Raw genomic sequence first — 1,112,406 nt, 5'->3', positions numbered from 1 at the left:
GCCTGTTGTAGTGATTCTCAAGTGTCTTTGCCCCAGGCGGAATTACACCGCCCTTACCCGGGGCCGGGGTGAGTAATCCGCTCGGGTTTGCTTTCAGGAGCTCTCCGAGCCTGCGACCAGTTCAAGGTAACACCGAGCTGTGAGCTTACTGTCGGCTCTGTCTCTGTAGCCGGCTTTCCCGTTCCAATACCCGCAAGGTCTGCGACACTCAGACACCCCTGATCCTTCTGTGACCCTGCGGGACCTGAGGCCACGCTGAACCCGCGTGGGCTTCGCCCCGGTTTAGCCTCTGGAGCGATGTCCCTCAGCGGAACAGACTTTTAAAAGTCCTGATTTTGTGCACCGTTGCTCCGCCGCTTGCCGGGAGCCGGCCCCTCCCCCCGGGGTCTATCTTCCCGTCGCTTTGGATTCACTTCTCCGCCGGTCCTACCTTTCAGAAAGTGGTTGTTTTTCTGTTTCCAGAATTGCTGTTCTTCTTCTCTTCGATCTGCCGATGGATTTTCAGGTGTTTGCAATCTTTAGATAAGCTATCTAGCTGATCTCCGGCTAGCTGAAGCAGTCTCAGCCTGCTACTTCTCCGCCATCTTGACTCCTCCCCCTCTTTCTATGTTTTTTATTCAAAACTCAAAAGATGTGTGGTCATATGACTTAAATGGGGAAAAATATCAAAACAATATTAAGGAATTATTATTTTTACAGTTTTCATTAAATAGAAAGGCCTCATATTCAGAAAATTAAATCCTAGTTTTTATCTGCAACTTCAAGAAAAAAATAATAAATATTAAAAATGTTTTGAGGATAATGTATGCAATGCCCACCTTGTTAAAACCATTTTAATGGCTTTTAAACACACACACACACACACAGGAAAAATATCAGATGGATATTATCCAAAAAGTTAACAAGGTATATCCAAAATGATGAGATTGAGGTAACTTCCTTTTCTTCTTTGTGTATTTATGTAATTTTTCATATGTCCTATAGTAGTCAAGTTTTTTTAAAGAGTATACATATAACCAATTATAAATAATTTACATAGATTATTATTTTTTAAGCTTCCAATAGAATTTTTTAAAATACCTTTTGAAGTGATGAGCATCCAGAAGAAAAGTGTATTATTTCCATGTTTTGTAATTCACTTTAGTTTTACTATAGTTTTTAATGTTATTTTGGTTTCACATAAGAAAATTACATTTTTAATAATCAAAACAGTATGGTATGGGCAGAAAAACAGACACACAGATCAGCAATAGAATAGAGAGCCCAGAAATAAACCCACACTTTTATGGTCAATTAATCTATGACAAAGGAAGCAAGAACATACTATGAGGAAAAAACATTCTCTTCAATAAATAGGGCTGGGAAAACTGGACAGCTACATGTAAAAGAATAAATTAGATGACTTTCTTATGCCCTATATAAAAATAAACTCAAACTGAATTAAAGTTTTAAATGGGAGACCTGAAGCCATAACTCCCAAAAGAAAACTTGGGCAGTAATCTCCTGGACATTGGTGTTAACAACATATTTATGAGTATATTTCCTCAGGTTAGGGAAACAAAAGCAAAAATTAACTAAAAGGAAACCATCAGCAAAAAGAGAAAGCGACCTACTGGATGGGAGAAGACGATTTGCAAATGACCTATCTGATAAAGGGTTAGTATCCAAAATATATAAAGAGCTTACAGAACTCAACACCAAACCAAAACGAAAACCAAAATACCCAATAATCAGATATGAGAAGGGCAGAAAACCTAAATATGTATCTATACACAGATGGCCAACAGGTACATGAGAAGATGTTCCACATCACTAATCATCAGGGAAATGCAAACCAAACCACAGTGAGATATCACTTCACATCTAACAGAACGACTAGTTTCAAAAAGGTAAGAAATACCAAGTGTTTACAAGGATGTAGAGAAAAAGGAATTTTCCTGCACTGTTGGTGGGAATGTAAACTGGTACAGCCACTGTGCAAAACAGTATGGAGGTTCCTCAAAAAATTAAAAATGGAAACACCATATGATCTAATAATCCCACTACTGGGTATTTACCCAAAGAAAATGAAAACCATAATTTGGAAAGATATATGTATGCCTATGTTTATTGCAGCATTATTTACAATAGCAAAAATACGGAAGTAACCCATGTGTCCAAATGGGTAAAGAACACACACACAGTGGAATATTACTCTGTCATAAAAAGGATGAGATCTCGCCATTTGGAAGGACCTGAAGAGTGTTACGCTAACTGAAATACGTCAGACAGAGAAAAACAAATAACACATGATTTCACCTATATGTGGCATCTAAAAAACAAAACAAAACAAGGAAACAAATCAAACAGACTTGGAGATAAAACAAACAGATGGTTGCCAGAAGGGAGGTGGGGGGGTGGGTAAAATAGATAAAGGGAATTCAGAGCTACAAACTTCTAGTTATAAAAGACCTAAGTCCCAGAGATGAAAAGAACAGCACAGGGAATGCAGTCAGTGGTATTGCAATAGCACATGGTGATGGCAGCGACATTGGTGGTGAGCACAACATAAGGTTTAGAGTTGTTGAATCGTTAATGGTGTGTTAATCTTACATTGTTGTACAATGTCACAGTGTATGTCAATGATACTTCATTAAAAAAAGAACATGTCATTTAAAGTCAAATGCTTCATAATAGAGCCTCACTGATCTAGATTACAGATACATTTTTAGGTTGAGGATACAGAGAGAGGCAGAGAATGGGTCTAAAGGAACTTGTAAATTAATGGAATCAAGGCAGAAAAGGCGAGTCTGAATCAGGAGGTAGGTCTTTCTGGAGAAGATTAAGGTTGTGGAGAGCCCATGCTATCTAAACATGATTGTCCTTGTAAGGCGCATCCTCATATAAAAAAATAATACGGAATCCCAGTGTCTGCCATTTTTTTTTTCTGGCAGAATCCCAATTTTGTGCAGGTGTTCACCATTCCATGGGCCCGAGTTGGTCTAAACTATATACAATGGTCTCATTCCTCTTGTCATTGACTCTTTTCATCAATCCCTGCCTTTGGGATTTAAGAGGAATTCTGCTGGGAGCATTCTGGATAGATTTCTTCCTCATTAGCAAAGCTGAATAAAATATTTAAACCAATTATTGGAAGGCACACAAGATAATTAAGGCAGACAGGACTCAAGGGGCCAGAATCCTGAAGAGAGAGAAGACATACTGAGAGAACCCCATGTTTGCCTCTACTGCTACCTAGCAGTGGTATGGGAAGTAAAGGGAGGCAAAAAAAAAAAGGCTAGGGACAAGGACAATCTTTCTGGGCTAGAAAGTGTTGGGGTTTGGCGTTTCCAAAGAGGATGGACAGATAGAGGTAGAGGTTGAAGTTTGGGGCCTAAAAAGGTTGAAGGGCTTGGGCGCCACTGAGATTCCAGAGGACTCTACCATGGGAGTAGGAGTAAACCATAAAAACATCATGCCTAACAAAGCCTAAGACCATGCTCAACCAGATCGAATTGATCTGCAAAAAGTCTAACTGACTTCCAGAATAGAATTAAATCTTCTTTGGATAGAAATAATACTATCAGCCAAAGCCTTGCAATTTTTCTTTTTCTTTTCTTTCTTTTTCTTTCTAAAACCTATTTATTTATTTATTTGAGAGATAGAGAGCAGCATGCAAGTGAGTGAGCCTATGGTGGGGAGGGGCAGAGGAAGAAGGACAGAGAAACTCAAGCAGACTCTGTGCTGAGTGTGAAGCCCAACATGGGGCTTGAACCCATGACCCTGTGATCAGACCTGAGCCAAAACCAAGAGTGGGACACTTAACTGCACCACCCAGGTGCGCCAGCCTTACAATATTTTGTACACAAGGTCTGACATTTAATTTTTAAAAATCTACCAGTATATGAACAAATAGGATCAAATGACAAAAACTCAAAGAAGAAACAGATAATATACGTAGACCTGAGGATGAATCAGTGGTCAAGTTTTATAGTTATCAGACAACAAATGGGAAGTAATTCTGGTTAGCATGCTTAAAAAAATATATGTGTTGGATTTTATCAGAAAAACCATAGGAATTTTGAAGGGGGTATGAGGCACTGGGAATAATCTATATCTTGGTCTGTGTAGTGATTAATTGGATATTAGGATAAAAATTCATCAAGTTGTACATGAAGCTGAACACTTAAGATTTGTGTATGTATGTTATGCTTGTAAAGAAGTTAAATAGTGGGGTGCCTGGGTGACTAAGTCAGCTGAGCATGGGGGGGATCAAAACTCACACTGGGCTCCATGTTTAGCATGGAGTCTGCTTGTTCCTCTCCCTCTGCTCCTCCTTGTGCATTCCCTCTCTCTCTTTCTCTCTCCAGTAAATAAATAAAGTCTTTTTTAAAAAATGAAGTTAAATAGTAACAAATTCTAAGAGAGAAAGAAAATGTTTAACTCCTTGCTGCTGGACATCATCAAACTTGCATATGACCCTTCAAATTAATAAGCTTCCCTCAACCATGAAGGAAGAGACTATTGATGTGATGAAGACGGTGAAGTAGAAAGCTGGGAACTAGGTCCAGAGGCAGTATGCCAAGTATTTAAAACCAGTACACGACACGCAGCAAACAATCAGAAGGCACATCCACTCATTCGGTATGGTCACAGTGGTGTTTTCCAACCGTTACAAAGTCATGGAATCACCAACTTCACTATCCGAGAACAGCCCTGTCTATAATAGTTGAAAGGGCAGGACTGGAGCTAGGTGGCTTGGGTTTGAGTTCTGAATCTCCCACCTACTAGGTTACACTGAATATCTGTGTGACCTTTAGTAAATTATTAAACTCACCATGCCTCCATTGCCTCATCTCAAGTTGGGAACACACTGTAAAGTATCTATGTCGAAGCACATGAACTAACGCACGCTAAATGCATAGGCTAATATCTGGGACTTAAATCTTCATGTTATTTCCTTAAGTAAGTCTAAGTTACTGATGTTATTATCACTTATGGATTTTCATCAAATGAAATAATAAACCCCTTCCCATCTAGGCTCCTATTTGGCCCTTCTGGTACTTGCTCAAATCATCCCAATGCAATTGTATGACATGCAGGAAAGACAGAAATATAGGACAATTGCTAATTGGCCTTATGGTAGAAGTCTTTTATGGATGAACACTTTTCTAAGGAGTCACTCAGGCTAGTTCTTTTCCTCTTCCCTCCCAAGACTGAACCTGAACACAACGCCTTGATGCCCATTTCACCAATGACTACCATAGTTCACCAATAGTCCATGTAAGTTTTTTGCGTCATCTTGTCTAGAACACGAGTCCCTTGTTACCACCTCCAACAGTATATTTGCACTTCAGAAGTGTAGCAGTAGAGCTGTGACAGGTTTCACTCACCCAATACTGCTCATCTCCGGGATTCGTGCCCACTGGCTTCGAAGTTGCTCTGTTCTTGCCTGTGACCGCTAATAGCCATCCAGAATTTTCCATCTCCAAAATTTGGTTCTAAACTGTCATAGAACCAAATGTATTTTTCTATGTATTTCTATGTCTAGAATATAACCCCAAGACAATCAAGCCAACAAAAGTTATGTTCCAGAAGATGTTCATTGCAGGGCTGTTATGATAGTAAAAATTTGAAAATATTCTAAACTTCTCGCTGGTGAATGGGAAACAGACTAAACTCATTTTAGAAGGGGCAGGTTCGTTTAAGTAAAACAGTATTTGACTATCTCGAAGAAAGGAGAATTTGGGATGTTTTATACAAAATTGGGAGTTATTTGTAAAATAGTAAGATAAACAAGTAAAAGACTATATATAGCTGCTCAGTGGAATATTCTGTAGTCACATTTTAAAAATAGGATATAAACTTGTATAGAGAATGGCAGTACAACTATGTTTGCCAAAGCATGCATAGGAAAAACATCTGAAAAAGTACGACTGACACTTGAACAATATGAGTTTGGACGTATGGGTCCACTTACCTGTGGATTTTTTTTTTTTTTTTTTGTATAGTACAGCACTATAAATATCTTTTCTCTTCCTTAGGAATTAATAACATCTTCTTTTCTCTAGCTTAGTTTATTGTAAGAATACAGTGCATAATACATACAAAATGTGTGTTAATTGACTACGCTACTGATAAGTCTTCTGGTCAACAGTAGGTTATTAGTAGTTAAGTTCTTAGGGAGTCAGAAGTTACAGGTGGATTTTTGACTGGGGCGGCGGGGCTGTGGGGGGTTGGTACCACTAACCCCCACATTGTTGAGGGTCAACTGTATACCCAAGTATAAAGCATGTTAGCATTAGGGTCATGGCGCTGCATAATTTGTTTCTTTTCTCTGTATAACAAATAGAGTTATATTAGTTTTGTTAGTGGACAATTTATAAATTAAATTAATTAAAAATAATATTTTAATATATTGTATATTACTGAAGATATGAAATTAAGGGCCAGAGAATCTAAATAAAGTTACGTGTAATCTGCACATTTCATATGAATCTCTATCAGATGCCTAAATTCCATGCTATAACTTCACCTTGTGGGTAAATTTCAGTGATACCCCCACTTATACAATCAGCTTAAATCTGTGGAATGTGGTCAGGAAACAGGTAGAAGCAAAAAGTTAAAACTCTTGAAAGAAAAGGACTGTCAAAGTTCATATGATTTATTTACTGGTACTTAACTAAGAGCCAGCTTGGCTCATTCTTGCCACAATTCGAACAAGCTAGAATTTCTAGTCCATGACATGTGAGAAGCAGGAAATTAAGAAGTAGATGGGGTTGCAGAAAGTAACATCTGCTAGCCTGACAATAAAGCCCAGAAGTAGAGAAAACCGCCCCAAAGTGGACCACAATATTTTGAAAGTGATTTAACATGGGGTGCCAAGCATAACGGTATTCCAGCATTTTCTATGGCAGTTTGCTCTAATAATGACACTGGAGCTCTCGGTAACAACACACTTACCCTACTTGGGAGGCTATCTAGTCAGAGAAGCATCTGGAATACACATTTTGGAAAGAATTCCACTTAATATGGTTTCTTTTCAAAGTATCTTTTTGGTTGTTTTGCCTTCTCTCTCTCTCTCTCTCTCACACACACACACACACACACAAACACACACAAACACATGCACACATACACACACACCCCCACAAGGAATTGCTGACTCTTTCTTAACAGGCAATAAATGAGGACTTATACTCAAGCTTTTCTGGGGTAAAAAAAAAAAAAAAAAAAACAAGTGACAATTTATTAAAGGAACTCTGTCCTCAGATTTCCCTCATTTTGCTCTGTCCCTAATGAAGCTCTGAGAGTTCAGTCTCAAGGCTTGTCTCCCATCCGTACCCCCTCCACCCACCCCTCTCTCCCTCTTCACTCCACTACCCACCCCCCACCCCTCACCCCCAATGCCTATCACAGACTCAGAGCTGCGCCAGTCTCCGGGGAGTTCAAACGGAGCTCTGCAAATGTCAGTTTCTATTCGAGCTAACAAGAAGCTCCTCCGCCAGGGTCCCGCGACTGCTGCAAGCCCTGGGAGATGCCGCCGCCCGCATCTGGGCTGCCCCTGGACCGCAGCAGTCAGGGCTGTTTGGAAAGTTTTAGGGTTGTTTGCTTTAGTGGATTTGTTCCAAGTGAGGCGCGTGTTTTTCAGAAACGGATGCCAAAGATAACAAAAAAGGCAAAGGAGAGGAGAGAGGAAGAATTATCCAGACTATAGGAGCAAACCAGGATAAGACTTAGCAAGGAGCAGGATGTTCAAGGGCACTTGGCTCTCCACCACGTTTGGAACGGCCCCCAGAGACTGAGGTTAAAAACACGGTCTGTAATCACTGGGGGAGGGGGGACAGTAATTCGGGACCCTGAATGTGTTTTACATCTTCTTCATGTCACTTGGGGCAGAGGTCACCGCATTATTCTGTTATTTAAGCTGTTTACAGCTGTATTTGAGTGGTCTTTTGTTGACAATGTTGCTTCCAAGTAATTTTCTGAAAACATTCTAATTGCTGTCCCCTGTCATTAGCTACTGTAATTTGTTTCCAGGGCTGATGGTCAGCCCTGTAATTGCATTTAGAACACTGAATGGGTTTGCAAGATCATTTGGGTGCATCTCCCTGTTAAACTCTTCCGCTGTTTCTTGAACCGCTTTTAGTTGTTTTGTTTTTTTTTTTTTTAAACTATGCCATTTACATCTTTAAAGAAGAAAATGAAAGAGGATTGTTTTTGTATCATTATAACTTAGTATTTCCATAGGACTTCCATTTCTAAAGGCATTACAATTATTAATGAATTACCCAGCCCTGTGCCCTTGAGCTTTTAGCCATTTGGAGTCTCTCTGGTTTGTAGATAAGCCACTGAGGCTAGGGAAGGGCAGTTGGCTGGTGGAGAGGTTCCTCCCTTCCTGTTGGGAAACCCACCCTTTTTCCAGGCCACCCCACCCAACGGGGATCTGCACAGGCTGGCTTCGTTGCTGTATTTGAAGTTTCGTGTTTGATGTTCCCTGAGTGTGTGTATAAAATACATTCCAAAGTAACGTATAGATTATTTTTGGGTCATTTGATGTTGTGGATTTTCCCTGTCACTCTTCACTTCCACTCATTCATTTACCCCTTCGTGGAAACCTGTCCCAACCTCGCCCTCTGTGTCAGTGAGCGGGGGCTCCCGTGAGAGGAGAGCCAGGGTCTCACCGTGCAGACAGGGAAGACGACAGCGGAGGATTCTAGTAGACAAGGGTGTGCGGGCATCTGAAGGAAATGCCAATGGGAGAACCCAGGCAGCTGTTTCTTCTTGGGAGGGCGGGGGTCATGTTTTTTGAGCTGGACCTTGGAGACGCCACATTTGCGCCTGTGTGTTGAGTGGGAAGCTGGTGTGTGTGTGTGTGTGTGTGTGTGAGAGAGAGAGAAAAAGGGAGATATATAGCATTTTCCCAGGGAGGCAAACCAACATGGAAAATGGGAAATCAGGGAGAAGTCAGTCACCCACTTGCCCTAACTAGAGGGTATACTGTAAAGAATAATGGGAACGCTGGGAACGGGGTTCACAGGAAGATTCCAGAGGGTGTTGAAGGGTCTGCTGGGTAAACCTCTCCATGAAGCAATGTCTCCCCAACTAGACTGTAAGTGATCACAAGTAGCCAGAAGCACGGAGAAAGCAAGAGGCACAGCAGCATACACTGTATGGCCCAAAGAAAGAAAGAAAGAAAATTCACAGAGAGATTAATTATATGGCTGAAAATCCCAGTGGCCAAACAACCAGGAGATCTAAAGCAAGGCCAAGAAAAGGGGCATTAGGAAGGAAAAACTGGTAATTAAGCAAGAGATTAATTTTGTTGAAGAATGTTGGAAGCGACCAGATTGCAAAGAGTTTTCTGATTTTACATCAATAAACAATCCTATGTGAAGATACACAGGCCACCCTCAACTCACACATTCTTTTCTTTGTAGGTGATTACAGGGCCCAGTCCTCTGGGTTTCTGCTCTAATTTACTCATGGATTCCTCTGTTTCTGTTCCCTTCTGACTTTCTGTCTCCAGCCTGCACGCATTTCCAGATCTGTGCCAAGCTTCATGTCATGCCAACGTCCACAGGAAATCCAGTCCTATCAACGATCCCATGATTTCTGCCCTTGACAGGACGGAGGGGATGTTGGGAGCGTGGGCCGCACCTCCAGCCGCTAGCCTGCCCCTGTCTCCAGCACCATCCTGCTGAGAAAGCCTCCCTGTGACTCAGAAGACTCCTCTGCATGTGGCTGTCCCTGGAGGCCTGGGTCTGACCCACAGTTGTAGTGTATGATGAGACAAAGTTGATAGTCAAGCAGAAGAAAGCAGAAAAAATACCGTCTCCTGTGCACTGACTATGGGCCAGGTCCGAAACAGCCGGCTTACCCACGTTACCTCCTCTGCCTGTGGGTGGGTATTTTTAGTGCGTTTCAGACAAGGCAAAAGAAACCCAGAGAGCTGAAGTGACGTGCCCAGACGAATCAAATTTTAAGAAAGCAGATCAATCTATTGCAAAGCATGGCATCTTTTTTTTTTTTAAGGTTTTTTTTTTTTTTAAAGATTTTACTTATTTATTTGACAGAGACAGAGATCACAAGTAGGCAGAGAGGCAGGCAGAGAGAGAGGGGGAGCAGGCTCCCCGCTGAGCAGAGAGCCCAATGTGGGGCTCGATCCCAGGACTCTGGGATCATGACCTGAGCCGAAGGCAGAGGCTTTAACCTACTGAGCCACCCAGGCGCCCCAAAGCATGGCATCTTAACAAAGTATCCTTAGAACCGTCTTCATGGCTCAAGGCTAAGCCTTGCTGTTCCAGACACCCTCTGGTTGAGAATGAAATAGGCACAGTTCTAAGGTCTCAGTTCCCCAGAATGAAAGCTCAGGGAAAGAGGTGATACAGAAGGTACTGACTCTGACCCTGAAAGTGATGGGCCTCCAAACACGGAGTCTCTCAACTGCGTACCCCTTCTGGGGACAGCCTTTCCAAAAGGGACTGGATGCTTCTGTGCGTTAGTTCACAGAACACAGAGGCCTCCGTCAGGCGGCTTCTAGAAGGTTTGTCTTTGAGACCTTGGAAGCGTTTTTCATTGTACTGGATCTATAAGTGAGGCTACCAGGGACGGGGGCCTTTATAGCAGTGTGTGGTTCCTATCTGGGTAGGATACACATCTTGCTCCTGTCCCCCAACTGGGGGTTGAATGTTGTCCCCCTGAAATTCATACATTGGGGTCCTAACACCCATTACTTAAGAATGTGACCTTATTTGAAGACAGGGTTTTTACAAAGGGAATCAAATTCAGATGCTGTCATAGGACGGGCCCTCATCCAACAGGACTGGTGTCCTTATGAAAGGGGGACATTTGGACCCAGAGATACTCACAGAGGGAAAACGTGGGGACATGATGGCGATCTACGAGCTAAGGAGAAAGGCCAATTCCAGATCCTCCCTCATGGCCTCAGAAGGAACCAACCCCGCGAGGACACCTCGAGTTTAGACTTAACCAGCCTCTAGAATGATCGGAAAATGGTACTTTTTTACAACAGCCCCTTGCAAACGAAAATGCCCCCTCTCCGTCCCGTGACCGTTGGAATTCTCTCTCCCTTCCTCATGTTCATTGAGATGAGTCAGAACCAACGGAGCTTGGGGGCACGGGTGAGCTGCCGGGTTCTGAACAAGTCACCAGACACTAAGCGTGTCCTAAAAGAATTTCTTTCGATTTGGTCCACTCAACTGATGGCGTATATGACAGATATTTGAATATTACTTTTTTTGAATAGGAAAGAAAGAAAGGGAATGAGTTCTGGAGGGTCTGTAAGAATTTCTCAGCCTGACCCACTCTGCAGCCATCTGACACAGACACACTGCTCTACGGGACGGCTGGGGAGTGCCAGTGGTGTTCCAAACAGATCTTAAAACAAGTAGATGCAGCTTCTTGCTGAAGACGTGTAAATAAGCTGGCAGCCAAGTCAGCGGCCCCTTGTCTGCTCCTTTTTTTTAAGTAATTTTCAAGACAAGCTGAAACACAGCTCTCGCAGTTGGTTCCTAGAGGAGTTAATGGCTTCGAGCTCAAAAGGAATGACTTTTTTGAATTATCCATTTGACAGAAGCCTCCCTCAGGCCACACTTTTACCCCCTGCCCGCTCCCCTCATTTAAGGTAGCGACCGTGCATTCGTCAGTTGAAGCCAATCTCAGGAAATGCTAGACCCTTGTCTTTTCTTTTCAAGAATACGGAGTTCACGAGAGGAAACAAGGAGGTCTAAATTCCCCGGAAGCTTCTCATTATGTAAACTGGAAGTTTCCTGGTGAATGTTTTCCACAAAAACTACCCGAATTAAGGACCTTTCATCTCAATAGGGCTGAGGCTTCAGGAAAGCAGTGAGTTGCCTACATGAGATGATTAGAGAGTCAACAAAAATGTGTTTCTCTCCAAAACATTTTCTTCACTGGCAAGGGTCTACGTTTCACCACAGAAGTGTCAGTTTTAGAGTTAGCCATTGCCTTTGCTTCCGCATGGTTCTGTACCATCCCTGGAAGGAGTAACTTCCGGTTCCTACCAGAACTCAGCCATGGCCGGGTGGGGGCGGGGAGAGGTAGAGCAGAGACGGGTCATATCAAGCCCTGGAAGGTGAGGCTTGGTTCTGTAGGGAGCCCTGGGACAGCGGGGACCCGAGGATCCCTCTCTCAGCAGGGTGCTGACAATCAAGTCAGGGCTGACATCCTTGTTCATGGATACAGCTGGGTTTCTAGAGCTTTTGGGAGTCGGATACCCACAGCTGACAGTTTGCTGTTCTACCTGGTGTTGAGTGGACAGGTAGCATTTTCAGTTGCTTCCGCATGAGCAGGCTTTTGTATCTCATTTTCTATGTGATCAAAATGAGGCCAGTAGATGAGAGGACTGGCCCCCAGAGGAGGCTGGGAGGGGGAGGGGAGGGTGTGTGTGGGGGGGTGAAGATACAAGAAAGGATAAAGAAGAAACTAAAGACAAACTTCTAGCCTCCAGAAACGTGGGGGAAAAAATTGCGGTTGTTTAAACCATCTGGTTTGTGGTATTTAGTTACAGCAGCCCCAGCAAACTAACACTTTTTGCCTTGCTTTCATCTTTTTATCAGTGTAAAGTTCTTTTTTTTTTTTTTTAAGATTTTATTTATTCATTTGTCAGAGAGTGGGAGAGCATGCATGCACAAGTTGCGGGTGCGGTGGAGGGTGGGTGGCAGGCAGAGGGAGAAGCAGATTCCCCGCTGAGCAGGGACCCTGACTCGGGACTGGATCCCAGGATGCAGGATCATGATCTAAGCTGAAGGCAGATGCTTAAGCACTTGAGCCAACCACCATCCCCTATTTGTGTAAAGTTCTATAAAAGATCAAAGATGCCTTTTGCCAAATACTTTGCTTCTTTTTGGCGTGAGTGACAACTACAAATTCAGCCCACATCCAACCCTCTTAGAACATTCAAGGTCCATTAAAATCTCTCTGTTAAGGTATATTCTTAATAAGACACCAACTCTGCTACTGAAAACATACACCTAGAGGAGACAGTAGGACAGTCCTAAACGTTCACAGAAGCAGTAGTGATGATAATAATCAGTCCTTCAGCACTTTAAATGCACAGGACTATCTTCTTATGAAAACTCTATAATTTTATTTTATTATTATTTTTAAAAGAACTTATTTATTTATTTGAGAGAGACAGAGGGAGTATGAGCAAGGAGAGGGGCAAAGGAAGAGGGACAGACAGGCAGACTCCCCACTGACTGGGGAACCCAAAGCAGGGCTCCATCCCAGGACCCTGAGATCATGACCAGAGCCAAAGTCAGATGCTTAACTGAGGGAGCCACCCAGGCGTCCCATCACCTTATTTTAACGCAAGTGACTGAGGTAGTTACTATTCTGTCGCCTTTTATAGATGAGAAGGATGGGACATGGAGAAATTAGGGAACTTAAGATCACACAATCACAGAACTAGAAACTGAAGAAGAGGGAGTGTTTTACAATACAGCAGTTGGACTCTAGAGGCTGAGCTTGTGATCACTCTGCTATTCTGCCAAGACATCTGATTCTAGAAATAGGAAACAAAATGAAGTGGGAACCCTACCTCACACCATAGAAAAAAATGGATTTGATGGGGGATCAGGCAATGGTTTCTTAGACATGACACAGAAAACATAAACGACAGAAGAACAAATAAATAAATTGTACCTTATAAAAATCAAAAGCCTTTGTGCGTCAAAGGACACTATCAAGAAACTGAAGACAACCCACAGAACAGGAGAAAATATTTGCAAATCACCTATCAGATAAGGGTATGGTATCCAGAATATATGGAAAAAAACTTCTTAAAACTCAACAATAAAGAGACAAACAACCCAATTTTAATAACGGGCAAAGGACCTGAACAGACATTTCTCCAAAGGAGATACACCATGGCTAGCAAACACATGTCAAGGTGCTCGATATCACTCATCCTCCAGGACATGCAAATCAAAAGCCACCAGGAGAGATCCCCTCACACCCGCGGTGATGACTGAAATTAAAAACCAACATGGAAAAGAGAATGACAGGTCTTAAGGAGGTTGTGGAAAAATTAGAACCTCATGCCTCATTGGTGGGAATGGGTACAGCTGCTGTAGAAATCACAGTGGCAGTTGTTCAAAACAGTAAATGTAGTTACTGTATAAACCAACCAGTTTCATTCCTAGGTATATATCCAAGAGAACCGAAAATGTATTTCCACCCAAAAACTTACACATGAGTGTTCATAGAAGTGTTCTAATTGTCAGAAAGTAAAAACAAACTGATAAGTGTATAAACAAGATGTGATATATGCACATGATGAAATATTACACAGCTATAAAAAGGAATTAATTATGAATACCTCTACATTGTGGATGAACCTTGAGAACATCATGGTCTGGGGAAAAAATCCAGGCACAAAAGAACACACGTTATATAATTCCATTTATAAGAAATGTCCAGAATAGGCAAATCTGTAGCCACAGAGAGTAAATGAGCGGTTGCCAAAGGTCAAGGGTAGGGGATGTGGGGAGTGACTGTTAATGGGCCTGGACTGTTAATAGTGTTACTTTTTGGGATAACAAAGTCACCTGACTTCGCGACTATGCTAAAAACCACTGAATTGTGTATTTTAAAGGGTGTTGAATAATGGCATGTGAAGTATATCCTTTTAAAAAAAAGTTAGGTCCTTCAAATTTTAGCCAAGATACAAGGACGATGATTTTAGGTACACTTTGTTAAGAAATGCCTTTGGAAGAACAAAAGTCTTGTCCCTTGCCTTTAATATATGCGCACATTAAAGAGAATTTTAAGGCTCTGGAGGCAACTTTTAAGATGACTTGAAAAAAGCTGTCACACATACTGATAATATGGTCATGTGGACATTGTTGGAGAAAGTATCTAAGTTGTCTGGTGGAAAAAAATTTCCACTTGTCTTTGAACTAAAGTTCCTCAAAATAATTGAGAAATAAAACTAATAAGATTTAATGGAGATCCTTAAAAAACTCAGTAAGTTCTGGGGCACCTGGGTGGCTCAGTCAGTTAAGTGTCCGACTCTTGATTTTGGCTGGGGTCATGGTCTCAGGGTTGTGGGACTGAGCCCCACTTGGGGCTCTGCACTGAGCATTGAGCCTGCCTGAGATTTTTCTCTCTCTTTCTCTCCCACTGCCCCTCCTGCTTTTTTTTTTTTCTTTCTCTCTCTCTCAAAATAAATAAATCTTTTTAAAAAAACCTCAGTGAGTTCTAATAAGATAATCTAATAAGATTTATAGATACTAAAATAGAAAGTTTGGGGTTTTGAGTTTAAGATGGTTATGTTGATTACTTGGGTCACGAAGATTGTCTGAGAGTCTGACCACTGGATTTGAATTTCTGTTAAGTGAACAATGGGGTGCGAATGAAAAATGTTGACGCTGTATTCTTGGTCTTTATTCTAGTTAGGGAAAACCAGTCAAGCAAATGGCCCAGACGTCCCTGTAATTGCCCAGAATTCAACAATTCATGTTTCGTAATACCATACACATTCATACACTTAGGCACAGACATTCAGCATGATATCATGTGAGGGCTGTGTGGTCACACGTGGGCAACCTTCATCTCTTTGAATGTGAGGTTTTCCTCTTTCCAAAATGGGCAATATCTCCTGTGCAGGGGGTTTGCTAACATTCAGCGAAGTAACCCATTTAAAGAACCTGACACACATTTCATGACACAAGGCCTGAGCTGATGACCTTGGCGGCCATGATGATGAATGGAGCAAGTATCCCAAGTCACGTAAATTCCTGCAGACTTCACAATCCCAAGCACGCAACTAGATACGAAGTAGATCCTAAGCAAATACATGTGAGTTGATGAGTTATTTCCTACTAGAAACCACACAAATCAAAAACATTTGTCTTCTGATTTGTTGGCTTTTCCTCTAGTGATGTCCTACCCCTGGGCTTTAGCACGTCCTCTTTGACGAGCAAATGCACCTTCTCCATTCATTTATACTGGCTAAGGGCAGGAGACTCCATGACATTATTTTCTTCTGATAATATTTTCCCCATCTAAGAAAGTTTACTCATTCCGTATTATGCCAAACCGCATAATCTGGAAGAAAGAACTACAACTCCAGTTGGAAAGACCTAATTGGGTTTCAGCCATTGCTGGGAAAGTTGTAGTCCTTGTTTAAAGTTATTATTTTAACTGGCTAAATGCCCTTTGTTCCCAGATTAATAACCTCTGCATCGTGCCTGAAACCTTGGTGTTATATTCATTGCTACACTAAATTTCACCCAATTAAAAACAAACAAACAAACAAACAAAACAGCACACCCTCAATTTCAGAAGTCAAAACTCCTCTTTTCTAGTTGCCTATTTCAGAGGCTGGAGACTTTGAAAATGAATCTCATCACCCTGGTTTCAGTTTTCTTTGGCCCATCCAGCTGGCCGGCAATTTTCATTGGCAAAACGGCACAATATTTGGTTATCGTTCATTTTTTTATTTCAGGGAAACTTTGTCATGCCACAGTTTAAACCATACATATGAACATTAGTTCAGTAAAAAATGCCAAATTTGGGGGTCAAATCGGTGTCAGACAGTTGCACTGAGATATTATATAGTAAACTGAATTACGTATAACACGGTCAACCTAATATTACCCCCCCCATAAATTGTAGATTACTACAAAATCTAAAAATAAAAAAAAATCAGCTAAAATCAGAGCATAAAACAACACATGAAAGTGTTGTTGGTCCAATAAGGCGTCTACCCTAAAGTTTCGGAACTATCAGCTATTTCTCAAGTGGTCCCCGCTTATTGACTGAGCTGTTGAGAACCTGAAGTCATCCAAAACTTCACTTTTTGCCCCCTCCATGATAAAATTCAAGTCCATTTTTGCTAACAAGGTAAAGTATGTACTGTTCTCCATGTCTTTCTCTCCCTCTCCTCTCCTGTCACCCCCAGGGTTCTGAAATAGCCTGACGGCAAGAACATGGGAAGAATGTTCCGCCCGAGGGCAAGCTCATGGATAGCTTGTAAAATTAGCCTCTGAAAATCGGAAGCTGACTGCAACCCTAGCAAGGTTTCTGAGGCCAGAGCCAGGGCACCAGATCAGTTGAGAAGGTGGCAGCTCACATGTCACCATGGGGCTTGTCCTTGCCAGACCGCCCAAGGCCCGTTCCAACCGGGGGTATTTGTACGGGAGAACGGTAATTGCCCTCGGATGTTAACTGTCCCTGCTTCCTCTCAGCAGCCTGGTATTGATTTATTGTCTGTGTATTTGTCTAAACCCTACAGCTATTTATCTTCTCACCAGGGTAACAAGTTGTGTGTGTATCGAATCTACTACATAAAATAGAACTTTTTACTTTTCCCTTAAACTGACGCCTTTTAAGCTTCAAAAAGATTCCCGGATTTGGGGAACAAGTTCTTACACAGACTTTCCCTACCTTTCATGATTTTTTATGGACTTTCAGCAGTGCCCCTCAGCTGTGGTCTTTCATTGCCAATACTTTCATCCCAGCAAGCTTCCAGAAAGAGGTGGGGGGATGATAAACTGTGAGAGGAGGTGGACTGAAAGGCCCTTGCAAAGGGGCTGGGGGGGGCGGGGAGACGGAGGCTGGAGGGGTGGGCCAGAGCACAAGAAATGGCTTCTGGTAAATCACCAGTGTTAACTCAGAAGAAAGTTCTTCACACGAATGGATTTGGCCTTTTGGAGTGGTATGCCCTTGAAAGAAATACAGATCAAACTGATGGCTACACATGCCAATCGGATTAAAAACAGTCTTGCTAGGATAAAACCTTCCTAAGTCACATACACAAAAACCTCATTGACCAAAAAAGTCCCACCGCGTAGGATTCCATTTATGAGAAATACGGAGAACAGGTAAATCCAGAGAGATGGAAAGGAGACTCATGGTTGACAAGGGCTGGCGTAAACTGGGGAACTGGCTGACTGATTAATGGGGTTGGGGTTTCTTCCTGGGCCGATAAAACGCTTGGAAATTGGAAAGAGGTGATGGTTTCACAACATTATGGATGTACAAAATATCACTGAATTATATATACTTAAACATAGTTAATTCTGTATTGTGTGAATTTCAATTCACTTAATTATAACCCTGTTGTGCGTGCGTACTCAGTCTGACAAATATTTGAGCGTGGACAGTGTGCCAAGCACTTTGGAACTAATGGAGATTCATCAGTGAGAGAGAAGAACTTACTCCTGTCCTTGTGGAGATTTTTATAAATCAGCCATGAAATCATCAGGGAGTGTGAGAAGCACTAGAACAGGGTGGCAGAGACAGCTGTGGGAGGGACGTCTGACCCAGACTGAGAGGATCAGGGAAGGTTTCCTACAACAGTAACATCTAAATGGAATATAAAGTCACAAAGTGTACTAAGCACCCAGAACGTATCAGTCATCGATCCAGGCCCTACGCATACAGCAGGGAACAAAACACAGTCCTTTCCCTCCTAAGCCTTACTCCCTGTGTGAGCGACAAAAGGCAGCAAGTAAATATAAGTGTATTCCTGATAAATGCTGGGAGGAAAATAATGCAGGGCAGGCGGATGGAGAGCTGGGTGTGGGGAAGAAAGGTCCCTGTGCTTCTAGACAGTTGGGGCAAGGCTTCCCTCACCGGCAAGTGGACATCTGAGCAGAAACCCGGGGTGAGGGAGGAAGCCAGGTTGCTGTCTGGGGAAATGGCGGTCTGAGCAGGTCAGAGCGAGGGCGAGACCTGGAAGCGGAAGTCCTGGCGGGCTCATGGCAAAACCAGGACGCCAGGAGGCCTGGCACCCGGTGAGAGAGAGGAAGAGGATGGGAGACGCCCTTGGGAGAATCCCTGTGGCCTTCTTACCCATAGGATGCTGGTTTGACTCTAAAATGGGAAGACTCTGGACAATTTTAAGCAGAGCAGCAATTTTAAAGGGACTCTTCTGGTTGCCCTGCCGAGGATATCGATGCTAAGGGCACCCGTGAGGAAGCGGCAAGGTGGGTTAAGGAGCTGCTGCATTTAGAGGCCCCTGGCTGGTTCAGTCAGGGGAGCGTGCGACTCTTGATTTTGGGGTTGTGAGTTTGAGCCCCACGTTGGGTGTAGAAATTACTTAAAGGTAAGATCTTTAAAAAAAGAAAAAAAGAAAAATTAAGAGGCTGTTGCATTGAACTGGGCAAGAGACGAAGGGTGGTTTGGGCCAGATACAGATACCCAGGTCGTAAGAAATCATTCGACTCTGGATGGATGTTCTGTAAAGTTGGAACCAACCATTTTGCTGACGGATTGGCTGTACCTAGTGAGAGGCGGGATGATACCAAGGGTTTGGGCCTCACTGAATGGGGTGGGGGGCGGAGCTGTCATTTGCTGAGATGTGGGAGACTGCCCGGAGAACGGGTTTGCTGGACGGGAACCAGGAATTAAGGTCCTGGACTTGTGAGGTCCTCTGGGACGTCCAAGTGGTGATCCTGAATAAGAAGGAGTTCATGTTCTCAGTCTGAACTGAGAGACAGCAGCAAGCAGATGGTATTGGAGCCAGGAAACGGAATGAGATCACCTTAGCCACGAATTACCCAATGCTTGAAAGTCAACTAAAAAACAGCCCCAAGCCTTACAGTAAGCAGATCATTTATGTGGGGAGGGAAGCAGTCATTACGAAGCTTTCCACCAGACGTCTCAGAAATGGTTCAGGAAAGAGAGTTCAACGCATATGGACAGTCAGGAAAGATGCCATGTCTCCAGAGGCAGCTAGGGGCTGATTTAACAGGGAGAGGCCTGACAGTCATTGATCACAGCTTGTTTGTAACATATTTCGGGGAAATTGGGTACTTCACAAGAACAGTATGCCCGCTCAGGAAAGCTGGGAGCACAGAACGGGTTGCCTATGAATTTGTTCTATTTGCTCCGTTTCATTTTTGTATTTTGAATAAGCACATGTATTTCCAGTAGGACAGTGGACTATATAGCATGAAATTTCATTTCTTTTTCACTCTTTTCAACTAGCAGAACGGCATGGACCAGGCCAACTTTTGCTGTTGGACGGACTGGTTTTTCAACAGGGCTCGATCTTCAGACAAGACATAGGTATCAATGTCCCCAAAGGCTCATTCCCTCCTCTAGCTCCCTGGATACCAGCAGACCCTTAGGACAGAGGTCCCCTCTAAAATGCACCTGAGGACTCAACGTGCATTTGTAACACTGTGCTAATGCAGGCAGAAGTGTCCCTTCCTATTCTCGTGTGCAGTAGCTCTTTCTGTTTACCCACAGGCTATTGTTGATGTGTTTGTCTTGCTACTTTTTCTTTGGCTCTCACTCACCCCAATTCCCAATGACTGACCCAGAACTCCCACATTTACTGGTAACCTTGTTCAAGTTAGACTCTGCATTTCGTAATCTATGCAGCTAACACCTGGTTAGGTTTGCTAACGCACCTAAGCTGACTGAAGGCGCTTGGTCAAAGAGCTCTGGAAGGACTATTAACAGCATTTATTCCTCTCCTGGGGCAAAAAGCTTCCCTTTCCTTCGAGACAATATCCTTGTCTTCAGAACCAGATCTGTTTCCCAGCAAAGCTCCCCCGAATTCTGACCACTATTGCCAGTTGTTAGTGGATACTCGTAACACGACCTGCTCTGACAAGGCCACGCATACAAATAGGGAGGATTTTGCTAGCCTCTGCCTGGCTTGGTTTAAGGACAGTGGAGAGGCTCCCTTGCGGAATTCTCTCCCGGACCCCCTGAGCCCGGCTCCCTGAGACGCCACCACTACTGGGTCACGTCTGTGCGTGAAGATTTGCCTTCTGGAAAACATGCTTCGGAGAGGTATCATATTTAAGTCGGTTGGTAGCCAAGGCGGTGGGAGGGGAGATAGCCGGGAGAGGAAGAAGGAAGAGAACCCAGTAGAGGTGGGAACACAAGACTGTGTGCTGAGAGCTTTGTTCAGGACTGCATTGCAACATCAGTGCAAACAGAGCAGGTAACAGCTACGAGAGGAGGATTCTGGTACGGCTCGAACCTACAGGCTTATGCCAAAGGTAGGCTTATTCTTACTTAGAGGAAGCTTCACAGATAGGCGCTGATTCAACCTGATTTGTAATTGGACTACTAATTCAATATAAAGGAGAGTGACTCAGCTGTGGCCAGACCTACCCGCTCTCCCAGGGGTTACCGGCGGTAACTGGAGGTATTTTCGGTTGTCATGACTGGAGGGGGGCAGGGGCTGCCACCATGGAGCGGGTAGAGACCATAGACGCTGTTGAACATCCTACAAAAAGCAGGACAGCCTCTCCCAGAAAAGAACCCTCTACCCGCACATGTCTAGAGACCTTTAGGGTTAAAGGCAAGTAGCCGGTAGTGTGGAAATGACAGGACCCTAACCTTCGGGTTCTATCTTACAGAAGAACCGGAGGGCACGGACGTGAGGCATGAAAGCAAACCACAGCCCTGAGGCGGTGCTCACCTTCGGAACGCCGCGGTAACGTTCAGCCCCGGGAATCTGCTATTCGAGAGCTGGTTTTCGGTCCCTGTGCTGGACGACTTGTTGCCATTCCAGTAGCCAGAAGGCTGTGAACCCGAGCCAGTTCCTTTCAGGAGGCGCTGGGCCCCTGTTCCAGGGATACGTCTAATCCGTGAGTTTTATGGGAGAACACGTCCTATAAATGAGTCACTTCGTCATGCCTCCTGAAGAGTGGCAAAAATGCTTTCGTTCCGGCTCCTAACTGTTCCAGCCCCATTCATGGCGGCCCCGGGCCCCGGGCCGCCATCTTCTCGCCTACCTCTCCCTCCCCTCCAGCGGCACGCACTCTTCAGCGCTCCCCCGTTCGCCTTCCCTTCCCTCCCAGTCCCTCCTCCCGAGAGCCAGCGCTGCCGGGAACAGGCAGAGAGGGCCTGCGTCTCTTACTTCCCTCCGGTGACGGACACCCTCTGATGGCGACGCGTCCTCGCGAGACGCGCGACCTCGCGAGACGCGCGACCTCACAGGAAGCCTGTGGAATCGCAGGGTTCCTCCCTTCCGCCCTCCACGTTGGCAAAGCCTCTCCGGACGTGCAAGGTAGCGGGGAGCTCTCGCATGAGGGCGAACGCCGTCTGGAAATCTCACGAAGCGCGCTGGTCGTCGGAAGGCAAGGCTGCGTCCGTCCTGAGGGCCCACCTGGGAAAGGGGAGAGGCGCCTGCCCTGGAGGGACCCCCGCGGGGGGAGCCGTCGTCACCTGATACTCTCTGACTTCGGGGGGACCCACCAGCTTGGCCAAGCCCGGAATAGAAGAAAGGTGTTGCAGTGCGTCCTGACCCCAGACCGCAGATACCCTTTAAAAATGGCCTCAGCGGGCAGTTCCCTCCCTGCAGATTCTTCCTCTGGTTTCTGTGCATCAGTTGCTCCTTCCCCTTCCTGTCGAGGCTTCTAGATCCCTATGTCATATCTTCTTGCACATGGCTGCTGAAACCCACATTAACAGTGGAAGGCTGTTTCTCCTCTAGTTCCAGGAACACCCCGTAGAGCCCCCCGGGAGCACGCTGTCAGCCCTCCTGTATTCTGACCCTGATTAGGTGAGTCCCTGGAATGCACCCTCTCGGCTAAGGGAGGCATCACTTTCTGCAGTCACCATCCCTTTCCAGGAGACTCTGCTTTCAACCTGATTGGAACGTCACTGGTATCTGGAGGATAAAAGAGAAATGTTGCTGAGCAGTGAAGAGAATATGTGCAGACCTTCAGCCGGAGGCAGAAGAGGAAGGGGGCGGGAGGGAACCAGGCTAATCTTGGTTCTTGCCGCAGAGATACAGAGGCTGGGAAACCTTTCCTCTGTAACAACCGGCCGTGGCTCGCTCCCTTTTATGCTCCTTTCCATAAAACACTCACAGGAGAAGAAGAAAAAATTAAGCCCCGTCTATTCTCCCTGGCTTGTATTCCTTTGGCCGAATTGTGACAAGCCACTGATTTCTACCCTCTAAATTATTTAAAATTCCACCTTCACACTAGGATTGGAAAATCAATCTTCCTGATTAAAAAGGGACCAGCTTCCCATTTCCAAATGTGTCATTAATCTTTTAATTATGTCTGGTTACAGACAGCACAAGTCTTGAAGAAGCGGAGAGCAGCACTCTGGGCTAACTGAGTTCAAAAGATCAGGACTTCCGTCAGCCTTTTTGCTTAACCACCTGGCATTGCTAGGTCTGGTGGGGCCATTTCCGGAAATGCCACCGGAAGACTAGACTCTTAATATACTCCGATGTCAGTGTCATCTGCAAAGTTTTTGTTGTGTGTCCTCTCTCAACTGAGTTAAATATTCTGGGACTCACTGGAGATTTCGCAGGTAGAAATGCCATTTTAATCAAAAGCACGGGGGCAGGTGAACATCTGGGCTCTTGCCTGAGGCTTCAACCCAAACTCACCATCAGAAAGAAGGCCAGAGGTGCCTGGGTGGCTCAGTGGGTTAAAGCCTCTGCCTTCGGCTCAGGTCATGATCCCAGGGTCCTGGGATCAAGCCCTGCACTGGGCCCCCTGGTCAGCGGGGAGCCTGCTTCCCCCTCTCTCTCTGCCTGCCTCTCTGTCTACTTGTGATCTCTGCCTGTCAAATAAATAAATAAAATCTTAAAAAAAAAAAAAAGAAAGAAAGAAAGAAAGAAAGCAGGCCAGCCAGGGTCACCCAGTCAAATGGGTACATTCGTTAATGGACTCCGGGTGCCAAGATTTTTGGAAGAGGATTTCCAGTCACTTCCACACCCAATTCCTCAAGGCGGATCCCTCTAGTAAGGGAGATGAAAAACAGTCTCTGGGACACTTTTTAAAACGTAAGCAAGGGCTACTGAGTGCCAGACAAGGAGGGAGGGATCCAGGTGGGACTTAAAGTAGTTCTACTAGACGTCGTGTAGGATGTGATTTGTTTGAAAAGGCAGTGGAGTCTGTGGACACATGACCTGAAAAAAAAAAAGAAAAAAACCAACCCCCCCCCCCCCCGAAACCACTTTATCCCAAACAAAGCCAGGCAGCCAGCGAGTCTCAACTCTGTATCCTGAGGACCAGCTGTAGAAATCCCTGCTGGCTAGTCAGGCTGCTTGAACACTAGAAACCACTGTTTGCAGATATCCTTGCCGCGCTCTCAGCAGCACTGTAAATCTCACTGCCCCTTTCCCCAGGGTGCAGGGGAGAAAAAGCACCACATGGGGCCTTTCCAAGTCCAGTCTAGACAGAGACCGGATCAGAGGCTCCAGGCAGACACCTCAGAGCTGAAGCAGCGGTTCTCTCCCTTTAAGTCTGCATGGTTGGTTGTTTGGGCATTGTTGGAAAACACCGGCACAGCTGACGCACAGCAAGAGGAGAGATTTGCCAGGAAGGTTCTGCGTTAGCGGCCAGTCGGCCTCAGCCCAGGCCATCGAGCAGGCTTTCCTCATCTGGTCCAGGCAGGGGGCCGGTAAAGCCCCCCGAAGGTGGCCTGCTCCGTGGTCTTGCCACCCTGCACTTCTGATAACGGCAATCTGTATAACTCTTGAGCTGAGAAGGCCTTATCTAGCCTTGGGTGTCAAGAGCCAACACCTGAAATCTCGCAGAAGTAACGAAAACTTGCATTCTTCGAGGCTATTCTGAAAGAGATGACTTAACTCACATTCCCTCCAGACTTCTTCGGATCTCTGCACTGGATGCCTCAAAAATCTAAACTTGAGCTAATGTAGACATCTCACTTGAGCTGACTAAAATGATGTAATGGCCTGATACTTTCCCTTACAAAATCGATTTATAAATGTTGCGTATTCATGTCCTTAAAATTTTATTTTGCATTTGCTTTGTCTCGAGCCCTACACTCTTCTCTGGAGAACACACTGGATCTGTTCCTTTGGGACCAGAAGGACCATGAGCTGAAAGCATTGCCCTCCGACCTAACTTGATTTAATGGTAAAGGCCAGAACGGTGAGTCAAGATAAACCATCAAACGTTCATTAGACGTCTACACGGGCGGGGGTTTGGGTATAAATACACAGAGACGGCAACACTGATATATATTTAGATTTCTAGGTATAGTTAGAGAGTTTAAAATCAAGAGAAACAGAGGGCACCTGGGTGGCTCAGTCGGGTAAGCCTCTGCCTTTGACTCAGCTCATGATCCCAGAGTCCTGGGATCGAGTCCCGGGTCAGCTTCCCCCCACATTGGCCATCTGCTTCTCTCTCTCCCTTACCCTACTGCTCTGCCTACTTGTGCTCTCACTCGCTCTGACAAAATACATAAATAAAGTCTAAAAAAAAAAATAATAAAATCAAGAGGAACCTACTAAAATAACAAATACAAGATAAAATTTTAAAACATTTCAAAAGAGAGGAAAGCCAATTTGTGCAAAAAGATAATAAATTTCCTTTTAGGTCTATTGATTACGGATTTCCCAAGAGGTGGAAATGAGCATGCAGACTGGTTGTCATTAGCATAGAAGTCATCATCAGAGCCCTGGGAGTAGATGAGATGGCCCCCGGGGGGAGGGGAGGGAATGAAAGAAAAAGACCTGATGAGCATTAATTATTAATTGGAGAGTGTGAAGAGAATCAAAAAAGCAGAATAAGCTCCAAGAAGTCCCCGTAGGAGAGCGTAATCCAAAGAGGTTTCAGAGAGCCCAGTGTGGCAGAGAGCTCTGAGGACACTGTGGGATAGGAGCCCTTTGATGGGCAGGTCCGATCAGGGCAAAGTGTGTGCGCAGAAGTGAGGAAGGCACGGTCTCAGCACACAACAGACTCCAGCACCGCGGAGACGCCGGACCAGAACGGTGGCATTAAAACCCACGGCTAAACTGCACACGCCGATCACAGCAGCAGGGGGCATTCTGTGCTGGTCCAAGGGGTTCGCCCGCCGTCCATGGGGCTTCGACCCCCACAGGGAACAGACAGGCATGCTGCTCAGAGTGGTCATGGTAAGGATGCCGCCAAGGCTAGGACTTATTTTTTGTTTCTGTTTTTATTTCTACAAATAGCCCTGATATGATATAACTGCCACCTCTAGAACGTGACAAAGGATGGCTCAGCCAAATCCCACCCCCGCTTTCCCAACTAGAAGGGTGGATGGTAGACCTGAGCGGAAACTGCCCCCACCACCTCCCCACCGGCCGGCTCTGCAGAGGGAAGCTGCAAACATGGGGCGCCCCTGTGAACGCCTCACCTCACCATCTCCTCCCGCCCTTTTCCTCTCCTTCCAGAGCCTCACCGCCAAAGGCTCTCTTATCCAGGGGGCCGCCAGGAGACGCGATTGCCAAACAGCCTCTTAAACTAGGAACGGACACACTCTGTTGCTTCAGTCCCCTCTTTTATTTTGGGGCACCTCTGTATATGTTCTGTACCATAGTGTACTTAAGCGGGGTTGGATTTCAAGCACTGCTGGGGTGTTTAAACATCACGTTACTGTTCCTTGGCTCGATTTGCAGCACGGCGGAACACGTAATCCAGGAGCTCAGAAAAGAATGGTGGTTTATTAGGATCAGCAAATAGTGAAGGAAGTGCCGTCTAAAGGAAGAAAGTGGCAAATAATGATTCCCAGAGCAGGAAAATACCTCAGCCTGTGGAATCCAAACAGCCTTTTATTTATTCATTCATTGAATAAATATGCACCGGGTGCCAACTTCATGCCCGGCATTGCACGAAGGGGGGGATTACACGTAAGAATAGCATATATTCTCTGCATTTGAGAGGATCCCTGTCCGGTGGGGAAGGAAGGAAAAAAAAAAAAAAAAGATCTCCTGTTCATTCTGCACCTAGTTCCCATCAAGAACGGCCCTCGGCCCTTTGTCTGGTTTTGCTGATTTAATACAACTAACTTGTGAGTTAGGTATTATCTCGGTCTGAAACGGTAGGAGATTTAGGTCTAGCAAGATCAAGTAACTTGACCAAAGTCACGCAGCTAAGATGGGGAGCTCTCACGTGACTCCCCCAGCTTCAGGGGCCATGCTCTTGGCAATGCACCACGGGACCTCCTTGAAATGAATGAGGCCTTCAGCCTGCCCTCAAAGACTATGCAGGCATGCTCACGAACAATAACAACATGATCACGAGATTACAGAATGACATTCAAGGCTTATCCAGGACTCTTTTCAGCATTGAGAAACATTTTTGAACCTAGACATGCTACTGGATCAGCTCTGAAGGGGAAAGCCTGGGGAGTCTCCAGAGGTGAAGACGTATGGAGAGCGTCTGTCTGTCTCTGGCGATGCTTCTGTAGGGAACAGAGTCTGCGAGAATAGAGCATCTGTCTGTCTCTCTCTGTGAATCTAGCTATAGCATACGGCTATGTGTCTAAGAGCACATAGCTATATGGACTGATTTCTAACTTTCACATGAGCCAGAGCCTTGGACGCCTACAGGAAGAGCATCAAGAGAACAGAAGTTAGGTACTTTATCACTTTCAGGGGAATGGTACTCCCACTGCACTGGGTACATATTTCTAAACCAAGATGAATTCCATTGCCTGGTAATAACCTGTTCGCTTGTTAGTCTCTCTCACTAGACTGTGAGGTTCTCCAGCCTAAGGACTCTGTCCCATTCACCATATCTCCAGCTCATGCGCTCTTTACTAGTCTTAACAGGTGATCCTTAACGTGTTTATTGAAAGAAAAAAGAAAACTACAACTCTTCTGATTTCTCGTTTTGTTGTTGCTTTTGCTTTTAAGTTTCTTTGCCAAAGTACGTGCTAAATCCTAGGCGAATGGTCAACACAAAAGTGATACGACCAACCCTCGTCCTGGTCTTAGCCTTGTTGGTACATCCAACTTTAGCATATTATTAGTTCGATTTATAAGGGAAGACAGTCCTTGAAGGTATCAATACTAGAATCAATGATATGTTAATCTGATTTTATTTATCAGTACATTAAGGCCCAACATTCCTTAAAAAGTAGACTATAACTAAGAGGGCCTCAGTGGCTCAGTAGGTTAAGCATATGACTCTTGATCTCAGGGTCCTGAGTTCAGGCCCCACACTAGGCTTCACTCTGGGGGTGGAACCTACTTAAGAAAAAAAAAGCTGTAACTCAGAAATAATCATCAATTAAATGACAAATTTCATGTTCATTTTATATACCTATTCAGCTCCACTCCCTCCTGGAAACCCACTTAAGTGTCAGTAAAAGAATGCAGGGGGCACCTAGCTGGCTCAGTCAAAAAGCACGTGACTCTTGATCTCAGGGTCATGAGTTCAAGCCTCATGTTGGGTGTAGAGATTACCTAAAGAAAATCTTTAAAAAACAACAACAACAACAAAGAATGCAAAAGTATAAACCTACAAGAATGAAAAGAACAGCAAAGAAGACAACAGTGGACAAGAATGTCAACAAATGCCTACCTTATGCCAGCTTTTAGAGTAATGATAACAGTTTCAGCAGAACACAAAAGGCTGGACTCTAGGCCTCCCGTAGAGGCAACCCAATAAACAAGCCAGTCATCCTTCAGAACTTGGAGGGCTCAGGACCTGGAGGCATGGGGCCCACAGAAGGTACTGGCATGAAGTCAGCAGTGGATTGAAAGTCTGTGTAAACAGTTAGCTCCTTAAGTCTACCTGTCATCATCACCTCCAACCCCCAGAGAGAGTTGACTCATTCGAAACAAGACAGGCTCAGGACCAGGAACCCAAGGCACAGAAGACAGAACAATAGGGGCTACTAGCAAAAGTCTGATCATCAAACTATTTTAGCTTCCTTTTTCCACCTACTACCCAGAAGGCCACAGCCAGGCTTGTAATCCCTAGGGAGATATTTGGAAGATCTTTCTGTGGAGAAATTAAAGGGTATTAAGGAAAAACACTGTAGAATTCAGAGGTATTCTAATAAAAATGCTTGCTCACTGCCCTGTATTTCTATAGTGAGTCCCTCATTCAGTGAGCCTCACACGTGGACACAGAACATTCATTTAGCATGTGATTCCCTCACAGCCAAAGATCACAAGATTTGAGGGACCGCCTCCAGCACGAAAGACAGAGACAAAACAAGCAACAGAAAACAAAAATAAAAAATCAGAGGGGAGAAAGACAATACAGGGATTAGAAGAATACTTCCAATAAAATGTGATGAATTTTCACAGAAGTCAAAAAATCATTCCATCCTTGCAATAGCAATCTTAGAACATGGAAGAGTCTTTGGAAATTAAAAATATGAGCTCTGGCATTTAAAAAAATCAATAGAAAGTTGGGGAGTTGAAGTAGATAAAAGTCTTCCAGAAAGTAAAACAAAATGATAACATGGGCATTAGGAGAGAAGAGAAAAGAAAATGTGAGATTAATCTAGAGGACTCTATAGTTGCCCAGTACAAGTTTGAGAAGAGAAATGGGGTTGGGAAAGGGAGAAGAAAGCAAACTATTGGAGAAACAATATAGGAGAAATTCACAGACCAGAAGAATATGGATCTTTAAAGGGACCACTTAATGCCTAATACAATAAGTAGGAAAAGACTCAACCAAGAAATATCATTTTGATATTTTAAATTCAGAATGAGAATTATTTTTAACCTAGAATTCAAGTTTCAGCCAAACCACCAAAATAAAAAAAAAAAAAAATACAGGGTAGAATAAAGACATTTTCAGGCAGGAAAATTCTCAGTAAATTTACCTCACATGCACCCTTTCTCAGGAAGGGTGTGCCACCAAAATGAGGGAATAAAGCAAGAGAGAAGAAAACATGCAAACCAGGAAGGAGAGCCTCCAACACAAGAAGGAGGTGGAGAGAATCACTGACATGATGACAGAAGTTGTGGGATAGCAGTGGATACAGTAGCCCAAAAGAAACACCTATCCAGGTTGGAAAAAGGGAGAAAAGGGCCCCAAGAAGGAGGTGGTTAGATTCTAATAGATTATATGTTCTATATTACTATGTGGAAAGTTTTGGAGAGACTGTTGGAACTTGTGGCAAAACTTAAGGATAGTTATATACAAAGCCAGGCTGATGAAAACAAGGCAATCATTAACTCCAAGAAAAACAGAAAGCTGTACAAGAAAGGAAAGGTAATTATAGTGTAGTGTTAGCTCAGTAGAGAACATTATTTATATAGTTATAATAATATAAACCTTGAATATTGATTTGACCAAAAAGGGGAACAAGAGGAAGCAGTGTTATGGGACAGCAGACTTAAATCCTCCCCAACTGTCATTCATTAAATAATGATCAAGTAGAACACATTTATTACTTAGAAATATGTAGGTAAATACCGGAAGAACTACTAAAATTCATTAAAAGTAGCTGCCTGCAGGAACTGATGGTTGAAGGGGGTAGAACAGGAGAATTGCTATGAGTTTTTCCCTTTATATTAAAAAACTCTTTATTAATATTTGATTCTTAAAATGTATATATTTATCTGGATAGTTTTTAAAAACAATAAGCTGCCATAACTGATTTTAATGAGGCTTATGGTCAACAAATAAGATATATTTTTGCCCTCACAGATCACACAATTTAAACACAAACCCCAGAAAAACCATATATACTATTTTCTAACCTAAAGAAGCCTAGGAGAGCTCAGAACCAATCTGGATGCATTTGTTCCTTCCTCTCTTCATCCATCTGTAGAAATTCTAAAAGCATTAAAAAGTGGCATGAGTAGATACTCCCATATTTTTCCAAGATGTTTAAGAGATTAATTGCGAAAACTTCACCACAATCTGGAGTGAGTATTTCTGCACCATACCACTTGCTAACCAAGGCAGAGAAACCAACTGATGTTGGGAGAATTTGTGGTATCTTTTTATCAGAGTAGAAGTTCAGAGAAGGCACCAACGGATTGATGGGGTCTGAGCCAAATCTTCAAGTACAAGAGACGTGTAATTTGGTAAATAGGAGAGAGTTGTGTCCCTGATTCGAACAGAACAGCTTGGAAAGGAGTAAAGTTGTAGGTCAAATCGAGAGTCACAACGGCCCTGGGGGGGTTCTCAGAAACCTGCAAGGTTTGGAAAAAAAAGACACTGACGAGTCACAGAGAATGTAACCTGCTAATTCATCCCCAAACCGCAATTTCTTCCTCCCAGCACAAATCCCTGGTAGACCAATAAAGACTTTTCGCCTAAAGAGCCGTCTCCACAACCAGGCAATAGCTAGCCTCCTTATGACAATAATAACGTGTTAATGACTTTGATAAGAGAAGATACATATCATTATCACCTCTTAATTACCTTTTGGGCAATGGGAAAGCAGCTGTGGAATACACAAATCAAGGAGCCCGGGGAGGAAGTTTCCCATAAAGCGGTCGCTGTGATTGTTGATTTTGTACCATTCTGCTTCCATTAACTATCTTCTTTTTTTTTCTTTAAAAAGGTTACCATTAGTCAAGAAGCAAAGTACAGGCTTGCTGTCGATTTGGTTTCAATAACAGAGTGTTTACCTCTAGGAAGATCATTTCCTTTGGGTTTAGTGTTTAGGTTCCTCGTCGATAGCCCTCTCCATCTTCACTTTGTGGGACACAGTCCTACACATTTATTTGGCAAACCAAGAGCCAGGAGACACTTGGTAGGGCTGTGATTCCTTGAGAGGTAGGCAAGTTCCATTTTTTTAAATTTGCTATGGCACCCAGCACAATGTGGTGCCCGGAACAGCCCAACAGTAAATGCCAAAGAAAATACATATGTTTATCACAGGGATTCTACAGTTTTCGCTATTTGGGCGTGGACATGGCTTTGAAATTCCTATTAACACACCATATGGGTATGGCCCAATCGAGAGCACCTCTGTGTTCCATAACACAGCCAGCAAACTTCCTAAGCAGGAAAGGGATCACAACTTGCTCCCACAGGTCACACATCTTTCCAGGTAAAGGGAGGGATGGCTTGGATCCTTGTTACATAATGCTTTTCAAACTCTTGCCCACCTTTTATTCATGTGGGATGTGGAATCCCCAGAACTTCAGTCCTGAGGTGTCTTTTCCCCCCAAAACTTGTGCAACTTTCCTCAAATTCTTGTGCAGTAAATCAATCCACTCCACACAAAAGGTGGCATCGACTTTATATTCTCTTTGCAAATATGCTCTCTGGGAGTTGAAGGTTACTTGAAAACCATTCCCATTATCACTCCAGAATTCCTGTCTTAATGTTCTCAAGCCCTCAATGGAATTATTTTTCAGCTGTATAAAATTCTGACCCAATTCCCCGTTCATTTTTCACTGTTCTCGGCTATAATATTTAATGTTTCCGTGACAACTTATGTCAATTTCTATCTCTCTGCAGATTGGCAAAATCATTGCCCACAAGAAAGACAGAAAGGAGTTGGACAGAAAGAGAAAGAAAGACAAAGAGAAAGTGAGGAAGAAAGAAAGGAAGGAAGGAAAGAAACCGGCCTGTGAACACACGGAATTGAAAATATTAAAATGTTCCTTGCCAAAGCTCGTCTTGCCTTGTTATTTTTATTTTTACAGACTTTATTCTACTTACAGTCTCTGGCCTAGAAGTAGAGGAGCCACGGGGTTCTTTATATTCATGAGCCCCGAGCAATCTAAATCAAGATGATCCCTCACATATGAAGTTATCATAAAACCGCACATGAGCAGTGGGCCGTGGAGATGACCACAGATCCCGTTATTTGGATGGGATAAAAAGAGATTAGATGAAGTGCCTTCCAGATTAACAGTCCACCCTGCTTTTCCTGTAGTGATTCTGCATCGTGTGTCTCATTTTCCGCAGTTCAATGGGGCATTTGAATTTTGTGAAATCAGTTCCCTGGGGGTTGGCTGATATCTAGGCCTCACACATCAGCGGGCCTAGAGCCTCTCCTGCCGCCTCCCCTCCAGCTGCTGCTGTCAGGCACCCCCTCTACGTCGACCCCTTTCCCTTCCCCCCACCCGTGACGGCCTCCTTAGCTTTACCCAGCACCCACCCCCCAGCCTCACTCTCCAAAAGCCCCTGAGGCTGCTACTTCTCTGTTCCAGAAACCAGGCCTCAGTGGTGCTCAGACGCTGGGATTTTACTAAAACAAACAGTCATTTTTACTGTGGACGGTGGTCTTTGGGAATAACCTGCTGTTCGGTTTGGCGAGCTGAGGACGCCAAAACAGGGGAACTGTGGGATCGAGGCAGACAGGAGCCCCTGTTTCTAAAGGGCAGGCAGGTGAAAACCGGAAGTCCGAGAAGGGTCAGTGGGCAGGGGACGGGAAGCTGCCCGCGAGCTCAGGGGGCTTCAAGCAGGTGTGGGAGTAGGTGGGGGGGCGAGCAGACTCCGGTCAGGTGCGCCGGCCCCCGGCTCTCCTATTCCTTCCTCCCCCTTCACACACTTTCCCTCTATTCCCTTTCCTTTCCCCACCCACTGGAAACTACCAGAGAATGTGTCCGGAACTTTCTGAGAGGGTCTGCGTCCGAAGTGTCTGTTCTGCTGGCCCTACAAGCGGTCAGAGGGAAAGCCAGGGTGCTGCGCTCTGACATCAGACGGGACAGTTCTGAATCCCAGCTTTGTCACTTCCTTGCTGAGTGGCCTTCCTTCCCCTTCTGTCTCCATTTCACGACTCATCTGTAAATGGTCCAGAATAGCCCACTGGGTTGCTGCGAGAATGAAAAGTGACCGTCGAAGAGACAGCTTAGCACAGTAGCCATCTATGTTAATATTAAACAGTATCTAATTAGTATCTCATAGTAACAGTAAGCTCTCAATAAATACTAAACTTATTTTACTCATAATTGTCATTACTACACACGGAGGTACTTTACATGCACTCTCTCTCTCTACTCTCTCTCTCTTTTATTTATTTATTTATTTATTTGACAGACAGAGATCACAGGTAGGCAGAGAGGCAGGCAGAGAGAGAGAGAGGAGGAAGCAGACTTCCCGCGGAGCAGAGAGCCTGATGCGGGACTCGATCCCAGGACCCTGGGATCATGACCCGAGCCGAAGGCAGAGGCCTTAACCCACCGAGCCACCCAGGTGCCCCTGCATTGTCTTTTTTAAAGAAAGATTTTATTTATTTATTTTAGAGAAAGAGAGTGGAGTGGAGCAGAGGGAGGGGGAGAAAGAAACTTGAGCAGGCTCCACACCCAGCACAGAGCCTGAGGCAGGGCTAGATCTCACAACCCAGAGAGATCATGACCTGAGCCAAAACCAAGAGTCAGGAACTTAATCAACTGAGCCAACAAGGCACCTCAACATGCACTATCTCTAATCCTCTCAACAACCCACGAAGGGGGTAGAATGTCCAAGAAGTCCAGAGGTTGGTGAAAAAGCATCGTCTCTCAGATTGCCTTTCCTACCAAGGGAATGATCCAGAAACCTTTTGTTGCATGACCTATCTGCATTTCAAGATGAGAAAAAGTGCCTGTGGTACACAGAGCTCTCTTAACCTTTCCCCAAGTTCTCCCTCTTCCTTGAAACTTCACTCCCAGTTATCATGGGAGAGGCGAGATGATCACTTATCCCAGTGCAGTTTGCATGAAGGGAATAGGGAAAGAGGGTGCCCCCTCCTGCTTGAATGGTGGGGTATGGGGAGCACAGAGAAGCAGGTAAGTGGGGCCAGGTTGCCATGGTCTCAATGTGAAGATTTAGGGCTCTACTGCTATCTGAAAAAAATTCATTTTCATCTGGTTAGAGTCTATAGCGTTAATATTACGCTGTGCTAAACTTTAGGTACACAGTAGACATAACAGGCTTTCATATGCTAGCCCAGGGACATAACCACGATGCAAAGCTGCTGGAATTAGAAAAAGGTGTCCTCAATTTCCTAAGAATATTCTCAGCAATGAGCCATTAGGACATAAGTGGCATAATCTGCAAACTCCCTATATGATTTTAAGTCAGCCTTCGTCGTTTTCTTCCTAAGAATTTGTAAAAAATCATCGCAATTGAATCGATGGTAGATAAGCCTTAGGAACAACCTGCGTTGCCCTTATGGGACTGCAAAGCTGTGACCCTCAGAGGGAGGCAGGTGCTCTCTCAGTACTTGACAATTTTTTCCCAGGGTCATCTTTTGCGCTTTGTATCACTATCACTGGTGAAGAGATTTCAGCTCTCCAGGAATATGCAAGTGGGGGAAGGAAGGAGGGAAGGTTTGGAGGAACGGGGGAGGAGAGGAAAAAAAGAATGAATGGAGGAAGGGGAGAGGGTGGGAAGAAGAAAGGAAGCAAGCAAGGAAGGGGCCGTGAAAGTGATTCTGGCTTTAATACAGCAGATCTTCTTTGCCCATCTATTAGCTGGATTTAACAGTTCCAACTCCAAGCGTCTATGAATTATTGAACACCTAGTAGTGGACTGAGCAGTCCGATGGTTACTGGAGGAAAAGGAGGGTGAGGAGAGTTTAGCAAATAGACATTAGTCACCGAAGTTATCCTAAGGAGCTTACGATTTAATTGGGGAATTCAATTGAACACGTGAAACAATCAAAGAACCGGAAAGAACAGTCCATGCTAAGCCCATAATTAGGTTCGAAATTACTTGTTACGGATGAAATTGGAAGGTCAGAGAGGAGGAGCGGTAGTATGAGCTGGAGCGATCAGGGAAGATTTCTGTGAGATTCGAGACTTGGGTTGCCGCCTGGAAGGATCACGAGGAAGAGCAAGAGGCGCGACTGTTTGGGGATCGTGGAGGCCAGCTTGGCTTGGGAGAGAACCTGGCAGGGTGCGGCGGAATCAGCAACAGCCTTGGAAGTCAGCCTCGGGAATCTGAGCACAGGATGTGGTGGCAAAGAGAAGCGGGCGGGGAGGTTTTCGAGAAGGACTCCTTCCCCGTTACATCTCTTCCTCTTCCCAGTGGATGAGGGGACTTGCATTGGTCAGAAGGACCCCGTGGGTGGTGAATTTCCGAGAACGTGGCAGAGGAAAGTGGCAGTGGCATCACCAGGCATCTCGTTCTGGTTCCCAGATGGTGATAAATCTAGGCCAGGAAGCACCCCGACTTCCCCAAGTTCTCTGACTTCACAGAAGTTGCAGGAAATGGGGTGGAGATGACAAGAGAGTGTTTCCTCCACTGCCTCAGAGGGCGGCATGTTACAAGATGCATGTGGTGCTGGCTTAGCGCTGAGATGGTTTCCGCACGTGTGCCACTTCTCATGCTAGGTAAGAGGCTCATCCAAGAAGTTACCCTCTTGGCACAACAGCTCAATGCCGGGTGACACCACCTTCCATCTTTCTAGATCATCTAGATTTTGTACAGATAGAAAATCTGTCTCTCTGATGACCAAGCCTACATACACACAACGGTTTATAGACTAATGGCTGTTCGTGAAATAAATTCACCACAAAAATTGAGTGATCACTGTAACATCCTGATTATCTCAGAATAACTGTTTGAAGCCCTTGTGATATTCATAAAGTATCGGAGCTTTCACAAAATGAAAACATGCCATAAAGTAAATACCCTTCCAATTTTATGCAAATTACTCAATTTGAATAAAATAAATGTTAATTAAGTTTACATATGCAGATTAATTCTAACTAGCCATGTTTTCATACTTAGTTATTAACCACAGTTTTCTTTTTATGTCTCATCGAAATTAGCCCTATTATTTAGAAAATATTAACAAAAGAATGCTTTATATGTTTTAAATATCTATGCATTAAATATGAAATATGCAAATAAGAAAAAAGACACATTTGAAAACAATAAGAAATAATTTTATGGAACATATTTTATGTTAATTTTAGATTTTACTTGAGATCAGAGAAACCATGTATATTTGTGCTTACTTTTTTTTTTTTTTTTAAAGATTTTATTTATTTGAGAGAAGGAGAGTGAAAGAGAGAGCATGAGAGCAGTGAGGGTCAGAGGGAGAAGCAGGCTGAGTGGGGAACCTGACAAGGGGCTCGATCCTGGGACTCTGGGATCATGACCTGAGCTGAAGGCAGACCCTTGACTGACTGAGCCACCCAGGTGCCCCTGTGCCAATCTTTGTGGTATGTATTATATTATATTACGTACCTGTAGCCTACCGCGTTTGTCTATATCTCCAACAGCCTGAGTCTTGGGATAATTTCTTATATGAACAATAAAAGGGATCTTCTACCAATGAATAAAGTAGGCAAAAAAATGTTTGGGGGAAAATACTGAGAAGCAAGTTTGATCTTTTGTTTTATATGCCAATGAATAATCATATAGCAGTTTTAATTAATGTACCTCCTGCAGCCCAAGTACATTTCAAATCACATTTTCAAAAAACAAAGTAAGGGTCATTGCTTACAAAATCCATTTTGCAGGGAGAAGAAACTGCAAGAATAAATGACTTGTTTGAAGACAGAGCATTAGTAACAAATAAAGTCAAATCTGGCTGCCTTCACTTAAAGCTCAAAGTACTTCTCATTAACTTCATTTATGTCTGCTTCTGCCAGAGAGGATCTTACTCAGCCCAGAGAAGGGCTCACAAAAGGAAGACAAAGGATCTTAGGATAAGTCTCCCTAGCATTTCTTGCCTCTTTTAATTCATACAGGAAATTAAACCACTGATTCTCAAATATGGTTGATCATTAAAATCACCCACAAGGCTTAAACACATGCAACAGACAGGACCCACATAAGAGCTAATAAAATAAAATCTCTGGAGGTGGATCCTTTTGAGACTTCTTTTTTCCAGAAAAATATGTTTATTAATCAACCACCTGACACATTTCCATATTGCTTTTTATTTCCTGTTTGGGTATGTCCTGAATCTCATAATCCTCTTTATTCATTTTTTTTTATCGTTTCCATTTTCTATATTTTCTGGGCTCTCAGTCTTTTAAAAATCTCCTCCCAAAGGATTTCGATAATCTTGCAGGTTTGGAAGACAGATACTACTAGAAGATCTCAAGAACCTTTAGTTTTAGAAAGAAAAAATTAAAGGGAAATAATCTGGGCTCAGGGTGTCTCACTCATCATCTTGGCAGCATTTCTCCAGATGGTTTCAGAGCCAGAAGATTCATGAATGACACAACACAAAGGGAAATATATACAAAGAGGAGGAGAGCATTCTTACCCAGAAACAGGCCCAGATACACTAGCTCAATATCCAAGTCTTACTCTGAGACCTGTTTTAATTCTCTAAATGGCAGTCTTGAATGGAAAAAAACAAAAACAAACAAACAAAAAAAACCACTCTCTACAGGAAAGAACAGCCATCAATGAAGTTTCTTTTATCCCCTTTGCTGCACACAGTTCTATTAACAAGTGTTATAACAGGATTCATTTAAAAAAAAAAAAAAAGAAAACAATGAAATAAAACAACTAAATTACCAACTTACTATTCCCCCAGAATACTGGGTAGGGAATTTTAATTAACCCAGCATTACAAATTACACTGTGATTAGGATGTTTACCATTTCATATAATGTATTTAACAGTAAACATCTCCTGAATATAATGTTTTATGATAAACCAAAGAGCATAGTGGATAGACAGTCATAACAAGGTCTTATCGTGCAATTCCTCAGGAGCAAATGCACCCACACAAATTTGGGCACCACATGACCAAACGGGAATGTCTGTGTTCTATCTGCCTTTCCATCACAGCAAGCAAGAAGAGAGAGTTGACAGGGAGAAGGCGTCATGCATGGGTGCATGGGTGCCCACGTATTCATTTAAACCACTGGGTGGCTTAAACAATAAACCTTGATTTCTCACAGTTCTGGAGGCTGAAATCCAAGCGTAAAACTTTGGCAGGTCTGATGTTTGGTAGGAGCATTCTTCCTGATTTGCAAATAGCACTCCTCTTGGTTGTATCTTCACATGGCTGAGAGTAAGCTCCAGTCTCTTTCTGTAAGGACACTAATCCCACTATGGGGCCTCCATCCTCCTGATCTCATTTAAACACAATTACCTCCCAAACTCACCTGCACTCACATTGTGGGTTAGAGGTTCAACATATGAATTTTATGCACCGATTGAAATGATCCTAGAATTTTTATCTTTTATTTTGCTAGTGTGGTGTAGCATGTTGATTTGCAGATGTTGAACCATCCTTGCATCCCTGGAATAAATCAGTCTTAGTCGTGGTGTACAATCCTTCTGGTACATTGTTGAACTTGGTTTGCTAATATTTTATTGAGGATTTTTATCTCTCTGTTTCTAAGGGATATTGGCCTTTGTTTTTCTCTTATTCTAGTGTCGTTGACTGATTTTGGTATCCATGTAATGCTGGCCTCATAAAATCAGTTTGGGAGCATTGCTACCTCTTCAGGTTTTTAGGAGAGTTTCAGAAGGATAGGTATTAACCTTCTTTGAATGTTTGATAGAATTCACTGGTCAAGTGTCTTGGTCCTGAACTTTTGTTTGTTGAGAATATATTGATTACAGATTCAATCTCCTTACGAGTTATTGGTCTATTTAGATTTTTATATCTCTTCATGATTCAGTCTTGGAAGACTGTATATTTCTAGGAATTTATCCATTTCTTCTCGGTTGTCCCATTTGTTGGCCATACTTTTTCATAGATGTCATGATCTTCTGTACTTTGGCAGTATCAGTTATAATGTCTCATGTTTCATTTCTGATTTTATTCAAAACATTTTTTTTCTCTTTTTCTTAGTGAGTCTGGCAAAGGTTTTCCAATTTTATCTTCTCAGCTCTTAGTCTCATTGATCTTTTTAATTTTCTTTTTAGTCTCTATTTCATTTATTTCCACTCTGATCTTTATTATTTCCTTCTTTTTACTAGCATGGCATTCATTTCTTTTTCTAATTCCTTTAGATCATTTCTTTGAGATTTCTCATTTCTTGAAGTAGGCCTATATCACTATGAACTTTCCTCTTAGAATTGCTTTTGCTTCACCTCATGGATTTTGGAATGTTATATTTCCATTTTCATTTATCTCAATGGAATTTTTTTCTTGGTTTTTCTTTCTTTTCTTGGTAGACCTACTGATTGTTCAGTAGCATGTTATTTAATCCCCACACATTCATGATTTTTCCAGTTTTCTTCATATGATTGATTTCTAGTTTGATTTCAGTCTTCTTAAATTTATTGAGGCTTGTTTTGTGGCCCAGTATATGATCTATCCAGGAGAACATTCCATGTGCACTTGAGAAGAATGTGTATGCTGCTGCTTTGGATGGAATGTTTTACATATATCTCTTAAGTCCATCTGGTCTAATGTGTCACTTAAGGCTGATGTTTCCTTATTGATGTCCTATTTCCTATTTGGGTGATCTATTCATTAATGTAAGCAGGGCATTAAAGTCTCCTACTATTATTGTATTGCTGTCCATTTTTCCCTTTAGGTCTGTTAATACTTGCTTTATAGCCTCCTATGTTGGATAAATAAGTATTTACAAATGTTATATCTTCTTGTTGAATTAACCCCTTTTTGTTATATAATGTTCATCTTTGTCTTTTATTATAGCCTTTGTTTTAAGGTCCATTTTGTCTGACATGTCGACTTAGCCCAGCTTTCTTTTGGTTTCCATTTGCATGAAACATCTTTTTCCATTCCTTAACTTTCAGCCTGTTTCTCCTCCCACCTGAAGTGAATCTCCTGTACATAAAATATAGATGGGTCTAGTATTTTTTTCTATTTAGCCACTCTAATATTTCGATTGGATAATTTAGTTCACTTACATTTAAAATAATTATTTATAAGTATGTACTTATTGCCATTTTGTTAGTTGTTTTCTGGTTATTTTGTAGTTCTACTCTGTTCCTTTTTTCTACTCTTGCTTTCTTCCCTTGTGGCTTGATGGCTTTCTATAATTATGCTTACGTTATCTTTTATATATCTTTTATATATCTATTATCTTTTATATATCTATTATAGGTTTAGGTTTTGGCTTTGTGGTTACTATGAGGCTCACATATAACAGTCTATATATATAGGCTGTTATATATATATACACACACACACATACACACATACACACACACACAATATATATATATATATATGTGTTGTATAAATATATACAACATATGTTTATATATGTTGTATGTATATGTATATATATCTGTATTTACTTATATTTGTATGTATTTGTACATATAATACATATATACTAAATATAGATAGATCACTCTATTTTAAATTGATAGCAAGTTAAGTTTGAATGCATTTTAAAACTGAATTTTTACTCTCTCCAACCTACATTCTATGTTTTTGATTTCACATTTTTCATCTTTTCTTATTTTTATATCCCCCAATTATAACTATAGTTATTGTTATTTTTACTACTTTGTCCTTTAACTTTCATAGTCACTTCATAAATGATTAACTTACTTACTATATATTTACCTTTACCAATGAGATTTTTACTTTCATATGTTTTCTAATTACCAACTAGTGACCTTTATTCTCAGCTGAAAGAAGTCCTTTTAGCATTTTTTGTGAGCCTGGTTTAGTGGTGATGAACTCCTTTAGCTTTTGCTTGTCTGGAAAACTCTATTTCTCCTTCAATTCTGAAATAACCTTGCCAGGTAGAGTTCTCTTGGTTAGAAGTTTTTTCCTTTCAGCATTTTAAATACATCATGCCCCTGCCTCCTGGCCTACAGTTTCTGCTGAAAAAATCTACTGATAGTCTTACAGGGGTTCCCTTGTAGCTAATAAGTTGTTTTTCTCTTGTCTTTAAGATTTTTCTCTTTAATTTTGTACATTTTATTTTACTTTTTAAAGATCTATTTATCTATTTTGGAGAGAGAGTGAGTGTGCCAGGGTTAGGGTAGAGGGAGAGAATCTCAAACAGACTCGCCACTGACTGGAGGTCAGAGGTGGGGCTCAATCCCATGACCCATGAGATCACGACCTGAGCTGAAATCAACAGTCAGACACCCAACTAACTGAGTCACCCACGCACCCCTATCTTTGGACATTTTAGTTGTAATATGTCTTGGTGGGTCTTTTTCAGTTTATCTTGCTTGGAACTCTCTGGGGTTCCTGAAACTGAATATCTGCTTCCTTCCCCAGGTTAGGGAAGTTTTCAGCCATTATTTCTTCAAATATATTTTCTGTCCCCCTCCAACACCTTCTGCTCTGGGACTTCAATAATGCACATGTTACCCTGTTTGATGTCCTGAAGGTCCTTTAAGCTTTCCGAACTTTTAAACATTCTTTTGTTGTTGTTGTTGCTCTATTTGGTTGAGTTCCACTGCCCTGTCTTTCAGATCATTAATTCTTTCTTCTGTTTCATCTAGTCTGCTATTGAACTCCTCTAGTGTATATTTCAGTTCAGTTATTATATTCTTTAGCTCTTCTTATAATTTCTATCTCTTTGTTGAAGTTCTCTCTGCATCCGCCTATTCTTTTCCCCAATTCAGTGAGCATCTTTATGACCATTACTTTTTAGTCTGTGTCAGGTAAATTACTTATCTCTGTTTCATCAAGTTTCCCCACTCCCCAATACCCCGGGTTTTTATCTTATTCTTTTATTTGGGATGTATTCCTTTGTTTCCTCATTTTGCTTGACACTCTGTGCTTATTTGTATGTGTCAGGCAAAACAGCTATCTTTCCCAGTTTGTTTGTGTTTTTAAAGATTTTATTTACTTATTTGACAGAGAGAGAGCATAAGAAGAGGGAGTGGCAGACAGAGGGAGAGGGATAAGCGGGCTCCCTGCTCACAGGGCTCGATCCCAGTACCACAGGATCATGACCTGAGCCAACGGCAGACACTTAACTGACTGAGCCACCCAGGGGCCCTGTCTTTCCCAGTCTTAGAGGGGTGGATCTGTATAGGCGATGAAACTTATCATTTAACTTTGCCCTAGTTCTTGATTGTTTTCCCAGTTGTTTTGGACCTACGGGGCCCAGAAACACAATCTCCCATGGCTGCCAGACTCTGTCATCAAGAGGCATGTTGTGTGTGAGCTGCATGTGCCTGCTGGCTCTGGGAAGGTGGGCTGCTTGCCACCACCTCCAGGGACCTGGGCAGCAGTGTGGAAGGTAGCACTCACCTACCACCTCTGATGAGCAGGTGCTAGCAAATTAGAGTGAGAGTGCAAAAACTGTGCCCAAAAGCAGAGGCACTAGCAAGGTAGAGAATGTAAAAGTGGTTCCTGCCAGCCATCCAACCCTGAAGAGATTTTGAACAGGCTTTTTCTCTCATAGATGCTTTAAAGATTATCAATGAATCTCCTTCACATACGGTCTGGGCTCTTTCCAAACTATTGCTTTTGCACTGGGTCCTGGGACAAGTGAGTCTGCATGTGAGCTAAGAGTGGACTCTTGGACCTGTGGTTCTCCTGGATGTAAGCCCCACTGGTTTTCAAAGCCAGATGTGGTGGGGGTTTGCCTCTCTAGTGCATGTCCCAAGGGTTGGGGTGCTTGCTCTGGGTCACAAAACCCTCATTCCTCAAATGGGAGTTCTGAATTTGTAAGACCCCGTAAGGGTACTTTGACACAATGGGGGTTAATGGGGGTTGGGTTTTTGGTAAAAGTACATCTCTGCCTCTCCCACTGGTCTCGAGGCAGTGCTTTTATTGTTTGTTGTTGAGCAGCTGTTCTGCTAGTTCTCAGGTTCTTTTCAGGAGGAAATGTTCTGCGCAGTTTTAGATCTGCTGTGTCCACAGGAGGAAGTGAGCTGGGGCTCTTCCTGTGCTGCCATCTTGAACTGCCTCCCCAAACTATGAATCTTGGCAGTCCACAATAGCCATCTTATCTTGTGCTAACAAGTGGCCACTGCTCACATGGGGCAACTGAGCTCTTGTTCAAGTTGAGATGTGATGTGAGTGCAAAATACACACCAGGTTTCAAGGATTTAGTAAGAAAATAAAACCAAAACAACTACTGAAAATATCTCACGAATAATTTCTATCTTGTTGCGTTTAAAATGATCCTTTGAGTATATACGTTTAAATTAAACAACATTACAATTTATTTTGCTAATTTCTTCTTACTTTCGTTTAATGTAACTACTAGAAAATTTAAAAGCGCTTCTGAGGCTCACACTTGTGAACTGCATAAACTTAAACAGAACTGGTCAAGCCTGGTCTTTCTCAAATGGGAGTGATTTTTGGCCTCCGAGGGACAGACAAATGTCCAGAGACATTTTTGTCACAACTGGAGGGTTTAAGTGCTATTGACATCTACCTGGTAGAGTTCAGGGATATTGCTTAACATCTTTTAACTCACAGGACAGCATTCTTCCCATCACAAAGAATTATCTATCCAAAATGTCTAGCACCAAGGTTGGTGAACCCTGATCTAGAAAGATCAATTAATAGAGTATAATAGGAGCTTAAAGTGAGCGAGTGAAATGTCTACAAATCTCTATCTATATGATGGGACATATATGATACAGTAATCTACAACCAGCCAACTACCATTAGCAATATAAAGGGTCTGTAGCCAGAAGTATCTTCACTGTAGCGAACAGACAGATGGTTACCAGAGGGAAAGTGGGTGGGGGATGGGAGACACAGGTGAAGGGGAGTCAGAGTACACTTATCTTGAGCACTGAGTGATACACAGGCTTGTCGAATCACTCTATTGTACATCTGAAACTATTATAACACTGCACGTTAACTACTGAAATTTTAACTGGAATTCAATTTCAACTGGAGTTTAAATTGGAATTAAAATAAAATTCAAAAACCTAAAAATCAAATAAATAAATTAACTAATTCATTAAAAAAAAAACTAAGGGAAGGGCCTAAGGCCAGAAGCACCCCATGCATGTGGCGTGGGACAAAAGAACACACCAGCACCCATGACTCCTTCTGCAACTCCTTCTGGTTGCTCTATGTCACCAGCAAGTCACTTAGGAAGAATGGGAGGGTGCTCATCACCTAATAGATGGTGTGAAGCTGTGGCCTGTACTCATGGGTATGAATATCCACAAACAGGTCTCGTTTGGTCCCATGTTGAAGACCACAGTACTTCCATTCAGACCCGTTGCTCCCCCCTATAACAAGGATTTCAGATTTCAAAATGACCAAAGTTCTTAGGTAAGTGGTTCATCCTAGCAAATTTTATTCCTGCCTTAAGGTGCCACGTGTTTTAGAGACGTTAAGAAATAGGCCAAAATCGGTCCGAACCCCGTGACATTCCGGCCCTGCTTTTCTTTTGAAGGTCCCTGATTTGCCCTGTGTTTTTTCTTACTCCAATGCAATAAAGAATTCAGATGATTTCAGCCTTCTGTTTGCTTGGATGGCAGCAAGGATGTGTAGAAGCTGTAGCATCAAAGAGTTTGGGGACTTAAGCTGAAGATTTGGAACCCCCGCTTCTCTGTTTCCATCTTTCTGCAAGAGAAAAGCCCAGGGCTTATCACCGAAGTTCTTCACAAATAAATGCAGGAAAATAAGTTTCCTTCCTTAGCCCCCAGAGATGGAAACGAACTCCGCTCCTTCCGCACAGCACATGTTTCATCGGAGGACTGCATTTTCTCGTCCACATCTGCAGGCCCTGCTCACCTTACCCTCTCCTTTTCACAGCACAACTGGGGCTCCGAGATTTACATAAACGAAACTTTCTCATTTATGCATTAGCGTGCTGATTTCCAGGCCACTGGGGGTCCTTCCCTCAACAGGCCATAAGTGGTGCTCACTTCAATTCCCAATCTTCAAAATTTAGGCAAAAAACAAGGTTCTACTTGGGAGCAAAAATAACTGGCTAGTGATTAGGTGAAATAAAATTATCTTGTTATGGAAACCGCTTGAGGAAGACCAGGATTGGTCGGCAAATACTGTGCTCCATCATCAAACCGCAGGAAGAAAAAAAAGGAAACCACATTATTTTACATAACTTTCGTACCTCATATAACCTCCCGGGCCCTCCCTCTCGAGCCAGATCCAGGATCTGCCTTTAAAGCATAATAATTTTGGGGAGTAAAACATGTCCAGGAAAAAAGCCCATGCTTTGGATAAAAATAAACACAACTGGTTTATGTTCTAGGTGATGTACGACAATGGTGAGCAGTGGGGAGAACCCCAAACTGAGCTGGACTGTGTCCCAAATACTCCTTCTGGGTACAGTTTCCCTTCTGGGTACACAGCCGCATGACTTTCCCCCCCACCCCGCTCTGAATACAGGCAGAGCCGCGCGAAAGGATGATGGTCACATCTGGTCAGCGTAGAGGAGGGTAGTGTGGGTCCGCACAGACCTTTGAGTGACCTGGATACCCAGACTCCTCCTCGAGACTCGATGTGCGAGATGAAGCCCGAGAGGTGAAATCACTGAGACTTGGGGCTTTTTGTTGCCATGGCATTCCCTAACCTCCTCCAACTGATGAACACATCAGCTTAGTGTCTTGCTTTTTACCTCCTGCGTCTTTTTTCTTTTTAAAATTTTATTTATTTATTTGACAAAGAGAGAGGGAGAGAGAGAGAGAGCACAAGCAGGGGGAGCAGCAGAGGGAAAGGGAGAAGCAGGCTCCCTGCTGAGCAGGGAGCCCGATGCAGGACTCAATCCCAGGACCCTGGGACAATGACCTGATCCAAAGGCAGAGGTTTAACTGACTGAGCCACCCAGGTGTCCTTGTGCCTTTTCTCACATTGCTTGCTTCTTCCCAGCCTCACATGGGAGAGAGAATTTAATAAACACACGTGAGAATAATAATTACAAAGATAAAAATACGTCTAAAGCACAGGGAGTTGTATCAGGGAAGAGAGGGGTCATCTGACAACAGCCATTTCTGCTGCCATCATGTGTGTTTGTGTGTGTCTGTGTGTGTTTGTGTCTGTGTGTGGGGGGGGTTGTGTGTTTGTGTCTGTGTGTGTTTTTGTCTGTGTGTGGGGGGTTTGTGTATGTGCCTGTGTGTGTTTGTCTATGTGTGTTTGTGTCTGTGTGGGGGGGGGGTTGTGTGTGTATGTGTCTGTGTCTGTGTGTGTGTGTGTCTGTGGGGAGGTTTGTGTGTGTATGCATCTGTGTTTGTGTCTGCATGTTAGTGTGTGTGTGTGTGTGTGTGTCTGTGTGTGTGGGGGGGTTGTATATGTGCCTGTGTGTTTATCTATGTGTGTTTGTGTCTGTGTGTGTGGGGGGGGTTGTGTATTTGTGTCTGTGTGTGTTTTTGTCTGTGTGTGGGGGGTTTGTGTATGTGCCTGTGTGTGTTTGTCTATGTGTGTTTGTGTCTGTGTGGGGGGGTTGTGTGTGTATGTGTCTGTGTCTGTGTGTGTGTGTGTCTGTGGGGGGGTTTGTGTATGTATGCATCTGTGTTTGTGTCTGCATGTTAGTGTGTGTGTGTGTGTGTGTGTGTGGTTTTTACAACACCACTGCACCCTGTTGAATAATGGTGGTTTGCCCCACTTTCTGTTCATTTCAACAATATTACCACAGAATACATTTTCTTTTAACCACAGAATAATTTTTAATGACCCGATTTTTCCGTGCCCTGATTCTGGCGGCGGCCAGCGTTCCATTATTCCGGCTGTACGCGGTCCTTAGTTGACTCCATTAGTCCGGAGACTACCAACCTGGAGAACACCCGTGGCGTGGGAGACCCGCCGCCAGCGCGTCCCTGCACTGTTCTCGGGTCTCCCGCTGCGTCCTGGCCACAAGCACGCGAGCACGAAGACTGAGCGCTAATCAAAGGGGCAAGCGGGGTTGGTTGTGGCGATGTCTCGGCGGGAAACTCGTCCAGCCACCAGAGCATGTGTCAAACACATGACTCTCGCTGGCAGGGGACAAGTGCTCTCGCCCAGCTGACTAGCAGGAACTTGGGAGGTTAGTTATTTTTCTCTCTTCTTTCCACTTAATTTGCCATTTTATCAAAGCGAAATGCGTCCATGACTTAAAAAAACAAACAAATCTAAAAAAGCCTATCATGAAAAAAAGCCCAGTCCTCCAGCCTGTCCCTCCTGGCCCCTGATTTACACTCCATGGAGATCCCCTCCAAAAGCTGCCCTCAGTTTTGTCCCTGTGTTTCTAAACAGCCTGCTTCTACCGTATTGGATTTTTGGCAGACTTAGGTAGGTGTCTCGATTTCCCACGACAGAACACAAAAACAGCGTTTGCATGAACATCCTGGTAGATGCACAAGCACATACCACACAGTATCAATTAGTTTTTACTGTGTGGCCAAGCGCTCCAAAACATACTGGCTTAAAGCATCTGTTCTGTGGATCTGCAGCTGAACTGAGCTGGGCTGGGCGGGGCTGGGCGGGGCTGGGCTGGGCTGGGCTGGGCTGGGTGATGCTTCTGGACTTGGCTGAGCTCATTCATGCAGCTGTGGTCGGTTACGGAGTTGGCTGGGGGGGCTGCCTGCCCTAAGTGGCCTCAGCTGGGGTGCCTCTTCCACGTCCCATGGACTCTTTTTTTTTTTTTTTTTAAGATTTTATTTATTTGAGAGAGAGTAAGCGAGCACTAGAGGGGAGGGTCAGAGGGAGAAGCAGACTCCCTGCTGTAGTGGGGAGCCCAACACGGGACTTGGTCCTGGGTCCCCGGAATCATGACCTGAGCTGGAAGCAGACGCATCATCGATCGAGCCCCCCAGGCGCCACACTCTGCTGGGCTCGCGTGCACGGGGTGGGGATGGTCAGGGTTCGACGGGGCAGAAGGGAGCATGTGAAGTTTCTAGAGGACCGGGCTCAGAACCCGCTTTCTGCTACTCCGGCTGCATTCTCCCACCAGGCCGGCTGGGTTTGACGGGAGGAGAAATAAACTCCACCTCCCGACGGGAGATGCTCTGCTCCCATGTGTGCCGGCTGCAGGGAGAGCAGGGCTGTGGCCGCTTCTGCAATCCAGCGCGACAGACGGTAGAGATACACGTCTGTGCTCCTGGCCACCGTCTCCCTCCGTACAGCCATAAACATCCTTCAGGGTTAAGTCGGGATTCAGTATTTGCCCTGTGATGGTGATGGTCACTTAGGTTAACGAGAGCTCATACCGGACGAGGGTTATATTTTCTTTTATACATACGGATGTCGGATGTCGGCTCCGATCCTCAGAGGAAAGAAATGCCTTGACTTGAATTGCTCGCTTAGGTTGTCACAGGCCCTCCCCCTCGCTCAGCTCCAGGGAGGACCTCGGCCCTCAGTGTGCACTTCCTAAGGACCAGTGCGGCAGGTGAATTGTCCATCGCTTCCCCCGCCCCCTCGGACTCCCCCTTCGGAACCTTCCAACCTGGACAGGCCCTTCTCGGACGTGTTACACAGTAACATTGTGAGGTTCTCTTGGCTGCTTTCTTCTGTAGAATGTCCTGTTTCTGGGCTTGCTCTCTGAGTTCTCGCCTCCGTTTTGGAGGAACATAACCTCTGGTAAATTCCTGAAAGAGGAGTGCACGGGAGGCAACTTTCTGAGACTCTGAATGGCTGCAGATGCTGTTCTATTTGTAGGCTTGTTTGCTCGCTTGGAAATTCTAGGGGGGAAACTGCTTGCTCCAGAGTGGTTCGGGCGCCCTTCTTCTGTTTCCAGTGTTACGTTTAAGACCTCGGAGAGCATTCTGATGCCTGATCCTTTGTCCGTCAGCAGGTTTTCTTTTCTTTATTTTATTTATTCATTTGACAGAGAGATAGAGATCACAAGCAGGCAGAGAGGCAGGCAGAGAGAGAGGAGGAAGCAGGCTCCCCGCTGAGCAGAGAGCCCAATGCGGGGCTCGATCCCAGGACCTGAGCCGAAGGAAAAGGCCACTGAGCCACCCAGGCATCCCTGTCAGCAAGTTTTCTTTTCTAGAAGTTTCTTTAAGAAGCAACTCTGTTACTGGATTTCTGAAAAAAAAAAAAACACAATGATGTATCTCCTTGGGGGTCTTTTTCCATTCCTGCTGTCGACTTGTTGACTCTGGGTCCAGCAACTTTTCCACCTTGTCCTGGACACCTGTTGGGTATCTGTGGTAGAAACTCTTCCTTCTCACATTTTTCTCTTATTTTAAAACTATTTGTTTTGTTTTACTTTCACGAAGGCCTTCCTTCCTTCCCTTCTTTTCTTAGCTGCTTGGCCAACAAGTTTGTCTTTATCTGAAAAACCTTCACAGAAAATTGTGGTTTGGCTTGGCTCTCTGGAGCCAGCACCTGAGCTCTGAGGATGTTTGCCTTCTTCTGAGTTACACGATCTCTTTTTTGAGCAAGAGATTTGGTGGTCCCCTCTTTTCAAATTCTTACTTGGGCTTCTTCTTACAGACTGGACTGTCCCATCAGTAGTGTAAGTTTTCTTGGACAGTCTTGGACCTCTGTCAGGTCTGGAATTTATGTTGTCCATTATGGAGTGAGAGAATCGTTTCTGGTGAGCATCTTTCTTCCTTTCCGCCAGGTGACACACGTCCCCTGCAATGATCTGACCCACAGCGGGCCTCCACCGTATGGAGACACGGCACTGAATTCCTTGCTTTGCGGAATCACAACCAGGGGATGGCGTGGCCCCCAAAACCACCTCCAGTGGTAGCTCTGGCAAGGCCTGCCTCAGACAGCAGGCGGAAGCGCGTGGTTGGCCATCAATGCTTTCCTCTTTGCATTTGTCTCTGGTCACCCCACTTGGCCTTTGTAGATCTTGTCTCCGCCAGACCTGCTGAGAAGCCTGCGGGCCGCACGTGGGTAGACTATGGGGCAGCACGTTTCGTCAGGCCAGTCCTCATGCCATTCTCTGGAAGCTTGTGAGCCTGTGCTGCACAGACTGCCACAGCCCCTTCTCTACGGACGTGAGCAATTAGACAAACAACCTCTCTGTTGGTAACGTGAACTGTTTTGGGTATATTTTGCCCATTTTTGTCCTGGAATAATAAGTGTTTCTGAGCACAGTAATCCGTTTTATCCTCTTATTTTCTTGTGAATTTTACTTTGTATCTCTTAAAGTCGGACTTCTTCTTTTTTAAAGATTTTATTTATTTGTCAGAGAAAGAGCAGAATCGGGAGAAGTAGCAGGCAGGTGGGGAGCAGACGCCCTGCCAAGCAAGGACTCTGATGCGGGACTCAATCCCAGGACCCTGGGATCATGACCTGAGCTGAAGGCAGACATTTAACTGAGCCACGCAGGCGTTCCAAAGTAGGACTTTTTCTTGATACCTTCAGTACGGACCCATGTCCATGGCTTGCCACAGTCCTCTTTTCTGGAGGTTTTAAAACTTATTTCTCTGCATTTTTAATCTAGTATTTATTTATTCTATTATGTTTTTAAATTCCAAGGGCTTGTTAAATCTGCCGAATGTTCCTTTTTAAGGGTGCTCTGTTCTCATTCTGAGGGTCAGCTGGCTGGTTGGTTTGCTTCCTTGTTCTTTACATTTTCTTCTGGTCCCTTCAGGGTCTCCTCCCTCTGGGATGGGTATTAATTTTGAACTTTGCCTTTTATGTTAGATACTTCCTTCAAATACCTGTTCTTCCTGGGCTGCTGTGAACCAAGACTGGCAGCCCAGAGAGTATGGGTGGGATCTGCAGCTGGTGGGATTCACTGATCGGGAGTCGCCCCCGCCCCCCCCCCCACTTCATCTGCGTAGTTTTCTATCACCACAGCGACCGACGACCACACACTGGCTCCTTAACACAGCACATTTTATATATCTTCCAGTTCTGCAGGCCAGAAGTTTGGTACAGTCTCGTTGGGTGAAAACTAGGGTGTCGGGAGGGCTGCATTCCTTTCTGGAGTCTCTCAGGAAGGACCCCTTTTCTTCCTTTTCCCAGCTTCTAGAAGCCTCTCCTACTCTTTGGGGTTTGGCTCCCGCCATCCATCCTCAAAGCTGTCAGCAGTGGGTCAGCTCCTTTCACTCCTCACTCTGACCTTGTCTGCCTCTCTCTGCTGCTCAGAACCCTGGGGATCACGCTGGGTGCACCCGGATGACCCAGGACACTCTCGCTATGTCAAGGGCAGCTGATTCCCAATCTCCATTCCGTCTGCCCTGTCACTCCACCTTGCTGTGTGATCTGACTCTGGTGCGGGTTTCAGGGATTAGGACGTGGACATTATTCTGCTTATCACGGTTACGGCTGTAGTTTGGGCGATCGGTTTACCAAGAAGCCTCTGCTCTCCTGCTGGTGCGTTCTCAAGCCTGGCTGCGAGGCTTCTAGAAGCAGGAGTACAATGGTGCTGCTGGTGCCGCGGCTGGGTGTACAGACCCCTCCCCAGTCTCCCTGGCTGCCGTGTCACAGGTGCCCTCAGCTGTGCCCAGTGTCCTAGTCCAGGATCTTCTCGCTCAACCTCTTTTGAAAATAAACCTCCTGTCTTTTCTAGGGAGGGAGGGACACCATGGGAGATCTCGGGGGAGCTCCTGCTCCTACAGACTTGGAACGACTCCTTCCAGGTCCAGTCCCGCCCAGAGCCCCGCGGAGGCAGCTGGAGCCACTCCAGCAGAGACCCTCCAGGCTTCTGTGGCCCCATTCACCCCGGGGGCTGGCTTCCCTTCCTGTAGGCGCTTTGCCATTCAGCTTCCACTTGCCCTACTACGTCAGTCACTGCCCATCCATAAGCTCTCGGGCTTTCAAAACACTGTTCTTTCCTCTTTTGTTCTCCAAGTCCTTATGGACGGGCGCTTTTTCTTTCTCTCCCCGTCATCTTAGCGGGAGTTTGAGAAGGATGGAGGTGTAGTCTTTTTTTTGTTTTTTTGTTTTTTGTTTTTTTTTTTTTTAAGTTTGCCACGTCTAACTAGAAGTCCCTATGGTTTGTTTTTGTAAGGGGTATTAAGTAATTGTGAAACCAATTACATTCTTTGTGTGCGGCATGACAGTCCGCTTCTATTAGTTTTCACTAAACGCCAGCGACAAGAGTCCAGAAAGTTTTGTATTCCCTGTGAAGGAAAAAAAGAAACAAAGTATGCAGTGACGGAGGCAATTCTCACGTGGCAATCTCAAAATACGAATGTCAGAACGGCCTCCTCCGCCTGGGCCAGAGCTGGTGCTCGAGAGGGCATCAGGATGAACTGCGTGATGCCTTCAGTGTGTCCTTCCAGAACCGTGCCGGTCTGAGCTTTTATCCCAGCCTCTGAGCGCAGGCCCGGGGTTTTCCCGAGTCAAAGCTGGGAAAGGAAACTCACTCCCCATTCTAGATGTCTAAACGGAACTGGGAAAGCACCACACTCGAATCAATCTCAATGAAGGTAAAATATCGAATTCCTCGGAATCATCAAGTAGAACTTTGCTATTTTACGTCCCAGGGATGCTATCTGCCGTTGATCAGACAAATTAGGTGCACGAGGTGTGGAGGCGATCGCTTCCTAGTTATCTTCCATTCAGACGGCATTCTCTCTCCTTCTCTCCCCAAAGCATGCGATTCCTGGGAACTTCTGCCCCAGGAATGGAAGCTGGGCCACATTCAGTGTTGATGGGGCAGGGGCTTGGGGTTGCGAACCTCACCCAGCTAGAGGCAGACTGGGGGCTACAATCCAGTTCCTCACTCCTCGCCCTGCAGCTCTTTTCACAAGTACGTGCGGTTTCCTTTGCTGCCAGCAGCTTATTCCAAGTGAACATCTGCATGAGGCGTGGGGAGCTGGTGCCGGGTCACCAGAGCCCGCAGGCCTCCAGCACTTTGCTCAGACCAACGGCCAACACAGCTCCTTGGCAGGCTCCAAATGAGGTCGTCGGCTGCTCTCAGCCCACGTCTCCTGGCCCTGGGTGACATCTCCGTTCTGCTGGGGTTTGCTGACATCTAAGAGAAGCAGCTGCACCCAGCATCGCTGTGACACGGGGACCCGGTTGTGTTAACAAGGTCTCCTTCTGCTCGGGGGTGCTACTAATTAGCTGTTAACACATGACATCCGTGCGCACACACACCTCAGTGCAAAGAACAGCCGGTTGGGCCCACGCACGGAGAGCTGACAACAAAAGTGAGAGTGAGTGGCGATGCTACATTTTGTTCCTCGGGAGTGCAAGAAAATAACCGTCATCATTTGATAAGTTGTACACAGTCGTGCTTTGTTGTGCCATATTTATGATTCCAAACTGTGGGTCCTCAGCTGGAATGCTGGTGGCTAAGAAAACAGAAGGGAAGGAAAAAAAGAATTTTTTTTTTAATCTGTTCTGCAAAGATCTGAAAGCCATGGAAGAGATACTTCGGAAAACCTCAGCCAGCTTTGTGACCTTGGCCACAATCTTGCTTCAAATTGCCTCATTTATAAGTGAGGGGACTGGATTACTGACATATTGAACCAAGAGGTTTCTTTCAGTGTTGTGTTGAAACCTTGAGATTCTAAGCTGGGCCACTTTCCCTGAAGGGAGCCTATCTGAAAGCACATCTCCCACGACATCAGGATCTGTTAGAGCCCACTCGGATTTGCCACCCTTAGGCACAGAAGGGTGTCATAAATTTGTAACGAGTAAGAAATACCCTGAAAGATTTAGTACAAAGGAACAGTGTTCTCGTTTGGTTGTTGGTTTCAAATAGCAATATTATTGTTTGAAGAGCTCTGTGCTTTAGGAAATTGCCGTCTAGGACCAAGGACAGGTAAGTCATATTTCCTTTCTTTCTTTCTTTCTTCCTTTCTTTCTTTCATTTTTGTTAAGATTTATTTCTTAATTTGAGAAGGAGCGAGGGGCAGATGGAGTGGGAGAGAGTCTCAAGCAAACTCCCTGGTGAGTGTGGAGCCCGACGTGGGCTTCATCTCACAGCCCCGCGATCGTGATCTGAGTCAGATGCTCAACCCACTGAGCCACCCACATGGCCCTCATATTTATTTTTTCCACTTCATTATCCCAAGCAGCACTTTGTAAGCTGTCCCTGTGACTAGCCCACCCGTCAGCTCCAGACCTGGAGATTTCCAGACCACGTGGAAAGACACTGGCGCTGCCCGGCATGGCTTTTCCTCCTTTTCTGATGCGGGACCCATTTCTTATGGTCAGAGAGACACACAGTGTGAAAGGACGTTTCTTTACAAACATTTTGACAGCCGAAGTTCTCTGTCGTGGGTGGCAGGTGAGAGCTCCAGGTTTGGTCACGTACAACCCTGTGGCAGAGCTGAATATTTCATTCCACTTCCCCCCACTTTTCCACGGTACAACCAATATCCCTCATGGACAGGGGGTGAAGGGGGCCGACCGTATGTGCTGAGGAGGGAGATCTAGCCTAGAAGCCTCAAGGAGAGTGAGTAACCAAGTAGGTGGGTGGTTTAGGGCTGATTGCTTCCCTTTCCAGACCTCGTTTTCTCTCCTGGAACATAACGCGCACGTCATTGCGTCGTTGGCAAGAATTTCCTTGGGTAGTCTGCTCTGTGGAGTAACACCAGACTGGGATTTTTTGGCTCTCTTCTTTCAGATTCCTGGGGATGGCTTACGTAAGGAGAGGTATTATCACAACGATTCTATATTAATATGTTAGTTGCCACAAACAAAAGTTCTGTAGTTGAGGAATGAAGATACCATGCGACCAAATTCTGCATCTCATACGTTCTGAAGCCATCGACTGAGAGCCCGAAAGGCCAGTCCGCGTGACATGCCAGCTTCCTTAGCCCTCTGTGGTTTTCCTCTTGCTCACGCTTCGGGCTCTGGTAGTCCTTGCACTTCCAGAGCAGTCGACCTGCGTCACGGGTCAAGCCCACACTCTCTGCTCTCACCAAGGAGAAGGGAACTTGCCCTCGAGCGTACAATTTTGATCTTCTTCCTCTCCCTTCTAATGATTTGTGAGTTATTATTATCCAGGCAGAGCATCTCTTTGGGTCTTGCTTGAGATCTCCTCGTAAATCTCCATGCTCTGCTCTCTCCTCTGACCATATTCAGTTGGGATTAGGTTTGGGAGGAGTGAAAACCTAAATGATGAAGACCTGCACAAGACAGATGCCCTACTTCTCATGTATAAGACGGCTGGAGGTAGGCGGTGTCGAAGCATCTCTTCAGAAAGTCATCACAGACGCAGGCTCTTGGTATCTCGCTATGCTGCAATTTTTAGCATTAGGGGTTCCCCCTCCGAGTCCCAGATGATTGCTCTAGCTTCACCCATTACCTTGGCGTCCCTCTCAGGTGGAAGGAGAAAGGGGAGACTTCATACTTCAAAAGCCAGTTCTGGAAGTTAGATGTGGCATTTCTGGTCACATCCCACCGACCAGAACCCAGTCCCACGGCCACACCAAGACGCAAGGAAGCTGAGGAAAATGTAGTCTCCGTTCCTGGCAGTCATGGCGGAGGCTGGCTCTGACCCACTCACAAATCCTGAAGAATGCTTCCACTTCATTTACTCCTGAGCTATTTCTCTAGGAAAACTACAAAATTAAATAGGAAATGCTACCAGGGAGGACAATCCAAAGAGGAGATAAGACAAAGGACAGCCTCAAGATACACTGGACCATGTCAATAAGATCTCGACACGCCCATGCAGAATGTATGAACTTAGCAGAGTGATACAAGGTGGCCGATGGTTGAGAATTGACTAGAAAAGTTTTCCTGGATAAACTTCATCCAAAATCATAAAGATGGGAAGGATATACTTTGGGAGGACAATGAGACAGGCTACTTCAGGAATGAGCAGAGGTGCTCTTTGGCACAATGCAAAGCAGAAGACATTCTCCTCAGTGCTCTTCACGTCTCACCTCTACACCTACTTTCCCTCCCTCTCAACACTGTTCCCCTCCGATGAACACGTCCTCTCTCTCATACACCCACATGCACACACACACACACACACACACACGTGCATACTAATGATTTCATGAACCATAATTTAAGAAAAAAAAAAAACTCTTCTAAGCTAACTTTTACCTATGTTAAGTCTTAAGTGCCTATCCATTCCAGGAGTATTGTGCAAATTATTTTAAAATTAGAGTTCCCTGCCTTCGGCTCAGGTCATGATGCTGGAGTCCCAGGATCGAGTCCCGCATCAGGCTCCCAGCTCCATGGGGAGTCTGCTTCTCCCTCTGACCTTCTCTCCTCTCATTCTCTCTCTCATTCTCTCTTTAAAAAAAAAAAAAGAGTTCCCAGCAGTGAGTGTTGCTTTAATTCTAGTCAATGAATGCCTTAAAGACTACTTCTTACAGAACCCTATGAGGATGCAAAGGAATACCTTTGAGCTCTCAAAGAGATCATACTCTGGTAGATAGAGAACCATGCACACACCTTCCAAGAAAAACACAGAATATGATCTTTATCTTTTTTTAGAGTAGGGGACCAGGAGGGGAGGGGCAGAGGAGGAGAGAGAATCTCAGGCAGGCTCCATGCTCAGCAGGGAGCCCGACATGAGGCTCAACCCCAGGACCCTGAGATCACGACCTGAGCTGAAATCAAGAGTTGGATGCTCAACCAACTGAGCCATCCAGGAGCTCCTGATCTTTTATCTTTTTAAAAAAGTATTGCTGGGTGGCTCAGTCAGTTAAGCATCTACCTTCAGCTCAGGTGATGATCGCAGGATCCTGGGATTGAGCCCCCCGTCAGGCTCTCTGCTCAATGAAGATCCTGCTTCTCCCTCTCCCTCTGCCTGCTATTCCCCCTGCTTGTGCTCTCTCTCTCTCTGTGTGTCAAATAAATACATAGAATCTTTATAAAAAATACATAAAGTAGTGTGAGGTCCCTGGGAAAACAGAGCTCAAGCCCAGCTTCAGAGGAGGATGGTGAGAAATGGGAAATGCTTTGTAGGCAGAATCAGACCGGATAAAAGGAGGATGCGGCAGTTGGGGCAGCACACTGGGAAGGGCATTGAGGTCGTTGAGGAAAGGAGCCCGTGTGAGGGGACAGAAGGTATCAGCGAGAGCATTAATGAGACACGCAGCTGAACACGTCATTTGAGACCTTATCGGGAGGGGACCAGAAAGCTTAACAGTGAACGAAATGGGCAATACAAGAAAGTTGGATGGAACAGTGGCCTGATCAAGATTATTCTCTAAAAAATGTCATCTGGAGGTAGAATACAGGCTGGAGATTGAAGAGACAGAGTCCAGGCAGACAAACATTGAGATGGGCTGAAGATCCAGACAAGAGGTAGCAAGGACTGGAACAAAGTCAGTGGGCATTAAGACAAAATCCATCACTGACGGTGAAACTTCAAATGAAAATTGCACTGAATCCTTGGGGGAGGGAGATTTTCCAGGCATGTCCAAGGTGACATTATGTTAGGTTCCACATTTCTCAATGACATGTGTGCCCCTAGAACCCGAGCTTAGAGAGGCAGAGGGAAACTTAGTAAACCAGAATATGAGAAAATGGTACTCTAGACGTTAAGAGAGGAGGCGGGCCCTGGAGGTCTTCTACAATATGGCTCACCATTTTTTTTACAGATTGAAAAAAACAAGGTTTGGGGACCAGAGTGGCACCGAAAGGGATGTGGGGATGGCCCTCCCTAGTAGTATTAGTGTCTTAGCAGGAGCAATAGATACTGACTTGAAAATCACCATAGGGAAGTCATAAGAATGAGAGACTAGGGGAAATATTTGCAGTACATATCACAGATAAATGGCTAATCTCTGTAATAAAAAGCACCTAGATAACAGGGAGGAAGAGATTAAGCATGTAGTAGGAAGTGGGCAAGGAACGTGACCTACGCTTTGCACCCACCAGAACTATAAAGCACACGAAAGGAGAGTCAAACTTAATAACAATGAGAAAGATGCACATTTAAACTGCACTGAGGACCATGTGTCACCTCCCAGCCACAAAGTTGGACAACACCATTGTGAAGCCAGGGAGAAATGGGCAATCATGTTTTGCTAATGAAGCTGCAAGGTGATACAGCTCACAGGGAGGGGAGTCTGGTGAAATCTACCAAAATTACAGATGCATTCATTCATCCTTTGACCCGGAACTCCTACTTGTGGGCATTTACTTTCCAAGAACTTGCACATGCATCACTAACAGAAAGAGACATGCATGCCCACCTGGGGTTATTATTACTTGTAACAGCAAAAGAGTAAAAGCAATTTAATTACCAGTATAAGGAACTGGTTTTATAAACAGTGGAAGAGTTACACAGTGGAATTGTATGCAGCTATAAAAAGAAGGAGAGGGGCCTCTGGGTGGCTCAGTAGGTTAAAGCCTCTGCCTTTGGCTCAGGTTGTGATCCCAGGGTCCTGGGATCCAGCCCCACATCGGGCTCAGGAGGGAGCCTGCTTCCTCCTCTCTCTGTGATCTCTGTCTGTCAAATAAATAAATTTTAAAAAAAATAAAAAATAAATCTTTTAAAAAGAAGGAGAAATGTTCTTTATGTCTCAATACAGAATAAGCTCCAGAGTATTTTGTCAGGGAGGAAACGTATGATGTAGACCATGTTTAAGGTGTGTTATCTTTTGTGTTAAAAGGAGGGAAATCAAGATATATATATATATATATATATATATATATATATATATATATATATGTTATAATTGCATTTGTCCTTGCACAAAAACATGCTGGAAAGATAAATAAGAAACCAATTTTAAAAAAAGTGTATTTCCAGCGGGAGACATTATGTAATATATACGAATGGGAATCACAGCTAGACAGGATTCTTCAGATTCCTAAAGAATCAGGAAGTGGCTGTTGAGTTGAGATCTGAAGAATGAGCAGGAGTCAGTAGGCTGAAAGAGCAGAGAAGGGCATTGTAATCAGAGAGGGAAGTCTGTTCAAAGGCCCTGTGGTCCGGAGGCAGTCGGTGCTTAGGAAGAAGTAAAAGCAAGCAGCATAGCAAGCAAGCTGTGACGGAAGACTGGACCACCAGGCTGGGCAGGCCAGACCATGTGGGTCTGAGGAATGCTTTTCTCTCCTAAGAGCAATGAATGGGGTATTTAAAAGCAGGCAGATAGAAGGAGGTCCTGGGAACCCTGTACTTTGTGTAAGCGAATATTCGCCGTCACTGAAGATTTAGAGGGAAAGTATGATGGTGCGGTCACTACATTTGTTCTTAGAAAGAACTGTAAGTCCCACCCATCTCCCAAATTCTCCTGAAAAATCACACTCCGTGTTTGCTAACATGCCACGTATTTCAATTATGACCCATCAATCGCTATTTGCTAAAAACATCACACAAATTGCACAAAGGATAAAGTTGTTATAGTCTAATTTACATTGGAACTTATCTCCGTTTCTAGGCAACACCATTGCACTGGATAATGATGGCTCCGACCCTCAGAATCTTTCACAATCTGGTAAGTGGAATGAACAAGGGAACCAATTTCTGTATGTTCGGGGGCTGGTATCTCAACCTATTAGATCCAGGCTGGGAATAAAACCCATTTTTAATGCACCATTTGATAAGAACACTTAACCTCAGTATGTATTGTAATTAGAGAGATAATTAGAACTCCAAAAGAGCCTTTTAAGACTAGGAATGCATCTGAAATTCACCTAGAATGAAAACTGCATCATCTAAGACCAATCCGAGGTATTTTCCCTTCCACCTTTACCTTGCCTCCTCCCCCCATTCCAAAGATTTTGCAGTCTGAGGGGTGGGGAAAGATAAGAATCTTGTATGTGATGCATACTACAGAAGGCTAACGGATTCTGTTGAAAACTGCTTTACAGTTATTTGAAAAGAAAAAAAACCTTTAATTTTGAAAATGAGCTTCAGAGGGCGAGCATGAAGACGAAGTGTGAGTCATGTGTGCAGTGAGAAAAAACCGCTCTTGCATGAATCCACTCATAAAATGTTAATATATGCATAAGAAAATTGTGTTCCTTAATCTCTGAAGAAACACTTATCACTAAGAACCCTTTAATTCCTTTCCTGTGCTTGATTTATTAGCTTATGAAATTATGTTAATAACCTTCATGTTAATGGTTTGGGGGCTCAAATGACCTGATTTTAATAATGAAGTAATTTATGCAATAAATGCAATCAGCATCTATGAATCTCACTTAACAGAACATACTGGTGATTAGCCAATGCTAGAACAAGTGACTGCCAGCATGGGGCGACGCGCGTGCCTCTGTAGCGAAAATAGTTCAGGCTGCTGGGCGCAGAGGGGCGGGCCATGCGGGCACGTGATCTGAGCGGCAGCAAAAGCTTTGCAGGAGAGGTTGGGACTGGATTTGAAATGAACTCAGGAACTGTGGAATGAGTCTGCTACTTCAGTAACCATGGGGTAAATCTACACGTGACGTGTATCTGTGACAAGGGACACGTGTATCTTTGTTGGCGTGGAAGGAAACTGGGGAGTCCAGAGGAGGAGGAGGTAGAGGGATGCCTAGGAGGGATGGAGGGTTTCCAACACTGCCACCCCAAAACCCACCTCCCAGGAGGCCCCTGGTGCTAGTGCTACTCAACTTTGTCTCCTCAGAGTACTATGCTGAGTTACCCTCTTTGCCTTTTTTTTTTTTTTAAGATTTTATTTATTTGACAGGCAGAGATCACAAGTAGGCAGAGAGGCAGGCAGAGAGAGAGGAGGAAGCAGGCTCCCTGCTGAGCAGAGACCCCCCTGATGTGATGCAGGGCTCGATCCCAGGACCCTGAGATCATGACCTGAGCCGAAGGCAGAGGCTTAACCCACTGAGCCACCCAGTTCCCCTTTTTTGCGTTTTACTTTTTTCCATTCTCCACAGACATATCTAAAGCTTAGAACAACTAACTGACACCCTTCTCTACTTTTCTTAATGCAAAGCCCCACATTAACCTTGCTAGATGGGTGAGATTTTCTCCTGTGTTTCTTCGGAGATACCCAGGAAATAAAGAAATTCCATTTCTTTATTATTTAAACTTTCCTTCAAGAATGCTGTCTCCCTTCCAACCAAGAAAAGCTACACCTCTGACTTCCTAGGAAGAAAGACAGGTGTGTTCATTGCCCCTCCTACTGATTCTGCAAAACCGCAGCCCAGGGGGAGGACAGCAGGTCCTTGCACAAAAGCTGTGTTTCCAGCAGCACATGCCACCGTATAAAGTTCCCCGCGCCCTTGACCTTCACCCTCGACAAAGACATTCCACAAAATACTATTTTTAAATGTTTGAAAGCACTTCTGGAGCACTTGATAGAATGCTATACCTCCCTCTAAGAAAGCTTGACATCAAATATCCTTTTGGCACAGTGCGAAGTGAAAAAAAGCAAAATATTAAAATAGCTAAACTCTGAACTGTGATGTAGTAAAAGTGACATTAGCTTCGAGGTTAAGAGTCCTTGGATCCCTCACTTGGCTCCCGCCTCTGACTACCTGTGGAACTGGCCGAGGTCTTAGACTCTTTAACAGGGATTTCTATTGTTTTTCTATTTTTTTCTGTATCTTAACGCATGAATGTTTATTTTATAAAATGATAAAATGCATAACTTGGGAAACTATAGACGGAGCATACTTTGCAAGAATAGAGATTTTTAGTAGCAGTACATTGATTGGCCTTGTATCGGCTATCGCGGAAATGAGAGGCAGCCTCCTGTCTCACACGGAACAGTCCTCCTCTTCTTCGGATTTGCACAAGGTGGATCGTAATCGTACCACACCATAAAGCACGAACGTGAAAGGCTTTTGAGAGGCTTTGAGTGCGATCTGCAGCGGCTGTATGTGACTCCATAACTCAGCGAATGACGAGGATAATAAAGGCTTGCGCTCGGCAGCCTCCAAAGTGTCGGATGTCTATGCACAGGCTGTCAAGCCTGATGCCGTTCGGTGCTGAAGGAACGTCCAGCACCGTCGTCTGAGGAATCCCCGCTCCTGGGAAGCGTCCACTAGCGTCTTTCCATTCCACTAACAGAAACACCTGCGGAGAGACCGTGTACCTGCTCTGACTGTGTCTCCAGGTACACGTTCTGGATTCTTAGCCCACTGTATTTTTTTTTTAAGATTTTATTTATTTATTTGACAGAGAGAAATCACAAGTAGGCAGAGAGGCAGGCAGAGAGAGAGGAAGGGAAGCAGGCTCCCTGCTGAGCAGAGAGCCCGATGCGGGACTCGATCCCAGGACCCTGAGATCATGACCCGAGCCGAAGGCAGAGGCTTAACCCACTGGCCACCCAGGTGCCCCCTTAGCCCACTGTATTATTAAATCACGGCATGCCTATTTTCCTCTCTCGGGATTCTTAGCGAGTATGGGCTTAACCTGGGACCTCAGAAATAAAGAAATTAACAAAATGACAAACATGCTGTCTTCTCGCGGCAGAGAGGATGTCTGAGGTTAGTTCAGCCATTTCTCCTCAGGCAAAATTGTGAGCAGTTTTTCTCACCTAGCCAGGAAATATTGTAAAGAGAGCAGAAACACACTTTTCCCTAGTATCCATGTAGAGAGTAGAGATCTAATCTGAGCTTTCCTTGGACCCGGAGCAGTGGCATCCAGGATGCACAGCTATTGCCGCTGAGCCTTTGTGGCATTTCCATGGCTTTTCATGTTGTTTTCCTAAGTTCTTAGCGCTGTTCCTTTAGGTGCCTTCCCCGTCACCAGTTAGAACTTCCAGACTCACACAGGCATTTTCTTCCCTTTTTGTAGCCGACATTATACCTTGCAAAGCACGAAGAAAAATGGGATGAGTGCTGAGAGTGGTTGGGTTGGAAGCGACTAGTCCTGGGTTTCTCCTTTCATCCCTTTCTTGAGTTCCTGATTCTGCACTACCCTCCACTTTATTTGGAGGGCTCCTCTCTTCCACTTGGCTTCAACGTCCTCTCTAGGTTGCCACACACGCCCTCGCTACCCTTCCAGGAACACTGGCCAGCTCGCAGCCACTTCAACCGCGTTGAGAGGCCGTGTCAATTACTCTTTGGGAGGGAGAAGCAGATGCTGCTTCTTCTCTTACGGTGCTCAGACACCCGTCATCTTAAGAGACACTTTGCTGCTTCTTGCTCTGATGAGGGTGGCAACCAGCCCGATCTCCTCCAGGAGCCGCTTGCCCCTGGTACGCAGAAGCTTCTCACACCTTCTGACTTCATGGTTCAAAACATGTTTCTTGCGTGCTCTTAATTAAAGCATTTCTCATATCACTCCCTGCTGCTGGGTAACTTAAACCAGCCATTATGTCAAAAGAAAGAAAATGAATTAAAAAAAAATTCAGTTCTTTGTGTTTTATCTCCATTTTTTTTTTTTTTCCTTAAAAGGAACGTCTCCTATTTGATCCCTGTCAGGCTAGGGAGATAACAGAGATCTCTTCCAACATGGACTTGTCTTCTGTACTCTCTCCACACTTTCCTGTCATCTTTCTGGCGGTGGGAAGACTTGGATTTGTCTTGTGTTTAAACTCATTTTATGAATGGGTCACAGAAAAGAGACTTCCTCCTGCTGACATAAGTATTCCCAGGATAAATGAACATATCTTCCCATCAGTGGCCAAAAATAGATTATTTTAAAAACCTCAGTGTCCAGGGGTGCCTGGGTGGCTCACGCAGTTGAATGTCTGACTCATGGTTTTGGCTCAGATCATGATCTCAGGGTCCTGGATCCAGCCTTGCAATGAGCTTGCACTGGGTGGGGTGGAGGGTCTGCTTGAGATTCCTTCTCTCGCTTGCTGCCCCTCCCCCACTCCTGTGTGCATGTGCACGCTCGCGCTCTCTCTCTCTCACAAATAAGTAAATAAAATCTTTAAAAAAAAACCCTCAGTGTCTTTATATAATGGGAACACCATAGTATTGTGGTTGTAAGTGTGGATTATAGGCAGATATGTGTCTCCCCTCTCTTGTAAGAGCTGTGTGACCTCAGGCAATGACCTAACCTTGTTTTTCTCATCTTGACAACAGGAATAATAATACCTCTACCTTTGACTGTAGTGAAGACTAACTGAATTTGATATAAAGCACTTAGAATGGTGCCTGGCATAAAACAAATGCTCACATACTGTTATCTGCTAGTCACGTGATAGAAATAGTCCATGAAGGGTCCCACTGGTAGAAGGCCATTCACCCACTGTAACTCCAGGACAATTCTGGGAATCTCCAAGTAAGATCCCAAACAAAAAAAATGTTTTGCAGTGTATTTCTACTCCAAGGCATTTTCCTCTTTACTAATCAAGAATTCTTTTGATTCAGCACTGTCTTGAAAAGATACTTATCAAGATAATAGTTCAAGGAAGGGTGTTCTTTAAATATGATAACTGGAGCCAGCCAGATAAGCATTTGACTCGTAATGTTTGGAACTCTTAACAACCTTGGTTTAAGCCCTGTGTAATTGAAAGCCATCGAAGTGGTGGCTATTGGCTTCTCCACAGAAACAAAAAATCGTCAGAGGCCAGAGGAAGTTAAGACATTTGTCTTTTTGCTGAAAGAATTTATCATCTTACATATAAAATGCAGCAGATTACTGTCAATGTCTTAAGCTTTAAGGAAACTAGGATATGGCTTGTGGAAGGAATTAAAAAGTATTTATCTAGGGTGCCTGGGTGGCTCAGTTGGTTAAGCGATTGCTTTTGGTTCAGATCATGATCCTAGGGTCCTGGGATCGAGTCCTGTATTGGGCTCCCTACTCAGCAGAGAGTCTGCTTCTCTCTCTCCCTCTGCCCTTCCTATGCTTGTGTTTTCTATCTCTAATAAATAAATAAAATCTTTTTTTTTTTAAAGTATTTAACCATGGGCACCTGGGTGGCTCAGTGGGTTAAGCCCCTGCCTTTGGCTCAGGTCATGATCCCAGGGTCCTGGGATCAAGCCCTGCACTGGGGGTCTCTGCTCAGCAGGGAGCCTGGTTTCCCTTCTTTCTCTGCCTGCCACTTTGCCTACTTGTGAGCTCTCTCTCTCTCTGTCAAATAAATAAGTAAAATCTTTAAAAAAAAAAGTATTTAACCAAAGAATTTGCAATGTTCTATGTTAGGAGTGGGGAGGGTAGGGAAAGGTCACTGTTTCTCTTACTTCCATCCCATCAAGATTATCCTCCAATCTGACATTTCTTAATCTGAGTTTATCTTCCAGGTCATTACTTTGTATTCTCAATGTTTTGCAGCCTTTAAAATTCTCAGTTAAAACTGCATAGGGGCGCCTGGGTGGCTCAGTGGGTTAAGCCTCTGCCTTCAGCTCAGGTCATGATCTCAGGGTCCTGGGATCGAGCCCTGCATCGGGCTCTGTGCTCAGTGGGGAGCCTGCTTCCCTTCCTCTCTCTCTGCCTGCCTCTCTGCCTATCTCTGTCAAATAAATAAAATCTTAAAAAAAAAAAAACCCTGCATATTGACATTAATTATCATATTCCCGCCTCCTGTATTTTTTTTTCTTTTCTCCCACTATTCTGGTTGACTTGTTTCTTTAGTCCCTTCTCCATCACTATCTTTTAATAGTCTTTGACATCTCCTTGCATCAACCCAAGCTAATCCAACTTAATAAATCAGTTCTGAATCTCCCAAAGGAGACAAATGGAAAAACAGGCTGGCCTATATCCTGGATTGTGGAAACCAAAGGAACAGCAACATGGAAGCAGATATTAATCTTTGCAGTATTTTTCCTGAAAAACCACAAATAGGCTACCAACCAAACAGATAATATTACAAATGCAGAGCAGATCTTTTAAGAATATCATGCCACCAATTTCTCTTTTATCTTCCATTGGAGTTTTAGAGCTGAACCATGTGGAGATACTTCTCTCACCACTGAACATGATCTTTGTGGGTATAAAGAAAGCGTCTCTTGACTTCTTTTTAAGGTAAATCCAAGCTCCCAGAATACTGAAACCTCTAGGTGAACTGGGATTTAAATTCAGAAGAAAGAAAAATAATAACAAGGAGAAGAGAATTCCAGGAACTTGGCTGCCCCATTATCTTAAACAGAAGTTAAATTAGTTCAAGTGAATGTACTTAAGACTTAATATTGCAACTTAATAGTTCTATTGTCCAGAATCACAAGTTGAGGGCATATGTGCACATTTGTTTAATTACTATGTCTGCGTGCATGTAAAACGTTGGTCACTTAGCCAAGAACAAGCTTATTGGGATTTTCTTTAAAGGCACCTCCAACTCTCTGAAATTGCTTGCAACTTTCCATTATTCATATTGTCTGGTGTCAGGGAAGCCTTGACTATTTAACACCCACCTGGAGGTTCAGTGACCATTCTTAAAAGACCATTCAAAAGCATTTCCATGGCTTTCCAAAACAGAATGGAGGCTTTCTTCTGCTATGTATCTTGAGGTTTGATCATCAATTTTCAGCCTTTCAAAAACTCCCTTTGCACATAAAGCCCATCATAAGCATTGTTGTCATATGTTTAGGCATTTTGTGCTTGAGCTAATGAGATGTATATAAAGGATCTGGGTAGAAATGTCTTTGTAAGATTTTTCTCTGTTTTTGTTTTAAATCCAGAATGCATTTGCTTTTTCTGCAAAACAGAATTCTTTAGGTAGTTAGGTTTCTAGGTCAGTCCTCTGAAAATTTAGTTAAACTTTAAGGCAGGTGAATTGGAGTGTTAAAATAATTTCTAATTGTTTCTTTGGGAAAAACAAAGAACTGGGCCTAATGAATTTTGAAAGCAGGGTGAGAACTCTGCCCTAAATACAGTTCTAGTCTCCAGAGTTGAATTTCCTTTATATTCCTCTCCTTTTCCACTCAAGAACAGATAAGTTCTCTCTTCCCCTTTCCTTTTTAACTCTTTCCCAGGGAATTAGAATGGATTTCTTCTTTCCCTTCACGTCTCCTCAAATAACAACAGGACCCTCAGGGGGTACTGCCTAGCAGCCAGAACAGTGAATCCAATAGTGAACAGTGACAACAGGGTCAAAGAGAATCTTCCCACAGCCCATTCCTAGAGAGGGAATGTCTGATGTCTGCTGTGTAGGCCTGAGGAACCACTGGTAATAAAGGACAGACATGGCAAAAAGATGGAGATGGTAAAAAGACCAGTGGTTGTCAGGGGTTTGGGGGAGGAAGGCATGAAAAGACAGAGCAGAAAGCAGTAAACTCCGTATGATCTCATAATGGTGGATACCTGTCATCAAACAGTTGTCCAAATTCACAGAATGTTTCACATCAAGAAGGAACCCTAATGTAAACTATGGACTTTGGGTTGTCATAGCATGTTAATGAAGGCTCATCAGCTATAACAAATGAACCACTCCAGTGGGGGATGATGATAATGGGGAAAGCCTATGCATGTGTGGGGACAGGGGCGATATGGGAACTCTCTGTACCTTTTTCGCAACTTTGCAGTGAACCTTAAACAGTTTTACTAAAAGTACAATCTTAATTTTTAAAAAAAAGGAAAAATAAAGGGTCAGGAGTTAGAAATATAGTGGAGCAATTCTGAAAAAGAAAAAAAAGCCACTAACATTGTACAGTAACCATAACCTTTTGGGGTAGATAGGATTTTGCCTCCCTTTCACAAAGAAGGTAACTAAAGCAATGACTTAAACAAGGTCACTTGGTTCCTCAGCAGCAGAGCTTAGGATTCTAAATGCTGGTCACTTCGCAGTATCAGCTTAATCTCTAACATGCAGCTGTCATCAATTATGTTTCAATAAAGTTGAAACAAGTATGCAATCGTCTTAAAAGCACAAGTACAGAAAGGTAGTACAAACTACTTTTTGCTGTTAATAATCAACTTGTCTTTGTACATTTAAGTAAACCAAAGTGAATGAAACTTAGTAAATGCTTTTCTTTTCAAGAATATATATATATGTTATATATTTTGTGTGTGTGTGTGTGTATATATATATACATAGTATTATATATATTTATATATAAATATATATAGTAGGCTCCATGCCCCTTGTGGAGCTGAACATGGGTCTTGAACCCATGACCCTGAGATCAAGACCTGAGCTGAGATCAAGAGTCAGATGCTTAACAGCTGAGCCACTCAGGCACGCCTAATAGCATTCTAAATTTTAAAACATATTATTCTACTTCAAAAGTTGAATGCTAAGGGACTGAACATTTGAAAAGCATACTTAAGAGCATGTAAAATAAGAACTTATTACAGAAATCAATGAATGACTGAGCATTAGGACTTTTATCAATATAACCTATTCCATTAATAAAGTAAGGGGAAAATATAGGATTATACTTTTGCAACTGATGCAATTCCGTAGGCATTCATAGTATAATTTCTAAGTAAAATTAAAATGGAAAGGAATTCCTAAATAAGATCGAGTATTTATTAGAAAGTAACAATTAATGAAATATTAAAGAAATTCTCATTAAATCCAAACAAGAAAGAGCTATCCAGTATAACCGCTATTGTTCAAATAGTGTTTTAGAGGCAGTTGGAATTGGTAGAGGCACAGCCAGAAAAGAGGGAGCTATACAGAGCTGGGGCCCAAGAAATCTGCATGAAGTTTCCCCTGAGACGTGCATGGACTGGTCTTGACTCTGAATCCTGCTGGTGGGAGGCTGAGGGCTGAAGAGAGATATCAGAGATCATACAGAGCTTGAAGACACTGGGATTGTGGCCCAGTCCAAGTGGAGAATCCTCAATGAAAACAGAAGGTATTAGATCAGGAAACTCAAACCCCTATCTTATGAGTAAAATCTATATCCTAGAGGAAGGGCCATACCCTAGGACACAGAACAAAAATAGTAAAAGGCCACCCTAAGAAAACTTAAACAACATCTGACTAGATCAAGATTGATTAATTACATAACTGCTACCAAAACAAAGCTCAAAACCCTTTAAAAGAAGACAGCATAATTAATTCTCCCTAGGAGGGTATCATCTACAATGACCAGCATGCGATCAAAGATTACTAGACTTTCAAGGAAGTAGATGGTATGATCTATAATCAAGGGGGGGAAATGGGAACAGATCCTGAAGTGACTTAGATGTTAGGACTAACAGAAGTAGATTAAAAAAAAACACATTATAATATGCTTAAGGATGTGAAATAAAACATGGATAAATGTGAAGTAAGAGATGGGGAATCTCAGTCAAGATATAAAAAGTATAAAAAAGGGGTGCCTGGGTGGCTCAGTGGGCTAAAGCCTCTGCCTTCGGCTCAGGTCATGATCCCAGGGTCCTGGGATCAAGCCCCGCATTGGGCTCTCTGCTCGGCGGGGAGCCCACTCCTCCTCTCTCTCTGCCTGCCTCTCTGTCTTCTTGTGATCTCAGTCAAATAAAATCTTTGAAAAAAAAAAGTATAAAAAAGAGCCAGTGGAAATACTAAGCTGAAGAACGCAATATCTGAAATAAAAGATCCATGGGATAAGCTTAACAGCAGATTGGACACAATAGAAAATACTGCCAATGACCTTGAAGAAAGCTCAAGACTAATTTTCCAAATTGATGAACAGAGAAAGAAGACAAATAAAAATAAGCAAAGCCTCAGTGACCTGTGGGACAATATAAAGTCATCTAACATAGTGTAAATGAAGATCTAACAGGAGAGGGGAGAGAATAGGGGGAAAGAAAAAGCAATAGTAGCTGAGAATTTTTGAAAACTGATAAAGACATTGATCACCAAGAAAATCATACCTAGGTATATCATAGTCAAAGAAATAAAAATCAAAGATAAAGCTGTAAAGCAGTCAGAGGGGAAAGAAAGAAACATTGGCTATCAGAGAACAGAGATAAGAATTATGTATGACTACTACTCCTAGAAAACAATGAAAGTCAGAAAACAATGGAATGAAATCTATAAAACACAGAGGGAAAAGTGGTAACCTAGAATTCTACAGCCAGTGAAAACAGCCTTTCATAAACAAGGTTTTAAAAAATTGCTAGAGGGGCACCTGAGTGGCTCAGTGGGTTAAGCTTCTGCCTTCAGTTCAGGTCATGATGTCAGGGTCCTGGGATCGAGTCCCACATTGGGCTCTTTGCTCCGCAGGAAGCCTGTTTCCCCCTCTCTCTGCCTGCCTCCCTGCTTGCTTGTGATCTCTGTCTGTCAAATAAATAAATAAAATATTTTTTTTAAAAAAATTGCTAGAAAAAAGAAAGCTGAGAGAATTCATAGCCAGCAGATCCTCACTCCAAGAAATGCTAAAGGAAGTTCTTCAGACTAAAGGGAAATGATAACAGATGGAAACTTAGCTGTACAGAGAGAAATCAATACTACCAGACAGAGTAAATATGTGGTAAGTTAAAAAAAAAAACAACTGCCTTTTGAAATTCAAAAAAATTCTTTAAAAGAAAGTCGACTCTTTATAACAACACTGGGTTGTAAATTTTATAATATATAAAGAAGTAAAATATGTGGCAATTCATAAGGAGTGGATTCAGGTATATGGAATTATACCATTGCAAGATTCTCATATTTTACATGAAGTGGTATGATATTAATTTAAGTGGACTGTGATAACTTAAGAATGTCTAATATGAACACTAGGGCAACAATTAAAAAAAATACAAAGAGAGGGGTGCCTGGGCGGCTCAGTGGGTTAAGCCTGTGCCTTCAGCTCAGGTCATGGTCTCAGGATCATGGGATCGAGCCCCACATCAGGCTCAGCAGAGATTATTATTATTTAAAAATAATACAAAGAGAAATACCTAAAGTATAAACAGATGCTCAATAAATGCTGCTTTTGCAACTGGATATCCATATGAAAAAAAAAAATGAACTTCAACCATTACCTCACACATGTACAGAATTAATCACAGTGGATCATAGACTTAAATATTAAACCAAATGCTCTAAAACTTATAGAAGAAAACAGGAGGAACATCTCTGTGACCTTGAATAAGCAAAAGTTTCTTATCTTTTTTTTTTTTTTTAAGCAAAGATTTCTTAAGACACTAAAAGCAAGACCCACCAAAGCACCAACTGATACTTAGACTTAATCAGAATTAGAAACTTCTTCATTTACAAGAAAAAAATGAAGAGGTTAAAAAGACTGGCTACAACCTGGGAGAAAGCACTTGCAAATCATTTCTCTGGTAAAAGACCAGTGTCCAGAACATAAAAATCAGTAAGAATGCAAATTCAAATATTCCAAATTCAATATGGGTTTCAATAAGAAAACCACAACCTGATTTTCTTACATGGTCAAAGTTTGAACATTCACATCACCGAAGAAGATAATACAGATGGAAAATAAGCATTTTTTAAAATGCTCAATCTTAGTCCTTAGGGAAATGCAAATTAAAACCACAATGAGGGGCCACCAAGCATCTGTCAGTGTCTTATAAAGTTAAAAGTCTCTCTGCCTGCTTGTAATCTCTCTCTGTCAAATAAATAAATAAAATCTTAAAAAAAAAAAAAAGTCTACCTCCCTATGACTCAGCAATTCCAATGTAGGTATTTAACTAAAACCAACAACAAACAAACAAACCCAAACAATGAAAAAATGAGAAACCCCACAAAAACATGTATCCACAGCTCTGTTCCAGGACGGTAAGGTAGGAAGACTTTGAATTCATCTCCTCTACAAAACACACCAAATTATACCTATTAACAGAACAATTCCTCCAGAAGAAGAACGGAGGGCTGACTGAACAGCTTCTGAACACCCAAAGACAGAACAGTAAGAGAGACAGAGACGCAGTGACAAAGGGAACCCTCATCTCTGACACCGTGAACTTCGGTCGGGAGGGACAGTACTCAGGGACCAGGAAAGGATTCCTCTGTCCTTGGGCACCAAAAAAAAAGTCGCAGTTTATGAGAGCAACTAGCATATAAAAGAGACAGCACCAGAACTCTGCCAAGCAGCAGAGGACCTGCAGGAAAGCTCTTCAGATCAGAGGGGCTGGGGAACTACACAGTTAATGCCCCCACCCCACCTTCAAAGCCTAGACCAGGGCAGGATCTGGATACCACAACAGGTGGGTCTGGTCTTCACAGTGAGCTTGTGACCTCAGCAAGCCCAGGGTTTGCAAGTCTACACCAGCAACCCCTTTCTAAATTTAATTTAAAAGGCTTAAAATTTTTTAACTTGATTTTTAAAAATTTTCTTAATTTGTCTTGTCTTGTTTTATTTTGTTCTTTTCGGTTTTGTTCTTTTTTCCCCGTTTCTCTCCTTTTTTCCTTCTCCTTTTTTCTTTCTCTTTTTTCTCTTTCTTACATTTTTCTTCTTTTCTTCCATTTTTTTCTATTATTAGTATTATTTTCTTTTCTGTATTAAACAAGAACAACATATGTGGTTTAGAAGAGTAACGAGCATATACATCCATAACTCTAGCCAGTCAACAAAATTTTGTAAGCTAGGAGGACGGGGCTGATACATTTAAAGTGCTGAAAGGAAAAAAACGTATAAGCAAGAATATTCTACCTGGCAAGATTATCATTTGGATTTAAAGAAGAGGTAAAGAGTTTCCCAAGCAAACAAAAGATAAAGGAGTTTATCACTACTAAACCTGCCTTACAAGAAATGTTAAAGGAACTTCTTTAAGCAGAAAAGCAATGGCCATAATTAGACATAAGAAGATTATGAATAAAAAGATGTTAAATATGACATACAGAAAATCTGGAGAAGGGAGTAAAAAGGGAAAAGATGGGAAAAAGAAAAAGAAAGAAGCCATCTCTCTCTTTTTCTAATGTCTTTGAACATAAATGATCATGAAATTAATATAGACTTCTCTTTATTTAGGATGCTATATGAACATTATGGTAACCACAAACCCAAAACCTATGACAAATACACAAAAAATAGGAGAAAGAAAGTCAAACATAACACTATAGAAACTCATCAATTACAAAAAAAAAGAGCAAGAGAAGGGAAGAAAGGAACAAAGAAGAACCACAAAAATAACCAGAAAAAAATTTATTTTTAATATTTTATTTATTTACTTGACAGAGAGAGAGATCACAAGTAGGCAGAGAGGTAGGCAGAGAGAGAGAGGAGGAAGCAGGCTCCCCGCTGAGCAGAGAGCCCGATGCAGGGCTCGATCCCAGGACCCTGAGATCATGACCTGAGCCAAAGGCAGACGCTTTAGCCCACTGAGCCACCCAGGCACCCCTAGAAAAAAATTTTTAATGGTAAATAAGTACATACTTATCAATAATTACATTACATTAAATGGCCTAAATGCTCCAGTCAAATAACATGGAGTGACAGAATGCATTTAAAAAAAAAAAAAAAAAGACTCATCTATCTGCTGCCTACAACAGAGGACCTAAAAACACATACAGACTGAAAGTAAAGGAATGGAAAAATATTCACTATGCAAATGTCAGTGAAAAAAAAAGCTAGGGTAGCAAAGTTTATATCAGACACAATAGACTTTAAAACAAAGTCTGCAACAAGAGACAAAGGAAGGCATTACATAATGGTAAAGGGATCAGTCCAACAAGAAGATTTAACAGTTGTACATATCTAAATACCAACACTGGAGCATTTAAATACATAAAGCAAATATTAATAGACACAAAGAGAGAAATTGATGGTAATACAATAATAGTAGGGGACTTCAACATATCCCTTACATCAGAGGATAGATCATCCAGAGAGAACGTCAGAAAGGAAACAGTGTCTTTGAATGACACATTGGGTCTGAGGAACATAAGATATATACAGAACATTCCATCCAGAGCAATAGAATACAAAATCTTTTCAAGTGCATATGGAACCGTTTCCAGAATATATCTATATTAGACCATAAAATAATCCTCAACACATGTAAGAAGATGGGAATCATACCATTCATCTTTCTTATGACAACAGTATGCAACGAGAAATGAATCACAAGAAAAACCTGAAAAAAACAAACACATGGTGACTAAACAAAATGAGACTTAACAACTAATGGGTCAACAAAGCAATAACAGAAAAAATTAAAAAAAAAAATACATGGAGGCGAAAGAAAATGAAAACACAATGGTCCAAAGTCTTTGGGACACAGTGAAAGTTGTTTTAAGAGGAAAGTGTATAGCAGTACAAGCCTATCTCAAGAAACAAGAAACCACCCAAATAAACCCCATCTAACCTTATACCTAAAGAACCATAAAAAGAAGAACAAAACCCCAAGGTGAGTAGAAGAAAAGAAATAGTAAAGATCAGAGCAGAAATAAATGACACAGACACCAAGAAAAAGCAAGGAAAAGAAAAAAAAGGGGGGGGGGAAATCAATGAAACCAAGACCTAGTAATTTGAAAAAATAAACAAAATTGAACAGCCCTTAGCCACACTCATCAAGAAAAAAAGAGAAAGAAGTCAAATAGATAAAATAAGAAATGAAAGAAGAGAAGTAACAGCTGACACCACAGAAGTACAAAGGATTATAAGAAAATACTATGAAAAATTAGAGGCCAACAAACTCGACAACCTAGAAGAAATGGATAAATTCCTAGAAACATACAATCTTTAAAAACTGAACAAGGAACAAAGAGAAAATCTGAACAGACCAATTACCAGTAACAAAATGGGCTCAGTAATCAAAAAACTACCAAAAAATTAAAAGCCCAGGACCCAGTGGATTCACAGGTGAATTCTCCCAGAATTTAAAGAAGAGTTAAGACCTATTTTCCTCAAACTATTCCAAAAAAATAGAAGAGGACGGAAAGCTTCCAAACACATTCGACAAGGCCAGTTTGACCCTGAACACCAAAACCAGACACTGCAAAAAAATGAAACTACAGGCCAACATCCCTGGTGAATATAGATGAAAAAACCATCAACAAAAATATTAGGAAACTTCTTACAAGAATACATTAAAAAGATCATTCACCTCAATCAGATGGGATTTATTCTGAGGATGTGAGGATAGTTCAATATTTGCAAGTCAATCAAGTTCATGAACCACACCAACAAAACAGGATAAAAATAATATGTTAATATCAGCAGTGCAGAAAAAGCAGTTGACAAGATCAAAACCTATTCATGATAAAAACAGGGAACATACCTCACCATAAGAAAGGCCATATATGACAAACCCACAGCTAATATCCTAACTCTGTGGTAAAAAACTTAAAGGGTTCCCTCTGACGTCAGGAACAAGACAAGAACATCCACTCTCACCGCTTTTATTCAACAGAGTCCCGGAAGTCTGAGTCATAGCAACCAGACAAGAAAAAGAAAGAGGCATCTGTATTGGTAAAGAAGTTAAACTGTCACTATTTGTAGATGAGATGATACTATACATAGAGAACCTGAGAGACTCCACTGAAAAACCACTAGAAGTAAAAAACACACTCAGTAAAGTGTCAGGATACAAAACTAATACCCAGAAATTTATAGTGTTTCTATACACTAATTATGAAGTAGCAGAAAGAGAATTTAAGAAAACAATACTATTTACAATTGCACCAAAAAGAATGAAATACCTAGGAATCAATTTAACCGAAGAGGTGAAAGACCTATATTTCAAAACCACAAAACACTGATAAAAGAAATTGAAAATGACAAACAAATGGAAAGATACCCATGCTCATAAATTAAAAGAGTTAGTCTTGTTAAAATGTTCACACTACCCAAAGCAGTCTACAACTTCAATGCAGTCTCTATCAAAACACCAACAGCAGTTTCTACAAAGCTAGAACAAATAATACTCAAGTGGATATGGAGCCACAGAAGTCCCAAAATAGACCAAGCAATCCTTAGAAGAACAAGGTGGAGTTAAGTTTTAAGATATACTACCAAGGGGCGCCTGGGTGGCTCAGTGGGTTAAAACCTCTGCCTTCAGCTCAGGTCATGATCCCAGGGTCCTGGGATCGAGCCCCGCATCGGGCTCTCTGCTCGGCAGGGAACCTGCTTCCCCCTCTCTCTCTGCCTGCTTGTGATCTCTGTCTGTCAAATAAATAACTAAAATCTTAAAAAAAAAAAAAAAAAAGATATACTACCGAGCATTAGTCATCAAAACAGTAGGGTGTTGGTCCCAAAACAGACACAGATTAAAAGGACAGAATGGAGACCCCGTAAGTAAACCCTCACTTTTATGGTCAATTAATCTATGACAAAAGAGGTAAGACTATACAGTGAGAAAAAAACAGTCTTTTTAATAAATGGTGCTGGGGAAACTGGATAGCTACGTGTAGAAATGAAACGGGACCACTTTTTTTTTTTTAAGATTTTATTTATTTATTTGACAGAGACAGAGAGTGAGCACAAGCAGAGAGAGCTGCAGAGGGAAAGGGAGAAGCAGCAGGCTCCCCACTGAGCAGGAAGGCTGACGAAGGGCCCAGTCCCTGGACTCTGAGATCATGACCTGAGCTGAAGGCAGATGCTTAACCCACTGAGCCACCCAGGCGCCCTGAATCTGGACCATCTTCGAACACTGTACAGAAAAATAAGCTCAAAATGGACTAAGGAACCAATGTGAGATTGAAACCATAAAACTTTTAGAAGAAAACATAAGCAGTAATTTTTTTAAAAGATTTTATTTATATATTTGACAGAGAGAGATCACAAGTAGGCAAAGCAGCAGGCAGAGAGAAGACGGAAGCAGGCTCCCCGCTGAGCAGAGAGCCCAATGTGGGGCTTGATTCCAGGACCCTGAGATCATGACCTGAGCCCTAAGGCAGAGGCTTAACCCACTGAGCCACCCAGGCACCCCAGCAGTAATTTCTTTAAAAAAAAAAATACTTATTTATTTGAGAGAGAAAGAGAGTATGTGAGAAGGGGGAAGAGCAAAAGGAGAAGGAGAGAGGCAGGGAAGCAGACTCCCTGCTGATTGTGGAGCCTGACACGGGGCTCGATTCCAGAATCCTGAGATTATGACCTGAGCCAAAATCAGGAGTCAGAGGCTTAACTGACTGAGCCACCCAAGCGTCCCAGTTATTTCTATGATGTTGACCTTAGCAACATTTTTTAAATGTCTTCTCAGGAAAGCAAAACAAAAGCAAAAATAAACTGCTGGGACTACACCAAAATAAAAAGCTTTTGCACATGAAGGAAGCAGCATCAACAACAAAAAAGGGCACCTTAGAAATGGGAGAAGATATTTGCAAATGGTGTATCTGATAAGGAGTTAATACCCAAAACATATGAAGAGCTTATACAACTCAACACCAAAAAACCCAAGCAATCTGATTTAAAAATGGGCAGGAGGACCTGAATAGACATTTCTCCAAAGAAGACATCCAGATGGCCAATAAACGCATGAAAAGATGCTCACCATCACTCATCATCGGGGAGTGCAAATCAAAACCATAGCGAGCTATCGCCTTCCACCAGTTGGAATGGCTAAAATCAAAGTGACAAGAAATAACAAATGTGGGTGAGGATGTGGAGAAAAATGAATCCTCCTGCATTGTTGATGGGAATGTAAATTTGTGCAGCCCCTGTGCAAAACAGTATGGAAGTTTCTCAACTAAAAGTAGAAATAGCATATGATCCAATAATTCCACTACTGAATATTTACCCAAAGAAAATAAAAACACATTTGAAAAGATACACACACCCCTTTGTTTATTGCAGCATTGTTTAGCAAAGAAATGGAAGCAACCTAAGTGTCCATCAGGACATGAATGGATAAGGAAAATGTAACACACACACACACACACACACACACACACACACACATACACAGGAATATTATTGAAGACAGCCATAAAAAAGGGTGAGATCATGCCATCTGAGATGACACGGATGAACCTGGAGGGTTAGTCTAAGTGAAATAAGTCAGACCAAGAAGGACAAATACTATACAATTCCATTCATAAGTGAAATCTAATACCAAACAAAACACATCAACAAGCAAAATACCACAATCAGACCTTTCAATACAGAGAACAAACGAATGGTTGCCAGAGAGAAGGGGGCCAGAGGGTTGGGCAAAATGGGCGAACGGGACTGGGCGATGCAGTCTTCCAGTTATGGGATGAGTAAGTCACAGGAATAAAAGGCACAGCATGAGGAACACGGTCAATGATACTATCACAGTGATGTAACAGGACAGATGGTGGTTCCCCTTGTGTGAACACAGCATAACATACACACGTGTCAAATCACTAAGGTATACACCTGAAACTAATGTAATATTGTGTGCCAATTACACTTAAATAAAAAAAAATTTAAAAATATCTCTCCATAGGAAGACTTGCACAAGAATGTTTGTCGCAACTTTATTCATAACAATCCCAAGCTGGAAACAGTTCTACAGTCCACCAGCAGGAGAATGGGTAAAGTCGTGTCATAGTCACACAAACTGAATTCACTAAGCAACACTACTAACACCCAGCAACATGGATAAATCTTAAACCCATTATGTTGTCAGACACAAATCACTGCACACCATATGAGTTCATTTAAATGACATCTAAGAACACGCAAACATAATCTATTGTGATAGAATAGGATTTGCTTTTTGAAGGATGATTGACTGCAACAGGGCACAAACGAACTTTATAGGGTGAGGAAAATGTACATTTCTGTTGGGGTGTTGTTACAGGTGTCTATGTCTGTCAGAAGCCATTGGAATTGCACTCATTTGATGGTACATTTCACTCTATAAATTTTGCCTATGTTAAAAATCAAACTCAAAAAATCACAATGATTTAGTGAATTCACAGCTTGGGCAGAAATTTTATGCTGAGTATCATACAAAAGGAAGAGATGTAAAATATGAAATAAATACTGCAAACGTGGCCAGATGTTATCATGTCGGGATGCTGGGGATATGGGGTGTCGAAATTTCATCTTCTGAGAATTTTCTGCATGTATAAATGATTTCAAATTAAAATAAATAAAATATGATGAAGTTTAAAATGTCTCTCCAACCAGAGTTGTATGTTTATAGTGAGGCTTCAGTCAGAGATCAGCAAATGATGCCATTGTTTTAAAAGACCCAGAAAAGAGAAATTTAAGCTTCATGACCCATGATTTCTGCAAGTAAAGAGTCATTATTCTATTACCACTTCACAGTATGGAATATAACCTTTGTCTTAACCCAAGATGGCAGTTTCCTAATTTGTTGGCTTTATTTTAGTATTATAAATCTTATGAGCCAATGTTTCCTAGATGGGTTGGTAAAATGATTTCTGCCCTGTCTTTTGTTTGTTGTTTCAATTTGCTCTAGAAATTTGGGCGTTTGATTGTCTCACTCAACTGGAAAACCAAAACCAAGCCCTCTAGGTGATTTACACTTGCATTTTAAATGTAAAGAGCTTTCCAAGTGAATTGATACCATTGTTTACAATGCCATTCAATTGTTATCATTAAATTTCACTCAGTCAGACCTACCAGAGGGACCGTATCCTTAAGATTTCATTTTTGTACATTTCTCACATGGAGGTGACATTAAAAAAAAAAAAAAAAGATCACCTGTGTAATTAGTGTTCTTACTTTATTACTACACCAATTAGTGTTTGTTGAGTTCTCAGAGGGTGGGTGGTAAATCAGTCTAGCAATATCTGATTTGTTCAACAAGTCTCGGTGCTTTTTGCTCAACACAGACTCTATTCCATGCGGGAGGAGAGAACAAAGATACGTATGAGAGAGCCACTATTCTCCAGGACTTTCCAATTAGAATAAACATAGGATTCCCCAGAATCACTGGGATGTCTGAATATGAGAAACACCTGAAGAAATGGACAAGAAATGGACAAGTAAAATTTATAGAGTGAAATGTACCATCAGTGAGTACAATTCCAATGGCTTCTGACAGACATAGACACCTGGGATTCAAAGGACCAAGAACTTTCTGGCACGTGGGAAGGAAAGTGTGGGTTATCAAGAAAGACGTTTCAATAAGGTTTTTAAGACCGAGGATTTCAGTAGCTGGGCAGAGGGAGGGAGGTATGGGGAGTCACTGGTTGGGAAGCAAGGATGCCTCTGGCTGGGGGTCCTGGGGTGTAAAGATCCAGGTTGGAATTAAGCTAGAACAGAAAATGAGAGCCGAACAAGATTGTGTGCAATGCTCTTACCAGCAAGTGGTTGAAAAGCTGACTCTGATCTAGGATGAGGCATTATATCAGATCATGTAATATATCACGTCATATCATCATATCAAATCATTTCACCGGAGCTGCAGAGGTAGAGCCAACATGGGAGTCACTTGCTTCAGGAGCTTGGGCATGTGTTAAGGACCCAGGTTCTTTCCATGTCTGGGCTCTCCGTCCTGGGGGTTGGCTTATTTCCAGGAATCAGAGCCAAACATGTGACATCCAAAGACAGACTTTGCCTCTCCCTGACACTCTCTGATAAGCAAGGAAATCTTTTCCAGAGGCTTCCAACACACTTCTGCTCACACCTCCCTGGCCAAGCTGAGTTCCCAGTGCATCGCAAAATGATTATTCTTAGACCAATCAGGGCCTCTCTCTTCTCCTGAGATGTGTCCCTACGTGTGGGCTAAGTGGGATATCTGCATGAAACAAGGATTCTATTAGAATAAAGGAAGGAGGAAAAGATGGAATTTGGATGGAAACCAGTCATATCCAGTATGGGGACCAATGCTTGTCACATGCCTTCTATGTATAGGCACGGGACCTGCTCTATATTTCAGTTTAACCCATGTGTGGACCTAGATCATGAAGAGCTTTGACAAGGGCAAGGCTGAGATCCTGGACAGCAGTCCACAGACAGGAAATGGCTTACGGGGTTTTGAGCAGGGAAATGATTTAATCAGAGTATGCTATTTAGCGACAGAGAAGAATTTGTGAAGATGGAGAAAATGCCATGTACCCAAATGCTATATAGCTACTTGTCAAAAATACGATGTCTAACTTTGATGTGCTTTCTTTATTCCCCATTTCAAGGAGCTCCCCACCCACTGCATCCTTCCGTCTGGCACGTGGTCCGTTCAACCATGCACCTCCCGCCTTCCCGTCCTATGAAGTAGATCCCAGGGCCATACAGGATGGAATGGAGTTATAACCAATGAAGTCCCATGCTACTCTGTTGGGCACTATTTCCCAGCAAAACCCGTACCTTTCTGTGCCTCGGGCATAGAGTCTGGTTCCGAGATTCTGCTTTTATCCACTTCACGGTATATTCAGCTCCCCCGAGTTCAGCCCCCGCGTCCCTCTGCAATTTCTAAGCTCAGTTCTTCCAATGGTGTCATTCGCTCTGGTTCTCGTCATCCCCTACTTCCACTCTTGCTCTTAAGACTTTCTCAGGGACGCCCTGTGGTCCCACCATGGAAGGTCTACCCTCCTTTTCGTTTGGAGTTTTCTGTATGCCATTTTGCCACTGCATCGGAACACACAACATCCTTGCTCCCCTGCACCAGAGGGAGTGAAGCTATTGAAATGTATTCTTACTTCTATTTGCGAGCACGAGCTGGGGGGTGGTGTGCAGAGGGAGAGGGAGAGGCAGACTCCGCGCTGAGCACGGCTCCGTCTCACGACCCTGAGATCACCATGCCAGCCGAACTCAAGGGGTCAGACGCTTAACCAAGGGGACCAGCCAGGTGCCCCAATATTTTTATCTTAGTACCGCCAGACTTTAAAAGGGTCCAAAATAAATAAAATGTAGTGCTCAGGTCACCAAAGATGCTCAAATATTAACAGACAGAAAAGTCCTCAAGCAATGAGGTTGGTAACTCGTCTTTGAGGTGGTGAGTAGCTGTTCAAATAATATTTTAGAAGTTATTTTGCAAATAACATTCTCATTTGCAGTCCAAGCTTTGTCAGTTACATCTCCCTTACATCTAGAGACACATAGGAGAGGTCCTGTCTGTCATGCATTCTCTCTCTCTAGGAGCTCCGGCCCTGGGCCAGTCTCCAGTGGGAACTCACAGGTGGTGCCTTCCCTCAGGGAGGAAGGCCACAGGGAGAGAAGGCCAATGCCAGGTCCAACAGGAACCCTGTTTTCTCCCCTTCCATGTCTCCTAAGCAAATCCATAGGCACTTGTATGCTTGTTAGTAGCACTGTAAGTAGAAGCATGAGGAGAAGGTTCGCAGTGTTTCCAAGGGGCCACATTCTGGGAGACTGGGACTGAGTGAGGGCCATGGAAGAGAGGTGGGTCAGTGAAACAGAAGCTTAATGAGGAAACTGGGTGCTTTTCCCCGTCAAGGTCTGACTTTAGGATTTGCAAACGTAGGTTAACTCTGAACAACCCCCCCCCCCACCACCATCCCCCTCTCCAACTCCTCATCAGCCTTTGGCCAGCCAACCAGCAACAGACGGAGCAGGACGGGCTCTGTTTCGAAGAAGGATGGTCCCACACAGGGCCACAGCCCTCGTATTAGGGTTCTGAAGAGATTCCCCCTGGGGGAATATGCGACCTGGGAAAAGTAGGCTTGTTGCGTTCCCAAGATGGGCCTGTCCTGATGGCACACAGTCTAGAAAGGGAAACCCCAAGAGTCAAACCCATTGTTCCAAACCAAAAGGCACAGAAGTTCCAGGAGTTAAGAACCGAACACTCTACTTGTAACTACTCCATTAGGAACAGACTGGCCTTTCTAGGGCACATCTGAGGCCCTGCACACGTCTGCTCACATCATCTATATGAAAGGAAAAAGTAGGTAGGATTTCCAGCGATCAGCTCCGCTCCCAGGGTAAGGGACACCCTGTACTGAGCGCTAAGTGTTCTTCACCAGCCTTTCCTCTAAATGCCTCTAGCATGTCTTCCCAGTATTGAACAAACACCCATTCTGCCCGTGTCACGGATTTTGTCAATACAAACTGAAAATGTGCGGCTTTTTTTTTTTTTTTTTTTTTACCATCCCTGACAGCGTTCTTAATTAACCTGCTGGTAGAGTCAACAGCACAGTTCACTGTTTGCTGTGTGCTCTCCAGCCACTCTAGAGTCAAGACGCTCTTTAAGAAGTACAGAACACTTGCCCCAGGTTGTTTTGTTTTTCCAGAAAGAAAGAAAGAAAGCAGGGGGGCGGGGAGGGATTCCTTACAACCACAGTGAATTTGACTTAATTGCTCAAACTTCCTTCTGATTGTTTTGCCCTGAGTAACAGCCCTTCCTTAACTAATAACTTTAATTAGAGCAACCACTAGTTATAAAAGTGCACCTTTTCTCTGGACTTGCTCTGTTCCTGCAGACTTCTGATTATGAAACCGGGGACCGGCTTCACGTTCCTGGGTTCTCAGTAGATGGTATATGGGGGTCCCATTATGCTACATGTGGTGTGTTAGCCTGTCGTGGCTGAAATCGGTCTGCTGGATTTGGTCTCTGAGGTTTGTCTGAGCCACTGGGGTGAGTGTGAAGCACACCCAGGATCCTGATTCTCAGGAAACTCATCTTTAGAAAATAACAAAGTTGAGGACATTGTGTACCATCTTTACAATGAGTGTCGATTTCCCAACAGAACCCAAAGCCCTCTTTTCATCTCAAGAAGTTTACCAGGATGGTGATGTTATTGTAAAAAAACAAAAAAAGAAAACAAACCCAACCAGCTGTTTAACTCAAAGGCACCAAAACACACCCAACACAAGCCCGTTCTCTGGCTCTGTACCCACAACATCTCATCTGACGGTGAAGGGAATAAACTTCTGTGTTCCGGGCTATGATACAGGATTCTTGTTACTGGCTGGTTCTCGGGCAAAGGCTCAGTAACAACGAGAAACTACTTAAATGGTCTATTTCAGCTGCGTGATTGCCAGGTGAGGATGGTCTCGTGTTTGATGACACATATTCAGTGGTTGATTGTGCAAGAAATGGTGATGTTTTTCCAGTTTGTTTTTGCCTCCTGATGCACCAACCCAGCTCTCGTGTCCCCAAGCTGCCCTGCAAAGCTGACCTTTCTCTTGAAAATCACTCGGGAGTCTCCCACAGGCCCTCCCACTCTTCTGTAATGCTGTGGCAGGGGGAGGGCGGGTGCTTCTCACCCCCAGCCCAGCCCCCACCTCCCTCACTTCGTATCCAAATCGGGAGCAGTGGGAAGGGCGATTTACAGCATGTGGCTGCCATATGTGGAGGGCTGATGGGTGGGTGGGTGGTGGTGCACTTCCCATCCTTTCTGTCATGATGACGGACAGCCCCTCTGCCCACACACCACAAGACTTCCCCACAGCCTCAGCTGAAAAGCTGGATCCTGGCATCTGAGTTCCAACCAGTGACTGTATCTCCTTAACGAGATGCTGACCGACCGAAGTTTCACTTCTCAGAGTTCTTTCCTGGTCTCTCCTTTTATGACTCCCTTTCTCTTACTCTGGTTTATCATTTATAGAGACATATAATGGTAAATGGGTGCCTGGTTAGTCAGGATTGTTTGTGTTAATTTTTAAGTGAAAGCAGGTAATTATTTAAAAATTTGCCAGCCACTTCTCTATCCTAGAGATGGCAAGTCCTCTTGGGGGTCCCCTTGCTCTGAGAATAAGTTGACTGGAAATGGGTAAGTCTACACATAAGTCTCTGGGGGGTCGAAGTAGACTGACCGAGATCTGCTAGCAGGGAAAAAACACCAAGGGTCACTCACCATGATGGCAAAGGAAAGGTCTAGAAAGGTCACCCCAACCCCACCATCAGGGAGTGGTGAAGAGGTGGTTCTGGTCTTGGGGGTGGGGGGACAAGGTGGGTGTCCGAGGAAATGCGAGTCAAGACCTGTGGACCTTGACAGTGTGTTCATCATCCTGCCTTAAAGACCCACTCAGCACAAAGATCCAGGCCAGCAATGGTGTCGTCATAGGAGAGGATGGGGCGGCACTGAGGTGTGACTCTTCAGGTCTACAGTGAAACATGGACAGAGCCAAAGCAAACACAGTGGGCTACGTACTGGACTGGTCATCCACAGCAGTTCTCTCTCCAAAAGGGGTTCATTTCCAGAACTGAGTAATCTGGATCATGTACACAGAAGGATTGGATAGCCTGTCAAGTTCTGGGGACCCAAGCTAGATTTAATGTAAAAGACAAAGGTTGAGGCTTCGTAGGTACCCAAGGTGGGACTCCCATCATTCAGGCTTGTTTAGAACCAAAAGGGATCAGAGAGATCCCTGAGTTCTCATTTTGCAGAGAAAAACTGATCATGTGCCAATCCGCATCACCCCAGCACAAAAGCAATTAACGGGCAGAATGTGCAGAGGAGACACAGAGCTGACGGCTGCCCTAGGGTCGTTTCCATGGTCATAAGTTGTAACTCTCCCTAAATGCAGTATGGTTTGCTTCAGACTCTCTGAGATTCAGGAGGGTGAAAAGTTTAGCTCTGGAATTTACAGACGACTGAATTTTCCAGTTTCACACATTGGTACAGATGTTATTGGGTTTCCTCTAGTCACTAGGATGGCCTAGGTGTTTGTTGATAAGGTAACTACAGACGCGAACCTCTTATTTTTCACCCCAGTCCTGGAGCTCTGGTCCTTTATACATAACTGCCTAGATAATCACGCTTAAACCCTAACATGTACCTTGAGCGCCACCCAACCATTCCCACCCCCCCACCCCAAGTAAACTCCATTCCTCCTCCTGAATTCTCTGTTTGGAGAGCAGCACCCGCCAGCCTTCCCCTTCGGCCATACAAAGTCCCACACATTCCAGCCCCTCAAAAGCGACTATATTTCCTCTTTTCCATTCCCACTGCTGCTGCGGGTCCTAGTCGGATCTAGCCATCTTCCACCTGCACTGCGGTAATGTCTACCTGGTCCCCTGGGGTCTGACCCCATTCCAGATCTTTTCCCGTACTGCCACCAAAGCGGTTTTTCACAAACCCAAGTCAGAGGGGGTTATTCTTTCCATGGCTCTGTAATCCGTTAAGATAAGCTCCAAACCCCTTGGCGGGCCCCCATGACCCGCCTCCCACTCTATTCCATCGAAGTCTTCTACTGCGCGGTCCCCAGCCTCCCCTTTACTGTCCACCCAAGACGCCACGTCCTGCCACTCCAAGCTCTCAGGGGTGGCCGGCCACCTCTTTTTCACAGCCCTCTTCTCTCACTGTGAGTTCCCCCCAACCTGGGAATGTTGGTCTACCTTTTAGCCCGGTGGCCACTTCCATCTTTAAAGACTCACTTCAGCCGCCGTCATCTCTCTGCAGTTTTTCTAACCTCTCAGTCCCCCTGGGAGGGAGGGGGGCGGGGGAGAGATGGACGCTCCACCTTGTGCGTCCTGACTAAGCCTATGTAGACGTCTGTCGTGGCACCTCTAACACTGTGGGCAACTACTATTCGTTCCGTGTGTCTCTCCTCAGGGTGCTGGGGACAACTTGATGGTAAAGAGTCTGTCTTAGTTACCACTGATTTTCCAGGACCCAGCACAGTTCCTGGCATACAGTAGGTACTTGGAAGTGTTTTCAAAAAGGAGAAAGGAAGGAAGGAGGCGGGGGAGGGGGAGGGAGAAAAACATAATGTCACAATATAACACCGTTCCACTTCTTTCATTTCCAGAAAAAAGACATGTGGTAAAACTTTGACTGCTATTTTTATAATACACCGAAGCTAATTGCCCAAGGCCGTTCAGGAATTCAAATAATAGTGTGAGAAAAGATAAATATTATTCATTTTCATATTGTACATGTGGCCATTGGTGGGATACCTCAATCTTTTTGTTTTTGTTTTGTTTTGTTTTATTTTGTTTGAGCGAGAGAGAGAGACTTTCACATAGGCTTCATGCTCAGTGTGGAGCCTGATGCAAGGCTTGATCTCATGACCCTGAGATCATGACCTGAGCCAGAATCAAGAGTGGGATACTCAACTGACTGGGCCACCCAAGTGCGTTGAGCTACCTCAATCTTAAGATTGAATATTAATCTTAGTGACTATAGTGGACATTGGTCGTATGTTTGGCTGTCCGGATGCCCTTCCTATGTTTGGAGAATTGCCCTGTGTAGAAGTCTTTTGGGGAGGCAGAGCGCTTGACTGTCCACAGTAGCTGCAGGGATGGGCTTCCCATATTCTCAGCATCCCTTCCAGCCAGGGCGCAGACTTACATGTGCACGGGGCCCGCTCATTACATGTGCCCATAAGGATCGGGAGCTGCCCACAGTAAGGTATGGAAACAAGAGGATGATCCTTCTCTGGGGGCAGTCACGGTACCAGAAGCACTGGAGTTCAACACCAGCAGCCACACGGACCACAGTGACCTGGAGGCAGAGAAAGGGGGTCTGGAGCAGTGTCTCCATTGGCATGGTCTGCTGACAGACGGTAGCCAAGGGTCTGAGCTATTACTTCCCTCTGTTTCTGTCCAATTCCCAAATTTGGTCCTCCAGCTGTCCTAGTGGTTCTTTGAGCCAACTCATCTTCTCAGTAAATGCCTTTTCTGCTTCTAGTCTTTTCTGTTGCAACTAACAAGCCCCAAACATCCATAACTCTTTGGTGATTCATTGAACTTCTGGCTTCAAGGATTTGGGTCTACCAGTTGCATGATTTATATGAGTCTGGCTGATAAAATATCTCATCCACTGGTGAGTCAATGGTTAATTCATTCCATGTTATTAGAGAGATTTTTCCAGGCAGACTGTTTTCCAGAAAAGCATCCATGGGGCAGTTTTTCTTGCCCTAAATCACACTCCTTTGTGTTAGCACAGTGCCTGGCATATATTAAGCCCTTAATAGATACTTGGTGAAGGAACTAGTGAGTGATCATTTCAAATCCAGAAGACTCACTTTGCTATATCAAATTTGGTACTGTTAAGGTAAAACCCTACAGAAAAAAGCAGCAAAGATGGTCTTTTTTTTTTTTTAAGGTTTTCTTATTTTTGAGAGAGAGAGACAGAGAGAGCACAAGCGGGGGGAGAGGCAGCAGAAGAGGGAGAAACAGAATCCCCACTGAGCTAGGAGCCTGACATGGGGCTTGATCCCAGGACCCAGAAATCATGACCTGAGCCGAAGGCAGACACCCAACCGACTGAGCCACCCCAGCGCCCCATGGTCTTTAAAGAGCATCTTTCCAGGGCACCTGGGTGGCTCAGTCAGTCAAGCGTCCAACTCTTGATTTAGGCTCAGGATGTGATCTTGGGATCATGAGATTGAGCCCCGCATTGGGCTCTGTGCTTGGCAGAGTCTGCTTCTCTCCCTCTCCCCATGTGCTATCGCTCTCTCTCTCTCAAAGAAATAAATCTTTTAAAAAAGAACCTTTTCCCACATGTGATTTGATGATGAGCCCACTCAAGAGTAGTACCTATAGACACACTAGCAACTGGTTCGGTTCCGCAAACGGTTATTGATCCTCCCAGATCCTCTCCTGGAACTGTTCTAGACGTTCCTGCTCAAACTGTCTCTTGAGCTTTATCTCAAGAGATGAATCCCAGGGGCACCCGGGTGGCTCAGTAGGTTAAGGGGCTGCCTTTGCCTCAGGTCATGATCCCAGGGTCCTGGGATCGAGCCCCAACCGTGGGGCTCCGTACGTAGCGGGCAGCCTGCTTCTCCCTCTCCCGCTGCAGCTCCCCCTGCTTCTGCACACTCTCTCTGTCAAATAAATAAATAAAATATTCTTTAAAAAAAGAGATTAATCCCAAACTTAATCTCTGTGACCCTTGCTTTCCTCTTTAGCAAAATGGAAATGACAATCCTTCCAATCCTTCCTCAGAGGGTTGCTACTAAGATCAAAATGGTATTGATGCTCACTTCTTTGTGCCTTTACCATTGCTGTTTATATTCTCAGCACCCCCTCCTAAATTTAGTTCAAAAAAACCCTCATGAGTCCACAGTCTCTCATGCTTCATCTCCCCCTCTGATCTGAGAAGCAAACTGAGGGTTTTGGAGGGTGAGCCTGGTGGTGGGTATTAAGGAGGGCACGGATTGCACAGAGCACTGGGTGTGGTGCCTAAACAATGAATCTTGGAACACTGAAAAAATAAAATCAAATAAAACAACAAAAACCCTCATGAGCCCGGTCTCTGCTCCACCACTGAATGAGTCACCGTGACACAAAGTTGAGGAAGGGGTGCTCTGCTCTCAAGGAGTTTACAGTGTAGTCAAGGAGAGGGATGGACCAAAACCCCAGGAAACACGGTGATGGCGGCAGACACGGGCACTGCTGAGGAAGTACGAGGAGGGGTTAGGGCAAAAGGATGGAGAGATGGCAAATGCGAAAGGACTCTTGGAGGGGTTCTTGAGGGAAGTCTCTGCGACGGAAAGCTGGGGAAGGAGAAAGGAATGGATGTGCAAGAAAAAGGAACTACAGGGCAAAGGTGAACATGGAAGCCACGTGTGTAGGGGGAGATGAGTCAGATCATGGTGACCACGTAGGTCGGAAAGCGGCTTGGGACTAGGTGATAGGGAGCCTCTAGAGGGTTGTAAACAGGTAGGTATTGTTATTTATTTATTTAGAGCACGAGTGAGTGGGGGTGGAGGGGGAGGGGAGGGAGAGAGGGAATCTCAGCAGGCCCCACACTCAGCAGGGAGCCCGACACGGGGCTCACACTGGTGACCCTGAGATCATGACCTGAGCTGAAGGCTGATGACCGACTGGGCCACCCAGGTGCCCTCAAGCAGGGTTTAGAAGACATTAAACATGTTATGGGAAGTCCTGAACCTCAGAGTTCACCTTTGTCTGTTTCCTAAACACCGCCACGGTACAAAGGGTTGAGCCGATGAGGATAAACGGTCCCTTGGCACACACGGTCCCCGCCCCGCCATCTTCACATGGGATGGAGTCACCGCCCGTCAAACACGGTGCCCAGCACTGGGGTATGACATCATGATTCCAGACCACCTTGGATCCTTATTCAAAGAGCACATGAGTCATGGAAGGGCTTCTAGAATCTTCCACGTCAGGAAGCATTGTTGACCTGGTGTGAAGTACTCACCTTTCTGGAATTCCTCAGTTATCTGACCTTTTCCAGACAATCCTATTCGGCTGTTCAAAGGAAACTTTACCTAAGCTTTCTCTTCTTATTTCCACCCGACAGCCTACGTACATCTAAATCAAATAGGGGGAAAGGAGCGAAGAGGTATTAGGGGTAAACCCGTGATCGCACTGGCCAAAAATGTCGGGGGGGGGGCTGCCCCATTCTGCCGTATGGAAATGAGACCAGACGACCGTGGCACTGGGATTCAGACCCCCAACACATCTAATCTCACCCTGGGTTCACGGGCAGGGCCGGCAGGAAGACTGTCTAAACGTGGAGTGTAGAGATTCAGACACGCTGGCCCCGTTCCCAGGAGGCCAGGTCAGGATGAGAATCAATATTTCAGTAACTCAGGGTTAGGAAACGCCCGTATCAAATCTTGTCCATTAAGGAAACAAACGCTAAACCCACAGACCTTCTGTATGTTGCACGGGCTGACAGGGATGAAGTGTTTGACTCGTCTGGAGAAACGGACCCCGCTCTTCTTGTACTTTCTTGACAAGCAGAGGTTGTATTGAACATTCTCAGAGTGAGACCGAGGTTGCTTAAAGCCGCTGATAAGCAGCTTTTTGGGGTAAAGAGGAGACAGGGCAGGGCTCTAAATACGGTCAGATAGTCCTGTGTTATTTGGAAAATAAAGGTCACAGAAATCAAAAGAGGTAGAATTTGGCTTGGGTATGCAGTGGCCTTTGCTCAGATTTGACAGACCTTCCCTGGGGACCCCCTTCCTGCCCCAAACATTTGGAAAATCCAGGCAACCAACAGATAGTCCCAGCCAATTGGTACCTTTCCTGTTTGTATCAAAGGAAAAGCGTTGGACACACAGAATGATTAATATCAGCTCTCACACTGGGACATGCATCTGCAGGTCTAAGCGGGGGGATTCCACATTTACCCCTCTCCCCCTCAAAAATAATGAATGAAAGCAACTGTATTTAGAGAAGGGGTTTTCCTCCAGGAGACATTATGTCTCTCGTGTCCTAGGGCACACTCATTTCCTGTACCCACACGGGCTTTTCCTAGGGCACGCCGTGGTCTAGCACTTCCAGGTGTCCATGAAAGAGAAGAAAAGTGAACCAAAGGGTGGGGGTTGCAGGGAAGGGGGGAGTGGGGTATGGGATGTGGGGTGTGGACAAGTGCAGAGTCTCAAAGATCTAATTGCAACTCTGACAAGCGTCAGATCAAAGGAGTCTCTCCTTGGCTCTTTGATCTCTTGATAACGACATTTAGCACCCTCCCCTGGCTGTGCCTGGGGCAGTCAGCCCTCCCTTCTCACTCCCTCCTCTTTTTCTAGTTTAAACAATTCGACGGCTAAACATTTTCAAAGGGGTGGAAATGAGCAAGCGCTTTAAGATCCAACTTTGCTAGATTTGGGAAAGCCTCGTTGCCGTACCAACGCCAGATTGGAGAATAAAAATAAGCACCTCAGAATCCTAGAAAAGGATGGTCATCACTTTTAACCCCTTCTCTGACTCCCCGCTGGGCAGCCAGTGCACAGAAATGGGGCGATGATCACACCCTCACCTCCAGCGGTGCCTGGTGGGGCAGGAAGGGCAAGAGGTGGCCCCCGGTCCTTCTGCTACTGGAGGCAAGAATCTGAGTGGATCCCCACCACGTCAGTTCTTGCTCCTCCTTTCTCCCCCAAATCCCCAAGACAAGTAGAAGGGCCTCCCCCGTTGGGCCCCACATCCTCCAGCACCTTCCGGTGCTGGGTGCCCTCACCACTTGTACCCAGCACGTGCGGCTCAGAAGCAGCCTTTATTCTCAGGTCATGATCTTAGGGTTGTGGGATCGAGTCCCGGGTCAGGCTCCACGCGCATCAAGGAGCCCGCTTCGGACTCTCTCTCCCTTTCCCTCTGCCCCTCCGCACTGCCTGCACCCTCTCACTCTCTCTCAAAGCAATCAATAATTTTTTTTTAAATGGCCTTTAATGAAACATTAGGGAGAGAGGAGAAAAGCTGTACCATGGAACTTGCTCCTACCAGGAGAAAATCCTAGGCTGCCAGGTTTAGCAAATAAAAATAGAAGACAGCCAGTTAAATCTAAATTTCAGATCAATGATGAATTTTTTTTTTTTAGCACGAGTATATCCTAAATATTGCATGGGACACATTAATAGTAACTAAAAAATTGGGGCGCCTGGGTGGCTCAGTGGTTTGGGCTGCTGCCTTCGGCTCGGGTCATGATCTCAGGGTCCTGGGATCGAGCCCCGCATCAGGCTCTCTGCTCCGCAGGAAGCCTGCTTCCCTCTTTCTCTCTCTCTCTCTCTGCCTGCCTCTCTGCCTACTTGTGATCTCTGTCTGTCAAATAAATAAATAAAATCTTTTAAAAAAAAATAGTAACTAAAAAATTATTCCTTTACCTGAAATTCAAATTTAACTAAATGCCCTGTTTTTTAACTGGTAACCCTGCTAGAGTCCTTCTGCCAAGAAGCCTTGCTAGAGCACCTTGGCGTAGGCTGGCCTCAGAGTACAACAAAACTGATTTTTCGCCCCAGCCTGATACCTTCTCGTGATTGTGTTCAGGAGGCGGGAGAAAGAAAAGGGGCTAGTGTTTGCTGAGCCCTGTGTACTCTGCGCCCCATATGATCCCCTGGACATCCCCAGAGGATAGGGACTGTAATTCCCTTTCACTCTGATGGAACTAAAGCTCACGAGCGTCAAGGGGTTTGTCAGCTCAAATGACTACAGTCAGGATTCTATCCCAGGCATCCCTAACTTCAGATCCGTGATCTGTCTCTAATTGCCACAGTCTCCTTCTCTCTCCGCAATAAGGCACCACAGACCCTGAGGCTAATGGACTTGTTTCAACATAAACAGGCCTTTTTTCATTCCAAAGATATCTTTTCACGTTAATCAAAAGTTCTAGATCTTATCCTCTAGAACTCTGTGTCCTGGCCTTCGAAACTGAGGGGTGTGGGAAACCCCACAGAAGAGAGAGAAATTGATCTGAAGGAGGGTCCTAGGTGCTTAAGTGAATGGAAGACATGGTCCCCTGTGATTTTCCTCACTCCGGGGAGCCTGTGTAAGCTGAATTCCAGCTAGGATGCACGCATATTGTGAAACCCTGACTTCCTCGTTCCTGAGGGTAGTAGTTCTCAAATTTAAGGGGGCCTCAGAATGAACAGGGACGGCTTATAAAACACTCATTCCAGGGTCCAGCCCCCAGAGTTGCTGCCTCAGTAGGTCCAGGGGGGAGGCCCAGGAATTGACATATCTGACACGCTTGCAGGTAACTCCGATGCCCTTCGTCTGCTGGGGGGCGGCGGGGGGAGGGGGTAGGTCCTCCTTTGAAAACCACTGCTCTAGGACAAAAATAAGACAGGTAGCCTGCACCCTTCACAAGTGTGCATTACGTCACTTCGCTTCTATGTTAAGACCTACATTCCTCCCTGCTTTCATTAACTGGAAGAAGCCCTAAGAGGATTTTCGCTTTTATGCAAAAAAGGCAAAACGTGAAAATTGTGTTCAGCATGTGTTTTGCAGCGAGCCCTCCTAGGGGAAGTGCACCCGGAGAGGTGACAGTGTCCCCGCGGAGCTCCTTACCCGGAGAACCATACTCAGCATCAGACCCCCAGAGCTCTGCTCCATGTCTCCCAGCGCCGGTGTTTTATCTCTGTTTACTCTCGGCGTCCTAAGGCATCAGAAAAGCCCAACAGGTGGAGGTCTGCGAATGTTCAAAAAACAAACTCTTTTCCTTATAAATTAATGGCAATTGCTTCTTTGTTTTACACCGTTTTCAGCTTATAAAAGGTTTCACAGGAATGGTCTACTTTTGAATAGTGGGGGCAACCTGGGTATGGTATTTGCACTGAAGTCCGTGCCCGTGTTGGAATTCAAGGCTATTCTACGCCTGTCATTCCCGTCTGTTGAAAGTCCCCTACAGTCCTCCCTCGTCCATGGAGTCTGCACCCATTCCCTCACTCAGTCATTCCCGTGGTACGACTCAGGTGCCCACCATCTAGCAGATACTACGTGGAACCTCGGGGCGGGCGGAGGAGGTGGACCCAGTTTCTGCCAGCACGTGGGAGAGTGTCATGGAGACAAAGTGACAAAGACGCAAGGAGAGGTGTTATCCGAGAAGCAAGGGGAGAAAGGCCGTCACAAGGGAAGAGAGAAGAGGAAGGGAGGATTCTTGCTGGGCTCAGCCCTTGGGCTGAGTGTGAACTGTTGAAGACAAGGCTGCAGGAAGACAAAGACGGGGGAGGGACAGTCCGTGCAAAGGGAATAGCGTGCGCAAAAGTACAGAGGTGGGAAACAACAGAGCAAGTTCAAGAGCTGCAAGAAACGTATCATGACTAAGGTATATGGTCAACTTGATGGCAGGAGGAGAGGGAGTGGGGGAGGGGCCCAGCAGGCAGATCGCGAGGCGGCGCTTGCAGTCTTTTCTTTTAAGACGATGATGAGGCAGTGGGTGGATTGTAGGGAAGGGACGCCACTCAGGCCTATGATCTGGTGGGGTCAAGGGTGTGAAATGTAGAGGCGGTTGTCCTAGGACTCACTGGAGGTCAAGGGTGTGAATGAGGGTTGGGCTGACGGAGCTGGATGGAGTAGCAGAGGCTGAAGGTCTGAAAACAAAACCTTCATGTCCGCTCCTGCTGGCCTTCACTGCAGAAGGATCCTAGCTAAGTTTGGGGGACTGAGATGCACATATTTCTGTGTGTTTTTATATTCCAAGTAAGTGTGTGCCTTCAACCGAGCATTTTTGATCCAATAATTACCACCCTTCATACAGCTGCTTTAACTCCGTGCTAATTTTTCAGTTTTACTCTCCTCCTGATCGCCAGACACATTTTTATTCACCCCAAATCATTCCGGAGCTTCCTGGCTAGTAAAGGAGACAAGCAAATGAATGGAGAGGTGGTATTCAATGTAGAGCGCCAAACAGTGGAAACACCTACAAAGACCTGTGCGGCTACAGAGAAAAGAAAGTTCGACTTAGAAACAGCCAATTGTACAGCAATTAATTTTCAAATCGCATTGCAATTAATTTGTGGACTTGAATTGAAAATATCAATTCATTCCTCAATTGAAAATGACTTCCCAGAAGATTACAGATTTTTTTTTCTTTATACAATGTCTCGCAGAGCCTCTCTAGCACTGGCACTTGATAAATATATTTTGGTAATTGAGGAGATTAATTAAACTGTTTTAGCCTATTAATTCTCCTAGGCTATCAAAATTCTAAAATAAATAGAATGGCCTTCATTATCCAGCTTCCCCCCAAAAGCTAATATTTTATTTGATTTTTTTAAAAAGATTTTAATTTTTTAATTAAATAATTAAAGAGAGAGAGAGTGTGCACAGTAGGGAGAGCAGAGGCAGAGGGAGAAGCAGGCTCTCCACGGAGAAGGGAGCCTGAAGCGGGACTCGATCCCAGGACCCTGGGATCATGACCTGAGCTGAAGGCGGATGCTTAACCCACTGAGCCAACCAGATGCCCCTTACTTTTTCTTTTTTCTTTTTTTTTTTTCCAATGTTGTTTTGCTTGTGGTAAATGAAGGCAAGAGTGTTCCATCAAATTACCAGGTACAGGAACCCGGCCTCCCAGGACAACTTGACTTTAAAGGAGCAAATGGGTGATGGCAGCCCTCACGGGAGGGCAAGAACACCAACGTCCAAGACCCGCAGCTCTAGAAGATGAGCATGTTTTCAGAGCGCACCCTCACTCGTGGATGGGGAAGGTGCAGCAGAACAATAAATCAATATAATCTCTTTAAATAAGGCAAGGTTGGAAAATCATCTGGCAATTTGATGCCAAAGGCCTAACGTGGAAACAAGAGACTTCACACAAAAGGCAAACCCTTCTCTGGGCGTCCTGCCGCCTGTGAGGTCAGTGGCAAGTCCCAAGGACGGCAGCTTTCCCTCTGTTTCCATAGATGGCCTCTGCTGGGTCACCACGGAAGTGCCTGCAAAGGGTCACTGTCTGCCTTGGCGAGCGGCCTGCAGCTCTGTCCATCGGGAGACTGAGACCCTAAGAACCCTTCCCGAGCGCCAAGCCTTGACCTCATCACGGGGGCGGGGGATGGGGGGCACGGAGGGGAACCCTCGCCTTCGCAGCCCAGGAAGGTCGAGATGAAACTAACTAAAATTAACTGTTAAAAAAAGAAGGAAAAGAAATCCGGTGGGATGATTTAGGATTTCCTCTCCTTTTGGCTCCTTGCACTGCATTAATGCACGGTCCGTTGTGTTCCCAATAAGGGAATTCAAGACTGGCTGGCACGGTCTTCGGTGGAGGGAAGGCAGCCTCCAGGCTTCACCTGCAGCTTCGTGAGGACCAGCCGGCCTCCGGGAGGGAACCAGGGCCAGCCACCGGCTGCCCGGGGGCCAGTCCCTTCCTTAGGCTCCTCCCCCTGCAGCCCCGCCAGTCCGCACGCAGCGAGCATCCTCCTTGGTCACCCGGCCAAGGTCCCGGGTGTGTGTTTCTTAGGGCAGGCGTCCGTGAGGTTCCGTCTGCACAGCAAACCGAGGCGCTGGAGGAAGATGTTTGCAGCCAGGGCACCAGAGAAGCGGTCCATTCCGGAATATTACAAAATAAATCGGCTTCATCTTGGCTGCCACCCCTTCCAGCTTCCATCCCCGGCCTTGGATCCCGGGGCCCTGCATCCACCTGGGGCGCCCCCTCACCCCATGGTCAGTTTGTCTTCTGTCTCCACAGCAATCTGCACTTTGAACACCTCAGAAGCCTCTTTCCTTAAAGCCCGTGGTCCATCCAAAGGATCCTTCCTTTTCCCCGCCTTGGGTCTACTTCCAGGCTGTGTGCCTGCCTGAATTCCTTTCTCCCAGCATAACCGACGTCCGGTGAGAAGCGCATCGATCAGTAATTCACACTAAAGTGTGAACAGCAACTGCCGCCGTGGACACAGTTACTTGCCGCGCTCTTCTCTTTTGGAGCTGTAGTTCCAGCTGATGACCAGTTCCTCCAGCCTCCCTTCCCGCCCAGGGTGACCCTGAGTTAGGGAGCCCCACGCCCATGACCGCTGGGGGCCTCTCTGAGAGTGTTCTCCTGACGGAAGGGGACAGGCGCGTCGGTCACCGTCTGAAATCCTACCCGGAAACGCGCATGTCCGCGGGAGGTGAGGACACCATGCTGCAGCCGCAAGAGGGAAAAGGCAACAGGACCAGGAAAAGGCACCCACTGCCCGGCTCCCCTCATCTCCCTGTCTGGGACCTGGGATCCGTCCGCTCGCTGTGTCCTCGCCTGGCCCTGCACCCCACCAAGCTACCACTCAGGCTCCATCCCTTCTAACAATGTTTAAGCGGAGGATGCAGTACTGTTAACTGGAGACACGCTATTGCACACCAGACCTCTGGAGGCTATCATATTAACTCTGAAACTTTGTCTTGAACAGCGACTGTCCCTCCTCCCTCCCCCTGGGCCAGGCAACTGCCGTTCTCCTGTTACCAGGAGTCTGATGATTTCCGATTCCTCCTGTGAGTGGAATCATGTAGGGGTTGTCCCTCAGGGACTGGCTTATTTCATGTAGCTAAACCACCTTGAGGTCCATCCCCACTGTCACATAGAGTAGGATTTCCTTCTTTCCTTAAAGGCTGAATGCTATCCCACTGTACACACACATTTGATCTTTTAACCAGTTTTAGCCTTTCCCAGTCCTCAGCTATGGCCAGGAGCACACCCAGCCTTCCCTATGGTGAAGGGAAGATGGAAAATACTGGAACTCGGTGACCTTCCCTGGCCCTCTCAACTCCTGAATCTTGAGTAGCGCTGCTTTCAGGAACAGTCTGTGATCTCTGCCTTGATGTTCTCTTGGTTCTTTCCCCCTGGTTATTACATAGTCAGGATTCAAGTTTTGGTCAGAAAGACCTGGGTTCCTATCCCCACTTTGCCAGGACTGCTGGGTAACCTGTGATTTCTTTCATCCTCAATTTCTTTACTTGTAAAATGAAATCAGGGCACATTTTATCACAGGTTGTTATAAAACACAAATGAGTTCATGTCTGAGTGTATAACACAATTTTTTCTAACAGATTTTTGTTAGAGAGAGAGAGTGGGTGAGTGGCAGAGAGAGTGGTAGACTCCCCGCTGAGCAGGGAGCCTCACACGGGACTCGATCCCAGGACCCTGAGATCATGACCTAAGCTGAAGGCAGCTGCTTAACCAACTGTGTTGGCAGATGCTTGAGCCACCCAGGCGCCTGCATAATACGTGTTTAATGACTATGAGCCATTATTTTTCGGGTTTACCGTGGTCGGCAAAGATGCCACCTGGGGCCAACCTTCCCCAACACCAGCATCTCACTCCTGGGCTGACCATCTCCTCATCCCCAAACCCCCCTTTATTCTGGAGAGGGAAAAGTGCATTCTTACAAAGACGGATTAAATCTGTTTCCAAAGGTTCAGTATTTTAGTGGAAGGAGCTGGGAATGACTGAGAACCAGAGAGCTCCAGCAGGGGAGGGGAGAGGAGGCGGAGGGCACCAGGGGAAAGCGGAAGGAACCGGGACTAACATGGACGCTGGCCCCAGAGACAGCCCTAATTAGACTCTTTTCTTCTCTGTTGCTGTTTTTGCTTCCTTTGGTTTAAAAATAAAGTGTCCCGTTTTAGCTCTCATTACGCCTTTTAATTTTCATATTTATAAGATTAAGATTGCATAACCTGCCCAGGACAAACTGTGATGTTAGGCATTTGATGTGTGTTAAAAAAAAAAAAGGAAGGGGGGAAAAAAAGCCCCAAGCTTGACCCCAGGAGGCAAAATGCTTCTGTACTATGAGAACCTTATTGACTGAAGTTTCGGGGTTGTGCTCTGAGGCAAGGAAAACCATCTTAAAAAACAAACAAGTTTGTATTCTGGGGCATTTCCCAGAAGAGACGCAGGTACGGTTTAGTAAGATGGGATTTGGTTTTGTTTTTGGATCTCTGGCTGGGTGGTAAAAGGTCAGCTCTGTGTTGTAATCCAGTCTACTGCCTTTCTCCCGTAATCCTAACCACAGCCCTCTCCAAGCTGGGCAGCGTGGCAATTAGTAAAATGGAATTTCGTTTTCTAAACATCTTCTCCTGGATATCTTAACAACTCTCTGCTGAGGTCTGAAATGTTCTGGAAAAACTCTGGTGGTCGAAATGGTGGGATAATTTCCCTAGCAGAAAGTTGTTAAAACTCTTTCCCCTAAAAATCAGTTAATAAGATGGAAAGATGGGCCAAAACATGAGGTCTTGAGAATAGGTTTGAAAGAAAACGAGGCAGAGAGGTAGGGGAAGGAAGAGGTTTTTTAAAATGAGGGCTGTCTCATGTCTTGACCTGCCCGCGGGGAGGGGTGTGAAAGCCCCCCAGCTCTGCCCCCGTCCGCTCAGTGCCCCAGAGCAGGGCTCAAGCATGGACCACATGTCAGCACCATCCTGGGTCCTGGGCATCCAGACACGGGAGCCCCAGCTCTGCTCTGTGGTCCAGGCATCCTCAGGTCAACTGGAGAGGAATCCACTACCCAGATGTCCTTGTAGGTGTCAGAGCAACAAATCCCAGGACTGCGAGCATTGTTAGAGCAAGACATACAAACTCAGGGCCTCCTAACCTCCAACTGGTCGACTGTCCTTACTTCATCATTGCCATTTGTCATTAGTTCTGGCCCTTCTGGCCTCGGCCACCGCCCGGTTATCACTGTGATGGGAAGCCACCTACACCCTCTATGAACTGAAAGGTTTGTTTTGACCCCCAACCTGTTTCCAAAGCTTTTGTGCAACAAAGTGAGATATACTGGCTTGCATTTCTTTCCTCTCTTTTTTTTTTTTTAAAGATTTTATTCATTTGAGAAAGAGAGTAAAAGTGGGGTGGGAGGGGCAGAGGAAAAGGGAGCCGGATGCAGGGCTCAATCCCAGGACTCCGGGGATCACGATGTGAGCAGAAGGCAGACGCCTAACCCACTGAGCCACCCAGGCAACCCCGCTTCTTTATTTATTAACTTTTATTATAAGAAGCAGGGAAGCAAAAAAACCACACACAAACAACAACAAAAACAGAAATGTAGGAGAGAAATGAAGAGCGGATATTGTGTATAAACCAGTTAATAAGCTCCTAAATTATGGGACCGACACTTGTTATGGCTGGAGTTGTGCTCCCCAACCCCCCAATCCCTAGGTTGAAGTTCTAGCCCACAGCACTCAGGATGTGGCCTTCTGTGGAAATAGCATCACTGCAAAGGTAATCAGTCACTGCAGTAGGGCTGACCCTCATCCCGTATGACTGGTGTCCTTATAAAAGGAGAAATTTGGATCCAGACACACGCACACAGGAGAACGTGGTGTGAACGCAAAGGCTGAGGCCTGGGCAGCAGTTTAAAAAAAAAAAAAAAAAAAAAGGACCATTGGAGAGCGCCAGCAACCACCAGAAGCTGGAGGGGAGGCCCAGAACAGGGTTTCCCTCTCTGTCTCAGAAGGAACCAACGCTACCGACCCCTTGATCTTGGACATCCAGCCTCCAGACTAGGACAGTACATTTCTGCTATGGAAGCCCCCCAGTCTGCAGGGTCCTTTGTACCACAGCCCTAGAGAACTCAAAACGTCCTTGTATTTAAAAATGCTGTGAACTATAAACAGGGCCCTCTGATCATGGAGCGTGTGGGGGTTGTGGCTGCCCCTGTATGCTGCAGACAGCATGCTGGAGGCCTCACGACCCGCCCTGCACCTGCGGGATGGTGTGCGAGGTTCTCTGCGTGTGAACAGGAATCTTCATTCTGATTAAAAGTGAAATGTGTTTCTCAGTCATTCGCCCCTGGGTGCGTCTTGTCCACATGAGGTTATTAGCAGGTTAATTTAGTTTCCAGGTTAATTTATGTTCCGCAGCTGTGGTCTGATGAAGACGAGACGGGCCCTTACCGCCATTTCTAGCACTTGCTATTAGACCATCTCACCGTGTCCTCGGTGTCACTTTAATCTGCCCCACATGTGCTGCCGCCGCCCTAAGAGCGAAGCAGATGTGCGTGGAACTAAGGACAAACAGCTCCTGGGGCCCTGACATCAGCATTCCCTCTGCCGTGCAACAGTCTTTCTGCGTGAAACCCTTCTGTATATTAAAATCTAGTACCAATAAGACCGGTTACCGAGGGCTCAGTGGGAGTCCGGAAAGGCGGCGGGAATCTTTCGAAGCAGCCACTGAGTCCTTTGGGTTTTGTGACAGTGATCGCCAGCACCGAACGCCATTCCAGCCGACCCCAAATGGAACTGCGTGGATGTTACCCAAAGCAGGCTGGTTTGGGAAGGGTTCCTGCCTGGGGTTGCCCCCTCCTCGTGGCTCAGGGGCACTCGCTTCTGCGGGAAAACACTGACCTCGATAGGAAGGCCATACAGGTTGGGTGAATGCTACCGAGCAGATTTTCTGAACTCGCTCTTGCCAGAATAACCCAGCCGGTGACTACTGCCATGTGAGCTGCTCATGGATATACGTTTCTTCTGGGAAATACGTGTGAGGGGGGTCGGCTCTGCATCACCCTCTCCAGCCTCTTTCCGTATATTCCCTTCTCTCGCATCACCTCACTTTGATCTGACTTTTTCCTTCCAAGCTCCCAAGCTGGAATTTCAACACGACCCCACTCTGAAAGTGGCTCGCTAGACGACCGGTCCTAATAATTTTTATAAACAGCAAAAACTGAAGTCGAGTACCACAGCGTTAAGCAGGGCAGACAATGATGGCTCTCCCTTCAGGTCCCCGAAGGCAACACCTTATGTCCAAGCTGCCAAGCGCCAAAGACAGCAGTTGGTGCTTAAAAGGAGAGAAAGGATGACCCCAAATGGGGATCCAATATGTGGCGCCTCCCTGAGCGCCTTCCAACCGTCATCGCGGAACGGCGGGTTTCCGGGCAAGGTCATTGTAAGCCGTCGTTTGCGAGAACAGAAGCTCTTGGGCCCCAACAGAAGTGATTTGGCAATTAAACGCTGTGCGAAGGATCAAGTCTTTGTGTCACACGGGCCCGCAGAAGATGCTTCTGAGCGTTCGGCCTGTGTTTTCATCCTGGGTGACTGCTTCAGCGTTCTTCCTGGTGAATGTGAAGCCACACACGCTGGTGACGGTCTGGGAGGGAGGAAATCCCGGTGTCTGCAAGGAGCGGGGGGCTGGGTCTCGTTCGTGGGGGCTCTGCCACCTTGCTCTCTGCCCGATCTTCAGGGAATTACCTACTCTACAGGGTTGCTGTGAGGGCCAAGGGAGCTGGTGTGTAAAATGCAAGCGCTGACTGGGGCAAGGGCCCGGTGGGGACTGTTGAGCTGCTGCGTTTCAGCCTGTGCTGGGCGCGCAGGAGACGTGGGTGGGGGGCACATGGGCTCTTTGGCCGGACCCCTCTCTGTTAGCTTTGTGGGGCGCAAATAGGACCTGAGCACGGGGGTTTGCATCTCTTCCTGGTTCGGGTAGTTCCTTCGCAGGCGGTCTAGTCAACATCCCAGTGGGTCCACACAGGCATGTCCCTCGGAGCTGGTGGTCCCCCCACTGCCCGCAGCTTCTCCCACATGTTCCCAAATGCCATTCCCAGTCCTTTGGCACCACTGGCCTCTCTCTGATGTCTTTCTCTCCAGCCCAGGCTGCCGGCCACTGTTGCAAAAAGTCAACAGGTGACTCTTTCATCCACTGAACGTGTGTTTACTGAGCTCCTTCTCCGTGGGGAGGGACAGGGCGGTCCTCACCCCTCACACTCCTGGCGAATGGGTCGTTCCACAGTGTGACGAGGGCTACGGAGGAAATGGCCAGATGCTGTGACTGCGGGAAGAAGGATGAGCGGGGCCGCTGGAGGGAACATGCCCGATGCTGGGCGGGGGGGACCCAAGGAGGCCTGTGTGGCGCGACTGAGGAGTGTGGGGGAGGGGAGCTAAGACACAGGCCAGGGAGGCAGGCCAGGGGCAGCTCACGCCAGGCCTGGCGGTCCGGGCACGCTCGGGATTTTATGCTCAGAGAAATGGGGAATCCCTGAGAGATTTTAAGTAGAGAAGGGACATGAGGGGACTCCGATTTACCAAGACTCTCTGACGTCACCCCTGACGCGGGGCCATTCCGGCACCCGGTCCTGTGGGCTTCTGCTGGTCCTGTCCTGTCTCGATGGGGAAAGCTTCACCCTCGGCGCCCCCTCGGGCCCCTCCCAGCTCTCCCCCTCTGCATCTCCGTGGCGGGAAGGCTGCCATTCTCTCCCTCTCTCGCTGCGGTAGAGCCGACCAACCTGCCATTTAACCGTCCCACCATACCGAAGCGCACGGTTCAGCGACCCTAAGTGCGCTCACCGTCCTGGGCAAACGCCACCTGCTGCTCCCCCTCAACACCATCCTTTCCGTCCACTTCTCTCCTCTGCGCCCTCATCAGCAGCTGCCACGCTGTCTCTGAAGGGACGCGGGGACTCTCCCGTGCCCAGGCCTGTCCTTCCAACACTGATGTGAATGACTGAACGAACAAATGAACGTCTCTCTCTCTATATATATATAAATACACACCTAATACATGGATACACACATATTATATACACATACATAAGATATACATATATATATTATAAGTATGCATGTGCATACAATAAAGATTTATGTATTTGAGAGAGAGAGAGGGAACACGAGTGGGGGGAGGGGAGAGGGAGACTCTCAAGCCGACTCTGTACCGAGCCTGGAGCCCGATGCGGGCTTTGATCTCATGACCTTGAGACCATGACCTGAGCCAAGATCAAGCACCAGTGTTCAACCCACTGAGCCACCCAGGTGCCTCATTCATTCGTTCATCCATTCATTTACAAATCCTTCCTTCAGTTATATCTTCCCTTGACGTGAGACTAAATCGCTCCTTCACTGCAACACCTAGGTTCCCAGTTTCTCCGTGCTCTGCCTGTATGGCCCCCACCACCCGTCCCCCCAGCCCCAGGGCCCAGTCCCTAGCCCCGCTGCGGCAGCCACACTGTCCACAGCCCTTCTGCCGTGAGCCTCCTTGGTGCCTTGGTTTCCGTCCTGCTGTGTGGGAGCAGCCCCTCACACACGGAACGCCGCTCATTTAGGTCCTGCCCCCCCTCCTGTCCCTAAACACAGACACCCTCGCTTCTGCTCCCAGCTGAGTGCTTCGACCCCCGGGCTCAGTGCGCCAGCTGCCAGCGGGACATTTCCCCAAGGACAGCCCGCCAGCATCTCACACGCAACAGGGCCCAAACCAAACACATCATGTGTCCCCGCCAGGCCCAGCCTCACTTCTGGGTCACGTGTCCCAGAGGCCGTAATTGCTGCTGCCTTAGCTCAGGCCTAGCTGACCGCATCGCGTTACTGTGGCTAGAGTCTCCTTCGAGTCTGACTCTGAGCTTCCCCGGCAGGAACCCGGCCTCTCTGTGGCTTCCGGCTTCATCTTCCTCAGACCTGGGCTCAGTTGCAGGGCTCCCCTGTCCCAACACACCAGTGACACACACACTGCCACGCCTTCCACCTGACCTCCACCCTCCAGCCCGCCCCTAGTCTCACCGAGGACACCAGACTGGACCACGAGATGGCGGATGTTCTAGGCCCCCTTCCCGGCTACCCCACCTGACCCGAGAGGCCTGTTGGTCTTCAAGTTCCTTCCAGCTGATGCTTTTCCTTCCTAACTCCTGCTCCAATGCCCTCTTCCCAAAGTGGCTCCTCCCATCGAATGTTCTGGCAACTTTCCTGTTGACGCCGAGCCTGTTCTTAGCTGCTCTGCCTGATGTTAATCCTGCCCACCGTTCTCTTCTCCAAACCATCTTGCCTTGTCAGTAAAACTATGACCCGAAGCCACGATGACGTCTGTGCCCTCCCCACCCACACTCTCCAAGCCTCTGGTTTCCGCAAAGGCCTGGCACAGAACGAAAACAACGGAGAGGGGTCAAAGCACCTGAGACCCACTAGCTGTTCCGGAGGAACCCAGGACTTTAGCACCGAGACCTCACTTTATGGACCAAACTGATGATTTAGACACAGGAGTGTCTCCCAACACCTAAGACAATGCCTGCTGTTCATAGAACGAGTTGACGGTTTCCACCAATAATGCTATTTACTTCCTAAACAAACAAACAAAAAGTTACTTCCGGGGCGTGACAGTCTTTTTCAAAAGGAGAAGTGTATATTTCCCCCCCCCCACTGTCTTTTTTAATTTTTTTATTTTAAATAACTGGCCACAACTCTGATTTCAAACCTGTAATCAAACGTGTGCTCTAAAATAAGTCACAGGGATACCTGGTGTGGGGGGCGGGGTGCGGCTCAGCTGGTGGCGCGTCTGACTCTTGATTTCAGCTCAGGAGCTCAGGTCCACGATCTCGGGGTAGTGGGATCGAGCCCTGTGCAGCCTCTGTGCTCAGAAGTGAGTCTGCTTGAGGTTCTCTCTCTCTCTCCCCCTCCCTCTACCCCTCCCTCTGCTCATACTCTCCCCCTCTCTAAAAATAGATAAATAAATAAATAAGTTACGTGCACGAAGAGCGGTTTTGACACGCCGACTGAACTCCAGCTATAAACGTGGGTCCCGCGGACCATGGGCGTTGAGGGTTGGGACTGGCTTGTGCTCACCCGGAGCCCCTCCACGGGGACAGGGAGGCCTGGCCTCCCCATCTGCACGGACTCAGTCATTCGGAGGCCCTCGGCGGCCCTGGAAAGCCTGATGGAGTATAAACGTGGTTCCCAGTCTCCTCCGCCGGCTTCCCAGACTCTCGGCCACATCCTCAGTCCCAGTCTTCCTACCAGTGGAGCGTCTGTGCCCTCAGACCTGCCGGGGTGCGGGCTCCTGAGGAAGGACAGCTGCCCCCGCACCCCCTGTCCCCGCCTCAGCTTTCCTGCAGGCTGTTCAGGGGAACATTCTCCAGATCAAACGTGGCTGATACTTGCTCACTGGATTGCAAGTGTGAAGGGTTCAAACCCCCTCGCCCAGGACAACGCTGTCCCGGAACATGATCTGACCATGATCTGAGGCCGTCCTGAAGAAGGCAGAGAGCTTTTTCTATTCCTTGTCACTGTTTCTGTATTTTAAATGTCTGCCTCGTACCAGTGACTCTCAGGGGCTAATCCTGAGGGAAAGGCTGAAGGAGCAGATGGCACGGACCCTGCTTCCAGGTCCTTCTCACGATGCACGTGCCCAGCACCCCTCGTCTTCTGGAGAAAGGATCTGACTTCGGGCACGTACCCCTCCACGTGGAGCCCCATGAATTCCCATCAGGGAGCCCTTGGGTGCCCGTGACAGGGCAAACCCCCAGCCTCAGCCAGACCCGTGGAGTAAGAAGAGGAGGGAGGGGCGCCTGGGTGGCTTAGTGGGTTAAGCCTCTGCCTTCAGCTTGGGTCATGGTCTCAGGGTCTTGGGATTGGGCCCCAAGTCAGGCTCTCTGCTCAGTGGGGAGCCTGCTTCCTCCCCTCTCTGCCTGCCTCTCTGCCTACTTGTGATCTCTGTCTGTCAAATAAATCTTAAAAAAAAAAAAAAGAAGAAGAAGAAGAAGAGGAGTAGGGAGTACTGCTGGAGGTCTGTTTCTTGGGCTTAGCATGCATTTCAGTCCACGTGCTAACAAATCTCAGGGATTTGGGAGGTGGAAGGCACTGTTCTCAATGATGGGCAGCTGGGGATCTGGGACCCGTTAGCATGCAGGGTATGGGAGGCTGGAGATGGGGGTGTGTAGAGGGGGGTACGTTTTGAAAACCAGGGGGTCTTGTTTCTAATGGTAAAGTCACACTGCCGTTGGGTCACACCACCTGAGTCTGACCGTATATTCTCTCTTCTTGAACGAGCTGGCATCTCAAATCTGTGGCAGTTTAGAAATTCTGGAAATAGTTCCATTGCTGAGCTTTTGGAATGAGCTGCTGGTGTCCCGAATGTGACACCCCTCTTTCAAGGGTTTGAACTTCTTCCCACATTCAGTTATAACAACTCTACTTCGTGCGCTGCCGGAGGAGCGAACGGCCGAGTTACAGCTACTCCGGGCTCTGCTCCCTCTCCTCTCCCTCATGTGCGCACAACGACTTACACCCCCTCCACACACGGCTCCTTTATAGAACAACACGGGCACGTTCTGCCACAAGGAGATGTCACGACAGATTTGAGTGATTTTTAGCATCCAGCTAAAAGAGTTTGTGGAACAGCCCGTGCTGCATTTTTTTTTTTAACCAAAAATAATTCTCATACGATACAAAAATACTTGTCTTTTCTAAGGAGCATTAATATTTTCCAGCCTCAAGTGAAAGTTGGGTTTGTGTGTGCCTTAATTTTATACACACATGTATGTGTGTATATTTAAAATGTAAAAATAAGGTAGAGATATTATATTATATATTATATACAAATAGTGTATATCTATATATCTATATATCTATATATCTCCTTGAGGCTATCTTTCAGGGCATGGAGTATGAGAAAATCTTCTTAGCTGGGGCCCATCTCTCCTGCCTAACACTTTCCTGAAAATGATTTATTTACTTATTTGAGAGAGAGCGTGTACATGCGCGTGAGCAGTGGGAGCGGCAGAGGCGGAGGGAGAGAGAGAAAATCCCATGCAGATTCCACACCCAGTGCAGAGCCCAGTGTGGGGCTCGGTGTGGGACTCCATCCCATGATCCCCAGATCACTCAGCTGACCGGCCCACCCAGGCACCCACTCCCGTCGAACATTTTTAATAGTTGAAGCCTGGTATACAGGAGGAAAGCTTTGACTGGTTGCATCCAGAAACCATGGGCACTCATGAAAATGCAAATTCCTGGGCCCTGTATCTACTAACTAAATCAGGATCTTGGGGAGGAGATGTGGCGTAGTCTGCATTTTGAACAGGGTCCTCAGGAGACTGTCACGGTCGTGATGCCCTATTCCAAAGCCTAAATATCACAGACCTCTTGTTGGAAGGGAAGCGCGTTCCTGCCAGGCTAAGGACGTGCCTTCATTGTCTGGCAAGGCTGGGTGCAAGGCGAGAGCCCCGTCTTCCCCTTCTGAAACATCTCACAGCATCTACAAGATGCTCTATACGGATATGTGTCTCCCTGTTTCCCCTGCTTTTGATGGAGAGAAGAGAGGTCAGGAAAAGCCAGCAAAGAATGGGCAGGTGTCCCGCTAATAGCATTTCACCCTTTGACTCTTATTTAATTAGCCAGCTCGTGGTGATTTCTACTCCACTTTCCAGAGCCTTTTAGACTTCAGTTGAAAGGATGGTCCCACTTTGCTCTTCCACGGGCGAGTTACTGTCCCTGGACCAGCAGCAAGCAACTCTACCCTGAACCTGAACTTCCATCTGAACTTCTATGTCACTTTTCACGTTGGCTAAGGACACGCTGACCTCAGACTAATGGGAATTTTTTTCTAGAAATCAAACACTTGGTCAAGTAAGTGCAATAGGATGATTTGATGCTGTCCAGCTCCCACCACCCTGTCAGAGAAAGGGGATACTGTTTTTGTGCTAATTGGAATCACCCTTATTTTATTTTATTTTAAGATTTTATTTATTTATTTGACAGAGAGAGATCACAAGTAGGCAGAGAGGCAGGCAGAGAGAGAGGAGGAAGCAGGCTCCCTGCTGATCAGAGAGCCCGATGCGGGACTTGATCCCAGGACCCTGAGATCATGACCTGAGCCGAAGGCAGAGGCTTTAACCCACTGAGCCATCCAGGCACCCCACCCTAATTCTAATTAATCCTCCATAGCCAATGGAATTAAAAGTTTGGAAAAGCAGTATCACAATGTATGTGGTGGCTGAAAACACCCTTCAGAATTAGAGGGAGGATATGGGAAGATAGGAAAAAGGACTCAATAATTGAAGAAGTAGTTTTTCGTATTGGTGATATAAGAACTATCATCATTGGGCGCCTGGGTGGCTCAGTGGGTTAAGCCGCTGCCTTCGGCTCAGGTCATGATCTCAGGGTCCTGGGATCGAGTCCCGCATCGGGCTCTCTGCTCTGCAGGGAGCCTGCTTCCCCCCTCTCTCTCTCTCTCTGCCTGCCTCTCTGCCTACTGGTGATCTCTCTGTGTCAAATGAATAAATAAAATCTTAAAAAAAAAAAAAAGAACTATCATCATTGTTACAAGGATTTAGGGTTTGAATTCGGGATCTGTGCATTATCAAAACCATTGCGTTTATTATCATTTTAATTTCTCTTTAATAGTCTAACTTCCAAGCACCATCTAAAGCTGTATATTTCAAAATAATAATGCTGGGGCCAATTTTCTAACAAAAGAAATTCTTTAAAATGACCATTTTGGGGGCGGTTGGGTGGCTCAGTGGGTTAAAGCCTCTGCCTTCGGCTCAGGTCATGATCCCAGGGTCCTGGGATTGAGCCCCGCATCAGGCTCTCTGCTCTGCAGGGATCCTGCTTCCTCCTCTCTCTCTCTCTGCCTGCCTCTCTGCCTACTTGTGATCTCTGTCTGTCAAATAAATAAATAAAATCTTTAAAAGAAAATATTTTAAATGACCATTTTTGAGTCATCAGCATTCGACAGTGCCTTATTTCAAATAAAAATCTCATTTTAGCTTCCCTTCATTGCAAGATTCTAGGCCTGGCTGGAGCTAAAATTTTCCTTTCCTGAGTTTGGTTGGAATTTCCATGAAGGTCAGGGTTGATCCCTGCAGCAGAGGGCTGGACAGGTCAGTGATCTGGCAGGAGAACAAAGGGCTCGGGAGGGACCCAAAGGCAAGATCGCAGACCATATTAAAGGACAGCCCTACTCCCCCAAAATGGTTAAACAGTCGAGCCGACCACGCCTGCACATGATGCAGATTAACAGAAGGACTTAGAAACCGAGGAAAGGAGGAAATCTGTTTTCTTTGGCTGCTTTTTTCGCCCCCAAAGATCCTCGAGGTTGCGCAAATAACACCCGACCTATCTGGCTTGTTCCCAAAGCTCCAGACTCTCGGGCTGCTGTAAAAACAGCTAGGAGGGGCGAAAAGGCTTCTGAAAGGGACCTTGCCTGGCTTCGGCCTGAAAGAGTTTTACATGCACCAACTCATTTTGTCCAGACGGACAAGTGCGGCCACGATGACAATCACACATGCGGGGTAAAGCGTCCTGTGAAGGAAAAGTCTCTGAGAGTGCTCGCGTTTTGAGGGGCGGGGGAAAGAGAGAGAGAGAGAGAGAAAAAGAGAGAGAGAGAGAGACATTCCAGATGTTGCTAACAGTGCTGAGCTGTTTCCATAAAAAGCTGCAGGAATGGCATGAGCTCACATGGAAATAATGTTTTAACGAGCTGGGAGTGGCTCATGGAGCTTGCCCCCAGTTCAGCCCAGATCTAAAGCACCCTGGGTCACCGGAGGAGCTGTCCTCAGGCACTGGGCTGCTAGGACCCGTTCAGCAAGATGCAGGTAGAAATGACCTCTGGTAGGAAGAGATGACATCACTGCCAGCCCAGGCAGGGTAAAGATGCCTCCGAGGGCCAAGAAGAGAATGCCTAGGGCTCTAGGTCACCAGAGAGCCTCAGAAGTCACCACTGAGATATGACCAGGGAGCCCAGATTCCGAGGACTTGGTGGAATCAAGTACACCTGTAGGCAAAGAAAGGCATCTTCTTTCCATAAATATCGGGTGAAATCGGCCGCTGTTTAGTGTTATGTGTGTATGTGTGTGTGTGTGTATGTGTGTGTGTGTGTGTGTGTGTGTGTATATATATGTGTGTGTATATATATATTTTATTCATTCTCTGTAATAAACAATCCTAGTGACATGCATTGATTTTACATGATTTCAGTGCTAATGAAATGTCATGATTGTCAGCTCGAATTAAAATCTTTTTATTTCAGGGTGAATAAATATGAAAGTGTTCTTTGAAATTAGGCTTTGAGCTGCAGTCTTGAGATCTTAAGGAAATTAGGTGACACCCCTCCCCCCCAAATCCTAGTAGCGTATGATGACAAAAAACAGTGTAAAAATACTCTCAGATGTGCCTCTGCCTTAACCACATGATTGCTAAGAGCTCCCACTCCCTGCAGGGTCTGTCCAAAACCCCGTCCACTGCGGACCCTGCAGAACTCAGACTTAAAGAGACGGCGCTCTGTCTTGGCCACTGTGGGCATGAAATTCTTCACTTGAATATGCTGGAGAGGCTCTCTCCGATCTGTCCTGCTCATGGGGGTGAGAAGGGTAAGAAGAGAACCTTCTGGACCAAAGTCCTAAGTCAGTGCTCCTGGGAAGGAGGGGAGGCTGGCCCCCTGCCGAGGGGCGTGGCGCAGACGGATGCACAGAGGAGAGGAGGGCGCCGCTCCGAGTGCCAGAAACCGTCTGAAAAGCCAAACGGTGGGAGAGTGGGTAGAAGGAAAACACTAGAAGAAAAGGTTGAGAATAGAAAACCACACGAAGGACGTCGTGGGTGTGGAAGGCGAGAATCTGGAGTGGTTCGAAGCCTTCGGTAGAATATTCAAGGGAAGGGAGATTTTATGGAGAAATTGGAGACACACGTGGTGAGGCCACTGGGGACAGCACATCAGCTCTGAGGACGAGAGCGACACATGCAGGGGCCCTTAACTCAAGTCCCTCTGAGGGCAGCAGCAGGTTTTGTTGAGGACGTTGGCTATGAGGACTCTGTAATGTGAATCAGCTTCAGCTTACGACTGTCCTGTAAAATACAGGAGAGATGCTCCGTGGGGCAGAGACATGCGGAAGCTGTTATTCACTGTGTGTCTGAAACTCGCCTGTAGCCGGGTGTCCTGTATTTTTATTTGCTAAACCTGGCGACCCGTCTTCAGCTCACAAGGAGTGACTGTGATTACTCGTGCAAAACCAACTATGAAGTCTACGCAGTGGGCTTCACGCCTGCCTCCCGATTCCTTTTCCTCCAAGGACCTAGGGGTGCAGAGGGGGATAGCCTTTACCCTAATGTGGCTTCGGAAACAGCCTCTCTTGATCTCAGGTCTTCGTGCCACTGTATTTACCACACACGGTGTACGGACCACAGGTCACACCAGCTGGGCTCCAGTGGCCCCTTCTTGTCCCCAGGCCCTTACCGCCAAGTCGCCATCTCCCTTGTGCATTTACTCAAAGTACAGTTGTTCAGTACTGAGTCTATAAATCACTGTAAATTAACTTCTACAGAAGGCTTTGTTTGCCTCCAAAATATGCTTCAAAAGGCTTAATAACCTGTATTCCTCATTAACGTAGCAAAAGCTGCACAAAATTGCACAGGATCCTTTTCTGGGCCATCATTCTCCCCATGGTGTGGCTTCCCAACTACTGCAGTTTCTTACTTCTCGCTTTTTTCTTCTTTCTTTCTTTCTCTTTCTCTCATACACAGGAGACCAGGCCCTACGGAGCTTGCCCACACCTTCCAGAAGGTACAGGCTGCCGTGGCGTTTTCCATCTCCCAACCCCTCAGCTGACGATCTTACCCTCTGCCGTGATGTCAACTCACAGCTCCGTGGGGATGATCAGAACCCTTGTCTCCAGCTGTGATCTCTTCCCCAACTCCCAGACCTGCGTAGTCCACAGCGGGCCCCATCTGGCAGTATGTTGCCTCATCAAAAGAGCCAGAAAAAACATCTTGCACCCATGGATTACGGGCCATTCCTAAAAAGGCGGGGGGTAGGAGAGGAAGCCCCCTATAATCACAGGAAGTGGTTGACACTGGAAAGAAGAATGCTCTGCAGGTGGCCTTCTCCGGGGGCCCTTTGAAGGATAAAAGACCTTGGACTCGTGGAAGGAAGTCCCACTGCGAAGGGGAGATGTAGGGCAACAGCTCCATTTTCTGAAACAGAGGGGCCACGGGAGAGTCTCTGTGGCTCCAGGAAAGAGAAAGAAGCTCCCCCAGGCTTGACAGAGGACTGAGGGACAGAGAGGGGGCTGTCCGCCTGGGCTGCGTCTCCCTGAGAAGGAGCTTTTCGTCTCTTCTTCTCTGTGGATGATGACAGGTGAGTTTTCACTTTGTTTCGTTCTGTCTTGGGTGGTGACGGTAAGTCCGAGGGCATCCTCCTTAAGGATAAGAGTGGCGGCATTTAGCAAATACTGTGTCAGGCAGGGACACCTGAGAAGAACGGTCACCCCCGCGGGGTGAAGGCTCTGAAGGGGCAGATGGGGCCGTGCGGTGGATGGTTCTCATGGCACAGCACAGCACACCAGGTTACGGGCTAGGTTAATTTTCTGCGGGATATTGGATTTGGTTTGCATTTCAAAATCAGAGTTCATCAGATCTGCGGTGCAGTTGATTACCTCCCATTAAGAAGCCCGTCTTGCAGTCTCATCACTGGGAAAGGTGTGTGTGTTGATACCTTCTTCGTGCCAATGAGAGGGATGCAAACTTAGGAGGATCCTCTTGATTTCACTGAACTTCGCCAGGCAGCCGACACCTGTATTTTATTCTAAATCCTCACTCCAGTTTCTTGAAAAATGAGCCCCCCTACCTACATGGAACTACAAAAGGGGGCCAGCCTTAGAAAAGTGTGGTTACACAATGAGATCCCACCTCACACCAGTCAGAATGGCTCAAATCAACAAGTCAGGAAATGACAGATGCTGGCGAGGATGCGGAGAAAGGGGAACCCTCCTACACTGTTGGTGGGAATGCAAGCTGGTGCAGCCACTCTGGAAAACAGCATGGGGGTTCCTCAAAATGTTGAAAATAGAACTGCCCTATGACCCAGCAATTGCACTACTGGGTATTTACCCTAAAGATACAAACGTAGTGATCCGAAGGGGCACATGCACCCGAATGTTTATAGCAGCAATGTCCACAATAGCCAAACTATGGAAAGAACCTAGATGTCCATCAACAGATGAATGGATCAAGAAGATGTGGTATATATACACAATGGAATACTATGCAGCCATCAAAAGAAATGAAATCTTGCCTTTTGTGATGACGTGGATGGAACTAGAGGGTATCATGCTTAGCAAAATAAGTCAAGCGGAGAAAGACAACTATCATATGATTCCCCTGATATGAGGAAGTGGAGATGCAACATGGGGGGGTTAAGGGGGTAGGAGAAGAATGAATGAAACAAGATGGGATTGGGAGGGAGACAAACCATAAGTGACTCTTAATCTCACAAAACAAACTGAGGGTTGCTGGGGGGAGGGGGTTTGGGAGAGGGGGGTGGGGTTATGGGCATTGGGAAGGGTATGTGCTATGGTGAGTGCTGTGAAGTGTGTAAACCTGGCGATTCACAGACCTGTACCCCTGGGGATAAAAATACATTATATGTTTATAAAAAATAAAAAATTAAAAAAAAAAAAGAAAAGTGTGGTTAAATTGTGCAGGTCGTTGGCACAGGAACAAAGAGTAACGTAATGAATAAAGCTGCTTGAAACAGTATGTCTGCCACTGATTCAGTCGCTCTTGAGGATAACCTGTGAGTCGACGTGGGAGCCGGGTTTTGTTTTTGTTTTAAATACCACCATATATATGCTGCTTTTAAAAGCGACATCGCAGATCAATGACCCAGGAGTGGTACATCAGATCATAGAACCTGAGCTCCAGAAAACCGTCACTTGAGACCAGCACATCGGAAAAATACTTAAGAAAGAAGAAATAATCCTATGAAAAAGCATCAGCTTTGCAGAACTGAAAATCTCTCAGTCAACTCTGGCGTTGGGTGACTCTGCTTTTTAAGGCAAAAGATTAGATTCAAAGGCAAATAAGAATTTCAGAGGAAGAACTTACAACTTCCAAACTTTTCCTCCTTCCTTCCTCTCTCTCTCTCCCTTCCTTTTCTTTCTTTCTTTTTTTTAACCTCTCACTTGCAAGAGATCAGGACACATAGAGGTTTTAAGCAAAGCTGCTGAGTTGTGGAAAGTTCTCATTCTTTTTTTTGTAATGGCCACACTAGATGGCTCATGCCTCAGGATAACAGACACAAAATGGGGAAGGTATTCATAAAACCTAATAGAAGTTTTTAAGCATTCACGCTCATTTCCAAATTCTAGAAGCCATACATTGCTCTTTCTGCTTTCTCAATGGTCAAATGAGGATTTTAGACAACACACAGAAGGCCCACAGAAGACGATAGGTATTTTTTGCCTCATATGGAAAATTTACCTCATATGACAGTACGTTTGAGGCCAAGTGTGAACTTTGAGGATAGCATCTACCTGCCTGTTCCAAGGGGCACAAAGTTTTACAACTGGAATGATGTGTCTGAGTTGGAGACACGGTACAAACACCAGCTTCCGGCTCCCTCTTGGGTCTTGAGCTCAAGAAGCCATGAAGGTGGCAAGAATCCTGAAGATAAGTTTTTATAGCCTTGGGGTTGTGATCCCAGATGCTCCCATGACCACATGTTCTCTTAGTTTAATGTCTCCCAGCCAGACACCAAGAAGGAACCAGAAAATCATGTCCTGGTCATTAGAATCAAAGGTTCCGTGAAAATGCTCTTTCTAGATTTTTCTCTAGAAGAAGCCATATTCAAGAAGGCCTGGAGAGGACAATGCAAGTTTCAGAGGCCAAGTAGGCATTAGGTTAGGGAATAAGACAAAAGGTCACCAGAGTTTAGAACCCAGGCAGACTGGAGAGTCCATGCAAGGCAAAGGCAAGGCAAGTCAACGCAATGAAAGCATCACATAAACCCTACACGGAACCCAGACGGAGATGCAGCTGAAAAACGGCTCTCAGCTCTGGCCAGCATTAGAGTCAACTGCACCACGTGTTAATCCAAATGCAATACCCAACCTCCGTCCATCCAGCTGATCTGCAGTTGGAACATATTTTTATGTTTAAAACAGGCAGAATTGAGAAGCACTATGCTAAAGATTTCTTAAAAAGTCAAGCTGGGGCAGATAGTGGTCTCATATCATGGTCAATAAGAGCTTAATCCTGGGGCACCTGGGTGGCTCAGTGGGTTAAGCATCTGCCTTTGGCTCAGGTCATAATCTTGGGGTCTTGGGATTGAGCCCCACGTCGGGCTCCCTGCTCAGTGGGGAGTCTGCTTCTCCCTCTCCCTCTACCCTTCCCTGCTGCTCATGCGCGCTCTCTCGTGCTCTCACTCTCAAATAAATAAAATCCTAAAAATAATAATAAGAGCTTAATCCTGGGAGAGGCCGGGAACAGATCGCACCTGGCTGGCAATGGCCTAGGAGCAGGCAGATGAAAGTGGAACCAGATCTTGCCGCTCAGGCAGCTGTGACTAGCCTGGTGAGAAAACATGTCTGGGCCCAAGAACGTAAAAGAGTGCCTGATCCCAGTCTGCCGTAGTCATCGTGCTATCATTCCCCAGGTCGACACACATAATCCCTTCAAAGTCAAATGGCCCTGGTGGCTCCACTCCTTCAGTGCCAGGCTTATCTATCAGGATCATGGCACTGCAGTCTCCCATTAAACCCCCACTCCCCCAAGGCCCTGCCACCTCAGAGGCCCCGAATCTGTGTGAGCTCGGTGACTGACCCCGGATGTACCTGCACTCCCCCACCATCCTTCCCAGTCTCCATGGATCCGACACAAAGGTTTTCAGAGCTGCTCCATACCTAGCAGGAAAGAAATTTCCTAGCATTGCATTCAAATCTTGTCACCTTCTTTCTTGTCCGATTATGCATACACTGAAAAGCACTGAGTCTTGTCAAAGCCATTTTGGAGAAGTCAGTCACCGAGAAGAGATACATGAGTTTCTGGCCAAGTTCAAAGATGTCATGATTTCCTCCCAGGGTGGCTCAATGTATCTTCTTCTTCTTCTTCTTCTTCTTCTTTTTTTTTTTTTGGTAAAAGATTTATTTATTTATTTTAGAGAGAGAGAGAGAGAGTGAAAGCATGAGCAGGGGGAGGGGTAGAGAGAGAGGGAGACAAGCAGACTCCCTGCTGAACAGGGAGCCCAGCGGAGGGCTTGATCCCAGGACCCCAAGATCACGACCTGAGCCAAAATCAAGAGTCAGACTGTCAACCGAGCCACTCAGGCATCCCTCAATCTACCTTCTAATAATAAACACAATCCATTCCCAGGTGATTTCTCTGTTTCATAATAATCTTCCAGGATTAACAGATTGTGAGTACTTTCCCACATAACTGGAACTTATGCTGTCTGTTATCATCTCGCCTACTGAGCATTTTAGAGTAAACCGACTTGGTAGTTGAAATTCTTTTGTGTGAGGACTCTGGGTTCTATTATTAAACCAATTTAGGAACCACCGTCTGTTTTTAGTGCTGATGTCAGCAATTTCTAGGGTAGGGGGTATAATCTATCCACCGGAGGGATCCTTCAGGCTGTAACAATGTTCCCCGAACTGATCACTGCGTTAAGAAGACCAGCACCAATGGAATTATTTTTCCTTTGACAATCATATTCTTGTCCATGTTTCCCTCTTGCTTCTCCTCGCTTCAACCTTCAAGAGACCTCCCTGTTCTACTCGAAGACACCCAGAACACAAAATGGGGACCTGCTCTCCCATTCCTTTAAGAAAGCCACTCAGAGCAGGCATGAACTTTTTTTTTTTTTTTTTTTTAAATTTTACTGGAAGTTTGTGGATTTGAAGGAAGGAGTCACACCACAGACCACTGGGCCTCTGGCTACCTCCCTTGCCCTGCCTTTGTCCCCCGCTTCCCTAATGCACCACGCTGAACAGAGTCAATGAAATCTTCCAAAAACAATGCTCTCCACCGAACCATAATGCAAACGCAGACTCTCCCTCTGATCCCTTCCGTCCGAAAACTTCTACAAATCAATGTTTGATGTGTTTATTGGAAACAAAGGCTTTCAAACAAATTTTTTTTTTCTTTCTTTCTTACCTTTAAAAAAAAAAAACCATTTCTAATCACTCAAGGTCCAGAGTCTCCCCAAATCCACACTCTGAGTCTGGCTTTCATGGTACCCATCAGAAATGTCAAAGATCTGGAAGATGATTTTTCCCACCCTGGGAATGGCTTCCTTAGAATATGGAATTTTTTTTTTAATAGACTTTGTTTTTTAGAGCAGTTCACAGCAATATTTAGCGCCAAGCACAGAGATTTCCTGTATAGCCTGTGCCCCACATCACAGCCTCCCCACATCAACATCCCACACCAGGGGGAATGAACCTACACAGACACACCATTATTACCCAGGGCCCAGACCTGACATTAGGCTTACTCTTGGTGAATGGAAGCACTCTTTTTAAAAGATTATTTATTTGGGAGAGACAGAGAATGAGCAGGGGAGGAGCAGCAGGCAGAGGGAGAAGCAGCCCCCGACGAGGACCCTAAGATCATGACCTGAGCCGAAGGCAGAGGCTTAATGTACGGAGCCCCCCAGGTGCCCAAATGGAAGCACACTTAGCACGGGGTTTTATGACACCTGCTCTCTGGTTTGCGCTCTGCTGGGTCTCATGAACTGAGGCTTACCCGGGATTCCCCATCAGAGGGCAGACCATCTGAGGGCAGGGACCTCAAGCTGAATTCTGCACAATACCAGCGGCCTTCAGTGATCTGCACAGCTGTAGAAATGGACGCGTCTGAAAGTTCTAGAACGGAGAAACCTATGCACCTTCACGTTCCAGAACGGTCAAAAGAATGATTTTCGACAAGCCATCGGGGGCTGTTCTCAGGACATCATGTGGGGGAGCTCTCTGGACAGGGATGACGGTGGAGAGCGGCAAGGTCGTGAGGCTGAACCAGTGCCAGGAGCCGGGGACACGCGGTGGGACGGCGTCAAGGAAGCGGCTAACAAAGGACGGGGGTGTTGCTTAAAAAGGAGAGAGCCGTGTCCCCGCTTCTGCTGTTCCATTTGGATCCTCAGTTTATTTCTAAAACAGTCTTAGCTCCGAAGCAAACACATCTCAGCAAATGTGCCCCACCAGGCGGTGACGGCCGCACGTTGTGGGTCCCCGGACACGGCCCCGGCTGCCGCGGACTTTCCCAGCGTGCGGCTGGAAGCGGGCTGCGTGTGTCAACGATGCCAAAGCCTGAACTCCCGTCCGCGGACACCTTCTCGGGGAGCTCAGGCGCAGCAAGTGCAGAGCTGTGATGACGGCGGGTCTCATGGTCTTGTGACCCCTAACAGTCCTGCGAACGCGCGAAGTCGGAAAATAATCACAAGCTTCAGGACCTTGGAATCCAGGAAGAAAGGAGAGCAACTGGCACTTGATCTCCATTTGTGGGAAAGCAGCTATTTTTTTTTTTTTTTTGAGTCGGAACTAATTGAAATGCTCATGAAAGAATGAAGATTAACCTTTCCGATTGGCCTTTTCCACAACAAGGAAGGATCATTTTAACATAACCAAGAGGAATGCTTCCCTTTTGTGGATTGTCTGATATCCTTCCTTCTTTCCTTCCTCTCTTTTGAAGATTTATTTCAGAGAGAGAGCGTGGGGGTGAGTGGCCCAGGAGCAAGAGAGTCCCAGCTTACTCCGAGCTCAGCAAGGGGCCCGACGCAGCACTCAGTCTTGTGACCCCCAAGATCACGACCTGATCTGAAGCCAGCACAGAGTTGGCTGCCCACCCGACTGAGCCGCCCAGGTGCCCTGTGTCTTGCTTTCTTAAAAATAAAGCTTCAGGGGGGGGGGGGGGGCGCCTGGGTGGCTCAATGGGTTAAGCCTCTGCCTTCAACTCAGGTCATGATCCCAGGGTCCTTGGATCGAGCCCCGCATCGGGCTCTCTGCTCAGCAGGGAGCCTGCTTCCTCCTCTCTCTCTGCCTGCCTCTCTGCCTACTTGTGATCTCTGTCTAATAAATAAATAATTAAAAAAAAAATAAAGCTTCATCCAGCAATTTAACTTTGTAAAGTCCTGTTTTAAGAATTATCCCCTTCGGAGGGTAACACTGAGGGTGATAACTTTCAGCATTTTTACTTCTCTGTAGTGTCTTAATATCCCAAAAATAATATGCATGGCTGTTTATATTTTTTAAACTTTGTTGTTAAATACATAAATATTGAAAAACACTAGGGTTCTTACAAGACAAATTAAGTCCTTTTTAAAAAAGATTTATTTATTTATTTGAGAGAGAGTGAAAAACAGCATGAGAGGGAAAAGGGTCAGAGGGAGAAGCAGGCTCCCCACGGAGCCAGGAGCCCAATGTGGGACTCAATCCCAGGACTCCGGGATCATGACTTGAGCTGAAGGTAGTCACCTAACCAACTGAGCCACCCAGACACACCTAAATCCTTTCTTGAGCATCATTACGGACTTTTAAAATAGGGGTAAGTAGGTTGACTTATTTTAATGATAAAACAAACTATCTTAGACCAATTTGGCCATTTCCTGGACACCCCCAGGTGTGGGAGGCAGTGGTGTTATGGGTACGTGTGTAATGACCAGCTTTCTGATGGGAAGGGAAAAAGCCCCAATGTGTGGCATTGCTTATTTTCACAGTGGATTTCAAGTTACTCTCTGATGTCATGAAGGCAGAGCTGGGGAGCAAGGTGCACGCTGACCTCTTCTGAGCCCCTATAGGCTAGTGTGTACTCCAGCATAGCGGTGGGGCGGCAGGGGCACACACGGGCACACACGCTCACCACCAGGGATGCATTATGATGCAATGACATCGCAGACAAACTCTGCAAAAATTTACCAGCCAACAGGCACACATACGGCACATGTTCTTGGAAGGGAAGTCAAGTCCCAGGTCGCTGCACTTCTAGGCACTCCAACAGGCACTTTCTGAGAAAGATTCATCTGAGGCACATAACCCCAAATCCTAGCAGCAGGATTCAGTTTCCCTTCCAGTGGCTATCAGGTAACAGAATCAGGGCCAAAAACGACGGCATTCCGAGGAGTGCAAGTGACCAGGCTTGCTGTGTCCTCAAGCACCATCTGCGTGAGCACAGAGGGGCGGGGAGACAGGTCCCAGCCATCTCGTGCGTGTGAATGCCACTCGGCTGACACTGACAAAGGCTTTCTCACATGTCCTGTGCTGGGTCGCAGAGCTGCTGTTATTGGAGACAGCCAAGAAGGGAAGCCTTGGAGGAGCTACATCGAGATGGGGGACAGAGGTCTACCGACAGCAGTGAGCCACCTCTGGGTGCGTGGTCCTGGCCGGAGTACCACACTACCTTGCTTCCGGGATGGGGGGTTGAAGACAGAAGAGAGCAGAGCAGCCCACAGAACATCCAGGGCTGAACGTCAGCATCGAGACACATGACGTCTGCACCAGCCTGCTCACGGTTTCTCGGCCAACATCCACAACCACCGGTCCCTGACCTCGGGCACGTCATCTACACTTTGGAGCCTCTTGTCTCCTTGTCTGTAAGACGGAGACGGTGTGATTGAGTAGTAAGGAAAAAGGGCTCGGCAGTGCTGCCTCACACACTGCAGGCCACTCAGAATTTTTAAGTCCTTTTTGAGATTGATGTATTTATTTTAGAGAGGGAGGGGCACAGGGTGAGGGAGAGGGAGAGAATCTCAAGCAGACTCTGCACTGAGTGTGGAGCCCCATGCTGAACTCGATCTCCCGACCCTGAGATCTTGACCTGAGCCGAAACCGAGAGTCAGATGCTCAACCGACTGAGCCACCTGGGCGCCCCAGGGCACTCAGATTTTTAATATTATTATTAATCTTGACTAACTGACATCAGGCTGAAAAATCGTAGCTGATGACATGTGACAAGCAACTCTTTGAGGAGACCATGCTTTAGCTTTATATCCCTCAAGTTTCCCCCTTCCTCCTCGCTCAATCCCATCATTTATTCTGAATTCAATTTCTTGAATCAATTTATCAATCTATCAACAATTGGTCTCCTTTATTTTGTTTTCTTCTGCTTCTTCTTCTTCTTCTTCTTCTTCTTCTTTTTTTTTTTTTTTTTACATTATACTGATTCCAGACTTGAGAACAATGGGGAGGCTCTGGGCAGGAACTGGGGGAAAAGGCAACATTATCATCATTTTTACCTATGGAGGGGAATAAAAAAAAAAGCTAAAAACAGTTTATTGATTATTCGGGAAACGAAGATCTAAATTTGACAATCTCAGATTGCCACTTTTATTGACGATCGTGCCTCCTACCGTTTTAACCTAGTTTTTAACATTCCTTTTACACACTCCGGAAGCATCCTGCCTGTCACGAGGAGGAGCGTTTATTGCCGTGATCTGTCATGCCAAGAGATTTGCTGCTGCTGAGAACGTCTTTAGGGGATGACATGATTTAATGATTAAGCCTCCGTAAGTAAACATGGAAACACAAACATATGCGAGAAGGCAGCATCCACACACGCTCTCACGTTAACAAAGATTTTTCCAGTTCTGAGAAACTGGCCCAAATCTCAGGACTTTTCTTTGCTCTTTCCGTTGGTCTAGTTCCCTCTAATGCCCCAATCACATGCGCTGCAGAAGCGTCAAGTGGGGTCTGGCTGGCAGGCCCGTGACCGCAGTGTCCTTCTGCCCTGTCAGCACCAGCTGGCTGAGGGCCTGGGTGACAGGGCCTGGGTGACAAGGAGTGAGCAAGGGCACAGCACGGAGGCGGGCTGGCCATGGAGGGGAGGCGTGAGCTCATTGCTTCTCTGCTCCCTCTGCCCCATAGGAGAAGGCCGTGAGGCCAGTGAGGGCTGTCTGTCCAGTCGGAAGATTCCACAGGGGCCCGGCTCTGGAGAATCTGTAGCTGTGCTTGCTACAGATGCAGCCTTGCCTGTGTGGCCTTCCTCGGGGGCACCCCCCAGACAGATGCCCCAGGGTTGATGGGCTGGCCCAAGTCACCAGAGACAGACAGCTTCCCACCCCAGGTTCTCCCCGAGGCATCCTATTAGGGTCTAAAGACGGAAAGACAGGTATTAGGCTAATTCCTCTTTTAAGTCAGAAAAGATGGTGCCCGTACCAAATAAAGGCGGGGGGGACTGCCCAGTGGAGATACTGAAGTCAGCTGGGCCAGGGGCTGGTGCCTCTGCTCTGCTCCACACAGTGCTGGGCAGGGGTTCATAGCAGGAGGGCACTCGTGCTACCTGGAAGCTTCTTAGAATCTCCACCCTCTGCCCATTAGTGGGAGAGGGACAGCAAAAGAGCAGGAGGGGTTCCTACTCCACCTAAAGCTATGACAGGACGCCCTCCAGAGCTGGGGGCAAGAGTGGGAGGGCAGATTCGAGAACGCCTCGAATGTAGAGGGGAGCAGAGCCGTGCACGCTGCAGAGGTCCATCTGCAAGCAACAAAATGGTGCCTCGTTTTTAGAGCATTTTTAGACCCTTCAAGAGCTGCACAGCTCGGGACACTGGGGTGGTGGGCGGTCTAAGCATCTGGCTCTCGATTTCAGTTTGGGTCACCATCTCAGGGTCATGAGACCGAGCCCCTGCTGCACTCCATGCTGGGCGTGGATCCTGCTGAAGATTCGGTCTTTCCTTCTCTCTGGGCCCCTCCCCTGCTCTCTCCCCGTCTCAGAAAGAAACAAAAAGGAAATGGTGCACCACTGAAGACTGAGTCAGTGGAACTATAAATCCACAGATAACACTCTCTAAAGGAGAGAATCTTTTTCTTCCTCCTTAAGTAAACTGACTTGACCAGCTCCTGGAGTGAGGGAGAAGCACAGATGGGGTCCATGAGGCACCAAGGACGAGTTCTGCAGAAGAAAGCGCCGGGCGCCGGGTGGTGGGCGGAGAGCTCAGAAGTGGGTAGACAGGGAGGGGAGAGCTCCTCATGGTCCCCGGGAGGTCTGACTTCCTGTCTGTGTACTCAGGGACAGTCCCCTTGGCCTCTTTCCCTTGTTTAAGCTCCAGCTCCTGCCCCCGGTGTGTGTGTCGGGTGGGGGTCCTTCCTCTGCTCAGACCCGGCGGCCAGTCAGGTTTCCAAGCTCCATCGGAGGAAATCCCTGTCACCTCCTTGTACTTCCTGTACAGCCCCAAGACAGCGTTAGAAGCACATGGAGATAATAAAAATATCTAAATATACATACAACAAAAGCATATAAGCCAATGGTTTTATAATTTTTTTTTTTTTTTTTTTTTTTTTTTTTACTGGGGCACCTGGGTAGCTCAGTTGGTGTCCACTGGGGTCATGATCTCAGGGTCGTGGGATCGAGCCCCGCAACTGGCGCTATGCTCAGCAAAGAGTCTGCTTGAGATTCTCTCCCTCTGTCCCTCCCTCACCCCCCACCCCACACGTGTGTGGTCTCTCTCTTTCAGATAAATAAATAATCTTAAAAACAACCTACATTTACTGACTTTACTCCTCCAGGGCTTTATTTCGCTCCGCCTCTAAAGAACGGGCTGATACTGAAGACTAACCGTAACTCTCTTAAAGATGCCTCTTGTTACGGGTTGAATTGTGTCCCTCAAAGAGATGTGCTTATGTCCTGACACCCACACTTGTGAATGTGACCTTGTTTGGAAATAGGGTCTTTGTGGACGTAATGGAGTTAAGATGAGGTCATTAGGCTGGGCCCTCAGTCCAACATTACTGGTGTCTTTAAAAGAGAGGGAAGGACGTGTGAGACACAGACACCCAGTGGACACGGTGGCCATGTGAGGACAGGAGCAGAGATGGTAGTAAAGCAGCCTCAAGCCCAGAATGCCTGGGGCTACCAAGAAGCGAGAAGCAGCAAGGATTCTCCCCAAGAGGATTCCGAGGGAACACAGACCTGGCGACATCTTGGTTTTGGACTTCCGGCTGTGAGAGAACCAATTTCTGTTGTTTCACAGCAAGCAGCTTGTGATACTTTGCTTTAGGCAGGCCCCTATCCTTCCCAGGAGGGAAGGGGCAGTCCATTCCCTTGCCCGAACATCATGACCCTTTACTCTCTGTTGCCTGAGGATGAACTCCTTCCCAGAGACTCAATGGATCTTGGCGGGACCACCCATGGCCTTCCAGATACACCCGAGTCCTAGAATGGAGGACTCAGCCTCTTCAGCTGAAGCCTCTGTTGTTTTTCTTGGAAACATATCTTTTATTCCCTAAATGTTGTAGACAGAACGGCCCCCTCAAAACCCATCTTTGAAATTCTCATTTTCTTTTTTTTTTAAAGAGATTATTTATTCATTTATAAGAGAAAGAGAGGACAAGTAGGGGGAGGAGCAGAGGGAGAGGGATGAGCAGACTCTGTGCTGAGCAGGAAGCCTGACACGGGGCTCGATCTCATGACCCCGAGACCATGACCTGAGCTGAAACCAAGAGTCCAACGCTCAACAGACTGAGCCCCCAGGCACTCCAATAACTTTCATTTTCTTTCTTTCTTTCTTTTTTTTTTTAAATAAAGATTTTATTTCTTTGAGAAAGAGAGAAACAGAGCATGAGTGGGGAGGGAGAGAAGGGGTAGGAGAAAGATCCTGGCACACATTCCATGCTGAGTGTTGAGCCCGACATGGACTCCATCCCACCACCGCAAGACCAGAACCTGAGCCAAAACCAAGAGTCTGATGCCCAACCGAGTCATCCCAGTGCCCCTAAAATTCTCATGTTCAACAGCATTTTCTGACCAACTATGGTATACAACCCTTATTCTAGATCAGTGTGGGGGCTCGAATGAACTAGAGGGTCTCTGCTTCCAAGAATCTGACGTTCTTGCTAGAGAGCAGAGTGTCTATAGACGCGTGCATGTGTTAAATGGGCTCTAAGGGACAGCATCCGATTCAATGCAAAAGGCAATACAGGTCTTGGGCTCTGAGAACAGGGCCCTGAGATGCCAGAGGGCCTCCCCGCAGTTGGGCTTCAGGAACAGGAAGACAGCAGCAGCAGGAGGGGGAGGTGGAATAGTTGGGGGTGGGGCAGTAATCTATCCACCTGCCTGCAGTGCAAGACCAGAGAGTCGAGAACACAAAACGTTCCCAAGATTGCAGAGGACTTTGCAATCTGAGCAGGAGGGGAACGTCCACTTGCCTTTGAATCGCTAAGGGACACTGACGGCTCCAAAGGGTAAAATGGGCAGAATGATAATTAGCTAGTCTGACCCTGAACCTGACCCTGACCCTGACCCTATTTTACTCTCTGTTTCTCTGAGTTTCTAAAATCCTTAGGGACTGGATGGGAATGCTCGCTTGTGAGAACAATTCTCAGAAGATTAACAGGGCACTGGAATGTCAGGGCATCTCTCCAAAACATTTTGTCTCTCCTTGCCATAAAGAGAATCACAGCCTCCACGGCCGCACGTGGTGGGAGGGCTGGGAACGCACGAGGTGTCTCAAGTGTGCTCCCAGAGACAGGCTCCGCAAATAGCCCTCCGAGCATTCCTCGGCCAAGAGGGGTGGATGCCAGATGCTGTTAGCAGCTAGAGACTGCGGAGACCAGAAACAGGGGCCCTCGCGATACCACCATAATCTAGCTCCTGGTGGGAAGGCTCCTATCACACGTACTCGCCTACTAAGGGGCGGAACAGTCTTCTTTCCAGGAAAGACTCTCTTGCTTTCGTGCTTTGCTGTTTGCCTGCGTGGTCTGTGAACCCCAGGCAGCTGAGTTGAGGGCGCTGAGCTCCGGAAAGTCATTGAGATGGACTTGCGGAATGCTGGCATCGCTGAATGTTCCAGACTGTCTACAGGTGGAGACCCAGGGGTCCTAAACACTAGCTCCCACACCAGCGGGACGTCAGGGTTAAACATCTGGAAGGGTCTCTGACAGGTCTCAGGGCTCTGTTAAGCTTTTGAGAACTGCCCTTGCAAGCGAGCACCTGTCCCTGAGGATTTTGGAAACACTCTGCCCTCAGCTGCGCTCTTTGCCCTTCCTTCTCCTCCGGGGTGGACTGGGCAATCTTCCAGGATCTGCTGCCAGGGTCCAGACAGGTTCATCACCCCAGGGGTCATCAGGAGACAGTCCGTATGCAGCTGTTCTGCCCCCTTCCTGCTTAGTCTAGAGACCTTCCCAGCTGATCTACCTGCTGAGGCCGGGTAGAGCCACCTGGATACCCTGAGACACGGACAAGAATCCGGGCCGGGGCCTCACCCCATAGCCACTTCCCAGTTTCCCAAAAGGAAAGCAGAAACACATCTGTCTTTTCTCCTTCCACAGACATAATGTGTCCTTGAACAGAAATGGTTTTTTATTACAGAAAAGGAGTCAGCAAACTTTTTTCCATTAAAGGGTCAAATAATAAACATTTCAGGCTTTGTGAGCCTCACCGCCTCTGAAGCAATTGCTGAGTTCCCCATGGGAGGGCAACAGCAGCCGCAGACGATAATAAGCAAATGAATATGGCTGTGTCCCAATAAAACTTTATTTACAAAGGGCCGTGCAACAGATTTAGTCTGCAGGCCACTCTCCTGGGACAGATGTACATATACATGTCTTCTTGAGCAGTGTGTTATAACTTTAGGAGTGACTTTACTGACATCTTTGTTTCTCCTGACCCTGCCACACAGGGACACCAGGGTTATGTATATCCATTTTATACATAAGGCAGTTGAGGCCCCTTAATAATTTATCTGATGCTGACAGCTCAAAGATCACAGAATGCAGACGCAGACCCAGGCCTATTGTTTCAAAGTCCCAACATGTCTTCCACCATGCCAGTGTTTTCCAGAATATGCCTCTCCCTATTAATAGGAATTACATGAAAGAGGAGTTCTGGTGTCACAGAAGTTTGGGAAACGCCACAGTAACTGAGGTTAAGGAGGCTTTTAATGTTTATTGTGAATTTCCAAGTGGGTATTCCAGCACGCTGAGTTTTCTAAATGTATGAGACGCCAGACCCCCTTTATTTTCCTGTCAAAGCAGCTTTCAGGACCCCATGCTTCTCGGATCAGAGTCTAGGAAATCCTTTATGAAGCATAAATGCAACCCATGGAGAAGAAATGTCAGACAGGGAAATCGGACAGGTTGAGGCCCCGTGAAGGCCACTCCAGACAGACCCCGCATTTTGACCAGACCCTGGCACAGCAGAGGGACAGCTGAACGGAACAGGGGCCAATGGACCCCAGACCCAAGCTCAGTGCAACCCAGGGAACCAAAAAAAGCAAGGAGGCAAATGGGTTTTGTTTTGCTCACACCATATATGTCTCTGCGGCTTCTCCTTGCTTCGAGGAACTAATCTGATTAGTCACAATCCAGCTTGATGACCGGGTCTGTTCCCCTTGCAGTCTCATGAGTGGAGGGCACGGGCCCAAGCCAAGGCGCAGGCCGGGGTTTGGTTACGTCCGTGGCTCCTACAGAAGTGCTCCTTTTTTACGATGCCAGATGCCAGTTACAGCAAATACAACATTTCATCAAGCCGGTTGCAGACTAGGTGTCCCCTGAGAAAGGTTTGATGATGTTTTAAAGGGATTTTGACTAGAAACCCAGGAATGCCTGAACCCCATCTGTAAACACCCTAGTGCCCTCCAGAATCCTGGAAGGAGTGATACTAAAGGAACAAAAACAGGGTAAGAATCCCAATTCACGGGGCGCCTGGGTGGCTCAGGGGGTTAAAGCCTCTGCCTTTGGCTCAGGTCATGATCCCAGGGTCCTGGGATCTAGCCCCTCATTGGGCTCTCTGCTCAGTGGGGATCCTGCTTCCTTCTCTCTCTGCCTGCTTCTCTGCCTACTTGTGATCTGTCTGTCAAATAAATAAATAAAATCTTAAAAAAAAAAAAAGAATCCCAATTCACATTCTTAATCATGGCACGAATGCTCCCAAAGAGGAAGCCCCAAAGCTGCCTTCCTCTGGTCAAGCCAAGACTGGAGCCCACAGCGGAGGCTCAAGGTCTACGTAAAGGCTCTGCTTTCCCACCATCATCAGATCCAAGAATCCAGCACATTCGGACGTGTTTGTGAGGAGCTAGAGTTTCAAGTATGGCAGGGCCCCAACCGGGATCCTGCCTCAGTTTACTAATGATGCTGTACATAGTGAAAGCAGATGTGCACGGAAGAAACGGCTTGCGAGCTTCGCGGGGTGGGGACAAGACACGGAAGGGCGGAGTGTGGCTCTCGTATCACAGTCCAGGTCCCAAGTCCCACTGGAGCCCCCCGGCTGCACTGCCTGTTGCCAGCCAGAGAAGTTAATGCTTGTCACTCAATGTCCTCTGTCTCTTCATTGCTGGTCACCTCACCAGGGACTGTTCTGGGATACCGACAACATTTCTCCCCTTCAGTCCTTAAGGAGCATGACTCAACAAGCACTCGAAGAGTGTCTCTAACCGCAAGAAGGCAGAGGGTCACTGCCTCTGAAAGAGTGTCTGGGAGAAGCTTGCCAGGAGGTGAGGCAAACGTGGGACGACAAGGCCCTTGACCGAACGTGGACAAGACAGTAGCAAACCCACCCTCCCCCTCCTTTTGTGAATGGCTGCCCCTCATGCTCAGAGGCGCCCTGAGAAGAGCTTGCAAGTCCCAGAGCCCACAGGGTATATCTGCAAGAAACATGCAGATCAAGAGTACAAATTACTTCTCTTCATAAACAACGTGTGATCGCATGCAACTTCCTTAAGACTTTTCGGAAGCAAAGTCACGTATCCAAAAGAAATAAATGCATCTGTGCGATTCAGTCCGCCCATCTGTAATGATGTGCCTATTTCCAAACATTCTCCTGTGAGCCATCCAAGAGTTTGGGGCACTGTAGTGGCCTAGACGGCAGCCCCCTGAAGGGACGTCTGGTCCTCATCCTTAGAACCTGTGATCTTTGAAAAAAGGGTCTTTGCAGATAGAAATAAGTAGTGGATCTTGAGATGGGGAGATGGTCAGGGACTATCCGGGGGGGCCCAAAGTCCAACGACAGGTGTTCTCAGTGGAGACACATGGACGACAAGGTAGGGTGAAGCCTGGGGCGGGGATGAAAGTGACGTGACACCAACTCCGTCCCGCCAGCAGTCCCAGAAGCTAGAGATCTGGAGGGGGGCACAGCCCTGCCGACACCTTGCTTTTGGACTTCAAGCCTCCACAATGGTGAAAGAATGAATTCCTGTGATTTCAAGTCTCCAGAATGTCATAATTTATTACAGCGGCCATGGAAAAGGAATAAAAGCACTCATTTTTAAAATGTATTTTTTTTGTTCAATTTCAAACGTGTGCGTGCACATCAATAGGGTCCCTCCCACCGAGCTGCTGCAAGTCCACGCCTCCACGTTCCAAGACCTCACAGGTGGCCCGTCGCACAGACCTGGTCTCAGCTCCTCTCTCGGTTTTGGAGCAGGCATGAAGCATCCCCCTGTTTACAGACGCAGCACTGTTTAGGCGGGAGGAGGGATGCCGGTGGAGAGTACAGGAGCCTTCTCACTGGGCCAAACATGGAACTGGAGGTGGTCACGGACTTTAGCCAGGGACGTGACTTACACTCCAGGCACAAAGTTAAAGTATTGCCACCAGACTCAGACCCGCCCTCCCGTTCTGCTCAGAACAGCGGGGACAGGGCTCTGACAGCTCCTTTCTGAGCTACTGGAATGGGGCTCCACCTGGCTGCCTTCCTGGGCCTGCCATCCACTGTGCAGACCTCCTTAGCCCCGAGCCCATTTAATCTAGGATGGTGCTTTAATTTGGTCTCGGTTCACCGTTTACCCGGAGTTGATTTTTTTCTCCTGTGAGAAACCACAGGGGTGAGGGTAGAGCCGGGGGGGGGGGGGGGTGCACCCAGGAGGGTGACTGAGCGGAGAAAATTATCTGGGTTCCCGACTTGCACAATTACATGGAAGGCTTTTTGTTTGTTTGTTTGTTTGTTTTAATCAATTAGGTCAAAAGGCATGGCAGATTTTGAAGGAATGAACTGACCAAAAGGCTCTTCCCAACACCCCCAAGCCCCCACCCCCCAGCCCCAGCCAGGATTTGAATCAGCCCATTTCAATTAAGTTTCTGACAGGAAGGCACTTAGTTTTTCTAATAAACAGGTATTTACCAAGAAGATAAGCCAATTCTAGGAAGCAAATTCAAGGCAGAAAGCAATAGGCAGGGTTCTCACCAGCCACTTTTCAAGTTTTTAGGGTCTGGTGCTGTATTTTTCCATTACCAAGGGGGGGGAAAAAAGACTATGCATAGAAAAAAGAAAAGGAAACTGGAAGTTACTGCCAAAACAGATCAGTTCCACCAAAAATGCACCAAAGAGCACTCTTTACCCTGCCCTGGAAATTATGTGGCTCTCTCCACCCTTCTAAATTACACTGTCCCGATAGACTTTATTTTCCCACTAAATATACAGAATGGAGATATTAGCTGATAACGTGGCCTGGCCTACTTTTGGCAGAACATGTATTATTATTATTTTTTATTTTTTTCCAAGAGCCACAACCAGGTTCTGGATCATAAGGCCTTTAGAGATTGTGGCCAGCATTTCCCTGTTTTTGCAAAACTGTGGAGCCTGTTCCTTTTAGCGTACCACAGATGGGACTCAGAGGCCGCAGCGAGAGGCCACACATAATTGTTTCAAAGGAATCCCAGCTGAAGAGGAAAGGGGTGCATTAATGCTGTATTTGGATTTTGCCCAACGTGTGTGTCCCCTGATTTATGCCAGAGGAGAGTCCACTGATCATAAATATTCCAGACCCTTCGAGAAAAGAGGGACAGTGGAATCAGTCTCTAACTTAAAAGCAATGATAGGCTGGATTAGAAAACAGTAGCCAGTCGCCTCATCATTGGTCCCGATGTGGGTTCAGGGTGTCCCGCTAAGAAGTCCGCCAACCTGAGAACCCTAGCAGGTCCTGATGCTCGCTTCCCACTGAAATGAAAGCAGACGAGACTTCTAAACGGTGGTGTTGAATAAAGGCAGTAATTCGTTTCCAGCTGGTACAATTGTTTAATAAAAGGCCAGTTGGGTCTCCCGAAGAAATAGTCTCTCCTCGGCACCAAAAATTACTCCGTCTTGAGGACGACTCACTCTATCCATACAAAATGTTCTCGACTTAAAGTACTGAAAGATTGTCAATGACAGTCATTTGCTGTATGGAGGAAGGGAAAAAAGTTTCGGAGATACAGAGTAAAGTGAGCAGAAGGCTAAAGCCATTTTGCCATTGTAATAATTATTCCTGCAATGTTTTAATCAAAGGAAGCAGCCTGTCTCCCTCCCCTCATCTATATTCAAGCTGCCACACTCCGTAGGTGTGAATTTCCACGCCTTCAGGCTGTTACAAGCGGATGGTGGCAGGCCCCTAACTGCAGAGTCCCTGTCTGAGGACAGTACCTGGTGTTGCCCTTAATTATCTCAGTTATGCTAATGTGTGTTGTTTGTCCACGGCTAGAGAGATGAGACCTGTCCCCAGTGGGAGAGATGGGTCTGTAGGTGACGATTTGGGCAAGGAGGGTTTCCTCTCTGTTCCGAATCTTTTCGACTTCAAAAAAATAAAAAAATAAAAAGGACTCTATACTGATGTGCATGGAAGAAGAAACAAAAAAATGACTCCGAAGCTCGGTGAGTAGGCATTTTCTTGAAGTCATTTGATCAATGGGGTTTCGGTAGTTTTATTTCTTCTTCCTCATAGGTGATCGAAAACAATATAAATATATAAAAAATATAAGTGAATGGATAGACGAATGGTTTAAATGTTCTATACACAGAATACAGGGGATGAATAAATAAATAAATTTTAGGGGGCTAAATAAATAAATTTTAGAAATTCAGCTAAATACGATAAACCAGGAGCATATACTTTCGAATGCAACAGGAGGGCATCGGGGGCTATCCATATAAAAGCAAACGGTGCTATTTGATATTCAAAACCCTAAAACCAGGGGCACCTGGGTGGCTCAGTGGATTAATCCGCTGCCTTCGGCTCAGGTCATGACCTCAGGGTCCTGGGATGGAGCCCCGCATTGGGCTCTCTGCTCAGCAGGGAACCTGCTTCCTCTTCTCTCTGCGCCTGCTTCTCTGCCTATTTGTGATCTCTCTCTGTCAAATAAATAAATAAAATCTTAAACAAAACAAAACAAAACAAAACCCTAAAACCGGTTGGTCTTTTGCAGAGCAGGATAGCAAAGCTTGCTAGTGTCAAGGGAGTCCTGGTCAGTTTTCTAGTTTTGCGGGCAGGACCTGCCGCTGGAACCCTGCCGAGTCTATCCGACCAGAGACTGACCATGGAAGTGAATTTGATCCGCTGGTCTCGGATCAAACCCATGCAGGGTAGGTTCCCGTATCAGCGACAGGAGAGAGAGAAAAGTGTGTGTGTCGCTTTTCTTCAGCCTTGGGCTCCTCGTTGCCAGACCGGTTCCCCAGCAGCCTCATTGCTGGAAGGGGAGGGGGAGCACGAGGGCCTGCCTGAACGTCGAGGGTCTGATTCCAGCCAGTGTCCTCCCGTGCGCAGCTGCCGCCGATCAGACCTGTCGGTCCACACCGGCCAGCTCTCACAGCCCATGCGTTATGGCTGGAGGCAGAAGCCGGCGGAGCAGGGAAATAGACAGGGGCCTGAGTAGAGACTGGTATATGACCGTGCTTCCAGAAGCATCAGAAGGCACCAGAACTTTCCAAAGCCCAGAGGGACCCTCTAAATGTGTGAGTCGATGTGCAAAGAGACCTCGCACAGCAGGGCAGCCGAGTGAAGAGGGCAAGGTCAAGGGTCAGGCTCTCCCCCGAGTAGCTGGGTCATTTGGGTCTGTCACTACGTCCCAGCTGGGTGACTGGGGTAAGAAACCTAATGTCTCCAGGCCTACTTCCTCACCTGTTAAATGGAACGAATACATTAGCTCTTTCCTGGGGTTATCTGAGAATCACAGGATGTCAGGAAGAAAATTTATAAACCACCAAATGCTGTACAGATGTCATTCCCTCCCACCACTTTTCTAAGGCAAATCCTGTTTCTCTTTTTAAATTTTGAAAAATATTTTATTTATTTATTTGACAGAGAGAGACTCGGCAGGGAATGTTCCCAGAGAGGGAACACAAGCAGAGGCAGAGGGAGAGGGAGAAGCAGGCTTCCCGCTGAGCAGGGAGCCCGATGCGGGGCTCAATCCCAGGACCGTGGGATCATGATGGAGCCAAAGGCAGACGCCCCACCGACTGAGCCACCCAGGTGCCCCGCAGATCCGGCTTCTGAGTTCAGAGTACTCTCATTTTCACCGCGGTACTGGTCATGTCCCCCTCCCAGAGAGGATTTCAGTCCAATGTTCTGCTGAGGAAGTGACCCACCTCCTGGGTCACGTGTGAGGATTTAATTCCACAGAGAAAGAAAAAACAATGGTCCTCTCCTCGTGATGGGGAGTTTTGTTTTGTTTTCAACAATAATATGGATCAGAAATGAAGCCAAATCAAATATGAGTTTGAGATTTCTGCCTAAAAAGCGCTGGAGAGAACTGGAGTTTGCAGTGTCCCTGATCGGAGACAAGCTGAGTGGGACGAGCGTATTTTTCTTGCCCCGCAGCCGGGGTGAGTCAGGGAGACGGAGGGAGGAAGCGCGTGCCCAGGGGAACCTTCTATGGGTTTCCCTGGACCGCCGGCAAGGCTGTGGAACTCGGGTTAGCTGCTCCCTTCCCCACAATGTCTGAACTGTTGCAAGATCACCAGAGGTGATACAGAACACCCGGTTACATCTGAGTTTCAGATGAACAACAAATATGTGTTTTTAGAATAAGTTTGTCCCAAAGACTGCTCAGTCTGTTAGATGCCCCACGGCGACCCTGCAACGCAGTCACATTTCATGTGTGTGGACAAAGCTGCTTGTCCCCACAGACAGCAGCAGAAGCAAGCCTAGGTGTGCCCCGAGGGGCTGACTCCCTGCAGACAACAATGCTAAGACTGGGTTTTTGGTTTGGTTTTTTTTTTTTATTTTCAAAAAAGCCATTGAACACACAGCACCCTGACTTTTTCTGAAAGCCTATTCCCATCAACCCAGGAAACTACTGAGCCATGATTAGTGGTTGCTGTTTTAATACCAAAGCCTTTGTGTGCTTGTGGTCAACAGGAACAGCCAGCCCTAAAAGGTTAATTAATGACTCTCTCCACTGACCACAGGATGTGAGAACAGGGGGGGACTCTGTCTGAGGTTGGTGATTTCACAGGATTTCCACCCTGACCTGACTTGAGATAATTAGGTCATCAAGCCAGGAAGGGGCAGATTAAAGAGGACTGAGGGAGAGGCCGACCAGGAAGAGACTTGGACCTCGGAACTTGGAATCCCAGCATATATGTATGGTCGCAGTCTCACGCTTTTGACCTCTGTCCTTTGACCTCATCTATAATACAGCCCCAAGGATACCCTTGTCTCGTTCCCCTTCCACAGCTGGGGCTTCTGTTGGGGGAGACGCTCCATTTCTCCCCTAAGAAGGACCAGGACTGGGAAATGTTTGCATGCAGATTTCTACCTCAAGGTTGAAGCAGGCAACAACGTCAAAAAGAAACAAAAACAAACAAACAAACCAAAAAAACAAAAAACAACCCACATGGCAAAATTAAAGGCAGGTTGGAAAGAAGGCTGGAATGTTCGCTGTGTTTTAGGTGGATACAAGGGGATAGAGATAATACTCCGAGGTTTCAATTTCATGAATATAAACCACTTTTTAAATATTCTCACCCTGCACTATGAGACACTTGCACACACACAGCATCATAAAAAGAACGCTAGGAGACAAGCTTTGTCTTGTGGTTTTTTTTCCCCCCACACTTGGGAGCTGGCCAGAACACTCTAACTCTGTAGCTGGCCACGTCTCGATGCCTTGCAAAGTGTTTCTGGAACTCTTCATTGTACCCTCTTATGTGACTTTCCTTTAACAGCACACACCAAGGGACTTTCCCCTCTGTGTTCGGCAGTTAGCGCTGAATCTCCCTGGCAAGGCTCTCAGTGACTGCACAATCTCACACCTGCCAGTGGTAGAAAGTTCTGGAAATAAGGACTCTGTGCCAGACATTCTTTTGGAGCACTTCAGCTCAACAAGTCCCTCACTGTCCCAGCCATTAGATAAGTAACCCACGTTTTGAACTTGGTTAAACTTTTTGCAGCGTTAGTGTGCAAGAAGCACATCCAAGATCTGAAGTGCGTGCCAAGGTCCTGGAGTTCTAACACTGGCTCTCACACTGTCTTTCTTAGTGCCTCACTTTTTTATTTATTTATTTATTTTTTGTATCATGCCTCATGCTTTCCAGAGTGCCCTCACATCTGTTCCTCCTTTGTCCTTTAGGATAGCCTGTAAGACGGCAGGGGCACATTCAGATTAGGGGACATGTTTGCAGACTCTACCTCCTGCCAGGTTCTGTGCGAGGCATGTTCACGCATTCTCTTTCATGTGATCGTGCAGACAACCTACGAGGTGGCTCAAGGGAAAGGTACCCACCAGGAAGACCAAACAACTTGAGGAACAGAGAGTGGCACGCCCGAGGGTTGAAATCTCACCCTTTTCCATACTACCTATAACCCGTTTGAAATTCTGTGCCTCAGTTACAATTCTTCCAGTAACTATGGCAAGCCTAAGAAGTGGCACTTGAGCAATGAAATAATATTCTACTGGCAGAGATGTGCCTTCATGTCCCACATAAACACGATAACCACAACGGGGTCCTTGTGCCCATTTGTGGCCTCTTGATTCCTGGGCAAGAAATTGGCCTCTGTCCAGTGTGTTGGGTGGATACTGCTTCTCCATGTTGTAGGAGCTGGGTGCCTCTGCTCTGAGCTCCCAAAACATCCTCATTTGTCTCTCTAGTATTTTATTAATAATAAAACTGCTGCTATTAAAATTCTATATTCAGTATTTTACAAAAGTAATACAATATAAGGTGTAAAAGAAAAAAGCTAATCATCTACCCAATTCCATCTCCCCATAGTGGCCGGTATTAATTCTGTGCTAGGTCTCTGGACACACATTTCTCCCTGATCATAGACACACACAAGCCTGTACTTCTATTTGAATTTGCTGGTTTGTCTTCCATGGAAAGAGATGCACACATTTTTCATTATTACAAAACTCTTTTCTTTCTTCTTCTTCTTCTTTTTTTTTTTTTTTTGGATTAATAATATCTCATGGATATCCTTAAATCTCATTCCCTAATTACACATACATATACACACATACATATACACACATACATATACACAATGAGGTATCATATAAGAAGTAATAATAATATGAACATTCCTGTTAATGATGATACCATAACTCCCCTTTTGATCTCTGTTTCTGGTTTTTGCCGCTACACACAAAGCTGCAGTAAAAACTGTTGAAAGTGTAGGGGAGGAATAAAAGCCCCAATTTTTCCTCTACCCACTTAGGCTCTGTTCCTGAGGCCTGCTAATAAAGCTGACAAAAGACAGATTAACAGGAAAAGAAGTTTACTTCACATACACACAAAAGTTTTTTTTATAGGAAAGAAGTGAGATGCCAAGGAGTGCTGAGGCCTGAAGGTATATATATACTATTTTAACAAAGGGTGAGGAAGTATGGGAAAAAAATGACAAGACAAAGGAAAAGGGCTTTGGGCTTCTAAGAGTAGTAAGTTGTAGGAAGGTACATATCTGTAGAGACTAGTGGAAAACCATGGTTAGGCTAGGCTTGTTCACACAAAATCAAGTAAATGTGGTCTCTGGTGACAAGTCATCTCCTCCTGCTTTGAGAGGGGGAAGTGAAAAGATCTTACCAAGGGAACATGTGCCCTGTTTTAGGCAGAAGAGGGCCGGGTGGGGTTCCTCCTGTGACTCCTCCAATTCAAAATTATCCTTCTGTCGAAGAGGCGTATTTTGGGGGTGGCATACTCTGGTCCTCTTCAAATGTATGTTCTTATATACTGTTGCTGTGGGAGACATTCTCCAGGCTGCTGAGTGGAAAGTATATGTGTATTTTTTTAAAGATGTGGCCAGATCACTTTCCAAAAAATGGCAGCAACAAGCCACCATACACACAGCAGTGTGAATCCACGCACACCCATCTCTTCCACATCCTGGCTGGCTTTTGGTGGGTGGCCCTTCCTTCTGTCCATCTAAAGAATGTGCAGTGGCACCTCTTTGTTGTTTTAATTTGCCTTTTGTTCCCTACTCAGGAAGACCGAGTGTCTTTTCACATGTTTATTGACCACATGCATTTGCTTTCTCTGAGTTCCCTCTCATTGTTTAATTGTTTTCCCTTTCTCCCTGGGGTGTGAGTTCTACCAGAGCAGGAACCAAGTATGTCTTCTTATTCTGATGGTTCTTTCTAGCTCCCGGCGAAGAGCAAACACAAAATGAAGAGTAAGAGAATATCCTTCAACCTAGCATTTCTTCTCCCAGGACCAATATAGGAATAATAATAATGTCTATATGTAAGACTATGCCCATGAAAATACTCACTGTAGGATTTTTTATCACTGGAGATAAAATATGTTGTGATATTTGATACAGAAGGAAGATAATTGTGATGATAACTTTTATCTGGTGGAGACTCCTAGGTAGTGTGTTAAAAGTTTTTTTTTTTTTTTTAATACTTTGTCCTGCTTAATCTTCACAATATATTATGTTTTATTTATTTCATTTCTTTTAAGATTTTATTTATTTATTTGACAGAGAGAGACCATAAGCAGGCAGAAAGGCAGGCAGAGAGAGAGGAGGAAGCAGGCTCTAGAGCGAGCAGAGTCCGATGCAAGGCTCCATCCCAGGACCCTGGGATCATGACCGGGGCAGAGGCGCCCCATGCAGTGTTTTAATAGCTTTTTAAAACATAATATATTGGGGCACCTGGGTGGCTCAGTGGGCTAAAGCCTCTGCCTTCGGTTCAGGTCATGATCCCAGGATCCTGGGATTGAGCCCCGCATCAGGCTCTCTGCTCAGCAGGGAGCCTGCTTCCATCTCTCTCTCTCTCTGCCTGCCTCTCTGCCTGCTTGTGATCTCTGTCTGTGAAATAAATAAATAAAATCTTTAAAAAAAAAAAAAAACAGTGCATGCACAATACAATCCTAATTGTTTAAAGCAATGTTCCTGTATGCATAAATAACTGGAAAGAAACATAGCACTGTTGACAGCAGCTTATTTGTGTGATTAAAAACATACAGATTGTTTTTGCCTGTATCTACTTTTATCTACGTCTTCTACATAAGAAAAAGCATGTAAAAAAAGCTCTCTCTTAATAATACTCTAGTATGTAGAGCTTTCTTATTTTTTATAAAGTGCATGTATGTATATGTGTACATATATACATACATATACACATACATATACGTAATATACTTTATTATATATAAGTATATATAAATGAATAACATAATAGATACCATGTATAATAAAGTGTATATGTGTGCATGTGTATATATTCTAAATATACACAGAGACCTCTCTTTAGACACATGTATATATATGGATATAAAAACCAAATAAAGTCCTTTAATAAAAACTAAAGCTAATAAACACCCAGTGAAATAGCTCATTGGCCATCTCATTTTTCCTAGATAATATATGTCCCGGGGCTTGCTTCCCCACGAATGAGGTATATTTGTCTCCTCTGTCTTTTAGGGTTGGCCCAAAGGGCCATTAATCATTCTGTCTGGAGCTCAGAGAGAACCCTCTGGAAACAGGGAGAGGGTACCGGGCCCGTCCAGGCTCAGCAGCAGTGATGAAGGTGCCCAGCCGCTGGGACAGGACCAGGCACAGGCACAAAGGTAATGATGAAGAGGGTCATTTCCTGCCTCACTGGCCGGTGCTGCAGGTGAGACCCCCGCCCAGCCCACTCACGCCCTCGAAGGCACGTCCAGCCCCTCGTGTCACATGCAACTGAATGAGATTTTCCTCCCCGTGGAAATCAAGGCTGGGACCCAGGCAGCAGGCCTGAATTGTGGTATGATGAGCGGCAGAACATGGAAACAACGAAGCAATGGACAAGAAAACATAAGGAATGTTTCCCTGTAGCGGCAAAAACACCCAAAACCCAAACAGATAAATAAATGAGAAATTAAAAAAAAAAAAAAAAAAGCCTACTCTGTCTGGTTTTGGTTCTCTCAAGCGTTTCACCCAAATTCCCTCTCTGACCTCAGTGACCTCAGTGACCTCAACGGAAGTCCTCCCGTTCTCTGCCCTGAGAATACTCATGGGCTGGTTTCGTTTCCAGTGATTGACGCTGTTTCTGTGGACACTGTGAACATGCAGCAAAGCCTGGGCCTCCTACCGAGGCTCAAGGAAGCCTGCATGGACACACGGTGCAAATGCCACAGGCCCATCCCCAAACGATCGAAGTAAAAGCTGTAACGTAAGTATGGAAACTGGCCAAACCATGTCTTCCTCCACGGACTGTGGGTCCCTGAGGGTGTCCACCACCCCCTCCTGCTGGGCCTCTCTGACAGCTGGACACGAAGTCACCACACGCCCCTTCTGAGAACAGTGGCAGGTGCCTGGGGGTGAGGCATTCATACACGTCCTCAGTAATATTCTGAAAATAAAATAAATTTCCTCTACTTAAGAGATTTGGATGTGCCCCAAACTAACCGCAGCTCCCTCCACACAGGCCGCTATCCCCGTAGAGGTGGGTCTTCACCTGGGGAAAAGGAACAAAGCGCCACTGGGGTCTGGTCTCCATGAGCTCTGAAAGGCTGCCATCTCTTCTCCTTAGTGGCTGAGCCCTTCTCTCTCTACCCTTCCTACGAGAAGACTGTTTCTTACCCCACAGGTGTTCATTTGCCTAAGCAAGCCACCGTCTGTCCTACACCTGACCCAAGAGTGGACCTCGCCTGGTCCTGACTCTCTGGGCACAGCACTATCACAAAGGGCGAGAAGTTAGGAAGCCGGGAGGAGGTGGGTGTGGAGGCTGGCGCAGCAGCAGCCAGCCCAGCCCCAGGGGGAGATCGATCCAGGGGCAGCACCCAGCACACAGAATCCCCTTCAGGGGCTGCGCAGGAAACTACAGAGATTCTGGCTGGAGCCGGCTCACATAGGCTCATGAAAGCCCACGATTCAGCTTTCTGGCGAGTTTGGGAGCCGGCTGAGTTCCCATTTGGAAGTCTGAAACCCACCAGAGAGGGAGCACTGAACCATGGAAATCAGCAATACTCACTGCTCACAATGAGGGCTCTTTTGGGGTTGCTTGAGAACTGGTGGTTCAAACATTCCCGGGTGCCGGGTGAGGGGAGGCCTGCATCTTCTCCTGGCTGGCCCACCCACTGCCTCAAAAACACAGCCCAGCCTCCCTGCGCCTCCGTCTGCTTCTCTGGGGGACCAGCACCAAGCCGATAAAAGGACAAACAACAGGAGTTAATAATTTATGTAAAATGCTGGCAATGTTGCCTGGCCCAATGTATTTTCCATTAATCCGTATTTTTTAATACTTGAGGACACAGAATGGATTAAGACTAATTAAAAAACAAATACACCCCCCCACACACATACACACACAACAAACCTGAAGGCTTAACCCACTAGTTTCAGGGTTCGAGGGCTACTTTACATGTAGGTGCCAGAACTTTTCAAGGACTCATCAGAGAGGCATAAGAGAGGGAAGAGGTAGCTGTTAAGAATCCATGATGAGTGCAGTGGCTTCTTTGGCTTATGGCTGCTCCGACATACACAAGCAGGGATGGAGAGTTGGGAACCCGGACTGAGCTAACAGACTTTCAGGGTCCACCCGAGAAGCCACATCCCTCCATCGCAATCAGTCCACGGTGCTGTCGCTGTCGGAAAACACTCCCAGAGCGTCTAATCTGCAGATGCAAAGGCCCTCAGGTGACTTCTCAGATGCGGGCGCCCAGGTCACCGTGAGGTCCCAGGACGCGTGTGGGGTTTCATCGTGTCCCAGCCATCGCTCAGCCAGTGGCCACAGGCGGGGATTCAAGTGCGGATTCCTGCCTCCCCACGTTACTTCCGAGAGCCCATGGCCCACGACTTCTCTTGGACTCTGGTGACTCAGGTATTCACCACGCCGGGGGAGGGGAGGGGGTCGGCTTTGCCAAGAGTATCTTGGTCTCAAGCAGAAAACAAAAATAGATGCATTTCAAAACCATCCAATGGTTGTGATGTTCTGATTTTTTAATCCTCCGCTCCCCATCCCCCTGCCCAACCCATTTAAAAGAAAGCCCTGCCACTTGAAATAACCACCTGACTCTCCCGAGATGCTTTCCCTTGTGTTAGACAACGAGACCCATCCCTGGCCTTGCTCTGGCCACCTGCGTGTGACAGTCTCCCGCAAGCAAGAAAGTGGCGCCAGGGGGACCAGCAGGAGCACATAGGGCAGGTGGCAACGGCGCCATCTCTTCCCCCAAGAAGAGACCGCTTCTCCAGGGGCCGTTGGCCATGTCCCCACGACTTCCCGTCAGCACGATGCTCCCAGCACGGTTTGGTTGAGAAATGCCTTTTGTGCTGACAAGACCACGGGGCTTAGACCCCACCCCTGTTCTCTCACGTTTCGTAAAGGAGAAAACAGAGCGAGAGGACACTGCTTCGGAGACACGCACGTCCTTGTCCACAATTACTGGCAGCAGAGAACACAGACGGCGGGCGCTCATGGAAGGCGACGACCCAGGCACCAAGGAGCACTAAGCAGCGTCGATATCAGAGGGCAGGGTCACCGGGAGGCGCGGAGCGATTGATAAAGAAGCAGCATCACAAGGCACGAGGGTCCAAAGAACACTCCAGCCTTCAATACGCATCGAGATGGAAGAGCCTGGAGTCCTGTCGCTTACGACCTGACAGCTCCTGCTGACGGACGCAGAAAGCCTGGCAAGAACATCGGAACAGCGTTACATGGGTGTAGGCGACAGGAGAACGGGTCAATAGCTTGAGTGTGTCCAGGACGCGTGGGGAGCCTGGGCATTGCAGGAGCTGGGCCACAGACCTCCATACGGGCCCTCCAGCCGCAGAAGTGACGAGGGAGAGGCGAGCAGTGACAGGGACAGCAAAGCCACTGCGACTCTCTTGAGACCAGCCAGGAAATGAGCTTCAGGAAAGGGCATCGGCAGAGGGGTGCGGGCGAGGCGTGTACACGAGATTCAGACCGGACAGGTTGGAGGTGGATGGAAACGGGAAGAACCCGGGGCGGGAGTTAAGAGAAACCTGAACGCAACCAGAGGATCCTTCTGGATTTCGTGAGTGGAAAGACAGCAAGACAGCACACAGCGTGTTTGCCCCAGGCTGCGGGTGAGGGGTGAAAACAGAACAAGAGAAAGAACCCGCTTTTTGCCCAGGCCATGGGTTGTAAGCGGAACACCTCACCCAAAAACTCTACTTCTAAGCAGAGTGTCCAGAATCCGTATCCCAACGGAGAACTTCTACTTCCGTAGTCCTCGTTCTGTGCCACACATCGCAACTTTACAGGCTTCCAAGATTATATCCTAAAGAGGAAAATCCTTTGGATGCTGGCCCTGGAACCCCTACTAGAAGAAAATAAAGAAAATGTCTGCTAAATTTCAGGCATAAACAGCGATGAAAATCTGTCTCTTCGGATGGATGGCAGGGAGGGTGTGGAGAAAAGGTTTTCTCAGATTCTCGAAAGATGCTTTTAGACCCACAGAAGAGAAACCGTCAAATGTGGATGCTCCTGACAGCATCTCACAGCTTTACTTGGAGAAATGTTAGCAATGTTTTCTGAAATTTGGAGGATTTTCAATTACAGTGTATGGCTTTTATATATATATATATATATATATATATATATATATATATATAAAGCTATATTCTACAGAACTAGAATATGATTCTTAGGCTTTGTAAAAAAAAAAAAAAAAGAAAGAAAGAAAGAAAGAAAAAGAAAAAGAAAAATGCAACCATTCCACTTTGGCTGTTGTAGGTGCCTGTGTGGGGTGCGCACACCTGTGGGAGGTCCCAGGACAAGTTCCATTATTGATCAGCGATGCCACGTTGGGAAAATCACTCAAACTCTCCAAACTTCTGCTTTCCATCTGTCACCTGAGGGTGTCTATGGAAATCGTCAGGAGGGATATGGATCAAGTCGGATGCAGGAGGGTGTTAAAGAGATTTAAGAACATAATCTCAAACTCCGGTGGCACAGCAGATGAACCTGATGTCGCCCGGATTCCTCCAGGGACGAAAACACCCGAACGGCAGATAAAATAGAACATCTAAAAATGTAGAGGGAAAGGAGGGAAACGGCCGGGAGCCAGAGAGGAAAGAAAGCGGAGCCGGTGGAGTGAGTACGGGCTGAGGAGACACAGCCCCCCGACTCGACCACCGGGTTTCCGGGGCCCCCGAGGTAAGAGGTGAGAGCCTGCGCCTATAGAAGGTGGGGAGGGTGATGATACCATCGTGTCCTAAGTGAAGAGCCACCTCTGCCTTTAAAAGGGCTGTATTGGGGGCACCTGCGTGGCTCAGTCATTGAGCGTCTGCCTCCAGCTCAGGTCATGATCCCAGGGTTTTGGGATCGAGCCCCATGTGGGGCTCCCTGCTCAGTGGGAGCCTGCTTCTCCCAGAGCTCCATGTTTAGGCTCAGAGACCCAGGAAAAAAGTTTAAGAAATCTTGCCCTGTATCAGGACCTTCAATGGGGAGGGGGACAGATCACCCTCAAGAAAGAAAAGCCCAACCTTTTGCAGGCACCGGTGTGGGCTCTGACCGGATCTTTCCCACGTGGTATGGGAACAGGAAACTAAGAAAGTACCAAAAATGCTGGTTGAGGGCCACTGAAGTTTCTGGAATCCCACCAGAAATGTTAAAAAAACCCACCCCAAAACAACAAATTTAGGCAAAATTTTTACAAGTCAGGAAAGGGCACACATTTTACAAATCTTGCTGGAAATGAATATATATACATATATATATATATATATATACACATATACATATATACATGTATATATATGTATATACATATATATGTATATATATACACATACATATATATATGTGCGTATATATATGTGTATGTGTATATACACATACATATATATATGTATGTGTGTGTATATATGTGTATATATATATATATATATATATACATATATATATATATATAAAATCTCACATGAAGAAAATATGAGTCCACTCATGGCATCGAATGCCCTAGACCAGTGGTTCTCTAAGTGAGTTCCCTGGACCCGCAGCATTGCATCACCTTAGAACTTGTTAGAAATGAAAGTTTGAAAGTTTGAGATTATGTTCTTAAATCCTTTTAACACTTTCTGGCATCCAAGTTGATCCATATCCCTGCTGATGATTTCCATAAGGCAGACCTGCTGAATTAGAACTCTAGATACTCATGCCAACATACACACTGTCCACGGCCTTACGCTGTTGGCATATGTTTAAAGCCCAGGTCATTTGCCTTCATTCCTAGAGGGACGTCCCGCATCACTTCCCCCTCCCTGTGCTCTCCGTAAGGCTTGGTGTGTAGTTGGTACTCGGTACATTTTTAATGAATGAAAGAATAAATGAGAGCCGTGGGTATCACTGGGCTATGTTCATTACAAAACAAACAAACCTTCGAAGCCTACATTTAATATTTAAAATAGGGCTGGTGGGGGCGCCTGGTGGCTCAGTCTGTTAAGTGTCTGCCTTTGGCTCAGTTCATGATCCCGGGCTCCTGGGATGGAGTCCCACAACAGGCTCCCTGCTCAGTGGAGAGTCTGCTTCTCCCTCTCCCTCTACTGCTCCCCCTGCTTGTGCTTTCTCTTTCCCTGTCAAATAAATACATAAAATCTTAAATAAATAAATAAATAAATGGGGTGGTGGGCTGTTACCTCCAACAGGCTCAAATCCAGAGTGCCATGTCTGTAGGGCAAAGAAAGCTGACTTTGCTTAAGGATCCTATAGGCTCTGCTAGGGCTGCCCTAACAAAGTCCCACGGACTGGGGGGCTTCAATGACAGAAATGTACCATCTCAGAGTTCTGGAGGCCGGAAGTCCAAGATTAAGGTGGTGGCAGTGTTGTTTCCTTGGGAGGGCTGTGAGGAAGAATTTGTTTCAGGCTTGGTCCCTTGGGCATCCCTTGGCTTCCGGTGTGATTCCTTCCTCTACCTTCACATCCCCTTCCCTCTGGAGGTGTTTCTGTCTCTGGCATTCTCTTCGTAAGGACAGCAGTCATGGGGACTCACCGCACTCCAGTATGACAACCTTGTGACAACTAATTATACCAACAATGGTCCTCTTCTCAAAGACGGTCACATTGTAAGGAACCGAGGGTTAGGGCTTCAACATATGAATTTAGGGGGACAAAATTCAACCCATAACAGATGTATCCAGCATAATATGTAAATTTTTTTTTAATTTTTTATTTATTATTTTTTTTATAAACATATAATATATTTTTATCCCCAGGGGTACAGGTCTGTGAATTGCCAGGTTTACACACTTCACAGCACTCACCATAGCACATACCCTCCCCAATGTCCATAACCCCACCCCCTTCTCCCAACCCCCCTCCCCCCAGGAAGAGATTTGTGAGATTAAGAGTCACTTATGGTTTGTCTCCTTCCCAATCCCATCTTGTTTCATTCATTCTTCTCCTACCCCCTTAACCCCTCGTGTTGCATCACCACTTCCTCATATCAGGGAGATCATATGATAGTTGTCTTTCTCTGCTTGACTTATTTCGCTAAGCATGATACACTCTAGTTCCATCCACGTTGTTGCAAATGGTAAGATTTCATTTCTTTTGATGGCTGCATAGTATTCCATTGTGTATATATACCACATCTTCTTGATCCATTCATCTGTTGATGGACATCTAGTTTCTTTCCATAGTTTGGCTATTGTGGACGTTGCTGCTATAAACATTCGGGTGCACGTGCCCCTTCGGATCACTACGTTTGTATCTTAAGGGTAAATACCCAGTAGTGCAATTGCTGGGTCATAGGGTAGTTCTATTTTCAACATTTTGAGGAACCTCCATGCTGTTTTCCAGAGTGGTTGCACCAGCTTGCATTCCCACCAACAGTGTAGGAGGGTTCCCCTTTCTCTGTATCCTCGCCAGCATCTGTCATTTCCTGACTTGTTAATTTTAGCCATTCTGACTGGTGTGAGGTGATACCTCATTGTGGTTTTGATTTGTATTTCCCTGATGCCGAATGATATGGAGCACTTTTTCATGTGTCTGTTGGCCATCTGGATGTCTACTTTGCAGAAATGTCTGTTCATGTCCTCTGCCCGTTTCTTGATTGGATTATTTGTTCTTTGGGTGTTGAGTTTGCTAAGTTCTTTATAGATTTTGGACACTAGCCCTTTATCTGATATGTCATTTGCAAATATCTTCTCCCATTCTGTCAGTTGTCTTTTGGTTTTATTAACTGTTTCCTTTGCTGTGCAAAAGCTTTTGATCTTGATAAAATCCCAATAGTTCATTTTTGCCCTTGCTTCCCTTGCCTTTGGCGATGTTCCTAGGAAGATGTTGCTGCGGCTGAGGTCGAAGAGGTTGCTGCCTGTGTTCTCCTCAAGGATTTTGATGGATTCCTTTCGCACATTGAGGTCCTTTATCCATTTTGAGTCTATTTTCATGTGTGGTGTAAGGAAATGGTCCAATTTCATTTTTCGGCATGTGGCTGTCCAATTTTCCCAACACCATTTATTGAAGAGGCTGTCTTTTTTCCATTGGATATTCTTTCCTGCTTTGTTGAAGACTAGTTGACCATAGAGTTGAGGGTCTATTTCTGGGCTTTCTATTCTGTTCCATTGATCTATGTGTCTGTTTTTGTGCCAGTACCATGCTGTCTTGATGATGACAGCTTTGAAGTCCAGAATTGTGATGCCACCAACTTTGGCTTTCTTTTTCAATATTCCTTTGGCTATTCGAGGTCTTTTCTGGTTCCATATAAATTTTAGGATTATTTGTTCCATTTCTTTGAAAAAGATGGGTGGTACTTTGATAGGAATTGCATTAAATGTGTAGATTGCTTTAGGTAGCATAGACATTTTCACAATCTTTATTCTTCCAATCCAGGAGCATGGAACATTTTTCCATTTCTTTGACAATCTGGAAGAAATGGATGCATTCCTAGAAACATATAAACTACCACAACTGAACCAGGAAGAAATAGAAAGCCTGAACAGACCCATAACCAGTAAGGAGATTGAAACAGTCATTAAAAAATCTCCAAACAAACAAAAGCACAGGGTCAGACGGCTTCCCGGGGTAATTCTACTAAACATTTAAAGAAGAACTAATTCCTATTCTCCTGAAACTGTTCCAAAAAGTAGAAATGGAAGGAAAACTTCCAAACTCATTTTATGAGGCCAGCATCACCTTGATCCCAAAACCAGACAAGGATCCCATCAAAAAAGAGAGCTATAGACCAATATCCTTGATGAACACAGATGCGAAAATTCTCACCAAAATACTAGCCAATAGGATTCAACAGTACATTAAAAGGATTATTCACCATGACCCAGTGGGATTTATTCCAGGGCTGCAAGGTTGGTTCAACATCCGCAAATCAGTCAATGTGATACAACACATCAATAAAAGAAAGAACAAGAACCATATGATACTCTCAATAGATGCTGAAAAAGCATTTGACAAAGTACAGCATCCCTTCCTGATCAAAACACTTCAAAGTGTAGGGATAGAGGGCACATACCTCAATATCATCAAAGCCATCTATGAAAAACCCACCGCAAATATCATTCTCAATGGAGAAAAACTAAAAGCTTTTCCGCTAAGGTCAGGAACACGGCAGGGATGTCCATTATCACCACTGCTGTTCAACATAGTACTAGAGGTCCTAGCCTCAGCAATCAAACAAAAGGAAATTAAAGGCATCCAAATTGCCAAAGAAGAAGTCAAACTATCACTCTTCACAGATGATATGATACTACATGTGGAAAACCCAAAAGACTCCACTCCAAAACTGCTACAACTTGTACAGGAATTCAGTAAAGTGTCAGGATATAAAATCAATGCACAGAAATCAGTTGCATTTCTCTACACCAACAACAAGACAGAAGAAAGAGAAATTAAGGAGTCAATCCCATTTACAATTGCACCCAAAACCATAAGATACCTAGGAATAAACCTAACCAAAGAGGCACAGAATCTATACTCAGAAAACTATAAAGTACTCATGAAAGAAACTGAGGAAGACACAAAGAAATATGTAAAATTTTAAATTACGTAAAAATTTTGAAATACAAAACAATGCAGTTATGGGCATATAAAGGCTTAGCGGAAGCATAAAAACATGTATGGGAGAAAAATGATCAACTTCGGCATAGTGCTTCCGTCCAAGGAGGGAGGAAAAGAAGGAAATGGTACCTACAAGGGGTCTGGAAAGGGGATTTGACTATTTGTGCCATTCAGTACTTTATAATATGAAGGAAATTCAGGTCAGTGTTAATATTTGCTAAATGTCAATGGTGGGGTATTAATTTATTCTCTGTGTTTTTTTGCATATCAGAAATATTTCAAGATTTTATTTATTTAGAGAAAGAGGGAGAGAGAGAGAGAGAGAGAGAGAGTGCAAGTGGAGGTGGAGAGGATGAGAGGGAGAGAGAGAATCCCAAGCAGCCTCGATGCCCAGCACAGAGCCTGGTGCAGGGCTCACTCTCACGACCCTAAGATCGTGACCTGAGCTGAAATCAAGAGTCAGATGCTTGATTGACGGAGCCACCCAGGCACCCCTGAAATATTTAAAAGTGTTCGTCTGTTTATTTGAAAAGTAGCATTAAGCAAGAAGTGTTCGTCGCGGGGAGGAACAGGACATTAGGACAAACAGGACATTAGGACAAACTCTACTACAAGGCAAAACAACTTTGCACAGGAGAAGGTGACTTGCAGGACAAACGCAAGGGCTTGAAACCAAGATCCGGGCCAGACCGCGGGAGGATGGACATGTCCTATGTCAGGATGTGAGTTGCAGGAGGTGGGGGATGGGTCAGGTTCACACAGGCGAGATTCAGGCGACCCGGCCAAGGTCAGCGGGGGAGGGGGAGGCAAGGCTGCCCAAAGCTGAAGGTGACATTCAGGTGATCCAGGTCCAGAGCCGCCACCCAAACAGAGCAGCATCTGAGATCCAAACGTGCTGCAAGCAGTAAGCTAGTGCAGCATCAGGAATTCTGTTCTGGAGAGCAGGACTGGATGAGAAATTTTGCTGTAGAACTCTAGAGAGAGAATTCTACAACCTCACAACTGTAGGTTGGGAAGCGAATGACTGTCATTTAGCAGAGGTCCCCAAACAACGGGCATCTGGGTGTTTCGTTCTCCCTGCAATCTGGAGAAGACAGGCCTTGTGGGGGAGGGCGGGGTCTTGGCCTTGACCCTGTCTGCCTAATTTGAGAAAAGTGACTGTTTTCCAGGCCTGGCGCTAGGCGTGTGACGAGCAACGTCTCACTTCATCGTACAACAATCCCATGAAGGTGATACCGTTACGTCCATTTCATAGATAAGGTGCGGAGGCCTTTTGGCACAGCTAGCTGGCGACCCAAGGCCAGCAGACGGCACAGCGGGGATCCGGTCCCGGTCTGCCCGGGCCAGAGCTCACCATCTCATTCCCTGCATTCTGTGGTCTCCCGTCATTCTTGCCTGACTGTGTGTCAGGCTGGAGGGCTGGCACCGAAGTCAGATAAAGGTCTCTGTGTTCACCACACTTATGTTCTCAAAAGCCACTGACCACCCCCACCTTAAGTAGCAAATGCAGGATTAGAGGTTTTTTAGCACATGCCCCAATGACCTTGGCGTGACTTTTTTTTTTTTAAGTAGGGGAGGAAGGCAGTCTGCGGGAGGGAGTGTAACCAAGAGGTTGTGAGGCCGGAGGTCCTGCTACATGGAAAGGCCAGGATTTTGAAAAGATACTTCTAATCGTTTTTGATGTGACAGAACTCTGATGATGACCTTTGAGCCGAGAGGAGGCGGCGGCGGCCCATCCCGACGGAATGCCCGCTGACAGGGAGACCCCGGCCGGGCTGAGGCGCACTGATTATTATCGCAGCCTGGGGAGAAAAAAGCCAATTCAAAAAATTGCTTGTTCATGTCATGGTAAATCCTTAATGCTTTTAATGAAAACTCTTCTCCTTCACGAAATATTTTCTGTTTTAAAGAGGAACGGCAAATTAATACAGCATTTCCAATAGCCTTTAAGTCACGTTTAATTGGGGCACTTCCCTCCAGTGAATCGAAAGATGACATTCGTCTTCATTGCCTGGGCGGAATGTTAAACTGGAAGCAGGGATGAAATGTCAAGGTAAAATAATGCTGATAATTATTCTGAATGTTACATTCCCCTTGACCTTGGAATTTAAAGGGCCAAGATGAAGGCTTTTTGTCAAAAGTCAAGAAGTCATCTAGAGACGCTGCTGACATTTATGATTAATGTAATCTGGGATTATTAGGGGAGAAATGCAGAATGTGATTAGCTTCTCGTATCTCGGTAATTCATTTTTATATCATTATAGAAACCATATAGTATATGGACATAAGAAGAGCTGACATGCTGTGGATAATCCTAATCTCTAGGAATTTAAAAAGGAAACCTCTAAAGATAAGAAAGACTTTTTAATTAAAGCAGCAGTGACCAAATAATTCAATTTATAGGTCTGTAGTAAAAAGAGGGAGGAAAATAACCCCCATCTAAGGAAAGATAATGATTTCTTATGCATAATACACATGTGCACACAAAAGAAATCAAGCCTCTATCTGCCGGGTCCTGTCGCTTCAGAGAATTTTCTGGTTCATTTGCAGTGACAAGAGAGTGCGGCTCCGGGAAGGCTCCCCCGGCACCCTGCCCTGAGCTGGCAACTCAAGCGGCCCCTGAAAAATGAGACTCTGGGTGACAGCAAAGCACCTGCCGGGATGGATGGCTTTCTATATTTGCTGAGAAAAATGCAAGCTCCCGTTTCAAACAAAGCTTCTGGCCCAAAGCTCTAGCTGGGAGAAGTACAAAGGGGAAAGGGAAGCCCCCTCCCCTTGGTGACCCGGCTTCCCTGCCCCTTCACCCTGCCCCCTGCCCCCCACAGGACACAGCATCTCTGCTTGTCCCCTCTCCTTGCTCTGCCTGAAGCAGGCGTGCTTGCTGGGGGTGGGGGAAGGGATTGGTTCTTAGAAAGAAAAATAAATAAGAAAGACTCACACGTAAGTTAAAACCACATTAACAGGGCGGGGGGAGGCTTTTGAGAGAGGACGCTGACATAGTTCCCTTCTGGAATGGAAAATGGGACGTATGGCAGCTTTGAGCCACACGGTGAAGGCAGCCTTACACTGCGCGCACACGTACACGTGACATACAGGGATGCGGTGTATAATATACTACATGGAAAGAAACGATCGCCTCCATTTCTCCCCCTGACAGGGACAGATGAGAGGTAGTGCGGTGAGGAAAGGCGAGGAGGGGAGACGGGGCGCGGGAGGCGGAGGGGCGGGAAGAGTGAGCGCGAGGGACAGAGGCCCACCTACGGGGGCTTCTGTCATCTCCCAGGACGGCGGGGGCGCTTTGGGCAGCTCCCGATCAGCCTCTGGCACCCGGGGTGCACATTCTGGTGTAAAGACTCACCCTCTCCCGGACGCACCAGGTCCACCGCGCGCTGCTGGCTCTCGTCCGCGGTGCTGGGGTCTGGGCGTCCCACGCGCCAGAGGCCGGATGGAGGCCAAAGGAAGGCTCGCGCCTGTGCACCTGCTGCCCCACCCCGCAGGGACTTAGCGTCCTGACATCTCGTCGTTTAGGGGAAGTAAAGGGAGGCCTGATTGGGAAGGAATCCCATGAGCATTTCTTAGGTTGTATGAAAGGTACCTGGGGAAACACATCAGAGTGACGTGCTTGTGAAATCCCAGTCAGGCAGAGGAAACGGGGGCAGAAACCCCTCTGGACCAGTATCACCAGCTCAGGGACCAGAGAAGCCCAGGATGCCTCTGAGGCATGGTTCTGCTCATGCCAACCCCCTCGGTGCTGCGGTCCTCAATAAGCACACTTTATTTATTTTAAGATTTTACTTATTTATTTGGGAGAGAAAGAAAGCATGTGCAGGAGTGGGCGGAAGAGGGAGTGGGAGACGCAGACTCCCCACTGAGCAAGGAGCCCAAGGTGGGGCTCGAACTTGGGATGGCGGGACCAGGACCTGAATCGCAGGCAGACGCTTCACCAACTGAACCACACAGGTGCCCCCAAGAAGCGCACATCAGCAGCACCTTGAAAAGCACAGCCATGGTCAGTCTCAAAGATGTAAGGGGGAGAGCCTCCAAATGTCAAATTTTGGCTATGCTGAGAGGCGGGCGGGAGCCATAACTGAGACCACGACAACTTCACAAGTAGCTTCATTCCATCGTGACAAACATCACCGTGGAGCCTGTGCGGGAGCTGGTGAAGAAGCCGCCGCGCTTGCTGAGCTCACCGTCGGCCGGAGGGGGTCGACCAGCAAACCCGCCAGCAAGCCGCTGCACAGGCATCCGTTTGGGGGTGGGGGACAGACGGGGGCGAGCTGGAGCGACCCACATCCACCAGTCTCTGGGTGGGAGAAGAGGGGTAAGAGTCCTCAGAGGAGGTAACTCCTGAGCTGAAGTTTCGCAGAAGGAATAGGAGTTGCCCGCATGAGGAGGAATGGGAGGGATGTCTGAGTGGGTGTGGGGGCGGGGAGGCTGTGGGTGCTTTCCAGTGGGAATTCCCACTGTGGGGAGACACTGGACAAAGCCTACTTCTCAACAAAGGGCACCACTGTTCACCAAGTGGCTCAAGCTAAAGCCGTGCAGTCAGCCTTGATCTCTTATTTTCTCTCACTGTCCACATCTACTCAAACTTTACTCCAGAATATGTCCCTAATCCATCTAGGTCCTTCTACATGCTACGTCCTGGCAGAAGCCCTGGCCTTTCTCCTCTAGACCCTGCAAAGGCCTCCTAACTTGTTTTGGGCTGAACAGTGTCCCCTGCCCCCATGCCCGGATTCATACATTGGGACCCTAACCTCCCCCATACACCAGAGGATAATTGCATTTAGAGATAAAGCCTTAATTAAGTGATGAAGTTAAATGAGGCCATTTAGGGGGCCCCTAAGGCAAACTGACTGGTGTCTTCACAAGAAGAGATTAAGATGCACAAAAAGATAGCAGGGCATACGAAAGTCTGGGTGAAGCCTCGGAGAAGGTGGCCATCTCCAAGCCAGGGAGAGACCCTGGGAGAAACCAGCCCTGCAGGCACCTTGATCTTGGACTTCCAGCCTTCAGAACTGTGAGACGTACATCTCGGTTGATTCAGCCCCTCAGTCTGTGCATCCTGCTATCCCGGCCTGAGCAGACCAACACACCTGTCTCCCTGCTTCCACTCAGGCCCTTTGAAATCCACGGCCCAGCAGCTAAACCACACCACACCACCACCCTGTTTAAAAACTTCCAATGGCTTCCCCTAGATTTAGAATAAAATATAAACTCCTTCTCCTGGTTCAAGAGGTGCTCCCGGTAAGCTGAAGTCCTTCTGATTTCAGATGCAATGTCATTTCCTCATAGAGGCTTTCCCTGGTCTTCATTGTAAAGAGCCCATCACAAAATGTGCCTTATTTTCTTCCTCATAACCATCCCGACCTGGTAGTTTCTTGCTTATGCAATGGTTTACTTCTGTGCCTCCCTCCTGGAATGTCAGCTCCTCCATTCTACTTCCACAACCTGCATCTGTCGCACTCTGACTCTTGAGCTCAGAACACAGTAGATGCTCCAATATTGCCCTGGATGAATGAACGGGGGCAGAGTATATGATGTATTGGAGAGATGCAGGTAGTTCAGGGGTAGTTCAAGGAGGATGGAAAGGGAGGGGCCTGGAGAGGTAGGCAGGAGTCAGGACATAAAGCATCCTACATGAGCAGAACATGAGGAGCAGGACCTGAAGTGTCTTATCTGCCCTTAACATCATGGCTGAGTAGAGCTGGTGCCCCCCACCCCTGGCATCTGCTGCACATTCTGGTCAACGTTCCCTCAATCCCTACGGGATATTAGAGACAACTGAATAGTTCTGTAGCCGCAGAGTGTGTTTTATAAGGGAACTAAGGAGCCCCATGAGAAAGGACCCAAATGTTGTCCACAATCGGGGATCAACACTCACAGACATGACTGATGGACCCTGGGGGTGCGCTGGGTCAGGGATGGAGCTTGCAGATGACACAGGGACAGACAGCCACTGACTGGAAATCACCAATCCGGGAAAGAATCTGGAAGAATGGGTGAAAGTGCATGGCTGAACTTGAGTGACAAAAGGTGGAGGTCAGGATCCAGTATAAGGTTCACATTTGCACCCATCCCCACCTCTCCCAGAGTACCTGGGTGCCATGGAGGGGAAGTGGCCTTAAGGAAAAGAGGTAAAATTTTCTCACTAAGGGCCTGGTCTGTCCTTAGTGGGACCTTTCCTCTCAAAGAGATTGGTACTTTCAGTGGGAGAAGGAGGCTGAGGGCCAGAAATGAGAGACAAATGGCATTTGTGGGGGAAAAAAAAGTCCCTCAGCAATGGGGAGTGAAGGTGAACCCTCACAGCCCTTTGCAGAGACCTGGAGATAGATGTCAAGGGAGATGGAAGGGAGTCACAGCTGGAAGGGAGGAAGGCAGGGTGGGGGTGCTGGGTCCACATGAAGCCATCTTCCTCCTGCCGATGATGGGGAGAAAGGAAGACCGGAAATGCTTGGAAAAATGACCTACTGAAGACTCAAGTTCATAAAGCCAACAGGTATAAGCTTTTAAACCTGGGGGAACCGATGAAAATTTCCAAGTGGAAATACACCCACATACCATTTTAATGATCACTCTTTTTTTTTTTTTAAAGATTTTATTTATTTATTTGACAGAGAGAGATCACAAGTAGGCAGAGAGGCAGGCAGAGAGAGAGAGAGGAGGAAGCAGGTTCCCTGCTGAGCAGAGAGCCCGATGCGGGACTCGATCCCAGGACCCTGAGATCATGACCTGAGCCGAAGGCAGCGGCTTAACCCACTGAGCCACCCAGGTGCCCCTAATGATCACTCTTGATGCCAAACAGAAGACAGCCTTCAGCGAAGAGAGCTGGAGCTTCAGCCCCACGCAGATAGAGACCTCTGACTCTCTCCAACTCTGCGAGAATTCTGAAAAACTCCTCGGGGTGCCTAAATTTCAACTCAGTTTGACAATATGACTTTTATGATTTCAAAGAATTGCATGGTAATTAATTGCGAGGCTAAAAGATTTCTCCCATTCAACGTCACTAGAATCCCCATCTCCATAAAAGAACACAGTGCTCTGATATCTACAGATACTGCCATTCATTAAAAGTTTGTAAATCACGTAAGTAAAAATCTTAGTAGTTAATTAGGATATTCTGTTTTTAATTAAAAATTATATGTTCCAACCTGATAAATCATCTTAATCATAAAATTTGGCTCTGAAAGACTCCCAGTTGTTTCTGAACATCAAATCATCCCTTGTAGGGGAAAGATTTGTCAATTTTACCATTGAAAAAAAAAAATTCTGAGAAAGGTCCTGGCAGCGTTTATTTTAAAAAGTCAAAACTGGTTTAAGCAACAGAAATGTTTAGGCAACATTGTTTTAATAAGCTTATAGTCTCGGAAAGTGATGAGGTGGGAGACGTCACTGGGATATAATTTCTAGCATGTGCATTTTTTTAAAAAAAATCAGACTTACGATTTTATACCATATATTTGCGTGCATTGGAGTGACAGAAGACAAGGCAGAGAATATATGAATGTATTTCATACACTAGAAGTATTGTCAAGATTCTAATGGAATACTTCTACAGTCTCATTATTCCTGAGACAGGCCAAACAAAATGTAATTACAACACATGCAAACTAGCTATATTATAATCAACCATTCTGTTCAGTTTCACTTTTAACAAAACAAAGGAAGTAAGGGAATTCCTTTGATTCTGTTTCTGAACTTCTGCTGCTTAAAAAATGACACTAATTTGGATACGCTAATACACATTTATGCAAGATCTCATTAAGCAGTCACAGAGGAAGGCCAGTTACTTCTGATTCTGACAACACATCTCTTCATGGCTAGCCCACGGTGGCTTCAACCAATTCCAAGAAGGACAAGATAATGGTTAGAGTCTATAGAGCTAATTCTCCTGTTCTCCACTCAATATATTCTCCTGCAAAGTTGCAAAAGGTCATTTCTAAAAATCTGCTGTGAAATTTGTATTGGGGGAGGTGATAAATATTCTGTAAGAAAATTTACGATTGGAACGAAATATATTTCGTCAGCGTCAGCACCAATTACACAATTACACAATATATTTTGAAACACTGTTGGCTGGCTACACGTCTTACTTCAGGATAAGGGTTGATGCCAAAACAAACCTCAGAAATGTTCAAGCATTTTAAACACCAACCAAGAGACTTCTTTTCTCCGGCTTGACCGAAATGTAATTCACATACAACACTATGTTAGTCGGCGGTGTACAACGTGTTGTGTTATGTATTACGTGTTGTGATACGTATTACAGAATGATTACTGTGGAGCCTTACCTAACACCTTTGTCCCATCACATAATTACCCATTCCTTTTCGCAGTGAGACCATTTAAGATCTACTCTCAGCAACTTTCCAGTACAGAACGCAGAAGTATTAACTCTAATCACCATGCTGTACATTAGAGCCTCACCGTGTGTTCATCTTGGAACTGGAAGTTTTGTGCCTTTTGGCCAACATCTCCCCATCCCCCACCCAAATAAAAAAACTCCTGGTAACTGACACTATACTCTGTTCCTACGAGTTTAGTTTTTTTTAGAGTCCACATTGAAGTGACATCACACCGTATTTACCTTTCTTGGCTGACTTATTTCACCTAGCAAAATGTCCTCAAGGTCCATCCATGTTGGTGCAAATGGCAGGATTTCCTTCTTTCTCATGATGGAATAATACTCCTCTGTGTATGTGCGCGTGTACCACATTTTCTTTATGATTCATCTATTGACAGATACGTTCTTTTTCCATATCTTGGCTATTGTGAATAACGCTGCACTGAACACAGAAGTGCAGCTATCCCTTCAAGATCCTGTTTTCATTTCCTTTGGATATATACCCAGAAGTAGAATTGTTGGATCAGATGGTAGATCGATTTTTAATTTTTTTTTGAGGAACCTCTAAATTATTTGCCACAGTGGCTGAACTAGCTGATATTCTTATCAACAGTAGTGCACAAGGATATATCTTCTTAAGTAGAATGACTACTTAAAGTTGCTGATTTTTAATTGGTTTTAGTATTTGGCTGTAAGAGTTTTAAAATATATATTCTATATAAAAACGTGATAAGATTTGCAAATACAGGATTGGCATTAAGATTATATATAATATATATCCTCTGTGTGTGTGTGTGTAGTCTAGGTACAAGTGTTCTATTGGATTTGCAAATATTTTCTCCTCTGTGACCTGTCTTTTAATTTTCTCACTAGTGTGCTTTGAAGACCAAAGATTTTTAATTTTTAATTTTGATGAAGTCTAATACACCAATTATTTTCATGGAAGGTAATTTTTGTGTTTATCTAAGAAACACTAGCTAACCCAAGGTCAAAAATACATTTTTCTACTTTTTCTAGATGTTTTAGAGCTTTAAATCTTAAATTTAAATCTATCATCCCTTTTAGGTTCATTTCTGCATATGGCGTATGGTTGAGATGGAGGTTTCTTTATTTCTATGGGGAAAAAATGGCCAACTGCTCTTGTATCCTTTGTTGAAAAGACTGTCTTTTCTCCCTGCCTTTATACTCTTGTCAAAATCAGTGGATAATAAATGGAAGAGATAATTTCTGGATACTAAATTTTTTCCCTTTAGTCTATTTGTCCTTTGTATGCCAATTTTGTAGCCTTAGTTGCTCTATCTTTATCGTGAGTTTTAAAATTGGGTAGTGTGTGTCAACTAACTTTGTTCTTTTTCAAAACTGTTTTGCTTATTCTAGGTCCTTTGTATTTCACATACATTTAGTATCAGTTTGCCTGTTCCTACCAAAAACACAAACACAAAAACAAAACCTGCTGAGATTTTGATATGGAGAGTGCTGAATCTATAGATCAATTTGGGGAGAACCATCATCTTAACAATATTGATTGTTCCAATCCATGAACATGGGATGCCTCTCCCTTTATTTAGACCTTCTTATATTTCTGCCAGAATGTTTTCCAAATTTTCAGCATAAAAGATTTGCTCTTCTTTGATTCATTTTTTTTTCTAAGTATCTTACTCTTTTAGAAGCTACTATAATTGTTTCCCAATTTAATTTCGGGATTGTTTGTTGCTAATACATGGAAAAATAATTGATTTGTGTATAGCTATCTTTCATCCTGGAACCCTGCTAAACACTAAACACACTCTTACTAATTTGGTAGCTTTTTTGGTAATTTCCTTAGTATTTTCTACACAGAATTATATTGTCTCTGAGCAAAGATTTACTCCTTCCTTTCCATTCCAAATTTAACTTCCTTTTTTGTTTGTTTTATTTCACTAACTAGAACCCCCATATGATTTTAAAAGAAGTGGTGAAAGCATTAGTTTACTTTTAAGTATTTTGTCAACTATTAATTTTCTATATTTGCCATTTGTTAGGTTGAGGAAGTTCCCTTTGAATATGAGTTTTTATAATAACTGGGTGATCAATTTTGTCAAATGCTTTTTCTGCATTTAAAGAGAATATCATTAACTAATCATGTGAAGATTTTTTTTTGTCTTTTATTGTATTAATATTGTATGTTATATTGCTTCGTTTTGGGATGTTAAACCAATCTTGCATTTTGGGGATGAATCTCATTTGATCATGCTATATCTTTTTTTTTTTTTTTAAGATGTTGCTAGATTCACTTTATGAGTATTTTTTTTAAGATTTTTTAACAATGTTAAAAAATTAACATTGTTAATGTTAACAGTGAATGTTGGCCTGTGGTTTTATTTTTTCCTTGTAATGTCTTTGTTGGCTTTGATATCACGGCAACAGTGTCTTCAAAGAATATTTTAGGAAGTGTTCCTTTCTATTCTATATTATGAAAGAATATGCCTAGAATTGTTATTACTTCATCTTTAAATAGTTACTAAGATTCACCAGTGAAGACATTTGGGACTGGGATTTTCTTTGTGGAAAGATTTTTGTTATTATTTCAATCTCTTTAGTTGTTATATTTCTATTTAGATTTTCTACTGTTTTCCTACATTGATTTTGATAATTAATGCCTGTCTGATAATTTGTCTATATTATCTAAGTTGTCTAATTTATTGGCATAAAATTATATAACATTCCATTTATAATTTTTATTTCTATAGGGGAATGTTGTCCTTTCTTTCATTCCTGATTTAGATGATTTGTGTCTTCCCTCTTTTTTTCTTGGTCAGTCTAGCTAAAGGTTAATCAATTTCTTCATAACTTCAAGGAATCAACTTTGATTTTATTGAATATTTTCTTTACTATGTTTTTGCTTTCTACTTCATTGATTTCTAGTCTTTCTATTTCCTTCATTTTTCTTACTTTGGATTCAATTTGTTTCTCTTTTTTTTTTTTTTTTTTTTTTTTGCTGGTTTACACTGGAAGCTTAGCTTATTGATTTGAGAAACCTTTTCTGAAATAGTTATTTAAACCTAAAAAAATTTCCTTTAAGTACTACTCCAGCTGCATCCATGACTTCTTTGGTATGTTGAGTTCTCATTTTTATTCAGTTCAAATATTTTCTACTCAGTACAAATATTTTTTTGCCCTTGTCATATCTTCTTAGATCCATAGTATTATTTATAATTGTGTTAATTCCCAATAATTTGGGAGTATTCCTAAATTTCTTTCTGCTATAGATTTCCACTTTAAGTCTGTTATGGTTGAATGGTTTCAATCCTTTTAAATTTAATAAACTTTTGACATAGCATATAGTCTATCTGGAAAATATTCCTTTTGCACTTGAAAGGAATATATATTGTGCTGCTCTTCAGTGGAATGTTCCATAAATGACATTTTAGATCACTGAGGTCAAGCTTGAAAGTGCTGTTCAAGTTTTCTGTAACTTTGCTGAGTCTCAGTTTAGCTATTCCATCATTTATTGAAATGGGAATACTGAAATCTCTAACTCTGGTTGTTGAATTTGATATTTCTTCTTTACTTCTGTCAGTTTTTGGTTCATTAATTTTGGGACACTGTTGTTAGATATGTATACATTTATCAACAGTCATATCAGCTTCACTTATTGTTTTCTCATTTTGTCATCTTTTATCATTTATAATTCTCTTATTTCTTCTACATACTAATAATTTTTGACTAAAGTCTATTTTGTCTAATATTAATATAGCTACTCAGACTCTCTTAAGTTTACTATTTGCATGGTATAACTTTTTCTACATTTTTTATGTTCAATCTATTTGTGCCTTTGATTTGTTGCACACAGCACACTGTTAGAGCTTGATTATTTATCCATTCTGGCAATCTCTGCCTTTTGATTGGGCTGTTTAGTCCACTCACATTTAATGAAATCATTTATTGGATTTACATTTGCCATTTTGCTTTTTGTTTTCCATGTCTCAAGTCTTCTTGTGTTTCTTTGTTTCTCTTTGACTTCTTTTTGTGTTAAGTAGTTATTTTCTCATGTGCCATTTAATTCCTTTTTAAAATTTTTAACTCTCTTTTTGTGTTATTTTCTTAGTGACTGCACTAGGGATCACAGTATGCATCTCAAATGATAAAAATTTCCAATCATACTCCAGTATGATTCTGACCAAATTCTAGTAAAATACAGAAATTTGAGTTCAATAATGTAGGTCCATTTCCCCCTGCTTCCTTTATATTATTGCCACACATATTACATGTATATATGTCATAAAACTAGCAATATAGTACTACAATGATCACTTTAAAAAATCTTAAATGCCTTTTAAGGAACTTAAGAGAAGAAAAGAGAAAACTTAATTTATTCAGTCTTTTATTTTTATACATACATTTGCTATTTCTAACCCTTGGGTTGTTTTTGTTTGTTTGTTTTGTTTTTCATTTTGGGGGGGTTTGTCATTGTTTTTGTTTTAGAGAGATCCTGAGTGGAGGGGCAGGAGAGGGAGAGCATCTTAAGCAGGCTCCATTCTCAAGTGGAGCCCAACATGGAGCTTGATCTCAGAACCCTGAGATCATGACCTGAGCTGAAACCAAGAGTCAGAGGCTTAACTGGTCGAGCCACCCAAGTGCCCTTCTAACACTTGGTTTTTTTTCTTCCAATAAATCCTCCACCTCAACCTTCTCTTTCACTTCCCGCAAAGTAGCCAGGCCATAGGCAAACATGGTGATAATCACAGAAAACATCCTGAAACTAAAGACTGTCCAGAAGTCAGATTTCTGAGACAAATACTGAAAGGAAGAAACTTTTCCAAAAATGAGTCAAGTGCCACCTTCTTAAAAAACCTCTTGAAAGGAATCTTCCTGGGTAAAACAAGAATATCTCAGCTTAGTGTTTCACATTCTTCTGTTTTGAGGGTAACTTACTACAACTCACGAGTCTCATTCTTGAACAGTTGCTGATTTATACCTTCCCACAGATATTCCTTGCAACCTCGTTTGCTGTGCAGTTCTAAAATCCAGGTGTTTCCCTTTACTTCTCAATGAGCTGGTTCATTTCCTTGGTGTGATTACTTGGAATAGTCTCCCTCGGTATTTTTGAAAGAGGGGGTTAGCAGGAGGGTATCTTTCTGGCCAGCAGCCACTGAACCCAGACTGAAGTCTATATGAAACACCACTCTGGGAAAAAGAAATCCTTCTACATGCAAACTGTTTCAACTTTTCAACTCCAGGGTAATTAGAACCCTTAGACTTCTAAGTTTGCATTCTCAAAAGAACAGTAAAATAATTAGTCTTGGACCTATTAAGACTTGACTAAATGACTAAATGTTTCATTAAGATATAATTATGGTTTTAGACATCACTAAGGAATTATTCCAACATGTCATTTCTGTTTGATTGTATATATTAACCTATGTATGCAGTTGTTTCATAAACATAAATACGTATTTGCTTTCTATTTTGTTGTTCTTCTAGTTCCTGCTGGTGGTTAAAATATTGCCAATAGGGGCGCCTGGGTGGCTCAGTGGGTTAAGCCGCTGCCTTCAGCTCAGGTCATGATCTCAGGGTCCTGGGATCGAGTCCCGCGTCGGGCTCTCTGCTCAGCAGGGAGCCTGCTTCCCTATCTCTCTCTCTCTGCCTGCCTCTCCATCTACTTGTAATTTCTCTCTGTCAAATTAATAAATAAAAATCTTTAAAAAAAAATTTAAAAAAAAATTGCCAATAGAGCTTTTCACCATTTCAAAATAGGAATATAAGGTTTGGGGGCACCTGGGTGACTCCTTAGGTTAAGCGTCTGCCTTTGGCTCAGGTCATGATCTCAGGGCCCTGGGACTGAGCCCCTTGTCACATTCCTGGCTCAGAAGGGAGCCTGCTTCTTCCTCTCCTTCTGCCTGCCTCTCTGCCTATCTGTGCTCTCTCTCTCCATGTCCAAAAAAAAAATATATATATATATAAATTTGTAGATAATGAGGTCTCTGACAGTAGGGTCTGCCTAATTCAGTTGAAAGGGGAAAAAAAAAGAAAGAAAAAGAAAATATAAGCTAAGACATGCTGGTGAGAATTGGGAAGAAGTCATCTGTGTCTGAATCTTTTGCTTAATCTGATTATTACCTGAGAGCAAAATCTTGGAGCTCAGCAAAGAAGGAAAAATGGAGAATGAGGTTCAGAGAAAAGTCTAAAGAAACTGTATAGTAGTCACCAACAGGCTTTAATTAAAAAAGGTAAAAAGGACATTCTTCTCCCTCTAAACAAAAGGCCCATTGAAATGAAAACTAGTGATATCTTCAGGAAAATAGAAAGGGTTTGATGCGGAAAATAACTAACATCCTACACAGTAATATTTTGTTATTGCCAAACAGAAAGCAATAGTTCAAAATTTATCAAGCTTATCAGTTCCACCTAATTAAGGATAGAGCCAGAGGGTATCGTAAACAAAACCCTAATAACTCACTTCTGAGATCCTGGCCCCAGTGAAATCTAATATCCTTCTGGAAATGTGCTTGGTGGTCTCTGCCCATCTTGACCTCCGTCAAAAAGGCGACCACATGGAAACACTGAGCTCTGCTGAGGCCAAGGATAAAGTTATTTAGAGATTATATTGTTGTCATTTATGACAGACTCTTTCCAGCCAGAATATTGCCAGAGGATGCATGAAATTTGTGTATGATTCTTGGAGAAAAAAGAAGGTCTATAGAACCTGGAGGAGGGTAACGTAGGCATTTCTATTTCAATTCCTGCCACCATCTCCACTCCATTTGTTTCAAAATAAAGCCCAACATGCCCCCCAGAAAACCTCCCCTCCCAACTTAGAAAATGTTGTATGACAGAAGTTGTATGCTCGTTAGGGTGCATGGACAAGGGTCACAACAGGGTCTCCAAAGCCAAAATTAGCAACAGTTTAAATATTAGGTGAATGCAAATCTAGAAACAGATGGACTCCTTCCTGCGCCTCATCTTCTACTCCTGCCCAAATTCTCTTTTTTTAGAAGTCACTTCTTATCCCCTTTCAGTCTACGGCCAGAGAGCAGAGTGTTATGGGCTAAATGCGTCTCCCCAGATTTGCACGTTGAAGTCCCAACCCCCAATTCCATGGTGTTTGGATTAAATTATGTTTAGGTGTGATTATGAGGGGGCTGTTCCCATGATGGGAGTAGTATTCTTATTAAAAAAAAGAAGAAGAAGAAAGAAAGGAAAGAAAAGAGAAAAGAAAGAGACCAGAGTCCCTTCTTTCTCCACCACGTGAGGACACAGTGAGAAGGTGGCCATTTGCAAGCCAGGAAGAGAGTTCTCACTGGAACCCCACCATGCTGGCAGCCTGATCTCAGACTTCCATACTATGCAACTATGAGAAATAGATGTCTCTTGTTGAAGTCTCCCAGACTATGGGGTTTGGTTATGGCAGTCCAAGCAGACTGAGAAAGGGAGCTGGCCTTAAGAAGAGATGGCCACACCTCTGTGTCCCATTGAATATGGGTGGCCACAGGAGCCAGTAGCCAAGAGGAACAGGGCAACATGAGTCAGGCAGGCAAGACATCTCCCGCAAGAGTGCTTGTGACTGGAAGGGTCGGGTAGATAAGGGAGTCAGAGGCAGGAACTCCACTGCTCAAAGGAATCAAATGCAGCAGGGAGTATGCAAGGACTGGGTCTACCTGGTGATAAGTCACCGGGAACGCTTTGGCCAAGAGCTCAGAGAAGCAGAGAGTGAACCAGAGAAGGGGAGAATGGGAGACACACACTGACTTGGGCCAGACGTCATTCTGTACTCACAACAGGGCTGCAGATACATCCTGGATCTGCCTCCTTACAGGTGGTCAGGATCCTATGCTCCAGAGCTTTGGAGCCTCTGTGATGCCCTTCCGTCATGGGGAGCCTGACAAGTGATTCCTGCAAGTGGGACGGTCCCCACCTGATAAGCCCGGAATCATAAAGTCTAGGATCTCAGAGGTAAGAACAACAAGAGAGATCAGTGAGTCACCCTTCATTATGCAGATGAGGAAACTGAGACCCTAAAAGACTAAATGATATTTTCTCCCCAAGGTTACACCATTAGGAGTTACAGAACTAGTTCAGTTGCAAAACTTAGTGCCCATGTCAGTGCTTTGCAGGTTACCCCATGATACCTTCTTTTACACAGTGTCTGGAGACAATTACACATCATTTTGTCTTAGGTCTCAGCATACTATCCAGCCACAATGTTATCTCAAAGAAATAATTCCTTAATGGAGAGGTACGCTGGGGGCCAAATTATGGAAGATCTAGAATGCAATTCATGGAACTGGATTTTCCTACAGGTCAAGTTTCTTCATATGAAAATGAAGGCTCCTGAAAATTATAAGTAAGGATGCACGTATGCACTCACACATTTTCCTAGAAAGAGCTTTTTTTGGAAAAAAAGAAGAAGAAGAAGAAATTATCATGTAGGTACATAAAGAACCAGAGAACCACTGTTGTAGATAAGAGAGAGTTAAGCTGGAGAATGGCACGACCCAGAATCTTCTCTCCCAGATTATAAAGTTGTTGGGATTCTCTTTATATAAAGTTATGATTTTCAACAACCATCCTTACTTTTAAAGAAAGTAAGATTTTTTTTTTTTCTGTCCCTTATACCCTCTCAAAGAAATACTATTTCTTCACTGTTAGAAACTCTTCGTGAACAAGTACTTCCAGGAATGTAACTCTCATTCTTCCTGATTGGAACCACGTTGTCAGGATGAGGAATCCTGTTCCTAGGTCTGAGTATGCCCAGGAACTTCTTTTCAGGCAGACGGAGGAGAAAGCAGAGTTACCCAGTCTAACCCAGCGTTCACCTAGTGTTCCGGGAAACCATACGTCAGGCTCTGGTTTGCTACTCTGTCATTCTGCCTTTTCAGCATGCATGAGGGGAGACTTTCCTGTTCCCAGTCCATCTGCCGGGATTGCCCTCAGCAAAACTGAAGAGTGGGAAAAGTTTGCCTTCATTAGTCTCTGCAACCCTTCTGGCTTTGGGCTTCTAAAAATTGAGTCTGACAGCTAAGAACTTTGTGGTTTTCAAATCATATTGCCTGTCTCGCTATAAAATCCTACTTTTCACCAAGCTCTTTCCTCCTCTTTTCTGGACACCTTCAGCTCCTCCTCTCTGTCACTGCCACGCTAAGGCACAGAGTCACAATGGGGCCTGGGACATCTGTGCCTTTAGACATTTATATCAATGTGTGACTTTTCCCAAAGCTGTAGAATTTATCTCTAGATGTAGAATAAAAGGCTTTATCAGGGAGTAATACTGTTAAAAAAAATTATTTTGAGAGGTAGGTACACTTTCTGAGTGCCTAGAATCATACCAGAGGGTCCTGCCTGTAGGAAAAAGCTGTCTTGTCCTTATGCACCTGTAAGCTGGGCTACTGGAAATGTTCCTTGAACACAAAACATGTTTGGAAGGAAAGTGAAGAGCCCTGATTCCAAAATAGTTACACAGGAATCACCACAGAACCTCCTCGAATATGTATTTAAAATCTGTTGACAATTCTTCTCTAAGTACCAGTGTGCATATAGAATGAATCAATCTATTTAGCACTAAAAAAAAAAAGGCTGAAGAAGAAATTTTCAGTTCTACATGCAAATGTTTATTTTTTTAAAAATGCAGATGTTGCTTGGCTCACAGTTCCAGCCCTCATGTAGATCACTTGACACCAGGACTCCCACAAGGAACTCTGAGGGGCCAGGAATTGTGGGCTCACTTTTCATACCAGCCAGAGAATTGTTTTCAATCCCTTCCACACAATTTTATTTGCAGAAGTCCTGCTAATGCAAACCATACTGTTTTGAGTTCAGTAAATAGCAAACACAAGATGACTAAGCCTTTTTAAAGATATTATTCCTCTGCTAACCTTGAGAGAGGAACCAGAACACCATTTCGAATGCTGGAGGAACCCCAAACCAACTTCCAGATCTCTCCCTTTCATTCCTGGAGAATGCTAGCCTTCACCTTGATTGTTTTGAGGAAAGTGGTAGCGTTCTACCATCCCCAGTTTAAATGTGATGTGGTCATTCTCACTTTGCTCTGTCCTGATCGATAGCACATTGCCAAGTTCTCTGTTTTTCTAAAGGCTGAGCAAGTATGGCTCACAAATATTCACTCTGACAGGGAGTTTGAGGACTTCAAATCACATGGTATGTCTTGCCGTAGAATTCTAGCAGTGTAATAAAACATTATGCTTCTGTGAAATCTAATTTTGACCAACAAGTTACAGGCAATGGGCACTATCAAACAGGAAATTCCATAATCCAAAGAGACCATTTATCTATTTTTTGCATTTCAGAAAAATCCTTGATGGGATTTGAGTTTTTCCAGTTTTCTTCTATACCCATTGATCTGATGTGTCACATGCAACATCCCTTTCCTGCCTCCGAATTCCATTATCTCGACAAGGGACTCAAAATACCTGCTCCTTATCAGAGAAGTAGAAAAAAATATTCTAAAACGATCTTGGGTGCCACGGGATCCAAGATGGCAGAGTAAATGTATTTGTGACCCTTTTCTCTTGAAAGCAATCCCTAGAAACACCCCAAAACAACAAAGATGTAGGAATACAAAGTCTGTGTTTAATGAATCCAAAAGAGATCTATAACTGAAACAATAACACATAAAGACAGAAAGAAAACAGCGAAATGGTGGATACTGCAGAGGAGGTGAAGTTCAAACTTAAAGTGTTGGTAGGGACGGCAATGCTGGGAAATAAGCCATTCTCTACCTCAGAAGTCCAGAGAAGGTACTGGAGATAACATTTTTCAGCATGAAAGAGGTACTGTGCGATAGGCAGTAAATACAGGAAAACTGTTCGGAATTCTGTTTGGGAAACAAGTCAACCCTGGTCCTCTTCTCAACATGTATTGAGGAAAATTTCCAAAATCAAGAAAACTATAAATAAATACCCCCTCCCTCCAAAAAACTCAGGAAATTAAGACAATGCAGAAAGCAGAAGATAACTTCAAGATATTACTTTTGGAAAACAAGAAGATACTGTTTAATAATAATAATAATAACAATAATAATAATAATAATAATCAGCAGTCACACTTAAGAACTCCCAGAGCTGAAAATATGACTGCCAAAATTACAAGTTCAGTAAGGCCACTGGAAGACAAAACAGACTTTTAAAAAAATGATAAAGATGGACAAGAGGAGAAAAAGAGGCAAGAAAATTAAGGGTTAGATGTGAGTGTTCAACAATCAAATAACAAAAGTTCCAGAAAGAGCCAACAGAGCAAACATTAGGGGAAAAAATAATACAAGAAAAAAACAATGTACAACTGAAGTAAGTGAAGTTTCATCTCCAAACAGAAAATGTCCATGGAGTGAGTATTTTTTTAACCAACATGATCACATTTCGGAGCTCTCGAAACAAAGCACAGATCCTAAACACTTCTAGAAAGGGAACCTTGGTTATATACAGAAGAACAGAGTCAGAGTGGCATGGGGCATTGTGTTAGTCTGCTCAGGCTTCCATAACAAAATAGTGTCAACTGGGCACCTTCAACAACAGAGATTTATTTTGTCACAGTTCTGGAGGCTGGAAATCCAAGATTGGTGTGGGAGCATGGTCAGGTTCTGGTGACAACTCTGTTCCTGGCTTGCAGATGGACACCTTCTTGCCATGCCCTCACATTCTTCTGTACATGTAGACAGAGAAGGAGATCCCTCTCTTCCTCTTATCAGGACACCAGTCCTATCAGATTAGACCCCATTCTTATGACCTCCTTTAATGTTAATTACCTCCTGAAAGCCGTATCTCCAAATATAGTCATATTGGGGTCAGGACTTCCACAGATGAATTTTGGACAATCCAGTTTGTAGCAGGCATCTCCACAGCAACACGAGAAGCTAGAAGAGGGGCACCTGCGTGACTCAGTGGGTTAAGAGTCTGCCTTTGGCTCAGGTCATGATCTCGGGGTCCTGGGATCGAGCCCCTCATTGGGCTCCCTGCTCGGTGGAAGTCTCCTCACCTCTCTCCCTCTGCCTCTCCCCCCAACTCATGCTCTCTTTCTTTCTCTCTCTCAAATAAATAAATAGAACCTTAAAGAGAGAGAGAGAGAGAGAAGCTAGAAGATAATGGACACATGCAAGGGGTGGGGCAGAGGTTGGAATTATCAGGCAGATAATTCCTTAAAAGCAGCAGCAGTGTACAAAGGAAACCCTGCAGGTACAAGATACGACAAATTATCCATCAACCGTTTACATGACACAGTGACTAAAGTTTCATATATGGATTTCATGTTTTTTAAGATTTTATTTATTTATTTGACAGAGATCACAAGTAGTAAGAGAGGCAGACAGAGAGAGAGAGGGAAGCAGGCTCCCCGCCGAGCAGAGAGTTCAATGTGGGGCTCAATCCCAGGACCCTGGGATCATGACCTGAGCCGAAGGCAAAGGCTTTAACCCACTGAGCCACCCAGGCACCCATGGATTTAATTTTTAAAAGTGATATAACTAAATTGAGAGGGAAGAGAAAGGAGAGGAAGAGAAGTGTAAGAGCTTAAATACTGTGGATCAAAAAAGAAACTCAGTGCTATCTGAAATCAATCGATCAGATACAGCTCTATGGGTCATGGCAGAGATACTCTCTGGTGACCCCAGTGTGTGATGCCCTTAGATGGCCCCTTCCCTTAAGTGAAAGTGGAAGCTGACTTGTGTCCAGCCTCCAGAATATGGCAAAGGTGAACAGAGTGTGCAGGTGCAATGAAGGTCCCAAATCAGTCGACTTCAAGGTAAACAAAAGGAAGATAATCCCCGGTGGGCCTGAATTAATCAGGTGAAAGTCTTTTAAAAGAGACTTTTTTTTTTTTTTTTTGCTGAAAGAAGTGAGATGGCCGGGTGGCAGAGAACACTGGGTGGCCTTGAGGAGCTAAGGGGAGGCCACAGTTAATGGCCAGCAGGAAAACGAGGATTTTGGTCCTAACTTTTGCCAGCAAGCATGTGAGGCTGAAGAAGGTTCTGAGCTCAGGAATGGAACACAGCTCAGCAGACATCCTGGTTGCAGTTCCATGAGACCCTGAGCAGGGGACACTGGGAAGCTATGCTTAAACTCCTGAACTACAGAAATAATGAGCTGAGAAATATGTATTATGTTAAGCTACTGAGTTTGCAGTCACTTTTTATGCAGAATACTTAATACACAGGCACAGTATTTAGAAATATGAAGAAATGGGCCCAAAGGCATTAATATGGCTACCTTTGAAATGATGGACCCAAGAGGGGTGGAGTGGGGTGGCCGGTTGGTAGAGAAGGCCTACTTTAGTTTTTGTTGTCATAAGGTTATTATTATTATTATTTGACTTTAAAAACTATACCCATGTATTACTTTGAAAAAAGAAAAAAAAATGCTAATTTTCACAGAAGCTAACCTGAGGGAAACTTGAAGATTACAGGATGCCTTTCAAGTGAAATGGGATAATATAGGTAAAAGTGCTTAAAAAATTAAAAAAGTACCATACAAAGATAAGGCCTACTAATTAAGTTTCAAAATCTCAGTCTGTTATTAACTGAATATTTGTGTTCATCCAAAACATTCATATTCTGAAACCCTAACCTCTGGTGTGGCTGTATTTGGAGACAGGGCCTCTGCAAAAGTCATTATGTTTAAGAGCAGTCATAAAGGAAGAGTCCTGGTCCAAAAGGATTAGTGTCCCAAGAGAAGCGACACCAGAGAGCTTGCTAGAATGCTCTCTCTCTTCTCTCTCTCTCTCTCTCTCTCTCTCTCCCCATGCACACACTGAAGAAAATCCATGTGAAGTTACAGTGAGAAGATGAGTGTCTGTGAGCCAGAAAGTCCTCTCCAGAAAATGAACCAGTTGGAACTCTAATCTTGGACTTCCCGTCTTCAGACCTGTGAGAAAATAAATTTCTGTTGTTGAAGCCAGCCGATCTCTGGTATTTTGTTATGGCAACCAAAGCAGACTAATGGAGAATTTGGTACCAAGACACAGCTGCTATAACAAACACCTAAAAACATGGAGATGGTTTTGGAATTGGGTCATGAGTAGTGGTTGGAAGGGCTTTGAGGTGTGCGCCAGAACAAGCCTAGATTGCAGTGAAGGGACCACTGCTAGAAACACAGCTGTTAGAGGTGACTCCGGTCGGGATGCAGAAAAGAGGAAAAAACACAGGAAGCCTCCATCTTTCTGAAGAATATGTACATCATCACAAACTGAAGAATCGGTAGGACCCTCCCTTTTGTTTGCCTTGAAATAGGAACATGCGAGGCCATTCGGATGAGATCTCAGACGGAAATGAGTAACAGGTCATGGGTAACTAGAGGAAAGGTGATCTTTGTTGCAAGGTGGCAAAGAACTTGGCTAAATTGCTCCTGAGTGCTTTCTGGAAGGTAGAACCAGCAAGTGAACAACCCGGATATGTAGCTGAAGAGACAGCTAAGAAAGGTGTTGAAGAAGAGGCTTGGTTTCTCCCACTGCTTGCAGATAAAATGCGAGGGGAGAGAGATAAATCAAAGGGATGGTTTAAAAAGAAAAAGGAGTCAGAACTTGAAGATTTAGAACATCCTGAGCCTACCCACACAGCAAAACTAGAGGAAGCACGTTCTGAACACACTAAGGATGTGGTGGGACAACCCTCTGGTGAAACTATTAGGATGGGTGTGAACCACACATTTCCTCAGCCGTCTCAGAAGACCCCAGGATTATGCCAGTGGAAACGCTGCTGGCTGGGACAAAAAGAAATGGAAGAGAAAGGAGTAGAATGAAGGAAGGCTGCCACATGCCTTATCATTCAAGATGAAAGCAGAATGACCCCAGAGGTGATTCAGAGATGCTCAGTCAGGACTGCCATTCCCACCACCACCCCAGAAGGCAAGACGGATTCCACCTTGGTTTTTGGGAGGTCAGAGAGAACTGCCTGTGCAGGTGGGGTGCCAGCAGAGAGTCAGAGCAGAAGGGAAGGTACAGGCCACCCTGAAGAGCCTACAGGTGCTCCCACCACCCAAGAGGCCTGGGGGGCACAGTGGAGAACCAGAGAGGACCATCCTTGAACCTTAAGATTTCATGGAATTTGCCTATCTCAGTTTTGGACTCTCTTAGGGCTTGTCACCCCTTTCTTCCTTCAGATTTTTCCCTTTGGGAATGAGAATGTCTATCCCACTCTTGTGCTACTATTGCAGTCTGGAGGTTCAGGATTTTGATTTCAGAGGTACACAGTGGCAGAGGAGTTCTGTCTCAGGACCACTCTTCCCTCTAGTCTCACCCGTATCTGATTCTAGTGATATTTAGATGGGACTTTGGGTTTTAAACTTTAGAATTAATCCTGGAATAAATTAAGACTCTGGGGGCTGTTGGGATGGCATGAATGTACTTCACATGTGAGAAGGACATGAGTTTGGGGGACCCAGAGGCAGAATGCTATGGCCTGAACTCTTGCCCCCCACCACAGTTCATATGTTGAAGCTCACACCTTCAGTGTGACTCTGTTTGGAGATGGAGTCACTAAGGAAATAATTAAGGGTAAGTGAGGTTGTAAGAGTGGGGCCCTGATCCAACAGGAGTCCTTAGAAAAACCAGAGAGGGGCGCCTGGGTAGCTCAGTGGGTTAAAGCCTCTGCCTTCAGCTCAGGTCATGATCCCAGGGTCCTGGGATCGAGCCCCACATCGGGGTCTCTGCTCAGCGGGGAGCCTGCTTCCCCACCCCCTCTCTGCCTGCCTCTCTGTCTACTTATGATCCTGTCTGTCAAATAAATAAATAAAATCTTTAAAAAAAAAGAAAGAAAGAAAGAAAGAAAGACCAGTAAGCCCTCTCCTCTCCATGAGTATGTGTGTCCCAAGAAAAGGCCATATGAGGTCACAGTGAGAAAGGAGCTGTCTGCAAGCCAGGAAGAGAGCTCTCGCCAGAATCTGAAAGGGCCAGAACTTTCTTCAATTTCTATCCTCCAAAACTATGAGAAAATAAGCACCTGTTCTTTAACCTGCATCGTCTGGGGTATTTTGTTACAGCAGCCTGAGCTGACTAATACATGGTCCCATGTCCTGGCATGTTTTGTAGATGAGCAGAACCACTTCTTAAGTTCATTCTAATTATTTAAATTTAAGAAGTACATTTTAATAGAAGATTTTATTTCTTTATTTGAGAGAGGAGAAGAGAGAGAAAGCATGAGCAAGAGAGAAGAGTAGAGGGAGAGGGAGAAGCAGGCTTCCTGCTGAGCAGAGAGCCCAATGTGGGGCTGGATCCCAGGACCCTGAGATCATGACCTGAGCTGAAGGCAGACGCTTAACCGACTGAGCCACCCGGGCGTCCCCAAGAAGTACATGTAAAATGGAAAATACTCTTGTTCCATGGGTCGGAGTGAAAAAAAACAAGAGCTTCCTTAATATAATACATGAGTACAACTTGAAACTGCTATCGCTAAGTGAATTCGTATGTATGGAAAAAGCAGCAAAAATACCAAAAAGAACACAACAAAGCAATTATCTGCTAAGGATGTGCACGAGCAGTTTCATACAAGGATGCTCACCGTAGCACCGCTAGCCACAGTGAGAAGCTGGAGACAAGCTAAACGACCAATAATTAGAGCATTAGCTAGATAATTTATGTCGCAGCCATCCGATAAAATATTATTTAGTCATTTAAAATCAATTCTATGGGAATAATTAACACCTTAAGAAGTCATTAACAATATGGTTTAGGGGGAAATGGTACAAAGCAGTATGAGCAATACGGTCCAAAATGGGAATATGTTTATATTTGCGAATGATCTATGTCCAAATGCCAACAGTTATCACCAGGTGGTAGGAGCAGAAATAGTTTTATTTTCTTTTTAGGGCTTTTCTCCATGTTCTAAATATTCTTCAATAAACATTGCTTGCTTTTGTACACTATACATGCACATTTTTTAAAAATTTGGAGACCATATTATGATAATTTTCTTTTCATTAGCTCTAAGAAAATTTGACAGGTTGGTTCCTATATTTTAATGCAGCAGATAAACTCTGAATTCGCAGTTTTATCTAGCTCACTTTCTTCTTCTAGTCGATGAGAAACGCCAGTGGAGTTGCTCCAAATCACAAAGGCCAGGGAAGCCGCAGTCATGGGCGGTGGAGTGGACCGCACGGGGCTCCGCCCGGGGGCTGTGCGGCTTCTCCTGCGCCTGGCTGCCCCTCATGTCCACCCCACGGCGCCTCACTTCCAAGACTGGAAAGCGTGTTAAGAACACAGCAAATTCTTCTGCTGCGAACTTTATCTGTTCTTCTAGGGACTCTAGGGGTTTGGGCAATGCCTTCTCCCCCAAGATTTAAACAGAGTCTCCAAAGGAGAAAAGTAAACCTCAGTTCTCCGAGCCTTCCTGCCTCCCGCATTCTTCCTCTTCCGTGCCTTCTCCTTCGAGCAAAACACTCGTGTCACTGAGAGAGGGAAGCACCTGACTCTCCAGGCAGTGCATGAACCACCTCTCGGTGTGGGGTCGAGAACTGTGTGGCGCTGCCCTCCTAAGGGCAGCAGATGTTCCCCGGGGTTGATAAAACTGTGGGACTACAGTAGTAATAATCAATTTGTTTCCATTTTCACTCACCAGCGTTAGTGGAAAATACTCCAATAACCACAGTTTGGACTCATTGATTCACAAAATTGTTTTAAAAAGTGAACCATTTCCACGAAGAAAGGAAAGCGAATGGTGTAGACAATAATGGATAAGCCTGAAGTCAACCGAAAGTGGCGCTTTTTCTCTCACGAACTAGGGAGGTGGATATACCATAATCAGGGTTACTCAAAAGCTTCTGAACCACCAAGCAAATGGGGTTTTTGCTCTAGACCTTCTCACTCACCAGCAGCCCGTGCCGCCCCCACTTGGGACTTGTGTTCCCCCTCGGAAGCCCACCACAGAACAGCCCGGCAGATAACTCAGGTGATTGGGATCTAGAAGGGATCCAGGTCGATCATCTCAGGGGCCTCCAGAAACCTTCCAGAAGGTCCTGATGACTAAAGCAGTCTTCTCACTCCTTGCCTGATTTCCTGCTGAACCCCCCGGCCCACGTCTTCCTGTCCCACCACCATTCATCTCTTGTGAAGCAGCAACCTTAACGGAGTTGGTAGCGCTGCATCAGGCCTCAAGCGTGGGATAGAATGCTGTGTTGGGGTGCAGAAAGGGGGGGTGCAGGCAGTCCCTCCGTGAGCTCTGCACTGACGGCTCCCTACAGCACAGCAGCCCATCTTTACTTCAGTGAGTCTCAGGTGGTGGGGAAGAGTCATCCCCTTTCGGGAGACGGCATCAGGATAGAAACCCAATGTGTATAAGTCGGCAAAGCACATTTCGTTGATCTAATGTTCATTGACAAAAACTCCCAAACCCAGGTTCAGTGATGTTGGTTTTGCTGGTGGTGATGCACAGAGGATAAAGTAAGAAAGTATTACATGAGTCTGAAAAGGTGGAGAAACACAGCAGCATTGCAGCTCTAACTGAAGAAGAAAAAACCCAGTAAGAATAAAATAAAATAAAATAAAACAAGGAATATATATGGGAATAAAATCAGAACACTCTGTGTGCAACCATCTAATCACTGATGTTGTACCTTTTTGCAAAACCTTCTGTAACACCGCTGGGTCTCAGACGAGAACTCTAGGTGACACCCTTACAGCTCTCTCGTGCTTAACAAGTCTTGAGATATCTTTTCTCTGGAGACTCAGCAGGGCTGAGTTCCTTTTTGACCCCAGAAACATAGATTAGTGGTGTTACGGGTTGAACTGCATCCTCCGAAAAGAGACACTGAAGTCCTAATCCTTAGTACCTCAGAAGAGAAAAATCTTTGAAAATAGAATCATTGACGATAGAATTAGTTAGGGCAGAAGAAAGCCATACTGGGGTAGCATGGGCCCTTCATCCAACATGACTAGTGTCCCTGTAAGAAGAGAGGAGATGCAGACACAAAAAGCGAGAGAGCCGGGAGATGCTAAAGGCAGAGATCGAAGTAATACATATAAGCCAAGGGACTGCAGGGCCGACCAGAAGCCAGGGAAGAACCCTCCCCTCGAGCCTGCCAACAGATATGGCCTTGTCCACACCTTGATTCAGATGTGGAACCTCTAGAACTGTGAGAAAACACGTGTCTGTTGTCACAAGCTGCCAAGTTTGTGAGCCTTTGTTCGGGCGGCCCGATACAAGTGGTCAGAGACCAACGGCTCCGTCCCCCCACAGTCTGCAAGTAACGCAGCCCCCCCCAGCAGGCAGCTGGTCTGGGTGAGGATCTCGGGGACCGATGGCAGGTGGCAAACCTCCTGTGCACAAAGTACCATTGCGGCACGTGGTCACGTTTAGCGATGAGAGCAGTGAGATTGTGCTGGTGAAGATGTCCAGACACAGATGGGACACCTGCCCCGCAGGGATGGGAAAAAGAAATGCACTTTTCCAAATGAAGATCTGGGTTCTAGAAAACACCCTGAAGCATCTCACCAAATGCAGCGCCTCCACCTGGAAGCCCCCCCACCCCCACGAGAGGCATCCAGAATCCCCACAGACTCACACGGAATTCCTTTGATCACATCTCTGTCGAGAATAAAAATGTTCTGCTGGTTGCGCCAAAAAGGCTGGAATATGCCTTAGTTGCCCCTATATTCTCCACCTGGGAGATATTCTGGGCTTCCCGACGCGGACTTCTGCCCGCGCTTTCAAATGAAGGATCCCGTACTGAACACGAACCATGTTCCGGATTCTACATTAGTTTCCTTTTACGCTTACAGTCATGTTTAACTGTGCGCAGTCACCCGTGTGCTGCGTTCCCGTGACTACGGTCCTATGATACTGCCCTTCTAGAAAGGCAGTGCAGCTTCCCTCAAAACCCATCCCGCGTAGTTAGAAGTCACGCTCGTGGTCTGGGAATCACTTGCACTTTGACCCATTCGATGTTCCCTTGCAGGCATGAACCAACCTGGGATCTTGTCCTACTGACCGCAGAGGTGGGCCAGGGAGAAGTTCCAATACCAGCCACTGGAGCGGAAATGGGAGACCACATCTGGGATCTGCCGCCACGGAGGGTGCCGGGCGTCATTATTCAGCGTTGCTCACATGGACTTTCCGGCAAGCGACACACAGACAGGTGCCGTGTGGTATATACACAACGATCTAACTGAGGGTGTGGGCTGAATTCTTTTTTGAAAGGAAAAGTGATTATGATCCATTATAATTGCAACCTCTTAGCTTGTGCAGAACATTTTAAGAATCCATTATAAAATCAGAAGACACATATGAGTTTTTAATAAAATCTAGAAAAGGCATAAAGACTATTATGCGACAACGAACACCCAAGTTCCCACATCCCCAGTTTAAGAAGCTGGCTTCTCTTTTCCTCCTATGGTGGAACTATCAGAGTTTGAAAATCTGACCTTGAAAGAAGACTGTGATGAAAGTCTCTGAAAACACAAGGCGGAGTTGATTAAAACTGGTCAAGACCTGTGTAAATACAGAAGTAAATGCGGCCCCATTCCTCTCGTCTGTGACACATACAAACCCTCAGCGGTTTCTGAACCAGCTCAGTGGCAAACACAAGGTTACTGGTTGCCCATGGGAATATGGGTTAGCGATGCCTCTGTCCACGCACACCCAATCTCTTCGTGTCGGACCCGCTGCCCGGCTCTGTGACCGTGGGGTCTCCTGATCTATATTCCATCCTAGCCTCAGAGCTCAACACTAACAGGGACATGCTGGAGGCACAGAAACCCCAACCCCATGGAGTGTCTTTGATAGGGGATGATTGTTTGCGTGCCTGAGGGAGAACCATTCAGGAGCATCAACAAAACTCTAGCCAGAAAGGCTGAGGAAAAACCCCTACACACACACACACACACACACACACACACACACACACACACACACACACACCTCACACCCCGGGGACAGCTCCTAGACCTCCCTCCTAGAACCTCCCAGAACACCCTCCACAGGCCACCAGGACCAACTTTTCTGCACAATAACTCCAGCTTGCAAAAGCCAAAACCCGTTGAAAAAAAAAAAATCCTCCAGCATTCAGTAGATCCGTTTTCTCAGGATAGTCACATCTTTCAAATACTCTTCTGTCAGCATTTTAAAGGATAAAGATGAATCAGGAATCTTGCTTTCAGAAAAAGGAGTCCATTCCTGTGATCTGCTGGCTGAAGAAAATCTACCATTTCTGAAGTCTAGTCCTAAATGGTTACTATCAATACAGTAATCTAGTAATCTGTCGTAGATACTTAAAGTAGTTCTAGTTCACGTTCCTGCCAGTTAATGTTAAAAGCCTTTAACCTTTGTCTATCAGCTGATGAATGATAACCAAAATGTGGTATATTCACGCAATGGATAAAAGCCATCAAAGGGATTGAAACATTGATAGACGCAGACATAAAACCACATGTTCTATGATTCCATTTATATGAAATATACAAAACAGGCAAATCTGGAGAGATCACTGATTAGTGGTTGCCAGGAGTGAGGTGGGGAGAGAAGTCGCTTATTTAATAGGTAAGGGGTTTCCTTCTGGGGTGAGGTAAAGGTCTGGAACTAGACGGTGTTAACGGACACACAACATCACCAGTGTACTTCAGGCTGCTAAACTGCACATTTTAAGGAAGTCGATTTTATGTGTAGTTTATGATACTTATTGATTTGTTTATTTTAGACAGAGAGCACGAGCGGGAGGGGCAGAGGGCGAGGGAATCTCAGGCTGACTCCCCACTGAGCACAGAACCTGACACGACACGAGGCTCGATCTCACGACCCTGAGACCAAGACCTGCGCCGAAAACAAGAGTCGACTACTCAACCGACCATGCCACCTTGATGCCCCTATGACAATTTTTTTAACCTCTGGGTTTCCATCTCCTGAGCTACATTCACTGATGTATTGTCTTTGGTATGTTACAAGAAACCGAGAGCAACACTGTCTTGTGAAAATCTTTGCAGACGGAAACCTGTACGTAAGTGGAATTCAGGATCCGCCATGTTGACATGTAAGCGACCTTCCAGAACCACTCGGCGGCCAGCATTGCTCATGGCGCCAGGCCACTCGGACGAGATGGTACAGGTGGGAACTGTATTCCCCCAACACACGGCAATTCCTGACTTCCCTCATTCTCTCTCAACCCCCGCCCCTGGAGCAAAACTGCTCCCCAGATAAATTGCTAGTCACAATTTACAATCAGAACACTATTTAGAAGCATAAACAGGCAGCGCTGTTTGTTCCTAATGTATTCTAGGTACTTGATATGCTGAAAGCACAAGACAATTTTTTCACACGATTGAACTCCTTAGGGTCTGTCTTCCAGATCATTTTGTTGGTTTAAAATACACCATTGCTCAAGCATTGTGAAGTCTGCCCATGAGCCTGGTGGGGAAAAGAGGGGCAACTCGGTTCACTGTGCTGAGATTTTTCTTTTATGTAAATTGCTTAAATTTCAGGCTACATCTTTTATTTCTTTCGACAACATCAAGCGTTAGCATGCCGCTTGCCTCTCTGTTCCTAGGGACGAAGACTAGAAATCTTAATACAAAACATTAACTCAGTGGGCTGGTCCGGTAAAGGAATAGATCTTTGGAACTGCAGTGGCAAAGCCCTACCTGGGGTTCCTTACGTCACAATGAGGCACTATAGTTCTTTCATCGAACCAAGAACATTTAAGCCACAAATATATCTAGGCGGAAAGCAGTTGTGGCAGCTCCTCAAATAGACGGTGGAGGGAACCATGGAGCACCAGTGCTGATGGGCCCTGATGCTAAAGGTGAAAAGAATAGGTTAGATTAGAAAGAACTGCCAAGACCCCAAGCAATCAATGACACCTCAGAATTGCTTATTTGCACTGGGATCGCTCCCGTTTCACATGCAAAGCACACTACGTTAGCAACCGGATGGTATCTTCCTCGTCCTGATGGACTTCCTAGAATTCCCAGAGACTCTTGCCTGAATTCGTTCACTTTCTCTGGCCAGCCTAATAAGATTTCAGCTAGCTGACAAGCCTGAAATACAAGGAAAAATGAATCCCAGCAGATAAGCACAACTATTTATTGGGCTTAATAAGAAGAGAGGAGAAGGGAAAAGAAAGAACAGCTTCGACAGCAATATAGGCGATACCTTTGAGTCTCATTTTTTTAACCCCTGAAAATTCATAAATCCTAGGTAAGGGGGGGGGGTGGATACCAGAGGTCAACTTTTCAACATGCTAGACTCGTTATCTAGTGTCAGAGAACATATTACTCCAAAATGTTGTGTCTTGAAACAGTAACATTGATTCTCTCTCAGTTTTTTAAGCTTCAGGAATGTGGGTGCAGCACCTGGGTCTTCTGCCTCAGAGCCGCTGACAGGCTGCGATCCTGGTGTTGGCAGGGGCCGCAGTCATCCGAAGGCTGGACTGGGGAAGGATCTGCCTCCAAGTCCACTCAAGCGATTGTTGGCGGGAGTCCGCTCCTTGTAAGCCGCAGGGCAGGGCCCTCGCTCGGTTCCTCCCCATGTGAGTCTCTCCATACGGCAGCTTACAATACAGCAGCTGACTTCACTGAGCAAACACGGAGAGAACAAACAAACCAGAAGTCATGATCTTTTGCACACACGTGTCAGAAGTGATATACCATTATGTCATCCGTTAATCAAAAGCAAGTCACTAGGTTCGACGCACACTTAATAAAGGACATTGCACGAGGGCCTGAATACCAGGAGGTGGGGGGCATTGGGGTCATCTCAGAGGTTGCCTGTCGTCCCCCTTAAACATTTTTATCCTCTCCAGAGACTCCTTGCTGGCCTCTGCTTTAACTACTTCTGCCATGAAGAGCTAACTCAGAGTCATCTCAAAACCCCAACTACTTAAACAGTTCTCATGGCTGACACACCTGCTACTGTTTGGATCCATGAGCTGTTAAATACCCAGAAACTCTTATGAGACCCTTGAATTCAAAATACTTGTAAAGGGATAATGTTTATTTATGTTTTTATTTATTTATTTTTAAATATTTTGTTTGTTTGACAGAGAGAGACACAGCGAGAAATGGAACACAAGCAGGGGAAGTGGGAGAGGGAGAGGCAGACTCCTCGCTGAGGAGGGAGTCCGATGTAGGGGCTCGATCCCAAGACTCCAGGATCATGACCTGAGCAGAAGGCAGTCACTCAACCGAGCCACCCAGATGCCCCAAGGTAATGTTTAGAAATGGAAACTCTGCTCATTTGACCAGATCTGGGAAGTGTAACAGTATAGTTATTATAGGGAGAAGTTTTAACACACTTAGGACAATCTCCAGTGTCACAGGCATTACAGGCCAGCTGTGTGACGGAAAGGCAAAACGTATGACCACCCCTTGGCCAAGTTTCCCCAAATCAGCCCTATCCTGGGCTTTCTAAATCATTTTGGAGATGCATACAGTTTTGTTTGCTTATCCTTAAAGCTCTTAGGGGATGTTTAAAACAACTCTGGACCACGTTGTCTTTATCGAGATTCAAAGGTAGGGTGCCAAGGATAGTTGCTTGGGTTCTGAAGCATCCCAGAGCAATCAGCAAAAGGAGCGGGGGCAGTGAGACAGCTCTTGTGATAAGTGGGAAAGGCCTTCCAATCAATCAGGAAAGAAAAGAGCCAGAGGACCATCACCCTGAGGAAAACAGTCACATCAAAAGCCTCAGAGGTCTTGATTTCCTGAGAGACTGGGTTGCATCTGGTTAGAAAGGGTCAGACGGGAAAAAATGTGAACTGGAGATAGGCAAGTAGTGAGGGCAAGAGGAGTCAGAGGCCCGCGCCCTGGTTGGTTCCATTCACCCGGTTTCAATGGTCGCAGTTGTCCTTTTGCCATAATGCCGAAAACCGCATTTAAGGTAAGGCATGCATGAGGGAGCTCGACGGGGTGGGAGGGAGAGGGGAGAAGCGAGAGGAAACACGAGTCTACTCCTTGCCCCACCCCCTTTCATGTTGTGTGAAGTCCCGAGACTGCGTCCTGACGACTAAACTGGGGGACAGTAACGTTATTCACGATCTTAGAGGATTTATAGCTAAAATCGAACTCGCCAACTTAAAAAAAAAAAAACCAACCACCAGAGGAACCAGAACACCACGTGAGTCAGACGGACATCGCTGTCAAGGGACAGCCGCAGCCCTTGTGCCCTGAATCCATCCGCTGGGAAGGTTGTTTCCAAGGAGCAGGACACTAAGATCGCTGGGGGTGGGTTCCCGACACTTTGACATTTTAGCTTCTCTGTTGGCCATTCTGCTCAGAAATGAACCACAACCTCTCCATGTGGCTGTCCGCAGCCTCCCAGAGGAGCGTAGGCACCCACCTGGGCGGGGGTGGTCAATTTCTGTCTCTGGGGGAATCACAAGGAGAAGAACCAAGAAGCACAAGGGCTGCGTCAACTCTCCAACTCCAGTGCTTCTCGAATCGCCCTGGAGCAAGTTCAAGGCGCCCACTGTGCCTCAGATGTTGAGTCAGCACAGGACGAGCACAAATCCCAGCCAAGGTCAGGAACACCCTCACAGAGCTGCCCAGTGCACACGGGTGGATTTCTCCAAGGTGTTCTGCGGGGAAGCATTCTCTGCTGGCCCTTTTAGATACATCAGGGAAGCTAGGTGCAGGCATAAAACCAACGTGAACCCCACCCTGCATGGTAACCTACATAGACATGTGAGCTGCAGAGCCAGGCTTCCAGGATCCAAAGAGCCTCCAGGCCAGTCAACTAGTCACCGCCAGCGAGAAGGAAGAATCCACATCCGTACTTTGCACTGAGCACCGCAGGCCTGCAGTGTAGGTCAAACAAGAACAGGCAGTTCCGTGATTGCAGTTTGATTTCAAGGAACACGAAGGTGCCGTCTACCAGTCCAATCTGCCGTGAATCAGTCTCCCCCCGTTACAACGTCAGTGCTTCTTTTAGGAACGTCAGACTCTGTGGTTCACAGGTCACTAAGCTGAGGCTCACAGGGCAGTCTGTACTTTTGGAAGGTCAGTACTTTAAAGAAAAACCTGTTGCCGATGAGGAGAAGGGAGCCGTGGAAGGGTGTCTTCTCCAGCCTTTTTCTATGAGAAGAAAAAGCAGGGTGGGCTTCTCCAAAGGGGGCTCCATAAATCTCCCCCGTGATCAGTCAGCTAGCATCAGGGGAGCCCAGAGAGTACAGTGAGACCCCTTCATGCGTCCCTTTCTGGCCTGACTTAATAACTTGCTAATTATAATTGACTAAACACCAGGCTTCAACTCACACATGTCAAGACTCATTTCTATCACCCCTTTGGGTCTATTGTATACTACAAAGACGCATGCCGGGAAGAGTCCAGTGGGTCACCCAAACATGGCAGACCTCGGGTCGATATCCCGATCCAGAATAGGAAGCCAGATGGTCCGAGAGCCTGAGGACGGGAGCAGGGATCTGAGGTCAAGCAGGCACGGCAGGAAGCAGAACAGGTCACTGAGCCCGGGTCACTGTGACTGTGCGCTATTAGTGATACGTGAGTGAACCTAATTCCTCTGGAGGGGGACTGCACTGCGGGTTGTCTAAACAGGGCTGACCTCACCCTTAGATAGACCCACTGCCCAAACCATTTGAAGACCTTCGTTTCTGGATGCCGCTGGTCTAATCCCCATAATTGGAGCTCGTGGTTTCGGGGGAGGAGGGCAGGAGAGTGATGGCGTGAGACAGTTTTCTAAAAATATGAATTTATCTAGGTGAAGGCATGATGAAGATGCAAAGAGGCAACAGAGCCTCCAGCAGTCTGACTAGCCTGTTGTCCTTGTCACCACCAAAGAGAACTGTCCTGGGAAATCAGCACGGGAGAGGCCAAGTGTCTTCTCCAGGGCTCTTCTGAATTTAAAAGGCGGACTGCAGACAGACCTCAGGACTTCTGAGCCCTAACCTGATGCCCTTTCCAGGTGTACCCAACTACCTTCCGATGCACATTCTCAGGAGGTACACTTCTTCCCGTGGCCTTCCAGCAACAGATGCGAGACGGCGCTGTTTGGAAACCCCCACAAAACTAGGCCCAACATTTGAGATTGCTCTTGCCCTCACGAAGCTTGCTCAGAGGGGTCACCCCTTCATCCAGACCCTGCTCGGAGACACACTCCCCACTGGACCCAGCTTTTTCTTAATTTCTCGTGAACTGCCGCGGGGTTCCCCGCTCAACCAGAGGACACCTAGTCATTTCCAAGCTTGAGTATCTCTGCCCCCTCCTCTCCCTCCGCCAGCTCACACGGGAGGGCACCGGACCCAGCCGACAACCTCTGGCTCCGATCTTGTCAAGGTGGAAGAGCCAGCCTGTTAGCAGTCTGTCCCCGTCCCCACACATTTGCTAGGACAGATTTCTTCTCTCAACACTGTATTTATTACTGGGGTGTGAAACACAAATCTGCAGATGCCTTTTCCACTCGCCTGCTGTTCAGAGTCTACTCAGTAATTCAGCTCGCTCTCCCTAAGTACATTTGGTTTCTGCTGGCTGTTGCATACGACGGTGTGGGAGGAATTCGGGGGTGTCCTGCCCTCCTCCCACCCTCTCTCCTGCCCCCTCTGTGCTTGGCTCTTGCCCGCGTTGGTTTGCAGCTGCAGGAGCGGCATCTCCTTAACTCCTGGGCAGCCACGACCACCCGCTGTTCCACCGACATAGCACTCCTCTGTCTCCCCATCCGGAGTCTCACGGCAAGTTGATGGTCACTTAAAAAAAAAAAACCAAACACCAAAACCAAACAAAAAACCCCAAAACTGTCACAATAGGAGACAAAACACTGGCAGCAGATAAGACAAAAGGAGGCACCAAGCTCTTTAATTAAGGTTCACGAAGGCAGGCGAATCCTAGCTTTTCGTTACCCCGCTGCGTCTGCTTCGCCACAACGCATCTGCTCGGCTTCCGGGTACCCATCTGCACGGCTAGAGAGAAACATATTCGGGTTGCCCTGGTTCTCAAGACGATGGCTCAGACGCATCAGCTGCGGAGAGACTAATGGTTACGCGTGCTGATAGAGTGCTTCCTGCACTCCTTGCTGTGTCGACATGCGAGTTCACACCACCTGACGTACCTGGGAGTGACCCACAGCCACACAGACGGCCCAAAGGAAATGCCGACCCCCAGGAAACTCGGATCATTTGGGGATGACTCGTTTCTCCACTCTAGCATTTACAGCTGGAAATATCCCTCCATCGGCCAACTTTCACCGATGGTTTCTGCAATGGTTTAAGCCATGAAAGGCCTCCTTTCCTAGGTTAAAAAGACCATGAGAATTGGGCTCTTTCTACATATTATGACCTTTCATTTCCACGTGACATGAGCGTATGTTGGTGTATGCAAGATTCTTTTCTCAAAGAAAGAATCTAAGAAAAGGACAGCCAGACTTCAAGCGACCGCTCTTTGGAGCGATGGGGAGAACATGGTGGCCAGCTGAAGTTATGTTGGCCCGTGCGATGTTAATTTCCCCAGAGAGCTTACTTGCTTTCCTTACAAAAATGTGTTAGCACTATGTGGATCCTAAAATTCTTAACTAATGGGCCATTCTGTGATCCAGTAACACTGTTCCCATAAACTCAGGTTCATAGAATTTAAAACAGCTGAGCTGACACTGGACACAAACTAAGACTGCTGGGACTTAGAAATATTTTCCTAAAAATGGTGAAATCCAAATAAAATCTGGGGTTGAGTTGCAAGTAATGTGTCAGGGCACCTGGGTGGCTCAGTTGGTTAAGCGGCTGCCTTCGCTGAGATCATGACCCCAGGGTTCTGGGATCGGGTCCCACGTTCGGCTCCTTGCTCGGCGGGGAGTCTACTTCACCCTCTGCCTCTGCCTCTCCCCCAGCTCCTGCTCTCTTTCTCTCTCTCTTTCTCAAATAAATAAAATATTTTAAAATATAAATAAAATTAATGTATCAAGGAAGTTTTCTTAGGTTTGACAAATGTATCATGATAATGAAAGATGTTAGCATTAGGGGGAACTGGGGGACAGGTGTAGGGAATTCCGTGTTACCTTTGCAACTTTTCTGTAAATGGAGAATGGTTTCAAAATAAAATATTCATTTAAAATCATATACGTGCGTGTGTGTGAATATATATACACACACACATATATATATACACACACGTATATGGTTTTTGTATATACACAATATATATGTACATATATATTATGTTAAAGACATAATCTGATAAATAAAAAGTATACATATATTTTCCTCCATTTGGTATAAATAAAAGCAACATACATTTTAAACTATGTATTACAAAGTAGCGCCTTGCTACACCACCATCAGAAAAGACAAGGTAAGAACGAGACACGATTCAGATGTTGCTGCGGCCACCAGCTTGATGTCAGTACTCGTTAGATGTTTCAGTCACTCCCTGAGCACTTTATTCCCTCTGCTGTCATAGGAAGAAGCTCAGCCTTTGAAAAACTTCACAATCTTCAGAGAATTCCAGACTGCATGCCTGCAACTGCGAAGGCAGAATTGGTATAAAATAAACTGCCCGAGGAATTTCCCCTATAAAATGACGAAACCAGGAAACCTAAGTGCAAAGCTTTACAAAGTCGGAGAAGTTGTTTCTTGGCAAGTATGAACCAAGCATTGTTTTATCACCGCATACTAGATTTTCTGCTACTTGTTCACGCTAGCAGATCAACAAAGGCTAAGTTTGGTGCAATTATCATTAGTCTAGCCCCTTCTTTTTTTTATCCCCACCTAAACACCTTATGGACTTCAAAATGGTAGCTTCCAAAGGGTCTTAAAAATGGCCTGACCCATTCTTCTCGAAGCCCAGAGGTAGTTTTCAAATTAAACAAGGGCACACAGGCGGAAGTCCTTGGAATAAACTGTGGCATAATTATAAGGTATAATTACTCTTGATATCATGACCAGCCACTTGGCCAAGATCACCCAGCTGTCTGACCATGGAAGACGAAATGCCAAGGAGCCTGGCATGACCCTTGGTAATTTAATTATGGACACTTCTGAATCCCACATGAAGAAGTGTTTAAAAAATAATCAACTGATTGCAGTGTAGGCTCTCATCCCAAGCCGGACAGAGGGCACCTTCCCTTCTCAAGAAAAGTGAAGCCGGAAGAGAGAGCATTTGTTTGTTGAACAGGGAGCAGAAAGAAGTCTGCATTTATTCCTAGGGGGGAATAATGTAACTGCTATAAACTGCTGTGTTACATCAATTTAAAAGTAATTTTTCTGAATTAAGAGAAGACTGAGTGGGGAAAATGCTTCCTTTTGGAGATGTAATTCCCGACTGCGTATTTATATGCTGATACTCTTTGAAAGTGCACAAGCCGTCAGCTGCTTCATGTGCCAACAACATCAACCAGGACAGGAAAGAAGTCATTCTTCAGTCAGTCATTTTCCTCTCGCTCGTGCCCTCCCCCACACTCCTTGATCTCAACCAAATCCAAGCCAATGCCTTTAAAGACAGATAGGCATAAAATAATCAAGTTCCACGCTGAATATCAACACAATCCATGGCCATGAATGGGAATGAAGGAGAACATTTCATTTCATATTTAAAAATGTTAAATTGGATGCTTGTAATTCCCCTGATTTAGTTTTTTTAATTAAAAAATTCAAGCTTTATTCAACGTTTGCATATTCATGTCTCCATAATGTGCACTGATTGCATTAAAGGCGGAGAAAAAGCACGTAAGTGCAGCATAAATATAGTTACTCATCAAGGGCGCCATCTATGCATGCATAGATAAATATTTCCAAACAAATTAACATACACCCGAGCACAGGTGCTCTGGCCTCACAACCCCACCCCCCAGCTACTTCAACCCTACTCTTCCTTCCATCGAGTTTCAAGAGCCAGAGCAGAGGACCAGCTTAGAAATCTCATAATTTGGCGTTTTGTAGAATTAGTGAGTCCCTTTGCCAAAGTCTCTGATCAGTGACTGTCTCCGACGAGGCAGGGAGAAAAATTCAACTGCGCTCTTCATTAAAAACCAAAAAATATATCTTCCATAATTCAACAAAGACTTCCAGTGGTTTATAGCTGCAAATCGTCTGGAAGGGCAGTGAGTATCACGGGTTGGACATGGCGGACACCGTTAGTGATCCTCACCCCCCACAACTTCTTGCTTATCGAATGAAGACTGTTGGAAGCGACAGCACATCCATCTCTTAGAAGTAGGCTGTGTCCTATCTAAGTCAGAGGCCAGCAAACTCCCCCTGGGCCAAATCCAGCCCCCCACCTGCGTTTGGAAATAAAACTATTGGAACACAGACCCTCCCGTTCATTTACTTACTGTCTGTGGCTGTTTTCACACTCCAAGGATTTAGGTAGCTGCAACAGAAAACATAGGACCCGCAAAGCCTCCAGTATTTACCGCCTGGCCCCAGACAGAAAGAATTTCCCAAGCCCTGGTCAAAGTCAACCCCAGCCAAAGTCCTGGCCCCCCTGCAGCTAGGAGGATGTTGGATTTACGCAGTAGGGGAGGAAGAAGTCACTGCCAGTCGCTACTTGGGGATAATGTAATAGATGACAGATACATTCACTGAAAGATGAATAATGGAAGAGCATCAGATTTGGGGACTGGAGTGAGGAAGGAAGACAGACGTTCAGGACATAGGAATCTATGATTTGAGGTACTTTGGGGAAGTCAAGTAAACACGTCAATATACAAGTACAGAACTCCAAAAAGAGGTCTAGGGCTTTAACTTTAATTCAAAGGCTGCTTCTTGGGTCTTATCCCCTGCAAACTGGAATCTCCAGTTAAATCCTCTTACCTACGACTTGCCTCTTATGACTCCATCTTAACTCAGTTTTTACAGAACCGGCCTTTCTTGGTTCTCTGCCCACCTCTCTGGCTGCTTCTTTTATCTCCTTTGCCCACATTTTGTCCTTCATTCCCTAAATTGAGGGATTCTTTGGGGGTTTAGCATCCCATGTTTTTGCTTCCCTCAATATCCGCGCCTAGAACAGTCACATCAGCCTCATAACTTTCAAGCAACTGACTTCCAAGTTGACATTTCTAATCTAGACTTTTCTCTTCTGCTTGACTTGTTGCTACCTGTAGTGCATCCCCCAACTTGTTGTTACCTGTGGTGTATCATGGCACCTGCCGTGTTGGCAACTCGAACTCTATGGACCTAAAATGTTCACTTATCTTCCTTCAGACAGAGAAAAGACATGGGCTGTAGAGTCAGAATTACTCATGTTGAGTCCTGGCTTTGAATCTTCCCAGCTGTGTGAGATCTAGCAATCATCTTTTTTCTTCCTCTTCTTAAAGATTTTATTTATGTATTTGAGAGCAAGAGATTGAGAGTGTGCGCATGTGCACACACAAGTTGGGGGGAGGAGCAGAGAGGGAGGAAGAGAGACCAGTGGGCTCTGCATTGAGCAGGGAGCTCGAGGCAGGGCTAGATCCCAGGACCCTGAGGTCATGGCCTGAGATGAAACCAAGAGTCAGACACTCAATGGACTGAGCCACCCAGGCGCCCCAGAAGCTCCTGATTCAGAATAAATGGGAGGAAGCCTGGAATGACTTTGAGAAGATAGTATTTGGGCTTGAAAAGTGGGGGAACGTTCAGAAATTTATATGTCCTCCTTTTATAGGACCTGCCTGATCTAAAGCTGAGTATACACAAAATCAATCTAAAAGCAGCGTACTCTGGCTTGCTGCCCGCTGTTGGGAAGCAGAAGATCAGAACACCATTTTTGCCTTTGGGCCCTGCTCCAAGCTTCATTTCATACTTGCTTGGTTCCAACCTGGTTCTGACCCCCGCTCCGCTGTCCAGGGCCCGTGCTGATTGCTGGGTGTCCAGGTCCCCTTATTCTTTGGCTGTGGCTGAAATCTGGGCTTTTGAGTTGGTTCAGATTTGATCTCAGGTTTGCATATCCTTTTCTTGGGCTTTGATCTCCGTGATTCAGAAAATTACATGGATGATGACAGCACCAAAAGCCAACTGTCAATGAGCTTCACCAAGAGGCAGGCGTTTAAAGTGGGCTTAGGTCAAGTCGATCAGGGAACAAAGACCAGGACACAAGGGACGGCGTGCAGGGGTGTTCAGTAGGACGGCCACAGCAAAGCCACCCCCTGGCCCTTCCTTGCTGTGGGGGAGCTTGGGCTGGGCACTGCGGAAGCCGACCTGACCATGTAGCAGAAGCAAGTGCCTGTTGCTCCTTTTCGGTTTTCTACGCTCTCTTTCTACTTAGTGTTTACTCAGGGATCAGATACCAGCCTTCGAGTCTGACCTCAGATGAGTCCCTTTACCAAAGAATGCATTTCCTGGCGTCATAAGCACTCAAAGGCCAGATTCAGAAAACTTCATTCATCTCCCTTCAAAAACCTTTTTCAAGGGGTTATCATTCCAGAGATCGACAATGTGGTCTATCTATTTCTACTCCTCAAGAACATGAGAAAGCAAACTGGATATTAGAAGGAAAAAAAAAAAACACCACCACCACCACCATTTCCAAGCTGCCATGGTTCCCACAAACAAAGTGGAGGAGAAATTCCTTGTCGCTCTCTCCTGAATGTTGCTCCAGAACTGGGAGCTGCCCGAGGAGACGGAGTTAACACAGCAGCCAAACTCCCCTACGAGAGTCGAGGGGCAGAGTTCTTTCTCTGTAGTGACAACGAGACAGCTCTGCCAGTGACTGTGGGGCCACAGGCCTGGCATTGGAACAGGAAGTGGGGCCAATCCTAAACGAAATCAAACTGTGAATAAAGGAGGATTAAAATAAAAATTGACAGCACAGTTCACAGAGCTGGTGTGTGTCTCAGCTGCCATCATACGCCTTGGAGACAAGACAGGAAAACTTGCCTAGAGAGCTATTGGCTGAGGAGGTTGTGAGAAGTGCGCCTGCCTTCACTTTTCGGGGCCCGTGACGTGCGGAAGGTAAGAGGGGCTGGTGAGAATGTTGACAGGCCGATAAGTTTCTTTGGAAACAGCCTAGAGAGCCTGCCAGGAACACAGGAAGCTTCGTGTTCGGATTCAACAGCTCTACTCCCCGTCCTCTCTAACCGCCGCGTCTGATTTGACAAGAACCATTTCAGATGGGACACTGGGTTAGGAATCGGGAGCTCCGACCTCCTCTGCTAAGTGGATGTATAACCTTGACCGAAGGCTTCACTCTCTGGGGCCCATGTGTTTCAAAGTGTATTTCAAGCTTGGAGGAGGAGAGGAAGGAGGCGGGAGACCCGGCTGGGGGGGGGGGTGCGAAGGGATGAGCCTTGGTTGCTGGGTTTGTGGGCCTGGGCTGGGCAGACCCAGGGCCCAGAGACACAGCCGTGCTGAACAGGATGTGGCCAGGGCTGCTCTGAAGAGGTTTTAGCTCTTCACCCCACCCCCCCACCCCCCACAACCGAAATGTTTCCATCAGCCATGGGCTGAGGAATGTCCAGGTCCTGGGCATCAGAACCTGAGAACGTGATCTTGTCCGGAAGAATGGTATTTTCATTTGTAATTAAGGGTCTTGAGATCAGATCATTCCAGATTGGGGGCGGGCCCCAGACCCAGTGACAGGTGTCCTTACAAGAGAAACATGGAGGGGGCACTGAGGGACTCGGACACACAGGGGAGACCACGGGAAGACCACGGGAAGACCAGGGGAGGACTGGATTGTGCAGCCCCCGGTCAGAAACACGTGGAGCCACCTGAAGCTGGGAGAGGCAGGCAAGGGTCCCCCTCAGAGACTTCAGACGGAGTGCGGCTCTGCACACCTTGACCTCACACTTCTGGCCACCAGAACTCAGAGCGACTAAGTTTCCGTTGTTTTAAGTCACACAACTTGGAGTGATTTGTTAGAGCGGCTCTAACACCACCCCCGGGAACAGAGCCGTCTAGCGTCTCTTTAAAAATACTTCCTTACCTGCCCTGGGGTCTCAAAGATGTTTCTCTAAACCAGCTCCAAGCTAATGTAAACACGAGCAGGGGGCAGGAACACAACTTTGTAACCCTACTGAGCGCCAAGCTATTCCTAGAAAGAAGAGAATTCACTGGCTTAATTCAGCTCCGAGACGAACACCAAAGTGGTGGAGGCCCTTCCCGCTGTTTGGTGACACGGACTCGAGGAGACCACAAGCTCTTGCTGAGAGAAGACAAGGCCGGCTGATGGCACAGGTGGCCAGCGAGGTGGCACAGGTGGCACAGGTGGCGGCACTGGTCACTTGCGGTGTGAGTGCATCGGGTGAGCACACGCCCGCACACACTCCCCGACACGGCAGGCCTCCTGGCCCTCCAGTGATACTCCCCATCCTTCACGGGGGTGCCCTTCACCCTCTGGTCTTATTCATCCTCTGGCTCGTTAATAGGACAAGTGCGTTCTGAGCCCTGACAGGGACTGGCCACCCCACACGCCCACCCAACTGCCCAGTGACCAACGCGGACCACAGAGCCTGACTCAGGGCTCCATCCCATGACCCTAAAATCACAACCTGAGCCAAGACCAAGAGTCAGATGCTTAACCAACTGTGCCATCCAGGCACCCCTATTTTTATTTTTAACTGTGGTAATATACACATAACATAAAATTTGCCATCTTAACCATTTTGAAGTGTAAATTAGTAGCATTTAGTATATCCCCAGTGTCGTGCAACCTGTTTCCAGGATGTTTTCATGTTGTAAAACTGAAACTCTGCTGCCACCCTCTAGTCTCCCCTCCCTCCCTCCCTGGCCACCACCATTCTACTTTCTGTCACAATGAATTTGCTCTAGGTACCTCATATAAGTGGAATCACACAGTATTTGTCCTTTTGTGTCTGGCTTCTTTCCCTTAGCATAATATCTTTGAGGTTACCCGTGTTATATCATGTGGCAAGATCACTGTCCTTTTTAAGGCTGAATAATTTTCCACTGCATGGACAGACCACATTTTGTTTATCCATTTATCCAATGATGAATATTTGGGTTGTTTCTACCTGTCCATGCACAAACTAATTAAATCTGTTTTCATCTTTTTGTGTGTGCCTAAAACCCTAGGGCTTTACTTTGCATATTTTCATATCTCATTTAGAAGTATAATACATAATGTATTTGGTAGTTATGAATGACTCTGAAGAGATTCCTGGAGGTGTAAACCAATCTTTTTCCAGGGGTTCCTCTTTTATCCAAAAATTCACCCAAGGGAACCCTACTGCACATTGATGAAACAATTTTTAGCAGCTGTATTCTTGTTTGGTCATGAAGAATGCACATAGCCTCTTTGCCAAAGGGTCTTGTTAATTATATACCTGAACTGAAATTGATTTCCACCTTCTACTGGCAGACATTCACTGACAAATACTTCAGTATTATAAGACATTGTTCTCTGGAGCTTCCAACCCCTCAGGTTGTTCTAATGGATTATTAATGGTATGTCTCTTATGGTGTAATCTGCAACAGGAAGGCTATATTCCTCATCCTTGAATTCCAGAGGGAAAGTCCTCTGTTACCTAAGCATGGCTAGAGATTTGGGGCCCACATTTCCCCCAAACAGATTCTATAGATCTTACGTGCATTATAATGCTTGTATGTTATCTTAATTTTTAAAAAGACAGTCTTTAATTTCCGTTGAAAGGCTAAAGGGTATTTTTATGCCAGGCAGGTGGTCCCAGGCCAGATAGCATCTCAGACAAACCACTGCACTACAGAGACCAAGGAGAACACAGAGACCACCACAGGAATAGAGGAACCAGGCCCTTCTCTGGTCTGACAGCCCTGCCTGAGATCTTCCTGGAAGTCACATTTGAAAAGACCAAAGGGAAGGTTGGAACTATCAAAAAATGACCACTTCTCTGCATCATCAAAAAGGTTTCTACTCCACCAATTACTGGATGCACAACCTTGGCTCACCACGTAACCCTTGTGTGCCTCAGTTTCCTCATCTGCCATAGGGGTTCATAGAGGTACCTACAATTATTAAATGAGTTGACATTCATGAAACGCTTAGAAGAGTGTCTTGTACATATTTAGTTCTCAGCACATGTTAGCTATCATATCATTAGTAGGTTACTAGTTTGGACTACAGCCAATCCATGGCTGGATTACAGCCAATCTCCTATCCTTTCCCCTCTCACTCCCTCCATCTTCCCCAATTACCCAATGAGAACACACCATGGATTTCACTGGTTTTCACCCCATTGGTATTTGTGTTGGCTGACACCGGCCCCCCAAGTTCCTTCTTATTCCCTATATTCCCACTGTTCCCAGCAGAGCTGATGGGGACCAGCAGCCAGCCCAGGCCTCTGCAGCTGCAGACGTGCAAGATGCCAGCCCAGATCCCGAGGGCTGACCTCCACCTCCAGTTGCATGCTGGGGCTAACCCCTCTCTGCACTTGCTCTCCACTGGCCTGACTCCTCTCACTGGCCCCGACTGTCATGTGTGCACTCACGGCAACATCCTACAGCCACGGAAGTGCGTGCCAATAGCCAAGGCTCCTGTAGCTGCTTGTGGGCCTAGATTCAGCCCTGTCTCCTGTCACTGGCCTCTACCACTCAGCTCAACTGCAACTAGATACCCTGCCCCCCCCCCACTCCCAAGCCAACACTGGCACACCCTTGATCCAAACCCTGTCACTGGCCCCCACGGCAATGTGCATACCCGTGGCGAGACCGTGTAGCCACATGAGGAAATATTGATAGCCAGGGCCCCTGCGGCAGCTTATGAGCCCAATTCTAGTCTGTTTTCTGTCACAGGCTGGTTGATAGCCAGGGCCCCTGCGGCAGCTTATGAGCCCAATTCTAGTCTGTTTTCTGTCACAGGCTGGCACCATGAGGCTTACTTGCAACTAGGCCTGCCAGCTGTGTATCTGTGTGGCTTCTGGCTTGACTCCCAACACTGGCCTTGCTGCTGGGCACCTGTGGCAAGAACCAGCAGCCATGGTAGTATAGGCTGACAGTCAGGGCCACCCCCCATGGCGACCACTGTGCCCTTTCTGCCTGCCCTGGTGCCCACCATTATTTGTGTGTCTGTACACCAGCCCCTGCCAGACCCAGGCACCCATGCTGACCCCGAGAGCCAAGCGTGTGTACACTGCCAGCTCTGGCCACCACTGCTGCCTGCTCTGATCCCTAGATGTTGGACTTGAAGGTTTTGCTGAGGACCTAAATAGTCTTTGCAGCCTCTTTGGACTCTCCCAGTGCTCACCAAGGACAAGGCAGTTGTCAATGCTGGGGACCCCAGTAGCTGAGCTGATGAGGTACCACACCCTGTACACCCAGAGCTGCCATATATCCTTGCACTTGGTGCCCTGACCCACTAGAGCCTGTGTTATGGCACATTCCACCAAGCTGCCATCCACAAGGAAACACCTTAGTCCATAAAGTTAGTCCCTAAAGTCTGTTAGAGGTCTCTGTTTCTTACAATGTGCACACACTTACTCAATGGCTACAGAATCATGAAGAATCAGAAAAACATAATCTCATCAAAGGAACACTGTGAACTTCCAGTAACTCACCCCAAAGAAATGGAGATACAGGAATTGCCCAACAAAGAATTTAAAATAATTCTTCAAAAGATGCTCAGAGAACTATAGGAGAATGTAGATAAACAATTTAATGAAATCAGGAAAACAGTACAAGAACAAAATGAGAAGTTCAACAGAGACAGAAAACACTAAAAAGAGTCAAACAGATATTTTGGAGATGAAGGAGTCAATGACTGAAGAACTCAAGAGAGAGTTTCAACAACACACTAGACCAAGCAGGAGAAAGAACCAGTGAGCGCAAAGACAGAACATTTGAAATTAAGTAAACAAAGGATCAAAAAGGAAAAAAAAAAAAAAGAACAGGAATGAAGAAAACCTACATATTAGGCACTTTTAAGAGAAACAATCTATGCATCACTGGAATCCCAAAGTAAGCAAAGGATAAAAAGAGTAAAAAGCTTATTTAAGGAAATAATGGCTGGGGCACCTGCTGGTTCAATCAGAAGAGCATGGAACTCTTGATCACAGGGGTGTGAGTTCAAGCCCCATGTTGGGTGTAGAGATTACCAAAAAATATAAATAAACAAAAATTTAAAAAATTATAAAATAAGAAATAATGGCTGAGAACTTCCCAGACCTGGAAGACTTGGATACCCAAGTTTGTGCAGCTGAAAGGTCATCCCAAAATTTCAATCTAAATTTCAATCTGTATTTAGATTGTAATGTATTTAGTAATTTTTCTTTTGTAAAAAATTTGTGTTGCCTTTATTTCAGCAAAACTATTAATTATATTCCTATAAAAGTGTGCACATAATTTTTATTTCATTTATAGTATAACATTTCTTGAGTCATTGTAGTTGCAAATAGCTTCTTAGGAATTTAAAGGCAAAGAAAAGTTGTAAAACAGCAAGAGAAAAATACTTCTCTGATGTAAGGTAAACCCATAACAGCATCAGAATTGTCAGCAGAAATCTTTGCAGCCCAAGAGAGAATGGGGTGATATATTTAAAGTGCTAAAGGGAAAAAGAAACCTGCCAACCAGAAATATTTTACCCAGAAAAGATGTCTTCCAGAAGTGAAGGAGAGATAAGGGCATTCCCTCATAACTAAAAGCTGAAGGAGTTCATCACAGCCAGACGTGCCTTAAAAGGTACACTAAAGGAGTTCCTCACGCTGAAACAAAAGGGCACTAACTAGTAACTTGAAAACATATTTTTTAAATGCAATACCAGCAGACAACACACTGGCAAAGTTGAGTATACAGTCAGATTCAGAACACTCTAATAATGTAATATGGATATGTGCTAACCAATAATTCTAGCAAAAAGATTAAAGGACAAAAATATTGAAAGCAGCTATAGCTATAATAATTTCACAATGGATACACAATTTAAAAAGATATAAATCATGACATCAAAAAACATAAATGTGGGGAAGGGAAGTAAAAGGGTGGAGTTCTCACATGTATTCACATTTAAATTTTTATCAGTTTAAAATAAACTGCTTGTTTAGAAGGTGTTTTAAGTAAGTCCTGGGGTAACCACAACCTATAGTAGATAACATAAAATACAAAGAAGGGAATCAAAGTATACCGCCATCAGCTCACAAAGGGAGATAGCAAGAGAGGAAGAAAAGAAACAAAGAAACTGCAAAACAGCAAGAAAACAATGAACAAGAAGCCAGTAGTTGGGAGGAGGCAAGGGAATGGTGACATAGATGCAGGGAATGAAAGGTACCCTTATCTCCGTGAGCAATGAGTAATGTATAGAATTGCTGAATCGCTGTATCGTATACCTGAAACTAATATAACTGTACATTAATTACATTGGGATTTAAAAATAAATAAATAAATCTTTTAAAAAGGCAGGCAACAAACCTATCAACAATTACTGGAAATGTTAATGGGTTAGTCACCAATTAAAAGGCATAGAGTGGCTGAATGGGGACAAAACAAAACTAACTATATGCAATCTGCAAAAGACTCACTTCGCCTTCAACGACACCCACAGGCTAAAAGTGAAGGGATGGAAAGAGATACCCTACAAAAATGGAAACCAAAGAAAGCAGGGGTAGCTATACTTGTATCAGACGGATAGACTTAAGTCAAAAACTGTAACAAGAGACAGCAAAGGCCAGAGTACTAGGTGGCTCAGTCAATTAACCATCTGACCCTTGGTTTTAGTTCAGGTCATGATCTCTGGGTCCTAGAATTGAGCCCCACACATCAGACTTCACTACTCTGTCTGCCTCCCCCTTCCCCTAAAATAAGTAAATATTTTTTAAAAAGACAATGAAGGTCATTATTTATTGACAAAGGGGTCAATTCATCAAGAGACTATAGTAATGTAAATATATATGTACCCATTTGGAGCATCTGAATATATTAAACAAAACTAACAGATCTGAAGGGAGTAAAGGATAACAAAACAAAAATAATAGGAAATATCAATACACCACTTTCAACAGTGGATACATCCAAACAGAAAATCAGTAAGAAAATACTGGATTTGAGCCTTACTTTAGACCAAAAGGACCTTTTAGATGTATATGAAACATTCCATCCAACAGCAAGTAGAATTAATTCTTCTCACGTGTACACAAACCATTCTTGAGGATAGATCATATGTAAGGTCATGAAACAAGTCTCAGCAAATTTCAAAAGACTAAAATCACACCAAGTATCTTTTCCAAGCACAATGATATGAAACTAGAAATCACTAACAAGAGGAAAACTGGAAAATTCACAAGCATGTGAAAAGTAAGCAACACATTCTTGAACAACATAAAATCAAAAGAGAAATAAAAAAGTATCTTGAAACAAATTAAAATGGAAACACAATATACCAAAAAAAGGATGCAGCAAAAGCAGTGCTAAGAGGGAAATTCAGAGTGAAAAATGTGTGCCTACATTAAAACAAAACAAAGATCTCACATAAACAATCTGACTTTATACCTCAAGGGACTAGGAAAACAAGAATAAAACTAAGCCTAAACTTAACAGAAGTTAGGAGATACAAAGACCAGAGCAGAAATAAAAGAAATAGAGAATAGAAACATAATTACAAAGATCAACAAAACTAAGAGTTGCTTTTTGAAAAGATCAACAAAACTGACAAACCTTTAGCTATACTTACTAAGAAAAAAGAGAGAAGACCCTAATAAATATAATTATAAACGAAAGAGGACACATTACAGCTGATAACATAGAAATACAAAGGATTGGGGCATCTGGGTGGCTCAGTCGGTTGAGCATCTGACTCTTGGTTTTGATCAGGTTACGATCTTGGTGTCATGGTATAGAGAGTGCATTGGGCTCCATGCTCAGCAGGGAGTCTGCTTGGGATTCTCTCTCTCTTTCCCCTTCTGCCCCTCCCCACCGCTTGCACATGGGCTCTCTAAAATAAAATAAATCTTTAAAACAAATAATTAAATAAATAAATAGATATGCATCAGAGACTGCTATGAAAAATTATGCATAAACAAACTGGGCAACCTAAAAGAAATGGACAAACTCCTAGAAATATGTAAACTACTAAATCTGAATCCTGAAGAAACAGAAAATCTGAATAGATAAATAACAAGTTAGAGGATTGAATCAGTAATTTAAAAACCTCCCAACAACAAAAAAACCAAAACAGATGGTTTCATGAGTGAATTCTAGCAAACATTTAGAAAGGAATAATATCAATTCTTCCAAATTCTTTCAAAGAAATTAAAGAGGAAGGAATGCCACAAAACTCAGCATTACAAGGTCAGCAGTACTAATACTAAAATCAGAGAAGGAAACTACCAGAAAGGAAAACTACAGCCAATATCCCTGATAAATACAGTTGCAAAAATCTTCAACAAAGTGCCAGCAAACTAATTCAGCAGCATATTTAAAGGATCATAAACCATGATCAAGTGTGATTTATCTCTGCAATGCAAGGATGGCTCAACATTTGCAAATTAATCAACGTGTTACATTGCATAATAAAATGAATGATAAAAATAATACAATCATCTCAATAGATGCAGAAAAAGTATCCGACAACATTTAACATCTTTTTTTTTTTTAAGATTCTATCCATTTATTTGACAGACAAAGATCACAAGTAGGCAGAAAGGCAGGCGGGAGTGGGGGGAAGCAGGCTCCCCGCTGAGCAGAGAGCCTGATCCCAGGACCCCGGGACCACGACCTGAGCCGAAGGCAGAGGCCTCAACCCACTGAGCCACCCAGGCACCCCTTAACATCCATTCTTAATAAAAACTCTACACATTAGATATAGAAGAAACATACTTTGACATCATAAAGGCCATATATAACAAGCCCACAGCTAACACCATACTCAATGGTAAAAGGTTGAAAGCATTCTCTTTTAAGATTAGGAATAAGAAAGTTTGCTACTCTCATTACTTCTATTCTACATAGTACTGGGAGTCCTAGCCAGGAAATAAATTACTAGGTAATAAAGAGAAATAAAAGGAATCCACACAGGAAGGAAATAAGTAAAACTGATTGTTTGCTGATGTCATGATACTGAATGTGAAAGTCCTAAATGCTCCAGCAAACAAACAAACAAACAAAACCAAAAAGACTGTTGAATTAATAAAAAAAATTTAGTAAAGCTGCAGGATATAGAATCAATACACAATTATCAGTTGTGGGGCACCTGGGTGGCTCAGTTAGTTAAGAGTCTAACTCTTGATTTCAGCTCAGATCATGATCTCAGGGCCATGAGATAAAGCCTTACATCAGGCTCTGCACTGGGTATGAAGCCTGCTTGGTATTCTCTCTCTCTCTCCCTCACCCTCTGCTCTTCCCTCTCTAATAACAAATAAATAATAAACAAATAAATATCATTAGCATTTCTATGCACTAACAGCAAACCATCTGATAAAAAAAGAAAGGAAACAATCAACTTTAGAGTAGATTCAGAAACAATAAAATATTTAGGGATAAATTTAACCAAGGAAATGAAAGACCTGTACACTAAAAACTATAAGATATTGATAAAAGAAATAAAAAGAGACATAAATAAATAGAAAATATCCCATGTTCACAGATAAAAAGAGTTCATATTGTTAAAATGTCCATACTGCCCAAAACCATCTATGGATTCAATGCTATCCCTATCATAATTCCAATAGTGTTCAGTTCTTTGCAGAAACAGAACAATCCTAAAATTTGTATGGAACCACAGAAGATCCCAAACAGCCAAGGCAGTCGTTAGAAAGAATGAAATTGGAGGCATCACAACTCCTTATTTCAAAATATATTATAAAACTATATTAATCAAACCATAGGAAACTGGCATAAAAACACACACAGAGGTCAACAGAACAGAGTGGAGAGCCCAGGAATAAACCTATTCATCTAAGGTCAATTAATTTACACAAAGAAGATGTGAATATATAATGAGGAAAGGATAGTCTCTTTAATAAATGTTGGGAAAAGTGAACAGTGCACACATGCAAAAGAATGAAACTGGCTTACACTATACACAAGAATTAATTCAAAATGTGTTAAAGACCTGCACATAAGACCTGAGACAATAAAACTCCAAGAAGAAAACATAAGTAGTAAGTTCCTTGACATTAGTCTTTGTGATGCTTCTTTTGACTTTGACACCAAAGGCAATGGCAACAAAAGCAAAAATAAACAAGTGGGGCTACATCAAACTAAAAAATTCCTGTAAAGCAAAAGAAACCACCAACAAAATGAAAAGGCAAGCTACCAAATGGGAAGTAATATTTGAAAATCATATATTTAATAAAGGGTTAATGCTCAAAATACATAAAGATCTCATACAGCTCAATAGCAACAAAACAAAACAAAAACCAATTAAAAAATAGGCAGAGGACGTGAATAGACATTTTCCCAAAGAAGACAAGCAGTTGGCCAGCAGGTACGTGAAAAGGGGCTCAGTGTCATTAATCATCAGGGCAATGCAAATCAGAACCACAGTGAGACATCACCTCACACGTGGTAGAAGGGCTATCATCAAAAAGACAAGAAGTAACAAGTGTTGGTGGGGATGCAGAGAAAAGGAACCCTGATGCACTGGTGGTGGGAATGAAAACCGGTGCAACCACTGTGGAAAACAGTAGGGAGGTTCCTCAAAAATTAAAAGTAGAACTACCATATGATCTAGCAATTCCACTCTCCGCATCTAACTAAAAGAAATGAGATCAGTATCTTAAAGAGATATCTTCACCCTCATACTCATCACTGCATTATTCACAATAGCCACATTGTGGAAATAACCTAAGCATCCACCAGTGGATGAATGGATAAAGAAAAGGTGTATATATACAATGAGATATTATCCAGTCATAAAAAAGAGTGAAATCTTGCCACTGGTGACAAGGTGGACGGAACCAAGGGCACTATACTATGTGAAATAAATAAGAAAAGGCCAAATACTGTGTTACATCACTTATCTGCAGAATCTAAATGCATTGAACTCATAGAAACAAAGTAGGTTGGGGCTCCTGGAGTTAAGGAAGTAGGGAGATGTCGGGCAAAGGGTTCTAATTTGAACACTGTATCGTATATTTGAAGTGGCTATGGAAGTAGAGTTTTAGTGTTCTCACCATAACAGAAACAACAAAATGGCAATTATGTGAGCTGAAGATTGTGTTAACTAACCTTATTGCAGTCAACACTTTGTAACATAGACATGTATCAAATAATCACATTGTATACCTTAAGCTTATATACAATGTTACATGTCAATCAGATCTCAATAAAGCTATTTTAAAAGTCTACTAATCCCGCTCATGAGGACAGAGTCTTACCAGCAAATACCATCACCTTTGGGGGTAAAGATTCAACATATGAGTTTCACTCAGACCAAAGGAGGGAGCAAGGCCAAAAATACAGGGAACCTAATGAAGACGCTGAAAATACGTGTGGCATAGGAACAGGCTGGTTTTTCTGTTTTGTCTGAGAGTTGACGGTGCCGATCTGTGGGCACCACCTGGAGACAGGAAGACTGTGAAACCACACAGGCTTAAGAAAGAAAGAGGTGCGGGCCATGGAAGCCTTTCCTCACAGTGTCCTCCATCTTAAGCCAAGTCCCACACGAGCATAAAGAGTTAGTTCCAGAAGAAATAAATGGCTAAATCTTCTGTCTGTAGGCCCCTTGTCTCAACACCCTTCCCATCATTCCTTCCTGCTAGACCCTCCCACTAATTCTCAATGATACCCTGCGTTTATCTCTTATCGCTTATCTCTTATGTAAACAACTTTCCAAGGTAATGAAAGAAAGATGTCGACTCTCATGGCTCCTAAAGCTCTTCGTAGAAAGCTCCATTTTGCACAGCCTCCTTCCAGTACCTGTATCTTTTGGCCCTGGTTTCACACCATGGTGATCTGAAATTTTCCACAGCCAGTGATGAACCCAATAGAGGATTGTAACATGAAGAGGTGTGCTTGTGAATCAAAGGTTTGTGTCCCATGTCTGAAACCTGACGTCTTTAGAAAATGACAATCGTAGCCTTTTTGAGCATCATCACCGAACAAATGTGGAGATGTGTGATGTTTTCGGCGAATGTAATCAAACCATAAGGCCTATACGGAATCCCTCTTGGCTTCTGTTTTCTCATCTGTCAAATAAGAGGGTAGGAATAGTTGTTCTCCGAGTCCCTTACAGTTCTTACTAGTATAATTCTGCTAATATGGGAGGGCCTGTGGCAATGGTACCTGGGATTCACAAATCTTTCACAAATCTGTATCCTGCGTCCCTGTCCACTCTTTCACCCAAGTCCCCCCACAACCTGTGAGGATGGCAGAGAACCTGCCTTTCCCCCAGGCTGCGTGGTTCTCCTCTGGTGCAAGGCCCAGGCTCTCCAAGAGAGGGGACCAGCTTCCATCTTTGAAGCTCAGGGAGCAGGAAGTCCATTTGGTTTCGGAAGTGGAGGGCACACGGCCCCCAGTTTTTCGGGAAAGGCATGCTTTGGAGAGTGATGCTGTGATCTCTGTTCCTCATTAGGTCCCCAGTGTTTGTTCTTATTAACTGGATATCGCCATAGATGAGGGACGATCTCATCTATGATGGATGGATCATAGATGGATGATGGGCGCTTCGGGCATTCTAGCAACATCATGCGTTTACTGAGGACCTGCCAACGGCCGGGCACTCAGCTTAGCCACACTTTCAATCCTAAATTTTTTGGTCAGCGCAAACGGCTTTCTGAGCCCATTTCCCCAACAGCTGAAGAGACCCTTTCTTCCCATCTCTCAGTCATGGGTTTCAAACTGACCTCCTCCATGAAGCCTCCAGAAATCATTTCAAGTCAACAGATACCACATCTCTACTTAGAATTTCCTTATGTTTATAAATGCCATGTCACATACTCATTTTCAGCATCTTTAAATACACTTGTTATCTCTTTCAGATTCACCATTTCTCTCCAAATCTGTTAAAAGTTACATGTTTAGAAGTGGCATTTTTTTTAAAGATTTTATTTATTTATTTGACAGAGACAGTGTGTGTGTGTGCGCGCGCGCGCGCACGCACAAGCAGGGGGAGCAGGAGAGGGAGAGGAAGAAGCAGGCTCCTTGCTGAGCAGGGAGCCCAACGTGGGACTTGATCCCTGGACCCTGGGATCGTGACCTGAGCCAAAGGCAGACACTAAACAAAAGCTACCCAGGGGCCCCTAGAAATGATATTTTTTCCCAACATCTCTCCTGCCCTTTATAAACACCCTCGCTATCTGGGTTATCTGACAGTTTTGATCCCGTGTAATTTTGTTAACTTATTCAGCAAAACTACTACTAAACTCCTACAACAGGCACAAAAGAGACCAAGATACATGGAACACAGTCCCAATCTTTGAGGATTTCAAATTCCATTGAGAGAAAAGTTCCAGTAGAAAATACTTTCAGGGAAGTGTGAGCAAAGTTGTGAAAACAGATGATAGAGCAACGCACTTTGTCTGAGAAAAAGTCAGGAAGGCCTGGGGGTGGGGTGCGGTGGGGGGGGGGTGGGGGGGAAATGTGTGAGTGAGGTTTTGAAGGACGAACAGGAGTGCCTCACCTAGATTAGAGGAAAATGTATTCTGAACAGAAAGCATTATATGTGCAAAGGCACAGAATCATTAGTCATCCAAATTTGACCCAGAAAATAATGAAACCCTCAGAGGAGCGGGAAGGAGTTTACATGGAGATGACTGGCAAAGGATTACTGGCTTGGCATGGCAGATTGGCAGCATGTAGTGAGAACTTTGTGCCCTAAGCAGAGAGAGGTTTAGACACTATGCACTTAGCAACCAGCAACCAGTAGTGATTCATAATACCACCTTTAGCTCTAAGATTTTTAAAAAGATTTACTTATTTATTTGACAGAGAGAGTGGACAAGCAGGGGAAGTAGCAGGCAGAGGGAGAGGAAGAAGCAGGCCCCCCACTGAGCAGGAAGCCAATTTAGGGCTGGATCCCAGGACCCTGGGATCATGAGGGTCACTGAGTCACCCAGGTGCCCCTAAGATTTTTTTTTTAATAGAAATACACTTAAAATTTCTGGTTTGGAAATTACGGTCAGGATATGCACAATGCCCAGGATAATTTAGACATACGGAAGGCACTAAATCCGTCTCCATGAATGTAAATTCAGGGAGTCAGAAGGAAGGAACCACGAAAAGAGAGGAGGCGGCCACATTTATCACTTTTCCAGATCTCAGCTGCCTTTGCTCAATCCACCAAGATCAGGAGGTTCTGCAATGACACAAAGAGAAGCTATTTTCTCAAAAAAACCAACTCTGTGCTTCCAAGCACTGCGATGGCTTAGTTATCACTGTGAAGGCTGAGCACCTGGGGCAACCCGGGGTCGAGCTCGTCTGCTCTGCCCCCAGCTCTCCCCTTGTAGCTGAGGGGACTGCGTGGAAGCCACACTCACACATTCGCTTCCGACCTAGCGAGGGCTATTGCAATGCCCCCGTCTCATCGTGGCTGATGAAGTGACATCCCTGTATCTAGACATCGCTGCGGAGGTGGAGTTATTATATAAGTATATTTTGAAACAGGGGCGCCTGGGTGTCTCTGTCAGTCAAGCATCCCATTCCTGATTTTGGCTCAGGTCATGATCCTCGGGGTCCTGCGATGGAGCCCTGTGTCGGGCTCCGCGCTCATCGGGGGGTCTGCCTGAGATCCTCTCCCTCTGTCCCTCCCCCTGCATGCTCTCTCTTTCTCTCTCAAATAAATAAATATTTTAAAAATATGTTGAAACATGGGGCACGGATGGCTGAGCGTTCCTGCAACACTGTCTCAGATTGCCCGGCCTCTTCCTTCTCTATTCCATCCTCTTCCTCCTCTTTCTCCAAAGAAAGAATGCAGTTAAATGAAGCCCTAGGGCCAGACCCGGTTTCAAGTCCCAGCTCTGTCACTGACTAGCTCTATGACTCAGTCAAGTCAGTTTACTTCTCCGGGCCTCAATTACCTTTCTGTAAAAGGGGTTGTTGGAAGGGTCACGTACAATAACGTGGACCAAGGGCGGAGAAGAGCACCTGTTACAACACAGTGCTTGATACATGGGACCTATCATTATAATGAACTCCTTCGAATATTCCAAACTCCAAAGCCTCTGGGTGACTTCCAAGGAAAACCAGAGGATATAGAACGTGCCCGAGTGACAAGTGGGGGGTTATCCAGACAACTCCCTCCTTGCATTTGGCTCCCCTGGACTCTGACGGCCAGATCTGGCTTCTCAATTTCAGAACTCCCTTTCACAGTGATTATCAGTGAGTCTCCAGTCTTATCCCTTTCGTCCTTGCCATAAAACTCATTGTGTTTCCCAAAGTGGCCTTAGCTTAGCCTATCCATAAGCAAGCTTCTGGGTCAACGGCTGAGCTCTGGAAATGCTTTAAAAGCATTTTAAGAATCCCTAACAAGTCCTCGGAAATGACATATTCTGCCATAGGTGAGACCGTCCAGTTCAAACATAAATGAAGCAATCATGTTAAATTATTAATTGCTATTAATTATAAATGAGTGGAAGAAATAATCTCATACTGGCTCTGACCTCTTTTTAAATTCAAAGCAGGCAGATCAAGAACACAACACACTCTCTTCACCCTTCCAGAATAAGCAGGAGAGCACGAACACAGGCAGGGATTCACGGAGAAATTTTCACTGAGAAAACCCCGGCGCGAGAGCCCGAACCTCTCACAGGCCGGTCCCAGCAAGGAAACCGATGGAACCCAGAAGGGCTGCTCCCTCCTCCCAGGCAAGCCCCCCAACACCGCACTCCCCACAGTTACAAGGCGCCATCTCATCCACCTGTTGGATGAGCAGGGCTGGAAGCTGCAAAAGTGTCCAGGACAGAGGATCGCTTACTAGTCCTCACAGTCTGTGTGTCAGCTGCCGGTGTTTTTCGAGCCCCCAGAGACGCAGGTAATTCCCGGCTCCGCGCAGCCGCTTGTCTGGGGTCGTCTAGGGTCTGGGGTCTAGGGTCTGGGGTCTAGGGTCTAGGGTCGTGTACAAGCCAAGTGATAAGGACTCCCACGTTCCAGCTGTTAAGAACAGGCAAGGCAGGGGGGCCTGGGGGGCCCAGTCCGTGAAGCGTCCGCCTTCGGCTCGGGTCACGACCCCGGCGTCCCGGGACCCGCTCGGCCCTCGGCTCCCTGCTCGGCCCAGAGTCTGCTTCGCCCGCTCCCGCTCCCCCTGCTTGTGTCCCTTCTCTTGCTGTCTCTTGCTGTCAAACACATACATAAAATCTTTAAAAAGAAAGAAAAAACAAGGCACAGACAAGGCCGCCCACAGCGGCTCCCACCCGCGCCCCGCCGAGCCGGAGCCGGAACTCCCCGGACCATGAAGCCGCGGAGGCGGCGGGTCTCTCGGTCCCGCCGCGCAGGGGAATCCCCTGTGATGGGGAGCACACCTGTGACGGGGAGCACACCTGTGACAAGGGAGCACACCTGGGACGGGGAGCACACCTGTGGCGGGGAGCACACCTGTGGCGGGGAGCACGCCTGTGGCGGGGAGCACACCTGTGACAAGGGAGCACACCTGTGATGGGGAGCACACCTGTGACGGGGAGCACACCTGTGACAAGGGAGCACACCTGTGATGGGGAGCACGCCTGTGGCGGGGAGCACACCTGTGGCGGGGAGCACACCTGTGACGCGGAGCACACCTGTGACAAGGGAGCACACCTGTGACAAGGGAGCACACCTGTGATGGGGAGCACACCTGTGACGGGTCTCCGACCAGGGAGACGTACGCAGAAGTCATGGAGTGAGGAGCTTCGGGAACGCTCTGGAAAGCTCTTCACATACGTGTCTATAAAATGAAATACATATGTGAGCTATGTACTTATGTATGTATTTATATATTTACACATAATTATGTCACATGTACATGCATATAGCCCTTTCTACAATATGTTTATATATATGTGTGTGTATATATATATATATATGTATGTATGTATCTAAAACAAAGTAAAAGTATTGCTTTTCCAGCATTTCAAACCCAGAACATTCCTTTATCCCCCCCCACCCCCCAAGGGTATGTTTCCGTGGGTTTCCCTCCCTCCCCCTCCCCTCCCCTCCACTCCCCGTCCCTCTTCTCTTCTTGGTGTTTGTGTGGGTGTCTTTCCCCACGGAACACTGAGTTAGCCGCTTGTGGATAAGGCTGTGCCTCTGTCATCTCATGGCCCCATTACTTAGCAGAGCTTAGCACGTAAGAGATATCATTACACAGAAGACAGGAAGGAGAAATGATAGATATGTCCGGAGAGGGACAGGAACCCTTCCTTGGGGGGACATTTTAATGAAGAACAGTTTGTAAACAACTTGTCGTGCTAGCCACTAGGTCGTGAAGTAGGCTTAAGGCAGTCTTGTAACGCAGATTGTGTATAAAATGATTTATGACATACGGGGCATTTTAAATGTGGGCTCTTTGGAAGTAGTATGATTCATTGTGGAGTTCAATTCCTCTCCACTCCTAGGTTTCCTCTCCAACCTTTACCAAGCATCTCGCCAGCTGACTGACCCGCACAGCGACCAGAGGGGAGCATGTGGGACTCCGGGCACCTGTCTGAGGCCCCGGGGCTGCCGTCCTGGGAGGTGAGAAGAGCCCCTGCATCGGTGGGGATGGGCTCTGCCTCAGTCTCCAAGCAGAAGCCAGCCTCCTCTTGCAGGGACTAAACAGGGGGCTTTATTGAGCACCTACTATATGTCAAGCCCCTTGCTAAGTGCTTGGGATGCCTCATCTTCTTCTGCTCTCACAGGTGTCCTAAAAAGAAGGTGACAACCATCCCCACTGTACAGACAGGAAAGAGTGGTTGAGAGGGACACACCTGCACCCTAGCTCAGGCTGGTAGGAAACAATGGAGCTGGATTCAAGGTTAAGAGGAGCCTCAGCCACACAGCAGCATCCTTAACCTCCAGGCAACACTGTCACCTGCACCTGACCTGACCTGGCCTCCTAAGGGAGTGGGAGCTGCAACCACTGCTACCCCCACTCACTGACTTCCTTCAAGAAAATACGGCCATCTGCAGTTTTCTCTAACTATTAGCAGGTCCTGTCTCAACTCTGCACAGCAAACTATTTCCACATTTTGATAACTTTAAAGGCTGTTAATTATGTTCGGTGAGATGACTCATGTAAAGTGCCAGGTCTCGTACCCGGAAAAATGAAAAAGCCTATAGTGGTCTCTTTCCTCCTTCCTTTGTTTAAGAACAATGTGTGTCCTCTGGAGTAGTACTGTAAGTGTTGGGTTTAGTCAATGACAAGGATTGAGACATTAAGATACTCTGCTATTCTTGCCATGTGTCATTTCAAATGCTTCGAGAAACTATCAAAAGCAATTGTTGGGGCGCCTGGGTGGCTCAGTGGGTTCAGTGTCTGCCTTCGGCTCAGGTCATGATCTCAGGGTCCTGGGATCGAGTCCCGCATAGAGCTCCCGGCTGAGTAGGGAAGCTTCCCCCTCTGCCCCTACTGCTCCCCCCTGCTGGTGTTCCCTCTCCTTCTCTCACTCTCTGTCTTTCAAATAAATAAATCCTTTTTTTTTTTTTTAAAAAGGCAGTTGTTGACATTAGATAATAAATTGGAATTTTCTCTCCTATTTTCCAGCAGTTTCCTTTCCCCCTTGCTTACCTCTAGTCCTTTTTCTCTAATCCTTTATGACAACAAGATGACCAGTTATAAAGGACAGTGTAGGGAGAAGGGAGTGGCTAAGAGTGGGGGGGAGGGGGGACCGTCCTGGTGTGACTTCCGGAATGACAGTGAGGGACAGAGCAAGCCTGGGTCTCACCCTCCTGTGCTTTGCTCCTGCGAACGGCCAGCGAACTCACGACTCGTTTTATCTTAATTAATGTTTTGTGGCTCATGACATTAGAAATGTGCTGATACTGAAACCTCTTAGGAAAAAGTTGACAACGAAGAGAAGTAAATCCATTATTTTGTAAATGCCTGGAAAGACAGGAAGGCCCAAGAACCTCAGATCCTTGTAGGAAGCAGATAGAAGAGTTACCTTCAAATAAATTAAATGATCTCACAGACAATTCTCCTCTCAAAAAATCCACAGTTAGACAGTAATAGCAAATGCAACCTGAGTCTTTTTCTATATAGATATAAAATACAAATACTGATGTCTAAGGAAATCTTACTTTGGAGAATCTGATTAATCTTAAGAGCTTATCAAAATAAATTTTCTGCCCAGAGAAGTGAATCGCAATTCAAAGCAAATCTCCACCGGTAATTTGAAAGTTATCCCCAAAGCTATTTTGAAGCTTTTATCAGTTCAAATACTTGCATGCATTCACAGAAGATGAAAAATAAGATTAGTGTTTGTTAAGTAACATTATTTGACTGGGTGATTTGGGATGAGGCAATGGTTAACTAAATTAAGTAAAGAACAATAGTTGCTAGGCAATTAACACCACAGCTTTATAATACTGAATGTGGTTTTGTTACAATACTCCAAATATAACATTATTTGATACACACATGATTACATACATTATTTTATACATAACGTGATACAACTACAATGGACACTTGGACGACACAGATTTGAGGTGTGTGGGTCCACTTACGCGTGGATTGTTTTCAACAGATGCAGTAGTTTTGTAAATGTATTTTCCTTTCCTTATGACGTCCTTCACAACATTTTCTTTCTCTAACTCCCTTTATTGTAAAAATACAATCTTTAATATATGTAACACTCCACGTCTGTGTGAATCTACTTCGTACTTGTCAGCGGGAGGCTATTAGTAGGTACGTCTGTGGGGTCTTAAAAATTATGCCCGATTTTCAGGGGCACCTGGGGGGCTCAATCAGTTGAGCGTCTGACTCTTGATCTCGGATCGCAGGGTCGTGAGATCGAGCCCCGCATCGGGCTCCATGCTTAGTGCGGTGTCTGCTTGAGCCTCTCGCTCCCTTTCCGCTCGCTCCTCCCCCCACTTGTGCTCATTAACACTACATTCTCTCTCTCTCTTTAGAATAAATAAATAAATGGAACTTTAAGGAAAAAATGTATGCCTAATTTTTAACTACGTGGGAGGTCAGTCCCTCTGACTCCCTCATCATTCAAAGGTCAACGGTACACACCGCATTGCTGGCCAATGATGTCCAACTCCCCCAAACCATGGAACACTTATCCTTGCTAGTTTCGAACATGCAGAAAAGAACACTATCTATTGGTGTCCAAAATAAGGCATCCGTTGTCCACACTGATTAACATAACCTATCCACAGACTACCATTTCTTTTAATGAGGAATGAGGGTGCAAATTAGGTAACAACCTTGGTCAGGCAGCTGTTGATTTAGCATCCTTTCCAGAGATTTCTGATCGACTTCACACTGACATATGCAAAGACGACAGAAACAACCACAATGATAATATTGGGACGGCCTAGGGGGTATCCTGAGAAGCCAGGGAAGCCCATGCTTCTATCCCAGGCCTGCCCTATACCCTGCAAAGTGACAAAATCACTACTTGGGCAGGCCCCCAGGTGGGAACCTGGTGTAGCCCTTTTAGTGGATAATGGAATTTGTGGGCAACTGACATGGTTGTGTGAGAGCAGGGAATGTTGGGTGATTATTTCGGGTTTTTCTAGAGTGGCACCCCAGAAGCAGCGTTCTTACTCACACTCAACTCTGGTTGATAATTGTTAAAGTTCAGGAATACAAAATATGACTTTGAAATCTATAAAAAAGATTCATTTGAATCTTTTCCTGTAGAACCAGAGCATTTTCTTTGATGACAACCCTAGGGACTGGAATCCTCTCTCTTGTACAAGCCACATTCCTAAGCACCACCTTCAATGTCCAGCTTCTGTTTCTTTAAAGACAAGTGGGAATTTGGTCACTGTGGTGAAGAAATCTGGGTGCAAGCTCGTCCCGTCTTTACCTAGTTTCTCCCTCGATTGCAGGTATCGTACTCACCATTTCTATTAGTTACCTATGTATCTCATCACTTATGGATATCATGTCTTCAGAAAGCTTTCAATGTAGTTTCCAATGAAATCATGACCACAAGTCTCCTATTCAAACTCATGTTTCACATTCATAATATAATTTAAAGAAATTATAGAGCTATGGTAAGTAAAATGTCATTTTGGGAATGATCTACCCATTTCTTGGGAGTAGAAGTCCCAGTATAGAGCACAGAAGCTCCCAGAGCCCTTTCATGGCTTCCAGGGGAAGGATAGCTTGTCAGGGGTGTTCCCTAAGTCATGGCTTGCTGTGAGAGCATCTTCTGAACTTCCTAGTTTGGATATGTATGTTTTTGTTGATGGCGCTTATTGCGTATAGATGTTGCCTTCTACATGTTTCCTTCTCCTTTGATGTTTACATATTTCACACAGTGTGCAGATGATAGAATCATCTGTACTGTAGCTGCTCGGAGGGTACACACACTGGAGGAAACTGTGCAGGGCTTAGAGAACAGTGGTTCTCTGCAGAGTGGCTCAATGTTTTCCGATAGCTTTTCTTTGTGATTGGCTGTTCATCACAGCACAAGAGACTATTATAGTGGAGATTGCTAGACAGGCTAAAGGAGCCACAGCAGGGGCTGGGGTGGGGAGTTGGTTCTCCTGTGAGTCTAGTGTGGTCTGTGATTTAGGACTATTTTCTTCCTTTGGTTATTCTGATATTTACTAATAAAATGTGTTCAGACATTTTTATATTAAATGCGTGCCACTGCCTAGACCTATTTAATAATAAGTTTCAATAGTAAGTTTTCCTTACAGATGGGAGTCTTCCTTGGTGCTATTTAGGGGTGTGAGATGGGAGAGTGTGTGTGTGGGGGAGAGCTGTGTGTGTGTGGGGGGGTCACATTCATATTGATTCAGTTTCTAGAACTCATGAACTATGGTGTCCTCTATGAAACAAGAAACAATTCTGTGTGCCTCTTTAAAAAAAGAAAGAAAGAAAGAAAGAAAGAACAAAGGAAGGGAAGAAAGAAAAAAACATATAAGCAGGAACACAATGCCATTATATAACTATTAGAATGCCTAAATTCTAAACACACACACACACACACACACACACAAAATCACAAAAAAACAAAACCAGAAAACCCTGATAATACCCACTGCTGGTGAGAATGTGCAGCAGCAAGAACTTTCATTTGCAAAATGCTGTAGCCACTTTAGAAGATAGTTTGGCAGTTTCTTAAAAACCAAACATACTCTTATAATACATTCCAGCAATTATGCTTCTTGGTATTCACCCAAATAAGCTGAAAACTTAAATCCATGCTAAAACCTCCATGCAAATGTTTATAGCAGCTTTATACGTGATTGCCAAAACCTGGAAGCAATGAAGATGTTCTATAATAAGTACATTGATAAACAAACTGTGGTATATCCATACAATGGACAATATTAAAAATAGTTGAGCTAGCAAACCAAAAGACACATGGACAAATCATAAATGCATACTGCACAGTGAGAGAAACCAGTCTGAAGAGGCTACAAAGCATATGATTCCAACTATATAACATTCCAGAAGGTTCAAAACCATAGAGATGGCAAACAGATCAGTGTTGCCAGGGAATCAGGAGATGGAGGACAGGACTGAATGGGTGAAGCCCAGGGATTTTCTTTTTTGGTCAGTAAAAGTACTCGGTATGATAGTGTAATGATGAATGTAAGATATCATGCATCATCCAAACCTGTAGAAAGGAACAGCATAAAGAGCAAAACCTTAATGTATGCAAATTTTAAAAAATCATTTGGTGGTCAGAGGATCCCAGGAAGAAATGCAAAATATGGTAAAAGAATCTGAATGTATCCTAAATATATGAAACAATCTCACTGAAGGGTTAGTGGAGTAGTTAAGAGGTATCTACCTAATTAACTTTGGAAATAAATAGAATCTGTAAAACTAAGGATTATGGAAACTCTACTAAAGAACTGTACTCTGGTTGATAAAGTGGCTTTCTGCAGAGATTCAGGTGATAATGCTATAGATGTATTCTGGAACAGATCAATTAAGTTAATGGGCAGTGAACGGTGGGAGCCAGGTTTCTCATTGTTGCAACAACAGTTTACAGATAAGCAAGGAGGAGATAGAATGATATGCGTGGTAATAATTTACAGTTGAACACATCAGAATGAACTCATATTTTTAAGCTAAATATAGATAGAGATGGCTACATATAGAAATAGTTATAGAAATTCCTATACATTTACTGGCTGACACACATTTCCTTGCTCTTATCGATGAGAGGGCTGAAAAGCCATGACACCCCCATAACCGTGAGCACACATCACATCCACGTCTTGGTTTCTAAAACCATTCCCTAATCAAATGAACCAGGGCTTCCTGGAGAAACGACTGATTCTAGGACTGGGGCAGGAAATATACTAGATGATCCAGAGCATCTTACAGTGCCAGAAAGTAAGGAAGGGCTCAAAACAAAACCCTGCCACACTGATGGGGATATTTCAAAGGCACTCAGGGAAAGGGGGCAACGGGGAAATCTCCTAACGGCCAAAGCTTTGAGCAACAGAATAAATGAAATTGTACTGGATTATACCCCAAAGAATAAAATAAGTATCCATGAGCCCATAACTGATATAAATATATGACTGAATAAATAAATAAATGGGGAAGAAATAATTCCAGAAGAATTCCAAATTATTCATGTAGGTATGTGCTCTCAGGCGGTTGGAACATGACCCCCGTCCCCCAGTTCCTGAAGTGTGGGCTGCCCATAGTGGCTTCTTCCCAGAGTTGGTAGGCCCCTAGCTCATAATGCATCATCAGAACGATTCCTGGCCAAGCTGGCCAAAGCTGGCCAGATTGTGAAGAGGGTGAAATCTCTTTTTGTCTTCTCCACTGGGCTCCAGGACATGTTTGGGGGATCTTCTTCAGTAGAACAGAGCTGTTTTTCTCATTGTGGAGAAAAGCTGATCTGATAAAACTCCAACACCGTAAGGGTGGGGCTTCTACCTTGTAGTTAAGGACCACCTGCGTCCAAACTGCCTGAGGAGCTTGCTAAAGACACACATTTCTGGGTTGCAGCCCAGACTTCTTTAATCACTCTTGGGTTGCAAGGGGGAGCAGTGAACAGAAGGTTGGGAAAGAGTGAGTGGCACAAGGGCCAGGAATTTCTGTCTTTAAAAAAGGAGATGAGGTGGGGGGCCCTGGGTGGCTCAGTTGGTTAAGTGTCTGCCTTCAGCTCAGGTCATGATCCCGGGGTCCTGGGATCAAGTCCCACATGGGGCTCCTTGCTTAGCGGGGAGCCTGCTTCCTCCTCTCCCTTTGCCATTCCTCCTGCTTGTACTCTCTCTCTCTAATAAATAAATCAATAAATAGAATCTTTTTTTAAAAAAAGTACATGACGTGATTCCTACATTTGGTATTAACGCCTGACAATGGCATCTATAGGAATCAACCAACACCTCCTGCAGAAACAGAAGGTTTACTTTGCGAGAGGATGTCAACAATACCATAAGGAAGAAATCAGCCCATTTCAGAATAGGGACATTCCATAAGACACCTAGCCTGGTTTCTTTCTCAAGTCAGTGACATAGATAAAAGGGAAAGTGATTAAAATCAACTTAGCAGACACTTCAGACATAAACTAATCAAATGCAGTGGATCTTGTTTGGATTCTGATTCAAACAAACCAACAACAAGGCAGTATTTTAAGACTACGAGGGAAATGTAAATATAGGCTGCGTATTGGTTGATATTAAGAGATTACTGTTAATTTTGTTGCGGTGGTTATGTAAGATACTGTTCCCTATTTTCAGTAGCATACATAAGTTTCTTGGGGGTAAATTACATGATGTCTAGTATATGTTTTAAAACGCTCTGGCAGGGGTTCCTGGGTGGGGCGGTCAGTTGAGCACCAACTCCTGATTTTAGCCCAGGTCATGATCTTGGGGTTGCGGGATCCAGCCCCGTGTTGGGCTCTGTGCTGAGTGTGGAGCCTGCTTGAGATTTTCTCTCTCTCCTTCTGTCCCTTCCTCTCTCTTTCTCCAATAAAAAATGATAAGATAAAATAAATAAAATGCCATGATTATATGTAAAAGTGAAGCAGTGGGTAGGGGAAATAGACGAAACAGGTATGGCCACACGGTTGACGGCTACTGAAGTAGTAGATGCACCGGCTTTGTTGCACCCTGCAGCTCCAGATATGTCTGGAGCTTTTTATAGTAAATTGTTGGACATCTAAGGAAACAGGAATGCATAATCCAACGGGACGAGTTGCCAAAGATGGACTTCTAGGAAAACAGTTTGGCGGCTCCTCAGAAAGTTAAACATAGAATTCCCATACGACCCAGCGATCCCACGCTATGTACACACCCCGAAGAACTGAAAACAGACTCCACTGAATATGTGTACATGCGAGTTTGCAGCAGCACTATTCCCAGTAGCCAAAAGAGAGAAACAGCCCGAATAGCCATGAGACAAATGGAACGAATGGATAAACGAAGTGTGCCATACACACTCACACACACACACACACACACACACACACGACTATTATTCAGCCATAAAAAATTATGCCGTTCTGATACATGCGACAATCATTAATCCAGGTGAACTAAGCCAGACACAAAAAGGACAAATAGTGCATGATCGCACTCCTTGGAGGCATGTAGAACGGGCAAATGCACAGACAGAAGGTCGAATAGGTCGCTGGGGGTTCGGGGCAGGGGTGGGGAAAGAGAACTTCCACCAGTGCAGTTTCTGACTCTGGGATGAAGACGTTTTGGAAATAGAAGTAGAGGCAATGTAGCATTATGGATGGACTAAATGCCACCGAAACACTCACTTTTTAAAATGGTTAATTTTATGTTGTGTGACTTTCACCTCAATTTAAAAATACAAGGTGGAATTCTGACCATCAGGCGTAGGGATCGTGGAGGGCAAGCTCAGGTCCCTCGCATATACGACCTCCTGTAAAACATCAGCAAACTATGTCGCTCCATTTAGCCATTTTCTCCATGACCAATGGAAAGGATGTGTGATCAAGGGAAAAACGTAACACACAACCCCTCACATTTCCAGGACGCTATGTTTTATAAGCCTACACAACATTTTACTGACATTAGCGTCTTTGATTCCTCGGAGGGGAGTTTTTCATGTGATTATATGCACTCGGGGCTGGAGTCCTTATTTCAGAAAAACTCCTGTTGAGGTTTAATAGAATTAAATCCACAGACTCAGACTGAATTTTAATACATTACGGATCATCATTGACATCATTATTCTGGTTAACAATTAGATCTGTCCGATAGCGGAGTAAGGTTAGAAATAACTGTCAACCTAAATGGCTTCCCTGATACAAATAAGCCTCCCTCGAAGACCGGAGAGTGTCTTGACACTAAATTAGTCCAAAAAAAAAGAAAGAAAAGAAAAGGTTGAAAAATAAAAGGTGTTCTACCTCTGTATTTACTGAAACCACTGGCCCAATACACCAACTGACGGTTAAGGGATCATTCTACGCAGAAGATGAATCCAAGGGCTCCATTCCACTTCCTACTTAATCTCAGTAACTCCTTTGTCTTTGTACACCTTCTTGCAGGACAATCTTATTATCTTTTCTTCTCATCCCAAAACTAATTTTTATCCATGTTGTAATCACTTGGATCCCTTTGCATGATTTTCTCCTCCTGGCTCACTTTGGGGTCGGACTGCGGACGGTTCGACTGAGAATGAGCAGATGGTGCTCTCCAGGGGGTGGGCCTCGGTGGGTCACCTGGGGCATGGGGGGGTGCTGGGGTATCCAAGAGGTGACGGTGCACCGGGGGCTGGGGGGCGGTGGTGAGCGAGACAGAGGCTGCAGTAGAAATTTAAATTTCTCATCATCTGAATCTTCCTTTGTCCCAGGAACACTGATGTAGCAAGCCTCAAGCTAGCCTTGGACTTTTGCCTGCAGATGATGATTTCATTAGAGTTTTGCAAACGTAGCTGGGGCAGGGCTCGTTACTTCCAGAGTGGATGCGTGCTGAGCAGGAACTGTGGGAAGAACTCTTTCAAAAGATTAAACTAGAGGTTGATAAACTCACACAGTGGGATTTGGTAAGTCCTGCTTCCTAATTTTCCTCCCCCAAATTGGCCAGAGCAAAAGTAACAAGGAGAAAATGAATGAGAAGCTTCCGTGCTCCTGCCTGGATCCCAGAGCTAGGCACTCGGGAAGGGGGTAGGACGCTCGGGCCTGGGTGAACCGTCCCCCGGCTCTGCCCGGTCAAAGCCCCAGCTGCCGAGAAATTCAGGAGTGAAACAGGTGCTGCTGCGTGACCACCAACCCTCATTCAGACGGGCTTCACGTTTCTTCATCAGAAACAAAGGAAATGAGCTTTACTCGTGTGTTTTCCCTTGGAAGCTCCTATCAGAGTCCAGGGAATAAAGTGAAAAACACAGTCAGAGAGGTTGATGAATTTCTCAGCCAGATACTTCTTACCCTATTTTCAAATTCAAGAGTGAGGCTACAGGAAACAGAATAGGCATCCTCACTGAGACTGGCCAGGTCCCTAAGGATGGGGGTGGGGGACGCAGCCCAGGGAGGAAGGCTGACCCTGGAATGTGGCGGGGACACCTTTCCACTGATTCTTTTTGGTTTTGTTTTGTTTGCTTTTTAACTGACCACTGCAAGCCCCAGTCCACAGCCTTCGTCAAGCAATGCTAAGCGGAATTTCACACTTTTTTCATTTTTTTTTCAGATTTATTTATTTGAGAGAGAACACGTGCACAAGAGAGAGCATGAGCAGGGGAGGGGCAGAGAGAGAGAGAGAGACTCTCAAGCGGACTCCCCGCTGAGCACTGAGCCCAACTTGGGCTGAGATCGTGACCTGAGCTGAAATGGGGAGTCAACGTCTAACTGACTGAGCCAGGCAAGTGCCCCCCAAAGTTTCCTTTAAAATAGATACACAGGGGGAGCCTGGGTGGCTCAGTGGGTTGAGCCTCTGCCTTCGGCTCAGGTCGTGATTTCAGGGTCATGGGATCGAGCCCCACATCGGGCTCTCTGCTCAGCAGGGAGTCTGCTTCTTCCTCTCTCTGCACCTGCCTCTCTGCCTACTTGTGATCTCTCTCTGTCAAATAAATAAATAAAATCTTTTTAAAAATAAAATAAAATAGATACACAGAAGCACCTGGGTGGCTCAGTTAGTTAAGCATCTGCCTTCGGCTCAGGTCATTATCTCTTGGCCATGGGTCCCTCTGCCTCCACTGTTCCACCTGCTTGTGCTCTCTCTGTGTCTCTATCTCTCTCTCTGATAAATAAATAGGTAAATACACAAAATAGACAAGTGTAAGTTTCCAAAGTAACTGACTGAGGGCGAACTACTAAGGAAACAATTCTGCCGGTGGTTCTTGGCTGTGACCAACTCATGAACTCATGAGGGTTCCAGGTCGGATAAAGCCTTCTGTTGGTGGACAGCAGCTAATATTCAGCATCCACCATGGGAAGGTCACTGTGAAGAGCACTTTTCACACCTGGCCCCCTCCCAGCCCCGCGAGGAGGGTGTTATGAGCCCTAAAGGAAAGAAGGACGTTGAATCGCGAGGTTAAATTTCACTGTGTAAGATGACCTAGTAAGAGAAGCCAAAATCTGAATCCAGGTTAACGACCAAAGCTCTATAAAAAGTTATAACTCTCAGGGGCACCTGGCCGGCTCACTTGGTGGAGGGGGCAACGCTTGATCTTGGGGTCGTGAGTTCAAGCCGCACGCTGGGCCAAGAACTTACTTAGAAACAGTTTTAACTCCCTCCTCCCAGGTTCACTCCTTGCACAGCGGGGCCGTCCCCTCTGATCTGTGACAAGGCCTTCGGGAGCCGCCGTGAAGGGCTCCTGCCCCGTGTCCATCTCAGACATGGTCCCTACTTCCTTCTCTCCCCATCTGGCTCATCTGGGAGCTGAGCCCCCCCCCCCCGTTTTTTTCTCCATTTCCAGCCTGCACACTTCTCCTCTCTCTCCCCAGAACCCTTGAACTTCAGCTCCATCATTGCGAAAAAACCCATCTTCCCCCATCGAGGGCCCTCACGCGTTCTGCTGGGAGCGGGCCGTGCCCACTGACCTCGGTGCGAATTAAAACGTATCAGAGATCCCAAGTTTGCAAGTTGTCGGACCTCCGCTTCCAGGAGGAGGAACTCTATTTTCGCTCATACCCCAGCAAGAGATTAGCAGCTTGAAATCGCTTTGACAGCAGTCAGCGTCTCCACTGCATACCGCCGGGAGTTTTAATTCCAGCCTGTGAAATTGTAATTGCTTCTCAAGGAGAAGCACGGGATCCTGGGTAATGGCCACAGCCAAGCTCAATGTCAGAGTTGCCAGTTGCTGCCACATCAAATATTACTTGCTGTTATTCAAAAATCACTCCAGCTTTCCATACGGGAAGTAGGACTGGGGAGCGAAAGTAAATTAACAGACACTGTCAGCTGTTCGTAACATCACAGACAGCCGCGTGACAGGGGACGGGTGGCCTCCCATCCGAAAAGGTACCTTGTTTCTCTTCTTTTGGTGAAGATAAAGAGTTTCACAAACAAATTTCATTACTTAAGGTGTGCGGCTAAATGATGTCATTGTTAAGCAAAAAAATGATCCGGTCCGCGGGCACGGTAAGATTGAAGCTGCCAATTCCTGTTCACTCCTTCCCGGGAAGAGTTGGTGGGGTGGGGGTGGGGGTGGGAAATGGTCCCGAAGCGCAATTACAATAATGAAGACAGCAAGTCCGCGTCGGGTGGATGCTCACGACGCATGAAAATTACCTGCAGAGGGAAGGACTTGCTCCCCGCCACCTCTGAAGACAGGGCAAGATCTGAAGAGTGCGAAGCCGTTCTGAAATTAATTTTTTCTTCTTTCTCCTGAGGGTCAGACAGGGGGAAAGGGGGGGCAGAACACCATTGCTTAGGGAACCCCACACCGTCCGTGGCGCTGCTTTTTTGCTTTAGTCACGACGGCAAATTCACACGTAGGCTTTGCTTTTCCTCATTTCATGGTTTTTAGGGCAGATTTCATGTATTCGGTTTTACTTTTTCAATTAGAGAAACTTTGCCTTTAGGAGGTCCTTCGGCATGGGATGTATGTCTTCTCTTAAAGACGACCCCACCCCAGTCATGTCTTCCTCCGTCCTTCACTCCTGTCTCCCCAAAACTCTACCCTGCCCCTTGGCCCGGCTACATCAATCCCCCGCAGCCATCTGAGGATGTGTCCTTGCCTGTTCCCCGATGTCAAGGCCCCTGCCCCTGCCCGTTTCCATGTACTCAGCATTCTTCGCCCTCCGTCTTCATGGAGCTCCGCCCTCCTTCTCAGAGCGTTGCCGACCTCTCCGGTCTGGGTTAGATGTGCCCCCTGTGCTCGGACAATTCCCTGTATTTTCTGCCTTGAGTGGCTAGATCACAACTGCCTCCTCGCCTCACAAAGGTGGGGACAGCATCTGTCTTGCTCACGGCTTTTGTCCCCGCGCCAAGCACAGCGCCTGGCACAGACCAAGGACTCACCAAACACGTGCCAAGTGGTCTTGCCCTGTCTGAAGTCTCTGTCCCGCACCCAGAAGGGATTCCCTTTCTTCCTTTAGGCACCTCCCAAAGCTGAGCCACCTGTGTTCCTGGTCTCAGGGCATCCCGTGCCCCGCCCACCCCCCATCCCCCTGCTGGACGCCACCTGATGTATGGAACAGCCCCACAGACTCCAGTTTGAGAGCAGGAAAGAACACTGGTTAGCAACAGGATTCGAGAACCAGACGGCCTGGCTTATAGCCTTGGCTGCACCAATTACCAGCTAATAACCCTAACACGTCATCCCTTTGTGCCTCCGATTCCTCATCTAGAATAATAGTTCTTTCTTCTTCACGGGGGGCACAGGATTAAATATGCAAATATATTTATGGTGCTTGGGAAAGGGCCTGGCTCTACAGAAATGGTAGCCGCTATTACGATGATGAAGACGAGGAGGGGGAGGAGGGGGGTGTTACTACCACTATTACTGCGACAGACATCAAAGGTATTTTGGGCTACTGCTTCTGTTCACCCTTGACTCTGGTGCCAACCAAGCCTTGAACATGATCTCTAAAACCAGCAGTGGCAAATTTCAGTGACTTCAGCTTCCTCCCAAGTGGTCACCCAGGACCCATCTCCTTATTTTTGTTCCATTCCAGTCCTCCCGCCATGTCCGTTCCTGGATTTCTACACTGGCTTCTGGTTCCTGCTCCAACAGTAGCACAGAATCTCCAAGGACTATGGCTTAGACTCTTTGTGTCACTACTCCCTACCTCCTGTTACAAAGGCCATGATCCTTAGGCCTAACGACTAAGTACTGATAAGTTTCCCTACCCACAGAGGGTATTGGGATTTTTCTCAAAGTCGTCCACTGTGAAAGGCAGTGTTTATGGTACCAGAGTCAATGGAGTGAGGTAACCATTCCCTGACACCTCAGGTGGTCCCGGGACCACGGGCAGTGAGCGACGCTAGTGTATGCTCTATCACCGGTGTGCTCTGAACAGCTACGAGCCGCTGCAGGGAATGTGGCCCAGCTAAAGATCCCAGCCCTGGTAGAGAGTAAGTGGCGCGTCACTGGCTCAGTTTTAGGAAGAGAAGGTGGAGGTCTGGGTGGGGAGAAGGCAGAGATTTCAGATCTGGTGCCGAAAATCAAGAATCGTTATAAAATATAACACGGTTTTAACAAGGAGTCTATAATGCAGAGTATAAGGAAAATGAATTCTTTTTATAATTCCACTCAAATTTCTCTTTGTAACTTAACTTTTTAAAAAAGATTTTATTTATTTGAGAGAGGGATGGAGTGCATGAGTCGGGGGACGGGCAGAGGGAGAAGCAGACTCCCCGCTGAGCAGGGAGCCTGATGCAGGCCAAGCCCAAGACCCCGAGATCAAGACCTGAGCTGAAACCAGATGCTTCACTGACCGAGCCACCCAGGCGGCTATTATAACCCTCTTCCAGCGGAAAGACAAAAGTCAGTTCGGGTCCATTCAGCACAGCTCCCCACCCCCACCAGCTACCCATCTCCTCCCATTGCCTTCTCTTTGCCTTTGGGGCTAAGAAATCAGGGGATGGAGATAGTTGTAGGGGACACCTCTGGCCCAAGCTGACGCTGTGCTCATAGACACTTTCTTAGCTGTGAGCGGAGCCTCCAGGAACACGCTCAGTTAGGATCCATGTCTGGATGGAGGTAGGTCTAGGGTTCTACCCCAAAGTATCTCGACACTTAAGAGAACACTTACGTTCCCTGTTTAGAAATGCCCCCAACTAGAGGGATGGCATAGGCAAGTCACTCAACTCGTTCTAACTTAAGTCTGTCCGATTATAAAATACGGGGGTCCAACCCCATGGTCTCCGTGGGCCCCTCTCGCTCTTATTCTAGGCTGACCTGTAGGTAGGGTTACCATTCCTGCCTCTTCAAGCAAAACCAAAGTCCTAGGCGAAGCATAGAGCAGCTCACTGATACCTTTCTGTCATGAGCCGAAAATGCAGGGTTTTTTTTGGTGCAAAGTATTCAAATCTCAACTCCCAATTTCAAATATTTCTGTAAGAAAGTTTAACTCTCGGACATTAGGGAGAAACAGAGGCTATTTGGGATTGATAAGCAAAAGAGGTCCACTCACAGCAGAAAGAAGTGACTTTCTGGGAGTTTATGTTTGTGACACAGGTGTTGCTTTTAATATTAACTGAAGTTACTGCAGCTCCTAGATAGACCCCTTGACTTTGCCACAAAGCCTCCGGAAAAGCTGGTGTTAAATTCCTCCCCTCCCCACTCTCCTACTTGTATGTGTAAGGCATTACAGATATTCTTCAACCTGAAATACAACATTTTTAGCTACTGAATTTGCTTGCAGCTTGTCGAATTCTGATTGCCCAAGGCAATCTGGGTTGATGAGATTACATTTTTTAGACTGCTATCCAACCAACTCCTTCCTTTTGTAAGATTGCTTTGGAACTTTTCACCTAACTACAGAAATCTTGGGAGGATGCTGAGTAAGAGGGAAAGAGAGAAGAGGGACCTTCACTGGAGATGTCAGAATCTTATTTTGCAGATGAGGTCAGAGCGTTTCCACACAGAAGGGATGTATGAGTAGAAAAACTACTGGAGAATCAGAGACAAAACATGACATGAAAATAGGAAAGGCGGGGAGTGGTCAAGGATGACAGACCCAACAGAATAGCCTTCAAAGGTTTGCAGATCATTCTCTTAAATGAGTCAAAACCCAACCTATCTTGAATGTTTCTCCATGTAAACATGTAAAAGTAGTTTCGGAAGATCCTTTACTTCCTCCAGATGGGACCTGGACTCTCTAAGCTCAGTCTCCTGGTTCATTTGCCGCCTGCCTTCTGATTTCACTCTTGGAACCAAATGAGACACGAGATGAACTATTCACCACTGTTTCTTGGGTGAGAGACTGGGCTAAAGTCGGGTTTACTTCCTCATACCCAAAACAGGGATTGGAGAGCAAATTATAGTCTAGTTTTTCTGGCCTTAAGACTGTGACATGTTTTAATATGTCAGTGGGCCAATAACGAGGAATTTAGATTTTTCCTGTGAAGGTTGGAGCTGAGGGTAGTGAGCCATGACTGGGTGACTATGGGCAGCAGAAGGCTTCCCCCTGTATCTCAAATGACACCAATTAAGATGGCAGAAGTCCTGTTGGCTAAAAACAAAAAAATGAGACAAAAATCCAAGAGTGTTTGTTCTCTAAGGATCACAGCCTGAGATGGTTATCACAGGTGGCTTTTTGGTTAAGTCTTCACATCCATTTCTTGGGAAGAGAGCACATGAATCCTTAACTGAACAGGTGTACTAACAGAATCTGAGAAATAGGAGATCAAAACCAGAGAGCTGGAATCACTCACTTGAGTGGCAGTAGACACCCAGAGAAGGAACATGTGCTGGGGAGACAGAGGACTGCTGGGTCCCCAGATGCGGCTCAGTGTGGACGTGCTAAAGCAAAGATTAAGGATCAAAGATGCTCAACTACAAAGACAGGAGGTTGACTCTTAGTGAGGTTGACTCTTAGTGAGTTAATTAAAATAACGATGGGGGGATGTCCACACACCAGATTATGTGTTGGGTGTTACGGCAACAGTCATAGGACAAAGCCCGAATCAGCAACACCAGTGTCAGTAACAGCAATGACAAGAACCATTGTGAACCAGCTGGCTAAGCCGAGGTCTGCTCACAGTTCTCCTGGAGATGGACAAAATTCAGAAGCTTAGCAGCAGGTGAGAAACTCACGATGGAGTGTAGAGATTTAACTGTACCTAAGCCTGGCTTCATGGTCCTGAACAAGTGGTTATTACATTGTATTCCAAAAGAATCCTCTAGATTCAGGTTAAGAGGAACTCATTGGCTTGGAGCGTCAACAGGAGAACCAGCCGTCCTCTGCATTGTCAATGCTTATCTTTCCAAACAGGAATCTCTTTGAAGCCTACAATGTTTAGAAGACGGTTTAAAAGCCTGGAGTGACTCTTCCTCGACTATCAGATGAAGTCTAGATTCCATCAAAAGTGGTGTCAAAACGCTTCACAAATGTGATCTCAGCTTATTTCTTAATTTCCAGTCACTTCCCTGGCACACCTCTTCCTCTAGCTACATTCTGTCTCAAATTTACCATGCATTTCCATACTTCAGCGCTTTCTAGTTTTGGTGAAATACGCATAACAGAACAGTTCTTGTTAAGTGTATAATTCAGTGGCAATAAATAGTTCTAGTGTTGTATGTATAACCATCAACATGACTTATAAAACCGTTTCATCACAGCCAACATAAACTCTGTACCCATTAAACAAGAACTCCCTCTCTCCTCCTCCCCTCGGCTCCTGCTACCTTGCATCCTACTTCCTGTATCTATGTATTTGTCTCGTCTAGGTACCCCTGTAAGTGGTGTCATACAATACCTGTCCTTCTGTGTCTAGCTTATGTCATGAAGCATCATGTCCGCAAGGTTCATCCATGTTGTAGCATGTGGTCAGAATTTCACTTCTTTTTAAGGCTAATATTCCATTGATAACTACACTGTGTATTACGTATTTTTATACATTCATCTGCAGTGGACTTTTGGGTTGCTTCCACCTTTTGCCTATTGTGAATAATGTTGCCATGAACATATAGGTATACAGGTATCTGTTAGAGTCCCTACGTAAAATTCTTTGGATATACATAGACACATCCATACATATATACATACATACATATATAACTAGAATAGAATTGCTGGGTCATTGGTAATCCTAGGTTTAAATTCTGAAGAATTGCCAAGCTATTTCCCGCCAGGGCTGACCCATTTTACATTTTCACCAGTAATATAGGAAGGTTCCAATTTCTCTATACGGTCAACATCATTTTTCCTATCGATGGCAGCCATTTTAATGGGTATGAAGTAATAACTCACTGTGATTTTGATTTGTACATTTCTTTAAAAAAAAGAGATTTATTTATTTATTTATTTGTCGGGGGGAGGGCAGGAGAGAGAGGGAGGGAGAATCTCAAGCTGACTCCTCACTGAGCAGGGAGCTGGACTCAGGACTCGATCCCAGGACCCTGAAATCATGACCCAGCCTGAAATCAAGAGTCAGCTGCTTAATGGACTGAGCCGCCCAGGTGTCCCAATTTGCATGGCCCTAATGACTAATGATAGTGAGCATCTTTTCATGTGCTTATTACCATGTGTGTATCTTCTTTGGAGAAATGTCTACTTAAGTCCCTTACACTTTTTTGTTTTTTAAGTTGATAGCACCTGTGTAAGTGGGAGGAGGAGTCTTCAAGCAGATTCCTTGCTGAGTGTGGGTTGAGTTATAGGACTTCTCTATATATTCGGGATATAAATCTCTTGCCAGAGATAGGATTTGCAAATATTTTCTACCATTCTGTAGGTTGTCTTTTTGCTTTCTTGATAGTGTCCTTTGATGTACACGTTTTTAATTTGGATGAAGTCCAAATTTTTCCTTTTGTTTCCTATATTTTAGTATCACATCTGTGAAATCATTACCAAATCTAAAGTCATGAAGATTTTCCCCAATGTTTTGTTTTCTTCTAGAAGTTCTGAAAATTTAGCTTTTAAGTTTATTTTGGTCTTTTACCCATTCTGAGTTCATTTTCACATATGGAGCAGGGTAAAAATCCAATTTTATTCTTTTGTAGAAGATACCCTCTTTTCCAATACCATTTGTTGAAAAGTATAATCTTTTTTATTGAACAGTTTTGACTCTTTTTTCAAAAATCAACTGACCAATTGCACTACTGGGTATTTACCCTAAAGATACAAACGTAGTGATCTGATGGGGCACGTGCACCCGAATGTTTATAGCAGCAATGTCCACAATAGCCAGACTATGGAAAGAACCTAGATGTCCATCAACAGATGAATGGATCAAGAAGATGTGGTATATATACACAATGGAATACTATGCAGCCATCAAAAGAAATGAAATCTTGCCATTTGCGACAACATGGATGGAACTAGAGCGTATCATGCTTAGTGAAATAAGTCAAGCGGAGAAAGACAACTATCATATGATCTCCCTGATATGAGGAAGTGGTGATGCAACATGGGGGGTTAAGGGGGTAGGAGAAGAATAAATGAAACAAGATAGGATTGGGAGGGAGACAAACCATAAGTGACTCTTAATCTTATAAAACAAACTGAGGGTTGCTGGGGGGAGGGGGGTTGGGAGAAAGGGGGTGGGATTATGGACATTGGGGAGGGTATGTGCTTTGGTGAGTGCTGTGAAGTGTGTGAACCTGGCGATTCACAGACCTGTACCCCTGGGGAGAAAAATATATGTTTATAAAAAATAAAAAATAAAAAATTAAAAAAAAAATCAACTGACCATATACGTGAGATGTTTTTTTCCTGGGTTTTTTTTCTACTCTGGTCTATTGGTCTATAGGTCTGTTCTTTTTTTTTTTTTTTTTTTTAAAGATTTTATTTATTTATTTGACCCAGAGAGAGAGATCACAAGCAGGCAGAGAGAGGAAGGGAAGCAGGCTCCCTGCTGAACAGAGAGCCTGACACGGGGCTCAATCCCAGAACCCTGGGATCATGACCTGAGCCAAAGGCATAGGCTTTAACCCACTGAGCCACTCAGGTGCCCCTATATGTCTGTTCTTATCCCAGTACCATATTGCTTTTATTACTGCAGCCATGTTGTCAGTTTTGAAGTTGAGAAGTATGTGCCAGTCTTTGCACTTTATTATTATTATTTTTTTGAAGATTTTATTTATTCAGAGAGACAGTGTGCATGTGCAAGTCAGGGGACAGGCAGAGGGTGAGAGACAATTCCAAGCAGACTCTATGCTGAGCACAGAGCCTGATATGGAGCTCGATCTCATGACCCTGAGATCATGACCTGAGCTGAAATCAAGAATCTACACAACCTACTGATACACAACCTACTGAGTGATGCAGGTGGTCTGAACTTTGTTCTTCTCTTTCAAGACTGTTTTGGAAATTAGGGGCCACTGGCAATTCCATATGAATTTGAGGGTTGGTTTTTCTATTTACACACACACACACACACACACACACACACACACACACACACAAGGCTGTTTTGATAGGTCTTGCTTTGAATCTGTAGCTTACATTAGGTAGTGTTTTAACAATGTTAAGTGTTCTTTTCAGTGAACATGGGATATATCTTTACATTTATTTATATATTTAAAAATTTCTTTCACCAGTGGCTTATAGTTTTCAGCATACACGTCTTTTCCGCCCTGGTTAAATTAATTTTTCAGTATTTAAATCTCTAGATGCTATCATAAATAGAATTGCCTTTTTTTTTTTTTAATGGTTCATTGTCAGTATATAGAAACACAACTCATTTGTGTGTGTTGATCTTATAATCTACAGCTATGCCAAATTTATTAGGCCTAACAGGTTTCTGTGAATTCTTTTGGATTCTCTATACACAGGGCCATTTCATCTACAAATGTAGTTTTACCTCTTCCTTTCCTATTTGGGTACTTTTTATTTCTTTTTCTCGGCAAATAACTCTCACTAAACCTCCAGTATAATATTTTACAGAAGCCAGTGAAAGTGGGCATCCTTGTCTTATTCCTGATCTTAGGGGTAAAACTTAATTTTACCACTGAGTATGGTGTGAGTTGTGGGTTTTCATAAATACTGCTAATCACATTGAGGAATTTCCCTTCCATTCCTAGTTTTCTAAGAAGTTTTTGTCAGGAAAGGGTGTTGGATTTTGTCAAATGCTTTTGCTGTGTTAGTTGAGACGATCAAATGTTTTTTATTTCCCCTCTAATTTATAACTGTGGTATATAATGTTGATTGATTTTATGTTGAACCATCCTTGCATTCCTAGGATAAATCCCACTAAATCATGGTAAATAATGGTAAATAATCCTTTTAATATGCTGTTAAAATCAACTTGCTAATACTCTGTAAGTCTTTTTGCATTCATATTCATAAGGGACATGGTTTTCCATTTTCTTTTCTTGTGGTATCTTTATTTGGCTCTAATGTCAAGGTAATGCTGGCCTCCTAGAATGAGTTAGAAAGTGTTCCATCCTTTTTCATTTTTTGAAAGTATATGTTAATTATTCTTTATACATTTGTGAAGCCACTTGCTCCAGAACTTTTCTTCGTTCATGCCTTTTTCAGGGCAAAGTCTAAGATTTAAGGGAAGAAAGTCTTACTGCAAGGCATTTTCTTAAGAGTGCCAAGGTCCACAAAAGAATTTTCCCAGGGACCCCTGCTGATACAACTAGTTCAATCTAATCTTCACCCACAAGATACAATTTTTTTAAAAAGATTTTATTTACTTATTTGAGAGAGAGAGAGGAAGAGAGAACATGCACAAGCTGGGGGTGGGGAGAGAGAAGCAGACTCCCTGCTGAGCAGGGAACCTGACTTGGGGCTCAATCCCAGGACCCCGACGTCATGACCTGAGCTGAAGGCAGATGCTTAACCAACTGAGCCACCCAGGCAATCCTTACCAGATATGTTTAAATTACTTCCTAAAAGTAAGCTGTAGTTTGTAACTAGCCTTATTACGTATGCCTATAGTATGTGGATGGTATACTTTAGTTCACAAAGGTTGGACCCAAGTATAACAAGTCAACAACATGCCTTATATCTATTTGAAAATCTCCAGGTCTCTTTAAAAACCACATGTTTTATTCCTCTTTATGTGAACTGTGGGTAAAAACAGAAGTTAGAAGTTTGGAACTTGGAATCAGACAGCCTGGAATAACATCTGTAGATACTAGATTAAGTAGGCATATTAAAAGCAGATTAGATAAACCGAAGAGTTAAAATTTTTAGTTCTTTAGGCTTTTCTGAATTTCAAGTTTTCTCTTACCTTAATCCAAGGTGGGTTTTAAAACTGTATTTATATATGAAATACATAAATATGTATATTTACAGAAATAGATTTTTTTTTTTTCTGGGCACTTGCCTCATTAGTATCTGTAAGTATATTCCGATGTCCTTTAACTAGGAAGACCATAAGAGATTGAATGAAACTCTTTGCTTCAACCTCTACACATTTGGGATATTTTGAGAAACAGTACTAGTAGGAAATAATTGACAGAAAACTAATGAAAAATAATAGTGTCTGCATTTCCTTTTACCCCCAAGGCAGGGTGGGGGAGGGCATGACTGCTAGGTCTCCCATTAATCTGCTTGCTCTTTTCATCTTTGGCCAAGGAAAATCTCCTTCTTGATCTTAGACCGGCCACCCAAATCTGTGCCCCACACCATTCATTAATTTGATCTCCTCAAATACAGCTGCAATCCATTTTCTTTGAATTTTTCTTCCTTTGCTGCATTTGTTAGAATTAGACTCTATGTCCCTCGGGGCAGGACTCTTTTTATTCCATATATAATTCTTTTGGGTGGTCGTGTGTTAATATCAGAATTTAAAACCACCTAACCTTATTTATAAAATTGGTTTTCGTGTTTAAATGGCTAGAGTAAATCATGAAAGGGGAAAAAATTACGATCGCCAAGGACATACTACTTGATATATGTGATCTCATTTCATCTTTCAGTGATCCTGCAGTAGAACTGTCTCTATTTTACAGATGAGGCTCAGAAAGTGGCCTGGCTGCAACTTAAACCAAACTTTTGCTGATGTCAAAAACCTCTCTTTATGCTCTTTCCCTAAACAATCCGCCTCCAATCTGTACTGAGGTCTGAGGAAACTACTGAGGTCTGAATCCAGTTGGTTCAGATCCTTGACTCCTTGATGGTTCCATAACTCAGATTTTATAGTTTCTTTCTTTAATTGTTTTAAAGATTTATTTATTTGAGAGAGAGAGCACACACACTCATGAGCGAGTGGGAAGGCTGAGGTGCAAAGAGAGAAGGAAAGAGAGAATCCCAAGCAGACTCCCCACTAAGCACGGAGCCCCACATAGGGCTTGATCCCTGGACCCCGAGATCATGACCTGAGCTGAAACCAAGAGCTGGATGCTCGACTGAGCTACCCAGGCACCCTAAATTTTACAGTTTCAACACCATAAATTCTAGCTCGGTGGTTAGGCAGGTGCAAATTTATTAAACATGTGCTATTAATAAATTAAAAAACTAAAGAAAAATATTTTGAGAAATAATTAGGACCTCAGCTTAAATATAAATTTGGCATGGGTCCTCTAAATAGGTCACGCCACAGAACTGAGGTTCTCAAGCTTTCTTGATTCATGCCACACCTAGGCCAACCGAAAGAGCTAACCATCCTGTTTACTAAGTAGCGAGGCGCTAACAACTTAATAAATGCTTGTGTCTTAAATACCTTACAAAAATTTGTGTGAAAAAAGTAATACAATTAAATTGAAATAAATATATTTTTGTTTTCTTCTGAAATTACCATCATTATGTATTAATGGAACATGTGCATCTGTTGGGCACTGCACAACTTCTCAAACCATGATATAAGATTGTCTTCAGTTCCTGTTTTACATTTTCACTTGATACTTGCTTTTCTGTCACAGCAGCTGCCTAAAATCCAGTCTTAGACACAGCATCATGGAAAAGTGTGCATTCCAATGTTGAAATCCAACCATTTTGAGCGACGACTTTGTACGGTATCTGACAGATGTCACTGCTTCCCTCAGACGTTTAAAATATCCTGGGGTGCCTCAGGGCCCAGGCAAATCTTAAGACTATCTTTCCCCCCTTTCTTTGTCTCTTCTTTCCTTGTCTCTTTTCCTCCCTTCCCTCCCTCTTGCCCTTCCTTTACTTTCCTCTATGTTTGTTATGGTGATAAAACTCAACGTTCATTTGTAAGTCCAATTCTCTCCCTGTGACTGAAATCTTCAACCTGGACTGAAGTCAACAGGAAAGCATATGTTTTGACTGAAAGACATATGGAAATCTGATGTTTAGACACATTTCTCTAGCAACAAAGCGAAGTTTTCACCAAAGAATTTTTTTCCGTTATCCAACTATCTCCCACTGGATGAACCAGGGAAGACAGAAAGAAAGAGGGAGAGGGAGGGAAGGAGAGAGAAAAAAAAAAAACTTGATTAATAAACCTTCTTTATTTAAAAATGTGATGCACGAGGTGGGGCCTTTGACAGGTGACTAGGTCAGGAGGGTGGGGCCCTCAGCAATGCAATCAGTGCCCTCACGAGACAAGGACACCGTCCTTCTGCCACGTGAGATGCATAAGCAGACGGCCATCTGTGCAACAGGAGGGGAGTCCTCACAAGATACTAAATCTGCTGGCGCCTTGACCTTGGCCTGTCTAGTGTCCAGAATTATAAGAAACACATTTCTGTGAGTTATAAGTCACCCGGTCGACGGTGTTGTTATAGCAGCTGGAATGAACCAAGACAGGTCTCTTCATAGCTTCCTTTTCAGCAGGAAGAGTCACTATTAAAAAAAAAAAAAGGAAAAAAAAAAGATTTGGGCACTAAGGGAAAATCTGAGGCACATGAGCGTTGCGTTCACAAATGGCCAGTCAACCGTTCTGTCATGGCTGACTTCGAACGCATCAGGATGGTCTACGTCATTCTAGGCCGACAGCAGCTTCACACAAAAGAAGTTCCTTTCTTGTTTTGCCCACTTGCAGCACGTGCTGGTGAGGGGCTCTGCTCCGTGCACTCCCTCGGAGGACTCAGGCCGAGGACAGCTTTGTCCTGATGTGGCGGGAAGAGCATATGGCGACTGTACCCCAGCTCCTTCAACATCTGCCTCGAAGATCTGACCCTTCCCCTCCCCGTGAATTGGCCGACACAGGCCACGAGGCCAGTGCCCAACTCCAAGGGGGTGGGAGGCGTGCGGGAGCACCGTGGGCAGGAAGGAGAGGAGGTAGAAAGTGCACAGCCTTCCTGATGACTGCTCTTGCTCGGAAGGCTCCCAGGCTCACCCTGTCCACGAGAGAACTGCGCCGTCAGCAACAAACACACCCTTCCCCCTTCTCTCCCTCCTGCAGGAGGTCATGGGAAAAGGCAAGCTGGATGTGTAGACCCTAGCCCCCGTCTAGCCAACTCTCACCAGGATGGCAAACGTTGCACATGACCTGGTCCCTGTTGTGGGACTTTTGTATTTTCTGAACCTCTGAGCAAAATGAAGCTGCCCCCCAACTTGGGGTCGGAAACAGGAAAGGTGGCAGGGGGTGACCCCGTATGGCTGAAACAATCCTTGAGAACCCCCATCACAGTGGGGGATGGGCAGTGGGGCTGCTGGATGGCTGGGCGTGCCCTTCGTCCACAGGAAGGACAGCTCAGGGGAGCAGAGAAGAGGCAAGAACAACTTCAAGGGCAGGAGGGGATGAAACAGGGGAGAGGTGAGAGAGTGGGGAAAGGGTGAGACGGGGAGCAGGAACACCCTTTTGGTCTCTGGTCAGTTAGGGGCACAAAGCTCTTCTTAGGTCCCACACAGTGTGACTCCTAAGTGTCCCAAATGCATGTTCCCCTGGGGGCCTCTGGGACGGGCCCGGGTAGGTCTTCTGCATTGGAAATGTGAGTTCCTCTTAGAAGCACACATGTACTAACACTCGCTTTGTTTTGCTTGTTTGTTTTTTTAGCTCACCAACCAATGACATAAATTATAATTTGGATTCCTTAAAAGACACCTAAAAGGAGGAGCTAAACAGGGGTGTGGGTTTAAAGATGAAATGTCCTATGGTAACCAGAGGGCACCTGATTCCCCTGGACCGATATGATCCAGATAACATTTAAATTCTGGTGTTCACAGGATCGCTTAGTACATCAAGTCCTTTTATTGTGAAATAAATCATTGTATTTGGTAAAAGCCAGTGATGTCAGGTAGAGAGAATCATTTGATGTCATTGATCAGAACCATCAGAGAAGGGGCACAGCTGGTTTGAGACGAATCCAGTTTTTGGAAGTTTGTGGCTGCCAGAGAAGTGGGCGATTCCCCACACTTCTCAAAATGTCACCGAGAGTCCTTTACTTGGTGACTCTCCCTGTGCATTCTGAGAGAAGTCTTGTTCCAAACACAGATTTCCCTATAAACTTTCCAGGACCACATCTACTGTGGAAAATAAGCTGTTTGTAGCATCAGGATTCCACACAAAGCATCCAGAGAAAGAAACATTTTTAAATGTTTATTGAAGACTCAAAATTCTTCCCACATCAGGAAAAGATGACCAGATCCACTGCTCAATTAAGCTCTGACTTGAAGACTGGAGGCTTGAAGAAAAATGCAACCATTTCCTGCTGCAGATAAACTGAAAGGAGGTTCATGTGAAAGATACGCCGCGGCAACAGTTAGTAGGTGTCATGTCAAATAACGGATGGCCCAACGGGACGGGCGACAGGGTAAGCCTCCTAAAAAGTATGGCTGACTCGGGGGCAGAGACCAGCGTAAACTCCAGCTCCTGGAGGACTGATGCTGTTGCTTTTCTGTTCAGTATGGATTTTAATTAGAAATGTAGTCTTCCTCACAAATGGTTCCATTAGTTGTGCTTTAATTATAGACTTTGACCAAAAGAGCCAGAAGGAGGGCCAACAGAGCCAGGCCTACAGACACCCCCAACGCACAGTCTCCACGGAGCTTTTCGAAGCGGAGCGCCATTCTGGAACTCGCGGGGTCCCGCCGAACCGTGGAAGTGTGGGGCACCGAGCTCAGGTCAGTCCCAAGCCTTTTTCTGAAGTCCTATGAAGATGGAAACAGAGGGGAAAACGTGATTGTGAGATACAGAACAGGTCTACTATGACTCTCAGTCAAGCATGAGTCTCTCAAGGAAGCTTTTTTGTCTTTACTGAGATGTAACTGACATAGAACATTGTTATTAGTTCAGGGGGGCAGCAGATGGACTCCAAAATGGCCCCCACAGTAGGGCTGCTTATAACGTCCAGAGCCACACATAGTCACAACCTTTTTTCTTTTGATGAGAACGTTTAGAATCTCCTCTTGGCAACTTTCAAATATGCAACATAGTAACTATAGTCACCGCCCTGTGCTTGATACCCCCAGAGCTTACTCAGTGCTGTAACTAGAAGTTTCCACCTTTTGACCCTCTTCACCCACCTCGTCCACCCTCTCCACACCCCCAACTCTAGCAACCACCAATCTCTTCTCCAGATCTATGAGTTCCACTTTTTTTTTAGATTCCACATATAATTGAGCCCATAGGGCATTTGTCCTTCTCGGACTTAATTCACTTAATTTCCTAAAGGTCCATCCACGCTGTTGCAAATGGTAAGATGTCTCCCTTTTTTATGGCTGAGTAAGACTCACATATACAGACACATGCACACACACACACAGGATATATATCCCACATCTTCTTTGGATAAAGAGAACGGACATTTAGGCTGTTTCTGTATTTTGGTCACCGTGAATCATGCTACAACGAACACAGGGGTGAGTGTTTTCCCCTTCTTCAGATAAATATACAGAAGAGGAACTGCTGGATCATACGGTATTTCTGGTTTTAATTTTCTGAGCTGCCACCATACTGTTTTCCACAGCGGCTGCACCAATTTACATTCTCTCGCAACACTGGCCTTTTCTCCACATCTTTGCCAGCACTTGTCATTTCTTGCCTTTTTGATAACAGCCACTCTGACAGGCGGGAGGTGATAGCTCACGGCGGTTGTGATTTGTGTTTCCCTGATGATGAGGGACGTTTAGCATGTTCCGTGTACCTGCTGGCCAACTGGATGTCTTCTTTGGGGAAGTATCTACTCATATCCTCTGCCCTTTCTTTTACTAGATTGTTTTTTCGTTAGTGGGTTATAGGAGTTCTCTATATATTTTGGATATTATCAGGTATCAGATATATGATTTGTAAATATTTTCTCCATTCAGGTAGTCTGCTTGTTTTGTTGATGGTTTTCTTTGCCGTGTAGAAGCTTTTTGGCCTGATGTAAGAAAAGAAGCGATCGCTTAGTAACTTCTCCAACACAGACACATTCAAACACCCACCGTGGGTCAGGTAGCCCCAAGTTAGGTATGAATAAATCACATTTCTTTGCCTTGAAGTATCAGGCCAAGTTCTTGATTTTCCAGATAATACACAAAATATATATGAGAGGAAGAGAGAGAGAGAGTCAGTTTAAGGAGAAGCATAACATTTTTAAAAAAATTTTTATTTATTTATTTGACAGACAGAGACTACAAGTAGGCAGAGAGTCAGGCAGAGAGAGGAGGAAGCAGGCTCCCCGCTGAGCAGAAAGCACAATGCGGGGCTGGATCCCAGGACCCTGGGATCATGACCTGAGCCGAAGGCAGAGGCTTTAACCTGCTGAGCCACCCAGGCGCCCCAGGAGAAGCATGACACTTATGTACAGTGGAATCATATAAAAAATGGACCTTTGGGAGATGGAACCATATCTACTCAGCAAAGTAAGAGAATGACAGAGGAGAACTGTGGAAGCTGTTTTATTCTGCAAACATATCCCTCCGGGTGGAGAGTCCCAAGATGCCCCAAATATGAAGAGGGAGCTGAAGGGTGTGGGTGGCCGGAGGGACAGGCCCACCACACTAATTTTCTGGTAGTCTGTGTTCCCTGATGCTTTATACTGGGGGGTGTGCAGAGGAGTGGGGAGGGGGCACATGGCTGCTCTCAAGATGGTTCTAGCTTTTCGAAGCATAATTTTAATTCTATTATATAAGATCTCCGTCTTATCTACAGGCTTTAGAATCGCTGCCTCCACTGCTGAGACCTGAAACACCACTCAGAGATGGATATGGAAGTGGGCAGGAGGGTGTGGATGCGAGGAACAGTGTGGGGGCACGAGGGGGCAACCCAGAGGCAGGACAATGTAAGACACATCTGTGGAAGTACAAGAAACCCACAGCAGTACCAAACGTGTTTCAATAACCTTTTTATTTTGAGTATTCTTCCTTCCAAGCTCCCTAAGACCCTCTTGTTGGCACCTGCGTCCTCTTGGTGGGAGTTGCAGCTCACCGCACACGGTAGATGCAGGGAAACCATACCTTCCAGAAGGAAACGGTGGCCTGAAGGCACAGGGTGCACCAAAGGGAGGGAAGAGACCGGGAGTAGAGGATCCAGTGGTGAGCTGCGGCGGGAGGTGATGAGCATCTATGTTAGGATGGTGGCAGATGTCCCCCCTGGAGAAGGAGGGACCACGGACTTTTGATGGAGAACCCACAGGACCTGAGTTCAGATGAGTGAGTAACGAGAGGTATAGAGAACACGACAGGGGAAATGAAAATAACGTTCAGAATCCAGTTTCCACCGGCTAATGATTCCACGTGAGAGACAGGCAAGGATTCTTGCTTTGACGCTGGGAGACTCGTTGCAAAGTCAAAACCAAAAAACGAAAAACAAACTGCTAACCACGACTAAATCTGCCAGTCTGGTGCCAATCAAATTAGGGCTCACTTCTGCGCTCCACAGGTATCTGAACCAACCCCCTGCTCGTGTCCATCCCTCGAGAAGGGGGCACGCAGCGGAACAGATGAACTTTCTTCCCTGCGGGGGCGGGGACGGTACCAGACCTCACAGGTCCACCTAAAGCTGCCCCCGCCTCAGGGGACCATTCTCTCATGAATCTGGCTTTCTGTGTGATACTTTGGAGCTAAGAATATGCTGACAAACTTAGTTTGCCTAAACGTAGTCTCAGTATCTCAAGGACAGCCCTCATCTGGACCCAGCAGCCAGCCTCGGGGGAGAACGCAGTTCTTCTTTGCTGCAGTGACATCAGGGATGAGAGTTCTTCAAAGCAGCGAGGCTCTCAGCCTACTTCACCCCCAGGCTTGGCCCTGCAGCTGTGGGGATGCAGCGGGGACACAGCGGGGACTCGGGAAGTGCTTAAATGTGACCGAGTGAGTGAGTGAATGGGAGTGCACATTCCCGAGGACAGGACGCACAGATGATTAAAAAACGTGCCTCTCCGTGTCCCTCGTGACCTGTGTGTCCTGTGATGGGCACAGGGAACCAGTCTACAGGAATCCTAAGGTGTTGCCCCTAGAGATTAAAGCTTCTTAAATTTGGATTTACGAGACCATCCTTGAGAGGCTAATTCGTGTCTCATCGGCCCAAGTTTGAGATTTTTGAGACCAACCCGGCTTTGAAAAGCCAGTGAAGACTACAGACTGTACCCCTAAAAATGTGGGGGTGCCTGTGCCCATATGCACTCACACCCCCACTTCAAGAGAGCTCAGCTAGGGGTCCAGCCAGACAGCGTGGGGACTAAGGTTTTCTGTTCAGGAAAAAGTACGAATACAAAATTAAGTACAGGGTATGGAAGGGGCCCCTCCCAGAGTGAGCCCCTGAAATGCAGTCTCTCCTGGCTTCTGGAAGAATCCTCCTCTGTTCTGCCCATCTGTCTGCATGCTGGACCCTGGTTCTACACCCGCCATTTCAAACTGTCCCTTGGTGATCGCTGGCACCCAGCCAGAGGTCAGGCGGCCCTGGGCAGGAGGCCATGTCTTAAAGCACTGAGCATCTGTGTTTATAGAACCTTCTGCTTCCCAAAGCTGCCTCATAGCTAATGTGTTTGTGCTCTCCAACTTGACTTTCGATAACTGTTCCACAAAATTTCTGCTCCTTCTTCTAACTCATCTATCATAAAATTTTCTCCAAATATGAAAGTTACCCAGTGAATTACCAGAGTGGATGGCCTGCAGATGTGTTCTTCCCTGGGCATTTCCTTATCCCCTTCCATACCCTGCCCACTACTCAATCCCAGCAAACAGCTAGTATGTCTGAACGTAGGGGACCCTCCCATCCCCAGGGGCCACACCTGCAGCACAGAATCTCACAGACAACAGCGGGCAGCCGAGCCCACCTGCCCTGCCGCTCTCCCGAAGATCAAGGTGGGCACCTGACAACGCGGCAGGAGAGGGACAATGCGGTCTATATCTACCACACTGTGCTGCTTTTACAAGGTCACCTTTTACCGATCCAAGATCTTGATTAAAAGAATCTGATGATACATTTTTAAATATAAGATTGAGAAAAAGACTTCTCAGCTGGCAGTGGTCAGCAGGGAGCTAGCTTTGTACATTTCAATTGTCACCAGCACAGTGATACTGAAGGAAAAGTAACTTAAAAATTTAGGAAGGGCGCCTGGGTGGCTCAGTGGGTTAAGCATCTGCCTTTGGCTCAGGTCACGATCCCAGGGTCCTGGGATGGAGCCCGGCATTGGACTACCTGCTCAGCGGGGAGCCTGCTTCCTCCTCTCTCTCTTCCTGCTACGTCCCCTGCTTGTACTCTTTCTTCCTCTGACAAATAAATAAAATCTTTAAAAAAAAAAAAAAAAGGAAACAGAAGGACTGTCTCCTTAACATTTCCACATACAACTATGGCAGACCTCTATACAGTCAGAAGCAACATTCATGAATAGGAAATACTGCAGCATTTCTATGATGCAATTTACACAAAAAGTGCTTTCAGGTGAGGTGATGATAAATAACAAGGCTAACATAAAAGTTTATGTACACACATAGACACACAGATTAGAGAAAAACAGTAAAGCCAATAATTCCGGGAAGTAAACAAAAGGCTCAAACCTTCCCTAAACTTCTTAAACATTATTACCAAAGGTTATTAATTCTTGAAATTCAAGATGCACCTCCCTCTCTCACACTGTGATACGCCCACTATGGGACATGTTATTGCTTGCTAAAACTAAGGAAACACCAACGCTCAAACTTACACATTTTAAGAAATCAAACTCCACTTAGAAATGCCTTTTTCAAAACAGAAAGTTGAAACGAGGCAGGATAGGACCTTTGTTTGATTGAAAAGATCCCTGCGTGTACCCAGTTATAGCAAACTAAGGACAACACTGAGAAAGTGTTCACTTTGATCAACACGGGCTATTCCTCCCACCGCCATAAATCTCACTGTTTCCTTGATTAATCTCTAAACATTCTTGCTAATTCTTAAAGTATCCTACTAATTTTCAAAAGTACAGTTTATCAAATCCTACTGCAGTAATAAATCTGTTAAAGCAGAACCAAGTAGCTACACTGAAAACAAAACCAAACAAAAACCACTTTGATGTTCAGGAAGTCTACGGATCAGACTTCAACCAGGTGGAGATACATGAAGACTTTAGAAAAGAGAAGTCGGTCCGCCTAGATGGTAACGACAGTCCACCTGTGCACGGCTGGGAAGAGACAAGGGAGCCCTACAACACCTGAGCACATGGGGTGCACGGAGGCCAAGTGGGACCCGTGCTGGGGCTGGGAGCACCCGGGTTCTGGGCTCTAATCCCACCTCCAACTTAGGAGTTGGGGGCAAATGACTTAGCCTGTTTCCACATAAAATCGCCTAAGAAATGGAGCTACTGTTAGTATTTCCACATCACAGGGTGTTAGGAGGATCAAGTGAGCTAGGCATGTTAAGTGTTTTGAGCACATGAAACTCCAGGTTAACACATTCCGTGGTGTTCTGCGGTCCTAATGGAATTGGCAAACTGTCTCAGATACTCTTTTTGTGAAATTAGAGTCACTATTTTATTTGCTTCTCAACTATAGCTAATTGATCTAGGCTATTCCTGTCCCTTCCCCATTATCAGGGGACACACGATATATGACGGATGGGCACGGGTTCTAAATTCTGGCAGGGCAGACACTGAATCCAGGGTCAGACATGTGGCGGCTGTGTGACTTTGGACAAGTGGTTTAAAGCCCCGAAGCCTAGTTATCTCTTCTATGAAGCAGGGATATCAGTATCTACCATAAGAGGATGTCGAGAGGGTTCGTGGTGATCTGCCCAGTACTCAGGTTGGCTGTCTGGAATGCAGAAAGTCCACACGAAGGGCTATTACATCCCAGGAGCGCGACCTGGAACACGGGGACAGCCAGAGTTCCCCACAGCACCTGTCCCCAGCACTGAGACGAAGATGTCCTGTCCTGGCTACTCCCCTCGCGGGCTTACCCGCGACGGAGAAGCTATGCCTCCTTCCTCGGAGTGAGCCCTCTAGACCGGCTCTTAACTACAACCATCTCATACGTGCAGGGAAACTTGAACTCCACAATTTACGAAGAGGGGTTCACGGGTCACATGTTCCAGGGGCTCATTTTTATATCTGCTTTTTCCTTTGATATTTAGTTTTGTTAGAACTTTTTTCACCCTAAGGAAACTAAAAAGGAAAGGGGTCCCTCTTGATCCCACAAAGGTTTTATGTTCTGTGTCCTGTCTGAACCAGCCAGTTTCCCTCCGCCCTCTGTCTGCCCCCTGCTTCCTCTTGTGGTTGTTTTCCCAGGGCTCAGTCAGACGGGACCTCCTGTAGGAAAAACTCTCTCAACCAGCACCAGCCCCCCAGGAGTGAGGCGTTTCCCCTCCGTGGGGCTGGGCATCCTGCTGGCCGGCCGAGTCATGGTACTTGCCAGTGGTAGTAAATGTCCCATCTGCTCCCGCGCGATCCCATGCGTGCTGGAGAGGAGCCCCGCCAGCACGTGTCCCGGGCCCTGCACCTTGGGGTGCTGGCTGTAAGGATATCTGCCTTTCTACCTGCTCCTTACTACTACAGATGCACATTTTATACAGGGGTATAAACTGCCATTTACCTATCCTAGGATTTCTTATTAGATTGTGGGCTAGATGGAACAGAGGGTCAACCACCTTCTATACCGCACTGTATACAATAAAATAGCACTAACGGGGAAAAACTTGCCAGCAGAGAAGTAGCATGGTACACTGGTTTTCTATTGCTACTTCAGTAAATTGCCACAAACCTCAGGTTTTAATACAAATCCATTAGCCTGCAATTCTGGAGGTTGGAAATTCAAAAAATCAAGGTGCTGCCAGAGCTGCATTCTTTCTGGCAGTTCTAGGGGAGAACTGGCCTCCTTGCTCTTTATCTGGCTTCCAGAGGCTTCCTGTATCCGTTGGCCTGGGCTCTTTTCTCTCCAGTTTCAAAGCCAGTAGTACAGGCTTTTCAGTGAGGATCCTTGTGCTTCACACTGGGTCCATGGGGATAACCCGGGATAATTTCTCCATCTCGGCCTTTGATTGTTGTGTGTACATGTGTGTGTGTGCACGTGCACTTGTGTGTATGCCCGTGTGCACGCATGCTTGTGCGTGCGCATGTTGCCGCTCCTGGCATATGTGACTTCCCCGTGTTCTCACTGTCCCACCAGAAGGTGTGCTCAGTTCAGGCAGAGCTAAACCAGCTACAGGAGAGAATGTGCTCCAACAGACCCATTGTTCTCCGTGTTACAGGGGAAAGGGGTGCCGGGCAGCTCCGGGGGGATGTGCCGCTGGCTGGCCAGGAATCCTCCTTGTGGACGAAGACGGGGCCTCCAGGCTCAGCCTCTGCTCACGCAGACCTGCTAAGCCATCATGTTTGTCCTGCTCATGGCTTTTTCAGCCAAAAGAGAAAAGGGCCTGAAGGAGGTGGTCAATGAGTGTTCTCTGAAGGGGTATTTGTTCTTCTGTGTGTTCCTTTCCATTCTATATTTATATTTTTGTACAGGTGCATACATCCTGCCCTTTTCTCGGGAGCTGGCTGGGCTTGGCCTTCTAGGGGAAAGTCATGGTGCTCAGAGGCCTCTCCTGCAGTTCCTCCCTCAGGAATATTTATAACTTGCAATGCATGAAACGGCCACAGCACCAGAAGCTGAATGATCCAGGAGGACAGGTGGGCCACAGCCTCTATATAAAAACGCTAAGGAGACGAGAGGCCTTCAGGCACTAGTCACCACGCGCCCGACACCGTTCTAAGTGCTCTGAGGTGCAAATTCATTCCCCCCCAGTGCCCAGGGAGGCTGTTAACGTGACCTAATCCCAACCTGCCCAACTGACGGGGAGCGGCTATGCGCGGTGAAGCCCATGAGAGGCTTGGCTTCGGTCCTGCGAAGTTCAGCCTTGATGATAACATAGCACAGGTCCATTTCTAACGCCTTACAGAGAAGTGAGAAAACCCAGGGCACGGCACGCCAAATGGGATCGGGCTCGAGATTCCTTCCAAGCGGACTTTACCCACTTTACCTGTCACTGCACCTCACAGACGCAATGGTGTTGTTTTGTGTTTCTCTGCAGAAGGCCATTCTAGGAAAGCCAGGTCAGGCCCCACGCCCTGCGGGGTCGCTGCACTCCACCTGTCCTGCAGTTGTGAGCCATGCTGACACTCTGTAAATGGGACCTGGAGATGGCACAGTGCTGCATTTTCTCTGAAAACACACATACACACACACACACACACACACACCCACAAACACACACACACACTCTCACTTGGTCTGCTCATATCAGAACATGTTGCAAAATGTGTTTTAATGAGGAACAGTTGGTCTGGTTCTGCTCAACCAAAAGATATCCCTGGAAGAGAGTCGCCACCTGTCTTCCCATCTTGCCGTGCAGCGTCTAAATGAGTTCTGCTGTCCCCGACCCCTGCAGGTGTTGCCAGGTCCACGTGCCAGCTGCCTTCCACGGACTGACAGACACCCTTGTCCCCGTGCTTCGGGTCCTCACCAGCTACGAGGACGTACAGGGGAGTGAGGGTGCCAAGCTACCCTTCTCACTACTTTTCCCGACAATTCCTCAAACTGGGAACATCGTAATATCGTATAATGAGGAGCGCCCGATTATCTCTGAACCAAAGATCTTAGTAGTTTCTAGTTCTTGAAGTCTCTGCGGAGAATGTTCTATGCGTCATCCATCAGCCGTGTCGGTACGCTGGCATGTAACGAGCTCCACAAATTAAACCTGGAACCAGTTACACCTTTTCATTTATTTGGGGAGGATATTTACAGGATAAAGCATCTGCCACAGAGTCACACGCTGAGAGCACAGACCTGTCAGCCTTTCCATTCCACTTTTGGGCACTGGCTATTCTAAATTCGACATTATTTGTACGTCATTTCCCCCCACAACTTCTCAGCTCAAATGTGTAGTTGCTATCAGGTCATGAACATCGCAAAGAAAGAAAAATTTAAATCAGAACATACCCGCACCCGCACATGCGAAATCACTATGATCGTGTTTTAAGTCTTGTTTTGGTGACAGCAGAGTAAATATAAGGCTTTGCTAATAAGGCCAAAAATAAATTATTAAACTATCTGTCATATGATCAAATGCATTTCGGATTATATTCTGAATAATTCTACCTTCACATTCACCAAAGGAAGAGCTCACATGTGCATCTGCCTGGTCTAGGCGAGCCTCTCTTTCAGGACGTCCAACCCTCTGACTTGAACCGAGCCCCAGTGGAAGAAAGAGATACTCACACCAAAAATCAAAGCTCCGCTTCGACGCATCACGTAGTGATTATTTTCTGTGAGATCATAATTTGCCCGACTCAAGAGATCCAAAAACAAGCTCTGAACATCTTTTAATGGGTTCAAAATATTACGTGTAAATTTTTCTCATGGCTCAAAAACATTGTTAGGGATGGAAGGGGAAGCTACTGGGGATGAAGACAAAGCTGTCTGATAGGTCACAGCTCAAGAGAAATTAGAGTTTAGCATCACCTTCTTGTTTTTTTCCTTTTTTCAACTGAGCCTGCACATATGGCCTATGCAGAAAAGCTATCAACACCAAATATGTGATCAATGTAAGGAAATTATGTTAAAATATACATTCTGCAGCACAGTATGTTATCAGAAAAGACCCTCAAAATCTCCTGACTCTGTAGAGTCTGCTTTAAATACAAAACCATCTTCATATCTGAAAGTTATCTCTATTGTGATTGCATTTTAATTCCCAAAGTACATACTTAAGGAAGCACCTCTTAATATAAGTATCTTAACGTAAACTGTGGCCTCAGACCCCAATAATCCGGAATGAACATTGGTGGTTCCAGCCTTTGGAAGGCCTCCTCAACCCTCTAGTTGTAGGCTTCTATCTGAATTCTGTCATCCTTTATGAAGTTCCTAATCTTTTTTTATCTTGACACCCTCTGTCCGTTCACATGCCTGACTCTGGCCTAGTTCCTGGCTTGTTACATTTACCAAATAAATGCGTGGGCTGCAGGGTAGAAGAAGAGGATCTAGAATTAATAACACAGCATAAAATCTTTGCCCATAGTGGGACGTTGTCATTTGTCTATACATAACCTCCTTAGTTCTACAAAAAACAAGGGGCTGCGAGCTTTGCTTGAAGGGTGTGTTATCAGAAGTCTGGCATCTTATTAGCTGGGGATGCATTTATTTTTACTTCTTGTCCACTGTTATTTAAATTTTCTTCTTCCAAGAAGAAGGCACATAGAGAAGCCTTTCTTAAGAGCCCCACTTAAAACCCAAGCTATTTCTTTACTATATCAAAATATGGAAATTAGGGGCACCTGGGTGGCTCAGTGGGTTAAGCCTCTACCTTTGGCTCAGGTCGTGATCCCAGGGTCCTGGGATCGAGCTCCATGTTGGGCTCTCTGCTTAGTGGGGAGCCTGCTTCACTCCTCTTTCTCTCTTCTGACTGCCTCTCTGCCTACTTGTGATCTCTGTCAAATAAATAAATAAATTCTTTTTAAAAAATATGGAAATTACTGTAGAAGGTATACGTGGGTCTCTCTTTCATTAACTCAACGTTACCTATGGAGGTAAACTCGAGTACACACATGCATACACATACACAAGGGACTGGACATAAAGACGGAACCAAAAGGCTCCCTGAGAACTGCAAAGTTGGTCCTCACCATGTTCCTGACGATGGCGGGAGTCTAACTCCTTGAAACACTGGCTGGAAGACCACATCTGCACACGCTAACGTTCCCCACAGGTGAGGACAAAGCTGAAGAAAGGAAAGGTGAACTGGGTCCAGATGCTTTCCTGATGATGAAGTCTTTTTGATAATCTCTTAAGCTCCAACTGAAACCACCCTCGTCCCATGAAGTGTATACAGAAAGCTGTGAACTAGGATGTCGACAAACGGAACAAGCAGGTGTATGAAAGTTAATCTTTAAGCAAGCAATTCAACTCAAAATAATTACTCCCAAGGATTTCTTCCCACTAGGTAACCATTAGAGTGTGCTGGCAGATGTTTGTGCTTTAAATGAAAAAGAAGTCATGTGTGATGTTAACCGCGATTACCTTGTAACCCTTCCATTCTGTTCTGAGCATCATTTTCAGTGACACTGGGAATATGGTTCTAGCATCATTGAGCTCCATGAACTGCATACCATGAATAAAGGAGATGGCAGGTGCTTTGCTCTGTCCGAAGAATCTCATAAATGATGAGCTAACATGTAACATGTTTTCTATTTGAATATGGATAGGTTTCAAAAAGTAAAAAATAAACGACCCTACCACATGTCCCTGAAAATAACAGAGATTAATACAAGGAGATTAAGTTGTTTGTATTACTGTAGAAGTGTGGTGGGCAACCTCCAAGATGGCTTCCAGTGACCTGCCTTCCGGTATTCACATCCTGGTGTAACAACTTCCCTCTCTTCCTGACTATGAGCTGATCGGCTTTGCTTCTAATTAATAACACTCAACATAAATGATGGGATGCCACTTCTGAAATTTGGTCACCAAAAAAAATGTGGCTTCCCTGTTTCTAACTCTCTCTGCTTGCTTGCTCTGAGGAAAGCCAGCTGCCACATGGTGAGGTGTCCTACGCCAAAGCCCACAGGAGAAGGGAATGAAGGAGGCCTCTGACCAACGGCCATGAAGGACCAAGATCTCAATCTCACACTCCGTGGGAACCGGTACCCCACCATCCCCAAACAAGTGAACTCAAGAGACCTTTCAGGTAAGATGACACTCCTGGTCAACACCCTGACTGCCGCCTCCTGACAGACACCTGGCCAGAGGCACCCTAGCTACGCTGTGCCCAGAGTTCTGACCCACAGACGCTTTGAGATTAAGAATGTTTTTTGTTTCACGCTGCTAAATTTTGAGGCCATTGGTTACCCAGCTTTGTTACACAGCAATGGACAACTAATGCCAGGTAGAGGGCTGGACACCGACTCACATATATGTTGAAACGTGATTTTTGTAACAGAGGCATTTGGGGCCACTAGGAAAGATGGCCTTTCAATAAAATTTTCTGGAACAATTCATTATACACACATAAAACAATGAAATTTGACCCCTACCCACCACCCTTAAAAAGTAATTCCAGGTACATTGATTATTTACCTGGGAAAGGCAGAACTGGAAAAATTTTAGGTAATATGGGCAGAAAAACCTTTCTAACCCACAAGGCAGGGAAACCATTCTAAAATCACAAAAATACATGAAGTTCTAAGGCGCCAATGTGAGGGTAAAAGACAAGCCATGAATGGAGAGAAGACACGTGCTTCATATACAGCTGACTGTAGACTGTTATAGTGTGAAGAAATTCTAAAAATCCAAAAGGTATCAACTCAACAGAAGAAAATGGGCAACAGACTTACACAGACTCTTTAGCAGAGACGAGGTCTAAAGAAATATCTCAAAGGAATCCAACAAATGTATATGCATATGCCGACCTCATTTGTCATTAGAGAGACCCAAGTTAAAAACACAATGAGACACCGATTCACAGACGCTGGGCTGTCCAAAGGCAAAGCCATCCAACAGCTGAGATTAGCTGGCTTGCTCTAAGGTTTGTGGTTGCATCATGAGGCATTTAGGGTGGTGATAGTTAACTGATACATAAGGTGGCCAGATATTTGGTCCTGCAATCCTTTGTGGTAAGGGACAGCTATCCAGCTACCCATCCGTCCATCTACACATCTATGCATCCATCCTTCTCTCTTTCTCTCTCTCCATCTCCAACACAAATACACCCATTTATTCACTCAGCAGACATTTCCTAAAGATTCGCTCTGCCATGCCAGGCACCAGACATTAAAGACAAAGAAAGGAATGAGGGGCACCTGGGTGGCTCAGTGGGTTAAGCTTCTGCCTTTGGCTCAGGTCATGATCTCAGGGTCCTGGGATCGAGTCCCGCATCGGGCTCTCTGCTCAGCGGGGAGCCTGCTTCCCTCTCTCTCTCTCTGCCTGTCTCTCTGCCTACTTGTGATCTCTGTCAAATAAATAAATAAAATTTAAAAAAAAAATGAAAGGAATGAAGCAAAATATTCCCGCACTTATGGTTGGTTTTTCCATTTTAGTCACTGGAGGCAAAGAAACACAAGTATATGTTGTGTCTGACGGGGATATTTTCCACAGAGAAAAATGGAGTAAGGATGGGGTAGGGGTTCTAGGTTGTGCTAGGGGTGGCTGTTTTATAGAGACCTACTCAGGAAGGACTCACTGATAAGGCGGAATTTCAGCAGATGAATGAAGGAGATGACAGATGTGTCACACAGGCATCTGAGAGAGGCAGCTTCCAAGCAGAGGGACTGGCTGGGAGTGACGCTGGTGTGTTCACATTCGAGGAGAGGCACAGAGACCAGTGTGGCTGGTCCAGCACACTCAAGGGCTAGAAAGGTCAATGATGATGTCAGAGGGACAATGGCGGGGCCAACATACTAGGCCTTACAGGCTGGGACTTTTGTTTCCGCTGTGAGCATGAGGAAACTCGACATGAAAAAACAATTTTATCATGGTAAGATATATATAACATAAAATTCACTATTTTAATCATTCTCAAGTACACAATTCAGTGGCATTAATTATACTCGCCACGTTGTACAGCCATCACCACTATTCCTAAGACTTTTTCATCATCCCAGAGACTCTGTAACCAGTAAGAAATAGCTCCCCATCTCTACCTCTAGCCCCGGATAATCTCTAATCTACTTTCTGCTTCTGTAAAATTTGCCTATTCTAGATCTTTCATGGAAGTAGAAACATATGATAGTTCTCCTTTTGTGCCTGGCTTATTTCACTTAGCAGACTGTTTTCAAGGTTCACATGGTGGTACGTGTCAGAAATTCGTTTCTTCTTATGGATAAGTCCAATTCCATTGTACGTATATATCACATTTTGTGTATCCATTCATTTGCTGATTGACACTTGGGTTCTTTCCCCTTTTTGATTATCGTGAATAACGCTGCTACGAATACTGGTGTACCACTATTGGCTCAAGTGCCTGCTTTCAGTTTTTGGGTACATATGCTGGGTCATATGGAATCCTTGATGGTTTTAAACATAAGGGAGACACGATCTGATTTATATAGAGGGTAGAAACAGGGAGACCAATTAGGCAGATTGTGTTTATTTTCAGATAATATAGTACAACACAGAAGAGGAAATTACCTCCTACAAGAATATCTACAAGAAAAAGATCTGTCACAAATAACACTATCTAGTACCATCGATGTTCGGTGATTGATCAGAAGAACGGACCTCATCTGAAGTGATCAGAGAAAAGGAACAGCTACTCAAAGTCAATGAAAAGGGGGAACTTAAATCATGATCATGATTATTTATTTTAGGCAACTGGACTTTACAAATGCTCTTGCTGGTGATCCACGTACCTGAAAAAACAATGACCAAGTCCTCTTCTCATGGTATGTATGTGATTCGCGCAAAACATAACCCATGCCCACGGACACAATACCATTTGCACCCTGATTATTTGGGTCCAGAGAAATCACTGCTATCACCACGGCCCCAACTTCACACCATTGATCTGTTCCTATGTGTCAGGTAATACTCTGAGTGCTTCCCACGCATCATCTCATTCGTCAAAACCACCCTGTCAGATAGATTCTATTACCCCCATTTATGCAAGAGGAAACACACCAGAGAGGGTAAGTGATCAGCTGAGGACCACACAGTTAATAAGGAACAGAGCCAGAAGTCCAAATCCACACAGGGAGACTCCACAGCTTTTGTGCTTAAGACATACTCTATCTTTCGGAACGGATGTGTGCAAGAGAGAAGCCTTGGGAGCCAGGAGTTTCTGGAAGGAAAATGCTAATCCTGATAAAGTATGTCTGCCGTGGTTCTTTGCTTTTGTGGTCCTGTCTCAAGCAGGGGCAAATCTGGAGGGCACTGCATCCCGTTTTTTGTTGTTGTTGTTGTTTTTAAGATTTTATTTATTTGACAGAAATCACAAGTAGGCAGAGAGGCAAGCAGAGAGAGAGGAAGGGAAGCAGGTTCCCTGCTAAGCAGAAAGCCCAATGCGGGTCCTGGGATCGAGCCCTGAGCCAGAGGCAGAGGCTTTGGCCCACTGAGCCCTACTGCATCCTATTTTTGTACGTGGACATCCTACCAGATAACTGCTGACTTGACATACGGCTTGAATATTTGTGTTTCTCAATAATTTTATAGAATTGCACTGGGGAGACAGAGGGGCAGGAGAAAACTAATTTCTCCAAAACCCTTTACATTTAAAACGCTGTAAACTACGTTAGAAAACAGAAATATCCATAGTTCTATTATTTGAGGCACATTTCAAAGTTAGTCTTCTGAGCATGACGGGAGAAACAGGCTGTCAGATTCATCTTTAGGAAAAAAAAGGGAAGAAAATGCAAATTTATGGTTAGAAGCATCCCAGCTCTAAAGTACTCATCCTTACAGTTTCCACAAAAAGAACTTAAATTTGCAAGATTATTATCAACTTAAAAATGGGCTTTTGCAATGTGCTTATCAAGACGTCGAATGACCTCCAAGAACAGGTTCTGTAGCTCGACTATAATTTTTCTTTTTTAGTCCTTGAAGAATATACTAATATCCCAAGCTGAAGTCATAGATTTATTCTCAACTTCCCTGCCTGTGGTGGAGAAACTCTCCATTCCATCCTGCATGTCCCCGAGAGCCAAGTTCATTCAACAAACATGTTCCGAGTGCCAGCTACGAGCCAGCCGCTGTGCTGGGCCTGAGGGTTGGTGGTGAGCAAGACAGGGTGGCCCAGTGCTCCTCAGTTTTTCCTCCCACAGATGATTTTCACAGTTCTGCTGGTGCTCAAAGATTTTCCAACTGGCCATGGCAGGCACTTCGAACGTTTGCCTGTATCTTCTCCCTACTTATTCATAAGTATGTATTTCCCAAACCCTTGAAGTAGGTGGGGCCACACGAATATTCTGGTCAATTGTCGTGAACAGAAATGTCATCAGCCACTCCGGCGCTGAGGGTCGGAAGAGCCTGGCTCTCCAGCAAACTTCTGCTTGCCATCAGCCTGGGTCTCTGAGGGACTGCGTGGAACAGAGTGTCCCTGATTCCCAAGGGCCCCTCACAAGGTTCTCGATGTGTGGCAGTGTATGCAGGATGAAGCCCGAGGTTTCAGAGTTTATGTGTTACTGTAGCAAAGCCCAACTTCTGTCTCGTGCTATTTGCCTTCAGAACCCAGAGGTCTCCCCCTTCCCAGGAGACATCATTTCCCACCGCCTCCCACCTACCCGCATCTGTGTACAGATGCCCACAGAAGGCCAGCTGCATTCTTGTGTTTTCTGTCCCTTGACTTGTGTTCCTTTCACACTGAGAGAATCTCCTTCTTCACTTGCTGCCTTGGTCCTCTCTGCCCTCTAAGCCCAGCACATCCATGACAACCCCTGCAGGGGAAACTGTTCCAAAGCCTCTTCACACCACTGGGTCTCCACGCGGAGGATTCTTATCACTACAGACTCTGGGGACCATCTCCCTTTCTCCTTCGTCCCTGGACGCAGGCTTGAGAGCCAGGTTCCACACCCAGAGGCCATGCCGGGAGGGACGGACTGTGGAGTGGGCTCCGTGAGGAGGTGGATGGGCGTGGGAACTCTGCCACTGAGGTACAGGGTGGGGCCAGGGAAGACTTCTTACTGGCACCTTCTGTGTGGTTCTGGGTGTTGTTGTTCCAGCAGCAGCTACGCGCCAGCCTCTCCCACGACTCTGTGAACTGTATCCCCCTTTCTGTTTAAACTAGATGAACATTTTTCTGTTGTCTGCAAAGAACCCTGACCCACACATCCCCCTATACCTCCAACCTTGAGAGGCTTCCCAGCTTCCAATTTCTTATTGAGCACTTGCTATATTACATATTTTGTTTCAAACATACATATCTCCTCTTCCCCACTAGACTTTCCTCTCCCTGAGGGCAAGGACCACGTCCTAGACTTCTGCGTCCCAAGAGGCACTTAGCAAAGTACTGGTTCCACTTTGGAAATTGACGGGATGGCTGTGTGATTCATCTTCTGAACCAGAACATGGTGGGGAGTAAAGAGAGGGGCATCATGATCAGTTACATCAGGACAACAGGTATAAAGGCTGTCCCAGGTAAACTGAGACACGGCCATGCCATGCTAGCTGATGGAGGAAGCGTAACATAGCCAAAGCGAGAGCATCTAAGTGCAGTTCAGGACACATGAGTTCAAACCATCACAACAGATACTCCTCTGTTGGAGTCTCCCTCCTCCCAGTTGGTGGGGACATGAGACTGGGCCTAGCTGACCTTTCATGTTCGGGTGTTGCCAAGATACCACTTTGGTTTTCCTAAGAAAGCTTTTTCTATTTGGTGCTTTTATGATGAAGAATACCTTTTGTTCTTAATGAATTAATTCTAGATTTGGTAAAAAATCACCCATAAAACTTTCACTCCCAGAGCCATTATGTGCCCAGGGCAGCTGGTGTACATACATAAGACCCCCTCCGTGGCCTACCAGAGTCCCTATGGAAGAAGAGTATTACCAGAACCACACCCAGACTAAAACCTCCTCAAAGGCCAGGATGCTCTTTGTTATTTGTATCGCCAACATGTGGGCTGGTGCCTCAATAACATTAAAGTCGGTAAATGCTGAAACCCACCATAAGATGCCAGGCATCAGGCACATGGCGCATGTGTGAACAATCCAGTGTCAGGGGGCTTAGTCTCTTTCCTTCCTTGCTCTGGGTGTCTGCCCCTGCCTCTGACCGCAAGCTCGCTGTGCCTTCTACTCCCTCCAGAGTCCGGGTACAGAGGGAGGGGCAGCATCCCGCCCAGTCCTCCCTCCGATGCCTCTTGGTGAGCGAGCATAGCAGTGCTCCTGTGTTCAGCTGCCGTGGCCGAGGCTACAGGAATACAGTGAGGGAACACGGGTAAAAAGGTAGCATCGGTAAACTTCATGCCACACGCACAGGAGAGGGTCACTGACTGGGAGCCATTATTACTATGAAGGCACAATTCTTTCCATGACGCACACAGTTCCCCTTCCCGTGCCCCAGCACCAGGCCTCGGGAGGAGGAAATTATTGTCAGTGGTTGCATGGGTGGTGATGCAAGAGGCGTGAGAGCAGACTGCTGAGCAGTGGGACACTCAGATGGTACTCTGGATGGTGACCAAACAGGTACACGACGGTACAGCGGACACACCAAGCGCATCCTGAGCTGACATAATCACAGCGATGAGTTCAGCTGTAATGCCAATAAAATACACAGCTCAGCAGCACGGAATAAAATCTACGTATCGAGACAGCGACACCCAACCACGTCTTAACGGGCGGGCAGAAGACACTGATGGGTGCGGCATGAACGAAATGGACTTAATAGCCAGTGTACTGTGTTTTCACGGTGGGCGACACCAATTTAACATATGGACAATGAAGAAGTCAATCTTATATCAAGTTTAAAAAGAAAAAGAAAAAAAGAGCAATGAGAAAAACCACGTGGGGTTGGAGCCAATATCTCAGGTCTGGAAGGAAAATAGGAAGGAACACACCCTCATTTGCTTCTAACACGGTTAGCTGATCTGTTTGAAATTAGATCCACTTTCAACTGTTTTAACTTAATTATTAAGCCATTTCTTAACCTCGTGAACACAGTTTTCATGTGCTTTCAAATGTGGCCCTGAACTAATAGACCCTTTCACTTCAGTGGTTTTGGAAATGAATGTTAGATGGAGAGGAAAGCAGTTTTACGGTGCTTTTGTAAGGGTCAGAGCTCTGAAAATATAGTATGGTTTGTACATAAAACTCAGTCCACCCGAATATCCTGCTGGCCCTTTGGGAATGAAGGCAAACCGTGCCACCCTTGAAAACTCCTGCTTCCTTTCCACGGGCAGTCGGCTGTGCTGGTGCTGAGCCATCTAACTGCTCAAGCGAATCCATTACTGGGATCAAAGTCTCAACGGATGAGAAACAGGTGGCAGCCAGGAACCCTGGGGGCAACCTTCCCACTGCATCTGAGAAACGGAATGGTGGGTCCAGCTCTCCGTTCTAGAACAGTCGCCATTAGAAAGACACATAAAGAGAAAGAAACGTCTGTCAGGATGAATATCCGAGCTCTGAAATTGCTGTGGGGTCTCTTTCTGCTCATCGGTTTTTCTCATTATGTGGAGGGGCTCCCAAGTTGTTTCTTTTCATCCGCCATTTTGTAGGAAATCGACAGCTGATGATTGCAACTATCTTTGTTGTTGTTGTTAGGATTTATTTGAGAGAGAGAGAGCACTCCCAGGGCGGGGGGACAGAGGGAAAGGGAGAGAGAGTCTTAAGCAGACTCCACACAGAGCACAGAGCCTGATGAGGGGCCCGATCTCTTGACCCTGAGATCATGACCTGAGCCGAAACCAAGAGTCAGATGCTCAACTGACTGTGCCACCTGGGTGTCCCGATGAAAACTTTCGAAATGATCAAAGGTTGGGCAATTTTTACCTTCTCTGCGTCACTGTGTGGAATGTATCACAAATTAATAATGATAATATTAAGAGGGGCCAATCTTTATTGACTGTTAAGCCATTTCCCTGTAGTCCCACGAAGCAGGTACTATTATCCATGTTTACGGAGGAGAGAGAGGAGGGGGAGATAAGAAGAGTTTACCCAAGGTCATACTCCTTGTAAGTGGTGGAACAAAGATTCAGACACAAGTGTTCAGAATCCAGCATCAGTGTTCTTAACTGCTGTACAGTACTATAGAGTGAAAGCCAACGGAAGCAAAGTACCTTTTAAAAAAACATTGACGTAAAAAAAAAAAAAATTAAGACCCAGGAAATCACTGATTTTTAAAAGTACACTTACTGAATCCTTTTATCAAATATTAATGCACCTGTGATACACCAGGCGTTCTGTCCCCATGATCTAATTTAATCCTCTGTGGCTCGATTGTGTCCATTTTACAAATGAAGAAACTGTGATTCAAGGAAGTTGTACAGGAGCAGAGAAGCGTGTAATTCCCATCTGAACCCAAACACGAGAGACTCCAAATCTTGAGCTTCTTCCACAAATCACCACCCCCCACCCTGCCACCACCTCTTTCTTATTTAATGCAATCCTTTCCTACTAGGAATAAACTCAAAAAGAGAAAAACTTTGCAATAAAACTCACTACTTAAGTTGGGAATCAGAGAGAATTTTCTTCCGATTCAGGCACGAAATGGCTCTGACTTCTTAAGTATTGATCTCAGAGATGGTAGGATCCAAGTAATTTGTTAGAAGATGGGCCACAAGAGAGGAAAGAGCACCAGGAGTAAAACTAGTTAGCTTTGATCAAGCAGGGGTAGTGTTCATATTCTCCTGTCTTCCTAACACAGGCTGGTAACGCGAATACCACTTTCCACAGAACACAGAGAAGACGGTTAATACCGTCCATTTTCTCCTCATTTTTTTCTCTGCATCCGGCACAAGCCCGAGTGGCCGAGTGGTATGCAGAAGACAACTAAAGCCGTGAAGTCATCGGTAAGACTCTTGCAACTCCAAAGGGAAAGCTGGTTTGAGCCTGGGCTGACAAACCCGGGCCTGACCCCACACCCTTCAGGACGGCCACTACCGAAACTCCAGAAAACACCACATATTGGTGAGGATAGTCACCTAACCACTACCCTCTCACTGGTCTGCTGTCTCTCTGGCTACCTAAATACTTTGAGGTAATCCCGCCTCTCTCTTCTTTGACCGAGAAGATGCTGGGTTTCATACAGGGTAATAGTATTCAACTTAGAGACAAGAACAACACAGACTCTCATGTATTTTGCCGAAGAGCCTAACAAAAATCATTGTAAACATCCATTGAATTTTCATATACTGCTAGGCAGTAACTGTCAAGATACACTGTGAAAAACAGCAAAAGTGTCTACAATTTATCTAGGACGGAGGTGGCAAAAAACATGTACATGTATTTGTTTATATTGTTAAAGCAAACCCTTGGAAGAATAAGCCAAAAACTAAAGCAAACAAAATTCCTTAAATAGGTAAGAGAAGAAACAGGGTAGAGAAGACAGAAGGTGAACTTCTCAGAACATACTTCCGTAGATTTGATTTTGCTAAATATTTTACATGATTTTGAAACAAAACTAAAATTTTTAAATTCCCCCCAAATTTGAAAATAAAGTGGAACAAATGTTCCTAGCAGAGTAGTCACTGGCTGGTACAGCCGTACAGAGAAGAATGAATTCGGCTCACTTCAAAACTACCCTCTGCCCGCACAGTCCTCGAGGGAAATACCCAGCAACAAAAACACCTGTAAAACCACCTCCCCACCACCGCCACCTCAACTCAGCTCCGCGCTCAGGAGTCACACTGTAGGTGATGGCGCTAGTATGGTTATTCGTGGACAGTTACGTGAGTAGCACAGGACACAGCCCGTGAGTACTTATGCGAGGTGACCAGGACCTGGGATTTTCACTGTGGAAGACAAGAAGTTACACATGTTAAAGGTGGGTGACGGGTATGTGACATGTATTATGCTTGAAATTTGCTACAGTACAAATTTTCCATAACTGAGTTAAAACAAAACAACTCCTCGATCCCAGTCTTTGATAGACGGCTCTTCGGTAATTTTTCATATTATCAGGTGGTCACGGATCTGGTGCAGTAGGCGCTATTTCCCCACGGGTTTTCTTCAGGTTGGCACGACTGGAAGGCACGGCAATTTTCTGAGGAAACTTCAACTGTGTAAAATGATCATCGCACTGAACAGGATACGTTACGACACACTTGGGCTCTATGAGGGAGCGTGGCAAAAATATCACCGCTCTTCAACACCTTAAAACTTGTGCTTTTTCTCAGGGTTCCCATGCCTCTGGCCCTTCCCCCTAAGTATCCCCTTCCCACAGGCAGGTGACGTTTGCATGTCCCCACAATCATTTCTACAACCCACTTCAGAAGAATTATTAATACGCAGATGAGACAGTCTTCACCATCCAGGGGGATGCGGTCCCACGGTTTCTGAAGTTCCAAGTGTGGAAATCTGGCCTTATTACATTACAATATTAAAACTGCTTTTATAAATAGCAAACCCTCTTTCCCACTTGAGAATCATTTTCTTAGAAGAGTGGTTTTCAAACTTGAGCAGGCACCAGAATTACCCAGAGAGCTTATTAAGAAAACAGGTTACTGGGCCTTACTCTCAGAGTTTCTGATTCAGGTCCAGTTTGAAGCCTGAGAATTCGCCTTTTTAACAAGTTCCCAGATTTGCCGGTGCTGCAAGTCTGGAGACCACACTTGAGAATTAAGATCCAAGAACATCTATGAAAACGTATGTGTCCCTTGCTTGCTCCTAAGAACAAAGCCCCCTGATACTTTTCATATAAAAGTTCATGATCTCCCCTTTCTTTGATTTATATCTGTCCTTTGAATTCCATGATGCCTTCCCCCGTTTAATTATTATATAACCTTTTTTTGAAATTAATTATCCTTAAAACGATACTCAGAAATGTCCCCGGTTAGCTTATCGGTAGCTGTTTGCTTCCGTATTCCTTAACAATATGCAGGCAATTTTGCTTCTTTCCTATCACCCTCTCTTTCTAATTCTCTATTCCTTTAACCAAACTGAGAGGAAAGACGGGAATACTCATGGAAGATGCTACCGTATGCTGTTTCCTAGCATATAATTTCGTACGGGACAGTAAACTTTGACTTGGTTATTGCTCGCCTTTTCCATCCTGTTGTGGGCACTCACTTACAACCTGAAAATAACAAGGCCTGATATTTATTAATATTTATAGAATTCAACGCCCTGCCACAGGGTAGGCAGTCAATCCATTTTTGTCAAACAGAATATTTCAATCACAGAATCCCGGAGACAACTGAGGTCCAGGGAACCTAAGTGATACACAAAAGGTCACAAAGTCTGTTACCACAGATGCCAGAATGCTATCATCTGGATCCCACGATGCCCACCCAGGTTGTGCCCCTTCCCCCAGTCTGTTCTACCTCTCACTAGTTTTATCAGAAGACGCCAACAGGACCTAAAGGGGGACAAAATAACTCTCAAGGAGCATCGGGCTAAATACTTAGAGAATAATCATAAAATTCTCAATGAGGATAAATGCATTTACTTTGGCCAATAATTACTTAATACAATACTTTGCTTTAGATGCTTTGACCTTTCCAGATGTCTTTACAAAGTGTACAGGGGAGGTCGCCATTCTAGACAAACTAAGGAAAAGCGTACAATATGCAGAAACACATTCCGATGGGATGGGTCCTCTGGTCCTAAACAGACCATCGTATATAGAAATCCACTCCCCTCGCTCACCCCTAGACAGCATGTACTGCATGATGAGGGCTAAAACAACGAAACACAACGACAATGATTAGTACCAGGTCATCTTCAGGGTTTGCTCTTTCTAGATGCAACTAGATTTATGGGAAAGGGCAAACGACCCTTTGGAAGCTGATCGCTATGTCCCAGGAACAGTATCAGGTGGCTTACAGACACTACCAAAGGGACTCCTTTCAATGACCCTACGGGCGAGACGTTAGTCTTCCCATTGAAATGAAGACCAAAGGAAGCTTGGCAGTTGCATAGTTAGGGGAAACTGGCAAGTCCAGATGCAAACTCAGGTCTGTCGGACCCCAAGGTCATGCTTCATCCATGGAGGAAGTATGCTGGTTCTGTCGTTCAAGAGTTCCAGAACCTTTACCGGTGCTCAAAGAGCTCAACGAGTCTGAGACGTGATTACAACCTCTACCCACTTCTCTACTCTATAAAAGTGGGACAAGCTGTTCTCCTCCTGCTTAATTTATTTTGGCTTGTGTCATCAGCAAAAACATTTCTAACATCAGGACACACTGACTGAAGAAGGCTTTTTGACCCTGAGCCTGGTGTTATCTTTAAAAGCTGACCAGTAATGACGTGTAAAGCCACGCTCAGTCCTGACATACAGGAAGTCACAAATGGTGATGGAAGCCTGGCCTGATTTTCCCTCGAAAGTCCTAACCCTTTGGCTTCATGCGTGTGGCCTTGCCCCTTCCTAGAAACCGAGGAGGGCCAACACACAAGTGACTTTCCCTCATCTCACCCAGGATCTGGAATAGTCCCATGCAGAGAAGGTCCGTTGGTAGAACAGATGACAAGGCGTTTTCCAGGCTGGAGGGAGAGAGGACAGGGGACGAGATGAGGCTGCCCCCCAAATTTAAACGGCGCTGCCCTTGTAGCAGGTAACACGACAGTCAAGGAACTAACAAAAGGGTATTGCTTTTCGTGGTTGAGGATGATGTTTCAAAACATTATCCTTTTCAATAGACCTACATCGAAGGAATTAAACAATCATTTGCCCACCACTGCCATTTGCTGTGAAATCCTTTTCACTGTGGCTATTTAAAGTCAACCTTGTAATACGTACTCTGTAGAAAAACAAACAAACAACAACAACAAAAAGCCCACTTCTTTTAACAAGCCAAATCTTTACGCAAGAGAATTTAAATTCTGGATTCTAGTGTTCCTTCCTGGTCATCCATCCCAAACCCCAAGGACTTTTTTTTTTTTTGAAGCAACAGCAACCGTTAATGGCTGTGCTTATCAAGTACTAGAGCTCACTCCTGGCTGAGCGGGACGACACACAGTTGGCAGGGCCCCGGCGAAGGCGAGCCTGTGTCACTCCATTTATCAGTCCGATGGCTGTGCACGCGGATTCTTCACGTGCACCTGTCAGGCTCACGAGAGGCGTCACTTGTGTTTGGGCATCAGAGTCCATCACCACAGTGAGTGAGAGCACAGATAACAGGACCCTCTTTGTTGCTACGCTCGATGCTTAATTAACATGCCCTGGCAGTTTATTTTGAGGGGAAAGATAATACATACATTCAAACAATCGTGGAACTTGATGGCCAGATAAACATCGCTTCTCATTTTTCCGTACGCAAAGTCATGGCTGCACACTTTTTTGTGGAGTGCTTAACAATTGTGTTGGAGAAAGGACATCAAATGATGCTTAGAAATGTGATACACATTTTCATTTCACACCCCATCAGCTTTTACAACTGTAGCTCAATGAAATGTAAGAGGGAGACTGGAAAACAGCCAGATTTGCACCAAGGTATAAAAGAGGGGTCAGGTTACTTTTTTATAGAAAGGAAAAAAATTGTTTAATTTTCACTCCACATGACTAAAGCAGATATTCAACAAACAGCCTGGAGAAAGGCACTCACACCACACACACCGACACGCTTTAGTGCCTGTTTAACTGCAGGCGTTTACTGTATCATCAGCAGCTTCGTAAAGCAAGAAAACCTTCCTCTCATCACCCCCTTCCACTCAGGATCTCCTGACACAGAGATGCCCTGGATCAAATGATCTTCTGCGCTCCACGTTTCACCTGAAAATAATGCCTTTTGCCCTCCACGGCTGGCCTAGAAGTAGGAAGGGCTCATTCCCTCTCCAGGCGGAGCAGCAAAGCTAAAGGCATCAGCAAAACTGCATCTTTCTAATTCAGAGTTCAGTCTGTCAGGAAGGATTAAAGCCTCATGCATACATAAAGAGGGAACTAGAAATGATAACAGAAACACGGTCTGGAATCTCTGTGCTTCTGCAGCTGCTGTTTTACCAGCAAGGTAGAGAGAAAAGCGTCTTTTACTCACCTCTGTTAAACCTGAGACTTGTCCCTTTGCTAATGGTTTGCTGATGGATGGCGTGTATACTTTGGCGTCTGATACTGGCTGCCCTTTCATGAAGTGTTTCCCTGATTCGTAAATGTCCACTTCGATCATTTTCCCCATGAATGTGGGGTTCTTTGGCACTAAGACCTTTAAAGAAAAATTCAGAAGGCTTAATTTGAACAAAATAAACTTGCCATTTTAGAGCCCCGTTTTAGATTGATAGGATGACTGCAAAGGAAGCAGAGGAGTCCTGGATACCTCAGACCCCTATTTTCCATGAACATCCGACCACGAGTACGGTACGTTCGTCACAATGAATGAACCCACACTGACCCAGGACTATCCACCGCAGTCCATCCTTTATTCGGATATCCCTGGCTGCCTCCTTGCCTCTTCTCTCTGTCCTGAGACCCTGTCCCGAGTAGGCTCCATCTTCCAGCTGCTCAAGGATCTGGAGATCCTGCAGGCGAGGGAGGCGCGTGTGGGAGGAGCCACGGGCTGGAGACAATGCGCCTTCCTCGGGATGCCTGCTGTCCTCAGGCATGTGGCAGGCAGACCCGGGGGAGCCCCCAGCAATCAAGCCAGTCGCTTTTGGACAGGCCTTTGATATGCTGCTCTCGGCTGTCCCATGCAATGAGGAAAACTGAGACAACGCTGATGAAAGCCTTATACTTTCCATACCTGCCAAGTCAGCTGTCAGAATCATGGTTTGAATAGACACTTCAGATAAAGGCCCGCGTGTTTGTGTGTGCATGAGTGTGTGTGTGTGTGTGTGTGTGTGTGCATGAGAGAGAGAGCCTGGGTGTGTGATTTGAGGGGCAGGGAGCAGAAGAGCATTTAAAAGCACCCTTTTTAATGGCCCAAATGTTGGTGTTGGAGTTCAATGACTCCTCTGATGAACAACAGCCTCCGTTCCCGTCTCTCGCTCTGTCCTGGGACAGGCACGTTGGTTCCTTCTACCTCCACAATCGGCAGTTCTGAAGGCTCCTTTGGCTAGTTCACAAGGAACTGTCAGACGGTCTCTCTCCGCTCGAGATTTCTGACGGAAGCACTTGTTTACCTCGAGCAAACGTTCCCATCCTTGGGGACCCGGAGGAGGTTTGCACACGGCGTGTCTCCCTCACGTTTCTGTGTCGGGGCCTTAGCCGCTCGCCAGGCTTTTCAAGTCAGGATCCAAAACAAACAGACTCATTCCAACCTAGTAATACTGTCATTTCTAGATACCATCTCCACTTCTGGAGCTCATCTTATTTAGAAAAATCATTCCTCTGACATCTTTGATATGCTTCGCTGTAGAGACAGACATGCTGGAGGCGAGCCAGGGTTCCACGGCCGACTTCTCTGGGAGGCAAAGAGGGATCTGGGTCTTTCTGGGTTTGATTCTTTTTATGACCACTGAGTCCACGGCCCCATCAAAGGAGAGGAAAAGGTCACCTGGGCACTGAATTACTCACAGCAAGCACGTGAACTCAAAGAGCTTTAGTATCAGAATATGAAAACCCCTTTAAATCGGTTTTTATAAAACAAGAAAATCTCTAGAGTAAACTGTCCCTGGGAGATGTGGTACTATTCTGGGGAGAAATAACTCTCCTTGATCTGCTGCCTTGATCTGAATGAAGGGCTCAGTGTTTTTTTCCCCCTCCAGTTGTAATAATTGGAAAAAGCCCGGCTGCTTTAAATTGGAGGAAACAGCTAATGAGGCATGCCATTGCCTTTAAAATGAAGGGGAAAAAAGTTTCCTGCTGAGGCAGAAACCCAGATGGCAGAGAAAAGAGAGGGAAGAGGCGACCAAAATACAATCGAGTTCCTCCCCAGGGCCGAGCAGGTTGGCCTGAATAGGAGAATGGCTCTTGGGAGCCAACTAATGAGATGGAAAATGGGGAAGAAACTCGTCTCCGGCATCAAGTGCTGGGAACCCCCCCTCCGCTGTCGTTTCTGCCGGGTATGGAACAGGGCACGTTTAGTCTGGGCCTGGAAAAGTTCCTCCCACGTTTCCTGAGAACTCAGGGCCCAGTTTGGGGTTCTTCCCTGGGCAGCATCAGCAGGGGAGGTCTCTCCGACTACGGCCTCCCTGCTTTCGGACATGGGCAGGGGGTTTCCCTTCCCTGACTCGCCCACACTAGCCCGAAGAGGTCTCCCACACTCTAATTTCAGCCGCGACCCATAGGGGAAAAAAAAAATTCACTTCTTATTTAACGAGAAAGGAACAAAAAAGTAGGAAAACACATTTGGTATTCAGAAAAGTTAAGAGTCGGACGCCTGGGTGGCTCAGTTGGTTAAGCGTCTGCTTTTGGCTCAGGTCATGGTCCCAGGGTTCTGGGATCGAGTTCTCCCATCCGGCTCCCAGCTCAGCGGGGAGTCTGTTCCTCCTCCTCCCTCTACTCCTTCCCCCGCTGGTGCTCTCTCTCAAATAAATAAAATCTCAAACAAAACAAAACAAAGCAAAAAGCCATTAACAGAGTCCAAGAGTGACACATGAAATCCCTATGCCCATGGAGAGTCTCCTGTCGAGTAGGGGAGAGCCCCTCTCTTCCTGGGCCTTTTCCAGGGCCACGGCCCCTGAGGGAGGCACCTGTGTTCCTCAGTCACTTCTGAACCACTGCCCATCTTGGGGGAGTGGAATCCTAAATGTTGAGAGAGAAGCTGGGCGGGCCGGCAGTGCGGTGAGCTGGTCCAGTTTACAAGGGGGGGCAAGGCTGCCGGCCAGTGGGCAGGCTCGGCCCGTGAAGACGATGCTCTCGGTGAAGCTGGTTTGATCCTCATGCTGGTCTCCAGAGCTGGCCCCGTGAGCTGAATCCACAGAATGGACTCTTTCCCCTTGGCCCCCAGCATTCTTACCAAGGTGGAAGTTAAAACAACAACAAAAATCCTACAACTAAACAGAACTGAAAAAAACCACCGACCGACTGACCACCGGAGCGAGCGCCGGGGCTGGGGCTTCGGGAGGAGATCCCTGCCCTTCGCCGCCGAAGTGGCAGACATCCTTCCTGTTCCCTGGACAGAGGCTTCCCCTCTCCTCTGCCAGGCTGTGGGAATTCCAGCAGCGGGGACTACCTGTTCTCGCCTCCTAAAGCCTACGCCTGGTCCCGGCAAAGACGACTAAAGACAAAAACACACTTAGTCCTTTGCAGAGGCATTCTGTGGACTAAACCACAGAGATAAGGCCCTGTTCATCGAGCCGACCCGAGGCTCTAAGATCCCCTTGCTGTGACAGGACTCTACAACCCTCCCCTCCTTTCCATTCCTTTTGCTTAAGTGATTTGCTTCACAGCCCTCTCTCACTCTGGAGAAAGCATCAGGCCTCGGAAGTGTTGCTCACCTGCTCGTAGAATCGATTGTGGGCAACGTAAAACTTGGAATCAAAAGACTCTTCGGTCACTAACACTTGTTGTCTTTCGCCAATCTGTGGAGAGAAGGGGAGAGAAAAGGAAAGGTAAGGGCAAACACCTCAGAATCCAAAACAGAAGTGCCAGCCCAGACAGTCCTGGACCAGTAAGCGGTGTCCTCTCGGAGTTAAAGCGGATTCTGGATTGCTAGCTACTGAGCAGCTAATAGAAGAACCACTAATTCAAATTTCCTGACAGATGCTATTATCTATGCACTAATATAAAATGAGCCTAGCATGAAATCTTACTTTCTTACATAACTATGAAACAAAACTTAGCTTCCTCCTTCAACATAAGTAAGATAATTAAGGGCTCCAAGACACACAAAAATCTTCTAAGTATCACTTGGTTTCTCCAAGCAACGTTGCCCAACAAGCCAGAACAAGCTGCTTCTAATCCAAATTCATGAAAATATTTTGGCAATGGGGAAGAGTAGTAATAAACATTAATTTGAGTTATGAGGGATGTAACACTAAAGAAAATGCCTCGAAAAGTAGTCATTAAGTCCCTGCATCTAAACATTTCACACATTGCATATAACTCTGCAATTACTGATTAATTCCTACGGCTATTTCCTTATTAAATACATTTACTCTCTCATAAGCAGCCGTCTCTTCTTTGTTGTAGCCACGACTCCATGTTCATGTTTTATTTTTTATTTTATTTTTTTTAGGAAGAAAGACAGCAAAGATATGGGACTGTTAATTCTCTCCAGGTTCGATCTACATTTACGGTCTAAGCACACATCTTTAATAACAAAGAAGTTAAATCAGCCAAAACATTGGCTGAAGAAATGTGACCAGTCGAAAACATTCTACCACTTCCAAGTTTCGTCCACTGTGAAGTACATTTAAAGCACCAATTACTTCTTTCTAACAAGGTTGTCAAAATGTCTGATGTAGTAGCAACTAGCTGCACGGAATGATTGTGCCTAGAATTATTTTTGCCTTCGCTGCTTGATAAATACAACTCTCTGTATCAAAGCACACGGACAAGAAGATTTCAAAAAAGCCATCCCTAGGGGCACCTGGGTGGCTCAGTGGGTTAAAGCCTCTGCCTTTGGCTCGGGTCATGATCTCAGGGTCCTGGGATTGAGCCCCACATCAGGCTCACTGCTTGGCAGGGAGCCTGCTTCCTCCTCTCTCTCTGCCTGCCTCTCTGCCTACTTGTGATCTCTGTCTGTCAAATAAATAAATAAAATCTTAAAAAAAAAAAAAAAAAGCCATCCCTATTCTCATATGTAGGGACTTGCTACCCCGCAGTCGGGTAGTTAGGGTTTAGGAAACGTAAACACAGCTGCACTAAACAGACCACCTAACAATTAAAAACAAGACACCAAACTCTCCTCTCCATCATATGATGCCAATACCTAAACACACCATAATTTACTATCTTTTTTTACTATCTTGTTCAAAATGTAGCCCCCTTAGCCAAAGGTCGTAAGGTCTCTGGGAGGATCTTTACCAGGCACTTCCTTCACTCCCTGAAAACTAATGAACTTTCCTGCCACATTCACCCCTTTTGAAAATCGAGTGGCAACCAAAGAACATCTCCCCAACTTCTCCATCAAATGGGAATGGCTGTTTATTTAACAAGAATGATGAATATTGGTTTTTACTGAAGTATATTCTTCTGGAGTAAAACTTAGCATGTTTGTACACATTTCACAGTGTGAGTTGCTTATGACTTAGGCTAAGTATCTGTCAATGGTTCTTAAGGAAATCTGCAATTACACTTCATCTCACATTAAGTTTTCGGGAAACGAATCTAGCAACAATATGAGATTGTTGAGCCCCTGAGACGGTAGCTGCTGCTTCCGTCTTGTTTGAATGAAGGTGGACAGCTGTTGTCCACACTGCTGGGCTCCCCTGGCTCACCGGGTAACAGCCACGCGAGCTCACACAGACCCAGAGTCGGGGAGACTTGCTACGTGTGCACAGCAGAGGGTGGGGCTTCTGATCAACCACCAGAGAACTATTTACAGTTGAGTATTTAACTGATATTTGCCACAAGGATGCAGGGAAATGGCTATGTGTGGTAATTTACGGTGGCAAACATCTTCCTGTCACCTCTTTTGTCCCCTTAGTCATGCATCCTGTCTCACCAGTGAGGCTCTTAAAGTTCCTCGAAAGACACAAAGCAAAAATGAGCATAAGGAAGCCAGGACTTGGATGAAAAGCTGCTGCAATCTATTCCAATCCCCTTAAAAAACTAACTAAAATGAATAATAAATGCCCTCCTCAATATATATGTATATAAGACTGAAGTTGCAATGAAGGGACTATCAGAAACAACCTTTAAGAGAATTGACTATTTCCCGTAACCTTAAAAACACCCATGACATTAAGGAGCGGGGGTGTAGGGGGAAGGTTTCAGGTGGAACTCGGGGGGAAAATTTAAAAAATGGACAAATTCTTAAGAATATGTGAGAGGTTGACGATGAAGTGTTTCATAAAGATTGTGACTGGTAGCACAAATTAGGATGCCAGTGGAATCAGGCACCCAAAGAATGGTCTAGAGCTGGCGTCACGACAGCTGGAACGTTCAAGGACAGGAGGGAAGGGGATGCTCGGAGGGAGGAGGGATGGTCAAAGCAGGGGTGTGGCCTGCCCGCAGAACCTGGCAGAGAGGAGGCTCAAGGGCGGTTACTTAAAACCGCGAGCCACCACATGTTTGAAGCAGATGTTAGATGGGAGAACACGGGGTCTGAGTAGATTATTTTTAAGATAGAGAGGTGAGGACATTTACTCAGCGCGAAAAGGAGAGGTCAGGAGGTAGCAGGACATGGGAAAAGGAGAGTTGGGTTATAAGATTTAAAACACCTCCCAGTTCCAAAGTTCTAGGTCCTCCTCTGTGGTAGATCGGTAGGATTGGGGCTGGTACGCCCACAAGCTTCCCGATGCGAAAATACGTACTCTGAATCCAGGCTCACTTTCCCTAAAGTCAACATACGCTTCAAGCACACAGCTATTTTCTTGCTGCACTTAAAAGTAACGTGATCTCAAATACCCACAAAGTCCTTCAAAAAGCTGTTGAGGGATCTGAACCCCAAGAAACCCGTCAAAATCTTCCCAACAAAACCTTTGTTTTATAATCCTAAGAAAGATAACCCTTTTGTTTCTGATTTGTTTTACAGACGTATAATTTATAGTTGGTTAACTAAAATGCTCACTTAGCTTCCTCAGCATTTTTGGATGTGGGAACTTGGGATGGGAAGTTATGAATTTCAGGGGGAAACTGAGTTTCCTTTTGAGAAGTCTGATCTTGTGGCCAAAGTCAGGACTCCTGCAAGTGGCGGTCAGTCCTGCTCACACAAGGTAGGCTTATTCTGTCATTTATTCCTTAAATGTCCGTTGAGAAAGCAATTTTTCCTAGGGCAAGCAGAATTTCAGTTAGTCTATTTTAATCTAGCTTTAAAAAGATGTTTCATGGGGCGCCTGGGTGGCTCAGTGGGTTAAGCCTCTGCCTTCGGCTCCGGTCATGATCTCAGGGTCCTGGGATTGAGCCCCGCATTGGCCTCTCTGCTCAGCAGGGAGCCTGCTTCCCCCCACCCACGCCTCTCTGCATTGATCTTTCTCTGTCAAATAAATAAAAAAAATCTTAAAAAAAAAAAAATAAAAAAGATGTTTCATGAAGGGCACCAGGGTGTCTCAGTCGGTAGACCATGCAACTCTTGATCTCAGGGTTGTGAGTTTGAGCCCTACGTTGGGCAAGGGGTGTACTTAAATAAATAAAACAACAACAAAAAGGATGTTTTATGAAAAATTAATGATAAAAATGGTCTTGTAAAGCCATTCTTCTTCCATGTCACAGACTGCGTCCCCGAAGTGAGGCAAAGTGCAGGAAAAAGGCCTCATGGGATCCTGCGTTACTGGTGATCTCACAGAGCTGGATACGAAAGAACGCACCTGTACAGTTTTCCAGGCCTTGTTGGAAAGATGGGGCAAGGGGTCTTATGGTTACTTATCTATTCATTTATCCATAAAGCCTGGAAATAAAGGCAGGAGTCCCATAAATGGACCAGGAAGTCAGCAGCTGAAGCGGGTTTGGCGATCTCCGTTTCAAAGAGAGGAAACTGAGGCCGGGCCAGATGTGGTGATTTGCTCTGGGGCACGGGCAGAAGGAAGAAGAGGAAGTCCCGGAGCCCCTCCCACTACCCGGGGCCTCCCACTTGAGTGCTCACTGGAGAAAACCTACACCATCAGAGATCTGATTCTGCAGTGCGTGACTTTTCCTTGAGTAGAGAAACATCTGCGACAAACAAAAAGGAATGTTTTTAAATTCAAGTTTTGGGCAGAATTTTCAGTACATTACATAATCAGCTAGCCGTGTTATTTGTGTCACATCTATGCTTAAAATTTCCCAAGTGCCCAAAAGTTGTGAGAAACATCAGTTCTAACCATATGGCCAGATAACACACATAAAACATCCTTGCGTTAACAAAGCAGTGGTTTCCGGCAGAATGTGGTTGCTGAATGAATGCTCATTCGAGTATACTGTTTCCCCATTTGTCCTCAGAAAGTTCCTACCTGACTAAGGACTGAAGAGAGACACTGAAGAGAATTGCTTTCAGGCCGGCGCACAATACAACCTTAACCAAAGACCGCAGAGTCTGTGGCCTTCACCTTTAAGTCGACGGAAGAAATATTACTTGTGTAAGACTCCCTTGTGCTAGAAGAAGTAGAAGGTTTCTTTTAAACTTCTACAGATGACTTTAAATATAAACTTCACACAAAGTTTATTTTTTTCTTTCTTAGTCCCTCCCTAGCCCTCCATGTCCTCACTTCTGTTTTACTTATAGAGGAAACCTGAGATAAGGCTTTGGAAAAAAATTCCAATTCAATCTCTACTGGAGGGTTAGGTCTGAAAGATCTCAGTATTTCAGTGTTAACAGCTCAGTATCCAAAAAACATTCACAAAGGACAGATGCATATTTGAGTACCGGTACAAGAGAAATATTTCTTTCTTGCAACAGTTATAGGAAGGTAAAGAAATTATTTTGCTTCCCCTGAAGAGTTTCTAGAAATTAATTCTTCTGTCCAATAGCCTTAGGGGAAAAAAGGAGATTAAAACACATATATCAAAAGCTCTCATAATTATTTATATCACATTCCTAATAAACTTGAATATCCGTTTATCCTACAAAATGTTCTGACATGCAATTTCCGCAGCTAAGTTGTTGAGGGTTTCTTTCTTTCTTTCTTTATTGTTTTTCTTTGTTTTCTTGGTTTTTGTAGATAATAAAATACAATTTTTCTACCTGACTGGTTTCTGAATGCATGACTCTGGGAAATGTCAAATGTCTTTCTTTAGTTCCAGTCAAATTAGTTTTTTTCCCCCCCCTCCCCTAAGCTGCCTGGAACATGTTAAACACAAGGCTGTGACCTTAAACTCTGAAATAATATTTCTAGTGTCTGTGCAAAAGCCTGCCCTCACATACACCTTTAGACTAATTACTGCAGTGTAATGTTGCCGGTGAACCACTGTAATTACACTTGGAGAAAAGTATGGTCTTGTTCTTTCCTAGCTAATGAAAATGATAACCTTTCCATTTTGATTCATCATTCTCAACAGGCAGAGCATGCGATGCTGGGTCTCCAGGGTATCCGGTAATTTTCCTGACTGTTTATGCACACTTCTGTTTTCTGGCCCTGCAGACGCTGGAACGAAAGAACCAGGCATACTAATGCTAACAACAGTCAACAGTAATAATAGCAATAACATTAAAATTTAATATCATCCTTACTCGACAATTCCACTCTGTAATGAAAGGGCCATGACACAGGAATGTGTGTCAAAAAATGATGATGGCGCAGAAAACAAGTAATGGGACTCAAAGTCCGTCGTATTCCAAATGCTTGCCGTCCGTTTGCTGGTCTACCTAGAGATTCTTGAGAGATGTTGGGTGGTTTCTTCTCAAAGGGGCTGATTCGTATCTGACTCTAAGACAATGACTGAAAATACATTTTATCAGACTTTTTAAAAGCAGTATCTTCTGGGTGAAAAAAAGAAATATTCTTTAGCTCTCCTTATTAACAGGAATAAATATATTCAAAAGAAAAAGAGTGTTCCTTTGAGGTAGAATATCCATTCCCGGAAGTAGCTGACCCATGCCTATGAGTGCCTCAGTGGTCCTATTGTTCCTTCCTCATATTTCAGAAGAAACACCAAGAAAACTGGGGGGGGGGGGAGTCTTTTTGCAAAAGTAGGGATGCAATATACAAAGGCCAGATGCCAGGGATCTCTGGAATCCGATCAGACTATGACGTTTCTTCTAATAGCAGCCCTATGGCCTGTCTTCTTCAATCGCTGGCTGGCTTGCTTTCTGTCTTGTGCCCACTTCAGCAAGAGAAAAGGGAGAGAAGAGGGAGTCTTTTCCCACTTAGAGGTAAAATCCCATTCTAATAACAGAGCTCTTTTCATCTGCTGGGTGAGAGCCAACAGTAATAGTACAATAACCCTGCTTTATTGATCTGGTTAAAATAATTCTCAACAGCAAACAGTTATGTGAGAAATACCAACCTGACCCCTTTGCAGTATTAGAAATGTATATCTGGGTGCTTACTCAACTGCCAATTCAAAAAACAGCCAAGTTTTAACCACCTGCCTGTAAATTTTCAGTATTCTAGAATATTCTAAGGTGTTACCTACAATGCTTTTGTGAAGATTTTTTTTTTTTAACTGTGTAAGAACACAGAATATGAGATCTACTCTCTTAACAAACAGAGACGAGTGGCCCTTTTTTATCACAAAACTAACACAAAGTATGTTAGCTCTATTTTTCCCACATCAGGTAAGCTTGACAATGCCCAGGCAGCGTAGGAAGGTGCTCAACAAACATTTAGAACTATCTCAAGTCCCAAAGCCAGATGCTGCCAGTAGTAGCTATCCATGAGATCTTATCAACAGGATGACTAAAGGAGGCCAACATGAGATACGTGTGTGGAACACTTTTTTATTAAAAGTTTGATTCAAAGATTAAATGTTAATCTCCACGTACTTCCACCTTCCCCATCTTTTCACACTGGTCTCTACCAATCGTGACTCTGCGCGTCTGGGCCACTCTTCTTTGACGGGCTTCTCCTGGGGCACAGAAAGTGACCACACTTATGACTCAGGACAGTTGAACTGATAACCTTCCTGGAAGGAACAACAGGAACAATAGGACCACTGAGGCACTCATAGGCATAAGTCAGCTTTAGGATTTGTGTTTCACTGATGACACAGTAAACTAGCTAGATCACAAAGAGAGAGAAAGAAGAAAGACTGACCACTGGGTTTTGGAGATTTGGTGTTTACGTAATTCTACTAATACGCAGTAATTACTTGCCAACTGCTTTTACATCTTCACTCAGAGAAGTACTGAGTGAAGATTGCTGAGAGCCTAAACACTATCAAACGCTTTATTAAAACAGCATAAGCCTCAGAAGAATTCAAAGAAAGGTCCAGACAGTTGGAGGAAGAAAGGTATGGGAATGGTATACGGGACACCTTGCAATTTTCTCTGTGGTGAGAAGAAGGCTTCTTTTCAAATACTAAATTAGAGGAAAGGATGGATAAGTTCTAGTATAACCAGGCTCTAGATAGGAATTTTTGGAATCATGAATTTCAGAGTTGGCATGGTTGGAAGAATAAATAGATCATTTAGTACAAATACATCATTTTACAGATGAGAAAACTAGGGCTCATTAGAGACTAAGTGTCAAGGCCAAAGTCATACAGCTTATAATATCTACTCATACCATAAAAAGTGGATTTCACCCTGACCATTGTTTTTCGGCAAGTCAGTTACTGAACTGCACTAAGCCTGCACCATCCAGTTCAGTGGCCACTAGCCCAAGGCTGCTGAGCCCTTCAAATGTGGCAAATCCCAAGGGAGAGGTGCTATAAAATACATACCAGTACAACACAACCACTGGATGTCAAAAATTTAACATGAATAAAATAATGTAAACTATTTCATGAATTTTATGCTGATTACATGCTGAAATATTTTTGACATATGGAGTTAAACATATTATTAAGATTAACTTCATCTGGGTTTTTTTTGTTTTTTGTTTTTTGGCCCTTTTTTAGTGTTCCTACCAGAAAATTTAAAATACTATGTGGTTCATAGGACATTTTTACTGGACAGGGCTGCTCTAAACCAGTATTAGCTAGTTTTTAAGGATTTCACAGAAATCCTCCCTTTTACTATTTCAGAAAGGACCATCCTAGTCATTTTTCAAAAACTAGTCATTTTCAAAAAAATTGTTTTTAACTCATCACAAACACTCATAATTTCAGTAATCATAAAAATACAACAGTTTAATTTTAGGAAAAAATGCACACATATCAATTTTTCGACCTGGTAAAATCCTCTTTTTGACCCTTGCACTATTATTGTTTCCATTTTTCTGGTCGATCACAGTCTCCCCAAAAGCGAAGGCATGAGCAGCTTGCTTGTTGTTTTTAGGGAGATTAAGGCAACCAAGGGGAGAGGCCATCTGAATTTTCCACTCTGTCCTTCTCCATTTTGCCTGGCTGCGAAGGCAGCCTTTTCCAACAAATAAACAAACAATGGTGCTTGGACTAAAAAGGCAGAGATCGAGCTATTCTCAAATTCATTTTCAAAAAGCCCAAAATGAATGCCCCACATACATACCGACTTTGGTAGGAGACATCTTCCCCTTACCAACCCTGTTACCAAAGAACTCAGCATAGACGTGAGCAATAAATTACACCCCACCATCTTTCAACCATTTGCCAGCCAGGATTGAGGCGGAGGGAGGCAGAAGGGATTAAGCAGAAATCAAAGACAGCCAAGCTCTAATGGTGTCTAATTAGCATTACAAAAGACGCTGCCCCAATCTTTCAGCAGCGGGCAATACATCTCATTAAAGAAGACCGAATAACAATTCTTCTCTCCTGCTCCCCCCTCCCCCACTCTCTCCCCCTAACCACCGCCCCCCCCCCCCCGCCCCCCAACACTCCTTGGCTTAGCTCCGGGAGACCCGGAGAGCTCAGTCCCAGCCCTTTTGTCTTATTGGCTGGGCTTTCAGGCTGCAGGGGAAAGAGCCTACTTGTATTACTGTGCACCTGCATCTCAGTGATTTATTCTGATTTCCTCTCCTGCCGTGAAAATGCAGCTTCTTCAAGCACATACAAGTTCTGCTATGCAGTTTATGGGTCTAGAATATTGAGGAATGGCAATGATAACCTCAAAAAAATGGATACTAGTTCCCCCTAAAACGTCTTTATTTAAAGAAATTGATTTCTCTTCACCTAGTCTGTTTTCCCCCTTTAATATTACTCCACCGTCTCAGAGTTAATGAAGCTGAACTGAAATTCTACCCAATTTTATTGCAACCGGTAGTTAGCTGCGAGTGTGCGCGTGCGCACACGCCTGCATACGCGCATCGGGGAATTTAAACGACTAGTCTGGTTCAACGCCATCCTCTGCCCCTCTTTGCTCTCGAGGACAGACAAGCGCAAAAATATGTATAAAACCCAACCTGAAAAAACTGAGGTTACAGATGTACACGGTAGTTTTTGTATAGCAGGTGGGTGGTTTTTATATAAAATGTAAGGCGCAAATAAAAGATCCTACGTAAACCAAGAACAAAAAAATAGCCTTCCACGGTGAGCACCAAGAAAGATGGAAGCCTCAAGTAATCCTATGCACTCTTTCCTATCAAGCTACTGTGGGGGGAGGACTGAGTGGGGAGGAGAAAGGAAAGATCCCAGCCATTCAATCCAAACAATTTCCAATTCTGAGCTTTATTTTTTTTTTTTTATCAAGAACACCTTTCAGAAAGGAATCTAGTTCCGCGGCTGCTTTTGATTTCTTTTTCAATGGCCTCTCCGGCCAAACGCACTATTGCATAGTCTACTGAAACCCGAGCATTGCCGGGTCTGTGCGGGGCTCTAGTAGGAGCTCTTGATGGCTACCAAGACTCCATAGCAGAAACCAAGCCAACTCGCCCCACAGCTGAGAAAACCTCAGGGAACCTATATGGACCTTTCCAATTGATGCGAAGTTACTGTACTGCAGGAACGGAGAGACCTCGAGGAGTCAAGCCGTTAATAACAGCGCAGACTGCTGACCTGGGGTAAGACTTTTGAAGGCTACTCTTACGCCGCGCCTAGTAGCTAGGGTCCAGTTAAAATAAACCTAAGGGTATCACTTAAATCCTAAAAGGCCTTTTTCTCTGTCTGGTGAACTATTCAGCATTCACGAACTGATTTCCATCATCCGTCCTACAGTTAGAGTGGGTTTTTAAAAAGCCTCTCTCCAAAAGAATTTTTGTCTCATAGATCACATTGCATTTTATTTTCCACTTCTTGTCTATTTCCACCTTCAGGTGTTGCCTGTTAAGGGCACCCAAATGTATTGCGTTAGTATGAATTCCACACTGCTTTATCTTTTAAAGCACAATCATTGTGTATTTTAACCCACAGTGACCCGATTTCTCCTTAAAACCACAGCCCCGGTCTAGAGCCCTGCATCTCACCAAAGGTTTCTGGATACCGTGGTACAATCTCCTCCCCCCCGCCTTTTTTTTTTCCACTTATTTATTTGACAGAGATCACAAGTAGGCAGAGAGGCAGTAAGAGAGAGAGGAGGAAACAGGCTCCCCGCTGAGCTGAGGACCCTGAGATCATGACCCGAGCGGAAGGCAGAGTCTTTAACACACTGAGCCACCCAGGTGCCCCTCTCCTTCCCTTTTAAGACAGACCCTAGCCAACCGGAGAAGAGCTTGAGGAGGACTAATCAGGAAGTCAGGATGCCTTCTGCCATTAACTAGCTGTTTTAAGCAAATCATTTCCTTTGTTGGGGGGCTCAGGTTCCTCCTCTAAAAACAAGGCAGGGGGATTTGAAATCAGCCATCTGTAAGGCCCTTTCTGGCTCGCATATCCTGTGTTTCTCAATTAGGAGTTTATGAAGGAGGCAGGACTGGAGGAGTCCTGCAGTGACACAGAGGACCCCCGATGGCCAAAAGCAAGGTGCTTTGGGCCATGGCTATGGTGGTGGCAGGTCGGCAGGGGCTGGGACCAATGGCTGCTGTAGCCTGAGAGCTCAGACAGTCTCAACACCCCCGGGCTCCCTCCTTTCTCCTCCAGAGCTGACACACAGTCTAGGTTTCATGTTTGCCAAAGGGCAAGGGTGAATGAAGAGCGGATAGGAGTTAACAATTCAGGGACTTGGTTCACCTACGTGAAAGAAATAATTAACACCATTACCTGGCTCCAGCCTTGAGTTTTCAGATTAATAACCCAGCTTCTGGGAGCCAGTGGATAGGCAGGAGGAGTGTGATTACTATCAGTAATACAGCTGATAGCATTCCTGCGACCGCCAGGAGTCAATTTGGAAATTTCCTCCATCTTCCATTTACTGGAAGCAGACAGCTCTCTGGGCTGAGACACGTTCCCAAGTTCACCATTACTACTAGAGATGTTGATTCAAGCAGCTGGGAGACGACTCTAATTTCAAGTAGAGGAGTGTCTTGCGGCTCTATCCAATTATTGCTTCAGAATGGGCATAACTTCACGAAAGCAATACTTGGGGTCCATGACGATTCAGAGTAGAGGCTGTTGCTAAGCCAGCTAAACGAGGAGGCAGAGCAATCAGGGTCCCAGCCTTGAGGAGTGCAGGTCAGCAGGCCTGCGGGGCCTCCTGCCTCCTTCTGGAACAATCTTGCCTGAAAAGCAGAGATAACTCTTGTGGCTCCCCTTTGCAAAGGCAGGACTCAAAAGGATTTCAGAGAAGGAAGACAAAGCATATTTAATGGGGAGATAGGAAGAAAACTGTCCAATATTGATAAATGTACAATTCACGTCTCGGACCTATTGGAAAGATGAATTATGCCGAAAAAGATCCTGACCGGCTCCTTGTCATTTCTAAAACATGATCCTATGCCTGCCTGAAAGAGTTAAGGCTGTATAAATATTTATCATCCTTCTTTCAAAAGGATAAGAAAAATTCCTTTTGCATACATGAATTTCAGATCGCTAAGCAAACATCAGGATATGGTCAGAGGCCCACCATCTTAATGAGGATATGGTAATGATAGTGTGTGTGTGTGTGTGTGTGTGTGTGTGTGTGTGTGTGTGTGTGTGTGTGTGTTTGCTATGGCTCGCTTATGTGTGATCCAAAAAAGGGCATATGGGTGGGATGACAGGAATCCCATCCAGGGCTTACAGAGGGACTGGAGTGAAAGATTCATTAAAAGTGATAAATAGGATATGCTTTTCTTAATGTTTTGCAATTGCATATTCAATATAGCAGGCCAGTGACTACGCATTTTAACTGTCTTTATTTTTGCGAGAGCTGCCAGATTTTAATTACAGATTAAACAGTTATTTGCAAATGAGTACCTCTTCATTAACATATCAGAATCATAATAAACAATTCTCTGCTACAAAACAGCACACAGAACAGTGTGAAGTTGAAGAACAGTACATACAGATGGCGTTACAGCAGGGCAAAACACCCTCCTTGCCTTGGGCACACTGATCGGTTAAAAAAATTCTAAGGGCAATGACCTTGGGGAACGCTGGCAAGATTCTGAATGTTCTGAGATTGGAGATTCTGTTTCTTTTGTTTGTGGCCACGCCTGGCTCATAGCAGGTTCTCAATAAATATTTGCTGAATGAGTGAATGAAAGAGCCAGCGCTCTGGAGGAATATGTAGTTATATTTTTGGAGTTATGTGATCACGTGCTGATACTTTTTTTTTTAATAACACTGCTAAGCTGCAATCAGATCATCTAGGAGGTTATTCTCAAGGGATTTAATTCTGTAATGTATTGAAGGGCCATGGGAGAAATGCATTTCTCACTGCCTTCATAACATATAACAGCTGTAATAATCTTATTTCACATAATTCCTCATTTATTTTTATTAAAGACTTAATTTTGTTTTAGAACAACACTGAGAGGAAGGTTCAGGGGATTTCCCAGCCTCTCCCTGCCCCGACATGCACAGCACCCCCACCCCTACTGACGGGTCTGTGTAGATCTGCTCACTGTAACCAGGGCACCACTCTGGGGAGGGATGTCCACAACTGTCCCTTACTGTTCATCTTCACGTATACTTTTGTTGCTTCCAACTCATAAACGAAGAAACACAGAGAAGCTTACTCAAGGCTACATTGTGAGCTACAGCTCCCAGGAGCACCTACCAGGCCCAGTGTTCTCCCAAATACACAAACTACATCCTCTCTTTGCTACATTATTTGTGTCTAGAACAAGGTACACACACACACAAACTCCTTAAAAAAAAAAAAAAAAAGAGGTACTCTAATACGCACACACAACACTAACACAGAAAAAAGATGAGAAATGGAAAAGTCATTTTCGGCATCATTCCCTCCATAGAGACAGATGGAACATAATTAAAATATTTTCTCAAAACCGTCCACGAGAGTTTCCTGCTTTGGTGCTAACATATCAAATACAGAACTGCTGATGTCAAGATGCACACCAAGAAAACCATCTTCAAGGACTGACTTCAGGAAGAAGAAGATGCCGCGGCCTTCCGCCAGTCAGAGATGGGAGACGTGGGGAAAAGGAAAGTCAGATGAGGGAGTTTCTCGAATAGCAGATCATCAGCAGAAGACAAAACCACAGAAGCTTCTTCAGAAGATGTACTTGTTCCCCCACCTTTTTAGGGGATGTACAAGATAAGTACAAATTGATAAGGCAAATCAATAGCCCCATGGATCGATCATTCACACCTAGGCGAGCAAAAGTAACTCGGGTAGAAGTTTGAAAATTCAAAATGTTAACCCAATTTCCTTAACAGTTATTTCAGAGGGGCTGAAGGGTTCTAAAAATCCTTGGAGCTGTAGGAGCGGATCCTACCAAGCCCGCTGGTGTATTACTGCTGATACATTCCTTGGGATCACGAGGACTGGCAAGTGGTATAAAACTTAAAGTTCTCAGATTTACGGTTTCAAGGAATGGTGGGGGGTGGGGTAGGGGGAGTCATGATAAAGTCAGGAACAATCCGATGAGGACAATCTCATTCTACTACTTACTTCTCACCACCAGGATGACAAGCACAGACCATCCCTACCACTGCTTCCCTTCCGGTGCTGGGCTCCCAACTTTTCCCCTATTTCTTCACCAAATACCTTTGCTCTGCAGATCAGGAGCCTAAGGCCTGCTGATGTGTTCTTAGCTGAAATCAGGGTTTATAATGGTGAAGCTGAATGTTTCTTTTCTTTTTTTTTTTTTTTTTGAGCGTTCTAAAATTCAGAGTGATAGTAATCTATTACTTGGAGTATATGTAAACGTAATTATACAGCAAATAGAAATGTTGTATGAAGGTGAAAGTTAATAGCTTAAAATATTCCATCATAAAAATTTTATTCCTAATTTTAAAAAAATACGAAGATGTATTATAAATAAATGATGACTTTCAAATTCTGCAGCTTGCCACAAAGCTAGTAGGAAAAAAAAAAAAAACCCAAAATGGATTTAATGCTAATTATTCACCCCCTCCCTCCCCAGCATTTCCTAGAAAACACAGGGGAAATGCCCCCTGAGGACCTACTTGCTCACCCCTAACTGAGCAACTTCACCTTCAGCACCTGACTTGGAGTGTGAGTCCTGAGGTTACACGAGGCCCAGGCTGATAAACGAAGGAGGCATCTCATTATTAAGAAGTAAACCCATCATGATGGATGGCGGATTCAGGGCCATTAGTTTTATAAGCCTATTTCAGGTAATGTTTCCATTCTGTGCTCATTGTCCCTCACACTACTCCTCCCTCCCCTCAGCTTCCCCTCACCTCCCCATCAAGCAGTGCAGGCTTCCGGAAGCCTCTTCTCTCTCGGAAAATCCCAGGCCTTCTTAGCAAAGGTATTTTGGACTTCCGGCACCCGGAGAAGAGGTAAGGCAAGCCCAGCAGGGGCCGGCTCACGGCACACCAATTACTTCCCTTCTTCCACAATGACTTTAACAGGGTCATCTTTCATAACGTGATCCTGCCCTTTCCTCCCACTGAAAAGCCTTATGTACAAGTGAAAATCAACATTAAAAACAAGAAAACAAGTTCAAAAAAAAAAAAAAGCTAAAAAATAGGGCCTCCTCTTCATTATCTGAGCTCGGAATGACACGGGGCATACATCACATTAACAGCAGGTCCATGTTCTGGTCACATATCTATCCGTGGGATTACCGCATCGATGTGAAACATTTACAGAGAAACAATGAGCCCTGGCTTTGTGAAATAATTTGATCTTATAAAGATCCTTAAATATACAGCTCCTGCCATATAGCTCAGGATGACAGTAAGAAATGTAATTTCACGACTGGATCCTCTTCCCTCCCACCTTCCCCTCTCCCCAGTACACTGCCCTTGCCTGGGACACTGTGCTTGCCCCTTAGCATCTCCATTTCTCATCATCACTGCCCAAAGCTTGCAACACTGGCTGCTACTCTCTTTTTTAAGTCATGTTTTCTTATGTAGCTGCCTGACCAAAGCACCAAGGGATGATAAGACAGGTTGAGTTCCAGCGAGATTCTGACTTTCGTTTGGACAAGTGACGCATCTCTCCATCTATAAAATGGGGAAAGCTTGAATCTAAGCATCTTTGAATTTGAAAGCACATGAAAACATCAGTGAAAACACAACAGAATATAAATTTCACTTCTCCCACTGATTTATTCAACATTTCTGGGTAAATTGTTAGGCTCTGAGAACACTTGTATCAAAAATAAACTATTACTCTATGTGTTTGCATTCATTATCTTTTTGGGAAATCATCAAATACGATCAGTAAGTGATGATTTTTCAATTTCCTTATAAAACAAATGTTTGAATAAATTCAGTAGTCGTTTTTGAGATAATATATCTCCTTGCTACTAAAAATAATCATAATAATTATAATAAGATCAGATGAAAACCTTAAAATAATACCTAGCCAGGTTGAAGATCATATCACACTCTTTAAATCAAGCTTTTGGTTTTGTAAATCAAGTGTTCTGGTTTTGTTCAAAACACCTAGTTTTCCCTCATGTATCCTTTTTGGTAGCTAATGAAAAGAGGGTAGAAAAAAAAAATCACATAAAGTTTCCAAACAGAATTAGGCAGTTAAATCAAATCTATGAAAAATTCATAATCATTACAAACTAGAACTAGGTCTTTCTTGTATTTGATAACAGATATGCCCTCTACAGAATGAAGCATGTATGCGGGGGGGGGTGATGTTCAATTTATCAAAACAATAATTATCATGATATATAAAAACTAAGTGTCATAAAAATAGAAATAAGCTAGTGTATTAAAGTGGAGGGGTGGGGGGGGGGGGAGAAAAACCTTCTAAAGCAGAAGAGAATAGGCCGAGCTTTAAAAACAACACAGTATTTTATAGATTTGCATTCTGTTCTAGCCTGCTTAAATTAACTGAGAATACCCAAAAGTCTAAAATACCATATTTCCGTGTGATTTTAATTTAAGAAGGAGAAGACTTGCTTATGTAAATAATTCAAATGAACAGCAGAGTTGTGGATTTTAAAATCATAATTCTTCTCTAATAGGCAGGGGATGGTGAGGATTGCTTTAGAATCCTGTGGGGACGTTCTCAGACCACAGGGGCGGGGAGAGCCTTGGCCTCGGCTCTCCCTGTGTCCTGAGATGTTCCATTCTAGCATACACGTGTCACCCTTCATTCCTTTATGGGCGGCTCCCTGCACACGTGAATTCAGAGCAAGGTTTCCGATTTCTTTATGGAGACTGTAATTTACAAAACACCCCCGGGCGGATCACGCAGTTCGCCACCGGGGAGACGAGCTGTGTGTTCAACACTCCTACCTGCCTTCCTTACACAACACGCGGAGGGCAGCCTTTCCCTTCTCTGTGTTCTGCTGCTTGGGCCTGCGACAGCCACACTCAGTTAATCAGCAGGAACGCTCATCAACAATCTGGTTTTCGACTGGGGAAGGCATAGGGAAAGGTTATTTTCTTGCAGCGGTACACTCCCATGAGAAACCAAGACCAAAGCTTCCAGACTTTCATTGCTTCTTTTATCACACCGTCTTAAATAAAATAAATGTCTATTCCATTTCAGGAGGTTTCTAGGAAAGAATCTTCATTTCATTTTGTGTGTATGTGTGCGTGTTTTGTTTTTTCTTAACAGATACCTGTAGCAAGCACTTTACAAATGTTAGCTAGTTCGATGCTGCAAACAACCTTCTGCTGCAGGGACTCTGTCATGCGGCCACTGAGGCCCAAAGGCACCAAGTCCCTTGCTGGTAAGTGACAGACACTGCCTGAGTTTAAACCTGGAGGTCTGGGTCCGGAGTCTGAGTTTGTAACAACCCCGTCATGCTAAGTCTTCAGCTTTTTTTTTTTTTTTTTTTTTTTTTTAAAGAGAGAGAAAGAGTGAGTAGAAGGAAAGAGAGAGGGAGACAATCTCCACGTCCAGTGTGGAGTCCAACATAGGGTTCCATCTCACGACCCTGAGATCGTGACCTGAGCTGAAATCAAGGGTCAGACACCTCACCGACTGAGCCACCCAGGTGCCCAGCTACCTCTTCGATTTTAAAGATGCTACGATTTTAAAATGATTTTACTAATGCTTCATTAATCCTGGGGAGCTGATAACCACAATGTGGTCTGCCTTGGAGTTAAAGTGGGCCCTTTCTTATTAAAAGGTTTTTGCTGAATCAATACACAATATTCACAACTTTAGTAGGAGTCAGAGGTCAAATGACGGCTTTCACCAAGTCACCAAGGGATCAAAGGGACTATGCAGCTAAAATGGTGAGTTCGATGCTCATTTATTTATTAGTAATTTAAACAGGTCTGGTTATTTTAAATGGGCAATCAGTGTACAACAGAAGACCTACATAACCACGCAGCCTTTGGAAATGAAAGTAATGGGTTAAATCTTTGGGGGTAAGAGTGGAAGCTAATTATACTCTAAACCTAAGCTCTCTGGTCATTGCAGCTGGGCACTCAACCTGTCTCTGAGCTTCCTGACAATCAAGACCAAAACCAAGACATGAGCTCCACTGTTTCCAGTTTGGAAAGCAAACTCAGTAAAACCCACAGATTAATACTCTGAACCTCTTAGGAACTAGATTTTCTAGTCGGGGAGACCTATCTTGTGTATTCCGTGAGCATTCTGTGTATTCCTTGCCTAGGAAAGTACTTTGTACAAAAGAGCTGCTCCACAAATGCACATTAAAATAGAAGATAAAAACGTCCTGTGACACAAGAATATTTTTGGCTATGTGACAACAGTTTCAGCTCTGTCATATCATGGGGCCTCCATTAGTGTGCGACTAGATTAACAGCCTTGTAATGGGAACCTGGCCTCTACCTTATAGTTCCCAGATCCATTCCCCATAATCCACCTGGAGAAATATTTTAAACACTCAAGTCTGGTCATGTCGCGTATCCACTTAAAACCCTACAATGGCTCCCACTGCTCTCAGGAGAAAGTTACCACATAAAACCCTACTTAATTTTTTTTTTTAAATTAGTGCACTGGAGGCCATATAATGAAGATGTCATAATTTATTTAACTACTTTCCTATTAATAATGTCTGGCCTGTTTCCAATTTTTGGCTATTACAATCACTGCCAACACATGCCTCCTTGGACACACGAGTATTTCTCTAGAAGGGGATTACTAAGTTGAAGGGAGAATATTTAAACTTATGATTTTCATATGTACAACTAAACTGGCCTGCATATGGCTTTATCAATTTCTACATTCCCACTTTGTACAGGAGGGCTTTCTTTCCTACCCTCTGCACATTGTCTATTATCAATTAAATGAAAACAAAACAAAACAACTACGCTAGCATAAAAGGTGAACAAGTATTTTTGCTGTGATTTTCATTTTCCTAGTTGCCAGTGAGATAGAACAAACACCCTTCATATGTATTTTTGAACTCCTTGCCCATTTTTCTGTTGAGTCATAATTACTGAATTACAATTAATGCAAATATTTTTTCCTGGTTTGCTGCTTATCTTTTAACATTCAAAAATTTTTATTTTTAATTGAAGTATGGTTGATGTACGATATTATATTAGTCTCAGGTGTACAACACACTGATTTGACAGTTACGTACATTACGACATGCCCACCGTGATTAAGTGTGGTTACCATCTGTCTCGACCACTTATCCTTTATCATGTCATTCATTATATAGAAGCATTTGGTGTTTGGTAGGTAAAATTTATCAAGACACCCTGGTGGGCCTTTGACTGAAATTATATGGGCTCTATAGAATAATATGGGAAGAGTTGACATTATCATTATTTTAAATTGCCCTATCCAGGAATGTGTTGTTTCATAACTTAAATATATTTTGTGTTTTTGAGATAATTTTTTGAAATCTGGATAAAACAGATTCTACATTCTTTGCAACGACATTAGTTTTCATCATGAAGGTCTTGTGCATTTCTTGTTAGGTTTATATGTAGGAAATTATGTGTTTGCTTAGTTTCTTTTGTGAATGAGGTCTTTTTCTATTACATCTACCTATCTTATGTATCTCTTCCTCCTAAAACTTGTTTACTTTAAGTATCTCTCAGGCAGGCAAACAACTGTACCATATATTAAAGAATCAGTGAGTGATGGTGGGAGGCAGCCAAGTGAGAAATGCTTCTGATTTTTTGATTACCAAAGCATTATACTGACAAGGAAAGAAGCGAAACTAGAGTTAAGAGAAACTAATTCATAATTTTTGACTTTAAAAATTCCAGAAAATGATAGTGTCTATTTTTTTTTAGAGAAAACAGTCTCCTGGAAAGTCACCTAAGGGTGTTTCCAGGTCTAACTTCTCACTTAAGTCACCTGCGTATTTTGTAGACTCTTAAAAAGACAAGTGGTTCCACAGCTTTCCTTAATTGTTAGTATGGAACAGACTGTTCTGTTGTATTACTAGTTAATTGTTCTTCATCTTTTACAGCGCCTAACTGATAAATTAAGCTTTATCACAGGTATATCTATATGGGAAAGAACTTCATATATAAGTTGGTATTATCTGTGTGTCAGGCATCCAGTGGGGATTCTGGAAAGGATCCCCTGTGGATATGAGGGGGTAACTTCTAGATTGTTTTTCTGGTTTAAGAATGTAATGAACCCAATGTATCATTACTCAGCTTCACCAATTAACTCACGACACCTCTTGTTCCACATAATGCCAACATGTTACCTCCCCAGATTTCTTTTTACTTTGGACGCCCTTCATCTACCTCCCTTGAAACATCACTTTGCTTTCTGTACCTGTGAGCCTGTGTGAGTATTTTTTAAGATTCCCCATGTAAGAGAGAACCGATGGGATCTGTCTTTCTCTTAGTTTGCTTTGCAAAATCTTTTCAAGGTCCAGCCACGTTGTTGCAAATGTCGAAATTTCATTCTTTTTTGATGGCTGCATAAAATTCCATTGTATGTGTATGTGTGTGTGTGCGTATGTACACACGTGTAAACACACACCCCACTTCTTCACCTGTTCATCCACTGATGGACAGTAATGTTGTTTCCATATCTTGGCTATTATAAATAATGTTGCCATGAAAGCGGGGATGAGACTGCTTCTTGAGTTATGTTCTCCTCTTCTGCAGATAAATACCTAGATGTGGAACTGCTGAATTAATTCTATTTTTAACTTTTGAGGCACCTCCATTCTGTTCTCCAGAGGGGCTGCACCAGTGTGCATCCCCCCAAAACCGCACAAGGGCTCCTTTTTCTCTACATCCTTGCCTGACACTTGCTATTTCTTCTCTTTTTGATAATAACAATTCTAATGGGTGTGAGATGGTATCTCAATATGGTTTTGATTTGCATTTCCTTGATGATTAATGATGTCAAACATCTTTTCACGTATCTCTTGGCCATTTGCATGTCTTCTTTGGAAAAACAGATCTTCGTCCCATTTTTAAGTTGAATTCTTTGTCTTTTTACTGGTAAGGTGCAGAAGTTCATTATGTATTTTGGGTACCAGCCCATTATCACCTATACGATCTGTAAATATTTTCTTCCATTCAATAGGTTGTTTTTCATTTTGTTGGTTTCCTTTGCCATGCAGAAGTTTTTTAAGTTTGATATAGTCTTACTTGTTTTCGGTGTCAGATTTAAAAAACCATCCCCATGATCTGTGTCAAGCAGCTTACCACCTATATTTTCTTTTAGGAGTTTTACGGTTTCAGGTCTCATGTTCAAGTGTTCAGTCCCCTTTAAATTGATTTTTGTGTATGGTATAAGACGTGGTCCAGTCTCATCCTCTTGCATGTTGGTGTTCAGTTTTCCCAACCTTATTTTTTGTAAACATTCTTTTTAAGGATTTTTATATATTTCTTTGAGAGAGAGAGAGAGAGAGAGCGTGCATGAGTGCGGGAGGGGTGGGCACAGGGAGAGAGAGAAGCAGACGCCCCGCTGAGGAGGGAGCCTGATCTGGAGCTCATACCAGGACCCTGGGATCATGACCTGAGCCGAAGGCAGAGGCTTAATCAACCGAGCCACCCAGGTGCCCTTTCCCAACACTGTTTATTGAATGGGCTGTTCTCTTCCCATTTTATAGTCTTGCTCCTTTCTGGTCAGTTAATTGACCATATACGTGTAAGGTTTATTTCCGGGTTCTCTAGTCTGTCCCATGGATTTATATGTCCTTTTAAACTGTCGTTTTCTGTTAATTTTGGTTTTGATGGGATCTTGTAGCTGGCTTATACTCAACTGTCTTATTAGTTTTTCAACTAATTCCATTGTATTTCCTGTAATTGTATACTTATGTTTTCTACTAGAATAAGATTTTTGTGATAACAGAAATTATTTCTACCCTTTCGCATTACCGTGTTCCTACTACTTAGCACAGCTCCTGGCACATAGTAGATAATACATATTTGCTGAATTGAATTTAACATGTAAATTCAGATTTTTCATATATATATATATAGTATCCTTAGTATCCTGTGGGCAGCAATATTTTATAGTTACTATAAAATAAGGTCCGCTTAAAATATGTAAACATTTGCATCCTATCAGTGTGTGTGTGTATATATATATATATATATATATATATATATATATAAATTCATGTTAATTTCTCCCTACAATGGTCAAACTTCTTGAAGGAATTAACTTAGGATTCGAACTTACCAAAAACTTAATAATTAACCTATGAAAATAACACATATGAAAATTAAATACACTTTTCTAAATAATCACTGAGAAAAGGAGGAAAGAAAAACTCCAAATAAGTAAACTTGAAAATGAAAAAGATCTGGGGCGCCTGGGTGGCTCAGTGGGTTAAAGCCTCTGCCTTCAGCCCAGCTCATGATCTCAGGGTCCTGGGATCGAGCTCTGCATCAGGCTCTCTGCTCAGCAGGGAGCCTGTTTCCCCCACTTTCTCTGTCTGCCTCTCTGCCTAGTTGTGATCTCTCTCTCTCTCTGTCAAATAAATAAATAAAATCTTAAAAAAAAAAAAAAAAAGAAAGTGAAAGAGATCAAAACAGTACATACTAGATACGGAAAAACAAGATTTGGAAGAATAAAACAAGTAACAAATATTCCACTTTAGAAATTAGAAAAACAAGAACATCCCAAGAATAGCCATACCCCAAGAAGTGCAGGAGAAAGGAAATAAATTAAAAACAGAAATAGAAAATGCAAAAATATGGACAATTAACCATGCAAGCATATTTGTGTATATATAAATGTGTGTGTACGTGGGGGGTGGAGGGGGTTCTCACAAGAACAAAACACATCAATCCTGAAGTACACAAAACTTCAGCAAAACCAATCATGGGGAAAAGACCACAAAAGACAAACCGGAGGAATGAAGACAGCATGATAATAATCAGGAGAATATTGTATACAATGGTATGCTGGAAATGTGAACCAGAAAATCGATGTAATGTGTCGTTATTGTAGGAATGTATTACAGAAATGGATGAAAAAAGAACAAGAAAAAAAAGAAAGCCAATATTCATACAAGCAATTGAAAAGGTTATAAAATGATTTCTTCTTCAAAGACTCCAGGCAAGAACGTTTCTGAACACTTAAACTTTTAAGAAACTGATAACCTAATGCTATATGAAACAAACTCAGAGCACAGAAAAAATACGGCTGATTACCCTATTAGGTTTTAGGAAGCCAGCATCACTATGACTAGAAACAACCGAAAAGAGAAACAAGAAGGAAGAATAATAAAGACAAAGATTAAGACCTTAAGATAGTAAAAAACATGGTTAAAAGGACAGGTCCTGGATTTTGAATCCCAGCTTTGCCATTTACTAGCTTTGTCCCTTTGAGTGATCACTTTCCTCTGTGAAGCCCCAGATCAGAAGGGTTAAATGACATAATCCATCTAGCGTACTTAGTATCCTGTGGGCAGCAATATTTTATAGTTACTATAAAATAAGGTCCCCTTAAAATATGTAAACATTTGCATCCTATCAGTGTGTTCATTTTCTGAGAGGAAGGTTCATGGTTCTGATGGGATTCCTAAGTGACTCATCTCCCCCACTCTCCCGCTCAATTTAAGACCCACTTACATGAATCGTTCTTCTGGGCATAGATGCAGAACAAAAATCTGGATACAATATAAGCAAAATAAATACAACACAACATTAAAAGAACCACTCGTCAATAACCCTCCACCTCCAGAATTAATCTTTGAAACTGAAGCTACTCTGGGGTGAGAGTGTACACAGGGCAGCTTCTCTAGAAAGCAATTTGGTAGCATCTATCAAACAAAAACCCTTTAACCTAATGATATCTGTACTCTTCAACCTAGTAATTGTGCTTCCAGGAATACATCTAAATAAAATGGCCATTGAGACCAAAAGATGTGTCTATAGATGTGTACTATGGGATAATTTATAGTAATAAAACATTGGCAATGATCTGTCCAACAATAGAGGAATAGTTAATAAACAGATGCATCCATTCAATGGTGTCGTCTGTAGCCACTGATAAAAAGGGTCTTGAGAACTTCAATAACACAAAAAAAATGCTCAAAATAGGATTTTAAAACATGAGTTAAGTAGCCTGCATCATAAAATAAATGAACACAGTCCAAAGGAAGGAAATACACCAAAAAAGGTCTTAATGGTTTAACTCTGGGTGGTGGGATTAGGGGTCATTAATATTTTTTCTTTCTTTTTAAAACATTTTCCAGATATTCTAGAATAAGCATTTTATTATTTTGAAGTTTATTTATTACCTAAGTAATCTCTATACCCAACATGGGGCTTGGACTAATGACCCCAAGATCAAGAGTCACAAGGTTCACTGACCAAGCCAGCCAGGTGCCCCTATAATAAGCATTTTAAAAAGCAATACAAGAGCTATTTTTGGGGTGTCTGGGTGGCTCAGTTGGTTAAGCATCTGATTCTTGACTTTTGGCTCACGTCATGATTTCAGGGTCATTAGATTGAGTCCCACGTCAGGCTGTAAGCTGGGTGTGGAACCTGCTTGAGATTCTCTCTCTCTGACCCTTCCCTCAAAAAAAAGGCTACTTAAGGGGGGTGCCTGGCTGGCTCAGTTGGTGGAGCAATCAATTTTAATCTTGGGGTTACAGGTTTAAGCCCCACATTGGGTGTAGAGATTACTTAAAAAAATAAAATCTTTAAAAAAAAAAAAGTTATCTTGAGGCACCTGGGTGACTCAGTGGGTTAAACCTCTGCCTTCGGCTCAGGTCACGATCCCAGGGTCCTGAGATTGAGCCCCACATTGGGCTCTCTGCTCAGCAGGGAGCCTGCTTCCCTTCCTCTCTCTGCCTCTCTGCCTGCTTGTGATCTCGGTCTGTCAAATAAATAAATAAATATCTCTTAAAAAGCTATCTTTATGGACAGGGTGGCTGTGTTATGGACATTGGGGAGGGTATGCAATGCGGTGAGTGCTGCAAAGTGTATAAGACTGATGACTCACAGAGCTGTATCCCTGGGGCAAATAATACATTATATGTTATTAAAAATAATTAATAAAAGAGCTATCTTAAAATACTCTACTATTAAAGCTGTATAACCAAATGGAAATCAGAGTTACTGTTCCTCATGTTGTGATTTTTGCTCATAATACTATTTCAGCTTTCTATTTATTATTAAGAGAATTTAAGAATTCTGAGAATTAATGAGAGAGCTGCAGGCAGAGTATTACTTGATGTCTCTTCTAAACAGCTGAAGAGTGTGGGCTCAAAGCCACGCAATCAGTTTTGGTATTTCAGGGTACTGTCTTTCTCAACTTCTATGCATGGTATGAGGTTTTCCCTCCCTTACATAGGAAAAGACCAACAAGGGTGCCCGGGTGGCTCAGTGGGTTAAGCGTCTGACTCTTGATTTCAGCTCAGGTCATGATCTCAGGGTTGTGAGATCGAGCCCTGCACTGGGCTCCGTGCTCAGTAGGGAATCTGCTGGGGAATACTTGAGAGAGAGAGCACCGGAACCCCTGCTCACACGAGCTCTCTCTCTCTCTAAGTGAACCTTAAAAAAAAAAACGACAATTTATCAGTGAAAGATGTTCAGGGCCTCAGTAACGTTTTAGAAACAGGGTCACGATTTTTCGCTCCGTGCTTTATAAAGAAAGGAGACCCGCACACGAAGTCCTTCAGCGGGTAATATACATGGAACAAGGTGACGGGTAAGACTATTTTGCCATCTTCTCTCCTAACTCCGGCATTTGCCCGGTCCATCTTCGAACCTACAGCAGGGTCCCGGTGACCCCCGGGCAGCACGCTCGCCGGCGTGCTCCCAGACAAAGCCGCAGACGGCAGCCGCTAGACTCGCTGCTGGGCTCCGCACATCATTAGCTGTCTTTGCCATTACTGTGCTTCTCTCACTGGTCGGTATGAATTCATCTACATTCATCAGACATTTGATGGCTTTTCTATCATTTTTTTCTCCCTCCTGTCAGACACCTGACAAATCCACTGAGGGTTACGCTAGTCGGTAAATATCACTTTTTAAATTATACAGGTTTTCAGTGGGGACCCAGGTGCGCAGCATCTGTAATATCTGCTCGTGCCTGTTACTGTCATGGGGTAGCCTTTGTAAAATATTCTAATTGCATATATATTTTTAATGTCCAAGTTGTGGACCATCTTATTTCGCTTCTTCTGGCTTTCCTTTCGTCTGATAAAAATGATCCTGTGTTGGTTCCTGCTTTCCCTAAATAAGTAATTTCTTCATTGCCTCTCACATGCATTTCTCACAAGTCTTCACTGACCTGGAACCCTGTCTCCCAGCCCAAGAGGTCTGTCTACATTAAATCGGCTGCCTTGGCACTTACATATTTATGCTTTGGTGAAGGAGGATATTTATAAGGAGGAAGAAAGGAGAAAGAGAGAGGGATAAGCGGCGAGATGACTGTAAGAAGCAAGATGGAGATACAGAAAAATAGTAAAGCACTGTTGGTTTGCGGGTAAATGTATCAACTACAAGGAACTGCTAAAACCCTGTTATTTACACAGACTATGCATACATTAGAATTTTTTTTTTAATGATATTATTTATTTATTTGAGAGTGAGATAGCAAGAGAGAGAAAGAGAGAGCATGAGTTGGGGAGAGGGGGAAGCAGGCTCCTCGCCAACCAGGGAGCCTGATGTAAGGCTCGATCTCAGGACCCTGGGATCATGACCTGAGCCGAAGGCAGACATTAAACCAACTGAGCCACCCAGGCGCCCTAGAAATTGTTTTTATAGTTCTTTGAAACTATGTTACTTGTATAGTATCTGCTCAAATGAGTTGTCTTTCCAGGCTGGTTGACATTTTTGGACCCCGATAATGACCCATCTTGTTCTAGGCTCCAGTGCCCTTCCTAAGAACACTGATGACCTAGCTAGAGCACCGGGATGTAGCTCGTGTGGAACCTGCTTCTCACCAGGAGTAGAAGGCCGAGTTCACTGGTGTCATGAGCCATCACCTTCCCAGAGAACGCGCTGACTGACCTGATCTCAGTTTCTGCTTTTGTATTCACGTCACAAGTCACTGTGCTCCCTTGTGGTCAAGTGCACTCTTGGGCTACGTACAGGGCATCCCACCATGCAGCCTGGGGGTCTCCCCCACCACTCCTTGGGCTTCCTGTCAAACAACCACACTCTGCCAAGTCTGCAAAGTGGCCTGTCATCTAGCTGTCTTCTTGGGGATGCACGTCTAGAGTCTGTTTATCAGCACACAGCAGGTTTCAAGGGCTTCTGCGGAATGAGACGAAAGCAGGCCTCAGAATATATTCTCACATTGGCCTGCAGGTCCTTGTGTCTCTGTGAGTAAGGCTTCTGAAGCCCCATATTAAATCAATTTTATGAAATTGAATGGAACCTGTGACAATCTTAATTTTCTTCACGGCAGTGAAGAATACGTTAGACAAGCTGCTGTCCGCTGGCTATCCACTTATAACATACCTTGAATTTTGGTTACTTGATCAGTTTACAAGCTTTGCAGTAGTCACCAAAGACTGGACATTCCCTTTGTGCCCAAGGAAGGTCACAGAACAGAACACAGAGGCTCTTGCACTCTCCATAAATTTGATGTGAGTAGAGTGTATATTCTTGAGCACAATGAGGTCTAAAATTATTTGATACTTTAGGTGACACAGGCTAAATGACAAAGTTGGGAGTTGAGAAGCCATTGTGAGATAAGATCTTCCTTCCATTTTAAATTAGTTGCTGTCTTTGTTTCTAAATATTAAATATTTTCTGATATTTACTAAATAGTCTTTGCATGGTTCATGTGACTAGGGGATGGTTACTTTTGGTGGTCTTTTCATGAGAAATAATTAAGTCAATCAACTGTCAGCTTCGATGGTACATTTGCCAGGAACATTTTGGAAAGGCAACTTGAAAATTAAAATGTAACAGCACTGCATCTCCAATTCCTTCTCACCTGGCTCAAAAATTCCACTAAAACTGGGGCGCCCAGGTGGCTTAGTCAGTGAAGCGTCTACCTTCGGTTCAGGTCATGATCCCAGGGTCCTGGGATAGCCTCGTGTCAGGCTCCCTGTTCAGTTATGATTATTCTATTAAAAGCTAAGCCTTAGTCTGTCTAAGTATTTTCATAGTTCAGATTCAAGTTGAGGACAATAGTGCGTACTGACACTTGGTTTGGTTGGGGGCTGCTGCAGAGAAGGATCTGGACCATCTGGAAGGTCTTAATGCAATGAGTCTCTCCCCAGCACCCCTGCAGGTCTGAACCACTTTCTGCCTGGCTGGGTCCACCAGTCACTTTCTGTTATCCTCAGTCTCCCCTTTTTGTCCCTTTTCTAGCCTTAAAACTGGCAAGAGGATATTCTTTAAAAATCCAAATCTAAGCCTCTGAAATTTGTGAGTGGGTCCCGTCACCTCAGCATCAAGTTCAAATCCTGCCCACGAGCACACTTTTCACTTCACTTCCCTCTTGGGTGTAAAACCTCCCTTTTGGAACAATGCTGAAAAGCTACACGAAGTTCTCCGAACATGACATGCTTTCTCATATATCTGTACCCTGACATTTACTCCTCTCTTCCTAATTCAATGATCAGGTCAACTCCTGCTAGTAATAAAAGCTAGTTCTGGGGCAGGCAGTGTTCTGAGTATGTAAATGCGTCACTAAATGTGGATGATACTTACAAAGGACTCTATGAAGCAAGTCCCGCTTTTATCCTCCATTCACCGAGGAGGAAACTACCAGCACAGGCAGGTGAAGTTATTTTCTAAAGGTCACATGGGTCATAAATGGAAGAGCCAGGATATGAATCAAGGCAATCTGCTTCCAGAATTCCCTACGCACTGAACTAGTCATTTTTTGCTTGTTTGCTTGCTTGTTTTTAAGCAGGCTCCACGGCCAGTGTGGAGCCCAATGTAGGGCTTGAACTCACGACCCTGAGATCAAGACCTGAGCTGAGATCAAGAGTGGGATGCTCAACCGACTGAGTCACCCAGGCACCCCAACATTGAACTCTCTTTTTAAAAGTCCAGCTCAGGCTTCACTTCCTCTGTGAAACTGAAGTCATCCCCATCCTCAGGGAGGTAAGAGCCCTGTTCTCCATTATCACACTGACAGCATGCCGCCCCATGTTCCGTAATTTTCTTTTATAAAGATTTTATTAGTTTTTAAAAAAGATTTATTTATTTATTGGAGAGAAAGTCAGCAGGAGGCAGGATGAAGGGCAAAGGGAAAGGGAGAGAATCTTGGGCGGACTGTGCTGAGCGTGGAGCCCGATGCGGGGCTCGATCCCAGAACCCTGAGATCATGACCTGAACCAAAATCCAGAGTTGGACGCTTAACTGAGACTGAACCACCCAGGCGCCTCCGTATTTTTCTATAATGCATAATACTGACCCCCCACTAACCTCCCTGTCCAGGACAGTGATCGGTTTTCTCCTCAGCACCTGCCACAGGCCTGGGCATAGTCAAAGCTATAGAAATACCTTTTGACTGAATAACATGAAAAAGCTTATTAAAATGAGAACAAGACTGGCTCAGTCGGAAGAGCATGTGACTCTTGATCTCGGGCGGGGTTTGAGTCCCACGTGGAGTTTAGAGATTACTTAAATAAACAAAAATCTTTAAAACATAAAATAAAACAAAATGAGAACAATATGTCAACACGAAACTTTACTAATCTAGGTTCTTCTGACGGTTCTCAAACCAGAGTCTTTAACTTCAGTATTTCTTCCCCATGAAGCAAAATAAAGAAAATGGGCTTATAAATAAATAGGTTTTTAAAACCCCAAAATGTAAATAAAAGAGGCTATTAACTTGTTTGTTATATTGTTTCAGAACTATTCTGAGTAAATAAAAAATAATTTCAACTGTTCTCTGGCTCTTTATTGTCTGACCTTAAAACCTGGTAATCATTTTTTAATAACATTAAATTACTGTAATTTAATAAAACAAAAAAATAAAAATTAAATTTTTACTGTAGCACAGGAAAATCTCGGCATCACATTTTAGGGAGCTGATGTGAGGAGCACAGTCACCGCTCAGAAGCTCTCAGGAAAGCCTAGGAACTTAAATAAGGACAAGATGGTTTTTCTTCTCAGGAGGCAGAAAATGTGAGGAAGGGGATATTGGAAGGTTGTCTTTGCTGCGGTCAAAGCTGTGGTCAGTCACTTTGCAATAAGGTTTTAGTCAGGGAGAGGGTCGTTCTTCTGCAGAGACACTTGGGGAAAAAGAAAAGAGTGTTTTTGCCTCCATACCGATTAGCCACGTCATAGCTGTCTGCTCCGTTCCTTTCTGTTGAAAAAGTCTTTAGAGGGTGTGCTAGCTGAGGTCACGAAGACCAAAAAGCCAGATCCCTTACCTCGAGGAACCTTCCAGCTTAGAGATGGCGACAGACACAGGAAGAGATGCGATGCACCGTGTGTGTTCATGCTCCGGATGAAAGCAGCAAGCACAGGGACGGACCGCAGGGGCTGCATGCCGATGTGAAGCCGGGAGCAGGTTTCCAGAATGGGTAAAGAGTACTGAGGCGTGTCAGGCTGGGAGGCCTGGTTCAAGCAGGAAAAGGCAATAAAAGAGGAGAGAGCATCCTTATCTGAGACGGCGAGACTCCCCGGATGCTGTATTCATGCGGGTAAGCTTCTCAGTTTACCCTGTATCATTAGTGATGGGTTTCTACCTGGCTTTCCTTTGAGGGATCCATGCCACCAAGACAACGTCCCTTCAGGACAGGAAATGGTGGGCGTGGATGGTGGCAAGAAGACAGGGGCCAGTGCAGGCCTTCGAGTATTTTGTTCAAGGACGTGGACCTGATTCGGTATCTCACGGTGGGAGCTGTCGGTGTGAGGCATGGCAGTGATGGTGTGATATCTGTGTTCTGGCTAGATCTAGGCTTCTTACTCTTTTGGATTCTAAATGCTAGTAAAATTGTCTGTGTTGAGGGGAGATGAAAGGTGTTTTTATTTGAAGTGTGTTTATAAGGTTAAATACTTTTTATTTTATGAGTAGGGACATAATGTTTTTGAAACTTTAGTATCTATGACCACATGAAATATTAGTACTTCATAATAAAAAGGGATTTAAAAGAAGTGTCTTTTATTTTTATTTTTTTTTTCGTTTTAAAGATTTTATTTATTTATTTGCCAGAGACAGAGGGAGAGAGAGCGAGCGGGCACAGGCAGACAAAGAGGTAGGCAGAGGCAGAGGGAGAAGCAGGCTCCCTGCCGAGCAAGGAGCCCGATGTGGGACTCAATCCCAGGACGCTGGGATCATGACCTGAGCTGAAGGCAGCTGCTTAACCAACTGAGCCACCTAGGCGTCCCAAAAGAAGTGTCTTTTAAATAGTGAATTTAAACTGACTGTATTGTATGATTCTTTATTTCTCTTATGTCAGAGTGATGAAAACATCATTTCTGGACTAGGATTTCCAAGTCCAAAAGTGAGGAGCCCTGGGTCAGATCTTCCTGGGCCTGTAATTTAGACAGAGGTAGAGAGGCAAGGCTGCGGGCAGTGGGGCGGCAGCTGATCATTACAGAAGACAGCATCATTTTCAGATTACAAAGCTAAAGATTGATCGGCTTTGGGAGTCACCTGCATTTACCTTTTTTCTGAGTTTCCTTGAGCGAACGTCTGGGACCTTGGAGCCTCCACAGAACGAGAATGTTGGCTGATGGGTTAGAGGGTTCAAGAGCTGTTGACAAGAAGGGAGGTGACAGGGGTGGCAAGGAAGCCAGAGCCAAGGAGGAGGGCGGTGCCTTGAAGTCAAGATGCTCCAGTCCTTCCCTCCCCATGTGGCGGCCTGTTCTCTCCCTGCCCCCCTGCAGTGCTCGTTCTGAGTCACTGGGAAGGCCAGGAGGCCCGGGTCTACTTTCACGTGGCCAACGCACTGCAGACAGGTGCTCAGCGGGGCAGGGGACGGAACCGAACCCCAGGCAGGGGGCCGATGCTCCGGAGCCCAGACACGACCACCACCTCTTCCTTCTGCTCCGGAGAAGGGCCTCCTGTGCGAGCTGGGTGGTGGGCGAGGGGCCCTGATGGGGGACAACAGATGCACTCGGGGTGCCCTGACTTCAAGGGGGAGGCCAAGGCAGTCTCACTGCAGAGGCTGGACAGTGAACAAGAGGCAGGGAAGTGACGCACAGGGTGAAGCCTGATGGAGTCAGGTGGTTTCGGTGCTTGTTTTCAATATTAGGGCAAACTCTCTACTGACTGGGATTTCCTCTAATTCGAACCATGGGGCCGAAGCTGTTTCCAGGGAAAACGGCTAAATGAGTCTTACAGTTCAGAGCCCCAGTTGCTCTTTTTCAATCGAAGGTCCAGTTTGGGGAAATGCTGGTTTTCATGACCCTCCCTGCGTCACCGCCCCCCCCACCCCGCCCTGGGCAAAGATGAACCCTTCTGGGGAATTAGGAGTCAAGGTGAAGAAAAAATGGCAGGTGTGTCCTGGCTGCTGTCCTGACAACCAGGCAATGGTTCTGGGTGTGCCCCAGACTCTAGAACAGTAGATTAACGTTCCCTGATAACCAGGGATTACTTTTAAGGCAAAATTTGAAGAAATTCTGTAGGGTCAGTAAAGTTCAATACCTCGTAGCATCCACAGACAGAATTTCGGTACCAAACAAATTAATATTCAGGGGAAAGAAAAACCCTCAAGAATCAAAGATACCATTACTAATACATTTCAGACAGAATTTTTCAAAAAACAAAGATTAAAACTGAAAGGATACTGTTTGGCCAGAAGAGAGCTACTCACCATTAGAAACCACTGCAAAATTCACCCTGCCGGGTCCTGCCTGGAACCGCTGAAGTGTGCTTTTTGAGTCAGTAAAAATCAAACCGAAAACCTTTCTAAGATTTAAATGGATCTGGCCAATTAGTCACTCACGGTTTTGGCGTTTGAAACCAATCTTTCCCTTCCTATCAAGGCATTTCTCAATCTCAAGCCTCTCCTTCCTGTAATTAACGCTGTTTCAAGAAAATATCTGCATAAACGGACCCGTGGAAGCTGTGTCTCGTATTACTTTGTAAAAGCCTCACGCGAGGCACACAGACAGTTGAATTCAAGGGCTGAATTAATGAAAATGGCACTTCGTACTTTCCATTTGAGCACATCTTTCCCTAGCACCATAGCTTAACTTCTTTCTAAATGCAGCTTTTAGTAGAAAATGACAATTATGAGCCCTTTGAGATTTAAAATCTGAAACTCAAATGATCAAGCCTTAATAAAGGCCTAATAAATTCCTTTATGTGTTATATTATGGCTGCTTAATTACTCCAAGCCCATAAAGAAAGCAATGTAGAAGCTGAGTGTGTATGTTAGCTTTACAGACGAGTGATTTTGGGGACTCTTTCCTCTAAATTTAATTTCTATGTATACATTTAAAAACATATATTCAGAAACATTGTGAATCTAAAACACAGATCGCGCCTATAAATACACGAAGTGGGTAAGTTCTCTTGGAAGGCAGACAGTGATTAAAACCACCACAGAGTTCTTTATCTCAGAACAGAATATTCCCAGTTCACTGGACATCTCCTTATTATTGCCAACACTTTATCTGTTACGTTGATAGGAAAGAGAGATACAATTTGCTTGTTGGAACTATCATCTCAATACTGTTTTTCTACAGAACATAAATAATCTTTTAATGAAGCAGGAAGTCGCTGTTACTTAGAAAATGGGCTTTGCTTATCTACTGCTGTTTAGGAAAATACTGCAAGCAAGATTATTTTTATTCTGATAATGTCAATCTTATACTGTATCTTTGGAGGGGAGAAAATACGGCCTTGTCAAGTGCCTGAGGAAGATGGGCCCATGTAATATAAGGTTTCTGCAAGGTCTTTAACTCGAGGGAGCAGGGAAATTACTCCCTGCTGACAGGCAATACTGGGCTGGGGTCACCGGGTCATTTTCCCTGGGCACCTTGACCTTCCCTTCACCGCACCTCCCTCCCCAACCCCAACAACAAAGGGGGCTTCCCGTATGAAAATTGACTCTTATTTTCCCTCAGTTTGTGTCTTCTAAATTTCCAGTAGCTAGTTTCTGGGCTGAATTAGTCTTCAAGTAAAAATACGTATGTGTCCAAAAACTGTAGTGAATAAAAAAACCGTTCTTCCCTTTCAAAAGTAAAAGACAGAATGAAGACAAAAAGTTAGGAGGCTCACACACCATCTGAAAGCCAAAAGGTTCCTAGTGATCCTTCACTGAAACTTTCAAACCTGGGAATATTTAGCTTCAAGCGGATCTGCTTCGTGGGTAGGCCACGAAGGCGTTACAGACCGACCAGAGAAGCGAAGTCTTCCTCAGAAAACTGTCCTAACCGGACAAAAGCAAACAGTAATCGCAAAGCACAAAGAACAAATCCTACACATGTAGTGTCACAGTGTAGTGTTTTGTTTTGTTTTAATGTCTCTTGCTCTGTAAAAAACTGGTCGGAAATAATCAGGTCTCACCATGCGGATCTTTTTTAAGAGCAGCTGGGAAGTCACTGGTCTCCCTCTCTTGTGTAGATACAAACATATCCTCACACCCAGTCTGCACTCAGTGGAACTACAGGGAAATTTCTGCATCTCCTTCTTGGGCCTGACACAGGGCTCTACACTGCAGACACCAAACCAAGGAGGCAGGATCTCAACAGAAAGGGAACTAAGTGGATTAGGGGTCATGGTCAAGAGAGGCTGTCTGTGAGAGATGTGTAGACCACGGTGAGTGAGGACACACTTTCATAAAAGAGAATATATTGTGGATGTGATTATCTTCATTTAATTTTTCCGCAAGTCTTCGCTGAGCCCCTGCCCGGTGTTAGGCACTGGGCTGGGCTCTGGGTTTAGCGGGGCGAGTCAAACCACATTGGGTTCCCGTCTGTATGGAGCTTCCAGTCTAGCGAGGGAGGGGACTGTGACCAGAGCATCCCACAAACGCAGGGGCACCTGCTAACGGATGGGTGTTGAGAGCAGCGTCACCTGTTGCTATGAGAGTGTAGGGACGGTGATCTGAGCCACTCAGAGAAGTCTGGGAGAGGTTCTCTGAGGAGGCTCTGGGGCTGGGATCTGCAAGGTGACCCGGAGTGAACGTGGTTAAAGATGAGTCGAGCATGTGGGGCAGGCAAACAGCAAGGAGAGGCCCCATGGTGGGAAGGAACAGCACTGCTGGAGGGTCTGCAGCAGAGGGAGCCGGGGGGGTGAGGGTGGGGAGCCAGCGGAGAGACTCAGCCGCACACACACAAAGGGGTTTTGCCTTTTTCCTAAAAGGATGGAAAGCCGCTGAGGAGTTTTCAGTGGAAAAGTGATATAATCAGATTCGTTAGCACAGAAGAACATTCTAGTCTCCCTTCAGTGATGAGGCTTGAGAAGGAAACTAGAATGAACTCAGAGCGAGCTCATGAGTCCAGGCCAGAGAAGGGGGCTCCCCAGGCCAGAGATGGTTTTAAGTAGAAACATGCAAATGTGTCCTGGTCTGTAATCAGTGTCGTGTTTTCCATTGGCGAATGTTTCTTTACCTGGACAAGAGATTTTGAGCTGTATCTTAGAAATGAGAGCATCTTTTGGCACAATGAACCTTTATCCTGGAAAGATAAATCATATACAATCGTATGACTGTAATTATAGAAAGCTAAAAATACATAAGTAGGTACATGTATGTTTCTAATGGAAAAAAAATAAAGGCTAGAGGTTGAAGATTGAAGCAGGAAATTCATGTGCATGTTTAGCTACTCTGGACTGAGTTTTAAAGGATGCAATATTTCTACTTACCCAAATTGAATCACTCAGATTATAGACCACGTTATTTGCAGTTAGCGATGAAATTCACACTACGTTTCCAGACTTAAACTGTGAGTACTTCTATGAATATCATCATACATGATCTGCCTGTGATTACGCAAGTCTCAACTAAAGAAACATGGAAACAGATAAGGAACTAACACATATCCCTAAAACAGACTGCCTGTTTACGCTCCGGGAAGGCAAACGGCGGGGCAGAAACCCGTCCCAAGCTTTAGTAAAGAAGTTAACTGGTGCCTGCAGATATCTGGCCTGTAGTCTTCATCGGGATCATGTGAGACCCCCTCCCCCTGCACCCCTACCCCAGGAAAGCAGGGACAGCATATCAGGTCCTTGCAGATGCTGAAAGCTGAAGGAAACAGAAAGAAAACCTTTCACATTCTGTCACTAGGCTGACAGGACAAAATGAACTGTAATAAACACCAGTTCAAGCAGGATAATTTGATATACTGGGTCCTTAAGCTTCTCCAGATGCTGAACTGTTTGGGACGTGAGATAAGAGAAGGCATTTCCCTCCAAATAAAGTCAGGTTGGGTGAAATCAGAGAAAAGAAACCTCCTTGTAGTATCCAGAAACTGGTTCACCCACTCACATATCCTCAGATACCTGCATCAACCCACATACAGAAGGGGTACGATATTCACAGACGCTACACACACGTGTACAACACCGTACTGACATCCACGTCTACAGGAGAACCCGCCCACTGGCCTTCAGAACCACGGTCAGACCAGAAAGAAAATCAAAGACTCCCGAGGGCTCTCCCCTCGGAAATCGCACTACACCGACAGTAGGCTCCCTGAATATCATATGGCTCTACAACTATTACAAATAAAATGCTTCTGAATAACATTTCTTTTCCAAATAAACAAGCACATGCAGACACAGATTTTGACTGTGAAGATTTAATTCACAACAGAAGGATGTTGCTTCTGGAGTGAGAAGTGAAATCACAGTCCCTCTGGGCACAGCCAGGTGTCTGCCAGTTTCCCATAACAAGGCTGAGTGATGTGCTTGCATTTTCAAAGACTGTTTTGTCTCAGTAAGGCCAGTTTAGGTGACTGGTGGATGTCATAATGAAACAGGAGTACCACCAAATGACTGATTTTGGTTAGGATGACTCAGAACCAACCAAGCAGCTTGCTTTCTACTGGAGAAGCTTTTGACTTAGTTTTTCTTTACATTACTTAAGTAAAAAAAAAAAAAAAATTATAGAAACAAAAACAAGACATCAACAGAAGCATATGGTTTTGTAATTATAAGACACACCGTGCTTGTGTAATCAAGAATGACAAGAAAAGACCATCTTAAGAAAGACAGCGAACGGTGATTGGCTGTCTGTTGTCTTGTGGTAAAAGGTATTGAATTAGTGACTTTGTTTGAAATCCTGGAAGGGGACTGTCATTAGTCTCATCTTTAACACTTCCGTTCAGAGCATCGAAGCAAATTTGTCCAACGTCTTAGAGCTTTCAAGTGCGAGCGCAGGGATCCAACTCCTATCTGCTGAATTCTGCCGACCTCAAGGGCTCATCTCTTTCCACGCTACCCACCATCTTTCCAAAATATCATTGCAGAAACAAAGTACAGGGTACAGAGAAAGAAATCAATGAACACATACTAAGAGCCAAATTAATGCATGGCTAAAATGTGTCTCAATCCTAGGTGAAAAACCAACCCAGGCAGAGAGTAGACCCTTTCCCTGGTCCAAGTTTACCAGACATTCAGGGTTCTTTTCCCACTGACTGCAAATGGCTTGGTGCGATGGCGGGCATATTGACCCTGCCCCTCAGGGTCATGTGATCGCTCTGTTCCTTTCCAGCTGTTTGATTTCTGTCATTCTCAGTCCACGAATGCTTTAGTGGCTGCTTCTCTTGCTGACCTAGCTGTGTCTTCCTTCCTGCACAATCCTTCCTCACGGGCTTGTCCCACCACTCTACAAATGGCACTGGAAACTTCCCTTTCTTTCTCATTTCTTTGTTCTCACTTCAATGTTTTAGAAATTAAAAAAAAAAAGTGTATATATATATATATATATATATATATATATATGGGCACACACAGAAATAAAATCACCTGGGATTATGCCACGAATAACTACCGTTAACATTATGGTGTATATTTTACAATCCTGTTTTTTCCTAAGTAGATGCATAATAATTACTATTTTTATACAATTGCTATCATGTATATGTGTTATCTCATAACTCTTTCTCAATGTTTGATGTATCAAGGAATACTTTCCCCATCATTCAATATTCTTTTTCAACATGATTTTCAGTGACTGTGTGGCTTTATATCACATGAACGCAGCATATTTAACTCATCATCTAGTACTGGATTTAAGTTATTTATAATATTTTATTATTATAAACAATTCTGCAGTGAACATCCTCACAGATTCATATTTACGGAGACTCGTGATGGTTTCTTTAGAACACATTCCTCGGCCCATCTGGAAGGCTCTGATACTGTCAGGTTGCCCTCCTTACACATTTTACATATGAAGTGCTAACGCCCAGGAAACTGGTATCTTGAGCGTAAAGAATAATCGCCACCTGCAACGTGACTTATAAGTGAATCAACTAATCCACTCCCCAAATGTGCATTAGCCTTCTAAATGTTCTAAGTCTTGGGATGCAGCGAGTAGATACCGTCCTTGGTATTAGACAGCTTTCATTATAGCAAGACAGAAAATGAAGGGAGGAATAACAATAAACTATGAAAAGGACAAGAGTGGGAGGTCATGAAAATGGAGAACCCGGGACTGGGAGGGCGAGTGGCGGAGGAACTGGAAGTCTTGGGATGGATGGGGTGTCCTGGGTGGGGTGAGGCTTCTCAGCAGCTCTTCAAACCAAGTTCCTCACCCTTCCTGACGCCATGACTATCCCCCTTAGCTCCCCATGCTTTCTATTTTTATTTCTACTGTGAGTGGAGTCAAACAAAATATTTTATTTCCAAAATACCCTCACAACTATAAAAGAAATCACTACTAAATAGAACAGCTCTGTAACTCCCTGTATGCCCCACCCCCACATACACAATGATTAAAACAGAATAATTCTGAGCAAAAGTAGACAAAATAAGACAAAAGTAGACAAAAAGTAGACAAAAGTACAAAAGTACTTGGGGGAAAGGGCTATTCTACAAGATTAGGTAGATTCGAATTATTGTTGTTTTTTTTTTTCCAGAACTAAGTTTCTAGATATAACCAATATGGCAAACAATGTTCATGAACGTAAGTGGCTACCAAAATTGGTCAGCAGCAAAGAGCCAGAAGGTTTTAAAAAGGAAGCAGGCAGAGCACGCAGTAATTATAGTCTCGAAATAACTTCATGACCTCTGCATTTTAATATTTAACACAGCACAGCATTTAGTAACCAACGAAGCTAACAACTTCTACGGGGCACGCTACTTTTCCACTTCATATGGATGAGAGCCAGACAATTAAGACTTATTTAAAGATGATGTCCCATGAGTCCTGGGCACACCACTGGTCTAGAAACAGCACTCCTTTTTCTCCCAAAGAGCAAATGTATTAGGACTGGAAAATATATCAAGACTCTGATAACATTCTGGTCTTTTAAAATAAATACACATAGTATTGGTACAAAGATAATAAATCATGCACCATTTGATTTGTTTAAGGGATAGAACACTTCCCATTTAAAGGAGAAATGTAGGGGTTAGAGAGAGGGGATACTGAATCATATGTGGTTCCTTACAACGGTTTTACACATGGTAGCTTCTCTGTAATTAACTTGAGGCACACACACAAAAAGCAAAGCCAAGCCTTCCATCACGCACACGTCTGCACGAGTGTGGCTGAGAACACAAAACACTGATCTGGTGTTTACCATGGAAAGCATTTCTCTTATTTCGTCACATGTATTAGTTTCATCATTAAGAAAACCTAGTGGAAAAATGTATTTTTATGACTTCTCTTTTACGGATGAGAAAACTGAGACAGAGAAAAATTAAATATCTTTTCCAAGAGTATTTAGCTAGTAAAAGGTGGGGCTGGGCATTAAGGCCAGACATGAATATGCACAAAGCTCAGATTGCAGCTGGGGTCCCAATGTCCCTTTAGATCTACGCTCTAACCTCCTGCACTTGGTCTTCTGCAAAAAAGCGCAGTGCCCTTCCCCAAAGGACTTCAAACATCAACGGGGAAGGGACTTGCATTCCCAAGGTCATAGGTAGCTCCCAATTTCTGGCCTTCTGACCGAGTTCTGCAGGTTAGTGCACACAGGGGAAAAAAATGCCAGCCACCTCAAACTAAATATTGGTTCCTCTCCCCACTACCTGTCCCTCCTTTATCACTTTCTCTCATTTACACTGAAAGAGTCCCTGCATTTCCCCCCTGCAGAGCAGTTAGTTCTAACCTCCTACCTCAATGCCTCAGGTTCTCACTTTGTCCGTTCAACTACTTATCAAGACGGTCTAGACACCCTCTAGACCAGTCCGCAGAAAACACTGCTACGGATGGTTATGCAGCTGCCGTAATGGAACAGATCTGGCGCGTGTTCACGGACTTGTCAGATGAGATGCAGAGGCAATCCAAGTTCAAATGACAACCAGGTTAATTCATGAAAGTCTTAAATAAATCCATACGGGAGCAATTATTTTTCTTTGTATTCGAGACTCCATGGTTAGAAATGACAATGCTTGACGCTAAAAAGCAAGCACATACCTCCACCCTGCCAATGAGGTTGTCGATGTGCGGAACAAACATTAAAAAGTCATGTCAAAACACTATTAGGAAAAATGGGTTAGGAATAGAATTGGGGGCACATACAAATTACCAAATCATATGTATTTAACTCCTATGAAAATGAATTCTCAAAACATCTCCTACTTCTGAGCCTACTTCTGAATTATTCACATGCCTTTATATACTAGGAGCAGATTCCAAAGAATGGGGGCACGGAGCGAAAAAATAAATTTCAGAAAATGAAATGATGTTTCACAAACCGCTGGTATCATAGGATTCAACAAAAATATTCCTCGAGCACGGCTGCAAGGCCTCCTGGATTGAGACGTGTTCAGTACCCTCCCCGCACCTGCCGTGTCCCCCACCGGCCCCGGAGCTGAGCAGCTACATGAGAAGCCCTGTGTTTAGGGCGCTGTGTTGGGCAATGACCACGAAAGAGAAAAAGTAATTCCGCTTTTGAGAAACAGTCTTTGCCTTCAAGATGGTTTCCCAGCAACTGAAGAAAAACTGCATTAAGCATTATAGATGGAGGTATAAAACCTACTCCGTAATTTTGAGCAGGAAATGAGGACAAGTTCTAAAGGAGTGGCATGGCTGGTACGGGCTCTAGGAACAGTACGGCCCATGTTCTCCTTGAAAGCAGGGACTGCTGTTGAGTAGTCACCGTGTCCCTTGGATTTACTTGGGGAGTGTTTGCGGGATGAAGGTCTCCGGAGGTGGTTACTTGTTGAGGACAGGGTCGTGAGCTGTTTAAGAGGACGGACTCTTGTCTTACTCAACTGTACGCCCTTCTGACTTGGCCCAATGCCTGGTACCTACTGGGTGCTGCGTTCCTATTTAGCAATTTAATGGGAATTAGAGAAGGCATCGGGTTAAACTGGAGGCTATGCCCATGCTCATTTGGAAGCCGAAAGGAAGGAGTCCCAAAAAAGGGAGAAAAGGGCTTTGTCAGGGAAGACAGGAACCTCGCCTGAGAAAGGAAGGAAAGAGACGGTCACATGTGACGCACTTCCCGTGCATGCAAGGGGGAAAAAAAAAAAAAAAAAAAAAAGGTCACAGATGTCTTCATCTTCTCCCTGAACAGAAATGACCATCCCCATCTCAAAGGGCACGGGTCATTGCCGGTGGACTGTCAGAATTCCTCCACGGGAGCAAGGGTGCTGCGGTGAGCGGGATGGAGCCTCGAAAAAGGCTGAGGCTGAGAATAATCATCGGGTGTTTCTGGGGTGGGGCTGGCGTGCTGGGGAGGGCAAGAAAGTTAAAAAAAAAAAAAAAAGATATTAACTATATTTCCCAAACCCATGCTTTAATTGTTCAGTCGTTGTTATCAAGAACTGTGCTAGGCACCGTGGGGAATGCAGAGAAACAAGATACGGACCCTGTCCCTGAAAAGGTAAATAAAAACGTGGAGAGATTTCAAGGCAGGATGTGAACAGAGGCCAAAGCCAGTGGGGCAGAGAAGGGCCAAACGTCCCACGACAAGAACCATATTGGTTGTTCCTTCCCACACTGGATTCTACTCATTCTCTCCGCTACTGTTTTTTTAGTGTTTATTTCCTGGCTTATAGTCAATAAAGTCATTTTCTGGCCTTCATAGTGGAGGAGTTATTTTAGTAGGTACTGGGAGTTCTTCTTTTGTTTGCAAAGAAACGGCTTGTCAGCAAGGTTCACCGAACAGAACAGGTCGCCGAGCTTTGGCTGAACACCAGGTCGGTTCTTGGGTCCGCGGGATGGGCTATTTTAAGAACTACTCTGTGCAAATACAGGCCGGCTTCCCGGGGCTACATGACCAACAACCAGAGTTCCCTGCTGTCCATCCCCACCGAGGCTGGGTCGGAGGGGGTTAAACTACAAGTCAAGTTATTGTTGCTTCTCTTGTGATTCAACACAGCTTTTCTGTAATTCTCCAGAGCTAGGCGGCTGACAGCATGGATTTTTATTGAAGAAATGCTATGACATTTGTTCTAAATGTCACATTTCTCCCCCACAAACTAAAAATAGCATGTCACCCTACCCCTACCCCTAATAAAATTGTTGGCTTGGAAATGACATTGATAAGCAAAATGAAGCATATAACCTTTTCTCCCCTTTTCTATAAATGTTTTATTTATTCCTGAGTAACATTTGGTATCTTTTGTGGGCTGAGATCAAAGGGACAGATCAGTAAATTTTACTGCTAAAGGAGTCTTTACGGTGCGGGACTGTCATTTTTAAAGCGTGTTCTAGGCAGGCACTGCTGTCATTCGAGGAGCGATCTAGTGACTGACAGAAAGTATCTGTAGAAGTAATGTGCGCTCTCATAGTAATGTGACATTTTATGAGCAGTTTGACTGTGTTCATTACTCTGATTTCAGTCTGGTGAGGAGTAAGTGAGAAAGCCAGCAGTGGAATGTGGAAAGCCTATCAGAACGGAGCCGACAGGACAACCTTGAAATTGGGCTGCTGTATTTAATAAGCCTTGGTGGCAAATTATCGGAAGGCGTTTTAAATATTAAGTGGACTTGAATGCTTAATCTGGTCAATTCCAAGGTCACTGGTTTTATGGATAAGAGTTCCCGGTCAACCGGCCGAGGAGCCGAAGTTTTGAGCAAACTTGGCGGAGGCCACACTTGCCTTCACGACCCTTACCAGGTACTGTTCCCAAGGCGGAGACTTACTTCATAGAGCACAGTGTTCAGTCCAGCGAACTTCGTATCTGCACTCTTCTCTTTGGTGGTGGGATTGTGTAAAAAGAGCGTAGTTCCAGGGGCACCTGGGTGGCTCAGTGGGTTAAGCCTCTGCCTTTGGCTCAGGTCATGGTCTCAGGGTCCTGGGATCGAGCCCCACATCGGGCTCTTTCCTCAGCAGGGAGCCTGGTCCTCCCCTCTCTCTCTGCCTACTTGTGATCTCTCTCTGTGTCAAATAAATAAATAAAATCTTAAAAAAAAAAAAAAAAAGAACATACTTCCAGAAAGCACAGTCCTAAACCCCAGACGGGGGGAGCAAGCTTGTCCCACAGTGTTTGCCAAGGAATCACCAGCACTTACAGCATGACAAGTAGGGAACACCGGCTTATACGTAACACACACCCATTTTTTTTCTTGCTCCTGGAAGCGTGTGCAGTTTGGTAAATGGGCGGTGAAGGCGGAAATCCTTTACGTCCTTGCTACTCATCTGAACTGGGGTGTTCAGGGCCTGCACCTGCTGGTTATGTTAGTGACGCACAACCTGGAACTCCCAAAGCACTTCAGGATTGGTAGATGGGATGGATGCATTTATTTATTGATTTTTAAAGATTTTATTTATTTGACAGAGAGAGGGGCAAGAGAGCACACAAGCGGGGTTGAGGGATAGAGGGAGAGGGAGAAGCAGGCTCCCCACTGAGCAGGGAACCCGATGCGGGGCTGGATCCCAGGATCCTGAGACACGACGTGAGCTGAAGGCAAAGGCTGAACTGACTGAACCACCCACGCGCCCTGGGTTGGACCCATTTAAAGAATGAATTTAGCCAACTTTCAGTGTTTACATCTTCACATGGCTTCTCTATTGTCCTGCTCACGGTCACCTTCAGAAAGGCCAGAAGACGTCCCTCGACATGTTCAATTCCTTTGATTAGCATAATCTAGGGCTACGACTATAAACCGTAAGGTTGTGTGGGAATTTGAGGATTTACAAAGGCCTTAGGGTGCACAGCCAGCAAACGTGAAGACCACTAGATACAAATTATTGCAAGCAGACAACTGGAACCCTATTTCCATTGTCTACTAAACTGATTTCATTTTAGAAGTTCCCCTTTTAAAAAAAAATCTTACAGTTCTACATTTTCTATTTTGCTACAACTCCTTGACCCCCACATGCTTACTTATGCCCCAATTCTTTAAGGGAGGCTTAATCTTTGATCCCAAGATTAGTCTATCTTAATCATTTGTACCCCAAGCACCCGGAGCACAGGAGGGAAACCATATATACTGGTACTCCCTTCACGATACGAAAGCCAATGTCTCTCGTGATTCCAGATGCAGAAGGTCATCCTAGGATTCTAGGACTTGACTAGAAATTCGTCTTCACCTTACCTAGTTTTTAATTTTCTTAGGAATAATTTTTTTTCTATCTGAAAGTGCGTGCATGCTGTTTTGGCTAATAGTCCGGAGCTCGCATTGCCGTCTTACATGCCTGCACCTCCCTCCCCTCCCCCTCCCCATTTATGATCAACTTCTGTGGACTTTTCATCAGGATAGCACAACTCTTTTGAAATTACAATCAGATGCTTTAAAATTTCTGATCATCCTCTCGAATTCTGAAAACACAATCAGTGTGCTCTTGAAAAGCCTACAGCAGGGGTTACTAGCAAAAAAGGGAAACCATACCCCGAAAATCTATATTAAAAAAAAAAAGATAAAAATAACTTATTTGGAACTAAAAGCTATTTCCATGATCTGTGTTCTGTTGAAGACCTATAAAATACTGAAAAATAAGTGTCCAAGTTTTATAAAATAATTACATATTCTTCTGTATATATTCTATTGTATAGGAAGGAGGCCACTTAGATTTTTGACTAGCTCATGGCTATGCTTTCTATTAGATCAGATTTTTTTTTTTTTAAATATGAATTAAGACTACATTTTTCCAAGTAATTGTAGCTATAAGACGGGGCAGGGAAGTTCCCAGCTGTGGAAGTCCAGCATTTCCCTCCATGGCCCCTCGGTGAAGGCACAGTCTCCTCCTTTGGTTCACTGACTAACACTCCCACTTTCTTGTCTGCCTTCCCATCCCCCTCCAAAACAAAACATTTATTAACCGAAGCTCCCAACTGTGACAGAAATTACAGTCATGTTAATGGTACAGATGGTGTAAAAAATGCAATCTAAAAACATGATTAAAAAACTCAGGAGCTAGGTAACCCAAGTTCATCTCGGATATGGCTGACCAGACATCTATGAGGAAGGAAATACACGTTTTTGGTTAATTAATTTGCTTTTATCCATCCCTGTAATTAGAACATGCTTTTCCCCTACTTAATCCTAAAACAGTCATTAGATTTAATAAACCTTTCTCGATTGCCACAAATGAGAAAATGAATTAGTTTAAAAGTAAGTATTAAGCTGGTATTAGCAGTATGATTGTAACATGATGTGAGTAAAAATGTTTTTGTTTAATTATTCAAGATTAAATAATATTTTATAGCTTGTTGCAAAAGAGTATATAGGGTTTTCTTTTTTCCTTCTTCCTTATGTTGTTCATACAGTCATAAAAACATTACTGATGCCTCCACAGATTACACTCTACCAAATGGAAATCATTATTAACCGCTCTTTCCAAAAATCAACCCATAATTAGCTTCTTTGCAAGTCAAAGTGGAGACAGAATCCCACATGACCAAAGGAAGAGAGGGTGGTCTTGGTCACGCTAACTGAAAACCTTGGCTTATATGACTTTCAAGGCTCCTGTGAACGGACACGTTATTCTTATTCTTCTAACCTCTAAGTCTTTGTGTGGCCTCTGCTCTCAGGGACCCCTGCATGGCCTCCAAACTCCATAGGTCCCCAGCACACTCTATTTGCCAACATGGTAAGAGAGTTCGTTGTATGTGTGGTGGTGCTACTTTTCACATTTTAAACAAGTGAAAAGCAAAACACTATAAAGTTAAGGACCCAAGCCTTCCAGACTTTCATCTTGTTGAACATTCTCTGTATTAAATGAAGTTAGGTTTTCTTATATGTCCAGAATATGTCCAGTTATGCAGAGAGCCCAGATGTCCACGGGCCGAGGAACGGATAAAGAAGATGGGGTGTATACACGCAATGGAATATTGCTCAGCCGTCAAAAAGAACGGAATCTTACCATTTGCAACAACATGGATGGAGCTAGAGGATATTACGATAAGCAAATACTTCGTGGTCAGAGAAAGACCATGGGATTTCATTCTTATGTGCAAGTTACGTAACAAAACAGACGAACATGGTGGGGGTGAAGAGAGAGGCAGATGACAAAAACAGACTCTTAACTCTAGAGCACAAACTGAGGGTGATTAGAGGGGAGGTGAGGTGGCTGGGGGGATGGGTTAACTGAGTGATGGGTATTAAGGAGGGCACTTGTGATGAGCACTGGGTTTTGTATTTAAATGATGAATCAGCAGGCTATGCACCTGAAATTAATACTACACTGTTTGCCAACTAACTGGAATTTAAATAAGAACTTGAAAAAATATATATATATATATATATGCAGTCAACTGTCATGTGGCTAATTAAAGAGTATAAGAAGAAGTATCGAATAACACTAAGAGAAGAAGCATCTCAGTAAAATGACTTCACGCATTAAAAATAACCCAAGGTGGTCCTCACATGGATGGCGTGATGCCCTCATAAGCAAAACCATTCGTTGGACAGCAGGTTGGGGGGCACTGACATTTCCCCCTGTCAACTGCCTGCCCGTGCCTGCTGAAGGGGCCTTGGGTCATGGCAGCCACAGCTACTATGGCTCATGGGCCATGGGCGACTGTGGGCTCCCTCGGCTGTAGATTGGGACCAGGACTATGAGGTGGGAAAGTGCAGGAGACTGGAGGTTTATTTTGATCACCGGACCACAGTAGAGACTTGAAGGAACCCTGTACAGGAAGGTAAGTTCGAGAATACATCAGAGGGACCAGTCTCTCCCAGGAATAACAGCAGAGGCTCTAGAAATGAGCCCACATAGACTCCTTACTCTGAAACTCAGAAGGTTAAGAGTGAAGGCGCCGGGAGGGTCTTGCCGCATTAATTTCGAGCTGAACCTCCTTTGAATTTGTAGGATAGATTAGAAAGGTTAGGGTCAGAGGTCAAAAATGCTTTTTCCTCTGGGGTAAGGGATATACGCTGCATTATTTGGGGGGAGGCGCTCCACGGAGCTGTTAGTCGGTCACGGCAGCCCCCTGTATCATTCTTATTTCCGAATGGGTAAAAGCCCAAGACCCAGAAGGTGCATGTTGGATCTCTGGCAAAGGCCTGGTCCCTGACTCTCAAAGCGATATTTGATGATAAATTTTCTCTTACTAGGCAACCGTTATTATACATCGTCCAGACCCAAGAAGTAGAAGGGTGCAACTGTGGATACAAAGAGTTTAGAAATGCAGAATCTCCAAGCCACGTCTCCTATTCATTTATTTTAATAAGAAATTTTACATTCCAGTCCTCCATAACTTTTAGAAAATACCACTGCGTCGCCTAGTGTCACTGGTACTGAGCTACGGGATCAGCCACAAACCAGCCACGTGATTTCAGAGGTTTTTTAGTGTCTCTGAGCCATGGTGGCCTCACAGCAAAATGAAGGTCGGACGAGATGAGCTCCCGTGATTCCTTCTAATACTAAAACGACTTGATTTCATTCTATTCCCTAATACCACAGATTGCAAAGTCTGATTTACTATTCTTTATTGAGATGAACTATGAACGCTCCCTAAAAAAGAACCTGGGAATTAAGTTAAGAATAAACTGCTCCTTTATAAATGAGGTGGCAAACAGGGATGTGTGTCAAGAAGGATGCTTGACCTAGGGGTTAATAGAGAACTCCAGTTTTCCGGGATGTTGCTAACACAGTTTCACAGGAGGGAAAAAAATATATATATCCTTTCTAATAATAATGTTACAAAGCTTTTGGGATCTTTTTTTCCCCTTTCTTTTTAAGGAGGTATCACAGAGGAGAGATATTTATTCTCAGTGTGAAAAGATCAGCTCAGTAAATGAAGACATTTACATGATTACTTTAATTTAAAATTTTCATAGGCTTTCTGCTCTTCATCATTAAGAACAAACATGAAAATCTGCACACTTTGAACAGTCAGGACATTGTTCGGGGAAGGAAAATGTGCCTGCCTGGAAACAGAGGCTGTGAATCTCATGCATGCAAATGAGCTGAACGCCTTGGTGCCCTGCAGACCTCAAAGAAACAAGCAGAGGACAGGAAATCCTTAAGGCTCTGGGTAACCTAAGGGGACGTGACCACCTAGCGCTCACAGCAACACAGCGAATTCTGGACCCCTGACAAAGCTGCAGTCACTTTGTGTAAAGCTCTGGTTCAAATCAAGTAAGAATACTTTTAACAGGAAATCGCCCCAGCCTGCGTGGTCTCTCTTCCTTCTTCTTTAAGAACAGGTGCAGCATCCGGACTGCCCCTGTGCAGAATCCGTGCCTACTGTGTGACACAGGGCTCCCGGCTCATGGCACAGAACTTGCCACATGCTACTTGTCTTAGAAAGAGTTGTTAATGGAACACACGGGACTTCACTCCAGTGGAGGAAAAATGCCCAACACTTGCTTGGTGGAGCCCTGTGTCATCTGGCCTTCCCAACTGTGGGACTGACGGGACAACTGGCCATTTTATGCCCATTTTCACCCATCAGAAAACTGAGGATCATGGAAATTGCTCAAGAGAATACAGTGTGGTAGTGAGAAGATTCTTAGACAAAGTGCTTTGCATGAAGCACTATCCGAATGAAAGTGAGTAACATCTCCCTGCGCTATGGCAGAATTCAAATAGAAGAAATTCAAATAGAAGAGTATTTTAGTTTCTTTCTGAATATGATGTGCCTACTAAAATTTTGGTGTTGTTTTTTTTTTTTCTTTTTTCACCTTCAAACTCCCTCTTCCGTGAGCTTATATATAAGGAAATGCTCCCCCTCTGTCCCAGAATAGGAGGCGGTTCAACCACGGTGAGACGCGTGCTGTTCTATGACCTGAGCTGGTCCAGACAGGCTGTCACTGGGCGTTCAACACAGAGCAGCGAGCTTCACAATTACCCTCCTGCCTGGGGTCCCTGGAGACACAGGTCTGGAGAATTATGGCATTAAGAAACAGTGTTTGGTACGATCAATAGTCTTTTGGGTCGACTTAATGTGGAAAGAAAACAGTATTCAACAATTAGGCTGCCCACGAGCTTTCTCTGTAAGAGGGCACAGTTGGTCATTTTTATGGTTTAATAAAACTGTATTTGCTTTTGTTTATGACAAACACATCAGGAAACTGAAACATCTCACACGGAATGGCAGCTGGCAGGCAAGACGATACCAGCTTTAAAAAAGAGCCCAGTAAATTAAAAACAAAACAAAACATCAACTTCTATTTAAACAACATCAAGCCAACTTTGCTTAAAAACGAACAAAAAAACTTTTGTTGGAGGCTGTCATCTTCATTTTTTTCCCCAATAAAGAAATGAACAGAAGAGCTTCTGTGATGGAAAATATTAACGGTTTATACCTTGCATTCATGAGACACATTTATCAAGACAGACACAGTCGCTTTGATGATACAACGCTGAAGTAGAAAGAAAAAAAACAGCCTACGAAATAGAGATACGCTGAGGGAAAAACAAACTTGGAGAAATTTATCACTGCCTGTGTTTTTTAACTTTCCATATACTGACCTATATAAACTATTGGTTCCCTTTTGTTTTTGGTCTTCTTGAAAAATTGTGTTTTGGGCTTTGAGAAATAAAATATGACTAGATAAAATATGAACTTACAGACTGGTTTCACCAGCTGAGAATGAGGATTAGGCCGAATCAGCAAATTAATTACCTTCTTTACATTTGAGGCCTGGTGGAATGATCATTTGGCTACACGCAGCATAGATCATGCATTCTCCTCTGCAACAAGGCAAATTAGAGACTGATGCTTCTACTCCAAACAAAGCGGACACGCGTCTGGCAGGAATGTCTTCTACATTAGTTAGGACTCTAGTCAGTAAAGCTTATGAGTCTGATCATTTGACACTTCAAGGCCTTCTATATCCACCATCTTTATGAGGGTCATTGTGTTTCTTACTTAACAGTCAGTAAGTGCGCTGCTGCCATGACCGTGTCTAACTTCTTGTAATAATTCTGTAAAAATTACGTTTCCTTGCTCGAATCTGCACACAAATGAGTTCGTATTTATGCTTCAAGATGGCTTTACTACAACGCATACTTCCCTTTCCTACTTAGGTGTTCCAGTTGTATTCTTCAAGAATACAAGCTTCTGAGTCAAAGCTTCTGAGTCAAAGCCTCAACATAACTGGTCACCTCTGAGGTCTTTGTGAGACCTGGCCCCGCCCGCGCTCCTCACATCCTGGGCATGTCTGTGACGGCCTTCCAGCTGTGCCACCACACCCCCTGCTGCTACAAGTGAACACAGGCCACCCCATTTCCTGTGACACTCTTCTGAGACCCCTCACGGACAGGCTTGATCCACACAAGCGGACTTCATTTTTGGTTTTCTGCTGGGTCCTGCAGCTCTGGTCAGGTGCTACCGTCTTATCCAGAGCTCGAGAGTCAGAAGGAACCTTAAACCTCACCACTTGCCCTTCTCTCAAATAGCCACTCCCTCCCCAGGAGCCGAAGAAAGAAAGGAGAGAATTGGCAGAAGTTTCTGCTTTGTTGGCCCCCAGTACGGAAGTTGGTGAGAAACTCATCATTCTACTGGGCCAGGGATGCTCCAACTGCCTGTGGTGAAGACCAGCTATGGAAAAGAATGTTTGGAGTGCCTGGGTGGCTCTGTGGGTCAAACGTCTGACTCTTGGTTTAGGGCTCAGGTCATGATCTCAAGGTCCTAGGGTCAAGTCCTACATTGGGCTCTGCACTCAGAGGGGAACCTGCTTGAGATTCCCGCCCCCCGCCACCATCCCTCCCCCCACTTGTGCGTGCTCTCAAGTAAATAAATAAATAAAATCTTAAAAGAAAAGAATGTTCTCTCCTTTTGTTCTTCTTTTCCTTTCTGAAAAATATTTCAGATGCACCAGGAACTGATTTACTTCTAAAATAGAATAAAAATTAGTGACTAGAAAAGTTAAAAAGCCTTTTTTTTTTTAACGATTTTATTTATTTATTTGACAGTGAGAGATCACAAGTAGGCAGAGAGGCAGGCAGAGAGAGAGAGAGGAGGAAGCAGGCTCCCTGCTGAGCAGAGAGCCCGATGCGGGGCTCGATCCCAGGACCCTGAGATCATGACCTGAGCGAAGGCAGCGGCTTAACCCACTGAGCCACCCAGGCGCCCAAAAAGCCTTTTTATTGTAAGATTCAAGAGACCTAAAATTATTGTCAAATTCCTAGATCTTACTCCAGCTTCTGCAGTTGCCTTATCTGAGACTGGCCGGGCCTGAGGACCATGTTCCTAACAGCCCTGGACAGGGCCCCTCTGTTTTCATGCCCCACTCATAGTCTTAGAGCTACTGTCAAGTCTGAGCCAGCCCCACAGTAGGGAGAATCTTCTATCCCTTCTTCTTACCTCCTCCCTACCTTTGCACAAGGCTTCTTTCCCATCCACAATCCCAGTGTTGCCAATATCCTAGCATGCCCCATGTCGGGACTCTTCCTAGGTATGAAAAGTGCATGGCTAATATTTGCTGAATGGACTAACCCTTGTCTAAAAATGTCACCGATTAATTGGTTCACTCAAAACATTATTCATTAAGTGCTCGGTATGTGTCAGGCACTGGGTAAGTTCCTAGGACATCCAACTGGTTGTTGAATAGTTTTCAGTCTAGGGACAGACAGAAAGCAAACAGACAACCATAATTCACTGGTTTAACGGTCACTGTGTGCTTCGAAAGAACCTAAGAATTCCTCTTAGATCAGCCAGGGTTTGTAAACAGCAAAAGCTTCCTGGAGGAGATGGTGCCTAAGCTGAGTCCTGAGGGACTAGAAGACATTCACTAGAAGAGAAAGTAGGACAAAAGCAGAAGAAACAAACTCTGCAAAGATAAAGTAGAGTTTGCCACGATCAAGAAGTAGCTCAGTCATGCTTAGACACGGAGTACAAGAAGGAGTGGGAACGGAGATCTGAATAGCAGGAAAGGCAGAAGTTGTAAGGAGCCCAGTGTTTCCTAGTGAGTTGTATTTGTGTTATTGCGAGCACGATTTTTTGCTGTGAAGGGCTGTGATGTGCCACATTCAAGATATTCAGCATTCCTGGTCCCTGGGCACAATCTCCAGGATACTGTGCTGGTGACATCAGCCCTACTGAGAACCTTGGGTGGATGGATGATTTGGTTAAAAACTAGACAAGTCTCAGGGCGCCTGGGTGGCTCAGTGGGTTAAGCCTCTGCCTTCGGCTCAGGTCATGATCTCAGGGTCCTGGGATCAAGCCCCACATTGGGCTTTCTGCTCAGTGGAGAGCCTGCTTCCCCCTCTCTCTCTGCCTGCCTCTCTGCCTACTTGTGATCTCTCTCTCTGTCAAATAAATAAATAAAATCTTAACAAAACAAAACTAGACAAGTCTCTTAGGAAAATGCATGGTACCAATCTGCCTGAATTTAAGGGTTACCCTAAATGTCCAAGGAAAACCACATCAGTTATGCCCCAGGGATTTCCAAAGAAAATCACCGTGGACTCCCCTAGTGTTTATATCTGGCATCTTACACGAGTAATTTGCAAGAAACTTTACCATGAATTCAATTCCACTCGGCAAGTATGTATTTAAAACCTATGAAATGTCAACTACCAGTGAGTTTCCTTTCAGGGAGTTTGAAAATATAAGATGGAGTCTCTCTCCATGAGAAATTTATAGTCTAGTTGCTAAGACATAATTAAGTAAACACACAAGGCAGTACATAATCCAGGGTTTGCTGGTATATTATCCACAGGTTTCATGGGAACATTTAGCGATTGAGTGGATTCCTCTTTATTCCTGCTTCTCGATTCTTCATCTCTGACCCACATCCTCTATCAGAAGAGTACAACAGAGAAAGACACGGAAAACTGGCAGACAGCTGAGATTCCTGACAATTAACCTGTGAGTCTTCCCAGTGTTCCCCTTATTATGGATTCTAGAGAAAAACACTACTCTAATTTATCTGGGAGAAACAAAAATATTCGTGCCTGTAACATATATTCTAATAATTGAGAATTTCATTCACTTTCACGTATTTTCCACAAGTGAAGATTCTAAGGAAAAGCACAATAACACTGATCTTGAAATGAAGGTAGAAACTATTTTTCTCTAGTTTTCCCAACCCTTTTATGTCTTTCTCAGGAGACGCTGATGGCCAGAAATACCCACATCTTTAGCTGTGCCGTGGGTTCCATCCGCTGCTCTGTTCCCAATGCCCTTCCTTGATGACACACACTATGCATTTGACCGGTCACAAAGTATAATGGGCTTCTGCCCGAAGGGAGCAGTTTCCAGTGATTTGTGGGTCTCTTTGCTGGGGTCACAAGTCATCACAAGCAACCTCTTTAAAGGGGAAAAAGCCAACTCAAAGTTATAATTTTCAGGGACACTTATAATTGACAAGTTCCAGAAAGTCTGTTAGAAAACAGGAAAGTTCATTAATACGTGAGGATCAACAATTAGTAGTTAAGACTTGGGCTTAAATCCTTTTCTCTTGAGTTAACATGAAAATAGCCAGGGAGATTCTCATATTGACCCTTTTCCATAATTTATATCTCGTAATGGAAGTGTTTATCACATTCTTTCCTGAAAGCAGTCTTGACCGTGGATGACTGGAGACAGCAAGAGGTTGTGGCGGTCATAGGCAATGAAAAGGTCACGCAAAGGGTAAAGGAGACACCAACTGCTGCAAGGGGCAAACTTTATTTCACAATTTTCTCCAGGGCTGGATCTGACTTTGACTTTATGTGTAAAAATGGGCTTAGCCTGAGCTAATCCATGATGTGTGTATGTTTTCATTATAATGTATTTTTCTCAACTGCCGTGGAATGATGTGAGAAATAAAACATGAAAATATTTAATAATTCAGTATTTCCAAGTGTCTAGACGACTGAGCATATTAAATAGTAATTGTTTAGAAGGGAGGGAAAGGAAATGGGCAGGAGATTTTATGAGTACTTACTTACAATGAATCAGTTGTTCTCAGACGTTGATTTCTCCCAAAAAGTAGATACTATTTTCCCTATTTTACAGATGACAAATGTGAGGCTCGGACAGATTGGGAAGTGTGCCCCAAGTTTTAGAGCTGGTAAGCGAGAGAATGAACATTCCATGCCAGGTTCCCCTGAGCTGGCAGACGCCATGCTGCCTAGATGTTTTAGCAAATGTGGACCCCAGAAATGTTAGAAAGAAAACTATGTTCAAGACAGAATGGGCGTTTAAAAAGCTTTGGGTTGTGGCTGTCTGTGGCTGAAATGACAAAACAATGGTTTCCCTAAGCTTACGCGCATGCGCGCATTCCCCCCACCCCATAACATTGGTGGCTATGGCTGAGCTACTGGATTTATCTGGAGGAACTGTTCTCTTTTGCATGACAAGATGTAGATGGCTAAAAGCTTATTTACCCGGATCTTTGGGGATTGAGGGCCATAAGCATCATATGAAACAAAAATAGGACTCCAGTAATACACGTGAGAGTGAACCGCTATGTTATTGTTCAAGGGAGGGAGGGGACACGAATAAAACACCCAGAACAAAACCAAAATGAGACAGAAAGAAGGTGGAAACCCAGAGTACCAGGCACATGTATGTGTCACCTACAGTGTGTCACCATGGTTCTAGAGATGTTTATAAACAATACACAGGGACTGGACATCAAAGAGCTATGATATCAAGACTTCTCTAAGTCCCTGGATTCTGACAAGCATCTTCCCATCTCGTCCAACATTTAGTGACATTAGCCATTTAAGAGACTGTCCTTTCATGATATGAGGTCTCTGCTGTCAGAAAATAAGGCGCGTAAACAGCAATCATGCTGTCATTTTACCCCACAAACAGGTTCTCCTAATGAAGAATACTAATGAAATTACTGCTTTAGAGAATAAAACCAATTCACATTCTTATATGTTTTATTAAAAAAAAAACCCCACATCATAAAAATAATGACTCCTTCAAAACATAAGTATCTCATATGCTTAGAAGAATATCTCATATATGTATCATGTCAAGGCCTTTTCATGGTTTCACTACGTTGAAAACTATAACACACTGTGGAAAAGAAAGTAAGTTAAGAAAGGCAGATCGCCTTTGGCAGTGAGGGTCAAGTGCAGCTGGTAAATAACTGAAATTCTCATAAATGCTGGTGCACAGGTTGATCAGCTACTACTAAAAATAAATAGCTTTTTTTCTTAAACAGCAAGAACACGATCTTCAACTTCAAACAAAATCACTGCAGTGTCCTTGGTTAACTATGAGACGAGGAATTCTCAAAAGGGAATGTTCCCTCCCCATTATAAACGTGATGAGTTTTGGTGACCTTTGGTTCACATTAATGCTGACGAATTCTGCCTAATGCATGGCTGTCCCACCCTCCGGCCCCTTCCAGTAGCTTCCTGCTTTTATTCCAATCAGTGTATTCAATGGTTGCGGAGACGGGACAGGACACATGGGTATGGAGGGCCGGAGTGGTGACGAGATGGCAATGGTAGCCATCTGACCCCATGGACTGTCAGTAACCTTGGAGGCCTCTGGGAAAAGCAGAGGGCAAATAGTTTATTACGGTATAGGAGAGATAGCTAGGAAGTAGCTCCTCAAAATTATCTTTATGATTGGAAATTGAGTCAAAAGAAATAATATAGGAGCATGTGGTGTTAATAAGGAAAAAGCCCAGGACAGTTACTTAGACAGGTACGTGCTCAGTGTTTGGGCTCTGATTTAATTAGAAAGGTAAGTTGGGATCATTACGTCATTGGCGAATTGGCAGACACCTGTGATGGGTCGAGGGGGAAAGAACGGGCATGTTTAAGTCTTAGGGGAATGAGGAGTAAGTGTATCTGACTCAAATAATTAGTTAGTCCTCATCCCCATGACTGTTTTCAGGTGTGAAGATAGTATCACGTTCCTTGTGCTCTCCAAGTTTCAAATGACCTTCAGTTAAACTTTACAATGGGGTTCCTTTAGAAGATACTCATGCACTGGTCTTAACGCTATTAGTGATGCTACAGTAATTAATAACTGGTGCTCGTGGCATGGGACAGGACTGGTAGAAGTAAAAATAGCTGTTCACCTCTGTTCTCCCCAACACACTGTGTGTTGATGCTGGGACCGCGGGAGACCTTATTCTCTGTGGCTGAAAAAACCAATGAATGCGCATTTTGTCAAATTTCATATAATGACTAGCCCCCTGACAATGCTGACTTCAGGGCACGACTAACACCGTCTCCAGACATAAAAATCTGCCCTGGAATACTAGGAACAGCATATACAGGATACCTGACTTCACCTAAAGTCAAAGGGAGCACAAAACAGAGCCTAGAAATGGAAGTCATTTTTCCCAGATCTGAAGAACCATACATCTGCCCGGGTGTCCTTCCCGCAGGCCGGAAACATTAACAAATATTTCAGATTCAATCATAATGGGAATGTCCATCTATTGATGCTAATACAAAAACACAATAGCATAGACTCATAAAAACGTTACACATTTTAAAATGACTTGTGTTTTGCTATCTCTGTGTTTGAACGAGGCGTATTTGTCCTTCTGGGGGTTCGCTGCGTTTTGTACGGAAGTCTAATGACGACAACGTGTGGAAGATGGGGGGAGCTGTCTAGTTTGCTGACTTGTCCATCTGTTCCTGCCCCCCGCCGCCCGCTGCGTGGCCCCCGTTCTCCTGCTCTCCGACAAGGAAGTGAGGCACTGGACTTCGAAAGCTGTTGTTTTGGTGCTGCATCCCTGAACTAATAAAATGTTTTGGTTTAAAAGTCCACCCTCCCCCCCACTTCAGTCCTATCCTGTCCAAGCCTTAGAAATGAATGTCCTTAATTTTAAGGAAGCACAGTCCAATAGCTTCTATGTTGCCCAAAGAAGGAAATTAAATTACGCTGTATTTCTCTAGCATATGGTCCTTTTATAGGGGGGAAAAAGAGTGTTCAGCTTCTGCTATAAACTCTAGAGGGACCTCATACAAGAAAAGGACCTTACGCAGCCCCAGGAAACACGCGTATTCACCATCACGCCGCTTCTCGAATTTACTGTGACGGGAGGAGGCTGGATCCCAGCACAAACATTCATGAACAGAACAGATGAGGTTCAGGGAACTTCAGCGAACAGGACAGCACCTACATTTTCAGAGCATTTCTCAGTTTACAGCGCAGGCAGCAAACTCATTTGAGCCTCTGGGCACTGAAGATGGACAGCGCGGGGATGACGTCTGTCTTTTCCGTAAGAAATCTGGTCTGAGGTTCTTCAAGATCTTCCTTTTTTTTAGATGAAAAGCTCACTAGGTCTATTACATCGCAGACGGAGGGCTCTTCTGGAGTCAGGCCAGCCAGCCTGAACCCATTTCCAATGTCACCCACCTAGTCGAGTGCCAGAGCCAAGGCTCGAAACCCGGCTTCTCATGACAAACTTGGGGCTTTTTACAAAGTCCTAGAACTACCCCTTCTTGTGGTCACCGGCCTGCCTGCTCGTATTATGGATTTCCTGCTCTCCAGCTTGTCCATGCAGCGTTCTCGGTGTGAATGTATTTACAAACAAACAAACAAAAAACTCATAGGATGAATTAAGCAATGATGGAATGGAAAGTACTGGATGAAACAGCTAGAAATACCTCCAAAAAAAGAAATGGATGAACCGAATATTTAATTTTACTGATTTTCCTCCTAAAGTGATCCTTGTTCCCCAGCGTTATACAGGCTGCCTTAATGTCTTCGACTGATAAGACATTAGTTTGTACCCGTGCGTTACATCTCACGGAGCGTCTGTTGGGGGGGGGGGGCCTCATCCCACACACGTGACTAATTAAGCCTCCCTGAAATTATGTGTTAAACAGAAGCTGCGGTTTACTTATTTCTCAGCAGAAACTAGGATCATCTGCCTTGTTTCCCGTGCATCATCCCGTGATTGATTACTGTTCCGGCGTGGGCTGCAGTTTGCATTCTGCAACACGCGAGCATAATCTGCACTCGGTCTTCAATAGTATAATTCATTAAAATACATACTTTGAATCTGGGACACATACAAGAAGATGGAACCACAGAGGGATATAGTGCTGTTACGACAAAACGTAATTAATAAAACATAGACTGTGTTTTATGAGGGTATGGTTTTAATTTGCTACCTCAAGAAATCTGCTCTAGCAATTCTGCAGAAGGTAACCTCCCATGAGAACTGAAATCCCCTTACCCTCCCTCCGCTAGGTACTGAAAGGATTATGATTAATGCACACGAAATCTCTCGTAACTGGGAAAGGTCCTACCAAATTTCTGAAACCAAATTTAAGCTACTGAGAAGTATGACGGTCCTAAAATCTGGAGCAAACTTTGACTTGTGAATTCTTCTCCTGCCTCTCCTGGTCTGTCTCTCTCTCATTCGCTTCTGGATGTTATTACACAGCAGGGGACAGAATGTGTCAAAAGTGGGCCCAGCTGGGGACGGCACCAGAGGGCAGGGCCACACACACCCCCAGTGACCTCAGCAAACAGATGACCTACACTGGAGGCAGGCAGTTCACATGAGAAAAAGGGAATCTGTGTCGCAGCTTGCATTTAACCTGTATTTTAAGAGGCAGTCAGAAATATAAAGTAAATACGGGCAGGAGAAGTATTACAGGCATACATCACTCTAAATTCATTTAAGACAACAGCAAAATTATATATGTTCACGTAGATATGCACATGGTCTTCTTTCTCTTAATTCCTCAATCTTCATCAACAAATGTACTAGTGGGAGGTTAGTACAAGTAAAAACAGCATTAATGGGTCGCATATTAATATTTATGTTTTACTATATAAAGACCTTGCATACATTATGACTCTGTTTTGCAAGCTGAATGAATAACTAATGTTACATTATGTATGGGTACATATTAAACAGACATGTCTACACTTTCTTAGTTCAGGATATGATTAATGCAGCCTATCAGAAGCCAGATGGTGCAGAACCAGAACCATCAATCAAAATGAAAAGACCACTGCGTGCTATCCACAAATGGAGATTCTGTTCACAGACCCTAACTGGTAATAGGCAGAAAACGCCAAGAACATAGCTGCACTGTCCCACTGGGATAAAAAAGTCGCAGCTCAGGGTTGGCTAGATAAAAAACCTGGCACAGGAGCGCTCACTGCTGGAGCCCTGAGAGGCAGGGCTGAGGAGCCCGAGCTCACCAAACAGCCTGTCCTCAAAACTTTAAAAAAAAAAAAAAAAAAATTAAAAAAAAATTAGAAGCTTTTAAAGTATTTTAATAATGTTTGAACTGATGACAGTATCTGTCAAACAGGACCCATTTCCCATATGATTTAGGATGGGACAGTGCCACATGGTAACAAAGCAGCTGCCACTGTCTGCCTGACACGTGAGTTGGCATCTTGTCTCCCCTGCGCACGCTTTATTACGAATAACCCCAAATGCTTTAGTGTTACTTTCCAGCCTTTCTCCCTGGAATCTGTGGGAAACAAGTTTCATCTCTGTTACGGTTAATACTAATGACTGTTTAGGGGGTAAGTTGTAGGGAGAAAGGCGGTGGAAAGACGTTTCCTGTTCCTTTAACAGCTTTACATAAAAATAACTATAGGAACACAAAGTGCTTTGTCTTTGTAAATGGATCGTGTGTGCTTAGAAAATGTTAAATAATCCCCAGGCGCTGTGGGACCTGAAAAGAAAAAAAATAAATAAAACAAATATATGGGTTCCAACTCCTACTAGACATTGAAATACCGTTTGGAATTCTGATTTTTGTGGAGTTTTGGGAGGGAGACAGATATGCAGGCAAGGACAAAATGCCAAGGAACACAAACTTCTTCCAGAAGAGTTATGTAGCAAAATGAGATAAATAATACATTAACATCCAAATATAAAAGGCTAATAGGAACAGAAATATTTGGAAAATCTAAAGATATTTCTGCTTTACCAAAAAAATTATATAATGGCCTGTATAACTTGACATGTAAGATAGTCTGGAAAGAGAACAGCCCGCTTTTACCTTTGTAGCAATGATGAAAACAGCAGTGACTACGTCTATCGATATACGTAACACCTTAAGTGGAATCGTGAAGCTTGAGATTTTAAAGATCTGGGTATTTTTTTCTATTTTCATTATGTTTTAAAATAGGACTGACCTCCCAATTTAAGTGAAATTTTGTTACCATCCTCTCCCTAAATATCTGAGCATTTTCCACACTGCCATAAAGTCTGTGTAAGTACCACTTATTGGTTGGGTACTACCCCACAGCCATCCTTATAGTTAGTCTCCTCTGTGGTGGAGGTTTAACTTTTTGTTCTCTCCCTCCTATTCAATAATACAGTGGACATACTGTGAGAGGCGGCATTTTGGTCTTCAAGATTATTTCCTTAGAACCAATGTTCAGAAGCTGACTTGCTGAGCTAAGTGATACGAACTTTAAGGCTCTTTCTTATACTTATATTCTCATCTAGTATTTAGTAGTCTAAATTTAAAAATCCTTAGTAATTTTATAGGTGAAAATAATACTTTGTTGTGAATTAAATCTACATTATTTTAATTACCAGCTAGGTTAAGAATTTTTCTGTGGTTAACAACTATTTTCCTTTTTGAAGTTTTATTGATGTCTTAGAAAATGTATCATTTTTATCTACTCATAAAAATAATCAAAGTGTACTTCTCCTTGAAATACTGAATTTGTTTAATTACTTGAAAACAAACTGGACTCCTTTAAAATATTAAGAAGTATTTTTCCTTAATTCAGACCCTGCATACATTAGGACTCTGATTTGCAAGCTGAATGAATAACTAACTTTATGCTCATTGATGAGTAAGTAGACAGGTCTGGCCTTCTTAGTTCAGGAAGTGATTAATGGAGTTCCGGGTCTCCTTTGACACTAGTTCAAATCAGTGAAGATTTAGCATAAGTAACTAAGTGCTCTGGAGCTCTTAGCGTTTTAGAGTAACCACCGGGTTTTTATGTTTTTTTTTTTTTGTTTTCTTGTTTCCAGTGTTGGGAATGCTAAAATGACAGCTGTCTTTTGCAATGACCCCCTCCCATGGAACCCGTGTCCGGTTTACTTCTAAAACCTGCACTTCGGGCAGCCAGCATCAAGTTCTTTTTGACTTGTACTTTCTGAAATTGACTTTCTGAAATACATGTGCTAATACAGACCTATCTGAAGAGTCATGAAGATGCATGGTATGAAAAAAAAGTATTTGTGCCCAGAACAAAGAAGAACATACCATTAAATGGCTCAAGGAGAGAGTCAAAATTAAACATACGGAAACCGCGTTTCTTTCTAGAACTGAATGTAAACACCTTAAAGGCATTACCTGTCATGAAGAACTGGTAGTTCCAAGCTTCCGTGACTGACTGACGGATTTTTTTAAGATTCTATTTTTAACGCATCTCCATACCCGAAGTAGAGCTTGAACTCACCACCTTGAGATCCAGAGTCCTGCGCGCTACTGACCAAGCCAGTCGGGCGCCCCAGAGACAGTTATATTTAAAACAGAGAATTCAGCCAACCAGATTTTGAAAAAAAAAAAAAAAAAATCCAGAGTCATCCAAATTTCCTTCAGCCCAGTCATAGCCTTGTTAAAAGAAAAGAATATTTACTCCTTTTATTCTTCGTCACAGTAAATCCTAATATAAAACACTGACGATTCAGAAACACAGGTACCTAATGTTGGCATCAGACTGAATACACCGTTAAGCAGCTGCTCATTGAACTTCGGCGTCTCACAAGCACTGCCCTGTACTGTTATGTAGTCTTTGGGCACACATTTTCTTAAGTTCTACTGTGGCAGCTAGTATCAAGGGAAAACCTCAGGCAAGAGACTTACAGCCTTAACAAAAAAGTTAAATAGAGTTCTAACTGGCAGGTCTTTCTCATCCTGGCATTGGTGATTTCTGCCACACCAACCCTCGCCACTGTATTCCCTGGGTGCCGGCTGGCTGTGGGAGGTCTGCCAGGGGGTAGAGGAATTACCACTAGCAGGGCCCGTTCTGTGGCTTTCTGCCAGTGGAAAAGTGAAACAGGAAAAGCTACAGTTGCTTTCTTTTATACAAGCCCACAAGAGGTCTATATAACCCAAGAGTGGTGGTCTTCTCCTAAACCACTTTCACGTCTGCAATCTGTACGACTGGCCTCTGATAAAAGCCAAGTAAGCCAGAAATTCACATTTTGTGGAGCAAATCAAGTTTAAATCAACCTCAGGGGCTTCAGATGTTAAGTCCAGTTTGCCAACAGATGGAATGTGCTGGAGTTCTGAATTGCAGAATAATTGGAAATAAAAGGAGCTTTCATTCTGCAGAATGAAAATACTGAAAATCAACAATAGCCACAAACAGAAACAAAACAACAATGATCAAACCGCTCCCCCCAGCCCCCAAAACACCTCGTGGTGAAATGAAAGGCCTAGGAGACAAGGAGGGAACAAATCTGATTTTAAAGTACGGTTTTATTATTAGCTAGCCGCTTGTGCTACTTAACTCCTGGGGGCCTTGGTTTCCATATCTAAATGAGAAAGAAAGAAAAAAAGAAGGCACTGAATTAAGCTGACCTCACAATTCCTACAGCTGAGAGACAGCACGCTGCAGGACACTGTTGTGGGTGGAAGCCAATGCTGGCCCATGTCAATTAGGCTACAGGACACTGACGAGGCGACACACACCTGAGCAGGTTAGATCCAGTTGAGGGATCCTGGTGATAAGTTCTAGTATCCGATCACAGGCGTGCTTTAATCATAATAAAGTCCCTTCACTGCTAGGAGTCTTTTATAGCTAGTTATAACAATAAACGTTTACTGATGGACTTTGTAAAGGTAACTAGAGCAGCTAACATTCACTGAGCACTTACTACCTTCAGAGCACTGTTCCCATCTCTCCCACATACATCTTCTTTTTTCCTTCCTCCTAATAACCCCACAGGGTAGGGACTGCTTTTCAAAATCTCCATTTTAGACATCAGCTCAGAGAAGTGAAGTCAATTGCCTACGTTACGCACGGCGAGTAAATGGCAGATTGAAACCCAGGCTGGAGCGCTTCTCTGTTGAAAACTGTCCAAAATAGTTTCAAAGCTTACTGGGTTTTGTAAATTTTATGGTACGATGGTCCATTATGCTGTTCAATGCCCCTTACCAGCAAGATGGATGGAACACATTCTATTTAGAAATTTGCCTTAAGAAAAGGTTGTCACTCCTCTTGAATGATATACTTTCCATTATGAGAAAACGAAAGCACTTGGCTGTTTATCTATTTGCTTTTGCTCCCAGAAGCCCTGGCTGTTATTGTCAACTGCAGACATGGCTCCGATTTTGTGGGTGAACAACATGGTTCTTTGTACTTTGCCCTAAGATATAGTATTCTATACTTTGAGGCTTCAGACAAAAACAAAAATAAAAACAAAACAGGTTTCAAGTAATAAAGGCAATGTGTTAGTAAAACAGAATTACATTTTAATTATAATGTTATTTTCTGTGGCCAGGCAAAGTCAACCTGGTGAGGTAGTGAAATAATAGATCACAATTACCTGTGCCTTTTTATTACATGCTTTAATGAGTATTATCGCATTTGATACAATGAGTGTCAGAAAAGACAGGTATTATATCTGCATCTAGCAGACAACAAAACTAGTGATTAGAGAAAATAACTTCTCCAAAGTCAAGTGACAAAACGTCAATTTGAAGTTAGTTCTTCAGACTCTATTTGCCATACTTCTAATGCTTAGTGGAGTAAGTTTCATTATGAGCAAAAAAATCAATGAATTCACAAATTCAATGACAAAGAGTGATTTCTTACATTGGTTATAAAAATATGTTGCTTAAAAACATAACTATTTTTTCTTGCATTCACTTCACTAGAAATCCAAGATGGTCCGATATGACCTAGCAATTTCATTATCTGTATTTATCACTATACATGGATGTATGAAGCTTCATATTAAAAGTATATGTTCACACGTTGAGGAAAGCCTTACGGATAAATATTACGGTCATTTATATTATTGTGAAGATTCACGCTGCCTTTTCTGTGTTCATTCTTCACTCCTTGGGGAATTGGTTTGTGCCCCCTTCCTCCCTCGCCATGTAGCCAATGTGGCTTAAGTGGGTTAACTGTACCCCCGGCTGCTGGGGTGAGAATCCTGGCTGGCTGAAGTCGAGCAACACATTAACTCCAAATTCAGGGACGTGCATACAACCCACATCAGTCAGGTTTGATGGAAGTTGGGTTGAAGCTCCCAGGACAGTGGCCTGCTCTCTCCTCTATATTTGGTAGCATGACATGTGATGAGTGAGGCTGCGGCAGCCACTTTGCTAACTCTAAGGAGGTGAACCTGAGAATAGCTGATAGAGCAGATTGCCAAGCGATATAGCCAAGGTTGCTGGAGATAACGCCCTCTGAGTTCTGAATCAAGCCTTGCTTAATGCAAAATCTATCCTGGTATTTTAATTAAGAAAGCCAATACATTATAAATACAAATGATCTCTTTGTTGAAGCCAGCATGAGTTGGGTTATTCACAACATAGCCCTAAATAAAATAGCCAAGAAGCCAATTAATTAGGATCCTTAGTGCGATATCACATTATGAGATTAAGAACAATATGGGTAAAACTAGAAATTCAAAATGGTAGACTCAGGTCTGCAGTTTGGACTACTGAAACAGAAGACCAATTCACAGGGGGTACGCACGCCCACTCAGTACAGGTGGGTGTATGGTAGCAGAGTGATAAATGTTTAGGGCAAGTGCCAGAAGACACAGGGAAAGGACCTAAGAGCAGATGCAAAAAAAGGATGATGACCAAGGGCTCGGCTAAGATGGCAATGCATGACTTGATAATGACACCAATTATCATAAGCTCATTTAGAGCATTTGGAAGTGACAGCACATGCACGAACACACACACACACGCAAGTTGTGCAGACACATGGGACCCAAGCGCTGTATATTTTACGGCAGCCCACGTGATCCCAACGTGCCACTGAGTTTGTGAACCTGCAGTATGGAAGGTGCATCACTGCACTATGAGGAGCCTGAACACGTTCCTCCTATGGCTGCGACAGGAAGCACGTCCTGCTTTCAGAGCCTTCTCCTTCACTTTCTGTAAATGGAACATCCCTGGGAATAGAAAAGATGTCTTTCAAATATGGACCATGGAAATCCAGGGGCACCACTGCTTCTTCACACAAGCTTCCTAATTTACCACGTGTGCATGGAGTATTGAGGATGCCTCAGAAATGCATTTGCCAGAGGACCTGTGTGAGGGACAATCAGACCCTGGAAAAATATCACCTTCATTCTTTAAGTTGCCCTTTACTGACCATCTACTGAGCATCTACGTCACTGAGCATCTGTGTCAGCCACCGCACTGCGGTCCTTCAGGGCCTCAGACCCTCCTGACATGATGCCCGTCCTCCGGAAGTCCACAGTCAACCCAGGGAGAAAGACAGACAAGGAGGCTGGGGAGCACAGTGAAGGAATGCCTCGCCCAGGGCAGATGGAGAGGAGACGACACCAGGGAGGCTTCCTAGAGGACATGGCTGGCTTTGCCTTCTGAAGGGGAGAGATGAAACTGGGGAAGGAAGCAACAGTAGGTTCAAGAGAGAGAAAGCAGCTCGTAAATAGACACGGAAAACAGAGGCTCTGAGTGTGGAGTATGTGGGGCGGCCTACCATTTGGTAGGGCTGGAGTACGAGGTACAAGAGAAGGAGCTACTGGCCGTCAAGGGCCTTAGGCATCATGCTGGGGCTTTTCTCCTGTGAGGAACCAACCGCTGGGAAAGTATTTTACACACGGGTTTAGCACAACGTGCTCAGCATTTTATAAACACTCCCAGGAGAGCAGTGAGAGAATGGACTAGGCTTTGGGAGAACAGCGAGGGTGGAAACGGGGAAGTCGGTCTGAGATAGATGAAGAAATCCAGCAGTGGACTGCCGCAGGCCTGCCCAGAGACAACAGCAAAGAGAACAAGGCCTTATCTAGATGAATCATAGCACAGATTTGGAATAACGTGACCAAATGAAAGTATCCGGTGAAGGGAGAGGAAGTCCGGGATGCCATCATGGTTTAGGGCAAAGGAGCCGGAAGGATGTGTTAACGCGCATCAAGGTAGTAAACACAGCACTTGCAGAGAGAGAGGGTCAGGTCAGCCCCACACACGGTCCACACCACTGAGGCACCACCCAAAAGGAAACACCTGGAGTCTGCTGTGTGGACGCTCCAGGAACAGAACCCTGGTATGCATGGGCTCGAAGAGGAGCAGTGCGATTAAGTCTGGAGGGAGAGGCCAAGAAGGCAAAGGAAGAGCCGGGCAGAGATCAGTTCTCCAAGATGCATCACTGCTGTGGGAACTTAGTATCTGATCACGATGAGAATGCACACCCAGGCAAGCATTTCCATCATCCCTGAGGGAAGCTCTAAATGCATGTCTCTTACATACTCAAGATCTGTTATTAAAAATACTAAATTTGGAAAAGATTTTTTTTCATCCATGGGTTAAAACCATTTGTCTTTATTTAAAAACGAGCACTTCTACGTGATATAATGAAAGTGAGAACTGGTGAATGCTTAGGTCTTTCAAGCACCCAAAGGGGAGGCTGGGGCCACCAACGAGGCTGAGAGAGGTATCGCGGATGAACCTGAGGGTTGCCAGCCACTGACCTTCTGGGGGCACGGGCTTAGTGATCGTCCGGCCGCCATTCTCATCTGTGGTCCTAAACCTTACTGCAGACTGTAACAGTATTCCAGTAGGAAAGATTAGGGTTGCCTCCTTCTTTTTTTGAAGCAAATTTTCAGGAGTTGACCTTATCTTCTTCGAGAAACTGAAAGGTGAGCCACTGTGAGCTCCAATAAACTCATCTGCAGATAGATCTGTGAGAAAAGAGGACTTCTAGAACATGGGGAAGTGACCTTCCCCCACATAAAGATGCTTGCATGAGAGCAAGAGGGCTTTGCTTCCTTCCACGGCGAGCCCCAGAGCAGGGACATGCTATACTGATTTTTCAACAAGACTCTGACTTGAATACTTTATCGACTAAATGCAAGGTAAAAGCATTCACATTTAATTACTGAGTATACTGGAAACCATTCAAAGAATTTTAAGGCTAGTAAGAAGGTGGGAAAAATAATATCAGCCAGAAAACCTGGGCTGTTTATGGAGAATTAGGTTATGCCAGCTGATCTCAATATCAGCTGATTATATTTTCATCACAATGTGCATCTCTACCTGCATACTTTTATGTATCTAATCTACATACAGGTACATACAAATATTTATTAAAACACATACACAAAGTCTGAATTTCACATCTTTCTTTTTAAAGTGACTAAATCAATATTACATTTTAAATTCTGGAAGTGTCAAAACAGACCTATTCTGCACAGAAATATTCTAATGCCTGTAACCACGTTAAATAAAGCAGGGTCTTTCAAATCAATCAGTCTGAAGTGTGAGAAGCCTGAAATTAAAAAAGCAGAATGTAAAGCATATATACTTTATACAATACTAAAAACTTTCTGAAAGTCCACATCTGTAGAGCTAGGAAAAACAAAAGGCTTCCCATAAGAGCTCAGGGTCAACTAAAAAAGTACACGGTACCTTCAAAATAAAAGGTCTTATTTCATTATTCTTTCTGTAGCGGATGCATAAAGAGAGCCCAAGACTAGCCAGCTGTAAAAAGAATATACTGTATTTTTAAAAGGCAAACTCTAAAATGCAGGACTTACATAAATCTTTTCACATTTATAACTAATTTATCTTATCAATACCTTTTTAAAAAAATCTTTTAAAATTTTCATTGTTATGGTCATGTTTTATCCCTTCCTTGTATCTAACCTTATTTTTTGTATACATATAGGTTTTCTTCTTTAAAATTTTGGGATACGATTTCTTCTAAATAGATCAAAATATACCCTAAATATAGCACATGGCTTTGTTTTAGTCACCAGCCTGATCACATTCTCTCCTTTTTTTCTTTTTCTAACCACATAATTCCTTTTTTAGAATCTTTTTTATTTCCATCTTTATAGTCATATTCCATCCCTTCATTGTGTTTACCCTTTCATTCATATATATATATATATATATATATATATATATATATATATATAAAATGTTTTCCTTTCTTTTAAATTTTGGGGGGAAGTTTCTTCTAACAGATCAGAATACACTGAAAATCAAGTGGGTGACTCTGTTCTATTCATATATATATATATATATATACATATATATGTGTATATATATATATTTTTTTAATTTTAAATTTTGGGGGGAAGTTTCTTCTAACAGAACAGAATACAATGAAAATCAGGTGGGTGACTCTGTTCTAATCATATATATATATACATATATATATGCATATATATGTATATATATGAATAGAACAGAGTTTAATTTAAGAAATTAAAAATATATATATATGTATACATATATATATGCATATATATGCATATATATATATATATATTTTTAATTTCTTAAATTCTCCCTCCTTTCTTCTCACCCCCCCCCCATTTCGGGTTTCTTCTGATTTGGGTAAATATATTTTTCTGGGGTCATTACCACCCTTTTAGTATTTTATTCTCTCATTCATATATTCTTTTATTTATTTATTTGACAGAGACAGAGATCACAAGTAGGCAGAGAGGCAGGCAGAGAGAGAGAGGAGGAAGTAGGCTCCCCACTGAGCAGAGAGCCTGATGCGGGACTCGATCCCAGGACCCTGAGATCATGACCTGAGCCGAAGGCAGCGGCTTAACCCACTGAGCCACCCAGGCGCCCTCATTCATATATTCTTATCTGGATAAAATGACAAGGTGGAAAAACTCACCATAAAAAACCACAAAAAACAAACAAACAAACAAAAACAAAAATAAGAGGCAGTATCAATGCCTAGGGACCTAATACATACTGACACTAGTAATATGTCAGAACTAGAGTTCAGAATGACGATCATCAAGGAGCTAGCTGGGCTGAAAAAGGCATGGAAGATATTAGAGAATCCCTTTCTGGAGAAATAAAGTCCCTTTCTGGAGAAATAAAAGAACTAAAATCTAACCAAGTTGAAATAAAAAAGCTATTAATGAGGTGCAATAAAAAATGGAGGCTCTTACTGCTAGAATAAATGAGGCAGAAGAGACAATTAGTGATATAGAAGACCACATGATGGAGAATAAATAAGCTGAGAAAAAGAGACAAACACTACTGGACCATGAGGGGATGATTCGAAAGATAAGTGATACCATAAGACAAAACAATATTAGAATAATTGGGATCCCAGAAGAAGAAGGAAGAGAGAGAGGGCGGCAGAAGGTATACTGGAGCAAATTATAGTAGAGAATTTCCCTAATATGGCAAAGGGAACAAGCATCAAAATCCAGGAGGCACAGAGAATTCCCCTCAAAATCAATAAAAATAGGTCAACATCCCATCATCTAATAGTAAAACTTCCAAGTCTCAGTGACAAAGAGAAAAATCCTGAAAGCAGCTCAGGACAAGAGGTAACATACAATGGTAGAAATATTAGATTGACAGCAGACTTATCCACAGAGACCTGGCAGGCCAGAAAGGACTGGCATGATATATTCAGAGGACTAGAAGAGAAAAAATATGCAGCCAAGAATACTATATCCAGCTAGGCTATCATTGAAAATAGAAGGAGAGATAAAAAGCTTCAAAGACACACAAACATTAAAAGAATTTGCAAACACCAAACCAGCCCTACAGGAAATACTGAAAGGGGGTCCTCTAAGCAAAGAGAGAGTCTAAAAGTAACAGACCAGAAAGGATCAGAGAAAATATACAGTAATAGTCACCTTACAGGCAATAAAATGGCATTAAATTCTTATCTTTCAGTAGTTACCCTAAATGTAAATGGGCTAAATAACCCAATCAAAAAACACAGGGTATCAGAATGGATAAAAAAATAAGACCCATCGATATGCTGTCTGAGAGAAACTCATTTTTGACCCAAAGACACCTCCAGATTTAAAGTGAGGGGTGGAAAACAATTTACCATGCCAGTGGACATGAAAAGGAAGTTGTGGTGGCAATCCTTATAACAGATAAATTAGATTTTAAGCCAAAAACTCTAATAAGAGATGAGGAAGGACACTATATCATACTTAAATGGTCTGTCCAACAGAAGTTCTAACAATTATAAATATCTATGCCCCTAACGTGGGAATAGCCAATTACATAAACCAATTAATAATAAAGTCAAAGAAACACATCGGCAATAATACAATAATAGTAGGGGACTTTAACATCCCCCTCACTGGAATGCGCAGATCATCTGAGCAAAAGATCAACAAGGAAATAAAGGCCTTAAATGACACACTGGACCAGATGGATATCACAGATATATTCAGAACATTCCATCCCAAAGCAAAAGAATACATATTTTTCTCAAGTGCACATGGAACATTCTCCAGAATTGATCAGATCCTGGGTCAGAAATCAGGTCTCAATTGGTCCAAAAGATTGGGATCATTCCCTGCATATTTTCAGACCACAATGCTCTGAAGCTAGAATTCAATCACAAGGGGAAAGTTGGAATGAACTCAAATACATGGAGGTTAAGAGCATCCTACTAAAGAATGAATGGGTCAACCAGGAAATTAAGAATTGAAAAAATTCGTGGAAACAAATGGAAATAAAAACATAACTGTTCAAAAGCCTTGGGACATAGCAATGGCAGTCCTGAGAGGAAAGTATACAGTGATACAAGTATTTCGGAAGAAACAAAAAGGTCTCAAGTATACAACCTAATCCTATACTTAAAGGAGCTGGAGAAAGAACAGCAAAGAAAGCCTAAACTCAGTAGGAGAAGAGGAATAATAAAAATCAGAGCAGAAATCAGTGAAATAGAAACCAAAAGAATAGTAGAGCAAATCAATGAAACTAGGAGCTGGTTCTTTGAAACAGTTAATAAGTTTGATAAACCCCTGGCCAGATGTATCAAAAGGAAAAGACAAAGGACACAAATAAATAAAATCATGAATGAAAGAGGAGAAATCACAACCAACACCAAAGAAATACAAACAATTACAAGAACATATTATGAGCAACTATATGCCAGCAAATTTGACAATCTGAAAGAAATGGATGCATTCCTAGAGACATATAAACTACCAATACTGAACCAGGAAGAAATAGAAAACCTGAACAGACCCATAACCAATAAGGAGGTTGAAGCTATCATCAAAAATCGCCCAAAAAACAAGAGCCCAGGACCAGTAGGCTTCCCAGGGAAATTCTACAAAACATTTAACGAAGAATTAGTACCTTTCTCCTGAAACTGTTCCAAAAAATAGAAATGGAAGAAAACTTCCAATTTCATTTTCTGAGGCCAGTATTACCTTGCTCCCAAAACCAGACAAAGACCTCATCAAAAAGAATTACAGACCAATATCCTTGATGAACACGGATGTAAAAATTCTCACCAAAATACTAGCCAGTAGGGTCCAACAGTACATTAAATGGATTTTTCACCATGACCAAGTGGAATTTATTCCTGAGCTGCAAGTTTGGTTCAACATCCTCAAATCAATCAATGTGATACAATACACTAATAAAAGAAAGAACAAGAACCATTTGATACCCTCAATAGATGCTGAAAAAGCATTTGACAAAGTACAGCATCCTTTCTTGATTAAAACCCTTCAAAGTGTGTAGGGATAAAGCGTACATACCTCAGCATCATAAAAACCATGTATGAAAAACCCACAGCGAATATCATACTCAATAGGGAAAAACTGCGAGCTTTTACTGTAAGGTCAGGAACACGGCAGGGATGTCCACTATCACCACTGCTATGCAACATAGTACTAGAAGTCCTAACCTCAGCAATCAGACAACAAAAAGAAAAAAAAAGGCATCTGAATTGGCAAAGAAGAAGTCAAACTCTCACTCTTTGCAGATGATATGATACTTTATGTGGAAAACCCAAAAGACTCCATTCTAAAACTGCTAGAACTCATACAGGAATTTGGTTAAGTGTCAGGATATAAAATCAATGCACAGAAATCAGTTGCATTTCTATACACCAACAGCAAGATAGAAGAAAGAGAAATTAAGGACTTAATCTCATTTACAATTGTACACAAAACCATAGAATACCTAGGAATAAACCTAACCAAAGAGGCAAAGAATCTGTACTAAGAAAGCTATAAAGTACTCATGAAAAAAATTGAGGAAGACACAAAGAAATGGAAAAACATTCCATACTCATGGGTTGGAATAACAAATAGTGTGAAAATGTTGATGCTACTAAAGCAATCTTACACATTGAATGAAATCCCTATCAAAATACCATCAATGTTTTTCAAAGAAATGGAACAAATAATCCTAAAATTTATATGGAAGCAGAAAAGACCTCAAATAGCCAGAGGAATGTTGAAAAAGAAAGCCGAAGTTGATGGCATCACAATTCCAGACTTCAAGCTCTATTACAAAGGTGTAATCTTCAAGACAGTATAGTACTGGCATAAAAACAGAAACATAGATCATTGGAACAGAATAGAGAGCCCAGAAATAGACCCTCAACTCTATGGTTAACTAATCCTGGACAAAGCAGGAAAGAATATCCAATGGAAGAAATACAGTCTCTTCAACAGATGGTGTTGGGGAAATTGGATAGCCACATGCAGAAAAATGAAACTGGACCATATCCTTACACCACACACATAAGTAGACTCCAAATAGATGAAAGACCTCAATGTGAGACAGGAATCCATCAAAATCCTTGAGGAGAACACAGGCAGCAACCTCTTTGGGAAGAAGTTGCCACAGCAAGAAGTTGCTGTGGCAACTTCTTCCCAGAAACATCGCCAAAGGCAAGGGAAGCAAGGACAAAAATGAACTACTGGGACTTCATGAAGATCAAAAGCTTTTGCACAGCAAAGGAAAGAGTCAACAAAACCAAAAGACAACTGACAGAATGGGAGAAGATACTCATAAATGACATGTCAGTTAAAGGGATAGTATCCAAAAATCTATAAACAACTTAACCAATCGCAACACCCAAAGAACAAATAATCCAATCAAGAAATAGGCAGAAGACATGAACAGACATTTCTGCAAAGAAGACATCCAGCTGGCCAACAGACATAGGAAAAAGTGTTCAGCATCACTCAGCATCAGAGAAATATAAATCAAAACCACGATGACTAAAATTAACAAGTCAGGAAATGACAGGTGTTGGTGAGGATGTGGAGAAAGGGGAACCCTCCTACACCACTGGTAGGAATGCAAGCTGGTGCAGTCACTCTAGAAAACAGTATGGAGGTTCCTCAAGTAGTTGAAAATAGAGCTACCCCACGACCCAGCAAACACACTACTGGGTATTTACCCTAAAGATACAAATGTAGTGATCCGAAGGGGCACGCGCACCCGAATGTTTGTAGCAGCAATGTCCACAATAGCCACACTATGGGAAGAGCCTAGATGTCCATTCACCCATCAACAAATGAATGGATAAGGAAGATGTAATAAACACGCACACACACACTTATGTATATACATCAATGGAATACTATGCAGCCATCAAAAGAAATGAAATCTTGCCATTTGCAACAACGTGGACGGCACTAGAGGGTATTATGCTGAACAAAATAAATCAATCAGAGAAAGACAACTGTCATACGATCTCTCTGATATGAGGAATTTGAGAGGCGGGGTGGGGCGTCATGGGGGGCAGGGAAGGAAAAAAGGAAACAAGATGGGATTAGGAGGGACACAAACTATAAGAGACTCTTAATCTCAGGAAACAAACTGAGGGTTCCTGGGGTGGGGGAAGGATGGGGTGGCTGGGTGATGGACACTGGGGAGGGTATGTGCTATGGTGAGTGCTGTGAAATGTGTAAGCCTGATGATTCACAGACCTGTACCCATGAGGCAAATAACACATTATATGTCAATAAAAATAATTAAAAAAAAAAAACAGACAAAATCCCTGCTTGTATTCTAATAAGTATAAATTTGCATTAATAACAATAATGATAACAGGGCCATCTTCTGAGAATGTCTTATGTGCTGGGTCCTAGTATTGGCGCTGACATTTTAATAACTATAATACATAGCTATTATAATATATATTATATATATGTTATATTATATATGCAGAAGCAGGCCTGAAGTCGAGCTGCCTTTCGCAGCTTGACTATATTATATATATACATTATGTATATGTATATATACATATATAATATATGATATATGATATAATATATGATATATAATATATAATAGCAGCATATTTATACTATATATAATATGTTATATATTATATATATAATTATAATAACTATAATTTTACTAAAAGAACAAGAATTCATTGAGTACTTACTATGCACTGGGTACTCTTCCAGAAGCCCTCCACTTCACCCTTATGATGGTCCTATAAAGCAGATACTAGCAAATTTCACTAATTCTAAAATGTGTATTTCTTGATATTTTTGCACCTCTTGGTTTGAGAAGTGTCTTCTAAATGAAATGGTGTCTTCTAAGATGGTGTCTCGACGTTATAATGAGCAATGCTGCTTTCCTTCCTCAGTATTATATAAATTAAGGGCAAGACTTATAATTAATAGTGTTTCAGAGTCTATGAAATACATTATTCTTCTCATTTTATGGAGGAAACAGAGGTAAAGAAAACTTAAGTATCTTGGCAAGGTCACACAGCACGGCAAGGTCAAGATAGCAATGTAAATTAAAGACCAAATTATTCTTTGTAACTAAGAGGAGAAGATATTAAAAGTTAGTTGACACAGCGTGTAGGAGAGGGTTTGAGGAAATGCTGTTTTACCTTGAGGGTGGGAATGCACTCTGGAACATCTCATTTGGTGGGTAACCTGCTATCCTTGTGATTTAAAATGCACTCACCTATGATACAGTCGTTCTACTTCTAGAAATTTATCATACGGTTGATAGTTACACAGATATGAAAGGACACGTTCGTGAGATTATACACCGCAGCACTATCTGTAAGATTAGAAAATCAGAAGCTACCCGAAGATCCATCAGTACGAGTCTAGTTAGATATGGCCAACACCTGGTACAGAACACATCCATTTACTTTTTCAAAAAGGGATGAGGTAGTTCTTTATGTACTGGTTGAAATCATCTCCAAGACGTGCAATTGTATGAAAGAGGAAATGTAAGAATTTGTATCTATGTTAATATGTGAGTAAAAAAGCAAGTGTCTATATAAAACACAGATAGGTATGTGCTTACGTAGGTAAAAATAACCCTAGAAATAAACACATAAAACCAGAAACAGTGGTTGCTTCTGAAGAAGTGAACAAGGGTCTGTAAGGGTGAGGAGGAGGCTTTCTTTGATACAGTAGTAAGCGTTCTGTTACTGACTTTATAATAAAAAATGGAGAACAAACTTAGTACCCTCGCCCACAGCTGTGGCCATTACTCCTGGAACATTCCAACTATGTAGTGACAGGGGCAGAGCCTCAAACCGGGAATTAAGAAACTGGGTTTTAACCCTGTATCCTTGGGATGATGGGTAAGTGCTTTTGTATAGTTATGTTGGCAGATCAAAAGAAAAGTAAAATACACTTCATATATACAACACGTTAAATTCTGATCCGGAATCTGGGGTCTTTCCTTGGAGAGGGGAAAAACAAAGCAAGATGTGATCTCCGTCCTGCAGACACCCACAGTGCAGCAGGATGGAACAGTTAGGCCAATAATAATACTTAACAGAGCAAAGTAAGAAAATGCAGTATTTGCTGCCATCTCCCTCTACTGCCCCACTGGATTATGAGCATCTTAGCCCCGTCACTGTGCCTGTCCTCCAGGGAAAAACCCACATTTATTGGATGGAGCTGAATTCTCAGAGCACGACAAGTCAAGTAATAAAGGCATATGTGCGTCAGAGTGGTAGTGTGAGATCAATTTTCCTGGGGCATCTTAAAAGGGGAAATGAAACTGAATTCAGAAGGATGAATTCAGCAGGACACAAGGAACCTGTTCTCACCTACGCAGTGGGGATGGGATGGGGGTGAGGTAGGATTGCAAGAACTCTAATGGTGTTCCCAGCTCTACAGTTACGACTGTATAATCGGAGGGTGGACCACTGTGTCCAGCCATCAGTGACTAGCTCCAGTGGAAGGGAAGTACCAGGACTCAAGACCCCACATCAAGACCCCAAGGAGACACATTATGCAGGGCAAAAGGCAAGAATACCTAAGAAACAGTGGAGAAATGCAAAAAGTGGAATGGTAAGAAAACATGAATGCCCAGGATGGACAAGGGAAGGTAATCAGTCTGCACCTAGAGACAACCGAGAACAAGAGAGCGTGAAAAAGGTCTAGGAGGATGGGGTGGTGGACAAGGTCAAATGAAACCTTAACCTGCGACAACTTAAAATTTTAAATTAGATCAGAAAAACAAAGTGTTGATAAGAAATAGTGAGGGGTAAAGACAAACAAGCAGCTTTAAAATCATCCCCCCTCAAAAGAAAAAAATCTTAAACGGAATTAGAGATCTGTTTTATGCACGGTAGCTGGATTATTATACTTTATGGTAATTAAAAATGGATAGTCTCCTTTCTTACCCATGTGTGTTCCATACATTAGCTAAATTAAAAAGAACTTGAGTTTTTAGAACTCTCTTATTTTTATTTGACACGTGTGCCTTTAAAATATCTCCGGAATTCTGAAAGGCACCCCAAGGTAGTGTTGAATAATGGAAAATATTAGCAGTCATTAGAAGAAGCTAGTTAACTTTTTTTTTTCCCCCCAGATGCTAAAATTCCAGTTTTCCAATTTCAGGATTAGAGTGTTAATGTATACACGAGAAAAACACCACAGATGCTAACTGTAATCCCGTCTTCTTAATGTTGCGCAAAAACCCGAGAGAGAGTGAATTATTGGCCCATGGAAATACTTGCATTTCACTGTTTTTGGCCAAAAGAATTCTGGAAATCGTGCAAGTCTGACTCTGTATTGCGGGTTGGTAATCATATGAGAGGGGCGCACAGACCGAGGCCTTTCAGCCACTGTTAATGATGGGCTGAGGAAGACACAGGCCAGGCCTGGGGAGCCCATTCCGCAAACAGCATCAACCCGCAGCCCACCAATCACAGGACTCTGGACAGTCTTAAAACTTGAGCAGTAGAGCTAAGAAGAGACAGAGAGAGAGAAAAGAAAAGCAGAATGAGCTTCCTCATTCCTCTAGTGACTCTACATTACTTGTGATGAGCACCACCAGCATTAATGTTTCTCCGTACATCTCAACAGAAATAACTTCAGCTACGAAGAAGTCATTAATAATGTTTTATGATAAAATATACTGCCGAGAAACAAAGTGTGCTTTTCAGGGGAGAAATGAAAATTCTTATTCCTTGAAAGTAAGGTATGGCTATGTTTTAATTTAACTTCTGTTTGTGTCTTCCAAGCAATTTCCCAGACAGATTTCCCAGGGTAAAATGCTGTTATAAGATTTTAGAGAACTAAGGTCAAATGAGTAAGTTGTTTTTTTTCTTCTTTTTAAGATTTTAGTTATTTATTTCATAGAGACACAGCCAGAGAGGGAACACAAGCAGTGAGGAGGGAGAGAGAGAAGCAGGCTTCCCACTGAGCAAGGAGCCTGATGTGGGACTAGATCCGAGGACCTGGGATCATGATCTGAGCCGAAAGCAGATACTTGACAACTGAGCCACCCACGTGTCCCTTATCTTCTTTTTCTATTTAAGAGTTTATTTAAATCCTAGTTAGTTAACATACAGTGTAATACTAGCTTCAGGTGTACAGTTTAGTGACTCAACACTTGCCAACATCACAAGTACCTCCTTCGTCCTCACCCACCCACCCACCTCCCTTCCGGCAGGTTCTATCTTCTTTTTCCTTTTCTTTCTTTCTTTCTTTCTTTTTTTTGAGACTTTATTTATTTGGAGGAGAGAGAGAGAAAGAGAAAATAAGCATGGAGGAGGGGCAGAGGAAGAGGGAGAAGCAGGCTCCCCACTGAGCAAGGAGCCCAGTGCAGGACTCAGTCTCAGAACCTGGGATCATGACCTGAGCGAAAGGCAGACGCTTAACAGACTGAGCCACCCAGGTGTCCTAGTTCTCTCTTCTTCTTCTTCTTTTTTTTTTTTTTAAAGGTTTTATTTATTTATTGGACAGAGAGAGAGAGAGAAATGACAAGCAGGCAGAGAGGCAGGCAGAGAGAGAGGGGGACGCAGACTCCCCGCTGAGCAGAGAGCCCAACGTGGGGCTCGATCCCAGGACCCTGAGATCATGACCTGAGCCGAAGGCAATGGCTTAACCCACCGAGCCACCCAGGCGCCCCTAGTTCTCTCTTCTTAATTAAAAATATCTGTCATAGGCGTCAGTCTTTGAGAGGAGGCCAGGCATGGTATACAAATAAGGATGGGATGAGGAACAGGAGCAAATATTCTTACGTCCTTAGCACCAAATGCAGGAGAGGTTTTAAAATCATTTTTTAAAAATTTCATCCCATTTTGGGATTTTCTTTACTTTTCATCTTTCTGTCTCAATTTGCCAAAGTGAACTATGTCATACCTGTACAGCCTGGGTTGCCAGATAAAAAGAGCACACCAAGGTGCCTATTAATTTTAGATGAATGAATAAATTTTCAGTATATCTACGTCCTACTATTGTGTGGGACTTAATTCATGTAAAAAAATGCTCACTGTTTAGCTGAAATTTAAATTTAACTGGGTGCTCTGTGTTTTTATTTGTCAATTCTGGCAACCCTAGCATACCGACTGGCTACTATGCCAGACACAAGGGTTGTCCCAGTGGTAGTGGGAAGGCCGGTAAGCGGTCGTGCACAGTGGTGATGAGACACAGACAGGGTTGGGACAGGGTGCAGAGACTGATGACGGAGGATAGGCAGGGTGACTGGTGGAACAGAGTGGCGCAAGCCCGGGGTGGCTGTAGGGCACCTTCAGCTCCTGGTACAATGCTGTTCCTCTCCCTGCCCTTGGCTCACTTCTACCCTGTGCTGGTGAATTTCGTAGCGGCGGTACGCAAGCAATGGCAGGAAAAACGGAGACTCCTTCAGGTTTGAGAAGTAATTTGAAAACATAGTAACTGCTGTATCTACGTAGATGTTCTTTTGATTATTTTTTTATTAATACTTTTATTATCAATACTTTTTATTATCAATACTTTTATTGCATGTTGGCAAAGGATTTCATCACAAACTTTGCTTCTTCTCCTATTACTAAGATTTCTAAGAGTGCTTGGGTGGGGAGGTGGAGGGGAGAGAGTCATCTACTAACTACGACGTTCTTACCCCCAGATCCAGGAAACTTCCCAATTTCTGCATCATGACCCCACCTGCCCATAAAAGGAAGCCACAGTGCCAGTTGGGGTCTGGATAAGTGGCCCAGAACATCATCTTCCCTGCTTCTAAGCTCTCTGCCACTGTTTTCCAATGCCGACGTGTCACGGCTTCAGATGACTTTCTCCTCAACCTTTCTCAGTGGTTCAGACTCTGCCTTACCCTATTTCTCTGGCTCGGACACCTCCTACCCTGTTGGTCCCGAAGAAGGCAGGCAGGAGAGCGGGAAGGCAAGATGGGGAACAGAGCGCGGGCCAGCCTGATCTGTTGATCTCTGGTCATACTCGCCCTGACATCCATCCAGCTTTACTCAACACATCTCAGTCCCAGGCTGATGGTCAATCAGCCAGCTGGGCCCGGACACTGCGGGTCAGGGCGGTGGTTTTCAGGGTCTGGCCTGGCTGCTTTACTGTCTGCTTCACCAGGAGCTCAGTCCACGGACTCCTCGATGCTCCTCCCCTGCTTCTGACTTTGGTCCCTTTCATTCCCTCTCGCACTTCGTTCTCCCTACAGCTCACCTACTTAGAATTTGACTAGGAAGTGGCGGGGGCCCGGGGGAGAGGCAGGGGAAGAAGGGTCACTTTGGCCATGACCTTAAGGGTCAGTCCACCTTTTATTAGAGCATCTTACACGGTGACTCTTCAGCTACTCCTGGTACCAGGGTGATGAGCCTGGACTCGAGCCTGACTGCTCTGTAACTTACAGGCTCTGTGACCCTGAGCAGTCAGAGGATCTCCCGGGTCTGTCTCCTCACCTGTAAAATAGGGGATAACCCGAGTCCTCATCTTATAGGGTTGGTATCAAGAGTAAAGGACTTCTGCAGGTCTGTGAAGCTTTGGGGATAGTGCCAGTTACATGGTGTGCACTCTATACCTGAATAATAATAATAACAACAACAATACTAAAAGGTCCCCTCAGATTCCATTCTCTTTGTCAGTCCTCAGGGAGCTGGCATCCGCCAGGCCGGGATCTGTGTCTGCCCTTTCGCCTCCTTCCGTATCCCCCGTCCTTGCGGTTCGGGTCACATCATAAACTAACGTGTAAGAAAAATGTTTGGGTTTTAGATCAATGTCATTGTAGAAGGAAAAGAGAAAAATACAGAGATACAGTGGCAAAGCGATGCTCAAGGAAAGCTGTTGAGTTAGAAGACTTGAATCACTCGCTGGGGAGGGTTAAATATGAAGATGCTGCCTTTGGGTCAGGCTGGCACAGATCAGGAAGCAGAAGGGTAGCCAGACGCATTTACTGCTGAAGGAAAACCCTGCTGAGCCACGTCTGCACCTCGCTAATGGCTCTAGGATCCCCTTGAGAGGGAAGACATTTTAACAAACGGGGGCGCAGAGTTCTAGCGGGATGTGCTTTAGAGACGCGCTTTGCTTTGAGGCTGAGTTCGTCGTTCGGCTTTAGGGTAGAGATCATGGGATGTGAACGGGGGTTTACTCCTTCCTGAAGTACTCACTTCCCCGTGCCTCGCGGCTCTACAACAGTAAGCAACTCGACCAACTGGGCATTTATCCAGTCGTTCCTGATACTTAGCAACATCTCCCCCCACCCTTTTTAAAAAAGATTTTATTTATTTATTTGACAGACAGAGATCACAAGTAAGCAGACAGGCAGGCAGAGAAAGAGGAGGAAGGAGGCTCCCTGCTGAGCAGAGAGCCCGATGCGGGGCTCGATCCCAGGACCCTGAGATCATGACTTGAGCCAAAGGCAGAGGCTTTAACCTGCTGAGCCATTCAGGCAGCCCAGCCGCTTTCTAAACATTTTTTGGTCTTTGCCAAAGACGGGGAAGAGAGTGGCGTGCACAAATGGCTTTGACAAGCTGTGCGAAGCGTGGCGTCAACACGCCGAGTCAATAACTTGTCTCTCTGCCCGCACGCGCCGTGCGGATCTGGCTATGGTAAAGCGCCGCATCCGTTAAAAACCGAATGTGCTATTTCCAGACAGCAGATAGCTCGAAGTGCAACAGGGCCAGCAGGCCGGGATCCAAATTCCCATCTCCCCTCGGGAGGAACCACTCAAACCGCTCTGTTGCGACATGTTCCTCCCCGCGCAGGGGATGACGACGGCTTGACCATACTGCGGCTGCCTCGGGACTGAGTCGAATGACCGTTCTTCTCCAAGCAGAGAGAGCCGGGTAGAGGGACTTCTGTTATCTTAAATCACCAGACAAATCCGACTGATGGAGAAATGTAGATCAATACAGGATCTCTAATGCGAAACTGTCCCTTCCGTCCCAGGTAGGACATATGTATTTATGGGACTCAAAGCCACAGGGACTACAGTCTCTCAGGGAAGGGAGGGTGGTGGCATATCCCATGACTTTTTTCCCCCAAGACTTTAAAAATAAACTTTTGCTGTATGCTTCTGTCTACATAAAGCCACAGACAATATTTTTTTTACATTTTTTTATTAAATCATATTTCACGGCGCACAGGGAGGCATGAATTCCCAGATGTGTTTGTATTAATAGCAGAGTTTAAGGTAGCCTTAGGAAGTGTGGGTTATGCAAATACAAGTCGTTATTTTTTGTACATTTAATATCACACTTAAAAATGCACTGTACCGATAAGTTAGTTATAATTCTTCTACTCAAGTTATGCCTAGTATACTCTTTAAGATAAAAATGTCGTGTACTTTGATGTTTTTACAGTATCTAATAATACAAAAAAGTAATTTGGGGAAATATGGATTTTCTGCTCATTTTTTCTGCCCGCACACAGTATTTCGTCCTTTACCCAACTATGTTCAACCCCTCTTACTATTTTCTCTGTTATTAAACCACATTCTACAGTAATACTTCATTCATCCAACCTTTAAAAAAACAGCTATTCCTAAGTTTCCAAGATAAATAATACCTATCCTTAAAATAGCAATATTTCTAAAAATAGACCATACACGTCTCTACTATCCTCAAACATCTGCCTCTTCATGTAATTCAGGGCCAATTATTTTACTCCGAGACTGCAAAAATGGGTAGGGATCTTTAGGTATTTGGGTCCAAATTAAGTGGTCCTGGGTAGCGGCACTTCTGAGTTCCTTTGTTGATGACTTAGCGTCTTTATGGCCTTGGCCTTGCCCTCCTTTTAGCCTGCTGCCAGTTTTTAATGGAGCTCTGGCTTCTGGAAGCCATAACCACCCTCTTTGTAGCTGCTGCTGGGGTGGATTATTTTGGGGGAAGCCAGACATGTACGCCTGTTAGAAGTATTCTTTTTTTAAAAATGGACTGCTCGTGGATGGGGGACTTGAAGAAGTAACGAGGTGGGGGAGAGAATTAAACAGTGGGGTGGACAGGCTGGGCCCTGGCTGGCGGGTGGGCAGGCTTTGAGCCGGGTTTCAGGCGCAGAGACTCCCGCACAGAAGGCCCCTGGCTGTGTAAAGCACTGATGTCGGTCTCCTATCTGCTTGTATGGTAACTCATACATAGCTGCTTGTGGGGGCACATAGGAATTTGTGTACAGCTCAGCTGATGTATGTCTGTGTTGGTAGAAAAACTCTTAAAATAACACTAGTCACCAAAAACAAACAAACAAACAAACAAACAAACCCCCAAAAAGCCAAAAAGGAAAAGCCAATTCCACCAACATGGCTTTACAGTAATGTTTCTTCTCTCACATGTGTTTATGTATTTATGTCCATGAATGTAGAAAATTCTGAAATAATAAGTCATTCCAAGAACATGAGATGTTCACTTTATAAAATATAGAAACTGTAACAGTAACCCTTTTAAGACTCACTTTTAATGGTGGAATATATAAAAAGTTACACAGAATAACTGTGTTTAGAGACTAAACTATCCAGATATTAAAAACCACCACAGACTGAAACAGAATTGTGTACTTTTTCTTCCAATTTTCATATTTTATAGCTTTTTAATGTTAGCAGATGATAAACATCTGTGTTTAGCTAATAAACTGAGATTTCCCCCCTGAACACATAACTCTGATAAAAACCTAACAAGAAAGAAAAAAGGAGGGTAAGGAAGGAAATAAAGAGGGAGAGAGAGAGAGACATCTTTTCTATGCATGGCAATACTTCTTTCGGACCAAAGACAGAAAGCACATGCTAATAAGCAGAGTTTTAATAAAAACTGTTCTAATTATAGCCCTGCTCTGCTTACCCGTAACTTATCCAAAGAAAAAAATTCAACTCCAGATACATGGAAGGGCTCTGGACCTGTAACCTTTCCTGGTGGTTAGGATGACGTGTTTTCAGAAATTACAAGCTATGTTTATTATGTGTTTATTAAAATAACAGAGGACAGCATACAGAGCACAAAATAAAACCAAATTACCTGCTGCCTTGGATTCTCTTTACCAATGTTCCCTTTTATGAGGACAGAAAAATGGGAATTGGCTTTCATCAAGGCATTCTCTATAAGTCTGTATTACAAGAACTGGAAATAGTTTTTGTTTTGTTTTTTTTAAATGGTCATGGAACCAGAGATACCACTGCAAAATGAAATTCTTCCCATCTCCAGCCAAATTTGTCTTAGAGTATAAAAAGTAAATCAGGTAATTTCCTTAAGACTCATTCAGAGTGCACATTTTGCTCTAAGCTTTATTTGCTTTCTGCAACAGCTTTTAAGAGAAACCCAACTGACCATTTACAACGTAAACAGTGGCTTCCAAGGACCATCAAGAAACACACCTGGCCTCACTCAAACACCACTGGTGTGTTTAACCCGGTGACGCTCCTGTGCCTGGGGTCAGGCAAGAGCAATCTTGGCTGGGCCGGGGGAGTTGCGGAGGAGAAAAGAGCAAACACAGCTGACTCACCGGGAAGAGAACGGTTGGACTATCCTTTGTAATTACCACTGTTTTAACAGTTTCTAGCAGGCCGGGCTATCATTTCAGTGACCCACTATAATTTGGGATGAAACCCTGGGAAATGATGCCAGCTTTAGAACAGAAGCTGCGTTTCTGAGTTGACTCAGCATAAGGAACCCACTAAAATGCTGAGTGTTCCTTCTTTGGTATAACTTTACGTCAAGGGAAAAATTAACGATAAAAGGAATCTAGCTAGAGAGGAAACGAATACCGCAACGTTCACTCCCAGGAAAATTTCCATCCAAGTTAACAACAACAACAAAAAAAGGGAAATATGCAGAATAGCATGATGAACCCCCATAAACTCATCATTCAGTTTCATTCATCATTGACACACAGCCAGTCTGATTTTACTGTATCCTATCCACTCTCTGCCTTGCATTCTTTTTTTAAAAGATTTTATTTATTTATTTGACAGACAGAGATCACAAGTAGGCAGAGAGGCAGGCAGAGAGAGAGGAGGAAGCAGGCTCCCCGCTGAGCAGAGAGCCTGATGTGGGGCTCAATCCCAGGACCCTGAGATCAGGGGCAGAGGCTTTAACCCACTGAGCCACCCAGGCGCCCCACATTCTTTTTTTTTAAAAGCATGTCGCAGACAGCCTATATTTTATTTTATATAAGCTTTCATTTATAACATGTATATATTTAATTCGAAGATCACTACAGAGATCTCACCAAGCACGAGATACTTAAGCCAACTCTAACCACATCTTACAAAACATTCTATGTTAAAACCTATCTGCTTAGAAAGCTAATTTGTTGAATATAATTGGGTACTTAAAATGACAAAGTAACTTGAATCATGAGCTCCTTGTTGTATTTTATTTATGGGGGGTGGGGGACGATTCTAAGACCGAGAAGCAGTGTCTGTTCCTCAGCCCCTGTGGTGCTAGTCATTATGGACACGGACCAAGAGCAGGAAAGGTTGACAGTGACCCAATGGGATGTGTCTGGATGGAGCTGGAGAAAGGGGCAGGAGCTGCCTGGCAACTTTCCCCTTTTCCGTCCCTACACATGCAGAATGAAGTAGAATGCCAACAGGCCAAACCTTTGGAACTTCAAAAATCACTCACCAAGCAGTCCAGCTCTTTACAATAATTTATTACCGATCCTGAAGCAAAGATCAAAAGGAACTCCGACTAGCACTTATACTCAACTCCTCATTGCCCAATGACTAATTTGTAGAGGAATGAAGTCTTCACAAGGGAAGCCAAAATAATCTGAGGTGACTTTGATACAATGCCACAAAGGATATGAAGAGGAAGCCGGTAGGAGCTGCAAATGGCTAAGTTCCATTAAGAGTTCTAATAAAAGAGTAATGGAATTTCCCTTAACTGTGAATCAAAAAATGTTAGAAGTGGGCAAAATTTACACAAGTCGGGCAAGACCTTTGATTTGTCAAAGCCTTTTGTTGTTCCTGAATGTTGACTTTAGCCATTGCTGCATATCTGTTAATTAAATTAAATGGCTTCATCTAAAACACTACAACTCTCCTATCAGGAATCCGGCCAGCCGCCTTCCCTTTGCTGGCATGTTCCTTATCTGCCGGCACCTTCTCTCTCTACCGTCAGGCATTACTGGCTCTCCTGATCTCTTTCAAACAAATTGCCATATTCTGCAAAGGGACTGCAGAAAAACGCAACATGAAATATTTTTAGTACTATAGATTGCCATGGTCACATGAAGCATAAACACCGCTTTCACAAACTGTTGGTGCCTGAAGTCAATTGGTCACTACAGAAACACTAGAAGCTACTGAAAATCTTTCAACTTCTATGAACAACTGGCACAGTTTTTTCCTCCTGAATCCAGACATCTCCGTAATTCTCAACTGAGGAAAATAGTTTTCACACTACTTATTTTGGCTAGTTAAAAAATCCCTACCACATGTCTCCTTGTAAATTCACAGACCAAGATTGAAGTTTATATTAGCATTTCAAGTGTGCAAATTTTTTGTTCGCTTCTGAAATCACCTCGAATTAACAGATTTCCTGGAACCTTTACATGATGCGGAAGTGGTGCGGGAGCCTCGGGAACCCTGTAATATGTTTCCCCACGATGATGGGGTGGTGAGAGTTTTCTTTTAAGACAGTCAGGTGTGCGTGCGTGTGTGTTTTTAAAGAGCTCTTATACAAATAGATGGTGAAATGCTTACAAGTAAAAAGTTGTCTGCGAATTCTTCAAATACAGGGAGTGAAGAGCGTGGGGTACAAATGAAGCAACATGGGCCATAGGTCCTTCAAGATGGGGGAGAAATACGTGGGGTCTCGGCACTATCTGGTCTTCTGTGGGGCAAAACTTTTGGAAGTGGGCATTTCAGGTATTACGCTATATACTGCTCTTTCTTTGGGGTTTTATTCAGAGAAAATACCTCTGTTAGGAGCAATGGAAAGCCAAAGAGCTGGTAATGCCTAGCTCAACTGTCTTTACCAATTCAAAAGTTAAGTTCATTTCTTCAGCGTTTGGAAAGAAAAAAACCAACCAAGTAAATAACACCCCCAAATCTATTTTCGCCTCATCTTTGAGATTTCAGGGACAACGTGTAACTGGATTTTAATGTGAATAAGACGTAATTATTTCAGTTCAGAAATGAAGTTTTTTGGCTTCTTTAGCAGAGATAAACTGCTGACAAATTAAAATGGAAATACAAATGTAATTAGAAAACGTACTTCAAAATCACTATCCACTGGCAGGAACTGTGCTCTATGTTCAGAAAGACTTGAATCCAACACACGAATAACATGTTTCTCTTACCTTGTGATCGTACGGACTATAAGAATGGAACACCCGGGAAAGGTCTTTCGTTCTCTGTTTTTTCTGTGGAAGAAAACACAAACATGTGAGTTGACAGGTGACAAAAACACACACGTGCATAAGTATCTAAATGTCTGTCTGTCTATGTATCTCTCTGTCTACCTATCCACCTGCATGAAGACACTGTTTAGAGGTTCTTCCTTGTGCAGAGTGAGGAACTATAGTGCCAGTCTGGGATACGGGGTTGCAATCAGAAATCATAGCCACTTGATGGCTTTGTGGGTCATTGTCACAGACCAGCGAGGAGACTTTTTCCTGGAGGTTTCAGAGTTGAAATAGTAATCATCCTCAGAAACTCTATTTTCAAACACATGAGATTAAACAGAAGAGACTATACTGAAGAAAAAAACCGAGACGCGTGGATTTCACTGTAATGCCAGCTGCTGTTACCCAGACCTGGATGCCAATGTACGTCCAGTGAAACAGGACACCTTCCCTTGATTTCCTAGTCACAGCTCAGGCGTCTGTGTGAGGCTGCCTTTGTTCTGTTCTGCTGTGTAGCCCAAGTGCCTTGCGTGGTATCTCACACGCAGCACTCGAAGCTATTTGCTTATGGAATAAACGAATTCACCTGACTTAGACAGGCATATCTATAATGATGACATAAGCCTCATACTTGGTGATGAAAAGAGAAGCCTCTTTTCCTGCTAATGAGATGGTTTTCTCCAGCTGAATCTACTACTTAAGGCCGGTCTCTACCTCCTGCGCCCCTAGTGTCTGTGACAGTGGGAGGGGGGCGGTGGGGTTCTCTTCTGATCGACAGGAAGAAGCAGCTTGTTTTCTTGTATACGGAGACCTGTCCGCTCACCATAACCACCATGGGAAATTTTGCCTGTGGTTCTATATCTTCCGTGCATGTATTTTCACATACAATTATTACTTTCAAAGAAAGGGGACCATTCTGTATACAGTCCCCAACCTGTTTTTTTCCAACTTCACAGCTGATCCTTGCCAAACTTAAAAACCTGTATAACCAGATCTGCAATCCCTTACATGGGGTACTGAAATCCAAAACTTCTGCAATTGGAAATTTTTTTCAGCAGTTTACTTCCATTTTTTCATAAAATGATCATCTTGGCACAAACATCTTTGCCAGCTTGACAGTGTGCACTTTTCTCAGAAACAATACATTGTACTGGTGCAGACGCAGAGTCAGAGAGCCCGGCGTGCTGATCACCTTGACGGATAACGGCGAACTGCCTCCTCCCTCCAAACCCTACCCCGATTTGCCTTCTCAGCAAGAGTGAACAAGAGAAGGGACTGCCGCATAAGTTGGAAATTCTTCATTTCTCCTTCCCATATAAAGGTTAGGATATTTCTCAATTCACTGAGCAGATGAAACATCTTTAAAACAGAGATCGAACATCTTCCCAGGTGCCAATTACAGAACTGATTTCTTCTACGTCGTCGAGTTAGCCCACGACTGCATCTTGCAATGCTGGTGCAAGCGTGGTCTCCTGTCCTTACTACCAACCCCCTCTTGCTTCTGGCTCCCCTCTGCTGTTGCTAATCCAACTGCCAGGTAGCCAAGCGGCTTCTGTTTTCACTTGTGAATGGATCCTTGCCTGGTATTCAGGTTTCCTAGGGAAGTCTTTCTGCATTTCCTCCTTTTAAACTCCAGTGTCTACCTGAGCACATCTGTGTCACCTCCCCAGTGCCAGGGATCCTAGCAGACCCTCCGGCCTTGGGCTCTCTGTGACCACTGGGAGCCACTTGGCTAAGCAGTTGAATCCCGCATTAGCTCGGATTTGAGATCAGAGTCATCTGTACGCCCTTGTTGCCCCGTAGACCAGTTTTTCTATTTTAGAACGATTCCAGCTGGCAGGGCTGCAAGTCCCTTGGCTTTGTTTCCACGTCACCCACTAAACATCACCCCTCCCTGCAGCCATCCCAAACCCCCACCTCCCCTGTCCACCTCGGAAGTGGGCTTCTGACCATCCTGAAGCTGAAGCAACGTACGGCTTCTTTTCCCTCTGAGGACAGGCATGAGCCTGTGACTGACTGGGAACAGTCCCCTGACTCTCCAAGGGCCCCAAAATCTGTTCTGAACTAGTCACGGGCTCACCAAAGTTTTCCTCAGCTTGTGATTTTCTCTTTTATTTCCATGTACCACCTTAGATGTATAAGAGTGCTTGGGTTATACTTCTATCAGAAGAAAAATGACGGATACGAACATTTCCTTTGGTAGAAGACTCACTATAAAACATGGGGTGAAATTTTTTCAGGAAGGAAATTATGCTAGGAAAGATAAAACACAGAGCATATCAGTGTTCAGTTTAGGAGGTGTCCGAGAGACTGGTTCGTCCCAAAAAGGCTGAGCTACCTGCTTGAGTTGGCAGGTGGAAACGGAATATTCAGAGGTTGTTTGGTGTGACATTTTCATGTGGTTTTGGTTTTATATCTCTGTTTTGACAGCTAAAACCTATACATGCTTTTTACTGTAAGCTACCTCAAATTATTTTGGGAAGTAAGTGGGGTATAAATGCCGAGTAAATAACACAATTCAGATTAGCACCAAAAAGAAGCCAGCAAGGGAAAACAATGCTCTTCTTTCTGACAACAATTTTAATATATACAAATATGGGGAAGTCTTGGCTGGGAATCCTGAAGGTTCTAGGTGTTAGTTCAGTTAACTGGAAACTACAACTGTTTTTCCTGGGAGGTCAGAATCATACAGCTCAGTGGTATATGTTCAGGGATCCAGAATAGGGCTTGACAACGGGTAGTCCATAGGCCAATCTAGCCCTCCACCTGTTTTTGTAAGTAACGTTTTACTGAGACACAGCCACCAGCCACAAGCATTTGTGACCGCTTCTGTGCTTGAACAGCAGAGTCGAGGGGTTCCCACACAGATTCTATGGCCCGTTAATCCTAAAGTATTTACTCTCTGGCCCTTTACAGAAAGAGCTAGCCATCCCAGATCTCAAATCGCTATCTTGGATCATGTCTACTTCTGGCAATAGTCCCCTGACCCCAAACCAAATGAACAACCAACCAGCAAAAATCCTCTCTCCTTCCACTGCATGAAGACAGTGCAAGAACCAATCAGAACCTATACCCAAATGCCTCAGAATGAACCCACCAGGCCAGAGATCCGTTAGTTGTCTTGCTACCAGGATTTTACTTTTGGGCATTCGATGTTCAGACAGAGAATATTATGAGTTGGTTTGAAGAGCATGCGGACATAGATACAGGACTTTCAGAGCCTTCCGCATTCACACTGTGAACCGTGCGTGACAGAAATGCTGAGATTCTTTCCTAAATTTTAGTGCCAAAGCCAAGGAGAAGCTTTCATGTACAAGGGAATGGCCGTTACCACCAGTGAGCCGGTTTCTCATAGGCAGACACTGCTAAGAGTCCTGGGCTACAAAACTTGTTGAGCCTTGCTATCAGCAGTTTTAACTGAAGCTAAAAGCCGAGCCAAAAATGGAATAATTAGATACTTTCCTATTGCATCATAGTGTGTGTCTATAAACTACCTCCCACTTTTTAGCCTGTTAAAACAAACATCTCAGTCATGCAACCACCTGTTAATTCTCTGAGTGTTTAAAAAGTAAACATGTTGAACAAGGTGTGTGATGAACTTGAAACGAGGGTGGCCAAGTATAGTAAGTATGACAAACATTTCCCTCGGAGCTAGACGAGGGTCTTCGAGTCCATTTCCCTGTACTCACTGGGGTACAGGCCTCAGGGATGAGTCTGTGTGGGGAATACCTGGGTCTAGAAGATGAGGCAGTCTGAAAATCTGGTCAAACTTTGAGATTCTGGAGAATTTCCATCCCAGAGGTGTCTCCTAAACTGTTTTTATATTTCACACTCCGAGAACAGAAAACACTGATGACCCCTTTAAGACCCAAATTTAAACTCCTTTTCAGACAAAACCAAACAAAACTAAAGGCCCCAGTGGAGCATTTTTAACAGTTCAGGTTTCCAGACAATGGAATCATTTCAATTTTTATCAAATACAAGGAGTGAGATCTGAAAGAGCATGCAATGAAAAATCTGAATTTTGAAGGTGAGGTTATATAATCAATTAAATTAAATTGTAACAATATCCACCAGTTTAACCCAAAAGAATCCAGTGCTTTCTGTGTCATTCTCTCTTGTAGATAATACAATATAAATGTTTCAGGACACTTTGTGGTAAGAAGCTGAAAGAGCAGGTTTGAGTTTCAATATACTGACTTCCTGTTTCCAGTTCCCCGTGTAAGGCGCTTGGAAGATTACCGCTCCGGCCTAACAAGTAACAAGTGAACAGACTGAAAAACCAACTCTTTTTTGGATGCAGAAGGGAGGGAAAGACGGAAAACACTGATGCCCCCAGGACTGGGGGAGACCACTAAGTCAATATGGGGAATGAGGCTTCTGGAGCATCTGAAGCATGAGCAGGAAAACTGGAATGGTAATGGAGGGATTGCTGGAGGCTCAGTGCAGACAACTCTGTTAAGAACTTCAGGACGGGGGGCACCTGGGTGGCTCAGTGGGTTAAGCCTCTGCCTTCGACTCAGGTCGCAATCCCAGGGTCCTGAGATGGAGCCCCACATCGGGCTCTCTGCTCGGCGGGGAGCCTTGCTTCTCCCTCTCTATCTGCCTGCTTCTCTGCCTACTTCAGCCTACTTGTGATTTTTGTCTCTGTCAAATAAATAAATAAATAATCTTAAAAAGAAAAAAAAAAAAAGAACTTCAGGACGATACAGTCATGAGGCAGGAGTGGGTGGTCTATAATATCCTGAGATTTGCCTCCAAGAGCTCAATGAGGTTCTCATACTAAATATCAGAGGAAAACCCCCTGTGGCTGCAGGCACAGGAAGGGTAAGAAGAGGCACCTTGAAATACACCAGAGTACTCTGTTTTCAACAAGGCCTGTCCTCTGGGGGAAACTAGTTAACCAGGGTCTTATCTCCTGGGGTATTATCAGAGACTAGCTAACCTGACAAGGGCAATACCCAACTTCAGTCCATTAAGCCATCCTGTTTCACCCAAGGAGGGAGGAAAAACACTGAGAAAACCTGTTTATAGTCCAGAGGCAGAGTCACTAAAAGACTGAGATCTCATCATTGGACTCTAAGATGCTTCTCCTGTCCTTACACCTCACCATATTACTAAAGGCCTATTTGCACTGGTTCCTTTTACCCGGTACATCATGTCCAGCTGTCAAGAACATTTACAAGACATACAAAAGTCAAAAACACAATTTGAAGAGACAGGCCAAGCTTCAGAACCAGACATGGCAGAATACTGGAATTTAGACTGGGAGTTAAAAATATGTTGAGGGTTCTAACGGATAACATAGACAGTATGCAAGAACAGATGAAAAATGTAAGCAGAGAGATGGAAATCAAAGAAAGAACCTCCCCAAAACCCTAGAGATGAATACTACAGTGTAAATGAAGAATGCTTGTGATAGGCCTAGTTGCAGAGTGAACGTGGCTGAGGAAGGAATCTCTAAGACTGTAACAACAGAATCCTCAAAAACCAAAAAGATGAGAGAGCAAAGACAATTAAAAAAAAAAAATCCAAGGATGGTGGGACGTTACAAAAGGTATAAAATATGCATAATGGGGACATCAGAAGAAGAAGAAAAAAGACACATGAAATACTTGAAATAGTAATGACTAAGAATTTCTCCAAATGAATGTCAGACATCAAACCACAGATCTAGGAAACTCAGACAACACCAAGCACAATAAATTCCAAAGAAACCTATGCTTTGGTATATTATTTTCAAATTATAGTAAATCAAAGATAAAAATTCCTAAAAGAAACCAAAGGGGGATGGAATTCCTTATCTATAGAGGAACAAAGATAAGAACCACATCTAATTTCCCAGAAACCACGCTGGCAAAAAGACAGAGAAATATTCAAAGTGTTGAGAAAAAACCCACCAACTCAGAATTCTGTACCCTGCAAAATTAGCCTTCCAATATGAATAGATAAAAAACTCCTCAGAGAAACAACTGAGGGAGTTTATTTCCAGCAGACTTTGTTTGCAAGAAATATTAAAAGAAGTTCTTTGGAGAGAAGGAAAATTACATAGGTCAGAAATCTGGATCAGAAGGAAGAGCACTGAATAAGTAGAGAAGAATAAACTGTAGGTAAAAGAAGTTTTGTTTTTATTTTTCTTAATTGACCTAACAGGTAACAGCTTATTCAAAACAGTAACAGCAAAAATATATTCAATTATGCATGTTTATGTATATGTGAAATGAATGACAATGACGCTAAGGGTTGGGGAAAGATATTAAGATAACTGTGTCATTGGGGCACCTGGTGGCTCTGGTCATGATCCCAGCATCCTGGGACTGAGCCCTGTATCGGGCTCCCTGCTTGGTAGGGAGTCTGCTTCTCTCTCCCTATACAACCCGCACCTCCCCTGCTGCCAGGTTGGGTGCTCTCTCTCTCTCTCTAATAAATAAATGAAATCTTTAAAAAATAATTGTGTTAAGGTACTCACACTACCCCTAAAGTTGAGTTGCTGCATGAGATTTTATTTATTTATTTATTTTATTTTATTTTTTGCTTGGTTTGATTGGAACAGCATACTGCAAACTCTAGGGCAACTACTAACACAGGTTAAATATAAAGGTATAACTGATATGATAGGAAAAGAGAGTTTCAAGCCACTTATTTCTTCTTGCCCCCTTGTTGGCAGGGAGCCTGGAAAATGGCTAACCAATCGACTAGCAAATAGCAGTGGAAAGTAAGAGTGAAAAGATAAGAAGCCAAGACAACTCATTAAGTGGGCATGCAGGTTCTGAACAGGTTATCTTTGTGTCATGCAAGGGCCCTTAAGACAAGAAGGTAATCGATGATGGGGGTGGGGTGTCTAGGAGGGTTAGGTTCTAAACAAATTCCAAAAAGAGACCAGAGTCAAAATTCTAGGAAATAAACACCAGGGAGCAAGAACTGGACTGTTACTACTTGCCAGAGACAGGTATTTAGCAGGGAAGTCAGAGAGCCACGTCCTGAGGCAGAAGGGCCAACACAGCAAAGGTACAAGGTAAAAACAAATGACTCAGGGCTTCAGGGGTCCTTGGTGAGACTAGTCAGGAACTAGGAGAACTGCAGTGAGGGCTTAGCAAGAAGCACTGAGGCACTAAAGCCAAGGATAAGAAATGAAGTAGCCAGGAAACCTTAGGAGGTTAGTGTTAACTATCCAAACTGTGGTCTGACCATAAGGCAGGTCTGATGTTTGCCCTGGGATCTTGATTATACTTCCTGCAGGGGCAGGTTCCCAGTGTCAGGGGTGGGCGATGCTGAGCTTATTCAACTCAGCCTGTGATGTGACAGCATTTGGTTGAAAAGGGAAAATACTGGAGAGTTTAGTTTTTGATAAAAACAGAATTAAAGAACTGGGTCTATAGACAGTTGATGCCATTTATAAACTGCAGGAAAGCAGGCTGGGTGTAGGTAGGTGCCCAGAGGGAGGAAGGAAGTAGCTGTGTGAAAACAGAGAGATGCCTAAGTGGTTAGAGCACATACTGTAAGGAACGGGACAAGCGATCCCATCTGTGGTCCAAAAAGCGCTTCCTCGTGGTGTTAGGGATGGAGCCATCATGCGAGGCTAGAAGCTGAGTGTGAGAGGCTGTGGCCATGCTTTAGAGAAAAGGACAACATCCGATCCCAGATTCAGCTAGGGTGAGGAGAGGAGGTGGTTAGATCGACCAAAAGCAGAGGCAGGACAGAAGACGCTTGGCGACTCACTAGGTAAGGAGTACAGGACAGGGAAGAACAGTGGGGACTCTAAGATCTGGGGCTCGGATAACCAATGGGAGAGAAGTGTCCTGTATCAGTATAAGGAATCCAGGCAAAAGTAAGTCTTGAGGGGGAGGAGGTTAGGGAGGGGAGTTCAGGATTGAAGGGAATGCGTTTGAGCGGCTGGCCATGAGGCACCGGGGAGATAACGAGAGGAAGTCAGATAAGGACAGGGTGCTGGAGCAGAGACGGGGCCACCGATGTCGGAGTCATGAGCCTGCTGGTCTAACTGAAAGCAGGAGAGGGGATGCGATCACAGGGCAAGCCTTCAGGACAAAGGAGGCAAGAAGACGAGAGAAGGTTGAGGTTAATACTCCAGCAAATCACAGCTCTCTGACCTTGGGCAAGCAATCCGCTCTGGACCTCCTTTGCCATATGAGGGAGGTGAGTCAGGCCAGGGTTCTCAAGCCTCATTGTGGTTGGGACCAATGAGGAACCTTTAGAGTATACCAGTGTTCTGGTGTGAGTCCCCAGTGACGCTGAGCTAATGGGCATGGTGGGACGCAGACAGGGGTCTTACTGAGAAGCTCTTGGCTTTTCCAGTGTGTGGCCAAAGTGGAGAAGCACTGGCCAATACAGGATCCCGGAGGTTTCTCCCAGCCTCTGCCTTCCGGGTGGGATCCCCACTGTCCTTCAGCTTTCGCCATTTGGGGCTCTGAATGCCATCAAGCATTTTCATTCTTAATCTCCATATTATGTCTGCAGCTTTGCCTTATTTCCCAGCCTCTTCCTTGACTTAAAAATGAACTCTCTGCAGGAATTCCTCTGGGGCACATTGGGGCTTTGGCTGCAGAGCACAGGCTACTGTTCTGTATTTAGCTCCCTACTTGGTGAGCGCTTCTGAAAAATTAATGGAGAGCTAACTGAATAGACTTGGACTTTATTTTGTTATCAATGTATAAAACACCAGAAACTTAATTAAAAGCACTTGACATTATCAGCACTTAATCACAATCTCACTTTGATACTGGACATATTCGGATGGTGTCCCTAAGAGGATAATAATCATTCAAGATCAAAGAAGAAAGAACAGGTCCCTGGCATCTAAAACAAGAAAACTCAAAATTCAGAAATGACTTAACAAAGAAATCAGTGATATGAAATACACTTACTATACCTCAAATACTCAGCAAAACAGACCAACTTCAAAATGTCACCTGCTTTTCCTTCAGAAGGCATACATGTAATATTTTTGTGTTTGGTGAGAAATGGTACTGTGAGGAGAGAAGGGAAAATAAAGAAAAATCGGTTGCTCTAAGTCTATATACATTTTCCACCTCTTCCGTCCTAGTAAGATCTGGAAGGTAATGGACATGACCATAAAATGGTGCCAATTTGGACCGTACGCTTGAATTTCCTTCTCTGCCTCCAGTTACAGCAAAGTCAATGAAGGTTTCAGGTTCTTTAGTGTTTGGAATCTATGGAAATTCCAAAGGGGCACACCATGTAAGCATGTGTCAGAGGACATGAAAAACAGAATTCTCAGAGTGGATGTTAGCAAAGAGGCGAGTGACTGCTCACCCACTGTTAATGGTATTCAAAAAACCCCAACCAGGCAAACGTGGAAATGTACCACTGATCTCTGGCTTTACGGTTTCTAAAATAACCTTAGTGGAATTGTAGGTACAGTGATCAGTGCGTCGTTTTCATTGTGGGTGTGCTAGAGGCACAGGGACACCGTTTGTCCTGGAGGTCCTTGACTGGGCTACCAATGCTGGAGGAAAGTATAAACAGGGAGCTCTGCATTAATTCAGCTGATAATATAAAGCGTTAAGTAGTCATATCTTCTTATATCAAGTTCACCTTATTTTCTAAAGAGAACATTTGTTTGCAAGGCAAGGTCATTCTTGGGGGACAAAGGCACAACCCAGCACCGGAGAAAGGAAGGAGACAGGACTATTCTCCCCTGGGAGGTGTTGCCAAATGAGTAGCCATTACAAGCAGTTAGAAGAGAAACAGCCTTTCAGCATAAAACAAATCCCTGTAAAGTTAGAAAGACAAAGTCAAAGGGTACTAAGCACTACCTACCACACAATGGTTCATTCAAAGTTCCTTTGTAGGGAACTCTGGGGCTCAAGGTAGCACACAAGAATGGGAGCTGCTATAAATACCAACTCAGTATCACTTATCCTTACTCTGACCTTCGAACTGACCACAAAAGAGAGCTAATTTTACTTCTTATCTGGATTACTGTAGTACTACTTTCTTTCCTGGCCTCTCTGGGTCCACGTTTCACCGTCCAAATCAAGAGCTGATGGAAAATTCAGCTGACCACTGATTTTTGTACAGTCTGTGATTTGTTTTTACAATTTTAAGTAGCTGGGAAAGAAAAAAAAAAAGGAAACCTCCAAAGAACAAGAGTACTGGTGACATGTGAAAATGACATGAAATTCAAATCCCCACGAACCCTTAGGGAACACGGTCAACCACTCAAGCATTGTCTATGGCTGCTTCTGTGCTCGGTGGCACGGGAGAAGGGCTATGTCAGAAACCATGCGACCTGTACGCCAAGCACATGGACTGCCTGGCCCCTTACAGATAGCTTACAAACCCTTGCTCAAAATCACTGGTGTCTGGGGGCACCTGGGTGGCTCAGTGGGTTAAGCCGCTGCCTTCGGCTCAGGTCATGATCTCAGGGTCCTGGGATGGAGCCCCGCGTCCGGCTCTCTGCTCAGCAGGGAGCCTGCTTCCCTCTCTCTCTCTCTCTGCCTGCCTCTGCCTACTTGTGGTCTCTGTCTGTCCAATAAATAAGTAAAATCTTTAAAAAAAAAAAAATCACTGTTGTCTGATCCCAGCTGCACAGTGGAAATGCCTATGGATCGAAATAATACGGATGTCTGGGTCCCCTTGCCATGTATTCTGATGGAACCAATGTTACTGGGGATCTAAGTAGTCTGACAAAGCAAAGCAAATAGGTTTTAATCTAATTCCTATTAAATGTTCTTTCACATAATTTTAGTATTGGTACACCAATTCATAGGTATAAAGATTACCCCCCTGTGAAAAGGTTTCCCTGTTATTTTTAAAATTTAAAGCATTCCTTTAACAAATGACAAGATCACTTCTCTTACGAGGATACTTTTGAAGAACTAGCAGTTGTGGTGTTGAAACTCTGGGACCTCCTCCCACCGTCACAACTCAGCAACAAATTGGTTTCCCTGAACTACACTGTATTTTTTTCTTTAGAGTTTTACTAGGTTCTAAGTTATCTGAAATTAAGGAGAGGCTGGGGACAAATGGTTTTATTTAACTCTTTCCTACCTGCTTAGTAATGTCTGGTACCTGTAAATTATTTTAAGTAGGGACAAACCGTATAGTCAAACAAAAAGCAAAAACAGGAAGCCTGATTAGAGGTGTGACTCGGGGAGGGTAATATTTTACAGGTGTCTCTAACACACACAAGGTGGGTTTATCTAACGAGTGCCCTGGAGGTCTCTGCACTTCTGTATTATCATCAAATGTCTCTCTTCCTTTTATTTGCAGGGAGGTGGTAATGGGCCTTTACTAACATTCCCCACGGACGGACACACCTGGGAGTCCAACATCATGAAATACAGAGTTGGGCCGTCCGGGTCTGCACGAACTCTATTAACGTGCTGAGCCTCATATCAGCTTCCAGAAGCTAATCCACAAAGCTCCCAGGGGGGAGATGATGAAAAAAGAATGAAGGAAACGAAATTTCTCTGACCTACAGATAGGCTGCTACCCAGTTCTAAAAACTGATCAAGACCAATGCATCTTCTTCGTGACCCCGCATAACCCCTGGCGTCACCCCATTGGAAGAGAAGCCTGACAATTGTTCTGGGCCAGTTACTGCTGCATCTCCAGATAAGCCCACAACTCGTTTTGATTATGATTCCACGACTGGGAGCTGGCGGGTCAGACATGCCATTGTGGGGCCGATGACTCGCCTACTTTCTACATCTAATTTAGCACCTACTGTAAAAAAAAATTATTTCTATCAGCGATAGCTACTACCGATCTCTCTCTCTGCTCCATCACACTGGTAAGAGTCTAAAATTCATTTCAGGGGTGGCTGGGCTTTTTGACCTGTCTCCTCCTTCAGGTCTGTGTCAAAAATGGACTGATTTTTGTTCCATATATTAAACATACACATTTTCCTTTTTTTTTTTTTTTTTTTAAATCTTTGGCCTTTATGATCACCGAGCCTGTATGTGATGACCAGCAGACAATTTAATATACAGTTCCATCTGCTCCCTTCTCGCGTCCTCACACCACTTCAGAAACGGGGGACTCTTTTCTGTCCCCTGGAGCAAGGTTACCGCACAGATAGCTGGGAGGTGAACAGTTCTGAGACTGGCACCGTGCCCACAGGAGAGAAGGGTACAGGTATGCATGCGCGGGGCCCGGTGCCGGGGCAGGGATGTTGGCTGAGGCCTTAGGGAATGAGAACAAGGGCAAGGCAGAGGAACGTGAAGTATGAGGTTTCCCTCGAGCCCATGTCAACACCCCAAACAACCCTTGTTATTTATGATCCATGTTGTGTAACAGCTTTCACGAAATTAACCTACAATTAGGTTTTCACCCAAACAGGGAAAAGCTGCCCGGATGATGGAGGTACCAAATGACTGGCCTGACCATTTTAAGTCACGAGAAAACAGGCAGAACGGGGTGCTGGGGCTCTGTCCACCACCAAGGCTCTGGGGGCGGCGGGGAGGGAGGGGTTAAAGCAGTGCCGTCCGGTCAGCCCAGCCGGGCTCTCCAGCCTTAGGCAGCTGCGTGTCCACCACCTGAGCACACCCTCAGGGTATACGCAAGCCTGTTCACTCAGCCTCAGGTACCACCCGTGTCCCCGCCCCTGTCCCTGTCTTTCCCCCCTCTTCAGAGACGGAGAGCTAAGAAGTGAAAGGGCCCACCATCTACCTATTGCATGTATCCTATACTTTCTGCTCTTTCATTAGGAGAGGATCCTAACAGGGTTTTCTGTTGTTTTTTCTTTTCTTTTTTTAAAAGATCTTATTTATTTGAGAGAGAGCAAACGCGAGAGAGATTGGGGGAGGGAGAAGCAGACTTGCTCCTGAGTGGAGAGCCCGATGCAGGGCTCGATCCCAGGATCCTGAGATCATGACCTGAGCCCGTAGGCAGCTGCTTAACCGACTGAGCCACCCAGATGCCCCTGCTGCTGTTTTTAAGAAAGGCCTATAGGCTTAGCATGTGTGCATGTTTGGGCAGCAAAAGGACAACAGGACCTTGGAAAAAACTCAATCAACTACCGGGCCATGAGGGTTAGAGAGGAGTTCTGCTTAAAGTAGCTTTCATCAGTTCCAAAGTCTAAACAGTTTTTGGACATTTACAGAGTCCTTTCTATTTTCTGAGTGCTCCCAACTGTATTTTAACGACAGGCACTCATGTATTCAAAGATTTCCTGAATGTCTGCTCCGTGCATTTGGATCGGCAATTAACCCCCCTCCTTCAACTGGTGCCTGGATCTGCTGGCTTTCTCCATCACAGGAGCCAAGCACCATAAACTCCTTCCTTTCGTGTTTTATCTCAGAGCATTGTTGGACGCTCTCAGGCTATTAATGCGGCGATGTTGCTCTATGTCCTTGTTCAATGCCAGCATCTTCCTTGCTCTCCGTATTCATGTGTACCTACAACCCACCTCCGGGTTGGAGAGCATGGCTGGGTGTTTGTCTTGGGGTCCTTTGGGTGTTTATGTGGCTCGGTTTCAGTAATCCTAACCAGCCACCCCCCCACCCCACACTGCTGAATAGGCATTTGCTTATTTTTTTTAGTTGGTTACTAGAATCAGGGACGCGTGTAAATATTCTAAAAGGGTCAACCTGCTCAACAGTTCCCAGCTTCCCTTGCCCCTCTCTGCTTCCTTAGAAATCACTCCCCTTCGGCTCTTTCAGTTTATTCTTTTGGTATTTGTCACCATATTGCTAAATAATGTGTCTTCATGGTGATTCTGAATTTTTTAGGACTAGATACTCTCCGCCGGCTTTCCCGTAAGCAGATGGCCTTCCCTTCCCACCCCATCACCCGTGTTCCCCACCTCCACTTCCCAATACAACCACATCAGAGACATGCCATTCAGCTCTCTAATAGCTATGATTACATGTCCTTTCCTGTATATTTTATTTTCCTGGGAGTTAAGTAAAAAAAAAAAAAAAACTCATTTTCTATTTGTTTGCCTATGTGCGTATCACTAATTCAACCTCAAATTCTCCTCCACATACCTAAATCACTCCTCAAGAATGTAATTTCCACTAAATGTTTATCCTTTTCATTTTCTTGAAGAAGTTTCTCCCAGCACTTTGAAGCCTGCTTTGACTTAGTCCGGCTGCTCCAGAGCTCCGATGAACGGCTCCGTTCACCGTCATCCTGGAGACTCTGTTCTCTCTGCATCGTGTTCCGTTTCCTTTCTCTGACATCTTCCTGCTGAGTGTCCTCTCCTGTTCTGATGAAGTTTCCTGAGCAGGGAATGTGCTGACTGATGCTTTGGTGGGACATTAAATCCCAAGATGGAAAGTGCTTTTTTCTTTTTCTTCTTTTCCCCCCAGAATCGAGAAGGCATCACTCATTTGTCCGTCGCGTACTGTTAAGACATTTGAAGCCGTTCCGATTCCTGGTCCTTCGAATGTAGCTCTCTCGTCGTGAAGCGCATTTATTTCTTCTTGTCCATGATGCTGGATCTAGGGTGACCGCTTTCAGTCCGGCCCGTCATGTTCCTCAGTCATAGGAAATGCCCTTGAATCAGTTCATTGACAGCTTCTTCCTTCCCCGGCCACCCTTCCTGGAATTCCCACTGTCTGCGTGTCGGGCTCTCGGGCGCTGGTCCTTTGCTTCCCCTTCTTCCTCTATTTTCTACCTCACTTCTTTTTGTCCTGTTTCCTGGAGACTTCCTCTCCTCTATCTCATGACCTCCTCTGAATCTTTAAATTTTCCTAGTACGTTTTTAGTCTCTAAGTATTGCTTCTATTCTTTTTTTTTTTTTCGCATGTCCTGATCTTGTGTCGTGAATACATTACCTTTTCGCATTCATCTGAAAATGTCAAAGATATATATTTTTCTAAACTTTTCTTCTCCCTGAGTAGTCCTGTTTCTCCCCCCAACCCCTTCCTACTCCTCTGTTTTGGTCCTGTCCTTCTTATTAGTTGGTGGCTTTGCTCAGACATCTGCAGATCCCTGACTGGGGGGCTCTGTCAGTTAGGTACCTGACTCTTGGTTTCAGCTCAGGTCATGATCTCAAGGTTGGGGGACTAAGCCCCATGCTGGGCTCGGTGCTCAGTCTACTGGAGATTCTCTCTCTCTCTGCTCTTGCCCCCGCTCGTGCTCTCTTGCTCTAATCAATTGGTCAAACAATAATTTTTTAGGAAGGGGGGGTAAGGACAGTTACAGATTAAACTGCTTCTCTCCCAAAATTCCTATGATGAAGCCCTAAATCTCAAAGGGATATATAGAGCCTTTGGGGAAGTAATTAATTAATTAATTAATTAGAGCATGCAATTCGATCTCAGGGTGGTGAGTTCAAGCCCCACATTATGAGTGTAAAAGCCAACTTTAAAAAAAAAAAAAAAAGAGGAGGAGGTAATTAAAGGTAATGAGGTCATAAGAGTGGGGCCTTAAATCCAGTAATGGGACTAGAAAGGGAAGAGACACCTGAGACCTTTCTCTCCCTCTATGCACTCAGGAGAGGAAAGGCCATGATAGACACAGCAAAAAGGAGGCCATCCATAAGGCAGGAAGGAGGGTCTCACCAGAAACCAACCCTGCCAGCATCTTGATCTTGGATCTTCACACTCCAGAATGGTGAGAAATGCATTCTGGTGTGTAAGCCACCAAGTCCATGATACTTTGTTACAGCCGCCCCTGGAGATGAACGGAGGGACTAAAACACTGACTGAAGGTTCTGAGCCGATGGCTGGGCTTGTCAGAATGAGCCTTACTATGGAGGGACTGGGCTGGACTGTTTAACTCCGGGATGTCTGATGCCAACATCTTTCCAGTGTTGGACTGGTCAGGTTTCCCGAAGAAACTCTTCCAAGTCCTTGCTGGGAGAGAAAGGTGTGCTTGAGTGCCAGCATCCGAGCTGCACGAAGGAACAAGGAGGGCATGTGACCTCCTCGTACACACGGACCGTACCTTGCCCTCAACTGTGCCTGGCAGCTTCCTGTCCAAGGACCTTCTATATTCCTGGAGTTAATTTTATGTGTCAATTTGATTTCACCAGAGAGTCCCCAGACATTTGGCCAAATAGGTGTATCTGTGAGCACGTTTCTGGATGAGATTAACATTTAAACTGGAAGACTGAGTAAGGCAGATGGTGCTCCCTAATGGGAGTGAGTCGCATCTCATCTGCTCAAGGTTTGGACAGAAAAAAAGGCTGAGTAAGGAGAAGTCCTCCTGAGGGACGGACTGGGCTGGGCACAGGTCTTTTCTGACCTCTGGACTCGAACTGCACCCCTGGCTCTTTTTGGGCCTCCAGGTGTTAGCTCTAACTGTCACTTACCACCGCGGGCTCCCCTGGGGGTCAGGCCTGCGGACGTGGGAATGACACGTAGGCTCTCCTAGGTCCCCAGCTTGCTGACGGCAGATCCTGGGCCTTCTCACACCTCCCTCTCTCCCCGTGGGTGCGCGTGTGTGTGTGTGTGCGCGCGCGTGTGCATGCACACATACACATCCTACTGGTGGTCCTCTTTCTGTGAAGAGCTCTGGCACATTGCCCCTTCAGAGAACAAGCCTCCAGTTCTCTGTCAGGGAGGGGGAGAGGCTATTGCCTGGAAGCCTCAGCTGGGGAGGTGATGGAGAAATGTAACTGCTTCGTACATGGTTTTGGAACAATTTTCCTTATTAAATTTAGTCCCTGCCCTTCTTGACTTGTTCTCCTTCCAGCAGTGCAGCGAATCCTTGGGCCGCGCAAGGATTCTGGGGCATATACATTAGGCTGCTTCTCGGTTTAGGTTTTGGCTTTTCTGTGCTGCCGGGTTGGTGTTTAGGGTTCCCTAGGGGACTGCGGCTAGCTGTCGACCGTCCATCTATTTTCTTGCTACCACAATGTTGTTGTTTCCTCTCCTGTTTCCTTTAGCCTTGTGGGTTAATCATATGTGTAATGAAAGCCTCTGCACTGTAGTTTTAGAAGAATTTGGAAGAGAATGAAATTTCATCTATCTAGAACTTTCTTTTCAAACCTGAAGCCAAACTTATTCTTGGACAAACTGTCAGTATTCTTTTAGAAAAAAAAACCCAAAAACCTCTTAATTCACTTAGTTCACATATTACGCATCTGGAATTTATAAGTTTCTCTTTCAAAAGAATCAATTTCAAGAACAAAGTAAACGATGATCTAATGTTAGAACAACTGACATTAAATGTGAAGAAGTTTGGGATAACACTAGAAGTTTTCTTACGTATTCTTTTATGCACCTTTCAGAGACAGACAGCCACACACACACAGCATCCCTGGGTTCTGGAGGCTCTGTAAGAGTAAATAATCCCATAACCTACAAGATCGGTCTCTATCAGCAAAAGGCACCTTTGAAAGTGGCATTTACAACTCTTTTTTGTTTATTTCCCCCACATACAACAGATTCTGTGTTTTCTGAAGACTATGTTCAAAGACAGAAGGAACTGTGTTCTAGCTACGAGAAAGTGTTAAAGTTGGGCCTTTCCTTTTGGCCCACAGGGAACTTACAGTCAGGCGTAACCTACAGCCTTACCGTGCTGCCCTTTGCAGGGCTGCCATAAGATCAGATCAAATGTCAGCAAAATGCTTCACAGTGTCTGCATATAGTAATCACTAAATAAACATCATCTCCTATTATCAACATGCAAGCTTCTTTGTTAGTCTTCCGGTGACCATAACTCTGTAATAGTTCAATAATATCTTACTGCAAGCAAAGATTTAATACACATCTACTCAGCCACAGTTACAAAGATGGGAGCCTTGTAAACTTTCTTCATAAATGACCAGATGTGTGTCTCGATGAAGTCAAGGAACAATGACATGTTGTGGAGCAACACCTGAAAACATCATCAAATTGTTGTTTTCTAACCAATGCTTCAGTTCATATGGAAATCTCCATTTCAGTTGGTTGTTTCTATATGTTTTCAAATTTTCAAAAGCAAAAAATAACTCCAGCATCCTCCGATCTCACCTTCCAGAATTAGAATTGCCTTTACGGCTTCTTCTATTCTGCGTACCTCACTCTGGCTTATAAAGTCGGACCTGCTCTGACCTTTGTTCATCGAGCCTTCCTGCATGTGTCCCTTCCCACAGGTGTCCCTCCCTCCCTTAAAAGACTTGAGCCATGATGTCTTCCCTTCGGTTTCTCCATGCTCATCCGTTCTGAAGGTCTCTGTGTGAAAGCCACAGCTGGCTCCTGGTTCGGATCAGAGTTCACACGCCACCTCTACACAGAGGTAGGTCTCTGCTGACCAACACAGTAAGTTTCCCCGGTCTTTATTTATTATATTCATCTATTAATTTGCAACATGACCTCTGGTATTTTGCTGATTTTTGTTTGTTTGCTGTTTTCCTCCCTGGCTGGAATATACGCTTCCTGGGAAGAGAGTCCTCGCCGATGTTGCCCAGCACTGAGGAGTCAGGTGCACCGGAGAACTCAATAAATATCTGCTGAGTGCACAGGGGAGAAAAAATCATAAAGGCAGTCCTCCTGATTATATACACTTGGCAAAAACCTTTAAATCTGCATTTAAAAAATATGGGAGACAATTAAGTTTTCATGTCCTTATGTACAGTTTCTTGGGTCCCTTCTATCAGGCTTGGCAAGTCTTTGACATGGGGCCTAGTGAAGAATACTGGGCCTGGAAACACAGTTTTTAAGGTAATGAAATTTTATTTTATCTAGTAACCAGGAAGTAAAAGCTTATTTTTACATTTTATTTTTGGTTCATTTTTTAAACTGTTAATATTCCGGGCCAAGATGAAAAGAGTACTAACCACTGATGATTTTAACAATTAAACAGGTATTAAAAACAAGACAACGGGCCCCAAACAGAGTTGTTTACGCTAGGCCCTACATTGCCAAACCAAGATATAATTACAGTTCTGGTGCCAGAAATGTACTCTGAAGCCAGTCCATCAGGAATCACTTGATCGGCACCGATTAGGTCATCTGCCCGGTAAGACTCTTGTAATACACATAACCCCCACTCCTGCTCCCTTCTGCCTCTAAATCTCTTGTTTTATACAGCTCCTCAGAGCGCCTTTCCGTCTGCTGGATTGGATGTTGCCCCATTCATGAATGATTGGCTAAAGCCATTAAGATCTTTAAAATTTACGCAGGTGAATTTCGTTTTTTAACACATGTTTTGTATGTGGGGTTTTTTTTTATACACATAATTTGTATGTGTTTTGTAGATACAGACACATATACCCTATTTTTGCTTTCTCCTCCTGCCCCCATTAGTTTTGCTGATGAATAGGTCTCTCTCTCAATCCCTCCTTTTTCAGGCAATCTCTACACCCAACTTGGGGTTCAAACTCTTGACCCCGAGGTCAAGAGTAGCATGCTCTACTGACTAAGCCAGCCATACACCCCTTTATTTGTTTTCTTAAACTGAACATTAATGCCATATAATTGGTTCTTAACCTTCTGGGGGATAAAGATCCCTTTAAGAATCTGATGAAGACCAATGAATCCCTCCGTAGGGGGTAAATACATATAGACTCTTAGACTGTTCTACACAACTTCAGTTTCCAGACCCTCAGAAGCCTTTGGGCACAGTAACCCAGGCCAAGAAACTCCTGGTGTGGTTTTTAATTCCCTGTAGAATCTCCTCAAGGCATAGGGATTTTAGAATATTCATCTTACCACCTGCTAAGCTCAGAATGCCAGCTTATCTTTTTTGTTTTCTATTTTAAAAAAATCAAGAAAAGTAAACACTACACTTTTACCTCCCGGAAACACGAAATACTGTAAAGCTCTGTGGTAATGGTTTTGTGCCCACAGATGACAAGGCAGGGGTGTCACTTAACACTCTTTACATCATGCTGATTTGCAATACTCTTAGTAATACAGTTTCAATTCAAAGACAGAAACAGTGTTGTGGAGCCAAGTATTAATAAAAGCAATTAGTAAAATTTAAATGCAGCTCTTAACTTTTAAACATATGGCGCCCTATAACTTTGTTTTTAACTTGGTGGTTTGGAATTGGGCCATACTTTTCCATTATAAATGGTGGTTATACAGCAAAGGAAACAGTCAACAAAACTAAAAGACAACCGACAGAAAGGGAGAAGATATTCATAAATGACATCAGTAGAGGACTAGTATCCAAAATCCATAAAGAACTTATCAAACTTAACCCCCAAAGACAAATAATCCAATCAAGAAATGGGCAGAAGACATGAACAGACATTTCTGCAAAGATGACATCCAAAAGGCCAACAGACACATGAAAAGGTGCTCAACATCACTCAGCGTCAGGGAAACACAAATCAAAACCACAGTGAGATACCACCTCACACCAGTCAGAATGGCTAAAATCAACAAGTCAGGAAATGACAGGTGTTGGTGAGGATGCAGAGAAAGGGGAACCCTCCTATGCTGTTGGTGGAAATGTAAGCTGGTGTAGCCACTTAGGAAAACAGCATGGAGGTTGCTCAAAAAGTTGAAAATAGAGCTACCCTACGACCTAGCAATTGCACTACTGGGTATTTATCCTAAAGATACAAATGTAGTTGTCCGAAGGGGCACGTGCACCTCAATGTTTACAGCAGCAATGTCCACAATAGCCCAACTATGGAACGAGACCAGATGTCCACCGACAGATGAATGGATAAAGACAATGTGGTATATATACACAATGGAACACCATGCAGCCATGAAAAGTGAAATCTTGCCATTTGCAACGATATGGATGGAACAAGAGGATATTATGCTAAGCAAAATAAGTCAATCAGAGAAAGACAATTATCATATGATCTCACTGATATGAGGAATTTGAGAAATAAGATAGAGGATCATAGGGAAAGGGAGGGAAAAATGAAACAAGGCGAAACCAGAGAGGGAGACAAACCATAAGAGAATCTTAATCTAAGGAAACAAACTGGAGGTTGCTGGGGTTGGGGGGAGGGATAGGGTGGCTGGGTGATGGACACTGAGGAGGGTATGTGCTATGAGGGTGCTGTGAATTGTGTAAGACTGATGATTGACAGACCTAATAAATAATATGTTACATGTTAATTAAAAAAAAATTAAAGAAAAAAGAAAAAGAAAAAAAGTCTGTGTGACTAGGAATGAATTTAAAATGAAAAAAAAAAAAAAAAGGTGATTATCTTCTGGTAGACCTTTCAAGCTGGCAAAACCCAAAACAGTAACACAACGACAACGAACAGTCCAGACAATTATTAGACCTGCAGAGCATTTGCCTTGGTTCAGCTGTACTTAAGTGCAGCTTACAGGCTGCTTCTGGGAGTGTTCTTCCAGTATCAGGCCACACTGGACTAATCTCAGCGTGCTCGGTCTCTGCTTCTGTCCCGGATTCTGAAGCAACCGTCTTTGTTTCTGAGCTGACCTTCTCTGGAAGGTTTACATGACCAGTGTTTACTGGCCAGATGGTATAGCACGCTATTCTGATGAATGAACCAACTTCTTTAAGTTCATGTCTTCATCCAGCCTTATTAGCAATTATGTGGTCAGCCTACACCTCGTCCTTCACTCAACAAGCACTCACTGTTGGTGTCTCCATCTATGAGAGACGTCCAATGATGGCTGTTCCGCGGTGGTGGACAGAGAATAAACAAAGACAGGAGCAAGCCAGTCAAGACACAGTGCTCTGAGAGCCCACGGATGGTTTTACACGTGCACTCCAAAAGAATATTAACATTTTTGGACAAATCTGCTTTTTGGGGGGGAAGAGTGCATATGTATGGGTGTGTGTATGGCAACAAGCATTAAATATAATCAGATTCTCCCAAAATGTCAAGAACCATTGGCCTACAACTAGGGATGGGTGAAGGTCTCCTATAAACTAGTCGCCTAGTGACCATGGATGCCCAAGTGCGGTAAACACTCGGTGTTCTCACAGGACCGGCCGAGCACTCCAGGGAAGGAGTAGAGGACAGTGACACAGGGAGAGGTGTCCTTCCTTGCTCACCGTACCGGACAGATGGGAAGAGCAGAAGTGAGCCCGGCTCTCCCTCTTTAAAAGGCAGTTACACAAGCACATCCTTTAGGGTCTGAAGCTCCATTTTCGGAGGTTTCTCAAAGTTTCAGTTACAACCCACATGTAGTCCATCTCCCTTACAGGAGTTTCAATAAAAAACTGTTTCCCCCACCTCATTCTCTTTCCAGTGATGCTTGGCATCACTCGCTTGGTCTTTGATAGAGTACCAGGCAAGTAACTTGGCCATAATTTCATGCAGTTTATACTGTTTTGCTTTGTGAGAACTAAATGCCGAGAAGGAAGACTCCACAAGACCTACTGAAGGATAAGCAGACAGATAGGGTCACATTAAAGAACACTAGGAGATAATTAGCAAGAGAGTCGGTAGGCCACAGGAAACCACCCTAATCAGTGCTTGGTTCATCAGTGTTTTGTTTCCTGAAAAATATATAGCAATAATCGCGCCTCGGATAAACCTCATTGGCTACGATACTGCCACTGCGCAAAGCTTCCTGAAAAATATATATATTTTTTGGACCATGACATCTAGATCTAACGAACTGGTTAAGAATTGAAGATGAGGGACTATGACGGCTTTTAACATCTAAGATCCTCAAAATTTTCATTCTGTGTTTCTCCTGTTTTCAATACAGATTAACAAAAAGGTCAAAGTGTGAAAGAAATTTGGGCACAGCAAGGGAGAGCTTACACCCTGGATCTCACTTGAAGCTGGTCTTGGGGTGAAAGACAACATGGCAATTAGAGGAGAGGCAAAGGGAGCAGGTTAGAGACGAGAGACAATGCCAGAGCTTGACCCTCAGCATGGACAGATACCCCGTAGACAGCCAGAACGATACCAGTGTCGGCCTACGGCCCCCTCCCTGTCCATTCATCCATGTTGCCCTTGGCATGGAGGAAGCACTGGGCCATCGCTTTCCCTCACCAAGCCTCAGAGAGAAGATTCCCACATCTTTAAAGCAGCCTTGCTGGTTAACGCATTTTGCCTTTAAATGTATAAGATTTTGGCTCTAACATTCTGTATTTAAAATAGAAAATCAAGGATTCTGTATTTTAATCAAGTCTCTTAGAGCTTTCCTTCTCCCTGACCACTATAATTTCTTCTAGACAAAGTGGTTAGGAAGCAGAGGACAGAGCCAGAATTGCTTGATTTAAAATCCCAACTCCATCACGATCTGTGGAACTCTGAACAAGTTCCTTTTATTCTCCGTGCCTCAGTTTCCTCAAATGTAAAATGGAGGATGGGAACAGTCATTCCCTAGGGTTACTGTGAGGATGAAAGGCATCGATATTTGTAAAGCACCAAGACTGCCTGGACTACCCAAGGGGCAAACCACCAGCATCGTCCAGCTCACAGGTCAGAGGGATTCTTCCTTCAAAGCCTCTCTAGTTCTTTCTTTCTACCTATTCTTAGGTCCACCACCAACCTCTTTGACCTCACAGCAACACTATTTCCTCAGCCGTTCCATTCCCGCCTCAGCCTTTCTCCATTTTGATGCACCCTACATGTGGTTTCTAATTTCATTTCTTCCAACACTACTGAAATCGGGCCACTCCTCTGCTTAAACACAGTGGCTGTTGCCTGTGGACTACAGGTGATGACCTTCTGATGGCTCAGCTTGAGATCATTAGCTAAGAACATTCTCAAGGGCTAGCAAGGTTGTGTGTGATCAGACAGTCAAAATCCCCTTGACGGGTCCCAAAACACTTCCCAAAAGGATCCTTCTCATTTTTCATGACAAACCTTGCATTCTAGAAGGACCAAATTTCTCATCATTTTCCATTAACACCTGGTGCCTCACTCTTGGTACCTCACCTTAAAAGTTCCTTTTCTCCTGCCAGTGACTTTGATCATTTCACTCGTAAGGCTGAGAGTTTTAACTGCCCTTTGTATCATTATAGCCATCAAGACATACTGCCTTGTATTATTGCCCTTTATGCCACCCTTCTCCTCCTTTCTGGATTATATGCTGCTTGAGACGAAGGAACCACCTAGAATGGCAGCATGCCATTAATATGGGCAGCAGCACCCAGCTCGGCCCCTTGGTGTAGAAGTTTATTTAACATTAGGTAAATTAATTCGTGTTATCCCAACTGCAGTTCTCACCACAATTTTTAATAAAATATCAGTAGTTCTGATTGCCAAAGTGATCAAGAAACTTAAACCATTCCCCCAAAGCCATGTTTTGGGTCATGACGGTCAATGGGACAGCTGTGGTCACTGTTCAGGCGTGAGGAGTGCTGCAGAGAACCTGCTTCCCACTTCCCATCTGCCCTTGCACCACTATGGCTGCTAACAGAAGATAAAATCAAATTAAATTTTTTCACAGTGGTCTTTACGTTCTTTACTAGGATAGGATTTCAGGTACCTGACATATTATTCATTTGGGTAACCTCTGTACAACTTTGGAGAACACATTGATTTTCATTTTAATAGCATTTGAGTGATTCTGGGTTAACTCGGTAAGAAGAATGAAGAGTTCTGTTCTCTGGGGCCCTCAATGTTAAGAATTAGTATCAAGTTAGTTGGGAAAAGGGCTGTCAGTTACTGCTTTGGATTAATTCTGTATGGCCCTAGTAATACCATTCACATGTTTTTGTGCTTGATTACAGAACCCACTGGAATTTACCTGTAGAATCTTTCCTTTACCTTTTTCCATTTGATTGTCCTAACAAAACACGTTCAAAGAACCCAGAAAGTGGCTGGAGAGGATACTCTGTGATTTCCTAGATGACACAGGTTGAGAGGAAAGGCAGTAAGGGATACAGCAAACATGGAAAGTATCTCTGATTCCAACAGAATGTCTCTGACACTCAGTAATATCCGGAGAGAGAGCTGCTGGGTTGCCATCATAGCATTTCGAGAGTAATATTTCACTCATCGCCTATGAATTCCTCCTAAAAATTAAAGATATGTCATCCATTAATTTTTCTAGCTCCTCTTGACTCACCCAAGTTTTGATCCGTGCAGTTTTTGAGGATAAAAACTCTGTATGTACTATCTGCTGTGCAAATATACAGATACTGCAAAGAAATAAATTTCCACCTTTCCAAGTTTACTCTTCCCAACATGTCACTGCACCCTCAACCTAAAGCATCTCACTTAAAAAGAGAATAGTCTAACCATTAAAAACTGTCAGAAATAATTCCAAGATTTAAAATGAATGAAAACTAAGGAATGAAAAGTCTTTCAGACTATGTTACCGTGGAGGCCTGTCCATTTTAAGACGGAAAGTGTGAACTCCACTAAGATTTCCGAGGTCTTGGGGCCTACTCCTTTCCTTCTTCCATGATTTCATCACACACTTGGGGTTAAAAATTCTTACCTCAAAATGGGTAACTACAGAGTGGAGAGGCCAGACGATACCTTAACCAAGGGATCAAAGTTAGCAGCACCAATAGGGATGAAAGGACCCCAGGCGCCTCCAGATGTGACGTTCTGAGAAGACCAGAATATCACTCACTTAGTTAAACAGGAATCTAATCACAAGAGAAACGAAATCCAAATTGAGGGACATTCTATTAAATACCTGGCCAGTATTCTTAAAAAGTGTTAATAAATCATGAAAGATAAAAAAAAAAAAAAAAAAAAAAAAAAAAGCTGAGGAAGTGTCTAGGTTCAAGAAGACCTAGAGATGTGAAAACTAAGTCAAGACCCTATCCTGAACTGAATCCTAGACTGGAAAATGAGAGCTCAGGAGGATGTTGCTAGGACTCTTGAAAGACTGGAATATAAACTGTAGGCTAAAGTCTTGTACCCACATTGAAATTCCTCAGTTAGAAAACGATATTGTGATTATGGAAGATTCTCGTTTTCTTAGGAAACACTCACTGAATCTGAAGCAGTAAAGGGGCATGATATCTGTAATCTACTCTGAAACTGTTCAGGGAAAAATGTCAGCCAGTCTGTCTGTGTATCTATCTAGCCAACGATAGGGGGAAAGCAAATTTAGCAAAATGTTGAAGCTTGGCAAAGGGTCTGCTGGAGATGTGCTATTCCTACACCTTCTCTGTTAAGTTTAAAATCATTTTAAGGAGTTTACAATTTTTCTAGGGCCTATAAATAAAAACTTACTGCTATAATAGAAAAATAAAACTTTGGAAACCAGTACTTTTTTGGTCAAAATGTTCTAAAATTATTTTGAATTTCTGGGATAAATGTTTATTTTATGGTTTATAAGAGCATGGAGCAAAGAGTTAGAAAGAAAAGCCCACATCTCAGGCATTTTCACTTAATTGTTATAAAACCTTGGGCAAATTTACTTTTCTTTGAGCCTCAGCTGGTTTGTCTGTAAAATTAAAAAAAAAAAAAATACCAGATATGTAAAAGTACGGTCAGAAGAATAACATGAGACAAAGTACATGAAAAGCACAGACTATATGTTTCTTTCTGGCACACATTAACATTCAAACAAAGAAAGCTTCTTTCCCCTACCCACGTAGCTTTTTTTTTTCTTAATTTAATTTTTTTCCCAGTGTTCCAAAATTCATTGTTTATGCACCATACCCAATGCTCCCATAACTTCTCATCTTACAGACCACTTCTACTTTATTATGAATAGCAAAAAGAAAGCCTCAGGACATTCATCTTCCATTATGAGCTATCAGAACATAACTAGCACAGTGTATTTTATCCATCTGAATGCTTATCTGCTCATATTTGAGATTTTAGTCCGTAATTATGAGATAAACGTGGTTCTAAGAGGCAGGAATTAGAAAAGCATGTCACGTTAAATTGCCAAATATATTCTGTTGACCTACAAACACATTTAATATTAGCTCTATTACTGGAAACTATACTTACAGGTCCTTTGGAAGGTTATAAATATGAAGTTATTAATGAACCATAGTTATCACAGAAAAATAATAATATAAGATCAAAAAATAAGATCATTATAAGGTTCTTTTATCTTTAGAAGTTACTCCAAAGAGTCTACTCACTTCTAAAGTTGTTAATAAAAAGTGAATTCAAATTGAATATTACCATTTTAATAAATCAAGTTCATATAAAAGGCATAAAAGAATTATGTAGATCCTTGCAATTTTTCTGAAATTTATATAAAACAAGGTACGTAATCACCATAGAAAAAAGTTAGAATAAAATATAATAAAGATGACTTTCCAAAGGATAGAACTTATATTCACCTGATTTAATATGAATTCACTCAGTCCATCTCAACCCTAATACCTACCACACTTCAGCATCTGAGAGAAAAAAACCACCTATCTCCCTACTGTTTTGTGGTAATTAAAATTCATAAAAGAAGCAAGATAAAAATAAATGCCAACAGGAAAACCAAAAATTAATCATAAGAAACAAATCGAGTGTATTTTTTCTACAGAAGTTTTCTTTTTGAACAATCTTCTGTAAGCTGACTACAAAGCACAGAAAGATTACTATCATCGAATTTAAGGCTCTGAAATCGTACTGGACTCTCTGTTGTCCTAAAGTTGATTTATACAAACCATGGATCCAGAATACAGTCATCACTGATCTTTTTCTTACAAAGGCTTATAATTAACAGAAGAGTCCCATGAAAGGACTTTAGGTATCAACAAAAAACATCTGTATCCTTCTTATCTTTATCATCCTAAACAAAGAGCAAGTTCACAGAGACATGGCTCCGTCCTGGGGTTAGAGGCTACCCACGTCCGGCACAGGTGTAGTCCTGTGGGTCTGCTTATATGCAGTGACTTATATGCAGTGACTGCTCATCACGGCCGGTCAGGGCCCATATAAGAAGCTTATATGCAGTGACTGCTCATCACGGCCGGTCAGGGCCCAATAAAACGTCAGGCAGTGCTCCGTAGTATGCAGGCAAGGGTCAGATTCAGGAGGCAGGAAACTAGGGGGAGCAGTGAGGGTACCTGGAGAAAAGGCTAGCATTTTCTGAAAGAATGATTAGGGCTGAGAGGAATCAGGAGCATGATTTAAAATAATATATATATATATCCCTTGTGGCAGGAAACAGAAATAAGGACGTCACCAGTGATCTCTCCCCGAGCTGTTCCGTTAGGTCCCTGGACAGGTTCCTAGATGGTGAGGTACCCCACCAGCCGTGGCCATGTCTATCTTTTATACCCCCAAGAAGACTTTCCTCTTGGAAACAGCACTTCTTTTCTTTCATGAGATCCTGATAAAACATTCTGCTTTTATTTACTCCAAACTAAATATATTTGTCAAATTCTCTAATACTTCCATTTCAGGATGGTAGACAACCAAAGGGCGAAATAGTACTGGCCAGGCCAAGGTATTATGGACATGGGCCGACTTCCCGCTACATGACTAAGGCTGAACAACTCTTGTTATTTTCACATTCTTCAAAGCTCCAGACATTATCACCCTGTTTTCCTTTACTCTTCCAGTGTGAGAATGTGACAAGAGGAAAGTACTCAGTTCTAAAAGGATTTAAAAAAGAATGCTCCCCCATCAGAGCCCCAGCTTCTTCAAACGCTCCCAAATTCAGAGTTTTCTAGAGGTTCAAAATACACACACACACACACACACACTATGCACACACAGATGATAAGCTTATCTCACTGTACTTAGAACAAAAACACAAAAAAAGATAAAGAGGCTACAAGGAAAAAGGCAATCCTGTAACCGCCATGTAGAAAGAGTTTGGGAAGAGATAAAAGCACATCGGTAGAAGGACAGAGATCAGACAAGGGCAGGGGTCTGGAGGGTCTGGCATTTCTCCTTCTGAGTAGGAGAGGCCTAGGCCTGGTCTAGGAGAACACCAGTAGCGCCAGCAAGCACAAAGGCAGAAAAAGGATGTAATGCCCTAAATTTCTGGCATGTTCAAGGGTCCTTGTAAAATGTTCTGGCCTACCAGTATTTGTCCGTGGGCCTGGAATCAATCAAAAACCAACAAAGTGACTTCTGGACAGCAAATTAATATTCTCCATGGAACACAAAATTACTTTGCTGACATGGAGCTAAGTCGAAGACTTGGAATTATTAAGTCCACAGGAAAAGTATTTATTGAAGGTCTAAGGAATAAGTCCCAAAGACTTCTTAAAACTGCCCTATTAAGTCTCCAGACCTGTCTTGGGCAATTTCCTAACTGGGCTTTCCGACTCTTTTATTCTTTGTCCACGGCACCGAGAATGAGCTTTCAAAAACAGACACAGGACCACCGCTCGTCAGCAGCTCCCTCCCACCCACAAGAGGGGCTGAGGCCAGGTCCTGTGGCTGATAAGGCCATTTAGTCTAAGGTTTGCCTGTGCCTCCTGGCCCATTCAGTGACTGTACTAACCTTACACTCGCAGGCTGCTCTCTAGCCCACAAACAACAAATGGAAAACTTCGACACACCTCACTGTCCTAAATATCATGCATTTTTTGCTCAATAAATGATCCGTGTTGTCTGTATTCCCAGGGCTCTTCATGTGCAGCTCCTCCTGGGGGGCTTTGGGCAGGGGAGATGAACATGGGGGCACTCTGGGAATGCCAAGCTGCCGGGCACTGTGAGAGCATAAGGTGTGTTGGGTCTTGCAAGACCTGAGAGTGGAGAGGGGGTAGGGAGCTTTTCTGTGAGATCTGGGTCGGTTAGGTCATTACTCTGAGCCTGGGTTTCCTTATTTGCAAAATGACCCTAATAAACTGTGAGAGTAAAATTAGGCAATCCACACCAAGGGCTCAGAGCAAGGTTGGACATACGCTGATTGCTAAACGAATGTTAATTCTTACCATTATTTCTGTCCTGGCATCATAATGATGAGGCCTATAGACACTGTGCCTGTTGGGGAGCAACAAGGGTTGGTTTGCACAGACCTCGGAACAAGCATGTGTCACCCATGACACAGCATAACCTGGGTAGCATAAAGCTGAGAGCAATTCATTTATCTGTCTCAAAGAGCTAGACAATGCCCTCAGTTCAAACTATCCCACTGTGGGCATATTAATTTCCTATTTATTGCTACAATAACAAATTAGCAAACTTAGTGGCTTGAAACAACACAAATTTATTATCTTAACAATTCTGTAAGCCAGAAGTACAAAATGAGTCTTACGGGCTAAAATCGAGGTATTAGCAGAGCTGTAGTCCTTCTGGAGAACCTGAGGGAGAATGTGTTCCTTGGCTTTTCAGGCTTCCAGAGGCAGCCTGCATTCTTGAACTGCTTGTCCCGCCCTGATCTTCAAGGCACATGGCTCTGATCCTCCGCTGTGTCCTCCTATCTCCTCCCTAGAACTTGAACCCTTTTGCCTCCCTCTTCTAAGAACCCTCGTGACTACATTGAGCCCACCCAGATAACCCACAACCATCTGCCATTTCAAACGCATTAACTTAATCACATTCTCCAAGACCTTTTTACTACTGCGGTAACACGTTCACAGGTCTGGGGATTAGGATGTGCTATCTTCCAGGGGCCCATTATTCTCCCCAGCACAGCTAGGCCCACGGCTGCCATTCTGAGCCCTCATAAACCACCAAAAGAAGTATTAAGTTTTACTATCCCTAGTCAATTAATTGATTATACAGGCAAAAAGTTTTCAGATTCATAATAGAGTAAAAGATGAAAGAATTGGGAGATGCAGATTACATATTTCAAAAAAGAAAAGCACTTAGACTTTCAAAAAAACTTTCATAAAATACTGTTTGAAAGTTGACCTTATAACCGTATGATAGAAAATCAAAGATTATTAAGAATTTCAAGGGCCTGGGGCACCTGGGTGGCTCAGTGGGTTAAAACTTCTGCCTTCAGCTCAGGTCATGGTCTCAGGGTCCTGGGATCAAGTCCCGCATCGGGCTCTCTGCTCAGCAGGGAGCCTGCTTCCCCCTCTCTCTCTGCCTGCCTCTCTGTCTACTTGTGATCTCTGTCAAATAAATAATTAAAAAAAAAAGAATTTCAAGGGGCCCTTAGAGATATTAAATTCAATTTTCTATTTGTTAAATAAACAGCATCTCAATAAAAATTCACACAAGGTAGAAGGTTCCCAACCAACTCTCTGGCTTAGAATATAGATCATTCTTTACTTCTATTACTACAGAGTCTTCATGGGAGACTAGTAAGTCATCTGCTGAAGTCGATACACAATAAAACTATGATCAGGCTAAAAACTCTATCCAAAATGGAAGTAAAAAGAGAAGTAATATGCCCAGAAAGGAATTTAAAAGATTAACTGTATTTGGAGGGATAAAATACAATTAATTGCAGAAGAATCCCAAGATATTCCTTCAAAAAAAAAAAAAAAAGAAGTTAAAAGAAAAGGATGTTGAGAAAAGGAGTGTCCCTCCAGGTGTGTTTGGGAATCGGTTTAGAATAAAGAACGCTAGAAAATCTGGAGTATGAAGACTGCTGAAAATATTTTTACCTCTCCCCCAAAGAAAAAAGCTTAGTTTGAAAATAGGAGAACGTGTAAACAATGCGGTTATCTTATCAAGTAAGGCAAAAAAGCTGGGATGTAAAAACTGGAAATTAAGGCAAGTTGATGTACTCGAACAAAGAATTTTAGTAACATCTAGAAAAAGTGACAAAGCTCTTTCTGCATGCTGTATTTCTGTTTTGCCTTTCAAGATAATGTCCTGGACTCACATGCAGCTGAACTTGGGAGAGCCATTATATGTCACCGGATATGCTCTGTATATGATTCAGGAACAATTCCTTATTCAACATCTGCTCCAAGTGGTCACCCTGCCCTGGGATGAGCATCTCCAGCAAAAACTCAGTCCCTCACAGGGAAACCTTCTGTGGACACTTCCAGCAAAGCTGCCTCTGTCGACCCCAAGGGTGGCCCTTCTAGAGCTCAGGAACCCTAACCCACACTCCTCAGGGCTGAGTCCAGAAGAGTACCATGGCCTTGTCATCCTTGGGGTAAATATTCTAGAAACTGGGGCTAAATGAGTTATGGTTCTTTTTATGCTCACACATATCTGAAAACACAAACTTACTCTCTGGTTCCAAGATATGAGACAAGCAAGCAGGGGGATTTACCACACAATTTAACATTTTAAATCAATACAAACATTCTAATGGCCACTCTTGCCACCTAAAGAACTTTCTTTTTCCAGGTCACAGGCCTCTTAAAGATTTCAACCCAACTGCATTATTTTTCATCAAAATTTTCTTAGAAAGAAACTCTGGAATTGATAGCTAAGGATCCAAAGACTTTTTAAACTTAAGTGACCTTTTCTAGGCAGACTAAGAATCTCAGCAACAATTTGAAAATACTGTTAGAGTTACTTAAGATTAATGAAGACTAATGAAGGAAGACTCAATCGAAAAGAAAATATAAACATGCAAATTTGACCTTTCATCTAAAAGTCTAAGGTCACTCTTGTTTAGCTTAGGGGATCTTACTATTAAATCTCTTATACATTAATAATCTTGCAAAAGCTAAGAAAAAAATACATTTTAGTTTATCTTGTTTATGAAGATACACTGCCTAATTTATTTTCATTCTGAATTTAACAGAGTTATGCTCTTTTTTGGGGGCAGGGAATTAAAGATTAGAGAAAAATTCTCCCCTCCCACCTATGCAAATACAAAACTCAGTTGGGCTTTATCCTTTTGGTGATTTAAGTGATTAAGAAATACACAGAATTTCGTTCATTTACCAGACCTCTACCAGAAAACATTTAAAACTGGAGTTTATTTATATTAATACTAGGAGTCATATAAAGGTAGTTATGAAAAAAGGGGAACTTACACTGAAATTCTCTATTTTACATCATTTATGCCAGAGGGAGAACAGTTTCGGGATTAGTTTTGGTGAAAATACAGTACATCTAAGACAACAAGAGACCATCACTGAGCGGCACTCTGCAGCCAGAAGGAGCGGTGACTTGAAAACAGCGGAATGTTTTGGTTTTTTTTTCAATACTAGGTTAGAATCTATCTTTACTGTTGATTTTCTGGGCAGGAAAATGGGAAATAAATTAGGTAAGAAGGAGCTGCTACCCATTTGCAGCTGTGTTTTACTTGAGTGAAGTCTGCTTGCTAAGCGGTTTCATCAAGTACCTGAGAGACGTAGACGATTGCTCATTTTTGAGAAATTTAAGAGAGCCATGAAGAGTCAGTGCACATCCTGTACCCTCTCCCAGACTTCAGGCCTCTAAGGTCTCACCATTAATGCTAAATTCCCATTATTCAAGGTCCTGAATGTTGTAAGGTGAGCCTCTTCCGGCTGCGGTTTTTACCTGGAGCAGAACTGCACATGGTAGAGAAGGGCTGTGGACAGCCTTGTATCTCTGTCCCCGAAAAGATACTTGGAAGTACTTCACCCCCGACACCCCAGCATGTAACTTTATCTGAAAAGAGGGTCACTGCAGAGATACCTCATTAAGATGAGGAGTCGGGGGGCGCCTGGGTGGCTCAGTCGTTAAACACCTGCCTTTGGCTCGGGTCATGATCCCAGGGTCCTGGGACAGAGCCCTGCATCAGGCTCCCTGTTCAGTGGGAAGCCTGCTTCTCCCTCTCCCACTGTCCCTGCTTGTGTTCCCTCTCTTGCTGTGTCTCTCTATCTCTGTCAAATAAACAAGTAAATAAAATCTTAAAAAAAAATTTAAAAAGATGAGGAATAGGGTGGGTCCCTAATCAAATCCAACCGGGGTCCTTCTAAGGAGACAGTCATAGGATGACAGTTACATAGGGACACCATGTGACAATGGAGAGGAGGAAAGATTCGGCTACGTGGTCCCCAGGGAGCAGGCGGCCTGTTTCGACTTCTCGTTTCTCTAGAACAGTGGGGCAATCAATGTCTGCTGTGTTCCATAGAAAGACAAACTTAAACTGTTACTAGACAAACTTAAACTGTTACTAAACTTATAATGTTACTAAGCGAAATGAACCAATCCCAAAAGGCTACCTATTGCTTGATTCCAAGTCTATGACATTCTGGAAAGGGCAGAACGATGGAGACAGTAAACGTCATGGCTGCCAGGTGTTAGGGAGAAGGGAGGAATGAATGGGCGGAACGCAGAGCAGGGAAGGGCAGTGAAGCTAGTTTGCTCGATCCTCTGACAGTGGATACATGTAATTACACATTATCCAAACCCGAAGAACGAGTGCGTAAGACTGAGAATAGAATGTAAGGGAAGCTGTGGAGTCGGGGCTGTGTCAGCGGAGGTTCATCAGTGTAACAAATGGGTGGGATGTTGATCCTGGGGGTAGGTGTGTGGGCAGGGAGTCCGTGGGACGTCTGTGTCCTTCCCATGCAGTGTTGCGGTAAACCTAAAACCCCTTGAAAATATAAAGTCTAAAATAGGACAAGAGGTTCCGCTATACCAGGACTGGGTTACTAAGATCTAAAAATGTAAGGAAGATGTTAAGGGGCTAGGTAGAAAAGATCAAAGAGGAAAAGCAAAAGCATCTGAAAGCTGATTTTAAGCAGTGAGTCTTGCTTCTGGCAGAGGCAAACGAGCTGGTATCAGACCAAGGATCTTGCCAAAAACAATTAGAAAAGGTGAATAAAAATGTATGATGTTCTGATTCAACATCAAAAACTAGCAAGACTCGAGAGAAGGTAAGTCCGCGAGCTTAGCACCTGGAGCCACTGTTCCCCTCTACATCTGTATCAGTTTGTAAGCAGTGGCCAGGAGGCCAAGGAGCCGAACAAAAGCTAAGAGACTTAGAGGCCACGCAGAGACTTCGGCATTCTCATGAGCCTGGGGAGACAAAGATTAGAGTAGAAAAAAAGGCCTGGTAAGCACCACAGACTGTCCGATGAGGCCCTGAAGAGGTACACTAATCGCTATGCTGCATGTGGCTTTCTACCAGCTCACGAGAGCTGACTACGTGCATCTCTTTCCAATTCCACGTTCACGCATGCCACACAGGCAGTCGGAAGCTGGCAGCAGTCAATGGAAATGAACAAATGCTACAAGGAAGAAGCCTTCCCACCGAGAGCTGGTCATTCACCACCCAGCACACCACAGGCTGCAGTCGAAAAGGAAGGGCAAACCAGAAATACACCCAACCTCAGAAAGGCTGAAAACCAGATTCAAAAATCAATCTCAGATCAATTACAATAATCAATCCTTCCCTTAGAGCCTGGCAGAAGCACAATCAAGTCCTCCTAGGAGGAAGATACATTACTATCTAGAACTTATTGTTTCATTTTGTTTTTAAACAAGCAATGGTCACCATTTAACAAAAATGATCAGGTACTTGGAAAGAAAAGACAAATGATCAAAATGAAGAAAAAAGAAAGAAAGAAAGAAAGAAAGAAGAAAGAAATAAGAATCACAGAAACAACCAATATTACAACCAGATACTGGAGAATTCAGAATGAGCTTTAAGATAACTGAGTAATATGTTCAAAGACTACAAAGGAAAATATGAGGAATTTTACCAGAACACTAGAATCCATGAAGAAAAAAACCAAACTGTTCTGCTAGAAGAAGAAATTAATTAACTAAAAATTAGAAGTTCCATAGGTGGGTTGGACAGCTGATTGAACACAGATGAAGAGAGGCTTAGTGAACCAGAAGACCACCTCACAAATATTAATGCACACACAAATTGCTTGGAGATGCAGACCATGACAGAAGGTCTGGGGTGGCAGCTGGGGGTCTGCCTTTGCAGCAGCCCCGTGGTGACAGCAGGGTCCCTCCTTGAGGGAACACGGTGTGCTACTACTCTTCTTGTTGGCCCAGTGACTGCTGTGAATACCAGGAAACTAAAAAATGGGAAAAGAGAAAAAAAATCCAGAGACCCAAAGAGAACAAAGAATGAAAAGTATAAAAAAGGATAGAGTAGACATTGGGGAACGTAATGAAAATACCTAACATATATAATGGAAATCCCAGAAGGGATGGAGAATGGAGCAAAAGGAATCACTGAAGACAGAATGGCTAATATTTTGCAGAGTTGACGAAAGAGACTGGGGTGGAATGAAGAAGCCCCAAGAGTTCCAAGCAGGATAAATATAAAGAAAAGTACCTGGCAGGGGGCTACAGGAGAAAAGGGCTCATATTCAGAAAGCTTACATCACTGAGAGAAAGAGGAGATTAAAATAAAGAAGAGATACTTTATTCAAAGATGGAGAATCAGATATTCAATGTCAATTTCCCCTCAAGTGACCTACAGAATCAAAACAATCTCGGGCGCCTGGGTGGCTCAGTGGGTTAAAGCGTTTGCCTTCAGCTCAGTTCATGATCCCGGGGTCCTGGGATCGAGCCCCACATCGGGCTCTCTGCTCGGCGGAGAGCCTGCTTCCTCCTCTCTCTCTGCCTGCCTCTCTGCCTACTTGTGATCTCTGTCTGTCAAATAAATAAATAAAATAAAACAAACAAACAAACAATCTCAATCAGAATGTCAGCAAAATATTTTGGTGTAAGTTGACAAATTTCGAAAGGCAAAGGGCCAAGAATAGTTAGGACAATGTTGAAGAAAAAGAGAGCTGAGAGGTTTATACCGCAGTGTCAACAGTTATTATAAAGCTGTGGTAATTAACACTGTGATCTTGTAGAAAGATGGACAAACAGATAAAAAAACCAGGGTAAAGTTCCAGAACAGGTGCACACATACAGACAGACACCTGATTTATGATAAAGGGGCCCAGGCAGAGAGTGGGCAAAGATGAGATTCTGTAAGTCACATTAACTCAAGTGGATATCCTTATAGAAAGCGAAACAAACAAAACAAAGCAAAACTCTTGACCTCCACACCTTCTGGTGAAACACAGATACATTCCATGTGGATTAAAGATCTAAAGGTAAAAGGCAAAATAGTAAAATTGCTTGGATGAGCACACTGAGGTGTGTATTCATGGCGGTGTGGGGAAGTAACCTGAAATAGGACTCCAAACAAAAGGAAAATCTGATAAATTCTACCATATTAAAACAGACTATGTCTGGTCTCCAAAAGACACCAGTAAGAAAGTGAAAAAACTGGTTAAAGAATGGAAGATCTTTAAATTACCATGACTTGAACTCCAAACTCACAAATAATTCCTACAAATCAGAGGAAGGGGAGTGGGGGAGAAAGGAGGCAGGTAAAGCAATAGAAAAATGGGCAAAAGGTTTGAATAGGAGCTTCATGAAAAATTACATCCAAATATTATATCCTTATATCAACATATAAGTATTTGCTGTCATAAGTTAATAGGGAACTATAAAACCACCATTAGATTACAGTACATTCCCATGAAAATGGCTACTAACAGAAACATAACAATGCCAAGTGTTGGCAAAAATACAGAGCTACTAACATGATTATACATCGCTGGGGGAAATGTAAATTTAGGCAACTATTCTAGAAAACTATTTGGCAATATAAAGCAGATCCACTGTATTTTTATGACCTAGAGGTTACACTCTTCACTACACACCCAGCAGGCATGTTTGCGTCGATGAGTCAAACGAAAGGTCTAGAGAAGAACACTGACAATGGTATTGGTCACTGTCCTAATACTAGAATGCTGAACATACCAAATTGTCTTTACACAACAGGATGGATAAATGTGTGTGTGATAGAATACTATACAGCAATGAAAATGGATGAACTATAGGCACGTGCAAAGACAGATGAGTCTCACTGCCATAATATTGTTTAAAAAAAAAAATCTGGGGGCTGGAAGATGCCGCCCCAGGACAGCTGGTACCTGACTATTTCAGGGCAGATCAGAGGGACTGTGTGCCTGAAATAAATACGGACAATCTCAACAAGCAATAGGTTCAACTCCAGGAAGAGAGATGCACAGATTTTTCACATGTGAAATCTCGGGACATATGTATTATCCTCAAAAGCTGTATAATAATAAACAACGAAGAAAAAGATGAAAAATTATTTACTGCTAAAGCTAAGTGTTTTACAAATTCAGTAGAAAAAGCCATCTCTTATTAACCCTGAACAGTGAGCCTAAAGACTTAGGCAACACTGTGTGGCAAATACTACTTTCACTGAAAAGCAAAAATAATAAGAATTACATTAAAAACAAAACAAAACCGCAGACATTCAAACACTGATAAATTCTTCCATTTATATCTAGTTGAAGAACAGGGCAAACGAGTGTCTGGTGTTACTCTAAGGGGTAGCGCTTTCCGGGAGGGAATGGGAGAGAATGGATGGGAGGGGTAGGAGGCGGAGCTCTGGGCTACCGGTCACGTTCCAGGGGACACGGCAGTGTTCACTTTAGAAAAACGTGCAGCTGTACATGTTTCTGCAGGTAGGTTACAGAGCCAAAAACGTTCTTACTAAAGAAAGTTTAAGTATGGATTAAACTATAAGGACAAGAGACCAGTAGTTTCCAGGACCTGGGGAGGGAGGCAGCAGGGAACTACAAAAAAAGGTAAAAGGACATTTTGGGGAGCTGCTGGAACTGTTCTATCCCCAGACTGGGATAGCAGTTACAGCAGTGGATGCATTTATCAAAATTCAAAGAACTGCGGACGAAAAAAAGTGAATTTTGCCATATGCAATAAAAGCAATTATAATTTAGATATAAAAGTAAGGAATTAATCTGACTTATTTTTGTTTGTGAAAAGTTGACTTCCATGGTGCTATAATCTGTTCTTTTTGTTGATTAAATTAGAAATAAGATTAAACAGTCTACCTGTAAAAGATTTTCTTACCTTTGTATACACAGAAACTTGGCAAATACAAATGTCAAAATTTTTGAGAAAACAAAGAATGATATTCCCTTCAGTTTTGGCAGGGGAAACAGACTTTAAAATATATTATGTCTATGCAAATAAAAAATACATTTGCTATGTTGAAATAAAAAATCTGTATGTTTTAGGTTTGATATTCACATATGGCATAATAGAAAAAATAATAAGCTCTGGGTTATTTCTTTTAGTATTTATTCATGTAAGCTTTGAGGAAAATTAATGGTAGAGCATAATCTCTTTTAGTTATTTGAAACAAAACAAAAATTTCAGTTAAAAACCTATGACTTCCTCTTAAAGCTTATTAACATTTTTTCATCTTTGGCCAATGAATCTTGAAATTAAATTACTTTAAGAACACTAATTTCTGGGGCGCCTGGGTGGCTCAGTGGGTTAAGCCTCTGCCTTCTGCTCGGGTCATGATCTCAGGGTCCTGGGATTGAGCCCCACATCGGGCTCTCTGCTCAGCGGGGAGCTTGCTTCCTCCTCTCTCTCTGCCTGCCTCTCTGCCTACTTGTGATCTCTCTCTGTCAAATAAATAAATAAAAATCTTAAAAAAAAAAAAAAAAAAGAACACTAATTTCTGAGGCATTCTGAAAAACAGGTTGCCTTTACTGGATCTCGAACTTTTTCACATTCACTTCAGATTATCTTATTCTAATACATTTCTGAACATGTAAGGATGAAATTAAGATGAGGTTCATTTGTGTGAAAGCAACACAAATCTGAACTAGAGAGACAGAAAGCACGCACCAAATCTATTCCATGGAAAGGGAGGGAAGATGTGGGGCCCCCAGTAAGGAACAAATTATGGTAATCAGGGTAAACATGAAGCTTCTTTAGCTCACAGATATCTAAATGTAAGCTTCTTTTCAAATATCCAAGGATTTCTCTTATCAACACAGGTGATACCAGATTATTTTTTCCCCAGTGTCATCAGAACCTCACTCCTCAAAAGTAAAAAAGGTGGTATTTTAGGGGCCTAAAGTTAGTGAAGTCACCCAAGGTCCCCTGCCCCAGCCCCCATCTTGAAAACTCTCCATACTGTTTAACTTAAAAGTGATACCATGAGCCAACTGTGTTTATTTATTTGAGAGACAGAGAACACAAGCAGGGGGAGCAGCAGAGAGAGAGGGAGAAGCAGACTCCCTGCTGAGCAGGGAGCCGAATGTGGGACTCGATCTCAGGACCCTGGGATCATGACCTGAGCCGAAGGCAGACACAACCATCTGAGCCACCCAGGTGCCCATTAGTTAGTTGTGTTAAGCCAGGCAACAGAGTTGCATTTTTGTTAACTACTGGCTGGCGAATCTAATACTCTTTACAAGAGAAGTATCTTACCACTTGGGCTGGAACTTGTGCCATTTTCGCAGCAGGAGTTCCTGGTCTTGGGTAAAACTGGTTAATAAAGAGGCTTGGAAATCTGTACTCTTCCACAAGCTTCACTGTTTCTTGAAAATCTTGATCTGTTTCTCCAGGAAAACCACAGATAATATCTGTGGCCAGAGTTATTCCAGGAACTCTAGAAAACAACACAACAAACATGTAGAAAGCTGAATACAATCCATAATTATTCTATTTCTTTGACATTTTAAATGCCATAATTCCTTCTAAAAATAAATTTTATTTTTTAGGAAAGGGACGTTTTGCAATGAGTATTTATAGAGTCCTACATACTGAAAAAGTTTATGGGTAACAGTGGTCCCTGTCATCCTGAAGGGACACTCATTTTTTATTCTTTTGAATGTCTCTTTGTTCTTTTTTTTCTGTATTTTAAAACTGATGCTTATTCTGCTATTTCCAGACTTACTGATGTTTAAGCAGCATTTTACTAATTTCTCTACTATGGTAAATGAAGATTTAGCCCCTTAAACTACTCTATCCCTCCCCTCCCAATATAATCACTGCAGTTTTAAAATTAATTGTATTTCCATTAGTATAAACTGCAAAGATATTCCTCAATGCAGAGCCAACTGGTAAACCTACATGATGTTTTCTTTTGCGACAACGTTTAATTTTTCTGAGAGTTAATAACAGTCTCTTAAAAAAGTTTTGCTGCATATTCTACGTACCTATGTTCATGTTTCCAGAAGCTCCATCATATTGATCAAAAACCAATACTGTTTTCCAAACACTCAATGTACTACATACATATTCATGGATTCTATTTTTTTCTGCTGGAAATGCCATTCCTACTTTCTTCAAGTGTGTGTTGCTTTCATAACGAACCGGGTTTCATCCTTCTATGTTGCTCTTTGGTCCCCCCCCCCCCCATTTCCCTTTCTCCCGAATCCTATGTATTCTTACTTCTTGATTACTCTATTCTGCTTAATTCTGGGGGAGAATTCTTTCAGGAACTTCACCAAAAAGAATGCCACAAAAATTACAAGAATGTAATTTTGTTGTTACTGTCTTAGCATATCTGAACCTGTCCTAATCCATACCATTGACTGATGGAGCCGCTGTGCAGAGCACTCCAAAGGGAAAAATACCGGCCATGGGAATTTCATACTTTTTTTTTTTTCATGCTGGCAAGGTTCTGATGAGATGTACAGATTCACTCACACAAACTATGTTCGCCACTTTCTGAAAGCTTTTAGGAGATTAATTTTATTCTTGATGTTTTTACATTTCATGATAACAGGCCTTGGATTAGGCGTATAAATCTTTGTACAGGCACAATCTGAACACTCAAGGTCTTTCGGTCTACCACATTTTCTTATATTACCATTTAATCATTTGTTTTAGAGATGCAACATCTTTTCTCATCTTCCTAAAGATACCAATTAAGTTTTTTTTACAAGTTTCCTCTGCTCACTGCAACCAGCCCATTTCCTCCAGGTTCTTGTATGTTGGTCCCTCTCACTCATGGCTGAGATCTGCCATCAACAAAGAGTGACGCTGCCCTTTAATATTAAGGAATAAATCATCGAAAGCTTCTCATCACAGATTGATGGGTAACAAGCTGCCTTTGTTTTTTTGGTAAGTCCACATGTTAGCATCTTGGAGGTCTTTTCTCTGTGGCTCTGGAGTTTCTCCATACATATGCTACAATATTCTACTGTGTAATAACAGTGTAACAACGGAATAATATGAACAGTATTCATAACTCCAATATTATTCTCAACCCATAAACAGGAAAAATAGCCTCAAACATCATAAACTGTAAGGTACCTGACTATATCAATTTTTCTATCTCCTAAATGCAGGTCTGTATGGATGAATAAGACAATTTATCTCATTTAAATATATTAGATATTTGGAGGCATAAAAGAGGACAAAGAAAGTGGCAAAGGGAAGTCACATTATCGGCTGCCTAATACAAATGGCATCATAAAAACAACAGCTTTCCATACTTGATTTGGATACTTTAATGACTGAAAAAGGAGAATGACACTTATTTTTAAAAATCTTTCTTTCTTGATTTCTACTTAGTGTTACTAAGCTGTTAATTTGGCTGACCTTGGATTAGTGAGATAAGTTTCAAAGGCTGGAGCTTTTCTCTGTGATGGTAAATAGAAAAAAGAGGTAATATGCATAAGACAAAAATGAAACTTTTAAAAAAAGTCTTATTTTTTTATTCTGACACAAAAACATTCTTTCTCCTTCAAAATTATCAAAATTACACTTGAAAATCATGAAAAACATGTTTTTGCAGTAAGCTGTAGATTAAAGGACCTTTTTCTAGACTTACTAAAGCATGAGGAATAGAAAAAGTATGTCAATAACTTTAATCAGCAAATGTTTACACTTGACTTTTAACTACTCCTGAACAAAAGAAATCCACAACTAAAACTACAAGTAATAGATCATAGCAGAAATGACAGAGCCAAGTCCCAGCTCCCCTAGGAAATTAAAAATAAAACAACTTAGAAACTGCCTGCGAAATATTATAGAAACCAAGACAACTGGTTATTGTCCTAGGCTATGAATCGCAATGAACTTGGCACTAGATTATGGGGTATTCCCAAAGGAAAGTACCTTACTGGTTCCCCCTCCCCCCAATGCTCCTTGATCCAGGATAGCCAAGCTCAGTATTACACAAGACCTGCTTACTTTGGCATGAAGGTCGCCAGTGAGAAAAGACAGAACTTTACAGAAGTCATTTTAAAGGTTAAAAAAGGGGACGTTCAAAGTGTGAATACATTTGATAATCTATGCAAAAAGCTGACTGGTAACAAGGGAGAGGGTAGGTAAACTATGAATTTGTGACTTAGGTTAGCCAGTATTTAAAAGTAAAAGCAGTTTAACTGATTTCAAAGTATGTAAGAATATAAAGTATGTAAGAATATAAACTGATTGCCTATAAAATGTTTTCAAAGTGAAGACTACACTTTAATGTTAGATGAGGCTCATCTATACATTAATTTTATATATGCAAATGATGCTTCTTAAAGATACTTTGGCTTCTTAGGGGAACCAACTAATAAGACTCTTAAATTTACACAGTTAATTTGCCTAAGTAAATTATTCTCTTCAGTTCATTAGAAAATCCAGAAAGTGTGAAGTGGACCCAATTCTAAATTAATTGTATATGATTTAAGTGGCTATGAGGAAATTATTAAAAACTGTAAAATAGAACATCAATCCAAATATTTAATATGCTAATAGTGAATAAATGCTGTTTTGAGAAGCAATGAATTTTCAAAATACCAAAATTTTTAAAAATAATCATTTCCAAATGTGTATTGAAGCGGTGAGTCTAATGAACATAATTACCAGGTATTCTATGCTTTTAAGATTTAAAAGACCTATATTTATTTTTTCATAGCAGTACTGGAGAATAATTCTGAAAGAACATGAAAACAAAAATGGTCAATTAGCTTAAATAACACATACATTCTGACCCAATATTTTTTCCGATGTATACAAGCTTTTTACTGGCAAAATGGGTTCATTAAGTAACTTGGAAATAGAACGAATGAGGAAGATTCCAATTACCCATCTGCCTTGGCAGAGGTGGTGCTAGGATCAGTTATCCAAGTCTACCAAGAGGGTATCAGGAGGGTATCAGGAGAGTACGACCTCCTTGCTGGCCTGAGGCAGAGAGGCCCAAAATATTTCAAGACTTTATTATTTACCATGAATAAAAATAAACACAGACCTACACCTACTTTACATGCCACACTTGAATCATCTCAAGACTTCCACACTTGCAATTTGGTGTTTTACTGGCAAAAAAAAAATGAGAAAAGGATGATTCTATTCATGCTTAGAACAATAAATAAGCTTCAAATTCTACATGTGAAAAAATTAATACTAATACATGTGCTATTTACCTGAAAAGAAAGACATAAAAATAATTGGAAAAAGAATCAAATCCATGGTAATGATGAGGCATAAATATATGATTAAAAGAAACATTTTTTTTAAGTTCTGAATGAAAGTAAAAACATACCTCAATCTATGGGATGCAGCTTAAAGAAGTCCTTAGAAATAAATTAATGGATTTAAATGTTTGTGTTAAAAAGAGAGAAACTCAACAATCTCAGCTTCCACCTCAGGAAACTAAAAAAGAGGAGCAAATCAAACTCAAAGTAGGACAAAAAATAAATTACTAAGTAAAGGTTAAAAAAAACCCAACTAAATAGAAAATAGAGGAAAAAAATCAGTTAAAGTAAAGGTGTCCTTTTGAGGAAAAACAATATAATTACTAAACTTAGCTAGACTGAGAAGAAAAAAGAAGACACAATGACCAACTTCAGGCATGAGAAAGGAGGCAGCATCACAGATGCTATCAATATTAAAGAAATACTAAGGGTATGTATATGTATTACAACTTTATGCCAATAAATTCAAAATTTAAACTGAAATGGGCAAACTTTGTAAAAGACATAAATTAATAAGAGACTCAAGAAGAAACAGAAAATCAAAAGTCTTCTGTCTACTACAAAAATTGTATTTATAATTAAAAATCTTGCCACCAAAAAAAAACAATACAAAACAACATAGGTCCAGAGAGCTTCACTGGTGAATTACAGCAAACATTTAAGAAAGAACAATACCAATTCTATGGAAACTATTTCAAAGATAAATGAGAAGGGAACTTATTGTATAAGTCCAGCAATAGCCAATATAAAAACCAGAGAAAGAGATTAGAAATAAACTCCAGACCAAATCTTTTCTTTCTTTCTTTTTTTTTTTTAAGATTTTATTTATTTATTTTAGAGAAGGAGAGATAAAGAGAGTATGCACATGTACTCAAAGAGGGGGAGGAGCCAAGGGGGAGGGAGAAAATCTCCAGCAGACTCTGCAATTAGTGCAGGGGCTAACTGACTAGGGGCTCAATCCCACGACCCCAATACCATGATCTGAGCCACAACCAAGAGTAGGACACTCAACTGACTGAGCCACCCAGGCACCCACAGACCATTATCTTTTATGAATAAAGAGACACTTAACAAAAATTAGCAAACTGGGCCCCCAAACATATAAAAAGGTTATTTATCATGATCAAGTTTTAATCCCAGGAATGCAAGGTTGGTTTGACAAACAAATTTTAATTAATACAGTAAGCCATATTAAAAGGATAAAACTTCCATGGTGATCTCAGTACATGCAGAAAACTCAGTTGACAAATCCAACACCCATTCATGATGAAAACTCTGTGTAAATAAAGAAAACTATCTCCACTTGATAAAGAGTCTACAGCTGTTATCGTAGTTATTGATGAAAGACTGAATGCTTTTCCACTCAGATTAGTAACAAGGTAAGGATTTCTATTCTTACTTCTATGACTCAATATATTATAAAGATTTTAGTCAGTGCAAGAAAGGCAAGAAAAAGATATTATAGACATATAGGTTGAAAAAGTAAAAGTAAACTTTTTTTGCTGGTCTTGTATCTTGTTTGTGGAAACTCCAATGAACCTACCAGAATAAGCGAGTTTAGCAGAGCTAAAGATTAATATATAAAAATCTAGTGTACTTCTTATATTAGTAATGAACAATTAGAAAACAAAATCAAGGAAACAATTTCATTCCCAATACCATAAAAAACACTCAGAATAAATTTGGAAAGTGGAAGACCTGTACTCTAGAAACAGAGAACTTGAAGAGATTTTCTTAAAACTTATTGAAATTAAAAAGTATCTAGGGATGCTTGGGTGGTTCAGTTGGTTAAGCATCTGCCTTTGGCTCAGATCATGATCCCAGAGTCCTGGGATCGAATCCCACATCGGGATCCTGGCTCGGCAGGAGCCTGCTTCTCCCTCTCCCTCTGCACTACCCAACACTCATGCTCCCTCTCTCTCATACAGTGTCTCTCTCTCTCTCTCTCAAATAAATAAAATCTTTAAAAATAAACAAATAAATAATATCTAAAAAAATGAAAAAAATATACAGTTTTCATAGATTGGAGGATTTTACTGCTGCTAAGATTGCATGTGTCCTCAAATTGATACACAGATTCAATGCAACTGCCATCAAAATACCAGCATGGTTTTCTGTAGAAATCGACAAGCTGATTCTAAAATTATATGGAAATGCAAAGAACTTAAACTGCTCAAAGCAATTTTGAGAAAGAACAAAATTGGTGGAACGGATGAATCTGACTTAAAGACTTACTATAAAGCTATGATAATCACAACAATGTGGTATTAGTATAAAAAGACATTAACAGAATGGAACAACAGAGTCCAAAAATATACCCATACATCTATACATTTATGGTTACTTAATTTTCAATAAAATTGCCAAAGCAATTCAGTGAGATCAAGAGACAATGTTTTCAATCAATCGGGCTAGAGTAAATGGATGCCATATGCAAAAGCAAGCCAGCAAGCAAAGGAACTTATTGGACCTTTACCTTACATTATACACAAAAAGCACTTCAATATCAATCTCAGATCTAAATGTAAGAGCTAGAATTACTATGTTTCCAGAAGAAAATATGGGAAAAAAATTTTTGTGACCTCAGTGGAGTTAGGCAAAGATTTCTTAGCTCTACCACCAACACCAAAAGCACTATAATAATATTTTAAAAACTGGATAAACTGGATTTACTGGGAAAACACCATAAAGAAGATAAAAAGATAAGCCACAGACTGGGAGAAAATATTTGCAAACCATCTATCTGATAAAAATATTTGTATCCAAATGACCTTAAGAATTCTTATGGCTCACTAATAAGAAGACAAACAATACAACTGTGCAATGGGCAAAGCATCTGAACCAACACTTCACTACAAGAAGACATACGAGTAGCTGATTGGTGCAGGAAAAGTTGGCTCACATCGGTCGTTATTGGGGTCATGCAAGTTAAAGCACGTCAGATGCTGCACATCCAGGGGAATGGCTATACTGAAAAAATAACTAAAAAAATAACAGACATCGATGTGCAGCTGGAGAAACGGAAACCCTTATTCACCGTAGGTGGGAATTCAAAACGTTGCAGTCACTTTGGAAAATAGTGTGGCAGTTTCTTAAAAAGTTAAACATATTCTTCCTGTGACTAAGAAAGTTTACTTCCTAGTTATCTACCCAAGAAAAATTAAAACATGTGTCCACACAGATTTTTATGTGGATTTTTATAGCGGCTCTCCTCGTAATAGCTCCAAACTGGACACAGTCCAAAAGTCTGTCAACCAGTAAATGGGTCAACAAAACGTGGCATGTCCATACTGTGAAAATTTACCTCCAACGGACAGAGAACCAGCTATGGATACAGCACCACACAGACGAACCTTGAAGACCTTTCTTAAGCAAAAGAAGGAAGACACAAAGGATTACTTATTGTTTGATTCTGTTTATATGAAACTTCTATTAGCAGCAGAACTACAGAAACAGAAAACAGGCATTTAGAGACTTTTTCTCATCACTAACTGCACAGTGATGATGGCTGCAGAAATTATTAATTTATTAAGAATCTTCAGAGTAGACACTTACATTGGGGGCATACGATACGTTATCTAAAGTATACCCGGAACGAAAGTGGGTATAAAAAAAATTCACTCTTGAAAGTGGAAGGAGGAAAAACAAAACAAAACAAAACACCCTTTCTGAAGACAAGAGAGATAGAAGGAATCCCCCATTAAAAACTCTTGAAAAAGTCATAATAGGGGCACCTGGGTGCCTCTGCCTTCAGTTCAGCTCATGATCCCAGTGTCCTGGGATCAAGCCCCACATCAGGCTCTCTGATCAGCAGAGAGCCTGCTTCCTCCTCTCTCTCTCTCTGCCTACTTGTGATCTCTGTCTGTCAAATAAATAAATAAATAATCTTTAAAAATTTTTTAAAAAAGAAAAGAAAAAGTCCTAATAGCTGAACTTCTGATAGTATGTAGTCAAACAATTAAATATGGCCAAATAGGAGGGAAGGGCAGAGACAATAAAAGACAAGGTTAAGGTAGAAAGGAAATTACCCAGAGCATGACATCACAAAGGACTGTCCCAGCTACCTACAGATGACAGCAAGGAATATTCTGTTCATCCCAAGAGAGGAAACTTAAAGAGAAACAACATGACGCCTTCAAGTAAATTTGAGAAAATTCTCAGCAGTTTTAAAATGATCATCACGCGTTTACGAAAACCAATTCTTTTTTTAAGATTTATTTTAGAGCAAGGATGCTTGCAAGTGGGGGGGGGTGGTCAGAGGGAAAGAGAGTCTTAAACAGACTCTGTACTCGGTGTAGAGCCCCATGCGGAGCCCCACGCAAGGCTCGATCCCACAACCTGAGATCATGATGAGCTGAAATCAAGGGTCAGACGCTTCACTGACTGAGCCACCAAGGCTCCCCATGAGAAACAATTCTTAAAGGACCTGAGCTGGAAGAGAAAAAGCACCTAAGCATTAGCGTGACGGGTGAAAAGCCAGAATGAGTCACTGAGACAAAGAAAGACTGGTGCGGCTTGGACCATCCCTCCTCTCTCAGCATGGTTACCGGGGAGAAAGAGCCTCCCCTTGCTCTGTGATGAACATGTTGCATGCACTAGGGCAAACTACTTAGCCTTACTCTGCTTTGGTTTCCTGGGCTAGTGGAAGTTAGTGCACATACTGACTGCTCCCAACAGCGCCTGCTACACGGCTATGTATGATACACTTTAGCTATTATTAGTGTAACCCTGTCAAAGAAGTACCTGCCACCTCTTTTACAATACTAAGTGCCAGGGGATGTGTTAGCAACTTACATGTTCTTTACTACAACCTCCCGGTACGGGAGACTCTATTTCCATCTCTCCAAGACATAGGGAAAGTCCCATTAGGGAAACAAGAGGGAGAGGTCAATTGCCGCTGGTTGCAGAATCAGGAAATGATAAGGCAGCCTTACCTCTACCCACGTTACTGAAGTGCTTGCAGAACTGAGGTCCTGTAAGGATGGGCTGATCCTAAATTTACAGTAAAAATATTCTGTAGTAACAATATTTGCAGAGCAACTTACTGCAGTAAGAACAACTTGCCTGTATCTTTGGAACTGCATTTTAAAGAGAGGGTAATTGTGGTCTCAAAAGATTAAATGATTACCAAAGGTCACAAAGCTATTGCTAGAGGGATCCATAATTCAAACCCAAACCTTTCCACCTGGTCGGGGCTCTTTCTGCAACTCTACCCTGGTGAATATAGAGGCATTTAAAGCCTAAATGGTTATGTGCTAAATTTATTCTTTATAAGACAGTTTCTTGTTTTTATCATTATCGTCACTCATCAAGACACAGGCAGATGAAGTTATCCCTATTTCCAGACGGCTCAGAGAGAGGAAGCAGCAAGAAAGAGTATCAGTAGAAAGAAACGAGATTTTAAATCCAGACCGATCTGAGCCCCCAGCTTCTAGCCAGGTATCACAAGTTATGTTACTGTTCAGGACCTCAGGTCCCTCTCTTCGACATGACGGGGATAACAACACATCCTTCCCGGACTGCGGTGAGATCAAGTGGAAGGCTGAATAGACAGCATTCACAATAGCAGCTGGGACACAGGCGCTTCATAGATGCCAACGTGCTCTTGTGTTCCTTAAGGGACTAGTGGAGGTGAGAAACACCGCCACACCACAGACCTTGACCCTGGACTCCGTCACCTTCTACCAAGTCCTGTGGCCTGTATCCCTCTCACGTTTCTTCCACGTTTTGTGCTGTGGGTAAGTACTAGGAGAAAACTATATAAGGACTATATGGTCAGCACATGAGACACAAACGAATGGCGATCACATGACACGATCAGTTTGATGTTCTCTATCACGGAAAAAAAATCAGAAGACACCAACATTTGGTGAACTGATTTATGTGTTAAGTATAAAAAAAAAAATCCCCAAATGCGCTAGATATGAATATTCTGGCTGTAGTGCAACCTCACAAAATTCCTAAAATATCTAATGAAGGAATTCCACTAGTACTTAGTTTGCTTCTGGAATTTTAATCATATTAAAACCACACAAATGAAGATGGGTTAACACTAGTTGAAAACTTAAAGCTCACTAAATATAAATAAATAAAAGCTCAGTAAGTTTTTACTTACCTTAATTGGCGTAGTCAGGAGTTCTGTATATAGTTTTCTCCTTGGTGAAGTCTGCTCAAATGAACAGATATCTGTCTACCTGTGCACCCATTTGTCTGTCCCATCTGTCCATCCATCTGTCTCTCCATCTACCCATCCACCCATTTATTTCTCTCTCTATGGTATTTGCCATTTAAGGACCTGGAATTACTTTCCTACTGGAAACTCATGAGGGGGTGGTGTGGATCTACTGTGTGCATTTCAGGCAGGCACGCTTATAATGATAAGAGTTTAAAGAAACACAAATGAAATGCCAACACCAGGACAGTCCTGTCTTTATGTCATTCTAGGGTTTCTTCTCTTGGAGTCTGTGGACTCCTTAAAATTGCATGCAGAAAAGAAGAAAAAAAAAGTATCGCATGTAGATATTCCAGGGGGAAGGGACTATACATTTCTTCTGATTCTTAACGTCTTCTGTGACTCAAATATGATCAGGAGATAACCTTGGTGAACGCTTCTGGATCCACCGAAAAGTATTAGGGGAAAAAAAGAACAGGTAACCTTTGACCTAATGACGGTATGCATTAGACTTTTTTTTTTTTTTCCCCAGACAGAAAAGGTTCATCTGACTAATCTAAGTGAAATCACCCTCTTTGCAGTGGTAGATTGAGTATCACCTGGAAGTTGACTCACATATTGCTGTTTTGTTTTGTATGCAAATAAAAAACGGTCAGGATGTTGTCAATTTCAAAAAGCTCAACCTCACAGAAAGTCCGTATACAAACCGGGTCCCACTCTGTCGGTTACTGTATTACTTTGGACATGATGAAACCTGGTGTTACTCCTGCCATCTCTTAGCCTCGTACTCGTATATTCTTTGTGGTGTAACTGGGGATCTATGTCCAGAAAGTACATTTGGTTCCTTTGGCAGTTGTGGCCCCTTTTAAGGCCTTGAGAAAGGAGGCATGATAGGAGGTCAGAGGCTAGGAGCACGGATAAGCTTCAATGTCTCTGAAAGTGGTCCCTCGCTGCTGGGGAGGCAGCAAGCCCTGGGTCAGTGCTCCCGGGTTCCAGGAACATAGACCCCGCCTCTCCGGGCAGTGACTGCTTTCAGTGCTTAGTCCTGTCTGGTTCTCTGTACTTTCCCAATCTTCTAACTTCTGTGCTGTAAATGTCCTGCATTAAATATCCTCTGGGAGATATACCTGGCATAGTTTATCTTCCTGAATGGACCTAGACCAAAAATATCAAATTCAACAATGCCCATATTCTATGACCTTGATGAAGTGACATTGACACAGACCACATTGTCTTGGGATAAAGCAACTGACTGGAAATAAACGGTAAGAAGATGGGGTTAGTAAAACCTCAATGCTGTTTGTTTGTTAACTGAATAAAAAGAAGATAAATGTATTCCTGTAAATGAGTATCTATGATCTGCAAACCAGAACACACAGAATGTGTGACCTTTAGAGAGAAACTTACATCTATTTGGCTGAAGAAACTGTTTTCAAATATTAGCCAAAATCGATAGATAATTCACATATTAATTATAAGTGATATTTATAATCAAGGAGAGACTTTTAAGGACTCTCACTGAGAAAAATGTAGTAGCAATTAGATTTTTAAAAAAAATCATTACCTCTCTTCAAAAGTAATAAAACTACTTTAAATATGCTGAAAAAAAAAATCCAGATGGCTTATTTTGTTTAAATGTGGCACACTTCTAGTTTTTGGAATAAAAAAAGGTAGTATGTCTAAGATAGGAAAAGGAAAAAGTATATGAATAAAAGGACAAATGACTTGCTAAGGCTCTGCTTATTCTCTGGCTATTCTGAGAAATCAGAATTTAAAATGGTAAAAAATAAATTATTAAATACCAGTGGTTAAAAAGTGATCAAGTATGTGGGAAAGTGCTTCTGAAACTCGGAAAGAAAAATGACCGTCACAAAGGCCAGAAAAAGGGAGAGGGGGCCACACAGATGCACGTGACTCCGAAGAATTTCGTGTCACCCATTCCATTAGTAAACCCAGCATCAATCATGAATATACAGTTGGGCTTCCAGTGAAAAACAAATGAACCATCACTGTCAACTAAAAATTAAATAAATACTGTGTAAAGTAAGTATTTTATACTGTAACACTACACTTGCATTCCACAGCAAATATTTTGGAATAAGCACAGAGCCTTACATAAGACCAAAGATACTGCTTTAAAAAGTGTAAGTAAGCATACTGGATAATATTGTTATAATATTTAAAAGGAACCATATTAAATCTCAAAGAATTTTTACACATCTGTTATTAAAATCATTTTATGATATTGCTGGTGGAAGTGAAGGTATTTACTATCTATGGTACTATTAACACAATTCTTATATGAGTTTTTCTGTTCCTATGGTAACATGAATTATAAGGTTCAATGAAGCCAGATTCAGTAATGTGTATTTTTCTGTTATTCAAGGTGAAAAGGAAATGAAACATTTCCAACATTCATAAACTGCAGCAAATGTCTGAATTCCATTTAGAGATAAGATGATAATTACTAAAGTAATTAGAATTCTTCCTGGATGGAATTATTTTGCACACAGTGGAAATTTAGATTTGGGAATGAAAGCAGGGACTAGAGTATATTCAGCATCAGTAATTAATTACAACCAAAACCAATATGGTATTCTGATACCTTGGAACAGACTATACCTTCTTCTGTCTGCTTCTCATGACAATGTGAAAGAAAACTGGCCCCCCCACCCCCATCCCTTAAGTCAGAAAGATAACATGGGTGAAATCATTTTATTCAAGAGAAAATCCAATTACAGAAATAATCAACTTTTCCTTCTTGCTTTATTTTTTTTCATATTTGAAAGGGCATTCGCATTAGCAGAACCAATTAAACGAATATCAGGACAGGGCAAAAACCATAAAGTTAGGTAAGTTTCTTAAATCTTTTAAAATTAAACTTTGAAAAAAAAAAAACACTTATTGAAATTTTAGAGACTCAAACCCAGATCATAGTACTCCTTAATAGGAAAGCGTGACTGGAAGGTGGCTAAACGTCAGGTCTTGGGAAGAATAATTTCTAAAATTATATGGTCATAATGTAGTTGCCTCTAATACCCAGTCCACTATAAATAAGAAATCAGGTAAATTTTTGCTTTTAACAAAAGTGTTGTCATCATCAAGAAATGGTACTCAGAGATACTACATTTCAAGTTTTCTGCATCCTAAAATGCAATTTGTATAGCAGCATCATAAATAATACTAAAAATAATAGAGAGCGCGAGCGAGTGAGCATGGGACAGAAGGCATCAAATCAAAACACAGTACAGCATGATTTACAATTATATTCTTTACTCCTTATTAGGTGAACTCTCATTTTGTTTGGTTTAAATTCAGTCTACCCTAAATATCATTATCAAGAGTTGACAAACTGGCTCAAGGATCAAATTCAGCCACTGCCTGTTTCTGTAAATAAAGTTTTATTAGAATACAGCCACACCCACTCATTTACATGTTGTCTAACGCTGCTTTGGCTACAGGAGCAGAACTGAGTAATTGTGACAGCTGCAACTGAAACCACGTGATTCGCAAAGCCGAAACTATTTATTGTCTGCAGAGACTGTAGCCAACCAGGCCCATGACTCTGATTTTCATTAAGTACTCCCAGGGCTGCTCCAGGGTGAGTCTGAGGGAACAGTGGGAGCATATGATGCTCCCCAAAATACAGCCGCAGTCAACACTTTCCACTATCACCAAATGCATACCGATACAGTTCAAATCAGTACTTCCTCCCTGAGCGATCCTGGTCCATCACCCAGGAGCACTTACCCATACAAGTCATAGCTGGAGCCTACCTCGCAGATGAAGTCTTCCCTGATTTACTCTCTGCATCTCAGTGCAGTCACACTCCTTCCTTTATACCTAGGATGAGCCTGTTATGATCTGCCTGGTACCTTTCACATCTGTATCCTTGTCTTATGCCTCCAAGTAAACCATAAGCATCTGTTGGTCAAGGATGGGGTCTGTTCATGTTCTTATACTCTGCAGGAATGAGGCAGCACACAGAACGCATGGTGACCAATGGCTTCAAGGTGACGGGGAAGGGAGAACAGGGCAAAAAGACAGCGAGATGAATGAATAAACTCAACGAGGCAAAAGGCTATACTCATACCTATTACTGATTACTTCCCATTTTCTCTCACATCAGTCTTGATATTTTACTTACAGACCTAAAGGTGAGTTTCTAGCCTTCATCCATCTGGCAGTGGAAGATAAGAAGCAATTCGGAAGGCGTTTTAAATGGCAGCCTTCTCCTTGGGATCAAGGCTAGCCAGCTGCCGCTTCCAGACTACCTGCTGGAACTGGCCTGTCCTGCTTACGATGAAGGCATTTTTCTCAAACGAGTGTGTGTGTGTGTGTGTGTGTGTGTGTGTGTATTAGTTAACTAATCGTTTCACCTTAAATTTCTAGCTCTAGAAATAACTAAGATACTGACAGGGATTCAATGCTTATTTTAAATAACCTGAGTTTACTTGCAACTTTAGGTTTAAAATTGAGCAGAAAGGGGTACATGCTGGAAACCCAGAAGCTGAAGACCTATGAGACTTGGAAGAGGAGTCTTCATTCTGATTCTACATCCCCGCTGCTCTCCTGTTTCTGGAGAGCATTATTCAAACATCGTTTCTTGGCTAGATGACATGGTCTTGGCCAAGTTCTGGGCAGGCAAGATCCACGAGGCTGCCGAGGCTGCCGTGGCAGAGAAACAGCAGGCGGTCACAGTCCTTTCCTTGCAAAACGCACAGGAAATGTGTCTGGTCATGAGACACTGCAGCTTTCATTCAAAGGACCTGTCCCTATCTGTGACACAGCCTGCTGGACCCCCAACTGGACGAAATCTCCACCTCCGAAAGGGCACTTCCAGTCTCACACCACGCCTGGCTAGCCGGCTAGTGGCAGTTGCTCCTCGTCCGGCCCAGCCACGCAGCCCTGCCCAAGGCATGCTGCCCCAGTCCCGAACACAGCCCGAGGCTCTTCCTGATTGTGCGTAACCCAACAACTCAGTTCAACTGAGTTCAACTCAGTTGTCAGCTGCTGTGACAGCTCTCAGGGTCAGCCCGCTTCTTACGACCCCCAGATCAGCGGCACTGGGACACTGGGCATTGCTGTGATGCTGGCGGTAGCTGATCCTAAACCAAGAAACGGTTCAAACACCCAAGAACAAAGCCACTACCTTAGGGACAATCAGGACAGTGCAACAATCACCAAAGTCACCGTTTAGAGAACAAAACATCCACAAACTATGCACAAATGAATGAGCTCAGTATTAGGTTGAAATGGCAGCATTTTTGACACAGCCTCTCTGACTCATATCGAACACATTGCCAGGCACTCATATAAGTGTTTTTCATCATATCGACTCGTTCAATCCTCGAGGCAGCTCAAGAGATAGGTAATATATCCCCCATTTTATAGACGTGGCAATGGGAGCACAAAGTAGCTGTTTTCAGAGGCTGTGATCTTGAAAGATAAACTTCCTCCCACTGATGCTGGGCAGCAGAATATGAAAAGTGCCAGATTTTATTCCAATAAGGCCTCCCTTCTTAGAAATGGTACCTGGTGTCCTCATAGAGTGTCCTCATAGAGTAAGTAATCTGAGACTCTCATCTAGAAGCACGAGTGTGAGCAGATGATCTCATAGCTACTCACCCACAAACATACCCACTTAGCATGATCTCCTCGGTCATTCCTCAGTTATTCAGTTACTGGTCCTATGTTAAAAAGGTACTCACATACTTATCCTTTTAGCCAGAGAGAAGAAACATAGAAAAAAATACCCTTATCAGATCTCCTATCTATGCCTCCAGTAGCCAACGAAAAGATTCATACAGCTCAGATTTTTATCACTTTTTCAGTGGTACCAAAAATGAGCAAAGGAGACGGGGCCCCATGAGACTGAGAAACATTAATAGACATAAGTAGCCTTTGGCTCCGAGAGGCAGCGAGGAAACAAGAAATCCTGTTAATTTTTAACACTTCATGCTGTGTCCCAAGCTGTGCGGGGTCTAGAAAGTCGTCCTGATGACATCACCTTTGGCAAGAGAATCTGAGGGATATTGAGACAACCACAGTGGGGTTTGACACCAAGTCCTGGGAGGTTCCGAGCCCGGCATGGAAGTCGAAGGATCTCCATCTTCCATATCATTCAGACCCAACCAATGGCTACAAAGACCCATGAAGGGTCACACGCTGATACTCCTTTTCTGCTCCAACACGGACATCGAAACAACCTTCTTAGAAAGAAGGAGGGATATGTTTACTTTGCAGAGGTTCTGGGAGACGGAAGTATTGGCACAGAGAAATCAGGCTCTGAATACTGACTCCGGCCTCTCGAACCTGCTAAACTGAATCGTTCTCAGGAAAGACAGCCTGTGCCAAAGATGTTGGTGCAATGCTGTCCGAGAGACCAGTACAGGAGAAAAGTTTTGTCCGTGATGCTGCCTAGGAGGGGCCATTGTGGGAAGGTGCGCTAGACGGAAGCCTGATTTAAAGATGACCTGATTCAATCCAATGAACACAAAGAGCACACCCACAAGTAAAGGGCCAAGAAAATAACAGCACAGCCCACTAGCGGGCTAAGCACCATTCCCAGCCACCACCAGAGGTGAATGGTGACGGGCTGACAGTGTCAAGCTCAAAACAACACAAGGTTATGGGACAAGGATGGGCGGTGGAATACATGGGATTATGAGCTTTAAAGAAGGTGAAATTAGGGACCGCATGGGGGTGGGGTGGGGGCCAGGGAGGAGGCAGGAGCCACAGGGAAAAAATGTAGAGGTCTGAGAGCATGACCAGGCATACAGAGCCTGGACTGTCCCCTCCAAACACGGAGTCTGCTGAGATGAACCGAAACGAAGTGTGGTATCGTTAGAATTTATATTCCATGTCAATCTATGTACATGGCTCCAATTACAGAAAACAGCTCCTTTAGCAAACGGCTTTAAGAAAATCAATTTCTGATCAAAACAGTAAATGAAGAGACCCCAGGTGGTAAGAGACAGCCAATGACTCTCTCATCACAGCTAAGTGTCCAAGACGCAGGTTGCCTGCACGGAGCCCTCTCCCCCTCAAGACAGAGTCACATTCTCCCGGACCCTGAATAAGAATCGTTTTCGGTTACATGATGATATTTTTATAAAATGTGCACATAAACAAGCTGACTGTAACAGAAAATCACGTGAGAATGACACTGAGAGAAAAACGCATGCACTGGCATTAAAATGGGGGGGGGGCGGGCAGAGTGATTCCTGGAGATATGGGGGCACAGGGACACGCGGTAAGAACATTCAGACACGGGACACTCTGAAATGAATCCAAAACGCTTTACGGAAGGAAGGAAGGGAGAGAGGAAGGTCTTAGAGTATTTCTACTTGGGAGTATCTCTCAGGACGGTAAATGGGATGACTAAAGAGCCATTATCACACATATTTGGGCAGCTGAAAAGGACATTCTATGTCTGTGGAGTTTCTCTCTCTAGTGAAATCTTTTTTCTTTTTTTTTTAAAGATTTTATTTATTTGAGAGAGAGAGAGAGAGCATTAGAAGGCGGTAGAAGAGGCAGAGGGAGAAGCAGGCCCCCCACTGGGCAAGGAGCCCGATATGGGACTTGATCCTGGGACCCCGGGATCAGGACCTGAGCCAAAGTCAGATGCTTATCAGCCTGAGCCACCCAGGCACCCCAACATTATTATTATTATTTTTTTTTAGTGTTGGCAGAGGAGTCCCTCTGGGTTTTGATGGCTTCTCAAGGAAAATTCAATTCCATCAGTGGCATCAATTAAGTTGACAGTAAATGTGACAGTCAGCTTAACCAGTATCACAGAAGGAGGCCCTTCTCCTACTGAGCCCTGTGCTCCACAGAGACAGGGAGGTGCTGTCCGTGCCTTGGCGGACTGCAGTCAGGTGCAGCCCAGAGAAGCAGTCGCAGTGATGTGAGTAGCTCCGGACAACGTCTACACTGCATTCTGAGTCAGGCACTGCTTTGAGTGCTCTCCCTCTGTTAACGCACCTAATCCCTTGGCAATCCTATACGGTAGGTGCTGATACCATCGTGATTTTACAGAAAGGAAAAGGAAGCTCAGTAAAGGTGTGTGACCCCGGGGACATGAAGTGAGGAAAGGGCAGAACCATGATGTGCATCACAGGCATCTGGGTTTCAAGATCCGAGCTTTGCCCTCATGGCCGCACTCTATTTGGGGGCAAATACCCGTAATGGTGGGGGTAGAGCAGGATGGGCAGGACATAAACTCAGGGTTAAAAGAAAAGCAAGACGACCAAGCTGGAAGAAACGCGGAGGAGGAGGCCATAATATAACTTAAAATGGATTAAGACTTGAGGCTTGGACTGAATTTTCCCTGGTAGTGAAAAATATTCAAGGGATAAAAATAGTGTCAAAGACAGAAACAAACAAACAAAAATAGGAGGAGGGAAAAGACTTGCACTGAAAAGCACATTCCATTCTAGGTGACTAGTCCCTTATTTAAAGTTGGAACTGCTATTCATGCAACTGATTCTATTAAAATCGATTTCACCGATGAACATGAAACAATACGCAAATGTGTCTCTGCACATTGACTATCAGAATGTGATGCTTACAATTCTATCAGAATGTGATGCTTACAATTCTATGTGCTACTAACCACAAAAATGATAACCCGGAGATACATTAAACATTAAGACCCTATCAGTCAAAAGTTTAAATGCTACAAAAGTCTTTATCAAATTATGCAATGGACGAGTCAAATATCAGAGGTGTTATATGTTGTACCTTATAGTATTTTAAAGCAAAAAATCTGAAATACTAAGAAAAACATAATTTTCAGAGTTACAGTGAAAAAACCCAAGATAGAAAGGTAATTTGATGCAAAACCTGCATTTTGTGAAATTGGAAATTCAGTTTAAAGGAGTTACATGATTTTAAGCCTGAGTTTTTATTCAAGCCTTCTGTTTCGATTACTTTTTACAAATTTAAATCTGCTGATGATGTGCATATTTCCAATAAATACAACAGCATGAGACTCCATACTAGCAGGACACCTGCTAACATCTTTTATTCATGTACGTGTTCTCGGTGCAAAGCAATTATATTATTTCAAATATTTTAAAATGTTTTCTATCACTGACTAACATAACTGCAGGTCCCCTCACAAATCATCACTTTCCGTTTGCACCCCCTCTGTCTAAATCTTGGAGAAAAAGACTTATTTGCGGTGTTGTTTGCAGGAGTCCATAATAGCTCACAAGTGATCTCAGTCTGGTTTCCTTGCATCTGATTGTGGATGTGAGAATACAGCATTTATCAAATGTAAGAAAAAGGCATGCATATATAGATTTTGTTTCTTATCCTTGACCCAGCTCTCTGGAAATGGTGCCCAGCGTCAGAAAGCAGTAAGTGTTAAAAGCTAGTTATTGTAAGTCCGAGCACTGGGCGATTGTCACTCGTCTCCCAACAAGGACTCCTCATTACAAGGGCAACCGATGGTCTTGTCAGCTTCCCATGTGCAGGTGTGGGCAGAAAGGTACATGGCAGGTGGGGGGGTTGCTTCAAAGAGTGGGGAAGGGGGCACGAGGTGTTTTTGTCATTTTCTACATTTGTGCAAATGACAAATCATTTAAGTATAGCTCCTAATTGAAAACAGTAAATCTGAAGGGCGATGAATATGAATTTTAGTCACTTCATTATGGATATATCACGCCATTCATTCTTAGTACATGTATTTTGGGGGGGAAAGGTTAGCTTTGAATGTGATTAAAGAAATCTTATTTTAGGCACTGAAATAATGACCCCAGTGTATGGAAATAATTTTTGATACATCTGAAACTATTCATTGACATATTTCTCAAGTGAATGGAGATTTTTAGTGAAGCTACGCTGTCTTTTAAAATCCATTATCTCTATGACTTACAAAGTATTAACTGTAGCTAGTAGCTCATTGTTAATGCTTATTATTTGCCCCATCTCTTTCTCATTGAATTTTCTCAACACTGGTGACTACTCAACACAAAGATATTTTTAATCTCAGTTTGAATGAGAGACTCTCATCTGAAAGAAATTAGTCTTACACGATGCTTTATCACATAAGGGGCAGAGGACTTCAGACCATTATTGTTTTATGACTAAAAAATGAGTGACTTAAGACAAAAAGCTCAACATCCTTAAACTTCATTTCTATTCATTCTCTAATAAATACCATCTGTTGTGTACTTTAGGGATATAATACCCGTCAAAAACTCCATCGTATTATGAGAACCGGCACCAAGTTGATCTGAAATGCATATTTGAACAGATGTGTTTAAATTACATCTCCGTCTATCCACATGCATAAATTCAGAGCAAGCGTGTGTTGATTTAAAATGCATAAAAAAGGGGATTTGGAGATGCATCAAAAGTGAACAGCATCTCAATGGATCAAGGCTCACATTACGAAAGGTCATTACTAAAAATAAAGTTTGCATTTATTAAGGGTCGCACCAGGGGGCTGTTCATGGGAACCGACTTAATGTTTGCTGCACGAAATCAGTCACTGAAACTAATTTTTTATAACTCTTCCATGTAAAACATTAAAACTGTCATGCATGGACAGAAAAAATGCAAAAGTAGACATCAAAATAGAGAAAATTATATGGCACGTCTACTGACTGACATTGGTTCACATGGCTAAGTCCCCCCAATGTTTCAACCAGACTTTGCATTTCTCTAAGGAAAAACATCTGAGCGATTTCTGTAGGCATAGTACTGTTCCGATCCCAATTTTTACAGGTATGCTTTCAGAAATTGTGATTAATTAAATCCTTTTGGAATTATGAAGTCCATCCATGTTTACCAAGAAATTAAACACAGAGGAACGCAAGTGTGAAGGGCCAGATCTTAAATGTTTTCTGTGTTCCACCAGGTGCTAATTTCTACGCTGGCTTTTCGAAAGCCATCAATATCAAGCTTCACAGAGAGCTGCTGAGAGCAGGGCCCGTGCTCCACAAGGTGGTCAGTATAACAGTAGAAGAGAGTTACTGAGTGGAATCCCCAGTTGTCAATATCACCAACAAACAGCAAACTGACTGATAATTATTTCACGCAGCAGCTTCCTCAATGAGGAAGTCGAATGGGAGAAGAAACGTGTAACACGCCTTTGGGAATATTCCTTCTCAGGTAGGACTACTGCCCAAACCAGTGCTCAGGATACTAGAGAATTAAGACTTCCTTGATTTGTAGATGAGGGAAGTAAGGATTACATCTAAAACCAACAGAAGAGAAAAGCTTTACATACTGGCCATCTTTCAAACAAACCCTTACGATGCTACAATACCGGAGGGCAGTTTAAGGGGAAAAAAAAAAAAAAAAAGGAATGACCATTTTGAAAGGAATTTCAGATCTGTACAAAAGGATCTCTGAAATGCAAAAGGAAATCAGCTTTTTCAGAGTGCCTCTTAAAGGTGTGGATGCACAGTTCTTCTTGAGAGATTCAGAAAAGTCTCTGAAGCCTGAATCAGTACACCAAGGGATAGAAATGAAAGTGAGCATGGCTGGTAAGAAGTGCAGTGTATCATTGTGAAAAAAAAAAAAAAATTCTTTTTCCTTTTTATTAAACTCCTAAATATCTTTTAGGTTATAATTTGTGCTAATTCTTCCATTGTTCCCCCACAGCCTCCCCACCCCAGCCAGCTATGCGTGCTCTGTGCCCTGCTTCGAGCCCCAGAGGCTGACCTGATAGGGAACCTCACGCAGGCTCCACGTCTCACACGGTATAGGCCAGCCCCGTGGAACTTCCAGTCCCTTCTCTGAAGACCCAGTGCCTTCTAGCCTGTAGTCATCGATACCTACAACATTCTCCCCAGTGCCCCTCCACACCTGCTGGGCAGAGCTACCTCCCACTCACCACTGATGATTCTACTTAAAGGGAGTACTTCCTCTAGGAAGGACTCCCTGAGCACAGGCTCTATGTAAAGCCCTTTCTGAGCTCCCAAACACTGGATTTCCCAATATGCTATTAGAATTGCTGGTTGTTTCTAAGGTTTCTCCACTGGACCGTGGAATTCCTAGAGGACAGCGGCCACGTCTGTCTCAGGTGCTGTATCCCCAGGGTCCAGAGCAGTGCGTGGCATAAAGTAGGTAGTTAATAAATATTAATGAGTCAGTGAAAGACTCATCAGTTCCCTTTCAAGGAAGAGAGTCAAATCCCATAAAAAATTTTTATTGAGACCTGTCAACTTCTTAGTTGAAAGAGGTGAACTTAAATGTGATACATTCAACAAAACATCCCAGGATAAACGTAAACTACGGAATAATCTTCCAAAGCAAGTGGTGAAGCAAGACAGAACCACGATAGAACAAATACACTTGGATACTTACCCAGATGTGAACATTCCCCCAGAATAAAGGCTATCTACCTGTGGCTATTAAAATGAAAATCAATTAAAAGCAATTACAAGTTAAAATTCAGTCCCTCATTTGCACTAGCCGCCTTTCAGGTGTTCAGGAACCACCTCAGGCCACCTTCGACCATATTCAACGGCACAGATACACGGCATTCCCACCGCTGTAGGAAGTTCCACTGTCCTGTTCTAGAAGTTGAGAGCCTATAAATAACAGCACTCAAAAACTATATATTTGAATCTTTTCTTCATTTTATAAAATGGCACTGATAGGGATCACGTTGCTGTGAGGATGAAACGAGGTATTTGAAAAGACTTAGCTTGGTGTCTGATACCTGACAGGCGACCACACAGGCTCCCCGCCTTTGCTCAGAGAACGGCATACCATGTGCTCCCCAGCTGGGCTACAAAGAGTCGTTTTCTGTGTGTTCTGCCTGAAACAGGCCATGGGGGCAGGGCCTGAGTGGCACCTCAGGCCTGTGGGGTGCTATGTCTCCCACCTCATGTCTTTTCAAATGAAGTGACTCCAGACCGAACTGTTATAGACTGGGTGTCCATTTGAAATTATTATTTTTTTTTCAATAACGAACTGTGAGGTTAAACACATGAACTTAATACAAGTCAAAAAAAAAGGGATGCCTGGGTGGCTCAGTTGGTTGGACGACTGCCTTCGGTTCAGGTCATGATCCTGGAGTCTCGGGATCGAGTCCCACATCGGGCTCCCAGCTCCATGGGGAGTCTGCTTCTCTCTCTGACCTTCTCCTCGCTCATGCTCTCTCTCACTGTCTCTCTCTCAAATAAATAAATAAAATCTTTAAAAAAAAAAAACCCACAAAACAAACAAAACCCCCCAAACAACAAATCAACCAGTGTCCCATAAGATATGTCTCTAGACTTATGAACGGCAAGCAAGTAAAACCCATCAGAACCCAGGTCCTCTGCTCTCATCGACTCCCACTACAGTGCTCTAGCCACAAAGTTGAGGACATTTGGACCAATGCCAAGAGTCAACAGAAAACCCAGGGGTGACTGGGTGGCTCAGTCGGTTGTGTGTCTGCCTTTGGCTTGGGTCAGGATCCCGGGGTCCTGGGATCGAGTGCCGCACTGGGCTCCCTGCTCAGCAGAAGCTTGCTTCTCTCTCTCCTTCCCGCTTATGCTCCCTTCTTGCTATCTCTGTCTGTCTCTCACATATATACATAAATACAATCTTAAAAAAAAAAGAAAACAAAGCAAATGACTTTGAGCCGTAATCTCTGGCTCTGATGAATCAAGAGACATTACCAATGCTGTTGAGTTATTTGTATTTGTGCAGTCAATGCCAAAACTGAACTGCCCAAAAATTAGCTTCTAAGAATAATCTGCACGGAGCCACTGGAGGCAGGAGCATTGCCAGGCAAGTTGAGGAAACACTATTTCGTTACAACCTGAAGTGGAATCTGCTACGACGTGTCACAGCCAACGGCAGCTGGGACTACGTGCGGAACACACACACACACACACACAGGCTCAGACAGACTGAGCTTCTGAACCTGAAAACCTGGGACATTAATTCTGCAGGAACTCTGGGGAAATGTCTGACTTTTACATGATACGGAGCCAATAGTGTCAACAGGGAATTCTGTGCACTCTGTGGACTTAACTTTTATCGGCTTAAGGGTCTTGAAAATTAGCTTTTGTTAGAGCTGTGGTAATGTTTCACAACGAACGCGACCTAATATTACATGACAAACAATATTTTCACACAGAACTTCTACTTCAGTAAGGTCATTTTTAACAATTAAGATGTTTAAATCACAAGCAACATTAAGGCATTTTGTATACACTCCAGGCTGTCAACACTTAAAGCGTTAAGTGTTCTGCACAAATCTGCAGCATATTTATTTTTCTGAGCGCAACCACAGTGCCAGCATTTTCCAGGTCTCAATGCGAGTGCAAAGGAAATGTCTATATTTAAAAAGTCCATTTAACTCTGCGATTGAGGAGCTTTGACTTAACCTTCAGCTGGAAGGGAATGATCTGCTAAAAGGCAAATATCAAGAAAAGGATCTAATACAATTCTTTAAATCCTTTTCAAGTGACAAATATGTTCAGTTAAAACCATGAGGAACTGAGATCATGAACTGATATCAATATTTGGCATTCCTATCTGGGTAAAATGCATTTTCAAAAAAATACATAAAATCTCATCATAATCAACCTTCACAAGGGAACACAAACAATTGGTTTTGACAACAGGGAACATTAGACCATGAGTCTCAATAAGTGAAACGTTATCCAAATGAAGTAATTCCATTCTTCTTACCAGCAGATCTATATTTTAAATGTAAGACTACATCATTATATTTTTATCAATAAAAAATTTGTGGAAATCTGTTTTCCTTATAGATAGACGGTACCTAGATGGACAGTTTATTCTTCATTTTGGGTTTTGGTCTATGAATTTGAAAATATCACCTGGTCCTTTACCAGTAAAGTTCACTGACCCCCATGCTTCTTTAATGACTCTGAATAGTTTAAAAGATATAAAAGTAAAGTTTTCCTCTCGAATATGAGTTATGCTCAAAACAACCTCTATGGCTGCTGTATTTTTTTTTAATAATAAAGAAATGCATCAGAGTATGGGTAATTCCCAGCAGGGTATGAGGCTTTACTTGGAATAATTCTATAAAGAGAATTCCAGTGGATTTTCAACAAGCCCCAGCTCTGATCGTGAGTCTCAGAATTTTGCTATTGAGAACTTTTGAGGTAATATTTAATGTTAACTAAATACGGTATGTTCCTGTGATTATATGTTCCGTGATTGCCAAAAATTGATGTTGACAGGAAGATGCTGAAATAAAATCTGTATTGCGTCTCAAGCACAAACATCAAATGCACAAACAATAACAGAATATTTCAGCATGAAAAGTTCTTAATATACGATTTCAATTTTTTCTATTTCATTAAAATAAGCACCAGTAAAAGACATTATGTATTCACGTGTGATGTATAGACAATCCACCAAATTGAAAAATTATTAGATTAAAAGATTTAGAAAGTAATTGAGTATACAATTCACAAATAAAGTTCTTAAAATGAAATGTTGTGCCCTTGTGCCTTTTGTGTAGATAGGGAAAATGTCATTCATGAATAGCTCATATTTGATTTCTCTCTGTTTATCAAGTTAAACCAAAATTGGTTATTTTAAAAACAACAACAACAAAATAATTTCCTAAGATTAGATTATCCATTCTTTGCTTGGATGAATGAACAGTTGTACTAAACTAATCCTATGTTCACATGAACAAGTCTTTCATGTGCTGAACTTGTAGGCAGTTTGTCTTGGCCTGATAACAAGACAGATGTTTTCCTTAGTGATTTCCCTAGCTTTATTAGGTAGAGACCGGCCTTGGGATCAAGCTACGTGTGTGCTTTAACAAACTGGATTCATCTCTGTAAGACAAAGCCTATCAGATTAGCTCATCCAGGGAGCTGCCTTAATTGGCCACCTATTTTAAATCAAACAGGTGTGATTCTAAACAGTTATTTTTATTTTATAAATATATTTTATTAAACATGCATCGAGGATCTAAAAACCTCCAGAGATGAGACAGTGATGGCTCCCAGGGAAAGCTGGGGAACTCACAATTAGGAGCAGGAGCTACAGGGCCAACAAGCAGTCACTGAAGATGACACGGAAGATGGAGACCATCTGGGAGCACCAGAATTTTGTCTGTATCCACATATTTCACTGTCGCTTGGTTTAATTTTCTGTATCATCCTCCCAGATTCTGAGAAACACATTTGTGCTTTTCCTCATAACTGTGCTCTACATTTCATCCTTCTAGAACCCTGCTTCTACTTCATACTTACACCTTTCTCTAGCATTATCTTATTCTTCCCCATACTGGGGTTCACTTCTACTAAGGAAGAATTCAACCAGCTTGTCTTGCCTGACTCCTCTCTCCCCTTTCCCTAGCTGGTTCCAAATATTTTCCCTTCTTCCTTTCCCTTCCAGACTTCTGGAAAAATATTCTATCATTGCTGCTTCTGTACAATTAACTTGCTGATAAATCCTCTATAACTTGGCTCCTGCCCTAACACAGTGATGAAATGATCTCATCACTGGCAAACCCATGAATGTTATTTTCTGTCCTAATTCCACTTGACCTACTTACTGTATTTGACACTATTAATCATCCTTTCTTTCATTGTTCATTTGACAAATGATGTGATGGGGTGAGCTCAGGGTCCGTGGGTTGTCAGTGTATGAACGGCATTAGGATGATAGAAGCAACTAAGAAAGATGGGACTTGCAGGAGCCTAAATGGTAAGGACTGTGTGTCGACATTTACCCTCCAAACACAGACCCTGCTGAGTGAAAGTGAGAGGTGCTGTTAATAAATATGGTAGGACAGCAGGCATAAACCAGGACGGTCCTGGGCAAACAAAGAAAAAGGTGACCCCAGATTCTGGAGGAGAAAGGACTAGCTGACTCCACACCATCAGGAAACCTTGAGAAATTGAACTATTCTCCAAATAGTATTCAAAAGTTATGAAATAATGCATCAAACGAGATTAGGGCTTGGTATAAAAGCACAGGAGATAAAGGGGTTGTTCGATCCCTACAGCACAGAGTGGACTCAGCCAAGGAAACAATCACTTTCACTGGGTTTCACCCACCTCCAATCCTGACCTCTACCCTCTAAGATGTATTTTTCTACCTTATCTCCTGACCAAGCTGAGTCGTCATAACCCTAGATAAGGCATCAACTAAAGCATGGTAGGCAGACTTCTAACATGGTCCCCAAATTCCCCGGCCCCTGGTGTGTGGGTAGCTTCTCCTAGTTATGTAACCAAACACTAAACTAGGTGTTGCTGGGAAAAGATCTTGCAGATGTAATTAGGACCTCAATCCACTGACCTTAAAATAAAGGAGTTTATCCTGATGGACCAGACCTAGTCAGGTACCTTTTAATAAAAACCAAGAGGTTTTTTTGCCATTGCTGACAAAGAGGGAAGTCAGAGAAAGGGCTCAGGCTGGCCTAGAAGAAAGCAAATATCCACAGTATGAGCCATCTCTGGGGACTGCACAGCTGGGAACTGTGAGTGGCTTCTAAGAGCTAAGGATTGTACCCAGACGACAGACAGCAGAAACACAGAAAGCTCAGTCATTTCAGCTGCAAGGAAATGAAGTCTAACCAGAACCAGTACGGTCAAAAGAGAACCCTGAGCCCCAGAAAAGAACAGAGCCAACACCTGAATTTCAGCCTAGTGAGAGCCCGTACCAGACTTCAGATTTACAGAAACAGCAAGACAACAGATTTGTGTTATTTTAGGTCATTAAGTCTGTGGTAATCTGTTACACGGTAAGAGAAAATGAATACACAGAGAACAGAATGAGGGAAGCAGTAGACATCTACCTCCGTCAACTTCAAAGCAAAGATGTGCAGAAGGAGGACTGAAATCAACCCCCCCCCCCCCAGTTATGAGCACCCCAGTGGAGGGGAACTCGGGGGCCAGGCTAAGGCCTCCTTTTCGGTGTATCTCCTTTGTACCTCAATTTTCCTCCATGTTCCCTCTATGGTTTAGTCCGCACACTGAGGAGAACCGCTGACTGGCTGTGTGGGGAAGATGAAATGCGACTAATGTCTACACAGTACTATGATACCGCCCGGCACCAAGCCAACCCCTACATGGTAACTATTACACTTGTTGGAAACGGGGGAGGTGAGTCAGGGCCAGGAAGCATACCTACGAGGAGGTTCTTTCAATAGCTCAGACAGGGTATTTTACTGACGGACACTGTGGGTTTTTACCTTCTTCACAGAAGCTATTCTTCTTCACAGAAGAAGGTAAAAACCCACAGGTTTTTCAGACTCCCCCCTCTCTGGGCCCACCGGCTTCTTTCGTGGACTCCCCAATTCATCCTCAGTGCCTGTGTGTAGCCCCCCTGTATTTCTTCCTCTCTGGCTCAATTTAGCACCCGAGGCCACCGATCTCCACCTCAGACTTCTGAGGCTTTGGCTGACTCTGCTCAGGCTCTTCCCCCAATGAACAGTCTTTTCCAGAACACAGTCAGCACGGAACCTGACCCTCCGATCATCTCTCTGTTAGGGTTCCCTTCAGTCCAGCTGAAGAGAGGAGAGACACATCCTCAGGCAGGAAGGATGCGGAAAATGGCCAGTATCTAGCCACATTCCAAGCGTGGAGAGGAGGGGGATGGAGCTGGTCCTTGTTGGGAGGCCCCGTCCTGCTGCCGAGCAGGTCAGGTAAAGTCGGGGGACTGTCCCTTAGATGGGTGAAGCTGATGGGCTGTGGCTATTAAGAATACGGAGAAACAGTCTAAAAAAGAAAACACACACATGGACACCCCAGAGGGCTCCACAGAGATCCAAGAATAGGACACCTTTAGTCAGGTTTAGGCCAGGCTTCCCAACGCACGTATAGCCATGGAGGTGGGGGGAGAGGGAGCTGGCAGCAGGGCCAATGCTGAGGGGTGGATAGGACTCGAAGTAAAGGGATGTCAGAGCTAATACCAGAAGACATCCCTAAAACCCAGGCCAGGTGGAAGCCAGGTGATTTGAGAATTGAGAGAAATTCACGATGGCGTTCATGATCAGGAGGAGCCATGATGAATCACGGCTGAGATTCACTGAAGAGGTACGGTTCACCGTCTGGCAGCCGGCAGTCATTGTAAATGGAGAAGACATAAAGTCATGTCCAGCAAAAGATAAAGTGTCCAGAAATAAAGCCATTTTCTCTGATAACATCTTAATTATAACCATGTATACGTCTGGCTTCATACCGGGCCGTCTCCACTTCCCTCCAAAATGAATTCCTGGAGAATGCATCATAAGTCTCCCTTTTTTCATAAGAACAATAAAACCATGGGTTGCTACCCTCCTGGTTGTGACGTGACACTGATTATAGATAAGACCAAAAATAAATCATAAAGCAAAGACACAATAACAAACACGTATAATCATTTAGAACAGTAAAACTGTTCCAAGTTATTACAATGAAGAATTTTAGAGCAGAAGTGAACATTCAAGTTTGTGCAGCCTCTTCCTCTTAACCAAAAGATGAGACTCAAAACTACAACAACAAACTTATTTCCTATGCCCAATCACATAAGAATCCTGTGAGGTGATACATTGTACAGAATACTTTGAACATGTAAGGATATACAATTTACTTACAGTGAATCTACAGAACAGAAAAATGTCACCTTACTGGATGGGAGTTTTGTATTACCTAACGTTACAATATTACCTACAAATAGCTATAATGAATCTTAACTTGCTTCTATAGTCACCACTTCAAAAAAGGAGAAGGAATTTTTTCCTATTAATATATAATGTATTATTTGCCCCAGGCATACAGGTCTGTGAATCATCAGTCTTACACAATTCGCAGCACTCACCATAGTACATACCCTCCCCAATGTCCATTAGCCAGCCACCCCATCCTTCTCCCCTCCCCCCAGCAACCCACAGTTTGCTTTGTAAGATTTAAGAGTCTCTTACGGTTTGTCTCCCTCCTGATCCCATCTTGTTTCCTTTTTTCCTTCCCTGCCCCCCATACCCCACCCCCGCCCTGCCTCTCAAATTCCTCATATCAGAGAGATATGATAACTGTCTTTCTCTGATTGACTTATTTCATTCAACATAATACCCTCTAGTTCCATCCAGGTCGTCACAAATAGCAAGATTTCATTTCCTTTGATGGCTGCATAGTATTCTATTTGTGTGTGTGTGTGTGTGTGTGTGTGTGTGTATTTACACACCACATCTTCTTTATCCATTCATCTGTTGATGGACATCTAGGTTCTTTCCATGGTTTGGCTATTGCGGACATTGCTGCTATAAACATTCGGGTGCATTTGCCCCTTGGGGTCACTACATTTGTATCTTTAGGGTAAATACCCAGTAGTGAGATTGCTGGGTTGTAGGGTAGCTCTACGTTCAACTTTTTGAGGAACCTCCATGCTGTTTTCCAGAGTGGCTGCACCAGCTCGCATTCCCACCAACAGTGGGGGAATTCCTTCTCCTTGAAGGAGAAGGAGAAGGAATTCTTAGCCAACTCTTTACATGACAGAAATTGGAAACAATCCAAATGTTTAACAATGAGCAAAGAAGGGAATGTAAATGTAATGATACGTTATAGAAGCTCTAGAAATGATGAATACGTGCACAACAGAGAATCACGGAAATAGATATTCGGAAAAATGACGAAAGTGAATATAAATTAATAGGAGTTTTGCAGCAAATTCAGAGAACAATATAAACAGCTGAAAATTAACCTTTATTGTGTGTGTATATATATATATATATTTTTTTTTTTCTATAAAGTTGTTCCATGTCCATAATATAAACCAACAAAAAGCAAGCAGATAAATGAGCAAGCTGTTTCTAAAGTTTGGAATGAAGCTTTCTTGCTCTTGATGAATTTCTTTGCAGCTGGAAATAGGAGCAGGGGTTTATAAAATCATCTTACTATTTATTTATTTTGAAGAGAATGATTAGAGCACTTAAATATTCAAAGAATGCCCTAAAAACTTTCGTTTCCAGGCCCTTGAGAAAATAATCCTTTGAATTCTTTTTGTTCATTTCATTGCTCACTGCCCTCCTAGTCCCTAAATAAACAAACCAAACTCTCTATGTCTCCAAATGGAAAAAGAAGTCAGAAAGGGTGGCCTGAGAGTTTCAGAGGAGGAAGAGTAAGGCCAGTCATCCACCTTTGCATTTCTTTAAAACTTACTTAAATTTATAATAAAAAAAAGTAAAACCAAATCAAAACAAAAAAAAACTAAAGCAGACAAATATGACCTTAAGAAAAACTGAACTGGGCGGGGGGGGGGGGGGGGGCAGGGGAAGAAAAAGATAAACTGAACTGAAAATACATCGAAAAGCATAAAGATAAGAGTATGCTTAATCAGAAAAAGTGTGTCTATTAATTATAATGATAAAAGATTTTATCTTAGCCCAGTTCTATAATCCAAAAAGCAAAAAAGAACTTGGGGAGGGGAAAGAATGGGGTGACTAATTGTACAACTGACAATTAACCAGAACCAATTTTAGGGTGATTTAAAATGTTCCTTCATGTCAAATTTATAAGGATTAAAGTTCTATCAGAGAAGTGGGCTTTTAAAGCTTGTTGATGCATATTTAAGAGGCAACAAAATACATCTTTATTCTATGTATTCTTCAGGTAATACAGTATTAAATTTTCTGCAATCCATGACTTATTGGTAACACAGCTGTGAGTAACGGCAGAGGAATGGTAGAACGAGGTGGAGGCCATGCACCCGGTACGTGGCCCGAATTGGTCCCCGCATTAAACCAGACAGTGAGAAGACTTTGTACTTGGACTTTTTCTGAATGGTGACTGCCATTCTCTCACCTACACTGAAAAAAGAAAGAGGAAGAGAGAGCTTCCACAGGCCACTAACGAGGACATGGTGTGTTAGGAAGAGCATTGCAGCCCAATTTTGACACAGTCTCAGTATTAGGAACAGCTTCGTTCCTGAGACTTTTTAATCCCACACAGTCTGTGTACATCATGTAACTGACAGTGTTTCTGTCTTTGCACTGGCTTCTACAAAGCCTGTGGTCAAACACTCAGCACCAGTCAAACAAGCTTCTATGACTAGAGGACACATGGTTTTGATAGTAAGTTCACCATTGGCATCATCTTATTTTTTCTACTTTAACGTTCTTTCTCTGGATTTCTTCAAATGCATTTTTTAAGAATCCTGCATTCTGCACATTTGTCTATAAACCACCCAATTCCTGGGTGCAGGTATAAATAAATGAATTGTGTTAATAATTAAAATCACCGACTCATGTCATGTTATCAAACTGCTCCATACATTGTCCTAGGAAAAGAAAACTGCTTTAATATTTATACTTCTTAATGGCCCATCTCTCAAATTTATTCTCATCTCATAAAGTTAGGTAAAACCCAGCAAGTATAAAGACAAGAAAATATGTATATCTTCCTATTTTCTTGGTTAAAATATAACTGCCAAGTTGTTTTATTTACATATTAATAAAAAAGGAAATGCACAGTCTAAAATTCATGAAACATTCTTCAACTGAAGATGGTTTCCCTCATTTGAAGATACCATGTAAACAAGAAAAGCCATTGTAACTTTCCTCTCCCTCAACCCACCACGGGAGTAACTAACGTACCCCATTAACGTGAATGACACTGGGGAGAACGATGAAAGGGTCATGATGGGTCTGTTCCCACTCTGCCATGGAAAAGCGAAATGGGTATGATCCATGTAAATAAAAACATATTGTGCCATGCTGTTTATTGTTTCTATTCTCGTGAAAATTTGCACTCTGCTCTAAGACAAATGAAAACGAAACTGGAAAGTCAAATAAGAAACAGGACAATGTTTAGCAGACAGGCTCTCGATGACAGCATTCCAGTCATCACCAAATGGAACCGTCCATAACCGAGAAGCAAGTCACTGAAATGACTTGAAAACTTTCAAAGTCTTAACAGGGAAGAGACAAGGCTCTGAAGTTTGATAAGGGAATGAAAGAAGAGAATTTATTTAAAAGGGTTGAGCTTTCTGGCTTTCTGTACTGAAAACTAATTTACAGAAAGAACACAAAGGCCATCCATGCGGGAACTCAGCAGCTCAAGGTTTGCTGAGCCTCGGGGCCAGGCAGGAACAGGAGGGTGTGAGGTTACAACTGCCTTGGATCGCCCTGACATTCAGTTCCTCACAGCACCTTGTCGCTAAGCTAAGGTATTGTTTGATCAGACCTACTGAAACAAACATGCCCATCTAGGGCTTTAAATCACCTCTGAGTCAACACACTCAAACTGGTATCCAAGGGGGTAACAAATTTTCATTTGTGTGCGTGTCTAGATAAATTGCTACTTCTTATTTTCAAAGGCTAAAGGTGGGGGGGGTTGAATTAGGTATTGAGAAACACCTTCAAACTTTTTTATAAAGACTCACATTAAACAAACTGCTAATACTGTGCCCACACTTATCCTCATGCTTTCAACCTTAGATCACTCTTCAAACCAGTGTTTAACCTGAATGATCTCATCAGAAGGTAACAGGGATGATTCATGCTGACGTAATGTGATTCCTGCTCTGCTCTAGCCTCAAATATACAGGACAGCTAGGAGTCCCCCGTGAAAATCACGCAATGCTGTGCAGCTCAACAGCACCAACACATGTTGGAAATGACTGGAAAGTGCACGGTCGGCTGGCATCCCCGCAGGCAGGTGGCTGGAGGAGCCCGGCTACCGGCGAGCGCCGGGGAGAAGCCGGGCCCCCAGCGCAGTCCAAGTCAGACAGAGGCTGCCGAGGCTGCCGTGGGCAGGAGGGCACCGTGACCACAGGGATCACCCTCCCCCTGCCTCGTTGCACACGGAAGAAACTGAGTTTACTGGTAATGGCTTAGAGCTAAGCCAGCTGACCCAAACTGGTCTCAGGTCCAGCTATGAGTCAAGCTCTTTTGACAACTTAAGTCAACAGTCTGGGTGCAGTCAACCCGCCACTTACCTGCGTTCCCGCCACCATCTATTGTTGAAACAAACTGAAACTGATTACATTCTCCCAGGACACTGGGCAGCGGCCAGGCCCCGAGCGTCTTAAAGATAACTTACCCCCCTGGACACAATGCTCAAAATTCACTCTGGAAACCAGCACGAGCCTGTGGAATGACTCCAGACAGTATTTTTATGTATTTATTCTTAAACAAACTGCATAACAAGATAATGTTTTACACCACCCAGAGACTAGGAAGTTAATTCTGACTTCCCATGCAACAGAATGTTATACATGGGGACCTAGAACCATTCCACACACTGGTAGCTTTTCTAAAATATGTCGGTGGGTCCTGATGAAAACAGGCAACTTCTGCTCAGGGGTGACGGGGGTTGAAATTTCTTTCTGCACAGAGTATCTTGCCCACTGGCCTTTCAGAGTTCCTAATGTATTCTCTGTTACTCTTTCTTTAAGATATCACAAAACCATGGCCGAAGGCAAATTTTATTTAGGAAAGAGACCGAAAGGCATAATCACCCAAGGACTCTCCAACAGAAATGACTGCCCGCAGGATTAAGCACTGGTGACAAGGGCTGTGAGGAACTCCAGGAAAGCAGGGGTTTACAAGGAAGAGGAAAGACTAAAAGTGTTTGGAAGACTGGCACTGCTGGGGGTCAAATTAGGGTGTGGAGTGAATAAAGGAAGAAAGTTCTAGAAGACAGTGATGAGAACTCTGGTCTGGGAAAAAGTGTCTAATTTCAACTCTGACGACCCCAATTGGTAGCATCACTCTTGGAGACACTGGTGAGCTTTGACCAGGATGTAACCATTGCTGGGGGTACGGGGGGTGGCTCAGTTGGTTAAACTTCCGACTCCTGATTCAGGAGTTTCTCAGGGTTGTGATCCGTGATCTCAGGAATGTGGGATCCAGCCTTCTGTTAGGCTCTGCTCTCAGTGGGGAGTCGGCTTGAAAGCCTCTCCCTCTGCCTCCCCCCCACTTGTGCCTATGCACACTTGCTCTCTCTCTCTCTCTCAAATAATTAAATCCAAAGTGTAACTGTGGCACACTCGCACACTCCTTCTGCTCTCCCAATCTTCTGCATGAGCTCTGCAAACTGAACTATGCTTTTAACCTCAGGATTTTATAAAGATCTGTGAGAAAGAAGATAAAATGGAAAAATGTTTTCAGTGTTTTTTTTTCCTCCTCCACACTGATCTTTTATATATTTTAGATTGAACAGAAACCATGTGCACTGGCTTCTACCTTACAAGTATCAAATTTCTTTATTTTTTAAGTCTTGCTTAATGACTATGTTCTGTGTTGAAGGGGTGTTTTGTTATTATTATTTTTGGGAGAAAAAACAGCAGCAATCATTTATGGAATGCATGCCAAGCACTGTAGTTGTCTACCTTAATGCACATTATCTCATTTAAATCTCCCACCAGCCTTTAGGAGGAGGGTATTATTATCCTCATTCTATAGATAAGAAAACCAAGGTCAGAGAGGTTAAGTAACCCGATCAATATCACAAAACTGGAGGGGATTTAAACCTCGTTTATCTGACCCTACACCTGTGCTCTCAATTACTGGGCTAAATTAAAGTCTCTATCATCAGTGCTCTGACTGTGATTACTCCCACACAAAAGTTCTTGCTTGTAGGAAAATTATGACAACACCTCACTTAATATCTCTACCAAAGTGGCAGAGTTCACAAAATACTTAAGCTTGAGCATTCTTCTCTTTCTTCTTCTTCTTCTTCTTTTTTTTTTTTTTTAAATCATAGCACCTTTGAATTTGCTAGAGTTGCTTTCTGTCAAAAATTGCCGAAATTCGTTGAAGGTGTGGGGTTATCTCCAGTACAACCAACTTACATAATTCTGTCTGACATTTTTGAGAGAAGCAACTTATATATTTATGTCTGACATTTTGAGAGAATGAGCCATGAAAGAAAACCAGAGACCAACGTGGCCATTAAATATATGTGGGGGGCAAAAATGAACTTTTCTGGGCTTTAGGTAAAAATGAGGGCAGGCAGGGCTACAATCTTTAAGCTGTCTTCTAACTCCATGTGTTATGATCGTATTAATTAATTTCTCAACCTTTTAATTTCTTTCTCATATCTCATCTCCCTGAATTGTTTTCCTTCCTCTCTCCCTCCCTCCCCTTCGTGCATGCTTGCTTGCTTGCTTTCTGGAGGAAAGAATGAAAGAAGAAGAAGAAGAAAAGAGAAAAAAAACACACTTGTTTCTGATAAGGTTAGCACCCCAGCTTCTAAAACTCTGAGGCAGTATCATTTAGGATACTGGTGTTAGAGGGGCTATTTTTACTGCAGAGATGAAACAGTTATTGGGTAAGGAAGGAAAAAAAATGAGTTAATGCCACTATAAATATGATGCTTTGAGAGAAGTTAAAAAATGATGCTAGGAGCAACTCTGAAGATTCTTCCCTCAGTACAGGTTGGAACAGGTAAATTAAACGGGCCATTTTGTTATTTAGCATCTCCTAGTGGCCTGCTGGCACACGAACCACTTTGAACATCGGCATGAACAGCTTACATACCACTTCCTGTTGTATGGATAATGATGCCTCTATCTATCTAACTAAGAAAATAATGTTTTCCTAAGCTCTCCATAATGCACCCTCCACAAGACAGCAGGCTATCATCCCCCCGCAGCAGAGTCGTGGGCTGTGCTACCACCAAGGGGCTGGGGGGCTCCTGGCCGAGGCGTTATTTAAATTTCCTGTAGGTATTCACAGCCCGCGTCGCTAACATCTCTGCTGTCTAGCCTCTAGTCTGGATTGCTAGTGCAGAACAACACTCCTTCAGGAGCTCTGGTGGTACCCACAGCACCTGAGAAGGCCACAGAAAGAAGTCCATGTGGGATCTCAAGGCGGAGGAAAATGGAACACGTTCCCAGGGCTGTCACCAATGGGAAACCAGAGAAAGGGTTTCTCTTAAGAGAGAGAAGAGAAAATAAAAGGAGTAACTGGATGATGATAGCAGACGCCAATTAGTTACAAAATGAAACAACTCCGATCAAACAAGACGTGCGACAGATGACAGACAAAAGAGAGAAAATAAGGCAGGCCAGGTACGACCTCCCTTTGGCCACTAAGAACATACATCTAGTTTATATGAGGAGAGGACTTCATTTAAACGGCCTAAGAGGGAGTGTTGAACAAAAAGACTTCATATCCTACCTTCATGAGGAAAAAACTCCCCATAATAAGTAATAAAAAGTAACACCTGAAAACCAAATGAAAATGAGAAAGCTTATTGTGTAATTTTAGCCCCTTAAAGGTTTGCTTGACCGAAGAGTTAATCTTTACTAAAAGCATCCAATGTCATAATCTTGGCAAAAGTTAGCTAACCCTTCTATTTTACATTTAAATATAACTTCTATTTTTTAGAAACTTATTCCAGTACTTAATAACATTCAGGATTTCATTTTTATAAGAAAAAATGCTTTTAAGGCAACATAAAATAAATAGGCATGAGCAAAATTGCCACACATAGATATTTATGCCTTAAGGATCAACTTTGGTTTTGGCACTTTGTTTTAGGTAATGAGCAGCAGATTAGCTCATTTGGAATCATCTTTTATTTTTTTCAGCAGCTCTTATAGCAAAAAATCAAAACAAAACAAAAACAAAAACAAAAACCCAGAAATCTGAAACCCTATCTTAAAACACACAGTATGGACCAAACAGAGGCTGTCCACCTAATGCTTGAATAAATTATCAGATTTATTTCTCTTGGCTGATATGATTTCTAGAAAAATAGGCGTGGGCTCCATGTCTAGCTGTCTCCACAAGAAGTTCTATTAATCCATATATCTCTTAAGCAGGCAATATTCTGGCAATTTATTTAAAGAAGGTGTAAATTCATTCTGCCCTTTCTGCCGGTGCACCAAATACTGCAACGGTTTCCCCAAGGGAGACTGTACAGAGAAAGCAGAGACTCCTGTTTGACCCCTGCTGGCAATCAATTTATGGCCTCGAGCACAAAGCTTGATAGCCCTTGCGATTCTATATTAGCTCTTGTAACTCTTGGTATTATTCTTATTCATATAAATGTCAAATTCCTATCAGTAACCTGACCCAAAAGTGTTTGTAACCTCTGTTTACACCCTTTAAAACATCTTAGAAGTGGAGGGACTAAATTAAATTTTATATGTTTTAAATTAAACACCCAAGAAAGGGAATTAAAAAGAATAGTTTTTGCTGCTAAATGCAGGATGCCACGCTGTGTGAAGGTTGATAATTTAAGAAATACGGACGGCTTGGAAGAGTAAGCTGTCTTATGATAAAAACGGAAGAATCACTGTCTTTCAGTAAAGGGACAGCAGTGAAGAATTAAACCAGAGCACGGAAGGCAACTGACTCTCCAAGACTATTTTCTGTACAATTATTTTGCCTGAAAATATAGTGCACATCAGTGTGAGGCTGCTGGTGGGGCTGCTGGTAGTGGGCTGTCTACACTGACCCAAGCCCCAGAGGCAGTCATTTCTGTCCATTTCCAAGTCCTGCTATACTAAGGTGATGATGCTGCCGTCACAAGGTTGTGATGGGTAACGGGCCCTTTGGTTCCCTTGACCTGACCTGGGACGATATTCTTCCCCAGGCAGCCTGCTTCCTATAGGCTTTTCTACTACAAGATTCTACAAGACGCCCTACATTCTACAAGCGAACCCTAAGATGACAAAAGAACTCATTCGACGATGAAGTAAGCACTATTCTTCAGATGGTAAGCACTATTTTAGGTGCTGAAGATACACACACATGAAAAGCCTCATCAAGTTATATGGGGGGGGGAGTCTTTAGCAGGGAGACCCATGTACCCATGCACAATGTAGTAAGTACCACAATGGAGACGAACTACAAGGAGGTAATGTATGTAAAATACTTGGCAAAATGGCGGATGGTACAAATCAGTCAATGGTAGGTGTATAATTCCTGCTGTTACTCCTTCTTTTACTGAAGGTAATGGGGGAGCTATGGAAGAATTTTTGTAAAAGAAATACAAGGTTTGTATTTTAGAAGGAACATCTCTGGCAATGCAGTGAAGAAGGATAGGTTGTAGGGAGTGAGCCTGGAGTTGAGGAAGGGATTTGGGAGGCAACACACTTCAAAAGAACTTTCTGACTGAGGCAGCAACAGTGGGATGGAGAGGCAGACATGAGTCACTTGGCCGACCAAAGTCACGGGACCTGGTGGCAGACTAGACTGGGCGGGAGAAAGCCAGAGGTGAGTCCAAAGAACAAAAAAGTGGTTCTGATTTGGTTGGATGAATAATGGGGACTTTTGCTAAGATAAAGAGCATGGCGGAAAGAGCAATATGAAGGGTAGAAGCCCAAATGGAAAGTCCTCATTCTTCAGAAGCCAGTCAGACAGGCAGACGGATGGCCGAGACGGACGTGATGGAGGGAAGACGGGATGGAGGGGAAAGGGAGAGTTGGGGGAAGGGACTGGGACAGAAAGTGATTGAAGGAGGAGGGGTTGGCCAACGTAAGAGGGAAGAAAAAGAAAGATGGAAGGCTGCTTGCTGGAGCCCACATCGAGAATTTAACCAGAGCAGCTACAATGCAGGAGTGTGAGGAGAAATCAGGCCAGAGGATCAAGCAGCGGAAGGACAGTGGGGAAGGCGGAGGCGGGCAGCAGGGGGGATCGCTCTGCAGAGAGAGTGGGCTGTGAGCGAGAACACAGCACACAGAGGCAAGAGGAAATGCAGGCGCAGTGAGGGGTTTCTGCAAACAGCAGTAACTGCAAAAGTGGAAGAGAATACAACGCATCAGGAGAAAGTGAAGAACAGGTAAAGAAACCACAGAATTTTTGAGTTAGACTAGAATTTAAATCACTTCGCTCGTCTTTTTTCTTAGAAACAAGGAAACTGAAGGAATCCCAACTCATATCCTGCCATTACGATTAGAAATAGCAGAAAAAGATTTGGATCGTCCATTCGAAAAAATATTTACTAACTAGGGTTGTCAATAAACATTGAAAAACCTGCCTGTAATAACTCACAATAAAAAAAAAAAAAATCTTTACAAAGGATTAATAAATGACCATGTTGTATTTTTCTCTTTAGGGTTAAGGAGGCTTCAACATTTTTAAATTTACTTACTCAATCTATGTTCTCTTTTCTAAAGATAACTGGCCAAAAAGAAATGTCTTGAAAGGTTTTAACCGATTTATATCGGTAATTAAATGTTCCAGTAGGGGGGTATCTGGCTTGGTCAGTCTGTGGAGCGTGGGACTCTTGGTGTCGGGGTTGAGTCTGACCCCCATGTTGTGGGTAGGGATTATTTAAAAAAAAATTTTTTTAAATCATAAAAAAATATTCTAATATGAATGTCACTAGAGAATGTAGTTTTTATATTTTATAGAATAAAGATCAGGCTTTGAATCCCAGATACACAACATATATTCCTTCTCTGATCTTTAGTTTCTCACCCTAAGACATAAAAATAGCACCATGGACTCTGCAAGGTTACTGGGCGAGCTAAATGAAATGATGAATTCCAAAGAACCTACCACCCCATAAAACGCACTCTACTCATAGTAGTGCTTCTTGAATTATTTGTGGCTAATAACCAGTCTTCCCTCCAATTCATCATGCACTGCCACATTTTAAAGATGACGACGAAAGTGAATTAAATTTGATGTCTTACAAATGCTGAATTACTGGAAAAGTTTCTACGTGCTTACATTTGGTTTCGGTGGCAATCTCGTATACTGATGACAAGTCTGCAGACAGACGGGACCTGGCCACTAAGCCATTTTTGCACAGCACGTGCGATGGGAGAACATAGCAGTGAAAGCTCTAGTACGAGGCAACCTGGACTCAAATTCTCCTGGCCCGCCTACTACCTACGCACTTTCAGGCTTGCTGCTTCCTCATCTGTGCAACGCGGAGGTCAGTAAGTGACACCTCTCCCCAGGGGGTTCTAAGAATTAAATGACTTTCTCCATACTCACCAGCCTGAACAGTGATTGGAACGTTTTATTATTTATTTATTTGGAATACTTTAAATGCTCAGTATTAGAAATTAATGTAATTGTTATTTGAATGGAGTGAGCATGAGTGTGTGTACATATCTGTATGCACGCGCGCACACACACACACACACAAAGTCATGGCTTTAGGGTAAATATTTTTATGCTAGTGCAGTTAATTTGTGTATTTTTGTTGTTTTTTTTTTTGTAACTTGGAAAAACATGGAGATTTATTTTAGCCAAGGAAAACAGAAAATACTATGTCTTTTATGTACAAAAACAGTTTTAAAAGTCATTAAAATTTAATCAGTAGCTCTTTTCTTCTTTTTTAAGCTCTCCAGTGTACCATGATGCTGAAAGTTCTCAAGAGTTTTCAGTTAAATTTAGTTTCTTTTATAATTTTAAGTACGATTCAGAAAATTATACTATAAAAGTTTTTAAGATGCAATCTGACTTTTTTCTAAGTACAAAAATGCTCTTCAAATGTTAATTATATCAGGATTCTTGAAAGTACAACTTACTTAAAAGGGGAAGGGTTGCCTAGGTGTCTCAGTCGTCTGCCTTTGTCTTGGGTCATGATCCCAGAGCCCTGGGATCAAGCCCCGCGTCAAGCTCTGGCTCTGGGGAGTCTGCTTGAAGATTCTCCCTTTTCCTCTGCCCCTTCCCCCACTAAAATAAATAAATAGATTTTTAAAAAAGAATAAAACCAAACCGGGACTGTTGATAAGAGTTAAAACTGAACAATACCACTTTTTCCAGGAAAATAAATCTCAAAAGAATAATGGTATTTTTCTAATCACACAATTAGTCATTATTGCACAGTTCAATGAAAATGGTATTTTCAAAAAAAAGTTGAATGCTTGGTCTTATTTATATGGCTGGACTAAAACCAACTTACTCTAAATAAGGGAAGAGGAATGTGTTCATTTTAAAGGCTATTAGTAAGACACAGCTGATTTCATTGATCAAAATAGACTTAATTCCTTTTAGGGGCAGTTCTCACACTGTAACATGAGAGCATTTTTAAAAGCACACGTGGCAGAGACTGCTGGAGGCCCCTCCATTCCCTTCTCTTCACCTCCCACAGATTTTTAGCCAGATACATGGAGATCTGGAAGAAACACTATGACTTCCCAGTTTCTCTGGCACCTAGAAATAGCCATTTTCTACTCGAAGAGACGTAAGTGCAAGTATCCGGTCAACTCCAAGACAGGACTGTAAGGGTAGGGAAGGAGAGAGGTGCACCTTTCCCCTTCTCCCTTCTGGCAGCTAGGATGGCGACTTGAGGGACGGGTCGGAAGCAGTCACCATAGACCATGGTGCGGGAGCTCGTGGATAGCTAAGCAACAGGACAGAGCTCTGGGTCCGCACTACTGCGGGCCATCCCACTAGGGCAAGACGACCACCTACTAAATGTTTTGGGGTTTTCCCACCTATCTTGTTTGAGCTATTTTTGTTTCTGATCATTGACAGCCCAAACCAAATCGATCTACAGCTGAATACTACTGGCGCCAGAACCTGAAAGATGGCATTAGCTCTGTCGTATCGCAGGTTTCAAGTACTCTCACTGCAGACCTGAAAGTTAATTAGCGTTGTGTGTTGGCAAAATGCTTGGTCAGACTGTCAACCGCTGAACCTCAGTAGACAGACCAAGTGTTAGTTAAGTCTACAGCAGCAGAAGTGCTAGAAAAAAAATCAGAATGCCAAATATTAGCCTGCTCCTTCTTACTGCTCTCAACAGAGAACTCAAGACTAGAAGTAGCCAGTTGCAAGCTGAGATTTAAGGAAAATCTCTGTGTTTGAGAGTTATAATCCAATCTGACTGAGAGTCCTGTGATTTTTGTGATTTGCAGGTTTGCAAAAACCCAAGCAAAGCAATTTTAAGGCTTGACTACAATGGCGCCGCTCCCTAAGACAGATTAGTGCCCCACCATATACCGACCCAGTTTCCTGGCAGCCCTGGGATGAAGAGTGTTTCTGATGGCCTCCAGGAAGTCATGCCGAAATTCAGAGTCAGGGTAGAAGGACATAAGATTGAGGCCAATAAATAAAATATAGAGTCTTCATGTTCAAAACTATGTCCAGGCGTAATTTTTGACTAATTTGTTCATGGAACTGACAAGAAATAAATAGATGCGGAGCATACTAAATTTTTAAGGGAATTGGGTTGCCAACGATGCATCAGGTTGGTCTGCATACGATGCATACGATATGTCTGTACAACTCTTACAGCAATTTCCAGATCTGACATCAGCACCAGAAGGAAGCAGGCATGGAGGTAGCAGAACCCAGCCAGAAGAGCATATTCTCTAATGCCCAACTCAGACATGGCCTTGGAGACCAGAGCAATGGAGGACGATCAGCCAAGAGTTTCTCCTATAGAAGGTTATCAGGGTTCATGGGACAGGGTAACAAAGAATGTCCTTCAGTGCTAGGGCAGAAAGTCTTCATGATTCTACCAAACAGGATTTGCTCATTCCCACTGAACAATAGCTGATATGTATTTCCCACTCCATAATTTTTTTATTAATTTAAGAGGTAGAGGTCAGTGATTCATCAGTTGCATATAACACCTAGTGCTTGATACATCATGGGTCCTCCCTAATGCTCATCATCCAGTTATCACGCCCCACCCTCGAGCAACCCTCAGTTGGTTTCCCTCCCTCTCTGATTCCATCTTATTCTATTTTTCTTTCCCCTCCCCTATGTTCATCTGTTTGGTTTCTTAAATTCTACATGAGTCAAATCATATGATATTTTTCTTTCTCTAACTTATTTTGCTTAGTATAATACACTCCAGTTTCATCCATGTTGTTGCAAATGGTGAGATTTTGTTCTTTTTGATGGCTCAGTAATATTCCATTGAGTAATATTTTATTCCATACACATCTTCTTTATTCATTCATCTGTCAATCCCATTCCCCCATTTTTAAATGGAACTTTTAAAAATGATGTTCTAATTTCTACTCTACTTTATTTTTTTTATTTATTTATTTTAAAGATTTTATTTATTTATTTGACAGAGAGAGATCACAAATAGGCAAAGAGGCAGGCAGAGAGAGAGAGGAGGAAGCAGGCTCCCTGCTGAGCAGAGAGCCCGATGTGGGACTCGATCCCAGGACCCTGAGATCATGACCTGAGCCGAAGGCAGCGGCTTAACCCACTGAGCCACCCAGGCGCCCCTCTACTCTACTTTAAATGGGGACTTTGGACCTTCTGAAAAGGACAGAGCATTGACCACAGACCATGCATGTACAAAAGGGCAGACTAGACGGGGCTTGAGTTATCTCTCTTAGACAAAGGGTAAACTCTGTGTGTAGTAATAAGGTGGCCCAAAGGGTGAGACTGTGGCAGACTTCTAACCATTTTCCAATCTCACCTCCCCTTATTTCCAACAGAGCCCTGGGTTTTCAGATAGGCCAAAGGCCACTCAAATTAAAGACTTCATTGCTTAGCCTTTCTTTCTGCTAAGCGTAGAACACATGACTAGGTTTTGACCAATTAGATAAAATCAAAGTGATACATGTAACTTTCAAACAGGGTTTAAAGGGGAAGAACACATATCCTTTGTTTGTCCCTCTTCTCCCTATGGACTGGAATGCAACTGTGATGGCTGGAGCTGAAGCAACCATCTTGGACCATGAGATGAAAGCTGTATCCTGCATCCTTGACACGCTGGAGATTATCACAGCTCTGTCACTAGCTCTGGACTTTATTTCTGGGACTGAACAACTTCTACTTTCTTTATGCCATTACTTTTTTTCTGTCACTCTGAGACAAACCAAACTATAACTTTTATACACACAAATATACATATATACACATACGTGTGGTTAATTGAGGTAGAGCCCTGTCAGTAGATTTTATATCATAAACAAATCAAAACAATAAAGTATAGTCATCTGGTTTTCTGTAAGACCTGTAATCTAGTATTTCCCTCTTGTTCATGGAAAGCCTATAATAAACATTTTTGCTCTGCTCCCCTATACTAGAGTTAATCTTGGGGTTTTACTACACTTACCAACATTATGGCTATACATATTTGCATAATATGAACCATGATTTAAGAATGTCAGTCTCCAGAAGATAGGCATCAGGTTTTACTTAGCTTTTCATATTCTACACATAACAGTGTCTGACATATAGTCTATAACCACTAAGTATTAGTTGAATAAATGCAACTTTGGCTCCTTTGAAATTCATATCAATTCACAACAACTTTTTTGGTTCTATTTCCAGAATTTAAACTGGTCAGATCTCAATAATCCAAAATTCAGTTTTTTTTAAAGATTTTATTTATTTATTTGACAGACAGAGATCACAAGTAGGCAGACAGGCAGGCAGAGAGAGGAGGAAGCAGGCTCCCTGCTGAGCAGAGAGCTCAATGCGGGGCTCGATCCCAGGACCCTGGGATCATGACCTGAGCCGAAGGCAGAGGCTTAACCTGCTGAGCCACCCAGGTGCCCCCCAAATTAAATTTTTTAAAAACAATGATGGGTTATATTACCCCGTCTTCTTCCTATTGTTTGCTGCTGACCTTGCCTTTTAGATATTACTTCAAAGTCTCGTAGAACGTTCCAAACTACATGCACTGCATATGCTCCCTTGATTTCTTCCTGGTTTTCGATAAGGACATAAGGTCCCAGAGAATCAGGAGGCCTCAGGAAATGGCCATCAGAGAATGATGACAGGGACGAGTAGAGGAGGTACGAGTGGCCAAGAATGGACTCTCCTTGTGCCAGCAGCAGGTGACGACATGGGTCAGTGTGAGGAACTAAGTCTGGTTCAGGGTGGGCATTTGAGCTGGATATTAATATAGTTGGTTCCAGGAAGGAAGGATGAAAAGACATAGAAATGAGGACGTAATAAAGTTTCTGAGACACAGCAGACTAGGTAGGACAATAGCTCTGCAACACGTAAGCTTTAGGACAGCGTTTTACTTTACTTGTACACACAGTTCATGAAGTCACTCTGTAGTGTATAGTTAAAGGTGTTGTTATAGGGAGACCCATCATTATCTACTGGTAGTTTCTCTCCCTGTGCTGACAATCACAACTGCTTCCTTATCATCTCCTCGCTCAGGGACTCTCCACTGGATGGCGAGTGAAAGCAAAAAGGAGGGGATTCTGACTACAGAAAGAGTAAGTTTTTGGAAGAAGCTGTGTCTAATTTAAAATTTTCCATCTGATGATACAGTCAATCCCTAATTAGAAAATTATGATCATCCCTAATGTTTCTAAGAAGACTGGGAAGGCTAGATGCCACGGCAACAATGAAAAAGTTTGGAGATTCACAGGCTGGCACGTGAATCTGAATTCGACCAGTTAGCACGGTCACTTCGGGCAAAGTCACCATATGCCTTAAGTTGCTCACCTGTCACATGGGGTAACAATATTTCCTGTCTGGTGTGAGCCACTGTGAAAATTAAATGAGCTTATCTACATAAAGTGCTTAGCACGTTGCTTCCAACATATTATACACTCAATAAATAATGCCTTATAATTATTGTTCGCTATTAGCCAGCAGGAGCTCACAGAACAGACTCTCTACGAATGCAGAGGTTGATGGTCTACGAAAGGGAATATATCAGTTTCTCTGCAAAGAGCAGGGGATTTTCTTGTTTATGAAAAGAGAACTTTAATTAAAACAGACTGAGAAATATTACTCTAAGCCTCAATCTCATTGGTTCCAGAGCGAGCACCGTTCATGCAGTGACTACGCAGTATGCCTGCCTCCTGCTCTCCTGCTCCCAGGGCCGTGTGCACAGGGTAGCAGGGGGAAGACAGAGGAGGACAAAGGGAACGCTGTGCTAGGAACCCAGAATGCAGTCAACAGAGGGCCACGGAGACTGCTCAGACAGGGGACAACACTGTATATCAACAGCTTTTGAACACTTGGTATTGCGGACAGAATCTTAAAAATACCTTTTCTTTCCCCTCTAGCACCTGCTGACAAGAGCCCACTCTAGTTGACAGCTGACCCTTTACCATTTTCATTTTCCTTAACTGCTATGTCCCTTGGCTTCTGCGGTGTCCTTTCCTCCTGTGTCTCCTCCTACCCCGGCCCGACCCCGCCTTTTCAACCTCTGTCACAGGATCCTCTCCCCTTTACACGCACTCAGATACTGGTGTCCCCTAGTCATCTGTCCCCAGCCCTCCCCTTTCCAGCTCCAGGACGATCTCCCCACCCACAGCTTCATCTACCACTTAAAAGCTAATTACTTCCCAACATTTATCTCTAGACAGACAGATCCTCACTTTCCTCCTGGGCTCTTGGCCCCTATTTTGCATAGCCTGCAGGGGCTCGCCCCTGGATCTTCTTTTCAAATTCGTATCCATTTTAAATTGCATTTCAAATTCAGTATGTCCCAAGCCAAACTCATGCCTTCTACCCAAATTCCTCCTTCTTCTCGTTTCCCCTCTTGGGTAACCAGACCATCTTCTACTGCGCCTTGGGATAAAATACCAAGAAGCCACCCTTCCGCATCCTCCCTCCTAAGCACACACTAAATCTCACCTCACCCACATTTGCTGAGTCCACCTCACTGGCTCCATTCCTAGGGTGACATGCCTTCGACGGGAACCAGGGTACAGCACAATGACTGGGTTCTGACTCAGGCATCGCGTGGCCTTGGTTCTCACCAAGGTTCCATCACTAACCGCCTGACCATGGGGAAATTACATAACATCCTTGGAACTGAAGGGCTAAGTAAATTAACCTATGCCACCGCCCTCAAGGCAGTGCCTGGCACCAAAGTCAAACTCAAAAATATTAGCTACTGGTTTTATTACCATGACCATATTAAATATTACTAGTGGTGTTGGTATTATTGCATTTATTACGGTGCTGAGCACAAAACTGATAAATTTTTTTAAAAGTGATTAAATCAATCAGTAGAATCAGTAGGGAGAGAGCTACACGGCACAAACTGAAGATCGAGTCTATTATGCATTAAATCACTGTGGGCTCTCACCAAGTCTTCTTAACCAGTATGAACCCTGACGTTCACTTTAGAAGTGCAGGTTAAAAATACCTATCGTATATAGTTGGCTGGGTTTCTGCGACAACATCATGACATAGTACACGAGCCCCATGGAATATGAAAAGCACTCTATCAAAGGAGAAAAGCTCACGACCAGTATATGATTTCACAGTATGCGATCTGACATTCTTGTGTTTGCAAGAAGATGGAGAGAAAATGTACAAAGGATTAAGGGAAGGTAGCTTCTCTGTTTCTGAAAGGAATAACACAATTGTATCATAAAGGAAAGATATAAGGTAGAAAGAGATTAGGAATGATGAGATTTCTCTCTCGACTGGGCTCAATGGAAAATGTAAAGCTAAATCAATAGAAAATGTAATTACCTTCAAACCAATGAATCACATTTAGGGTAATCCCAAAATAATATGGTGTTTAGCACATGATGTCAGTGTCTTCCAAATATTAATATAATACTATGGTCAAAAAGAAAAAGTAAATGTTTTCCTTGCTACATAACTGTTCAAATGATATGCATTCATTTTCTTGAAATAATGTAGAGCCGGCTAGGGAGACAGAGAAAGAGAAGAGAATGTCACGATTTCAGAAAGATATCTGACAAGAGAGAACAGTGAGCAAGGCCTTAGGGACCCCTAAAATATCCACCTAGTTAAAGATATCAGAAAGGATGAGATAAAGCCAGAAAAGAACTTTGAGGGAAGTATTTTCCGTAAATGATTTGGGAGGTGGTTATTCAGTGAACAGAAACACATCTGGGAACGCATCTGGAAGGAAACTTAATTACCTAATCCTTGCCGAATCGTTTTTTTGTTTTGTTTTGTTTTTTGTTTTTGCAATTTCTTTCCCTCTGTTCTGACAAATACTGTTGCTTGTGTTTCCAAGCCACTAGGAATAAAACTAGATATAAAAAAATGGAATAAAACACAAATTTAGCACAATTTGGCCTTTCATCAGATTCTGTTCCAGTACGGACACGTGGGTGACTGGAAACTCATGAAAAGAAGAAAAAAAAAAACAAAACTCAGGATGTTCATGAGTTAGCGTCTCTCTTTTTTTCCCCCCAAGAGAGACTGGAAAAGTAGGTCAGAGGGCAGGCTGGGCAGTAATGAGAGAACTCTGGGACTCACTGACAGAAACCACCCCGCCGAAACCAGCCCGACTTTGGGTCCCTGCGCCCCTTCCCCGCCTGAGTATACAGTGGAGAGATCGGAGGACAGAACTTTCTCTGCAAGGCTGTCTGCCCCCCCTCCAGTGAGCTCTCCCCACTAAAAGCTCCTTAGTCACTGGTTGTGGCATTTCACAGGGCAATCTCTGGATACAGGAAGCTCGGGGCTGTGCACGCATAGCATGATGCTCAAGGTTAATATTCTATAAGCAACATGACAAATTAACCCAGAATTACACAGCATGCTGACAGATGATAATGGCAAATGCTGCAGAGGGTAATATTACGGCATTAAAAGTCCACACAAAGATGCCTCAGTAAGGCACAACTTCAGATCTATGCAACTTGCAGGGAAAAACATAACTGGTAGTTACTTCATTCAAAATGTATTTACCGAGTGAGGGGAACGGATCTTGTCTCCCAAGTTTAAGGTCCGGTTAGCAAAAACCAAAAGGCCACTGGACTTCCAATAAAATAATCTCCGAAAACAAATAGGTCTTTTAATACATAAAGTGGTTCACGTCTTAAAATGTATCTATCAACAGGACACTCTTAGTATTTCTTTCACACTTGAATGTGTGAATTTGAGGACTTAAGAGTTTTTCTTACTTAGCACGAGAACATATGCTTGAGAGGACACCTCTGCATGTTGTGACTTTTTGAATATATGTGAATAAACAATTTTATGGTGGGGAGTGACTGCGTAAATTCAATGCTGTTCAAATGAGGAGAGCCCAATCAAAGTCTACCTCCAAGGTCCCAAATTACATCATCCTCAAAATAGGTAAGTGAAAAATCCTCTCTTTGGGAAGTAACTCTTTCAAAATCACATGAAAAAAATAATAATGATTCAAATGTTATACTTAAAAAAAAAAAATCCCAATAAGATAACACAAAAACCAGGGCACCTGGATGGCTCAGTGTGTTAAGCCTCTGCCTTCAGCTCAGGTCATGATCCCAGGGTCCTGGGATCAAGCCCCACATCGGGCTCTCTGCTCAGCGGGGATCCTGCTTCCCCCTCTCTCTCTGCCTGCCTCTCTGTCTACATGTGATCTCTCTCTCTTTCTCTCTCTGTCAAATAAATAAATAAAATCTTTAAAAAAAAAAAGATAACACAAAAACCAGCTCAGTGACCATTAATGAAAGCAGTTGCACTTAGGAGGTATTTATTAAAAATCACAAGAATGGGGAGGCCTGGGTGGCTCAGTTGGTTAAGCGGCTGCCTTCAGCTCAGGTCATGATCCCAGCGTCCTGGGATCGAGTCCCACATCGGGCTCCTTGCTCGGCTGGGAGTCTGCTTCCTCCTCTCTCTCTGTCTGCCTCTCTGCCTGCCTGTGCTTGCTCGCTCTCTCTCCCTCTCTCTGACAAATAAATAAATAAAATCTTAAGGAAAAAAAAAAAACAACTTTAAAAATCACAAGAACGCAAATCTTTCTGAACCCAGAAATGCACCTTTGTGACGGCAGCTTCCTTCTCCGTCCCGGCAGCTCCCACTACGTAGTTCAAGAAACCATCTTCTCCGTTCATATGAAAACATCAACTTCGTTAATTTTCCAACTGGATTAATCAATCGGAATAGAATAATTTAAGTCACATGATTGTCTGCTCAGGACCAGCTGTTTTAAATTAGTATATTAAGTAATTTAGACACTTTCCTTCGCAAAGGTTGTGTGATTTAATAATTCCCATACGCCTCAACATGTGCCAGAACCACTGGGTTATCTTCCATCCAGCTGCTGTCATGGTAATGGCTGCCAACTTTCAAACAACTGAAGAGAATAATGAATCAACTTCAACTTGGCTCGTAAGTCAACTTCTGTTGCTCCCAGCTAAAACATGGGCCAGTTTCAACTGTAAAGAAAATTAATTAAAAAGATTTCACCTCCAGCATCTCAGAGACATGGCGTCACGGCCACGGCTGAATTCGTAGTTTAAAAGCCTACAGCCCACAGTTCAGATGGCCGTGTTACATGTGATAGGTGGTTTTCAAAATTGGGACTTTTTTTGATGAAACAGATTAGGAAATGCCCTCTCCCTAATGCAGAACATGAAGCTATAAGTCTCCTGTTGATGGAGAGGAAAAGAAAATCGAGATTCTTAGTTGTTAAAGGCTCATTAAGAAAAAAGAAATAGGCTTCAAAAACTTCAGAGGAAACAAGACACTAGTACAGGAGCCTTAAAAGCAGATATAAGAGGAGAGCGCCTCACAAACCACTTTAAGTCAGAGTCATTTTAACGAACACACGAAAGCAAAATGACAGTATGAGGCCCTCTTTCCAAAAAAAGACAGTATTTTACTGAATTTTGATAAAACGTTAGCCAAAACAATTTTGTGCTGGATCAGTTATCCAGATTAGCGGTTCCACCATAAAAATCCGTGAAATTTTGGTGTTTCCTATAAGCCCTAATCCATTTGGCATAAGGCGGTGCTGGTTTTTTACAGGAAAACTAAGCAAACCGTGAGAGCAGAAACCTGCTAAAAAGACATCATTTATTTCTAAGTTGGATGCAGTTGAAAATTGCTCCGTGGGTGGGTGGACTTCCCCGGAAGGATGGGAACACTTTTCCACAAGAGCAAAGGTGGGGCGTATCGTCTGCACAGGGGTGAGTGCGCGGAACTATGCGTCACAAGCAACAGGACAGACTGGACGAAAGACACAATTTCATGGTTCTGATGAACTGTCTAAAACCATGTAAGGATCACCTTATTAGTAGTCATAATTTGATTTCTTCTTGTTTTCCAAAGAGTCCCTGTAAGTTTTATCAGGATTATCATATTGTCTGCCTTCTAACATTTTTCTAATATATCCTGTAAATTGTAATTTAAGTATGGAATTATATACTGAGGTTGCCTGAGTCCTCACTGTGTACCTCCAAAATAGAGTTTTAATAAACCACTTCTCAAAGATGCTATCAAGACTCACACTATCCCAGGCCGGCGATAATACACTTGAAACCGGTATTATGGACAGACGGGCAGTGGGATGGGGTGTCTTCTCCAGACATCTCCAATATCCTCTCCAGGGATCCCTGGTATCTCCAGTGCTAGGAATATTGGCGATCCTAGGGGGGCGCACCCAGTTCTGGATCTTCCAGACAGCAGAGTAGTTCTAGAAAGGCTATGCAGATGTCTCAGGGTAACTCGGAATCCAAAGGACAATGAGTTTCAGCCACGAACAAGGGCAAGAGACTACTCTAACACGTTGATGTGATCATCTTTTGACCTCTCTACAGCTCACGGATGCTGTTGAAACTGTTCAAGATGCAACAGATTTAAAAGGTCCATCTTTGGAACAACATAAAAGGCTAAAACTTATTATGAAATTGTTGTCCATTTAGAAGGCTGCAGTAATTCCCCAAACAACTGAGTCAGCACTCACCCAAGCAGAGGAGAAAGAGAGGTGTTGATTCCTTAACCTCACTGAATCACATTAATGCAACAAAGCACTTGGAAAGTGTTCTGGTCTATTCTGCACAACAGGATACATGTCTACACTTGGCAAAATCTTGTGCAACACGTATGAATTGTGCACGTTATTTGCTATCGCCCTAGTAATAAGCAAGAGGCAAGAAATTTCACAGGTGCAACAGTATGTTTGCGATTTTGAAAATATTCCATTCACCAGTGCCAACGTGCCCAAAAGGACTCTCTCACATGAGACAAGTTCACCTACCATAAACTAGAACAAATGCAAAGGAGGGATACCGGGCAACTTAACGGACATCGGACATAAAAATTCTTATTCTTTAGCCCTGACCTCAGTTCTCTTTAAAAGTAGGAAGTATTACAGATGGTAGAGATCTGTCATTATTCTGTTTTCTGCTTTGAAGGCTGTATATACTTAATGATTATAATTATGAAATCCTAGATTAAATATGCCTTCTATTCACTGATTTGAATATTCGAACAATTAGCTGTGTTTGTTTGAATGCACACAAGTGTCTTTATTTCTAGTGGTTAGGATAATCAAGAAATGCCTAGAGGTGAAAAAAAAATTAGAACGACGTACAGGAAAGACGAGGAAGCAAGGAGAAAGTAAATAGAAGAAGAAAAAGACTTTAAAAGATCTCTATGTAGTCAGGATAAGTCACTAATTGAAGGTGGAAAAAATAATTGCTTACAATTTGTATAAAGCAATCATATCCATGTAGCACTTCGACATGGTACAAAGGTACATAATTATAAACAAGAAGATGGAAATAAAAAGTTGTATCTTAATTATGAAAAACAACAGAGGAAAAAATTATGGAAAAAAATTATGGAAAGTAGGAAGACCCATGCCACAAATATGCCAAGATAAATGTTCTCCCCCGAGGGGAGAACTGTGCCCTAGACTTGAGAAGGTTTTGTATGACCTTGGCCAGCCCTACTATTTCCTGCCTTGTATAATCACAGAAGGCAGTCAGTGTTTGGTGATGATGAGAAGTAGGATTTTAAAGAATATAATTATGGGCTGCAAGTGTTTTCTGTGGAAACAAAATGATCATTCATGTTTAAGATTGTGTAAATATGCCTTAATTTTGGTCAACAGCAATTTCAACCTTAAAAAACAGAATCCTTAAACCTCCTTATAAGTCACAATTCTCCAAGTAATCTTCAGGGATAAACATGTAAAAGCAGAGACTTTCCAGATACTCGTCAAAAAATGCTACTTGGTAGAAAACAGTCTATTCTGTAGTGACACGGTTTGGCCTATCTCCACATCAGAACCAGCTCAGCACCTCGAAGTCCACATTAAGGGAGATTTAAGCAAAGCCAAAGCAGTTTTCATCTACTAGGTCAGGTATAAAAATGATCACAATGTACATTAGCTTCGAGAGGCAATCTTACCCAGATTCATGGTGTGTCGTGCACAGACGGGAGGTGGATATAAGAAACCACATGAAGGCTCCCTGAGGAAACATAAAGCCTGGGGAAGCTTCGAAACTCTCGCCTTCTCACTGGTACCTTTAACTCTGGCTACAATTAGTGCATTTTTGCCACATGCTTTTGAAAGAAGAAAAGGAATGGTTATTTTCTTAAGTACTAACAGACTTACTTCTCTTTCAGGAAATCCACGACTCTTTTGAAGTCAGCCACGCAGTATTCTCTCTTCATTTCCATGAGTACAGTGTCAGCGGCAGACTGGACCGGGATGTGCAGGAAAGCGTAGACTCGGGGATGATTAAGGATTTTTGCCATTTCCTTTAAAAAAAAAATGGAAGGAGAAAACATTAACCATTTTAAGGAATTAGGTAATGGTTTCCTTCAGATCAACACTCACCGGGGCAAGCAAATAAACAAAGCTGAAAACGGACGCAGGCGCTCTTCAAGCAAATGATAATGGGTAAGACTCCATGATGACTCCAAGATGACTTTCGGAGGATTCCACACAAGGCTTACTTCCTCACGCTCATTGTCTCTCTTAGGTAACAAAACGAAGGTAAAGTCATGGAATCCCTGAAGAGCAAGGTTTTTGAGGGCTTCAAAATAACCACCAGTCCTCCCTTGCCTCAAAGAAGTTTTATATTCTGCCTCGCTACATTAGCCGGGGAAGGGGCAGTAGTTAAACAGTTAAGATTCTGTTATCCTGGGTACTTGAATAAAATCTCCAAACTTGAGGTCAGTCAACATTTCTTTTTTTTTAAATACTGAAGAAGAAGAAGGAACGTATAACCTGTTTCTTTCTCAGCTAGCCAACAACAACATATTCGTTGAGCATCTACAATGCAAAAGAGAGAGCATCACTCAATGAGGCTAGCCTGTTGGCCTTGGGTCACCTGCGGACATCCATGTAGAGTCGGGGAGAAGGGAAGAACAGGAAGAATGTGGCTGGCAAAGTCAGAGCAAACTGCAGTAAAACGAATCAGGATACCCAGGGGGTATTTTCTGGAATTCCTCAGGAGATACAAACGCAGGCAGAAGAAGAACAGAAGGAGAGCTGTGGTAACGTGAGCATTTACGAAAGCAATACGAAACCAGACTGACTGGGCCCTTCTCCTGGGACGCACTGCGGACTCACCCACTGGAGGGCTGGCGAAGGGAGAGCGAGGAGGGCAAGAGAAGAGGGGAGCAGGGGAGTGGTGGGGAGAGGATGCCTACAAAGAGACCGAGAGGCAAGAATGTTGAGAAAGGGGCTCCTCTGCGATAACTCGCACATAACTAGTGAGTTTTAGTTTGTAAAGGACCGCGTTTTCCAATCTGTTGCTTCATTTTCATTCTTGGAACAGAATTTTGAGGATCTTACGTGGAGTAAGAGAACCAGCTAATTCCACAGAGTCACCTCCTAGTTATTTAGGGGCCAGTCAGGCACACGTGCCAACCATGCCCTGTGTGTCTCTACCGACCGCCAACACTAGGGCTTTTGCCAACGTGGAAGAAAGAACAATTAACTCAGATCTGTCACCTTCTTAATAATGCCTTAGTTGTTGGTGTTTTCTTAAGATTTTATTTTTTATTGATTTATTGGACAGACAAAGATCACAAGTAGGCAGAGAAGCAGGCAGAGAGAGAGGGGGAAGCAGGCTCCCTGCTGAGCAGAAGCCCGATGTGGGGCTCGACCCCAGGACCCTGGGATCATGACCTGAGCCGAAGGCAGAGGCTTTAACCCACTGAGCCACCCAGGCACCCAGTGCCTTGGTTGTTTTAAAAAAATCCCTTTGGATGAAGAAATTTAATAGTCCAATAATTTTACTCACGGATATGTTTTATCGATAATTTCTTTACCAGAAATTAATCGGTATATATGCAGCATTTTATACATACATATACATATATATGGACAGATAGATACATATAGAAAGATACACATTCGAACTGGAGTTGCGTAGTTTCTTATTTAACAAAAAAGTAACTGGTTAACGCATTATCTGTTCACAAAACTGTTACACTCCCTGGCTGGGTATCTCGCTAACAAAAAAGTAACTGGTTAACGCATTATCTGTTCATAAAACTGTTACACTCCCTGGCTGGGTATCTCGCCGGTAGGCTCTTCCTACCCTTACTCGGTACCTACCGTGTATGAGGCTGCAATGCAACGCTTACCATTATGTACCCCGCAGTAAATGTGCTGGCTTTCTGCCATGCGTCTGCACCATTCAGGTCTCTCAGGCCTGAACATCAAGATTCATAAACACTGTAAGACAAATCCTTGTTTTTTTAAGGGGCAGGACTCTGCATTTGCTAACTTTCAACATACCTACTGTGATATGTGATGACACCTTAACAAAAAAAAAATGATTTGGGAAATAAAATTTCACTTTCCTTCTCTGTGCCTTGGTTTCCTTATCTGTGAAACAGAGACAGTGGTAGTACCTAAGTCTTAGGGCTGGGTTATAGGGAAATAACCCAAGTTATTTCCTGGGTTTTATTTTATAGGGAAAATAAAATAAAATAATTCAGTATATGCTTATCTGTAAGTATTCAATAGACAAATTATCTAATATTCTTCTTCTTGCAAAGTATCTGAAGTTCATAGTCACACATGTTCATACAGATTAATGGGAACCTTAAAAGAACAGCTTTTCAATATGCTAGTTCCCTTAGCTAGTAAGTGAAGGAGAGTTTACTTTTGCTAATTTTCATACAATAGAGTGGAAAGGGGATCCCAGCAACTCTGAGCCTGGGCCAGACAGGGGAGTGCAGCTTCTCCCAGAAACCCTCAGGGCGGCCCCACTGCCAACTACTATTACTGCTACTGTTACTACTGCTTCTACTACTACTACTACTACTACTACCACCACCACCACCACTACTACTACACCACACAGGACACTGCCCCAGATAAAGTACTGTCCTGTTACAGTATGACAATTTACAAATTAAAACTTAATAGCCAACAAATAGGAGAAATTTGGTGGGTTTCCCCTTTGGTTCCCAAAATAAGACTTCTCACTAGTCATTACTTTCAGCTTCATACTAGAGACTTCGCAATTTTAGAATGGTAGGCACCAGAACACAAAATAAAAATAACCCTGCCCCTTAATTAATGTCTATATTTCTCCTCCTAAAGGATTTAGGACTTAACATAGATTAACATACCCCAAAGAAACAAAGTACATATTTTTGGTTCTGATTTTAGTTCTATTCCTTTTCATGAGAACTCAACATGTTGGTTAAAGACCTTTTGGTCTCTCCCCACTTCAAAATTCTTTTCGTTTTAAGGGTTAGCTTCTAGTTACAAGTTCTCTGGTGTCAGAGATTATGCCCTCTGATTCCTCAGCGGCTGTGCCTGGTGTGATCCGAATGAATTCTTGGTTCTGCCTTGCAACGCGAGATTTAATCCCTACGAGGGAAGCTTAACAGGAGCAGGGGATTTGGTTCACTCCTCTCGCCGGATCCCTACAAAGGCTAGTACCGTGCTAAGTCCATCACCAAACCATACATATATCTGGGTCAAAACCACATAAACATCCATACAAAGAGATTTAAGATATAAGTGCTATTTGATAGGAAGACAAATTTTCAGTTAGTCACAGTTCAGTCTGGCTAAAGCAGGTAACACATATTCACGCAGGTGAACAAACATATGACGGGCCTGCCTTAATTTTGGGTGGTGAAAAATCACATGTTAATAGATAGTTAACTACAAAGTAAAAATCAGACATTTCATAGGTAGCCACCCCCCCCCATGGGTTATATTTCTAAAAATCTGTTGCAGTTATATATTGGAATCACAATGTATTTTCTTATGCAAGTAATTTATAAATGACATGTGGGGTCCAGTTTAACCAAAGCAAAAAGGAGCATTTAGTTCCAAAATGTGGCTAACAGGAGAATGGCAGCCATTAGCAACCCTGAGCTCTGAGCTGGTGGAGAGAGTCTGAGTAGTCAGGCAAGTCTGCTGGTTGGCAATGTGCCCGCAAGGGGTGTGCGTGTGTGTGTGCATGCATGTGTGTGTGTGTGTGTGTGTGTGTGTGTAGCTCTGCTAGCAACTAGCATGGAAACAGTATCTCTTTTAATATAAGGTTATTTATAGTTTAAGGGCAAATGTATCAAGGCTGCTCAGCATCCAGACATTGACTGCATTATAGGCAGGGACTCAGGAGGGCTAACCAAATCCACGAATCAGGATTTCCATCCAGTGCTTTTACATGGAGCTCTCCCTTCATGAACGGGGAACCATCTCAATGTTAAATAACATCTCAATGTTATTTTTTTATGAACTTGAAAAGCAAAGAAGAAATAACAAGTTGAAGAGAACAGGCTTAATTTTAAAAAAGCAATCCTATGTAGGGGTATATTTTCATTTTTAATTTTATTTCTGAAAGAGAGAGAATGCCTGTACGTGTGTTTTTGGGGTGGTGGTGCGGGGAAGGTAGAGAGAGGGAGAGAGAGAATCAGGCAGGCTCCATGCCCAGTGGAGAGCCTGATGCAGGGCTTAATCCCACAACCACGAGTCAGACGCCCAAATGACTGAGCCACCCAGGTGTCCTTGTATGGGTACATTTTTAAAAAAAACGTTCAGTTTCATTTTTGTTGCTCTGCAGTCATCACATCAATCATTATATCCGACCTGGATCTGAATAGGTACTCTACCAGCTTCACAAGGTCACTCAATGTGTGAGTGTATAAAATGTGTTCATACTTGCATTCAGATGCCCGTGCGTTCATTTTGATAGTTGACCATCCAAAAGCCCTCTCAGAATATAGCTTTGTTAGAAAGTATATGCATATTTAAAATGCTAACCTTCACCATGCTATTTTTCAACTAAACTAAGACATATGATGAAGCAAAAAAAATTACACTGTTATCTTTAAGCTTTGTAAAAAATAGCTTATTTGAGATAAAATTCAAATGTCACACAATTGACCTATAAAAAAAATGTATGCAATTAAGTGCTTTTTAGTATGGTCATAGGATGGTGCACATCACCGGAATCTAATTTTAGAATGTTTTCATTCCCCCGAAAACAAATCCTGTGCCCACCAGCAATCTCTTCCCATTTTCCCCGTTCTATAACCCCTTTCCCTGAGCGTGAAAAAGCCAGCAATCTACTTTCTAACTCTGTAAATTGCCTATTCCACACATTTCATATAAACAGAATCATTAGTCTTTTGTAACCGGCTTCTCTCACTTATAATGTTCTCAAGGGTCACCCATGTTGAAGTATGTAGGTATTTTTTTCAATTAAGTAAAATACAGGAATTCAGAATTTATTAAATATGCCACTTCATGCAAGAGTATTTCAAATGTTCTGAATATTATTAGCTCGATTAAGGTAGTAAAGTGAGTGTGGTCTACACTTACGGACTTTAACAACACAATCTAATGGCATAAATCTGAGAGAGAAGAGTTGTTAAATACAGGATCTTACTAAGAAAAACTATAACATACTATAAAAGATGGAGGTGTTGTTACAAAAATTTCTTTTAAAAAAAAACTTCTCTTAAAAATAGAAGAACTGGGGGTGGGGGGCCTACAAATGACCATTTTTTTGGTTCCCACTGTTTTTCATTTTATGATGGTAAAATATATATGATACAAAATTTCCCATTTTAACCATTTCTGAGTGTACGATTCCATGACATTAAGTACCTGAACAATGTTATGAGTCCATCACCACTGTCCATCTCTAGAACTTTCTCACCTTCCCAAACTGAAACTCTACACCCACCAAACAATTACGCCCCATGCCTCCCTTCTCCCTGCCTTTCATACCAGTTTCTGTCTTTATGAATGTGACTATTCTAGGCACTCACATAAGGGAAATCCTACAGTACTTGTCCTTTTGTGCCTGGCTCATTTCACTTAGCGTAACATTTTCAAAGCTCACTCCTGCTGTACCAATATTATGTTATTCTAAATATTGCTTTTCCAGGCTCCTGGGCATCCTCTACTCTCAGTGCCAGGGGACAACGTAGAGGCTTCCATTAGCACTTGCTTCCCTGTTTCCTTGTCCTGTAATTTTACCAAACATACTCCACCCCAATGATAGACCTTACTTGTCCTCGTCTTGCAATTGCCTTGCGAATGCCTAAGCTTTTAAATACTTCAGTTACAGGTGAATGAATGAATGACCCAATTAATTAGTCAACATGGTTATATTACAGTAAGTCCTTACAACAACTTCCAGCTAAAGGTCAAAACAGCAATGCCTGCATTCTAGGAGATCCTATTTCTGGAGTCACCTTCAACACTTGGAAAGTCATGTAAGTCAAGATAAAATAAGACCAGAGTCCTATTTCATCCATTACTTCATTAGTGACACTGTAACAGCCACTAAGTGAATTACCAGCACCTACATTTACTCAGTAATCTAAAAATAAATTATCATTTAATGGCATCAGAAAGTGAATGAGGGAGCCTAAGAAGAGAAGAGTCCCAGTCCTTATGTCCCAAGTGAAGAGGATTAGATAGTGAGAGCAGATTCTAAATCACATTTGGTCTGTAACTTAATTATAACATGGAATTCACTTCTAAACTGTGAAGAGTTAACATATTCGGTATTTGTGTTAAAAGAAGTTGAGACAAATATCTGTTCTAATTAGCCTTCACAGAAATGTTAAAAGGACTTCAATGCTCCTTTACCATTACCACTTCATCTAAGTGTCACAGTCAATAATCAGACTTTACATTACAAAGATAAAAATATACATTAATACTAATGTCAGGATGCTAAGAGTTATAATTATACACACATTTATTTTCAACTGATATTATCATTACTCTATTTTATAATTATGATTCTGCTCTGCCATCACCAAGAAATCAAAAGAGGGTGTTTGTATCCTGACGGTGGTGATGGTTACATGAATCTCTATGTATGTGAGAATTCATGAAACTTGAACACACACGATTAAGTGCATTTTACTGGATTAGTTTTAAGATAAAACAGCAAAGAGGAAAATTTACAGTAATAAAATCTGTTGTGTTTTAAACACTATATGATATGAACAGGTATGTCCTAAAAATCAAAGGTATAATATACATACAGTTGTTTTTTTCTCTTGAAGTTAGTCTACTAACACTAAAAGAACAAATCAATACTTGATCAGTTTAATGGGGAAAGTGCATCCCAGTTAGACTGAGCAGTCAGTGAAAACAATGCTATTGGCTTTTCTCAAGACTGATATAAATAATTAAGGAATGTGATGGAAAGGCAGATTGTTGTTGTTGTTGGTTTTTTTTTAAGATTTCATTTATTTATTTAAGAGAGAGAAACAGGACGAGCAGGGGCGGGCAGATTCTCCTCCCAGGCAGCCAGAAGCCGGGCTCCACCCTGAGCCTGGGGGCAGGGATCATGATCTGAGCCGAAGGTAGATGCTTAACCGACTGAGCCACCCAGGCGCCCCCAGAAAAGCAGCTGTTCAAGACTTATTTTAAAATATTTAATTTATTTATGGTCTAGTTATTCAAAATGAAGCTAACTTAAGAGAACTTTTGCTTCCAGCATTAGGTGGTCTACAGTAAAAAGAACGTCTAGTGACTTAATTACTCTGGTCAGAACTGCCCGGTAGGGAAAGGATGCAGCTGTGCAAGGATTTATTAACCATCAAACTATGTTTCTGAGACCGGGGATGCCGAGACGACAGTAAGCCCCTCTGCATTTCATACCCACGGAAACCTAGAACGGCGTCCCTCTGCGAAGGAGCCCGATGCCTGCGTCAGGCGCTCTGCTGAGCCGCTTGTAGAGACCTCATCTGTGCCCTCAACTCAGGACACAGGTATTTCTATTATTTCTGTGGTAGACTGTGCACTCTTTGCCAAATACCCTGGTTCCCCCTTCCTGTGGGAATTCAGGAGCAGCTGTGGGACTTGAAAGGCCAGTGAAAGTGGGCAGAAAGGACAGGTGCTCCTTCTGGGAAGAAGGCAGAAAGCCAGGGGTTCTCGCTGGCTCTCATTCCCCCTTCTTGTACGGTCCAAGTTCTGAAGCAGAGCCTACCGGAACGGGGCTTCGGTCAAGCCGTGACAGCTGTTTAGCATGAGCAAGGAAATACATTTTTGTCGCCCTAAGACGCTGACATTTTTTGAGATCATTTGTCGTACAGCAGAACCTGATGCATCCCACCGCCGAGCTGTCACTGTGTGGATGAAGGAAACAAACGTTCAAGGACATTCACAATAATGTGTTCACGAGGAAGAGTCCTAAGAGGACTAATGGCACTCAGGACCCATGCCTTTCAGACTGCAAAGTCCTTTTTCTGAACCAGTTTTCAGTAAACACTGGAATGGGAGCATGTATCCATTACAAGGGAGAAATTATTAACATGGGCAACAGATGATTTCATCGCAAATGGAGTTCAATTTTCAATGACAAACAAAAATTTTCCAGGCAAACCGGAAGAGGCAACACATAACATATCTCAGTATCTTGAGATACAAACCTGTGTATTTTGTATAAGAACCCAGCAACCTGCTTTTTTTTTTTCCCCTAATATTATCAATTATATCTTTTAAAGTATATTTGGGAAAAATAAGTACACTTGGGGACCACTTAATGTTTCTCTACCTATTTACTCTTTGATCAAATACACTAATTGTAATATTCTTTCCTGAAATCATTTTAAAGAGAGAACTGTTCATTGAAGGATTGGGTTTATAGATCTTATGAAGCTGAAGCTGATACACACCTTTGGAAAAAAAAATGCATAAAGTAATTCGCATAACATAAAATAACAAAAACCCCACTTCTTTTAAAAAAAAAATGAACGTATAAAATGAATTTTTTTTCTGTATTATAAAACTAATATATTTTCATTTTTGAGATTTTGGAAAACAGAAAAACAGAATGGGAAAAATTAACCATAGTTACAGCAATCACTGTTCAAAGAAAAACACTCCTCTTATTATCATCTTCAAACAATTAAATTATAAAATTTTATCTGATATTACCCAGTGGGCTTGGAAAAACTGAAATGATTTTTCAAAGACCAAAACACTAAGCTTCACAATATTTCTTAACAATACATCATTCCTGGGAGCTCAATTTCTTCAATAATGAAAGAAGAAAACCTTTCTTCTAAGCAGGGTCCAAATCACCCAGGCACTTATACTCCAGGGGCTCATAATGCTGCCACATTAGCATAACAGGAGAGAGAAATCTGAATATGAAAACAACAAACAAAGGAGAATCAGAGATAAGAATCAGCAAAACATCTTGGAATCATTCCTGAAGAAGTTATTACCATTAGAGCAATGTTGTCCCTGGAGCTAGGATAAGAGAGTGAAAAAAATAAATAGACATGAAAGAACTTTCTTTGTTTAAGAAGAACATAAAAAATGGGAATGCAGGTAAAAGGAGAGAAGAGGGCGGGGCACTCTCTCCCCACTCCCAAATTCACCTTAGAAGGCCTTTGAGACCTTTGGTCTTAAAAACATGGACCATAAGCAGCATTTAATTGGAGTGATTATAAGGGGAACCAAAACCATTCCCACTCTCCAAATCACACCCCCATGAGTGGTGAGAACAGCGGGGAGAGTGATGGTGATGATGCGATGATGATAAAAACAGAGCAGATAGCATCCTCCCTGGTTAAACCCTGTGCTGAGTCACACTCATCCATTTAAACTTCTGGACAAAGTTAGGAAGTAGCTTTACTCAATCTAATACTAAGAGAAGTGAACTACCTTGCCCAAGGGACAAGGGCAGAGCTAGAACGTACACACCGGCATGTTGACCCGGGAAAGGTACCAGAATATGACACCCCAAAATACACCTCTTCCGTGTATGAATTCTTCTCAGTTAAAGGCAATTAAGAATCAGCAGACCCAGGAAGAGCTCTAACAACCAGGGCCTTCATTTTCCTTTTGTAAAGGAAATTTCTACTTATAAAGGAAATTGTTATTTAAAAAGAATTTTTTAAATTAACACATAATGTATTATTTGCCCCAGGGATATAGGTCTGTAAATCATCAGGCTTACACATTTCACATTGCTCACCATAGCACGTCCCCTCCCCAGTGCCCATAAATTCGGAAAAAAGAAAAAGATGTAAATATGGACATTCCAAACTAGGAAGAGGAGAACTTTCAACACCCCTTACCAATGATGAAAACCCAACCTTAGATCTGCATTACAAACTTTACTCAAGAATCCTTGTTAATCATACTTTTCCTGGTCATCTTCTCTTAATTTGGAGATTAAGCCTTGAAGCCCCAAACGCGTTTTCTTTCCTTTTAGCATAGGATGGCATATAAACCCAAATTCTAAGCACCCATTTGGGTTGCTGATTGCCAGATGCTTCCATGCAAACATGAGTGGGGCACAGTTAATTTCTGTTCTACTCCTATGACTCTGCCTTTGGCCAGTCTGACTGATAGAGGCGCCCCCTAGAGAACTTGAGATGGGTAAAGGAGAACACGCTCCGTCAAATGTGTCTCACAAAGACATCCTTCCTGCAGACCAATGTGTGATCATCCCTGAACTTAAAACTATTCTTGAGGAATAGCACAAACTAATTCACATGAAGATGTTAACAGTCATCTCTGGAAGCAGGGTTAGAAAGAAGCAGTGAAGAGTGGGCTCTTTAAACAAGATGCAAAATATAGAGAGAGATTAGTCTCTATATTGATATATCAAAGGCAATTTAAACTTTGTTAAGTTGTAAAATTAACTTTATATGAAATTTATTAGAAATGTATGGATTTTTTTCAAATGTCTCAAAATGTATAAAACCTCTTATTATATTACTTGAAATTAGACGGTAATAAACAAGATCTTTGTAATCTTTTGCTGCTGAATGGTATGAAATTTGAATTCACTGATAAATGCATATGGGTATATCATTTTTATAAGGCAACAAGGCAAGGCATATTTCCTCCTTGTTCTACTTTAATTGTTTTCACTTGGTAAAATTGGCTTCACACGTCAGTTCTTTAATTGGAACTGAAATGAAAGCATTTCCAGTTACTGCAGGGTAGGCTAGCTTGTCTAAGAACACCTTGTCAGAATATTTGATATTCTAACCTGCTGCTTTTTTAAGTACCATGGCTCCCAAGTTACAGAATCAGATTATCTAGCACATAAAGAAAGATGAGGAAAAACTACCACTTGATGAACCGAATTTACCTTTTAACACTTGAGCTAATTTTTTACTGTTTTGTTATTTTTTTTAAGCAAATGGAAGTTAATATTCTATGCAGTTGAAACAGGTTTCTTCCAATGAGCAAGGAAAATGAAGATTTTTATTATCCTCCTTTCTATCAAAGCCTATGGCCTTTACAAATATAAAAATGTGCTGCAACTTTATTGCAAGTTTCTGGCTAATGATAATAGAAGCAATCACTTGATACAAAAGTATTTTCAGATCTTAAATTTGCCATTTTTATAGGATTAAATTACTTCTAAAAAAAAGAGTATAGAAGGTTCTGCAATTCATCTTGAGAAGATCCGATGTGTCATAAATAAAGATCATTAATAATTATGTTTACCTGCCTTCAGAACCGGATAAACGTAGGTCTATGTAACAATGATTAAGGAGATACAATGCACCAGATTACAGGCTAAGAATTTCCTGTCTTAGGTGAGAAAAATGATTTCCAAATCAAAAACTGTCCTTTTTAAAAATATTTCAAAATTAGCTAGAGATTGAGAATATAGAAAACAGAAAGGAAAAGAAAGAACTGTATCACAGATAAGTCTAACCAAATTCGAATATCCTGAAAGACCCGGCATGGAGAATAATCGTCAGCATCAAGAGTTTTCTATATGATATCAGATCATTTCTCTGGTCCTATCCTCACAGGATTCCAACTAATCTCCCCTTAGAACTACCCAATGGCCACAGTTCAGAGGATATCTAGGAAGAATGGGGAATTATTGCAAAAGGTGTCAAGAACTAGGAGAACACATTCCAGATGAAATTTATCCCAAGTATCCCCTGGGTGAAATTAACACTCTGGAATAATGTCTTCTGAGTGAAATGAAGAAAGGAAAGTCCAACCCTGTAGAGGTGTAAGAATTACACATTAAAACTACTCATTCGAAGCTAAAGCCAAATGGGTGTTTAATTTTATTTTTTCCTTAATAAACTACTGAATGACTTCCCACAATCTCTGGCTGTATAAATGAAACTGGAAAATGAAATTTGTATAGAAGAATGGATAAAGGAAATGTGATATATACTGTGTTTTATGTACACACACACACACACAGGAACATATCCAGGCACTGAAAAGAAAAAAAAAAAAAACAACCTCCTACTTCCAAGAATCTGAATGGACCTCAAGAGCATTGTGCTAAGTAAAATAAGCCAGATCTTAAAAGTTCTCATCATAAGAAAAAAGTAATTGTAATTATGCGTGGTGAGGGTTGTTAACTAGACTCACTGGGGCTATTATTTTATATTATATACAAATATTGAACCATTATGTCGAATGCATTAAAGTAATATGTTAGATGTCAATTATATCTCAATTTTAAAAATGATTCTGCCAATTGGATTGTGATGATGGTTGTACAAGTATACAAATTTACTAAAAAAATTATCAAACTGAACACTTAAAAGAGGATAATCTTCAAGCTCCAAATGCAGAAATTTAGGCATAAACTATTTAAAGCTGAAGTTTACTCAGAGGCACATACCAGGTCATTGAAAAAGCCAAAATAAGAATCGCAAATATCAAATCACTAAAATACATTGCTTCTTGGTAAAATGAGGTGCTTGTATCAACTCAACAAAAGATGTCAAATCTTTTTTACACACGATGTAGAGGGTGAATGTGGGGGAGGGGGAGTGTTAACTAAAATGTGGAATATTGTAATTGTCTAGTAGAGGTATAAAGTGTCCTTAGTAAGAACTGAAAATATACTATTAGTTCTTCGTGTACACTGGAAAGACCCAGCTGATCACTGAAGTGTGGACGGACTTCTAGTCGGCGGGAGTACCTTGGAGGTGCGGAGTTCCATTCTAGACAGAGGATGACATTTGGCCAAGGGTGAAAAGTCTAGAGCATGTTCTGGGCAAAGCAGAAGGTCTCTTTTAAATGGAAGTAGGTTACTTGAACGTGGGTATACGGTAGGGTGGGGAGGAAAGTCATCATCAGAAAATGAGATGGGAAAGGCAGGGCAGAGGGTCAGCCTAAGGCGTGCGATTTTGTTTTGCAGACGAGTCAGTGGTATCGAAATGTTTGCTTGGTATTACCCCGAAATAGTTTTGTTTTTTTTTAAAGATTTTATTTATTTATTTTACAGAGAGAGAGAGATCAGGCAGTGAGGCAGGCAGAGAGAAAGGAGGAAGTAGGCTCCCTGCTGAGCAGAAAGCCTGATGCAGGGCTCTATCCTAGGACGCTGAGACCGTGACCTGAGCTGAAGGCAGAGGCTTAACCCACTGAGCCACCTAGGCGCCCCCCGAAATAGATTTTTAAAAAATCATGTGCCACTTCATACATTTTTTATTGACACTGAAATTTTTTTCACGATAAGTTTAAATAAGTTGCAAAATTCAAATATGGAATTGTAAAATAAAACTGTTACATCACCCTCTTTAATGTATTCACTGAAATATAATAAGAAAATTGACACTCTCTTTTTTTCTTTCAATTTGAATTTCCTTTCTACTTCCTCCACAGAATTTCATCTAATATGTTTTTAAGCTTGAAAGTCTACTGATCATTCTAACCATCCTTCTCTGTATCAGAATATGTGTGTATGCTAAGATAAAAACATGACTGAAACCCCAAGGCTCTAAGTATTTCTAAAGAACACTTTTTAAAAAATTGAATTGTCATTCAATCACTAGTACACAATTCATCAAAGCAGCATAAATATTTATTAAGCATAAATGTAAAATTTTATTATAAATGCAGTCTTCAATGAAATGGTCTGTGAGGGCGGTGGGCCTGGGAATTCTGTGTGTTGCCTTGACAAAGGCAGCTCTTTGTTTGGTGACCTGAAGATGTTCCATAAAGGTGAGAGGGAGGTGTGGCAGGAGACCCAGCAGGAAACCTTCACTACAGACAGATCAGTTGTAGGAAAGAGTACAAGTAGAAATGGATTCATTTGAAAAGACTCTTGCCTGCTAGTTTGTTTCCCTCTCGGAATACACTACAGTCACTGGAAGACACTATTGTTTGTGAGGAAGCAGAGTGTGACATGCACAGTATAAAGGGACACATTGGAGGTAGATACGGCAAAATATCCGAGACTTCTGAGGGCTGAGTGATATAAGAAACACACAGCAACTACTGGGGGATAGTGGATGAGTAGGAGAAATTCACTGATTTTCAAACTGTGCAGGAAAAGCTTGTAATTCTTTGGCAAGGAAATGCTGAGCTTATTTTAGAAAATGGTGATATACCTACATATAACATTATATTAGTTTCAGGTGTACAACATAATGATTTGATATTTATGTATGTGAAATAATCACTACAATAAATCTAGTTAACACGCCTCATCAGACATAATTACAGATTTTTTTCTTATGATGAGCTCTTTCAAGATCTACTCTCTTGGCAACTTTTCTCTTTTTCATTTAAAAGATTTTATTTATTTATTTGAGAGAGAGAGAGAGAGAGAACATGAGAGAAAGAGGATGAGCAGGTAGGAGGGCCGAGGAGGAAGCAGGCTCCCGGCTGAGCAGAGAGCCCGATGCGGGGCTCCATCCCAGGACCCTGGGTTCGTGACCTGAGCTGAAGGCAGGCGCTCAACCCACTGAGCCACCCAGGCGCCCCTCTCAGAAACCTCCCACCTCCAGCACAGTATTGTTAACTACAGTCCCCAGGCTGTACGACACTCCACAGTACGTCCTCACCCCTGTTTATTTTATAACCCAAAGTCTGTACCTTTTGACCATCTCCGCCCATTTCACCCACTCCTTCATCTCCCATCTGTTCTCTGTATCCACAAGCTCGTTTGTTTCTTTGTTTTTAATCCCACATCTAAGTGAGATCATACGGTATTTGTCTTTCTCTGTTGAGCTTATGTGACTTAGTATAATGTCCTCAAAGGCCACCCAGATTGTTGCCAGTGGCAGGATTTTCTTCTTTTTCTTAATGCCTGAATAATATTCCTAGTAGAAGGACAAAGTGTTACTGTATCTATAAACACATTTTCTTCATCTGTTTGTTCATTCATAAATATCTTACTTTTTAACAGGAGAGTTTTTAATGAACAGTTAACCAGAAATAATTTGTCATCATTTTATATACGAAAAGACTAATTATGACTTTTGTTAAATTTGAGGTACCTAAAACTTTTTAAAAATAATCAAGATATAAGGAGTTCATCTGACAAGTCAAATCTGTTGAGGAGCAGAAGATACTGCTCAAAAGCTATGCTAGTGTCCAATCGTATCTTAATTTTACTGTCCAAAGAGATATTTTAAACAAATGAAAACTCCACATTCAAGAAAAAAAAAATTCACACTCACTATTTCACACATTTTACTACTCAGGTCTCTAAATCAACAACCAATAATAAAATGATGATTAAATTCATTTTAATTTTTTACTGAACTTTAAAATGTGCGACATGATGGAGCAATTCCCACGGTCCACTTCAAAAAAAAAAAAAGTACCATATTACATCACTCAGTAATAAAACTGTTAACTTGTAGCCCAAAGAGAATATGAAAACTTGAGAGTTTCAAAAGCAGCTCAACTTTATAGTTATCTGTATGTCTAACTTCACTTTTATTTCCTGCTTTTATTTTTCACAAACTATTTTGTATTACTAAATATAATAAATATTCTGCAGAATGAAAAACTACAATATAAGGCCTCCTTTAGTCCCATCTGGATATAATAAAGGAATCAAATTTTGAAATGGAAGGACTGTGAAAGGAAAATTCTACCTTTAATCATAACAGAAACAGCTGATTGCCCTTTTTCCTAAACTCTGGCACCTACTAATAACTGTTAAGAAAAACACTAGCCTCATGTGGAACTCTGAATCAGTGGGGGATCTGAAGAGCCACAGACTGGTTGAATCCGTTTCAAGCTGACTTTACAAAACCCAGTCCAGAGTTGAACCTTTGCAACATCTTATGTGGAATGTCCTTTAGGATTCTGATTACGTAGTAGCTGAGTAGCCACATCTGTGATACATTACAAAACCAAAGCAGTTGCCAGTAAAGTTTTTAGTATTTCATCTTTTAAGAACATACACTTCTGGTTTAGTAAAACCTACCCTGTCTTAATAGTCTAAAACTTTAGACTCACTTCCATGTCTTTGAGTCTGGAACTATTTTCTCTTCCTTGAGTGAGTATAGATTAATTTATTCAATTATTAATCCATTAATTATGTACATAAGGGAAAAACTTATTAAATAACTTTAGGTGACTTATTAAAAAGTCAAAGGATGAGAAAACTGGGAAAAACCTACGAGATACATAGATCAAACTGCTCTCCCAACACCACAACTTCTGGGGACAGATAAAAATTTAAAGAGGTTATATGACTTGTCCAAGGTCACAGAGTTAAACTGGGTTAGAAGAAGGGTTAGATTTGAACCAAGGTCTTCAGATTTTCAGAACTGTGAGTGCCTTCTTAAATGCAACTCTTACAAGTTAAAATTTATGACAGGTTTCATAATAAAACACTTTTATTACAGATTTAACCAAGGTTCACAAGAATATATTCTAACAGTATATGTGACTTACTGAGTCTACCATTATGTAAACATATTTAATATAAATAAAACCACTACATTCCAAATGTTTTCATTCTCTTGAACAGGCATTACTACATCAACCAACCACTGGGAAAAACCAACCCCAACCCCAAAAACCAATCCCAAACACCTCCCCATTGGTTGGGGGATTAAATACTGGATCATTCAAATACTGGCCATTCAAAATCTATTTAAACGAACAGTGGCAAGTCTCGTACCTGGCTGGCAATTTCATTAAGGCCAAACATACACTGACTCTGTGAGCCAGCAACTCAGCTCCTAGCTATATACTCAGGAGAAATGAGTATATATGTTCACCAAAGGTCACACGTAATGTTCATGTAAGCTTTATTCTGAATAACTGAAATCCAGAAATCATCCTAATGTTCAACAGGAGAGTGACTGGGGAAAAACTATGGTGTAGACACACCATGGAAGAAAGGCCAGTTCCCCGTACACACAACAACATGGAGTCTCCCACGGACATCCTGTGGGGCAAACAACAAGATGGTGGCACTAAAGCAGAGGCCCAGGAGAATACTAGCATATGCCTGTCTCTGCTTACAGGGTTTAGTTCCTTTGAGCCACTCCACCCTCCTCCCCCCTCAGAAAGCCTCCTACTGCCTTCATGAGTCCTGCTTCACTCCCTCCCTGGACAGCTTTCTCCTTCCCTAGAAGGCCTTCAGATTCAGTCTGCATCTCTCATCGATATGAGAAAATACTTCCGAGTTAGAAATACCTGATCCAAAACACACCTTTGTTCAGGAAAGTAAGAACCAAGTTCTGTACTTTCAGATCTGATGCACTGTTTTAAGATAAAATTCCAAAATTCCTGTAAGAGAACAATAATAACAGCTGATAGCTACTGAGCACTTTCGATGCGTCAGGTACTATCCTAAGCACTCTATGCATAATTCATTGGTTGTTCTACAGGTGTTACTCTATTCCAGGCTAAAACAAAATACTAGATCTACATAGGATCCCACGAAGCGCTGCTGACACATTATTTAATATTCTTTGTATAGGGTAACCGCTATTATGACCCAATTGATATTATGACCCAACTGCTATTATGACCCAATTGATATCTGAAAACACTAAAACCTGGAGAAATGTGAAAATCTGTCCAGTGCCCCACCCAAATCAATCACATCCAGGACAGTATCAAAGAATGGCCCTGACCCCGCCCATCAGCAACACTCAGTTCTATTTTTACAGGCTCCCTCTGAGTTCTCAAATCCAAGATCCTTGCTCAAGACAACAGAACAGAGGCTCATGAGCTACCCCACACTGAAGTCCCAGTATTAACATGGATAACACATGTTCCAAGCAGGAAATGTACCTGCCACTGAGGAAATGGACAGAGGTGAAGGTGGGCTAGGCTGACAGTAAGAGCAAGAGGGACAGAAGTAGGTTAATGTTTATCTTGTTTTCTTTTGACAACTTCTTTCCAGAAATAGTAAGGACTTTGAGAAGGAGAGACATACAAAGAAACTTACAGGCTTCCATCAGTAAAACTGAGAGTAAACAAAAGAGGAGCTGGTGCCTTGGGAAACTCACGAAGGCTCACTCAGAGCGTGGAGAGCGCCCCAAGCCCGGTGTGACTGGGAATCGATGCTAGAGGGGGTGTCTGAGGACTCATGGAGCCGGCCACCAAAATGACCCCCAATTCCTCTCCAGGGCCATAGGCGGGGAACGAACAGAGTCCACCTGCAGACAAATCATCTCTTGAACAACACAGAGATCGCTGTGATATGGTTTTCTGCAATGTTCACTTTTATACTGCATTATTTACAATATGAAAAGCATGTGAAAGTGTGGAGGGCCACGCTATCCGAGAGAATGCTTCTTTCTCAGGTTTTCGATGGTGGATGCAAGTCAAGGAAGTAATTCCTCACACACTCGCTACAGAAACTCTTTGTACTCATGGAGTCCATGTGATTTAGGCCTCAGGGACAAAGGTTTCTATAAATAGGATATAACCTTGAAAGCAAGTGTTAAGATGATTAGTTCAAACCAAATACCAGATAATGAAATGGCACATTTTTTTTTTTAAAATGCTACTTTTTAAAAGTTTTAACCCAAGTAAAATGAGTTTGAAAAGAATTCAGAAGGCTCAGAATGAGAAATCAAATGGAAAATTTGTAATGTTTCATTCAGTTAAATCCCTTCAAAATGGCGTTCCCTTTTCAGAAAGACTTAGATGAATGAAGTGATCATGATTCAACTAAACGAACAGATTAATGACAAAACTGATTTAGACTCGGGTTTTCTACTTGTGTGAACACTTCCTACAATTATGACCCATTCAAGATGGAAGAAGAATAAATAAAAACATCATATCGATGTTTTAACAAAAATGCTGGTAATAAAACCAAGGCACTTTAAAGTCTTTGGTTATTTTCATGATGGTGAAACAATGTACTGCACATTTCAAAATGACTCATTAATCCCTGGTATTAAATATCTCCAAATTATCAGTATTTTCCAGTGGTTTATTGCAAATCCTAAAGTTTATAGCTGCTAGTTGCCAACTGGGTATCTTTTTAGTTTAGTAAATCGACATCAACAGCAAACATCTTTCTGATTAACAAATGCCTAATCAATTGATATGCAAAGTTTTCTGGAAGGCTACACAGATGATGGAACATAGCCTTGTGAAGGGCACATCATTATCAAGAAAACAAAGCATTTTTAGGAATCAAGACAAACAGAAACTTCAGCAACATAAAAGATAGTGATTGCAGAAGTTGAGTTATCTATTAGAATAGAAATTTAAAAATACTATTTGATAGAGTTTTTAATAAGAGAATCAATTAAAAATAGAGAGCGGGAAGCAACCAACGGTCATAGTCAAGATTCAGTCTATGTATGCCACATTACCTCCCATGTGTTGCCCAGAGCTGTGAGTATCTAATGAGGTCTACATTTTATCTCTGTGTTTTCTGTGAGGGTGATGTTTGTTACAGGCCACTGAGAGACTCAATTAATAGTGATCTTTTGCTGTCAATAACCTTCTAATGACATGAGCTCCTCCTCAAAAGCGTTAGGAGGGCAGATGGCACCCTAAGTGATTGATGGCACCTTTGACATGGAACACAAAAATTAAGCAAGAAAATGGACTAACCCAACACACTAATGGCCTGACAGATATATAGGCAGCCCGTTTCAAGGCATAAATAATATTTACTGACATGAGAAGGACTGGCAGAGCAAAGACTCTGAAAATCCTCTCTTCCATAGAGGCAATGAAGTAGTGACAAAATGGTCAAAATCAATTTTTTCAGAATTCTGGAAATTAACTAAAGGCTTGTAGCAATCTGGGTAGCCTTTTGCAAGGGAAATGGAGGACTCCTGGTAGGCATAAAGAGCTATGAGGCGTTTTAAACGTGCCCGTTCCTCTCCTCGTACTCCCCAGTTCTGCGGTAGCCTTGAAAACCAACAGCCTCTAATCATGGTGAAAACCAGCAGCTGGGCAGCCACTGGAGGGGACAAAAGAGGGTCAGAGCTCCTTCAAAGCCCTATTCCAAGAAAACTGTCATTATCTGATCCGTCTAGTGGTTCTATGGACAACTCTACTCACTCGGCTTGCTTATTTAACCTGACCTGGCACTCACATAGTGAAAACAGCCTTTTTCCCAGGGGCATTTGTCAAAAATAATCAGCTGCAATTGTTCAACATCAGGGCTGCCTGGGGCTGTGAATAAGTTAGGGCAAATGATAAACAAACCAAAAAGCTTAACAGGAAAAACTAGGGAATGTAATGTCCAGAGGGGGCTTTGAAAAACCCTGACATATTGTAAGGACTCTAGAGGGCTACAAGCACACAGAGGACTGACTGTGTGTGTGTGTGTCGAGGTTGTGCCTGGGCTCGCTAAATACCCAAGAAGGCCCTCAGCTCTCACCTCTGGCTCAACCTGAAGTTTTGCACAAAGAGGAAATAAAGCTAAAGACATAGCTGTAAGCATCCTGACTGAGCATTTAGGACATGCTCCAGTATGCTCCTCTGTGAAGAGGGAGAGATTTAAGGTTGAGGCACTTAAGAAAACCTCTACCCATCAGCTGACCACTAAACTAATGGGGCACAAACTTCACTATCTACACATAACAAAAATACAGACTTTACTGAATTAAATTTTAAGAAGTCACTAAACAAACAACAATAACAATAACAACAACATAGTGCAGGCAAGGGAGGACTATTTGATTTCCAGAGCTTCCACACTATGCTTACATGTCTGTTTAAATATCTGGTTTTTAACAAAAAATAAAATATATAACATGCAAAAAAAAACAAGGAAAAAAAGCAGCCAATAGAAACTGTCCTGGCAAAAGCCCAGATTGTACTTATCAGACAACTTTAAATCATCATTTTAAATATGTTCAAAGAAAAAAAATATATATGTTTAAAGAACCAAAAGAAAGCATGAGAATAATGTCTTACCAAATAAAGAGTATCAGTACTGAGAAAGAAATTGTAAAAAAGAGCCAGATAGAAATTCTGGTAAGAAAAGTATAACAATGGAAATAAGAAAAATTCACTAAAGAGGCTCAGTGGGAGATCTGAGAAGACAGAAGAAGAAGTCAGCAAACCTGAAGACAGGTCAATTGAGACTACTTTGACTCAAGAACAGAAAGAGAAAAGAATAAATAAAAATGAAGAGTGCCTCAGAAATCTGCGGGGTACCATCAAGCATACCAACACACAAATAATACGAATTCCAGGAGGAGGTAGGGGAAAAAAAGGCAGAAAGAATATCTGAAGAAATAATGGCAAAAAGGCCTCACAACTTTTGAAGAAAAACGTTATACATTCTGGGAGCTCTGGTGGGATAAACTCCAAGAGATCTACCCCAGGTGTTTCACAATCAAGCTGCTGAAGGACAAAGAGAGAATCCTGATAGCAGCAAGAGAGGAGAAACTCACAACCCACCAGGATGCCCAATCGGATTAACAGCTGACTTCTCATCAGAAATCACAGAGGCCAGAAGGCACGGGCATGACATAAAAGGGGCTGAAAGAAAAAGACTGTTAGTCAAGAATTCTAAATCTACAGATGGGATCCTCCAAAAAAAGAAGAAAAAAATTAAGACATTCCCAGATAAACAAAAACTGAGAGACTACATGGCTAGCAGACCTATGTTAAAAATACTAAATGAAGTTCTTCCGGCTGAAATAAAAGGACCCTAGAACAGTAACTACAATCTGCATGAAAAAAATAGAGAGCACCGGTAATGAAAACTATACAGATAAATAGAAAAGACAGCATAAATGTGGTTTCTGTCTGTAACACTTGTTTTTTTAACTTATGTAATTTAAAAGACAATGGCATAAAGCACTAATTAGAAATGTGTTGATGAGGGGGCACGTGGGTGGGTCAGTTGGTTAAGCATCTGACTCTTGATTTCCGCTCAGGTTGTGAGCTCAGGGTCATGAGATGGAGCCCCGTATCAGGCTCTGTGCTAAGCATGGAACCTGCTTCAGAGTCTCTCTCCCACTTGCCTCTGCCTCCTGCCGTACCCTTGCTGCTCACACTCTCTCTCACTAAAGAAAAAAATGTAAGAAAGGTGTTGATGGGCATACGTTGTACAAAAATGTAATTGGTATGACAACAACAGCACAGAAGGGGAGAAGGAACTAAGGTATACATAAAAGTTTTTGTATACTAGTATAAAATTGGTATTAATTCAAAGTAGACTGCTACAAATTAAGGTATTAACTGTAATCTCTAAGAAATCCAGGAAGAAAATAACTAACTACACACACACACACACACACACACACTGATATTAACATAGATAAAACAACGGAATTAAAATGGCATCCTAGAAAATGTCTGTTTACCGCAAAACAAGGTTGTTGTGGGTTGCACTGTGTCTCAAAAAAGATATATTGGAGACATCATCCCCAGTACCTATAAATATGATCATTTGAAACAGGGTCCTCATGGATATCATCCAGTTTAAATGAGGTCAAACTTAATTAAGGTGGGCCCTAACTCAATGACTAGTACCCCTAAAGAAGAGGAAATCTGGACACAAAGAGAGAAGGCCATGTGAAGACTGACACAGAAATTGTGGTGACGTGTCTACCTGCCAGGGAATGCCCAAGTCCGCCAGCAGCCATCAGAAGCTAGGACAGAGAAATCGGACAGATTCTCAGTTCAGAGCTTCCTGAAAGGAACTGAGCCTGCCAACGCTCTGACTTTGGACCTTTGGCCTCCCAACCTGGGCGAGAATAAATCTGTGTCATTTTAAGCAGCCTAGTCTGCGGTACTTGGTTACATCAACCTTAGGAAACTGACACACGGGCAGTAACAGAAGAATAGAAGAACAAAAAAAAAAGGGCTTTGTTGAGGCAGGAAAAAAATGAAGGTTGAAAATACAGTTACACGTTAATCAGAAGACTAAGGTCTGAAGTTTCAACTGATCAGAATGGAGGCTGATGTTCCATATGACACGGGGTAAGAAGAGCTGATATAAAGCTTGCTTTTTTAAAGATACATTTTAACATGTAATTAGGAAGTTCTTTCTTTGTTGCCATATATTAGAGAGAGACTTATCCACAGAATTTCTCTGTAATCATACACTGCTTTACATGTGGCAAAGTTTTCAGTGATTTTTAAAAACACACAAAAATATATGCTATAAAAATAAAACAAAACCAGAATGGACTTCCCCCCTAAATTAATGAAAAATTAATTAAAAATTACTTTCAGCATTACAGTTTGATTTTCTCTGGACCACATACAGCAACTCTGATACTGAAAATGATTGATTGCACAGGGACCGCTCATGCCCATTTAATCTTTTTGACAGTTTTGCTATATGACATGCAAATAAAGGAGTTCTTAACAATAATAATAATTTTAAAACCTTTACGTTTCCAATCTAGGGCACAATCGTTATTTACTGTTAAATGGCATTACAGAATTTCAGAGTTCAATTTTGAAACTTTAACATTTTCATGCCGATTATTATTGTGGTACGCAAAGGAAGATGTGGGGAAAAGAAAAGACACATTCGGGACCTAGAAGAAACAATTTAGTAGATTAGACACGAATAGAAGCAAACGAAGAAATTGTACTTTCTGGAAAATATGCAGACTGTCACTATAGCATTCTATGAACCATTAACTTCATTACCAACCTTTCTGTTCTACACCATGAATCATCTGAAAATTCCATTACCCACCTGATATAAAATATGAGGATTTCATTTTACTAAGTGCTGAATTAGCAAGTGCCTAAGGTAGCCTTTCATAAGCTATCAGAGCAAAGAAATCAATAGAGAAATGATCCTAGAATCAAAAGAAAAATGTAAAGGAATGACCGTTGATTGCCTTGTGTGTTGGCGGCTCTCTGTGCTTATGAAGGAAAGTCAAAGGCAGCCTTTCTCAATGGTTTGAGCATAAGTGACTTCCTAAATTAATGAGGAAGATAAAGCCCACAGATGGTGTATTGTGGTGTTTGAACTATACTAATTTTGACAGGTGACATGGAAGCCTTCTCAGCTACTCCTGTGAAATTAAGGATTCAGGGGAATGGCAATGTGAAATGCCTTTTAAGATGCAAATTAAACCACATACATATCTAATACCCTCCTTTATAAATGGAAATATACACAGGAATACTAAAAGATGAAATAGGAACATTTGTATGCCACGACTGAAATATGTAAATTTGCAGTCTTTTCAAGTATTCTAGAATATTCCTGAAGTCTTCTAGAAAGTATTTCATGTATATAATTCTCAATATATCTAATGTATACTATATTACATATTATATATATTTTAATAAATAATATATATTATATAACTTCTAATATGTATGTTCATATATATACACAGAAGTCTTTTGCTTTGTTAAAAGATCTCTATAGAGAGAGACATGGGTACGTATATTTGACCATGGTGTCACTTTCTTTACAGAAGCATTTGCTGGGACCTTTTCACTTATCATCTTGACACATGTTTTATCCCTATGTACTTTCCCTCTCAGGAAATGTCCTCCCAGGAAAAATTCCCAAAAGAATAAATATCCACATGTTACTGGATTTCATGAGCAAAACTCAAAATTTTAGGCCAATGCAAGGGGAAAAATGATATTAGAGATTGAGAAATACAGAAAGCTTTTACTACAAAGTGGATTAAAGCATCTTCATCATAACCAAAGATGATCTGATCATTTATATTCCCACACAGGGTCTAGACGCCCACCTGTGCTATCTGGTAGTTCAGAAATGGGAACTGAGATAGCAAAGAAGCTCACTGGGTAGGTCTCTATACATCACTGATGGCCATACAAATAGAATTGTTAAACCAATGCATTTTCCATTGCACTTCCCAGGAAGACAGATGTAACTAGAATTTTCAACATGAGGAACATTCATCCACAAAATGGTTCATTTTCCCCAGAAAACATGGGGACCATAAAATTCCTGATGAAACCTGTTGAGTCTGTTGGGTGTGAGGGCAGACACAAAGAGTCACTTGCCGAGATCCTGTCTGTATGTTTCTGAGTTCATTTCTATTCTAGGTCCTTGGATCTGCAAAGAAACACAAGGCTTCACCACCCAGAAGGAATATTGCAAACTGAGACTACAGTAAGAAGCAACACGCTATGGAATTTTTTCAGAGGGGCTGTCGGGCTTGAGAAAAGCTTAGGCTTCTTGTGCAGGGCTAGAGCTCAGAGGCTGGGAGGTGATGAGGAATCAAGTGAGGGTCACAGCAATGACAGGGCAGAGATGGAAGAGTCTGAGATGGCCCCACTGAAGCTGCGCTGCTGCTCAGCCCAGGCCCGTGAGAAAGGAGCCTGCAATCACGCTTGTGCAGAGGAGCGTTTTAATTTCATCTGTCATCACAAGTCATCGAATCATGTGGCAAACAGCGCTGGGGCCTGCCCCCCATTCTTCCCTGCCCTTCCCTCCCAGCACTCAGCATTAGGCTCCCAGAAAAGCCTTTCAGTATTTGAGGGAGTCTCCCCTCCCCTCGATTTTCAGAAAGGCACAAACTTTGGCTTCCAGTTTCAGACGTGTCAGGGACCTCCTGAAATTCACAAATGCCAGGTTAAGAATGAAGCGCTGAGGATTATAATTGGCTGGAAAATGGGAGCCGACAGTCAGATCGAATCATACACTGATGTCCCAAAGCTCGATCTGGATGGCAGAAATAGATTTCTCCTCTCCACCTTCTTGTTTAAAATAAATCACCTGGCCTGTCCTTCCATTTATCAAAAAGGGGAATATTTTATATACAACAGCACAAAGTCTGTTTGCATGTCTTTCTGTTACTCTGAAAAGGATAAGCCATAAGGAAAAATAATTTTAAGGGCCCCCATGTGAATTATTGACTTCAGTTTAGAAATTCTGTATTGCTTTGACACAACAGAGGTACAGCTAGTACTGAAATTGCTATTATTTTGAAACCATGAGGAAGTTTTGAGAAGTCTGCAAAGCCAAACATATCATTAGTGCTCATAAATTACCATGCGGCGTATTTATTGTCTTTTACCAGATAAATTAATTTTGATACATATCCAATTAGGTTAGAATGTACGATCATTTAAGCAGAAGCAAATATATAAAAACCAAGGGTAGTGGAAAACTGTTAATCATTACAAGATTTCTCAACCAAAAACAGATACAACACTTTAAACATCACTATTTAGGATCCATCTTACATAACATAACATAAATATACTAAATGTAAATCTTGTAAAAAACTATATGTTTTAACTGAAGCTAAATAAAATGTGGTATAATAGCAATGTGGATAGTAATTTTAGTGATATTTCCCAGAGTAATATAAATTGAAAAGTAAGTAATCTGATTTGCTCATAACTCAATGTAGTTAGGTCCTTAATAACAAGTATTTATTTATGATCCAGATTAATCAACTTGCCCTCTCTGGACCAGGCTGCAAGTGATGTACTAAAATTCAGATACAATTTTAAGATATGTAGGAATCTTAAAGGAGATAACAGTTATTTTAGGTTATTCATAACACAGGGAGAACCCAAACAGCTTAGATAAATAAAATCCATAGATCCTTCCCTTATCCCTGCCCAGTCAACAGCTTTAATAACTTTTCCTTACCAGCCAACCCATAAAATGAAAAACAAGACAAATTGCCTGATTTTAATTTCTCCTTCTTGACCATCCACTACTGACTTCTCTGATGGGAGATTATTTAAAAAAAAGAAAGGAAGAAAGAAAGAAAGAAAGAAAACAAAATGGGAACAAAAAGAAAACAGTGAGAGCTAAGGAGAGGGAAGGAGGAGAAAGAAGCTAAGAGCCTAGATGATCTATAAATTAAGTAATCCTACAGTGAGCTCATTTGCTCCAGGTAGTTCTAAAGATACTATCTGTCATCATGAATGCTAGCAGAACAAATAAATAAAATGGATCCCTTAGATGGATCTTCCCTCACCATCTCATATCTCCTCAAAGAAGCGTGACTCCTAAGTGAGAAACACACGCGACAACCACCCACAAGGTCTTCCAAAACCAGATGCCCGGCACAGATCTGAAGATACCGCAACGTTCAGGAGCCAGGCAGTCCGGAAGAGCTACGCATCGTTCCATCCACATTCATCAGGCCTGTCGTCACAGGCACCGAAGTGCAAAGAGGTGACCAAGATGGCCTCTCCCTAAAGGTGGTGACAGTTCTGTTGGGTTTACATGTGAGTGAGGGATGCTAGAGCAGGGTGATGAGTGCCCACACGGGGATGCCGGACGGAGGCCGACAGAGCATGGTGGGAATCTGGGCGGTGGTAGAGAGGGCTCTGTGAAAGATGGAGGAAGCAGAAAGCGCTGTACAATCAGATAGGATAAGAAACAGTCCAGGGCGCCTGAGTGGCGCAGTGGGTTAATCCTCTGCCTTCGGCCCAGGTCGTGATCTCAGGGTCCTGGGATCGAGCCCTGCATTGGGCTCTCTGCTCAGCGGGGAGCCTGCTCCCCCCCCACCCTCTGCCTGTCTCTGCCTACTTGTGATCTCTGTCTGTCAAACAAATAAATAAAATCTTTAAAAAAAGAAGAGTCCAGCTGCTAGCCAGTTATGTAATCTGACCAATAATTAAAGCGTTCTAAGATGTAGCTTCTACATCAGTGAAATCAGGAGAATAACATCTCTATAGGTAGCTTATTTTCAGAAGGAAAAGAGTTAATGTGTGGAAAGCAATCAGTGTGGTTTCTTGAAAATAACGACCAGTCGACAAACTATACTGATATTATCAGGCAGTCTTGAAAAAAGGTACCAGAGATCTGGAGCCCGAGGACAGGTAGCCAGTGTGCCCCTGCCACTGGCCTCTAGATACCTTGTGGGGTTCACGGGTACCATGTTGCCTGAATTCATCCTTAGCTGTGGGCTATCTACAACCAGGAGAGCAACACCAAGCAACATGGTTCAAGAATGCGCAAGTTCACCAGTCACCCCACCCTCTGTAAGGTCAGAGTTCACTCAAGAGGAATATGCCTCGGTTATTACCTCCATAATGTCAACAGGAGAGCAAACACAGCACAAAAACCTCTCTCTTCTGCCATGTGGGGGCCATCTACGCATCAACGAACGGAGCAGCAAACGGCAGTACGTCTGATCCCGTCATTACTACCAACAGTCACTGCGTGGTGGGAACGGAAAGAGCAGAAGTTCAAGTAGAAACTTCAGGAGGATGAAAAAGCCACAGCATACAGGAGACATCACAGGGTACCAAGGACGTGGGAACACAGGGATGCATTGGAAGAAGGCATCCTGAGGCCCCCGTATGCCAAGCTAAAGAGCGTATCCTCTTCCTATGGGTAACAGACAGGTCTGCAAGGTCTTTAAGATGAGCTAATAGGTTTCAATCCACTGCTTTATCTATTGTTTTGACCTCATGTCCATATTTAGTAAGTACTGCATAAGGTTATACTTAGGTTTCTGCAATTTGAGGATGCTTTTCAAAGATACATATATGTAAGTACGATGTTTGAGATTATCTCTTTGTCAACCATCTCATCATTTAAAATGCATCTCAAATTATTTTATTAAGGCAGGAATATGTTAAAATTAGGGTTTATAGATGTTCCAAACAACACTTAACTACTTGCCTGTTAAGGATTAAGAATTTTCCTCTCTCCCTTTCATTCACTACACATTCATTTAATGTCTACTATATAAGGTGCCACACATAATGCTAGACTTTTTTTTAAGGTTCCATGCTCAACATGGGACTTGAACTCGTGACCCTGAGTTCAAGAGTCACATGCTCTACTGACTTAGCCAAGCAGGCGGCCCTAGACTCATGATAATACCTTAAAAGTACATCCTATGTTAACTATAATATTCATCTTCTGTTCTTATTATCAAGAGATCTATTTTTTTTATCAACTATTCTGTTCCTATTATCCATAGATCTATTTTTCCACATTGTACTTTTAAATAATCACAGAAACTCTGATATTTTCCTTTAAATGATTTCGCCTTTGTGGGGTATGTGGATGGCTCGATGGGTTAAGTGTCCAACTCTTGACTTTGGCTCAGGTCATGATCTCGGGATTGGGCCCCATGTTGGGCTCCATGCTGGGCGTGGAGCCTGCTTAAGATTCCTTCTCACCCTCTGTGCTCCCCGCTGTTCTCTTCCTCTCTCCCAGAAAAAAAGAAAAAGAAGAAGAAGAAGAAGAATTTCCCCTTTAAGCTGATCAATTAAATACATAGATACAAAAATAAGCAAACAAGCTGGTAAAACATTTTAAGGAAGATCGCAAAGTCCGGTGAATGTGAAGTAAACAGAACAATGGAGAAGGAAAAGAGCCCAGTGAAATCCTCTATAATTAAAGTCTGCAGCCTGAAGCACCCTCAGAAACCTGAGAAGGCATGTTCCCACCAATACAATTCTCAAGGAACCCTCACTGTGAGGGTTTTAAAGCATGAGTTGTTTCAAGAGTGGGCTCTTTCTATCCCCACAGTTTAAAAGACATCACCATCTGTCATTCACGGGTGTTATTTTTGTTTTGATTTTTTTTTTTTCTCCTGTTTTCTTTTTTTTTTTCTTATTGGTGAACTCTCTCCAGCACTCTTTAGATAAGTCAGGTAATTTCAGCAGCGTGCCCTCAGCTTAGCGAGAGGAAAACGAGGAAGCACAATGTATTGGTGGGCACGGGCCGAGGCTCAGCGCGGCTGGGCTCCCCCCTTCCCTGACGTCCTGTTTCACATGGGGGAGCCAAGGAAGGCTCCACAGCTCAGTTCCCTTTCCTGTTACACAATGGATGGTGTGTCTGGGGAACATGGCGCGCTCTGGGCTCTCCTGCTCAGGGGAGAATGAGAAGAACTGGACAAGGTGCGAAGGTCTTGTCCAGATGTCAAAGGAAGCTTTTTCAAGCTTGTACTTTCAGGTAGGCATGGGTAGTTTTCCTCTTGCACACTTCGGCTCGTTTGTTTCATTTCCTGTTTTCCCTTAGATTGCTTTCTCCCTTGGTGTGGTGCAACAGGGTGGGTGACTCCCAGCGTACCAAGGACAGAGGACTGAGTGGCTTTTCTTTGGGACAAACTCTCATCCTTGAAGTTCACTTACTTTGTCATCTTCTGTAGCCTCTTCTGACCCAAATGTTAAGACTCGAAAGTTTGAGGCTATAGAGTGGGCTCTCTAATTTATTTTTTGAAGAAGGCCCTTCCTTGACTCATTCTTGATTCACTCATTTACTGAACCACCACTCGGTCGGGTACACACAGAGACGGAAATGACGAGGTCCCTGCCTTGTCAAGATGGCAGTGGAGGAGGGAAGGCCGACATTACAGATACCAGACAGCGAGAGGTTTCAAAGGGTAATGTCACGACAATCAGAACTTGCTGTCACTCCAACCACGACGTATGAACTAAACATCTGGTGTTTTTCCAGGTGAAGTGTAAAGCTAGGTTTAGCAACTTCTGCTGACTTCAGAAGTTCTCCTGGAGCATGCATGTGGAGGTCAACAGCTCTGGCACTACTTCAGATTCGGGGCAGAGGATCTGCTACAAATGCAGCATTTACTTCTGTAACTTGCAATTAACAGAAGTGCTGAATTCATTCCAAGATGTACTTTATTCAGTCATCTCGGAACCTATGTATGATTTTCCCCTTTATGTCTACTCCCTACTTGAACTTTGCTGATTCTAGTACTATGGTTCCCTTGGTCCTCACTGAGATCTGTTTCAAACCACACATCTAGCATATTTACTTCAAATGGAGCAGGACTTAACCATATTTGATTTTTACAGGGAAGTCACTTGCTTTTTTCAAGTGTTGGGTCACAGGCTTATGTATAAACTGATACATTTGCAACTTGTTTTTCAATAGCAAATCTTAATAGTCCCCCACCGTCCAAAGCGCTAAAGCTAACCTATCATATCCCTTTACCAAAAAGATCTGGCTGGGGGATATGTGAATAACAAAACTGAAACTGCTGGATTTCTTCGCCTTCGCTGTGTATTTGTAATTAGCAATCAGATTGCTACCAAATCTGATTTCAGAATTTCTAAAAGACGTTGCAGATGTATGGGAGGCTTTTTAGTACAACTTCAACAAGTACAGGCTTCCAGTCAAGTCAACAGAAACAATCTTACCATTGTTGATTGTTCACTGGGATCTGGGCATTAAATTTTAGCAGCTATGCTTGCTTTTAGATTCGGGAATGTTTTTTTCCTGCACAAAACAACTGTAAAGAACACAGAGGATAAAAGAATAAGTGACAGGCTGCCTGGGTGGTTCAGTGGGTTAAGCCTCTGCCTTCAGCTCAGGTCATGATCTCAGGGTCCTGGGATCCAGTCCCACATCGGGCTCTCTGTTCAGCAGGAAGCCTGCTTCCTCCTCTCTCTGCCTGCCTCTCTGTCTGCTTGTGATCTCTCTCTGTCAAATTAAAAAAAAAAAAATCTAAAAATAAAAAAAGTATAAGCGACTTGTTTCTATACTTTGCACGTGATTTTCCAATAGCAATTATCAAATTTCTTATCCAGAACTGTGGGTCCAATGTAATTATTTTATTGTTCAAATAGCTGTCATGGATCCTGGCATGTACTTTTTCACTTAAATGTCCCTGTTTCTTGCTCATATTTACTGTGGCATGTGTCATCCGATACCAGATACTTGTACACGGGTCCATTTTTCAAGCTTCACGGTAAGCTCCTTGAGGGTAAGCGCCTGACCCAGGGAAGGGATACAAATGAGACCAGGCATCTCCCGTCGCCATGACCCCTTCGTGTTCACAGTGACCACGAGAGAATCAAGGAGAGGAACACCAAGCTGCATCTCTCTGGGATCCCACCTCATCCCTAACCATCCCCAGACAAAGGGAGGAGATTTAAAACACCCGCACACTTACAGCCCCGCACCCTTACCGCCAGGGCGAACAGCGGTTCCCATAACGGGCTCACGCCGGATGCAAAATGAATGCAATGCCATAGCACGCCTGAACTGGACTAGATCGGGGCACCGAGCGGAGGAACCGAGGCACACTTATGCCACGGGAGTCTGAGGGGCTGCGAAGAAGAAACAAAGAACTGTGACGAGGGGGCGAGCACTGGAAAACCCAAGCAACGTTCATCAACGGAGAGCACGCAAAATCAAGATGTGCAACTGACGCAGAGGAGGGTCTGAAATTCTCCACTCGTTCCTAGGAATGCGGGACCACAATAAAATAAAATAAAATAATAATGATCCTGTGCAAGAGGTTTTCAATGTAACCGTACGATGCTGCTGAGGCCGCCACCCTGTCTTGGGATGGAGCGTGTCTGTGTGAGCAGGGAAATGGGGCGCTTTGCCTTACCTCCAGATGCTCTAAAATATAGGGTGGGTTTGTCATGCCAAGCCTCAGCATCGCTCCCTCAGGGATCACTTCAACCAGTTTCCACAGCAGTGCGGGGAGATTGGTGCCAATGTCTCTGCCGTAAGCCCCCGTGTCTTCGCTGGTCAACCATATCTCACAAACGCCCTCTGTGAATCAAAGGAGATAATGAACAAATCCGCTGCAGAGCTGTTTCCTTCATGATACAGCTGCTCGCTCTTTTTAATGCAGTATTACTCAACACCATTATGCGGGCAGGCGGGGTATTCAACTGCAGAGAAAAAGCAGCTTATCCCGTGGTGGCACTGGGTTATTAAGTTCATTTTACGAACACCAGAGAGTTACCACAATGCTGTAAATTATCAGTGCGTCCTATGGAGTGATTAACATTCACAGCCAATCAGTTCAGCCGCGCTTCCTCCGAAGCACTTTGATCAGGACGAAAGCGACAATCCCATCACAATGAAGACCTATTTTATGGAGCACCGTGAGCCTTGGAACTGAAACAGTCGCCGCGCAGAAGAGGTGCTACCAGGAGTTAACTCACTAATCAGTCTGTCGCCAGCCCAAAGAAAAATGTCAAGTGTAGTTAAGGTTTAACTCACAAATTATTAATTATGAGGTACCCATTTCTCCTGCAGCCACTATTCTAATTTGTTTTCTTTATTCAATTAAGAATAGAGTGCTCTGCATTGCAGTGTTCAAAGAAGTCGGTTGCTGTATCAACTAAGTATTTGTGCTGAAAAACCTGTTTACTGGCAGGCTGCGTCCTGCTTCCCATCAATCAGACTTTAGGAGAATGCGTGTGTGTTTTGTTGTTACTGTTATTACGGAGAATCCTGACTTTAAATATTATGGCCTGCAATAACATCCTTTCAAAAATCAAAAAGAAACACGTCTGGATAACCTAGTATTATTTAAAACGAGTAAAAGAGAGTTAGCAAGAGCCACCCAGGTTTTCAGAACCTTTCTGAAAGCATATTCGATTAAAGGATTAGCCTATTTTAAAAGGCCAAATGATTCACACAAAGCTAAGACCAACAATGAAACAGCCCTGTGAAATGTGTTCATGCTAAAGTGATTTGTTGCTTCAGAAGAACCTCGGCACACACACCAGGCCCACAAAGACGACAGCCTGACCCAAAAGTGTACATTTCTAGAAAGAGTCTTCAAATTATAATTTTAAATTGTCCTCAGTTGATGGAAGAGAAGAATTTAAAAAATACATTTAAATATTCCCAGCCAAGGGAGACAACAAACAAAACACATGGCTTTTGTGTGACTGTGAACCTAAAAACCTACAGAAAAGAGAAGCGGAAAGTAAAGACTTTTACTCTCTTTAATGCCTTCCACAGAGGTGGAAAAATACACACGGAGCTGAGATCTCCAATAAGTACTCTTTCCTCTAGAATAAGAGATATATTTACTTGACTCCCAAACCAGCCAAACCACATAAAAACATGTTTCACTTTTCCCTAGGGTCTATCTTTCTGAGACATGCACATCCTCAAACACACCCGTACAACACAGAAAATACAAGGATAGAAACAAAATTTTAGTTTCCTGCAATTAAAGAATCAATAACTTAGCATAGAGAACTGGAGGCATCAAAACAGAAACAAAAACAAAAACAAACAAACAAGAAAACAGCCCTATTGAAAAAGTTGGAGATGTTTTCAGAATCTGCAGATCGGTAGTCCAGTGAACACACAGGTTTTCTCTATTTCAATTAAATATGTAGTTCCAGAAATCAATAAACGTTTGCTTAGTTTTAATCATTTAATAAAAACTTTTCTCTTCAAAAGGAATAGTCTGCCATGCTCATAGGTTACCTTTGTAGTCAGACAGTTTTATAAATATTCCCAGCACACGGAGTAAATATTTTTCTATTTTAAGAAGAAGGGTTGCAATCAGTGGTATTATCTTTATTTGAATATTACATCAGACAGTGGACTCCTACAACACCCCCCCACCCCGTTTTGTTTTTAATCTTATCACAAAATCCACTCCAGGAAAAGAGATGGCTAAGTAACAGCATACACGGATTTTAAAACACTCTGAAAGAGGTTATAAAAACAGGACATTATCCCTGATTTTCCAGTTACTGGCACTTGAGCAACACAATATGAATATTTTAAAATGAACAGAATAATTTTAATTTATAATTTTTCCATCCAAATGGTTCCATGTTGCACCTTATGTAGAGAGAGCGAGTTCCTGGAACAGTGCCTTGCTGTTGCTGGATGTATATAGAAGGGGGAAAATCACTATGAATAGGAATGGAAATAACATCCATGCAGAAAACAGCAGCCAGCTCTTAAAGCCGCATAGGTGGGGACCAATAGCCCCCTGGTGGGCTGAAACTTCAAATTAAATCACATAAAGAGGAAGCAGCTGTAACACTAAATCAGAGCAACAACAGGAATAATGGTCTTGATGTCTCCAAGATCAAGGCTGCTAAAATGCTCTATATAACAGCAACCTGGGTTAAAACACAGTGAAATGAGAGCACATGTGCAAAATGTGAAGAAATCCCAGGACTTTTGGCAAAGCGGGCCTTGCCAATTCCCTCCCAAAAGGTGTCAGAGTTGATTCTGCTCTTAATCAACGTGAGAAAGTCGGATTTTGCAAGGTTCTATCTCAAGAATTCCAATGAGTTCTGATCCTTCCAATCGTGGGGATATAGAAAGTCATCGCACACGCACACTAACGGTGAAGCTAAATGCGGAATTCCTCCCTGCCACGTTTTTCTCTGGGAAGTCTGGTGATTACTCACTGTGCAAGCGGTTCCTGTCAGGTCCGCTTGCGTCTGAATTCACCAGGGAAAGTGCAGGCTGCAGACTGTGATCACTAATGGAGGCTGGGACACATGCATGCTTCTAGCCGCACACTTAATTGGCTATACTTATGGACAGAAGGGCTTGCCTAAACAGCTTCATTCCTTGAGGACTTGGGTTATGAGCTATATTCCTTTGCACATTCGTTTCTTTATTGGTCTATCAAACATTTATTAAGCCCTTCCCTACTATGTGCCCTGCATCAACTCCAACTCATGACAGATATGGATTCATCATTAAGCTTCTGTGAGCTCACACTGGCTATTATCCAGGAGCTGGCAAGGGGACATTAACAGACACCCTGGGAACTTCACATACATCCCTATCAGTGGTGGGGGCAGGGGGGGGGGCGGGGGGGGGCGGGGCGGGGACTGGAGAACACAGCCCCAGACACCAGAATGAGAGGCTAGCTGGGCTGACTCAAGGGGGGTGGATGATGTCAGCCACAATGAAATAGGCCCAGTCTGCACTCCAACGTGGACTGGGATGTATACGTGTCAGGAAAACAAACACACGAAAAAAAAAAAAAAAGATGCAAGCAGGAAGAACAGATAAGAGGAATGAATGCCCAGTAGAAACTCCCAGGCCTGTAAAAATAAACCCGTGCAAAAAAAGGAAAGTAGGCAGTGGAAAAGTGGGACAGAAATTAGCTTTTTATAAGCATCTGAGGAGAGATTTTACTTTTTCCTAAAACTGTTCATCCATCTGATTTTTGTTTTCCTGAAATTGTTCATTTTGCCTTTTCTAATGAACATCAGGCTCATCAGATGATCTATCTTCCGTTTGTTGCTGTTAATTCTGGTGAAAAGATGATCAAACACTAGGAAGGAATGAAATGTGTCTTACCAGGGAAAGTCCTCTAAAAGTTCAACTATTAGAATCCATTATCATTTTGCCCAAGTAATTAGAGACCAGCCTACAGTTCAAATGCACGGTATTTTGCCCAAATGGAGAACCACCCCCACAGCTGGATTCTGATCTTTGCTCCAGAGTAATCTGAGATGACAGAGGACAGAAAAAGGAGAAGACATAAAAGGCTGACCAAAAAAAAAAAAAAAAAAAAGATAATATCCTCAATAAAAGAGTCTCACAGCAAAGAAAATCCTTTTTGAAAATCAAACTTTGCCAAAACTCAATTTCAAAAGCTTAGGACTCACTGTAACTGGCCCTATGTAGGGGCTTCGATGTAGTAGATGAAAATATGGGCAAAGACTGATTTCATCTAATCAGAGAACCGATTTTTTCCGCCAGTGGCTCGCTCTGGCTTTATCGTTTGGAAAATTTCTACCCCATGAAGGTGATTCATTTGTTCCACTAGGAGTAGAGTCTCTAAAAGTGAGGATTACAAAAACAGGAAAACGGTAAACAGTGATTAATGGGATCCAAAGGGAACGACAGCAGATAGCCAGAAAATCTTTACCCATGACAAAAAATTTTTAAAAGAAGTTCACCTCAGAATGTGCTAAGTCTTTCTTCTCCCGAAGGCGCTTCCGCCCTCTTCTCCTTCCGCCTCCTTCGCGCCTCCTCCGCGCCTGCTCCGCGCCCGCCTCCGCCCTTCCCTTGCTTCGCTCTCCACCATCCCATTCCAGTGCCCCACTTCCGTCTTCCTCAACGGCCAATAAGGAATAGGAATTAGAAACAGAGACTACTGTATTCATTTAATACGCATCCAATTCTCTCCTCTGAATTCCAGATCCTCTGTTTTAAGGATGACAAGGGCACATTAATTAGATTTTTATGGTTTGTCTTTTTCTTAAAAAAAAAAAAAAAACTTAGAAAATTCACAAATAACTATGAGTCTCTGATTAAGCATTTAAAGGGTCATGGAAATTTCTTCAGTGGTGATGTTTTTAAGTAATAATATATATAGCCAGTCCTCCACCTAATCAATCTATTCACTTAATAGTAAATTAGACAATATAACTTCTTTGATCCTTCTAATCCTATTATTGGGTGCTCAAGGGTTTTGTAAAACAAACAAACAAACACCCCTGAAATGACAGTATTATTAAAGATAGCATCATAACAGGACCAACCATGGCTATCCTGGATAGAACAATGACATACCATCAATTAATTACCTCATTCTTCAACTATATTGCTTATACTATTGCAAACTAACAAAAGTTATAGGCATGAAGGTGTTTTTGCTAACTTTTTATTTTGAAGAATGTTACATTTATAGAAAAATCTCAACAGTAGTACACCAAACAACTAACACACATACTTGGGTTTGTTTGTTTTTCCCTGAGAGTTAGTTGTGGACGTTGTAGCACTTTAAATCTCAATATGTCAGCATGTACCTTCTGAGATCAAGAACACTGTCTCATAATCACAACACAATCACTGTTCTCCGCAAACCTAACACTGGACATCACTCCCACTGTAGGTGAACTGAATTCCTTGTACTTCTTTGTGCAAGTCCTGCTGCTCAGGCCTCCGTGCATTCGCATATGCTGTTCGCTCTAAAGTGTCTTCCACTCTTTGCATAATGAATACAACCTTAAGGGAGATTTTCTTGACCACCCAGACTAATTTTGATGCTCCTGTTCTGTGCTCCCAAGCATCTTATATAAAATTTTGTATCACAATGCATTATAATTAGTGGTTCGTTAGGATGGAAGCATCTCCAGACAGAGGTGCCAAAACCTTACTAACAAATGGATGTCTAAGACTGCACTGCATAACACATAGGAAGCACTCAATAAATTTTGGTTCCATATACATATGGATGTACATAGAGTGTGTGCACAGGAGTATACTACGTTCTGTATTAGGCAGTAAGGAAATAACAAATTTTCTTTGGACAATAAGGAAATGCAGCTTGAATGCGGCAAAGTGTGCTATTCGGTCTCTTATGTTCTCCATAAAATCAGCAGCCTTACTTAAAATTTCCTATTATCCTACAAGGACAGCTGGATAGCACAGCAGGTGAATATAATTTTCTTTTTTTTACCTAAAAGTAAGATTTTCCACTTATAGGTAAGTTCAGATAGATCAATTATCCGCAAGACAATTAAACTTTAAAATTATCTTTTTTATTGCGTTAATAGCAAGAGTTGACAGAGTATTTGCAGAGCACCCTGACCTCTGTGATTACAACGCAACACAGAAAAGAAGTTGTTGACATAAATTGATCATGTTGTCGCTAAACAAAAGCAACCTGTTTAATTTATTTCCTTTGAAAGGTCATAATCAGAGAGAATACTGTTTATTTTCATACTTCTACAAGAATCTGGAAATAATGGAAAGCTAAAAGCAAACTAAACAACACAAAAGGATGACACACTTTCTGAAAACAAGGCATCTGACTCCCCAGGCTCCAGAACTGGCAGTAAGCCTCAGTGAGGGAGATTAAGTTTATCCTCCTAATCTCACAGTGTTTTTTATGCCATATATGGGCTTTTCTAATGCCCCCAGAGAGGACCCAGACAGGAGTGTCTATGAATGGGCCCTCTGGTATTTTAGCAGGATATGCAGAGAGATGTTCTATGGTCTTTAAAAAAATCACAACCGCTTCAACTCCCAGAAGTCCAAACATTACAGATAGAAAAGGAAGTCAGAAGAGGGAGAAAAGAACAAGAAGTCTACAACACAGTATCCTCTGCTCAGAAAAAAACTAGTATCAGGTGATCATAGAGGTATTTAAAAATTCCTCTAGATTCCAAGACGATGTTCAAGAGTTACAGAATAGTTTAGAGCATAAAAGAAACTAAAGAAGCAAAGCATTTTGCACTATCTGGGCCAATGAACCCAACTACAGAATGAAGGACAAATAGAACTTAAATTTTAAAAGGACAGAATATCTTTATGACTAATGTTTTATGGTCCCAAGGTCTTTCCGCAAAGTGAACTACACCAAATCTATGGTCAAGTGGGACTAAAAATACTGCAGTTATCTTTACAGAAATTCGACCTTGAATATAAAACTTATAAATTAATCATTTCAAGGGCTTAAATGGCAGATACAGCTTTCTACTTTCTATCACATTCTTCTATTCAGTTTGGAGGTGCATCAGGCGGACACTGTAGGTGTTCTAATACAAATAACACAACATCCATCCATTCACTCATTCATCGCTCATTCTTCATCTAGCAAGTATCTGTTGAGTATTTTAATGTACCAGACACTGTGTTAGATCTTGAGTGAAATTTATTCACGTGAGGGATATAATAAACTAAAAGATGAATAATATACTGTCAAGTATGAGTAACTGCTAGAAGATGTCTAAAAGCAGGATAAAGAATGAGTGAAAACGTGGTGGGTCAGGACATTACTTTTGACAGGGACTGGTTGAGGAAGACTCAGGATAACGTGAACCCTGCATGAACCAAGGCCATGCGCCATGTGCAATTAGCTGAAGGAGGGGCACTCGCGGCAGAGGGAACCTAAGACCCAGCATCAGCATGTTTATGGTTCCCAAGCAACCACAACGAGGTCAGTGTGGTTGGGGTGATGTGCTGGCAGAGAGGAATTTGCGGTGAGAAAGAATTATAAGATGGGAGCCAGTGGGGGCATGAGGTTCAAGCTCACCAAGCAGAGCTAAGGAAACAAAAATTACATGTTGATCACCTATTCACTTTCATGGGCAATGAATATGCAACATGTATATTCTACTTGCTAGTGAAAGTTCTCAATAACTCTGTGTTTTAAGATATTTTCATGTGTAAGCTCATGAATATTTGGTGCCATTTGAGAATTCTCAAATCACTATATTTGGTAGATAGGAAGAAACATCAGGAAAAGGAGGAATAGTTAAGGTCAATGTCCAGTCTGTCTTAAAAAAATTACCTTCTTTTGCTCTTTTTTGGGAGGGAGAATTTGTTATAATTGACCAAAATGCCTGAAATCAGACTCACAAAATTAAACAGGAACAGGTAAAAAGGAATTTGAGACTAGTGACACATTTAGGCCATTTAGTTGGTAGCACCAAGAGGGAAAAGAGGGAAAGGAGCTGGTGCCAGCCTTTTATCTCTTCTGTTTCATTTCCCTTCAACAGAACCTAAAGATTACTAAGGAGCCCCCAGCTTCTATCTTTACATCATTTAAGTTGACATCCAACAAACCAACATTTGCCAAAAACTCAGTCTCCAGAGTCTGAGTCATTGTTACAATCTCAGAAGGAGGAACAAATAAGAACAAGTAAAATAAAATCCTTTGTTATGAGGCAGGAAAAAATTCATTTTTCCTTCATTAAAGAAAAAAATAGGATCATCCCCAAGAATCTACTACCCACTCACCAAGTAACTATAGTGATAAATAGCATAATTCAGATCAGTTTGGCTCCTTTTAGCTACTATACTTTGGCAACTGACCAAAAAAGTGGGTTAAAATATTCCTGTAAATGTTTAAGTGTAGCTTTTCCAGGTCTGATGTCATCGAAATCTGAAGATTTTTTTTTTCTGGTGAATAGAAAGTTAAAAAAAAAAAAAAAAAAAGCGGGGGGGGGGGGGAGATTGGGTGATGAGAACTGTCCCTACATAATGAAAGATTAAGGTGCAACTCTAAGAAAATATTTAAAAGTTTAGAAGTTCTGTGGAAAAGCAGGTAGTTGTGTCTTAAGGAAAAAAAGAATAACCAGAATATGAAGGTTTGATACATACCTCACATATCAAAGATTTAATGGTCAGATACCTGCTCGATTCAAAATTTCTAAAAAGAAATTGCAGGTGGTATTAATAAAAGGTGATTTTACCGTCTATTATACTAAAATAACATATATACCAATAACCAACTCTGTAACTTGAGCAAACCATGCTAATCAAAATTTTATCTACCAATGGGTATTTCAGTGGAGAAATATATAATATCATGTATAAATTGTGGACTCTGGTCATACTGATGGCAACATAAAATTTTAATTAAAAGGAAATACAGTGAGGACTCCCATTTCCACAAAGAATTAACTGTTACAGGAATTGCCTCAATGCTATAAACAACTAGAAAAAGTGGTAACGTATATGAAATAACAATCACCAGACGAGTAATAAAGGGCAGTGAGGGACTGTGATTTTTGAAAGAAGCAGACAAGGAGAATCCTATAATTATCCACCTTACTTCCTAAAGGCATTTTCTAGGCCACAGTGCAGGAAAGGGGAAAGCAAACAGAGCCCAACGATCTTGCTGAGTTGAGAAGAAAGAGACTGAAACTCAGAAAGCTAGACTACACAGGGTTAAATATTATAGATGAAAGAGTTGCACAGAGATGGAGCTCCAAAGATCAGATGAGGGCTCCCCTCAAGTTCTGGGCTGAGTAATATCTGGACATGCATGAGAGGAAACTAAATCCCAAGGCTGGCGAAAGAATCAGAGCAAATAGGTGGGCCATGCAAGTCTTAGGAGTCATGCAGGACCAGGAATGATTTGTGTTCTCAGAAGTCAACGAAAAGATCTTAGAATATGTGACTGAATGGATAGAGTCCTTAGAAGGCTATTTTGCCTTCATGGTTGAGAAAAACTTGTGTTCTATTAGAACCTGCTCTGGACCCATACTAATAGACCTTAAAAGAAAGCCCCCCCCCCCACAACCCAATGAAAGTAATTTCAAATAACTGAATTCTGTGAAAGAAAAAAGTCCAAAACTCTTTAATGGAAAACAACAAAATCTAATGTTCAACAACATGAAATTTAAAATGCCCAGCATCCAAACAAAAATTATCAGGCATGCAGACAGGAAAGAAAACACTGACTACATTTATAATCAGGGGAAACACCAATCAATAGGAACAAAGTCATAAATTACAGAGATGATGAAATTAGCAGACAAGGACACTAAAACAGCTCTTGTAAATGTGGTCCATATCCTGAGAAAATGTGAACATGATGAGAAAAGAAACAGAAGATACTAGAAAAAGACTCTACTGAAACTTCTAGGGATGAAGTTGAAAACCGGGCGGCACAAACTATCCAAAATGAAGCAAAGGGAGAAAGAATGGAGAGTAAGAATGAACACAGAACAATACCAAACCAAATAACACACACACAATTAGATTCCCTGAAATAATGGCTCATTTATTTCCAAATTTGGTGAGAAGTATAAACCACAAATTCAAGAAACTCAATCAACCTCAGTAAAATAGACATAAAGAGAAGCACACCAAAGTGCATTATAAACAAACTGCTTTTAAAAAAAAGAAAAAGAGTAATAGAAAATTTGGGGGTGAAGGGAGTGAGGAAGACACTGCACAGAGGCTCAAACATAGCACAGAAAAGTTTTTGTCAGAAACCGTGCAATCCAGAATGTAACAGGGAGACATCCACAAAACACTGAAAAACTACCCTAGGATTTTGTATTCAATGAAAATTAAAAAATAGCTATTAATATGAGGGCATAATAAAGACTACAGACAAAGCTGAGGGAATTCATTACCAGCAGACCATTAGTCTAAAGAGTAAGAAAAAAGATCTTTAAGCAGAAAAGAAATGATTCCAGATGGAAAGAAGAGCACCAGAAAATACACAAAGGAAAGGACAGTACCAGAAATTGGTAAACTTGTGGGTATATAGAAAAGCTGTTTTTCTCACTTTTTATCAGTTCAAAATATAATTGACTGCTTAAAGCAAAAATAACACCAATATATTGTGGGGTCTATATGCAAAAAAAAAAAAAAAAAGAAAGAAAAGACAATACATAAAAGAGAAGGAAGGAGGTAACGGAAGTATATAATTATAAGGCTCTTATATGATAATTAAAGAGTGTCAAATTATTTAAAGGCTGACTGTGGTAAGTCAAGTGTGTATATATGAACCCTTGAGCAACCCACAATCAGTCAGTCAAACAGAGGTATAGTTTACATGGGATTAGTGGAGATAAAATGGAATCATAATACTTAATCCAGAAGAAGATAGGAAAAGAAGAAAGAAGAAATGGTGGGAATTATAATAAACTATGGATGGAATCATGGAAAGATACACACAGGAGACTTCAATATTATCTTTAGTTTTTTGTTGTTGTTGTTTGTTTGTTTGTTTGTTGTAAGGTTTTATTTATTTGACAGACAGAGACCACAAGTAGGCAGAAAGGCAGGCAGAGAGAGAGGAGGAAGCAGGTTCCCCGCCGAGCAGAGAGCCCGATGCGGGGCTCGATCCCAGGACCCTGGGATCATGACCCGAGCCGAAGGCAGAGGCTTTAACCCACTGAGCCACCCAGGCGCCCCTTATCTTTAGTTTTTAAAAAGGTCTGAATTGAATACAATAAAATGTTAAAATTTGATACAACTAGTAATTTTTTAACTGTTAGCTTCTAACTAATTGTGTTAATTTTATATATTTTGGAAATGTTTTATAATTAAAATGTGAACAAGTAATAGTCCTTGTGATTAAGTAAATATTGGTAAAGTCCATCTTCTTTTTCTTTTTCATAAAACACTTGAAAAGAAGTTAAATCAACCAACGAAGTCAGTGTGCTTTAATTTAAGTGGTTTTATAAGCATAATTAAGTGCAATGACCTTTATTAAATTCTGCTATCTGAGGCTACTCTAGATAGCTAGTATTCAGTATTTAAAAATAGAATGTTAACTCTCCTCTAGCCTAAGGGGAAAATGTGAATGCCACTGAAAAATAAACACCTTGCCGGGGTAAAAATGGTAATTTCTTATTTCTCCACTTTTCAAAGAAAGATAAAATACAGTTGTTTGGTGACACTGAGGAGAACAACAACCCAATACTCCAATAACCTCATCTTTTTCCTTGCCCCAATTATTCCAATTCAGGGCTCTTTAATCTGTCTCCAGATATGATATAAGACTTTAATAATTCTATCCTTGAGAGTGAAGTAAGATCACTTTTCTCTTTCTTCATGATCTACCAACTGGCCACTCACCATGATTCACTGGAAACAGATTCCATTGAATTTTTTTTTGTTTTGGGTACTAGTGCCTAACACAATGCATATTAGGATAATTAATCAATGTATTTGAGTAACAAACACAAAGGTAATTGTAAAAATCACATTTGTCCAGTTAGAAAATGCAAGACTTTATCCACCTCATTTTATAAACAAAGATTCTGAAGATCAGAAAGATTAAATGACTTACCCACAGTTATATAAACCAGTAGCAGAGCAGGGAAAAGAATGAATATTTTAACTACCAAGAAAGGAACATGAACATAATGCCAATTCAGTGAACCAAAGAAAACCTCTATACAACTTTGACTATAATTATGGCAATGTGACAAGTACCAACAAAAATCATGAAAGAAAGAAAGCTTTAGTAGCATTAAAAATAAGAAATGACAGAAGAAAACCAAAACAATGCATCAATAAATAATGAGACGCATTAAGAGTGTCAGCCTGAGCTATCCAATATGGTAGCCATCAGCCATATGTGGCTAAGGAGCACTTAAAATACAATTAGTGCAGACTGACCTGTGCTGTATGTGTACAAATGCTGAAGATATGAAAAAAGAATTTAAATATTAAGAATGTTTATACTGATTATAAGTTGAAATGATTACATATGCATACACTGGGTTAATTAAGAGATCTTCTAAAATAAATTTAACCTGTATCTTGTGACTTTTCTTAACATGGCTAGCTAGACAGTTTAGATTACTTACATGGTTCACATTATATTTTTATTGGATACCACTGTTATATAGCCTATAAAACTATCTACAATGAAGAACTGAAAGAATTAATAGGAACTTCGACTTTAATTATACTTTCTCCTAAATAATCAAGAAAAAACTAAAAACTTTTCAGTTACATAGCCTGATAGGTATAAGATGTTGTACCTTATATATTTTATATTTCATTTACTTATGCTTGTTTTTCTCTACTTGATTGTCTTGCTGTAGTTTAAGAAAACTGCAAAATACTGAAGTTAGTAAGAAATGAGATTAAGAAACTCTCAATTCTATAATTCTATGATTTTGTGTTATCATGTTTAAGTCAGCTTGGACTTGCACATTTTATATAGTTCACAATATTCAAAAAAATACCAAGATCATTAATCTATTTAAAACTCTACTCAGCAGCACCTGGGCAGCTCAATGGGTTAGGTGTCCAACTCAGGTCTTGATCAAGGGTCATGAGTTCAAGCCCCTCACTGAGCTCCAGACTGGGTGTGGAGCTTCTCACTACCGAAATATATATCCAGTAATGTAGTTTTTGCTGCAAATAGCATTTCCAAGCATGAGATATTCAAAGATCTACAAATTGCCTCTGACTGTAAACCATTATTTATCTTATAACTTCACAATGAGAAAACAAACATGGAAAATGGGTAAGATATGTGAATCGTATATTGTTAATCAGGACATGAGTTGAGTAAGAAATTTTTAAAAGCTCCCAATCTCCAAGTCTGATTTACACAACTCTTCTTCTCTGAGAAAAAAGGAAATATCATCACCAAACCACTCATACTAACTTAATGAAAACTAATGTTTACTACCCCCAACAGCCCTCCATGAAACTGTTACAAGGAAACTCCCCACCTTTCCCTCCATTCCCGCAACCAACCTATTACTGTGGTATTATTGTCTAACCACGGAGAAATGATTTAAAAAGAAAACAGAGTATTTGCGGTAATGACACTGGCCCAAACTCAGCCCATTACACCAGATTACTGTTATTTTTTATAAGTATGTTGGTTAAGTTTTTAAAATGCGTTAATTTACCTCTATCAAGTCTGACAAATCTCTTCCAGGGAAGCCCATTTTGATACTTCAAACCTGAATTCACTTAAATAGTCTACAAAACCCTTGTGAAAAAAATTTTGTATTCTTAACTGGAAATTCCCTCATTCATTTGTGTTATTTCGTGTGACTTCAGCTGGTGATGGATGAAGGTGAGGTCCCAGAGGGTCTCTTTCATTCATTGTTTATTTTGAAGATGTCCAACAGAATCCACAGAGAGGAAATTACTCAGTGAATATATTACTCAGTGAATATAGCAGAAGGAAAAATGGAGAAAAGTATCTCATTCTAATATACTATACAATTTATTTCTAATTACGTTTATTGTATATTATCTCTCCACACCACCCCTAACTAAGATGAAAGCTACAATACGACTGAGATTTTCATTTGTTTGGTTCACCGACGTGTCTCCTGCAACAGAACGGTGTCTGAGACACTGCCAAATGGCCAATCTGGGACAATTTGAGCAACAATATAAATCATGATACTAATGGAATTTGAAGCACAGAATAAAATAAATATTTATACCTATATAAATAAATAAAGGGAAAAAGAACAGCTACTCCTGATAACATAATTCCAATTGCTAAATTTAAGAAGAGAGATAGAAAAATCCCCATTTGCAAACACCAAGGTAGTAACTGTTGGAGGTAAGAATCACCAATGCATGTTAAAGTTGGTGGGCAGGAGTTGAAGACAAACAAAGTAATTGCATGGTCTTGTAGTTTATCCCTGCAGGGTAATTATTGAGAAAAATAATGAACTTCATAAGGGAGAAACCTGGAGACACCATCTTGATTGAATGATAAAAATGAACCCTCCCTGTAGTGAGCCATTTCAACGTCATGTACCTGGACGACCTGAAGAGTGTCAACATCACTTTAGCTGTATTCCTGCCCAAAATACATAATCTGAATTTAATCATGCAAAATCATCACACAAACCTATCTGAGAGAGGTTCTATAAAATAAATGGCCAGTACACACCGTTCAAAAACATCAACGTTATGCAAGAAGAGGAAGGGTAAGATACTGCCCCAGATGAGGGGTTAAGAGACTGGGGGGACATAATGACTGTACGTCAGATGGCTTCTTCAACTGGATGCTGGGCCAGAAAGAGGAACTCTGTGGGACAATGGGGAACAGTTGAATAGCGTCTGCAGATTACATAGCAGTACTAGACCAATGTTAGTTTTCTAGTATTGATCATTGTACTACGGTCATGGAAAATAATTCACTTTTGAGCAGGGTGGATGAGGGTAAAAGCTAACTCTCTGTACTATTTTTGCAACATTATTGTAAACCTGGATGTATTTCAAAGTAAAAGTGAAAAAGAAAGAACACCAAGGGGCGCCTGGGTAGCTCAGTGGGTTGAGCCTCTGCCTTCGGCTCAGGTCCTGATCTCAGGGTCCTGGGATCGAGCCCCGCATCAGACTCTCTGCTCAGCAGGGAGCCTGCTTCCCCTCCTCTCTCTGCCTGTCTCTCTGCCTACTTGTGATCTCTCTGTCAGATAAATAAATACAATCTTAAAAAATTAATTAATTAATTAATTAATTAATAAAGGAAGAACATCAAGACAAGGAAGTGACCAGGACCAGAGCCAATATCTATGAGAAGCCTTAGCAATGGCAAAGAATATTCTATACTCAAGGTATTAAACTCAGACGTAATGAAGGTAAAATATATCACACCTATATTTATTGTTATATACATTAATACAAAAAGAAATTATGAGATGCGGTACAGTGGTGGACAGGAATGGAACACAGCATTTATATCTGAGAAAGAAATTGCTGGCAGGTTGTCAACAAGCTCTTCCAGGTCAGAGGGTGGGGAAACAGGTCTGGGATGTGGCCTGAAGACCCCCAGCTCTGGACAGCTTTAATAGCTGGAGGAAAGACAGTGGGAAGAGTGAGGGGGGAAAAGTGTCTGGCCCCCTAATGAATATACTGCAACGCTGCCTTAGGAAACTATACTTCTGATGATAGTTCCCACTTAGAGAAGACTAAAGTTAAAGAATATTCATTACGAATTACAAGGCTATTAAAAGTCATTAGCAATTAAAAAAAAAGATGTTACACAGTTCATCTAAGAAAAAGCATGTACAAAAAGTGAATTAAATAAAATTTATTTTAATGCAGTGCTTTATAATGTGCCTTAAAGATCTATCCAAGCAGTGAATGAGACAAGGAAGTTCACAAATGAATAACATCTTCAGAAAGTGATCGTGGATTCCCTCTCGGTCAACCTATTCCACGAACATGAACCGAGGGAGATCCGCGGCCAGGCACCATGCTTCGAACACAAGATGAAGAAGGCCCGGTCCTGCATCCCAGAAGCACAGTGTCTAGCCTCATGCAGCAGCAGAAGCAACTTGTATTAACAAAAACAAAACAAAACAAAAAACCAAGCTTTGAGTGGGTGTCCACATCTAAAATTCTGCTCCCACCAGGAGACGAAATCCCCTCCAGACCTCTTTCCAGAAACGGCCTATGATTGATACCTGCTATGATGTGCCAAGTAGCTCCAGCCCCATCTTGCCAGCGCTGCTCTCCCACACAGCAACTCGCCCACCCCCAAAGCTATTCATTTATTTTACCAGAGTCATTTGAAATATTCTATTTTAAATCCACTTACTGATCCTTGGTCTTTTCAAGCTACTGTGATTAGTACCACAGTCCATATAATGCTCGGAACATTACTGGCATTCAGTAAATAACAAATCGGCCTTACTATTCAAAAAATTAATTAATTAAAAATTGAACAATGAACCTAGATTGTAGAAATTGTTATTGACCACAGAATTGCTGTGACACTAAAAGCTATTTTACCATAAAAGGCCCTCAAATTATAAAATATGCAAATTACCTTTATGCAAGAAATGTACCAAATATTCTAAGACTCAGAGTGCTTAAAAATATTCACCCAACTGGGATGATTTCAGATTAAAGAAAATAAGGACTGTGTAATTATATACACTTACCTTGACAAATAGAAAGCAATCTGTGATTAGAACATAGCAATTAGTTACAAAATGCTTCACATGGATTTAATTACCCATCAGTCTACATGTAGCTTAATTACTTTTATCTCATTGCATCAGTAAAAGATTTCTGCCTGAGGCGACTGCCAGTCATATATTTATAAGGCTTCTAGACTTTACAGTGAATACATTATAACATTCAGGCAAATGTGCTAAAGTTACAGTTACAGAGGCATTCTTAATTTTGAGTCTCCGGTTTTAGTTCATAAATGTCTTGTCACTTTCTTAGAGTCAACTATCCTCAAGCATTCCTTCACACTGACACTGTCACCTTTTGGCTAAACAACGCTGTTGACATAAACATCACCTTTGTTTATTCGAATCCTGTAAAAGCCCAAGGAAAGACACAACAACTATCTTATTGCCCAAGGCAAATGGTACTCTATTCTCCTGGGTAAGGTGAACACTTACATTCAGAAAGGAGATGACCCTTTTTGAGGACAGAGGAAGAAAGTCCTTTCACTCAGTGCGACTCTGTGGATTATAAGTTTGGAAAGACGGTGGCTTTGTCAAATTCTTCTGTGATTCAGAGTGGGAAGCATGGTCTTCCATTTATACAGTTTTGAATTCAGCCAACCAAAGTTTGATTCCTAGCTCCTTTGACTCGATGTCTTTGAGTGAGTCGACCTGAGTGTTAATAATAACCCTTTCACTTAAACCTGTTAAATTCAGTAACAAAAAAAACCTAGTAGAGGGTTTGGCTCTGAGCAAATATACATATAATAAAGGTTAACACTGTTGGCTCGCTTCCCCCAAGAGAAGCTTGTGTAGATTACAAGAACAAGAAGGGGTCTCTTTTGAACTAAGTAAAAATACTCTCCCACTATTTTTAAGGGAACACCTTTAGTGTTGGTTGGGAAATTAGGTTCTCTAAGAAGTGAGAGTCCTCAAGACGGAATTCAGTGTTAGGGGAATCCAGATTCATCCTACTCAAAGCCACTGAAGAAACTCATGCTTATTAAGGAAGGAAGGAAGGTTGTCCGGCCAGAAGGCATTGCGTCAACTCAATTTACAGAGATCTATGCAGGCTTCCTACAGAGCTCACAAGGCATCAGGAATCCCTCCACAATTTCTTTTTTACCCCAAACCAGAGTTTCTTCTGCTTCTGCTTAAATACAAACAAAATCAACAAGAAAAGTGGGCCTCCAGTGCTACTGAGTTTAAGTATCCCCCAACGCATGTTAAAAACTCAAGGGCGAAGGGTGGACAAGATTCTAATGAAGTAGGTCCCAGATGTCTGAGAAGTCCAAGACCAAAAACCCTGGCCATCCTGATAACCGCACTTAGAGAAATGCTAGCTTAGGGCTCAGAAGAGTATACAGCAACAACTTAAATATGTTTAGTTACACAATCCTAAAAAAGAAAAAAAAAAAGATTTCACACCTTTACAAGACATTGAAAACTCCCTCCTTGAATTTAGTTAACACTCATGCAATGATTTCATACTTCCCAATTATTAATCCCCAAAAGGAATATAAGCTCCAGATTTTTTTTTTAAAAGATCATTTATTTATTTATTTATTTATTTGCGAGGGACGAGCAGACTCCACACTGAGCATGGAGCCCGATGTGGGGCTCGATCTCACGACCCTAGGGATCATGAGCCAAGCTGAGATCGAGAGTCAGGCACTCAAGAGCGCGTGACACAATGACAGAAGATTCGACGGGTATGGGAGTCCTAAGTACGGGGACAGAACGTAAATGCATGGAGACAATCTATACTGTAAAATCGATCCCCTGGAGATTCTGTGAATTTCTCCTCCTTCACCTGTGGACGTCAAAGCAAACTGGAGCTTCTCACTGGTCATGGTGTGCGCTGTATTCATCTAGGTACTCTCAGCCCTTCGCATAATGACTACCACACACGGCAAACAGTTAACTAATATTTGCTGAGGGAAGGAAAATCATGGGTAAGACAAGAGCGAAATACTTCACATACGCAACTTAATGGGCAACAGGGAATTTTAAAAGAAAAATTTTTTTCCTATTTCTGTGGGTAAGAAATCACTTTGTAGAAAGTGTTCTAGAGATAATCTGCTCTTTAATCTCTGTGTGGCTTGTCCGAGTAGTACCCGCCCTGCGATGGCAGGATAGCTTTGTTTGGGGATAGCCAGCGGCCAGAGCAGGCTCACCACCCCTGTGCGGACACCTTACCAGCCAGAGGACAACGAGAAGATTAGTATCTCCTGCGGCTGGTCTGTAAACAGAGCACAGTGACCTGGGATTGTTACAATTGAACTGTAACAACCGACAGATTTTCCAGGTTGCACAGGACCTGATAACCTCGAGCAGGGCGAATTATCACAGTGTCTCCTCCAAGCCGAAGTGGCTTCAAAATAAGTTGTGACAAGGGGCACACCTGGGTGGCTCAGTCCATTGAGCGTCTGGCTCTTGGTTTCCGCTCAGGTCTTGATACTGCGGGTCCCAGGGTCGAGCCCCATGTGTGGCTCCACACTCAGCGGGGGGTCTGCTTGAGAGTCTGTCCCCCACCATTAGCCCCTCCCCCTGCTTTCTCTCCCTCTCCCCTGCCCCCTCTCCTTCTTCAATGTTTGTATAAATAAATGATGGATAACTAGAAAAACATTACATATATCCCAACAAATGTACATCTTTACATATCGGTATAGCACGGTGAGCCATGCTAGAGTAAGCTTAGTTAGAGGCAGCCTGGGTTAGAATCCTGGCCCTGCCAGGCACTAGCGAGGTAGCCTTGCGTAAGTGAACTACGTGTCTCTTAGATTCCCTTAGCTGTGAGACGAAGAAAATGATTCCCACACCTCACAGGGCTGCTGTAAAGATCAGATGAGATAACCCATACAAAACAACCCCCGTTCTCCAGGCACAGAGTAAACAACCAATGTTCACAACTGTTAGGATTACATGAGATACCAAAGTAATCGTGAGGGGCTGGGGACCCATCCCAGGTCTCAACACGGGTTTTGTTCGGTGGACCAGGGGCCACTGCCTTTGGAAATTGGAAATGATGATATGTTTACTAAGGCATTTGAGTTACTCTGGAATTTCCATTTGGAGAAGAAAACTACTTCTTTGACAGTAAAGTTACAATAAAAAGGATAATTGTGGCATAGCCTGTTCAGACCTATATGCAGAAATTGCCCCATTTGCAAATGGGAATTACCCAAGCACAGAAATAGAGCTGGATACAGGGCTTTAAAAACAATAAAGTTAATTAAAAGAAAAAAAAATACTTTCTTTAGAGTTCAAAAACAAGTTAATTTTTTTCAGATTCACATTTATAGTGTTAACAGTCAAGGAGTTAAAAAAGCAATGAGAGAAATGCTTAAAACCACTTCAACTGACTTCTCCTAAATAGCTTTCATTAGTTTGGTTTGAGTCTGCTTTTTAACTCACTTAAGTGTTTTTAAAAATAGATTTGTTGTTTTAATGAAGCTTTTCTCGGCACTTTTTGTCAAGAAAGAAGTTCAGAAATCACTTACACTTTTTGATTCAGAAAACCCAAATCAATTTGATATGGAAATTTTCTTATAAACCAACTTCGTGAAGACGGGTCAAAATTAAAAGGAAAAAAGAAAATATGGTTTCATAGTATTTAAACAAGTACTAAAATCCTAAGCCAGGAGCTGACACCCTGAAAACAACTGTGCCAAATCGGTGCCCCCGTTCCTTGTATTTTTGAGGTCTGACAGTAGACGCTGACAAGGTGGTGTTTGGGGGACGCGAGGGTGCGGCCACGGCCTCAACAGCCCGTCTGCACACCTGCACTGACCTCTGACGCAGACATGGGCAAATCTTCAGGACTGCTGTTTGCCGGCCACCATTAAAGACAAAAATAATGAATCAGCCCATGCCAGGCCTGCTACAAAAATAAGCAAAACATCCTACTTTGATGATTATGGAAATAAAAGAATAAGTCAAATAAAAAGCCAAAGTCACTACTCCTGATATCGAAATACAGAAGATGATTCAAAGATGAAACAAGATTCAGATTCGGAGGAAACATCCAATCTGCCATCATTCCTTCCTGATGAAAAACTGCCCTCGTTACAATACTGCTACCTCACTGCCTTCTTGAGTAGATCTTATTTCTCCCACTTCTGCTCTTGCTGGGGACCATTTCAGCCCTTCTGGGTTCTCCCTTCCATTTTCTCCTACATTATACTGCTCTGTAGACCACTATCCTTCCCCCCAAAGGTTAGCCTTTATTACCGGGATGAACGGGATACCTTTATGTGCCCCCTCCCCAAAGACAACCTGGAGTACCCCCAAAGGAAACCAGGAGATGAGTGGTTGCCTACATTCAACCACCTGTTACTAATCTGCTCAGGAAGGTCACCCCATCGAGTCTGGATCTTAAGCGAGGAACCTTTCACTGTCTACTGGGAATCCTCCACGTTGTCTGGAACTGCCAGGATTTACTCTAACAAATGGTAGAATAAGGAGATGCTACATTTCTACTGCATAGGGTTAAAATTAGGTTGAGGAGGCATCATTTCACTTATAAGATGTAATGAATATGGACTGACTTCTGTAGATATTATCTTCAAGCTAAGATGGAACTCAAGAAAATATGCCCTAGATATCATGAATCTGGGACACTGGTTCATACATACTTTAGGTTGAATACATTTTTTCTGCATCTGGAAAATAAGGAAATTAGACAAGGCTGTTTAGCTCAACTTGTCTGCATTAAACATACCCTTTGACACTGATGGAAGTTAAGGATCGCCTTCTAAAAGGAAGTCACATACAAAATATTTCTCGACAGTTCATAGATTCTTAGAAGCACATCTGTGGAAAACTTACTGGATTACATCTTCAAATGAGATGCCACAGTCAGTGCACAGAACAAGGCTTCCATTCTTTTTTAAATTTATTTATTTATTTATTTATTTATTCATTCATTTATTGCGTGTTAGTGGGGGGGGGCAGAGGGAGAGAGACAGAGAGAATCTCAAGTAGACTCCACACCCAGGCCAGAGTCCGACGCAGGGCTCGAACACAGGACCATGAGATCATAACCTGAGCTGAACCAAGAGTCAGATGCTCAACAGGTTGAGCCCCCCCAGGTGCCCCCATTACAAGCCATGTTTGAAAATAAAGATCTATAATTTTTAGCACTAGAAAATCAGTTTCTTCACTTCCCCACTTAATAACCGCTGAACAATTACTTGAGATGTACAAGTTTAAAGGAACTCTGAAATTATCAGACTGCCCAAGGCAGTCCAACGTACCCACACGTTTCACATCATTGTAAAATAATTACTCTATCAGCCAAGGATGGTCATTGCTGATTGTCAAGTGACGTAAGTAAGTACTTACTCCAAAAGCCACAACTTCTCTGGCTTGAGGTTCTGAAAGCTCTTCCCAAACTGAATGAAATACATACTTAAAGCAACTGTCTGGCGAACCAAGAAACAGACTCTGGACTGTAGAGAACACACTGATGGTCACTAGAGGGGAGGCGGGTGTCGGGACGGGGGAAACGGGGGACAGGGATGAAGGAGGACACTTGTGATGAGCACTGCGTGATGTATGCAAGTGGTGAATCACTAACTTGCACACCTGCAATGATTCTGTGATCATATACCGGAAGAACCATGCTAAAAAAAGCAGGGAGAGGAAAGGTAACTGTCTCTGAAACAGCACTTTCAGAAACAGCCATGTCCCTTTTCCATCAAACACAGACCATTTTCTTAGAAAAAACAGAATAGGGGCTCCTGGATGGCTTAGTCAGTAAAGCGTATGTCTTCGGCTCGGGTCATGATCCCAGGGTCCTGGGATCAAGGGCCACATCAGGCTCCCTGGTCCTCAGAGAGGACCCTGCTTCTCCCTCTGTCCCTCCCCACTGCTTGTGCTTTCTCTCTCTCTCTCTCTCCCTCTCTGACAAATAAATAAATAAAATCTTAAAAAAAAAAAAAAAGAAAGAAAAAACAGAATAGGACTGGTTAGGAAAGAAGCATCTTGACACTCAAGAGTCAAATGATACCATGAAGATTAATAAATAATCTTCCAAGAATTTCCAAAAAAATCTGCAGATTTAATTTTTAAGATTTTAATTTTTTTTTATTATTTATTTGACAGAGAGAGATCACAAGTAGGCAGAGAGGCAGGCAGAGAGAGAAGAGGGAGGAAGCAGGATCCCCGCCGAGCAGAGAGCCCGATGCAGGGCTCGATCCCAGGACCCTGAGATCATGACCTGAGCCGAAGGCAGAGGCTTTAACCCACCGAGCCACCCAGGCGCACCCCAGATTTAATTTTTATATCCAAGAAAAGAGATTAGCTATTAAAGACAGAGAGTAGTTTTTATGATGACTACCAAAGAAGATAATGTAACTAAAGATGTACAGTTCTTCTGAGCTTGACTAGAAGACACCATTCTGAGGGGAAAAAACTGTTAACGTTCCTAGATTCGGGCTTACCTGTTACCAAGGCAAACAGCCATCAGGAAAGCGAAAAAGCACACCCCTCTTCTAGACACCCAGGATGGGATTCCCAATGGAGCTTCCAAGCTCTAGTATTCCAGAGTCTAGGATAGATCTTCCTGTCCAACATAAGTCAAAAATTGGATTTCTCCCTTTATTTTTGTTACTGTGGTTAAAAATCGATGAAAAGGTAATATTAATGCAAAAGTGGTGTGCTCCTATTGAATTATTAATAGGCAATACAACTGTAAATGTTTTTGTTCACCATTCTTCAGTGCCCTTGCATACAGTTTTAAAATGGGAGGTGCTGAAGCATGAAGACTGTTTGCAGCCACTGCTTTTTGAAAGCACAGTGCTGGGAACTGGTAGAATTCTTGCCTCCTTGGGTTATTATCAGACACTGTGAACTTTCTTTGAAAGCAGACTATAAATTCACAAGGGGGTCCCTTTCTTTCAATCAAGGAAATGTTTAAAATGACCCCCATCTGCCATTTTAATGTATTCTTCTCAAAGACTGCCATAAATATTTAATATAAGAAAGGCACTGTTTAAACACAATGAATAGCTTATGAAATTAAAGTTGGCTGACAGATTACACTGTGTACATAATGCACTGTAAATAATGACAAAGAAAATATGAGCAGCATTGCTAACCTTCTCTTGCTTCGCCTGACATTTTGTAAGGAATATTCAAAAGATACTTAATATGAAGGTCAGCTTAATTGACATCAAAGGGTGACGAAGTTTATAGAGTCGTTCTATTCTTGATCCTCTACGTAACATCTTTTAGTACGTTACCTCCCTGTAAGAATCCTATCTAGGTTTTCCATTACTCGGGAAGTTTCACTTAGCCTGCTAACTCCTTCCCGGAAAGTCCCAGAGCCAGGAGGGACACCTTCCTTCTCCTCCCTGGAGTAGTCTCTTATATTTGAACGGGAATCAGCACCTAACCCTAGCCTTGTCAACGGAAGATATTCAATACGTATTTACCAAATGAGTTCACACAGAAGTTTCACTTTCTGTACTTTCTCTGTGGTTTCAGCGGCCCGTTGTCAACAGTGATCTAGAAGCAGATGGTTCTCTTTCTGACACGTTGTCAGAGTCACGAGTAGCCGAACACTGTGTCCCAGTGCCTATGTCAGTCACTTCCCTCCGTCCCACAGGCATTTTATTTTCTCACATCATCACAAGCAAAAGAGCGAATAATAGTACAGTAAGACATTTTGGGAGAGAGAGAAACTACACTCATGTAACTTTTATTACAGCATATTGTTAAAATTGTTCTGTTTTATTCCTGTTGTTACTCTCTTGCTAAGCCTAATACACGAATTAAACTTTATCACAGGAGAAACATAGTACATATGGGGTTTGATACTGGCCACAGTTTCAGGAAGCCACTGGGGATCTTGGAGTGTATCATTTGTGGAGACTATTATGCCATTATTATCAGATGCAATTATACACCACATTCGAAATTCCTAAGAAAAGATGTTCCTTTCCTTTCTGGTACCATCACAACAACCAACCTGCACATTTTCCGCTCATTAATATTCATTTGTTCTTACTCTCTGTTAACAGAAATGGGAGAAAAGCTGGTACCTCTTCTCCTCATAACTCCTAATCTCTAGATTCTTCTGTTTAATCAAATGATTTTGATTTCTTTAAATTTTTCTGAGAGGTGCTACCCAGATTTTTCCCCTGAGGGGTTAATGCCAAGCCTCCATTCTACATAAACAACTCTATAGTTCAACATACTATGTGTCTATTGATGTTTTGACAAAACCTTCCACAGTTAATTCAGAATCTTTCATTCTCTTGACACCATCAATTTATCCCCTTCTATATCTTTCTTTCCAATTACTAAGTAAAATGCAGTACTGTTTCAAGCTAATGATATCATCTATAGAAAACCATCCTCGGGCTATTAATGGAACTCTTTAAGGGTATCTTTCAATAATTTCCTAAAATTCTTCTGGTAAAAATATACTGGAAATGGTCACGTTTTTCACTTATGTCAAGGTAGTTAATGTGAATTTATCTCCCATTTTCAGGTAGGCCATCACTCCATCATAAAAGAGAGAAATAAGATTGATCTGATTGCCAGTATTTTTCAAAGAGTCATAGTACTTACTAGCCAACAGCACTGGCTTGATGCTTTGACAAGTGGTTATGGTACTACTATCATCCCAATTCTTATCATTATATGATTTATAGATAATACCAATACAGATTGCTGTATATAATGAAACATAAACAGCAACAACGTAAAACATCAACAACGTAAAACACACCTTTTTTGTTATAGCTCAATTATATAATAAATCTGGAAAAAGGAAAATATACTTTAGAAAATGTACTTCTAAAGGGGAAAAAACACAAAATACTTCCAAATAATTTTAAAACTCCCTCAGTAATAAGATGTACCCTCATTTAGATGTAAAAGTATCCCCATTTAACTATAAAAATCAGTGTACCCTAAAATTTATTAAACAAAGTACTATGGTTTTTTGCTCTTATAACATTATACCCAATAGTAAGTACATTTCTGAACACTACTAACATAATATTAACAGTGTAACCCAGAGAGTTAACTATGTAACATAACAGGTGAGTATGTTAACCAATTTTCTCTATTAGGATTTTGAAATCTTAAATAGCTAAGAGTTTATATGCACATGCATGCTTTTGCCCCTCAAATCCCTTTTAAAATCACTTTGTCTTCTTTTGTAACTTCTCATCTGCCTTAATAGAACATTTTTCAGTCAAATACCACTCTACCTAATAAATACTCTGAATGCCTAGAGCTCAACTCAAGACATACATCTTAGACATAAGTTATGCTATCCCTTCATTTTACTACACAAAGTCAGATGACATACAGATGCGGTTTAAACTACAAACCATTTGGTAAATGCTGGAAATTTCCGTGCGTTATTTAGATTGACTAAAACAACTGATTTTCATAATAAACGAAGGCTGCCTACACGACAGGGTTATTGCTTCAACGAAGTTAAGCTCAGAGATTCAAGGTCTACTTCTCTGCTCTCAATGCTGGTGTTGGGTCATGTTGGAGTCAGGCAGACCTTACAGATGGCGGACTCCTGTTCTGGGTGATAAAGCCTGGAGGTGTCTGACTCAACCGACCACAGCCCTGTACGGATGCCAGGTACAGGGAAATAAAGCAGCCCTCAGTTTACCCTTGTCTTCTTTTAAAGTAGCAGCTTGCTTCTACCCTTTTCCACAGAACTGTGGGAACGCGCACACGTTCTCATACACACACACGCTACTGCATGTATGAAGACTCAGCGTTTTCATTCAGACCCTGCCCCCTCCCGTGTCCTTCTCAGGTGAGGTCACGGGTTTCAGTTCTCCCTCACCCCCACACCACCTTCTCAGCAAGTAGGGATAGCGTAAGAGGGTAAAGAAGGAAAAAACTTCAAAATCAGGATTTTTTTTGTCACCTCAAACACGGAAAGGTTTCTACAGTGCTTCCTTTTGTGTCTGCATTTTGAATATGTGATTAATTATGGCAAGTACAGCAAACCCTTTGAATGCTGGTGGGGCAATGATTTATTCAAAAACAGTCTGTTCCTCAAATAGCACCAGAGGATTTAAATAAGTTTGATATCACTCTTCTCTCTGGCACTGCCTCAGAATGTATGCCTTTATCGTAAAAACCAGTTTGAATTATGTTCAAATAGCCTGTTACGCCTTATTCAAAATATCCTGTGCTTCTATGCACACAGTTCTGGAAAATCTATCGGCAGCAGTCCTTCACACTTACAGCACGCAAACATATTAGGGCTTCTCAAGTAGCTGCAAATCAGGCCCAGCATCTCCCAGTCTGAGAGGAAACGTTGAAAAGTTTGACATATTCCTCCTTCCTAAAGCAAGAAAATCGTAGAGATATCTGTCGTTACTGAGAAACAAGTCAAAGAGGGTTTAAATACTCCACTGGGCCGTCTCTTAGCCATGTGCTGCTTTGGCCAAGTATGAAGAATGGAAACCAGAGAAAGTAAAACTCAGATCTAGGAAAAGGACTTTCCCAATAGGGAGTGAAATGAAGGGACTGTCCAGCGTCACCAGTTGCTGGAAGTTCAAAAGCCTGTGAAATCAAGCCACAAAGCTGGTCCAGGGGTTAAGAACAATTCTTGGGAGACCTAGAAGCAGACGGGCCATGGGGCTTTTCCACTTAGATTCTACGAAGTTCAGGACAAGCAGCAATTAATGATTCCTAAGAAAAGAACCTTCAGCTCCTTCAATTTCCTTCAAAATTACTCTGAAACGTCAACGTAACATAGACCTGGAGAGCCATGAGTTAGTCACGTGACCTCTCTGAGCCCTATTTTCTTTGTAAGATACAGGTAACAAAGGGTCTGGCTGTGTCGCTCAAAAATCACTTGTGTGATACCCTGAACACAAAGACTGGACCCAGCACTAAATAAATGAAAGCTACTATTATAATTATTTTTTTATTTTTGTAATAAGAAATTTTATGGAAGAAACTTTCAGTTTTATATGAGAAAAACTTTAAGGGAACCATCTGAATCTCAAGAAAATGGGGCATTTTGCAGTTGGGATCCTACTACTAATGGAACATGGCCTCCTGACTGCCACACTCCTGAATCACGGGGTCAGTAATTCTCTATGTAAAGGGTAAGTGGGACCCTCAATATGAGAATGAATCTGTTAAACTAAGAGTATCTGAATAGTAATTTTATAGGTACATAGTTTCTGGAAGCATATTTCATTGTAAGTGCTTTCCTGGGAACACTGTTCACGAACTATTAGAAAATTAGCATCATTGTTTTAATACTAACTAAATGGAATTGTGGATGGGCATACACAATCCTAAGAACAATAAAAATAATTTTGATTTAGTTACTTCTGTATATAGTAGACAAAGAACCTGATTCTCTAAAACTTTTTAAGACTTACAGTCTTAGAAATAGGACAAAAGGCAGTCAGAATTAAAAAAAAAAAAATGGTATTGAAACCTAAAATTTTCTAAAACCAAGACAAAAATTACATATACTTTAACTTGTCAATCTGCCCTAAGTCTCACCCACTCCAGTCACTTCATCAACTTTGATCTGTACCCTCAGCCCACTCTGGAGTTCAGCTTTTCCCATAGTGGGCTCAAACCTTTATCCCGGGCTCAGTCTCCCTGCCTTGGTTACATGTCTACCTCCTAGGGCTAGTCCTAAAAATGTTATCACTCATTCAAGTGTTGAGCCTAGCTCTTGTCCTCTGCCCCAACCTGTCTGTGAAACATGGCCAGACCAAATTTAGTCTGGGCGCCCTAATGAGATGCTCCACAGTGCCAAATGGGCATAGACAGCCTTCAACTACTTAGTTGTAAGCAACAGCAGCAGCTGATTCTGAGTAATCACACAGAAGACGAGTTTATTAAAAGGACACTGAGAATGAGGCTCAATATTAAGCTTCCAGGAACAGTGTATAATACAAAGCCAAAGAGGCCTAATGAGAAAACAATCCATTTTTCTGCGACACCAACATGAGAGCCTGTCCACACGGTCAATTCCAAGAGCAGACACAGCTCCTCCTGCTAGCAAGAAAGGGATTACAGTTGGACCCTCCACCCGCAAGTTGCTCACTTCCAAATTCAGTATTGGTGGAATCTGGGTCACGTTTCTATGCTCTCCAGCAGAGAAGGTTAGCTTTCTGAGCTCCGTCCTGGGGACGTGGTTTCTGCAAGGTTGGAACCATGCTAATCATTCCAAGAGTGATCAAAAGGTGCTGGGCAGCCAGAAAATACAACTAATGCCAAGTGCACAGGGTTATAAATGGCCACAACCAAATAAACACCCACATAAAGAAAATGAGGAGTCTTTATCCCTTCATCCTAGGAAAGAGACATGTTTTGAAGCAAATAATTAAATCATAAATACTGAAAACCAACATGGTTTGGCTACAACAATGTCTCCAATCATGCTTTAAGTCTACCATGAACAACGGAGATGAAAACTCTACAGTATTCTTAACTACCTAAGTGTCAACATTTCCAGGAACTCTTAGTTGCCCTTAACCTTTCCAAGTCACAGGGGCAAAGCCAACACTTCAGACTCCCTGTAATGACCTCTGCCACATCTTGGCTAATTCTGCCCCCCTTCTTCCTCCCTTTCCTTTTACCTTCAGATATTCAGTGATTACCGACATTTTTGTTTTTGCTAAGTTCTCAAGGAACATCACTGCTGTCAGTAAGCATGTGTGTTCAAGTAAAAGTGCTTCTGTAACATGAACACTTTGTTCTGACTCAGGAAGTACAGAATTCCAGGAAAACACACACACACACACACACACACACACACACACACACACACACACACACACACACACACTATCCCTCCTGGCCAATGCTAGAGTGTAGGAATGCTCACGAAAACTAAGAACCGGCACTCCTGCTTACATCGGCATCACAATGTTTACTGGGATAAACACAATGAAGAAGGGCTGATCGCTATTTCTTCAAGCCCCATCACACAGCCTAACTTTATGTAGCTTTTCTTCTGCAAACTACATGTAAGGACAGGAATATGAGTAAGTAAAGAGACCAAGAAGTGGAAGTAAGAGAATTACCACTTGCAGGTTGAAGTCCAAAACAAACAAACATGCATGTTTATGCCTTGAAAATGAGGAAGACACACCCAAAATTTCAGTACCTTATAGCTAGGTAAAATTATAGAATAAGCACATTTGATTGTCCTTTGCATTTTTTTAATGTGCATGAATAAGCCTATTAGGTAGGAAAACAGGCAGACTTGTTGATTGGAGTACAGTCCCCTAAATACAACCCATAATCATATCTTAGCCCCAAAATTAATTCAATCAAGATCATGACTCTCCCGGATAAGGAATGTGCAGTATATATACTATATACACAATGGACTATTACTCAGCCATGAAAAAGGACATCTGCCATTCACAACAACATGGATGGAGCTAGCAGGAATGATGCTAAGTGAAATAAGTCAGTCAGAGAAAGACAAATACTATATGATTTCATTCATATGTGGAATTTAAGGAGCAAGCAGGCGAACCAATGGGAGGGGAGAAAAAAAAGAAAAAGAGAGAGGGAAACAACCCGTAAGAGTCCCGTAGAGAACAAACTGAAGAGTGATGGAGGGAGGTGGGTGGGGAAATGGGCTCCGTGGTGATGGGGATAAAGGAGGGCACTGTAAGTGATGAATCACTGAATTCTGCTTCTGAAACCAACATTGCACTGTATGTTCACTAAATAGAATTTAAATAAAAATCTGAAAAGAAAAAAAGATTATGACTCACTTTCCTTTTAAAAGTAACTCTTTTTCAAGTATGTTTCCTGGAGGAAGTTTTAAATCAGGGGAAAAGCTTGTGATATTTGAATGGCACAATCAGTCTCTTAAAATGTATGTGGTCAGGACTAAGGCAAACTCTCTCACCGTTCCATTTCAATATCATATTGAAATTACTAGTTAATGCAATAAGATAAGGAAATAAAAGGCATGTAGATTAGGAAAGAAAACATAAAACTGCCTTTGTTCACAGATGACCCAATCATCTATGTAAAAAAACCAAAAGAATCGACAACAACAAAACAAACCCTCTTGAAACTAATAAATGATCATAGCTATACTTTCAGACACAAGGTTAAAAAAAAGTTAATTTCTTTCCCATATAACAGCAATGAACAAGTAAAGTTTGAAATTAAAAATATAATTCCATTTATATTATTAACCAAAAAAATAAAATACTTAGGTACAAATATAACAAAATATGTATAAGACCTCTATTAGGAAAAGTATAAAAGTCTGATGAATAAATAGGTATTCTAAATTCATGGGTAGGAAAGCTCAATATTACCCATGTTAGTTCTTCCCAACTTGATCTATGAATTCATTACAGTATCAATTAAAACCCCAGTGAATTATCCACAAACTGTTCCTGAAGTTTATACGGAGAGGCAAGAGATAAACAGCTGGCACAATGCTAATGGAGAACAACAAAGTTGGAGGACTTCAAGACTTCTGAGAAAGCAATAGTAGCCAACACGATGCAGAATTGTAATAGATTTTTTTTAAAAAAATCAATAAAAAAACAATACAGAGCCCTAGACCCACCCTAATTAGTCAACTAATTTTTGACAAGGGAACAAAGGCAGCACGATGGGGGAAAGATGGCCTTGTCAATAGAGGGTGCTGGAACAGCTGGACATCCACAGCAAACACCCGTCTAGAAACACGCACCACAGTCTATCGAGAAATTAACTCAGAATGGATCACAGATCTAGGTATAAAATGCAAAACTCCAAAACTCCAAGGAGATACAAAGGAGAAAATCTAGGTGACCTTGCATATGGCAATGACTTTTTAGATACGACATGTAAGAAACCATTGATAAATTGGACTTGATTAAAATTAAAAACTTCTGCTCTGTGAAAGGCACTGTCAAGAGAATGAGAAGGCACAGACTGGGAGAAAATATCTGCACAAGGCATATCTGATGAAGGACTATGATCTAAAATATACGAAGAATTCAACATTCCACAATAAGAAAATCAACAACCCAATTAAAAATGGACCAAATATTTTATCAAATACTTTACCAAAAAAGATACAAAGAGAGAAAATAATTATATGAAAGGATGTTCCAAATAGTTATGTCATCAGGGAAATGCAAATTAAAACAACAAGTGAGATACCACTGCATATCTATCAGCATGGTCAAGATCTAGAACATGATAACACCAAATGCTGGAGCGGGTGTGTAACACTAGGAACTCCCATACACTGCTGGTGGGAAAACAAAACAGTACAGCCACTTTGGAAGCCACTTGGCAATTTCTTCCAAACTAAATGAATGTTTACCAGCAATGGTGCTCCTTGGTATGTACCCAAAAGAGTTGGAATTTGTGTGTCCACACAAAAAACTGCAAACAGACATTTAGAGAAGCTTTATGTATTTTTTTTTAAGATTTTGTTTTTTATTTATTTGTTTTTTATTTATTTTTAATTTATTTCAAAGATTATTTACTTATTTATTTGACAGACAGAGATCATAAGTAGGCAGAGAGGCAGGCAGAAAGAGAGGAAGGGAAGCAGGCTCCCTGCCAAGCAGAGAGCCCGATGTGGGGCTCGATCCCAGGACCCTGAGATCATGACACGAGCCAAAGGCAGAGGCTTTAACCCACTGAGCCACCCAGGCGCCCCTAGAGAAGCTTTATTAATGAATGTCCAAACCAGAAAGCAACCAAGATGTTCTTCAGCAGGTGAATGGCCAAACTGTGGTCCATCAGACAATGGAAAATTATTTAGCATAAAATAGAAATGAGCTATCCAGTGATAAAAAGACAGGGGGAAACTTCAGTGCCTATTACTAAGTGGAAGAAGCCAATCTCGAAAGAATGATTCCAACCATACAACATTCTGGAAAAGGCAAAACCATAGAGACAGTAAGAAGACAAGAGGTTGCCAGGGGCAAGGGCAAAGAAGGGGAAGGGATGAACAGGCAGGGCAAGGAGGGTTTTTAGAACAGTGAAAATACTTCTATGATACCATAATGATGGATACAGGTGATTACACAATTGTCCAAATCCATGGAACGTAAAACACCAACAGTGAACAATAATGTAAACTAGGGACTTTCCGTGAATGTGTCCGTGGAGGTTCATCAACTCTAAAAATGTACCACTCTGGTGGGGATGCTGGCTGGTACTGGGGGAGGCTGTATGTGTGGGAAGGTGGGGGTTATATGGGAAATCTCTGTAACTTCCTCTCAATTTTCTTATAAACCTAAAACTTCTCTAAAAAAAAAATTAAGCTTTTTAAAAAAGTAAAAAGATGGAAAAAGTTATATAAACACTAGTCAAATGAAAGCTGGAGTAGGTATAAAAATACCAGAAAAAGTAGATTTCAGAAAAAGTATATTACCAGAGATTATGATACAGAAAAAAGCATTTGGGGGGAAAAATGCATTCCTTAACCATGATCAAAACTCTTAGCAAATCAGGAAGGGAAGTAAACCTTCTTACCAAAAAATAATCACAGCATACATCATATTTAATGGGAACAGCCGAATACTTTTTTACCTAAAAGATTATGAACAAGTCAAGGATATTTGTTCAATCCACTTCTATTTAACATTTCACTGGTAGTCCTACCTGGTACAGTAGGTAGAAGGAAAAAGAAACAAAAGGCACACACACTGGAGAGAAGGAAGAACAATGCATTTATTTGTAGACAACATGGTGGTTGTTATGGGTACTTTTGTCTGCCTCCCCACCCTCCCCCCATTCACCTGTTGAAGTGTGGACACCCAGCACCTTAGAATGTGACTACTTGGAGAGAGCACATTAGAAAAGGTGATGGAGTCACTGCGAAGTGTTTAGGGTGGGACAGAATCCAACCTGACTGCTGTCCTTACAACAGGAAATCAGACAAACAGAGAGACACCAATGTGCGCAAACACGCAGAAGCAAGCGTCGTCTGCAAGCCAAGCAGAAAGACCTCACCAGCTACCAGGGCTAACACTTTGATCTTGGACCCCTAGCCTCCAAAACTGTAAGAAATAAATTTCTGTTGCTTAGGTCACAAAAGTATTAAAGCTTTAAGATATGTGCAGTAAAAATGAGCAATCATATAGCAAATACACATGGTATTTTAAATTTTACTCCTTAGTTCCATAAATGTACACCGAAGCCTACCACTGCAAAGGCATTCGATTGTATTGCTTGTACCACTGTCTGAATTATCACCAGAATTCCTCCCTTCAAAAATATATATTACTGTGTGCCAACCTATGTTAGGACAAAGGTATGCAGAAAGTATACTTTCAAGAAGACACAAATGGACTAATGCTCTTAGAATACTCGAGTGATACCCTCACAGTATCATTGCTTCTTGATGCTTTCCATTTTTCAGACCTAACATATCAATGTCCTTTAAAATTCCACTTAATTTTTACTTTGTAAAAAATCCCATGACAGCTCCCTATTTCCTCCTTTGGAGATGAGGGCTCAAATGCCTCAGGCAAATGGCTTCTACAAGGATCCACACCCTCTGCTTCTGAGGGTCCCCGCCTACTACTTCCTCACAAATAATCCTCTTCCATTAGCCTTTCTCCTCACTCCCCTTCACCTCCATGTTCCCTACAAGTTCAGGGCTTTACTTGTGACTTCTTCTGTCTCCTTGCCCACCGATCTGCCATTTTCAGTGACTTCTCTACTATCTAAAGATCTTTCACTTCCTTCTGCCCTTTAGACAACTTGTAATTTTGAAATAGATTTTGATTCACACAGAAGTTACAGAAAGAGTAGAGCTCCCTTGTACCCAGCACTCAGATTCCCCAAATGTCATCTTATACAACCATAAGATCAATGATCAAAACTAGGAAACTGACATTACTTCAATTCTGCTAACTCAACTACAGGGCCTTATTTGGATTCCAGCAGTTTTTCCATGAACTTATGGGGGGGGCAGTTTAAGAGGGGGAGGGTCTTACACACAAATTCATGTAACCACCACCATAGTCAGCATACAGAACTGTTTCATCACCCCCCAAAACCTCCCTTATGCTATCCATTTATAATCATTACTCTGCCTTAAGTCCTGGCAATCCTGTTATCCATTTCCATAATTTTGTTATTTCAGGAATATTCTATGTAGACTCTCACAGTATGGAATCATTTGAGATTTTTTTTTTAACTCAACATAATGCTCTTGAGATCATTTCATATATCAATACTTTGTTCCTTTTTATTGCTGACCAGTATATTCCACTGTATAAACTGGATACACCACATTGTTTGTCTATTCATGTGCTGAAAGACATTTTGGTTGTTTCCAGTGGGAGCTATTACAAATAAAGTTGCTAAGAACAGTACAGAGTTTTGTGTAAGCTTAAAATCTCCATTTCTCTAAGGTAAGTACCCAGGAGTGGGACTGCTGGGTCACCTATTACCTGGGCTGGTTAGTTTTGATGTGTCAACGTAGCGAGGCTGTGGTACAGCGTTTTTCTGGTCAAACAGCAGTCTAGATGTTGCTGTGAACATATTTTTTAGATGTGACTAATATTTAAATCAGTGTAACTTGAATGGAGTGGATTATCCTACTTAATGTGGTTGGGTCCCTTCCAATCAGCTGAAAGCCTCAAGACAAAAGACCACGGTTCCCAGAAGAGGAAGAAAATGTGTCTCCAGACTGCCTTCAGACTCAAGACTGCAACACAACACCTGCTGGAATTTCCAGAATGCCCTGCAGATTTCTGACCTACCAGCTTCCACAATCGTGGGAGGCAATCCCTCAGAATCAATCAATCAATCAATCAATCAATCAGTTAATCTGCATATATGTGTGTGAGCATATGTGCATATATGTGTGCATGTGTGTAACTGGTTCTACTTCTTTGGAGAACTCTAAGGACCCTAAGACTGGGAAGTGGGCAGGGATTTCTGTCCTTCTAATTTTTTCCTCTTAGTTAATAATCCGCAATTTTCAAGATATAAATCAATTTATAATAAATGAGTATATTTCTCAGATATCTGCATATTGGCTAGCCTAGGATTAAAAATTTGATAGAGATTCAGTAAATACGGTATAAGAACATTTTATTATAAAGTCCATTAGTATTTCACCAAGTAAATTCTGTAAGCAGAGTAAAGCAGACTATCCTATCTCCAATTTTACTCACTGTGGTAAACTAAAGACTATGTTTAGGTGTGCCATGTGAGTCTGGAGGTGAACAATACCTTCAGCATACATGGCAGGCAAATGTTGTCAAAGTAGGACAAGAGCTATGAGAAAATCTACACATGACAAGGTGAGAAAACGGACTACTGCAGACATTTGCAGGGGGGTTACATGAACCTACAAAAAGCTTATTATGTTCTATGCAGTAGTAGTATTTTTAGAATGTGCCTTAAATCACAGTGCTTTAGAAAATAATGCAGGACTAGACAGGCAGTGTTAACATCTCTGCCAAGAAAACAGTCATCCAACAGAACAACAAATTTGTATTGAGTAGTTGTTAAGTTTAAGCATTAAGGATAAAGCAATAAAGAAAATGTTCCGTGCAGGGCGCTTGGGTGGCTCAGCTGCTTGAGTATCTGCCTTTGGCTCCGGTCATGATCCCGAAGTCCTGGGATCAAGTCCCACATCAGGCTCCCTGTTTGGCAGGGAGTCTGCTTCTCCCTCTGCCCTTCACACCCTGCTTGCGTGCTCTCTCTCAAATAAATAAAATCTTAAAAAAAAAGAAAGAAAGAAAAGAAAATACCCAATCCAAACTCTCATGAAATCTACACTGGGCTTGGCTGGGGTGAAGGGAAAAAATGAACTGACATATACTAAATGAGACTGAGGTAAATTCTTATGAAAAAACTAACACGAGGTAAGAAAAGGAAAGATGGAAAAGGAAAGATCGTAGTAGGTGCTACTTTAGAGAGGATGGACATGGAAGATATCCCTGAGGTGACATTTAGGGGGAACTTAAGACTCCTTAAAGCCAGGAAACACCTCCCACAAGAGAAGATGAAAAGGGAGATCCTCAGAATCCTTCTAGAGAGGTTGACCCTCCATTCCCCTACCTGACCACTTGAGTCTCTAACTTATTTCCTTCTTACAGGGCTCTCTGGTTTTCATAAGGTGCCTCTGACTTAATTCAGAAACACCTGCCTCATTCAGCCACCCCTCAGTGAGGACACCCCCCCTCGACTTCTCATGGGCCCGGACTCCTGCTTGCCTGACCCTCGTTTAGGAACTGAAGACCTGACCAACAGACCACTACCCTCATCAAATGACTCATCTGCCGAAAACGAGGAGACCAACTTCACCCCACAAGGAGCTTGACCCTTTACCTAAGGACTCAGTCCCGAAAAGCCTGCTGCTTCTCCACCCAGGCCAGGAAAGTCAAACAGGTTTAAATGAACTCCAATTTAGATGAAGGCAATAGAAATAAATACTCATGAAATGGAAGTTGAGGTTTGAGGGAAGAAGAGAACTGGAATTTTTATGCATTTGAATAATAATAATGATAATAATAATAATAAAAATTGCCCAGCAGTTTCTTGGTAAAAATCAACAGCAGAAACAGGAGCTTCTTCATTCACATCCACTCAAAACAAAATGGCAGAGGATCATGGGCACATCAATCACCATGTGGCAGAAAAATACAAGAACTATCTAACTATTGGGTGGTCCTTCTCAAAGGAGAGTTGTCAGATCCATCTGACTTTGATCTCTCATTCACAGAAATAGCCTGGAGAAAGTTCTCCACCCCATAAAAATAATAAATCTCAGAAGCCACACACTCTGCAGGCCAGAAATCACCTTTTCCAATGCACTAAGCAGACATTAACTGTTCAAATGCGGGGCTGGAAACACCACAGTGAAAACCCAAAGGGACAGAAGTTGCACACTACGAACCTCGGGGTGGGAAAAGACAGAGGAAGTGGAAGAAGAGGGAGGTAGAATCTACTGTGCCGTGCATCAGAGAGACCACACTGCCAGCAGTCCTTCGGAGAAACTGGCAAGCATTAATAAGAGCATTAAACCCAGTAACTGAATCTGACTATGTCTGTTCTGGTCTCAGGGCAAAACAAGAAGATCATAAAAATAAAAACGTCTGTAAAAATGTGAAAAGCTTACTTGGATCCAATTCTTTCAATTCTTGGTAAAACTCATGTACAAAGAGATTCTGGGTGACCAGTACACGTAAAAGATTACGGATTCATACGCACATATGCAAAATTAGCACGTAAACCAAAATATACCATTCTAGAGCAAAAACTAGCCCCACAAAGTAGCCTCCTTTCTCTCATGTAGTTCTTTGTGGAGTTGCACAGCTGGTCTCGTCTGGTGGTAAAGCTCAGTGCGTGGACCCGATGACTTGGCCTTGATTTTTAGCTCCACCACTTGGTAGCTACTGTTTGACTCTGCTAAGACCTTTTCTCTTACTGAGCTTCGGTTTTCATTCATAAAATGGAGCTGATCGACAGGACCCAGCTCACTGGCTATCTTGGAGATTAAATTAGATCATGGACATACAGTTCTCTGGCCATGACAATCCCTCTACGAGTGTTATTACAAATATGTGCACATACATATTTCATGTTTATGGTCCATATATTCTCTATTTATATGGTAATAAATGTTGGTAAATGTTAACTTCTTAGTCAGGGACTTGGGTAAATCATTTAAATCTCTTTGAGCTTCAGCTTCTTGATCTGTAAAACAGATATTGTGCCATTTATCCAGCCTGCCATTCTACAGACTTCCCGCCCAATGACAGAGCTCATCCGCCCAGTTTCCGTGGGGCTTTGCTCACTGGTTTGGTTGGTAGGGTTACTTGAACAAACTACCACAAAGCACCACCTGGCTTAAACAACAGAAGGTCCTGTTCCGGAGGCTAGAGCTCCAAGACCAAGATGTCGGCAGGGTCGGTTGCCTCCCAGAGCTGTGAGGAAGAAGTTGATGCCACTTCTCCTAGCTCCGGGTGGGCTGCTGGCAATCTTTGGGGTTCTGTGGTTTACAGAAGCACCACCTGACAGCTGCCTCCATTTTGACACAGCATTGTTGCCATGTGTCAGTCAAGGAAAATTCCCTTTTTTTAATGAGGACAGTAGTCACACTGGACTAACACCCATTCTAATGACCCTGTTTTAACTTGATGACTTCTCTAAAGATACTGTCACCCAATCTTGTCACACTTTGAGGTGCTGGCACTTAGGACTTCCCCATGATGCAATTTAACCCATAACACCATGATGCATCAAAAGAGCTAGGAAATCAGGGAACACAGAGAGAGTGTGAAGTGGCCCCCACGTTTTGGTCCAAGAGAATTCTAATTCCTAGACCTCTGTGCAAGTCCAAATGGTTGTTTCTGCAACACAAGTCTGTTTTGTCTGGTGCAGGATGGCCAGATAGAACATCCAGTTCAATGTGAATTTCAGATCGACAAGTAACTTTTCAGCTTAGGTGTGTCCCAGGATCCTCTTGTATTTTCACTTGCTAAAGCTGACACGCGACCCACACCAATGGGCTGCTTGGTGGATTGCCACACTGAGCTAAGGGTCAGACAGCATCGCCTGAACTTTCCTGGTAAGAATGTCCTATGGTGCTTGTGATCCACACAGATTCCCAGACTCCATCCCTGACCCAGAGAATCAAGACCTTCCATGGAAGGAGTCTGGAAAACTAGAGGTTTAACCTGTAGCCAGATGACTCCTGTTCCCAAAGGCATGTGATGTGGGAAGCTCTGGATCTGACAAGGACAAAGAAGAGTTCAGGAGCTGTTAGTAGAAGAGCGACAAGGAAGAATGATCAAATCAAAACAAAAATCTAGAAATAAACAGCTGAGAATAATAAACATTCTTCTAATTTAGAACATGAGAATGCAGGAAATAGGAGTAGGTAACCACAAATAATTAATGCTTGCCTCCTGGGGAGCTGGGAGTGGGCATGATAACAGTGTGAGTCAGACTGTTTTCTCCCGGGCGTTCTCCGCCAGGTACAAACCTGCGACACTCAGGGTGCCCGATAACCAAGGCTGTGTCGTGGTGGAAATGAGGGGAGCTGCTGTTCTGCGCCCCCACCCCTGGCACGATACCTCTGCCTCCACCTGAGGCCTGCCCAGGAGTCTGTGCCCACTGCCTCCAGACGCTTAACCTCCCTGGCACTGGGAAATTCTCCTTCTCCCTACAAGGGGAGGATCTGAGAGCAGAACGCTGCCTCATCTGTGGGTGGTCTGGGTACAGCTCCAAGTACTGAAACATGCTGCAAACAGGGAGAAAAAAATAACAAGCAAAAAACCAGGGCAAATGCCACATTAAAATACAATCTGTGTTTTAAGTTGATTTAATGAAGCACCTAGAGCATTTAAATATATCTCAATGACAACACACCCAATAATAGTTGAGAGATGAACACTACAGGCCTTTTTAAGAAATGTATCATTCATTGGTCCACAAAACTTAAGTACAGTGAATAAGATTTAACTCTAAAAGGTGCAGAATTATGATATATTCTTTGATGCCTTCATCAATTCTGATGACCTAATCCCAATTTTCATCTTGTATTAGATATTTGGGAATGATTCCCAAGCTCTGTGTAATTTGAACTTTGTCCCACAAAGCCTTAAATTCGATAAGGGCATCATACACACAAATCACACACAAGGCACAGACGTGCACATTTTCGTCACACTACAGCTAATTTTAGCTTTCGGATTTTAATTTACAATGTCTGACTTTTTACTGAATATACTTTTGTTTGTTAGAAAAAGATGCAGCAACAACATTGGAGAAACAACCAGAAAGTCTGAAAATTTATTCAGACAGATCCATATCATATCTAACACTCATTCAGATATATTGTAGCAAGACATCCAAGGAAAGAATTTCTATGACAAAAATGAATAATATTCTTATAACTACAGCTAAGCCAGCACTATCACCAAAAATATAAATGAAGTTTCCTCTTCGAAAAATACCCAAGATTTAAGAGTATTTAAATTTTAATAAAAAGATTCTGTCACATTACAATTGCACGGAGATAGACTTCAGTGGAATCAGACTTAATATGTAACACAGGGAACCTATTCACCAGAATCTGTTACTCAGGATAAAAATGTTTATTATATAAGTTAAGTTCTTGCTAACTGGGGAAAACCTTTTTCCCTAAGGACATGGTAATATCTGAAGATTGTAGAACGTTTCTAAGTTTTCACATACATTATTTCTTTTAATCTTCATAAATAAAGAATGTAAGGATAGGAAAATTAAATATTTAGATAAAGTCACACAGCTGGATTATGACACAGCCGGTACAAAAACCTGGATCGGGTGACGTCTACTCTGGTGGGCCTTTTCGTTTGCTTACCAATGAAGATTCAAGAAGGAAGCCACTGTAATCAATCATTAAATGTGTATCTATAATTCCTATGTATCTTAAAGAAAATATGACTTTTTTAACCAATACTAAATATTTTCAAGTAATTTTACTTAGACCCATCCAAATCTAATAAAGACATACTCAATTCTTATTAAATTCATCTTACATAATCAGGTCTGCCATTTGTCTTCTAGTGAAAAATACAGTAGCCTTTCTTTTGTCTCCATTCAGTAATTCTAATTAATGTGAAGTGCTAGGACAAAAAGGTCAGCTTTTAGGAGCACCTGTTATTCAGATCCCATAGGTGGTGGTTCTCTGTCTCCAAGGGCTCATCTAGAATCCTCCAAAGGTTCTTTCGGGTTCAGTCCTGGGTTAAAGCTGGCCCAGGGAGGGACGCTCACAAGGGAGGGACGCTTCACAGGTGAAGGGACACCACCACTCTCTGCGTGAAGGTCGCCATGACCAGAAGGGGGGGACAAAGACGCAGAGATGCCAGCGGGCACCGGGCTAGCCTCATTCTCCTCCACATTGCTTCCAGCGATGTAGAGACAAGCTGGCCCTACTTTTGCCCAACAGGAGCCCAAGGCCCACCACTACATGTGGGGCAGCAAGTCCCCAGAGGCGACTTCCTCTTCACCATGCCCTGGGCCTGGCTTCTGACTCCCCGCTGTACCGTCCCAGCCCAGCTCCACCCCCCACCCCCAGCACACTGTGGAAGTCCTCATTCCTATAATGAATCCCTTATCCAGTAACTCACAGTGGTTCCAGTTCTCCTGCCTGACCCTTGACTCATACAGTTACTGACCAGACCACAATTGTGAGAGGATTAGCCTAGGATTTTTCCCCAGTTACTATTCTTGTCTTCATAGTCAATTCTAAGACTACTTCTTCCAACTTCTCCTACGTTTTCATGAAAAATCAAGAAAGCCCAACCTGCCCTGTGATGTGAATCCACGGGGACTTTAATACAGTTTCATGACTTTCTAGGGGGTGGTTACAAGCACTTTCAAATAAACCATTTTTTATTTAGAAGCATCACCTCTGTTACCAGCATTTTCTCCCCTTCTCTGTTACTATGTGCAAGTATACAGAAAATATAATCATGATTAAGCAATCAAACTAAAGCATATAGGAATAGAAAATCATCTCATCTTTTTCAATAAATATATGAGGGCACCATAAAAGCAGCAAAGCTAAAAGAGGGAACATCAAGACCAATCTCTGAAGGCTTCTAAAATGATGCATATTACTAATGCTCAATTATAAAATCTCAAAGGAACTCGGGCTGAGTAAAGTAATGAGGATGCATTTACCGACTCCAGCAGCACTTTATTCAAGAACACATCTCCAAATAATGATGCTTGGGAAGATTAAAGGAGATAGTGTTTCAAAGACTCACATCCTCAGAAGAGCTTTGAAATAAAAATTAAGAGATTCAGCATTAAAGGGGTATGTGCGCGTGAGTGTATGTGTATCTTGAATCTGTGCATTTTTCTCCAGCCTCACTGGGTCTAACACTAGGTTGAGCACTAGTTCTAACAACGTGATTTCATCAAATAGCCTCTTGTCTGATCCCTGCACTTAAACTCTGGACCCCAGCAAAGTGTTCTCCACACTGCAGCTTCTCATCTCTTAGAAATGCAAACCAGATGATGTCATCCCACTGCCTGGAGCCTTTGGATAAAACTTCCCATTGTTCCTAGGAGAAAGGTCAAAATCCTTCATCTGCTATTGGTTATAAAGGTAAGGCTGATATACAGCGGCAGAAGTAAGGCGAGTGCTTACTCTCCGTAGATGACTGAAGTGTAAGAAACTGCTTTCTTAGTGGCTGGGAAGGTCCTGTTTCTTAATCTGCATGCTGGTTCTGTGTTTCATGGGTCTTGATTTCAGTTTGTAAGAATCATGAAACTTGTACCATTATGATTTGTGCATTTTTTGGTATATATGTTCCATGTATAAAAATATTAAACAAAAATCCAGAGGGGGCGGAACCCAGACTTTGCAAATAAAGGTAACAATCTTGGGGGCACCTGGGTGGCTCAGTGGGTTAAAGCCTCTGCCTTCGGCTCAGGTCATGATCCCAGGGTCCTGGGATCAAGCCCCACATCGGGCTCTCTGCTCGGCGGAAAGCCTGCTTCTTCCTCTCTCTCTCTCTGCCTGCCTCTCTGCCTACTTGTGATCTCTGTCAAATAAATCAATTAAAAAAAAAAACTTAAAAAAAAAAAAGGTAACAATCTCCCACACAAACCCACCCTCGTTTCTGTACATCAGATAAAAGTACTCCTTAACCTGCGTATCTTCTAGACCACCCGCTGCTCACACATTAGTCCCCGCTCCTTCCCTCAGACCCACCCACGGCAAGCAGGCACTAGTGAGGGTGTTCTCTCGTCATTTCAGGGGCACCCTAAACATTCCTATTTTAATACATGAGCCCAAACAGACATTATATCGTCAGTTATGGGAGGAAGGCACACTGATTTTTAACACATACCCGCGACTTAAACTACTGTGGATGACATAAGCCCTTTGGGATAATGCTTTTTCATTTAATTTTAATATTTAACTTTCAGGGGAAAACCACCGCACAAAAGATGGTATTCTACCACATGTTCATAAACAACTTCCTCAAAGAATGTTGTCCCTTTTCTCATGTTTTTGCATCACATTACCTGAGCAGAGATGTAACAGTAAGATTTTGAAACAGTTTCTGTGTTTCCCTCTTTTACCAAGAAATCCATTAGCAAAAGCAAGGTGATTCCGCGAAGAGAAAGTTGGAAAGGACTCTACCCTACAGGTGTTATTTAAAAGTGACAGTTCTGACAAGGGAGCAGATGTTTCGAGGGGAAGCTCTTTGAATAAGCGTAACAGTTAATGACACTCAGCCTCATCATTAAACTCAACAGCAGGCTTTTTCACTCAAGTAGCCTATCGATGATGTGCCCCTAGCAATACCTACTTGTGGGGATGGTGCTTCAATTTGCATAGTGCATCAGAGCATGCAATATTTTAACTGAAAACACGGGAGGTCACGTGACAGTGCTGATTAGGATACAAGCCTTGAGCTTTTCACCCTTTACTAAAGACTCGAGATCTGCACAGAAGTGTATTACGACAGTCGCTTGGAGGCTATCTTTTAAATAGCAGGGGATACCAAAAAATTGTTGTCGTAACACCATTTTACCTACTTGGAAAACTGCATTAGTGTTATTCTAGGTATGTGTTACTTACAACTTTTCCTGAGTATTGGGCCAAACACTCACCATCTGAGGAAGCATGCCAAATTCTCTATGGGTATAAACTGAAGGAGAAAGGGCTGTTCAATCTTGAGCTTCTGAGAACAAAAGTTCTTGCAGGTAAAATTTAAGGCCTAGATTACTGGGAAGGTCAAGTATAACTTCAGCTGTTTCCCAGGGTATTAAGAACAGAGGGCCCAGGCAGCATCTCTAGTCACCTAGCATTTTATCAGTGCTTAAAGCTAACACAGCACTTTGGGCATGTCTCCCAGGACCCCTTCTGTTTCTGTTTCTTCATCCACAAATGCTGATGTTAGTAACAACTTCAAAGGATCATGGTGAGAAGAAAACTGAAATTAGTGCAATGTAAAAGACTTAAGAGTATGAAACCTGGTAAGTACTATATCCCCAGGAAATGGTTTTTAAAAGCAGCCTGTTCCTAAGATTCATTGCACCAGGCACTAGATACGCTCTGCCCTGAAGAGGACACCCCATTCAGAGGATGTAGCGTGACGAGGCAGCTGGAGAACTGGAAGAGGAAGGATAGTTCCAGCAGACTGTGTCTCGTTTGCGTCCTGTTCACTAGAACTAGGTCTACAACGTGTGCAAGTCACTGGACCCCTCTTGCTCTCAACTTCCACACAAAGAATATACGGAATTTGGTAAGACCATGTCCAAAATACTCCTTGGCACTAGTAGTTTGAATGTGGGGACTTCTGGGAGCCATATTTAATCTTAGTAGAAGTCACTCTGAGCAAACACATAATAGGAGGAAATTGTTTTATAAAAAGTTTCATCACAGGATTACTCTAAATACAGAATCTATCATTTATGAGAATAAGAAAATACTTAGGTCTGATTGACTTTACAAAACATTATTTTATTCAATAATCTTCAGGATGGTATTATTTAAATACTGTTTAGTTTATCAGGACTCTCGGTAAGTGTTCCTAATCCTACTGAATCCAATGTACTTAGAAAGAGACATTGGGTTTCCATCTCTTATATCTCAGATGTCCTTAGTCAAGAGTAGGCTACTTTAGAACAATTACAGTATTTCTGTAAATATGAGTTCACTCCTGAGAAGAACCTACGGAAGCCTAAGCAGGAGACCCCTCTCAGAATGAGTCACATTGAGGTCAATCTGCTCTAGTCAGTATTGTCTAATCTGCCTAAAAACTCTCATTCAGGGGGCACCTGGGTGGCTCAGCAGATTAAAGCCTCTGCCTTTGGCTCAGGTCATAATCCCAGGGTTCTGGGATCGAGCCCCACATCTGGTCCTCTGCTCAGCAGGGAACCTGCTTCCCCCTCTTTCTCCGCCTGCCTCTCTGCCTACTTGTGATCTCTGTCTGTCAAATAAATTAATAATAAATCTTAAAAAAAAATCATCCAGACTAGCTTGACTAGAGAGGAATAGCAGGAGAGACAGGAAAAAAAAGGGGGGAGAGAGAGACAGAGATATGAACAGAGAGCTATAGAGACCAAGACAGTATCTGCAGGTACAGAGAAGACCTAAGAATCAACGAAAGACAAAGGCAGAGATACGCAGAAGCAAATGAAGCAAAACCCACACTGAGTAAAACAGCAAAAAGAGCCCATGTAGTCCTCCACTGCAGAATCCAGGTGTCACAAACTAAAATATATCCAAGAGGAACTGGGCTATTCTTTCCCACTGGAAGAAAATGAGGAAAAAATCTGTTGATTAACAAAACTATACCCTACAGAGCAGCCACATTTTCATGGAATTCTCTGTAGATTCAGAAACTTAATTTCATCAATTCATCAGACCTTGACTGAGTCATATAATCCAATCTTCAACAGACTGATGTATTAGTTATGAAGCCATTTAACTGAAAAATGAATAAATAAACCTCAGAAAAAAATAACAGCTACCAACATATCCTCTTACTGTGTAGCACTAAAACCACCAAGTGCTTTAACTAGGTCTTATTTTTAATTATTTTATCACAGGGAGGGAGGAGGAATTGATTCATGTTAATTGTAAGAAAAAAAAATTATGGACACTCACTATAAAAAAAATTCCATACAATATAAAATTAAAATAACTAAATTTCACTACTGAGAAATAACCATTATTTTGTTTGAATCCAGTCTTTTTTTTATAGACACATAGAAGCACCATTTTTCCCTAAATAATTGGCATAAGATTGTTAGTCCCTTAAAATAAAATCTGATTTATCATTTGATTATAAAAATTGAAGATCTGGTAGGAAAGAGACACAAAATGAAGAGTTATTTCTAGGAAGACTTTCCTAACAGATAGTTGTTTTGCTATAATGCAGATATATACGCTGTTGGAGGTACCTGACTGGCACCAGATTCCCAAGGTCAAAGAGGCCCTGACATGGCCTCACTCTCCGTCTGGTCTGGAGAAGGTCAGCCTCCCCTTGCAGGGGCACGGCATCCCGATCACTTCCTCCTCCGAGCCTGCCTCTGCCCACCCACGTGACTAGGCTGTTCACTTCACCCGGATGTTAGCTGCTCTTCTTGGAAGCTCCATCTGATTCAAGTCATTTCTGAATAAATGCCCCAGCTGAATCATCTCTAACGAAAGGCGATTCAAACTGGGGTCTTCTTGGTGACCAAGGCTCAAGGCAACAAAACAAAGTAACCGACTTCGTGTTTCCCGCTCTTTTCTCAAGACTGGGGGCAGTGGGAGACGGAGAGGAGAGTGCCAGCCTTCACCCATATCCTCCCTTTAGATCCCACAGTTGGGTTTGGTCTAAGAAGGTCATCCTTTCCATAAAGAGAATCATGTCTCCCGTGGAAGCTGGTTTCCAACACTTTAAATTAATCATCTGGACCGTTTCAAATTAACATAATTAGTGTAGCAATCCTGAAACCAGCAGAACTTGAAAAATCAGTTTCCAAATCATTAGATATGTTCAGCCAAGACAGCCAGAATTCTCAGCACTCTGCCTAGCAGGTTGTATCACATACTCATCCATCTTTTAAGTGTCAGAGTTGGAAGCGCCTGGGGAGCTCAATGGGTTAAGCCTCCACTCTTGATTTCAGCTCAGGTCATGATCTCATCGTCATGAGATCAAATCCTGCATCGGGCTCCACGCTCAGAGGGGAGTCTGCTTCTCTTCCTCTGACCTCTCCTCTTACCACCAACTCACACGTACTCTCTCTAAAATAAATAAACCTTTGAAAAAATATAACAAATGTCAATTTTAAACAGATTTTTTAAAAAAATTCACTACTGGGGCCCCTGGGTGGCTCAGTGGGTTAAAGTCTCTGCCTCCGACTCAGGTCATGATCCTAGGGCCCTGGGATGGAGCCCCACATCAGGCTCTCTGCTTAGAGAGCCTGCTTCCCTTCCTCGCTCTCTACCTGCCTCCCTGCCTCATTGTGATCTCTATCTGCCAAATAAATAAATAAAATCTTTAAAAAAAAAATTCACTGCTACTAATAGGAGTTTCAAGTCTAAAGTCCTATTTATTTTCCTTTAGCGGTAGCATGTCTGAGTAAAAAACAATTTCTGAGACCAGCCTCTGAACTCAGGAACATGTTAACCTGATTGAGTTGAACAAAACTGATACTCCCAAGGCCACAGTTCTCTGAGAAGAGGCCTTTATTCTGAGAAAGGTAGGGAGTCATCATCACGGCGATTTCTCTGGCTCCACACTCCATACCCAACTTGGTAACATCTAGGAGCCTCAGGCTCCAACAATGAGGTAAAGAAGCCTAAACTATATTTAAATGTTAACTGAAAAATGAAAGAACCATGTTAACTTGACGAGTTCACAAATCAAACTCAACTATATACATTTATTTCTCAACCACAAAACCCAATCCATGGCTTTCATTACTGACTTACAGTATTCTTTACCCTTTATTGAACAGCGCAAAACACTCGTCCAACGAATTGTGAAAATATGCATCTAATATCAAAGAGACACAATGTAAATATTTTACCTGAGGCTTTCACCAAGACATCATTACCTATTTTCCCACATCCCATTGTTAAATTTCATAAGATGATCTCAAAAAGAACGAGATTACTTCTAAGTTCCAACCTCTTCATTTTGATCTGTCAGTGCTCCCTTTCAGTGGCTGCCCAGAATGCTGATTTTCCTTTCACGGAGCTCCAGGGGTACCGGAGACCAGGCTGCATGGGGCAGCCTATTGGAAGCTGTAGTGAAAACAGGAAACTAAGCCTTGCAGCTTCCTCAAAAAGGCCACTGGGTGAGTACTTCTCCACTGGGAAGTAGAGAAAGACGATTTTAAGGAGAGACTATAAACATACTTCCCCAAAGCAGTCCTGCCTCTGAGTGTGTATTTGGGCTTGCCTTAGGGTAGGTTACTATGGAAAGCCATTCCCTTTCTTTCCAGGAATGATTTTAAGTAGTGGCAGTTCAACAAAGCCAAAGAGAAAGAGACTAGCCAAAGAGAAAGAGACTTGACGGGACCACCACAACTGCCAATGTCAGGTGTTCCTAGAGAACGGAAATATCCTAAAGGAAATGACCAACCTGGTGATGCTAAATACCTCCTTGAACAAATGCGTCACCGCCTGTCTGTCCGTCTAGTTATCCACACACCCATCATGTCACACACAAGGACAGAGAAGGTCTTCAAACTTTCCTAAGTGGAAAAATCTCTGATTTGAGAGTAGCTTTTACAAAGAGGGTCTTCATGCAAAATTCTTTAAAAAAATAACAAAAAACAAAAAAAAAACCTTAAATTTAAGACTTTTTAAAAATTTAAGGCATTGATACGTTTTCTCCAATCACTATTTAAAGAATTATGTACTATATATTTGAAAGCACAAAAAAAAAGAAAAAAGTATAAAATGTAAAATCAGAAATTAATCTCCCAGTTTCTAATCACAGTTAATTTAAGACCATCTGAACGGTGCAGTAAGAATAAAAGAATTTTTGTTAAATCGGTACACTGATTTACAAAACAATACTTAACTAAGAAGTAGTGAAACTGATTTTTTAAGGAATCAAATAGGTGAGGTCAGTAATACCCTGAACTAGGAATTACTCATCAGATTGACTCCAAAATCCCATTTGAGATACTTAGTACACAGCCAATAAGCAAACCAACTACTAATGTCCTTGACAACAACTGCATTCTCCTCTTGATTACAATGCGCTTAGTACATGATTACATGTCAAGAAGTTTAAAACATGTTTCCTTTCTGTGTATTTACATTTCATCTATAATCACACCGCCTGAATGCTTTGACAAGGATTGTTTTGTTAGCATGAAATAATGTTCATTTCTGTCCTGGTAAGAAATGTTCAAAGTCATATACTCAATCTTTTTGCTCACACACTACGACACTAGTCTTTCTCCCCATCTCCCCATCAGTTCTGAAGCACTTGGCCTGTTGTTAAGCCCTTTCCACACAATCTTCTCACTTGACTCCTCAATGAGCCCAGGAGGTTGGTTGGGTCAGTATCCTCACTTTGCAGACAGGCAACTGAGAAGAGAGAGATTAAATAATTCATCCAAAGTCACGCAGATTCAGCAAACAGGAGAAGTGATTCACCCGAGTGCAGAAGCACTTGGAACCATTATACATTCAACATAAAACCAAAGAGAAAAGCCAGGAAACAATGCAGATAAACGCAGCTAAGTACACAACAGAAAATTATGCAATATGGCAAATATGCCTTAAAACTGACATTACTTTCCCCCAGGATCAGGTCCTCCCCACTCAAATAACCCAGTCTTCACATTTCATAGATCCTTTCCTCTTTACCGTAATTGCTGAGAAACAGTTGCTACGGGCATGAGATCTGAACTGAATACGCCAAGCGCCGTTTAGATACACAGTGTGGAGGCAGGTGCATTGAACCCTATTGTTCCTTTGCTCCGAGGCAAGCAAAAGGCCAGCACACACCTCACTGGCAGTATGCTATAAACAGCATTCGGTGCAGCAACTTGAGTGAATCATGATTACCTTACGGACTCCAGTCAAAATCCCAAAGAATTTAGTACCTGATTAAGATGTCCTAATGTGCTTCTCTTGTGATGCCAAGTCAAAAACATCAGCCATTAAAAATGAGGCTGCACAAAGGGCTGCATTGTTGGGATCATTCCAGACCCACCTACAGGGTCGTGCTATTCTGCTCTCAGCAGCTGTTTCTCCTTACCTGAGGTGAGGCAGGTGCAGGACAAAAGCAGCAAGCAACTCTGCACCTGCTCCCGCAAATTCAGCTCAGGTAAATCAGTAACGCTGGCCTTTGGGAGCCTGTCGCCAAGAGCAGGTGTTTGGTGGAAGACCTGGAGATTCTCATCCACTTGACTTTGGTGCTGCTGAATTTCACTCAAATTACCCAATTTGATCAGACTCTATGAACACAGATGCTTGAGGCAACCGCTTCCTCAAGGTCTGCCTAGAAAGACCCCGTCAGAAGATATAGGGACAGGATCTTAGTAGGCCAAGAGAGACGTGGAGAGTGAGCATGAGAGAAATGAAAACGCCTTACACCAATTTTCAAGGAAGAACTGCTTTATTAACTCTGGAGGTTTGTGCAGATGAAGAAGGGTTATAAGCGTATATTGTAACTTTTTATTAGAGAAGAAAACTTCAAATGTATGCCCAGGTAGACAGGATAGGACAAGGAGTCCCCAAGACTCAGGAACCAGCTTCAACAAGTGAAACACAGGGCAGCCCATCCACAGGTCTACCCGCACCCCCCAGCACCCCCAGCACCCCCCGCCCCCCGCAGTGGGTTTTTGAGGCAAGTTGCAGATTATGTCGTTTCATCTACAACTACTTCATAATTACCACACCTCATCAGCCTTCAGTTTTTTAATTGTCCCCTTTTGCACACAGTCTGTTGGAGTAAGGATCTGTGTATTATCCACACACGGCAATGTTCTCTTAAATCGAGTCATCTTCGACGTGGTCCTTCCATCTCTCCCTCTCCCTCCCCTACCATCCCCCTCCCCCAACCCCTCCCACCTCTCCTTTAGGAAGGAACTGGGTCTTTGCTTCGGTCAAGTTTCTCACGTCTGACTTCACTAAGAGCATCCCTCAAGTGTGGTTTAGCATGGCCCCCTGTCTTCTGCATCACCGTAAGCAAATCTGAGTTCAGCTTTTTGGTAAGGTTTCCTGATGGGTGGTGATGTGGAAACAACTCTTTCTTTCTTTCTTTCTTTCTTTTTTAACATTTTTGTTTATTTGAAAGAGAGAGAGAGAGCAAGCAGGAGAAGCAGCAGACAGAGAGAGAGAGAAGCAGACTCCCCACTGAGAAAGGAGCCTGATGCGGGACTTGATCCCAGGACCTCGGGATCATGACCTGAGCCAAAAGCAGACGCTTCACGGACTGAGCCACCCAGACGCCCCCGGAAATAAGTCTTTTTTAACAGAGATACACAAGAAACATAAGTCACAAAAGTGCTGAAGAAAAGGAAAGACACAAAACAACAGAAACTCGAAGGATACGGTCAGTGAAAGCAGAGCTCGGGGAAAAAAACTCTGGAGGTTAAGATCAATTTTACAAAGAAAAACAGACATTCATCAAAAAGGGGACGAGCCCTATACGCACCCTGGAACTCAGCAGGGCGGGCAGCACAGGGGGAAATGGGAAGGAGCGCAGGGTGCCTGACACCCCACTCGGCATCACCTTCCGTGTGGCACACAGCGTGGCGGGTCCCTGTGGGGAGGACGGGCTGCGGCATGGCCGCAAAGCTGCTGCGAAGGAGACTGCAAGCCAGAGTCTTCCAAGCTGGCTGCAGTTCAAGATCGCGAGTGCCACACAGCAGGTGAGCAGGTCATGGGAGAAGGGACGCAGGCAAGGGGCGACCTCGCACCTTGGACGAGACACCTGTGAGCCCTTCAGGAGCAGCCGGTCCCCCGAGAAGCCAGACTGCAGCCAAGCGTGTTCCGAGCCAAGGCGTGGGCTCTGTAGCCAGCATCTACGAGTTTAAAGCATGCCCTGTCACTGCCTGTCTCTTCGACCGAGGGCAGATTACTTGCCCGAAACAGTTTCCTGATCCGTAATAGGAGAGAAGAACAGCACCTCCAGCTTTGGCGAGGATCAGACAAGTAACAGCCACAGCATTTTAGAAGGGTGACTGGAAGACTGTAACTGATACTAACATCGTACATTGTTTTTATTTTTGTCATACTGAATTAAGCAATTACTGGTCCCCACTAAGGATTACAAGAGTATTTCCTGTCCGGTGCCTTTAGAGACAGTCTGAAGGTAACATTCCCAAGCAGTTTGATACAATTTACTTGATATACTTGTTGAAAGGACAAATTTCATGACCCCCTCCCTCCCCCACTCAGACAGAATCTCTGGGAGGAGAGGGTAGGAAATCTGTATTTTGGACCAATAGTACAGGTGATCCTTATTTGAAGCAATATAAAAGAAACTCTGGAGAGCTCAGGAAAGAAAAATCTGGCCATCACCAGACAGCTCTCAATACAACTATACTTCCCATCAAGAGTGTCTGAAGTTACAACGGACATCAAGAGAGAAATGTGACTTTATGCATACTCTTTCATTCCTGAAAACATATCAGATTATCCATTGCACACTATTTCTTCAATCTATCTTGCTGAGGTGTCTTGTTTTTTTTGTTTTGTTCTTTTCACAACCGCTTACAACATTCAAATCTGAGCTCTAACAATGTTCTCATTACTCTAAAGACATTCTGGAGACATTCTGGAGAAAGGAAAGCTTCCTTAGACACCATGCGCATAACATGCTCAGGATCTCCAAATTGATAATCAGGCAGTAAGAAACATCAGGCAAGATATAGCTTCAAGCACATGTTACACACATGGTGAGGACACTGTAGAACATGGGGTTCTAACTGCCCCAGGCCGATGGTAACAGCCCCACAGGACATATGGTGGCTTTATGCCATCAAAGCCCAGAATTTTTTTTTCTTTATATCATGAAGTACAGTTTTTTTTTAATTTATGCAAAATTTACATAAAATGAAATACGCAGATCCTAAATGAGTTTTGGCAAATATAACCCAAACTCCTCTCAAGGTACAGAACATTAGCAGTCCTCTGAAACCCAAACCCACGTACCTGTCAATCTTCACTACTCCCTCCCCCGCATATCCCAGAGACAACAAATATATTGAACATTTCTCCATCATGGATGAGTTTTGTCAGTTCTAGAGATTCATGTAAATGGAACCATGCCCTTCGCACATTTTGTGTGGTGCTTCGTTCATCTAGTATGTTTTTGAGAAAAATCCCTGTTATTTCATATTCATGTCTTTTAATTGCTAAATAATTCCACTGAGGGCTGCCTGGATGGCTCAGTTGGTGGTGCTTCTGCCTTCTGCTGGGGTCATGATCTCAGGGTCCTGGGATCGAGCCCCTTGTCAGGATCCCTGCTCAGCGGGTGGTCTGCTTCTCTGCAAACCACACCCCTGCCCTTCCCCCATGCCCATGCTTGCTTGCTCTCTCTCTCTCAAAATAGTCCATAAATCTTGAAAAAATAATAATACTCCATTGTGTAACTAAACTACGTTTTGTTTATCCATTCCTCTATTGATGGACACATGGACCATTTCCAATTTTTCTAGCTATTATGAATAAAATGGCTACAAACATTTCTGTTAAATCTTTTGTGACCATTTGTTTTCATTTAAGTAAAATGAATAGAAATGCTGGATCTTTAGGATAAGTACATGCTTGCTTTTTTAAGAAACTGGCAGACCTCTTCCTAACTGGTTGGGACCCCCAACTTCCAGCAATAATATATGGAAGTTCCAGGTGCTCCGCCTCTTTTCCAACACTTAGTGTCGTCAATCCTTTAAATCCAGGCGACTGTCCTGAACGTATAGTGGTATCTTCCTGTCATCTGAATGTGCATTTCCCTGATGACTCATGATAATGAACACTGTGAAGGGGACTTACCACTCATTTTATGTCTTCTTTTGTGAAGTATCTGTTCAAATTTTTTGTTTTAAAAGTCAGTTGTCTTTTTATTATTGAAAAACCAATCCTTTGTTAAATAAATGTCTTTTTTTTTTTTTAAGGTTATTTATTTTTGAGAGAGAGAGAGAGGAAGCAGACTCCCTGTGGAACATGGAGCCCAGGATCATGACCTGAGCCAAAATCAAAAGCCAGCCACTCAACGACTAAGTGACCCAATGTCTTGTAAGTATCTTCTCCTAGTATCTGGCTTGACTGTTCATTTCATCAGCTTTTAATTTTAATTTTACATTTCAGTGACATTATAATCACAACACTGTGCAACTTTTAACCATGATCAATGTCCAAAACTTTGTACATCCCAAACAAAAACTCTGTATCCAAAGCAAAAGCTCCGTATTCCTTCTTGCCTCAGTCCCTGATAACCTCTAATCTACTTACTGTCTTTATGATTATGTCTACTGAAGATACAGTATATAAACAGAAGCGTACAGTGTCGTTCCTTTTGTATTTCCCTTACTTCACAGAGCTAATGTTCTCAGGGTTCATGCTGTATACCATGTATCAGAATTCCAACCCTTTTTATGGCTAAATAATGTTAAATTGTATGCATATACCACATTTTCTTTATCCACCTGTATGCTAATAGACAGGTTGTTTCCACCTTTTGGCAATTGTGAATAATGCTGCAGTGAACATGGAAACAAGTCTATGAGTACCTGTTTCCAATTTTTTCAGGTATAGAGTGAGGGATAAAACTGCTACATCATATGGTAATTCTACATTTAACTTCTTGAGGAAGAGCCACGTTTTACATTCCCACCAGCCTCGTATGAGTGTTGCAAGTTCTCCATGTCCTCCCAACACTTGTTATTTTCCATTCTGTAAACCACAGACATTTTAGCAGGTGTGAAATGCAATCTCTCAAAGTGGTTTTTGCAATTTTCTAATGAACCGCTTTTAGGCAGCTTTTCAAGGGTTTATCTTCTTCAAAAAAAAAAAATGTCTATTCAAATCTTTTGCCCATTTTATAATTGGGTTGCCTTTTTGTGGCTGAACTGGAGGAGCTCTTTAAATATTCTGGATATTCAATTCATCAAACTTATGACACAAGTATTTTCTCCCATTCTGAGGACTATTTTTTCTGTTTCTTGATAATGTCCTTTGTTGCATAAGAGTTTCAAATTTTGATGAAGTTCCATTTATCTATTTATTCTTTTGCTGCTTGTATCTTGGTGACATATCTAAGACATCATTGATAAACCCAAGGTAAAGGAGATCTCCTTTATGTTTTCTTTTAAAAGTCTTGCAGTTTTAACGCTTTACATATGGAGTGAGGCATGGGTCTAATTTCATTCTCTGTGTGTGGAAATCTGGTTGTCCCAGTACCATGTGGTGAAGAGACTACTCTTTCCCCATTGAATGGACTTGGTACCCTTGTTAAAAATTAGCTGGCCATAAAGATATGGGTTTATTTCTGGAATGCCAATTCTATTCCATTGATCTATATGCCTATACCTATGGAGACATCACACTTTTTGAAATGTAACTCTATAAGAACTTTCAAAATTGGGAAGTGTGGGTCTTCCAAATCCATTCTTTTTAAAGATTGTTTCAGCTATTTGGGGTTTGTGGTTTTGTTTTGTTTTGTTTTTGCAATTCCACATGAATTTGAGAATCAGCTTTTTTATTTCTGCAAAAACAGCTGTTGGAATACTGATGGGATTGTGTTGAATCCGTAGATTGCTCTGAACAATACTGACATCTTAATATTAAGTCTTACTATACATAAACACAAATATATTCCCATTATTTAAGTTTTCTTTAGTTTCTTTCAGTAATGTTTTAAATTTTCAGTGTATAATTCTTTCACTGTCCTGGTTAAATTTATTCCCAAATGTTTTGTTCTTTTAGATGCTACTACAAATGAAACCGCTTTCTTAATTTCATTTTTGGATTGTTCACTGCTAGTGCATAGAAAAACAATTGGTTTTTATGTACTGACCTTACACGCTACAACTTATTTTAGCTTTAGTTGCTTTCTTAAAGATTCTTCAGCTATTCTGAATACACGACAATTACATCTGTGAATAAAAAGAGTTTCGTTTCTTCCTTCCTAATATCGATGCACTTTACTTTTTTTTTTCTTTTTTGAACCTAATTGCTCTGGGTAGAACTTCCAGTACAATATTAAATACCAGTGATGGAAGTAAAGGTCTTTGTCTTATCCCTAATCTGAGAGGGAAAGCGTTCAGTCTTTCATCATTGAGTATGATGTTAGCTGTGGGTTTTAATAAATGCTTTTTATCATCTTGAGAAAGTTCCTTTCTATTTGCACAGTATTATGTTTTTTGTCTTTTTTAGTTTGATCATGAAGAGGTGCTGGATTTTGTCAAATGCCTTCTCTGCATCAATTGAGATGATCATGTGGGGTTTTTTTCTTCATTATTTAATGTGGTTTTTTTTTTCATTGAAGTATAATTAACACACAACATTATATTAGCTTCAGGTGTACAATATAATGATTCAACAATTCTATGCATTCCTCAGTGCTCCTCACAGTAAGTGCGCTCTTCATCCCTCTCTTTCACTCACATCCATCTCCCCCTCTGGTAACTACCAGTGTGTTCTCTGTATTTAAGAGTCTGTTTCTGTGTTTGTCTTTTTTTTCCCTTTGTTTCTTAAATTACACATGTGAAATCATGGTATTTATTTTTCTCTGTCCAATCTATTTCACTTAGTATCATACCCTCTAGATCCATTCATGCTTCCATGCTGTTGCAAGTGGCAAGATTTCAACCTTTTTATGGCTAAGTAACCTAACACTCTGTGTGTGTGTGTGTGTGTGTGTGTGTTTGTGTGTGTGTGTGTGTGTGTGTGTGTGTGTGACTTCTTTATCCATTCACCTATTCCAGGACACCTGAGTTGCTCCCACATCCTAGCTATTATAAATAATGCTGCTATAAAAATAGGAATGCATACAGCTTTCTGAATTAGTGTTTTTGTCTTCTCTGGGTAAAAATCTAGTACTGGAATTGCTGGATTGTAGGGTAGTTCTATTAACCATTCAAGGAATCTCTACATTGTTCCCCACAGCGGTTGGACCACTTTCACTTTGCATTCCCACCAACAGTGCACAAGGGTTCCATTTTCTCCACATCACCACCAACACCCTGTTATTTCTTGTCTTTTTTATTTTAACCATTTTGACAGATGTGAGATAATCTCACTGTGGTTCTGATCTGTATTTCTCTGATGATTGGTGATGATCGATCATCTTTCCATGTGTCTGTTGACCATCTGCTATGTCTTCTTTAACAAAATGTCTACTCAGGTTCGCTGCTGATTTTTAATCAAGATCATTTGAGTTTTCTGTGTTGAGTTGTATGAGTTCTTTATATATTTTGGATATTAACCCCTTGTTGAATATGTCATTTGCAAATATCTCCTTCCATTCAGTAGGTTGCCTTGTCATTTTGTTGATGATTTCCTTTGCTGTGCAAAAGCTTTTAATTTTGGTGTACTCCCTATGGTTTAATTTTGCTTTTGTTTCTCTTGCCTGAGGAGACATATTGAGAAAGATAATTTTATGGCCAATGTCTAAGAAATTACTGCCTGTATTTTCTCCTAGGAATTTTATGACTTCAGGTCTCACACTTGGGTTTTTAATCCATTTTGAGCTTATTTTTAGGTATGGTATAAGGAAGTGGTCCAGTCTCATTGTTTTGCACCTAGTTGTTTTCCAGTTTTCCCAGCACCATTTATTGAGAGACTACCTTTGTCCCACTGTATACTCTTACCTCTTTTGTTATAAATGAATTGGCCATATATGTGTGGGTTTATTTCTGGGCTTTCCATTCTGTTCCATTGATCTCTGTGTCTATTTTTGTGCTAATACCATAGTGCTTTAATTACTATAGCTTTAGAGTATATCTTGAAATCTGGGATTGTGATACCTCTAGCTTTGCTCTTTTTTCTCAAGATTGCTTTGGCTACTCAGGATCTTTTGGGTTCCATACAAACTTTAGTATTCTTTGTTCTAGTTCTGTGAAAAATGTTGATGGTATTTTCATAGAAAGTGCATTAAATCTGTAGATTACTTTAGGTAGTATGGACGTTTTAACACTACTGGTTCTTCCAATCCATAAGAATGAAGTATCTTTCCTTTTGTCTCTGTCATGCTCAATTTTAAAGATTTTATTTATTTATGTGACACAGAGAGAAGAGAGAGCAAGCATGAGTGCACAAGCAGGGGGAGCAGCAGAAAGAGGTAGAAGCAGGGAGGCCAATGAAGGGCTCCATCCCAAGACCCCAAGATCATGACCTGAGCCAAAGGCAGATGCTTAACTAACTGAGTGAGAGGGTGCCCCATACTCAATTTATTTAATTGATGTTTTATAGTTTTTAGAGTACAAGTCTTTAACCTTAGTGGCTAAGTTTATTCTTAGGTATTTTATAATACGTCAGTGTATTATACTGATCAATTTTCCATTTTTAACCCTCCTTGCATTCCGGGGTTAAGTCCCACTTGGTAAGTCCCACTTAATGGACTTACCCCCAGGAATTTGAACATGCTATGGAATCTGATCTCCAGTATTTTTGCTGGCAATTTTGCCACTATATTCTTATGTAAAATTGGTGTGTGATTCTTTTCTAATGTCTTTGTCTGGCTTGGATATCAGGGTAACTCTGACCTCAGAAAATGAATTAACAGAAGAAGTTCTCTCCTCTTCTACTTTTTAAAAGAGTTTGAGAGGGACTGGTGCTAATTTTTGCTTAAATTTTTGGTAAAATTCACCAGTAAAGTCATCTGGACTTGGATTTTTCATCACAGGATATAGTTAGTTTTTCAGTAAAATCCTTTGAAAGATTTCCTCCCACCATCATGTTATTATACAGCTTTTTAAATACACAGAAAAGGCTGAAATAATTTTACAATGAATCCCATATGACCACCACCTAGATGCTATAAGCAACATTTTATATATACTCATTTATGAATTTCAAAGTATAATGCAGCTATCAGTATACTTCACACCAAATATTTCAGCAACTTTATTATCAACTTGAACTGCCACTAGCTACATGTGGCTATTTATTTTTAAATTAATTAAAAATAAATAGGTAAAACATTCAATTGTTCAGTTGCATCAGCCACACTTCAATGTTCAATAGCCACATGTGGCCAATGGCTACAAAAACACGGGAGGAATATGTTATCATATTCACAAAATTCTATCCATATTCAAGGGGAGGGGATTACATAAGTTATGTAGAGAAGCGGGTGAGAATCTTGTGGACCACATTTCAATTCTGCCTGCCACATGTGGGACAGATGCCTGGAATTAGTCATACTTATCTTGACTAAAATCCAACAACTGGTTAAAAAAAAAAAAAATCAGAGAAATATGAGAAGAGGCACATGCCTGTAGTTCCAATGCAATTCCTCACTGCTCCATTCCCCATCCAGCCACCTACTGAGAATTGGGTTTTGTTGTTTCCTTCAGCATGGATTTGGGAGGCTTCTTTTGGAAGAATCATTGGTGGGGCCATATACCAATTTGTGTCAGAACTCATGTAATATTTGAATTATCTCATTTTGTCTAAACCTCATAAATAACTATAGACTTTTCTACTACAAAGAAGGAGCAAAGAAGTCACACAGCCTATACAAATTCAGCAGGAAAAGAGAAAGATCCAAAGTCCAAAAAAAGACTCACAATATGAAATGTAAACCAAAAAAACATTTTCTTCAGTTCTGAAACTTGTTCTTAATAACAACGCAGAAAAGGACAGTAATTCTAGAAATCAGAGGAAGCCATTATGAAAAGAAAATACAGCACAGTAAGTGCAGACTACATGAAAATGAAAAACCGATGAAGAAAATCAGAAACTGTCTTAGAAAGTTCTCATAAAAATCTGTATGTGAATTTGTTGTTGTTGTTGCTGGGTTTTTTTTGTTGTTGTTTGTTTTGTTTTAAAGATTTTATTTATTCATTTGACAGAGATCCCAAGCAGGCAGAGAGGCAGGCAGAGAGAGAGAGGAAGGGAAGCAGGCTCCCTGCTGAGCAGAGAGCCCAATGCGGGACTCGATCCCAGGACCCTGGGATCATGACCCGAGCTGAAGGCAGAGGCTTTAACCCACTGAGCCACCCAGGAGCCCCTGTACGTGAATGTTTATAGTGACTTTATTCATAATTGCCAAAACCTGGAAACAATCCAAAGATCCTTCATTTATCTGGTGATCAGATAAGCAAATTGTGGGGCATTCATACTGTGGATTACCACTGGGTGATAAAAAGGAGCTACGAGGCCACAATACAGATGCATCTCAAAGACACTACACCAAGTGAAAGCAGCCAGACTCACCGGGCTCAGGACTCTATGATTCCATTTACAGGACATTCTGGAAAAGGCAAAACCATACTAGAAAACAAATTTGTGGTTACTAAGGCTTGCAGTGAGAAGAGGGTTTTACTACAAAGGGACAGGAGGACATTTTTGCAAAGGGTACGGCTGTTTCGTATCTTAACTGTAGTGGCAGTAACAATTTCCAAAAATGAATTTTCAAGTGTGTGAATTTTAAAAAAATTTTTAACTACTTTGGAAGCAGAAACTGGAGACTACATTAAAATGAATGGAAGATAGACTTAAGAAATAAAACCATAACAACAACAACAAAGAAACGGCAACATGCTAGCAGATAGAAAAAAACATCTCATGGAGAGCCATTTTAGGAATAAATGGAGGTCCAAAAGAAAAATAGAAACAATATGGTTGTTTACCTAGAAAGCCCAAAAGAATCAACTAAAAAGCTACAGGGTTAATAATGAATGAGAAGGTTCAATCAAATGTCTAGATAAATATAGCAAAATCAATACCCTGCCCATCTACATGTGATAAAGTAGATAACAGAATAAGACAATCCATTCACAAGAAGAAGAGTATGCTAACAATGAATTCTTAGTAAGAAATATAGAGGAGAGGGAGTAAAAAATGAAGGTTTATGGATTTATATACCATATACACAGAATATATGCTTATAAATATATAAGTTAAGAAGGATGGGGCGCCTGGGTAGCTCAGTGGGTTAAAGCCTCTGCCTTCGGCTCAGGTCATGATCTCAGGGTCCTGGGATCGAGTCCCGCATTGGGCTCTCTGCTCAGCAGGGAGCCTGCTTCCCCCACTCTCTCTGCCTGCCTCTCTGCCTACTTGTGATCTCTGTTTGTCAAATAAATGAATAAAATCTTTAAAAAAAAAAAAAAAAAGAAGGAATCTTATGCCAATGGAGAAAAGGTCTCTCTTCAGTGTTTCCTGAAGTATAATCCCAGACCAGCAGCATCATTATCATCTTGGAACTTGAAAGAAATGCAAATACTCAAGGTTTTACTCCAGACCCACTGACTCATAAACTCTGCGGATGGGGCCCAGAAACCTGAGTTCTTAACAAGTCCTTCTGGTGACTGGGAATCAAGATGCTGAGCTGTTGGACGGGATCACATTTGGATGGAGAATCACTAGTCCAATTAATGAAAAATCAACTTTCAAATACGTTTTCAGACCCACATTACATACGAATCCCAGGGCTTAATGTATATTGTATAAGTTACAGGTCACGAAGAAATATATAAATAACAGAAAACCAGTATTACGATACATTATGACACCTCAGTTTTACATTAAAATGTAAAAACTAGAAGAATTTTGTTTCTTTGACAGGGTTAAAAAAATATGCAGAACTACTATTACTTCATATTCCCAGTCTAAGTATTCTGGAGCCCTTGGCAAGCTTCTTCACATTGATGGAGGGAAGGGAATTACTTCCAGAAATGCCAGTAACAAAATATGCCTGAATACTTCCTTGTGTGATACGCAAGACACAGAATTTGCACACGCACGCACGCACACACACACATACACATCAACTATTAAAGGTCACCACCTCTGAAATAATTAAAACTACCATCTTGGCACACAGAACAACATCTTCTGACAGGAAGACAAAGGCAAGAACATGGTAGACAACCCTGCATGCAGAAAGGCCTGAAACCAAGGAAGACAAGAGGCAGGTAGATTTAAAACGCAGGAAACAAAATTATTAACAAAGGTTGGAAATACAAAAAAAGGCAATCAGGATCAAACTATCATGCTGAAGTCAAAAAATGACAGTCAGGGTAAACCACTGACCAGGGTAACCTGGTCGCCTTCTTGGGTTTGGGCAGGTGGGACTCTCTTACCGAACATGACTCCAGGACACAGGCAGCAAACAGCAAGGACCATTAAACAGAATGGGAAGCACAAGTCCAGGGACTCAGGGATGACTGTTAGAGCCAGAGAGGTAAGAGAAGTCAGAGGAAGTTGGGAGTGAGAAGTGTAGGAAATTCACGAAGGATAGGAAGGAATGAGCTGGTATCAGGTGCTGAAGGAGAATGAAGTTTAAACTTTAAAATCCCCAACAGAGACAAGAGTAAACCTGCCCCCACAAGAGCCATTCGTGTCTCCCACATGACTTTCTCAATCTCAGGTTCCTATCTATAAACGTAGGAACAATGTCTATCCAAATTGTTTTGAAGGTTACATGTCCTACAAACTGGTAAAGCACCTTATGCACAAAAAACAGGACATATTATTCATCAAAAGTCTTTTTAAAGCACATCTGAGCAGCTTCCAACCACACCCTCCTGCTCCTCCTACCAGACTGTTCTCCGCTGCTTCTAGGGAGCCTTGCATTGTCAGTGGTACAAGACACTCTGGGGTTCCACAGAAGTGGGGGGAGAGGCCAGCAGCACGTGAGTCAAAAGACAATGCACACAGGTCTCTATCCCCTTAGCAGTGAAACCATCACTGATGGGAGAGATTTATTTAAAAGTGACTCAAGAGATAGGGTTGTTGTGGTTGGTTTTAAAGATGTATTGCTCCAGCACTGAAGGAGTCCCAGACGCTAGTGGAAAGCTGCTGTAATGTAGGAACAGGGGCAGGGTAGGCTCTGTGGTCAGTCGGCATAAAAAGAGCAGAACAAAGTCTGTGGGAAACAGGGAAGCTTGGAGGGGCGGAGAGGTAAAAAGGGCCTTCAGTCTTGAGGTTCTCAGTTACTCTCTGAAGTCTGAGACCCCACTGCATTCCACTAGCAAAACTTTACTTAGAACCTAAATGTCTACAGCAGTAGATGGGATCCTGACCACAACATCTAACAGTCTCGGAGGGGGGACAAGATGTAACGCTAGGAACTACAATGCCACGTGGCATAGTGTCAAATGAGGAGAAATTATTTCTAGGAGAAATCACTGCAAGATTCAAAACCAATGTGGCAACTTTGAACTTGGCCTGAAGACCAACTTGGGCAACAAAGACCCATCACCTTGGTAGAGAAGTCTGAAACACATACACAGAAAAGTATCTGTACTTGAGTGTGACAGGACAGCGGGAAGGGACGTGGCTGGGGCTAAGGCTGGAAAGAAGCACCGCGAATGGCCCCAATCTCCAGGCCAAGGAGCTAGGATTGGGATCAAACAAAACCAACACAGACACTTCAAATAGTCCAGGGCTGAGTCAAAACAACGTAAGAGTTTCTGCTTCTAAGAGAAGACAAGCTCAATTATAAGTGACCCCAATCCACACACTGAAAAGGAGAACTGAGCCGTGAGTCATGGGTGGATGAGTAACACTAAGAAATGCACGGAGAACCGTTTAGGGTCACAAACAGGTTGTCTGAGTTCACACTGAGCTACAGCTGAGGAAGCAGAGTCAGGGCCAGCTGTAGTAATACGTGGTGAGTCACCAGCAAATCAGTGACACAGGTCTTAGCCCTAAGGGAGTGAGCTCAGGCTGGCCTGGGTAGTGGCCGGACAGGTACATCTCGGTCCTGCACAGCCCATGAGGACCCCTGGGAATTCTGGGATGGTGAGAGCAGGACGGCCATTTTGGACACAGGGAGATCTGAAAACTCACAGGATCATTCCACCATATTTGAGTAAAAACTCCTTAAGTGTGGTCAGGTCTTAGATTGCAAAGGTTTGTAAGTGGCATGTACAAATCTGTCAGAGTCAAAATTGCGGTCCTCATTTAACCCCTGACGCATTTTCATATCCCTGAGTCATAACTGCTCATACAAATAAATTTTCAGCAAAATGTCCTGTATTTTGCATCACTGCCTGCCCAAAAGCTTCCCTAACCACACACGTTTTCCCTATCATAGCACGGACCACATCACAACGTTAGGCTTATCTGCTCTGAATTCCCAGCGCTCCACACTAACCCCCTTCCAACCTCATCAGAACGTCAGCTCCGCAAAGCCAGAATTGTCACCACTGTGTCTTCCAATAGGTAGTACATACTACAGACTAAACCAGTGTGTTGATTAAATACGTGTATTGACTTCTGGCTGGCTCTGGCTAGTATGTAAAATTTTAATATCTGGAAGTCTAATTTATAAGAAGACTGACAATAAGGAGGTAAGAGGGACACACACACACACACACACACACACGGATACTTCAGCTCTCTGTTACCACTTATTGAATTAGAATATACTGAGTTTGTATGATCCTGACAATGTGAAGATGCCGAAGTGTTTCAGCTCTGAAGCCAACAAAAAACTTTCACTAAAAATTTTTCCTTTTGGTAAGTCCACACCAAGGGAGAAAATAATACTAAAAGCTTATTAACCAGAAAAGTCATTTCATATCTATGAAATGAATGCACTACATTTTGGACACAGTATTCCAGAGGAAATGGTAAGCTTTCCCATGTATTTCTTAGTTGCTATTCAAAGTATCGCAGACCTTAACACCCTATGGGAAATCAACAGATCACCTGCATAAATACGTTGTTGCATTCCTCCCTGAATGTCCCCATTTCCTGGGCTAGACGGACAGTATCAGACTGAGGTGGCTTTCCATGGAGCATAAATCGTCTTAACAATTCTACCAGGTAGATATTATCCCTCTTTTACGGATGAGGAAATCTCAGAAAGCTGAGGCATTCTGCTTGACAAGATCACACACCTAACGAGTGACAGCATCTGGATTCGTATCTAGGGATGTCTGACTTCTAAGTTCACATGCTTTCCAAGAAATCGTTATCTCCTCTGTGTTCAAAAATAAAAGTCCTTGTAACTGAAATACAAGGAGAAAAAAATATTAATCTAGAGCCCCAAATTTCCCAGCAATGTACAAATAGTGTTATTGTGCCTAAAAATAGCTAGATAAGAGAAGACTGCTTGTTTTTCCTCCCAAGGAAGACCTCCATGCTGGTGAGCAGTGCCATCCTCAATGTTCTGGCCCCTTAGCAGCAAATCTCCCTCATTTGTTCTGGTAACATCTGTACACAAAACACACCCCTACTGCCTGTCCCATGCGGAAGAATCTCTATCACTTGAAACTCCAACGACTTCTCTAACCACCAGTGCTGCCCTGTCCCCTGAAACTCCTGGTTCCTTATATTTATCGGCAGCTCCCCACCAGTGTGTTTAGATCCTGAGTCAGCGTCAAAAACCCCAGCAGCAGCTGGTAAAATGGAATGCTAATTCATTACAGATGGCAAAACACTGCCTACATTTTCATTTATTTACATTTCCAGAAATTTTGAATCTGCAGTTAGATTGCCAAATTATTTTAACATGTAAGTTTAGCCTTTTCAATTCAGTCTGTGCTCAATAAAAATTAATGTTTATATGTTAAAAATTCTTTCAACAAGCCCAATTAGTCCTATAGTCCCACAGTTTATATTATAAAAGCTATTTAAGCTGGTAAACCTTTTTTGAATTTATTATACAAGCCACACACAGAGATGGGACAAAATTATGCCAAATCAAACCAAAATTTTTCAAATATTACTGTTACATTTAAGGATAATTTTCAGGACCTTGGTATTTTCCATAAGTGCTATGGTCAGTAAAGTGAGACTAATAAATTAATAATTGTAAGATGATTAAATAGCTTCATAAACCTTGTTTCTTTTTTTTTTCACTAGTTAAGGTAATAGAGACAGAAAACACATCATTACTTGATTTTTAAAAGCCAAGTGAACAGAGAAAGGAAATACCCAAGTAAAATGCTTATAGCACTGCTGCCCCCTCCTGGAAACAGTCTTCCAACCCCCCCCCCCCGCCCCCACCAACTCAGAAATGATAGTGAGGATGAAATACTTTAAATGTAAATACTGAAACATATTCTAAGAGTTTCTATCATTTCTTTGCCTTATCAATTTCAAAGGTCTACAAAGACATATAATTATAGGTGATACACAACCATTCTCAAATCCCCAGTGCTTCCTGGGCAATGATCTTGCTACCTACTTACTACAGGGGCTAGGTAACATTCATTCTGAAAGGCTTTAACCTTCCTCCCAGAGCTTCAAAATGTCTCCGCTACTCTCTTTGCCCCTTTTTGTGTGAGAGTAGGAAGTGTCCTGCCTTCTGCGTCCTGACAGTCCTTTCCCACCTGCCTTGAAACGGCTCCCCCATCAAATGAGATCCATCTCTCTGCTAGGATTAAACTCCTTCCACTTCCTTTCTCCTTGTCATCTAGAAACATGCACGAAGAGTAAATGTAAAATGTAAATTATTCTCCAATGTAAAAATACTGTCCCTGAATATGATTTCATCATTTACCACACCGTATCTGTTCTCCTTTCCATGGCTGGGGGCACCAAAGGTGGCGTTCATAGGGTTGTGGCAATGTCCCCTGACGCCACTCCAAACCCCAATTATTTCCTCCTGCATCTTGGATCCAGTGCCCTTCAAGGCCATACAAATAAACCCAGCTCTGAGTGAAATCAGTGTGTTTATTTTAAAACCACATGTCCCGACCTGGGACTGCCACCCCTTCAGCCCCTTCTCCACAGACTTCTGGACCAGACATGACTCCCTCACCTCCAAACCCTAGCCACTTTGATTTGTCCACCTCCCCTTAGCTACACATGTCACTGCAATCCAATGTCCCCCACAATCACCCACCAGTGGCCTCGTGGAAGTTAGGAGAATCCTGGTCACTTAGATTTTGTAAGTCTCCAACAGTATTAAAATTTAAGCAAGGTCAAAACAAAGTTACAAGAATTGTAACATGAAACAGAGCTGTGCCCTTTAAAACATCTACAGAAATAAACATAATGACTAAAGGCCTCGGTATATGGGAGGCTGGGTCTGCGGTCCTCCCGGCCTGCCTCTTATGGGCCCTGCTCTAAGGCCCCGCTTCTCAGCACCCAAGGAAGGACACAGTGCTGCAGATCACAGGCCACACAGCACCGATTCCTGGACTACGTGAATTGGGCAGGTTATCTGGCATCTTTTTGATTCAGTGTTCTCACTTGTAAAATACAAAAATTGGAGCATATACTTCACAAGGTTCTTAAGAGACAACGGTTATAAATATAATGGGTTTAAAACTGTGCCTGAGGGCGCCTGGGTGGCTCAGTGGGTTAGGCCGCTGCCTTCGGCTCAGGTCATGATCTCAGGGTCCTGGGATCGAGTCCTGCGTCGGGCTCTCTGCTCAGCAGGGAGCCTGCTTCCTTCTCTCTCTCTGCCTGCCTCTCTACTTGTGATCTCTCTCTGTCCAATAAATAAATAAAATCTTAAAAAAAAAAAAACAAAAAGAAGAAAAAACTTATTTAAAAAAAAAATCAAAACTGTGCCTCCCTCCCCCCCTCCCCTCCGCCCTCCCCCTGATCCTTCTGATACATACCTCAATTACTACTATCATTACCACCATCACCTCAGTGCTTCCAGGAGCAGATTCCAGGCCCTGCCCTGGTCCCAGACACCTGGGCTAACAGTTCCCACACCTGCATTTTTGAGAGGCTTTCTCAGGTCATGGGCACACACACTAACGTGTGGAAATGACTACCGTGACGGAACTCTTCTTCGAAGATAATCAGTGAGCTCCTGTCACTTCAGCGACACTTTCTTAAAAATACTCAACCTCTGCAGAACAGCCCACACCTCTTCAGCTTCACCGCTTCAATGTCTGATTCCCAAAGCTTTCATTTAAAACTTGAACTGCATATAAATACATATATATATATATATATATATATATATATAAAATCACTTACTGATTGTATATATATGTATCATCTATTTTAACAATGACCAATAGCAGCATCATTCACCCTATGTGTGTATACACACACACACACACAATTTTTAAGTAATTTCCACACCCAACATACAGCTTGAATTTACAACCCCGAGAGCAGAGCAGTCGCCTGCCCTACCGACTGAGCAAGCCAGGCGCCCTTAACCATGAACTTTTTAAGAGCGACTCAGATGAGAATTCGGAACGGGCAGTTGTATTTTTCTGCAGACTTCCAACACCTCACTGAGCCTAAGCCTACAACTACCCCTTCCTCTAAAGCAAGCTGCTCCTGTTTTGATCTCAATTTCTATTACTGACACAACCTTTTCTAGGCATTCAGGTTACAAATCTCAGTCCTTTGGGACTATGTGTGTGTGTGGTTTTTTTTCCCCTGATTTTCCAATTTTTCAAAATCCATATTCTAAAGTCTTTTCTTTCTTTCCAGTAATTACAAAATGATGGTGAAGCTCCTCAGCTGTGGACATAAGGCTTCCACAGTTCAGCCTTTACAAAATCCGTCACATGTTGCCACGGGCCTGGGGATTCAGGTGGTGTGGCTCCTGACTTAAAACATGCAAGCCCATATCTCTCTTTGCCAGCCCAGAACGGGAATGCCCTTTGCGGCATATCCATCTACCAAATCCTACATGTCCTTAGAACCCCAGCTTAAAGGAACCTTCTCTATAGCCCAGTACCATCTTGAAAGCCAAAACTTCACCTTTCTCTCTGCTCTGATGATTCTTGCTAGTCATTATTTTTACTTAGTTCTGAGTACAATTTTGATAAACAAAACTATAGTAATGAATTAGCCTTTGGAAATATAATCAGAAATGTGTGTATTAGGAGAAGTAAGGTTTTTCAGAGAATAAAAATAAGTGCTGCTGCTCTAAAATACACTTTTTAAATTAAAATATTATCAACAACACAAGATGCTCAATATGTTCCAGAAAATATGACATTTTTGTGATTATTCCCGTCTATGATCAAAGATACATAAAACAATGAAACCATAATCTGTAAAGAATAGGCATGGGTCTTTCCTGTTGCTCCATGCTTGGGCAAAGTAATTTTCTAGATTTTAATTTGGACATCTACTGCCTCTTGGCCACTGCATTCAAGAACTCCAAACCTATTACGCTCCTAAGCACTCACTGTTTACAGGTAAAGGGACAGATCCGCCATTTGTAAACTGAGTCTTATAGACCTGGGACACAAAGATAGAATTAAGAGGAAATAATATTAATTTATGGGAAGTTCATATTCTAATTCAAATAAAACATGAAGTGTATTTGCAATTATAGTCAAGTGACAAGGAATTACTTTGTATAAAACTTTATAACATAGCTAATCTTATAGGAGGCGATCAACAGAGGTAGAAATGAAGGGCCCAACGACAAGGGGTCTTGGTCAAGGCCAACATAGCACAAACCTGCTGGTCCGAATCATCTTTGGATTATTTCACTGGTGTTGATAAGTGGGTTTAATTAGTTCTGTCATTGTTGGTGTTTATACCTTTTCCTTCATTAAGAAGGCCTAGGTGAAAGTTACCAGTACCCTATCAAGGATTCTTTTATCCCCCCCAAGACTTTATTTATTTGTCAGAGAGAGAGAACATGCAAGAGAGCACAGCAGGGGGAGCTTCAGGCAGAGGGAGAGGCAGGTTCCCCACTGAGCAGGGAACCCCATGCAGGACTCCGTCCTAGGACCCCAGGATCATACACTGAGCTTAAGGCAGATGCTTAACTGACGGAGCCACCCAGGCGCCCCAGTCCACCAAGGATTCTTACCCTGCATACAGAAACCCTGAATGTGTTTGAGGACAGGCATGGGGGGCGGGGGAGCAAGAATGTCAGAACTTGGATGAGGAAAAAACCTGTAACTCTTGGTTTTCACTAACCTTCGGCCAAAATTTGGCATTTCTCCAGTTATGAATGTGGGTGACAAGTAATAGGTATCTGTGGCCCCCAAGATTTGGTCCATAAGAAATCATAGTTTTATATCACATTAGTTTTTCCAGATATTTTGAAATAGTTAGAAATATCACTCCTGTAAAATTATGGGAATCATTAGACACACAGCTGCATCTTAATGTACCGGTAAACATATACTATATTATCACAAAACTGTCCTTTCTCTATACTGATACTGCCATTTCAGTGTAGTTTGTCTTCTTTTAATCCTACGTGTTTTATTTTATGCATTTAAAAATATCATCATGAAGCACCTGGGTGGCTCAGTCAGGTAAGGCTCTGCCTTAGGCTCGGGTCATGATCCCAGAGTCCTGGGACCGAGCCCTGCATGGAGCTCCCTGCTCAGCGGGGAGTCTGCTTCTCCCTTGGCCTCCCCCACTGCTTGTGCATGCTCTCTCTCTAATGAATAAATAAAATCTTTTTTTAAGAAGTTACAAAAAATAAAAACATCATCATGAGAAGTGATACAAAGGTATTTCTCCCATTCATTAATGCCTTTCATCTGACATTTCTTGTCTATTAACCATCCTGGATTGGAATAGGTATATACCCATCCTTGCCTTTGAGGAATATGTGGTACTAGTAGGTCCAGGATAATGACTTAACTCTGTGTTTTCCTGTGTAACGGCTGCTATGAAGGAAACAGTACGGCACAGATTGTTAACCACATTTGCTGGTCAAAATAACCACTGCAGCAGCGGCCGCCCACTGAGAGCCGATGCACAGGCCTGCGCCAGAAATACATCATGGTGAATTATCCCAACTCACGCGAGGCAAGGAATTAGCATTTTCAGGTTACAGATGAGAAGACTGAGGCATGGAAAGGTTCAATTACTTGCTCAAAGTCACACACCTGGCTCACAGCCAAGTCAGGATTCAAACCCACTGCCCAGGTCTGTACTAAACTCACAGCCTGGAAAATACGTAATCTTGCTAATCTCTGTTCAATGTCCAAGGAAAAAAAAATCCTGGTATTCAAATACTCTGAACACGTACGCGTAAACTTCAGGACAGGAGTCAAGTACTGCTGGCGTACCTTCTGTCCACCCCTGCACTGTATTAAATAATCATCAAGTAATTTCCCGAGAAATGATTTCGTGGAGTTTCCAGCCTCCTCTCATTTGCTGCCGTAAATGAACTTACATAAATAGGAAGGAGGGGAAGATGAGATACAACTTATTAATCTTTTAATAAGCAACCATATTCAAGGTAAATGCGAGAAAATTTTACTCGGGCATCTTAAAGCACTAAACTGCTGATTACTCGCTCCCATCATGGAGCCAGAGGTCTGTGGACCAGACTGTCGGAGGGCAGCCCGGTCGTCGACAGGAAACCTCTCCCAGCCTCTGTGCCACCACCCCGACCAGTGCGGACGGCAGGGACAGCCCTGCGAGTGAGCATTCGTGGAGTCTGTGGAAGAAGCTCATATTCCACCCCCCCGCCCCCGATTTCCATTTTAGGAAAATTCATGGAAACAAAATGACAAAATACATGGGGATTCTCTTGGTGGAAAATTTTAATAGGGGTATTTTTAATGTTTCTACAAAGCTCTTAAAGAACCATTCAGACTGTACAAATATTATTTTGCATTTATTAAAAAGATTGTGAAATCCCTAATCTAATGTCAACTAAATGTAACCACAGGCTCCAGAAGATTGCCCAAATTATTCTGATACACTGTACTCTGCTACAGAATGCATAGGATAAAAAAGGTGGCCATTGGATGTCACTTTATTATTACTCTTTGTTACATAAATACATACTATAGATTCCATTAAAACCATTCATGATATTAATATTCAGATTAATAAGGAAAACAGCCATATGTGAACTATACATATCACTCTAGGTACCTTAAATATGCTATTCTGAATGTTATGTGAAAATATTTGTAAAAAATTAATTTAGCAGGTTTAAAGCATTTTACTTTGCTACAATATATATGGGCTTGGATGTCATTTTTCTGGTTCTTTTTCTAGAAACTACCATAACCATTCCTAAGTGTACAGCTAGCTCAGTGGCATTAAATACATTCACACTGCTGTGCAACCCTCACCATAATTTCATATTCTCCAGCTTGACTGAAAAATAAGTTTTTGTTCTATCTGAGGCAAAAACTAAATCAGCCTAGAGAAATAAAACATGCAATTTTTTAAAAAATTACCAAAGAAAATGCAGTTTTGTAACCATTTACTCTTTTGGATGGACATCCTACTGTTATTTATAGATTATTCTGGAGGACAAGGTCCATTTGGCCAAATCGAACAGCTACTCAGACTATTTTACTGAAAAATAACAACATAAGTGGTGACTCATTTAGAATCAGATGGTCATGTGGACATTACTAAGGCCTGTCAGCTTTACTCCAAACAGGGGGAAAAAAATAAAAATCAACTTGATGGTTTGTTTTAATTTATTTCACCCAGCTGAGATTGTGAGTAACATCATATCAGTACCATTGCTGAAAGCAACTCCCCACTACACTGAGATGAGATACCGAACAGATGAAGTGCTGTTCAAAGTCAACGTAGCCCAGACTTAGGGGACAGAAGAATTAATGAGAAAATGAGAAGCTACCAGATGGTGCTGCCGGATTCCCCGCCGCACGTCCGCCACCTCAAGCAGCTTCTAGCCATGCGAAGCCCCAGGGCCCCACCTGGTAGCAGCATAATTACCCTAAATGTGCACTTATGTTTCATTACACCTTGGCCATTACCATGTGCACTGATTACAAGTATCAATCCCTTTTCATTTTCATACACCTCTGCAGTTCCACAGCATTCAACTGTGAAAACTCAGCACTCCACAAGCTCCTAACATGCGGCCCATGCTGATAAAACCACAGAGGGTAAATTATTTGTCACTCTACAGGGTGCCAATTCAGTTTGATAAGGATGACATCATCCCCATTTTACCAATAACAATGGCACTAACAAGAACGTGTAATCAACAAACCTCAGTCCTCCGCAAGCGGGAGCCCTGGCAGGTGCAACTCTTTTTATGCTAAAAATAAGCCAACATTAGCTTCCAGCTCAAAACTATTTCTTTTATCACAATGCTAAGCAGAAGTTGGCTTCCATAAGGCCCTGCAGCTGCCGCGGCCGCCGCTCGTGCAGATGCCTGCATTAATTGTATCAAGGACATACTGAAGTAAGTGCTTATTCAGCACAATGGCTATTGGGGAGCAGCTGGAGGCACAAGACAAACTGTCTTGGAGAGAATGTACCAACCCAGTGTGTAAATTACAATGATGAAGTACAAAGAGAGTCTAAGTTTAAGGGTCTCAGAGAACGGCAGAACAGCCTGAAAATTCAGCATGATCAATGGAGTCCGACCCAAAGCGTTTTCTAAATAAGAAACAGACCCTTTCAGGTTTCACTAAAACCACTTTTACGATGGGGGCTGATATTTAGTGAGGCTCTTTCAACACAGCAGAAATAGAAAGTCATCCTTAAAAACATCAACAATGTCGATAGTGCCCTTCCTAGAAGGATACGTAATGTAATTCCCATGGGGGCGGGGGGGGGGGGGGCGGGCGTGTGTGTGTGTGTGTGTGTGTGTGTATTTCAAAGAATTCAACAGAAATACAAGCGTAACATTGTTTATTACACAGCAGCAACATGTGGCTTAAAAAGAAAAGGCTAACGTGGCTGCCTTTCTTCCTTACCCCTTGACTACTTACTTATTCAGGCCCCCTCTATATATCAGTTTTATGTTTTTAGTCATTTCCCTTCCACTTTCTAGCCTTTCCATTAGTGAGCAGAAGTGAATTAATGGTGATTAAAGGCTAGCCCAGGTGATAGGTAATTACGGAGTGCTCAATCATGCCCATGTGGGTGGGGATGGAGGAAATTGATCGATGAAGAGACTGCTGAGGCCACGTGTGCCCCTGGAGAGGGGGGATGTGAGGTGAGAGCAATAGGCTGGGACCTGAGCCTCCGGTCCCACATCACCAGCAGCCTTCTCTGCGGTCTCCCTCACAACACGCACCCTCCCAAAAAGGGGCTCCGATGGCCACACTGCTGCACGGGTTCTGAGACAGGCCTGAAGCATACAGTGGGCTTACTACTACTCCCTCCGTATGCCCAGTCCACCCGACTCATAGTGGACAGCGTGACCAAAGTGCTTTCTCTTCACACCACAGGCAGCCCTCCCCACAAAGAACACACTTCAATCAAGGAACGTGCCTTCTGAACTTTCACAGAATGACCCTGGTAAAGAAACATGCCTGGTAAAGAATCACACTTTTACAAAATGCGAAACAACCTCAAATCGAAATAACTATTTGTGAGACTTTACAAATTTTCTATTATTAGTACACTAGGTCCTTACCATCCAGAGATCACCAAATTGACAAGGGCTATACATTAATAATCGGCTTTCCTTTAGGTGACATCTTGGACACAAAACAAAGATTGAGTAATCTACAATTAAAAAACTGCACAAGACTCACTCTCCATTACACTGAGATATGAATTCTAAGTGCTGGCTACACTCACTGAGCAGACAAATGACTTGATCCACCATTCCAGTCTCGGCCTACAGCTATTCAAATACAAATTCAAGCCTCAGAAAATTCAAATTGCTTCTTTCCACAGATTTTCAGGTTATCAAGAAACAGTTAAAAACACGAGCGCTAAGTCTTGAATGCCAAAGGTCTACCATACAAGTCCATCATATGTGGCAAACGCAGTTGGCTTTCATTTTAGCTAAATCGAGAAAAAAAGAGTGTTTCCCAGGAAGAGGCTGGGATGGACGGGTACCAACACTGCAGGCAACAGTAACTCTACTTGTACTCAGCCCTGGGAACCAACACTTCATTGCCTCTGTAATAATTTCCATTTTTATGTAGCATTTCCTAGCACAATTGCCATGATGCTAAAATGTTATTACGATCATATTCAAACCATTATATCATCTGCAATCCCATAAAATAACAATTAACGGTATGTCTTCATTCAAATGATATATGGGTGAATTTTAAAGTTTCTAACCAATTTAATCACAACAGACACAACTCAAATGATTCCATTCACTTACCCATGACCTTACAATCTATAAAATACTATCTGCGTGAATATTCCAGGATTAGAAAAGATAAATTTAAAAAGAATAAAAAGAAAAATCGGGTGTCAACCACAAAGCAAGATAGCTATGCCCAAAAGTCTTCGGGTTGGGTTTTTTTTTTTTCCCCTTTCCTGAAACAGTGTTTTTTTTTTTCTTTGAGTGTATTTGATATTTGACAGATATATTAGCTCTCAAGCATCATTTATCATGTTTATTTTTAATAGGTTTCCCTTAGAACAGCTGCCTAAGATGCTAATCTTTTCTTTTTTCTTGAGCCTTTTGTAAATATTTGAAATAGCCATTCATTAACAGTTGCACATTTATTCAGTCCTGTTGTACGGCCTGTGAACTGGAATTAGCTTTTATTTTATTTTTTCTATCTCTTGGCCAGACCAGAGAAACCCTGCTGTTTGGGTTCAATCTGTCAAGGTTCAAATTATCCTCCAACTGAGAGCTAATCAAGGGCGTCTGACCTGGTTTGCAAATAAACTAGGAACAAAAGTGGGCTTATTTTTTTCTTTCTTTGGAGCACTGGTTCTCAGAAAGTAAAGCAAAACAAGAGCTGGTCACAAATGCAATTTGCTTAAAATTAAAAACAGGCACAACTGGCAGCTGAAGAACTGGATTTACTCCGTGTTTCTGAAGTACCCCCTTTGGCTATGGATCCATTTTCTTTCTTTTTTTTAGTAGGAATTGGTTTGCAAAGACATTGCAAATTCACATGCACAGCACACCTAACGACAGTCTGTGGCATGAGGGGAACAGGGATTTTAGGCAATCAAGCTAATCTGATGGGTATATTGGAAGCTTTAAGTATCTCCATTGACCCCAAGCCTCAAGTTGATATTTATTACATGTAGCGGAACAAATCTTTCGTGTACCATGAACATCATTACTATATCCATTTTATATACATTTCTAAAATACGAAGTACAGAATTTTCTTTTCTTGTTTTGAAATTTTTTTAATTAACTAAACTTTACCCAAAACACGGCGTTCCAACTCATGACCCCGAGAGCAAGAAATGCATGCTCCACTGACTGAGCCAGCCAGGCACCCCAGAATTTTCCTTTATTTTGAACATATTTAATCTCCAAACTTGAAAAGAGTTAAATATTTTTCACAAATTAAGCAGAGTTAGTTTTAAACGTACCTTAACGAACTACTTAGTGAATGCACTTAAACAGAGTCTTACTTACAAACAAATATTAAAACACTTTCTCTTGTTCTTGTATGGTAGGGTTCCTGGAGCCTAAAATGAGTGCTGGGATCTGATTTTCAGCATTCTGTTGCCTTTGTCAGGTTTCAATCTCTTGAAACCAGAACGGCCAATGAAACTGAAGACCTGTAAAGTGAGTCAGTGCCGCCAATCAAGACCACTGTGACTGCCCACCACCAAGGGCCTGTCTCAAAATGATCACACGTGATGGAATGAGCCCAGTTATCACAATAACCCACAAAGCACTACTGCGAGCACTGCATTTGCAGTATCGAGTATCTGAGTACAACGCCTTCCCTAAGACGCACACGCTGCGGGCCAAGGGGTGCGGGCCCCCCCCCGCCCCCCGAGAAAGTGTTCCTCTCAGGACTCCTGCTCAGACTAGCCATGGAACCTCTCTGTGCTTATGTGGAACAGGGCTGAGAACGCCAGCAGCTGCAATTCACTGGGCAAATGTAATGATGAAGAGGCGGATGTAAGAGCGCAAAGAAAATTATTTGGTGCCTACTTCTCAGGCAGTCTTATTAATAAAGGGCCCACAAAACAGCATCACATCTGAATTATACATATAATCATACTTGCATTCATCAAAAAAAAAATCACTGTCACAAATAAGAAAGAAAATAAAAGCAGTAAGACAATAGAACCAATGATGTGCGAAAAGTCCATTTTATGTTTCTGGTGGTAGAATAGAATAAACATTTTGCACCATATAAAATAAATTTTTTGTTTTCTTGGTGACAGCCATTCTGCTTCCTGGAGTCCACATTTAAGAATGATCAGCAATACGGTGGCTGAGTACACAATCAGATGTCAACAATGAGCTGATCCCAAACTTTAGAAACACCTCACCTTATTTAAAATACACCTTACTTAAAATAATGGTCCTTACTCACCTTACTTAAAATAATGGTCCAAGTTTCTTCATAGTTCTCCTTTTATCTAAATTAATCTGAACAAGCCAGCCATCTTTAAGTAGAACCTTATAATCCAGCAAGTTGTTTTAGTGAAGAAAAATACATATTTGTTTTATAATTTGTTATCAAGCCATACTTACAAATTACAAATTGCTTCCTTTACTGTTCCAACCTTCTCTATGGAAAACGTCGAATGTATACAGCATTTTGCTGTCACAAATCCTCCACTTAACAGGCACTTGACAGATGTTTGTTAAATAAATAACAGTAACAACAATTAAGATTAAATCGCACACTACCCTTGGCCAATGTGCTGGGGGAAAAAAAAAAACCTCAACCAATCTCTTGTATTTACTCAAGGTGAACTATTTTAAATGTTATTATATCAAGAAATATATAGTAAAATGCAAAACATCAGTGAATCTCAGCAAAAACAGTACAGATTTCTAAAATTCACAGGTGGTATAATTTTCACGTAATTGCAGCATTTATGAATTTATAAAGAGCACTTGCTACCTGAAAACTTAGCTGCAAAAATCATATTGCTGGAAACATTCAAATGCTGGGTGGGCTAACACACTGAAAGAAATTATTTTAAAAATCTATTCAACTGGGGCGCCTGGGTGGCTCAGTGGATTAAGCCGCTGCCTTCGGCTCAGGTCATGATCTCAGGGTCCTGGGATCGAGTCCCGTACCGGGCTCTCTGCTCAGCGGGGAGCCTGCTTCCTCCTCTCTCTCTGGCTGCCTCTCTGCCTACTTGTGACCTCTCTCTGTCAAATAAATAAATTAAAAAAATCTTTAAAAAAAAAAATCTATTCAATTTATTCTCTCCTTAACATAGTACTAAGTTTCTCCTACCCACCCACCCCTGGTTTTTTACCAAAACTAATTACATAGTAAATCACATCTTCCAGTCAGTACAACTGTAAATGAAGGTCAGACTTTTATGTATAAATTATCTCAAGTCTGAAAAACAGAGCCTAGATGTGACCAGAGTAAAACACAGATGTAAAAACAGGAATGAATTCACTTGTATCCAGTATGCAGCAGCCCGCTTTTTCAAAGAAAACAGCTATTACCTTTTTGGTTCCAGCTTTCTTCAACAATTCCTATGTTGGGCACTCACTTTATTTGAAATATTAGCTAGTTTGCCACTGTGTTACTGTAATATAGGATGGGTATGCGCTACCATTCACCAAAAAAGAATAGTTTTAACTGTGCCCAATGCACATTATCCTCTCTAAATTACCTCACATCTGTGAACAATCCATCTTTCTCTCATTTCCACTCAAGGGCACTGGCTGACTAGTCCCTCAAACTCCAGCAGCCATAGCCAGACACTGAAGAGGTTCACTCAGAGCATTTGCTACTTCTGCTCGCTAAGGCGAGACCGGGAAGTTTCCCGTCTACAGTCACAAGAATCCTAAGGGCGTGTGAGCAAGTGTGCAAAACACAGTTACTGAACATCAGCTGTGATGCAAAGATAAGACTCAGGCAGTCCTTGTCACAGAGGGAAAGTGAAACAAACCACTTCACCTCGACCAGGCCGTCTGAAGAAAAAAATTCTGTGACTGAAGAACACGTTATGTGGTACAGAATGCTAAGAACTGGTGGCTCAAGAGGAGATTCAAGGCCAAAAGGTGAAGGGTCATGAATAACCTGTCATCTTACAGGCCCTTTTTACTCGGAGTCATCTCAGGCCCCACCCAAGATCTACGAGGATCAAACCCAAAGGCTAACAAGGTCCCTGAGTGACCTGTGTGCGCTTCAGGTGGGAGGAGCACATCCAGGGTCCAGCGTTTCTTCTGAAAAGCAGCCCAGGCATATGCATGTGGGAGCAGGTGGAGTGTATGAACAAAATGCACAGAACACAGTTGCCAAGGGGGGAAAAGTCAACTGAAGTACCAATATCATCTTCTTAGGCATCGACGTCTTCTGTCCCTCCTCTTCTTTCTTGCTCTCTCATTATATGGTCAAGAATAACATATTAGCAACTGAGCATTCTCAAAGTATCACAGACTTAGCACTACACTGGCTTGGCTCATACTCATGCGGATTGGCTAAAGGGGAAACTGAGGCTGAGGAAGAAGAAACCAAAGAGTTGTCTCAAGGCCACAGAGCTAACAAGCTATGGAAACAGCAGGTAACCAACTCCATCTTAACGAAAATGTCACAGTACCTCAGGATTACCTGAGTCCAGTGACGTAACGGCTTACATACCGGATTGTGAATGGCAAGGTGCTGATTTTTACTTCTCTCTGTGCTTAACAGCTCCTAGTGACATGCCAGTAATTGTTTAAACCATAATCCTATTATTACCACCATATCTCATTTAATGAGAAGCAATCCCAGATATATAGGGCTAATCTTAAAAGGTGTTTGAAATACAATAAAGGGATTATGAAATTTTTATATATTAAAATAACATTCTTACAAATATCTAACACAGTATCCGAATGCCTGTACAACACACTGCACTAAAAGTTAGTGGCTTAAACCAATAACTGATTAATACGATCCTGCTCAGCTAGGCGGCTCTTTTGATCAGTGTGGTAGCCCAAACATTCAAAACAGCTCCTTCGCTTATAAGTCTGGGGTCTCCGAAGAGAAGCAAGAAGACCTATGGGCTGGCTGCATGTCTCTCGGCTCACAGGACACTGCCAGTAGGGTAGCTGGACGTCCGAAGGAGGCTGCTTGGCACTCCAAGCAGCATTCCACGAGAGTAAGCCCCAGTACACAGGACAGTCAAAATCCAGTGGCCAAAGTGAGCCCCAACAGCCCAGCTGACAGTCACTGTGGAAGGTCCCATCTACACAAAATACAAAGACTAAGAAGTGGGATTAAATGAGAGCCACCAAGTTAACAGACTCCCAGGATGTTTCAATTGTTTATTCACAGGGTTTTAGGGAGAAGAAAACATGAACTGTTAAATACTTCAGATAGTTTTTATGCCAACAGTGGGCTTTGTCCACTGTACACATAGCCTTTAAACCCTGAGTCTAGTCGAGCACTCAGCCAGGGGCACGTAACACGGCCCTTTCTAATTAACTAGCTGGGACTTTCCCCCTTTTGCTCTCCGTGTGATTGGAGAAACAATCCACTCTTCTGGTTTCACACTCTTGGCTTTGATCTCTGACTCTGATCATCCTGTTTTGATGCCATTCTAGGCTCCCCTTCTGGGTCTCAGCTTTGGGTTCCCACCATCATTCTGGGCCGTGACTGTTCTGTGTATCAGCTGCACATGTGAATGCACAAAGCCTGTGGCGGCATGACTCAGGGACCACGGCTCCTATCCCAGCCCCAGTGCTGGCGCTGTCACTCCACACCCCCTGCAGAAGGAATTCAGAGAAAGCAAACAGGCTTATCCTAACAAGACGAGAATGCAGACAGCCATCTATTTATATATAGCTTTTGTTGCTTATGTTTTGCTCTAAGAAGAAAAGAGCATACCTAAGTGTTTTTATATAGATCTAAATAGAATTCCATTAATGTATGTTATAATGTGTACTCATGCCTCCATTCAACAAGTATTTACTATGGTGTATGTCCTGCGCTATACCATGCTCTAAAAAATCCAGGGATGAATAAAACAGGCAGTCTGTCTACTGTCTCGGAACTTTTCCTGAATCAAGAAATGAATAAACAAAAGGGTATCAAGTACAAATCATAAGTGCTTTGGAGGACACGTGTGATATGACAGAGAATTAGAAGGAAAGGGCTCCCTTTCAGGGTGGTCAAAGACATGCCCCATGAACAGGAGACATTAAAGCTGATCCCTTATTATGAAAGAGACGGCCGTGCAAAGACCACAGGTAAACAGGTAAACCCTTTCAAAGGAAGGGAAAAGCCAGTGCTCTGTTCAAGGAATTAAGGGAAAAGGGTTGGATGGTAACAGGTTGGACAGAGAGGGAGGCAAGAAGAGTTCGGAATGGTAACCCAGCCAGATCACGTGACCCCTCCTGGGCTTTGCTGCCAAGTTCAACTGTATTTTCCTCCAAATGCAAGCCACCTTCCATGGACTCAAGCAAGTCTCTGGTCTTCTGAAAAGCTACCACTTAGTCTTCTAGTCCACAACTTTTCTTTCCCCTAAGCTTCTCCTACTCACATGTCTTCCCCCGCTCCCCGCCCCACGCTCTGAACCACCTTTCAAAGAAATGTTCTTAATGCTATTCCATGGGGCAGAAGCAGCTGAGGATAGCGGTGAGGGAACTGGGGAGCGAAGAGGGGCTTAGGGAGGTTCCCTGTCCTCCTTGGGCTCCACATTCCTCATCTGAAAATGAAGGGTGAAAGATAATTGCAAAGGCTTCCCCGCTAGCTGGCTCTTTGATTTATTCACAGAGCTGCCATTTCAACCATAGAGCTGGGCAGGAAGCAGATCAGGTTAAGCCAGGGGGCATCCAGATTTCTCCTAAAGAAATCTTCATCACATACAGTTGATCATTTGTAAAAAGTAAATTCTCAGAATATCAGGCTAGTCTGTGCTCAAACAGAATCCACCAAGTCCGGAGTTAGGTACAAATAAGTTTCAGTTTATCAAGTGTTCCAAATGGTCACATTTCTGTTTCCCATATCTCAGTCAAGAAATAAAAAGTGGCTCTATTTCACATATGCGTGATTTAATTTTCTAAATGGAAAAACTCTGATAATTTAATATATGCAATTCCTTAAAAATGAAGTCTATTGTGTTTAGTCTAAAAGGGTAGGTACTTACAGAAAATTTAGAAAATATTAAAAGCAGAAATAATATTAATATGCTCTTTGTCCCTCCAACTAAAGTAACCTATGACTTAATTTCTCCTTTTTTCCTGTACTTAATTATTTTTGCTTGCTTAATAAAAAGTTGTGACTGTACAGCAAATATGATTTTACAGCCATGTTTTTTTAACCCAGTATGAAAAACTTTCCAGGTTATTATAAACCGTAAACATTAACATTCAAAACTTTGTAATACTGCATCATGCAAATATATCAAGGTTAAATGCTTTCTGAACTAGAGAAATGTGGATTTCAGCTACCAATATAGATTTAGCATTTCTTAAATTTATTCTTCTCAAATAAAGACAAATAAATAAAGGCACACTTTGTATGGAGGAAATAAAGGTATTTTACAAACTACACAAATGGACATATTCTTTCTATTCCTATAAAAACAAATTAGCTAATTAATTACATCAATCATGTTGCTACCAGCAGGGAATTATTTCCACAATATACATATATTTGTTTTATAAAACATGTTTGAGAGTGAAATGCTCCTATGTGCCTCTAATTATGATAGTGTGATAATTTGCTCTGAAAGGCTCGACCCAAACTGAGCCCAAAAAGGGATATTTAAAGAAAGGAAAAGCAAGACGAATTTCTATATCCAAAAGAAACACACTACACCCATCCTCCCCCCACCAAAAAAAAAAAAAAATTCTAGGCTGGTGATTCCCAAACCTATGTGGCTTCTAAAATAAATGTTCCCCGGCCTCCAACTAGCTCACAGAGCCAGGATCTTTGGAGGGGAAGCCTGGGAACCTGTATGTGACACTCTGCACAGTACTCTGAGGGGAGGCTGGGGGTGGAAAGAGGGGCACCCGCGCCCACGCTGCAGCTATTCTGTGGGAGGAACAGGCACAGAGTTTTAGTTTATCGCCTCACATCGATGGTGTGTTTCTTCTCCACTCCCACTGAATATTTTGATTCCATGACTCAGTGTATTTATTTAACGAAGAAAGTTTTCTAGACAGAAGTTTCTAGAAGTGGTCCTTACCACATGCATCTGAGTCATCTGGACTGATTCATCCGAAAATCCAAATCCCTGGGCCTGCGGCAGACCTACTGAATTGGGAACCGGGCAGCATGTCTGTCTTTTTCTTTCTTTCTTTCTTTCTTTTTTAAGATTTGATTTATTGATTTAGAGAGAGACAAAGAGAGAGAGTGTGTAGGCGTGCAAGTGAGAGGAAGGGCAGAGGAAGAGGGAGAACCGCAAACAGATTCCTTGCTGAGCGCAGACCCCAACGCGGGGCTCGATCTCAGAACCCTGAGATCAGGACCTGAGCCGAAATCAAGAGTGTGACGCTCAACACTCTGGGAGCCACCTGGGCGCCCACCCTTTTTTTTTTTTAAAAAGCATCATTTATTTTATAGAGAAAGAAAGGGGTGTAAGAGAGGGGAGGGGCTGAGGGCGTGGGTAAGAAAGTGCAATTTTAAATACATACCCAAAGGCCCAGGGTTATCCACAGAGACAGTAAAGCTTAAGACCCACGTCCACAGATGATGGTTAGTGCACTGGCCTTCACTTTCCTTAACTAGAACCCAACAGATCAAAAAGATCTAAGCGGAGAGTATGGTCATCTAATTGTTCGCTCTTTCCCTGATCCATCTGATTCATTCTTTCAGCAGATCTTGCTCGTTCTTCCCCAAATGTATTTCCACAGGTTAAACCCTCTTACCCCCAGGTTCTCATCCTTCTTTTGTTGACACCAGAAATGACGGACTAAAGGGGGCTTATTCTTTAAAGGCAGCAATCTAAATCAAACTCTAGCTTTTTTATATTACAAGTAACAAGACATGTGTTGAAACTCACCAAGAGAAACATATATATATATAAAACACAGAGAGCAACAAATAAAAAAAAAGTACAGAAATTTTTAACCTCTGCACAGCAGCCAAGGTCCCACTAACAAATATTTTTTTCATGCAGAAAATTATGCTCGCCATACCTGACACAGTGCAAGTATGTTTACTGCAATTTAATATCCACACAAGCAGGAGAAGAGATTTAATAATTTTTCAGCTGGAATGAATTGACAGCCAGTGGTAGAAAAGTGCAGAGTCCACAGAATCGATAAAAGCCGCTGGCATCACAAAGCAGTACTTCTGCCCAGAAAACATCTCACAAAGGTCAGGTTTACAAACCACCAGGTAGCAGTATCACTTTCACATCTTTCCAGGGCTATTAAAATTCCATTAAACAACCTTCCAAAACTAACTTGCAGCCTTTAAAGTTCACCAAAATGATCCCAGAGACAGATCTGCCTCAGTTCAGATGCTGAAAGCAAAACCTTTGGTTAACTTCTATCTCCCGTCACCAAAAAAAAATCTTTTGCAAAATTCCATTTAGAAAAAGAAAAAAAAAATTAAAGCAAATATGTATTTATTTACAACTATACATGTGGACCTAAGTGGGATGTACCCACTTAGTGAGAATGATGGATACCCGTCAATTCTCAGGAAATAGTTTTCAAAAGTAAGTTATTTCTGTTGCAGATCTTGGAAAGCCACCACCACAAAGTATCTAGTGTCATAAAATCACGCCTGTGTTATGAGACACAAGTACTCAATTATGCCTGAACAACAGCTGAAACGAAGCAATATCCCTTGCCCACTTTAAAATTGAGCTTTCCAGGCTGTATTTTCACCACAGGTTCCAAGTCGCATATGGAATTTCATCAGGCCCCATCAATTCAGGATTAGCAACTCATCCAACATTTACTGAGCACCTACTAAGCCAACATGCACACTGCTGCATGCGCCTGACCCCACAGCCTCCAGGCTCAGCCTTCCAGCCTAAAGCACAGATGGAAGGGAAGGGGAAACATGCCACAGAAGACAGAGAGTCTCTATCTCTGGGCAGAGAGACATGGCCAGAGTCTTCCTTACGTGCTTTAGTTTTCTTCCGGAAGACATAAACTTCATCATGTTTATTTGATCTCAAAAGCAGAAGGATTTGCACTCAAGCAAAACAGAACACAGGCACCTTCCGACCGTAACAGAGAGTAGGGAGCTCCGCCGCCCTGCTCAGACCAACACCCGGCTGAAAGCGCTGCGTTACGGCAGGAAACAGGCCATGTGTTCCTCTGAATCAGTGGTCTCCGCCTCTGGAAAAATCACTTTCTTGAATCCGTCAAAAAATTTAAGAATGCATCCCCATAGAGCCAGATCATTAATTATATTCATGCACTTTTGTACGAATGCATTATGTACAGTATGAAATATACACAAAAGGAAAATTCCAAGGAGGAGAACATACAAGTAAACACAATGTTACTATCTTCTTCCTGCATATGGATGCCTCATCTTCCAGGATGACCCAGGGTTTGTACACCCTGTCTCTACAGTGGGATTCCTCTGTGGTTCCTAAGGGCTTCGGACGTGGGACCAGGGCACCACAGAGGCATAGCTAGTGAGGATGGATTGTTTAATAAGACTCCCCAGAAAGCCTTTCACAGTGTGAAGCTTTTCAGGGCTCGGCTACAAGTTTTAACCAGGAATGCCAAAATATGCAACTTTAAGAGAGCAGAGAATGTGAATTTCAGTGTGAGAGGAGCCTGCTGAGAAGTACTACACCTCTCGGCACTCTCTACACGAACTCACGTGTGAAAATCTTTCAGATCAAACACCAAGCCGGGTTTTTTCTCCTTACAGACAACAAGCTTTCCAGAAGTTCGGAGTCTACACGGCATCTGTGACGATGGCCTACTTTCGATGCAATTCCCCATCAACACTTTACTTTTCTGTTCTCATTTGTTTTCCCGTGCCTCGTTATTTTCAATATAATTCTGTACTTGCGTATTGGCAAGTTGTTTTGTAGAACACAATGGAGCCCCAAAAATACCACTCCCATAACAGCGGGGACTGAGGACACTCCAGATTTGCTATGGACAGATACAAAAGGTATTCCCAGAAGCTCCCAGGTTTCTGTACTTTGGTCTGTATGTTCTCTGAACTAGGAAAATTCAGAGAATTATGAACAGACGCCATTCTGCCGAACAGCCTCGGGACAGCATCCCTGTTCCCACCTAGAAGGTATGCTGTTTGCTCAAGGGTCAGCAAACTTGACCCAGTGGCCTCCCTATCTTATCAGCAGAAGTAACCAAAGGCTGATTGTAAGAATGTACGTTATCCTCCCTTTTCTAAGGCATGTGCCTATTAGCAGAAACACAAGCTGCTTCTGACAAATGCTCAATAAATACTTGTCGAATGAATGGAAAAATAACTATATAGTTGGAACAGTTAACTGAAGTTAACTGAAGTTAACTGAGTGAAGGAGTCACTGGCCAGTGTGTTTTTTTCACAGACTGTGACGCTAGCATTACAGAAACCCCAAGACTCAGAAGGGCAAGTGGATTCTACTTAGGACCCTAAGCGCGCTCCAGTGGCGGTGGCAGTGGCTGACCATGAGAAGGCTTGCGAGGAGAAGCCCTGGCTGACTGGTGACGGGGGCCCAGAGTCAGGGAAGGTGCAGAGGTAACCCAGGGGTGGCCCATTTGTGGACAATGCCCCAGGTCCATAACGGACGTTCTGGAAATCCAGGTGCTTATACACGTTAAAAGGGCCAATGACTTTTGTTACCCGCTTCCTGGTTCTGGGGATTTTAGCTTTCATTAGCCCCACGTGCTATCCTGTACTTCTAAACTGGGAGGAGCCCCTCAATGACAAGAACCATGTACTTGTCATTTTGCTTTTCATCTTTTTAGTTCCCAGACAGCACAGTAAACAATCAGCAAGTGTCAGCTGACCCTTTTGTGATACCTTAGGGGATAACAAAAATCACTGCCCCTTTTAACTTAAGTAAGCACCTTTGCATTCAGAAACCATTGGGGGGGGGTGTCAGCAAATTGGCACTTGTGTTGCCCCTCCCACCTCCCCTAAGTCCGCTCCTTCCTTACTCAGCAACCGGGGTTTCCTCTTCAAGATCCTTCTCAGTAGAGGGGAAGAGGGTGAGTTCATTTTACGGCTTCAACCAACAATTCTCAAACTACTGGTTCTCGACTCTAGTCCTCAGCTCTGGCACTACGGCAGACTCACCTGGATTCTAGAAAGTGCAGGGCTCCCTGTCATAGGAAGTGCGATGTGACTGTCAAAAACAGGAACTGCCAAGTGACTAAAATGAACAGCCAGACTGAGTACAACAATCTATTCTAGATCAACATTAGGCCCTCCTTCTCTGGTGGATCTGGGACATATATAAGCATATTAGAAGCAATGGGAGGTTCTGCCAGTCTTCCCTAGTTTGTTTAGGTTAGCTTTCCCCAAAGGTGACCAATGAACCCTGTCATCCCTAATTCCCGTTATAAATACAGCTTTAATGGAACACAGCCACGCCCATTCATGTATGTGTCGTCTGTGGCCGCTTTTAGGCTTTGGGGGCAGAAATGAACAGTTGCCAACAGAGGCCTTAGGGTCCACCAAGCCTAAAAAACTCACTAGCCAGCCCTTTCAAGAAAGGAGTTAAGGAGTGTTAAGGAGTTACAGGAATCTCCCATTGTCCCGAGGTTCACGTGAGGCCACTCTGCTTTTAGGAAAGACCTACATAACTACCTGTTTTCCGCTAAATGCAAGGCACCCAAAGAGGATTTTTGTTTTACCCCCCAAAAAAAAGAAAAAAAAAGAAAAGAAAAAAAAAAGAAAAGAAAAGAAAAGAAAAAAGAAAAAGCTGAGCATGAACACAGCCGTCTGCACCGTTAGCAGCCTGCCACGGCAGGAGTGGTCAGTGGCCCTCTGAGATCCTTCCCCAGGACGGCGCCTGGCTCAACCCTGTCCTGTCCCGGGGCTCAGTTCCACTGACCCACTGGCAAAATGTGTCTGTGCTTAGATATCAGGAGAGCCTGGGAGGGCTTATGTTGGGGGTCCGGGAAACACTCCAGATTTTTTGCACATAAATGAACAGTAATTGCTTCTTTGCTTGATGCCCCTCGGCTTACGAAGTGTTTCCCAGGCACGTTCTCTTTGCGCAGAGCGGGGCAAACCGGGGCCCCAGAGAAATACTGAGGAAGCCGGCCAGTTCGGGGTTCTAGAGGTTCCGGGGCCAGGCCTCCGAGGGGAGGGGCTCACTGAACAGGGCCTCACCTCTACTAAGACCGGGCTGGCTCGGCTTTTACTCTTCAAATTTCATTTGAAGAAGGGATTTCCCTTATTGCTTAAAAAAAAATAAATAAGGACTTGGGCACCACTGTCCTAGAAACTCACAGATCCGAACAGACAAAGACCAGGTAAACTGTACTCTGCTTTGCCAAGGACAGACGTAACTAGCATTCTCTGAAATCTAAGTGATTAATGTTGGCTTATTTGAACTGAATGTGTGACACATAACCATTTAGGCCTCAGGTCCTCTTATCCGGATACATGTATCATGCACACCACATATAAGTAGCTGTCTCATTAAAATTTTTTTGAAAAGTTACAATTTAATATTATATTTTGGGTTTCTTAAAGAATCAACAGAAGAAAAGGCCATGTGCAAACTATATCTTGAATTTCTATATATGACCAGCTAATAGCAATTTTATACTTCTATATGTATTTTATATGTTATATTTATATTTTATATGTAGTATTTTAATATGTATTTTATGTTATTTATATTTTATATGTAGTATTTTAATATATTTTTATTACATTATTCAATGTCTCTTATGAAAGGAAAATAATTCTTCTTAGTGTCTACAGCCTCGAAACATGTACCTGACTCATTATAAACTATACACTTCCTTTTACACACTCATATCAAAGTATATAAACCGCTGTGTTCCCTTATTCTTCTCTAGAGCCAGGATTCACCAGTTTGTAAAATTATCTTCCCTCTTTGCAAACATAATACAACATTTTATAGCACTTTTATTTTCAGGGTCCATTACATGCACAATCTTGTATTTCTTTTTTTTTTTTTAAAGATTTTATTTATTTATCTGAGAGAGAGACAGCGAGAGAGGGAACACAAGCAGGGGCAGAGGGAGAAGGAGAAGCAGGCTCCCCGCTGAGCAGGGAGCCAGATGCCAGGCTTGATCCTAGGACCCCGGGATCATGACCTGAGCTGAAGGCAGACGCCTAACGACTGAGCCACCCAGGTGCCCACATGCACAACCCTTTAATGTAAGCTGCCTAAAATCCTCCTTGGAAGTTGACAGTATATAACAAACACTTAAATTAAATTATTAATCCTATAGAAGAAAGAAATTTCTCTGTGTCAACACAGCACAAATGAAACTAGGAGTCAATGAGACATTTAAATAACTGCCATGTAAATTAACAGGATGTAGCTATTGGTCTCCTTTCCAGTCTCAGATCAGACTCAATATGCAGCAATCACTGCTAACAGTGACGAGTCAAACGTGGCTTGATACAAACTGTAGAACTCGACGATCCAAGTTCATACATCCGAAAATCAAACACCGCTCATGTCCTTCCCTACATAAAAGGTCAGGAGGTAATGTCTTCTAGATGCATTCCATAATTAATCTTACACACAAAAAACAGCAACTTTGCAAGTCTCAAATAAAACAGAATTCGTTTTTTTAACATTTCAACATTAATACTAAAATCACTCAACACCAAGAAACTCTCTCCCTGCTCTGAATATTTCACCTTAATTTATTTACCTTTCCATAACCGGTTTATGCCACTTACCCTGCAAGGGTTTTCAGATTCATGAGGGAGAAAAAAGTAGCAACACACAAATGAGATCTAGAAAAGCACACAATCACTATAAAAATAGCTCATCCATCATCTCTACATTTTGATTCCAGAGGCAGCAGTGAAAGGTGCTGTTTCCACACCACTCACCCAGCACACTTAGAAAGGTTTGCTCCATCACTTATACAACTGAAACTGATTGATTAGCTGCTAGAGAAAAATCAATACAAATATCCTAGAAAACACTAGCTTGTAAATTCATTCTGGCCCCAACAAAGTCCTGGTCACAGCCTGACATGTTTTTCTAGATATCTAAAATGCAACCATGTCAAACCCTGGTCCCCAAACACCACGATGCTGAGGAATTTTTAAAACCGGAATCTCAGCAGAGGTGAGGAGGTAGGGGGAAAGTTTCCCCACAGGCTGTTAGAACAATGAGAGGAGAAACTCAAGTTACGTGATAAATCTTATACTCACATTCAGGACTGGCCACAAAAATGATGAACACATTGAGAAAATGTCAAGGGGACTGAGTTGAGAGAAAAAGGGGGGGAAAAAAGGCAAGGAAATCAACTAACTATAAACTAAATACATACATATTACATATGTATTAATGTATTGTACATATTAATGTAATGTACATATTAATGTATTAATATGTATATTATACACATATATATGCATGTATTTTTGTAAATGGCAAACTAAAATTTCTATTTAAAAATATAAATAATTTTTATTTTAATGCAATCCATTCAAAATTTAATGAGCTCCCTCATTTTTGGCAGCTGAATGTATAGTCAGTATATTTTTGGTATTTGGGAATCCACTGTACATTCAGAATGATTCCATGATTATTTCAGAATCTCTTCTGAATGCTCCCTTCCCTTTGGGTCAGCCCTTAGCCTCTCCATTCATTAGACCACTATGAAATAAATTTATATGAATATAAAATGTTTCATAAATATGCTATTCAGAAAGAAATTGTGCTCTTATTCAGGCAATCTGGGTTCTATCCCCATTCTACAACTGGTACAGAGTTTTTGAAAGTCATTTGGTATTTCTGACACAAAGTCATCAAAAACTTTAAGAAAAAGAAAGGAAATGACTTTTCAGGATGGGAAATTAACTTCCACAGACAGAGTAGCTCTCATCAAATTTATTGGAAACATATTTAAAAGGGTCTTCATCTTAAAGCAGCCTTTCGAAGAACCACATTGCTTATTATTAATTATATGGCCATTTAATAATAATGGTATCACGCAGAATTTAAGGGTTTCTAGCTCAAAGGATATTCCTAACACCTGAATTATTTAGAATTAAATATGCAAAAATCACAGAGATAAGAGAGAATTTCTTCTATTTACCTTCATAATTATTCTTCACAATTTTAAAAGTTCACATATAGAAAATCTGTAAGATCAGTAACATCCCAATGTCTTTTGCAGAAAAAAAGAAAATGAACTCAATTCCTTTAAAATGTAAGCTATCAACAGGTACCTCCTATAGTGGAAAAAGAGTATACGGCCATTCTCAGCACAAATTTGCTTTTCTCAAATTAAGAGAATGAAAGGTAATAGTCACACCAAATAGTTTCTATCTACAGAGTCCTAAAATATGTTTTAGCATCAAAAGAAAAGTTGTCATTTGACTCTATTCGTTAATGTCTGTTACAGATGTTTCAATATTTTCCCTCAAAATTAGATTTATAAAAAATAAAAAAAATTTTTTTTTAAATTAGACTTCTTGGATTCACTTAAATTCCTTCAGTTTAAGTAGCATGTCTTCTTCATAAGAAGAACACAGCCAATTACTTCCTGTAAGTTATCTCAAATTCTAACAACAAAGAATAGGAAACGTCACAATAACAAGGAAACCATGGCCTGGAGGGGGCAAGTAACTTCTTCAGACTGGCGTGGCTGGTCAGCAGCAGAACACTTTTCATATTCAAACCCTCCTATGGCAAAGAGCATTGAATACCTAACTACTTAAAGTTCTCCTAACTATCCTGCCTTGCCTAGAAGTTATGACCTCAATATTTTAGTAACACTACCATACATGAATCAAATGAGCTCACCAGTCCCAAAAGTAGCAATTGGTTTTAGCTCTAATGCACAGATACCAAGACAATGGAAGTTACACAGCCAACATTCCAGGGTCGGGAATAAAAAGGCAACACACCTACACACACATACCCAAACACACGCTCATGATGATGAAAGCAATACTAACTCCATCTCTTCGAGTGCTTTCTCTGTGAGTAAACAAATGCTACATCGCTGCTGACCTCAGATACAGTCTTTGTAACATTCACCTTAACTGGCCCAACCCACTTTGGCTATGACAATGCTAAGTGACAATAAAGTCTGAACGAAGTCATACCCTGTACTTCCACTGCTCAGAGGGCATTTCTAAAGATAAGTAACATAAGTCAGAGAACTAAGTTGGATATCTTTAGGAAAAAAATCTACAATTAATTTATAAAATCTGATTATTCCTTTCTGGTTTTCCCCTCAAGTCAAGCGTAATACATAAATGTGTCCAATTAAGGAGGGCACGTGATGTAATGAGCATTGGGTATTATACAAGACTGATGAGTCACTGAACTCTACCTCTGGAACTAATAATACACTATATGCTAATTAACTGAATCTAAATAAAAATCAATCAATCAATGTGTCCATACTAAGTGGTGAAGCAATCACATCAAAATGTTAGGAGAGGTTATAGGTGAAGATAGATATAAGGGAGCGAAGAAAATACCTTCACTTCCTAGATGACGATTTATCAGTTTTAGACCTTTAAAATAAATTTTCAGAGTCAAATGAGAAGATGTTTTAAGACTTACATTTAGCTGTGAAGAGAAATGCATAATGTTGGAAAAGTACTTCGAAAGAACTAATTCATACTCCTACCAATTTGCAGTGTTTGGTGGATAGATCATAGAGTTTTAATATCCCCATTTTCTGACAGATATATGGAAAAATAAACACCAATTTAGAATGCCAGGAAAGGCATCATTTTTCAAATAGATGAGGTTTCTGTGCAAATGTATGCCCTTTCTGAACACGGCTTAATGTAGTCATGTTGTACAAAAGACAATCACTCAGACTGTTCTTCATATTAGATAATTACCTGGCTCTAAAACAGAACGCCGGCAGGAGTCAATGAGCTACTCTTGTTTCTTGTTCAATATAAGTTGGATGTGAATGAAGGAAGGGACTGAACTCAGGTTGTAAAAATAGAACAAATTTGTTGGGAGGTGTTCATAAATCAATCAAGGTACTTTTCTTTCTATTATGGAGAGCATTCCAAATTCATGTTGATAAAGGCTTTCACAGATTAAATAAAGAAACGTGTTCAGAACTCATACTATCACTTCTAGGGTGTGAAGTACTGAAAGTTGCACTCCAAGTTACTCGCTAAAAGGACAAGTACATTGCCAATAACTATTAACCCGCAAGATTATGAGACAATAGATTATATCATGTTAGGTGTAAAGACACACCAATGTTATACACACATATTATAAACAAAGACAAAAGAGAAAGTCTATGGTTTAAGCAGTTAGTGTCAACACAACTGTGACTCACATTAAAGATAAGTCTCATTATATGCTGAGAGATACCTAAACAATCACATTTTCCAGCAAGTGAGGATTTGAAAGCAGCTGGCCACCTACACAAAGAGTTATTCTCATTAGTCTCTTTACCCGTACCACTCTTTGCTGGTCCACAGTTCTGCAGATAAAGAGGGTGATTTTTTTTTTTTTTTGAGGGTGATCTTTATTGACCGATAGTAAAATCTACCTTTTTCAAGGCTCCTGGAAATACTTATTCACTCTACATTCCAAATGTCCAAAAATTACCAAAGAAAGAGTCAGAAATCTTGAAAAGTAGTTTGCTCAGTCCACAAAAGTCTTCATGCACATTAGACAGTCATGGATTTCATTTTTATTTTTTATTTTTTGTCTTTTCTATGAAGTGACAATGGGTGATAAAGTTCAAAATACATCATAAGAAAATGGAAGATGGAAAAGTAGTAAAAGAAGAGTAACAGGAACACTAGAACCTGGTTGGTTGAATCTGGTAACATTTCTGCTATATAGGCTAAAATATTTATAAACTCTCCAGAAAGCTAAAGCAGCATCATATATTTAAAGTGAAGGGTTATTTAGAAGAATATTATAATTTATTTAGAAGGCTAAAATCGCACATAATTCTAGAAAATCTTACCTTGAAAAGACTGTTTGGCTCTTTCTACTAGTTCTTCTATTGGGTAACTGGCCAAATTTCCTCTGGCGTGTTTAGTTTTGCAGTAGGTACAAGCATTGAGGCACCTGTTCAAATGAGGCAATAAATGAGGCTAAAATTTTTAAAAAAGATAGTACACACCTAACATGGGAAAAGACCTAAAACATACACCAAGATGTTAATTTATAACACGTGCCACTTGAAATGAGAAAAAATGAAAAACTAGTATCCATCATACTTCATACTTACTTTATTTCCACATGGCACAGAAATTTACAACGTGCAATTCTTTTTAAGCTTCAACTATTCAAAATAATTGCACAAATCACACAGTATTATCTCCAAATGAACATGGCGATGAGGAACAAAGTTTATAAATGCTTACAGTGATTAAGTAATCAAAACAAATTCAAGATCGGCAATTTTTTCTAAGCCACTGACATTGCTTGGTCACTATAAAAATAGAAATTTAGTATTGCTTATGTATACTGTATTGCTTAGAAATAATAAAGCATATTCATTCAATTTTCAACTAATGATATAAGAATAAACAGGCAACATAGCATTCTCACAACAAAATATACCCTGAGAAATTTTCAGATAACATTTTTCACTCCTGAAGTCAGAAAAAATACATTAAAACAAATCCAATTAATACTCTATAGGATTACATTAGAGAAAGTAAACAAGGAAAATGACATTAGTTTTGAAAAATAAAAAAACAGATTTCCCAATTGTCTGTAGACATAATAAAGAATTATCTTTGAAAAACTAAAATATTGGCTCTACTCTCATAATTTTTAAATATAATTTAAATAGATTTTGTTAATATAAAAAAAAATAGTTACAACATAATAGAACAGTCCTACGCCAAAAAGGTTAAACCACACTGAACAAAACCAAACAAGGAAGTAACTTTTCATTGATTCAACCGCTAAAATGAACAGCAAGGTTTTAAAACACCATTATAATATAAATGCTTTAAAATTTCAAAATGAGAAAAAAATGAACTTTTAATAACTGAACCTGACCAATGTGTAATTTTGCTAATATGTGACTATGAGATACATATGAATCACCGTACTCAGCGGCCAATTATGCAATGTTTAATTTCTATTTTTTTTTTTTTTTTAGATTTTATTTACTCATTTGAGAGAGAGACAGAGTGAGAGAGAAAGACAGTATGAGCAGGAAGAGAGGAGAGGGAGCAGACTCCCGGCTGAGAAGGGAGCCTGATGTGGGGCTCGATCCCAGGACCCCAGGATCATGACCTGAGCTGAAGGCAGACACTTAGCCAACTGAGCCACCCAGGCGCTCTGCAATGCTTCATTTCTCATAATTTCTGCATGGCACCTTTAAGTAACACATATATTTTCAAATGATTTTTACTGTTTACCCAACCACATAACCTTAAAAAACTACCACTCTTTTCTTCCTAAGCTGTGTTCATTTTTTTAAGATAAGATAAAACACAGATTGTGGTCTCTCTCTTATGAGCACAAATTCTAGTCTCCCGGTTGTTAAAGGTCTTCTCAATTTCCATCTGTTTCATAAGAAGGGAAAGGAGAAAACCGTTGCAGGCCTCTCTCTGAGAGGATAACTCACTTTTGTTTAGTTTTGACTGAGTATCAGACACTATTCTGGATGTTTTATACCTGTTATCTCATTCATCATTCTAGAGTTCAGTGTTACTATCCCCGTCTTACAGATGAAGAATCTACTTCAGAATGTCTGATCATCACCTGACACCAGAGAAATATAAGAAGACATAAGCTACAGAGCTGTTCATAGTAGGTAATGTAGAAGAAATCTAGAAGAAATGCACGAATTCCTAAAAACATACAACCTACAAAGATTAAGTCATGAAGAAATAGAAAATCTGAATAGATCAATAATGAGTGAAGAGACTGAACCATATATCCCACTGTGGAAGCACAGGACTAGATACAGTTTTACTGATGATTTTTGTCAAACATTTTAAAAAGAATGAATACCAATCCTTTTCAAACTCTTCCAAAAACCCGAAGAGGAGGGAATGCTCTCAAACTCATTTTATAAGGCTATTATTATCCTGATAGCAAAGCCAGATAAGGACACTGTAAGACAAGAGGACTACATGTAAATATTCCTCATGAATACAGATGCGAAAACTGCAATAGAATACTAGCAAACGAAATTCAACAGCATACTACTGGAAGAATCATATACCACGGTCAAGTGGAATTCATCCCTGAGAAACAAGGGTGGTTCAACATACACAGATGAAGAAGTGTGATACAACACATTAATAGAATTGAGGACAAAAATCACATGTTCGTCTCAACAGATACAGAAAAACTATCTGACAAAATTCAACGTCCAGTCATAACAAGAACACTCAACCAACTGGTTGCAGAATACTGTACCATGAGAAAATAAAGACCATACAGGACAAACCCTCAGCTAACATCAGACTCAATGATGTAAGGGTCACAGCTTTTTCTCCAAGATCAAAAACAGGACAAAGGCATCTACTCTTCCCATTTCTATTCAATCACACTCATGTAAGTCCTGGCCAGAGGCATTAGGTAAGAAAAATAAATAAAAGGCATCTTAATCAGAGAAGAAGTAAAGTAATGTTTGCAGATGACATGATTTTTTTTAAAAGATTTTATTTATTTGAGAGAGAAAAAAAGACAGCAAGAGAGAGAGAGGGAGCACAAGCAGTGGGGGGAGAAGGAGAAGCAGGTCTCTGGGATCATGACCGGAGCCCAAGGCAGATGTTTAACAGATTGAGCCACGGAGGCATCATTATAGATGACAAGATCTTATCCATAAGAAATCCTAAAAATTCCGCCAAAAACCTGTTAGATCTAATCAATGAATTCAGTAAAGGTAGAAGATACCAAATCAACATACAAAAACAAAACAAAACAAAAAAACCAAACAACAACAACAACAAAATGAAAAAACAATAGTATTTCTATACACTAACAATTTCCTGAAAAAGAAATACAGAAAATAAACTCGCTTACAATAACACCAAAAACAGTAAAATACATAAGAACATTTTAAGATTTTTTTTTTTTTTAATTTGACAGACAGAGATCACAAGTAGGCAGAGAGACAGGCAGAGAGAGGAGGAAGCAGGCTCCCTGATGAGCAGAGAGCCTGATGCGGGGCTCAATCCCAGAACCCTGGGATCATGACCCGACCTGAAGGCAGAGGCTTTAACCCACTGAACCACCCACGGGCCCCCATAAGAACATTTTTAACCAAGGAGGTAAAAACCTCTACACTGAAAATAATAAGGCAATGATGAAAGAAACTGAAGAAGATACAAATAATTGGAGAAACAGTCCATGCTCAGGGATTGGAAGATTTAATATTGTTAAAACTTCCATACTACTCAAAGATGTCTATAGACTCAATACAATCCCTATCAAGATTCCAATGGCATTTTTTACAGAAATAGAGAAAATAATCTTACAATTTGTCTGGAACTACAAAATACTCTTAATAATAGCCAAAACAGTACCGAGAAATGGGAACACAGGAAGCATCACATTTCCCGATTTCACACAATATTACAAAGCTACGGTGATCAAAACAGTATGGTACTGACTTAAAAGCAAATAGACAAGTGGAAGAGAATTAAGAGCCCAGAAACAAACCTTTGTGTATACACTCAAGTAATATTTGACAAAGGAGCCAAGAGTATTCAGTGGGGAAAAGATTGGTCTATTCAATAAATGCTGCCAGGAAAACTGAAAGTTCTCTTGCAAAAGAATGAAACTAGATCACTGTCTTATGCCATTCACAAGAATTAATTTGAAATGGTTTAGGAAAACTGGAAGTTCTCTTGCAAAAGAATGAAACTAGATCACTGTCTTATGCCATTCACAAGAATTAATTTGAAATGGTTTAAAGATTTAAATGTAATACCAAAAACCATAAAAGTTCTAGAAGAAAACACAGGAAGAAACTTCCTTGACAAGGGTCTTGGCAATGATTTTTCAGACGTGACACCTTAAAGCACAGCAACAAAATAAAAAGTAAGCAAATAGGACACATCAAACTAAAAAGCTTCTTCACAGCAAAAGAAGTGAAAGACAAAATGAAAACACAACCTACGGATTGGGAGAAAATATTTTCAAACCACACATCTAATTCATAATATAATAAGTGATTCAAATATTTGATTATTATTCCATAATAAGAAATTCCTAATATCCAATAAGGACATTATATTCAAAACATATAAGGAACTCAACAGCGAAAACAAACAAATAATCCAATTTAAAAATGGCCAAAGAGGGGCGCCTGGGTGGCTCAATGGGTTAAGCCGCTGCCTTCGGCTCAGGTCATGATCCCAGGGTCCTGGGATCGAGACCCGCATTGGGCTCTCTGCTCAGCAGGGAGCCTGCTTCCCTCTCTCTCTTTCTCTCTGCCTGCCTCTCCATCTACTTGTGATTTCTCTCTGTCAAATAAATAAATAAAATCTTTAAAAAAAAAAATGGCCAAAGAATCAAAATAATTATCTCCAAAGAAGACATACAAATGGCCAACAGGTACATGAAAAAGGGTTCAACATTACCAGTCATCAAGGAAATGTAAATCAGAACCACAATGAGATATCACTTCACACCTGTTATGAAGGTGATCATCAAAAAGACAAAAGATAACAAGTGTTGGTAAGGAGAAAAGAGAGGGAACAGCTGGCCACTGTTGGTGGTGACATACATTGGTGCAGCCACTACCAAAAACAGTATGGAGGTTCTGCCAAAAGTTAAATATACAACACGCATATGATCCAGCAATTCCACTTCTGAGTATATATATCCAAGAGAAAGGAAATCACAATCTCAGATGTCTGCATCCTCATTGTCAGTGCATTATTTACCAAAGCCAAGACAAAGAAACCACTTCAGACTGTCCAACAGTAAGCAGATGAACAAAACTATGGTAGCATGTGCACGTATCCACACATACACAACGGAACATGATTCATCCATAAAAAAGAACATCCATTTCCAACAACATGGATGAAACTGAGGGCTTTATTACGCTACGTGAAATAAGTCAGAGAAACACAAAGTGTGTATGACTTCACTTTGTGAAGATCTACAAACAAATGTGAGATCTACAAAAAGGGGATGAGATCGATAAACAGATTCATAAAAACAGAGAAGAGACTGGTGGTTGCCCGAAGTAAGGAGTGGGGATGGGAAATGGGTGAACGAAATCTAAAGGTAGAAACTTCTAGTTACAAGCATAGCTATGTTCTGGGAATGTAATATACAGCATGGTTATAATTACCAACACTGTGTCTTATATTTGAAAATTTCTGAGAGCTAGGTTTTCAAAGTTCCTATCACAAGAAAAAAATGTTAATCATGTGCAGGGAAATCTGTTTACTAAACTTACTGTGGTAAGCATTTCACGATATAGACATAAATCATTATGTTGTATACTCTGAACTTATACAATGTGATATGTCAATTATATCTCACTAAAAATGGGCGGGGGGGGGGGGGGTAGTTGAGTAAGTAGCTTGCTCAAGACATGTAGTTGAGGTTCAAATCCAGGCCTGCCAAATTTCAAAGTTCATGCTATTTCCATACAATCTGACTCCCCAGAATAAATGTGTGTCAAACACTCTAGTAACATACAGATGCAAATAATAAACTAGTCAATGATCTGACATGAGATACAAAGATATGACCAGTACTATCATCCCGTATATGAAGTTAGTTGTCTAAAGCATGTGTTTCTCGCCTTTATTCTTTAGAAATCTAAGACTAAGTTTCTTTTCTATCCACTAGCCCCAAGTTATTTCACCCTTCTTTACAAATTGTTTTTCATCTTCTTGCTGGCTCTGGGGAAAAATATGTCATCTCATTTGATATACCATATCTTTTTAAATTCTGTTGCTCTGTGAGGCACCTAGGTGGCTCAGTCGGTTAAGCGACTGCTTTTGGCTCTCAGGTCATGATCCCAGGCTCCCTGCTCAGTGGGGAGCCTGCTTCTCCCTCTGCCTCTGCTGCTCTGCCTGCTTGTATCTCTCGCTCTGTCAAATTAAAAAAAAAAAAAATCTTTACATTCTATTGCTCAGGTTCTCTCTGCCCTTCTCAGGCACCATGGTAAGGTTCAATGCAGCAAGCCCTACCAATCCTTCATCTATAATATCCCCTTATGATGGGCAGTTGTCACTCAGGGTAGATCAGCACTCTTGCAGAGAATCTGCTCTCTTTGCCTCCTGAAACTACTTCAAGTCTCCTGACCCCTTTCTCTTATTTCTATTACCAATGGAGAGCTCTATAAATTAAGCAGACAATCTTAATAAAAGCTACTACTATTTCTGACTTGGGCTATTTCTTAAAAGTAACTATCTTGAGGGACACTAGACTGAAGAAGGGGAAGGAAAACAGAGGAAGTGAAGGGAAACATGTATTTGAAACATTTGTAACATGAATGAATGAATGAACACATGTAAAGTATTTAGAACAGTGTCTGTACCTAGTAACTGATTAGTAACTGTTTGAGATATAATTAGTAACTGTTGGCCACTGTTTGTTTAATGTGACTGTTCTAAACAATTCTATAAAGAAATAATTATGCATTATCCTGTTCCAGGTATACCTAACTTTATGGAACAGAAGTACCGCTGATCGGTTGGCTTAAACCAACTGTGGAAACCAAATTGTGTTTTCCTATGGGCTCACTTAATAAAGGTGGAAGCATCCCCCCATGGAAAGCTCCCTACTGAAAATCCACTAGAACATCTTAATAAAACAGGGTGATATTTGGAAACATTTATAATAATCACAATAAGCCAGTAAGTATATTTCGTTAAGAATTAAAGATATTGGGGCACCTGGGTGGCTCAGTGGGTTAAAGCCTCTGCCTTCGGCTCAGGTCATGATCTCAGGGTCCTGGGATCGAGCCCCTCATTGGTCTCTCTGCTCAGCGGGGAGTCAGCTTCCCCCCTCTCTCTCTCTGCCTACTTGTGATCTCTGTCTGTCAAATAAATAAAATCTTTAAAAAAAAAAAAAACTGAACTGCTCCCCTAGGGTTAATTAGGGTTGTTGATGTGATATGTTTTTGAAGTTCTAAACTCTTTATTGTATAAGATAGGTTCATCCTTATCTGCAGTTATCAAAAACATATTATTTTGATAAAGTGAAGATTCTATACAGTGTATTTCTTCAAGCATGTTGTAACAGCACAATTTCAAGCATTAAATCTGCTAAGCCTTACATTTAAAAAAGAGAGAAATCAGTTACAATTCACAGGAAAAATAGGTACAACAAAATCAAAAAAGAAAGAATGAGTTTTTGATGACATTTAGGTTGAAAACAATTCCCTCCACCAACAGGAATTACAATAACCAATTATTTCGACATGACAAGCTTCTAACAAAATAAAGGGATTCATCATAGAAACCTTTATGAGATACTTTCGGTTATCTGTAAACAATTAAGTAATTGTCTGGCAGTAGGAACATCAAGCCAATTTCTTCAACCGTCAGAAAACAAAAGATCTTTGAAGGTTGACTGTTGCAAGCCAAAACCAAAAAGAGATGCTGTGAAACTCCGAGGAAGACGGAAAATCCTGAAAAGCCCTCACCTGTTCTGACAGAAGAACGAAGTGAGCACACCCCACCTACCACTCTGTGTAAGGATGTCCCGGGGCCACAGGCCGACAAGGAACTAAACATCTCAAAAGCAGAGTTAGCATCCAGTTAAGCAGTGTAACTCCTAAGTCTTAAAAAGCATCTGTGGTAGAATAGTTTTCAGTTACAGAAGCCAGAGAGATGAAATAACAATTTTCACAAATTAAAATATTTCAAAGGGCTCAAATGCATAACAAAATGTCAAATTTAATACCTAAACCACAGAAAGCAAATGAAAACTAAAAGTTTTAACATATTCAGTTTTTTTCATTTAAAGAGCATCTTTAAATATCGCAAGTTCTGAAATAATTTAAAAATCAGAGTTATACTTCTAAAAAATTCACCATACTGACACCGTTTTTTATGGGGAAGGAAAAAAAGCTTACGTGACTCAGAACTCTGTTTCTCTCTGTGTTTTAGGGTCAAAAATATATTTAAATACCCAAAAATACTATTGGGGACGCAGACATTAACACGTTAAAATAGCATATTCAGTTTCGTCCACATAATTCAATCCACATTTATTTTTAATCAATTGACAAAGTACAATGCTCCTCAAAGCTTCAACCTTACCAAATAATAAGCCCCTTTACAGAGCTAAACTTTACAAAAATCATGCTGTAGCACTCGCCATGTTCTTCCATATCGAAGGAAAATGAAGCTAACCAAACCAAACCAAAACAAAACAAAAAACTCCTCGAGAAACAAAAGGTTCACACAGGACAGGCTGTGCCAGACTTGGCCGTGCATAGCCTATTGTGAGCCCTGATCTTGGTTTTAAAAGTATTTCCAGGAAAAGCCTTTTGATCTTTTAAGCAAATGTAAGAGATACTCCTATCATCGGGATCTGATTAGATCTTCAAATGATAACATAATACCTGTTTGCCAAGCTCGAAATCCTGACCAAGCAAAGAAAAAATGACTTCCTTAAAAACTAACAAAATATAGTTCTAAACCCTTAAGTTTCCTGTGGTCAGGAAGCCTCCAACCTAGACTGAATCTCTCCACTGGGGTCACCAATTCCATCTTCCATCCCCAACTCCAAGACCTTATTCTAACAATTATGGCCTCTCTCTTCAACTGCTACCTTTCCGAAGTTGCTTTTCCTTTTGAAAAAGAAAGGAAAGGAGGGAAAGAAGGAGGGAGCTTAGCAGCAGCCAAACTTTCTCCTACTTACACTGAATTCAAACACAACCGCCAACTCGATTTTCTTCTACCTCCATTAGCTACAGGGCCACATCCTTTGCTTCAAAAAGATGTTCTAACATATATAAGCTCTATATCCTTACTTCCCATTCCTTTTAGCTAAAACAAACTACCTTTATCATCACTACCCATCAATCTTGTGTAAAAAGCACCACACCTTTAAAATCACCTGGTTTGGGGAGGGAGAGGGGGGCGGGGAGAGGTTGCTAACAATAGTAAAAGGTGGTTGCTTTCCACGGCTTCATTCAGCCTCACAGAAATCCTGATACCAGCATTTTTATCACTAACTTTCAGAGAGGAAACTGAAGTTGAAAGGTTACATAGGCAGCTCAATAAAAGATGAATCTAGCTTTTCTTTCTTTTTTTTTTTTTAACTAAACTCTACATCCAACCTGGGGTTGGATCCAACTGAGCCAGCCAAGAGTCCCCAAAAATGCATCTATCTTATCTGAAACTCCTTTATCACTGATTGTACTTTACCTCCCTTAAGATGCAACATACTGTGTGTAAGAACATATGATGGGTGGGGAGGATCCTAGGAGATGGTGGACTGGGAAGCTCCAGGAAAGGGTGTTCTCACTGCACCCCCAGAGTCTGTCTGATGTAACAATTTTGGAACCCTGGTGTCTGCTAACAGCTTGCAACTTACAGGGGAAGATCTGAATGGCAACTTTTGGGTAATTTCAGTTCTTAGCACAGGAGCAGCTACCCATCCTACTCATGCCTTACCCCTAGCCATGTGTTCCGACAGCAGCTTACACATGGAATGCGGGTGGTAGGGTGGGCAAAAAGGACCTTGCCCTCAGAGTATCAGGAATGATGCTCTGATTGCTACTTCTTATCACAGACGCTCAAAATGAAGAGGTGACCGCCACTGATGCACCTGCCCACACTGTTAAAAGTCTCTGTCTCTCTAGCTGAAATGACGGCAAGGAGATTTAAAGGGCCAGCATCCCACCTATCCCTTCATTTTTCGCTATTTTTCCCTTTAGGGAGCCCAGGTATTAATTAGGACACTCAAAAACAACTGCACATATGAGCAAAATCAGAAAGTGACCAGATACGCCCAAAAAAGGATCAGAAAAGACCCGAGAAGATCTTACGTTCATATTTCAGGCTGATCCTAACCAAAAACAAAGCATACAACAATCAAAAAATACATAATAACAAAATCCAGCGAAACCTGTGAAGGGGGAGAATCTCATTTCCTGAATTACCACATTATTAGATTCAACTGTCAGTTGTTGGGGAAAAAAAAAAATCACAAGACATACAAAGAAAAAGGAAAGTACGTCGCTTTCAAAGGAAAAAAAATATGTCAACAGAAACTGTCCCCATAAAAGTCCTATGGCAGATCTACTAGAAAAAGACTTTAGGGGCACCTGGGTGGCTCAGTAGGTTAAGCCGCTGCCTTTGGCTAAGGTCATGATCTCGGGGTCCTGGGATCGAGTCCCGCATCGGGCTCTCTGCTCAGCAGGGAGCCTGCTTCTCTCTCTCTCTCTCTCTCTCTCTCTCTCTGCTTGCCTCTCTACCTACCTGTGCTCTCGATATCTCTCTCTCTCTCTCTCTCTCTCTCTCTGTCAAATAAATAAATAAATAAAATCTTAAAAAAAAAAAAAAAGACTTTAAAACAGCTGTCTTAAAGATGCTCAAAGAACTAACCAAAAAATGTGGAAATCAAGAGAACAATCAATGAAAAAATGGAAATAAAAGAACAGAAAGCACAAAAAAAAAATTCGGAGCTGAGAAGTACAAGAATCAAAATGAAAAATTTACTATAAGGATTCAGCATCAATAACAAAACACAGGGGAATGAGCTGAAAAGTAGCACAGGTTTTATGCTTACTGACATTAAGTTGGTACACATTCAAATTAGTGTTAGAACTTTAGAATGTTATAGGTAACCCCATGGTAACCATAATGAAAACAGCTACAAAATATAAACACAAGGAAATGAGAAAGTTACTTAAAACTTTCACTATAGGGGCGCCTGGGTGGCTTGGTGGGTTAAGCCCCTGCCTTCGGCTCAGGTCATAATCCCAGAGTCCTGTGATGGAGCCCCATGTCGGCCTCCCCACTCAGCGGAGAGCCTGCTTCTCCCTTCTCCTTCTCCCTCTGCCAGCCGCTCTGCCTACTTGTGCTCTCTCTCTCTGTCAAAATAAATAAATAAAATCTTTAAAAAAAAAATTCATTATAAAAAATTGACTAAGTGCAAAGGAAAACAAGAATGCAGTAAATTAGGGGCAAAGCTTTATAAGGCATACAGAAAACAGCGCAAAGACAGAAGTCAGTCCCTCCTTATCAGTAATTAAATGCAAATGAATTAAACTCTCCAGGCTGGCAGAATGGATAAAACACAAGCTCCAACGAGATGCTGTCCATAAGAGACTCATTTTAGATCTAAAGACACAAATAGGTTGAGAGTAAAATGATGGAACAAGATATTGCAAGCACTTATTACCAAAAGAGAATAGTGGTTGTTATATTAATATCACACACAACAGGCATTAAATCAAAGAATGTAATGAAAGACAAAGAAACACATTATAAATTGATAAAAGATCTAATACCAAAAGAAGATATAACACATATAAATATTTACACACTAATGACAAACCATCAAAATATGAAGCAAAAACTGACAGAATTCAAAAAAGAAGTAGTTTTATAACAGTAGTTACTTTAAAACCCTCTCAATAATGAACAGAACAACAAGAAAGAAGGAAAGCAGGCACAGAAAACCTAAGCAATATACTGAACCATCTAGAGGTAACAGAACATTCTACCCAACAGCAGCAGAATACACATGGCACATATTCCAGGACAGACCGTGTGTTAGGACACAAATTAAGTCTCCGTAGATTAAAAGTATCTTCTCTGAACACAAAAAATGAAGTCAGAAATCAGAATACAAAAATTCACAAAACTGGGAATTAAACAACACATTTTTTAAACAACCAATGGATCAAAGAACATACTCACTGATGAAGGAAAACTAAAATAAACCCACACCAAAACTTATAGGATGCAGAAAAAACAGTACTAAGAAGAAAATTTATAACTATAAACACTTTTCTCATTTTAAAAGAAAGATCTCGGGGCACCTGGGTGGCTCAGTGGGTTAAGCCTCTGCCTTCGGCTCAGGTCATGGTCCCAGGGTCCTGGGATCGAGCCCCACATCGGGCTCTCTGCTCAGCAGGGAGCCTGCTTTTCTCTCTCTCTCTGCCTGCCTCTCTGCCTGCTTGTGATCTCTGTCTGGCAAATGAATAAATAAAATCTTTTAAAAAGCTAAAAATAAAAAAAAAAGAAATATCTTACATCAACACTCAACTTGGTAACTTAGGAAAAGAGAAAAAGAAGAAGAAACTAAAACCAAAGCTAGGAGAAGGAAATAATAAGGAAGTGAGAAGGGATAAGTGAAATAGAGAACAGAAAAACACCAGAGAAAATTTTTAAAAAGCTGGTTCTGAAAAGATCCACAAAACAGACAAACCTTTAGTTACATGGCCTGAGGAAAAAAACACTCAAATTACTACAATCAGAAATGAAAGGGAGACATTACTACCAAGTCTAAAGAAATACACGGGATTATAAGAGAGTACAATGAACAACGGTATACCAACAAACTGGATAACCTATTTGAAATGGACAAATTCCTGAAAACACAAAACTTACCAAAAGCAAGTCTTGAAGTAACAGGGAATCTAAATAGGTCTATAACGACTAAACAGCTTGAATTAGAAATCAAAAATCTCCTAACAAAGAAATGCCTGGAACCTGATGGCTTCACTGGAGAGCAATACCAATCTTTCTCAAAGTTTTCCAAAAACTTGAAAAGAAGGGAACCCTTCTTAACGTACTCTAGAAGGGCAGCATTACCTTGATAGTAAAGCCAGACAATGGCACAAGAAAAATTACCGACCAATATCCCTTATGAACATGGATGCAAAATCCTCAACAAAATACTAGCAAACACATCTCATTAGCATAGTAAAAGGATTATGCATTAAAATCAAGTGGGATTTATTCTTGTACTGTAAGAATATTTCAGCATATGAAAATCAATCTATGTAAGGGCACCTGGGTGGCTCAGTTGGTTAAGCATCTGCCTTCAACAAAAACAGACACATAGACCAGTGGAGCAGAGTAGAGAGCCCAGATATGGACCCTCAACTCTATGGTCAAATAATCTTCGACAAAGCAGGAAAAAACATACAGTGGGAAAAAAGACAGTCTCTTCAATAAATGGTGTTGGAAAAAATGGACAGCTGTGTGTAGCAGAATGAAACTCGACCATTCTCTTCCAACATACACAAAGATAAACTCGAAATGGATAAAAGACCTCAACGTGAGGCAAGAATCCATCTGAATCCTAGAGGAGAACACAGGCAGTAACCTCTTCAACATCAGCCACAGCAAATTCTTTCAAGACATGTCTCCAAAGGAAAAGGAAACAAAAGCAAAAATGTATTTTGGGAACTTCATCAAGATCAAAAGCTTCTGCACAGCAAAGGAAATAGTCAACAAAACAAAGAGGCAACCCATGGAATGAGAGAAGATATTCGCAAATGACAATACAGACAAAGGGCTGATATCCAGGATCTATAAAGAACTCCTCAAACTCAGCACACATAAAACAGACAATCATGTCCAAAAATGGGCAGAAAACATGAACAGACACTTCTCCAAAGAAGACATACAAATGGCTATCAGACACATGAAAAAATGTTCATCATCACTAGCCATCAGGGAGATTCAAATCTAAAACACATTGAGATACCACCTTACAATGGTCAAAATTAACAATATAGTAAACAACGTGTGTTGGAGAGGATGTGGAGAAAGGGGAACCCTCTTACACTGTTGGTGGGAATATAAATTGGTACAGCCACTTTGGAAAACAATGTGGCGATTCCTTAAGAAATTAAAAATAGGGCTCTCCTATGACCCTGCAATTGCACTACTGGGTATTTACACCCCAAAATACAGATGTAGTGAAAAGAAGGGCGATATGTACCCCCAATGCTCATAGCAGCAATGGCCACAGTCGCCAAACTGGAAAGAACCAAGATGCCCTTCAACAGATGAATGGATAAGGAAGATGTGGTCCATATACACTATAGAGTGTTATGCCTCCATCAGAAAGGATGAATACCCAACTTTTGTAGCAACATGGACAGGACTGGAAGAGATAATGCTGAGTGAAATAAGTCAAGCAGAGAGAGTCAATTACCATATGATTTCACTTATTTGTGGAGCATAAGAAATAACATGGAGGACATGGGGAGATGGAGAGGAGAAGGGAGTCGGGGGAAATTGGAGGGGGAGGTGAACCATGAGAGACTGTGGACTCTGAAGAACAATCTGAGGGTTTTGAAGGGGTGGGGGGTGGGAGGTTAGGTGAGCCTGGTGGTGGGTATTATGGAGGGCACGTATTGTATGGAACACTGGGTGTGGTACATAAACAATGAATTCTGGAACACTGAAAAGAAATTTGGGGAGGGGGGAAGCATCTGCCTTCAGTTCAGGTCACAATCCCAGGGTGCTGGGATCCAGCCAGAGTCAGGCTCCCTGCTCAGTGGGGAGTCTGCTTCTCCCTCTCCCTCTGCCTCTCCCCCCAACTCATGCTCTCTTATTCTTTCTCTCAGATAAAATCTTTTTTAAAAAAATCAATCCATGTAATATGCCATATCAACAGAATTATGGAGAAAGAATAACACATGATCATCTCAACTGATGCAGAAAAAGCATTTGACAAAATTCAACATCTTTCTTAATGAAAACAATCAATAAACTAGAAACAGAAGAAAACGTCCTCGGCACAATAAAAGCCATATGTGAAAAACAGTGAGGATCACAGTCAAGGTAAAAAACTGAAAGCTTTCCCTTTACAATCAGGAACAAGGCAAGGATGCTCACTTTTACCTGTTCAACATAGTTCTGGAAGTTCTAGCATGAGCAATTAGGCAGGTTAAAGAAACAAAAGGCATCCAAATTGGAAAGGAAGAAGTAAAATCATCTGTTTACAGATGATATGATCATCTATGCAGAAAATCCTAAAAATATACCCTAAAATACACTGTAAGAATGAATAAACCCAGGAAAGTATCATGAACAAGAGTCAATATATAAAAATCAGCTGCATTTCTAAACACAAACAATGAAAAATCTGAAAAGAAAATTATAAAAACAATTTTGTTTACAACCACATCAGAAAGAATAAAATATTTAGGAATTAACTTGATCAAAGTGAAAGACTTATATAATAAAAACTACAGAATTTTGCTGAAAGAAACTGAAAAAGACATAATGGAAACATACTGCATGATGACAGATTGGATAAATATTGTTAAAATGTCAGTACTACCCAATGTGGTATACAGATTCAAGGCAATCCTTATCAAAATCCCAAAGATGTTTTTTGCAAGGGGGGTGGATCTCAGGGGACACCAAATAGCCAAAGCAATCTTGAGAAGGAATAAAACTAAAGAATTCACACTACTGATTTCAAAACTTATTGCAAAGCACTACTTATCAAAAATAGTTTGGTATTAGCACAACACAGACTTAGAAGCCAGTGCAATAAAATGGAGAACCCAGAAATAAACTCACACATACATGTTCAAATGATTTCCTCAAGGGTGCCAAGCCATTCAATGAGATAAGGACATTCTTTTCAACAAATGATGCTGAGAAAACCAGATATCCACATACAAAATAATGAAGGTTGACCCTTTCCTGACACCATATAAAAAAATTAACGCAAAAATGCATCAAAAAGCTAAACGTGAGACCTAAAACAACGAAACTCTTAGAAGAAAACATACGATAAAAGCTTCATGACCTTGGATTTGGCAATTATTTCTTGGATATGATACCAAAGGCACAGGCAAGAAAACAAAAAAACAAACAAACTGGATTTAAGAAAAATTAAAAATTTCGTTCGCCAGAAGATACTTTCAACAGAGTAAAAAGGTAACCCACATAGTCAGAAAAAAATTATGTCATATATTTGATAAGAGATTAACAAATTACAGAGAACTCCTAAAACTCAACAACAACAAAACAAACAACCCAATTCAGATATTGGCAAAGGACTTGAACCAACATTTCTCCAAAGATATACAAATGTCCAATAAGCACGTGAAAATATACCCAATATGACTACTCATTAGGGAAATGCAAATCAAAACTACAATAAAATGTCATCTCACACCCATTAGATTGGTTAAAAAAAAGAAAACACAGGAAACATTAAGTGTTGGCAAATATATAGAGAAACAGGACCCCTCGTGCACTGTTGATAAGAATGTAAAATGGTGCAGCCGGGGTGGAAAACAGTATAGCAGTCCCTCCAAAAATTAAAAAAGTAGAATTTACCAGCAATTCTACTTCTAGGATCTAGGAATTTCACTTCTAGGTATATATGCCAAAGAAGTGAAAGCAAGTCTCGAGGAGATATTTATACACCCGTTATCTGTAACAGCAACATTATTTACGATAGCCAAAATGTGGAATCAACCCAATGGCCACTGACCAATGAGGACAAGGAAAACACACTGGACTATTACTATTCACCCTTAGAAAGAACGAAAATTCTGCGATGTGCTAAGATGTGTATGAGTTTTGAAGACAATCTACTAAATGAAATAAGCCAATCATAAAAGAAAAACAAATGCTATGTGGAGTCCATTTATATGAGGTACTCAGAGTAGCCAAATTCAGAGGCAGAAAGCAGAACAGCGCTGCCAGCAGCTGTGGGGAGGGGAGAATGTGAAGTTATTGTTTAAGGGGTCCAGGGTCTCATTTCACAAGGTGAAAAGAATTATGGGAATGGATGTTGTGATGATTGCACAAAAATGTGAATGCGTTTAATACGACTGAACTGTACACGTAAAAAGTTCAGATGATAACATTTGTATTATGTGTATTTTACCACAACAACAAAATGAAGAATACATGACTGTGTGTTTAATACTCTTAGTGGTTGACAATTTACTTAGGGAACAGGCATTATTTTACTCATTTTACTGAGTGTCATAAAATCCTACACAGTGCATGGTACACTACTAGAGTATCCATTCCCAAAGCTATTGGTGATTTCATAATAAACCAGACCGGCTGTCAAGTCAGTCCCTCGTTACAGAGCCATAAAAGGCCGGCTGGCATTTATAACTGGATCTTCTTGGAAACACATCCAGTAAGATACAGTGAGGTGGGGAAAGGGAAACCAGGAATGGAGAAGACGCAAGACCACATAGATCTTGCCAGACGAAAGCAGATGAGCTGCTTTCCTGTCTTCAAGGTCAGGCAGCTGGGAACAGGAAACGGCAGCTTAGAGACTAGAAGGATTTGGCCAGAGACCATACACAGAATATAAGCACAACGCAATGTCAATGTCAAATACACTAGCCAGTAAGAGAAATCAAAGGGCCTAAGTATTCATCAAAGATCATCCATATTCAATGTACATTTTCCATCAGCAGTTCCAGACCTTGAGATGTCAAGAGACATCAACTTTAAAATGCACACACTTACACCTGCCCTACCAAATTGGGCGTCAACTTTTCATTTTGCCAAGTAAAGACATTAAAAAACATAAGTCAAACTACCCTGTACTGTCATTATCTTACTTAAAAAGAGCCCATTTCAACACCAAAATAGGAGGAATATCATGATAAAGAATCAAATATTTAGCTGCAGGAAAAATTCACTGTATTTTCTTTATATTTCACCAGAGACCAGCAAAAACCCATCAAGGTCTACAGAAACCATTGCTGCAGATGATTCAATAGCATCCACCTAAGTTTCCTTACATTTCTATGATAACCTTTAGAACTGAAGATACACAGATAAAAAATAGAAACGGGAAAAAAAAAGGCATCGCTGAATATAGTGGCCTGGGTCAGATGACATACCAATTAATACACAGAAGAAATATAATAAGTAACAATAATTCCAGCTGGATTCTGAGCTTGTTCTATTTCTAGCCAGTGGTTTACTCCCTGGGAGACAAGGTCCCACACCCAAAACAGCAACAACTGTTTTCTGAATGTATTGACCAAAATAGCGTGGTGGAAGATGATGAAATTCTGTCAACCGTGAGGCACATACTTTTCCAAAACTTTTCTTCTATTCCACCTACGATGCCATGCCATTTTTAGCTTTCTAAAACAGTAACAGCAGTACAAAAGATTAATGTGAAGCTATTATCTGCACCGTTCAAAGAGACCACTGAAGATACCTGCAGCCACCAAATTATACTGACTAGGGAAGCACACATAGCTGGGCCATGGGAGCCGGGGGACCCCTACAAAGTGACTCTGTTACAGACTTGAATTAACTTATGAGTATCCACGCTGGGGGTGGGGAGAGGGGTAACAACAACAACACAACAAGAGGGCTCCTGAAGGCAATTATTTATCTCCTACCACAGTAGACTTTACTTAGGCACTGTGTGTATACATTATATACAGTGATGTGTGATCCGATTAAGGCATATGTATTTGTAAGAAATAAACATATATGACTTATCCCTTAAAATATAATTCTGCCATGTAGAGCATATCCCCAATACACCTAAAGTCAAAAGGCAATAACACACACTCTTTTAAAAATATATATAACCAAGTAGATGTATATTTGTATATAAAGAACAAACACACACACACACACACACACACACACACACACACACACACACACACACAGTTTCCCCTTCTTCCACCGCTAAATGTTCTCTACATTTTGGAGGGGATTTTTGTTGTTATTGCTTTGTCTTGATTTGGGTTTTGGTTTTTCCTTTGGGCTGCTGCTTCTTCCGTACAAATATGGGGGCCCCATTACCAACTACAACCACAGAACCAAAGAATGTGGATTTGTAAACAATAGTACTATTCTTATCCTCCTGAGCTGAAGCCAAATTTACATGATGATATCAGAAATACCATTTATTTACTTCCTGTGGCTCAACAGTTAACACTTACTGCTATCAAATCAAGGAACACTAGAACTCCACTTCCAAATACTCTAAAAGAAAACAAATGGAAGGAAGACTGAGCTGGGGCGGTTAATCCCCTGAAGGCTTTGCCACCCCACCTTCCACACTAACCCTAACAGCAAAGACAACAACCCCTGATTCGGAGAACTCAGAATATATTAAAAAGTAAAGACCTGTCAGCAAAGAGAGCTTATTGTTTCTGCTTCCTCACTGGCCCTGGAGGCTGACGTCTGCCGGGGTGAAATTTCACAGGAAACACTAGCCAGAGCTAATTCCATAAACCTATAACAGGTACCACATTTTGGCGCCTGGGATAAAAGGTATTGTTCTAACAGGGGTCAAAACATCCTGCGGAAAAAAAGAAAAATCTTATGTTATATTTCAACTGTGTTGAAACTAGAAGGCTAAATTCAGATAACTGTCTAACCTGTGTGGGAAAATAACAAATTGTTTGGGTCAAATAATGGTGTGAGTAATTATATAATGAAGAGAAAGGAGGCTTTTAAATTGAAATGGAAAAGTAATGCCTCAGCATTTATGCAATTACCCACTATTTTCATTTCAACAAATTCTCCAAATTTGAATATTTCAACTCTAATTAGCATTAAAATAATCCAAGTAAAATTCAACCGCCTATCTCTAGCTTTTGGAGCTCACTAACTAAAGCAGGGCCAAGACAAATACCGTTTATCTATCAGAGATAAAATGAGTGAATCAGCAGGTCCTTAATGGCCAGGCACTGGCTGCCCACCCTTCCCACACCTCCTGGAAGAAAAGCTTTTCCCACTGGGGCCTCAAGGTTTAGTGCACGCTCCCCTTCATACATATTACCCCTTATTTCCTTGAAAGACTGTCCAATTCCCTCTTGATTCGGCAACAACTCTTTCTTTATTGGGACAAGAGGGAGTGATTAAAAGCTACCGCCCTTTAAATAGAGAATTCAATTCTTTTTAAAGAACTGTTAGGCTGTTTTCAGAAACATGAGGACAGAAAAGGGATTTTGTGTCTCAGATGAAGGGAATCGTGTAAATGTAAGAACTAGAATAGGAACATTAAAGAATAATATTTTTGAGTTGAGCAATATGCCCGCTGAGAAACTTCCTTTCCAAGAGGCAGAGGTATGCATAGGTTATACCCCAAGGAAGCTACCATCTAAAGGAGGCAAAGGTAAATTGTAAGCCGCCTCTGGCTCCCCAGCAGGCCAGTGTCATATAGGCAGACATCAAGGTATGGAATGTTTCCTTTGTTTTAAAAAAATCAACCAAGACACATACGTTAGACTGTTTATCCAAATCTTATCAATAAGGCTAGGTACCCAAGTGCCCACAGCTTCCAAATAGTACAAAATAAACAACAGGAAATGCTGTATATTAGCATTTCCCAGAGTACATTCCTTGCCGAACCTCAAATGTTCACTTTCCTGTTTTTCAATAGATCGTATAGGAAAATCCTTTCTTATATTCCCAAATATCTCTTATCCTATTGGACATTTTTATTTTCTAGATTAAATAGTGAAAACTGGTTCATGTTAAGATTTTTCAAGAGAAAAACATTCTAGCTTGGCTTCATAAGTCCATTTCTAGGGAAGCTCCCTGACTGCCAACACGAGTGAAAGCTGGTTCGCTTCAGAACCTGTTAACAAGTGTTAAAAACCCTTATTGTATTTCCCCGAATATTCCCCCTCTATTTCCAGTCTAATAAACATTCATGTTTAAGTGTTCAATTTGTATACACTGTATAAAAAAATCTTTCCGGGGCGCCTGGGTAGCTCAGTGGGTTAAAGCCTCTGCCTTTGGCTCAGGTCATGATCCCAGGGTCGTTAGATCGAGCCCCACATTGGGCTCTCTGCTCGGCAGGGAGCCTGCTTCCCCCTCTCTCTCTGCCTACGTCACTGTCTATTTGTGATCTCTGTCTATCAAATAAATGAATAAAATCTTTAAAAAAAAAATCTTACCAAGAACCCAGTCTTAAAAATATAACATTCTGGACGACGGAGTAATGAACAGTCAGCTAATAGTTGCACAATGCTTACTATGTGAAAGGCACTGTTTTAAGCACTTTGCATATATGAAAGCACTTTTAATCCTTTTATCAACTTCATAAAGTCTGCATTTTTATTGCCCTTCTTTTACAGATGAAGAAACTGAGGCAGAATGAGACTAAGTAATTTATGAAAGGCTACTGGTGAGTGGTGAGGCTTCTGAAACTCAGAAGCCCTAGATTATGCTACTTCAGTACACAAATCAAAAGGTGCTACATGAACACACGCTGTTTCCACTGATATGTCCTGACATCCACGACCAAATGTCAATCCTAGGGCATTGGAATTTCACCACGACAGGGGCTCCTGGGTGGCTTGGTGGGTTAAGCATCTGACTCTTGGATTAGCTGAGCTCGTGATCTCAGGGTTGTGAGATCAAGCCTAAGGCTCCACGCTCGGAGCGGAGTCTGCTTGAGACACTCTCTGTCCCTCCGCCCGCCCCCTACCACTTGCTGCTCATGCTCTAATAAATTAACAAATCTTAAAAAAATAAATGTACACTTTGATCACGTTGCTATAGATATGTATCTGTGAAGTCATGAACCCCAAAGGTTTCTTGCGTTGCTTCGTTATCTTTCCCTCCAGTCCCTCTGTCACCTCTCCACCTCTGGACACATAACCTGCCCCTTCTCTCCCTCTTCGCATTCAAGATAACTTAGTTTTGTAGAATTTTATATAAATAGAGTCATAGGGTATATACTCTTTTTTGTCTGACTCCTTTCGGCCATTTTGCAGAGTGTATCAACAGTGCACTGCTTCTGAGTCCTGAGCAGTATTCCACGGGTTCCATGTTTTGCCAACTTCTCCTCGTGAGGCCACGAGGGCAGGGGTCAAAAGAGGGAGACAGAAAGCCTGGACTTGTTCTTTCTTATTTGCTTCCTGTCTCTTAGAGGCACCTGTTTCTAACCCCAAAAGAGAGAGTCTAACATCCGCACTCTTAACCAAAGAACGAATACCTTATATTTCACCATGACTCCAAGCACTGATTATGGTTGCTTCAAGAAAAAGAAAGGTAAGTGTTATAAAAATTAAGAATGAAGAAATGTGTTGCCTGCTCTCTATAGCCTAAAGATAAACTTCGGCTGAAAGCAGAGAGGGGAGAAAACAGAGAGGCCCTCTCTGCCTCTATAAACCCCCCAAAAGCTAAAATTTCAGTAATGTGGACTCCAGCATGGTCAAACCACAAACCAACCAACCAACTAACAAGTCAAGTTGTGGAAGCCAAGCTAAGGCTTAAGAAAGCAGAGGCTTGGACGTCAGAGATTCTCAGGAAGAGGAGAATGGAGCCAGCAGGACACCTGGCCCCCCACCCAGGGTCCTTTCCCCAGCACCTACCACTCTACCCCTCCTAACAGGTGTACCCTTGCCTAAAAAAGAGGACAATGAACTTTGTTGTGAAAGGCAATTAAGATGCAGCCTAAAGGCAAGGACCAAGCCAAGGCCAGGACAGGGCAGTGGCCTTTAAATTAAGAAGCCGGGGTGGGTGGGGACTTCATGCCCTGACAGGCAGAAAGCAGATGGCCAGGCAAGGGCTCTGACTACGGTTAGTGCAAATGCAACTGACCCTAAACCAACTGCAGTCCACTTCGTTTTTAAGGAAGTTGATTTGCCAAAGAAACCACATAAACCTGCTGAGCATCTAAGTCGATGGTTCTTAAACTAGAAAGTGCATCTGATGCTCCAGGAGGACAGATCGTTGGAGCACCTGTTATGATGCATTAGGTCTGGGGTGACACCCCAGAATCTGCTAAGTTTCTGGTCCAGGGACCACACTGAGAACCACTGCTCCGACACAAGTTGAGGTCCTTCCCTTCTAATCCCGTGGGCAAGGTGAGAGAGTTACTAGAAGCTGCAGTTCCCATGTGCTCAGTCCTTCTCATGCCACAACAGATGTGCCGTGAGGACACGGGAAAGGAGACGCTCTCAGACATAAATATCACTTGCTGTCAAATACGCTAAGATTCATACCTCCTGCCGATACAGGGGTACTCATCACTCCTGCACCAGGAAAGGGTGAGAGTTGCTCACTGTGCGTCCTCTTCCGTTATCTACTTTAAAGATGGAAACCTGTACTATGACCACACTGCTCTTGCTCGAGCACTAGGAACAGACATGTTGTTCTTCTGCCACAGGGCTGCAGGTTCATGAGGCGCTCCATCAGATCTGAGAAAGATGATCATGGGTCACCTAAAGACCTTGGTCTTGGAATGAGATGAGATGCTGAAATGTCCTCCTCTGGGGAGGTAGTGAGAGTGTTTCATCTACGGGCCAAGTTTCATTCAGGAAACGCATAAGAGTAAGAATAGATTTGGATGTTTGGGAGTGAAAGGCTGAACTATAGGGCATGCTGTTAGACCTCTGTCCTGGATGTAGTCCCATTCCTGACCTGAAGGAATACTGGTTTTGTCATCCACGAAGCTCAAGAGAAGTTATCTACAGCACCAATTCTAGAGTTTTCTAGGACATGGCTAATCAAAGAAAAGTCCCTTTTCCTCTTGTAATGAATGGTTAGTCCCAGAACTCAGACCTAAGCCAATCAGCACATGGCCATTAGCTCATACATGGAAAAAGGGTAAAATTCAAGGAAATGCACAGAGAGTTTGAAGAAAGCATTCTTTTCCTCTTAAACTACAGAGGAAGGAACAAAAGATTATCAGACCCTGAGGCCAAAAGCCAGAGGAAGGTAGAGCCAAAGAAATCACTGAGAAATGCAGACAAAGCCACTGGATTAAGGCGTAACTTTTAACCCTGAGTTATGCAAGTCATTATATTTCATTATCATTAGGATATCTCTGATCTGCCATTGAAATGTATGGATCCAAATAACCAACAGAGCCACCAAACCCCACTAAGAGTGCTGAAGAACCAGTTAAATAGTGTTTGCACAACAGTTTTGTACCTTCCTTAATGTGAACCATTTTCTTTGCATCTGCATGCTTTCTAGGTGCCAACTGTGAGAAACGCCTCGTACTGGGAGATTTTGAAATTTACAGGATGGACAGTCCTTCCCTCCAAATTAGAAAAGAATCACAGGGTTAGGACATTATAGAAGCTCTATAAAGGATGTTTGGGTAATCTGCCAGGTTTCTAAATCTGGAGAACTGCTAAGACTCTGGAATCATAAATACCGCCATGTTGATCTCCTCGTTGGGGAGAAACATCCCCTTAAAAGGTACATCCTTCTAGTTCAATCCTAACGTTTTAAAAATAAGAAATGGATTCCAAGTGATTAAGCTAATTAATTTGAAAAAGCAAAAATCATGTTTTCTAAGATGTAACTTCAGCACTGGTTGTTCTCCACCTTTTCTCCTGCCCAAAGACAGTGCTGAGCTGTGCCCCAGTCCCACCGACGGCAGTGGCCCTGAACGGGAGGAGAGGCGCAGAAAGTTGGGCTATCAGAGCATCACTAGTCTAGCCTTACCAGACTTACTAGTAGAGTTCTATACAATTTTCTTTAGTTTGTTTTGGATTTTTAAATTTGGTCCCAAATTATAGGACTCCAAAAATTCATTTACTAAAAAAATTCTTTGTGGCACAAATTCTCTGCTTTAAGGAATAAAATATAAAGGTGCACCTGGATGGCTCAGTTAAGCATCTGCATTTGACGCTTGATCATGATCTCCGCAGCCTGGGATCGAGCCCAGCATCAAGCGTCCTGCTCAGCAGGGTGTCCGCTTCTCTCTCTCTCTCTCTACCCCCGGTGCCCCCCCCACTGCTCATTCTCTCTCTCGAATAAATAAGTAAAATTTTTTAAAAAAGAAATAAAATATAAATAGTAGAATCTTGAATAGCATTTTAAATTACCATGTTCAACTTCTTGTAATTTTAAAGTGCTACGGGGTCAAAAGATATGTTGAACTTTTGTCATTGGGTTTGTTTCATTTTTTTAACGAAGTAAAAGGGAGTCCTATTTATTTCTACTAACAATTAATGTATTAATTTTTGCTAGTTATCATTCTAAAGTTAGGTGAAAAAAACTCCAGCTATGATGATGTCATTAGTTGATAAGAATCCATTTTAAAGAACAACAAACCTATTTTAAAAATCTGTTTACATAAAGAAATCCATGATCATATTCACACTGAAAACGGTTTGTTCAAATACATAAAGGTGCACAGTAGTGTCTGCTGGCCTGTAAGCAAAGCCTCTTCCACACAGATGAGAAATCAAAATTAGCACCAACCTCCCACACTCTCAGTGCAGAATTTAATGCTACTTGTTGTGTTTTGTCATCTCAGTCTTCTTGTGAGCCTGAAAAATAATACTGTTTTCCAAGGCCACTTGAACATCAGAGTCTACCTAATGCTACAGTCACCTACTTTGCTGTTAACCCAGGGAACTGAACTTAACGGCCGATGTCCATTTCACCTATCCAGCGAGGTTCTGGTGGAATGTGGGAACAGTGGATGGGCCTAACTAAGTCATCTCTGTAACACATTACTCACTGTATCAGGTATGCGGGAATTAAAGTGAATCTGGTGAGGATCAAATAGATCACGTCGAGATTTTGATGAAATCTAATGACTGGTTCTTAAAAAATGCACATAACACAAAATTCTACAGACAGCAGGAGTAGTATAACATGGTGTAGCCAGTGTGGACAATGGTATTCTGGTCTCTCAAAATATTTGACATAGAATTACTATGTGATCCAGCAATTCTGATTCCAACTACATACACCAAAGAAATGAAAGCAGGGACTTAGACAGACTTCACACACCAATGTTTAGAGCAGCATTCGTCTCAATGGTCAAAAGGTAGAACAACCCAACCGTCCATCCGTGGGAGAACACATAAACAAAACGTGGTATATAAATACAATGAACCATTGCTCAGCCTTAGGAAATGAAATTCTATACATGCTAAAACATGGATAAATCAGAAGGAAACACAGTGCATGATCCCACTTACATAAAGTAGAGCAGCTGTTGGGGTTAACATAGAGCATGAAGTCAGCCATAACACCCGGCTTGCTAAAATGTGACACAGAGGCCGCTGGGGGCAAGGGAAGGTGTTGGAGGAGGACGCAGACTTTTGGAATGCCCAGACCTGTGCGACTAGTCTGCCATAGGAATGCCGCGGGAAGCTACCTTCCCCAAAGCCTTCTTAGCCCCAACAGCTGCCCCGTGATCTAGGAGATGCCTGCATTGTCCCCTAAAGCTATGCTGCGCAGAACTCGTAGAACAATCTGATCAGCACGTTGTATCTTTCCCATAATCAGACTCTTCTATTTTCTGTAAGAGCCCTTGCCATACATCACTTGCTTGAGAAACAGAGTAATAAAGACTGATAATTACCCTGAAGCACGAATAAAGGTGAGAGCAAAGAAGAGCAAAGGGTCTTCGTCTCAGAGCATGGGTCCTCTTGCCCTCTCCTCTCTTTCACAGCAAAGTCTGGAGTAGCCATTCCCAGCAAGCAGTCAAGTTCATAAAGAGGGAACATTGAAGAGAAGTTGCCAGGGCAGCGGGGTGTGGGGAGTTACTGTTTAACGGGTACAGAGTTTCAGGCTGGAATGATGATACAGTTCTAGAGGTGGACAGTGGTGATGGACACACAATAATACGAATGCACCTAACGCCACTGAACCAGACTCCTAAAAACAGTTAAAATGGGGAATTTTATGTTCTGTGTGCTCTACTACAATATAAACACAGAAGAGTAAAAGACTGGTTCATGACAAAGATGCATCATAAAAGCTTCAAAAAAAAAAAGTAAAATTCTATAAATAATTTCAAGAGTCCACAGATCACGTGAAGATCAAAAACAAATCCCAAGTTATGAACTCCTGCTAAAGTTCAACACAAATATAATGCAACCGGCACCATAGTACTTTTTATAGACATCAGCTTTCTGTGATCCCTGCGAGCACTGCCAACAAAATCCCATGCCTACAATATAATGAAAGTTGATTAAAACAGCAGAAGTTCTTCTCCTGCTCTGAAGTTGTCTTTCCCACACTAAAATAGAGCAACAGCAATCCACATTTGTTGTTTATGTTTCATCACTGTTTTCAGACGGAACAAGAGATCTGCTGCCTACACACCATTTCTCAGCATCAACACCCGTTTCCTTATGCAATTTTAAGTTCTGTTGGCAGGTTAGAGACATTTTTTCCAACCACAGACAAAAACTTCTTTTGATATAGTTTATGTGAATGTTCAAGGAAATGTTCCCAATTTTTTTTTAAAAAAAAGGCTATTTAAAACAATAATATGGAAGAGTATCCACAGTCAAAAAAACTTACTTAAGTGGTAATCCAAAGAAAACTAAAGTTCCAGAGATAAGACATACAAGACTTGGCAGCTACTTCGTTGAAAATCACCTGTCTTTATTTTTTCAACCAGGAACCTAGGAAATGTTAAAAGAAGTAAATACACACACACACCCCCCACAGAAAAACCAGAACTCCACTACTGGGTCTTCCACACAGCTCCACAGATAACCTTTTTGTTTTTAGCTTGTTTTTAATGTTTTAAAACCGTATTTTGCCATTGCCCTTGAAGGGGAAATGTTTCACTTCAACTGCTAATTTCTTCAGAGTTATAGATGAAAAGTGGTATCTCACTGGAAATTTTTAGTTTTGAAAAATTAAATCCTAGTACACTCTTTTAATATACGGTAAATAAATCTTTGTTGCTATTAACAAATTTTTGTGAAACTAGACAATCACAAAGGTGGCCAATGACAGCTAAGACTCATATGCACCTACTAGCCAGTACCAGGTCCTATGCATATATACACTTTTTTTAAAAAAAGATTTTGTTTATTTATTTGAGAGAGTGAGAGAGAGCACAAGTGGGGGTAGGGGGCAGAGAAGGAGAGGGAAAAGCAGGCAGAGGGAGAAGCAGACTCCCCGCTCAGCAGGGAGCCCCATACAGGGCTCGATCCCAGAACCCTGAGATCATGACTGAGCTGAAGGCAGACGCTTCACCAACTCGGCCACCCAGGCGCCCCCACCTATGCACTTTATATACATTAATTAAGTTAATCCTGAAACAACCTTGGGAAGCAGTACTACTACTATTCCCTTTTACGAAGACAAAACTGAGGCCTGGAAAGATACAGTTATTTGACAAATAGCACAAAGATCACGGAACCAATTAAATGGTAGAGCTAATATATAAGCCCAGATCGTCTGCCTCTGACACGCCTTCTCTTAACCATTATACATAGCACCTGTCATAATATATGGAGAAAATAGACAATTTTGATAATGCTGAACAAGTTCTTTAATAATACAACATAAAATATTTCAGTTGTCTCTTTGATCACAGTATTGTTTGCTCTCCTAAAAAACTACTAACTACTGCATTAGAGAGTATAATTCATAGGATTAAACACATTAGTGGAATCTAAATTTTTGGTACTATGCATGACCGAGAAGGAAGTCATAGAGACTGAGGCCTACTTCTTTATTTTAATCTTCCTCTAACTTTGCAATCAATATCCAAAGCACAAAAACAATGTCAGTGCCAACAGAATCGGTGGTTCCTCAACCAAGAAATTATCAGATCAGTCCATAAAGGGAAAGCGTAGATGACTAATCAAACCTTCATAAACAGACATGCAGTTGAAATTTTTAATATATTAACTTCTAGATGTTGAAGTAGGTAAGTTGTCCAAAATAATTAGAGGTTTGGAGGAAGGGCTTAGTTCATGATAACTATGACTCACATGTGTCTCACAGCAAAACAAAAACCACCAGACGTTTATCTCTTAAAAAACAAAAGACACTGAGTCTGGCACCAGCCTGCCAAGCAAGAAGTACCACGTGCAAGTCAGACACTTGTGTGCCGTTTAAAAATAAAAAAGGGAGCTAGGCATGTGATGAGTGATGACTTCTAAACCTGACCTTCTCTGAAATACACAATTCCATTTATAACTCCCCCCCAATCAAAACAAACACCTGAAAATAGCAAGTTTCACAAAAGGAGCAAGAAAGAAAAACAAAAAGGAAGTTTTATGAGCCAGAGGATAAAATATCTTACAGTAAGAAACTACTGTATTTAGGGAGAAAGAAAGTAAGAGCTTTTGGTCACAGTGGCTGTGTTCATTCGGCAGGTTCCTGCTCCCCATATCCATGTACAAGAACTCAGGGAGGCCAATGTCTCTCTCCTCAAAGTGACTAGGCTGAGTCCACTGGTATAGGGGATTGGCTTCTGGTTAGAGAAATTCTTACTCAAAACTCTGGTTTCTGTCTCTAAGGAGAAAGGCTACACACAGACTGAAGGTTGCCACATCAATTTAAATGTAGATTCTGTTGGAGGAGAACATTACATAATTTTACGTAGCAAGAACACATATTCCGAGACCAAATTCAGGTCTGTGAGTAAAAAGAAAGTTAATCTCCCCAAAATGTAATGCAATGTACTAATCTTCCAAAAAGGATCTAAAAAAAATAATGGAGCTATAAATCCAACAAGGAAATATCATAAAAAGAGACTGCAGGGGAGTAGGGGGCCTGTCTGTACAGTCTGCCTGGCCATATTTGGAACTTGGCAATACTTTCATTAAGTCACAACTAATAATAACTTGAGGATCAGTAAACTGGGACCAACTTAAAATTCATTAATTAGCCCTGAATTGTCAGTAACAGTTTTTAAAGTATTTATAGTAAATACAGCTTGTCACTAGGGATCTGCTTTCATGTCACAAGTCCTGCCAAGAAGAATTAAGCCATACTTTAAAAGTTCATGAGAGCTGTCATAAAAGCACAGGGTGTGATATGATGGAATACTGCTTACAACTAAAGTAACAAAATGAGAAAAACAAACAAACCCCCGCCCCTGAATCCATAGCATCTAAGCGCGGACTCTCTATATCTGGTCTGAGACTGGGAGCAGATCCTTCACGAAGCAGCACCGCGTTCCAACTCGAGCTCTGGCTACTTGCCTTCCCACCGACAGCCCCTGAGGACCCAGCTTTGAAACCTCTGCCTTAAATGACACAGTCAACACACACTTACTGAGCATATAAAAGCGATCAAGCTATAACAGCAAAAAAGAAAATGATCCAGGAAAGGAAAATTAAGAAATGAAGGGGAAGAAAGGAGGAGAACCAGAAGAGGGCATATTTGGGGGCTAAGAAACAGGACATAAGGGGTAAGAAGGAACGACAATTTCAGGTGCATTTGAGAGGTCAAGATTTGATCCATGAGACAACTCCTGGGAGACAGAAATATAAAAATGAATTCAGCTAGAATTACTAATTAGTTACAACTTCTCTCTTAGAAGAGCTAAAAATCTTGCTTCTTTTTACTACTTATCAAATATCCATAAAACTTTTTTTAATTCTTATAAAACATTTTTTGAGATTCCATTTTTGAGTTATCGCTACCTCCCACCCCCATGTGGTGCTCAAACTTACAACCCTGAGATCAAGAGTTGCATGTTCTACCACCTGGGTGAGCCCAACGCCCAACAGTCAAGAATCTTTTAAACAGAGATAAACAAAACATATCACACCCTCCTCATGGGCGGCTCCAGGAAGAATGGGTTACATCTGCATGGGCCTCCTGCTAACAGACTGTAGGGTGGCCGCCACAGTCCCTGCCCTCTGGTATTCATGCCCCTGTGTAATCTCTTCCCCTTAAGGATGAGCAGGATCTCTAATTTGCTTCTAATCCATAAAACATGGCAAAGACGTTAAGATGCCACTTGAATTATTATGTTAACTAACACCTGTGCAACAAAGAGACACTCTCCTCTGATGGCTCTGAAGAGGGAAGCTGCCATGTTGGAAGCTGGTCTTTGGAGCAGGCCACACGGCAAGGAACTGAAGGTGGCCTCCAACTGACCATCAGCAAGAAATTGAGGCACTCGATCCAACGATCCATGAGAAACCAAAAGGTCTCAGCAACTGTGTGAGTTCACAGGAGGGCCCTTCCCGGTCAAACCTTCCAGTCAAAACTCAGCCCTCAGAGCCACCCCGGTGAACAGCCTTTCAGAGGACTCTAAACTGGTGCGGACCCCTGCCCTTCCAACGCAGTGAGACAGAAAACAAATGCTGTCTTACAGACTGTGTTTGCAGGATCGTGCCATACAGCAAGAGCTAGTGCAGGCCCTTTAGAATGGTCAGGCCCTCATACAATCACTTGAGAGTCAGAAGAACACGGTCCTTCTGACAGAAGATCAAGAGGGTTCACATGCCCTTCCCTACACTACAATCTATACAACCTAAAGCATTCGCAAGAGCCGTAGCAGCCATGGCAGCAACGCACAAGACTAACCCATTTGGTAAACTTGTTTCGCATTGAAGCTACTTGCGAGTAGACTCAGTGGCAATCCCAAACCTTAACATCATAACCACCCAGCTCGGCCAGCCACAGAAATACCTCAGAGCACAGCTTTCCAAACCGCGGCTTGTAATCATCACTTACTTTAACTATTAAACTAGAACAGAAAATATTAGACTGTATCACATCAATTCAAATCAATTAGATCAAATCAATTCTATAATTATTGAGGACCCACTCTGTAGAACACTCTGTGTCATCAGAACAGTCTCCCAGGGGGAAGGAGACAAACGCACCAGTAAGTATACACAACAACACAACAAGGAACAGAGGAAATGTCCAGACCAAGGAAGGAAGGACCCACAGGTGGAATGGGGAACCAGGACACCTTCCTGAGGGAGACAGCATGCTAGACGGGCTGTGAGTAAAATGGTAGGATTTCACAAGTGTGGAGCAGGGGCTGGGGAGAGGAATGACACACTCTCCGGAAGGAGATAAAAGCAAAATGCCTAGAGACATGGGGGGAGGAGAGGGAAGGGCAGGGAAATGAGAGTGTGCGTGTGAGCGTACAGGAGAGTAGGGGTTGTTGAGACAGAGGCAGGCTGGGCAGAAGACTGAACACCACAAGGAGAAGTTTGTGTTGATCAGAAATGCACAGCAGAATTTTAAGTACACTGTGTCAGAGAAAGTGATGCTCTTTGCCTTTTGGTCTTGGGTTATGTGATTCTAGAACTGTTACCTGAGAATCATCCCTAGGGCTAGACGGCTCCTGCGGCATCTTCTGATTACAGACAGTGGAACTAAACACCATCCTAAAATTTTAGGTGTCGTCCTGCTACCTTAATCACTTATAGAACTTCCTTGTCCATTCTGCTTTTTGGTATTTTGTAAAGAAATCAATTTTGTGGAGATTGGTCAATATCAATTCATTCGCTACTTGCTTTCACAAACACTGCTTCATTGTAACAACTTTTAAAATGGCGCTTTGATCTATACCCTAAAATAGAGAACACCATCAACTCTCTATAATGCTCTGTATCAGGAGCTGGCAAACTCTTCCTGTAAAGAGCCAGAGAATAAGTATTTTCGGCTTTGAGGGCCATATGGTCTCTGTCTCAAGTACTCGACTCTGCTGTGCAGTGAAGGTAGCCACAGACTTTCTGCAAATGAGTGAGTGTGGCTGTGCTGTAATTAAACCTTATTTACAAAAACCGACAACAGGCCAAGTTTGACCCAGGGGCCATGGATTGCTGACCTGGATCTATATTTTCTTTCATTAATTTGCTTTCACTAAAGAGGGTAAAATGTAACTCTTTCCTGCACATTGGAATTAAATGACATAATTGTATCGATCTTACTGATGTCGTATTGCACATCAGGTACAAGCTAAATCTGTGACCTCTGGTCTATCAGAGTAACTTCCAGAAATGCATGAGATCATCCAGAAGAAAATTCTGTCAGCTCTGTCTTTGATAGACACCCACAAATCCAGTCTCTCCTCACCCCTCTATCACCATTCGACCCATCCATCCATTCATTCGGTCAGTATCTACCAAGCAAGACACAGTGTGTCAGGTTCTGTCCAAGGGAAACATTAGAGAACGAAACCAAGAAAATCCCTGCCCTGGAGGAGCTTATATTTTGGCAAGAGATGAATATCAATAAATAACAACCCTAGTAAGTAAAGGACACAGTATTATTAGAAAATGAGACAGACAAGGGAGCGGGGGGAGCAGGGGTGGGGAGATGTCGGGGCAGAGGCAGAGCGGCAATTTCAAGCAGTGTGGTCAGTGATGGTAATCTTCCTGGAGGGGCTCACGCTACGTGGGTCACTTCCATAATTTCTCCCCCAGACCAGTGCAGCAACCTTCCGGTTCTCTCTTCTCCCAGGCTGGTTCCACCCCAGAAATGCTTCTGTAATGCCATCCCCCTGCCCAGGCCAATTCCCCCAGCGAGTGAGACATGCCGAAGCCAGATCTGGTTCCTGATGACCCTCGCATCTCACCTCCTACCACTTGGTCTCCCCCTACCCTGGCCTCCTTGAGGTCCCATGCCACACACCTTCCATCCAAGGCCTCCTGCCTCTGCCTGAGATGCTCTTCTCCAGATAACCCACACAGTTCACTCTCTCATTTCTTTGTATCTCAGATCAAAGAGCACCACCACCTCAAAGGCCGCCCCTAAAACTCCCCTGTCCACAACAGCCCCCCTGTAATAGCCCTACGTCTCCACCGGCTGCTCTATTTTTCTCGTCACACTTATGCTACAGAATAAGTATCCTAATGAGTGTACCTGCAATTTTCTAAGCCTTTTCTAAGGAAGTTATGGATATGAATTAACTTGTTAATTTTCTGATAATTTTATATAGTCTTTGGTTTACCTGTTTGTCTGTTCCTTTCACTAGAAACTGAACTCCCGTGAAGATAGGGACTTTGTCCCCAGTATGACATCCCTAACCTTTCAAACCACCTTTGGCACAGAGGAGATGATCATCAACATCTCGGAATGAATGCATGAATAGCGGCTGCTTTATAAAAGAGGGTCAGAGCTTTCCCAAGAACCTAGTGAAAGAGTGACCAAGCCAGAACTTGAGTCTAAGGTGGCTGGAGACTGGAGCCCACGCTCCTCTCCAGCAGCTCTTAAGGCATGTCCTGGTGGGACCAGAAATAAAGAGGTCAACGCAAAATCTCTGCATAGAGATGGAGCCAAATCACCCACCTGACAAGGCTGGTGGGAAGAATAAACAATATCCGCTCCTTCCATAGAAAGGCCTAGGTACACGCATTACTATTTACTTTATTGTAAAATAAATTTATGTCGGTTCCTCCATTTCTCTACCACCCTCCACTTCCCTCCCTGAGGCAACTGCTCATCTGTTCTCTGCATTTATGAGCTTGTTTTTAAAAAAAATTCTACATATAAGAGAGATCATTACTTGCCTGATTTATATCATAGAGCATAATGCCCTCAAGGTCCATCCATGTCTCCCAAATGGCAAGATTTCATCCTTTTGAAAGGCTGAATCATATTCCATTGTAGGTCTCTACCACAACTTTATCCGTTCATCCATGAACACGTGGACAGCTTCCATATCTCGACTATTGTAAATAAGGCTGCAATGAACACGGGCCTATATGCCCAAAAGTGAAATTGCTGGATTATTGCTCCATTTTTAACTTACTGCAGCGCCTCCATTCTGTTTTCCACAGTGGCTGCACCAAGCTACATTCCCACCAGCGGTACAGAGAATCCCTCCTCCTCTATCAAGAACACCCACCACACCGCCATTATCACCACCACCACCATCGCCATCATCATTACTAAAAGGAGAATGGCTTCCAGCCACAAAAACCCGACTTCAGCCAGATTAAAGGTACTGGCGTAACCACAGGCACAAGAGGAGGTGGGATGAGGGTGACCCGATGCTTACTCTCAGGAGTTCTGGGCAGCACCAAGAGAAAGCAGGCACAAACTCTTAAAGGGAATCACTGGCCCCATGACAAGCTGCCCACCAGACTTCAGCCCTGCACAGTGGCGTCCCCAGGGAGAGAAAGCCTCTTCGAGGCGGGGTGACGAGGGGTACTAAGCAGCCTCCATTGTGCACGGCATCAATGAAGGGGGCAGGCGAGGCCTGAGGAGCGACCTTCTTAAATACTGAACAAAAAGGATAACTAAAAATTTTTTAGCATGGTTATTTACTGCTATCTTCCTCTTTCTATACTAAAAATCCACATGTGAAGCAGAATATAAAGAAAAAATATTCATACACATTTAAAAAATCTTCACACTTTGCATTTTCAAATATAAAAGAGTCTCCTTTGTTTAGTGATCAAAACTTTCAATGCAGCGTAAGATGAGTGTGTGTCACGATTTTTATAGTACTTCATGCCTGAATAGCTGGTCACCTTCGGACAGTATCTAGTTACTCGGCGTTTTCTGTCACTAAATGTATGAAGCAAAGTTTACATTATCGGTTTCACCATTAGGAATACAGAAGACAGAGTCTTAAATAAATAAAATAAAAAATGTATTTGCCAATCAATTAATATACTGCTACTTCTTTACAAAATTTTTAAAGATTATATTCATAGCTACTTGGAGTCAGAAGACACCTACAAAGCACACCTATCAGAAACAAAAAATTATACTTTAGTTCTTTTGCCTGTCAAATTAAAAGATACATTTCCAGGGCATCTGGGTGGCTCAGAGGGTTAATTAAGCCTCTGCCTTCAGCTCAGATCATGTTCTTGGAGTCCTGAAATCGAGCCCCACATCGGGCTCTATGAGAGAGCCTGCTTCTCCCTCTCCCTCTGCCTGCCTGCTTGTGATTTCTCTCTTTCTTTGTCAAATAAATAAATAAAATCTTTTAAAAAGAGAGAGAGAGAGAGAGACATTTCCTTATAACTTACCTCAAACTTTTTTGTATAGCTATCATCTTGACCAAACTATCCATTAATATATGGGTTAAAAAATACATTTTTTTTAAACATTGAAGCACACAAAACATGGGAAAATAAGAGAGCAAACATCTATAAATCAAAGTTTCGTTGCAATGTGTGCTAGCTACAGAGAAGGGGGAAAACAGAAAACACCACTTGAAAACAGTACTACCGGAAATGATTCTTAACAGCAAGATTAAGTGAGGAACTTGTAAACACAAATCAAATACTCATTCAACCAAATGATTGTTTTAATATGAAGCATAAATCAACCAAGCATATGCTCATTCATGAACTGAAGAGATACATATTCCTGTGTCAGTTAATAACAGAGAGAGGATGGAGAGATTTTGAAAGCATTCTCTAAAATGAGATCCTAAGCATATGCAGTCACCACCAGATGTCACAAGAGGGAGAGTGAGGTCCCTCTCTCACCACTCCCTTGGGGAGGCACCATTTCACTGTGACGGCACAGCAACAGCGACATTTTAAGATATAGATGTCCTAGACTGGAATAGCATAACATACTGATAAGAATTTCACCATGAATTCCGCAAAGTTTGTGTAGGTTTAGCACACCTGTTCTAACAGCGCCTACTCTTCTATTCTGAAAGAAGCCTGATGAAGTCGATGCCCTGAATGGAAACTTCTGTCATGGCGTTTCCTTTCAGGGGGCATAATATAGATCTATAATTGTTTTTAAGTAACTGATTTCAATGACAAGAGATAGAAAAGTAGCATCAGTTCAATTTTAATGAGAAAAAAAAAAATTATCACTCTTCTTACACATAAAACAGGCAAAAAAAAAAAAGATAACCGGTTGATACTGGATTGCCCTAATACTGATGATCTGATAATGTGAAGTCATTGGAGTTTACTGCTCCACTGTCTGTGAGTAATGATTAAGGCACAAATGTAGAGACGGACAACATTATTACCACAGAACAGATTATAGGACTCAGGTCAGAAACATTCCTCAGGTGAAGAAATTGTTAACTCTAGTTAACAACTGTTAACTCCAGTTTTATACATGTTACCAGAAACCATAATCTAGCCCTTGATTGTGACAGCATGACATTTGGTCCCACAGGACCAAACAAGAGATTGTGAAAGATTCTGAAACAAGCCATCATCACAGAAATGACTCATGAGTTTGGGGAGAGCACGTCTGGGAAAAGCTGACACCACAATATGAACAGTAATGTAAATGACTTCTTGGTAAAGAGCATTTATGGGGACGGACAGTAGGGCTGCAAGGCTCAGAAAAAAGAGTAAGAAGACCTTTTCTTCAGGAACAGGAAGCTTCCTTGAGAGCCAGGGACTTTACGTTATGATCATGTTCATCTGGTCTCCCATTATTTCCAAAAAGCATTCCATAATATGAAGCAGTATTTTCGCAAAAAAACTATGGTTAATTTCCATGTTGATGTAAAGCACAAAAACCCTTAATATAATAGTCTTAATAATAAGTAATAATAAATTTGTGCTTTGTTGGGTCACACCAAGTTGATTAGAAAAATAGTGGGTCTGGCCCTTGCTGGAGATGAAGGGTGACTTTATATCACTGCGACCCTTCAAATAACAATAACCAATCCATTTTAATCCAATAACGTAAAACAAATAAAGAGTATTAAATAAAACCGGTATGAGAATGAGCATGGCATCTACCATCTCTGACCCTCTGACAAACAGAGAGCTTTTTTAAACCTATAACTACTATGAATAGCTTGTGCATGACTTGAGAATTTAAATAATTAAAAGGAAAAAAACTAGGAAAAATTCCACTTTAACTCTTAAAAATGGGTTGCCTGGCACAAGACTTAATAGAGGATGTTTATACATGTCTTGACACTGGAGTCTGCAACTACATATATTAATAAAAAGAACTACAGCTGTAAGCAAAATCATGGAAATTCAGACCTAAATTCTAGTTCCAAGTATACCAATTTATCTGATAGTTAAAATGGGTGTAATACTTACCTTTAAGACAGTTTGAGGAACTAAACAAAAGTAACATATACTGTGTCACACAGTGTGTCATTCATAATGTCCCCAAAGACTTGTTGGGTCCCTGCCCACACCCTGCCCTCCACCATCCCCTAACTAGACCAATTAAAATGCAAAGTGTCAACAGCCAAGGCCATAAGGAATTATGAATTCATCATAATACAAAAAAGCCACTGATGGGGCACCTGCTGGGTCAGTCAGCTAAGCACCCAACTCTTGATTTCAAGGCATGATCTTGGGGTTGTGAGATCAAGCCCCGTGTCTGGCTTTGCACTCAGCGGGAAGTCTGCTTGAGATTCTCTTCCTCTGCCCCTTGCCCGGATCTCTCTCTCTCTCTCTCTCTCTCAAATAAATAAATAAATCTTTGGGGGGAGGGGGAAGAATAGCCATTGACTCTCAATATACAAGGGCAGCAGCAGGGTTGGCAGAACAACATTGTTAAGGAAATGCGGAATACGACTAGAGCACACCACGAGATCTGTGAGAACCAGGGTGGACGCCGTGAAGAAAGTCCAGAACAGTTTTGCTGATCAGACTAACCACCATCAACAACAAAACATTCAAGCCACTGCTACTTTCTTTTTAGTGTTCTGATACCATTTGATTAACTCTACCTGCTTTTTTATGATTCTTGATTTGAGTCTGAAAAACATCACTTTCATTCTATTCACTTATTTATGTAAGAAAGACCATTCTCATCTTCTAAAATTAACCGAGAACTAAGCTCTGAAGAAATTTACTGAGCTCTGCTTCTCTACTCTACGATGATGCTTTGTTAGGTAATGATGGAGGTTTGTGCTGACGGTAGACCTTCCGTGTAGCTGGACGCTAGCACATCAGAATGCTGATACACTCTAGTAATGATTTTGCCCAGCAGCAGACCCTAAAATTCCCCTGTAGAAATGACAGTACAAAGAAGGCCTTGAAATAAAGAGAAAGGAAAATAATAATACTGTACAGGTTGAATAGTGTATCCCCAAAATCCATACCCACCCAAAACTGTGACGGTTCTTATTGCCAAATAGGGTCTTTGCAGATATAATCAAGTTAAGACAAGGTCAAATGGATTGGGATGAACTTAAACCAGTGGCTGGTGTCCTTCTTAAACAAGGAAATCTGGACACGGACACAAAAGAAAGGCAGCCATGTAAAGATGAGCACGCGGGAGAGAGTCATGCTCAGAAGGAACATGGCCCTGTGTACACCTCGATTGTGGATTTTCAGCCTCTGGAACTGTAAAAGAATATATTTCTCTTATTTTTGGCCACCCACTCTGCGGTCACTTTGTTACAGAGGCCCTAAGAAACTAATACAAGTATGTGCACAGAATACTGATTTCATTCGTATTAGATTAATAGGCAATTATATGCACACCAACGTATGAAATGTGGACAAATTGTTAACAATGCCTATATCTGGGTGGTGGACTAAGTGATTTTCACTGTATTATTTCTTCTTGATCCAAATTTTCTAAGCCTTTTTTTAATAAGATGCTTACTTTTAAAATCAGAATAAAAGCTAATAAAGATGGCTATAAAAAACTAAACTAAACAAAACTAATCATGTAGCAAAGCATAAAGAAAAAAACAAAATTAGACAGGGCAAGGAAGAAATAACCACGAAAGCAGAGAACAATTTTTAAAATTAATTTAAATTTAATTTAAATTTATTTATTTAATTAATTTATTTTGATTTAAAGATAAGAAACTACTTTGCACAAATTAAAATGATTTTGAAAATCTCGATGAAATGGCTAACTTTCTAGAAAGATACAAGTTATCAAAACTGACCCCAGAAAAGAGAGGAAGACCCAAAAAAAAAAAAAAAAATCCATCTACTAGAGCAGAAATAGTGAATCTAAAGTACTCCTTTCTCCATTGAGACCTTAAGAAATTCGATGGTACAAGTACTATATAAACTATTCTTAAAAACAGAAAAACAATTGTCCAATACTTCGCTTATTAAGCAAACATCACAATAATTTCAAAACTTCACAAAGAATCCCAAAAAGGAAGCTATAGCCATTCACAGGAATATCAATGTAAAAAATGCTAAATAAAACACTGGCAAAAAGGCTTTTGCTTCAGGACAAGATGGAGTGATGGGAAACCATATGTATTATAAGGTTTACAGAAAAGAAAAATGTAGGATGACAACTGAATCAAGAAGGCAGATATAACAGCATGCTGCTTATGAGGTTCTTAAGCAATGTGAAGTGAAAGAACTTGGAGTTAAGTTGTAGTAATTTAAATATAAATACTGTAAACTGTAGAGCAACTACCAAGAAAATGAGATCAAAATAAAGAGACAGAATAATAAAAATTCACATTTCATGCAAAAGAAGGCAGGAGACCAGGAAAAAAGAAACCAAAAACACATGGGATGAATAGAAAAAAGCAAAATGGGGCAATAAAATCCAACACACCAATAACTGTATTAAATATAAATGATGTAAACTCACCAATAAAAACAATGAGGTCAGCATTTCCCTGATATAAAAGCTAAATTTCAAGAAAACTACAAATTAAAATTTCCCTTAAACACAAATTTTAAAATTCTTTGCGAAATTTTAGCATACTTAATCCAAAAATCCATGATAGATAGTATGCCAAAAACCAAGCGGGTTTTGTACCAGAAAAGCAAAGGTGGTTTACTGTCTAAAAATCTACTGACATGAGGCACCTGGTGGCTCAGTCAGTTAAGCATCTGACTCTTGATCTCAGTTGAGGTCTTGATCTCAGGGTCACAAATTCAAACTGTGTTGAGCTAGCTCCACAATGGGTGTGGAGTCTACTTAAACAAACAAACAAAAAAACACAAAAACCGTCTACTGATGTAATTCATTATATAAAGTGCAGAAGACTAAAAAAGAAGAAATAAGCATATGATCATCTCAGTAAATGCAGAAAAAGCATTTGAATAAACTAAACATCTATTTGTGATTCTTAGCAAATTATGGGGCCCCTGGGTGGCTCAGCTGGTTAAGCATTTGCATGTGGCTCAGGTCATGATCTCAGGCTCCTGGGATGGAGTCCTGCATCTGGTTCCCTGCTCTGCAGGGATCCTGCTTCTCCCTCTGCCTGCCATTCCCTCTTCTTGTGCTCACTCTCTCTCTCTCTCTGACAAATAAATAAATAAAACCTTTAAAAAAAATTCTTAGCAGAGGCACCTGGGTGGCTCAGTGGGTTAAAGCCTCTGCCTTTGGCTCAGGTCATGATCGCAGGGTCCTGGGATTGAGACCTGCATCAGGCTCTCTGCTCAGCGGGGAGCCTGCTTCTCCCTCTCTCTCTGCCTGCCTCGCTGTCTGGTTGTGATCTCTCTCTCTCTGTGTCAAATAAATAAACAAAATCTTGAAAAAAAAAATTCTTAGCAAATTAGAAATGGAATCAAACCTCCCCAACCACAATAAAACCCAAAATTAACACTACCTTAAATGGTGAAAGACCGGTACTTTCCACCTGACATCAGGAGTAATTGTAGCATTCTTAACCTTCTATTCCACATTAGGCTGGAAGTCTTGGCCAGCGCAATTAGCAAAGAAAACCAGTTTAAAAGCACAGACATCATAAAGAAGTAAAACCATCTTGTTTGCTGACAGCATGATTATCTGTGTAAAAATTTCCAAAAAAATCTACAAATCACTACCAAACTTAGTAAGTAGGTTTAACAAGATATTAGAATGTATACAAAAGTCAATTAAACTTCTATATAATAGTAATGATTTAGAAATTGATTTTTTTAAATGCTATTTATAATAACACCCCCCTAAAAAAACCTTAAAGGTAAATTTGACAAAAGATGTGTAACCCTTGTTAATAAAAATTACAAAACACTATCAGCATTAAAGACCATTAAACAGAAAAATATGATCATAGATTAAAACACTCAACATTTAAAGATGTCAATGGTCCCAAAAATGATCTATGAAATTAATAAATGTGATTGAAAATAATAAAAGAAAACTTTTTTTGGCAAAAACTGAAAGATGATTCTAAAATTTATAGAAATGCAAATGATCTAGAATGGCATAACTGAGTTTTCAAAAGAAGAATGAAGCTGAAAGACAAGCTATGAGATTTCGAGCAACACTGATCAACGCTATGGGCAAATGATACTGAGGGAGACAGTGACACAAAATACACAATCCAGAAACAGACATGTGTACACCATCAACTGGTTACTGACAAAGGTTCCAAGACAAGGGGAAAGGTTTCTTCTCAAAAAAGAGTGCTGGAACAACAGTACAACCAAGAGAATGAACTTCAACCCTTGCCTCACACAGCATGTAAAAATTAACCAAAAATGCCTACATCGTAAACCTAAATTTAAGGATTAATCAATTATGGAATTTCTAGGGAAAAAGAGAAAATGTTAACAAACATTTTCCAGTCCTCAAACTGGACACAGGTTTCTTAAGTAGAACATAAAAAAGTATAAATTTTATTTTAAAATATGATAAGACTTCATCAAAATTAAAAACTGTTGCTTATCCAAAAAAACAAGGTTAATAAAAAGACAAGTCATATAATGGAAAAAATATTTGCAAAATAGATATCCAATGAAGAACTTGTCTCCAACTCTTTTTTTAAGAGAGAGAGAACGAGCATGTGCAGTACGAGAGGAGGCAGAGGGAGAGAGAGAATCCTAGCAGGCTACACACCCAGCAGAGAGCCCAAGCCAGGGTTTGATCTCACAACATTGAGATCATGACCTGAGCCAAAATCAAGAGTTGGATGCTTAACCAACTGAGCCACTCAGGCACCCCTCCAACTTTATATACATATAAATAACTAAATAGTATGCCAAATAAGCTAATAAAAAAGGACAAAGGATTTGAGTAGGCATTGACCTAGAACAACATATACATATTCAACATCATCAATCATTAGAGGAATAAAAATTAAAACCACGACATATAATTATATGCCAGCTACAATAGTTAACAGTGACTTTATGAAGTGTTGGCAACAACAGAGAGCAACTGGACCTATCACAAATGCCAGTGGAAACATACAATGGTACAATCTGCTAGGCCCATTCCACTCCTAGATACTTATCTAATAGGAAATGAAAGCAATTGGACCCCGCATGACTGAGATCAGTCTGATAATTCTGAGGCTCCGGAAAGGTCCCTTCGCCCTGTCCACCATGTGAGGACATAGAGAAGCCAATGGCTATGAACCAGGAGGAAGGCCCGCACCACTAGGTGACCATGCTGGCTGGTCCATTGACCTTGGACTTCCCAGCCCCGTGAGCTGCGAGCAATGAATTTCTGTTGTGTAAAAACTAGACAGTCGGTGCTATTTTATTGCAGTAGTCCAAAAGACTTCAATAGCACAGGTTAGCAGAAGTAAGATAACTGGACACAAGCACTCTGGTATGAGGCAACAAGTACTACACACCACCTGCTAGCAAGTATTCTTGCCAAAATTCTGAACTCTAGATCTAATTTCCACTTTACAGCAGAAACCCAGGATAAGAAAACATATTAAATAACACTGTGAGGAGGCAATAAGCAAATTGTGGAATATGAGAAGTTCTAGGACAGGTGAAATGGTCTCCTCAAATCAGTTGTTAAAAAAGAAAGAAAGAAAAAAAGAAAGAGATAAAACAAACAACAGGTGAAAAAATACTTAAGAGGCCATGTGAATAGTTAACATTGGCCTGAGCTGATGCAGACGTCCCTGAGAGTGATCTCAGGGTCCCTCTTCACACACTTGTGTCCTTCAAAACATCAGAGCTCAGGCAAGTGCAGAACATGTCTGCTCACTGAGATGGTACGTAGGCCTTGGTCCTACTTACTAGAATGGTCTAAAAATTAGTGAAAAATCAAGGCTGAGTCTTCACTGTGCCGAGCTGGCATCCACACATCTTGGCTCCCGACCACGGCAGTCAGAACGCTCCAGGTGACGGCTAAAAGAAGCTGTATATGAGGGTACGTAGGTCAGGCTTCCGGATGACATGAAGATGCTGACTGCTGAGTCTCCTGCCCTTGTTCTCTCTGCGCATCCGGATAAAACCAGTATTGAAGCCATCTGAGTCTTGGGAGCCTGGTGGCCAACTTGGACACATAACTGGTGCTGTGGTGCAGACATGTCAACCAAAAGTAATGTGTGCCTCCCTTCGGCTCTTGATTCAAAAGAACCAACTGTAAAGACGGTGGGGAGGAGCAGAAGAGGGAGAATAAAAAAGAGCATCAACTCTGAAAGTTTTGAGACTGACAGGGTCTTTGTTGATAGTAAGAAAATCTATTAATTTTATTTTAGGTATGACAATGGTATGTGGGTTGGTTTCTCTTCTACTCTCTGTTTTTCTTTTAGCCCTAAAGAGAAGGAAAGGGGCCACTGGATGGCTCAGTTAAGCATCTGACTCCTGAGTTTGGCTCAGGGCATGATCTGAGCGTTTCGAGATCGAGCCCTGCATCAAGCTCTGCACTCGGTGCCGAGTCTCCCTGAGATTCTGTCTCCCCTTCTTCTGAAAGATCTTTTCTTCAGAGAACATAACTAATGTATTTGTCAATCAAACAATACAATGTCTGGAATGTGCTTCAAAACAATCCAGTTGTGCAAGAACAAGAAAGGGGCAGGGGATGGCGTAAGACAGATAAAATAAGATGGATTACCCATTAGTTGGTAATTACTGCAGCCTGGTGAGTACTTGAGGGTTCTTTATACCACCCTCTTTTCTCTTTGAAGTTTTCCATAATTAAAAAAAATAAAGGAAATGTGAAAGAGTGAAAGGGGAAAAAGTGGATCCAAAACCAAGGATATGTCCACCTGTAAGCTTACATACATCTTCAAACTGACTTGCTGCTTCCTTTTCCATATTAGCTTTTTTCTCTTATTATAAAATTGGGATATGAAACATAGTGTATACTAAGACCTCAAAATTAAAAATGTCTTTCTTCAGGGAGTTACATATCTTAAAAAAGAAAAAATCAGCTAAAAATACAATAAAAAGGAAGACAGACACCTGGGTGGCTCAGTCATTAAGTGTCTGCCTTTGGCTCAGGTCATGATCCTGGGGTCCTGGGATGGATTCCCACATCAGGTTCCCTGCTCTGCGGGGAGTCTGCCTTCCCCTCTGCCCCTCTCTTGCTCTCTCTTGCTATCTCCCTCCCTCAAATAATAAATATTTTTAAAAAAACAACAATAAAAAAGATAAGTCCCATCAATCCCCAATTTTCTGTCACTGGATAACTCTTCAAGAACTGGAATAACTCATCTTGAAGTGGCTCTTCCTTTCTAAATATATTTATTCTTCAACTATTAACCCTCCAATTAGCTCATTTAATGGGGTTCAAATGAACAAATATTTACAGAGCATTCACTAGGAGGCCCTCTGATGAGCACAAGCAAGGGCAGAAAGGAGAGAAGTTATGACCCTCGTCAGGCCACAGACTCTAGATACAACGTTACTACTAATGTGTAAAGACACCAGTGCACTACATTCTCTGCTCACAGTTGGCTAGCAAAGAGATATACCTAGTCATCGTGTTGGATTTCTAAACTTGGTTTCAGAAAAAGGCAAAAAAAAAAAAAAAAAAAAAAAAAAAAAAAAGTTAAAAATCATCAGTGCTAAGAAATAAAACATCTTTCTTTCTCATATTAATTTAAGCTAAAGAAGGATCGGCCCTGATACTAAACAGCAATTTGAAAGGCACAGTGTATTAAGGAGGGGAAAAGGGAGAGAGAGAGAGAGGAAGGAAGAGCCCTGGGAGTGATGGCTGCGAGTGGGAGCTCCAGCTCCAGCTCAAGAGTCTTAATTAGGAAATACTGACCTTAGATGTCTGTTACAGTAAGTTGTTTTGGAAAGAGTCCTCGGGCAAAAAGATCACAGATTTTGTTATGCTTTCCACTGTAAACAAGCTTTTGCTTTCCCCCTGATAAAAACACTGTGGTTTCTGCAAGCAGCATCGATGCAGCCAAAATGCATGTATGCTGTTTGCCTTCTAAAAAGATCTTCTAGATTCTACTGCAAGTGCTGTAGCTGAAAGTTAAAGTTATACACAGTGAAAGGGAATTTTATCACGCAGCCAAGAAGAGAATGTGAAATATTGCCCTTAGTACAAAATCTAAGAACATTAGTTTCTCAGTGACCAGTATGTAGCTCACCAACTCCATGAAACATGAGCCTTGCTTCCTAATAGGAAACACAGTAGAAAAATGCATTTATTTTCTGAAGAAATACAGACTACATTAAAAACCACACCCATGGTTTCTATTACCCCCTTACACTACTGACAGCAAATCCAGCCCGAGTTTTTCTCCTGAAACCCAGACTCAAATATTCAACCGGCTGCTGACAATCTCCCACAGGCATCTCGTGCGCACACACTCCCAAAATTCAACTACTCATCTTGGTCTCACCACCAAACCTGTTCTCATTTGAACTCCCTGTCTGCAAGAATAGGGCCAAAATGTCCCGGCCAGAAACCGTGGGCAGCATGTCTCTCTGTTTCCATCACCACCCGCTTTCCACATCCAGTCGACTAACAAAGGTGTGGCGATTTTCTCGGTAAGGGGATAGATAGTAAATATTTTTTCAGGCCGGGTTTTCTAAGGCAAAAGGTAGTATCAAGGTTACTATGTATGTACTTTTATAATGAGAGAGAACAAATTCCCCAAGCTTTTAATCAACAAAATTCAAAACGTATTAATAACAGAGTACAATTAAAAAAAAAAAACAGACCTCCTAAGGAATAGAATGGAGTTCTTTCCCTGTGGGGCAAAACATTTTACTTAATTTGGGTTCAAAGTTAATGTCCCCCACCATCAAAATTTGGTTACACTCATCTGTGAATACTGGTATGTAAAGAGATGTTGCTAATTTCATCTTTGAAAATGTCTTTTCACACAGATGGGTAATGGCAGATACCGATAGCAACACACAGGCACTGCGATTTTAATTGAGCAAATTCATCACTTGGACGGCATCCACCCAATTCTACTCTTGATATCTGCCTTGGAGCACATCATTACAACCCAGATCAATCACTTCTAAGGAAGGTAGGTGGGAGTTCACTCTACACACTTAAATAGATTTTTAAGTATGGACGTTTCCTTGGCTATGGCACTGAGGTCCAAAACATGCTGCTAGAACTGTAGTTTGAGCTCAGAAAATTTATCTGCTACAAATCTGGGTGGGACTAGAGTGCTTGCTTCTTGGTTTGAGTTTGGACAGCACGTGAAGTGTGGAGAGAAGCCCAGCATTACTTGCGATGTAAACACCAGTTGCTATCAAAATGACTTTACACACTAGGAGTTTCATTTGTGAGTTCCATTTCAAGTTCTTCTTTTTCCTTTTTTTTTTTTTTTTTAAAGACTAGGCTACACACCCAGCATGGGGCATGAACTCACCACCCTGAGATCAAGAGTCTCATGCTCTACTGACAGAGCCTGCCAGGTTCCCCAACTTTTCACGTTAGATTAATTTCATTAAGAAGTATTATCAAATCTCTGGCAAAACCTAATTCAAAGCCACTTAGTGTTCGGTAACAGCAGTTGAGAGTGATTCTTCTCATTCAGAAAAAGTTCACCTGCAGCCCCAACAGCCTCCGAAAAACCACAGGAAAACTCCGCCCCTGCTGAGTTACCAAGGCTGTGTCACAGGGCAAGTCAAGGCTTTTAGCTTTAACCTCCGACAAAAATTCAGGGAGCTAACAAAAGCTAAATCTGTAAAGAAAAAAGAAAAAGAAAAAAAACCGGAACTGCAGTTCCGGTTCAATACACAGCAGATGCAGGTATTTTCCTCCAAGTGTCTGCTGATGAGTAACGAACGACTCCACATTTTCAACACCCCATTTTCCCAGTCTGTGAGACTGAGACTTCTCCTGCCCCACACGTATTTCTACCGTCATCCGGTGCGACACATCATAGCAGATTCCCCTTCAGCTTGTACGGAATCACCGTCTTCTTCATCTCCTTGTCCGTATCCTCACCTGGAACTGCCCACCCAGGGCTGTTAGAGAACCTAATCCTTCCGCCAATTCACATTCATCACCGACCCCTGATGACTCATCAAGAGCCAAGGAAACCCACCTGCAATCATTCGTCCAGTTTCTGAATGAACTACGAATGGTGCCCCTCGTGTCCTCCACCCCGTGAGCAACTGCTCTCACCTCACATGTAATTACCATGCTTATTTCCAACGGACGCACTTCTCCGGCTGCTCCCGTCAAGCGTGACTGCGTGAAATCCCTGACAAGAGGCTTCCAGGCTTGGCTTCCAAAAGCACCCATCAGACACACTTGGTTGCCGCCTCATTCTCATTGGCTACTTTTGTAAAGCAATTTTGCTGCAAACAGGTACCCCATTTTATTTTATTTTATTTTATTTTATTTTATTTTATTTTTTAAGATTATATTTATTTATTTGACAGACAGAGATCACAAGCAGGCAGAGAGGCAGGCAGAGAGAGAGAGAAGGAAGCAGGCTCCCTGCTGAGCAGAGAGCCGGATGTGGGGCTCGATCCCAGGACCCTGGGACCATGACCTGAGCCAAAGGCAGAGGCTTTAACCCACTGAGCCGCCCAGGCCCCCCAGGTACCCCATTTTAAATGGTGTTTTCCACCTGCTGCTGTTTCTGTGAACTGGGACTACTGTGATGGGTGCTTAACCTTGCGACAGCAAGGCACACTGAATTCTTCTAGCTCGGAGCGCCACTGCACAAAACAAACACAATGCTCTGTCTTCTAATTTGATAACAAAATAATCTACATTCTAGCGTGCCTTAGAAGTGAGACATTCGAAGCGTACTTTTGTCTTCTTCTGTTTTGGAAAGATGGTAATAAAAAATAAAAATTTGAAAAACACCAGCACTATACATCTACTCAAAACACTGAGTAGATGTATTGCGTGAGTTGTAACTGCAGTCTATCGTGTGCTGAGCAGCAGGGCGATGGCTGCGAGCTCCTTTGCTTCGGGGGACCTGAGGCCACCCACCCATCTGGCCACTAACTAGAAGGACTTACAGCCCTCAGGAGACTGCTACCCATAGTTTCGCCCAGCAACCAGCAAGAGCCAAGGACACAGCAGGGTATGACTGGAGGGATCATGCACAGGCTTCTTACACTTTTCCTCTAGGGAGAGGCCTACGGAATGCACTCCTTCCTCCAGCAGTGAGACAGAACAACACACATGTACCAGAGTTCAGCCTAGGCCAGCCCACTGGAGACACTGATGGTAGGATTTGTACTTTGGGATGGTCATAGACAAGTCACAACTATCGAAACTACAGACTTCCCATTCAATTAATTTGGGTAAAATCCTAAAACCAGGTGCCAGAAAAGGGTCAGCCCCACCTTCCACCCCCTTCACCCTCCCCCTGCGAGGCATCCCAAAACCTCCTACACTCACTTTTTTCTGCACAGCACCACGTATATTCTCTGGCCTAACTGCTCAACTCAGCCAGCACAGCACAAAATGAGTCACAGCCCACAGCATCAACAACAACAACAATGAGTGATTATGGCTGCTTCCCAATAAAACTTTATTTTGTGCTTGTTTCAGCAGCATATACCAATAAAACTTTATTTATGTGGGTTGAAATTTGAGTATCTTGTAACTTTCACGTCATGAAATACGCTTATGATTTTTCCAAGCTCTTTAAAAATGTGAAAACCATTCTTATTCTTGGCTCGCGGGCTGTTCCAACAAAGCCAGTGGCTGGTTATGGCCTGCAGGGTCTAACAGTCCCATTCCTGAACTAACCAATCACCTGTGTCCTTAGTCCCGGTTACTCTTGCCACTCACCTACTGCCTCTCTCCGAGTTCATATGACCATATTTCTTTCCTGAGTTGTTAAAATTCGCTCACAACTTCTTTACTCGGCATTGCCTTCTCCTACTCAGCACTGTAGCTGACACATAATTGGCACTCAAGATAATCTGACTCAATGCCTCTATTGCCGTTCCTAAACTTTTAAAGGTATTTTCCAAATAGGTGGTCGTTCTAAAATGGCATGGTGTAGTTCTATTCAAAGATGTGACAGAATACAATAAATGTAAACTGAATAGAATAAAGAAATACGATCTTGGAAAAATGTGGCACAAAGGATCTAAAGATCACAGGTCAAGTTTTTCCCTCCTAAACAAGACTTAAAAATGGAAATTCATTCATCTTCTGGTACCCTCCTGCCTTTGAGGTGGTGGTAGATTCTTCTTCTCAGTACTTCCACCCGTGTTCTTGATCCCACACGCATCAGGAAGTGACTTACTGAAGAGCCTTGCTTCTCATTTGGATTTCCTTGATCTCCAACAGTTATTTCTCCTGAATACAAAAATTCTTCTGTCTTCCTCATGACAGTTCTTCTAAAAGTAATTTCTTTCTTTTTTCTATCTCCTTATTTGGTTGTTTATTTATTGCATAGGATGTAGAGGATGTCATGTATAAAATATGAATAAGTTTTTAGTATTTTAAAATAAAATGAAGAAAATCATTTGCTAAAGAAAAATAACTCACACTTTTTAAGGGTTTGATAGCAAATATTGCGTGGTAAGAAAATATCTTACTAAGTATGTTGTGTAACAGCACACTTAAAAATACATAACACAGTTAAGAAAGACACCACAGAACCAGCTAAAGTAACCTATCATTTCCATCATTCCATAGAGAGAAGTTCATAGCTTTTTTTCTTAACACAGCAAATACAGAATATTTACCAACTCTTTATATTTATACAAATTTATAGGGAACACTTCCTTATAAATCAAGGGTGCTACTATATTTGCATTTTGAATATTATGTAAATAATATACATATACCTGTGTAAACTCAGGAAATGTGCTCTTAAGATGTTCATATCCCATTGCTTCTACATTTTACTTAAAAAACACAATGAGGGCGCCTGGGTGGCTCAGTGGGTTAAGCCTCTACCTTTGGCTCAGGTCATGATCTCAGGGTCCTGGGATCAAGTCCTGCATCAGGCTCTCTGCTTGGCAGGGAGCCTGCTTCCTCCTCTCTCTCTCTGCCTGCCTCTCTGCCTACTTGTGATCTCGCTCTGTCAAATAAATAAATAAAATCTTTAAAAAAACAAAAAACAAAAACGCAAACAAATACTGACCTCTAGTTAGTGACATGTCTGATGAAGCATTTAGAGAGAAGTGTTCAAATGTCTGCAATTTAATGTGTTGAAAAAAATAAGCTGGATTGATAGATGCTTAGAAATGGAGAGAGGAGTAAATATGTGATACATCAAAGGTAATAAAATGTTAATGACAGACTCTTCACTGTGAAATTCTTGCAACATTGCTAGTTATTTGACATTTTTCATAATAAAATTTGGGGAAAATGTACCCAAGCCTGCTAGGGTGCCATCCACAGATCCTCTTTACAAAGCCCGAAGGCCTATCTTGCAAGCCGTGGCCTGTACTCCACTCACTGCCAAAAACAAAGATCTGGACACCCCCAGATATGGGTGGGGCAGTGGTGCCTCTCACAATTACACGTAATGATGACCCACTTTAACTGTGTTTTTTTAGGTCATCCCCGTGAGTCTGCATTAACGTGGAAGCGTTAGTATCTATGGAGGATGACTCCACTAGGGGTCACGGTAGTCATGTCCACTAAAATGGAAAGCTAAGCCTAGTCCCCAGTGCTTCTGGGGAATGATGGGGAAGGCAGACAGTGGTGTGGCTGAGCAAGACCAAGCACTCACATTGCAGAGATGGGGCTGCTCTGGGGAGGGGAGGCCCCGGGACTCTCCGATGCACTTTTTGTATTGCTAAGTCTGGTGGTGAAAATTAACAGGAAGCCCCAAGGACCTTTCACAGGCAAGCCCACCCAGGGAACCAATCCCTCAGAAGTGAAAGTCTGGGCAATCTGCGGCCTTGAAACTCTGGCCAGCCAAAGGAAAAAGGGACTAGGTAGACGAGCAAGGACATCCTAAACACCACCTCCTAGGCCAGTTTTTAACAAGAGTCCCTGAATCTCTAAGAATATATATATATATATGGTTTCAAGGTTCCAAGGATTCCGGAACCCCATCAAAATATACAAAACCCTTAGAGGTATGTACATATGTCCTCCTCGCTCGCCCCCCCAATGAAGGTGTCTATGGCAATCACCAGTTGTCAGTTAAAACTGGCAAAAAAAAAAAAAATCACTGACTGAACTGTCGTCACAGATGTACGTGTATTACATAATAAGCTATGTACAAGGATGACAACAGTAACTCCCTGTTGATAAACCAGTTGGGCTGAACTGCCTGTCACAGTAATTTTCCGCATTGTATCTTCCATTCTCTTACTTATATACTGTCTGACAAACACTGAAGAGCTTCGTTTTATGAAGAGTCAGGTAACGTGTGAAGTCAGATGATTCACAACAAACATAGATATTAGCCCTAAGTGCCGATCACTTACCAGTAACTGCCAAGAGGCTTCGATACACAAACCTCGAGAGTGCATGTACAACACACGCACGTGCTCACGCACACACACATACACACACAAACATGCACACACGGTGCTAAAAAAAGGAAAGTAAATAAAAAAAGGTGCTCTCTGGTAGCCTGTTACTAGCAAAATAGAATATGGCTTACACTCTCTCCTTGTTTTCTTCCCTTTTTTTCGCCCTTCTGATTTTTCTTTCCTTTGTAATTTTCAGGAAGATACTGAGGTGGTAGGTGAGCAAAGAAAATGTGTTAGGGGAAAAGGGAAGGAAAACTGTGGTATCATTAAAACATGTTTCAATTCCTATCTAGCATTATAAGGATTCAAGAAGCTGCTCAGGATAGTTTGAGAAATGCTTCACATATTTAAGAAAACATCTTTCCAATCGAGATAGAGTTTCTGTGTATACCTGTGTGTCCCCTTCCCCCCACAGGACTCTCTCACCTGCGGGAACCACTGCTCCGGGAACCACCACTTTTCCAATTAGAGATCTGTCTGCATTGTCTCTAATTTTATGTGGATGGTCCAATGCACATATGTGTAATGGTTTTGTCTGAGTTCTTCTGCGTAGCTATTCTGAATTTCGTCCATGCTTTTGCATGCATCAAAAGCTAATTCCTTTCTTTAGCTAGGCAGTATCCTATTGTATGCCCGTGTCGTAATTTGTCCTTGCATCTGTGATAGACAGTGAGTTGATTCTAGTTTTTGGTTATTACAAATATTTCTATGATCATTTGATTTTTTAAAAAATGCAGCAGCAACAGTTTGTTGTGTGCGTGCTGGTCCAACAGGTCCAGGAGAGCTGAACACTCCTAGGTACTATAGACTCTGAATACAGACTTCTCCATGCTGCTGATCAGCCACCATTACACATTTTTATAGCCCCTGCAAAATGAGATTGCAATTCTTCCATATACATGATTAGATGATTACATGGTGAATATGAGGACCTGATTTTGTAGTTTCTATTTAGACAAAAAATTCAAATTTAAACAAGTCATTATGATAAAGTAGCTACAAGCTGTTGCACTTTTGGTAATCTTTAAAGAAGTATTTATGTATGTATGCATGTAAGTAATCTCTACCCCCAACGTGGGGCTCGAACTCACAACCCTGTGATCAGAAATCACATGCTCTTCCCCTTGCGCCAGCCAGGTGTCCCAACTTCTGCAATTTTTATGGGCACAAGCTCCAAAACAGTAACAATTCCTTTCTTTATGCGAAGAGTAGCAAGAAAAACTGCAAGGTGGGTGTACGTGCATGCATTCCGGTAACACAGACATACAGGCATTGGCTTCTGTGACCGCGACCTTTGTGTCCTAACCAAATTCCACCCTCGCCCGTTCTCAGCTCACGCAACCACAGAAAACTTCTGAAAGTTGTCTTCCAGTCAACAAATGGCAACTGGCAGGAACCGCCAAAATGAAAGAGCGTCTTCTTTAATGGGAAATGACAGCAGGTAATTAAAAAGTTTTATTTAATAAATCAAATCATGACATAATCCTGCCATTTAACTGTCTTGTTATTCATCTCATCTTACCTTGAGGTGACAACAGTCCACTCACCACTGAGCACAAATTCAGTAACGACTTCACTTACCCTTAGAAGCTGTTCCAAAACTAAGTTCTTCTCAAATCTACAAACCCAAACCCACCCTTCCCTTTGTCCAGATGACTTCGCTTCCTACTTAGATGAGGTGTAAATCTTTTTTCAAAAATTTCAATCTCCTACTTTGGTTTTCCGCCTAAATATTTCTTAACATATTTTTTCTTCACAGAACCAATTATTTTTTTAAAAAACCTGTCATACGGTAATTTCTGTAATTAATTTCCTAGAGAGAGTCTAGTTCAGTTCTATGAATTTTAGCACATGCATAGTTATATGGACCCACCACAGCAATAAGAACACGGAAGAGTTCACTCGCCCCAACACACTCCTTCCTGCTCTCCCTTTAATCCCCCCCCCCACCTCTAAGCTCTCCCTTTAATCCCCCCCCACCTCTAATGATGGATTTCTTCTCCATCATTACCATTTTCTCTTCCCATGAATGTCATATAAATAAATCATACAGCATAAGCCTTTTTAAACTGGCTTGTTCACTTGGCACAACGCTTCTGAGATGCACCCGGGATGCAAATGATATCAATCATTCATTCATGTTTTCATGCTCACCATCTACTGAATGGATGTAACACAGTTTATTTATCCATTCACCCCCTGAAGGACATACGAAATCTATTTGGTTTTGGACAATTTGGAAGGGAGCTGCTACAAACACCTGCGTACAGGTTTTCCTACGAAGTCTTCATTTCTCATCTGCACAAATGGAATCAATGCTCAAGATAAGTTAGAGAAACTGCACAACTGCTTTACAAACTGGCTGTATCATTTTACATCTTCACCAACAATGTGTAAGAATTCTGTTACTCCTAAGCTCTGCCTGATACTGTTACAATTTCTTAATTTACCTGGTCAAATATGTAAGTTAGCCTAGTAATGATGCTAAAAACATTCTTAGTGCTTATTTGCCCTTGGAATATCCTCATTGGCTTAGCGTTTGCTCACGCCTCTTGCCCATTTTTTAAATGGTTTTTGTTTTCATGCTGAGTTTTGAGTTCTTCTGGATCTTACTGCTATGCTTGGGTATGGTATGTAAGTATTTTCTCCCAGTCTGCAGCTTATTCTTTACAGTCTCATTCACAGAGCAAAACACATTCGTTCTGACAAAGTCCATTCTTTTATCTTTCATAGATCGTGCTTTGGGTAACATATCAAAGAACTGTTTGCCTCGTCATAGATCACAAAAATGTTCTCCTTATGTTTTCTTCTAGAATACTAAAATTTAAAATTTTACATGTGGATGGTTAATACCAGGGCTAATTGTCATTATCTGTGAGGTTTAATTCAGAGGGTTTTTTTCTTTTTTTCATTTTCCATATGGCTAACTATTGTTCCAGCAAAATTTGATGTTTTCACTGCTTTCCTGTTGGACAGACATGGCACCTTTGTCAAAAATCAGCTGGCCATTCTGTTAGGTTCTATTTCTGGACTTGCTGTTCTGTTCCCAATGACATATGTACCTAGCCCTTTACCACTATCACATTCTCTTGATTGCTGCTGCTTTAGAATAGCTTTTAAATCAGGGTGGTGTGGGGCACCTGGGTGGCTCAGTGAGTTGAGCCTCTGCCTTCCACTCAGGTCATGATCTCGGGTCCCTAACATCAAGCCCTGATTGGGCTCTCTGCTCAGTAGGGAGCCTGCTTCCCTCTCTCTCTCTGCCTGCCTCTCTGCCTTCTTGTGATCTCTCTCTGTCAAATACATAAATAAAATCTTTTAAAAAATTAGGGTGCTGTAATTCCTCCAATTTTATTCTTCTTGAAAACTATTTTAGATGGCTCTAGTTCCTTAGTCTTTCCTTATAAAATCTAGGGTTAGGTTATCCATAACTGAAAAAAAAAAATTATCCAACTATAATTTGTATTGAAATTACTTTAAATCTATAGATGTACATGGGAAGAAATGATAACCTTTACCACATTAAGTCTTCCAAATCACAACATCATAAGTCTTTTAGGTCTTCATTGATTTCTTCCATTGCATAGTTTTCAACATACAGATCTCAATATGATGCATTAGATTTATACCTAAGTACTCATGCCTAAATAATTTTTCTTGGAGCTCCCATGTAATTTTTTAAAATTTTGGTTTACAATTGTACATTGCTAGTATGTAGAAATAGAATTGCTTTTTGTGGGTTTACATGGCATTCTTATTAAAGTCACTCATGAGTTCCAGGAGGTTTGTTGTAGCTTCCATGGGATTTTCTATAACTGTGCCCTAACATGTCTAATATTGACTCCTTTGGAAGTAAGAACTCAGATAGTTGCCAGTTTTAGAGGCCATGCCTAAAAACAAGGCTGACTGTCAGGGTCAACTGTGGTGGCCAATTCGGTGTTAACCATCTTCTGATCTCCTTTGCCCTTAGAACTGTGTGGTCATGGTGCTAGCATCTCTCACACACAAACCCACCCAAGCAACAACCAGTTTGACATTCAAGTGACAGGTGCTTTACATGAGAAAGATAGAGCACTGTCAGAATTCTGTTACACACTTACTCCTTGTGTTTCTCTTTAAAGGATGACCGAATTAACTGTAACTTATGCAGCAAAATGCAAATTTAGCAGCAACCCATAGTAAAAAAGAAGTCAATGCAACGTAAACAAATGTGGAGTGAAAGAATCAACCAAGATCAAAATGAGATCAATCAGTGATGACCTTCCTACAAAAGTAAGATTCAAGAAGGGAAATCAGGCAAAGAGAATAAATCAGAGTTTCTCATCCAGTGTTCCAAGATAATTATCTACAGAAAATAATCTGAGCGGTTATTTTCTAAATTCTCCCAAGGATGGTACACAGGTATTTACCAATCTAGAAGTCTAAGAAAGAAGTTAATTCATTTTACACAGTGAATGCCGCCGAACATTCAGGTATTAGGTTCAGGCTTCATTCTCTCCCAGAACACACCCTGAGAAACACTGAAATCCATACTGAGGAAACGAGAGAGACTTTAGAATGAAAACACACCACCGGCGTTTAGAAACTGAGTCCTAAAATTTTGGGGGTGCTTCCATTTGCTAGTCACTATTAGATGCTAAGGATACAACACAAACAAACCTACAGGGGAAAAGGAAGGTGAAGAGTAGAATCAGAAACACAGACAGGAAAGGCCAAGAATGCATGAACCGAAGAGAATGCGAGGAGATACAAAGTCTGGAATATTCTTACGGAGGTTCTCCACAAAGAGAAGCCTTGAGTCACAACAGCCTCTTTATCCCATTTAATTCAATTCTCTTAATAGAAAGGTAGTTTCACTACGTTCCACTGTTCATTCACCAAACATTAATGGCCAAAGTGATACGTTTTCTGGTGTTTCGACCTATATATACTTCAATACAAACTAACACAAAATATCGATTATACAATGTCCCACAGACAACAAAAGCTTCTACTCCTTCCCCAAGCTCTAAAATCCTGAAGTGAAGGTGTACCACCCATCAGAGTAGCCTCTTCTGTCTGTCACAAACCAAGTCTCCTATGAGTGGGTGTGATGTGCAGGGCTGCCAGACTCCAGGGGGCCTCAGTTTCATCATTTACGAAACCAAAACTTTTAATCTCTAAAATCCTTTCCGGCTCTCACACCCTCTGAATATATGAATCTGCCCAAAGGGTTTTTAATTATCCAAGAATAGAGTTGTATTGAGAAGGTGTGTGGGCAGTTGGTATTTGGCCACAGGGCTACAAATAATAAAGGAACCTATTAAATAGTTTGCAAAGTCTATCCCTAATTAAAAGGGGTTTTTCCCCTCATCTTTGACAAGAAAGGCCTCAGACCATTCTCATTAGTTGGCAAGAGATCTCGGGCAGTACAAACCACTAATAAAGAGTTTAGATCAACCTGTAGCTCCCTATGCAAACTGTTGTGTTATCCCATCATCCATGTAAACATTCAGCAAGGACATGTTACGAAGGACACACCTATATACTTTCAGTGGATATATTTAAATTCAACTAGTTCTTTCTCACCTAGTGCACCAAAACAAGGAGGGTTTTTGTTTTTGTTTTTGTTTTTAAGATTTTTAAGCACACATGTGTGCCAGCACACAAGCAGGAGGGGCAGTGGGGGGAGAGGGAGAGAGAAAGAAACCCCAAGCAGACCAAGCAGACCCCCCCACACTGAGCACGAAGCCCCATGCGGGGCTCATTCCCAGGACCCTAAGATCACCAGAGGAGTCAAAACCGAGAGTAGGACACCAACTGACTAAGTCACCCAGGCACCCCCAAATGACATTTTTTAATAAAACAGCCTAATTATATAAAAGTCAAAGATGTGGGTTCCAGGCATTACTTCATCCATTCACTCACTCGTACAAATGTTTGGATGGTTTAGTGACCTGATTACCCAAAATGGCTATGTTGTTTTAGAAAGAAGGAATGAACACACGTGGGGTTAAAAAATAAAACAGTCTAATTAATGATGAGAATAATAATAGCAATCACTTATACAGTAATTATGATTTGCCAGATGATATTCTAAACTATGCAGAGATATAGTTAATCCTCACGAGAAGACTGTGAAAGTTATTATTATATATTATGAATGTTCCCACTTCAGAGATGGAAACCCCGATGCACAAACAAACTTGCTCAGACTTACACAGTGAGCACAGATGCCAGGATTTAGACCCAGGCCGTTCGGCTCCAGAATTACACTCCTTATACTATGCCCAATGGCCCTTTATATTTGGTATATGAAGCTGCAATTTTTAGCTACATTTATGCTAAGATGGTAGCTCTGCGCACATTATTTAACCTCTTCAACATCAGTTTCTCTAAAATGGGGATAATAATGAAGACTTTTTAGTGAATAAAGTATGTACCCTCTTAATTGTTAGCACTGTAAATGGCAATGTTTTAGAAAGCAATTTGAGGGGTACCTGGCTGGCTCAGTCAGGAGAGCCTGTGACTCCTTTTTTTTTTTTTTTTTTTTTAAGATTTTATTTTATTTTTTTGACAGACAGAGATCACAAGTAGGCAGAGAGGCTGGCAGAGAGAGAGAGGGAAGCAGGCTCCCTGCTGAGCAGAGAGCCCGATGCAGGGCTCGATCCCAGGACCCTGAGATCACGACCTGAGCCGAAGGCAGAGGCTTAACCCACCGAGCCACCCAGGCGCCCCGAGCCCGTGACTCTTTATCTCAGGGTGAGTTCAAGCCCCATGCTGGCTCAGAGCATACTTATAAAAAAAAAAAAAAAGCCAGTACAAATTGCTTTGAGTTTATATTATATTATCTTGTAAGAACCCCATGAAAGGGCTCTTTGACATAATTCCACTTCTGTTAATTCATCCTAGTGAAATATATTTGCAAATCTATGCTTTATAATATGCAGTAGAGTTGACCCTTGAACAACACAGAGGGTTGGGGCGCCAACCCCCTGCACAGTCAAAAATCTACATAAAACTTTTGACTCCCCAAAAGCCTAACCACTGTTGACCAGAGAAGCCCTACCAATAACATAAACAGTCAATAAACGCATATGTTGTTTGTTATGTGTATTATAAACTGTATTCTTACCAAAAAGTAAGTTAGAGAAAAGAACATGTTATTAAGAAAATCATAAGGAAGAGAAAAATACATTTCCGGGGCTGTATGAATGCTAATTTAAAAAATCCACATGTAAGTGGACCCGTGCGGTTTGAACCTGTTTTATTCAAGGGTTAACTATAGCACATGTTAAACAAGCCAAAGTTAACTGCAGTCAAAACTATCAGAAAGGAAAGAAAATAAAAAGGCAAAGGTAAATCTATGACATACTGTGTTCTTTAAAAAAATTTAAAAAAAAAAAAAGGACACTCTAGCTTTATCAAAGTTACTTTTTGGCTGTTATTAATATATCTAAATTCAGAGAAAAGGCTCTTTCAAACATCCACTCTTAAAAATAAATAAATAATACCCACAGTTGATCATTCTATACTAGATGCAAAGAAAGAATCAGCACACGGATGGTACTGAAGACCGAAATGTCTAAGAAATCAAAACATCTTCACGATAATGGCCCCTCGAGGATGGACAGGATACACAAAGATGGAAGCATGGTAAGGGCACTAAGCAATAATTTAGAGAAGACAAAGGGATTGCAAGATAAGAGACATCAGAAAATACAGATATGGCAGGATCAGTCAACCAAAGTGGTCCAGGAACCACTAAGATCTAAGCAAAGCAGTGCCCGGTTAGAGAAAGCAAACTGGGAAATGAGGCAATCCATAGCCATGCTGTGTCCAATAAGCGCTGTGGGGTAGTACCAGGAAAATATCCTATGTGTGAGTCATAGAACCGTCATACCGTGAGCCCTGGATTCTGAATTAGGGCAGGTACAGATAAGGACTTAAAAATCAAACACCAAAGAAACCCGGGAATGCCTGTACTATTTTCTCCTCTGTCACCCACTTACAATAATCTACCCTGAGAATTCATGGTAACAGGTCACATTATGCCTCCAAGGAGCCACTAGCAGGTGTCGCTGGACGCCAAAGAACCTCGCGCTGGGTGCACACAGAGCCCCACTCTCTCCTGGTGGACATCTGGCGCAGACAGACGTCTCTTTTCCGAAAATCAGCTGAACATGTCAACACCAGTGCTGCTGTTGACAGTATCTCTGTCTTTATTGCTCTGCTTCTTATTTTATACATAATTGTAAAATTTAGGTAGGAAAATAAACAAGTAAACCTAATAGTGGAAATAAGAATGAGAAGGAAGCTAGGGCATGCCGAAAGGTGTCTGAACAGTTTCACTCTTTGGAAATAAGATCAGAGGCTCTTAGTTTAACAGAGTAAGCAGAGAATAAGCATGGAAGGACTATAGGTTGCCCAAACTCTACAGTGAGAACAGTGTGTGACCACAGTGAATGAATTCTCAGAGGTAATCCACTAACCCAGAGGGTCCCACCAGCTCCCACATCCCACCTGGTGAACACTACTGTGGGACAAGCCCGTTGGGGGCCATCCTATGTTATTTTTCTGCATATCTGTGGTCATTTCTAGGTACACGACCCTAAGTCACAGACACATAAAAAAGAACTGATGATTATTACACTCCATGGAGACTAAAACAGAATTATTTACCAGTTAACTATGCTACACTGGGACTCTCAGGGCGCAGGGATAAACTAGGCAGGCCTTGCTTCTTTCCCTGCGTTTGGAGTGCTTGATACTTAACAGAGAGCCTGCGAATGTTTGCTGAATAAATGAGTGAAGGACTATAGGCCAAACAGGTATAAAGACAAACCAATGAATAAGGGAGGCCACCAAGCTTAAGGTCCTCCAGGCACAAGGTGCTACTGGTCCTAAATAAATCAATCCATCCTTACATACCATTCTCGTAAATCTGTAGAGGCATGTGGGCGGAAGAACCACAGAGACAGGGAAAGGGGGTGAGGGAGGAAGAGAACAGTCTTAAAATCCCGGTTCAGACAGTTTATGTTTTCCTCAAGAACTATAATGGAGGCGTCTGGGTGGCTCAGCTGTTAAGCGTGTGCCTTCGGCTCAGGTCATGATCCCAGGGTCCTGGGATGGAGCCCCACATCAGGCTCCCTGCTCCGCAGGAAGCCTGCTTCTCCCTCTCCCACTCCCCCTGCTTGTGTTCCCTTTCTTGCTGTCTCTCTGTCAAACAGATAAAATCTTAAAAAAAAAAAAAAAAAAGGAAGAAGAAGAAGAAGAACTATAATGGACCGATACATGAAAGATACTTTACAGGGTAGAAAGACCTTCCTCAACCCATACTACCTCTCACAATTAATAGCTATTTCAAGGAGAACCTAAGAAGAACCATAAAATAGACATTACAAATCACGAAGCTTCATATGCTGTTGGAAAACACAGAGCAGGATTTTAAAAAATGACCTTGCCTTAAACCCAGGTTCCTTAGTGAATTTACAGAAAAACAGACATTCCTCACAGACTGCTTCATCAGATAAAGTAAATGAGGCCGTAACTACATGCACTATTGCCTTTTTAAAAAGCCAAACAAAACATTCTGCTTTGTCAGGGTTACGAAAAATAAAACAACTGGTGTTATCATGCTGAGATGTAGAAAAAAGAAATTTTTTTAAGTGGTTTCCGGAATAAATATGAGATATGTATTATTTTGGGGTTGAAAAATTGACAAGCCTTTATCCACAATCATATGTGTAATCCAATTATCCTTAATTAAAGTTGCGCTAGACAAGTTTTGGAGGGTTGTTTTTTTTTTTCCTCCCTGATAAGGATTAGAAAGTGAGTTTTCTTAAAGCTACAGGAAAATTGACAGATGGGAGCTCTTTGGATGTAGCCACAACCTCCACTCCCAACGTGCCCTTCCCAGTGCAATTCCTTTCCATGCACCCTAACTCCAGCACTGGCTAAAAAAAGGAAAAAACAAAAAACAAAAAAAGAAAGACAGACAGACAGATGCAGGAGTCCTTAATCTCTAAATCTGTGTGACTTAAGTCCCAAACGAAAACATCAAACTAGGGAACCCACTCCACTGGACAGACCGAACGCACCTTAAGAGGCACGTGACAAGGATCTTCGCCCACCTCCTTCCGACAGGACATTCTCCTTTTAAAAATCTGGGGCCCACTGCATCACCCCCAGGTTTAGTACGACACCCCCCCCCCCCAGTAGTCTCAAACTTCAGCTCACACTGGCATTCCTTTCAATTAACTCAACAACCGCAGTCTGAATGGAAGGATAAAAAACTGAGCCAGCCACCACCGACCTCAGGGTCTGCCGGAAAAAGAACTGGTCAGATGAAGGGGTTCAAGTCCCAGGCCTGCCACTAACTAGCCCGTGGTCCTCCGCAAACTGCAATCTAATTAAGTCTCACATTTCTCTTCTGTTTCATTGCAAAAGTAGTAAACTTAATAATGATTACACAGAATGAATGCTATAGGCTAGGCAGTGTGTTAATTACTTTAACAGATGATCTTTCAATTCTCACAACGCTATGATTATCCCCATTGTGCGAGTAAGAGAATAGAGCCTGATGGAGGGCTTGAATAATTCACACAATGTCACACGGCAAATGATGAAATGAGGCGGCCCAGATTAGAACCTAAGCAATCTCAAGCCCTCAAGCCACCTCTCCTTCCCTCTCCCCGCCTTCTCAGTCCTTCCTTCCTTCTCTCTCTTTCTCTCTGTCTTTCTTCTCCCTTTCCCCTTACTCAGAACACCACCGCACTTACCGACTCATCATTCCCTGCAGAGGACCCAGCCTGCACACATTTCCCATAGGCGGCAACTCAACACCACTGTTCATGTGTGTTTTCCCACCTGCTGAAGTTGCCTTTGAACCCACCGAGGAGATAAACTTTGAGACACAGTCTACATAAGCACTTTCTGTGAAAGTCCTCCCTAACAACCGCCACGGTCCTGACCTAGCTGTCTCCTCCCATACTGTGGCACTGACAAGGCTTTAATTGTTAAGGGCTTGTCTCACTCTCCCGTGGGAGTCTCGAGGGCAGACGCCAACACCAAATGGACGCTTCTATCCATCCTCACCACGTAACATATGTTCCACATTTGTTGAGTAAATAAATGTCCGGACAGGGGGCTCTTTGGTTTTCTTAAACAACAAGCAGAAAAGACGTTCACACATGCAATAAAATAAAAAGACTTTCTAAACTGTAAACACATCTGTAACTATTTATAATTAATGTATCTCCTCACCATTACAATCCAGGAACTAACTTGAAGAAAGTGTCAGCCATTCCACTCAATTAACCCAAACCTAAGGTTTTCTTAAGCTTCACCCAAATTTGAGTATCTTTTAAATTTTCAGGTTTTTTTACACCTTCCTCAAACCGCATATTTTTGTTTAACTAGAAAAGTAGTAAGCAAGGTGTACTTTTTAGTTAGAGCAATGGTATATCCTCTAACATGCTAGCATTTGAAATGCTTTTTTAAAACCAACCATTTCTTTATATATAGTTACTAGGACAGTTATATATTCATCCCAAAATTTTCATAAAACAGTGAAAACATAGAGGAGAATTTACAAAATTTAAGTTTAAATCCCCATCCTAATATAGTCTAAAATTTCTAGCTGGGCCTCTCATTCAAAGGCATTTATTACACCAGCATTTAAATGTTCTACTTAATGATAATTACTTCACAGGTATGAACCAATAGTGCCATCCACTGTTCTTATGAATGATCTTTCCCAAACCCAGTTTTATAAGGCACTAAAAATGAGATGACTTTTAAATCTCATGTCAACAGTATTTAACTGAAAATAAGGTATTCGGGAATTTCACCGAAGATATCGACAAAGCAGCAAATTTCAGGACAACCAGCTTTTGGATAAAAGTAAAAAATGTAACAGTTCAAAATTGCCATAAATACTTCAATTTCACACATTTAATTGTTTGAGATAAGTTTCACTTCATTCACAGTCCAAATTACCATATTCTCTTTTTCTACAAAACAATCGTCTAGAGCAAGAGAGAAGTAATTAGAATTACACTCCAGTTCAGCCAGAAAAAATGTTCTGCATTTAAGTAACACTGCTGTCACTAAAATATTTATGAGGTGAATACTGTGAGCAAGACACTATACCAAAAGCTATGGGAGAAACTAAGATTAAATTTTTCTAAGTTTGTCATTCACTTAACAGTGAACAAGTGATGTTGATGATTGATAAGCGGATGAGGGACCGAATGAACTGCAGTCCCAGGAACGTCCTCGCCTGCATAGTACAAAGGATGAAGAGAGGGGCACCTGGGTGGCTCAGTGGGTTAAGCCTCTGCCTTCGGCTCAGGTCATGATCTCGGGGTCTTGGGTTCGAGCCCCACCATCGGGCTCAGGGAGCCTGCGCTGCCCCCTACCCCGCCGCCCGCCTCTCTGCCTACTTGTGATCTCTCTGTCAAATAAATAAATTAAATCTTTACAAAAAACAAAAAAGGATGAAGAGAAAAGAAAGGTAGGAGGAGTCTCAGGGAATAGTGGTAGAATGGTAGAGCAACATCAAAATTCAGAGGAAAACACTTATTAAAGTACTCATACTGTGCCAGGCGACACATGTAATAGGTAGCATGTGCCTCTGTCAGCAAAGAGATCAGCTCCAAGAGGGATCTAATTTATCTGAGCCACCCAGCCAGAATACAACAGTGTCTACGACTCCAACCCAATGCAGACCTCTCTCCAATACGCCACGGACTCCACTGCCTTCTCCAGGAATCAGCTGATGTCACATTCCAGGCTCATGATCAGATGAGGTTCTTGGCCTCCATAAGTTTATAGAAGAACAAGAACAATAACAGCTCTCTGCTCATCTGACGGACATGCTAAAAGAGCAGTTACAACCTCTCGATTTAGGTCCCACAAGCCACGTGAAGATTTCCATAGTTTACTTCTGAAAGAATCTAAGGTAAAGAGCATCATCCAAAATGTGCAAGTCCTTTGAAGCTACAACTCCAAAGAACAGTGTCTCTTTTCTAGTGACTAATCAGCAAGACTACCTTCCAGAGATTACCTTTGGTCAACAGCAGAGGCTTTGCAAATTAGCATCGTAAAAGACAGAAATAAGTTTTCACTTGTGAAAGTAGTGCCTAGCTACTAAGGACACGGGGCTAACTCCTAGCATAAGAGGTAGTAGAAATAAGATCTAATTAGTGAAATCACTGGCACTCAAGGTAAGCGGACTGACTAAAATATTCTCTACAACATGCTAAAGGATATTTTTACAATGTTTCTCAAACTATCATAACAGGCCAGGATTTTGATTTCCAATCTCTTGTAAATCATTATTTTTATAAAACACAATGAAAATTAATTCTAAGATATTGCAGCAATGGTAAACTATCTTTGAAGTTTCTAAGGTGTTTGCTCTCAATTTCTCCACCAGTCACAGAGCTGCCATCAGTAGTTAATGACCCACCACTGGTCCATGAACCACTCTTTGGGTTGCCCTGACTTGGACATTATGGATATTTTTCTGGCTTGGTCCCTACTGGACCATCACTCCAGACATTGGTAGAGGATTCTGACTGAGGCTGACCACACCGTCTCACTGGGTTCTAATGAAGCTTTCATGCAAGGTGTGTTTTAATCACCCAAAAGGAGAGAGAATAGGACTTCACCAGGCTTGTAAGAACAGCTGGACTGTGCCAGCTTGCTTAGTAAGTTCTTATTACAGATTTTGGACTGGGACTTGCTTTCATTATAGCCTGACAGCTGGGTTATAAGGAAGCAACTAATCCCCATTGGTAGGGACTACTGTCTATCAAAAAACAAAACTAAACAAAATCCTAAGATTTAGTTGTACATAATGAAATTGGCTTGGGTTAATTTGCAGTCATCAGTGCCCGATATACAAAAAGCCAATAGAGACCCATAATTTTTAAATAAGAGAATGACTACATAGTCTGCCAAATCCTTTCTGGGAAATGTTTTATCTTGGGATTCTGCCTCTTAGAGAGAGGTATTATGACCTTCTAACAGCTGTGTCTAAGGATGGCACTGAAGCTGAAGGAGCTATTCTCAAGAAGCTTATTCAAAAGAAAGCCATGATTTATATCATCAGGACATTGAAACAACAGTCTAGCATGAACTTAAAAAAAAAAAATCTTAATCTCTTCACACAATGCTAAGATATAAAAACTCAAATTGTTACTGAATATACTAAAATATGCAGTCATTTTGAAGACATTATAAGATTTTCCAAACCTTGTCCTCACACAATATGAAAAGGATTCACCCTAGTGTGAGTGTGAACCCACATATATTCAACCTTGTAATGCGCTTTCTTTAGAACCTTAATTAAGAGCTTTTTAGCATGCTTCTAATTAAATACCTCTAAAGATGTTTCTTTATACAATGTAATCTTCTGAAAGCTCTAACTTAAGAGTAAGAAAAAAAGATGGAATTTGAGGTTCTATTTTCCGCACACATACTGGCGATGGCGGTAGTCCTGTTGGAGGTTAAAGGCCATGGAAACCGTTTTATGGTGTGGCCGCCACTGCAGCTCAAAGAGGGGCAGTGAGGAGGTGCCTGAGTGTCTCACAGCTCTCCAATTCAAGGTCTGCGGGTCCCTGCTGTGCACCCTTAGCCCCTAGAAAGATACTCATATTGTGATCTAAAAGTATTCCCTAAAATACAGAATAGAAAGAGACCCAAACCTTCCCCATCCAGGAGCTGCAATTAAGTCTGTGTTTAGAGCTGCGTGTTTTGGATTAGTTCATTCCATGTAGCTACCTTTGCATATATCGTAATACCTAACACAAGACCTGGTAATGTGTAAGCACATAATAATTGTATTTTCAAATGTGATTATGTCTAGTTAATAACGATTTCATGTTGTAATCATTAGAACCAGAAAGGTAACAAAATGTTATTAGTTGTGCTTGTATTTCTCTAAAAACAACTCCACTTATATAAAATAAATTGTCATTCTTTCATTCATTCAAATTCAGTTCATTCAAATTCAGTTCATTCAAATTCATTCATTCATTCATTCAAATGTTTAGAAAGCACCTATGAATCCAGCACTGGGATAGAGAAAGAAAGTGAAAACACCCAAGTTAGCTTTTTTCCCACAAAGACATGATGCTACAGGTGGAAAAAAGTAACAGATACTTTAAAAAATGATAATAAATTCAAGTACGTAATCTCAAAGAATATTAGATGCCCCGTGAAGATTCCCATATACCATCACTTTATGTCTGACAGATGGCAAGTAACAGGAAAACTGAGATAAATCTTAAAAGAGAAAGTATTAGTAAAATATTACAGGGTCAGACAGTATTTTCTTAGATTTGTTCAGCCCAGGGGAGGGTTATTCCCTTCAAACTAGGGATAATCTGATAGTAGGACCTAAAAAGTGATACAACTTCTATCAGAACGGCAAAGCAACATCCAACTCTGGCTTTGGAGGAGCAAAAATTGCCAGGAGATTGTCAAAAGTGATGACTTTAATAAGTGACAGAGAAGGCAAAAATGAGGCACAGATCTTCTTTATGGTCCACTTTCCAACTTCTGACTTTTTGTCTCTACAATACCTGGGATCTTCCGTCTCTCCTAGAAAAAAACAAGGCAATCACAAACATGGGCCCCTAATAAAACCTGAGCTTTCCAACCTCAGCATACTTCTTCTGTCTATGCACAAGATGACTCCTCATTATACAGACCACAGTGTTGGATGGATCCTTTTTTTTAAATCTACATAAACTCTACTTCAGAACTATAAGCCCATTCTACCAATTTAATGAGAAAAATGAAGCACTTTGGCATAAATCTTCAGATTTTTATCTTTATCTCAGAAACCAGCTTGTTTCCGGCTGGATATTTAATTCGAATCTAGCATGTGATGTCACTTCCAGTTTACAGAAAGTACATGGTGCAGAATAACAACTGAACACCAACACCAACGGGAGAAGGAGAGGAGAATCCTGGGGAGGGGGCCTGGTATTCCCATGAAGAGCTCACGCCATCTGAGTCAGGGCCATCAAAAGATCACGGTATACCAACAAAACGTAAAGGGACAAAACACGCAAACACTACCCTCTATTTCACCTGCTAGCACAAAAGAACACAACCACCTCCTGTACAATCCATTTTTTTAGATCTTTAAGAAAAAGAACTCAGTCCTACCCTTGGGCTTACTCGTGTCCTTTACTCCTCTGCCTAAGGAGGCACAAAAGTGTCCTCCGTCCTTGCCGAGGCTTACCTCTCCATCTGTATACACGATCCTACCGAAGCAGTTCCTGCTGTCAATATATTTCTGTTCCTCACCCCCTGCCTCTAAACAGGCCCAGGCAGAAACATCTTTCCATTCTCTAGAGTCTGCTTCTCTGCCTTTAAACTCCTCCAAAGAGTAATCTTCCTGGAGCAAAACTTACTAATTTTGAATCTGGTTTTTAATGCGCCCACTCTCCTGAAACGGTTCAGCTTTGTCAACACGACTTCCCCTGAAGGGCCTGAAAGCAAGTGATGGGAGGACGCTCCCTACTCCCACACCTTCGTCTCCGGCTACTGGTTCACAGATGACTCCTCCCATTTCGTCTCCGGCTACTGGTTCACAGATGACTCCTCCCATTTCCCATGCCTGGGCGGGCACCGAGCACTCAACCTTCAGCGACTCACCCACTCCCACCTCTTCTCTGTGGCCTTGTGCTCCCATCCCCCACCGTTCTTCGGAACTCCCAAATCAATGGTTACAAGTAGTTCCACTGGGGTATGCCAAAGCCCATTTTCTTAACCGTGACACAGCTCTGCCATCCGTAGTATTCATTCCCGGAACCACACTGGGGCCCTCGGGCCTCCCTGGCGGGCTCCCTGTAATGGTGGCATAAGTGAGCTCCCCGCACCTGTCTTCCAACACCAACCCACGTTACAGGCTGGTACCTGAAACATCTTCCTACTGCCCGGCTACGATTATTTCTCACCTCTGCTCCAGACGACAGTGGCTCTCCTTATCCTTTACTATCTGAATTAAATGTAATTTCTCACCCTGGGGCAACTACACTCTTCACAGAAAAGATGATTTATCCCCCCTTTCCTTGCGTTGGAAACATCAGACTGCCTGGAGAAAATTGCCTTCTTCACAAACAACTCCCACGGTCCGCTCACACACCTTTGCTCATTCTTTTCTTTACCTACCACTTTCTCATCACACCTGTCCTACTCCCTGGAACTATGCATGCCAAGTGGGAGTGAAAGCTGACATTAAAATGTAGACAGCATCCTGGATTTTCCAGGTGGCTCCAGTGTAATCACTTAAGAGGGGGAGAGAGAGTCGGAGTAGAAATACAATACTGCAGGCTCTGAAGATGAAAGAAGGGGACCATAAGCAAGGAATGTGGGTGGCCTTCCGAGGCTGAAGAAAGGAAGTAAAGCGATTCTCCCCAAAAGCCTACAGAACGCAGCCCTGCCTATACCATGATGTTAGCACGGCAAGACCTGTGTGAGATTCTGACTTCCGGAATGGTAACATAATAAATCTGTGAAGTTTCAAGACACCCAGCTAGTGGTCATTTGAAACTGACTATACCTCCATCCAAAACCATCACAATTCTACCTGTCCTGCAGGGCCCGATTCAAAAGTCTCTGAAATGCAAAGATCTTTCGGCTCCCATGAGCTCCCTCTCTGCCAGCCACACTGGAGAGGCTTCCCTGCTCCTCTGCACCCACAAAAGTATATGATGGACATAACAGGTAAGTCTCGGTCTTAGCTGCTTACCAGGAACGTGACAATGCAAAGTCCCTTAACCTCTCTGCACTTGACTTTCGTCGCCTCCTGAAAACCAATTTCATGAGGCTGTTGTGAGGATTCAATACAGGAAAGAATATGCATTTCGAAGACTCGTGTCTTCGTGTCAGAGTCACGGTCACATCCCTGTCTTATCACCACACCAGACAGACAGGTGCCTCGCCACGCTTCCTCTACAGGGCGTCTCTGCCGCACGAGAGACAGTCTAGAAACAGGAGCTGTACTAGGCAACCGGCAGCTAACCTCGAAAAGCTCACCTCAGAAAACAAGAAGAGCGCTGGAAACTGCAGCAATGACTCGAGCAGACCAAAATTTATATACTCGACACAGCGGCTATAAACAGAGATGGGTAACCGAATGCCAGAGAGAGGCTTTAGGAGAAAAGATAAATGTTGCTGAAGAAATAAAAGGCACCCTCATTATAGACACTGTGATCAACTACGCAATTCTCTCTGCTCCTCCAGAATCTAGCATGACCTGAAATGTTTAACTTTTTCACTGGTAAAGCATTAATACAGTCCTTATGCTCCTTTAGAAATGTAACAAAGCATAACAACTTTGCAGACTCTAACAGTAACTTCAACAATTTACTAACATACACAATAAAACTTGCTGCATATGTGAGCCCTTTCCCGAATGGAGAATGGACAAATTTATATGAAATTGAAGATGTCCATTTTTAATTTGAAAGCAATAAAACATTGTCAAGATTTTAGTGGAAAGGATTATTTTCTCTTGAAAGAAATACTTATGGATATGCCTCTTTCGAAACATCTGAATGTAAGTTAAAAAAAAAGAAAAAGCAATGAGCTGCACCAGAGGTAAGAAATAAAATCCAAGCTAAGATGTTAGGAGTGATACCGTGACAAATGCCCACGGGGATGCTCTCACCTGAGAGCAAATGATAAGGCCACAGGGAAGGGATTAGTAGTCAGGGAGGGTTAGAAACTCAGATCTCATCCAGAGATAGACAGTATGGACTAAATTCTCTTAACATCAAAGGCATATTTGCTAATTTACTTACTAAGGGGCAGTTCTATATGGTAACATGAGAGAGTGATGGCAAATATCCAGTGAGCTTTAAAAGGTTTACAGTGTAGGGGCGACTGGGTGGTTCTTTCAGTTAATGTCTGATGCTTGATTTTGGCTCAGGTCATGATCTCAGGGTCTTGAGATCCAGCCCCGTGCCAGGCTCTACACTCAGCAGGGAGTCTGCTTGAGGACTGTCTCTCTCCCTCTCCTGCTGCCCCAACCCCCACGCTCATGCTCATGGGTGTGCATGCCCTCTCTCTCTAAAAAAATATCTTTAAAAAATTTAAAAACTTAAGAGTTTATAGTGTAGCCTCATTTTAAGAAACACTAAATCCAAAAGAAGGGAAACCCAAATAAAATACCTCAAAATGTTTCACGTAATGCCATTTCAAATGACTACCTAAAGCAAATTTCTCAACATTTCTTATGGCAACAAAAAACAGTGATGGCCTTAAAATAAAACATGTATAAATAAATAAATCAAATTATTGACTGCATACTCCACTCTATACCAGACACTGAACTCAGAGATAATAATATAATGATACCTGAAATACTTCCAGAGCCCATGTAGCCTAAAATTTAAAGTAGAAATTAGGCAGTCTTACAGGACCATAACCAAGATAAATAGGGAATATGGTAGGTGCGTAGTGGAAGGAAGGATGTATTCAGCCCCATCACAGAGAAAGGAAAAAGCAGTCACCCCAAAAGAGCACAGGGAAGGATTACCAACACAGTGAATGGGGAAAGGCTACGACATGCCAAGGACACCAGAGGGCGTGCACAGGGGACTGCAGTCAAGACAGAAGAGAATCTTGAGTTTGGAAATCTCAAGCCGGTCAGTGTGACTGAACCCTGGAGAGTAAGGCAGGGAGCAACCACATGAAGACATACGGAGAAACTAGAAAAATAAAGCATCTTTGAAAAACAACAGTTAAAAGCAACACTCCAGAGGTCAACAAGAGGGGCAAAGTCACCTTAAAGAAATCAAACGGATCCATTTGACAGACCCTAAAATATTAACATGTGTAAAGAAATGTATCTTGGCGAAAAGGGGATGATCAATCCTACATGGGGAGAAAAAAAAGAAAGAGACATTCACAGAAACACTTGACTTTGCCCTCCTAAAGACGTTGTTCAGGAGAAAGCACGCTCAGCGAGACTTCAAGTATTACTGTCCAACTGGTAAGGCAATCTGTTCTGTGAAGAGAATTTAGCATAAACCCATTAAACTTTCAAATTATAAAAATCAATCATTCATTCATTCAGTAAGTAAATATTGATTAAATCCCTGCTGTGTACGTTCTTCCGTATTCTAAGGATACAGTGGTAGGCGACAGAGTCGAAAATTCCTGCCATCTTGGAGCTTATGACGTGCCAGTGAGGAGAGACGATTAAAATACAAAGGAACTCGTATCTACTTCAATAATGAGAAGTGCTACAGAAGAAATAAAGGCAAATACGGACGAGGGGAATGTGGGGATGTGGCGATTTGAGGTAGGAAATCAGGAGTCAAAAGAGAAACCGCGGTACAACCGAGAGGAGGAGGAGAACGGAGACAGAGGGAGAAGCAAACAGCCTTATGCCTCTGATTTGGCTCAGGCTCAAAAGCGAGAATATATTAGATGCTCCAGTCAACGTGGTAACGACATTTCTCAGTACTGTACCCTGATGTCATCACTAGCCTCTGAGCCTGAGGAGTGCAGGTCTCTGAATCTTCGGCGCTGAAGGCCGGACGTTGGTCACAGACAAATTCACCAGGGCAAACGAAAGTCACCCCAGGCGGCTTTTAAGGAAAAAACCAAATGACTTCTTCAGCCTTCCCTGACCTTTGGCAGTAGTGAGAAGGATTAACTAGAAGGGGATAAAACTAGAGAAAAGAGGACCAGTGACGACAGAGCCGGGAGTGTGCGGGGGGAAACGGAGGCACTGCTCAGGGAGAGGAAGAATGATGCTGGAGAAGCAGAAAGGCAAGTTCACCGGCTCCCCGCGCGAACAGCATGAAAGATGGGAAGGACAGAGGAAAACAATACTAAAAAGGAAGGAAGGAAGCTGGAATCAGAAAGAAGCAGGACAGGGCTGGGTGCCTCAGCTGGCTGAGTGTCTAACTCTTCACTTCAGCTCAGGTCATGATGCAGGATGGGGAGTCTGAGCCCCGCGCTGGGCCCGGCACTCGGCGTACAGTCTGCTTGAGAGCCTCTTCTTCTCCCTCTCTCTCTCCTCCCCACCCCATGCACTCTCTCTCTTAAGTAAAATCTTAAAAAAAAAATAAAAAATAACAGGCAGGATAGCTTAAGCCTATGCAAAGCGGTTTGATGAACGGAGCGACTCCCATGATTTAAAGAACAGAAGGCCTTCGTTTCAGCAGACTTTCAGACTACACTAATATTGACGACGAACTCCATTAAGGCAAATAAAACGAAGAGTACAAACGAGCTCACCAAGAGTCAATAGTAAGGTCAGGAACTTCAGACTAAGACATGAAATTAAGAGTGCTTAATAGTCGGTTAACAATGCTTATTTTTAGCCCAAAGCTCATAAGGGCAACATTTTATTTTATTTTTTTTTAAAGATTGTATTTATTTATTTGAGAGAGAAAGAGTGCACAAGCAGGGGGAGGAGCAGAGAGAGAGGGAGAAGCAGGCTCCTCGCTGAGCAGGGAGCCCAACACAGGGCTTGATCCCAGGACCCTGAGATCATGACCTGAGCTGAAGGCGGACACTTCACTGACTGAGCCACCCAGGCACTCCAAGGACAACACTTTAAAACATGAATTTCAGAGAGTTCGTAATTAAAACATGGTTAGTATCTCGGGCATTATTTACTATAATTCTATTGAAAAAACAAAGATGATGGGTATATTAATCATTCCAACAACAAAACTCTTTTTAAAAAATATTTTAACCCAAGGGCATGGCTGGAAAATGAAATCCAAGTTTGTTACCAAGAAGATGTCAGAATAATATTAATCAAAGGCCTAAGACCCTGCTGCAAATCAACGTGTAACTTGTACGCAGGGAACCTCTAAGAGGGAACTATATTCATGTGATTTAGAGCTTTTTGATTTTTTCTTTCCCGTGAAAATGTTCAACTGCTTTATTCTGTCCCATGTCCAGAGGGAAAAGCTCAATTCACAGAGTATACTGAGTATTTTATGGGTAAGTCTGAGAGACACTTACCCGGTATTGATGGAAATGATTTCTATCAGCGGATTCTTCCTGATCTTCGGCAAATCCAATCGTGCCCCCCCCAGGCGCTTTCCATTGTCCTTTTTCTGACCCAGCAGTCTCACAGAGTGACCTCCAATGAAAGCAGAAAAATACACGACAGCGTCAGCCACAGAACTTCAATTGACTGCTCTCAACAAATGAGTTAATATTTTCACGTAACTTCTGTTATGAAACAAACAACAAAATATACATAAGATGGAACCATGGACCTAAGAAATACCGCCAAAGGGAAAAACAGCTGCGCACGCTTCCTGCAGTCAAAGTTCTTTGCTTAAAGTATTTGCACATTTCTACTGTACATATGACGAAAACAGAAACAACCTCAGAATGTCATTCCATAAGGTACGCATGCTCTCCAGCAGGGACCAGGTATGAAATGAAACAGGAAGAGCTTACCTGAGCACCAGGCCTGCCAACCAACTCACTGTTGAGGAATTAAAAAAAAAAAAAAAAAGTGCAAAAGCAGACTATTTGCTCAAAGCAAACAACACATCAAAGAAATTTTAAAAAGGCTGGGATAAGGTGACACTTCAGGATCAGATTTTTTAAAGACAAAAATTTTTAGGGGCGCCTGGGTGGCTCAGTGGGTTAAGCCTCTGCTTTGGCTCGGGTCATGATCCCAGGGTCCTGGGATGGAGCCCCGCATCTGGCTTTCTGCTCAGTGGGGAGCCTGCTTCCCCCTCTCTCTCTGCCTGCCTCTCTGCCTACTTATGATCTTTCTCTCTATATCGAATAAAATCTTTAAAAAAAAAATTTTTTAGACTTATTTTTTAAAACTATTACAAAAGAAAAACAGACTATTTCTAAAAGCCATGAAAAATTTTATAATTTTGAAATTTTGAATTGCAGTGGTAGAAAATACGGGAGGACAGTACTAAGACTTCCCATTCCCTTCAGATTCTCCAATTATTATTTCTTCCATGCTTACTTTGTCCTTTGCTCATTATATACGTAGTATTTTTTTATAACTTCACTGAGGTACATCCTATAAGAGTCACTCCTTGCAAGTATACAACTTAATGATTTTTTTTAAAAGACTTATTTATTTAACAGAGAGAGAGAGAGAGTACATGGCGCCCAAGCAGGGGGAGCAGCAAAGAGAGAGGAAGAAGCAGGCTCTCCTCTGAACAGGGAGCCTCACCCAAATCTCAACCCTAGGACCCTCGGATCATAACCTGAGCCAAAGGCAGATGCCTAACCAACTGAGCCATCCAGGTGCCCCCAATTTCATGATTTTAAATTAACACATGCAGTTGTACAATCATCACAACAACCCAGTTTTAGAACATTTCTATCACCCTAAGAATTCCCTCAAGCTTATTTACAGTCCACCCTTGCTTCCATTCCAAAATATATCACATTCTGTTCAACTGCTGACCAGCTGGCAGACATCTGGATTGTTTCCAACTAATACCTATTAGAATAATGCTTGCTTCTACGAATATTCACATACAAGACTTCATGGGGACATAAGTTTTCATTTCTCCTGGACAGACTCCCAGGAATGGAACTGCTGGGTCACGTGGTCAATTTCTGTTTAACTTTATAAGAAACAACTGTTCTCCAAAGTAGTGGTACCATTTTATATCCTACCAGCAACGTATGAGGACTTGAGTTTCCCCACATTGTTAACGAAGTCCTTATAGTTGCAACTTTTTTGACAACAGCCATTCTAGTGAGAAGTAATCCAGTATTGTGGTTGGAATGAACATGCATTTCCATAATGACTAACGATGTTGAGCACCTTTCCACACGTTTATTAGCCATCTGCACATCTTGTGTGGTAAAATGTTGGTATGGTTAATTTTTTTTTTTAAGATTTTATTTATTCATTTGACAGGCAGAGATCATAAGTAGGCAGAGAAGCAGGCAGAGAGAGCAGGAAGCAGGCTCCCTGCTGATCAGAGAACCCAATGTGGAGCTAGATCCCAGGACCCTGAGATCATGACCTGAGCCGAAGGCAGAGGCCTTAACCCACTGGGCCACCCAGGTGCCCCGGTATGGTTAATTTTTATGTGTCAACTTGACTAAGCCACAGGGTACCCAGACATTTAACCAAACATTATCTTGGGTGTTTCTGCAATGGTGTTTCTGGGTAAGGCTGACATTTGAATCAGGAGACTGATTAACACTAGTGGGCCTTATCCAATCAATCCAAGACCTGAATAGAACAAGGAAGCTAAGAGGAAACAACTCCCATCTGACTGCACAGCTGGGACATTGCTCTTTGCCAGCCTTCAGATTCTGACTGGGATACAGGCTCTTCTTGGGTCTTGTTATTGGCCAGCTGCAGACTGAAACTTAACACGATCAGCTCTACTGATTCTTGGACCTTTGGACTTGGGCTGGACCTAAAGATCAGCTCTTATGGAGTGTTGGATTGCAGACTACAGTCTTTGGAATTCTCAGTCTCCAAAATATCTCCATAATAGTGTGAGCCAATTCCTTATCATACATTTCTCTTCAACAAACCCACCCACCCACACACCCTATTGGCTGTTTCTCTAGAGAACCCTCACTAATAAAAATGTCTACTCCAGGAGTCGGCCAGTATTTTAACTGGAGTAGTTGTCCTGTTATAGAGTTCTAAGAATCCTTTATTCTGCTTACAAAACCTTCGTCAAGTATGTGATTTGTAAATATTTTCTCGCAGTCTGAAGCTTACAGTTTCACTTTCATGATAGTATCTGTTTAAAAGTAAATGTTTTTCAATTTAATGAAGTGTACTTTCTCAATTTTTTCTTTTCTAGCTCATGCTTTTGCTATTCTAGCTAAGAACTCCTGGCCTAGCCCAAGGGCACAGATTTATTTTGTATTTTCTTCTCAGTGTCTTACTGTTTTAGGTCTTAGCCTTAGGTCTAGGATCCACTTTGGTAGTTTGTGTATAAGAGTCTAAGTTTGTTTTTTGCATATGGATATTCAATCGTCCAAATGCCATTTCTTTTCCCTCCTCCCTCTTTGTGCAATTGTTGTCACACATATTAACAGACAGCTGCATAAACCCCAAAAACACAGGGCCATAATTATTGTTCTATACAACTGTATAGTTTCTGTTGTTGTTGTTGTTTTTCGGCGGGGGGGCGGGGGGGGGGGTGCGCCAGAGGGAGAGAGAGAATCCTAAGCAGGCTTCACTCCAGCACAGAGCCCAACACAGAACTTGATCTCATAACCCTGAGATCATGATCTGAGCTGAAATCAAGAGTCAAGACATTTAACTGACTGAACCACCCAGGCACCCCACAACTATACAGTTTTAAAAAGAGGAAAAACGTATCTTTACAAAGGACTTAATATTTAACCACATATTTAACCATTTCTAAAAATCACTCCCTCCTGAGAATTCAACTTATCATTTGATACTACTTCCTTTCTGCCTGAAGAGCTTTCTTTACTATTTCTTATAAAGGAAATCTACTAGCAACACAGATTCTTTGCTTATTTGAGAGCCTTTATTTTGCTTAATTTGTGAAAGATACTTTTGCTGGATATAGAATTATTAGTTGACAGGCTTTTTTTTCTCTGAGCACTGAATACAGCTGATCCTTGAACACTGCAGAGGTGAGCAAGACCAACCCCCATACACTTGAAAATCCACATATAACAAAACTTACCTGCTAACAGCTTACACTGTTTACCAATAACATACTCAGCTGACTAACAAATATTTTATATGTCATATGTATGACACACTTCTTACAATAGAATAAGCTAAACAAAATGTTAAGAAAAGCACGAGGAAAATACATATACAGTACTGGTCTGTAAACAAATCCATAGAAAAGGGGACCACACAGTTCACATGTCGTTCAAGGTTCAACTGTCAAAGGTCACTGCCTTTGACTCTGTTGTATCTGATGAGAAGTCAATTATCGATCTTAATATTGTTCCCCTTGTACATAATGTGTTACTCCTTTCTTATGCTTTCCTGGATCTCTGTGATTTTCCTACCTGCAATTCAGGTAGCTTTTTGGCTCCATAAAGTAATGAGTTTTTTGTTTTTGTTTTTGTTTTTTAACAAAGTTTGGGAAGTTTTCATACAGTACTTTAAAAAAAAAAAAATGGGGGAGGGGCACTTTTTCTGTATCTCCTTCTGTGGCTCCGTGACACACTAACTGGTCTGCTGGATGCTGCCCCACAGGTCTTTGAGTCCCTGCTGATTTTTCTTGTTATCCAGAGTGGATCATTTCTATTGATCTGTCCTCAAATTTACTGATTTTATTTTCTTCTGCCATCTCAAACCTGCAATTGAGCCCCTTGAATGAACATTTAATTTACTGTACTTTTCAATTTCCCCTTGGTTCTTTTTTATCCTTTCCATCTTTTTTGTGATTCTGTATTCGTCACTGCCATCATCCTTTCCTTAAAGGCTTTTGACATCATTTTACTTAGTACGTGGGCGTCTTTGCTGACTCCAACATTTTTGGTCAAAGACAATCTATACTGACTGGTTTGTTTTTCTTCCTCCATATAGGTGTACTTGCTTTCTCTGCATGTATCGTAATATCTTGTTTAATATAGAACACTGTAGATAATATACTGTGGCAAATTTTAATTCAGACCGCCCCCCACCAAGGGCTGTTGTTGGTTTTCTTTACTAGCTTACCTGGACTAAATCTATGAAATCTGTCTCTCTACAGTGAAAGGTTGTCCTTGTCCCTTCTTAGTTCTCCATCCTCACTCCCCTCCACCAAGCATGACATCTTAGGGGTCAACTCTGTATCTGCATAGCTTTTTATTGAGGAAAGAATGGTCACACATTTGTTCAAACACCACAAGCCAATGAGATTTCTATCTGCTGATGGAACTGTGTATGAGCCAGTGAGGTCACTCAGAGTTAGGGCCATTTTTGAGTCCGCCCCATCTTCCCGGGATGTGCATGCAGGCTCCAGTAGGCAGGTGAGCGTGGGTGGCTGGGCCCACTCCAGACTCTGCTGTGCGTGTGCACAACCCCCAGTCAACTAACCGTCCGTGGAGATTTAGCAAGCCTCCTATCACCTCCTCACCTTCAGGAAGTTCCTGTTCAAATCCTGGCTAGTCCACTTGTCCACTATTCATGCCAAACAGTCCCCCAGTTTCAAGAAGGTAGAGCCACAGACCCTCCCTGTTACTTGCCATCAAAATCTCCACTTTAACGAACAATTCTTCAAGTCAACTGAGCTGCTTGTTTTTGACTGTCCAGCTTTACTGCTGCTCAGGAGGAGATCGGTTGACCTCCACATACAATCATGTAATAAGGAAATCAAAGCCAACTTTTTCAAAGCAATTATTTAAAATAACTTCAAATCCATAATTAGTACATATGTATATACATATATACATAATAGACAATTATATACATGTTTCATCACCCTTCATTTCAGAAAGATACATTGCTTCCATGTCTGTCTTACAGATAGCTTTTCATGACCAGAAGTAATAAAACCATCAGTCACAGCGTTTTTGCAGTAATCACTTCAATAAGAAACATTAAGTCCTTCATTCATTCTGAAACTTCTTGCTCTGCTGTAGAAACATAGCTGGAGTCAAGCAAGCATTTGGCACACCAGATTTCACAGATCTTCAAGATAAGTTCAACTCTTCAATCAAAAGTCCAGTTAATGAAGAGGTGAGCAAGACTGGCATGCTAACATAATAGTTCTCTGAGAGATGCCAAAAGTTCAATAATGACTATGCAAAGGCATGCTATCTCCACACTAGCATGAGACAAATTTCATTATATCCTGCTGAGATTTCAGTAATATGCAGCCTGCACTAATAACATTAGATAAATTATTCATCTTCACTATCTACATGCAAATAAAGGAACATATCTCTGCCTGATGATATAATGAGTTATTTTCCAATCCAATGATTCATTAAAGAGCAGGAGAACTAACAATAGTCTGGGTTTTTTTTTTTTAATTGAAAAATATAGTACACTGAAGACAAAGTAGGAAATAACATAAAAGTCCCTCATTATATCTGGCCAAAGATGAAAAGAAGAAAATTCAACCACAGAACAGTTGTTGTTTTTTTTTAAATGGACTAGAGGAATGAAACTTTTATTTGCTATAAACCAACTCGTTTAAGAATCCTTGTGCAAACAGACTGCTGTTTCAAATTAATTCCCTAAGTGTAGATACCACAGACTAAAAACATATACTGCAAATCATTACCTCTCGATGCGCAGTTATCAATAATGAAACCATCTAAAACAAATTGAAATTTGATAGACTAAAAAATAAAAGTGAGGTGATGTGTTTGGGAAGAACAGGAGAGAAAACAAGAATGTTGGAACAGGGAAACATGCTCAGGGAATAAAGATGTGAAAAGTGAAAAAGGAAATTTCTGGAGCAATTTGTGCTGCAAACGAACATGCCATTCTTACGACGGGACCACGAAGCAAGGAACACAATTACACACTCACACATTGCTTCTTTGTTCGATCCCTTCTGGCCACTGAGGCCTTGCACCGTGATGGGGAAGGCATGCAGCTCAGTGAATACTGATTTATTTTGTGACTACTGTGAATTTCATCACCCTTCACGGCTAGATTGAAGAGAAGGGGGGGGGGGCGCGGAATCAGGACAACGGAGTCTGAAAGAAAAACAGAGTGAAAATACCCGTTTTGACATCACTTCAATCACACAGAGGAAGAAATTAAAGGAGTAAGTATTAATAGGAACAGATGGGAGGAATGACGCTCAGTGTGACCAGATCAACTGATAAAAACAGGAGACCACCAAGGAGATGGTGATAAAGATGTAAAGTGATTAAAACAGAGATAAGCAATTTTAATACAAAGATTTTTTTTAAAAAAGCAGATTGCCTTAATATGCAGAATGGGACACACTCAAACGCAGTATTTCCGAAATCTTTTGTCTTCTCCATTCTAAATGTAAATTGACATTTCATCTCATATAAATAATGGTCAGATGTGTCTCAGTGGGTTTATTAACCATCTTTAATAAACATCTCCCTAAGTCGTTACTCAGCAATGACACAAAAATTCACCCCTGTTAAAACCAAATTTAATTTTAAGCCTGAGGCTTTCAGCGGTTATTTTTCAATCAGCTACAAAACCTTGATTCTGTGCTGGTTTTTACATTTGATCCAGTCCACAAAGAATGTTACTAAACAATTTTATGAGCTAAAATTCTTATGTATTGCAAAATTTTGAGCCAAGAGCTAATTTTTAAACATAATCCATCATTATATGCATATTTGTAAATTCATAATAAGGGAAAAAAATCTATGTGGGAAAAAAAAAACAGGTCTGTTTTGTACAATAATCGCTCTATTAGTTGAATCAATATTCAATGCTGTGTCGAAAGCAAAATATCTTTCCCAAATTCCACAGTGCTAAACGTTGAGAACATTATGGAAATCGAGGGGTTCCATTCCACCCATGTCTACTAGAAAGACAGTCTGTCAACATGTCAGGAAGGCAATTACAATGGTCATTCACAAACAGAAAAGAATCAACCTCCGGAATATGAGCACATATGTTAACTGAGTGATAGAAACAGGATTACCTACAAAATACATATTTATTAATTAAATTGTTTCGACTCGCAAACCAATCTTCCCTCCTTTGGTTCTCACAGCTAAAGTGGGTTGTACAAATTAGCTTCGGGACAGCATTACCCATCGCAGAAGTACCAGTGAGCGAGCAACTTGGCTGGCTGTCGTTTATTCCCCCTCTTTAATGTTCCCTGTTCTTTAAAGGCTCTTTAAATGCCCAGACTTTGCTTCAATATTTTATTCAACCCACCAATTTTCAAAGGCCATTGTTTCCTTAACATGTGGCCACCCACCTTCCACCAGCACAAGAGAGGTCTCATGGCAAGTTTTCTTGATACCTTACTAACTGCTCTCACCGCACACAAACTCGGGCCTATCAGCAACGCATTCAGTGGACCTGTGTGAACCCCAAGCTCTGGGTCTGGCCACTGGAAAACTTCCTCGTGAAGCAACCCAACAAAATGCAAGGGGAAGAGGTAGGAGATTGGCAGAAAAATCAAGCCAAAAGAACAAAGGATACATGTACTACAGATACCCATTCTCACTAAAACAAATGCAGTCACATCAATTTGAGTATTAGAAAGGAATGCTCAGTCATTAAGCATCTGCTTTCGGCTCAGGTCATGATCCTGGGGTCCTAGGACCCAGCCCTGATCTGCGGGAGATCTGCTTCTCCCTCTCCCCCTGCTTGTGTTCCCCCTCTCTCTCTTTGTCAAATAAATAAATAAATATTTTTTTAAAAAAAGGAAAGGAAAGGAATGCTCAATTTACTTATTTTTTTAAGATTTATTCACGGGAGAGAAAGAGAGAGAGAGTAGGAGCAAGGGGAGAGGCAGAGGTCAAAAGAGAAGCAGACGCCGTGCTGAACAGGGAGCCGGATGTGGGACTCAATCCCAGCACCTGAGCTGAGGGCAGACGCTTAACTGACTGAACCACCCAGGTGCCCCAGGAATGCTCAATTTCATCTGTTCCTCTGCAAAATGTTTGGAATTATTACATGACATATCCTCCACAGGCAGTTTTAACTGCCTGATTAATGAAGACAAACAAAAATGTGTCTCTGCTCAATCCAGTGTCACTCCTCAGAGGTAGGCTCCTCTCAAGCAAGCAAGAATTGTCTGACAGTCATACTCGAGTGTGACCTTCCCTGGTAATAATTTCATTTTAAAAGGAGAAAGCAGGGCGCCTGGGTGGCTCAGTGGGTTAAGCCGCTGCCTTCGGCTCAGGTCATGATCTCAGAGTCCTGGGATCGAGTCCCGCATCAGGCTCTCTGCTCAGCAGAGAGCCTGCTTCCCTCTCTCTCTCTGCCTGCCTCTCCATCTACTTGTGATTTCTCTCTGTCAAATAAATAAATAAAATCTTTAAAAAAAATAAAAAAATAATAAAATAAATAAAATAAAAGGAGAAAGCAAAGTAAAACTTGGATTTAGGGGGAATAACTTGCCACAAGGCAAAGCTGGAACACCTTACAGGAAGGGCCAGAATGGACTCAAACACACAAAATCCTTCCAATTGAAGCCCCAATTTCAGCTTTTAAGATTTCAAACAAGTATGAAGAACTTTATTTTTTTTTACTTATTTATTTTTTATTTGACACACAGAGATCACAAGTATGCAGAGCAGCAGGCAGAGAGAGGGGGGAAGCTGGCTCCCTGCTGAGCAGAGAGCCCGATCTGGGGCTCAATCCAGTACCCTGGGATCATGACCTGAGCAGAAGGCAGAGGCTTCAACCCACTGAGCCACCCAGGCGCCCCAAGCAAGTATGAAGACTTTAAATGTGAACCAGAACAAGGACACCTAGGAAAAGATAATAAAAGAAGGAAAGAACAGTCAGACTCAGCTGCCCCAAGAGATGGAATTAGAAGCGTGAATCCGAGTGTAAGTGGAGAGAGGCGGGCTACGGTGCTGTTTATGGACGTGCATCTCCAGGGGTGAACAAAGTGTAAGGGAAGCGGACACCCTACCTGACGGTCAGCTGGGTTGGAGAGGAAGCTAAAATGAGGTCATAAGACAAAGTTTAAATCCCTGCCAGTTTGAGGATCATTTAATGTCAAAACTCTTGCTGCACACAAAGGGTACCTATGCTGTAATTAGAAGGATGTGAAATTTAAGTATGATCCAAAACTACAGAAGATTTTAAGACAATATTTTCTTTGCTTTGCAGAGCATTGCTGGCACAACTGATAATGACAATCAGTGTAAGGTCACCACGTGACCGAAAGACACACATCACAAATAATCCACGTAAGCAAAATGTCTTCTTACCCTGAAGGAGACACCTTCTGGGGGCAAGTTACCATAAACGCTGAATGTTGTGTTTTAATGACATCTCTTACAAGCTGTTGTACCTTATATGACAGTGGGAGATTTGTGTGGTACCAATTTATTTTTCCAAATGTAAATTAAGTGTACATCAAAACATGCAAGGGTTAATGGCAGTCTCACGTCAGTAACTCTGCGTTAGCAGGACCCGTAAAAGAACTCCTTAGTTCACTGGCTGGCTGGCTATAATCGGCTCTTCTGAACTATAAATTTGCAAAACAGCTTCGAGGCCTTAGTGTTTACAGCAGTAACGCAATGTCTGCTTCAGTTTGGTATGCAGAGCAATCCACGGTCAGGACACATAACTTAATGATAGCCCGTGCTCAAACCTACATTCTGAAAGTACTGCATCAGGTGACAGAAGCAGAGATAACAGACCGTACGCTACAGGGCATCCAGGCCACTAGGACACGAGAACAGTGAAATACAGACACACGGAACCTGTAAAGTACAAGCTCCTCGTGAACTTTCACAAACTGAACTTTTAAAAACTGAAGTTCAATTCCCACTTTCAATCGCGAATGAAAATTTCAAGTTTCCTCCTGTTGTCATTCAACTCAAGCCCGTGTGAAGCGTGACAGAAGAGAGACAAGAAGGGAAGGAAGTTGGAGAGGTCCCGACTCTGGACCCTGAAACAGACCTGGTCTGCGCTTCCCTTCCTCTCCCACCATGAGCTGAACACACTTCTACTGTGGCTGTCTAACGGCAATCGATAAGGGAGGAGGTACGAAACGGGGCACCTGGGGAGTCCTTGCTGGCTTTAAATTCATACTCTTAGTCCTCAGCCCCTTGGGAGAGGTGTTCTCACTGCCCTTCTATAAAATGACGACAATGGGCTAAGCACAGAAATGTAAGGAAAACAAAGATGCGCATTTTATAGCATAGCATAATAGAGTAGTGCATATGCATAACAGAAACAAAAGCTCCACGTATTACAGACAAGCTTTAAAAATGATGTATGCAGGGCACCTGGGTGGCCCGGTGGGTTAAAGCCTCTGCCTTTAGCTCAGGTCATGGTCTCAGGGTCCTTGGATCAAGCCCTGCATGGGGCTCTCTGCTGAACAGGGAGCCTGCTTCCCCCTTTCTCTCTGCCTGCCTCTCTGCCTACCTGTGATCTCTCTCTGTCAAATCAATGAATAAAATCTTTTTTAAAAATGATGTAGGAAATATTATTTTATCAATATTGAAACACAACATAAAGACTACCTTTTCTACATGCAAAAAAAAAAAAAAAAAACGAACCAAACCAACCCTATACTGTCCTTAGTACCGCCACCACTGACTTCTGTCCAAAAGCCATGCAAGGTCTCAAGGAAAACAGATTTGCAAAAATAACTGGAACGAAGCGACAGAGATGGGCTGACAAGTGTTTCTAGGAAGAGCTGGGCACCAAGAGACCGGGGTCAACTCTCCCAGGAAAGATCAGGGGAGGCTTCACAGAGAGCTGACCTTGCTGGGCAAGCAGGATACAATTTAAATATCCGATTATACGTATTTCACAGTACCTCCGGACACAATACTACTAACACAGCAAGCAGAATTCGTTGCTGGAATTCCTGCTTGTTGCTCATTTACCACTTTTTAAAACCAATCTAGTTAAGAGCCTATCGCAAAAACCAGATTTCTCTGCAAAGATTTATTAAGACTTGGCATGAAAGAATCCCACTGTGAAAACCACACCTTCCAAGATGACAGTATTTCTAAATATGCTTTATGAAGGAGAAATTATGTGGGCTTGAGATGCATTCTTAAACCTAATCCAAAGAGGGATCAAACGTTATTTTTGAAACTTAATTTTGAGAAATTACAATTAATGTTCAGGACAAGATGCTAAAGACCGAAAGTTCAAAACCCTTCTCCTTACAGCTTCATTATTTATCTAGCCTAAACACAAAGCTGAGATAGAAAACACAGTCCGTAACCTTAAAAAATACGGATTACCCTGACCCACCCATTTAAGAGTAAAAAACTATAAAGTGTGCTTCAAATAAAAACCTTCAAAAAGTATCCCTAATACACACACCCAAGAGAATTTTCTCTGTAAAACCTTTCATTAGCGTTTTATTGGTTAAATCGGCTTTGTATTGGTTGCTTACGGTTAAGGTATACTTTCATTCTCTCGTTTCCTAAATTAAGCACCTTTATAGTGAAGTAAGACTCAAATATTCTAGTTACATTTTTTTTTTTAAGTGAAACAAATCTGGGGGGCACCTGGGTGGCTCAGTGGGTTAAGCCACTGCCTTCAGCTCAGGTCATGATCTCAGGGTCCTGGGATCGAGCCCCATATTGGGCTCTCTGCTCAGCAGGGAGTCTGCTTCCCCCCTCTCTCTCTGCCTGCTGCTCTGCCTACTTGTGATTTCTTTCTCTCTCTGTGTCAAATAAATAAATAAAAACATTAAAAACAAATAAATGAAACAAATCTTTACTGACTCCTTACAAAAAATTACTTTGGCACAAAATGGGGATGGCTAGTAAAACTAAGGGAGGAGCTGGGGGAGAAAGAGATCACAGAGGAAAACAAGAAATGGGAAGGAAGGAAATGTGTAAGCCCGGATACGAAAGGGAATGAGAAATGGAGGAGCAGTGGCATTCGACGACAGGCATGAGGAACAGGCCTCACTTTCTCACTCCCCTCCAGTCAAGGTAAGCAGCTTAACAGAAAGTAAAGAACACGAGATTAGAGAACTAGGTTTCAAATTATAACACACTGCTGCCTCGCTGTGTAATCAGTAATACCAGGGTTCCTGTGGAGTACAAATGAATTAATGTATATGGAAAGGGTGAGCTACAAAGAGCTAGACAGAAGTTAATTACAGTTGCTACTATAATTAATGCAATTGTAATCCTATCAAGATCTACAGCGCTAATGACGTTTTTCAAAAGCAAGGAGGAAAAGAGATTTTCGAAACTTACAAACACTAGATGTTAAAGTCAGAGCCCATTTATTTTTTAAGCTCTGGAGGGCTAAGAAATAGGTCACAAATAATTGCACTGATGATGATCATCAAATCTGCGAATGATTTTTTTAAATATATAAATTAAAGAAGATTCAAGGTCATTCCTATTCAATCACTCATTTGCATCCTGATACAGTTTCTTGAAAACTGAGGGACGAGGAAGAAAGCATAAACGGTGTGCCAGAACCACACAGGATCCCAGGTAAGTCTAAGCATCTGTGCCTACAGACCAGTGGCTGTTGCCCCCACCCAGGACACCTGAGTGACAGGATCCTTATCAGACTGCAACAGTGGCCCCCACAACAGTGCATCTAGGTGAAGGGCCTCACAGCAGACCCTCTAAGCCTCGGTTTCCCCAAGTTCTGATAACCCTCTCTGCCAACTCCCTTTCTGGCGAGGAGCCCCTTCTCAGCCTCCGTTCTTCTCTCCACAAACACACTTGACAGGCCCTGCTCTGGGTGCTGTTCTCACCTTCCACTCAATCCCCTCGAGTTGCTTTTTTTCCTCCAGCAATCCTAGTCACCAAGATGAAAATGGTCTATCCCAAAGAGCCCAAAATAAACACGCCCCAGGGCAGAAGTGAAGTTGGTTCGAAGTAGCCAACAACTCTGAAGCAACACGGAGCAGCCCGCTGCCCATCAGCGCCCAGGACGGGGTTACAGCAGAATGAAGTAAAGGCAGACGAGCCCCAGGACTGCCACTGTATGACTTCAAGACCCTCTTCACTGGAAAATACAGAAATATACAAAAGAAAACGGCACGGTATGTCCTTTACAAACATTTTCAACTTCATTTTTTTAAGGAGGAAGGCATAGGGCAAAAAAAGTAAAATCTGGCAGAAGGAGATTAGGATGTGAGAAAAAGTGTCTCCCGTTCTAGTAACTTTGGCTAGAGATCACTGTCCAAAATGTCAACATTTCATTCTAATGACAGATTCTGAAAGTCAGTGGTACATTGCAGACTCAAACACTACTGGAATTTCAGAGCCAAAGGAACCTTCCATGTCACACAATTCACAACTCCAGAAACAGAACTGATGAGGTTGTGTGGGTTGCTGAACATGACATTGTTAAAAGAAGAACCAGATATTTCCACACTCTTCATACTCTGAATCCGGGATTCTTACTCCTCATGGCAGCAGACTTAGCACAGTTTAAAGAAATGGTACATCTGAGTGTTGGGAGTTACGATAAAGATTTCATGTGTCAGAAACTACCTTAGAAAGACATTTCAATTACTACATCTTCACTATTCTATAAAATGTACGTTTTGTTGCAGAACAGTAGTTCTGATAAACCTCTACTTAAAACCCACCCATAGTTGATAGTCTAACTGGAGATTTTGCAAATGAGTTCCCTGGCCTCAAAATAATAATTACAGGAAATAGGTAATTTATTCTCGAAGTCTCAGTAGTAATTGCTACATATAGGCTACATGCTTTGTAGAGTGTTACAGAATGAATTTTTTAAAAGAAGAAAAAAAAAAAAAAGACGGGCGCCTGGGTGGCTCAGTGGGTTAACCCTCTGCCTTCAATTCAGGTCCTTATCTCAGGGTCCTGGGATCGAGCCCCGCATCGGGCTCTCTGGTCAGCAGGGAGCCTGCTTCCTCCCCTCTCTCTGCCTGCCTCTCTGCCTACTTGTGATCTCTCTCTGTCAAATAAATAAATAAAATCTTAAAAAAAGAAAGAAAAGAGAGAAAAAAAATGAATATCCCCAAACATATACAAAATGTTAAAATCAAGAAACATTCTTTCTCTATGCCAATTATTATCAATATTAGGTTTTCTAAGGAAAGGTTGAGAGCATCACCTTATAAACAACATCCTAAAATTGTCTAATTAAATTCCCCTCTCAAACAAAACTTTCAAGACAAAGAGAAAATCAGATTTAAATTTCCTGTGTACTCTGACTTGTCAACTTTATATTGTCCGTTTTTTCGTGTGGCTATGATATAATACATGATTTAACTGGCAAAAAAATACTCATGTTTTGGGATGCCGGGGTGGCTCAATGGGTTAAAGTCTCTGACTTCAGCTCAGGTCATGATCCCAGGGTCCTGGGATCAAGCCCCACATCAGGCTCTCTGCTCAGCGGGGAGCTTGCTTCCATTCCTCTCTGTTTCTGCCTGCCTCTCTGCCTACTTGTGATTTCTCTCTGTCAAATAAATAAATAAAATCTTTAAAAAAAAAACTAATTTTAATAGATTTCTCAAGGATGATCATGATTTTTATGCATATTTTCCTTGGACACCGAAGTTCTAATACACCTTTAACATGACCTGGCTTTCACTTTCTATTTCTTTTTTTTTTTTTTTTTTTTTAAAGATTTTATTTATTTATTTGACAGAGAGAAATCACAAGTAGTCGGAGAGGCAGGCAGAGAGAAAGAGAGGAGGAAGCAGGCTCCCTGCTGAGCAGAGAGCCCCATGCGGGACTCGATCCCAGGACCCTGAGATCATGACCTGAGCCGAAGGCAGCGGCCCAACCCACTGAGCCACCCAGGCGCCCTCACTTTCTATTTCTAATGGTTTCCACTTTCTCTGTCTTTATGGAAGCCAACTATAACGTACTCATGGAGAATTACCAGTACAATTTACTATCGTGTTAGGAAAACAGAAGAACAACACAATTAACCTACAACTTCACCCTCTATTTGAAAAGTGTAGTGCAGCTGCTAGTATTACTTAAGTTGATGTCTCAACGATTCCTACTACATTTTGCCAAACAAAAACTGCATTCTTTAAATGAAGATTAAAACTTTTCCTGATGAATACAAAGCATGTATATGAGATGTGTGCTGGGTACAAAAGCAGTGTGCCACGTGCTGATTCTCTTCTAAGGTAGCCATAATGAAGGAAGAACACTGTATGCAGAAAATTTTTTTACATATATTAAAGTGTTTTAAAATCATATTTGTTTTCATGCTTCTATGAGAGCTTCAAAAAAAGACTAACTCATCCACTTGGCATATTTTGCTAAATAATCCTATCACAGTAAATAGAAATTAGAACCTTTGGACTCAGAAACTGGTATACCTCAGAATACCAAATAGTTGAAATGAAAATGATATTCAAACTTAAAAATCAGGATGTTCACACTTAGAAACTGTTTTCCATTAACAGTTTCACAAAATCTAGACAACAGTAGTATATACACCTTCAGAGAACTCGACAGTATCTGTAGTCTCCCCTTCACGCAGTCGGCTATGACGAGCTAAAGATCTCCGAGAGTGGGAGCCGGATGTCACCAAGATGGTGACAGGTCGGGCCTGACTTCACTTCCTCTCCCAAGAACAACCACTGTTCAAGAACAAAAGATCACGGAAGGAATCCTAGAACGTGGGGTGAGGTGGAAGCACCCCACTGCGCTTCAGAGACCAAGTCAGACTGCATATAAAATAAGTAGCTGCACACGGATGGCACCGCCCCTCCCCCAGTCAGTGCAGCACCAAGAGGAGAGGTTTCTTAGGCCACTGGTCTCTCCAGGAGGAATAGAAAACCCCAGAGGGGCCAATCCATCTCCCCCATATCATGGGTCCTTGGTGGGAGCAGCTACTCTGATCTCACACCACAGGGGTTGCCGAACAATCTGTGGGGCCCAGTCACTGGGAATCTTGACTAGGACAGAGAAGGGGGAGGAAGGGCCTGCAACAGGCAGCACACGCAGTGCCCATGTAGTGACTCCAACAAGCAGGTACTCTCAGCTGCAGAACAAACTGGCTGCACACGATGCAAGGGAACTAGGCTGGGTATAGACCTGCCTGATTCTCATCCTCAGATAAGGGATTCTGCTGGTCCTAGAGCCAGGCTGGGCCATGCCCACGCAGCGTCCTGACTCAAAGCCCCCCACAGTAGGAAGTGCCTTCCGGTCCCATCAGAACAGAAGGGCTGCTGACAAGACCTAGAAGCTACGTGGCCAACGAAGAAGAGCAGGCGGACCGCCCTGCTCAGTCAGGGGACGTGTTACACCTCAGCTTGAATGAAGACAAAAATCAAAGAGCTTTACTGGTTTTAGAGCTGTTTCTCCTGCTGTGCCTGGGCAGGAATCTAATTCAGAGCCCTGCTCAGGGCTGAATACAGCTTCAGCCTGTCTAACCACAGACACTACCTGGGCCACACAGGAAGCCGGGGGGCCCATTCAACAGTCCTACAGAAGGTGACACTCACACGTACAATGCAGCCCATGCCTTTTCCCACTTGCCGAGCAAACCTGGTGGGTTTACCTGACCAGCAAATTCAGTGCACACTCAGGCCTGATCCAGGCCCCCAAACAATGAGCTATATAGCTCCTAGGCCCTTCTTCACTCTCCGCCAGAGCAGACAAGCTAATTCTTAGCCCCACCTACTACTGAATACAGTTCTAAGTCCAGACCATGGAGGAGGCCTTACCAGAGACTTGAGGCATCAACAGAGCCCCTCCTACAGATGCCTCAGGTGGGGAGGTAACCAAGTCCTATCTAATTGTTCTCAGCAGGGGCACACGCCCCCATCCCCAGCCTCAGAGTTGCCTCAACCACAAAAGATCATATTAGCAGGCCCCACAACTGCCAAAGACATTATCACCAAACACACCCAGAAACCCAAACGGTGCTGACTGGTAAAGAACTATCTCTATCAAAGGAAACCTAAAAGCATGGACGATAAGTCACCATCAGTTAAGATGAAGTGTTAAAAGTTTAAAATATTTTACATAAGCTTCACAGTAACCATAAGGAAAAACTGAATTACACACACAAAAAAAACATGATATACAAGCCAAAGCATACTAATACCAAAAAATATCAAAACACACAAAAAAGGAGAGCAGAATAAGAAACAAAAAAAGGTCTACAAAGCAACCAGAAAACAATGCACAGAATGGCAACAGTACATGCTTACGTATCAACAATTACTTCAGGTCAGCTGACAAGATGGCGCTGGAGGACCTGAAGCTCACCTCATCCCTCCAACACAACTGGGTAACACCCACATCAATGTGAATAACTCAGGAAAGGATCCAAAGATGGCAGAACAAACTCCACAACTAAAGGCTGGGAAGTAAGAGGGTAAGAAGGGCAAAGACTGCGGCCTGGGAACAAAAGGGAATGTGGCCATCCGCAACAGGGAGGGAACTGGTGGGGCTTGAAGAAGGGCAGAAAACAGACTCTCTGTCTCTGACAGAGACACATCTCTGTCACATTTTTTCCTTCAAGATGGCAGGTGCTGAATAGCATGAGTTCTTAAAACCAGTGGGACTTAAAGCCTGGAATTTTACAAATCGGTAGGCTCAGCTCTGGTAGAGTCTGGAGGACTCTAGGAAACAGAGTCCCCACCTTTAAAGAGACAGGACAACAAACAGCCTGAGCAGACAGAGCGTGGAGCAAGCAGTTTGAAAAGTGGTGAGGAGGGAGCACATGAGAGGAAGAAGGATGTGCTCATCTCAGAGCATGGCAGGGAGACCCCTCTGGAAACAAAGGAGCGGGCACGAGCCATTTCAATGCAGCCTCATCAGCACATAAACAAGGGCTACTGCAGGAAGCAGTGCAGAACCCAGACTCCGTACTTAGCATGCTTGCAGAAAGCATCCCCCACCTGTACCCCACTTCAATGGTCCATCCTTCCCAGTCATTTTCCAGTCCCTTTCCCGGCACTGCAGGTCCCTCCTCCAGAAGACTGGTGCGAGCCCTGCCAGCAGCATGTCTCCTGACCTGCGCGTTTTACAGGACCTCTGCTCAGCACCAGTTGAGCGGCAGGAGCGGGTCACGTTTCACAAGCAGACCAACCACACGACAGGCAAAGAGAGCATCTGCAGACCACTGGGCTGAAGGAAAAAGAGGCCGAGGACTCAACAGCCAGGCACGTGCAACACACACAGGAGACACTCCATGTAGAGCCAGGCCCATGTAGACACGGGACACTGCACTATGGGACCTCTACTCTTCTCTAAAGCCTATTATCACTGAGAGCAAGAGAAGTAGCTGACTTTCCTAACACACAGAAACAGACACGGAAAGGCCAAGTGAGGAGACAGAAACATCTGCCAAATGAAAGAACAGGACGAAGCCTTGGCAAGAAACCAAAGGGAAACGGATATAAATGACAAATGTGACTGAGAACTTCAAGAAGTCATCATAAAGATACTTACTGGACTGAAGAAAAGAGTGGAGGACATTAGTGAGACCCGTAACACTAAAATAAAAAGAAGAACCAATCAGAGATCAAGAACACAATAAATGAAATAAAAAATACACTTCATGGAATAAACAGCAGGCTGGATGAAGCCACAGAATTAATGACCTGGAAGACAGAGTAACGAAAAGAGACCAAACGGACCAAAGGAGAGGACAGAAAATTACACAAATTGAGTTTGCAGAAAGAGTGTATAAATTGAGTTTGTATAAATAGTGACTCCATCAAATGTAATAACATCCCCATTATCTGGACCTCAAAAGAAGAGAGAAAGGTAAGGGGGCAGAAAATTTATTGGAAGAAATAATAGCTGAAAACCTCCCCAATGTGGGGAAGGAAAAAGATATCCAGATCTAGATGGCACAGAGATATCCCCCCAAATTCACATAAGGAGGTCCACACAAAAACACATAGTGATTAAAATGGTAAAAAAGTAGTAATAAAAAAAATAGCAATAAGAGAACAGAAGACAGTTACATAAAAGGGAAGCTATATAAGCCTATGAGCAGTTTTTTGGGAGAAATTTTACAGATTAGGGAGTGGAATGATAAATTCAAAATGTTAAAAGGGAAAAATCTACAACCAAAAATGCTCTTTCCAACAAGGGTACCATTCAGGATAGAAGGAGAGATAAATTGTTTCTCGGACAAACAAAAACTGAAGGAGTTCATGACCACTAAACCATCTCTACAGAAAATATTAAATGGGACTGTGAGTGGAAAGGAAGGCCATAAGTGAGAGTATGAAAAGTGAAAGAAAAAGAAAGAAAGACCACAAGAACAGTATAAAAATAAATATTTCTGTAAAAATCAGTCAAGGGACTCATAAAATAAAAGTATGTAAAATATGATACCACAGACCTAAAAAGTGTGTGTGTGTTTGTGTGTAGTCAGGAGAAAGAGTAGAGAATGGGTTCAAACTTAAGAGACCAGCAACTTAATACAGATTGCTGTATGCAGAAGATGTTATATACAAAACAATGGTAACTACCAATCAAAAACCACTAATAGATATGCAAAACATATAAAGAAAGGCACCCAACTACATCACTAAAGAAAGCCAACAAATCATAAAATAGAAGAGAAGGATCCGAGAAAAATCTACAGAAACAACCACAAAACAAGTACCAAAATGGCAATAAATATCTATCAATAATGACTTTGAATGTAAATGGACTAAATGCTCCAAACAAAAGGCACAGGGTGACAGAGTAGATTTAAAAAACCAGGACCCACCTAGATGTGGCCTACAAGAGACTCATTTCAGACTGAAAAACACCTACAGACTGAAAGTGAGAGGATGGAGAAACATTTATCATGCAAATGGATCCCAAAAGAAAGCAGGATAGCAATAATTATATTGGACAAAACAGGCTTTAAAACAGTCTATAAGAAGAAACAAAGGAGGAGACTATATAATCATAAAGGGACATCCAGCAAGAGGATATAACAATTGTAAATATTTGTGCACCCAACACAGGAGCACCCAAATATATAAAACAGTTAATAACAAACATAAAGGAACTGATGGATAATAGTACAATAATAGTAGAAGACTTACTACTTACCTCAATAGACAGATCATCCAAACAAAAAATCAACAGGGACAGTGGCTTTGAAAGACATGGACCAAATGGATATAAAAGATATATTCAGAACACTCCCGCATAAAATGGCAGACTATACATTCTTTGCAAGTGCACATGGAAAATTTTCCAGAATAGGTCACATAGTAGGCCAAACACAAAGTCTCGACAAATTCAAAAAGATGGAAGTCATACCATGCATCTTTTTTGACCATAACACTATGACACTAGAAATCAACTCTAAGAAAAAATCTGGAAGAACACAATACATCGAGGTTAAATAACATGTTATTAAACAATGAAAAGGTTAAATCAAGAAATCAAAAATTAAATGAAAACAAAATGGTCCAAAATCTTTGGGATACAACAAAAGTCATTCTAAAAGTTTATAGCAACACAGACCTACTTAAAGAAGTAAGAATAATCTCAAACGACCTAACCTTATACTTCAAGGAGCTAGAAAAACAACAAACAAAATTCAAACCCATCAAAAGGAAGGAAACAATAAAGATTAGAGCAGAAATAAATAATATAGAAACAAAAAGAAATAGAACCTATCAATGAAACAAGAAGTTATTTCTTTGAAAAGATCAACAAAATTGATACACCTCTAGAAAGACTCATTAAAAAAAAATGAAAAAGGACCCAAATAAACAAAATTACTACAGAGAAGAAATACAAACAACTGTAACAGAATTATGAAAACCTATATGTCAACAAATTGGACAACATAGAAGAAATAGCTGAATTCCTAGAAACATATAACCTACCAAAAATGAAGCAGGAAAAAATAGAAAATTTAAACAGACCAATCAATCACCAGCAATGAAACTGAACCAGTAATCAAAAAAATTCCCAAAAAGCAAAAGTTCAGGACCAGACAGTTTCACAGGAAAATTCTAGCAAATATTTCAAGAATAAATAGCTATTTTAATTCTCCTCAAACTGTTCCAAAACAAACAGAAGAGAAAGGAAAGCTTCTAAATTTATTCCGAGGCCAATTTCACCCTAATAACAAAATCGGATTAAGACACCATAAAAAAAGAGAACTACAGGCCAATACCTCTCATGGATATGGATGCAAAAATCATCAGCAAAATATTAGCAAGCCAAAACCAACAATACAGTAAATAATCATATACCATGATTTATTTAGTGAGATTTACTCCCAGATGCAAGAGTGGTTTAATATTCGCAAAATAATCAACATGATAGATCACATCAATAAGAGAAAGGATAAAAAACCATATGATCATTGCAAAAGATGCAGAAAAAGCCTTCAACAAAGGACAGCATCCATTCATGACAGAAACCCTCTGAAAAGCAGGTCTAGAGGGAACACATCTCAACCTAATAAAGGCCACATATAACAAACCAACAGCTAACATCACACACAATGGTGAGAAACTGACAGCTTTACCCTTAAAGTCAGGAACAGGACAAGAATGGTCAGTGTTACTACCTTCATTCAACATAGAACTAGAAGTCCTAGCCGCAGCAATTAGACAGCATAAAGAAATAAAAGGCATTCAAAAACTGGTTAAGGAAGAAGTAAAACTCTCACTATTCGCAGATAACATGATAACGAGATATAGAAAACCATAAAACCTCCACCAAAAAACTACTAGAACTGATAAATGAATTCAGTAAAGTCGCAGAATACAAAATCAATGTACAGAAATTTGCTGCATTCCTATACACTAATAATGAGGCATCAGAAAGTGAAATTAAGAAAACAATCCTACTCTTCTCTTTGCTTCCTACTCTGGAAGCAGCAGTATTGAAGATGGCTGGTTGCTGTTGTGATGGGTTTGAGTGCATCTGACCATAAAACAATCTTGTTAGAAAAAGTGGGGAGGAAGGGAACAGGAGGAGAGAGGAAGACCTCTTCTCCCTCTCACCACACACTGAGATACATCTCAATGGTCTCTAACCTTGTTTGTAGGGATTCTGTTCATGAACACCTGGAAAGGCAAGTGGCCTTCAGATTATACCAGCTGAGCTAGCATTGCTGACCAACTGTTGCAGGCTCTAGAACTAAAAACAACCCTGAAACCATTTAAAAAAAAAAAAAAAAAAAAAAAAAAAAGAAAACAATCCCATTTATAATCACATCAAAAACAATAAAATATCTAGAAATAAACTTAGTCAAAGAGGTGAAAGGTCTGTACTCTAAAAATTATAAAACACTGATGAAAGAAATTCAAGATGACACAAAAATGGAAAGACATTCCATGCTCATGGTTTGGAAGAACAAATATTGTTAAAATGTCCACACTACCTTTCATCACTGGTCATTAGGGAAATGCAAATTAAAGCCACAATGAGATACCACCTTTTGCCTGTTAAAAAATGACCATCAAAATACACAAGAGATAAATGATGGTAGGCATGTGGAGAAAAGGGAACCCTTGTACATTGCTGGTAAGACTGTAAACTGATACAGACACTATGGAAAACATTATGGAGGATCTCAAAAAATTAAAACTAGAACTACCATATGATCTAGCGATTCCACTTCTAAAAATATACCCAAAGGTGATTAAAAACACATTCTCACAGAGATATCTGCACTCCCATATTTAAAGCAGCATTATTTATAAGAGTTAAGATACAGAAACTACCTAAGTGTCCATCAGTGGATGAATGGATAAAAATGTGGTATAGATTCACAATGGAATACTATTCAGCCACAAAAAAGAAAGAAATCCTACCATTTGCAATAACATGGTGGGGGGGGGGGGCCTGAAGGTATCCTGCTAAGTGAACTAAGAAAGACAAATACTGTATGATCTCACTTATATGAGGGGACAGAGACGAGGAAGAGGGGGAAAGAAAAAGCAAAATCCTAGTAAAAGAGATCAGACTTGCGGTTATCATAGGCAGGGAGTCAGTGGAGGAGAAAAGAGGGAATTGGAGAAAGGTACAAAAGGTACAAACTTCTAGTTAGAAGATAAATGGGTACTAGGGATGGAATATACAACCTGATGACTAGAGCTAACAGCGCTGTATGGCATCCAGGAAAGCTGTTAGGAGAGTTAATCCCACCACAAAGAGAAAAATTTTCTTCCTTCTTTCCTTTTGATTGTTTCTATATGAGAAGGTGCAGGTTAGCTGAACCTGCTTCGGTAATCATTTCACAATATACAGAAATCTAACCATCGTGCTGCTATAGGTCTTCAACTTACACAGTGATGTACGTCAATTATTTCTCCATAAAACTGGAGGGGAGAGAAACATCACAGAGATCACTGCATCCAGAACAGAATGAAAAGGGGACAGAGTTAAAGGAGGAGAGAGGAGGGACACTGCAGGGGAAGCAGCTCATACTGACCCCTAGAGGCCACATAGAAGTTTACCTTTTACTCTGCGGGGGGGTGGTTGGAGGGGGGAGTACCACAGAAGTCAGAGTAAAGGAGGGACACTGGGCCCATCTGTGTTCAAAAGAAAATAAATTCTAAGAGTTAACATGAACATCCAATTCTCAGTAGGCAACTCCTTGTTAATATTTAAACAAGGAAGGATGAGGCCACATTTCCAGACAGATCAGTAATAGAAGGGTTGGGTCATGGGAAGCCGGAGGGGTTCAAGCTGAAAGCAATTTCCTTTCCTTGTGTTGAACAATTAAATCCAGTGAACCATTGTAACAGTATGTTATGTGAAAACTCTAGTAAGATCGTCAAACTAACAAACTATTCAACACCATGTGCCTTGTAGCCCCACCCAGAATGAAGATGCAGAGGTTAATGAAAGACCTAAGACTTCATAAAAATTAATTCCATTAATAATAAAAGGTGGCTTCAAACCTGTACAAAAATGCATCTTTGAAGAGAAAAGAAAATGTTAAGTGATAGGCACACTAAAGCAGTGTAAAGACAAACCAAAAACATACAAAACAATTCTGAATCATAAAGCATAAGACCACCTGGGGGGGGGCACACTTAAGTGTTTATTTTAGCTTTAGAAGCTTTCAAGGAAGAAAAATATTAGACAAAATGAAAGATACAATGGATTAAAAAAATTCATTCTAGAAATACTGTATACTGAAGTATAGAGGGCAAGAAAGTAAAGTTAGAATCCTGCTGCTAATCTAGGGGAACCATGAGAGGGGACAGTGAGGTAAAGGAAGAGGAAAAGACAAACTGACACATTTAAGAAGGTGACAAAACGCAATGTTTGCGAAACTATAATCATGTATTAACATGGCACTTAAAATAGGCTCATTGAAAAAAAAAAAAAACTAAATAATCCACAGCCATAAATTCCTGGCTTCTTTAGTTATTACAAGAGAGAAGTTATCACTTATTTAATTACACCAGTAAGACTGGGAAGTATTCCCAATATGTAAAAGCAATGTGCAATACCTTCCAGCACATTCTGCCTCCCTAATAGCTGTATCAGCAATTACACATATTGAGAGGATGCAGAGAAGGGTCCCTTCAAAGGTATCGTACTTTGAAAATCATTTTACTGAATTACTTTATTCAAAGCAAACTTATTTTTTTGAAAATAAATTATTTTATTGAAAAACAAACCCTAAAAAAGTAGACGTGCTTTTGCAGTCTAATACCATCCCAGATGGACCATGTTGCATATCCACGCTCCATTCTCTGACTCATTAAGTTTGGAAAGCATCCTCACGTACATCTCCACGGGATGTTTGGGAGGCTGCTCAGTTATTAACACTTAGGAAAACCACGCTTGATGGAGTTCTGCCGCCCAGTCTTAATTCACAAAAAGTTCAAACTCTGAATTCGTACCAAATGCAAAGTACAAAATCTGACAGAGTGAAGATGAATAACAGTGTGTTGAATAAGAAGGAGATATTTGGTGTAGTACCCTGGGAATTTGGGTCCGTCTAATCCAAGACTGCATCAATTACTGAGAAGTTAAGGGAATCGGAAAATCAATTAAACTTGCAGATTGTGCCATATTGGGAAAGTCTTGAATTACCGACACTAGAGGCATTTGGCATTAGACTGAATGAAATACCAGCAAACATATTAATAACAATGGAGACCTCTTTTATTAGAAGCTGACTGGGGAAGAAATATGGCTTAATAACAAAAATATTTCTAATATCAACAGGCAATATTTACCTGCAATCATTAAGTTATCCTGTAGTAACTGGAGGCCATAATGTACACATATCAGAAGAAATACAAACTTACACTCCCTTCAGAGCTTTCATACAAGAAAAAAAAGTTTTAGTGACCCTGTAAACCCAGAATAAGACACACGAATACTTTAAAAGAAAGAAATACATGTAAATCCTTTTAAACTAGACTTCTTCCCTCCAAATCAGTTATATGCCTGGTTGGATTATCAAGATGATACAGAGGAAAATCCGAAATTCACTATAATCTGTTCTCTCCTAAAGCAAATGCTATAAATGAATGGAATTTTCAGGCCACTATTAAAATAGGGAGGATTCTTTCAGAATAACTTGGAACTTTCCATTTTGTTCCAACCGAGACAGATACAAATGAATATGCTTTATATAGTTTTATGTTAATCACAATAGTTAAATGCTTTGGGCACCAATGTAGCTTATTGATACATCTTTAAAACATGACTTGGGATAACATAAGCAGTAAGAACAAGGCAAACAGGCTGTGGCAGAAGCTGTACGTCCAAACCCCCTTCAAGGAAGACATATGAAGAGAGCCCAACAGGAATCCAATGCGGAAACAAGACAGTTGTGGCAAAATCCCCTTGTCAGGCTGTATTCCATCTGGCCCTTCTGGGCCAAGACTTGCTTCTCCACGGAGCATTTATCAATCAGGGTCCCAGCAAAGCAGATGGCACACTGCATAATTGAAGAGATTTTAATAAAGGGACTATTTACTAAGGTTTGGCAAGGTTAGGAACACCAGCAAGAGACAATGCAACGCTCTGAGGCTAGCAACAGCAGGGTGCTGTTTCCACCCCCGGGCCTCCAAAAGCAAAGGAAGGGAACAGAAGAACCCCGAGGAACAGAAGACCAGAGTGGGCCACCTGACAGGACCTGTGGTCACCGCTGAGGGAAGCCCAAAACCAGCAGAAAGAGGGAAGGGGAGAGTAGGAAAGCGTAACAAATACTCCTGTCTCACACTCGGGTCATACCTCCAACCTCCAGTGGGAAAAGCCCACCTAGACACAAAAATAGCAAAGGTTCTACTGACGTAATACACACAGGTCAGCCTCCGTGGACACACGTCAGGGTGGAGAAAGGGTCTGTAAGAGTAGACAGAATCATCCACTGTGGGCAGGACCCTCAGAGAAACATAGAGCAAGCTGCAAATTCAGCATCTGAAGCATCAAAGAGCACATTGGTAGAGGCCTTTATGCTCCCCAAGCAGCACCCTGGTGGCTGGGAAGAAGAGACACCTTACAAAAGGCAGCAAAAAGGGAGGCAAGAAGAAAATGCTTGAGCCATCTTCTAAGAAAGACTGGTATGGGGGCGCCTGGGTGGCTCAGTGGGTTAAAGTCTCTGTCTTCAGCTCAGGTCATGATCCCAGGGTCCTGGGATCGAGCCGCGCATTGGGCTCTCTGCTCAAGAGGGAGCCTGCTTCCTCCTCTCTCTCTGCCTGCCTCTCTGCCTACTTGTGATCTCTGTCTCTGTCAAATAAAGAAATAAAATCTTTTAAAAAAAGAAAGAAAGAAAGACTGGTATGATGTGAAAGTACCAGCTAGCTTCGTACAGTGTAAGAAATACTGGGAAAAAACATGAGTCACGAGAACTCAAGGAAGCAAATGCATCTGTTGGCCTCAAGGGTTGTGTTTTTGAAGTAAGCCTTGCTGATCTGCACAATGAAAGAGTTGCATTTAGAAAATTCAAGCTAATTGCTGAGGACACTCAGGGCAAAAAGTGCCTGACGAATTCGCACGGCATGGGTCTTACCAGTGACAAAATGTGCTCCACGGTCAAAAAAATGACAGACCGTGATTGAAGCTCAGGTTGATGTCAAGACTACAGATGGTTATTTGCTTCATCTATTTTGTGTTGATTTTACTTAAAAATGTAGTACCAAGAGGTCCACCAAATTGAGAAAAAGATGATGAAATCATGACCTGAGATGTGCAGACAAATGACTTGAAAGGAGTGGTCAATAAATTGACTCCCGGCAGCATCGGAAAAGACACAGAAAAGCCCTGCCCATCTTCTTATCCACTCCATGATGTCTTTGTTAGAAAAGTAAAAATGCTGAAGAATCCCCGCTTTGAGGTGGGAAAGGAATGTTCATGAAGCTTCATGGTCAAGGCAGTAGATCTGGAAATGCTACTGGGGATGAGACTGGTGAAAAGTTGAACAAACTGATGGAGGTGAACCACTAGGCCAAGAATCTGGTTAAAGCTCAGACATGGGGCGCCTGGGTGGCTCAGCGGGTTAAAGCCGATGCCTTCGGCTCAGGTCATGGTCCCGGGGTCCTGGGATCGAGCCCCGCTTCGGGCTCTCTGCTCAGCAGGGAGCCCACTTCCCTCTCTGCCTGCCTCTGGTGATCTCTGTCTGTCAAATAAATAAATAAAATCTTTAAAAAAACAAAAAAAAAGCTCAGACATTTAATGGTGACAGATAAAAGATCTTACTTGTGATGTTTAAATTTTAAAAATTTCTTGGTATAGAAAACCTACACATTTGGAGCCAGTCAGTATAGAAAAACATACTTTACCTTTACCTTCTATGATTTCCTATAGAAATTTTATCTCTCCGAGCCATCTGGCAGCCTTCAGAGCACAATATTACTATCTGCTGTTTTTTATTAGACTTTATTTTTTAGATCAGTTTTAGGTTCATGGCAAAATTGAGCAGAAAAGTGCAGAGTTCCCATATACCGTTCCCCCAAGCTGTCCCTACTATCAACGTCCTCTGCCAGAGTGGAACGTTCATTGTATCAGTGAACCTACACTGACATGTCACAATCACTGAGAGACCACATTACAATCCACTTATAGCGCTGAACATTCCCTGGGTCTGGGAAAACACGCAACAACATGTATCCACCATTACAATATCATATAGAATACTGCCAGCACCCCAAAACATTGCTTTGTACTCTTATTCATCTTGCTCCCCCTGCCCCAACACTGGCAACAATGATCTTTTTACTGGCTTTGCCTTTTGCAGACGTCACAGAGCTGGAATCACACAGTGTGTAGCCATTTCTGATTGGCTTCCTTCGCTTTGTAACGTGCATTTCCGATTCCTTTATGTCTTCTCGTGACCCCATAGCACATTTCTTCTGAGCACTGGACAATATTCCATTGCCTGTACGGACCACAGTTTATCCATTTACCTACTGAAGGACATCTTGGTTGCTTCCAACTTTTGGCAATTACTGAATAAACATCTGTGCGTAGGTTTTTGTGAGGACGCGAATTTTCAGCTCCTCTGAGTACCTGCCAGGGAGAATGGTTGCTGGATCGTATGGTAAAAGTGTACTAGTCTCGTAAGAAACTGCCAAACTGTTTTCCAAAATGGCCATACCATTTTGAACTACTGATAGCAGTGAATGAGGGCTCCTGTTACTCCACACCCTGACGAGCATTTGGGGTTGTCAGTGGTCCAGACTTTAGCCATCCAGATAAGTGTGTGGTGGTATCATGTTTTAACGGCATTTCCTTGATGACCTATGAAGTGGAGCATCTTTTCATAGGCTTATTTTCTATCTACGTCTCTTCTTTGGTGAGGTGTCTGATGAGGTATTTGGTCCATTTTTTAATAGGGTTATTTATTTACTTATTGTTGAGTTTTAACAGTTCTTTATATACTTTGGATAAGAGTCCTTCACCAGATACACCTTTGGCAAACATCTTCTCCCAGTCGGTGGCTTGTCTTCTCACTCTCTCAACAGTGTCTTTTGCAGAGGGGAAGTTTTTAGTTGTAGTAAGTCCAGCTTGTCAGTTACATCTTTTCTAGCTCAAGCCTTTAGTGTTGCCTCTAAAAAGTCATCACCACACCCCGGGTTGCCTAGATTTTCTCCTCTGCTAACTCTATCACCATTAACTGAGTATATATACCCACACCGAGTAGCCATCATGGAGCTGGTCCTTAAGACAGAAGATGAACAAGGCAACAAAACCCTCAAGCACCCTGAAGCACTGTTTCCAGGAACTCCGTCAACCACGAACACAGTGGCGCTCGGATGGGAGAGATGAGAGCGGTCACAGTACAGCGGCACAAACGTGGCATCAAACTCGCCCACACAGGCCCAGACCACACCTGCCCGGCTGGATGCCAGGCCCGACCCTGCCACCACCAGCTGTGTGCCCCTGTGTCTCAGCTTTGTCATCAGAAACGTGAGGAACATATTTACACCCACTTCACGTCCCGGTGCTGCTGTGAAGATCAGTCGACATAACCCCCATGGAAGGCCCCGCGTCACGCCTCCCGCACCGGGACCCCACAAAAAATGCCAGCCCTTGTACACACTCCGAGGTGGGGACTCACGTACACAGTCCGACAAACTCAGAAAAATGATCGCTGCTTTATGTTTTTAATCGCTGTATTTCATTTTATTTTGAAATCTCAAAGAAGATTAAGGTATTGTCTAACTCCCACGTTCTACGGCCAGCCAACACAGCAAGGAGTCAAGGAAATGAACAACAGCACACGGAAGATGACAGACAGAGCCGGCAGGGGAGTGTGCGGTTAAAACCTCAGCGTGGCGACAGGAGTCCATTCTCTTTTTTTTAAACACACAATTCCCACTTATAACAAAACAATTAAAATTTTAAGTGAGAAGCTCAATTCATGTAATATTTCAACACTGCCTTACTGGTTTTCATTTGTACTAATCTAACAGAGGAAAACGAACTATGAGTATTTAAAAATTAAACCGTAGCACTGAGGATAACTTCTTCTCAGCGGCTTCAGTAAGAATCTGGTCTGAAGAACCATGGCTAATGAAACAAAGCGTCAGTTCTATTTTCCAGTGTAACTACAAAAATTATATGCAGGAGAATATCAAAATGGAACACTACTTTTTAAAGTACTTGTAGAAGCACCTGGCTGCCTCAGTCGGAAAAGCATGTGACTCTAGATCTCAAGGTTGTAAGTTTGAGTCCCATGCTGGGTCTATAGATTACTTTAAAAAAAAAATTTTTTTTTAAAGATTTTATTTATTTACTTGACAGAGATCACAAGTAAGCAGAGAGGCAGGAAGAGAGAGAAAGGAAGGGAAGCAGGCTCCCCGCTGAGCAGAGAGCCCGATGCGGGGCTCGATCCCAGGACCCTGAGATCATGATCCGAGCCGAAAGCAGAGGCTTTAACCCACTGAGCCCCCCAGGTGCCCTGATTACCTAAAAATTTAAAAAAAAAAAAAATTTTAAGTACTTTTAGAAAGCATATGGGCAACTAATCAGGTGATTAAAAAACGCACACAATGTCAACTGTACCTCAATAAAGTTACCCCTAAAACCCACATAAATAAAATCATTTCCTTATTTATTTGTTTATCTGTTTATTTATTTATTTTAAGTCAGCTCCACACCCAGCATGGAACCCAATACGGGGCTCAAACTCACAACCATGAGATCAAGACCTGAGCCAATATCAAGAGTCAGACATTTAACCAACTGATTCCCCAGGGCATTCTTCATTTCCTTATTTTAAGATTTTTTATTTATTTATTTGACAGACAGAGATCATAAGTAGGCAGAGAGAGATGGAGAAGCAGGCTCGCTGCTGAGCAGAGAGCCTGATGTGGGGCTCAATCCCAGGACCCCGGTATTATGATCCGAGCCGAAGGCAAAGGCCTTAACCCACTGAGCCACCCAGGCGCTCCATTTCATTATTTTAAAACTGATTAAATTATGTCTTCCTGAACTAAAACTTAAATGAAATCTATTTCATACCTGACTCACTTATAAGCCAATCAAATATATGCCTCCCATATTAGACTGGTGAATGCATGAAACAGTCAAGGACAAAATGTTAATCATTTTACATGTAAATAAATGTTAAGTGATATTTTTATAATATGGTTCACACAATACAGTAATTCCCCCTTCTTACCAGCCAGGGGATATGGTCCAAGACCCCCAGGGGATGCCTGAAACTATGCACAGATAGTACCAAATCCTATACGTATTGTGTTCTTCCCTATAAATACAAAGATATGATGAAGTTTAATTTATAAATTAGGCCCAATAAGAGATTAACAGCAATAACTAATAATAAACTAGAAAAATTACAACCATAGACTGTAATAAAAGTTATGTGAATGTGGTCTCTCTCTCTCTCTCTCAAAATATCTTACTGTCCTCTCTTCATGCTTCTTGTGATGATACGATGGGAAACGAGGTGACCAAGGTAGGCATTCTGACATAGGGTCAGGCCACTATTGACCTTCTGACGATAAGTTAGAAGGAAGACCATCTGCTCCTGGACATCAGTCAACTATGGCTAACTGTACCCAGAAAGCAAAAGTGCAGATAAGGAACAGGGGATCAACCACCATATACACCTGCTTATCCTACTTGGACAATTACCTTTAATCGTTTCCTCCACAACTTCTACGACTCGATCTATCTGTTGAACCTAAAAAGAAAACAAATTGTTAGACAAGCAATTGACATGGATGAGAAACATTAATTTGTATTTACCCTTCTGCCTGAGTCAGTGTATCACATTTTCTAAGCACACGAATGTAGGTTTTCTTTAATTAATGCATTGGGAGATATTATAAAAAATATTCTGTATTAATGTTTTGTGTTACAGTGAAGTATGAAATTACTACTCTCCTGTCCTCCAATGATAAAGGAAGAAATCATAATACATTTAAATAAACTGCCTGGAGTTCTGGTAGCATAGCCTATCAACATAAACTCAACACATCCTGAGATACAAACTGACATTTAATTAAAACATGTCTCTTCACACACACATTCTCTTCCTTTCATTCTTTAAGAAAAATGGCATGAAATGACAACCCACACAAAAGGACATGCTGGTATTAAGGAAACCTACCCCAAATTCTAGGCTTTATTATTCTAACCCGGAAGCCCCCTTTTAATGGATATTTACTGTGCGCTGGTCACTGCGCTCATGTCAATGGGAGACAGAGCCAAATAGTAACAGCTCCTATCCTAGACACCAGTGACTAAAGGAGAGCTCCCCAGGGTGCCATGGAAACACAGAGGAAAGGTAATAAATTGTGACTGAGTGATCTAGGAATGCTTCTCAAGGAACCAAAGGGGACTCTTGAGGGATAAACCAGATTAAGACAGGAGAAGCCCACTAAGGAGACTGAGTTAGAATGGCTAGGGTGTAGAAGGAAAATGAAAAAAAACAAAGGTTGTAGTGCAAGAAGCTAAGGAAAGAGAGAAAGTCGAAACAGAATGAGTCCTAAGTTGATACTACTCATGCCTTAAAATCTTCAAATCATTGCTTTATTATAGAAGAAATACATGTTGATTGAAAAATTCAAACAAATTAGAAACATAAAAAGGAAATCAAGTAACCTATATTATCGTACATCCTCTATTTCTACTCCTCAGATAGTATCATTCATAATCCCTTAATAAGTAGGTACCAGACATCTTCCAATGCAGAACATTTATGTGTAGCTCTGCTCTGTCCTTTCTTACGAATTATGAGATACATAGGTAGACAGATAGATGAGAGGGAAAGTAACAGACCTGCCTCTTTATTTTTTTCTATACAACATCAATACATAGAGATCTATGTATTCATTTATTTCACTAGCTTCCTAGTACCTCCTGTATCGATAGACCATGATGCATTCACCCATTCCCCAACTGATAGACCCTTATTTTTAATCTTTCATTATCATACAACGATGCTGCAATGAACTCAACTGAGTAAAAACCTTTTATAAAAGTGCAGTGGCAAGTCTCTTTTAAATATTCCCTTGGCCTCACTGTGCTATGGGAAGTGAGGAAAAGACCTGTGAGAACACACTTGGATTCCACTCTACCTCTGACCACTCAGCCCAGCATAATAGTAGTAGCTGCACTAACTACTGAGAAACTGCCAAAGGAAAAGTAAATCTCTGTTGGATCATAGATCCCAAACAAACCCACCTCACTGGAACCACTGGAACCACTAAGTTCTGGTTTTATGAAGAGAATTCATGTGGCCTCCTTATAGACTGTGATCAAAGCCAGAAAAACAGGGTTCAAAGAGGAGGAAAGTACCCAATAGGGTCAAATGCGACAGAGATAATAAGTTCACATAAAGACTGGAATATAAATGCCTGATCCAGCAATGAGGGAGTCGATGAGCTTAGGGGAAGAAGTGAGGTCACAGTAATGAATCATAACTAAGAAAATACAGTAAATAGAGCCTACTGCTACAGACAGATGGATGGAAAGGACAAGGAAAGAAGAGTTGCCCCAATTTCCCAGTGGAACGGGGATGAATGACCCAGATATCAGCTGAGGATACAAGACGGAGAATAAAAGTCGTACAATATGAGATAATCCAATGGTGGAACAAAAACAGCAAAGTGCTCCTATGTAGCTGGGGATCTAACAGCTCAAAGGGATCACTGCATCCAGTCTTACAACACACAGACTGGGAGGGAAGCAGTACTCCTAGAGTCAGAATTTCTCTGGAGAAGTTAACTACAGGCAGAGCAGTCAGAAAAATTACCAAGCTGGAGGCCAGCTAAAACTGTAGTACTCTTAGAAGAAGACATTGTCATAAATGTAGGTGAACCTTAGGTTAGATGGTGATGTTTTAGATATTACACCAAAAACATAAACAATAAAAGGAAAAAGGTAAACTGAACACCATCAAAATTGAACACCATCAAAATTAAAACCTCTTGATACATCAAAGGACACCATTGAGAAAGTAACAAGACAACACAGAAAATGGGAGAACATTTTTGCAAATCATAAACATGGTATGACTCAGATTTGTATCTAAAATATGTAAGGAGCTCCTTTAACTCAATAATAAAAAGACAAATCATTTAAAAATGGGGGAAAATGAGTGGCTTAGTTGGTTAAGCATCCGACTCTTGATTTCAGCTCAGGTCTTCATCTCAAGGTTGTGAGTTCCAGCCCTGCACTGGGCTCCACACTGCGCAAGGAGCCTACTTTTAAGAATGACAGAATAAAAATTAAAGTTAAAATGGGCAGGGGAACCTGGGTGGTTCAGCTGGTTAAACATCCAACTCTTGATTTTGGCTCAGCTGGTGATCTCAGGACTGTGGGACAGAGCCCCTCATTGAAATCTGGGCTCAGTATGGAGTCTGTTTGAGACTTTTTCTCTTTCCCTTTCCCTCTGCCCCTCCTCCTGCTCACACTCTCTCTCTCACACACACACACACATACACTCATTCTCTCTCTCTCTCTCTCGTTCTGTCTCTAAAATAAATAAATGAGATCTTTAAAAAAATGAAAATGGGCAAAGTCTATCTGAATAGACACTTCACCAAGGAAGATACACAAATAGCCAATAAACATATGGAAAAAAATGTTCAATATCATTAGTCAACCAGGGAATGCAAATCAAAATCACAACGGAAGATTAGGGAGCTACTGTGTATTGGGTCTAGATTTTCAGTTTGTTAAAACAAAACATCCTGGAGGTTAATGGTGGTGATGGTTGCACAACCGTGTGAAAGCACTGAAACACACCTAAAATTAATCAAAGTAGTAACTTTTACGTTATATATATTTTACCATAATGAGACACTACTTCATACCCACTAGGACGGCTATAATCAAAAGGTGAGATGACAAGTGTAGGCAAAGATGCAGAGAAACTGGAATCGTCCTACACTGCTAGTGGGAATGCAGTAAAATGGTGCAGCTGCTTTGGAAAATAGTCTGGAGGAGCCTCAAATAGTTCACAGAGTCACAGAACGATCCAGCAATTCCCATTGTAAGGATACACCCAAGAGAAAGAAAAACAGACGTCTACACAAAACCTTACAGACAAATGCTCATGGCAGCATTATTCAAAATAAGCAGAAGGTGGAACCTATTCAATTCTCATCAACTGATAAAGAATCAAAAGGTGGTACAGCCATATAAGGAAATACCATGATACCATCAAGGGGAACAGGAGCTAGAGTAGTCCCCCCTTATCCACGGTTTCATGTACCTGCAATCCGGAACCAGATGGTCCTCTCTCTTACATATCCTTAGAAGGTCCACAGGCTAGTTCACAATGCCTATGTCACTTGCCTCATTTCATCCCATCACGTAGGTATTTTATCATCTCACATCATCACAATGAGAAGGATGAGTACAGTAGGATGACTAGAGTATGTGAAGATATTTTGAGAGATAGACCACATCACATGTTACATTACATAATACATTACCTTCCATTATATTATAGCACGTGATTATAATTGTTCTATTTTATTAGTAGTAATTGCTGTTACTCTCTTACTTCACCTATTTCTAAATTAAACTTTAGCACGGGTGTGTACGTATGGGGAAAAAACACAATATATACAGGGTTCGGTACAATCCATGGTTTCTAGCATGCACTGTGATCTTGGAATACATCCCCCACAGATAAAGGAAGGGGGTACTATATGCTGAAACAGTATGCTAAATGAAGCCAGACCAAAAAAAAAAGTCAAATATTGTATGATTCCAGTTATATGAAATGGCCAGAACAGGTCAATCTTCAACGACAAAGTAGATTAGTGACTGCCTGAGGGCGAGGCAGTAAAAGAAATGAAAGAAACTGCCAGGGAGTGCTGAGTTTCTTTTTGGAAGGATGAAAAAATTCTACAATTGACTGTGGTGATTGTGGCATAATTCTGAATATATTAAAAACCATTAGATTACACACATTATGTGAGGTCACTGTATTGTATGTGAATTAGAGCTCAAAAAAGCGGTTATTTCAAAAATAATAAAATGGGCCACCTAGGTGGCACAGTCAGTTAAGCTTCCATCCCCTGGTTTCAGCTCAGGTCCTGAATGCAAGGTCATGAGATCGAGCCCCATATCAGGCTCAGCACTCGGCTCAGAGGCTGCTCAGACTCCTTCCCCTTCTCCCTTTCTCCCTGCCCCCCGCACTCTAGCTCTCTAAAATAAGTAAATCCTTTAAAAATAATAATAATTATACAGGTTGGAGGTACTCAAATGTTCTAATGCTAAGCTAATGAAACTCAAGGAAAAACTAAGGAAATATTCCAAATTAAAGGAGCCTAAAGAAACCTGAGAACTGAATGCAACTTGGCGTCTGGATTCTTTCTTCCCCAAAGAAGAGGGGCATTATTAGAGAACAGCTGGCAAGGGCTGAATAAGGCCTGCATGCTAACTTATAGAAGTGTATCTTTGCTATAAAGTTATACTACAGTAGCATACAAAAAAATCCTTGTTTTTGAAATATATATGTATTCAGAAGTAAAGGGACACATGTTTTCATCTTACCCTCCAAAGGATCAGCAAAAAAAGTGTGTGTGTGTGTGTGTGCATACATACATAAGAATTATAAGCAAATTTGGTAAAACAGAAACATTTGAGGAATTGAGGTAAAAGGTATACGGTAATTCCTTTTGTTTGCAACTTCCCTGTGAATGTGAAATTATGTCAAAATAAAAGTTTAAAAATATGTGTGTGTGTGTGTATATATGTATGTGTTGAAGAAATAAAGAGATTTTCTTTTAATAATGATGGTCATACAGAAAAAAATATATCCTGATTTTTAAAGTACTGATTACATTTGCTTTGTGGTAGAAAAATCGATGTTTCCCAGACATAAGTTAATCGCTGGGTGGTGGTGTGGAGGACCTCTAGGACTTTAAGAAGTATCTACCAAATATTAAGACAAAGGAAAAAAACCAGCATTTGATTACAAACATGCAAAGGGATGGTTCAGTGAATGACCTAAAGAAAATACTGTGCTGTGTCCATTTCTATCTAGTAAGGAGGTTACTGGAGGAAGTAGTTGGAGAAAAAGAAAGAAAGGGAAGCAGAGAAGGATGGCAGAGAAGAGTCAGGAGAGGGGGAGTTAGAGGAAGAGGGGAGTCAGAAGGCAGAAAAAAGCCCAAGCAGGAGGCAGGGAGAGAAGAAAAAACAATCACAAGAGAACAAACTCAAGATTCACACACAGTAATGAAGAATATATTGAATTCATTCTGGAGAGAAAAGGAAAGCTGTTCTTAATTAATACTATAAATTGTAGCCCTGAATACACAAGAGCTTAGTTTCTGGCATATAATTCAAATAAAATAAATAAAACAGTATCTTGTGTCCTTCAGGCACTTGGTTATAAATATACAGGGAAAAAAAAGGCTTGCAGTATGTATGTACTGACTCCATATGTTCTCGACAAGGAAGAAAGGAGTCCGTGAACAAACAATTCATAAATAACATTAATGAGTCACTCTGCTGCAGAACTTTTAAAAGAAATCCATAAAGATATTTTATTCGGCTATTACGAACTACTCCGAATTTATAACTCGACACATACTGAAGAAACAAACCTATACCCAGTCACCTAAAGCGAGGGCAAGTGCTGTTCTGAAACGTCGTGAGTGATTGGAGCAGTGCTACCCCAGACCTTTCCGCAGGGATGGAGATGCTCACAGGCCGAGCTGGCCAGCACGGCGGCCGCGGGCCCCACACGGCTACTGCATACTGGAAATGTGGCTACGGAGACGGAGAAGCTAACCTCTAATTTTGATTAATTTATACAGTTCCCCGCGGCTCCTGGCAACCACAGGTTTAGGGTATGCCTAAGACAGCCCCGCCCCGCCCCAGCTCGTGGCAATCGGTGACGGCAGCTCTAGGAAACCTACGCACACCTCAGACACAATCTAGCCAACTAGGGTAACAAAGAAGTCTGCATTAGGGTGCATTTGGAAGTACCTCTTTTTTCTGAGCAATCAGCACCACTGCGTGACCAGTGGAGACGCAGGGAAAGCTAACATTCCCTGAGCAATTACTCCGTCCCAGGCTCCGTGCTAACACGGCACCTGCATTGTCACATTTCATCCTCACGACATTCCCAGGCAGTCGACAGCACCGTGACTTCCGAGGCTAAGGGAACCGAGGCACAAGGACGTCCAGCTAACGGCTCACCAAGGATTTTTAGGGATCTTACCGAGGAATGGCACATGAGTGGCACGCTTCATGAATTTTCCTTTTCTACACGCGTGGAGGTCATTCCTAAATGACCACAGAATGCGATCCAACCAAACCAGGATTTTAAGAGACCCCGATAACAGCTACTCCCCCAGACCTTCCCCCACAGATCACCCCTGGCATGCACGCATTCCCTTGACAAACGTCTGTTAAGCGCCAACAAAGCACAAAGCACTGCTCTGGGGACATAATGGTGGAAAATACAAAGGCCCTGCTTCAGGGGGCCTTCCATTCTAATGGCGGAGGGGGAAAACCATGCAAATAACTGAAATGTTCATTTCTGGTCATGACGGATGCCGTGAAGAAAATCAAGTGTGCAAGAGGCCAGAGGTGGAGAGGGCAATTTCGCTACAGTGGACCGCAAGAGCCCCTGAACAGGCAGCATCAATCCTGGGACCTGAACCCTAAGACAAGCATCAGCGTGAAGCTCCAGGGGCCGGGACAGAAGGGATGGTGAATGAGGGGCACAGCGACTGGAGAGGAGGTCAGATGATCAGAGGAGGGAGATTAGGTGAGACACTGTACCTCTTGCTGTGCTGTTCAGATGCTGTTACACCCGCCCAAGGGAGTCAGTGCGGGGTTAACAGAACTATTGCAACAGCACGGCTCAGGGTAATGCTATTGAAAATGTACACCAACTACTGTTCACCTGCGTTTCTCTACTATTTGGTCTGAGTCTTTTTCTACTTGCATACATCTAGCTGGGGTTTTACTATTTCTAGACCTCATCCCAAGACACCTCAAATCCTTTTGCAAGAGAGGTTAATACGTTATAGGTACACATTAATACAGATCCAAAGGAATTCTCTCATGGGCTCTCCTAATTCTGATTGTATGTAAATAGGGCAACCTGTCTTTACCATTCTAATTAAGAAATATCAGACCAAAACCTCAAAACCACCTAAAACTCCATCAACCTTTAAAAAAAAAAAAGTCTTTCTATCTCTGTTAAAAACTATGCTATATAAAGTCTTTTCCTCAAATGTAGGTCTAAACTTTTCACTAGAACCATAATGGGAGTTTAATTCAGTAATCAGTACCTGATAAGTTAAAGTTCAATATCGACTTCTCTGCAAAAAAGTAAGACATTTTTCTCTCTAAAATTTTTTCTCCGAGCTGTGAAGGAAAGCCCCTTCTTCTATACATGGTGTTGTAAGAGAGCTCAATGTCCAAATCTCTAAAATTTGAGGAAGCCATAGCAGTCACTAAGCTAACCTTACTACAAAAAAAACACTGAATTCACTAGTCTGTAAACAAGTTAGCTCATGAAGTACATAAAAGAATACTGGATGCTACACATGGTTTAACTTCTTGAACAAAACCTCATTCCCCAGTATAGTTTTATCTTCTTTCATCTCTTCACTGAGAAAAATTCTTTCCCAATGGTAGGAGCAGCCCTTTCTCCAAAAATTACATGGCACACGTTCCACATATCACTAAAAGCTTATTTACTACCTGAATGGTACCAGTGAGTGACGAACATTCAGTGAGAGATGAGATTGACTGATTGACAGGTAAGACCAGGCTAGATGGATACCAAGAAAAATGAGTGCCCATACTGGAAACTTCCTCCTCTTAAATCTGGTTAAAATACCTGTGAAACTTTCTGTAGTGGGAAAACAAAAACAACTCTTTCAGCAATTGTACCAAAACTCAACATTTGCTAAGCGCAAGTGCACAAAGACACATTTTGGGGACATTAGAATATGATAACTCTATTAAATAAGAGGACAATATTACAAAGTAAAAAAATGACTTTTAAAGTGACACTGAAGTTAAAAAGAGATAAAAGAATCAAAACACAAATGCACACGAGAGATGTAGAACATCAGGTAATAAATAATGCTGTCTCAGGCAAGATGTTCAAGTCCTAAGCCCCAGAACCTGTGACTGTGTCCCCTTCCCTAGCAAACGGACCTCACTGATGTGATGAGACTCACCTGGATTCTCTAGATGCGCCCAACCCCCTCACATGAGTTCTTAAGGGTAAGTGTCCCCTGTGTGGGACAGAGAGAGACACACTGATGAAAAGGTCTGAGAGAGCATCCCCTGGCTTTAAACACGGAATAATGGGCCCCAAGCCACGGAATGCATGTGGCCTCAAAAGGCTGCAAAAGGCAACAAGAAAGCCTCTCTCGCAGAGCCTCCAGAAAGAACGCAGCCCTGTCAACACCTTGATCTTAGTCCAATAAAATCCATGTCCCACTTCTGGTCTCCAGAACTGTAAAATAACAAATACGTGCTGTGTATTTACTGTGTATTGGGTATAAGCAACTATATTTGTGGCAATTCATTACCTATGTGGCATACAAAACTGATGCATTAATTAAGAAACCAACATATGGGGGCGTCAGCACCATGAAACAGGAAAAGAGAAATTTAAAAACAAATGCTCTGGGAAAAACAGAACAACATGGAAAAAAGTAAGTTAAATGCATACCTTATATTTAACATTCACTCAACAAATACTTTTTGAGCCCGACACCATACTGAGCACTGAAAGTAATGTAAAATATCTAAACATGTAAAATAATAAACAACAAAGTCCTTGGCTTTAAAGGAGTGTCCATCAGAGTAAAATGTAAATAAACTGAGAAGTTGAATTAATCCTTTTCATACTTAAAAAAAAAAAAAAAAGGTTTAAAACAGAGAGAGAGAGAAATGCATACTTTATCAGACCTGCTCTGAGAATATAAGTTTAAAGTCTGGAAACCACAGAAGAATCGCATTGCCGACTCATCACTCCCCTGCCCCAAATTTCCGAGTTTCTAATATCACAGAATTTTAAAAAGGCAATGAAAAGTGATAAAAAGACAAATCTTTTCCCCATGTTAAAAAAAAAGGTTGATTTCCTACTGTTCGGCTGCAGGAGTCCTTTACATATTCTGGATATAAAGTGTTTGGGAGATAATGTGTTTTGCAACTCTTTTCCCCCTAGTCTGTGGCCTGCCTTTTTCATTTACTTCAGAGTATCTTTTGAGAAGCAAAAATACTTAACTTTGATGAAATCCACTTTGTCAACTTCTTTTCTTTCATGTCATAAGAAAGAGATGCACGCGCGCGTGTGTGTGTACTGTCTCCTAAGAAAGTTTCCCAACTCAACATCACCAAAAGAGAGGGGAAGGTGGTAGAAGATTTGAACACTTTACCAAAGATCTACCGATGGCAAATACTCGCATGAAAACACACTGAACATCACCAGTCAAGAGAGAAAAGCGAATTAAAAACTACAGAGAGCTATCACTACACAGCTCGGACAAGTGCTGAGATGACAATACTGGCCGTAAGAACTTTCGATGCGGACATGAAGCAAGTGGAACAGCTGGTGCAAAACAAGATGGTGTAGCTGTTCTGGAAAACACTCTGGCAGTTTCTTAAAAGGCTGAGCAGATGTTTACCACATGACTAGAGGCAATACCACTCCTGGGTACTGACCCAAGAGAACACAGACACGAATCCACACAAAGATCTACACGTGAATGCTTACAGGAGCTTGAGCCGTAAGAGCCCAAGACCGTAAGCAACACAAATTTCTATCACCTGGTGACCAGATAAACTGTGGCGCTAAAATGAAATAATTGTTTTTAGGGACAAATGAAATTTGTCCCTAAAATGAAATAATTCTAGGCAATAAGCAGTAATGAACTATTAATAATCACAACATGGATGAAAACTGAATGCATTAGGCTAAATAAAAAAGAAAAAAAAAAAAGCAAGAAGTAACATTACTATAACATTCCGAAAATGGCAAAACCGTAAGGACAGAAATCAGAACCGCAGTTGCCAAGGACTGTGGGTATTTGTGTCCGGCAGGGGGCGGGGGAGAGGCAAGGGAGGGTTCAACTACAACAGGACACAAGGAACTTTCTGGTGTAATGGAAACGGTCTCTCTTAACTGTTACTGTGCTTATATAATAGTGTACATTTGTCAAAATTCATCAAGGATAAATCTCTTTATTAATTATGCCTCAATAAACCTGCATTAAAGTAAAAAAAAGGACCAGTACAACTAACGTACAAGAAAATATTTAACAAATAGTGAGTACAGGACATGGATCACGCTGCTTCTAATGGTCAGTTTTCCAGACTATGCGACGCCCCCCATCTTTCTCCCTGTCCTGCTGGGTCCCCCGTAAGCATTCCATGTGCTGCAAACTCCTCCCCTCATACTAGCCTATTCTTACCCCTCGCTGGCATTGCTCCAAACTACACATCTTAAACCCACCCCCTCCAGATTACACTCAGGTCAGGACACACGCCTCGCCATTCCTCTCCCTTCCAGGTGCCCTGGCCCACAGGTACTTTTCTTAAGATATGCTGTTGCTTCTGCTGAAAGCCTTTCCTCCTCTCTCCATCAAACCACTACTCAGGCTTTCAAGCGCAAGTCCAGGACGGTGTCACCCTCGGTGTGCCCACAGGACTCTGTCCCTCTGCACATTTATCCATGATTATTGGTGGCTCTCTTCAGATTTCATGGTTTTTAGGGAAAGGACGTTTTATTCAGCTCTGTGTCTCTAGCAAACACTTCCTGTTCCAGGCACAGAGGTGTGCTCAATGCTCATTCTATTCTATTCTAGTCTATTCATTCTATTCTATCATTCACTCTATTCTATTAGCAAGTGAATGAAATAAAAATTAAAATAATAATAATAATAAAGCTAAAAATTAACAAGTCGGGAAATGACAGATGCTGGCGAGGATGCGGAGAAAGGGGAACCCTCCTTCAGTGTTGGTGGGAATACAAGCTGGTGTGGCCACTCTGGAAAACAGCATGGAGGTTCCTCAAAAAGCTGAAAACAGAGCTACCCTACGACCCAGCAATCGCACTACTGGGTATTTACCCTAAAGATACAAATGTAGTGACCCCAAGGGGCACATGAACCCAAATGTTTATAGCAGCAATGTCCACAATAGCCAAACTATGGAAAGAACCTAGATGTCCCATCGACAGATGAATGGAGAAAGAAGATGTGGTATATATACACAATGGAACACTATGCAGCCATCAAGAGAAATGAAATCTTGCCATTTGCAACAACATGGATGGAACTAGAGGGTATTATGCTGAGCGAAATAAGTCAATTGGAAAAAGACAACTATCATATGATCTCCCTGATATGAGCAAGTGGAGATGCAACATGAGGGATCTGGGGGTAGGAAAAAAATAAATGAAACAAGATGGGATCGGGAGGAAGACAAACCATAAGAGACTCTTAATGTCACAAAACAAACTGAGGGTGGCGGGGGGCAGGGGAGGGAGAGGGTGGCAGGGTTATGGACATTGGGGAGGGTATGTGCTATGGTGAGTGCTGTGAAGTGTGTAAACCTGGTGATTCACAGACCTGTACCCCTGGGGCTAATAATACATTATATGTTTATAAAAAAAAATTTTAATTATAAAAATAATAATAATAATAATAAAGCTAATACAGAGAGAGCACTTACTATCTGCCAGGCACCATGCTAGCCATGTGACATGTATTAACTGATTTAACCCTTACAAAACTCGGAGTTAGGTTCTATTACTATCGCCCATCCAAAAAGGAAGAAACTGAGGCAGAGAGAGGTTAAGTGACTCATATAAGGCCACACAGCTAATACATGGTGCCTCAGGGATATGAACCTATGCAGTCTAGTTCCTGAATCCATGCTCTTAACTACTACGATACATTACTTTCTACTCTATTTTATACTTGAATAACTGAAGAATGTGTACACATACAGGTTAAATTAGAAAAGACCACAAAAGAACTAACAACGTTATCTAAGAAGGTACAAACATCAGTGGGCTTTTAAATATACATGTCATTCTGTTAAGATAGTGCCTTTTTGACAATTACAGGTTTAAAAAAAAAAAGGTAATGTAACAAAATGACATATGGGAAGCCATGAAGTAGAGACAAACAAAACACATTTCTCAAGCTTTGCCCTCAATATCAAAGCCAGGATTACTGCGACATTGTTCCTCTTCATGAATTCATTTGCCTTTTACAATATATAACAGAAATCTTCTCAAATATAGCCTCTTGCAAATGCTACTTTCTTTATACACATAATTTCCAAAATTAAAGTGTCCCCATTTGAAATATCCGCCATGCTGCTTGACTTTTCACCATTAGGGCAGCCTGCCTAAGATGTTCAAACCACTGTAAATCAACCTGGTTGATAGCCCCTGAGATAAGCAGACACCTGTGGTAAGCATCACTGTTCAGCTCTCCCAAGAAAGCTGTGCACCTGCCTGCAGGGCTCACAGCTGGCAAATCAGGAAGTTCTCTCATTTACAAATTTTTTGACATTAAGTTATATATTCTGCTGTGAACTGCATGTTTTCAAATGTTGTAACCTGTGTATTAATTCCGTTTATTTAGGATTTCTAGACTACACAATCGCAAAGATGAGCCTAATGAATCAAAAAAATCAAGTTCAAATGTTGTCTTTGTTTAGTAATTAGCACGGAAAATCAACATAAAATGTACAATTTAGTAAGCATGCTTTCCTAAACAGAGTATAAACCAACCTTCCTACTAAATGTCACACATATTAATGATGACTCCTACAATAATGGAGAAATACTACTACCTTACAAAGAACTGAAGCAAGTAAATATTGTCTCACCCCCCCATCCCCAACACCACTTCTAACTGATAGACACGAAGTATATTCTCTCAAAATATACCTCAGCCTTCAGAGGAGATTCCCAACTACCCAATCTTCCTCTGGTCTTAGGGACCCAACCCACCACATTCTCTAGGACAAGGGATGTTCTAGGCTTAAAACAGGTATCACAAAGAACTGGAATGTAACCTCTGTGAGGATAGGGCTCTTGGATGATCTGATATACTGGCATGTTTCCTTTCCGGCACCTGGCAGCTACCACCTAACAGGTCTTCAGAAAGTTCTTATTAAGGGGGAAAGGACTGGCAGCCCAGGGATGTGAAGTCAGGCTTTCTGAGTCCCGAAGTCTACTCTTCTTTTTTTCTACCAGACTTTAACAGAGAGCATCATGCTTTCTGGTTGACTCATCTAAAAGAAATTTTCCTGCCAATAAAGCTGAAGAGAAGGAAAGGAACATTGGAAAGTAGAGTCACAAGATCTTGGACCCACCTACAGCTAGACACAGAGTAACCAAAGTAAACAAATAACAGCAATGACTTTAAATGAAAACTCTTTCCAAGTGGGATGGTTAACCGTAACTATTTGCCCCAAGAGACATGAAATTTTTCACTGTGAGCTAAAATGTTTCAAGATCCTGAAAAAAATTAAAAAGGTCCTGATTCTATATGAGTTACCTATAAATATATGTATTCTGGATATTAGATAAAATTTCATTTAATCAGTCTAGGAAAGAAGTTTTGGTTGCAAAAAGAAGTTTTGAAGACAGGGTGTTGTTAAATCTTTTCTCCCTCTTCTCCCAATGTAAAAGAATTCGTCATTTTTGTGCTCCAGAATGGGGAAAGTGTAAAGGTTACTGCCACCAAAGCCAGTTCTTCTGGACCCAGAGGCGGGTAGGTTTTGATATTCTGTTATTTTCTTTTCATTCACCACCACACAAATAATATTAATTACAAGTAGATAATACCAGGAGACAGTAGGAGAGATGATAATAAAATGCCCAGGGGTCTGACAACTGACCGCTTTGTGCCCTCACTACACTGCTCTCTCTCATTATGAAAACAAATTAGATGTCCCATTTCTAAAGGCTGATACTGATGGAAATTCACATTACAATGGTAGTATTATCCTGCTTAATTATTAAGAATCTTCTTTTTTAAACACTTACGCCATGAGTACCTGCAAACATAAAGACAATATGTCTTTTTAACTCAGGTGTGCACTAAGTAGCTTCTCAGCCACTAAACCCCACCTTTTTATTTCAGCCACTTGGTCAAAAGAATCCACACAGCCTCCCTGTACTGTGGGGTGACATGTTCAAATCCTGGCAGATGGCAAAAGCAGAGAATGCAGTTACATGGGTTCTTTCTTCCACCTCTATTAAAGTCCTGTGGCACACTTATTCTGTGAGGGGTATTTTGTGAGGGAGTAACAGTTTTCACTCCATCTATTAAAAAAACCTGCAGTACAACCCCTAAAACTAGTTTCCTAGATCAATGAATTTAAACATCACTGTATTTCTTTTCACACTTCACAACTTTTTTCTTTGTCTAAATCAATATAATGCATTTCTTTATTTCAGTTAAACTCACTGTATTTCAGAAGGTTTCTGTTTTTGTAGCAATTCTAACAATTATCTTCAGAAACAGGTCTTTTTAGATACCAGTCATAGATGCATTTGGTTTCCTACTGCAGATTTTTTAAATTTCAGGTTCTGTGGACATAATTTTTAAATATAAAGAGTCAGTAATGATAAATGTTATATAGCTGCCACAGAAACAATTGCTCTACAAAATGATGATTACAAAGAATAATCCTATATTTTAATAATAATACTAACTGCTCATATATAATTAGATTACAAATCAAACACTGTTACAAACAGTGTGATTTCGCTTTTGGAAACTTTTCACAACATACTGATTTGAAATTAAAATAAAAAGCCATTTATGGGGGGCACCTGGCTGGCTCAGCTACAAGAGCATATGACTCTTGGTCTCAGGGTTGTGAATTCAAGCCCCATACTGGGTGTAGTGATTACATTAAAAAACAAACAAAAAACACCACAATGGGGAAAAAAAGGCTGCAGGGAATCAGCGAAGTTATAATTACCATGTTTCAGTGATGGAACTATGAATATTCTTTCTATTTCCATTTTTAAATATGTGAGCTTAAATTATTTCTGTAATTATAAAGAAGCAAAATACATACATCTAAAGAATTTTAGTGGTAATTAAGTGAGATTCAATGACAGAACAGAAAGGGTGCTAGACTAAATGGGGCGGGGGCTGTTATTTGCCAAAGCCACAGTTTCATACCATCACTGAAAATCGTCTTCCCCATCAGCAGCACAGGGCACGCTCCCTTAGAATCTCCCCTACATTCTAACATACACTGAGCTCTTCACTGCACACAGTGGAGCTCAGGAAACTGTTACAATAACGTACACAGAGAAGAGGCTTTGCCAGACTAAAGAAATTATCCTATTCCAGTAACTGAACTCCTAGAGTTGAAATTTAAGATGAATCCTATGCTTCTGCCATATTCCATCCTCAAACAGAATTCTAACGAGTTTCCTGTTTCCCTAATACGGCAGGACTATGTTTATGGAGAAAGTTGGTCTCATATGAGCAGATAACTCAGGAGTCCATATTCATGTCATTCCTTAAACCAAGAGAAATCAAAAAGTAAACAGACACATGTGAAAACAAACTAAAACTTCTCAAACATTCAGGTTCCGTTTAACATGAGAATGTTTGTTCAAAGATTATTAAATTTGCTATTGCGGCAAGGATTTGACAGCAGAAAACAAGGTCATTACGCTGAGGATACAGTATTAAAAGCTGTCGATGGCGGGGCACCTGGCTGGCTCAGTCGGTAGAGTGTAGGACTCCTGATCTCAGGGTTGTAAGTTTAAGCCCCACGCTGGATACAGACACTACTTTTTAAAAAAAAAAAAAAAAAAACTTAAAAAAAAGTTGTCAACAGTACTGTTGTATATCAAATAAGGAAAAACCCAATAAATCTTATTCCAGATGCCAATTATTCATATTACTTTTCTATGAGTGTACTCTGTTATATCATTAAGATTTGTTTTTTTGTTTTTTGTTTTTTAATTAACAAAGTCTTTTTTTAAAAGAGGATTCCTGGGACACCTGAGTGGCTCAGTCAGTTAAGCTTCTGCCTTTGGCTGAGGACAGGATCTCAGGGTCCTGGGATCAAGTCCCACATCTGGCTCCCTGCTCAGCCGGGAGACTGCTTCTTCTCCCTCTCCTGCTCCTCCTGCTTGTGTTCCCTCTCTCTCTCTGTCAAAAAATTACTAACATCTTTTTTAAAAAATAAAATAAAATATAAATAAATGAGGATTCCTGAGCGTACTGAGCACAGCCCTAGAAGAATGGCGAAAAGGAGGAAGTGCCACCACGTGGCCAACAGTGACTGAATGCCAACGACTTTTGAGCATTTTGTGAATAAGACCAGTAACAGGCGGCAAGTCTCCTGACTTCATGAGGCCAAGAGCAGGAAGATTCTTTCCTTCAGTCAGTCACCGAACACTGAGTGCCTACTGGATGCCCGGCATCATGGGAAAGGTTGGAGAAACTCGGACAGCTTAAAAAAGACTGAAAAGTGGTCACTGTGAAGATAGTGATGTAAGCAGAAAGGTGGCCTTTATCATAAAATTAGATAAGTGAATGTAAAATCATAATGCTGTGAGCTGCTGAGAGGGCAGATGACCGGTAAGCACAGTGGGTACAGGGAACCGTGGCACAGGAGGACAGGAAGACGCGTGGAGTGGTCAGAGAGGCCTTACAGAGCGGCTAACCCTGGAGGGCGACCCGAGGGATGAATGTAAGGGAAGGGGCACGTTCCCCAAACAGGCATCTGTGTAGTGGGGAGATGATAAGGAGTTCAGTGGGATGGGAAAATTACAACAGTACGGCAAGAAATGTGCTGGACAGGCAGACAAAGGTGGGTATCAGGAAGGGACTTAAATTCCGTATGGCTTTTTATTGCGTTTGGTATTTTTTTTTCTTAAGGAGAGAATCAAGAATATAATTTTGTGGGCGCCTGGGTGGCTCAGTTGGTTGAGCGACTGCCTTCGGCTCAGATCATGGTCCCAGGGTCCTGGGATCAAGTCCCGCATAAAGTCCCTCCATGGGGACTCTGCTCCCTCTGACCTTCTCCCCTTTCATGCTCTCTCTCACTGTCTCTCAAATAAATACATACATACATACATACATACATACATACATAAAATCTTTAAAAAAAAAAAAAAAAGAATATATTTTTGTGCCAAGGTGAAAAAGTTACAGAGACGTGACGAAATTTTAGCAGCAACGGGGCCAGTATGTTGAGGAGAGATCATCGGAAGTGTAACATAGCTTGTAAGCAACACAGAAAGAGCAAATCAAATGTGGACTTAGGATGTGTTTCAACAGCCCAAAATGTTCTTTTGTCCCCTTGGGGTTCAAGCTTACCCCTATGATGCTCAGTCCTTTAAGGTAGTCCTGCCGAGGCTGGGCTTGAGGAACACATCCAGCTAGCACTATCTTCTTGTTCTCCTCTTGAGCTTTTCTGAAAGATTGAAGAGAAAACAGTGTGATTCTTTTGCTCACAAGTATACCCTTGGAAACTGATGTTAGTGCATACAAGTTGTCCAAATCCAAAGAAGACCTTCCATCGTGAAACTGGATTTTCTTACAACTGCACAAAGAAAACATATCATAATAAGACCCCTGCACTATGCCTCTACTGGTCATACCACCAAAGAATACAACAGCCATCCAACCTGATCATGTCTTTTGTTATCAGCCTATTACAAAACCAAAGAACTTACTCATACAGAATTCTCAAGGACGTAAGTCATGATTAAAAGCTACTTTCTATTGAAGGACATCTTAGCTCCTTCCACAGTTTGGCTATGGAGGATAAAGAAGATGTGGTTCATGCACACAGGAGAATATTACCCAACCGTCAGAGCGAATGCCCACCATTTGCATCGACATGGATGGAACTGGAGGGGATTATGCTGAGTGAAACAAGTCGGGCAGAGAAAGACAAGTATCACAGGGTTTCACTCATATGTGGAACATAAGGAATAATGTGGAGGACCACAGGGGAAGGGAGGGAAACTGAATGGGAAAAAATCAGAGAGGGAGACAAACCATGAGAGACTCTAGACTCTGGGAAACAAACTCAGGGTTACAGAAGGAAGGGAGTGGGGGGATGGGGTAGCCGGGTGATTGGCATTAAGGAGGGCACGTGTGGTGATGAGCACCGGGTGTTATACACAATGAATGAATCACTGACCACTACGTCAGAAGCTAATGAGGTTCTATACGTTGGCTAACTGAACATAACTTTTTAAAAAGCCACTTTCTAGACAGACAAGTTACCCATTCAAATAAGTTATTTTAAATAGTAATGAAAATGTACCTAAAACTCATTCTATGACTTCCCAGTGCTCTGACCAACATAAAAGTAAATATATACTTTTAAACACTGAACAGAAGTTTAAAAAAATAGAAGGTATAATATCCCCTCTATGCTGGGAATTCACACAACTCCCCAGTTGTGCTCCCCAGAGACTTATGCTTAAGCTCATAGGGTGCTTATGCTAACTTTCAGCCCAGCCCTCACATGTGCAAGCATGATGTGTAACTGGACCCGTGTTCGGTTCTTACACATAAAGTGCTTCACATGCTTTACAAATACATCTTGTATCCTTCTTTTCCCATCTTTACCTACAGATCATTCTCATCCTTTTTACCCATTACAATGTGGATATGCTATAGTTTGATGATTCTTGTTCTCAGAGGCATTTAGGTTGTTTATAATCTTTCACATTACAAATGATTTCACAACGAGCATGCATGTACACACATATATGTACACCTACACACATACATGTATGTATATACATACATATGTGCATATATATGTGGATGGGGGGATATCTTTGAATATTTGAGAGAGTGTTTCTGGATTACGGAAATTCGATGTGAAATCTATGCTAAGATGTCTAATTATTTCTCTAGCATAAATACTAAGAAGTAGAAATGCCAATCCAAAGGTGTACCGGGCTGGTTATTTAGCACACCTTTACTTAGGAGGGGTTGGGATATATTTTAGGCATTACTCATTCATCACGCATATGTGTATACAGCAAACACTGACCGTGTGCTATTACATAGAGGTCAACCAAGCAGAGCTGGTATCTTTTTCTAGAAACTGTTCACATCCTTTGCCCATTTTAAAATGAAATTCTGAAGTCTTCCATTCTTTTTCAAGTATGTGGGCTTTGGGGTACAGTGCTTTGTTTCCTTTGTTTGTTTCTCTGGATGCTCGGTTCTAGGCTTTAGGCACCATACTGTGTTGCTGGCCCCACCGGCCATCTTTATCTTTCTAAAACCAACGGAAGTTAAGGGTATCAGCAGCCCAGTTTTGGGACATGTAACTCTTAGAACATACCACCAAGAAGTGAAAAGTTTCTACCCCTGGCATGCTCTTGTTTTTTTCAACCTTTTCAAGAGTACAAACTCAGAACTGGAGGCCAAAAAAAAAAAAACCCTAGGATTAACAGAACTAGCTATTTGTGATCAACAGCCACATCAAAACCTTCTGGAAAGTATGCAGAGAGCAATTAAACAGTAAGTAGAGAATAAAACATTATTTTAATATCATCTGTGTTTCATTTCAAAACTTATTAGAGAGCTTTGGTATGATTCTTCCATTTGGAATCGGGGGGGGGGGGGCGGAAAGAAACTTGTTAATGGAATAAAAAAAAAAAATCTGAGTTTGATAGATTGCTTTACACATCCAAGAGAATTACTGCCTGGCTCTACCACCTGGTTTTACTTTTTTATCCGTGCCGTGCACATCACTACACACAAACAGCTTTCTTCTGGTAAACGTGAAACACCTTATCAAACAACAACAGATTTTTTCCATTTACAGTAACAATCTATATGAAGAAGTAACATCTGGTTTCCTCAAGACTTTTAACTGTAACACCTAGAATCAGAGCAAACATCCAAGGGAGTCTCTAAGGTCACCAAGAGTTACATGCAAATTAAAAGGCCTCCTTCCAATAATGTGACTCAATTAATTATTAAGCACATCGAAGACATGATGTTGAGAGCTGAAGGGAACACAGTAAGGAAGAAGATACACACTCTGTGCTCTACAAGCTCATGGTTTATAATGGATGAGATGTAAAAGAACATCAACAACACAGCAGCAAATACAATGCCCCTCGTGACAGAAAGCTGCACAGGCGACATACACATCATGGACAAGAAAGGAATACGCAGACAGAAAAAGACAGTACGAGCATCCCAAATAAACTCCTGCAGTAGTAGGAGAATGTGGGACAGATGGCAGAGAAAGCACCAGGCAGCTGTTCCAGCATGGACAAAGATAAGAAGGTAAAAAGCAGGAGGAAAGTATTATACTGCAGAATTCCTATTTTAGGGAGACTAGTAAAGCTTCTATTATGGAAGGAGACTTAAGAAAGAGACTGGAGAGTTTCTGTTTAAGTTGGGAAGTTAATGGGCAATGGGGAAGTGTCTGGTGGCAGCGTGGACACAGAGTGGAACCAAACTTTAAGACACTGCTGGCAAGATAAGAAAGGAAACACAAGGGGGAAAGAAACAAAGAGATGAGGAAATTCATAGAATGCTCTAGGCAGGGATGTGGTGATGTGGAAGATCCAAAAAAGGAAAGATTAAAGGAAAGGAAATTAGTTCTCTTGCTAGAATATACCTGAGGAAAACCCAAGGAAGAATCAAAAGTCTAAAAGGCATCAGCAAACATCTTCTATAAAGAGCTACACGGTAAATAGTTTAGGTTTTGCTACTCACAGGTCCTCTATTGGAAAAATCTTAACTCTGCCACCTTAATGCAAAACAAACCATACATAATGCGTGTGTGTGTGTGTGTGTGTTCCAATGAAGCTTCATTTACAAAAATAGACAGCAGGTCAGATTTGGCTCAAAGAAGCAGCTGGCTGAGTCCTGAGATAACAGGCAACAAATTCACAAAGGCCACACTAAATCCAAGGTTCCACTACTGCCCATCCAGTTTCTGGAAATTCAAGTCACCAGCAAGAAACGAAGCTGGGGGAGATTTTCACAACGTATTCTAACGTGACCGCTGAAACAGTGGATAGAACAGACACTAAAGGTGTGGAGGGAATCCGACTGTGTACAAAACGTTAAGGCTCTTTAGAGATGTAGATACACATCCACAAAATAAAAATATTAGTGTGGAAAACGAAAAGGAGATAATATCACCACTGACAACCGTATTTCAACAACAGCAGCAATCATGGCTAACACTTAAAAGGCACTTCGTCAAGTTAACCATTACAGCGTTAGCTGTATTTGAAAACAGTGCAGCCTATACATGTGACGATCCAGGGAAAATCTTCTCATGACATTATAAACACTAAATCAGGTCATAAAACAGTCCAAGGCTGATTTTAAGGGAGTAAGCAGAACACCAGAAAATTAAGAGGGAAAGTTCAAAACAGAGATGCTTGCGTAAGGAGTTTAGTTAGAATACTAGTTCATGCTCTTACAGAATTTGGATGTAAAATGCTAGGGTAGACCAGAACTATAATCAAAGCAAAAATCATAGCCCCGTAATGGAATATTAATGTCACACTTTATATATGACCAAATAAAGTAGCAAAAGTTTCAACACAATTTCTCTGAGTCCTCTTGTTCTAAATATTCCCTTTTTACATCCTATTCTTTTTGTTCGATGAGCTTTGTTCAGGTTAATAAAAGCCTGTAAAACAATTTCTTTAGAAACAAACCCGACACATTTTTAAAAGCTTTTATCCTTCAAAATATGAATGTTGGTAACAAAAATACCTCAAGAAACTTTAAAGTAGCATGAATTTCTGTGTCCTCATTTTAAATAGCTCTGAAATGTTAATTAAAACAAAAATTACATGTAAAGTTAATTCAATATAATCATTCTTATTTTCTTGAAATACACTTCTAAATTAGAGACATACCATGGACTAGAGCACTAACTTGAGTGATGCGGAAAACAAAGAAATCTTTTCCTCTTTTCTGCCAACTACTAAATACAAAAAATAATTTGTACAGAATATTAAAATTCACAAAAGTATAGAAAATAAATGTGGCATAATATCATTTGCTTTATTTCATAAAAGAGAAAGTTGAGGAGTACCTGGGTGGCTCAGTTGGTTCAGCATCTGCCTTCGGCTCAGGTCATGATTTCAGGGTCCTGGGATCGAGTACCACGTAGGACTCCCTGCTCGAGGGATGGGGGAAGGTCTGTTCCTCCCTCTCCCTCTGATCCTCCCCATCCCACTTATACTCTCTCTTTCTGCCTCTCTCTCGTGCACACCCGCTCTCAAATAAATAAAATCTTAAAAAAAGAGAGAGAGACAGAAAATTGTGATTCAAGAAGATAGTGAATCTTAGGGCCACACTTTGAGTTAGTACTGGAGCTGGGATGGGTGCCCAATATTCTCTGTTCCTTGAAGATCAGATCTCAGGACAGAAACTTGGGTTTTGATCATGTGATGAATATTAGAGCAAGCAATTTCTTGATTGAACCACAAAGAAATTTACAGGATTATAAGAAATCAAACATCTTCAAAGTAGAAACACAGTATTTGATAGTTCACGTTTTCCTGAGTTTTGTGCACCATCTAATACCGGAGTAATAAACTCCTGTATACATCAAGGAAAAAAACAGTTCTCTACAAGCAGTGGGTTGGGAGGAAATGTAGCTTCTCTCTCCATGTTCTTCTCTCCTATTCCTAACATCCTTCCTGCGACATGATGCTTAATCAATACAAAAACACTCATAACGATGACTAGGTCTTCACCCAAAGTCATCTTTCATGAAAAAGTATTTCCTAAACATGTACCTGACTTTTACATTTGGGGGGGGGGGATGGTAGGGGCAGAAAGAGAAGGGGAGGGAGAGGGAAAATCTTAAGCAGGCTCCACGGTCAGCACAGAGCCCAACACAGGGTTCAAGCTCAGGATCTTGGGATCATGACCTGAACCGAAATTAAGAGCTGGACTTAAATGACTGAGCCACCCAGGCGCCCTAAATTTTTACATTTCTAAATGCATACTGATATAATCATGAAAACTTCTCCTCACAAGAGCACTAAAAAGAGAGTCACATTCACCGGTTTCTGTACACAGCAAGCGCAGTCTTCACTACTCTGGATGCGAGTGTTCTCTGCACTTAAATACTCAAGGAAGAGAGGATCTACTGGAAGTACTCACAGCAGGCAACAGTAATGGGAAACACATAAAACATCCCAGCAAATAAGGCTGTGTGTGTGTGTGATAAACCGCGATAACATGACGCCTTTCCTAATCCTGGAACAAGGAGCTGAGGCAGGTCGTCTACAGCACAGCCACTGTCCACCCACGTGACTACTGCCACGACTAGGAGGGGTGGGCTGGGGGCTGCTGGAAGCTGAAAATCGATTACTCTAAGACTAGATGGGATTTTTTTCAATCTGAAAAAAAATATGTAATTCAAATACATAACTGGGGATAGCTGGATACCTCCAAATCCACAGTAACCGGGGACAGAGTCAGGATCTCATCAGGATCTCAAGGCTCCGTTGTATGTTAACGAAACGAAAACTAGAACACAACTGCACATTTTATGCGCTATAAGAAAGAATGTTATTGAAAGGGGAGGAGTCCCCGGGCACCCAGAAGAGTCCAAAGGGTAAACACGTCCCAACATCTGTAATGGCGACAAGCAAAGTAGGCCTCCACAGCTGATGACCAGAGCCAGAGCAGTCCTTTCTTCGAAGTGAATCCGGGCACAGCAAACGACCACACCGGGGTGAACGGACCATACAAAACCAGTCAGGGGATGCCCACTTGAGTTCACGCCCCGTGAGCTTGCTTTATTATGCTGACTGCCAGGACCGATAGGAACTTCTATCAATAAAGCCAATAATTTGGCATTTCATCTCTTCATTCTATCACCCCTTCACTCCCCACGTGCCAGACACAAGGAAAAAGAAAGACAAAAGGACAGTCCCTAATCTCCAGCAGTTCACAGTCTAGAGAGAAGAAGAAATGGGCCTTAGAGCCCAGGTTCTCTTCTCTGAAGAGGAAGACGGGGGTCCGGAGGGGGTGAGGAGAGCCGCGAGAAGCCCCGTGGGAGAGTCAGCACGCAGAGCTGCAAACAGACTCCGGGGCACATGGCTGCGAGGGACAGATGGTGCTCTTTGCAAGCACTGCGGAGGAACTCTGACACCCGACCAGGTCCCTGAGGGACGCGGTCAGGGACACAGAGGAGGCTGGGCAAAGCGGACCATGGTCCGCCTTCTCGTCCGCTGTAACTTGCTACTGTGCTTGTATGTGCTTCATGCAGCAAAGATCTGTGAAAGGTTTTAACTGAAGAAAGGGTTCGGTGGCTTTACATCAAGGGGGCGGGAGGGAGGTGAGCACAGGACACAGACTTTTCCTCAGCTCCACGGAGATGTAACTGCCAAGGGCAGAGACTTCCGTGCAGAGGTCAGCATACGGAAAGTTGGATTATTATAGAAAAATGGAATTTCAGTAAGGAGTGTAAACAAGTTTTTAAAAGAAGCTACAAGAGAAAAGTGGAGACAGAAGACAGAAGGTGAGACCAAAGACAGGAGGGATGGGACGAAGCAGAAGGAAATCAGAAAATGGGTGCTGAGCTCGCACACTGGGCAGAGGCCAAGGGAGAGCACAGGAAAGAAAGCACCAGGTCGGCCTAACCAGCCTCATGGCTCCAGACGGAAGCAAGAGGTTTCTCTCTGAATGCTCCCAGGCTAGTTGCTACAAGTCACTCTCTCTGCAAGTCAGGAAATTAGCATTTTCTCAGAAATGGGGACCTCTGGGGAGAATTCTAATTCGGGGAGGTTGGCTGCTCTTGACCATGGTCAGGCACGCCTGCATCAGAAACTGAATGAGTGAGGCTGTTAGTATGAATTCGGTCCCCAAGTCCATTTAACTCTAGGTCACTCTACAAAAAGTCTAATTTCTGAATCAGCAAAACTAAGGATCATACCCTGAAATATACTGACCACACCTAGTTATGCCACATGGAAAGGCAGCTTGACACGACACACATTCTTGCTCAGTTGTTTTCCCCAAACTCACAGAATTATGCTGACTACATCCTCTTCCCTTATACTCAGTCCATCGGCAAACCCCGCTCCCTGGACCTCAAGGGGAGGCCCAGGTTCCAACCATGTTTGACCACCTCCGGCTACCACCCTGGTCGAAGCCAACAACATTTCTCCCCTGTGTCCTTCTGCCTTTGTCCCCTTATCGTCTCCTCTCACTCAGCACCGCTGTCGGAGGGAATCTCTGTAAAATGTACGCCAGAACAAAGCACCCCCTCCTCAGAATCTCCACAGGCTCATCATCGGACAAAGATGAAAGGGCAAAGTTCTTCAAAATGGCCTCCAAGGCTCTGCCCCCACCCCCAGCTCCCCCTCCTCCCTTCCCTGCTTCCCTACGTCTCTGGGACGTAGTGGGACCCCCACGACTCTTTCCCCACTCGCTCCGCTCCAGCTACGCAGGCCTTCGAGCCTTCCCCTGTGGTGCAGAAGTCCACCTGGCGGCCTCCCTTCCTCTGCCGGGTCCCGGCGCGTGGACCGTGCTCACCGAACCCGTGGCACAACACGGCTGCGCCACCGCTCCCTGCACTGCTCACGCCACCTCTCACCTTCTCCTCTCCTGCACAATTCTCCAAGATTTTTAAATAGTGTGTTCCCCTATCTGCCCCACCACAAGAGTGTGATTTTCATAAAGACGGGGATTTGGGTGTGTGTTTTCTTACAGAAGTAGCCCCAGACTTAGAATCTGGTGGAGGCGCCAGGGTGGCTCAGCTGGTTAAGCGTCTGCAGCTCAGGTCATGATCCCAGCATCCTGGGATCGAGTCCCGTATCGAGCTCCCTGCTCAGCGGGGAGCCTGCTTCTCCTTCTGCCTGCTGTTCCCCCTGCTTGTGCGTGCTCGCTCTCGCTCTCTCTCTCTCTCTGACAAATAAATAAATAAGATCTTTAAAAAGAAGAAGAAGAAGAAGTAGTGTAGTCTAAGAACAGAACCTGGTATATTGTAGTGGCAAGAAGGGGAAAGGGGACACAAGTCCAGCCACAGAGGAGTCCATGAACTCCAACAGAGGTGTATAGAGGAACAGGACAGTCACGTGGGAAACACAGTAGCAAAGTGACAGAGCCCAGACTGAAGCCAGAGAGCCCAGATCCCCACTCTGGCTCAGTTACTGTGGAACCGCAGGTGAATTACTTAACCTCTGGGAGCTGTAGTCTGTTCACTTGTAACAGAAGTTCTTACCTCATGAAGCTGTGAGACTTAACTGGGGTAATATATAAAAAACACTTTTAAAAAGTGCTGGCACACAGTAAGAGCGTTATAAAGCTCACTATTATTTGACAGCCTTATAGAGAGCTACAAGGTAATATATAAAAAACACTTTTAAAAAGTGCTGGCACACAGTAAGAGCGTTATAAAGCTCACTATTATTTGACAGCCTTATAGAGAGCTACAAGGCTTTTTCACATGGTCGTGAAAAAACATCAAGTTAGAGAACAGGATGGAAACTATGTCCCATTTATACAAGGAAGGTATTAAGAAGACAATGCATACAATAAATCCTGAAAGGAAATGTTCCAACTTGTAAACATCTACCATGTCTGTGGGAGAAGAAATGAAGAAAACAAAGACTGTGTTGAAAACTTGCCCCTAAAACAGGGCAGGGGAGGGATTCCCCAGCAGCCAGACCAGCTCCTGGGATGGTGTCATTCCAGGATTAACACCTGTCAGGGAGGCCATTCGTGGCATGTTCCTCCTTATATGCTTCCCTAACTTGCCCTGGGTCACCTCAAAGAGCTCCCCAACATTCGCAGAGCTTCTCCTAGATAGGATGGTTGCCCAACTGAACAGATTTTACCCAAATGGTCCATATTTCCTATAGTATCCTTCACAAGGGGTCATGCGGCTTCTGCTTTACTTCCCGGAGGCAGGGAGCTCAGTGTTTCACAGTTTCCTACCTACTCACTGAACATTTGCTTTTGCCTGTTAGTTCTTACTTGTAAAGTTCACCTCCAGACAGCGTCCACTTATTCACCCAAACTCGCCTTCTTTTACCCTCAAAGACTTATCCCCCACTCTGGCCTACATCCCAAACTATGTTTGGTCAAAACAACACGTGATCGCTGTAAAGGAAATGTCTCTGAAATATCTGGACGACAGGCTCACATTTCCTATGGCACCAAATGCGGCTAATCTAAATGAACCTTTGCTGATGCCTTAATCACTGCAGATACAGAATTTCACATCTGGGAGAGACACCCGAAACTTTCTAGCCCTGTCATATCACTTTGTAGAAGAGAACATGGAGGCTAAGAAAGATGCAGCAGTTGCCCAAGGTCAAAGTAAAGACAGGACGGTCAGTCATGCACCGCGGCCCTTCGCTTCAATCTAATGATGCCCGGCCCGGGGTTACCGAGATCGGTGAGGTGGTGTGACCCCAAAATCAAGCTCAGGAAGCCATACAGATGGACCCTTCTCTTTCATCACCTCTTACCTCGCCACACATCATTTCTAACTTGTCTACTCAACTCTCCCACCGCCACTTCTAACTGCCATGCAATGAGTTTATGATACTTCCGGGGTACAGGAGGACTAACCAACAACCTCTTTCTGTACGTGATTTTCACAAATTCATTAATGAAATATTTTGCAGTATTATGGGTACACTGCATGCTTAGAAGCCTGTCAGATATCAAGAGGAATTTGTGCTTCAAGAAATACAGGTGAAATTGAAAAGAACAAAAAAAAAAACTCTAAAATTTGCAAATTGAAGAGAAATACAAATGGACATTTAAGTACAAGGGTGGTATATTAATAAGTACAAATAAATTAACAGACTGCTTTATAATCTTAAAAAAGTGGCCATCAAAACTTTTAATCAAAGAACTCACCAATAAAAAAGGGGGGGGAGGAGATAATCCAGATGTAGAAATATATACATCTGTATATAAATCATACGCATGTAGTACTAGACCAGTATGTTGTATACATACAACAGTATGTTGTAAAACACACCTTAATAATAGGATTTCTGTAGTGAACTACTGTAAAAGAAAAATTCGTGTTCTGAGTTCCAACAGGGAGAAATGATTGTAGGCTCAAAGAAAGGGTTAGCAAACCTCCCATAATCTGGTGTCATGTTAACAATCACCTCGAACCCCCTTTAGTCACTGAAGACGACCGGAATATGCCACAAAATACAGTACTTTGCCAGGAAGATTATTCGGAGCTGAAAGCAATTAAGAAACAGCATTGACGGGAAAGAGACCCCTCCCCAATTAGGCAAAGAGAAGGATGTAAATTTCCGCTTGTAAAGGCACTTGCCCCCTCCAGTACCAGGATAAGAGAACCCGTCCAGAGACAACTCAGACCACCTGACTCTTCCCGCATCACCAACCCTTCTACACAGCCCTGATTTACCACACATTTCCCAATCATTTACCATCCTTTCCCTTTCCTAAAGAAACCTCAAACCCTTTCTCCTTTGTCTAAACTCTTCTCTACTCCTTATCACCTTTGTTAAGATGGTATATAATCTCCAAATTATATTTGAGTCATATTTCTTTATGAATAACCCTGTATACCTAAATCTTCCTCCCCCTCCCCCTCACCGCCGTTAATGCATCTTTTAGTAGATTGATTCCCAGGCCAATGAGGGGATTTTTTTTTCCTCCCCTACATTAAGAAATGTAAGGTTCTGATAACTTCCTGTGTAACTTTTGGATCCAAGGAAAAGTAAGAGGAGTGAGGCCCATGAAAATCTGACCCCTGGAGAGAGGATACTTCACAACCTTTAAAACTGCACTTAAGATGACCAGCACTTACCATCTGAATCAATCACTTCCTTCTTGTTAAGCTAATCAAAGCAAGTAAAACACTTCTTCCTTAAAAGAATCAACACAAAAAATTACCTAAAATTCTGACAGATATATTCCGATTATGGAGAACTCATTTCATAAAATGAAAAGCAAATCTGTAATTAGTTCACCTCCCCTAATCACCAACCTGACACTCTTCACAGCAAACTCTTCCGATGGTAACATCTTTGGACGGAGCAAAGACCCAAAGAGAGGAAGGAAAAGGGGAAAGAAAGGAATCCCCAGACTCTGGCTATATCGGAAGACCTTCATAAAGTGACACTGAGAAGAGACGCCCCTATCAGCTCTTCCATCTTTTCAATTTACTGTCCAATTTGCACATCTCACTGTACTTTAATTATCGCACTGACCGAGAAAGACGAAAATTAAATTACAATAGGAATCTACATATTTTGAGGAGGGAATGAGGGAAATACACACTTCAGGTTCCAACTGGGAACTGAACAAAGGGACCCAAGTTTGGAAGGAAAATGCGCAGCTGGGTTTATTTCTAATCCCTCCTGAACACCGCAGTGAGCCAGCACCGTGAGATCCCACCCTGGTTTCTGGGGGAGACCACCTGCATTTAGAATCGGTCTATAAGGTCTGAACAGTTATTAGAAACGTATAAACAGTTCCTAGACAAGATTTCCATGTTCTTTTTTTCAAAGCCACTCTTCCCAAGAGGCGTTCATATAAAAGCTGACCCCCTGCAGAGGGTAACAGAAAAGCACTTTGTTATTTAAAAATCATACAATAAAAAGGGCACCCAAGTAAAAGCAAGAGTTGTCTCCCTGACCAATTCATACAATCATGGAATCCCTGCCTACAGATGCAGGCAAGAGAGGAGAAACTTCCTTCGAAACTGCCTTAACTGGGCTCCGGCAAGCTTTAAGGCCAGCGTGATCACGAGGTTTCACTGGAGGGGCAAGAGGCAAAGAATATGAGTACCTCAGAGCACTACCAACAACTCATTTGTAACATATTCTAGGTGAACTAGCTGATTTGGAAAAATCATGGTCCTACATTCTCTGTCCTGCTCCTATGACAAAGGATTCAGAATGTTCAGGGCTGATTTATTGTACTGTAGCTCTTACAACAGACACCTCTCCTGACTGTGCTCCTTGAGGGCAACACCAGGATGGGATTCACATTAGAAACGTTTTTGAAAGACTTCTTGAAATTTAACAAATGAAAGAAAAGCTAAGACTAGAAAATAACACTAGGGTCAAACATTAACTCAAGTTGTGATTAAGAAGCCATGCTTAGATCTCTTAAAATTTCATAAAGCCACTGTTAAACAGGAATCTATCTTTTTCATCTTCAGAAACAGATGATCCAATCAGATGAACTAACTAGGTGATCAGTGTCAATATCATTTATCTAAATTTGAATTTTATGGAAAATCCTAGTAGGATTTTCATTCACAGATCAAATAAACAGTTTATAACAATTATTATCATATTCTTAAGGATTATTTTTTAGTGTTTATAAACAACATGATTTTCCCCTCTCTCCTTTGTCCCCTCCATCACTCTTTAAAAAAAAAAAAAAAATTCTATTTAGTTTACATCTTCAGAAATGTAATACAGCTATTGCTTGTAATTAATCTGACCTCAGACAGAAAGCTACTGATAACAAATGCAACTATTTTTTTACTTCATGAGGAAAAAAAAATCCTTTTTACGGGAGCACCTAACGTTTCTGGTCACAGACAAATCTTGGGGCAACTGGCTCACTTCTAGTTCCAAAAAGCAAAGCAGTTTCGGTGAAACAGACACTGCCCTCTCTTCTCTGTGAAAATGCTCTAACACCAAGGTAAAAGGACAAAACATCACGGGGCGGGGGTGCGATGAGGAGTGGCCATCAGGCTTCCACTGTTTGCAATGCCAGCCAGAAGACCAAGCGAATGGCACTCACCGTTTAGCAGCATAACTTAAAAAAAATGAAAACATATTACGATATACAAGAAAAAAAAACCCAGGTTTTCTTCATTAATACCTCTGTCCGGTAGGAAGAAACTAAAGCTCGGCAGTCTATAAAAAGGGGCTGAATGCTCCCTCTAAAGCATGTAAGAGAAAAGAACCTGTTCAGACTGCCTCTTCTTCGCTCAATGTCCCTAGGAGGAACAGCAGTAACAATAAAAAGGTTGTATGGAGGCACCTGGGTGGCCCAGTTGGTTAAGCAACTGTCTCTGGCTTAGGTCATGATCTCAGAGTCCTGTCGAGTCCCGCATCAGGCTCCCAGCTCCATGGGGAGTCTGCTTCTCCCTCTGACCTTCTCCCCTCTCGTGCTCTCACTCTCTTTCTCAAATAAATAAGTAAAATCTTTAAAAAAAAAAAAAAAAAGGCTGTATGTATATACAAAAACAATATCTAGGACTGCCATAATTAAGTTTTTATACAATCAACGAAGAGTTACTGAACAATCACAGTGTAGCAAGTGAAAACTATTTGGGATGCAAAGTTACATGTGCTGAGGATGAGAAGATTTGGATTACTTTAACTGCATAATTGCATTAATTATCCATTTCACTTTACAGATACAAACAAAGCGTGTCAGTTCTTAGGATGTTTTTTTTAATTATTAAGGCCAGAGGCAACATCTGTGGTTAATTTAGAAGTTTCATATCCCTATGGAGATTTTTCTCTGAATTCTACTGAAATTAGTCAATTAATTTCTCCTTTAAGTAACTGCATATTTTACTGGTGCATAGAAGTGAACATATACCTACATATATATGCATATACATGAGACAGAGACAGAAAAATAACCCTCTCCTGCAGTGAGGTCACCCCCTTTCAATCTCTGAACTAATAAACAAGGTACTTCATATTATCTGTATTTTTACAGATACAGAAAATTAGATTGTTATGGTGACATAAATAATATTTAAAATTTGTTCAACTGAAGTTAGAAACCAAAGAAATGGGACCCGAAAAAAAAAAATAAGAAAATTATATTCAGAATGAATGCAGAAAATGACTTGCAGAAAAGCAAGTTGTAACGGGAACAACAGCTGCTGTCAAGAGGGGTGTGAATTACTATCTTCTGAGTCTTTCTAAAAGATAAAGCCAAATTATGTAGTTTGATCCCAGGGCTGAGATAACCAAATGAACAGAAGCACCTTATCGCAAAATTCTACAGAGACGAGAAACACACACACACACACACAAATCCATAGCTCTGATGGAGAACTGGGGAAAGGGACTGTAAGTAACCCAAATCATGGAGCGAACTGTATAAAACTTCAAAAAAACAAGGTGACTTTTCCAAAGAAAATCTGGAAGTCAAAGGTCAAAGGAGCCAAGAAAGCTAACCTCCCTAATCAAAGATGCATAAACACTGACATCCCCCTGCCCTCACAGAGAATGGCTTCCAGAGTGAACAAGAAGTTAAGGCCTGAGCACAGCTCTCAATATAAAGCAGCTCTTAGAGATGGGCCCGTACATATCAGCACTGCAACCAAGCAGACATGTGCGACCAAATGACTTCAGGCCACCACAGGGCCCCCAAATCACCACACCTAAAAGATCAGCATCTCCCCTATTCCCAAAAGAAAGCCACTCATGATCCTGTCATCACTTCTATCACCCCCTAAACAACTAGGGTCAAAGCTCCTAACACATTTACCATATTAGCATGCTGACAAAGAAAAATCAAATTAGCATCTCAATAAAAGGAGAAAAAGCATCTGACAAAGTTCTACATCCATTCATGAAAATAACTCTGCAAACTAAAATCAGAGGAGAATTTCCACAACTTGAGAGAGACTATCTATAATAAACCAAGAACTAACAGGCTTTCTCCCTAAAATGAGAAACAAGGCAAAGATGCCCACTCTTACCATTTGTATTCAATATTGTCCTAGGTACCGTGGCTAGTGCAATAAGAAAAGAAAAGGGATATAATCCAGCAAGCGGGGATGGGGCATTAGAAGAGCGTTTCACAAAAGAAATGATTGAGTATATATAAACTTCCAAAGGAATTTACTAAAAGCTACTAGACCTTATTAGTTAGTTTAACAAGAACACAGGATTCAAGAGAAAGTAGCAATTACTGAAGACTGGCAAAGACAAGCCAGCATATGAATAAGAAAAGCTCTTAGATGGGGGGAGAGGGTGGGGGGCGGGGGGAACCTAAGGCAGAGGAGAAGAATACTAAAAATTATGATTCAAGAAAACGTACTCAGAAAAATTGTAAGAGATTTCACTTACCTAAAAAAAAATTAAAAGAGATTTAAGAGATTTCACTATTGTAAGATCACACTACATACTTTAGAATATTGCCCCAGAACAACCAACATCAAGACAAATCTAATAAAATCACTGGATCCTGAAGAAAAAGAAAAAACTCCTTGGAGCAACTAGGCAAAAAGAGCACATGAATTTTAAGAGGGAAAAATATTACACTGGACTTTGAAAGCAATGCACTGCGCCAGAAAGAAAATGTGACCCAAGGATTTTATATCCAGCAAAACTAACTTTCAAGTATAAAGAGCACTACCATCAACATGCCAAGCTCAGGGCCAACATGTTGTTCCCAGACACCTTTCCTGAAGAACCTACAAGGAATGCACTTTAAAACAACCAAAAAATGAACTGAAAGGATATTTACATAAGGGTAACTACAGAAAAGATCTCAGGGTGGCTCAGTCAGTTAAGCCTCTGCCTTCAGCTCAGGTCACAATCCCAGAGTCCCAGGATCGAGTCCCAAATCAGGCTCCGTGCTCAGCAGGGAGTCTGCTTCTCCCTCTGAGCCTCTCCTGTCTCATGCTGTCTCTCTGTCTCTCTGTCTCTCTCTCTCTCTCACTCTCAAATTAAAAAAAAAGAAAGAAGAAGAAGAAGGCTATCTACATATTGTCTAGTGGCAAGCACTAACATATAGTTATTTATGGAATAAATACCAAATATGGGTTAAGAGAGAAGAGTGAGTACGTAATGGCTATATGGTTTGAAACTGTAGATACAGAACGCCCATTATAAATATTGAGGGGGAGAATGAGGATTTGAGAAAGAGGTCTTTTCAACTTTTTCAGTAATCATAATTTGGTATATGTACATGTATAATTATTCCGAAACTATGTGGGATAAAATAAAGCAGGATAAAATTCATGACGACTATAGGATAATTCCAGTTCTATTATCACTAATGCCCTTAAGAATTATAATTCTTGATCAAGAAGTAAGAAATTAAAACAAAACAAACCCCTGTAGTCTTAAATGTAAACTGGAAATATCAATATGAACTCAGTGAGGTATTTTATCTTAAAATATGTGTGTATTTGTATGTGTGTGTTGTGTGTGTGCGCACACATATGTGTCTCCACTGAAAAGGCTGAAAAGGCCTAGAAACAAAGATTAACACAAGAAGTAGAGCACCCAGGTGTGGTTATGAAATGCCATTTTCCATTAAAGAAACCAGGGCTTCTTAGAGAAATGGCTGATCCCAGGTCCAGGACAGGAAAGGTATATGATGTGCTTGGAACACCTTCTCACACTGCCCAAGAGCAAGGAAGCTATCAAAGAACACCAGGGTCATGTCAAAAGGACTCAAAAGCCAATCTAAAAGGGGCATGGTGGTCAAAGATGGGACAGTTCAAACCTGGATGAGAACTACAATTAACTGAAGGCTTTTTCATGCGTTTCTAATCATTTATTTAAAAAAAAAAAAAAAAGGCAGTTTTCAGTCACCTTCTGAGAATGACAGGAAACTAATTTATTATCTTGGAAACCAGGTAAACAGAAGACTCTAAAATGTACTGCGCCTTTCCCTGTGAACTGTACTAATGAACAAACAGTAAATGAGCGGGAATTCTCTTATAAAGTTATTATAGCCAATTTATGACAATAAGGTGATAAAATAAAATATCACCATTTCCACACTGCAAAGAAAGAATGAATCTGGACATTAAGCATCTCTGGCTGGTGGCATCGAGAAGCAAGAAACACACATACAAGGACAGATTACAGTGCAGCCGAAAGCCCCGCCAGGCCCCACTGCCTCCTCCAGGCTGCAGGACAGAGAGAGAACAAAGGACTGCGGTGAGCTGCACCCCAAATACGCCAGCAGCGCACCCCAGACTCTGCAGGGCCCACATGTCAAAAGGCCCAGGTTCTTCCAATGCAAACTGAGGAGGGCACGTGCAGATTAAGAGAGATTTAAAGCACGGATCAGGTTTTTAAACATGAGCAGGACTGAACTTTACTGTCTGAAAAGAAACCATGGGTGACAAAGCCGTAAGAAGTGATGACTACAAAAGTCAAGACGGAGGGGGCAGGTGGATGGGGGGACCGCCTGTGGAAACACGGCAGGGTTACCAGTGTGGCTCAGCAACGGGCTCGTTCTCACTCGGGCCGGGGTTTACAAGGCGGTGGAGGTCTCCCTGAAAATAATCACTGACCTCCCCTGCGTTTCCGTGATTTGTTAATCTCTGATCGCATTTTACAATAAAGGAGTTAAAAATAAAATGAATAACTAATTAAAAAAATACTCTAGAACTAAATAACCAGAAATTCCCCAGTCAACAAAAAGGGAAAGAGAAGTAACACTGTGGCAGCCATCTCCGAAGTCTTTAGAACCTTCCTGGATGTTTCAGAAGCCACCCGAAAGTGGTTTTAACCCGGGGTGTGGGAACGGGATGCCCCAGTCAGCTGGAAGCAGCCCGATGTACGCTCGGAGAAACAAAACTGCATTCTGGCCTCCCACCATCCTGGTCACAGGTCAGTGGAGCGACAGGGGAAAGACCCAGTAATTCAGAATTACTCAGGAGGAGATTTCAAAGAGAATGAGTGTATTTTCTGTATTTTGTGGAAACTGACCAACATCTTTACCCCAGAAAGGACAGGGAGATTAAAAGCACGGAGAGAGGGGCGCCACCTACTGAGGTGGCTCAGTAGGTTAAGGCCTCTGCCTTCGGCTCGGGTCATGATCTCGGGGTCCTGGGATCAGGCCCCGCATCAGGCTCTCTGCTCAAGCGGGGAGCCTGCTTCCTCCTCTCTCTCTCTCTGCCTGCCTCTTTGCCTACTTGTGATCTCTGCCAAATAAATAAATAAAAATTTAAAAAAAAAAAAAAAAAAAGCACGGAGAGTGCACAGAGCACACTTCTGTCTGCTCTACCGCACTGTGTATGTGCGGCCTCCCTGGAACTTTCTGAGAGCATAAATGTAAGCTCCAAGAGGTCCAGGAAGAAGCACCCTGCGCTCACAGCCCAGACACCTGAGCTCGGCTCCTGCTGCACCCGAATGCACAGTGAGACCGATCTTCCTCCCCGAGCCTTATTTTCTCACAAAGACACAGAGAAAGAGTAGAAGAGGATCAACTCTGAGGCTGACTGCAGCACTACAAATCTATGATCGTAACAGGGAATACTTGTCCCACAAAGTAGTACGGCCCACCAGAATTCAACAAGGCTAATACAAAACACCACAGCAGCAAATGATGTCATTAGAAATTATTTTCATTTCCAAATATTTACACTTTTTTAAGAAAAACGTAAGATTTCTTGGAAACTGCCCCCAAAAGCTGCAATCTACGCACAGTACTTTACACCTAGCTGATACACGAAGAAAGTTTCTTTAGTAGATTTGAAAATTAGCAAATAAAAAATGTAAGAAAGAAGTTTTATTGTCATATTTTAAATTCTGGTTCGTTCATGTATTCATTGTAAAACTGTGATACGAGGGAAACCCTTGTGGTTTTCACAAGTTTGGATAAGTTTGGAAAAGAAACCATTAAAAAAACGGGCAACACATTCCACTTTCCTTTCTCTGACCTCCAGTTTGTAGCGTGCAAATTTCAACCCCTCACATCGAGGTCCTGGATATCCAGGTCACTACAACTAAGTCCTTAACAGGGGAAAAACAAACAAACAAAAACAAAACAAAAAAAGGAAGGAAAAAAACAAATGTAAGATGACAGGCAGGAGTCTAAGGGGTGATCCTGTGCAACTGTCCCTGTTTCTAGAAAACATCCCGCTTTAGATTTTTCCAGAGCGACTTTCACACATGTCATGTGCTGCCTTGTCCCATCAATCCCTGTGAAGAATCTGGGTGATGCTCACTTTACAAACCAGGAAAATGAGGTTCAGAGAAGGAAGCCAGAAAAGGGAATACAAGAGTAAGAGACGAATTAACCTTGGTCTCTCCTACTAAAGGCCAAAAGAAGCATGTGGGAGTGTTTGCAGAAAACAGAACGTACAGAGAAGATCTCTACCTTCTGAAGGAGAAAAATGATTACTTCTCTTTAAAACCTGAAGCAAGGGGCACCAGGGTGGCTCAGTCAGTTGGGCGTCTGCCTTCAGCTCAGGTCATGATCCCAGGCTCCTGGGATGGAGCCTCACATGGGGGTCCCCATTCAGTGGGGAGCCTGCAGCTCTCCACGCTTGTGCGCACTCTCTCTTTCTCTCTCTGTGTCAAATACAGAAATAAAATCTTTAAAAATTTTTTAAAATAATAAAAAAGAAAACCTGAACCAAAAAAGTAACTCCACTCGGGTATTTGTTAGAGAGATCAGACAGTAGATTTTCACAACGTGGAACATTCTACAGTGTACTGAATGAGTACTTAACTACCCTTAAGTCCTGGAAGCAGCTAGATCCCACAGAATGAGCCAATGAGAATACTAACCTGAATGGAACTGTCCTTTCCTATTACATCAGTGGGAAAATTAGAGAAATTTGGATTTCAGTTCTTAATTCAGTGCTTTCTTCACAATATCATAATGCTTCCATGCGACTTATTAAATATTTACTAAGCATTATTCAACAAACAAAATGATCCATTACTGTATGTTCAAGTAAATCAGAAACCTTTTAGTAAGTTAAGGTAACAGATGCACATTACCTTATATATTGACTTATTTTTTTAAGTAAGCCTCACTATGTCCTCGCTATCTTTTTCCACTTTTCTAGTCAACAAGATTTCATTTTATTTAAATAATTGAGACATATCCATTGTTATCAGTGCAAACACACTTAAGGGGGCGTCACAGTTCCAAGCAATTTCTACACAGCTACTTTCTACTTTACAAAAACAATGCCGCATGTCTATTTAACAAACTTGGGAAGACAGAACAAAAATTGTCACTTTTTTTAATTTAAAGGCCGTAATTTCCCTAATGAAGTAATTATGATGATAATGTTGACTTCACCTAGCATCCTCTTGGTTATGAACCTAATTACTCTGGGAAGTCTTATCTTGGAGTTCAGGAAATCAACAGTCTTTAAAAATGTATTTATAAAGGTTAATTCGCATGGGATTTTAGTGAGTAGTGCAGTTGATCCCAACATCTATCTCACGTGAGATGATTATTAGCCCGAGCCAAATGCTACAATTCCACCTCCTTTGCTAATGTTCAGGAGAGAGTAGTCCCAAGTCAATTTGGACCAATGATACATAAAGAAGTCTCACTCGAGTTGTCAAGGAACGGAAAGTCAGTCTTTTTCCCACTAGATATCAACAAGAACTATATGGACCTGTTGCTCCTGTCCTCACAGTCACAGGAAGAACAAGCTGTAGGGATGAACCCAAGAGAGCCAAGGGAAGAGGAGAAAGAACAAACAAACTTGGGTGTCTCAGGACAGCACTGAGTTCAATCAGCCCACTCTGGAGCCTTCCTGGACTTGTGCGAATCACCCCCTTCTTTACTGCTTAAATGAGTTTCAGCTGAGATTTCTATTACTTGCAACAAAAAGCATCTTAACTGATAAAAGTAGTAAAACCAAGTCTAGGGACTATAAGTACCAGAAAGGAAAGAGACTAAAAACCTACATTATTACAAGAAGAATCACTCCAAAGTACTTCCTCCCTCATTAAATGGTTCAAATACCAGCCAAGTTCAGAAGGTTTTCCATAGAGCGAAGGAGCTCCATGACTCTCCCTAAAAAATATCTGACTTGCTAAACTATCAGAAAGCTACGGCATTTCTAGTCTTTAATATTTTTTTTTTAAGTACAATCTACCCCTTAACGTGGGGTTCAGTCTCGTGACACCAAGATCACGAAGTCACGTGCTCTACAGACTGAGCCACCCAGGTGCTCCCCCCCCCTTTAAAATTTATGTTAACCTGTTCCTTTAAAAAAAAAAAAAAAAAAAGTCACTGGGCGCCCAGCATACTGCCAGGCTCTGGGGATATAGCTGTAAACAAAGCAAAACACCTGCCTCTGGACCTTCCCTGCAACAGGGACGGAAATATAATTAACAAGTAAATAAATAGTTCCTCGTGAATTTTGTCCTACTGTATAAAACTCATAGACACCCAAGCAAGTTCCCTCATGACCAATAAGTATGATGAACAATCACGGTAGAGACAAGCAAGACGACTTCATGAACTCTCCCACTCAGGTGAAACAGGTAAGGCCTAGAAAACAAAGAAAAAAACTGATCCGGGGAAAGAAAGCAGACCGGAATGGTGGAGATGCAAAAGGGAAAGATGCAAAAAGAACAAGACTATGAAATCACCAAGACACACACGCACACACAAAGGATAAAGAAATGGAGGTGTAAACAGCATCTGTTTCAACTCTTTTGTAAAACAGAGACCAGGACAAATGGGATGGTCTAGAACCCAAGATCTTCTGACACCTCGCTTTGAAAAACACCTACCTCAGACCAGAAGAAAACACCAAAGTTCCCGGCCCACAACTGCCTTTCCAAAACCCCCCAACACCATAACCCACATTCCAGGGCTGAGCTAAAAATCCAACTTGTCTCATGAGATGGCCAAAGGGGCAACAAACACCCTTTTTATTACCTCAGACAGAAAAGGAGAGAGACTCCTGCATCCTTTCCTACGTCTTATAGGTAATAAACGAGGGCTTGTAAAGACAAAACTGATGAAAGTTCCCAAACTGGTAAGTATCAGATTAAAACTTAGCATTAAAAAATTATCCAAAGTCTCAATCCTTCTGTACTCTGAAAGTCTCAAAGTACTATTAGACAATGAAATGGATTGACTTGGCTTCCTGATTTCCTCAGAAGAAACTTAAGGAATTGCTAGTTTGCCAATGAATCGCTTCACAACTTCAAGTAATAAGGGAAAGTAAATTAAGTTACCAGGATATGTCATAATAAGCACTTGACTAAATGGCCCCCTCTACTAGTAGTCAGTTTATATTATTTTAGACAGAATGATAGGCCCCTGCAATTTTTAAGTGCTTCCCTACCCTTATAATATACCACATAGTAAAATGATTTCAGACTTCTAATCATAGGGCAATAGGTAGCATCACTATTGGGAAGCCTGAGACCAATCCTTAATATCAAGAAGAGAGTGAAGAATTTTAGCCCAAAGCTGTTTTAAAATGTCTATTTTTTAAGATATTTGGCAGGAAGTTTTAATTTTGACTAACATAACATAATAAAAATAAATAAATGTAAACATTTAATCTGTTTGCAAATACTGAATTTGAGCACCTACTTTTTACAAAGGACCGTATCAGCCACAATTAATGCAATTTAAATATAGGAATTATCCTTAAATACATATGGGATATTGGGTTATTCTTGATCACAGAGGATGGTAAAAATGACCATGCCTTATAAACAGTGTCACCATATGTCCTTGCCTATGTCTCTTGTCCCAGCATTATTATGAGTGGCTGTCACTCTCAAAGGTGTCCCAGGTTGGTCACTGAATTACAGGGTTACCCCACCACAGTGGGGAAGCAGACAGGTGCTCTATGGCAGCTAGTTACCATAATGCCAAGTACAACTAGATCTTTTTATTAATGTTGCAGATAAGACGAGGCTACCCCTAGATAAAATGTAAAGGCTCAGATGTTATATCAACACATTAAAAGCATTCTGTGATTGCTGAATAATAACTTTAAAAGGGATTTGTTTTCTTAATGCAAAAACCCAGCAGTCAAATATTCCATCGTTCCACGCTACCAGATTAATGGGTTGCAACTAACCCAGGCGGATCTCAACAGCCACGTGACCAAGGAAAGAACCAAAACACTGGGGCCACTTGCCAGACGGCCACAGAACAAAGGCCTAGCAGGTGGCCATCCACTGCTCCAAATTAAATCATGCTGCACAGAACATTATCCCCATCATTGTATAATGTTGTTTTTGTGTAATGTTACTCCTCACATCCAATTTTCAAAATTAAGACAAAATTGTTTTTGATGACAGGCAAGCCACAATGGGAGATAACAATGATCCAAATAACGTTGTTCGAGACTCAGTGAAAAGGGCCCCTCCCAAGTCACAGGAGTAATCACCAAACCCTACCCACTCCTCACCCCAATATTTGTTCAATGAAGCAGAGCCATAACTGGAACAAATCCCGAGGCCTAGTTAAACACCAGGTGGTATACTAGGGTAGTTTTGTTGTTGTTTTTTTTTGTTTTAAGTAACAGATGGCTCAAACTTTTCATCTTTATGACATGCAGCATAGGACTTATGCAAGTGAAACTGTCTTCCAAGTACTTTGTACAAGTAATACAATTACTCGTGTGACTCATCACTTCACATCATAAAGAGAACAGCAGGTGAGACAGATGCCGGACTCCTGGATTATTTATTACTTCGTGTAATATATATCAATAATATACATAAGCACAGACATACACATATATATTTAAATAGAGTTATTTACTTGAGGGTATTCTGCTTCCTCTGTTATGAGGGGGCTGAATTTAATGAATACTTAGGACTGAGTGGATAAAAGTAAAATGTTACAAATCTGAAATAAAGTCAGGACTAAGGAGAAGAGTGTGTCTAGTTTCACTAAATTTGAATTGTAGGATATTTTTCATGGACATGTCAGAGTGAAAAGTCGACAGAAGCTGGTTGGGTCAATGTAAGGGCATCTGAAAACCACCTCAAATTCACCAGAAGCAGTTTAAAAAAAAAAAAAAAGCATAACGTAATAAAGCAAAAGAAGTTAGGTTGCACGATTTTTTTTTCCTTCCTTCCGCTTCTCCCCCGCGGCACAACATTCCAGCCAAGGTCCAGCCCGACAGCTTTGCCTCCCCACACCAGGCAAGGCTACTGAGGGGGGTGGGTGTCCCTTGATCAAGCAGCAGAATTAAGGTAAAGGAATCTTCACAGGACACGCCACAGGGCTGTAAGTGGAGAGGGCCCACCTGTCCCACCCCCACTGTCCTAGCCTTCATTGCCTCCTACCGTCCAGTCCAATGGGGAACAGATGGGTGGTCAGGGACATGCCCTCCCCATTACCTCATTTATCCTGTGGCTGCAATCAAGGGCTTGGGGACCCACAGGTAAGACTTGCCACCCTGGGAACAGCAAGTGACAGAATTAAATGTTGGAGGATACGGACAATGGCCTCACCTGTAGGCCCAATGCTTAAAGCAACCTCTCTTTGAGCACAGATCACTTAAGCCACCACATGGGTAAAGCAACGCAGAAAACAAACAGAGCAGTAATCCCGAACAGATTCGAGAAGGGGTGCTCTACTGATACATGTAGACCAAGGACAAGCAAAGCTGTAACTTTTTACTGGAAATTAGATCTGCTTGAAAACCAGTACCAAAGTCCTCTAAAAATCCACGAACTATAGAGAGATTCCTGATACATTTTGGGTTGGCCTGAGAATCGAAATACCATAGATATTATTACTCCTAAGGAAAAATGCATCCTAAACTCCAGCAAGTCTTTGCAGAAGAACTTTTTTAACCGAACCCTGCTTCCATATGGGCACCTACCTTCCCAGTGAAATATTGCTCCGAATGCTACGTTTGCCTTGTCTTTGTGTGGTGTTTCAATAATCGTTACTAACTGCTGAGTTTCAGAAACCCGTACTGTTTCGAGTACAGCAGACTTATGATAGTTGTGATTGATGGTGCTTTTTATAAAATATATATTTGGTGAATAAGGTTAATCATCCTCTTGATTCACTTACTGATACCCATCTGTGTCAAAGTTGAAGGAAGCACCACAAAAATGTGCTCGGTAATATTAAAATAAATTAAAATACTATATATATTGTCATTTGTGAAATGAAAAAAAAAAGTCAATTATTTTTAAATATCTACTTTTGCTAAAGCATATTACACAAGCCCTAAGTTAATTAGTTCACACTTGGGGTCAGGTACCTAGCATGCCTCACAGTTGTAAATACCATGATCAGTGTTTCTACAATTTCAGGAACTTGACCGTTTTGTAAAACACTTCCAGGAAAAATTAACACTTGGAATAAAGCTGACTTTTAAATTTACAACTATTAATTATCAACCTACTTCTACTCTCCCCTTAACCCTAGTACAATGAAAAATTATTGCAGGCTATGCACATTTTAATTGAACGTGAATTGTTATTCTCATTTTAGTCAGACTTTCTGACCCATTTATTCCCAACCTCAGACTCTCTGTTACAAATTCACCGGATGGCCACCCTGTAATGGGTATTGGCACACCATAAATTCAACAACTCATCCAGGCCTCCAGGCACTGGACTATACCACGTTGAATTCCTTTTTGAAAGAGTAGATGACAAAGAGATTCACAGAAATGAGATTTAATTCGAGGAACAATGAGCAAATTAACTCTATCCTGACTTCTGGTCTACGGCATCTTCCATAGACCCTCACGCTCTACTTCTGTACTACTGTCACTGCACACAGAATTTAGCTTGGGTCCATGTGACTTCACCTCTCATCCAGAAGCAGAGCCTTGTGCATTGCGAAGAAAACAAACACACCTCCTCCCATTTCCCTCCGGCTCCTCTGGCACCAACCACGTTGGCTTCTCTTTGTTTTCCCTTCAACAACCAAGCACACACCCATCCCAGGCCTTTTACACTGCTATTACCTCTGCATGGAACGTTCTTCCCCCAAATACCCCCAATGCCCATTACCTTATTCATCCAGGTGTCCGCTCATACACAACCTGATCAGAGAACTCCTTCCTGACCCCTACCCAAAATAACACCCCCATCTCTCCCAAGTCCTTTCTTCCATTTTCTTCATGGCATCTGTTACCCAACTGAACACAGTCTATCTCTTCTCCAACTACAATGGAAACTACTTTTAAAAGTCAAAAATTTGCTTTACTGACTGTTAACGTCCTCAGGACTTATGATGCACTTGGTGCAGCTCCATAAATGACTGAGTAAATGAACGTTTGTAGCTCAAAAGTGCTCTGTGTTTTTTTTCCTCCGGCAGGAAAAGCAATCGAAATGCTTATTTCATATTTTATTTTATCCGGTGCTTCAATCCCAGTGCCTAGAAGAGTGCTTACTCTTGAGGCATTCAATAATCATGTTAGATGAATCCTACAGTACAGGCTTGCTACTTTCAAATGTTCTCCAAATTGAAAACAACAATAAAAACGTAGCATTATTAATGTTTAATGTGATCATTAGATGAAAGTTCACTATTTCCCTAATAACTATAACTTTTGGCAGTTTTCAAAGTTTAAATTAACACCATAATGGACCATATGTGCACATCTGTGCATTAAATATATTCCTGAAAATATCATGTTTAAAGCTAATTAAATAACATCGTGTTTTTATACTGTCATTATACTCTTCCCTCCAAAAAAGCTGTAACCCAAACATAACCAATTTTTAAATTTTATTAATTTTTGCTAAAATTATATCATGTTTTGACTAACTATATTAATTCATGTTTTCCCATTAGCTGTATTATAATCTTCCCCAGAAACAGCTGTTGTAAATGACATAATAAAATCATAGCCCCACTGAAGTCCTAGGCATTATAAAATTTTCATTTCATTCAAATGGAAAAGTAACTTATATGAAATATTTGCAAAATCATCAAAAAGCCATATAAATTGTGAAAATCAATCACACATCTAATTCCCTTTGTTTTCAACAAAAATAACTTAGACCACATAAAAGAACTGGTTTTTTTTTTTTAATTTGTTTTGGGGTTTTTTTTTCTTTTTTGGACAGAACCTTCTACATCAAAATCATCACTTTTTTTTCTTTTTCCTGTAAAATGCCAGGTAATAAATACTTCAGATTTTGCAAACCATATGGTCTCTATCACAGCTCCTCCCCTGTGCCCTTACAATGTCAAAGCAGCCACAGACGGTATATAAACTAATGGGTGCAACTATGTTCCAATAAAACTGTATTTACAGAAACAGCCAGTAAGCTAGATCTGTCTGCAGTGCAGTTTTCCAACTCCTGGTCTACACCACGCCTTCTGAACCAACTTCACTCAACAAAGCTCACAACAACCCAGCTTCTGAGTCCACTATGTGCCAAGTCAACCTACAACAGGGGTGGCTTTTTTTCCCATATATTTAAGTAGTGAGATTCTCAGACGAATGAATCTCAACTCTTCCCCACTTCTCTTCTCTCTTCCTAATTAGAAACAAAGAGAAAGCACAGAGCTGGGACACCAAACAGTACAAGGGTATCAGGAAGGTAGAAAAGGGCCTTTTCTTCTCTCCGATCTAGGAAAATTTTAATCTCTTGATCTTTCTACTTCTTGTCCACTTTGTAAAGGGTCTTGGTGCTGTCAGCTTCACTTACGTCACCCACCCTGGCAGTAGGCCATGATCTGCCTCTCACTACGCCCGGGGCTTGAAAAATGTCTCTCTTCCTTTTTTACCTGAACTCTCATCCTTCGATAAAGCTGATCACTACTAAAAACAGGGAGACAAACTAGCTGACCACACTAAATCAAACGAAATGTGAATTAAAGGACAGGTAATCATCCAGAAAACTCCTCCTCCGGATACCTGGGATATTTCCTTTATTAAGGGTGGCTGGGGGACATCACAACTCAAAGTTCTTGGGAGTCTTCAGTGAAGAGGAAACAACGCAAGAACACGGAGGGCCAGAGCACAAGGCAAACCACCCTGACCAGATCAACACTCCGCCAGTCTCCCCTCGTGTGGTTCTTTCCCCCCACGCGTGTCCACTTGTAATCCCACACGTCTTCCAGTCCGAGGGGCATCAACTCAAACGTGGGGAAGCAGGTAACGGAAGGGACTAAACCACAGGATGGTAAGGGCCGCAGCAAACAGAAGGACGGAGAAGGGGCCCCCGCCACCCAGCACCACCAGCTGCGGGAACGCAGGCCCAGTACTGCCATATCGTCCGTGTTTCTAAGGAAGCTAGAAACAGATTCTTATGTGTGGGTCTGTCAAACTTTCAGAACACTGTGCAAGCCAAAGAAAACGCGTCTATGGGCTCGACAGGGCCCACCAGTCATCAGCTTTTTATTTCTGCTCTCGCAGAATCCTGTCCTTCCCAAACTGCAGCTTTCCGGGGTGAAAACACGGGGCGTGGAGGGGGAGCTGCCGCAGTGAGCAGGATTCTTTAGGGATCAGTGACGAATCTGGTACTTTTAAGGTGGGCAACTGCCTGATGGAACCCAACGGCGATAAAATCACATCAAAAATTCACTTTACGGGGCGCCTGGGTGGCTCAGTGGGTTAAAGCCTCTGCCTTCGGCTCAGATCATGATCCCAGGGTCCTGGGATCGAGCCCCATGTTGGGCTCTCTGCTCTGCAGGGAGCCTGCTTCCTCCCCTCTCTCTCTCTCTCTCTCTCTGCCTGCCTCTCTGCCTACTTGTGATCTCTGTCTGTCAAATAAATAAAATCTTAAAAAAAAAAAAATTCACTTTATTCTCTATAAGACCTAAAAAAATTACCACTCAGGTATTCCCAGACATAACTTCATACAAAAGTCAGATATGCTCATAGACTAAAAAATTTGATGTTTTAGAAGTAGGTAACATAAAAAGTAAAAAAAAAAAAAAAGCCAGCCCGCCCTCCTCAGAGGTGACTGTTGAATACCATTTGGTGCTAGGTGATTTATTTCAGTCAGGGTGCAAATCAATTTTGGAATTCATCTATACAAGTTCCATCTGGCCCCAAAGCCATACAAAAGGTGGCTCAGTGGGCATTTTCTTTCTCAATATTCTGCATGTAGTTCTCCCTTTGCAGCTGGTATCTAGTCTGAATCACTAGAAACGTTCTGTGGCAGAAGGTGAATTTCATACTATAAAACAAATCTGAGCTTGCTGTGAAATTTAGGCTACTTAGCTCAGGTCAGACCTGTCACAGGTCGGGCCTGCCAGCTGCTGTGCGACTTCTGTTCTAGCTTCTGCCCAGGCCTGTAATTATTTACAGTTTTGCACCTGTCAAAATCTTGAAACAATGACTTCCCTTGTTCCTCGGGGTTTACACACAGTTAAATGTACTGTTTCAAAACTGAATACTTAAGGCATACATGTGAAAGGGGTCACTGTCGTTGAGGGTTTTTTTCACTTTTTTTTTTTTAAGCAAAAGTAAAATAGAAATGAAGTGGAAAGCATAAATTAGGTTTTGATGGTTAATAAAATAAAGCAGCTATTTCCAATTTTCACGAGTACAGGAATTACCCATGAGTTGTTAAAAAAATAAAAATAATAACCAACACTTAATCCAAATGCCAGACCTCCCAAATCGGAATTTAGAGATGGGGAGGATGGGTACATAAATCTTTAACATGGGCTCTGGACAACATGGTTTCTAAAAGTACTGAGTACAGGGGCGCCTGGGTGGCTCAGTGGGTTAAAGCCTCTGCCTTCGGCTCAGGTCATAATCCCGGGGTCCTGGGATCGAGCCCGCATCGGGCTCTCTGCTCAGTGGGGAGCCTGCTTCCTCCTCTCTCTCTCTCTCTGCCTGCCTCTCTGCCTACTTGTGATCTGTCAAGTAAATAAAAATCTTTAAAAAAAAAAAAGGCAATTTTATAAAAAAAAAAAGTATTGAGTACAAATAATACAACAATATAACAAACTATAACCATCATAATAAGAGAGTGACTACTGTTACTGCTGCTGAATATATAATATGGGGGGTGGCTAGTGCTTAAATGATTCCGTAGATGGGTAAAATTAAAGTACTAATAAATATAAAGGTGTATTAAAGAACTAATAAATCAAAAAATGTAAAGGCAATCAACGTTGGGAAAGTGCTTCTTTGGCCTTCCTGACCAACCCCTCTGACTCGAGCTGATTCTGCAACTGAGAGAGACAGAGCTCCGGCTGGCACAGCTTCTCCTCTCCGGAGTTATGCAACTCTAGCCAGAAGGTGTGTATTTCTTTAAGAAATCAGCAGCACTGGGCAAACAGGGTGCATCTGGTGAACACATGTCCACGTACAGGTAAACACATGATTTCTGTAATTACTTCCAACACCATCTGTCAGGCAGGTAGTTCAAAACCTACTCAACAAGAAAGGCAGTTTGAAGTAATTTTTAAGCAAGTATACTTTTCATCTGCCTAATAAAAGTAAAGATCAAAATACAAACCTAGAAACCTGTCTCCTCTCTCCTGACTTTACCTAGGGCAGAAGCAAGGCAGGTTCATTCTTGTAACTAAAACACAGGATAATCCTACACTGGTTAAGAAATGCATGAATCTGATTAATTATCCTCAAAAGAAATTTTCTTGTGATTAAAAATGGCAGTAATTTATTCATCAGTAATCAATAACTAACAAGACTAGTCTCTCTAATGCATTAAAGCGTGTCACCTGTCTGCAAAACCACCTCACCACTAATTAAGGGATAAACTACTCCAGTGACAAATGCTTTGAAATGTTTCTCAATAACATTAACTCAGCTTGAAAAACATAAACCCAAATGCAAAAGAACACAGGAAAAGAAAAAAACACAGCAGCAAAGGAAAAGAAAAAAAAATCCAATTAAAGATTTTTCCCACTTCAAAAAAACTGGTTATTTGAGAGGCTTGTAAAAATTATTGCAGTTCTGCCTTAAAGTGTATCTATAAACCACTGGCCTTTTCATTTGTCTGATTTATATCAGTCAAGCATTTAAATAAAGTAAATATTACCATCTCACAAACACCCAAAGGGAGGCATGACAGGAATACCAAGAGCTGAATTCTCCCAGATAAATTTAAATTTTTCTTTTAGATTCAGTTCCCTTACTTGTCTTTAACACAATTTCCTCCATGGCAAAACTGACTGATTTAAATGCTGCTTTCTTGCTTTCCCCCACCTCTCCATTCTGAGAATGTAACATGAGAAATAAAATTGTTTAGTATGTACCTCTAATATGACATAATGAGAGTGGCATTTCACTTATGTGTCCTCCTGAAAACCTATGACCCCACTCTAAATAGGAGAAAGACATCAGACAAACCCAAACTGAAGGACATTCTACAAAACAGCTGACCTTCTAACAAAACAGTGCTCCTCAAAACTGTCAAAAACAAGGGTACTCTGAGAAACTGCTACAGACCAAAGGACACTAGGACAACAAGATAATTAAATGCAGTGGAGCACCCTAGACGAAATCCTGGGGCAGAAAAAGGACATTCGGGAAAACCAGTGAAATCTGAACACACTGGGGTGTTCAGTTAACATAATGTACCAACGTTAATTTCACAGTTGCAACAAATGCATGTAGTGATGGAAAAGGTACCAAGAGGGGAAACTGGATGAAGTGTATACATGAATGCTATCTCTGCAGCCTCTGTAGTAAAGTGAAAATTATTCTAAAAAAAAAAAAAAAAAAAGACTGTCTAAAAATTTGTTCACTGGAGACTCAACCAAAATCCACAGATCAGTCACTAAACTGCAGCCACATACAATACAAGGCTCTGGGGTCAAAGCGAGCACACAGGACCACCACAAAACTGAGGCTCAACTCCACTACTGATGGGAAAAGGATTACAAGCAGGTGTGTATGGAAGAGGGTGCCTCAATGACACAAGAATACAAATTAGCGGGGTGCCTGGGTGGCTCAGTGGTAATAAAGCCTCTGCCTTCGGCTCAGGTCATGATCTCAGGGTCCTGGGATCGAGCCCCACGTTGGGCTGTCTGCTCAGTAGGGAGGCTGCTTCCCCCCCCAGCCCCCCCCGCCTCTCTGCCTACTTGTGATCTCTGTCAAATAAGTAAATAAAATCTTAAAAAAAAAAAAAAGAATACAAATTAGTGTGTGCTGTCACAATACTGGAACATAAAGAAAGAAGTGTTTATGTAGCTCAAATGTTAAGATTAAGGGCATTCAGTTGCTCTCTCAAGAATGCAAAGCCCAGGGCAATCAAGTTAGAATCCCCATTCCAGAAACAGCTACTATAATTACCTCATTATCAATATCTCCAATAAGAACCTTCGGTTGCTAATTAGCATACTGTCAGAAATTAGTTCTTATTGGTAAAAATCGTAGCTGGCTGGCTGGCGGAATTCTTGCTAAAAATGGGTTTTCACTTACTGAAAGTAACTTGCTGGAGGGTCGGGGGAGGAGTGGGGTAATGGGTGATGGGCAGGAGGGCGGGCACGTGATGTCATGCGCACTGGGCGTTATCTGCAACTGATGAATCACTGACCTCTACCTCCGAAACCAGTAATACATTATATGTTAATTAACTGAATTTAAATCGTAAAAAATTAAATTAAAAATTAAAAAGAAAGTAACAGTATTCAAGAAATGTAAACTGACTAATATCGTCAGAGAAACTACACACTTCTGAGTGAACAGGGCATAAGAATTAGTGAGCCGAGGGGACCTGGGTGGCTCAGGTCATGATCTCAGGGTCCTGGGAAGGAGCCCCGAATCAGGCTCCCTGCTCAGCGGGAAGCCTGTTTCTCCCACTCCCTCTGCTGCTCCTCCAGGCTTATTCTCTCTTTCTCTCTCTCTCTCAAATACATAAAACCTTAAAAAAAAAAAAAAAAATTCAGTGAGGCCTGCAGCCTTTACCCTTAGAGACGGCTCCCAAAACTTAAGCTCTAAAAGGTCCTGTGTCCAGTCATGGGTTTAGGAAGATTCTCTGCTGCTTAATGTCAAATATGCAGGTAACAGAATCCTACTTCTAAAAGGTTACTGGGTCACCTGGAAGAACCCTTCCTACAAAGTGGTACTCGAGGCACTTACGACCACAGAGATCTGAGTCCTCAGCAAGCTGATGCAACAAACTGTATTGGTTGCTTTGGGCCTGCTTCCCCAATGAAAGATCAATATATATCTCCGTGTGGACAAATGTGATGTGAGCCTTGCAGACAAGATCCTCCCCCACCTTGAACTTGTTTGGCAAAAACTACGTGTTGTGAATGACAAAGCTCACTTATGTCAAGTCGTCGTACAGAAAGAGCTTCAAACTTGACACAGAGGCATGGCCTTCCAAAACGGTAACTGAAATTGTAGGGAAACTTGAGTGTTTGTGAATGGGCTTCTTTTTGGTAGGGGGGGAAGTGTCCTTAGGTTTTATCAGATTATTGAAAGAGTCTGTGACTCAAAAAGTATTAACAACCATAGCCCTGAGTAATGAACAAACAACTATTGTTTTTTTCTATTAAAAATCAGTTTTCCCTTAAAATTACACAATTTATACCCCTCCCCCCTTGCAAAAAAGTGGCCTTCCAGTTTCTTCTAAATACCACATCCAATTTTATCTGTTTTTGAAACGTAACTATTAGGAAATACAATTTACTTGACATTTCAAACATCTCTCCCAAAGCAGAAGCCAAAACTTTCTTCGAGCAGCCATTATTTGCACACAATGACGAACTGTGCCTTTCTTTAATGTCAGACCATTTTATCTGAAGACGTGAATCACTTGTACATCTCAGTAGAGTTAGGTTTTGCTCTATTTTTTAAACACAGTCCCTTATTTCAGCCATGGTTTTACAGCATCTTCACGCTAGGGGAGTTTCCAGTTCAGCCAACCCTGGGAAAGAATGACCAATCTTCTCCCTTTGGGTACCTCTTTGGTGAATATTATTTCATCTCCAACGACCTGGCACAAGGAAGCCATGTTCTACAGAGTCACCAGAAATGCTGCTCAAGGTGAGAGTGCCATCTCGTTAGCCAAACTTCTGATCAGGCAACGCACACACAGAAACTGTTTTGAGCCCTCATGAGCAGACACGGAGAATGTTATAATGAATGACAACTGAACATCATGAAAAATGGTGCGGAGTCCTCACGTCATACACTGTTCAGCATGTGCTGAATCAGGTCCTAACTGGGGAACGCTGGAATGAAAACGGGCGGCAGAAAGGATCATGGATTACTTATCAGAAGTTAGTAAGAGGGTCACATAGCACTGACTCAAATGCTACAGAAGCTCTTATTCCGTGACAATACCTTTCAACTTAATAGATCTTCCATTAGAAATAATTTTAGAGCTACCTGGTCAAAATTTAGACAATTTTGTTAAAACATTTAAAACACCTTTATTTTTTTTTTAAGATTTTATTTATTTATTTGACAGACAGAGATCACAAGTAGGCAGAGAGGCAGGCGGAGAGAGGAGGAAGCAGGCTCCCTGCTGAGCAGAGACCCCGATGTGGGGCTCTATCCCAGGACCCTGGGATCATGACCTGAGCCGAAAGCAGAGACTTTAACCCACTGAGCCACCCAGGCACCCCTAAAACACCTTTAAAAATAAAACATTTTTTCCTTAACTCTGAGCATGCAACAAAAGGAGTTCAAAGCACAAATGTCTGTCTCCTTGCTCTAGAGACAGCCAGAGGAAGATGTCCTTTTGTTCAGCAAACTACTAATTTCTGTTTTCTCAAGACCGGGTTTTATTTTCTTCCCTAATTTCAGATGCCTTTAGTGATATGATTTCGTAAAGAATTCCCGGTCTGGCCTGAAGACCTCTTGGGAGCCTCGCCCAGGAGTGCAGGTAAAGGCTGAGTAACCCGGAATTCTCCTTATTTTGTCAGGACAACTCTGGAGCCACGCGGGTTGTACGACTTCGGGGAAGAACACTATTTTGATTTTAGGGGACTCCTCGGGATCAGTCTTTAAAGGAGGAGGGCCCCTCGGGTGTGCCCGCCACAGAGCCGAGGAAGGCAGTGGTGGCTTTCTCAGGTCTATTTTTAAGGCATCAGTGAATCCACTTACAAGAGGCATGTGGAACTGTCAAACTGACAAAACAGAGAGTAGAAAAGGGATTACGAGGGACGGGGAGCAGGGGTGGGGATGGGAGGTTATTGCTTAATGAGGGATGGAGTTTCGGTCTGGAGGATGAGAAAGCTCCAGGGACGGGTAGTGGCCATGCCTGCACAGTAATGGGAATGTACTTAATGGATTTTTAAAAATGGTTAAAATGGCAAATTTTATGTTATCTGTGTTTCACAAGAAGGTATCCGTGAAAACCAGGAGGGCCTGCACACAGCCTCATGCCGCACGGGCGGCAATCTGGAGTACATCTGCACGGCCAGTGGAAAAGGGAGCAAAAGAATGATGGCGGGAGCAGGACTGATGGCGGAGAAGCGGGGTGGTGCAACTGAGTCAGCAGAGAGCGAGAAACCAGAGCTCCCTGCAGTGTAGAGATACTGCTTCCTCCAACTATAAACTGACCACTGAGCTCAGCTCAAAAAGAAAATGGTGTGTATTTATGAACCTTTGGATGACCTGAGCAGTAGTCGAGGGCGATTCTGAGAGCAAGCCCTTGCCCCACCTGGAACAAAAAGGAACATTACGGAGAAGAGATCCAACAGATGAAAAAGGGCCACTGGAAGATGGACCAAATGTCCTGGATATCTTCTAAGAAATAATTCTGGATATTGCTGTCAATATCAAATTTCGTCTAGAAGCACGAGAACATCCAGTTCCAAAGGAACTGACTGCACAACTTGATTTTTCTCCCACAGTCCTTAGAGACACACACTGTGTATCTCTAGCTTTCAAAACTACTTGGCTGGGAAAGAAGCAGCTGGGCATTACCCAGGGACTTGAAAAGATTTTCTATTTCGCATTAGAGGTAAAAAGCACTGGAAAAGGCCTTCATTCTGGTTTTTATGTCTGTCACCACAAGGAGTCAGGACATATTTCATTACCTTCGTGGGCTGTTTGGAGAAAGGGCAAAGGGTCATCTCTAGCCCCGGTTCCTATGACCTCTGCCCAGCTGATGCTTCACCACAGAATTAATATAAACATGGAGAACATGCAGACGATGTGGGAGTAGAACCTTCTCTGCACAACTCCAAGGATGGCATGCTGATGCCCTGATAGAGGGGTCCACTCTTCTCTTTCTGTGGAACTCAAGGGGCTCTCCCTGCCTCCAGAATTCAAACTGTGCCTCCTAGGAAAGTAGCCGGAGGCTCTCGGAAAAAACTCTTGCCAAGCATGACTGTTTACAAGTTAGTGAAACAAGGAACTCTCCTGAGGTTAGCTCCTCCAAGCTGAGTATAACTAGGTCTTATGAAAAGCTTTTAGGGTAGACTTGAAGCACCCTCATTAAATGGACGAGACGTGACAAGAGAAGGTAATAGCATGTCCGTGGTCTTGACCTCTCAGGAAGTCACGGGCGAGAGATTAAGGCTGCTCTTGCAGGTGGGGCTAGGAAGACATCAGTAGGAGGCACGGTAACTAAGGAGAATTAAGTACAGAACATCTGTCTTGGAAGAAACGCATCTATCTGGAAAGGTAACTTGGTCATTTGTCCTGTTCTTCACTCTGTGTTTCTGAGAAAGAGGAAAATGGTTGTTGTTCTTCTTGTCTTGATGAAACACACAGTTCAAATAGCTGTTGTTGTTGTTGTTTTAAGAAAAAGCCTGAAATCAATACAGCTTTTACTGCATCTTTCAAGTATCACAAATAAGTCTGAAAAATCATCCGGCATCTTGCTGATTCCGGACGGCTTAGATCTTACTCATCAGCATGCTGAACTGCTTGTTTTTCAGAAACACAGACACCAACCAAAATTTTTCTGATATCCTCGTTTTCAACTGTTGTGGCTTGCGGAATCAAAGTGACTGAGTTTGATACAAGTTCGATGTCATTTCCTTCGAGCATTAACTCATCTCTCTGCGTTTGGGATACCGAATAAGCAACACCTGGCCTCATCCGAACCCCACCAGATGTACTGTTGGCCCAAGAAATTCCAGAGTTAAAACAGGAGAGCCATTCTCCTGAACAACAGCTCTGATGCGGAAGCATACACGGACCCCATCCTGTAGTGGAAACTCAAGGCACTGCCCTCAGCCATGTTCCGTACTTGACCGGAGAGAGTGCCAACAGTAGCCAGCTCTGCTCTAGCCCTGCCATTTGTCAACTCAGAGCCTCTTCTTCTTCCCAAAGAGACTGAGTTCTACGTCAGTGGACTGACGTCCCTTCCCAGGGTTCCTCTGGGGACCTTCAGAGTAACAGCGTGTCCCTTCAAGGTGGTATGGACGTTTTCTGGAAATGTTGACAGTCTCACTGCTGAGAACGGGCTTCACTCTTGCAGTTGATGTGGCCAAGAGCTCGGTGAGAGTTCTGTAAGTTTAGACTCAGAGGGATTTCAGTGACCTGATCTGAATAACAAGAGTAACCTTATCTCAAGTGGCTAAAGTATCTGAAATGCCGTCTGACTAACCAGAAAAGGCATAAATATTTGCGCACTTAATATATGCGTCATGGGAATGAGAAGAGAGGATGACACGCGAGAGGCTGCCCTTAGAGCCTGGAGGGCCACCCCCTCCGATGGCAGCTGAGATCTCACGCCTTGCTCCGTGGCAAGTTCTTAACACTGTGGGCAGCTCCAACGTCTCTTAATTGTGACCCCTTCAAATACTGTTTTTCCAAATTTGTCCAGAAGGTTTTGTTAAAGGAAGACTTACCTTCTGGCCTGCTAAAACCACCACTAACAACACCCTAAAAAATAAAGCCTCAAAAGGTAAGGTGTCCTAAAGGAAAAAAGGCAAAATGATAATTACTATAAAATCTCAGAGCCCTATTCCCTAGCGGTGAGCTTTCTACACTGGCTTTCACTATAGGCTTCATGATTTTCAAACCATAAGAATAATGAAATTTCAGAGTTCCAAAAACAAACTAAGTCCTCTGCAACCCAGAAAGAAATTCTCTGTAATACCAATCAAAAACCCAGAGCAGTTCTGAACATTATAGATAAGCACTTAAAAGAAGATGAAGAAAACCAGAGACGAATTACCCTTATTTCTTAGTTGTAGACAGAATTCACAAGATCCCCTGATGTTTGGAACTCCAAACAGAAAACTACCTAAAACAGTTATAAAACTCCAGGTGAACTCTGAGGGTAAGTAACAAACAGAGAATGCTTCCATGCTAGTCATTTCAGAAGTCTTTAGTCGTTTTGACATTTTTCAATTCAGAGTAAAATCCTGGCAAAGAAAGAGTGTAAAGTGTCCTCGACTTCATGTCATCATATGTCCTCTATGCAGGCTGACTTGGAGGACAAATTTTTTAAAAAGGAAAAACTCAGGGCACCTGGGTGGCTCAGTCCGTGGAGCATCCAACTTACTTTTGGATCAGGTCATGATGTCTGGGTCGTGGGCGAGAGCCCCATGACAGGCTCTGTACTCTGCGGGAGTCTGCCAGGGATCCTCTCTCTCCCTCGGCCCCTGCCCCTCCCCCTGCTCATGCGCTCACTCGCTCGTGCTCTCAAATAAATAAATAAATCTGTGAAAAAGTAAATAAATTTTAAAAAAGGAAAAACTGCTAACAGGTAGCCAGTAACCTTATGTAAACATCCCAGTGTCCTGGTATTAACAACAAAAGCAGTACCCTAGCTTCTCTACTCTAGGGCTCTATCCTTCCCTGGCTTCTCTACTCTAGGGTTATGTCCTCCCCATTTTGGAGACAAGTAGGAGGAAAGGAAAAAACAAACAGACTGAGGCACATACTAAGCCGCCCTTACACTGCCGTGGAGCCCACACTACGGTATGTCATACGCGTTGACCACAGGAGGGCTGCTGTCCCCGCTTTCCGTAGCTACGACTCTCACATCCCTCTGAAGACACACGGCAAGAGAGGTGGCAGGGAGACAAACTGGCAAGCGCTGAGGCCACTGCTTAAGAGCATTAATAAGGAAGTTTAATAAAACTACAGTCAAGTAAGTGTGTGTGTGTTTGTTCTGCCAGCTCGGACTTTCACGCAGGCTGGTCCTCCTGCTCCCCTTGCCTCAGACCACGATGCAGAGCAAGCTGGATTATCCATCACCTCTCGGCCCCGCCAAGCAGAAGGCAGGCCGGCCCCGCCACGCCATCTGCACGCACACCTGCGCCCAGCAGCAGCGGCTGCTCGCAATCTGCCAGCCCAGAGATGCCCTGGCCCAGAGGGCACCACTGCGAACTCAGAGTTTCTGCAGGAACTAGTCCAAGTATTCAGAAAGAAAAGTTGGAGAGGGCCAAAGACAAGAGACAGAACGACAAATGGTAGCTTATACATGCGAACCACAAAACCTCTAGGGCAGGAATCATAGAGCATCTAACTCACCTGTAGTTCCTAAAGAATTTGAAAGTCATTATTGTCTCTATTTCATTTTATTTAAGAAATATAAGTCATTATTTATGAGCTAAATAATTAGAGCATACCACAATCTCAATTTCCTTTTTTTTTTTTTAATACTCATGAAAGTACTCAAGCAGACAATAGAGGGTACACAAGGATATTATCAAATTCATACTAGATCTGCAAAACCTTTTCTCAAAATTCGAAAGTAAAATTTAATCTTATTACTGTTTGCATGATCATGATAAAGAAGTCCTAACTTTGAAAGTTCTCTTATAGCTTATTCTCAATATACAAGAAGCTCATATGCATATACTTGAAAGACATGAAATCTAAAATAAAGACAATACTAATGGTAACTAACCCAAATATAAAAATATTAATTTCAATGGTTATCAAAGAGACAGATATTAAAACAATGAGCTAACATCCCAATCCCCATTAAATTAGCAACAGAATTCCAGTGGCACAGGAGAGAAAAGAATCTCCCCCTCACTCTCACACATGACTAGTAAGGAGGTTGATGGGTACATCTCGTCTAAAGACAATGACACAAAACATATCTAGAGTTCTTAAAATGCTCATTCTTTGACCCCAAGGTCCACCTCTGAGAATCTGATCTGCTTAGTATATAATAACCAGAAACGAATACAAAAAATTATACCCAAACTTGTTGATTTATTTGGTGGTTATAATATAATTATTTCAGCAAGTGATATATTGGATAAAACCTAAGTACTTGGCGAAAGAATGTACATAAATAACAGATCTCTAAAATGAAACATTATGCAGCCATTTAAAATTAATATATCATGAGTTAAACTCATTTTTTTCAAGTACGATACAAAAATACTACAAAACAATTTCCTTTATGTCAAAGAGAAACAAATACAGAAAAAAGATTAGGAAGTCATATATGCCAACATCTTAACCATGGTAACCACTACATAAGGGGGTACAGGTGACTTTTAAATTGTATTTCCCAAATGTTCTACAATCTGCAAGCTACCGTTTTATAACTGGCTAGTAAAATAGTTTGAAAAGTCTATGGATCAACAACCAAAGGTATTTTTAAAAATCACCTATTTTAAACACTAAGATCAGCTTCATAAAACATGAGCCTTTATAATAAATACAGAGTTTCTTATTCAATTCTGAATGATTCCTAGATAAAGTATCTATGACTTTGAAAATCAATGTCACAACGTAAGCCTTTAACAAACAAAAATCAATGACAAAGAAAACACAATTTATCCCCAGGTGGAATTATACAACAGTCATAAAATGGACATTATGGTTTTTTCCTCTGTGATTTCCTTTCCCTAGAAATGACTGTGAGAGATGAAAGAACCATTTTATTAATTCCAACTTTGAAGAGGACAAGACACTATTCATAAGCAACTTTCTGCTAACAGATAAATCTCTAAGTATAAATAAAACTAGGAATTTTTTTTAATTTTTTTTAAAGATTTTATTTATTTGCTTGACAGACAGAGATCAGAAGCAGGCAGAGGCAGGCAGAGAGAGAGGAGGAAGCAGGCTCCCCACTGAGCAAGGAGCCCGATGTGGGGCTCAATCCCAGGACCCTGGGATCATGACCTGAGCCGAAGGCAGAGGCTTAAGCCACTAAGCCACCCAGGTGCCCCTTTTTAAAATTTTTTTAAAGACTTTATTTATTTATTTGACAGACAGAGATCACAAGTAGGCAGAGAGGCAGGCAGACAGAGGGAGGAAGCAGGCTCTCCGCTGAGCAGAGAGCCAGATGTGGGGCTCGATCCCAGGACCCCAGGATCATGACCTGAGCTTAAGGCAGAGGTTTAACCCACTGAGCCACCCAGGCACCCCACAACTAGGAATTTTTAACGAAATGCTGGATTGTAGGGCTCTCTACTGGACCTACACTAACTATAATGAAAAGAAAGCATCAGAAACGTACCAAGTTTTTAAAAAGGGAGACAGAGAAACTGGTCTAAGAGAGAAACTGGTCTAAGTTTTAACATCTTCTGAACATGTATGAGTCTTTGAAGTGGGACTGACCCAGGTTTGAAAAAAACAACTCTGTCACTGCCCAGCAACGCAAACCTGGGGGAAGAGACTTCATCCCTCAAAACGTACCTGCAGACGTGCTTCTGCAGGTTTAACGTAAGGCTACGTAATCAGAGTATGCAGGAGTACCTCACACATTACTCAATAAAAGACAGCTATTATTTTCCCTCAGAAGCAATGTTTACTGGGTAGAAGCAAGGAGCAAAGAGCATAACAGAAGATTTGAATCAATTCACTAGGCATCTGAGAGGCCCTGCAGGACACTGGGCACGCTGAAGGAAACCGGAGCTCGCAGTTTGCAGGGAGAAAAAACCCAAGCCAGCAAAACGTTACAGGGCAGCTACGGTAAGCACAGGCTGCTCTAAAGACCTACAAGTTAGGAAACTTCACGGGGGCTGGAGTTTAAGGAAGACTTTAAGAGAGAAGTGCTGTTAGAGCCGGATACCAGAAAAACAAATGTTATCCAGTCAGAGGAGGAACGGAACATCAGCCATGTGGCCTGCAAGATCGGGGAAAGGAGGCAGGATGGATGCTGTCCCAGCAGTCACACCAGGGGGTCCACACAGCCACCTGCGGCTCATGCAGGAAAGGAGACAGGAAGGAGGGCTGCACCCCAGAGAAGAGCGTTCCTGCCCCTCCCACCTTGCGGTTTCTCTCCGGCGCCCTCTACTGACAGAGCTAATACTGCAGAGACTAACAGGGGGAGAATTACTTCAGGGTTGGCTCCTGGTCCCATAAAGACTGCACAGGGGGCTGAGAAACTTTACATTGGTAACTGGCATACTGTCTTTCCTCTCAAGTAAAAGACCAGAACTTGGACTTCATTTTTTTTTTTTTTTTAAATCTTTGGCCTCTAACACAATGTCCGCAACGGAGTAGGAATTCAATAAATTTGCAAAGCAGGGTAAAATGGAAAGAACACAGAATTCCAATGCAGGCGGATACCGGGCTGTCCAGTCACAGAGTAGGGGGGAAGGGGAAGTAGTGGAGGGAGTAAGGTACCCAAATAAGAAGCAGGGGAAAAAATGGACTTCCTAAAGGTGGGCATGCACAGGGCTGTTTCTACCTAGAAACATTTCGGACTCCAGATCACACTTTAACAGTGTTCTGTAATGTAATGTCCAGGGATTCATCCATCCTGCGATGCCATCCTTTCACAGAACTGTAAGTGCATTCATGACAACTAAAAGAACTGAGCTCAAGCGGGCCACCAGGAAAGACACGTGAGCTAAATATTACCAATCACTGTGACGCAACAAACACAACTGAAGCCATGTACCCTTTCCAACCTGCTTTTTCATTGCTGATTGTTCATTTCAGGCACTAAATCATATCCTTGGTATCAAAGACTGTTATTTTCTTAAAATCACATCCCGATGCTGGAAAACTTTGATGGTAAGAACAAGATGCCTCTTTGCAGGTTAGTAAACAAGAAACACAGCTTTCAACGCTGCCCTGTTACAAGGAGCCTCACCTTGCTGAACAGAAACATCAGTGTTAAATTTCATCTTTCAGTGTTTTTTAAGGCAAAAGAGTCGATCCAAAAGTGCTTTGTGATGCCAGCTTTCTACATAAAGCTACTTGCAGGAAGTAAAGATTTTCTTTCAGTCAGAATAAAGGGAATCACAGATGTAGACGGTGACAGACAACATTTAGTGTTCATAAAGTCTTGCTTATTGAAAGAACAAATCCAGACAAGTGACAACCTGCCCTAGTTTTAACCATCTTAAAAAAAAAAAAAAAAAACTAGCCCTAGAATAGTCATGGTTTAAGCAATGAATGTAAAGAATCCAATACTGCTAACAGTGTTTTCTGGCGGGAAATTCATCCTCAGTTTTTCCTGGTTTGGCACACATTTATAAGAAAACTAACTTCAAATATAATGTCTTTTTTTTTTTTTTTAAAGTAATCTCTGCCCAACATGGGGCTTGAACTCATGACTCTAAGATCAAGAATCACATGCTCCTAACACGTGGAGACTAGAATTATTACAATAAAAAGTTTTTAAAATTCAATGTAGTATATTCTAAAAGATGTTCATCCAATAAATTTCTAAAGCAATGTTCATTCATTTTTCAGGAACTACAAAATTTAATTATACCTGAGTCCATCCATAAGCCATTCAACACAGAAGAGAACTGTATCTAAAGATCTGGTCGAAAGAGGCTTTGTCAGCTCTTTTTCAGAAAGGGTCCATGTCCCCAGTGCCTCTTACAGTATCTAACAGGAAAGAGCTGAGTGACAGCATTTGCTCAAGAAATGGCTAAAAGGATCTCCCCACGTGGTAGTCTATTCTACGAGGTGGCCAATGGCATGGACAACAATGCCACTCATTCTCACTCTGCTGCACATCCACCAGTTACTAGTGGGAAAATAATTCATTTATTCTATCCACCACTACTGATCATAATGAACCCTTTGTCAATTAGTTCCAAACAGAACAAAACACTACCCACATATAATTTCCATTCCTCGTAATAAGCTAGGTCTTGCCTGAAGACGGCGGAACCTGAATGGGAGCAGTTAAGAATAGAAATTTAAAAAAAAAAAAAAAAACGGTTTTTGTTTTTGTTTTTGTTTTAGTGTTTTCCTGCTCTGTCTGGAATGTTCTTCTCTTACTGACTACGAATAAGTATTACAGAACTCACCCGATGTCTGTATTTAGACTTACGCTTTCAAAGGGCCTTCCTGACCAGCCCACCCCAAAATGACGCCATCTAAATATAAAGATCCATCCTCACATCAAGTAAAAATTTAATAGGGAGTATTGAAGAAATGTGGTAAAACAATCAAGATAATAAAAATGAGATTAAAAGAAAAGTTAAAAAATAACATCAGAAGTGGTAGAATTAGAAAACAGAAAAGAAGGAATAACATTCATAAAACTGGAGTCCCAACAGAAAAGCAAAAAAACCCCCCCAATTAAAAAAAAAACACAGAGGGGGGTAAAACAGACATTTAAAACTATAATCCAAGAAAACTCTGCAGAAATAAAAGATCTGAATCTACATATTTGAAGTGCCAACCAATGCCTGGAAGAATTTACCTGAAACAGTCAACTCCCAAATAAATCTTAAACTCTTGGGTTTCAAACATAAAGATAAGCTCAAGGCCTCTAGCAAAAAAAAAAAAGAAAAAAAAGATAAAACAGGGATGCCTGGGTGGCTCAGTCAGTTGAGTGTCTGCCATCCAGTCAGGTGGGTCCTGGGATCCAACCCCACATCAGGCTTCCTGCTGAGAGGGGAGCCTGCTTCTCCCTCTGCCTGCCACTCCCCCTGCTTGTGTGCTCGCGCTCTCTCTCTGACTAATAAAATAAATAAAATCTTTAAAAAAAAAAAAGACACAACAATGAACAAAGGCAAATGAATCTGATTGGCATCAGAGTTGTCTAAAACAAAACACAATGCAGAGCAACAAGGGAACGGCACTGTTTAGAAATTGAATGAAAGAAAATATGAATAATGGATTTTATATCCAACCAAGCTGTCCTTCAAGCATCAATGCCTTGTAAAAACTCTACACAGAAGAATCACTATCCTTTCTCCAAGAATCTAGCTTAATGCACCTATCATATGAAAGGAAAAAGAGTGATAAGACCGTTCATACACATAACTAAAACTATGATGAAAATAAAGGTGGAGACATTAACCTTTGAAAGTTGAAGATTGATATGCAAATGCTATATGTCCTAACAAAACGGAAGTAATGCAAAAAGAACGGGAAGAAAAGGGAAAGGAGTTGAGAAAGTAAAATAAGTTCTTTGGTTGGCAAAAGCCGGAAGTTAAAAGGTACCATATTAAACTCTAACACAACAGAAGGTAAACAATTCAATGGTGACAGAGGATTACAGGCATTTAAGAGGTACAGAGACAAAGGTAACCACAGAATAATATAAATGTTCCTAAATAACATGTCATTAATTTAAAATAAACTATATCTCATAGAGAAACACAGCAAATACAAAATAATGTAGAATTATAAAATACGACCACAGACTTGCGACCACATGTATCAGCCATATCAACAGAACAACAAGATTTCAAATATGGCTCACAAAGCAAGACCCAACTCTATTCTACATATAAGAGACATGTCTAAAGCACAATTCAGAATGGCTAAAATCAAAAGGGTATACAAAGCAGAATTCAAGCCAAAATACTTAACCATGAAAAGAGCACTTTAATCCTGAAGCCACAATCGACAACAAAATTGTAACTTATAAATATCCATGAACAAAATAATGCTGTAACCACCCCTTATAAAACTAAACAGAAGTCAGAAATATGAAAGGATTTCAGTCTAATACAGAGCTGGATGATATGAAATGGAAAATATCCCAAAAGAACCCACAGAAAAAGGGAGCTAGCTGAAAGACATTTCCAGTAAATGCTGATTTACAGAAGATAGAGACTTATCTCCTATCCAGTAAATATCCTCCAAGAAGTTCCCCCTCGAACCAATGAGCTTACTGCCAATGTAATGAGGCAAGAGAGATAAATTAAAGGATAAAAACTGGTAAAGAAGAAAGGAACATCTATTTGCAGATGAAGCAACGATGCATCTAGAAAATCCTACAAAAATTTATAAAAATTGATGATAAAAAATTAAGTTAAAATATAAAATAAAGTAACAACAACCTTTGTAGGCACAAACAATAACCAAGTTGAGGACAAAAAATAAAATCTTCATCAAAGGTAGAGAAAGCATTTAAGATAGCAAACAAAAACCATAAAATTCTTAGGGATAAACTTCACAAGCTATATCCCAAACTGATATTGGGAAAAAGACTAACACACTCCTGAAAGTAAGAGAAGCAGATCTGAATAAACGTACCCTCTTCTATCCTTGGGTGGGATGAATCAACATCATAAAAATATCGGTTCTCCCCAAGTTAATTTATGATTAATTTTTATTTACCAGGAAAAGTACCAATCGCTTTTGTCATGGAGTTAGAAAAGTGATAATAAAGTTCATTTGAAGAAACTGATGTGCAACAATAGTGAGAGAAAAAAAAAAAAACACGAAAAATGAAAGACCACAAAGAGAGATTAATACCACGAGAAAACTCCACGAGATATCATAAATAAAACCTCCGTAAACACAGAGTGGACGGAACATAAGTAAACAGACCTGTGGCATAAGGCAAGAAGCTCAAGTTAGACGTAGGTCAATCTGGAAATGTAACATATGATAAAGACGGCATCTTGAAACACTGGGGAAAAGATGAAATGTTCAATATCGAACAGTGGGACATTTAAAGAGCTATGTGGACAGGATGAAAGCAGAGCCATAGCTCAACAGCGTCTAACACACACCCCCCAAATGGATCGGCGATGCAAACACAAACGAATGAACCCAAACAAGCACTAGAGGAAACCATGAGTGTCAGCTTCCAGAAAGGCTATGGTCGAATTAGGATTCGATATCCAGGAGAAACTGGAGAAAAACATTTTATAAATGTAATGAAGTATTTTACGTGTCACTAAACACCATAAGCCTAGTCAAAAGACAATTGAAAAACTGGGAGAATGTGTCTGTTGTGACACATATTACAGACAAATTATCTGTAATACATAAAAAACTTCCAAAAACTGAGACAGCGGATAAGAAATAGGAAAACAACATGAACAGTTAAGTAGGATATAAAAATGGCCAAACATAGAATCAGAGAAGGCAAGAAATGAAAGTGGTCACCCTGGGGACACCATGCTCCCCTACACTGTTTGAGAGGCTGCAGAAATGTCCAAGGTTCACACGTTGCCCTTTAAGAATGCAAATCAGCACAACCCTTTTGAAGAGCATTTCGGTAATATCTCTACATGCACTTACCTTTCAACCTAGCAATCTCCACTCTAGAAATGTATCCAGAAGACACCCCTCCAACAACATAAAACATCTGTGTGCCAAAGTTTACTTGCTGCAGCGTTATTTGGAATTATGAATTCATGGAAACGACCTAAATGTCCACACAAAGGAATACCACAGATTAAACCCTGCTGTGGCCACAGTGGAGGAAGGGACAGCCACATGGAAGAACGGGGACAATCCCTTACCACCTGATACAAAGTTCATAGGCTACAGTACAGAAGAAAAGAATATCTAAAATATGTTATCAGTTAAGTAAAAAAAAAAAAAAAAAAAGGAAAATTTTTTTTTCAAAAGATTTTATTTATTTATTTGACAGACAGAGATCACAAGTAGGCAGAGAGGCAGGCAGAGAGAGGAGGAAGCAGACTCCCTGCTGAGCAGAGAGCCCAATGTGGGCCTCCATCCCAGGACCCTAAGACCATGACCTGAGCCAAAGGCAGCGGCTTAACCCACTGAGCCACCCAGACACCCACAAAGGGAAATTTTAAAAAATTACATAGATTCCACATCCAGAATTTGGTACAATTTACTCTGTGGGATTATGACCCACAGAATAAATAATCATGAGTCCATACTGATACAAATAACTGAAATGAGAAGAAGAAGAAAAAAAAACAGTTCTTCACAGTAGAATAGCAGTTAATAAATATAAAAGGCATAACAGAAATAGGAAAATCACAACCTGACGTGTGCTTGTATGTGGAAAAAAGCGAGAAGCAGCCAGAAGCTACTGGGAGGTCGAGGGGATGAGGCTGAAAAGAACAGAGTAATGGGGAGGGCGGGAGGAGTGACAGGGCAATGATCCTTCTCTCAGTGCACTACTTAGCATAGTTCTGAGGCTGAAAATCATGCTCATGTTTCACATACAAAAAAAAAAAAAAAAAAAAATACAAAACAAAAAATTAAAACCAGACAGGAAGTGGGCAGAATCCATAATGGAATACAAGTGGCTTCAAATGAACTTAATTGAATCACAAATTAATAACATAACCACATTCAATCTAACTTTGGAAAGTAACATTTTGGCTACATCTTGCAAGATGAAAGACAAAAAGGACTTAAACATTATATTCTACTTAGTAAAATGTCTTTTCACAGGAGATTGGGTTAGTAATTCCAAAATGACTTTATATGCTTAATAGAATTAAAGAAATAACATATACATGGTGGGAAATGAGAGGTTTGTTTCTCGCAGATCTAGAACGGAGGTACATATAAGAAAGGAGGGAAGGCTAGAAATAAACCCTATGCAGTTGAAATGGAATCAGAGAGAGTACTATGACCTCGTGCTTCTTAATAAATGCAAAGATAAACAGATACAAATACAGTCTGTATACATCTCCTAACTCTGTCCACTAACATTGCCTAGAAGCAATGACACCCCGCTAGCAAAGAGCATACGGATTAGGGGTCTTTATACCAGTCACCAGTGAAAGGAACCAGGATCCATGGAGAAATGGCTCCATTCAGGACCGAAGCTAGGTTTACCCCATGCACCAGAAAGGAGTCACCGAAAGGAATTTACACTGGTCAACGCCAGAACAATTCAAGGAATAAAATAATGATAGTAAGAGATTATTATGCTCCACAAAATAAAGAAATAAACTTGACTCTATAATGAAGTAAACAGAAAGGAGTCCATGCTCTTCCTTATAGCAAGATTCCAATTAATTAATGTAGACACATAGTGGAAATAGAAAAATCACCGCTTGATAAATACTATAGTATTAACTGTTGCAGGCAAGAATAATCAATGGCTAAATTTTATGGTGAAAGCATGAGAAACAGTATTATATTATAGTATTATAATATATATTATATATTATATATATTATAGTATTAACTGTTGCAGGCAAGAATAATCAATGGCTAAATTTTATGGTGAAAGCATGATGAGAAACAGTATTTGCATAATCTGAAAGTATCACTAAGTACTTGTTCATTCCAAAGGGGGCGATAATAACTTTATACTGGAGAATGGCAAAAGCCACCAATTTAATGAAATAAATTTAAACTAGTTACTACATGTTAACGTTAACTATAAAGAGACATTACAGCCCCCAGAATCTCCTCGGTATGACTGACGCACCGAGGACATGTGTCTGTCATTCTCGTAGTCTTGATCAAATGCAGAGCTGAAGCTAATCATGAGGACATGACAGAAAAGCCCCAATGAGGCAACATTTTACAACATAACTGACGAGTAGTCTCCAAAAGTGTCAATGTCATAAAAGACAAAGACAGAGAAACTGTCCCATTGAGAGACATCGGCATGACAACTAAATGCACTGTGAGATCCAAAATGGGGCCCTTGAACTAGAAAAAAAGACAATGGGTGCATAAGAACTGTCTAACCATTCACTGTACTGGATCAATATTCATTGCCTGTTTTGACAACTGCATTATGGTGATGCAAGACACGGGAGCATCACAGAACTGCAGTGAGGGGTCTGGGTGGGGGGTAGTCTCTGCACTCCTCCTGCATCTCTTTTCTAACTATGCTATCATTTCAAGGTGCAAGTTAAAAAAAGTTAAGGCTTTATCAAGCCCCAGTCAAAACATGTTCACAGACAATATCTACAATAACCATTTATTAGGAAAAACACTAAATGTCCATCAGAAGGTAAGTTAAATAAAATATGTGCATAAGACAGAACACTATTTCTAGGAATCCATGAAAAAGAGCACAAAGAAGTATTCTAGAAATCCATAATGAAAGGATAAGGAAGCGTTATCTCTACCTGTATGGAATTATTCCCGAATGTACCACTGAAGAAAGAGAGGAAAGGAGAGAGAGAGGAGAGAACCCGGAAGGGACGTGGAGAACAGATGAAGAGCTGCCGCGGTGCTTCCGGCCGCTGTCAACAATAATGTAATCGGTGATTATATCCCTATCCTTGCGGACAAGTCTTTTCCCATCAGTAGGGGAGAGGGTCATAAAACAGAATTGCTAAATCAAGGGGCATACCTATTTTTTATTTTCATACCTATCAAAAAATTACTTTCCTGAACGATGATAGTAATTCAAATATACTAGGATATACCAGCAATGTATCACATTTCCCCACAATCTTAGGGGCACAGGATCTCCTGGGGGAAGAAAATCCAACATACTCAGCAAAATATGGCATCTCATTTTAATTTGTGTTTCTCTGACCACCAGTAAGGATGAAACTCTTTCATATTTTCCTGCATTTCCTCCTCTATATATTGCTTATTCATACCCTTTGGAAACTGTCCAATTAAGCTGTTTCATTCAAAGAGCCCTTTGACATTATTCATATATATATATGCATATATATATGAATAGATATGATTTTTATATATGACTTTATATGTTCATATAAATAGAAATTCATATATACATATAAATTTTATATCTTTAAAAATCTTTGGGGTTTTTTAAAATGCTGATTTGGGTGCTTCAGGCCATACAGAAATTTAAACCATTAAGTCATTAAATTAATCGAATCTTTTTGATTATGATACTGGAGACTGCAACTGCCATTTAGTGGACAGAAGTCAGAAGTTCTCTAGGTCTTCTAATGCATAGGTTTGTCCCATATAAAGAATTCCCTATGTCATGTATGAATTCTCAATATCTCCCTGAACATTAAAAAAAAATACTAGATTAAAAAAAATTGTATTAAAAAATATTAATACTATCTAGAATCTACATCTATTTCACATATAAACACAATGCATTTTTTAAACAGTTTCAGGAATCCAACTTTTATGAAAATGGAGGGGGGAAAAATCACACTCTGTTGCACTGAGAACTTTACAAAGACTAGTCATCTGCTTGAGAAAAAGGCGCATCACTAGGGAAGGGCATTCTTGGTGTTTAAGCTAATAAGGCTACACATATATGACCTGCCTTCACTCCTCTCATGTTCAGTGTGCTTCTAGATACACACATTCCTTGCATTTCCTACGGTATCTATGCCTGAACATTTACATTTTTAAAACATATTATTACCTTATCAAGTTCTGGTTTTCCCCTTTATGTTAATTCTATTCAGAGCAGTGTTGTTATTATGTGTATAGGTAGATTACATTATTTATGAATTTCACCTCAGAATAATAAAGGGTACAGTGCAATGTACTTGACACACAAAAGGATCACGGAGCCTGCCAGGATCAGAACGACTACCCTCAGATTACAGGAGAGTGAAGATTTCCCCAATTCCAGGTCTTTGACCTTTTCCTTCTCCTCCACTAGGATAAGGGTCGTCCTGCAATCCCCCTACCACAGTTAACCTTCTTCCTGAGACCCAGGGTCTCAGTCCCATCAGTGCTCTCCTCACACATCAGTTCTAAGGCTCAACCAGTTGCCCGAAGTTACGTAGGCAGTAGGACAATGAAGGCATCAGAAGGCATCAGAAACACAAACTCAAAGCACCATTTGTACGGGTTTGCTCAACGAATACCCATCAGTTCTACTGTAATTTTTTTAATTACCATTTTAAAATTAACTTGATCAAGCATACTAAAATCTTTGTTATGTATTAAAAATGGTAAAAATATCAAGAGTAAATTAACCTATGCTTCAACCCCGGATGACTAAAAAAACTATAAAATACGCTGACATTTTCTCATTCAAAGAAAAGTAAGTCTTTCTCTTCAGTAGCTATCATAAAATACTGACATGTGTTTAAGGAAAGCATCAAATTAAACTTTTTAGTTTTGCCATAAACTTTTCTTATCTGACCCCTTATAACAGAAAAGAAATTTATGGGCTAGAAAACACATCACTGCCTGGCACAAAGGATGAGCTGTTGATTCTAAAACTTACTGTAAAGGAGATCCCTGACATACACATTAATTTGTACTTTTCCCAGCACAGTTTCTATCATGGGATTCTGTCAGTTTCTTTCTCAATGCATCGATGCTGAGAAAAGCAGACAAGCATGCACACACACAGACCTTCAACAAAAGAAGAAAAATACTAAAGAATGGGTCATTAGAACATAAATTTGTCTGGGTAGTTCATAACAACGGTTCAACAGTGTATCTCTGCAAAGACACAAAAGACACTGTTGCTGAATGTTCAGGGTACATTCCAGGGTGAGAATTTTATAATCCTTAACTTTCCTATAATAACGGCCAATGGCTCCAAACTACAGAAACTCTACAAGTTTTATATGGCTCTTCCCACTGGTTAGATTTTTTTTTTAAGATTTTATTTATTTATCCGAGAGAGAGAGAGAAAGAGAGAGATCATGAGCAGGGGGAAGGCGTAGACAGAGATGCAGACTGCCCACTGCCCAGGAAGCCCAACGTGGAACTCGATCCCAGGACCCTGGAATCATGAGCAGAGCCAAAGGCAGACGCTTCCCAGACTGAGCCACCCAGGTGCCCTCCATTGTTTAGAGTTTCAATAGTTACTTCTAATTCTCCACTTTTTTCACATTAGATATACAACACTAAATTTCCATTTCAGTGAAAAACAGCATTGTTCTCAGCAGAAACAAACTTTTTAGAATTATATAAAATAGTGTTTACTAACATTTAATTATAGACTGTATTTAAGGATCAACTTGTCTTCTACTTGGTCATTTAATTCCATGATATTCAATTTTAAACTCTTGTTTTCTATCTAAATTCTTTTAAACTTTCTAGTTTCTAAACCAGCTTTATAATTATTGTATCACAAAACTGAATCTTAGAAACAATGAGATACCTTCCTTAATGGTTCCATGTCAAGTATGTTACCTGCAGGTCCTAGGATCAGAAAGTAATTGAAAATCCCAGTAAGTCCTTATCATCATTACCATCATCATCATCAACAGTACTAGTATCAGTGTTAGTATGTGCAACAGCTAAGCCATGAACTCCTCCTACATATTTTGTTAGTACCTCATCAAAGCCAGGTCAGGATAACCAAAAAGGGAAGAAGTTCTCAAGTGGCACCTATGTTTTTTCCTAAATGTTCTTAATAAAGAAATCAGGAGAAAGGAGGGTCATTTGTCTAAAAGTATATTGAGAAACTAATTAATACACGGATCCTGACAAATAAGAAACAAAATCTAGGGGCACGTGGGTGGCTCGGTCGTTAAGCTGCCTTCAGCTCAGGTCATGATCTCAGGTCCTGGGATCGAGCCCCACATCAGGCTCTCTGCTCAGCGAGAAGCCTGCTTCTCCCTCTCTCACTCCCTTACTTGTGTTCCTCTCTCGCTGTTTCTCTCTGTCAAAAAGTAAGTAAAATCTTTAATAAAAAAAAGAAACAAAATCTGTATTTTGTCCCAAAGATAATAATCTACAGCAAAGACATCAAGTTAGCCCCCAGATAAAGTTCTCCCTTCTCCCTTATCAACAGAACCCCAATTCTATTGGAGCAACAATGTAACCAGTCCAAAACAACAATCTATTTCCTAGCTTCCCTTACAGAACAGTCATACGATATGGTTCCAACCACTGGAACACACAGTCTTGAGTGGGGCTTCCTATAAATCTTCTTTAAAGGAGGGACAAAGTCAAGGGGCACTGTCCCATTTGGTACTTCCTCATTTTTAGAAAATACATATAATGGCTGGACAGTAACATTCACTTTACACCATAACAGAAAGATCAATAAAACTGCAAAGACCGAGCACGTACATCCTTAAATTGGTAAACCAAACAGGCAGCTTCCTAACAATGGACTTCACACATTACATGGGAAAAATAAATGCCCCATCTTATTTAAGCCTCTACTTTTTGAGTTTTCTAGAACATGCAGCCTAACTTAATTTCTAAATGATGCAATCTATCAGAAAACAGGGATACAGAAGTTCTATGAAAAGCTAGAGAGGAAAATACCTGTTCTGAGGGAGGCAGGGGAGAGTGGGGTCAAAGGGATAAACAGAGAAAGAAAGCAAACACGTGACCCGGTTCTTTCATTTGTTCAACTCTCACGGTCAAGCACCGTTACCAGAGCAAGTTCCTGAGGGGCAGCCACCCTGACATGAGGTACAGACACAAGAAGAGATGGTTCAATACAGAATTACCTATATAGGGCAGCCATCCATAGCCATGTGGGGTTGTGTCTACAAGGCCTGGCATCTTTTTCTAAAACCCACAAAGGTGCTCTCTGGTCATCAAAGCCTGTATTCAAAGGTGCCTTAAGGATTGGCCTCAGCCCTTGAGCTATAAAAACAGGAATAGAAATAATCATAGGGTACTCTGAATAGGATTTGCCTCCACAGATGAGGCTATCAGCCGAAAAGTGCAGTCGCATTTTACCTGTGCATTCTGTTTATTGTGCACAGCTACGTGACCCAGTTTTCCATGATCACAGACAACCATGCCTTAAAGTGGTCTAAGATCAAAGCAACCCTTTAACTGGCCCAGAGGACACCTAAATGCAAACTGTCCGCAAGGAACAGAAACAGTTAACACATACGATCTTGGTATCATGTACTATAGGTTTAAAGGTCAGATGGTTTTTTATTTCATTTATTAAAAGTTATTAAACAATACCACTGAGTGACTAAAAATTAAGAAAGATTATGTTTCTTACACTTAGAGCATACAATATGGGGAGAAAAAAAACACAAGAGTCTTTTTCTCTGTTGTCTAAACACACACACCAAGAATAAGTAGAATGTCTTTGAAACCAAAACAATAGGAAATCACTCTTGGCTGAAAGCACCAGCTCAGATCATGTTGATTTCTTCTTTAATCCTGCTAAAGCAAGTTTCTGCATGCTTTCCTGGGCCTCCACCTACAGAGCTGTTAGGACCACAGCCAACACATATATTTAATTACGTAAGTATTCAATGCTATCAGCCAGCTGTTGCCGGTACATAATACACTGACCTCTTTCACTTACTCTCTTGCTTAAAATGGCAAAAACAAAGTGACTGTTGATGTAACAGTAATCATGAAATATGCAAAATACTATTCACCAAAAAGATCTTAGATAACTGCAAAACTTGGTTTTGCATTTTGAAATGGCTTACTACATCTGAACTGCTTTTTCTCCTTCTGATTTGCAAAATAAGTTACTAATCCTTCAACTGTGAATTTAACCATTCTCTCCTTTGGTTTTGCTTAAGTCAATCAGAAGTTCAACCCCAAAATACACTTTCTCCTTTATTTGCAATCACATTTCTCCCTGGGATACAATACATAATAATCACCCTGTATTCCCCTTCATCTCTGTGTTTTTCCTTGGCTAGGGGACGAGCAACCTAAAGCCTGTAACAAGGAAGGAGCCAAAATCTGCTCTAACCTATATGACTCTTAGCCTTCATTTTAGGGATCAACAGAGAGCTCTTCATTTAGGTTTCCGGAAAGCATGTTGTTCCAACATCATTATTTACCCCATAAAGTCCTTGCAACGACAGAAAACAGACTAAACAGAACCATGACTTAAGGCTTAAATAATACGAATCACACATGGCATGACGGTAAGACCTAATGCCTAAACAACTTCTCCAGAGAAATGTGGTGTTCAACAGTATTTCTGTCCGCAGAGATCTTACTGTGTGACTCCCTCACAACGTCCTTTCTCAAGTTCACCTTACCAACGCTTCTGCTTCCTCCCCTGCAATAGCCGTGTTGATTTTTTTTTTAATTTGATGGCTTATCTGATGTTTTTTGCTCATTCTGTGAAACTAAACAATTTGATACTCAAATGTAAAATAAATGTATGATACTAACATAGCTACATTATGTGTAACGTACCTAACACAGAACAGTACACTCACAATGACACGCTGATGCATAGATAGAATGAGGCCAAACTCTCTTCCCCAAAAAGGAAGAATCAGTTCAATCGGACCCTACGAACATGTGTTGAGTAATTAGTTGCTTGTCAAACTCAAAGCCAAACCCTACCAGTTTTTTATCTACAACTTTTTCTTCTCCTCTGACTCCAGATGAGATGCTTCAATTGAGCCAAGGATCAAGGTTCTAAAGCTGGCCCAGTTCATTTGTCAGGGAGAACAAGGTCTTGCCATTCACAGCTGGACTTCTGCCAGCTTGACCAAGTGACCAGGCCAAGAAGTGACAAGAATTCCTACCCTACAATCCAGCAATGGCCCAACTGGGTATTTACCCAAAGGATATAAAACTATTGATTCAAAGGGATACATGCATCCTGATGTTCACAGAACAGCAACAAAAGCCAAATTATGCAAAGAGCCCAAATGATGAATGGGTAAAGACGATGTGGGGTGTGGGGATGTGTGTGTGTGTGGGGGGTGTACATACATAAAATGGAATATTACTCAACCGTCAAAAAGAACACAATCTTGCCATTTGTACTGCTATGGATGGAGCTAGACTACATTACACTGACCAAATTAAGTCAGAGAAAGACAAATACCATATGACTCCACTCGTTATGGAATTTGGTGGTGGGGGGGGAGAAAAGCAAACCATAAAACTAAGACTCTTAACTACAGAGAACAAACTGAGGGTTGCTGGAGGGGAGGTAGACAGGGGGGTGGATTAAATGTGTGATAAGAGATTAAGGACGGCACTTGTGATGAGAACTAGGTGTTGTAGGTAAGTGATGAATCTCTAAATTCCACTCCTGAAACTAGTATTACATAAAATGTTAACTAACTGGACTTTAAACAAAAACTTGAAAGGAAAAAAAAAAAAAAAAACGATTTCTGACACCCATTACTACTTCCCTCTAGAAAGAAAACGCAGGCTAACAATGATAAACATAAGTTTCTTACCTCATTTAAGACAAGGGTCAGGTTTCTTCCTAGCTTATAAGTAAAATATAAAAAGAGCATGATTTCTTAAAAAGAGGCTCCTTTAATATGATATCTGAAAATCAGAATTCTGTCTCTCCTCTTTGCAAATACACAGGCTGTCTCCGACAAGGGATTCACAAGGGCCTTGGGGGACCATTCTTAGAAGAGTTGACAAGCAGTCTATTAATGATTTCTGTTTCCCAAGAAAAGGAAGATCAGAGGGTCAAAAACTCCATAAAAAAGAATTATCCTGAGGTCAGTAACCTGACCTCAAGACTCACAATCTAGTAGAAGGCCAAATATGTAAACGGACAATAAAATGTAATATTCAACAACAGATGTTTGTATGGGATCGAGAAGTAGCAGAGAATAGAGGATGATTAACTCTGTGGACCTTGGAGGTAAAGGGTGGGAATTAGAAGGAAGATGACCTTACAGATGATATTACTTTTGATATGAGTTCCAAAAGATGAACAGGTTGCCAGGCAGGACTGTGTGTGTGTGTGTGTGTGTGTGTGTGTGTGTGTGTGTGTGTGTAAGGGCACACACGGGCATACAGGCCTGCATCTGGGAGAAAGGGGAGCCTATTACAGGGGAAAGGAAGACCATATGCAAACACGAAATCCTATCATGTCGGGGAGAGGTAGAATTCTGTGAAGGAGTGGCAGGAAAACAAGTTAGAGAGGAAGGCAAAAAAGAGATTTTGTACAGAGACCTTGTTACACTAAGAGATTTAATCTTCCTCCGTGGGCTGGGAAGGACCCAGCCCAGGGTGTGAAGGAGCGCAGAGCACAGACTGGCAGAAAAGCAGCAGAGAACGAGCCGGAGTTCTGCTGTGAAACGAAGAGCAAGAGATAACAAGGACCCATAACGCCAGCGTAACAACAGGCACACACGGAAAGGGCTCCCGCCAGATGTGTGTCTAGTTCATGGCACTCTGAGGGAACATGAGGAAACAGAGGTTCGCTGCAAGTTCCCAGAGAACGTTTACTACAACGTAAGGACCGTAACGCTAATTAACATCAAACGAGAAAAAAGAGGAAGTAGAAGGCTCAGAAGGAGAAGGAAAAGGTAATTTTTTAAAAAAGATTTTATTTATTTGTCAGAGAGGGAGAGCACAAACAGGGGGAGCAGCAGGCAGAGGGAGAAGCAGGCCCCCTACTGAGCAAGGAGCCCAATGTAGGGATTGATCCCAGAACCCTGGGATGGATCATGACCTGAGCCAAAGGCAGATGCTTAACCGACTGAGCCACCCAGGTGTCCCAGGAAAAGATATTTTAGAAGTAAAGGAATCAAAGAAAACTCAGAGACTATCTAAAAGAGGACAGTGCAAGCAAACAGGACAGGCAACAGGAGGGGACACAGCAGCTGGGGAAAAGGTTCCGCGCGATAACCAGATGTGTCTGGGACTCATCTGAATAGAGAAGGCGGGGAAGCAGTGGGATGCACAGGTCTGATCTTGGACGGGGAGATAAGGGTCGGAAACAGCAATGTGCAAGTGATCAGCACACGGACAGTATCTACACAAGTGAAGGAGATGAGGGGGAAAATGACAGGAGGAAATGTAAACTCATGTCAGCACAGTGCTGTTCGGAGACCCACACCTGGTCTACGACACATACTCAGCCCAACGGTCCAAAACTCCAAACTAACATTCCATACGGAGGGAAACTTTGTGGCGAGCAGGGAAGACTCAAGCCATGAGGCTGTGAGTGGTAAGATCACACAGGGCCTCCGGTGGCTGCCACGGACAGTTTAAGCAAGGACCTAAAATACACAATGAACCAAAGGCATCTCATACAACTAGAGAAGCCAGAACTAAAACATCTAATTTAAAAAAAAAAAAAAATTCCACAATGTACAGTATAAAAAACTAGTTTAAAAGAACAACTTGTGTCACCTGACCTGTGTTTTGCAAAAGGCCCAAACTAAAGCCTACTGTTACTTTTGTCTTTCAGTGCCAATTATTTTTATTAGAAAAAGAAAAAGATAACTGATTGCTAAAGAATCTAGGTTAACAACAGAATCAGTCAAGTTTTTTATTTCCTTATAAGCTGGATAATTACTAACTGAAAGGCCAAGCACTTCTCTGTTCTTCCTAAATTAGGTTTAAAACATTTCACAAATCCAGTTTGAAAGAATACTATCACAATTAAGAACTCCAGGTTAAATCTAGGTAAAGCAAAAAAATAATTTCATAATAAGAATGACCGTCCATTAACTTCTATGTTCTGTCAACAGAACATCCTACACCCAAAAGATGTTACTCAAAGTCAACACTGTCTCAACACAAACTTTTCCTCTTTGTTCACTCCTTATATCCTAACTGTTCTTTCGAGTAATTTCACTCAGATGTCTAAACCATCCCTTTAACATTACCATTTATTTCTATAGCAAAGGTGGTTCAAAGAACTAGTGATTCTTGTCTACCCACTATCAGCATGGCTAAACCACACTGCCCGTTTGGGTTAATAACGCCCAAGGTCAAACAGAGGTTGACAGTCCATGATCAAAGCAAGCTGGCTATTCTTTCTGTCATTTATATAGAACACACAAGATGTGTTTATTTTTACCAGCCTCTGAATGACCTCCTTTAGGTGGCACAGAAAAGATCCCACATTTCTATAAAGCATTAACCAAAGGAGTTTTTTTATTTGATACTCTCATTAAGAGCAAATTTTATTTTTTTGAAACTTTTGATCTTTTTCATTTATTCAAGAGCCCCTCAAGTTAAAGGCCATATTGTCTAAATCAAATTGGTGTAATGAATAAAACAAGGACAGGGCAACTAGCAAAGGCTCAAGAAGAAAGAGTATACATCCAACAGGCTGCCATCACAAAATATGGGGCTCATTAGTGACTTTTTTCAAAACTACTGAAGGCAACAGCATCTAAGATTTCAAAGTTCAAAAGGCAGCCCCTCCCCGCAAAAATCACTCAACTCCATTTTCACTACTAACACTCCTACTCCTTATCAATCTGAACACTAGTAACACAAACACTGTAAAAACCCTCATAATCCGATCAACTAGAAGAGAGCCAGTATAAAGCACTGAGCAGCCCAGCCTACAGACAAATACGGACAGCCATTTTCCTATCCGGTATGCTACTTTGCCTAGATTAGGGAATTATTTAAAGACGGAATATTTTATCATCAGCACTAGTTATAAAATGAAGTCTTCCAAGTAATTTTAAGCCAATATTCTCTTTGGCCAGACTTAAATAAAACTCCCCACAATACACAGCGTGAAGTCTGACCACCACCACCACCGGGGTCGGTGGGGGGGTGTGGGGGGCATGGGAATCGGTCCATGGCTACCTTGTCTGGATTACACAATTCATGGATCTGAATCAAGGAGAGGAATGATTCAAGAATCTTAATACCAACGGTATCAATCACACGAAAGAGGGTAAATCCCTTAAAGTTATCTTTCTTCGTTCCTGTTAAAATGAGATGGCTGACTGGCTGGTGGCTCAACAGAGAGAAAAATGAGATGATAAGTGATTAAAGACAAACTATTAAATACCACACATACACTGGAAGAGACACAAAGGCAGAAGGTCAGAAATGATGACACACTCAGGAAATGAGTGGCAAAGTGACGCCATCATTATTTGTGCAAGATCTAGGCTCACCTTTGTGAATCTCTAAATTTGAGCTTAAGGGATTAAGTGAAACAGAACAAGGAGAAGGGAAATGGTCCATCAGACTCTCCTAGCATTTCAGTGTTGTCTCACTACATCAGACTCTCCTAGAAATTCAGTGTCCTCTCACTATGATGAAAAGAACCCAGGTGAAGGGAAAGGATACAGTGTAACGGACGGTACGCGAGAGTTTACAAAGTATCCATCTTCATTATCCTTTGTTAGGGGATGGTGATGACCAGGACGAAGGCATCCGAATGAAGGGAAAAGCTTGACAAGAGTAGGTAATCTATCACTGAACGTCCCTAAATGTACACATGTCCCTTGAATTTGACATTTTCTCAGTGCTAATTGTTATTGTGTCTTTTAGCAGATTATACTTATTCTGGAAACAAAGCAAATGCTAACATAGGTGTTCTGTTAACAAGAACTAGTTGTGATTATCAAAAGCCTTCAAAACCATTAAAAAAAAAAACATTTTACACCTGTAACCCTGTTTTTACACTTTCTTTCAATCAAGCAGATGAGCGCATTAAAGGAACCTATGCTGGCCGGCACCGGCTCTACAGTGGTTCAAATGACAGCTCTCTTACGGGATTACTTCACCGAATCATTCAAACACCGAGTCATTACTGAGAACCACATTCACTCTCTGGTTCATGTACATAACAAAACCCACTGACACAAGCTATATTTGAGGTTCTAAATAAACTTTTAGAAATAGTCTAGCAGCACAGCCATTAGTTACATTACAAAATGGAGAATCTGAGAAACTAAATTCTCTGGATTCTGCACTGAGGGGGTATCAGCAGCACCAAAATATCTTTACATCTTATTTACCTTTCTCTGAGGGAAAGAGTAGATAACCCGGGGACATAACAGACTTCGCGGGAAATGAAAAGCATTCTTTCGAAACAGCAGCATCTGGGAATCGTCATTTGCAGCTCGCTGTCACTCCTCCTCCTCCTCCTCCTTCTGACCACAACTCAACTCCCCTGTGCCCACCCCACATCACCTCCACCTCTTCTGCTTCCCACCACAGTGCCAGTAAGAACTCTTCTCCGTTCCTTCTGTAGTTTCTGACTTGAGGATGCCATCCCATTCAGCTATCACTTCTATGCAAAAAAATATAAAATCCTTATCTCCTAGTCCTGGTCTCTGGTAACGGCTTACCTGACAGCTTTTCCTGGGAAGCACAGCAATAAAATGGTTCAACACAGTGACTCTGGGCTGCCTAGGCTAAAAGTCCCCACTCCTGCCTTTATGACCAGCCTTAGAGAACTTCCTCTGGAAAAGAGACGCTTCGTCTGTAGAAGCAGAATAAAACTGTCACCTACAAGTCAGGGACAGACTGCAAGAATTGCACTGGGTGATGCCCAATTAAGGACAGCATTTCGGACGTACCCAGCACTCAGAAGGACTCGATAAGGATCAAACAGGACCATCACTTTATCGGAGTACTTAGCTGTGGCTTCAAATAACGGCCTGTTCGAAACCAAAACACGTCTTCCCTCCAGCTGCCCTCCCCATTGGGCACTCCCCCCTGCATTCAAGCCGCGGGTCTCGGAGCCATACTCGACAATGTTAAAAATAGAAAGAATTCTTCCTTCTTTAGTCAACTCCTTTCTTCCAAATCCAAGTGCCTCTCTGGGAGATGAGGCCAACAGCCCCTCCACAAGCACAGCTCTCGCCAGCACGGGCTCCTGATCTGCGCTCACCCTGCACCCAAGCATCCTTCACACTGCTCCCAGAATCGATCCCAAGAGACCTTGGGAGCAAACACGGCTAGAAAATGAGTATTTCTTTTAAATTACTTTGTATAGTAGTGTAACAACAACAACAAAAAAAATTACTTCACAGGTAAAAGGAGAATGGATAGATTTTTAAAATAACAATAATAATAATGGTACTGGGACAATGCAGCTGTCCCTACATTGTTAGGAGAAAAGATCTGAAACATGTACAGATGCTAGAGGAAGAAATTACACACTTCTGGAGGGTCAAAGGAGACCTAAATACCTTATTCACGAACTGGAAAACTCAAAATGTAGAAAGATGCCAATTCTCCCCTCAAAGTCATCAAGACAGTCCAATGACAATCAGAATCACGAGTATTTTCCTTGAACTTCGAACCTGGTATTAAAGTTATATAGAAGGACAAAGGACCGAGAAAAGCCAAGACATTCTTGATATCTACCAAATATTTTGGCTTAGTATGAATCTGTATTAATCACTGACTGTGTAGAATCATGCCAGAATAAAGAAAGAGGTCAATGGAACCAAAGAGAGAGTCCAGGGACAGACCCAAACATCTACGGACACTCAACATGACAGAATGGGCAATACTCAGAAAAAAGGGAAAAGAATGGATTTTTAAGAAACAAGAAAAGATACTGAAGAAATTCAGTGATTACATGGAAATAAAATAAAATTGGACCTTCTTCCTGGGACCACACGACAAAAATTAACTCTAGATGGATTACAAATTTAAATGTAAGAAGTAAAAACCATCAGACGTTTAGATGACAATACTAGAGAATATCCTAACTTCAAGACAGAGAAAAAGTCTTCTTAAATAGTAAGAACACAGACTCAAAAGAAAAAAATAAATTATAAGCCAGAATTTCTCTTCATCCTAAGATACCATCAAAGAAAGTGAAAAGACAAGTCACAATTGATGTTTGCAGCCTGTATAACACGGAAAGATTAGCAGACAGAATACATAAAAGAATCCCACAAATAATAAAAGACAACACAACAGGAAAAAATATTTAAAAAGCCATTTCACAAAAAAAGTAAGTCCAAATAGCTAATAAACATATAAAAAGATGTTCAACATCATTAGAAGTCATGGAAATGCAAATTAAAATCACAGTGAGGTATCACCTGTACCACAAGACTGCAAAAATTTAGAAATCTGACAATATGAAGAGTTGGCAAGAAAGCAGAACAACTCCACACATCCCTTAGCACTCAGAGTGAACACTGGCACGCCCGTCCACGAGAAGGAGCTTGACATTACTCAAGTCTGAACACACACACGCCTGTGACCCAATAATTCAACTCTCAGGTACATAAACTAAAATAACTCTTGCACAGGCACACCAGAAAACACATTCAAAATATTCACAGCAGAAGTGTTCATAAAAGCAAAACGCTGGGAAAACTCTGATCAGTAAATGGTAACAAATTCATTCAGTGAAATGTAAGAATGACCAGTGATTTCACATCGATCAAAGGATAAATCTAAAATCCTAATGAGGAAAATGTAACTTCTTAGAGTAAAGCTTCATTCTTTATCAAAGTCAAAACAGTATAATCTTACAAGTCCAACTCCTATTCTTTTTGACACATACTAAATATTTATATTAGGGAATTTTTTTTAAATGGATTTCCTCAACTTATCTTCACTTATATTTAAAAAACAAACAAACAAAAAACAGGAAAAAAAAACAACTTCCACTTACTTAATTGAGTTTCTAAAGTGGTCTTCAGCTGGGTTTTTTACAGTACAACTATTCAGGAGCCATAAATCTGCGTCTGATGCATTTTCTATTAAAAAACAAATATAAAATAGAAATTTCAGTATCACACTTAATCACAGCTCACTCGCGCAGCACTGAGACAGACAGAGGCCGTGGGCAGTCACGTAAACCCATAACTGCCTGACACAAGGGGCCCGCTAGACGCATGTGGAAATACATGTGAGAAATATAAAAATGTATACCCTGCGCTGTATCTTTTCATTTAAAATATAAAGAAAATAAGCATTTTCTTCCCTTATATTCGATACTTGAAAGTATTTTATTTTATTGTTAAAGATTTTATTTGTTTATTGACAGAGATCACAAGTAGGCAGAGAGGCAGGGAGAGGGAGAAGAAGCAGCAGACTGTCCACTGAGCAAAGAGCCCGACGGGGGGCCCAATCTAGGACCCCGAGATCATGATCTGAGCCGAAGGCAGAGGCTTTAACCCACTGAGCCACCCAGGTGCCCCGATACTTGAGAGTATTTTAAAACTTCCAAAAACTGAAGTGGAACCAGCCTCACCTTCCGAGTACGCAACCTCATTGCTCCCTTTTGGACTGTGTCAGTATGTTTTAGGCACAGATATTTTCATATACCAAATATTCTGCAGCCTAAGAAGTTATTAAAAATATACTTTGTCAGGGCGCCTGGGTGGCTCAGTGGGTTAAAGCCTCTGCTTTCAGCTCAGGTCATGATCCCAGCATCCTGGGATCGAGCCCCGCATCAGGCTCTCTGCTCAGCAAGGAGCCTGCTTCCCCCCCCTCTCTCTCTCTGCCTGCCTCTCTGCCTACTTGTGATCTCTGTCAAATAAATAAATAAAATATTATATATATATATGTGTGTATATATATATATATATATATATACTTTGTCTTCCCTGAAAAAGTTAATGATTTACCTCAGAGTGAGACTCTCATTCCTCTCACCAATTTGATCAACTACTGTTTTGTATGTGGTCCCCCCCAGCCCCTACTGCATCCGCAGGGAAACATTCCAAGACCCCCCAGGGTATGCCAGAAACCACAGATAACAGTGAACCCTAAAAATGCTATAGGCTTTCCTGCACATACAGACCTGTGATAAAGTTTCATCTACAAATTCGGCACAGTAAGAAAATAACAGCAGTAATAAAATAGAACAATTATAACCACATACTGTAAAAAAAAATAAATACTTATGTGAACAGGTCTCTCTCTCTCTCTCTCCCTCTCTGTAAAAATACCTTATTGTACTCTGCTCACCCCCTTCCTGTGCTGCTGGGAGATGGTGAATGCCTGCATGATGAGAGGGTAAGACGTCTGTGTGAGGAGACGAAGGGACATGAACACTCGCGCTGGGGCACAGCAGCACGCTGCTACTTGGCCTTCCAGCAATATGGCACGGGGGTGGGGGGGGTTCACTTGCTTCTGGACTGTGGTTGACCGCGAGCACCTGAAACCGCAGGTAAGGGAGAGGGGCCGTCGTACTGTGATAAACTCACCGGCAAAGCAATCAATAACCGCAACCCATCCAGTTTAGGAACGGCCTTTGTAAATGCCTCACATGTTCACTGCTATTCCCACTACCTTGATGCCTAGCAGGACATACTTGTTAAAACCGGACGACCACAATGAAAGGAAAACCAAAACTGAAAACCGCAGCACCTTCCATGTACGCCAATGTAGGAGCAGAAGCTAAGGTCAGTGACAAACGGATGTCTAAGCAGCTAAGATCAGAAGGACAAACGGATGTCTGCACACACATTCTCCTCCTGGGAAGGGAACCCCAAGTGACAGCATGATGCCAAACGGAGGGCGACCACATCAAAGCTTCTGGTGAACTGGCAAAAATTTTTTTCCAAACATTTGATTATAAAAGTCGGAATCCAATGAATCCAATGAATATACCAAAATGCCTACAAAATTACCCAAATTTTTGACCACCCCTCAAAAGAGAATGTCCTTTCCAATGAACACAAGAGTTTCTTAACCAATTATTTCCAAACTCAGTTTTTTGTTAGTATATCTTAACTTATTATTGTCAAAACACACTATTTACAAGCAAAAATCAGTCAGTAAACCACCATAACATAATGAGGATTTACTATACGCCAGGCTCTCCTCCAGGCACAGGGGAGACGGCTGTGAGAAGAGTTTAGACCCTCAAGGAGTTTAGGTCTTGAGGAGGAAGTCTGATGAAAACAAACAACAGAAAAACAAGGTAATTTCAGGTACTGGTCAATGCTATTAAAATGATAAGAGACATTAATGGACAAAGAATAATTAGGTCGGAAGAGTTGAGACTCAAGTAACAAAACACCATGCAAAGACCATGCAAAAGCCAAAAGAAAGAGCATTTCAAGAAGAAAATCCTGCAAGTATAAAGGCCATGAAGTAAAAGTGAACTTATCGTGCTCTAGGACCAGAAAGACCAGTGTAGCTGAACTGGACACTGGGAAAGTGGAAACAGAAAGGTCGGAGAGGCAGGCAGCAACCAGAGTATCTGGCAAGTTCAGAACTTCACACTGCATTGTAAAATTACAGGAAGTCACCATTGGGTTTCAAACACCTAACTGCTACTTTGGAAAGCCCATTCTAGAAGTGCCATGAAGACTACAGATGGGGCAAAAGTCAAGACAAATAGGGAAAAAGTAAAGGCAAGAAAACCAGTTGGAAGTTGATGCACGGGTGTAAGTAGGAATATGTGAAAGAACATGGGAAGGTGACGCAGGGTGTAAGTAGGAATATGTGAAAGAACATGGTAGTTGACGCACAGGTGTAAGTAGGAATATGTGAAAGAACATGGTAAGTTGACGCACGGGTGTAAGTAGGAATATGTGAAAGAATATGGTAACCTGACGCAGGGTGTAAGTAGGAATATGTGAAAGAACATGGTAACCTGACGCAGGGTGTAAGTAGGAATATGTGAAAGAACATGGTAAGTTGACGCAGGGTGTAAGTAGGAATATGTGAAAGAACATGGTAGTTGCGACGGCAAAAGCAGGAAGGCAAATGGGGGCCTATTCTGGAGGCAGAATCAAGAGAATTCACGGACAGACGAGAAAGGAATGGTGCAAGGAGGCATCAAGTAGGATTCCTAAGCACATGGAAGGAATCTGGGCCTGAGCCTCAGTGGTTTGTGGCGCTGTTTACTGAAATGAGGAAAGTTTAGAAAGAAACAAATGTGGGGACAAGAGAACCAACAGGGCTCTTGGGGGAAGGGGGTACACTTTTTCTGAGATCCCTATTAAATATCCAACTAGAAACACTGATTGGCTTGGTATAAAAGAAACAGAAGCTCAGGGGAGTCTTTCAGGCTGCATAAACAAATGTGAGAGTCCAAACCCTACAGAAAATACCTGAATTTACAGAAATGGATGAGCTCACCTAACAAGGAATTACAGGAGGAAAAAAAGAGTACAGAGAAAGCAGTGGAAGACAGAAAGATCTTGCAAAGAAGGGAAAAGGGTATTGGAAAGGAGCAGCACATAACGAGGATTAAAAAAAAAAAAAATAGAAAACATGGTGTTACAGAAATCCAGAGGAAAAAAAGTATTTGAAAAAGGAACAAACAATTAGGTTACATGTTGAAAGTTCGAGAAGGATATCTGCATCTCTGTGCCAACCCACAATCACTCAAAGGCCCTGCTTTACTAAGTAACACAGAAAACAAACACTACAAAAGGGGAGAAAGGAGGAACTGTATATGGCTGTTTGCCAATAAAGAATGCAGACTCTTTATTGTTTTGCTCCCTTACAAACATATTTTCTGGGTTTTCAGATGCCAACACCGATCAGAAACACTATTGACTTAGTAACAGCTCTTCAAGAGGCGTGGAAAACTGCAGTCACGTTCTTATCAACTTTAAGCTACATCCCAACCTCAAATATTAAAATTCACAGGGTAGGAGTGAATGGCACCTGAAATAGAAAGAAGCTAGTTTAGCATGGCTGCCAGCAAGAACAACCAAGAAATGCCAGAAGACCTGCCTTCTCAGGACCCCATCACCCAAAATTAAATAAATGTTCAACCATACTACCACTAGTGGATGACTTGGTTATCAGATTAAATATCTGCAAAGAGAGAGCTAAACCTTATGGTCTGGCTCTAATCGGAGCCCTCATGTCAGGTTCTCTAGAGCACTGGAAGAGAAGCAGTTAGAGAAGAAGCAGTTAAGAAAGAAGCACTAGGCAGAGGGGCTAGAACGAACCAGCAAAGGGAGGGGCAGTCAGAAGACACCCAGCTTGGAGGCTTAAAGAGAATCCAAGAAAGATGTCTACCTTTATGGGATGTGGCCTCCAGCACAAATAACCTGATATGCAGATGAAAATCATCTGCACATCAGTCAAATATCGCCAGTGTCACAGCTGCGACACCAGGGCTGGTCTGGAAAGGAACAAACTTCGGACCAGCCAGATGGAATCTGGGCACCAAGACCAGACAATTTTCAGGCTTCCACTATGACAAACAGTGCTATAATGAATAGTGCGGTGCAAATACCATCTTGCACTGTTCCCAGACTACCTTTGGAATCAGGTCCCAAAAGGTGGGATTGTTGTCCTAGGATAAACTCATATGTCATCCCATTACCCTTCCAAATTCCCCTCCAAAAGTGTGTGCCACCTTGCACTTCTGTGAGCTATGCACGAGAATGCCCATGGAGTGTGCTAGCGAACCTCTGTACTTAGGTCAATCTGCCAAGAAACTGGATCCAGGGAGGTTTTAATACGCATGTCTCTTATTATGAATGAGTTGAACATCGTTTCATGTATTTCAGGGTTATTTGCAATTTTTGTTAATGTTTTCCATGTGTTCATATCTTTTGCCCTTTTTTTTCCCTCGGGTCAGTCATTTTTATCTCAAGTTTTAACTACTAATAAATACAAACACACACACACACACACACACACACGAAATATTCTCTATGATAGATTACATTATTTTTTCCAGTTTGTCATTTTTTTATAGACTATCTTTGTATATTCTTATTTCCAGGATATCAGATTCAACAACATCTTCTCTTACTGCTTCTGGATTTTGAGTCATAATTAGCAAGTTTCCTCAATTCCCAGATTACTCAGGAGTTTGCCAATGTTTTCTCCTAATACACATATGGTTTTACATGTAGATCTTTGATCTGTTAGGAATTTATAATGATAAACATTGATCTCACTCAATTTTTTAAATGCAAAATGAAATGTTTTAAAACCTTATATTCTCCTATCGCACTGGAAAATATAGAAGGTATGATATTATTTAGTGTTAGTAAAGGAACAGAGAAATTGGCAATTTTGCTGATAACAGTCTATACTCATGAAACTCTCTGGAATGCCAATGTGGGAAAAGCTCTCAAAAATTTACATGTGCATCAGAATTTCTCAAAGACCTGCTTGTAGAGCTACTTTTACCACACACGTGCGTATTTACAGACACACATATATGTACACACACAAATATACACACACATACAGAGACCAATAATCAATTTTTAAAATCTCAGTGAACATTACTGACAAAGCAAAAAATCCAGAAAGTCTACATATCCGTTATATGGAAAATCTTTCAATTAATTATGAGACTGCTAAAATACTACTGAGCTGTCTAAAAAGCAAGACACACCAGTAAATGCTGATTTATAATCATCATTGTTAAATCATCAGGTAAAAGAAAGCAAGGTACAGACAGGAGATCTTGTTATTTGTTTTTTACGAGGGGAAATTCCATTCTAAGGAAAGAAAACTTCTGGAAGCATATACATGACACTGAGGTGTTTGCCCTTGGGAGCCAGATGAAGGGCGAGTTGTTCATGTACCCTTTCATATTCATTCTCTCTTCTGTCTTCAAACTTGCATGGGCATTCCTTTTATAACTGTATAAAGTGTAATCCTGAGGAGGGGCACATGAATATTTCATTTATATCCATCTGTACGGCTTGAATTTCTTAAAGTATGTATTGCTTTTGATCAAACCTTCTAATTTTTTTTAAGTTTCCTTTTCCAGAGAGCTTAGAATCAATAGTGTTCTTTCATTTTAAGGTGAGAATATAAGAAGCTATTTCCCTGCTGGGATCCATCATGAAAACAGTGACCTGATATACATTTTCTGAGAGACTTCTTTCCCCACTGCTAAAAGCTTTTGCACTCACTGAACCAAGAAAATGATGGTCATTGGCATACCACCTACTCTGAGTGTGAGGAGAGAAAAACAAACTATTTGTTTTAATCAAAATGCATGACTTTCCAAACTATTTCTTTATATACACAAGAAAAATTGCTTTTAAATCTAAAGTAATAAAAATCTGATTAGCAGTAATGACAATAGCTAGCATTATTGAGTATGTATCATGCATCCAGAAATGAGCCACACAGATCATACTCACTTTTTTCCCCTTAATCTTTCCAATTTGAGGTGGGTTCGTTTTTACTCTAATTGTAGACAGGGAATCTAAGACTTAGAAAGCAAAAGTAACTTGCCTAAAATCACACAGCAAGGGGTAGGGGGCCCAGGATTAGAACTCCAGACAAACTGACTCCAGAGACTATAAACTTAAGGAAATTAGAATGCCTCATTAGTGGCTTTTTGCCTCTTGATCAAAAATAATACAGACAATATCTAAAAACAAAATAAAGAAGTATTACATGGCCTTGAGGTTGCCTCATGATATTTCTAAGACAGCTAATAATCAGGCTTCAAAAGGAACTGTTTGGCTATTTCCAAAATTTCCAAGATCTTGAACATGTCAGCTCTTGGCCTTCTATAATCCGTGGGAGACATGCAAATAAAGAGAGAATTAATGATGAGCACAGGATTGTTACTCCAAAGCACAGGCTGACTCTCACAGCGACCAATCTCCCTGCAGGCTTGTGCATAATGGCCACATTACAGAGGAGAAGGCCATGGTTCGCATCAACACTACTCAGAGCACAAGGTTTATCTTACACAACTGTTCCACTGCACAGTCACCTAGAGGGGCAGCGGGAAACGGGGAGAGGAGCCTATTTGTGGATTTAAGTAAGGCAGTTAAGCAAGCTTATGCAAAAAAAAAAAAAAAAAAAATCACTAAGAACAAAATGAAGGGGGGGAATGTTGATTGTTTTAAACCCCGCAAGCATTTTGAGGGAGTCTCTTTACCACAGAAGTCTGGAAGACAAGTCGAAACAGTTTAAATGTCCATTATACTTAATCATGCCCAGAGAGTTGTATTTTTGTGATACAAATCACTGGATGTCTACTACAAACTCAGAGAATAGTATGCTTTAGTAAGAGAATTTAAAGGCACTGTTAAGGTGCACATTTAAAAATAATCTCTTAAAAGCAATAAAAGGCAAAATAAATTTCTGTAGAATGATTAATTTTTTTCCTCTTCATCCCATTCATTGTTCTCCACAGCAACTGTGTAATGGAAAGAATGCAGTAACTGTGTTTGCAAAATCTGTTTTAGAAAAGCAATTAAAATGATCCAGGAGGGGAGCACCTGGGTGGCTCCGTCGGAGAAGCGTCTGCCTTTGGCTCCGGTCATGATCCCAGGACCTTGGGATCAAGCCCCACATCAGGCTCCTTCTCCCTCTGTCCTTCCTTTCCCCCACCCCTACCAGGCTCATGCGCTCATTTCCCCTCTCAAAAAATAAAATAAAATAAAATAAAAGCTTTCAAAAATATCTCCATGAGATATCCTGCCTTTAGCCAGCTAGGGTTGGAGCAGGAGGATGGGAAGAATACAACGGGGAAGGAGAAGGAGGAAGAGGGGAGAAGAAGGGAGAAGGGAGAGGGGAGAGGGAAGAAAGAGACAAACTATCCCCAGTCCCCGGTCGGAAACAGGGCAGGGCCTGAGCGTGTGGAGTGTTGGGGACTGCCCGGTGTGTTTCTGGGTGGAACACAACACCCGCGCTCCTATGGGGAAGCACTTACTCCCGGAGATGACCTGTATAATAAGGTTGTGCTTTTAGAACAGTCCTGCTGAGTGTTTCACAGAAATCAGATGAAGCCAAGGGTCAGCCTGAACTGTTTACTGTATGAAAGGAAAAGAACATGTTTTTTTCCTTTTAAATGACAAATAATAGTGGAAAACTCTACCGATAACTATTGAAAACTAATTACATAGCTAAGTAGGGCTGGCCATAATCAAAATCCGAGTGCAAGACAGACCTTTTACTTATTATGTAGAAAAGAACACTGCTAATACTCCCCATCCTCATTCCAAATTAAATCGCTCTGTTGATCCTGACACATAATTAGCTCAGAAGTCACTCCACCTAAGGCATCCCTAACAGGATATCTATGTCTACATGTTAAATAGGTTTATAAACTAAGAGCCAATATATGAACCAATGGACGTGTGAGGGCACTTCATGATCTGGTCATTACCCCCTCCCCAAACCCCTGCCCATCGTGCCCCTCCTGCAGGCTGCCGTTCCTGCCACATGGGAGCTTTTAGGCCCTCAGGCCTCATGAGTAGAAGTCAAAAATTAAGAAGACCAAAATCTAATAGGGAAAAAAAAAAAAATGGGCGGTGAATATGATCTTCAGAGTTCACGTAAAACAGAAACACACGTGTCTCTTGAGTATACATGAAGAGATGATCAATCCCATCCTTAAAATAAGTGAAAGTTAAAAGCACTAAGGGAGAAAAAAACCAACAACACGACTAGACCAAATTTCACTCACTTGAGTGTCAAAATCCCCAAAGCGTGATCACCTGTGCTGGCGAAGCTGGGAGGAAGCAGGCAACTACCACGGCGCCCACACCCACAATGGGCCACACCTCCCGAAACGGTGCCTGCGCACCCTCTGACCAAGAAGTCCTACTTCTAAGGAGTTAGCCCACTTACAAACATGCCTGCACATGAACAAGGCCATTCAAGGTCATTCACTTCAGCATTATTTTTGATAGTACGAGGTGAATGGTGGAAGACGTTTCTGTACATTCGGAACAGAGAGTGCTATAAAGCCGCCCACAAAGAAGAAACAGAATGAATAACCTCTAAGTCCTAATACAGAGAGGTCACCAGGACCACTGCCCGAAGAACAAGATGCTACAAAATACGTACAGTAGGCTACCACGGGGGTCAAAAGGGGGAATCCGGACGACATCGCGGCATTCGCATTCATCTGCGTGAGAAGTGTCTGCACGTGTATCGGAAATAAACAGCAATGGCCGCAAGGAGGAGGAGGGAACCGCATTCACTTACAAGAGATAAGTTGGAGGAGGACTTCATTCCTTATATAAGTTTTAATTTTTTAACCCATCCAAAAAGTAAGCATTTAAAAAAAAAAAAAAAGCAATTGTAAAAACTGTAACTTGTCTTAATCTTCCTGCTGTCTTCCCATTTCTCTATTACCCTGGAGTCAAACATCCTGAAAGAACGGTCTCTTTGCGCCCACTTTCGGTCACCTCGCATTCCCTACTCCACTGCCTCATTTTGGTGAAGACCCTCAAGTGCTCACTCTTTCTTGGAAGCCGCTTTCACCAAGGGAACGGGTACCAATGTCAGATACAGCGGCCATCCAAGGCCGCACAACACCCTTTCCAGCTGGTGTCAACAGCACGACTCTCCTGTCTTCCTCTTACCACGCCACCCCCCTACCCAGTCCCTCTATTTTATCCATCCCCCTCTGTCCTCTACGAAATAGAGCTCCTGAGGACCTAGATTTTGGTTCTCTTCTCACCTGAGCACTGATGATCCCAACCGTTCCAATGGTCTAAAACACGACCACCACACTGAGAGACGACACCCAAATGTATACTTCCCGATCAGACAACCAACTGAGCACACTACTCAACGCGCACCCTAACATCTCCACTGGAACGCATCAAAGAAATACTAAACTTGACAGAAATCATTTCCGAAACTGGACTCTCAAATTTCACTCCTGTATTCACTCACTCATCAGTGAAGCGACCCTGAGATGAGTTACAGCAGGAAAGCACAGCAGCCCAAAGGCTGGAGGGACCCAGCAGCAGAGGTGGAATTCTAAGAGCCCGGAAGCCACCATCATGGGCAGGGGCTAGAACACGGGCAGGAGCTGCCCAACCGGGGCTCGGCTTACAGAGGGAGGGGCTGTCTGATAGGAGCGGAAGCCAAAGCAATGAAACTGCTGTGTCCTGGGACGTGACCCGGAACAAAAGAAAGGGGAGGAAAATGACCTTCTCCCCATTCCTATCCTGCAGGCTTCCATCAGCGCCTCTCACTGGCCAGTCCTACCCACAAAACCCAAAAGGTAGAGAAGACCGAGAAAGGCAGTTCCATGCAGTAAAGAGCAGGACAGAGAGAAGTCAGGGGGATGTGTCTGAGAGCCAGCAGGGAAATGACGTGACCTCTTCCAGGCTTCCCATCTCCCTGATCAGCACATCTACCCAAATGCTAAAACCAGAGACCTGAGATCATCTTTAACCATTCCTCTGCCATCACCATCCCCTGCAGCACATCCAACCGCTCCCAAAGGATTTTACCTCCAAAATAATGGGAACGCATCTATTTCCCTCCACTGCCGCCACCTCTGTATGAGCTGTCTCCCCCAGGCCACTGCAAGTGTCCTGCCTCCCTACAGTTGCGGTGAGACAACACAGAACCATCAAACAACTGAACATCTGGGTGGCTCAATTCGTTCAGCATCTGCCTTCTGCTCAGGTCATGATCCTGGGGTCCTAGGACTGAGTCCCACATCGGGCTCCCTGCTCAGCAGGAAGCCTGCTTCTCCCTCTCCCTCTGTACCAACCCCCACTCATGCACGCACGCGCGCTCACGCTCTCAAATAAATAAACAAAATCTTAAAAAAAAAAACTAGCAAGGAGCCAAAGGAAAGCTAGAGCTTTTTAATAGGCTTGAGTAATCTCTACATACAGATAACTGAAAATTGGGTTAATTAGATACATTCTACTGACAGGGAGTTGAAACCCTATCTTGGTAAGGGGGGAAAAAAGTCACTATTCATAATTCACTACATACAAAGGAACAGAGTTGCTAAAAAATGCAATTGTATCTGCTTTTTTTAAGAACTCAGCAAAATACAATTCCAGTTTACTGTTGACCAACCATGTTTCACACTTAAACAAACAAAAAAATAAAATAGCAACTGCATAAACAAAAAAAAAAAAAGGAAAGAAAAAAAAACTTTTTATCTTTGGCCTTTCTAACATCTCGTAAAACCAACTACTTAGTGTACAGCAAAGTAAGCACACAGAGAGCTACAGAATGCTCGTGGTAAGATCTGTTGTTATTTTTCTCTCCTTTGAGAGTGTAATGAACACGGTCACAGCACAAGTCAAGTCAGAAGCGCCAGAGAAGGCCCCAAGGCTGGCTGGATCATTTGAGGTCACTAAAAATGGCTGACCCCTCTCAAGATGAGCAAAAATATAAAATATAAATTAAAAATACAAATTTTCCTTTTTAAAGTACTTTTAAGAAAAAGAGCTGGGCCACTGCAGTTTGCATGTGGCAACCGCCACAGGGCCACGCTGCGGTACTGGCTGGGGGCTGGGCTGCTGGTGTCGTCCGCGGGTGACACGGTCCATGGCAGGCTCTCTACTCACACATGACCATGCTGAGATTCTGAGACAGGAATGTGGAACATGAACGGATCATGGGGCCTTTTTTTTTTTTTTTTAAAGGTTAATTTTCCCTTTTTGCTATCCAGTCATCCTCATTGGTCTTTGCTTCCGGGTGTCGACATCATCACCCTCAACATCTGCTGCCCACTGGCCCAGGTCTACCTCAACCTCCCCATCTTCATCTCCATCCCCTTCTCCCTCCCCTTCTTGGCCCACCTCACTGGTGGCCTCCTGCTCCCCACTTTCCTCATTAGTGTCCCCACTAGCAGGTACATATCTCCCAACCCCCACCCCCCACACAATGTCCTTCTTGTCCCTTAAGTCCTTGGTGGTGACTGAGAGCTGGTGTCCACAACCATGTCCGATGTGGTGGGGCTCATCAGTGATCCAATGCAGCCAGTGAGAAAGCACGCCGGGGTCCGGGGACTGTGGGGAGAGGGCTGCCCGAGTCTGCATTGGCAGAGGCAGCACTGGAGGCAGTAGATGCTGCAAGCCAGGAGCTAGGCCAGGGACAATGCCAGGAGGGCTTTCCGGATCCACCAGTCCAACTGTAATCTTAAATTCATGTATTCTATGGAAAATTTCCTTCCTTCCTTCCTCATTCAAATATTTTCAAAGTAATATGCTGAAAAGACTTCTATTTAGCCAAGAGCAAATCATAACCAAGAAAAACCCTCGCTAGTAAATTTGCAAAACATATGGTTCTCATTCAGAATGATATACAAACCCTCAATTGTGTAGCACAAATCAATAACTTGAGTCATCTGCTAGGAATGACCAATTCACCCCTACGGCCAATTTCCAAGACAAATTCTAAGTACAGAAGTATCTCCTTAAAGTGAAGTATAGATTACATGCTGCATATCATCTCTAATATAAGAGCTACCTCTGGATTTTAACCTTGCAGACTTAGCACATCAAAATAAGTACCAATTTGGTAATCCACAGAAAAATGCCCACAGGAAACTGCCAAGACAGGAAAGATCCAGATCAAAGATAAAGCCACATACGAAGCCTAGGTTCGCTGGAAGCCAAAGTGCAAAGAAGAACATCAAAGATCTCTGAGTGAAACAGTGGAGCTGAAGGTACTGAGTCAAGTACTCCAAGGCCAGTGTCCATTCGGACATGTCAGGGTCCACACCACACCACCGTGAGAGAGTCTAAGTAGGATCCCCGGAGAGAAACAGAATGAGCTGGCTGTACACCTGGTAGGCATCCAGTAATTATTCAACTGACTGATGGATATCCCCAAATAATATTCCCCAAATAGCAATTCTAAACTTTCTAAAATGACAAATACAGGTTACCAATTTGAGACCAAAAATAAGGAATAACAAAGAGAAGAAACAAGATTGCCTTAAAGAACTGTTGGAGGGGCGCCTGGGTGGTTCAGTTGGTTAAGCGTCTGCTTTTAGCTCAGGTCCTGATTCTGGGGCCTTGCCTTAGAGCCCCTCATCGAGTCATGCTCAGCATGCAGTCTGCTTCTCTTTCTGCCCCTACCCGCCACCACCCCCAGCTCATGCGCACACGCATGCACGTGTTCTCTCTCAAATAAATTTTTTTTTTATTTTTTTAAATTAAAGAAAAGAACAGAACTATTTGGGAAAGAAGAAACTATTTGAAATCTTATTCATTTGTCATGGAAAATGACTTGCTGAGTGAGAAAAATTTAGGTATTTGACACTCTTGTACATAGGAAGAATTATCTTAAACAGATAAAATAATTTAACAAGAATTTGATTTGTGGTGTTTATTAATGTTACCACCTTTTAAAGTTAATATCTCCTAATTCCAAATCTTACTTTACAAATTCATTTCATTTATTTTAGGTAATTCAAAATTTATTTTGATTAACTGGTTCATTTCCTAGTTACAAAGTCAAAAATAATGTATCCTAGCCTCAATTTTGCTTCACAAAATTAGAGACAATGTAAAAAATATTACAATCCAACTAAAACTGGGCACAAGATATAGATATGTCTCCAAAGATAAATAACCAATAACCCCAAGAAAAGATGGTCAACATTATTAGTCAGGATGGAAATGCAAATCAAAATCATAGTGGGATACCACTTCACATCTACTAGGATGGGTGTAATAAAAACCAAACTTAAATTAAAAAGATAATATCAGGTGTTGGCAAGGATGTAGAGAAACTGTAACCATCATACGCTGTTGATTAAAATATAAAATAGCATATTAAGTATAGTATATATTTATATAATATATAACTTATATAATACATTAACTATATAAGCTATTCACACAGAGTTAATCTACGATCCAGCCACTCCTCTCCTGGGTATAAACCCTAAAGAAACAAAAACATTCTGATCATACAGAAACTTGTGTATCAATGTTCACTGCAGCATTCTTTTTTTTTTTAACTTTTTATTTTTTTAATTTATTTTCAGTGTTCCAGAATTCACTGTTTATGCACCACACCCAATGCTCCATGTAATACGTGCCCCATATAATACCCACCACCAGGCTCACCCAACCTCCACTCCCCCACCCCTTCAAAACACTCAGATTGTTTTTCAGAGTCCATAGTCTCTCATGGTTCACCTCTCCCTCCAATTTCCCTCAAGTCCCTTCTCCTCTCCATCTCCCCATGTGCTCCGTGTTATTTCTTATGCTCCACAAATAAGTAAAACCATATGATAATTGACTCTCTCTGCTTGACTTATTTCACTCAGCATAATCTCTTCCAGTCCCATCCATGTTGATACAAAAGTTGGGTATTCATCCTTTCTGATGGAGGATAATACTCCATAGTGTATATGGACCACACCTTCCCTATCCATTCATCTGCTGAAGGGCATCTTGGTTCTTTCCACAATTTGGCGACCATGGCATTGCTGCTATGAACATTGGGGTACAGAAGGCCCTTCTTTTCACTAAATCTGTATCTTTGGGGTACATACCCAGTAGTGCAATTGCAGGGTCATAGGGAAACTCTATTTTTAATTTCTTGAGGAATCTCCACACTGTTCTCCCAAGTGGTTGCACCAACTTGCATTCCCACCAACAGTGTAGGAGGGTTTCTCTTTCTCCACATCCCCTCCAACACATGCTGTTTCCTGTCTTGCTAATTCTGGCCATTCTAACTGGTGTAAGGTGGTATCTCAATGTGATTTTAATTTAAATCTCCCTGAAGGCTAGTGATGATGAACATTTTTTCATGTGTCTGTTAGCCATTTGTATGTCTTCATTGGAGAAGTGTCTGTTCATGCCTTCTACCCATTTTTTGACATGATTATCTGTTTTGTGTGTGTTGATCTATAAAGAACTTCTCAAACTCAACACACAAAGCATTATTCTTAATGGCTAAAAAAGTGGAAAATGCCCAGATGCTCCTTAACTGATGGATAAATACAATGCCGTATATATCCACACAAGGGAGCATCAGCAGACGATGAAGAGACAGGAAGCACTCACACAGGTTACAACAGGGACAGACCTTGACAACAATATGCTAACTAAGAGAGGTTGGTCACAAAGGTGCACAATCATAGGATTCCACTTAAATAAAAGATCCAAAGAGGCAGATCTATAGTGACAAAGTGGGTTGGTGGCTGCCCAGGGCTGGAAGGCTGGGCAAACTGAGGGAGACAGCTGAAAGATGTGGAATTGCCAGATGGGGTAATAAATAGGTTTTAAATTGGATGCGGTGACAGATGTACAACTCTGTTGTAGCCTAAAAGCTACTGAATTGTACACTTTAAACAGGGTGTAATATGGGAATTCTTAAACTAATAAGGTTGTTTAAAAAAATAAAAAAAGAAAATATGAAGACAAAAAACCCACTGGAGACAACCATGAGCCACATCCTCATTGCTCTCCATTTCTGGGCCCTCTGCCTTACTGTTTCCTCCACCGCTCTGCCCCCAGCGAACTCCTACCCAACCCTTCACAGCTTGGTTACATGCCACCGGCCCCGACAGGCCTTCCCTACCCTCTTCAGAAAGAGGAAGGCACTGCTACATCTGTGCCCGCGGACGAGCTTATAGCACACTGTAGCAAATATTCCAAGATGTCTCCCAGGACGTGACCTTTAATGGACTATTCATTCTAAATCCCCAGAGCCAACCTCAGAACTGCGAAGAGCGTATGTCTTCACTGTGGATGGGTGGATGGATGGATGGATGGATGGAGAAAAGAAAGAAAGAACAAATGAACAAACAGGGTAACAGAGGAAGGGATGGAGGAAGGAAAAAAACAAAAAATGAAAGGAAGAATGGACATGCAAGCAAAGATCAAAGACACAGAAAGCCATGTAAATGAATTAAGCATCAAGACCAAACAAGACACAGACTAGTTCCTGTCAGCAGTCAAAAAGTTAACACTAGGGGCGCCTGGGTGGCTCAGTGGGTTAAGCCTCTGCCTTCGGCTCAGTCATGATCTCAGGATCCTGGGATCGAGCCCTGCGTCGGGCTCTCTGCTCAGTGGGGAGCCTGCTTCCCCCTCTCTCTCTGCCTGCTGCTCTGTCTACTTGTGATCTCTTTCTCTGTGTCAAATAAATAAATAAAATCTTAAAAAAGAAAAAAAAAGTTAACACTTTGAGTAGAAACTAGTGTCAAGCTCTGACAGATAATCCAGTATTTGTCCCAGGAGAGCATATTGTTCTAAAAGGAGCAAAGACCACGGCAACCTTTCAATCTATCAAACACTGTATACCAATAACAAAATTACACTTACAAAAATATCACAGAAAATGTTTTTTCATCAAATAGCTATTACACAATTTTAGAAAATTGTAAATTATAGAAAATTATAGAAAAAAGTAAAAGAAATAAAACAAACAAAAAAACCTATGCATTAAAATAGATTGGAAGGAAACACACCAAAAGGCTAATAACAGCTACATTTAAATAATGGAACTCCTATTCTAGAGAACAGGTCTTCCTAGATTCTAGAGGCTTTCACACGAGTTTGGGCCTGACAAGATAGCGCTTCCGCAAGCCTCATCTCTGCCATCTGGAGGGTCTCACAGAGACCAAAGGGTCTCTGTGAGAGACATGTTCCACAGCACCTGACTAGTTTATCCGGAAGGGCTGGCTCCTCAGCGAGCTGGCTCAGACCACAAAAGTCTTCTTCATCCAATTATTCAGCAGCAGCCCAAGCTTAGACCTGGCAAGCTAAGATTCCAATGTTGGCCTTGAAGAAGGCTGTTTCAATAGTTCGGGGATTAAGTAATAAGGGCCAAAGGTACACTGTTAATTATGGGAAAACAAGGGCTCGATTAGCAAGGAGAGTTTTGTAAAAATAAAAGAACTCACAGCTGCCCGGGTACGAGAGATGACAGAGGGAGGAATTACAGGTTTCTGAACCGGAGAACTGATACGAAAGGTGACATCAGTAACACAAGGAGAAGCGCTACGGAGAAGCAGGTCAGGGGAGGAAGAGTGCAGCTTCGGACTGAGCCGTGTCCACTCCACGAGGACTAGTCAGTGAGACACGCCAAGTGACTGGGCTATGAGCAGTTGTGAACGCATGAGAGAACTCATCTGAGGTCAGTGATGCTGATGTCACCAAGGATGACAGAGAGCAGAGAGCATACCAGTGTATATGCGGACTACTGTAAGGCAGGGGTAAAAAATCCTCCAGAAGATGGAACTATGTCCCATAGACACCGTGAGTGGGCAGGACTTCAGAAGAGTGTTTGCCTGGCTGAGTAATGGTGACAGAACAATGGCCCCAGCTCGGCAGCCCAAAACAACACTAGGCTGACCTCTCCTCCGCCTTATGAATCAGAGGGAATTTGCCTACAAGTCACAAGTGCAATTAAAATGCTAGACTTAATTTCCTACAGATTTCAATTTGACTATGCAATAAATTAGAGCTAAGTAACCACATTTGCATAGCATTTTACCACTTGCAAAGCATTTTTAAATCCATTATCTCATCCGAGCTCCCCGACAGCCCCATGAGGTAAGTATTTATAATCTCCATCTTATGGATGAGGAAACAGAAGAAAAATGCGGTGACTTGCAAAAAGGCCGCAGAAGCGGGAAAGCAGGAGGCCAGGCCGGGAGGGATCGCTGGCTCTCGAGTTACAGGGCAGCACTCCGAGGCTGCACTAGTGATTTCCCGTCTGAGGAAGGGATTATCACATGGGTCGACCTCGCTCCCAGGGACAGAGACTATTTCTTTCATGACGCCCAAAACAACTAAGCTTTGCACATTTATTCATACTTTATACTCACCTACTTTTCTCTACGGAAAAGAAATTTCACATTTAGAATGTTACAACTTACCTCTAGTCCTCACGAAAAGAGCTATGAAGTAGAAAGAAGAGGTGAGAAAGCACACAACGAGGGGCTGATGATGAATATAAAAACCAAAAGAAGGCTGGACTTCCCCGCGCCCTCCCCCCACTTCCCCTCCAGTTCCCTCCAGTCTTGCTGGACCAGGAAGGCGGCCGTGCTAAGTGGCACAGAGAGACAGCGGGAGGAGGAACATCAGGGCCCATTCGCGGAGAAGAGGGCATGAGAGCACAAGCAGAATGCGGAAGGCATCTGAGCGGGAGGACAACGGCACGGGCAGCAGTGCCCAAGAAACAGAGGGTGGGGACAGTATGACAGAGAGAGGTCTGACCTGAGGCATCACCGGCGAGCAGAGTGAGCGCACCCATCACGGCAAGCAGCCCAGCCCAGGGTCTGGGAGCCTGAGAAGAGCAAGAGGGGCATCGCTGAAGGGGACAGCCTGGCCTGGACTGCCAGGGCTGTCCAAGAAGTTGGGCAGGTGTGTGCAAGGGCAGCCTGGCAGGGGGTGTCAAAGCCAGGAGAGGGGAAGCAGGCACATACATGGGACGGTGCCTGTTGTCAGAGCATACACAGGGTGAGGGAGGCGGTGTGTGTATGCAGGACGGTGGCCCCATACGGTTTTAGGAGAACGTATGCAGAATGTGCTGGAATCCGGAAGGCACAAGCAGGCATCCCTGCCAAAACGCAGCAAGGTGCAAGAGTACAGGAGTTCAAGGGAGGTCAAAGTTTGATGAGGAATAGGAAATTGACATACTCCCCAAAAACCTTCTCACGAAATATATATTAAGGGACAAAAGTAACTTTACAGTGTCAAAACTCAGCAGACAGCACCTTAACAAATTGATCAAAGTTACCATCACCAATCATGGGACAAATCAAAGTCAGGTCCCATGAGACAGGATGCACGGAGAGGAAGCCAGCATCACTCTCAAAGAAATTCCAGCCAAAGATGCAAAACTTGAACCTACACACGAGAGCCATCAGATCAACACAAATCAAGGGACAATCATCCAAATTACCGGCCTGTACCCCTCAAACATGTCAGAGATAAAAAGGCAAGGAAAGAAACCAAAACTGCTTCAGATTACAGAGTCTTCAAAGGGTACCTGGGTGGTTCGGAGGGTTCAAGTCTCTGCCTTTGGCTCAGGTCATGATCCCAGGGTCCTGGGATAGAGCCCCGCTTCGGGCTCTCTGCTCAGCGGGGAGCCTGCTTCCTCCTCTCTCTCTCTCTCTCTGCCTACTTGTGATCTCTGTCTGTCAAATAAATAAATAAAATCTTTAAAAAAATAAAAATAAAAATAATAAAAATAAAGAGTCTTTGAGAGACACAACAAGTAAGTGCAAAACGGCATTACGAAGTGGGTTCCCTTGCTGTGAAGGGCACTACGGGACTAATGTGACCGTGGACTGTGGAAGAGGTGGCAAGAATATCTAGCTTAACATTGTGGTTTTGTGAAGAATAACTTTGCAGAAACTCTGCAGACACTAAAGCATGCGGGGGTGAGACACACTGAGCAAACAGCTACCTAGAAAACGGTTCAGAAAGACAGCTTCAGTACTGCTCTTGCAACTTCACTCTAAACATCTTTTCTAAAAGTTTCATTTTTGAAACAAGGAGGTTGGAGAGCAATCTGCTCAGCAGTACAAGAGTATATAGCTGACACCAAAGAAATTGCAACAGGAATGGAAAGCACCAGGGCGCTCTACCACATGGAGGTATTTTTTTCCCTGATAGGAAAATAAGTGTCAGGTTAATGGGTACAATGTCAGTGGCAGGACTAATAAAGATACTGACAATGTGGGTTTCTAAATGTTTAGATTAAAGGAATATTTATTTTAAAGGCCCAAGAGGAAAAAAGAAAAGAATATTCACATGTAATGATTTTCATAAATTTTTTCCTATATAGAGAGAAATAAGTAAAGTTGATTCAGAGTCAGGTAATTTCTTTGGTGCCTTTATTATTGTTATGTATTAGATAACATTCAGACTTTAACATTTTACTATTCACATGCTACCTTACTGCCAATTAAAAAAGGTTGACCCAGTTTCTTTCATAGTATTTTTAAATATCCATGAGACATTCGACACATATGCAGGATAAAAATACTCATAAACAAGGGGAAAATAGTATTTTTCTCAAACACAAGAAAAGCATCTCCCAAAAATCCTACAGCTGACATCATACCTAACGGTGAAAGACTGAATTCTTTCCCCCTAAGATCAGGGACCAAGCAAAGATGTCTAATGTCACCTCTCACATTCAATGTAATACAGGAAGGTCTAGACGGCATGGGAAAGCAAAAAAAAAAGGCAACAAAATACATACCAATCAGAAAGAAAGAAATGAAACTCTTTCTGCAGATAATATGAATATGTATATAGAAAATCCCATTATTTGCAATAAATAAATAAATAAAACTCCTAGAAATAATAAGTGAACTCTGCAAGGTTGCAGAAGATAAGACCAACAGACAAAAATCAACTGCATTTGTATATACTAACAACCAACAAGGGAAATCAAAATCAAAAAAGCAATATCACTTACAACTGCCCCCCTAAAAATGAAACACTTAGGTATAAATCTAACAAGCTGTAGGCTGAAAATTATAAAATTTTGGCAAAAGAAATGAAAGGAGGCCATCGCCAGAGAGACTTGCTCCAGACAGACTCTTGGATTAAAGGAGTCAGTGAAGATGCTGATTCTCCCCAAACTGATCTATAAGTTTTAACACAATTCCTATCAACATTCCAGGAAGCTTTCTGCCACATGTAGATAAACTTGTTCCAAAACTTACATGGCAAGGGAAACACCCTAAAAAAATAGCCAAAGGACAAATCAAGTGGAAGGAATCAGCCTACCTGATTTCAAGACTTCTTCTATAGCTATGGTGGTGAACACGTTAAGACCTGGGGAAACCCTTCCCAGGAACATAAGCAGGGAGAGCAGAAAGGCTCACTGGGAATTTAATCCATGCCAGAACAGGAAGTCTTCAATATTCACACTCCCCACTGTATGCTGGTTTGAAAACCAGTTTCTACTGGGGAGTTTCTACTTCACCCATTTTCTAAGTGGGAGGACTCGTCATAGTCACCTTGTTCCTTTATCCATAGCACTTTGCCTGATGTACTGGGAGCAGAGACTCTCTATTAGCTGACAGGGTCACCAGAGAGCAAGCTACAACTGGATCTGATGGAGACAGCTGTACATGAGACGGACAGCTTGGACTCAGAGGCAGATGCAGTCCTGGAGAAGAACAGGGATTCTCCCCCTTGGAAAGGTGGTGACTGCATCCCTGTAAAATGCAGTCATAAGAAAAAGGATACATCTGGAGTTTGGCCAGCCAGAGTGGTAGATTTTGTAGATACTGTTAGCAAACACAACACCCATGTTCAAACCCCTTCTTCCCTTCCCAGATCTCTACTAGAGGCTGGACAAGCTAAATCCCATCTTCAAAGCCTTCCTTCCAGGTGGGGGTGGCCATGTGGAACAGGTGACCTCCCACACTTCGGGGCAGATCGGCTGTGCTGCAAGGCTTCCAGGAAGGCTGCGAGGTAGAGATGTTCTAGGAAAGCTTTTGGTTTCCTGGTAAAATGAAGAGATGCCACTGTCAGTGCACGCCCGGCCACGGTGCCTCCAACAGAAAGCCAAGGTCTCCAGCAGGTCACCTTGTGACCATGAAGAAGGCCAAGAGAATTACAGAACAGCCTTGACGCTGCTGAGCTCCTAAGTCAATGTCAGCAGGTACTGACCTCCAAACTTCTTTTTCAAGAGAAAAATAAGCCCTCATGAGTTTAAGCCACTGCTGATGAGGTGTTCTGTTTCGTGCAATGAAAAGCATCCCTATGTTTACTGCAGCACTATTTAAAACAGCCAAGCTACGGAAGCAGCCCGTGTCCATCCACAGATGAGTGGATAAAGAGGCGGGAGGGGTGTGTGTGTGTGTGTGTGTGTGTGTGTGTGTGTGTACACCTAGAGGGTATTACGCTAAGTGAAATAAGTCCGAGAAACACAAATACTATATGATTTCATTTATATGTGGAATGTAAAGCAAAAACAGAAAGCAGGAACAAACCCATAAATACAGAGAACAAGCTGGTGGCTGCCCGACGGGAGGGAGGGGAGGGGATGGGCCAATGGGTGAAGGGAGTGGAGGCTCAGGCTTCCAGTTACGGAATGAGTATGAGTAAGTCACAGGAATAGAAGGTACAGCACAGATGCATACCATGTGTCAATGACACGGAACAGCATGATATGGTGGCAGATGTGAAGCACAACACATAATGTACAGAGAAGTGAAATCACGATGTTGTACACCTGAAATTAATACAATGATGTCTGCCAACTACAGTAAAAAAATAAGAAAAGCATCCCTAATATATTATTAGGGTACTACGTTACCTTATAATAGATTATTAAAATATGAACAATGATTTACTATCACATGAACACTAATATTTCTAATATTATTGTACCTAATATATCTAGAGCCTTTCGGGGTACTTTCAAAACGAGTATTAACTTGATACTATGTGTTATAACGTACATTCCCATGGATTATTTCACTTAGCCTCTCAGGACCTCTGTTCCTTTCTCTCATTCAACATGTATTTTTAAGTGGCTACTAAGTTAAGCACCCCTCTAGAAGCCAGGAAAACAGAAAGTAATCAGGATTTAGTCAAGACTTCCACCTCCAACCAGCTGACTTTCTAGCAAAAAAACTTACTTGCAACATGAAACAGACAGGAAATGTTCTGTCCTAACACCAACGTGTAAGGGACAACAAATCTTGGTCTGGCATATAACATAGGCATGTGGCGAGAGAGAGAAAGAATCCAGGAAGGGGGTTTCTGAATGACAGCCCTCTAAGTCAGTCAGTCTAAGAAGGGGATGAGGGGAGTAGTAACTGTGAATTTCAAAGTTAAATAATTACAAAATAAAAGAGGTATGGGAAAAAAGGCATACTTAATTCAAATCCTCAAGCCTCCCACGCAAAGTAAAAGCAGCAAAGTAAACACTGATCTTAACTCTGACTTTAATGGTTAGGGGTAGGGGAACACAATTAAGGCAGGTCTCAGAGACAGGGCTATTGTTTTAAGCCCAAACCAGGAAGAAAGGCTAATAATAAGCTTAAATAGGTCAAAGGGGTACAGAGTCCCCCAATTACAATTTTATAGAATCTGCTTAATTTATTGAACGTAACAGTCCACATTTTCTTCTATTTCAGAATCTTCATTATAGCAAAATCTATTTGTGCTGAGCTCTACCCAGAAGCAATTCGTTGACTCTATGTGCCTTCCTTCTACTTAATCCCACAGGGAAAACAGATCTAAATATTACAAATCACTTAAGAGGGTTAAAATATACAGACTGCATTTGAACCAAGTATGTCTAAACGCTTATTAAACTGTACCTTATAGCAATATATTGACTTTTTACACACGACCTATAGAGGTGGACTCAGAAAGCCCTATACTCAGGGATTTATCACAAGCCACAAAGACATTAAAACTTTTCAATTAATTTAGTGAATTTCACACTTTTCTCTAGTGAGAACTGTGGGAAGGGAACATACCAGCCTAATACACTCACCTCTGGAATTCTTGTTCAACTGACCAATGCAGCAAAGGTTAAACAGGGGCGCCTGGGTGGCTAAGCTACTTAATCGTCTGCCTTCAGCTCAGGTCATGATTCCAGGGTCCTGGGATCAAGCCCCACATGGGCTCCCTGCTAAACGGCGAGTCTGCTTCCCCCTTTCCCACCCCCTCCAATGTGCACACTTCCTCAAGTAAATAATAAAATCTTAAAAAAAAGTTAAACAGACGCATACAAACTGAACACTTTAATTCACCAAGAAATGTTTCTCTAGAAGCCTTTTTTTATATTTGACATATAAGAGAACCCAGGTAAATAATTTAATATTCAAAAAAAGCTTGCTGAAATAGAACAGAATACGTAACTATTTCTAGAATACAGTTACAAAAAAAAGATACTAGTCTCATCTATGGTTTACTCTTGCAAAAGGCTATACCTTCCCCAATAGAAATAGAATCATTTTTCCTAGGAATTAACTGTCTTTAAGATTTTTATCCAGAATGCTTCAGTTTTATTTTTTGGTAACCAGAGCAAAGACAAATATTGTCTTTTTGTATTAGGTAGGTTAGGTATTCTGGGAAATCATGTTACTACTCAGAAAAAAGAAGAAGAGAGGATAATCATAGGATCTATGCCAAAATCACAGAAGCAGAAAAGACAAAATTTTGTTCCAACAAAATCATGATTATAAAAGAAACTGTTTCTATTCTATAACCCACTCTAATACCACTTGCTGATGTGAATATAATAAACTCAATTAAACAAAAACAACAACAAAAACTGGCTTCCATACACTCTGTAGAAATAGGGTGCCATACAGAATGAAGTACAAAAGCTGATGTAAAAAACGTTAGTACAAGTAATTTTATAATTTGAAATTCTTCGTAAATTTCCATGTCTCATTTTTTTCCCCAGTACTTCCTTCACTTGTGGAAGTGGATGCCTTTATATATCAATTCTAGCCCTCAAATTCAACCCGCGCGATCACAGCCCTATTTCATGAGTCTGTGGGAGTCAGGGTGGTAGTGAGGGGTCGGGAGCATGGAAGAAAGAGAAGCAGGGATCCAGCTGCGTCAAAGGCCAGGACTTCTGTATTGTGCATACAGGAGAGAGCAGCTCCTGGACACCCTAGTTCCAACCTGCCTACTCGCTCCTGAGTCAGATGACCATGTGAAGCATCTCTGGGAGGGAGGAAAGTCTTGGCAAAAACAGTCAGATGCAAACCTATGAGCTCTCCTAACGAGTCCTCCAAACAGACTGCTGATGGGGACAAAACACCTGTGGGACAGGAGCTGCCTCCGTGGATCACAGCTCTAGGTCTTTGCCGCATGCTGACCACCAGCTCATCGTAGTGGTCACACCTTAGTAGGTACCAAATACCTATTCATAAATTGAAAACAAGCCCCTTGGATTGGGTAGTAAACTCTCCAAATTACAAAGATCTCATCTCAAGAAAAGAATCCCACAACAGGCAGCATGGAAAAGGTTCTCCAGTCTTCCAAAGAAAGCACATCAATAAACCAATACTCCTTAATATATATATATTTAATCCCAACTACCATTTATTAAGCATGTTCCTTTGTTCCAGCTTATAAAACTTAATTTGCATAAATTCATTCAATCCTTACAATAATTTCATGAGGCGGGTTACCTCCATTTTACAGGTAAGGAACCTGAACTTAAGTAAACTTGACCAAGGTCACACATTCCAAGTGGTAAAACCGCAATCTGACTTTGGCAGTCTGGCTATAGACTCTGCAACCTTTTCTTTTTTCCCTTCAAGTATTTATCTAATTTTCCAGTTAGTCCACATACAGTGTCCTATTAATTTCGGGTGTATAATTTAGTGATTCAACACTTACATACAACACCCAGTACACATCACAAGTGCCTTCCTTAATCCCCATCAGCCATTTAACCCATCCCCCCCAGCTACCTTCCCTCGGGTAGCCATCAGTGTGTTCTCTAGAGTCAAGAGTCTGTTTCCTGTTTGTCTCTCTCTATATTCCCCTCTACGTTCATTTGCTTTGTTTCTTAAATTCCACACATGAGTGAAATCGTATGGTATCTGTCCTTCTCTGATTGGCTTATTTCACTCAGCATAACGCTCTCTAGCTCCATCCACATCATTGCAAACGGCATGATTTCATCCTTTTTGATGGCTGACTAATATTTCTGTGTGCGCATGTGCGTGTGTGCATGCACGCGCATCACTGCTTTATCCATTATCAGTGGATGGACATTTGGCTCTTTTCATAGTGTTGCTATTGTTGATAATGCCGCTACAGCATCAGGGTGCATATATCCCTTTGCACCAGTATTTTGGTATCCTGTAAGTAAATACCTAGTAGCACAATTGCTGGATCATAGGGTAGTTCTATTTTTAACTTTTTGAGGCACTTCCATGGTTTTCCAGAGCGGATGCAACAGCTTGCATTCCTACCAACAGTGCACAAGGGTTCCCCTTTCTCTGCAACCTTGCCAATACTCGCTGTTTCTTGTGTTGTTGATTTTAGCCATTCTGACAGGTGTGAGGTGATAGTTCATTGTGGTTTTGATTTCTTCTCCCTGATGATGAGTGATGTTGAACATCTTTTCATGTGCCAGTTCACCATTTGGATGTCTTCTTTGGAAAAATGTCTATTCCTATCCTCTGCCCATTTTTTAACTGAGTTATTTGTTTTTTGCATGTTCAGTTTTTATAACTTCTTTACATATTTTGGATACTAACCCTTCATCAGACATGGAGAACACAGACAGTAACCTATTAAGACATGGGATGTAGCAACTTTTTACTAGATACAGCTCCTGAGGCAAGGGAAACAAAAGCAAAAAAAAAAACCAAAACCAAACAAACTATTGGGACATCATCAAGATAAAAAGCTTCTGCACAGCAAAGGAAACAGTCAACAAAACAAAGAGGCAACCCACGGAATCGGAGAAGATATTTGCAAACAGACTCTGCAACCCTAACCACCACTGCTGCCAAATGTATTTAAAAGCACATCAAAACAGATCAATAATAACATAAGCGTGTATTATATAGTACTATTTTTCTTTATGTTAGACACCATGAAACCAACAAAACCTATCCTACTAAATAACTAACCTCTGCCTTGATTTACTTGGTTGAACGTAGATAGCAAACATCTTGCACTGAATGAAAAACTTTTGAATCAGTGTGCTGATTTACTTCTGTAAACTATAGCAATAGACTTTATCTCAACACGTTTTTGAACATAACATAGCAATTTCCCTTTCCTGTGAGTCTGGGATAGTATAATATAAAGGATCCCATTTTAAAACCATTAATACACTGAATAACTTAGGTGCGTAAGTCTAAGCTAGCAAGCTATGTTACGTCGTATCCCATTCCCCATATTCCAAATGGACCACTGCATAAACTTACTACTTTTCTTTGCTTACAAAGTCAGCTTATAAAATGATTTAAGACTTTTCAAAAATTCTTCTTCTTCTAAAATAAGGGTATAGATTTTACTGCAACTTTAAACTGTTACCAAAAATTGAATGGGCTTTCTGCAATGAAACCTGACTACCACAGTTTACATGAAGAGAAGTTAAGTATCTGCTTTACCCTGGAAATGTACAGAGTTATATTTCATTGCCTTGCTAACAAAAAAACAAAACGAAAAAACAATCCATCTTTTAACTTTTTTTTTTTTTAAGATTTTATTTATTTATTTGAGAGAGAGACAGTGAGAGAGAACATGAGCGAGGAGAAGGTCAAAGAGAGAAGCAGACTCCCCGTGGAGCTGGGAGCCCGATGCGGGACTCGATCCCAGGACTCCGGGATCATGACCTGAGCCAAAGGCAGTCGTCCAACCAACTGAGCCACCCAGGCATCCCAACAATCCATCTTTTAACATACTTTTCTTCCCCCAAAAAGTCCATACAAAACCAATATAATTAGTCCCCACAAATAAGCTTAGGCACAAAAACATTTTATTGAAAAAAGCCTAGCAAATACAAGGGGTCTCTTTCAGAATAGTAAAACATATATATAGGATGTGTGTGTGTGTGTGTGTGTGTGTGTGTGTGTGTGTGTGTGTATCAGTGTGTCAGTTTCTAATGCAAATGATATCCAAGCTTCTTTATAAAATGAAAGCCATACTAGATAACAGCTAAGATAATTCCAAATTCCAATTACACTTCAATGTAAATAGTAAATTTCAGGAAGCAGTAAGGTACAGTGGAAATGACTTAGGGAGGAAAATGTGTTAACCGAAGTGAAAGAATAATATAGAAGCAGTGAACCCATCTTGATCTTTCTTTTTTTTTTTTTTTTAAGATTTTTATTTTTTTAAGTAATCTACACCCAGGATGGGGCTACAACCTATAGTCCTGAGATCAAGAGTCGTGTGCTCTTCCAACGGAGCCAGCCAGGCGCCCCCGAACCTTTTCAAATCTCAATGAACTAAACAAAAGAAATAAAATAAAATCAGTAAAGAGAAACACCACAAGTGTTCTAACCTGGAAAGGGGCCAAACTTAATCTATCAACTTTTGAAGAATGTTACCTGGAAGCCTAGCAAACAAATGAAACTGAAAACAAACTATTTTGATAATCAACCCAATGCTATTCCTCACTCCCTTTGCTTACATTATCCCTGCAAAATCCAAAAGCAAAACTATGAGGATGAAAATGAGAAAAAGAAAATTCATAAACACCTCATTGATAGAACCCAATTTTTGTTTTAATAAAAGAGAATTTGAAACATGTGAGTAAGAACTTGGGAAATTCAATATCCATGAACGTTTGGTGGCGTTCTTCAAATCTTCACTCCACCAACACACTAATTGTGTGACATTATCAGATCCTTAACCTCTGGAGCTTTGCTGTTTTCATCCAAGATGTGGGGATAATCTTGGTGGTGGCGTCAAGATCAGAAAAGATGATCTGTGCAAAGTAGCCACTAGGACAGAACCAGCACTGTAGAAGCTTAACAATTGGTACATATTTTTAAATTCTTTAAAAATTCTTTAAGAGCGGTGCCTGACTACCTCAGTCAGTAGAGTATGCAACTTTTTTTTTTTAAGATTTTATTAATTTATTTGAGACAGAGAGAGAAAAAGAGAACGATTGAGGGGGTGCAAGGGAGAGGGAGAAGCAGAAGAGCGGGGAGACCAATGAAGGACAAGATCCCATGGGATCATGACCTGAGCTGAAGGCAGACGCTTAACCGACTGAGCCACCCAGGCGCCCCAAGCATGCAACTCTTGATCTCCAAGTTCCAGGTTCAGGCCCCACGTTGGGTGTAGAGATTACTTAAAAATAAATTTTTTTAAGAAATTAATAAATAAAATTATTTGAGAATCTGGATAAATAATTATTTTCAACAGTTCTAAATTTCGTATTTCTAAAAGGATGTTAAATTTATAAATGAGAACATCTTCAAGCTACCTTGTTAAATACACACTGCCTGGGGTGCCTGGGTGGCTCAGTGGGTTAAAGCCTCTGCCTTCAGCTCAGGTCATGACCCCAGGGTCCAGGGATGGAGCCATGCATCAGGCTCCCTGCCTGCTTCCCCTCCCCCCAACCTTGGGCTCTCTGCTCAGCAGGGAGCCTGCTTCCCTTTCTCTCTCTGCCTGCCTCTCTGTCTATTTGTGATCTCTGTCAAATAAATGAACAAAATCTTAAAAAAAAAAAAAAAAATGCACACTCCCTGGTTAATAATGTCCCAAATTTAACCATTTCCCTCCTATAGATTGAGATAGTCTTGTGGGTTTTTCTCCCTCAAATAGAAACTAAGGTTTTTAACATATAAGAAATTAAGATTTTCAGCCCAAACTTTGTTTTGCCTATTTAGCCAACACGTATGAATTAAAAATAGGGCTGAAAACATACCAGAAGGATACTGAGAAATTCGAACATGGAAAAACTGAGTACACTTGCCATGGATAATCTACTTATTTTCAATACAAGGAGAAAAGAAGATTCTTTAAGTTTATTCAAGTCAAAGAAGAGAGGTGTGACTAGTTTTCTACTAAATAACTCATTGAGAGATCATGCTATAACATTTTCAAGTCAGTTGAACACACAAAGAAGTTAGGGAGAAATTTATTTTTTAAGACAGTTTATGGTATTTATTTTTTCAAGATTTTATTTAAATTCCAGTTAGTTAACATACAGTGTAACATTAGGCTCACGTGTGCAATCATGGTGATTCAACACTTCCATGCATCACCAGGACTCACCCCAAGTGCCCTCCTTAATCTCCATCACCTTTGTTACCCATCCCCTACCCACTTCTCTCTAGTAGCCATCAGTTTGCTTTCTAGAGTTAAGAGTCTGTTTCTTGGCTTGCCTCCTTCTTTCCTCTTTGCTCATGTATTGTTTCCTAAATTCCACGTATGAGTGAAATCGTCTCATATTTTTCTTTCGCTTATTTCACTTATCATAAAACCATCTAGCTCTATCCGTTCATTGCAAATGCCAAGATTTCATTCTTTTTTACGGCTGAGTAATATTTTGCTATATATTTTGCTATATATGTATGCATGTGTGTACGCATACATGTATATATGTACACACACACATCACATCTTTATCCATTCATCAATTAATAGGCACTTGGGCTGTTTCCATAGTTTGGCTATTGTAGATAATGCTGCTATAAACACAGGGGCATATGTATCCCTCTGTTTTTGTATCTGGGGGGTAAATACCAGTAGTGCGATTACTGGATCATAGCGTAGTTCTATTTTTAATTTTTTGAGGAACCTCCATACTGTTTTCCACAAGGGCTCACCAGTTTGCACTCCCACCAACAGTGCACAAGGGTTCCCTTGCCTCCACATCCTGGCCAACATCTGTTGTTTCTTGTGTTCTTTTTAGCCATTCTGACAGGTATAACCTGATATCTCACTACAGTTTCTTTTTTTTAATTTCCCTAATGTAAGCATCTTTTCATGTGTGTCTATGTCTTCTTTGAAAAATGTCTATTCATGTCTTCTGCCCATTTTTTAATTGGATTATTCATTTTTCACTATTGAGTTTTTAAGTTCTTTATATATTTTGGATACTAACCCTTTATTGGGTATGTCATTTCCAAATATCTTCTCCCATTCCACTGGCTGCCTTTTAGTTTTGTTGACTGTTTCCCTCACTGGGCAGAGCTTTTTATTTTGATGTAGTCCCAATAGTTTATTTTTGCTTTTGTTTCCTTTGCCTCAGGAGAACTATCTAGAAAGAAGTTGCTATGGCAAGTTAGGGGGATATTTAAAAGCTGAAGCGGAATACGGAGACTACTAAAACTCAAACAAATAACTAGACAAGAAGAAACCAATGAGATAAACAAAAGAGCACCTTCTCAGATCACTTTTTGGAACTGCAGGGCTCTGGAAGACCAAACCAGCCAAATATCTACGGGACTCACTAGACAGTGACATAATGTGACATATAAACACACTGACATGGAAAAAAAAAAATCAGGAAACTGTGGAATGTTCAAAAAATGAATTTCAAATTGGTGCAAATAGAAACTAGTGTGCAAATAGTAACTAAAATCTATATTCATTTTGTATCACTACAAGTAAATACCAGGTAAATTCTGGCTGATACCATGAACCATGGCTATTTAATAAAAATAATTTCTCATTTTCAGAAGAATTTAATAGATTACAAAACTGTGAACAGTATTTTAAGTTTCTGAAGCTGTCTTTGGAGAACAAACTTGAAGACATAAACAAATTATCAAGAACAAGCCCTAGGAGGTTAGCTCAGCTTTAAGAAGATTAAATTGAAAGGAGACTATACAAACTATATACAATACACGCAATCTAATTGACAAAGTATAGTTATGCAAAATGTTGGGCCCATTTAGCATCACAGAAATATATTTTCTCACATGAAACTGACAACATGAAACTGAGCACGAACTGTAATGGTACAATTCTACGATCAGATGGGACACAGGCCCTGACATCCTTACTCTCAAGACTGCAGTCATTAATTTAATCAAAACATTATTAATTTCTAGCATGAAGCCTTCTATTCCACAGTCAAAACAGATTAAGCAATATGTGAACTGCCTGTGTATCACACTCCCCTGCTCCCATCTATACATTTGGCTACATTTAACCACTGCTCACAATTTTGTTATTCATGCAGCCTACACACAGACTGCTCATGATGTGACCCATTAGTAATGTCACCTGGACACCTCTGCACTAATAAAACATTTCAATACCCAGGTAACACAGAAGCAGGCCCCCTAAAAACAAGTGCAGGAAGAAAGCTTTACAAAGACACAACATGGAACAGATGAAAGTCTAATATGAAATCCCCTTCTAAAGCAATTTACTACTAATAAGAATGCAAAGACACCAAATGTTAGCCCCAAAAGTGTCTTCCCTTGAATTTGGAATAAAATGTCATATATTTAACTTATCTTTTAAAATATCCATATTTAAGAGCTACATACAGAAATTACCTAAGCGTCAAATGACATGATACCCAGAATGGCTTTAAAACCCTCAGCAAAAACAGAATAAGAGAAAAGGAAATAAATCTTAATTATTCAATCCATTGATAGGTATGTGCAGTTCACTCACATATTCCCTCTATCTATATGCTCAAGCTTAGCTCTTAAATATGAAAAGGAAATAAACATAATTCTTAAATATGAAAAGAGAATACAAATGCATGTAGGAGTTTCATGTATGGTAGAGGTGGCATTTCAAATCAGAAGAAAAAGGTAAATGACTCAATAAATGGTATCAGAACTGGTTAGCCATCAGCAGGGAAGGGGAACACCAGGAGAAGTGGTTAGTCATGGAGTCGGGGGAAGAGAGTTGGGTCCATAAATCTCAGAGAACACAAAATAAACTGAATATAGGTCAATTTAAGTACAAGAAAACGAAACCATTAGAGTAACAACAGAAATAATCAGAGAATTATAATCATCACCTTGAAGTAAAAACCAAACATTTGTGTCAAATGTACAACAAATAATTACTTTCTCGTGGCCAAAACTACCATAAACAACAAATACAACAAAGGACAATCTGGAAATCGTGTCATAAAAGTTTACTTTCCCAGTTAGAGAGTGCCTACAAATCAGTAATCATCATCTACTGAAAAGTGATAAATGGATATGGATAGGTCACAAAAAAGGAAGTAAAAATAGTTCTTATGAGAAATGCAAATTAAAAGACTGAGATACCACTTTTCATTCATCAGTCTAGCGAAGATGAAAAAAGGCTAATAATACACTATGTTGGCAAGGTTCTGGGGAAACCAACAAGCTCATACATTGATAATGGAAGTATAAATTAGCACACTCTCTACAGAAAACAATTAGCTTATATCCATTAAAATTACAAATTCATACACCCTTTAGCCCAGCTATTTATTCTATATATGTATCTACACACGTGCAAAATGATACACACACACACACAGAGAAGTGGGTAGCCCTACAGCAGATGTGGGCAGTACAGAAAGACAGGAACAGAAACAACATGCAGACCTAGAATCAAGGCCTGGTTAAATAAATTATCCTACATCCGTAAAATAGAACACAATTCTACTTTAAAAAAAAAAAAATAGAAGAAGAAAATTTGTAATGAAATGGCATTAAACGATCACTAAATCATATTGTTAAATGAAAATGGTGCAAAATCACATGTATTGTATGCTAGCTTTTACATAAACAAAGGAAATTTAAAAATGTGTGTGTGCACACATGCACAACTATTTATATATAAAATTATTCTTATAAACCAAATCCTTCTGTTGTAGAAAGAGAAAGTGCAATACTGGGTTTCTTCAGAAAGAGTTGGTAGCTGGGTCAGATGGATGGAGTCTTGTCAGTGTGCACCCTTTGGCTCCTTTAGAATTTTGTACCATGTGAACAAATTAACCATTCAAAAAATTTTAATATTCTTAGTTTGAGCCAAAAGAGTGACAGCAATAGTAAACACCAGAGTCTTGATTACATACACCATCAATTTTAAACTGAAATACATAACAAATGTGTTGGGTCCTGAGTTACAAAGAAAGCCTTCCCTATCCAAAATATACCAATGAATTAGCCTCCCCAAAATATTACTGCTTCAAAATACTCTTTCATCTCTAATTTGCTCTCACTGAGACTATCAGAATCCCTCCTACATCCAGCGATGCAGAAGGCCCGATCGACTGTCCATTACATTTGCTAGCCTAGATTATTAAGAAACAATAGTTTGCCAGCTATTTTTCTCTACACTAAAGTAAGATGAGGAAATGATCACAACTGGAAGAAGATTATACCAGGGTGGGTTGATGTGAACTAATGCACTCTCTCTGCCAGAAAGGAGGCAACAAAAGTAAAAGAGTTAAGTGGTTAAAAGAAAACAATCTACATCAGAGAAATGTGGGGAAATTCCAGAGAGGTATGAAAGACGAGCCCAAAAAGTTATTGATGATAAAATGAAAATGTGGTCACCCTAATATATACAACCAATATTATTTATGTGTAAATATAAAAACTCAAAAATATATTAATAATCTGCATGAAAATGTGAAATGCTAAGAATACAGAGTTCTTTAGGTACAGTTAATGTACATATGGATCCTAAATATGCACTAAAATTAACTGCTACCTTGTATATTTTTAGTGTACCACATCGAGGAAATTCCAGAAAGTTAAGCAAATAAAAAATATGAGAGAAAAGTTAAAAGACATAGATGACCAGTCCACAAAGGCTACCATATATAACAGGATTGAAAGAGAGAAAAAGAGCAAGAGAGAAAAGATGAGAAAATAAAGAACAAAATTTTAAAAACAAACAAACAAAAACTTCCTAGCAGTCAGACGTGAACCTTCTAACTGATAAGCCACAGACAGCTAAACATGGTAACTGAAAAATCATCCACACCTGGAAATACCCTTCTGCGATTTCAGACTGAGGCTAAAGTTAAGGTCCTACACATTTTCTAAAAAGGAAAAACACAAAATGATACCACAGAGAGAGAGAAGACTGCCATCAAACTTTGTCCCTATTAAGTTGAACTCTAAAAGAAAAGAATGCCTCAAAGATCTGAGGGAAAATTATCTCAACCTCATAGGTTATACCAATGCCAAAAGATAGGAAACATTTTCAGTCATGCATGTGCAGAAAATTTTACTACCACAGACCTTTTCTGACAAAATTACTCAAGACAGATTCTAGGCCAAAGTTAATTCTGTTGACATTATTTCCGACCTTTGACGGTTTGCTAATTTTTGTTGTCGTCATGCGGATAAGATTTACTCACAGAAGAGAGAAAGGGAGAAAGGTGGGGAGAAAAGAGAGGGAAGGAAAACTCTGATCTGAGTATCAGTTGTTGGTCCTACAATGAGTTTTGGGCAGGAAGGCCGGCTAAAGAGGAGACCACACGTAAGTCCCAAGTCAAAAGTATTTAATAAAAATCAGTGTTTCAGGAGCCCTGGCAGAGGTAGCAAAAGACAGTGACAGCACACACACCACTGCCACACACACATGCACGCTCACGCACACACTCACACACACAGAGGCTATGAAGAACTGCCTCCACCATCCCCTGGCAGGGCCAGTCATTCTGGAAGAGTCTCATACACGCTGCAAACATTACTTCACAATACACATAAAGTCAAAGACCTCAAGAGGATCGATTACAAATGTCTAAAAAAAATTTCTTTTTAAGATTTTATTTATTTGAGGGAGAGAGAGAGCATGAGTGGAAGGGAGGAGCAGAGGGAGAGGGAAAGGAGTCACCCTGTTCAGCAGGGTACCTGACATGGGACTTGATTCATGACCCCGAGATCATGACCTGAGCCAAAGTCAAACCCTTAAGACTGACTAAGCCACTCAGGCAACCTGACGTCTAATAATTTTAAGACTTATTTTATTAGTACAAAATCATCCCAAATCTAAAAGTCTATGAAAATCTTTCTCCTTGGGGCACCTGGGTAGCTCAGTGGGTTAAAGCCTCTGCCTTCAGCTCAGGTCGTGATCTCGGGGTCCTGGGATCGAGCCCCGCATCGGGATCTCTGCTCAGCAAAGAGCCTGCATCCTCTCCCTCATTCATTCTCTCTCTCTCTCTCTCTCTCTTTGCCTGCCTCTCTGCTGACTTGTGATCTCTCTCTCTCTCTCTCTCTGTCAAATAAATAAATAAAATATTTTTAAAAAAATCTTTCTCATAAAGGTGTTCGCCTCCTTACAAAAACACCTTTTCCAACTCTCATTACGCTCAATGCAATCACCAACCAAAACCACCAGCAGTGTGACAGCATTAAAACAAAGCATAGCGTGCAAATCTTTCTGAATAACTTAATCATGTTATTTATTTTTTTTTATAAAACCTCACCCTTGCTAAGAGTAGATAAAAACAATAAACAAGCATTATCCTGGGCTCTCCAGAGCAAGTTTCCCAAGGTAGCACTAGCTCAGGTTGTTTGACAAAACCAGTTGTAAAGCACTGGGCCGCAGGCAGCCTCCGGCACGGTCTCATTCAGTCCACGCTTCAGAGCTAAAAAGTAACTTGCTTCTTCTCTCTACTGGTATCAGTGAAAGTTTTAACAGATGGTGCTGTTAGATGAGGAAAGTATACTACTGAATACAACTAATGACTAACCATATGTCCACAACAACATAGTGTTCTTATCAAGGATGTAACACACTGGATTTTGTTTACTTGTTTATTTCGGGATAGATGAAAACATCACGCCATGCAGTTGTATACACCAATACTAACTTGGAACCAGGAACAAACCTGCAAAGTGCTAAAAGTAGGAGCAGACCCTCAAATTCTTAAAATTCCCAGCCTCATAAAGAATACAGAGTACCCCCAAAGAAAAGAGAAGTACACAAAGTGCCAATGTCACCATTAGTGCAAATTATTTTTATTAGTTCGAGAACACTCTCCGCTCTGGCCACAGACTGTTGACAGCACTAGAAGTAAAACCACGCATGAGATCGACTTTAAACTTCCCCTTTTCTTAGTATCCTAAAATCTCCCATACACAGTTCATTTCTCTCAGGAACCAGAGAACACCGCTGGATTTAAACCGCTGCGAGCTCCCTGTGAGGACCTGTCTCGCCTACCGTGATCTGTGGTATTTTTAATAATACATCAAAGCTGAAACAAACAAAATGCAACCCACACACGTCCAGGCACTATTCTATTACAAACACTTCCACCCCCAGAAAAAAGAGCCAAATACCTGTGGCTACCATCCCCTCTATTAACAGCTCTGCCTCTATAGTGTTTAGATTGCGCTTTGAGCTCAGGTGATTTTCTGGGTGAAAGGGCATGTTCTGAATCTTTCTCCTACAGTACTAAAGTTATGACTCCAAGTGCCACCTGATTAAAAAAACCGCAGGCTATAGATCATTTAATAAGGCATAATTAAGTGATTAAAGTCTGCATTTAGAAATATGTAACAATCTTATCTAGAAACACATGTGGCCATTTCAACAAAACAAGTATGGGTATTTCAACAAATATAATAGGGAAAATGCAAAACCCAGCTGAGAAAGGCTGCCTGGTCCATACCATATGTTAGTTTGGTAACCAGAAGAAACTGATAACCTAAGAATTACTTTCAGTTCAGTTTCTGCTCTCTACCCAAGAAAGAAGGTTAACAGACAAATATACTTTCAGAAAAAGCAACTACGAACACACTACCTAGGCACTGGTAAGGTATCAAGAGCAGGAGTCAACATCCCAGGCACAATTCCCACTTACTGCCTAGCACTGACCCTAAGTGAGCTACCTAAACCGTGTAAGCCCCAAACCCTTCATCATTAGGATAGATTAACACTACATACCTCACCGGATTTGTCAGGAGGACGAGAGGAGACAATGTATGTATAGCACTGGCACAGAGTAAGGCAAAAAGAAGCCAAATAAAACCTCACTTCAGAAAACTCACACAAACAGCCAGCATACCTTTTAAAACCTCAGTGGGAGACAGGCAGTTTTATTTTTGCCCAGAACTGAAAGAGATACTGTGAAGTTTCATGAAAGTTAACTTTCTTCCCCAAAGAAAGTTCAAGAACCTTCCCCACTTTTGCTCGTATCTAACTCTTCTGTAGCATTTTAGGATCAACTCCTTCAGACTGATAAAATTTTCTCACACACACTAAGCAGACCTCAAATAAGTTGATAACAAACACAGAAATACATCCTTATGACAAGACCTTAGGAATATTGTACTTTAAAGCTTCTCTTTTGATTCTTTGCTTTTCTCATTCTGCATTTATTCACAAACTATTCTTTGGTGCTCAGATAAATGACATCCAGACTTCTCTATTACCTGCTTGAAATTCTACACATTCAGCTTCTCTGTATATACAAACTTGCAGAGGCAATCAGATCAATCTTATCTGCCTTCACTCTTTCCGATGCTCTACAACTTACAAGGGAAAAGTCTGGAGAGACACAATCTTCAGTAAAAACAAATTATCTTGCCATGATAAAGAAGTGGTTATAAATTACTAAAAACAGGTTCCCATTATGCAGAATGCTTTCCTTTTAACTTTGTAAATAATCAACATGGGGGTTTTTTTTGTTTTTTTTTGTTTACTCTTAGCCTATTAAGTGTTCCATGAATACATCATCTAAAGCATGATGCTAAAAGCTCCCATCTGAAACAACCAAAAAATGTGCCAATACATAAAACAACAGTTTTTAAGACACTGAGCATCACATGATGGACAATGACCCCTGGGGGAAGGAGGGATACAAACCCAGTGGGTTCCAGCTTACTGCCTTGAGAGCATTTCCATGTCTGATTTGTAGCTGACCAGGACAGTCCTGAGGACTGCACCATGAGAAGACTAGAGTTCAGAGTTGACGGGATCCAAGATTTGCTAGAGTTTGCAGGACAGGTACTAGAGACAGCTACACGGTAAAAGAACTCCAGAGATCTGCAGAAGGTGCTCCTCAAAAAGGACCCAGAATTAACACAGATGTTAGAATTAGAAGACACACACACTAAAAAATTATAACTGAATTATGTGCGTTCTAAAAATTAAGCACAGACCTAAAGATTTAAACAAAAACAAAAACCCCAAACTGGAGCACGAAAGACTACACTGTATCAGCTGCTCTGGGTTCTTCACCGGGCAGTATGACCCTAACATTTACTCTTGAGAGACCAGAGGCATTGGTCATTCTGCTCTTCATGAACTGCTGTCGGTTCCCACTAACGTTTAACTACTGGGAATGGAAGTACCAAAAGGTAACCCAGAAAACCTCCTGAATTCCAGATTTTGTCTCCTTTGACTCCACTGTACAACAGCAACCCAGTTTCTCCTCAGTAATCAGGATCAATCACTCTGGCAAGTAAATTAGCCTTTTTTTTCCTCCTATCGGCTCAGTGATACAAGGACTCCAAAATGGCCAAGTGGCAAGCCTCATCTTCCAATCCAACGTACCCAATGTTGTGTCCCCTAGAGGAAACATCCTCCTTGCGGACTAAGATCTCCAAACCAGCAGAACCCAGTATTCCCAGGACAGGAAGCAAAAGTTCTACAAGTGGATTGTTAGGTATCATATCGAGAAAAACCCCCTCTCACTTTCAGTCCTTGATTCCCCGAACCATGAACTCTGACTAGGGGAGAGACAGCACCATAGAATTCAAAGTACATCCTGCATCCTGTAAAAGAGAACCCCATCTCTCGATGATTGTGTCTCTCAACTGGTGCTGTAATGAATTACTGAGTAATTACTGTGTAATCAATTCCACCTCTCAATTAGGCCGGCTACTTTCAAGTAACAGGATACATGTCACATGGCAAGACTAGTAAATTCCAAGGACGTAAGCCCACTCTACACGGTCCTTGTTGTGGAGTTCACTCCAAGCAGAAGCAAAGCAATACAGAATGCCCGGACGGAGGGTAAGGTATTCTGTGAATCCACGCACAGTGGTGCTAGCAGAAGCACCATAGGCAGAGAAAGAGAATTTGTGGGAAGAGTCTGTGGCTATTCCAGGGATGATGAAGCTGTGACGGGCGACGTCCCCTGCAGTGCAAGCGTCTCTTTTGCGGTGCGGGAGCACACACAATCCAGTGGGCATCCAGTCTCCACCGCCTGTGGATGTTAGGAGTGGTCCATCCACATACCCTCTCCCTACACTTCCTGGCCACCCGTCTTCAGATCCTCTTCCTTCCAAGTCCCTGACCATCCAGACAAAATATGAGAAACTGCCCAGTAATCAATGTGGATCTTTATCTCTGGTCACCTACTCACACACACACACACACAGCTCAAAGTTCTGCCCTCTAGATGGACGTTCCTTCATCACTGTCATTCGTGGTCAGTCTTGAGTGGGGCTTGTGTGCTACAGTGTTTGCTTCTGAGTGGTACCAGCAGGTCATACAGACTCATTTGTAAACCAGGCTCAAGTTTTTTTCTTCTTTGTTCAACGGGTCATAAGAACTCTCAGGAGGCCACAGGCATGGTCTGAAGGAAAAAATGAAACAGAAGTTGGCCTCAAAGCTTCCTGAGCCACCTGCTCATACAAGCCAGCCATACCTTCCAGACCCACCCAAGTTTGGCCTGCTGTATACCATCTCTATTTGATAACAGAGTCTGGTGTCCATTCCCACTCTACGGTAAAATGGGTCAGACAAACACCTAATTCAGGAAGGGAAGCTCAGGCCACATGGTCACCTGGTTGCTTACAACTGAGTATTCAGTCTCTAACGAGGCCCAATACAAGCCAGGAGCTTTTTCTCTAAAGAAAAATCATTATCTGCAGAAGAGGACATAGATTTGCATCAAATTCCTTGAGGTCTGCACTGTGACTCTCTTACTGGTACTTGCCAGAGGCAAATAATAGGGAGAAGGAAAAGGTAGGAGGGAGAAAGTCACAGAATACCGGCTTTGCTCACAATATCCTCCTTGTTTCTAAACACAGTGGGAACAGATGGGTGCCACTCCCTAAACCTACACCCCTCTGAGATTTAATCAGTATAACAGGGCTATAGTCCCAAATCATAAAGGAGACCCAGAGAAAAGATTACCGGTGAGTTTCTCTTCCTTGCCTGGAGAAACTGGATGTGACCACTTCCCTCAGATTAGAAAAGAATACAATAAATATGGTTAAAAGGAACTGGAGGCCAAGATGAGTAAGAATTAAGTGTCTCCCTGTTCTAAAGCAGCCCAGGTAACTGATATCCCAGGGTAATGACGGGACAAGCAAGTGAAGCTTGCAGAACCTATCGGTAATCTCAGAGGAGTCCCAGAGAAAGAATCTGCAAACACAAGACATAGGCATGGATTCCAATTCTCCAAGCTAAGGGAAAGTGGGTTGCTTGCCCACTTGCCATCAATTCTCAAAGAACTATAATTACACCATTTTAAAGATGGTTTAAAACCACCACAGAAAGAAATCACTAACCAATGAGGAAAAGCCTAAAATCCTAAGGCCCAAATAACAGCAAAGCTAACTTCAATTCTTCCTAAGAGTCGGGAGATCTTCCTGATTCAGTGCTACCCCTCTTGGAAGATAGAGAGTAATCCAATTAGCTAACCTTGCATATTATAACTTGAAAGAAAAAAATTTTTTTAAAAGGCTAAAATCCAACGGTCCCAGGGTGTTAGAGTTGAAAAGGGCTTTGGATGTGTTGAAAGGCCTTCCCTTACATGCTGAATGACATACCATGGGAAGCTGAAGGGGATATGGTCATTCAAATCTGTGCTCCCACACTCAGTAGGTATGCATTTTTAGCACACTATTTCACCTCTTCACTTAGCTTTGGCATCCACGAACTAGTGCAAGAAAGCTATCCACCCACATCGCTCTCTTTTGAGAACTACATGTAAAGTACACGTGCCTCTCGTACAGCAAGCCCTCACTGTTACATGAGATACTGTTATTAACTGTCAGTGGCCATGGTCTGTAGCAGGACTGTGAAACACACTTCTGCGTTAGGTCTTCCCACCTCCCTTCTCAATCACACCTGTTCCCATCCAGTATCCCAGGAAAGGTCTGCATGAGCCATCCACACAGAAGGAGGACAGTGTAGACGGTGGTGCTGGGTTGAATAAACAAGATCCGGATTCCAGGCTGCCACGGAGTCTTTAACTTGGCACAAGGTGGAGGTGTCCCATTCTACACGGGCCTCAGTTTTGTTAGCTATAAGACACGCGTGAGTTAGATGCTATCAAGAGTTTCTGCCTCCATTACAGTTTCGCAGCGCATGTTGAATTCTGACGGCTGGCATCATTAGGATGCCGGTACGGAATCCCCCTGGCTTTTTGCTCGCACCGTCGTCATCTTCACCGTCATCTACTACCAGCTTCCCACCAGAGAAGCAGCTCTGAGAGCCCTGATCTCTTCTTCTCCGAGGACAAATGTAAACCAACTCTCGGTTTATTTTTTTTTCCTTCCACTCATTCAACTCAAAACTTTAATCACCACTTACTATCCTCCCACCAAAGCAATCTTCTGTTAAAAAAAAAAAGCAAAAACTTATTATCCTCAAACATTAACTTACCTAAAGGAAAAAAATAAGCATTCTGATCTTTATCATGGACTCCCACGCGGTGCTACCCCAAGTGACCAATGTCACTGGGTTAATCTCCATGAACTCAAACTTTAAAAGTTGCCACCATTTGCATTTAATTATGTGTTTCTGCTCTTTCTCAGAGGTACTGAGACTCTTAGACTTATATACAAAGCATTTATCAGTAACACTGACTTTCTCAGTAATCTGACCAAACTGTGCGGGCCACAGGGAGAACAATGCAGAAAGAATACTGAAAATTTAGCAATGCCATCCAAGGGAAATTGCCAGTTCCCTCGGGGGATCTGGGATCAATGGGACTAAGGACAAGACTGTTTATCTTTGAGCACACCACAGCATCTGGGAACGAAAATCATGCCAGGTTTCACAGAGGAATACCCTTCTTTATAGAACAGGCATCCTAAGCTACTATTGTACATAAAGTGAATTTTACAAATCTAATACTTTAAATAAGCACTAAGAGTGCTTGCTAGCCAGACGTAACTTATAAATACTGTTTAAAATACATACTCACCATCCAGGTTTTTGTACATCAGGAGATTTGCTCAAGGCAACCAAAACTTTATAAGTCAAGTCAAACATCTTGAGTATTATTTAATTACCATTTCATTAAAATCTTATTTTAAAGGGCACAGATGACTCCTCTGATAAAAGAAGAAAAACTTTAAGAGAAATTGTATTATTTAAGGATTGATGTTTGTTCAGTCACCACGCTGAAAGTGGTACCCTCCTGATTAAAACACCTTTGTTGGGGCACCTGGGTGGCTCAGTGGATTGGTTAAAGCCTCTGCCTTCAGCTCGGGTCATGATCCCAGGGTCCTGGGATCGAGCCCCGCATCGGGCTTCTCTGCTCTGCGGGGAGCCTGCTTCCCCCCTCTCTCTGCCTGCCTCTCTGCCTACTTGTGATCTCTGTCTGTCAAATAAATAAATAAAATCTTTAAAAAAAAATAAAACAAAACACCTTTGTTAGGACAAAGCATAATGACTTCAGTGAAACTGACAGAATCAAACTGTTCAAATACAGAGGCCTAGTCCACGGCCTAACACCCTTACCAATATATTGACAGGAGGTTTATCCACAGATGGAGAAAAGCAAAATAAGGGTGTTATTTTCCCCTGCTTTTGCAAATCTGAGGCAATCAATGTTTTAAGAAATAATCAACCTTTGTAAATAGCCAGGAACTTAGTCTGAAAAGGAGATCTGTACCTGCGCTGCCCCCAGTAAACCATTCCACACGCATACCCACACAGCATTTAATAAAAAGAAGCACCTTCCCCAAACAACAAATTTTTTTAAAAAAAAGACCAAATAATTGGGAAGTTACCAGTTAAGGCCAGAAAAGAAAGCCTGCAACAAAGCAAGAAACAACATAAAAAGGGATAAAGTTACTATAATTTTTTTCAAAATCATCAAACAAATCACAAGCCACAAGCCCTTCCTGCATGATGGGCCTACCGAGAATGAGAGCCGCACAGAGAAATTTTGATAGAGCACAGCTGCTAGGGTTTGAAATATGCTACCCACCATTTCCAGTGTGAAAAGGCAAACCGTCAGACATGTTTCTGACATTCTGACAGGATACTACAGTTAATTTCTAGAAAAAATTATCAGTACACCACATGCGCTTAGATAATTTTTCACCACGACAGTGGGACTTGCGCTTACTACATAAGGAGTTAACGTCTGCTCACTATACCTTACGCTATCAAGACCAATTTTATGCAAACTTTCATCAACTGTAAATGGAGTTAGGTTAATAATCATAGGTGTCGATTCAATATGCAAATTAGATGTAAATACCTAAAACAGAGTTATCCTGAGAACGTCGCCTGTCATAGAACCTTTTTATTTGGTACACACTATAATCTTTCATATCCACAGCATTTGAACTCTCAACAATATACAAAGCTCAATGAGCCAAGTCATTATGCAAATTTTACCAAAAACTCCTCTGAGAAACACAAACAAAAAATACAGGTGGTAGTATTTGTATAAAGCACCCAGTGTTTGCATGAGTGAGTAAATTTGCATAGGATGGGTCAAACAGAAACAATTCCAGAAAGGGTAGGTCTTCTCCAGGAACTTTCTCTTCTGAAGATGAAGCAAACATGTACACTCAACCTGAAATAACAGGGAAAGGGAGGGATACACAAACTCAATGAATGGCTCCCAAGTACAAAAATACTGTGACTTTGTTCTTTCTAAGTACTTATCTAATATCTAACATTTACTATCTAACACCTTATTATCTCTGGACTTCCACTTTTTAAAACATAATAAAGAAAAAATAAAACCAGAGAATGTAATAAAGGAGAGAAAAAAGATACATGGTTGTATTTGCATTTTTACAAACTATGGAATGATACACAAGAAACTAATAAATGTTTTTACGTGGAAAGAGTAAAAGAACTGAGAAATTAAGGTATTCAGGTAGAAACAAAACTTCTGCCTCTGAAGTCTTTTTATATTCTAGGCACTTTAAACCATGTGAAAATGTAACCCATTCTAAAGATCAAATTAATAAAAATGTAAATAAAATAATGTGAAAATAAACCATAATAGCATAAAATATTTTTTTAACTGTAGAAGCTAAAGATGGAATTTTAACATTCCAACAGGGTGCAATTAAATTGAGGCACACTGGGGCGCCTGGGTGTCTCAGTGGGTTAAAGCCTCTGCCTTTGGCTCAGGTCATGATCTCAGGGTCCTGGGATCGAGCCCCACAGCAGACTCTCTGCTCAGCAGGGAGCCTGCTTTCCCCTCTCTCTCTCTGCCTGCCTCTCTGCCTACTTGTGATCTCTGTCTGTCAAATAAATAAATAAAATCTTTAAAATATAAATAAATAAAAATAAATAAATTGAGGCAGACTAAAAAGCATTAAGTATATTTTATAATTATAGTTTTATAACAAAAATACTCACTGATTTGTTTTGTTATATACAAACCCCAAGAGTATAAAAGTAGAAATGCCAGTGTTTAAATACATGAAAAATAAATGTCCCCTTTCATCTTCCTGTGGGTGAAATCATATAGCATGTCATAAATCTATTTTAATTACCTTTATTCTCAGTGCTAAAAACTAACTAATTGTTAAGAGTTGATAAAATTAGCTATTTGAAATGTTTAATATGACTCCAGCTCGTATGTATATTGTAATAAACACAACAGACATCTCTCCGTAGGCTGTCACTGATGCATTTAAAACGTGTCTGTGTCCATGACAGGAGGTCATGTCACTAATGACTTGCTTTAGCAGGATGTGTCAGACACGGAGCACATGCCATACTTAATGTAAAAGTTCAAACATATTCTCTCTCTTCAAAAATGGCTCTAACCTATTTTTCTGTCATCACTATACAGCCTTCAAAATCAATATTAGGCTCAGGAAGCTGAGGTTTCGGTTTAGAAACAATTTGCCTTTTGGGGCAAAGAAAATCAGTATGTGACATTAGCAAGCAAATTTATTACAAAACTAGCTGCCAGCACAGCCTTCCCTAGATTTCCAAATTATGCCAATGCTTTTGGTAACTAGACCCATTACAAGTATTAGAGTTTAAGGAAATGCAACTTCATCTTTCCAACGCCGCCTCCGAAGCTCTCTGAATCCATTAATGCCTGCGTGGCATTCTATGGTCCCCAGGCCATCAGGCTAAAATAAAAGGCCTGCAATTCTCACCGCAGGCACTACCATGCCTGCACCGTGAACTCCAGCTACCGTAACAACCTCACAACAGATATTAATGCACAGAGGGAAGGGAGTAACTGATAGGAGAGAAAAGAGGAAGGAAATGTTGGCTCAGCACTCACATCCTTTTTGGACACTCAGTAGTGGGACCCTAATGATCCCCACCATGTCTCTCTCAGCCTGCAATTAAGAGACATTTGTTTCAATCACGTCTAAAGCCCTAGAATCCCAAGAGTTCCTCCTTTTAGAAACTCTCTAGATATCCACTTAGCAAGATACAGTAAACACGACAATGTTAGAGGAAGGAAAAAGGAAAACGGCTCTCAGGCAGGGTTTTCAAGAGGAAACAATACAAAAACTACCATGAGGATCAGTAAACTTAAGCACCCCACCTACTCTACCTGATAGCAGGCCATTTACATACCCTATCTTTAATCCTCGTGATGACTTATGAGGCACCACATTACACAGTCTTCAGTATGAAGATGGAAATCAGACTTCAAGTCAGGTAAACTGGGAGTCACTCAACTATGAAAAGGACAAACCAAGCATTGGAACACAGACCTATCTGTCGATCCTAACAAAACAACATCGACACAACAGCAGTAGCAGCCGCCTCCTACTAAGAGTTTCTTCTCAGTACACTGCTAAGTATCCCGAATATTTCCATTTAAATTCATTTCCTAATCATAATAACCGAATAAAGTAGGTACTCTTTTCCTACTTTACAGATGAGAAAACTGGGTACAGAGAGGGCAGACAATGTCCTCAAGGTCACACAGCAAGTAATGAAATGGCTCTTGCACATAACACAGCCTGGGAACATCACACACCCACTTACCTGCTTCCCTCTAACATCTTGCCAATGCTTCAACTAGAGCAATACAATTCTAAAGTCAATGACTGACTCTGTAATAGTTGCAAACATAAATTCAGGCTTTATCCTTCATATTTCATTGAAATGAGAGAACAACTACCTAAAAGAGTAATTAAGAAAGTGTTTTTCATGGTATATTCTTCTGAAATTCAATCCCACTGATGTCAACAAGGAGGGCCCCGCTTTCCGAAAGAACTGAGGCAAGTCATGAATTATTTTCTAATCAAACAAGAAGTATTACAGGATCCTAGAATGTTCCATGAGAATACCCACCAAAGGAAACTTGAGAAACAATAATTATTAATTACAGAATTAAACAGAAACTCTACTTACAAAGTTAGGCCTTTCAATTTCATGGGCTTTCAGTAAGAGCTTTGATTACATCTAAAATCAAATAGGAGGCAATATGAAACACTTTCTCCTTAGCATGAGTGTATGCATGTGTATGATATTAAGTAAAAAGGAGAAAACAGTAGAGTCATCACTGAAGTAAAAGCTCAGCATAAATGTGCAAGAGAGTGTGATACAAGTACTTTATTGGCTCTAATGCTATCTAGTCTGAACATTCACAGTATATGAATCGCATAACAAAAGGTGAAGCAAATTTCTTAACGTACAGAGTAGGTATTTGGAGAGACAAAAAGACCACCAACAATTTCACACAAGACAACCTGAGTGAAAAAAGGAACATGATACCCTTTTCTTGTAGTGGTATTTTTACTATTATGGCCTGAACTAGACTTTGATTCACGTAAAGCCACAAAAGAAAAGTCCAAAATTATATTTTCATTTCTAAACTTAAGTATATAATCCTTTTTTAACAAAGAACATATTTATTATGAAGTGAAATTTTCTTTTTTTTTCTTTTTTTTGAAGATTTTATTTATTTGACAGAGAGATCACAAGTAGGCAGAGAGGGAGGCCGGGGGGAGGTGGGGAGCAGGCCCCCCGCTGCTCAGAGAGCCCGATGCGGGGCTCGATCCCAGGACCCTGAGATCATGACCTGAGCCGAAGGCAGAGGTTTTAACCCACTGAGCCACCCAGGCACTCCAAGTATATAATCCTTTAAAACAAAAATGGATAGTAGCTTAACTATACTCAAGACATCCTGATTAAGTTTCCTGGTCTACTCAAAGAAAATAACAAGTCATGCTTAGGACTATTATATCCACAAGAAGCAGCAATAAAATGTAAAACAGATAAAACTATTTTAAAAGGAGATCGCCTTCCATCCGCAACAACTATCTTAGTAGAAAAGCAGAGCTTGAAAACAACAAACAGAACTCAAAGTATAATTTTACTAATTTTTGCCTCTGAACTTTTGAATGACTGCCAAAAAGACCTAAGCAAAAGGAGGAAAAAAATGTTAATAAAAAAAAAAAAACCCACCTCTGAGCCACTGAAAGTAGAAGTGCTAGAGGGAAAAACTGAAAATAGAAAGAAAACTTCAAAGAGATTCTGTAATCGAAGATGCCTTCTTCTTGACTGCCTCATCTCAGAGATTAAAGAAGATTTTTAAAGCTGTTCCATGGACCTAGAGATCAAACATGTATAAATGTTTATAATTTTACGAGTCCTAAATTCAAAGGTGGGCTCGAAGAAATAAGAGTAACACAGGCAGCTAGGAGGAAAGATAAATTTTCTTGGATGAGGGAAGGATGAAGAAGGTGGCTTTGAAGAACAGACTCTGTGGGTTGTAGCAAAGAAAAGAGTATTTTCGAAAAGCTCATTCATCACCTACAATACATGATGATGAACAACATGTAATGAAAAGGGAACTAGGGGGCAGTGTCAAATCTATTTCTACTGGGTTTTATCAGCATTAAACTCATTAAGTATGCACCTAGTATCCACTTTGCAGCAGTCCAAAATTATCATGTAATCTTGGTGCTTTTCTTTCAAAATGAAAATCTCAACAATTCAGCTTTGTAATTTCTGAAAGTTTAAGGACAATTAATGAATTTTATTGTCTCAGCTTTCTGCAGAACGCCCATCCCATAATGAGAAAAAGAGGACGGAAGTAGAAAAGAAAATTGGATCCCTATCAATAAAAACCTGGTGCTGATGGAAACTGACATTTCTACTGATGCATTTTTTACATATCGATCTCTTCATTATGAAATAATTAAACATACCATTTAAAGTGCTAGAAGAAACAGAGCTGTACTTGAACCTCGTACCACTTTTCTCTCGTTGCAAGCAGCGGACACCACTGTATTACCATATATGGTACCCGGAGTTCCCTGAAGGAAGTGAGAGCATCTCATTCATCCTATTCTTTGCATCACCAGTGCCCAGCGTGGGACCCACCACACAGCAGAACTCATACACCAAATGGCACCATCATTTAAAACAAGGTAAAGCTAAAAAGAAAGTCACATAATTTTAATTTTTCTACTAAAATTAGACACATGTCTATTGCTTGTTGAAGGCCTAATTCCAACTTTATCGGCTCTATCAAGTCTTCCCAAGTCCTGAGGCTGAAGGCATTACGGATTCCTCTGTAACTACAAGAAGCCTTCATTCATACACCAACAAAAGTACGTCACCTTGACTCCAATTACTATTCATTAACTAAATATTGACTGAGTGCCTACTACAGGCTGGCAACTGTTCTCGGCTCCGGGGCTACAACTGTATCCCACATGAGGCCCCTCCTCTCCCGGAACTCACATTCTCGTGGGGAAGAAACTGATCGTGAACCGATAAATACATCGGGTGGTGATCAGTACGCAAAGGAAATAAAGAAGGCTGGAGACAGAAAGTGAGGGAAGGCGCCATTTCGTAAAGAGCGCTCAGGAAAGAACTCTCTGATGAGGTGACACCTGAGCACACACCTGAAATGAGGGAACACAAGTGGATACCTTGGAGAAAGAACATTCCAGGCATAAACACAGGATGTATGAGCACATGCTTGGGTATGCTCAAAGAACAGCAAGAAAATTAGAGTAACAGTGTTGGCAGGTGAAGTCAGAGAAGCAAGAGGGGTTCCACTTCTCTTCACACCTCTGTTGTCATGAATAAAAAGTTTGGCTTTCACACATGTGGCTATTTATATGTAAAGTTATTAAAATTAAATAAAATCTAAAGTTCAGTTGCCACCCCCCCTTGCACTAACTGGATTTTAAGTGCCTGACAGCCGCATGGAGCCGTAGCTGCCATCATAGTACAAAACAGAGCATTTCCATCCTGCAGAAAACTCCATTAGATAGCACTGTGAAACGGGAGCCGAAGAGGGAACTAATCTGGCTTAGGTATTCGAAGAATCTGACTGCTACGCAGAAAACAGACTGGTGGGGGCCGCAGGAGATAAATCAGGCAACTATTATAATCTAGCTGAGATGATGCTGAACTAGACCAAGGTGGTGGCCTAAATGCAGGTGATAAAAACAACAGGACTCTGGCTACCTCTTGAAGGTGGAGCCAGCAGGATTTGCTGATTCAATGTGGGACAGGAAAACAAGAGTAGTTATCCTTGATTCCAAAATTTTTACCCTAAGCAACTCACAGGACACCAATTTCTTCTATTGATATAGGAAGACTACAGAGGAGCAGATCTGTGGGAGAGATTGGGACTTTTAGACATGTTAAACAGACACGCCTATCAGAGACTCGAATTCAGACGATACATAAGCAGAGAGTCCGGGGTTCAAATGAGAGATCTGATTTGGAAAAACATGTCTGGGTAGTGTCTGCATACAGAGAGTACTTCAGAGCTCTGGAGTTCCATGAAGCTCCAGCTTAGTGTAGGTGGAGAAAGAAAACAAAGAAGTACCTGGGGGCGGCAACATTCGGATATCCTACTCAGATATCGTAAGAATGAGCAGGAACCCACAAGGACGACTGAAGGAGCAGCAGGGAGATGAGAAAAGAGCGAGGAACCAAAAGGAACCTGTGTCCAGGAAGCCCAGTAAAGGTATTTCAAGAAGAAAAGAGTGTTCAGCTACGACAAACGCTAACAGATAAAGACTGTAAGACATGGACTCGGAAGTCACAGCTGCACTTGGCCACACAGAGGTCACTGGTGAACTTGGCAAGAGCAATCTCAGTAAAGGTACCTGACTGGAGTAAACTGGAGACGGAAGGCGAAGCAGAGGGTGTAAACACTATTTATGAGGAGTTCCGCTACAAAAAGGAAGAAAGAAATGTAAAAGATGAAGAGGAATATGGCATCAAAGAAGGAAATTATTTTAAGACCAGATACGTTACAGCATGTATGATGACAGGAATGGCCTAGTAAAGAGGGAAAATAATCCAACAGAGAAAGGAGAAAAGCTTGCAGAAACGATGTCCCAGAGCAGCGAGAGGGATGAGTGACAAGGGACAGCGCTGGTCTCAGGAACACAGACCGTTCTGCAAGGGCAGTGGCTGGATCCCAACGTGGTTCATGAAGCAAATTCAGGCGGGCACGGAGATTCGGTTTGGGGAACGTATGGGTATTCTCTTCCAGTGGTTCTACAGCTGTGTGATTCACTGGGCTGACCGCTTTCCAGAAGAATAGACTGTGTCTTGGTCCTCTTTGTGTCTCTAGCACTAGCAAGCTGGCACACATTAAATTATTCAAGAGTTCCACTGAACAAATACATTCTCGGAACTCCCCAACTACCCAGGGACCTCAGCTTAAGCCTGGATAGGTGCAGGACTTACTAGTCAGTTCTGTACTATAGATGCTCAATGTTGCACAGAAGAAAAGGCGTCACACTCTTCCCAGCCCCAGCCGCGCCCATCCCCACTCCCCACCCAATGCTGCCGCTCTTGGATGGAGTAGGAAGGATGTATCCATTTCCAACCTACATGTGCAGAAAATGCTTCCGGCCCATTGGACTGAAGTCCCCAAATGGCAACTCTCCACTTTGATTTTGACTGACTCACTCAGACCCTAGTCTGTTTACTCAGAACAGACCAACTGGTCCTACTCTTTCTTGGAACATAACTGTGTTCCTTTTCCTTTAAGTCTACTACAGAGCACCTTCCCCACTGCAATCAAACCTGACTCCTGTGTGGTATTTCCCTCATAGCCTCCCAGACTCACAGACACTACAGAGCCCTATTTACAAAAGCCTTTAGGAATTGTAAGGATTTTTAAAATAAGAATGAGATTAGAACTAAATATACAAGATGTAATTCAATTTCCTGAGCCCCTTTCTAAGAGTAAGGATATTGAAAACAAATCAAATGTGAAATATGAGTACTAACATTTAAAAAAGAGAAAAAAAACCGGCAGAACACTGCCAACATTACTGGTATTCATTAAAGGGGCAATTCATATCCTCTAATCCGTAATACATCTGGGCTGTTTCCTATGCTTACTTTCCTAGCTTAAAGTAGTATTTTTAATAAAATACATTTAGGCTTATTAAATCTGTTAAAATTTGACGATAAAACAAAATATCCTTAGTCTCTCAAAAATTCTGTGAGTAGCTAAAATTGTTCATAAGAACCATTCTCCGCAACAAGCATGCTGAAAACTAATGGGGAGGAGAGCTCTTTCTAACAAAAGTGTCTGATTAGATAAGATAATGCAATACATCTATTATATCTATTGTAACAATACCATTCACACCACTATAGCTAAGACTCTTAGCATTTCCATTATAAAAACCTGTTTTTCAACTCTGCCACCTGCCAGCCATTTAAAAAAAAAAAAAAATTGCTCTCCCATAGCATTCAAGTGTTGATCCTGGAAACATTTCTACCACCACTCCTACTAAATGTTTTTGTTCTTAGATTATCATGCAAATATTTTTAAGAGTGTATTTTAGCTTTCCACATTATACAGGTCTGATATCAAATATTAAAGTTTAATCTGCAAGCAATAATCACTGAAACTTTCATTGCAGGAATACATCAGTCTGTACTAGAGATCAATTTGGTAGCCTCTAAGCCATCAGAACATTAGTCTCACACCCTGAATAAGTTACAGATATTTATGGTTTTGAAGACAGCAATAGTGGTAAGTATTCTTCACCTGACAAAAAGGGGGAAAATCTAACAAGGTAATATGAAACAGAAAAATGTGAAAATGAAGAAAGAGGTAAAAAAGAGCTAAATTCATGGCAAGGAAAAGCAATACACAATGGTGACAGTATACCAACGGAAAAAATGGGCTCAAGTATTACCTATCTATTCTCCCCAAGACGTGTTAGCTAGCTACTAAACAGATGCTCGAATGCAAGGCATGGTTTATTTTTCCTCCTAAAATTATCCCTCAGAAAAGATGGAACTGTTTTATATTTCTAATAAAATCCGTGCAGAGATCTTTCTTATCACCAGGAGCTCTTTCTTACTCTTTCCATTCCCTTACTTTGAGTAACAGACTATCACTTGGAGAAGACATTAGCCTGAACAACAGGACCTCTGAAAGCCTAGAGAAGTCACCAGAATCAGTAAAAACAGCTGCAGTGAGATTTAACCCTGGTTTAACTCCTCGGGATATCACCTCACACTGGCAAGTATTGGATTTCCTTTTAACAAGTCTTTCGAAGATTAATTTTTTAAAAGCATAATAAATGGTTACACTATAGAGATCAACGTATATGCTTCCACAGGAGGAAAGACAAAACCAACTGTTCTTTAATTTTAAGAACAGGTGCCTGGGAGAAATTTCTAGAGACCATATCATGGATAGATTCTAAATATGCTGTATTCCAAACAAGTCAAATGGAAATCAAGTCTAGAAAACTGTGTCAGTCTAATCAAAAAGTGATTCTAGAGAGGAAAAGCCGGGAAAGTAACAACTTCAAAATCATTCCATTCAATGCCATTTTAACTATGCCTATGTAACTTAACTAAATGTGAGGATATCTGACAATTTTATTTGACAATTTCACCTTCATTCCTAAAGTTTATATATTCCACTTAATCCAAACAGTTTATAAAATTTTCTCATTGGGAAAATGTAGCATCATCTTATATTGGGATCATCCATGTTTTGCCACCTTCAATGACTGAAAAAATAAAAACAATGACCAAATCTTTTCATTTTTAAAATTACTTCTTTCAGTCCGTAGCACTGTATCTCGGATATGTTGAATAGTTAAGCAACATGTTAACATTTAGTTCACACACACGAAAAGGTCTCTGCAAAATGTCTCTTGTGAAAGAGAGTACTCTGTGGGTCATATACATAAAGAAAATACTTCCTCTCCAAAAACTAATTATGAATTGCTAGGTCTGTTTTTGAAAACATACTTAATCTGTATATCTGTATGTACATGTTTTTAAAGAAGGGGTGGAGGTGGGGACTGGACTTTCCAAACCCAGGGTCTCCCAAGACGGCCCTGCTGGGTTTTTCCAAAAGGATTTAGTATTTATTTTTGAAAACCATGCTTAATCCTTAGGATGAAGTTAATATATGTAAGCACTCAGAATAATGCCTAGCACACAGTAAAAGTTAAGTACGTTTTAGATATTACCATGAATTGCTAAGCCAAAAACCAGGGTGTTAAGGTTCTAACATTATTTACTGACTTGTACTTTATTGCAAGAAGCAAAACCTGCAATTTCATGATATTTATGAGAAGTCGCAGATATGTAAAATACGGACTCTGGAGATCAGACTTCGACGATTACCAGAGGCACTCTGTATTGACTGTCAGTCTCCGCTGCTCAGGTCTGAAGGCTGCTGAAGCATCCAGCACTAATGACTCTGTCACACTACTTGGATCTATTTAATATCAGAATTTCATGAGGAGCAGCATTAAAAAAGATAAAGATTAATGAAAGTTGCAATAAATTAAGAGCTTCATATAGTAGATAAACTTTTTTCAAATACTTAACTAACCTCTAACAATAGAAGTATATTTGGTTTGCCCAAAACATTAACTTAACATCTTCAAGAGTCTTAAAAGGATGAATACTTTATAGGAACGTGGAACAGAACTTCATCTCTATGTCCCCCAGTGCATCAAACTGAGTATCTTCTACGTGGGAAGTGTACACTCAACAGGCCCTATAAAAATGGCTCCTTCTGAAATTCAAGAATTATAAGGCTTCTACTAAATCAAATATCTTGTGAATTAGTGTATGAGAAAAACAGTCCTTCACCAGACAACTATGTCTTTAGAATAACCATCACGAACAAGAAGATATAAGGCACATTTGCTAAAATATAAATATGTGATAACCCATTTTCTCCAATTATAGTAAAGCATAGTAAAATGGAAGTCTGGCTTAAAAAACAAGGGTGAATGACAATAACCCTATTTGAGGTTTTTTTGGGGTTGTTTTTGTTTTTGTTTTTCACAACATCCACTGTTGGTGGGAAACAAAGAGACCTAATGAACGTATCAAGGGTTCACCTAGGCTCTGGAGGCTGAGCTACAAAAACACCTTGGACCCTCCTAGAAATTTTAATAATGTATTTTAAGATGAAAAAAGTAAAAGGCTGAAAAAGTATCAGTGAAACCAACCTAACCGTGAGTTGAGGAGAGAGACGCAGGGGTGACAGCACAGCAATAAAGGGAAGGATACGGCCCAGAATGTTTAACCGGCAGCGGAGAAAGGTGACTGCCATTAGTGGCCTATCTTATAGCCTGGAGAGGGGAGTCAATAATATAAAGGAACTTCATTTTAAAGACCAAACAGAAGTAAACAGTAACCTCTCCATAAACAACAAGAGAGCAAAGCCACACAGAAGGCCCAAGTCCAGAGAAGAAACCCCACAGGCCTGCATGAACCAGGAGTGGCAGCAACAGTGTCCCCTGGACATGGGACACGCACTTGGACACCTTCCCAGATTCAAGAGCATCAGAGAGTGAAACAGACATGCGGGAACCTCTGCTAGGTTCATTCATGAACCAACTGACTAGAACTTACACTCTAGCCTCCTGATTGCTAACTTCTACAAACATTATTTTTATTAATTCTCATACCCCCGGAGTTGTACGAAACTGATACTATCATGACAAACTACTTTAGTAGTGTCACAGATGTTTAGTGTCACAGATATAATTCACAAACATCAAGGACCTAGTGCACATGTGTTGAATCTTTCCGAGGACAAGGACCCGTCACGGTGATAACACACTTTCAAGTGTTAATGACTAAGACAACACCCAGTACATTCCTTGCAGTAAATCCGGTGAGTCTCCCACCCCCAGGATCTACAGACAGCTCACTGAGAAGCTTCGATCCGCTACACATACAGGCTTGAATAAGTATAATATTGGTTCCATGATTAGTTTTGCTGAGGTTTAAAATACTCACTGTATTACTGCACAGATTCCAAATGTAAGTAGTTCCTTTCTAAATATCCTCCCCAGCACACACACACACACACACAAAACACTAAAAACCCCACCATGCAATGTCAAGACCTACTTTATGAATCATAAGAGTCAAAAGTAAGCTCCGGCCATTACATCTGTTTGGATATCATCAGTGCCTACTAGCACCGCCAATACTCACCCAGCATCATCACTAGGATGAAAAAAAGTAAGAAACGTGGTTAGGTGTGGGGGGGTGTGGCACAGAGGGGTAAGTCTCTGAAACCAGACTGCCTGAGTAGGGATCCCAGCTCCACTCTTGCTACCTATGCGACTCTGGTCCGGTCCTAAAATCTCTGAGCGCCTCTCAGCCTCATGTGTGAAACAAAGATTCAAAAGGAAAAATCGGTGCTTTTCAGAATTATGAAATAGATGTGAAGCAGTTAGGAGAGTGTCTGTAGGTATTACGGAAGCGCAAACAAAACCCACCTACATATAAAAATTCAGAGCTGGACTGATGTAAGTCTGAACACAAACAAGGGCATCACATGGTCAGAAGCATCTCTGAGAAAGTTAATGTGACTCTTCCTACGTACAAAGGTGATCTCTTCGCGGCCAGCGAGAGCGGAACCGGGGCTCAACTCCTGCACAGCTTTTCCCACGCAGTGCGCCCTTTCCAGTGCCGTTCCACGGAGAGTTCCTGAGGACCTGCCACAAACAGTGCTCGGTCCTGAAGAACACAAGCAGAATTTCACAACACATGACAGTTTCTTCGGGCAAACATCAAGCCATCATCGGATGTCAAGACTTTCACCGAGTACGTCTGCCACAGAGAACTAAGCAAGCACAACCACGGCAGGAAGCGAATATAACACAGGCCGAGCCCCTGGTTTAGGGGCTGCTGCTCCAGAAATAGGAGTTCAGGTCATTAATTCCATTAACGAAACTCCTAAAAAAGCATTCTTGGGGTTCTCAGCTTTAAGGTGAAACTAAACTTGCATTTGGCTGCTAATGTATACATCTCCGTTGTCAGATGCAAATGAAACTTCCACCAGCAACAACATGGACGAATCCCAAAAAGCTGAAGACGAAAGCATGCACACCATGTGACGCTGTTCATGTGGCGTCCGCAGGAAAGAGGGGGCAGGGTCAGCAAGTGGGAACTATTCCCACCTTCTCTGGGGGGTGGCACATGGATGCGTACGGGGGGGTGGGGAAACACTCACGGAATATTTGGGACCTAGTACATTTTATTGGCTATAAATCATGCCAGAATTTTTTTTTAAATTTAAAAAGCAAATACATCTGTATATGCTCTGGGTAATTTCAAGGAGGAACATTACATACAGGTGATTTAGGAGAGGGAAGATGAGAATAATTGCTGGAGAAATACGGAGTCAAAGACTTCCAGGTTATGGTCCAGGAAGGACATGCACATGTATTTGTTCTTTTTGTTAAAACCACACCTAAGAACAAAACCTACTCCCCATCCACCCTTTTGCCTTGCCTCTCGCCATCTCCTACCGTGTTACTTCTCTTCACTGGCTCATTCCTGCACTCGTGCCGAGAATCCGGAGCCTCTGCTTACAGCATAATACGAACAGAGTTACCAAAAAGAAGGCCTATGAATGCTCAATCAAAACAGCAGTGTTTTTATTAAAGAGACCAGCAGCTGTGTGAGCAGGGACTTGTAAATGCATCTGTTCTACAGGATTTTATGTTTAATTCAATTTGCTCAAATGAGAGCAGCAAGGCCCTGGAACTATGGGCTAGACAAGGAAATAGTTTTGCTCACCGGAATCCTACCCTGGAAGGGGGATGGTCAGAAAAGAATCGTACCTACTCATTCGTTCTCGTATTCATGCCACCAAGCCCTCAGCGAGCACCTATTCCAGCCCAGCCGTCGGGCACGGTGCTGGGACCGCGAGGCTGCAGCACAGCCCGGTGGAGGTGGCAGACATCCGAACAGATGGTTACAACACCCTGGCAGGTTCAATAACACACATGGGCGCAGGGGGTATGAGGAAAAGCACGGAGGAGAGGAAGATTTCCTTTGCAGGCTGAAACTCAGGCAGAGAGGGAGAAGGGGAAGTGTCTCCCGTCTACTCCCCACTCCGTACAGAAGGGAGCTTCAACACAGCCATGTTGTATTTCTGACTTTGGGTAAGGGGTATACTGCTGTCCCTGATCTTATTTGCTTAGTCCCTTTCTCTATCATATAATTCATAATAAAAAAATTTAATGCCATCCACCACATACTATCTGCAGCCTTTGGAAACCTTCACCGCCAGCAGCTCCTTCTCCCATGACAGATAGCTTAGACTTGCCAGGTTAGGCCACCAGAAAGAAAATATACGGGGAGAGACAGGCTAGGGAGTTCTCTTGTGATGGCCGAGGAGGAGGCCCGGCTAGGCACAAGGCAGTGGACCCAAGATATCCGACTATACTGGGAAATTTAAAAAAAGATACAAAATGGTTATGCAGAACATATTCCAACTTCCTTTTAGACACACACAGGGAATAACCAGAATTCAGCTCTGCCACAGAAACGAGCAGTTTGCCCCCACTCACTCCCTTCATTCTGATCAGTATTCTCACACCAAACATTCACTGAGCACTCACTCCACGTCACATACAGACAGGGACAAGAAGGTGGCTGCTTCCAGGCTTCCTACAGTCACATGGGAGGAGAGAGGCAGAGGAGCTGGCCTCTAGAGGTCAAGGGACAGCCCCCACGACAAGGACAGGCACAGACGCACCGCATGGCCCGCAACAGGGCTCAGAGGGACCAGCAAGCACTGAGCCTCACAACATGTACCATCCTCACAGCTCACACCAAGAAGCTTTGGAAATTTTGCAAAATACATATGGGGAAAGAAGTAAAATGTACTTTGAAAAAATTTTTTCATTATTAAAAATGTATAAAAATTATAAAAACTTAATCGTACACCGCAATAGCTGATCTCAAAGAGTATGAAATTCTCAGTAATTATGATACAGCACTCATTCCCCTGTTTAAAACAAGTTCCACTGACCCTGAACACCGCAGAGATTAAGGGCGCGGTGACTTTGAACAGTTGAAAATCTGCATCTACCTTCTGACTCCTCAAACACTTAACTACTAATAGACTACCTTAGAAGCCTTATCAATACCATGGATAATTAACACATATTTTGTGTTATACTGTGTTCTTCCGATAAAGTAAGCTAGAAAAAAGAAAGGTTATTAAGAACAGCATAAAGAAGAGAAAACAGACTTACAGCGCTACACAGTATTTATCAAAAAACATCTGAGTATAAGCAGACCCACACAGCTCAAACCCATATTGATCAAGGATGGACTTTTCAGATCAAGTTTTTTAAAATCTTTATTTTTCCATCTTAAAAAAACTGTTTAATATACAACATTTTTTATGAAAAATTTTTAAAGACTTTATTTATTTATTTGACAGACAGAGATCACAAGTAGGCAGAGAAGCAGGCAGAGGGGGAGGGGGAAAGCAGGCTCCCCGCTGAGCAGAGAGCCCGATGCGGGACTCGATCCCAGGACCCTGAGATCACGACCTGGGCCGAAGGCAGAGGCCCAACCCACTGAGCCACACAGGCACCCCATAAAACATATTTTAATGTACATTTTATATGTATACACACACACAAACACACATATATGTAGCTAAGTGAATGTAAGGTACTTTTCAGATTAATTCTTTTTAGCTGACTTTCTTCTCCTCCCTGCACTCCTGCTATAATCCAGGGTGCTATAAGAACAGTGCTGCTTACACACCTCTTCCACTTGAGAGTTTGAAGGTAAGGGACAAGACAGATATGTGATGTTTTGATAGAGTGTGTTGCCATGGAAATGACTGGCTTGTTCCTTATGAAGCACCATGACCTCATTGCAAATGAAAAAGGAAAAGGATGATTTCTGAGGATTCAACTGAGAGAAAAATTAATAGCTAGAAAAAAGAATTCAAAAACTAAAGCGACCATCTGGAAAATACTGCAATGTCAAGTGCTATACAGATATATTTTCAAAGAACTTTTAAAGCTCGACCTCCAAAATGGGAACCCTATTTAAAAAAAAAAAAAAAAGGTTTAATATTATCATGAAGATAAACCATTTAAATAACACGGACCTGTGGTTTCTAAATAAATACGTGACAGCGTCAGTCCTGACAGACTGTGAGCAAAATCCTGTGACTTTCTGTGGCTACATTATAAAATTAAATCCACATCATACTTTTTCCTTCCTAAAAGCAGCCTGCTTTTCTCTCTCTCAATCTCTCTCTCTCTCTTTTTTTTTTTTTTTTCCTGATGCCCCTGTTTATACAGCTTATCCCTTATCACACTGACAAGACTGGGAACCACAGCAGATGGTCCCCCCAGACATAATTCTAACAGGTTTTTTGTGCAAACAAAAGATAAAGAAGGCTACAGCAATGATTTACTGATATCTAAAGTTGAAAACTGACAAAACACAAACTGCTTTTTTCTTACTGTTTGAACTGTTTATCCTTTAAACTACCAAGACAGATATGGCCAAAATTAAATATGATTTCAAAACTATAAAACCAAATACCCAGTTTTAACAGCCATTAAGTTTTGTCTTTGAGTTACCAAAATGTCCTAAATTACATGTTTTTTTAAACACTACCCACCATTCTCTTTGTAACAACAGAAGAAGAAAATATTTGTAAATTTGTCTTATAAATCCTACTTAGTTGCTATGTTGTGAAATAAACTACTCATCTGGATTTTTCTTAAGCAAGGAAAATGCATTTGAATTAAAAACTCCAAAATATTTTCCCCCAAAAAAACTAACTGAAGAATGAATTAACTGAACCAAATCTGGAATCTCGGTTGTAGGGCTAAAATGTATCTTATTTCAAAAACATCTACCAATTGAATATAACACAAAACCAAATGGCCACTGTCCCCCAAATTCCTCATCCTTCAAGATGAAAGAATGTTTACACCCCACACAACAGAAGCACCCTTATGACAACCTAAGGGCAAAGAGCACTGTGTTTATGGTGTACCTGAAAATCCACCCAGAGCCCCAAATGATAATATATAATGAAACTGACAAGCATCTGAAATAAACTACCCAGACATCAAGCAAAAATACACCAGACAGACCCACAGGGCTCTTTTAATGTAGGTCATGATTGTCAGACCATAGCAAAAACATGGTGACCCTTGATAAAAATTAACCTTGATTATATGTAATCATGCACATATTTTGCTCTCAGTAACCAGCCCTCTGAACTAAGTCCATAAAACTGCAAGAAGCGGAGGTCACCGTCTGCTGTGCACCACTCTTCACCAAAGAAAATGTCTGCCCTGTCATATTTCTATCAATGAAGGTACAGGGAGAGCTTCCATCAAAATATCCCAAGACCTCTGGACTCCACAGCAACTCTTACTTTCCGAGAGGTCTTATTACTTCAGCCCGATGCATGATTTTATAGTGTGTTTGTACAAATGTACAGATGAGTCCATAAAAACCTACATGTATACACATTCCAGCTAAACCCCTTCATCTTTCTAGAGGTATAACATGCTGGGTTTTGTGGAAGAATTATAAAAGCAAGCAAATTAGAATCAGATCACAAATAGCAGGCCCAACTATGGAATCTCGTACATAGTCTCTTTTTGCAGAATTCACTCACAAAGTCTCTGACTGGGGGAGAGCTAGTGTTAAAATGCTGATTTTCTAATTCATCCAAGCTCATACAAGCTTTTATGAAACCTTACAGGAGGATAAAAATTCCCCAGGCAGCAGAACAAAAATGACTATGTTCACATGATCTAGACAATTTATCCACAGCTAGTTAATTCAGGTAGTGACAACATAACACTAATCAAACCTGCATTGTAAATTTTAAAGTATGAGCCAGCTAGTTAGACTGCCTTCTACAGCCACAAAGCAGATGTTTAATTTTGCCAGCCAGTCATCACACATGAGAACTGAGAACAGGACCAAGTGACAGACTATGCTCAAATCAGTGTAAATCCATTACCACTGGAAGAGCAGAGGGTCAAAAGGTTCACCTCTGTAGGGCATACATCATTCTGTGGAAACAATAGGTGTTCTCTGTACAGTGTTTCCAAATCCAATCTAAATCCCCCATACCATGGGGAAAGCACAGATTTTCCTAATGTTAGGGATATCCAAGACTCAGGAAACTATATATGTATTAAGTATAATCTAACAGTTGATACCTGATGGTCTATATACTAAACCAAATATTATATTTATTTCTGAACAGAAAATAAATTCTATCAGACACAGAAGGAATCTAATTCTGATTGCACTAATGCAAAAGTATGGCATTCGTGAAGCTAAGACAAATATCAAACGTCCAGGAGATAGAACTTAAACGCAGTACATGTCCTTTAAATACATATTAGATTCATCTGCATCTGCCACCGTTTTGGAGAATGGAAAATCCCCTTAGCTGAAACATGTTTGTTAATAAATATAACTTGAGATCTTTCTTCGGAATTAAGCTATAAAAGTGTTATGAAACCTGGCTTGTTACACGTAGCAACAACAGCATACTATTCTCATTACAGTCACTCTACACATATTCTTAATACATAAGTAACCAACATTGACAAGCACAGTAAAATAAGAACACCACTGAAATCCACAATGGAAATTTTCAATCTGAAAAAGTAGATCTAACATGCTTCCTCAAAAAGGCAAACAGGAAATGTGTAACAATGAGTTGTGCAATGTGGTCCTTAAAATCCTGAACTCACTAAATGTCATCGTATTAGTAGGAGACTCTGGCTAAAAGCTAATTTAATACTTAAATGTTAATATAATTTCCCCATTACTACATCTGCCATGAATGTTTTTGCAACCAATAAAAGCCAAGTTTAGAAAATGGTATGTAAGAAAAAAAAAATCCTCCAGTAATATCCTTGTTAGACAGAGAGCCACAAATACACACTATTTCCCAGCCTAGTTTATTAAAAATTAGTACAATGCTTTCAAAAAGTGGTGATTATCTGAGCAGAAATAAAGAAAGAAATTAGCTTAATAAAAATATCTAAAAATAATATAACCAAAATTAGGCTACTGCCTTGCCAGACTTGAATATATAAAAAGAGTGTAATTTTATTTAAAACATGCAAAGACTAAATCCTAAAATAATTAATTTCTTCAGGCACCACAAGACAAGTGAGTCACAAAAACAGCACTGGATAAATCTTGTTACAAATACTGCAGTGTGGACCCATACATATGATAAATAAAGTATAAGAAAGCACTCAGCATTTCTATGTAAACTGCTTCTGAAGGATTATTATGGAATGCACACACTGGCTGAACTTAGAGTGTTCGGGTTTTAAACATTAATTTACTTTGACTATGTGCATGTCAAAATGAAAGATTGCTGTCTGGATGCAGACGGGCCGTATTAATATTGAACACGGGCCTTCACTTCAGGTCAGCAGTCACTGCCAGTCTACTTGAGCAAGTGGTCAGAGTAATGTACTCATTAAAATGGATGTGTTACAAGGTTATCTCCCCAAAACAGCTCTCAAATAGAGGTAGCCTTGAAACTGAAGCATTAGATATGCTAGAACCAACCTCTAATTGTCACAAGTCTGGAGAAAATTGAACTTACTCTCACTACCTAATAACCAATAAATTCAGTTGCTTTCATCAGTATCTTGGGAGAAGTCAGAATTTTAAATTATACGAAGCTAACCGGGCCGCCTCCGACAGAGTTAAACGCTCTTGAACCAACCTACACAGACCGAAGGATCATTTTAAATCTTGAAGCCAAATGCGGACTTTTCTTCATTTTGGATGCCTCACGGTGTTTCTTAATGAAGTAAAATGTTATTCCTTTCATTTTTATTAACTCTATTCAAATTATTTTCCACTTTAGTGAGACAATAAATTTCAATTCTCCAGACTAAAGGCTGACATACCAAACAGGTTTTCCCCCCAGATTAAAAAAAATTACATCTGACCTTCAGCATATACAATGGCATGAGTAACCACCCCCCAAAAAGCTCAAATACTTTTTAATTACTTTTCAGCATCGAGGATAAATCTTCCCCATTTATACCTGGTCCACTGAAACAAGATCGTTTTCTAGCTCAGACGCTCATTCCTCTCTCTCCCAAGTCACCCAATTATTTCCACTCACAGATAATTCTTCATTTTAATAACATTTTTAACATATATAAACTATGGTCTTTGCAAGTGTGTTTTTCCTCCAAAACATGCTGATTCACTTTGTACACAAAAGCAGGCAGGGTCCCCAAATTTGTAATTAATCATTTTGCAATGCTTCATTTCCTCATTATCCACCCCATTACTGGATAAGGGTTCAGAAGCGGGGAAAGGATGGGTCAACAAAGACAGGAGAAGTAGGGATCTTCTCACAGGTATGGGACCGTATCTGTCTTTTTCGCTGACAAATACACAGCACCTAGCAGCAGCTAACAAATATCGAATGAAAAAGTGAATTTATAAAGAACAAGAGAACACTGAGGTTGAACTCGCTCATTTTATGCGTAAGTAAACTGAGGCTCAGAAAGATTAAATGGCTTGGCTAAGATCCCCAGGCAGGTTGGTCAACCTCAAACAGAGTCTCACTCAATGGATACTCCGAACCCCAACATTGTTCTTATCCATTCTCCCACCTATACGACTCACTCTTTAAGCGCAACACAACCCTCTTTCTAGAGATGCATAAAGGTTTCCCCTTTATAGAAATACAGATGGAAAGTAATCCTTCCCACTCAGGGGGCTAATTTTCTAAAACTTCCCATCGCAAAAGAATCTATTTGGGGGGAATTTTAAGATCTAAGGGAAGGCCAGAACAGAGAGACCAAAAGTAGAAAAAGAGCCCACAGAGGAGCCCCTGGGTGGCTCAGCTGGTTGGGCATGTGCTTTTTGGTCTCAGCTCAAGTCTTGTTACGAGGGTCATGGGTTTGGGCCCCACATACTTTTTTAAAAAGAGAGAAAAGAGAGAGAGAGAGAAAGAGAAAAAGAGGAAGAAAGACGGGAGGGAGGGAGGGAGGCAAGGAAGAAAGAAAGAAAAGAGAAAAACCCATGAAAGCCCCTAATGACTGACATGGATGGAGCTAGAAAGGGTTGTGCTGAGCGAAATCGGTCAATCAGAGAAAGACAATTATCATATGATCTCTCTGATACGAGAAATTTGAGAAACAAGACAGAGGATCATAGGGGAAGGGAGGGAAAACTGAAACGAGAGGAAACCAGAGGGAGACAAACCCTAAGAGACTCCTAATCTCAGGACACAAACTGAGGGTGGCTGGAGGGGAGGGGGGGGGGGATGGGGCGGCTGGGGGATGGGCACTGGGGAGGGTACGGGCTATGCGAGCGCTGTGAACCGTGTTAACAATGATGATTCATAGGGGCACCTGGGTGGCTCAGTGGGTTAAAGCCTCTGCCTTCGGCTCAGGTCATGATCTCAGGGTCCTGGGATCAAGCCCCGCATGGGGCTCTCTGTTAAGTGGGGAGACTGCTTCCCTCTCTCTCTCTACCTGCCTCTCTGCCTACTTGTGATCTGTCAAAAAAATAAATAAAATTTAAAAAAAAAAAAAAAAAGAATGATGATTCATAGACCTGTACCCCTGAAACAAATAATACATTGTATGTTGATAATAAAAAATATTTAATTTGCTACAATATAACAAAGATATCACACTAAAAGAAAGAACTAAGTGACATTTTACACTTTCAATTCATAATGATGAATACTGCATTTTTAAGGCCAATTATCCTTTGCTTTTGAGAAAATTCAGATCTCCCTTCCACAGTCTCACTCAAACATGAGAAAATTTTTTGACTTGCAACAGATAAAATACATCCTAAGATGCTTTCACTGTATGTAAAACATTTATAAGTCCAATAGATCCTTTCTTACTATAATAGATTCCTATATTTCTGGGGTCCCATAAAGTCCCAAGGACACTTCAACACAGATCTCAACTTTCTCCTGGCTCTCAAATACAAGATGGTAAATACTGGGGCCCAAAAGTATCTCTGTCTTCAGGCTGAAAGGTTAAAACCTCTACCGTAGGACGTATCAGCCATTCTTCTTCCTCCTGAATTCCCGACCCTCAATTTCCTCTTTTCTAAATTATCTCAAAAAGAGGTGATTCAGATAGATATACCTAAGGAAAAAAAATCTAATGACCCTTAAAGACTGCATAAACATCAATTTAATATAATCTACTAGAACTTCACACAAAGGGAAACTGTACCGGGAGTGCAGGAAGAACGTTTAGATTTGGTAGCTAGTTTCGTACTCAGATAAAGGATTTCTCCATCCTCTATAATACCTTTAGGTTTAAAACAACACAGCACCAGAATTAAAGCATTCGAGTGGCTGGCAGTCAATGCTAATTAGTATGACATGCTTAGACTTATCAGATGGCCCATGACCTATACCCATAAGGAAATCTAACTCCAAATGTTCTTGACCAAAGTAAAAGAGCATTTCTTTGGCAGGTGGCGGAAGGAATGATGAGTCAGGAAGAAATACTCAACACTGGCCAGATGCCTTAAGGTATCACCAGTAAGAACAGGAAAATTAAAAGAACCAATTGAAGGAACTAACAAAGAACAATGTGCCCATTTTATTTAGTCACTTTAAGCATGAAATCTACACTCACAGTGCCCATGAATCACAACATTTGTAAAGCACGAATAAAGCCATTTACTGTGGGCAGGCTCATAAAAGAGTCCCAAAAACTTATAAAAGAACTATTCGAACTAGAAAAATGCGAAATTTAATTCTTTCATGTGGCAAGAAATCATCAGTAATTTACACCTAACAGTAAAAAAAGAAGAGCAAAACGCAAGTGAGAAACCAACTCTGGACATAATTGTTCAGGACATTTTACTTGTTGTTCACGAATGACACGAATATGGATGTTACTTCATCAGCCAGCACTGAGAGCTTATTATAGGCCAAACGTGGTAGTGGGTCTTGTGAATAGAAAAGCTGTGCTCAAGTTCAGTCTAACAGGACAGAGAGGGGGTTGTGAACATATAATCCCAACAGAGTCGAACAGTGCTACAAGCAGAGACAAAGAAAACCCTGGTGCGAGGAGTATGGTAAGCTTGACTAGGGGAGGGGGTGATGGGGGAGGGGAGCCGAGGTAGGGATGTCCAAGAAGGATTCGCACCTGATGTTTCTTAATACAGCACTTTACCTCTTTCAAAGTACGAGAACGTGTGTGAGAAAAAAACATGACCTGTCCCTCACACTTCTGGAAAAGTCAAAATGGTTATTCCACAGTTGAGAAGTAAAAAAATAAAGTAAAAATACGTTCACTGACCAAAGATACATAAGTTCGCTAATAACGTCATCTCTGTAGCAAAACTTCAAATCCTCCCGACGCCCAATCCCTGTCCCTCCCACGAAATCACTCCCTTCTGCCTCGATGGTTCCCCAAGAAGCTACCTATTGTGTGTTACCTCCGTACCCTAGTTAGTATACCTTTTGATTTTTACTAACACTCACCACCAGAAAGAGATGTGTGAGAAACACAAAACCATTTCAGTAGGTTAAAATGAATGAAACATAAAGTCCAGTTTGTTTCAGAGATTCAAATTGAAAATATTTAACTGACTTTTCTTTATTAATAGTTAATAAGAGCTAACACTTATCAACCACTTATGAATTTTCTCAACACTGTAACCCATTTTAGAGACGAGGACTCATGGGTTCAGAGAGGTCTAAGAAATACTCATTTGGTTATGCCAAGCCTGCTAATTTAAAAATTACCCCAGGTTTTTCAGACATTTGAATTGGTCAGTGTCTTTCAGATCAAAGTGAGACCCAAAAATGGGAAACAGCAATTTCAAGGCAAAGCTAAAGGAGCATTACACTTGTAGATCAAGGGCTAAATACAAGAAGCAAAAAAAAATCCCTCCTACAATAAATATTTTCCATGGAAGATAAATACTTTCTATGGAAAGGATAAAAATAACTTACAAGGAGTTTCTAGGAAGAAGAAGAATTAGGTGAACTAATTATATTTAAGTAATATAAATCTTTATTTTCCTTCTATGAAATTTTTATTGTAAAAAATTTTTTATTAAAAATATTTTCGTGGGCACCTGGGTGGCTCAGTTGGTTGGACGACTGACTGCCTTCAGCTCAGGTCATGATCCTGGAGTTCCAGGATCGAGTCCCGCATCGGGCTCCCAGCTCCACGGGGAGTCTGCTTCTTCCTCTGACCTTCTCCTCGCTCATGCTCTCTCTCACTGTCTCTCTCTCAAATAAATAAAATCTCTAAAAATATATATATATTTTTTCGTTCTCCCACATGTTTCAGACCTTGGCCATCCTTACCCCTTTTTCTACCATGAGGCCTTGAAATTCTCAAATCACATACAGCAGTTTCTTACCATGGGAATTTTGAGACACATAATGCTCAAAGTGTACAGAATAGAGAAAGTGCTCTAATAAAATGGTTTACTTCTTAAAAACTGCCTATGCCATCTATTTCCCATTCTTGTGATATTTTCTCATTGACATTTTCAAAGATTTTTTAAAAATCAAAAGGTATTAACAGGCCCTGCTTCATAATATCAATGACCCAATTCTCTTTCCTGATTAAAAGCTGACAGTATCTGGAGTACTCACTACTCTCAGTGTATATTCAGATGTAACAGTCTTATTAAAATTATGTCCATTCTATAATCCCTTCTATTACTAATGCATGCTTAAAGAAAAGGATTCTGAGATACATTTTCTTGTTCTTTTCCAGTCCTTGACACAGACTGGTGAGGGGTACTATGGACTAACAAGCATATTCAACCAACACAGATTACTGAAATTAAAAAGCTGTAACATATTAACATATCTAGGCCACACAGAAGTGTCACGAGGTAAAATCATCAGCATAAATTAGCACATTATTATAAGGCATCTACAGGAACCAGATAAAATCTCTATGATAGATCTTTTTTCATAACAAATATATAATACTATTTGATTGGATTTCTTTTAATCAAAAGTAGTATTTGCAGGAAAAGTACTGCTTGTGTAACATCACATTTTACTACGTCAACTTCCCTGAGAAGGAAATTTGCAATTAGGGAGAGCCTGGGTGTGTGTGGGGTTGGGGAAGGGGTAGGGTGGAGAAAGGGAATTCTGTTTAAAGCGTTTTGGGGACATTTGCCTGTCTTTCTCCATTTTACATTTTTGCAGAAAGAGAGTTTTTTAAAAGCCATTCTCAATGTACTTTTCTAATTTCCTTACAAAAGTCTGAAAGCACAAAGTCATTTAGGAAAATAAACCTTTGTTCTTTACCAAATCCACAGAATTTTACATCTATACACACACACACACACACACACACACACGGGAAAGAGCAGATTCGTTTCTTGCATTTTAAATAATTAAAATTGTTTTTTTAACCTCTACGATAATGGTATCCTAAGAGTAGGGGTCTGAGGTATTAATGTGTCATACTACGTTCCTTCTATTTCTCATACTATTCATAGCTCACGAAACAGTTGTCAAATACTGGAAGAAAATATCCAAATAATAGTCTTTAGCTACTGGAACAGTTGCTGAATAATCAAATCCTCCTCTAATTATGCATTTTTAAACAATTCAGACAAATAACATATGTATCATATTACTACATCAACAAAAGCAGCAACAAGAGTGAACACCTAAATGTAAGCACACACACTTTCATGAACATAAAACCTCTGCCAGGTGTGTCCTCACATCCCCCAAACTACGTACACTCAGTAACTGCGACCGTCACATTAAGTGCTCAGAATGACTTTTTCATGGAGAAAGAGAGAGGTCTCTTTAGTTCTAAGGCCTGCACCTAAGGAAGTGGTATTGAAGGAAAATTAACAAAAACTCAAAAGGGCAAGTTCTGTTAACTCCAAACATTTTCTAGTTTTCGATCAAGGGAACAGCGGAAGCACACTCACAATTACCTTGGGTTTTTTAACTTGGCCCCTCAGGCCAAGAGTCAAGCGTTTTATAACATTAGTAACAGAGGTGTTCTGTGATTTTCTACTTCCAGCAAGTATCATTGACGAATTCTGTCCATAACCGAAAACCAACTACAGACAGCTTTCACTGGACATGAAAACATCCTCCTTGTGTTCTCCTGCTTGGGTCATAAGCTATGTTGGCTGCACTAGGCTCCACGAATGAGCAATCAGGAGAAGTATATGCCCCACATCCTGCTGCATCAATAACCCTCACTTCTAGTCACATTCCTGTTACCTGATTTTTGCATTTCTCACCCGAGAAGCTATTCATAGAACCTAGATTCTCCTCTAATCACATTACTACCAGTAGGAAATTCAAGCAATGACAGATTCTGCTAAATTTTCAAAGGTACTTTTAACATAAAAGAACGTTCCAGAATGGATAAACCTACATGGTGTGACCTAAAAGCCTACACAAATCATTTATTTATGGCTGTTATGGTTTAATCACTGGACTGTTTTTTAGAGGCTTAAAAAAATTAATGGTTTTTGCTATACAAAAGCAACTATGTTTTCCATGAAACATTAGCTGTCACATTAATACAAGGTTTTATCATTAATTATACTGGATTATACAGGAATTTATGTCTACAAAATGTTAAATATCTGAATTTCCAAACCCTCTCAAAATAAAAATGAAACCTGGTCCTAGTAAACCCTACATGAATTAAAGATCCATTTACAAAACAGAAAATTAAATGTAAAAAATAAAACCTCAATTTAATACATTTGCAGATAAAACATCCAACACATGTCCTCATCAAAAAGCAAATTAAAAATATTAAACATAGATCAACAGCGCCACCTTTTGGCATATTTAGGAACTGAGCTCCTAAATTGTACAAAAACATCTTGAATGCAACACAAATGAAAGTAAAGCAAGAAATTTAAAAACCATCCGTATACAGTTTACTAAGAGTCAGCTTAATCAATAAACGAGTTATTTATCTTTTGAATTGTAAATATTTTCAAAAACTAAAACATCACCTCATGTTTACATTTTCATTTCAATTTTATGAGGTTGGTTGAACATCCCTTCATTTAAAAACAAAAAGAAAGAACTGACAAGGCTCAGAAAGTTTTAACGACTGATCCAAACATCCCTCAAGCGAGAATGAGCCGTCACTGGCTCAGAAATGCTAGTTTTTAAATTCCTACACTAATTCCTAAAACATTATAGAATAAGTCAAATCCTAGAATTATCCTACGTTGCAGTTAATGCACACAGTTCTACCCTGTGTAAGATTTTGTAAAGTGGTTGTTTTTACAACGTTTTTTGCAGACACGTGCAAATGGAAACATGTTTATAGTTACATTCCTCCATGAAGGATACACAACATGGACTACACTCATGGAGCAGTTCGCATGTCACAAACACAAGTCTTCATCCAACAGTCTTCTTCCTATCTCTATGCTGCTAGAAAAACCTTCACTGCCAACTGCAAAGCCTCCTCACTACCTTCTCTGCCCCCACCCCAGGAGATGTACAGCTTGCACGTGATCTGCAACTCACCTAAGTCACCTAAGAGTAAAAGCTGCTCCTAAAGAGATGAAAATGATAATCTTCAAATACTCTCTCCTAAGCTTCTCTGCCTTAATTTGATCTCGTATTTAGAAGTCTGTGTACCACTTTCAATGTCTTCCATTTTTACATCTTTCAGCGATTTCCTGACTGGTTTTGTTAGACCTATAACGTATGTACTCTGGAACACCCTCACAGGTCCTTGATTCTTCCAAGCTGGCTAACAGCTCGGCTCTCACACAAAGAGCACAAAATACTCCCAATGATCTTTGTCTGTGATTCACTTGTTACCATGAATTTAACTCCAGCTGCACTCATCGAGTACTTCCTTACAGAGACTTGAGAATCACAGTTCCTAGGTAATGACTCCATCTTAAATGACCCAGCAACTCAATTTAAAAAAACAGCAACAAAGAAAACAATAGCTAATATGATGATGGCTAAAAAATGGTTGTGGAAAACACTGCAAGAGTCAGAGCGGGGAGGGAGTCAGAGCGAGGGCCAAGGGCAATGCTTCTTCCCTGAAACACTACGCCATGATCCAAGGCAACAGACCTTAACCCAGAAATGCATTTAGTGCATGAATGAGCCTCACCTCTTATTCATAACATTTTCAAGAAAAAGGCACAGTGTAAGACGCGGAAGTTGGTAAACTGAACTATTTCTAAAAATGACTTAGAGGAAAGAATCAAGCAAAAATATGCGAAGAGTAAGGTTTTTTATTTTTATCTTTTTTTTTTTAATTTTATTTATTTATTTGACAGAGAGAGATCACAAGTAGGCAGAAGTAGGCAGAGAGAAAGGAAGGGAAGCAGGCTCCCCGCTGAGCAGAGAGCCTGATGCAGGGCTCGATCCCGGAACCCCGGGATCAGGACCTGAGCCGAAGGCAGAGGCTTATTTAACCCGCTGAGGCACCCAGGCACCCAGAAGAGTAAGTTTTTTAGAAGGATTTCATTCACCCTCTAGCTCTTTTCTCATAATTACAAGGGCTGCCTGCGCACCCTTAAGAGCAAACGACATTCAGTGTCTTCTCTACAGACTCTTAATTGCTTTCCCCCTTTTTCTAACTGGATGAAAATCCCATTTTGAAGGCCCTTAGTTTTACTGCTCTCCCTGCTTTAGTTCCTGGGTAGAAAAGGAAAAAAGAATGAGAAAGGGCCTTTCCCACTGCCATCCTTACACTATGTACCCTTACCAACGGTCACAAATAACTGAACCCTTGAATACAAGTATTAGTCCAAGGTCACCTGTCTCCGTCTCTGCACAGGCACACCCACAAATATATGGAAATATATATAACCAAACTTTACTAGGTATGAGGAAACATCAAAATTTCTAGTACTGAATTCAATCCCATTAAATTGAAAGCAATTACTGCTCACAATTTAATAAGGATGGATTAAATTAGATTTCTGATTCAATATAATTTGTAGTGTCCATGTCAGGAAAAGCGATAGTATTAGGATCTTATCCAAGACCTGTCAAGACTACACAGAATGGACGTGACGTAAACCTAAATAGATTGTACTTGAAAACTCAAGGGATACACACAGACACACAGAGACACACACACACGTGCACGCCCCACATTTATTTAACCTTTAGGATATACATTAATATTTTGTCCTGCTAGAAAGATAAGAAGAATGAAGTTATTCAATATAGTCAAAATAGCATTTTGACTGGTTCACTAATGCACTTAAATTAAATTCCTACTCTGTGCCAGGTCCTGTGCTTAATGATAACAATGAGAATCCAAGGGGCGCCTGCGTGGCTCAGTTGGTTAAGCATCTGCCTTCGGCTCACGTCATGATCTGTGGGTCCTGGGATCAAGCCCCATGTTCTCCCACTCCCTCTGCCTGCAGCTCCCCCTGCTTGTGCTCTCTCTCTCTCTGTGTCAAATCAATGAATAAAATCTGTTTTAAAAATAATAAGGATAATCCAAACACACACTGAACACTTTACACATACATATACTTTTAATCTTTAGAAAAAACTACTACTGTCTTCATCAAGTAAATAGGATACTGAGGCACGGAGATACTGTCGTTTGTCCAAAGTCATATGCTACTACGCACCAGTAGTTGCTTTTACAGTCTAGCTTAATATTAATAGCTGGCTACAGTCTCCTCCTAAAAATTAAATGACACTTGTCTCCGAGATGTCAAAGGTAAAGATGACTAAGACAGAGAAACACACACCCACTAGGAGAGAACATGTAAAACAGACAGGAACTAATGGAGGGAGGGACCACTTCCTCTCCGCCTCGAAGCCAGGGAATAAAAGGAAGGCGGCAGTGCAAGCGGAATTATATACAAGCAGACTCCATACGCTTATTAGAACTGGGACCGAAAATGAGGACATTAGCTGATCTAATAGGTATAGTCACAACTGGCTCACATACAAACACACACACACACACACACACACACACGTATGACATACATGAATCTGTAACACTATAAAATTCTTAGAAACTCTTAAATTTGAGAATCACCAGGCTACAATAAAGGAATGACCAAAAGGAAAGTCTCCGCAAATGCCTGGATATTCAAATCACCTCCCCTTCTAAATGAACCATCAAATACATGTTGGTCAAGTGAGAATGGCAGGAAATTTTAAAAGGCTGTAGTTTACGGCATTCTCTTTAAAAATTAAGCTTCTTTAACCTTAATATATGTTAAGAGATTTGAGGATTAACGAGCTACTCAAAATGCATCTTATGCAAAGGTTAGTTTTTAGGAAGTGTCCAAGCAATGTAATGGTAAAGGTAATGAATGTTTGTCCTCAGATTCAGAAACTTCCACCTGAGTAAGCCTATGGGCAAGAGGGCAGCCACAATAACAAACCCAGTCAGGGCCAGAGCCACAAAGATGTCAAGCAGTGAGTCAGTCCATGAAGGAGCATTTCCTTTTTTTTTCACATCTGGTCTTCTGCATACATGTTGCAAGCAGATTGTACACGATCCGCGCTGCTTCTGAGAAGGTCAACTTGTCTAATTCTTACATAAATACTACTACAAAGCTTAAAAAGTAGTACGTTAGAAAAAAATAAGGTGTTAACAAAGTTAATGACGTCTAATAATTTTATGGGAGGACTACTTGTGACAAGAAATTCACTTTCTATCTATCACATTACAGCCACAGTGATCATGCAATGGAATACTGCCATCTATTGTCCAAGAGCTAAAAATACATCATCTTCAATCCAAACCCACTGAATTGTTCAAGGCCAGAAAGAGCCCACATGAGTTTACACATTCAAGGGTCAACATCTCAAAAACAGGTTTTCCCCAAAACTCAAAGATAATAACACAAAAAAACAGATTTTTAAGTGAAGCTTCCATGGTTATTTATCATCTACCCTTTTCCTTACCAAAAATAAATAAATAAATAAATAAATGAAAGAAAGAAAGCGAATTAAAATTTAAACAGACTATTTCTAAATAATTATCCAAACTAAAGTTTTACAAAATCTCAAAAGGTAATCTGGATCATTAAGCAATTGAGGAAATATCAAGTTTCCAATAATCTTTGGGCCTATGTGGACTTTTTTTCTCCTAAAAAGTCTAAAATATTAAAAGTAGAAAGGAAGTTGTTCAATACCAGAATGCCAGCAATTTTAAAAAGTAGTCATCTTCATACAAGTTAGCACTCCACAGCAACTTATTCACAAAAATACAACCACACATGAACTGAAGTATTAGTAATCCCTACACGGTACAAGACATACAAACAAGAATTAAGTAACCTAGAAAGGTCAGGCCAAAAGTAGAACAGAATGAAACACGATATTCAAGTTCCCAAGCATAAAAAGACAATCCTTTCCTGGATCTACTAGGTAAGAAAACAGAGAGAAAGAGTTCAAAAGTTTTTTTGAAATAAATTACCACATAAGTTTTTAACTATTACTGGTATTTCACTTTGGATATAATACCAGGCTACGGAAAATTATGACCTAGAACCACCACACTGTAGAATTCACAAGTGTGAATTGGACTCTTTGTCTCTTTAAAAGGTGAAGATTCTAATCAACTGTGCAAGTTTACTCACAAACAGAAGGAGAAAATGCCTGGGATTTAAAAAAAAAAAAAAAAAGGTTGATACTAATTAATTTATACAGATAACCCACAATTTAGTACAAAATCAAAACTAGTGATTAGGCCACTTAATAAACTGCTGATTCAAACACATGTCGTTTTGTATTTCACATGATAAAGGAGACTCTTGGGGAGCACCTGGGTGGCTCAGTTGCTTAAACACCTGCCTTCAGCTCAGATCGTGATCTCTGGGTACTGGGCTCAAGCCCAACAGTAGGCTCCTTGCTCAGCGGTGAGTCTGCTTCAAACTCTCCCTCTGCCTCTGCTCCTGCTCTCTTTCTCACTCACTGTCTCTCAAATAAATAAATCTTTTGTTTTTTTAAGGAGACATATAAAAATATATATATACACCCTTACCCAAAAAAAAAAAAAGAAGAAGAAGAAGAGGGGCGCCTGGGTGGCTCAGGGGGTTAAGTCTCTGCCTTCGGCTCAGGTCATGATCTCAGGGTTCTGGGATCGAGTACTGACCGGCTTCTCTGCTCAGGGGGAGCCTGCTTCCCCCTCTTTCTCTGCCTGACCCTCTGCCTACTTGTGATCTCTGTCAAATAGATAAGTAAAACCTTCAAAAAAAAAAAAAAAAAGCAAACAAGATGAGAAGTAACAGAAACTAAATATTTCCATGCTCCATTTAAAGAAGGAAAAAGAAAACTAGAATATAGAGACCAGAAAAATGAGCATGTATCCTATTCTATATCACCGTAATGAGGAGTCCAAACACCCTGTTAAAAGGTATTAAATATTAAAACATTTTTAAAATGTTATGTTCCACTGAAGCATCACAAAATTTAAACAAAACTGTTAGCATATCAAATTTAAATTTTAGGGACTTAGGGAATCCCATTCAGTTTTTACAACATAAAGCATAACAAAATTACTGATGTAATGAAAAGCAATTTTCATCCATTTCTCAATCATCCTGGATGCATTTTAAAATAAAGACAACCTCCTTAAAGACCTTCCAGGTAAAACAGGTAAATTGTATGGGCAAATAAAATGTAAATTATATTTCATTACAGTTTAAAATTTAAAAAAACAAACAACTTAAAGGACAAACACTGATCACAATATCCACGTAAGCTTCACAGTATCTTCACTCGGTGCCTTCCGTAAGAGGTGCGTTATCAGGCTCCAACGTCAGGTGACACAGCCTTCCACAAGGGCGCCACAAAAGCAAGTTATGCATAATATATGGCAATCAATTATATATCTCAATGGCCTTCCAAACTGAAGCCATTTCTACGAGTGAATTATTATAAATGGTTTTCCAGTTCCATTTGTCCATATCCTTCCAAATGATGGAGTCTCTCATTAATACCTACATACAAGATGCACAAACACATGCTAATTCTCTTACACTCTTAATTCTCTTCAAGCCTGTTCTCAACTATTCCCACTTTCAAACTCCTACTTTAATCCCCTTAGGTCACCCTTCATCTTCCTCAACTGCAACCAATGCATCTTTTACTTTATTAGCATTCCCAAACCACTTTCTAACAAAAGCAGACCTTCTTTACTCAATTCCTTCTGCAATCACAAAACAACTTTTCCTGGCTCAAGCTAGTCATTTCAGAAATCCAAGTATAGGATTCCAAAATGTTATCCTCCTGTAACATGAGGTCTGGTCAAAAAGAGGCTGTCGAGCTTTACTAAAGAGCCAGCTGTTTCTGACACATACTATAACGCAGTATGCCTACAGGTCTCATTTTACATTCAGAAATCCCTGAATTACTCTCTCACATCAAATCCTAATACTGAGAATTGTTTCGTTTTTGTCAACTGCACAGACAAAGGTAAGACTACCGAGCTCTTTAAGACTTCTATCCTTGAAAACTGAACTTTTTGGAAAGACTTGGAAGAAAGAATACAGCTCTGGGATCCAATGACAACAGTCATCTCTCCCACAACAGGTACACCACCTGTACTTTTTCTAAGTCACATCCTGAAAAAAACATCTGCTGCTACTACCCCTGTGCTGTCAGATCCTTGTACTAAGTCAGTGTATAGTGAAATTCTCAACTTTCAATGTGAAATAATATTTTTCTAGTTATTTTTGCCATCATTAAGATTATGCAGAATATTCCTAGGGGGTTCATGCAAATAACCTAATATATGAATATGGCCACAGTAACCAGGAAGCAAAGGTAAAAGTGAATTACCAGCAGGGGCGCCTGGGTGGCTCAGTCGGTTTAGCAACCGACTCTTGGTTTTGGCTCAGGTCATGATCTCAGGGTTGTGGGACGGGGCCCCACGCTCACAGCAGAGTCTGCTTGTCCCTCTCCCTCTACTCTCCATCCCCAACATATACAAATGAATAAATGATCAAATCTTTTTTTAAAAAAGTGAATTACCGGCAAAGTAAGGAAGTACTTTCATTTTTTTTTTTTTTAAAGATTTACTTATTTATTTTAAAGAGAGAGAGAACAAGTGGAAGGGGAGAGGCAGAGGAAGGGAGAGAGAGGAAGCAGACTCCCTGCGGAGAGCGGGGCATGGGGCAGGGGTGGGGGGGTCCTCAATCCCAAAAACCTGAGCTCATGACCTGAGCGGAGAGAATCAGAGGCTTCACTGACTGAGCCAGCCAGGCGCCCCAGGAAAGACTTTTTTTTTTTTTAAAGATTTTATTTATTCATTTGACAGACGGAGATCACAAGCAGGCAGAGAAGCAGGCAGAGATAGAGGAGGAAGCAGGCTCCCCGCTGAGCAGAGAGTCCGATGTGGGGCTCGATCCCAGGACCCTGGGATCATGACCCGAGCCGAAGGCAGAGGCTTTAACCCACTGAGTCACCCAGGCACCCCAGGAAGGGGAATTCCAACACAGAGGATATAAAAAGTAAAAGCTTATAAAATTAGCCTGAAATGCCCACATGAAGAGGAAATTTAGATTAGAAGATACAGTTCCTATTCAATGTACAAAAGACCTGGTTTCCTCTTTAAAAATAAATAAATATATGAAACAAATGAAAAACTTTATGTTTAACACTGAGCTTTAGAACTAAGATTCAACTCTATCTAGGAGTGGATGGCCACCCGTTCTACTACACTCTACAACTCACCAGAACAGAATTTATTTTCACTGTAATTTCCAGATGGATTTCAGAAGGCATCACCTTTAGCTACAGAATAAAGAATTTCTCCAAGGAAACTCTGGGTTACACCTAATAAAACGTTTATTCAGCATGTACCTTAATACCTCATTGTAAATACTCATTACTAATATATATAATTATAAGTCAGAAACCTAATTGTCAGGATTTTTTAAGTAATTCTTTTTTTTTTTTTAAGATTTTATTTATTTATTAGACAGTCAGAGATCACAAGCAGGCAGAGAGAGGAGGAAGCAGGCTCCCCGCCGAGCAGAGAGCCTGAGGCGGGGCTCGATCCCAGGACCCTGGGATCATGACCTGAGCCGAAGGCAGAGGCTTTAACCCACTGAGCCACCCAGGTGCCCCTAAGTAATTCTTTAAAAGCCTAGGTAAACAAAGTCTCTGTTTTCTCTTTATCTTCAGGTACAGTCTACAAAAAATTATCAGTAGAGATGCGTGTGTTTTATGAACTGTAACACACCACGCACAGGTATTTAACAGCAGTGATGGTTAAGGAGTAAGGAGAGCAGCGGAACACCCAGAGCTACCGAATCACTCTGCCGCGCACCCGAACCTAATGTAACAGGTGTGTCAGCTAAAACTTAAAACAATTTTAACAGAAATAGAGTCCCAGTGCTCATACATTACTGTGAAGATTAACTGAAGGAATATGGAAAAGGCCCTTGGCATGGGGCCCAGCACATGGGAAACCCCAAATGAACATTGGTAATTACTGTTGATCAAAGCAAAAAAGAAAGATCTTATATTTATGTTCCACCAGGAGAAGACTTTACAGTTATGATAAACGAGGTGGAAATGAACCAGGTAGCTCTCAGCCAACAACGCCATCTATAACTAAAGTAAAGGCTTGCTTCCAACCCCCAGCACAGCGCTGAAATTAAGGTACGGATTCCAGCAGTAAGTATCCCCTTTTCTCTCCCCTCCAAAACAACAACAAAAAGGTTTCTAATAAGGATCGCACTTAAGAATCCTAAGTGTTTCAGGAGCAATTTCAAAATGTTGGGCAGCAAAAAAAAATAAAAAGCAACAAAAAACAAACAAACGAAACCCAAAACCTATCTAATAAAACCTATCCCATATTAGTTTCCATACTGACCTGTCTTCAAATTATCAAGTTTGAGCATTTATAGGGTATAAAGCAAAGAGCAACGGCCATGCTGACAGACAACAATGTGTCAGTGTCCACTCTAGCATATGGCAGTTGGGTGAAGGTGGGTAAATCACACATCTCCCTTCTCCCAGTCCCAATCTGCTGGTTTTAAAATATGTAGTAACCTCCTGCCAAAGTTACTTCATCTGATCCTTGCAATAACTTATGTGAAATGCCTCACACACGGTAGACTTTCAACTAATTCAACTCTCTTGCCTGGAAATGTGTACAAAAACCCTGATTTCACTTAGAATTAGTTGGCACAAAATACTGTGTCATCTGAGAGAAGCAAAATACACATTTTTCATTAGTTTCACTTTGAAGAAGGTGGAAGTCTACTGCTTTTTCAGCTTCCCACATAATTAGTCTACATATCTTAATATCTTCTTATTATATAGGTAAGCTCAGGGTATTAATGTGAAATGTCATGCTAATCAGTCCTTAAAAAAAAAAAAGATAAAAAAGCAGGCAAAGTGGTTTTTTTTTCCTCTTAAGAAACTTTATGTGCATTCATACTTTAATTATGTACACAAATGTGAGTTCCAAAAAAACCAAGTCCAAACACAAAAATGTAGCTTTAATGTCCTTAAAATGCCACTGACCCATAAGTATGGTCCTTGATTGTATTCCTTACACAAACATCTACTTGTATCAATCTAATATATCCCATTAAAATTTAAAGCTATTTCAAATTAAATGGCCAGGTCCAGGAAACAGGCTTTCACTTTGGACATTCAATTATAATATTAATTAATTAATATAATAATATATAATATAATTAATATTGATTGATTGATATAATATTGTCTCCTATACCATATAAACTAGTAGTATTTGTTTCTACAAGATTAATTTTTTTTAATTCAAACATAAAATGCTATATTCTGATAGATGCAAAAATCCTCAACAAAATATTAGCAAACTAAATCCAACAAAATACATTTTAAAAAAGTCATACACCACAATCAAGTGGGATTTGTTCCCTGGATGCAAGGGTGGTTCAATATTCACAAAACAATCAACAATCAACATGACAGGTCACATCAATAAGAGAAAGGATAAAAACCACATGATCATTTCAATAGATGCAGAAAAAGTATTCGACAAAGTACAGCATCCATTCATGATAAACACCCTCTGCAAAGCAGGTCCAGAGGGAACATACCCCAACATAATGAAGACCATATTTGACAGACCCATAGCCACCATACTCAGTGGTAAAAAAAAAAAAAAAAAACTGAGAGCCTTTCCCCTACAATTAGAATAAGACAAGTACGTGCAGGCTCACCACTTTTACTCCACACAGTACTGGAAGTCCTATCGGAGCACTCAGACAACAAAAAGAAATAAAAAAACATCCAAATTGTTAAGGAAGAAGTCATATTCTCACTATCGGCAGAGGACATGATCTAAATATAGAAAACCCAAAAAACTCCAACAAAAAACTACTAGAACTGATCGATGAATTCAGTAAAGTGACAGGACAGAAAACCAATGTACAGAAATCTGTTGTATTACTTTACACTAATAATGAAGCAGCAGAAAGTGAAATTAAGAAAAAAAAATCCCACTTACAATTGCACCAAACACAATAATATATCTAGAAATAAACTTAGCCAAAGAGGTAAAAGACCTGTACTCTAAAAACTATGCAACAGTGATGAAAGAAACTGAAGATGATCGAAGAAATGGAAAGACACTCCATGCCCATGGGTTAGAAGAACAAATATTGTTAAAATGTCTCTACTATACAAAGCAGTCTACAGATTTAATGTAATCCCTAACAAAATATCAACAGCATTTTCCACAGAATGAGAACAAACAACCCTATAATTTGTATGGAACCAAAAAGGACCCCAAATAGCAACACAATCTTGAAAAAGAAATATAAAAATGGAGGTTTCACAAATTCCAGATTTCAAATTATATTACAAAGCAGTAGTAATTAGTATGGTACTGGGGCACCTGGGTGGCTCAATCAGTTAAGCATCTGACTCTTGGTTTCAGCTCAGGGCATGATCTCAGGGTCATGGGATCAAGCCCTACGACAGGCTTCACACTCAGCACAGAGTCTGCTTGTCCCTCTCCCTCTGCTCCTCCCCTGCTCATGCTCTCTCTCTCTCTCTCAAATAAATAAATAAATCTTTTTTAAAAAGGAAAAACAGTAAGGTACTGGGCATGAATACACAGACATAAACCAATGGAATAGAAAAGAAAATCCAAAAATAAACCCATAATTATATGGACAATTAATCTTCAAAAATGGAAGAATAAATACCCAATGCAGAAAGACAGTCTCTTCAACAAATGGTGTTGCAAAAACTGGACAGCAACATGCAAAAGAATGAAACTGGACCACTTTCTTACACCATACACAAAAATAAACTCCAAATGGATTAAAGACCTAAATGTGAGACCTGAAACCACAAAAGTCCTTATAGAGAACATAGGCAGTAATTTCTGTGAGATCAGTAATAGCAGTATTTTTCTAGTTAGGTCTCCCGAGGCTGGAAAAATAAAAGCAAAAATAATTTATTAGGACTACATCAAAATAAAAAGCTTCTGCACAGCAAAGGAAACAATCAACAAAACTGAAAGGCAACCTACAGAATGGGGGGGTATGTGCAAATGACAGACCCAATAAAGGGTTAGTATTCAAAATATATAAAGAACTGATACAACTCAACACCCAAAAAACAAATAATTCAATTAAAAACTGGGCAGAAGACATGAACAGACATTTGTCCAAAGACGATAGAAAGATGGTCAACAGATATACGAAAAGATACTCAAAATCACTTATCATCAGGGAAATGCAAATCACAACTACAATGAGACAGCACCTCACACCTCTGAGACCGGCTAAAATCAAAAACACAATAAACAACCAGTGTTGGCAAGGACGCAGAGGAAACGGAACGCTCTTGCACTGCTGGTGGGAATGCAAACTGGTGCAGCCACTGTGGAGAACAGCATGGAGAGGTTCCTCAAGAAATTAAAAACAGAACTACAGGGCACCTGGGTGGCTCAGTGGGTTAAGCCTCTGCCTTCAGCTCAGGTCATGATCTCAGGGTCCTGGGATTGAGCCCCGCATAGGGCTCTCTGCTTGGCAGGGAGCCTGCTTCCTCTTCTCTCTCCGCCTGCCTCTCTGCCTACTTGTGATCTCTCTCTGTCAAATAAATAGATAAAATCTTTAAAATAAAAAAAAAATTAAAAATAGAACTACCCTATGATCCAGTAATCACACTACTGGTTGATTACCCAAAAAATATGAAAACACTAACTCAAAGGGACACATGCACCCCTATGTTAACAGCAGCTTTATCTACAACAGCCCAACTATGGAAGCAGCCCAAGTGTCCATCAATGGATAAATGGATAAAGAAGAGGTGGTGTGTGTGTGTATTTATATACAAAATTTATATATGAAATTTATATATGAAAAAGAATGAAATCTTGCCTTTTGCAACAACACGGATAGAGCTACAGAATATAATGCTAAGTGAAATACATCAGTCAGAGAAAGACAAATACCACATGATCTCACTCATATGTGGAACTTAAGAAACAAAAGAACAGAGGAAAAAATAGACAAACCAGGAAACAGACTCTTAACTATAGAGAACTAACTGATGGCTACCAGAGCGGAGATGGGTAGGGGGTTGGTTAAATAGGTGATGGGCATTAAAGACTACACTTACCATGATTAAAAAAGTAAATGTTATTTCTGACTTGACATTACCACAAAGCATTTCTAAAACAGAAACAGTAAAAACTCTTCAAACAAAGCAGGTCCTACTTCACTGTATCATAAAAGGATACATTAAGAGCTTGACCATTTACTAAAATAACTTCTAACAAGTAACATACAATACGAAGGCTTTTCCTCTGCCAAAAGAACAATAAACTTTTCATCTGCTGGAATCCACATCTAGTTCGTTCTCACGTCCTCACATCTTCCAGCACCATACCCTGTAACACACACCATGATCAGGCCACACTTGTAGAATGTATAAATGATCTACAAATATATGAAGGAACTATCAAGAACCACAAAAGCCCAGCAATTTAGAAATGATTTCTCTGAAACTGGGAGCACCCAAACAAAATGCCTTATTCCAACCTATGTAAGCTTATCACAACACTCCACGTTTGTAACTCACATGCTTCTCTTATGCCTATGAACTAGAACCTCAGTCAATGGCTGCACAATGGACTTTTTTCCACTAACCAAAAAGTACATGCTGTGTTTATTCACAGCTGGCTCAGGCGTTAAGCATCTGCCTTCAGCTCAGGTTATGAATGCGATCAGCTCAGGTTATGATTGCCATGGGGTTTGATCCTGGGATCAAACCCCATGGCAGACTCCCAGCTCAGCAAGAAGTCTGCTTCTCCCTCTGCCTCTACCGCTCCCCCTACTTGGGCTCGCTCTCTCTCTTTCAAATGGATAAATAAAATCTTTAGAAAAAAAAAAAAAAAAGAGGCACTGGACAAGAGCTAATTGCTCAGAGACTCTATCAGATTTCCCTATTGAATAATTATATTCCTGGGTTCACATAGTAAAAAGCAATTTTAAGTATATACCCACATAATCTCTCTTCTCCCCAAACAGTAAAAGTATCTATTATTGGTTACTGAAAGCTAATTCTGAATTTTTTATGTACTGTTTCCAGAGATCTGTGTATATTTCACATAACCTGTATTTTATACCTATTCCCATCAGTTATAAAGTTAAAAGAAAATATTTTCGGTCTACATTCCATCAATAAAACATGTCAAATTATTTAGCAATAATAATTTTTATAAACTCCCACCATTCCACAGTAATGGAAGAGACAACTGGCACAGATAACCCAGAAATCATTCATCTCATATATTCAACCTAAGTATAGAATCTGTAGAGATTTCCTTTAAATGTCTTACAGAAGCTCCTATTGTTCATTCTTCCCGGGCTACAGCATCTGACCAGGAAGAAGAGACTCCACAGTCTGCTGCATGCAAGCCAGACTAGAATTAAACACAGACTGCAACTTTCTAAAGTGGGGAGAATCAACAGTACATAACGTCAATACAAATACATACAGACAATACAAATACATACAGACAATACAACTATATAAAAGTAATATACCACATTAAGAAAAATGAATTTCATATTCAAGTGATTGCTCCCTTAACCCTCCCTTTTCACTAATCCCAAATAAGCAGCTAAAATATAACAAAACCTAGTATTCTTGTAAAAATACACCAGGACAATTGTTTTACCTTTATTTTTTAGAAAAGTACTGTAATAAGACCAAATACAAACTGCTAATAGACTAAAATTTAAATTAAAATGCATCAGATATTTAATGTCACCAAGGAAAAGTCAAGCTAATTTTTTATAAATGTTTCAGGAGATAATCTCACAGGCTATTGTCTGAATACCCAAACTGCACCGTTAGGAAATATTAAGGCAAACTCAAAAACTTACACTAAAAATTACTAATGAATACAGAAAAATAATTCTCTTCTTTTAGAGAAATAATTCTAAAAGCACATTTTGATACTTTTATCTAAAGAACAAAATTTAATATTAAGGGTGATTTCACTGTCTAAAGAATAAATGACCAAAAACACAGAGCAAGACATTCGGACTATTTAGTTGCTGATCAACAGGCCCTCTTGAGGCTAGGACTTTGCCAATCACACAGACAGTAGGAGCTGCAGAATAGTGGTCTCAGTGTTTCGGAGCGACAGAGACCTCACTGGGTGATTTAAAGTAGGACACAATCCCTCCATTCTAGTTTGTAAAGTACAGATACCAACACTTAACTCATCGCCCAAAAACTAACTAAGGTAACATACAGAAACCGCTGGGCCAGTCGCTGTCACAAAACATTCGATTATGGCCCCATTTAATGTACAGGCCGCCAGCGACAGTAACATAGATGTGTGTGCGCGCCAGTTACTACATACACGTATTTCCCAGCTCAGTCCCCAGAGAGCACCTAGGAACACAGACACTTCACGGTGGTGATGAGCACACCAGTGTCCACAGCCCTCATGTGGCTCTCAACACCCTTCTTCTTGTGAAAGGAATCAGAACTACCTGGAGAAGTGGCTGCTTCCAAGGCTAGGGAAGGGGAAATATGAGACTAAAACATCTTATGGTGTCAGAAAATAAGAAAGTGCTCAAAAAAATGGGCACACGTTGAGAAGATGCGGGAACCAGCCTGAATGAGGCCCTATGGCCAAAGCCAGAACAATACGAGCAGCAGAATTAATAATGACAGTATTGGACCATAACCCACAGAATAGAATATTCAGTATGTAAATTCATACTGATACACATAAATGCAACAGGGGAGAAAGGGTAGTCTTTCCTTACAGAAGAATCCCGGTGAGTAAGTGTAGAAGAAAAGAAAACAGATAATCACCACTCAACAAACAGTACAGTAATGACTGCTGCAAACAAGTTCCATGGACAGATACTAAAGTTATCAAGATATTAAAATTAGTAGAGAAAAGGTTGAGGAGAAATAGGATATTTACTAATTACAATGAGAAAAAGTAGTAACTTTACTATGGAGAAATCAGGCAGACATAGCCCACTGGTAATAAGACATACTGATTCATGAGAAACTATGATCCATAGGGAACCCAATGGGCCCTTCTCGCCAAGACTGCAGACATAACCTTACGCTAATAATGAAGAAACCTCTGACAAACACAAGGTGAGGGGCATTCTACAAAATAACTAGTAACTCACTGGTTTTCCTCAGCAGTCCACAGACATAAAGAACAAGAAAAAACTGAAGAACTCTCACAGACTGAAGGAGACTAAGGAGACATTACCAATATATATAAAGTGAGATCTTAGATTGGATCCTGGAACAGAAGAGTGTAAATGGGAAAACTCGTATAATTCAAATAAGATAAGCAGTTTAGGTAAGGGTATTGCTCTAATGTTAACTTCCCAGTATATTAAACGCAGTATAATTATGTAAGATGTTCATATTAAGGTAAGATGGATAATGGACATACGTAAACTATAATTTTACTACTTTTCTGTAAGTCTAAATTCATTTCAAAATATTTTTTAGAAGTACTTTTAAAATAGGATATCTGTAATTATCCAGACAATGTGTAATAGTTATCATTTTGTTTTGCCTTAAAATCATTAAATTACATTAAAATATGCTTTAACTGTTGAAACTAAAATACATATCTCCGAAAAAATTAGCTCTGAAACATTCATTCAATAAAATGCACTACAGATCTCATTACCTGTAATTTCATATCCATAAGCAGCCAGTTGTCCAGCCATATATTCTCCATCTGAATTATTATGAGAACAACCCCATGTTCGCAACCAAATTTTCTGTATGCCTGGAATGGTGCTACAAAATAATCAAACAAAAAAAAAAAAAAAAAAAAAAAAAGTAAGTCTCATCAAGGGAGTTTTGGAACAAAAAAAACACAAGATGATTTCTGAGCATATCATTCAAAAACACACAGCAACCTATTCACAATCTGTTCATGAAATACACCAACTTAATCCACAATCAATTGCTACACCAAGTCTATAATCAAAATAAAATAACCACAGGATTCTAAGTTAAGACTCTCTATATAAAATTAGATCTCCTTTTTCTCTGAATTATATTTTAAATTAAGTCTCTCTACATAACAAGATCTCCTTTTGCTCAGAACTGTATTTTAAATTCGGTACTACTAATGTACTATCGCAAAGTTAAATTCAAAGAAAGGTAATACAAATAACAACAGCAAAGAAAATGTTTTAGCAACAGAACCAAGGAAAGAAAAACTAAGTATATCTACCTGCACACTGACTCCTATATAATAGTTATAATCTTTATTTTAGAACTAAGATATAAGCAGCTGACTCAGAACAGAAAAACTATCACCCTGTAGCAGAATTAAAAATATACCTTATATAGAGTTATAAAAATGTAATATTTTTAGGAAGGGAAAAAAAGGACTTTCAACTTGGACTGCCCTAATAATTTGAAATTAAAGAGAAATTACCTTAAAGACATTCAAGGCAAATCTGATCAACTTCAGTCATTAAAATATAAGGACAGTTTAAATTCACAGATTTTAAAAGCTTACTGTTCCAAACAAATAACCAAGTGTATTAAAAATTTCAACAATTTACTAGCTAAACAAATGTAAGCATATTAAAGCCATAACAAGTGCATAACCCTTTATGGCTAGGTTGTCTTAGAATTTCACTCTACAGACCTAACATAATAAAACAGCATGAATTTATTTGTGCCCAACGCCTTTAGCTGATCCATAAGTATTTGTAAATTTGTTAAGAAAAATGAAGTACCCAAACCAACAAACCACCATCTCAAGAATTCAAAATTCCAGGAAAAGTTTTGAATTTGGAAGTAACACAAGATTCTATACCAACTACAGTAGTGGAATCAAAGATCCTGGGGCAGTGGAGCGGGGGCGGGGGGAGAGATCCTGTTTGTGCCAAATAGTGCCCTTGGCCCTGTCTTCAAGAAATACGCCATCTCACATCCTTTTCTTTTTTAAGCAATTAAATTGCTAAATTTAAAACCATTCAAATAAAAATATAAATCTACATGTCTGCTCTCAAGAGTTCAAAAGACTTTCAGAAAGAGACATTATGTATATCACATCTGGTAGTGCCAGTTTCTTCCCTGGTAGGATACTGAATATAATTTCAAAACAAGAGCTTACCTATCACTTGGTGGACTGTTTTCCTCTTGCAAGTATTTTTGGGTGTTTCGCTTTCGTGCCTTTGGAACCACATGCTTTCGTGCAGAATGCCTATCTTGTGGCTTTAAATCTCCCTGGGACACGATATCTTCTATGTCATCCAGTAGTATGTCGCAGGACGCAGAAGGCATCTTCTCTATTATCTAAGAAAGCTATAAACGACAGCAGCACATGAGTCCCTGAGAAATCTGTTTAACAGAGTATCACCTATAAAATATTCTCGCTGATCTCGAGTCTAATAAAGCCTTTACATTTAAACTTAGGTTTACAAAAAACACAAAAGATAAAAAACACAAGGAAATAATCAGACAAATCCTACTGATAATGGGACATCCCAAGGTTCAAGTGATCTATCCCCTCAGCATGTCAGTATCACAGAGAAAAAAATAAGAAAGAGACTATTCATGGTTAAAGAAGACTCAAAAGCCTAACAACGAAAGGTAATTCACATTCTTGATAATATACTTTGTCCAACCAGCTATAAGACATTTTGGGGACAACTAGGAACATCAGAATATGAAGTGGGTGTTAGGTAATATTACAGTATGGCTGTAAATCATTAGACATAAAGTACTGTCCTTATGTTCAGAAATCTTATTTCTGACACTGTATACATGACTTTACTTTTTATTTATTATTTTTAGAAAATCTTCTTAGAGATACTTATTAAGTATTTGGAGGTTATATATCATTATGCCTATAATTTACTTTAAAACAGTAAAAACAGGATATATGCCAAACATTTTTTAATCTAAGACATAGGTATGTTGGTGTGCCCTATCCAATTCAACTTTACTGAAAGTTCAAAATGTTTGAAATTAAGAAAAATGTGGATATAGCTTCCAGGAAGACAGAACAGATATACTTTTCCCTCCCCCCTCCCACTAAATACAACTAAAACTAGGGAGATTATATATAAAATAAACATTAGAAGACTTTGAAAGGAAGAGAGAAGGAGGTAAACTGGCTAGGGATTTGGGAACCCAAGGAACACCACAATGGTGAGTCGCTTGGGGTTTCTTTTGCCTTCTATATCCCAGACTTGAAGCTGAAGAAGCCAGCAACCCAACAGACACAGACAATAAAAACCCCCCCAAAAGACTGTTCTATTTGCAAAGAAGCAGAAAAGGGGTGGCCTAGAGAGATGAAAATTTTCAGACAATAACCATTCTACTCCATGAAACAAAACATAAAAAATCCCACAAAACTGGAGTCCTACCTCCTGACTTCTACTTTTGAAGCTGTAATGAGGCACCCCAAAACACTCCACCAGGACAGAACCAGAGTAGGGACTCTGGACTTTCAAACCAGCCAACCCACCAGTAACCCACTCTGGACTTTCAAACCAGCCTACCCACCAGGCCCTCCCCGCCCACTCAGTGAAAACCAAACTGGTAAACAAGTTTGAAATCAAATTCCTATCAAAATCCCAGCAAGATGTCTCATGGACATAGATAAGACTGTTCCAAAATTCATACGGGAAGATTTTTTTAAAAATTAAATTATCTGAAATAATTGTGAAAAAGAAATAGTGGGAGGAACTAGGCTGCCCAATTTTCAGACTCATTCTACAGAGACAGTAATCGAGACTATGTGGCATTGGAGGTAGAACAGAAATACGAATCGAGAACAGAACAGAGACCTGCAAACAGACCCACACGAATATGCCCAAGGGATTTTTCATGAAAGTACGAAAGCAATTCAATGAAAGAAAGATAAATTTCTCTATTAGTGCTGGAGCAAGGGGACATTTATAGACCAAAAAAATGAACCTCAATCTATTTCCTAGTTTATACAAAAATTAACTTAAAATGTATCATGAACTTAAATGTAAAACACTGTAAGCTTTTGAGAAAAATCATAAGAGAAAATCTTCTAGACTTAGAGCTAGGTGAAGAATTCTTAGACCTGACACCAAAGTGCAACCATAAAAAGAAAAATTAATAAATCCAGACATCACCAAAATTTTAAACCTTTGCTCTGCAAAAGACCCGTTTGAGAAGATAAGAAGTCAAGCTACTGAGTGGGAGAGAATGTTTGCAAACCACCTATCTGACAAAGGATGGTATCTAGAATTCAAAACACAATAGTAAAGAGGTCCCTGGCTGCTTCAGCCAGTGGAACGTGCAATTCTTGATGTCAAGGTTGTGAGTTCGAGCTTCATATTGAGGACAGAGATTACTTAAAATTAAAATCTTAAAAAAAAAAAAAATACAATTAGAAAATGGACAGAGGACATAAAGTCATTTCACCTAAGAGGACACAGAGAGGGCAAATAAGCACATTTAAAGATGGCCCACATTACTCATCACCAGAGAAATACAAACCCAAACCACAGTAAGGTATCACTACACGTACCTATCAGAATGGCTACAGGAAAAACCAGCGAGAACATAAAGCCGACAAGGACGGAGAGAAACTGGATCACTCACACACTCCTAGTGGGAACATACACAGCCACTCTGGAAAACAGTTTGGCATTTTCTTAAAATCACGTGACGACCATGTAACCCGGCAATTACACTTGAGGGTTTATCCAAGAGAAAGACATGCAAAGCCTCAACACAAATGGTTACAGCACAAATGTTTCTTTGTGTTAGGCGAAACCTGCAAACACCTAGATGCCCCTCAGTGGGTGGTACGGTCAAACAGGCTCTAGCACCCGCATACCACAGAACACCACCCAGCAACAAAACACCTACCACCAGTACCCACAGCACCTGGTTCAATCTCCAGGGAATGATGATGAGTGGAAAGAGCCGTGCCCAAAAGGTTACACACTCATGGTTGCATTTATAGAACATACTTGAGACTGAAGTAACAAAATTACAGAAATAAGGAACACAAGAGAGGTTAGCAGGGGTTAAGCAGAGGACGACAGGGGAGAAGTGAATGTGACTGTCGAAAGGCAACAGGAGCGATCCCTGGGAGTGATGGGAATGTTCTCCATCCTGACTCTGCCAATGTCAGTCCCCCCGCCCCCCGCGGTGATACTATATTACAGTTTCGCAAGATGTTACCACTGGCGAAAACTGGATAAACCTTATAGCATCTCCACATAATTTTTATTACTGAAAGTGAATCTATAATTATGTGAAAATAAAATAATTAAGAAAAAAGTTATCTGGAAAGAAAAAGGAATATATGCTGAGTGCACTGACTGAGTACTACTACTACGCTTATGAAGAAGTGCTTTATCGGGTCATTCATTAAGCATCTGCAGCTCCATGAGTTTGGTGGTGTTACTGTCCTCACTTTAAAGAGCCTCCTGAAACACAAAGAGCTAACTTACCCAAAGAGCCCAAGCCCATTTGCTACTTCATGTAGCCTCGAATGCCTACGTGATATAGGTATACCAAATGACCACTAGTCCTATCTGCACTGCCCAAACCGGTGTTAAGGATCCTAATACTCCCTTGTCGGTCTCAAGCCTCTCGGACAAATCTTCCCGCTCTTCACTTGCCAGATCCCCAACCTCCCATGAACAACTTTCAATTAAATGAGCAGTTTCCAGCCAGGATCATTTTGTGCCCTTTACTGTAACAGACTCTTTACAACTGCAACAAATTATGCCCAGTAAATCAGACAAACCTGTGTTCAAAGATAGTTCTACACTGGTAGTAACAGCAAAAGGTTAAAAATAATCTACTAAAGATTGGTTAAAATGTGGTGAACGTGCATACCGCATTGTCCTGGTGGGGCTGCCTACCACTCCTCCTTCCCTAGACACAGGAATGCGGCACAGGAGTCAAGCCTTTAAAGTGACCCATCCTCCTGGCCACAGTAAGTGGTTCAGGGATGTACGTGACAAGCCTGATCACTGAAAACCATCAAGAGTACTTCTATGCCAGAGCTAACAGGAGAGACGGCTTCCCTTTCACTGAAGTGGCTAAGTAGGGAAGATGTCAGACTGGGGATGCTGGGGGCCATGTTGCCCGCCACAGGGCAGAAACTGCCCAGGGAATGAAGCCTACTGGGGGCTGGAGAGAGAACAGCGACATTATTTGAACACCTGGATCAAAAGCCTGTTCTGCCCAGTTATGTAAGCCAGTAAATTCCCTCTGTGGCTTAAATTAGTTTAAATTGGGTTTTCTGCTCTTGCTAAGAAGAGCCCTGGCCAACTCAGCAAATTAGGGAAGGAGAAATAAAGTAGGTTAGTCTTTCTGAAATTGGTTCTATTTATTTCAAATATGAACGATCAGTGGGGAAAAATGGTTCTGTGGTCAAATAAATTTGGGAAACTCTGCCTCCTTACAGACCCCCAGTATTCATTAGTAGATCAAAGACTGTGAAAAGCTGCAGTAAAGAGCCTAAAACTCATTTATCTTAGGAGTTTTCCGAAAATTAATTTCTCACATATCTCCTCTTAATGAGGCTAAAGATGGTACCAAAAACAGAAGGCCTGAATGAAGCAGACCCTCAGATCCCTCGCCACATTCTGCACAGATGGAGGACTTCCTTCTTTTACAGGGAAATGCTTCTCTGCCCATGTACTCTGCCTACCAATCTGTTCCTGTAAGTGAACGGTCCACCGCCCCCCAACCAGGAACAATCCTTCTATTCTGACTTACTCAAGCACAGCCTCCTGGCAATCACTCCTCCTCCTGCAACATCACTGCCTCTGTGCCGAATCATTACTACCTACCTATAAACATGGTGTTATTTCACCCGCTGAACAAACACGATGTTATTTCTCCTACTGTATCTGGACCCCGCTTGCTCCCCGTACTACCTCGATCGTATTTCTCTCCCTTGAAGAAAAACTCCTTGTCCATTTGCAACAATGTGGATGGAGCCAGAGCCTATTATACTGAGGGAAATAAGTCAGTCTGAGAAAGATGAATACCATATGATTTCACACATACGTGGGATTTAAGAAAAAAAAAAACAAACAAGCAAAGGATTTAAAAAAGAGATAAGAAGACAAACCAAGAAACAGACTCTTAACTCCAGAGAACACACTGATGGTTTCCAGAGGCGAGGGCGAATAGGTGATGGGGATTAGGGAGGGCACTTGTGATGAGCGCCAGTGATGTGCGAAAGTGTTGAATCACTCTACGGTACGCCTGCAACTAGTATTACACTATATGTGAACTCAGTGGAATTTAAAGACTTATTTATTTATTTATTTATTTATTTGAGAGAAAGAAACTGAGAGACAGCGAGTGCGCGCATGAGAAGGGATAGGGTCAGAGTGAGAAGCAGACTCTCCGCCGAGCAGGGAGCCCGATACGGGACTCGATCCAGGGACTGAAGGATCATGACTCGAGCCAAATGCAGCCGCCTCACCAACTGAGCCACCCAGGTGCTCAGTGGAATTTAAATAAAAACTTAAAAGAAAAAAAAAAAAAAAGGAAGAAAAACTCCCCTTAGTTCCAACTCAAGATGGTGTTGTAGGAAGACTCTAAGCTCACCTCCTCCGCAGAACACACCAAATTACACCTATTAATAGAACTCCTCCTCCTAGGAACACAGAGCGAGTGAGCAAGTGTGGAACCACCACAGACGGCACGGCAGGAGAAGAGCAAGAGAGACAAAGACACAGCAAGAGAGGGAAGCCCCACCTCCAGCACTGTCAACTGCAGTGGGAAGGGACAGTACTGAAGGACCAGGAACAGATCCCTCTCTCCTTGGACACAGGAAAAATAAAACAATAAAAAATGGTTTAAAAAGGCAACTAGCAAGGGCACCGGGGCGGGTTAGTCAGTTAAGCATCTGTCTTTGGCTCAGGTCATGACCACGGGATCCTGGGATCAAGTCCAGCATCAGGCTCCGCAGGGAGCCTGCTTCTCCCTCTCCTGCCTCTCTGCCCTTCTCCCACTCCTGCTCCATCACTCTCACTTGCTCTCAAATCAATAAAATCTTACAGAAAAAAAAAAAAAAGAGCAACCAGCATATAAAAGCAACAACTCTAAAACTCTGCCAAGTAGCAGAGGAGCTACTCCAAGTCAGAGGGGCTGGGGAACTGCAGTTGATGCTCCCACCCCACCTTAAAAGCCAAGATCAGAACAGGGTCCAGATTCCATGATGGACAGATCCAAGCCTCCCAGTGAGACTGTGACTTCAGCAAGCCCAGGGTCCGTAAACTCACACCAGCCCTAGACGTGCTGGGGCACAGAAAAACAGCCTGTGTTTAAAAGGGCCAAGGAACTGCGGGAATTCTCTCTCCCTCCGCACCTGAAGAAGGGTCTGGCTGCCCTAAGAGATGGATTCCAACGCCATAACTGGAGGGTCCCAATGTTGGAACTGGCAGGTCCAGTCGTCACAGGGAGCTTGTGACCTCAGCAAGTCCATGGTCCACAAGCCCACACCAGCATCCTGTGGTACTGGGGCAAAGCAAACAGGCTGCAGTTCTGTGTTTTGTGTATGTGTGTGTCTGTTTTAATTTTTACTGTTTATCTTTGTAAAATTTGACTTATCTAGCTTATATTTTTTTCTTTTTGGTTTTGTTCTTTTTTTTCTTCTCTTTTTTCATCTTTTTTTTTCTTTTTTCTTTTCTTTTATTATTTTCTTTTCCTTTAAAATATTTGTTCTTTATCCTTTCTGTAAAAAGCCACAGTTTGAAAGAGTTACTAAGTACATATAGCCACAGCTCCAGCCAGTCAGCAAAAGTCTGCAAGAACACACGGTCTGCATAGGGGTCATCTTTCTTTCAACTTTTGGAGAAGGAACCCTTTTGCCTAATTCATAGAAACAAACACAAAGGTCAAGAAAAATGGGGAGATAGAGGAATATGCTCCAAAGGGCGGGGCGGGGGGGAAAACACCTCAGTAAAAGAATTAAATGCAACTGACTTAAGCAAAATCCTTGATAAGGAATTTAATGTAATGATCATAAAGATACTAAGTGGGCTCAAAAAAAGACTGGAGGAACTCAGTGGAACCTTCAATATAAAGATAGAAAATACTAAAAGAACCAATCCAAGCTGAAAAATACAATAACCGAAATAAAAAAAAAAAACACACTGATGGAATCAACAGTAGGTTAGAGGAGCTGAAGAACATATCAGCAATCTGGAAGATAGGATAATGAAGAGCACATGAGCTGAACAGCAATGAGAAAAGAGTTCTTATAAAAGGAGAAAAGATTAAGAGATCCCTTGGATAACATGAAGTGAACAAACATTCACATTAGAGGGGTCCCAGAAGAAAAAGAGAGAAAGGTACAAAAAACTTATTCGAAGAATAACTGAAAACTTCTCTAACTTAAGGAAGGGAAATAGACATCTAAGTCCAAAGAGCAGAGAGTTCCCAAAAAAAGAACCCAAGGAGGTTCATACCACAGCACATAATAATTAAAATGTCAAAGGTTAAAGATAAAGGGATAATCCTAAAAGCAGCAAGAGAGAAACAAAAAGTCATCTAAAAGGGAATCATCGTAAGGCTATCAGCTGATTGTTTAACAGAAATTTTGCAGTCCAGAAGAGGAAGGCATGATATACTCAAAGTGCTGAAGGAAAAAGGCCACAACCAAGGATATTCTACCAGGCAAGATTATCATTCAGATTTAAAGGAAGAGAAACAGTTTCCCACACAAACAATAGATAAAGGAATTTATCACCACTAAACCAGCCTTAAGAAAAATGTTAAAGGAACTTCTTTAAGTGGAAAAGAAATGGACATAATTAGACATAAGAAAAAGTTGTAAGATATGACAACATATACACAAATGTGGAGCAGGGAGTAAAAAGAGAAGAGGAAAAAGATTTTTTTTTTTCTGTTCTTTTCAGACTTTGTTTGAACTTAAATGACCATCAAATTAATATGAACTGCTCTTTACTTAGTATGTTATTTATGACCCTCATGGTAACCACAAACCCAAGAGAGATACAAAAAAACAAAGAGAAACAACGCTGAACAAAACACTATAGATCTATACCAATCTCAAAGAAAGAGAGCAAGAGAAGGAAGGAAAAAGTACAAAAACAACCAGAAAAAAAATTTTTTTAAATGGCAATGAGTACACACCTATCAATAATCACTTTAAATGTAAATGACCTAAATGCTCCAAACAAAAGACACAGAGAATTTTTTTTTTTTTTTTAAACCCATCTGGGGTGCCTGGGTGGCTCAGTTGATTGAGCATCCAACTCTTGGTTTCAGCACAGGCCATGATCTCAAGGTCATAGAACCGGACGCCATGCCATGCTCCATGCTCAGTCCAGAGTCCACTTGTCCCTCTCCCTCTGCTCCTCCCCCTCAAATAAATAAATAAAATCTTTGGAAAAAAAAAAAAAAAGACTCTTCTCTATATGCCACCTGTAAGAGACTCACCTCAGATCTAAAGACATAAGACATAAAAGGATGGAAAAACATCTGACAAGCATATGGAAGCCAAAAAAATAAATAAATAAAGCTGGGGTAGCAATACTTCAACAAAATAAAGTCTGTAATAAGAGACAAAGGGCATTATATAATAATAAAAGGATCAATCCAAAAAGAGGATAACAATTGCAAGTATCTATGTACCCAACACAGAAGCACCTAAATAAATAAAGCAAATACTAATAGACATAAAGAGAGAAATTAATGGTAGGTAATATAAAAACAGTAGGAGATTTTAATACCCCACTTACATCAATGGATAGATCATCCACAGAAAATCAAGAAGGAAACAATGTGTCTGAATGACACAATGGACAAGATGGACATAACAGATATCCATCCAAGATTACAGAATACACTTTCTCTCCAAGTGCACATGAAACATTTTCCAGAATAGATGACATATTTGGCCCAAAATCAAGCCTCAATAAATTTAAGAATACTGAAATGATACCATGCATCTTTCACTAAAATGGCATAAAACTAGAAATAAATCACAAGGGAAAAAAAAATGGAAAAAACATAAACACGGGGAGACTAAACAACATGATACTAGACAACCAATGGGCCAAAAGAGTCATCAAAAAAGAAATTTAGGACACCTCGGTGGCTCAGTCAGCTAAGCATCTCATCTGCCTTTGGCTCAGGTCATGATCTCAGGGTCCTGGGATTCAAGCCCCATCTTGGGCTCCCTGCTCAGCGGGAGTACTTCTCCCTCTCTGCTTGTGTACTCACTCTAAGAAATAAATAAAATCTTGGGACGCCTGGGTGGCTCAGCTGGTTAAGCGGCTGCCTTCAGCTCAGGTCATGACCCCGGCGTCCTGGGATCGAGTCCCGCATCAGGCTCCTTGCTCGTCAGGGAACCTGCTTCTCCCTCTGCTTCTGCCTGCCTCTTGGCCTACTTGTGATCTCTCTCTCTCTCTGACAAATAAATAAATAATCTTTAAAAAAAAAAAAAATGAGGAATTAGAATATGCTTTCAAACACTACAATGACAAATTTAAAAAAAAAAAGAAAGAAAGAAAATCTTAAAAAAAAATTTAAAAATACATGAAGGCAAATGAAAACAAAAAGACATCAATTCAAAATCTAGGAGACACAGCAAAAACAGTTCTAAAAGGGAAGTATGTATCAATACAGGCCTACTTAAAGAAACAAGAAAAAGAATTCAATCTAACTTTACACCTGAAGGAACTAAAAAAAGAAGAGCAAAGGCCAAAATGAGTAGAAGGAAGGATATAATAAAGATCAGAACAGAAATAAATGATGCAGAGACTAAAATAACAATAGGGAAAAAAAATCAATAAAACCAGAGTTGGTTCTTTGAAAAAATAAAAGTGAAAAGCCTTTATGGAAACTCACTGAGAAAAAAGGCAAAAGGACCCAAATAAATAAAATGAGAAACAAGAGAGAAGTAACAACTGATACCACAGAAATACAAAGGGTTTTAAGAGTATACTATGAAAAACAATATGCCAACAAAATGAACAACCAGGAAGAAATAGATATATTCCTAGAAACACACATAATCTTCTAAAACTGAACCAAGAAGAATAAGATAATCTGAATAGACCACCTACAAGTAATGAAACTAAGTCAGTGATCAAAAAACTACCAAGAAATAAAAGTACAAGACCAGCGGGGTTCATGAGTGAATTCTATCAGACACTTAACACATCAATAATTAATACCTATTCTCCTCCAACTATTCCAAAAAATAGAAGAGGAAGGAAAGCTTCCAAATACATTCTAAGAGGCCAGCATCACTCTGATACCAAAACCAGAGACACCACAAAAAAAGAACTACAGGCCAATATCCCTGATGAACATAGATGCAAAATTCTCAACAAAATATTAGCAAACCCCATAAAACAATACATTAAAAAGATCATTCACCTTGATCAGATAGAATTTATTCCCCGAATGCGAGGATGATTCAATACTTATATACCAATCCACATCATGAACCACATCAACACGACAAAGGATAAAATTCATATACTACCTCAACAGATATAGAAAAAAAAGCATATGACATATTAAAAAAGTATATGACAAAATTCAACATCCATTCATGATAAAAACTCTCAACAAAATGGAATTAGAGGGAACATACCAAAACATAATAAAGGCCATATATGAAAAACCCACAGCCAACATCATCCTCAATGGTGAAAACTTTCCCTCTAAGGTCAGGAACAAGACAAGGGTGTCCACTCTCGCCACTTTTATTCAACACAGGGCTGGAAGTCCTAGCCACAGCTCAGACGAGAGAACATAAGTGACATCCATACTGGTAAAGAAGTAGGCTGTCATTATTCACAGATGACACGATCCAGTTTTGGAAGACTCTTATGTTTCTAGATACATCCCCTAAGACAAGAGAAACAAAAGCAAAAACAAAGTACTGGAACTAAATCAAATAAAAAGCTTTTGTACAGCAAAGGAAACCATCAACAAAACAAAAAGGCAACCTACTGAATGGGAAAGATATTTACAAGTGATATATCCAAAATGGGGTAATATATACAAAATATGTAAAAAGCACAACAACTCAACACCAAAAAAAAGCCTATTAAAAAATGGGCAGAGGGGGCGCCTGGGTGGCTCAGTGGGTTAAGCCGCTGCCTTCGGCTCGGGTCATGATCTCAGGGTCCTGGGATCGAGTCCCGCATCGGGCTCTCTGCTCAGCAGGGAGCCTGCTTCCCTCTCTCTCTCTCTGCCTGCCTCTCTGACTACTTGTGATTTCTCTTTGTCAAATAAATAAATAAAATCTTAAAAAAAAAAAAAAAAATGGGCAGAGGACCTGGATAGACATTCTTCCTAAGACAAACAGATGGCCAACAGACACACGAAACGATGCTCACTATCATTAATTATAGGGAAATGCAAATTGAAAACACAATGAGCTATCACCTCGCACCTGGTAGAATGTCTAAAACCAGGAAGACAAAAATGAACAAGTGCTGGAGAGGAAGAGAAAGGAACTCTGTGCACTGCTGGTAGGAATGTAAATTAGTACAGCCATCACGGAAAAGCATGGAGGTTCCTCAAAAAATTAAGAACAGAAACACCAAGGATCTAGTACGTCCACGATCTGGGTATTTACACAGGGAAAAGGAAAACACTAACTCAAAGATACATGCACCCCTGTGTTTACTGCAGCATTATTTACAATACCCAAGACATTGAATCTTGCATGGATTATTGCCAATTAGTCTCCCTATGTCAACCCTTAATTCCCAAAGGACATTTTCAGCACCACGAGCCAGGGATTTCTTTAAATCCTAACTTCATCTCAAGCTTCAGACTGCCAATGGTATTCCCTCTCAGTAAAAAACCAAAATCACGGGGCGCCTGGGTGGCTCAGTGGGTTAAAGCCTCTGCCTTCGGCTCAGGTCATGATCCCAGGGTCCTGGGATTGAGCCCCACATCCAGCTCTCTGCTCAGCAGGGAGCCTGCTTCCTCCTCTCTCTGCCTGTCTCTCTGCCCACTTGTGATCTCTGTCAAATAAATAAATAAAATCTTAAAAAAAAAAAACTGCTGTAAAGGTCTGCAAGGACATGTACGATCAGCCTCTTGTCACCTCTCTGACCCTCTTTCCTACCATCCCCCTCTCCTTCCACTCAACACATGAGCTTCCTCATACCCACCAGTACACACTCATCCCACAGTCTTAGCCTTGTCTGGGAGATGCCTTCTGGACTTTGTTCAAACGTCACCAGTGAAACCATTATGAGCAACTCCCACCTCACCGTGCACGCATGCGCACTCGCTCTCTCTCTCTCTCTTTCTCGCGCGCGCGCGCACACACACACGCGCACACACACACACACACACACACACACTTGCTCTCCCCCTCCCCTGACTTGTCTCCTTACCATAGCAACTTCATTACCCACTCAGAGGTTCTCATTAATTTTTAATCTTTCTCTACCAGAACATGTACTCCACGAAGGTAAAGGTTTATTGTTTTACTGAGAGAGAGAAAGATACAAGCGCGCATGGGAACAGGGAAGGGCCGAGGGAGAGAGAATCCCAAGCAGGCTCTACACTCAGCAGAGCTGGCCACAGGGCCCGATCTCATGACCTGAGACCATGACCTGAGCCGACATCAGGAGCTGGACATTTAAGCAACTGAGCCACCCAGGAACCCCAAAGGTAAAAGTTTTTGTGTGCTCTGTTCACTGCTTTATCCCAGCAGTGCCTAAAACTGCAGCTAGCACATCACAGGTTCTCAATAAGTTTTTTTTTTTTTACTGTAGTTGACCAAGTCTAACAAGATATGGCCCCTGGCTACTCCCTCTGTCCCAACTAAACGAAACCTTTTAGATATTCCCTAAGTACGCCAAACTAGTTTCTGACCCGGAGGTCTTCACACCTGTTTTTTACTGACTGGAATATCATGCCCCAAATATTGTATGGCTCGCTGGCCACTTCTCTCTTCAAATGACACCTCCTCAGAGAGGCCTTTCCTAACCACTGCATCCAAAGTAACCACACAGGGACGCCTGGGTGGCTCAGTCAGTTAAGCGCCTGCCTTTGGCTCAGGTCATGATCCCAGGGTCCTGGAATCGAGCCCTGCATCGGGCTCCCTGCTCAGCAGGGAGTCTGTTTCTCTCTCTCCCTCTGACTGCTGCTCCCCTCGCTTGTACACATGCGTGTTCTCTCTGTCTCAGGCAAATAAAATAACCACAAAAAGACCAAGCACTCACACACACTCACAATGATCTCTAAGCCGACACCCTAACTGCAGAACATAATTCCATCTTTCTCACTGCAGTGTAAGCTCCATAAGGAACAAAGGCATTACCTCTTTCTCACCACAGCATCTATGACACCTGTAACAATGCCTCGCCCAGAGCAGGCACACGGTACTTGTTGCCCGAGTGAATGAATTAATAAAATGCTCAAGGTAAATTTGGCTAGTCTCTCTATAACACAGGAGGAAATTCTGACACTGGATGTGAAGTTGAAGCAAATATCTAATAACCCTTAAAATTTCTATCGCTATTAGTCTATGAAATAATTAAGGTGAGTGACAAAAGCTAAGACCAGATAGTACCTTCAAATGTTACTGAAGAACGCCTGAAGGATTCTGAATTGAAAGCCATATTTATTAATTACAATTTTTTTTTGAAAAATGGACTGAGTCTTTTTTTTTTTTTTAAGATTTTATTTATTTATTTGACGGACGGAGATCACAAGTAGGCAAAAGGCAGGCAGAGAGAGAGAGAGGAGGAAGCAGGCTCCCTGCAGAGCAGAGAGCCTGATGCAGTGCTGGATCCCAGGACCCTGGGATCACGACCTGAGCCAAAGGCAGAGGCTTAACCCACTGAACCAGCCAGGCGCCCCTCTTAGTTACATGTTTAACATCCCATACAGCATTGTGTATGGACCCAAAGAAGGGAAAGAGAACAGAGAAAGAGAGATGAGATGGGCCCACAGAGGTAGACATACAGTATCACACAGTGAGGGGAGAAGAAAACTCTGCTAAGCCTCTCCTTTTACAGAACTAAAGTCCAGAGAAAGAAAAAGATTTGTGCGCCGACAGAGTTAGAATTAGAATCCAAGCCTTCTCTCAGCACCACACTCTCCCATAGCTGTGCCTCACTGGCAAAGCCCGGACCCCGTGAGAGTCTAATGCTATGCTAAGAAATAAAGACACTCCAGGAAAAAAGGGATAAAGGAAAAACTGGCACGCAAGAAATGCAAACAGCCGATAAGCACTAGAAATACTGCTCAAGCACAATAACAGCAAGTGTTTAAACAATAAATTATTTTTTGTCTACCCCACTGCTTAAAAAAAAAAAGACTGACAAAAGCCCTATTGCTGGCTGAAAGTATGGTAAAACTGGTATACCCTTTCTGGAAGGCTTTCTAGCAATACCTACCAAACTTTAAAACACATATATCCTTTGCCCAGCAATTCCACCTCTAGAAATTCACTTCAGAGAAACAAAGGAGACAAATACAAAAGCAGGGAATGGTAAACCTGGCTTGCTTATCACAAGCACGTTAAAACAATCTCACTCCGGGCGCCTGGGTGGCAAAGTCGGTTAAGCACCTGCCCTCGGCTCTGCTCATGATCCCAGAATCCTGGGATCGAGCCCCGCATCAGGCTCCTTACTCAGTAGGGAGCCTGCTTTTCCCTCTGCCTGCTGCTCCCCCTCCTTGTGCTCTCTCTTTGTCACATAAATAAATAAAGTCTTTAAAAAAAAATCTCACTCATCAATAAAGTTTTTATTTCCAACAAGCTGGTAGGAGGAATTGTTAGCCCTCAGAAATTTATAAATGAGTAATAAGGAAATGAAAGCTTGGGACTAAGAAGAAAGCAAGACAATATTTAAAGGTAACAACAGAATCATAAACTTTTTTCTCAAAAGATAAAGGAATTCAAGTTTGATAAAGGGAGTAAAAATCGTCAGTAAAAAGGGAGTTACTAAAAATGATGAGAAGAAAAAAGAAATATCCTACAGTAGTATTATTTCCATGTGTGATTTCTTAGGAGAGCTTTTATAGTACCAAATATCCAGGTCCCATTCTGAATTAGTATCTCCAAGAGTGGCATTTAAGAATGTTAACACAGGGGCGCCTGGGTGGCTCAGTGGGTTAAAGCCTCTGCCTTTGGCTCAGGTTATGATCTCAGGGTCCTGGGATCAAGGCCCATTTGGCTCAGGTTATGATCTCAGGGTCCTGGGATCAAGGCCCACAGTCGGGGCTCTCTGCTCGGCGGGGAACCTGCTTCCTGCTCTCTCTCTGCCTACTTGTGATCTGTCTGTCAAATAAATAAATAAAAATCTTTAAAAAAAAAAAAATGTTAACGCAAAACTTGCCCAGGTAATTCCACCAAACATTCCTGATTGAGATCCACCATTCTCCTGGACAGATGTTCTCAATCTTGAGCGCTCACTGTATTCACCTGATACGCTTTTGAAAGCTATGAACAAATGAGGAGCACCTTGGTGGCTCAGTGGGTTAATAAGCATCTGCCTTTGGCTCAGGTTGTGATGCTGGGGTCCTGAAACCCAGGCCCTGCATCAGGCTCCTTCCTTATCAGAGAGACCACTTCTTCCTCTGCCTGCTCCTCCTCCTGGCTATGTGCTCTTACACATGCACTCTCTCCTTTTCTCTCTGACAAATAAATAAATAAAATATTTAATAAAAAAAAAATCTTAGGTTTCAAAGGACACCATCAAGAAAGTGAAAGGACAGGTCATACAATGAGAGAAAATATTTGTAAATCATGTCTGATAAACATCCAGTATCAGAATGCAATAATTATCAAAGTCAACAATAAAAAGACAACCCAATGTAAAATGTGACAAAAGATATGAATACATATTTCTCCAAAGAAGTAGTAAAAATGGCCAACAAGCACATGAAAAGACGTCAACATGATTAACTACAAGGGAAATGCAAATCAAGACCACAATGACCTACCACTCCACACCCACTAGGATGGCTAAAATTAAATTAATGAATTAAAACAGCATTCACTAGGATGTAGATTAGGCCACCCAGAAAGAAAGAGAAAAGGATTAGGAACCATGCCTTAAGGGAGTCCAAATTTAATTGCCAAACGGAAGAGAACCAGCCTATAAAAGAGACCAAGAAGCAGCAACCCAAAAAGGAGAAAATCTGTAGGTTTCAGAAGGCAAAGAGAACACGTCCCAGAGGACAACAATGTCAGTGCTTCTGAATGTAGATGAAAAGTACAGTGAATGAAAAGTGTCTCAGATTTGGTGATACAGCATGATACGCAGAGAATGGTATTTCCATAGAATGATGGTGGCAACATTACTAAGAAACGAGGCTGCCTTTCTGAACTTTCTAATGTGTGGAACACTTCATGCAAGCGTAAAAAGTTTGAAATAAAGGAGTACCTTGATTATCTGCAATCGGTCTCAAATCCTCTGGAAAGTCTGGAAAATAAAAACAGATCAGAAAAAGCATGCTCCCAGCAAGTTCACAAACCCACAGTTAAGAAATCCTGAAGACTCGCTAAAAGGGATCAGACGTCATTAAAGACTGCCTTGGGCAGCAAGGTGAACGAGGTTCCGCGCTACTTCCAACTTCGTAGGGATCTTACGGGTCAGGTGTGTTTACATCCACCATCATCTGCCATTTCGGTGGTGGAGCGTCTGGCCACAGCTATAAACGTCACCCGAACCCAGCACGACAACACGTCTGCGTTATTCGAGTAATTCCAACTACAAAACGGAAACTAGGCAAAGAGGTAGGTATACGGATCACCATCCACGAGAGAAACACGTGTCGTCCCGAGATTCAGAGGGAGGTTTTAGGAGTAAAAGGGAACAAAACTGAAAAACCACAAGACATTGGTCCTTCTAGCCAACTTCAGTCTAAATTCAGGAAATACAGCTCCGTAAAAGCTACGTAACCGCGAAAGCCTTGTCCCATCCCACAAATTCGGCACAGAAAGGGGGAGAACGAATGAAACTAGATTTGACAATAAGGAACGAGGCCCCTTAAATATTTCTTACACCCTTCCAGCACCGAACGCCAACGACTCTGTCCTCACTTCTGGCAGCGCTCCCCGCCTCCCAATTCCTCCCGACCCCAGCTGGCAAGTCCCCTTTCAACTACGAAACAAACCAGCAAACCGCCCGAGAAAGACCGAAACTGGAGAAACGGGCTCCGCCATTAACGAAGCTCTAGCCACGCTCTGCCTCACACTGATCCACCCGCCACCCTGAGCCAGAGATCAGGCAACAATTTACCAGCCCAAAGAGAGGGAAGCACACGCTATTCTGCGGCTACGGAAAACACTTCAGATGGAGCTCGCCATGACACAGACGTCCCGCCACGTCTATTTGCGCATGCTCGGCGACGGTGGCCCGAATAGGTCAAATTGCATCCTCGCTGAAAGTGCGAGTTCAGGTCTAACTTGTTTTGGTAAAGATTACAGTCGGAATTCCTTTGATTGCAAGAGTGAAAATCGACACCAAAACCTCAGGTTCTTAAAATCAATTAATAGTATCTTCTGCTGAGCTTTTAGTTTGTGACAGACACCGTATTTTTTTTTTAAGATTTTTTATTTATTTAACAGACAGAGATCACAAGTAGCTGGAGAGGCAGAGAGAGAGAGAGAGGAGGAAGCAGGCTCCCTGCGGAGCAGAGAGCCCGGCGGGGCTCGATCCCAGGACCCTGGGATCATGACCTGAGCCGAAGGCAGAGGCTTTAACCCGCTGAGCCACCCAGGTGCCCCTGTGACAGACACCGTATTAAGCGCTTAACATAAACATCTCCCAACTTCTAATTTTTATTATTATTATTATTGTTGTTGTTGTTGTTGTTGTTATTTTACAAAAGAGGAAACAAGGAGTGTACATACTTGCCTGAAGTTACTATACTAGTAGTAGCACTCCCCTGTGCTGAATTCAATTTTGCCCAGCTCTGAAAGAACCCATTCTTTTCATTACATTTTACTTTCTCCCTCGACCTTTTATGAAAAGAGATCATATTGGAGAAGAGGGTAGAAAAGGACAAAGATCGGTTGGATTAAACAGTATAGATCATTTAACACCAAGCAACGGTTTGTTTTGTTTTTTGTTTTTTTTAATGCTTGGAAGACCGCTAAACTGTAAGGCAGTTTAGCAGAAAAAACTTTCATGGAGTACACTGATTCTGGTCTAGTTGCCCTCCATGTGTTTTCTCATTTTATTATTTCTTACCCAGGACACTGTGCTTGACCTTGTTTACTGAAAGAGCATCTCCACTTTAAAAAACGAAGACAATGGAGCGCCTGGGTGGCTCAGTGGCTTAAGCCTCTGCCTTCAGCTGGGGTCATGATCTCAGGATCCTGGGATGGATCCAGCCCCGCATTGGGCTCTTTGCTCAGCGGGAAGCCTGCTTCCTCCCCTCTGTCTCTGCCTGCCTCTCTGCCTACTTGTAATCTCTGTCTGTCAAATGAAATAAATAAAATCTTTTAAAAAAAATAATAAATAAATAAATAAATAAAATAAAAAACGAAGACAATTAGCTATGAAGAAGAAAGAAATCATGAGCTTTATTGCTAGTGTATCTTCTAATTGCAATGCTACCCTTTGCTCACCATATCCATGAAAAAAAAAATCTAAACTGTGACCTAGAGTCCACTGCAGTCCTCACCCAGCTGAATCAGAATTGTACCTTTACGCTGCCCCATCTCTCTCACTGTAATCCCACTGCCTAGCACATAATCTTCCACCTAATAGCCTCTCCGTAAGCTACCTTAACTAAGAGTGACTGACCCCCAAGATCTAGTTGAGTTCAAGAAAGAAGTTTTACTGAGTACATACCACATGACCTCAGGCAAGACGCTGGATGCTAGCCCTAGAAAGGGGAGCAAAAGACAACTCCCTACCTTAAGGATACTTCAATGATATATAGTTTCAGTAGAAAAGAGCAATCACTGTGGAAGAGGAATGCCCAGGGACCTGTGGAGCGCAACAGGGAAATTCCTCCTCTTACATACATAAGGAGGTCATGACTCCTCATGGGGGAAAAAAGAGCAGTGGAAGAAGATGTTCCAGGTGGGGAGATAGTAAAGCAAGTACAAGGAGGCCTGAAGTATAAACTTTTGTATATTATAAAACCAGAAAGAGTAAAGGGGGTGATCGTTGAGAAGGCTGGACAGGGAAAATGCAGGGACCCCATGAAGGTGAGCCTTGTTTGCTACAATAGACATTGGACCTAATTTTGGATGTATTGGGTAACATGAAAGTATCTGAGGAGATGATTCTTTCAGGAGGATGGGTTTGAGGACAAAACTTCAGACATGAATAAATATTGAAAACCTAAATGTAGTTGTTGGCTGTGAGGCATAGGGAAATGGAAGGGAGGATGCTTTTAATAGGAATCATTTGAAAAGCCATTTGACGCTCCCTCTAGGAATTTATCTGACAGAAATGTTCACAGTTACACCACATGGCATATGTGCCAGGTTATTCTTTAAAATGTGGCTTGTAATCACAAAATACCAGAAAACCTCTCTGGCTTCTGAACAGGGAATGGTTAAATATATTTATGGTATATCTATACCTCTCTTAAGAAAGAATAAGGCTGGGGCGCCTGGGTGGCTCAGCGGCTTAAGCCGCTGCCTTCGGCTCAGGTCATGAACTCGGAGTCCTGGGATCGGAGTCCTGGGATCGAGCCCCGCATCAGCCTCTCTGCTCAGCAGGGAGCCTGCTTCCTCCTCTCTCTCTGCCTGCCTCTCTGCCTACTTGTGATCTCTCTCAATAAATCCCTCTCAAATAAATAAATAAAATCTTTTAAAAAAAAAAAAAAAAAGAAAGAATAAGGCTGCTTTTAAAGGACTATCCAAGACATTGTTAAGTGGACAAAGAAAGTTGCAACATAGTGTTTACAGTGTATATACACACCTGTGTGTGTGTGTGTGTGTGTGTGTGTATACACATTGACTACAGGAAGATTTACTTTTCCCTGTATTACATTTCTTTTCTTTTTTTTTAAGATTTTTTTTTTAAATTTATTTATTTGACAGACGGAGATCACAAGCAGGCAGAGAAGCAGGCAGAGAGAGAGGAGGAAGCAGGCTCCCCGCCGAGCAGAGAGCCCGATGCGGGGCTCGATCCCAGGACCCTGGGACCATGACCTGAGCTGAAAGCAGAGGCTCAACCCACTGAGCTACCCAGGCACCCCCCTGTATTACCTTTCTTAACTTTTATTTTTGTATCATGCCTGTGTACTACTTATTCAAAAAATAAAGATACAGTATGTAAATAAAATTAAAATGGCACTTGATAATTTATAATTTACTGGTTTATAAATAATCCTATAAATTAGTAGTACTATTATTATTTTATCCTCGTTTTTTAAGATTTCTTTGAGGAAAAAGTGAGAGAGAGCATGGTGGTAAGGAGCACAGGGAGATGGAGAGAAAAACTCGAGCAGACTCTGAGCTGAGCACATGAAGCCCTATGCAGGGTTTGATCTCACAGTCCTAAGATCATAACCTGAGCTGAGACCAAAAGTCAGTCACTTAACCAACGCCCCACCCAAGCAACCCTCTCTTATCCTCTTTTCACAGAAAAGAAAACTGAAACTTAGATAGTCCTGCTCTGGTCTTTCTTAGCAACTTTATATGAATACTTCAAAAGAAAGAAACTGTATACTATCATTAAAAATGCAAAAATTCACACAGAGACAAACACTAGAGAGAAAGCAAAAATAAGGGAAATGTACAATAAAATCTGTAAGACTTCAGTGATCAATTCCATTCTTTATGTTTGTCTTTACAGGGAAAATTGAAAAGAAAATGTAGACAACAATGAGGTTACAATCTTTACTATCTCAGCCATTAACCAAGAAAGAAAGAATGAAACATGAAAGTTATGAATACTTAGGTCCACATATTTTATTTAGTGTTAGCTTACAATCTGAGTCTTTAGTTAGTATACTTAAAATTTGTCCCAGTCAATGTCTTTTCATGAGAAATAAATCCTGCACTTAATTCACCCTTGAAAAATACTAAGAAGTATAATGAAGTTTTCTGTGTAGAATATTAGATAAGTTTAGTGGAATGAGATTTAAAATGTATTAATCTATTTCCTACATGAGATCAGAAAGTATGAGTGTTCTCAGTTTTTAAAGTTCAGCGGGTCAACACGTATTACGTGAATGTATTATTATTTACATTAGCTTCCCATCTCCTGTGACAGAAAGCTAGCTGTAATTTCATCAGCAAAAAAAAAAAGGGGGGGGGCACCTGGGTGGCTCAGGCATTAAGCATCTGCCTTCAGCTCAGGTCATGATCCCAGGGTCCTGGGATTGAACCCCACACTGGGCTTCCTGCTCGGCAGGAAGCCTGCTTCTCCCTCTCCCACTCCCCCTGCTTGTGTTCCCTCTCTCGCTGTGTCTCTCTCTGTCAGATGAATACATAAAATCTTAAAAAAAAAAAAAAAAAAAAAAAAAAAGAATGAAAGGAGCACATGAAAATTGAGGCTAGACCAGGGTTTTTGGTTGAATCTGATTAAGCGTCAGAGTAAACTCCCCAGCTGGAAACTACACAACCAATGCAGTTTTTAGGAAGGCTTTTCAGGTGTTGGTTTTCCTAAGGGTTTGAAGATCAGGAAATAAGTTAGGACATTATCACAACATTTAAATACAAATTCAAGGAGAAAGATGGTGACAGTTGAGATAGAGAAGACAGAACATGTGTCAAAAGAAACTTTGCCCCATACAGGTGACGGCTTCAAAGGAGAGGATAGGAAGGAAGGACACTGATATTCTTAAGTAAACTGAAAATAGATGATATAAAAACGTGATGTGAAATAAATGAAGCTGCTCTTGGCTTTGAACAAATGCTGAATTTTCTCCACGTCATCTAACCACTAGGGGTCAGAGCGCTGTCCTTGCAATAATTCAGCTATTTCTATTCTTTCGGTTTGCACAAATAGGTTTGACTCAATTCTGTAATTAATTTTCTCTTTTGATTCTTCCACTCTCAGTATGAGTGGTTTGGGGGCTGTGCCTGTGGGCCAGCCCAGAGCAGCAGGAGGCCCACATCGACTTGCCGCTGGGCAGGTAACCCACGCTAAGACTTGAAAGGCAGATAAATTCTGCCTTCTCTGTCTGCCAAGAGAACCTGCAGCTGGAAGTTTCTGAAACTACCAGGTGGAGAACACCTGCCTGGGGCCCAAACTGTTTCACAAGAAAGTAGGTCTGGATGATGAAGGGAGAAATCAGTAAGTTCTGAGGACAGCTATTAACCCCCCTAATATATCCAGCTTGGTTGAAGCTAGGTTTACTTGTGAGTGGTTTAGTTCTGTGAATAGGTCAATTCTCCTTTTTTATTTCTTAAGCTAACTTGCAACTAAAAGAGTACTAGCTAAATTTCTTAGTTTTACACATTCTCTTGATTTAAAAACACACACACACACACACACACACACACAGAGAAAGAAAGATAATTCGTATCTGTTGCCTAACTCCCTGATTGCTTATAAGTATTTGTGGGAATGCGTGCAGGGGGAACATAGAGGGAAAAGGGACCTGCCAGTGGAAGGGCTCTAAAAACTCTAACACTGGGCGTGTGCAAGCGACAGCAAGACGATCAGAAGAGTTTGAATGGAGTGAGTGTGTGAATGCATGAGTAATAAGAACGGAGGTCAGAGAGTCAATGAAACTAGATCATGTATACCTTCATGGGCCATAGCCAGAACTTTGGCTTTTCCTCTAAACGAAATGGAAGTCCACAGAGGGTTATGAAGAGAGAAGTGCCTCGAGGAGGTAAGTTAGAGATAACTGTAATAATCCAGGAGAACACAGATGGTGTCCTGGACTAGGCAAGTAGCAGTAGATGTGATAAGAAGTAGTTGGATTCTGGACATACTTGAAGACACAGCCCACAGAATTCCCTGTAGATTGGATCTAGAATATGAGAGGGAAAAAGAGAGATACAGGATGATTCCCAAGTTTTTAGCCTCGGCTATAAGAGGGATGAAATCATCACAATTTGGAATAGATTACTGAAGGAGGAGATCAGGAATTCAGGGCTTGTTTCTTTCCCTTTCTTTTTTACCTTTTATTATCAGTTTTTATTTTGAAAGAATTTCCAAATTTCTTAAATTTGGAAATTTAAAGTTTAAAGTTAAATGGAATTTTTAATTAATTTAAATTTAAATTTAATTTAAAATTCATTTAAATTAAATTTTAAATTAAAATGTAAAGTTGCAAAAAATAGTACAATGAATTTATGAATAATCTTCACCCAGTTTCCCCAGATGTTAACATTTTATATAACCCAAGTACAACAGTCAACACCAAGAAATTCACATTGACATGATACTCTGACCGGTCCCAGTGTGGGACACTTCCTTGTTCTTTCTCTGTCTTTTTTGACCTTGACACTTTGGAAGAATACCGATCAATTATCGTATAAAATGTCCCTCAATTTGAGTTGGTCTGATGTTCCCTCATGACTAAATTCAGGTATGAAATACTGGCAGTACTCCTATACAAGGCATGCCATTTCCCTTTCAGTTCATTGCAATCAAAGAGGCACATGATGTTAGAATGTCTCTCTACCGATGATGCACTTTGAACACTCGATCTCTCCAATGGAAAGTTACTAGGCTTCCCTTTGTTATTAGTAAGTGCCTTGTGTGAAGATCCTTTGAGAGTGTATAAGTATCTTGTTTCTCAGCATCCACTCATCCACTAATTTTAGTACCCCTTAATGATTCTTGTGAGCAACAATTATTACTGTGGTGTTTGCCAAATGATAATTTTCCATTTCTGTCATTCCTTCTACCTTTATTATTAGATGAGCTATTCCTCCCCATCATTTATTTATCTGCTTAATTATTTATTTATATTAATATGAACTCATAGATGTCTATTTTATTCTATGGCTTTTAATCCATTACTACCATTATTCTGATCCTCCAATTATCCCAGATTTGGTCATTGGCCTTTGGGATGGCTTCTGTGTTCTTTTGACAAGTCTGGGGTTTTTTGTTTGTTTTTTGCAGGTTTTTTTAGCACTTACTTATTTTTTTGGAACCACAAGATTCTCCAGGCTCATCTTGTACTTTCTCTACCCCTCCGAATCAGCCAATTCTTCAAGAAGGCATGGCTCCTTTTAGTGAGAAGTGATATTCACAAGCCAAGATTGGAGCACCAAGTATGCTCATCATTAATAGGTGCCGTTGATTCAGAAGCTCAGTTTTGAACTTCTTAAACTCGAGATACCTTTGAGACATCCAACTGGATTGTTAATTTGGCAATTAGATAAATGATTCTGAAGTTTAGGTGAGAAGTTTGGGCTGCAGGTGTTAATTTGGGAGTCACTGGCATATAGCCGACATATAAAGCCAAAACACTCAATGAGAGTAGCTATGGAATGAACATAAATAATAAAGAGAACCAAAGACTGAGGCCTGGTGCACTCTAATATCAAGATGAGGGAGGGGGTGCTTAGCTGGCTTAGTTAGTACAACATACAACTCTTTATCTTGGGGTCATGAGCTCAAGCCCCACATTGGGTGTAGAGATTACTTAAAAAAATTTTTAACTTTTTAAAAATAAAAAAATTAAAGATGAAGGAAAAGAGGAAGAGCCAGTAAAGAAAACTGAGAAGGTGCAACCAGGGAGGTAGGAAGAAAACTAAGAATACAGTATCCCAAAAGCCAAATGGTAAAGGTGCATCACAGAGGAGAGAACGATCAACAGTATCAGATGGTCAGGTAAGGTGACTGAGAATGAATGATGAGTCTGAGCACCTCGGAAGGACACTTTTGGTAGAATGGTGTGGGTAGGAGATAGGAGGTATAGAAAATTCTGCAAGTGCTGCAAAGAGGAGCAGAAATGTTGGACTGTAGCAGTGGAGAAAGTGGGTTCATAAAGAAGGACTGTTTTACAAAGCACTGTAGGTTAACTATACTGGAATTAAAATTAAAAAAATAAAGGACTATTTTTTAAAGATAGGAGAAAACAAAAGATTGCTATATGCTAAATAAGAACAAGGTCATGGAAATGGAGAAATTGATGATATAGTATGAAGAGGTGGAAATCACTGAAATGATATTCCTGGGGGAAGGTAGTGGCTTTTCTAAGCATTGTCTTATCACAGTGCTTGAAATATAAATATTTGGGGAATAAATAAAGGTTGTTCACCTACTTTAAAAAAGTCTAATACATTTGGCTGATGTCATTTTAAAAGTCACACTTAAAAAAATATAACAAAACAAACAAAGTTAGCGCTCTCTAAGGAGATATTAGCAGTGACCATCAAGGGTGGGGTGTCTGGGTGGCTCTGCTGGATGAGCCTCGGGTTCTTGATTTCCACTAGGTCATGATCGCAGGGTCCTGGGATTAGAGCCCTGCCTTGCCTCCACGCTCAGTAGGGAGTCTGCTTCTTCCTCCCCCTCTCCTCTCCCTCTGTCCCTCCCTCTCCCTTTCTCTGTCTCAAATAAATAAATCTTTTAAAAAAGAAAGGTCAGGGATGCCTCGGTGGCTCAGTTGGTTAAGCCGCTGCCTTCAGCTCAGGTCGTTATCCCAGGGTCCTGGGATCAAGTCCCACATCGGGCTCCTTGCTTGGTGGAAAGCCTGATTCTCTCTCTACCTCTGCCTGCCTCTCTGCCTACTTTTGCTCGCTCTCTCTCGCTCTCTCTCTCTCTCTCTCTGACAAATAAATAAATAAAATCTTTAAAAATTAAAAAAAATAAAATAAAAATGAAAGGTCAACTAGGAGTGCCTGTCCAGCTCAGTTGGAAGAGCATGTGACTCCCTATCTCAGAGTCCTGAGTTTCAGCCCCACATTGTAGGGGGGTGGGAGATTACTTAAAAATAAATAAACAAATAAACTTTTTTAAAAAGTCAGCTAAACTTTTAGAGGTGCTTGGGTGGCTCAGTGAAAAGAACATGATGTTGATCTCAAGGTTGTGAGTTTGAGCCCCCCAGTTGGGTGGAGAGATTACTTAAATAAATTAATTAATTAATAAAATCTTTTTTAAAAAGAGTCAGTTAAAATATTATGCTGAAAATATATTTCCCTGGCAAGTATCAGAATGTGGTCACTTCCAGGAAGATGTGGAAAATAGATAATCCTTTTTTTTTTTTTCTTTTTTAACCATAGGACATTCATGGCTTGTATTTAAAAATAAGAAAAATGCATCATTAATGCTATTAGCCACATCTCTCACTGTCTTCTTTCCAAATATTTTCTTACAAATGATAAATCTATAGGGGAAATTCAGAGATTTGCAATTCCTCTGAGAACAAATCTCTCTGAGTATGAATAGTAGACCACTAAGGGCTTTGCTCCTCAGAAACTCTGCCAGAGAACAGAACACTTGCAGCAGCTGATCTTATGATAATCTTACTCTGAAACTATAGAGAGACCAAGTTTACATTGAAACAACTAAGAGGAGAAGAAGGAGAGGGAGTATTTCACTTTTTTTATTATTCAGTTTTGGTGTATTTTGTTATTCTAAATTTCTCAAATACTCCCATTGGGGTTTTTGCTCATTCAAGGAGAGGTAAGAGCCAAATAAAAAGAAAAACTAAGCCAGGACAAAATAAAGGAAACAAGATTTTTTTTTGTCTTACTTTTTGTGTGTTCTCATATTTACCCTCTATGATTTCTCAATAAATAATTTGTAAGGAGGCAGGAAAAAGTATTTAGTAAAAAGGCACTCAGTGAATAATTATAACATTATTTTCAAAGCATATTTAATTATTTTATGCATAAATATGGGCAGAATTCACATCTACATGAATTTGCTCAAAGCAAAACTATAGTCCCTGAAGCTGATTTTTTTTACATAACTATGATGTTTATTAGACAAAGAACACATTTAAATTTATTTTGATTTTTTAAGTTTATTTATTTTGATTTTTTATGAGTTTATTTAATTGATTGTTGGTTATCTTAACTAATGGAAGTGCAGTGATTAACCCAAAATTATCTAAAGTCTTTTACATTTGACTTGGAGAAAAAGTTTAATATTTAGCAATGACTGTGGAAAATTTTAATATTCTAAGATTTTTTTATTTTTTATTTATTTACTTTCAATATTTTTATTTATTTGACAGAGAGAGACACAGCGAGAGAAGGAACACAAACAGGGGGAGTGGAAGAGGGAGTAGCAGCTCCCACTGAGCAGGAAGCCTGATGTGGGGCTCGATCCCAGGACCCTGGGATCATGACCTGAGCCAAAGGCAGACACTTAACAACTGAACCAGCCAGGCATCCCTCTAAGATTTTTGTAAACTTCAAATACAGCAGTGAAAACATACTGAGCAAAACCTTACTTACCTCATAGCCTGATCCTACACAAGTTACACTCAACAAGAAATAGATGGTAATTAATCACCAAGAAATCTGTCAGCTTCCTTACCTATCATTTAGCAACTATGTCAGATAATCCTTGTTTTTCCTTATCCGGAAAAGCCTACTCTAATCCCTTGCAGTTCAGGTAGCCCTGGGCTAGTTCAGCCTCTTCTAGTGGGCAAGAGAGTGAGACCGTTTCCAACAGCACTGCCTATTTCTCTGACCCCAGTACTGGATTTCAGGAGTACATTCAACTCTGGCCAAGTCCATCAGCTCATCCTGTCCTCCCCGGCCATAGGTTCGTAGATGAGTGCTACGCATCGCCTGCTGCCATTTTATAAAATACGACTATGCACTTCTGGCCCTTGTTGACCTAGAATTGACTTCTGACCAAAACTGGGCCAATCAGAGTTCTTTCCCCATGATTTCAAAACTGAGACTAAGAATATCCAGTCCACATGGTCTTCCATGTGATTATAGGAGAACAGAAAACCTTCTAGAAGAAAGAAGCAGTCAGGAAGAGAAAAGCAGAGATGAAAAATGAAAAGAGAAGTTGTGATTCTGGTCCTCTCAAGGCCAGGAGAAGTTGTGATTCTGGTCCTCTCAAGCCCAGGCTGCATTTGCTTTTGTTTTGTTTTGTTTTTTGGAAGAGAGTTAGAGCAAACTCATAGGCACACACAAGCAGGGAGAGGGGCAGAGGCAGAGGGCCCGGGAGAATCTTAAGCAGGCTCCACACTCAGAGTGGAGCCTGACACAGGGCTCAATCTCACGACCCTGAGATCATGAGCTGTGCAGAAATCACGAGTCAGATGCTTAACTGACTGAGCCACCAGGTGCCTCGGGCAGACATTCTTGACCCTTGGTCCTCTGAAGGTACACATTAGAATCTTCAGGTTTGTTTCTTTCTTTGAAGCTAGCTCCAGCTGGTTTCTCCTTGTCAGTCAAGAATCTTTATTAAATTCTGCATCCCCTGAAGGTAAGTAGAGGAGAAGGCAGATGACTATAGCGACCGAGGGTTGGGAATTTGTAGGGCAGATTGAGTAGAGAGGGATAAGCAGGAAAGGAAACTGAAGGTACCAGGGAGAACAAAGTTGAAGTGACTGAAAATGAGAGTCGAGTTGAGTTTGCGAAGAATGAGTATCCAAAATGGGTTAAACCCAACTAGAGGAAGGGAAAAGCCTGGAGAGTTGGAGGGCAGGGTTAGATGAGTTTGCTGCTTTGTGGGAGTCAGGAATGGAGAGGAAGGATGTGGTCTCAAAGTGATATACCCAAGGTAGAAGAGTCCCAAACTGTAACAAGGTCCAGGATGTGGCTAGGAGAGGGGGTTGTTGAAAGGAAGGAAGGGTTGGAGTAGAGAGGTTCAGGAACTCTGGCAGTAAGAGACAGAATGTACAATTTACCTAGGAAAGTGGTCGTAGTTAGGTAGAGAAGAGTGTGAACCAAAGCCCTATGTGTATGTGTTTGTTAGAAATACGGGCAATTGGCAGAATGTAAATTATACTGGAGATTTTAATTCTCCAGTGTCAATAATGAGAGACGGAGAGCATGAAGTATTGTGCAAAGGGTTGTGACATCTCCAAATAGAGAATTAATTGATATTTGGAATCAATGAAATGAAGCCAAAGACCTCTATTTATAGTACATACAAAATGTCCTCTAGGCCATCACTTGTGATAAAAAAGGAACTTAATAGTACCAACATAAACCAAGAAATTTAATTACACCAAAAAATTAAAAATTTTCCTAAATAACAGACTTACTAAGGGGAAAATTGAGAACATAATAAAAGTCTATTTTAAAATAATATTAAAAGGACTTCAACACTTATTCACAATGTTATTATGTAATTCATTGAAAATAATAGTAAAAAAATACTTCTTAAAAGCTTTGAAATGCAGGAAAACTCTTAGAAAAAACGCAGGCTTTTAAATTATTACTAATAGACACCTAAATAAACATTCAATTTAAGATCTTAGAAAGAAAATTTATAAATCCTGAGTGAAGTAAAACTAAAACAGATGTAAGTAAATCAGAAATTAAAAATGCATGAGGGGTCTGGGGGGCTCAGTTGGTTAAGCGTCTGACTCTTGGTTCCATCTTAGGTGATGATCTCGGGATCCTGGGATCCAGCCCTACACCGGGCTTGCTCTCAGTGCAGAGTCTGTTGAGGACCATCTCCTTCTCCCTCTGCTCCTCTCCTGCTCTCTCACTCTCTCGTTCTAAAATAATAAATAAAATCTTTTAAAAAAAAAAGAGTAACACATTAAAAAATCATGAAATTTATTGTATGTTTATAATACCTGAATAACATGGCTTTAAAAAAATTTTTTTAGGGGCGCCTGGGTGGCTCAGTGGGTTAAAGCCTCTGCCTTCAGCTCAGATCATGATCCCAGTGTCCTGGGATCGAGCCCCACATCCGGCTCTTTGCTCAGCAAGGAGCCTGCTTCCTCCTCTCTCTCTGCCTGCCTCTCTGACTACTTGTGATCTCTTTCTTTCTCTGTCAAATAAATAACCTTTAAAAAAACCTTTTTTAAAAGATTATTTATTTATTTGACAGAGAGACAGCAGGAGAGGGAACACAAGCAGAGGGAATGGCAGAGGGAGAAGCAGGCTTCCCGCTAGCAGAGAGCCCGATGCAGAGCTCAGAACCTCAGGCAGACGCCCAACGACTGAGCCACCCAGGTGTCCCGGCTTTTAAAATGTTTTAATAGAGAAACTATTAAAGAATAATGCTAGGGTGCCTGGGTGGCTCAGTGGGTTAAGGCGCTGCCTTCCGCTCAGGTCATGATCTCAGGGTCCTGGGATCGAGTCCCGCATCGGGCTCTCTGCTCAGCGGGGAGCCTGCTTCCTCCTCTCTCTCTCTCTGCCTGCCTCTCTGCCTACTTGTGATTTCTCTCTGTCAAATAAATAAATAAAATCTTTAAAAAAAAAAAAAAGAATAATGCTAAAAAGAGCAGATAAAAAGTGCTTTTACAAGAAAATATCACATAGCAATAAAAATTTAAATACTGTGTCAATGGTCTGAAAACAAAAAGCAAGATCAAAAGACAATAATTGGAGAAACCAGACATGGACATCAGTATAGGTAATAGTTTATTACTATTCTCTTTATTACTATATTACTATTCTCTTCTCTCCTTTTGTCTTCCCTTCCTTGTTCTGCCTTCCTGAAAGACCTGGTTAAAAAAAAAAGAAAAGTCATTAGACTGAGGAGTGAGTATAAAGTGAAAGAGCCATTGCGGAAAAGAGTGCGGCTATTTCTTAAAAGATGAAACTTGACCTTACCGTATGACCCATCCATCTCATTGCTGGACTTTCATCCCAGAGAAATGAGAGCTGCGTTCATACAAAAACACATACATGACCATTCATAATAGCTTTATCCGTAATACCCCACACTGGAAGTAACCCACATGTCCTTTCACAGGTGAATGGCTCATCTATGGTACCTCCACCCTGTGGCTACCACCCAGCAGGGGTGACCCCGCCGAGGATGTCCGAGTCAGAGCAGGGTGAAAAGGATATCGACATAGGATGGCACCAGTATCAGCCAGGCACAGAGTACCGGAGCCCGAGCGGAGTAAGAACAGAGTCTGCCAAGGCAGGGAGGATGTCAGACTCTAAGTGGGGTGAGGAGGGCTCTATGATGGGAACAGGCATGGTGGTCATCATGAGAGACCAGCTATGTACAGGAGGATGAAGCAGATAAGTTAATATACCCATCATAACAGGAGGCAAGTCTCTTACTGTCAAACAAGACAATTAGAAAGAGGAAAATAAGGGCATCTGACTGGCTCAGTTGGTAGAGCATGTGACTCTTGATCTTGGGGTCATGAGTTTGAGCCCCCATACTGGGCCCAGAGGTGACTTTAAAAAAAAAAGAAAAGAAAAGAAAGAAAAGCAAAGAAAAATGAACCCTGTGGTATTGAATTTGAATTGGAGATTTCTATATAAGTTTGTTGTTAACATAACAGTAGACACAGAAGTAAATATAAATGTGTACAGATGTGTGTATACAGAACGTATGTAGATGTACCGATTTTCTTAGGTCAAACATGTTCAAATCCTAGGAGGGATCATACCTCAGGTAAAAATGGATTTAGAACCTCAAATAGCTTCAGCCAGCACCCACCTTGCTCAGCCTCTTGGCTCCATCATTCATGTTGACTTGCCTTTTCATTCTCAGACTCTCTGCAAGGGGTCAAGTTGGCTGTCACCGCTTCAAGGCCGATTTCCAGATTCCTGTCCAGAAGAAAACGAAAACATGTGCTTTTCACTCAACGATCTTAAGACAAGCAAACAACAAAGAAGTCTCACCGTGTATTATTGACTCTGGACCTCGAGCCTGCCTTTGCATTGTCAGAGGCATGGAGGATGCAATGCACTGATTGGCGAAGGCCGAGCCACGCCCACCCCCGGAGGCGGGGCTGGAACCAGCTGCCCTGGAAAGCCTCGGGGCTGGTGGTGCAGGACAGAGCGACAACAGAGAGGAGCAATGGAACACTTTCGCCAGAAGAACGATGAGCGTGTGCTGGGTAGCAAAATGGACTTTCACGATTCACTTTGTTTCTTGACATTCCCACATAACCCTTCTTCCCATTCACATGCTTTAAAACCTGCCCACACCTCCATACCGGAATACCGTATGTGACCGAAACACAACTGCACCGCCCTTAAAACAGGACGCGCCAAGTTCCGTCTCGTGGCTCCCCTGGAATACTTGTCTCAGCTCTCCGGGTGACTTCACATAATCCAGCAAAGCCCACCTTAAACGGTAAAAGTAACAGAGGCACCCACCAACATACCTGATGTATTATGGTAATAATGGTAATAAAAAGAACCAAGAAGTGTGTCGGCTGTGGAAGAGCGACCATCAGGTCTGCTCTGAAGGAAGAACATGCTGCCCAGCTGGGAAGACGGCAGCTAGCTAGCAGCCTCCTTCAGCAGCACCTTCAGGACTCAGCTGGGTAGCTTCTCCGCTGAGGCCATGCTCTTCCTGGGCCACCGTCCCAGGCAATGATGAAGCATGACAGGCTTATTCATATCTAGCCATTTCTGTGCAAGGCAGGCTACTCTAACTGCAGTTTCGCTACAGAACCATCCACTGCACTGACTCAGGCTTTGTATGATCTGCACGAAGGCTTCACCCACCCACTCCAGCTTGCTCCCCTTTTATCCTTTAGAGACATTGCTCCTGATAAATCCCTTTTTTAGAGTATCAGATGTCCTGTGGATCCTCCCCCACTTCCTAATAAACCTTTTGCATTTCTAACTTCACCAGCATCTGCTTTCCAATAGACGGGAGTTGACACCATGCTATTCCCAGCATCAAAATGCCCGGGGAACAGAGTCAAGCATAACAGTGATGGAGTGAGGGGCACCTGACTGACTCAGTCAGTAGAGCATGTCACCCCCTTTTTTAAAAGATATATTATTTATTTGAGAGAGAGAGAGAGAGAGAGAGAGAGAGAGAGTGTGCATGTGAGCGGGAGGTGAGGGCAGGGGGTGGTCAGAGGGAGAGGGAGAGAAAGGGAGAGAAGCAGACTCCCTGCTGAGCTTGGAGCCCAATGCAGGGCTCAATCTCACGATCCTGAGATCATGACCTGAGCTGAATTCAAGAGTCGGATCTTTAACTGACTGACCACCCAGGCGCCCCAAGCATGTGACTTTGATCTTGGGATTGTAAGTTCCAGCCTCATGTTGGGTATAGAGATTACTTAAAAATGAAAAATCTTTAAAAAAAAAAATAGTAGTAATAAAGTGGAGTAGTGATCTGCCCATCATCTTGGGTTTTTTTGTTTCCCAACCCCCATCAACACTTCTTTGGAAAAAAGATGAGTAGAAAAAAACAGAGAGTTGTTTCCAAACCGTAGCATGTATCATATACTGCTGACAGGAAAAGCAAAGTCCCGAATCTTGGAAGTGAAGTAATTGGCCAAAACAGTCCCTTTTCTTCCAAGGTCACATTTAAGATGGACACTGGGGAGGGTTTCCTTTCCTGAGGTTATACCTTTTCAGCTACTAATAGTATGACAAGAGACTTAGGGGTGAAATGATCACTAGTCTTTATGCCAGACTTGGGGTTTAGTTAGCCTTTGCTTCTGTGCAATTCTCTGAGCTAATAACCAAAGCCAGACCACTAGTAGAGTCTAGAACTGAACCTATGGGATTCTGTTTCTTAGCAACAGAGTCCAGAGCTCTGTTGTTCTACTACAACCCTTAGCTTAAGGGCTTCATCTCTACATCTATTTTACGAAACTCAAAATAGTATTCTTGGGTAGGTAGGTGAGGCTAATTTGCTCCAGGCCTGGGTCCCTACCACGTTGTTGTAACTAGGAATTGCCCACTTTGTCAGGCAGAAGTGCATTAGGAGAGCTGGTTGGATGGGACCTGTAGGATTAGGAGTGTTTTTAAAATATTGATTTTAGTACTTAGATATCAGATTGAGCCACTTTCAACCTAAGCCCTCCTTTTTGGAGCACCATCACATAGGCCACAAGAAACAGCCAACACAACAGAATTCTTTCATGGTTGTGTTGTATCTTTTAACATTCCATCCTTTGGCAATAAATAATTCTAGTCCCAAGATAAAATACATGATAGTCATCTAACCAGCTCTTTCTTTCTTTACGTTAAGGGCTATAAGAGTGGCCAACTTTCCTGTCTAGGAAAGAAGGGTGTCCACTCTTATGAAAACTATCCTTAACTTAGATAATTCTACAGTTGAGTGTCTATTACACTCCAGTTTTGGTATAAGTTGTGTTATCATTTAGTACTTCTTTCTAGTTGCCAATAACAAAAACCACAACCCACATTGGCTTAAGGAAAGAAAGATAAGCTATTGGCTTATGGTACTGAAAAAAGTCTTAAGATCTTCAGGGGCACAGGCTGACTCAGTCAGTAGAGTATGCAACTCTTGATGTCAGGGTCATGAGTTCACACTCTACATTGGGTATAGAGATTACCTAAATAAATATACTTAAAAAAAGAAAAGATAAAAGATCTCTCTTCAATCAAGGCTGGGTTCAGAAGAAGGTTAAACCAAAACGTCATCGGGAAATACCATCTAAATGTTTGTCTTGAGAAGGTTGGGCTTGTTCTCTGACCCCATGAGAGAACTATCTCTCGAATCATCTCCCCAGTTCAATTCAGTAACAAAAAAATGTGTTAAGGTGTGACTTTCAACAATCCCAGCAAAAGTCTCATTTCTTTTTATTAGCTTGATTGGGTTACATAACTGTCCCTGAACAGATTCACTCTGGCCAGGAGAATGTAATATTCTAATTAGCCAGACTGAGTATCATGAATTTTATTTTTTTAATAACATCTTTATTGAAATATAATTCACATACCATAAAATTCACCCCACATGAACTCTTTGGAAGTAGAATACTGAATGAATACCACCTAGAGCACCTGGACTGAAAATTCAGGAGGCAAGCTCTCCTAGAACAAAATTCACACTGTTATTAAAAGAAGGGTAAAAGGAGTGTGGCCACCAAAAACTGAGTTTAAGTAATGTGAACCTATTTTCTAAGGATCCCACCTGACATATTACAGCTTTGCAAGGTTCACTCCTGGGTTATCTCCTGGGTTGTTCCCCACATAAAACATCCTATGAGATTTGGCCCAAGACAACTTACTCATTGCTTTTCTACAAATGTTTAAAATGTCTTAGGTCCCAGGTTTATATCCACAACTCTACCTGGTTCCATGTTTCCTGTATTATTGACACAAGCTAAAAAAAAAGTCTTATGAAATTCCTTATTTAATACTCACTTTGGGGGCACCTTGGTAGCTCAGCTGTTTGAGTGTCCAACTCTTGGTTTCTGCTCAGGTCATGATCTCTGCATTGTGAGATTGAGCCCCACCTTGGGCTTGATGTAGAGTGCCCAGCGTGCTTAAGAGATTCTCTCTCTTTCTCCCCCTCCCCCCTCTACCCCTTCCCCCACCGTGCAACTGGCGACGGCATGTGCGCCCTCTCTCTCTCAAATAAATAAATTTTTTTGAGGAATAAACAGTTTTATAATGTTGTTTTAATAAACAGCATTTAATGGGCTCAGACCAGGAATCCGTGGATCTTGAGGTCCTCTGAATATTTATCAGTTTTCCTCTCTACATTCTTTCCGGTCTGTATCTGTAACCTCATGAACAGTTTTTTCTTCTGGTAATGGGTCTTGGCCTTCCCCTTCCTCTTCTCCTCCAGGGTGGCTGCCACTCCCTGGTATTTCCAACCAACCTCGTGAGCCAGGCGCCCCAGGAAAGCCAACTTCCCTGTAGGCTTCATGTGCACCGCTGTGAGGGCAGCAGGAAGCACCATCTTCTTTTTCCTGTCATAAGGTGGTGGGATCCCATCAAACACCTTGAGGTGACCCAGGGCAGCCTGGCCTCTCTTGGTTCTGTGAGGCAGCAGGCCTTGCACTGTCTGCCAAAAGACGCGGCTGGGTGCTCAGAAGTGGTGGGTGCCATGGGATGGGCTGGTGTTCATGTGCTTGTGGAGGAAGGCCAGGTACTTCAATTTGTTTCTGTAGAAATTGCCAGAAATGTTGATGCCCTCATAGTCCATGAATACGCCTTCTGACCTAGGAACACCTGTTTGACCATGATGGCTGCCAGGTGGCCCAGGAGATGACCTGGCCATCCAGGACCAGGGCCATCCTGCCCCTCTGCCATCTTCGGGAGCTGCCTGGGAAAGTTAAATAAAGTCTTTTGGCTCAGTCACTCATAGACTGGGTCTATGGCTCAGCTGGTTTAGCATTGGACTCTTGATTTCAGCTCAGGTCTTGATTTCTGGGTGGTGAGTACAAGCCCCACATTGGGCTCCACACTGAGCATAGAGCCTATTCAAGAAAAAAAGTGGTGGGGTGCCTGGGTGGCTCAGAGGGTTAAGCCTCTGCCTTCGGCTCAGGTCATGATCTCAGGGTCCTGGGATGGAGCCCCACATTGGGCCCTCTGCTTGGCAGCGAGCCTGCTTCCTCCTCACTCTCTCTGCCTGCCTCTCTGCCTCCTTGTGATCTCTGTCTGTCAGGTAAATAAATAAAATCTTAAAAAAAAAAAAAAAGAAGAAGAAAAGAGTGGAAACTCTCTCCCCCCGCCACCACCAAAAAAAAAAAAAAACAGAAATATCCCTGTGTCAGAACAAAAGGAACATCAAAGGGAAATTTTTTTTTCAGATTGTTTGCTTCTCATTTTCCCATGACACCTGTAGTAAAGTCCCTTTTATTCACTATCGGTTTATGCAAGTAAATTCTTGAAGGAGATGAGGACCAGGACACAACTGCTATCTAACTCCTGACAAATGGTAGCAATAATTGTCTTTATTATTCATGACAACCATAACAAATGGCGCCTTTTCTTCCCCCATGAGAATGCTAATGTAGCCGCCTTCCTCAGGTAAAATAGATTTCTTTTCACCTGCTTCCTGGCAGAACATAGCTCAGGACCCCCAATTATGAGACGGACCCATGGCTCCGTCTGCGTCCCATGTGAGCAGGGACACTCTCTGAGGTAATGACAAGGAAGCTGAAGTCTAGAATAAGAAGCCAAGGGAGAGATGGAGTGGGAGGAAGCACGAGAGAGCATTCCAGACAGAGCCAACAGCAGCTTCAAAGGCTCCAAGGTGGGGAAAAGGACAAGGGAGAGTAGAACTTATGAGTGGGCAGAGAATGGTCAGGGATGAGAAACAGAGACCACCTATGCTAGGCCTTCTATACTACTCACCATCAGGGGAGGCTTACTGCCCTCAAGGAACTCGTCAGGGATTACAGTGTCAAACTTCCTGATGCTCAACATTGACTAAAGCTTGGTTGACAGATACAATATTAATAAAGGATTGCCTTCAGGGTATGGAGCACATGCTTGTCTCTAAAAATCTATCCGTCAGTTAAGTCAGAAGAACTTAGAGCCGGACTGCACTGTTGAAGGAACTGTGACTTAATGCCACACAGCCAAATTAAGGGACACATGGCAGCTGGTATCAAGATGACTCCCATGATGCTCGTCTCTCTCCATTCTCCTCCAACACTGAATCTGGCTGAGAAGACACTGAGGAAATGACACTATGTGATTTCTGAGGCTCAGACATAAAAGATATTGTAGCTCCCAACACTTTTTTCTTGGATCATTCACTCTGTGGAAGTCAGTGGTCACGTCATGAGGTCAATCAAGCAGCCTTATGGAGAAGTCCACATGGGAAGGAACTGAAGTATCCTCCCAGTCATGGCGCCAGTCGGCCAACCATGAGAGTCCACCATCTTGAAGTGAGCCCTCCAGTCCCAGTCAAGCCTTCAGATGACTCTCGCCCTGGCTGACATCTTGATTACAACAACAGGAGACATCCCAAACCAGAACCACCCAACTAGGCGGCTCCTGAATTCCTGATCCACCAAAAAGGCATGATATGATGAATGTTTATTGTTGATTTAAACCAATACTTTTTGGTGTTTTGTTATGCGGCAGTAAACTAAAGCAGACATGATAAGAAACAATCCTAACATGCTATTTGCTACAATGATAATAATGAATTTTGGCAAGTTACTTGAACTTGCTACACCTCAGTTTTTTTCCTGTTGTGACTATTATTTTTTAAATTTTAATTTTAACCAAATATGCTTCTGCTCCCATTTTTCAAAATCAATTAGCAACACAATGATCCCGAAACCTGGATATTATCCTTGACTGATTTTATCCTCATTCCTCACCTTCAATCTAATCATTATGTCCTAATGATTATATCTACTGAGTACTTTCAGACTATTTTCTTTATCCCATATCTTAGTTCAGGCCTCCATCAAATCCCATCTGGACTATTAAATATACCTCTAAATTGTTTCCTGCCTCTAATCTTATTCCTCTCAAAACTCTTTCTTACACTGCAACCAGTGGCCCACCTATAACCCAAATATGATAAAGCCATTATCTGGTGGAAAACTTCCCCCAGCCCTCTGACAACTCCATAAAGTCCGATCTCCTCAGCATTACCAGTAACGCCTGTCAGGATCTGGCCTTTGCCTGCTTCTCCTCTTAATAACATGTGTCTCAAGTGTCAGTTCTCTTATTTGTTGTCTTTGTTGTCTCTGTTCCACAGCATTGATTTTTCTTAAGAGTTTGGTGGTTCTTGCTTTTATTTTTTCTCTCTTGCTAATATTTGTTTGTGGGTCTAGATTCAACAGCTTATTTCCATGCCCAAATCAGGCTTTCTGGTCACCTATCCCAGTGAGTTTACATTTTGATTTGTTTTATGGGCGGGGGGGGGGGGGGTAGCTAGTGAGTGATGGGGAGGAGCAGAAGGAGAGAGAGAGAGAGAATCTTAAGCGGGCTCCATGCCGGGGAGTCTGACGCAGGGCTCAATCTCATGACCCAGAGACCATGAGCTGAGCCGAAACCAAGAGTTGGACCCTGAACCACCTGAGCCACCTGGGCACCTCAGTGGGCTCAAGTTTTGATTACAGAACACTGATTCTGACGATTGTAGGTGAGAGGTGAATCGTGTGACAAAGTGTGGGGACAGCCACACTCTGAGAGGAGACATTAAAGGCACTGCACAAAAATAAACGGTTAAAGAATTCATAGGTGCCTTTTCCACTCAGGCTAGGCACTTGGTCCTGGCACAGCGAGATCTGTACCCTCTCGACATATGCTCCCATTGCTAACCCCATTCAAACCCCAAAGAAACGCTTCTCTTCACCTTGTGTCTGCAACCTTGAAACAAAAAGAGACTAACCTGTCCCAGTGCCATGGAGGTTTGTGAGTTGTGCCCTATCGAGTTCAGAAATAGGTACTGTTTCAGCAGGGAAGATTTGACAGGTAGAATCACTGAAGGAAGAGAAAATACAAATTAATTTTCATGACAAATCCTTCCTCTCAAGATGAATGCAATAGTTTCTTATATAATGAAGAATTATTCTCTAAGGAGGCTGAACATCCGCTTTCTCGCTTGCCTTTGTGAATCTGGAGGTTCTCTTGAATTAGCCACTATTTAAAGATATTTATTTATTTATTTGAGAGAGAGAGAAAATGAGAGAGAGAGAGAGAGAGCGTAAGAGGAGAGAGGTCAGGGGGAGAAGGAGACTCCCTGCCGAGTAGGGAGCCCCGTATGGGACTCGATTCCAGGACTCCAGGATCAAAATTAGCTCAATATTTGAAACACTTGTACATGACAGCTGAATAAAATTTAACAAGGTTGAATAATTCATATTGCTTTTAAATTTCTATACATATGTTTAGAACTTAATAGGCGTGTAACATGATGCTGATTCTTTCTATTGACAACTAGATGGACAGTGAAAACTAAAATTTTAACTAGCTTTTGGTGTATTTTATTTAAAAATTAATAATGGTTAAATGAAATTTTTAAAAATTAAATTTAAATTTCAGCTCTAAAATAATTTGAGTAAAAAATCCAATACTCATAAACTTTGTAGTTTGTCATTTAATTCTGACAACTGAAAATATTTTAGAAGAAAACAGCATTTTTGAAAATGTATGAAAAATAATGATCACATTTACTTTAATTTACACATTTTGATAAATGCAATGTAAATTTTGTACATCTTAAAGATTACATTTTATTTTTACTGGTTTCTGCTCAGTTCATGCTTTCAGAGTCATGGAATCCAGACCTGTGTTGGGCTCTGTACCGAGCATGGAGTCTGCCTGAGTTTATCTCTTTCCCTCTGCACCCCCACACCTCTTTCTCTCTCAAATAAATAAATAAAATCTTAAAAAAATTTTAAAAATATGTTTTCTTATTCAGGAGAATTTGTAAAAGTAGAAAGATAATATATATACATGTACATGTACATATAAAATATATGTACAGAGAGAGAGAGCAAGTGTTTATGGAGATAGCTTATTCTTAGCTGGGGCCCTATACCTATCCCCTAAAAAATAGTTGGGTTTTTTTTTTTTAAAGATTTTATTATTTATTTATTTATTTGAAAGAGAGAGAGAGAGAGCACGTGTACAAACAAGCAGAGCAGCAGGCAGAGGGAGAGGGAGAAGCAGACTCCCCACTGAGCAGGGAGCCTGATTTGGGGCTCGATCCCAGCATGACCTGAGCCAAAGGCAGATACTTAACCAACTAAGCCACCCAGGCACCCCCTTCTCTTTAGAGAGTAGTGTTCATGACTTTAGTTTGGAATTTACCCTCCTGCATAATCTTGGCCAAAGTCTAGACTCACCAATGGCTCCCCCTTGGCTTTCCAACCCACAATTCTAACTTGGACCCTTCCCTGACAGGCTTAGGAAAAAACATCCTCAGGCCTTTATTCTGGAAGCAAACTCTTGGCTAGCAGCATGGGGAGGGAAGGGAAATCCAAGAAATCCAATGATCTGTTCCAGGTCAGATCATTCAATAATTGTAATAATGCCGTGTCCAGGCTTTTCTCTTTTCTCCTATTTATTGACAATGAACTTGGGGTTTCCTTAGGAAAATCTTTTCTTACCCTTGAAATATCACTGGAAGTGACCCTCTCCTGTATGTATTTTGGCTACAGTTTCTCTGTCTTATTTCTTTGTTAATCTGATGCTATCAGTGGTCTATTTTCCAGGAATTCTTTAACTCTTTTATCTGCTGCCTACAGCCCTTCTTAGATTTTTAGTGTCATGAATTAACTGCTTTTAAAATATCTCTCTTGACATTCCAATGGGCATATGCACAGGAAGGGAAATCATTGTTTGTGTTTAGCATGTCATCTTAATTCCAATATGTTTACTGACATTTTTCATCTCATTGCCTAGAGCTTGTGACCTTTAGCGATACCAAGACGCTGGAGTTTTCTGCACGCACACGTGGCTGGGCCATGCTTTATGCCTTTGGTGGAGTGATTTTCTCTTTTTTCACTCAAAAACTCTTACCACCTTTCTTGCTCTGGTGAACTCTTACTTATCCTTCAGAACTCAACCCAAAGCACTCTTTTCTCCAGGAAAGAACTAACCAACCAACTAAATAAAAAAATAAAATAAAATTTCTGAGACATCTCACCTTGGGTTAAGCCCCACTTTCCCTGACATCTGTGTACAGTATATCTCTGAGGTTGCCAGATAAAATATTTGAGGACCACTTCTACTAAAAATTGTCTATTGTTGATCTGAAACTCGAATTTAACCAGGCATCCTGTTTTTGTTTTTCTTTTCCGAATCTGGCAACACTAAACATTTCCTCACTCGTTATACTGTATGGGATTTATCTGCTGACATGTGTACCTCTCCCTTGGGTACTGAAAGTTTCTTACAGGAAGGAACCATGTCTTTTTTTTGGTGGGGAGTTAGTGCAGTGGGAGTGTGGCATGGAAACCATATCTTTTTTTTTTAATCTCTGTATCCTTAGTGGCTGACACATTGTGTGACTAGGCTATATTCCTTAGGCTCTTTGGGTGGCAAGTAATGGAAACAACAAACCCAAGCCCAATTAAGCAACGAAACATTTATTGTAAGGAGAATTCCTGGGCAGCTGGCTGCGGGAAGCATATGGAACTGATTGCTCTCTTCATTTCTTATCCCTGCTTCTCCAAAGTGCTAGAATCCTCACTTCTCTCATTGCAGTGGCTTTCTCTGCTACTCTGTGCATGGGGTGGATGACTATACAGTACTACAGAATGGTTACATGATCAATGCTCCATCAACATTTGCTGAATTGAATGACTTTTGTTGTTTATGACATTTACACAGTGTTATTTCTGTGAAGATTCTCAGAGAAACTGTGATTTCAGGATCTTAGAACCGAGGAATAGCTAGGACTTCTCCTGAGCCCTGGTTTGCTTTATCCTATAAACCCTGAACCATGTGACTGTTTGCTCTTTTTTTTTTTTTTAAAGATTTTTATTTATTTATTCGACAGACAGAGATCACAAGTAGGCAGAGAGGCAGGCAGAGAGAGAGAGGAGGAAGCAGGCTCCCTGCTGAGCAGAGAGCCTGATGAGGGGCTTGATCCTAGGTCCCTGAGATCGTGCCTGAGCTGAAGGCAGAGGCTTAACCCACTGAGCCACTTAGGTACCCACTGAGCCACTCAGGTTTCTCTCTTTGTCTTTGTTCTAAAGATGTTGGAGTTGAATTAGTTTTTCTTTTCTAGCAAACAGGCAGCGCTCAATAGATGCATCATGCTTGCTAATCTCATCGCTATCTACATATTATCTTTAAGACAACTCTCATTTTATGTTCTCTTTCTTTCTTTATTTCTTTTTTTTTTTGTTTAATAATCTTTGTGCCCAACATGGGGCTCAAACTCACAACCCCAAGATCGAGAGCTGCAATCTCTACTGACTGAACCAGCCAGGTTTGTCTCTTTTTTCATCTCTTAATTGCCTCTCTAATTTGTTTTCTTGTTTGTTTTTTAACTTAACTATTGTCAATGTGCTGTACATTACATCCCCAGAACTTATTTACTTTATAAATAACCCCCTTTCAAACCCCTTCACCCAAGTCACCCACCTCCCCACCTCCTGCCTCTGGCAACCACCAGTCTGTCTCTGTGTCCTCGAGTCTGGTTTTTTCCAGATTCCACGTGTAAGTGAGATCATAACTGTATTTGTCTTTGCTTGTCTAACTCATTTCACTTAGCAAAATGCCCTTACATGCCATGCAGGTTGTTGCAAACGGCAGAATTTCCTTCTTTGTTAAGGCTGAATAACTTTATGGCTAAATATATATCACACTTTCTTAATCATTCATCCATCAGTGGGGGGACTCTTGGAGATTTCCATGTTTTGGCTATTGTGAACAATGCTTCAGTGAGCCTGAGGATGGATATGTTTTTTTTTTTTTTTAAGATTTTATTTATTTATTCGACAGACAGAGATCACAAGTAGGCAGAGAGGCAGGCAGAGAGAGAGGAGGAAGCAGGCTCCCCGCTGAGCAGAGAGCCCGATGTGGGGCTTGATCCATCCCAGGATCCTGAGATCATGACCCCAGCTGAAGGCAGAGGCTTAAGCCACTGAACCACCCAGGTGCCCTGCATATGTATTTTCAAGACAGTGATTTCATTTCCTTCAGATAAATACGTAGAAGCGGAATTGCTAGATCATATGGTAGTTCTATTTTTAATTGTTTGAGGAAACTCCATACTGTTTTCTGTAACGGCTGTGCCAATTTACATTCCCACCAGCAGTGCAAAAGTCTTCCCCTCACTAATTTGTTTTTCAGCTGATTTTATTTAACGGCACTGTATGAAAAGAATATGAATTAGTAAGGAAAGGAAGCAAACACTCCCAATATTCTTGATCTACTCCTTCTCACAGAGCAAATACCAACTTCCTTCATTTGGATGGTTCTGAAATGAGCAGTTTATGTTTTCAGGAATCATCATATGATCTGATCCCCACATCCCTGCCATTCTGGCATTTCTCTTTATGGTTTTAGAAGAAACTCAGCACATATTCACCTCTCACCTTTCAAAGCATAATGTGAGTCAAGTACTCAACGCTCCAGTAGGTTGTTAAAATACCTCTGGGAATCTTTTTTTTTTTTTTTTCAACCAGCTTAAAACACTCTTCTTCTACCATCTTAAAATTTACGCTATTGGGGCACCTGGGTGGCTCATGCGGTTAAAGGTCTGCCTTTGCCTCGGGTCATGATCTTAGGGTCCTGGGATCGAGCCCTGCCTCAGGCTCCCTGCTCAGTGGGGAGCCTGCCTCTCCCTCTGCCCCTGCTCACATGTGGGCACTCTCTCTTTCTCTCAAATAAATTAATAAAAATCTTTGGAAAAAAAAATAAAACTTACGCTGTTTTCCTCGGGTCTTCAAAAACGTTGACTCTTGGAAGAGGCCCTTTGTCTAGTGGTGGCAGAGCTGAAAAATGAGGCACAGGAAGAGTTACTGAAAGCCAAAACAGAGCCAGGAGAAGGGTCTTTGTAGTAATACCTGAATCTGTGCAAAAAAACCCCCACGGCTGGCATCAGAATTTTCCTGAACAGTCTGGAAAGCCTCCTTAATTGTGCTGCTACAGAATTAACTTTGGGAGGTTGCCTCAAAACCACTCTATTTTGGATAATTGAAGCCAAAGAAACTTTTTTTTTTTTTTAAAGATTTTATTCATCCATCAGAGAGAGAGAGGGGGAGAGAGCGAGCACAGGCAGACAGAATGGCAGGCAGAGGCAGAGGGAGAAGCAGGCTCCCCGCCGAACAAGGAGCCCGATGTGGGACTCGATCCCAGGACGCTGGGATCATGACCTGAGCCGAAGGCAGCTGCTCAACCAACTGAGCCACCCAGGCGTCCCAGAAACTTTATTTTTATACTTAACTTTGAGAGTTAAGGCTTTCTTGTGTTCATGCAGTATCCTGAAAGTGGTCCAGGGCATGGCAGCTTTGAGGGGTGGGAGAAGGGAGAGGATGGTTTCTTTTATGTCACCCCCTTGCCCTTGTAAGGAAAACAGTCACCCTAAAACAAGAGAAGCCTTCATAAATAACGTAGAATTCCATTATAAGGTTAGCACTCTCTATTTCAGTTATGCCAAATAATTGCCAAAAGAAATAGGAGAGGAAAATATTGGTAGTTTTTCCATCAAGAGAGTATCTTTGTAATTTTAATTTAAGAAGCTAAATAATTAAAAGATGAAAATATGTATATTTCCTGAAAATGTTCATACATTCCCACTACGTATTTTCCACCCAAAGTGCAATAAACAAGATAGAAAAAGGAAGGTTTTAAACTGAGTTGGGTGGGTATTTCCACAAATATTTAATAGAATATTGCTTTATTGTCTCTGTTCTTCCGTGAAGCACGTACCGTGATGTCCAGAATGGAAACAGCAAGGACCAAGATACCACCTCCTAACACTGGGTGGTGGGAGGGAATCGGGCTTGGGGGACTGGCAGGGTGGGACAGCTGTATTTAAGCCGAGGTCCCACAGACTGTGATAGCCCGAGACACAGGGGGCCCCAGAGAGGGCAGGAGTAAGAGAGAGCAAAGATGCTGCGAAGTAAGCTGTGGAATTTGGAGGTGAGCCGAGACAAGAAGGAATAAGGCAGCAAGAATGGCTCAGGAAGGTCTTTCTCACTCCAGCCTCTCCCACTTCCTGGTATTTTCATGAAATTACCGTGGAAGTGGGGCACCTGGGTGGCGTAGACAGTTGAGCAGCCCGCTCTTGACTTTGGCTCAGATCATGATCTCAGGGTCCTGGGATGAACCCCACATTGTCGGGCTCCGTGCTCAGCGGGGACCCTTCCGTCCCCCTCCCTGCTCATGGGCGTGCATGTGTGTGTGCTCTCTGTCAAATAAATAAATCTTTAGGGAAAAAAAAGAGAAAGAAATGACTATGAAAGCAGTAGAACACACAGGGCAGATCGCTGTTCGTCAACTCTTCCTGCTGCACCAGGCTCTCCCCTGTCGGCACCTCTCCATGAGCAAGTGGAGCCTGGGGCCTTTGAGAAGGTGGCTGGACATCGCTGGACAGGGCCTCGGAGGAGAAGCAGCTTTCATCAAGGACAGTTCCTAGCCCTCTGTCTGCACCCAACAGCACTTCAGAGAAGGGTTAAGCACAGCACTCTATAGGCCTGGTGTAGTAAAACTAAAATTTTCTGTCTCCTTGCTTCTCTTCTTCTTCTTTTTTAACATTTCTGATTTCTTGGCTTAGAAAAAAAATAATTGTAAAGCTTTGCCTTTCTCTTAATTCTACCAAATTCTCGACGTTTATCTATCAGAGGTCTTTACTGCAGCGCACAGCAAGCTAAAGAAAAAAAAGATGACTTGAACCTGCGGTGTGTTATTCCTCTCTATTAATGAGCAATATGATGGGCTGTGAAATACCCCGTTTGGTATTCTGAAGACCAGTTCATTGTCAAAGACCCGGTCGGTCCCTTACCTGATCTCTTCTTGGGCATTTTGGGGTTCAATGTTAAAAACATTTTAGATGATGTAATAATTTTACATTTAAACAGGTACATAGTAGCATGAAAGTTTTGATACTTAATAATAAAACAAGACCTGTGAATTCACCAAGGTAAGGTAAGCACAATTGATATTGATTGATATTGTCTTTCTGGATCCTGTTTGGTGTTGCATGTCAAGGGTCATCCCAGATCCTGTTTGGTGTTGCATGTCAAGGGTCGTCAACAAACCCCAGGTGACCTAGATTTTCTTCTATATCCTTTTCACATCGTATGGATTTGTGTTTCATATATTTAGGCCTACGATTCATTTTGAGTTAATTTTTGTGAAAGATGTGAAGGCCATGTCAAGATTCTTCTTCTTCTTCTTTATTTTTTATTTTTTTAAAATTTTACATGTGGTGAATCTTACCATTCTCTTACCATTGACTACAAAATCTGTTCTTACTCCATTGAGTTGCTTTTGTGCCTTTGTCAAAGATCACCTGACTATGTTCTCATGAATTTATTTCTGGACCCTCTATTTTGTTCTCCAGATCCATTTGTCTATTCTTCCACCAGTGCCATACTGACTCGATTACTATAGCGTGACGGTAAGTCTCCAAGCTGGATAGCCTCAATTATCCCACTTTGTTCTTCAGTATTGTGCTGGTTATGCTGGGAATTTTGCCTTTCCATATGAACTTTAATTACCCACTTTTGCTGCTATCCACAAAATAACTTGCTGGGATTTGTTTGCAACAAATTCCTTCAATATTTATCTGTCTGAGAAAGTTCTTTTTTTTTTTTTTCCTTTTTACTTTTGAAGGATAATTATTCTGGATATACGATTCTAGGTTGCTAATTTTTTCTTTCAACACTTTATCATCAACACTTTAAACATTTCAAGTTACTCTCATCTTGCCCACATGATTTCTGAAAAGTTCAATGTAATACTTACTCTTCCTCTCCTACAAATAAGGTTACCACTCTTTAGCTTATTTCAAGATCTCCTCTTTGTCTTTGATTTTTGACAGCTTGTATATAATGTACCAAGATATGGATCTGTTTTCCTCCTCGATCCTATAAGCTTCCTGGATTATGGTTTGGTGTTTGTTGTTACTTTTGGAAAGTTCTCAGCCATTATTATTCTTTTTTTTTTTTTTTGCCATTATTCTTTTTAATTAAAAAAATTCCCATATAATCAAGATACAGTGCTCTATTAGTTTCAATCATTATTACTTAGAGTTTTTCTTCTGCTCCATTCTCTCCTTCTCCTTCTGGTATTCTTACTGAATATATGATGCAACTTTTTATATTCTCCTACTCTTCTAGGATCATCTGTTTCTTTCTTTCTTTTTTTAAAGATTTAATTAATTAATTTATTTGACAGAGAGATCACAAGTAGGCAGAGAGGCAGACAGAGAGAGAGGAGGAAGCAGGCTCCCCACTGAGCAGAGAGCCCTATGTGGGGCTTGATCCCCGGACCCTGGGATCATGACCTGAGCTGAAGGCAGAGGCTTAACCCACTGAGCCACCCAGGAACCCCAGATCATCTATTTCTTTTTCTCATTCTCTTTTTGTTTTTCAGCTTGAGAAGTCTCTAGTGACCTATCTTCAAGCCCAGTGATTCTTTCCTCAACCATGTCTAATCTACTAATGGGTCCATCAAAGATGTACTTCATTTCTGTTACAAGTGTTTTCAATTTCTAGCATTGCCTTTTTAAAAAAATTATTTATTTATTTGAAAGAGAGCATGAGTGGGGGTGGGCGGGTAGAGGAAGAGGGAGAAGCAGGCCCCCTGCTCAGAATGCTGACACAGGGCTCAATCCCAGGACCCTAGGATCATGACCTGAGCTGAGTGTAGACACTTAACCAACTGAGCCATCCAGGTGTCCCTCTAGTATTTCCTTTAGATTCTTTCTTAGAGCTCCCATCTCTCTGCATACATTGCCCATCTGTTTTTGTATTAAGGCCCACTTTTTTACATTAAAGCCCTTCCATGTTAATCATAGTTATTTTAAAATCCCAGTCTCATAATTCTCAAACTGAGTCTGGGTCTGATGTCTCTTCAAACTTTATTCTTTTTGTCTTTTAACATTCCTTGTCTTTTTTCTTTTTTCTTTTGGCCAGAAGTCAGACATTAGGTTTAGGATAAAAAGACCTGAGGTAGAGAGGCCTTTAGCATGAGCTTTTGTGTTTATCTGCTTAGGAGTCCTGTAGTCTGTGGTGCTATTTCCTATAGCTGTGGTGTCAGTGGCTAAAATTTCCTCTTGTGTCCTTGTTTTTGTCTTTCCTGATGTCTTTCAGTTTTCCTAGAGACCCTCCCTTTTAGATAAAGGCTGTGGTTTACAGGTCTTTCCATTGTAGTTCCCTATTATTATACACAGTCCTGCTGATGTGGTGGTAAGGTGTGGGAGATGGAAAGCATCCTATAATCCTATGATTGTGTATCATTCTTTCAGTGTCCCTGGACTGAGACCTCCACCAGGATCTCAGGTATTTTTGTTGTTGTTGTTGTTTGTGTTTCTTCATTTTTTTTTTCCTGCCCCTTAGGTGGGACAGGAAGACTAGAAGTGGCTGGAATTGGGTATGTCCTTTTCCCCACATCATTTAGGCTCTGACTAAACTGTTTTCCTCAAGAGCAGGCCTTTGTTAAGGAGACTAGAATGCTCTGGACATATTTCAAAATAGCTAGTTTTCCCCTCCGCCTGCTAGAAGCAGAAAGGAAACATTCTCTGACCTTCACTCAGAACCTGGTGGGAAGGAAAAACTGGTATAAGTGGGAAGCATCCTCCTAAGACTGGGTCCTCAGGGGACTTTTATCTTGATGCTCAGACCCCCACAATTAGTCACTTGATTTTTAGGTTTTCATACTATTTGCTAGTTCCAGTGGCCATTTGTGTTCTGGGTATGCTCTGGTTCTCTGTATTTCCCTTTCTGTCCAGTTTTCAGGGCAGGGATTTGTTCCGGATCTCAATTTTCTGATGAATCCAAGGAGAATTGTTGATTTTCACATTGTTCTACTTTATTCTTGCTCTGAGACAACATCCACACTCTTAACATGTTGGACCAGAAACCACCCACTACCTTCTTTTGTACAGCTGTGAGCTGAAAACAATTTTTCACATTTTTTAAATGGTTGAAAAGAATAAAAAGAGAATATTATTTCACGACTAGTAAAAATTACATGAATATCAAGTGTTAGGACCCATCATTGTTTTATTAGAATACAGCCATGCTCACTTATGCACCTGCTGCTTCTGGGCACTTTCATGCTGCACAGGCAAACGGAATGGTTTGACAGAGACCTTGAGGTCACAGTGCCTGAAACATTTATTATCTGGCTCTTTACAGAGGAGAAAAAAAATCTAATTCCTGCTCCCTATCGCTTAATTTTTTCTTTCCTTTTCTTTCTTTCTTTTTTTTTTTTTTTAGATGTTTTATTCAAACTGCAATGTCACCTTTTGGAGTGTCCCTCCTTTTTAAAAAAAGATTTAATTTATTTATTTGACAGACAGAGCGAGAGAGCACAAGTGGGCCAGGAGATTGGGGGGAGTAGAGGGAGAGGGAGACACAGACCAGGAGCCTGATGTGGAGCTCCATCCCAGGACCCTGGCATCATGACCTGATCTAAAGACAGATATTCAACCATCTGAGCCACCCAGGTGCCCCTTAATATTTCTTTATATATTTTTAAATCTCTTTTTCTCCCTGTGCTACATTCTTGGTAATTTACTTTCCAGTTTTTTATAACCTCCTTAGCCGTATCTAATCTGCTGCTTTAGCCATCATTCCCAACCCCCTTTTCTTCCACAATTTTATTTAAAAGTTTTAACATTGTATTTTATCCTTTCTCTAATCGATGTGGCAGGTTTTGATCAACTCTTACTAAGCTTTGAGTAAGTAATTTCTGTGATACCATCTTTTATTTCTTTACACATTTTATGTATGTTTATTCTATATTCTGTACCTGATAATTCCGTTTGAATCCCTTGACGTCTAAATCTGAGGTCCCTGCTTCTGCTCCTGGTGCTGGATCGTTTCCTTACGTATTTGATGATCTTTGATTGTGATCTCAGATTTGGTAGATCAAGTCTGTGGTCCTATTTAAGGACCTGTCCAGAGAGGATTTTGCTCTGCTGGAAGCCAGGGGATGATTAGCACCTGGAGCACTAGAGCCTTCTTCCAATTTCTCTGGCTTAATCTGAGAATCTGAGGTTCAGTGCTCCAATTTTTCTCTGTTGACCCATGATGTTGCAACATCTTTCCCTCCATTCCAGCATCAGTATTGGCAACTAAATTGGTGACTGTCTTTAGGTACACCTCGCTTTTCCATGTGCATGCTCCTCCATTTTTTTTTTTTCCCCTGCTCAGTTTTCTTTTTTATTCTCCTAGCCAATTAGGAATTTCCTGTAGTCTCAGCAATTTTTTTTTCTATGCAATCTCAATGTTTTATAACAGGAGGGTTTCCTGGCTATCTAATCTGCCATATTGGTAGGGCGGAAGTCCTATCCAGTTCTTTGTTCTACCCTTATGATTAATTTTGGCCCCCACTTGTTAGTTTATCTACTTCCTAGGACAAGGTAAAGGAGTTATTTCCATACTTTCCACCTTCACCTTTCCTTAGTGACAGCTCGGTGTCTGCCCATGTCTTCAGCACTTATTTTATCCCCTTAACAGACACCCAAGCTCAGAGTCAATAAAGATGGTATCTTCTCTTCGACCAGAGAAACACCCATTCTTTGGTTTCTTGCCAAGGACAGAATTTAGCTGTGGCTCTTTTCAAGCATCTTAGCTCTCCTGCCTCCTCCCATTTCTAAACACACACAACATCTATTCTCAGCCCCAACCTACTTAAACACAATCTCTTTGTTGACATGGTTCAATTTTTATTCACTGATGTCATTATTTCAGGTCCTTCCTGTGGAACCACAATGTTCTTTCTTGCTCTTTGGGTCTCCACAGAATATGGCTTAAAGCTAAGTGCTTTTCTTCCTCAGTTTACATCATGGCGCATAGCTTGTCCTGTCACTTTTAGGTTGGTTAGTTACTTCTGTCCTTGTCGCCATCAGTTATGAATAGCTTTAGATGAACTAGATGAGGTATAGGAAAATACCCTGTAAACTATAAAGCTCTGTACAACACTAAGGATAATTCAGGGATAAGACATACAATATAGTTTAGGTGTTAGCTGAGGCAAATGTCCTGACTTTGGTTATTTGAAAAAACTGTCTTAAGTTCTTCTGAAGCTGAAAAGTGGAGAAAGGGAAGAGAGGTCTGAGTCTTTCAAGGGAGAAATAAGACATCCTATCTAGAAACAGGCACCTCTGAAATGTGGTGTGGAAGAGTAGAAGAAATTATAGTGCTTGTGGACAATCTGGATGAGGAAATCTCAGAAGCTATGTGAATTCAAAATGATGAATTAACCATGACAGCCAGCCTATGGTTCCAGGGCTAAAACTTGGACGAGGCAGGTTTCCGTTGTGCATGCCCGAGTGGGGCAACTAAACCTTATGGACATAGCAGATAGAGCCTTGGACTAGGCTGCTGGAGACTTTTTTTTTTCCCTGATGAAAAAATAAATTGCTGTACTGTCACATGATGAAACCAGTTCCTTCTTAGGAGGTTGCCTTGCAGCTCAAATTCTGTGATGTGATTATCATTACCAGTTGACATGGTTTTGTCTTGAGTCAAAACACCAGGGCTTGATTAATGGTTGGCTTTGTTATTCTTAATTCCCTGGGTTCTAATTCCCATTCCTGTGGTCCTGACTTGTATGTAGGCAGTCCCTGAAGGTGATGAAGGAAAGAGAAGACACAACCTCTCTTTCCCCTCAAAACTACTGCCACCTGTTCCGTGATGTGGTCCATACCCAAGTCGCAAAATCTCCCAACAGAAGCATGAATGTCATTCCTGAGGCACATTTCTGAGAACGTGAGACTTTGTCCCTTCTGTTTCCCATAGCACTTCTCAGACACTTTAGCATCAGGAACTCCAGAACTTTTTAGATAGTGCTCTTAACACACATGAAAAGCATAATCGTAATTTTTAGTGTTAGAAAATACTTTAGAATATTTTAATAAATTGCTCTGTTCGTCTTTCTGCCTTCAAGTCGTAGATTTAAGGGCACCGTGGAAAGTCTTCTCTGTATATTCTACAGATCATCTCAATCTGCTGCTACAAAGGTTACTTTTTTTTAACTTCTGATTGACTCCTGGCTGATTCATTCTCAAAAGCCTGTATGAGAATTCTCACTAAATGTCCCAATGCATGACCTACCATTTACACTTATTGTTTCCCTTCTCAATTCGGGGTTGTTGTCCTGGTTTAGATGGAGGCTCCCCAGTTTCTAGGAGATGAATCCACTGGTTTATTCACATTTGAGTCATGCTTACCCGGGCAATGGACTGTAAGCACCCCCACATCTGGATGCAGAGGTCCAGGGCTGGAAATTACGCCCACACCATCCTGGATCAGAATCTCCCATTTCTGTAAAGCTCTCCAGTAGTAAGGCTACATCCTCTTTCCATTTCTGTTTCTGCCTCTATATCATCTGTCCTTCCAAGTCTTTCAAATATGGCTTCAGAAAGAAAAATTCCTTATTCAAGATCTGGGCTTCAGTATTTACTTCCAGCTAAAACTTGCTTCTCGCCCCAACTAGACTGTAAGCTTCCTCTTGCTGATAGGACCTGTGCCTTCTTCTGTTTGGACTCCAGAAACTACAACAGTGCCTGGCATATAGTAATTGCAGAATCCTTCAGTGACTCAATGAGTTAATGATTTCTCTTAATGGATCCTGAATGAGTGAGTTCAATGAGCTTCTTTATTATTTCCTATCTCTTAATATTCCTGAGACTGACTTCAAACTGTCTCAAGTACAACCCATCTCTACAACAATATTTAGGGTTGCCTGGCTGGCTCAGTCGATTGAACATCTGACTCTTGATTTCAGCTCAGGTCTTCATCTCAGGTTTGTGAGTTCAAGCCCCACGAAGTACCTCTCCTCACTGAGTTGACATTTTAGAAGTAGAGAAACAACAGATATATTAGCTAGTGATGCATGCTTCAAGAAAACATAGAGCCCTCGTATAAAGCACTTAAAAATGGTACCTGGCATTTCAATAGCCTAAAGGTAGAAACTATGCAAACGTCCATTAGCTGATGAATGGATAAACAAAATGTGGTCTATCCACACCATGGAGCATGAGTCAAGCATTAAAAAAAGAATGAAGTACTGACGCATGCTGGGCTGTGGATGAACCTTGAGGACATGACGCTAAGTGAAAGAAGGCAAATACCAAAGGGCATTTATTGTAGGATTCCATTTGCAGGAAATATCCAGAATAGGCCAATCCATATTGAAAGAAAGCAGATTAACATTCCCGGGTACGGGGGGTGGTTTGCTGGGTGCAAGTGTATTGGGTTTGGTAATGGGTATGTGTTTCCTTTTGGGATGATGAAATTGTTCTGGAACTAGATAGTGGTGGTCATTGCACAAGACTGTAAATGTACTGAATGTCACTAATGGTAAATATCACGTTTTGGGTATTTTGCCACATAAAAAAGAAATAGTGCTTGGCAAAATATAAGCATTCAATAAATTCAAAAAGAAAATAACCTAGGGGTGGGCTGGGTGGCTCTATGGGTTAAGCATCTACCTTTGGCTCAGGTCATGATCTCAGGGTCCTGGGATCGAGTCCTACGTCAGGCTCCCTGCTCAGAGAGGAGCCTGCTTCTTCCTCTGCCCCTTTCCCTGCTTGTGCTCTCTGTCTCTCAAATAAATACATAAAATCTTTTATTTAAAAATTACTTGGGTGAAATAAATTATTAAATACATTTTTAATCACTGGAACACTACACAGGCTTTGAAGACCGTGAACATGGTCCGTAAGTGCAAACATGGAAAGATGTCCAAATCTACAGTGAGAAAGAAAAAGAGCTGCAGAGGAGTCTACATGGTACAATTTGTGTTAAAATACACATGCGCACACATGAGTCCTATGCCTGGAAAAAACTGGACTGGAAGTAGATGCATAGGAAAGATGAGGATAGTGGTTTCCTTCGGGGTGAATAGGTTGGAGGGGCAGGGACGGTTTTGTTTCCGTACTTTATACCCTTGCGTATCGATTGATGGCTTGCGTGTGTACGTACCATACGTAATATGCTGGAATTTTAGAGGATGAGCTCAGGGTGAAGAGGGCACGATGGCCATCCAAAGATCCCAGCCTGCTCAGAGGTGGCATTTCCCGGAACATGGAATCCAGGACAAGGGTGGTTAATTACCCATCGTGAGAATTAAAATGTCTTGGCTTCATAACTCGTTATGAAAAATAAAACTGGACTTGCCACGGAGAGTAAAAATCCTTCTGTATCTGAAAGTGGTTTTTGCTGCTGGTCAGAGACGTGGTGACTTCTTCCACTTCCCCAAGGGCCAGGCACACCGCAGGTGCTCAGCAAATGTCCGGGCACTGTTCCTCAAGTCCCACATACAGGTGTGTTCTCAGGCTTTGAGGCCACTTTTCTCCATGCTGAAGCACGTCTTTAAGAATGAAGTTAATGCAGGAACATAAGATACCATTAAGAAAAGCCGTTTACAAGTCTGAACTCTTAAAAAAAATCATTTTATTGATCCTTTACCATACAAAATTTATTCAAATTACACCCATTTGAAGTGATAAGATCACAGCTAGAGAACAGGTTACCCTGTAACAAATCTATTTACAAAATCCATCATAAAAGCTTTTTTTTTTTTTTACATTATATTACATATTTTCTTTTTTTTTTTTTAAACTAGCATACAACACAAAGCTAAACCGATTAGTAGTTTGCCTACTCCCAATTTTGGGAGAAATACTTCCTCTTGACAAAAATCACGTACCCCGTAGGAAAAGAAATTCCCACAATCTGACAATTGCCACTCGACTCACTCTGCAAGCCATGTTCCTTCAAATCCCTCCTCTCACACGCAGGCTGTCATGCACGCATCTGAGTTCTTGTTTTCTTTTTTTCCTGAAAGCTAAAGCTTTAAATACTGCAGTTTTATTTACAGATCTACACTTAAACAACAAAAACGGAAACAAGAACCACAACAACAACAACAACAACAACAACAAAAAAAACCCAGAAACAAAATAGAACAACTCTTAAAAAATTACAAACCCGCTAGAAAATATTCTGGCAGTGTTTACAAATTAATTGCTGTTTTTTTCTCTTTTTTTTTGTACAAAATCGCTAGATAATGAAAGTGTGAGGAGACTACGTATCAACTTAAATAAAACAATCGCTATGCACAGATCTGTACACGTGAACACACACCTAATACTGTTTGACAGCTCATGTGTTGCCCTTTGTACACTTTTTCTTTTGTAAGGCTCACGCAGTCATAATTCGCACACGTGTAACTTTTAGCCATTTCATGTGTGAGCGTTAATAGCAGCAACTCAATGGTACCAGAAAAACCTGCATACTTAGTACTCAAAGTAACACAAATACTGTAGCACTAACCCACTTTGGGTGCCAGAATCTATGTCAGAAAGGAAAAATGGGCGATGCGAACAGAACACAGCATGGACGGCTAATTCACGGACACCAAGCTCAGCCCACTAACTGGAAAAAATCTTATGCATGAAGGAACTCTTAAGACTTATTAGTATTCCTTTCATCTTCAAAACAATAAATACGGCATTATTACATTATGGAAAGGCGAAACGAGAAAGTCAACAAAACACACAACAACCTAGCCAGGTGAGAGCTCAGTCTTTAGACTTTGGAAACAGGTCAGCTTCGTGCAGCTGGCGAAGAGAATCGTTACAGAGCTGGAAGCAGAGGCAGCTAACCAGATGAGATAAATATGGGAAATGGGGAAAAGCTTGGCATAAATGGTTTCCCATACAGGAAAAAACCCCACAGTGCATTTCCAGTAGGCACTTGACACAAAGCTCCCCCTCCCTCCCCCACCCCAAAGCTTCATCACAGACCACACTGCTGTTTGTACCAAAGCCAGTGTGTGTGAGGGAGGGGGCTGGGGACGAGGCCGAAGAAGAAAAAGGAGGATAATGTGCACCTTTGTTTTTCTTCCCAAACATACACCCACGCATACCCACACAAATAGTTTAAAGTGCTGGTGTCATTCGTTTTGACCCCACCACCACTTTGCATATTGTGGAAATCTACCTTGAGTAAACTGGCTGGGGCTTTCGTGGTTTTTGTTTGTTTGTTTTGTTTTGTTTTTGTTTCGTTTTGTGTTTTTCCTAAGGGATTATTTTCGATTCCGTTAAACGCGCGAATTGAGTGCTACAGTGTCAGGCACATAGCATTTCAATTTAACTGTTTTCGTTTTGAGGTTTGTTTTTTTTTTTTTTTCACCTGACTCCCTCGTTTCCGTGGTCTTCAGGATCCAAGCAATGGACCTGAGGTTCCATGCCATGTGCCCAGCGGGAGAAGGGTGCCTCCCCAGGGCCGATGGGAAAGCCATTCTTGGACCTAACTGGTAGGATTTGCAGCTGACACGAAGCCTCCAACTGGGGGACACCGTTCCTGAAGAGTAAAGTAGGAGACGCCCTGGCTTCTATCGCTTCTCCTTCCGCGTAATGACTTCCCTTGGTCCAACTGACTCCTTCGTAGAGGAAGGGGAATGGGTTCTGGGCCAGGACGATCGCAGCCCCCGATGCAGTGGGAGTGCCCTGTTCTCACCAGCTTTTAAGTAAATGCCACTGACACAGTGGGGATATCTTTGTCCCCAGAGGCCTCTCCATCTGACCCCATCCTGAGAAGTGGTCTCCCTGAGTGCAGAGTAAGAGAGCCCTTGCCCCAGTCACAGGGCCGGGAAGCCCAAGGACGGAGGGATCCACACCTGCTGCTCCTTGGGACTGCTATGTCATCTGACCTGGTTCTCCTCTCAAACGGGCCACCCGTGTCCGCGAGGGAGCCCCAGGACCAGCTGGCTCCAAGCTCCCGTCCTGGGAAAGGAAGCAAGGTGGGGTGACACTTCTTGCAGAGGCTGTTAAACCTTAGATCACACACGTGTAGATGCTCTGATCAGTAGAGGTCCTCTACGTCTCTGCTTAAATAATGTGAATTAGCAAAAACCGTTTCAAAGTAAACAATTAAATTGAAATGGTGCTGGGTGCCACAGGAATGCTTAAATGGCAGCTAAAAAAAAAAATTTAAAAAGAATAAAAATAAAAAGGCGAAAACAATCCACAGAAAACTCCTAAGTAAGCATTTGCTACAAATCAACTTTAAACTAACAAATACGTTGGGGGCAGGGGAATGGGAGTGGTTAATGGAGACAGGAAAATCCACAACAGCTTCCGAGTGGCAGAACTCTACTGTTCTTCTGTATCTGCAACAAATATCGGAAAAGAGGTTCTTCGTCTGAAAGGCTGTGCAGGTTCTCTTGACCTCCTACAGGACGCAAGGTCCATAGCTTACACTGAATTATGACAGTAATTTAAATATTCCTAAGAAGAGCTGAAGAAATCCATTTCATACTTTGCATGACTTCAAGTTTACAGTTCCTGCCGTTCCGTTCCATATTAGCAGACCCCAAAGACATGCAATCCGCGGAGAAGGCACGGCTTGAAATGCTATTAAGGAAGATTGCTGTTCTTGAGTGGGCCAGGTGGCCAGACCCCATTCCACAGCGCATCCGTCAGGCACAGCAAGCCAATCCGGGAGGGAGGGAAGAAAAATACGGGTGAGAGACACCTGATTGCACATTTTCTCAATTGCTGACTCATCCAGGAGATTTTTGGAGCCTGGAGCAAAGCAGGGCTTTCCCAAGGGAGCCCGCGACTGTGCGTTTAGACAAAAAAAACAAAAACAAAAACAAAAAACCCCAAAAAAAAAAAAAAACAAAAAGGCAACCCCCCCCCCTTTTAAATTCATTAAAATGTCAGCTTTGTTCTGAAGTTTGTAGTTTACTTCATGATACTATCTCGGAGGAAGAAGTTAGGAAGGGGCAACACTGCATGACAGATGTTCTGGTTCCATAATAAAAAAATATTGGTTTATAAGGGGAGGTCACACAAAGCATAATCAACTACACATGAAGTCTTCCACAAGCGGGAGCTTCTCCAGATCATAAGCATCAAAGAGATCGCTAATGCCTTCTTCCTCCCCGAGGCTTAGGAGATAGTCTTCTTGGAGCAGGGGAGGCAGTAAGTTCACAAATGGTCCTTCTAGGTTGGAAGGAATTTGGTCCTCAGTCTGCTGTAAGAGGTTGGCTGGGGAGGCCAAAGGAGAAAGATTGGCCATAGAAATCGAACAATCGCTATGTCCTGAGTTGGTTGAAGCCAAGTCTGAAGGGGGAAAAAAAAAAAAATTGGAGGAAACCGAAAAATAAGTTAGGAGACAAATCACACCAACTTGTTGGAAGACTATGCATGGGGCTGTTATAAAAGCCAGGACCTTCTGGAAGGACAATCAGATACCACTGTGGTCCAGCCCACCTCATGCACCGTGACTGACAACTTTTCTCTGTTCTGGTCTAACTCACTCAACTTTTGGGATGCCTACGGTTAGCAAACAAGAATACAAATCGTTTCAAAGATTAGAGGCTAACAAGTTCAAACACTTCTCTCGGCTATCAGCTGGTCAATATTTAAAGGAAAACAAAACAAAACAAAACATACATGCTGAAAAGCTGGCTTCCTCGTAGAGATTCAGTGGATTTTCACTTAGTCTTTTTTTTAACAAATAACGTCTTTAAAGATACTTCTTAAAAATGCACGTAGTAAGACATAACCACTTTGAATGTCTATGGCAAAAAAAAAGGTGATCTTTCGTTTTACCATCTGAGCTGCCGTGGCAATCACAGTGCTCAGTGTTACAAATCAGACCCGAGTCACTTAAATCGCTCCAATTCTTGCGGCTATATTGCGAGACAGTAACGGGAAAGGCTGAAGACATATCCCCAGTCTGAAAGTGGAAAACGGGGGAGAACTTAAGATACTCCCGGGGTCTTCCTCCCGTAGCCTGACCCCATCACCCCAGGGGGTGGGATTGAGGAGAGGAGCGGAAATCAAGTTCAACTTCTTTGACAAAAGGCTCTTGGCTCCAAACTCTTTCCTTTTTGCTAATATGATCTCAGAGGCATCAGGCGAAGGTGTGTGGCCAAGTGTAGCTGATGATTCATTCAGACAGCTCACAGCTTTACTCGGCACCCCAGCGGGCTTTCCAAAACACTGTAAGGGAAGCGATTTCTGCCCATAGCGAAAGCCTGAGGGACTCCGTCTGTGGGCGGAGGAGTCATTGGCTCAAGACCATGATTTGATTCTGTAACTACTCAGACTGCCTTTGAAAAGAAAAAAAAAGTTACCCTAATAGCGCTAAATAGCAGAAGTTTTTGGTTCTTGCCTAGGCATGGGGTTCCGGCACCGGATCCTTCTGGTCACCTTCATTTTTAATATACTTTCCAAATGACAAAAGTGGAATTTTTACCTTTGGAAGGGGGTTTCGGGATATTCCCATTGTGGTCTTGGTTGTTTGTTTTCATTGGACTGTGTGTTTCTGTCTCTTCTGGACACAAATAAACCTCAATGGGCCCTTGGGTACTTGCCAAATGTATTTGTAGGCTCTATCGACAGAACAAGTGAGAAAAGTTCAAACTGAGACATGAGAGCTATAGTAATTTTCATCCAGAAATGGGAAGTGAGGGTACTTTTCATTGTTCATTTTGCTTCTTCCCCGGTGGCCTCTTCCCCCCTCTCCCCCCATCAGGTGATGACTGTCATCCTCTAGAGGAGGGGCCAGCAAATTGCAGCCCGAGGGCCCAATCCAGTCCATCAACTGGCTTTGTAAATAAAGTTTTATTGGCAGAGAATCATGCCCTTTCCCACTGTTTCCGGATTGCCTCTGGCTGTTTTTGTTTTTTGTTTTTTCGCTTGGGCTCCAATGGCAAAGTTGTGCAATTGAGTAGAACCAACAGAGTTATATGGCTCACAAAGCCAAAAATATTTACTCTCTGGCCCTTTAAAGATAAAGTTTGGGGACCCCTGCCCAAGAGGAGGTGAACTGTGTTCTTCAAATATATTCCTTCTATGCAAACTATGAAAAGATCCTTCAAGTATTTCAAAGACGGTATTTCCATATTGCTATCCCTTTACGGCAGGGCATTTTTTATGTGAACTTTAATAACCACTGGATGAAGAGTATTAAGTGCTAGGAGCAGTGTTTAATAAGAGGATGCAGCACACTAACTACTAAAATTCTCCTTCATCTGGGTCATAGTTCTATTATTATCATTTAGGTGAGAACTCTACCCTAGATGGGAGCTTGTGACGCTCACTCTCTTTTTATTTTCTATGCATTTTCTTTCTGCTACATTTCTTTATCTTATAGTTAGGGTCCAGGCGTATATTAGCAAAGATTATCAGAGACTAATGACAAAAATATGCTCCCTACTTTCTTATAGTATTCTTGTCTACCAATTCAGCCAAAGTCATATGTGATTTCTTAAAATTAAACATGTTTTAAAAGATAAATTCTTAAAATGTGCTAAGATAAGTTAGGGAGATACTTTTTTTTTTTTTAATTAAAGTTAGGGAGATACCTTAAAACATTTATGTCTCTATTCCTGGTGGGGAACAAATCCAAGGCAATCAACATGAAATTCCCCAATGGTTGAAATCAGTCAGAACCTCCAGATACCAAATGTTGAGAAAGAAAAAGTACTAGAGGGACAGGGCACCATACCCTGCGTTCAAGGCCCCACGATGTTAAAATTAGACTTTTGAGACACTCGATATGTACTGAACAGTTGAAATGTTTTTGAAGTTCCAGTTAGGTAAAAGGGATGGGAAAGAACTATCGAGTGTCAGGAGAATGCATACTTTGACCACGTGTCAATGATTCTTTAACTTCGGGCACTCCAAAAAGATCTCTGCAGATGGACAAAGATGTTATCTCCTTACCTCTATTGGGTCAGGCACTTCAAGTCTTGTTTCTGGAGGGGCTTTGACAACTATAACAGTTTGGTCTTTAAGGCCACTAATTTTTCGAATATCTTGATATGTAACGTAAGCTAACGTAGTGAGTGTTAAGGAATGTAACCATTTAGAAGACTGACAGAACAGATGCATGGAAAAATTTTCAAGTATTTTATGACTCGTAAGAATATACTGGTCTCTCTGTCTCGATCTTTAGACACACGGGATCTCTCGCAAACCTTTTCTGATACTCAAAACAACAAGACAAATCCATAGCGTTCTCCTACTCATTTCTAAAAAGCCCATGGTGATGTAGAATGTTAAACATGGAAACAGAATAGTTAAATTATCAGAAGAAAACCCAGACCCAGTTTGGTGGGGATTTCCTAGCCGGGTTCCTCTGGAGCACGGACATTCAGTGAACTTTGGTGAAGTGTTCTGTCACTCAAGTTGAAAGATGGCAGATCCCAATTTATAGGAAAAAAAAAAATTAAGCTCTCTTTGCCCATATAATTTTTGGAACTCTGGTAACTTCTGTCTGCTGCTCGACTGTTAGCAAACGTCAATAGCCACGCACATGAACGCATGAGTAGCCAACAGATAAAGAGGCGGAAGAACTCAGAAGACGGTCAGGCAGACAGCTTGTTTTCTTAAGGGCACTTGGGCTAGTTGTGATTGCATACTGCCTATTGATAAGAAAGTCATCATTTCTGTTAGAAAAAAGTTATCCTTTGTACAATATCACTATCACTATTTCAGTGTTCACAAGGAGGGAAAGCAGCTTCTAAGTGCTCTGCAACCTGAATTAATTTGAGAAACACTGTCGCAGGAAACGAGAGTGAAAGAGTATTTCCCTACCCTTGGTCATGACTTCTGGGCGCTGAACAATTCTTTTAAGTGTCCTGGTGGCTGAGCCTAAGAGGATATCATGAAAGGCTATGGTACTTAACTACATGATAAAGAGTATTCATGCAAGCTTGCCTGGAGAGACGAGTTTTTACTTGGCACTAAAGGAGTTCACATAGCTCTCTTATAAGAGTCACATAGCTCTTATAAGGGACACGGAGTGACATAAATAACGTACAATGTCTTTAGCCTGTTGTGTTTTTTATGTTAGCCCACAAAAAATGCCTAGGATAAAACAGCAAATCACATGACTCAATGAAGGCCTTTCTGCAGGTAATATAATATTAGAAAATTGAGTCTGTGATCTAACAAATTTCATACAGAAATAGGGTTTAGAGAGTTAGGAGGAAATGCTTCTCTTAGAACAGTGGCTTTTAATTAGAAATTGAAGGAAGCTAGGAGCCTACTGTGCAGAAAAAAAGCACATTCATCCCAAATCTATATGTATTTCTAGGGACATCTATCACAGATTGTCTTCCTTAAGACTTAATGGTTGAGACGACAGCAAATTCAGCACTGAGCTTGACAGGAAAGCTCAGGCAAGAGTCTGGGTCTTAGGTCACCATGTACCTCGTCAAGGAAGCCAACTGTTGTCTTCATGAGACTTGATAGTTCTGAGTTTTCACTGAGAACATGGAAAAACTGATAACCAGGTACCTACCCCACAAGTCCACTGTCAAAAAGCTACGTGACAAGTACTTATTAAAATAAAAACTCATCTACAGTTACTCAACATCCTGCGGGAAGGAAAATTTCAACACATTTGTGAACAAGCTGTACCACATTCGGAACCGAATGGCGAACTGAAATAAATTGTGCAAACACGTTTTCTAATCTTACAAACTTAAAAGTACTTCCACTGTGGCTCCCTCCTGAATTTGCTTTTTTGGGTTAGCAGCTCCCCGCAAGGAAGCTTTCAGTGTCTGCAACAAAGGCCCCAGAGGAAGCTGATGTTGTCAACGAGGCTGTAAGCTGCACATTCCAGAGAGCTGCCAATCACATGTAACCACCCTGTCTCGTCCTCCACGGGGCTCCCAGCTAAAGGGTGAATGAAACAGCTCGACTAGAGCTATTCTTGTTTCTTCCCCCATAAGCCCACTCTGGCTGCCACTGGGGGTTCAAATCACCACACCTCATCTCTACCTCACTAATCATTGGTGGGCAAGATCAATCCTGTGGTCGACAGAAAAGGAGTAATCGCGGTTTCAAAAAACAGCCTCAACTGAACAATAAATGTCCCCCTACCCTCCAAGGGAAAGCCTCTCAGACATAAAAGGTAATGTGGAACAATCAGAAGGGGGGGACACAACTTAAGAGGTGGGGTTTCTTAAAATATGGGCTTCATCTTCTACGCGTAACTGGGAATACTGCAAAAACTTCTTGTCAAGGCGACGAAGTCATCTTTCTCCCTTTTTGTGGGGAGTGAGATGCTGAGAGCGAGTTTTCCTGTGATGGCCAACAGATTGTCAGCCAGTTGACAAGAACTGGCTTTTAAAACTATTTCTAAGGACCAATGTCTGTAAATGGATGGATAGACCGAGATGTCTCAGGCATCGGGGGTGGGAGGGCGCGTGATTCAGAAATCAGTTTCTGGTGTTGAGCATCAGCATTAACGCACGGGTAGAGGCTACAGAATGATTTTTCTAGGCTCTTCGTTCCTTCAGCTATAGCTCAGACAGATTCAACAAATTCCTATTGCTCCAATATCTGATGAAAAGAAAATAGAATGTGAGAACCCCAACAGTGACAGTGAACGCCCACCAGAAATCTGGGGAGGCAGAGAGGGAGCTACTGGTCGTTGTCATTAATGTTAACGCTGACACCTTATCTATCTTAGAACAGTGCCGCCCGGCACGCTGCGTGTATCCGTATGTCCCCAGCCACACATGAAGAACACACGTTAACCAGAGTAAAATTCTACCTGTGCAGAAGAGTCAGCCTGTCAACACTGGCTGTGTTCTAGAAGGCACTAACCCCCAAGGAACAGGTGCACAAAGGATATCTTTGGTTCTCTGAGTCTTCGGTTAGCAGTTTGAGGTCCAGGGTGCAGCTTTGGATCAGTTCATCTAATTTCTTCTCTTCCTGGCTGAGCTCGGTCACTTCCTTGGACAGGCCTTGACACTGGGCCAGCATGCCCCCATCTTCAGACAGACTGCAGCCCCTGGGAACCCAAACACAGACTCTTCGTAACTGCTCAGGGGCCAAGGGGGAGAGCGTGCGGGGGAGGGGCAGCGAGAAATGGTCCTTTTTTTTTTTTTTTAAATAAAGATTTTATTTATTTATTTGACAGAGAGAGATCACAAGTAGGCAGCTCGATCACAGGACCCTGAGCCAAAGGCAGAGGCTTTAACCCACTGAGCCACCCAGGCACCCCGCCCTAGAAATGTCCTTTTGAGTAAGATGTGCCCCCTTAGGTGAATCACGAGAGACTCTGGACTCTGAAAAACAATCCGAGGGGTTTGAAGTGGCGGTGGGGTGGGAGGTTGGGGTACCAGGTGGTGGGTATTATAGAGGGCACAGATTGCCTGGAGCACTGGGTGTGGTGAAAAAATAATGAATACCGTTTTCCTGAAAATAAATAAATTGAAAAAATTAAAAAAAAAAAAAAAAAAAAAAAAGATGTGCCCCCTTGACACAGGAGGACACACTTATTAGCCAAGTATTAACATCAGAACATTTATACTTTTGTATTTACTTTTTGTCCACACAGTCTTTCACCTCTCACACTACAGAAATTAAGTGGAGGGCAAGAAAACCCAATAAATCCCCAACACTGTAATTCCCAGGTTTCTGTCCTCCAGGAGGCCTGTTTTTTCGGAAGGCTCAACTTCAAAGGGCAAAAGGAGGAGCCCCTGCCTGCCACTCGCCTCCCGGGAGGAAAGAGAAACAACGGGTGGAAAAAAAGGATAAGGAGATATTGAGAGAGAGAAAAATGTGAAAGAAGAGAAGACTGGTTCAAATTCAACAGAATATCATTCGGGAAGCACAAAAGACCTAGGTAGCTCCTGCGGGTCTTCTAGCAACCACGGAAAGGGAAAAGGAGGTTAAGGGAACAGATGTGTGCACTGTACACTGAACAAAGACCACTACCCAACAGGTTTCTCTAAACCACAGGCCAAAATGGGTCACTTGAATTGTCACAAAATTCCTTAAAAGGACAAAACGTTCCCTGCACTCAAATCATGTTTGAGGGAGTCTTCTCTCAAAGCCAGCCTATAACAGATTTGTTCCTTCCCACAATGCCTTCATCGTTCCTCCTAAAATACCGGCCGCACGAGTGCTCCGTCCGCAATTCACAAACGAGACTAACCATACGCTGAGTCCCACGTGTCGGTGGACAGGGGACATGTGTTCACATCCCTGCGTTCCAGGAGGGACTGAGGCCTCTACGTCTTGCCTCTATTTACACAGAAAGCGAGCTGACCCGCCGTTAGAGCCACGGATGAGGATACGTGGCCATGGGACAGCTACACGGCTGTGTTCATACTGAGCTGTGGTTCATTTCCAAACCCCTGTTAGAGACGAGCCGCGGACACGGGCCAGCATCCTTCAGATGACACACGTGAGCACACGCGGCCTCCTGGGTGCAGAGGAACAGCACCTTCATGGAGTGGGCAGGGACTCCCTTGCCTGAGGCCAACCCAATGTCTCCGACTGCATCTAAAGGGCAAAGAGCCCTTGGACTTCGGCTGGGGAGTCAGGGGCAGCGGGGAGGAGCCCGCGGAAGCAGCGTGGGTGTGAACATGGCGCCGGGGCCCGGGGCCGTGGCTCGTACTCACATCCACTGCACGTTGTTCTTCGACTTCTTCTTGATGAGGTGGATGCCTTCTAGCACGTTGGTGATGTCGTAGATTCTTCTCTTCTGCACCTTCAGCACCTCCGCCGCCTTGTTCAAATCCAAGACCCCATCGGGGGACTGGCTCAGCAGCTGAATGAACTTCTTGGTGAGCAGACCAAGGGATGTGTCATACCGTGTTTTTTCTGAGGGAGATTTTGGAGCTTAAAGAAAAACAAAAGCCGAGCGGGTGGGGGGGATAGGGGGAAAGGTAAAGAAATGAAGGGTTTCTCCGCAGGTAGGCGAGCCCTGTTTCCCGCTGCAGCCCAAGGATTAGCATCCAAGCAAAGCCACGGCCAGTGTTCTCGGTAAGTTACAGAAAGCTATGAAATGGCTTTATTAGAAAAGGAAGGGACAGTACGAATTCCCGTTGGATGAAAGCGTTGTGCTGTGATGTTCCCAGGAGCTCCGACTTGGCCTCACCCTCCTCCCTGGCTCTAGGGAGGTATCCCGCACACGGCAGGCCTCAACATTATCTGTTGAACGAATGAAACCGTGCTATGGTCTCTGAACACCAGCACGTGCAGAGCCCAACCCACGAGGGCCTGGGCTGCGAATCTCTCCTGCATTTCATTTTCATGACAGGGGAGGTGGGAGGGGCTCAGCCTGACCCCCCGCAACCAGCTCTGCAGGGTCCATGGTCTGTGTGAGTCTGGAACCTGGGCACCAGCATTCATGTCAATGAAGAATACCCAACCAGCCTTTCCATCGACTCGCCCCGTCCCTCCTGCATGTTAGGTCCTCATTCAATACCATATTTAAGCTGCTGGGCAGGTGTTCATTGCACAGGGTTTGGTAAGGCCTGATTCGTAAACTCCAGGAAAGGGGAGATGCTAATTTAGCATCTCCATTAAACACCAGAGACTTAAAGGGCTATTTCGTTGTTTCCAACCTACTTCTCTCTCTCTCGTCAAAGAAACAATCAGTGGAAAGGAAAACGAGCTGCCATGGTTGGGTTTTGGTCCATTCTGACAGCGCCCTGTGCGGAGCCTGAGGACGAGGCGGGCGCAGACCTGACCAACCTTGGCACAATTCTACGCCCAGGGAGCCCGGTCTCCAAAGTGATGTCCATGAAGAGAAGTTAAAATTAAATTTGATTATAGAATGGTGCCAGGGAGCTTGTATTCCGAGCTGAAAAATGACACCGCACACATTTAAAAAGGCCTCCTCCCGAGTCAGTATTCATGGACTGAAGGGACCCTGCAGTATCTGTGGGGTGTCTGCAGATACTCGGTTATTTTCTGGATGGGAACAGAGAGAGAAGTGGAAAAGGACACAACGTGCCACAATTATCCCCACCTTGGCACCCTCTCAGCCAGCAGCTTTGAAAGGTAGGAAGCCCACACCAAGGAGAGTACGAGACCAAATGGATCCTTACTTTTTGGACTATCTGGACTTCGCAGGGCGGCTCTTCCTTTGCCCTTGGGGGTTTTTAAGCCATCTGCGAGGTACTGGTGACCGCTTTCTCCGAGCTCCAGCCTTCGCTTTGCCTGCAACGGGAAAGTGCAATCATTCATCACCGGTCGTGTGGGCGATCACAAGCAGTGGGGCTGCCGGGGACCCAGACCAACCAAACGGGCTGCTGGCCAGCTGCTGGCTCCAGGTCTGCGCCGGCGCCAAAACGCTCTTCACCTGCAAGGGATTACCCGTCTAGGCTCAGAGGATCCCTCCTCTGGTCCATTAGGGTTAGGTCACGGGCCACTCTGCTTACCCCCTTCACTGATTCAACACTATGTGCCAGGCGTGGGGTGAGACAGTCAGACCACAGCAGGCACCCTGGAACGTAAATTTGCTTTTCCCTTGCGACACTCCGCCGCCGACCTTCACTCATCTCTGATCTGGGTTGGATCTCCTTCCTTATGCTCCCCCCAAACACTGTGTTTCTGTGTATTATAACACCTATTGGATAGAAGGGTTATTTTACTTATCTGTTTCTCATTTCCTTTAAGGCAGGGACTGTTTCCCATTTATCTTTGTATACCTAGGGTTTGGCAAGGAGCCTGGGTTTCTGTAGGTATTCAATCACTCTCTCTCTATACATATATTTATGTTTGAAGAAAGAGTGATTAAACAGTAACACAGCTAGTCACAGACTGCAAATGGTCATTCATCAGAATAACAAAAACGCAAATGCTTAATCTTGGGTTTCCACTAGTATTCCTGTCTCCATTTTTGTCATCAAACCAGGCAAAAGAGGAGTCTTCATTCAGTTTTTTCTTTTATTTTAGGGAGGGGCTGGGCAGAGGGAGAGAATTTTAAACAGCCTCCAAGCCTGGCATGGAGCCCCCCATGGGGCTTGATCTCAGACCCTGAGATCATGACCTGAACTGAAATCAAGAGTCGGACGCTTAACCGACTGAGCCACCCAGGCACCCCTTCATCCACGTTTTTCATCTAATTTAATTTTACTTAAAAAATATCCATTTAGTGTCTGTGGACGGGGCACTGGGCTTAGGGAACAGAGGTAAAGCAAGATGGGTAAGTGCGTCTGCCTCCCTAGCCTGTAGAGTCCTTGAGAGGACACAGATCATTAAGTAACTGTTGTGTACTAACTAACCCAACGGTGGGATGGGTGTTTGGACAGGAGGGCCACCGACTAGACACCCAGCATGGCCACGTTCTTCTCGTGAGGGCACGCACAATTTCAACTTAACCCCTCATGACATGGAAACGGAGGGATAACTTATCAGCTGAGGACAGAGATGCAGCCACTCTAGAGAAAGTTACCCGCGAATCTTGCTCTGTTCTCTCCACCAGTCCCCAGCCGCGTGTGGCCTCCCCCTCCCCCCGCCCCCAGCAGCATGTGCTTGAAGAAGGAAATACACGCTGGAGGTCGAAAACTTAGCACAGGAAAGGGTAAAGGATCTCACTAGTCGTTTTTACACAGATTACATGTTAAAATGATACCATTTTGGCTTTATGAAATATGATTAAATCAGATAGTATGACAATTATTATTCTATCTATGTATGTATATAATTTTTACCCCGTGGCTTGCCTTTTTTCTGTTGGGCAATGCTGGGCTGAACTTCACTCTGAAGGCCTAGGAATGACATCTGGCAGACTTCTTAACATCATTTTCCCCTCCCAAATATTCGGTCAAATCCTTGTGTGAGCCTGTTGTGACGGTTGGCCGCCAAACATGCCCTCTTCATGAGGCAAAATCTCCCTGATTGTTTTGGGGGAACAGTCCTCCCCGGTGCTAGCCCAAGTGTGTTGTGCCCCGACGAGACCCTGGCCTGGCTGATCCTTCCACCCCCCCACCCCCCAGAAAATGACCACGGTGAGCTGTATATGACCAAAGCGGGGTAAAAAAAGGCCAACCCCAGGGATTTTTCTGGAACTCCTGGCAAGGAGGTGTTGTGCCTTCCCTGGAAGGCTGACATCAGCCAGAAGCCATGGAGAATGGAGAACCCCCAGGGGCGAGTGGAGTGGAGAAATGGAGAGAGAGGGTCTGAGTCTGTCCTTCAAAAGTCTGAATCAAGGTCATATGCTAGGGGCCACGATTGGTCTTTGCCTCAGATTTCTCCGTTGCATTAGCCCATAACATCTCCTTTTTGCTTAAAGCTCTTCGAGTTAGGGAAATGGAAGTGTGGTGGTGCAAGCGCCAGCCTGTGGGACGGGCGGGTTCGGGCTGAGCCCTGGTGCGACAGGGAGCAGCAGAGTGGGTGGGTCATTTCTGGGGCCTTCAGGAAATTACCCACAAGAGACCTCATTTGAAGCTTGCCTGAAAGTCAGAGGGGAACAGCTTTGCTATGGAGGCCTTTTCTCTCCATTGAAAGCAATCTGAGAGATACAGAGCTGGATTCCCTCCAGGTGAAGGGCCCGGGAAAGAAGCCGAGTGGGAAGAGCTTGGGACCTAGAACTCTTGGGGGCCCCTAAGTCTCAAAGTCTATATTACCTCTCCGAACACTGGCAAGAAAGAACCACCCACAGGATGGCCGCCTGGGGGCACATTACTTATGTCTTCCCATCTAGGCTATTGTTCCAAATTGCTTTGAGGCAAAGGCCTATGGAAGCCGTAAACTGTAGGCTGGGGAAATTCCCGGAGATCTGTTGCTAAGAAACAGAGGTCCGACTTCAAGGACCAGGACTAGGCAGGTTGTGAGCCTTTGGATAGTTGATCTGATCTAAATACTAGGTAGAAAATCTACAAAATCTTGAAGGCAATTCTACTGCCAGAGAATCCTTAAGTCCAGAAGGCAAAGGTCTAAGATAGCTCAGCCTCTGAGGGAATCAATCACCAAGCCCCTATGTCTACAGCAAGAAATGAGCGGCAGAGGGAGAGCAGCCCCAGCAAATCCTCCTGGGGGGTAGAGATTGGGGCGGTCCTATGGGCTGCACCAACAGTCATCGTCCCACCAAGTCTCCCAGCGCCTGGAATTTACTGCCGTGCAGGAGACAGGGCGTGCTTTGGGAGGTCATCACTGTGTCATCTCCTTCTCCCACTGGACGCTTCTGGTAGGCTATCCCATGAGCCTTCGTCCAGGGTGCAGTGGCAGAGGCTGAACGGCTTTGAGAGGAACACACAGTACTTACTACCTGTCGCTCCCAGACCTGGGGACGGACGGGCACAGTCACTGGGCTCTCTCTTGGGAAGGGGCCAAACACTGTGGTCTCTGACGGAGCAGCGTTATGTCAACGCTTACCTTAACAAAGGCAAGCATGCATGTCTGGTTAAAAAACCCAAAAAACTGGATGGGAGGTTTTAAGCAGTCCAGGTCGTCTCTGCTCACACTAGGGCAGATGGAAATCTCTCTCAGTCAGAGAGAGATGTTTGTTTGCTTAGGGTGACCATTTCCCTGAACTGGGAGTTACTCCGTTTATAAAGAGACCTTCATATCCGGGGCCCCACTGGTAAAGCGGCGCATCTACCTGGTGCTCAGCAGAAGGCCAAGCTATCGGGTCCTCGCTGAGAGTAGAGGCTGGACAGGAGTGCTGTGCCGTGGGTCACCCCCACTGCTATGTTCCTGAGGCATTATCAGGGGCGGCTTTTATTATAAAGGAACCATGTGCTAATTTGAGAACCTCAGCCCAAACGGAGATGACGTGCTATTGTAATGAACAGTTGTACTGTTAAATTTCTGAAAATGTATATATAAAAATAATAGGAATAACTGTCAGGCAGCCAAGCGGTGGGCCGTGAGGGGGAACATCCAGTTTCTGCCAGCCTGGCCCCTATTGTTCCCTTTGGGGAAGAAATTTCTCCACAGTCCTTGGTTCAGGTGGTTTCTTTGTCTCTCAGCCTGACAAGCAAAAACCCTGATGATCAACATCTTAGCCTGACCCTTCCCATCGGGGCTCAAAGGAAAGGACTGCAATCTGGGCCCACCAATCACTGCATTCCAGTCCCTTGGCTAAAGTGCCTACGCCTTGGCTAATGCACCTACGACCAAGGCAGGAGAATTGGCCAGTGCGGGGACTTTGGTTGGAAACGGTGGGTTCTTGTCACGGGGAGTTGGTAGGATGTAAGCCTGGAGCCACCAGGGTAATGAACCAACGTGGAAGCAAAGAGATGGAGAGAGACTGAGTCCCAGTACCTTCGAGGGAGGTGCTAGATAGAGCCATGCCCAGAAGCAGGTCTACCCAGGACTTCCATTTGTGCGAACCAACACATTCCCTTTCTCGGTAGAAGAAGACTGAGTTAGATCACCACCATTTGCAACCCCTTGTCCTTAAAGAGCCAGCCCTGCCAGCATTAGCTAGAACACGAGGAACGGCTGAGGACGACACATTGTCACGCACCATTCATTGCATCTCATCATGCGATCTCATTTTCACACATCCCTAGAAAGTAGTTGTTATTATTATTCCCTATCCTACAGGAGAAGGTGGAGGTTTAGAGCGCTTAAGGAACTTTTCCGAGATCCCACGGTCAGTAAATACACATACTCCAAGGTTGATGCCTACAACAGCTTTACGGAATGACTGTGAAAACCTGCCACATAAGAATATTTGAAAAGTTTCACTAAACGGATGCCACCTTACTCTATGATAAACATAGACTTTTACTTGTTTCGTAATTTTTAAGAACTCTCCTTTACACAATAAACACACGAGGAAATTCAAAGAGCGCAAATGTGCTTATGAGAAATGCATGTCTCTCTCCCTGCTCCTGGTTCTGCTCCCTTTTTCGAAGGTAAGACTGTTCAGTTCCTTCGATAACCTTTTATTTGTTTTTAAAAGATTTTATTTATTTGAAAGAGAGAGTGAACACACAGGTTGGGGAAGGCACAGAGGGAGAAGAAGAATCAGACTCCCCACTGGGCAGGGAGCCTGATGCAGGGCTCGATCCTGCGACCCTGAGGTCATGACCTGAAGTGAAATCAAGAGGCAGACGCTCAACCAATGGAGTCACCCAGGCGCCCCTCCCCGCTTGATATCCTTTTAGACAGACTACAGAATTACAAGTATGTATATAGGTGTATACCACTGCAACCTATAAAGAAATTGTACACAAATGATAGTATACCACACATTACTCTATTCACATATCTTCAAGTTTGACCAGTCGGTGCACAGAATGACTTTATTTTTCATAGCTACAGAACACTGGATTAATTAGTACACCATGATTTGTTTACCTAACCAAACACTAACGGACACCCAACGCTTTTCTAGAAACGACTACATTTTCCCAGTAGGCATTCATGAAGCATTTTGGGGTAATTATTACCATATCCACCTTGCACCGAGGAAGAGAAGGTAAGGATGTACCTAATGTCTCCGTGAAGTCACAGACACCAGGATTGGAGCCCATGCCTTCTCTGGACTGATGGAAAGGTCCCTCCTCTGTTGCCATAGCAATTTTCAGGGCGCCAGGGCCTCATTTTGCCATCATAACTCACATATATGCTCCCGGTTTCCTCACTGGACCATGAGCTCAGGTCTTAAGTAGCCTTGCACTGGGCATGCACGCAGTTGGATTTACATATCTATTTTGAATGAACCAAGCAATAAATTCCCACAGCCACTTGGCAGGTAAATCACAATGCTCTGCCATTACCCACCTGCAAGGCCGGCATGTATGTTGTAATGAATGTGTCTATGCAGACATGTATGTGTCTGTACACATATACATATGCTGGAGATTAAGCTCTACCTATTTGGAAAGGTTTTCAAGAAGTGCAAAGGGGAAAAATTAAAGTTGCAGAAGGATACATAAAATGGGATTTTATAAGGGTAAGAAAAACGATAAAACATACACTTTCCTCTAAAAATTTCCAAGTACCCAGAGAGGAAGAAAGTCTGGAAAGATCCACATCATATGTTAATGGAGGTTATCTCTGAGAAATAAAATTAAATACAGGGTAATGATTTCATGTTTATAGTTCTATCATATTTGACTGTATTTTATAAAGCAATGTGTACATATGAAAGTTATACCTTCTAAACTAGCAACTTAGTTCTTCGGAGTATATTCGGAGAACATTTATGTTGGTTCTAGGGTTTGTCTATTAAAAACAGCACAGCCAGTTTCTTGAATATTTTTATGTTTTGCCACATATGTCCAACATGAACACCCAATTACAGGAGAAAAATTCACTAAGTTATTGTACATTTATATAACGGAATGTTATGCAATTAATAATGACGTACATCTATATATAAGTTTAAAAGAAAAGTAGGTGTGAGTAGTAAAATTTTATTTTTGTGGGGATACTATATGCATAGAAAGAATGGATATCAAAGGATATATAGCAAACAATTTAAGAGTAATAATCTTGGGGTGATAGAATTACAGTGATTTTGCTTTTGTGTGTGGGTTACTTGCATCACAAGACAAAAATCACTTCCATTTGCCATTTGAGGTTAGACAAAAGAAAGATGCTGGTTTGTTCTTTAGGCTGTTGAAAATCTTATGTATCATTCAGTAGGTATGGGTATGAGTTCTCAGCAGAAATGGGATGGATACACTATCAGAAAGGCATCCTAGGCTCACGATGGGGAGGGAAGTGGGGTTCTTATCTACCATTAGACTGAACCACAGGAAAAAAAATTAAATCGAGAAAAAGGCATAGCCTGCTGTAGTTCACAAACTGAGCCCTAAAATAAACTCCCTTTACCCCAGTTCATAAGAGATCCCAGCAAGGGAAAGAACAGGATCTAGGATATATTCCATCTTACGGCCAAAGACGAGACAGGGCATTTTGAACAGAGGAAGAGGAGAAACCGAAGATGGAAATTAGATAAAAAAAAATGAGGGTCAGGTTAGGTTCATTAGTGAAACAACCCAAAGGACAGACTCTCCATCCGGCTCCAGACCAGACCACAGCTGAATCTTCCTTGGATTCTGGCCAATAGGTCGGTAGGTTAGGGCAGGAGGATTTTAAGAAAGGACTACAAAGCTTCCAGTTCCTACATAGGAGTTCAATGTTTCTTTTTTAATTTTATAAATTTTGTTTATTTTTATTTGACAGAGATCACAAGTAGGCAGAGAGAGTGAGGAGGAAGCAGGCTCCCTGCTGAGCAGAGAGCCCGATGTGGGGCTCGATCCCAGGACCCTGAGATCATGACCTGAGCTGAAGGCAGAGGCTTTAACCCACTGAGCCACCCAGGCGCCCCTGAACTCAATGTTTATTAAGTGCCTGCTGTGTACCAAGCCCTGCACAGGCAGATAATTGACTGTAAAAGGCGATATGGTGGCCCCTGCCGTAAGGGACGGCACCCAACCAGGAACGGGAAACGCATGGTTTGGACAGCAAGGAGCCCGTGGCTGGGGGCAGGCAGGCAGGGGGCCTGGATGGACAAGAGGGTGGAGGTCTGGAGAGGGCAGTTAGAGGGGGTGGAGCTTAAACCACGACCAGGGAGGCAAGGGGCTCTGTACTGCACAGAAGGGAGTGGTAGTCCGGGTCCATGAATGCGCAGAGGTGCAGAGATGTGTAGGGCCCCCGGTCAGGGGCGCTGGTGGGTAGGGAGGGGCTTGGGTGAAGAAGGAGCCACATCGTTGTTCCCTTCCGTGCCGCGTGGCTACTGAACCACACTCCGTGTCTCCTTTTCCTGGAGATGAGGGTACCTAGGTCGTCCTCTCCGGCCTCCCTCAGCCAGGGGCACGTTCAGAATCCACGAGAGCTGGGTCTGTCTCTGAGCTATTAGGTGGGAAGCGAATCAGAACCCGAATTCTCCCCAAGACCTGGCGAGCCCCACGGTCATGCAGAAGGCCCCGACGATGCATGTGGAAACAGAAGTAGCAAGCGTGCGTTTTCCCTAGAGGAAGAACGCCGCATCCATCCTGCACGCCAGCCCCACCAGTCGGGAGCGCAGGTCTCTCTCCTCCCCAGGCCTCCGCCCCCGCCAAATCCCCCCACCACTGCCGACCAAGAATGGCCCCCAAATTTGGCCGTTTTTCTTCTTTTCATGTTTAAACTACAGATCTAGGGCATCTTAACTTCACCATAACTTATGTTTGTGGACTGGTTTCGGGAATCTGACCACATAATGTAGGAGGGCTTCTCAGGGAAAAGAAAGCCTGACTTGTGGGACGGAAGCCATTGACTTAAACACTGGCCACAGCATCCCTTTCTAAAGGCATCTGCTTTGCTTTTACGAGTAACTGGAGACAGGGAGCCTGGCTGGCTCGGTTGGGACAACCCAAGACTTTAGATCTCAGGATCATGAGTTCAAGCCCCACACTGGGTGTGGAGCCTACTAAAAAGAGAAAAAGAATAATTTAAGACAGTTTAAAAGAAAAATCAATGTACTTGATTTTTTAAAAAATCCACTAGTTCAGGCAGCTTCTAGGGGCTCCCTCCCCAGGGAAATCAACTTTCCTCTTTCTCCAGGCAGTCAACTCAGCATCTCCAAGGAATAAGCTTGGCTAGCTACTTCTGGACAAAAATGTCCAGTACCCCGTGATGACCGTCACCCAACCAAAGATGACGTCACCTGTGTACACCCATCGTAGCTTTTTCTCCATCCTCTCAGGCACTCAAGTCAAGTCCCCACTTCCTGTCCCACCTGAAGCTCTTGGACCTCTGTCGAGACTCTTGACTCTTCTGCAAGCTTGTTGCAAAGCTGCCGTGCTGTGATCTTCCACTCCCTGTACCGTGTTGAAGCCTGATGGGGATACCTGTCACTTTGACTGCCCAGCATCTGAACCTTCCCTCCTCTGGTTAGCAAACTCCCGACTCGATCAGTCTCGGTGGGAGGCATAGTGGCCTTTCTATCGCAGATGCTGAAGGCTCCGCGCACTCCCTCCTTGCTTGCCCAGAACCGGGGCCGGGGCCAGGCCCGTTGCCTGCGTGGGACGGACAGACAGACACACCGGCCCCGGACCTGGAATCTGGATTGCTCTTGTAAACCAGCAGGCTGTCTGGTGATGGCTGCTGGCGCCGAGGAGAAATCACTGGGGTTGCTGGACTCATTCTGGGGCTCGACATCTGGGCTGTGGCTCTGGCTACTGATCCTTCCTTCGTTCCTGCCTGTTCTCCAAGCTCGGTGCTCTCATCCTCAATATCCTCCAATAAACGCCCTTTCTGCTTCAGTCACGTAGGGCTGTTGACCGATGGCTTTCCGGGAACACACCCGAATGATGGTCCGGAAGAGAAAATCCGAGTCCTTGCAGATCTGAAGTGTGAATTTCATGCCCGCGCTCCACGGGTCGGCTAAGTCAAGGACTTAACGCGGAGCACCTTTTGCCCTCAGAACCGGGAAGTCACTGTTCTGGTGGTTTTTAAACCCAGTGTTGATGATGAGAAACCTGCAGCCACTGATTCTCATTTGGATGAAGCTATCCGATTTCTCCACCCTGAAAGCCTCCCGGCCTGTCTCACACTCATTGTGACATTTCAGAACAGCGACTCAGCTGTGCACCTTTTCTCGCTCACGGTGCGAGGAACTCCTGGGCTCCTAGAACCCACCCGCGTGGCCTTCAGCTACAAGAAATATTTATGTTGTAAATCATCCCCTCCCCTGTCCTGCCATCTCCCTGGAATTCCCATTCCTTTTAAGAGTGATCCTCTAAAGCTCGCATTTTCTGTTTTTCCATTTCTTTGCCTTTTTGTGCTACTTAACTGTTCTTACATCAGATTTAGCTTCCATTCACTCAATTTCTTTTCTTTCTTTCTTTTTTTTTTTTTAAAGTTTGAGCAACTAGACTTTTAATATCCAAGAGAATTTGTTTTGCTTTTGCTCTCCGATCAATCTATTTTTATAGCATCTTGTTCTTTTATGAATAGGAGAGTTCTTCCTTCGTCACTCATTATTTCTTTTAAAGTTTGCTTTTGTTTCCTGTTCAATCTATTTTCTCCACTGTCCTCTTTTCCTACTTAGAGAAAAAAGAAATCTTGGCCCCACTCGGTAATTGTTGCAGTCCTTTTTCAAATGTCTAGTCCCTATTTAAGTGACACCTGCAGGCTGTGTGACTCAGATTGAGGTGATATCCTTAAATGCCAGAATGGAGCTAATCCGTTTATTTCGAGAAGATTTCTCAAAACCTATCTGGCTGAGGAAAAGACTCCCAGATTCTACATAAAGTCCTTCCTGTCAACTCCTGTTTTTATCTTTGGTTTTGTCATACCTCAGCTTCTCCAAGGCAGACCAATGTTCTCTCTGGCCCTAGCTTCCTCTGTTTTGTTTTGTTTTTTTAATGATATCATATTTATTTGAGAAAGAGCACGGGCTGTGGGGAACGGCACAGGGAGAGGGAGAAGGAGAAGCAGGCTCCCAACTGAGCCAGGAACCCGATGTGGGACTCGATCCCAGGACTCTGGAATCATGACCTGAGCTGAAAGCAGTCGCTTAACCAACTGAGCCACCCAGGCATGCCTGTTTGTTTCTTTTTAAAAGATTTTATTTATTAGACAAAGAAAGAGTGCACACAAGCAGGGGAGCGGCAGAGGGAAGGGGAGAAGCAGGCTCCCCTCTAAGCAGGGATTTTGATGCGGGACTCGAATCCAGGACCCTGTGATCATGGCCTGAGCCAAAGACAGAGGCTTAACTGACTGAGCCACCCAGGTGCCCCCTCTCTGTTCTATTTTACTGACTTCCACTCCTCCATCCTTTCTCTGTGTTCCAGAAATCTGCTGAGTGATCGTGTCCACTAAAAACCCCACTCTCATTTTCAGTGATTTTTTTTTTAACTGTTTACTATTATCTTCTTCCAGGGAAAGGAGATATCTCAGTTTGACAGTGTGCCTTTCTGAACCAGAAGTGTCTGTGTATTTAATTCTCGTTTATCAGCAGGTGATACCGACTACTCACCGTGTGTAAGGCACCGCCGAGCTAAGCCCTCCCAACGATAAAGGCAATGGCTCCTTTTGCATGCAAGGCGAGCTGAAGCTCAGACATCCTTCCTACCTAAGTCTCTACCCCACTAATTGAATATGGATTATAAAAAAGCAAAAACCTCTGAAAGCCTTTTACAGATTAATTCTGTATCTGTACCAAATAAAGAATAAATGAATAAGAAGCTTAAGAGAAGGGCCTGATTAATAAATTAGATTAAATGTTATGCAAATGAGGTGAAAATAAGTACTATTTTTAATAATGAGAAATACGATTGATGACCTTTCCTAGCATAACCATCGTGGTCTCTCGAACAGAGAGGGCAAAAGGTTTTGAATTCCCCACACAACGCTCAAGCTTTACTATTCCCTTTAAAGCCTGCACCTCATGTGCTTTTGCAGGAAGGCGAACACGGCCGACTGCGATCAAACCACTACCTGAGAAGAGAGTTTTAAATCCAGTCACATTACCCGGTTCATCATGTGTTTTTCTTTAAACTTATTGCTAACCTTAAGGATATAGTTATTGCCCATAAAACAGAATTTAAGAATTCTTCTCTTCTGACAGCCTCATTTCCAGGTTGGAGGTTGGCACAAAGGATTCCCACTAGGTTCAGTAATGGCCACTTACAAAGCGTAGGCTCCGCTGCTCACATAGCTCCCTGAAAGGGCATACTTGAGTCTCTCACTGGGGTACTATTCAGTTTATCTCCACTTTCCTTTCCAACTCCTAGTTTTGGGTCTTAGGAATTTACCTCATTTCAATACCAATGGAAAAAACCCAGGAGCTGATGTTTTTTCTATACAGGGCCAGGTAGTATATATTTAAGACATTGTGGGACACAGTCCTGTTGTAGTTCCCTTCACTGTTCAAAGTAGCCATAGTTCATAAATAAATGGGCTTCCTTTTATTCCAATAAAGCTTACTTACAAAATGAGCCGGGAGCCAGATTTGGCCCACAGGCCACAGTTTGTGGACTCATGGGATAAACCATTATCCTTGTACAAGTTGATTTATGTTTTTCTTAAAGGGTATTTATACTGCTCATACCAAATACTGAAATTTTATGAAGAAAGCCAATCATCTTTTTGGGTAATGGAATTTTGTCTCTGTCATATTTTGTGTTACATGTGATATATATATAAATATATACACACACATACACCAAAGTATATAAAGTATATATATATATATATATATATACATATATATATATACATACACACACTTTGTGTTATATGTGATATATATATATATTTTGTACTTCCTTGATATACATATGTGTGTATATATGTATATATACGTATATATACACGTATATATATATGTATATATATATAACAAGGAAGTACGAAAAATACAAGCAAATTTGAGCTATCCGTTTGAATAGCTGAACCTCAGCCCGTCCACAGGAAACAATGATAATTAAACACACAAACATACTCGTTGTTTTATGCCCGCAACCTTCAAAGCTAAAGAGATAATTTATAGGTGCAATGATGAGCTATAAACAAATTCTTCTATGGATTTGACAGATCAATTTTAGAGAAGATTAACTGCTTCATGACTTAAATAAAAAAAAAAATCTCTCAGCAAACTTTGTCCCATTGAGTTATTGTAGAAACATCAGACTAACTGTTCTGAATCTCAACCAGACTTCAGAATGTAGTTGCCAAAACAGCTTGCAGGACAGTGTGAGCACCTTAAATCTCAGAAAAAGGGCACACGTTTAATGATCGCTGTGGCTCCAAAAGACAGGGCACTTGGTCCTGGTGGACACAGTTTTACAAACTGCTCCCTGGTACAGAAGCATGGTAAGTGGACTCCAAGAAGGAAGAACACTTTTGAAAGATTTATGAACCAAGGAACTAAGAAGTTCCTCTTAAAGAGGTAAAGTGTTACCATCCAATCCTTGTACAACTGACTTGAAGACCAAAGACTGCTACATACCATGCACTCAACTTTCATTTAGTGGCAAACTTAATTCCTGTCTCTGAGAGTTAGGGAGTTTCTGGGTTGTAACACAGTAAGGAGGAACCTGGTTGGAGGCCAATAAACTCCCTGAGTTGAGAAGATGAAACAGAGAGTCCAGGGAGATCAAAGGAGCTCAAATTTGGACAGAGCCCTGAAAGGGGAGAACTGGTCAGAGGCACAATCTTGAAAACCTGTGGAGGGTCCCTCTCGAGAATCCAGCAGAATACAGTGTATGTGTGTGAGGTAACTCCCCAAGGCCAGGAAACACACCTGAAACAAATAAGAAAGAGAGCGTGCCCAGAGTTCCCATGGGGCCTGGAATTATAAAATTCTAGGCACACTGTTCCTGCAATTGTTCCTAGCGGACAGACTTTGTGGGAGGAGGGGATGGACAATGGGACAACACACCAAAAAGTGAAACCAAAACAAAAAGCAGCCTCATAACACAGAGGCACAGGTAGAGTACTCAGAAGGCTGTTTCTCCATTAGCGAGGTGACATTAGCCCTAGAATAAATACTGCTCTGGTCCCAACCTACAGAGCAAGAACGGAAAGATCAAACTCTTTCTAAGAAAACATAAAAGCATCTCAGAACAAAATTGGAGAATATTTACAGAAATACAAAAATGTCCAGCACACAATAATGACTATCATTCAACCAAACTGGCTTCCAAGGAAGCAGGAAAATATGGCCCAGATTCAAGAGAAAAATCAATCAAAACTGACCTAGAACACACACAAATGAAAGACTCAGTTGACAAAGACAGAAAAAACCTACAAGTTAATGTGACTATATTCCATATGTTCAAAAACTTAAGGGGAAATCTCAGCGATTTAAACCTACAGATACAATGAGCTCAACGAATCCCAAATACAAGGAAACACAGAGAAAACTGTAACAAGGCACATCACAATCAAATTCCTCATAATCAGGGACGCCTGGGTGGCTCAGTTGGTTAAGCAGCTGCCTTCGGCTCAGGTCATGATCCCAGGGTCCTGGGATCGAGTCCCACATCGGGCTCCTTGCTCGGCAGGGAGCCTGCTTCTCCCTCTGCCTCTGCCTGCCATTCTGTCCGCCTGTGCTTGCTTGTTCTCCCTTTTTCTCTGACAAATAAATAAAATCTTAAAAAAAAAAATTCCTCATAATCAGTAATAAAGAGACAAATCTCCAAAGCCAGTAGGGGCTAGTGGAGGAATAGGTTACAAAAAAAACAAAACTGAGAATCCTCATTTGTAACAATGTAGCCAGAAGGTAGTAGAGCAGCATGTTTTTAAAAGTGAAAGAAAAGAAACTGTCAAGCTAGAATTCCATACCCAGCAAAAACATCTTTGGAAATCCAAAAGCAAACAGATACATTCCAGTGATACAAAAGCTGAAGGATTTTTTTTTTTTTAAACCAGTGGATCCACAATAAAAGAAATATTAAAGGAAGACCTTCAAGGCAGAAGGAAATATGGATCTATGGATCTATACAAAGAAATGAAGAGTCTCAAAAATTGTAACTACATGGTAAATGTGTGACTTCTCCCCTTATATTTAAATCTCTGTGAGAAAACTGACTACCTAAACAAAAATATAAATTACATGGCATTTATAACATATGTGTAAGTAAAATACATGACAATACTAGCATCAAGGCTAGAAGGGGAGGTAAGTGATACAATCTTAAGCAAGAGTCGGGGTAAGAACGAAGAGCCAAGAATAACCAAGACAATTCTGAAGAAACAAGAACAAGGTAGAGAGACCTTGTATTGTATCCAAACGTGTACTGCAAAACTATAGTCATTAATGAAATGTGTACTGGCACAGGGAGGGGCAAAAGGCGAAGGGAATAGGAGGGAAAACCCAGAAACAGTTCCACACGTACATGGAAATATCATGAATTCCAGACTGCTGGAAAGGATGACTATTTTTATGTCTTTGTTTTTTTAAATAAAGATTTTATTTATTTATCTGAGAAACGGAGAGAGAGAAAGAGGGAGAGCACAGGGGAGTGAGAGGGGGGAAGTAGACTCCTGCTGAGCAGGGAGCTCAATGTGGGACTTGATCACAGGACCCCAGGATCATGACCTGAGCTGAAGGCAGCTGCTTAACCCAGGTGTCCGAAAGTCTTTTTTGTTTGTTTGTTTGTTTGTTTTAAATTGAGTTATATTCAATTGACACACACCACAACATTAGTTTCAGGCGTACAACATAGGGATTCAACAACTCCTTACATCCTGTTATGTTCAACCCAAGTGCACCTACCAAAGAAGGACTATTTAATAAAGGGTGCCAGGACATCTACTGATCTGAGAAGAAAAAAATATAAAACTGGACCTCTACCTCTACAGACAAAATTCCACTGCAGATCTAAATGAAGGGACTAAACTTTACAGTTACGAAAAGAAACAAAGGAAATATCTGGCTTCAAGTTTTTCTTAAAAAAGAAATGCACAGATTATACATACATTAAAATTAACTCTGGTCATGAAAGAGGCAAGTCGCTGGTTAGGAGAAGATACATGCAATGCACATAACCTCCAAAGAATTATAATTCAAAAAAAGACAAAAGAATTAGTAGAAACTAGTAAGGAAAGGGAATATAACCCAAGAGAAAACAGATGTAAGACAAGAACAGTACTCAGAAGAGGGTACTAAATGGCCAAAATATTAAAATACATAATCAGGGAAATGTCAATTAAAAGGAAGAATCCTGAGTGCCTGAGTGGCTCAGTCAGTTAAGCATCTGGTTTTGGCTCAGGTCATGATGCCAGGGTCCTTGGATCAAGCCTCACATCAGGCCCTCTGCTCAGGTGTGTGTGTGTGGGGTCTGCTTCTCCCTCTCACTCTCTGTGTTCTGCCCCCCCCTCTCAAATAAATAAATAAATAAATAAAATCTTAACAAAATAATAAAATCAAAAGAAACGTTTCACGCTTGTCAGATTGGCAAAACCTACAAAGTCTGGAAATACCAGGTGTTGTAAACATGCAAAACTGTTACACTTTTTTAGTGGGTGGGGGTGTGGGGGTTGGGGGTGTACGGGTACCCTGTGGATGCAAGTTTTGTCCATACTTAGTGAAAGCCATCAACAGCTCAGTATGCACCATAAACTCCTGCACTCATGCCAGGGAGGCATGGACAAAAATTAGTACCAGGCTGTAGTCATCAACATGGGTATATCACAGAAATTTTGAGTAAAAACAAACAAACAAAACCCACTACGGAACAGACATGGTCTCCTTACATAAAATTTGAAAACCTTATTAAATAGCAATAGGGTACTCCATACGTAGTATGATTATACACACAAAAGGCACAGGTAGAAAAGAATAAGAAACATAGAAAAGAGAGAGGAAAAAGAAAAAGCCATTGGGGAGAGAAACAAGAATCTTCAACTGCATTGTTGTTGATGTCATTATATGGTGCTATTCTCTGAAATATTTTCTAGCAGAATTTAAAAAATGTAAGACGAGTAGGAGTCAGGGAGAAGTATGGGTGTCTGACCCACCACCTGGAGGGTAATCTGGAAATATTATTAATATTTTTAAACATGCACATCATTTTGACCCCAAAATTTTATTTCTGGAAATCAACTTATCCTAGAGAAATACTACAAAAACATGCACAGGGAGGCATGTACATGTTTATAACAGTATTCTATTTAATGGGGGAAATTTAAAAAAAGCCAACCCTCCATGTCCAGTGTCCATTAACAGGAGGATATTTAAGGAAACCACTCTGTATTATACACCCACGTTGGAGAACACTGCAACAGTCTATGGTGAGAGCCATCTTTGGCTTTATCTAGTGACTTGCTAGTAAGAACAAAAAGCAAGTCATGACAGTATTGGCGGTAGGATCGCCTATGGAAAAACAAAACCAGGCAAGGCCTGGCAAGAAGTCTGTTAGCTAGGAGGGCAGCAAAGTGTGGAGGAAGTCCAGTGTCCTCTACTGATGGAAGGTGTGCAAGAATACATAACTCGGGGCGCCTGGGTGGCTCAGTCCATCAAGCATCTGCCTTTGGCTCAGGTCATGATCCCAGGGTCCTGGGATGGAGCCCCGCATTGGGCTCCCTGCTCAGTGCAGAGTCTGCTTCTCCCTCTCCCTCTGCCTCTGCCTCTGCCTGCCGCTCCCCCTGCTTGTGGCTTGTGCTGTATCTGTCGAATAAATAAATAAAATCTTAAAAAAAAAAAAAGAAGAAGAAGAAGAAGACAGTATTTCTGCCTTTCCTTTTAAATTGGTAAAAATAGAATATAAACGGAGGAGGATTCCTGGGTGTGGCTCAGTCCATCACGCGGCCAACTCTTGATTTGGGCTCAGGTCGTGATCTCAGGGTGGTGAGACCAAGCCCTGCATCAGACTGTGCTCAGCTGGGAGCCTGCGTGAGAGTCTCTCCCTCTCCGTCTTCCTCTGCCCCTCCCCTTGCTCGTGTGCTCACTCTTGCTGAAATCAATCAATCAAGCATTAAAAAAAAAGAATAGAAACAAAGGGAACACAGGTTAAAAACACAATAACAACCTAGGCACCAAAGAAATGATGAGAAATCAGACAAACCAGAAGTTGAAAGTAGGGAGAGCGTGGGGGTGGTGGTGGGGGGGCTCCTCAAAGAACAGCAAAGGACAAAGTTCAGTGAAAGAATGAATGGATGACCACAAGGAAGGAAGGAATGGGGGTGGGAGCTTTCAGATTTTAGAATTAGTGGCCGTTTCTACAGTCTCACATCTCTACATCTCCTTATAATTCAATTAACTCCCCAATTTTTAGAGAGGAAACTAAAATGTATCCAGTGCCTACTGTGTACTTCCGTGTATGGTTGACCCATGAACACAGGAGCTAGGGCACAGACCCCTCCTTGAGCAGCCAAAAATTACATATAACTTCTGGCTTCTCCAAAACTTTATTAATAGCCTACTGTTGATTGGACGCCCAAGAACACAGAGTTGATTAATACACAGTCTGTAGTCATGTGTATTATACTGTACTCTGACAATAAAGTAAGCTCTGGAAAAGAAAAAAATCGTAAGGAAGAGAAAATACTTTTTAAAAGTACCATACCGTATTTATTGAAGAAAAATCCACATTATTAGTGGACCTTTAATTTGTTAAGAGGAAAATTTCTTTGTATTTGAAAAGATTAGTGTATAGGCAAAGGAGATTAAAAGGTATAAACTTCCAGGTACAAATAAGTAAGTCCTGGGGATGAAAAGTTTTAATGAAAAAAACAAAACAAAACAAAACTGATGTCAAGATAGTGATGTCAGTCCTCAGACACACGGACTATTTGGAAGCAATGCTTAACTTAGTCTGTTGGTAACAGGAGGATTGCAGATTCGTCTCTTTGTCTAACGGTAAGAATGATAGTTGGCTTCCACAGCTGGTGTTCCTGGGATCAGTGAGAACCCACAGATAATCCCTGTGGGTCCAGTCCTCTCCCTGGGGTCTTCCTCGCAAATCACGGAAGAGCAAACAACTGGAAAACCTGACGTAGACCCCAAATCACTTGATCCTCAACATGGTATATAAAAGGATTAGGCCATTCTGGTAGTGGGTGAGTCACCCCACAACACCCAGAGTGAGGTAGATGATGGACCCTCCATTATCCTATTTGGTTTTTCCTCAATAACTTCCAGAGAAGCATCCTAGAATCCTCTTTCCAGGAAAAAGAATATTAAAAAAGCACCAGCCACACAGAGAAGCAAATTTGGCTCCTTGGTCATGGCAGGCTTTTACCGACAGGCTGACGGCCATTTTTGGGAAATCTCCTAGAGTTTCAAGGATGGAATGGAACCTGGACAGGGGAGTCAATTACACCAAAAAGACATGGATTAGCCCAAAGACGAGACTTCAATTTGTGTAAAAAGCAACAATCACCAGGGAATAGAAATTTGCCTCCCAATGGGACCACCATGAGCTTTCTGAGGCTGAGGAGATGGTCGAGGAGGGGGTAGTGGAGAAGAGCCAGACCAGGCCGGGAAGGTAGGTAGGCAGGGCCAAGGACAGGCTGCTGTGGCTCCCAGGGTTCCTGCGCTAGGACTTATTGCTTCTGCTTGACCCAAGACTTATTAAAGACCCCTCAACCCAGAGAACTCAGGGGTGGATGCTCTTGGTCTACATGGCAAAACAATACCACCATCAAAGCAGAAGCAGTGCAGCTCTCTGAAAGGAGCCACATGGCTCTACTAGCATCCTTACTGTGACGACGGATTCCCCAGGGTCCAATATGTGACTCGGACATTGACTCCTCTTGGACTAAGGGGGCCAACATTCTGATAGACATCATGACTTGGGAGCCTCTGACTTACCCACTAAAAAAGGTTCACGAGAAGGTGTTGGCCTTTTTCCTACACTGTAAGGAGCTGCAGCCTTCGAGGCAGAGAAGAAAATCTGACTAGAAAGGTCTCTTTTCTATGAATGCCACTGAATGCCTATGAAATCGTGTTCATTTTCCAAACGCACAGAAGATGGTCCTGGAAATGTACTAGGAGTAAATGCTAGTGATGGTACAATGCAGTGATGGTCCAAACTGAAGAGACACAAACTGGATAAAAAGGAATTAAACAAACATGCGAAGAAAAATGTTCTTCAAATGAGTTTTGAACAAAATGCTAGGCTAGTGTGCTATAGGAAAGGGATGATGACCATGTTAACATTATTAATTAAAAAATTTAGTAACAGGGGCACCTGGCTGGCTCAGTCGGTGGAGCGTCCGACTTGGTTTCGGCTCAGGTCATGAGATGGAGCCCCACGTCTGGCTCCGCGCTGGGCAGGGAGTCTGCTTGGGATTCTCGTTCTCCCATTCCCTGCTCATGCTCTCTCTCTCAAATAAATGAAATCTTTAAAACAAATCAGTAACAAGCTAGAAAGTTTATCAAGGACCTGAGTCTATCCAGCAGCTCTGTGATTACTGGGAAAGCAACAATTGACCTGAATAGGTTAAAGTTGAGGAGCCAATGAGGAGCCAATGAGACCCTCTCGGGGGACACGACTGAGTGGCAGGTCCAGCAAGGGGACCACTCTGATGGCCTGCCTCCTTTTTTACAGGTGCGTTTTTTCCCCTGCTCATTTACCTCTTCCTCCTTTAGCCTATATACCTTAGAATCATTCCAGGCAGAGAGCCTGGGTAGCTCAGTCGGTTAAGCCTCTTGGTTTCAGCTCAGGTCATGACCCCAGGGTCCTGGGATCGAGGCCCCGTTGAGCTCCACGCTCAGAATGGAGTCTGCTTGATATTCTCTCTCTCTCTCTCTCAAATAAACAATTTTTTTTTTTACATAACTATCTAAATAAAAAAAAATCTTAAAAAAAGTCATTCCAGGCACAAGATGTTACCTCAATTGATATTTGTTAACTGGGAAACTGGAGAGAGATCTTAAGACCCCAAAGTAGTCCAGTTGAACCTGTCACACTGGAGAATAATTTCTCCCTAATCTATCCTTACTTCTAGAGGTAGGCAAGGGGTGGGGAGCACACCAAGGAGAAACTCCCTTCCTCTCTGAAGCCCCACATCCATCAGTTCCTCCCACTGTCTCTTCTCCCGCTGGCTCTCTACCTGGAAAGCTCACCTGCAGGCAAAGGGAGTTCCTGAACCTGAAATGCCCGACTTTCTTGATGAATGACCCCAAGTAAACCTCAAAGACCTCCACAGGAGGTCTCACCTGAGAATTCATCTCGAGTTTTCTATTGCCCGCGTCAACTATTTTGCAGTTAATCATTACAAATGCAAAATAAGTACCTGCTTACTGAAAAAAAAAAATAATGAATGCTTATCTGTGTGATAAATAAAACTTCAAGATCTCTACACATCAGTTGACATTTACTTATCTGAGAACATTAGCTTTATAAAATAAAATTAGGCAATCCAAAAAAAAACCGTACCTCGATAGTTTTATTAATCACGATTAATGAATCTTGTAATTACCTCGGCACTTTTCTCAACTAATGGACTGACAATCTTTTACAGAATCTATTTCTATTTTTACTCATACGGTGATAGTATTGTTCACTAAAATGCACACACACGTAGGCAGTGACTTCATAAAAATCACGGAGGAAAAGAGGACTGTATGAACTACCTTTCAATTTAGGAGAACACTGTTTATGATATTCTCAGAGCGGTTTATAAAGGTGAGCAAAATAAGAAACTAGACGAACAGATACATTAAAATGAGTGCTATTTCCATCATATTATGTAATCCTTTTTGACAGTTTGCAAAATGTAACTTAAAAAAGCCCCAAACAACCCTTTTTTCCACCTGTCAGGCTGTGGAGAAATGGCGAGACTCGGAACCTTCCAGGGCCTCAGCTTCCTCATTGTACAAAGTGTACAGAAGACCAGGCATATCCCTGAGTCTCAGGAAGCCTCGCCCATCAATAAAGTTTACTTCTTGTTCACATCTCTGAGCAAGACACCCTGCCCCATGGTGTACAGACCAGAACCTGGAAAGTATTAAATTCGCTGGAAATTTGTACTTGATTAGTTACCAACATAAGGTTAAGGGAAATCGATTTCAAAAACCATTGTAGAATCCTAAGGAAAAATCTCATACTGCAAGTCTCTTGATCTGTGGCTTAGTTTGTGGCCAAACACAGAAGCTCCTGGTTCCCCTACTCCTTCCCCAGCTTCTCCTGAGGTGTGGCCAACACACGCACACACCCCAGATCCCTGTGAGCTCTGGGTTCCTAAGAGTCTAGTTTTGGAGTTGACAGGAGTTGTAAAAGGGATGACATACTCTCCTTCTGTCCCCACCTCTATGACCACAGTGTTTCTGACCAGATGGCATCTTTGTCAGAGCAGTTGGGACACCCTTGCCCCAGGGCCACCGTGAAAGAACACTGAATTTTTTTTGTTTTTTGAGCAGTGCCTGTCTACAGGGAAAGCAGCATGTTTAGAAAGTTTTGCCCTTCATCCTTCTCTCCCTTTCCAGCCCACTCTGACTCACTATGAGGAAACTGATCCAGCAGGGTTCGATTAAGAGAATCACCAGCCGTTAGGAGGGGCTGTTACCTACTGCTATGGACAAAACAGTATTCCAGAGCAAAAAAGGCGGGAAAAGGTCCAACAAGGACCACAGCTCAGATAGCAGAAGGTGCTGGGGCTGGAAAGTTTCCAAGAGAGGGTCTGAATCCATCTGCTTAATGCACCGAAGCAGAGCCAGTGGAACAGCCCGATACCGACCCCTGTGCCCCCCTACCCCCCATCACTTTCCCTGGAGCTAACAAAATCGGCAAGACTATTATAATGAAATACAGAGGATGCAGAGAGGAAAGCTTGCCTCTACACCGGTTCTCCAGAACATGAGAAAGTTATCCAAAAAGGAGGTGATTTGTTTCAAGCAAGTTGCTATTTCGACTACAAGGGTCTCATTCTGATCGCATTTGCCGTTTTCAGGATCGTTTCCTAGCACATGCTGTCTGCTCCCTGGCGCAATCAAAATCACTTTAAGACAAGTGCATGAGTCCTGCTTCTTGAGCTGGGTGAGATATACCCGGGAATCCGTAGGAAGCTTTGAAAAGTCTGATGCCTGGGTCCCACCCTGAGATCCCGGTTTAGGTGTATGGGCGTGGTCTGGGAGGCAGGGTTTTATAAAATCTACCCCGCTCATTCTACCATCCAGCGGTTTTGAACCACTGCTCTAAGCTGAACCCGGGTTGGCAATTCGGTCCAGAAGGTACTGCTGTTTGTGCCAAAGCCCGCCTTCCCCTGCCAAATGTAAGCACAGTTAGGGTGTGGCTACCAGTCATCAGAGGCAAATATGAATTGCATTCAGATATCGAATTATTTTTAAAGGCAGACGGGCAAAGAGCGACAAGGAACAATGACGCTTTTGTGGAGGTAAGACAAGGCTTCAAGGCTACAACACTTCCTAACATATTACAGAAACCAGTTTTGCTGGTTTTTTATTATAGGACAAAGGGAATCACTGACCCAATCGCAGAATTTTGGATGTAAGACGTTCTCGTCCAAAGCACTAGTTAGATATCTCTGTGACTTCTGGAAAAACCCAGGGAAGTTTTCTACTCGAAGAACACTGTGGACGGAGAACAGACGTCGTTGTTTGGTGAGGGCTGTTCTGTGTTTTCCTATCAAGAGGATAAGGACCCAAGGCTATCTACCAGGAGCACAGCACCACGGGGCTGTAGGGTTCCACCAAGAGATGAAATGTAACTTGGAAGGCCTCAGGTCTCAAACCTGGGCCAGCTCAGAACCTTCTGGAAGGCTGGTTACGAGGTGCAGAGTATCAAGATTACTCTGCTCTGTAGGTGGAGGACAGGAGTGTGCCCTCCAGACAAGTGCCCCCCGTAACGCTGAGCCTGCCGGTCTGGGAGCCACCTTCGAGAACCCTTGTTTTTTTTTTTTTAAAGATTTTATTTATTTATTTGACAGAGAGAGATTACAAGTAGACAGAGAGGCAGGCAGAGAGAGAGAGAGAGAGAGAGAGGCAAGCAGGCTCCCTGCTGAGCAGAGAGCCCGATGCGGAACTCGATCCCAGGACCCTGAGATCATGACCTGAGCCGAAGGCAGCGGCTTAACCCACTGAGCCACCCAGGCGCCCGAGAACCGTTGTTTTAAGGGTTCACACGCCACATGTTTCTTGAGCAGTATCATGAAATGTTTTTGCCCTGCTTCAGGCTTTGTGATAGACACAAATTACTTTGAGTGAAATGACACATTGTCTTAGGTTAAATCCTGAAACACCAGGAGGCAAAACTGTATCATTTCCCTAGAGCAGATGGGTTTGGTTAACATCATTTATTTGCTTGTGACTAAACATCACCTTAGAGGAGAAAGTGGAAGAATTGTCTTAGGAGAGGGACCTAAACGTTCTCCCCCAAATACGTTCATGCATGGTTTGTTTCACAGGGCAGTATGGGCTCTTTTTCATTGATAAAAATGTTTATTTTATAATGTGGCATTTAGGGGGAGGCAAACGTGGGCTTTATTATTTTTTTTTTAAAAGATTTTATTTATTTATTTGACAGACATAGATCACAAGTAGGCAGAGAGGCAGGCAGAGAGAGAGGAGGAAGCAGGCTCCCTGCTGAGCACAGAGCCCGATGTGGGACTCGATCCCAGGACCCTGAGATCATGACCTCAGCCGAAGGCAGCGGTTTAACCCACTGAGCCACCCAGGCGCCCAAAACGTGGGCTTTTAAACTCAGAGATTGGAGCAACTGAGATAACTGGACAAAATAAAAAATAGTAATGTTGAACCTATACTTTATAGAACAGGGCATAAACCTCAAATGGTGCAAATATTTAAATGTAAAAAAATACCCACAGAAATTCTGCAAAGAAAAAAAATAAATAAAAATGGGGGGTCAACTTCTATAAGCATGTGTGGAAGGGGCAGAGTGGAGAGTGCTTTCTAAGGGACTCTGAGTCTGGGAGCCATAAAAGAAAAAAAAGCAGAAACTCTGCTCATGCAAATCACTGAATGGGGCATATAAAACCTCAATGACTAAGAAAACTAACAGAACAATATTTGGGGATGGTATCAGGGATTTAAAGCTAATTAGCCTCCCTATTATAGAAAGAGCCCTACAGATCAATAAGAAAAAAAAATCAACAGACCAACAGAAGGCTAAGTACAGGGACATGCAGTTCACACACACAAATACCAGTGGCCCTTACACATAACCGATGTCCAGCCTCACACTTTAAAGGAAGCATACGCATTCAGACCGTATCAATGATCTATTTTGCATATCAGATTGCCCAAAAACCAAAAGGGGAATGATCCCTTCTGTTGGTGAAGCTCTCCTGAGTTGTTGGTAGGAATGCAGAATGATCCGGGAAGGGGGATCAACACCACCCCAGAGTCACACGCACACGTCCTCTGGCCAGAATTCTGATCCCCCTCGCAGTCCATGGCCGCCCAGATACACCTGCTCTATAGGAACAGGTAGACGTACCACTTTGTTAGGAACAGCCGAAGGCCGACAGAACCTGAGAGTCTGCTCACAGGAGACTGACTTGGTAACTACGGGGCAGCCATACAATGGCAGATAAAAAATACCAGGCAGTTCTGCATGGTCTAGAAGGCTCCTGAGAGCACATACTAGATGTAAGAGGGAGGCAGAAAAGAAGGTATAGTTATCTTTTTCTAAGACAGAAAGTAAGAAATATTTAATTTTTTGAATTTGCATAAACAGTGGATGAATTCACAATAGAGTAAGGGGAATGATGACCCGTAAAAGGCACAGGAGGAAAGCTTCGGGGGAGGTGGGGCATGGGCTTGTGAGCAGGATTTTCCAGCACACCTTCCTAGCAAGTTCCTTTATAACAGCTATTGGAATCAAATTGCTAGCTATTTCATCAATGAGAAAACGGTATATCTGAACATTTTTTTCTTTACATGCTTTCAGCACAATTCAAAGCCACACGCATGCACGCATGCACGCACGCACGCACGTCCCTAAGTAGTTAGTAAATACCAGTCAAGTGATAGGGCTTGGCCAAAGTTACTGACCTCCAGGAGGCCAGACATCCACAGCAAAGTCCACTCTGCATACAAGAGATTTTCCGGACAGCATTTACGAGGGCCTCCGAAGATGAAAGAAGGCAGGCTTTTCGTTTTACTGGATCATTCAATTTCTATAAATACTCTCTTCCAATTAAACCAATGAATTTACATTTCTTTGGAGCCTATGCTTTTAAGTGAAGCTCAGATATTGGCCCTAGAATGCGTCTCACTTCACGGTTACTTTCCACCCCCACCTTTGTTTTAATAAATAAGCCATCAACATCGGCGCCTGATTATAGACTTCAGGAACATAAAATTCCCCAGATCAGACAAGAAATACGACCTGCCCTTCCCCCACCTCCCCAGCCTGTCTCTTACCTAACTCAGAGTGAGGAAACACCTTTGGACACCCGTACGAAGTACAGCACGAGGAGTGTACAAATGTCACGGTTACCGAGGGTTGTGGGTACCACCTCTGTGTTTCCCGGGGGAGATGCCCACTTTTACATACTCCCTAAAACATCCTATTGTCCTGTCATTCCCTATATTTAGACTGTTCTATATAAAATATATAAAATTTTAATATAAGCCTTATATAAATGTTATATAAAAATTTAATATAAGTCTTATATAAATGTTATGTAAAACTTTTTAAAAATAAAGACAAACACATTTAATTCACTCTGGGCACACGCCAAGGCTCCAGAGTTACAATTCTAGGACTGTCTGTCCTATCATCAATGAGGGAAAACAAGTCTGCTGACCTCCCCAGGACTGATGAATCCCAATGCTAGGAATTTCCAGGAGCATGTATGCCAGGGGGCCGGAAACATGGCGGTCCTGCGAGCGCTCCTTGGAGAGCTGATTATCATTCCTCTGGAGATGTTTCTAAGCTAATGCATGGACAGCACCCCTGACAACCAGCCCAAAAAGCCCACTGCACAAGCTAGCTCTCCGGCTTCCCTTGTGCCGCATCTGATGTTACCACCTGTGATCCCCCCGGAAAAAGAGAATGGGCTTGGACAAGGGAAAAACTTTCCTTGTCCACCTCGGGACTGACACTTGAGTAAAATCCTAGCTGTTGTCTCACCAGGAAGTGGAAAGGAGTTTTCCAGTCCTCACTCGGTGTGTGACCCTGGGCAAGTCACTTCCCCTCTCTGGGCCTCTGTTTGAGCTTTCCCAAAAGGCAGGGGTGGCCCCTGAGGTCTCAGGAAGCTCTTTCCCAGCCACACGAACAGAGACCGGAACTTTAGGTGGCTTAATTCTGCTAGAGTCCTCCATCACTTGAAATCCCCAGTTACTGGCAAGAATAAATTCTGTCAGTGACTGTGGGTTCTTCTACTGGTGACCGTTGGCGATGAATGGGTGTGTGGTCACCCAAAGTGTGCATAAAGTGACTTCAGAGCCTAATCCTTTAGATTTCTGGCTCCTGATTATACAGCAGTCTCCATACAAGATGACAGAATATAAAAATAAATTCTCTATTTCATCTGTCCCCTATCCTGGGAGACTGGATCAGTGCAAATCATGGACATTCTGGGGGAAAAAACCCCAACTCCCAGAAGATTGCTGTGGTTCTCCGTCTGGTATAAGGGCGAATGGCCTCCACGACCTGTTCATGTTTAGAAACCCAACAGACAAAGCAGTAGCTTGGAGTTAGGATTACATTCTGGGCTGGGGGTGGGTTGTCAGAGACAAAGCAAAATGGCAAGACTTATTGGTTCTGCCTGTGTGTGTGTGTGTGTGTGTGTGTGTGTGTGTGTCTCTCTCTCTCTCTCTCTCTCTCTCTCTCGCTCGCTCCCATACATACACAATAATGCAGTGTTGCTTGGCTCATTTGTCCCTTGGGCAAGAAACATCACAAGAAAGCCAGTGCCCTGCCCCCACGTCTGCAGACCACCAGGCACTGCGAGGAGCTAGTCCCCTTCAAAATGACATTAAACAGGGCAACAGGAAGGTTCCTCTGTCCTCTCTGCTCTGCGGGCCTACCTCTTTCAGCCGAAAAGAAGACACAAGCTAATACATAAATCTAACTTATTACACTGCCTCCTGATATTACCCAAGGAAGACAGTTTAGAAAGCAGTCATTTTTCGGTCTAAGGTGGCTGCATTTCTTTATAAAGATGCAGTATAACAGAGATATTATAGGAAACTGCTTTTTTGGGATTGATTATTTATCTGCTTTAACTTTCCAGTTTCCCTCTAACCACATGTGTTGTCTATCCTGTCAAAAATACTACAGAGCGTCGATTGCCAATGTCACTTTCCATTTCCTCGTCCAGAAATGGACATTTTCCGTCAGGGCTCAGCAAGGATTCTGACCCTCGATGCTGCCCATGGAGGTGGCCCGTATGCCCTCCTCTCCCAGGGCCTTCAAGTAGAGTCCCTGCCCTTTTGGCAAAATGATCACAGGTGGTACACGCTGAGCCTCTGGTGAGAGGGAGATCGCGGTGTTAAGACACCGTTCTTACATTGTCCCCCACCTTCCAAGTCACGGATGAGGAACCTGAGCATCAGCCGCAAAGTGGCAACGGGCAGACTCGAACCCGTTGTTCCCAAGACTTAGGATAAAGTGTTGAATGGTTAAGAAAACGTGCTTTCTCTGCATCGTGTTTTTTTTTTTGTTTGTCTGACATAAACTTTCATATTTTCTAAGGCTCTTGCTTCTGGGTGGGGATGTGGGGGACAAGCCGCGGTGAGCGATGGGGTCAGCACGCAAGCCGCCTGCCCCCATCGGGGTCTGGGCACCGCTGCGGGAAGGAGCTCACAAACGAGGGAAGACAGAGGAACAGGGCCACAGCCTGACCTCAGGCGGAGGCGGAGGGCCCCCCAGGGAGCGTGCTGGATGCTCCATGCTCTTCTCTCGTGAAGGACCTCAGAAACGGGCAAGCCTCTCATCTGTCCAAGGTGTCCACTGTGCAGCTCTGCTGAAAAAAATGGACACCTCAAGGATTGGAGTGAGTTTGTCTCACAAAGACTGAACTTGTTATGAATCATGAGTAGCTAGTATTGCAAATCTCCTTACCTAAAAGCACTGTACCGAATCATAAATATGTGGAAGAGACCTATGATGTTGGAGACCCCACGGGCATGCGAATGTGTAGCTTTTAGCTCTAGAAAGCTTATGATCTAGTGGGGAGAGTGTTCTATCATTTTAGTTTTTTGTTTTTTGTTTTTTTTTTTTTTAAAAAGATTTCATTTATTTGAGAGAGAGAGTAAGTAGGAGTCGGGGGAAAGGGATAGAGGGAGAAAGAAGCAGGCTCTCCACTGAGCAGGCAACCTGACTCAGGGCTCGATCCCAGGATCCGGGATCATGACCTGAGCTGAAGGCAGATGCTTAACCCACTAAGCCACCCAGGCGCCCCATTATTTTAAAAGCTAAACAAGGATAAAGTAGCAATAGGAAATTGAAGTAAAATAAATAAAATAAAATAACTAATTTTTAGTTGGATGGAAGACATACACTATTGGAGGACACAGTTAACGGTTATTAACAACTAATTTCCATGGGCGATCAAGCTACCAGAATTCCCACGGGCTGAGACAGGATCTGGAGCGCCATGGTTTCCAAGCAATGATCGATAACCACGCTGGGGATTTCAGGGGCACAAAGTGCACGTTCTGTGCAGAGCTGAAGGTCTGGGCCAGCCCCGAGTTAGAGTGCAGGGGAACCGTGTCCACTTGTGACCCAGTAACTCCAGGAGGAAAGGAAGAACGAGCACAGGGACGTGCTGACATCTCTGTCCCCACGCAGGTCCCCCCTCCCCTTGGGCGGAGCTCCAAGGCTGTCCAGGCTCCCCTGCCCCTCCACACTGCACCCCCACGGGAATTCTTGGGCAGGTCCCAAGTTCCTCGTTGACTGGGTTCCTTCTCTGCCCAGAGAAGAGAATGGTGTTCATGAGTCACCTGCTTCCCACCGATGTTTCAAAGGTTAAATAAAAAGCAGATTGAGGTTTCTAATAAAAAGGATTAATCGAGAAACCGAAATGTTTACTTAAAGGTTCTCCCTATGTTGGTCAGCGAGAACGCTCGCGACCAGATGTAAATACGCAGGTACACAAACACATGCATAATTGAAGGTGTTACAACTTTTCAAATAATTCTACACTCTGCTTGATTTACTGTTTCTACATAATGATAAAAAGGCATAAAGAGCTGAATGTTAGAGAAACTCCAGTAATTCCAAACTTCGCTTTAAGAAATAAAGAAACAAAGAGCACAGAAGTTTCCAAGATAATGGGTAAAATAATATCTGACACACGAGGAGCCTTTCCTTTGGTAAGCGGCACAAGATAAATTTTTCATTTAGATGAACCAGCAGCTATTAAGAAGCTGGTTACCAGGATAATGAAAAGACTCGCGGGCAGATTGCTTCTGGAGGAGGCGGGGGAGCACACGTCAGGCCGGCTCCCTTTACAAGCGAGGAGGGCAAAGAGCATCCCCGCTGGACCCCACAGCCACGGGCAGCCTTCCGGCACCCCAGGAACAGGCCGTCATATTCAACCAGTAAGGGACAGAACGGGAATGACCCCTTCCCCCAACCAAAGTCAACCTGCCAGTGAGCAAAAGCCCTGGGAGACCCTGTGACGAATGAGGCCTGGTGAGGCCACGGGTTAGGTGAGAGCCAGAGGGGTCTACACAAGGGTCTCCCCCTCGTGCACCTGCTGCTGGGAATGGGAAATGGGGTAGCCCTGTGGGGGACAGTGGGGAGGCTCCTCAAATCCTGAAAGGGTTAAACAGAGACATAGCGACGGTCCAGCAATCTCACTTCTGGGATTATACTCGAAGGAACTGAAAGCAGAGACTCAAACAGATACTTCGATGCCAAGGCTCACAGCAGCTTCCTTCACAGCAACCCAGCGGTGGAAATGACCCTTCGAGAGAAGCACAGACGAACAAGGAGGGTATATACATACCACGGAATGGCATTCAGCCCTTAGAAAAGAACCCAGTTCCGACACATGGTGCGACCCGGACCAACCTCGAAGATGCCAAGTGAAATAAGACAGACACAAAAGGACAAATATTCTGACTCCCCTTAGACAAATATTCTGGAGGAATCGGGTTGCTCGACAGTGAGCGGGACGGTGCTTGCCGGGGACTGGGAGGAGCGCGGAGTGACCGTTCATGGAGTGCTGCAGGGGGTCGGGGAGGGGTGGTGGGGAAAAATCTAAACGGGGACACTGGGGGAAGCTGCACAACATTACAAATGTACTTAATGTCACCGAGTTATACATCTAAAAATGAGAAGTTACCACAATAAGACAAACCAAACAAGGATTCCCGAGGGAAGCCCTCACCCCTGCCTGTCCACACTGGATCGCAGGGTCTTCCCAACCCTGCCTCTGGTCACCCTCCCTCTCCGTCTTCCCTGACACGAATCCTGGCACAAGTAGCTCCAATGAATCTGGGAGCCAGCGTTTCAGCAGGAGGCCTGGGATCCCCGCTCCTGTGTTCCCCTGGTGGCCCCAGCCTGTGACCTCCGCTTCCAAAGGAAAATAAGTCATTCCTGAATGAGTTTTCACACAGACGGTAACTACCAACACTTAAGATTATTTTGGAAAGGGGTGCCTGGGTGGCTCAGTGGGTTAAAGCCTCTGCCTTCAGCTCAGGTCATGATCCCAGGGTCCTGGGATGGAGCCCCACATCGGGCTCTCTGCTCGGCGGGGAGCCTGCTTCCTCCTCTCTCTCCCCCTCCCTCTCTGCCTACTTGGGATCTCTGTCAAATAAATAAATAAAAATATTTAAAAAAAAAAAAAAGATTATTTTGGAAAGAAAACTTCAGTTTCTCCAGAAGGTTCCAGAGAACAGAGCAAATCCCAAGTAGGAAAAGTGGGATTTTTTGACTGGTATCATTGACTTCCTTCCAAGAAGCCAGGGAGACAGAAAAGCGGCCAAGCCTCCCATGAGCCCTGAGGGAATCGTCCACTCTCCCCAGCTCGGAGGCCACACCTCCTCCTGTCTTCTTGGGGCTGACGGCTATGCTTCGCCAGCTCTCACGGCCTTGATCGCAAGTAGGCAGGGGCCGAGGTGAAAATTCATGGCGGCCATTTGCTTCTACTGAGGAATTCTGGGAAAATGTCCAATGGAAGATACTAAGTTATTATCATCTTTTTGGGTAACCCACACACATAATTCTGATTTCTTTGGTAGTAATAGTCCTATCACAAAATACGGCCTGGGTAAGGATTTGCGGGATAAAGACAGTGAGAAAATGGCTCCCTTCAACAAAATGTAATGAGGCCCGCAGTGTAATAACATGGATACATTGGAGGGGGTTCAAGGAGGTGCAGTGAAGGGTCAGGAGACAAGATTCAGGGTAGCGTGTGCCCCAGTGAGGCTGAGGAATGGACAGCCCAAACCCAAGCACACCGAAGGAAAAGTATGAGGACTGGTCAGAAGTTTAAACCTCTCCATTACGCATGCTTAAGTAAGACATGCTTGTGAGGTGAGTGAAATGTGGACTCTCTCTCTCTCTCTTTTTTTTTTTTTTTTGGTGTTTGTTTTTCCCTTTTTTTAAAAGATTTTATTTATTTGGCAGAGAGAGATCACAAGTAGGCAGAGAGGGAGAGAGAGAGAGAGAGAAAGAGAGAGAGAGAAGAGGAAGCAGGCTCCTTGCCCAGCAGAGAGCCCGATGCGGGACTCGATCCCAGGACCCCGAGATCATGATCTGAGCTGAAGGCAGAGGCTTAACCCACTGAGCCACCCAGGCAGCCCCACCTTTTTCTTTTTTTAAAAAGGAAACATGAGGTGGGGGGGATGGTTGCAGAGGCCCACGTCACTGCATTTGCAATCAGTTGTGGGTCTATGGAAGGAATGGCGGTGTTCAAATCAGACGCACCAGAGAAATGGGCGAATAAATCAAGACAGAAAGACACAAACAAAAAGGAACATCAGAGCAAGCCTGTTCCTCCTCCCCCACGGGCAGCCTGCTTGGTCAACCCCTGCTCAGAGGTGGTCACTCCATTCTAGAACTCGGTTCCAGAATCACAGCCATTTTGCGTTCTGTTCCGCACTGGCAAAGTAGTTCTTCACTGCTACTTACTTATAATGTAGTTCCCTCGATGGTTCTAAAAACAAGGGAAGAAATATTTCCAAACAAAAATCATTATTTATACAGCTGGAGTCTCCATTTAGTGAGGAAAATTAGTAAAAAAATGGTCAGAATTTGAGATGAGTTTTGAATGTTTCACAGACCCTCCTCCCATCAACTTCCAAACCTCCGTCAGTCTTCCCCCAAGTCAACAAAGGAAGCCCCCCAGTCAACTAAATTAATGGCTTCTGATCTGGGCAGCTCCTCTGGCAAGGGATGGAGGACTTCTGAATCAGCAGCAAAAATAGCTCCATTAAAATACCATCCTGATATGTAAGTTCGTTTTTGTTTGAAAATGGAAACAAGCAACGCGCTTGCATGAGGAAATAGAAGACAATTAGTCAGGCCGGGGTCTGGGAGCAGAGGGCGGAGGAGACAGTTGGCAATTATCTGGCTAACTTAACCAGATAATCCATGCCTAAAAATTCACTCTGGTGCCCAAATTGCCCAGACTGGCTATATTCATAGAAGAACTAAAGAGTATAATTACCAAATCTCCCTCCAGTCTGTGCTGTCAAGGCTGTGCCGAGGTGGGTTACTCCCAGGTGATGGGTGTATCACATACTGTCCTGAGTCCTCCCTTTCCCACAGTGCGGAATATGCTTGGATTTTCAGTGTTGAGCCTGAACATTTGCTCAAGTGTCTCATGGCCTTGTAGGATTCAGTTATCCTACACACTGAAAAAAATATCAAAAATTTCCGATAGGCCAAGGGATTGACAAATTACACTGGAGGTAATGCTTTAAAGTATACATGTGGAGACAAAGTTTGGACGAGGAGAGGGAGATGCTCTAACGCCTCGCAGGAATTCGAAAGGAAAAAAAAAATACCAAGAGTAAAAATAGGGAAAGAATTTGCAAGATTATGCAAATGAGAGTTAGCCCAAATTTGAAAATGTGCCTTTTAGCTTATCACCAAAGTGTGAGACAACTCTCACACTCCAGTAGCACTTTGTGTCTTTTTTTCTTCTTTAAACCAGGCCCTCCACCATTAATTCTCACCACTGTGAGGAGGAATGGTGTTATTCCCATTTTATGGATTAAGAAAACAGGGCCCTCAGATTTGCTGATGCAGAGCTAATGTCGAGGCTGAAACTTGAACCCAAGTCTTCCGGGTCCAAGTTGAGTGCCCTTTCCGTTGTGCCGTGCTAAGGGCTCAAGTTCATGCAAATAAAAACGATCAGGTTACCCGGTCAGATCTGTGGTATTCGCCATCCCGGAGAATCTTAGAGTCAACACATGCCATTAGAGAAATCGTATGAGCAGGCCCAGCTCGAGAACACAGCACAGACGGTGAGGGCGGCTCCCCACTAGCTCGGTCTGCACCTGGACTTGGTTTCCTAATCAGTAAAGAAACGACCGACGAGAGAACCCCCAAGTCCTCTCAACATCAAGCTGATGAGAACGTTAACTGGCTTCAGTTTTTTTCTGTTCCCACCTACCCAGAATTTGGTGTCAACCAACGTACCAGCTCCTTCTGGACTAATACGCGTGTGTCCAAGTCAACGGCTCACGACCCACCCTGACTACATGAAAACAGGGTTCCAAAATGCATTTGACTAACTTTTGCCCAACGTGAGAGGTAAACATTGAACAAGCACTACAGAACAAACATGCTTAGAATTATTCAGTGTTTTCTGTAGGTGACTACGTTTGCCATGCCTCCACACTTGATTTGTGCCGGCCAAGTTCAATTCTGCTCGGGTAGATCTAGGGAAGCGGAAGCTCTTATAAGAACAGTCTTCCCTAGAGACAAACATGACTCCTTCTCACTCAACGCCGTTTCCATTGCTGATAAATTCGACCCAAAAGCACCAGTCACCTGTAATGGGCAACCGCATGTTTTACTTTCCCTAGAAGCCGGGTCCAGCCAGGAGACTCCTGTTTCCCAGGAGCTCATCCCACCTGGGAATATAGACTTATTTTCAAAAGTACAGAAGATGTTCCCACTCCCTAAATGGTCTTAATTGTTATACTTGCTTTTAAGTCTGTATTTGAGCTTTGCTTGAATTCGAGGGCTTAAAGGGTGGGCGGTGTGCTCTCTTCATCTTCACGCTTTCTCCCTTCTGCCTGGTACTTTTGTGTGTGGCGGGGGAAGGGCTACTCCCATCGAGGGAAAGCATCTCATGCACGGATAAAGAGGAAGAGATAGGACCTCCATTTAACCATAATAGGAAAAATTCAAACACTCCTTTTCTGTGAAGACGATTCTTCAATATACAATCTTTGTTCGGTAAAGTGCTCTTTTTCCGCAGGGGAGGCTGAGAGGCACAAGCGAAAGAACTCTAATAATTGCTGTTACTGGGGTGGCTGAGTGGGTTAAAGCCTCTGCCTTCGGCTCAGGTCATGATCTCAGGGTCCAAGGATCGAGCCCCGCATGGGGCTCTCTGCTCAGCGGGGAGCCTGCTTCCCTCTCTCTCTCTGCCTGCCTCTCTGCCTACTTGTGATCTCTGTCTGTCAAATAAATAAATAAATTCTTTTTTAAAAAAATTGCTGTTATTATTATTGCTCTATAATAACAAAAGGAGCCCATGCTTCTTACCTCCGGTCTTCCTTGAATTACAGTATTTGGTAATTCAGTGAGTGTTAGTGATGTTCATTGCCCCCCCCCCCTTTTTAAAGTTAGCAAATTGGCTTGGTGAAGTTCTTTCTTGATTACACTTGATTACACTCAAGTGGTCTGTGCTCACCATCCCTTCGAAGGCCAAGCAATACCCAAGTTACCACCTACTGGGGGCTCACTGTTAATTTTATACATGACTTTTGGCAACTTATAATTGACCCAGGTCTCAAGTTCTTTCTCTGTAAAAATGGGGCTACTCCACTAAACTACTTCAAAGTGGGAAATAAAATAAAATAAAAACGACCCCGAAATACTCTGAACTGGTCCATCCCGACCTCACCTAGCCAAGGCCACACCCACTTGCGCACCTGTGCTGTGCAGAACGTCCAGGGCAGGTGTCCACTGATTTGGCCCTCCTGCCATTTTCTTGAACCTGCCCCTTCATGGCCTAAACGTCACGCCTCATGCCGGCCCCCCTTCCGATTCCCCGCCCCTCTTCACCTGCTGTGCTCTGGTTATATGCACGTGCCTTTGCTGATTTCAAAGAGCGGAGAAACCATTGCTCAGCGGGTCGGTCACTCTCACCAAAGCTGACCATGAGCATCATCAAGTTTGTGGCCGTGAATGGGGTGTTTGGACAAGAAAGGAATGATCGGCTCCCTGACCCCCTTCTGGTCTTAAAGAAGTGGAGCTCCAAGGTCCCAGAACTAATAAACGCCCTAAAGGCATTCTGGAAGAAACCTGGCTCTCTCGACAGACTTCCCAGTGAAACAGCAAGCAGCGCGCTTTGGGTAATGCTGAAAAAACCACTGCCACATGCAGACGCTTTCAGCAGTTTCAGGGGCACAGAAGTGAGGCTGGTACGACTCGTGCATTTTCTCCCGACACCCTGATATCACAATATAAACGGTATCTCATTACGCCACGTATCACAGTGTCCTCAGGTTCAGAGATGCTTAGATCTCAGTGGCCAATCCACCCCCTAATTACATGGATCACAAACCGACGGACCCGGCGGAGGTTTGCCTGCTGCTCGCCAGAATCCAAGCCTCCCAACTCCCACTACTGGGCTCCTTTCTTTAAACCACAACAGGGACTGGATCACGGTTATTTTCCTTTAATAAATTCTGGCCGCAAGTGAATTGAGGCTGTTTTTAATTACGGTCTTCACCAAGGGATGGTTTGGAAAGCTCTGTCCCTCCCACAAAGCTGGACAGGCTTGTTCTGACCAGTTGTCCCCCGATTTTCCTGCTTGTCACTAAGGCTTGTGATACGCTCGTACGGTCCTGACAAGGACCGGTGCCTCTTGTGGCCACACTACGAAAAAAAGAATCTTGCGCAGAAAGTCCATCTCAAATTTTTCAAAAGAACGGGGGTGGGGGAACAGGTAGAGAAAAGGAAGAGGAGGAGGAGATTCTAGAGGAATCAATAAGCCTAGAGCAGGGGTGGGATCTTTTCTCATAGGAATCCTCACTAATACAATGTCAGCCAAGGTGATAGGAACTCCCTATTTTTACATAATTCCACCAGGGCTCCTAACCTTTTTTTGGCGGCACGGACTCCTCTGGCATTCTGAAGTCTACACACCCCTTCTCAGACTAATGTTTTTATAGACTAAAACAAAGCACATAGGATTGTAAGGGAAAACACTCTGTACTGAAACATAGCTATTCAAAATATTAAAAAGCAATTCATGATACAGTCATCTATGTACTTTTTATTAATGCAATAAATAAAAAGACTCAGTAGCAGGTCTAAAAAGAACTGTAATTTTTTTTTTTTTTTAAGTAGGCTTCACGCCCAACCTGGGATTTGAACTTGTGACCCTGAGATCAAGAGTCACTCACTTCACTGAGCCAGCCAGGCGCCCCCAAATTACTGTAATTTTGCAATGGTGATGAGTGTGCACAGAGTACACAGTATTTCGAGGTTATCTGCCAATAAGTGATAGCGAAACGTGATACGGAGAGATCTGTGATTTCTGTGGGTGGTCAAGACACAGGCCAGTCTTGATTTGGAGGAAATGCAACATTTCAGTTGGAGGGTCTTAATAGAAAGAAGCAAGATCTAGAATCCAATTTGGAGACCCAGGTGAAGGACCCCACACTGGACAAGGGTCCCCATGAGGTCTTACTCACCTACGATTCCTGAGATCTAATGAGCAGGAGACATGGCACAAAGTAGACACTCAGTGAATGTTGGAGCCCAGTCAGTAGGTAAGTCTGACTTATCTGCTGGGTGACGTTCCAAACTCCAGACCTCAGCTGGCGCACGAATGGCCAGCCGACTTCAACCTCTCCGTTCCTTTAGCAAATACACACGGAGCAGCCAGTAAGGGTCAGGCAGCGTTCTAGGCACTGGGCGGATGCGAGATCCTAACTTCAGACAGTGATTCATGTTCGGAAAATAAAACACGCCAAGAGGATGAAGTGTGATAGGCCGGGGGGAGAGGCATCTTAGACTGGATGGTGGCGGGGCCTTTTTGAGGTGTCGGCAGAGTCTGTGACGACCCGGAGCCAAGGTCGCGTGGGAAGTGGGGCAAGGCCATTCCAGGAGGAGGGAACAGCAAGCGCAAAGACTGCGAGGCAGGAAGAAGCTTGGCGCAGGCCCTTCCTACCTCGGAACTTGCCCTCTGAAGGCCCTGGCTTCCCAGCAGCACAACACGGCCCAGTCCATCCTCTTCCACGGGCCCTCACTCAAATACAGAAAAAGTTCCCTGTTCCTCAATATGGCCAACCATACCACACCCTGTTTAACTTTTCCCCTGACTCCCCTCCCTCACACAAACCCTCTGGCTTCTTCCAAGACCCTGGAAAGGAGGCGGTGTTCACGTCCTCTGGACCCTTCCCTTCTTCCCTTCATTGCTCACATTTTCACAAACTCCAGGCCACACTGACCTCTCACATCAAAGGGTTTCAGGGCAGAGGTTCCATAAACCACCTCATTCAACCATACATCTAATAATCTGACCATTACCTTCAGTGACAGGAAACTGAATCCCCCTGAAGTGGCCCATCCGCCCTAAACTTCTAAGTTTATGATCTGTATCATAGTTGGTCTCAAACGAACTTCACACTGTTCCCTGCTGATGTATGACTAAGGGTCTTGTCTTCTTATTTAGCCTTTTAGCTCCTTCCGGCTAGCAGCACCCTTACCCTGCCTTCTTCTCCAGAATGTATGGAGACGGGCCGCTCGGTGAACTGAAAGGAAGACAGCTAAAGTAATTATTCCCCTCCGAGCTCACAGACCCACCTCTCCAAAGCCCTACAAGCCAGGCAAGTTTTGTGGAAACAGCCACAAACTTGAGACCCACTATGACAGGGTAGCCTATATTCTAGATTGCGCTTTTTCTTCCTCACAGGTGTTACCGGCTCAACTTGTTCCCGCCTCAAAATTCGTATGTTGAAGCCCTTAACCCCCCAACACTTCACAATGAGACTGTGTTCAGAGACAGGCTCTTTAAAGAGGGGACAAAGTGGAAATGAGGCGGTCAGTGTGGACTCTAGGCCAAAGAGACGGGTGTCCTCGCACGCGCATAAGGGACCACGTGGAGAGGCAGCAAGAGGGGGACCATCTGCCAGCCAAGGAGAGCAGTCTTGAAGGAAACCAACCCTGTTGGCCTTCATTAACCCAACCCTGATCGTGGACTTCCCGGGCTCCAAAACTGTGAAGAATAAATTTGACGTGTAAGCCAGCTGGTAGGTGGTGTTCTGTTAGGGCACCCCAGGTAAGCTCACGTGACAGGTGTCTGAATGTAGACGTTTCTGGAAACAGAGACCAAGACAAGGACTTGGGTGCAGGCAGTTCATTCAGAAGTGATCCCAGGAAGCGGGAGTTGGGGCACAGGGAATGTGAGGCAGGGGTAGGACTTCAGGGCGTGTGAACCCAATCATGGCTGTGGGTGACGGGGGGTTGACTCAGCCGTGGGCCCCCAGGAACTGTTCTGGAAGGCAGGGAGATTAACCCACTGGCTTCCTCCCATGCCCACAGGGTCAGGGTTTCCTCCAGGGATGCTAACGCCCTCCACATGGGGGGTGCAGTCTTTGCACCAGTGACCCTAGAGAAGTTCCTTGGGAGAAAGCAGAAAGTGACACTCAGCCGGGGGAAGAATCTGAGCCCGAAGGACACTGGCTGGTGCACTCAGATGTGACTGAAGCTAGAGGCAGGTCACTGCGATCTGCTGCGGGACCAGAGGGAACATGCAAGTGCCTGACCGCAGCTGACACAGCAGAAACACCGTTAGGGCAGCTCGGGGCAGCAGGGAACCTGGGATGGAGCCACTTTGAGGCCACAGAGACGGGAAGACGCCGGCATCTGGAACAACAGCTTTCCTCCCATAAAGGTAAACTTGGATGTCGCCCCATAACGGAGAGGGGAGCTTGAGGGCTCCTTGCTCAGGCACACCGCCTTTCAGCAGACTCCTACAATTCTGTATTTTTCATGAGAATTCTTGTTGGGCTTTTGGGCCATTTCCTAAAGCTAATCTAGTTCTCTTGTAATCAACCCATCCCCTTGGTTGCAATCAGCCTTTGAGCTCTAACAAGAATTCTGCCCACGGTGAAGAGAACATGCTTAGAAACTGTATGATCTCACTTAAATTTTATTAGGTAATGCCCGGAAGCCAAACCAGAAAAAGGATTCTCTCTCCCATCCAGTTCTGCCTCTGGAATCAAGTTCTGAGGTCAAATACTGGGCCCTTCTGGAACACGAGATAAGAGATTTCTAACTTGTGGATTTGAGCCACCTTCAAAGACCAAGGAATGTGATCGCAGAACAAACTTTTTAAAATTCCCTTCAGAAATTTCTTTCTTTCTTCTTGGCAAATCGTTGCCTCAGGTTTATTACTGAACACTTTCACGAAGTCCAATATCCAAGATAAATTTATGCGGGGAGATACCAGACATGAGTGGTATTTCCTGGTGTTTTCCAGTCCTGGGTCCTATCTTTGGGCTTGCCAGATTTAGCAAATAAAAATGCAGAATCCTCAGCTGAATTATAGTTTCAGACAAACAACAAATAATTTTTAGTATATCTCAAATACTGCGCAGGACATACTTATATTAAAGGCATTTGTTGTTTATCTGAATTTCAAATTGAACTTGGCATCCATGTTTTCTATGGCAAGCCTACTGATCTTAATATTCCAGAATGGAAAATTAGCAAAATTAGAATTTTAAAGTAGAATTTCTATTTAAAATACGAACTTCCTGTTTTCACTTTGATAAAGCACAGCAGAATGTTCGGAGCATGAGTAGCTAGCACAGGCTGCTATTCTAACAGTCGGGATTCATTCTAGAACTGATGGTTCACTCCAACAATTGGGTCGCTCAATTTGAAAGAAAAAAAAGTTTCAAAACAAATTATGAAAGTTCGCCTAGAAATCAGCGTGTGTAAGAACAAGAAGTCATGTATCATTTGTATAAAAAAGAGTAACTGACAGTGTAAGAAGAACATTTTATTCATATAGCCTGCCACTGTCTACTTAGTGCTCGCAAAAACGAAAATATCAATGACACTGCTGGGGGGGAGGGGAGGCATACCCAAAAGAAAGCTGTTGCAAGAACTTCTGAGCAGATCTGAGAGCTTTCTATACCTCAAGCTAGAAGACAGAACTAATCCATTTCCTCTCCAGCTTCCTCTGCCCCTTACAGTTTGAAAGATGGTCCTAGATTTTTACGATTCTGAAGATTTTTCATAAGGAAAACCAATACCCCTTAGAAGAGGAAAAGACTGAGGACTTCGCAGTAAAGGGGAGGGGGTAAGCCTGCCTCAGACAGGAAGAGAATCACCCCAGGGCACGGCTTTACAAATTTAGCACTAAGGATGTTTGGGCTCCAATAATTCTCTCTTCTGTGGGGGGCTTAACAGCCAATACCCACGAGATACCAGCAGCATTCCCGCCTTCCCTCTGCTCAGTTATGACAACCAGACATGGGAGCAGACTTGTCCCCAGTTGAGAACCACTGGCCTCGGAGAACCTTCGGTGTCCTGGCTCTCCCCTGGCAATTGCGCCGTCCTGAGTTCCAGCAATTTTTAAAAATACCATTGCAGGACAGCTTAGAATAACACGAGTGAAAGACAGAGAGAGAACCACAACAGAATTTGCACCAAAGCCACACTGATCGAAATGGTTCTAAATATCCGTACGATCTAATTAAAATAAATAGGTCTGTCTGAAGACGCTTCTGGATGTCTGTATACACAGGGAGTCGTGCGCTCACATGACGTTTGGATCCGAGACCTGTTCTTGGCTTGTCTCTCCAACTTCCTAACCATACAGAGTAAGCGCCAACCTTTCTGCTCACTTTCCACTTCCCGGGCCAGCGTCCTCATTCATTCTTTAATCTCTGCCCTGGTCATTACCTGTCCCATGTTATGGATGAAGGGACTGAGGGCCTTGAAAGGTGAAACCGTTTGCCCGAGCCCCCAAAACTTCTGAGATTAGACCAAAGTCTAATCCTATCTCCGCCTGGAGGGGAAAAGAAAGTCACTGGATGCCTCTGACCTTCCTTCTGTTTCCTCACCTGGAACCTGGAAATGACTTCTCTTAGTATTTGTCATAATCGTTGTAAGATCTCAGAGGCCGTTTCCTGGGTTGTTGGAGGGAAGGGACCAAAGTCCTGGCAACCGGCAAGCAATGAGATTCAGCGATTTCTGGGTGAGTGTAACATTCACCAGGCTTGCTGCACTGGCCTGGGGCCCATCTCAAAGGCCGGGAGAACCACGCCCTGAGTGTGAGAGCTACTTAGACTTGAAAATGAACCAGTGCCACTCAGGTTGAAAGAGCACTATCAGGAATGCAAATGTAAATAGTAAACATCATAATTAACCCTTAGAACTTTGAAAAGTGGAGAAGTCAGAGACACCAAGTCTGGAAGCGGAGGGGTGTGGCCAGGGGTGAGAGGGAGGCAACTCGCACTCTGGGGCTCCCCCCTTGCACAAGGTCTGAGTCACCAGCGGGGCCCCAAATGCACAGCGGCAGACGAGTGGCCACCTGGGGCAGCGAAACCTCCGTGAGGCCCCCAAGAAGCCAGGGGCCACGGTGGTGGGGTGGGTGCCTGTGGCCTGAATGGACAAATCACACAAGGTCTAAGAAGGAGGAGGCTTTGAAGATGAGTCACATTTGACAAGGAACAGGAGCCTAGAGGTGTAAGGCTGATTGACCTTGTCCATTCAGGCTGTGACCCCTGCCAGACACCAGCCCCCCCCCCCCCGCCCCAAGTCTGAAGACACAGCAAACCCACTCTCCTTGGCGCACCTCCCCGGGGGCCCCACTGTAAGCCATCATCGCGCACTCTGGCCTGCCACCAGCCCAGAGTCACATTTGTCAGGTACTGATTTTGCAGTAGTTTCTGGACCAAATTACTGTTTTGAACCTTCTAAGAGAAAAAGGACCACATATAAAGTGTGTCGGTAACCCGGTCCAGGAAGCCGAAATAAAACGTTTAATCTTTGGGTTACAAAGTCTCGTTAGGGTTAAGGAGTAGCTGTGGGAGCAAACCCTAGGAGGTTCTGGATTCCTTTTATACGGCCAGAGATGCAATTAGTCTGAGGTCAGTTCACCGTGCCTGGGGGAGGCCGGCAGCCTTGGTGGCAAACGTCGCTCTACCTCATTACAGATGTGAACACGGCGAACTCGCACCTTCTTTGGGACTTGGGACTCTAAACCACTTTCAGACACAGGCAACTCCACTCCTCCCACGCGCCACAGCGCAGATGGTACAGCTGGGTGGTCCGGGTGCCTGAGGACCGCGGACCGTCAGAAGAGAAGAATGTCCCACCCACCGCTTCCAGAAGTCACATTTAGATTCTGGGTCTAATGTCAACAGATATCAGCACGGGTGGAACTACAGTTACAGTGAGCGGACAGATCGTTTGTCAAGAATGGAAAAATCCAGGAGGCCGGGGCAGCTGTACCGGAAGAAGGAAGAAGACATTCGGAAGGAAAGAGGGCGACCGCTAACGGAGCCGGCGGAGCCGCAGCTCAAAGCCCGGGAGGGACAGAATGCCCAGAGCAGCGGAGGCGGAGCCACCGTTACGAGCGGCAGCGGTCACCACCAGCGCGACCCCGGCGGGCGCACCTGCAGCCACGCGCCCCAGCCCTAACGGCAGACAGAAGGAGCAAGGCCACACGGCAGGTGCTGAACAGATCAGATGACCATCCGTTCACCTCTCAGTCGCGAAGGAAACCTTGCCGACTTCCACAAAATTAAGACGGCCGTCATGCAGTGAAAAGGAGAATTCTTTGATGAGGAGCCTTCTGTTTTATAATATAAGATCGGGGAATGCAGACCGATCAGAGAAATGAGCGACGAAGGCACCATGATCTATTTTTACAAAGGCCTGTAAGATTTAATAGTGATTCCTCTCTCCTTACCACTGGTGACAGCTTTAGAAGAAAAAGTAAATTAAATGATGCAGGATATGAAAACAAACTTGACCCACCAACTGCCAATTTAATTACACGTACACGCGAAATTCGCTGAACACCTCATCATTTACATTCTCGAGAAGTATTTCAGCCCGGCTCGTCTGTTAGGTATTTTAAATGATAATTTCAGATGGACTCACTGTCACAGGCCTCTGGGCCCTTCTGACACACAGAATCAATATACTCCTACTAATAAATCAGATTACTTTTCTAAGGCTCCCGGTGGGCGCTCGCCCGAACTTCTGTTTGGGAGGCCGACCTGAAGTTCTCCAAAGAAAATTACTTCCCTGATGTTCACCCTCAAGAACAGGAGGCACCCGAGAGAAATTGAATCAAGGGGCAGCCGCCTGCAAAGGCGGGCTCAGCCGGGCCGGGAGACTGATTTAGACGTGGGGGAAAAAATGCCCCAGTTTAAGTTCTCCTCTCCAGCCACGTGTTTCCAGATGCGCCAAGACCTTTGTTCCTCCCGCAGAGCTAACACGTGTTGCCCTTTCTTTGAAAAGGTAGTCACTGGCAGTTGGGGGGGTGGGTGGGTAGGGGACGGGGATTGTGATGAGGGCCCTTCCTGCCAGAATGCCCTGGAATGTCGGGGCTGAGGGACATGGCAGTTCAACAACTCCAGGCCCAAGAAGCATGGAGCTAAGCCATTTCCCCTCCTTTCATTTCTGTGTTACACCGGGGTCCCGCCATGACCCAGGTCCTGGATGGGAACAATTACCCTGAGCGAGGCCGGAGTTTTCAACCCTTGCTGCCCCACAGTGGGAGTGCTTGGGAGGCCTCTCGCTGGCTGGGACCAGGTGCTGAGCCCCACCGAACCTCCCTGTGCTTGTCTACCGGTGAGGAAGGCTGCTGTGGCAGAAGCAGTAACACACACAAGATGCTCAAGGCCACGGCTGGCATAGAAAACTATCCAATAAGGCAGACAATGGTTCTTTTCTCGTTACCGGAAATTCATAGTAGATGGGGCGTGGAGAGGCCTGGTGGTAAAACTACAACAAAGTATAAGGTTGAAAACTGTAATTTTAATGAAAGGGGGAAAAAAAAAGGTATAAGATGAGAGGGGGTGAGATTTTCCCTATTTATAGCAAAACATACCATAAAGCTACCGTATTTACACCAGTGTGCTCAAGGGAGCAGAGAAGGTCCAGAATCAGACCAATACGGATCCATATGCGTGTACACACGCACACACTTTTGTAGGATAAATGTGGCATTTCTTTCTTTCTTTCTTTTTTTTTTTTTTCCTTAAGTAATCTTTACTCCCAGTGTGGGGCCTGAATGCACAACCTGGAGATCAAGAGTTGCGTGCTGTACCAACCAAGCCAGCCCGGTGCTCCAAAAGGGGCATTTCAGACTCATGAGGAAAGGCGGAGCCAGCAACAAAGGGCACTGGTATGACTGGCTGTCCGTTTCGGAGAAATGTAAAGTCAGGTCTCTAACGTACAAATACAACACGCCCCCTTCCAAGGAGGTTCAAGATCAAAATAACAAAAATTATGAAGTTGGGAGAAAAAAATACAGAATATCATTTAGGGATTAGGAAAGACTTTCCAAAACAAGCCATCAAACTCACAAACTGTTATGTTTAAAAAAATGAGCAAAACTTTGCTGGAGAGAAATATTTCACAGGCAAAATTAATAGGAAAGTGACAAAAAGGGGAAACTATTTACTACACACACACACACACACACACACACACAAACACAAACACACACATCTGAGAAAGCCCAGTATCTATAATGCATTAAAAATTCCAATAATTCCAAAGGAAAGTTATAAAGAGCCTTGTAAACAAGAAATGATAAAGGATTACACGAGGCAACTCACAGAAATACAAATCGGGTCACAGACGCTTCACTTTATCTGGAAAATGAGGACGATAATCCTACCCAATTCACAGGGATGCGGAAGCTGAAATCAGTAAATTCCATGTAAAGTGCTTACAACCATCCCGGCACAGAAATACATTCCATAAACATCAGCCGGTAGCAGTAATGGAAGTTGCCGAGGTGGAGGTAACTAGTATTCATTTAGAAAAAAAAAAAAACCAAACAAAACAAAAATCAGAGATCGCCAGTTAGCATCCCGGGCAAAACTGCAGAAAGACTAATGTTATACCCAATATTGGAAAGAGCACAGGAAAACAGGCATGCTCCGCACCTGCCCGGAGGAGACACACACTATGTATAAAAACACACGCACAAGGACAGTTAAAACTGGCAGGAACAGAGAGCGCAGCCACACGGGAGGAACTAACTCCATTCACTGGGCAGCAGTGCGGCCTGGCGGGGAGTACTGGTGCGGGACTGGGTCTGCTGCCCCACTCGGCCGAGACTGCAAGCCACAATTTGCACCTTCATATAAAATATATATTTGCAAATGAACAAAAAAGGGACAGGCCAAGCTGTTATTGTGGTTACGTCCAGGAAGGGAAGCAGGACGAGGAGGGAGGAGAGGGTATTTAAAGTTTAACCTCACGGACCGTCTTTGATTTCTTTAAATAAGCAAGCATGTACTAAAAGCAAGTATTTTCTTCAAACAAAGGAAAAAAGGCCGCAAAGTCAGTGTTCCACAGCAGTCATCCGTGGACATGTGAGTAAAGAACGGGGTCCGTTAGGTTCCTTCAAGAGCTGGGCTCCAGAGAGGGGTTACCCCAGCTGGATACTAACAGGATCATTCAACTTGATCCTGAGGTCTCTAATAACCTCGGGGTCAGGAATGCAAACAACAGTGAAGCCAGCAACCGGCCGTTCCGAGTCTCAGGGAGGGCGACCGAGTTCCCATACTAACTCATCAGTCTTCACAAGTCTGGTTTGCACAGAGAAGTTTCCCCGGCAAGAGATCCGAGGTCCCGATCATGCCAAGTGGGGGCCTACACGGATTCCTCCTGAGATCCCTTCTCGGAGGGGCAAAAGCAGCAGGAGACCTTCCTGACCCGAAAAGGACAGCCAAGAAGTGGGCCATTTCAACCCCATCATTCTTGTATCACAGCAAAGGTAAAAGCAAGACCCAAAAGAGCTCATCTCTGGGCAACTCGGACCCATCAGATGAAACAACGAACGTCCGGGTCCGTTTGAAAAATATTTGTAAAACTCAGCAACGGTAGACAGTGTGGCTAACTTCTTCTACCCCCCAAGGCGGGACAGGAGGACCACACCCGGCCTGGTTTGGGAAGGATGAGAGAGGCTGAGTCATGCTAGACCTTCAGAAGCAGCGTTGAAGGGCCACACCTTGGCCACCCTCGCGACCCGGAGCAGCAGACATTGGAAGTCAGGGGCTTCAGAAAAGCTGATCTTCACACTCTCGAGCAAAGCAGGAAGCAAGAAATGAGTCGCGCCTGCCGTATTTTCTCGACCTCGGTGATGCCATCGACCGCAAATGGCAAGCTTTAAACTGTCAAACTTAGAACCGTCCCAGTCCCCAGAGGTTGTTTTGGCAGCAGGTGAATGGAAAGGGGGCGGAGCTGCCCACCGAAGGGGCCAGGGAGACATTTTTAGAAAGAGAACCACCAAGACAAACCTGGGCCATAATCAAGCCACATGACCCTATGCGGGCATTTTCCAAACAGTCTGTTCTCAAAAGAAACTATCGTTCCCTCCCAAACACTCCTTTTAACATGGGTAGCAGGTGATTAGAATTTATAAACCGAACACAGGTTTATTTAGAAGCCGACCCTGGTTTGGGCTGGTGCAGAAGAATCCCTCCTCATGAAGGGGGAAAAAAAAAATCGAGTTAACATCTTTTTTATTTTCAAGTTTCTAAGTTTTATTTTATATATATATATGTTTTATTTTATATATATATAACACATATACATATATATGTGTGTATATATATCTATATATATTTTAACTAATCAAAATTTCTGATTCCATGGTTTTGATTATAATTTATTCGATGGTGATTCATACCCATTTCCATCGGGGGGGGGTGTTTTAAAACTTTTCCCACAAAGCAGCGCACCAGCTGTTTAGTGCCTTTCCCGGGGAGGGGGCAGGAATGGCAGACAGTCACCGAGTGCCCGGCCGCTCCGTACCCGGCTCCAGGCTGGACACCTTCCCGTGGTCTCTCATTTCATCTGCTCCTCACAATATCTTTAAATACCCAAATTACCAGACACGCAAGGAGAGCGACCGTTTTCGTTTCCAGATAAGTCCTGGACATCGGGCCGGCAATTTGGTTATAAAGATTTTTAATGGTGCTAGATAACAGGACCATTAAGAGGGAGGGAATTAAAAGGAGGAAAATATTTGTCAACCAAACATGTCAACAGTCTCTGGAGAAAAGGGAGGGAAGCAGTTTCCCTGTTTGCTGGATGATGAAAAGCCCAAAGAAGGCTAAGAATTTCTGTTGCGGCGTTCTGGGCTGCGGCGGGCAGGATCCTCTCGGAGTCCTCCGGTTTCAGGGAGGGATGCCAGGCCCAGGGAGAGAGCAAGGGGTACTGCCAGTTTCGAACGGTCTTGATACACCCAAGAGTATGGTTTGTAAGCTCGGCTGCCGGGAGACTGGCACTTCGTGAGCGACGCTGCGGCACAAACAAGACCCTAGTATTCCCCGGCCCATTCTTGCTGAGAGCTCAGAGCTGGCTTTTCTCTAATGGTGCCTTTCAAACTTGGTGCCCCAGAATGATTGGGGGGAGGGGCAGAGGGGGTGCCGTTTAACCCCACACTGCGGGTCCCACCCCAGAGTTTTTGACACGGGAGGTCTCGGCTGTGACCGGAAAGCCTGCAGGTCTAACATGCTCCCAAGTGTTTGCCCTGGTCTGACATCCTAGAACCCAAGGACCACTGTTGGTTTGTTTGTTTGTTTGTTTTTAAAGACCAGAATCCATCAAAGATGGGAACAGGCTATTTATGATGTGGCAAAATCTTGATCAGGTCTGATCTGAGCCACCCAAGGGCAGGGGATTTTGTCTGTTGCTGTATGCCTAGCACCTAGAACAGGGGCTGGCCTACAGCGGGTGCCCTACAGACCCCCCCGGGAAGTCAAAGCAATCGGTAGGCTCCACGGTGGGTGCGAGTGAGCCAGGGAAAGAGGCTGCAGACGTGCCAGCTACAAAGGGAATGGCTGCTAACTGTTTTCGGTTTGGTTTTTTTTCCATGGTCACAACAGTATACATTTTTTTTTTTTTTTTTTAAGAGATCACAGAGAGAGAGGAAGGGAAGCAGGCCCCCTGCTGAGCAGAGAGCCCGATGTGGGACTCGATCCCAGGACCCTGAGATCATGACCTGAGCCGAAGGCAGCGGCTTAACCCACTGAGCCACCCAGGCGCCCCACAACAGTATACATTTTTAAATATTTCACAACCAGCTCTCCAGGAAAAAAAAAAAAAAAAAAGCCTGAATTTGTGGCATGTGCCGTGTTCCCCGGCCTAAATCCTTCCACCACGGTCAATTACCAGCCACCCGCGTGGAGTCGCCCGACGCGGAGTCGGGAGGGGTGAGCACCCCTGGGGTACCAGTGCTGTGCGGAGCCCACGCCAGGCCGCCCAGTGCACTCTTCTCGGCGTGTTCCCGTCCTTCCAGCCCCGCAGCCCAATACTACTTCAGAACGTGAGGTGATTGATATGCACATTCTTGCTAAAGCATCTAATTCTGAAAACCCAGAACTCAGATTTTGCATGTTTCAGCGAGCAAGTCTGAACGGAAGACTGAGCTATGTCCTTTTTTTTTTTTTATTAGTAGAAGGGAAAATTGGGTCACTTCTAGGGGATGGAGAGCTTGACTCATTTCTGTTATCAGCTCCCGTGTGCACCACAGTTATGTTGTCACGTGCAACATATAATAAACAAGATGTTAAAAAGAAAAACCACCAGGTTTTTCTCTTCATTTACAAATGTAATCTTGTCTTCAACAATGTGTAAATTTCCTGGTTGGCTGATATATTTCAGCGTTTGGATTGCAGTTACTATATATGATGAAAAATGTATATTGTGCATTTTTTCTTAAGTATTTGATACAAATTAATATTTCTCAGTTGACATTGATTCACGTCTGCTGGCTTATTAATAACACACGAACAGATGTTTCTTAAATCTCTAGACTCCTAATTCTTTTTTCCAAAAGTTTTACCTTTCTAATTTCTTTTTTGATATGCACATTTAGGATTATTTTATTCCGAGCCGTTTATTTTTATTTATTTGTTTTTTTAGAGAGGCAGGTGAGAGAAAGGCAGAGAATCGCACGTGGATCCATGCTGAGCACGGAGATCATGACCTGAGCAAAAACCAGGAGTTAAGACGCCTCATTGACCGAGCCACCTGGGCGACCTGTTATTTTTGTATTTAATTGAATACAGTTGGTGCATATGATGATAGTTTCAGGTGTCCAACACAGTGACTCAAGGGTTACCGGCGCTGGGAAATGCTCACCACCAAAAAGTGTAGCTACCGTCACCGCATGAAGTGGTTACAGTATCACTGACTATTCCCCAAGCTGTACTTCTCCTCCTTCTGACTAACTTATTTTATAACTGCAAGTTTGTACCTCTCAATCCACTTCACCCTATTTGCTAACAGCTGGTCTAGGCTGGAAGGAAGCCTACTACTTAACGATGGTACCGCTACCAACAGTCATACAATGACGGCCACCAATCCTGAGCTGACCAGGTGGCCGGCCCTGACCAGCACTTGACACACATCAAGGCATTTGACCTTCATTCACAAGAGCCCCATGAGGTAGGAACCCCAGTTTGGGTGAGGGAGATGGGAGTGAGAGGGGAAATTATGCGCCCAGATCATCAAAGAATGGTGCGGTTGCATAGGGACCAAAAACCACGCTGAGAAGGAGGTCCTGAGATCTGTCTTGATGACCCCGGTCAGTACGTGATAAGTGCAAAACTTCCTCGGCCTTCCCTGAGCGGCAGATTTTGATCCTTTCTTCTCCAAGTTATGGGGAGGCTTCGAGGGGCCGATTCACCGTACACCGGGCGAGAAACCAGGCAGGGTTTCTGCAGGCTACGCACACCGTCTTTTCTCTATACCATCTCCCGAGGGTAGGAGCACAAGCTCTGGGGTTCCACGGGAGGGCAGGCATCCCGAAATTAAAATCAAGCTATGAGAAACCATTTGCTTTGAAAATCTCTACCATATTTTAGAGCGTTAATATATAGAAGATGTATCTATCTGCGCGATTCCATTTCTGCCCTACCTTCAAGTTCTAGTACAACAGTTCTCAATGGGGGTGGGGTCAAGTTTGCCCCCAGGAGACCCTGGCAATGTCCAGAGACAACCTTGACCATCATAACTGGAGGGGCTGCTGGCTTCAAGTGAGGGAGGCAGTCTCCCACCAAAACATCAGTGGTGCCTGAAATCCTGCTCCATTTTCAAATACCCTCAAGCTTTCTGTCCTCTTCCAAGTTTGGATGCCTAAGAAACTCTACCGATACCATCATCCGGCCTTCACTGTCTTTTATCTTGCCTTTATGACTGAAGAACATGTTCCATCTTGCCTTTCTCTTGATGAGGGCAAGGATATCCTGGTTGCCTCTGAATACCTCAGAACACAGGGGACTGCATTCTGCACAAAGTGAGGGTGTGTATCTGTCCAACACCATGGTTTCCCTGGAGGCGGGTAAAGATACTGAGACTTCAGACTCACCAACACTCAGGAGTTCCTAATGTGGAGGCGGAGGCAGGGCACTGACTAAATCAGGAACACACGTTTCCTATAAACGCTATCTCATTTAATCCTTCAAACCACTGAAGGAGACAGGAAACACTATTTTAGGTACCTTCAGCTCAGATGTCTAATTTGTAAAAGGTCACATGCTGGTAAGTGACAGAGCCTGTTTCTGAGGCCACATCTTCCAGCCTGTGCTCCTTCCCTGCCCCACCGCCACGGCCCCGGGCTCTGGGGCCGAGAGCCTTGTCTCCTACAGAGTCCCTCATTTCTGGGTGTCGGAGATGCTAACAGGGAAAACAGCAACGTGAAAGGTTGGAAACTTTACATGATCAGTGTGATCGTCACCAGTGTGGCTGCCCGACATAGCCACTAAATTGGTCAGTTCACGGAGTGCTGCAAATGGGCTTAAGTGCACGTTACATATTTAAAAATTAATTATAAAGATACTTGGAATTTACAGGAGTCTTTCCTTCAGAAGAGTACTCAAAGACTCATTTTTAAATGCTAATGTGCTAGAGCTTAAGAAAGTTCAAGATTTTTTTTTTCCTTTTTTTAATCAGCAAAATCAGAGAGCCTGGGAAATGACCGTCCAAAGAGGCATCTTGGTTCAAGACATAATTATGTGACCTTTCTTTTTATGCGCAGCACTCTCTAGCTGGGTCTCACCCTCGAGAGGGTGCAAACTGGGGGCTTTCTCAAAGCAGCCAGGAGCCAGGCCCAGACCATGTAGAGCACAGGATAAATAACGTCTGATGGCTGGTCTCTGGGAGTCCTGACAGTATTGATCCCCGAACCAACCTGATGGATCTGTCTCGTTTTCATATTACACAGGGAGAAGTGAAAACAGAGAAAGGTTTTTGTGGTACCATATTCATTTTGGTGGTTGTTGTTGTTTGTTTGTTTGTTTTTAAGTGAGGGAGACCAGCTCTTGGATCGTCATTGTTCTTCAAGACGCCCATCGTGGCCTCTTTTCCGAAGCCACGTTTGCAGTGCGTGGCCCTAGCCTCGTAGGAAACTGGATGGCCTGTGGCGTCACGCACAGATAACCATTCCCTCCCCACGGCGTGCGGCGCGATGGAAGACCCGCACAGCCGCATCCATTCCACAGTCCCAGGAGCGAAACCTCGGGGCCGTCTACAGTCCTTTTCCTTCTTTTTTTTTTAGAATCGCCCTCACTTTCATCCTGTCTCCTGAAATGGTCACTGTTGCTGTCCTGCTCCCAGACGCATGAGATCTACGGCGCCCCTGCCCTAAATGGTGTGACCTGGTTCCCTTCCCAGGGAGGCTTCTTGGCTTTGGGTTCCCTTGGTAACCTATTCCAGGCAGCCTAGACCCAAAAAAGCCTTCCTACTACAGGGTCAAGTAAATCCTCCGAGGGCACAACATGCAGCCTATCACATGGTACACTATGTTCCTAGCCTGCCCTGGTACCCGGCGTGCGGCAATCATACCCACTCCGACCTCCCAAGCCAAGGTTCTCTTTGGAGCCCCTTCCGGTTTCACCCACTTTGGGGTTTGGGTCATCCAGATGGTCTGCCTCCGCAAAGACCTGGAAATACAGGTGAAGGAACCACAAGGGGCGGGCCTGGGATCCAGTGCACCTGGCCCAGGTTTCCGGGATCTGCTGGCCTATTCCCTCCGAATGCGGAAGGAGTGGAGAGAACCCTAGAACACTCGACATAGGTTCTGCAGGCGGCTTTAGCCCTCGCCTGGCCGCTCCAGCTTCCAGAACCTTTGCCTGTGCTCCCCTACTTGCAGCGGTCTTTGCCAAACATCCCAGAAGATCAGGAGATCTTGCTATTTCTAATTGAAGAGGGCAGAGGGAAAAGCCTGGAACAAGTGCTACAGGCAGTTCCTACTATCAGGTAAGCTTGGAAAAACACCGGGCGACTTCTCAGGGACAGGCATCTTGAGTTTCTGCTATAGAATGAAAACCACGTCGGAGACCGTGGAGGATAAAAGCCAGGAATGAGCTGAGACTTTGCAGGCAGGCCCTTCGGGTTCCGTTTCCACGGCTCCCCTCATTAACCCCTCACGGTCTCTCCCCGTGCAGCACGAGCCTGATGATAATACCCACTTCACAGGCTGTTATGCGGATAATGTGCTAATGTGGGGAAAGCACTTAGTTCAGCGCCCTCCACACGCGGGCACTCAATAAACATTAGCTATTATTATCCCAAAGACCAGAGACTGCTGAGTGGCAGCCCTTAAGCCAAATCTGTCCTAGAGACCTATTTTGTTTGGCCTGCACATTTTCCTATTTAATCGAGCCAACATTTTAAAACTGTAGATTTCTGGCATTTTAAGAAGGTTGCAGATACGACAACACGCCAGGCCTGCCTTCCCCTCCGGCAGACACTGCCTAGGGCTGGGTCCCGGGGCCCCCCTTTGGATAGGGCATTTCTTCTGTGTTCAAGCCCAGCCCCCCCATCGCCCATCCTGCACCCCACCCCCCCCCCCCCCCCCGCAACGACCTCCCTGCCTGACCCTCGTAGGAAAGCCGGTCCCTATGCTGGACCAGGACTGCCAACACGGCCAAGGTTAGGTCCTGTTACTCCGCCATATTCACTTCAGCCCAGCTGGTCTCTCCCTCCCTGCCTGCCGCCTCAGGACGCGTCCCCAGCCACCAATCCTCCCTCTCCACCGAGCTCTGTGGTTCCGATGGACAGTGCGCAGCGAAATGAGCTGGGACACTTTGAAAAAAAGAGGAAAGTTCCCGTGTCCGGATCACACCTTCAGGAATTCTAATTAATGGGGGCGGGGGGGCCAAGTTCTGGCATTTTTTGAAAGTGCCCAGATGAATCGAACGTGCACCCTCGGGAGATCCGGGGCTGATGGCCCAAGAGCTCCCCGTCTCCCGGCCCGGCCGGCCCCTCCCGTGGACACCACGCCACTGAGGACCAGATGAGTCTTGTTTTCCTCCTGTTCCATCCTGCTCACGAGATCACCTTGTGTTTAAAGCCTGTCTCCCCAAATAGACCGTCAACTCCAGAGCGGGCAGGTCACGCCTCGGACTTCGGCATCCCCAGCAGAACGGCTGGGGTGCCGAGAGCACCAGAGTGTCCACTGCAAACGCGTCACCGCAATCTGGGTCTACGGGGTGGTAGGCACTGTGGGGACGACGCCACCGACCGGTTTCCTGGGGCCGCAGGGCACGAGGGCAGCATAGAAGCGGGCTGGACTGGGAGGACACGGAACCCACGAGCAGACGAAGGCACCCGAGGGGACCCTGCAGCCAGCTGAAATGCTGTGCGGGGCCAGCCGGGAGGCAGAACGGGAAAGGCAAGATTTCACTGGACCTCAAACGCCGGGGAAAAAAGGTTGCAATTAACCTGGTAAGTCACAGGAGCAGCCAAGGAAGGCTCAATACTGGCATCCTTCTAGAAGCCTGCCAGAGGGAGAGGTGAGGGGTGAGAGCGAGCTGGGGAGGGGCCAGGGAGGCCCAGAGGGCAGGCTGCCTGACTCTGGAGAGCAATGCGGCCCTCCCCCCACCACCGGACAGGGCCTCCACGCTGGCCGGGGTCCGCGGTGCTCAGACCCCCGATTTTTGCCATTCAGTCTCAAGCCATGGGCTTACCGTGCAGAAGTGAAATCACGCTCACGGCGCAATTCATGTTAGCAGAGCAACTTTATTAACACATTTAATTGGAGAAATGAAGATTTTCGTCATGATGCTACTAGGATAGTAGTAGAGTAGTCACGATTACTGCTCTTATAGTAAGAAGCTTGTTATTCAATCCAAGTCGATGCACGGCTTATAAAGACACAGACCCTAATGACCAGGTCAGGAGAAAACCGCCCCGCGCATCACGCCTCCTCCTCGTCACCACTTTTGTAGAGCTGTAACTGGGTTTAAGGGAACACCGGGCTAGTTAAGAAAACAGGCCACAAAGGACAGTGCAGGGGATGGCCGGGAAAGGGGAGCCGGGTCCTGCCGTGTAGCTAGGAACACTCTCAGCAGCGCACCCACGCACCAGGCCTTGCCCTAAGCACTTCACAAATAGAAACTCATGCAGTTTTCCTAAACCCCCAGGGGTTAGGAACTCTGTACTAGGTACTATGATCTTCCCATTTTACAGGTGAGGAAACTGAGATGCAAGGGTTGGTACTAAGTCCCAAGTCACAGAGCTGGTGTGCAGAGCCAGAGTGAGAACCCAGGCCCTCTGGCCTCCACCATCTGACCCTCATACCTTCCCTTCTGGCCTGGATTCAAGGTGAGGGTACCCTGTGGTACACATGAGCCTCCCCCTCCCTCTCTCCTAAGGCCTACTGGACCCAGCAGGGCTCAAAGGGGATGGGGTTTGGGCCCCCAGGGCTACAGCTCTGATTTCCTAGCTCTAGAGCCTCGGAGCATCAGAAACAGCAGTGGGCAGAGGGGGTGAGCCCTCCGGGCTGAGTTCCCTTCCAGTGACCCCAGTGTCCAGAGCCACAGCCACTGGGGTCACGAAAACTAGAGCATGTCCACGGAGCCAGAAGGCTTTCCGGGACAGCCAGGCATGGGCTGGCCCAGAGGACCAAGGGCATTCGGCTTCTCCCTGCCTGGAAGACGGACTCCGTTTACCAAAATATCTTCAGGGAAAAAGTTTCCCTGACAAGCAGAACTGCGGTCTCGGTGCTCCTGAGCACTCCTGGCCTCTTGGCCATCTCTGCACGCGGCCCCCGCGGGTCTGTGGGGGACACACAGGCCACAGATCCCAGCCCCTAACGACAGGATGAACTACAGCCTCACCTCAGATCAGGTTTCACTTTTAGGCTCCAGGGCTTGAAGTGATTCTATTTTTAAGTTTCCTCAGTTCCACCCATAAAAGAAGACATTTTAATGAAACGGGTTCTGGGTTTTAGGGGATGGGGACTTCCTCCGAAAGCGTTAACTGACCAGCCACTCGGTTCAGTCAGGAGTGTCTCCTGCGGGAAGAGCCTCTAGTCCCGCGTGACCGAGCAGACACCTCCGAAAACCTGTCCAGTTACTCTGGACATGGACGGCCCCGGACGAAACTTCCAGCACCAGAGCCATCTGGTGCCCCTGCCCTGAAGAAACTTTCAAAAGTCCTCTTAGCTTCTTGTCTCTGTACAAGTTTCCCCTTTCCAGAACCAGAAATGTCAGATACACGAAGAACACGCTTGTCAGTAACAAAGCTTTAAAAACACTATCACGTTGTTGTAAGAGTCCATCATTCCATTTAAAAAAATTTCCTTTCACTGAACATCTAAAGTCACTTCGCTTACTCCGAATAGTTGACAATGAGTTGTTACTCCAAGACCAACTGTTCAAAGGATACTTCCATATGTGCACGTTTACCAAAAAAAAAAAAAAAAAAAAAAAAAAGTAACCCCTCCTGAAGGCCACCTAAAATGTACTCTATACATCCAACTTTTCCCATAGAGACATCGTTAACTTTTTCTTGGTGAATGAGGTTTCCTCTAAGGATTCAAGTCTCCAATTTCAGTCCTGGCTTGGCCATGAGCTAGCTTGTGACCTTGGGCAAGTAACTGAACTCCACTGGGGCTGAATTTCTTCACCTGCAAAATGAAGGGGACCGGGTCAGAGAAGGACTCTGTCACGTTACGGCTCTGAACGCCACGAGTCGAACGAAGACCATGGGAAGCATCGATTGTCGCGTTACAGCTCTGAACGCCACCAGTCGAACGAAGACCATGGGAAGCATCGATTGTTGCCTGAGCTCACCTGGAGCCTTATTCTTCGGGACTGTGGCGTTATCCGAATATTCCCTGGACCCCACAGCTAGTGCCCCAGACAGTTGGGCCATAGTCACTTATAGTTGACCCTTGAACAATCCATGGGTCCACTTCTACGAGTTTTTACTTATTTCTTCTTTGCAGTGCTTGCAGTGTCTTTTTCTGTTCCTTGGGCTTTTCTTAACAACATTTTCCTTCCTCGGCCTTATTTTAACACTGTATGTAATACACGGGCAAAATCCATGTTAACTGTGTTATTAGGGAAAAGTTTTCAATGAGCAACAATCGCGCCTCGGATAAACCGCACTGGCTACGATGCTGCCACTGCGCAAAGCTTAAACTGTGTTACTAGGAATCAGTTATTAACTATTGGTAGTTAAGTTTTGGGGGGAGGAGTCGGAAGCTCTACTCAGATTTCTGACTGCGTGTGCGTGTCCGTGTGCGTGTGTGCGCACTGTTCAAGGGTCAACCATAGTTTTCTTTCCATTCCTTCCCTATCCCATCAGCGGTCGATTCTCCCCATCAGCCTCCAGTGGGCACAGACCCCCGCCTTAGCTCTCAAATCTAAGTCATGGTCTGCTTTGCTCAGGTTCTCTCCAGCAAAGCAAAGGGCATGGCCTTGGTGATACAATCTGGCAGCCAGTGGGCTTTATTTCCTCTTGTTCAAAGCAATACTGCAGGTGATTGTGGCCGCCATGGCCACAGACTGACCCCCCAGTTAAGGTCCAGGGAAGGCTAAGAATGCATTCTTGCAACTCGTACATTCCTGGAGTTCTCAAGACACACTGCTTTATGGGGGGGGGGGGGGGGGGCGTTTGAAACAAAAGTGACAACAGAAAATGAACCAATTTCCTTCTTATTAGAGCAAAAGCGCTGTGCCTTATGCATAGACATTAACCGCCCTCCTGGGTTTCCTGTCCCCACCTCAGCTGTTGCTTTTCTAAGCTTTCTAAGTCTAACTTTTCTTTGTGTAAGATACATTTTCCAAGTCACTCTATAAGCCAAAAGAGCGGATCAGAGTAGGAGGAAAGAGATAGCATTAGTGGTTTCCTATATTTACTGCTTTCCTAGTTTATCTTCCCTTCTTAGTCCCATGAAAAATGATTAGTAAAAAAAAAAAATGGTTCTTAGTAATTATAAATATAGTCCCTAAAACACTATTTTTAAGCTGCTAACAAGCATGAAAATACGCATTAAACCACATGCTTAGTACCTCCAAGAATTCAGGAAAGTTCCTCTCTTTAAAAACCAAATGGAAACAGAGGATCTGATAAGAACTGAAATCTGCTTCTACGCTTTGCACTCTTTGGGGTGGTTTCACGGGCACGGAGACGGAACTCGATATCCCAAGCACAGGCCCATTGCTGGCTTTCTCTCATCTTGGGTTCAACAACGTTAGCGAGAAATAAGGTGGATGCAAAGGAGTGGGAGCTGGTGACCCTGGCGAAGGGGACAGATGGAGGACAAGTAAATCTTGGGAAATCAGAAAAACAAAACGATGGATATCTGAAGCTTTGCCAAATGGGTCCCAGTCCTATGGAAAGGGGGTCGAAGGCACAGGTGGGATACCTTCGGGGAAGGCAATCAAGACAGAGGAGGTTTCATTTGTCTTGTTTTTAAAGTAGGCTCCATGCCCAGCCCAGCGTGGAGCCCAACACAGGGCCTGAACGCGCGACCTGGAGATCAAGACCTGAGCTGAGATCAAGAGTGGGACGCGTAACCAACTGAGCCACCCCGGCGCCCCAAGACACAAAAGGTTAAAGAAAACTACTGCGTGAGATCTCTGAGAAAGGAGAAAACAGCAACTCCCCCCCCCACCCCCTCCAGCCTTTAAATCTCCAGGTGCTGCTGTTTATTCACGCCTAAGCGTTGAGTATTATTTTCTGTTTTCAAGTTAGCTTTACACGGCACAACATTAATCTCAGAATCTACTCTTCCAAGAGTTACACAAGTGACGACTTATAGGGAAAAAAAAAAAAATCCTTTCCTGTTCGCGAGCTTGGGTTCCTTGGCTCACAGTGGCACAGTTAAGGGTGCTTTGTTTCATAGGATGATTAGAGGGGCACCCTTGGTACTGATTATAGAGGAGCTATTTGTACTGCCCAAGTCTGGGCACTGCATTATGTTAAAACTTCCCTTTTGGGGTATGTAGTGACTAAAAATTCTCTCCTAGTTTAAACTTGGCACCAACCATGTATCTCAGCAGAAACAAGATTATTGAGTATAGAACCACAGGAACCCGGCGTTTTTCTTTCATACTTGCACAGGAAAAAGCAGACCCAGCTATAGCATCTCTGGTTTGCCCATTCTCACACCGAGATTTCAAGTGCTGTGGGTTCTTTCCCCAAGTATAATCAGGAGGCTGCTGTGACTGCATTAAATTAAATCAGATGTGAAAGGCTACTAGTCTCTCACATGAATAGATCCCAAATTTTCTAGAAGGAGGATGAACTAAATTGCACCTGCTTTTTTAGAAGAGGTGGGAAATGAGGAAGCCCCTTCTGCTTCAGAAAATAGCACTCTGGCTGCGGTCCTCGACAGCGCTCCCATCTCCCATAGTCCACCCGCTGAAAAGGAGGTTACCTAGAGCACGCCTCGGCCTTGCTGACAGCTGAAAGCCAGGGGGCACAGACGGCACCCACAAGGGAGCAGGTCCGTGGGGTCAGGGGAGAGGTGGAGGCTGGCGAAAACGTGAGGATGAGTTGATCTAAACTGATCACTGCTCGGGGCACAAGAACATGTACAGGCCGTTAACACTATCTCTATATAGTCCTGTCCTACGGACATGTCCCTGTTTTACCCATGGTTCAAGAGCCAGGTTCTGCTTGAGGGGCGCCTGGGTGGGTCAGTGGGTTAAGCCTCTGCCTTCAGCTCAGGTCATGATCTCAGGGTCCTGGGATCGAGCCCCACATCGTGCTCTCGCTCAGCGGGGAGCCTGCTTCCCCCTCTCTGCCTGCCTCTCTGCCTACTTGTGGTCTCTGTCAAATAAATAAATAAAATCTTAAAAAAAAGAAAAACCCAAATGAATTTGGTATCCTCAATTACATATCACCTTAGAAAACTTTCAACCCTTTTACTCTCATATGGAAAGAAGGGCGTGTATGCAAAGTCTTGCACTGTTTCTCTAAGTTATAAAAGAAATAACATTTTTGAATGCTGATTTTGTTGGATATCTATTTGCCTGGCACTGTGGGAAGAGTTTTACATGCATATCATACTGAACCCTTCAAAAGAAAAAAGAACCTCAGTCTAAACCTTGCTATTGTTCCTATTTTACAGAAGAGGAAAGCTTTGCAGAAATTAACTGATTTGCCTAAGATCATAAAACTTGTAAATAATAGCAGTAAGATAGCTAGTAAGGAGTACTCATATATTTTCTCCCACTAAAAAAAGGTGAGGATCTGTTCCTGTAAAAAGTTGTTACACATCCTTGAGAATTGGAACCAGGTGGGTCTACAAATCTGGCCAGCAGAACAGAGTTCTCAACCTCTTCTTGGACACAAAGTGTTTAAATGGTTTCTGTGCTCAGCCAATCACTTAGCTATCCCCAAGCTATCTTCTGCCTCAGGGAAAGAAGATGAACAAAATTTCAAGACTTAAATAAAAGTCTAATATAATTTTGATAAGAAACTCAAACCTTATCTTCAGTGCTCCTGACTGTGGAGTAATAATCTCATGGAAAGAAAGAAAAAGTTTTGAAATAACTTGGAAGACAGGATCATTTTTATACTTTAAAGACAATGAACTACATGTAAGTTTGGCTAGACAGTTTTGGAGTCTTGACAAGCAGGCTAAGATTCAAAAAAACAAAAACAAAAACAAAAAACCCAGCAATCTGGTGGTCCCATAATTTCTCATTATCAAAACTACTCTTCCATAAATCTGAATGCAATCCAAGAAACATGTCAATAGCTGGCTGTCTCAGATTAGGTTTATGATATAGTAGAACTGTGTAAGGGGTCAGTAAGCTTGAAAAAATACGCTAAACGTGTTGAGGTGGTCAGACGAAGTTAACAGTACTTGATGCTAAAAGCATGGAATATTCTTGTGCCTGAGATCCAGCATCCTGGATACAGTATATGAGCAGGCACCGCACTCTATCTCCCCCCTGCTGGCAGACCCTTGTCACTAAAAAACGATGAGCTTCTTTGAGACTATATGAGACTATATCACACATCCTCAGCAAGTATCTGCCAGACTGGAACGCAGTTAGGATCCAACCATGGGAGAAATTGGAAAGAGTAAGGGAATTACAAAATTTTCATTATTCCACAGCCCATCTCATTTCCCAAAGTGCTGCCTAGGTACTGACTTCCTTAAAGAGCCCTGCAAAATCCCGATTCTCCAAAAAAAAAAAAAAAAAAATAATAATAATAATAATACACCCATCTGGAACTGAGACAAGGTGAGGTCAACGACTGGTATTCTCAACCACAGGCGACTCGGGTTCGTTTCTAGCCTCGTGATGGAGGAGGGGAATGATAGAGAGAGAAAGGGAGAAAGGGGAGAGAGCTCCGGGCCACACTTCTTTCTAGTATCAACAAAAAGAGAAGCCGCATACTGACCTAAATCATCTCTCAAAGGCGCTTTATACATTACAGGGACAAAGGGAGGGGGCGGCGGGTGGCCTGGGAATCCTACAGACACCCTACCCTCTGACCCGCCCCCCTCCCCCTCCAGCACAAGGGAAGCAAGACAGAAAACAGAGCTCAACTCGGCCATTGGCGAGAAGCCCCCCCTCCGCTTTTCGATCGCCCATCCATCGGCCCCCTAGGAAAATAACACACGTAAACACCATACCCACCCCCCGGGGCGGACACTCCCGGCCCGAGGCTCCTTGAACCGGAGGCCGGGGCATTTACTTAGTTAGATTTTTCTTGCTTACTCATTTCCCTCAAGCACCCAACCCCCCGTTCCCACTCCAAAACCCCGCTCAACCGCCTACCCCCACGGCTTCAGCCCCCAACAGAATCCGGTGCCCCCGCGGCGGCCGCAGCCCCCCGAGCCGTCCCGGTCACTAACCTGCTGCTGTAAGGGCATTTCCGAAACCAGCCTGGCTCCGGGGGAGGTGGGGGGGGGCCGGCTGGAGAGGGGGCCCGGAGGGCCGAACAGACCGGCGGCGCCGGGCGAGGGCGGGCGCCCGTGGCCGGGGGGTGGGGGGGTGGTTAGGGCGAGCAGAGGGAGGGTGGCCGTGCCGGGGGCGGGTGCGAGGGCGCCGGGACCGTCCCAGGCCAGGGAGCCGGCAAGCAGGAGGAAGTGGGTGCCCCCCTCTCCCCCTCCAGCGCCCCCTCCCGCCGCCGCCTCCTCCCCAGTCACAGGCGCGTCCTCCGCGCACGTGTGCGAAACGTCACCGGCGGGTCCCGGGGAGAGGGACAGACCCAGGCGGCGGGACGGGAACACGGCTGCCCCCGCCCTCCGTCGCCGGGGGGCGGGGAGGGGGACAGGGCGGGGAAGGAAGGGGCAAGGGGAGAGGCGGGTCAAGGGCAGGCCCGGGGCCCGGCGAGGAAGGCCCGGGCGCTCGGGCCACGCGGGCGCCGCCGCGGACGCCGCCAGGATGCGCCCAGGCCGGGGCGCCTGGCCGCGAGTCCCTCACCCCCGGACAGCCCACGCCCCAGCTCGCACCCGGCTTCCAGACCCACCTCCCTCGCCACCTCTCTCCGCCTCCCCCAGCCCCTTTGTTGCCGGGAGTTACAGATCCCCAAATGTGTCAAGCGCCGCATGGCAGAGCCCCTGCGCCCCGAGCACGCTTTGGGGACCCCCGGCAGCCAACGGGCCTCCGAGGCCGGCGGGGGGCCGTCACCCCCACAGTCTCCCAGTTTCCAGCCCCCAGAGTCCCCCACTCCCCAGTTCACGACTCCCTCCCCCACCCCCTTCTCCATCCGGGGCGTGACCCCTTCCTACGCCCGAGAAAGAGGAAGCTTCGAGTTGGAGGGGAGGGGAGGGTGGGGGTAGGGAAAAGTGCAGGAAAAGAACGGGGGGGCCGCCAAAAGTTTCGGAGTGTTTGACGTGGTCCGCGCCAACGCACTCCCCGCCGCCCCGCGCGCCTGGCGGAGCCCCCCGACCCTCCGGGCGCAGAGGGGAGTGCACAAGTCGAACAATAAAACCCAGCCGGAGGGGCAGCCGCCGAGGCCCGCGACGCTCGGCCCCGCGCTGTCCCGGGGCGGCCCGCAGCGCGCCCACCACCCCGCGCCCTGCGAGCCCACCTCCCGCCCGGGCTGGGGACGGTGGGAACGGGAGGGCATTACCGGAGGGCCGCCGCCGCCGCCGCTGCCGCCGCGTCCCAGCGCTGGTGGCTGCTGCAGCAGCCCGGCTCTGCTGGAGGGTCCGTGCGGCGTGGTGTAGAGGAGGCTGCCGGCGGTCTGCTCCGCGCCGGGGGCACTGGGGAGGAGGGGGCCGGCGGCGACGGCGCCGCTGTGGAGGGAGGAGGTACAGGAGGTGGTGGAAGTGTTCGTGGTGAGGATCTGGATGTACGCGCCCGGGGCGGCAGCAGCGGCGGCGGCGGCGGCGGCGGCGGCGGGGAAGCCGGGGCTGGCTAGCAGTGCCCTTTTGTCCATGGAGGCTGCAGCGGCGGCGGCGACGACAGCCGCCCCCTCCCCACCCCCGGCGGTCACCAGGTACTGCTCCAGGGCGGGCTGGATCCCCTTTCTCATCTCTCGCTCCTGCTCTTTTTATTGCTATGGTATATTAATGTATTGTTTTCAATTTCTTTATTATTTGCAGTCGGAGTTTCCAAGTCTCTCCTCCTTCTCTCCTCCCCGCCCGGCGCTTCCGAGCCCCTTCTCTCTCTTTTCTTTTTATTTTTCCGCACCGCACGGGCCCCGGGGGCCAAAAATAATCGGGGCTCTGGAGAGAGGAGGGTCCCGGCCGCACGGATATCGGGCCCCGAGGGGGGATGGAGGCGTCGGGGGCGGCCGATGCAACGGATTGCGAGGCGGCGGCGGCAGCCCGGGTGCTGCGGCCGGCAGCTGAAAAATGGCTCCAGGAAGCTGCTGCTGACAATGAATGAAGGGATACGGTTTACGCGCCAAGGTCCTCCCGCGAAACTCAGATTTCCCGCCGGCTTTTCAAACCATATTTGCATATCCCCGCCCTCCAACCCGGCGAGGCCCGTTCCCACAGCCCATTGGGCCGCTGCCTCCTTACTTAACTCCCAATCGCGGCGCAGGGCCGCGACTTGCCGGTTTCCGTTGGCCACCGTGCATCATGGTTACCGGGGCTACAGAGGCTCTATTTGCATAGGCCTCCTTGATTGGTCGGGGGAGAGCAGGGTTTTTTAGGAGGTGGGGCCAAGCCTTCCCTTCTCTCCCACGGAAAACCACGCCTTGTCCAAGCTCCGCCCGGTCCCCGCCCGCGCGTCGGGCGGGGGCTGCTGACCTGGGCAGGCGCTCAGCGCCCCGCAGACTCAGTGAGGATCCGGTCTGGAGCGCAAGTTTCGCTTTTAGAAATAGTCAAGGTGACCAAGGGGACACTCGCTGGAATTCTCTTTCCTCTGGCCAGTCAGTGTAGTAGATGTGCACGAGCTGGAGGTTCTCCCAAATACGTTCCAAAGGCAAGTTGGACCACGCGGACGATGCCCGGCAGGTGGGCTCGGAGCCCTTTAAATCGTGGGTTTCTCTTTTCCTGAATTCCAACCAATGCGGCGGCGAGAGCTGATCCCGAGGCCCAGGCTGATCGACAGAAGCATGTGGGCAGACGGGATCGTGGGGGCAGAAGGTTGGGCTGACGCTATTGCGGGCACCACTTGAGTTAGCATTCCAGATCCTTCCTGGTGGCTTCATTAAGAGCCTGGATGGGGTCGAAGTGACAATTAACTCTGCAAGGTCTTGGAGCGAAAGCTTACCACGAGTGTTGGTTTGAGTCCCGCGGATGCCCCTCCCCCCCGACCCCTCCCGGTCCGGGAGCACCCAGGGCATTTAATCAGGGCTAACCTAGGGCTGATCTGCGTGTTTCTAATCCGCCAGGCAGGAACCCGAAGAAGTGCACGCTTCGCACGGTGACGTCTTGCTCCCAGCCAACGCTGCGCGCCCAGACACCGGCGCTTGACAGTCTCGGTTTCCTACCAAGTTCTCCGTCAGAAAGCAAACGCGGCGATCGAGACTCATTCCAAAACATTTTTAAAGACTTTTTTTTTTTTTTTTTAGCATACCATAAATGCACCCAAAGTCTATTTGGCCGAATGGACTTCTGCATGGATGCAACTGTTCATGGGTCTTAAAATCGAAGATTGCCCCTGTGAGACTGCACAGGAAAAGGGACCCCTGCAGGAATGTGGGGAAAGGTGTACGTGTCAGTCGTCATTTACCATTCCAGTCTCTGAGAATTGTACAGAATAGCCGCTAAGCTGGTGTTCACGGGGTGATGAGGGTTGCGATTCTTCGTGTCCCGATCCAAAACTTTATTATGGTTATGATTCTTATTATTAATAGTAATTTCCAAAAACGCATATACTCAGTATTACGAAAGGCCTGGACAGATAGGTCAGTGGAGGCTCAGACTCCTAAATACTTCAGTCCTATTACCTGGTCAAACCTGGCCTCTGGCTCAGGAAGGTTTTGCGCTTGCATGCTGGCTAGTTGAGGACACGTGGCCTAGTCCCCAAACATTTACTGACACCTATCATAAAACTGACGCTCTCTTTAGGGCAGATTAGATGGTACTCAGAGGGCATCAATTCTTTTGGACTAGAGGTGTAATGTATTAGCGGTTTCCCTGATTCTGTTCCATGGATGCTGCTTTCCACCATGGGTGGGAAAAGAACCCTAGTACTGTCACTAGGTGGATATTACCCGCTGTGGGACATGGCTGGCGGCGTGCTTGTGGTGGTGGCAGTGAGGGTTGTGGGAGAGTCGTGACGGACCTGCATTTTTATGATGAGAGACAAGCCCAGGGTTTGGAACTATATGCAAAATCCCAGCTACAGCGCCCAGCGAGGGATTACGATGACATCCACAGAGGACTGTGTTCACACAATCCAGATCCACACTGGTGATTCTGGTTTAGAAAGCTTTGACATCCTTCTCCTTTAGCCAAGCTATATTTTTAATGTAGGGTATTTGGTCGAAAGCAAACGTTTTGTCCTTAGGTCTCCCGGCAGACAATAAGATGCTAAAATTTGAGGTAGGCTATTGATTTGTGGACAGGGAGCATGTTTTGGTCGAAAGATAATGGGCTTTGGAGCCACTTACTAGTTATATAACTTTAATCTCTAAAAGCCTGTTTTCTCGTATGTTCTCTGGGAACTCCTATTGCAGTGCCCATATTACAAGGTCATGATGAAAGAGGCAATAATAAATGTAAAGCACCGGGCGTATAGCATAGCAGGCGTTCGATAAGTGGGAGCTATTTATGATTCTGTTTATTTGTGTGACTGTGCTTTGTAGCTCTGTGTCGTCCAATCTGACTCCCAGCCTCAAATCTTCCCTTTTGCCCTTGGATGTTCACTGGCCGCGCAGCTTACCTTTGTCCCAGAGTAGGAGCACTGGCATGTTCTGGTTAGTAGGGATTCCGGAATCCTGACCCAGAAGTGCAGGGTAATAAAATAAAGTCATCTCTGCTGCCTGTCCCACTCCCATCTCAGTGGCTCCTGGCTGGCTCCTAAGTCTGAGCCTTCCTATCCTTCTCTAGAAGGTCAGACCGATCTGGACTAGAGCCAAACTGCTTTTGCCAATCAGCACCCCCTTTCTCTTGCTTCGACAGTGGCCCAGGCAGCTAGCTGTTACAAAATGGGCCTGCATAGTTGGTTTGAATGGTGGCCCCTCCAAAAATCATGTCTTTATCCTTACCCCTAGAACCCATAGTGTGGACATAGTTGGAAAAAGGATCTTTGCAGATGTAATTAAGTCAAGAATCTCAAGATCCTTTTGAACTACCTGGGCGAGCCCAAAGTCCCGCGACAAATAAATCCAATGACCAATGTCCTTGGAAGAGACACCCAGCGGAAAGACACAAAGGAGGAGAGACTTTGAGAAGGTGGAGTCAGAGACCGGAATGAGCAGCTCCAAGTCAAGAAATGCCAGCAGCCACCAGAAGCCATGAGAGGCAAGGGATAGAATCTTCCACAGAGCCTGTGGCAGAAGCAGAGCCCTGCCGACACCCAGATTTAGGACTTTTGCCCTCTGGACCGGTGAGAGAATAAATTTCTGTTGTTCTGAGCTACGCAGTTTGCGATAATTTATTATGGCAGCCCTGGGGGACTAATTCAACCTGTTAGCCTGCCTACCCGAATCTCCAACCTCTTCGCCGCTACTCACGTTGTTCTGTGCTGCTGCCAAGGGACCATTCCTTGCTGGATACCAGTGACACTAATTGTCAGCCGGGGCTCGAGCCCCTGCTGAAGACTTTCCAAAGTAGACTTGTTGCAGACTTGTTGCAGGAGTTCGTCCAAATGCAGGTTCCTGAGCTCTCCCCAGTCCTAATGAGCTGGAATCCTTTGAGGCAGGGCCCAAGAATCTTATTTAACAAGTCCCTCCAGGTTAATATCTTCAGGTATTAGAGGTTGAGAGCCCAAGTCAGCCGTGTGACCTTGGCCTTCTTCCCCTGATTTCCTATTCTGGCTACAGCTGGAGTTGCCATTCCTGTGCCCAAATGCCTTGAGGGGGGCTTTCTCATCCTCCTGCCCCTTCTCATCCTGCCAGTTAATGGAACAAGTTCGGAATTCCTAGTCACTCATGTACACACACAAACACACACACATACTATATAGATAGATATGTTTATATCTATCTATGTATATATAAAGCTGGATGTTTAATCCTCTCTAAAAGTCCTCATTTTCTTTTTTGTAATTTTTAAATTTTTAAATAAACGTATAATGTATTATTAGCCCCAGAGGTACAGGTCTGTGAATCGCCAGGTTTACATACTTCACAGCACCCACCATAGCACAAACCCTCCCCAATGTCCATAACCCCACCACCCTCCCCTTCCCCCCTCCCCCCCAGCAACCCTCAGTTTGTTTTGTGAGATTAAGAGTCTCTTATGGTTTGTCTCCCTCCCGATCCCATCTTGTTTCATTGATTCTTTTCCTACCCCCCCAAGCCCCCCACGTTGCATCTCCACTTCCTCATTATCGGGGAGATCATATGATAATTGTCTTTCTCTGATTATAAAAGCCCTCATTTTCGATTTCAAAATACAGTTTTGCCCGCATCCCTCAGACCGATAGAAGTAATTCCCAAGGAACAGTACCATTAAACAGTTTTGTGGCAATTCGATATTGAATCTTCAGATAGAAAAATCGTAGGCTCAGGAAACAAAAGGAACAGCTCCTAAGCCCAGAAAGTCTTTGGAACAGTGGGAGGTTTAAATTGTGCCTCTAATCCCAGTTCTTCCAAACGCGGTCGCCACATTGGGTTTACAGTATACGGCTTTAAAATTTGAGGGTCTGGAGAAGACTAGTTTAAGAATTTAGGGATTTTGTAGTGCAGTTCGGTTAGTTGCCCACATAGAAGTAATATTCTCCGTTTTCTCTTCCTGGTTAGGAAGAGCCTGTCCGTAAGCCATCACCACATCCCACTCTAATAACAAAATTTCTAGGTGTTTATCCTAGAAAATTGACCATTATGGTTATTACAGATTGTGGGTTAGATATCAGCATCGAGTTTCTTGTCTTCAGCTCTTTGTTCGGGAAGGTACTGTTTGGATTGAGCTCTTGTGTTTTTATTATTTATTTATTGAAGGTTTTATTTAATCATTTGAGAGACAGTGTGTGTGAATGGGGAGGGGCAGAGGAAGAGGGGGAGCAGAAGCAGAAGTAGATTCTGCACTGAGTGCAGAGCCCAGCTCTGGGCTGGATTCCACAACCCGGAGGGCATGACCTCAGGGGAAACCAAGAGTCGGATGCTTAATGGACGGACCCACCCAGCCGACCCTTGTGTTTTTAAATAAATCTGGGATGAGCTTCTTCACAGAGCGTGGCTCTCAGTCACCTCTAGCGAATCTGTCTCTCCAACTGGAGCCCAGGAATGTGCCTTATTATAAACAGCCTTATTGGGGTGCGGGCAGTCCTCAGGACGCAATTGGAGAAACACCCACAGGGGTCCATCCATGACCTAGCAATCTCTTGCCCTATAAATTGGCTTCTTGGGCAACTGTGACACGACCTGCAGTCCCTTTCATATGCTCCATCCTGACCACAGCCTCCGGCCTCCCACCAAAACTTAACCATCAGCCTGATGTTTTTAAAGATTTTATTTTATTTATTTGTCAGAGAGAGAGAGAGAATACACACAAGCAGGCAGAGAGGCAGGCAGAGAGGCAGGCCGAGGCAGTGAGAGAAGCAGGCTCCCTGCAGAGCAAGGAGCCCAGTGTGGGACTCGATCCCAGGACCCTAGGATCATGACCTGAGCCGAAGGCAGATGCTTAACCGACTGAGCCACCCAGGACTCCCCAGCCTGATGTTTTTAGTCTTTACTTCTCTTTATGGTTTTTAAACTTTCATCATTTAAATATGCATCTTTAGAAACGATAGTTTCATCTTGCCCATTTAAAGAAAATGCTGATATGTCTTTTAAGTCTCTTTTGATCTATGGTTCCACAACCATCCTTTTATTTTCCTTAGGATATCTGGGCGCATGGAGAGGGTTGAATGGTGGCCCCTCCCACAAGATATGTCCTCTGGGACCTTTGATTTTGACCTTTGACCTCATTCAGAAAAGTGGTCTTTGCAGAATAATGAAAGTAAGGATCTCAAGAGGAGATGACCTTGGATTAGGATGAGCCCTAAATCCAAGGTCAGTTAGTTTAGAAGAGGCGGGGAGAAGAGCAAGTAGAGGAGATACGGGAGCAGAGGCAGAGAACGAAGGGATGTGTCCACAAACCAAGGACTGCCCGTAGTCACCGGCAGCTGGGAGACGGGCATGGAGCAGATTCTCCCTCAGGAGCCTCCAGAAGGAAACAGCCCTGTCACCATCTTGATTTCAAACTTTGGGCCTCCTGAACTGGGAGAGAATAAATTTCTATTGTTTTAAGACTCCTAGTTTGTGGGCATTTGTTATATCAGCTCCAGGAACTCATTCAAGGAATTTGGGCCATTTAACCTCAAGGCCTGAATTCGGCAGAATGCGCTCTCCCGGTGCAGTTACCCGCTCTGCTCTGTGTCCCGCATTTCCTGCAGATTTTGCGGCTGGATCCATAGTATGGACCGAACTCAGATTTGATTCCTTTGGCAAATCTGAGGCGCCCGAGGCCATTTTAGCCCTTGTTTTGTCCTCTTAGCGATCATTCATGCTTCTTATGTTCTTTTTCCCACCGTATTTGTCCTTAGTACTTTTCTGTCTGTGAAATTTGTTTTCTCAGGCTTGAGTGAGAAGGGTTGAGATAAGCTTGTCTGTCTTCACAGAGCCCCATCTTCCATGTTGTCATGAGGAAGGAGGCTTACTTTCTGAGATTTCCTTTGGCGACCCGTCCACCCGTATTCCAGTCTAGTGTAAACCTTCCCTTTCCTTCTGCCTTGTGCCTGTCCTGGTCAGTTTTTGTTTTGTTTTCTTTTCTGTTGCTGTTGTTTTTTTTGTTTTTTTGTTTTTTGTTTTTTGTTTTTTTAAGAGAGATCGAGCCTGTGAAGGGGGTTGTGGGAGAGGGAGAGAGAGAATTTTAAGCAGCCTCCACGCCCAGTGCTGAACCCAACTTGGGGCTCGATCTCATGACCCTGAAATCATGACAGGAGCCGAAATCAAGAGCTGGACGCTTAACCAACCGAGCCACCCAGAAACCCCTTTCCTGGTCAGTTTTGTATCCATCCTAGCCCGCCCTATTTGGTGTCTCCCCGTCTTGAAAGGAAATCCCGACGGTTTTGAGAGGCAGAGACTAGACTGTTCCTCCCAGACCATCCTACCACAGTCCTTGCTCTCACCTGCTCTTGGGGGGCAGAACCTCCCCCCAATTTCAGCCACTGTTACCATGCCACTTTGCTCACATTTCTGTGAAGTTCTGATGGCTCTTTGGGCATTGTTCAAAGGTCCAACAGACAGTACCCTGTTCTTTCTTCCTTTCCCAGACACAGGCGCTGATACCATGCAGCTCTCAATGGCACTTGGTGGTCTGTTCCCTCTCATTTCTGTTTTGGGACTCAGGGGGTTACTCTGTCACCAAATTTTGTCATCAACATTGCTCATGGGGTTCTGGTTTTCCTCTGTAGATGTCCTTTCTCTTTTCATACGGGCGTAAAGGGGAGATTGAAGAACAATGCTGTCTCCTCACCATCTTCCGGTTTACCTTTCCTTTTCTTTCTTTTTAAGTTTATATTTTAATTTTAGTTAACATACAGTGTTATATTAGTTTCAGGTGCACCATATAGTGATTCAACAATCCCCATCACCTACGCCACCCATCTTCCATCCTCCTGCCCTCTGGCAACCACCAGTTTGTTCTCTAGGATTAAGAGTTTTTCTTTCTTCCTTTCTTTTTTTTTTTTAATAAGAATTTTATTTATTTATTTGAGAGAATGAGAGAGAGCATGAGAGGGAAGGTCAGAGGGAGAAGCAGACTCCCTACCGAGCTGGGAGCCCGATTCGGGACTCGATCCCAGGACTGAGCCGCAGGACATTGCTTAACCGACTGAGCCACCCAGGCGCCCCTAAATTCAAATTTAAATAGCCATGCATGGGCTAGTAAATCTAGTATAGGCTAGTGAGTGGGCACATACTTATAGGCTGTGGCTTTTCCCAATTCTCTATTTCCAACCTGGCCATTTTCCCCAAGTTTCAAGTATGAAACTTCCACTGGGTTTCCACGAATGTGTTCCTTAATTTGCATGGTCTTTACTTTTGTGAACTCTTACTGCAGCCTCCAAATTCAGTTCCTAACGTGAACCTGGCACCAGACTCCAGTCAGTTCTACTGCCAAGATGATCTTGTCTACTTTATCTCAGACACTTTAATTGGATCTAGACTACCTCCACGGGCAATGAGATCTAAGTGAAGTTTTTAAAATGTCAGTCCGACCAACTTTGTCTTTCTGGGGCTCCCCATTACCTGAGGAATTAAGCAAGACTGAATATCTTATCTCAGCCTACAAGTTCTCAGGTTCTCTCTCTAGTCCCACCCCACATCATTTCCCCCACTGGTGACCAGCACTCCGGCCAAACCAAACGACCTGGAGTTCCTCAAATGCTCTTTTCCTCTTCCATGACGGCTCCAGCTGTCTACTTGGAAATGCCTGTCCCTTCCTGTCAAAGTTATACACTGTTACTCATCTTTGAAGACTCAGCTCAAGGAACACCTCCTCTGCTCAGATCCAATGTTTTTCATCCAGCCAATAAATGTTTATCAAGCATCTACTTTGTGCCAGACTCCAATTTAGAAACTATGACTGTGAGAAACAGAATTAAACGTGTCTTCTCCAGGCTTGAAGATAGAGGCTAGCTAATACAGAATAATAATGATGTCATTATAACTATATATAATAATACATTATAAGTCTGTAATGTAAGGCAGTACATGGTGCTTTCCAAACACTGCAGAAGGGCTTAAGGGAGAACTTAGGGAAGGCTTCCTGGAGGAAGAAATAGAGGAATGAGTAAGAATTAATTAGATAATATAGAATGGGAGCAGAGAACGTGAATGCATGGCTTCTTAAAGGGAATGGGAGGGGTTCAGCAGGGGATTGTGGAGGACATTTATAAACCAGTATCAAGACATTTGGAGTTTATCCCGAGGGCAATGACTAGTTACTGAGACAATGTGTGACATGAGAAGATCTGGTCTAAGCAGGGCCCCTCTGGTTGCATTATGGGGAATGTATTGGAGGAACCAGGACTATGGCAATAATTTAGGTCAGCGAACCCTGGCTCCGGGTCGAATCTGGCCTAGGTCTGATTTTATACACCCTGCAGTCAAAGAATGATATTTTAGCTTTTTCTATTTTTGAATGGTTGAAAAAAAATCCAAAGAGTATATTCCATATCAAAAGAATATATCCTATGACACTTGAGAAATTAAATGGAATTCGAAGTTCGGTTTTTGTTAATAAAGTTTGATTAGAGCATCACCAAGCCCATTTGTTTACATATTGTCTATGGCTGCTTTGGAGCTCCAAGGGCAGTGTTGAGTATAGTTACAATATAATTTAACCCACAGAGCTGAAAATATTTGTCTAGCCCTTCACAGAAAGAGTTGGCCAACCTCTGATCTAAGTGAGACATCATAGTGAACTAGACCAGACCACCCAGGCAGATGGAGATGTCTTCTCTTTTCCATAACATATGACTTAAAATGATAATCCGTTGATTTCTTTTTTCTTTTCCACTGAACTGTGAACATCTTTTTTTTTTTTTTTAAGAATTTTATTTATTCATTTGACAGACAGAGATCACAAGTAGGCAGAGAGAGAGGAAGAGAAGCAGGCCTCCTGCTGAGCAGAGAGCCCGATGCGGGGCTCAATCCCAGGACCCTGGGATCATGACCTGAGCCGAAAGCAGTGGCTTTAACCCACTGAGCCACCCAGCCGCCCCTGAACTGTGAACATCTTGAGAGATGATATTTTTTCTTCGGTTAACTTTGACTTTTGGTACTCACCACACTGTACTTGCTCGGTCAGTGTTTGCTGGAGAAATAGATATATGTAGATTTACATGGGTGTGGCTTGTAGATATCGGAAAGCATCCACTGCTTTTGCTTGCTGACCCCTAGTCTTCACTGCCAGGAACCATGTGATTTAGTTGGAGGTGAGCCCTTTTATCCCATCTCCAGGGGTAGGAATGTAATCCAAGCCTGTCCAGCAAGTCTTTTTCAGGTCTTTGCTTTCAACGCTTGGAAACTCATGGGGACATCTTTCCCTTAATTGAGTGTTGCCTAAAGCTGACCTTAACTTTCATCCTTCCAAATTGGAAGACTATCCATGAGGAAAAGCAAAGGTTTATCCCTCTGGGTACTCACTAGTCTTGTTCTTAAGTGGTATGTACACACACACGTAACACCCAATGTCAAGGGTGAGCAGGTGGGTTGGAGCATCCTGTGTGCTCTTTGGAATGCCGTTGGGTGGAGAAGGAGCTCTAAGAGAAAGAAACAGGAAAAGGAAAAGAAGAGCAAATGCAACGAATGGAAGCCAAGAGGAAGAAAAGAAAGAGGTAGAATGTGGCCTATGACAGTGCCCTGGACAATTGTCTCAAATGCCATTTATTTGCACAAGCAAAATCTAAGATAAGCAGTAGGTACTTTGGAAGGAATCTCAATATTTTTAAGACATTGGTTATGATTTATCAAATATAAAAATATCTTAATTTGTGAGCACTTTACAATGATAAAGCCTTATGCTTTTACATTAAAATATTCTTATTTTACAAGCAATATACAGATACATTCTTGTTTAAAGTTTAAACAAATATATATTCACAATAAACAGCAAGGCTAGGTGCTTCTATCCTCTAAAAACCTAAGGTTTTTACCCTCTCTAACACAGCGGATGACAGATCTATTATGTCAAGCACAAAGCGTCATATGTGCTAGATGGCAATGTTTCTGATTCAGGGGTTCATACTCTTTTTTTTTTTTTTTTTAAAGATTTTATTTATTTTGACAGACAGAAATCACAGGAAGGCAGAGAGGCAGAGAGAGAGGAAAGGAAGCAGGCTCCCTGCTGAGCAGAGAGCCCGATGCGGGGCTCGATCCCCGGACCCCGGGATCATGACCTGAGCCAAAGGCAGAGGCTTTAACCCACTGAGCCACCCAGGTGCCCCCGGGGGTTCATACTCTTGATTCAGTGATCCTTCTACACACCGTGACACTCTAAAGGGGAGCCCAGTGGCCTATAGACATGCTCTGAAAGTGGAACACTAGTCTAACCTGAGAGGCCAGCTTCTCTAGAGAGCAAGGCCTGGTTTCCAAGTCATTCTCTAATAAAATCACAGATCCCAAATATCATGGGTTGAATTGTGTCCCCCTAAAAAAGATGTGTCAAGTTCTAACCCCTAAAGCCTCAGAATGTGACTCCATCTGGAAATGGGGTCACTGCAGATAGAATTAATTAAATTCGATGAGGTCATACGGGAGGAGAGTGAGCCCTTAATTCAATACAACTGGTATCCTTTTAAGAAAATGGCCATATGAAGACACAGAGGAAAAATGTCCTCTGAGGATGAAGGCAGAGATTGGGGCATGTAACTACAAGTCAAGGAATGCCAAAGCTTGCCTGCTGACTACCAGAAGGTAGAAGAGACAACAGAGGATTTCCCTTCAGTTTTAAAGAGGAGTGTGGGGGCGCCTGGGTGGCTCAGTGGATTAAGCCGCTGCCTTCGGCTCGGGTCATGATCTCAGGGTCCTGGGATCGAGTCCCACATCGGGCTCTCTGCTCAGGAGGGAGCCTGCTTCCCTCTCTCTCTCTCTCTGCCAGCCTCTCTACCTACCTGTGATCTCTCTCTGTCAAATAAATAAATAAAATCTTTAAAAAAAAATAAAATAAAATAAAGAGGAGTGTGGTCCCAACAACATTTTGATTTCAGACTTCTAGCCTCCAGAACTGTGAGACAATAAGTTTCTGTTGTTTTTAACCCGCCAAGCTACAGTGTCTTTAGATACCACTACACCAGGTAAATTCTACATAACAGAGGTAAAACCTTTGCTAACAACTTACAAAAAGTGATCATATTCTCTTGGTCAGGGTGACATTTCCTGTTTATATCTTAAGTTGCTCAAAACAAAGCAAAAGCTCATTAAGAGGCCAGAAATGGTATGATGCTTATCTCTTCAGTACTCAACGAGAATTTAAGAGGTCAAAGAAAAAGAATACATCCTTGGTTTAAGAGAAAATAGTCGATCTTTAATCCCTGAGGTTATTTTCCTCAACATCTTATTATAAAAATTTTTTAACTCTGCAGTTATTTTGTTGAAAACATATAAAGAAATATTTACACATTATTGTTGTATGAGAACATTTTCAACTTGAGCCACGGCAGAAAATTTACAAAACATGAATGCTACTTGAAGTGTGTATTAATTTTTTTCTCTCCTTGCAGAAGAGGGCTTGCAAGAAGGTCACTGAATTTTTTTCATTGAGCTAGTTTTGTGCTGGGAATGACCTGTACGTAATAGTATGAGGGAAAGGTCCTTCTAGTTTTAATGTATCTCCTATCTTAACAACTGTGGCCTAATATTCCTTCCCTTAGAGTCATTTCTTTGGGCTAGAAAACAAAGATGAGGGGATTCTCTGCAGAGACTGTAATAATTAGGACTCCTGAGAGAGGTAAAAGATGAGGGCTTCGATTCTCCATGGCTCTTGGGTCATTAACTGGTGAGCATGGAATAATTTACTTGATCTGCTAAAATTTACCAGCAATGTCAAAGAATCTGGATTGGGAAGAGACTCATTTTGGTGGTGGAGTAAGCACAATAATAAGAGCATGGAGGGTTGTTGGAGAGACCAGTAGACTCCTCATTTGGACAACGTCCTTCATGTGGATAATGTCCTTCAACAGATGACATTCTTACCTGGACAACATTCTTACTTGCACAGTGGTCCTTCACTATCTGGAAAGGTCATCCCCTCCCTCGGGCTAACCAGCTTTAGGAATGATGTTCCAGAACAAGCAAAAATGGAGGTCCACCCGTCAAAGAGCAGGTGGAGCCATGCCATTGCTGAATGACGGAGGGGATGGGTACGAATGCTGTCTTCATACCGTAGTGAGGAGGCAGGACACACAGTGAGTGGGGCCTTGAGTAACCGTATTCTAGGTATTCTTTCTGCAAAGACGGGAGTTGGTGTTGATGAGCGAGGTCAGCAGAGAGGGGACAGGGAGAACAAAGGAGAAAGAGACCCTCAGAGAACCACCTTCCCTGTAGTTGGTTTTATCTAGAGTTAACTTTTTTCATCCTGCCCAAAGCTGGTGAGATATCCACCAGGAACAGTGAAAAGTTGATCTCTCTAGGTACCCATTAGTCCTGTTCTTGCAACACCCACACCCACACACACACACACACAGGACCCCCTACAAAACTGTTCACTCTGAGGTAGTCATCCTTTTGACTGTGAACTACAAGAGGAGATAATCTGCCTGTCACCTTTAACATATTTCCTTCTCTTTTCAGACGACCACAGGGAGGGGGTAGAACTCTGGGATCCTCACAAGAAGCTGGAGGGGCTTGTTGAGAAGGAGGGCCTTGTTTTATACATTCAGGAACGTCTCCAGAAATGTCTGCCGATGGATTGATTATGTCTACACGGCCCATCAGGTCAAATCCACCCAAAGTATGTACATATAAACATCCTGCTCTAAGACCCATTTCTGACATGTCATGTTGAATATAAAACAGAAGGAAATCAAGCCAGGCAACAAGCACAAGTCCTTGTTTCATGCACCGCCGGCTTCAGAACCAATGGCACAGATATGCAGGGACTAATATCCTTCAGATGAGCAAACGTTAAAATCTGTGTTTGCAAAGAAATAGAAATGACTTTCTGGAGGGAGAAGAGGGTGGTGGAAAGGGGGGTGGAGTAAGAAAGAATGTGAATTATGGGAGGAACATCTGGTTCTCTTAAAAGAATAAAACCTAGAAAAACAAAACCTGGGGGCCCGGAGGTTCGGTTTCTGTGGATGATAGCTTCGTGAGAGCTGGGACTTTGTCCTTTGTCACAGCTGAGACCTGGGATATCTGGTGACATTTATCACCAGAAATGTGTATTTGGTCTCTGTCTCTGTTCCTGGCACAGAGCTCCTACTCAGCCCTACCCCTTGGCTGCGGTTGAGTCAATCACCAGTGGTCAATGATTTAATCAATCCTGGCTAAGTAACAAAGTATCCAGTAGAAGCCCACAAGAATGGGCTTCGGTGAGCTTCTGGGCTGGTGGGCACGTGGAGATTTGGGAGGAGTGGGAGGCCTGGACAGGGCATGGAAGCTCTGTGCCCTTTCCCCACACCGTTGCTCTATGGATCTCTTCCATCTGGCTTGTTCTGGGTTGCCTCCTTTTATAATTAACCAGGATTCTAGTAAGTAAATTGTCTCCCTGAGTTTTGTGAGCAAATTAATGAAACCCAGGGAGGAAGTTGTTGGTCAGAGGCAAAGGGGAGAACCTGGGTGTGTGATGGGCATCTGAGGTGCGGCTGTGGGGGCAGCCTTGTGGGACCGAACCCGGTCTCCCTCCACGTTGGAAGTGGATGTACACTCTTCTTAGACCCTAGTGCCACAACAGGCATACGATAAATATTTGTGGAAGGAACAGAAGAAACTCTGGAAATGATTTCCTGCTTGTGAGGAAACCCGTTAGACCCACGTTTTGTTTTTTTTTTTAAATCAAAGGGTTGTTTTGTTTTGTTGTTTTAGATGTTGAATTCTCTATTCAAACAACATCTTGCTGAATGTAAATAATGGCAGAATCACACTCGAATACAAGTTCAAATGGGACCTTCAGTGCTGTCATCCAAGCTCCTCTCCCGGTCTGCCCTCTTCCTTCCAGACGCTCCAGTTCGCTAGACCTGGGGAGAGGCAGATCTAGGTGTTTGGAGGGGATGGAGAGGCAGGTTGGGAAGGTGCGGCTCCAAGACTCCCCTGGGTGCTAGACTGGATGCACCTTGAGAGCAGGGAGTCTACACCTTTTATCCCTCACAACTCCAGGGCCACGTTCACTGGAGCTCCCTACACTGTGTCCCCTGTTTCTTCTACTGCTGCTATAGGTTCATGGTCTTCCAAGCTTCCCTCAGAGCTGATTTTGGATTCCAAGGATTGTGAGAGTCACAGAGATGCCCAGTGAATGTCTATTGATGTAGTCTAGCATTCTCAGAAAATTTGGGGACAGGGCAGAAAGGTTTTTTCTTTTCTTCATCCAAGATAGAACTTTCCCCCTTTGAAACGTCTCTTTCCGACATTTTTCTTCCCAGCATTCCAGTGGATGGGGAAAGACAAGTATTTCTTTCCCTTATTTAATAGATGGGGAAACCAAGAACTAGAAAAATAGATCAGTTTACCCCTTGCCAAAAAGACAATTCAAAGCAGAGCTGGGACTGGCTTCCGTGGACATATTTACAGTGATTGGCTCTCTTGAGCCATAAAAACGAAGATCTTTTCTCACAAGAGTACATTAGAATCAGCCCTAATATAAATGTCTTCTACTCCACAGATAGCTGGTAATGTATGGTTATGATACGATCTCGTGATTTTGTTCAGCAACAAACACCATCTTATATTTTATTTCAGAGATGATAAACTTTACAATCAGATAATGTTATTTTATACACTTCGGGCCCCTCAGCCCCTTTCAAAATACTACTTAGACTTTTCCTATCAACAGTATTTATATACTGCATTTCCCATTTATTTTCATCAAGCCTGTTCTCTCAAAGATTCTAATAAGCTTCCTTTGTAACTGAATTCCTCTATTTCCTTTCCAGGACCTAGTAAAGAACAGACCTCCTCTGGAAGGCACAACATTTAATGTATTAGTTTACACTCTGATTCTCAGACTTCTCGAGATAACCTTGAAAGGGCATCCGCTCTATAGCGTTCTCTAATGAATATCATGGGAACGTGCGTGTTTTGACCCAAAGCACGAAAGGAGCTCCTTTGGAAGTTATCCCAGATTTGGGTCTGCGGGATCATAAGAATGAGTTTATTTATGGACAATGATTATGTGAAATCTTCTGTAAAAATACAGAAAATTCTAATCATTGCCTTACTCTCAAGCATCTCTCCTCAATCTGAGCATAATTTCTTTCAGTTTTGATCAGGATGTGTGATGCATAACTAATGGGCTTCCCACTGCCATCTGGCAGACTATGTAAGTTCACAGCTCACACTACGGCAGAAGCAATACCACAAGCCAAATTTAAAGTAGAAGTGGGCTACAGGACAGTTGAGTCTGTAAGAAAAATTCTCATGTAAACTCCGGAAATTCTTTGCAGTGGAACAACCGTTTGTAAAGTGTGTGTACATTTCCATAGCCTTCAGATAGGGTCCTTCACCTGCACTGACAAAGGTAAATCTGTGCTTACATTTGGTTTACCCAAGAAAAGTTTGCTTATTTGTGAACTTTCGAAGCTTTCCTCCATTTAAAGCAGTCATTTATCACTAATTAGAAAACAATTTAGTTACATTAGGAGGGTGGATTCTGAGGACTTGCTAACTTCTAGCTTGAGAAGATGCCCATGTATATTAACCAATGTTCAAAATTGTAATTATGAATAATAATAATAGGAAAGCACCTTAACGGACTTGCTTGACACCATCATCACTGTCAGTCTTTCTTCACCTCCAGGTGGGTCGCTCCTTCTAGTAACAGCGGTGGAATAAAAGAGGACAGTGGCAATTTCCAGTATTTTCGAGGGGATGTATGCTCTTTGTAATTCTTGCATGGTATCATTCTTCCCTGAAGAAGTACTTATTGCAGGGGCACCTGGGTAGCTCAGTCAGTTAAGCCCCTGACTCTTGATTTCAGCTCGGGTCATGATCTCAGGGTCGTGAGGTCGAGCCCCGCGTTGGGCTCCATGCCGGGTGTGAAGCCTGCTTGAGATTCTCTCTTCCTCTCCCTTACTGCCATGTCTTTATCACATTATCCTGTTCCCAGGTCAGAACCTATCTTTCCATGGCATCCGCCCGTACTTGCTGTGATTGTAACTCAAGCAAGCCAACTTGTATTTGCTTAAACTCCAAGGAGAAGTTGAATAGCTACTTCATTGGTTCTAAAATTTGCCTGACAATTTTTAAAAATATCTCTGCAATAAAATGAGTCTACCACTCGATAGCATATTATGGTTAACTGCAACTGTATTTACGTAACATACATACTAACGAACTGGTACATCTTTTAATTGATGGCATCTTCAACTTGATCAGATAGGGGCAAGTCACTTGAATCTTAGGAACTACTTGAACCAGAAGCCCAAACCCTACTGGAACTCTCTGTCCAAATGTCCAAATGTCCAAATGTCTTCCCTCATTGGATTGGCTACATTTCCTTCACTGCAGACTGGCTTCCTTGGCATGGGAGACACGGGGCTACCAATAGCTTCTTAGTTTTGTATCTTCTGGGTTCTGCAGACTGAGACACAAATTCAAAACTACTAGGAGAGGCACTCCTTGTCTTCATTCGGGTCAGGTGCCTGTCCTGAGACAGCCACATTTGGCTGGGGATATGTAGTTGTGAAAGAATCATCAGGAGAATAAGTGAGTAAGAAAGGTCCTAGATAGAAGTCGTGCAGATGGGAAGGGTGGTGGGGAGTGTACTTTTCAGGAGCAGAGAAGTCATCGATATGAGGACGTGATCAATTATCTTGCTTCGAGAATGTGAAATCTTTACTGGTCCCATTCTTCTCTTCATTCCCTCTACAACGTGACCCTCTAGTTCCCATCCTGCCCCCATGTTTAGGACAAATTGCAAGAGGGAAAATTAAGGAAAAATAAAGATACTTCTAGATCACATCTACCCCCTGTCCCCTTATCCACAGAGGGCAAAACTTTATTGAATCCCTAGGGATAAAAGTGTGTATGCTTGTAGCAGAATTTACCGTTCATGTAGGACATACTCCAAACCCTTCTGGACTGTACTGCCAAGGCAAGCAAGCTAAACATCCATTTCTCAGGCTCCTTTGCAAATAGCTTCCACCAGAAACTTGGAAGGTGGCATGAACAAGATGAACTAGCAGCCCATCGGGAGCTAGGAGCTTGCGGTGGGGACTGATGGTCACAACTCCGTTGTCCCAAGTCTTCAATAGCAGCCAAGAGGTTCCCTGGTGTCGGACGGGCTCCTAGGGTGGTTGGCTATTCCTCCTGGTGGAATTGTTCCTGGCTGTGTGCCCACCAACTTCTTTCTGACCCTCTCAGAAATTCAGCAAGTCCAGAGAGCAAACAGTAAATCCATTTCTGTTGAAACTAGCTCAAAAAACTGGACTCCGCTGTTGGCCGCTCAGATCCTTGACTGATACTCTACCTTGTCAGCAAGAACATTAGAACTTTTTCTTTCATCACAAAAATATTAAAGCTTTAGTCTAGTGGAGACATAGCTGCATGGAATCAGCTTTCTAATCTTTTATCCTTCACATCCACATTTGAGCTCATATGGTCTGTTCACCCACATTATCTCCTAAGAGATGGACAGAAGTACATGATCTGAGGATTATTTGAAGATGTAGGATAGCAGACAACCTTCCTTAGAGAAACACATGCATAAGGACACATGGTCTGGAGTCCAATTTACTAATCCATGACTTTGGTCAAGCTGTTTGACTTGTTTATGCTTCCATCTCTACATAAAATGTAAAAAGAAGACAGAAGTACCTATCTCAAAGGGCTGTTTTAAGGAGTAAACTAAGCAATCCATGTAGAATATTTGGGAAGTTGCCTTGAGTACAATAAACTCTCAGTCAACATTGGCTATCATATCATTTACCTTTGCTGAGTGTAAATCAGTGTATCCTTCTCAGAGGACAGTTGGCAGTATCTTTCAAAACGTCTATGTACTTTGGCTAAGCCATTGTACTTTGTACCTACAGAAATACGCCTGCCAGAACATTCTTCAGTGGGGGAAAATAGTTGAGTAGATGGTATCATATCATAGAGCATGGGGTCGCCAGTTAAAATATCATGGAAGTCTGTACACTCTACTGGGAAAGATCACCCATATATGGTCCATTGACTCAACAAATACTTATTGAGGACTTGACTTCGCCTAAACTGTTCCAGGTGCTGAAAGTTAAAACTATTAAAATATGGGATTGTCTGCGTAGGATGACCCATGCATTAGACAATAATGTTAGACAATTATCCGGACTTGTGTGTGGATATCTCCTGGGCTGTGGTCGCCTCTGCCAGGTGGTAAAGGGGTCTCAAGCTGGCTGTCCTCAGGCCACCCTGTATGGAAGCGAGGGCTTGCTTTCTGACATCACCATTCCTTATGTATCCTGGCTCCATCTTGGAGGTCTATAAATGGCCTGAACCTTTGGAAAGGGCAAAGTTCTAAGGCACAAACAGCCACCATAGCTGCTAGACAGTTGGTGGCTGTCCAGCTGGCTGTTGTTTATAGAAAGCCCTTGCCACAGGACAACCAGAAGAACAACTAGAGTGTTTGTTGGCTCCATTTACTCGAAGGGTTGCTGAATCCTCTGCAGACGTGGAGACCCTCCATGGCCCTCAGGAACTCTCTGCTGCTCACAAGGGAGGAAGATGGAATCTCTCCTCTTGGATGGATGTGGTGGCTTCAGGTCCTGCCCTCATCCTGACTCCCACAGACCCCCTGTCACGTCCTGTCCCTTCTGTCCCCCCAATTCCTAACCAGTCTCTGGTGGCAAAGAAGTTGGCCTCTTCGTGCATTTTATATCTGAACCCCTGTTTGTGCTGCAAATATTTCAGGGATTTGATTTAGACACACAATATCAATATTTGGGTATTGGGAATTTTATTTCAGGTCTTTGGGATTCACAGCTTTGATCATGTGTCATCTTGATTCCTGCAACCTCCCTGCCTTTTAGTCCTGCTTTCACGCTGAGTGTATATGGGGAGTAGGACCAAAAGAGTAAAAAAATCCCAGGAATTAAAAAAAAATCAGAAACTACTACAAATATTAAGGACAAAACCACATTGATTAATATACCAAAATATTATTTCAGTACCCACAGAAGAAAATCCAGGAAACCTGCCTGGGTGTTAGTGGGATTTACCTGTGAGGAATGGAAGGGGATTGGTAGTGAGGAGAACGCAGACGACTTTCGCTCTGAAAACTTGTTTTGGTTTCTTTAGATTTTTTATGGACATATTTTAATGATATCTTTTGGGGGCGTCTGGGTGGTTCAGTTGGTTAAACATCCAAGTCTTGGTTTCAGCTTAGGTCATGATCTCAGGGTGGTGGGGTCAAGCCCCACGTCAGGTTCCACGCTCGGCATGGAACGTGCTTAAGATCCTCTCTCTCCCTCTGCCCTCCCTGCTCTCTCCCTCTCTCTCTCTCTCTCTCTCTCTCTCTCAAAAAAAAAAAAAAAAAAGATATCTTCATAATTAAAACTAATGATAAAACACAACAGTTTCCCACTCAGGTCACAGTGTTTAGATCTCGAGGCGGATGTCAGGTGTGTGGGTCCTGTGCTTCTCACCCCTTTGATCTTCTCCTCTGCTCATTCTTTTTATGCCCCAATCTAGGCCACCCTTCTTCGCCTGGCTGACTCAAGACGCCTCTCCAAGCTCACCTGCTCAGGAAGACTTTCTGGATTTCTGTCACGCTGCCTCCTCCCTCAGGCTGGGTTGGATAACCCTTCCTGAGTCTGTCTGTGCTCTCCACAGACTGCCATACTCACCAGGTGGCCTTAAAGATCTGTTTATGTGTTTGTCTCCCTCTCTCTACAAGGATAGAAACTGTCTCATTCATGTCTGTGACTCCAGATCCTGCCACAATGCCGGCCACGTGGGAGTGTTCAGTACAATGTTTATTTGAATTCTGTTCCTGCATCCAAGCCAGAGAATTGCTGTCCTGACCTACTATAAATATATGCAGATGCAAAAGAAAAAAATTCTAACATCAACTCCACTTTCCCTGTGAACGGACACTTGTTTTTTCTCTGTCTATCTTTCACATCAATGGCTCCAAACTCCCTCACATTCCAAAGGCGAACTTCTGTTCTAAATTTACCAGAAGATTTGGACCCTCCCCTCTTTCCTCTAGTCCTAACCAATTGTTGAGACTCACCCCCCTCCAGTGCTTTTGGAAGCACCTTCTTCTGTCTTCCCTTGAACCTATGTTCAAGGATTTCATTCCTTACCACCACTTTCTGTCACCTCAAACACAGCTGGGTTGGGCACGACTTGGTAAACTCCAGCAAGATGACACAGTCTTTCGTTCTACCATTACCAAGCACCTACTGTATGCCAAGCTCTATGCTGAATTTGAGGCTCCAGAGATAGATAAGAGGCATTTTTTGTCCTTGTAGCAGTTAGAATCCCAGCAGAAAAGAGATGGCACTGCGTACTGGGTCATCTGAGGAGAATGTAGAGTTTAGGGAAACAGCATGGGATAGTGTAGTCCCCTAAGGCTACTAATAGTGGGAATGACCATCCTTAGACCTGAAATGGGGGGAGGATGGGAGGCATAGCTGCTGGAACATGGGAAACAGAGAAGTACCAGCAAGCTGTGTAGGGACAGTGCGGCCTTAGTTCAAGGGCACGGTCAGCTGATAGCAACCTGGCAAGGAGGAAGCTGGGGAATAAATACCTTGACTTCACTCTCCTCACCCTGCAATGCCCTTTCCCAGCCAACTGGAAACCAGTGGAAGAGGAAGTCAGTGGATGCCGTCTACACATGGGCCTCTTGGAACAGAGCAGGAAGGAGGAGGGTAGAGCGGACCTGGATGGACAAATTAAAGGTATCCTGTGGGTCTTCGAGGAGACCAGTACCTAACTGGGGCGGGAATCAGTATCTAACTGGGGAGGGAAACTACTCGGGAAGGATCAGATAAGTTTTTTAGAGAAAACAAAGTGGAGATGGGTCCTAGAGTACAGGTGTGAGATAGTTGGGCCAAGGCTTGGTTTAGGGAGGGGGCAAGAGCCGAGATATGGAGAAATAAAATAGAGTGATTGGAATCTCATGAAGTTCATTGCTGCGTTTGGGGAAGGGAGCATCAAGACCGTATTGAAGAGGGAGGCAGGGGTTGGATGATGGAAGGCCCACATAAATTTATCCAATAGATCATGGGCAGCAAATGGACAATGTTTTTTTCATTAAGATATAATTGACCTATAACATTATATTAGTTTCAGAGGTACAACATAGTGATTTGGTATTTGTATATATTGTGAAGTGATCCATCACCACACTTAGCTACAGATTTTTTTCTTGGGGTAGAACTTTTATGATCAACTCTCTTAGCAACTTTCAAAAATGCAATGCATTTGCTATTGTACAATTGTACAATTTGCTGATTGTACAATAGCATGTACCATTGCTATTATACATGCAGTACACCATGTATTGTGGTGTACAGTGTACACCACACTGTTCCTTGCCTCCCCGTGACTTCTTTATGTTACAATTGGAAGTTTCTCCCTTTTGACCTGCTTCATCCTCTTGCCGCCCTCCCCCCTTTTGGGCAACCACTAATCTGTTCTCTGTATCAATGAGTTCATTTTTCGTTTTTCAGATTCCACCTATAAGTGAGATCAATGGTATTTGTCTTTCTCTGTCTGACATTTCACTTACCAGAATACTGTCTAGATGCATCCATCTTGCTGCACATGCAACGTTTCCTTATTTTTTACGGTTGAGTAATATTCCATCATACATAGATACCACATCTTCTTTATCCATTCATCCACCATTGGGCACTCAGGTTGTTTCCATAGGGTCCTTGGATGAGGGACAGCAGATGGATGGTTTTCAACAAGACCGTGAAATGGTGATCTCGGCCATGAGATGACTCGGAGACTGTGGGAAGCATGGATTGAGGAAGGCAGGACCAGAGATGGGGAGAGCAGAGAAGGAAGACCAGAGTGACAGTAGAGGAGAGAGATGACGCATCAGGAGCCCAGGCTGGAAAGGGGGTAATGAACACGAGGAATGTGGAGGAACCAAAGTGGCACATCTCAGGGATTGGTAATGCAGGTTGGAGGGCAAGGACTTATCAAAGATGACACATGGGTTTCCAGCTCGGGTAATTGTTAGATGATGGTGAGTCCCTCTGCACACTGCTGAATAAAGCGGGGAAGGAAAGCTTCGGTTGGCTCCATGGAACATCCAAGTGAAATTATTTAGCAGGTAGTTGAAAGACAAAGAGCCTATACTGAAGGAACAGATTTGGGAATCAAGCAGGGACTGCTGGCGAGAGAGAAGGAGGGAATATGTAGGATCCAAAGGGACCTTGTTTCTAGAGGAATATATGTTTCAAGAAGCTTCATATTTGGACACCTTTAACTCTCCCCTTCCTTCTTGTAGCTCTACTGTTACGGTGTCCATGGACTTGTCCTGGTCTTTCTAGTTTTGTCCCTCTGCTTCTTTCTTCCCATGATATACCACCATCTCTGTCCCCTAAGCAGGCATACACCTAAAGTACCTATAGACCGTCATGATTCTAAATTGTAGTCATTCTTACTGACTTGTTCTAAATCCATCTAAACACTCATGATGGCCTCAGGGGTGGCCTCAGAGACTCCCAAGAAGTGAGATTGTTTCCCCTCTCAAGCCTATGTGCCTTGGGGAGGGAGTTCTAGCTGTACCAATATGGCTTTCAGCCGCTATCCTCCATAGGAGGGCCCTGGGACCCTCTTCTCTTCACAATTAACACTTTCCATGGACCAGCAGGTGGGTGTGCTGTAGATAAAGTGATGATGATGATGATGATGATGAAGAATAAATATTTATAAGTAATAGACCATTGGAGGTAGGGCCAACATAGACTTCTACCCTTCGTCTTCTCACAAGTTTTCCACACATGCATACATTAAAAATTTAGAGAAGGTTTTGGGAAGTTTGATACAAGTGAGGTGCTTTCTTGGGGCTTTCAGAATCCATCCTACTTCCCATGTAGGAATTATTCTAGGGCAATGAGCTGTAGAACACAAGACACTGAGTCCAGATAGAAAGCTTCTAAATCACTGCTTTGTAGGCCAGCTGGCTCTCTGGAAGCAATATTGGGGCTTATTATTGGGCTGATTGTTAATTGGAGGAATATTGCACTCCCCACAGTAATCTAGTGACTACAGGACAGATCCCTCCTGTCAGGAATTCATTACAATAAATGGCCTATTCTGCCTCCTGTTAATTTCATCTCCAATCCACTATGCGTCATGTTTGTGCGCTCTAATAGAATATGGAGGGCATCCATGCTTATGCTACGTCTGGCCGAAGTTACGGTCCAGCTTACTCGTGAGTCATAACTATGTCTGTGTTAAAACGCGGCTGCGAGCTGTGTGTGCCCGTGTGGGTGTTTTACGTATGGGTGTTGTCCACGGCCTGGGAAGTTAAACCTGTTGGGGAAGGGATTTGCACTTACCTGTGAGAAAGATCTGGAACATTTCATAGAAACCGGATTAATTGCAACTGGTTCTTTACCTGTAAAGCAAGGTTTGTGAGCAAAATGAGTGTAAGCAGATGGCAGGCTCCTTGCTGCTCCCCAGCCACTCTCTGGGGGAGAGGAGTGAACAGCAAAAATCAAATTCTTCTTCTCCCTGGATGGGAAGCTTGTGGTTCGTTCTCCTGTCTACCTGAGTGGGTATAGTGTGGGCTTATCCTGCCTCAGAAGAAGAGCTCTTTCTTTTCTTTTTTGTTTTCTTTTCTCTTCTCTTCTCTCTCTTTTTTTCCTTTTCTTTTTCTTTAGTAAAAGCTAGCAAGTAGTATACTAGATGAGAGAATGAATTCTGGAACCAGACCACCTTGCGGGCTGTGTGTGCGTTGTGCCGTTTGTAAAACAAGATGATAATAATGACTGTCTCATAGGGCTGCTGTAAGGATTACATGACTTAATACATTAAAATAAAAGGTCGTAGCTTGCACAGTACTACTCAAATAGCCGTCTTCTCTCCGAAAGGTTCAGCAAGGATCCTCAGCCTGGAGCTGCCCCCCTCACTTGAATCACACAAAGGAATATGGACCCGGACTCCCGGGCTGAGCCTTAAGAGGACGGCCCCGTGGGTGTCCTCACTGACTCTCTCCAAAGGCCCTGATCACTGCGTGGCTCTGTCTCGCCCTTGAGCCTCTGGCAAGGGCAATTCTTTCTTTCCCTTGAGTCAAGTGCTCACGCAGTCTGCGGTGTGTTTGTCTTCTGTTAGACTCTGTTTTTGTGCCCCCCTCCTCCCCTAGCCCTGCAGGCCCTGGGGCCTCTTTTCATCTTGCTCAAGTTCAGGCAGCTCTGTCAAACCCCCTGTTTGCTCTGATGGAGTGTGGGTGACTCCGTGACTGCCTTCCGACCTTATCTGAGACCCGTTTGTTTTCCCCAAAGTGCTCTAAGGGGCGGGCTCCGTGGTTCCTGTTTCTCTGCACCCCGCGGGCATGGTAGGGGGCTCAGCGGCCGCCACACGCATTCTTCAATAGAAACCCGGGGCTCTGCGCTCATTTCTATTTCCGACAGTTCTTTCCACCTGGTGGATTCCATTTCCACAAGCTTTGGATCCCTCTGTCGTTAGGCGGGCAGGCCTGGAGCCCTCCCAGCAGCGCTGTCCCTGTGGAATGTTTCACCCAGTAGTCATTCCCTGCCATCAAGGGAGATAGTGACAACAACAGGGATGGGTGGTTTGCCGATTGGAGGGTTGATGACAATGCTTAGCATTTCCTATCCTTTGGGAGACGGAGCTGGCATTGAGAGCCCCACCAACAAGCCGCCCTAGTGAGCTCCTGAGTCGTGTGCCCATCCTGGACCACCTTTTTTGAAGTTGATGACATCAGAGTGTGCCTCTTTCCTCATTGGCTGCTGGAGAATTTCTGAAGGTCTCGCTTTGACTTTTTATCATTTTTCTTAGGAATTAGCAATGAGGCAGCTTCTTTGCTTCATCGTTGTCCAGAAGTTGTATTTTTCCCTTTTAATAGGAACGGGACGTTTTCCATCTGCAGTAGAAACCCTGACTTTATCAGGCTATACCCTACTTGCTTCTTTTCTGACCTGGCTTTTTTCTTCACGGGGGTCCACACACAAGCCAACAACACTCCGACATGAGCCATCTAGGCACATGGCACCATATATTATCTCCATTTCAAATCTCTCCCCACTAACCGGGGTTGTGGTGGAACAGAGAATCATTTCAGCATGCTTACTTGCTATAACCAGCCACAGACATTGGTCTGCCTCAAGAGCGGTGATGTAGTAGAGTGATGACCCCATGGGCTTTTGGAGAAACACTGCTTGGGGTCAACTTCTGTCTCTGCCACTTAGTAGCTAGCTGTGCAAACCTGAACAAGTCACTTCATTTCCCGGGCCTCGATTTCCTCATCTGTAAAATGGGATGATGGTAATTCATCTTACCTACCTATTAGAGTTCTGTGAAGCTTAAATGAGTGATTATGGGTGATGTGTTTAAAATAGTGCTTAGCTCTGGCGCCTGGCTGACTCACTCGGTAGAGAATGTGACTCTTGATCTTGGGGTCATGAGTTCAAGTCCCACATTGAGCAAAGAGCTTACTTAAAAAAAAAAAAAAAGGAAGAAAAGAAAGAAAACGGGGCCCTTGGATGACTCAGGTGGAAGAGCATCTTTCATCTTTCATCTCCAGGTCATGAGTTTGAGACTCATGTTGGGTGTAGACATTACTTAAATAAATACACAAGTTAAAAATAAAATAGCGCCTAGCTCATCGGAACCGTCTGGGGTGTAGTAGCTACGGTCTCCTTCTCTATTCCATTGTTGTTGATTGTCTGACCTAGCTATTTCCAGCAAGTCCTGGTCTTCACGGACCGAGAGGAGCAAATATGCTTTTACTGAGGAAGAGTGACGTCAAAATATAACATATTTCTGCTGATAGAGATGGGAGTAGGCAGGGGAAGAGATGAAATAAAAGTGGGAGTTATAAAATAGGTGATGGCCACACAGAAGTTTTGTTCCTCTGTTATTTTCTCATTTCTGTGCATGTTCATTGTCCGTAGTAAAAAGGTACAAACAAGACAAGAGCCGAATTCTGAACCATATCAGTGTGGATAGAGTGCAGCGAGCCGGGAGCCCTACTAGCGTCTGGGTGGAAAGCCAGATTGCTACAAGCTGCCTGGAAAATAGTCTGACAGGATATATCAAGAACCCCTAAAAATATTTGTTCTAGTTATAATTGCTGCATGAAAAATTACCCAGAAACTTGGGTTAAAACACGGTTTTATTATTAAAAAAACAAAACAAAACAAGAACAAAAACAAAAACCCACACCATCATATGAAGCTCCCAGATTCTGCGCATCAGGAATTCAAACAGTCGGGATGGATAGTCTGTCGCAGGGCGTGGGGGGCCTCAGCGGGTAAGATCCACAGGCTGGATGGGGGTGACTCATCTTCTGATGGTATGTTTACTCCCAAGTTGGGTGCCTAGACTGGTGTGACCCAAAGAGTAGGGCCTTACTGGGCCCCCATGTGGTCTGGCCTCCTCTTGGCATGGGGGCCTTGTGGTTGTCTGGTTCGTCGTGCGGTGGTGCGGGGGGGGGGGGGCTCCGAATGTCAGTGCTCTGACCATCAAAGTTCAAAGCTCACACAGCCTTACTTCTGCTCGGTCTGTTGGTTGAGGTTGTCACTAGGCTGCCCAGATCCCAGGAGAGGGGGGAATAGACACCAGCTCTCTCTGGGAGGGGCGCCAGAGAATTTGGGGGTCTCATTTTGAAACTGCCTCAGTATTAATGACTTCTGATCTAGTGATTTCACTTCGAGGAATTTATCTTAATGAAATTATTCAAAATGTGAACCAAGTTTTGTGTGTAAATAGATATATGTATACATATAAATTTCAGTGTAACTTAAAGCAATGAAGTATTAGCAATAAACCTAATGACTCACAATAGGAAAAGAATAAATAAATGCTGGCGAAGGGCGAAGATCACGTAAAGCCTTTAGTTATTTAGTACACGGGGAAGTGTTCATATTTTAATTTAAAATGATAAATGTGAGATTCATTCTGTATATAACATTTAATCTACCATGTTTAAAAAAACCTGAATTGCTAAAAATTGCATAGACAAAGACAAGAAGGAAACATTAAATATTAACAGTAACTATCTCCCAGCAGTGAGATTATGGGCACTTTAAATTTTTTTTCTGTATCATTTTCTGCTTTTCCAAAAATTTCAGCATTTGGCACGTATTGCTTTTGCAGTCGCAACTAGAAATTCCAATTTATTGGGCACATTAAAAAAATAATACCGACTCTTAACCATTATGCTTGTTATATTAAACTGGACGAAAACACTTGCTGCCTTGATTAAAACTTGCATTTATATCCCCATGTGTACACCCTCGGGGATGCCAAAGGGGGATGGGTGAACCGAACAGGATTGGCAGCATTTTTCAGAATCCGGTTTCGGCCGGTCTAGGTCTCTTCCCTCACCCTATCCCCTCCATTTTGAGGACTGACAGATGTTCTCTCTGCTCAGAGTAGCTAAGTTCTGGCAAGAGAGTGTATGTTGCCCTCAGGACATTTGCACATTCCCTATCTGTTCAGAAGACAGACGACCAGGAAGCTGGACCCCAGCCCCCAAGCCCCAGCTAGTTTTCCTCTGCAATGAACTTTGGTTCTTCAGTAAGTCTTCCTGGCTTTTTTTCTAGGACACATCCTCCTTCTACCCCACATGCATAGGTCCTTCCATGCCCGGATCCTACTACATCTTTCCCTGGGCTTCAGGGAATCCTCTGCTCTGCTGACCGCCTGCTCACTTTTCCAAGGGCTGCAAACTGCCGACCCTACAGTCTCATCTCTTTTCATCACCTCTGCCTGCTGCACCTTTACCAGTCAGTCGATGAGATTGGTTGTAAGTGAGCCTTGGTGTCTAGACTCATCAGAGGGCATCCCTGGCACCTGTCTGCCCTAAAATCTGTAGCCTCCAGTACCGCTCAGACTGCTACCTTTGCTCTCAGCTCAGCCTCCAAGCAGATGACTGTGCTTGGTTCCAGTGGTACCTAGGGGCTCAAGTGAACCTCCCATGAAGACCAATGCCATCTCTCTTTCCCCAAGACTACAGCACCTTGGGACCCATCAATAAATGTAACAGATGGATATACCTGAATCCCACCATTCAGTGTGGCTCCAGATGTAGTTTTCCCGTAGTCTGTGTAATAAATGACTTCTTTAAAAAGATTGCAAACGTTTAATCAGTTAATACATTCAGTAGGCAACACTTGAAATAAACTAGCTCCAAAGCTATGTGTTATTACTGGTATTATCTTCCTAATAGACTCCTGGTTGGACTCACTGATAATAGTGCTCTCATTTTAATATAGAATTCCTCAGGATAGTTTTTAAAACAGTTAGAGTAATCAAACGTACTCTATTTTGTTTTAGATCACCTAGAATTAATACCATTGGGCATTTTAGCATAACACAAAATTGTCTTCTGTGTGAAGAATCAGCTGTCCGTGTCCTTTATGGTTTGTTTGATATTATATGAACAGAGGATTAAGGGGAGAGACGAAATATAGTTGAGGATAGAAAGGGAAATGGTTTATGAGGCAAACGCTGACTAATATGGTTAAATCATTTGATCCTCTTAAAGGCTTTGCAAACCGGGAAAGATTTTACTCTCTATTCCAACCCAGTTTCGACGACTGAATTGTGTATACACTCAAACAAACAAAGTGTCATCTTTGCTACTTGGCACCACAAATGTTCTAGTTCTTCTGGAGGTACTGTAAGGTGACAGAATTCCTACATTGGTGATAGTTTGACCATGAGACTTACATTGGCTGAGGACTTGTGAGTAGAAATAACAAGATGTATCACTTCTGGATGAAGTTTGGGGAATGGGTGTGTACTCTGCCACATTTTATGCCCCTGCTGGGTTCAGATGGAGGTTTTATGACCTGGATGTTTCCAAGTACCTGGTTGAGCAGAGTCTCCCCAACCTGCATCAGACATGTAGTGAGGTAGAGAAATGTACTTATGAAGCCATTGAGATTTCAGGATTGTTTGCTATTGGCACATAACTGAATCCATCATGACTGGTAATAGAGGTAGCGATCTAGCTGATCGGTAGGTGTGTCCGTAGGTAGACAGATATGCAAAGAGATAAGCATTCAGATATCCTGGTAGTAGTTGTTCATGGGTAGGAAAGTCGGTCTAGAAACCACGACTCCAAAATTCCTACTCTCACTTTGACTGATTAGTCTACTAGTCACTATCTTTGGTTACAATTCATTTGAATCCCCTTTCTCTGAGTTAAAATTATATTTCAGTCCTGTTGATTATTTAGAGTTTTTGCAAGGTATTTTCAGTGGGGGGAGAAAAAGACAAATTATAATGCAGGGTGCACAGTGTGGCTCGGTTTTTGCCAAGAAAAAACTTATATATGATTAGAGAAATGTCTGACAGGCTATATACCAAAATACAAACTGTAGGGGGAATGCAGGTGATTTTCATTTTCCTTGTGTATCCATGTTTTCTACTTAAAAATAGAAGCACCTATCATGAGCTTCTATTGCTTTTGTTCTTACCAGTGTCCATGACTTCAGGCACATACCCTGTCTTTGGTCCACGTGATTCTGGATGTCCTGAGAGCTAAGCATTTCTTCCTTCCCATCTTTCTGCCTCCGCACCCCACCCCACCCAGCGTGAAGTGGTTACATATCATCTGGCCTCGGCCAATCACATGCTCTCCTGGAATCTGAACCTCTGTACCTACACTTGGAATGATTTGTGGAGTTGTATCATCTGGTGGCAATGTCAAAAAAAGATTCTTTGGAAATTTTTTGGGTTCTGTCTTTCTTGAGGTTTTAGGAGTTACTTTAATTTTAGGGTTCTACAGTTTCTTCCATTCATTTTTCTAAAAGTTTTATTTTAAGTAATTTCTACACCCAACGTGGAACTCAAATGCATGACTCTAAGGTCAAGAGTCCCATTTTCTACCTACGGAGCCCTCCACGTGCCCCTGTTCATTTTGTCTTTGGTCTGAACTGTTTTGGGGGTTTGCAATGAAAATATTTTTACTAACACAACGTGTATTACATGTTTGGTTTACAAGATTAACAAGATAAAACATAAAGAATGAATTTGGGGCGCCTGGGTGGCTCAGTGGGTTAAGCCGCTGCCTTCGGTTCAGGTCATGATCTCAGGGTCCTGGGATCAAGTCCCGCGTCGGGCTCTCTGCTCAGCAGGGAGCCTGCTTCCTCCTCTCTCTCTCTGCCTGCCTCTCTGCCTACTTGTGGTCTCTCTCTGTCAAATAAATAAATAAAATCTTAAAAAAAAAAAAAGAATGAATTTGTTCTGTCCTCTTGCCCATGAAGAGTTAAGTCACGGAAACTTTTTAGGCTCTTTATTCTTGCTTCTTTCAAGCCGGTTGTGAGTATTAGTGAGCTTCTTTTAAGAATGAGCAAGGCATTTATAATCAGCTAGTGCTGGGTGTATGTGTGTGTGTGCTTATGGGGACACGTGGTGTTGTGTGATAAATGGAACTTAAGCTGAACGTATGTGAACTCAGACATGCTGGGAGTGCATGAGTCAAGGTCATACAGGCATGTGTGTGTGTGATGGTAAAAATGGTGGGTCAATATCCTTCCATTCTAGCTAGCCACCCACCATTTCATCCACACCTGCTAGTTATATTATACGAACATATTATTTCTGGCTCCTTTCATGTAGTGACTTGGACGGCCCCAAGCAATGGACCTTCCTAGCAATTTGGTCCTATGCTCTCTAGTACCTTTATATCAAAGCTATTACAGGGACCGTATTTCCTCCCTCATTCCCCATTCACTAAGTATTTGTTGAGCAATTGCCATGTGCCAAGAGATGTACCAGTTGCTGGGAATCCAAAGAAAGTAAGACAAGACTCTGTCTTAAGATTCTGGGTTCAGGGGCACCTGAGTGGCTCAGTGGGTTAAGCCTCTGCCGTCAGCTCAGGTCATGATCCCAGAGTCCTGGGATGGAGCCCCGCATCGGGCTCTCTGCTCAGCAGGGATCCTGCTTCCTCCTCTCACTCTCTCTGCCTGCCTCTCTGCCTACTTGTGATGTCTGTCTGTCAAATGAATAATAAAATCTTTAAAAAAAAAAAAAGATTCTGGGTTCATAAGGACCATGGGAAACATACCTAGACCCTTTGGAGGCTAACCAAGATAACTCTGGAGACTTCCACACCCCCTACTTCCACAGGAACAGGAGTCTGGTAGTCATTAATGTTACTCCCCAGTATTTCCTGCTCTCCTCCTTTAGCGCACATGGTACCATTGCATATCCGTTTCTCTGGAAGTTAAGAGCAGTCATGTGACTTGCATTGGCCAATAGGAGGTCAGTGGAAATAACATGTCACTTCTGGGAAAAAGTTTTGGTGAACAAGTGCATAGTTTTCTATGTCAGTGACTGGCCATGTTCTAGATGTTGAGGCCCTTAGCTGGGTTCCATGATAAGGATGATTTGGAATAGAGCCCCTGACACTGACCCAAGATAGACGATTATGTAAATGTGAAAAAATTTTCTTGTTTTAAGCCACTGAGTTTGAGAGTGTTTATTACCTCAGCAGAACCTAGCCTTCCCTGTCAGATATAGTGGGCATCTCCCAGACCCGGCAAGAGGTTTTGTGGCCCCGAACGGGGCTATCTAGTCTGAGTCGGGACGGGGCATCCTGGTGACCCTACAACACTAAATGAACAAAGGTAACACTGAACTTACTGTAGCTGGAATTCCCAGAAACAACAGTCCTTTCAAGTTGAGTCATTCCCCCTCTGCTTCAAAGGGGCCGCCTCACCTTGCCATCAAAGTCTTTGAAACAGTGAAACCCAAGGGCAGACCTACTTGGCAACAGTAGGTCCATACCTGGTGGAAAAAAAAGGGACCACCCCTGAGAACCAGGATTAGAACTGTGTGTAGCAAAACAGACCTAAAGACAGTGGGCAAACTGGCGTGCCCTACTGAGAGTCTCTAATCTTGAAATCTGGGCTTCCCATATCACTCTGCATTTAGAATTTAGAAATGGCTGAAGCCATTTCTGAGATGTATTTCAACAGAAAAAAAAAAGGGGGTGGACATCACCAGAAATTAAGAAAATGCAATGCAAAACAGCACAATGATCATTTTCTTCCATTATTAATTTGATGAGATATTTTAAAGGTCTTGTGCGGGCAAAGGGGATATAAATTCCTATAGTCTTTCTGGAAACTGATAAGATACCAGATATCAAAAGCCTTAAAAATAAAAAAAAAAATAGTAAAATAAAGAGCTTTAAAAACATGTATGTTCATTAATTCCTTCTTGTAATAGAATTTTTAGCTGGGCTACTCAGACTAAGGATGATATTCCCACCTTTCCCTGCAGCCAAGAATGAGCACATGAGTAAGTTTCGGCCAATGGGACAAGAGCAGAAGGGATGCGATGCCCTCCAGGCTGAGCTGTGAAGGGACACAAGTGAGGTCTCTCGTTTCCCTTTTTTTCTTTGTCCTACTGTCTAGAATTCAGATCACTTGGACAAGAGCATCATCTAGGGGTGCTGAAGCCTCAAGATAGAAAGAGCCCGGGTCCTTGATATCATGGAACCAAAACCACCATCTCAGCTCTGTCTTTATCGCAGATATAAATACGTGTATGTTAATTAAATCCCAGCATGTCACATAAGTGGTCAAAAATATCCCAACTAATGCAGCAGAATCCCTACTTTTGGAGATTTATCCTCAGTCCGTAATTGAGGGTGTGTGTAAAGATGTCAGCAACAGCGAAAGCTATCACAGACCTTATGTGAAAGTTGCAAAGAAACTACTAGTGGTTCAGTTGAAGAAATTATACTTTATTTGTAATAACTTATTATAGTTTACAATGGAATACTAGGGAGCCATTCAAAATTATTACATATAAGAGTATTTATTGATGTAGAAAAACATCTATTTTTTTAACTGCATGTGTAAGATGCAAAAACCAGCCTGTGTAGAAAATCTCAGCTTTTCTCTCCCCACCTGCAAAGAATTCTAACTGAGTCCTGCAGCTTTCTCTCTCTCCCTCATTCTTGTGGAAGGACAGGTCTTGCCAGATGAGCTTTCTTAGGCTTCTGTCTTGAGAACTGAGAGGAAAGAAAAAGGGGGAGAAAGATACAGGCACGTTGGCTAGGGCTAGGAGGATGTTTTCTGAAGGGTTTTGAGAAAGGAGAGGTGAGCTGTTGCTTGTGGGACCGTGGGTGGGAGAAGAAAAAGGAGGTTTTGAAAAATATGCCTGTGGACCCTATGTGTTTGGGCTGAAATGACTTCAGGCTGCTATGAAATGCAGGCATTGAACCATGAGGTCTCCTATCGTGGACATAGAAATGGGTCCTGAAGACATATATCAAACACTCAGGGTTTTTTCTTTTTTGTTTTTTGGCTAAATTTTTCTCTGGGTGGGTAAAAATCCACCTTCTGCTTTTCGGTTTTCTGCTAGCACTTCTCCATTTGTAATTAAAAACAAATGCTTAGATGTGTTTTTTTAAATGGTTGCTGAGCCTCGCTAGCAGAAGCGGAAACATAATTTCATCCTGTCCTTTTCCCTTAGCACAGGGAGAGGTGAGGGGAGAGGAGGAGGTAAGTTCTCACCTCCACTTCTCAGCAACACACACCCCTATCTGCTAGAACCTTCCACACACTTTCTTCTGCATGCTCTGAGCTAGTTAGAGTCAGGCCAGGTGAGGCACGTCCACAGTTCCCCAACCACCCAGTGGTGGAGAAGATGAGGGAGCTTGGTAGCAGTCCCTCTGAGATGATGGGACCGTAGACACCCACCTGGGCATCCATGGCAGGCCCTCTCACTACCCTACCAAGTCCTCACCCTACCCAACAGACCTCCTGCTCCCGTTCCTCGTTTTTATTTTGGTAGGATGGAAACACAGCTGGTTGGAATCCTGGTCACCATGACTCTCTCTAGAAAAGAAATGAACTCTACCTGTGGAATTCGTGATCTGTAACTGTGGCACATACCTGATGGCTTGAAAATGACAGCTTCACAGAACATTCCAGTGCCCCCTTTCCCCCCACTTCAGGGAGGATCTATGAGAGGCAATGGAGGAGGTCCCAGGTTCTGGTAATCCCAACATAGGAAGGAAAGAGAGAATGGTGTTTTGTTAGTCCACATCAGTGAGAGTTGATTAAATCTCTTGCTTGAATATTTTTAGCTATTCCTATCCCTAGGGAGATGTCCTGAAGTCTTCTGGGAATCTAGAGAGATAAAATGTAAGGAGTAGGGCAGGAACACTTGGGCACCATTGGTGGGAATGCAAATTTGTACAGCCACTGTGGAAAACAGTATGGAAGTCCCTCAAAAAATTAAAAATAGAAATATCATATGCACTACTGGGTATTTACCCAAAGAAATACTAATTCAAAAAGATATACGCACCCCTATGTTTATTGCAGCATTGTTTGCATTTGCCAAGGTATGGAAGCAACCCACGTGTCCATCGATAGAAGAATAGATAAAGATGGGATATAGACACATCACACACATGTAAAGGAATCTAAAAAAAGGCACAAAAAAGAATGAGATCTTGCTATTTATGGCAACATGGATGGACCTAGAGGGGATTATGCTAAGTGAAATAAGTCAGCAGAGAAAGACAAATACCTTCTGACGGCACTTACGTGTGAAATATAAAAAGACAAAGGAGCAGAATTAGACCAATAAATACAGAGAACAAACCGATGGTTTCCAGAGGAGAGGTAGGTGGGGCATGGGTGACTTGAGTGGAGGGGAGTGGAAGGTACAGACTTACAGTTATGGAGTGAATAAATCGTGGGAATGGAAGGCAGAGCACAGGGAACACAGGAATACCGTGTACAGTATTGAGGTCTACTTGACCTAGGCAATACAAAGGCAAGTATTTCAAGTCTACTGTGCTGTGTGTGGTACAATGACACTGTGACAGCATTGCATGGTGACAGATGGTAGCTACACTTGCTGTGAACATCACACAGAGACTTGTTGAATCACTACAGTGTATACCTGAAAATAATGTTACATTGTGTGTCAACTGTACTCAGATTAAAAATTTAAAAAGAGGGTGGCAACCGAGGTCATTCCATCTATAGAGGACCCACTTTTAACGAGCTGCATTTGCTGGAGACTACACACCGAGCCTTTGTTCCATGACGTATGTCCCAGTGACTGACCTGGAGCTACTCTATATGTACAACTGTAGCTGTGGGGGAGACGGAAGGATGAACGAGAGAATCCATAATTACTGTGGGAGGACTGTTTCAGCAGGTCACATGGAAAGTATTAGTCAGTAGTGGGCCACTAACCTGCCCAGTCATCTGGGGGACGTGGGGTATATATAGTTCCTGGGGAATTGATTCACAGCTCTGTGAACGCATTTGACCTTTATGGGGCAGGTGCGGACCAGAGGACCCATGGACCTGAATGGCACAGTTTTAATAAGGGTCTTCATGAGTCTCTCTGGGTTTGCCATCATTCCAGAGAGTTGGAAAATTCCCAAGATGGAGAAAGTCACCATCTTGAAGGCCATCTGAGGATGTCATAGCACATATGACAACATGTGCTATGCTACTTAAAAACAGAACAGAATGCCCTTGAAGATCCATGAGTAATGAAAGTCCACGTTTCTTAGCACTGTATGTGAATGGGTCATGGGAGCAGAACACTTTTTAGGCAGGACCACCTGTTATTTGCAGGAATCAGAGCAAAATAAAAATGAGGTCCCTTGTTTAAAAAATATTACGAATTTCAAGACAGAAACAGGGGAGCATTAAACCAACCATGAAGTCCTTCTAAGCATGAGGTCCTTGTGCGACTCTACAGGTTGAACGCCCATGAAGCCGGCTCTATTTAAAAAATTCCCAAGAGAGTCTTTGAGATCGGCTGAAGATGGAGAGGGCCAAAGCAGGGTTGAGCTGTACAATAATTACTGATATTATTCTCTTTCCTGCTTTAATCTCTATGGTTTTACTAGATATTTCCTCATGGACTATAAAATTTGCCCATAGGCACATTTGCCCCCAGCTACCAATTCATTTCTCTCATTCTCTTCACAGCCTAACTTCTCAGAAGCCCAGGCTACAATAGCTATTTCTGCTTTTATTCCGATTAGACAGTCAGTGACATTTAAAAATCAAATTTTGTCCCCCACAAATCTACCAAATCTTACCAGTAGGGCTCTCGTGTGTGAGTTAGGGGTGCTTCTAACAAGTAACAGATAATCTGGCATTCAGCGGTATAGACCAACAGGAGTGTATTAATTTTTCTCACATTTCAGGAGGTCTGGAGATAGGCAGTTGCAGATGTTGGTTTAACAGATCAACCTCGTCAAGATCCACATGATGCTTTCACCACATGCTTGTAAGATTTCCCCCACTCCCACCCTGCTCAGCTCCCAGAATCAAGGCTGGAAGGGGAGAGAAGGAGTAATGCCAACCATGTTCTCAGTCCAGATGTAAAACAAACCCCCCAAAGCTAAATGGCATCAAAATAACCATTTAATTCTGCTCACAGATTCTGCAGCATGGGAGCATGTACAGAGCACCATGGGGGAAGGTGGTCCTAACCCACCACGTGGGGGGGCTCAGCTGGGAAGACCGGAAGTCTCAGTTCAATCATGGGGCTGCAAACCCTGAGACACATCCTTACTCCTAAGCTTCATGGTTGGTGCTGTTGGCCAGAACGTCTAGACCCAGTCTCTCCACGGGGTGTCCTGGTATAGGCTGGTTTGGGCTTCCACACAGCATGGCCACTGGCTTCCAGAAGCAAGTGTACCGAAAGAAGACATGGAGATGTTCGGCTTTTTTGTGATCTAACCTCGCACGTCACGATGTCGCTTTTGGTGCACTCCATTGGCTAAGACTAAAGAGACACCTCCCTCCAGGGTCAAGGGAAGAGGACATTGACTCCACCTCTTCCTGGGAGGAGTTCTACAATCACTCTGTTGGAAGAGCACCCCTGGTGGGAGATCCTTTTTGCGGCCATCTTTGCAAAATACAATCGACCCTAAATTTTTTTTATCAAGAAAGCAACACTTTCCCAGAAACCAGGCTGCAAAGCGACACTTTCATCTCATCGAACCCATCTAGGTCGCATGGGTGCTTAGTGCGGAGGGAGGGTGAGGAAGGCAGCGTTTGACTTTCAAGTCTCTTTGGTGGAAGCTGGTGTGGGGGAGGGGAGGGGATGATTGTTAGGTAAGGGATCAGCAAAGTCTGTCATGCTCCCACCCACGCTCCCTTCAACCACGCCCTCCTCTCTGCTCTTTGTTCTCCACACAGGCTTCTAGATAGCGCCTATAAAATTTTTACTGCATTTACTTATTTGTTTCTTTCGGCTATATTCCAGGCCCTTTCTACACAGGCTGGGAATTGTTCGTCTTAGCATCTCTAAGGTCTATGCTCTGCCTGGCACAGGGGAATGTTGAATACAACCCTTATTGAAGAAATGTCAGGTAAGGTTCTAGAATTTCCTGAGTAGACTAACTACTAGACTTAGATGTTTTGGGTCCAAGATTATGAATAGTTTTAATGGAAAGACAGAAAAAAGTCCATCTTGAGTATCCACGATAGCTAACTCGCCTGTCGGCTTACAGATACCAAAGGAAAGACCCAAAGGTCCAGAAGATTCTTTTCAGTAATAATAATCCTAACTCCCTTGTTTTATGCAGAGTGAACTTACCAACACCATCCTATTTGTTTCTCATAACCAACCACTTTGAACATTCAGAAGGGCAGATATTCCCATTCAGTAAAAGTGTCTTGGATTTAAGGCTAAGTGAGTTGTTCAGGCTAATATGTGCAGGAAAGCATGGTAATCTCTTTTTAAATTAACCACACATACAGTTTAAGTCTGGAAGCCTGTGTGATGCAATGTAAGCATTTACTGCCTACTCGGAGTTGGCTCTAATTGTGGCGCAGTTTCTGAAAATAACCATGAAGTTTAAAATTACAAGTTTACATACACACATTGAAAAAAATATATATATATACCGGCATTAGGATACACATACATACATACATACATACACACATAGAAATATATATAAAACCAAGTACCATTTACCTTGAAGTTATTTGACAGGATTATGTACGACGATATTCTAGAAAAATAGCTGTGATTTTCCTTAAACATAATTTTCTCTCCAAAGTTTGAGTAGAGTGAGGTCTGTTTGCAAATTTGGTTTCACCCCACTCTTGCATGCCTGGCTTCTGGCCTCGGCAGTGGCGGAAACATGGAAGAACAGTAGTCTCTCTCAGCAAGAAGGAGCGGGACAGAACTGTCAAGGGTATTAACTCAGCAACATGTCGTCTTTGCCAGGGGTCTAGGGAGCGTCCTACGGAGCAGAGCCAAGGAAAGGAAGAAAAGCTACCCTGGATCATCCTAAAAACATTTCTGCACTTCCCTAGGAGATAACCCCTGCTCTGTGTACGTTCAAACAAGGGAGCTGGAAGTGAAGGAGTGGAATGATGGTTACCGGGAAGACACGTCGGGCTTAATCATGAAGGGGGTGAGCGAGGTACCTAATACCAGGTGAGTCAGAATTCCCTAGGCTCTGTTTGAAGAACAAGTGCTTAAAAACCTATACGTACAGTCCTTCCTATTTCAAACAAACAATCTGGATCTTTACCATTTCAACCCAGTAATTCACGGTGAATGTGGTGACGGCTCTCTCCGTTTCTTTTACAGTATTTATCTTATGTTCCTGTGTAAGAGTATCAGTATATAAACCCTCACGGTTCCAGGACCGAGGGCTGCAGGGCTCATGGTGGAGAGGGACAAGGTCTTACTTATCTCTGTGTCTAGCAGAGGCCCCGCACATAGCTTTGTACTTAGTAGCTTAGTAAATGTTGTTTGAATTGAATAGTTCTGGGTAGAGGCTGCGAAGGCAGATAATAGAGACTTAATTAGGTTCAATCAATATATCATAAAATTCCTGGGGAAATTCAATTATAGGTCCAGGCTATGAAGGTAAGAGCAGAGTCTAAAATGGCCGGGATTATTATCTATCGCTTTTAGCATTCAGAAGCTAAAAGGAAACAGGACCCCCATGTCCTGGTGCCTGCAGGAAGTGAAACAAGGATCTGGCTAGCAATTTGAGGGGCAGCCTTAAAATGCTTGAAATGCCTTTTCGAGAATGCTCCATGCTTTGGGCCACTTTTTAGGAGTAGTAGTATCCAACCAAAAAAGCACATTCCCTGTAGACCAGATCCTGGGTATGGCACAAAATATAATTCCCAGTGCCCAGAAGTTGGGCACGTCACAGGCAGAATATCTTTATGCCCCTGATGGACACTCATTGTAATGTTGTATGACAACCATGATAAGGGTGAATGAACCTTGAACCGGCCGGCAAATAAACATTACTTTCCGTTTTCAGCAAGCCCTGCGTGGACGACAGTGGCTCAGACTCCTGTCTTCTTCCTCATTTGATGATTATGATCCCTACCCGAAGGGGAGGTCAGAGTTTAAGAGTGTGCCTCGCTAGAACTCAGGTTTGCTAGAACCTCCTGTTCTTGTGACATCTGGCTGGTGGCAGATCAGGCAGCCACCCCCTTCCGTCGTGCTATTTACCATGGCATCAACTCTTACTTCCAAGTGGCATGCCTGCTCCAAGCATGCCATCCCCAGCCTGAACCTCTGATCTGAGCTCAGTTCCATTCAGTGATTCATTCCAAGTTGATTTACTGAGCATCTACTAGGGGCCAGATACTCTCTCTGGTGGTGGAGCTAGAATGAGATGTGATCTCTTCCTTTTTTTTTTTTTAAGATTTTATTATTTATTTATTTATTTGACAGAGAGAGATCACAAGTAGGCAGAGAGGCAGGCAGAGAGAGAGAGGAGGAAGCAGGCTCCCCGGTGAGCAGAGAGTCCGATGTGGGACTCGATCCCAGGACCCTGAGATCATGACCTGAGCCGAAGGCAGCGGCTTAACCCACTGAGCCACCCAGGTGCCCCGATGTGATCTCTTCCTTAAGGAGCTTGCAGACTCTTAGGGAGAGAGAAAGGCCCATATTCATGATATAGGGTTAATGGGGCTACAACAAATCATAGCCAGAGGGGCACCTGGGTGGCTCAGTCGATTAAGCACCTGAGTTTTGGTTGTGGTTCAGGTTGTGATTTCAGGGTCGTGAGATCGAGCCCCACACTGGGCTCCACGCTGGGTGCGGTGCCTGCTTAAGATCCTTTCTCTTCCTCTCCCTCTGCCCCTCCCCCCACCTGTGTGCTCTCAAAACCAAACCAAACCAAACACAAAAACAACAACAACATTAAAAACATAACCAGAGGATTCCAGAAGCACCAGCGAGTTTGGGATGGGACCTTCCATAGGAGACAACTTTCCTACTGGTCATCTCCACCTACCCAAGACTCAACATTTCCTAATTTTCTCTCCAAAACTTTCATTTCAGGCCACCTGGGTGGCTCAGTTGGTTGAATAACCGACTCTTGATTTGGGCTTAGGTTATGATCAGGGTGGTGACATCGAGGCCCACATCAGGCTCCGGGCTCAGCAAGGTGTCTCCTGGAGATTCTCTCTCTCTCTGCCTCTCCCCCCACACTTGCCCTCTCTCTCTCTCAAATCAATAAATAAAATATTTTAAAAACCCTTTCATTGCTTCCTAATTTTTTGCACTTTGGTCCATAGCGCTACTATTTGCCCTGCCCCCCCACACCCCCACACCCCCTCCAAGCCATCAACCATTAGGTCTTATCAGTTCTTCCCTGCACTTCAGCTCAGAGCCTTTGTTTTCTGGTCTCTGCATCACAATCCCAAGCACCTGGTGTTGTCAAAGTTAGGAAACCCAAACAAGCTAACAAGCTCCAGCCACCCACTCGTCCACGCCCCACCGCCTCGCTCTGCGGAACTAGCCTCCTAGCTAGCCTGGGCTTGCCCAGACGGGCCCCCCCTGGATGTGTGCCTGGCACCTGGCTGGCTTGATCATGTGGCTTGAGGATGAAGGGGGCAGGAGACAGAAAACGCCTCCGCAAACCTGGGAAACAGGATGCAGTCCAGGTGAGTGCGTAGGACCTAAAGAGGCAGGAGAGGCCCCAGGTACCTAGGGGTTTCCGGGAAGTCCAGCTGGGAAGCAGCAGTGACCCGAGGGACAAGATGCCCAGGTCAAGAGTAAGGTAATTGTATTAATTTGCTGTGGCGGTTGTAGCAAATTACTGTAAACTTGGTAGCTTACAGCCACAGAAATGTACTCTGTCACAGTTCTGGAGACCCAGAAATCTGCAATCAGTGTCACAGGGCCACCCTCTCCCCAGGGGCTGGAGGGGAGAATCCGCTCTCACAGACCCCAGGCTCTGGTGACTGCTGCTCAGCTTGGAGCTGTTCGCTCCCATCTCTGGCTCCGCCGCCCCACTGCCGTCTCCTTTCTGGGTCTTTTCACCCTCTGCTTCTCTCCCATAAAGACACATGTGGTTGCATTTTAGGACCCATCCAGATAATCCAGGATCATCTCATGTCGAGATCCTTAATTTAGTCACATCTGCCAAGACCTTTTTTTTTTTTTTTTTTTTGCCACATACAGTAATGGCCACAGTTTCTGGAGATTAGGATGCGGATGTCTTTTATTTATTTATTTGTTTGTTTGTTTTGGTAGGATCGGGGAAGGCATTATGAAGCCTATTTCAGTGATAAAGTAAATTTGAAATCACGATCCTGGCTTATACATCTGACCTTGCGGTTATTTTTGGACTAGAGCTGGGTTTGGGCCATGCGGATGAGGCACATGGTGTTTCTTTCCCCAGTAAACAGCATGAGCAAAGGCCCAGGGGCAGCTGTGTGGACGTAGGGAAGAGACCAAGGACTAGGCCCACTCCACTGGAAATGTCATGTGTGTTTTGTCAGAGTGCGTGCTCAGACTGGCTACATAATTAGAGGGACGAACTAACATAAAGGCAGGAGCTGTTGAGGGCTGCGTCCGAGAAAGGGAGAATGTTGTTGCTTCCTGCGCGGGAAATGGCATCTTGGAAGCTTTGTGGTAGGAGGGTAAGTCTGCCCTCTCCTTGTAAAAGCCACTCCCTCCCTAACTGAGAAGCTTTATGCAGAAGCTTAATGCTCCAGATGCCCAGATGCTATCTCTGGAGGCCACCTCAGACCTTCCTCTCATCATGTTACTAACATGTGGAGCCTTACACAAAACTATGAATAAAAATCTAATTTCTTGCTTAGCGAAATAAGTCAACTTGGAAAGACAACTATCATATGATCTCTCTGATATGAGGAAGTGGTGATGCAACATGGGGGCTTAAGTGGGTAGGAGAAGAATAAATGAAACAAGATGGGATTGGGAGGGAGACAAACCATAAGTGACTCTTAATCTCACAAAACAAACTGAGGGTTGCTGGGGGGAGGGGGGTTGGGAGAAGGGGGTGGGATTATGGACATTGGGGAGGGTCTGTGCTATGGTGAGTGCTATGAAGTGTGTAAACCTGGCGATTCACAGACCTGTACCCCTGGGGATAAAAATATATTATATGTTTATAAAAAATAAAAAAATTCTTAAAAAAAAATCTAATTTCTTCACAGCCCACCCCGCCCTTGATGATTTGGCCTCTGAATGGCTCGTCAACATAAATTCCTATTTTTTACATTCCCCACTGGCCCCCTTTTAGGTCTTTGAAGATGTCTAACTCATCCTGCTTAAGGGTTTTTGAATGTGCTTTTCCCCCCCTCCTTCCAAATGATCTTCCCACCCTGTGTGGGGCTGGCCCTATCCCATCTTTCAAATCCTACCTAAATGCCATGGTTTCCAGAAGATCCCCTCTGGCCACCCTATTTAAAGTGGCTTCTCTGTCCCAGCTTCCTCACAGCACTCATCACTACTTGTAATGGCGTGTATTTATTATTTACGTGTTTCCTGTCTGCCTCATAGCCTTCCTGAGGGAAAACCATTTCTTCGCCATCATGCTCTCAGCAAGTGTTGTTTTAGCACTTGCAGTGTGTCGGGGGCCATCCCAGCTGCTGGGAGACAGCAGTGAAGGAAAAGTCACCTCTGCTGTCCGAGGGTTCCTATTTCCAGTGGGAGGGAGGCAATAACCGTGCATGTAAATAAATATATAATGTACCAGGTGGTGATGAGGGCCAGGAAGAAAAATCTAGCAAGAATAAGGGGATACCAAGTTCTGGTGCAGAGAACTGCTTTTTAACATTTTTTTAAAAAATATTTTTGTGTATTTATTAGAGAGAGAGAGAAGTGAGCCGGGGAAAGGGCATGAGGGGAGGGAACAGAAAGGAGGATCTTTTTTTTTTTTTTAAAAAAAAGATTTTATTTATTTATTTGACAGAGAGAGATCACAAGTAGGCAGAGAGGCAGGCAGAGAGACAGAGAGGAGGAAGCAGGCTCCCCGCTGAGCAGAGAGCCCGATGCTGGACTCGATCCCAGGACCCTGAGATCGTGACCCGAGCCGAAGGCAGCGGCTCAACCCACTGAGCCACCCAGGCACCCAGAAAGGAGGATCTTAAGTGGACTCCACACTGAGCATGGAGACCCGCACGGGACTCGATCTCATGACCCTGAGATCATGACCTGAGCAGAAACCAAACGCTGGAGGGTTAACCGATGAGTCACCCGGGTGCCCCCAGAATACTGCTTTGACGTCTGAGCAGAGAGAGACCTGAAGGGAATAAGGGATCAAGCCATGCAGATATCTGGGAAAAGCGTTTTCTGCATAGAGACAAGAGCAAATTCAAAGCCTCTGAAACAGGAGTAGTTTGGCCCATGTGCTCAAGGAAAGCAAGGAGTCCAGAGTGGCTGCACGGGAGACAGCCAGGGGAGAGCGTGGTACGCCTGAGGATGCAGCAAACACTCTGGATTTTGCTTGGAGAGACATGGAAGTTGTTGCCGGATTCTGAGCCGTGGGATGAGACGCTGCAACTTACATTTTTCAATGGCTGCTCTGGCTTTTCACCTGAGAACAGACTGTAGGGGAAGGTGAGAACAGCAGCGAGACCCATTAGGAAACCATCGCAAAAATCCCCCATATGCAATGGCAGCGGCTTGACGCAAGGGAGTAGAGGTTGGGTTGGTTTAGGGTCAGAATGTGGATATATTTTGAAGTAGAGCTAATAGGACTTGCTGACTGGTTACAAGTGGGATGTGAGAGGAAAAGGAATCAAGAATGATTCAATTTCTTTCTTTCTTTCTTTCTTTTTTTTTTTTTTTTTAAACCGGAAGGATACGTTCTCCAGTGTTCCAAGTCAGAGCAGATTTTGGTCGAGAGACCAGAACTTAGCTTTGGATATGTGGCATTCGAGATGCCTAGGAGAAATCCAAGCGGAAATGCTGAAGAGAGAGAGGGTTTTATGAGTCTGGGGTGTGAGCGAGAGGTTGGGACCAGGCCAGGTCACAAAGATGAGGTATTCTCGGCGCACAGCCATTGGAACAGAGCAATAACATGGGGACTTTGTGACGGTTCAAAACATGAGGTCTGAAGACTGAGGAAAGGCCTGTATTCAAAGATCAGGGCCAGGGGCACCTGGGTGGCTCAGTGGGTTAAGTCGCTGCCTTCGGCTCAGGTCATGATCTCAGGGTCCTGGGATCGAGGCCCGCATCGGGCTCTCTGCTCAGCAGGGAGCCTGCTTCCCTCTCTCTCTCTCTGCCTGCCTCTCTGTCTACTGTGATCTCTCTCTGTCAAATAAAAAAATCTTTAAAAAAAAAAATTTTTTTTTTAAAAATTTAAAAAAATTCAAAGATCAGGGCCAAGAGGAGCTAGGTAGGATGAAGGACTGAACAGTCAAATGGGAAGAAGAAAGATAAAGTCATGCCTAGGGGCCACATGAAGCTAGTGGTTCAAGAAGGAAGGAGCCATGGGCTCATCGAATATGCTAGACAGAACCACACATCTGTTTTGTTAGCTCTTCTCTTCAGTGTTGGGCGTGTCGTAGATGCCACGTAAACGTTGCCAAGAGATGAGGTGAGGCTTGTGTCCTTATTAATCTAATGAAGGACTAACTTTCTAGTTTCAGAGGTGGAGATGGAGAAGGTCTTTTCATCTAGAGGAGAGTTTCTAAACATGGAGATCTGAGCTCACTAAGAGAAGCACAAGATACTTTCATGGAGACCTGATCCCTCCATAGTGCCAGCTGGTGAAAAAAATAAGGAGTTAAGAGTTTCTGTTTCTCAGGGAGGGTGCCTGAGTGGCTCAGTTGGTGAAGCTTCTGACTTCAGCTCAGGTCATGATCTCAGGGTCCTGGGATCGAGCCTTGCGTCGGGCTCCCTGCTCAGCAGAGAGTCTGCTTTTCCCTCCCCCTCCACCGCTCTCCCCCACTCGTGCTCTCTCTTTCAAATAAATCAATAAAGTCTTTTTAAAAAAAAAAGAGCCTATTTTCAACACAGGGAGGAACCGTAAAATGGTGATGAGGAAAGGACTAGGAGAGCTTCTCAGCTGCCGAAGTGAGGATAAGTGTCTGAAGGGAAGAGGGACGGCTCTTCCTTGACAGATCCAACAAGGGGTGAAGGGAATGTTCGTGGTTTCCCTCAGAGCCATCACCCGCCCTCTGACCACAGAAGCTGACCCCTCTGTGACCAGCCAGAGGTCAGATTCCCGCCCAACTGACAAATCATAGCGGGGGTGGCTGGTCCCTCAGGAGCTGGAGACCCTTGAACAAAACTGACTCATCAATCTGGCCTAAAACAGTGCTGTCCCAGAGGACTCGAATGTGAGCCATGTATGGATCTAAAAGGCTGAGCAGTCCCATCAAGAAGCAAAAGAAAAAAAAGTGGAATTAATGTTAATAATATATCTTATTTAAGCCAACATATCCCAAGTATGATCATTCCAAGAGGTAATCAATGTACAAAATATTACAAAATATATACAAAAAGAGACATTTTGCATTCTTTTCCCTTTTTGTCACAAAATTGGTATGTATTGTACACTGGCAGAACATCTCCATTGGAACCGGCCGTGTCTCCAGGGCTTGGCAGCCCAGTGTGGCTAGGGGTTACCATCCGTCGCCCGCCAGTGGTCAGATACGTAATCTAGCCATGCACCTACATTTCCAATGCGCAGTGTTTCAATTCAAAGCTGCCTTAGCAGAATTATGTCCATAGTTACTGGTATTAGCTTCTTCAGGGGAAAGCTGGAGACCAAAGGATGAAGATCCCGGAGGTTGGGGCCCCAGGGAGGGGAAACGGTGCACACAGTGTCCCTCTCCGTACCGTACTTTTCTTTCTTTCTTTCTTTCTTTCTTTCTTTCTTTCTTTCTTTCTTTCTTTCTTTCTTTCTTTCAAGATTTTTATTTATTTGAGAGAGAGAGAGAGAGAGAGAAGCAGACTCCCCATGGAGCTGGGAGCCAGAGGCAGGTCTTGATCCCGGGATTCCAGGATCATGACCTGAGCCAAAGGCAGTCGCTGAACCAACTGAGCCACCCAGGCACCCTCTCCTTAACTTTCTAAGACCATCTTCCCCATATCTAGATGCCTGCAGTTCCCTAGACACTGGGACCCTCGGATCCACAAAACAGAACTGGGTGTCTTAACTAGCACCCGTGAAACCCCAGGGTCAGCAGAAAGAAGAGAAACAAACACTGTGTGAGTTTCCGCCTTTTCCTGATTCCTTCCTGAGGTTCATAGTCCTACAAATGCTCCCTCCTTCCCTCATGTTGGCTGCCCCGTGTCTGGGGAAGGTGAGTCCTTTGGGGGGGGTGCAGGCTCTTTGGAGATGGAGGGCTGGACACATGAGTTATGAGTGAGGGACCTAGCGTGTTCCTTGTCCTGCAGCACTTACATTTAAACAGTGATGTTTGGGGAGAAGGATGTTTAATTCAAAGAAATTGATATATAATGGTGGAATTTTAGGTACCATGGATTGTCAATCTAAGGAGAGGGGATATTTTTTGCAGAGTGTCTATCCGTTCTCAGTGTCAGTAAGCTACTTGGTTACCTAATCCCAAGTTCCTTCCTTCTTTCTGCAAAGGGTGGTTGGACCTTGCCTGTAGGCTCGGTGTTCCTTGAGCTGGAAATGAGGGCCAGGAAGTTGGCACCTCACAGCTGGTCCTTCTCTGAATCTGAACACCTGTTTTTAGAAACCGAGCCCCTGTTTTTTCCATGGGACCAAGGCCACCGCTAGTCCCTGCCTATGTCAGCACCACCCAGCTTTCAACCTGCGGGCTGAGCGCCATCCCTTTTCCCGTGGTAATCTGGGCCAGCCTGGCCATGTATTAAAACTCCCCCTTTTGCCTCCCTCCCTATAGGTGTGGTTGGGATTTAGTCTTAATGGTAGTAAAGTTCTGTTTATGAGGCATCTATAATGGTGGTGGGCACGGAGGGAGCTTGGTGCCTCATACACATTACGTCACCTAATTTTCGTGCAACCCTTCCAAGTACACGTTGTTATCCTCATCTTTAAGATGAGGCAACCACAACTCAGAGATATTAATTAACTGACGATCTCACAGCCAGCACACGGTAGACTCAGGATTGAAACCCTAATTTGTCTGAGTCCAGAGCATAAACCAAACCACACCAGCCCATGGTCTTGCTGTCCAGGCTGGTATTTGGTAGGGGCTGTGATCGATCCAACATGTTCAAGTTTTCCTTCTCATCTTACGTGGGTGTGCCTTGTCTCTGTGGCTGGGCTTCTGTCCCGGATCCTGACTTTTACTCCTGGGACTGAAAATCACCCTGACCCCAGTGGACTTTGGGGAGACCCCCTGCCTCCTGCCTCAGGGCTCGGCTACCTCCTGTCCCCCAGGGCCGCCCCTGTTCCCTCCAGCTGCTAGATGGCGTCTTGTGAACCGCGTACAACCCTCCTGCTTGCCTACATTCACGATCTCGACCTAGAGATGGTTGTGGCCATGTGCTATCCTCTCCTCTTTAAATGGTTCAAGCCCATGTATGTTCACCCATGATGAGCCTGCTAGAGGTGGGAACCCCCATCGGGACCCACACTTTGTAATGAACTTGCTATGAGAGATGTCCTGTGTTCCCCGACCTCATTTCATGATTTCCCCTTGAGCTCTTTAACTTAAAACATAGTCTCAGCCCAACCCCTGTTTTCTGACCTAGCATTGGATTTGCTCTCTAAGATTTCATATGATTCCCAGGCTCTGCCTTCAACCTCACCTCCCGGAAACACTGCTGGGAAAGATGTGCCGGGCCCCGCGACCTACCAGAACGTGTGGGATTTTGCCCCCGTGCATGTTGCCTGGCTTCTACCCATCGGAGGAGGCAGGGATCAGGCTCCTGCTGGCAGATTTGAACACTGGCACCGACCCATGTCAGACCCTAGTTTGTGGTTTGGACAGCTGGCTCCTCTCCTTGGGGCCATGCCCAAAACCAAATGAATCCCTCTTGCTTGGTTGCTGCCAATTTTCAGCTCATTTTTCCAGTGTTCACCTACCGCTGAGATCCTTGCATGCCCCGTAGCCAAATCAGCCCAAAACATAGCATCCACTTTCCCCCGACTTTCAGAAAACCCCCGCCTAAACTCCTGAGCTCTGTTCTCACTTCAGAACTCCCTAGCCGTAGTGCTAGAGACTGCGTGGGCTTGCCAGCACCCAACGCCTGGCTCTGCCCTACCACACTGCCCTCCCTGCTTTTGGTCCGTCCACGTAGGAACCTCGCCAACACCCACGGCCTGCGCGGACGGCTGCCGAACGCCTTCTCCAGACACCCACCCAGACCCAGCCTCCGCCTCCCCAACACTCACCACCCTATAACCCCCCTGGCTCCAGTCATGGGTTCCACGGGCTGGTCTGTCTGGTGTGTCTGGTCCTGCCCATTCCTCACCTGGCCTCTCTTCTTGGCTCCGTTGTTTAAAATCCAATTGCCACGAAGGCACTGCCTGCGGGCTGCCCAGAATATGTGGGACCTGCCTGGCGTTCTTCTCATTTATCTTCCGGCACCCCCCTTCCCCCCACACTGGCTTGTATTGATTTCAAGAGGCTTGATACGTGTACATCATCTCCTCAATTAGGTTTTGAGCTCCTTTAGGTTAATAACTGTGTCTTATCCTGAACGAATGAAATAGACATCGAGCCCTTCTTGTGTCTAGTCCTGCGCTGGCTCCTAGAGTGGGGGTGAGTGGGTAACGGGGAGCGGGAGTGCGGCATCATAATTCCCAAAGTAGCCTTATACCTGGAATACGCCTGTGAAAAGAAATTTGTCCTTGACGCTTGTATCTGGTATCAGCATGAGACTGTAGAACTTGCCCCTGACCTTGGCCTTGTATCTTGACCTTGGCCTTGTATGTTCAAGAATACCCCTGCCCCCTTGGTATATGTTCGGTAGCCGGCACTTACCTTTGATTTAAACCCTTTGTCCATGCAGCTGGGTCGAGACTGTGAGGTTCTCTGTGCAGGTTATTAATGTGTAAGAGCTGCCTGTTCCAGAATTTCTCCAGAAGCTAGCAAGAGTCCTGAACCAGTCGTCATTTTGGTCTTGCCGGTCTGACAGGATTGGGAAGGTCCGAGAGCGTTAGGACCGACTTTTCTTTCTTACCTGATGTTTTCCTGCCAGCACGCGGTGGCCTGTTCATTGCCTAGAGTTGGAAAACGGTTTGCATGTACAACTGTAAATTTATTCATCCTTTGAATTTATGTAAGGTTTTTATACACAAGTTTCAATTCCTTAAGAGATGACAACAAATTTTGGTTTGCTCCTGTCATGTTTGAACATTAGGCCTGGCAGCGTGTCACTGGATGAGAGAAATAAAGTGCTTCAGCAGGGGAAAAAAAAAAAAAAAAAGAAAAAGAAAAGGGGCCTTATATAGAGAGGTCATATGATTGATCATTCACATGGGGAGACTTTCGAGAATGAAAGGGGTCCTAAGAATAATTAGTGACGGTAACTGGTCTCCAGCAAGTGCAAACCAGGACTAGCATGAGAACTGGGAATTTTGTCACACTTCTTACACATGGTCTGGTGTGGCCTTTGCAGACTCAGCACACTGAGCCGTCTTATGTGCAAGGTCTGGTGGGTGGCAGTGCCCGGCTCCTGACTCCCAGCCCTTGTTGTTTCTCTTGCCTTTCATTTGAATCTTTGTCCTTTAGAAATCTGTAATCTAGTAACCAACGCACAAGAATCAGGGGGGAAAAAAAACCAGACAATGTATGTCAGTTAACTGCCAAGTAACTGATACGGGCAAGCACTTTTCAAATGGTGTTCTAGAATACCCCACTGTTTCTCAGGCTGTCCACAGAGGGAGGAGAGGGCGACCATATCCCCACTTCTATCTACCAGAGTCCCTCCGCTTAGACCTGCTTTCCATACTGGCTTCTGTTGGATTTTTGTGCTCAATAAGTTTTACGGCCTTCAAAAGCAAGGAATCTTTTGGTAGATAATAAATAGAATGAAAATACAAGGAGGGAGAGACTCTTCCTATGTCTGTAGGCTTTTAGAAGCCAGGGTACTTAACTCAGGGCTAAAATGATGGGCGTAATTTAGATACTTCTAATGTTCTCCCAACCACATCCAACTCGATATTGTGACCCAGGTTGTTGCTTAATAGATACTAGTTGACTTTTTTGGCCCTCCCGTACACACAAACACATTTTGTGGTTTAAAAAAAAAAAGTGCTATGATCATAGCTAACCAACATGACCTCATACTTTTTTCTTCGATTCCTGCTTCCTGAATCATTCCACATCCTTATCCTTCCTACGTGACTCCTAACACACGCACAGTAATGATACACACACACAATAATGATAGTTGGAGGATCTTTGTCTAGTAGCAGGGCCTACTTCGCCCACCATGATGGAGTCCGGCTGACTTGATTCCTGGTGGCGGTGATGGCTGGTGATGGGGGTGTCGTGGTATTGCTTGAACACAGACAGGTGGGCCGGGGGAGGGGGTCAGTGATGTAAAGCTGATGGCAGCCGACTCGCACCCATGGAACACCGTGGGCTTGTCTCCATTCACATAGGAAATGGAATTGCTAATGAGCGCCTTCCATGCTGGGATGTGCAGAGATGTGCAGGGCTCTGTTACATCTGCAGCGGAGTGAGCCTGCAGGGAACCAGGGAGGCTCAGAGTCAAGACGGGCTGGGGACAGCTGCTAGTAATCCCAGCTGCCTTGATGGATGTAAAGAAGTGCACACGGGCCACAGGGTTCTCCTGCACCAGACAGAGGAGGAGATGGAAGAGAAACTGGTTTAGGTCACGTCCAAGTCCTTCTGGCTTCTAGGGTCATGGTGGTGTCAAAGGACACCTAATAAGCTTCAGCTCTAGCACAGTTTTTAGTGAGATCTGTGTGTGTGGTGTGCCTTAGCCCTGGAGCTTCACATTACAGCAATTGCAGAAATTGTTAAGTTTAATTTCATCCCATCTACAAAGGTTTTCTATTTAAGAAAAGGTAACCGATGCAGTTCTCGAATCTTCAAAGATCCACCACCCTGTCCCTCTGGGGCCCTGGAGGAGGTGGAAGGAACTCTGCCTCCCTCCTCTTTGTAAAGAGAGGAAATCAATGCTCTCCTTTCTTACAGGCGCATAAAGCTCTACCACATGCCGACCAGAGAACCAGACTGCCTGTACTCATTCAAATTATAAAGGGACACCTGGTGACTTGCCACTTAGTGCCTGGTATATTATGCCAATGTACATAAAATAAGCAGAACGCTTGACAGAGGTCAAGTTATCACCCATCATTAGTGACAAATTGCCTTGAATTCTCTCTTACACCCACAGGGGCAATGAATAGCCTTACTTATTTATATTTTAAGATTTTATTTTTAAGCAATCTCTACACCCAGCGCCAGGCTAGAACTTAAAACCCACAGATCAAGATGTGCATACTCCACCGACTGAGCCAGCCACGTGTCCCTAGCCCAATTTATTTATTATTATCATATAATGCATTGTTTGTTCCAGGGGTACAGGTCTGTGAATCATCAGTCTTACGCAGTTCACAGCACTCACCATAGCACATACTCTCCCCAGTGTCCATCCCCCAGTAGCCTTTATTTATTTATTTATTTATTTATTTATTTATTTATTTAAGATTTTATTTATTTGACAGACAGAGATCACAAGTAGGCAGAGAGGCAGGCAGAGAGAGAGGGGGAAGCAGGCTCCCTGCTGAGCGGAGAGCCCAATGCGGGGCTCGATCCCAGGACCTTGAGATCATGACCTGAGCTGAAGGCAGAGGCTTAACCCACTGAGCCACCCAGGCGCCCCAGCCTTATTTATTTTCAAACATACCTTCAAATAGTTGTTATTCCTTGAGTATAACAAGCACTTTACATACCTCACCTCGTTTTTGGCTTCACCTGGATGCTAGAAAGTGGGGATCCTGTACCATTTTATAGGAAATCGAGTGACTCTCAAGGCATCAGAGCTGAACTCTGAATCCACATCTCTACGAAGCCCAGTCTCTTGACCCATGCGCTCTACCTCCTACCAAAGGCTTCACCAAACATTGACTCTTTAGTCTCAGGACTTGGTTTTCGCAATACTTTTTTTTTGGCGGGGGGGGGGGTGGGGAGCACCTAGGAGACCCTACATCCTAAAAGGTAATTAACGCTAAATAGATGCCTCCCCTCGAAAAAAAATGAAACAAGATGGGATCGGGAGGGAGAAAAACCCTAAGAGACTCTTAATCTCAGGAAACAAACTGAGGGTTGCTGCGGGGAGCGGTGTGGGAGGGATGGGGTGGCTGGATCATAGACACTGGGGAAGGTGTGTGCTATGGTGAGCGCTGTGAACTGTGTAAGACTGATGATTCACAGACCTGCACCCCCGAAGCAAATAATACATTATATGTTAATTAAAAAAAAAAAAAAGGAAATAAACGCTTCCCCTCTTGGAAGTTGTGATATGTTTCAAGAACAGATGACACAATCAGGAAGAGTCTGGCATTTAGGGCAAGCCATAGCAGTTGTTGTGAACCTTTTATTATTGCCCACCAAAAGCATAACTAAGGCCCAATGATTCCATTTTTCTCTCGCCTCACCGTGACAAGGCATTGCAAAGACATTTCATTATAACCCCTAAGGGAAGTTACACTTCTGGGAAATGAATAGTTATGTAACACTGGCTAAAAAAATAAAAAAATAAAAAATTTCACCAAAGTTAGGCTTACATCAGGGTAGGGCAGACATGCCTCCTGGAAATCAGTGCTGAACAGCATCGAACCTGCACCCTGGGCACCCATCAACCTTTTTTATTTTGATTTTGCAATATTTTGTGCTCCACTTACCAACTTAACTGCATTTCAATGTTATGTCACAAGAATCCTGGCTCATGTCTTTTAGCGAGTAAAATAAATGCATCCGTGAGCCTCAGGAACACAAACGGGATATCAATTTATACAGAGAGCTAACAAAGGATTAGAACAAAAAACATTCTGGTGTCAGGAAGAGAACCGACATCCGGTACAAAAATGAGAACAGGAGTTTAAGGAAGACACAAAGAGCAAGAGCTCGTAGAACAAAGGTTAATAACCAAACTGGGTGGGTCTGAGCGTCTATAAATACGAGTAGGTAAAATTCTGAGCTGACTGAGAATTGACATTGGACTTGATTCCCAGCGCCGTCTTTGATGTGTGTGACTTTGAGAAACCCAATTATTCTGTGCCTTAATTTCTTTATCTGTAAAATGGAGTCATTGACTGCCTACTCAACTCCCCTTGTGGTTATAAAGATTACCAAGATAAGGGTTACAACATTACAACATCCTCTGAGGAAATGTACTGCACAGATACAAAATACTTGTGTTATTAGAAGCAATGCTATATTTCACTTTCAATTTCCTCTGACTAGAGTGTGCAAAAGTCATATTCCAAGATAAATCATCAGGCGTTCTTTGGCTCTCCCTATCCTGGTAATTACTTCCCTATCCTCTTTGTCAGGATCCTGTTTGGAATGCATGAGAAATCAGAAGTTATTAGTTACTCCAAGGTTTGTTCTGATGCCTCAATTGGAGTACATGTCTACATTTAGTGTCTTAAATTTCAGGTTTGCCTCAATTGGAGTACATGTCTACATTTAGTGTCTTAAATTTCAGGTTTATTTAAAAAGAGCATGGGTGGTGAGAATAGGAAATTGGATATTTTATCTTGTGGAGCACATTCTTTGTGATAAAGATCAATCATGCTTACATTCAATGTAAAATTTTTAAGGAGTGCATTGATTAGGAAGATAGGAAAAATTAATTATTGTAGGAAAACAAAGAGGATTGCCAGCATTCTGTTAGGCTAACTTGGCATCTGAGTTTTTTTTTTTTTTAAGATTTTATTTATTTAACAGACAGAGATCACAGGTAGGCAGAGAGGCAGGCAGAGAGAGAGGAGGAAGCAGGCTCCCCTCGGAGCAGAGAGCCCGATGTGGGGCTCGATCCCAGGACCCTGGGACCACGACCTGAGCTGAAGGCAGAGGCTTTAACCCACTGAGCCACCCAGGCGCCCCGGCATCTGAGTTTTATAATATAAGAAGATTCAGCAAGCTGCAAGTTCTTTTGGGGAGTGATGGAGCATGGCCTTCAGAACCACAGCAGCCCAAATTAAGGGTGTCTTCTCACAGATACTATACAGGGCTTAGCTACTGACTTACTCTTTCCGGGGTATAACATTTTCTGGTCAATTAGTACAATACTCTGAGATGAAACGTTACCAGTGCCGCCATAACTTGTTGAAGCAGAAACTGCTGCCATCTTGAAAAACCACTGGTCCTACTCTCAAGATATCCGCGAGATACATGGTGGAAAAGAGGCCATGGGCTCCTTGGGAAGAGGATGGAGTGGGGCACCTAGAAGATAAGGTTTCAGTTCTGGCATTCTTTTTCTTCCTGTCCTCCATCCTGGTGAAGCAAGGCACCTGGCCCAGTTAGTGTCTCACCCAGAACAGCTCAGGTCCAGTTGAGTTCTGTGGACCCAGGTAGGAAGGCCTGGGCATTGCCTTCTGAAGAGCTCTACCTCAGTGGAAAGAGCATAGACTGGTCAGGGCAGGAGAATAGAAGGCATGTTGTGTGAGAGAGGAAATTATCAGACCTCAAGTGCAGCTTACGGGGCTGGAGTCAGAACTCAGAGAAGAGGAGCCAAAGGGAAAAGAAACCCAAGACGGGCATCACTTAACCCATGCCACCTGATGCCTGGGGCAGGGCACTGCTCCAAGCACAACTCTGCACCAGGCAGCACCTCCTCCTTCAATGATAATTTGAATAAAGACTTTTGAGCTCCTGAATGTGCCAAATGCTATGTTGGGCAGTGAGGATCCCATGTTGTTCTTGGTCTCTTGCTCTCCAACTCACTTTTTCTTCTGATAATAACAACATGAAGTTCTTTTAAGGAACCACTCCCAGCATCCTTGCTCAATCCCCGTGGTTTAGAGAGTCTCCACCCCCCGCTGCGGGGGTCGCCGCACTGAATCCCCCAGCTGGTGATTGGTTCAGAGATGGCAGAGTCCCTCGGGTTCCTCCAATCAGAATAAAGCCAGAACTGAAGGCGGAAGCACTGGGAATTACTTTCTCCTGGGATTACTAACACTGAGAATGAAGTGAGCTGGAATTGCCAGGACCTACCGCGTAGCTCCTAACCTACATCGTGGGAGGCAGAGCTAAGATGGAGAAAAATGGAATTCCAAAGATATTATTAGAGCTTCTGGATCCAGGCCAAATCATTGTGACACTAACCCTGAACTTCACAATTGTATGAGCCAATGGTTTTGTTTTGTTTTCCTTTTCTTTTTCTTTTCTTTTCTTTCTCCTTCCTTCCTTCCTTCCTCTCTCTCTCTCTCTTTCTTTCTTTCTTTCTTTCTTTCTTTCTTTCTTTCCTTCCTTCCTTCCTTCCTTCCTTCCTTCACTCTTCCTTGGCTTAACCCAGTTTGAATTAGTTTTTATATTCTTTGTCACCAACAGTGAAAGAATTTTGATAGCGAGACAGAAATGAAAAGACATCACTCCTGATACCAAGGCTGCAGAACTGTGGTAAGGGCAAATTTAGAGATACATTCCCAGTGCGGGGGCAGGGAGGGGTAGAGCAGAAGGAGCACCTGATTCTGACCAGGGAGTAGGTTCCCGTGGCCTGGCGAGGGTGATTAGCCCACACTCCTCCTGACCATAAGACATACATATTCTCTTCCTACGTGCCTCAAGTTAATTAGTTTTAGGAGGACCCAGTGGTCTGGAAAGAATTTCTGGCAACTCCTTTTCTTCTCCAATTTCCCCTAGTCTGTGTATTTCATTAACTGGTGGATATTGCTGAAGACCCTATGGTCAAGTCAAAGATTGTACTGGTGAAAATGACAAGGGGAAATATATTTTTCTTTCTGTAGTGAGGCAAAAATTGCCATTAAACCCCCTCCAGAGCAAGAACAGGTCATGTAAATTACCACCCCCGACAAAAAACCCACAACTTATGGCACTGTCCGGTATTTTTTATGGCGGGATAGAATCTTGGAGATACTTCTGAAGCCCACTAAATTCCTGGATGCATACAGCTCTTGTGCCCTCCTCCAAGCTAGACAGCCTCCTTCAGCCTGTGGAATGATTGCTGTGGCCATGATGTGAATTGACAAGATTTGCTTGATAAAGACTGGCAATTATCTCTAGCACACAGTGTCTCTGGAGTTGCAGGCTGGCATGGAGGAGGCGGAGAGTGAGGTGGAAAGAATGTGACCTTAGAGTCAGATGGATCTATTTTGATTTCTTACCATGCCCAATCAAGATAATTAACTTCTGTGAACACTGATCTCATTCATGCAACGGAGATAATAGCTCACTCCCATGGTCTCCGCGAAGCGTGAACGGGACTGAGGGCCTCACACTCTGCTGGTCACGTTCTGTACTACAGCTCAGCTTCCTTGCAGCGGTCCCACTGGAGTGCAGACTCCCGGAAGAGAGAAACTGATCTTTCACTCCTTGCCTGCCCTCAATGCCTAGATAGTTCCATGGCATAAGGTAGATGCACCATGAAAGCACTGTGTAAGCAAGTGCATCCGGAAGCCTGACTGCTTTCCCTTCCTCAGCGTCTGCCTAGTGCTCTTTCTAAATTTGGAAAAACATGAAAGTGCTGATTGGAATCCCCCGGCCAGATTATAGAGCTATCCCTCACCATCTTGTCTTGGCTACCCATCTGGGGGTCTTAAACCGGCCCTGAAGGTGGAGGAAGATATTTCAGTGGCTCAAAGACATGGTTAGACTGGGCAGGTGCAAAGGTTAAGTTGACTTCCTAGAGCTCAAAACATCAAATTTCCAGCTGGATATCCTATTACATTATATTTGTATTATGAAGGGGCAGCTTTAAACTCTTGGGAAGTGGGACCCCCGAATCACAATAGTGTATGCAAGACAATTTTGTTTGTTTCTCAAAGAAGAAGAAGGCTGGAGGAAGGTGGTCAAGGGAGGACAAGATGGCAGCACAAAGGCATCAATATCCAGCTTCCATCTGGCTTTCTCCTCCGCCATCCTTGGCATGTGGCTTCCAACTTCACAAGAGGCTGTGGGTGCTAAAAACATCACATCCAAGTCGGAGGGTGGACAGAGGAAGAACAAGTCCTTGACAGCTGAGCAGACCCCTTTTGAGAGCTTTTCCAGGAGCCCTGTGCCAAGTCTTCCATTTCCACTCCTTGGCCATTCATGCTGCAAGAGAACACGGAGACAGAGCATATGTTTTTAAAGCATGACATATTTACGCTTCCCAAATATAGAAGCAAGGGAAGAACAGAGTGAATGCTGGCGAGGCAATTAGCAGTCTCTGACCGATTATTGTATCAAAATGAGTAAACGGCGATAACAGAATTCATCCATCCTGTTAATTTATGGAAAAAGTCTTGGATGGATGAAAACGTAGGCTTGGGGAGGCTCTGCTTGGCCACCAGCTCCCAGAGCACCATTGCAGGACTGGCCTGCTTCATCGGCTGATGCTTCTAGAACCCCTAAACCATGTGGCCTCTGCACCAATCAGCGTGCTGCTGGTCTCTGAATCACCACACGTCTCCACGAGTGGGCTTGCCAGAAAAGGAAGCCCCTTCCGTGTGCATGGCTTCCTTCTCGTGTGGCTTCCTTCCTCCTTCCAAGTTGGGCAAAGCGAGTCTGTCAGGACTAGTGCCCCGTGAGGAAGCCCAGCTTCCTGCCAGGTAGAAAGTGGGTTCGAACACATGTTGAGTAAACCAACTGGCCATTTTTGCCCCAGTAATTTAACCTGCTGATACCATACACGAATTTGCCATTTTCAGGAACTGCGTGTCCTTCCCTTTAACACTCCTTCCTTGATTTACTGATTGACTTAATCAACATGATCCAGTGCACACTTTGCGTCTGTGTCATACGAGGAGCGAGGCATTAGAGATGAAGTTATGGTCTACACTGGGGGTGACGTGAGGGCTGGTAGTGAAGTGATCTGTGGAGACCTGGAAGGTGCCGGCAAGCACTTCTCATGGCCAGCCATTAGTTTCTGGAAAGGACCGCAGTCTCCATGCTTGCACATCTCCCCATACGTCAAGGAAAGCCAGAATTTGAACTTTCATGGGAATTCTTCACGTTCTTAAAATCAAGGATTTTTTTTTTAACACTAGTTGGACTTCAGAATAACCTTGAAATCTTAAAAAAAGAAAAAAAATGCTCCAGTCTAATCAGGAGATAAACATCACACAAATCCCAAGGGAGGAACATTCTACAAACACCTGATTGGTATTCATCAGGACCAAGACCAAGGTAAGTCTGAAGGACTGAGATGACCAAGTGAAGCCTCAGGAGACAGGACAGCTGAATGGAACATGGGTGAGATCCTGGAAGAGAAAATAAAATCACCAGGGAAAAACGAAGTCTGAATAAAATATGACATCAGCGAATGATACTGAGTCAGTACGGTTCACTAATTGCAATGTAAGATGTTAAGAGGGAAAACTGGCCAGCCGTGTGATGTAGGAAAATAGTCAGTACTATCTGCAACAATTTTGTGACTCTCAAACTGTCCTAGAATGAAAAGTTTATATTCTGATGTCTGTATTCTGATGTCCTTCTTGGACAAGTTTAAGCAGAACCGCTTAGAGGGTAGGACGGAGGCAGTGACATTTGGGGGAAAGTTTTGCAGGCGGTTGTAATGTGCAGTCAGGGTTGAGAAGCAGCCCATTGCATTTGGCAACTGACTCATGTATTTTAAAAACACTGTGATGGTAAAACAAAACATCTGTGGGGCCATATGCAGCCTGTCACCACCAGTTTGGGAATTCTGCTCTACACTTTCAAGAAAATTATAGTATAGTTAGGGAGAAACACATATAATCAAATACAGAAGTAATGGCTGAAATTTGTAGAGCATGTGAGCCTCAAAGAAGCCGTGGGGTTCAAGTGGGAGAGGGAGAGATGCTGGTGGTCGGGGGAGCTGAGCTGCTGACATCTCTTCCCATTGTTCATCTATTTCCTTTCCCCGCACTTTGTCTGCTATCACTGTCCCAGGGAGGAGGCGTGGAGGAGGCACATACAATCCAGTGGCTAATCAGACCGACTTCTCCAAGAGTGGTCATTGGCCATCCTGGCTGGCGTTACCTGGGAGCTTCTTACAAATGCTGACTCTCGGGCTCCGGTCCAGAACAATTCAATTGGAACCTGCATTTTTTTTTAATTTTAAATTTTGAATTTTTTATAAACATATAATATATTTTTATCCCCTGGGGTACAGGTCTGTGAATTGCCCGGTTTACACACTTCACAGCACTCACCAAAGCACATACCCTCCCCCATGTCCATAACCCCACCCCCCTTCTCCCAACCCCTCCTCCCCCCAGCAACCCTCAGTTTGTTTTGGAACCTGCATTTTAATAGCATCTGTGGGTGATTTATATTCACATCAACTTGAAAAAAAAGATTATTTATTTGAATGATAGAGAAAGACAGCACGAGTGGGGCGGGGAGAAAGGAGAAGAGAAAGAAGCAGACTTCCTTCTGAGCAGGGAGCCCGATGCTCAGATCCCAAGACTGGGCTCGATCCCGAGACTCTGGGATCACGACCCGATCTGAAGGCAGACGCTTAACCGACTGAGCCACTCAAGCGTCCCTATATTCTCATCAACTTTTGAATAACACTGGTGTCAGTAACTCCTCTAAATCAGGAAGGGCAATTATTCCAGCACTAAGAGGAGGCACGGAGGAGAGGGGAGAAGGACTAGAATTTAGTCCTGAGTGTTGGACTCTCTCTTCAAAGTTGGCAGAGGGTATAGGAACAGCCAGGCAGGGTTGAGGCAACCCCGAATACTGGGGTAGATTCCTTGTTTCCTCGGGTGTTACCTGGGAGGGGTTCAGCACATCGTCACTTCCTCCATGGTGCAGGAACAATAGAACAGCACTGGCAGAGGTGGGTCTGCATTTGTGAGGGTGGGGCAGGGGTCCCCAGCCTGCACACGGCACCGAGGGCACCCGGAAGCTCTACATGCCTCAGAGCACGGCTGCTCATGGGCCAGAAATCCAGGGACTGAGAAGGTCCCCTGGTCTCTGAATGAGGAAGCTTCAGAACGTGGGGACAATGCCAGACATCATGGATTTCTGCAGTTGGTATCATCACAGCGTCCAAACAACCAAGTTGGACAAGCCCTTATCTCAGCAGCGATGAGTTCTGTGCATTCAGAAGCTTCATAAGGCAAGTGACGTGTCAGCACAGCCAGGCAGGTGACGGACGCATGTCACCTCACAGGAAGGATGGGCCGTGTTTCCTTGCATGCGGTGCCATCTTGGAAAGTGGTGGGGGTTGCATGAGTTCCTATGAAGGGAAAGAAACCGTCTGATGAGGAGCTGGAACCTTCCCTATCTTCCTGAAAGCAGCAGCATTCAACCTAAAGAGACTGCATTACCTTTCACTGGGCAATTGGGGTACTCCCGCTCCGCTGCCGCCATCTTTCGCAGGAATAAGAGAATACAGAGAAGAGAAACATGGCAGCGGATTTTTGTGTATGTGAGCCGATGTGCGAGCATTTCCTGCTCTATCGGGAAGGGCTTATAGGGCAGGGAACCTTGAGTTAAGGTTAAAAGATGAGGAGTGTTTGACATGGCAGCGGATTTTTGTGTATGTGAGCCGATGTGCGAGCATTTCCTGCTCTATCGGGAAGGGCTTATAGGGCAGGGAAACTTGAGTTAAGGTTAAAAGATGAGGAGTGTTTGGCAGGAGGACAGGAGTGTGTGGTGGGGCCTTCTCAGCAAAGACACACAGCGTGATGGACTTGACCTGTAAATCGTCCAGTTGGTTAGAGCATGCGGTGCATGTGAGGGAAGAAATACACTGGTAGGTAGGGTCAGATCTTGGAGGACTTTGGATGCCATGCTCTTTGGATCTTATTTTTATGGGTCATTGTGGAGAGGGGGAAGTAGATTCGGATTTCAGAATCAGCACCCTGGCAGCACTGAGGAAAGCGACTTGGAGGAGGAGGACAAAGGCACTGGACGCAGAGACCAGTTAGGAGGCTCCTACGTGGGAGAAAGGCTGGAATAAGGTAAAGAAAGGCGTCCTAGGTTTACTGTAGGGGCGGTGCTGTCCTTCTGGGGGAGAAGGGCTCGCAAGAGGGAGGGGCCAGCATCTGCTTAAACATCTCCCCATTGGCAGGCACTCAGACTGTTCGGAATATCTTGTTATTAAAATGCTGCCATGAACATTCTTAGTTTGCTCTTTAAATTTATTTATTTGAGAAAGAGAGAGAGAATGAGAGCGCACAAGCAGAGGGAGGGACAGAGGGAGAGGGAGGATGTCAGGCAGGCTCCTCGTTGAGCGTGGAGCCCGACAGGGGGTGGGATCTCATGACTGTGAGATCGTGACCTGAGCCGAAATCGAGAGTCAGAAGCTTAATGTACTGAGCCACCCAGGCACCTTGAACATTCTTATATAAATTCTTATTTTTTTAAAAAAATATTTTATTTATTTGACAGAAAGAGAGAGAGATCACAAGTAGGCAGAGAGGCAGGCAGAGAGAGGAGGAAGCAGGCTCACTGCTGAGCAGAGAGCCCAATGCAAAGCTCGATCCCAGGACCCTGAGATCATGACTAGAGCCGAAGGCAGAGGCTTAACCCACTGAGCCACCCAGGCGCCCCATAAATTCTTACTTTTAAAGTTGAAACGTTTTGCTTTCTAAAAATAAATAATACAATAAAATAAAGCTAAATAAAAATGAAATTTGGAGTTTTGAGGAGATGGATTCTCCAAGTTATGACTGTTTTGCTCATGTGCAAAACAATTTCGTATTGCTTTTAAATATTGTAGATGGCTTTCTGGAAAGACACACCACTTCATAGTTGACCAGATATTGTTAGTTCACCTGTCTGCATACAGGTCTGCTGTATTGGATTTTTATGATATAGATCAACTTTAGGTAAGTTAAAAAAGTGGATCATAGAGTTATTTAAATCTCGATTTTCACAATGAATGGTAAGTCTGTGAGTTTTGTGTGTATTTTTGGCTGCATTTTTTTAAGGCTACTTGTTCATCTCTTTTGATATCTTATCTTTGCTTGAAAATAGTGACAACCACACTCCATGGCTACAAAACTCTCAGAGCTTAAGTTTTTAAAATAGACTTTCTTTCATTGTACAATGGAGGTAGTTAATTCATGATTCTTTTTCTTTTTTAAGATTTTATTTATTTATTTGACAGATAGAGATCATAAGCAGGCAGAGAGGCAGGCAAGAGAAAGAGAGGGGGATGCAGGCTCCCTGCTGAGCAGAGAGCCCGATGTGGGGCTTGATCCCAGGGCGCTGGGATCATGACTTGAGCTGAAGGCAGAGGCTTTAACCCACTGAGCTACCCAGGTGCCCCAATAGATAAATCTTTTAAAAAGTAAACTAACCATGGGCAATTTTTCTAGTATGGTGTTAAGTAAGATTAATGACAGGGAAATTTGACATGTTCCTGTATTTAAGCTAAACTTTTCTAATGTTCTGCACTAGGTGTGTTAGTTATTATCCATTTTAAATACGCACTCTATCAAATTAAGAAAAATTGCTTATAATCAAGAAAATATTTTGTATTGAAACAAATACTTTATTTGTATCTATTCATATCATTATGCAATCCTTACTCTATGATACAATGAATCATCTTGATGATGTTTTATGTGTTATATTAACCTTGCACTCTTGGACATCCTCAGTGATAATTTGTTTTTGGATGCTTGGAAGGATCTCATTTTTAATTCCTTCCTACCTTTGGTCCCTCATTTCTTACCTCCCTCCTCCTTTTTCCCTCCCTTTGTCTCCTCCTTTCTCCCTTTCTTCCTTTGCATCTGTGCTGATAGTTACAATTGTCTTCTTTGATATTGGCCTCCAGCTAGGGAAACACATGCACGTGTCACTTGCAAAGTCAGCTAAGAACAATACACGATAGAATTATTTGTTATTTGAAATATCTGCTGAGTGAGGTGTCTTGTTTCCTCCTGCTCTTATGTTTTTATTATGGTGGAACAGCTTTTCCCAGTTTTTATAGTTAGTTCTGTTGGCTTTTCTCCCCTCAGTGATAGTAAGTCTTTTCTAATAAGTAATCTTCTTTTGCTAACACCTCTTACAAAGGGTCTCGGGAAACCTCATGAGATGTTCTTCCCAAGGCTGCACTGGTGGGAACGAGAGCCTGCACTTCTGCTAGTTCTCTTTGCTTGTGTATTTTGTGTTTTTGAAATCTCTTCCATTTCATTTTGGTCATCGACTTTTTAAAAAATTTGATGGAAAATAATAGTCCTCTGTTTTAGCAAAACAGAGAACTTTGGTTCAAATAGCAATCACTTATTTATTATACTGAATAGTACTAGTTTGGGTTTTCCTCTTACTTCCATGATTAATACTTTTAAAAAATTGTCAACTGGGGTGCACAGATGGCTCAGTTGGTTAAGTGCCTGACTCTTGATCTCAGCTCAGATCTTGATCACAGGGTTGTGAGTTCAAACCGGAGTCAGGCTCCTTGCTGGGGTGTGGAACCCAATTGATCAATAAATCTACAGACTTTCTGTTATTGATTTCATTGCTTTTTCCTACTTTATTTATGCTCAGTTTATTTGTTCTCCATTTCTTTAGTTTCTTGTGATGATTTTTTCTGTTTTAAAAAGCAGAAAATTTATAAAATAAGAAAAATTATGACTCAGTCCCAGAAACCAAAGACAATTATGATTATTTTTGTGCATTTAGTTGTGTATTATTTCTATAATTTTGTGTCAGCTGTATATACAACTTTATATATTGTAGATCATGGGTGTGTGTTATAATGTATGAATATATTTAAAATATATTGAAATTATGTAGTAGATTTTGTTTATGGTGTAGGTTATTACTTAAGAGATCGGTTTAAAATTTCAATCAATTCTACTATTGCTCCTTATTTCAAACTGAACTCCTTTTAGTCTGGGAATGTGGTATACAGAAATCTCTCTTTTTTTCTTCATGTAAAGAATTTTTTGTGCCTTCTTTGGTTGATATTTCTGATGACCCATTACACTGGAAAAAGTGTATTAATTTCTTCTATGATTCTGCATGTCTGTTAATTCCACCTAATTTATTATACTAATCAACTCTATACTTTCTTCATTAAATCTGGTTCCTACTGACTTGTCATGTGGAACATTGACATTTCAAATTACAATTCTAATTTCTGCCTATTTTCGTCCTTGAATGGTGTTCTGGTGTCCTCAGGCTTCTGTTATGTATTATACCATTTACTATTATATAATGACTTTCTTCATTTCACTTTGAAATCAGACAGTGAGATAACCACTCTTACTTTTCTTATCATCCAACAGGCAAACCATGTCAACCCCTTCCGTGGTGTTTTTTCCAAGCATGTTCCTTGGCATGTGTATTAGTTTCCTGGGTCTCCAAGAGCAAAGTACCACAGGCTGTGTGGCTTAAACAACAGAAATTTATTATCTCACAGTTCTGGAGGCTAAGTCCAAGGTCAAAATGTTGGTGGGGTTGGTTTCTTCTGAGGGCTGTAGGAGAGACCATTCCATGCCTCTCTCCCTGGCTTATAGATGTCTGTCTTCCCTCTGTCTCTTCAACTTGTCTTCCTTCTCTGTGTGTTTCGGTGTTCAAATTCCCCCTTTTTATAGGAACACCCGTCTAATTGTGTTAGGGTTCATCTTCATCCCCATTTTAACTTCATTAACTTGTAAAGACCCCATCTCCAAAGAAGGTCACATTCTAAGGTCCTGGGCATTGGGACTGCAACATATAAATTTAAAAAGTAAAACACTCAGTATATGATGTTTGGAGGGGATACTCAGTTCAATTCTGTCCCATTCAACAATCTTTATGAAGTATTCCGTGTGCAGTGGGTCCAATAACTGACCTAGTCATACTCTTTTCTTTCTTTCTTTCTTTCTTTCTTTCTTTCTTTCTTTCCTCTTTTGCCTCTCCTTGTACAACATATTTTTATTTTTACTGTTCTTTGCTCATTCATGGGCTTTTAAAAAGTGTGCTTGGAACTCTATATCATCTTGAGATGATGATAATGATGATGATAGTCTTATCTCATTTAGTTATTTTTCTAGCATTTTCTAATATTAATTTTTTAAACACAGTGTTTATTATTTATTTCTATAAGTTTCTCATACAAACTGGTGAGCTTTCTCTCCAGGGGAGAAGAAGTCAAAAGTTTTCTGTGAAGGTGCCATCCATCAGCGGTGTGTTTGTGTGTTTTCCTTTACATCTATCGGTCTTCTGGATAAGCTTTGTTTGAAGACGCCATTAATGGGTTCTCTGTCTAGATTCCTGTAACTGGGCCCGGTGCACCCATCCCCAGCCGCTGGGAGCATGGGCTGCTTCTGACCCCTGGCTGCCCCCTTGTCCAAAGAATTGCCCTTAGCACGGGGCTGCCTGGAGGTTACAGCCCCACTCAGCAGCCCTCACCCAATGGTCAGCTGGAAGGATACAAAAGGCTGGTCTCTTGCCTGAGGGGTCATGGACTCTGAAGTATAGTTTGGCTCCTGGTCCCTGGGGATGAGGGTGAAGCTAGAGCTAGGCTGAGACCACATCTCTATTCAGTGTTTCCACCTTGCCCTGTCCCTCTCCCTGTCCCCCAACCCCTGCTCCCCATCCCCCCCACCCCACCATGCCCTTGCTCCAGGAGCATTTCCTCCACAAATCATTTGCACAAAAGTCTCCATCTCAGGTTCCGTTTCTAGACTAAGGCTTCCTTAGAAGGGTTCTACAACCAGACACCATGTAAAAACTCATGGATCCAATTCAGTTATGTTGTGATATATCTACTAGGGTAAATAGGACCTCTGGTGGCTCTAAGGAAAGAAGTTAGAATTCATCTTTCAGTGATTTTCTGGTCGTCCTCTTAGAAAGGTCCCACTGGAGATGGATTTTGATCTGCTTTTATAAGAGGAATAGCAACCGTGACTTTGGAGAACCTCCACCCCAGGGGACATAATCCAACTGAAGCAGATGCCTCAGACTCTGATGTTAAATTGTTCAACGTCTTCTCTAGGGAATAGTACAATATTAATCCTTCTTGTTTGTTTCTTTTCTTTTCTTTTTAATTTTTATGTGCTTCCTCTGGGAAGGAAGGAAGCTTCCTTCCTCTGAAGGAAGACCAAGCTGGGAGACATCAGGCTCAGGAGCATACAGAACAAGGAAGGGAGACGATTGGGTTGGAGGAACATGGAAGGAGGTGGGCAGCTCTCTCCCCTGGGCATCATGGGTCCCTCAAACTCAACACGTATGACACAGAAATATCTTGTCCATATATCATTCTCCTCCTCTTCCCTAGTTGGGTAGATGATGTGACCATCTACCCACTTCTCTTGTCAGACTGTCACTCTGTCCCTTTTCTTCCCAGAAGACAACCTAACATTACTGTGCCAGCTGTGCCTTCTAAATATTTCTCAGCTGCATTCACTTTTCTCCATCCCCTCTGTCACTAATCCTGTCTACATTGCCATCACGTCATACCTCAGCTGTGTGACAGATTCCTGACTAACATCGCCCATCCATTCCCTACACTGTAGCCACAGTGTCTTCTGAAACACAAATCTGAGGGCGCCTGGGTGGCTCAGTCGGTTAAGCATCTGCTTTCAGCTCAAGTCATGATCCCTTTTGAACCCACTGCACGTGATCCCACTGATGGATGGCACCTTCGGCCTCCCTGCTCAGCACGAGCCTGCGTGCCTTCTCCTACTTAAAGCCCTTTATGGGGTCTCCACTTGCCTCAGGATGGAGCCTTATCAATGCCCATGTGACCCCACTTTATTTGGCCTCTGCCAAGCTTCACTATAACTTAATCTCCCTCAAGGCTCATCAAGGCCCCCTTTCCTCAGTTGCAACCTGTTCCTCTCCTTCCTCCCGTCACCACACGGGCAGGTCCCTCTTCCCTCACCCTGTGCTCTTCCCCCACGGACTCCCTCCCACTCAGCATTCAGCTTCCAGCCTCTGCTGACACCCACCTGCCCACCCTGCTGCTAGACACTCTTTTTTTTTTTTAATTTCAAATTATTTTTTAAAGTTTTGATTTAAATTCCAGTGAGTTCACATACAGTGTAATGTTAGTTTCGGGGGGTACAGTGTAGCGATTCAACACTCCCCTACATCAACCGGGGCTCATCTCAACAAGGGCCCTCCTGCATCCCCTTCACCTCCCCCATCCCCCAACCCTGCCCTCTGACAGCCATCACTTTGTTCTCCTTAGTAAAGAGTCTGTTTCTCGGCTGCTCTCTGTCTCTCTTTTTCCTTTGCTCATTTCTTTTGTTTCTTAAATTCCACATACGCATGAAATCATATGGTATTTGTCTTTTGGACTGACTTCTTTTGCTTAGGATGATACCCTCTAGCTCCGTCCATGTTGCTGCACATTTGCCTTCTATGTCTGAGCAATTATAATATTACATTGCGTGTATGTACCTCCTTGTCTTTATCCCTCATCTGTTGATGGCCACTTGGGTTGCTTCTGCAATGTGGTTGTTGTAAATCATGCTGCTATTGCAATCATGCTGCTATTGGGGTGCATGTATCCCTTTGAATGGGTATTTTTGTATCCTTTGAGTAAATTCCTAGTAGTGCAATTGCTGGATCATAAGTAGTTCTATTTTTAACTTTTTGAGGAACTTCCATCCTGTTTTCCAGAGTGGCTGCACCAGTTTGCATTCCTACCAACAGTGCAAGAGGGTTCCTTTTTCTCTGTGTCCTTGCCAATACCTGTTATTTCTTGCATTGTTGATTTTAGCCATTCTGACAGGTGTGAGGTGATATTTCATGGTTTTTTTGATTTTTATTTCCCTGAGTAATGTTGAACATCTTTTCATGTGTCTATTGGCTACCGGTATGTCTTCTTTGGAAAAGTGTCTCTTCTTGTCTTCTGCTCATTTTTAAATTGGATTATTTGTCTTTGGGTGTTGAGTTTTATCAGTTCTTTATTTATTTTGGATACTAACCCTTTATCAGATACGCTATTTGCAAATATCTTCTCCCTTTTTGTGGGTTGCTTTTCAGTTTTGTCAATTGTTTCCTTCTCTGTGCACAAGCTTTTTATTTTGATGTCATCCCAGTAGTTTATCTTTGCTTTTATTTCCCTTGTTTTAGGAGATCTATCTAGAAAAACGTTGCTATGGTCCATGTCAGAGACGTTACTGCCTGTGCGCTCTTCTAGGATTTTTATGGCTTCAGGTCTCACATTTAGGTCTTTCATCTATTTTGAGTTTATTTTTGTGTGTGGTATGAGAAAGTGGTCCAGTTTCATTCTTTTGTATGTTACTGTCCCATTCTCCCAACACCATTTGGTGAAGAGACTTTTTCCATTGACTATCCTTGCTTTGTCAAAAATTAATTGATCATATAAATGTGGGTTGATTTCTGGGTTTTTTTATTCTATTCTGTTGATCCATGAGTCTATTTTTGGTCAGTATCATGCTGTTTTTATACTACACATACATAATATAACTTCAAGTCCAGAATTGTGATGTCTCCAGCTTTGCTTTTCTTTCTCAAGATTGATTTGGCAATTTGGGGTCTTTGGTGGCTCCTTTCAAATTTTAAGATTGTCAGGTCTAGCTCTGTGAAAAATGCTGTTAGTATCTTGATAGGGATTGCATTAAATGTGTAGATTGCTTTGGGCAGTATAGAAATCTTAACAGTATTTGTTCTTCCAATCCTTAAACGTGGAATATCTTTCCATTTCTTTGCAGCGTCTTCAGTTTCTTTCATCTGTGTTTTTTTTTAATTTTTTTTAAGATTTTATTTATTTATTTGTCAGGGATAGAGGGAGAGAGAGCGAGCGAGCACAGGTAGACAGAGAGGCAGGCAGAGGTAGAGGGAGAAGCAGGCTCCCCGCCAAGCAAGGAGCCCGATGTGGGACTCAATCCCAGGACACTGGGATCATGACCTGAGCCAAAGGCAGCTGCTTAACCAACTGAGCCACCCAGGCGTCCCTCATCTGTGTTTTATAGTTTTCAGAGTACAGGTCTTTCACCTTTTTGGTTAAAGTATTTCTAGGTATCTTATTGTTTTTGGTGCAATTGTGAACAGGATTGATTCCTTAATTTCTCTTTCTTCTGCTTCATTGTTGGTGTATAGAAATACAACAGGTTTCTGTACATTGATTTTGTATCCTGCAACTTTACTAATTCATGTTTCAGTTCTAGCCATTTCTTGGTGGAATCTTTCAGGTTTTCAATATAGCGTATCATGTCATCTGCAAATAGTAAAAGTTTTAGTTCTTCCTTGCCTATCTGGATGTCTTTTATTTCTTTTTGTTGTCTGATTGCTGTGACTAGGGATTCCAGCACTATGTTAAATAACAGCAGTGACAGTGAATGTCACTGTCTTGTTCCTGACTCTAGAGGAAAAGCTCAGTATTTCTTCATAAAGGATGTTATTAGCTGTGGGTTTTTCATATACAGATTTTATTATGTTAAGTGTATGTTCCCTCTAAACCTACTTTGTTGAGGGTTTTTTTTTTTATCATGAATGGATGTTATACTTTGTCAAATGCTTTTACTGCATCTATTGGAAGGGTTTATGGTTCGTATCCTTTCTTTTATTAATGCAATGTATCATGTTGATTGATTTCTAAATATTGAACCACCTTACAAACCAGGAATAAATGCTGCTTGATCATGGTGAATGATTTTTTTTTTAACCTGTGTTTGGATTTGGTTTGCTAGTACTTTGTTGAGGATTTTTGTATCTATGTTCATCAGGGATATTGGCTTGTAGTTCCTTTTTTTTGTGGCATCTTTATCTGGTTTTGGTATCAGGGTAATGCTGCCCTCATAGAATGAATCTGGAAGTTTTCTTCCTTTTCTATTTTTTTTTTTTAATAGTTTGCAAAGAATAGATATTAACTCCTCTTTAAATGTTTGGTAGAATTTATCTGTGAAACCACCTAGTCCTAAACTTTTTTGTAAGTTTTGGATTCTGCTTCAGTTTCATTGATAGCAATTAGTCTGTTCAAGTTTTCTATTTCCTTGTATTTCAATTTTTGTAGTTTATATATTCCTAGGAATGTATTCATTTCTTCTAGATTGTCCAATTTGTTGGCATAGGGTTTTCCATAATAATTTTCTTAGAATGATTTGTATTTCTGTCATGTTAGTTGTTATTTCTTCTCTCATTTATGATTTTATTATTTTATTTATTTAGGTCTTTTCTCCTTTTTTTTTTTAAATAAGTCTGGCTAGAGGTTTACCAATTTTATTAATTTTTTTCAGTGAGCCAGCTCCTGGTTTCATTGATGTGTGTGTGTGTGTGTGTGTGTGTGTGTATGTAAGTTTCTGCATCATTTATTTCTGCTCTAATATTTATAATTTCCTTCCTTCTGCTGGCCTTTATCTTTATTTATTGCTCTTTTTCTAGTTCCTTTAGATGTACATTTAAGTTGTTTAAGAATTTTCTTGCTTCTTGAGGAAGGTCTGTATTGCTATAAACTTTCCTCTTAGGACAGCTTTTGCTGCATCCCAAAGGTTTTAGACCATTGTGTTTTCATTTTTATTTGTTTCCATGTATTTTTTTATTCCTTTTTTTTTTTTAAAGTAGGTTCTATGCCCATGTGGGCCTTGAACTCACAACCCTGAGATCAAGAGCTGCATGTTCAACTGACTGAGCCGGCCAGGTGCCCCTCTTTTATATCTTTTTTTATTTCCTGGTTGATCCATTCATTGTTTAGTAGGATGTTACTTAACCTCCATGTGTCTTTGGTCTTTCCTGATTTTTTCTTGTTGCTGACTTCTAGTTTCAAAGTGTTGTGGTCAGAAAAGGTGGACAGTAGACTTCAGTCTTCTTTATTTATTTGTTGAGTCCTGTTTTGTGGCCTATATGTGCTCTGTTCTAGAAAATGTTCCATGTACACTTGAAAAGAAAATGTATTCTGCTGTGTTAGAATGGAATATTCTGAGTATACCTGTTAAGTCTGTCTGGCCAGTGTGTCTTTCAAAGCCAGTATTTCCTTGTGGATTTTCTAGTTAGATCATCTGTCCATTAATGTAAGTGAGATATAAAAGTCCCCTATTTTTATTGTATTATTATCGATTAGTTTTTTTACACTTGTTATTGTTATGTATTTGGGTGCTCTCAGGTTAGGTGAATAAATATTTACAATTGTTATATCTTCTTGTTGGATTGTCACCTTTTTATTATATAGTGTCCTTTGAATCTTGTTACAGTCTTTGCTTTATTTATTTTTTTTAAAGATTTTATTTATTTATTTGACAGAGAGAGATCACAAGTAGGCAGAGAGGCAGGCAGAGAGAGAGAGAGAAGCAGGCTCCCTGCGGAGCAGAGAGCCTGATGCGGGGCTCGATCCCAGGACTCTGGGATCATGACCTGAGCCGAAGGCAGAGGCTTTAACCCACTGAGCCACCCAGGTGCCCCTTGACATCCATTTGTAAAAAGAAGTTTAGGAAAAAAAATTTTAAAAAGAAAAAATATTAAAAAGAAAAAATATATATTAGACTGGTGAATAGAACAGAGTCACCCACTTAATTTGGGGAGTATTTTGGTCTCTTAGAAGAAACTACCTCCCAGAATTTTAAAGAATGAATACACACACACACACACACACACAAAAAATAAGGATAAACATGATGAAGGGATGGAATATGACTATAAAGATGAAAAATTTTTTTTTAAATTTCTTAAAAAGGAGTTGATAAGATAAGTTGGTTGGGAGAATAAAGAAAAAGAAAGTGGAGCAAATTTGCTCAGGCTGGACACTAGAACAAAGCCTGGTGCTAGGTTTAGGGTGTATTTTGATCTATTAGAAAAAGTTGTATACCAAATTTTTTTAGAAGAAAAAACCCTACGTGTATATAAAAAATAAAATTAGATACAATGAAGGATAAAATATAACTATAATAATGAAGTTTCAAAAAAGACTTTTTAAATGAAAGATATTGTTAAGATAAACTAGTTAAAAAACGTTAAAAGAGGGAAGAGTAAAAGTTAAAAAATTTTTAGCGTAAGGAAAAGAATAAAATTAAAAAATTAATTAACTTTGCAAGACTAAAGAATCATGGGGAGAAAGCCATGAATTCCATGCTTTGCTTTCTCCTTCTTTGGAATTCTGCTGTTCTTCTTGGTAAGTGAACTTGGTCTTGACTGGATTTCTTGCCTATCTTCTGCGGGAGAGGCCTGCTGTAGTGATTCTCAAGTGTCTTTGCCTGAGGCGGAATTGCACGGCCCTTACCAGGGGCTGGGCTAAGTAATTCTCTCGGGTTCGCTTTCAGGAGCTTTTGTTCCCTGAGCACTTTCTTTAGAGTTCCGGAGGATGGGACTGAAGATGGCGGCGCCCAGTCTCTGGCCTATAGGAGCCGAGAGCTTGGCTCCCACTCTTCTCTCGGGGAAAAGGACTCAATCCCTCCTGTCTTCCCGGTCTCCGGCTGCGCTCCCAGCTCACCCGGCCTGTGACCAAGGATTTCTGTCTCTGGCACACAGCCCCACCTGGAGTCTCCAGACCCAGCAGATCCCTGCACTCTTCCAGGGGGGTCTCCCTGGATCTTGTGGGGTTTCTGCTTACAGAGCAGTGGCCCGACTGTGCCACACTCCTCACTCCTCACCTCCATCTCTATAGCCGGCTTCCCCACTCTAATACCTGTGAGCTCTGTGACACTTAGACACCCTGATCCTTCTGTGACCCCGCGTACCTGAGACCTCGCTGTCCCCGCATGGGCTTCACCCCAGCTAGCCTCTGGAGCAGTGTCCCTCAGTGGAGCAGACTTTTAAAAGTCCTGATTTAGTGCTCCATTGCTCTACCGGGAGCCGGCCCCTCCCACATCGTCTATCCTCCTATGGCTTTGAGCGTTGGTGGTATAGTGGTGAGCATAGCTGCCTTCCTATGGCTTTGGATTCATTTCTCTGCAGGTTGTACCTTTCAGAAAGTGGTCAATTTTCTGTTTTTTTTTTTTAATTTATTTAAAGATTTATTTTTATTTATTTGACAGACAGAAATCACAAGTAGGCAGAGAGGCAGGCAGAGAGAAAGGGGGGAAGCAGGCTCCCCGCTGAGCCAAGAGCCTGATGCAGGGCTCGATCCCAGGACCCTGAGATCATGACCTGAGCCGAAGGCAGAGGCTTTAACCCACTGAGCCACCCAGGTGCCCCAATTTTCTGTTTCTATAATTGCTGCTCTTCTCTTCCATCTCCTGTTGGAGCTGTAGGTATTCAGAATGGTTTGATAAACTATCTAGCTGATCTCCAGCTACCTGATGTTGTCTCAGCCTGCTACTTCTCCGCCATCTTGACTCCCCCCTTTTTTGACATCCATTTGTTTAATAATTATTTCTCCAACCCTCACTTTGAATCTGCAGGTGTCTTGACATCTAAATTGAGTCTCATATAGGCTCATATAGAGGGACATATAGCTGGGTGTTTTTACAGCTATGCATTCCATATAGGACCATATAGTTGGGTCCTTTTTTTTTTTAATCCAGTCTGACATCCTAGGTCTTTTGATTGGAATGCTTACTCTATTTACATTCATAGTAATGATTGATAGATATGTATTTATTGCCATCTTATGACTTGTTTCTTTTTATTGTTTCTGGAGATTTTCTCTGATCCTTTCTTGTCTTTGTCTCTTTCATGTATTGTTGATTTTCTTTAGCGGTACATTTGGATTTCTTTCTCTTTATTCTTTGCATATTTATCAGTGGTTTTTGGTTACCATGAGGCTTGTGTATAACCTCTTCTGTATATAGCAGTCTATGTTAAGTTGATGGTCATTTATGTTTGAACCCATTCTAGGCATTCTTGTCCTGTGATCCCAGAGCCTCAGTGTTCTCCTTCACCCCCATAGTCACACATCATTGTTGACTGTCCTTCTGCCTCACAAGACTTCAAGAGCTAGGAAGTCAGGAACATGTGTCTCCTTTCGTCCACCATCTCTCTAGTGCAAGGGCTATAGTAAAGACACTGAACCTTTGTGCGAATCAGAAAAAGGGCCCACTCTAGGCAAGGGTTTTTCTCTTTCATTTTAGCAGGAGCCACATGCCAGAATAGTAGAGTTTGGGCTAGATTAGGCATGCCTTTGCCCTCTTTGGTCAGGTACTTTTGTGCAAAGCACAGACCACACAACCATACACATTGATCTTGTAAAGCAACAGCCCAGTGCTTTGTGGGACCTAATGGTCTCAGGGTCCTGGGATTGAGCCCCGCTTCGGGCTCTCGGCTCGGCGGGGGGCCTGCTTCCCCCTCTCTCTCTGCCTGCCTCTCTGCCTACTTGTGATCTCTGTCTGTCAAATAAATAAATAAAATATTAAAAAAAAAAAAAAAAGAAAAGAAGAAACCCACAAGTAAATTTGGGTTATCACTGAGATCTGTGTCAAAGGATTGCTTATCCTCCCTCTGTAATGGAATGCATATCTGGAAAGACAGGAAAACCCTTCAAAGCCAGTGAAAGAAATTTCAAAGCAAGAAAGGGAGGTATTATGACCATCTCACATATCTAATAGGGCTGTCAGAGCATTGTGTTATAGTATGATTGGTAACATTTTTTTATTAGTAATTTGTGCAGAAAATAATGTTGCGTCTTCCAACCTACAGCATCCTGGATTTGATAATATATAAACAACAGTTAGGGGATATACTCAGTTGCATGTAAGAGAAACTGTTCTCTACTGGCATCACCAAATACAGTTCATTTTTCTCACATGTCAAGAAGCGTGGAGACAGGCAGTCCAGGGCTGGTCTACCAACTCTATGATGTACTCAGGTTCTGTCTCTTTTCCTTCTGTCCTCAGCATGTGGCTTTCTCATGGTTCCCTCAAGGCTCATAAGAGTGGATATTGAATTGGCAGCTAGCAGAGTCTGTCGCACAGTGGTTTCCATTATGGCCTTATCTATTTAGTCTTTTTTTTTTTATCATCCTTAAGTTCTTATTCTTTATATTCTGTTTGCCATTTGTTTTCCATTCTTATCAATTGCTGTGTTATTTAGCTGTGATTTTTGTTTTCTAAGTGGACCATCAGTGCTCCATTAGTTCTACTCTTTACGAGTTCCTGGAGTTGTTTCAGTGTTTACACATTTGTTGAGACCTTTCTGTATTGCTGTATATCCTTTTTTTTTTTTTTTAAGATTTTATTTGTTTTTCAGACAGAGAATGAGAGAGTGTGCATGCACAAGCAGGGGGAGTAACAGGTGGAGGGTGAAGCAGGCTCCCCACTGAGCAAGGATCCCAATGTGGGACTTGATCCCAGGACCCCAAGATCACTACTAGAGCTGAAGGCAGACACTCAACCGACTGAGCCACCCAGGTGTCCCATGTTTGTTCTTTATTTTATACTCCCAGTCTCTTCTTTATCTCTCATAGCCTAGTTAGTACCAGATGATTTCTTCTCATTTTGGAATCTTCGGGGAGTATCACCAATCCCACCATTGTGCATAGTTTGTCTTCTGCGATTTTGCTCTCCCCTTCAGTTTGGTGATTCTTTTTATTTGATTTTTGTTATTAAAATATTTAGACTTGCTTATTGTTTTGGAAGCTTGTCTTTGTTTTTGTTGTTGCCATATTTCCCTTTATGCCCCCAGAAATCATAGCTCTGTGTGTGTGTGTTTTAAGGATTTTGTCAGAAGCAAGTGACCTGAACTATTGTATGGCTATCTAACAGGACTAATTGTGTAAAAGCACAGGTATTGAGAGCAAGATTGGACTCTTCAATTCTTTTCTTTTGTCTCTCATCTAGTGTCAATTACCTTAATTAAAAAGACTGTTTCTGGGGTGCGTGCCTGGCTCAGTGGGTAGAGTATATGACTCTTGATCTTGGGGTTGTGAGTTCAAGCCCCACATTGGGTGAAGAGATTACTTTAAACACTTTTTTTTAAAAGACTGTTTATCTTACAATTATTATGTATCATCAGGGATTAACAAATAATGGCTTAGGAACAAACTCTGGCTCATCACTTGTTTTGTGAGTAAAATTCTAGGGGAACACAGCTATAACCATTCATTTAAACCTTTTGTGCCACAAAGTTGGGGTTAAGCAGTTGCGACAAAGACCATATGGCCTCCAAAGGCTAAAATGTTTACTATCCGACTTTTAAAACAGCTTGGTGACCCCTGTACCAATTTAATTCTACAGTAGTCCTTTGAGGTATGTATCATAGCATCATTTAAGCTGAGAGAGGTTATGCAATTGGCTGAAAGTCCCATAACCTGTAAACAGCAATGCCGGGATCTGGTCCCAAATCACTATTTATGCTATGCCCGTTTTACATACATAAAGCCATTTTATTCTCAAAAAAATCCTCGCATTCCTGTTTTGCAGATGAGAAAACTGAGGCTTAGTAATTTGTCCAAGTCCATATAGCTGGTGAACAACAGAAGCAAGATTGGAACCCACATCATCCTACAGCCGAGTGGCTCTGCTCTTTCTACCAGGCCACACTGCCTCTAAATATTGTATTGTTAGATACGTGGCATTACTTCTCAAACATTCCTTGAGCAGCAATGATTTGATCCTAATTTTTAAAACTTGTGTCATGGAATTAGGGTCCAGGTCCCTTCAGAAGTAAAAGGAAAACTGCTGACAGGGGTTGACATGGTTTTTATTTTTATTTTTTTTTAAGATTTTATGTATTTATTTGACAGGGAGAAAGAGAGTACAAGCAAGGGGAGTGGAAGGGAACCACCTGCTGAGCAGGAAACCCAACGGGGGCCTGATCCCAGGACCCTGGGGTCATGACCTGAGCCGAAGGCAGACACTTGACCGATTGAGCCGCCCAGGTGCCCTGCGGTTGGTGGGTTTCAACAGGTCCATTTTTGTCCCTTCAGGACCAGGTTTTTCTGATTCTTAAAGCATTTGGTGATGTCATTTACCTAACAAAGCAGTCACTGCAGCAACTTGCTAAGCCTGAGCTAATTTGCTGCGTGCGTTCTAATACTACCATTCCCCTATTTTTTTTTCCAGCTTAGCAAGCAATAAATGCAAAATTAATCCTTAAACAAAGTCACTATGTAATCCCATGAGTTTGATTGCAAGCTTACAGTTTAAAAAGGAAACTGGATTCTCTCTCCATATTCTTTTGACCTTTGAACATGTAGCACTAAAAGGTAATCGTCATTTTATGGTGTTCAAAGATTCTCGTTTTATCAAAGTACAGATAGGATGCATGAGACAAGTAGGTACCCACATTCAGACTGTGCAGGGTTGGGTTGTAATTCCATCTGGCTTCGTGGGAAGGAATTGGCCGCCAGATGGAAGTTAGTAGAACTAGAGAGACAGCATCAGCAGCAGACTAGGAAACGAGGCTATGATAAAGATGGAGAAAGAAACAGAAATCCCCCTTGCAGATTTCCAAGTGAGTCTTGCAGCACAAGCAAGTGACATGACAGACATAGAGACACGGCTGTGGGGCCGGTCCTCACTGGCACACCTGATGTGTGAGGTTATCCTTGTGCTTGTTTCACACCTGGGAGGGTAGAGGCCTCCTCTGGAGCCTCACCAGGAAAGCACCTGGTGGCTGCGGGTGTGGGGGGGGTTGGAGGTTTGGAGAAGGGCACACAGCGGGACTGAAGTGTTTGCGCACCTGCCATCCTGTGACAGAAGAGCCTCTAAGATGAAATCTTTCATCCATGACTTCCGAGGCCTGGTAATGCCTTTTGTTTCCATGTTGGTTTGCTTGTGTCCCATAAGAACGAACAGCGTGGGCTTGCTTTGTAACACAGACGAGAGTGCATTTACCCATTCCTTGTTAGGCACCTTCAGTGAGGCAGCGTTTTTTTTTGTTTTTTTTTTAATTTTTATTTATTATTATTATTATTTTTTAAGCTGGGAGTCCATTCTTCAGAGAGCGAGCAAGAAATAGAAAAAATACTTGTGGGACAAGGGGGTCCCCTTCTAATTATATTTCTGCAAGTCTCCTGTTTACCTTCCAGGCGGCTCTGAATCAAGCCCCAGGGTACTAACAAGTGACAGGTGAAATTCACACCAGGCAGTCCTGTGGGGGGTTGGAAATTGACACCAGTAATTCCCAACGGGCTATTTTTGCAAAGGTGTAAAGTTTATTTTCTTAAATTACTTGGAATACACTTCCCCATGATTTTAAAGGACCAGAAAGGTCTAGCAGAAGGTAAGAGGAGATTGTGATTCTAAAGATTTTTTGAAATTCGACATGGCATTGGTCCTGAGTACTCAAAACATTGCTGTTGTCATGGTCCACACTGCAACAGGACAAATATTCCACAGATCGCTTCTTCTGCCAGCTTCCACGTACCACTGGAAAAAATAATCTGCAGAATTGGTGGGGGAATCTAATGATGCACTCGATGAGAAAAGAACCAGGTGTCCTTTCGTTTGTATTAGACAAAGAAACAAAGAAATTCATTCATGAAACAGAAATAGAGACTAGGTCATAGCAGAGAAAATTCATGCTCTGAGAGACCAGCTGGATGACCCTGAGTGACCACGGGAGAGAGCCACTGATCTGAAGGAAAGTGACCCAATGGGCTGCTTTCCTGGCTCTTTTTACAAAAGGTTTTGCCTGTGGGTGCTTAGAGGGGTATGTATGGTAGAAGTCAGCTGGTTTAGCAAGCTTCTAGGTTTTCTACCACAGAGAACATTGACGTCATTTTCTGACTTACCTGATTAGCAAAATAGAAGACATGATTTAAGAAATAGGTAGTAGAAAGAGGACAAATTGGGGGTGCCTGGGTGGCTCAGTGGGGTAAAACCTCTGCCTTCGGCTCAGGCCATGATCCTGGGGTCCTGGGATCGAGCCCCGCATCCGGGAGCCTGCTTCCTTCTCTCTCTGCCTGCCTCTCTGCCTACTTGTGATCTCTGTCTGTCAAATAAATAAATAAAATCTTTAAAAAAAAAAAAAAAGAGGCAGGCTGGGTCTCGGCATGCTGGGGTTGGTGTTGCCGCAAACTGCCTCCCAGCAGCCCATCCCTGGAGCCTGAAAGAGTCGCACCAGCTTCATTGTTTTGGGTTTGCATTGGTTATTGAAGGACCAGTGCCCAGACAGTATAAGACCTTAAGTCTAGCCTAGCGTCTTCACGAGGCGCTGCTTTCCCCAGTGTGGAAACGATCGGTTGGCTGGGGGTGCGAGCGTAGAGACTTTCTGAGGGTGGTTCTGGGCGGGCAGAGCGTCACCAGGTGGCGGCTGGGAGAAGAGGAAGCTCCAAGGGTGCTAAGGGGGTTTCTTACAGACCCGGGGAAAGCCAACGTCACCTGTTTCATAGCGCTTCCTGGGCTGGTGGTAAATTCAACAAGGAGGACAAACCACTGTTCACACATCTGCAGTGCTGTCTCCGGCAAAGCTAGGGAAGCGAGTGGGTGCCTCTGGGTTTCAAAGGCCTGCTATCTGTATTATTTGTAAGACCAGGAGGAAAACCACGAAGCGTCTAAGAAACGACCCATTGTCAGCAAGACCTTGACTTCTGAATGGATTCCCACTGTCGCTCCGGGGAGCTTTGCCCTCTGTGTGGTGGCACAGACTGGACCGTGATCTCTGCAGAATGACGGAGACAGGCAGAGCCAGCAGATGGTTTACAGGGATGTGGCAGGGCGCTAACAGCAACTGAGCCCAGGGCTTGCACTTGGCTTAGTCAGCCAAGACCTTTCCAGACCACAGGGCCGAGGGGGTGTTCCAGGGTCGTGTGAGGACAGGAGCAGAGCCCGAGTCCTGGCCGGACTAAGCAGATTTCCCCTAATCTCCTCAGCACGTAGTCACGGGGGAGCAGCCCTAGAGAGCTGTACCGATTCTCCATGAGTGTCTCTAATGCTTTGTAGGATTTCGGGCCCCGAGGAGAGTTTCTGTCATCTTTTGGTGATATTTGGAGCTTATCAAATTAGAAAAGTTTTCATGTGGATGAAAGTGGTCTCTGTATACCAAAGTTCTAGGGTTTTTTTTTCCCTTTATTTTGTTTTGTTTTGATGTCAATCTTTTTTTTTCTCTCTTAAATTCCAGTGTAGTTAACATACGGTGTTATATTAGATTCAGGTGTACAGTCTAGTGAATCAGCAATTCTATACATGACTCAGGGCTCATGGTAATAAGTATACTCTTAATTCCCATGGCCTATTTCCCCCGTCCTGCACCCTCTTCCCTTCTGGTGACCACCAGTGTGGGCTCTAGAGTTAAGAGTCTGTTTCTTGGTTGGTCTCTGTTCTTGTGTTTCTTAAATTCCACATGTGAGTGAGATTATATGGTATTTGTCATTCTCTGATGGACATATTTCATTTAGCATTATACACTCTAGATCCATTCATGTTGTTGCAAATGGCAAGATGCCATCCTTTTTTATGGCTGAGTACTATTCCATTCTGCATCCATTCATCTATCCATGGACACTCGGGCTGCTTCCATAGTTGACTGCTGCAAATAACGCTGCTATAAACATAGGGGTGCATGTATCCCTTTGAATTAGTGTTTTCATGGTTTTTTGGGTAAATTCCTAATAGTGTAATTGCTGGATCAGGGGTAGCTCTATTTTTAACTTTTTGGGGAACCCCCTTACTGTTTTCCAGAGTGACTGCACTAGCGCAAGAGGCTACCTTATTCTCCACATGCTCGCCAACACTTGTTAACCGTGTTTTTGATTTTAGCCATTCTGACAGGTGTGAGGCAAGAACTTATTATAGTTTTGATTTGCATTTCCCTGATGATGAGTGATGTTGAACATCTTTACATATGTCTTGGCCATCTGGATGTCTTCTTTGGAGAAATATCTATTCATGTCTGATGCCCATTTTTAAATTGGATTATTTATTTTTTGGGTGTTGAGTTTTATGATTTCTTTATATATTTTGGATACTAACCCTTCATCAGATATGCTATTTGCAAATACCTTCCCCCTTCCTGTCAGTTGCCTTTCAGTTTTGTTGATGGTTTCCTTCGCTGTTCATAAGCTTTTCATTCTGATGTGGTCTCAATAGTTTATTTTTGCTTTTAATTCCCCTGCCTCCTGTGACATATCTAGAAAAAAATGTTGCTACAGCTAGGGTCAAAGAAGTTACTACCCACGTCTCTTTTAGGGTTTTTATGGGTTCAGGTCTCACATTGAGGTCTGTAATCCATTTTGAGTCTGATTCTGTGTGTGGTGTAAGGAAACAGCCTAGTTTCATTCTTCTTCATGTGTCTGTCCAGTTTTCCCAGCACCATTGTTGAGACTTTTCCCACTGCATATTCTTCCCTGCTTTGTCAGAGTTTAATTGACCATATACCTGTGGGCTCATTTCTGGGTTTTCTGTTCTCTTCCATTGATCTATGAGTCAATTTTTGTGTCAGTGCCATACTGTGTTGATGACTATGGCTGTATCTTGATATCTGGGATTGTGATACCTCCAGTTTCATTCTTCTTTTTCAGGATTGCTTTGGCTATGTGGGGTCTTTAGTGGTTCCATACAAATTTTAAGATTATTTGTTCTAGCTCTGTGAAGAATCCTCTTGGTATTTTGATAGGGATTGTATTAAACATATAGATGTCTTTGGGTTTTAACAGTATTTGTTCTTCCAACCCATGACCATGGAATATCTTTCCATTTCTTTGTGCCATCTTTAATTTTTTTTAATCAGTGTTTTATAGTTTTCAGAGTATAGGTCTGTCACCTCCTTGGTTAAGTTTCTTTCTAGGTGCTTTATTTATTTTTTTGGTGCAGTTTTAAGTGGGATTATCTTTCTTAATTTCTCTTTCTGCTACTTCGTTGTTAGTGTATAGAAATGCAACAGATTTCTGTATATTGATTTTGTATCCTGCAACTTTACTAAATTCATTTATCTGTTCTAGAAAGTTTTTTGGTGGAGTCCTTAGGGTTTTCTGTATATAGTATCATGTCACCTGCAAATGGTGAAAATCTTACTTCTTACTACCCCTGTGCCTCTTACTTCTCTCTTGTCTGATTCCTGTGGAAAGGACTTTCAAAACTACGTTGAACAAAAGTGGTGAGAGCAGACATCCTAGTTCTTTCCCGACCTTAGAGGGAAATATTTTCCCCATTGAATATGATGTTGGCTGTGGGGTTTCCATAAACAGCATTTATTATGTTGAGGTATGTTCACTCTAAACCTACTTTGTTGAAGGTTTTTATCATGAATGTATTAGGGTTGTTGTTTTTTTTTTCATAATTGATTGTCGCTGTATAAAAACTGAACTGATTAAGAAAACCTTATACGAATAGTTCATAATTGGAAGAGAAGGTGTTGAAGATGATTTTATATATATATAAACTGGCCCCATCCATAAATATTATATATATAAAATATATAAATTGTATATCTAAAACTAGACCCTACCCATGGATATTATATAATATAATATATAAATATATAAATTATGTATATAACTAGGTCCCACCCACAAAGATTCTGATAGATCTCATCCTATTCCCCAACCCTTTTAACTTGAGTTATAGTTACAATTGCATTTAGATGTGGGAAACAGACGATACATCTACCGTGGTTTAAACAAAAAGAGAATAATTTTTTCACACAATAAGAAATGTGGAGTTGGCGGATTTGGGTTCAGAGGTCAGACAATGGCAGTGCCTGTCCCCTGTGGTGCCCTTGGCTTTTTCCTTCATAAATGCAAGGTAACTGCTATCGTGCGCCGTCCTTCCCATGAGCAGGAGAGGAGAGGGCAAAGAGAGGCATGCCAGCTTTCAAGCAGCTGCCGGGGGAGACTTCTGCTTATGTCTCTTGGGTCTGAACCAGGCTGAAGGGAAGGATGTCTAGCAGGAAGGGAGACAAGAAGAAGACACTGGGAAGGGTTGGGAGTAGCCATTCTGTGAATCCACCAGAATTAGTTTCTGGGATGGTGAGAAAAACCAGCAGCTCTGGCTGGTTGATCACCGGTGAGGTGATCCTTTATTCTGCCTCTAATGTAAAATTTTCATTGTAGGACTTGTTAAATTTTGGTCCTTACGGACCTCACCTAATAATGGTTTTCCATGAAGTAGGAAACTCATCCAAGAGAAGTCTGTGCATGGTATCAGAGCCTGGACCTTCAATCTTGAGGCACCAGTGGTCATAGGTTTTAGGAATATGAATTCTTGGATGTCAGATCTTTATTCTCAAGCACTTCCTCAAATATTCAAATGAGAGATAAACTGTGCTGACATGGAAAAAAGAGAGAAAACTCAGTATCCGACAATAGCTTCACTTCACTGGGTGGAGTAGTGCGTACCGGCAAGATACCCAGATGGCTTTGTTCCTGGTCACCTTCAGTGCAGTCATCATGAGCAATTGTTTTTAAAGGGCCTCCACTGAATTGATGTATATATGTATGTATGTTGTGTATGTATTTCTATTTTATTCCGGTGTAGTTAACATACAATATTATATTAGTTTCAGGCGTACAATATAGTGATTCATAAATTCTTGGCATGACTCAGTGTTCCTCCTGATAAGTGTCCTCTTAACCCCCTCAACCTACTTCGCCCATCTGCCCAGCCAGCTCCTTGCTGGGGATCATCAGTGTATTCTCTGTTAAGACTCTGTTAAGAGCCTGGTTTTAGGTCTCGTTTTTCCTTTGTTCATTTGTTTTGTTTCTTAAATTCCGCATATGCCTCAAATCATATGGTATTTGTCTTTCCACGATGAGCAATTTTGAAGGAGTCCTTCCAAGGATAGACCGAAAACAGAAATCAAAACAATTGTGCGTAATTATGAACTACTTATGCAGATGTAGAGGAATCTGTCTGGTTCTGATTCTGCCGCTGTCCTGCGGTGTGACCTTAGGCACGTCAGTGATGTCTGTGGGATTTTATGTCCCCATAGGTGAAATGATGAAGCTGGATGAAGAGATCTCTTGTAACTAGAAAGGAAAATGATGTTCCCATAAGGCTGAGCAATTAATTAATTATTAAATTAGATGGATTACAGAGTTTATGGCTTAAGGTTTGGATGGCATCCATTAAAATTGACCCAGTTGCAGTGACACAAGAAAAGGAGGGAAAAGGCAGCATTATTTTACTTTTTAAAAATAGTTTTTTACCGTAAGAGACTCTTAATCTCACAACACAAAGCTGAGGCTTGCCCGGGGGTGGAGGGTAGGAAGAGGGTGGCTGGGTGATGGACACTGGGGAGGGTATGTGTTATGGTGAATGCTGTGAAGTGTATAAACCCCGCAATTCATAGACCTGTATCCCTGGGGCTAATAATACATTATATATTTATTAAAAATTTTTAAAATTATAAAAAAAAAAAAGTAAAACTAGTTTTTTAGGGGCACCTGGGTGGCTTAGTTGGTTAAGCATCTGCCTTTGGCTTAGGTTATGATTCCAGAGTTCTGGGATCGAGTCCTACATTGGTCTCCCTGCTCAGCAGGGAGCCTGCTCTCATTCTGCTAGCTGCCCCCCCCCCCCTTGGGCTCTCTCTGACAAATAAATTTAATAATAATAATAATAATAATAATAATAATAATAATAATAATACTTTTTAAAAGACTTTCCTGCCTTCCATACACCGTTTTAAAAACATGACGACCTCGGCTGAATAAAATATATGAGTCTGAAATTAATCGGTAGCATTGCACATGCACATTTAAGTTCTTCATTTTTTTAAAAGATTTTATTTATTTGTCAGAGAGAGAGAGAGAGGGAGCAAGCACAAGTAGGGGAAGAGGGAGGCAGAGTGACAAGGAGACTCCTCTCTGATCAGGGAACCTGATGCGAGACTGGATCCCAGGACCCTGGGATCATGACCTGAACTGAAGGCAGATGCTTAACCACCTGAGCCACCCAGGCGCCCCATAAAATTTACTATTTTAACCACTTCTAAGTGTACAGTTGGGGGGCATTACCTACATTCACACTGCTGAGCGCCACCGCCATCCAGGTCAAGAACGCTTGCATCTTCTCAAACTGGAGATCATTAAGGACTCATTACTCATGAATCCCCATTAAACTTCAACTATCGTCCGCCTTCTGCCACCCAGCATCCTACTCTGAGTCCCTATGAATTGGACCATTCTAGGTATCTCATAAGCAGAATCATATTTTTGTCTTCTTGTCTCTGACTCATTCGCTGAGCAATAATGTCTTCAAGTTTCATCCATGTGGTAGCCTGTGTCAGGCTTTCCTTCCTTTTCAAGGCTGAGTAATATTCCCCCATTGGACTATACATTTTGTTTATCTGTTCAACCATTGGTGGACACTCGTGTTGTTTCCACTTTTTGGCTCTCATGAATAATGGTTCTGTGAACATGGGGGTACCAGTATCTCTTCCAGTTGATGTGCTGCTTTCCATTCTTTGGGGTAAATGCCCAGAAATGGAATTGCACGGTCACATGCTAATCCCCGTGGGTCTATTTCGAATGGTGGATATGGCAGGAACCTCTGTAGCTCTGCTTAACATTTTTCAGTGGTTTCCTTCTGCCATCAGGACAAAGTCCAAAGTCAGGTGGACACAGTTCAGACATTCCATATGATCTCATCTTGGGCCATCTTTCACAGTCCCCACCACCTCATTCTAAATTCTAGTGAATTTCTTCAAATCCCTAGAATAGGCCATACTCTTTCCTCTTCAGAGAATTGTCCCCTGCTCTCTCTGTCTCTTTCTCTCTCAAATAATAAAATCTTAAAAGAATAAGGGGGTGGTGGCTTGGTCGGTTTTACATCTGCCTTTGCCTGGGCTCATGATCCCGGGGTCGTGGGATCAAGTCCTGCATTGGGTTCCCTGCTCAGCGGGGACTCTGCTTCTCCCTCCCCCTCCCCTCTGCTTATACTCTGTCTCTTTTTCAAATAAATAAATAAACACCTTAGGAAAAAAAATCGCCCTCAAGCCCCAGCTGACTTGTACTTCTTAGTTCTCCCTTTTGGGGAGCTTCTCTTTCCACCAAGTTCATGGTTAGGTTTCTTAATGCCACCACCCTGTGAGCTCCCTAAGGACCTTGCTTTCCCCACCATGTGGATGGCCTGTCCAAACAGTGCTGTCCTCCTGCCGTGCTCTGTGTTGCCCTAGAGGAGCTATGTTCTGGGTCTGATACAGACCTCATACCTCCAGGTAGAGTGTTTATAGAGTAAATGAACAAATGTGGACACACAATAAAATGACAACCTGTCCATTTCTTGAGACACAGTGCGTTGAAGCATGACTTACAAATGAAAACACCTCCAGGGGCCTGATACCCCAGATTGTGTGATGCTGAGAGTGAACATAGAGAATGGGGGTGGGGCACCCGTGGCTTTCCAGACCTCCTCTTCTCGAGTTCTACGCAATGGGGTCGCCACTAGCCATGCATGACTATTTAAATGAAAGTTAATTAAAATGAAATAAAATTTCAAGTCAGTTCCTTCACCGAACTAGCCCCATTTCAAGTAATCAGTGGGCAGCCACACGTTTGTTGGCTACTCCACTGCACAGGCCAGGTATGGAACATTCTCATCATGGCAAGAAGTTCTACTCAATGGGACCACTGTAAGGAGTATATGTCTCACCAGAGGCATTCAAGTTTAAAAGTGTTGAACACCGTGCTGACCGAGCAGCTGGCACTCTTGTTTTAATCCCCTGCTCTCAAAATTGAATCTTCTAAAAAAAAAAAAAAATTGTATTCATTTATTAGAGAGAATGAGCAGGGGGAGAGGGAGAAGCAGACTCCCCACTGAGCAGGGAACCTGATGCGGGACTCAGTCCCAGGATCCTAGGATCATGACCCAAGCCAAAGGCAGACGCCCAACCGACTGAGCCCCTCAAGAGCTCCTCAAAAATAAATCTTTTTTTTGCATATTTAAAAAATTAACATATAATGGGGCGCCTGGGTGGCTCAGTTGGTTGAGCGACTGCCTTCAGCTCAGGTCATGATCCCGGACTCCCAGGATCGAGTCCCACATCGGGCTCCCAGCTCCCTCTGACCTTCTCCTCTCTCGTGCTCTCTCTCACTCATTCTCCCTCAAATAAATAAATTAAAAAAAATTAACATATAATGTATTATTTGTTTCAGGGGTACAGGTTTGTGATTCATCAGTCTTACACAATTCACAGCACTGACCATAGCACATACCCTCCCCAATGTCCATCACCCAGCCACCCCACCTCTCCCCCTACCCCCAGGAACCTTCAGTTTGTTTCCTGAGATTGAAAGTCTTTTATGATTGGTCTCCCTTTCTGGTTTCATCTTATTTCATTTTTCCCTCCTTTTCCTATGATCCCCTGTCTTGCTTCTCAAATTCCTCATAGCAGGGAGATCATATGATAACTGTCTTTCTCTGACTGACTTATTTCCCTTAGCATAACACCCTCTAGTTTCATCCACATTGTTGCAAATGGCAAGATTTTGGGGGGTTTTGATGGCTGCATAGTATCCCATTGTATTTAAATACCACATATATTCTTTATTCATTCATCTGCTGATGGACATCTGGGCTCTTTCCATAGTTTGGCTGTTGCGGACATTGCTGCTATAAACATTGGGGTGCACATGCCCCTTCGGATCACTACATTTGTATCTTTAGGGTAAATACCAAGTAGTGTGATTGCTCACTCTATTTTCAGCTGTATTGAAACTTTTTGAGGCTAGCTCTAGTTTCAACTTTTTGAGCAACCTCCATACTGTTTCCCAGAGTGGCTGCACCAGCTTGCATTCCCACCAACAGTGTAGGAGGGTTCCCCTTTCTCCCCATCCTCGCCAACACCTGTCATTTCCTGACTGGTTAATTTTAGCCATTCTGACTGGTGTGAGGTGGTATCTCACTGTGGTTTTGATTTTGTATTTCCCTGATGCTGAGTGATGTGGAGCACTTTTTCATGTGTCTGTTGGCCATCTGGATGTCTTCTTTGCAGAAATTCCTGTTCATGTCTTTTGCCTATTTAATGACTGGATTATTTGTTCTTTGGGTGTTGAGTTTGATCAGTTCTTTATAGATTTTGGATACTAGCCCTTTATCAGATATGTCATTTGTGAATAGCTTTGTCAGGACTAGTTGTAGGTTTTTACATCACAGTCTAATTCTGTAATTGATCAGATTTTCATCTTTATGCTGGCGTCTAAAGATAAAGAGCCAAATGTGACCCAGTGGTAGCAAGTGAACCAGACTTCATTCTGTGCATAAAACCCTCATCAGAATCTTAATTTTCCTAGTCCTCCTCCCTTAAGAAAAATCCTATGGCATGTGTTTTGTGAATATGTTTTTCTCCTCATGAATCAAATGTATTTATTTGGTGCCGTAGCCTATCCTGTTGTATATATGCACTAGAGTTTAATTCTCGGTCCCGTTATTGATAGGCATTTGCATTGTTCCCAGTTTTCCCTGTTACAAACAAAGCTAACGGCTGTGCCTGTGTGTCTGTCTTTGCCCTGGTGCATGGCAGTATGCCAAGGGATGGAACCACTGGGCTGTAGCCTGGGCTTATTCCCTAACCTAAATGACTACCCCACCAGCTCTGTGTGAGAGTCTCACTCATGCCTTCCGCCATCCTTGGGACCTGTTATAATGCCCCTCAATAGAATGGGCTGAAATGTCCCACTGTTGCTTCGTTTTGCATTTTCCTTAGCCACACGTCATGCTGTGTATATTTCCATATGTATTTGCCTGATTGTGTTTCCTCCTGCATTGAGTTTCCAGGACACATCATCAGCCCATTTTCCTTTTTTTTTTTTTTTCCCTCCCCTGGGTTTTGAGTGCATTTAATAAACATGTAGAGAAGCAAAACTTTCTAATTAGCTCATAAACTAATAACAGAAAAAAGAGACATGGATTGGATCAATTTCGATAAAAGCTTTTGCATAATTGGTAGACGTCATTTGTCCATTTTCTGGGTTGTTTATCATCTTATTGACAGAAGGGGACTTTGTAAATCTGTTTTCAAAAGTCACAGCTTTCTTGGGATATTATGCACATAACCATAAAACTTAGCCTTTTTAAAGTGTACAATCTAGAGTTGTGTAACCGCCACCACCATCTAATTTTGGAACATTTTCATCACCCCAGAAAGAAACCCTGTAAGCACTAGCGGCCATTCCCTATTTCTTCCCACCCCCTCCCACCCCCCCCCCACCCCCGTCTCCTGGCCCCAGGCAACTACCAATCCACATTCTGTCTCAATGCATTCGCTTATTTTAGACATTTCACGTAAATGGAATCATATAATAACATCCATTTTGAAATAAGATGGGGGTATAAATAAATACTTCAATGAGTTATAAGACAGTTTCACCTTTTTTGAATTACGGAAGTGGCCTGCCATGCTTCGATGCACTTTCCTTGCATCTAAATCTATTTTTTTCCTCTAACCTAAGTTACGAATGATAAATATATCCATTTTACAATCTGCCTTCCTGATTCCTGGCATCTTTCACCTTCAGGGATTTCCAGAGATCAACATCTTCCCTTTGAAAAGGCTTGGCCTGAAGCAAATCGTAGTCTAAACACGGCTCTTGCAAGAGCAGAGCTAAAATTCAGTTTTGTTTACATTTGGCTGAGCTAAAAGGGGTCATTTCAAGAAAGAGTCAAGGACTGGAAAAGGAAATGGCCCGGAATGAGTCTAAAAGATTTGATGTTTAAAAATTAGGGAACTCTAAGGGAACTTCCAGCTACTATCAACCGCATGATTAAAAGGGAATCCTACAAAGTGTTAGGGTAACGGGCCAAACCAGAGTTCTCTAGGGGCAAACATCAGAAAGTATATGTTTCTATGTATATGTAATACCACATACTGGGCAGAAGTGAAAACGCAGACCATAAAGTTCCTCTAGGAAATAACATTCCTTGAGAGTTGAAGATGGAGCCCCGGAAAAGAAAGGGCAGGTCATATTGAATGAGCAGCTTACAACCAGAAGTTTTCAGCTTGTAAGACAAGAAGGACTGGGTAAATAGAACTGAAAGTTTCATCTAACCATTAAGTCAACTATAAAGCTCACATGTTTTATTTTTCTAATTTTTCCAAAGCAAAAAATGGTGGTGGCCATTGATTTTCTCTGTACGTTCTGAGAGGCACAATGGTGGTTTTAATGTTATGGATTGAAAGTTCCATATCGTGTCGTTTTCAGTGAACGTATCTTCCTGTTTCTCTGCTGGGTTTTAGAAATCCAAGTTATTTGAACATGCCTTTCCACGTGAAGCTGGTGTTATTTCTTTCCCCTAAAATATAAACTCTTACAGAGGCTTTGTAAACACACCCAGCACTTCACACGTGCCCACAAGGGCTTGACAAATACTATTTGCTTCCAGACACAGGGAGGGACCCTGGAGACTGTTAGATGTACATGTGTATCTTCTCCCAGGAAGCATACGTATGTCAAGACCTCTGGGGGGACGCCTGGGTGGCTCAGTTGGTTAAGCAGCTGTCTTCGGCTCAGGTCATGATTCCAGCGTCCTGGGATCGAGTCCCACATCGGGCTCCTTGCTCCGCAGGGAGCCTGCTTCTCCCTCTGACTCTGCCTTCCACTCTGTCTGCCTGTGCTCGCTCTCGCTCGCTCTCTCTCTGACAAATAAATAAATAAAAATCTTTAATAAAAAAAAAAAAGACCTCTGGGGCCGTATTAGATTTCAGCATAAATAGGATTATAGACTAAATGCAGTATATATATTTGACTCGAAACCTCCACTTCTTTCTCGCTGGTTAACCTCTTCTATTTATGCTGCTTTTCAAGAGAAAGTTGTCCAACCCTCTAGTGGTTTCCTGAAGGAAGAATAAGGAGACTCAGGAAACACTTCAGTAACCTCCGCTGACTGTGGGACCGCAGTCCAGACCTGAGCATACTTTTAGGAACCGTTGTCTGTGATTCTCAGGCGCATGTAAACTGGGGCTGTGGGACGGGTGTTTCCAAGCCAAGGACCTCCTGGTCTGTGTTTATGTCTCATTCATGATGGACAGTGCAAGACACTAATACTCAGAGCGCCAACGCACGCCCAGCAGATCATTTGGGCAAATAGACCAGAAAATGTGATCAACATCTTTTCTTTATTAATATGCTTATCAAGAGTTTTTGAAGGGACGAGCCCGAGCCTGGGTGAAGCTTCTTTTGCGGGCTAACACACTTCAAAGTATTTAAATTAGAAAGATTCAGTCAATAAAGAGAAGGTGTGCTCCCCAGGCACTTCACCAAAGAACTCAGCTCTTAATTGGCTGCCAAAAAGCACACTGGAAGCAATTAATAGCCACAGAAGCTGTTTAAAGGACATGTTAATTATTCATCTTCCTAAATCTCTCCATTTCTGTTTCTGCCTTCTTACATGGCCTACGAGCAGCCATACTTCTCCATACAAGTGCTTCCTAAACTCTCCTGGGCTCTGTTCCATGCCTTCTCCAAACCCCTCGCCCACCATTTTGATTTTATTGGTCTGGGACAGGACTTAGGAATTTGCATGCATGTCCAGTAGCCCTAGACGATTTTGACCCCCGTGATACTGACCACCTTTGAGAAACTGGACGTGAACACATCAAAATTTTCTACGTGTTCCATAGATTCTGCTGCAGATGCATTACGAGGCAATTTCCTACGGGGGCACCTGGCCAGCTCAGTCAGAAGAGCGTGTGCCTTTTGATCTCAGGGTTGTGAGTTCAAGCCTCACACTGGGTGGAGAGATGTCTTAATCAATTTTTATTATTTTTTTTAAATAAGACCATTTCCTATGAAGAAAATGTTGCATCTCTTGCAAAACTATTGTTTTCATGATGTTATTCAGTATTTTTATGGGTCTTTTATATAAGAAATGATGTGACAAAATTTTTTCAAAGATTAATTTATTTTTGAGAGAGAGAGAGAGAGAGAAACCCAAGCAGACTCCTCACTGAGCCCTGGACCTGATACAGGGCTTGATCTCACCACCCTGAGGTCATGGTCTGAGCTGAAACCAAGGGCAGACACTTAACCAACTGCTCCCTCCGGGCATTCTCTGAATTTTCCGACTAACAGGAAAACGTTTTCCTCTCCTGAAAACCTGATTTTCTTCCAACTGACAGCCAAAAGAATAAAAATTATCTCGCTGCTCCCCACCCGTGGAATATCCGGGGGAAACTCAGAAAATACAAAAGCGTGTCATTTGAGGTCTCCACTGGGTATTTTCCTTGTTCTCTTCCTCAGTAGGCTTCTGAACTTTTTTTTTTTTTTTTCCCATTTAGGTTTTAGCTGTTCTGGTACAAATCAGTTTTTATTGGTTATAATGCTTTCTGAGAAGTAGGGAAGAGAAATTCTAAAAATGTAAGTAAAATATTTAATATAATTGTAGCTTCATAATGTTACCAGTAATTCTCTTGCATTCAACTGGAAACCAAGGTCCTGTGTTGACCTGGGCTGCCTTTCTGGTTCACCACACTGCTCATGCCCTTGGGTTTCTGTCATTCCCTGAGGGCTCATTATGCATTATCCTAACTGAGCTGGCCCCATGGTGGTCTTTCTGTCCACTTTGCTTGTAACCCTTCTTCACCGGCTTTCTCAAATTTAACAATATTGCTTAAATCTGCTGTCTTCAACAATGTCTGATATTTTGTCTTTATTCATCAAAAGAATTGCATTTGTTTCCCCAAAAGTTTTTTCACCCAAAACTGGAAACAACTTTAAGTATCCTTTAGTGGGCAAATGGGTAAACATACTGTGGTATATCCATATAATCGACCACTGTTCAGCATTATAGTAAGTGAAAGAAGCCAGTCACAAAAGATTATATACTGTAAGATTGCACTTGTTCGAGATGTGGAAAAAGGCAAAACTATAGGAACAGAGAACAGGTTGCCAGAGGTTGGGGTGGGGAGAGGGTCTGACCAGAAGGAGAACATGAGCAAATTCTTTAGGGTCTTGAAAATTTCTGTGTCCTGTTTGTGGGGGTGGTTACAAGAATCTGTGCCTGTGTTAAAATTCACAGGATTGGAGATGCCTGGGGGGCTCAGTCGGTTAGGCATCTGCCTTCAACTCAGCTCATGATCCCAGGATTCTGGGATCGAGTCCTGCACTGGGCTTATTCATGGGGGAGCCTGCTTCTCCCTCTGCCTGCCATTCCCCCTCCTTATGCGTGCTTTCTCTCTCTCTGACAAATAAATAAATCACATCTTAAAATAAAACAAACAAAACCTCATAGGATTGTACACAAGGCGAATTCTACGGTGTGTCGAGTATTGAAAAAAGGCAAGCCACAGACTAGGAGAAAATGTTTGCAAAAAATATATTTATTAGAAGACTTGTGACCAGAATTATAATGAATTCTCAAAAGTCAATAATGAGAGAACAAAGCAGTTAAAAGTGATGAATAATTTTTAAAAAAGATTTTATTTATTTATTTGACAGAGAGAGAAGAAGAGAGAGAGACTAGGGAGGGGGGAGAAGCAGACTCCCCGCGGAGCAGGAAGCCATATGTGGAGCTCAGTCCCAGGACCCTGAGATCATGACCGGAGCCCAAGGCAGACACTTATCTGACTGAGCCACCCAGCCACCCAAAAAATGACGAACGATTTGAATAGACATTTCACCAAAGACAATATACAGATGGCAAGTAAACACATGAAAAGATGCTCAACATTATGGTTAGAGAAATGCCAATTAAAACCGCCATGAAATATAACTGTTCCCATTGTATTGTTGTATATGTATATTAATAATATTAATTAGTAGTAATCATTAGTAATATTATTGTATTATTGTAATAATAAAACAAAATAATAATAATACAAAATAATAATAATAATGCAAAATAATAATACAAAAGAAAGATGACAATACCAAGTGCTATTGAGGCTTCTCCCTACCCTGGAACAGTCCTACCTGCTGTGGGAATGGAAGATGGTTACAGCCATGTTGGAAAACAGTTTGGTGTTTCTTCAAAAACTAAGCAGGGCACCTGGGTGGCTCAGTCAGTTGAGCATCTGACTCTTGATTTCAGCTCAGGTCATAGTCTCAGGATTGTGTGAAGAGACCCAGGTTGGGGTCTGCAAATGGGCAGGGAGCCCGGTTAAGATTCTCTCTCCCTCTGCCCCTCTGCACTTGCTTTCTCTCTCTCTCTCAAATAAGTAAATAAATAAAATAAAAATTAAGCATATCACATGCTCCAACAATTCCACTTCAGTGCCTTTATCCGAGGAAAAATGAATACAGATGTTTGCATTAAATCCTATACATGAAGGATTGTAGCAGCTTTATCCATACTTGCCCCGAATTAGAAACAATCTGAACATTCTTCAACGGGTAAGGGGATAAACAAGCTGGTTCATCCGAGCAGTGGCCAAAGAACAAACTATTGATACATGCAACAAAATGGATGAAATTCAATCACAGGATGCTAAATGAAAGAAGTCAGGCTCAAAGCTCATCTAACTGGATGATTCCATTTATAGGACAGGCAGAAAAGGAGAAAAGTATAGGAACAAGAAACAGATCAATACCTGCTGGGGGTGGAGGGAGGGGTTGACTAGAAGGCATCCAAGGGAATGTTTCAGAATCCTCTAAGGGTTCTGTGTGTTGATTACGATGGTAGTTCCATAACCATATGCATTTATCAAAACTCAGAGAATTATACACTGTAAAGAGTAAATCTTACTGTGTGTCAGTTATACCTCCAGGACTCTGACTTAAAAAAATCAATATGGCCCTCAGAGCTGGAAGAACCTGGCATGATGTAAATTTCACTCTCTTTTCTTTCAGTGTTCTTTTCTTTTCAAATCAGTTCAGTCATGTATCACTCCCCATGCGAAGCATTTCTTGAACTATAACAGAAGTTTAACACTAGGTTTCTGATCTCAAGTTGTTAATAATTAGGAGGACAGGGATTGCAATTTAGACTTTATCTGGTAAGTAATAAATGGTCCTTACAGAGTCCTTAAGTAGAGAGATGACTAATGAATGCACCATCTTAGGTCTATCAGAATGTTTTGCATTGTATACATTGTAGCTGGGGGGTACTGAAGGGGGATACTTTTAAGAAAAAATTCAGCTAACCTACAAGAAGATGGGTGAAAAGCATGTAAAAGGGGGCGAGGCAGTGTTGGATACCCCAGAGTCAGATCAAGCACACAGTCAGGGACAAAGTGGGGGCACCTAAAAATGTGAAATGCCCAGCTCTGTAAAATTGCACAGACCTTGCCTACCTATAAAGAAGGGCACCCACCATACCTTTTTCTGTCTTAGGGCCAAGTTGTAATCTGTCTCTGTGTTTTTTTCCAGCAGAGATGGACAGGAAAGGACACTAACAACAACAACAACAACTAATAATAATAGTAGTAGTAGTAGTAGTAGTAGTAGTAGTAGTAGTAATAATATAATGTCAGGAATGAAGTAGAGAAGGAATAAACAAAGTTACAATCTCAGAAGAATGTACCATTAATAAAGGGAAACATGACAGGCTTGAAAGGAGGAGGCTCCTGGGTTTTGTTTTGGACCTCGTGTCGTTTGATGTGAGAATGGGTCATTCCGTTTGGAGATTTTTCTCTCTTTTCCAGCAGCCCTGGGCTCCTTTGTTGTTCTGGAACAAGCCAGGCATATTTCTACTGCAGAGCCTTTGAACTGGCTATTTCACTGGCTTCAAATGCTCTCCCCACCCCCACATGGTATCTCCCACACTTTCTCTAATTCTTTCCTTAAGCCCCACCTCTGAATGAGGCCTACGTGACCACCCCATTTAAAACTGTAACTGGCTTTCTCAAGTTCTATATTCTGCTTTCTTGTCTTCTTTTTCCTAGTGCTATTACCTGCCTTCTAGCTTATGTTATTTACTTAGAATGCCTTATTTGCTATATGTCTTTCGTTGCTAGCATGCAAGCCCATAATTGCAGGGATCATTCCCAGTTTGGTTCAGGGATGCATCCCAGGCTACCCAGCACACCATAGGTGTTCAATAAGTATTTGTGAAGAAATGAATTATGATAATGAATGTTTATGGGACATATGCTTGGTTAAAGCACTTTACCAAATGCTTTACATTGAATCCTTACTGTCATTCTTGGGGAGGGGGCTGGGGGGGGGGTCCTACTCTTTTCCCATTTTACAGATAAGGACACAGAGGCTCAGGCAGATTACAAAACTAATCCAAGTTTACATAAAGCTCGCAAGAGCTGAAGCCAGTGTTCAAACACAGAAATGCCTGAGCCCCAAGCCTGAATCTGGCCCGCAAACCCTCACACCACGTCTTCACTGGGAAGCCCGTGGAAGCCCAGCACATTCTTGGTTGACAGATCATATCTGCAGGACGGATTTGCAGTGGAAGCCATTTGAAGGAATGAGTTATCCAAGAGAAACCTTGTCCCAGTGGCCTGGAGAGACAGAGAGGCTGAGGCAGCTGCCATGCATACTTTCGAAAGATAATAAAACTGGAATTTGAACCCAGAGTTTTCCCTCTTCAGCGATTTATAAGGACGACAAGGTTTAAATCCACATTTCCCTCTCCGTTCCTTTCTCAAAGGGAAATGCAGGCTGAATCCCTATTATCCGCCAATGTTCGGCAAAGTCCACCCAAAATAAGATTCCCTTAATGCCGGCACTTACTGGGATTGTTTTATGCGAACAATTCGCTTGGTTTCTGTTTCACCAGACAAGACCCCTTTACCATTCTGTATACTGTAGCTCTAAGATTCACTATCGATTATGGGATTGACAACAAAGAGTAGTATTGGGGGAAAATCGTAATTGGGATCCTTGTTTTACCAATTCTGGCAGCAGCTCCGGGTTGTAACAGTATTTCCTAACCCTTTTGGACAGGGATTTACTCTTCCGGTGTGTTTTTAGGGCAAGATGACCTTTCACTCCCTTTGGATGAGCGCCCTCTTGCGGTGGATCACGAGTTTGCACATCTCCGTCCAGCTCCAGGGCTCTTGGAGAGCCATGAACAGAGGAATTTTGTCTGTATGTTCTCTGACATCCCTGCTAAAAAGAAGAACACCCTGCACGATTTTCCTTCTTGAGCGGCCCCTGGTGTGCTTTACACATAAAGGCAAATATGCCGTTTTTATTTCTAGACTTTTTCACTGTATATTTGTATGCCAACTGTTGTTACTGTGACCGATTTTAGTTATAATTGGTTTCTCCCTGTTACGGAGGGTAATTGGTGACTGAGAGCAGAAAAACATTTGAGACAAGTTTAACGAGCCTTCACATTTTAAATTATAAACTCGTCCTTTACCCAAACAACTCTGCATTTTTGTGTTAAAAGCATAATATGAGTGTCAGCCTAAGAAATATCAGAATGTCTTGGGATTGGGAGTTCATCTCATTTCAAAGCTGTCTTAAGGTCAGGGAGAAAATGGCAAAATCTGGGGAGAGGCAAGAGGGTGAAGATTGTGTAAACCTTTGGAACATGTCTCTCCTGCATGGCTGCTTGAGACTGTGCTTCCTGGAAAATGGTAACAGAGAGAGTAGGTATTGATCTCTTGTCTTGATTTTAATTCTCCGATATCATGGCTGCCATTTCAACTTCAGTAAATCAAGAGACAACGTCTTACGCTTATTTCATGATACCCCGAAAAGGTCCTGGGTCTTTGGAGTCCAACAGAATGAAATTTGAATCCAAACTCTGATAACTTAGCAATATGACTTTGAGCAAATTACTTCATCTCCCTTATTGCAACCAGGGGACATGAGCCACCATGTTGTGTGGTCAAAGGAGGTCATGATGGTAAAGGGTTTCACCTCGTGCCTTTCACTTGGAAGTTTACCCACTCGCTGTTGATTTATTATAATCTAGTTGGGATGACAAGACACACACTAAAATACTAAACAGGCAGACAGGGTATAATAAATGGAAAATTATTTGATGTGTACAACACATTTTTCTTGTTGTACTATCAATTTCTCTTGGTGTTTGGAGGCTATCTCAGTAAGTGTGTATAAATTTAGAATTGTTATATCTTCCAGGTACATTGAATCTTTAAAAAAAAATCCTTGTGTGATAACCCCTAATAATATTGTCTTCTTAGACCCTATTTTGTTTGCCATTGCCCCAGGTATGCCAGGGTTTTTTGGCCAATATTTGCTTGGTTTTAAGTCTATGAGTACAAATCTGAAGTTCTGGAAAACCATAAAACTCCCAAAATAAAGTTTTTCTCATAATTCATTAGGCAGCAAAATCTGCACTATGCTGAGGTGAAGCTATTCTTATTCTACTTGGTGTGAATATTTCTTTCAGAAATATTATTGTGTTTGATTATGAGGTGATTTCTTCAAACCCCAGTGAGTATGTTACATAAAATATAACATATGACTTAATTAATTTCTTAAAATTAACCTGAATTTGGAAACATGTTTGGTTCTAGGGTTTAGGTTAATATATGCATTTTTGGGATTCGGTTTTATATATATGCATTTTTTCCCTGTGTTCTCATGTTTTAGATGTATATCTTTAAGTAGCATTTAGCTAGATTTGTGTTCATCTAATGTAATAGTTTGTCCTTTAAATGGGAGATTTTGTCTATTTACATCTGTTTCTGATGTATTTGGATTTTTCCCCCTGTCCTCTGATTTATATTGCTTCCTAACGGTCCCATCCTCCTTTCCAACATTCTACTGGGTGAATGGACCTTCCCTTTCTCTTTTTTCCAAGTTTTTGCTCAACTAGCTAGGAAGTTATACCCTCTTTATCTCTTAATTATTCCTTCTGAAATAATTTCATGCATTTTTAATTTACAAAGTCCAAAATTAATGTCTTTAGCCTGTGCCTCAAAAATTCCAAAACATTTCAGGGCGCCTGGGTGGCTCAGTGGGTTAAAGCCTCTGCCTTCGGCTCAAGTCATGATCCCAGGGTCCTGGGATCGAGCCCCACATCGGGCTCTCTGCTAGGCAGGGAGCCTGCTTCCTCCTCTCTCTCTGCCTGCCTCTCTGCCTACTTGTGATCTCTCTGTCAAATAAATAAATAAATAAAATCTTGTAAAAAAAAAATTCCAAAATATTTCATTGCTTCAGCTCTGAACGCTCTCAGCTTACTCTATGTTTTCTCTTGCTTATTTATTTGTTATTTTATTGAAGCGTAATTAGCATGCCGTGCTGTATTAGTTTCAAGTGTATGATATAGTGATTCAGCAATTCTGTGCGTCACTCCGCGTTCAACACGATTTTCCCCTTTGCTGATTTCCCCCATCACCCACCCACCTGCCCTCTGGTGACTAACGGTTTGTTCCTGTAATTTAGAGTCTGATTTTTTGTTTTCTCTTTTCTTCTTTGTTCTTCTATTTGTTTTGTTTCTGAAATTCCACACTTGAGTGAAATCAGATGGTACTTGTCTTTCTCTGACTGGCTGGCTTCACTTAGCATTACACCCTTCAGGTCCGTACCTATTGTTACAAATGGTAAGATCTCATTATCTTTTAGGGCTGAGTAGTTAATATTCCATTGTGTATGTATGCTACATCTTCTTTATCCATTCATTTATTGATGGACATTTGGGCTCTTTACGTAATTTGGCTCTTGTAAATAATATTGCAATAAAGGTAAGAGTGCATACCTCTTTTCAAATTAGACGTTTTGTATTCTTTGGGTAAATACCCATTAGTGCTATTGTTGGATGGTGAGTAGTTCTATTTTTTAACTTTCTGAGGAACTGCCACACTGTTTTCCACAGTGGCTGCACCAGCTTGCATTCCCACCAACAGTGCATGAGCATTCCCTTTTCTCCACATGCTTGCCAACGCTTGTTTTTTCTTGTGTTTTTTATTTTAGCCATTCTCACAGGTATGAGGTGATACGTTGTGGTTTTGATTCCTGATGGTGAGTGATACCGAGCATTTGTCATGTGTCTATTGGCCCTCTGGATGTCTTCTTTGCAGAAATGTCTGTCCGTGTCTTCTGCCCATTTTTTTAAATTGAATTATTTGCTTTTTGGGTGTTCAGTTGTATCAGTTGGATATGTCATTTGGATATGTCATTTGCAAACATATTCTCCCATTCAGTAGGTTGCCTTTTTGTTCTGCTAATGGTTTCCTTCACTGTGCAAAAGCTTTTTATTTTGGTGTAGTCTCACTAGTTTAATTTTGCTTTCATTTCGCCTGCCTGAGGAGGCATATCTAGAAAAATGTTTCTATAGCTGATGTACAAGAAATTACTGCTTGTATTTTCTTCTATGAGTTTTATGGTTTCGGGATTTACATTTAGGTCTTTAATCCATGTTGAGTTCTCCTTTGTTTATCATGTAAGAAAGTGGCCCAGTCTCATTCTTTTTCATGTGGCTGTCCAGTTTTCTCAGCATCATTTGCTAAAGTGACTGCCTTTCCCCTGTTGTATATTCTTGGTTCCTTTGTTATAAGTTAATTAACCATATATGCATGGGTTTATTTCTGGGCTCTCTGTTCTGTTTTTTGACCCATGTGTGTATTTTTGTGTCCATACCATATTGTTTTGATTATGACAGCTTTTTAGTGTGTCTTGAAATCTGGGATTACAATACCGCCAGCTTTGTTCTTTCTCAAGATTGCTTTGGCTAGTTGGAGTCTTTTATGGTTCCATACAAATTTTAGTATTATTTATTCTAGTTCTGTGAAAAATACTGCTGGTATTTGATAAGCACTAAATCTATAGATTGCTGTGGGGTAGTCTGGACATTCTAACATTTTTATTTTTCCAACCCATGTGCATGGAGTATATTTCCATTTGTTTGTGTCAGTTTCAACTTCTTTCATCAATATTTTATATTTTTCAGAGTACATGTCTTTCACCTCCTTAGCTAAGTTTCTTTCTAGGTATTTTATTCTTTTTGGTGGAATTATAAATGGGATTATTTTCTAATTTCTCTTTCTGCTTCTTAATCATTAGCATCTAGAAATGCAGCAGATTTCTGCTATTGATTTTGTATCCTGAGATTTTACCAAATTCATTTGTCAGTTCTAGTAGTTTTTGGTCGAGTCTATAGGGTTTCCTATATAGGGTATCATGTCATCTGCAGATACGGAAAATTTTACTTCTTCCTTACGAATTCAGATGCCTTTTATTTCTCTTTTTTTTTTTTTAAAGGTTTTATTTATTTATTCGACAGAGAGAGATCACAAGCAGGCAGAGAGAGAGGAGGAAGCAGGCTCGCGGCTGAGCAGAGAGCCCGATGCGGGGCTCGATCCCAGGACCCTGGGATCATGACCTGAGCCAAAGGCAGCGGCTTAACCCACTGAGCCACCCAGGCGCCCCAGATGCCTTTTATTTCTCTCTGTTGTCTAATTGCTGTGGCTAAGACTTCCAGGACTATGTTGAATACAAGTGATGGGAGTGCACACCCTTGTCTTGCTCCTGATCTTCAGGTAAAAAGCTCTGTATTTCACCATTGAGGATGATGTCAGCTCTGGTTTTTTTCATGTGTGGCCTTTATTATGTTGAGGTTTGTTCCCTCTAAACCTAGTTTGTTGAGAAGTTTTATCACGAATCGATGTTGTACTTTATCAAATGCTTTTTCTGCATCTATTGATATGATCATATGGTTTTTATCCTTTCTCTTATTAATGTGATATATCATGTTAACTGATATGAGAATTTTGAACTATGTTTGCCTCCCTAGAATAAATCCCACTTGATCATGGTGGATGATTTTTTTAAATGTATTGTTGAATTCAGTTTGCTAATATTTCATTGAGAATTTTTGCTTCTATATTCAACAGAGATATTGGCCTATAGTTCTCTCTCTCTCTCTCTCTCTCTTTTTTTTTTTTTTTTGGTTAGTTTTTTTTTTTTTTTTAAGATTTTATTTATCCACTTAACAGAGAGAGAGAGAGATCACAAGTAGGCAGAGAGGCAGGCAGAGAGAGAGGAGGAAGCAGGCTCTCTGCTGAGCCGAGAGCCCGATGTGGGGCTCGATCCCAGGACCCCGGGATCACAACCTGAGCTGAAAGCAGAGGCTTTAACCCACTGAGCCACTCAGGCGCCCCTTGGTTAGTATTTTTATCTGGTTTTAGTATTTCAGTAATGCTGGCCTTGTGGAATGAATTTGGAAGCTTTCTTTCCTCTTCTGTATTTTGGACTAGTTTGAGAAGAATAGGTATTCATTCTTTTAATGTTTGATAGAATTAACCTGTGAAGCCATCTGGTGCAGGACTTTTGTTTATTGGGAGTTTTTTTGATTGCTGGTTCCATTTCATTACTGGAAATTGGTATGTTCAAAATTTCTATTTCTTTTTGTTTCAGTTTTGGAAGATTATATGTTTTGAGGAATTTATCATTTTTCCTAGGCTGTCCAATTTGTTGGCTTATAATTTTTCACAATATTCTCTTATAATCTTTTGTATTTCTGTGGTGTTGATTGTTATTTCTCCTCCTTCATTTCTGATTTATTTATTGGAGTTCTCTCTCTTTTTTTTTTCTTGATGAATCTGACTAAAAGTTTACCAATTTTGTTGATCTTTTCAAACAACCAGCTCCTAGTTTCATTGATCTGTTTTATTGTGTTTTTTGGTCTCTATTTCATCTGTTTCTGCTTTGACATTTATTATTTCCTTTCTTCTACTCTCCTTGAGTTTTATATGTTCTTCTTTTCTAGCTCCTTTAGGTGGATGGTGAGGTTGTTTTCTGAGATTTTCTTACTTCTTGACATAGGCCTGTATTGTTATAAAAGTCCCTCTTAGAACTGCTTCTGCTGCATTCCAAAAATTTTGGACCGTTGTCTTTTCAATTTGATTTGTCTCCATATATTTCTTTATTTCCTTTTTGACTTCTTGGTTGACCCATTCATTAATTAGTATCATGTTGGGGCGCTTGGATGCCTCAGTGGTTAAAGCCTCTGCCTTTGGCTCAGGTCATGATCCCGGGGTCCTGGGATCGAGCCCCGCATCAGGCTCTCTGCTCTGTAGGGAGCCTGCCTCCTCCTCTCTCTCTCTCTCTCTCTCTGCCTGCCTCTCTGCCTACTTGTGATCTCTGTCTGTCAAATAAAGAAATAAAATCTTTAAAAAAAATTAGTACCATGTTATTTGGCCTTCATATATTTGTGTTCTTTCCAGAATTTTTCTTGTGATTGATTTCTAGTTTTATACTGCTGTGGTCAGAAAAGATGCATGATATGATTTCAGTCTTTTTGAATTCATTGAGACTTGTTTTGTGGTCTAATATGTGATCTGTTCTGGAGAATGTTCCATGTACACTTGAAAATATTCTGCTGGTTTTGGATGCAGTGTTTAATATATATCTGTTAGGTCCATGTGGTCCAATGTGTCATTCAAAGCCTGTTTTCTTGTTGACTTGCTGTCTGAATGATCTATCCATTGATATAAGTGGGGTGGTGAAGTCCCTTGCTATTATTTTATTACTCTCAATTTCTCCCTTTATGTATGTTAATAGTTGTATGTTAATAGTATGACTGTTAATAGTTGTAGTTAGGTGCTCCTATGTTGGATGCATAAATGGTTACATTTGTTATATTCTCTTGTTGGTTTGTTCCTTTTATCATTATGTACATTATGTACAAAGAAGATCATGTTCTTCTTTGTTTCTTGTTATGGTTATGTTTGTGCTTAGTCTTACCAGGGATTCGTTTCCTAACTGCATCTCTGCCCCTTTTCTGATGTGGCCTCTCTGTAGGTTAACAGTGTGGAAAGTCTCTGCTGCCAGTCTTTGGGTCATTTTCAAAGTGAGTTGCACTGATGTGGCCATTATCTCGGTGTGTCCATGAGATGAGGTGAGTTCAGGGCCCTCCTGCTCTGCCAACTTCCCAGAACCAGTTACTTAGTGGTTTTAAACCATAAAAATTTGATATGATTTTTTCATGAAAATGTTTATTTTGATTTACGTCTCTCTTTACCAGTTTGTTTGCCATTTATCTAACACGTGTGTCTGAAGACTTCCTATAGGTCTAGGGACTCAAGAAGTGAAGAAAATAAAGTCCCTGATCTTTAGGGACTTTCAACTCATGTTAACGGTCCCTTCTTACACCTCCGATTTTCCTCCTGGGATCATCTTCCTTCTTCCTACACATCTTTTAGAAGTTCCTTTACTGGAGGTTTGTTGAATCAATTATTTTTGCGTTTTGAGATCTAATTCATGGGTCACAGCATTCTCCCACTTAAAGTATACAATTAAGTGGTTTTTAGTACACTCAGACATCTGCGCAGTCATCACCACAGTCAATTTTAGGGCATTTTCTTTTCTAAGATTTTATGTATTTATTTGACACAGAGAGAGATCACAAGGAGGCAGAGAGGCAGGCAGAGGGGGCGGGGGATGCAGGCTCCCTGCTGAGCAGAGAGCCCGATGTGGGGCTCGATCTCAGGACTCTGAGATCATGACCTGAGTGGAAGGCAGAGGCTTAACCCACTGAACCACCAAGGTGCCCCTTAGGGCATTTTCAAAAAGAAAACTTGTACCTGTTAGCAGTCACTCCCTATAGTGGTTTGAATGGTTTCCCTTAAAATTCATGTCTACCTGGAACCTCAGAATAGGACCGTATTTGGAAATACAATCTTTACACATGTAGTTAGTTCAGATGAGGTCATACTAAATTAATATGGGTCCTAAATCCAATGACTTGTGTCCTTCTAAGAAAAGGAGAGGGCACACGGCAATAAACAGAAAAGAAGGCAGATTACATGAGGCAGCCACAAGCCAAGGAATGCTCAGGATGGCCCAAAGCCACCAAAATCTAGGAAGAGGCAAGAAAGGATCCCTCCCTAGAGCTTTCAGAGGGAGTATGGCTCCTTAGATTTCTGCTTCTGGCCTCCAGAACTGGGAAAGCAAACCATTTCTGTGGTGTTCATCCATCCAGTTTGTGGTAATTTGTGATGAAATGAATACACTTCCCATTCTTGTCTCTCAGCCCTTGGCAACCATTCATCTAGTTTCCCTCTCTATGGATTTGACTATTATAGACATTTCATCTGAATGGAATCACATAGCATGTGGCATCTTGTATCTGACTTCTTTAACGTAATGTTTTCAAGGGTCATCCATGTTATAGGCTATGTCAGTACCTCATTCTGTTTTATGACCGAATAATACTCCATTCTAAAGATACACCATAGTTTGTATATCCATTCAACACTTGATTGACATTTGGGTTCTCTCTGCCTTTTGACTATTATGTATAATGCTGCTATAAACATTTATGTACAAATTTTTGTGCGGGCATATTTCATTTCTCTTGGGTATACACTTATATACTTAGGAATGGAATCACTAGATCACACGGTAACTCTACATTTAATTATTTGAAAAACTGCCAGATTATTTTCCAGAGTAACTACACCACTTTACATTCCCACCAGCAGTGAATGAGGCTTCCAATTTCTATACAGCTTTACCAACATGCGTTGCTGACTTTTGGATTCTAATCATCCTAGTGTTGTGAAGTGTATCTCACTGTGGTTTTGATTTATATTTCTTTGATGAGTAATGATGTTGAGCCTTTCTTCATGAACTTATTGGCCATGTGTGTATCTTCCTTGGAGAAATGTCAAGTCAGATCCTTGACCCAATTTTTAAAATTGGCTTATTTGCTTTTTTATTGTTGAGTTTTATGTGCTCTTTATATAGTGTAGATAAATGACCCTTATCAGATAATATGATTTTCAAATATTTTTTCCCACTTGTGGGTTATTTATTAATTTCTTGACAGTGTTCTTTGAAACACAAATGTTTTTAATTTTTATGAACTCAAATGTATCTCTTTTTTTTCTTTGTTGCTCATGCTTTTGGTGTCATGGTTAAGAATCCATTGACAAATCCCACGTTATGAGGACCTACTCATATTTTTTTCTAAGAATTTTGAAGTCATAGCCCTTACATGTAGGTCTGCCCTTCATTTCTAGTTCATTTTTATGTGTGTTGTAAGATAAAGGTTCAACTTCATTCCTTTGCATGTAGCTTTCTAAAAGTCCCAGCATCTTTTGTTGAAAAGACTGTTCTTTCCCCATTGAATGATCTTGGTCCCATTGTTGAAAATCCTTTAGCCATAGACACCTAGTTTTATTTCTGAATGCTCAATTCTATTCTGTTGATCTGTATGTCTGTTCTTATGCTGTCAGAATTGTATTGATTATCATTGCTTTGTATTAAGTTATAAAATCAGGAAGTATGAGTCTTCCAACATTGTTGTTCTTTTCAAGATTGTTTTGGCTATTCTGGGTGATTTATAGTTCCATTTGAATTTTAGGATTGACTTATGAATTCAAGCCACATGGAATTCTGTTAGAAATTGCTTTGAACCTGTAGATCAATTTGAGGAGTATGGCCATCTTAACAATATTATGTCCTCCGATCCAGGAACATCAGTGTTTTTCCATTTATTTAGATCTTTAAACTTTTTTTCAACAATGTTTTGTAGTTGTCAGAGTACATAGTACTGTACTTCTTTTGTTTAATTTATTCCTAAGTGTTTTCTTTTCAATGCTGTTATAACTGGAATTATTTTCTTAATTAAAATTACAGATTATTCATTGCAAGAACATGGAAATACAGTTGATCTTTGATATTGGTCATGAATTGTGCACATTACTGGACTCATTTATTAGTTCTAATAATTTTTAGTGGAATCCTTATTAGGATTTTATATATATAAGATCATGCCGTTGTCAAAAAGAGAGAGTTTTATTTCTTCCTTTCAAATCTGGATACCTTTTCTTTTTCTTGCCTAATTGTCCTAGCTAGAATTTCCAGTAAAATGTGGCATAGAAGTGGTGAGAAGAGACATCCTTGTCCTGTTCCTGAACATGAGAGGAGATCCTAGTTTTTCATTATTAAATATAATTATAGCTGTGAGGTTTTCCTAGATGCCCTTTATTAAGTAAAGGAAATTCTCTTATCTTCCTATTTATCGAGTTTTTTAAAAATTCTGATATAGTGTTTGAATTTTTTCATATGCTTTTCCTACATCTAGTAAGATGATCTTGTGGTTCTTTTTATTCAACCCATATGGTGTATTACATTAATTGATTTTTAGATGTTAATTCCTTTATAATCCTAAGATAAATTCTATGTGACTATGGTGTATCACTCTTTTTGTATATTGCTGGATCTAGTTTGCTAGTATTTTATTGAGGATTTTTAGATTCATATTTATGACACCACAGTGGTCTTCAGTTTTTCTTTGTGATGTTTTGTCTGGTTTTGCTGTTAGGTTAATATTGGATTCACAAAATGAATTGGGAAAACTAACTAACTTTCTTTCTTTTTTTTTTTTTTTTTTTTTTTTTAAAGATTTTATTTATTTATTTGACAGAGAGAGATCACAAGTAGGCAGAGAGGCAGGCAGAGAGAGAGAGGAGGAAACAGGCTCCCTGCTGGGCAGAGAGCCCGATGCGGGACTCGATCCCAGGACCCTGAGATCACGACCTGAGCCGAAGGCAGCGGCTTAACCCACTGAGCCACCCAGGTGCCCTCTTTCTTTCTTTCTAATGTGAAGAATTGGTATTAGTTCTTTTTTTTTTTTTTAAAGATTTTATTTATTTATTTGACAGAGAGAAATTACAAGTAGATGGAGAGGCAGGCAGAGAGAGAGAGAGGGAAGCAGGCTCCCTGCTGAGCAGAGAGCCCGATGCGGGACCCGATCCCAGGACCCTGAGATCATGACCTGAGCCGAAGGCAGCGGCTTAAACCACTGAGCCACCCAGGCGCCCCTGGTATTAGTTCTTTAAATGTTTGATAGATTTAGTTGGTGAAGCCATTTGAGCCTGTGCTTTTTTGTGTATGTTTGGTAGGGTTTTAATTATAAATTCAATCTCTTTATTTGTTATGTGTCTATTCAAATTGTTTATTTCTTCTTCTTTTTAAAGATGTTAATTATTTATTTGATAAAGAGAGAGAATGTGTGCACAAGTGGGGTGAGGGACAGAGGGAGAAGCCAACTTCCTGCTGAGCAAGGAGCCCAATGTAGGACTCGATCTCAGGACTTTGAGATCATGACCTGACCTGACCTGAAGGCAGACATTTAACCTACTGAGCCACCCACGCGCCCCTGTCTATTTCTTCTCCAGTCAGTTTTGGTAGTTTGTGTCTTGCTAGGAATGTGTCCATTTCATCTAAGTTATCTAATTTATTGGCATACAATTAGTCACAGCATTTCTTTATCATTCTTTTTTATTTCTGTAAGATTGGTAGTAGTTTCCCTTTTTCATTTCAGATTCTGCTATTTTTATTCTTCCTTCTTTCTTCCTTTTTCAGTGTAGCTTAATGTTTGTCAATTTTGTTGATCTTTTCAAAAAATGAACTTTGGGTTCCTTTGCTTCCCCCCCCCCCATACTTTCTCTAGTAACTACTTCATTAATTTCTTCTCTAATCATTATTATTTTCTTCCTGCTACTTATTTTAGGTTTAGTTTGCTCTTCTTTTTCTAGTCTGAAGGAAGAATATTAGATTATTGATTTAGGATCTTTGTTCTTCGTTAATATATACATTTAGAACAGTAAATTTCCCTCCAAGCCCTGCTTTCACAGCGTCCCCTAGGTTTTGGTCTGCTGTGTCCTCAGTTTCATTCATGTCCATCTTCCTTCTCTTTTGATTTCTTCTTTGGCCCAACTTACTAGTTTTTCTTTCATAGGTCATCCCTTTGATGTCATACCTAAAAAGTCATCACCAAATGTAAGGTCACTTAGATTTTCTCTTTTGTTATCTTCTAGAAGTTTAATAGTTGCATTTCACTCTTTAGGTAGGTGATCCATTTTGAGTAAATTTCTGTAACAGGTGCAAGGTCTGTGTCTAGATTCTTTTGTTTTGTTTGTTTGTGGATGTGCAGTAGTTTCAATGCCATTTGTTGAAAAGACTGTCCTTTCTCCTTTGCATTGCTTTTGCTTTGAATTGTATTTTGTTACTTTTTTTTTTTTTGGCGGTTCCTCTAGAGTTTACCATTACTTCTGACCTTATCAGAATCAGCTTCAGATTCACATGACTTAATTCCCGTGAGATACAGAAACATTAATCCTACTTAGCTCTATTCTCTTTCCTTCCTTTTTTGGTGGCATTGTCGTTATACATATTACATTTATAAATGTTATAAAAAATACATTGTTATAATTATCACATTATATAATATATAATATTTTATGTAATAAATATCAAATAATATATCTTATGTCTTTTAAGGAAGCTGAGAGTAACAAAGAGAGCAAGTATATATCTATAGCTTTTGGTATGTTAAGCTTACTTAGCATTTGTTGTACTCTCAAAAGCATGTTATGATTTCTGGTTCTCTCCATTTGTTCTTGTGGAGTTGCCATCTGCAATCATTTTCTTAGTCCAGTACAGCTTTGCTCCCACTCACATTTTTTGTGCTCTTATTGGTAAATATATTCCATTTACATATGCTGTAGACCCAACAAGGCATTATATAAATATTGTTTTAGATGATTGCTTTATACATCAGTTAAGTTTATAAAACAAAAAAATGCATTTATTAGTATCTTTAGTAATTACATATTTAGCTTTCTCAGTGTTCCTTGTTTTTCACATCAATTCAGATTATCATCTGGAATCACTTCCTCCCAGCCAGAAAATTTTCCGATAGTATTTCTTGCAAAGCAGGTCTGTTGTCAACAAATATTCTCATTTTTTGTTTATCTGGTAACGTCTTTATTTACCGTTTACTTTGAAAGACAACTTTGCCAAATATAAGATTATTTTATTTTAACTGAAGTATAATTGACATACAATTCCCCTTTAGTTTTGGGTGTAAGTCCTAGTGACTCAATATTTTATGCATTATGAAATGATTCCCACAGTAAATCTATTACCATCTGTCACCATACGAAGTTATTACAATATTGCTGACTGTATTCCCTATGCTATGCTTTCCATCCCTATGACTTACTTTATAACTGAAAGTTGTGCCTTTTAACCCCCTTCACCCCCCAACACGTCCCTACTCTGGTAGCCAAGGGTTTGTTTCCTGGATCTATGAGTCTCTTTCTGTTCTGTTCTATTTGCTTTGTTTTTTATATTCCACATACAATATTCATCTCTCTCTGCTTTACTTCACTTAGCATAATACCCTTAGGTCCATCTGTGTTGTTGCAAGTGGCAAGATTTCATTCTGTCTTATGGCTGAGTAATATTCCATTGTGTGTGTGTATATATATATATTTATCATCTTTATCCCTCTATGGATGGAGATTTAGGTTGCTTCCATGTTTTGGCTGTTGTAAAGAATGCGTGGAACATAGGGGTGCACATATCTCTTTAAATTTGTGTTTTTATAAATAATACCTGGAATTGGAACTGGTGGGTCATGTGGTAGTTCTATTTTTAACTTTTTGAGGCCCCTCCATGCTGTTTTCCATGGTGGCTGCCCCAGTTTGCGTTCCCACCAGCAGTGCACAAATGTTCTCTGAGCTCCCTATTCTCACCGATGTTTATTTTTTGTCTTTTCAAAATAGACATTCTGACAGGTGTGAGCTAATTCTCATTGTGGTTTTCTTTTGCATTTCCCTAATGGTGAACAACGTTTTATATTTCTGTTGTCCATCTGTGTATCTTCTTTGGAAAAATGTCTACTTACGTTCTCTGTCCATTTTCTAATTGGGCTGTTTGTTTTTATATTACGTTTTGTGAATTCTTTATGTTTTTTGGACATTAACTTCTTATTGGATGTCTGATGTGCAGTTATCTTTTCCCAATCAACAGGTTGCCTTTTTGTTTTGTGGATTGTTACCTTCTCTGTGTAAACGCTTTCAGTTTGTGGTGGTCCCATTTGTTCATGTTTGCTTGTCTTGCCCTTGCCCAGGAGATTGATCTGAAAAAATATTGCTAAGACAGATGTCAGAATGCTTACTGGTGATGTTTTCTTCTAGGAGTTTTATATGTCAGGTCTCACGTTCAAGTCTTTAATCCATTTTGGGTTTCTTTTTGTGTATGGTGTGAGTGGTTCAATGTCATTCTTTTGCATGTGCCTGTCCAGTTTCCCCACCAATATTTACTGAAGAAATGGTCTTTCCCCTTTATGTTTGCCTCCTTTGTCATAGATTAATTGACCATAGATGCATAGGTTTTTTTCTGGGCTTTATACTCTATTGTATTGATCTACGTGTCTGTTTTGTTTAGTATAGCTTTGTAATATAGTTTGAAATCAGGGATTATGGTACATCCAGCTTCGTTCTTCTTTCTCAAGACTGTTTTGGCTATTCAGTGTCTTTTGTGGTTCCATAAAAATCTCAGGATTCTTTCTTTTAGCTCTGTGAAGAATGTCATTTGTATTTAATAGAGATTCCCTTGAATCTGTAAGATGCTTTGGGTAGCATGGGCATTTTAGCAATATTAATTCTTCTAAATCATGAGCTTGGAATATCTTTCTATTTATTTGAATTTTCTTCAGTAATATCTCAGAGTTTTCAGAGTACAGGTCTTTCACTTCCTTGGTTAAGTTTATTTCTAGGTAGTTTAATCTTTTTGATGCAATTCTAAGTGGGATCCTTTCTTAATTTCTCTTTCTGATAGCTCGTTATTGGTGTGTAGAAACACAACCAATTTTGTGTATTAGTTTTGTGTCCTTTGACTTTATTTCATTCATTTATTAGTTTTAATAGTTTTTTGATGTCGATTTGTTGGTGTATAATTGTTTGTAACAGTCTCTTACGATCCTTATTTCTGTAGTGTCAGTTCTAACTTCTTCTCTTTCATTTCTCATTTTACTTATTTGCTTTTTTCTCTTTTTTTTTTTTTTTTTTTCTTGATGAGTCTGGCTAGAGGTTTATTGACTTTTTCATCTTTTCTAAGAATCAGCTTTTGGTTTCACTGATCTTTTTTGTTTTTGTTTTTAGTCTCTATTTCATTGATTTCTGCTCTGGTCTTTATTATTTCCTTCCTTCTACTAACTTTGGGCTTTGTTCTTCTTTTTCTAGTTCCTTAAGGTACAAAGTTAGATAGTTTATCTGAGAATTTTCTTGTTTCTTGAGATAGGCCTGTATTACTCTGAACTTCCCTCTTAGAACTAATTCTGCTACATCGTAGCAAATTTTCGGGTGGCAGCGGTGTGGGCCCTCTGTGATTGTCCTTCTGATAACTAGTTGTTAAATTCTATTAATTGCTGACCGATTGCTCTAAGCCTCCCCTCCCCCTACAGTGCCCTGGGACATAAATTGCCCTGTAGACCAAACAAATTAAATGTGGGTTTCTTGGAAAAGATAGTTCCTAAATCAGTGCTTGAAACTTTCCCTAGACCCAGGAAGGCGCCTCCCCCCTGCCTCTTTCTCCAGTTCTGTCAAGTAAACCAGCCAGACTACAGTTTAGTCTTTATGTCACATGTACCTACCACTCACCTCCCAATCGCATATCGACACAACCTATACCGTTTTTGCGAATGCCTGTAGACTTGAACTTCTCCACACTGTTGCAAATGATGTCAGTACCTTTCAGATGAGATTAGGAGCTATCTGTCTTAGGCCTGCTTCTCTGCAAACCTCGGAGCCTGGCTCCAGATAAAAGGGATAAAAATGGCATACCTCTCTCCGTGCGACACCCCCAATTTGAGAGCTGAATTCTTGGTGGTAGAGGGGGGACAGTAACCCCAAGTGTTCTTAACTTGTCCTAGCGTGTCGCCACTTTGAGAGCTGAATCAAAGGCCATCAGGGTCTTGGTGTTATCAGCAGTACTACATGGAAGAGAGAACCTCCAGCCCCTCAAATGGGGTCTGGGTGGAAGAGAGCCTCACTTCTCAACCATTCTTTTTTTTTTTTTTTTTAAATTAAATTTAATTTAATTTATTTTCGGTGTTCCAAGATTCATTGTTTATGCTTCACAACCAGTGCTCCATGCAATACATGCCCTCTTTAATACCCACCATCAGGGTTACCCCACCCCCAACCTCCTCCTCTCCAAAACCTCTCAGCCATTCTTGTCTAGAACTTTGCCTCAGTAATGGGTAGCTGGGGGCAGCAGGAAAAATGCTGACATCCTGCTTTTGCTGGGAGGACAGACCTCTGGCTGGGAGCTGGGGCAAGAGGAAGCCCACATTCTTGGTGGCACCAGCCTGGAATGGAGTTTCCATCTTGCTGAGTTGGGATACGGTCAAGAGGCTGTGTTCAAATAACACACACTCTCTCTACTCTTACTGAATTTTAGTAGAATTTCTTGAGTACATGTTTCTTTATTTGCTGTACTTCTTGGGTCCATTTCTAGAGACTGCAAATGGTTAGTTTTTTTGGCTTTTTTTTTTTTTAAACTGTCTACCAGTTTTGCTGGCTGGAGTGTAGGTCTGCAGAGTTTCTCACGTGTCCCTCTCAATGCCCACTAAAGGCAAATTCCTAGTTCTCTTTTAATCTGAAAATTATTTTTTCAGATTAAATTCAGGTGTGAATGATATAAATTTTTTTGAGGGAGTGATACATAATTTTAGGCTGATAGTTATTTTCTCTCAGCATATATTTTTCCATTGTCTTCTGGACTTTCCTGTTGTTAAGAAGTCTGCTGTCAGTATAATTTTAATTCCTTTACAGTGATCTGTCTTTTATCTCTGGATGTTTTCCCCATGTTCTATAAATGTTTAAAAAAAGTTCTGTTTAATATAGTATAATATAAATGTACTATATGTAAAGTTGTATGAATTTTGGCAAATATGTACAACTCATCAACCACCACCACAATCTACATATAGAATATTTTCATCATCCCCAAGAGTTCCCTAGTCCACCTTTGCAGTGGAATTTCTTGCCCTCATTCACAGTCCCTGCAAATACTGATATGTCCCTATAAATACTGATATGTCCCTATAGTTTTGCTCTTTCCTGGATATCATATAAATGGAATCAAACTGTATATAGTCCTTCAATCTGGTTTCTTTCTTTTAGCATGATGTTTTAAGAATTTATCCATATTGTATTTTTAATTTGTTCCTGTTTTGTCCTGTCCTGTCCTGTCCTGCCTTACTAATTTGATCGTGTGGGGTATACCACAAGTTCAGTACCTGTTCACTTGCCAGAAGACATTTTAGACTGCTTCCAGTTTTGGTGATTATAAAACTGCTATACATATTTACATATAGGGACTTTGTAGATTCATATCTTAATTTCTTTTGAATAAATAGCTAGGAATGGGATTGCTGGTGGTACAGTAAGTGTATATTTAACTATAGGAAAATGCCAGACTGTTTCCTAAAGTGGTTGTGCCAGTTTGCATCCCCTCCTGCAATGAGTGCTTTTTAGATGTTTCCTATCTTTGACTTTCTAAAGTCTTACTACACTGTGTCCAAGGGTTGTGTTTTTTTCTTTTCCCCAAATGTGAGAATGTGTACCTGTTATCATTTATAGGAAATTCTTAGCTATTATGTCTTTGAGACAAGACTGTTATTTCTACTCTCTTCCATAGAACTCTCATCACATGGACTGTAGGCTCTTACTCTAAAATACATGTCTCTTAACCTTTCATATTTTTCAACTGCTTTTTACTCTGTACTAAATTATGGGCAATTTCTTCAGCTCTGTCTACCCATTACTTGTCTTTTTGTCTATACTTTATCTGCTATTTAAATGTCTACTCAGTTTCTCCTTTCAATGATTAATCTTTTCTTTTCTAGAATTTCCATGCAGTTCTTTTTCAAGTCCTCCTAGGCATGTTTAATTGTATTTGTTCCTTCCACATTTTAAAGTTCCAACTTTTGGGGCACCTGGGTGGCTCAGTTGTTAGGCGTCTGCCTTCGGCTCAGCTCATGATCCCAGCGTCCTGGGTTCGAGTCCCACATCAGGCTACCTGCTTGGCGGGAAGCCTGCTTCTCCCTCTCCCACTCCCCCTGCTTGTGTTCCTTCTTTCGCTGTGTCTCTCTCTGTCAAATAAATAAATGGAATCTTTAAAAAAATAAAATAAAACAAAATTCCAACATTTACATCTTTAAACATTGTGTGTGGTTATTTTATTTTTTTTTAAAGATTTATTTATTTGACAGACAGAGATCACATTCAGGCAGAGAAGCAGGCAGAGGGAGAGGGAGGAAGCAGGCTTCCTGCTGCGGAAGGAAGCAGGCTTCCCCGATGCGGGGCTCGATCCCAGGACCCTGAGACCATGACCTGAACGGAAGGCAGAGGCTTTAACCCACTGAGCCACCCAGGCACCCCATATGTGGTTATTTTAGACTCAGATAATACAATATCTCATATGAAATTCCAACCTCGGAAGCCATTGGGAACTCTATGCCTTTTGTTTGTTTTTTCTACCAAGTCTTGTTTGTGGGGTTTCCTTCTCCAAGTGTTTCATACATTTTGATTGTGAGCTCATATTTGGCAGAACTTAATCTGTGGGAATTTGGGGAAGCCTAATAGGAGGATGTTTCCCTCCATAGAGGGTTTGCATCTGTTTAGTTAGACTTTGGGTGGTACTAAGAACCTCACCTTGTGATTTCGCATGTGAACAAATATTTACATTAAAAACGCAGATCTAGGGACGCCTGGGTGGCTCAGTTGGTTGGGCGGCTGCCTTCAGCTCAGGTCATGATCCCAGCGTCCTGGGATCGAGTCCCGCATCGGGCTCCTTGCTCAGCAGGGAGCCTGCTTCTCCCTCCGCCTCTGTCTGCCAGTGCTCACTCTCTCTCTCTCTCTGACAAATAAATAAAATCTTAAAAAAAAAAAAAAAACGCAGATCTACATGTAGATAGACTTAGTAATACAAATTCTCATGGGAGTTTTTTTCTTTTATCCTTAGTAGATAGATTTTCTTGTTGACTTGCTCTTGCTCTAAGCAGAGAGTGTTTCTTCTAGTCTCCCCTATCACAGAGAGCAAGGACCATTCAAAGTCCCACATTTATTAGTGTGTAGGGTCCCAGGTTCAGAAGACTTCAAGCTACCTTTCGAGAGACTGTAGCCTGGTATCCTGGTCTCCAGACCTCTAACTGTTGATCCTCAAAGCTTTACATTTCTGGAATTAGCATTTGCCCCCATGAAAGCCCCAGCTTCAGTACTCTTATACGATTCCAGGTTCAGGAACTTCTACATTTTATTTCCTTGGATAGGGAGTACTCTGGGATTTATATTTCATAAATTAGCAATGTACTGAAAACGTATGTTTGATCATTAATCCAGTAGGTGCGCGTTTTTCAGCAAGATGACTTCTTAGAATATCTAGATGGCTACACTCCTGTCAATGGGAATTCTATAGTTTCCTTATACATTTAACCACTGGATGTTTTGGGTATTTCAAATTCATTTTTTCTTAATCCTCCTGTAAACTTTATGGGTCTTGTCTCCTTGTGCAAATACTGGTGGAATTTCTCTAGGTTATAGGACTAAGAACAAGATTGTTGGAACACAGGGATGACATGTGTCGCTTTATGAGAGCCGGCCAAATTGGGCCCCAGAATGCCTGTGACACATTATCAGGACGTTGTTGCCAAAACTTGGTACCACCAAACTAATCTTTGTCTATCTGATGGGTAGGAAATGGCATCTGCTTACTGTACAAATTTGCATCTGATTACCAATAATAGAGCAGCTGTTCCTTTTTTTTTTTTTGGCCACTTAGAATTCCTTTCTTGGATATCAACAGTGCATATCCTTTGCTCATTTTATATATAGTTGGTTTTTTCTCATTGATTTATTATACGTCTTTATAGATCCCTTTTCAGTTACAGTCTAAGTAACTTCCCATTCTGTGTCATGCTATTTTTTTTCATATACCCATGAGATGAATCCATTTTTTTCTTTATGGTTATGCTTTTGGGTTTTGTTTATGGACTTCTTTCTAAAAATGAAGTCAAAAATATAGTCTCCTATATTCTCTTAGTACTTTCTTGGATACTTACTGATGTAAAGATCTTCTTTTTTTTTTTTTTTTAGATTTTATTTATTTATTTGACAGACAGAGATGACAAGTAGGCAGAGAGAGAGGAGGAAGCAGATTCCCTGCCCCAAGATCTTCATTTTTAAAGATCTGTGATTTAAATCCTCTGTTCATTCTCCAACTTTTTACTATGTAAGGAGAGAGCATTTTAATTTGGGGGTGGAGAGAAGTGTCAGGACAGTCAATAAATTTAGCCCATGGCCCATTTGTCACCTTGAAAACTCTTTGACCCTTTGAGTCGCAGCTCAAGAACGTTCTCCTCTGTGAAGCCTTTACAAACTTCCTCAACTGAGTTTTAATTCAATATACATTTGTATTGAGCATCTTTTGTATACCAGGCCATTTTCCAGAAGCTTAGGACACAGTGTTGAATAGAGTTTATATTTCAGTGGAGAACTTAACATGTTAGCCAGATCTAGGCACACATTCTCTTATAGTTCTTCTGTATGCTGGAAACCTCCACTATAGTAATTATTATTTTAATAGAATAATGCATGCATGTGGGTTCCTGGGTAGCATAGTCAGGTAAGCACCCAGCTCTTGGTTTCAGCTCAGGTCATGATCTCAGGGTCCAGGGATCGAGCCCTGTGTGAGGTTCTGTAATCAGCGGGGAGTCTGCTTGGGATTCTCTCTCTCCTCCTCCCTCTGCCCCTTCCCCCACTGTCTCTCCTTCTGGAATATATAAATAAAAATCTTTTAAAAAGGAAGAATACATGCATAATTTTCTTCTCCATCAACCCATCTCATGGGCTCTACCTTCACCATATAACCAAAATCTGACTACTTCTCAAGACCTTCAAAATGACTTCCATCTTGTGCCTGGATTACGTCATATCCTCCACCTGATCTCCAAGCTCTTCTCTTCTCAATGCAACATCCCAAGCGATTTCAGTTGGAAAGATGCTAAGACCTCAGAGGGTCCAGATGGGATTCTGATGCCCACCTCCTGGACTGTCACTGTGATTGGGAAGTGGGCTCTCCATTGACCCAGCTTGGATCATGTTCCCTTCTTTGGACAAGGGTGAGAAACTTCTACACCAGACGGTGGCTTAGCACAGACATGACCACTGATACATTTGTTCGCATCGGACAACTCTTACGTCAGGTCCCCCTAATCCTACCACTTTCATTCCTTCCTTGTTCTTCACTGAGGAGGAGGGATAGCATTCATCACCTTGGCCTCTACTCAACCTCTATAGAGGTCACCATGACCTCTATTCAACACTGTGTCCTAAGCTTCTGGGAAATGGCCCGGTATACAAAAGATGCTCAATACAAATGTATATTGAATTATATTCAGTTGAGAAAGTTAGTTAAGAACCCCACCTGGGTGGTGTGTAAGTGTGCACATGTAGACAGACTCACTAGGATCAAATGGCTACTCTACCATTCACTAGCCAAGCAATCTTTCTATGCAACAGCTTCCTTGTTTATAAAATGAAAATAATAAGAGTACCAACTCCATGGGTCTGTTAATAGGATTGCATGACTGATATGTAAAGCCCCTAGAACAAACCTGGAATTCGAATACTTAGTTGTCACTAGTACTAACATAGAGGTCACTGGAATAAAACCGTAAAGACAACCTAGTGTATAAGGGCACTTTTCATGATATCTTCATGTCCTTTATGGACCACCAAGTCTGTGAAGCTATTTTCCATTATCATCTTTTGCTCAGTAGAAGATGCTCGGTGGGGCTCTGAGGCTGCTCTGTATCTTAACAGGCTTCCACCCCTGAGTGAGTCATCCTCATTTTATGATCCAAAACAGCTTATCTCAAGTAAATAAACTTTTACTGTAGAATCCTCATAAGGGCTCAGAGATAAAGCCTCACTTGAAAGCCCACATGAAGCAGAGATGTGGCTTTTGCTTAGCTGACTTGACCTGGTCAGCTCCATATTTCTGAGCTGCCTCCCTCCCCTTCACAGCAATGGCTCTCCTGCCCTTTGTGGTTTCATGTCAGTCAATTTGTCCTCAGACCCTTTGACCATCACAGAATTCTCATTGCTAATAGTGCGTTTCTAAAGCCCAAAGGCGTGTTTACTTCCCTTTAGCATTTTCATTTTTTAAAAAATAAATGCTCTCCTTTGCTCCACTACACAGATTTTATGTTCCTCAAATGTGGGTTCAATTCCAAGCGGTAAATACTGCTTGTGATTCTACTGTGTGCCGGGTCCTGTGCCTGCTGTCATTTCCTTTCTTCCTTTTTCTTTCCTCTGTCTTTAATTCTCTCTTTCTAAGAGTCCTTGATAGAGGGAATCACAACTTTTAAAAAATTTTTAAAATTATTTTATAAACATATAATGTATTTTTAGCCGCAGGAGTACACGTCTGTGTATCGCCAGGTTTACACACTCACAGCACTCACCATAGCACATGCCCTCCCCAATGTCCATAACTCCATCACCCTCTCCCTATCTCGCTACCCACAGCAACCCTCAGTTTTGTGACATTTAGAGTCTCTTATAGTTGAAGGAATCACAACTTTTAATACACGTTTTAATATTGGAATAAAATTGTCTTAGTTGTTGAAAATACAATCCTAACTATATCTCCAGGCATTAAAACTGTGTGAGAGGCAGATTCCAGTTGAGAAGGATTCCATTGGCTTGACTCTATGTGTCTGCAGTTAGTGAATTCCATAGTATGGATTCATTATTCTCAACTAATCTTTTTGTTGCATTTACACAGTTTTGAGTTTTGAATTAATTCTTCATACTTTTAATCAGAGATACCTGAATCAGATAAACCTCTCATAGCACTTAGGGTCTCTAATTAGTTGCTAAAGACAGTTAAATCAGTCAAGAACAGACTAAGGCAAAAGATTATGCACCTCCTTGCAATTTCCTATATTCTTTTTTTTTTTTTTAAGATTTTATTATTATTTTTTTTAGTAGGCTCTACACCCAGTGTGGGACTTAAACCTATAACCCCATGCTCTACTGACTGAGCCAGACAGGTGTTCTGTACTTTCCTGGCTTCTTAAGGTGAGAATACTACTACCTCATGAATGGAAGATAGGTTAGATGTCAGTCAACTTCTTTGAATACGTTACCATGTAACTAAAGAAAGACATGATTTAAATAACTTATCATAATCATAATCATTGGGAGAGCAAGGATCAACAGATAGATACTGTACTACATTTGCAGACATTTACCTAACTATATTGCCTCTCATTCTTTTCAGAGAGGCTATTTGAATGCTGAGTCAATGTCTATAAAATGGTACCTACTTGTTAGATGGTTATTTTCTTGGATGACATGTTAGGTCTTTTGCAGAATCAGAAGAGAGAGGATTGAAGAAAAAGGAGAAGGGACCACACCCTACATCTTCTTTTTAAAAATCCCACTCACTAGCCATTCATTAATTCATCACCCATTGGTTGAGCATCTGCTATGTGTCGGATACTGTGGTATGAGCCGAAGACTTAAAAGATGAGTAACAGAAAGCTTTGTCCTTGCAAGTTTGGCTATACCACTGGGGGAGACAGACCCATAAATGAATAATACAGCGAGTAAAGACTAATAGACAATTGTCGTGTGTAGGGGACACAAGGAAGGACTCACTGTGCATAGTGGGGTGTCAGGAACACCCTCCTTCATGCGTCTTTAAGGGACTCAGTGAGAACTTGGGGGCTAGAGAACGGCAATTCTGGAAGAGGAAATAGTGCAAAGACCGTGGTGGTTTGAGAGTGCGGAGATGTTCAGAAGATGGAGGGGAGCTCGAGGTAAGGATCATGGGGGAGGAGAACCTGAGAGGGATCTGGGAAGGCGCCATGTTTCATGCTAGGGATTTCAGACTTTCTCTTGGAAGAAATGATGTAATGATATTACATGGCGAAACAATTCAATTAGAATCTAATAGGAAATTGTAGAAATACTTAGTGAATAAGACACTGAATCTACAGGGGTCATTGAGCAATTACCCCTTCAGAGTAGCTTTTTGGGGATGTTCATTGAAACATTTTTGTTCAAATAAGTTTGAGAAAAACTGCATCCTCATTATCCTCCTGGAGAAATTTTATATACTAGAGCTTACTAGTGGCTCCATGAAGACCAGCGTTAAAGATGCTTGTATTCGTTTATTTAACTCAGAATTTCCCAAACTTGCATGCACAGAAAATGACTGCCAGAGGAAATATTGGACATCTGGTTTAAAGTTGAATTTCAGATAAATAATGAATAATTTTTAAATAGAAGTAAGGGGTATTGCATGGGATGTGGTATATGGAATTAGAATTCTAAGGGATGCTTGAACAGTGCTTTATATTTCAAAGATATTTTCTGATGTGTTTCTGATGAGACAAGAAAAAGACTATACTCCCCAGAAATCTATGCATCCCTAAGGTCTGCTTGATGATATGTAAACCTCTTCATATTAATTGTGGTAGGTACCAAATATTTATCTATTGTGTGTGATAAGAACTTTAAAATCTATTCTCTTAGTAACTTTCAAATACAGTATTATTAACTATAGTTTCCATGTTGTATGTATGTTATATCCCCAGACTTATTTATTTTAGAACTGAAAGTTTGTTGGGGTGCCCAGGTGGCTCAATTGTTAAGCATCTGCCTTTGGCTCAGGTCATGATCCTGGTGTCTTGGGATAGAGTCTCATATCGGGCTCCCTGCTCAGCGGGAGCCTGCTTCTCCCTCCCCAGCTCCCCCATGCTTGTGTTCCCTTTCTTTCTATCTCTTTCTGTTAAATAAACAAATAAAATCTTAAAAGAAAGAACTGAAAGTTGGTACCTTTTGATTCCCTTTATCCATTTGGTGACTCCCCCTCTCCCAGCACCCCACTTCTAGATACCACGTCTGTTCTCTGTATCCGTAACTTTGAGTTTTGTTTTTTAGATTCTACGTATAAGTGAAATCATATGGTATTTATTTTTCTCTGACTTATTTCACTTAGCATGATGCCCTCAAGTTCCATCCATGTTGTCTCAAATGGCAAGACTTTCTTCTTTTTTGTGGGTGAGTAATATTCCCTTCCAGATACAAAACCATCTTCTTTATCCATTCATCCATTCATGGACGCTTAGGTTGCTTCCATATCTTGACTATTGTAAATAATACTGCAGTAAACATGGGGATGCAGGTTCTAGTTAGTGGTTTTTCTTCTGATAGATACCCAGAAGTAAAATCACTGGATTTTATGGTAGTTCTATTTTTAATTTTGTGAGAAACCTCCATACTGTTTTCCGTAGTGACTAAACCAATTTACATGCCCACCAGCAGTGCAAGGGTTTCCTTTTCTCCAAATCTTAGCCAGCACTAGTTATTTCTTGTCTAATAATAGCCATTCTACCAGGTGTAGAGTGGTATCTCATTGCGGTTTTGATTTGTATGTCTCTGATGATTAATGATGTGGATCATCTTTGCATGTACCTGGTGGCCATCTGGACATCTTTGGGAAAGTGTTTATTCAGATCCTCTGCCCATTTTTAAAACAAATTGTTTATTTATTTTGCTGCTGAGTTGTGTGAATTCTTTATATATTTTGGATATTAACCCCTTAACAGATAATATGATCTTTTGCCACTTCATAAGACGATTTTACATTTTATTGAAGATTTCCTTTGCTGGGCACTTTTTTGTTTGATGTATTCCTACTTGTTTTTGTTTTTGTTGCCTTTGCTTTGGTCCCAAATCCAAAATATCGTCACCAAAAACAATGTCAGGGAGCTTATTGGCTATACTTTTTTCTAGGAGTTTTATGGTTTCACATCTTATGTTCAAATCTTTAATCAATTTTGAGTTAATTTTTGAGTATAGTGTAAGTGGTCCAGTTTTATCCTCTGCATGTGGCTGTCCAGTTTTTTCACCCACATTTGTTGGAGAGACTGTCATTTCCCCTTTGTATATTCTTTTGTCCCTTGTCATAGATTAATTGATCATGTATGTGGGCTTCTGGTTCTGTCCCATTGATTTATGTGTCTGTTTTATGCCAATGCCATACTGTTTTCTTAAGTCTCATAGAAAATGTATTGTTATTCTCTTTTTTTCTATTTTATTTTATTTTCTAATTTTTTTTCAGGATCATTGGCTCACAATGTTTCATTCGTTTTCAGGTGGACAACATAGTGATCTGGCAAGTTGATACATTATGCTTTGCTCACAACAAGTGTAGCTATCATCTGTCCCCATACAACACTATCACAGTATCATTGACTATATTCCCTGTGCTGTAACTTTCATTCCCAGGACTTACTCATGCATAATTGGAGGCCTGTGCCTCCCACCCCTTTTCATCCATTTCGCCCAGCCCTTCCTCTCCGGCAGCCATTGTTTTCTTTATTTCTACAGGTCTGTTTCTGTTTTTTTGTTGTTGTTGTTTATTCTTTTTTCTTTCCTTTTTTTTTTTAGATTCTACTTATGAGTGAAATCACATACTACCGTTGTATTTTGATTACTGTAGTTTCATAATATTGTTTGAAATCAGGAAGTGGGATGTTGGGTATCTCCAGCTTTGTTGTCCTTTCTTGCTTTGGCTGTTCAGGGTCTTCTGTGGCTCCCTGCAAACTTCAACGTGGTTTGTTCTATTCCTGTGAAAAATGCTATTGGAATCTTGATAGGGATTACATTGAATCTGTAGACTGCCTGGAGTCATGTTAGCATGGACATATTAACAATATTAGTCCTTCTAATCCATGAGCATGGAATACCTTTCCATTTATTTGTGTCTTCTTTAATTTCTTTCATCAGTTTCTTACAGTTTTCTGTGTGCAGGTCTTTCACCTCTTTGGTTAAATTTATTCCTAAGTATTTCATTCTTTTTGGTGCAATCACAAACGAGACTTTTTTTCTTAACTTCTCTTCCTAATAGTTCATTGTTAGTGTGTAGAAATGCAGCTGATTTTTGAATGTTAATTTTGTATCCTGCAATGTCACTGAATTCATTTATTAGTTCTAACAGTTTTTTGATGGAGTCTTTAGGGTTTTCTATATAAAATATTATGTCATCTACAAGAGAGCCAGTTTTATTTTTTTCTTTCCAATTCAGATGCCTTTTTTTCTTTTCCTGTCTAACTGCTGCTAAATAACAGAATCCAACCAAGTAAATTTGAAGATTTAGGGGCACCTGGGTGGCTCAGTCATTAAGCGTCTGCCTTCTGCTCAAGTCATGTTCTCAGGGGTCTGGGATGGAGCCCCATATCAGGCTCCCTGCTCAGCAGGAAGCCTGCTTCTCCCTCTCCCACTCCCCCTGCTTGTGTTCCCTCTCTTGCTGTTTTGATATCAAATAAATAAACAAATAAAATATTTTTTGAAAATTTGAACATCTAATTGGCTTTATTAAATGATTCATGAGCCAGGCAGCACCCCATTTAGTAAGTAGAGAGGCACCCCAGGGAGTTGTACACAATGGAAGGTTCTTATAGACAGGGGGTGGGGATCAAGAAAGTTATTAGTACAAGAAAAGGATTGTTCCAGAGGAGTCTGTTAGCTAGGGAAAAAGCAAAGTGTCTTATCTTGCAGATGACCTCATCTCTCTTTGGGGGATGGAGAGGACCCAGATGACAGACTCATTGGCGCTGATGGAAAGACAAATTTTCTGACTGACCAGTTAAGGCCACATTTCTGAGGAGGTTGAAACTGCAATTACATTGGGTATTAAGTCCAAGTTTGGGAATTCAGTCTAAGTGACACCAATTTGGGCTCATAGTTTTCTTTTCTTTTCCTTTCCTTTTTTTTTTTTTTTTTTTTTTTTTTAACAACTCCCTCCTTTTGGTCAGACTCAGTTTAACTGAGAGATAAGATCAAATCTTAAGGCATGAAAACCACTCTTAGCTACTGCTCTAGTTCAGTTTTTGTTGCTCCTTTCTGTGGTATCTACAGATCATATGGTTTTTACTTGGCCCCTGTGATACTCGTGGGTCATGGCTTCTGGCTCACATTCTTCAAATTGGTAAATTTTTTTCTTGCCTTTGATGTTCCAGTGTTAGGGAGATCACTTGCTTGGTGGTTCATCACTGCAAACCAGGCATTTCAAGCTTTTGAGAGAAGACAATGCACCAGGGAGATTATTATGATTACTATAAGAGGATAATTCTCAATATTTGGAGTGCACTTTAGAGCCATGGTCCTTACGACCTAAATCATTCAAAATCAAATAAGTCAAAGAAAGGCTCCATGGAAGGAGGCACTTTTTAAAGCCAAGCAGCTTGTTCTTATGTAATTGAATTTTAATGTCCCCAGAAGCATTAATCCAGGCATAGCACATGATGTTGGACACAGAACAGACACCTCCTTGCTCAGCTAAAAGATAATCAGGAGATATTCTATTACCAAGGACAACTTTGGTCAGAGAATCTAACCAAAGGGGTTAGATTGGTTGGGCTGCTATTGCTGTAGTTTGTAATGATTTTAAGGATTAAGGAGGTTTTCAAAAAAAGGGGGGGGTTAGATTGGTTGGGCTGCTATTGCTGTAGTTTGTAATGATTTTAAGGATTAAGGAGGTTTTCAAAATTAGTTAATTTATTTGAGAGAGAGAGAGAGACTGAGTGAGGGGAGGAAGAGAGGAAGAGGGACAAGCAGACTTCACAACGATCATGGAGCCCAGGATGGGACTCAGTCTCATGACCCTGAGATCGATCTGAGCCAAAATCAAGAGTGGGACACTCAACGAACTGAGCCACCAGGTGCCCAGGAATTAAGGAGTGTCTGATGATAGCTTCATTTACCTTTATCCCTAACCAGGGAAATAGGAACTTTCCAAAAGAAGTGCCCTTTTTCATTCAACAGTGAATTTAGGAGAGTGACAAATGAGATGTCCTTTTTTGCTCGTGAAGAGCTAGAGGCACAGTTAGATATTTTTTCTAGCCTGACATAAAAGAGGTTACCCCTGCTTAGCAGTGGCCTGGGAGACGAGGGTGCCATCCTTCTAGGCCAATGTCAGAGTGAAGGAAAGGAAAAGAAAGAGAAAAGATTTTATGTTTAAAGTATAAAGTCTTGATCCAGTGTCTTGACAAAAAAAGACCCTCCATGTCAGCTACTTCTCCCTCATCAATTTTGTTTGGAGGTCTCTAGTATCTTTCAGTTTTAAAGCAAGATCATTCGTCAGAATGTGGTAGGCTTCCTTTTAATAGCGTCTCTGGTGATGGTTTAGAATACCAGTCACCAGGTTCTAGACTTTGACTTACAGGTGCATTTGAATTAGGATCCAATAAGGCTTCTTTAACCTGTTGATGACAGCCTCGAGCAGAAAATCTTAGAGACATAGTAGCTGGTCATACTAGCAAGAGAAAACAAGGGATCAGTAGAAGGTTGCATTCTGGTAGAATTTCAAGATTTTCACAAGATTTCCGTTAAGACTCCTATGATTTATGCAGTGAAGTGCATATCTTGATCACTGGAGATAGTGGAAAGTACACCCCAACTGGGAAAGAAATTTTTTATTATTATTATTACTTTTTACTGTGAGGGCATCAGCCTTGTGACTTTAACCTACCCAGAAAACTCATATAAAATAACAAGAACATATTAAAAACTCATACTAAGTGGTAGTATAATTAAGTTCAGTTTCAATTGTTAAAATTCTGTAGAAGTCTCTACACCAATGTCTAGTCATAATTTGAGTCATCTTAAATGTACTATGGTCGGTGAAGGAATGCAAAAACCAATAAATTAGGTTTGTCAGGGAGCTTGGAAGAACAAAGTGACCAACTTGGACTTCTCATCATCCTGTTTACTGAATTTACAACCATTATTTATCTATATTATTTTTTTTCTGTAAAACAGACTGTAACCATGTCACAATGACATTAGGATAACAAAAGTCTGGCAAGGAGAAGACAGTTTTTTGCAGAAGCAGAATAGACTTTATCTACCTGTACTACAATTTTATAAATATAACTAAAATGTTAATTTTATAAATTAAAAGGTACAATTTTATAAATATAACTAAAAAGGTCTTAATATTTATTTCTTTGACAGTATTTTCCATGTAATTTGCATATTAAATAAGGCTAATTGGTTTAATGAATCTTTTGTAATACTCCAGGTTCAAATGGTTTTTTTTTTTTTATTTTAAGAATTTGATTTGGGGAAATTTGTCAAAAATATCAAAAAATGTTTTCAAGCACTTATCTAAATAGGATCCTAGATTTTTTAAAACTTAGTATTTAAAAAGTAAAGAAATGTAATCTTATCAAAAGTAGACCAAAGTCCAAGAAAACTTTGCCCTTTTAACAGAGAGTAAACCAATTTTTTTTTTCAGCGTAACAGTATTCCTTACACCACACCCAGTGCTCCATGCAATCCGTGCCCTCTCTAATACCCACCACCTGGTTCCCCCAACCTCCAAATTTTAATTTTGTGTAGCTGAATGCAAGGAGTTTGCTGTTTGGGATGTATTAAACTGAACACAACCCAAGGGAGTATTAGAAGCAAAGAACCTTTATCACTTGTTACAAATAAGGAGACAGGGAGCTAGCTCTCAAAGTGCTGTCCTCTGGAGTTAGCACAGAAATCTTTATTCGGTCTATTAAGGGGCAGGGAGCTGGCATGTACATTAAGGAACTCATCCATGTTCTATCACTTAGGCACTTTGGCTCGTACAAGTCTAGCATGTCAGCATTCTAGTGCATACATCATTTTTTCCAAAAAATGGCAGGAAAACCAACCATAGGAGGAGATCTTTGTGTTATAATGATCTAAATGTAACTTTAGGACACCTCAGGGGGGCTTCTGCGCAGGTCCTCAGCTCCAAACCTGGTCCGACTGGCTCAAATGCCAGGCAAGACACACATAGCAAGTGACTATCAAATGAAACAAACTTGCCTCTCCTTGGTGGGAACTGCTGGTTTTGTAAGACAAAACACATTCTTTCCCTACTTTTGTCCCTTCCTCCTCTTCATTCTGCTGATAGCTTTCAGCCCTCTGATTTAAGTAACTTCCAGTTGGATCCTAGCTAACGTTTGCACAGCTTAAGCTGGATATTAAAACTGACTTTAATTTTAGCCAGCTTGACCGCACATTAAAATTTAAATTTTTAAAATAAATTTCTATTTTTTCTATATTCTCCTGCTGTCTTTAGTTTTCACTTGAAACCAGCTTCATTTTAAGGCAAAATTATTATTATTTGCATGTCTCATATCTCATTTTCCCGCATATGAAGATGTTTCTCTTACTATTTTTAGTAGTTTTAATTACATATCAATTAGAATTTTTAACTCTTAGTCATCTTGGTTTCTAGTGAAAACTAAGCAATGGTGAGCAGTCTGTCATATCAACATTTTTTTAAATTGCAAATTTATGGATGCATTTTAAAATTTTCAGAAGCATATGTCTTTTTAATTTATTTTAATGTAACATTAGCATATCTAAATATTTTTAGTTTCTCTGCAATAAGAAGCCAAAAGTAGATATACCTATATTTAGTAATTAGTATTCTAGTATTTTGTCTAATTTGGAAATGATTTAGATATCTAATGAGTTTAATTCAACTCATTATTTAACTTAATGAAACTTTTAAATTTTTAAGTTACCAAAAATATTTGGGAAAACTATTGTTGGGGAGGAAGAAATTTTATTTTCCCTTTAAGGTCCTGGACTAAGAATCTAAGAGACAGATTTATGGGAGAATGTCAGATTTTGTTTCCTACCTGCAGAGACTCTGCATAGCCATGAAATGTCAAGATCAAGCAATATGAGGCTAATAGGACAATCTGAGCTAAAGGGAAGAGTAGAGTCTGGGGATACAAAGGGGGAGGAAGACCATTAGAAGGAAGGTGAAGGGAGGTGTTTGGAAACAAAGGTTGCCCTGCTATACAGGTTAGTTTCTTAGATAAAGAGGTCTCTCTGTTAGTCGGTCCTTCTCTGGTACAGGCAGGCTGTGAATGCGGATGGGGGTGGATAAAGGGCTCTTCCTGAACCTGCTGGGTTTTGACTGCTTTTAACTCAAAATAATCTTTATGCCAAAGTGGCCCATCTTGGGGTGGTTTGCCTTTGGCCCCTACACATTTGGAAAATTTATCTAAACTTTTTATTTAACCTACTTGTTTATATTTTTAAATGTCTTATTTATTTATTTATTTGAGAGAGAGAGAGAGAGAGAGCACACAAGTTGGGGAGAAGGGGCAGAGGGAGAGGGAGAGAGTACTTGGGCAGACTCCACACTGAGTTCAAAGCCTGAAGGGAAGCTCGATCTCATGACCCCTGAGATCACAACTTGAGCTGAAACCAAGTTGGCCACTTAACCATAGCCTACTTATTTGGTTTATTTTTTTTTTCCAAAGATTTTATTTATTATTTGACAGACGGAGATCACAGAGAAGCAGGCAGAGAGAGAGGAGGAAGCAGGCTCCCTGCTGAGCAGAGAGCCCGATGCGGGGCTCGATCCCAGAACCCTGGGATCGTGACCTGAGCTGAAGGCAGAGGCTTTCACCCACTGAGCCACCCAGGTGCCCCAACCTACTTGTTTTTAATAATTAAGTTTAGATTTCTTACAAAAACTTTATTAAGCATTAGACAAAGTCAGTCTAAGCTATTATTTTTTGTGGATAAATCTTGTAAGATAACATAAACTTATTTGACTAGTGAATGCAGGTAGAATAAAAATTTTGTATTTCATGTCAGTAGCTCCAAAGACATATTTAGTTTTGTAGGGGCCAAAGGAAGGCAGCCCCAAGACGGACCACGTTGACATTGAAATTAATCTGAATTAAAAGCAGTCAAAACCCACAGTTCAGGAGAAGTTCCTTATCTCCCCTTGGCTTAAGAGAGTTATTAACAAAGATCTCTCTTTACCTAAGAAATTTATCTGCTTATAGGGCACCTGTGTTTTCCAAATACCTCCTTTAGTGATCTTTCTCTCCTTGGTATCCTTAGATCACTACCCCTCTCTTTAGCTCATATAAATCTTGTTAACTGACTATTTTTGGAATTTTTATGTCTGTATGGATTTCTTATACAAACACTATTAAATTTTATTTTCCCCTGTTAATCTGCCTCATGTTAGTTTGATTCTAAGTCCAGCTAGAAGAATCTTGAAAGGAGGATGAAATTCTTCCTCCCCAACATTTGATTAAACCATCAATCACAAACTAGCTTTTATATATAATATTTTCCCATAGCATATGAACTTGAAAAGCATTTGGGTTAGTTTTTATTGCTTTGAGTTTTAGAATGAGCAATCTTTATAAGCACTTGCCTTCAAATCAACTAAATAGACTTCTTTCACAAATTATTGTTAGCAAAATCCATCATGAGGTAGAAACACATTTACAACACATAGACACACATAAACAGATAGATGCCAACTTTAAAGCTTCTATTAATTTATTTATTAAAAAATTTTATTTTTTAAGTAATCTCTACGTGCAATGTAAGGCTTGAATTTACAACCCTGAGATCAAGAACTGTATGCTCTACTCACTGAGCCAGCCAGGTGCCCCAATACCTTCAGTTTTGAAATTAATGCCTTGAAATAGGTACAGAATTTACTAGTCTCAGAAGTTGAATCTGAGTTTGTTTTTCTAGTAGATGGAATAAATTAAGGTTATTGATCTAGGTGGCTAATGCTCTTTCTAGAAGGACTTTTGTTCTCTTAAGGATAGAAGTTTTACGATACTTACATGCTCTTTGAGATAAATACGGGAGATTTTGGAATTAGTAAAGAGGATTGGTCTCTGAATTATTTTTGGAACTATACCTCTGGTCCTATAAAGACCAGATTTATAAAACAGGGCTGTTTTTAGTTTCTCAAATAATTGGGCTGTTGCCTAAAACATCTTAAATGACTCATACATCCATCTTCCTATGAGAAAGTCTTTTTTTCTGGGTACATTTAACTTAGGGGAGAAGGCCTAAAAACTTTTTTTTATCAGGCTCTGAATATCAGCTTTTAATTTGGCCATATTTTTGATTACAGATTTTGAAAATCTTTTTAAAATATCTTGTTAGGTTTTAGCTGGGACAAACAGTAAAGATTTCTGGCAGTATATAACAACCTCATGGGCCTGAGAAGCATCCTCAAAGAGGGTGTAAAAGATTCTATTTTTATAAGATCTAGAGCCACTCCCAAAGAGAGCCAAAGAAAGAACCAAGGCAGGCGGAAAGCCAAGCCATGTTCTCAGAATGTGAAACAAGATGAGCAGGAAGGAAACAGCTATTCCCAGGAGAAAAGGATCAATAACCAGTGGTTTGGGATTTGGAAAGGAAGGAACACCGTGAATTTTTATTTCCCTTTCTCAGCTGGGCTCAGGCAGTAATCTGTTTTTAAAACGACTGTTGAGGACTCTCCCTGGGTTTAAGAAATTAACTATGGCCCTAGGTTAGCCTTTGACCAGGGGATGAAAGACCCCTGAGGACAACCACTGTAACCTCAGGGGGTTTTAGTTTCAAAGGTAACCATCTCTTCCACGTGGAAAGGCCATTCAGACAGAAAGTCCACTGAGTACTCAGGTGAGAAGGACCGAGAGGAGCAGCACAGTTACAGCCTTTCGTCCCAGGTACCGCGTATGTTTTTAATTCTTTCATTAGCCTTTTGTTACGAATCTTTCAAGGAAACTATTGTGGAATCTTGAAGTCTTTTGGAAGCTTCTGCATACCAATTAAAATGGGCTTCCCATTCTGTTTACTTAATTTAAAAGCCTTTATTCTTTTTTTTTTTTTTCTAAGATTGATTTATTTGGGGCGGAACAAGAGTGTGAGTGTGCATGCATGACTAGGGAACGAGAGAAAGAGAGACTCTCAGACTCCCCACCGAGCACGGAGCCCAATGCAGGCCTCCATTCAGAGCCCTGAGATCAGGACTGGAGCTGAAATCAAGAATTGGACTCTTAACCGACGGAGCCACCCGGGTGCCCCCACTCTTTTTAAGAGTCTTTTAAGTGCCCTTCTTAAATGAACAATCTCGTCTAATTAGAACAGTCCCTATAATGGCGAACCTAATTTACCAGGTTTTTAAAATAATTTCTTTTATATTCCTAGATACATTTAACTTCTGGGGCTAAAGTGCTTAGACATAGAACAAACAGGCATTCTGGAGAGCGGTGTGCTGACTTTAGAACTTAAAGATCCCATGAGCTAAAGCTTTGGGTTTCTTGGAACTGAAGTAATTAATAACCTAAAAGGAGTGTGCGGTTTACAGTGTGCCTTGTGGCAAGGACGTTTTCTTGAGCTTGGCAGGTGACCCAGGGTCGATCTCCCTTGTTGCATGACCAATTTATCCTGTCACGGGAGTCCTCCTGAGGTGGCAGGCGCTATTAACAGCCTTGAAATGCTCCATTCGTGCCCACTGATATTGTGCCTTTTGGCCTCTGAGATCCCACCAGCCATGGCCACTTACTTATACCGGACAAGACAAGTAGACACATGCCTTAATGGATCAGCCGTACGGCATCCTGATCCTGTGCCCACCACCACCAAGTGCCCTGAAATCTGGCTGAGGTCCTGCCCCCCGCCCCAGAGAGCTGTGACCTGAGAGGCTAGGGGCATGGCTCCAGGCTGACCAGTCTACCCTCTCAGTTAGGCTCCAGGCAAATATGCCATCTCAATGGACTCAACTGTCCCCCAGCACAAGTTTACCCACTCTGTTAAAAGAAAGACAATTAGATCAGGAGCTCAGTTGTCTCAAAAGACAAATCAGACTGAGAGGAGCTGAAGCGTAGACCTTGAAACTATGAGAAAGACAGTGGACTCAGAAAATCTGCAGGTATCATGCATGTGTTTATCGCTGTCCCCAAATGCTGCTGGAAGTTTGCTTCCAGTACCCTCACTGTCATCAGTTCTGCTAAATAACAGAACTCAAACAAGTACATTTGACAATCTAATTGGCTTTATTAAGTGACTCATGAACCGGGCAGTACCCCATCTAGCAAGTAGAGAGGCACCCCAAGGAGTTGTACACAATGGAGGTTCTTATAGATGGTGGGGGGGGTGGCAGCAAGAAAGTTATTAGTACAAGAAAAGGATTGTTCCAGAGGAGGCTGTTTGCTGGGGGAAAAGCAAGGTGTCTTACCAGGCAGATGACCTCATCTTTCTTTGGGGGATGGAGAGGCCGCAGGTGACAGACTCATTGGCAGTGATGGAAAGAAACTTTTCCCAACTGACTGGTTCAGGTGAGAGTGCTGGTCTTGTAAAATGGTCCTGAAGTATTCCCTCTTCTTCAGTTTTCGGAAAGACTTTGAGAAGGGTTGGCATCCATACTTCATTAAATGTTTGGTAGACTTTACCAATAAAGGCGTTGGGTTCTGGACTTTTGTTAGGACCAGAGGTATAGTTCCAAAAATAATTCAAAGACCATTCCTCTTTTTTGTTTTTTTGATTACTGATTCAATGTCTTAACTAGCAATCGTGTCTTCAGATTTCCCATTTCTTCATGATTCAGGCCCTCTCACTTTTTAAAGATTTTATTTATTTATTTGTCAGAGAAATAGCGAGAACAAGCAGATGGAGTGACAGGCAGAGTGAGGGGCCCAGGGCAGCACTCAGTCAGGACCCTGGGATCATGACTTGAGCCAAAGGGAGATGTTTAACCTACTGAGCCACCTTGGTGTTCCCATGATTCAGTCTTGATAGACTGGATATTTATCCATTTCTTGTAGGTCATCCAATTTGTTGGCATATAATTGTTTTTTAGTAGTGTCTTATGATCCTCTGTATTTCTGTGGTATCTGTTGTAATGTCCCCTCTTTCATTTCTAATTTTATTTATTTGAGTCCTCTCTTTTTTTCTTGGTGTCTGGCTAAAGGTTTGTCAGTTTTGTTCATCTTTCAAAAAAATTTGGTTTATCTTTAATGTAGCTTTTGTAATTTATACTCTATTTCTTCATTCCTTAGTAACTCTATGCTACTATAAATAAAAACTGCCCTTGTCATTGATAAAGATATATTTCCTTCCTGGTGATAGGGTTTAGTTAATTAAGTGATTTAATGATTCAACACACTTGTGTTGATAGTCTACCATGTACCAGGCACTGAGGATATAGAAATGTACAAGGAAGATACGGTCTGTGTCCTTTTTGGCATTTACAGTACAACGGACAGCTTAAACCAATCTGTGGTCCTCTAAACTGAGCTTAACCTACTAGTCCTTCATGATGTGGTTCCAGACGTCTTTTTAGCCCCACTTCCCACCATCCCCCAACCTGCCCTTTCCTCTAGCCATATTTGCAGTTCTGAAGGCATACAGAGCTTCTGTACCTCTGACCTTTACGGGTATGAGGACCCCTCCTCAGAAAGCCTCCGCACTCTCCTTGACACCTCGCCTTCTCCCTATCATCCTTGGCCTTCAAGACTCAG

The 1,112,406-nt window shown here is 42.4% G+C and overlaps 2 protein-coding genes, 5 long non-coding RNA genes and 4 pseudogenes across 14 annotated transcripts; 5 read left to right on the top strand and 6 right to left on the bottom strand.

Annotated features, from left to right (window-relative positions):
• The first annotated feature begins 59,662 nt into the window (after positions 1-59,662).
• On the top strand, positions 59,663-78,831 carry LOC116587862. 2 transcript variants are annotated; one of them, XR_004284686.1, is made up of 4 exons: positions 59,663-59,881; positions 61,807-62,222; positions 70,233-70,380; positions 78,209-78,831. It is a non-coding gene; the product is annotated as an uncharacterized LOC116587862 (long non-coding RNA). The 2 variants fall into 2 exon arrangements; XR_004284687.1 differs by lacking the exon at positions 61,807-62,222.
• A 152,916-nt stretch (positions 78,832-231,747) lies between these two features.
• Positions 231,748-864,417, bottom strand: CDKAL1 (CDK5 regulatory subunit associated protein 1 like 1). 4 transcript variants are annotated; one of them, XM_032341217.1, is made up of 17 exons: positions 864,313-864,417; positions 863,455-863,493; positions 847,206-847,387; positions 845,757-845,869; positions 758,868-758,952; positions 694,498-694,594; positions 676,811-676,859; positions 644,756-644,876; positions 570,758-570,861; positions 476,925-477,091; positions 444,652-444,797; positions 394,213-394,269; positions 390,440-390,620; positions 350,614-350,676; positions 263,513-263,596; positions 260,176-260,340; positions 231,748-234,350 (listed from the first exon to the last, which is right to left on the bottom strand). In XM_032341217.1, exons 3-17 carry the CDS (start codon positions 847,373-847,375, stop codon positions 234,162-234,164), a joined length of 1,791 nt encoding a protein of 596 aa, XP_032197108.1. In that variant the 5' UTR covers positions 847,376-847,387; positions 863,455-863,493; positions 864,313-864,417; the 3' UTR covers positions 231,748-234,161. The 4 variants fall into 4 exon arrangements, with proteins under 4 accessions (XP_032197108.1, XP_032197107.1, XP_032197110.1 ...); XM_032341220.1 differs by lacking the exons at positions 231,748-234,350; positions 863,455-863,493 and adding exons at positions 253,943-257,881; positions 258,618-258,685; XM_032341216.1 differs by lacking the exon at positions 863,455-863,493.
• Positions 372,957-373,035, bottom strand: LOC116589521 (annotated as a pseudogene).
• Positions 494,425-513,194, top strand: LOC116589220. Its single transcript, XR_004285245.1, has 3 exons — positions 494,425-494,439; positions 496,900-496,905; positions 513,118-513,194. It is a non-coding gene; the product is annotated as an uncharacterized LOC116589220 (long non-coding RNA).
• On the top strand, positions 657,204-672,672 carry LOC116587910 (annotated as a pseudogene).
• On the top strand, positions 850,928-871,595 carry LOC116589219. The gene is made up of 3 exons (XR_004285244.1): positions 850,928-850,939; positions 862,158-862,167; positions 871,518-871,595. It is a non-coding gene; the product is annotated as an uncharacterized LOC116589219 (long non-coding RNA).
• A 5,852-nt stretch (positions 871,596-877,447) lies between these two features.
• On the bottom strand, positions 877,448-879,488 carry LOC116587861. Its single transcript, XR_004284685.1, has 3 exons — positions 879,176-879,488; positions 878,503-878,655; positions 877,448-877,546 (listed from the first exon to the last, which is right to left on the bottom strand). It is a non-coding gene; the product is annotated as an uncharacterized LOC116587861 (long non-coding RNA).
• Positions 879,489-882,429: 2,941 nt separating this feature from the next.
• LOC116589217 lies at positions 882,430-902,263 on the bottom strand (annotated as a pseudogene).
• Positions 902,264-903,488: 1,225 nt separating this feature from the next.
• Positions 903,489-977,641, bottom strand: E2F3 (E2F transcription factor 3). Of its 3 annotated transcripts, none has more exons than XM_032341215.1 (7): positions 975,916-976,475; positions 914,223-914,334; positions 912,789-913,008; positions 911,012-911,170; positions 908,089-908,203; positions 906,617-906,752; positions 903,489-905,475 (listed from the first exon to the last, which is right to left on the bottom strand). In XM_032341215.1, the coding sequence occupies exons 1-7, from the start codon at positions 975,931-975,933 to the stop codon at positions 905,213-905,215; spliced, it is 1,023 nt and encodes a 340-aa protein (XP_032197106.1). In that variant the 5' UTR covers positions 975,934-976,475; the 3' UTR covers positions 903,489-905,212. The 3 variants fall into 3 exon arrangements, with proteins under 3 accessions (XP_032197106.1, XP_032197104.1, XP_032197105.1); XM_032341213.1 differs by lacking the exon at positions 975,916-976,475 and adding an exon at positions 977,139-977,641 and having other exon boundaries at positions 903,495-905,475; XM_032341214.1 differs by lacking the exon at positions 975,916-976,475 and adding an exon at positions 977,139-977,641 and having other exon boundaries at positions 903,495-905,475; positions 912,789-912,990.
• On the bottom strand, positions 971,111-971,229 carry LOC116589504 (annotated as a pseudogene).
• Positions 977,642-1,039,262: 61,621 nt separating the features above from the next.
• On the top strand, positions 1,039,263-1,109,704 carry LOC116589214. Of its 2 annotated transcripts, none has more exons than XR_004285243.1 (3): positions 1,039,263-1,039,698; positions 1,044,748-1,044,854; positions 1,109,509-1,109,704. It is a non-coding gene; the product is annotated as an uncharacterized LOC116589214 (long non-coding RNA). The 2 variants fall into 2 exon arrangements; XR_004285242.1 differs by lacking the exon at positions 1,109,509-1,109,704 and adding an exon at positions 1,070,666-1,071,443.
• The last annotated feature ends 2,702 nt before the right edge of the window (positions 1,109,705-1,112,406 follow it).

Source organism: Mustela erminea, chromosome 4 (assembly GCF_009829155.1).
Source record: "Mustela erminea isolate mMusErm1 chromosome 4, mMusErm1.Pri, whole genome shotgun sequence".
NCBI classification, from domain to species: Eukaryota; Metazoa; Chordata; class Mammalia; order Carnivora; family Mustelidae; genus Mustela; species Mustela erminea.
Note: the sequence above shows the minus strand (reverse complement) of the source record. Positions and strands in the feature narration are given on the sequence as shown.

Bases quoted from the DNA above. Each gene is read 5' to 3' on its own strand.
- CDKAL1 (XM_032341217.1), bottom strand. From the start codon at position 847,375: ATGCCTTCTGCGTCCTGCGACATACTACTGGATGACATAGAAGATATC. The intron at 477,092-570,757 runs GTAAGATTTTCT...TTTGATTCACAG, and splicing joins AGCCAAACAGTCTTTTCAAG to AGGGCGTTTGTGAGATATGG. The intron at 444,798-476,924 runs GTAAGGCAAAGC...TTTTTTTTAAAG, and splicing joins ATATTTTAGAGCATCTGGAG to GAAATGGCAAAAATCCTTAA.
- E2F3 (XM_032341213.1), bottom strand. From the start codon at position 977,543: ATGAGAAAGGGGATCCAGCCCGCCCTGGAGCAGTACCTGGTGACCGCC. The intron at 913,009-914,222 runs GTAAGGATCCAT...TTTTTCTTTAAG, and splicing joins AAGTCCAGATAGTCCAAAAA to CTCCAAAATCTCCCTCAGAA. The intron at 906,753-908,088 runs GTAAGGAGATAA...TTCTGTCGATAG, and splicing joins AAGTGCCTGACCCAATAGAG to AGCCTACAAATACATTTGGC.